This window comes from Ambystoma mexicanum, chromosome 13, assembly GCF_040938575.1.
Source record: "Ambystoma mexicanum isolate Mex_15411 chromosome 13, UKY_AmexF1_1, whole genome shotgun sequence".
NCBI classification, from domain to species: domain Eukaryota; kingdom Metazoa; phylum Chordata; class Amphibia; order Caudata; family Ambystomatidae; genus Ambystoma; species Ambystoma mexicanum.
This window is the reverse complement of record NC_090938.1, coordinates 36,206,504-37,359,936: the sequence shown is the minus strand read 5'-3', so window position 1 is coordinate 37,359,936 and position 1,153,433 is coordinate 36,206,504. Positions and strand designations below refer to the sequence as shown.

The 1,153,433-nt window shown below is 48.8% G+C and overlaps 2 protein-coding genes and 1 pseudogene across 4 annotated transcripts; 2 read left to right on the top strand and 1 right to left on the bottom strand.

The window, feature by feature from the left end:
* Positions 1–167,321: 167,321 nt before the first annotated feature.
* On the bottom strand, positions 167,322–337,123 carry MDM4 (MDM4 regulator of p53). 2 transcript variants are annotated; one of them, XM_069633115.1, is made up of 11 exons: positions 337,027–337,123; positions 270,353–270,448; positions 257,113–257,187; positions 244,457–244,590; positions 243,646–243,695; positions 240,416–240,483; positions 235,697–235,778; positions 208,716–208,879; positions 192,250–192,414; positions 169,645–169,728; positions 167,322–168,777 (listed from the first exon to the last, which is right to left on the bottom strand). In XM_069633115.1, exons 2-11 carry the CDS (start codon positions 270,419–270,421, stop codon positions 168,205–168,207), a joined length of 1,464 nt encoding a protein of 487 aa, XP_069489216.1. In that variant the 5' UTR covers positions 270,422–270,448; positions 337,027–337,123; the 3' UTR covers positions 167,322–168,204. The 2 variants fall into 2 exon arrangements, with proteins under 2 accessions (XP_069489216.1, XP_069489217.1); XM_069633116.1 differs by lacking the exon at positions 337,027–337,123 and adding an exon at positions 245,237–245,252 and having other exon boundaries at positions 168,066–168,777; positions 270,353–270,386.
* A 130,643-nt stretch (positions 337,124–467,766) lies between these two features.
* Positions 467,767–965,334, top strand: PIK3C2B (phosphatidylinositol-4-phosphate 3-kinase catalytic subunit type 2 beta). 2 transcript variants are annotated; one of them, XM_069633113.1, is made up of 33 exons: positions 467,767–467,942; positions 571,381–572,424; positions 626,124–626,224; positions 628,965–629,119; positions 670,699–670,819; positions 739,312–739,423; positions 739,621–739,700; positions 747,071–747,134; positions 755,748–755,894; positions 758,046–758,079; positions 761,514–761,709; positions 769,900–770,022; positions 777,797–777,964; positions 783,968–784,079; positions 832,858–833,000; positions 851,961–852,149; positions 852,256–852,349; positions 852,765–852,859; positions 854,408–854,588; positions 855,170–855,277; positions 861,110–861,202; positions 862,299–862,428; positions 867,230–867,366; positions 883,507–883,676; positions 888,549–888,705; positions 891,102–891,211; positions 911,950–912,151; positions 912,453–912,577; positions 923,566–923,683; positions 935,772–935,853; positions 947,198–947,304; positions 947,571–947,699; positions 957,743–965,334. In XM_069633113.1, the coding sequence occupies exons 2-33, from the start codon at positions 571,480–571,482 to the stop codon at positions 957,929–957,931; spliced, it is 4,917 nt and encodes a 1,638-aa protein (XP_069489214.1). In that variant the 5' UTR covers positions 467,767–467,942; positions 571,381–571,479; the 3' UTR covers positions 957,932–965,334. The 2 variants fall into 2 exon arrangements, with proteins under 2 accessions (XP_069489214.1, XP_069489215.1); XM_069633114.1 differs by lacking the exon at positions 467,767–467,942 and adding an exon at positions 500,586–500,604.
* On the top strand, positions 747,700–747,851 carry LOC138522214 (U1 spliceosomal RNA; annotated as a pseudogene).
* Positions 965,335–1,153,433: the final 188,099 nt, after the last annotated feature.

Sequence of the window (1,153,433 nt, the reverse complement as noted above, 5' to 3'; positions counted from 1 at the left end):
CGTTGTCTGCTTATTGGATGATGAAAACAACTTCCTCTGTATCTCTGGAATCAGTCTTTCATCAGTTGAAGTGTAGATGCCTATTTAGTGTGAAGATAGAACAACCTCAGTAAGTCTAAATGAGCTCTATGACATAGATTATCTCCCAATCTATGCCTCGAATCTGCCTCAGCCCAGACGACATATCAAATTTCTTTCAGCAGAAACCAAAAGTTCTTCCTTTATCAGCAACCTTTAGACCTGTATCTCGAAGGAAAGTTTCTACACCGACCTGTGAGATCGCTCGGAACATATGCTCACTTGGATTATAATGCCTTCCAAGATCACATTCAGATATGCAGCGTTTCTCGGATCCCTTAGAAAGGTGAGCACGTCAGTGTGCCTCCTAAAAAGGTGCAGATACTCTTCAGTCAGATGAAAGAACACTACACTGACTAGTGTATGAGCTGCTTCGTTTGATAGGGGCCTTTGTACTCTCCCCACTTTAGTCAGGTAGTTGCAAGAATTGTTCAGTGATGACTATGAGCAATCTTCTTATAACTTCTTCATTTTTAGGATTTTGTAAGAAAGCTGGAATGCAAGTGGTTCTCCCCACCAGCGAAGGGTAAGAGTGCAACGCCAACTCGAAATAAGTAAGAATGTGCCTAGAAAGGTAATCACTGGGTAACACCATAGGAAAATCCAAACAGGAACTCAGTATGGAACGAATCTGGGTACTGTACCCTTTTCCAATTGCTATATCCATGATCAGAATCTGGCATATGCCTCTTCTTATCAAGAATTAAACATGCCTCAGTCCAAAGTTTATAACCTCTTATCACTTTCTTCTGATCAAGGCTTAAGCATGCCTCAGGCCAAAGTCAATAAGCTACTGTGGCTTTAAGAACCAAAGATCTTCTTTCACCCTGAAATGACAGCACAGAGTGTTTGAACCAGTTTTCCTTGACCCTTTTATAAATGGCTTAAAAGGAGTGTCCGAACCAAGCCACAGTCCAATGAACTCTGTCTTTCTACTTGTCAGCTTCTGCGTCCTTCTTCCTCGTCATAGATCTCATCTGCACTTGCTGTGGTCCTTCCCTGATGCTTGTACTTTTCTCGTCGTGTAGGGGTGCAGGCAGAGGAGTTTCTCCAGCAAAGATTATAATGTCCCCCAAGAAGATCCAGGAACGCCTGCCCTGCACTTTGACAGCAGACGGTGTGATGTCTTCCACAATGAATGGACCGTTAAAACAGGGTTCGTCCCACTTTTTCCTTATGTGGTTGTGGACTAGAACCGCATCTCCTGGGAATAGTTATGGAACAGAACGTTTTTTAGATTGGTCTGTCGAACCATCTCCTTCTGTGTTCTGTACTGCCCTACACCTGTGTCGCTGCAGCTGTCCTGAACTGACAGAAATACTGGAAGTCATACAGTTCAAATAATCATGCAATTCCAATCCTAATAGTTCTGCAGTTGGCTGAGCATCCCTTCTAACTCTGGATGAAGGCATTAGAGGTGTTCTCATTTGCCTCCCCATCACTATTCCGTGGGGCGTGAGATGGTGGTCAGAACCCGGTTGGTTCCTTAAAGCATATAATGCCAGTGGTAGGCAATGCAACAACCCTTTCTTCAAGGAAAGCTTCAACTTGGCTATTCTTTCTTTTAGCGGGCTGTTGAGCCTCTCACAGATACTATTTCCTTGCGGATGATAAGCCGAAAAAAACTTGTGCTTTATACCAAGCAACAAGCTGATCTGTTCAAATACCTGATTTACAAAATGTGGGCCATTATCTGACCTCAAAATATCACATACTCCCCATCTAGGAAATACTTCCTGCACTAGAAATTTAGCTGCACAAGCGGAATCTGGGTGTGTACATGGATCTGCCTCTATCCATCTGGAGAAAGGACACACCACTATGATCAGGTATCTATATCCATTAGGGGTGTAACAGTATACTGTTATAGATACCGTGAACAGCTTAATTGAACTAAATAATAACCGTCACATTGTTTATACCGGCATACCGTTTTAGGGCCTGCAGCTATTAAGTGAGCTTTTCAATCTGATTTGGAAAGGCTGCAGTAAGCAAGTGCTGCACATTCTGGATCTTGCACAGTGGCATGTGGCGTTTGGCAGACATGAGCATAGGGAAAGTGAGGCCATATTAGTAAATGTAGCTTTGATGCTGTGACTGCTCTTTGTCTGTGATCAGTAGAGTCAGGTTAAAGATCAGCCGATTTGTAGTTTTCCCACCAATTTGAAAGATGGGGAACTACACATCCCAGAATTCAACGGGGGAATGAACTGGATGCCCTTCTGATGCATGTCCACAAAAAACGTTAGCTATGTATACTGTATGAACACTGGGCCCATCAGTGCTTTGTGCTAGTATATACACTCCCCCCCCCACTGTCCTCTAGTGCCAATGTGTAAATCTACACAGAGTTGTTGCTTCGCTTGATTCTTCACCTGCCTTCTGCACATGGCACTGGACTCAAGCAGGCAGGACAGATTCTACATTCAATTTGAAGTATCCAGAGCAACGTGGGTGACATATTTCTCAGGTCTATCCTCGATTTGTGACACTACCCATGAATGCATTCCTCCGTCTCAACTCATATGACAAGGGTCCTCATGCGCTCAGACCTGGGGAAAATGGTAATGATGGGGCTGTGGTGATGTGATGGTTTAGGCCATATTTGTGCCAATATGTATTTTAACTTTATCATTTTCAAAAAGTTTTTGTGCCACTATCTTTAAGAAGGTAAATGAACATGTATTGCAAGAATCAAAAAAGAAATCAACAGCGCCCATTGAACGCTGTCCTGTTAGGATTACATGGTCAGTGTTGACTCCAACATCAGACCTTTATAATACACCAGGCAGACGGTAAACAAGCTATAGTGATTTGATCAATATGCAACCTTTCAGTGAGTGTGTGTTGGCTATGACATTTTGACAAAAGAAACACAATGACATGGGCTTTCAGACCTCACAGGAGTGACTTTTCTCCCTTTAATGGGATAAAGCGTTATCAAAACAAACTTGTATGACTGATCGCAGTGAGGGGTCATGATGTCCAAGCCATGTAGTTGCAAAATAATGCAGGTCGAGGCCAATTTTCAAAGCGATGACCTGTGACTGAGCAGCAAGCTCATTGCTCAAAATGGGCATTTGAACACTTCCACTAGTCACTCTTTCCTTCAAGGCACTCAACGAGTGAGCGCCATGAAAGACTAAATCTACCGCCGCCTTAAATTCCTGGAGGATCAGCAAAACATATGCAGAGACAACTTTCAAAATGCTGACAATTTATGACCTTTAAGAAAATATTTGTTTAGATTACTTAACTCCACCTGCTATACCGCGATAACCATGATATACCGTCATTTGGCAACAAGGTTATCATACCACCATAAAACCAATACCGTGACACCCCTAATATCCATTACATACTTTTATGTTGCCGACATAGTCGATATGCAAGTGCTGAAAAGGGCCATTAGGTCTCAGAATGACTCCCCTAACTGTGCGCAGTGTCTGCCCAGCCGTGAATTGTTGACACACAATACAATTCACTACAAAGAATGTAACATGTTCTGCTATGTTTGGCACAGCAATAGTTGCATCGAGATTCTCCCTAGTTGTATGCGCGGGGTAGTGTAGCTGTTCCAGCACTACCCTTAATAAGGCTATAGGCATCACCGGTTTACCAGTGCTGTCCTGTTGCCACAATGCATCAGATGGGTTTAAAGAACACCCTCTTCGCGTCCACAAATTATTTTCCTCTTGAGGTGCTTCCCCCGGATCACTATTAACTGTGTTTTTGACAAGTGGTTGTATCCTTCAGATACAGTCTTCATAATAATTATTTTTTCATTCACATCAAGAGTCTCAAAATTCATCATCTCTTTATCTGTAATCGATACGCGCTTGGCCTCAGCGTTTACTGCTTGATTTCCATGTGAGATAAAATCTGCCCCTTTAGTATGGGCTGCGCATTTAACGACTTCAATGCCTACTGGGAGTTGTAGTGCCTTAATGAGCCTATCCAATAAGGCGGCATGCTGCACTGGCGTGACATCCACTCGGAGATAGCCCCTCCTTTTCTAACGTGCTATACCTGCGTGCACCGTTGATGTCACATAGGCAGAGCCGCTGTACACTGTTACTTCCTGGTCTGCGTGATTCTCGATCGCAAGTATCAAAGCCAATAATTCTGCAGACTGTGCTGAATAATGAGATGTTAATCCAGTACTAATAAGCACCCGACATTCCCCATTAGTCGTGTGCTTTATCACAGCGGCACCTGTATATCTCTGTCCATCATTTTGATCGATCCTTGAAGAGCCGTCAATAAAAACAATCTCTCCTCCTGCTAATGCATTCTCCTTTATTCTGGGGAGCTCATCACAGAACTCGTCATAGTTTGCGCAATCGTGTACAGGTTCTCCTTCTGTCATTGGCTCAGCTATAAACATGGCAGGATTCACTATTTTACATCGAACTATTTTGTTCGCTGGATTTGATATGGCTACCTCATAGGCAGAAGCCCTTTGAGAAGTCAACATGCCTTTTGGTTTCTCTAAAATGGCAAATAGTGTGTGTTCAACAAATAACATCATGGAACATCCCATTACAATGCTTGCAGCCTTCTCTATGGTGAGCGCAGCGGCTGCTAAACTTTGTTTGCACAGAAAATGACCTCTCATTACTGGGTCTAAGATTCCACTGTAATATGCAAGGGGCTTGTACCCCAACGTGGTTCTCTGTGTAAGGACGGCTGTCAATACAGTGCCATCTGTATGTGAAAACAAAAAGAATTCCTCAGCATAATTGAGAACCCCTAAAACTGGGGCTGTGCAAATTGCTTTATCAATTCATCAAACCCTTCTTCCATTTCATCAGTCCACACGATTTGTTCTTGCGTTGCCTGTACTTTCTTAAGAGCCTGTAATAGGGGCCTTATATATGAGCTGTAGTCAAAGACCCATGCTCTGACGTAGTTACATAATCCCAAAAATCTCTGCGTGTGTTTTATCGCAGCCTTGTATCTCTAAGGGAAAAACTTGTCTCTTTTCTTCGAGCATAGGTATTCTTGGTCTAAACAAAAATTCATCTGGAGTTCTCATTGTGCTGCCTGCTAGGCCTGGTAACCATAACAACAGAATTAGAACCCCATACTGAAAAACCTCTGGTTCTAATGTAATTGCTCTCATAGCTAGTTGTCCTGCATATGCCATAATCATTTTGCACACATTTACGTAATGCATTCCAAGTGTTGAACACACTATACTTTCATCAGTGAACGATATTGTCATATTGAACTTAGTCATTAGATCTCGTCCCAATATATTGACAACTGTTTGCCTCGAATATAGCAGTGGCACCTTCATGTCACATTCTCCTATAGAAACTGGCAATTCTTCAGTGAAAGGAACTCTGCTTGTAGCTCCTCTGAACCACTGAGTATTCATGGCATTTCCAGACATTGAAAACTTACCATCTCGTATACATGAGCACATTGCACCCATGTCTACTAAAAACGAAAAACATTTCTCCTATACGGACGTCCACCCTGGGTTCCTCATGAGGGTTTGGCAACACGGATAGTATGGAACACATCAGGTCTCCCATTGAGCTGTCCTATTCTGGGTACAGCCTCATCCCATTACTTGTAAAAGGAACCCTCCATTGGCAGTGACATCCCCTATTCCAGGAGTTATTAACTGACCTGTGTTTGTGGTTTGCTGAAGCTGCATAGGCGATGGCTGCGATTGTCCTTGTGGTGGATTAACTGCCACATGCTGTGGATGTAAGCTTTTCTGCACTCACCACCCTCTTGAGAACTGGCCATTTTGCACCATTTTGCACCATCCCTTGACTTCTACACGTGCAAGAAAAATGCCCTGTCATTCCACACGTCCAACATATAAGCAGTGGCCAACCAAACTGCCCATTTTGCATACTCTGATTATCATTCTGGATATTTTGAAACCGACCTTGGTATTCTGAAAACTTACCTGATTCTTCTGCCCATTCCCTTGATAACCTTGCCAACCTCGTCCTCGAAATCCCCTTCCTCATGGAGTATATCCACTATTATTTTGATCAAACTCTTTGATTGTTTCCCTGCGACATGTTCACTGTCGATCCGTCTACGCTGGTCAACATTCCCCCTTCAATGGTGTATTTGGATTGTTTTTTCTGCACTAACTTTGCCTCCTCGCCTTTGCGAGGATCGTCTTTTTTGCGATTCTTTTCTTGCAAGAGTCTGCAGTAATGCGCAATGGTCAGCTGAATTTCCAACCACGGTTTAGGTTATATCCCCACTAACTCTTGAGCTGCTTCTGCACTGGCTCTGGCAGCCCTTGGAATAATATATGATAGAATGCTGGTATAGATTTTCCCCAAGATTCACGCGTTTCCAAGGCCCAAGCCTCCTGGAAATTTGGAATGTAAACCAACGGATCATCTCCTTCCTTCATCTTTTTCGTCATTATAGATCCCATATTGGACGTGTCCGGATACAGTACTCAAAGCTCTTTCCAGACTGCTGCCCTACAGTTCTTGAATGGTGCTCCATCGTGAGCAGTGTTGACTGTAGTAACACCAGGGTACCCTGCCCTTGTCCACACTTCATCAGCTCTCTCACCAAGTATGTCGATTAAAAGACCCTTAATGTCCCCTATAGCGAACATGTTTCCTCCCGTCATTTTCTCTAATTCATGTATCCATTTCCCAGCGCCAGAAGTTAAACTCAGGAGTTTACATTGTAGATTATCTCTATCCATCTAAGGCCATGTTTTATATTGTTGTCTTGTTCCTCCTTTCACTAGCAAGGGAAATTGCAAAGCCCCAAACTCATTCTGATCTCTCATCATTTGTCTATCCACCGCCGGGACAATATTCCCACATCGCCTTCTACCTGGCAATGATCTTAACCTGCTTACATAAGGGGTTGCCCCCTAGGTCGGTCTGACTGTCAATGGCTCGAACGCCTTAGATACAGGTGTGTTTAAATACGACCATCTTACTTCCTTATCCATAGAAAAGCATCCCTCAGAACCACATGCATCATCTCTCTCTTCCCCATGGAAGGTTTCCCTTTCTTCGTCTGACATTTCTTGTCCCCAACTCATGCAACTTCTCTCGTCTTCATTTCTATTCAAAGTCAGTCTTTCTAAAGACAGCTCCTTATGTCACGTACCACATGGGGCTTCCTCCGTGTCATACAACCAAGTGCTCTCGAGATGGTCATAATTTCCCTTCCTCCTTGGATCTTTCTGAGCTCTCATTTCATGGTATACTTTATCGATCGCTTCCCCAATGCTCCTAGAGTCAAACTCATCTTCTAGATTTGCTCTAGAAGGGCCTGGTAATGACTCGTATTCTGGGAAGAAGTCCTCTATGTCCTCCCATGGTACTTTTGGATCAGGATTTCTTACTTCCTTCCTTTTAAAAGTAATCGTGATTGCATGCTCTCTGCCCTCTTTTACGTTCCATATCATCGTCAAATTCTCTTTGCTTTCTCGCTTCTTCGCTCACTCTGTCTTCCTTTTTCTTTTTCAGAACCCTTCTTTTATTTGCCCTATGTATCTCCTCATCCTTTCGTCTTTGCATTCTCTTATGCCTTAACTTCTATTCTTTTTCTTTCTAGCCTCTCTTGCTCGGTATACAGTTCTTTTGCTGCGGGATTTTTTTCGTCGCTGGACTTTTTATCGCCGTTTTTTATGGAAAAAAATCCTTTTTTTTGGGGGGGTGGGTTTAAAAATTAAATAAATATTTGTGGGTGAAAGGGAATAATTAAAAGAAAATAAAGTGCGGTTTGGGGGTGTAACCCCCTCAAAAAAAAAAACGTTTTTTTCGATAGAAAAACGGCGATGAATGTCCCGCGATGAAAAATCCTGCGGCAAAATAACGTAGAAGCTCTTGCTCATCAGCTGTTCTTGATCTATTGTCACGTTTCCTTTGCTCTTCTGCTCTCTCTTGTTTTTTCGCTTGCTCGTCTTGATAGAACTGCTCTAGTCTCGGTCTATCTTTCCTTTTCGCTCCTTTGTCTTTCAATTGTTCTTCCCTTTCTGCCTTTTTTTTATCTTGCTCGTCTTAATCTCCCCTTTGTCTTACATTCTCAATGCCTTTACCATTAAGTTTAAGCAAAATCTGACCTCGCATACATTCATTCTGTAAGAGCGCTATCTCATCAGTTTTATCTCTTTCTCCCGTCCATCTCTTTATTTCTCGCCCTATATCTAGAGATGTACTTGGTCGATCGCTTCTTTACCTTATCGCATCTCTCCTTGTCTCTCAGGACTTTAGAGATTACATCCTTCTCAGTATTTTTCTCTGGGCCCTCGTCACTACTTTGCGTAGGTGACTCATAAGCCAGGTTGCTATACCCTGCCGCTGCTTTAAGTTCCCTTAATGGGTATAACCCATCGTCTTTTTTACTCTTGTCTTCTATTTCAAATGGGGCAGGTTGTCAAGACTTGATTGTCATGAAGATTAGAGGGGCCTCCATCCTCAAGTACCACACAGGGAGAGATAATATGACTTTCTATGCGATCCTTGAGGCCACAGGTGGGAGATGCTGGAACGCTGGAACCACGTAGCACTGGAAACCCCAAGGCTGCTGTAAGGCAAACAATTATTAGTACAAACAATCACAGTTGAAGTATACAAAACGGACTAGTACTGTCCAGGAAGAAGCTTACCGATGTGTGGTAGTAAGGTTGCTGCTAACCATACAGGGGCCTGAGATACAACTACGTGGGGGCGCATGAGCAGCACCTTCAGATGATGGTAATGGTGATGGTGACTTGGGATGGTGGTCAGAGTAGTCACCTAGTTGCTGAGCCCACCTGCAGTTGTTGACATGGAAGACGTGGGATGTACGTAAATTCGTGAAAAGTGAAAATCAATCCAGGGAAGAAACAAAAGAAGTCCGGTATGAAAGTGCTGAGGTCAAAAACAGCCAGATATCCACAGGGAAAAGCGCCAAATCCGAAGGGAAAAGTCAAAAGAAGTCTGTAGTTCGAGGTCAGAGTTTGAGTAATCCAGGAATCAAGACTGAAGAGCAAATGCCAAACAGAGTCGTGAAGAACAGCTGTGAAGCGATGTGTGGTCGCGGGAACTCTGCTTTTATACCGTTTGATTCCTAGTCACATGACCCAAAACAGAATCACGTGATCGGGATCTCCTTGTCACGTGATCCGGAAGTGAACGTGACCGCCTAACTCTGCCTGACCCAATGCGCCACGGCAGTTGCCAATGCAGAAATGGCTACAACCGGGACCGAATGCGACTTCTGCTGTGATGTAAGGTATTGACCCCAAACTGCTCACACGGCCCCCGTCCTACATGTGTACCGGATGTTGGGATTGGACGTGCTGCGGGGAGTCTAGCGGGCGTGTGGACATGATGCATGACACAGGTGGAGCAGAGGGCTCTTCACCCCCCTCTTTGCAAACATGAAGTATCCAGTCTATAGGAGGCTCGTCATCTTTCTCTTGTTGGTAAATTTTCCAAAGTTTTATGCTCGCTAGTCGCTTGTCTAGCTTCTTCCCAGTATATGCTGCATGCAAATATGTCGTCATATGCTGCAGGACTTCCTTCGATAGTGATCCACCTTGTGGCCACGGCATAAACATTTTATCTGCTGTTCCTGTTTATGTTTATTTATTTATATTGCGCGCCAGACCCAAACGTATAAGGGCGCAGGAGCAACAGGATTATTCTCAGCTTGGTTACAGTGCTGTACAGTAGTTACAGGGTGTAACACTCACCTGATTCCCACGGAGGCGCTGGTCTTGGCAGGAAGGTGTCTGTGACCCGAAAAGTGATGTGCAGGACTCGATTTGCTTCTGGGGCCGAACCTCTTTGCACTGTGTGTCGAACTCGAAGAGTGAGATTTCTGCAGGTGAAAGAATATGGGGGTTAACGATCTGGGTTGTTGAATGTCCCTCTCTCTCTCTCTCTCTCTCCCTAGCTTCTCCATAGAGCCCCCAGGTCAACGTGCTCACCTTAGATAGGTGAATGCTGGACTCTCCATCTGCGTCTGGTGCAGGGTGCCGTTGCCAGTTCCTTCACTGGTGAAACATAGGCCTCTTGACATCAGAGGATCGCTACCGTCGTTAACTGCACGAGCGGTGAGTTTCCGGACACCTTTTTAGTCCTTATAGTCTTTAGGTGCGTGGGCACGTTAATATAGAACAGGACTCTGTATAATGCTTTTTCCTATTTGTCTTGCAGGGCTCTTGAGATAGGAGATGGAGTGAGAGAGCCGAAGTTGGAGCCAGAGCCTTGGAATGAAGCGCTTGGAAATGCGTAAGTAAATGCAAGCGCTCTAACTGTCTCTTTTCCCTTGCAGCTGTGAGTTCGTGCTGAAGAGATGCTGGAAAACGCCGGAGTATTTGCAGGCGTTCTATTGTGGCGAGCGCGATGGACGTGAGTAAATACCTGTCTAATGTCTCTTCGTTTGTCTTTCAGATGCTGGGTTGCAGCGTTGAAGAAATCCGGAATTTTGCCGAGTGCCAGTAAGTAATAACAATGCTTTTGTCTTCACAGGCGGAGGTGCAGCGTGAAGAAATGTTCGCTGCCGATGGATCAGGTGAGGAAAGCGCTGCGTGTAAAGGTTGCCGTGCTAACCTGTTGTTTCTTGTCTTTGCAGGTGCTGCTGAATACTGGATACAGGAGTGGTAAGTATTGTTCTTGCAGGTTCAGGATCGGAAGGAAGAAAGGCTGGAACAGACTCGGTGAGCGGTCTGCTGCAGATGCAGAATAACGCGAAGCACGTTTGTTCAATCGGGTGTGGTTTAAATAGCCTTGGAGTGATGAGGCGTCTTCCTCCACGGCCCCGCCTAGGTAAGAAAAGAGTTCCAGTTCCAGAAGAGTTCCCGTGTTGTATCCAGGGAGTGGAGTTTGCCCCACCCAGGTAAGAAAGTAGTTCCTGTTCACAGAGGATTCCTATGTGGCTGGTAAGTAAGCAGCATGGTCTGCTGCAGGCAAGTCCACCCAAGCATCTTCATACATATTATGAGCCCGGTGCTTCCAGTGCCGGGACCGATGGCTTTGATGAGCCTGGTGCCACCGGCGCCAGGACAAGGTCCAAAAGGTCCCAATGGGGACCGGCTGGTGCCTAAGATGACGGTTAGGGGCCTGCTTCCAAGGACGTTGGGCTGTTCCTGACTCCTTGGAAGCAGTGATCATGAAGCACCCCCCCTCAAGGCCCCTCCCAAGCGTGTCTTCTCCGGGGGTTTTGGCTTGTCGGGGTGATTCAAATGGAATTTCTTGACCAGACGAGGTGCGTGGACATGCTCTGAGGGTTCCCAAGACCTTTCCTGGGGGCCGTATCCTTTCCAATCAACCAGGTAATATAATTTAGATTTGGAGATTTTGGAGTTTAGGATGTTCTTTACTTCGAACTCAAGTTCTCCATCTACTAAAACAGGTTCCGGGAGTTCGGTCAATCGGGTTCCTGGTTGCACTGGTTTTAGTAAGGAGACATGGAATACTGGATGTATTTTCATATGCAAAGGCAATTCCAATCTAACAGCCACCGGATTAATTATGGCAGAGATAAGATAGGGTCCAAGGTATCTCGGGATGAAAGTGCGGGGTCCTTTTAGAGGTAGGTGCTTAGTGGATAACCAGACCTGATCTCCCACTGGGTAGTGAGGGGCCTCTTTACGGTGCTGATCTGCTCCTTTCTTAAATTGAGCTTTAGCTCTTTGCAGATGGGTAGTGGCTTCCTTAAACGAACGAGTGATCTCCGAGTGCAAGTGATCCACAGCAGGTGTTTCGAATTCTTGGGGAGGATCCAGGTTAGAGGTTCTAGGATGGTGTCCGTATAATAGGAAGAAGGCAGTCTTCCCGGTTCCAGAATGAGTCGAATTGTTATAGGCGTATTCAGCGATCCAAAGAATGTCCTTCCAAGGGTTTTCAGTTTGTTGGAGCATGCAACGTAGATATTGCTCTAGAGTTTGATTTGTCCTCTCGGTTTGTCCGTCAGTTTGGGGATGGTGACTGGTAGAAAGTCTCACATCAATTTGGGCTAAACGACAGCAACTTCGCCAAAAGTGGGAGATGAATTGACTTCCCCTATCGGAGACCAAAACCGAGGGGAAACCGTGTAACCGAACGATGTTTTCTAAGAATTCTCGGGCCAATACTGAAGCTGAAGGTAGGCCCTTGTCATGCCGCGGCAGGGTTGGCGGAAGTGGAATCGCTGGCGGTTCTGTCCGCCGTAGCATTCCGCTCCTCGTCTTCCGTTTACCGCTCTAGTCGTTGTACGCGTCCGTGACCCGGAAGTATAAATATCCTCACTTCCGGGTCGCATACGCGTTGCAACGTTTCCGGGTTTCCTCCTGTGTTGCTGCCGCTCCATCTCCCGGTGATATTCTTGACTTTCTGATTTCAGTTTCGCTGTTTCCCTTTCAGCTGTTTCTCCACCCTGCCCAGTGCTTGATCTCGTCCTTGTCTAGCCTTTGTTTTCTCCTTATTTTCGTTTCCTTCCTTTTCTCCTTGCTAATTTGAACTCACCTGTTGCCAGACCTTTTGCCTGCCTACCGGACTGCCTGTGATTATCCTTAACATCCCTTTGAACTCACCTGTTGCCAGACCTTTTGCCTGCCTACTGGACTGCCTGTGATTATCCTTAGTATCCCATTGAACTCACCGGTTGCCAGACCTTTTGCCTGCCTACTGGACTGCCTGTTATCATCCTTAGTATCCCATTGAACTCACCTGTTGCCAGACCTTTTGCCTGCCTACTGGACTGCCTGTGATATTTCCCCTGAGTCCGTTGGATCGACCTCTTTCCGGATTCGGTGCCAGCTCTTCGGATTGCACTCTCTTCAGCTAACTCATCTTCTGGGATCCTCCACTTGCAATACTACGTTCAGGGGTTTTTTGTGCCTTCCGGCTTTTTTCCCCCTGTGAGGCGTTCTCGGTAGGATAACCCCCGTTGCCCCTATCTTAGTGGCACGGTGGCATCCTATCGAGGGCGTCCTTATCTTCACAAGAAAAAAGAGAAGCCTCCACGACATAAGGACGGAAGGATTAAGCAGAAAGAGGAAGGTGAGGAGTTGGGGGAAGGGGGAGAACTTGTCATCTCATCAGAAGAAGAAGACATAACCGACAATCGTGACAGTTTGCAACGCCAACAAGAAACTGAGATGGCTACCCCCCAACAAGTTCAGGAACTAGTAGCCGCAGTCCAAAACCTTAATATGGAGGTCCAGAATCTTAAGACAACCAACGCAGCATTACAACTAAGAATGAACGAACGGGAGCGACCCTCTGCAGACCTACCTTCATACCCTTTGGTTTCAGGCAAGTTTGATGGATCACCGAAACGAGTCAAGGAGTTCTTAGATGCCTGCAATCTTCACTTTTCCTTCCGTCCGCAGACTTTCACATCAGATCATACCAAAGTAGGATTCATGATTACCCATATGACAGGTAATGCCCTGGCGTGGGCCACCCCTTTGGTTAATCAGTCAGATCCTGTGCTACAGAACTACAATGATTTCAAGACCCTGCTGCAGCAAACATTTCTACGCACAGAAAGTGCTTTTATGGCCTCGGAGGACCTCTTGGATATCCGCCAAGGAAACACCGATCTTCTCTCCTATATCACTACGTTCAAACAGATAGCCGCCGAAGCTGGCTGGCAGGAACAAGCCCAATATACCATCTTCCGTCGAGGGTTGAGAGAGGAACTCAAGGACGAACTAGCTCGTATCGACCGTCCATCCTCCTTTTCAGATCTCATCACGGCCGCTCTTCGGATCGATTTCCGACTCTCGGAACGACGGTCAGAAAGAAAGAAGAACAAACTCTACAGTCTCCCTCCCTTAGAAGCCCAGATACCGTCTTCTCAACCACCTTCACGCCAAGGCAAAGAAGAACCGATGCAGATCGGTACTGCTCGTGCACCACTCACCCCGGAAGAACGGAAGAGACGACGGGATGGCAACATGTGCATGTATTGTGGAGCCTCTGACCATCTGTTACGGAACTGTCCTAACGCTCCTCCGAGGCGTTCGGGAAACGAGCACCCTCGGTGAGTATGGGGACGCACTCCCGAGGGGCCATTCCTAGTCCTTATGCAACTTTGTCAATAGCCTCTTCTGGTTTACTAGAGGATTCAAGGTTGATGGTTCTGTCAGTCACCCTTACTGTAGGCAGGACCGAAGTCCCTACTCAGGCTTTACTAGACTGTGGTGCTGCCGGCAACTTCATAGATACCTTGTGGGCTAAGCAAAAAGGTATAACTCGTCTGGCCAAACAGGAGGATCAGAAAGTCGAAGGAGTGGATGGGGAACCTTTGATATCCGGCATGATCACGCATACCACTGAGGAATTACAACTATGTATCCAGCAACATACCGAAAGGATCTCGTTTGACATAATCCGAGCAGCTCACTTCCCTATCATACTAGGGATAAGCTGGCTACGAAAGCACAACCCTCACATTGATTGGGCAAAGAACGTACTCTGTTTTCAGTCCACCTTTTGTAGATCCGAATGTCTGCCTGAACCAAAGTTTGAGACAGTACAAACTACCAATATTTACGACTCCAGACTCATCCATTGTCTTCCACGTCATCTACAAGAATATACAGAGGTAGTAACAGAAAAGACGCCTAGTGATCTTCCTCCACACAGACCAGAAGACTGTTGTCTTGATCTTATTCCTGATGCACTGGTACCGTTTGGTAGGATGTATCCTTTATCCCTCAGAGAAAAACAATTCCTCCGGGAATATTTGGATAACAACCTGGCCAACGGACTTATAAGACCTTCAAAGTCACCAGCCGGAGCATCACTGTTTTTCATCCCGAAGAAGGACACACAAGAACTGAGACCCTGTATTGACTATAGGGGTCTAAACAAGGTGACAATAAAGGACAGATATCCCATGCCTCTCATCACCGAAATTATTCAAGCTGTTCATGGAGCCACAATCTTCACAAAATTGGACCTTCGGAATGCATACCATCTCCTCCGGATCCACCAAGGGGATGAATGGAAAACCGCGTTTAGGACCCCTTATGGGTTGTACGAATACCAAGTGATGCCCTTTGGCCTTGTGAATGCTCCATCTGTGTTCCAGCGCTTTATGGACCGGCTTTTTTCGGACCTGCTGTGTCAGACCACGATTGTCTATCTCGATGACATACTGGTTTATTCAAGAACGCCGGAGGAACATGTTGTCCATGTCAAAGAGGTCTTCCAGAGACTAAGAGTAAATCACCTCTCAGTCAAGATAGACAAGTGTGTTTTTTCTGCAACATCTATCCCATATTTGGGTTTCATATTATCAAGTCAGGGTGTCGCCATGGATCCCCGCAAAGTTTCTGCCATTTTGGAATGGCCTTCACCTAGATCCATCAAGGAGGTACAAAGGTTTTTAGGTCTGGCAAACTTTTACCGGAAATTTATATCCAACTTTTCCCACCGAATGGTACCCATCACCACGCTACTTAAGAAGAGCTCCAAACCATTCTTTTGGTCCAGCGAAGCTGAGGATTGCTTCCACAGTCTCAAGGAAGCCTTCTGTACCGCCCCCATCCTTCAGCAGCCAGATCAAGACCGGCCGTTCATCGTCAAAACGGATGCTTCTTCATCAGCTATGGGGGCAGTCCTTTTGCAGGAACACCTAGGTGAGGAACATCCAGTCTCCTATTTTTCCAAGACACTAAATGACAGCCAAAGGAACTACTCAGTCATAGAGCGTGAATTATTGGCCATGAAGTCAGCCTGTTTAGAGTGGCGTCATCTTCTACAAGGAGGTAAACACCCATTCTCCATCAGAACAGATCACAGAAATCTACAAGTCCTGCGACAGTTCGAGTGCTACAACACAAGACAGGCCCGCTGGGCTCACTTCTTTGCCCAGTTCGATTTCAACATTACCTACATCCCAGGGCCACAGAATATAGTCGCGGATGCTTTGTCTCGCAGAGGAGACTATGTGACCGAATCCGACAGGACGCCGGATCTTATGTTCCCCTTGACGAGGAGAATAGGTGTTCTGTCCGCTTTCTTGAGACAAGTGAAAGAAGCTTCAAAGGGGGGTTTTGAGTCGGAGTGTCACCCACAAGACCCCGTCTATGAAATCAAGGAAGGACTCTACTTTGTGAAAGGAAAACTGTATTTACCCACTTCGGAATTTCGGAGATTGGCGTTAAAATGGTGTCACGACTCCAAGTTGGCGGGGCATCGAGGTGTTAAGGGCACATTGGAATTTCTACAGAGGCACTTTTATTGGCCAGTGATGCACCATGACGTGGCCAGTTACGTACAATCCTGTGTGACCTGTCTTCGCAGCAAGAGTTCTCGTTTAAGACCTTTGGGCCTTTTGAGGCCTAATCCTGTTCCCGACGGTCCTTGGGAAGTGATATCTACTGATTTCATCGTGGACTTACCCCCTTCTGAAGGGAGCACATGCATCATGGTGGTGATCGATTACTTCACAAAGATGGCTCACTTCTCCCCATTACCAGGGGTACCAACAGCAGCAGCCATGGCCGAGACACTCATCAAAGATGTCTTTCGTCTCCATGGAATACCAAAGAAGATTATCTCAGATCGAGGTAGCCAGTACACTTCTCGTTTCTGGAAACATCTCTGCAACCGTTTGTGTATAGAGAGAGCTCTAACATCAGGTTACCACCCTCAGTCAAACGGACAGACGGAACGTTTAAATGCCACACTAGAACAGTACTTACGATGTTATGTGAACCTTCAACAGGACAACTGGGTTTCTCTAATACCCCTGGCAGAGTTCTCCTACAATAACTCTTATCACTCTACTCTCGGTTTCACCCCTTTTTTCTGTAACTATGGCTACCATCCCCGGGCTATACTACCGGTCTCTAATGTCTCTACCTCTTTACCCACAGTTGACTCCACTCTCGCCTTGTTGAGAGACGTACACCTACAGGCTAAACACAATCTTAGCAAGGCTCAAACGAGATACAAGGACCAGGCCGATAAACATCGTAAAGCGGTGCCTAACTGGGGGGTAGGATCTCAGGTCATGTTGTCCACAAGGTATCTACCACGATGGGCACACCCTTCCAAACTCTCCCCTAAATTTCTGGGCCCATACGAAGTCACACAAGTCATCAACCCGGTAGCCTTTCGGCTAAACTTACCCAAAAGCCTTCAAAGAGTCCACCCGGTGTTTCATGCCTCACAACTCAAACCTTTTCTTGCAGACATCTGGTCTCGCAAAAAGAAAGAAACCCCCTTGCCGGCTACTTCAACCCAGGAGGAATTTGAGGTAGCCCAAATCTGTGACTCCCGGTATCGCCGGGGAAGGTTGGAATTCCTTATACGGTGGAAGGGGTATCACTGGTCGGAAAACTCTTGGGAACCAGCCTCTCAGGTACATGCCCCACTGTTGGTCCGCAAGTTCTTTCGTTCTCATCCGGGGAAACCGGGGGGAGGTCTCCATAGGAGGGGGCATACTGTCATGCCGCGGCAGGGTTGGCGGAAGTGGAATCGCTGGCGGTTCTGTCCGCCGTAGCATTCCGCTCCTCGTCTTCCGTTTACCGCTCTAGTCGTTGTACGCGTCCGTGACCCGGAAGTATAAATATCCTCACTTCCGGGTCGCATACGCGTTGCAACGTTTCCGGGTTTCCTCCTGTGTTGCTGCCGCTCCATCTCCCGGTGATATTCTTGACTTTCTGATTTCAGTTTCGCTGTTTCCCTTTCAGCTGTTTCTCCACCCTGCCCAGTGCTTGATCTCGTCCTTGTCTAGCCTTTGTTTTCTCCTTATTTTCGTTTCCTTCCTTTTCTCCTTGCTAATTTGAACTCACCTGTTGCCAGACCTTTTGCCTGCCTACCGGACTGCCTGTGATTATCCTTAACATCCCTTTGAACTCACCTGTTGCCAGACCTTTTGCCTGCCTACTGGACTGCCTGTGATTATCCTTAGTATCCCATTGAACTCACCGGTTGCCAGACCTTTTGCCTGCCTACTGGACTGCCTGTTATCATCCTTAGTATCCCATTGAACTCACCTGTTGCCAGACCTTTTGCCTGCCTACTGGTCTGCCTGTGATATTTCCCCTGAGTCCGTTGGATCGACCTCTTTCCGGATTCGGTGCCAGCTCTTCGGATTGCACTCTCTTCAGCTAACTCATCTTCTGGGATCCTCCACTTGCAATACTACGTTCAGGGGTTTTTTGTGCCTTCCGGCTTTTTTCCCCCTGTGAGGCGTTCTCGGTAGGATAACCCCCGTTGCCCCTATCTTAGTGGCACGGTGGCATCCTATCGAGGGCATCCTTATCTTCACAAGAAAAAAGAGAAGCCTCCATGACATAAGGACGGAAGGATTAAGCAGAAAGAGGAAGGTGAGGAGTTGGGGGAAGGGGGAGAACTTGTCATCTCATCAGAAGAAGAAGACATAACCGACAATCGTGACAGTTTGCAACGCCAACAAGAAACTGAGATGGCTACCCCCCAACAAGTTCAGGAACTAGTAGCCGCAGTCCAAAACCTTAATATGGAGGTCCAGAATCTTAAGACAACCAACGCAGCATTACAACTAAGAATGAACGAACGGGAGCGACCCTCTGCAGACCTACCTTCATACCCTTTGGTTTCAGGCAAGTTTGATGGATCACCGAAACGAGTCAAGGAGTTCTTAGATGCCTGCAATCTTCACTTTTCCTTCCGTCCGCAGACTTTCACATCAGATCATACCAAAGTAGGATTCATGATTACCCATATGACAGGTAATGCCCTGGCGTGGGCCACCCCTTTGGTTAATCAGTCAGATCCTGTGCTACAGAACTACAATGATTTCAAGACCCTGCTGCAGCAAACATTTCTACGCACAGAAAGTGCTTTTATGGCCTCGGAGGACCTCTTGGATATCCGCCAAGGAAACACCGATCTTCTCTCCTATATCACTACGTTCAAACAAAGGGGGAGAACTTGTCATCTCATCAGAAGAAGAAGACATAACCGACAATCGTGACAGCCCTTCAGGGGAATGAAGTGAGCCATCTTGGAGAATAGATCCACGACTACTAAAATGGTATTATACCCTGAGCATGGAGGTAAGTCCGTGATGAAATCCATGGACAGGGTATGCCATGGACAGGGAGGGATGTCTAGTGGGTGTAAGAGACCGGCTGGTTTCTCCTTCTGACTCTTATTCTGGGCACACACACCGCAGGAGATTACAAAGTCTCTAATGTCCTTCTTCCATGATGGCCACCAGAAATGTCTTTTGACCTTTTCCATGGTTTTGGTTATGCCAGGGTGACCCTCCATTAGTGAATCGTGATAACAGGAGATTACCTGTTTTTGTATTTTCTCACTGGGCAAGTACAATCGTCCTCGGAAATATGGTAGGTCTCGATCCACTGAGAATTCTTTTCCCTTTAATTGCCAGTCCTGTAAGTCGGCCGGAGTTAAAAGTGATTTGACTGTAGTCTTAATGTCTTCAAAGGATTGAGCGCTGACCAAGCCCAAAATCCTTTGTTCTGGGATTATGGGTATTGGTTCTGGATTGGTCAAATGTTCATCTATTCCCATCCGGGAGAGGGCATCTGCTTTTCCATTTTTACTGCCTGGTCGATAAGTAATTATAAAGTCAAACTCAGCCAAAAACAGAGCCCAGCGAAGCTGCCTGGAAGACTGAGCTTTGGCTGTCTTCAGATACTGTAAGTTGCGGTGATCAGTCATTACGGTGACTGTGTGTCTGGCTCCCAAAAGATAATGCCGCCAGGCTTTAAAGGCCGAACTGATAGCTAAAAGTTCCTTGTCTGTAATTGAATAGTTGATCTCGGGAGCCGAGAATTTGCGGGACCAAAAGGCTACAGGATGTAATTGGTGTGTGACCGGATTCCTTTGTGATAAAACTGCCCCCATAGCAAGACTAGAAGCATCTGTTTCTACGATGTAGGGGAGTTCTGGGCGAGGATGTTTTAGAACAGGTGCAGAAATGAATTTAGTCTTTAAGTCCTGAAAAGCTTGTTCTGCCTCGGTAGACCACTCAAAACGTTTGTTTTTCTTTAACAGAGCGGTGATGAGCTGGACTATTCGAGAGAATTCAGGGATGAATCTTCGGTAAAGGTTAGCGAAGCCTAACATGCTTTGGACTCCTTTTACAGAGGTTGGTGAAGGCCACTTGATGATTGCATCGACTTTCTTTGAATCCATATGGACTCCGTTAGGTGACAATATGAATCCCAGGAACTCAACTTCAGTTACGTTGAAAACGCATTTTTCGAGCTTAGCAAAAAGATTATGTTGACGTAATCTCTCGAGGACCTCTCTAACGTGTTTCCGATGTTCTTCTTCAGATGATGAATAGACGAGGATGTCATCAATGTAGACAACAACACACACATCAATGAGTTCTCTAAGGACATCATTCATAAAATACTGGAAGGCGGCAGGAGCGTTGCAAAGTCCAAAGGGCATAACTTGATATTCAAACAGCTCATACTTGGTGCGGAAGGCTGTCTTCCATTCATCGCCCTCTTTTATTCGTACCAAATGATAGGCTCCTCTGAGATCCAACTTTGTATATATACATGCGTCTTTGACTTGGTCCAGGAGTTCAGGGATCAAAGGTAACGGGTATCTGTTTTTAACGGTGATTTGATTCAGGGCGCGGTAATCTATACAAGTCCTAAGGTCTCCTTCCTTTTTCGGAACGAAGAACAAAGCCGAGGAAGCTGGAGATTTTGAAGGACGGATAAACCCGTTAGCTAGGTATTGGTCCAGATATTGTCTGAGGTGAAGATTCTCTGGCTCGGTGAGGGCATAAATCCTACTGCAAGGAGGAGTTGTTCCGGGTATCAGATCTATTTGACAGTCGTAAGACCTATGAGGAGGCAGGGTGTTAGCTTGGTCCTTCCGAAAGACGTCTTGGAATTCCTGGTATTCGGGAGGTAATTTGGGAACCTCAGAAGAGATTTCCGCCAGTGAAACATCAGGCCGAGGATAACAAGTGGTAAAACATTCTGGAAACTGAACCGTCTTTGCTCGCCAATCGATCTGAGGATTGTGCTTCTCTAACCAAGGGATTCCCAGAATGATCTGGAACTGAGGGGCCTTGATCACATCGAACACTATTTTCTCCCGGTGTCCATCTTGGCTCACTAACGTCACTTCTTGGGTGGCGTGCGTTACTGGTCCGGAGGCTATCTCCGTGCCATCCAATGTAGTAATGACGTCTTTTACTGCCTTAGGGACAAGAGGTAGATTCATCCTTGATACCATTTCACGGTCCAAATAATTACCGATTGCTCCGCTGTCGATGTAAACTTCAATTGCATGCAAACGATCCGGACGTTCAGGACTAATGAGGACCATAGGCACCACGAAATGTGAGGTCACGGGACAGATTTTAACGCTCGGCAAGAGGACCTCTACACTTGTCGGGCTAGGTCGTTTCCCTGCTCAGAATTTGTGGTAGAGGTATCTGCGGCTCCTACAGCCTTCTTAGCTGGTTTCACTGGACAGTCTCGAAGAAAGTGCCCCGAGTTTCCGCAATAGAGGCATAATTGCAGCTGTCTTCTTCTTTCCTGCTCCTTTTGGGTTAAAGGTCCTTTCATGCCCCCTATTTGCATGGGTTCCACAGTGTCAGCTCCCCTAGTAGAGGTCTGTGGTTTAGAAAACATTCGGGTATCAAATTTGGAACGATCAGCCTTCCTGTTCTGTAATCTGTGGTCCAATTGGACAACTAAGTCAATATAGTCTGAGCATTCTTGTGGAGGATTCACGACTTGAGCTAACACATCCTTGAGCTCTCCACGCAGGCCTCTGTAGAAGAGCGTTATTCTCTTATACTCAGGCCATTGAGTTTCCACTATAAGTCTGTTGAAAGAGGCTATATAAGTCAAGAGGTCTTGATTACCCTGTCGTAACGAAAGAAGTTCATTGTCCAAGGCCTGCCCTTGTGCATGTCTTGCGAACAGTTTCTCCATGCTGGACTGGAAGGCCTGGAAATCATGCAGAACCGGATCATCCTGAGTGACTAAAGGGATCGACCAATCTGCGGCGCTGCCACTGAGATAAGAAAGCACGAAAGCCACCTTTCTCTGATCTGTTGGGAAGGCAGCTGGTCGACATAAGAAGTGTAGGCGGCACTGGTTAATGAACACTGCAAATTTCTTTGGGTCACCAGAAAAGCGTTCGGGCGGAGCCAAGGGCACATTGCCGGGTAGATTGATTTGCACTGGATTTAAGGATGATGCAGAAGGATAACTTCCTCCTGGAGCGGGCAAAGGTGTCTGTCCTGCCTGCGTTTGTAGCAATTGCCTAGCGAGGTCCTCTGTTCGCTCCTTGGAAATTATCAGCTCTCTTCTTAGAGAGTTTGTTTCCTGACGAGCTGCATGTACTTCTGCTCTTAGTTCCCCAAGCAACTGGGCTAATTGATCAGTGTCTGAGGTTTCCATTGCGCCTGGGTAGGAGTTTTGCGGTGGGCTTCGCGTTCTGTAACGCTCACCTGATTCCCACAGAGGCGCTGGTCTTGGCAGGAAGGTGTCTGACCCGAAAAGTGATGTGCAGGACTCGATTTGCTTCTGGGGCCGAACCTCTTCGCACTGTGTGTCGAACTCGAAGAGTGAGATTTCTGCAGGTGAAAGAATATGGGGGTTAACGATCTGGGTTGTTGAATGGCCCTCTCTCTCTCTCTCTCCCTAGCTTCTCCGTAGACCCCCCAGGTCAACGTGCTCACCTTAGATAGGTGAATGCTGGGCTCTCCATCTGCGTCTGGTGCAGGGTGCCGTTGCCAGTTCCTTCACTGGTGAAACATAGGCCTCTTGACATCAGAGGATCGCTACCGTCGTTAACTACATGAGCGGTGAGTTTCCGGACACCTTTTTAGTCCTTATAGCCTTTAGGTGCGTGGGCACGTTAATATAGAACAGGACTCTGTATAATGCTTTTTCCTATTTGTCTTGCAGGGCTCTTGAGATAGGAGATGGAGTGAGAGCCGAAGTTGGAACCAGAGCCTTGGAATGAAGCGCTTGGAAATGCGTAAGTAAATGCAAGCGCTCTAACTGTCTCTTTTCCCTTGCAGCTGTGAGTTCGTGCTGAAGAGATGCTGGAAAACGCCGGAGTATTTTCAGGCGTTCTATTGTGGCGAGCGCGATGGACGTGAGTAAATACCTGTCTAATGTCTCTTCGTTTATCTTTCAGATGCTGGGTTGCAGCGTTGAAGAAATCCGGAATTTCGCGGAGTGCCGGTAAGTAATAACAATGCTTTTGTCTTCACAGGCGGAGGTGCAGCGTGAAGAAATGTTCGCTGCCGATGGATCAGGTGAGGAAAGCGCTGCGTGTAAAGGTTGCCGTGCTAACCTGTTGTTTCTTGTCTTTGCAGGTGCTGCTGAATACTGGATACAGGAGTGGTAAGTATTGTTCTTGCAGGTTCAGGATCGGAAGGAAGAAAGGCTGGAACAGACTCGGTGAGCGTTCTGCTGCAGATGCAGAATAACGCGAAGCACGTTTGTTCAATCGGGTGTGGTTTAAATAGCCTTGGAGTGATGAGGCGTCTTCCTCCACGGCCCCGCCTAGGTAAGAAAAGAGTTCCAGTTCCAGAAGAGTTCCCGTGTTGTATCCAGGGAGTGGAGCTTGCCCCACCCAGGTAAGAAAGTAGTTCCTGTTCACAGAGGATTCCTATGTGGCTGGTAAGTAAGCAGCATGGTCTGCTGCAGGTAAGTCCACCCAAGCATCTTCATACATATTATGAGCCCGGCGCTTCCAGTGCCGGGACCGATGGCTTTGATGAGCCTGGTGCCACCGGCGCCAGGACAAGGTCTAAAAGGTCCCAGTGGGGACCGGCTGGTGCCTAAGATGACGGTTAGGGGCCTGCTTCCAAGGACGTTGGGCTGTTCCTGACTCCTTGGAAGCAGTGATCATGACACAGGGTGAGCATAGATACAACAGTTACGGGAATGGTAAACAGTTACAAATGTACATATTCACATATAGTGATAAACAATTTACAGATGTACATGGTGCCGGTGTAGGGGGATAGGCAGGCGAGTTAATGGTCATTGTCCTTTCTCCACTGAATGTAGTTGCATCTGAAGTGGGTGTAAGTTTGCGGTGCCCTTCGGAAGAGTGCCAGGGAGTTCCAATGTTAGGCTGCTTTCACCTGGAAGCTGTTGCGGCCTGTTTTGGTTCGTTTGAACCTGGGAACTAGGAGCAGGTTGGCACTGGTGGTTCTGGTAGGTCTGTTCGGGGTGTATCGTTTTATTCTGTTGATTAGGTAGTGAGGGGCTGCATTGTTGAGGCATTTATGAGTTAAGGAGGCTAGTTTGAGCAGGATTTTGTCAGAGTTGGTAAGCCAATTAAGGGCTAGGTGTGTCGATATGTGTGCTCTCTTGGGAAGGCTAAGAGCTGCTCTAAGAGCATTGTTTTGCAGAGTCTGGATTTTGTTTGTAACATATTTGTTGGCTCCTACGTAGAGGACGTTGCAATAGTCCAATTTTGAGAGTATAACTGCTCTGGCTAAGGTGATGCAGCTCTGGGTGGAGAGGAATGGTTTGGCTGCTCTTATTAGTTTGCAGCTGTGGGCTGTGGAGGAGGCCATGGAGCTAACCTGTTTACGGAAGGAAAGGGAGGAGTCTAGGTAAATTCCTAAGGTTTTTACTTCCTTGGATACCTTAATAGAGTTGCCATATATGATGAAGTTAGTGTATTTATGATCCAATTTAATTAGGTTGGGGGTGGAGCCGAGGATAATGAGTTTGGTCTTGTCATCATTCAGGCATAGACTGTGGGAGGACATCCATGTCTGGATGATGAGGTACACCCTGTTCACCAAGGCCAAATCCTTATTGTAATCTCCCGTCAACGGGATGAGGATCTGGGTATCATCGGCATAATTAGTGTAGGTGATACCCAGATCGTCAAGATCATCAAACAGGGGCTTTGCGAACACGTTGTACAATATGGGGGAGACGCATGAACCCTGGGGGACCCCGCAAGTGATGGGGATAGGGTCAGCGGATGCTGTGGTAGAGAAGACACGCATAGACCTGTTATTCAGGAAGGATTCAATCCAACCTATGGCTTCTTGGGAGAAATGGGCTGCTGTGTCAAGGTGATTGCAGAGAATTTAACCCATTCTGCACTGTACTGTCTAAGCTTAGGTGCATGTTTTGGCAATTGCTTGCAGAGATGCACTAACGGAGTAACATCCTCCATTTTCAATTTGTCTACCCTTAGCTTGCTAACGCTTGCTTGCTTTAATCACAGGTTTAAAAACACGTTTTCAAAAAACAATACAGTATGAACAGGCACCAACCGTCGCAAGCTCCAATCCCGTCAATCACAGTTTTACTTTAATCTTGCTAAAAACAACCAGCAAATACAATTAAAAAAACTATTCAATTTTTTTTTCAACTTCACACTTCTCTATTTACCATCAATTTTTTAACTATGACGTCATCATTTTTTCCAAAACCACATAAAACAGACAAACTTGATCCGTCACATAAATCTCCTACGATCTTTTCTCCAAGACTCGTCTTGTCCTCTAAAAAAATACTTCATATGAAGTGTAAATTAACCCCTTAAAATCTGCCATTAACCAGATCTGTTTTCTCCGTTGTTCCACTATGGGATTCTGGTTATAAATTTCTTCTAACGTTCTTTAAAACTTAGGTTTAGGGCGTATCCTCTTTATCGTGGCCTCTCACATGATATTCCTTATTATATTGCTCGGCCACACTCAAGTCACTATCTCATTCCCTATATATGGGATACATTACTCACCGTAATCGTATTTCTGATGCTTTTATCTGCTTAGATTCACATGCTGTGCATAGGCCGACATCTATTGGAAGCTGCAGAGTATTACAGTTTGTTTTTCGAAACTCGAAAAAAGGCGTCGACACAGGGCGTGCCAGTAATACTATCCCTAGTGTGACATCCACTGTACCCATGATCCCTCACGCGTCTAGGACCCTCAGATTGTATTTTTTCTGACATGAGGTCGCATGAGGAGTAGCGTGAGTACAGATAATCCAAGCAGATAGATAGAAAGGTAAGACTACAAGCATCCATGCTGTGCATAGATTATCGAGCAGTACGTGAAGAAGGAGATGGGATGTGAGAAGGGTCATGAGCAAATAAATGTCTTAGAACCGCTTGTCCCACTTGTGTATCTGTCTTGGAATGAGTGTCAATGCAGTAGTGCTGAGTAAAACTGTGAATAGAGCTCCAAGTAGCTGATTTGCAAATGGTGTCAAGGGGTACACATTTGCAATGAAAGCCAGAGTGGCCCCAATGCCTCTTGTAGAGTGGGCCCTAGGCGTGAAAGGCAGAGTTTTTTCAGAAAGTGAGTAACGCAGCTGGATACAGTTAACAATCCACTTAGAGATGGCACCTTTAGAGACGCGATCCCCCTCTCTGCCTGTAGCTACGGAGACAAACAGCTGATCTGTTTTCCTTAGCGGCCTGGTCTTGTTTACATAGTAGAGGACCGCCCTACGCACATCTAGTGTGTGTAGTTTCACCTCAGCCGAGCTTTGGGGGTCTTGGAAGAAAGCCGGAAGCTCGATGGACTGGTTCACGTGGAATTTTGAAATAAACTTAGGTGAGAACCTAGGGTGTGTGCGTAAAACCAGTTTATCTTTATATACAGTAAAGAAGGGATCTTGCACTGACAGAGCCTGAATTTCACTGACTCTTCTTATAGATGTAATTGCTACTAAGAAGGCCGTTTTGTCAGTCAGGTGTTTGAGACTGCTTTTGTGCATGGGCTCTAACGGGGGGCCAATGAGCTTAGATAGCACCACGTTAAGGTCCCATCCTGGTGGTGGGTTTGAAATAGGAGGGTGAAGTCTCTTTACTCCTTCCACGAAGGCTTTAACTACTGGTACTTTCCACCACGACACCTTGTTATGGGAAGTGGTGTATGCTGACATGGCTGCCAGGTGTACCTTCAGTGAGTTAAAAACCAGTCCTGCGAGAGGGCGCTAGAGGGCCATCCAAGATGGCCGCTTAGGTCAGAGCTCCCTCGCAGCCCCGCATCAATCCTGGCTAATCCTACGGATCCGAGCGCCACAGCCCCCCTGTTTCCCGGTACATGAACTCCTGAAGTCCCCGGCGGCGCCACCTCGAAGTTTCGAGCGAAATCGGAGCTCTCAACCCGAGACGCGGCCCGAGAGGCCCGGCTGCCGTGACTAGCGGGGTCGACCACTTGGCCCCGTGCTCCACAGGCTGAGCCTCCCCACTGCAGACTCTGACGCACCCCCCCCGGGCAGCCCACGAGACGGGGGGCCAATATCCTGGCAAGGAGTCGACAGCGGCCAGAGAGAACCGGCGAGAGTCCCTGTTCGCCTTCATCCCCCCGCCAGAAGCCATCGCCGGAGCGGAAGAGTCGGACGTGAGACAGGCTCCTGCAGATCCGGCACCCAGCCGCACAACAAGAACCGCCCACACCCACCGGGCGGAGACCAGGCGGTGTCGGCCAGAGGGGTCGGCCCGGGGCCCTGGCAGGTAAGGAGCGGTGGGGTAACAGCGTTGTCCCCCCCCCCACTTCTTCCGCCACTGGGACCGGGTGACCGCCGTACCAGCAGCGGCAGAGCCGACCAAGCGGCACCTCCCAACTCACGGACGACCTGATCCCCTCTATCGCAAACCATCACACTGCCCTATACTCCGAGCCCCCGGAACCAAGAGGAGCCGGCAGAAAACCACTGTAAACATCTCTCGTCAAGGGCCAGCGCAGCATCTAAACAGCCAACCCCCCGGCTCACAGCGAACATCCTATATCAGCCTCCCACGGAATTCCTCCAGGAGGGCCGCGCTATCAGTGCAACCCGGCGGCTGCCTCGACCTCACCACCGGCAGCCAAGATGGGGAAAAGCGACAAATCGCAGAGGAAGCTAAACTTTGAGAGCGGTCTGACCCCCAGAGCCCCCCACCAACCCGAGGAGCAGGCGGCACCGTCGGAATGCCCCCACCAGGAGGGAACGACAGAAAACCCCTTTGAAATTAAAGAAATCCTCCTCGACCTAAAAGCAGGGATCGGCAGCCTGAGTAACAAAATGGACGGCCTCGCGTCCAAAGTCGATCTGATGCAACACCGCATGGACTCCCAGGCCGAACGCCTAACCGAGGTGGAGCAGAGGGTGTCAAATCTCGACGACAGCTCGGAAACCCTTACAAACAGAGTACTACAGCTGGAATCACAAATGAAACTAACAGCCGCCAAGTGCGAGGACCTCGAAGGTCGGTCGAGGAGGAATAACCTCCGGATAGTCGGGGTGAGAGAACATCAAATGCAGGGGAAAATGGAAGACTTCGTGGAAACCTTATGCATTACGTTGTTCGGCCGCGAGGCCCTTTCTCGCTTATTCATAATCGAGAGAGCCCACAGGATTCCTGCAACAAGACCAGCACCAGGGGCCCCTCCGAGACCCATAATAGCGAAGCTGCTGAACTACAGAGACCGTGACTCCCTTCTCCGGCTCGCCAGGGAGAAAGGCGATCTGAGTCATGATGGAGACAAAATCCATTTTTACCCCGATTTCTCCCCGGCGGTCCAAACACAAAGGAGAACATTTACAAGCGTTAAACAGAGGCTCCGCAACAGCCAACTGCCATATTCTATGCTCTACCCAGCACGCTTAAGAGTCCAGCACGAGGGAAAGGTCCACTTTTTCCAAACCCCAGAGGAGGCAAATCTGTTCCTCGACCGCCTGGGACTCCCGGATCAGAATCAAGCTCGCCCCAGACCGCAAAGGGATAGAATCCCCAGGAACCCTCCTTAAACGGGTGGATGCAGTGGAGCACAAGACCCGACACAGCTGAACTGAGTGGGCCGGATCAAATACAGCGGCATAAGTCGGGGCTGGGACACTTGGGAGGCCCCAGGCACCCCCAGCGCAGCTACCGTTAAGTTATCGTTAGCCTGAGTGGGGTCTGCCTGCCGAGGAGTGATTCCCGCGTACCGGCATGGCGACCCCTAAGGCCGAGTTTGTTCTGGGTGGGGTAAGTTGGAACCTCCCGGTGAGCATGTTCGTGGTTGCCCACCCTTGGGAGAACTACGTTATGGGCCAGTTGGGGATTGCCCGAAGTTCGAGTATTACAAAGTTGATAGAGAAATCCAGCGCCGTCAATTCCTGTTCGTCCCGCACGCTGCCTGCCCCCTACCAGACGCCGTCCTCTCCGTTGCACTGTGACCCCCAGCCGCTACACACGGACCCGGTCAGCGGCTCCCGCTCAACCAGAACGCAGCTGCCCGTTGACCTGGACATGGGACCTGAAATAAATGCAAAGCCGCCCCGTTCAACGTCCTAACATGGAACATCAGAGGGGGTAACATCCCAGCTAAATCTAGGAAAATCCTACACTATCTCAGACGACATGAGGTAGACGTGGCAATGATTCAAGAGACACATTTCACACCGACGAGTGGCCGCCAGTGGGCCAAAAGCTGGGGCTGTCACAGATACTTCTCGTCTTACTCCACATACTCGAGGGGCGTTGCAATCCTCATACACAGGCGGCTCAGCTTCCGGCTACTACACACTGTAAAAGACGAGGAAGGCAGAGCACTTCTGGTGAATGGCATCATCGCCGGTCAGAAAGTGACCTTTGTCAACTCATATGCCCCGAATGTGGATGGCCATAACAACTTCAGCTGGGTGATGACACAGCTCTCCGCGCTTGGCCCCACCACGGTCGTGTGGGGCGGAGACATGAACACAGTTATGGACCCTGCGAGGGACAGATCATCAGCTACACATCAACCAACTTCGAAAGCTGCTAATCAAATAATGGAAATCTGCAAGGCATTTGACCTACACGACACATGGCGAATCTCCAATGGCGAAAGGCGTGAATACACCTTTCACTCTACAGTCCATAACACAAGCTCCCGAATCGACTATTTTTTCACCTCAACCAACAGCACTCTGATATGTGGCCAGTGCCTCATCCACCCGAGAACACTCTCAGACCACTCACCAATTTTCCTCAAGCTTCAGCCAGCCAGCCCCACCCCGCCGCTACAACGCTGGCGCTTCAAGCAGGGATCACTACAGGACGAGGTTTTTGCCTCAGAATTAAGAGAAGAGATAGACGTGTTTCTACAAGCTAACCTGGGCTCAGTCCCTTCAGCAAGCATGATTTGGGAATCCTTTAAATGTTTTATCAGAGGTGTCTGCCTCGCCAAAGAAAACGGCATTCTCAAACTCATCAGGGGCGAGCTCGCAAGCTGTGAAAAAAAACTAAAACAGCTCGAAACCCAGAACGTGAACAACGATGACCCTGTAGCTGCAGCGACATTGAGGACAGAATTGCAGAAATTCAACGACACGGCGGAGCGCGATGCGAAATTTCTCCAACGCCCCAACCAAATCCGCCAATATGGCGAGGGCCAGAAACCAGGTGCCTTACTGGCAAATCTAATCAAAGCTGACAACAAACAGTCCCAAATCGAAGAGATCAGAACCAGCCAACGGGTAGTGGTCCACACTGACGAAGAGATAGCGGAGGAATTCGGCACATTCTACCAAGACCTTTACAGTGCCAAGCTGCCGAAAGACTCGCACCTCCCCCTGGAATACCTGGAAGGCACTGAGCTCTACTGGGTCGAACATCACCTACGGGAACCTCTGAACGAGCTAATCTCACAAGAAGAGATCAAAGAAACCATAAAGGCACTACCGCCCTCCAAAGCTCCAGGCCCGGGTGGTCTAACGGGAGAATTCTATAAGGCCTTTGCAGAACCCCTGGCTCCACTGCTGGCAGCAGTGTATGAGGAAGCGCTTGAGCTTGGAACCCTACCTCCATCTTCCCGTCTGGCCAACGTCGTCCTTTTGCACAAATCAGGAAAGCCCCCAGACAATTGTGCATCTTATCGCCCGATTTCCCTGCTCAATTTGGACAATAAAATCCTTGCTAAGATTCTGGCGAATAGACTGATGCCCCTGATGCCCGCCCTAGTGCTAGCTGACCAAGCTGGTTTCATACCCGGCCGCAATACGACCTTCGGCATCCGGAGAATGTTTGGAATCATAGAGGCACTAGACCCCACGGACCAGGCAATAGCGGTCCTACTTGATGCAGAAAAAGCATTTGACTCCGTGGAGTGGCCGTTCATGTTCATGGTCCTCACCAGAATGGGGCTGGGAGCCCGCTTTATCAAACTGGTTTCTCTCCTGTACACCAACCCACAGGCCACCATCATAGTGGGCAAAGCAAAATCAGCAGCAATAAACCTACAGCGCGGCACGAGGCAAGGATGCCCCCTGTCGGCGCTAATCTTCGCTCTGGTAATGGAGCCACTAGCTTCCAACCTGCGGGAACTGCGCCAACAAATGGGGCTCACTATCGGCCCACACAAACTTATTGTATCCCTATATGCCGACGACGTTGCACTATTTATAAGAGATCCTGAGGCCAACCTGAACCCGGTCATGAGGGAAGTCATCAAATTCGGGGCCTCCTCCGGACTGAAAATCAATCACTCAAAATCAGTCGTCTTCCCACTGACCAGGGACACGAGGCAATTCGCCGACGACTTCGGACTTGAGTGGAAATCCTCGAGGGTACGATATCTTGGCATCCAACTGTCACTGGACCCACTGGAGGTATTCCGAGACAACTATGAAGAGGTGTTAAAGTCTCTCCAAGACAAGATCGCACGCTGGAAGACACTCCCACTGACACTTTGGGGCAGGACCTCTCTAGTCAAAATGGTAATGCTGCCAAAACTGCTGTATCTCTTCAACAATATCCCGCTGTTACTGCCACAATCCTTCCTGAAAAAGCTGAAAACCCTGGTTCTGGATCTACTGTGGGCTGGGAAGCCGGCCAGAGTGGCATACACAACGCTGACACTCCCCGTGTCTAGCGGTGGTCTGGCTCTACCAGACATGGAAAAATACTTCTGGGCAGCCCAAGCTCAGTACCTTAGCCACTGGTACGCAAAGCAAATGATTCGCACCCATGTACAGGTCGAGAGGGCCTTGGCAACGCCCAACTTCTTGACCGCTGTGGTGTTTGGTCGGCTTCCCGTCCCCAATCGCACAATGAACGTAATGCTTACAACATACAAGGTTTGGAAGTCGCTGGCTAACAAACTGGGGATACAGACAAGATACTCCCCCCTCTTGCCAGTCAAGTATATTCCTGGAATCCCCTTAACATCGGAGAGTGTGTTTCACCAGTGGGTCGACAAACTGCAGATACGATCCCTCGGAGACCTATTCACAGAGGAGGGCTTTCTGACCCCTGAACAGGCCAAACAGAAAGGGGGTAATTCGGCCCTAGACGTGTTCCTCTACTTCCGGACCCGATACACTCTGCAGACCCACCTGCCTGGTTTCCCGAGGCAACCACCGACTTGGCAACTACTACATGATGTCATTCAAGCTCACGGAGAGGGCAGGCTGGTGTCGCTAATCTACAAAGCGCTGACCACCGGATCACCCAACGTGAATGCAAGAGCGAAAACGAGATGGGAACGGGCACTATCCACAAGTATATCGGAGGCCGACTGGAGTCACATTCTGAAGCAAACTCAAAAAATTTCACTTAACACCCGGCTCAAGCTTATTCATTTTCATTTCCTCCACCAAACCTACTATACGCCGGAAAAAGCTAACAAGCACCATCCCGAAGCCCAGGCAGAGTGCAGAAGATGCAGGACTCTATCAGCGAACTTTGTGCACCTCGCATGGGAATGCCCGGAGGTAGCCCCATTCTGGAACCGTGTGTTGGACACGACAGCCGCAATTGTCGGTGAAACGATACAACCCCGATGCACAGCAGCGTTGTTGGGGATGACGAGGTTGCTGTCCATGCCGTCAAGGAAGCTGACCGGACTCCTACTAACACTAGCTCGCAGAAGAGTCGCCATGGCGTGGGGCCGCGGCCCGCCACCATCGTACACTGCATGGCGGAAAGATGTGCTTTATTGCCAGGACACAGAAACTGATTTCATAAAATGCTTACCACTTCACGCTCGCCCGCCCGACATATGGGGCCCGCTAATATCCTTTCTAATAAGGGAGGCCGACACCACCTCCTCAGTGGATCCGTTGGTCACTGGGAACACACCCTGATACAGTTTTAACTCAGACTCTTGAGATCTTCCACTGGTTCACCAGAGGGGCGAATTGACGCAAGAGCGGGACGATATGGGGATGCAGCGGGGGCGGAGGGGGGAGTCGCAGAGGGAGGCGGGGAGGTCGGGGCACTGGTTGAAGGCGTAAAGTTAAAGCCACCCTAATGTGGGTGAGTAGTTGTTTGTTGTGTCGAAAGACCAAAAATAAAGGTTTTAAAAAAAAAAAAACAGTCCTGCGTCCAGCAGGTGGAGCATGTATGTAACAATAGTGGAACGAGTGCAATCAACTGGGTTGATTTGTTTATTCTGGCACCAGATAACGAATCTCTTCCATTTGTCAAAGTAGCAGTGCCTCGTGTTAGGTTTCCTAGATTTGTTTAGGATGTCCATACCCCTCTGTGGTAAATTGAGATGTCCGAACTCTATGACCTCAGAAGCCATGCTGCCAGGTTCATTGAGTTGGGTTGAGGATGCACTGTTTGACCTTGGTGCTGGGAAGTAGATTGTACCAGCCCGGATGTTTGATGGGTTCGCACACCGCCAATCTGCGTAAGTGTGGGAACCACGGTTGTCTTGCCCACATGGGAGCAACTAGGACGAGCGTCATTGATTCTCTGTTCATCTTGTTGACCACCTTCCTGATTAGAGGAGTTGGTGGAAAAGCGTATGCAAACATCCCTGACCAGTTCATCCACAGGGCGTTCCCCTGGGAGTCTGGTTGGGGGAACCTGGATGCAAATCCTGGGCATTGTCTGTTTTCGCTTGTGGCGAATAGGTCTATAGTGGGGAAACCCACTGAGAGAAGATATCTTCTACGACTTCTCTGTGTAAACACCATTCGTGTTCCTCTGGGACGGGGTCTCTGATCAGAGCATCCGCTAGGGAATTGAGATCCTCTGGAACATGTTGCGATGTCAGGAAGATGTTCCGTCTGAGTGCCCATATCCAGATTTTCTGGGCAAGCTTGGACCGATTTGGCGACCGAGTCCCTCCTTGCTTGTTCAGGTAGAACATGGCTGTAGTGCTGTCTGTCCGGATTTGCACTGACAGATTTAACAGGTAGGGCTCGAACGCTTGAAGTGCTCTGAATACTGCCAGAAGCTCTAACAGGTTGATGTGATTCTTGGCCACTGAGTGCGACCAGAGACCCTGAGCTGTGTGGTGGAGATGGTGAGCTCCCCACCCCGTCAGGCATGCATCGTTTGTGACTACCGCCTGTATCTCGGGATCGTAAAAGGGTTTCCCCCCCTGGACAGATTCTCTCTTTTCCACCAGTGAAGGCTTTGTACAAGTGCTGGCGAAACGACCACTAGGTCGTCCCACTGACCACTTGCCTGAGACCACTGTTTCGCCAACCATTCTTGCATGGGACGCATGCGCAGGTGCGCGTGGTGGACCAGGTAAATACATGACGCCATCATGCCCAGCAAACGCATTGCTTTGCGTACCGTTATCTGGCGACCGGACTGATATTGCGGAATTTGCAGCTGTATGTTCCGAATTCTTTCCTCGGAAGGAAAGGTCAACCCCTTTTGAGTGTCTAGGATAGCTCCTAGGAACTGTTTGGATGATGTGCTTGGCACGAGACTTGACTTTTTCTCGTTTATTGAGAAGCCCAATTCGAAGAGGAGGTCGATTGTCCTTTGAATGTTTGCTCTGCAAATTACTGGGGTCTCCCCTGTGATGAGCCAGTCGTCCAGGTAAGGGTACACTGGGATTGCCTCCCTGCGTAGGTATGCTGCCGCCACTGCCAGTACCTTGGTGAATACCCTTGGAGCCGAAGCTATCCCGAAGGGCAGTACCTTGAACTGGTAGTGCCGACTGTCCAGCTTGAAGCACAAGTACTTTCTGTGCGCTGGGAACATGGAAATATGAAAATAGGCATCTTTCATGTCCAATGTTGCCATGTAATCCCCCTTTTTTAGGAGGGGGATTACCTCCTGGAGAGTAGTCATGCAAAACTTTTGGGGCTTGATATACTTGTTTGCAGGCCGTAAGTCCAATACTGGGCGCATTGTCAAATCTTTTTTTGGCACAAGGAAGTAAGTTGAATAAATGCCCTTGTTTACCTGGTGTCCCGGGATGAGTCCTATCGCGTCCTTTGCTAGCAGATTGATGATCTCTTCGAGGAGGATCTTCTGGTGGTCCAAAGAATGTATTCTTTGTCGTGGAGGATGGTTTCGGGAAAGCTATAACAGTTCTATGCAGTACCCTGCGGATACTGTGGAAAGCACCCATTTGTCTGATGTGATCCCTTCCCAAGCTTGGGTGAAGTTGGAAATGCGTCCCCCTACTGGGGTTGCGTGAGAAGGGACCCTGAACTGAGTGTCACTGTTTTGGTGGAGGCGTGCCACCTCCTCTACTGGGGCTGCCTCTACCTTTCCCACGTCCTCTTTTATTACCCCTGCCATAACCCTGGGTAGACTGTTGGTTATTATTGCTCCACGGTGTACCCTGCCCCTGGGAATAGTTAGATCCTCTCTGGGAATTATGGCCGCGTGGACGACAAAAATTGCCATTCCCTCTCTGATTAGGGGGTTTATTGGTTAGTTGGCCTAGGGATTTGAGTGTTTCATACTCGTCCTTGGCATTTTTCAGCGCGTCCGCGACCGCCTTACCAAACAACAGATCCGGCTCCACCGGTTTATCTAACAATGATGCTTGGGTTTCAGCTTTGAATCCAGACTGCCTTAACCAAGCGTGTCTCTTGATAACAGTTCCTTCTGCTATCAATCTGCCGGCGTTATTCGCGGCATCAAAGGTTGCCTTTAGAATGCAACCGGACACGGCTCTTCCCTCCGCCGAAACTCATGCCAACTGGCTCTTTAAGGGTTCTGGGGCAGAGTCTATGAGTGCCGCGACTTCTTCCCATTGATGGCAGTTGTAGCTGGCCAACAGGGTGGTGGAGTTGGCAATCCTTGCCTGGTAGGCGGAAGTGGAGGCTACTTTCCTGCCCAACCCATACAGTTTCTTGCTCTCCTTGTCGGGATGAGCTTCGGACGATGATAAGGGTGTTCCAGCCCTCTTACGGGTGTTTGTAACAACTAGGGAGTCCGGCTTCAGATGCCCCCTTATATACAGTGGGTCTGATTGGGCTGCCCTGAAAAGTTTCTCAATCCTGGGGTTCACTGCTCTGGGGAGGCTAGGATTTACAAGTGAAGGGTCTATTCTCCTCTGAATAGACTTCAGGATAGGGATGGCCTGAGCAACAGGCCTCCTTTCTCCCACTAACTCTTCGGCGAAGTCCCTCTCCTCTTGAGCACCCTGGGTGTCAATGTGGAAATGTTCAGCTGCTCGAGACAGAACTTCATTCAGGAGAGGTTGGTTGTCGACAGGGGAGTCGGTACCGGGGGTTCCTTCTCTACCGGGGAATCTACTCTGTAGGTTTCCGGGTCGTCCTCATCCTCTTCTTGGTCCTCATCATCCCCATAGTAGCCCGTACCAGTTTGTTCTTTCAACATGCCCAAAACTGGATCCTCACAAAAGGATGTCTCTCCTTGATACTGAGAGTAGGGCTGTACATAGAAGGGGTCCGGAGACCATGTTGGTGTTTCAAACCGGGTCTTTTTACTTGGAGGTATAGGATCCTTAGAGCCTGAGGGTGCTGACCCGTCGGGAGTATAAGAGAGAAAGTGTTCAGGGTTTTTTGCGTAGAAATCTGCCAATGATGACATCCTTGACATGACCCTGTCTATGTCATCACTAGACCATTCTCTAGAACTGGGGATGACTCTTTCTGGAAGTTTCTCTGACTTATCCTGACTGGACTTGGTGGTCTGAGTAGGGGTCTTTGTGATAGCAGAAGACTTTGACTTGTCTGTCTGTTTCTGAGGAGTGGAGTGTCTTAAAGTTGTGGAGGTAGGCAGAGGCTGCTTCCTTTGTTGTTTTTCCCCCTCCCCGTGAGTGGAAGAGTGTTTTCCCTGTTTTTTTGCCCCTACGGAGCCTTTTGACGCCTGGCGTCGAGGTTCAGGGGTAGTGCCCCTATCCTTCGAGTGTGTAGGTAGGGGTTTGGGAGCTGCTGTAACGCGGTCTGCGGGCGCCGACTCCTGGAGTGCGGTCTGGGGATGGAAGTCGGCTTCGTCCTCCGACGATCGAACTTCCGTTACCTTGGGGAGCGAGGCACTCTTGGCAACAGTGGATGATTGCCTGGAGTCATGCGGCGATCTTGATCGAGAACGCCCAGAGGATGCCGATTCGGACCATTCTCTATGTGCCTCTTTCCGAGAACTCAATGTGCGCGTCGAGTCCCGGTTGGACTTCATGTGTTTTGTGGAAGTACTGTGGGAAGCGCTTGTGTCGCCGGGGGTCTTCCCCATAGCCGCCCTGCCGGACGACCTTCCGAGGTCGGGGACTTGCGCTCGGCTGTCTTTCAACGCCATAATGCCCTCACCGTCCGAAAGCACTGCGTCGGTGCCATCGCTGAAGGCGCCCTCCGCTGCCATGGCCTCTTGACGCCTGGCGTGGTGGGTCCAACGCTTCATCGAACGGTCCTTAAGTGTTTTGGGTTTAAGCCTACTACACGCTCTGCAGTTCCCCTCGGGGTGGTCCCTTGGCAAGCAAAGATTGCACTTGGCGTGCCTGTCGACCCAAGGGTATTTGCGGTTGCACTTGGGACAGAATTGGAAAGGGGTACCCTCCATAAGCACCTTGTGGCAGCGGGCTTGTAAGTGTAGGAATATATAAGAATGTACCTATATACCAAAAGAGTGTAGAGTATGTCCACCACCCACTCTCCCTACTTGCAGGGCCGAGGACAGCGACATTCCAAGGCCCGGACCGAGGCCAGAGGCCTTCCTAGGCCCAAATTCATCGTGCAGCTGTCGACGGTCGAATTCTTCTCCGGGCCGGCGTCGAGTGTGGAAGTTCGGTGACTCGACGTTGGGGTGGAGAAATGGGTAAATTTAACAATATTTAGCAAAAGTATGGCTAAGGCCAGGGAACTCTGCGAAATGCTTCCGACCAGAATGGCAGAAAAAAACAATCTGAGGGTCCTAGACGCGTGAGGGGTCATGGGTACAGTGGACGTCACACTAGGGATAGTATTACTGGCACGCCCTGTGTCGACGCCTTTTTTCGAGTTTCGAAAAACAAACTGTAATACTCCGCAGCTTCCACTAGATGTCGGCCTATGCACAGCATGTGATCTAAGCAGATTCCACAAGCCTCAGAAATATATATATTTACACTCTTCCATTACGTTTTATCCCGCCTCCCTCCGTACCTCTCCTTTATTCTACTACGCATGCATCAATTTGTCATACTCCTCAGTTTTTACTCACCATTCGCATATTTTCTTCTTAGGACCCTCGGGATCGTACGCCTCCGTTACCGCCTCTTCACACTGTTGTCTGATCAGCTTCATGTAGACGTGGGAGGGGATTCTTATGGAAACTAAGGGGACCCATCACACCATCCTTGCAAGGATTTTTTTCAATTACATTAACCACCATCTACGTGGAGCTTCACGTCGTGTCAGCCGAATGGCAAAGGTCGTGCGATATTACCAAGACTCTAAAATGTACTTATGTCGACGATTGATGGGTTTTGTAACGAACCACCCTCTCTCTGCTACCAAGTGAATTGGGTTACCCAGCCCTTTAAGATGAGTAGCAATACCCTGGAGATGGATGGGGATGCAGATTTTATTCATACATCAATAATCAAGACTACTCAGGTAGTTTGGCAAAAGGGAGTCCGTTTTAATATTGCATATCTAAAACAGGGAGTACAACGAACATCAGCATTCGCTTGATGCCCTTACTCGACGAACCTTACAAAAAACAGAGGTTTTATTTGGCAAATTGCTCATCAGTGACGTTTCGACCTGCGTCACTACCTTCGTGGCAAACTACAAAACCTATTGGAGGGAGTGCTTGGCTCTATGGAAAGGAAAGTGATATAGTACTTAACATCAGGTGGGGCAACTAAGCCCTCCCCTTAAAATGGCCACTCTGAACGTCACTAAATACACGACGTTCCTTCGGCTACACAAACTATAGGACCCTTGATTGCACGGTCCTCTACAATTGTTGGCTTCTAACCCCGGTCAGTACTTTTCCACCTACGTCTAGCAGAATGCAGACTGAACGTCCAGGTGCTAGTGGACTCATCTTAACACTAGCTTCCCACCAATTAATATATCAATCCATCATCACCTCAATGGTCCAGTGTCAATTAGTGCTTTGAAGTTTGGCCTTGAGTTTGTACTGTGCTCTGAGAATTTTTAAGGAGTGTAGGCACAGCCCGCCATCGTGCATGTTTGTGACCACCTCGATCAGCCAACTTCCTCCTTTCACGTGACTGGACACCATGAAATCGAGCCTTTTCGTGTATTTAATATTATTTTCTAATATTCCTCTGAAGTCTTTTGTTTTGCTCAACCCATCTGAACAGGAGTCTCTGTTCTTTCACACAATTTGTATCCAATGTCAGCCAACTCCTTTTTGATAAGACATTCGCTTCTTGGCTCATTCAACTGCTTCTGCTGAGATTTCATTTGTAATTTAATTTGCTTTTAACTTCGACACCTTGAAATGAGGCCTTCTTGTTTAACGTTCAGCACTGCTTATAATGCGTAGTGGAATCATCCAACTTTTATTTGTCCATATGCATCTCTATATATATCTATATCTATATATCTATATATATCTATATATATCTATATATATATATATATATATATATATATATATATATATATATAGGCGCTAACCACAATCTATTTACTATAAAGCTTGAGGCTAGCTTTTAAGATCACTTTGCTGTTTGCGTTTCTGTTGCATCTGTACACGTTTAAACTAGCTTGTTATCTTCATCTGTTTCTGTGGCATAAGCTTCTTCACTTTGATCCCAAGATGTCACTTATCCTTCATACTTTCTTGATGCCTTATAGAATATCTGCAATCTCTGGTCTCTGCATCTGTTCTACGTGCATCAGTTCAGCTCAGTTGTGACATCACCATTCACCTTTGCCACTCATTTTCTCTGCTTCTTCAGGAATCTCATTTAAATGGCCATCATATTGTCTTGTATGTAGGTACGGTTTTCTCAATGGGTACCTTGCCTCCCAGATGATCTTAGGTATAGCTACTCTCACTGGTACTGCACAGAGTCCACGCTCTGCTCTTTGCTGGTTCAGTTGTTCCATGTACATCACATACTCTGCTTTCCATTCTATAGGTAATAGAGGCAGGTCAGTTGGAGTAGGGGTACTTGGCTCCTCCTCTACATTGATGTCCTGCTTAGTGGGACTGGCTCAGCTCTTATCCCAGACCATGGAAAACCCTAAGTGGGTCCTTATGATATGATAAGCCATTTATAACGCGCCTGCACACAAGTGTTTCTAGGCGTGACAAGGAAGGGAAGAGAGAAGGAGGACAAAACAATGATTTTAATAGGCCTTGTGTCATTCCGACTGCGCAGGTTTGGGGGGGGGGATTCCCAGGGGGTGAAGGGAGAGTGGAAGGGAACTCGAAGTGCTGCCGGGAGGTGACTCATAAGTGTCAGGAGACAGTATGGTTGCAGAAACAGTCCATAAGTGGTTGAGAGGCCCAGAGGCAGTGCAAGGGCAACTGGTTGTGCAGGAGCCTAGGCCCGAGTTCAGAGGGTGATGGGGTGACCAGTGCTCAGAACAGTCAGGGACATCAGCAAGGGAGAAGAAGAGAGAAAGCAGAACCAAAAAGCAAGGTCTTGAGTTGCGTCCGGAATCTTAGGTGGTCCTGCTCAAGTTTGAGAGAGGCAAGGCGGCTTTTCCAGAGTGAGGCCCCAGCCGAGGACAGAGATCTACCCCCCCCCCCCCCCACTCTCTGCCTGGAGAAGCATCTGACCCTCAGAGAGTTGTAGGTGGGTGAGGGGAGGGCTTGAGAAGGAAGATGCTTAGGAAGAGAAAGTTGAATGTAGTGTGGTGCCATGTCCCAGAAAGCCTTGTGGGCGATGCAGAGGGTCTTGAACTTGATCCTTGCAGCCACGGGGAGTCAGTGGAGAGACTTTAGGGCTGGAGAGTTACAATCCCTGGGCTTGGGGCCAAGGACAATTATCAAAGTCCTGTTCTGGATTAGTTGTAACGGGCGAAGAGTAGAGGCAGGCAGATTTCAAAAGAGGCTGTTGCAGCCGTCCAGCCTAGAGAGGACCAGGGCTCTGGAGACAATGAGCTTCTGGGGGAAAGTGAGAAAAGGAAGAATACCTCTGAGCAGTTGCAGCTGATAGTGTGATCTTTTAGAGACATCAGAGATGTGAGGAGAGAAGAAGAGGGTGGAGTCGAAGATGACACCAAGGTTCTTAGCCTCACAGGAAGGTGCAGCTAGAGGGCCCAGGGTGGGTGGCCAGAGAGAGAGTGGGAAGGCGGGAGCAGGTGTCCCAATGAGGAGGATCTCAGTCTTACTGGCATTAAGGCAGAGACCATTAGAGGCACACCATTCCTGAATTGTGAACAGACATTCAGGTATGTGAGAAGGAGCAGAAGAGGCTGAGTGGAGCCTGGGGGAGGACTGGGTGTCATCCGCATAACACTGAAAGTTAGAACAGAAGGTAGAGATGCGGTGGGCCAGAGGTGCCAGGTAGTGTTTAAAGAGCAAGAGGGTGGACCCCTTGGGAACACCACAAGTAGAGCGAGAGATAGAATAGATGAAAGATCCTAGTTGGGCCTGGGAAGGTTGATCTGTGTGAAAGGAGGTCAACCAGGATAGGGCCTGACCAGAGATACCCAGGTTGTCACAGAGATGATTGAGCAGGATAGTGTGGTTGACCGTGTCGAAAGTAGGGGATAGATCAAGCAGAATGAGGACAGAAGGCAAGTTAGAGTCAATATTGGGGAGAAAGTCTTCACAGTGGTTCAGGAGATCAGTTTCCGTGCTTCTGGCTGCTCTGAAGCCAGACAGTGGTCATGGAGGCAACCAACAGGTTCATTGTGTAGATTAAACTGGGTGATGGACAGCTTTTCCAGGAGTTTGCCAAGGAAAGAAGTGATGGAGATCGGGCGATAGTTTACAGGAGAGGAAGGATCGGCAGAGGGCTTAAGGGGGGGTGCACAAGGGAGAGCATAAGGGGGAGGCGAAGGCTCCACTGGCAAAAGAGTGATTGCAGAAATGGTCTGAGGCTGGAGCAAGGGTGTCGATGTGGTCCTTAATGGTTCTGGAGGAGCAGGGAGCACCTGCTTTGACAAGACTTTCACAGATCGGAGTTGTCTAGAAACATTGTTAGGAGTGAACAGGGAGAAGGAGGAGAAAGGAAGAGGAGATACGGTCGCAGAGGGGCCTGGAATGGTAGAGGAAGAGGAGAGAGTGGACAGGTTGTCCTGAGTTTTTGTGGTGAAATGAGAGGCCAGAGGCGTGCAAAGGGGCCGGGAGGGAAGAGGATAGGTGGAGACTGCCGCAGGATTGGCCAGATCCTTGCAGATTTTGAAGAGTTCAGCCGAGTTGTTAAAGGCCGCTGAGACACAGGCTTGGATGTAGGCTCTCTTCTTAATAAGGACAGAGAGCTGTATTATCTTTATAGCAGGCGAGTTTGTCAGAGGTTAAGCTTGATGCCCTCCACTTCCTCTCAGCCACCCTACACATGCTCTTAAGGGTGGCGAGGTCTGAATCGTACCAAGAGTTGCACTTGGATGCAGGCTTCAAACTGATCCAGTGGCAAGGACATCAAGAGTGTGAGAGAAAGAGGGATGACGTTTGGAAAGGGCTGTGTTAGAGAGTGTCATGAATCACCCTGTACTCCGTAACAGGTTCACCACTATGGATCCAGAGACAGTAGAAGAAGAGGAATTCTTCCTACAACTGTAACCCTCTGTTGTTCTAAGCTTACAAACAAAGGGGTCCAGTAGTCGGAAGATAGGACATCACTCCGGAACACCTGTTGTAAAGAAAATATAACAGGTTACTAATCAGTAGTATGAGAAGATCTCCCTGCCCTGTTATCAGATGTGTGCCCACCTGTATGCGTGTTAGTGGAGGCGTTGAGAACAGGGAATGAACAAGGAAATGATGTCCCAATACGCACCCGCGAACCTATGAAAGTATAGGAGAACCCAGCATTAATTCAAGGATCAGACAGTAACCCAAAAAGAGTATTAAACAAACTGGTTAGATCTTACCGTGAACCAAGGTCGTGGACAATGGGCGTTCAAAGGATGTACCAGTCCTGCAGTTCCATGTGCAAATCCAGAGAAAAGTCACAGTTCCAAAAGACACACCTATCCCGTCGGCACAAGGACGCCTAAGCAGCAAACAGGAGAGCGTCTCTAGTTCCAGGCTGCTGAAAACATAACCTATCCCGCCGGCATGAGGACGCCTAAGGACAAGCAGGAAAGCATCTTTAGTCCGGGTTGTTGATGAGTTGCGGGGAAGATGCTTGCCGAATTCCAAGGTAAGTATATCCCAGAGTGCCACAAAACAAAATTCCACAGAGGAACCAGGATCCAAGACAAAAAGCTAGGCAGGTCAGAATAATGCTGAGTCGGCAACGAAGGAGGCAAGGAAAAAACAGGGCAAACCACAAACAATCCAGTAAGAAGTCTGAGATTTTTACACACGAGAACAGAGCGTAAGGAAGGATTGTCCAAGAGAAATCCAAAGGCAGGCCAAGGTCAGGTAAACAAGAATAATCCAACAAGAAACGAAGCGCCAACAGATTGCAAACAAAATGCTCAATCAGAAGCACCTGCGCGTCTGTGTTTTCCGGTTTGACTTCCGGGCTCGACGTGACGCCGCGTCATGTGACATGAACCGTTTCTAATGCATCCATGGCAACCAATCCAGTTTGGTTGCCTACGGCGCCATGGCAACTGCCAACACCGGCAAAACGGTATTGTAACAATGCCTGCCCGTACCCCTGACTGGGAACACGGGGCGCCGAGCAGGTACTTTCAATAGCTTTCGGCAGCCAACCGGGAGGGGACTCCTGACAGAGTGTGAGTCAGCCAAAGGAGTAGGAGGAGAGAAAGTAGAGGTGAAAGCCTCCACTGACACACGCTTCATGGGCCGGGTGACCAAGAAGGTCAATGGCAGTGCTGGGGACGACTTAGCCGGAGGGGCAAAGAGTTGCAGGTGATAGGAGAGAACAAAGTGGTCAGTCCAAGAGAGAGTAGTGGTGAGGGGTTGGAGAGGGAGAGGTCTAAGGAGATCAGAACATCAAGGGTGTGCCCTGCTGAGTGAGTCGGGCCGAAGGGTAGAATAGAGAGAGGGAGAGAGCCGCAGAGGTCACGAAAGAGCCCTGAGGAGGGGCTACTAGCATCCAAGTGGATGTTAAGGTCTCAGAGGAGGAGAAGTTGAGAGGTAGAGGCAAGGAGGGAGGAGGAGAGGTCAGCCCACTCTGAGAGAAAGAGGGTGACCTAGCCAGGCGGCCTGTAGAAGGTGGCCACAGTGAGACAGCAGACGGGGGAGAAAGAGAGCCTGCAGACCAGGCTTTCAAAGGAAGAGTAGGCCTGAACAGGAATGACAGAAGCAGGGATCCACTGCAGGAAGATCAGGGCTACTCCCCTCCAGGACGGTTGGTTCTGGGTTCGGAGAGGATCTTGTAACCATCAGGGAGGAGGGTGTCAAAACTCATGACAGAGCTGGCCATGAACCAAGTCTCGGTGAGACAAAGTACATCCAAATTAAGCTCTTCGTGGAGACGGCAGATGTCCAAGGAATGTTTGACATTAGAGCGAGAGTTAAGAGGAAGGAGGTAGCACAGCCAGAGAAGCAGGAGAGGGTGCAAGAGAGGTGGCGGAGGAAGGAGGTGGCAGAGGATCCAGAGAGGGGTAGGTAGGAGTAGCAGGGGAAGGAAGGAAGTTGATAAGAAAAGGGTAGCGTCTATCGAAAAGGAGATTGGCTTGAGGGCCCTGAACCAAGATGGTGCCATTTGAGTAGACATTAATGATAGTCTTGGAGGAGTGGAAGGGGGATAAGAGAGCCTCCCACCGTGTGCCACCATTAATGGGAGAGGAGGAAAAAGAAGAGAGAACAGAGACCATATGGGGGGGTCCATAGGCCTGGACAGGGAATGACAAAGGATGTTGGTGAGGGTCTGTCTGGATGAAGCACTGGTTTAGGTATTAGAGATAGGGAGGCCTGGGTTGGAGACCAGGATGTCCCTCTTGAGCTTCTTGCTTGCAGACTTAGTAAGGGGGATAGGATAGTCGATAGAATAGCAGTTAGCGAAGATAGAGGTGACAGAGAGCACTATAGAGATTGCAGAGCAGAGAGTAAGGGGGACAGCCCAAGCAGGAGGTGGGTCACACACCAGGGGCAAAGAGGAGGGAGGCACACAGGGGAGGTGACACAAAATAGACAGGGCAACAGTAAGTACACCACAGAACAAGAACACTGAAACCTTGCAAGGCCTACGCGTGAGTGGAGAAACAGTGCAGGCAACAAATGTACAATACAATGGTAGTAAGGATCTGAGAATGCAAGTAGAATACAATGCAAAGTAAACAATGCAATAGTAACCCTACAAAAACAAAATTTGGAAACACTGGTGATCCAAAGAAACCTGGAAGTAGGAGGAAATGCATGGGAAGCAATGCAGAGAGGGCTGCCTAAGGCTGGGGGAGCAGGGACAAGTTGTGTGGGGAGCAAAGCTGAGAGGGATGCGCAAGGCCGGGGAAGCGGGGACAAGTTACGTGGGGAGCAACGCAGGGAGGGATGTGCTAGGCCAGGGGAGCGGGGGCAGTTGCGTGAGAAGCAACGCTGCGATGGATGCGCTGGGTCGAGTGAGTGGGGGGAGGATACATTGTGACGCACATGGCGCAAAGACGGAGGAGCTGAGCCTAAGTTGCGAGGGAACGCATGTGGCGCAAAGACGGGGGGCGCTGGGCCTAAGTTACGAGGGAACCCACGTGGCGAAAAAAGACGGGGGAGCCGGGCCTAAGTTGCGAGGGAACACACATGGCCAAAGACGGGGGGAGCAGGGCCTAAGTTGCGAGGGAGCTGTGAGAAACCTGACGGTGTCTCCCTGGCTGGTCCCTGGGGATCTGACATCCAGTTGGCCAGGACTCGGCCATTGCTATTGGATCCAGTTCCTGGGGGTGGACCAGTGAGGGAGGATCACCTGGATGAGCGGTCCTTGTGGAGCCGGAGTTGGACACCGACAGGTGAAACGCGGTATCCCCTCATTTGACACCTTTCCCCATCCTACCACGTAGGATATTCCAAAACACTGCCTCCTCCTTTTTCCCCATGAAAACTTTTGCACAACATGAAAGACAACGGACTAACACCAAAGCTGTGTACCTGATGTGTCCCAATTACAGGGTCAGGCATGGTCATGCAATTGAAAGGATTCACACACACCTGACGGCCCTTTCCCTTCCCACAGGGATAAAAGGTGGAGCACAAGAGCACAGGCTGAGCAAGGCAACACCGCACGACGTAAGAACTCAACACAGCAGTTCAAGAGAAGGAGAAAGACGGTGCAGACCGAGAGGGAGACAAGGAGAGAGTCGACCTAGCCCTTTCCAACCAAGGCCCCTGGAACCTCTGCAGAGGGAATGATAAGTCTGCGAACAATAGCCAACATGTATTGCAACAGATGTGCCTGGTACACAAGACCCTCCTCTGCTGATTACCAAGCCGGGGAGAGACACTGGTCTCTGTGGTACAAACCTTGAATCCAAGACATCAGAAAGCCAAGCAGTTCATCACAGCCGGTGAGTCGAGGGGAGTGTCAATAAGAAACCGAACTGTGTTGAATGAAAAGTAGCTGAAGGCTAAATTGAACTTTGAAAAGCAAAAAGGATACCATTAAAGAAAGAGGGGGAAAACCAGATACAGAGAAGTCTGGCACCACGTGGGTGCTCATGCAGGAAACTCTGGGCGATTACCCAACGGTAAAGACTACAATAACCAGAAGGCCTTGTGAAGAGGCGAAGAACCTAAAAAGTGGTCATACAGGGGTCTCATAAAATCCTCTGTACCGTCAAAAGTCTTTCACAGAGAACTGTGAAAGCTAAGGAAAGAGAGACCTGCAGGTTGAAAATTAGCACATGAACCGCGTTTTGTGGAAATTAGCAAGAGTGAATTCAGACTAGGGATGCTAATGAAAAGGGGCAGAGTCTGGCAAGAGTGAGCCCGGCAGATGGAAGCCGACAATCTAAAATAATGTGTGAAATGAAGCGAATCCGGCAAAAGGGTGTACATGAACAGTGGGTTACAAAAAGTGGGCAAGAGTGAACCCGGCAGAGGGAAGCCAACAACCAGAGGCAAAGGCCAAAAACCTGTTTAAAAAGTCATTAAGATTTGTGAAAGCATGAGCATTGCAAGACAAGGGGAAGGAAGTGTTCCCCTTGTCTTCTGGGGTCCGAGCCCGGCCGAGGGAGTTCCAGGGGTGCAAAGTTACCACCCAAAGTTCATTGAGAAAGGAACTGATTTGTTAATTTGTTGAATACATCTGAGAGGTCAGCGCCCAGAAGAGGGGGACCCAAGGGTGAAACTATCACCCAAAGTGTTCGTAGAACAGAAAATTGTGTTCATTTGTTGAGAGTATCAGGCTTCGAAGGCAAAAGACTTTTCATTATAAGGAGACTTAACCATCGAAGAACCAGATAGCTGATACAGAACTGTTAGCTCGTGCTGGGAAGGCCCGAGCGTGTGCTGTGCTCCAAAGTCCCACAGTGTACTATGCTAAAAATGCGGGGGAGGAGACCTTTAGGCAATCCCATCCTGACTTATTTATTTGTGCACAGTCTTCTTTATTTTGAATATCTTATCCCACACATTTTCTGTAATTAGTTGCAAGGAATTGGCAATAGATTTTTCTTAGTGTAGGTTTTTTACTTTGACAAGACGCCACAAGGACTGCCTTATTTTTCATTTGATAGTCGACGCTTGCTCCAATCTTAGATTTAGGGTTAGGTTAGGAGTTTTTCCACCCTGCATTTACAGTTTAATAAACACCCCTGAACTGTGATCACTTGTGTCTGTCTTTACTGTTGTCACCATGAGTTCCTTACAGAGCGCACGTGGCGTGAATACAGGGAAGCTAGGCCTAGGCTGTGTGGGAACGCACGTGGTGTGATGACCGAGAGAGTGGGGCCTGAGTTGTGAAGGGAGTGAGCATGGGGAAGTGGGAAGGGCAGATGCGCAGGTGGGGGAAGCAAGGAACAGTTGCAGGAGGACAACGCATTTGCAAGAGGGAGAATGGTACGGGCGCGTAAGGTCAGGGAGTTGCGTGGAGAGCAGTAATGCTACTCAGCCTCCCCACACCTTCTTGTCTTGCTGACAAAAATCGTCCGCGCTCACAGTCTGCCCCACTACCCCATCACTGCCAAACACCTGCATAGCACAACACTGCAGCCTTAACCTGCGAGGACTTTGCCACAGAGGGTCTGATCCTCAGTTTTTAAAGGCTCTGGAGCATGGAAAGCTGCATTGCGTGCATTGTGTCTCCGGGCAACGTCTCCTGCATACCTGTGTTGCACAACACCGTGGCCTTGACCTGCGAGGGCTTTGCTGCAGAGTGTCCGATCCTTGGTTCTTAAAGGCTCATGAGCGTGGTAACTTGTGTTGTATATTACGTGTCATCGGGAAGCATCTCCTGCGTATCTACGTCCCACAATACTGCGGCCTTTTCTGCGAGGACTTTGCAGCAGAGGGTCCGATCGTTGATTCTTAAAGGCTCAAGCGCATGGACATTTGTGCTACATGCAATACAGCAAGAGGGGGGCAGACACTGGAAGCCCCTTGCAGAACTAATAGACCATCAGTGGGTCCTTGCCAGCAGGAGGTGGGCAGACACTGGAAGACTCCTACAGTACTAATGAACCATCAGCGTGTCCGTGTCAGCAAGAGGTGGCCAGACACTGGAAGACCCCTACAGACCTAATAAACCCTTAGCAGGTCCTTGCCAGCAAGAGGTGGGCAGACACTGGAAGACCCTTGTAGATCTAATAAACCATCAGCTGGTCCTTGCCAGCAAGAGGTGGGCAGACATTGGAAGACCCCTACATACCTAATAAACCCTTAGCGGGTCCTTGCCAGCAAAGGTGGGCAGACACTGGAAGACCCTTGTAGATCTAATAAACCATCAGCTGGTCCTTGTCAGCAAGCGGTTGGCAGACACTGGATGACCCTTGCGGATCTAATAGACCATTGGCATGTCCTTGCCAGCAGGAGGTGGGTAGACACTAGAAGACTCCTACAGACCTAATAAACCATCAGCGGGTCCTCGCCAGCAAGAGGTGGGCAGACACTGGAAGACCCCTACAGACCTAATAAACCCTTAGCAGGTCCTTGCCAGCAAGAGGCGGGCAGACACTGGAATACCCTTGCAGGACTCTATGCCCATGCTATGGGCAGAGCCTTGGGGTTACGGAGATCCCAGGTGCATTTCGGCAGGATGCGCAGGTCTTTGAATAAGTCAATTGAGCATTCGCCTAATGAGGAATGCCAGGCACAGAAGGTCTGCTATTGCCACATGTTTCCAGTGGCAACCTGAGCAGCAGCTGCAAGTGCAACACAGAGGGCATGGCCGGCCACTGAACCCACAATCACCCAGGATTCGGCACCTCTTCCCTCTGCAGCACCAACAAGCATCCAGGATTCTGCACCTCTTCCCTCCGCAGTGCCAACAATCGCCCAGGATTCTACACCTCTTCCCTCTGCAGTGCCAACAAGCACCCAGGAGTCTGCACCTCTTCCCTCTGCAGTACTCTTTCTTTGGTTTTCCTGGAACTGGCCATTGCTGATACTCACTTCTGACATCGTCACTATGATTCAACAGAGTGAAGCTCAGGTGCCTGCAGGTATCTGCGGTGCTCGGTGTGGTTTCCTAGCGAGCGAGCAGGCCTTTGCACGAGGGGTCCTGCTTCCCAGATGCAGTTCACCCTCACCACTGATATCTGAAAGCATTGCTTCATCGGGTTGTCACTGCTTCCCTTCCGGGCATTTAACATTGCACGTTGTTGAATGCCAGAGGTGCGGTGCTGATGTTTTAATCGCCAGATGTTATTCGTTGTCTTTTGAAGACATGCATCGTCTGCTTTAGCCTATTCTCCTCTATGGGCGAGCAATATCTGTGTTACCTAACATGCTTCACATGTTGGCGGGCTCACGTACGAGCCACAGTTCTTTTACAGGAAAGTCAAAATAAAATTGTAGACTACAACATCAGGTGAGTGGGGGGGGCGGGGTAGGGGGTCCTTGTCCGAAAGACAACAGATGCAGGACGTGTTGCACCCTGCTGACACACCACAATCTGGCTTCCGTCCCCTCCATGGCACGGAAACAGCGCTGTTAGACCTTAAGACACAAATTGAAGAACTAAAGGATAATGGAAAAACAGCTCTGCTCCTCCTACTGGACTTGGCGGCAGCCTTCGACTTGGTGGATCAGGCAGTCTTATGCAACTACCTTAGATCTGCCGTCACCTTCACTGGAGAGGCTATAGCTTGGGTCCAAGCCTTTTTAGCGAGTCTTCTCCACCTCAGCCGACCCTATCAAAATAACCTGCGGCGTCCCACAGGAATCCTGTGTCTCCCCGACCATGTACAACATCTTCACCAAGCCTCTTTTTGACAAGTTGGACAGACTGGGTGTCACCTACACTAACTACGCAGATGACACCCAGATCCTCATACCCCTTTCGGGCAACTCCGAGGCTGACTCAGCCTTGGTGAACAAGATCTACACCCTCATTCAGGCATGGATGGCATCCCGAGCCTCTAGACCGTACCTCTCCAGTACTAGCTGTATCACCCTAGCCAATGCTCTTATCATGTCGAGATTAGATTATTGCAATACCCTGTATTCAGGAGCTGACAAATATATCATAGATAAAATTCAAAGATTGCAGAATAACGCCCTGAGAGCAGCATTGAATATCCCAGCAACTGGAACCAGTAGAAACCATTTGAAAATGTCTACTGGAATGTAAACAAGGGCGCATTGTCATCAGGTGAAAGGCATGATCCAGAAGATTAATTACAGCAGTGGTGGGCTGTCTCAGTTGGCTTTTACTGAATCCAGTTGTAGCAGGTGGGTTTTCATTATGGAATTCCCCTGATCAAACACAATCACCCCTGAACCTTTCTTGCTGGAAATCAAAGAGTTATTCAGGGGTGGACAGGCCTATAGCGAACTCTGAAGATTTCCGGGTGATCCTCTCTGCACCCTGGACAGGGGAGGACTGGCCTATAGGGTACTCTGGAGATTTCTTAGTGGGCATCTGCACCCTGGGCAGGGGTGGACTGGTCTTTAGGAAACTCTGGAGATTTCCTGGTGGGCCTCTGCACCTTGGCCAGAGGTGGACGAGCCTATAGGGAACTCTGGAGATTTCTTTGTGGGCATCTGCACCCTGGGCAGGGGTGGGCTGGCCTTTAGGGAACTTTGGTGATTTCCTAGTGTGTCTCTGCACCCTGGGCAGGGGTGGACTGGCCTTTAGGGAACTCTGGTGATTTCCTGGTGTGCCTCTGCACCCTGGGCAGGGGTGGACTGGCCTTTAGGGAACTCTGGAGATTTCTTAGTGGGCATCTGCATCCTGGCCAGGGGAGGACTGGCCTTTAGGGAATTCTGGTGGTTTCCTGGTGTGCCTCTGCACCCTGGGCAGGGGTGGACTGGCCTTTAGGGAACTCTGGTGATGTCTTGGTAGGCCTCTGCAAACCTGGACTCTTGTGTGTGGTAACCAATTTTATTACAGAAATGAAGAAAAACGAACGTATGTCCCACTTAAGACTGGTGCTCTCAGTTGACCCTAAACAGGGTTGCACAGTTCGATCCAATCTTTTCATAAAGTGATCATATTATAAAACAAATGATGAAAAAGGTGGTACTTAATTTTGAAAAAGAAATGTTTAATTCACATTTCTAGGACCCATGTCCCTTGATTGATTAGTTCTAGAAATGTGAATTAAACATCACTTTATGAAAAGATTGGATCGAACTGTGCAACCCTGTTTAGGGTCAACTGAGAGCACCAGTCTTAAGTGGGGCATCCACACCTTACTTTTTCTTCATTTCTGTATAGTGAGATCCGGATACCATAGGATCTCTTTCAGACTGGGAGCACCAGGTTAAAATATTTTTGTATGAACATATTATAATGAACACTTTCAGCATTTAAGTATCAACCACTGTGGTGCCCACCTACACTTTGTACTTAACCAATTTTACTACCACATTTTCTCATAGGAAAAGAACTGGGCTTGCTGAAAATATGTAATATAGGGCCCCTTTTACCATTACTTCCCAGTCCACTCCTGGAAGCATTACAAATAAATATAAGATGACTGGAGATGAGGGGATGGGGGGAAGGAAGGCTGGGAGAAAGCCAAGTACAGGAAAGGCAGGTCTGTCTCCCTAAACGGGCAATGAATATTCAACGCTGGTGCCAGATCTCAGGGTCTCGGCTCACAAGGGGCTGAACACTGTTCGTAGGACGTGGGTCGAGGGCCCTCGGAGGCGAGGGCGCAGATGAGCCGACCCCCGTGTCCTGCTGTGCCCTCCAAGACTCTCCATTCAGCGCTGGGGCACAGGTGCATCAGATATGCAAAAGAGCTGCTTTATTGCAGGCTCAGGCAGTGCTGGGAAGGACGAGGCGTGAGTGATGAGCTGTGAGAAGCCAACTACTACCAGGAAACGCAGACTATCCCCAAAGCACCAGTGAGGTACACACAGAGATACAATATAGAAACACACACTCTCCCTAGCGGGGCAGGGGCGGGCAATTACCTAGGGTACTCCAGATGTGCCCCCCTTGCTCACTGTAGTTAGAGAGGCACAGCGTCGCCTCACTGAGGAGGCCGGCCAGGCCGAATCACAGGTGTTTGGGGTTGCTGATGGTACGCCTGTTCAGAGGAGAATTGCCCAGTAGGGCGCTGGACTGTCTTAGTGGGTCGAACCAGACGGATATGCAAATGGTATTTCTCCGCTGTGAAAGGTTCCGTCAGATAAAATGTGGTGTAGTACCTCCTGAGGGGGCACTTTGCCGTAGAACAGGTTATTTGGCTGTGTTTGTTCTCAGTAAAGGGGCTCCCAGTCCTTTGTGTGTATTTTTAGGAACTTGGGGTCTCACCCTAAGTTACCCAGGGTAATCAACGTGGTCCCCTTGCTAACTGTGCTTGAGAGGAACAGCTCCACCTCACTGATTAAGCCCAGCCAGGCCGAAACACGTGTCTGGGGTTGCTGATGGTACGCTTGTTCAGAGAATTGCCTGGCATTTCAGTGCTGGACTTCCCAGGTGGGTGGGGCCCGACTGATATGCAAATGTCTTGCAGCCTAGTGGAGGTTCGTTTTTTGAAAGGAACGTTCGCTTTCATCCCGTTCCTTTGCACAGCACTGCGAGCTGTCGTGTGCTCTTGCTGTGCTGCCCGAGCTTCCTGGAGGAGGCGGAGCCTGAGCAGGCCACGTGACTGATCACATGCACCTTTTGGAACATTTATTCAAGGTCCAGCCACCCTTGTGGCGTTAAGCCCGCAGCGGGGACAAGGGCGCAGCATTGACTGCACTGTTTGTCTGCTGTTTGGCTCTGGGAGGCGAGTGGAATATTAGCCTTTCAAGCTGTACACTGGGAGACTGTGGAGGAACCCTCTTTGATCCCAGGTACTGTCACTCAACTTTTGCTTTCATCAGGTTCTAACCCTGTATGGTTACTAATTGAGTCCTTATATGTGCTTTTACACTACGAAAAGTGGATCCACTTTTGGCTCATTGCTTTGTTCAGTTTGACATTGGGGAGTAGAGACGGACTAAGGCTGCTCCTCAAGCCATCGGGCGTTCCCAAGGCAGTGCGAGTATAATATACATATTCTTAAACTTATGCTATATTGATTCTGCTTTTTATAGAATGTTGTACACATTTTAATATTCGGTAAAGTGCTGTAGGGAAGTGTGCTGGGGTACTGTCCCGCTGCCTAGCTTTTTAGCTCACAGCAAAGCTGTTTAGTGGAGATAAGTTTCACCTATTTAAAAAGTGTTTTGGTATTGTGCCTTGGAAAAATTACTCTTTTGCTTACATTTGTTCATATTGTATAGTTTGACTTAACATGCAGTCAAGAATACCCTCCCTGAAAACGGGGATGCCTGTCTCCATTCAACCAGTTTGCCCCAAATTTTCTGTTAATTCTGTCCTTACTGTTCACAAGAAACCAGCACTCACTTTGTGTTCAACCCCAGTCTCAAGCCGTCACCGCAATGGCAATAAACTTGCCTTCAAAGGGCCACATTTGCCTGATATTCAGCAATTCTGCAAAGAAACACACAAGGCACCTCAGTCCGACATTTTGAGTGTTATTCCTCCCTCGCAACCAGAATGTCTGAGTAAGGTAGTACAGTGTAATTATACACCATGTTTTCACCCTAAAGTCAGACCCCCCCCCTACTTCATCTCCTGTGTCATGTGTTTCTCTTTCAGACAGTGTGCTTTTACACAATTTACCGCCTTCAGCCCCTATTCCTTCAGAGGCTATTCCAGCCATATGTGTGCCCTCAGATGTTGCGGTAATCAATTTGGACTTGAATGAGTCAGAGTTTTCCCAACAACTACTACCGGAGCGTTCTCCCCTGAACTTGTCACTTTCTCCAGTTATGTTTTCAGAGATTGATCTTGACTGCTCTGCCATAGAAGCTTCGTACCTTGCTCCCACGCCACAGCGTGGTGCAGAGCCTAAGGTGTTACCTGTGAAGGTAGATGCGGAAGTAGCAACGCAGAATATGATTAACCTCACCTTGACTGCTATGCATGTGTCACTACAAACGTTAACTAAGCTTTTTGACTCTGTAGTTAATAATATGTATGATCACTCTCAAAAACTGGACAATATTCTAACATGGCAAGAGCATGCCTCTTCTTTACTTCAAGCAAAAAACATTTCCGTTGTTAGCCCCAAAGTACCAAATGATCACCCTTTGGCCATAACTGCCTCGCTGGGCACTCAAACTTCTTTTGAGAACCAGGCATTAGATCGTCCTAAATGTGCCCTACCCGTCTTGGCTAAGACTCCTTTAACTCTGGCGGCGCCTCTTATTGAAGGCATCATTTTGAACACCATGGTTCCCGCTACCTTACCTTCGGTAACCTCTGTTGCCTCTCTGCCAAGTGTGGGATCCAGTTCGTCAGGGAGTGTGTCTTCTACAATATTTACCCCTAAGGCCCTCTCTGACATCTCAAAACCTCCTTCTAAATCTTTCTGTAAAAAATCTAAAAATCAAGCAGCAGCTAAGAGGAACACCTCGTCTAAAACAAAGAGTTTTCTTCGTAACATTCATGCTCCTCAAAAAAGTGCTCTTATTGCCTCTTCGGCGGTATCAAAAAAATATCACCAATTGGCTGTGGCACGTCTATCTGTCCCTGTTTCTGTGACCTCATCTAGTATCCCACCCTATGCACCGCTTGATGCCTTGGTAGAATTAACAGTTACAGCGAATAAACTCTCTACCACTAACCTAGTGCCGCCCAAAGTTACTCTCACAGGCCCCTCCTTCGCGAATGAACCAGGCACTTCCTTGCCCCTCGATTTCCATCGGCAAGAAATTTGCCGGGCAGTTGATTCATACATGTCTGGTTTCGCTCTGTCTGCTCAAAACCTGCAATCTTGCACCCATTTATCTCTACCCAATTGTCCACCAAAGCCTGTTGTGTTGTCAAGTCCTTTAGTGACATCGGACACAGTTGTCTTCGCCCGACCTTCTGTGCCACTTGACAACCCAACGGCAGCTTCTTTATCTCCAAGTGTCTCTCAGGAGCCTTCCAGTGCTTCCAAACGATCCCTTTTGGCGGAACTTGCCCCTGATCTCCTTGAATTTCTGCAGGTAGCTTTGCAAAAAGAAATTAAATCAACCTCTTCTAACGTCCCTGTACCCCCGGTGATGGGAAAGGGGCCCCCGTCCGTTCGACCTCTTCAAAAGCGCCCAGCCAATTTTTGCCTGGTCCTAAATTGTAAACCACTCCCTTGCCCACAATTTGTTTTAAACCGCAATTCCATCTTGAATATTTTCGCTGATGTACCAGCATTTGAAGACATTAGCACACATGATCTATCTTTGGTGGAATTTTTTGATAAATGCAATCCGCATGCAGTACGCATTTGGATGCAATCCCGAGTAATTCAGAACGCTATATGGTCTGCCAGAAGTTATTTGCACGAACTGGGCTTTGCTCTCTCCCTGGAACCCAATGTCAGTGCTCAATCTCTCAAGCAGCAACAACCTTCCATTACTACCCACTCCTCCAATTATGAAAGTCATTCTCAGGAGTTGAGAGGACCACGTTTCATGTCTGAGACTCACTCTCAACATTAACTAGGCCAAGTAGTGGAACTAAGTACATTTTCTGTCATTAGTTGGAACTCTAGAGACTTGTCAAAGCTTGTGAACAATGATAGCAGTTCTTTGGGCAAATATAAGTTAATACTGCTCCAAGAAACATGGCTCACCTCTGACCCCATATGGGATGCTCATGATGTGCTCACAATTGCGGCTGGCAAAGGTCTATGTGGCAGACCCTTTGCCGGCTTACTCACTGCAATCCAAGCTGACATTAACGCCAGCTTTACCCCTTGGGCTTCACCTAACGCTTTTATCCAAATGTCACGCCTGAAAGTGGTTCAATCATCATATGCCATCATTAATCGATATTGGAACCCGGCAGGAATCTCAGATGAATGCTTCCTGAAAGCCCTAAATGCTATGTTGACCCTAGTTATTTTGGATAGTTCTGTCCATTAGCTATTCATTGCAGGCGATTTCAACTTTGATTGTATTTGTTCTAACAACAAGAACAAATCGACTCGCATTAAAAAATGGGCTCTGTTTGTAAATCATCCTAATCTTATTAGACTTAATGGAGCTTTTAGCTCTGATATTCCTCCGGGTTCTACATGGTCTAGAGGTGCTCCCTCATCCACCATTGACTATATGTACACGAATTTAAGTCTATTTTCGGATATTCGGGATTTTGAAATTGTGAAGACAACCATGAGCGACCACAATCAATTAACTGCCTATTGGCAATATTACACTGATCCCAATTTACACAGAGACAAAATTACCCAAGGTTGCTGTAGTGTTAATAATGCAGGTAACAGTCTCTGATGGACAGAAAAGGCTTTGGATTCTCTCCATGATTGTTTGTCTGAGAAGACTAAGTCTTCAGACAAACGGTTGCTCTCAGAATCTTTGCTATTCCGATATGATCCAAGCCTTTCGGTCCCCGGTGTCTAGTTCCCTGTCAAGTTCTCTCTATCGTTACTCTACATTACACATTTTCGATAATGAAATACGAGAGCGCAAACGTGTGTTTAGGATGCAGAAAAGAGAAGCACAAAATCTTCCAGCTCACATCCGCTATAAACATCTCATAAACCTGAGAACTAAGTACAAGAATTGGGTTACAGCTAGGCGTGCCTATTTATATAATAGTGATAGTCAACAACTTCTGGCTGCATTATAAAGTAAAAACATTGCTAAAACCTGGGCCTTTCTTAACCAAGCTACGGTTGGTCCTCAGTCCATTATGCAAGCCAATGAAGTTTCAGAATCCGCCTGGCTTGCGCATTTCTCCGATTTATATAAAGTTCCTGATGGCGGAATATCTTTAGAGTCCTTATGCCCCTCGTCCACTTTTCACTTAAATTTTGATCTCGATGACATTCTTTTTTTCATCAAAAAGGCCAGTCGGTCCGGCGCTCATGGTCCGGATGGTGTCTCCAACAACATGCTAAAAGCCCATTCAGAGATCTGGGGTCGTATCTTGTTTCACATTTTTAGTCTTATCATCATGACCCAAAAACTTCCACCCACTTGGACTCATTCAATTATTGTCCCCATTTTTAAAAAAGGGGACAGGTCCGCCCCCTCAAGTTACAGACCCATAGCGTTACTGGACGCGCCAGGAAAGATTTTCTCTCATTTAATTATGAGAGAACTATATCAGTGGATTGCACAGGCCAAGCTCAACACTCCTTTCCAGTCAGGGTTTGTGGCTGGTTTAGGCACTATACCCAACATCATCACTCTACGCATGCTCTTGTCAAACCATGCTGCCTGTAAACAGATGTTGTATCTAGCCTTTGTCGACTTTAAAGTCGCATTCGATTCTATTGATCGCACCCTTCTTTATTACAAACTAGTCAAATTGAATTGCCCACCCTCCCTGCTAGCTTTGATTACATTGCTTCACACCAACACTTCTATGCAGGTCAGATTAGATCTGGCGGGCAATATGACCTCAAAATTTCATACATATAGAGGGTTGAAGCAAGGGTGTATTATGGCTTCATCAATCTTTAATCTGTTCATATATGATCTGGGTATAAACCTTAGTAATATCTTGAGCGATTCTCCCAGTTTAGGCCCTCATAAGATCCCATACCTTTTTTATGCAGATGATTTAATTCTCATTTCCAAAACCCATTCTGGACTACAGAAACTCTTAGATGCTCTTGAGTCTTATGTAGATTTGAATCATCTAAAGATTAACATCAATAAAACTCAAACAATGGTATGCAAATGGCGCTTGGGTTGCAAAATTAAACCCTTCAGGTGGAGTTTGCATAAAGTCCCACTTGAACAGGTATCCAGCTATAAATATTTGGGAACGTTAGTGGTAGACACTCACTCAAGCACTGAGGTTGATTTAGAAATCACTGGTAAAATGCGGTCCTTAGTTGCCCAAGCAAGAGTACTCATGAGCAAATTTGGAAAATTTACAATTAAACATGTGTTAACGTTTTACCTCCAGAAGGTTCTTCCAATGGGTCTGAAGCTTGTGCTACTAAACCTGCAGCATGGTGGGACAAATTGGAATCTTCCTTTTGGAAGCAAGTTCTACACCTACCCATGTGTACGCCTTTACCCATTATCCGTTTTGAATTAGGTTCTTTATCAATGGTTTCCTATGTCGCATGGAAATATTGCGCTTTCTTTCGAAAATGTTTGTTATCCTTAGCCCAATTAGACATATTGGTCAAAGGTGGCAACACATTTACTCTTGCAAAATCAAACATTCTCTTGGAAGTGGTCTGACTTTACCATGCATGCTCTATCCGATGCTTCTGTTGATCTAGATCTGCTATTATCTAATGAAGCCCGAGCAAAACTTAAAATTCACCAACATGATTGGTGTATGACACAAAACCAATGCTTAAAATATAAGGACTTTGATCGAAGCTTATTTGGTCATAAACGTTTTAGAATTATGGCTGACTACTTGGCCAAAGCTCCTTGTCCAAAACTTCGACAAACGTTTCTTCGCTTCCGATTGAATCTCTTGCCAACCCTAGATGTTTTGGCGCGTAAGAAGCAAATTCCAAATGCTGAAAATCAATGTCGGTTTTGTAAAAATCCTGCACAAAGGGAAACATTGGAACATTTCTTAATAGATTGTCCATTATTATCTATTATCCGAAAGAAGTGCTTCAAAAATGTCTTTGCGAATCAAAATGTGTATATCAAGAAAAACATGTGGCATTGTATCTTTACAACTACCTCTCTTTCAGTAAAGATAGCCACTGTACAATTTCTGGAGGCCATTTTTCCTGATTTGCACTAATGCTGCACTCTGCTTTTTAATAGCATTATTCGTTACTCCTTTGAACAAATTCTTTTTGGAGGTAAAATGATTTGCATTGAATTTTTCATGTTATTTTTATCTGCTCTGATGTGTGGTCATGACATTCATGTAAAGATTATGTAAGATGCGTTTATCTTTTTTTCTAAAGAGATTGTATTGTATTTCATTGTTTCGTACTTGTTGTAAAATTTGAAAGGTTGATTTTATCAACCAAACAAATTTAAAAAAAATGAAAAAAAGATATGCAAATTTGTATTTTTTCCTGGGTGAACAGTACATTGAGTTAAAACATGGATGTAGACCCTCCCGAGGCGTGTTCATTCACGGCAGAGGGGCTTCCAGACCTCTGAGTACGATTATTTTACATCACAATTAAATGGGTGCTGTAATAACACTTATTACAGTCCTTAGAAGAGGGAGAGATCTATAATAAAGTGTTAAATGAAAGCGACATATTATTGTCAAACCTGTAATAACGGAGAAGGGGTTGACGGGACACATTGGTCGGAAATCTGCTGAATTGTCATGTTGGAGTTATAATATGTAATTTTTTTGGCTCAGGTGTAATTCTGTGGATTGGACTTCGAAGATGCCTGATGCAGGGGAAGGGTGGGAGTGAATAATGGCTATTATTTTTTTTATTATTAGCTACAGCAGTAATGGACGACAAAACAGGTGTCCAATGAAAAACACAACCACATGCCATTGGATTATATTTTAGGGCCTCTTTTTTGGCAAAGGTTTACCATAAATTACCTTTCTCGAGTGTATATGTGACAAATCAACTTCCGGGGCACCAGTGGTCCAGGGGTGAATATCGGTTTCTAGACCATCAATCATCCCCACACCTCTAATACACCAGGATGGACCAGAAATTATTAGATTAAAAAAATCATACAATCTAATAACACTACTGAAAATAACCCACCCTGTTAAGGGATCCAGAGAACAGGCAGTTTCTAAGAGGGAGGGTGGGGGGGCGGGGGGTTGCACTCTGGATATTGACAGGAGGGTAGTTGGTATGGTTAATAACCACAATCGTTTTTAAAGGCTTTTTGGCTTCAGCAAAAAGGGAGAAAGGATCTTAAAATGTCTCTAGGGGTCTTCAGGGAAGAACAGGGGGACAGACCCATGTACCTCTTGCTGTAGCTATTCGTGTTGCTCGATAGGGTCGAGTCGGCTTCTGAGTGCTTTTTAGGCTTCTGCGACAGTGCTCGAGGTGGGAGTCAGCAGCGGGCATCCATTGTCAAAATCGTTCTGTGAGCGAAGCTGGGTGAACAGCTGCAGGCTGCCCTCACGGCGACTGAGGGTCAGGAATCGTCTCAGTGCTCATCAGCAGTTCAGAAGCACTGCTCGAGACATCTCGGGTTCCATCAGCATCTGCGGCTTGGCAGTGGTAGCTCACGACTTGAAGGCAGTCAGGGTTGCAGGTAGTTGCAGATTGAGGAACTCGACTAGCTAGAAAATGTAATTTAAGGCAGACAACAGCACGTGTTTGTTGTTACACTTACCCTTCCATCTCTTCAATGGGCTTGAGTTGTCCCTTAAGGCAGAGGGCCTGGGCTAGGGAGTGTGCTGCAGGCAGCTGCCTTATCCTTGGTTTTGGGTTTAGAGATCTTCTGGCACTCTCTGTCCAGGGAACCTTCTGCAGAGCAAAGCATGGTGTGCTGGCTGGGTACCGGAGCTGGAGGGTCTTCTGAGTTTGCTTCTCCCTTGTACCCTGGGAGAAGTTAAGGGGAGGGATCTTGCTTCCCTCTTTGGATGTTCCTGGCCTTCCTTCACTGGCAGAAGCGGTAAGACAGACTGTACCTTCAGCCAGGGTCCAAGATAAGTTCTTCTTCGTGCTTCAAGTGAAGTCTTCAAAAGATCTGCCTGAAAGAGGGGCTCCAGCCCTCTCTTAAAGCCAAATGGGCCACAGTGATTGGCGTAGGCTGAGCCTACCTTATCGAACCAATCCTGGGGTCCCCACCAAAAGTTTTCTGTATCTGTGAGGTCATAACCAGAGTGCTTTGCAACAGGAAAAGATAAGGGTGTCCTACAGGAACAAGGGGTGACCTAGAACCAATATGGCTGACCCCTTCTCTCAACAGAAAGAGTTCTGGGCTCACTCCCCTTTGATACTGGGTCCCGCCCACCTTCTTGTCTGCCCTGATCAAAGAGTCTTTCTGTTTAATGGTTGGTTCCTTTTTAAAGCGGCAGATCTCCGTTGAAGATGCTGAGAGACCAGACTCTCTGACTTCTGCAAATCACATTCTTGTATCTTATGAATGGGGTCCCCCTAGCAGGGGATGTCTCCTTCAACAATAGACTCAGGCATGTCAGTTCACTATCATTGAAACTGAGAGGCGGGAGCTGGTTTCAGGTTGACACATGAAAGGGTTGCTGGGTTTCCTGTCTCATTTGTGATTCCCTGCAGCCAGACTCCATGGGGGCCCATTTGACGTACCCTCTTTTCGTATAATATTCGTTGCTACCAGTTGCAGGGCTAATAAAGGAGCAGGGTGGTCCATTGAGTCCTTGTCAATGGCAGTGGGAAGCTTTTCACCACCCTGAATGTGATGACATTGTACTCTGCTCTCTTGTCATATTCCAACTATATATGACAGGGGCAGACTGTACCTGTAGGCTGTGTCCATGCCGGATTATACAGGTCTATGCGTTTGTTGTGGTGTGAGCATAGGAAAATGCATGCGGATTAGCCGCACTCATTCTCCTGAAGCAGCTACCATCATCCATTTACTTAAACACTTTTAAAAAGCCCAGGAGAGCCCATGCACACCATGCAGATGGTCGAATTCCTCACATGCCCTCCAGCCTCAAGACGTGAACCACCACATTACGGAGGGTCTGGTTCGTCATCTAGGCGCAAGTACCGGCTTAAGCCATCTTCATTCCCACGCTGGGTGCCTGGCTTGTGCTGAACATCCATATATATATATATATATATATATATATATATATATATATATATATAATCTCTGTTGGGATACGGCCCTGCCCAAAAGCCTAAGGTTCTCCACTTGCATGGCCATTAAACATCTAAGAGGAGGGTGGCCTGTTTGGACTGTGAAGTGAGACCCAAGGATGTAGGGGTTCAGCTTCTTTACTGCCACAAGACCACGTAAGCCTATTTTTCAATGACGGCTCAGTTCTTTTCCCTGCAGGCGACGGGTTGCAACCTGCTCCAATCCACAAAATCACAGGCGCCTGTCTGGATAATTAATTCCTGACCATAGTCTGTCACTTTCAGAACTGGAGCTCTGCACAATCCATCTTTCAAATCCTGAAAGGAGGTTTGACAGGCGGGGGTCCAAGTTACCTTATTTGGCCTCTTTTTGGAAGATACATCATTCAGGGGCATGGCAATGGTCCCATACCCCTGATGAACGACCAGTAGTACCTGGTGAGACCTAGTAAGGCTCTCACCTGCGTCTGTGTGGTGGGGATGTCACAATCCTTCACAGCCTGTACTTTGGATCCAAGAGGTGGTTTCTTTGCTCCACCGACCAGGTGGGCTGTACCCTACGCTATCTGACACTTTGTGCCTTGATAGTCAGGCCTGCATTCTGCAGACCCTGAAGCACTCATTTCAGGGGGGGATATATGATCCTCTCAGGTGTGGCTGAACACAGCAATGTCATCTAGAAAGGTGACACTGAGGTTTTTACAGACCAGACAACACCTAGTTACCAACCTCTGAAAAGTGGCATATTCATTCTTCAATCTGAAGGGCATAACTGTGAATTGATAATCTCCTTCTGGGGTGTAAAAAGATTACCTCCCTCTCGCTCAGTTTGTCAAGCCGACCTGCTAGTACCCTGCCGTGAGGTCAAATACACTCATGTACTTGGCAGCGCCAAGCTTGTCAATGAGCTCATCTGCCCGAGGAATGAGGTGAGCATCTGTCTTTGTGACAGAATTGAGCCCTGTGTAGTGCACACAAAAGTGAACTTCAGTCTTCCCTCTACTGGTCTTTTTCGGGACCAGCACCACTGGGCTACCCCAGTGGCTGTGGGATTGCTCTATCACTCCTAGGGACAACATCTTGGAAACCTCCTCCTTCATGGTGTCCCCGACCTTATCGGAGATCCGGTGAATCCTACTCTTCACCAGCTTACTGTCTCCAGTGTCCACATCATGGGTGCCCCAATCTGTGTGACCGGGAGTCAGAGAAAACAGACCGGCAAACTGTCCCAGTGAACAGTGACAGTCAGTCAGTCAGTCACTGTTCTGGCAGGTCAGTTGCAAGGTTGACACCTTCAACTGACCCATCTGTGCCTACAGTGTGCATGAGGTCTGGGAGGGGATCAGTCTCCTTCTCAGTCTCTACATCTGTGACTAACGCCATGACCAAGTCATCCGGGCTATAATGGGGTTTTAGCCGGTTGACGTGAAAAGCCCTGCACATCTGTTTACGTCATTTCACGTCAACAAGATAATTTAACTCACTCACTTTTTCCAGGCCACAGTTAGGCCTTGTCCACATGTTCTAAAGGGCACTGGGTTTGACAAGCTCCATAATCCACACCCACTGGCCTGGAGAATAGACTGTCACTGTGGACTTCTAGTCATGCCAGTGCTTAATCAGCTGCTCATTGGCCTTTAGGAATTTCATTGACTGTTCTCGTGACGTGGATGAGGGTTTGCGTTCCCATCCCTCCTTCACTAGACCGAGGGGACCTCCTACATGGTGTCCAAAGAGAAGTTCAAAGGGGCTAAACCCTACTTCGTTCTGTGGCCCTTCCCTGTAGGCGAACAGTAGGCATGGCAGGAGAGTATCCCATTTTCTCCTGAGGTGCTCTTCTAATCCACCTTTCATGCCTTTCAGGGTCTTGTTGAACTGCTCAACAAGCCAGTTCATTTGTGGATGGAAGGAGGTAGAGTACGGGTAGTTGACTCCACACTCTTCCCACATATTCTTCATATACACGGATATGAAGTTTGATCCCCTGTCAGAAAGACTTCCTTGGGGAAACCAACACGAGAGAATATCTCAGTCTGAGCCTTCGCAACCACAGGGGCTTTGATGCTCATCAGATGGACAGCCTCAGAGTATCTTGTGGCGTGGTCTACCACCACCAAGATGCATCTATTCCCTGAGAATGTTTGACGATCCAAAGGACCCACAATGTTCATGCCTATTCTCTCAAAAGGCCGCCCAACCATGGCTAGTGGAATTAAGGGGACCTTTGTGGCACCACCTGACTTGCCAGAAGCCTGACACATCGGGCAGGACCGGACAAATTCCTTAACCTTTCCGCCAAATTGCAGCTAGTAAATGTGCGCAAACAACCAGTCCGATGTCTTAATCAATCTTTAACATTGGGGAATCAACACCCTTCTGTGCCCTAACCCTTTTGGCTCACTGTACAGGAGTGCATTCCTCCATGTACACTTTGAACAGTCCAGGGGCCTCGCACTTATCCTGCTCCTCCGCCTGCTTCCACAGGCTATTCAGAGAGGAACACTCTTTCTGGGCTTTAAAGAAGTCAGCCTGAACTCGGCTCCCAGTTGATGCAAACTCATCCAGTTAGGTGGGCCCTTCTGATCGGAGCCCACCTGGTCCTCCACCTCAGATTCCTGCACTGGGCCAGGCAACTCTGAAGTCACTGAGTCCCCTGCTACCAAAGTAGGGTCCTCAGTGGCTACTGACACCTCTCCCGCAGGAGTAGGCGACTCAGCAGTCTGTGGAAGTGGACTAGGGGCTTCCGGCCACACCAGTCCCTCACACAAGCCCTATGGAAGCACTTCAGGCCCAAAGGCTCCAAGACTCTTCAATATGGCAGTCTCTTTGGCCCTCGATCGTGTAGCCGCTGCAACTATATCGGGATCAGGAAGATCATTACCCAACAGACACGGGACAGGGATGGAGTCTTAAATCGCTAAACAGCGCTGGGTCGTTTCAACTCATCAGCCGAAATCTACTATCGCCAAGGGGCACATACTCTTTCCATCAAACCCAATGATGCCACAATCAGGCCCATCAATATACTGGCCTGGCTGTACCCACTGCTGGGAGACAGCAGTGAGGCTAGCCGCTTTGTCTCTAACCGCAGGAGGCTTGTGTCCATTGATATACACATGTTCTAAATGGAGTGGAGTATTATTGGGAACTAGGATCTCTTCTGGAGACCCGGTACCATTCCCACTCAGTGTAACCAATCCACATTCGGCCACTCCCTGGCCTAGTTGGAAGTCCTCCTCTAGGAGGCCCACACTAATGATGGACTCTTCCAGGAGTTCAACATTCACTATGGCTTTCTTGGGTAAGCCTTGCAAGCAGGATCCCCTTTCCTATGTCCCAGTTCTTTACACACAAATCAACGTTTGGGTGGTGAGAACGCAGGTGTTCCAGTGTTAGGGGTGCCTGCCCTCTGTTTTTTCGGTGTGTACTGTGAGGGGTCAGTAATGCGAGGCAGTCAACTGTTTGATGATCAAAACATGCCATTTTATCATCAACATAAATGAAGTAAAAGGCCTCACTATCCTAATCCTGCTGAGGATTCCCCTGTCTAACCAAGGATAAAGGGAAACACTCTAACACAGGATATCTGGCCCTCACACTAAGCAACAAATACACAAAGAAAATATATGGCAATGCAAAATAACCAACAACATTCACAGCTTCTTAATATCCTTAAATATCCCGGGGTGAGTTCTCTTCCCCAGTATTCTGGGTGAATTCTGCTTATGTTCAACCAAAGAAAGAAATGAGGAAATCCTTGTAGGTGAGATAGTCTTAAATCAGTTCTTGTTGTTTCAATGTCAAAGTAAAGGTTTGTTAACCAAAGTTCCAACACTAGCAAATCTTTCCTCCTCTGTGAAATATGGACTTTCCACTTCCTCAAAACAGAAGACTTGCCACAGTTCATGAGACATGCAATTTCTACAACTGTCAGTGAGACATAGTTCTTGGTTAAGAGTCAGTGGCCCTCATTAGGACTCTGGCGCTAAACCATGGTACTATTAGCACCATGGTCCATGCCGGAGTCCGCCATGGAGAAAGGGGGAATTACCACCCCATTCCAAGGTTGGCGGTGCGGTAATTCCCCCTTTCTCCATGGCCTTTCCCCATTCCCATTTTTGCCCCATAGGGCTCAATGGGAATGGGGAAGGCGGCAAAATTGCCATCAAGGTCGCTTTGCGAGTCCCTACTTTAACGGCTGGTCCTGACCAGCCGTTCAGGTCGGGAGCCGCCAAGGGACCTTGTGGTAAGGCGTTAAGGGGTTAACGGCGCCGCAGCCTTTTACGGCGCCGTTAACCCGTTAACGCCAGGGTCCTAATGAGGGCCAGTGGGCCTCATTAGGACCCTGGCAGTGACGGTTTGAACTGTGCCGGTAAGGCACCAGCACCGTTCATACAGTCCTGCTGCATTACGAGTTCTGCTCGTGGGTTTCTGACAGCCAGCCAGGTCTTACAGGATTAGAATTCACAATGGTATATTTTCCAGGATGACTTCACAGTGCTGCTGCTTTCACTGCAACATCTTCACTTCTACTTGATTTACCATGAGAACAGTCACTGTGGAGCAGCAGATGGACACATCATCCCTAGCTCCCGCCCCTCCCCTCCATCATATTGGAACAGCAGGAGAAGAGCCCTATGTGGGACACCAGGTATTGTCAAAATACCGCATTGAGTGTATGAGACGACATGCACCTTATTGAATGTGCCCTCGTACTGAAAGGGTGGAAGGATGTCTGCACACCCCATTGGACATCAAAGTGAAATCAGACAAGGGCAAAGTGACGTCATGAAAGAAAGATACGAAGATGCACTGAAACGATATGCAAATTATAAAAGAATAAACATGTAACTGGAGTGATAAGAGAAACATGTCATCGAAGACGAAGAAACCATATGCACCAAAGAAATAAGCAAGGAGAGAGGAAGAGAATGTACAGACACAGAAACACAAGGTAGCTCTGACATATAGAAGTTTGCTGCAGAAGAAAATATAACGTGCCAAAGGTGGCCATGATGGAAAGATGGACGTCGGACTCGTATTGAAACCAAACAGGCTACCTCAGAGACAGACCAGGGCTGGAAAACAGCTTTGTGTGGGGAATAAAGGGGAGTCTATTGACCTGGGATCAAGGATTTCACCTCACGGAATAATTGCAAGACACAAAGGGAGTTAAGAGGATAGGCCATGTACATAAGACATATTTCACTTAGATTAAGCAAAGAAGAAAACATCTGCAAGAGCCTAGTATTGGACAATCAAAGAGGCGAAAAGCCTATTCAAGGTGGAGTGAGCAAGTCTCCAAAGGCCAGGAGGAGTAATGACACCCAGCTTTATTAACTCAAGTAACTGTAAATAAAAGGACAAAATCATTGTCTCCTCACACGTGACTCAGAAGTTGAAAACAAGGGCTATTCGTTAAGCTCCGGATGAAGATAATGGTGTTACCTACACTCCCTTCAAAGTCCCAGAATAGAGAACAGGTTGCAAGGTCAACTATAAAGAAGAAGCATTGGCTTCGGGCCTGACCAATGAGAGATGATGGACTAATTGGTAAGTGGGTAGTAGTCTGACGTTGCTCTCTGCACCCAAGTTTTGTTTTGCTTACATACTGCTAACGAGCGGAAAGTCCAAGGTTGGGAGAGAATGCCAACCAATCAGAGGGTCTACGTAGCAACATGCTATACAATGTTGCACAGGGCAACTCGCTGCTGTTATTCTGCTATAATCTGTATTACACGTATTTAGAGGTGGTTCAAGGTGTGCCTAATAGATATGGGGCATTCAGCCATATTACTGTTTTCTTTTTAATTTCATTTATTTATTGGTTTGTTACAAACCTTTAAATGTTTTACATCCATGTGAATACATTATAAAAACATCAAGTCCAGAGAAAAAGAAAAGAAAAAAAAGAAAGCAATCACCATCTATTACATTCCTTAAATATCCATAATACTTTATTCAGTATCCTTAGTCATTCGAAACCTTTCCAGATGCTGGTACTTATGTCAAATTCTCCCCCAAGCTACTTTCAGCCCTCTTAGTCGGGGGGTCGTTGCCGGAGACCATGTTCAAGGCTTCCTCTATGTACTTCACAGCTGCCAAAATGTAGCTGATCTTTCCTCCAATCAGCAGAAAATCCCACCACTCCTGAGCCGACATACAGTTCACCTATTTCACAAGGTTCTCTAAAAATCGAATTCTTACATCCACAAGTTCAATGCACAACACCATTATATGATATAATGATTCAGTCGAATCCTTCCCCCACAGAACCTACATCTGGCTAGTGTTTTAAGTCCTTGGTTCCGAGCTTATAGCACTTCTCCGGTTGGGAGTACATTTAACTGGAACCTCATGAACAGGTCCCGGTATTAGGGGGAACGGGTTAATGGGTCCCTTTTCATATGTGTGCACCAATGTTAACCTGTATGCAGTCTTAGTTCCTGAGTCTCTATCCAATCTTGTAATTTACATTTTGTTTACACCCTTTCTGGGTTCATTGTCAACATTTCTACTGTGGCGTCCACAGAGTTCAGCCACACCATACATCCCATTCTCCATTTTTCAAGCTGCCAGTCTGGTTTACCTCCCCTTGTGTTCCTCAAAATCTCAAACAGAGGAAGATCAGACATAGCGCATTTCCAAAAAAGGTGATGATCTTCCATTGGACGCTGAACTCCGTAGATTGCAGCCCCATCTCATATCTAATTGAGGCTACTGGCAACCCCTTAGTACTCGCCTGCAAAACATGCCCTCCAAAATCCCCCACGTGGGCCAGGTCATGTTTAACAAAGTTCCCCCTCCCTACGTCCGTATTGGTACAGCCCTCTGTTTATAGAAAGGTATAACCGGACTAGCTGTACATTTCCCACAGCGGTTCAGCAGCACGGCCCCCTGGGTTGCCAACCTCTTGGCTTTGGATCCAAGTGTAGAATACCATTCTGCTTCATTCATATTTCAATTGAGCAAAACCCCCAGATATACCATAGAGTAAACTTGACGCAATTTCTCAGCCCCCAAAACCCCTGAGAATCCCCCCCTTTTTTAAAAGTCCTTTTTAGGGGTGCTGTCAAATCTAAGATGTTAATCTTTTTAACATGCTCATTCTGAATACTCACAAGGCATAGTAGGTTCGTCCCTTCTACATCCCCCCCCTCTGCTCTTAAATATTGGGTTTTTAATGTATTCCCCTCCCTGCCCTCTGGTTGCTTTGAAACAGAATGTTCTTATTGTATAAGCCCCTAGCAAGCAAACAAATAAATCAAAATAAATGTTCACCCTCAGATCATTGGGTAAAAGCCATACATTGGGTCAGTCTGCGCTGCAGCCCAATCAGAGTTTGGTGAATGATGACTAAATCGTCAGCATAGAAGATCCATGGTATCACCTGGCCTTGAATTTTGAGGAAAGGCAACCACACAGCTCTGTGAGTCTGGGGGATCAGACAGATACAGATTCAATAGTATGGGGGCTACTGGACATCCCGGTTTTAGGCCCCTACATTTTGTGGGTAAGAGCCCCCTGTATTGTCATTCTTACCTCCATAGATGGTCCAGAGTATAGAGCTACTATTACTTCAACCAGATGTACCGGACAGCCACACTTATGGAGTTGCCTTCAAAGCTTCTCCCTGTTAACACTATCCAAAGCTTGTTCTAGGTCAATGAAGGCCATAAAGTAAATCGATTTATTTTTGATAGTGTTAAGTTTCAGCAGATTTATGAGGAAGGGGTTTAAAGAGGTACCCACCCCTTCACGAAGCCGTATTGTCTCAGATCTAAATGGCCGGAGCCAACTGCCCATTTATTCAGGTCACACAAGAGGATTTTCATGAAGATCTTGCCCATTATATCCAGAAGGACGATAGAGAAGATCCGAGGAATCATAGGCCTATCGCCCTTCGTGAATATGGCCACTATTGTGGCCCTTTTCCATGGGCTGGGGATTTCTCTGGTTCTCACAATCCGTTTCACGAGTATGACCATAAACTTGCTTCCTTCAGCATACTGTTGGTGAGCCCCTCTGGCCCTGGGGCTCTAGAGGAGCTTAACTTACGAATCAGACTCTCAAGGTCCTCCTGAGTATACTCAAAGGGCCACATTGCAACAGGGGTTATAGCTTCTTTAGTCTCCCTGCTGACAGTGGATGCTTAAAGGGTTGAAAAAATGAGTCACTCATGAGTCCACAGAGACCTTGAATTATTGCAATGCAGATTGAAATCTAGTCATATATTAGTTCCCATAGATTTCTAGTATTGTTGTTGCATATGGTTTTAAGCATATGCTCTGCATCATATTGGTGTCTAGCTGCTCTAGTTGCAAGCAACCAGTTTCTATATTCTTGCTTTCTTCTCTGCAACAATACATCCATTCCATCCTAGGGACCTTGAGTGATTTCACTAAGGCCAGACTGCAATGTTTTCCTTGCTTCTACCACCGTCCTGTTGCAAATGTGAGCACGTTGAAACTCCGGCTTTCTGTGTCTTCTACTCTTCTCCACAAAGCCTTTCAATAACCACGCATATTCAGATCCCTCCTCCTGCAGTCTGTTCTTTTTCAGTATAAGCTCCTGATTGTCTAGGACTTTCATGTTTAGGTCCCCACACATTAGAATATAGGGATTTCTGCAAGAAGTAGTTTCCATTCCAGAATTAATAAATGAAGCTTCCGCACACATATCCACACTCCAGTACAGGAGTCATTTGATTTTAAGACTCTCTCCAGGGCAATCAAGTTATCCTTCCTGTGAGTAAACTCGAGGGCACCAGGAGTATTTGGGGGTCATTACGAGGTTGGAGGTAATGGAAAAACGATGCCGGTGAAGCCGGCATCGCATACCGCTCCGGGCTATTCCGACCTAAGACTCCGCTATTAGAGGCACCGTTAATAATGGTGCCTCTAATAGCGGCATGGGTGCAGGCACGCGGGCCATCATACTGGCAATACCGGCATGTCGCTAATGGGAGGAAATCACAAGTCAGGCGGACAAACAAATACCGGCATCATGAAGGCACTAACAGGGGATACCGGCATCATGAACCAACCGTAAAATGCTATGTGCAGTGTTCCCAACTGCCACAGGTGCACTCAATCAGCACAGGTGGAGGCAATGGAGTCTGGGCCAGCACAAAAGGAGCACACCCACACACCACACCCCTTCCACCACCAAGATGATTCCACTAGTAGTAGCAATACTGGGGATGGAGGACATGCTTGCATTGCTACACCAGCAACAACAGCAACAGCAGGCACCACAAAGGAGACGCAGGAGGAGAAGGAGGATGAAACAGGCCCAGCATGCCCCACCAGTGCAGCCAGCGGTACCACGCAGGCAACCCCCAATCCCTCGCATCAGAGCCAGTCCATTCAACCTAACCCCTGAGCAGATCCACACCCTGTACCGTCTGGACCGGGACACCATCTCCACCATCGTGGACATGATACACGACGACATTGTCAGCCTCATCGAAATACGCACCACCATCCCCCTCTACTGAAGGTAGTGTTGGTGCTCCACTTCCTTGCCACAGGCACCTACCAGCACACAGTGGGGCACATGCATGGCATATCACAACCTTATTTTCTCACATTCTGAACCAAGTGCTGGATGCCCCCCTCAAGCACACAAGGGACTACATATCCCTACCACAGACCCCCCCAGGAGATTTGTGAAACAAAAGTTGGCTTCCATGCACTGGCAGGCATGCCCAATTGCATAGGTGCCCTCGACTGCACCCACGTGGATTTGGTGGTCCCGCATGCCATGGAGGTGGTGTACCGCAACCGCAAGCAATACCACTCCATCAATGTGCAGATGGTATGTGACGCCAGCAAGATCATCACACATTGTTGTGCCCAATATCCCGGATCAACCCATGACTCCATGGTCCTGCGGAACTCCACGCTACCACGCTACCACGCTACATGGAGCGACATGCTGGACGACGTGCCTGGCTGCTTGGTACGTTGCATGACAGGCACATGGCACTGAAATGGGGGGAGAGATGCACACACCACCATGGTGTCAATGTTGATGTGACAGCACGATGTGCACATCACCTAACACTGTGCCCCAAAGCATCACAAACGGAACATGACACCCAAATCCCATAGGAATTAAGTGAGGTCGACACCTATCACAACATGACTAACAGTAAACCACCCCACATCCCACAACATGTGCACCACTCATCAGCGGACCTCACCCTCTGTAACACCATCCAGCAACATGCAGTGAATATGCACTATGTTGCTGTCTCCAGAAAATCACCACACAGGACAAGCATCCATGGGAGTGCATTGAACAAAAGCACCAAGGGAATCCACTGTCTGTCACAGGGCCGCCACAAACACAGGAATGCTGCATGTCACCATGTGAAAAATCAACGCTGAATGCTGAACAGTGCAGAGCCTACTGCCAACACTCCCAGGCAGAAAATCCTACAGAACACAACTCATCACAAATTAGACACAAACACAGCTGTAGGCATACACCATGCATGAGCAACAAGACAGCAGTGCACACCGTGTATCATCTTGAAGATGCAACCCACACCATTTTTCCATGACACAGGACACATTGAGGGCCTAAAAATGGTGTGCATACAACCAGGGACATGTGCATGTGACCAACGATAATCTGCAGGCATGTGTGAATAGTACAGCTGTCCATCATGAATCGACTGACATATACCTTTTGCCTCCCATGCAGGTGACAGTGGCTATCCCTTGAAGCCGTGGCTCCTCACCCCTGTCTGAAACCCACAGAACAGGCACAAGGAGGACTACAATCATTGCCACATCCGTACCCGTGTGGTCATTGAGCAGACCTCTGGCCTGTTGAAGGCACGGTTTCGCTGCCTTAGATGGTCAGGTGGGGTACTCCTCTACAGGCATGAGAAGGTGGCCAAGATCATCATGGCATGTGTGATGCTGCACAACACTTGTATCCGACGGAACGTGGCCCTGCCCCCTGACATTGAACTGCTACCACCTGGTGATGACGAAGGGTGATGACGGTGCCGATGCATAGGAGGGACGTGCTGTGCGTCAGTCAGTGATTGCACAATATTTCTGACACACATGGCTGCAGAGGGTGACATGATAGTTGGACAGAGGGCACTGGGTGTGGGAGTACATGCACACTATGCACTGTATATGAATAAATGACACATGCGCAATGATGAATGTCCACTCAAGTTATTTTTTTAACTCAACGGGTGTATTGAAATGTCCAATGAAGATGAAAGTGAACTAACCCTCCACCACCATCACACCCTCCCCCAACTCCCCCACACACCCTCGCCCCTCTCCCACTCCCCCCACAACTCCCTCAAACCCCCCCCACTCCAACTCCCCCCACAACTCCCCTACACATGTGACTATGGGGTGTCCACCTGCTCCATTTGGGGGGGCCGGACGATCAGCCTCCATTGCATCAGTGATTCGGCTGAGGACCTGCCACAGGGCTGATTCCTCTTCGCACAGTCTACTTGGGCTAGCGGCAATAATCTTGCCCAGAGAGTCAGTGTTTTCACGCCACTCCTGCCTTGCTTGGGAATTGTCAGATACGAATTGTCGCACCAGGGCAGTTAGCTCCTCCTGCCGCTGCACCCCCGCCAGTACACCTGTGGAGGTGGAGGGTGCTTGGGTGTCAAGCACATTAACTATTGGGTCCCCTATGGGACTGATGGCCCCTTGGTTGTACTCCCCCTACCCCCAAGACTTCTTCGGGGTGGTGGCGTGGTCGGAGTCTACCAATGTCAGCTGGGGGGATGGTGCTGGACTTGGTGTGCGAGGCAGGTCGGAGGTGTCATCCTCCACGGGCACCCACACCTCTTCCTGCGCCTTGTCCTCAGCTACGGGTGCTGTAGCTGCCGCCTCCCCGACTGAACTGGACTCCGCTGAGGGTGCAGCTTCAGCTATGTCCTCTGCCTGTGTGACTGGAGTGGTGGGTTCTGTGTTGACGGCACCAGTGCTTGCTCTATGGGTGGGTAATGCAGGCATCCGTCGGGGTCACTCATGTTGGGGCAGACGTATGCTATGTGACATGCATATTTGTTGTGGCCTGCATGCAGTGTGACTTATGCCATTAACATCTTAGTGTGGTTTGTGTAAGATATGGCATTGCCTTGCTGCAGGCATCTGCATGTGTCTGTGCTGCGTACGAAAACTATGCTGGGAATGTGTGTGTGTGCATATGGGTTGCCTCTTTGGACAGACATATTGGTGGACTATCATCAGACTCTGCATTAGTGTTTTCTTGGGACACTCACATCCTTCTGCCGATGAGGTGGCGCCACACTCGGGACAGCTTTATGGGAGAGCTTGTTCCTCCGCCAGTTGCCCCGGCCTGGCTCCTGTTCGCCGAGAGGATGTTGCGGACTCGCAGGCGCAAGTCATCCCACCTCTTCCTGCAGTCTTTGGTTGTGCAGGGGGTGTTGCTAACCGCGCTTACTTTTTCCGCTACTAGTGCTCAGATCTCCTTTTTTCTGATGACAGCCTCCCTCTTGAGGCTCTGGGCAAACACGACAGCGGCATTCTCTGCCAGGGTCTCCGCAAGTATGGTGAGCTCATCTTCGTTGAAGCGCTCCTTATGCTGGCGTGAGGCGCCCTTTTTCACAGCCTTGGGCATTGTAGTGTTGTAGTGAATAGAATTTGGCACACAGCAATGCACCACAGGTCCTGGCTGCTGAGGATGGCAATGGATTGTGTTTTTAAAGATGGCCACCGTGCTCTTTCCCGTTCCTGTGCGATGACGCTACTTCCGGTTCCGCTTATTTACGGTGACCGTTATTAGCGGTCACCGCTGATAGCAGTGGCCGCTAATGCCGTCTTGATTCATGCCGGTAGTGCAATCTGCGCTTTACATGATGCCGCTAAGGGCCTTTTTCAGGACTTTACCGGCATGGCGCAAAGCTTGTGCCCGCGAAGTCCTAATAGCCCTCTATTAGCGGGCTCTTACCTACACGGACACGGTATTTGCTCCATGCCGGTAAGGACAGTTACTTACCTCCAAACTCGGAATGACCCCCTTTGTCCTGCCTTTTGCTCCTAAAATGGTGCAACTTGGTTTCTCCCTAGAGGTCAAATTGCTTTTCCGCACTAGGGTAAGTCTTTTCTGCTCCAAAGTCAGAAACAAAGGGCCTATCCCTCTTGCTTCTCCGTCTATTCTTGTGTCCACCCACTGCCTAAGCGAAGTCGGCTCCAGTCTAGGCCCCACCAACACCCTAGACTACAGCTACTCTTCATCCTCTTTGTATGTTGAAAGGTTACACAGCTGAACAGAGTTTCCAAAATCTTCTGACAGCGAAACATCTCGACAGTCGTGAACCTGCTCTTTAAGGGGAGGGTGGTCACAGTGAAGGAGAACTTAAGCCACTTTGGAACCCCTGCCTTCTTTCTTCCTTTTGGCTTTGCGCAACCGCCGGCTCCTTGGGTAGCGTTCTTAAGTTTCTTATGAATACTCTGGAGCCGTGTTGGATTTCTGTACTGCCTATTGATTTTTGGTTTTCCTCTCTTGTTGGTGATCTTGCTTCGGTGGCAGTCTCTCTTGGGCATGTCCAGTCTTTTTTTTTTTTTTTTTACCAAAAATGGCATAAGGCTTAATCGGTTCACAATTGGGCCCCACCATTCTGGTCTTTGCAGGGATGGGCATGATCCTGGATTGGGTGGCTAGCATTGGACCCCATCTGCAGTTTCCACTTCCTTACGCGTCTCATGGTCAACTTCCACCAGCGTCACGTTCACTGGGTCGTTGTTACCACTCCTTCAGTCATATCCAAGGCAGCACCTATAATCGGCCCATTCTGACTTGTGGATGTGGCCTTCGCCAGCTCTAGATTTGTAGTAACGATCAGGTTGGTTTCTGGGACTTTGCTCATTGCTCCTTTAGCTTCTTTTTGTTAACCCTTTGATAATGTTTTAAAGGCATTTGCTCAAGGGGCTCCTTGAGGGTCATCTTGTTCTGGCCTTGTGTGTTATAATGCGACCTCATCCACTTGCAATCATCTAAGAGTGGCGTCATTTGCGTACTTTTATCAGTCTCTCCACGCCGTGCTAGGTCACACAGTCTGTTTTGCCACATAATTGATAAGTCCACCTACTTATCCAGCCTGCTTTGAATGGTGGCAGAACAGCCTTCCAAGAATATTAGCTTTGTGTGCATTATCACTAAGAGTGGTGCCTGGTCTTTCAGCGGATCATTTAGGGCTTCATATAGTTTGGAAAGTGGAGCCTTCGTGATTGTTACAGCTGCCAGGACGTCATTTTGTAGTTGGGCAGCTGCGGCTAAAGGTGGGCCTCAGGTTCTGGAACCGAAGGGCGAAAGACAGTAATTTCCAAGCGCATTCTACACAGTAGGGGTCTGTGCGTTATTTGAGAATGTGGTCTGATCACCCTCCATGTTTGACTTTCAGCCTGGGGATCCCTGGGGCTTGCGCTATACTCCTCCCATCTCTCACAAACATCAAGGGCATTTGCCTGTTGAATTAGACCCCCCCCTTCAGCAGATTCGCACCAGGGCTCAGTCATGCGCAAAGCCCCCAGTGGCAGATTAACATCGTGCCTCTCTGCGATAGTCCTCCCCAGGTGTTCTTTCGGAGAGTTAGTTGGTTTGGGGTGAGCATCCGCCCCATGTCTTCCCCTGTTGTTGGGGATGTCCATCCTAGAGCTCTTAAATTTGTTGTGCGAGACTTAATGCATTTTAACTACTGCAATGTCTCGCGATAGGCACTCTGTTAAAGCAGATCGTTGTCCCTCTAGCAATGTTGGCAACTCTCCTAGCGGGCTACTACATATTGAGGGGCTGCCACGCTGGTAAAACCCACCTGGGAACTATTGAGTGTGAATAGCCGCACCAGGGAGGTACATTCAATGCCCTAATCACCATTAGCATCTAGGCTAGAGTCTGGGAGATTATTCATTTCCTCCCTCAGACTCTACTCCCTCTGGGTTTCCACCCATGTCCATATCATTGACTAGGGTAAGGGCAGTGTTCCCATAATTTGGCAATTGCCATTTAGGTTGTGCACCGGAGCAGCCACCGGCCTTACATTCTTAATGCCTTTAACAAGCCCCCCCAGCCCCCCTTCCTCAGACTCAAACTCAGAGGGGACCGGACTCAGGGCTCCCATCACCACATACTGCAGGAAAACATCACCCGGCAATACGACCCCCAGGTCAATCACACAAACTGTTTTGGCCCCCTTCTGTGACATATTCAGGCTCAGTTGTCTATGGGGGGACACTCACCTCCTCCAGATGGGATGTGCTTGTAGCAGCGCTGTCCCTACGCCGCTGTTATTGTCTCGTCAGGGGTCCGCCAGAGGACATGAGGGGTCCGGGCACCAAAAACAATCACAGTGCCTTTGAGCTTGTCAGCATATGGGAGGGGCGCTTCCCCCACTGCACCCGAGAGTCTGTTTCCAGTAAACAGAGCAGGAAAGGACCTCCTCCGCCCAGACAGCAGGGAAGAAAGACTGTTGTTGCAGCACAACACCAGCACCAGAAGACACACAGTTAGCCACGTACGAGGACAACATAATTGGCATATATTGAGGTATAAAACCTTTGTGTAATCAAAATTGAAGTGCGAGTGTGTGGACTACAGTTTGTTGTTCGCCAGATTGCCCTACTTTATTTTAAATTGATAAAGTAGTACTTTGACATATTCTTTGAGTCTGTCCGGTTATTTGTGTCCGAGATCATTATTGGTAATTCCATCTAGAACACAAGACGCTTCAAGGTGCTAGAGCACATCACCTTTGCCTAACAGTACTCTATTTTGTTTAGACTACTACAGTGTTGCATCTACTGACAGCCAGATATACCACCACATCTTCAGTGGTTTGTGTATCAAGACAGGTTTTGACAAGATTGACTGTAAAATATTTCAACTCCTTCAAGTAGGCAAGGCACCCTTCCTCTGACTATCTCTCCAAAAGGGGCAGCCTCTTTTTGTTTCTCGTCTGTCTGCCACAATAGCAACCTAGGTTTGTCTTCACAACCTACTTCTCTCTGTCTTCTACAGTCTTTGGCAATAAAGGTTGTGTCAACTTAAAAATAGTCTTTACAAACAAACGATTTTCCCTTCCCAACTTCATCTTCACCTTTCTGCCAGCTATTCGCGCAGGCAATTATCCAGCAGCTTTGGTGCCACTCTCTTGGCTTCAGGTAATGCTTGCACACTTGTATCTTAGGCCAGGTTGAACTGTTATTAGATTCACAGTAACAGATTGTCTATTAGCTCTGAGAAAGGTTGTTTTCACTCTTAGAAGGGGGTGACGCTTGGCTTGGGCAATGCTTGATCTTCTCAATTGTAGATACACTGTTTAACTGCTTAACTTTTTGTATAGGAAGTGTATGTCCGCATGTAAGTAACAAATATAGTTCAGTCTTCCTTTGGAAATCACAATTGGGCACACGCAATCACATCTTAATGCAGTTTTCAAAGGTTAACGGTTTTAACAATGGTCTTTTCAACATTAGATATTCAACAATGGGTATGCCCACGTGAAAATAAAGGATAGAGTTCAGTCTTCCTTTGGTAATCACAATTAGGCACACACGACCACTTCTTTAAGTAGTTTACGGTCTTTAAGGGTTTAACAATGGTCTTACTTCAGACAACTTCTACTGCTTCTGGCTTCACAGGGACCCACACCCTTCCTCGCTGAAGGTGTCTCTGGTCTGGCTACATGTTTAAAGAGCCCCTCTCGCACCTGAGAACCAAGGCTTGATAACAGCTTCTCCCCTCAGTCTCCAACACGTTCTCTGCATAGCAACCACAGCAATCAGCTCACATGGGGAAAGACTGTAATTAAGGGTAAGCCCTGAATTTCAGAAGCACATAAACTGCTCTCCTGAACATCCATGAAGACCTGCTCTCCAACCTTGACTCTAACACTCTGTGTGTTCTCATCTTGCTTGATCTCTCCTCTGCCTTTGATACTGTCAACCATGCCATTGTGCTCAACAGTCTCCCTGATAACCTGGATATCACTGGTCAGGCTCTGGCGTGGCTGACTTCTTTCCTCTCCAATCGACCCTCCCAGGTCCAACTTGGGTCTTTCCTCTCTGACATCTTTTTCTCTACCTGTGGTGTCCCCCAGGGATCTAACCTCTCTCCCTGGCTGTTCAACCAATATCTGGCACTCCTTGCCAACCGCATCGCCGCTCTCTGCCCCAACTTTCAGTGCTATGCGGATGATACCAAGCTCATTTTCAGGCTACCCTCGGCCTCCTCCTCTCCTTCCCTCATCTCTGACTGTCTCTCTGCTATCCAGAAGTGGTGTGCCGCCAATGACCTCTGCCTTAATACCAGTACTACTGAGATTCTACTCATCGGCACACCCACTCCCTCCTTCCCTGCAGCTCTCTGGCCGGACTCTCTTGGACATCTTCCTGCTCCTACCTGCAAGGCAAAAACCCTTGGGGTCATCTTCGACTCCACACTCTCCTTCTCTCCTCACATTTCTGACATCTCAAAGAAGTCACACTACCAGCTGCACCTCAGGTATTCTTCCTTTTTCCTCTCCTTCCCCCAGAAGCTCACTGTCTCCAGAGCCCTGGTTCTCCCTAAGATGGACTGCTGTAACAGCCTCTATCTAAATCTGCCTGCCTCTACTCTCCGCCCTCTGCAACTCATCCAGAACAGGACTGCGAGACTTGTCCTTGGCCTCAAGCCCAGGGACCGTATCTCTCCAGGACTGAAATCTCTTCACTGGCTCCCAGTGGCTGCGAGGATTAAGTTCAAAACCCTCTGCATTGTCCACAAGGCCTTCTGGGGCCGAAATACCTTCAAACTCTCTCTTCCTAAATATCTTCCTTCTCGAGCTCTTCGCTCATCCGCCTCCAACTCCCTCAGGGTCAGCCGCTTCTCCAAGCAACGAGTTGAGGATAGATCTCTCTCTGCAGCAGGGGCCTCCCTCTGGAACTGCCTTCCTGCCTCCCTGAAACTTGAGGAGAAACATCTCCGGTTCCGGAAGCACCTCAAAACCTTCCTCTTTGCTTCTGCTTTCTCCCCACCTCTCCCCTGCTAAATTCCTGATTGAAACCGCACTGAATCTGCACTGGGCCACTCTCACGGATCTCAGTCCCTGGCCCATCCACTTGCCCCTGGCACTGCCTCCCTGGCAAACCCTGCACCGCGGGACTGTCTCTGTATCCCTACAGCCCCCCTCCCAGCCCTTGTCTGCACTTACCTTGCACTTGCCACCAGCTGGCCCTTTATTTATTTATCTTGCAATTCACTATCCCATGTACTGCACTTTCCCCTCTCCCTTGCCCCTTGCACTTTCCTTTTCCCCTCTTCCCATGCACTTGCGCGATCTGAATGACACCTGGCCTAGTAAGATCGTTGTCTGTCTTCCCTTTGTCCCCCCTCCCTGCCTCGTCGCGCCTTGAAACACTTGTGTATAGGTGCGTTTTAAATGTCATATCATATCATAAGTGCAATTTTCGAGAAAAAAACTGCACTCAGCCGCTGGTTTAAGGCACTGTGTCTGCTGTCTGCCATTGGTTTCACTGCTTTCAGGCCCCTCCAAGATGGCCTCCGTGTTTCCTGGGATCAAATTGTTTGCCTTCCTTGCCTGACTCCCACCCCATTAGTTGCCTGGGCCTTCATTTCCCAATCGGAGCAACCGGAAGGCGGGAGCCGGCTCCATCTACCAGGGCCCACCTCTAAGGGCCCCTGTCTGCTTACAGGTCGCTAAATGAGACTCCTGTTTCTGCCACAGCCCAACCCTCCCTGAGGCTGCTACCCCTGGACTATTGGACTACCATGACTCTCTTAACCACATTCTGCATGGGTTAGTTCCCTACGTCTTATTTACTCATCTGAGGCTGTTTCCATACTCACCTTTACCATCTCACTCCCATTTTAATTGCCTTAACCACCGGGCCCTCTTTCAACTGGAAAGTCAAACTTGGGTGTGTTTTGCATTTAACTGGAAAGTCAAACTTGGGTGTGTTTTTGCATAAAGAGCGCCAGGGGACCACTCCGGTGGTGATAGTGCGCGGTACAAATATCCTTCAACATTAACATTTAACTGGAAAGTTGGGTGTGTTTTGCATTTAACTGGAAAGTCAAACTTGGGTGTGTTTTTGCATTTAACTGGAAAGTCATACTTGGGTGTGTTTTTGCATTTAACTGGAAAGTCAGACCTGGGTGTGTTTGGCATTTAACTTTGGGAATTGATTATAACCTGCTAGCCCAGTGACTGCTCTATATCCTGTACTTGCTTACTCCTCCCTCTGCCTCCTCTCTTCCCACTCCTGGCGCTTTCTCCCATCTATTCTAACTGCTTCTCGATCAACTATCCTTCCCTTCTCACTAAATCCGGAAAGAAGAAGTTTAAAAGAGGATATCTTGGCCTCAAAACCTGGTCTCCGTATCGCTGATACCTATACCAGCGCCTCTTCCAGACAGATCCTCACTGACATCCTCTTTGTTGTTCCTTTGCCGGATCTATGGACCCCCCATATGATCTCTGTGCTCTGTCCAGCCTCCTCCTCTCCCATTAACGGTGGCACTTGCTGGGAAGTACTCATGGCTTCATTCGACTCCTCCAGAGTCATTCATGGTCCAAGGTCCTCAGGCCAATCTCCTCCTCTTCGATAGGCAGTTCCCTCGCCTCAACAACTTCCTTTCATCTCCGGCCGTCCCCTCCTCCCGTTCCTTGGCTACCTTGCCCACTCTTCCCTCCTCCTCCTCCTCCTCCTCTGCCCCTCTTCGGGCTACCTACATAACTCCGCAGGGTGTACCTCTGATTTGTACCCCTCTCCAGAAGGTCTTTAAGGCTGGCAACCTTCTTCATCTTGACACTCTCAACTCTCGCTCTGCTGTCAAACACTCCTCTGACATCTGCCACCTCCTTGAAGAACTGGACCTCGATGTCCTCAATCTTACGGAGACATGGGTCATGGCCAGCTCTGTCACAAGCTTTAACACTCTCCTCCCTGATGATTACAAGATCCTCTCCGCACCCAGATCCACCCGGCCCGGAGGGGGTGTAGCCTGATCTGATTTTTGCAACCGTTCCTTTGCCTCAGGATGATTCCCCTCCCTTCTGAAACACTCCCTTGTGCATCCTCTTCTCAAGAAACCCACAGCTGATCCTTCCTGTCCGGCTAACTATCGCCCAATCTCTATTACTCCCTTTCTTGGCAAACTCCTGGAAAAGCTGGCCATCTCTCCGCTTAACCTTCATTCTGATTCTGTTGGCTGTCTCCATGACCACCAGTCTGGTTTCAGAGCAGCCAGAAGCACGGAAACTGCTCTCCTAAACATCAGTGAAGATCTGCTGTCCAACCTTCACTCTAACATTCCCTCTGTCCTCATCCTACTCAATCTCTCTTCTGCCTTCGACATGGTCAACCACACCATCCTGCTCAACCGTCTCCGTGAGAACCTGGGTATCACTGATCTGGCTCTTGCCTGGCTGACCTCTTTCCTCTCTGGTCGACCAACCCAGGTCCAACTGGGGTCCTTCCTATCATCTATCATCCATCTTCCTCTCTACCTGTGGTGTTCCCCAGGGGTTTAACTGCTCACCCTGGCTTTTCAACCAATACCTGGCAACTCTAGCCCACTGCATTGCCATTCTTTGCTCAAATTTCAAGTGCTACGCTGACGACACTCAACTCATTTTCAGGCTGCCCTCAGCCACCTCCTCTACCTCTCTCATCTCCGATTGCCTAACTGCTATTCAAGATTGATGTGCCGCCAATGATCTTTGTCTGAATGCCAGCAAGACGGATATCCTCCTCATCGGCACACCTTCTCCATCCCTTTCCCCTCTCTCTCTGGCTGGCCTCGCTTGGCCCTCTTCCTTTCCCCACCTAAGGCCAAGAACCTTGGGGTCATCTTTGACTCCACACTTTCCTTCCCCACCCACATCTCTGAGGTCTATAAAAAGTCAAACTTCCTACTCCACCTCCTCAGAGGTACACCGCCTTTCCTCTCCTTCCCTCAGAAGCTCATGGTCTCCCAAGCTCTGGTTCTCTCTAGGTTGGAATATTGTAACAACCTCTTTCTAAATCTACCTGCCTCTACTCTTTGCCCTTTGCAACTAATCCAGAACAGGACTGCAAGACTTGTCCTTGGCCTCAAGCCCTGTGATCGTATCTCTCCAGCTCTGAAATCTCTCCATTGGCTCCCAGTGGAAGCACGGATTAAATTTAAAACCCTCTGCATTGTCCACAAGCCTTTCTGGGGCCTGGGTCCAAAATACCTTCAGCTATCCCTATGCAAATACCTCCCATCTCGAGCTTGTCACTCCTCTACCTCCAACTCCCTACGGGTCAGTCATTTTTCAAAGAAACAAGCTGGGGGTAGATCTCAGTCTTCAGCCGGGGCCTCCCTCTGGAACAGCCTCCCTGCCACACTAAAACTTGAGGAGAACCATCTCCAGTTCTGGAAGCACCTCAAGACCTTCCTCTTTGCATCTGCCTTTGCTTCCCCTCTCCCCTGCTGATCTACTCTCTTGGCACCGAGCACCTGGCCACCCTCTGTCCCCTTGGCCCAGGTACCTGCTCACCCTGCCACCATCCTGCACTGCCTCCCGGCCACTACTTGCACTGGGGAATGCATCTGCACCCATACAGTCCCCCTCTTTCTCTTTATGCACTTATCAGACTTACCCAGTTCTGCTGCCGTAAACACAGCACCTGCCACTTGCTGGCTGCACTACCCCTGTTTATTGCTCTATTATCTATTTATTTGTATTTATTATTAATTATCTGTTTTCCTCTGCACCACATTTTCCACTCTCCCCCTTCCATGCACTTTTCCCCTTTACATGCACTTGCATGTTCTCAATGTCACTGGGCCTAGTAAGATTGTTGTTTTGTTCTCCCCTGTTCCCCTCCCTTGCCTTGTCACGCTCTGAAACACTTGTGTACGAGCGTGATACAAAAAAAAGTCATATCATACCGTGCAGCCTCTGCACTTCTGGACACTCTCAGAGGAAGCGGGTGTAATCTGCTGTCTACATGTTCCGGCTTCCCTCTGGTTCTCCCACTTCTACTTGGTTTGCCAGCCTTGCACTTTCTTCTTTCTGCTTCTACTGCTACAGTTCACACTTCAGTCACAGTTCCACCTCCTTCCAATTGCCTGCAACCGAGGGGGCCTTTTATACCTCCCAGGTTCCTTCAGGTGTAGGCTCTTGGGGTTAATTTGCAGACTACTGCTACAGCATGCCTCTTCAGCCCTCTTGGTGTTAAACAGGAAATCATATTGTGCCTCCTTCTGATATATATTGGCCTAAGCCTAGTCGCTCTGCGAAGAAAACCACGTTGCAAGGTTCCGATTTTGGATCGACTTTGCCGCCATTTTAGAATCATCCACCATTTTGATTTCTGTTTGTATGTGAATTCTCTGTTCTAAAATGGTGGACTGTGTTTAACTTGCAACCGAGCCTTCCCGAACGTTGAGCCTTGTTAATGGTTAGACTGTCCAAGGGCCGACTTTTTAGGATAGGTAATGCGACCTTGCACCAAGTTTGACTTGTTGTCCTAGGATCGTCTGTGTTAACAAACCTAATCCACGAATACACATCGAGGACAATACTATGTAAATGTCGAGCATGGACACTGGCAGAACTACATTGTGAAGGGATTTGTACTAAGGCTCACTACTAAATCCAGGAATACACTTTGCCATTGTAACTAGTTGGAAACACAAACCTATGTAATCCATGTGCATATTATTGTATGAGCTATGTGTGAACTCGGCACAAACTCTAGACCGCAGATTATTAACCTGTAGAGGGGCTGGACAATATTGTAGGAAATGTATAAAAATTTAAATGTTTAGATGTCCAGCACTCTCCCGCCTCACTCTGACGGGCTGGTACTCATTGCGGGGTGTTGAGAGCCAGATAGCTATCTGTATCAGATTTGTGTTTCTTTGTAACTGCGCAGTATTAAAGATCTGTTAATCTTTATAGCCCGTGTTTGGTGTATTTCCTTTTATGGTACTCAGCCTCGATATTTCCTTGCTTTTAAAATGGGACTTTTAGTTCCCTTCAACAAAGTTAGTTCTTTTAAGTATTGATTTGATGTTCAGGGTTGATGTATTCCCTTTATAATCCTTTAAAGATGGATTCCTAGAATTTGCAGTTACAGAGGAAGACATTTGCCTTAAGGTCTTTTCGCTAGATCCATTTACATTATACCTTTGGGAGTAAGGGTGTTTATCCTAAAATGCCTTAAAAGATCTTTCGGTTGACCAGACTCGCTCATATTTTATAGAACGTGTACCCAGAGTCCTGGATCTTATAGGTGGGTCAGGGACATTGGAGTGACAATATGCCATCACCTTTTTTGGTAACACAGAAAGGTACATCCTTTCAGAGGACAAATACAGCGTCTCATCCCACAGGATCTCCTCAACACCCTGGGCCTCGTCTCCTCCCAAGTGATCCTCCTGCAGTACACCCACCAAGGTCAGGATCAGCAGCATCTGCCTTTCCCTGGCCACCAGGGAGGAGGCTTTAGGGAGGGTTTCAGTGAGGGATCCAAGGGATTCTTCACAGTACAGATGAACTAAAGGTTTGGGATTTCTCTTCATTCTTTTGGAGACCTGACTTCGAGGAGGAGTGGGTTGCACCATTGTCCTTCCCATCCTTAATTTTTTTTTTTAAATCGCCCGAGTATTTTTCTGGACTCAAGTACTTACAAACCTGTCAGCAGGTCCCTAAGGTCTGTAATAGTCTGGTCCGCAAGATGCTAGTGTAGGTCAACCTCACAATTCTTCAATACATGCTCACACGCAATCAAATTGTGCATCCTACTCAGATAATTCAATGACAAGTGTGTGAATGCTTCAAATGTCTGCCCACTTTTCTATCTGTGCTCTCTGAAGCTCTTGAGATACTGTTCTGGGGTTTTACAGAACTTCATGAGGAGGGCCACCTTCATGCTCTCATAAGCAGGACTTTCCTTAGGACTTAACTGAAAAATTGCATCAGTCCCTGGTGTCGTTAAGCAACTCACCAGGGCTGCACCCCACAGTACCTCGTCGACCTTCTGTAGCTGAAAAGCAAGCTTGAGCGCTTCGAACCAGTCAAAAATATCCTTCCCCACTTCGTAAGCCTGCACCAAGTCTTGGGGGATGTGGCACCAGGGCTTACCCACGGCACCATGTTTTGATCCACTACCACTGCATTCATTAAAGGTTGACCTGTTGGGCCTCCTTCTCGTCAAGTGCCAGTCTGCGCAGCTCTATGGCGGCCCTGTCCCGCTCCATGGTGACCATGTCCCACTGTTTTTGTTCCGCCAGCGCTAGTCTTCTCTCCTCAAACAGGAGCTTTCTAGTCGCTACATCATTAACAGTTGGAACAATTAATGGTCTACTTAGAGACTGTGCCAAAGTCTAGGACCTGCGGGATACTACATTAGCCCCTGACCTCCCAAACACTCTAGAATGTTGGGAAACCACGCTTACACCCCCCCCACACCCGAGGGATGGTTGGCAGGAAACACTGCTCATGCAGTCTTCCTAATCATATTCCAATACCACTCCAGGAAGGTCTTCTTCATTCGAGTACACAGGTCTAGCCCATCCCCTGGGGTCTTCCCCCTAGCCTTCCTCGCTTATACCCCAGCTTGGGGACTGGTCAGCAATTCAGGTCTATTAACTCTGGTGCCGCAGGGGGGGGGGGGGCCCTCTTTTGACATAGGACGTGCAGGACATCCTTGCTCATGCCTTTCACAGTCTCTGTGTGAAGATCGATGATTAGTATAAATACTGATAAGTGTTCTAAACTTTTCCTGCAACAGTACTTTTATTGTCGGGTGACTAAGCTGTGCACAATACTCCAACTAGGTCCGAAAGTCTGCCACTGTGACGAATCAACTTCGGGGACACCAATGGTCCAGGGATGAATATCTGGTTCTAATCCATCAATCAGCCCCACACCTCTAGTACACCAGAAGGGATCCAAACATATTGGAAACACAAGTAAATTATAAACCTTGCTATCCAATTTTGGTAACGTGGATGGAATAGCAGGCTTATCGCCAAAAGGTTGTGGATCGTTGGTTAGTTCCAACACAGCCCAATAATGAAAGGTCTGTCCAGTCAAGGTTGTATAACATATCTACTTTATTATCACAACAGACAGTTCTAGCATGCTACAAAATTCAGCCCACCATGTAAAAGAATACAGAGGACAGGTTCAAAGAAGGAAAAGAGATGCACTCTGGATACTGACAGGAGGGTAGTCGGAACGATTACAAACTACAATAATCCAAGGTTACTCGGCTTCAGCACTAAGGGAGCAATTGGTCTTAGAATCTCTCTAGAGGCCTTCCAGGAAGGACCAGGGGGACAGAACCACAATGTACCTTGTGCTTTAGGTGTTCTTGGTGTTCGACAGGGTCATTTCAACTTCATTGCACTTTGCAGGCTTCTGTGACAGAGTTAAAGACGGTAGGCAGCTGCGGGTATCAGGCAGCAAGACAGTTTGGCAAGCAAAGCTGAACAACCGGCTGCAGGCTGGCCTACACAGCGGATCAGGGTCAGGAATGGTTGTCTCAATGCTGGTTGGTGGTTCTGAAGCACTGGTAGAGACATCTTAGATGTCCTTAAGCAACGGCGGCTTAACAGCGGTCAGCGTTGAAGTCGGTTGCAGCTCGAGGAACTCTACTAGCTCGAAAATGTCCTTTGAGGCAAACGTCGGGAGAAGTGCACTCGTCGAGGCACTTCCCCCAGCTTCTTCAATGGGCTTGTGTCATCCTTTAAGGCAGATGGCCCAAAGCTGAGGGGTATGTTGCAGGCAGCTGCCTTGTCCTTGGTTTCAGGTTCAGAGACCTTCTAGCACTTGCCACCTAGGAAGCTTGCTGCAGAGCATAGCAGGGCGCACTGTGTGCTAGCTGGTTACTGGAGCGGCTGGAGTGTCCTCTGGATTCGGCATCTCCCTCTGTTCCCTGCAAGATGTTTACGGGAGGGATCTTGCTTCCCTCTTTGGAGATCCTGGCCTTGCTTCACTGGCAGAAGATGTAAGGCAGACTGTACCTTCAGCCAGGGTGCAATGAGGAGGAGTTCTTGCTACTCCTTGCAAAGTCATCAGATGATCTGTCAAAAGGGGGTCTTGGCCCCCTTTTAAAGCCAAAGGAGCCACTTTGATTGGTGTAGGATAAGCCTACCTTAATGAACCAATCCTGGTGCCCCCACCAACAATCTCCCGGATACATGAGGTCATAACCAGAGTGCTTTGCAATGGAAAAGGTAAGGGGGTGAAAACATGTAATACTAGGTCCCACCCATCTTCCTCTCTGTTGTGGATCAAACAGTCTCTCTGGTTAATGGATCTCTCTGTGGTTCCTGGTTACAGTGGCAGGTAGCCCTTGAAGCTGCGCCAAGGCCAGACTCTCTGGCTCCCGCAAACCAGATACTCCTACCTTATGAATGGGGTCCCCCTGCGGAGTGAACTATTGTAAACACGCAGTCACAGACATGACAGTTCACTGGTGGGAGCTGGCTTAGGTCGACAAAAGTTGCATATGAAAGGTTGTGGGGGTTTCCTGTCTCCTTTGTTAACCTCTGCAGCCAGGCCCCATGTGGGCTTGTGTGAAGTAGACTTTAATTGGTATGCTAATTGCTGTCCCCAGCTGCATGGTCCATGAAGCCTTTGTTAGTTAATCAGGCTGGCCGTGACACGGCGGAAGTTTGGTCCTCCCCCTCCTGGAGATGCATTGCGTACCCCTGGCTGTCAGAAGAAGTTTGACACAATTATGTGGGGTTGAATCAATTACAATAAAACTGTCATTTTAGAGGTACATGTCAATTGGTTATGCTTTTGCATATACTCACCCAACTAATTGGAATGTGCTGGTTTGGGTGTATTTATTAATATACATTGTCCATTTATGACATCAGATGGATATATACAATAACAAGATGTTCCGTGACAGTCTGGCGGTTTGTTCCGCTGGTTTTGGTACTATTTGATGAATTGGGCACGATGGGACATAGTATTTTTGTTCCACGTAACAAAAGGAAATTAGTCCTGTTTCTTTGTCCATGAATGGCTGTGAAGAGAGGGTAAATAGAAGTCCTTTTTTCGATGTTGATTCTGCATAGTGTGTGTAGACACGAGACAAACCCATTTGCTGTTCCAAACATCAAAAAATTGACGAATGGTTCTTAAAATACCAGTAAGTAGAATTCTATGCACTTCGTATAGAAAACCTGACTTCCGGTTAAAATCTGTTATGCTCGGGCAGACGAAAAATCTGTGCAAGTTTCATGCGGGCGGATGCGGGCTGTATTTGGGCTGCAAGCTTGTTCATGGGTTTACTTTTTCGAGTTGGAAGGAGGATTAGTTTTGTGCCCGGTACAAAATTGAAAATGTGCACGGGGCAATATTGAAAAATGAGAAAGTTGTCACAGAGGTTTTGAATTGATTAGTGATGTTGGGGATATTCAACATGCAATAAAGGAGTAGCCTCTGACCTATGCATGTCTCCATGATGGTTTGGGATGCATTAATCATAATACAGTTGGGGTGGTGAACACTTGGCTCCGGTGACTGAAAATACAGAGATATAATTAAATTGGACCTTTTTTTATAGAAATTTCAGAATAAATATTCAACCGGAGAAGGAATTTTCTGGGATCTATGACATGAAGCTGGAAGGGAGTTATCCATCATAAGGACTGCCAACCCAGATGTGATATACTAGGGTGGTAAGACAGTTTAAGTTTCTTTTGTAGCTATTTAATGAGTATAAGATGCAGTCGAAATACATGGATTTGTCATAGGATCCAGAGCCAGATGGTGCATGTCTATTATTGGCGGCGATAGAAACATATTCGTCCAGAGGCTACTGGGAGTTGTGTTTTTGCATTTTGGAACCATATACACCCAAGTAATTTTGACTAGGGGAAGATGGGCTAGATTTTTTCCTCTGTTATTTCACAGGCCCTATCCAAACGAGATTATATGCACCAGTGAAGGATTTAGTCCAATACATCGGTCTACATCTCCAGATTGGTGATATGGGGGTGAGTAGGGTGTTATGTGTTTACTCTTTAGAATTGCACATGTGACAGTAAGAGTCACTTTTTTGAAGAAATAGGGATGACACAAAAACCCTGATAGGTGTTATTTATTTTTCTGTATGTCTTTTAGATTTGAAAATGTCTTATTCCAATCCATGAAGGGCAGGACATCTTTATTTTGCCTTATGTCCTGAGAAAGGTCTCAAGAAGAATAAGGACAGCAATTTCTGTTCAATATGACCGAAACATGTGTCAACGGCCACATGAACTGTCTGGGACTTATAACCAGATGATACCTGTACTGCTTCAGCCTGGACCCACGCATCTATGTGAACATTTTGCAGCCCAAAAGACCTTTATTTTTTTTAACCCATTTCAACACATATGTATGCGGGTGGAGATCCTTCACAGGTATGAGTGGAGTTGAGTGGGGTCAGGCGGCTGAGGCTGGTGGTTTGTGGCGACAAGGGTGTTATATACTGTGGTGCACGAGTCTTCTCTGAGCACCGTTGTTATGACGTGTACACAGAATGACAGTCCAACTGTCAAAATCTTGCTGGCTCTCTGCAAGTAGAGGGTCTTTCTTATCACAGACTTACAATAAAAGATTATAAGGTTAACGATCATACCACCTACCTTTGTTATTTCAATGGCGACAAAGTGAGGAGGGAGGAGGAGGAAGACCCTGCAGGCACCACGTTCACCCAAGAACAGCAGGAACTTGTCAGCCATCCTCAATCTGCTTCCTTGAGGCCCAGAGTTTACTGGGTTGCAATTCCCAAGGCATCCACACCCATAAGCTTGGCTGGCACAATCAGCACTGCAGCATAGGTGAGCCTGTTAACTGGGAGGCAGGTCGCGTTGAAGCAGGGCGTGGCTCTCCGTAGCACGGTGTAGCAGCGTGAGGACAGCAAGGAGGAATACAAGGCAGCAGTTGCCGGAGGATAGAGGCTGCAGTCCTAATATTAATGGCCTGTTCATCACTCTACATTGGGGTAGCAGGAAGGCAGAGTTGAGGTGGCAGGAGCCTCACTGTATGAGTGAGGAGTGCAATATTTCTTCCAGTGTAACATTCAACACACGTTGTGGGTGGTGCCATTTATTTTCTACACTCAGCTCCCCTGGTGGTGGATAAAAGAAGACATTCAACATTTAAGTGTTGACATATACTATACCCACACCTCCCCTGGTTGAGGTTAATATAGTACACCTTTTCTCTTGGCTTCATGATGAAATCCTGGCCATTTTTATTGAGCAATCAGGAAGGATGGTGCGGTCTGGGTGAACTTCAACAGTGAATACTAGGCAGTGACCATCTTTCATGTCTCTTCTGTGGAGAGCAATATAATCAGAATACATGGTCCAGATCTGGCAGAATCAATCTGCGCTGTCACTTTTGCATCCCTGCTTGAATGTTCACAGTGTGAGGAACCATCTCAGCACCACCTGGAAGCGACAGTGGGAGGAACTCATGTCTGAAGATAGCAGGGAATAGTAAAGGCACAGGAAAATGTTGGTACCTCATGGACTGTCCCAGCACCACCTGGAAGTGACATTGGGTGGAACTACTGTCTGCAGATTACTGGGATTGGGAGTTTGCACCTAGTGAGAACTTATTTCCATTTTGAGAAATCCTCATCCATAGACAGTGGCAGACATTCTTTTCAGAAGATAGTTGGGAACTGTTCTGTTATTGGTCACCGACAAAACGCTGCAAAATTTAGAGCCACCACCCACATTGTTGGCAACACCCAGGGAAACTTGAATTCCCTGGGAAAATTGGAGAGATTTGTTTACATTTTATTTTGTGGCATTGGGTGGAGAAAGATACTCTGATTAGAAGCAGCATTCTACATTGTGTTGTCTGGGGGCAGAAGCAGCACACATTATCAAATAATTGCCAGATGTTGTGGATGATGGTGGAGCTGATGGTGGGAGGGGAGATGGGGAAGGTTTGTATTCGATGGCAATGAACAAATTAAAAGGTACTGTTTGGCAAACAGATCAATATAGTCCTAGAGAGGTATATGTTCTTCTCAAGAAGGTGGGGAGGCTGTGGATTTATTTGTAGCTGATCTGAGAGTGTTATTGGTATCATGCAAATTTACGGGAAAGGAAGAGGAGTAGATCACAGACCAACTCATGATGCATGCATCCAACCCTAAAATTCAAAAAAGGTTGTGGTAGGCAATAATACTCCATTACTGGATGCATTGGCAATATCCAAGGGCATGGCATTAACTAGCATTCGTTTAAAGGAAGTGAATTCCAAGAACAACAAGGAGAATGTACAGACCATAGTAGGTAAAGTGGAAGAAATTGCGAGTGGTAGCGATGAACCTGTATGTGTAGTGAAAAAGCACACCAAAATGGGTAAGGGTTATTATGGAAGGAGTGGACATATTGTGTCTAGCAGCAGTAATTCATATGTACACAATAACCGTAAGGGGCAATGCACCAGGAGTGGGTTTGAGAAACATGCCATGAAGGCCAAGGAATGCCCAGCAAGGAGAGTGAAATCTAGACGTTGTGGCAAGATGGGGCATTTTGCTATGTTGCGCAAATTTAACAACAAATCTACAAAGACGAAAAAAGATGTCCAATTTGTGGGTGAAGTAAGTGGGCATACAAATTTGTACATATTGTGTGTGGTATAGAGAACAATGATGATGAAGAGCAGGTGTCTTCGAAAGTGGAAATTGTAGTGGTGGGGTGTCTAATGAAAGCATTAGCGGACTCTGGATCTCTGTATACCATAATTTCGGAAGTCAAATACAAGGAAATCGGGGCAACAAAAAACACATATTACACAACACTGACATAATGCCAAGAGCATATGGAGGGGGGAGGATTGATAAAGGTTTTGTGTGGGCTGACATTGCTTATGGTGACTAGAACATAAGAGAAAAAGGTACGGGGCTGCCAAAGGTGATTGTTTATTAGGTTGGTGGCACCAAAGGAAATTGGGCCTGGAGTTACATCCAGGTAAACAGATTCAGGTCAGAGCAGTAGAGGCAAATAGGGTGTAAAAAATGTGCTAAAGAGGTGGGAGTCAGATTCGAGGAGGTGTTTGGGCATGGCATAGGAAAACGTAAGGGATATTGCCACAAGATTGAATTGTCTGCTCATGCTACATCATCTGTGCACAAAGTTTGCAACCTTCCATTGGGTGTGATACAGAAAGTGAGTGAGGAACTTCAGGGTTTATGCGAGGAAGACATAATAGAACTAAACGAAAGCAGTGAATGGTTATCCCCAATTGTGATCACTCAACGCCTGGATAGTCACATTATACTATGTGTGGATTTAAGGGACCTCAATAAATCTATTTGGGTCAATAGACACCCGTTACCTAGATCAAGGAGATGCTAATAACTATGGAGGAGGCGGAATGGTACATGACTCTGGATCTTTCATCTGCATATTACCAGATTGACTTACACACTTCATCTCAGGGCTTGATGGCTTTCATCACCCCAGTGGGTGCCTACCAATTTAGAAGGATGCCGTTCAGGTTAGCAGATGCAGTATTTCAGAAGATAATGGAGGATATGTTGGGGACATTCCGTAGGGGAGGTGTTTTCAGGATGACATATTGATCAGGCGAAGAATGAAAGTGAACATGATGCCAGAGTGTATGAAGTATTAAGGAGATTCGAGAAGGCTGGCTTGATGGTGAAGTTAAGCAAGTGCCAATTTAAAGTAAATCAAGTATCATATTTGGGCATGGCATAGGTAAACATAAGGGATACTGCCACAAGATTCAATTGTCTGCTCATGCTACATCATCTGTGCACAACGTCTGCAACATTCCATTGGGTGCGAGAGAGAAAGTGAGCGAGGAACTTCAGGGTTTATGTGAGCAAGGCATAATAGAACCAATCGAAACCAGTGAATGGTTGTCCCCAATTGTGGTCACTCAACACCCAGATGGTCACATTAGAATATGTGTGGATTTAAGGGACCTCAATAAATCTATTTGGGTCAATAGACACCCGTTACCTAGATCAAGGAGATGCTAATAACTATGGAGGAGGCGGAATGGTACATGACTCTGGATCTTTCATCTGCATATTACCAGATTGACTTACACACTTCATCTCGGGGCTTAACGGCTTTCATCCCCCTAATGGGTGCCTACCAGTTTAGAAGGATGCCTTTCAGGTTAGCATCAGCATTATTTCAAAAGATAATGGAGGATATGTTGGAGGACATTCCGGGGGTGAAGTATTTTCAGGATGACATATTAATCAGGGCAAAGAATGAAAGTGAACATGATGCCAGAGTGTATGAAGTATTAAGGAGACTGGAGAAGGCTGGCTTGAAGGTCGAGTTAAGCAAATGCCAATTCAAAGTATATCAAGTATCATATTTGGGGCATAGGCTCACCAGAGGGCATGATTCCACGTCCGGAAATGATGGATTCCATTGTGGCAGTGAAATCGCCTACCAACAAAGATGAGCTGAGATCCTTTTTAGGGTTAATAGTTTTATTCCAAATTTGTGGGGAAACTGGCGGTAAAAAGCAAACCGCTTAGGCGTTGCTTAAAGAGAGGAAAGTGTTCTGTTGTGGTAAAGAGGAAGAAATTGCTTTCGGGGGTCTTCAGGACAATATTGCAAATGCACCCACTTAGTATAGATTTGACCCTTTGGCAGAAACTATTGTGTCAGTAGATGCGTGTGCGTCAGGGATGGGAGCGGTCTTGAGCCAGGAAAGGTAGAGAAGTCTTAGTTACTTACCTGTAACTGTATTTCTCCAGCATTGGTATCTTTCATAGATTCACATGCTTGAATATTCCCCGTCGTCAGACTGGGAATCCTCGGTGATAAATTAAATAATATTTTTTTATATATATATATATATATATATATATATATATATATATATATATATACACTGCCACCTAGCAGTGCATGTACATAGCCCATTATAGCCTATGAGCCACTTCATTGTGTAGTCCCTCCACCTCACTTTGGTCCTTTATGGCCCCAGCCAATGAGGTGGCAGGGCTTAAGCTCCGCCCCCGGCAGCCATCTTCAGATTTTGAACCGTAGAGATTACAGTATGATGGATGCCGAGCATAGGAGCAGCCTCTCAGGGGAGGCGGGCGGGCGCATGTGAATCTATGAAAGATACCAATGCTGGAGAAATACAGTTACAGGTAAGTGACTAAGACTTCTCCAGCATTGGATCTTTCATAGATTCAGATGCTTGAATAGAATACCAAGCAGTTAAAACATGCCACCATTATAAACAGATATGCATAATTACAGAAAAACATATTTCTGATCAAACCTTTACCATGCAGCAACACAACGGTTACATACTTCGGGAAAGGTGGGAAAGGAGGCTGGTCCTACCTTATACAAAGAGATGGCGGAGCACTGCCTGCCCAACTGCAGTTTCTTTGTTGGTATCTTCAGTCAGGTGTTTCGCGAAAGTATGCAGAGTGCTCCACGTGGTGGCTCTGCATATGTCTTTCAAGGCCACCCCTGCGTGGAATGCTGTTGACGCCGCCCTTCCTCTGGTGGAGTGCACAGACAGCGGTCTAGTTAAAGGGTCGCCTTTCAACTGATGACAGTGGGTGATGCAGGACGATACCCAGCGTGCCAGGCTTTGTTTGGATATATGTTGGCCCTTGGTACGGCCAGGAAAGGAAATGAATAGCCGGTTTGAGGAGCGGAACTCCTTGGTTCTTTGCAAGTAAAACTTCAACACCCTAGAAACGTCTAGAGAGTGTAATGTCCTTTCCGCTTCCGAAGCGTGATTCTGGAAGAAGGTTGGTAAAACAATGCGCTCAGTGAAGGACATCTCCGAAAGTACCTTGGGGAGGAACTTCGGGTGAGGCCTTAAAATGACGCGGTCCTTCTGGAACAAGGTAAACGGAGGTTCCGAAGACAAAGCTTGCAACTCACTGATCCTTCTGGCCGATGTGATGGCTACCAGGAAGGATGTCTTCCAGGACAAGAATTTCATATCGCATCTATGTGTGGGCTCGAAGGGAGGTTGCATGAGGGCTGTTAAAACGGTGTTGAGGCTCCAGTCCGGAACTGGTGTAGGTGTAGGCGGATAAGTACGCATCAGTCCTTTCAGGAAGATCTTGATCGCTGGTAAGGAGAGTAAGGCTTGCGTCTCCACGGTTACTGTGTAGGCCGCTATGGCTGACAGATGGACCTCGATAGAGGACAGTGAGAGCCCTGATTTAGCCAGGTGCAACAAGTAAGGCAGAATTTGATCAACCGAGGCCGTGAGGGGATCGATCGCAGAGGTCTCGCACTATTTGGAAAACCTGGTCCATTTTCTGGTGTAGGTGAGTTGCGTGGACGGGGCTCTAGCGGCCCTGATGATATCCCAGCATTCTGATGGTAACTTTAGGTGCATCAGTTTACGCTGCTCAGGAACCATGCTTTGAGGGACAGGCTCCTCGGGTTGTGGTGGAGGACCTTGCGGTTCTGTTGTGTCAGTAGATATTGATGCGATTTGAGACGAATCGGGGTTTTGCAGGATAGATGTCTCAGCGTCGGGTACCAGACTTGCCGTGCCCAATCGGGTGCAATAAGAATCAAGGAACAATCCTGTTCTTTCACCCTGCGAAGTACCCTCGACATGAGGGGAATGGGTGGGAAGGCGTAGAGGAGCTTCCCCGACCAATCCACTGAGAACGCGTCTCCCAGTGATTGGTGCTCGGGGTATCTTGACGCAAATCTCTTGCATTTTTTGTTGTTCCTGGTGGCAAAAAGGTCGATCTGCGGATGGCCCCATAAGGCAAATATCCGTCGGGTTTCTCTGTCGTCCAACTCCCACTCGTGTGACGCTGTGTATTCTCTGCTTAATCTGTCCGCTAGGACATTGTCTACTCCTGGAAGGTGCTCTGCCCTGATCTGTATCCCGTAGCGCAAGGCCCATGCCCATAGCTGTTGGGCTTCTTGCGACAGAATCCGAGACCTCGTGCCTCCCTGCTTGTTTGTATAGTGCATGGAGGTCGTGTTGTCTGTCTGGACCGTAAGAACTTGACCAGCTATAACCGGTAGGAAGGCTTTCAGCGCCAACCTTACGGCCCTGAGCTCCAACACGTTGATGTGGAGCTGGGACTCTTGTGCCGACCAAGATCCCTTGGTTTGGAGGTCCGCAAGATGAGCGCCCCAGCCTGATAAGGAAGCGTCCGTCCGCAGCAGGAGGGTCGATGTCGGTGCTTGAAACGGCATTCCCTGTAGAAGATTCCTCGGAGCGTTCCACCATCGAAGGGCCTTGTGCGACGTCGATGGAATCTGGACAATGTCTTCCCAGCATCCGAAAGCTTGTTTCCATTGGTGGTCCAGAGCTTCCTGAACCGGCCTCATGCGAAGCCTGCAGTTCGGTATGAGGAATATGCATGATGACATCATGCCCAATAGGGATTTGTAAGAGCGTACAGATGTTGTCTCTTTCTGTAGGAAGTTCGAAGTTAAGCGTAGAATCGCTGCTATTCTCTCTGTGGATGGTCTCACTCTGGGAATGCTGGAGTCGAGCTCGGCTCCCAGGAAGAGAGCTACCTTGCTGGGAACGAGGCAGGACTTCGTCTGGTTGATGGAGAAACCTAACTCTTTTAGGAGGTTGACCGTCCTCGACACTGCCGAACGAGCCTTTGCAGCTGAACTTGCCTTTATCAGCCAATCGTCCAGGTATGGAAAAACGTCCGTTCCTGCTCTCCTGATACTTGCCGCTACCGGTGCCAGGCATTTCGTGAAAACTCTTGGCGCCGATTTTAGACCGAACGGAAGCACTTGAAACTGAAAGTGGAGCCCTCCCACTGTGAACCTGAGGAACTGCCTGTGTGCTGGATGGATCGGAATGTGGAAGTATGCATCCTCCAAGTCTAAAGTGGCCAAGAAGTCGTGCTTGTTTAACCAAGGTAGCACCCCTTGTAGAGCTACCATCTTGAAAGTTATGCGCTTGATGAACTTGTTGAGAGCCCTCAGGTCCAAGATGGGCCTCCATTGACCGTTTTTCTTTCTGACGAGGAAGAATCGGGAGTAGAAACCTTTTCCCCTCTGAGAATAGGGTACTGGTTCTACTGCTGCCTTCTGGAGCAGTTTTTGCACTTCGGACATGACCTGTCTTAGCATATGCACTCTGCGGGGAGTTGGAGGCAGGGAAGGAGGTTGGTCCAGAAATTCCAAGGTGTGACCCTTTCGGATCACCTGTAACACCCATTTGTCCGATGTAATTGACCGCCAGCGCTGGAAAAACTGGCTCACCCTTCCCCCCAGCAGGGCGTGGCGAAGGGGGGGAAGATTGGTCGTCAGTTCTGCTTGCCTTGCGACTTCCCTTGGGCGGAGCCACGTCTACCTCTATGGGCGTATCTGTTGGATGACTGATATTTATTGGCTTGGTACGTGCCGCCTTGTGCTTTTTGACCATAGGAGGAACGACTGTATCCCCTGAACTTGGAAGATGAACCTCTAAAGGGACGAAAAGACTGATGGTCCTTACTTTTGTCCTTTAAAGAACTGATGGCTCTGGCTGTGTCAGTGTCTGTCTTGATTGCCTTCAAATGGTCGTCTATCTTTTTCCCAAAGAGATCTTGGCCATCAAATGGCATGTCTAGTATCTGCGCCTGAACTTCAGGTCTAAAGTTAGTAGCCTTCATCCAGGCCTGCCTTCTGAGCACTGTGCCGTGCGCCATCTGCCTGAAGCCTGATTCGGCCACATCAACTGCTGCGTCGATCATGTGATCCGATGTTGCTTCACCATCCGCGATTATGGATTTTGCCTCCTCCTGGAACTCCGGTGGTAATTGTTTCGCCAAGTTAGACATGCGGAGCCAAAGCTCGCGATCGAATCTTGCGGTCATGGCCAGTGCGTTACCGGCTCTGATTGTAAGTGATGCAGAAGATGACACTTTCCTGCCCATGGCTTCCAATTTACGTCCGTCCTTATCCGGTGGGGCCGACAACGGTGAGGAGGGGTTGGCGAGTTTCTTTCTGGCCGCCACTGTAATAACTGAGTCCGGTTTCGTATGACCCCTTAAACAAAGCGGTGCCGAATCCGGAGCTTTATATTTCTTTTCTGGCCTGGACACCAACGCCGGAGTCGATAAGGGCGTAGATAGGATCTTGGATCCAGAATCCCAGATGGTATCGAGGAGGGGAATTGTGGTCACTGTCCTCCTTCGTTTGTCCCTGTGCTCATAGAGCACGGATTGCCTTTCCTCCGAAGAAACCTGAATTTTAAACAGTTCTGCGGCTTTACCTATTATGGTGTGGAAAGAGACGAGATCATCCGGTGGTGAGGCCTTGCCCGGCGAGTCTCTCCTCCTGGGCTTCTCGACGACGTAGTCATCCCAATCACTGGGTGCATCTGGCTCCTGAGTCATTTCTCCTCCTTCTGGTTCCGAAAATTCACCAAAAGGATCCTCCTGCCAGTCTGATACCGAGATGGTGGATGGTACCATGGTGGGATCTACGTCCGGCGATCGCGGTCTGTGCGATGACTGTGGTGACGGGACTCTTGTAGGTGAAGCACTGTAGGTGCTGCTCCTCAGTCTTCGAGCAGGTGATCTCATCCGTTTTTGCGGTCTACTCCTGTAAGGAGAGCAACCCGATGTGCCTGGAATCGGGGATGACTCTCTAGGAATGGGATTAATCGGAATTTGCTTCTCCCTTTGCCGTTTGTAAAATTCTTCTACAATCCTCTGCACGGATAACATGAGCACCGGGTCATGAGGATATTCGGATTCTCCCGTGGACGGGTGCCAAGGAGGGCTGTATTGTTTCGGTAAGGGACCGATGGACTCTTCCACCACTTCCGCATCAGGGAATTCTTCCTGAAGAATTATATCCGGGTACTGCCATGTGCCCCAAAGGTGAAAATTGCTGCACCGGAGGTTCAGTTACAGTATTCTTCTCAATGATATTGCTTGTAATGACAGGAGCTTCAAGAGTGAGGCAGTAATTCCTCTGTAACTGCCGAAATTTGCGGTGCCTCTGAAGGCGTTATGGATGATGTTATCCTCGTCGACGACTGAGATTTTCCCGTCGACGAGGGCTTCGCCGCCGACTGAGATTTTCCCGTCGACGACAGATTGTCCCGTCGACGACAGAGATTGTCCCGTCGACGGAGGCTTCGCTGTCGACTGAGCTTTTCCCGTCGACGAGGGATTCGTCGTCGACGACTGACCTTTTCCCGTCGACGAGGGCTTCGTTGACGAATGTGGAGTGTGTTCCGTGGACAACTGCGTCATGGAGGAATGCTTCGTGGACGAGTGGTGTTTCTTGCTCGTCGACGATTGCTTCGCGGTCGACATGTCCGATGACGATGATCTAACTGTCGACGATGTCTTAAGCGTCGTCGTCGATGCTGGTTTCGTCGACGGTATGGCCGATGACGGGCCTTTACCTTTCCCTTCATTCGTGGGCGGTTTACCCGCCGACGACTGCCCCCCCCCCCCGTTTTTTGCAAACTCCTCCTTACCTCTGGAGGCAGATTTTGCTGACTTTTTCTGGCTTGATAGGTCAACTGGAGGCAGAAAGGGTATCAATTCCAGCTTCCTCTTTTTGGATTTGGGAGAGGAACTCCTTTCCACTGAAGAGGCCCTTCTCTTTGAAGTTTGCCTCTCAGATGGAATGCTGGATTGGACAGGAGCTGTTCTGACAGACTCTTCGTCCGAAGATTGATCCCTGGATTCCAGGTATGAAAGGAGTCTTCTATGCCTGTAATGAAGGGTCTTGGTGGAAAAGGTTTTACAAACCTCGCATTTTTTAATGTCATGTGGGTACAGACAATAAATGCAATGCTTGTGAGGGTCCTTGTAGTAAACCAATTTCTTCTTGCACCTCGTGCAGTCCCTGAACAGGGAAGGCTTCATGACAGCCTGAGGTGCCTCCATTTATGAAGAGAAGTTCAGTCGACGATTTTGAGAGGAAAACAACAAGTTTTGCCACCAAGGTTAATTGGAAAGAAAGCCCCTAAGAAGGGGAACAAGATGGAATATATTTTACAAATATATTCCACACAAAAGTAGAAAGAATTTGAGAAAGCTCAGAGAGCTTGAGGATTCCCTGTGTCTGATAGACTGCGGTGAAAAATCAGAAGATGGCTGCCGGGGGCGGAGTTTAAGCCCTGCCACCTCATTGGCTGGGGCCATAAAGGACCAAAGTGAGGTGGAGGGACTACACAATGAAGTGGCTCATAGGCTATAATGGGCTATGTACATGCACTGCTAGGTGGCAGTGTATATATTTTTTAAAAAAATAATTATTATTATTATTTAATTTATCACCGAGGATTCCCAGTCTGACGACGGGGAATATTCAAGCATCTGAATCTATGAAAGATCCAATGCTGGAGAAGTGCCAGTGGCTTTAATTCTATCAGATACAGAATCAAGATACTCGACCATTGAAAGAGAAAGCCTGGCATGTTATTGGGCTTCTGTATATTTTTAGACCGACATATGTGGCATATCTAACAAAATCAGGAGTGACCACAAGCCTTTGGCTCATCAGATTGTTTATCTACAGCACCCATGGAAGGGAGTGGAGCCACAAGCCAAGGCACGGGATGAGTGGATTGCGGCTAGAGGATGTGAAAGAAGATCAAGAGAAGAGAAGCTGTAGTAGGCATGGAGCAAGGTTGTGCACTAGTGAAGCTAGAAATAGTCCATATTACAAATTCAGAGAGGTGTTTAGCTCGGGTGGGGGAGGCCGATTCACCTTTATCCTTACAGGGTGAATTTACTAGAAGATCACACAATGGTCATTTGGGAATAAGTCTTACTAAAATAAGATTGAGGTCAAGGTTTTGGTGGACAGGAATGGGTGCTATGGTAGAAACAGAGGTGGGACACTATTCCATGTTCTGCAAGTGACAAATCCTTAAAAACACAAAGTGGAGACTGGCAAGGTGGACATTCGGCGAGGCCTTGGGTGAAGATTGCAATAGACTGTGTGCCAGGTGCAGACTTGGGCAAGAGAATAGGTTTGTGATGGTGGTAGTGGACTACGCTTCCAGGTGGTTTGAAGTCGGGTTTGTATATACCATATCAACAGGAGTTGCAATTCACTTTTTGTAACAATTGTTTACCAGGGAAGGTTATCCCAAAGTGATCGTATCTGACAATGGTGTTCAGTTGATATAGAATGAACTGAGGCAATACTTAGAACTTCATGGAATTGAAAACCACTGCACAGCTTTGTACAATCCAAAAGCAAATGGCTTAGTGCAACACACGAATTGCATAATCTTTACTATTGTATTTGGCCAGTGGACTGGTGTGGAAAAAAGGTTTACACAACATGTTGGCACACCATGAAACAGCACACGTGTTAACAGGCATATCACCATTTTGTATGATGATTGGTAGCGATATGGGTTCAGCAAGTGTTTATCAGGAAAAGGGAAGTGGGTAGGGAGCAAGGATTAAAAGTGGGTGATTCAGCAAGGATAGAAAAGCTGTTTATAGAACCCAAAGGATGTTCAATAGTTTAACCCAATTATAATTACTAAGGTAGGTCAGAAGCACGTGGTGACCAGTGATGGTAAGCACTGGCGCATGAGCTGCCTGGCGGTCATGAAATACACTGAAGCATGGGATGGCAACATGGGTAACATCACGCACAACGAAGTGGGGGATGAAAGGTATAAGGCGGTCCCTTCACAAGTGGAAAATGAGAGTGGAAGTGAATTGCAGGATGTGTTAATGCCCAGTGATCCGAGAAGATTATCCAGTCATGTGATTGCCAACAGGTCTCAACCTACATGTAGTGAAAGTTGTGACAACAGTGGGGAAGGTCAGAATAGCAGAAATGTCACCACATGCCGCATGAGGAAAAGACCTTTGAAATTTAAGGATTACGAAATGAATCCATGATTATTGTTATCCAGGCATCATATGTTAGACCTGTGCTTTGCATCTCTCAAATGTATGTGTTCAGTTCATAATAGTTCATGTTACCGTTCTCGTGCTAGATGCAGAGAAGATGTGGTACATTATTTACCACCAAATGGTAAAGGTACAGTTTTCATTCTAACATATGCCATCTATAAGGGGGATTATATGTTCTATAATGTGGTGCGGGGCTCATCCCTGCACACCGTTGTTATGACGTGTACAGGGAATGACAGTTCAACTGTCAAAATCTTGCTGGCTCTCCCCGAGTAGAGGGTCTTTCTTATCACAGACTTACAATAAAAGATTATACGGTTAACGATCATACCACCTACCTTCCTTATTTCAGCGGGGTCGCGAACTTGATACGGTCATGCCGCCGCATGGCCTGGCGTGTGCCGGCGGCGTCATGCGATGCAGCGTGGGGTGAGGGCTTTTTGAATAAGGAGGTTTGCCATTGGGAGATAGTACTGCCAGCGCTGTAAGCCATGCTGCAGGGGTCGCTCATCAGTGGGTGCGCTTCAGCGCGACTAGGGGGCTTGCCAGGGTGTCGAGTTGGGCGGGCGAGATTGCATGCAATGTAGGACTATTATTCAATGTTTCACCTTTTGTCTGCACGCGTGCCTTCCCGCGCATCGACCCGCTGCTACAGTTGCTCACGGGAAAGCCCAGTGTTGGGTGCCCTTTCCACTATTTTTTAGGGGAGGAAGGTTAAATTGACATGGGTCCCACCGTGGCTTACATGGCAAACACGCAACTCGTTTTGGATTTTCACACTTCTGGGGGCTTCCGAAATGCATAGCAACGTGAACTTGTCCCGCATTTCTCCATATTTCCGGACAAAGATATGATATGTGCTAAACAGCAGAGGAGGGTAGTACCCCAAAAAATAGAACGGGCGTCGTGGTGCTTCTTGGAAATTGCATGTGAGCCAAGAAGCAGGTGTTCAGGTTGTTAAATAAGTTAGTCCCATTACAGAATAATTACTCCAAGCTAAATGTGAGTGTTCACAGTCAAAAAAAAAATCTCCGCTTCGAGGCACTAAATGGGACGCTTCTGCGGTCAGTAAGGTCTAGACAGCCCCGTCTCTAGAGAGAAAAACCCACCCCCGTCAGTTGCATATGCGAACACCTTTGCAGTATAAGCAACGCAGGATTGCAAAATCAGGACAGGAATGCCCCCGGGCATTGGTCGTGACGCGCATGGCCCAGAGTACAGCAAATATCAAGACTCGTCTCTGTGCTTCATCAAGTCAAGGCGCTATCTGCAGGAGAAAGGGCTGCTGGCAACAGGTTCGCCTCGGGAGTAAAGTGAGGAGTACGCTGAAGCGGGCGCGCAAGTGGTAAGATGGCCATACTAATGGACGCGAGGAAGCCTACATATCGATGGCCACACCGGCCTGGAGACCAAAGCATATTTGGGAGCCGCTTACAGAAAGGCCTCTACTGACGGAGTCCTCCACGCTCAAACACTTGACTGAACCATGCACTTGATGTGGAAACTCGGTCACTATTTTATTGCCCAACAGCCAGGGCCGGCCTTAAGGCCAGCAGCGGCCTGGGCGAACTGGCGCCCACCCTCACCCCCCTGGCTAACAGCAGGGGGCGGGGCCAGGATGGGCAACTTTTTGGTTAACCTCCTCGCTGCGGTAACCGACACTACAATCACCAAGGAGGAACAGATACAGAACAGAGGAAACGATCTGTGTAACAAGGCACGTTCTTCTTCCGCGGCAGTAATAATGGAACAGGGTGCGGCAGGGTGCGGCAGGCATGCAGTATAGGGACACCATTGTGGAGGACCACAGGAGGTACGGTTCAATAGGTTGGGTTCATTATGACCGGGAATTCAGACCCAAGATGGCCCAGGTTCCCGGAATGACAAGGGATCAAAGGGATATGGAGGGCCGGGTGGCATGTACAGGAGGAAAAGAAAGGCCTAGCCTGCCTAGTGGGGAGGAAGGTAAGACCCCCCCGCCTCCGGGCGGGCTCGGTACAGTAAGTCTGACTAGGTGGGGGGGGCGGGGGGGGGGAAGAAGAGAGTTGGCGGTTCTTTCGGCAGGGCAAGCAGGCCACAAGGAGCAAGGAGTGCCACTCAAGAGCAGCACGCACAGTGCCGGAAGAGTAATACAGGCGGGGGCGGGAGGGCTCGGCAGGCTCTTTAATGGGGGTTACTGCAGCTGAAATGTGCAACATGTTGGGGTGAGCACCCAGCAACAGCCTACCAGAAGTCCCAAGGGTCTCACAGGGGCAGAGTACAGCACAGCAGCACAGATGGGCACAACAGGGAGTGGCTGGTGAAATGTACAATTGATTTAGGGACGGGTTCCATATTCCTTATGAGGCGCCCTCGACGGTGAGGATGGCACGGAACATGCCATCAGCAGACAGACTCCCAAGCATTGTGACTGAGAAAATAAAGGAGAGAGCGAGTGATGGGGGTGCTGCAAACGGACCCATAATCCAATAGCAAATTGCATAGTGTCCTCGCAAGTAGCCCCCCCAAGAAGGAACAGGGAAAGTACAGGCTAAGACCTGCGCATGTGGTGCAATTTCCTTCACAGGTTTAATGGCAGAGGGTTGTGGAGAGCTCTGTGGGTAACCACAGAGGAATGGCGAGGGGCCACCTGGGGGGGTGTTTTGATGCCAGACACACTTGTGGACTGAGTAAGGATAGGACTGCCCGTTAGGATGACTCTAAAGTGACCATGTTTATTGCAATCTGAAAAATTGTCCGTGTAAATTTGGTGGTATTACACGTGATACTTGTCAAGGGTTGGGGGGAGCGTCAGTAGGGGTTAGCCCTGCTACGTCCCAGGTCTGCACCCCTCTACAACTAGTTTTTGTTGAGTGATCAGTCACGACTGCGGTCTGTGAGGAATCAACTTCCGGAGCACCAGTGGTCCAGAGATGAATATAGGTTTCTAAACCATCAATCAGCCCCACACCTCTAGTACACCAGAAGGGATCCGAACAGATGGCATAACAAGCAAATTATAAACCTTGTCCAATTTTGGTAACATGGTCAGAACAGCAGGCTCATTACTAGCACAACAGACAGTTCTAGCAACACTACGAAATGCAACCCCCCCTGTAAAGGAATGCAGAGGACAGACAGTTTCAAGAAGGGAAAGTGATGCACTCTGGATACTGACCGGAGGGTGGTCTGTATAGCAAATAATCACAACAGTTCATGGATACTTGGCTTCAGCACAAAGGGAGCAATGGATCTTAAAATGTCTCTAGGGGCCTTCAGAGAAGGACCAGAGAGGCAGAACCACAACGTACCTTGTGCTTGTGGGCGTTCTTGGTGCTCGACAGGGTCGAGTCCATTTCAGGGCGCTTGCAGCTTCTGCAACAGTTCAAGATGGGAGACAGCTGCGGGTGTCCGCGGCAAACAGTTCAGCAAGCAAAGCTGGATGGATGGCTGACCGCTGGTCTACACGGCGACTCAGGGTCAGGAATCATTGTCTCAGTGCTGATCGGTGGTTCTGAAGCACCAGTCAAAGACATCTGAGATGTCTCAAGCGACTGTGGCATAACACCGGTCAGAGTAGAAGTCAGTTGCAGCTCGAGGAACTCGACTAGCTCGAAAATATTCTTTAAAGTGGACGTCTGTAGATGCTCCTCAATGCGCTTTTCCTAGCTTATTCACTGGGCTGCTGTCGTCCTTTAAGGTGGACGGCCCAAAGCTTGGCCGTGTGTTGCAGGCAGCTGTCTTGGCTTCACTTTCAGGTTCAAACACTGTCACTTCCGATTTAGGAATTTTGCTGCAGAGCCTAGCAGGGCACACTGTGTGCTGGCTGGGTACCGGTTCTGCTGGAGGGTCCTCTGGATTCAGTATCCCCCTGTGTTTCCTGGGAGATGTTTAGGGGAGGGATTTAGCTTCCCTCTTGGAGGTCCTGGCATTCCTTCACTGGTGGAAGATATAAGGCAGACTGAACATTAAGCCAGGGTCCAATGCTGATTTCTTGTTACTCCTTGCAAAGTCTTCAGATCTGCCAAAAGAGAGACTTGGCCCTCTTTTAAAGCCAAATGGACCACAGGGATTGGTGTAGGCTAGGCCCATCTTGATAAACCAATCCTGGGTTCCCACAAACAATCTCCTGTATGCATGAGGTAATAACCAGAGTGCTTTGCAACAAAAAAGATAAAGGGGTGAAAAGATGTAATACTAAGTCTCACCCATCTTCCCATCTGTTGTTGATCAAAGGGTCTCTCTGGCTAATGGAGCTCTCTGTGGTTTCTGATTAAAGCAGCAGGCCTTCCTTGAACCTGCGTGAAGACCAGACTATCTGGCTCTGCAAACCACATTCTCGTATCTTATGAATGGGGTCCCCCTGTGGGGAGGACTACTGTAAAAACGCAGTCCCAGACATGTTGGTACACAATCAATCAATCAGGACGGGAGCTGGCTTCAGGTGGACGCAGTTGCATATGAAAGGTTGTTGGGGTCTCCTGTTCCCTTTGTTAGCCTCTGAAACCAGGCCCCATGTGGGCCTGTTTGAATTACCATCTGAATGGTATGCGAATCACTGCCCCTATCTGCAGGTCCTAATACAAGGACAGGGCAGATCCATGGAGCCTTTGTTAGTTAATCCTTTGTTAGTTAATTAGGCTGGCCATGGCAGGGGGAAGGTTTGGTCATTACGCTTCCGGAGATGATGGGGGGGGGGGGGGGGGGGGGACTGCACCTGTAGGCTGTGTGCACATAGAATACATGGGTCTATTTACATGCCGTGCGGTCAGCATGGGAAAATGTGTGCAGATAAGCCCCTAACATTCCAGGAGGTTCATCTACCATTATACAATTTCATTTTAAAAAATCCAAAAAGCCCAGGCAAGCGCACACCTACTGTGCCGAAATTCATTACACTGCCCATAGTTCCATACTATCATCACTAAGGAGCCTCGGCTACAGAGAAATCTCCCCCACTGGACAGATGTCGTCCAGCAAGCACCTGCCATTTTGGACCCTTCCATCTTAATCTTATCAGTGAGGCTGCAAACAAAGTCGAGGTCTACCTGAAATAGGACAGTTTAAGGTCTGTCACCACAGCCACCACGGCCCTCAACCTATTTGATGGGTCATTACTGCACTGATGCTCTGGACATGGTCAAGCCCAACAGTCCTCTGAAGAAGACCATAGTGCAGCTCCCCAAGACCCCCAGGCACTCTAGCTCAATCATTGCTGCACCACGACACCCGTGCCCAAGCTTTCACCACAGTACTCTGGGGCAGTCTTTCTGACTAGTGTGTGCAATGCTCCTCTTTTGCTGTTGGAAGACCTGAGGGGCCACACAGGGAATATGGCAGAGCAGTGTTAGAGGCAGTAATGCTTTTTAATACTTCCAACAGCTCCAGCCATCGATATATTCTATATAAATCCAGGGTTTTGGAGATTCTTACAGTAGGGGTTACATGGGCGGGGCTGGTCACAGGTTTAGGGGGTTCAGTGGGGAGGGGGGGTAGGTGGTGTAACATGTTTTCCAAATATTGTTTTTGGAATCAATCGACTGTTTTCTTTCCTTCTTTAAATGTGAATTCATGGAAAGGAAACTGGTTTTTAACACAACCTCTGCCACTTTGTCGATCTCTTGCTTTGGCATGGTCCTGGCTGGCAGGGGAGCACAAGGGGTAGAGGCAGCCAATAACCAGTGGACCCATATGGTTTGGTTCATTTATAGAGTGCACCGAACCCAGGCAACTGGACGCTAATCTTGCATGTTACAAATAAGAGATTATAAACGATGTACAACAATGAAAAACAAAATTTACATATATACATAATGTGAACAGCATATGGTGCGAAATATAAGTCTATACATCAAATTTACATCAGGTTTGCAATGTACAAGATATTTGTAGGGAAGTGACTGTCAGGACATGGTTAAGCGATCGGTGTGGATTCTTGCTCGCGGAGCCATGCTTTGGTCTTTTTCTGGAATAAGTGGTAGGACGGTTCCTCTCTTAAGGAGAGGGAGGGCATTCCATTTTCTGGCCGCGAGGACAGGGAAACTTTCCCTACCTGCTGCTACCTGAAGCGAGGAATATTGCCACCGTGCCTCATAGCCGTTCTGAGATGGTATTGGACAAGTAAATAGGCGCTTGGTTGGCTAGGCACTTATGAGTAAGGGACACGTTTTTGTACGCTATTCTTTGGTTGATGTTGAGCCATTTCAGCGAGTGTCTATTATCAGAGATGTGGCGATTCCTTGGGATATTTAGAGCTGCTCAGATGGCGTTTTGCAGAACTTGCATTTTCTTAAGGTTTTGTTGGGAAGTGCCAAGGTAAAGTGCATTGCAATAATCAAGCTTGGAAAGGACAAAGGCTCTAGCTATTGGAATACAGTTGGCTGAGGATAGGTAGGGTCGGCAGGCTGCAACAAGCTTACAGGTATAGGCGGATGAAGTTTACCACATTGGCGACTTTTATTATGTTGCCGTCAATGTTAAACGAGGAGAATAGTACATCAAATTTGTTCAAGTTGGCAGCTGAGCCCAGGAGGAGCAGCTCTGTCATATCATTGTTAAGACCGAGCACATGCTTCGCCATCCAAGTTTGTATGAGATAAATGTTGTTGAGTGTCCATCTGTCCACAGTGTAATCACCAGTAATGGGGATGACCATCTGGGTGTCGTCTGCATATTTGGTATAGGCGACACCCATATAGTCAAGCTCATCAAAGAGTGGCTTGGTAAATACATTAGAGAGTAGGAGACACAAGAACCTTGGGGCACCCCACAGGTGACAGGGGTGGGTGTGGCACAGGGTGCAAAGACCCTCATGGATCTGTTGTTGAGGAAGGACGCAATCCAGGCGTTGGCTTGGTCTAAGAAGTGTGCCGCTGTTGAGAGGCATTTGCATAAGATTTTATGATTCACCAAGTCGAAGGCCGCTGATAGATCGAGTAAGAGGAGCAGGGCCAGTGTGCCTTTGTCTTTCAGTCTGGATTTGAGTCTTGAGGTTGATCAGGACGGTTTCAGTTCCATGTCTAGGTCTAAATCCTGATTGCCTGCATCCTAGTAAATTGTTGGATTCCAGGTATTGTATCTGCAGATATGCAGCACGGTCAAGTATTTTTGACAGAAATTGAACCATCGTAATGGGCCTGTAATTGGTAGGGATGTTTGGGTCTAGGGAGTTTTTTTTTTTTTTTATTTAGAAGCGGGAGTACCCAGGCATCTTTCAAGTTATTGGGTACTATGCTGGATTTGAACGAAGCATTGATAACTGATGTAATGAAGGGGGCTAGTTCCTTAGCAGCTTCCTTGACAAGCGGGGCAGGGCAAGCATCCCTGGCAATTAGACGGTTTAAGTTTCAAGATAATGGTTTCAACCTCTTTAATGGAGAACAGTGAGAAATTGAATTGGGGCTGTGTGTTACTGGTCGAAGAGTATGAGTTCAAGATGGGGTCAGCATTGGAGAGAAGCGATTTCTTCATTACTATTTTGTTTTGGGGCACAGTAATTTTGTCTTGGAGTGCATTCTGTATATTGGTACACCATTGGGTGTCTTTGATGCACGTTTCGGGGGGTGGGGCAGGAGATTCTATCTCTTTCAAGATGTTGAAGAGTTCCTTGGTGTTGGACTCAGCTTTGGAAATACAGTCATTGTAGTAGTATTTTTTAGCTTTGATTATAACTATTTTGTAGTAAAGGTGGCTGTGGCAAAGCTGCCCTTATTTAATGAAGAGGGGGTATTTTTCCATAATGACTCGGCTGATCTTTTGATTTTCCTAAGGGACTTGAGATGTGGAGTGTACCATGTATTGAGGTGGGTGCGTGGTTTGGATTTATGTAGTTTCATGGGCGCTAGTGTGTTAATCGCCTTGAGAATGGTGCAATTGTATATATCGACTAGAACTGTGGGGTCTGAAGTGGTCGTGTTAGGGTTAGTGATTGGCTGCAGCAAAGGTATGAGTTTATCCAATGTTCGATTTTCTTTGTTCCTGGTCATCATGGCTGGTGCTTGAATATGAGGGGTAGGTGAGGCGCTTTCTTTGATATTGAACAAGATGAGGTGATGGTCAGTCCAAGCGCAAGTAGTGTAGGAAAGGGTGTTGATATTACAGTTCTAATCAGCTATCCAGTCAAGGATTCTGCCTTAGCTGTGGGCAGTTTCAGAAATGCGATGAGAACTCTAGTTCAGTCATAGTGTCCTTGAGGGCACATGCTTTCTGGTCATTGGAGTCATGTAGGCCTAGGTTGAAATCACGGAGGATGATGACTTGTTCTTAGTATTGACGGACAGCAGATGTGAGATATCATTTTCAAAGGTGGTGGTGGGACCTGGTGGGCGATACACAAGATGGATGGTGATAGTCAAGGGGGGTGATGTGGATAGTTTGACAGATGAAAGTTCTGCTGATGGCAAGGGAGCATTAGTGATGTTTCTCAGACATAGTGTCTTGTATATAAATGCAATGCCTCCTCCTGTGGAGATATTGGCATCGCTATCTTTGCAGATAATCGCATAGTTGTCCGGAAGGGCAAGTGAGGAGCTGGATGCTGCATGCAGCCAGGTCTCAGTAACAGCAATGAAGTCGAGGTCATGAGATGTTATAAGATCTACGATATCTAAGGCATGCATGTGCCTGTAAGTATCTAGCATTGATGAGGGCCGCTTTTATAGGCGCCGAGCTAGTGTTTTGTTTACCACTGAGTATTCTCTGACTGGGTTCCGAAGCATGTGAGGCCGAAGGCTTGGCTGTAATGGTTACTGTAGTAGTGTTCTGTGCGTTAGGGGTGGGGTGTGTTTGTGTAGATCTCGAGCTGAGTCAATGGTTCCTGTGGAGTGTGGAGCAGGGCTGGGTAGATAATACAATAGGTGTAGATTGTTGGTGTTGTGGGGGCAGGCAGAATAGAAAAACACCCCCTGGGTGAAAACCTTATGCTTCCCCCCCCCCCCCAGAACATTGGGTGAGTGTTGGCAATAAAAGGCAGGGGAATTTTATTGCACAAATTATGGTCATAACAAAACATAATTACAGTAACCATAATATGCTGTACTTTTGGGCATCGGGTCCTAAGGTTACCCCTTCTGTCCTGTGCCGCTTTCTTTGTCCCACGACAGTGTGGCCACCGTATGGTGACCTGTCTTCTTTCTCTTTCTTCTCGGGCGGGAGGGTTCTAGGAAAAAGAAAAGACTGCGTACGCAAAGTACTCTTGATTGGGTCCCAAACTGATTTCTGGTTTTCTACTGCCAAGGCAGCTCCTTATATTGGAGCCAGTGCTGGCCCCTTGGGTCTTTGTTGTGCCTGTGTGGGGGGCTGTGTTGCCAGCCCCCCACCCCGGTCGGCAGCGCCGACAGCAATTGCACCCTGCATGCAGGTCTGTAGTTGGTCCCCGCCCACTTTCTGGCTCTCCTATCTATGGTTCTTAGCACCTCTTTGGGAAGAAGGGCAAGGTGTTGTTTAGACTTGCTGTTCATTCTTCTGGTTTGTGTTGGTGGCAGCCCTCGGGGTAGACATGAAAGCTGAGTGGGGAGAGGGAAGGGGCCGTGTGTGACTAGCTGCCCCTGCCCTCTCCATGCTCGGCCGGCCATGGGGTACGGGTTACCCGGCCCCATTTGGTACCCTTGCAGTGCTGGCCAGACTTGGAGGTGAGCATGGGTCAGCTAGGGGCATCAGTGTCCCGGTGAAGCTTGGCTCTCTCCCCATCCAGCGGGGAGAGCTCAGGATGGATTAGCAGCCAGGGCTAGAAAGCGAGAGCACGGCTGGTCCGAGGCAAGAGGGTGGCTTATACTGTAGAGGTGTTGCAGGCAATAACACAGCTCAGCTTTTCAGAGGACCCTTTTGCGCTGCTAGCATGGACTCTCCTCGCAAATTCCTGGGTAGTGAATGAGTGCGAGGCTCCCATGCTTCGTATGTGTGTGTGTGTGTGTTATCTATTGGGCAGGGGGATGCTGCTTTATGGTTGGCTGTTAGAGTAGGTCCTTTTCTGTCCAGGGGTCTTGAATCTGCAAACCAACGAAGGATTCCAATCGCACAGGCGCAAGCACTGTACCTAACTGGATGCCTTGGGGTAATATGCACAATACAGCCGTGGATGCCCTGCTCGCACACGCATAGTCCCCCCCAGTGGATGCCCTGCTCAGACAGGCACAGTCCACTCCCCCCACCGCCCCCCAGTGGATGGCTCTGCTCGCACAGGCATATGGCCAGTACACCAATGGATGCCCTTCTTTCTCACACATGCACATTTCCCCAGCGGATGCTGCATGTGCGCAGCACGCCAGTGCACACCTTCCTTGCGCCAGCGCAGTTTCCCTGGGATGCGGCACCAGCGAGACCCCACACCTAGCGGGTGTTACGCAGGCAGGGAACCCAGCTCATCTCGCTCAGCAGGCCGGGCCTCCAACAGTTCTGCTAACGCCCCCATGGCAGGTTCGTGAATCTTTAATTACAGGAATGCTGCAGGCACCCGCCTTCCCCTGGCAAACAAGTTCTGCAAAATCACCGCCGCTAAATATTGAAAGCAGCAGGACCGGTTGATCTGAAGGGATTACCCAAAGATCTATCGGGGCGACAGTTCCTAAAGATTCAATCTGATAAGTGTTGGAGGCCTGGTGAATAATTCAGGGCCCTGGCAGCCTCTGTCTCGGCCATGATCTGACAGAGTTACCTGCCTTTAAAAAGGAGGGAGCGCTGCTTGTGCTCACGTACCATCAACCTTTCAAGCACATTCCCCCAAGCGTGACACCGCAGAAAGCGTCAGCATTAACAATCGTGTGCAAGGGCACCGAGCCACCCAGCCCAAGGGCGCCAAACAAAGGGCGCCAAACAGAGCCACCCTGCCTGAGGGCGTCAAACAAGGGCCACCCCGTCCCAGGGCCCCGAGCCACCCTACCCAAGGGGGCCGAACAGAGCCACCCTGCCCAAGGGCACCGAACAGAGCCACCCCAACCAAGAGCGCCAAGCCACCCCACCCAAGGGCGCCAAACGGAGCCGCCCTGCCCAAGGGCGCCAAACAGAGCCACCCAGCCCAAGGGCGCCAAACAGAGCCGCCCTGCCCAAGGGCGCCAAACAGAGCCACCCAGCCCAAGGGCGCCAAACAGAGCCACCCAGCCCAAGGGCGCCAAACAAAGGGCGCCGAACAGAGCCACCCTGCCCGAGGGCGTCAAACAAAGGGCCACCCCGTCCCAGGGCCCCGAGACACCCTACCCAAGGGCGCCGAACAGAGCCACCCCGACCAAGAGCGCCAAGCCACCCCACCCAAGGGCACCGAACAGAGCCGCCCTGCCCAAGGGCGCCGAACAGAGCCACCCAGCCCAAGGGCGCCGAACAGAGCCACCCTGCCCAAGGGCGCCAAACAAAGGGCGCCGAACAGAGCCACCCTGCCCGAGGGCGTCAAACAAAGGGCCACCCCGTCCCAGGGCCCCGAGACACCCTACCCAAGGGCGCCGAACAGAGCCACCCCGACCAAGAGCGCCAAGCCACCCCACCCAAGGGCGCCAAACAGAGCCGCCCTGCCCAAGGGCGCCGAACAGAGCCACCCTGCCCAAGGGCACCGAACAGAGCCACCCCAACCAAGAGCGCCAAGCCACCCCACCCAAGGGCGCCAAACGGAGCCGCCCTGCCCAAGGGCGCCAAACAGAGCCACCCAGCCCAAGGGCGCCAAACAAAGGGCGCCGAACAGAGCCACCCAGCCCAAGGGCGCCAAACAAAGGGCGCCGAACAGAGCCACCCCGACCAAGAGCGCCAAGCCACCCCACCCAAGGGCGCCGAACAGAGCCGCCCTGCCCAAGGGCGCCGAACAGAGCCACCCTGCCCAAGGGCGCCAAACAAAGGGCGCCGAACAGAGCCACCCTGCCCGAGGGCGTCAAACAAAGGGCCACCCCGTCCCAGGGCCCCAAGCCACCCTACCCAAGGGCGCCGAACAGAGCCACCCCGACCAAGAGCGCCGAGCCACCCCCCCAAGGGCAGCAGAACCAAGTCTTCCCCCCTCTGTGCCAGGGCAGCAGAACCAAGTCTCCTCCCCCGTGCAAGGGCAGCAGAACCAATCTCCCCCCCCCCCCTTTGCAGGGGCAGCAGAACCTAGTCCCCCGCCCCCGTGTGCAAGGGCAGCAGAACCAAGCCACCACCACCCACCCCCTGTGCAAGGGCAGCTGAACCAAGCCGCCCCCGCAAAGGTATGGAACCCTCTTGCAGAAGCATTAACAAAATTAAAATGTTATCACAGATGCTGCAGTTGTCATGAATAGCAACAAGTGGAAAAAACCTGTGCACAAATCCAGTCACCCCGCCTGTAGCAGCCACCGTTCTCTTCATCACCTTGTGCCCTTATGGAATACGCAAAGCCCTAGGGCTGCCCAGGTCGCAATAACTTAAACGACTGTCCTTAGGAGCCATCACACGCCCATCTGCCACTGCCACAGTGTAGGAATGTGTGCCCTGGACGTAGGAAGCTTAAAAGAAGGGGAAAAAAGCAGGGCATGAGCTAGCAGTGTGGCTCAGCCATATCACTGCAGGCTGCAAGACATGGTCTATAGCACTTAGGACAGCCATGCAGACGACTCTTGGCGCTGGAGTGCACGTGCAAAATACTACGGGGGCTCCTGGCTCTATGCTCAAGCCAAAAGGTTCCCACCTTGAAGTAAGCAAAAAAGCAGCAACTTCCAAGCATCCTCGACCAGTTAAGGGATACTTCTCCAGTGGGGTCAGTGCTTGAAATACGAACATGCAAACTCTACAGTTGCAGGTAAGTAGAACCAGTTAACCATACTTTGCCAGAGTGACAAACGTACAAGACTGTTGGGATTCACTAAGGAGTCTCTGGTCTTCGCAGGGTCGTCCAACATTGACTCTAGAAGTTTAATGCAACCACTGTAAAATGCTCCCCTGAGCTCCACTGTGGTAATTTGTAAAACTTGCATTGGATAGGAAGAGGCGGATACTGGTCCCAACGTTAACTAAACTGTTGAGCTGTAGGTTTACACATTATTTTCCGATGTGTATTATCAGTTTTTGAAGGAAACTGCTCGACGCTCCTGAGGTACCTCCAGTGAGGGTTGAGTACCCAGATGTTGCAGGAAGCTGAAGGGCCACAAAAGAGGTTTTCAGGAAGGGATGCTGCAGAGGTGGAGCGCTGGGTCCCAGCCAATCCAGGAGACGTACCTTCCCAGATACCAATGTTCAGTTTTGCAATGCAGTGGTGTAGTGAGCTCAGACCTGTAGCTACCAGCACTCTCCTCCTCCTCATGAATCTGAAAGAGCACAGCACGATAGTCACTGTGCAGGGCGAACGCTCACGCTATCCAGAGGTTGACCTGGTACTACCCCCCAGACCCCAAAAGGAGGTTAACCCCACACACAATCTGTAAGAAAGGACAAGTGACAACCACTCCAAGGTGAAGTGTTCAGTGTCTTTGTGGTCATTAGGAATCCTCACAACATGGCCAATACCGAATGGAAAAAGTTACTTACCTGTAACTGTTGTTCTCCAGCATGGGGTCTGGCTTGGATTCACATGCTCATGAATATTCCCCGTCGTCAGGCTGGGAATCCTCAGTAAAGAAAACAGTTTCACTTCTGAACTGTCTTTCTCCTAACAACCAATCACTCGTCTCTGGGTCATACTGCCCCCAGCCAATGACTGCCCTCTAACCAAACCCCTCCTCTGGCAGCCATCTTCAGATTTGGTAGCACGTAAAGTGGCAGTAGGACCAAGAGAAGAGCCACGGAGGGATAGGCAGGAGGGTTTGCATGTTATGTTATGTTACTTTGCATTTATATAGCGCCTTATGTACCATTGGTATGGTCTGAAGGCGCTGGTAGATTGAACGCCCTTGGGAACCGAAGTGAATCCATGCCAGGCCCATGCTGGAGAAGACATGCATTACTTGGAGTAAAAGCATTTCTGATGGTTTTATCTGCTTAGATTCACATGCTGTGCATATGGTCCGACATCCAGTGTTAACATCTTGAGTATTGCATCTGGTCTTTCGGGAATCGAAGGGCGACGTCGACATGGGCGTGCCTGTAACACTATCCCTACGCAACGTGTAGTGTACCCAAAATCCCTCACGCGTCGAGGTCCCTCCGATTGTATTTTTTCTGCCAAGAGGGAGCCTTTGACTATCATGAGGGAGAACAGAAAAGAGAGTGGTAAGACGTCTATGTTCCTTCCAGCCAAGCAGGGAGGAAGGGTGGGAGCATGTGAATCTAAGTAGATACACCCAACAGAAATGCTTTTACGGTAAGTAATGCATGTCTTCTGATGTTTGTTAATCTGCTTAGAATCGCATGCCAAGCATAGACTAGCGAGCAGTACTCTGAGTTGGAGGTGGGTTGTGAGAGGAACCCTAGTGAAAAGATGTCTTAGTACTGCCTGTCCCACCCGAGAATCAGACCTAGAATGAGTGTCTAGGCAATAGTGTTTTGTAAAGGTGTGTACAGAACTCCAGGTTGCCACTTTGCAAATAGACTCCAGGGGAACATTTGCAATAAATTCTATGACGCCCCAGTGCCTCTAGTGGAATGTGCTCTAGGCTTGAAGGGCAGTTCTCTTTTAGCAAGATTGTGGCAGAGTGTAATGCATTTGACAATCCATCTAGAGATAGTGGATTTAGAGACTGCGTCGTCTCCTCTTCCTGCGACCACCGAAACGACAAACTGATTTCTAAGTGGTCAAGTTCTTTCCTTGTAGAACATGACAGCTCTGCTTACATCCAGTGTACGCAGGGTTCTTCCTTCCAGGCTTGAAGGATTTTGAAAGAACGTTGGTAGTTCTATTGACTGGCTCACATGGAACTTTAAAATGAATTTAGGCGCAAATCTAGGGTGAGTGCGCAGAACCACCTTGTCTTTGTGAAATGTTACGAAGGGACCTAGCATCGAGAGCACTTGTAGTTCACTTACCCTCCTGATGGAGGTAATAGATATTAAAAAAAAGGAGTCTTAAGGGTGAGGTCTTTAAGACTTGCCTTGTGCTTGGGCTCGAATGGAGCCCCCCATAAACCTAGTCAACACCACGTTTAGGTCCCATCCGAGCTGGGGTTAGAAATGGGAGGGTAAATGTTCTTCAAGCCCTCCATGAAAGCTTTAATAACTGGTATCTTCCACCATGACACTTTGTTGTGATGTAGTGTAGGCTGAAAGTGAAGAAAGGTTTACCTTTATGGAGTTGAAGTCTATGCCTGAGTCAAGTAAATGAGTTAGGTATAACACAAGGTGTGTGGGAGAGCAGTTAATCGGGTTAATGCTCTTTGAGTTGCACCAGATGACAAACCGCTTCCACTTTCTGGAATAGTAATAACAAGTGTTAGGTTTTCTTGCCTCCCTGAGTATGTCCATACATCTCTGAGGGAGTTGTAGGTGTCCAAACTCTATGACCTCAGGAGCCAGGCCGCTAAGTTCAATGTCTGCGGGCATGGGTGAAGCGTCTCCCTTCTGACTTGCAACATGCTATACGGGCAAGGCAGTTTGACTGGAAGCAATAGGGACATCTACCTCAGATGAGAGAACCAGGGTTGGCGGGCCCACATGGGGGCCACCAGTATCATTGTGACTGGTTCCTGGTGCATCTTCTGCACAATCTTGATAAGGAGGGAAAAGCGTAGACAAATCTCCCTGACCATGTTATCCAGAGTCCGTTCCCTTTGGAGCGGTTATGGGGGTACCTGGAGGCATTATCTTGGCATTGAATGTTCCCCAGAGTTGCGAACAGATCTATATCTGGGAAGACCCATTCTGCAAAAACATTGGAGACTATGTCTTTGTGTAATCGCCATTCGTACTCCCTGGGCAACGGAAAGTCTCTGCTAAGAAGATTGAATTCCCCTGGAACATGTCATAGTAGGAACATGTTGCGTTTGAGAGCCCACTTCCAAATGTTCTGGGACAGTTTGGACAGCCCTGGAGAATGAGACCACCCCCCTCCCCCCTTGTTTGTTCAGATAGTACATGGCTGTGGTGCTGTTTGTGAGGATCAGGATCGTCTTCCCCTGCAGTTGTGTCTGGAAAGCTTTTAGTGCTTTGAACACTGCCAACAGTTCCAACAGGGTTATGTGGTTGGATACTATGTCTGGCGACCAAACTCTGTGCGCTGTCTGTTGAAGCAGGTGAGCTCCCCACCCTGTAAGAGACAGGTCTATGGTTAGAGTGGCTTCCACTGCAGGGGTGGTAAACGATTTCCCTTTCAAGAGGTTCTCCCTCGACCACCACTGCAGCGAGAGAACGGGGGCCGGCAAGACAACCACTAGATCGTCCCACTGTCCGATGGCCTGACACCACTGGCTGTTGAGTCACTCTAGCATTGGGCGCAGGCGCACGTGAGGAACCAAGTAGATACATGACACCATAATTCCTAGCAGTTGCATAGCCTTGCGTACAGTCACCTCTCGACTGGCTACATACTGAGGAATCTGAAACATGTTCTGGACCCTATCGTTGGAGGGGAAGACAAGGTCGTCCTTTGTTTGAATTAGAGCCACTAGGAACTGTTTGACCTGACTGGGGTCTAGGCTTGATTTCTTCTTGTTGATAGAGAATCCCAGACTGAATAAAAGATCTATCGTCTTTTGCGTATTTGACAGACATTTTGTAAGAGTCCCCTCTTATAAGCCAGTCGTCGAGGTAAGGACAGACTAGGATGGATTGCCTGCGCAGATGTGCTGCTGCCACAGCTAGTACTTTTGTAAATACCCTTGGTGCAGATGCTTTGCCGAAGGGTAGTACTTTGAACTGATAATGCTTGTCCGGTAACATAAATCTGAGGTATTTTCTGTGCACTGGCAACATTGAAATATGAAAGTATGCATCCTTCCTGTTCAGTGTTGCCATGTAATCCCCCTGTGTTAGCATTGGGATTACTTCCTGCAGTGTGGCCATGCATTACTTTTGTGGCTTTACAAACGTGTTTGCTGGGCGCAGATCTAGAACAGGACGCATGGTTAGATCCTTTTTGGGTACAAGTACGTACACTGAATAAATACCTTCTTTTACCTGTGCCAGAGGTAGGATTTCTATGGCTTCTTTCTCCTGTAGTATTTCCACTTCCTGCAGAAGAATGCGAAGATGGTCTGGTGTCAGTCGTCTTGCTCGTGGAGGTCTGAATGTTGGGGACCGGTTGAACTCTATACAGTACCCGCGGGCCACGGTCTTTAGCACCCACTGGTCTGTAGTTCTCTCCTTGCATGCCTGAAGAAACGATGTTAGCCGGCCCCTGACCGGAGAGACATGGGAGGGGACCCGAATATTCTAAACAGATTAACAAACATCAGAACAACTGTTACAGGCAAGTAAATTGTTCCTTCTCCAGCATGGGGTCTGGCATGGATTCTGGAATGGATTCACATGCTCATGAATAAATACATAGCAGTACACACCTGCACAACCACGGGAGGTGACAAGGCTCAACATAAGCATCTCTTACCTCCTCACCAGGTTCACCTTCAAGTGAACAGGTTGCGCAGCCCTGCTTGGCCGACTATGGACTCCTCCCTGGAATCCCCGTCGACGCAGTAGAATGTCGTGAAGGTGTGTGTCGACCTCCTCATAGCAGCCCTGCAGATGTCCAGCAAACAGGAACGGCGTATTTGCAACGATCGCATTGCTCGAATGGGTTCTCGGAAGGCCCGGCAACGGTCAGTTTGCCAAACCAGCGACAATGGGTGATGCAGCCAGAGAGCCACCTGGAAATAGCATTGGAGATGGCCTTCCTATGGTTCAGAGGGCCAAAGTTCACAAAAAGTTGCGACGTCTTCCGGAAACTTCGTGCAGTCCACCTAGAACTTCAGCGCTCTAGCCACATCCAGCGAGTGCAAAGTCCTTTCATCCGGCGACAAAAGCATGGGAAAAAAATACAGGCACCTTGGGCATGGAGGAGGGGTGTGTCCTCAGCAACACCCTTGTGTCGTGAAAAGTCAAATAAGGTGGTTTACAGGACAGGGCCTAAATCTCATCCACTCGTCGTGCAGAAGTGATGGCCACGATGAACGCCGTCTTCCACAACAAGAACTTCAATGGAACTGTCCGCATAGGTTCATATGGAGGCCCCATGAGCCTAGTCAGTACCACAGTGTTCTCATGCCAGGGATAGAGCCTTCACCGGCGGGAACGAAACAATCCTTTGACAAACTCCTTAACCAGCCGGTGTGACCATAACGACGACCGTCCCTGAGATCGGGTGTAGCAGGAGATAGCCGCCAGATCTTTGATGGAGACATGGGCCAGTCCTGCTTTGGCCAACAGCAGCAAATACAGTAGTACCTGCGGAGCCGTGACTCGTAGAGGATCGATCTTCTGGGCACGGCACCAAACGGCGAACCTCTTCCATTTATGTCCGTAGCATTTAAGAGTAGACTATGCTCTGGCCTTGGCTAGTACCTCCTTGCAGTCCGCAGGGAGATCGTAGCCCCCCGAACTCTAATGCTGCAGGAGCCAGGTATTCAGGTTCAGCAATCCTGGGTCATGGTGCAGAATTGCGCCTCCTTCCCTGGCAAGATCTGTGACCACCGGAAGCTTGACTGGAGGGGTCCGACATGTCGAGAAGGTCCAGGTACCAGATATGCCTCGGCCACACCAGTGCGACAAGGATCATCCTACACCAGGACCGTCTGAGTTGATTACTAATCGAAGAAGCAATGGCAAAGGAGTAAACCCACACAGGAACAGGCCATCCCAGGGGAATGAGAATGCGCTCCCCATACTCCCCCGCTGGGGAGACCTACTGGCAAACGTCCGGCACTTGGTGTTCGTCGCTGTCACAAATAGATCGATCTGGGGATTGCCCCATCTGAAGAACAGGTGCTCCACTTGGTCCTGCCGAAGCCCCCACTCGTGACAAGAGCGCAGCTCCCTGCTGAGAGTCGGCGACAGTGTTCTTCACTCCTGCCAGATGAAACGGTATGAGGAACATCCCCCTAAGCAACGGCCCAGTGCCATAGGTCCTGAGCTTCTTTGGAGAGTCCCGGGGATCTGGTGCCCCCCTGTTTCCAGATGTAAAACATTGTGGTGGTATGGTCTGTGAAGACCCACAACACCTTGCCCAAGAGGGACGGAAGGAAAGACTTGAGAACCCAAAACACAGCCCATAGCTCCAACACATTGATGTGCAACGATTTCTACTCCGGTAGCCACATGCCTCTTGCGTGAAGACATCTGGTGTGAGCCCCCCCCATCCTTCCAGGAAGACGTCCGTCGTGACCGTCTCCTGCTGTGGTGGGGTCTGGATATCCGCACCTCCGGACAGGTGTGCACGAACTCCCCACCACTGTATCGCTCGACGGATGCTCTCGTCGAGTGTGATCTTGTCCTGGAAGCTTCCCCATACTTGTATCCAATGGGCATCGAGGAACTCCTGTAATGGGCACATCCGTAGCCTGCATAGTCGGATGAGGTAAATGCAGGACGATATCATGGGGAGCAACGACTTGATGGACCTCACCGTGGCGACCTTCAGGGCCAACAGCCGTTGTACCTTGCCCAAGATGGCTGCTATCCTCTCCTCCGATGGAGACACCAGGCACAACACTGTTGAGTCAGGATCCCAGAAACAGCGCGTCCTGCAATGAGTCAAGCAGGACTTTGCATAGTTCACAGAGAACTCTAGATCCGTCAGTAGGCGAGCAGTCCTCGCCGTGTGGTCGAACTGGCCCGGATGAGCCAGTCGTCCAGATAAGGGTAGATGTGGATCGCCACAGTCGCAGCTGCACCGCTACTGGTGCCAGGCACTTGGTGAAAACCCTTGGTGCCGACTTCAATCCCATTGTGCATGGGGATGTGGAAGTACGCCTTCTCCAAGTCCAGCGACGACAGGAAATCCCCCTCTTCCAGTTGTCCGAGCACGTGTTGAAGCGTGACCATTCGGAATTTTTGGGACTTGATGCATTTGTTTAGTCGACTGAGATCGAAGATGGGCCTCCAGCCCCTGGTCCTTTTTCACGAGGAAGTATCTTGAGTACACTCCGGAGCCTCTTTGGGACAAGCTCTATCGTGCTTTATTTATTTTTTTTACATGGCCCGCACCTCCAGCAGCAGCTGAGGGACGTGGTTTTCCTGCCGGGCCACTGGTGGTATCTGGGCAAACTTCTGTTGGAATTCCACAGTGTGTTTGTGGGCGAGAGCATCCAGCACCCAATGGTCAGTGGAGATGGTCTCCCACAGGCTGACGAAGTTCGCCAGCGGGGTGCACGGGTTGGGGCCCAACGTCACGTCGGTTCAATCCTGCTTGGATGTCGAAGGGCCGCTTTGGGGACCCTGGTGACAACGTTCTCCTCCGAAGGCCTTAGAGTGGCCCCTTTTGGTTTCCTGGGCCGAAGAGCAGGAGGGTTGGCGGTAACTCGAGGAACCCCAACCGAAACCCTTAGAGGAGTCTTGGGACTTGCCGACAGTGCCGAAAGGAAGATGGGGCACACCAAACCGGAACGGGGTATTTGCAACGATCGCACTGCTCGAATGGGCTCTCGGAAGGCCAGGCAACGGTCAGTTTGCCAACCGGTGACAATGGGTGATGCAGCCGGAGAGCCACCTGGAAATCGCATTGGAGATGGCCTTCCTATGGTTCAGAGGGCCAAAGTTCACAAAAAGTTGTGACATCTTCCGGAAACTTTGTGCGGTCCACCTAGAACTTCAGCGCTCTAGCCACATCCAGCGAGTGCAAAGTCCTTTCATCCGGCGACGAAGGCATAGGAAAAAAAATACAGCCACCTGGGGTGTGTCCTCAGCAACACCCTTGTGTCGTGAAAAGTCAATAAGGTGGTTTACAGGACAGGGCCTGAATCTCATCCACTCGTCGTGCAGAAGCGATGGCCACGATGAACGCCGTCTTCCACAACAAGAACTTCAATGGAACTGTCTACATAGGTTCATATGGAGGCCCCATGAGCCTAGTCAGTACCACAGTGTTCTCATGCCAGGGATAGAGCCTTCACCGGCCGGAACGAAACAGTCCTTTGACAAACTCCTTAACCAACCGGTGTGACCATAACGACGACCGTCCCGGAGATCGGGTGTTTTTAACCCCAACCGAAACCCTTTGAGGAGTCTTGGGACTTGCTGACAGTGCCGAAAGGAAGATTCCATTGCTGAAGAGTGCATGGACGCCTCCATGTCCATCTTTATGGCTTGTATAGACTCATCTACAGCCTTCCGAACAAATTGTCCCTGTCAAAGGGCATGTCCAACACCTCAGACTGAACGTCCTGATGAAAGTTGGTGGCCTTGAGCCAGCCATGACGAAGGCAAACGTTGCCCATTTGGCGGAATCTGGCGTCTGCAATGTCTGCGCCCACCATAATGCTTGGTCCGATGCCACTTCACCTTCCTGCAGAATTTGCAGCCGTTCCGACCTCTTGTCGGGGAGGAAGTCCAGAATGGGAGCGGTCTTGAACAACAGCTCCCGGTCGTTGCGCACCACGATGGCGAGGGTGTTGGAGGCCTTGATGGTCGTCGTCGCAGAATAGATGACCCGTCGTCCCATGGCATCAAACTTCTTTCCCCTCGCTGTCCGGAGGGGTGGGGGCTGCCGAGGAAGCGCCCACTGACTTCTTCTTGGCCACCGCTGACACCAGAGTCCAGAGACGTAGAGACCATAGAAGGGTTTTTCATGAGGAACAAGCCTTCGTCCCAGATGTCATCCAGGAGCGGGAACAAGAGGATTGTCTTTCTCCTCGCCGATATAAGAAGCCCTCCTTCCTTCTCTTCTGGGGTGAGTTGGAAAAGGTCTGACATTCTGGAGATCGAGTGGAACAAGCCTATCTCGTCCGGCAGGGAAGATCTGGCAGGCGGAGATGGGAGGTCCCCTAACACGCCAGCGTCATCATCCGTGCCGTTGTCACTGTGTCTGGTTCCGTTATCCTGACGTTTTCCTCCTCCTGGATGGCTTGCAGACCGGTGAGCTCCTCCTTAGAAGAGACATCTGTGCCCTGGAGGGCCACTGTCTCCACCCTCCACCCCCTTTTGCCTACAGAGAAGGAAGGTTTCAGGGAGATGACAGGCATATTCTTCTCCGGGGTTTTCTCTATGGGCTCGAACGCAGCCTCCCTCCTGGGAGGAAGGGCCACCCTCATTTTCAAAGTTGCGCTCTGCGAAGCCAACTGGACGGCCATCGCAAGCAATGCTGCCACCCCCTCAATGGAAGGCTGGGCCTTGGCCGGGTGTACCTGGGCATTCACGGTCAGGTCCAGAGCCTTTTCCTGCTTGGTCTTCTCCTTAGGGAGAGGGTCCGCGCCCCGATTCCCCTTGGTATTCTCCGGCAGGATGGACTAGGATTTCTCCTTCAGTTTGCCAGGATGATCAGACTTCCTCTTGGCCGATGATCCTGAGCGTTGACTGGTGACGGAGGCTGGAGACGTTGATCGTGCCCTGGACTCGTGGTGCTTAGCCTTCTGTTGGACCCCCGTGGGAGGGGCACCCTCAAAGGTCTTAGAAGTCCACTCAGACTTCTTGGCGCTAGGAGAGGTATGCTGCTGGGACCCACCCAGAGCAGGGGCCTTGACCTGTAGCCACTCGTTCAGCCATTTGTTGCTGATTCTTCATCATGCAAGGGGCAATCTCCTGGCAAAACGCACAATCCTCCTCCTTGTGCTTGGGGTACAGGCAGCAAAGACACTCAGAATGCTTGGCGTCCAAGAAGACATTCCGTGGGCCCCAGCAGGAGCAAATTCTGAACAGGGGAGTCATCCTTCTCCGACATGGTCCACGCGGCGTAGGCATGAAGAATCTTCTGGAAGCCTCCATGAAGAAACGCAAAGAAATTCGCCCTTGAGGGGCACTGAAGAAGCCGAAAAATGGATACCCCATTATTCAGAAGGTTGATCAATGGAGCACAATGCTCAATCGACTGAAAAATAGAGTCAAAACTCTTCCAAAGAGCGCAAAACGCTGTAAAAGCTCGAGAGCTAAACACGAGGCCTCCCAAAACACTTGAACATGTGGTAAAAATCTGAAGATGGTTGCCAGAGGAGGGGCTTGGGAAGAGGGCAGTCATTGGATGGAGGGCAGTATGACCCAGAGCTCAGTGACTGAGTGTTAGGAGAAAGACAGTTCAGAAATGAAACTGAAACTGATTTTTTCTTTACCAAGGATTTCCAGCCTGACGACGAGGATATTCATGAGCATGTGAATCCATGCCAGACCCCATGCTGGAGAAGTAGAGTACTCACACTCTTACCTTTCAAATAGCATCGAGCCAGAACAAAGGGGTGGCCAGTGCCCTATACAGACTCCTCATGGAGTAGCACCGACACCATACACGTCCACAGCGGTGGCCCCATCTGAAGTACTGAAGGGGAGAGTAATTAGAGGACAATACAGTGCCACCCTTCAAGGGTTACTCCCGGCCTTAATGATCTGGAATGAGGCAAGCATATGATAGAAAAGAGCAAGACGTCGCCCTAAGAATGAAATGTCCAGGAGAATGACAGTGACCATCAGGATCAGAAATGCATCTAACAAGTCCTGCTCAACATTAATGCTCAACCATGGCTAATGGTCTATGCGAAGCATTAGCGGAGACAGCGAGAAGATGCGCTCAGACCATGTGAAGAAACACCAGCTTTTGCAAACCTCTGCTAGTAAGTGTGACATGGAAGGCAGGGAGGCTAGAAATCACAGCACAGCAGGAAGGGTGACTCCATATGAACTCTTGAGGCCCAAGACCAAAACCAACAGGGCGGAGATCTACCAGGAATCCTTGATCAACAAGAAGCAGAAGAGGAGGCGAGTGTCAGGGGTGCAACCACCAGAGCGAGAAAAGGTGGCCAGGTACTCTAAGAGAAGAGAGAAGGCTCAGAGCCAGACCCCCTACACCGTTAGTCTGGCTAGTCCTCTGCTCCATTGTGCGCAATAGGGAAGATATTGCCACGATAGTGGGCCACTTAGAAGTCCCTTTTAAAACACACATCACCCATCAAATCACCAGTAGGCCCAGTGCGCTAGAATGGGTGTGGGGAAACTTTGCCCATCGGCACAGAGAATTTGCTATTGGAAAAGCAGGATTTCACAATCCCACAATTACAACGGATTAAAAAATGAAGAGACACATGTAAACAAGTCATCTGTTGAGAAGCATTCTGTCGGAATGCTAAGCAAGAGTTGACAAAGCAGGCATGGTTACTTGCTAAATTGCTTGCTCGAATTCTTGATTAGATGACCGTCAGACCATCGTGTTATAATTATCCACTATACGAATGCAATCGTCCGTGCCTGCTAATGAGCGTAAATCATCCGGATCCAGACTAGCCAATAGCAGAGCAGCGCATAACGCGTGCCACCAGGTCCCCATCCAGAGCAGCTAGGCCCAGAAAGCTCTCCTGAAAAGGAAGGCGGCAGCAGAAAGTAATGGGAAAAGGCAGCGTGCAGAACCAGAGAGTAAATATTTAATCCTGATGCGGCGATTATCCTAACGAGATCAGGAGGGGAGAAGGATGAAGGTGACACCGTCAGAGCATTAAATCCTAATCAAGTCACCAAGCCGGGAATAAAATACCCTCCTGTCAGTCGGCACAAGGAGGGGGACTGCAGGCAATCCTGAGATGGATGGCCGTGCAGCACTTGCAAAGGATGGGGGAGGGCGCTGCTGCTGGCGGCTTGGCAGTACTGCAGTCCCGCATAGACGGCTTATCCCTTTCCCTGAACGAAAGTACTAAACCAATAGAAGGCGCAGCAGCCGCGCAGTACAGCACTGAAACGGTGCACAGAGGGTGGGGTGGGGGCGCCATTGCAGGGACCTAGTCTGGGTGGAGCCGAGTTTCAGGGTAGGCAGGTTGAAGCACATGTCGAGGGCAAAGACGAGCACTTAAGATGTAGAAAAATAGCAGAGGTGGTCCTAAACGAAGGCTGGAGTAGTAGTGGAGCATGCCATGTACCAGTGCAGAGACGAGAGTTCCTGTAGGGTAAAAGGCCAGCAGGGGGTGCATGCATTCTAGTTGCTGTGGTCATGGGGGGGTGATAAAAAGATGAAGTTCGAGGTCATTATGAAAAGGAACCCCCAGTTGCAGGCCTTAGAGGAGGGGGTTTAGGAGGCCAAGAGGAAACGACATGAGTGACAAAGAGGCATAAAAAGCAGAATCATCCCGTGGCGACGAGTGGACAGCTAAGCGGGAGGGCAAAATAAGAGACATGTATGGGTACCGAAGACTTGCTGGTAAGAGGCAGAGGGGCGCCACTCACTACTCCCAGCATAGTAACCTTGCAGTCCAGTGGTTTCCTTGGTAAACCCCATGGAATTTCTCCAAAAGATGCTACCCAAGGATTAGGTTTTTCAAATACTTTAGGAAATCTTAGTTGCACCAGAGGAAAGCCACTGATAAATGAGAAGGGGGTTGCCTATTACATGGTGGACACTGCCAGTTTAAAAGTGGTTATTGATGGACAAACACAGGGTTCCACTGACTACTACACGGCAGAGCCATTTCTGATGCACTACCAAAAACAACAAAAAAATAGAACAAATACTTAAACTAAAGCCTTTACACTTGTAGTCCTTTAATTTCCCTTTAATGGTTTTGTTCAATGTTAACCTCTCTTACCTACGCCTTTGCTTACATCACCGGCCTCAGTAAAGCCCTCACCAGTGATGAAGGTTTCACACAAGTCCTTCCTGTACAGTGTTGCCCTTAAAGTGACATTTCAATTGAACTTCAGTTTCACTTCCGAGAACCAGGTGGCAGCGCAGCAGGGCTGGTGAAGTGGGCTCTGTAGGCATGCCTCGTCGCTGGGGTTCCTAAAACACGGACTAGGTTCCTTTGCCGGACCCAGTCAGGCATGGAATCCCCTGCTCCCCCTATTCGCATTGTACCAGCTTGGGCCTCCTCTCCTACAGTACTCCAGCTTCCATGGAACTTGTGGGTCAGGGAGAACCTGCTGGACCCCACAACGCGTTGAGGCTCAGTGCAGGTTCCAGTGTGAGCACGACGGGAGCTGGGAGAAGTCACTGCAGGACACAGGCGCATTGACAAAGTATAGGCCGGGAACCACCACATTATGGCAATGTGAACTTTAAAATAAAGGACCGCTTTCTTGAGGAGATATTCAGAACACTGGTGTCTTGTGGCCTCTTACTTGGCACTTTGTGGGCAGGGGTCCTATTCCCCTTGTTGTGACTGGTTGGGGTGGGTCGCCCCTTCTACTACGGCAAGATGCTTCTGCCCCCCACACCTGCCAGAATCTCCAGCCAGTTCATTCTTGGACCTCTTCGCCACAAGTACCAACCCGTACATGAAGGAACTACCCAAAGGAATCAACATATATTGACCCCCCCTTCCCCCAGCGGGGTGCAGGACACAGAACAGGGGGTGGGGGGGTGGAGGGGCGTAAAGCTTTGGTTCTGATGGCTGTGTTGCCCATATAAAAGAGGCGGTGCCTCTCTCACTGAAAATAACCTTAGTGGGGGCGGGAAAAGATTCCAGGATCTGGGGTTGGGAGAGTTCACTGATAAGAATGAAGGCCAATCCTCAGTCACCCAATAGAAGCTGTTCCAGGAGTTCTGGGCGCTGGACAGCTGGCCTAAAGGGAAGACGCCTGCTCGTCTGATGACACCAAATCTATGTGCTGGGCCCGAGAGGAAACCCATTGAAATTCATAATGCATTCAGCTGTCCAATGAAGAGTTTTGAACAATATTTTTCAGGCAAGTGACTGCTATGTCGCCTGCGCTGCAATTCCAGTTTCTCAATAAACCTCTCATGTCTTCTGCCAATTTCCAACCCATTGCTCTGATAAACACAGACGTAAAGTTACTTAAAGTTGGTGGTGGGTTAGATGTAGCATTACAAAAAAGTAGGGGTCCTTGTCACTTATCTATGGCCTCGGTTAATAATAAAAAAATAAAAAAGGTTGGCCAAACCTCTAGACACGAATCAAATCTGAATACAACTACTCTGATACCAGAAACAAAGAACAGCAAATCCGTGCTTGGAGAGCATCACATGCAAACGGGGTACCAGCCGAAAAAACGTGCTGCCCCAGGAAACAGACTGGGTATTTGCCTGTGGCCACCAGCATTACAATCCCGTACATTGCATCGATGTATATTCATTGTATTAATAACCTGGGCATTTGTCCAATAGCTATGCCGTTGTATCCCACATTACTCATTTTGTCAGCCCCTTTCGTTTCCCCTCCAGTAAGGTGCTGCATGAGACATTTTCTTTGCTTTGGCATAACAAGGCCGCAGATTTATTTTTACATATACATAACCACTGCAAACAGGTATTAAACAATTAGTTCCAAAAGGTGTGGCGACTGCTCCTCGTCCTGCTTCCCCCTTTACCTCCATATTGTTTGCAGGCACAACTCCCCCAAGGCCTTCGAGTCTGAGAAATCGCCTGCCCCTGCAGGTCTTTGCGGACTGGGGGAGCGCCGTTTGTTGGGGGGAAGTTGAGCCCCAATTGCTACCGCCAGACACCCCCGCCGTTTAGGCTCCCAGGAGGCGCTGTCCAGCATGGGCAAAGCCCCTTCCGGTTTAGCAATGGCTCATTCGGAGTCTTTGTCTTATCATAGATTGCCACAACCCGCCACGCCAAAGGTGGGTTACCGCCCACCGTGGCTCCCCCTTTTCCTATTTTGTAGTTCTAGCAGTTCTGAGTACACCTTGCTGCCCAGAGCAACTCCGTCTATCCTCCTTTGACCAGGGATTTCACCTTTGCCCGTTGTGCCTGCTCTAGGGATACTTCAGTCCCCTCCCTCTTTCCGTCATACCTTGACCTGCTCTTGCACAACCGGCTCCCGGTTTGACCCCGCTTTGAGGCCAACTGCCTCCCCTTTCCTCAAACCATCCTTTGGTAGCCCCAACTCTCTCAACCTTCCGTGCCTTCTATCCCCCTGCCCTTGCAGGTGATTCTGGGCTGAGAGAGAGCCCTTTGTTCGAAGAAGCGGAGCCCTCGTTGCCACCACCAGACGCCCCTGCCGTTTTAGGCTCCCAAGAGGCTCTGGCCCGACTCCGTTTCTTGCATAGTCCAACCACCTCCTTTGTAGACACTGCTCCCTCAACCCTCCATGCCTGATACCCACCTGCACCTGCAGATGTTTTTGGGCTGAGAGAACACCATTTGTTCGAGGAAGCGGAGCCCTCGTTGCCACACCAGACACCCCTGCCTGTATGTCAACAGAAAACAATTTGTTATCCACCCAATGCAGACATGCGGCATACTGTGAACACTTGTAGGCTGTGTCCCAAATGCATTGCCTCGTGGATAGGTACCTTCCCTCATGCATAAATGCCTTTGTCAGCTGAGTGAATAATTGACCACCCTGTCATCTCCGGGAAATTTTGGGTGGTGCAATCGCTACCTGTCCGTATGGATCATCTCCCCCAGGGAATGCCTCCCGGAAAAAACCCTTTCGAATGGCTCCTGAAAACCAACCCGCCTATTATCCCTCTACGACCTTCCTCATAACTACTAAGTACTCCCATATCTAAACAACTTCAGGCCATGCTACAGCCTTCTGCCGAATTGCATTCTGGTATTTGTAGTCTCGTTATCCAGAAGTGGGGCTTATTTGTATCCATACAACCTATACTATTAGCCATAATTTTATTATCCACCCGCCATGTTTCCGCTAATCTTTCAGTAATTGTGCCTCTTAAAAGAATGTTAAGTCCCGTGGCACGCCATCCTGTCCTAAAGACGTAGAAACCAACTTTAAGAAACCTTTCCTCGGTCCAGATGCACCCTAACCTTTTTCTTGGATGTTGCATAAAAGTCCAGCCACGCGAGTTCCGCACGTTGCTGTGCTATGGCAAATGTACTTAACTATTCACCTCCCGCGGGAGGGACCAGTGACTCGCTACGCGCAGCAGTGCCCCCCCCCACGCAACAGTACCCGGGTTGCCTGGCCATATGCCCCCCTGCCGTAAAGCCAAGGCGCTCAACCCATGAGATATACCCGCACCCATCTCTCAAACCCAACAGTTGTGGGCTGTGTATAAGCCTAAGGGATACGCCAGGCACAATCCCCTGGCCATGCACCCTTCTTGCACCTTCTACCATCGATGGCTAGTAGCTACCCCAATATTCCATGGCCATGCGCGTACACCTGTTACCATCAATGTACAGTAATACCACAGGAAACCATATCCCATGGCCATGCACTTACACCATGTTTGCACCTACTAACATCAATGGTCAGAAAAAACCCTATTCGTAGAAAGTCTTCCCTATTATTCGTGTGGACGTTACTGGAAACCAACTCTGATTACTTTTGTTTTTTGGAAAAACCAATCCCATGCCTGTGTAATGAAAGAAAATGTCTTCACTGTAAAGCCGCCAATTTTCCATTTCCACAACAATAGAGAGCACCTTGACCAATGCGTAGCAGGTGCATGAAAGCCGCCTTACTTAGAAATGAACATGGCAAATGCCTAAACGCATTCAGGGACTTACTCTTGCAATTATACAGCGCACTAAACCCCGGCCAGGGGCATGACTGCGTCTGGCATAGATTAATTTACCGAATAAAAGCCAATCTGATACCAATCCTGTGCCCAACTACCATTCCCTTAATGCACCAAAATGGGTTCAAAACATTAGACGCAACCTCCTAAACACGGCCACTGACCCCATTTCATTTCAGCCCGCAAGTATTGCAGCAGTTCTTTCAAGCTGTACCCGTACCTGTACCTCACTTGTAAAGGCACAACCTTGCCACCCCAACCTTAGGGGTTATCCGCTCCTTATGCAATCACGGCCTCCAACCATACCAGCGAACACTGCGCCTATACCATACTGTGCATTACCCATTGACCCTAAGCGAACCCTCGTAAGTGAAAAGCTCGCCATGTTTCGTCCCAAATGCACATCACACCTGCTTATACTGCTGTAAGTAGCGAACTGAACAGTTATATTACAACCACAATATCTTTGTTGATCCCCTGAGCTACATGGGGGGGGTGGGGGGAGGAGGCCGCTCCTACACGTAAAATCGCGCCTTAAAAACACTAGCGTACCGATGCGTTACCACTGCCCTATCATAAAATTCCCCCGCACTTTGCTATTACGTCCCTGCTATACTTCTTAGCCCACCTTTGTGCCCATGTCGCACCATCATGCAACTCAGTCCTACCATCTTGCCTCGTAGTGCTCCGACACCCGACACCAGAGTCCAGCCATAATGCTTAATAACAACCTTTTATCCCCGCTGCCTCGTGGTGCACCCCCTAACGTTGGAAAGAGGCATGCCATAATCCTTGTAGCGCAACTGGGTGCTACCTGCCTCGTGGCGCTCCCACACATAATGTAAGGTGTCATTCGATATTGTTTATAGTGCCCTTTTGCCGTCCCTGCCCAGAGGCCTCCCCCATCCCTTGGGAAGAGTCGTATCTGCTTGTCCCGCCGTTGCACGTCAGATCTTTCCTTTCCGTACCGATATTTTAAATAGTTCCCAAGGAGGCGTTTGACAGTAACATGTGTCGTAAATTGTTCAATTTAAAGACTACCGTACAGTAACTGGTCAAAACTGCTAGGCGCACAGTGAAGTAACACACCTTAGTAGCTTCTACGCATTGACACTTTCGTGACGCCCCTCCCGTGCCCGCAATACTAAACCAGTTGACCACAACTACTACTGCCCGCACAACCGCAATGGAAGAATTCATGCCCGCCTTTCTAGAACATCTTAATAATTGTGTATGACTGTTATGTTACTCATACCGTGTTTAATACCCAGAGGTTTCTATGCGCGGAACGGACCTGGAATGCTTTGTACCGTCATGCTTCCAAGGTGAGCACGTTACCCCTTGAGCTATCCTCCTCCTTATAAAGTAAGAATGCCGCCTTAAAAACCGTGCACCCGAGAAGTTCCCCGGGAGTGCTGCTTAGCTGCAAGGAGACTCTGCAGTGCCAATTTGATTTTGAGCCCTGTGAAATGTCCATTCATTTGGAGAGCGTTAAACTGCACGCCCGCCCCCCATATCCAGAGCCACTATTTAATTCAGCACGTGTGTGCATCCGCGTGCGCGCTTCCAAGAAGTGCCCCGGAAGTGCTGCTTAGCTGCGGGCAGACTCTGCACTGCAAATGGAGCCCTGTGAAATTTGTATTCATTTGGAGAGCGTTAAACTGAATTCCGGCCACCACATAAAGAACCACTATATAATACCGCACGTGTGTGCATCTGCGTGCACGCATCTGAGAAGTGCCTCGGAATGGCTTCTTAGCTGTGCAGCAGGCAGCGGTTTACGGACACTGTGTTCCTCACCTTATTCTAACGAGAGGGAAGCCCTGCATATATGTACCTGAATTCTTTTTACAGTTACCCCAAATCGCTGTTGACAGAGTCATAACGTTATGTCTAAAAGCATATAAACGTTAAAAACATCAATGCCCCCATTGAAAGAAATCACTTAATGACAATGCAATTAAGGCAATCCCCATAGAATGCCTCCAGCTGCCATGGTTGCGAAAAAATCCGCATCGCCGTGGGGTCACCTGCCTGATGGCTAGCTCCACGTGGCAGGCAACCCAATTGCCCTTTAAGACGTGCCCCACGATCGCACATATGGATAACATTCAGTGGCCACCTTCTTTGCTAGTATTCCGCCACTCGGAACACTAGCTGCTTGCTCGCTTTATAACCTTTTAAGGTTTTAAATAGCCCTGGCTGCAAGTTAAGCCCTAGCCTGCTGCATGCTGTGCACTCTGCGAGTAACGCCCCGCCATACACCAAGTCCAAGTGCGCGCCACTACTCGCTGCGCTATCTGACCGACTCTATGGACAAACTTCCGCTAGTCTCGCAGAAGGCGTACCCACCACACTTTTAATCCCAGTAAGTTTTCCCCCGGGCCAATACCGCGGTTAAACTCCGCCCGGCTATACTAATATAATAATTACTGCAGGCGAAAGCGCTTTCTTAGCGCTTGTCCCATTGAAATACCTTGCGTCTGGCCCCCAGCACCGAGCCCCGCAAACCTCTCTCGCCTAACCCAGCTCCTTACCCGCCGCCCATTTCTGGCCGCCGCAAAGCTCCTTATTGCTGCAAAGGCACGCCATCACCGGAACCCTCTTCCTCTGGGTCGGGAACTCTGCATGGCCTCTTGCTCGGCCCAAACTGGAAACTTCCTTCCTTCCTTCCTCCGGATCAGGAACTGCACGGCGAACGAAAGGCTGCATCCACAACGACATCCTTCTGTGCACGAAACGAAGTCCTCCACTTTTGGCGGGCGCCCGGCTGCTGGAAGAGCTGCAAGTGCCCCTGCGCCGGGCGCCCGCCGCTTTTATGTCCCAAGCCCCGCCTCCTTCCTTTGTTGCCCTTCGCGGGCTTTCCCGGGCTCTTGGCGCCCTCTCCTCTGGCTCCTTTGCCGCCCTCTCCCCTGCCCTTGGGGGGTAGGGGCAAGAGAGCGTCAAGGAGGATGGCCCCTGCCCCGGTTATCGGGGTGCCTCCTCCACTTGCTGCGCTCTCCGTTCGTCACCTTCATATTCCGTCTGTTGCAACGGCTAGTTTAAGGTTTAGCGCAGCTGCAAGCAGGCAAGCCTTGGTTTTCTGCCTCGGAAAGGATCTAGTTTTAGCCCCGTTTGCATTCACATTCAGGTATTTGCAACAGCTTTATTGCTTCAATATCATTTTAGGTCCAAGGCAGGAAGTACGCATTTCCCCCCGGTGCTCCTTGCGCCCTTTTTTGTGCATTTGGTCCCATTAGCGATCAGCGCGTCCCTCGAGCCTTCCCTGACCCAGTTTCCTGGTCAGTGTCTCCTTCCGGCTCGCACACCGCCCCAAGCTCCGATTGGTCAGTTGCCCTGTCAATGTAAAACCAATCAGGGCAGCTTTTCTGCCCGGCAGCCCTTGCAAAACCCAGGCACAGAGGCAAAGGCCAGCTCTGTAAGAAACCGCTCCAGATCGTGTTGGCCTGTGGAGCCATAAATAAGTAAGGGAGGACTGGACATGGGGTGGAACAGCGATTACTGCTCCCCCCCCCCCCTAGACTGACCAACCCATCCTCTCATATTATCTGAGCGCCTGTAGTTTGCTCCACATCTCTTGCATTTAGCCTGATTGTATCTAGTTAGCCACATCTCACCCTTGGACTGCCTCAATTAGCCATAGCTCACATTTGGCCAGATTGTGTTTAGTTAGCCTAACCAAACATTTAGCTCAAATGTATGTAGTTATCATATCTCGCATTTAGGCCCAATTGCTTTGTAAACCATCAGCTTTAAGAATTACTGCATTTACTGTTGTGCGACCAATTTGGGCCACTTACCCTCCATCCTCTCTTCTAGTCCGTCCTTTTTTAAGCCACTCTCCCTCTATCTACATTTTGCCATCTCTCACATTTAGCCTATGTTTAGTTCGCCATATCTCACATTTAGCCTATGTTTAGTTCGCCATCTCTCACATTTAGCCTAACTATGTTTAGCCATATCTCACATTTAGCCTAACTATGTTTAGTTCGCCACCTCTCACATTTAGCCTAACTATGTTTAGCTCGCCATCTCTCACATTTAGCCTAACTATGTTTAGCTCGCCATCTCTCACATTTAGCCTATGTTTAGTTCGCCACATCTCACATTTAGCCTATGTTTAGTTCGCCATCTCTCACATTTAGCCTATGTTTAGTTCGCCACCTCTCACATTTAGCCTATGTTTAGTTCGCCACCTCTCACATTTAGCCTATGTTTAGTTCGCCATCTCTCACATTTAGCCTATGTTTAGTTCGCCATCTCTCACATTTAGCCTATGTTTAGTTCGCCATCTCTCACATTTAGCCTATGTTTAGTTCGCCATCTCTCACATTTAGCCTATGTTTAGTTCGCCATCTCTCACATTTAGCCTATGTTTAGTTCGCCATCTCTCACATTTAGCCTATGTTTAGTTCGCCATCTCTCACATTTAGCCATATCTCACATTTAGCCTATGTTTAGTTCACCATATGTCACATTTAGCCTAACTATGTTTCGTTCGCCATATGTCACATTTAGCCTAACTATGTTTAGTTCGCCATATCTCACATTTAGCCATCTCTCACATTTAGCCTGACTATGTTTAGTTAGCCATCTCTCACATTTAGCCTAACTATGTTTAGTTCGCCATATCTCACATTTAGCCATATCTCACATTTAGCCTATGTTCAGTTAGCCATATCTCACATTTAGCCTATGTTTAGTTCGCCATCTCTCACATTTAGCCTATGTTTAGTTAGCCATCTCTCACATTTAGCCTGACTATGTTCAGTTAGCCATCTCTCACATTTAGCCTAACTATGGTTAGTTAGCCATCTCTCACATTTAGCCTGACTATGTTCAGTTAGCCATCTCTCACATTCAGACTGACTATGTGCTCAGCCATAATCGGACATGTTTTTGCAGAAGGGCGTTTGGTTAGCTGCATCTCACATTTAGCTGGATGATGTTCGGACGGACTTCTCACATTTAGCTGGATTATTTTGGGTTAGCCTCATCTCACTTTCAGTCCAATTGCTTCATAAACCATTAGTTTGAAGTGTTACTGCATTTGCCGTTTTGCCCCGTACTGAACCATTCTCACTCTACAGTGGTCCGGGTCTGGGTTTTTCTACATTTAGTGGAATTGTGCGAATTAGCCTTCTCACACTTAGATTTTTGTTCTGGCCCCTTTTGATTTTAGACCAGCTGTGCTAGCTAGCCTTATCTGACACTTGGTCCAATTTCAAGAAGGGCTGGTGGAAAATTTGCCTGTCAGCCATATCTCACGTCTGGGCAAATTGTGTCATTTAGCCATATCTCACACTTGAGGGTATTATGGGAGCTAGTTTTATACTGCACTTGGTAAATTGTGCTGGTTAGTCATATCTCACACTAAAGACTAATTGCGTTTAGCCCTAGTTAAATTAGGACAAACTGTAAGTAAGCCGTATTTTGAACTCAGGCGAAAGGCAAGAAACAAACTTTCAACAATTATAGAAAAGTAGGTAATCCCACCAGGAACATCAAACTAAGACATAATCCAGAATCAGATGATAAAACGACTTCTAGGGGAGAAACTAGGCCCCCACCAACTCCTGCATATCAACCACCTCAGCAAACAACTACCCGAGTCAATTCATCGAGCCCACATAGAACATGAGAGCAACACCAACCACCAACCCAGCTCACCTACTCTCAACACCCACTACTTTACCCATGGAAAGAAAACTCATGAGGAAACAACCAGTGAAACGAACCCAACCCAAAACAAGGCAGACAGAAACGCAGAATAATGAACACAGGTGGGCTTTCGCCCCTGTAGCCCTAAATGGCCCCAGATCACAGGAAGCCACTCACAACCGTGAGTGAACCTAAAAAACACCACAACACCAGACCATGCCATGTCAGAGAATAAGCCGACGTGAGAGAAAGCAACAAAGAAAGGGCAAGGCATAAAATAAGCAGTGTCGCAGAGCAATTTGCTATACAATTCTGTAGGTTTGCTTATTAAACTGGCACTTGTGTAGCAAAGGTAGCTATTTAAGTTACCGTGTTCAATGAAAGCACAGCTCACCCTGCATTCCTCTCGTGTCTTCAAAGCTCACTCCACCCTCTCTTCTCTGGTCAATGCAAGTTCAAAGGGGCTAATGGAGAGAGTGCAGAGAGAGTGCAGCAGTAATCATCCTTCTCTCATGTGCCAAAAGGCCTGTGTGAGAGTGCTATGCACATTTTATTTTCATTTTTCAAATAACTGCAAACCAGAAATAATGAGGATAATACTGCTGCTAACGGTATCCTGTCTGCCACAGACCAGTATGCGTTAGTAATTTTTTTTAAAAAAAAGGCTTTCAATTCCTTTTCTAAATCTAATAGGTTACATAATGCATAATTACAGTATTGCTACTGTAAAACATTGCATGGTCTCCATGCTTTACAGTGAAGTGCATCTAAATCTCAGTGTCAACTATATTTCATTTTGTTAGGGAAGATGCATCATATTGACGAGTGGACACCTTTGAACACATACATGACCACGCAGCCAAATGCTGCAAACCTAGTCCTGTGGCCTGCTGGTTACATACAGCTTGCAACTGGTGCTCAACCCATGAGCTGATCCCATACTCCTTGACATTCTATCTTACCATGTTGGTTTATACCTTCTACCTTGAAAGTGAGATGGCCGCAAACTACAATTTTCTGCCTAGTTTGCCCGGTTATCTGCCTGCTATGCCATCCACTCTGCTTACTCTTGTACATAATGAATACACAAAGCTAACTTGATATTTACTTAAAGTAGCGATCAATAGTTTCATCCAGTCTGTACATCTACAGACCTACTACACAAATGCACTGTAGTTGGCCTCCAGACCTCACTTTGCTCTGATTATGATTGCATTATATATTTACACCTGCAGTAGAGAGAGCTGGCCAAACTGTTTTAAGAGCCTTTTTATCATATCTATTTGTGTTTGTTCATGCAGCTAACCTTTTTACAGACACTCATCCAGCGTTCGCTAAGTATTTTCACCCACTCACATAGTCGAGTAGATTTTAAGAAGGGCCAGTACCATTTCTAGGGGATGTTGGAAACTTATTTACTTTTTACTTTAAGTAAATGTCAAATAAAGGTTTCACTGAACAGGACTTGCCTTTGGGTGGCAGCAGTGTGTCAAACTAAAAAGTTGGTTTGTGGCGACATGCACCATTTTACTGAAAGAATTTACAAGGCCTGACTTATTTCACTAATATCTCCCTTCAGTGGTATACACAACTGCTGTATTGTTGCTTGTTTTATATCTTGGGTACAAGCGTCTTCTGCGAGCATTAAAAACATGAGTACACAATTGCTAATCAAATGGGTTTGTTTGCTAATCAAGAAAAATTTAATTAGCAAACTCTGCTAATCAATTTTTGAAAACTAATTTATGCCTTGAAGGATATCCAAATGGGGACGACAACAGATTTCCCCCCTCCCCACACCCGACAGGCTCCAAAACATCAGAAAGCACAGCCACTACCGCCACAGGAACAAGAGCCAACCCGAAAACAAGACAAAATTACACCATCCCTCGCAACAACCAGATCAACTGAACAGATGCCCATAAACAACAGCACCTTCATAGAAGCAGTCACTAATCTAGCCATCAAACATGATCATTCTCAGGGACTTCAACATATGGTGCGAAGAAGAAAACCCCAACTCGCAGAAAACCTTAAATAACACAACTGAAGACCATCATTGTCACTTTCGATAAAACAAAGCACATAAGAGGAAAAAATTACAATATTACAAAAAAATTACAATTGTAATTATGACCAACAACCATAAAAAAGACTTAAGAAACAAAACCACAACTCAAATTGTACCAGATTTTTATAAAAATGATTAGAAACAGAGCATATATTCTATATAATCAATACAGCCCAAACCACTTGTACAGAATCCGTCCACAGCAAATACAGTGCTGGCTCATAACGTCAAAAAACCATGTCCAGCAATACAGGTTTCAAAATATATATTCTCCAATTGCTGAAAAGGCAGGTAAAAACCAAAAAAGGTGTGCCAAGTCCTCCTAGGACGCCCCGCAAAGCAAACAGGGTTGAACCACATCCCCCCCTTGAGCCAGGCCGCCAGCACGCTCGAAACAAGGATGTGTGGAGATGGATGCTCTGCCCAGGTCAGACATGTCTGCAAACTGGGTAACGTAATGATAAAATGTTTCCTATTAGCTGGCCTCAATCTCCAAGGACTTAGTCCAAATAGACTACAATACACCATCTCTTGTGGAATCTACAACCCTATTAGATGAGAGCTACTGTAGAAAAACATGAACCCACATCCAACAACACGGTTTTCACATACCTGAACCCTGGAAACATCAAATGGGGATCTCTAAGCACAAGATACCTAACTAATTCATGGGTCAAGATAGCTTTGGTGTGTCTCCAAATTCTTAGCAAATGACTAGAAGGCATAGATGAAACTAGGTTGGTAAGAAAATAACCCAATTCTTGATGGACTGCAAAATTGGTGTCAGACCAAGGTAAACCCATAATTCTCTCAAAAAAGGTGTTCTCAGCAACCTGGATATTCAATTTTACCAAATCCCTACAGCTCCATGCCATAGCTTGTCAGGTAATCAAAGTGATCCATTCCAGGAACTAATTCCCCCTTGCAGAAGATCGCTTGAAACCACTGGGGAAGCTGCCCCCTTGTAACAAAACATCACAGCCGATTTCTGAGCATTTACCTTCAGACCCAGGTTATCCATAAATCGGGCCTAATCATCAACACAGCACTGAAGGGAACTTGGGGTACAAACTAAGTACTGTGTCATCTGCATAGGCAAGTAAAGGCAAACACCCATTGCCCCGCCTAAGGTCAGAATTGGATTTGAGTAAACTGTCATTTATATAAAGACAAAAAAAGCAAGGGGGCCAAAACACAGCCTTGACGTACCCCGCATTCAGCTTGGAAAAAATTGGTACACTGTCCAGCAGGTCCACTCCCCCACAAGCCATCGTTGAAAGGTGTAATCTCTTAAGAGATCAATAAAGGCACTAGGACAATTCATGGATCTGAGCAGGCTCGACAACAGATCCATGAAAGCCAGAAGATGGGTTCCTCCTTGATGAACCAAAAGAATGTGCCAGCACCAAACAAAAAGATTCAGGGTCTGTTCTGCGATCCACCGACCAGGTCTGAAGCCCAGCTCGACAGGAGAAAAGATGTTTGTACTCTCCACCCAAGACTCCAGTCTCCCAAGAATGGCCCTCCCCAAGATCTTAAACACGGAGTCTAGAAGAGAGATGGCTCTATAAAGACACTGCTAGCGCCCTTGGGCCTTGTTTATAGATTGGGTAGATCATAGCACAAGACCAAGAAACAGGATGAATATCTCCAGCACAAACCGCATTAAGCCGCAAAGTTAAAATGGGAGCCCACAGACTTGGTTCCACCAAAAACAAATCTGCAAGAAGAGTATCCAGACCTAGGGCCTTATTCCTGCCTCGGTTCTTAATAGCAGTAAAGATTTTGCCAGTAATACCAGGTGACGGAATGGAGTCCAAACCAAAAAGCTGAACAGCCACATCCTCAGGTCTGTTTCATACAATGTTTTATTTTATTGATCACTTGTTAGGCGCTTATACAATTAGCGAAACCGTTTCAAAGCGCCCATAGGGCAAACAGGGTGGGGACATGGGAAGCTAGACCATGAATTACAGCAAGGATAAATAATTGAATGAATAGTACAAACAAATAATGAGAGTAAAGGGAAGGGGAGACAAACCTATTTCTTGTGAGTGTTCAGAGGGTGCAGAGGGGTGAGCTATAGGTGCTTTGATGATCAGGGTAAGCGCTAAGAAGAGAACAACGTAAGTGGCACCACCGGTGGGTAGGGTCAGCATTAGTAAGTGCAGCAGAAAGACAGCGACTGGGATGAGAGATGTGGGGGGCGGGGGAGAGTCAAGGCCCTCTGGACACATAAGGGCTCTGCACATCAGTCACGCTGCTGTAAGATTAGCAGGGAAGAGAGGAGAATGAAGAGGTAAAGAGAAAGGTCTTGAGGCTTTCCTGGAACTTAAGGAGGTCATGCTCAAGACGCAGAGGGAGCGGGAGTCAGCCGAGGAAAGTGATCGCCCACCAGCTCTCCGTTTAGCAAAGCGCTTCTCACACAGGGAGTTGGTGCCAGAGGAACCGAGGAGTCTAGAAGGGGGGTATTTGGTCAGGAAGCATTGAAGATGGTGATCCCCGACCCCAGAAAGCCTTGTGGATGATAGAGGGATTTTAATTTAATCTGTGCAATGCCGGGAGCCAGTGAAGGCTTTGTAGGGCAGGAAAAATGAGTAAGAATAATGAGCTACCCAATCCGCAACAGGGTCAAGCCACCGGACTTGTATTTATAAAAGGACCCATTGTTAATAAAGTCCCAAGAAAGCTTATCATTAACAGAGGAACACCAAGACTCTGCTTCAATTTTACATTTTCTACAACCTATTGCATTTTTACAAGAGGTTTGAGCAAAGATATTATCAAGTTCTGTGGATAAAGGGTTCCTCAAGGTTCTTAACAGACAAGACCTTTCTTTAAAACTCTGCATTAAACCATCTGGGGTGAGGGCCACTCTTCCTTTTATCCACCCTCATTGTGAAACATGCTGAACGATCAAAAGTAATGAAAACTCAGACCAATTATCACTCTGGTCTAAATTCAAGAACCTGCCAATTATTTAACAATATTCTTCTGCAGGTTCTCACAATCTGCTGAATGGCATTTTATCCCAAAGGGAAAGACCTACCATGGGGCCTGCACTTTAGTTGAACAGGAAAAGGCTCGCTGCACAGATCATCCCGCACCCTGAACCCAGTGACACAATCCCAGAATTGTACTGGGACAAAAATAAAAATCGATAGAGCTACCCAAAGCAGAGGTAAAAGTGAAACTTGCCAGAACATCATCTGGGAAACTACCATTGACGGCACGCAGCACCTAAGCAAAAAAAGAGCTCCCAAAACCCATGCATTGCCCTGCAGGTTCGATCATTTCTCACGATGAGTGGCAAAATGCCAGCCAAATCATCTTCAGTCAGATCAAAAAAGTACTACCATGCCAATTGCCCAACTTGAGATTGAAATACGTCCCCTCCTCCCCCCAAATAAGTAGTAAATCATTTGCAACCACCCAGCTCACCAAACCCTCCATTATGCCGGGAACGATGTTCAACAATTCTTTTGTGAACTGGCCTCGATGTTTGTCCCACATAGCGTAATTTACAGGGGCATTCTATAATGTAAATTACGTTGCAGGTCTTGCAGTTAGTAAAATGTTTTAGTTTCCATTCCTTATCATCAATCATGAACGAATTCATTTTTTTGGTTTGATTACATGCCGAGCAGTTACCGCACGGGTGGTGGCCATTGATCTCTCTTAGATTCCACAGTGCAGAACGAGTGTTGGTTTTAGTCATTCTGGCATGTGTAAGCATGTCTCTGAGATTCTGTCACCCACAGCTACATGATGTGAGGATTGAACCACTTACATCTTTGTAAGTGTCCAGCTGAACTTCGACTAAAATAGTCACCTGGAAAACACTCAGGTTTTAGTCCAGAGCAAGGTCAGTTCTTGACCACTGTTATGAGTTTACCAGAGTCTCCTTTTTAATCTGTTTGTCTTTTAGTATCTTATCATTTTAACACTTCATTGCATTATACACTGCACCCAAACATTATATATGGTATATTAACCATCATCCCCTTTTATCCTCCATAGGGGTCCCCATACCTTGGCTCCATGAAGAAGGCTGTGACCCACTGTTTAGCCGAAACGTCCAGGGACCCTGCAACCTTCGGTTACTAGGTCCCCCCGCCCCTTTTGCAATTTTGGGTTCGATTTATGTCATGGACGTCGATCCATTTTGGTCACCCTCTAGCCTGGCTTTTGTCAGACCTATCCAAGGTTCTGTGCTTAGAGCAACAATTGTTCATGTTGTTTATATGTTTGAGATAAATGTGTAAATATTTTGAGCCTGTATATGTGCCTTTCTCTTTGAAACGTCATTACATGGTATCTTTATGTATTCACTCACCTAAGTTTGTTACACATGTGCTGCAAAAGTTTCCAATGCAGCATTCTCTTTTTGTAATGCGGAATAATTGTATAATTGTTTATATGCAATGTCTGCCTTACTTACTGGAATTTACAATCCAGTTTTTGTTGAATGACTGAGAAGAGAGAAAATAAAAAAAACTACTCTCAGTTTCTATTCTATTTAATTTATGAGTGCGTGTACCACCTTCCCCTTTGCCCGTACACTTATCCTTTGGATATGCATAAATTATGCTACAATATAGGAGCAGATACACTTTAAATTCTTTTTGCATATAATTAAATTGCAATCAAATTTGTTTCTTTAGACAGGACTCCCCTTTGTGTTTTTAAGCTACCTCGACCAGCATTCCAGATCCACCAACCAGCACAGACCCTTGGCCCTTTGCCCCAAGCTGCTGCACCGGACAGCCAGCAGACGTCCATCCAGCCTCGCTTGCCAAACTGCCTGCCGCCTGGTACCCGCAGCTGTCTCCCACCACTGTCTCAAAGGCTGCGAAGCACCCTGGAACCGCGTCAACGCTGTAGAGCAGAACTTCTTCAGCACCAGGTACATTGTGGTTCTGCCCCCCTGGTCCTTCTCCGAAGGCCCCTAGAGACAGTAACAACCCTTTGCCCCCTTGGTGCTGAAACCAAATAACCTTGAACAGTAATGCTGATTACTTTACCGACTACCCTCCTGGCAGTACCCAGAGTGCATCCCTTTCCCTCGTGAAACTGTCCGTGTTCCCTTACACGGTGGGTTGTATTTGTAGTGTGCTAGAACAGTCTGTTGTAGTAATAAAGTAGATATTTGTATACAATCTTGACTGGACAGTCCCTTTTATCATTGGGTAATAATTGTATTTTCGGTGCGTTGCAACTAACCAACGACCTTGCAGAGATAAGCCTGCCGTTCCGTTCACGTTACCAAAAATTGGACAAGGTCTTATAATTCACTTGTATGCCAATCTGTTCGGATCCCTTCTGGTGTATAAGAGGTGTGACTTTGATTGATGGTTTAGAAACCGATATTAATCCCTGGACCACTTGTGCCCCAGAAGTTGATTTGTCACACGGATTGCACAGACAACACATTGGAGGGAGGCCATTGCCTACCAGGCAGTTAATGGGTCTGTGCAGGACCTCCCTTTCCGCTAATACCCAAGGCCCTAAAGTGGCTTCATAAAAGGTGCCCGATTACAAAAGACATACACCTTGTCCAGAGTCTGTTGTGAAAGCTGAAAGGGAAGTCGGTCTCAGCCTCTGTTCCAGTTCTGGTCTAGTCTAGTTGAGTCAAGAATACGACTAGGATCAATAAAAGGCTTGGATTAACTCAGTCCAGGTATCCGAGAACACTCCCCATCAAGCTTAGAGGGAGAAGAGGATAAACCTTCTCCCACTCCCCACCACCTCTTGCCAATGGTACCAAGAATCATGACTAGGACATAGCACAGCGTTTGTGTCTTCAAAAACCTCAATCCCCTTAGATATCAAGACCTCACGACAATTCCAGATGCATGTATGAAAAGTATAATTAACGAAAGAGAAACATTGCAAACTTTGCAAAACATGCAATCGGACAAATTCTGAACAGGAAACCGTTTAAAAGAAATATTCACCCACAGGACCTACGACAGACCCGTTGATACGCTCACCTGGCTCCCACAGAGGCATCGATCTGGACTGGGCTGCTGCGATCTCCACCAATGTGACGCGTAGGGCCGAGATGACGGACTGGACTGGCCCATCTAGCTTCGTTTGCTTGGCCCGTAGGAATATTCTTCTGCAAGTGGAGAAAGGGAATTAACCACCCGTGGAGCGTAAATCCCCCCCACCCCGTTGTTCTCCCCACTGATGACCTTGGATGTCCCCTCTTATAATCTCACCCACCTGATGATTTGAAAAGATGAGCTCTCCATCCTGCATTGAGTGCAGGGGCACGTAGAAAACTTGTTGCTTCACTGGCTCGAAGGAATTGGTGAGTTCCAGGACAATATTGACTCCGATATTCCCGGCAAGATGCCGTAAGCATGTAGTTCATAAGAGTTCAAATGCCTGACTTTCACTCTTGTCCGATTCCTTGCAGGTTGCTGCTTGACCTTACTGAAGAGTTCCTCGTGGCAACCGGTATTGTTCTGGTAAGGATTGTATTGTCCAACACAGTTCGATAAAATAATGTCCATATGTAACCTGTTGCTTTCTCCCTTATTCAGGTGCTGAGAGATGGTATGAAGTCTCGGGGAATAATGCCTCCGGCGGTAAAATCAGGTAAGTCTTTTGTGGTGAGGAGGGTTCCCCTGGTTAGTCCCTTGTTTCACCTTGCTGTCCTTTTGTTTCCCCTTAGGAGCCGGGGTTCGACTAGGATGTAGTGGAAGCTGCGCCGACCTGTGAAGAAGAATAGTACCCCAGGTGGTAAAATTAGGTAAGTCTATGGGGGGTATTCCTCTGTATTCCCTTGGCTCACCTTGCTGTTCTCGTCTTCTCCTTAGGTGCCGGAGTGCGGCGGGAACATGCAGGAGGATGCAGTGAAATGTGAAGATGCTGCGAAGGCCGGTGAGTTCAGCGCGGCGCTGCAGCAGACGAGGCGACGCGCATAAAATAACTTCTTTCTTCCAGCTCGAAGGCGCGATGGATCGGGAATTCAGGTAAGGATCAAAGGTATTGCTCTTGTTCTAACCTTTTCGCCTTCTTTCTCCCTTTTTCTAGGAGCTCCAAACTCGAGGCAGGCATGGCAGAAGACTAGATGCAGACTTGCAGGCACGGTGAGCGTTACGCTGCTGGATGCAGAATAACGCGAGCGTGTGCTGCTCTTTGGGCGTGGTTTAAATAGCCTCCAAAGTAGTCCCAGGTAAGTATTCCTCCCCAGCCCCACCCAAGTAAAAAAAATAGTCCCTAGGTAAAATAGTCCATTCCAAGCCTCTTTTGGCTTGGAGCTCTTGCAGCATGGTCTGTATCAGGTAAGTTTTAATCTATGAGCCTGGCGCCTATGGTGCCAGGACTGCACCCAAATAGCCCCTAGCAGTGGTTGTTGGGCTTGCTTGGGGTAACTTGATGCCTGCTTCCGGGGTTGCTGGACTTGGTCTGGGTCCCCGGGGGTAGGCATCATGACACCCGTGCTAAGCAACCATGATCCTACAACAGATGGTGAAAGGAGCGACACACACCTCCCCCACCACCCAACTAAAATGCACACCAATTTGGAAAGTTAAATGGAAAGCCATCAAGAACAGTAACCTAGAACTCCTAGAAACCACAAGCCAACGACCGTATCCTTTGATGCGACAGACGGAAAAGCAGACCGCATACAGAATTGGATTGCAGAAACAATGGATGCCATCTGCCCTGAAAAGCCCCTCATTCCATCAAGAAAGCAGTGGCCAGATGGTTCACCCCGTACCTAAAAGCAATGAAAAGAAGTAACCGTAAACTAGAACATGGAGGAAAAGTTACGATCAAGAGAAAAATAGCGACAAAGGAACAAGTTACTTACCTGCAAGTGTTCTCCAGCATAGGTCTGGCATGGATTCACATGCTAATGAATATTCCCCGTCGTCAGACTGGGAGTCCTCAGTAAAGAAAAAAATCAGTTTTGTTTCTGAACTGTCTTTCTCCTAATAACCAATCACTGGTCTCTGGGTCATACTACCCCCAGCCAATGACTGCCCTCTACCTAAGCCCCTCCTCAAGCAGCCATCTTCAGATTTGGTAGCACGTAAAGTGGCAGTAGGACCAAGAGAAGAGCCGCAGAGGGGTAGGCGGGAGGGTTCGCATGTGAATCCATGCCAGACCCATGCTGGAGAACAACAGTTACAGGTAAGTAACTTGTTCCTTCTCCAGCAAGGGGTCTGGCATGGATTCAAATGCTCATGAATGCAAGTATACATAGCAATACACAACCACAGGAGGTGGCAGGCTCAACATTAAGCATTTCGACAACTCAACATTAAGCATCTCTTACCTCCTCACCAGGCTCACTTTCAAGCGAACAGGTTGCGCAGCACTGCTTGGCCGACTCTGGACTCTTCCCTGGAATCCCGGTCTACGCATTAGAATCTCGTGAAGGTGTGCGTCGACTTCCACGTAGCAGCCCTGCAGATGTCCAGCAGGGGCACACCAGACAAGAACGCAGTAGTAGCAGCGATCGCTCTGGTTGAATGGGCTCTCGGACAGCCGGGCAACGGTATGTTTGCCAACCGGCGACAGTGCATGATGCAGACCGAGAGCCATCTGGAAATGGAAGCCTTGAAGAGGGCCTTCCCTTGGTTCACAGCGCCAAAGTTCACAAACAGCTGTGATGTCTTCCGAAAACCCTTTGTGCGGTCCACGTAGAACTTCAGCGCTCTAGGTACATCCAGCGAGTGCAAGGCCCTCTCTGCCGGCGAGGAAGGGAAAGGGAAGAAAACAGGTAACACCAAGGGCTCGTTGAGATGGAAGTCCAACGGCACCTTGGGCAAGAAGGAGTGGTGCGCTCTCAGCATTACCCTGTCTCATTGAATGTCAGATATGGAGGTGTACAGGAGAGGGCCTGGATCTATCCCACTCATCGTGCGGAGGTGATGGCCACAAGTAACGCTGTCTTCCACGATAGGAACTTCAGCGGCGCTGAATGCAAAGGCTTGAATGGAGGGCCCATGAGCCTGGTCAGCACCACTTTGAGCTCCCACGCCGGGGTCGGAGCCTACACCGGCGGGAACGAGCGGAACAGTCCTTTCATGAACTCCTTCACCAGGCGGTGCGACCACAGCGACGACCGCCCTGGAGTTCTGTTGTAGAGGGAGATAGCCGCCAGATGAATTTTGATGGAGGCATGTGCTAGCCCCGCCTTGGCCAGCGACAGCAAGCATAGCAGCACTTGAGGGGCCGTAATCCTTAGAGGGTTGACCTTCTGTGCATGGCACCAGACAGAGAATCTCTTCCATTTAAGAGTCGAGGACGCCCTGGCCTTGACAAGTACCTCCTTGCAGTCCGCCGGGATATCGTAGCTTCTGAACTCTAGTGCTGCAGGAGCCAGGCCTGCAGGTTCAGCGATCCTGGGTCGTGATGCAGGATCGCACCTCCTTCCCTGGCGAGAAGATCTGTGTCCGTCTGCAGCTTGACTGGGGGGGGGTGGAGGAGCGGGGAGGCGCTGACATCTCCAGAAGGTCCGGGAAACATATCTGCCTCTGCCACACTGGTGCGACGAGGATCATCCTGCACCGGGACTGTCTGAGTTGATTGATGAGTCGCAGAAGCAACAGCAACGATGGGAACACACAGGAACCGGCCGTCCCAGGGGAAGGAGAATGCATCGCCCATGCTCCCCGACTGGGGAAACCAGCTGGCGAACCTCCAGCACTTTGTGTTCATCACAAACAGATCTATCTGGGGATTGCCCCATCGTCAGAATAGGAGATCCACTTGATCCCGCTGGAGCTCCCACACGTGACACGAGCGCAGCTCTCTGCTGAGGCAGTCGACAATGGTGTGCTTTACTCCTGCCAGGTGGAAGGGAACCAGGAACATCCCCTGGGCGACGGCCCAGTACTACAGGTCCTGTGCTTCCTTGGATAGAGCTTGGGATCTGTTGCCCCCTTGCTTACAGATGTAGAACATCGTTGTGGTGTTGTCGGTGAAGACCCGTACCACTTTGCCCTTGAGGGATGGGAGGAAGGACCCGAGGGCGTACCACTTTGCCCTTGAGGGATGGGAGGAAGGACCTGAGGGCCCAGAACACGGCCCGGAGCTCCAGGACGTTAATGTGTAGAGACCTATCCACTGGGAGCCAAAGGCCTCTTGCATGGAGATCTCCGGTGTGCACACCTCATCCCTCCAGGGAGGCATCCATCGTCACTGTTTCCTGATGTGCTGGGTTCTGGAAGTCCATGTCCGCCACGAGAGGCACGCGGGTGCCCCATCACTGGATCGCCTGCCCGAAAGTCTCGTTGAGGAAGATCTTGTCTTCGAAATTTCCCATCACTTGTACCCAACGGGCGTCAAGGAATTCCTGCACCGGCCGCATCCGCAACCTGCACAAAGTAGATGCAGGACGACATCATGCCGAGCAGGGACTTGATGGCCCTCACCATGGCAACCTCTGTGGTCAACAGCCATTGCACCTTGCCCAGGATCCTTACTTCTGACAGTGACGCCAGATGTGCCCCCATGTTGAGTCTGGCTCCCAGGAACAGGGCATCCAATGATGGCACCAAGCAGGACTTCGCAAAGTTTATCGAGAACCCCAATTCCATGAGCAGGCGGACGGTCCTCGCTGTGTGGTCTAAGGGGAGTTCTCTTGACTTCGCTCGGATGAGCCAATCGTCCAGATAGGGGTAGACGTGGATCTCTTGCAGGCACAGCCGCAGCGCCAAGTACTTTGTGAAGACCCTTAGTGTCGACTTCAGACCAAAGGGCAGAGCCTTGAATTGAGAGTGCCGCCCTTGGACCATGAAGCGCAGAAACTTTTGATGTCCTTTGTGTATGGGGATGTGGAAGTAGGCATCCTCCAGGTCCAGGGACGACAGGAAGTCGCCTTCCTCCAGTTGTCCCAGCACGTGCTGAAGGGTGACCATCCAGAACTTTGGGATTTTCTGAATTTGTTGAGGCGGTGGAGGTCTAGAATGGACCGCCATCCACCAGTCTTCTTTCGGACGGGGAAGTACCGCGAGTATACCCCGGAGCCTCTTTGGGACGAGTTCGATGGCACCCTTCTTCAGTATTGCTCTTACCTCCAGAAGCAGCTGTGGAACACGGTTTTCCTTCCTGGCCACTGGTGGAAAATGGGGACACCTCTTTTGGAACTCCAGAGTGTGCCCGTGGGCCAGGGCATCCAGCACCCAACGGTCGGTGGAGATTGACTTCCACACGCCAACGAAGTTCGCCAGCCGGCCTCCCACCGGGGTGCATGGGTGGGGGCCCCACGTCACGGGCGGTTCAGTCTTGCTTCCCCGAGGCCTTGCCACCCTGGGCCCCTTGGCGACGACGGTGTCCACCAGCCTTGTTGCGGCCTCTGTAGGCTTCCTGTGACGAAGAGCGGGCCGTCTGGCGATACGACGTGGAGCTACCGCCAAATCCTTTGGAGGCACCTTGAGACTTGCCTCCAGAGGTCCGAAAGGACAGCCGTCAGTGATGGAGAGAACCCAAGGCCCGGGACGTCTTGGTGTCCGCCTTGATGGCCTGCAGTGACTGTCCGTGGCCACCGTGATGGCGTGGTTCGACGCCACCTCGCCCTCCTGCAGGCTTTCAAGGGCTTCCACCATCTTGTCTACGAGGAATTCAAGGAGGGGAGCGATCTTAAACCACAGCTCCCTGTCGTAGCGGGCCACGATCGCGAGGATTTTGGCCGCCTTGATGGTTGTCGCTTCTGACGAGAGGACCCGTCGTCCCATGGCATCCAGCTTCTTTCCCTCTCTGTCCGATGGAGAAGCGGAAGTTGATGCCATCGCCCCTGCCAATTTCTTCTTGGCTGCCGCAGAGACGACCGAATCCGGGGACAGCTGTGCCCTGAGGCACATAGGAGCGGAGTCTGGGACCCGGTACTACTTCTCGTACTGGTCCCTCTTCGCAGGGGCCGTGGATGGGTTCTTCAGAAGGGACAGTCCATCGTCTTCCTCTTGGCCTCCCGTCGTTGGTAGAGGAACCCCTCCTTCTGCTCTTCGGGGCATAGCTGGAAAAGCTCCCATGCGCTGGCAATCATGGCGGGAAAGGAGCCAATTTCGTCGGGAGGGGAAGCCCAGGGAGGTGGTGATGGGAGATCCATTCTGTCGCCGTCTGTCTAGTCCCTCGGTGGGGGGGACTGGAGGAGAAGGCTGGAAAGGTGGGGGAGGATGGACTCCCCCGACGGTTCAGGCGCCACTGGATCGTCCACCGGAGGCAGCCGTAGCCTCGTCCTTATCTCGGTGCACAGGGTTTGCAATGCCAGTAAAATGTCATCCTGCCTGTCCATCGGTGGTGGCATTGGTTGCAACGGTAACTGTGTGGTGTCCGGTTCCTCGTCGATCTGCCGTTGTTCATCGGCTCCACCTTCCCTCTCTACGTCCGCCTCGTTGGGATCCTTCCTGCGGGCCTTCTCCTTGAACCTCTTTGTCCAGGGTTGCCTTGATAGACAGCTCATCCTTGGAGGACGTATCTGAGTCTGTTAGAGCTACCTCGCCCCCCTTTCTCAATCCGGGGTTTCACGGGGGTCCTCTATAGGTTGGAAAGACATTCCCTTGGGGCGGCAGGGAAACTCTAGGCCTGGAAGTCGTCTCCACCTGGGTCGCCTCCAAAGGCTTCGCCAGGGCCGCCACAACTCCCTCAATCGAGGCCTTAGCCGGGTGAATCAGGGCCTTCACGACCGTGGGCGCCTCTGAGGCCTTCACCGTGGGGGGAGGGTCACTGCCGCACTTCTCCCGAAGCTTACCCAGGTTGTACGACTTCCTTTTCACCGAGCTGGAGCATTGGCTCGTGGTTGACAGCGTTGGTGACATCGCGCGCCTGCCTGGCAGCCGAGGAGCCCAAACCAACGGCTCTCCCAGTGCCTGCGGACTCACGGTGCTTTGCGTTCTGTTGGGTCCCCGTAACCGGAGCGTCCTCAAAGGTCTTAGATGACCGCTCGGACTTCTCACCTGCTTCTGGGCTCTTCCCCCTCCAGCCAGTTAGCGAGTCATGTAGGACGGTCCTTCATGGTTATTAGGAGAAAGACAGTTCAGAAACGAAACTGAAACTGATTTTTTCTTTTACTGGAGGATTCTTTGTCTGGCGATGGGAAATATTCATGAGCATGTGAATCCAGCCAGACCCCATGCTGGAGAATTTGATCATACAAAGCCAAAACCCTCAAAGCAAAATAGAAGCACGACAACGACCGGATCAGAAAAGCAACCAACACCCAAAGAGTTATTTAACATCGTAAATGAGATGAGAAACCCACCCGGATGCAACAACTCACCAGTACCCTCCTAAAAACTACCCAACGTTTTTGCAGATCACTTCAAGAACAAAATCACCAACATGGACTGAGTCACTCATAGCAGACCAATCAACCAAACAATGCACAAGCTACCACCAGCCCCTGGACCATAAAACAAAATGTGCCGTTTCCAACAGATGTCAAGAGAAAAACTACTAAGCCTAGTTAAAAAGAGTAACAAAGCAGTTTCCCAATGGACCACTGCCCACCAGACATCTATAAATGCATCCTCGCACAGAACACCACTGGAATACTATATAAACCTCTACAATCAATCACTTACTACAGGGAGAGTACCAAGAGCATTCAAAATGGCCTACATCGAACTTCTGCTCAAGGACACAACGGGCGATGTGGAAGACCTATCAAACAGACCAATCTCAAACATCCCATACCCCGCCAAAGCTTAGAAACCTACATCTATGCACAACTACTGGAGCACATTGAAAATAACCATCTATTGGACCAGGCACAAGTAGGCTTCAGACCCTTGAGAGGAACAGAGACAGCACTAGTCTCAATATGGGACGATCTAAAGATGAATGCAGACTCCAACACCAAACCATCACTGATATTACTGGATCTCTCAGCTGCCTTTGACAGTCAACTACAACATGCTAATAAAAAGACTAAGCAATAGGGCTCACTGACATTGCTGTTCTGGATCAAATCTTTCCTCAGAAAGAACAGGAAGTTTGGTTAAAACCTTTCAAATCTGCACCACGGGACACCACCTATGGAGTAAAAAAGGCACATCCCTATCACCACTACTCTTCAACATGTACATGACATCGCTAATCAACTGCATCAAAAGACATGTACCAACATTCTACAACTACTGCAACAAGCTGCCAGACTTCTCCCCCCCCGCACCTCCTCCCGGAGGCACGAAAGGAAGGGCAGTGCTGTTGAAGAGTGCCTAGGGCACAGGCGGTCTCCGTGTCAGTCTTAACGGCCTGCAAGGATTAGTCGACAGCCTTCCCAAAGAGGATGTCCCCATCGAAGGGCATGTCCTGCACCCTCGTCTGGACCTCTTGACAGATGTTGGTGGCCTTCAGCCAGCCCCGACAGAGGTAGACACGGTTCCCCATATGCCAGAACCCTGTGTCCGCAACAGCCAGTGCCACAGTGATGGCATAGTCTGATGCCACCACCCCTCCACCCCGCGCCTGGAAGATGGGAAGCCCCTCGGCCTGCATGTCGTCAGGTAGAAACTCCAGCAGTTGGGCCATCTTATACCACAGCCCCCTGTCGTACCTGGCCAGGATTGCAAGTGTGTTAGCTGCCTTGATTGTAGATGCCACTGAGAAGATCACCTTTCTTTCCACTGCATTTAACTTCTTCCCTTAGAATGAAGACAAGGTGATAGATTACTTCTTTCTCGCTGCCTCCAAGATCCCAGAGTCCAGGGAAGGCTGCAAACGTAGGAAAGGGTGCGGACTCCAGCACCCGGTACTTCTTCCCCAGCATTTCCCTCTTGGCTGGGTTTCACATCAATGCTGGGTTCTCGTCCCAAACGTCGTCCAGGAGAGGCACCACCAGAATTGTCTTCCTTTTGGCCTCACACGTTGGTATAGAAAACCTTCCTTCTTGGTCTCTTCTGGAATCAGTTGGAAGAGCTTGGACGCTCTGACAACCATGGCGTGGAATGACCCCACTTTGTCTGGGGGAGAAGCCCTTGGCTGCAGCGAACCACCCGCCATGCTCATGACGTTAGTGTCCATGGTAGCGTCTGTCCATCCCCATGTCCATGAGGCGAGTGGGCACGTTGAGGTTGATGCAGCCGCATAGGGTGCTGCCTCCTTTTTTGCCAGAGGCTGACCCAGTGTCGCCGGGGGCAGAACCGGAGTCATCGCCGGCATCATCTTCTGGATTTCTGACACGAGGGTGTGTAGGGGCGAAATAATGTCCAAAGATACATCCCTCAAAAGTGTCTGGGGAGAGGGGGCTTAATGGGCCCAGCACCCTTGGCATTTTCACCATTGCCATTCACCACATCCTCCTTGTCCAAGGAAGAAATATCCTTGCCCTGGAGTACAGTTGGGACATCTTCTCGCTCCCCCCCTGATCCCCCACTCCTTTTTTTGCATCCGGAAGGGTCAGTTTTGGGCTTCGGTATGGCATCCCCTTCTCCAGGGTCTTCTCCACTGGCTTGGCCGAGGCCTTCTGCCTCAGGGGCAGGAATACTCTGGGCACCACTGGATTACCTTGACTGGGTCAGCCCCTTTGGCCTTCGAGAGGGCGGCCGCCACCAACTATCATCGAAAAAGACTTCGCATGGGCCACCCGGGGCAGGTTGATCACCTTTTCCTGCACCTTAGTCTTCGCTGGCTTTTCTCGTAGCTTCGCCGGGTTAGCAGATTTCCTCTTTGAGGAGCTGAATGCAGATGGTGAATATGAGGGTGACCTGCCCGCCGCGGGACCTGCTCCTCGTACCGGCCGGTTCTGGGTCAGGAATGCCCCCGCTTGCTGCACGGGATAGAGGCCTTGGCATTTAACCATGCCGCCAGCCTACTGTGATGATCCTGACGGCTCGCCTGGAGAACCCAACGCAGATCTCACAATCTGCTTCCCTGTGGTCCCGATGGAGACAGAGGCACTGTAGGGGGGTTGTCCTCTACAAAGACGTTCCACAGTCCGCAGCTGGAACAGAGCTTGAAGAGGGAGCTTCCCTCTATCTTTCCTTCCGACCTGGTCCAGGGGGCAGAGTAGAGGGCGGAGTAGACCCGATAATTTACTGACAGATTCCTGCTTGCAGGTCAAAGGAGTGAAAGAGCGCACTGGCTCTATTTGATAAAAATAGATCTTTTGTATTGAAAAATAAAAAGTGCAAAAACACAGAAAAGCTCATGGAGAAAAACACAGACTTCTAACACGAACGAAAATGCGGTAAAAATCTGAAGATGGCTGCCAGAGGAGGGGTTTAGGGAGAGTCATTTGAAGTGGGCAGCAGGGGCGTTGCTAGGGGGGGGGCCCCGAGGGGGCTATAGCCCCAGATAAAAGCTATGGGACTACAACCAAAAGGGTAACTAGCCCCGAGTCCAGACAGTCCCGACATTAGCTTAGCCCCATATCTTTTCCAGACCTAGCAACACCCCTGGTGGGCAGTATGACCCAGAGTACAGTGATTGGTTTAGAGGAGAAAGATAGTTTTGTAAGTGAAAGTTAAACTTTCTTTTACAGAGGATTCCCGGCCTGACGACGGAATATTCATGAGCATGTGAATCCATGCCAGACCCCATGCTGGAGAATGTCATTTGTATAGGGGGACCGAAGTCCAAGGTATGGGAGATTAGTCAGAGGAATTTAGAATGCATGTGTGAATTTTACCCCAATACGAAGGTAGGTAGGGGTGGCCAAGTCCCTACTAGCAACTCATGTCAAGCTGGCTTGTGGATGAGTGCTGCGAGGTTGTCGGGAGAGTATGCAAGTGAAGGAGACTTATGGATAAGAAATGTCACTAGGACCAAGTGAAATGTCACTAGGACTGCAGTCTGAACTGCGAGAAAAAAGGTGCGACAGGGGCAACATAAGAAAGTTAAATGGGTCCTGCCTACAAGAGGCCAACGGTAGGAGTGCAGGGGACACCAAGTTGTGCCTTGTGTGGCCTTTACACATGATGCCATTACTTCTAAAGCAGAAATGCCTTTGTGGTCTCTGGCTGCTCCCTGCACGAAGACACTCAAATTCAATGTTCCAACAGACAATACACATACCAATAAGCCCCCCCCCCCAGACTTCAAACCAACACTACTCGCATGCATTTAACTTAAGACACTGCAGCCATGATAATGTTAAAGGACATTTATACCGCGCACTATCACCGCCCGAGTGGTCCCCTGGCGGCTCTGAAAGAGGAGGGGCGATTGATTTAGTGGGAGGAAGCAGGAAAAGTGCAAGAGAGCAGTGATGTGCTGTTGGCGGCCTCAGCCCGGTGGGTCCATTGGCTGTGCCTGGGGTGTTTGCAGCCGGTAGTCGTCGTGTACTGTTGTGCAAGACTGTGTGTTTTTGTTTTGTTGTTGCAATGTAGTGAAGTTTGTGCAGTTTGTTGTGCTGTAGGTTTTGGTTGTGTTTGGTTTGGAGTTTGAGAGGTGTATGCAGAAAGGGAAATTGTTAGTAGGGTTGGTTAGTTTGCGTCTATCCTGAATTGAGGCGCTCGGCTTGCATAGTCTCCCCTGATGCGGCTCTGTCCTGATCTGGGTCCGACTGGCATACAGGTTCCTTACTCCTCTGGCCCCCACCTCTAGCATGTTCTCTTACAGCTCCCCTTATCCTCCCTTCATACTCCTGTGGCCAGTGCACCTGCCAATGTCAACCTCTCAGGTAGTGTGGTGATTGCCAATATCTCGACAATTCCACCCCACTGTTATACCTGGCAGTAACTAAGTGGTGGGGGAAAGTGTTGGTGGGATTGTCTGGGGTAGTTGACTCAGTCTCCGTGCGTGCCGCCTGTGTTCCAGTCTATCCGGTGTCACCCGTCCAGGTGCCGTGGGAGTTACCCTCTCGGGCCCGTGTCCTTTCCGGTTTAGTCCTCCTTTTTCTGGTTTGGTCTCCAGATTTAGTCTCTGGTGTTGAAGAGCCAGGTTTTTAGCGATTTCCTGAATTTTAGGTGATCTTCAGTGTTTCTCATTTCTTTTGGGATGTTGTTCCAGGTTTTTGCGGCTAAGTGGTAGAAGGAGGTGCCTCCAAGTTTTTTCTTAAGGTATGGTTTGAGTTCCAGGCGGATTTTGTTGCTTGATCGGAGGGGTCTCCTTGGTTTGTAGACTGTAATTTTCTTTAGTAGTAATTCTGCTCCTTGTCCGCTGATTGCCCTGTACGTTATGCACATTGTTTTGAAGGTGATGCGATGTTTTGCTGGGAGCCAGTGTAGTGTTTTTAGGGCTGGAGTGATGTGGTCTCTTCCGGATAGTTTGAAGAGTAGTCTTGCTGCTGCATTTTGGATACGTTGCAGTTTCTTCAGGAGGTATTCCGAGGTAGAGGCTGTTTGCATAGTCAATTTTTTGACATGAGGGCGACGATAGTGAGTTTTTTGTGGGTGAAGGAGAGGAAAGGTAGAATTCTTCTTGCCGTGTGGAGGAGGAAAAAGCATTTTTTCACTGTTGCATTTATTTGTGGTTCCAGGGTTAGGGAGCTGTCCATTAGGACTCCCAGATTTTTTACTACCTTCGATGGTGTTGGTGCGTTTCCCATTTCCGTAGGCCATGGGATGGTGGTTTTGTTCTCTTGGTCTTTGGATACGATCATGATTTCTGTCTTTCCTGGGCTGATTTTCAGGTTGTTGGCATCCATCCAGTTGAAGACTTCTTTTTGACAGTCGGTTAGGGTTGAGTGGTCGGCAACGGTGTCTTTGATTTTGTAGATGATCTGAGCGTCATCTGCGTAGTTGTAACATGTAATGTTGTATTTTTTGAAGATTCTGATGACCGGAGTCTGGTAGATGTTGAAATATAGTGGAGATAGTGAGGATCCTTGTGGGACTCTGCAGTCGTTAACTCGTGGAGTGGATTTGAAAGGTTTGATCCAAACGGTTTCTGTTCTGTCTGCTAGGAATGAGTTGGTCCAGAGTAGTGCTGTGTCTGTTATGTCTATGTCTTCTAGTCTTTTGGTCAGGGTGTCGTGGCTAACTGTGTCAAAGGCTGCAGAGAGGTCGAGCAGAGTAAGGGCTGAGGTAGTGTTTGAGTCTGCGTTAGTTTTGAGGTAGTCCCAGATGGATAGTAGTACTGTTTCCATTCCTATCGCTGGTCTGAAACCGATTTGAGCTTGGTCTAGCAGGTGGCGTTTTCTACGTGTTCTTGGGTTAGTTTATATACGTAGGTTTCTAGAATTTTTGCTGGGTAGGGGATGTTAGAGATCGGCCTGTAGTTGGAAAGGTCATCTACGTCACCACTTGTGTTTTTCAAGAGTGGCTTGATGTATGCTGATTTGAAGATCTTCGGTACAGTCCCTGTTGATAGTGATAGATTTAGAAGGTTTCTGTAGTGTTCTTCTGGCGATCCTTGCACGAGGATTGATTTGTAGATGTCTGGGGGACAGGGGTCCATGGGTGATCCCGCTTTCTTGCTTCTTTTACCAGCATTGTGAATGCCTCTGCTGATATTTCAGGAAAGCATTGGAGTTTGTGCTGTGGTTCCATGTTAGGTTCGTTGGGTTGTATGTTGTGGTTGGTTGGTCGCTTTTGTATGGTTTGTCGGATGTCATTGATTTTTTTTTTTAAGTGGTCTGTCTGCCAGGTCATTGCATAGTTTTTCTGAGGGGTTTGGGGTGTTATCGCAGCCTGGTGGGTTTCTCATTTCTTCAATGATGCTAAACATTTCTTTTTGTGTGTTGGTGGCATTATCGATTCTGTCATCGTAATGTCTTCTCTTTGCCTTTTGAATTTCCTTCTTGTATGCCCGGATTTGTTTCTGGTACAGTATTTTTTTCCCTGGGCTGTATTCTTTCCTCCATTCTAATTCCATCTTTTTGTTTTCCTTTTTCATGTCGTTAAATAGTGGGGTGAATCATTTTGCTATTCTTTTTTTGATGAGGTGAACGGTTTTTCTGGGGCGATCTTGTCTATTGTATCTGCGATCCATTTGTGTAGTATATCTGCTTTCCCGTCAAGGTCAGCTAGTTCCAGTTCGGTAGTTGAGGGTTTTGTTAATTCCAGTTGTTCGAATCGGTTGCTTTCTTTGACGCGTTTCCAGTTTCTTTTGGTGGTGGTTAGGCTTGGGTAGGCAGAGTGATCACGAATGGGATGATGAGATGGTCCCTCCACAGTATTTGTATCGGAGGTGCTGTGGTGATGAGTTTTTCTTTGGCAAAAATTGCGTCTAGAGCATGTCCTGCAGAGTGCGTTGCTCCTTTGACTAGTTGTCGTAGTTTCATGGTGCCGAGTTGTTCAATTAGTGAGTTTTGGGAGTTGGCGTGGCTGTCTTCAAACCAGATGTTGAAGTCCCCCAGGATGATTAGGTGTTCGTGGTTGATGGCTAGGTTGGTGATGGCTTCTATGAAATTATCGACGAATGTTGCCATGGATAATGCCTCCCAGAATCAGTGTCACACAAGGCTCCCTTTGTGGCACAAGTGCCTCTTTGCTTCGGGCAAGACCTAGGAGAAGCCCTGCATGCAGAACTCCAGGTACTTCTGATCTGCAAGCAAAGCTACATGAATACTGTGACGGTGTGAGCGCTAGATGGAGCACTGTGCACGATATAGAAAATGTATGCATCGCAACACTTATCTTGGGAGCCATCATATTCCACAATGTATTACACCAGAAAATACTCCACATGAGAATTCAAAATGTGGGAAAAGGATGTGCGGATGCCATGGAGTAATTCCTACAAACATGCCATTTCTTACACATCATGTGTAAATAATGCTGCCTTCTCCTCTACTTTCCCATAGATGAACAGAACACCCAACCCTAAAGCAGTGTCAATGTTCCAGTGGCCAGCACGTGTTTCACAACCCTCGAAGGCTTAACCAATAGGAGAGCCGATTCAGGTACCATCAACAAACCATTGACATATGGACTATTTCCATACAAGGACTTCCCTCAGATCAGATTATGTTCCCGAAACCACACATTAATGCGCTGTCAGTCCTCTGCATATTTGTCGTGTGATTAAGTCTACAATTTGCTTTGATTGCCAATCATGTGACCTCCATGCAAGCAGCTTCTCCCCCTTCATATTTATAGCAGATAAGATTGCTGCAAGCATAACCTGCAAACCGTTGTGTACTATTACCGCCACTCTTACCACTAACCCCACCCTTCTCTTTCAGAAAGTATATACAATACTCTTCTTAGCGTGCTTCATAATTCTAAATTAATTTTGCTACTTTAATATCAAAATGCAATATTTTAACTGTGTACACATACGTGTATTTGAATTCCATTTCAAAGTATTTACAAAAAAGGTCTTCAATTTAGCGGTGTTTCGCGTGTTCGGCGTGTTTTCCATTGTTTCATCTTGAAAATTACAACGGGCTGCTGGGGGGCTGAGGATTGCTAGATGAGCAATCTTTTTCCTAAATTGCCTCGCATTTCTTGACATGCTACGACTTCAATTGGGTTCACACATTGGGCTACTTTGCCCACCGGCCTTCCAAGATGGCCACATCTTTTCCGAATTGATTTAGACGCCTTGCCTTGCCTACTCTCTCGCCCCCCCATTGGTTGCCTGGGCCTTGATAGCCCAATCCCTGCAACCGGGAGGCGGGAGCCGGCGCACCAACTAAGGCCCATGAGGAGGCCCCTGTCTGCTACAGGTGCACTACCCACCCCCCTGGTCGCCTGTGAGGCCATGTGTTCCCTCCACCCTCCCTCTGGTCACCTGTGGTGCTGTGTGTGCCCCCCACCCACCCCCTGTTGCCCTCTGTCCTTCCTTCCTCCCCCCAGCCTCCTCCCTGAGCCCCTCTGCCACCCTGCAACATGAGTTTGGGCACCTTACATCTGCCACTTAATTTGACTTTCTGTATTTGTATGCCACTGCCGCCCTGCAACAGGGGGGGTTAGGCACCATGTATCTGCCGCCTAATTGACTTTGCACTTTTATGCTTCTGCGGCCCTGCAACATGGGGTTGGGCACCATGTAGGTTTCTGTAAGCACTTATGTAACTAAGTAAGCCTTCTGCAACAGTGCCACGATGCCCAAGGGCTATTTGTGCGCTTGACAAATGCCCCCCGCACGCATATCACCAGACATCGAGGAGGTGGCCGGCCAGGCTGTGGATACCAGCTGCAGCCCGGCAAAGATCAAAAGCCCCAGGGCCACGTGAGGGATGCGACCCGGGTGAAGAAACACCAAGGGCCACATAAGCAGGGCAAAGAGGCAAGCAGCGTGGCCTGCAAGGCAATGGCCCGCCCACCCGGGAGCCAGTCTGGACAGGCTGGTAGTAAATCAGCCCCAGGCCGTGTGAGGGGTGCAGCACAGGTGAAAAGAGGCTCCTATCCAGGCTGCAGGAAGGGCAGTGCAGGGCAAGGCCTGAGCTAGAGTAGTCAGAGTGAAGGAAGGTACAAGTCCTATGCCACATGGTGCGTGGCGGCACGGGCGAAGAGTCGGTTACCCAGATGGCACTAGCTGCAAGCACCGGGCCCACCAGTACCTTGTGGCGGGCATAAGCTGACCAGAGCCCAAGATTGGCAGCACCCACCTGCCACATATAAAGCAGCACCAAAGAGGAAACGAATGCATCAACAGTCTTGGGGCATTAATCAAACACCACCAAGAAGGACAGGGGGGTTATGACGACCCTGGAAAATGAAGCAAGCGCCACCACAGGGGAAGGTGGGCGTCTATGGGCCTAATCAACAAAACCAAGCACCGACACGTTGGGCTCATCAAGCGCTGAAGCGTAAAGGAGCAGCCCGTGGCAGAACGTCGCGGACCCAGTGGACATACCTCAAACACTATGGGAAGGTACTGCAGTTTGGGGTTTATTAGACGTATAACAAGAGGGCAGTTGGACTGTCGGGGGCCGACTGAAACGGTCAATGACATTGGATTGAGTGGACGGGAATCCAGTGGGTCTTGGGATTAGGAACCTCCTCATGGCTCATTTGAGGGGGGGGGGGCGGTTTAGAAGGGTATCCATTTCCAGTAAGAAGGAAAACCAGGAGGGGATATTGAAAGGGGCGCGTTTAGGTTGTGTTTTAACATAAAAAAACCCTCTCCGGTGCATTTGGTAACATGACACGAGGTTTGTGGCCCATCTCCTGTAGCAACATCTTTGTTTGCAGGTTGCTCAGCACCCACCTTACCAGCTGGTCAGGTGGGGTGGTTCCAGTGTGGCGCAACACTTGTACGTTAAAAGTGTGCGCGCCAGAACTACTGCGGGCTCCACTAACATCATACTGGTTTGGCATCCAATGACAAGCAAGAAAGAATTAAAGTTGAAAAGAGAAGGTCAACCTTTAAAAACACAAAGAAATGCATTGTGTATTCTAGGCCGAGTCTCCTACACTGAGGCTTTAACACAAGATCAGGAAACACTGCCATTTGGGCACCTTACATCTGCCACTTAATTTGACTTTCTGTATTTGTATGCCACTGCCGCCCTGCAACAGGGGGGGTCATTGCAAACCCAAATAAATGTGCAGCTAACACTATGGGCCAGATTCGTGGAATTAGTAGCGTGGAAAAAAAGGGTACTTGTGTGCCGAACTGCGTGTAAATCTGCATACAGCGATTCATGGAATTGAATGCACTGTGCTTTTCCTGGACTTGCGTGCAATTCGCGCAGGCTCGGCACCTCTCTGCGAGCCGTCGAGAGTCTTGCGCAAGACCAGACGCAGAGCCTGTGCGTGGCTTGCACAGAGGGCTGGGAAGGTGGTGGAAAACCACCAGAAAGTGGTGGTCGGGGGAGAACTTCTGAAGAAGTGGGTATACCGAGAGACGGCCGGTAGGCAGTCCCTCGCAATCCCACAATTGCACTGCACCAGATGCATTCAATGATTCGATTGCGCAACCTCTCGGCCGGGAAATGTCCACACAAGACCTTCATACTATCCGCCACCTGAAGGCCGGCGTAAGTACACTTTCGCATAGCCATGGTAGCACAGAGGTGGGTTTGCATGTCAGATTTCAAGGTGCTTGTACGCAACCAGGGTTCCAAGTGCGCAGTGTAGAAGGGTGCAGGGACGGTTTACACGCAGATTGAGATTTCAACAGTTACGATTTTTCATACACGTGTTGTCAGGGTGCCGGATATGGTAATGGGGACACTGTGCCGGGTCCCCAAAATGCAGGCCTGCTTGATGGAAACCCTGCACACCGTTTGAAGGGTGTGTGAATTTGCGCTTGAGGGAGCAAGCAAAGTTAGCTGTCCTGGCTGTTATTGCTTTGCGAGGGGGGGCGTCGGGGGCAATCAGTGCGTGACTTGTGAATAAGGTTACTTTGCGCAGAAAATTCCATGTATACGCTGGGCGCGTGCATTTTTAATCTGTGCAGTGTCCTTCTCACAGCTCGGCCCTTGCAGGATTTCTATGCACTTTAACAAGAATCAGGACCTCTGTGTGGTCCTTAAAATTGATATACAAAAGTGGCACGCACATTACTTCACCAGCTTCCCGACTCAAATGCGGGTGATGCTCCTAGCACCGAGGGGGGTGCTGAGAGTGTAGTGCGCCGTCGACAGGCCCCACTGAGTGAGCGTTCACCCCATTGCTTCTTTGCTTTAAGCAGCAATGCACAGAAGGGTCTGAACCGGCCCCCATGAGCTAAACGGCGCGTCACTCATTTTGTACGATTGGGCTTCTGGATGTACACCAGTAGAGGCCCACTGTGAATCCAGTAGGAACCAGCTTTGCAAATTGGCGCTTCTTTCCAAAGGAACCTACCAATGTCTACCCTTCGGCCTTTGAGGACTAGACACTCCGCATCAAACGCACCCAGTGGACGAGAGTCTGCGAGTTTGCTTTCCTGGAAGTGGCTGTGCGTGCCGCAGGAAGCTACAAATACTTGCCCTTGGTGCAAGGTCCGGTATAAGAGGCACGGGATGAGCTGGGATGGTAGAACAGCGCCTGCAACCCTGCGTGTCTGGGCGAGAGCTCAGCCATGGGATAGGAAACACGGTTGCAAGACACTGAAGGCTTGCGTGCAGGCCACCATGCTACTCATTCGAGGCTGGGCTGCCGTGCTTGCCTCCTCGCTGCAGCGCGAAGGGCCATCTCGGGGCCGTCCCTTTTTGCGACTAGTAAGGCGGCGCTTTTACTGTAGATAACCAGGTTGCTGGTGGCAGAAGGTGCACCCACCCACCAAAGAGGGTGGGCTGCAAGAGGGGTGGGCCGGCCCTTCTAGAATGTGCTACCAGTCGGTAGTGGCAGAGAACCCGACCAGAGAGCGCCTCCTTTATACACAGAACGCGTCCACATCTTGGCCAGAGCAGAGGCGCTGCAGAGTTTAAGCGCCCAGAGTCCTGAGCCATGCGTCAAAGGCGACACCTGCTGGGAGCGGTGGGAACTGCTGCTAAGGAGAGCTTGGATTGGACAGTGCTCTTGCCCAGGTCTGAAGCAGGTGCGGCCCAGGGCCTGCTCGAGCACTCGCCAGCTTTACATGGTGCGTCGGCACTGGGCGGCTCCTGCAGACTCCCTCCCACAGGCCGACTACTCATTAAAGACACCCATTCTAAAGTGCTTTATTACTACTCCAAGCATCACAGCGCTTACTATCGCATCACGAACACAGCGGCTTTATCCATCCCAGTTATCAGACCACTTATTTTATAAACATGCAATTTAACGTCTGCTATCTAGGATTGGGGTGCAGTAACCACGTTTATTTACCGGACTTTTAAATCGCAAGTGCTTAGTGTAAGCGTCCAGACATTTGTTAAGCACATTTTCAGCTTTTGGGAAATGCACGTGTTGCTGGCACTGCCCCGGTGCAGAAAGAAGAGACACTGCACTGTAGAGGTGTGTAGCAGACAAGCTTTACTTGGACAAGTCAAGACGAACGACACACGTGGCACACAAACCTGGGCGCCCTTCACGCAGAACACATCACCCTCTGATAATAAAAAAAAAAAAAACCTGCTTCGGCTTTAAGCCACAAAGTTCAACTTTCAGCAGACTTCCCCAATTAGTGCAAATCTCTGCTTGGCCCAAGGAGACTTCGGAAGAGATGACCTGGGAGGTTAAAGGCGAAGAATCCGCTTTATTCGGGTAGAAAGGAAGGCCCGGGAGGCCGTGCCACGCACGCCAGGATCTCTGCCAATACTAACAGTAGAAGCTGGAGGAACGATGGCAGGGGCAGCCCAGAGGAACGAGCTAATCCCCCCCGCCTCCCAGTGAGGTTACATTGTGTCTACAGGAAGATCCGAGCACGTGCTTTCAATCCCAGAAAACTTGGCAGCCACCAATGGGTTATTATAAGAAGTCTGAGCAAATAATGTGGAAACGTGCGCTACTCTGCTGCCGCTGCAAAGCTTATCCCACACAGGGAAAGCTGCCAGCACAGTACAGCGTCGGCCTACAATGCAGTCAGGGCCAGCTCGCTCTTTATTTACCAAACATTTTAAAAAGGCAAAAAGAAAAAACACCTCAACACGTAGCATAACATTTAAAAACACTTACTCTTCTGCGGGACCTGCTGTCGCTCATGAATAGAACTGCGAGAACAAAAATGTTACACAATTCACAGTAATTACAAAAAAGTGCTTTCAAAACGATGCAAAGATTTGCCAAGACCACAAAAAAAACAAAAAACTAAAATGAAGCTACCTTTTCGGTTCGTACAAGTACTGTGGGACCAATGTGTTCGTCCCCCCCTCCCTGCCCCCCCCCCCCCATCATCCCACATTTCAAAAGGTGACCCCGGTCAAAGGGGACAAACGGGACCAATGGCAGTGCTCGCCACAGGGCGAGGGAGGGGCCTCACAGCTCAATACTACAGCCTTCGAACAGGGTTAGACATGCCATGCAGCCAGGTTCTCAGAGTGAGCTGTGGGCGGTCACCCCAATGCCGTCCCAATAATGCCCAACCAGCAGGGATTAGGGTATCCAAACAAATACATAACCAATGGAAGCCGTTTCAGACTGTTGGTGGGGGCGCGTGGTTCCCTAAAGCACCCCCAACCCAATATATTAACAAGCAATTTGTATTTAAAGAAAGACACATGTTAACACTTCGAGGTTCTAATCAAGCACAAAAGATCTCGCCTCCCTCAAAGTACAATGTTTCAGCACCTACAACTGGTGGGGGCTTCCACTCCAATGGCAGGTCTTCTGGAGGGGGCGTGGAGCGTCAGGAATGGCAGTGGTGTGCTGGGGAGACATGTAAGGTGCTGAAAGGGCGAGACAGTCTGGAAACAGCCACAGGGACGACTTCATGGGCAGGATAACATGCCAGGGGCACCACACTCCCAAAGTGCTCTCTAGAGATAAAGTGGCTGGTTAGTCCCCACACACGACATGGCCCCCTGAAGGACTAACCCCCGCCTTCACTGGGAAAGCACATGCTGATTGAAAGTCCGGACAAAAACACCTGCTGAAAAAAATAGAATATTCTTGAATTCCAGACTGCAAGTCTCGCAAGGCGCCCTGCCTTTACTTCCTGGCGGTGGCAGTGGAGATCCCGCTTCATGCAGGGAGTTCTGGGGTGAGGGCTGTTTGGCAGCGAGATGGGTCTTCAATGCTGCCCCTGCAGAGAAATGGTCAACGGATGGCGAAGAGTGGAGCGGGTGTCCAAGAGCAGACAGAAGGCGCACACACCCATACATGCGTCCAGGCAAGTGGGCAATGCCCTGCAGTCGGGATTCATGTGGGTGCGAAAGGTCCAACGGTTGCCCAACTGGTCATATCCAGAAATCTGGTCTGTGCGCACACCTGATGGAAAAATACTCTGGCATCAACAGGCCTTCTGTAGGCTCTCAAGGAAGGTGGCCCAGTTTTAAGCAACCCCAAAAGTAACTAGCGGGCCTGTTGCAGTGTCACGTGCTGGACCCATCGACACTCCGCTCCTGGCAGTGAGCCAGCTGTGGCCATTTCTCTGCTGCAGCCGGGCTAGGCAATAAAGGTCTTGACCACCATCTGGATAGGCTTCTTGCAGACTGGGCACGGCAGTCCACCCCGCTTCAAGGCTTTGGCACAGAGGAAGCAGGCGACCAGGTGGCCCGTCCTGCCATGGATAATGTTCCCATTCCGCGGCTTACGCTGGCACAGCTGGCAGGGCTCGAGCAGGGACTTGCTGGACTCGATCAGTGCCAGGTCCTCCTCCTTCTGCTGCTCCCCAAACTTCAGACTGCGGTTCAGCAGGTTCTTTTGGCTCTCGCCTACGCCGAGGGACGAGTAGGCTGGCAGATCCGAGTCATCGCGGGACAACCTGGACCTCTCGTGGAGGGGCGACGGGTCTCTGGGCCGCACCACTGGCGCGGATATCGTTCTGCGGCAGTCGGGGATGTCTATACCCTCGTCGCGCTCCTTCTCTCCAAACTTGGCACAGATGTCGGAGGTGGACAGGGAGTGTGCCAGCTTGGGGCAATCCAGGTACCAATTCTTGCGCAGAGCCCAGCAGCACAAGCAATAGCGCTTGATGGGAGAGTTAAAATTCCTACATTTGGTGCACTGCCAGCGGCCCTGAGCAAAGAAGGGGAAGAAAGACAGAAGGAAGGGTTAATGGCAACACTGCAAATCACTGGCTGAGAGACACATTGAGCAAGCAAGGGGGACAGACGCACCATGTGCAATACATTGGGAGCCACGTGATTGGTCAATGGATGAAGGTGTTCCAAGGACCGCGCAACAGTGCATAAGCGAAGGTTTCCAAACACGTACAGTCTTGCACCAGAGACTCCCAACTTTGCAAAGCCCCAGATGGCGTTGCCTGGGCATCTAAACCACATTTATCAGATAAGCGCGTTTGTGCCATTTCAGAAGCACACTCAAGGATTGCTGTAAAACTCACTTTTTATAATGAGCACGAGAGTTCTGTCAGCTTGGACCAGTACACGTGGGCAAGCCGTCCACAAATGGGACTAAACCACAATAGTGGTCTTTTGCCTCGTCTCTGCTCTTCCCCGGTGACAGTGGAGAATTGCGAAGGCAATGTGTTGAGGACCCCTGAAATCAACAGAGCTGTGCTGCCCAATCTGCTCCAAGAGGGGGGGGGGGGGTTCCCTGCAAAGATTTAACAACAGGGGGCAACATCTCAAGCTGCAAGCTACTAGCTATGTCACTCTCCACACACAAAACAATGCCATTATTCAGCAAGAGACAATTATCCCCAGCCAATGACTAGAGGCGAGTGAATATTGGGCCCTGGGTTACAGACTTCCCCTCTCTGCTATGGACGAGCAAAATGCACCTCTTAGGAAATCGGGGAAGAGAAGAAAAACAACTAAACAACCGAAAATTACATATTCCTTCGGCCTTACATCTCTTGCGACAGCAATGGATTGGAAAAAGCAGCCGCGACCTTGCGAGGCAGGCAGAAGGAACACTCACCTGGGGCGTAACGTCAATGTCTGTGTCATCACTCAGGCACTGCGACTCCTCCAGGTCATCCTCCTGAAAGGTCGCGTCCAGTCCCTGCCAGGACACAAGTGGGGGGGGGTCATTAGAATGGGTCAGATCCTGGTAAGTGCCACCAGAGAGAAGCCAGATTAATTACAAAGCGAGTGTTGCCTTCATCTATCCTTCACTCGAGCACAGAAACCACGTGATGCGGGAGTGTAAACAAGGCGGAAATGCCACACAGCGCACTGCAAGGAGAGCAAGAGTGTTATGGTGTGCACTGTTCTATTGCCCATGTGCGGGTTTGCGTTCTGTATGATGCTCCAATCAGCATTCGAGAATCATACAGGAAGCGAGTTCGCCAGTTGAGGTCCCATCTACCTGGGGACTCCTAATCGTGAATAAACTCACGAGTAAAAGACCACTAAATCGTGTGAGCAAGCAATTTATGTTCTTAACATAAATGGTGACGAGGATCGCTTGCTGTGCGAGGAGACTCCAGGTGAAGCGCATGAAGAGGGAGGACGTGGGTGCCTGATGGAGATTAACGAAGACGACCAAGACACAGTATAGCGAGTGCAGGAGAACTATCGCGGGGAGAGCCAACGCAGACCAAAAACAAAACATTTAAGGAAAAAGTGGAATTACCTCAGAGCGCAGACGCTGGGACATAGCTGCATCATAGGAACTGGGGCGCAAGAGGCTTGGAAAACAAAACTAGACTAAAGGACCCTACATTAATTGATTGAGTGCTTTACACCAAGGCGCTGTACAGTGGAACAACATAATACATAATGTAACAGAGGAAGCAAAATTACATCATGAATCTTTCGATAAAACAGTGAAAAGAGCAATTAACTGAAGGGGAGGGGGAATAGAGGAGGGGGATTAGGTGGGTGAGGAGGGGTGGTGAAGGGAATTGAAGGGAGAGAGGAGGAGAGGGGAGAGAGAAAATCAAGGGGAAGAATAAGGGGGGGAGCAGAGAGGGAGTTTTCAAGGAGGAGAATGGAGGAGGAGGGATTTAAGGGAAGTGCGGAATGAGGGGAAGGTCGTGGTGGAGCGGATTGCGAGAGGGAGCGAGTTCCAGTGTAGGGGTGCAAGGAGTTAGAAGGAGCGGAAACGGGAGGAAGCACAGGAGGATGGAGGTACAGTGAGAAGGAAGTGGTCAGCGGAACGAAGGGAACGGGAGGGGGAGCAGAAGGAGAGAAGGGAGGAGAAATAAGGAGGAGCAAGACCATGGCAGAGAAAGTAAAGTTTTAGCTGCGAGTGAAATGGTAGCCAGCCAAGGTGAGAACGAGGAAGAGATGGAGTCACGGGAGGTGAGGAGACAAAGGGTACGAAAAGCAGAGTGGTAGATGGATTTAAGGGGGGCAAGATGAGATGCTGGAAGTCCAAAGAGTAAAGAGGAGCAATAGATGAGGCAAAAAAAGATGAGATTAGGAGTTTGGTAGCATGGAAAGGCCGGATTTTTTGAATATTGTAGAGGTGGTATCGGCAGGTGCGAGGTGTGAGTGAAATGTGCTGGGAGAAGGAAAGAGAGGAGTTCAAGAGAACGCCTAAGTTACGAGCTTGGGGAGAGATCGGAAGAATAGAGGGAGGAAAGTGAATGAAAGTGGGAGGAGAGGGAGGGGTAAGAGAGTTGGAGGGAAAGAAAAGGACTTCGGTTTTATCGGTGTTAAGAGAGAAAGCGGGAGGACATTGAGTTCTTAATGGCAGTAAGGCAGGAAGAGTTTTAGGTGAAGGTCAGTTGAGAAGGAGAAGGAGGAGAAATAGAAAGTTGAGTGTTGTTGGCATAGAAATGGTGGGAGATGCCAAAACGAGGAGATAACAGGGGCAATGAGGGAGGTGTAAAGAGAGAAGAGGAAAGGACCAAGTACAGAATCTTGGGGAACACTGTATTCAAGAGAAAAGGAAGGAGAGGTCCGGCCACCCCATGATACAGCAAAGAAACGGGAAGAGAGATAAGAGGATAGCCATTTGAGAACAGGGCCTTTAAACCCAAAGAAGGAAAGAGTGTGGAGAAGACAATGCATTACTTACCGTAAAAGCATTTCTGATGGTTGTATCTGCTTAGATTCACATGCTGTGCATAGGTCCGACATCCAGTGGTCACTGCGGAGTATTGCATTTTGTTTTTCGTAGTCGAAAAGGGACGTCAACAAGGCGTGTCTGAAATACTATCCCTATAGTGACGTGCGTTGTACCCACAATCCCTCATGCGTCGAGGTCCCTCTGTTTGTAAAAATAGATACACATTTGTTTTAAGGGCCTTAAAATAAATGTGTATCTATTTTTGATATAACAACCGTTTGGAGTAGTTTGTAAGCGCTCTTGCTTTGTGTGCTCATTGCAGGCTTTCAGTCACCCTCACCCCTCTTGAGACCTAGTCTTGACCGCCGCGATCGCTACCTTGATTGGTCTGGCTTGTCCAGAGGTTACCCTGTTCCAAGTAATTAGGTTGGCCTTCTGAACTTCTGCGCCACCAGGACAGAGTTCAGAAATCCGTCTTAACAAATTGGTGTACAGCGGTGGGATACGACTGAAGGTATCCAGTGTTGCGCTCGAACTAAGGCATTGCAGGTTATTCCAACCAGTACACGTAGTGAATTGTTGTTAGTATAACTTTAAAAAGGCCATAGTCCTATCAAACAGTATGGAAGCAAATACCTTGTTAACTTTAAATGCTTCCAAATCAGAAACGCTGAAAAAGATGTGTGCGGAGAGAGGTGTTTCCTCTCAAGGCACAAAATTGGAAATGATCCAGAGAATCGTGGCGTGGCAAGAAGCGCAGCTTGACGCTATAACTTACGAGGACAGTGCAGAAGGTGGTGGGGCTGCTCTCACTGGTAGAACCGACGGTTCTGCCGCTGCACTGATCCATCGCAACCACGAGGACAGGGAGGATGTGATGTCTAATGTTTCCTCTGCCAGTGTTGATGGGGAGGCTATGCTTGAATTCAAGAAGCAAGAGCTGCGGTTTAGGCAGCAGGAGCTTGAATTCAGCATAGCCAAACTAAAAATCGAACAGGCAGAAAAACAGAAAGACAGGGATCACCAGTTGGAACTGGCCAAGCTTCAGGTTGCAAATGGATCCAAGGGTCCTAGACATGGGTCTGGGGCTTCCTCTCATCCACGGTTTCCGAAAGATCTGCTCAGTGTGTATGAAGAAAGGAATGACATTATGGACTGGCTGAATGCGTTTGAGTATGCATGCGAGGTTCAAGAAGTTGACAATGCTGATAAGATTGCGTGGTTGCTCAGTAGACTGCCCCATTCTGGCTGCAGTGCCATTATGGAAATGTCGAAGGCTGAGCGGGCTGATTTCGCAATGTTAAAGCAAACTCTCATTTTAAAGTTTGGGAAGACTCCGGCCCAATATTTAAAGCGTTTGAGAGTATAAGAAAAAGGAAGGTGGTACTTGGGTATCTTATGTCGCTGAATCTTTGAAAAACTTAACTGGCTGGGTCGAAGGTTATAAGGTTTCTACCTTCGAAGGCATGATAAATCTTGTCATGCTGGAACATATTTTTGCTTCTTTTTCCCCGGAGCTTAAGCAGCATTTGGCCGATTCGAGGGAGATAGATCCTAAGAAGCTGGCCATTGCAGCAGACTTATGGGTGTCACATCGAGTGTCCCATAAGGACAAAACTCATCCTGGTAAGCAGGAGGAAGGGAAAAAGTCCAAAGATATGGAGGGTGGGGAATCTGCTAAATCTTCTTCCCATAAGGGCCACAAAAAGAAAAACAAGGGTAAGACACAAGAGAACTCACAGGGTAGTGGAGGTCAGCCTCCGAAACAGAACTCTGGTTATAATAAGCCTCCCTACGTAAACAGACCCACTGGGGCTTGTTTTTCTTGTGGAGCAACTGACCATGTGAAGGGGGATCCCCGTTGTAAGGTTAGACCTTTGGGGGTCCACTCCGCTAATCTGGCCTTCTCCTCCTACGAGGAAGAAGAGATTACAGGAGCATCCTTCTCCTCAGACTCATTTCCCAGCGGAATAGAGGCTGAGGTAGTTTTAGTGTCCCTGGGTTCCTGGGAGCCTAAAGTCGCAGAGGCTTATGCTAAGATTCCGGATAATACCAAGCACTACTTTAAAGACAGTGTGCTGATCAATGGAGTGGATACTCCAGCTCTTAGGGATAGTGGGTGCAGTCGAACTGTAGTGGATTCTACCTTGGTAGACTCAGAGGAAGTTGCCAGAGCTACTCTGATACCCACTAAGTTGGCTGACGGCCCCCTCCGTATGTTTCCCGTGATCCCTGTAAATCTTACTTTAAATGGTACAGCAGTCAGGATTCCAGTGAGCATTCAGAGAAACGTCCCGGGAAAGGTCTTGTTAGGTAATGATCTCAGAGCTTTAGGGCTCGTAGGAGACACTGCCGAAAGACCCTACACTCGGTCTCAAGCACGGGCAGCATTGGCCAAGCCCAATACGCCGCCCCAGCCAAAGGGGAAACCCAAGGCGAAAGGAGTCTACAAGTCAAGACGAGGGAAAGAGAATATTCCCCCGAGCTCGCCTACCACTGCGGTGGAGGAAGTTGGTCAATCGCCCGGGCCTGACGAGGAGGTGGCGATGCCTGAAGTATTCGACCCCAACGATCATCCTGAACTAAAATACTTGTTAGTTGAAGGAGGTCCTGATAGGGACGAATTCAGTAGAGGCCAACGTGAGTGCCCATCTCTGGAAGGCCTAAGGAGACAGGCCTGCTCCCAGCTTGAGGGTGAACCTCCTGGGAAGCATAGGATTTATTGGGAAGGTGGACTCCTATATAGTGAGCCCACAGAGTCTACAGAAGGAGACCATAGGAGGTTGGTGGTTCCCCTTGCTGTTAGGCCCTTCCTCCTGCAGTTGGCGCATGAAGTTCCCCTTGCTGGTCACCTTGGTATGAAGAGGACCAAGCAAAGGTTATCCATGCACTTCTACTGGCCCAAGATGGGGGTGCAAGTAGAAAGTCACTGCAGGAGTTGCGACCACGAGGACAGGGAGGATGTGATGTCTAATGTTTCCTCTGCCAGTGTTGATGGGGAGGCTATGCTTGAATTCAAGAAGCAAGAGCTGCGGTTTAGGCAGCAGGAGCTTGAATTCAGCATAGCCAAACTAAAAATCGAACAGGCAGAAAAACAGAAAGACAGGGATCACCAGTTGGAACTGGCCAAGCTTCAGGTTGCAAATGGGTCCAAGGGTCCTAGACATGGGTCTGGGGCTTCCTCTCATCCACGGTTTCCAAAAGATCTGCTCAGTGTGTATGAAGAAAGGAATGACATTATGGACTGGCTGAATGCGTTTGAGTATGCATGCGAGGTTCAAGAAGTTGACAATGCTGATAAGATTGCGTGGTTGCTCAGTAGACTGCCCCATTCTGGCTGCAGTGCCATTATGGAAATGTCGAAGGCTGAGCGGGCTGATTTCGCAATGTTAAAGCAAACTCTCATTTTAAAGTTTGGGAAGACTCTGGCCCAATATTTAAAGCGTTTGAGAGTATAAGAAAAAGGAAGGTGGTACTTGGGTATCTTATGTCGCTGAATCCTTGAAAAACTTAACTGGCTGGGTCGAAGGTTATAAGACGTGTTTCTAACAGGTGAATTGTCAGGAGGATTTAGGTTCAGGACATCAGTGTCCGAATATAATGATGGGGATTGCCAGGGATGAGAAGGTCCTTCTGGATTTTCTCCGAAGCCTTCTCCTACCATGTCTGGGCTGTCTTCCAGACCTTCCTCCTGGTTCTGTCTCTCTTCATCGTCCACAAATTCATCCTCCTCCTCCAAGTATTGTTCCTCACCAGTGAGGTCATACACATTATGGAAATCTGAGGCTGTGTCCTGCTGGGGATTGAATAGTCTCGGATATTTGGCCCTGGGGTCCTCCTGAGGCCCTTCTCTTGTTCTCTTGGGAGTGGGAGGGTTCTGGGTCTTCATAAACCTCTCCATTCTCTCCATGCAGAGATGGAGCCTTTCCATGGTTTCATGGGGTACCCCTGAGCGGTCTAGCGGGGGAAAATTAGTGTCATCTAGCTGAAAACGGCTTGACCTCTCCCATAACGTCGAGGAAAGTGTCCCGTCGCCTTCCGAAAAGCCTTCCGGTGTGCTGGGGTTCCCCCCCCGACTGAAGGGGGTAGTCCAATGTCTTTCTTCGGGCTTTTTCGGCGTGTCTTTTGACCTTTGCGTTGCGTACGACGTGTCTTTCGGTGTACGCTTCTGGGCGTCTGCTACAACGATCCTCGCCAAGCTCTCTGCGACTCGTTTGTCAGCGGAGTGCTGTGGTTTCGACATTACGGGTGTCGATCGTTCTACGGCGGCGTGCGCTCTCTGCTGGTGCGCGCCGGCCGATGGTTTGGGGGTGCCACCCTTATTCGCCGAAAGCCCAGTCGCTGGTCGCGGCTGCGGTTGCGAGAGGGGCTTCGAACCTGAACGGTCCGAGGAGGCCGCCGGTAGAACCTGCGTCTCCTTGGGCGCTGATGCTTTCTTCGTCTTCGACGAAGAAGAGCCATGGGTTGTGTGCTTATGTGTGGTATCGTGTGCGTCAGTGTCGCCGGGGTGTTCATCCCCATAAGCAGGGCGTGAGCCGAGCCCGTCGGGGCCAGGGACAGACGACGAAGAGCGCGAGCGCTCTTTAGAGGGGTCGACGACTTCCGTAGCGGAGGTCGCGTTATCACGTTCCTCGTCACTGTCGATAGTAGCAGCGGCGGGTGAAGAATCGGCCTTCGACATAGCGTAGGCCGCCCACCTCTTGACCCTACGGTCTTTTAGAGTCTTTGGCTTAAGAAGCCGACAAGCCGTGCAACCCTCCTCTTTGTGATTGAGGGGCAAGCAGCGGTTACACCGTGAATGCTTGTCCTTCCAAGTAAACTTGCCCTTGCAACGCGGGCAAAACCTAAAGGGTGTCCTCTCCATAGCCGAGGCAATAAATCGTGTTAACGACCCCTAGGGAAAGGAAGGGGAAAAGGAAAGGCATTCTCAGAAAAGAACCAGAGATGTCCCACGACCCTACTGTATTTGGCCTGCGAGGCCAGGCCACGTGTTCGGCAACGCCGAAGGATCTCCTCCGCTCGTCCCCTCCGTCGAAGATCTTGCTCGGCGGAGACAGCTTCACAACTGCGTCGAGGGAGGGATCGATATGTTATATATTAAATAGAAAAACGACCAAAGGTCGAGGAGATGAAATCTGCAATGTCTCTCGAGGAGCTCCGCGTAAAGGCGACCAGTAGCTGGGCAGAAGAAAACAATCTGAGGGACCTCGACGCGTGAGGGATTGTGGGTACAACGCACGTCACTATAGGGATAGTGTTACAGACACGCCTTGTCGACGTCCCCTTTTCGACTACGAAAAACAAAATGCAATACTCCGCAGTGACAACTGGATGTCGGACCTATGCACAGCATGTGATTCTAAGCAGATTAACAAACATCAGAAGGAGAGGATGATCGACAGTGTCAAAGGCTGCCCAGAGATCAAGGAGAATAAGGATAAAGGATTGCTTGGCATGGCGAGCAGAGAGCAGGGAGTTAAGGATAGAGGTGAGCTGTTTCTGTGGAATGTTTGGGATGGAAGCCAGATTGGAAGGGAGGAAGGAGAGAGGAAGTATTGACAAAGGATGAGAGCTGAGCATAGGCAAGGCGATCCAGAAGCTTAGAGAGGAATGGAAGAAGAGAGATAGGTCTAAAGTTAGCAGTGAAAAGTGTATCAGCAGAGGGTTTCTTCAGAATAGGAATAATCGTAGCATGCTTGAACGCAGAGGGAAATGTTGATGAGGAGAGGCAGATGTCGAAGAAAGAGGTAAGGTAGGGGTTAAGAAGAGGGTAGATCTTAGGGATAAGAAGGGAAAGGAAGAGTGTCAGATGGGACGGACGTGGGGTGAGCTTTGGATAGAAAGGAGGAAACTTCGGAAGGGGAAACAGGTGAGAAGATGGACATGAAGGAAAAGGGAGGGGAGGAGGAGGAGGAGAAGGGGAATCCGAGAGGGAGTTGATTTTTTGCCAAAGGGTGAGGATTTTGGAGGAGAAGTTAGCAAAGTCAGAAGGAAAGAGTGTGGAATTGGAAGAGGGATCAGGAGTGGGAGGAGAGAGAAGACGAGAGAGTTTGGAAGATACGAGGGTGGGAGGCTTGGGAATGGAGAAGATTAGAGTAGTAGGAAGATTTGGCCAAGGCAGGAGTTGTATAGTGCGTGGTAAGAGAAGTAAGATGTTTGATTAGAAAGTGAGGGAGTTTTGAGCCAGAGTGTCTCCAGACGTCGGAGAAGGCGCCGCATAGAGCGGAGATGGGGAGTAAGCCAAGGTTGAGAGGGCTTCCGGGTTGGACGGAAGAGAGAAGGAGGGGTAAAGTTGATCAAGGGCAGAGGAGATAGAGAAAGAAAGGGAGGATAGAGCATCGTCCGCAGAGAATAAAGCAAAGTCATGGAGAGATGGAAGAGAAGAAGAGCAAGTATGGAAAAAGAGGGTAGCGTCGAAGTTACGAAAGTCACGTCGTGAGTAGATTGGAGGGGAGAGATTAGCAGTAGAGGAGTGGGAGAGAGAAGAAAGGGGGAATGAGAGTAAGGCATGGTCAGAGAGATAAACGGGAAGAGAAGAGACAGGGGAAGAGGGATAGGAAGAATTGAAGATGAGGGCAAGGGTGGAGCCAGAGGAGTGAGTGGGGGAGGAATGAAGGGGGGAGAGGAGGTAGGAGTAAAGGATGGAGAAGAGGGGAGAAGATTAAGGGGGAGAAGGAAGATGATTATTAAAGTCGCCAAGTACTGATAGAGGTGAGGGGGAGAGAGAGATAAGTGAGAGGAGGTGATCAAGGTCTTCATAGAAGGGAGAGAGGGGGCAGGGGGACGATAGATGATCAGGAGGGAAATAGGGTAGGGAGAGGAGAAAGACTTGTAAAGGAATTCAAAGGAAGGGAAAGAAGGGAGAGTTGGAGAGGAGATGTATTTGGGATGGTAGGAGTCCAACGTCTCCACCGCGGCCAGAGGGGCGGAGGGTGTGAAAGAAGAAGGAAGAGGAGGTCGTTAAAGAAGTAGGGACAGAGGTGTTATGAGGGGGGAACCCAGGTTTCAGTTAGGCAGAGGAAATGAAGGTTAAGGCGAAAGAATAAGTAATTGTTATGTATCTGTCTCTTCCCCGCAGGTATGGACGACTTGCCCCTTCGTTCCTGCAGCGTTGGCAGTTGCCGTGGAGACATAGCGTTTCCCAGGCCAGGATTCAAACGGGTCACGTGCCCAGTCAGCTGATCAGGACGCAGCGAGGCAGACTCCACCCCTTAACACACATAAGCGTTCTTTTCCTGGAAGACACCGCTTCTAATTAGCGTTCTTCCATCCTGCTTCATTTTGGACTGATTCATTGTATTTTGCATGCCCGCTCGACTTGCTACGTCCTGCCCCTTCTGTGTTTTGGCGAAACACTCTCGTCTTTGACGCATTCGAGCTTTCACTCACTTTTCGTTACCTGCGTCTCTCGGGACGCTCTGATCTTGGTTCCTCCTGATCCCTCTGGCGGTTGGCTCCCTACTCGGCTCTTGGGGACAAGATCCTGCTAACTGGGAAACCTTTCCACTTCGCTACATCTCGATCTCACAGTAAATCAGTATACAACTTTCCTTCCATTTTAACTTACTGTCATCCGCTCCAACCAATTCTTCTCTCCTGCCTCGACATCCTCTTCTGTGGTATTTATACGACCCAACCCTTCTGCAGCTCAGTTTGGATACCTACATCTTTGGAACTGAACTATACTTTCTTTGGATTGTGCGGTTTGATAAAGACACTCTTGGAACCAACGTGCACTCCTGGACGCTACCCTGATTTGTGCACCATCCCGACACTAGTTGGCGTCCCTCGTGCCGTCCGGGAAGTAGTACCTTTACTAACCCTCGCCTCTTTATTATTTTGTACCTCCGTTGTTTCTTTAAGTCCTTTTACTCTTCTACATTGGGTAAGCTGATTCAGTGTTGATCACTATCTTTATGACTTATTAGATAGACAGCCTTACCCACTTTCCTTTCTCTTTTAGTTGCAGCTCTTCTAAAAAGGCACTAACCCTACTGTTGTTCAGGTCCAACCGTACCAGGTAGAGTCACTCTTTTAGGGCATCCTATTGAAGAGGTTGTATCATCCCGATATCTAATATCTCGCATTTTTCTTACAGCATTGGTTCTGCGGTTTGGACATTTCCGCTCTTTTGAGGAATCAACTCCTCTGTCTGGGTTTCTTAAGACAGAGGGGCGTATTGCCTAAAAGAGCTTACGTTGAGGAGGCCTGGTTCTGGGAAACCCCTAGTGGGATCACCCTAGCTTGGGCTGAACTATTCAACTTCGCTCCCTCTTGTCTGTTGATTCGAGGTGGGAGCAACGCCCCGGCCTGGCCAACACAACCGTGAGTAACAGTAATAACGCAAATCACGTGCCGCCATCTTGTAAACAGTGCGTTACCATGCCAATCCAAGGAAAAAGATACGGAGCGCATTAAAATGAAAAAGGAATGCATCAATTTAAATACAATAAAGCTAACGCAGGTCATTGTGGCCACTAATGGCAAGCGTTTACCACACCAATCAGGCATAATCATCAACAGCTATAATACAAATAAGGAAAAATATTTCCATATTAAGAAGGAAGACAGAATAATGAGAAGTGAAAGGAAGATTATGAATTATTCAACACTAATGATTCAAATGCAGGACATTGTGATAGAAAAGCATTTTACAGTAACAGCACGTTTCAGCACTGGAAAACTTTCATAGAAACACTATGCAGAACACTGCAGCCCCTGTACAGTTTTCGGCACATCCTGGCAACCCGGTGTGCTCATGGGAGCAATGGCAAGACAGCTTCCAGGTATATTTGAGGGCGATAGGTGGAGCAAAATACAATGATGATCTCAAGGAAGCCACTCTACTGAATTGTGTGGGTGCGGAAACTCGGGATATTTAGATCATTGCATAAATTGGCGAATGACGAAGGTTCGGGTGATTCAACTTCCACGGCCAGCAGTAGAAGGAGGCATGAGACTGCTTTAGCGAAATCGTCCAGACATTTTGGTAATAAAACCAACATTGTTCTAGAACGATACAGATTTTTTTCAAGACTGCAAAATAAAAGAGAGTGTTGACAACTACATTGCTACACTAAGAGGCCTCATATCTACGTGCACATTAACTGGCTTAACTGATGAATATTTGAGGGATCAGTTGGTCCTACATGTTGCAAATACACGTATCCGATAACGGTTGTGGCACGCGAAAGATCCCACACTGGAACAGGCCATTGATCTAGACAGATCAATGGAGTTGGGGGGAAAAATGCATGAGAGAAATACAGAATAAGTCGGAGGACAATGAAGTGAAATGTGTCCAGGAAGCACATGATGAAAACCATGAGAAAAATGAAGAGGCATTAATTGCCATAGTAAAGAAAATGGCCAGAACAGAATTTGGCATGAATGCTAGGAAAGGAAGAGAAACCATGAACAAGATGCAGAACACATGCAACAAGTGTGGTTGGTATAGACATATGAACAATGAGAAAGATTGCCCAGCATTTTCGTAAGAGTGCTACAGATGTGGACAGATTGGTCATTTTGGTAAAGTCTGCCAAAATGACAGAGGTAGAGGCAGAGCAAACCCACTTTTCAATGGTGGATTACAAAGAGATCATTATCGCTTTGGGAGAGGCAACATGACCAGTATAAAGGCTCTAGAGGAAAAAGGCGGTCCCAGCAGTTTGCCGCAGTTACAGATGGAGTTGATGATGAAGTACAAATCTTAGCTTTCACACCAACTGAAGGAGCAGTGGTAGGTCCATGGGTGTCCATGTTGATAAATGGAGTGCCACTTCAAGTGACAGTTGATACTGGTTCTCCATACACCATGGTAGATGTACAAACGTTTCTCAAAAGCCTGAAGGATAGATGGAGGATTTGCGTATAACAGGGTGAGAGCAACTGGTTACGGCAAGACGTCAATTAACATCATAGGGTATACATGGGTACATTTAAATTTCAAAAGGGAGAAAGACCTACTGCAAATTATACGTGGCTGAAAATGATTTCTCCATTGTGGGATGGTGGGAACAAGCCGCCTTGCAAATTAGAATACATCCAGGTGAAGATATACCCATCTTGAGTATCACAGAAGACAGTTGTAACACCTCCGAGAATTTAGCAAAAAGTTTTCCAAGAGTATTCAACAATGCCATTGGCACTTTAAAAGGTTTTAAGCACAGATTGTACTGAAGAGGGGTGCTAAGGCCATAGTTCACAAAGTGAGAAACATACCAATAGGAACAAGAGAGGCTTTGCAGAAGGAGTTGACAAGAAAATTTGAACAAGATATAATAGAGCCAATTGAAAGCTCAGAATGGTTGTCCCCAATAGTCATCGTTCAAAAACCAGATGGGTCAATCAGGATGTTTGTGAAGTTGAGAGACCTAAACAGTAATATATGGGTAGATCGGCATCCATTGCCGAACATAGGAGAAATGCTCACTACGATGAAACCAGCAAAATTTCTCATGACACTAGACCAGTATTCAGCTTACCATCAAGTTGTACTGGATGAAGGTTTGAGACATTTAACCTCCTTCATTACCCGGTTAGGGTTGGTATCAGCAGCTGCCATTTTTCAAAGGTTGATGCGTCAGTTTAGTGGCCTTCAAGGAGTGCATTCTTTCCAAGACGACATACTGGTATCGGCAATGTCGGAGAATGACCATAATGCAAAGTTGTTGGGTGTTTCGCAAGTTATTCAAGAAAAGAGCCTTACCCTCAAGATTGACATGTGTAAGATAAGAAAAGTGAAGTGACATACTTGGGTCATTGTATAAATGCTGATGGGATAAAGCCCAAGGAAGCTTTAGTAAATACCAGTGTGAACATGAACATTCCAGAGCCCAACAGTAAGGATCAACTTCAGAGTTCTCTGGGTTTAACTGAATGCTACTCAAAGTTCATTGATCATTACTCTGACAGGACAAGGCATTCGAGAAAGTTGATGTGCAAGGGAATGAGGTTTACTTGGTCGGATGGATGTAGAATGGAATTTGACCAAATAAAAGAACTAATAAACAAGGCCCCTACTCTGAAGATGTTTGATCATAATGCCAAGACCATGATCTCAGTAGACGCCAGCAACATTGGTTTAGGGGGTGTTCTTGAGCAGGTGCAGGATGGGACAGTGGTCCCAATTGCTTTCACATCCAGAATCTTGAGGAGCTGAAAGACATTTTTCAACCATCAAGAGAAGCACTGGGAGTTAAATGGATATTGGAAAATTTCAGGACTCATTTGGGGCATTCCAGTTGATTTGAAAACTGACCACAAACCACTCATCCATGTTTTGAATTCAAAGAATCCACATTTGACTTCACCACGAATAAGGAGATGAACGTTAGATATTATGTAATATAATATTATAGTGAAGCACACACCAGGAAAGACCAATGTAGTTGCTGATTGTTTTTCTAGACTGCTGTGGGATTGCGAGAAGGATAGTCATTTGAACGATGATGAACTGATAGAACAAGATGCGGAATGCATCATTGCACACATAAATCCTGGCTTTTCTAAAGAAGAGTGGATCACAGCTGTGAAAGATGCAGAGCAAGGATACTTGAGAAAGGCCATTGTGAGCAATTGGAAAGATATTGATGGGTGCATCAAGTCGTGGGAGAAGAAAGGATGAGATTTCCAGTGATGAAAGGAACAAGTTACTTACCTGTAACTGTTGTTCTCCAGCATGGGTCTGGCATGGATTCACATGCTCATGAATATTCCCCGTCGTCTGGCTGGGAATCCTCGGTAAAGAAAAAACCAGTATCAGTTTCGTTTCTGATCTGTCTTTCGTAGTAGTAACCAATCACTGATCTCTGCGTCATACTGACCACAGCCAATGACTGCCCTCTACCTAAGCCCCGCCTCTGGCAGCCATCTTCAGATTTGGTAGCACGTGAAGTGGCAGTATGACCAAGTGAAGAGCCGCAGAGGGGTAGGCGGGAGGGTTCGCATGTGAATCCATGCCAGACCCATGCTGGAGAACAGTTACAGGTAAGTAACTTGTTCCTTCTCCAGCATGGGGTCTGGCATGGATTCACATGCTCATGAATAAAGAATACATAGCAGTACACACATGCACAACCAAGGGAGGTGGCAAAGGCTCAACATTAAGCAAATCTTACCTCCTCACCAGGCTCACCTTAGGCGAACAGGTTGAGCAGCACTGCTTGGCCAACCCTGGACTCCCCCCTGGAATCCCGATCGACGCAGTAGAATTTCGTTAAGGTGTGCGTCGACCTCCACGTAGCAGCCCTGCAGATGTCCAGCAAGGGCACACCAGATAGGAACGCCGTGGTAGCTGCGATCGCTCTGGTGGAATGGGCTCTCGGACGGCCAGGCAGGGGTCGGTTTGCCAACCGATGACAGTACATGATACAGCCGGAGAGCCATCTGGAAATGGAAGCCTTCGAGAGAGCCTTCCCCTGATTGACAGGTCCAAAGTTCACAAAGAGTTGTGACGTCTTCCGAAAACCCTTCGTGCGGTCCACGTAGAACTTCAGCGCTCTAGCCACATCCAGCGAGTGCAGAGTCCTCACAGCCGGCGACGAAGGCGACGGGAAGAAAACAGGCAACACCAAGGGTTCGTTGAGGTGGAAGTCCGACGGCACCTTGGGCATGAAGGAGGGGTGCGTCCTGAGCACTACCCTCGTGTCGTGAAAAGTCAAGTACGGGGCATTGCAGGAAAGGGCTTGGATCTCTCCCACCCGTCGTGCGGAGTTGATGGCCACAGGAAACGCTGTTTTCCATGACAAGAACTTCAACGGGGCCGAGTGCAGAGGCTCAAACGGAGGTCCCATGAGCTTGGTCAGCACCACGTTGAGCTCCCACGCCGGGGCCGGAGCCTTCACCGGCGGGAACGATCTGAACAGTCCCTTCATGAACTCTTTCACCAGACGATGAGACCACAAGGACGTCCGCCCCGTGGTTCTGGTGTATCGGGAGATCGCAGCAAGATGAATCTTGATGGACGCGTGCGCCAGTCCAGCTTTGGCTAGCGTCAGTAGGTACGGCAGTACTTGGGGAGCCGTAATCCGCAGAGGGTTAATCTTCTGTGCGTGGCACCAGCCAGAGAACCTCTTCCATTTGTGTCCGTAGCATTTAAGAGTTGAGGACGCCCTGGCCTTTGCAAGAACCTCTCTGCAGTCGGCCGGTATGTCGTATCCTCCAAACTCTAACGCTGCAGGAGCCAGGCCTGCAAGTTCAGCGACTTCGGGTCGTGATGGAGGATGGCGCCTCCTTCCCTGGAGAGCAGATCCGTGTCCACTGGCAGCTTGATTGACGGGGACGCTGACAAATCCAGGAGGTCCGGGAACCATATCTGCCTCGGCCACGCAGGTGCGACGAGGATCATCCTGCACCAGGACCTCTTGAGCTGGTTGATGAGCCGGATCAGCAATGGCAATGGAGGGAACGCGTATAGGAACAGGCCCCCCCAGGGGAACGAGAAAGCATCGCCCATGCTCCTCGGCTGGGGAAACCTGCTGGCGAACCTCCAGCACTTGGAGTTCGTCGCCGTCGCGAACAGATCGATCTGGGGTGTGCCCCACCGTCGGAAGAGGCGGTCCACTAGATCCTTTCGAAGTTCCCACTTGTGGCACGAGCGCAGCTCCCTGCTGAGTGAGTCGGCGATGGTGTTTTTTATCCCTGCCAGATGAAACGGCACCAGAAACATCCTTTGGGCGACGGCCCAATGCCACAGATCCTGTGACTCCCTGGACAGGGCTGGGGACATGGTTCCGCCCTGTTTCCTGATGTAGAACATGGTGGTGGTGTTGTCGGTGAAGATCCTCACCACCTTGCCCCTTGAGGGACGGAAGGAAGGACCTGAGGGCCCAAAACACTGCACGGAGCACCAGGACGTTGATATGGAGGGCCTTCTCCGTCGGGAGCCAAAGGCCTCTCGCGTGCAGATTCTCGGTGTGCGCTCCCCACCCTTCCAGGGAGGCATCCGTGGTCACTGTCTCCTGGTGGACGGGGGTCTGGAAGTCCATGCCCGCCGTCAGATGTGCGCGGGTGCCCCACCACCGGATCGCTCGTCGGAAACTCTCGTCGAGTGAGATCCTCTCCTCGAAGCTGCCCGTCGTCTGGATCCAGCACGCGTCCAGGAACTCCTGCAACGGGCGCATCCAGAGCCTGCACAGGGGGATGAGGTAAATGCAAGAAGACATCATTCCGAGGAGGGACTTGATGGACCTCACTCTGGCCGCGTCCGCAACCAGCATCCGTTGTACCTTGCCCAGAATGGCCCTCGTCCTTTCCTCCGACGGGGAGGCCAGAAGCAACACTGTGTCGAGCTTCGCTTCCAGAAACAGTGCGTCTTGTGCGGGCACCAGGTGGGACTTGGCGTAGTTTACGGAGAATCCCAGGACCGTGAGAAGTTGGACGGTCCTTGCCGTGTGCTCCACGGCAAGCTCCCTCGTCTTGGCTCGGATGAGCCAGTCGTCCAGGTAGGGGTAGACGTGGATCCCCTCTCGGCGCAGCTGCGCCGCCACCGGTGCGAGGCACTTGGTGAACACCCTGGGTGCCGACCTTAGTCCGAAGGGAAGGGCTCTGAACTGATAGTGACGCCCTTGGACCACGAACCTGAGAAACTTTCGGTGTCCCTTTAGGATGGGAATACGGAAGTAGGCATCCTCCAAATCCAACAACGACAGGAAATCGCCCTCCTCCAGCTGACCCAGGACGTGTTGGAGGGTGACCATCCGGAACTTCTGTGCCTTGATGAATTTGTTCAGTCGTCGTAGGTCCAGGAAGGGACGCCATCCTCCCGTCGTCTTCTTCTTCACGAGGAAGTATCTTGAGTAAACTCCGGAGCCCCGAAGCCTCTTTGGGACGAGCTCGATGGCGCCCTTCCTGAGCATCGCCTTTACCTCCAAGAGAAGTTGAGGGACGTGATGTTCTTTCCTGGCCACAGGGGGGGGGGGACACGCACGGGCACCTTCTTTGAAACTCGAGCGCGTGACCCTGGGCTAGGGCGTCCAGCACCCAACGGTCGGTGGAGATGGACTCCCACACGCAGACGAAGCTCGCCAGCCGGCCTCCCACCGGGGTGCTTCGGTGGGGGCCCGACCCCACGGCCGGTTCAGTCCTGCTTCGACGAGGCTTTGCTGCCTTGACCTCCTTGGCGACGACGGCGGGGTCCGCCTGACTTGCCTCGTCCCCTGTAAGCTTCCTGCGACGAACGGGCCGCTTGACGGTAGGTGGAAAATCCGCCGCCGGAACCTTTGGAGGCACCCTTGCCTCCGCCGCTCCGAAAGGGCGGCCGCCGTTGCTGGAGAACCCCAAGAGCCCGGGCCGTCTCCGTGTCTGCTTTGATGGCTTGAAGGGAATCGTCCACTGTTTTCCCAAACAGGTTGTTTCCATCGAACGGCATGTCCAAGACTCTGGTCTGCACGTCTTGACGGAAGTCAGTAGCCTTGAGCCATCCACGCCGCCTAAGGTACACGCTGTTGCCCAACTGGCGAAATCCAGTGTCGGCGATGTCCGTCGCAATCGTAATGGCGTGGTCCGACGCCACCTCACCTTCCTGCAAGATCTCTAGGGCATCCGCCCTCTTGTCGTCCGGTAGGAAGTCCAGCAGGGGGGCCAGTTTGTACCACAGCTCCCTGCCGTAGCGGGCTACGATAGCCAAGGCGTTGGCCGCCTTAATCGTCATCGCTGCAGACGAGATGACCCTGCGTCCCATCGTATCCAATTTCTTTCCCTCGCCGTCCGGTGGGGAAGTCGACGTAGAGGCCGCACCACCCCCGCTTTCTTCCTGGCCGCCGCGGAGATGACGGAGTCCGGGGTCGGCTGTGCCCGGAGGCACAAGGGGGCCGCGTCCGGGACCCGGTACTTCTTCTCGTACCGATCCCTTCTAGCCGGCGTTGTGAATGGGTTCTTGAGGAGGGCGAGGCCCTCATCCCAAATATCGTCTAGTAGAGGCACGGAGAGGACCGTCTTCCTCTTGGCCTCGCGCCGTTGATAAAGGAAACCTTCCTTCTTCTCCTTCGGGCAGAGCTGGAAGAGCTCGGATGCCCTGGCGATCATGGAGTGAAACGATCCAATCTCGTCGGGCGGGGAAGCCTGGGTGGGAGGTGACGACAGCAGATCCTCGTCGTCCGTACCCGTCGCGGCCGTGTCAGTCCCGTATCAGCCCCACGAGTCGTGGACGGGGAGGAGGGCTGAACAGGGCGCGATGGCTGAAAAGGAGGTGGAGGGTGAATCCTTCTCTTAGGGGGAGGGCTCCCAGAAGGGCCTGGCTCCGGGTCCCCCGTCGGGAGCGGTTCCTCCGCTGGTGGTAACGGCAGTCTCGTCCTTATCTCCGAGCATAAGGACTGTATAGCCAACAAAATGGCCGCCGAGTTGTCTTGCGGCGCTGGTTGAGGGGAGTCCGACGGGCGGTCAGGGGCCCCGTCGGCACCCTCGACAATATTGTCGTCTCCTACGTCGGGATCCCTCCCGACGGGCTGGTCTTCTTCCATGCCAACGCCGTGGCTTAAGACCTCGATCAGCTCTTCCTCAGAGGTTGAGGCCGAATCCACGACGACCTCCTGCCCCCCCTTTTTCTTCTCCGTCGGAGGTTTCACGGGGGTCCTGTCGATGGGCATAAAAGAGGACTCCCTCCGCGGTGGCAGGGAGACTGAGCCCCGAGGTCGCCACCACTGGTGTAGCCGCCACAGGCGGGGCCGCCGCGACTGTCTCGATAGAGGCCTTGGCCGGATGGATTAAGGCTTTCACCACCTTAGGTGCGCTCACCGCCTTTTCCTTGGGGGGGGTGGGGCACACTGCCTCGCTCTCCCTCCGATGGGGCCTTCGAGCTCGACCGGGGCCTCTCCAGGAGCTTCGGCGGGTGCTCGGCCTTCCTCTTACCCGAACCAGAGCGTTGGCTCGTGGTTGATGGTGCCGGGGAGGATGCGCCCTACCTGGCGCCCGTAGAGCCCGACCGTTCGGCGCTCCCGGTGCCAGCGGACTCGCGGTGCTTGGCCTTGTGTTGGACCCCCGTCGCCGGGGCGTCCTCAAAGGTCTTAGAAGACCGCTCGGATTTCTTCTTCTTCTCGCCTGACGGGCTCTTCCCTTCCAGCCAGTTGGCGAGACGTTGATGGCGGTCCTTCATGGTCCGCTCCGACATATTGCCGCACAACGCAGTCCTTCTCCACGTGCGTCTTGTCCTCATATATGCAGTAAAGACAAAAGGAGTGTTCGTCCTCCTTAAAGACATTCTGAAGCTGGCATCCAGGGCAGACCCTGAACAGCTTTCCGGGCGTCGAGCTTCCCTTCTCCTGGGCCATGTCCGAGATGGGCCCGAGAAACTTCTGGAGTCCTCCAAATGCGTAGCTCGACGAAATCTTCACCCTTGAGGGGCGTAGACGAATCCGACACGGGTCCCCGTTGATCGGATGAAGAATCGGTGGAGCTTGAGGCTCTTTTTGAACCGAAACGCTCGAGAGCAATAGCACATGGATCCCAACACTTGAACGTGCGGTAAAAATCTGAAGATGGCTGCCAGAGGCGGGGCTTAGGTAGAGGGCAGTCATTGGCTGTGGTCAGTATGACGCAGAGATCAGTGATTGGTTACTACTACGAAAGACAGATCAGAAACGAAACTGATACTGGTTTTTTCTTTACCAAGGATTCCCAGCCTGACGACGGGGAATATTCATGAGCATGTGAATCCATGCCAGACGCCATGCTGGAGAACGTGCGATTACAGAGGGAAATCGCATAATCCCACCATCAATGTTGAGGAGGAGAATAATGGAAATTGCTCACGAGGGCCATGTGGGCCAAGGCCTCACTAAGAGAAGAGTGAGAGAAGCATACTGGTGGCCCAACATGTGGAGTGAGTCAGAGACATTATTTGAGGCTTGTACTGCCTGTGCAGTTAGTGATAAAGGAAAAAGAACACAAACACACCTTTGCAACCAGTGGAAGTACCAGTTTCTGTATGGTCCAAATTGGTCATTGACTTATCAGGCCTGTTTGAGGGTCTAGAGCCTCAAAAAATCTACTTCATAGTGTTAGTGGATTACACGTCAAAGTGGGTAGAGTGAGGAGTGCCAGAAGGAACAGTTATGGCATGGAAGGTGGTGAAATTCTTGGAGGTTTTCAACAGGGAAGGTGATCCACAAGAATTAATATCAGACAATGGAAGTCAATTAATGTCCTCTGAAGTGCAAGATTTCTTGAGGGAAAGAACCATCATTCACAAAACAGCAGCACTTTATCATCCTATGGCCAATGGTTTGGTCGAAAGGATGAATGGTTTTATAAAAAAGGTATCATTCAATTAGCGGTAGTCAACACATTGACTTGGAAAGAAACACTCAAGGAGGCATTGAATACGTATAGAGCCATTCTTCACTGAGGAAGAACCATTTACACTAATGAGAGGTAGAGCAGTCACCAACAGACTTAGACCTGCCTGCCTTGTGTGGAAATAGAATGCAATACATCGATTTGGAGGAAACTGTGAGGAAAGTAAGAAAAATAAATCGAATATAAGAGATACTATGATACCAAGAACATGTATCAGAGAACAAAGTTGTCAGAGGAGATTGGATCAGAGTAAAGGAACCAAGGAGAGTAATGAAGGGTGAATTCAAATATCGACTTCCACAAAGAGTGTTGAAATGTTCGGACAAATCTGTTTTTGGAGGATGGCAAGAAGTGGTCTTGTGAGGACATCATACAGGCAGGACAAATCAATAACATGCAAGAAGTAGTAATGCAAGAGAGTTCCGGGGAGATGCAGGGTAGTAATCTTGTGTCAAAGAACAGGAAAACTGTGCGGAAATATAATGATTTCATTTACTACTAGAAAACATTATGGAGCCAAGAAAAACTGCTAAGAACTGACTGGCTTGAAAATGGATTAACATCAATCATAGCCTTTAAAAAAAAAAAAAAAAAGATAGTCATATTTCTGTGTAACTCAAGTTATTGACCTGGTTACCAAGTGTGACACTGTCCTCACAATTGTTCAAATGTATTAATTGATAAGATGGTTATAGATGTGTGGTTGTTCAATTGTTCTCACATACTATCTTCCGTTTTGTTTTTTCAATTCTATTTTTTATTTCTATTTCACTTTTCTTTCTGAATAGTGTAGAAAGGGAGATGTTATGATGTGCACTGTTCTATTGTCTAAATGCGGGTTTGCACTCTGTATGATGATCGAATCAGCATTCGAGAATCATACAGGAAGCTAGTTCGCCAGTTGAGGTCCCATCTACCTGGGGACTCCTAATCGTGAATAAACTTACGAATAAAACACCACTAAATTGTGTGAGCAAGCAATTTATGTTCTTAACAAAAAGCAAGCGCCAAAAGTGGTTGCAGCATGACTTAGTGGAGGAATGCCCGATCGTGCAGGAGGTCTTGGCGAGGTCAGTGCCGACGCCCCAGATAGAAAAATAGCAGGACCGCGCCCAACAGCGCAGGACAATGCACACTGCCCAAAAAAAAGAAGTGAAGGACAGTGCCCATTGCCCAACAGGGCAAGACAACATCCCCTGCCCAACCTCAAGGCGGCAGTGCCAGGATCACTGAGATGGGGCGGATGGCATGATGGACCATAACAGGGAAAGCAAACGGTGCCCAACAGAGCATGATGGCACAATTTATTCAATGTTGCTCAGCTCTGCGCACCTTGATATGGTGGTAGATCCCTTGCTGGCGGAATGATGGCAGGGACATTGGCATATCCATCCAAAGTAGCTCCTGTGGGGATACTGTGGACTATGATATAATGGACAGACCCTGCGACACCAAGATAAATCAGCTATTACTCGCAACGGCACCGGATGCCTCTGCAATAGATACTACAGCCTGGCATTCCTTCATCTGCACCCAAGCCCCATCTTAAAGGTCCTTGCCCGCCACACTGGCAGGATTGCCATAAGCCAGCGTCTACTGAACCTTCCCTGCTCTCAAGCAGGAAAGTCATTTAAACGCCAAAGCACATTCATGTACAGCTTCACAATGCACTGGTTTCTAGAAGTGCCACTTCTACATGGCTATGAGGCGTGATCTACCAGTCTAGTTTTGCTCTCCAGCCCTTCCCACTATGAAATGTTTCCAAAATAAGCACATCAAAAACAAAGAACTTTTGCTGAAAACCGATTGGTTTGTCCATCTCCAAACAACCACTTCCTAGTTTCAAATATGTAAAATAAGCAGCATTTTGGCCAGTGGGGCAGCTGCACTTCATCACAATAGCAAACCAAGTTGTGAGGCACCTGCACATCACCCCGATGTTTGAGTGAAGCAGGACTACTCCCTCACAAGCAGCCTAGGTAGGGGGTTGGAAAATGTTCCTTCATGTGTTAGATCTGCTGCCAACGCACACAATCTTGCACAACTCAATCAGAAATGAAGCACCGTTTTACAAGCTACTGCATCTGCCTCCTACCTTACAGGGCTTCTTTGCTGGGTCAAGCCGAGATCTAGTGTGGGCAGGGCAAGAAGGCACGAGCATACATGCAACTGAAGCTTTCCCGAGGCACTGCCAACCCTAAAAGATGTTGGGAGTGCCAGCAAGGCCACAAGAAAAGAGCAAAGAGTAATTTGAACATGTGAACTTGCCTCTTTGCCACTGTCCTTGCCTTCTTCAGCTGCCAACTCTTCATCGCTGCCACGATCGGAGTCTTGGGTCTCCAGTTTCATCTCCTCGTTACAATGGTCAGACCCAGCTTCATTCAGGAACCACAAGTCGTCAGTGGTGTCCGAGACCACAGCTGTATCAATGTCCTAAGGAGAGCGGAATAGTGTCAGCCATCAGATTACAGTTCAGAAATCTCCTCAGGGCCACGTGCCTCATGGCACCTCAGTCTTCCACCTAGCACGACAAACTAGTGCAGGTCTGGCACAATGTACTCACCCACTCACACTGGCGAGGAGATTTTATGAAGAACAAGTGCCATTTGCATGGTACTCATTAAACAATCTTAAAACAATATTTACTTCCAGATGCCAAAAATGACTCACCACATTCCAGGATGGGGTGCATTAATCGAACTCCAGCCATATTTGGGGAAGTGCTAAGTGGTTGTAACTGAGTAGATAGGAAAAGGATATGTCACTAACAGTATTTATTCCATCGAGAGGATATTGGACACCCTGAAGAGACATGCAAATGTGAACCACTTGAAAGGATATGGAAGCTGCCTGCTCCCACAATGCACCTTGCTGTCAGAATGCTTTCTTTTTCAAGAGATGTATAGAGTAGTGTCTTGAATTCATTCTGGATACCAGGGTGACTTTGGGGGTTCAGAAATCAAACAACTAGGATGGTGGCCAGGATAACAAGAAACGTCACTGTTCTTGGGACAGTTCTTGATGAACATTGAATAATACAGCAAGCCAAGGGTTTGCTCTTGCATCATAGGAGTGTGCATAGACTTCCAGGTAGCTGCTTTACACATCTCGAAAGCGATGGTCCCGGGGAGGGCAGAAGTCACTGTTGAGCTCACTGTTGAGCTCCAGGTCTTCCTGGAAGGGTCTTCCTCTGGAAACCAGCACGAATTGCTTCATAAGTCACCAACTGCGTGTACACTTCCTAATGTCTCCGGTTTTATCTAGAGTATACCAGAACAATATTGACATTGAAATTATACAAACTCCTCCGAGAGGATCAGGGAAGACAAAGGTACCAAGAATGAAGCTGGTTAATATGAAAATCTGACGCCACCTTCTGAAAGATGGATCAGCTCTTCGGGCCACATTGTGAAGAAAGAAAAGGCTTGCAAAATACAGAACCAACATTTCATTTACCTTTCTTGCAGAAGAGATGGACATGCAAAAACAAAAAAATACTAAATGCCAGATTTAGGCTTGGGCTTGAAGAAGTAGGTAAAGGCGTTGTTGGGTGGTCGGGGGGGGGGGGGGGTTTAGGAGGCGCAATGGATGAAAACTAGTGCAGGAACTCTTCCCTGCACTTTAGATCCCTGCACTTTAGATCATCGACTTAGGCAGATGGCTACTCCTCAAATATTAAGATGGTCTTCGGTGAGCTGGTCAGTGTCTGCACTACCGGCAATGGAGATGTGTAGCATTTCATTATGGGTCCCAGAAGCCTATGGCAAGTGGTAGAGGATGCAGTGGGTTTTTAGGCCGCATGGCCAGCACGTTACTTCGCTTTTGCAACAAGTACTCAAACTCAGGAAGGAATTCACTAGGAAGAGAAACCGATGCCTTCTAGGTTACATAGATCTCAGTCACAGCTTCTCAACCCACTGAGCGATGTGAAATTCACCAACTGGCTCCCTCATCTGTCCCCCGACCAGTGGCAAGGAACCACAAGCACCCTCGCTGCTACTCAGCCTTGATTCCTGCCCGTTTCAAGCTCGGTTTTACTTTTAAACTATACTGTTTTACCTAGAAAAATGGGTGATATTTTATTTGTATCGCGCCCATACACAAGTGTTTCAGAGTGTGACAAGGCAAGGGGGGATGGGAACAGGGGAGAACAAAACAACGATCTTACTAGGCCCACTGACATTGAGAACGCGCAGATGCATGGGAAAGGGGAAAAAGTAAAGTGCATGGAAGAGAGGAAGAGTGCAAAGTGTGGAGCACCAACAGATAAATCATAAATACAAATAGAGGCAATAAACAGTGGTAGTGTAGCCAGCAAGTGCTGTGTTTAAGGCAGCAGACTGGGTAGGTCGTGGGAGACTGTATGGGTACAGATACAGTCCCCGGTGCAAGGGGTGGCCAGGAGGGAGTGCAGAAGGGTGGCCGGGTGAGCAGGTACCTGGGCCCAGGGGACAGAGTGGCCAGGCGCACAGTGCCACGAGAGAGCAGATCAGCAGGGGGGAGGGGGAGAGAAGGCAAAATGGGAAGGTCTTGAGGTGCTTCCAGAACGGAGATGGTTCTCAAGTTTTAGATTGGCAGAGAGGCTGTTCCAGAGGGAGGACCCAGATCTACCCCCAGCTCGTTTCTTTAAAAAACAACTGGCCCTGAGGGAGTTCGAGGTAGAGGAGCGAAGGTAGAGGGAGGTATTTGCGGAGGGATAGCTGAAGGTATTTTGGACCCAGTCCCCAGAAAGCCTTGTGGACAATGCAGAGGGTTTTGAATGTAATCCTTGCATCCACTGCGAGCCAATGGAGAGATTTCAGAGATGGAGAGATACGATCCCATGGCTTGAGGCCAAGGACAAGTCTCGCAGTCCTGTTCTGGATACGTTGCAGACGGCGGCGAGTAAAGGCAGGTAGATTTACAAAGAGGCTGTTACAAGAGTCCAACCTAGAGAGAACCAGAGCTTCGGAGACAGTGAGCTTCTGGGGGAAGGAGAGGAAAGGCAGGCAGTGTACCTCCGAGGAGGAAGTAGGAAGTTTCACTTTTTAGAGACCTCTGGAGTCAAAGATGAGCCTGAGGCTTTTAGCCTCGCGGTGGGAGTAGGAGGGGGGGCAAGGGAGGGCCGCCAGAGATTGAGGGTGGTGAAGGTGTGCCTATGAGGAGGATCTCCGTCTTGCTGGCATTCAGACAAAGATCATTGGCGGCACACCAATCTTGAATGGCAGTTAGGCAATCCGAGATGAGAGGCAAAGGAGGTGCCTTAAAATGAGTTGAGTGTTGTCAGCATAGCACTGGAAATTTGAGCAGAAAATGGCAATGCAGTGGGCGAGAGTTGCCAGGCATTGGTTGAAAAGCCAGGGTGAGAGGTTAGACTTCTGGGGAATACCACAGGTAGAGAGGAAGATAGATGATAGGAAAGACCCCAGTTGGACCTGGGAGGGTCAGAGACGAAAGAGGTCAGCCAGGCCAGAGCTTGATCGGTGATATCCAGGTTATTACGGAGACGGTTGAGCAGGATGGTATGGATGACCGTGTCGAAGGCAGAAGAGAGAGAGTAGGATGACAACAGAGGGAATGTTAAAGTCAAGGTTGGAGAGATGTTCAGGATAGCAGTTTCCATCCTTCTAGCAGCTCTGAGGCCAATCCAAGCTCTCCAGTAATCAGTCATGTGAGTAACTAATTTAGTACTGGCTTATTTATTTTCTCTGCCTTTTGGAAGCTAGAAATACAAATTCAAGTCTCAGAATAGAAAAGGAACGAAAAAAACAGGAGCAGAAAAGAGTAACATTTAAAAAGCGACTAATGGCATAAAAGGACCCAGGTTCCATTGAGGAGCAGCTGCAATAAAGAAAGACAAACCAAGAAAAGAGCACTTTCAATGCAATGTGGAAAAAAATGCTCATTTTCCTTCTGAGAATATGGGAAAATCTTCAAATAAAATGTCCAAGTAGTTTTCCACATTTCTACTTAAGAAAAATGACCAACATCTGCTTTTTAGCATCTATGTAGGAGGTTTTTGAAGTGAAGGTAGGTGTTTCTGCCTTTGTTACAGTCTCCCTTTTGACCCCTTGGCTGGGGGCATGAGACCAGGTAAGGATGCCCATGCTCTGCACTGGTCATGTTGCAGGCATTCATATCATACCAGCGAGTGAGCTTGTAAGGAGCCCATGCTCTGCACTGGTCATGTTGCAGGCATTCATATCATACCAGCGAGTGAGCTTGTAAGGAGCCCATGCTCTGCACTGGTCATGTTGCAGGCATTCATATCATACCAGCGAGTGAGCTTGTAAGGAGCCCATGGTCATGTTGCAGGCATTCATACCAGCGAGTGAGCTTGTAAGGAGCCCATGCTCGGCACTGGTTATGTTGCAGGCATTCATACCAGCGAGTGAGCTTGTAAGGAGCCCATGCTCTGCACTGGTCATGTTGCAGGCATTCATACCAGCGAGTGAGCTTGTAAGGAGCCCATGCTCTGCACTGGTCATGTTGCAGGCATTCATACCAGCGAGTGAGCTTGTAAGGAGCCCATGCTCGGCACTGGTCATGTTGCAGGCATTCATACCAGCGAGTGAGCTTGTAAGGAGCCCATGCTCTGCACTGGTCATGTTGCAGGCATTCATACCAGCGAGTGAGCTTGTAAGGAGGCCATGCTCTGCACTGGTCATGTTGCAGGCATTCATACCAGCGGGTGAGCTTGTAAGGAGCCCATGCTCTGCACTGGTCATGTTGCAGGCCTTCATACCAGCGAGTGAGCTTGTAAGAAGCCCATGCTCGGCACTGGTCGTGTTGCAGGCATTCATACCAGCGAGTGAGCTTGTAAGAAGCCCATGCTCGGCACTGGTTGCGTCACAGGAATACCAGGGAGGAAAGCTCTAAAGATAGTTCACAGAAGGTTAAAAGGACAGATGGGATTAAACCCGGGGTCTCAATTTGAAGAGGCAAACTGCTGCTCTGGCTGATGTTCAAGGCTCTGCTGCCAAATAACCAAGATTGAGGCGGCTCTGACTCTTCCAGATGCAAAAGACCAAAGGTCCACAGGGGGAGCAGTCTGCCCAAAGGGACTCAATAGCAATGTGTCAGAGTCTAAAGAAACGCCAAAGACGTGCTTGCCATCACAGCAAGCATGAACAGTGAACACCATGCCATCAACGGTCACAACTCCAGCATCAACTCCACCTCATATGGGCTGATGTACCTCTGACGAACCAGGACTGCAAATTGCTTCATCGAGAACTCAAAACCACCCTCACAAACACCAACCAGCATGCCCCAGTAAAACAGCGCACCCTCAAGCCTAAACCTTTGGCACCCTGGTACGCTCAAGTACTCGACCAAACAAACCACTAGAAAAGAATTGTCAAAATTCCTGCAATGCATCCGACCTTGCTCTGATCCAAAGAACTCTGCTACACAGAGGCGACTGATCATTACTACCATGGCCAACTACTACCAAAAACACCATTGCCAAGGTTAATAATGAAAGCAGAGCCCCCTTCAAAGCCATCAAGCACTGAATCAACTCTCAGCACGACCCACTCGTAGCACACTTCATCTAATCCACCACCATCAACTCTACCTTCATCAACAAGATCAACTTGAACGGCTGACGGACACGAACATCACAACCGACAGCACACTACACATCCCATCGCGCAAAACCACAACTACCTGGACAACTTTCAACACACTATGGAAGACCTCACTGCCACCTTAGCACACGCTAAAGGCCACATGTAACGCAGATGGAATCCTCCATCCCTCCTTACTATAAACCCTGCTTACTGAATATCTCCTCCCTTACCTGACAATCAATAGCTCTCCAACTCAAGGTACCTTCCCCTCGACCCTCAAGACCAAACAAATTCTTCCACCTCACGAAACCAACATTGAACCCAGACGACTACCACCCAATTACCCATCTTCCCTTTTTAGGCAAGTTAAGATGAGCAGACGTGTAAGTTACTGATATACTCCGCCCCCTCATCTGTCATACTGGACGAATAACTAAGACTAGCATACCTCAGATGTGGCAACAAACAACTCTTAGAGGAAACTATAAATGTGGCAAGTGTAATGAACGCCCACATTCAGAAAACGGGAAAGACAATAGAGATGCTAAATGGAACCACACGTCATATTGAAGAATAAATAAACTAATACAAAGTTCGTAGTGTACGGGATGAAATGCATCCGTTCTAAACTATACATTGGCAGTATGATCCGTCCCTTAAAAAATAGAATTTGAGCACTTAAGAACAATTAGTCACAAAGACTTAAGATACTCTCTGGTATACCATTTTGAACAAGAACATAGCCATGTCAAAATGGACAACAAAGTACTTTGGCATAGAAAACATCTGTCCCATAGTAAAATGGAGGATAGCGTGATGACGTGAGCGCGTAATCGGGAAAGCGACCGCATCATCACGTTTACTATAAAACGGCCATTTTGTTTCTAAAGCGGTTATCTTGTCGAGAGGAAAGACTAACATCTAGGGACCCCGCTTCAGAAATACAGCTAAAAGCACCAGGAATCCAAACTAAGCGAAATAGAATGACCTAGATACTACATTTGAGAAATCTCATTAGACAATACCCTAATTCGGAAATTATACCCTATCCCATTAGGTACGGATATGAAAAGTATGCAAGATAAACAGCCTTTATTACAAACAGACCAACCAAATTTGGCGTGATATATCGAGATACTAAATTAACATTGCCAAGGTGCAAAAGTGAGCAACGCAATTGGCTGCTTGTAATGTTATGTTCATATTAAGCAACCAAATGAATTGAATAGATACGATGCACAGACCCGTTAAGAAAACCAACCTATCATGCGGGACTATGCAACAAAGAGCAAACAATGTTCAATGAGCCAATTTTCTACTGTTCATCTATACTATGCGTAGTTAGAACGTTTTGAGGCTTGCCTACCACAGAGGAGCAGCCAATTAAGTACATAATACATGGACTCTATAGTAGATATATTCCCCTAACCAATCCCAAACCGGATTGGTTTTATTATTTGCCACGTAGGATTACATCACAGCCGACGCAGATCTAGGTATAAAGCCTTTGTGTAATCAATCTGCATTGCGAGTGTGTGGACTACAAATTGTTGTTCGCCAGATTTCCCTACTTTATTCAACTGATAATAAAGTAGTACTTTGCCATAATCGAGTCTGTCCAGTCATTTGGGTCCAATACTGTTTATTATGGTAATCCCATTCTGCACCTAGATACTCCCAAAAAGTGCTACTGCACACAAGATCCTTGAAAAAGCAGTAGCCACAGAACTCCAAAACAAAGGCAATACCTCCTTCAGCACAACCAACATGGCTACAGACCCAGATGCAGCACAGACATGCCTACCATCAAAGTGTTCAACTGTTCAACCATACCCTTAAAATCCTTGATAACCATGCTTCCCTCAAGTTTTCCTTGTCCCCTCAGCAGCATTTGACACAGTAGACCAGACACTCGCCATCAATCTACATTGCTGAGGGGGAGGAATACACAAGCTCGTCGACACCAGTTTGTACAAATAGATTCTTCCAGATCACAAACTCAACCCATCACCTGTGAAGTCCCGCAGGGATCCAGCCTGTCCTTTGTGGTCCTCAGTCTTTACATGAACTGCTCTGAACCCTCCTCTTTCCACACAACATCCACTAATACGCAAATAACACGCAGCTCTACTTAAGATATCCTCCATCGAAGACATCCAAAGGCTCAAGGCCAGCCTCACGTTGATCCAGTCCTAGATGTCCAGTGCTTACCTGAAGCTCAACCCTGTAACGCTCACCTGATTCTCGCAGAGGCGCCGGTCTTGACTGGGCGACTACCGTATCTTCAAAGGTGATGTGTAGCACCCGGTTGGCTCTTTGGGCTGGACCTCTGTGCACTGTATGCCTGACGTATAGAGTAAGATGTCTGCAGATAGAAAATATGGGGTTAATGAACTGGGGTTATTGGGGTGTCCCTATCTCTTTCCTCTTCTCCCTCCTGTAGACCCCCAAAGGTTAACGCTCTCACCTTAGGTAAGTGAATGCCGAGCTCTCCATCTGCCTCGGGGCAGGGTGCTGTAACCAGTTTCTTCACTGGATAGGTAGCGCAGGCCTCTTGACTTCAGAGGACTGCTGTCCGTCGTTTACTGCACGAACGGTAAGTTTCGAGTCATTCAAATGTCTTTAATGTCTTTATTAATGATGTCTCTAGTTTTGCAGGGTTCCGGCGATGGCGGATGACGGGCTGAAGTGAGTTGAAGATGGAGCCGGTGTGATGAATAGAAGCGCCTGGAAGCACCTAAGTAAGCGCTTGTTGCCTGCTTCACGATGCGCTCTAACTGTCTTTTTATTTTGCAGGTACGAGTTCGGAGCGGCTGCAGGGTGCCGGAATACCCACTGGATTAGAGGTGGAAAGGAGTAATGGCACGTGAGTATTAAAGTTCCCCAATGTCTTTAAACGCACCTTGTTTTGTCTTTCAGATGCGGGATGCAGCGCCGAAGGCCTCCGGAGCGTGCGAAGAGATGGTAAGCTTTTGTCTTTCAGATGCCGGAATGCAGTGTGAAGACCTCCGGAGCGCACGAAGAGTAGGTAAGCCTTTGCCTTTCAGATGCCGGAATGCTAACCTGTTCTTTCTTGTCTTTATAGGTGTTGCTGAAGACTGGATTCAGGATGGTAAGCCTTTTTCCTTAGGCCCAGGACCGGATGCAGAAGACACGATGAGCGTTCTGCTGCAGAGGTTGCAGAATAACGCAAAGCAAGATTCATCCACCGGGTGTGGTTTAAATAGCCTCCTGTAGTGCTTAGGTGTCTCCTTCCACAGCCACGCCTAAGTAAGAAAAGAGTTCCTGGTAAGAAAAGAGTTCCTGCCTTCCAGAAGAGTTCCAGTGTTCTGAATCTAGGGAGTGGCTCCAGCCCCACCCAACAGGAAAAGTAGTTCCAAACAGAAGAGGATCCGAGGCTCAACTGGCAGGCAAGTAAGCAGCATGGTCTGCTGCAGGTAAGTCCACCCAAGCATTATGAGCCCGGTGCTTCCAGCGCTGGGACTGGGCATAATTATGAGCCTGGTGCCACTGGCGCCAGGACTGGGTCCAAAAGGTCCCAATTGGGACTGGTTGGCACTCGGAACTTGGGTTATGGATCTGCTTCCAAGGGAGTTGGGAAAACCCTGACCTTTTGGAAGCAGAGATCATGACAGTACCCCCCCCCCCCCAAGGCCCATCCCAAACCGGGCTTCTCCGGGGGTTTTGGCTTGTCAGGAAATGTTCGGTGAAATCTTTTGATTAGGCGAGGAGCGTGGACATATTCAGCAGGTTCCCAGGATCTCTCTTGGGGCCGTAGCCTTTCCAGTCAATTAGGTAGAATAGTTTAGATTTGGAGATCTTGGAGTCCAGAATGCTTTTGACTTCAAACTCGAGTTCTCCATCAACTAGGATAGGTTTTGGAGATTTGGTTAGTCGGGTTTGAGGTTGCACGGGTTTTAATAGAGAGACGTGGAAGACCGGATGTATCTTCATGTGCGGGGGCAAGTCCAACTTGACCGCTACTGGGTTTACCATGGTAGTGATGGAATAGGGACCAAGGTATCTTGGGTTGAATGTGCGTGGCCCTTTTAGAGATAGATATTTGGTGGATAACCAGACTTGATCCCCTACTTGATAGTGAGGGGCTTCCTTCCGATGTTGATCTGCTCCTTTCTTGTATTGTTCTTTAGCCCTTTGAAGGTGAGAAACAGCTTCCTTAAAGGCTTGGGTGATTGTAGAATGCAGGTAGTCTACTGCTGGTGTTTCAAGATCTTGGAGGGGATCCAACTCCGAGGTTCAAGGGTGACTGCCGTACAAAAGAAAAAACGGGGTTTTCCCAGTTCCCGAATGGACAGAGTTATTGTAGGCATACTCGGCTATCCAAAGAATATCTTTCCAAGTTTTTTCAGTTTGTTGCAGCATGCAGCGTAAATACTGTTCCAGAGTTTGATTGGTCCTCTCGGTTTGTCCGTCGGTCTGAGGGTGGTGACTGGTCGATAGTCTCACATCAATTTGAGCCGACCGACAGCAACTTCGCCAAAAATGAGAAATAAATTGACTACCTCGATCCGAAATTAGAACCGAAGGAAAACCGTGCAGTCGGACGATGTTTTCGAGAAATTCTCGGGCCAGAGTTGCTGCTGTTGGCAAGCCTTTGAGCGGAATGAAATGCGCCATCTTGGAGAATAAGTCCACGATAACTAGAATCGTATTGTATCCGGAGCATGGAGGTAGATCGGTGATGAAGTCCATAGAAAGCGTATGCCAAGGGCGAGGTGGGATGTCAATAGGGCGTAAGAGGCCTGCTGGTCTTTCCTTTTGACTCTTGTTTTGGGCGCATACTCCACAGGACATTATAAAGTCTCTGATATCTTTTTTCCAAGACGGCCACCAGAAGTAGCGCTTGATCTTTTCTGAGGTCTTGGCTATACCGGGATGACCTTCCATTAAAGAGTCGTGATAACAAGAAATTACTTTTTTCTGTAAATCTGTGCTGGGTAGGTATAATCGTTCTTGGAAATACAATAAGTTGTCCTTTACTGCAAGGTCCTTTCCCTGCAGATGCCAATTCTGTATGTCTGCTGGAGTTACAAGTTGCCTGGCTTTATCCTTAACTTCCTCTATGGATTCTGTGGCGATTACACCCAGAATTCTTTGTTCGGGAATGATTGGTACAGGTTTAGGGTTGATCAAGTGTTCTTCCACTCCCATCCGAGAAAGGGCATCGGCTTTACCGTTCTTTGTACCAGGTCGATAGGTAATTATGAAGTCAAACTCGGCAAAGAATAATGCCCAACGGAGTTGTCTAGAGGATCGGGCTTTTGCGGTTTTCAAATATTGCAGGTTTCGGTGATCCGTAATCACAGTAACGGTGTGTCGGGCCCCCCAGCAGATAATGCCGCCAAGCCTTAAAGGCAGACTTGATAGCCAGAAGTTCCTTGTCAGTAATCGTGTAATTGACTTCAGGAGGCGAGAATTTGCGGGACCAAAATGCCACGGGATGCAACCGATTGGTTACCGGGTCCTTTTGTGATAGAACTGCCCCCATGGCAAGGCTTGAAGCATCAGTTTCCACGATGTAGGGGAGTTCGGGGCGAGGGCGTTTTAAGATTGGTGCAGAGATAAATTTAGTCTTCAAATACTGGAAAGCTTGTTCCGCCTCGGTAGACCATTCAAAACGTTTGTTTTTCTTTAACAAGGCAGTGATGGGCTGGACTATTCGAGAGAACTCGGGGGATAAACCAGTGGTAAAAGTTAGCGAAGCCTAACATGCTTTGCACACCTTTTACGGAGGATGGTGATGGCCATTTGAGAACTGCATCGACCTTCTTTGAAGCCATACGCACTCCGCCAGGTGATAATATGAATCCCAAGAATTCAACTTCAGTCACGTTGAAAACACATTTTTCCAACTTAGCGAAAAGTTTGTGTTGACGCAATCTTTCGAGGACCATTTTCACGTGTTTCCGATGTTCAGATTCCGATGAAGAATAAACGAGAATGTCGTCGATGTAAACAACAACACACACATCTATGAGCTCTCTGAGGACATCGTTCATAAAATATTGAAAGGCGGCCGGGGCATTGCAAAGTCTGAAGGGCATGACCTGATATTCAAATAGCCCATACTTGGTGCGGAAGGCCGTCTTCCATTCATCACCCTCTTTTACTCGTACCAAGTGGTAAGCTCCTCCAAGATCCAGCTTTGTATATATGCATGCTTTTCTGACTTGGTCCAGGAGTTCAGGGATCAAAGGCAACAGATATCTATTCTTAACGGTGATCTGGTTCAGGGAGCGATAATCGATACAAGTTCTAAGGTCTCCTTCCTTTTTTGGAACGAAGAACAAAGCTGAAGAGGCAGGGGACTTGGAAGGACGAATAAACCCATTTGCCAGGTATTGATCCAGGTATTGTCGAAGGTGAAGGTTCTCAGGCTCGGTGAGGGCATAAATTCTACTACAAGGAGGAGTAGATCCAGGTATCAGGTCTATCTGGCAGTCATAAGACCTATGAGGAGGTAGAGAGTTAGCCTGCTCCTTCCGGAAAACATCTTGGTATTCTAGGTATTCGGGAGGTAACTGGGGAGTCTCTGAAGAAATTGCTGCCAGTGCCACACCAGGTGGAGGGTGACAAGTAGAGACACATTCTGGAAACTGGACCGTTCTTGCTCGCCAATCGATCAGAGGATTGTGTTTCTCTAACCAAGGTATTCCTAGAATAATCTGGAACTGAGGGGCCTTGATCACATCGAACACGATCTTCTCATGGTGTCCATCTTGACTTACTAGCGTCACCTCGAGTGGTATGCGTTACTGGCCCGGAGGCTATCTCCGTACCATCCACCGTAGTAATGACGTCCTTTACAGCCTTGGGACAAAGAGTTAGATTCATCCTCAAAACCATTTCATGATCCACATAATTGCCGATGGCACCGCTGTCGACGTAAGCTTCAATTGCATGTAATCGATCCGGACTATCAGGGCTAATGAGGACCATAGGTATCACGAAATGCGAGGTCACGGAAGTGGTTTTCACGCTCGGCAAGAGGACCTCTATTCTTGTCGGGCGAGGTTGTTTCCCTGCTCAGAGTTTGTAACTTTGGTAACTGCAGCTCCTACTGCCTTCTTGGCAGGTTTCACCGGACAGTCTCGAAGAAAGTGCCCTGAGTTTCCGCAATATAGGCATAATTGCAACTGTTTCCTCCTTTCCCGCTCCCTTTGTGTTAGAGGACCTTTCAGACCCCCTATTTGCATGGGTTCCCCGGAGTCTACTCCTTTGGAAGGAGTTGGCGGTTTGGAAAGTACTCGAGCATCAAACTTGGAACGATCGGCCTTCCTGTTCTGCAGCCTGTGATCTATTTGAACGACCAAGTCTATATAATCCGAACAGTCTTGTGGGGGATTCACTACTTGGGCTAAAACGTCTTTGAGCTCTCCACGTAGACCTCTATAAAACAGCGTAATCCTTTTGTCCTCAGGCCATTGAGTTTCCACTATTAGTCTATTGAAAGATGCAATATAAGCCAAAAGGTCTTGATTACCCTGTCGCAACGAAAGAAGCTCATTGTCCAAGGCCTGCCCCTGTGAATGTCTTGCGAACAGTTTTTCCATACTAAGCTGAAAGGCTTGAAAATCATGGAGAACCGGATCATCTTGATTAACTAGAGGGATCGACCAGTCTGCCGCATTGCCACTAAGGTACGAAAGTACAAAAGCTACTTTAGCTTGATCAGTTGGAAAGGCTGCTGGCCGGCATAAGAAGTGCAACCGGCACTGATTGATAAATACTGCAAACCTCTTTGGGTCACCAGAAAATCGTTCGGGCGGAGCCAGAGGTACATTCCCAGGTAGGTTGATCTGCACTGGATTCATAGAGGCTGTTGAAGGAAGATTTGCCCCTGATGCGGGTAACGGGGTCTGTCCGGCTTGTGACTGTAGCACTTGTCTAGCAAGATTGTCTGTTCTCTCCTTGGAAATAATTAGTTCCCTTCTTAGAGCATTCGTTTCCCGACGAGCTGCATGCACTTCTGCCCTCAGTTCCCCAAGTAACCGGGCTAGGGGGTCAGTATCCGAGGTTTCCATAGCGCCTGGGTGAGAGTTTTGCGGTAGGCTTTGCGTTCTGTAACGCTCACCTGATTCTCGCAGAGGCGCCGGTCTTGACTGGGCGACTACCGTATCTTCAAAGGTGATGTGTAGCACCCGGTTGGCTCTTTGGGCTGGACCTCTGTGCACTGTATGCCTGACGTGTAGAGTAAGATGTCTGCAGATAGAAAATATGGGGTTAATGAACTGGGGTTATTGGGGTGTCCCTATCTCTTTCCTCTTCTCCTCTCCTGTAGACCCCCAAAGGTTAACGCTCTCACCTTAGGTAAGTGAATGCCGAGCTCTCCATCTGCCTCGGGGCAGGGTGCTGTAACCAGTTTCTTCACTGGATAGGTAGCGCAGGCCTCTTGACTTCAGAGGACTGCTGTCCGTCGTTTACTGCACGAACGGTAAGTTTCGAGTCATTCAAATGTCTTTAAAGTCTTTAGTAATGATGTCTCTTGTTTTGCAGGGTTCCGGCGATGGCGGATGACGGGCTGAAGTGAGTTGAAGATGGAGCCTGTGTGATGAATAGAAGCGCCTGGAAGCACCTAAGTAAGCGCTTGTTGCCTGCTTCACGATGCGCTCTGTCTTTTTATTTTGCAGGTACGAGTTCGGAGCGGCTGCAGGGTGCCGGAATACCCACTGGATTAGAGGTGGAAAGGAGTAATGGCACGTGAGTATTAAAGTTCCCCAATGTCTTTAAACGCACCTTGTTTTGTCTTTCAGATGCGGGATGCAGCGCCGAAGGCCTCCGGAGCGTGCGAAGAGATGGTAAGCTTTTGTCTTTCAGATGCCGGAATGCAGTGTGAAGACTTCCGGAGCGCATGAAGAGTAGGTAAGCCTTTGCCTTTCAGATGCCGGAATGCTAACCTGTTCTTTCTTGTCTTTATAGGTGTTGCTGAAGACTGGATTCAGGATGGTAAGCCTTTTTCCTTAGGCCCAGGACCGGATGCAGAAGACACGATGAGCGTTCTGCTGCAGAGGTTGCAGAATAACGCAAAGCAAGATTCATCCACCGGGTGTGGTTTAAATAGCCTCCTGTAGTGCTTAGGTGTCTCCTTCCACAGCCACGCCTAAGTAAGAAAAGAGTTCCTGGTAAGAAAAGAGTTCCTGCCTTCCAGAAGAGTTCCAGTGTTCTGAATCTAGGGAGTGGCTCCAGCCCCACCCAACAGGAAAAGTAGTTCCAAACAGAAGAGGATCCGAGGCTCAACTGGCAGGCAAGTAAGCAGCATGGTCTGCTGCAGGTAAGTCCACCCAAGCATTATGAGCCCGGCGCTTCCAGCGCTGGGACTGGGCATAATTATGAGCATGGTGCCACTGGCGCCAGGACTGGGTCCAAAAGGTCCCAATTGGGACTGGTTGGCACTCGGGACCTGGGTTATGGATCTGCTTCCAAGGGAGTTGGGAAAACCCTGACCTTTTGGAAGCAGAGATCATGACAACCCCTGCAAGACTGAATTCCTATTGCTGACCAACACCACCAAACACCCAGACATCCAGACCTGGTTCCAGTATGAACATCGAGTGATTCACACCCCAGCTGGCCTCTTGTGCCAAGTCCCTTGAGTTCAACACCGACCGACAAACGCTACATAGCACGCAAGACACAAACTGCCTGGTACCAGCTTTCTCTTTTTGGTGGAAAATCAAAGCCTTCCCAGAAACGTCAGATCAGCTGGCCAAGCCTCAATCCTCTCCCACCTGGATGGTGGCAATTCCCTTTTGGAAGGCTTTCCGGGGACTACCCTGGCACTGCTGAAATGTGTCCTGCATGCTGCAGCAAAACTCATTAAAGGACTGCAAATTTGACCACTTCACCCCGACGCTCATCAAACAACACTGGCTCAAACTGCAAGCCTGCATCATCTTCAAATCCTGTTGCATCATCTATAATGGAAGTCCCCAAGCTACCACACTGAAAAACTGAGTATCTCCGGAGGGCCTGCAATCCACGAGAAGTTAGCAAATGTGCAGCCTTGACTTACAACAGAGCAGGAGAACTAACCTGAAGACCAGCCTTCTCGGTCTATGCTCCAAGACTCTGGAACCTCACCCCCCTCCCCCATCAGCCCTGCCCTATCACTTCAGGACTGAAGACATTCCTTTTCAAGGAATGGCTCCTCCTTAACACCTAGGTCCACACACCCCTGCACTCCCCACCCTACCCGAGACTCTGATCTGCTCCCCCCCCCCCCCCCCAATAGCTTACTGCTCCTTTTTCTCTGCGTTCTTCCCTCTAGGTCTGCCCGAAGCTCATGGCGAAAGAGTGAGGTTTTACAGTTTTAACACAATCCAAGGCTTTCTATCACTTTGGTTCCAGGATCCTTGCAACTCATACAGGAGGCATTCCCAGCGTCCTCTCAGATTATACAGAAACGGGGAGGTTAGGGCACAGGGCCTGGGAAGTTGGTCAACTATTCCTATGGAGTAATGGATACACCCAACTGCTGACATAGGTACACACTAAAATAATTGATGCTTGCCAAAGTTAAAGCCCCTTTTCACCTAAACCTACCTGTAGAGGAAAGAGACGCAGCAGCGAATGAGGGGGCATCAGTAGTGATGCACTCAGATGGAGGCAACCTTCAAAACCAGGAAGGTTAGCAAGGAGGCCACATGTATATGAAAAGGTGGCTCTGGTTGTAGAGCAGGAAGAAAACAAAAATGCATCCCGTTTCCCAACATTTTAAAAGGAAGCGCACGAGCGGTGCTCGCCATACCTTTGGGGAAAACGGAGTGGTAGCTGGATTATTGCTATGCTGTGAGCCAAGGAGCAAGAATTGCATTCATTCATTCTTAACGTTGGGAGTAAGGACTTCGGGAGGGTAAACTTCCTTGTTCCAGAAAAACAATTTAAGAGATTCAAATTACTTTTGTTTTAATACCCATGTTCTTTTTAGTTACTTAAATCAAACTAATCCCTGACTGGACTTCAGATAAGAAGCCACAGCACAACCCCCCTCTGGAGAGGGTGCAGCTGATGTAGTTTTTCAGTACAAGTACACATAGCAACAAGTGGCAGACGGCTGAGGGGAGCAAAAACAGTGGGTACACATTTGTTTGTAGGCTTTGGTTGTACATGGCATTCGGGATAAAGTATGGACTTGTTGTCTCAGACCTTTTGGAAACATACCTGGTTTGTTGGTATATCCGTTGACCCGTTACTCAGGGGATCATAGCTATTCTTCAGGTTCCCCAGGAACCACCAGGGCAGGCCGGCAACATCCCACTCTTCAAACACAAGCTCCAGCCTTGGTTGCTTGCTCAGTGGCTGCAATGGATCTTCAGCTTGGTCATCTGCAAGAACCAAAAAACAAAAATCACGGTCAGCAACCATTGGAGAAGATGCGTGCCCAGTACCATGAGGAAGCCCAAGATTAATTTCTGCGGTAGTGCAGAGTGTAGAGTGTAGAGCAACCTACGCCAGATGTTTACAGTAATCAAAGTATATACTCCATAGTGCTGGGGAGGCATGGCCACTGCAGACAAGCCAACCCTCCCCTCCTTCCTCATGGTCATACCACAGCCATTACACATTAGAACCAACAAGATAACTAATTGCCACTAGACCTCCTTTCCGCCCCACGCAACAGACCCCAAAACCCTTTCATATTTCTCACACCTAAAGCTGAGGTTATGCCACCAGGATCCATAGCCACGCCTTAGCATCTGCCACCAGGATCCATAGCCACGCCAAGCATCTGCCACCAGGATCCATAGCCACGCCAAGCATCTGCCACCAGGATCCATAGCCAGGCGGAGCTTTCCTCAACTTCTTCTGAAGCCAAACCCTTCTCTACAGCTCAGCCTATGCAGCTTAGTGCCCGCCCCGGGAAATACAGTGCATAAAGTATATGAAAGATGGGGCAACCCAAAAGCAGGGCATTTTACATAACAAGCCAACTGTTTTATCACTGGCGTGCAATGGGGGGGTGGGGGGAGGGGGGGAGGGGAGGGGGGGAGGGGGGGGTGGATTTTGAGGGTCAGGATATCAAAGCAATGGGGGAAGTGGATTTTGAGGGTCAGGATATTAAAGCAAGATGAAGAGGGGCAGAACTTCAAAGATATGAATTGCAATGCAGCAAAAGTGGGAGGCTGCACTGGGTGGACAGGCAGCAGTTAGGCAGATGAGGGACTGGGAGCGGAGGTGGCCCAGCGAAAGAAGCAGGAGAGAAAAAGTAGGCCCAGGCAACAAACTACTTTGCAGGTAAAAAGTATGAAGATGGCAGTACTTTGCATCACCCTACATGAAGGCAGGTAACAGTTTAGCACTTTCCTCAAAGAACTGTTTGAGTAGTCCAATGTCCCCCAGGCCATGTTGCCCCTCAGCAACCCTTTATCCTGCCTGCCTGGATTATTTCATACCAACCAATCAGTCAATCGTTGTAAATTACACCTATAGGAATTGCTACAAAACACAAAGGACAGCAGTGCAACAGCTCAATTAAAAACACATTTTGTTTTAAACGTGCATTGGGAATGTTTTTACAGGCAGTCTCGCAGATAGTGCCAGGCAGCAGACGTGATAAATTGAACGTCATTGTCAGAGGACCCCAAGATCATGAGCCACAGCAGATTTGGTTAGGTCCGGAGCAAAGAAGAGTGGGTGTGGCCTTACAGGGCAGGAATCGATCAGCTCATGGCAAGTTGAGCAAACATTGAGGTAGTGGCATCCAGGGACCAATGGATTAGAGAGAAGTTGGTGATGCTGAGGGCTAGCTCAGGGTGAATGATCGAAGCAAGATGGAAGGAGCATTTTGGGCAGACATAAGGAGGAGAGCAGTTGAGCAATACAGTAGTAGGGAACAGAGGACAGGGCCCTTGCAGGGTCCCTACTGGTAGTGGAGAGGACCACCGCAGGATCCCTACCGAAAGAGGACCCTTGCAGGATCCCTACTGAGAGAGGAGAGGCCAGGACCCTTGCAGGATCCCTACCGAGAGAGGAGAGGCCAGGACCCTTGCAGGATCCCTAGCGAGAGAGGAGAGGCAAGGACCCTTGCAGGATCCCTAGCGAGAGAGGAGAGGCAAGGACCCTTGCAGGATCCCTAGCGAGAGAGGAGAGGCAAGGACCCTTGCAGGATCCCTAGCGAGAGAGGAGAGGCAAGGACCCTTGCAGGATCCCTAGCGAGAGAGGAGAGGCAAGAACCCTTGCAGGATCCCTACCGGGAGAGGACCCTTGCAGGATCCCTACCGGGAGAGGAGAGGAAAGGAACCTTGCAGGCTCCCTACAGGGAGTAGAGAGGAAAGGAACCTTGCAGGCTCCCTACAGGGAGTAGAGAGGAAAGGACCCTTACAGGATCCCTCCCGGGAGTGGAGAGGAAAGGACCCTTACAGGATCCCTCCCGGGAGTGGAGAGGAAAGGACAGGACCCTTGCAGGATCCTTACCGGGAGTGGAGAGGACCGGACCCTTGCAGGGTCCCTACCGGGAGGGGAGAGGACCGGACCCTTGCAGGATCCCTACCGGGAGGGGAGAGGACCAGACCCTTGCAGGATCCCTACCGGGAGGGGAGAGGACCAGACCCTTGCAGGATCCCTACCGGGAGGGGAGAGGACCAGACCCTTGCAGGATCCCTACCGGGAGGGGAGAGGACCAGACCCTTGCAGGATCCCTACCGGGAGGGGAGAGGACCAGACCCTTGCAGGATCCCTACTGGGAGGGGAGAGGACCGGACCCTTGCAGGATCCCTACCGGGAGGGGAGAGGAAAGGGCCCTTGCAGGATCCCTACCGGGAGTGGAAAGGACCCTTGCAGGATCCCTACCGGGAGTGGAGAGGAAAGGACCCTTGCAGGATCCCTACCGGGAGTGGAGAGGAAAGGAACCTTGCAGGATCCCTACCGGGAGGGGAGAGGATAGGAACCTTGCAGGATCCCTACCGGGAGGGGAGAGGAAAGGAAACTTGCAGGATCCCTACCGGTAGTGGAGATGAGGAATAGGAACCAGGGTTCCAGAAGAATGCGCAATGGTCTAGATCAGGAGCAATTTCAGTAATGGAAGTGTCCTGAAAGATGAGAAGGAAGAGTCTCGAAGAGAGGCGTCACAGCCAGAAGAGATCAAGCATGACTAGGACAAATGAGAGGTTATGTGCCGAGAACATGGTAGACATGGGCAAGTGCTCTTTCTGTGGAGTCTCTGCTAAATAAAGTGCGTTGTGGGGTTCCCTTGTCATGTTTTATAGGTTGCTAAGCTTTAACCCCTCTTGCCAGTTTCTCCGATTCTTTGATTGTACTTTTTTTAACAGATTTGTAGCAGTCAAAGTTACTCAGTCGTTGCAGCCCTTTTTCAAATGTTGTGTGAGGGCCCAAAGGGCATCCTCCCATCTTCTCCCCTTGGATCCTCCTCAAAGGTGGCCAGGGAAAGGCCATTGCTTTTGGATCCCGATCCTGGGGTGGACATGCGAGGGAGGATCACCTGGGTGGAGGGACCTTGGGGAGTGGGGAAGAGGAAGGTGAGGCATGGCACCCCTCACCCATATCAGACTACACACTCCCCTGCCTTTGAAGGCGTCAGTCTTTCCCTCTTTCTCACACACACAGTCCCACATTTATATTCCTCTGGGATGAGGAAGAGGCAAATGGGAGTTATGCACACTTCCTCTCACGGACACCACTCTGGTATTGAGGCGAGGAATAGGACTATGGAGCACCACTACAAGGGCCAGGCATGTCCCACTAATAAAGTTAACTATGCCAAAGCAAACAACTTGCCCGTGCAACCAATTGAGAGGCTGCAGGTGCATAAAAAGAGACAGGCAAGAACACAAGGAGGAGAAACCTGCCTGGGTAAAGAGACCCACCTCGGGAGAAGGACGCTGCAATCAGACTTGGAGCAGGCTGGAGAGGAACTAGTGTAAAGGACGCAGAGTGCTGCAGGGGGGTGAGCAAGACGCCTAGGCCTGAGCAGGCCGCAAGAGGGTCGAGAGCCCTGCGGTGTGTGTCCCCAGCCAGAGTTTCGGGACACAGAAGACTCCATTGTGCCACCGGCCGCAGCAGAAAGGCTATACACCATACACCGGTGAGTGACAGAGAGGGAACACTCATGCTGAGGCGCTCCAAGGGCTGGATTAGGGCAGATGAACATGCTGATCGAATGTAAACCTATAATTAATGGGTCTGGAAACCGAATAAAAGAATTCTGAATACCCAACAAGCTGCAAAGTACTTTTTGAATTATTGAATACCCAACTAAGGAAAATATATGTAAAGTATATGAAAATACCACATGAGTGAGGAAAGATGTGCCATTTATGAACAGAGTGAAAATGGTAATACGCATTGGACAATGTGAAAGTATGAGCAAAGTGAAAGCCAGTAATGTGAATCAAGTGGAAAGCGAATGATCAGAACTATTGGATAGTGTGAAAGCAAGGTGGTGAAAAGGAATAAACACCACAAAGTGTGTGAAAGACAAGTTGCGGCAGAGTCAAGCAGAAAAGAATTTGAACTAATTACACAAGTTCAGAGAGAAAGCCTGTGGTGGCAAGGAAGTCCAATGAGAACATGCAAAGAGAACAAAGTGCCAGCCAAGGGTTATCGCTTGCGTGACCGGTAATGGCTGGACCGTATGGTCCGACAACTGCGCCTAGACCGAGGAAGCCTACTTGGAGAGAACCCAGGAAAGTAAGATACAGACGCTGTTTTGCCTGTGTTGAAGTGATTGTAGAAAGGAGAAATCTATGTGAACTGTTGAACGGCCTGAAAGGTTGCAAAGTTCATTCGGACTCATCGACAGCGGAAATGTTTGAATTGACTGTTTTTGAAGATGAAAGCGCTGCCTTCTTGGGGAAGGGAACCCGAGGCCTTTTGCAACCGTGTTGAATTTAAGGGGAAGTTGAAAAGCAAGCCAGTAGCTGGAAGAAGCTCAGAACATAGTAAGAACACTTTTTTGGTGCCACATTGTATATTTTTAGTTGTGAAGGCAACGATAGGTTTTGGACACAGACTGACCTTAACATAATGTCAAAGACTATGACATGCGCTACTCACCCTAATGGCATTTCTGATTGCATCTGCTTAGATTCACATGCTGTGCATAGTCCGACATCTAGTGGTAATCGCAGAGTATTGCATCTTTCGTCGAAGAATGAAAGGGGACATGGCCGTCACCAACACTATCCCCTAACGTGATGTGCAGTGTACCCAAGATCCCTCACACGTCGAGGTCCCTCTGGTTGTTTTTTCTTCCACGAGGGAGCCTTATAGTCAGCGTGAGTGAGTATAGAAGAGAGAAGGTGTAAGATGTCTACGTTCCTTCTACTCCACGAGGGGAGGAAGGTTGGACACATGTGAATCTAGGCAAATACCATCATCAGAAATGCTATAACGGTGAGTAATACAGGTCTTCTGATGCTTGTGAATCCGCTTATAATCATATGCTGTGCATAGACTAGCGAGCAGTACCCAGAGATGGTGGTGGGGTATGTGAATGAACAGTACCAAAGATGTCTTAGCACCGCTTGTTCCACCTGAGAATCAGACCTAGAGTGTGCATCTAGGCAGTAGTGTTGTGTAAAGGCGTGTACAGAACTCCAGGTTGCCGATTTGCAAATGGACTCAAGAGGAACATTTGCAATAGTATCCTATGCGATACTATTGTTGGAGATTCATGCACTACAAACACCGTTCCCCATGCAAGGAAGAACAGCAATCTACAGGCCATTGATGGTAACAATCACTTCATTGATAGAGTTGCTGGAGTCAATGCAAAGGCTGGCAGAAGAGAAATTAGAGCTCTCCAATTACAGACTGTTGTACCTTCCGATTATCATCCACCCCTAAATCGATCAGCTGCATTGCGTATTCTGTATACGATGATAGCCCTTCAGGTGATCACAAATGATATCAAGATTGCCGACCAACTAGTAGATGACAACTCATCAGTATCCAATATCTGGTTTACAGCTACATTGGATTGCATCCTGCACTAGAAAACTGAGCTTTTTAGATGAGGATATTCATGTAGAGTTGTAAATTATATGCTAGCATGTAAAATCAAACATCCCACCTGTGCATATATCTCACAAGGTCATTCAATCAACTAAGGGGCGTCCAGAACTAACACACGTTGGTTGAGGTATAAGAGTGTGGATCACCACAAACATCAAAGCACAGTGAGTGCATTAAATATTAAAGAGGAGGTTGATACTTACTGGCAACGGTTACCTAAGGTTTTTAAGAATAATTTTTCAGCGATATCACGCCGACTAGATATTATGTGCTCCTGGAACACTAGGACGTTCGGGCATTTTTCTACTGTGGGTGGTCTGATAGAGTATATTGACACATTCTGCATAATTGCATTACAGGAAACTTGAGGACCGATGTGTGCAAGTTTGATAATAGGAGACCTGTACAGATAGCTACCACTATGACCAATTGGCAGTCCAAAAGGAGGGTTATTGGTCACTGTGCGCCATCCTTGGCCTGTTTGTCACATTGATGGGTCAACCGCAATGGTTCAGGCGGTAGAAATCGATTATAAGCAGTGCGTTATGTACCTCAAAATATATGATCCTCCAAATGCTGTAGCTACCAAAGAAAATGTAGCGGCTGCGACTAAAATTCTTTAAGTAATTCGATCAAAAAGTTCCACTGTCGGTGACTTCACCTCACAGATTGAAATGAGTGATGGCGACCTGCTTAATGTATGAGTGTTTGCCCCGTTGGCAAGGCTCAACAGAATTCCCTCACCAGGCTCACCTTCAAGCGAACAGGTTTCGTAGCACTGCTTGGCCGACCATGGACTCCTCCCTGGAACCCCTGTCGGTGCAGTAGAACTTTGTGAATGTGTGAGTCGACCTCCACGTAGCCGCCTTGCAGATGTCCAGCAGGGGCACACCAGACAGGAAAGCAGTGATAGCAGCGACAGCTCTTGTAGAATGGGCTCTAGGAAGGCCAAGCACCGGTCGGGTTGCCAACCGGTGACAATGGGTCATGCAGCCGGAGAGCCACCTGGAGATGGAAGCCTTGAACAAGGCCTTCCCATGTTTCACAAGACCGGAGTTCACAAAAAGTTGAGAAGTCTTCCGGAAACTCTTTGTGCGGGTGTCACACTTACCTGGTTACTCTGCGGGAGCGAGTAATCCCTCCTGTGCCCTTTCCCATTCCTGGTAATGGATTCTTCTCGCTCTGGGTTGGAAAGCAGAAGGTTGACCTGTCAATATAGGAGGGGTTCAGTACACTGCTCTTTGTGTCTAGGGACCACCCCCCCCCCTTCTCAGAACCCTGTATGCACCTGGATTCTAATCTGAATACTAAGCTCACCTTTGTTGCTGGTTTGGTTCGCACTCGATCCTGCAAGACGCAGGGGTGCTACTTCATAGGTGTTTGCCGTCCCAGTTGCTTCACTGGAAGCTCAATCCCTGAATTTGCAGGTAAATTCAGTTGTACCACTCCCTAAATGTTTGACTTGCTGCTGGTAGATCAGTCTCTGCTTGCAAGTCCTCAGTGGGAGGTTGAACCAATGTCTAATGAGCTTAACATATGAAGATTCCTTGATGAGCACATGTTTCCGCATTCACATGTGTCCCAAAATGCAGGAATATGGCGCAGCGAACAGAAATAGCTTGCTGGACTGTGCAGTAAATTCAGTAATTGAGCACTGGATGTGCATACGATTGCCTTCAACCTGAAGAGACTTGCTGCTCTGACTGTTCTTTGCTGCTGCGCTGCCCTCTGATATGCAAAGCGTGACCAACTTACTTTGTTTTTCCTTTACAGGCACAATGGGCGTGGACGATGCTGCAAATGCACTAGAGCGAGTTTAGAGAGTCTGGAGCGCAGTGGACCGCAGGATGCAGAAGCAAGGGGTTTCGGTCCGTGGGATGCAGATGCAGAGGGATTTCTGCACAATTGCAGTCAGAGTTCTAACCAGCGGAGATCAGGTAAGTGAACCATGATGTAATACGATTACTTTTCTTCTCGTAGGAGCTCCGGAGAAGCAGGAGGAGCCTCAGAGATCCAGAGCTGCAGGTAAGCCGCGGTGAGCGTGTGGAACAGAATCCACACGAAGCACGGACCGGTCTCTGGGCGTGGCTTATATAAGCAATCACGCCCAGACCCTAGAGCGTGCAGTATAGTTCTCACCCTGACATTAGGGATCCAGGTTAGACAGGCCGGAAGCACTAACCCCCTCTACTTGGATAGGTGTCTGTTCTTCAGTTCAAAACCATAGCTGCTAAGGAGTTTGTGGAAACCATGTCGGAGGCTAAAATAAAACCGCTGACAGTATTTTGGTACACCAGGCCCTAACCCATTCAGCCCCGGTCCGCCAATACAATGTTCCTCTATGGGCTAGGGAAGAGAAAGGGATAGCTGAGAGTCCAGTATCCATGAGAGTGGGCCACATAAAACGTCAGCACTTGGGTCACATCCAGCAAGTGCAAAGTCCTTTCAGCCGGCAACAAAGGCGTCAGAAAAAACAAAAAAGGTAACACTAAGAATTTGTTGAGATGAAATTCCGACGGAACCTTGGGCATGAAGGAGGGGTGTGACCACAGCACCACCCTCTTCTCGTGGAAAGTCAAGTAGGGCCACTTACAGGACAGGGCCTGGATCTCACCCACTCTCCTAGCAGAGGTGATGGCCACGAGGAAAGCAGTCTTCCAAGACAGTAACTTGAGAGGCGCTTGATGCCTAGGCTCGACGAGCCCCCTCCTCCCCACCCCCATAAGCCTAGTCAGCACCCCGTTGAGTTCCCACACCGGGGCTGGAGTCTTCACCGGCGGGAACAGTCCTTTAACTCCTTCGCTAGACGGTGTGACAAAAGAAGGCCGTCCCGGCGACCTGGTGCAGCGTGAGATATCCGCCAGATTAACTTTGATTCAAGCGTGTGCCAGCCCCAACCTAGCCAGCGACAAGTACGTTACAACTTGGGGGACCGTGAGGGTTAATCTTCTGCGACCGGCACAGAGTCACGAAACGCCTCCATTTGTGCCTGTAGTACAAGAGTTGACGATGCCCTGGCCCTGCCAAGGACCTCCCTGCAGTTCGCCGGCAGCTCGTACCCACCAAACTCTAATGCTGCCGGAGCCAGGCCTTCAGGTTCAGCGTTCCTGGGTTATGGTGCAGGATTGCACCATCTTCCCAGCCGAGCATGTCCGCGACCACTGGTAGCTTGACTGGAGGTGCTGCTGACATGCTGAGAAGGTCCGGGTACCAGATCTGGCACGGCCACGACAGCGCAACAAGGATCATCCTACACTGCCACCATCTGAGTTGACTGATGACTCGTAGTAGTGGCAACGGAGGAAACTCCTACAGGAACAGGCCCTCCCACGCGAAAGAGAATGCATCCCCATGTTCCGAGGCTGGGGAAGCTTGCTGGCAAACCTCTGGTACTTGGTGTTCACCGACGTCGCAAAGAGATCGATCTGGGGACTGCCCCACCTGCGGAAGAGACTGTCCACTTGATCCTGATGAAGCTCCCGCTTGCTGAGAGTCTGCAATGGTGTTCTTTACTGCTGCGAGGTGAAAAGGAACGAGAAACATCTGGGCGACGGCCCAGTGCCACAGCTCCTCGCTTCTCCGGAGAGCTCTGGGGACCTGGCCCCCCCTACTTCCTGGCGTAAAACATGGTGGTGGTATTGTCCATCAAGCTTGAGGGCCCAGACACTGCCCACAGCTCGAGGACATTTATGTGGAGCACCTTCTCCTCCGGGAGCCAGACATCTGGCATGGAGACCTCCGGTGTGGGCTCCCCAGCCCTCCAGTGAGGTGTCCGTCGTGACTGTCTCCTCGTAAAGGGTGGTGGGGGTTCTGGAAGTCCAAGCCTCTGGCGATGTTGGAGCGCACACCCCACCACCTTATTGCTCGACAGAACTCCTTGTCAAGCAGAATTCTGTCTTTGCACCCACAACCTGCAGAGCCTGATCATGTAGATGCACGACGACATCATGCCGAGGAGTGACTTGATGGTCCTCCCCATGGCAATCTTCAGTGCTAACAGCCATTGAACCTTCCCAAGATGGGAGCTATCCTCTCTCCAGAGGGGAACGCCAGGCAGGAGACCGTGTGGAGTCTGACCCCCCCCAGGACAGCATGACCTGCGATGGAGTCAAGCAGGACTGTGCATAGTTCACCGAGAACCCCAGATCCATTAGCAGCCGGACGGTCCTCTTCATGTGGTCGACGGCGATGTCCATTGACTTGGCCTGGACAAGTCAGTCGTCGAGGTACGGGTACACATGTATTCCTTGTAGTCGCAGATGGGCCACCACTGGAGCCAGACACTTTGTAAAGACTCTGGGTGCAGACTTCAGTCCAAAGGGAAGATCCTTGAACTGGTAGTGCTTCCCTTGAACGATGAAGCGTAGGAACTTGCAACATTTTCTGTGAATGGGGGCATGGAAGTAAGCGTCCTCTAGATCCAAGGACGACAAGTCTCCCTCCTCCAGTTGGCCGAGCACGTTTTGCAATGTGACCATCCTGAATTTTTTGGGACTGTAGCTTGCGTATGGGCCTCCAGCCCCCGGTCTTCTTTCTTACTTAGAAGTAGCTGGAGTAAACTCTGGAGCCCCGGAGTTGCCTCAGAACCTTTTTTTTTTTACATGGGCCGAACCTCCAGCAGTAGCTGAGGGATGTGCTCTTCCTCCCGGGCCACCAGTGGTATTCGCGGACACCGTTGCTGAAACTCCAGAGTGTGTCCGTGGTTGAGAGCGCGCAGCACCATGGAGGTTTCCCCACACGCTGACGAAGTTCGCCAGCCAGCCTCCCACCGGGGTGCATGGGTGGGGGCCCGATGCCGTCGGCCGGTTCAGTCCTGCTTGGAGGCCGGCATGCCACCTTGGGAGCCTTTACAACAGCAGCCACCGCCGAAGGCCTTGGAGCATCCCCTATAGGCTTCCTGAGATGAGGAACAGGATGGCTGACGGTAAGAGGACTATCCTCCGCAGTACCCCTTGGATGCTCTGCCCAACTGTCTTCCTGAGGAACGAAAGGACAGAGCGGTTGCAGCGTGCCCAGGGCACAGGCAGTCTGTTGGTCTTGATCACCTGGAGAGATTCATTGACTGCCTTTCCGAAGTGATTGCGTCCGTCGAACGGCATGTCAAGTACACAAGTCTGAACCGGTTGGCTGAAGTTGGTGGCCTTCTGCCAGCCACAACCGAAGCACATTCCGTTATCCATCTGGCGGAACCCATTATCTGCAATGTCCAGGACCATGGTGATGGCATGGTTCGACACCACCTTGCCCTCCTGGAGAATCTCAATCGCTTTGACATGTTTGTCCTCGGGAGGAAATCCAGTAACGGAGCTATCTTGTACCATAACTCCCGGTCGTACCTGGCCAGGGTGGCTAAAGCATTCGCCGCCTTCACTGTCGTCGCCACCGAGTAGATAACCTTTCTACCCAGAGCGTTCAACTTCTTCCCTTCATTGTCCAGGGGAACGGAGGCCGAAGACGACGGGTTGGAGGAATTCTTCCGCACAGTGGCCGAGACCGAGTCCGGGGACAGCTGTGACCGCAAACACTTGAGAAGTACCGGGTTCCGAGTCTGCACCCAAGCCGGTCGCTTTTTGCCAAAACTGAAGCAGGGTTCTTCAGCAGCGCCAGACTCCTCCCAGACGTCGTCCAGAAGGGGCACTGCCAGAATGGTCTTCCTTTCCACCTCCCGGAGTTGGTGAAGGAAGCTCCTCCCCCCCTCCTCCGTTTCCTCTTGTGTGAGTTGGAAGAGCTGAGACCTGCGTGAAATCAGAGTGAAAGGAACCCACTTTGCCCAGGGGAGAAGCTCTTGGTAGCTGAGAGATGCTGCCGTCGGTGTCCGTTGTCACCGCGTCCATCCCCATGTCCCTAGGAGGGAGGATGTAGGGGGGCACTGGCGGCTGCAGAGGGGATCAGGTTCCCTCTTCCTTTTCATCTGCGTTGGCAGCCCCGGTGTCATTGCCGGTGGTGCCAACATCCTCTTCTGCATCTCTGACAACAGAATGTGGAGAGTCAAAAGAATGTCATGCGACAGATCTCTGGAAGGTGCCTGGGTAGAAGGTTTGCTGGGACCAGCACCTATGTCGTCATCCCCGCCAACATCATCACCTCGGCAGCAACCACCTCAACGACATCAACCCCAGCCTCCTCCGGGATGGTGTGGATGGAACCCGCCTCAACGTCGGAAGAAGAAATATCTGTATATCTGTGCACTGGAGTATTTCTAACCGTTCCCCCCCCAACCACCCCTTTGTTGAGTCCCGAGGGGTCTGTCTTGGGCTAAGGGACTGCATCCTGTTTTCAGGTGTCTTCTCCGCTGGTCTGGCCGAAGCATTCTTCCTCGGAGTAAGAGCCACTATGGCCGCTGTAGGGGTACCCTGGATCAGGTCAGTCCCTTTCGCCTTTGAAAGGGTGGGCGCCACCATCTCAATGGAAGCGGACGATTTAGTCTGCATCACCTGGGCCTTCACGGGCAGGTCGGATGGATTGGGGTTGAAACACAGGTAGGAATGTTCGAGGGAGAAAAGACCGAAGATTATTTTTTTGAAATAACCTTCAGTCTTTTCTCCTCTGAACATTTCTGACTTGGCCCACACCCCTAGCCACACCCACACCCCTACTTACCTTTCTTCCAACTCGCTGGTTCCTGCTGCGCCTGTTCCCGATCATTTCTTTTTCGTGACAGCTGCAGAGGTGTCCCCGCGCTCACAATATAGTGAGCTAGGGAGCGGGGGACACCCCTGCAGTCCCCAGAACCGAATGCGAGATTTGGTCGAACTTTTCAGCCATTTGGATTTTCCGAACGGCTGAAATTCGGACAAATCACATTCTGTATTTTTATTTCCCCTACCCCAACGAACATTTTGGCCAAAGTCGATCAGGACACCTAGTCCTGTTTGGCCTTGGTCTAGTTTCTTCTGCAGCTTCCCCAGGGTAGCCGACTTTCTCTTTGACGAACTGGAGCAATGGCTGGAGATTGAGGCAGTGGAGGATAAGGCGCGCATGCCCTGGCCGCCGCCGGGCCCAGTTGCGCGATGACCGCAACCTCGCAGTGCTTGGCCTCATCGTGGGCCCCACGGATGTGCCATCAAAGTACTTAGACGCTAGCTCTGTCTGGCTGGCTGGCTGCATCCAGAAGAGACATGCCCCTGTGAATCACACAGAGCAGGGGCCTTGGCTTTGAGTCACGCGCCAGTCTGGTGTGCCAATCCGTCAGTGCACTTGGTAAAGCCATGACAGATCTCGCTATCTTCCTTGTGCAATGGGTGAAGGCAATAAAGACACTGGGAATGCTTGTCCTCCATGAAAACATTCTGCAAACCGCAGCTGGTGCAGAGCTTGAAAAGGGAGGCTCTGTCCTTCTCCGACGACATGGTGCAGTGTGGGCCTGATGGCTTTCTGGAAACTTTGAAGAGAAACACTCAACAATTCCACCCTTGAAGGGCAAGGAAAGATGCCAAAAAATGGATCCCTGTTAGTCAAATGTGGAAAAAATGGAGCACACGAGCTCAATCAAGCAAAAATAGGATTGTATTAGTCCAAGAGCGTAACACGAGAACTCCCTACACTTGGGCGTGCAGTAAAAATCTGAAGATGGCTGCCAGAGGAGGGCCTTAGGGAGAGCATTCATTGGCTGGGGCAGTATGACCCTGAGCTCAGCAATTGGGTTGTGAAAGAAAGCTTGTAAACACAAGTGAAACTTTCTTTTACCAAGGATTCCCAGCTTGACGACAGGGGAATATTCATGAGCATGTGAATCCATGCCAGACCCCAATGCTGGAGCAATGGCTGTTCTAACGTGCAATGAGCGCAACCATCTGCCCCCTCTGTGTCAGAGTATGTAGTGGGTTTGATGATCTAAATGGGGTTATATATGATATGGCATGTGTAATGTGCCTATAAACAAGTGTTTCAAGGCGCGTCGAGGCAAGGCAGGGGGAGGACCGTCAGGGTTGCTAGCTGGGCAATGCCAATTTATATGATGGTGGGTCTGGAATGAAGTTAAATTTGAGTTGGGAATGGGTTTAGGCGAACTTATGTAAGAGTTTCATCATTTTGTGAGTGTTATGCCTTAACTGAATACTAGTGCCCAAGCAAAGATGGAGGGTTAAGTCAGATCCGATGGGTTGGGAATTCCTTTTGTTCTGTGGAAAGGAATCTTAACTGCCTTTCATCGTTAGCCATCAGCTGTGCTGGCCAGGTGTAGTGAAGATCAAGCTTTTGGGCCTTATCCTTAAGGCTAATCAGGAGGAGGGGTGTCAGCATAGGAGGAACTGTTAATCACAAGGAACTGGGAGCTGCGAAAAAGCAATCTGCTAACATAAGTGCCTTTGTCAACTGTTCCTTCATCAGAAACTTAAATCTGGAAACCGTAAACTAAAAGTTATTCTGTGAAAATTGTGTTTAAAACGGTTAAATCGTCCATACTACGTCGATTCTTGTTGTGAAGGACTTGATAGAAGGAAGTCGTGAGTTAAAGCAAAGGAGAAGTGTCTTTCCCTTCCAGCTCACGAGCTATCTGGCTTTGTTAGTTTAATTTATGACTCGGTCATGTTCGCGAATGAGACACTTTCATATTTATTTTAGCTTCCGCAAATGCAACGCGTGAAGCGAGTCGGGTCCAATTACAGTGATCAGCTGTTTCCCCTCCTTTTGTTAATTTCTTGGGTTCCGTTGCCACCCGCGTCAATTGCTTGGCTTCCTTCTCCTAAGTTACAATTGAACAGCTGTTCATCAAGCGGTCAGAACGCAAGCCGCAACTAAATATGAACGCAATAGTTACTCGTTAATGTCATTCTGTTCGAAAGCTTAAGTGTATTAGCAGTAAATGACTGAAAAAAAGGGTTGAAGAGGTTGTTCAGCATTTAGCAAACTACACTCAGGGACGCATTGGACTACATTGGAACGCGGTGACCAATCCATTCAGCGGTGGAAACAGGAGCGCAGGAGCTGAACTGATTAAAAGCAAGATACTGTTTGGGAACTTTTAAAACTTCTTGCAAGCAAGCATTTTAGCTTCCCTAAGGAACAATGCTGAACTAAAAAGGGCGAGCAGCAGTCAAAGAACTGCATAGGTTTTAGAGTCTTCTGGAACTGCAGTTTTGCTAAGGTGCCTTAAACAGTTTGTTGAAGTTTCATTCTCCAATTACCTAAACCCTTACAGATGAAGCTACTAAACTGGAGAGCTTGCTCAGTGCTTCTGAATTAAGGGTAAACATCCTCTGGGGAAGGAGCAGAGGATCTACAGGTAAAATGTAATTGTGGTCATTCTGTAGTAACTAGGAATGCATTGGTTTAGTTCTGCGTTTGCCATAACCTTTGTTTTCCTCCTCTGCTGCAGATCATCCTGAGGGTCCAGGTCGTCTGTTCTTTGTTATTTTCTCCATTCCCCTTTTCCCCCCAGGGTGAGGACTGCTTAGCTGTGATAAAAGTAGTTGAGTTGTCCACACCTTGGAGGGTCTGATGGGGTTCAGTAGCTTCCGCAGATCAACAGCCAAGCTTCAGCATGACAGGACAGAGAAAACGATCTTACTAGGCCAAGTGACTTTGAGATCGTGCAAGTGCAGGGGAGGGGGCAGTGCTGTACATGGGATAAAAAACAAGAAGTGCGGCCAGCAGAAGACCGGTGCAAGCAAAATTGAAGGTAGGGCGACGGTAGGGTTACAGATACAGACCCATGCAGGGGTTGCCAGGAGGCAGTGCGGGTGTGCAACTGGGCCGGAAATCAGAGGGTAGCCAGGTGACTAGTGCTGTATCAGACAGGAAATCAGCAGGGGAGAGGAAGAGAGCAGGCAGAAGCAAAGAGGAAGGTCTTGAGGTATATACTTGAATGCCAGGCAGACCTGCACATTATGGATAGCAGGGGATTTAGATAAAGCTAAAAACACAGTATTAACATTTCCAATCTTTATTGGGGACTTTGCTGATGGTAAAGGTAGTGAAAAGATCAACCAGGATACCAGATTTCCTGAAATTAACAAATGGTATCAAAGAAGCCATACACAAACGGAGGAGATACAAAAATGTGCAGAAGTGCTGAAATAGGGCGAGCAGGAATAAAGGTCAGGGCTATGAAATTAGTGACGCTAAAAAGCAATTGCAGGTGAATATTGTAGAGGTTCTCCATTGGCTAGCTTGCAGGCACAGAGACCTGTGAAGCTATTAAATGAGCAAAAAAGAAATAACATTAGTGGCTACAAATAGCTAGTCACGTAAGTACGGTTAATAACAAGAGTACACGGTCTGACTAAAGGGGCTACTAAAAAGGGACAACCTATTAATAGCATCTTGGAGGTTTGGCGTGCACATATTGCAGCAACCCTGGGGTCCACAACTTCGGTGGACTCCGAGGTGGTTTTTCCTGAAGTAAAAAGGGTATGCAAAGCGACAGTCGCAGGCTTCACCACTATCATTGAGAAGCTTTGCGACTCTCGTGCTGCAGGCCCCAAATGGTACTTGTAATAGCCTGATAAAATCCTCCCCCAAGATATGGGCAGAAGCCCTGCATCTTTTGTGCATCCATATAGTTGAGTGTGGACTACTCCCTGCGACTAATCCAGCAAACTACAGGATGCTGGCTACGCGGGATATACCTGCAAAACTATTTGCTAAATTCCTCTTGGTCGGGCTAATCAGTGGATATCTAACAATGGAATATTGCCTCCTAATCAAATAGGATTTAGGAAAAACGCAGAGACAATACAAACCTGCTGACATTGGCATCAGCGGTCGAGTATGCGTGGATTACAAGAAAGGTGTCAGTCTGTGGTGCGTTCATCTACTTCAGCTCTACGTTTGATACAGTAATGAGGAATAGGCTGTGGGGGAAACTAAATTGTATGAACACACCACGTGGTCTCCCCACTATGCTCATGCTACTCCACAAAGGAACAAGTATAAGAGCGCACTTTGATGGTCAGTGTAAACTGAGTCTTTTCCTACTTGTACGGGCGCTGCACCATTATTCACTATGTATTTAGGCGACCTGGCTCAAGTGCTCAATAACATAAATGCCCACCCAGTGAAAGTAGGAACACAAACTAAATTGGCTTGGATATGCTAACAACCTACTCCTGTTAGATCACACCCCTAAGGGGCTACAAATAATGTTAGTTGCTCTTGGTACATATGCCAAAATTAATGGATTACGAGCTAATGTAACCAAAACTAAGATCATACCATTTAATAAATACTTGGGAGTCATTATGGAAGGCAAATTAACCTGTAGGGGGCATTGGGAAGACACCAAGAGGAAATGTATGATGATTAAACAAACCGCAAGTTCCTTTATTGAGATAAATGGAGGATGTTCTTTGAAGATCATTTTGCTGCTTTATACTGCAAAAGTTGAACCTGTCCTAATGTATGGGGCCATAACCTTACCAATGAGCAGAGTAAATTAGAGGCTAAAATCTTATGAATTCTATTTCGAATGCCCAAGACGTTAGCAGAGTTCTTAAGACTGGAATTCAATCTTTTAGGCAACCCAGTAGTTTTTATTCGAAAAGTGGTAATATGTTATGGAAAAGATGCACCTTGAGAACAGAACTATTGTTGTTAATTATATTCAAGCCTATACGAGACCGGATAATTTTGAGCAAATGGGTATTTTGGGGCAGATTTGTACTTCACATAACGTATGGTTTGGAGGGTTTGCTGAACCGACAAATGGTGCATCAATAAGCCAACGTAAACACTCGTTAATACATAAACCAAGTGAATAAAGTTACGGGATGAATCTTGTTCACCTGTCCACAAATGTAAATAGTGGCCCCTTTATGCAATACAGAATGACGCACAGATTTCTATTCCTGAATATGTATTAGCATGCTCTGATGAGCGTATCAGACAGTGCTCGAAATTAAGGGTGCAAGGATTGGATTTCTTAAATCTTAATGTCTGTGTCGGCTATGTGGTGATAATGTGATGGAGTCTCTGAAATACAGGTTTATACATTGTGAGAGTCTAAACTTCAGATATAAATATGTCAAACAACAACACTATTGATGGTGCCAATATAGGTTTTATGTACACATTGTGGAAGGTAACTATATTAACTTTTAGTATATTTTATTCAAAATGTATAGACATTTTAGAGTGTCTTAAGTGGATGATAGTAAGGTGGTTATTTGTTTCTAATTATTTTATTTATGTACATCGACTTGATATACTTTTTTGAATTATGCACCCTATGAAGTTTGTCATGCAATAAGTCCCAGTGTGGAAAATGTTCAATTGATGTGTTGTAAATAGAGTAGATTCAATAAAAGGCTAAAGTTACTCCTGTGCCGAGAGTGGAGAGTGCTCTAGGCATAAAGGATAAATCTCTCAGCAAGAGAGTAACATAACTGGATATATTTAATAATCCATCTAGAGATTACAGATTAAGAGGCAGGGTCCCCCTGCTCTACCAGTGGCAAAAAGAATTGGTCTGTCTTGCTTAGTGGTTTTGTTTTATCAAGGTAATACACCATTGCTCTCCTCCCATCTAGTTTATGGAGACTTCTTTCAGCTGAGTTAGTGGGATTTTGAAAGAAAGTCAGAAGTTCAGTGGATTCACGTGGAAATACTAAATTAATTTAGGCGCAAAGCAAGTGTCTGCGTGCAGTACCACCTTGTCTTTGAATGGTAACAAACGGGTCTTGAACTGAAAGAGGCTGCAGTTCACCAACTCTCCTGATAAAAGTGATAGCCACGTGAAAGACAGTCGGTGAGAACCTTACGACTAGCCTCATGCATTGGCTCAAAGGGAGGTCCCATTAGTCTTGTTAGAGCAACATTCAAGTCCCAGCCAGCAGTTGGGTTAGAAACAGGAGGGTGAATTCTCTTTACACCCCTTCCATAAATGCTTTAATCACTGGGATTTTCCACCAGGAAACCTTGCTCTGAGATGTGGTTTACGCAGAGAGGGCAGCAATGTGGACCTTTGGCTAGTTGAATAACAAGTCCTAAATCTAAGAGGTGCATTAGATAAAGGACTATGGGTCTCATACCAAGGTTGCCGTTGCAGTAACATTTTTGCAGTATCAGCGGGTACCGCCACGTTTACCAGACCAGCAAACTAGGTGTGAGGTGGCCCCACAAGAACCACAATCACCGGCAAATAAAGGCACCAGTGAATCCAGCGCTTATAAAGACCAGGCGGCCCCCTAACCATTGGCGGCATTAATACCATAATGTCAACAATGCCACATCCCAAGGCTGTCCCTTACAACCAATCATTCAGGAATTTCCTTCGCACATAAAGAATACTACAGATTTCCTGAACAGACTACATAGCATAGAAATTGAACACACTGATATTTTGGCCACAATCGATGTATGCAGTCAGTATACTTCTATACCTCATGACCTAGGACTAAAAGCTGTGGATTGGATTCTGTTGAAAGAAGAGAATGTTGGCACTTCCAAGGAATTCATAATGATCTTGCTGGAGAGGATTGCTCGGAACTCATTTCAAGTTTAACAAAACCTAACAACAAATAATCGGCACCGCAATGGGCGCTACAATGGTACCATCGTACACGAATGCCTTTATGATTAAGTTCGATGAGGATTACATTCTAAATCATCCGGTCTGGAAAAAGTACATAAAGTACTGGGGTCGTTGTATAGACATCTTCCTGATTTGGAATGATACAGCAGAAACCATCTTTTCCTGAAATACCTCAACACAATCGACACAAGGATACAATTCACCTCAGAGATTGGAAACCCCGGCTTACATTTTCTAGATGTCCAAGTCACACCATCAGTAATATCCACAAACCAACAGACAGGAATAACCTTTTACATAGGTTAAGCTTTCATCCCCCTTCAACCATCTTGAGTTTACCATATAGCCAATTACTGAGGGTCAAAAGAACTGTTAACACCAACGAAAACTGGGACACCGAATCATCCAAAATGCTTGACAAATTCTAATCAAGAGGATAAAAGGAATCTAAACTCCAAGAAGCAAAACAGAAAGTCAATCAAAATGAACGCAATCAACTGCTAATACTTAAGAGTCAAGACACCAGCACCAACGCACAACTTGTGTTTGTAAGCAAGTACAGCATTCAGTCGAACAGAATCAAGAAAGCAATATTGAAGCATTGTCCATTATTAACATGCAATACTAATTTCAGTAACAAGCCAATTTTTGCATTTCAACTGAGCCACAATTTAAAGGATCTTCTTGTCGAGACTAATCCAAATCGACCAAAGAAACAAAACACTAAACACCCAGGCACTTATCCATGCCTTTCTTGCAACAACTGTAATAATGTGAACAAGGGCAATATCATAACAGTCACGCAAAGGAGAAAAAAAATTCAATTGAAAGACCATGCCACATGCAAATCTCAAAACGTGGTGTACGCAATCAAGTGCCCATGTGGTCTCACATATGTTGGACAAACCAGCCGTAAAGCACATATTCACTGGAATGAACACAAGTCCAATGTAAGAACCAACAATCGTCATTCACCAATAGCCAGACATTTTCAAGACCACAAGCACCAGCTCACACCGATACGGTTCAAAATTTTAGAAGTCATGAAAACCAAGTATCTACAAATGAATGCAACTAAAAAAAAGCACGAGGTATTTTGGATAGACCGGCTTGAAACTGTTGCACCATTATGTTTGAATGAAGAGCTTGATTTACACCGTTTTCTATGAACTATTGATGAAGGGAATGTATAAAAGTCAACAATTGATAAAATGCAACATTAGCCCATGAAGGAGTTTGAAGTACTTTAGAACACACAATTTTTGTACTCCTTGAAGGGATATGACCGAACATAATGTGCCATAGATATTATATGTGCCTTTAGAACACGCAACTTTAGCATTCTAGAAGAAACAGACTTGTGCAATATGTGATTAATGTTGGGAAATGAACGAGCATAATCTGCCATGGATATTGTATGTGCTTCAAATACAACCAAATAGGATGATTGGAAATATAATTAAAGAGTGCAAGACTACATTGATTTGCACCAACAAACAACTTTGCACTGAACTGGAGTTGTAAAAATTGTTAAAACAAGTAGAGTGCACTATTCGTTGGCAGATATGTGTCTCTTCATTCTGTACAAGATTATGCAATGTGATATACCTTTTTTTTGAATTTCAAGATATTAGGGGTGAAGTTAATCACATTCTGTTAATGTTTTTTTAGAGCCCGTCCAGAAGGACATAGTCCGAAATGCATTGGCAAGAGCCGCTGCTGTTTAAATGATTGAACACTACAATCTGGAAAATAAATTACAAAGTGATCGAACTTTAAGTACAGCGTTTATGTCAATCCGTTTTCCTTGTTGATTGACTGCATAACTACTACCACAAATTTTATCTATTTATAACACCAACTCTGAAGTAGTATTCACTACAAAATGGGCGTCTCCAAGATCAGTGGATTTCCCACTGAGCAATTTCTGCCTGTCCCTTCAGGTAATACTACAAAAAAAAAAAATAATAATAATAATTATACGACGGCAGCACAGGGAAACGCTAGGCAGCGAAAACCTCCGCCTGAAAGCAGATGGTAAATAGCAGAAAATACATGCAGGTGTGGGAAACGAGGCTACAGGTTCACCCAATGCATCCATGTGCACCCAAAGCAGCATGGAAGAGCTGCAAAAGGCCATACCTTCAACAGACACTTCCTAACACGAGCATGCTGCCACGGACTGCAATCAGCATTGACCTGCAGCTGTTCCAGCCAAACAGAGCCCAATAGGCAGTGGACAGGCGGATGACGAATGAGAGAAGGCGGCACCTTGCAAGGCATGCACCCATACCCAGTGCATGGACCACAACATGGACCCTCAGTGACATGCAAATTCTAACCCTGTACCGCCTTGACAGGGAGAGCATATAATATGTCCTCAGCATGACCCAGGGAGACATTGAGAGCAGGATTGGTATCCGCACGCCATACAGCCGCTGGTAAAGCTGGTGTTGGCCCTTGCAACGGGCACATTCCAAAACACTAAGCCAGCTCCACGAACTAGCGCAGCCAACACTCAAAAAATGTTGGTGGAGGTGCTGGATGCAATCCTGCTCCATGTGGAACAGCATATTGCACTGCCAAACAGGATGGCACAGCTGAATGCCACCAAGGCAAGATTCTATGCCATAGCAGGTATGTCCAATGTGGTAGCTGCCTTGGATTGCACGCATGTCGAGCTGGTAATACCCCCCCATGCCCTGGAGGAAGTCTACAGGAACCGGAAGCAGCACCATTCACTGAACATCTATGTCACCTGTGATGCAGACCTCATGATCACCCTCTGCTCTGCCCGGTTCTCAGGCCCAACCCATGATGCCATGGTCCTGCACAACAGCATGCTGCCAGCGTACATGGAGGGGGAGAGGTCAATTTACCTGGGCACTGGGTGAGTACAAGTCACAGCACACAGACTGCTGCATGAGGTGGGGGGGAATTGTCACAATGCTGCTAATGAATGCACTGGGAAGGCCCGACAGACAGTGGACACCGCCCCACTTCCCGCCCCACACCAGAGACAAGACAGGCTGCTGGTCACCATAATGGGACACAACGAGCTGCAGTGAATGGGCAAAATGTGCAACCCAAACAGGCCACACACAATGGCCCACAGGTATCACAATGCAACAGTGCTAAACCCACAATGCGTGGCCTGGGTGCTTAGGTGACCAAAAAAGTGTGCACAATGGGGCGCAAATGGCCCTCGAGGAGGTGCATATGTGACATGCAACAAGCATCAATGTCACTAGCCACAGTTAGCAGAAGCACCCATCAAATCATTACACAAATCAATTGATCAACTGCATGGCAAACTGTCTCAGCATGGAATGCCAAGCCCCAGACACCCAGCTCTCCTTCAAGCTTCTTTCTACTGCCTCCTCGGAGTTGTGACTCATTGCATTTCTTTAAAGACCCTAGGTGAAGAAACCTCAAACGAACTCTAAGCCACGTTTGTATTAATTTAATATCTTCCACCATAGCTCATTATAAAGCTTGTTCCTGGAAATGGCAAAAACTCTCAATTTCCTGGCCTGTGTCCCACTCCGCCCCCCCAATCACCTTTTAACAATAAACCTCATAACATCCGCAGATCACTGCTCGTCACAAAAGGCATCAAGACAACAGCCCTTCAACCAGACCACACTTTCACAGAGACAATCCCTCATGTATCCCCATTATATAGATCAAACAAATTAAGGGCTCACAGTCATTATGGGCATGTACACGCCCTGAAGTCAGATGTCCAGTGCAACAATGCACCCCATTTCTCAGTAAATGCGTTACTAGTCTCCAATATATTCGCCAACATTTTCTCCATGGCCACAGTCTATCCCACCAAGCTTGACATCAGGATCCCTCCTCTTCCGATGTGCCGCTATCCCCAGCTTGGCCACCAAGAACAGTCGTGATGACTCTTACCCCCCACCTCCCCACCTTCGAGAAGAGCGGGTACAGTCTGTCTACCAGCATCCCAAGTTGCACCACCCCATGGTCAATCAGGAAGTCCCTTTTCACCAGCTGCGATGCAAATGCCACAATTTCCTCCCAGGAAATATCCAATTGTGGAGCTTTCCCACCAAATGTGTATAAAAGAACCCCTTCCCCCACATCGCTCCAACAATTCTCTGGTACGCCCCTGCAGACTTTATTTAGGAAAAGTAGGCATCAAATACTCTCCGTTTGTTACCTTATATGTCGTTTCTTTAAGTTGTACCGAGGATGAGGAGATCTTATTACGCGCCCATATAGTTGACCAGTCCTCTAATCTCTCGCCCAATTCTTGGGACCAAGTGCCCTCATGTATGCCCAATCTGCCCTTGTTTGAGCCATCAGGAGTGTGTGTATATACATTTTATTCCTGACTATAGTTAAGCTTTCTGGTGCCAGCTTCTCTGTTATCCTTGCTTATTACCCAATGTCTGGCTTGATAATATTGCACACAGTCCTTTTCCCCAGCAGATGCTCTACTTTGCATTCCCGGAATGATTTCACCTTTGCATTCCTAAACAAGTCTGCTATGCACCATTCCCTATTCTTTTTCCATCTTGTGACTGCCCCCAGTCAGTTAAACAACCTAAACTACCTATTGCTAGGCAGTAAGCCCAAATGCACTCCTACCGAATCTTCGTTCGGGAGTTAAATGTTGGCTCTTAGTTGATCAATTAATACTCTCATGTGGAGAGAGTGTTAATTGAGTCTTGACTTTAACATATTACAAAATAGAAAATAAATAACATCAATAAAGGATAAATCAGGCATGTAAGATCACTTATGTAACCAATTATACAGATCTGGTACTGACCAATACTTTTTGATACTTTTTAATAGACCTCTCAAGGTCTGTTTTTTCAAACAAATAAACAATGTACAAAAGAATTATTCAGACAATGGTGAAGCATCCAGGAATTCTCATTCCAATTAACAAACAGAGTATAACCTGGTTTGTAAAGGTACATAAATGTAACAAAAGCAGAAAGCAAGTAGCTCAAAGCTTAGCCTTATTATTCACATCCTGTAAATGTTCAAAGGGACATGTATACATTTCATTAACAAATTGTAAACCAGCGATATAAATTTAACAGACAGCAATAAGTTCACTCTTAGGGTTTTTGTATTGTGAAGTAACACCATTCAGGGAAGCCCCTTTTAATAGGTGACATAGGTAACCAACGCGTTTCGGATCGAATGATCCATCTTCAGGGTGGGGACTTCACTGTTCCTGTATGTAGTAGAATAGTGATTGTTAAATGCGTTCTAAAAGCCTTTCCTCAATCTGAGGCTGATAAAGTTCCAATTCAGACCCAGTCAACAGCTGAAATGCGCCGGAGGCCGGGAAGTGACAGAATGCGGCCAGGACACCCTTCTGCTTCGAGTGCTCTTGGGGGTTTCCAGAGGGAGGTCCGCAGTATTCAGCAGTACGCAGCATTGCGCGAAAAGTCAGAGTTGCGGTCACCATCTAACGCTTACCGTCGCCTGAATCTTTGATCGCCGCTCCTGTTCCTGCAACCTGCATCTTTATACAGCTGCTCCAGTAACCTGTTAGCAAATATGAATCTGTTGCTTTCGCTTATCTTCTCACCATAACACCTGAGGAAGAGGCATGCACTGCGAGAGAAAGCGAAATCCATCGACAGGCAGGATTACAGTTTTATGGTGAGAAGATAAGCGAAATCCATTGACATTATTTCTTTATTTAATAGTGTGAACTAACACCTTTGGTGTGCTTCTACTCCACATCAATTATCCTGATTTACATGAGCTGTGCATTCCCACCCCATAGTTCTTTTGTGCCCCCAGTCAGTTCCCAGAGGTGAACTCAGGGTTACTGTGTATAGGCATAAAATAGCGATGGGAACAACGTCGGACGATGTGTTGTCCCTGCCCCCAGGATTCTAGAGTTGACCTAGTTACAAGGTTGATGTATAGGGCTCTCGCACACTAACAAAAATGTATCTAGAACAAGGTTTTTTTTCATTATTGGTGTATTTGTCTATATAACAAATGTATTTTTATTCCGCTACAGGACAAATTTATTTTTGTTTAATAATACGCCCAATACCGTACCAGAGTTCAGTTTCTAAGTGCAGATCTGGGATTTGAACCTCTGTTGCTCTGTGTGGTCTTGCTTATAAAACCAGCACGTTGCCCCTGTGCTATCCTACCTGTAATCATGTTTGATGCTTGTATCAGTTTAAATTCACATGCTTTGCATAGGCCGACATTTATCAGAAATTTGAATAAACAATCAGCTAGAAATAATTCGAAAAATGCTGTAAACTTTGTTGAAATTTGAAAACCATCCATGTCTGGTGGAATAATGTTTGGATGGCACAGTTCTATTGCAATAGCGCTACCAAGGCTCCATGAGGCATCTCTGATCTGCAATACTATGTAGACGCAAACTCGGCTTCCAAACACTATCCAAAAAGAGGAGCTTCAGCACACCTGAAGACCTTACTGTTACAGACAACTAACTCATTCCAGGAACGCTCTTCCTGTTCACCACTATTCACATGCTTACAGACGGAAACCCAAGGCACTGGCACCAGAGGACACTTGGCATTAATGAATCCATTCAAATCGAAAAAAAGCAACAAGGTAAGCACTGACACCTTTCGTGTGGCTAGGTGGTTTTGGAAAGAGGCGCACCTACGCAGTGACTGGAGTTTCTTCACATTTATGATACTCAAAACCTTTGCAAGGAATAACTGAACTGTTGCTCGATTCAGAATAACTGAACTGTTGCTCAATGTGTACCCAGTTGGATGTGGAGATGGGACATGGTATGCACCTAGATGGATTTTGGGGGTGGGAATGGCTAGCAACCCCCTTTGCACTTATACCTGCTTAAGTTAGCCGCTGCAACGCACAGAGGTTACATTCAACTATCCCCTTGACATGGCGCTTGTTAGATTACTCGGTCAGTTTTAGAACGTTGAAGACACGTAGTAGCTAGGTCTATTTAAATTACTAGCCTATTCCACTCAAATAATCCCATTAGCTAGGTCCTTTTCTGTGGTAGAATGTCTACCGCCACTTGAAGATGCTCTTGGACAATCAGTCCATCGTCTTGGCAGATTTAGGGGTAGCCGACCCATAGTGCCAGAAAAGAAATCAGACACACAGACATCGAAGAAAAAATCCTTTGGAGTTACCTTAATGTATTAAATGCACCACTTCTATGGACATCTACCGCAGGCACAGCTTTCCATCCACGCAATCAAAAATGCAGCTACGATAAACTCAGGCTCGCTGGTCACAACTTCTTGCACTGAAACACTGCCCTTAGAATACAGCGACAACCTACGACAAACTGTCTAGCTGGGTACACATTGAATCTCCTGCACTAGCGCCCAGTCATGACCAACCACAGCAGCCGCCCACGTACCCAACCTCTTGGGATCGTTATTGGAGCTTAGACAGCCCTCCTAAATCCCAATCTTGTCCAAATGCGCACGCGCACACAAATTCTACTCTTAGAACGTTTCCCAAACCTGGACTTCGGTCCCAGACGACGTTCACAACACAAATCGCATTGAGGCCACACAAATGGGAAAATGGTGCTATATAAATGATTGCAATACAATACTACCAAACTATTTTGGCGTCTTTTAGTCAGCGGGCGGTTAGAGAGAGAGCATGGCAAACCGTTTCATAAGAGGACATGCTTCCATGCCCGCCATCCAGTGCAACTTGCCTTCCAAAGGACTCCTGCGCTTCAGCTGCGAGCCACTCCCACCACCATCTGTTCTGGGATCAAAGTCAGTCCCTGCACTGCTCTGTTTGAGAAGAAGTGAAAGATTAGAACATCTGTGCTGCACCAGAGACAGGAAGAGGGAGGCAAATGGCAGGCAAAGACGGGATTTAGCATGTCCACTCCAGAAACCATCTCCTGTCAGCACTGATAAGTCAACACAACTTATACACACCTCTGGGGAAAGGGCTATATAGGAACTCTGATAATTTTTGGTGGAGCACAACTCTCCTGTTTCGACATCCCCAATGCCTTACGTGGAGGCCCTTGGGCGAGATGGAAAGAAAAAGGTTACTTACCTGTAACAGCGTTTGCCGAGACTTGATAGCAATATGCTGTTAACATTCCTTTCTTGCTACAGAAAGGAAAGCGCATAGGATATCAGATTTGCTCAAAGCAGGAAAAGCAAAGCATCTTTATAAAAGCAATCAATGAGTGGGGACCCTCCACTGTTCAGAAGCCAGCAACTTCAAGTTCCAGTGTGGGACTTCGGACGAGGAGTGCAAAAATAAAAAAATGCTTTTGGTCACTACAAGCAAAATGCCTGTAACTTCAGTTCCATGATCAAAGCTTTCACACAATATTAAAACTTTTCCCAAGGACAACCACACAATAAAGGCACTGGAGAGGCCGAAAGAAAAGGAGCAATGCCAGCAACAATAAAGTCCAGATTAGGTCTGCTTACTTTCTCCATTTCTAAGAGTATAGTGAAGAAGTGGGAGCTTAGAGTAATACTCCAGAGCAATGCAGTGCCACTGGGCTCCCAGAGGAAGCGTGTTGTGCAATGAGGAAGTATCCCAGTTATTTTACCAACCAATCTATATGCAAAGTTAGTGTGGTACAGTTCGGGAAACTTTTTTTAAAATCACCCTTGGACCTCCGCAACTTCATATAACATCACAGTAGTAGAGTGTTGCATTGGTGCGTGCAGAGAACGAAGAAAATGAGTTCCCCTACTTCGTTTGTAGTAAGTGAAAAATGGTATCTGCACCCATCTATTACTGCGCCACAGACTGTCAACGACACACAATTTCGTATCTTTTCTTAATATATTTATTGATTGCCCATATGGATTACACGTGTTTCGGCACACTACGTGTGCCTTTTTCAAATCCGGGCTTTAACAAACTTTCAATATGCTGAAAACAAAGATTAATAATATGTCAAAAAAACCATTTAACATATGTTTTTACATTGTGATTAGAACAAATCATTGTGCATTCATAGTGGAGACAAAAAACATACCATCATAATGCCCAGTTTTGGTGGCCAAACATAAGGAAGTGTCGTGGGGGGTGGAGGAGAGGAAAGGAAACCTCATGATGGAACATGGAAAGGGAAAAACAAAATAAATGGGCTTGTGGTTAGATTTAAATTCATCTAAGAGTTAAATACAAATTTTTAAATTGAATTCGCCTCCAGACAGGGCTCATCTGTCGTCTGGGTGCAAAACATTCACCGATATCGTGTTTGCCGAAAGAGCGCTCCTAGCACTTGAAAAAAAATGAAAACAAAACATAGCATCAGGTTTACAGGTTTCTCCTACTCGCTTAATTCAGTGTGCAACAAAAATTATTTCCTAGTGCAACCTATAAACTACTCCTGGTTGCCTGTCTGCTTTTTTTGAAGAAATGTATATATCCTTAAAGTGTTAGGCATTGGCAAAGCACATCATGGACTAACGTACAGTGAATTTGAACCCGTGTCTATTAATAACACATTTGTAGTGTTGCGCATTAGGCATTGGTAAAAAACATCATTAACTAACATCTACACAGAATTTAAGGCCTTGTCTATTAGTAACATGCGTTTGTAATGTTGCGCGTTGGTATACGATACTCGTATTTGTTATAAGTCGGTGAAATGAGTTAGCAAAATGAAATGAAAACGGGGCGGCATGTCAAAGCCTGCCAGTTTCGAGCGGGCCATTTCCTGATTGGCACGTCATTTGGGTGGGCTTACCTTAAAATTCAGGTTTTCCGCTTCAAGCGTCGGATTCGAAATGCGAGCCCCCTAGTGCAGGCTTGTATATAATGTTGCCTGGGCAACTTGAGAAGTCCTTTCTCAGTTTCCTATACGGCTGTCAGCCATATTTTGGGAAAGATACCTTGTCTCGAATCTAAAATGCATTGTATTAACAATTCCACTCGTAGTTATAAATGTAAGGAGTGTCTCAAAACGTGTATTGGATTTCATTTTTCCTACGGTAAATTGCCGAGTGCATAGAGCTAAATCGTTTGGTTTTCTGTTTTGAAATCAATGATCGTGCACTATGTACTTGTGGGAAAATTTACATAGGTAGTACTATTCGAGAACTCCGCACTAGGATTCGTGAACATTTAGCCGCTATCGGGAGCCAAAACAGGAATCTACCATTATCTGAGCATTGGCAGAAACACCACCAAATGGAAAATAATAGCAATATTCGATTTATTGGACTAAAAAAGGTGACCCTGGGACAACGAGGGGGAAACCGAGAGTTGCGATTCCGTCAGGAGGAAGCAAAGCTCATAAATCATTTTAGATGCATAGAAACTGGTTTAAACACGGACAATGAAATGTCTAGTTTTTTGTAAAAATTGGTGAATTGACAGCAAGGTATAGATGTCAGTGTGTGTGACTGCCTAGCAGGCCCATAATGCTATATAACTGATGCACACCATGCAAATTAATGAGATTACAACGTGCCCCAATAGTTCTCAGGAGTGAGATTTTATAGATATCCTATGCTATTGTATTAGCAAGGTATACAATGATGTGATTAATAGTGCTTCAACTAATAGATATAGATAAGGATGGTAACGGTATAGCGCTGTGATTCTCAACATGAGACCCTGGAACACCATTGTTCTTGCGCACAAAAACAGACAAATGACAGACCTAGCACTAGGGTCAGAAAGACCACATTAAACAAGGCTAAATTAGGCTTTGCACGTCAACATGGTGGGAAACTCCATTTCCCATAGATCCCTGGGAGCAGCATGATTTCCCAAACAGAGTGCACGATCATTGATTTCAAAACAGAAAACCAAACGATTTAGCTCTATGCACTCTGCAATTTACCATAGGAAAAATGAAATCCAATACACGTTTTGAGACACTCCATACGTTTATAACTACGAGTGGAATTGTTAATACAATGCATTTTAGATTCGAGACAAGGCATCTTTCCCAAAATATGGATGACAGCCGTATAGGAAACTGAGAAAGGACTTCTCAAGTTGCCCAGGCAACATTATATACACGCCTGCACTAGGGGGCTCGCATTTCGAATCCGACGCTTGAAGCGGAAAATCTGAATTTTAAGGTAAGCCCTGAGACTACGTTTAAGCCCACCCAAATGACGGGCCAATCAGGAAATGGCCCGCTCGAAAATGGCAGGCTTTGACATGCCGCCCCGTTTTCATTTCATTTTGCTAACTCATTTCACCGACTTATAACAAACACGAGTATCGTATACCAACGCGCAACATTACAAACGTATGTTACTAATAGACAAGGCCTTAAATTCAGTGTAGATGTTACAGTTAATGATGTTTTTTACCAATGCCTAACGCCTAACACACAACACTACAAACGTGTGTTATAATAGACACAGCTTCAAATTCACTGTACATGTTACAGTCAATGATGTGCTTTGCCAATGCCTAACACTTTAAGGATATATACATTTCTTCAAAAAAAGCAGACAACCAGGAGTAGTTTATAGGTTGCACTAGGAAGGAATTTTTGTTGCACACTGAATTAAGAGAGTAGGAAAAACCTGTAAACCTGATGCTATGTTTTGTTTTCATTTTTTTTCAAGTGCTAGAAGCGCTTGTGAGTCTGATGGGACTCTTTCGGCAAACACGATATCAGTGAATGTTTTGCACCGAGACGACAGGTAAGCCCTGTCTGGAGGCGAATTCAATTTAAAATTTTTGATTTAACTCTTAGATGAATTTAAATCTAACCACAAGCCCATTTATTTTGTTTTTCCCTTTCCATGTTCCAACATGACGTTTCCTTTCCTCTCCTCCACGACACTTCCTTATGTTTGGCCACCAAAACTGGGCATTATGATGGTATGTTTTTTGTCTCCATTATGAATGCACAATGATTTGTTCTAATCACAATGTAAAAACATATGTTAAATGGTTTTTTTGACGTATTATTAATCTTTATGTTTTCAGCATATTGAAAGTTTGTTAAAGCCCGGATTTGAAAAAGGCACACGTAGGGTGCCGAAACATGTGTCATCCATATGGGCAATCAATAAATATATTAAGAATAGATACAAAATTGTGTGTCGTCGACAGTCTGTGGCACAGTAATAGATGGGTGCAGATACAATTTTTCACTATATGCAAACTTACCTGCTAGGTGCCAAAGCCAAAAAGGATATAACAGACAAAACATGTTTATTTCCTGAGACAGTGATAGCCGGATCAATGGGGTGGCAGGGAGCAGAAATGCAATCCAAGGGTGAATAGAAAAAGCACCAGAGAAGAGGACTCTGGAAAGAAAGGAACAGAGAAGGGGCCACTCTGTCCCTGCTCTGTGGACCCCAGAGAACTTTTCAGAAACGCTGACACCAAAAAGTGAAAGAGCTCTGGGAGTTCCAGCCAGGCAGGTACAGAGAAGGGCCACTCTGCACAGCAAAACAACAACACAGGGTGTTACCTGCGGCTGGTCCTGGCGAAGAATACTGGTGTTCTGATCCCGTGCGACTGTGAGAGTCTTAACAGCATCTGTATTGCAGGTAAAGAAAAGAAACCCTCCCCAGTAATATCCATTCTCACAAGACAGGACGGAAGGAAACACAGATCGTGAGACAAGCCTGGCAGCAACACTGGCCCCAATGGGGAAATTAACGACAGGCGAAGCATATTTCCACCCAGTGCAAACTCCCTCTTGACCCATAGAGACTCAGTCCCACACAGAACAAATACACCATAAGGATGCATTCACAAGAGCATCATTCTAATCCAATCCTTGCCAAAAGAGCACTCTTCTCAGTGCCATCCCAGAACATTCAACTGGCCTTCAATGCAGAGGGGTGGGGGGCAGGGGGGGGGGGTGCTATGGCAGACCTGTTGCACTGCGTCAATCTCCTACACTTTAGGTATACTTTGCCTAACCATCAGTCCGGGACCCCTCTGCATCTTGCACACAAGCAACTATAAGCTGGGAGAGTGCAAGTAACACCACAGCCAATGGCTACTGCCAGCATGTTTGAGCTCGGCTGCACCCTTCAATGTAAACCTTCACTACTAAACCCCAAACTATTCAATAAAAAGATCTCCAGGAACTAAGTGTAAGAATCCAATTGTGGACAGTGCTCTCCAAGGCAATACTTTCCAAAGTCATGCATATTTATTTCAGACAAAAATTGCACTTTCTTCTGTCTCTGACAAATGAAATCGGGGACTGTAAAGGCAAGTCATGACTCGAGACCAAAACTAATATGCCGGGGCAAAAACAGATAAGGCAGCCCAGTATCAGTATTAAACGGAAAAACAGCCATTTAATTAAAAAGGGCACAGAGCAGACAGCCACAGTTTGCTACTCCTGCATCAGATATTTAAGAATATAAAATGTATGACATTTTGACCAAGCTGTGGAGACTGCAGCAAGACGTTCCCCATTGCAACCCAACCCCATCTCTCCCAGTGACAACCTGTGCAATGCTTGCTATAAGCATCCCCAACCAGACAGCATGTAACACCAAATGCCGAGCGGCACAAGCAGCTTCCATTCTGATGCATGCCTCTGTAACTATATACAGTGGCTCCTTGATCTCGCCCATCAGCCGCTTTACTCGCAGGCATGTAGGCAAAACATTGCTTCTTTGGATTTCTGCTACTGCAGGGTCCAGCACAAATCCAGCTCAAGTGACCAAATGTCCGAACAAGACATTCTTATATACATTGTAAGCTGTATTTTTCCACTAGGCTGTTAACTACCTTACCTACCTACCTTACTGACAGATTTGTAGAAATAAGATCCTTCAGACCCGCAAGAATCTCCAATGCCAACACACTTATCATTCCTAGATTTAAACTCACCAAGGCTGGAGGCGCCAGCTTCCCCGTCCGGGCAGCCCAAGTATGGAACTCACTACCCCCACACTATACGCGAGGAGAAATCCAGATCCAATTACATTAAGCATCTGAAACAACTGGTCAGCTAGCTAGCGATACTTACCCCCCCCCCCCACACACTATCCTGATATACTTCCTGCAAACGGTTTAATATTCTGTATATAATTCACTGTACTGGGGATACATGTTGTATGTGTAACTATGTAACTACGTAACCTATGCCTTGCATATCCTGTACTGCTGCGCCCTATTACCCTTGGGTCTGGTGCACATTATAAATTAATAAAACAAACAAAAAAACAGGAATTTAAAACTTTTAGCACAAACCGGAATGCCACAGGTCCTGCATCTTTCAGCCTTATCAAGTTCATGAAATTTTTATCCAGAAAAAGTATTCCAATAATCTTTTAGTGTGCATCTGAAGGACAGTTTGCCAGAACACTAATAACTTCTGTCAGAGCCTGACCCATTAACGTATTAAATTCCATTAAGTACAATTCCACATTCTTTCCTCATCCTGTATCAATATAAGCCCAAAGTTAAGGCCACAGGACATTTGTGGACCAATAACGCTGCCGTGAGATCATTTCCAAGGGCAGAGAGTCACTAAAAGGAAGCACACAACGAAGAAGCTTCAGAGAATTAGGATGGGACAAATTGCTCAGGGAACAACGTAGAAAGTCTAAAAACAAATGGACTCTCACCCTGTTCCCAACAATCGAGGCATACTAACTGCAAACCCCCTCACCCCTCACCACCAACTGGGTTTGAGCCAATGGCAGTGGGAGAGCCATGGGTGACCTACAGCAATTCTGCCAGGCATGTCTCACTGCTGCAATGCACACACAAGCAGCACACAACAGATATCACACCACATGAAATCCTCACTGCACTAAACTCCAAGGGTTCTTGTTCCAATGATTTAGGTGACAAAAGATGCCTGGTTGCCTGCTGTAAGCTTTCAGCTCTCCCAGTCAGAGGAGATATGCTACATGGGACATACATCCCACAAAATATCCTTCCACTCACTGTCCCCCACTTCAATGCGCCCAACCCTGGCTATTGAGACAGGGTTTTGGGCATTAGAGCCCTGCTAGCGTTTCGAAGCTGCAAACTGTCCTTCCCGGAGTACCCAGAATTACTGACTACCCTCCCACAATAACAGGCCTTGGTCTAAAGGCATATGGTGCACAATCTAGATGCCAATTGCTGTAACCATCAGCCATCAGAGCTCCTAAATCCTCCCAGCCCCACCCACCAAAGAACACTGTGCTTGACAGTGGGCTGACCAGAGCTCTTGTGCAGACAAATACACGTGCTGAACGTCAGCTCGCTTAAGTCCACTGCTTCAAATCTGTCCCCAGAAAGTAAGCAGGTTACCCTAATAAAAAAATAAACTAAAAAACCAACCACGAGGACATGCCTGGATTCTTCTCAGTTCTTCATGATTTGCTCAGGGTCAGTGGCTAACAGTAGCCAAGTAGGTGGCTGAAGCACCCAGAACAAGCAAAACTTAGCCAAACATTCATGCACCAATAGTTCTGCAGGATGAAGGGATAAAAAGGGGAGAAAAATGAAAAGGCCCTGTTCTACTGAGCAGCACACAGATTGGATGGTGCAAACTAACCGTTTGCTTATCTGCACTCAAAGCGGCTGCGTACAGGTGCAGCAATGTAGAAACTCTAGAAACTGCAAAGCAGAAACAATATCTCCCAACACATGTTCCCTTGCAGGATTATGTGCAAAACACCCCACCGGTGCACGGTGGGAGAAATTTACTCTTGCATGTAATAGCAGGGGCGTACTTACCTGGAAGCGAGGCAGGTAACAGGTTCCGTTTCAGCATGTCGTAAAGTGGGCTGCAGGAGAAAGATAGGGGTAAACACTTGACCGTCTTACGACATCCTCTTCTGAAGACACATTAGCACAACACACCTCAGAAAGGCCAATTTTGCAAATCCTAATCTGCAATGTGCTTGAAAATGATGAGCACGTTGATCTGCAGTGTACATGAAGTGACTGCCTTCCAGAGAGCCGCCTCCTGAGCAGAAAAGGGTGGGAATAGCCTAGTGTTGTCCTAAGCTAAAGGTTCCAAGCTTCTGCTAGCCACGGAACACCTGGAGGGCTCACGTATGCTCCAGCCAGATACGGACCCCAATGAAGCATGGATCTGCACTGTGGAGGCAGTGCGCCAATGGTGAAGCTCTTCAGAAACAGTCAATCTAAACAGCATGGTCATGCGTCATCTCTAGACTCCTGTACAAGTACTACATTTAAACATAGTCCTGAAAAGTTGGCTAATTCTAATCTCGATCCACCGACCTGCCTCCTCCCCTTGCCCCCACTCACCCTGAAAATACTCAAACACTAAGCTCAAAAATGCAGCTAACATGCTTAGCTGCTGACCTCCCAGCGTGCTTAGTAGCGCAATACTTTCCAGAGCATTGCATCTGCAGGGACACTGATAACAATCGTGCAGCAATAATCTCTTGCTGTACCTCCATTTGCTGCTTTCCAAATCCTCCACACTCACACTGACACATTCTAGCTAATTCTGCTCTAAGGTTACAGCCGTTTTGCATCCCCTTTCTAGAAAGGAAAAAAGAAATCCAGACCTTACCTGGGATCTTTGACAGAAAAGCTTTGGATTCCGAGGAGGACCCCCAAGTCATCGTCTCCACAGCGCACGATGTGCTGCTGCTCCTTATCGTACAATTGCTTGATCATGATATACTGCCCCAGGTAATGCATGACCTGTGAATAAAGAAGGGCAGACTATAAACCACCATCTCCTCAGCAGGCAGGATCCACAAGATCCCCTCTACCCCTCTAGCGACGCATTCCATTGGGTGAAAAAGTGAACACAAGTGCCTTTACTAATGCAACCATACTGAGATAATCAAGTTTGTTGTGTTCTACCACAAAAAGAAAAACAATCATGTATAACCAGAGTGAGTGATAATCATCGACGGGCTCTCAATACAGGACTTCAGTGGGTAGGATTATGGCAATCATGACATGTGGGACACTAATATTACGCAAGGTCTAATATTAATATTAAGCAAGGTCTTCTGACGCAAGGCCCGAGAAGACGAAGCCGAATGGGACATCCCAGGCATTTTCAACTGTCTCATGTGTTATCTAACCTTGCAGATGGGGAGAAAAAGGAGGAGGCGGGGGGTTGGCGGGGGTAGGCAGCATTACAATATTACCAGTGGCACTTCATGCTGGGGGCTCAAAAAAATTAAGCAGGTCAGGGGACAGATGCAGAACTACCAAGTGGCTGGACAGTCCATGCTTAATACAATTCTCAAGTCATTAAACCAACACACAACTGATTGTAGGGCCAGACAATCTATTGCACTATAGTGTTAAAGTGGCCTGTGACAAGATTACTTACCGGTTAATGTAGTCAACTGTGCAAAAGAAACACAAATTAACAACAAATTAAAAAGGGAGCTCCAAGAGTTCAAAAAAGAGCCCTTCCTAGAAGGGAAGATGCAATAATGCTTTTCTTGTTTGTTTATTATTTGTAATGCGCAATCCATACCCTAGGGTAACGGTGCGCAGCATTTACAAGAGATTGCAAGACTTAGTTACGACAAAAGGACTGTCAAGATACAACAAAATATGCAATATACAATAACAGCAGGAATATATACAACTGTGCAAACGGGCATCATTAGGTGCAATAGAGATGAGTCTGAGCATTAGGCGGCTAGCTGTAGTGCGGGAGCCTACGTTTTCAGCCATGAGATGACCTTCGCTCAGAAGTTCTGATAGTGCAGGTCCATTCTTAAGGGTGGTGGAAGGGAGTTCCAGAGTTGTGCTGCTTTGACTGGGAAGCTGTTACCGCCTATGGTGGAGCGTTTAAAATTTGGGACAGAAAGGCAGTATTTATATGGTATTCTTGTTGGTCTCAGTGAGGTCTGTCTATGGAATCTGTCAATGAGATAGGGGTGTCATTGTTGAGTGATTTGTGTGCAAGTGAGGCAGTCTTGAGGAGGATTTTGGTAACAGTAAGCCAGTTGCTCTGTTGACTATATGCAGAGATATGCTCTTTTCTAGAGATGCCTAGAGCCGCCCTGAGAGCGTTGTTCTGGAGGGCTTGGAGTTTACTGGTAATGGCTCTGGTAGACCCAAGATAGAGCGTTGCAGTAGTCCAGGCGGGATAGTATGAGGGCTCTGGCAAGGGTCAAGCAGCTAGAGTCGGACAGAAAGGGTTTGGCTGCACAGATCAATTTACAGGTGTAGGCCGATGAGGCTAGGGATTTCACCTGTCTGTGGAAGGAGAGGGTGGAGTCCAGGTAAAAACCTAGGGTTTTAACCTCTTGTCCCACCTTAATGCAGTTGCCATCAATCATAAAGGAGCAATAGTCGGAGTCCAGTTTCTTCAGGCTAGTAGTAGTGCCTAGAATTATGAGTTCAGTTTTATCATCATTCAGGCATTAGCCCATGTGTGGCCATCCATGCCTGGATGACGATGTACACTCTATTCACCAAGGCCGAATCCTTTCCATAATCTCCAGAAAGTGGAAGGAGGATCTGGGTATCATCCACGTAACCAGAAGCTGGGCGGAAAAAAACAATCTGAGGGACCTCGACGCGTGAGGGATTATGGGTACAACGCACGTCACTATAGGGATAGTGTTACAGACACGCCTTGTCGACGTCCCCTTTTCGACTACGAAAAACAAAATGCAATACTCCGCAGTGACCACTGGATGTCAGACCTATGCACAGCATGTGTTTCTAAGCAGATTAACAAACATCAGAAAGTTTCTTACCTGTAACTCCATTTCTCCAGCATTGGTATCTTTCATGGATTCACATGCTTAGAATATTCCCCGTCGACAGACTGGGAACCCTTGGTAAGCTTATAAAGCCTTTTCCTGTAGGAAAACGTTTGACACTTGTGTCCCATCTACGTCGTTTTGGGCCGCACACGCACGCCCCACTAGGACGTAGTGGTATAAATGCCCCGCCCCCGCGGCTCCCTTCAGATTTCGACCCCTCCAAAGTGGAACGGGGTGAAACAAAAAAACTACAAGATGATTGGATTTTGGGGAGGCCGGAGGGCGCATGTGAATCCATGAAAGATACCAATGCTGGAGAAATGGAGTTACAAGTAAGAAACTATTCCCTTCTCCAGCATTGGATCTTTCATGGATTCACATGCTTAGAATAGAATGCACAGCAGTGAACTTGAAAACAATGCAGGAGGTGTAAATGCAATCCAGCACCCATCCCATCCTGCAAAAGGCGAATCATGATCACATAAGATTAGAAATTAACAACATACCACAGTACTACACCGAGTAATATTTATATAAGCCAAAAAAGCATACATAAAACACACGCATTTACCTCCATGCGTATATTCGTACATATATGCATATACAAATACATATCCAAACCAGCATACACCCTTCTCAAAAGAGAAAGGGCTTACCTTATTGAAAAAGATGTCGCAAGACTGCTCGTCCCATTTGTATCTCGTTCGCATGCTGTCGTTCGAGGCAGTAGTGGCAGGTGAATGTATGGGGCACTGACCATGCTGCCGCCCTGCAAATGTCCCCCGCCCACAACGCCGTCGACGAAGTCGCCCTGGTCGAGTGAGCTCTCGGACGTCCTTGTGGCGGTTTTCCCGCTTTTGAGTGACAGAAGGCAATCGTCGACGAGACCCATCGGGCCAGTCCTTGTTTTGAAATTGCCTTCCCCTTTGCCAAAGGCCCATATGCAATGAAGAGTTGCTGCATAGATCGAAGTTGTTGAGTTCGATGAAGGTAAAATTTTAGAGCTCTCTTGACATCCAGGGTATGCAAGACCTTTTCCGCAGCTGATGAGGGAGTTGCGAAGAAGGTGGGCAGGACAATGGATGAATGTTTATGATAAGTCCTAGGAACTTTGCGGATGAAACGAGGACTCGTTGACAAGATCACTTTGTCTTTGAAAAATCTGAGATATGGAGGGTCTATGACCAATGGCTGCAACTCAGATCCGTCTAGCCGATGTTATGGCTATTAGAAAAGCCACTTACCATGATAAAAACATCGACGACGTGGCCATTGGCTCAAAGGTTGGTTTCATTAACCCTGCAAGTACCATGTTAAGGCTCCACGTCGGCGGAATACTCTTAGCCGGGGGAAACATCGGGAATAAACCTCTCATGAAGTGTTTCACTAACCTGTCACTAAACAAGGGCGTCGATTTCCTCCCTCTTGTGAACCTAGAGATGGCCGCCAGACGAACATTTAGTGATGAAAAAGACAAACCACTCTTCGCCAAGTGTAGTAGATACGGGAGAAGCTGTTCTAGAGTAACCCTCAGAGGTTCCACTCCTGCCTGTCCTTGGCACCACTTACAGAATCTCCTCCACTTACACCTGTAGGACTTGTTGGTGGACGGGGACCGCGCAGCCTGTAATATCTTCAGACAGTCCGAGGGAATGTTCAAGGCACCAAATCTGAAAAGTCAGGAGCCAAGCTGTGAGGTTGAGGCTGCTCGGGTTGCGATGCCACACCGTTCCTTCGTCCCGGGACAAGAGGTTGGGCACCTTCGGGAACATTATCGGGTGATCCGCTGACAGATGAAGCAGGTCGGAAAACCATGGTTGCCTCGGCCAACACGGCGCTATCAGGATGATTCGGCACCTGTATCTGTGTATCCACTGGAGAGTTCTCCGTATCAGAGGGAACGCGTAGAGGAACTTGCCCGTCCACGGGAAGGAAAACGCTTCTCCCACCGAATCTTCCTGTGGCCACCTGCTGGCGTACATCTCGCACTTCTTGTTCGCCTTCGTGGCGAAGAGATCCAGCGGAGGTCGCCCCCATTTCTCGAAGACCTTCGACAATTGATCGGTGTCCATTTCCCACTCTTGAATCCGGTCCATGTTTCTGCTGAGAGAATCCACCTGCTTGTTCCTTACTCCTGGAAGGTGATGAGCTACGATGGATATATCGTGTTTTGGAGCCCAGTGCCACACCTGAGCCTCGATGGAGGGTTGTGGATCGCGTGCCGCCTTGCTTCCTTAAGTAAAACATTGCTGTGGTGTTGTCCGTCAAAACTCTCACTGTGGATCCCCTGATATGAGGCAGGAACGCCCTCAGGGCCCAGCGGACCGCTCTCAATTCCAGAACGTTAATGTGCAGGAGAGATTCCTTCTGAGACCAAGGGCCTTGTGTCTGCAGAGTGCCCATGTGCGCTCACCACGGTGAACCGGAACTCCGGCTCCTGTAGGGGTACTCCTTTGGAAATATTCTGAACTCTCTTCCACCACCGAAGAGTTGATAGGAGCTCGTTGTCGTCGACGGTCACCCTGTCTGACCAGAGGCCCTGAGCCTGCGTCCAACGATCCGCCAAAAACTGTTGTACTGGCCTCATGAAAAGGCGGCAGTTGGGCACCAGAGGAATGCAGGTCGCCATAGCTCCCAGGATTGATGCATATTTTCTCACCGACAGTCTGGAATTGATTTTCAACTGACTTGCCAATCGACTGAGCCTGGTGATCCTGTCGAGGGATGGTCTGACTAACCCCAACTGGTTCTCAAACTGTGCACCCAGAAACACCAAGCTTTTGGACGGCGTGAACGAGGATTTTTTGAAGTTTATCGCAAACCCCAATCGTTGCAAGAGGCTCATGGTGTCCTGTAGACTCCTGTGCGTTGACGCCGGGGGGGGATCCCCTCACCAACCAGTCGTCGAGATACGGGTATACATGGTGGCCTTGCCTTCTCAGCCAGGCTGCCACCGAAGCCAGGCATTTCGTGAAAGTTCTGGGAGAAGATTTCAGTCCAAAAGGGAAGAACTGTGAACTGGTAGTGAGTCCGCCCTACCACAAATCTTAGGTACTTCTTGTGTCGCCGACAAATCGGTATGTGGAAGTACGCGTCCTGCAGGTCCAGAGACGCCAGAAAATCCCCTTCTTGAAATGACCCGATCACCTCCTGGAGCGTGAGCATCTTGAACTATGTTTTTCAAGAACTTGTTTAGTTTGCGCATTTGTAGGATGGGACGCCATTTTCCATTTGGCTTTTTCACCACAAAGTATCGGGAATAAACCCCTTGACCCCTCTGTGAGGACGGGACCAGTTCTATAGCCCCTTTTTGTAGCATAAGTGCTACTTCCTGCAGCAACACGCTCAGATGGGATTGAGCTAGACATGCCGGTGGAATATGCGGAGGGTTGCTCTTGAATTTCAGGGAATGTCCGTATTTTACAGTGTCCAACACCCATTGATCTGTTATTAGCTCCCATTCGTTGATGTAACATGATACTCTGCCCCCCAGAACGTTCCGATGCCCGTCATTGCTGGTCCTTGCTCTGTTTATCCCTCGCCGACAACGAGTAACCTGCTCTCTTGTTGGGGGCTTGGTAGTCCCAGCGACGTTTAGCCGGTTGCGAAGCTCGCCTGTATCCCTGAGAGGAATATGCTGGCCTACCCGAAGGGTCGGTCCCTCGATGCTGAAAATCTGGAATTCCCCGATGCTCCTCTGAAGGGACAAAAAGACCGGAAACTCCGACCACTCTGGAGGGCCCCCAAGGAACGCGCCGTGTCCGAGTCCTCCTTCATGCCCTTCAGGGCTTCGTCGACCTTCTCGCCGAAGAGGAGGTCTCGTTCAAAAGGCATATCCAGTACCTTGTACTGCACCTCCAGTCGGAAGTTGGTGCATTTTAGCCATGCCTGTCGTCGGAGAACTACGTTGTTCACCTGCTTAAACCCCGACTCTGCAAGGTCTACTGCAATGTTAATGGCATGATTTGAAGCCTCCTCACCTTCCCTGACCAGCAACATAGCTGCTTTTCGATGTTCATCCGGAAGGTGTTCGAGTATAGGCGCCAACCGATGCCACATCTCCCTGTCGTATCTAGCAAGTATGGCGACAGAATTGGCCGCCTTCACTGTGGTAGCACCTACCGACAGTACTTTTTTGCCAAACGCATCCTGCAGTCTAGCATCACTTTCCGGGGGGGTCGTACACTTGTGTTGAGCCCTTGCCTTTCTCGCCGCCGCCTATACCACAGAGTCAGGTGTTGGTTGTGAGGAAAGGCACTTGGGAGTAGAGTCCGGGGCTTTGAATTTTTTCTCTAGGCGACCCTTCACCGCTGGCTCTGAGAAAGGGTGACGCATGGTTTGAAGACCTTCCTTCCACACATGATCCAGGATGGGCACTGAAAACACAGACCTTCTCCTTTTACCCATGTGGTCGAAAAGAAAACGGTCTTTCTTTTCTTCTTCTTGGGCCAGCTCGAATTCCGTGCAAGCCCTGGCCATCATGTTATGAAATGACCAGACATCGTCTGGGGGAAGACGGCTGAGCTGGGCTCCTCGGGGTTTCCAATTATGCAGCGGACTCCCAGGTCGGATCCCTGGAGGGGGAAAGTGAGACCACCGACGGCGCTCTGCTGCCTAATTCCGAATCCAACAGTTCCCCTTCCTCGCGGCGTGGGGCCGAGAGATTTGCTACCGGAGGCCCTGCCACGGGAGTTGAAGGCGGTGGGCGGCGAGACGGGCCTGGGTCGTTGACGACAGACCTGGCCGGAGTTGTTCAGGCAGTCTGTCATCCAGTGTCCTCAGCAGCGTTTGCAGCGTGGACAAGACCTCCAATGATAAAAATGATTGCGGATTGAGCGGTGGGGGGATGGGGTGGTGGGGGGGGGGATGGGTGGGGAGAACCCGGAATGCTCCCAGAGAAAGGTGTGGTAACTTGTAACCCCAGGTCTGTAGGGGCAGCTATCCTTTCACCCTCGTCTCCTGAGGACACCGACAAGGCCTCCTGCTGTAGAAGTGTGTCCGGCAAAATTGGGTCGTAGACCTCTGGGAGCCAGGCTTCTTGCGGGGTATCCGTCGATGAAGCAATAGTGGGCCCCGTCGTCGACGTCGTCGTCGCCTGCAATCCAGGAACGGTTCATGTCAACTGCGTCAGCGGCAGAGGAGTAGTTGACGACTGCCCAACCATCTACGACGGTGGTGGTCGCGCAGGCTTATGCGTTGCTCCCGCCTTTTCTGAACTCTACCTGCGTTTCTCTGTCTCTCAACTCAAGGTCGATCTAGGACGATCGCCCGGGAGGATTTAGATTTTTCTTTGTCTTTCCTCGCTGAAGAGGACGACGAAGAGGCCTTCTTCGAAGAAGAGTCCCTGGAATGGCCTACCGGCGATTCCTTGTCCACTGGTCGCGATTTCTTTCCCGGGGGTTCTGATGAGGATGTGCGGCACGGGGCCCCTGAAGATTTTGACACCGAGGCCGTGCTGCGTGTGGAGCCCACTTCCGAAGGCGGGTATGCCCCTGTTCCGTCGTTCAACCATGCGACAAGTCTGCAACTCCGATCCTTAAGAGTCTTCTGGGAGAAGCCCTTACATATGTCGCACTTGTCAGCCGAGTGATGAGGGTGCAGACAGTAAATGCAGTCCATATGTCCGTCCCCCTCGTAGACCTTTAGTCCGCACGTAGCGCACGGACGTAACAGTGCTTTTGCCGACATTAGGAGAAAAAAAAACGCAACAGCACAACCTAACCAAGTAGAAAATACACAAGGTGTTCCCATTTTGGAGACAGTTGAAATCTGAAGGGAGCCGCGGGGGCGGGGCATTTATACCACTACGTCCTAGTGGGGCGTGCGTGGCCCAAAACGACGTAGATAGGACACAAAAGTGTTGAACGTTTTCCTACAGGAAAAGGCTTTATAAGCTTACCGAGGGTTCCCAGTCTGTCGACGGGGAATATTCTAAGCATGTGAATCCATGAAAGATCCAATGCTGGAGAAACTGAGATGATCCAAATCATCGAAAAGGGGCTTGGTAAATATGTTGTACAAGGTAGGGGAGACGCAGAAGCCCTGTGGCACGCCACAATTGATGGGAAAGGGGTCTGCTGCAGCTGTAGGTGAAAAGACCCGCATTGTTCTGCCGTTGAGGAATGATCTGATCCATGTAATGGCCTCCGCAGAGAAATGGGCTGATGTATGTAAGTGGGAGCATAAGACGGAGTGGTCGACTAGGTCGAATGCTGTGGAGAGGTCCAATAGGAGAAGTAAGGAAGCTTGGCCATTATCCCTTAGCTTGTCGATCTGGGCTTTAAAGGTCGATGAGGGCAGTCTCGGTTCCATGTTGGGGACGGAAACCTGATTGCCTGGCTCAGAGTAGGTGGTGTTCTTCCAAATACTTCTGAATTATCTAGGCCAGAGAGTTTGGGAAGAAACCAAAGGGGCCAGTTATTGGGTAGTCTTTTGCGGAAAGTTGCCTTCTCCAAAGTGTCCAAAGGAGCAGTTTCTGGACTTCCAGAGGATTTGATGCCATGGACACAAGATTTATGTGGAGCATGGACTCCAGCAGTGCCATAGTCAGGAGAGTAATGCACCACATTCACAATTGTCACAACAGTTCTGCAGCAGTCAGTTTTGGGCTTTCCAGAGGCGATTACTGTGCTCGTTTGCCGACCGCCAGAGATTACAGCCGCGACACAACGAAGCAGGAGACCAAGACTGTTGGAACATTTACTGAGCATTAGGTAGCGGCAGGGTTGAGGGTCTGAGCCAGAAGAAAAGGAGAAAAAACACTGATTGGAGGCAGTCTGATGCAGAATTCCACCATCGTAATCTATCTTTTGAGGATGTGATCAGATTGCGAACACCCAGGGAACAGCGATTATTGAAGATAATCTTGCAAAGTCACATCAGATATGGGCCGGCCATGGAAGAAGAATCAGAAGGAGAGTTCAGAGGTGCGGTTGCAGGGCAAAGGGTAGCACAGGCCTTTGAAGCTTCACAGATTGGGAGGAGCAAAATGGAAGCAGGGCACCTGCTTGATGTCTAAGGAGGATTATAAACTAGCTGGTCTGAAATTGGGACTCAGGACTGGCAGAAAAGTGGCTCCCACTTCCTAATCCGGCGATGCAGACAGTGCGAGGAGGTTCATGGATAGTACGGTGGGGCAGCAGGGGGGGTTGCATGTGCCGCAGGTCTGTTCTTTCTGGTCTTGGAGGTAGGCTATTGTGGATGGTTGTGCGGTGTTCAGTCAATCCTCAAGCAGAAGGCCTTCCTGGAGTGCAGAGTAACAGTTCCTGTAGCAGACAAAGTGAAGGAGGGAGCGGGGGGGGCTGCTTCCATCACAGGGTGCAGTCATAAGTCACAGGCAATCATCTACTTGTCCTTCCAAGTAAGGTGTTGGTTACAGACAGGAGGAAAGCCATGTAAGGGGGGGCTAGTGCTTCTAAAGGGAACCTGAGTTCTGTAGGTGAGGGACTCGCCTGTACACGCAGAGTCAAGGGAAGGGAGCAACAATTAGTTCCTTTGGCCATTCGAGGTATTGGGCGCGCAGAGCCCAACAGTATTGCTCCGGATTCTACTATCATTAGCCGATGCAGTTTTGGTAGTTTCTCTTACAGCTGCAAGGGTGGGCGTCCTAAGGATTTGCAAATATACAGCATAGATTCCTTACTCAGATATTGAGGCGTGGAAGCACTGAGCAATAAATCCGCGCTAAAGTGAGAATGAGAGCACAGCGCGTTAAAAGAGCAAAGTCTCCAGGTTCACCCTGTGGTGTGATGAGAGCTGCAAGTCCAAGCAATGGGAGCTGGGTCCCCAGGATCACCTGTGGACCAGTGAGAGCTGCGAGTGCAAGCAATGGAAGCCGAGTCCCCAGGATCACCTGTGCCTCAGTGAGAGCTACGAGTACAAGCAATGGGAGCCGGGTCCCCAGGATCACCTGTGCCTCAGTGAGAGCTGCGAGTACAAGCAATGGGAGCTGGGTCTCCAGGGCCACCTGCGGCTCAGTGAGAGCTGCGAGTCCAAGCAATGGGAGCTGGGTCCCCAGGGTTACCTGTGGCTCAGTGAGAGCTGCGAGTACAAGCAATGGAAGGTGGGTCCCCAGGGTCACCCGTAGCTCAGTGAGAGCTGCAAGTCCAAGCAATGGGAGCTGGATCCCCAGGGTCACCTGTGGCTCAGTGAGAGCAGGGAGTACAAGCAATGGGAGCTGGATCCCCAGGGTCACCTGTGGCTCAGTGAGAGCAGGGAGTACAAGCAATGGGAGCTGGGTCCCCAGGGTCTCCCGTGCCTCAGTGAGAGCTGCCAGTCCAAGCAATGGGAGCTGGGTCCCCAGGGCCACCTGTGCCTCAGTGAGAGCTGCGAGTACAAGCAATGGGAGCTGGGTCTCCAGGGTCACCGTGCCTCAGTGAGAGCTGCGAGTACAAGCAATGTGAGCTGGGTCCCCATGGTCACCTGTGGCTCAGTGAGAGCTGCAAGTACAAGCAATGGGAGCTGGGTCCCCAGAGTCACCTGTGGCTCTGTGAGAGCTGCAAGTACAAGCAATGGGAGCTGGGTCCCCAGGGTCACCTGTGGCTCAGTGAGAGCTGTGAGTAAAAGCAATGGGAGCTGGGTCCCCATGGCGATCTGTGCCTCAGTGAGAGCTGTGAGTAAAAGCAATGGGAGCTGGGTCCCCAGGGCCACCTGTGCCTCAGTGAGAGCTGCCAGTTCAAGCAATGGGAGCTGGGTCCCCAGGGCCACCTGTGCCGTGATGAGAGCTGCCAGTTCAAGCAATGGGAGCCGGGTCCCCATGGTCACCTGTGGCTCAGTGAGAGCTGGGAGCACAAGTAATGGGAGCTGGGTCCCCAGGATCACCTGTGGCTAAGTGAGAGCTGGGAGCACAAGTAATGGGAGTTGGGTCCCCAGGGTCTCCTGTGGCTCAGTGAGAGCTGCGAGTACAAGCAATGGGAGCTGGGTCTCCAGGGTCACCTGTGGCTCAGTGAGAGCTGCGAGTACAAGCAATGGGAGCTGGGTCTCCAGGGCCACCTGTGCCTCAGTGAGTGCTGCGAGTCCAAGCAATGGGAGCTGGGTTCCCAGGGTCACCTGTGGCTCAGTGAGAGCTGCGAGTCCAGGCAGGGTCACCCGTGGCTCAGTGAGAGCTGCGAGTACGAGCCATGGGAGCTGGGTCCCCAGGGTCACCTGTGCCTCAGTGAGAGCTGCGAGTACAAGCAATGGGAGCTGGGTCCCCAGGATCACCTGTGCCTCGGTGAGAGCTGCGAGTCCAAGCAATGGGAGCTGGGTCTCCATAGCTACCCGTGGCTCAGTGAGAGCTGCGAGTCCAAGCAATGGGAGCTGGGTCCCCAGGATCACCTGTGGCTCAGTGAGAGCTGCGAGTACAAGCAATGTGAGCTGGGTCCCCAGGGTCACCCGTGGCTCAGTGAGAGCTGCGAGTCCAAGCAATGGGGGCTGGGTCCCCAGGGTCATCTGTGGCTCAGTGAGAGCTGCGAGTACAAGCAATGGGAGCTGGGTCTCCATGGCCACCTGTGCCTCAGTGAGAGCTGCGAGTACAAGCAATGGGAGCTGGGTCCCCAGGGTCACCCGTAGCTCAGTGAGAGCTGCGAGTACAAGTAATGGGAGTTGGGTCCCACGGGTCATCCGTAGCTCAGTGAGAGCTACGAGTACAAGCAATGGGAGCCGGGTCCCCAGGATCACCTGTGCCTCAGTGAGAGCTGCGAGTACAAGCAATGGGAGTTGGGTCCCCAGGGTCAAGCAATGGAAGCTGGGTCCCCAGGGTCACCTGTGGCTCGGAGACAGCAGAATACAAGCAATGGGAGCGGGTCCCCAGGTCACCCTGTGTCCCAAAGAGCCGCTTGATTACAAAAGGAAGGAGATGGATGCCTGAAATGGAAAGAGCCTACAACGTTTGAAGGGAGGAGGATGTATGACCATCTGGGCGCATACATAGCTGCCTGCCCCACCAAGGGAGGCAAACTGAGAAGCCTGTGTAGGCAGTTGCCACTAGCATTTCTTAGCAAGCCATCCAGTTATGCAAAGTATTCCAGTCATATTTTGAACATCCAAATCCAAAACTTCTACATTAACCGTCACTCATGCAATTGTACAATAGCACTCTCCTTGTCTACACAGAAAGGTAATCAAGTTCCCTACTTTATCACCCCCCCCCGTCCATCTTACCACTTCACCACATCCCTACATTAACCCAACCCAGCCTCACATTGGTTGCTTAAATTGAGACATCTATCACTCTATACCCACGTTATACTTGCAGGACCAAAGACATACAAATGGCTGAAGCCGCATTATAGCAAGACCCAAGATTTTAAGGTCAACAAACAAAGATTTAAATTTATAAATGTTATATCTGTCACCCCTGGTAAAATGAGCACATCCTTGTTCAGAGATATGGTCCATAAATCCGCTCTCTCAGAAGCATGCAGGTCTACTTTGTGTGGTGCGCCGGGCTGAACTCCTAGGGGCCCTCTACATTGTGGAGTGTTGACTCAACGCTACTCACCTCCTTCAATGTAAAGCTCTGCTCTCGAGCTCCAGCGACCTGCAGGATCCTCAGCAGTGCCAGCTGGGGTCGTACCTACACCACACAATACAGCAGAGGAAGAAATGAAAAGGAAAAGAAGGATTAGGAGTATGCATTGGGTTATTCTTCACTCCCACCTCTAGAGGTACGTGAAAGGGATACACAGTTAAAACAAGAACAGCACACAGCAGGAAAGAAGACTGCCAGCTTCCACATACATACTGCATAATGATTCTTTTTTTTAATGGATATTTACAGATTTTAGGGAGAGCTACAAATGGACTACGGCCGCTCCAGAGAGCTTATCCACCAGACCCAACATTGCAGTATCAGTAGTTGGCTCTAGTTAAGTCTATGGAAGGCATTTGGCTAGGGATCTAAGCCGGCAGAGAACGATACCAGGCCTTGAAGACACCCAGGGTAGCATTGACAGTTTGCATCACCTCCCACTCACTGTCTCCCAAATGAAGCTCTTCCAGACACAAGTCCCTCTTTCTCACCCTCCATATCTATTCCAGGGAATGTGGAGCCAATCCAAGGTTATAGGAAACTGCAGTTAATAGCCTTTTATATAAAATTAACAATACAATAGTGAGAGTTCAGGAAAAGACTAACACAAGGTTTTCTTACAGAGAGAATGGAAAGAGATCCAGGTGATGGCTGAGCGAGCAGAGAAAGAGTTCTTGTGGTATAAAGAATGAGAAAACATACATAAGATCAAGTACAGTAAGAACGACAAGCAAGACCACGTTAGGGGAAGAAGACAACGAACAGGAACAAATAGCAACAAGAGAAGCGTCGGGGAAATAAAGACTGCACAATAAATTGCAGACAATCAAGAAACAGCCAACCAGGAGAGAAAAGCAAGTTAGGATGTATGATAGCAAAGAAAGAAAGCTTGAGGCGGGTAACAATTGAAAAGAGATCAATGAGGGGGCGAGTGTAGACAAGAGGGTTGGGAGCATTGAGAGACAGAAAATACTAGATCATGTTGATACAAATTCAAGGGGGACTTTTTTGAATGGTTATATGCGTGACCTAAACGTACAGGTTACTAAGAGAATAGGTTTATGCCTGTACCATGGAAGAGCGTCCATTGCCTCCAACTCGTTTACCTCTAGGCTGGATCACACACCAAGTCCTTAGACCAGGTAACCGATATGTATTTCCAATATCAGGCGTTCCTTCAGGTATTCTGGTGCTCATCTTGAAGCATATTCTGGCCTCTACTGGAAGCCAGTGCAGCTCCCTCCTATGTGCAGACACCTGATCCCGTCCTGCTGTACCTTTGATGATCCGGACTGCATCATTCTGAAGTATCTGAAGCTTTTTGATGCAGCCCTTACCTGCTCCGGCAAGTGATGCACTACAGCAGTGGAGCCTAGGCATTATAAGGAACAAGTTACTTGTAAATGTTCTCCAGCATGGGGTCTGGCATGGATTCACATGCTCATGAATATTCCCCGTCACAAGGCTTGGAATCCTCAGTAAAAGAAAAAAGGTTTTACTTTCATTAATAAACTGTTATTCTCCTTTAAACCAATCCTTTAAAAGCAGGGAAGTCTTCCAGAAACTCTGTGTGGGCTACATAAAACTTCAGCGCTCAAGCCACATCCAGTGAGTGCAAAGTCCTTTAAGCCGGCAACAAAGGCATCGGAAAAAAACACAGGTACCACCAAGGGCTCATTGAGATGAAATTCTGACAGAACCTTGGGCATGAAGGAGGGGTGCGTCCGCAGCACCACGCTCGTCTGGTGGAAAGTCAAGTAAGGCGGCTTGCAGGACAGCACCTGGATCTCACCCACTCCTGGCAGAGGTGATGGCCATGAGGAAATCCGTCTTCCAGGACAGAAACTTAGTGGAGCCTGATGCATTGGCTCAAATGGGACCCCCATGAGCCTAATCAACACCATGTTGAGTTCCCACGCGGGGGCAGGAGCCTTCACCGGCGGGAACGAACGGAACAGTCCTTTGATGAATTCCTTCTCTAGTGTGTGAGACTAGAACAGAAGCCCATCCCGGAGATCTGGTGTAGCGGGAGATCGCAGCCAGATGCACCTTGATCGAGGCGTGTGCCAGCCCCGACTTCGCCAACAAGTACGGAAGGACTTCTGGGGCCTTGACCCTCAGAGTTAATCTTCTGCAACTGTCACCAGGGCGTGATGCCCTGGCCTTGACAAGGACATCTTTGCAGTCCGCTTGTACCCACCAAACTGATGCTGCAGGAGCCAGGTTCAGCGATCCAAATTTGTGGTGCAGGATTGCGCCTCCTCTAGCGAGCAGATCTGCGACCACCGGTAGCTTGACTGGAGGGGACGCTGACATGCTGACAAGGTCCGAGTACCAGATTTGCCTCAGCCAAACTGGCTCGACTAGGGATCGTCCGGCTCAGTCTGAGTTCATGGATGACTCGTAGCAGCAGCAACGGCAGGGAGGGAGGGGGAGGCAGTGGGGGGCATGCGTCCTCCGGCACTTGGTGCTCGTCGCAAACAGGTTGATCTGGGGATTGCCTCACTTGAGGAAGAGATGGTCCACTTAGATCCTGTCAAAGCTCCCACTCGTGGCAAGCATGCAGCTCCCTGTTGAGGGAGTCAGCAACAGTGTTTTTTACTCCTGCGAAGTTAAAAGGAATGAGGAACAACCCCTGGGCGACGGCCCAGTGCCACAACTCCTGTGCCTCGCTGCAGAGCACCGGGGACCTGGTGCCCCCACCCTCTCCCCCTGCTTCTGGATGTAAAACATAGTGGTGGTATTGTCCGTGAAGACCCCCACCCCGTTGCCCTTGAGGGACGGAAGGAATGACTCAAGGGCCCAAAACACTGCACGTAGTTCCCGGTCGTGGATGTGTAGCGCCTTCTTCAGCAGCCACTGTCCTCTGGCGTGGAGAAGAGGTGTGTGCGCACCCCTTCCTCCAGGAAGGTGTCCCTCATGACATTCTTCTGGTATGGCGGGCTCTGGAAGTCTGCGCCCCCGGCGATGTTGGAGAGCACGCCCCACCATTGTACCGCTCGACAGAACTCCTTGCCAAGCAGGATCCAGTCTTTGAAATCTCTGGATACTTGGATTCAACCAGCGTCCAGGAACTCCAGGAGTGGTCGCATCTGCATCCTGCAGAGCAGGACCAGGTAGATGCAGGATGACGACATGCTGAGCAGCGACCTTTGATGTTCCTGACCGTGGTGATCTTCAGTGCCAACAGCCGTTGCACCTTGCCCTTTGACTTGGCCCAGATGAGCCAGTCGTCAAGGTAAGGGTACACAATTCCTTGTAGCCGCTGTAGATGGGCCGGCGCCAGGCATTTCGTGAAGACTACTCTGGGCGCAGACTTCAGTCCGAAGGGAAGAGCCTTGAACTGGTAGTGCTTCCCCTGTACAACGAAGTGCAGGAACTTGCAATGCTTTATGTGAATGGGGACGTGGAAGTACGCGTCCTCTAGACCAACGACGACAATGTCTCCCTCCTCCAGTTGGCAGAGCACATGTTGCAACGTGACCATCCAAAATTTTCGGGACCTGATGTAGTGGAGTCGTAGGTTGTGAATGGGCCTCCTGCCCCCGGTCTCCTTTCTTACCAGAAAGTATCCCGAGTAAACTCCAGAGCCCTGCGGTCGCTTTGGAACCAGCTCCATCGCCCCTTTTCTAAACATGGCCCGGACCTCCAGCAGCAGCTGAGGGATGTATTGTTCTGGCCGGGGCACCAGTGGTATTCATGGACACTTTAGTTGAAACTCAAGTGTGCCCGTGGGAGAGAGCGTCCAGCATCCATCGATCGTTGGAGATGGTTTCCCGCACGTTGATTAAGTTCGCCAGCCGACCTCCGTGCAGGGGTGGGGGCACCGCCATCCCGGCCGGTTCAATCCTGCTTGGAGGCCGGTGCACCGCCTTGGGAGCCTCGGCGGTTGCCACCTCAGAAAGCCTCGGAACAACCCCTGTAGGCTTCCTGGGTTGTGGAACTGGAGGGTTGGCGGTAAGAGGACGATCCACCATCAAAACTCTTTTCCTCCTGAGGGACGAAAGGACTGACTGCTACTGCAGCAGAGGGCATGGGCCGTCTCCGTGTCAGTTTTGATGGCCTGAAGAGATTCGTCGACTGCCTTGCCGAAAAGGTTATCTCCAAACGGCATGTCCAGGACCCTCGTCGGGACCTCTTGTTTGAAGTTGGCGGCCTTCAGCCAACCGCGACGACAGAGGCAAACACTGTTCCCCATCTGGCGGAACCCTGTGTCTGCAATGTCCAGGGCCACGTTGATGGCGTGGTCCGACGTCACCTCGTTTTCCTGAAGGATCTCCATTGCCTCTACCCCCTTGTCCTCTGGGAGGAAGTACAGGATCGGGGTCCATCTTCTACCAAAGCTCACTGTCATACCTGGCCAGGATCGTTAAGGGGTTGGCTGCCTTGACCGGCGTCACCGCCGAATAAATGACTTTCCGTCACACAGCATCCAGTTTCTAGCCCTTGCCGTCCGGGAGGACAGACGTTGACAACGACTGATCGACAATTTCTTTCTTGGCGCAGCCGAGACCACAGAGTCCAGCAATGGCTGCGACCTCAGACACTTGGTTGCAGACTCCGGCACCCAATACTTCTTCTCTAGCCGGTCCCTTAGCCAGCGCCAACCGGCGTTCGTACAGGTAACCTTCCTTTTTCTTCTCTTCCGGGGTGAGCTGAAAATGTTCAGATCCACGGGCTACCATGGAATGAAAGGATCCCACCTTGTCCGTTGGAGAAGCCCATGGGGTCGGTGAGAGGCCACGGTCGTCAGTGTCTGTCGTAACCGTCCCTGTTTCCGGGGGTGGGGGGGATGGGGCAGAAACAGCTGGAAAGGAGGCATAGGGCGTCTCTTTTCTTCGGCAGAGGTGGCCCCGGTGTCAACGGGGACCCCGCCGGTGTAGTCGCAGGCAGTGCAGTCTGCAGCCTCTTCTGAATCTCAGACACCAGAGTGTGGAGGGTCGAGAGAATATCCTGCGACAGATCCAGGGAAGGTGTCTGGGAACAGTGTTGCTGGACCCAGCGCCTGTGTCGTCGCCTCCGGTGGCAAGCCGACTCTCTCGTCATCACCCCCATCTCCTCAGGGATGGTGAAGACGGAACCAACTTCTTCCTCTTCGGACAACATGTCTGTGCCCCTCTACCCCCCCCCCCCCCATCTCCCTTTCTTCGGGTCCTGAGGGGGTCGGCTTAGGGCAGAGTTCCAGCACCCTCTTCTGCGGTCTCCCCTCCACTGGTTTGGCCGAAGCCTCCTGCCTGGGAGGAAGCACCACTCTGGCTGCCACTGGGGTGCCCTGGGCTGAGAGGGCGGCAGCAAGCATCTCGATGGAAGACTACGACTTGGCCTGGACGACCTTTTCCGGAAGGACGGATCCCTGGTCTTGTCTGGCCTTCTCTGGCTTCTTCTGCAGCTTCCCCGGGATAGCAGACTTTCTCCTCAACGAAGAGGTGGAGATCGAAGCAGATGGAGACGAATGTGCCCCGACCATCGCAGGACCCCCTTGCACTGCGACCACGGCGGAAGTAGACTTGCGGTGTCTGGCCTCGTCTTGCCCCCCCCCCATGGATGGAGCACCCTCAAAGCACTTGGAAGCCTCGGGTTGGGTGGATCCAGATGAGGCATACCCCCAGAGAACCACTCGGGGTAGAGGCCTTGGCCTTGAGCCACGTCACAGTCCATTGTGCGCTTGGGGAAGCCACAGCAAACTTCACAATCTTCCTCCTTGTGCGTCGGGTGCAAACAATACATGCACTGGGAATGCTCGTCGTCCGTGAAAACATTCTGCAGACCGCAGCTGGTGCACAGAGTGAAGCCCTGTCCTCCTCCGACATGATCTGGTGCAGTGTAGTCTGATGGACTTCCGGAAGCTTCCAAGAAGACAGACAACAATTTAAGCCCTTGAGGGGCAAAGAATGAAGCCGAAAAACAGGTCCCCGTTGATCGGATGGATAAGCGATGGAGCACACAGGCTATACCGAAAAGTGTGGAAAAACGCAACAAGCTCGAAGAGCAAAACATGAGGACTCCCAACACTTGAAGGTGCAGTAAAAATCTGAAGATGGTTGCCAGAGGAGGGGCTTAGGGAGAGGGCAGCCATTGGCTGGGGGCAGTATGACCCAGAGCTCAGCGATTGGTTTAGAGGAGAAAGACAGTTTATAAACTAAAGTGAAACTTTTCTTTTACTGAGGATTCCCAGCCTGACAACGGGGAATATTCATGAGCATGTGTATCCATGCCAGACCCCATGCTGGAGAACAGCTCAAACTAATGTTGTGCAGTTAGCCAAAAAACATATGGCTTCACCTATGCTAATTACATGGGCTTCAGCACCAAGGGATAGTTCAATGGTCATCCCCCGAGTTATCACCTTAGACGCTGTTTTGATATGGTGCCCATCTATGAAAAAATCTTCGTACTGTATCACTAATTTAGTAAGTGACTGTAAAGAACCAAAGATGAGAAATTCAGTTTTAGCTGCATTAAGACAAAGTCCATTTGTTGTCATCCAAATTCGGATAAACTTACAAATGTGTTCAATGCTACAGACCCCTCTCATAATCCCCACTCATCTCTATAATGAGTTGATCATCATCAGCCTAATTCGAGAATCAGACACCCAAAGAATCCCAAAAAAAGTCACAGGGTGCGACAGAATATATTAAATTGTACCAGGAGAGGCAAGCTCTTTGTGGGACACCACAATTTATTAGCTCAGGCTTAGAGCATGCCTTACCCCAAGACTATTCTTGATTTCCGGTCATGGAGAAAGGAGCTAATCCAATCCATCGAACCACTGGAGCAGCCTCCATGGTCCGCGAGCACGCAAAACTGCTGTTAGATCTAATAGTATCAGCAGCCCCGCTTGGCTCCTATCCATATTGAGAATTTCTGCCTGTAGATCAAAAAGCACAATGTGCCATGTGAGGGCCCAAAACCTGACTGCCTAGTCTTAACCTGGAGCTGTAGAGTTGCCCGTTAATCTAGAATTTTCAATAGAAAATGCACGTTCGTTATGGGTCTCAAATTACTGTAGATTGAACGATTTTTTTTTTAATATTAATCAGGGGGGGCGACAATCACCTTTTTCAGCAAGTCTGGAACATGATTGGTTGCAAATGTAGCATTAGCAAAGCAAATAAAAATTAAATACATTTTATTTTTTAAAGTTACTAATTTCCCAGTGTTCCAAAACAATTCTTGAAGGGATGACATCCCCCAAACATATGGTAGGATGCATTTTTCTTGAGAACTTTCACAAGCCAGTCTCTGGAGGAAGCTTCAAAGGCAAACAAAGGGATTAATATACAGTGGTGTCCCAGCGGCTATAGACGCAGGTAAAAGCTAGTCCAGATTATTTGCGATACTGGCCTGTGCTGTCCTAATTTTATCCACAAATGCTTTCTAGGCTGCCTTCCATATTTATTTTTACTTGGGCCTGTGGTTTCTCCAGGTTCTTAAGAATGTCAAAGAGCTTCTGCGAGTCATTTTTTGAATTCAATGACAATCTTGCTTCGTTTTGAAGATTCATTGGAATTGAAAATTGTCATTGTGAGCAGAAAGGACAGAGGTAAAGACGGAGGAAAACGAGGTACCTGAAAACATCCATTTCATTTTCACTGGAGTGAAGAGTTAGGAAGTGATCATAATCGGTGGATTGTAAAATGAGTAATTGGGAGATAAAAGTAAATACATAAAAAAACAGAGTGGGTGACAGCAAGTGCAAGCAAAGGGAAAAGGTTAAACGGGAGGAATAGTGTAGATTAAGAACAAGGGGGGAGAACAGAGCCCTTGGAGCACTAGGGGGGTGGGGGATGGGAATGACACCGCAAAGGAGGGCAAGGAAATAAGGCAGTTCCTTCTCCCAGTCTACAAAAGATATCAGTCTTGCTACTCAGTACCTGCCTGATTTGATCAGTCAACTCACCATCTCATTCTGTTCGCTTCTCCTCTGCACTTAACCTCACTGTCCCATACCACCCTGTGGCACCTCTCGCTACAGGTCATTCTCCCTACCCCTCACACTCCACTAGAACATGCTGCCCATGACAATGAAAGCCAGCCCAACTGTGGCGCTCTTCAAAAGCTTGGCTTAAACTTCACTTACTTCCCAAAAGAGGGAGCTCCCTACACCCTCTCTTCCTTGCCTCACTCCACCATGCTCTCCAGTGCCACATAATGTAATTGTTGATATCTGTACATTACTCTTTGAAGCCCTTGCCTCCCCCCCACAAACCCCATGTTACCTTTGTTAATCACCCACTACATTTTTTCGAGTGGTTTCAGACTTACGCCCCACTTGGTGTATACCCTCACACTGGCTCACCAGCTTTGTGCTATTGTACAGGCACCCTTCCAGGGACGGACTCCATCACATGTCAGTCATTTCCGAACGAAAATGACATCCCTGTTCTTCAAGTATATACAAATATTAAGATGCACCAACCCAACCACATCACATCACCAAATTAACTGAGGTAAGAGGGGAGCTGAAGAGTGCAGCATGTGAAGAGGAAACCAGTGCTGACGAGTAGGGAGCCAGTATAGACCAAGCAAGTATAGACCAACAAGCAGCGGGAAGAGAGGTGTTGGCAAATACAGGTGTAGTCAGTGGAACAAAATCCTAACTGGGGAGAAGAGAATTAGAGTAGGGACTATAGGGAGGAAGTTCAAGACATTTTCTACAGGAAGGGTAGATTTTTGTTTTAAATTAGTTGGGAAATGGCAACTGCTTGAAGTCAACCAGTCTGGTGGATATTGGAGAAGCGAGATAGCTGTGGCAGCGGCGGAATTAGGCTGCCAAACGGAGTGAATGTGCAAAGATGCTGGAAACGAAAGAGCAGGTATGCAATACAGACAAAAGGTGTGCATATGATAAAAGTAGGAGTTTTCTTTTCCATGAGGAAGTGGGACGACGCGAGTAGAGTGGTCAGAGGCACAAGGAGTGAAAAGCTTAGTAAATTGTCAGCACGAATGAGACTGAATAAAAGTGATAAGGTTTTGATAACATTAACAGCTGAACGGGTTTCAAATGGCAATGAACCGAAGATACTTTTCTGAAGCCATCAGCAGCCCCGCATGGTTCAGGGAAGTCTTTCCAAACCGCTGCTGTACATTATATGGCCAGGCCAAACACCATCACAGGGTTTTTACCCAAGTGTTTACACAATCACAAGTCAAGTTCAATAGAACTGTAAAGTTGACAAAAAGACTACATGCCAAGGGCAAGGCCATGCCTCGCATCAGGGCCTGCACCTTGCATCCTCCATTTTCCATGTGCCCTAGTCAGGAGCTACTTCCAAAGAAATGGGTAAATCTGATATGGCATTTGTAACACGCCTATAAACAAGTGTTTCAAGGTGCAACGAGGCAACACAGGGGAACGAAGGGAGGATAGACAACGATCCTACTAGGCCAAGTGTCATTCCGATCGCGCAAGTGCGTGGAATGGGGCAGGGGAAAGTGCGGGGCGGGGGGTGGGGGGGTGGGGGGGGGGGGGAGTGCAGTACAAGGGAATAGGATAAGTAAAGGCCATCAATTGGCAGTGCAAAAGTAAGTGCAGAAATCAGGTGTAAGTGGCTGGTAGTGGGACTGTTGGGATACAGAAACGGCCCCCAAGTGCGGGGGTTGCCAGATAGGCAGTGCAGGTGTGTGAGACTGGCCGGGGAGGGACCTCGGCCCGAGACCAGAGGGTGACCAGGTAACCTGTGCAGTAGTTTCAGTTTCAGTCAGGAGGTCAGCAGGGGAGAGAAGGAGAAAAAGCAGAAGCAAAGAGAAGGGTTTTGAGGTGCTTCCGGAACCGGAGATGGTGCTCCTCAAGTTTCAGGGAGGCACCAGCCGAAGAAAAATCTACCACCAACTCGTTGCTTGGAGAAGTGACTGACCCTAAGGGAGTTGGAGGCGGATGAGCGAAAAGCTTGAAAAGGAAGATATTTAGGAAGGGAGAGTTGAAGGTATTGAGGCCCCAGAAGGGCCGGGGAGGTCATTCCAGAGGGAGGCACCTGCAGAGGAGAGAGAGATCTATCCCCTCATTCTCTGCCTGGAGAAGCATCACCCTCAGAGTTGGAGGTAGCTAACCGAAGGGCTCGAGAAGGAAGGTATTTTGGAAGAGTTGATGTAGTGCGGGCCCCGGCGCCAGAAAGACTTATGGACGATGCAGAGGGTGCTTGGAGACAGTGGATAGATTTCAAGGCTGGAGAGATACGGTCCCTGAGCTTGAGGCCAAGGATAAGTCTTGCAGTCGTGTTCTGGATTAGTTGCAGAGGGCGGAGAGTAGAGGAAGGCAGATTAAGACAAAGGCTGTTGCAGTAGTCTAGCCTAGAGAGAACCAGGGCTCTGGAGACAGTGAACTTCTGGGGGGAAATGTAAGAAAACCTCTGACGAGGTGGAGCTGGTAGTAGGTCTTCTGGCAAGGTCCGAGATGTGAGGAGCGCAGGAGAGGAGATGACAAGGTTTGCCAGAGGGCCAAGGAGGGCAGCCGGAAGCAGGGAAAGCGGGAGCAGGTGTCCCAATGAGAAGGATCTCTGTCTTACTGGCATTTATGCAGAGATCATTGGCAGCGCACCAATCCTAAATCATGGATAGACAGTCAGTAATGAGTGAGAGAAGACAGAGGGGAGCCTGAAGATAGAGTGTCATCCACATAACACTGAAAATTAGAGAAGTTAGAGCTCAGGTGGGCCAAGGATGAAAGGTAGCCATTGAAGAGACAGGGTGAGAGGACAGAGCCCTGGGGAACACCACATATGGAGAGAGGTGGCGGAGAGAAAGGACTCAGTTTTGACCCTGGAGGGTCAGTCCAGGAGGAAGGTCAACTAATCCAGTACCTGATCTGTGATGTACAGGTTCTCGTGGAATCAGGATGGCGTGACTGACTGTCAAAGAGCAGAGGACAGGCCAAGGAGGATGAGGACGGTAGGAAGGCTGGAATCAAGATTAGAGAGCAGACCTTCACAGGTGTTCAGGAGAGCAGTTTCCATGCCTCTGGCTACTCTGAAGCCAGACTGATGGTCATGGAGACTACCAACAGATTCAGTGTGGAGTGTAAGCTGGGAGATTGCCAGCTTTTCCAGGAGTTTGCCCAGGAAAGGAGTGATGAAGATCAGGCGATAGTTTGCTGGACAGGAAGGGTTGGCAGAAGGCTTATTAGGGAGGGGATGCACAAGGGAGTGCTTGAGGAAACACAGGAAAGATCCAGTGGTGAAAGAGTGATTGCAGAAATCGGCCAAGGCTGGAGCGAAGGTGTCAATGTGGTCTTTGATGGTTCTGGAGGAGCAGGAGAGTACCTGTTTGGATGACACTGTCATAGATCGGACTGGTCTAGAAACATCGGGTGTTGTCAAAGAGAAGGAGGTGAGAGGGGGAAGCGGCCAGAGGGAGGCCACAAAAGGAGAGCGAGGACATGTCCTGGGTTTTAGAGGTGAAGTGAGAAGCCAGAGCCATCCAGAGGGACTGCGAAGGACCAGGAGAGGTAGAGACTGCAGATAGATTGGCCAGCTCCCTGAAGATTTTAAAAGAGTTTTGCCATGTTGTTACAAGCCGCAGAGACACAGGTTTGGATGTGGACTCTTCTTGGAGAGGACAGTCTGTATTGCCTTTGGAGAAGTTCAGTTAGTCAGAGGATGCGCCCAAAGCCCTCCACTTCCTCTCAGCCACACTGCATTTGCGTTTCAGGGTCGGAGGTAATACCAAATGTTGCACTTGGAGGTAGGCTTCAGATGGATTCTCATGGCAGGGGCAAGGATGTCCAGAGTGTTAGAATTAGAAAAATGCAGGTTAGAGAGGGCTGTGTCCGCCGCAGGAGTAGGAGGAGCAGAAAAAGTAGAGGCCAAGGCATCCACTGACACACGCTCCATGGTCTGGATGACCGAGAAGATAGGTGGCAGTGCTGGGGCGGGCTTTGCCTGAGGGGCAGAGAGTTTCAGGTGAGATGAAAGCAGGAAGTGGTCAGTCCAAGAGAGGAGTGGTGAGAAGACGTCAAGTTCTTTGAAGAGGTGGCACATGTCAGGGGAGTGTGACCGCAGAGCGAGAGTAGTGAGATTGCCACATTTGAAAGTCTTCCGGGCTGGGGTACAGGCTTGAGGTACGCCCAGTGGAAGTGGTAGAGGGGCCTGAGAGTAGGCAGAGATGGTATAATAGCCAGAGAGGAGGCGCAGGAGCCATAGAGGTGCTAGTAGGATTAGCAAGAGGGAAGGAAGTTGATAAGACGCAGGAGAAAACCATCAAAAAGGAGGAGATTGGGCTGAGGGCCCTGGAACAGGACCATGCCATTTGGATGGGTGGAAGGAGGCCAAGAGGATCTCCCACTGAGTGCCACCATTAATGGGGGAGGGAGAAAGAACCGAGACAATATATGGGGTCGATAGGTCTGGTGAGGGAATGACAAATTACTGTCGATTACTGTCTGGAGGAAGCATTGATGCAAGTATCAGCAACAGGGAGGCCTGGGCTGGAGACAAGGATGTCCCTCTTGAATTTCCTTTCAGAATTAGGGGATAGGAGATGGAGTAGCAGTTAGAGAAGATGAGCAAGGGAAAGCACCATAGAGGGCACGGGGAGGAAAGTGAAGGAATGAGGAGACACAGCCCAGCGCCGCACAACGCAGGAGGGAGTTGGGAGGGAGTCGGGAGGGGGGGGGGGAGGGCGTCACACAGTAGGGAACACAAAGAAGAAGCAGGCGGGGGATACACAACTGTACAACGGGGACCTAGAGAGTGGGAGAGAGCCTAATGTGACAGTTCACAGTACAACAGTAACCACAATGCAAAGGATTCAACTTTTCTAAAAAGAAGAGAAAAGGCCTAGTTATAAAACAGCAGCAATGCGTGTAGCACAGGGGTAGTGCCCAAGACATTTTTCAGTCATGGATTGATGAAGCGCAGAGCGGATAAATAAGCCCTGCCCCCCCCCCTTTAGTCATCAAAGGGTACCACCCACCACTGAACAAGCTCATTGCCGAAAAAGCTATCACTTCACGTTCACAATAACCTCCGCCTTATGTGCACCAGGTTACTGTTTTCGCATAAAGCAACACACCGCCAGCCCCCTGAACAGCTGCACCCCCAACCCCCACAAGACATCCAGCAAAGGCACATATTGACCCTCCCTGGAAGTACGTGGCAGAGGAACTAGCCAACTGTTCACCCACAATGCGCCCCCCTCACTCCCCACCCAACACACAGCAGCTGGATAAACCCGATTACTGCATAAGCAGTCACTACGTTTGGTTCCTCACCCGGTTTCCTTGTACCGTTGGCAGACTCCTGCAGGGTCCCCGGTCAGCAACAGAGGTAGGAGATGCCATTTTAGTAGACACTCAGTTACAGCTCATCTAAAAGCGGAAACAAAAGTCAACATTTAATTGATAAGGCAGGATTATTTGTAACTTCAGACTGTCAGTGGCTTAAACTGACGAACACTAGAAATTCCATATTAAAAAATATAACTTGGAACCCATTCCAGATTGCATACGACTTCCTAACAGCCAAGCATTGCCTATTTAAAATCTGGTCGAATGATAAATCCAAACGATGGAGGGAGCAGTGCCCAGACGGGTCACTAGATTGCTTTGTGGCCCCTTTAAAAAGGCATTTTATCCTCAATAAAAATCAGCAGCCTTCTGTGCCTTCTCCTGTGTGGGCATGTGTGTTTGAATAAACGCTGGCATGAGTCGCAAGGCACATCCATCATGAACATTTGCTGTACAGGTAATGATGCATTTATGAGCCACTGGCTGCTTTTTACAGAGCAATGTAAAAAATATATTAAGTACAGGGCTGGCAGCAGGAATGAATGGTAGCACTGGCATTTGTTGATAAGGCTCAGAATACCTCACAGCGCATGCTTGAATACATTGGGCAAAGCTAGCATGGAAGTGGCAAGTGCTGACTGCACAAAAAGATGTTTTACAGGGCAATGCTAGCAAACAATGCTGAACACTGGGCTTGAAGCAAGAAAGTCATCGGCACGGTCACAGTGTTGACATGCCTCAATCTGCTTTGGGCCCAGAAGCACAAAATATTCTGAAAGGCAATCCTGGCATATACCATTGAGACAGTCATGTTTTTCTTTGGCGACACAAAGTCTTAAAAGTCTGTGCCGTTGCCAAGTCAGTGTTCCCCCAACTGAACCCAATATAAAAACTGTATGGCCATTTCCACCCAAATCTACCGTTACACCCTGCCGCTTTAAAACTACACCTGCCACAACTGGTTTAGCACCAAATGTATATTTTAAAAAGTGTCAGCAATGCCAAAGCACAAATCAAATAAATTAAATAGTTGTGACAAATTAAAATTTTATGAAAACTGTGAATGGTTCGAGGCAGTGCCATCACCTACTCCACTGTTATGGAGGGGCCCAAGGCTGGACTATGGACCACGTAGGAAAAGTAAAACACAACTAGGATTTAAAAACAGCCTATGGAAGAATGTAGAGAAACAAGTGGCTGTCCTAACAGCCAATCAGTCCAAGGGTAAAAAGACTTCACAGTAGTGAGACATCCCTGCAGGCAGCGGTTTCTATAGCCATGAAAAGGGACTGCTCTTCTGCTGCACTAGAATCATGGCCATTCTGCATGGCTTAAACTTCGTCCCAGGTCAGTAGTATTTAAAGGGATTGTGCGCTAAAAAATGTTATCGTCCCGATCGATCGGGCAAGTCGTAAGCATTCGTTGATCAATTGTATATAAAAAAATCCTATGCATCTAACCTTAGATTGCCTCACTTTTACACATGCAAAATCAAGTGGCAGGGGGCGGCCATTATGTACTAATCTTATCCATTGCCCCATCACCCTAAGGTGTACTGCCCTTGTGGCACCAACTCATATCGTCCTGTCCCTGAAGCTGACATCAGTAGACGCGTACGGCCCATTTCACAAAGCGAATGCACGTCTCGTGTCAACACTCTCTGTGCGCCAGCTAAGGACATGTCTCCATGAAAATGGCAGGACAGCTCTTTCCTCAATAAGTATAAACAGACCGCTTCTCATCAGAAAACAGTTGCTTTTTCAATCGTTTCACTGTCTTTTTTTTGTATATCCTGTGACTCGTTTCTGCTCTGATCAGCCATCTTCGTTGCTCGTAGCCCCGTGCGAACAGATACTAGTACTATTACTATCCATTTTAATTTTGTCGTATAATAGCAACAATACAGCCCTACCAGTACGAGCCGGAGTATTCTAAGGCGGAATTAGTTGAAAGAGAAAGATGCGGAAACGATGGGGCGTCGGACAACAGTTGGGAGGACGAATCACCGGATCAGGAGCTGGCCGCATGGAAGACGTTTCCATCTGGTGTACCTACAATCGGTGCAAGGTCATGCCAACCGAGGAAAAGAAATGCTGCTGCAGAGAAAACTGGATGGTTGGGCTACATATCAGAAGACACCGTCGCTGTGTGTTACCGAGCTGTATGTCTTCAGGGCAGCCTGCCTCGCAAGGTGCGTGTTGAGGAGTATGATACTTCGCGCAGCAGTTCGCCCTCGCAATACGAGTAAGTGTACTCTATATATGTCACTTTGACCCAGAGGCCACTAACATTTCTTGTTCGTCTCCCATATTGTTGTAATTTAGATCTGTCACTGCCAATGAATGCAGTCTGGCAATTCAAAACATCTCTGGCGCTTTGGGGAAATCATAGTGGTCATCTTATGTGTCTCAATTTAAAACAAACAATATTTCTCTGTGCCCCAACGTTATGGATTGCATGGGTGTACTTTTGTTATGTGTCTACACTTAAAGCCCAAGCTGATTGATCCAGGAAGTAACATTTGTATGGGCAACTATGCCATAGGATAGAGGATGCATTTTCAACTAAGGTTTGTACACTTATCAGGTTCATTTAAATACAGTATGTATGTTTCTCTTACACAGGTGGTACCGGCTGGTGGCCTATCGTTCGTTTACATGGTGGCTTCATGGGAGGCTTGGACACCGTGTTCAACGAGTTAATACCCGCCTGTGTCGCTGCAGCCATTCACGCCAAATTCCCCAGTGATTTGGGACAGTACAGGGGATTTTCCCACACTGTGCTGCAACTCGAAGTACGCAATGTAGTAAATTTGCGCCATCAGCAACAAAATACGCCTCTTGCCCATCCATCCCCCCTCCACTATCAACAGCAATTCAGACCTGTGGATGTGCGCTGCCAAAGGGGCTGGCAGGAATGGAAACGGCGAAGGTGTCAAACACCATGTACACTTCAAAGGTATCTTCCACGCATGGGCCATTGTACACATGGCCTCCCCAGACCCAGTGTCTCCAGAATCCCCCGAATCAGACCGTCCATGTCACTCATTCACAGACACACCCAATTTTATAATTCTTTATATACCCCTTCATATTTATCCTGAGAACATCTGTGAGCACTGGAAGTCCAACTGTTGACCGTGCTACCTGTTCTCCTGCTACTAACTACCCTGCTTGCTGAATCTAATTGAATTGTTAGTTAAGGTAAGGGCAGGTCCCTATAATCATCACTTTCGTTCGAAATAGATAGAAATGTTGAGATCAGAATGTACCTAGTAGTGTAATGTTCATTCATCTCAATGACTTTACCATTGTCTATTTTAAGCGTTCCGATTGTTTAGCCTTTTAGTAAGTTGTCCAGTTTGTAAATTTGTGGGACTTCAGTCCTTGCTAAAATGCAGTAGTATAAATATCAAAGAATTCTTATTCCCAGCTACTAGCCAAGCATGGAAAATTGAACAAATGTCAATTGAAAGGAAATTCTCTGGCAAACGGTTCAGGCTAGCTGGCGACGGACAGTGGGACAGCCCCGGATTTTCAGCAAAGTACTAGAACTGTACATGCCACTTTCAGGACATGGAAACTAACAAAATTGTGAGTTTGGAGATTGTGCAGGTGTCCAAACGTAAATCCTCAGTGGCCATGGAGAAACATGGTTTCATAAAATCCCTCTAACATCTTCAATCGAGGGGAACGCAAATGGACATAGCCACTGACACATATGTTGGCCATGCGAGAGCAGTTCCCAAACATTCGTCATCAATTTAATGTATGGCACATTGCCAAATCAGTGAATACAAAATTACTGCTGCTGTTTAAAGAAATAAGTTCTGATTTTCTTTTTATTTTTTTGATTTTTTACAGCGCCCTCAGTCTTTCAGCAGCCATCTTTAGTGGAGCTCCAAAACTTGTGATGGGTCTGTGGAAATTCTACTTGAAAAATGTCGCTCATTGATACATCACTGTTCCAACGTTCACTCATGGACAGAAAACCATCATTTTCACGAATGTGCACATGGACCTTTATCTGACGAGCAGGAACACAAGAAGAAGTGATTGGTTCCATCTTCACCTCCACACAAAGCTCTTAAGATCGTTTTTGATAAAACTCTTTCAAGAGACTTAAGGGACTCCCATAATTCTGTCACACCAGAGATTTGCAGTGTTCCACAATATGTGCCTAAAGTACAGGACCAAGAGGTTGCATTTTGGCATAGACGGTATGCAAGCTAGGACATTATTAGCGCATAACGAGAACCTTCATAGAGAACAATCGAGAACTGCAGGAAACTTTGGGATGCTTCATTACACAATGGCGTTTGCAAAACAAAGCAAAAGTATGGGTCAATATAACAGGAAATCGAATTTGATTGTGTGAAAGATCTCACTTTGACCATGTTGGCCATGCATACTCATGGAATCGATGCAGATTTGTTCCTAGGAGACATACATTGCCACAAAACATTGCAAGCTAGCCCTGTCCACTGACTTCCCGGTATAAAATGATTAGCAGCGGGTGTATGTTCCAGAATATTTGTATATTGTACATGAACAATGCTGGGTCTGTAAGCAAACCACTGTATGAAAGGGGGCTCTTTTTGTGAAAGGTGCATTCTGACCTATATTTTTATAGGGGGCATGTGTTAGGGTTCGTTCTTTCGGATGCCTTATCAGAAGGGAAGATCTTTGATGTGCGGCCTTTGGAGTCTTACGATTTCAAACACTGTGGGGATAGGCGTTACGGTTACCAAAATATATGACCCCCTCAAGATTAGGTATATTTGTATTTAGTTACAGTAGAAGCAATTTACAATCATGAATCGAACCAATAAAATAGTAAGTAGAGCAATTAATCTGTAGGGGAGGGGGAAGGGGAAAGAAAGGAGGAGGAAGGAAATGCAAGGGGAATAGGGTGGAAGTGAGGGAGGATAAGGGGAAGGGGAGGGAAGAGAGGCTCATAGGTGAGAGTCATGGGAAGGGGAGAGAATGAGAGGTGGGGAAGGATTCAAGGTGGGGAATGGAGAAGGAGAGATTTCAGGGAAGAGCGTAAGAAGGTAAAAGTATGAATGGAGCGGATTGAGAGAGGCAAAGTGTTCCAGTGCAGGGGTGCTAGGAGCTGAAAGGAGCGGAAACGGGAGATGGGGAGGGGGGGGCGGTGAGAAGGAAGTGCTTGGCTGAACGGAGGGAGCGGGGGGGATTATAGAAAGAGGAGAGAGGAGAGATTAGGGGAGGCAGGTGACAGAGGAAATGAAATTTAAATTGGGAGTGAAAGGGAAGCCAGCCAAGGGAGGACAGTGAAGAAGAGATGGGAGTCAAGCGGGGCAAGGAGACAGAGGGTACGGACGGCTGAGTGGTAGATAGAATTGAGGGGGGCAAGATGAGAACCAGGTAGTCCAAAGGATAGGGAGGAGCAATAGAAGAGACAAGAGAAGATAAGGGAGGAGTTTAAGAGTTTTGTTGCATGGAAGGTAAGGGAGGAGCGGACTTTGTGAATATTGAAGGGGTGGCAGGTGAATTGGGGGGTGTTGCAGGGGGTAGGGTCTGTAGGTCTTGTAGGTATATGGTAGGTGAATTGGCGGATGGTGCGGTGGTAGGGTCTGTGACCAGATGCGTTCAAAGTTAATAGGGGGCATGGGTTCAGGGAGGAGGTGGAGAGGGCATGAGTCGGTCAGCAGAGATGGGTGGGGCACTAAGGTTGGAGTAGGCCTTGGTCTCACATTCTTGGATGAGCACATTTTGTCAGGGCTCAATATGCGCTAATTGCAAAAATGAATAGCTGCATTTCCATGAGAACAGAAGACGCGCTAAGCTGACAGGTGGTGGGGGCTTGCAGTGCGCATCGCTCGGAGAGAACATTTCACCAGAGGGGCAGAGGGCATAGAAAAAGATGGCGTTTGGAAGGACACAAAATGGAGTTCAAAGTATACACATGGTATAAACATGGGTGATGCAAATAGGTACAGGAGAGGCGGAGATGTCTCGCCTTAGCTTATACGTCATTTACCAGGTACGAGAATGGTGCAGGGGCAGGATATACCACCTCTCCTCCTACATCGGTTAGTGCACAGGAAGTTCAGTGGCGATGGAAAGGCACTTGGATTTATGACTTCGTGTCTCGCGTTAACCGCAGAGCACATTCGGGAAACAGGGCACACGCAGACGTGACAATGGGACGGACCCTAGCAGGAACTGTTGTCAAATAACTAAATCACTATCAATATAGAAGAGTAAAAAGGTATTTACGATTGCGCGGCATTGGTGGATGCCAGCAAACTATTAGTTTGTTTTTCAAACATATTTGAAATGCCACGTTTGTCGGATGGGCTAATCGCTCTCATGGAGTGAAGGTCACTGTGTTTGATGTTGCTTGTGGGAGTTCACACGATGCATCCTGAACAATATGTTTTTGATTTGTGGCTTTCCAAAACTTAGCATAGGCGCTCCTAAAATGGTTCAATTGTTGTTCGTCCTTGGAAGAAAGAGAGTATTTGCTATGGATTGAAGGACGGGTGGTGTGAAATACCCGCAAAAATGATAAGGTTCACCATATTAAAATTGGACAAAGGAACATGTAATTTAATTTTATGAAAAACGTTGATCTGAGTGGACATTCTGCGTTACGGCAAGAAAATGGAAATACCAAATATAATGTAAGTTTTACTGAAGATGAGTTTACAGGCGAACAAGTGAAGGTTTCATTTTCTGACCGGTATTGCTTGCTTACATTGTAATGGGTTGTTGGTTGGGACATATTGTGACGACACGCAAACACAATCTGTATGTATTTGTCCCGGGCACATGGGCAGTCCAGCACCAAAATGCTATTGCAATTCCCTTCTGAACAAGAGTACCTACAGCAACCCCATACACGCGTTTCAACCTTGTTGTGCCTCATAATTGAGGTGGAGCTGTGCCACTCTGAGCATGGCGTCCACATCAGGGGTCCACCTACCCCAAGTTCGTTGCTAATATTCCGTTATAATGCAGTCTATGTGTTGTTCAAATTCTTCCGTCAGCTTCCGCATCCCATTGCGAACTAAACATACTCCACAGCACCAACCTCTCGAGCACATTGTAGACTCCAACTTTCCACAATGTTTTCTCTGTGTTTCCATAGTTTCTGGTTTGTGTCCATTATTAGGGTTCACCCGGTGCAGAAGTAAAGGGTAAGTGGATACATTTGAATAAAGAACGGCCACTGAAATATATTTTTGTTATGTTTTCTACACAGCTATATTCTTCCTTTCTGCGTATGTCATAGTTTCCAGATACCAAGTGATGGTTTCTTCAACAGGCAGTGGCAGATACATCTAAATGGATGGATCACGATTACGCTGATGTGAGACGATCGCACATGACCGAAATGCCCTTTGGCGGTACCAGCAACAAGGAGCAAACAGTCATCTTTTACGGTGGTCTAGCAAGAAGCTGAGCTGAAGCCTTGCGATTCAAGGTGCGTCGAATGGGCTTCTTCTACCGAAAGGAACACCGTGTTCCTCATGATAAAGATGCGATGCTCGAACAGAAAGAAATTAAACATTTGGTTGATAATCAAAATTGGCGGATGTTCTCGGAGTGTTTAATTGTGAAATAAAAGCACATTATACATTGCAGAGTATTGGCGTTTCTTTTAATAGGTGTTTTTTATTCCAATTTGGGATGCGCTGTGATGCGAGAGGATGTGTGTGTTATTCCGGGTTCTGAGTCAACTGACATTTATACATAGGTGATGAATGGGCAAGTTGCTACAGTGCCCAGTAACGTCATGAAAATAGGTAGAGAATATCGCTAGGAATACAGAGGTCGGCTTCAGGGGCGGGGGATATGATTTAGTGCTGCGAGGGCTGTTCAACGTAGGGCGATGCAACAACTGATAATATTAGCACAAGATGGCCGCACCCCAGTGCTTAATTTCCTATGTGTAAAAGTGAGGAAAACTAAGGTTAGATGCATAGGAATTTTGTTTACAATCGATCAACTTATGCTTATAACGACTTGCCCGATCGATACGCCTTATATTTTCAATGTTTGACAATGAAAATGTAAAGATACAAATATGTTTTCTGTATATATATTTTGTGAACCGAATCCAGCAGTGTAGCCAAATGCAGATCTACCAATAAGTTGCATCGTCACTTGCTAGTTCACTTGTTTTCAGGTTTTAAAAGTTCAACCTTAACAAAACCATTAAGTACTAATAATTTTTTTAATTCTGAAAAACCAAAACAGACAAAAATAAAATAAGCAAAAACATTTTCCATTAAATACACATTCAAAATTGTAATTTGTATATTGACCAAGAAACTATAAAGAATACATCTGTGAGCAAAATACATCCGTTACTCGGTTAGTCTCAAGCTGTCAAAAAAATCTCACCACTGAGAACACTATAGAAGCGCGAGTACCCTCTATGCATTGATTCCAAAAGGAACCTTGATCTACACAAACACAACCAAGTCAAAATATTTTTGAAAGTGACAGTACCTTCTTGTTCTTAAACTGTAGCATTCAGTCAAATGCTTCAGTTTCCATGTTGCCCTTCACCTTCCAAAAGCTACATTCAAAGTCTTTTTGCCACAATCCTCTTCTGCCTTATCAAAACCTCCTTGGAATGGAATAAGTTCCACCGAAACCACCTGTACTCATTCTGAAACTTGGGACCAGGAAATTTAACCAGATATGTGATCTGTAGATGCGAAAAACTTGTGCATCCATGCATAGTATCCATGTTTGCGAACCAGTCTTGATCCAATTTCTTTTTTTGTAACCCATTCTAGATTGCAAATTAGGCCTTCTATCCCCCTGTTCTAGTTCATGCAGGAAGGTTTCACAGCAAGCAGCATATTCTGTCGACATCGGAACTTTACCGGTAATTATGATCTCAGCTATAGTTTGATATAATGTATAGTTTGATATAATGTATTAGGTGGACAAAGAAATTGGACTACAATGATAGAAGTCGCCAATGGGCTTTTCAAAAACAAAAAGGTGATGGCTGGAAGGTTTAGACTGAATCTTAACCACTGGCATTGCTCGGGGCAACCCTCCAGACCATTGTTCTTCGCCTGCCAAGCCATTACAGAAGGGGAAAGACCATATGCAAATCAGGCTTGGCCCCACCCCAAAAGGGGCAGTCCAGCCCGAACTGCTAGGTCACATCCCTTCTGCACGAGACCACAAGCATCCCCAAACATGTTTTGCCCTTGTTGGGGCTCATCAGTGAGGCGTAGCTTGGGTCTCTAGAATGATGGTCGGGAGGGTTGCCCGGAGCAATGCCAGAGGTTAAGATTTATTCTAAACCTTCCAGCCATCACCTCTTTTGTTTTGCTATTGCCAATGGGCTTTTGGCTTTAAATAATTGATTCCCAGTTCAAATCCAATAGTCACAGGCAAGTTTTATTTGGGCCTGGAACTCTCGAGTTGCTGGCCCTCTTTATCACGTCCATGATGTCTCGTGTCATATGTGATTGCATCCAAGTCCTTACTCGACCCCAGTGTATGAGTGACGAGTATCCTTCTCTAATTCAAGCGGACCATCGGAGCCACAAATGGTTCTAAAACGCTTGACCCAATCTGCTTCTGAGACAGCATTGATGGTATTTTCACCAGCACATCTATTCTCCTTATTCATTAAAGCCCAGAAAGATTGTGAGTCTTTCTTTTGGAGGCAAATCAACATCTTCTCTGCATCGGCCCGAGTTATAACGACATGATGATTTTTGACTTAATCTTTATAATTCGCTCCAGACATTCGTTTGTGTGCCCATATTGTTTAGGAGATTGTCGGATCAAGCACTGCATGTCCTTTTTCCTGCCAGCTCCTTGTCATACCTGCAAATATATTTTAGTTGTAGGCTGAAGCACCAAGCTGGTACTGCATTCGATAGAGGGTTTGAACAATAACCGAATATCGCAGCCATTGAGGAAAAATAAAATAGAACTAGAAGTGACACAGCAGTACCCCTGTAGTTGTGAAAGAGCATCTTACCAGGTATTTTAGCACTCGGCTGCCTTCAACTGAGCACCCCACCATCCAATATCCGAGGTTCACTAGTATTACACAATATAAACAGCAGGAAGTGAAGGAACTACACAACTGGTGCTAAGCCACTCCCCTACCTGCTTGAGCCAATATTGTAAATACAAAATGCACTACTGCCTACGGCTTTGGCAGATTCTGGACTAGCACAATGGGATGGACGTTCTAACCCTGTATCGGAGCTGACTGGAGCCCAGGCCATGAAGCGGCACGCCTGTTGCATACCAGAGCCCTCAGTTTAAGGGCAGTATACCTTTCTTCCGATGGCACACCATTAACATCCCTTTAAATAGGACAGGGGTCTCCTCGAGTGGTATGGCATCAGAAAACCCCCTTGCTTAAGGTCTTGACCTACAATTAGAAATGCATGCTAGTATCACAGTCTCAAACTGAAGAGATAATTTAGCGCTAGCCAAAAGGTCGAAGGTATTCTTCAAACCGGTCGAGGCCAGCTGTAGAGAGAGCCAGCACCCTCCCTCATCCAAGAACAGACAGGCATCTAAGCTTTGCAGCACATGAAAAACCAACAATCTTTGCCTAATTGAGCTGAAATGTGGACACATCCAGAGGACTTTTATAGAATGTTTAAAGTGTTAACGATTGAACAATATTTTGAACCACACTGCAGAAGTTCAACAGGAAGTTTGTCTCTTAGCTGTAAATCCCGAAGACCTTAAGGCCCCAGAAGTTTAAACCGAACCCCCAATCAGAGTGGCCCTAAAGGTCCCAAACTGAACACAAATGTATAAGGCTGCACTACCTTGAACCCAACAGCAGAGTCGACCACTCCATGTTTTATGCAGTTAAGACTTTGAAGAAAGGCTCCACTAAGGATGTTGACCATGTGAACTCCATAATAGCAAAGCAGCGGGGTTGGGAGTCTGCAGTCGAGCACGTCCAACCAGTGTGGGCCTTAATGGGAACTGTCCAAGAGATCTCCTTACATGGTATCCCAGACCAGCCAGACTCATGGGGTAGCAGTTGAAAACTCCACAGCCAGACAGGGAGTCTCCTTACACTGAACAGCCCAGGTGCAGTGGATCCCAGAAAAATCGGGATGTGGGGCAACAGCCTCAAAGAGAGCAACGGAGACTCCCTGCCCTGAACCACAAAACGGGCGCACAAGGAGAGAAAGACATGTCCTAGAGTCTAATTTCGAAATGTCCGATAGCTGTGAGCCATTTAGCTCCCGCTTCTAGCCTAGGAGAGCCTGGTTAGCTTGAACACAACAGTTACCAGGAGCTACTTTAGGCTCCCCAACGGGTGCCTAACAAACATGCATATGTAAGATTAATAAAGAAGAATTAGGGCACAGATGCCCAAGGGTGCTATACGCTGCAACACATGCAAAAAATAAAAATAAAATCTACTACACATTTAAAAATAACAAATCATATAATGTGAAAATAATCTTTGCCTCTCCTGGTGGTGCTCTTCTTATACAGTGGTAGCGACCCCCCCCCCCTACTGGGCGATAATGAGAACCAGGAGGATTTAGCTACTACTCAATTTCGAACCCTGGGGTGGGGAAATCACAATCGTGGCTACATTCCTCAGTACACAGCACGCCGTCTCACCCAAGACCCTTCCAACTACCGAAGCCCCTCAAAGCTTCAAGTAAAATACTCACTCCCCAACACACGCCGAAAAAGCGAGCACATCCCCCTTCCGTTTAACAGCCTTCCTTCACCCTCGGGTTCTCCTCCAGTTACTCTGCGGGCGCTTCTTAAACTAGAGCCGTCCAGACAGACCGGTTTTTAGGTTCTTTGACGAGGTGTGGGAACTGCTGCATACTTGGGGATTTCTCTGATGCTGGCACTTTCAATATGACAATCTCGGCGGCAGTAACATGTTGAGGCAAGTACCGTTACCAAGTGAGCAGAGGGTACAGGTGCAGCGATTCATACAACGGGAACAGGAACCCATGAGTGGAGCGAAGGCTAGCTGCACGGGCAGCTGCCCTGCAAGAACCAATGGCTGGAAGGGATGAGAGCACGGGCAGCTGCCCTGCAAGAACCAGGGGTTGGGAAGGGATGAGAGAGCATGGGCAGCTGCCCTGCAAGAACCAATGGCTGGAAGGGATGAGAGAGCACGGGCAGCTTCCCTGCAAGAAACAATGGCTGGAAGGGATGAGAGAGCACGGGCAGCTGCCCTGCAAGAACCAATGGCTGGAAGGGATGAGAGAGCAGGGGCAGCTGCCCTGCAAGAACCAATGGCTGGAAGGGATGAGAGAGCAGGGGCAGCTGCCCTGCAAGAACCAATGGCTGGAAGGGATGAGAGAGCAGGGGCAGCTGCCCTGCAAAAACCATTGGCTGGAAGGCATGAGAGCACACTGGCAGCTGCCCTGCAAGAACCAAGGGTTGGGAGGGATGAGAGAGCACGGGCAGCTGCCCTGCAAGAACCAATGGCTGGAAGGGATGAGAGAGCACCGGCAGCTGCCCTGCAAGAACCAATGGCTGGAAGGGATGAGAGAGCACGGGCAGCTGCCCTGCAAGAACCAGGGGTTGGGAAGGGATGAGAGAGCACGGGCAGCTGCCCTGCAAGAACCAATGGCTGGAAGGGATGAGAGAGCACGGGCAGCTGCCCTGCAAGAACCAATGGCTGGAAGGGATGAGAGAGCACGGGCAGCTGCCCTGCAAGAACCAATGGCTGGAAGGGATGAGAGAGCACGGGCAGCTGCCCTGCAAGAACCAGGGGTTGGGAAGGGATTTGAGAGCACGGGCAGCTGCCCTGCAAGAACCAATGGCTGGAAGGGATGAGAGCACGGGCAGCTGCCCTGCAAGAACCAATGGCTGGAAGGGATGAGAGTGCACGGGCAGCTGCCCTGCAAGAACCAAGGGTTGGGAAGGGATGAGAGAGCACGGGCAGCTGCCCTGCAAGAACCAAGGGTTGGGAAGGGATGAGAGAGCACGGGCAGCTGCCCTGCAAGAACCAATGGCTGGAAGGGATGAGAGAGCACGGGCAGCTTCCCTTCAAGAAACAATGGCTGGAAGGGATGAGAGAGCACAGGCAGCTGCCCTGCAAGAACCAATGGCTGGAAGGGATGAGAGAGCACAGGCAGCTGCCCTGCAAGAACCAATGGCTGGAAGGGATGAGAGAGCAGGGGAAGCTGCCCTGCAAGAACCAATGGCTGGAAGGGATGAGAGAGCACGGGCAGCTGCCCTGCAAGAACCAATGGCTGGAAGGGATGAGAGAGCAGGGGCAGCTGCCCTGCAAGAACCATTGGCTGGAAGGCATGAGAGCACACTGGCAGCTGCCCTGCAAGAACCAAGGGTTGGGAGGGATGAGAGAGCACGGGCAGCTGCCCTGCAAGAACCAAGGGTTGGAAGGGATGAGAGAGCACGGGCAGCTGCCCTGCAAGAACCAAGGGTTGGAAGGGATGAGAGAGCACGGGCAGCTGCCCTGCAAGAACCATTGGCTGGAAGGGATGAGAGAGCACGGGCAGCTGCCCTGCAAGAACCAAGGGTTGGAAGGGATGAGAGAGCACGGGCAGCTGCCCTGCAAGAACCAATGGCTGGAAGGGATGAGAGAGCACGGGCAGCTGCCCTGCAAGAACCAATGGCTGGAAGGGATGAGAGAGCACGGGCAGCTGCCCTGCAAGAACCAATGGCTGGAAGGGATGAGAGAGCACGGGCAGCTGCCCTGCAAGAACCAATGGCTGGAAGGGATGAGAGAGCACGGGCAGCTGCCCTGCAAGAACCAATGGCTGGAAGGGATGAGAGCACGGGCAGCTGCCCTGCAAGAACCAAGGGTTGGAAGGGATGAGAGAGCAGGGGAAGCTGCCCTGCAAGAACCATTGGCTGGAAGGCATGAGAGCGCACTGGCAGCTGCCCTGCAAGAACCAATGGTTGGAAGGGATGAGAGAGCACGGGCAGCTGCCCTGCAAGAACCAAGGGTTGGAAGGCATGAGAGAGCAGGGGAAGCTGCCCTGCAAGAACCATTGGCTGGAAGGCATGAGAGCGCACTGGCAGCTGCCCTGCAAGAACCAAGGGTTGGAAGGCATGAGAGAGCAGGGGCAGCTGCCCTGCAAGAACCATTGGCTGGAAGGCATGAGAGCGCACTGGCAGCTGCCCTGCAAGAACCAAGGGTTGGAAGGGATGAGAGAGCACGGGCAGCTGCCCTGCAAGAACCAAGGGTTGGAAGGGATGAGAGAGCACGGGCAGCTGCCCTGCAAGAACCAAGGGTTGGAAGGGATGAGAGAGCACGGGCAGCTGCCCTGCAAGAACCAAGGGTTGGAAGGGATGAGAGAGCACGGGCAGCTGCCCTGCAAGAACCAAGGGTTGGAAGGGATGAGAGAGCACGGGCAGCTGCCCTGCAAGAACCAAGGGTTGGAAGGCATGAGAGCGCACTGGCAGCTGCCCTGCAAGAACCAAGGGTTGGAAGGGATGAGAGAGCAGGGGCAGCTGCCCTGCAAGAACCAAGGGTTGGAAGGGATGAGAGAGCACGGGCAGCTGCCCTGCAAGAACCAATGGCTGGAAGGGATGAGAGAGCACGGGCAGCTGCCCTGCAAGAACCAATGGCTGGAAGGGATGAGAGAGCACGGGCAGCTGCCCTGCAAGAACCAATGGCTGGAAGGGATGAGAGAGCACGGGCAGCTGCCCTGCAAGAACCAATGGCTGGAAGGGATGAGAGAGCACGGGCAGCTGCCCTGCAAGAACCAATGGCTGGAAGGGATGAGAGCACGGGCAGCTGCCCTGCAAGAACCAAGGGTTGGAAGGGATGAGAGAGCAGGGGAAGCTGCCCTGCAAGAACCATTGGCTGGAAGGCATGAGAGCGCACTGGCAGCTGCCCTGCAAGAACCAATGGTTGGAAGGGATGAGAGAGCACGGGCAGCTGCCCTGCAAGAACCAAGGGTTGGAAGGCATGAGAGAGCAGGGATAGCTGCCCTGCAAGAACCATTGGCTGGAAGGCATGAGAGCGCACTGGCAGCTGCCCTGCAAGAACCAAGGGTTGGAAGGCATGAGAGAGCAGGGGCAGCTGCCCTGCAAGAACCATTGGCTGGAAGGCATGAGAGCGCACTGGCAGCTGCCCTGCAAGAACCAAGGGTTGGAAGGGATGAGAGAGCACGGGCAGCTGCCCTGCAAGAACCAAGGGTTGGAAGGGATGAGAGAGCACGGGCAGCTGCCCTGCAAGAACCAAGGGTTGGAAGGGATGAGAGAGCACGGGCAGCTGCCCTGCAAGAACCAAGGGTTGGAAGGGATGAGAGAGCACGGGCAGCTGCCCTGCAAGAACCAAGGGTTGGAAGGGATGAGAGAGCACGGGCAGCTGCCCTGCAAGAACCAAGGGTTGGAAGGCATGAGAGCGCACTGGCAGCTGCCCTGCAAGAACCAAGGGTTGGAAGGGATGAGAGAGCAGGGGCAGCTGCCCTGCAAGAACCAAGGGTTGGAAGGGATGAGAGCAGGGGCAGCTGCCCTGCAAGAACCATTGGCTGGAAGGCATGAGAGCGCACTGGCAGCTGCCCTGCAAGAACCAATGGTTGGAAGGGATGAGAGAGCACGGGCAGCTGCCCTGCAAGAACCAAGGGTTGGAAGGCATGAGAGAGCAGGGGAAGCTGCCCTGCAAGAACCAAGGGTTGGAAGGCATGAGAGAGCAGGGGCAGCTGCCCTGCAAGAACCATTGGCTGGAAGGCATGAGAGCGCACTGGCAGCTGCCCTGCAAGAACCAAGGGTTGGAAGGGATGAGAGAGCACGGGCAGCTGCCCTGCAAGAACCAAGGGTTGGAAGGGATGAGAGAGCACGGGCAGCTGCCCTGCAAGAACCAAGGGTTGGAAGGGATGAGAGAGCACGGGCAGCTGCCCTGCAAGAACCAAGGGTTGGAAGGGATGAGAGAGCACGGGCAGCTGCCCTGCAAGAACCAAGGGTTGGAAGGGATGAGAGAGCACGGGCAGCTGCCCTGCAAGAACCAAGGGTTGGAAGGCATGAGAGCGCACTGGCAGCTGCCCTGCAAGAACCAAGGGTTGGAAGGGATGAGAGAGCAGGGGCAGCTGCCCTGCAAGAACCAAGGGTTGGAAGGGATGAGAGAGCACGGGCAGCTGCCCTGCAAGAACCAAGGGTTGGAAGGGATGAGAGAGCACGGGCAGCTGCCCTGCAAGAACCAAGGGTTGGAAGGGATGAGAGCAGGGGCAGCTGCCCTGCAAGAACCATTGGCTGGAAGGCATGAGAGCGCACTGGCAGCTGCCCTGCAAGAACCAATGGTTGGAAGGGATGAGAGAGCACGGGCAGCTGCCCTGCAAGAACCATTGGCTGGAAGGCATGAGAGCACGGGCAGCTGCCCTGCAAGAACCATTGGCTGGAAGGCATGAGAGCGCACTGGCAGCTGCCCTGCAAGAACCAAGGGCTGGAAGGGAAGAGAGAGCACGGGCAGCTGCCCTGCAAGAACCATTGGCTGGAAGGCATGAGAGCGCACTGGCAGCTGAATGCACGAGTCGCTGAAAGCCTCACAGGCATACAAGGAAGGCTTCGCACTGAAGGTTCTGCGGCTCAGCAGCTTCCAGGGCTGTAGGCCCGGCTGGAGAAAGAGCAGAGCAAAGGCATTCGTCGCACACTGGCAAGGGGGACAGTCTCCCACTAGTCTATAGGGCAATGCCCAAACACACAAAATGAGAGAGTGAGACAGTTTCTTTTGGTCAAAGTGGGCTACTTGTCTGGCCCATGTTGGACAGTTTGATAATTTACTTCACTATACGGCTAGTAGTTTTGACCAGTGTTTCGGAATATTTTTAAATGTACAATTTGCATCACATTTCATCAAAAACCTCACCCTTGGGTTCTACTCATGTAACAAAAGGAATGAATTAGCGCCTTTGCAACGCTGGGCCGCTTTTTCATTGGTGCCGAGACAATTTTATGCCCCTGTCTGACCCTGCAAGGGGACGAAAGACTCGTGCACGATGCTTAATCGGTGCTGGAAGCAGCATCTTGTGCACCCTCCCTCCCACCACGAACATGGTGCATGCAGGAGGCGAGCACAGAGGTCTTCTGGGGCACCCCCATTCTCTGACCTACAGTAGCCTTCAGAAGCCACTAGCACGGTGCACGCGGGGGGAGGGGTAGGGGCGAGCATGCAGGGCTGCTGGGCCCCCTATTCCCCGCATTACTGCAGCCACTAGCATGGTGCAAGCAGGAGAGCATGGAGGGTTCCTCTCCCCCGCCACCCTCCTACTGCAACTGCTATGAGGACACTATCCACGATGGCTTCATCAGCACATACGCTAGCTTTGTGTAGCGGGGTGAAATGAAAGTCTGATAGATACTGCAGGTAAGGGAAGTGAACTTCTTTACTAAAGCCCAGTGACAAAGTATATATCAGGCAAGTCCAAGGGTAAGTAGGAGGGTCCACCACAGGGAGACCTCCACTCTCACAGGCTGCTTCACTCCAACTCACATTCATGGAACTTGCAGAGGCACTCACACCACAACATTCCACCGGCATACATTCCACCAGGCATTCTCTCAAGCAAGCATTCATGCAGGACCAAGGCAGGGAACACCAGAAAACACTTTGCCTGGTTACATCAGGCGCTGTACACGGTTCTGTCTAGAGAGGCCTTCCAAGCCACTGTCTGAAAGCCATGGAATACCCAGATGATCACATGTAGGCCATGCATTTGACAGATATTCCCACACTTATAGGTGCAGCCTTTCATACTAGATTCTACCAGCATCAATGCGCTGCACGGATAGACCATTACCAATGTACTGCCACGAAATGTATCTGCCTTAGAACGCTGCAGTGGACAGAGCCTGCAGGAACCCCAACCCCAGGTCTCCAAAGGAGTGTGCTTAACCATTCTAGAATTTACCTCAGTGTATAAAAAAAAAAAAAAAAAAAACGCGTTAAGCCGAGATTTTTCACAACTACATTACCAAAGTAAGCTGTTCAATTCCTCCACGATCAAAGCATCTTATAGAATTACATCAGTAAAAACGAATACATTTGAGAAGACAATTTCTAGTGGGTTGCGAGCAGCTAATCGCTAATCAAAAAGTACCAATAGCTGCTCGTGGTCAAACACCAAACTCGACATTAAAAAGATCTTATAGGCTGCAATGTTTGATGGCATGGTAGAGGTCCAAGATTTGGATCACTTGCGACTACTGCAGAGATATTCCCATCCGTGGGCTCCTTCAAGGCTTCGGCATTACCTCGCCTGGATCTGATCACAGTTATTTTGTCTGGGAAAGGTGACATTTCACTTCGGAAAGCCTCCACAACATCAGCTCACATTTTTGGCACGTAAACACGAGCAATCCTCAACATATAAGCACCCCGAACCAGTATTAACTAAACTAGTCCAGCGCCACTGGACTTGGTTTTCTGAGAAACCAATATGATATTTTATTTATATTGCGCTCATACACAAGTGATGAACTGGGAAAAGTTACTGCATAGTACAGTTGTACAAACAAGATGGCCAATCGCAGCCAACCATACAGATAAGGTGTATCGGCCACTTTTACCAACACATAGGAGCTTGCCCCCTTGCTTTCAACCACACACCTCCATGGATATCTTCGGTCCAGTAGTGCACGTACTGCCACAGGAAGAAATATCTGAAGAGGTAAACATCTACCCTTTAATGTGCATGAATAACTAGGTGCAAAGAAATATTTATTAAAAAAACATTAATGTTTAGTTATAGATGTTTCTCTTATGTTCATTTGGAATGGGAGATTTTTTTTTTTAGGGAGTAAAAAAGTAAACATTTTACGGCCAACCTTAAAAAATAGGGAGTAAAATACTTGCACTTCACAATCTTATGTGGAGCACTGGGATTTCATCTTCCATTGGATACATGAAAAGCTTCCGTTCTCTCTGAAACGAGTCTCCATTCTACAGCTAAGATGTTCATGTGTGAACAGGTGCAGCGCGCCATGAACATGACTCGGGCACAGCTAGGGATGCCCCCAAGCTCACCAGGCTGCTCAAGCAGTAGTCGTGGCAGCCAGCCCAGGTCCAAATTATATAAGAAAAAAAGAGAAAAACAATACACTATAAGTAAACTTCTTAAAACAAATATGCAACGATAACAGGTTGCAAAAGAGCTCTTTATTAAGAACCTTTCCGAGAAGAAAAATACAATGACGGGCAAGTAGAACACTATGTTAAAGGCTAGAAAGTTTGGGAAGAGAAAGCAGTTGGCAGCAGTCTTCGGCGTTAAAGGGTTTCCTTCTGCAAAAGGTTCCGATCGAGCAATTTTCTAGTTATGTGGCTGTGAGTGATGCCAACAGGAGAATCTTTGCGATTATGGAGGTGCCCAGAGATGTAGACAGCAGCAGCGCAGGAGAGTCAGGTGTGCAATGCCATGGTTAGAAAAGGCAGTTCTAAAGCAGGCAAGTTGGCACTTTCCTAAGTGGGTCATTGTGCACTTTGGTGACCACCTCAGATTCTAGTGACGCCAGTGCAGGAAGGACTGCAAGACCTTGAAAACAGCAATTGACGATTCAGCGGTGCCCAGGTCAAGGGCCCGAGCCAGAAGAGCCAAAAGCCTAACAAGCCGCAGTCCAGGTTGGGCAGTGATGCCAAGTTCCTCTGGCACAGGATTTGCCTTTGGAGGATCTGGTCGTCTTGGAGGAGAACGGAGGGAACAAAGATCACTGAAGAAAAGCTTGCAAAGTCAAAAATGGCTTGAAGGGTAGACCACAGAAGAAACGGGAGGCGTATTGGGCAGTGCAGTTCCAGGGCAAAGTACCACTTGCCCCTGGAGCTTCCCAGACAGGAGAGAAGAAACCAGGTGCCGGCCCGATGTCCCAGAGTGAAGAAACTCGGTTGGTTTGGCATGGAGTGTGTTCAGGTTCCTGGCAGCAAAGAAGCTCCCACATCTTGATCCGGCAATAGAGCCACAGTCAGGAGGGACAAGACTTTCAAGCAGGCTATACTCCAGTTGTCACCATGAGCTCAGGGGTAAGGTGCACAACAATATGTTGATATTGATCATCTGGAGAATACTAGCTTTGCTGTCGGATTTGTGGCTTTCCATAGGATACTGGTGCCCTTCCCGAATTAGCAGGCCTTCAAAGAATGCAGGTACAGGGTTCCAGAAGCAGACATGGTGTGCAGATAAGAGGGTATTTTATCTGCTTTGGAAGGCAGCGAGTGACCAGCATTTAATCACACACCAAGAGTTATTCAAACAAAGGGATGGTCAGCCAATGCCAGGTCATGCCTCGAAACATACCCATGCACTTAGGAAGGGCACTCAAGAATGTGAATGTGCACCATCCCGGACAGGCACATGCATATAGCCGTCATAACTTGGTTCAGGGTGATTAAAGCCCCATTACTGGGAGAGAGGCATCCAGTCACGATACATGGGACACGGCTCCTCACATACACTTTAATAGGGGGACCTAAACATCGCCGGCGTTGCACCTATCCCGCTCTCAGCCAGTCAGCGAAACGAGAGATGTACATCGTTTGTAACCCCCTCATCGATTATGTTATTGCAGGTGTGAGACGATATTCACTCAGACAGCCATTCAGACCATATCCTGATATGATGTGGCATTTATAACATGCCTGTACACAAGCATTTCTAGGCGCGACAAGAGAAGGAGGGTGAACAAGGGAGGTCAAAATAATGATCTTAGGCCTTGTGTCATTCAGACGGCGCAAGTGCAGGGAAGAGGGAAGAGGAGAAGTGCTAAGTGATGGGGAGCCCAGAGGCAGTGTGAGGGCAACTAGACATGCAGGAGCCTGGGCCCCGAGTTCAGAGGGTGACCAGTGCGCAGAGCAGTCAGGTGCATCAACAGGGGAGAGAAGAGAGAAAGTGGAAGCTAAAAGGAAGGTCTCTAGCTGCTTCCGGAACCGGAGGTGGTTCTGCTCAAGTTTGGGAGAGGCAGGGAGGCTGTTCCAGAGGGAGGCCCCAGCCAAGGAGATAGATCTGCCCCCCCCAACACTCTGCTTGGAGAAGCGCCCGACACAGTGGATGAGCGGACAGCTCGAGAAGGAAGATGTTTTGGAAGAGAAAGTTGGAGGTAGAGTGGTCCCAGGTTCCAGAAAGCCTTGTGGACAATGCAGAGGGTCTTGAAGTTGATCCTTGCAGCCATGGGTAGCCAGTGAATAGATTTCAGAGCTGTAAAGATACGATCCTTTGGCTTGAGGCCAAGGACAAGTCTTGCAGTCCTGTTCTGGAGAAGTTGTAAAGGTCAAACAGTAGAGGCAGGAAGATTTAGAAAGAGGCTGTTGCAATAGACCAGCCTAGAGAGGACCAGAGTTCTGAGTGAGCTTCTGGGGGAAAGATAGAATACCTCTGAGGAGATGCAGCTGATAGTTCTTAAGAGACGTCAGATGTGAGGAGAGGGTGGAGTTGAAGATGACACCAAGGTTCTGAGCCTCACAGGAAGGAGGAGGAAGAGGGGGCGGACAGAGAGAAAGAGGAAAGGAGGCAGCGGGTGTCCCAATGAGGAGGATCTCAGTCGTACTGGCATTAAGGCAGAGGTCATTGGCAGCACACCATTCCTGAATTACGACCAGACAGTCTGGTATAAGAGAGCGTGTCATCCGCACAACATTGAAAATTGGAGCAGAAAGTAGCGATATAGTGCGAAAGAGGTGCCAGGTAGTGGTTGAAGAGCCAGGGAGAGAGATTAGACCCCTGGGGAACACCACAAGTAGAGCGAGATAGAAGAGAGGAAAGAACACAGTTGGACCCGAGAGGGTCTGTGAGAAAGGTCAACCAGGCCAGGGCCTGATCAATAATACCAAGGTTGTCCTGGAGACGATTGAGCAGCATGGCATTGAGCAGGATGGCATGGTTGACCCGTGTCAAAAGCAGAGGCTCAAGGAGAATGAGGACTGAAGGGATATTAGAGTCAAGATTGGAGAGCAAGTCTTCACAGATGTTCAGGAGAGCAGCTTCCGCACTTCTGGCAGCGCTGAAGCCAGACTAGTGGTCATGGCGGCAGATTATGTTTGTAGATTAAGCTGGGAGATGGGCAGCTTTTCAAAGAGTTTGCCCAGGAAAGGAGTGATGGAGATCAGGCGATAGTTAGCCGGAGAGGAAGGATCAGCCAAGGGTTTCTTTAGAATGGGGTTCACAAGAGAGTGCTTAAAGGGGTTGGGGGGAGTTCCAGTGTTAAAGGAGTGATTGCAGAAATCATCGGCCAAGGCTGGAGCAAGGGTGTCATGTGGTGAGTAGGGGAGAACCTACTTTCATAGATTGGACTTGTCTAGAAACAGGGTTGAACAGGAAAGGAGGAGAGACGGCCTCAGACAGGTCAGGAGTGGTAGAGGAGAACGAGGAGGTAGAGGAAGAGAGGGTGGACAGGATTGTTGAGATAGATTTCTGAAATCTGACCTGGTGGGCAGAGGTTCAGAAGGCCAGCCTAGCTTCTTGGAACAGGGTAACCTTCTGGACAGGCCACACCACTCAAGGTAGTATTGCAGGCGGTCAAGACTAGGTCTCAGGAGGGGTAAGAGTGACAAAGACCTAAATGAGCACACTACAAATCACTCTGTCAGGTAGGGGGGGGTGGGTAGGAGGGGGGGGTGGTGTGTGTGTGTGTGTGTGTGTGTGTGTGTGTGTGTGTGTGTGTTTTTTTTAAATACAAATATATTTATCCAAGCCCTTTGAAGTTCAACACAGTAGTTATCAACAGTAATACTTTTAGACCAACACAATCATACTTAAATACATATATACAAGACCAAGTGGCCTAAAGGGTTAATGCACAAAATGGGTCCACAACCTAAAAGGGTAGGAAGCAGGTTGTGCAAAGAGTCTTTAGGCAATTCTGCAGCATTCACACTCCTAACTGAAAGGCAGTCCAATCCCTACGAGGGGCCTATTGCTCAAATGTACTTGCAATGCTGGCGGACGCGGTAGCGCAGATGGGCGAAACTAGAACTTCTGTTGTGTCTGAAGCAGCTCAGGAAGGCAGGCGATGCATAATAAGTTCCCACTATTTGAGGAGGGTTTCCCCAACAGGGCAAAGCAAGTTCCAAGAGTTGGGAATAGTTTGATAGCTCTGGCTATCTGTGGAAAGGAGAGGGACCCTCAGGGGCCACTTGTGCGCAAAAAAGGTTGGAAGCGCTAGGGACCACCGGCAAGGGACACTTGAGAGAAGTCTTGCTTGCAGGGTTTGATGAAGATCCCACTATTCCAATGGGTCGAAGCGTCTTCACAGACCTTCTAGTTCGATACGATGCAGAGGAGTCCAGCGGGACGACGGTGGGCTCAGGGTGCCAAACCTTCCAGCGGATCACCAGCAGTACCTCGACTTGGCTCCTTAGTTTCAGGATACTTGGATCCTATCCTTCGTTCAGTGAGAACTCAAGTGATCGACCTGGTATGGGTGTTTGCAGCCCTCTCTTATCCTGAATCTGCACAAAACATACGTGGACCAATCATGGACCACGGTGGTCCCAAGCATTCACAGCACACCAGACTGTCACCCAGGATGTGTATTGGAACCAGACAGTCCAGCACAAATCCTGGAAGCGCGCACACACACACAAGGGATGCAGAACCCTGCGAAAGCTTGTCGTTTCGCGGGATAATGCATGCCCAAATAAGGACTGACGCAGGTCAGCTCGACCTGGGGAAGGTGAAGGTGCAAGATGGCCAAAGGACAAGGCTAAGAACCTCGGGGCATGGCCATTTTGAAGCCGGGCCACCTATTTGTGTCAAACACGGTTTACCTGGCAGGAAAGGGTTAAAAATAAGCGAAAAGATAAGCTGCCACCAGCCCTCTCCAAGGAACATCGGCACTTCTAAAAAAAAAAAAAAAATCTTTAGAGAGTATCTAGGGCCTTTGGCAAGGACAGGAAGACCCAAGTGCACTATACTGTAAGGTACATTGTGCACTTGCAACATGTTGGAGAAAGGTTGCAACATTAACAAGGGCAAAGGGAAACAGAGTCTCCCAGTACTGACTGACTGACTGTAAGGGTATGTCAGTTTCCCCAGAATAAAGTGAGCAAAAAGCCCAGGGGAGTGCAGCTGAAGGCTGTGTTCCACTGGCAAAGTCAGACTATGGTGTTCAACAGCAGCAAAAAGTTGCGGGGTTACACAACTGGAGGGATAACTTCCTATTTATGTGAATCTTTCTCATCAAACCCTGCACTGCCTCTGGGCCACCCCTGCATTGGGGCCTGTATCTGTACCCATACAGTCCCCCACCCACTCATCTTCTGCACTTATCAGATATAACCCATCTGACTAATCTAGCACTTGCTGGCTGCACTTCCACTGCTCATTGCCTTTATTTATTTTATCTATCATTTATTCTGTTTCTCTCCTCTGTTCCACACTTTCCACTTCTCCCCCTTTCCATGCACTTTCCCCTCCCTGCCCCGTCTTCCCTTTTCCATGCACTTGCACGTTCAATTTCACTGGGGCTAGTAAGATCGTTGTTTCTTTCTACCTTGTTCTCCTCCCTTTGCCTGGTCTCGCTCTGAAACACTCGTGTACGAGCGCAAATCAAATAAAATAGAGGGGTTGGCAGAGGAGGGAGGCGGCAGGGTGGCCAGAGAAGCATCAGGGGGTGATGAAGAGGTGGCAGAGGAAGGATGCGGCAGAGGAGCCAGAGAGGGGTAACAAGGGATAGCAGGAGAGGAAAGGAAGATGAGGCACGGAAAGCGTTTAAGAAAGGAGGAGGATATTGGCCCGGGTGCCCTAGACCAAGACGGTGCCATTTAAGTAGACATGAATGATTGTCTTAGAGGAGTGGAAGGGGGCCAGGAGGGCCACCCACCAGGGGACATCACAGAGGAGAAGAGTCTGCATTCTATAGAGCAAGTCTGCAGCCACATCGAACCAATGACATCACGATTGCCATGAAGCACAAATACATCATTTTTATTATTGCTGATAGATACAAAGCAAATGCTTGACTCACATAGTTAGAAGAGACACACATACTTTGCTACGAATCTAAAACGATAAATATACACATGGACAGCTTGCTGAAGCTCAATGCAACCAATAGAAACAGCCATGCAAATAAAGATGGACGACACCGGTACATTGAAGTGAAGGAGGCTTCGAGAATTCGAGACACAGAGAAAGCCGATAGACCAAGTTGAAGTCGACAGAACAGGCTTTCCAGCGTAGTTACCACACACAGATTGCCAAGGACACAGGAGGGGTGGGAGGGATGGGGATGTTCCCTAATAAGCAGAAATAGGGCACCCGCAAGAAGCCAGAGCAGAAAATCCTCCTAATTATAGACAGGAGAGAGCCATTTTGTGGTTCTTGCACACACGACCTGAACATGGTGGATAATGGCTATTCATTTGGGCTAGGTAGATTGCTGTTCCCACTGGACAAAGTACCTACAAATGAAGCACAGAATCAAAGACCAAATGTTCTGTCTCACAGCACAGGAGGTCAGGAAAGGTAACACATTGGGGAGCATGCAGCGCTTTGGAGTCCTTCCCGGTTTATAGTGAAAATGTCGACTGCAAAAATGTTGAAAAAAACGATGTCGAAAAAAAATAATTTTGAATGTTTATTTTTTACATATTTTTAATGGGGGAGGTTATCCCCCCCAAACCCCTGTTTATTTTGACTAGCTAAACCCAAAAACATACAAATAATTAAAAAAAAAAAAAAAAAACATTCAGATTTTGACATTTTTGCATTCAACTTTTTTTTTTCTTTGATATTATAACTGGATGCCGTCCTTCCCACTACCATGAGTGTTGTGCTTGGTTTGGTACCTGTCCAAGGCAGAGAAGACCCGGTCTCTCCAATCCCTATTCACCTACTCCAATGAGTTTATACAATGTTGCACTGGCCAACCACCTTCCACTAACCGGTAACTTTGTATTTGATACTTTTGGAGGTGATCTCAAGAGGAGCCACAAGATATGGTTACCCAATGGGTGCACTAACTCCTACAGAAGAGTTTATGAAGCTCACCTCACTAAGCTACCCTGGTTCACGTTAGGTTTTTTGGGATGTAACTGCATTACGTCATTAGTGAACAAAACAGCTGACTACTGCCTAGACACTGAGTGAGTGTGGCGAATGGTGCCTTGTTCATGCTGATTTTCCCAGTCATTTGAATGCATAATAAAGACAGTTGAACTTTCCTCTATGGCTGGGTCTTCCGGCTGCTATAGTCACCTGACCGCCTTTACAAAGATAGTCATGCAACCCTGCTAAGGTCTTCTAGGTAAACAAAGAACCCTGCTGTTCTAAAACAGAGGCGGGTAAAAAAGGAGCCAGCCAAGTAAAACGAATTTCACACCATGGAGCTATTCACACAGGCAAAAAAGCAGCCATTAGCTCAGCAACACAGCATAGATGGGGTACTTCTCTGATACTTTGAGAAACCCGACCTTATGAGGCATATGAAATCAAAGTAGATAGAGTACATAAAAACAGAGGCACCCTAAGTCAGGCTTTGGAGTAAACCTGGCAGGTAGGGCAAACCAAGTCCAAAATCAATCAAATATGTCAGGGGCTGCAATTGATGAGTGGGCGAGAAAATCAAATGTGGCGCGGTTGTTTTACCAATGGAAAAAATTAAGAAAAAAGGTAATAAAAAAACATGGAGAGGTAGTAAGACAATGAAGGGCAGAACAATAGCTACAGAGATGGAGTTAAGGAAAGAAGAAACTAGTGAAGACTGAAGGAAAGAGGAAAATATGAAACGATGATTGGAAAGAAAAGAAAAGGTTAGAAGATAGCAATTTCAAAAACGGCATTACTCTTCAGAGTTGGAAAAGGTTTTCTGGTGAAGTACTTTCTGCAGCGCGAGGTAATGGCTGCTGTCACGACGTGTTCTGCAAAGATCAGTCAAGTCCAACTAATCCAAGGTATTGGCACATGACATATAGACATACACACGTTAACGTTCTGCAAGAAGCTATTTGGCAATTATTTCAATGTGAAACGGTAAAATGACTAACGACATGTCCCTTTAAAGTCACCGCCACTGTAATCTGGCATGAGCCAACACCCTAGCAAGCCTCCACCGGATGTCCACTCGTACCAGGAATACCATCTGTCCCACGTGCACAGTAAATTCAGAGCCCCATAAGGATGGCACTGTAAAATGCCGAACCCGCCGACTTGGAAACGGCTGCTAGCGTGTGCCAAATCAACGGACAGATGGCCTAGTCGAAGAGAAGGCGGGGGAGCTCCCTACAGACCGGAGCACCCCTAGCAGCCCCCTACCTCACCCCACGAGCTTCATAAAACCACAACACAGCTGCATGTTTACCCATGTGTACTTCGCGGAGGCCGTGGGGGCAGAAGGCAGAAAAACCAATTCAGCTCAGGCTGCAAAGCCAAAGAGATGCCAATTCAATTCCACCAGCCTCTTATCCATCTCCAACGTAAGTGCCAAATAAGCACTGAGAAAATTATGCAGATGTCATGGAAAAGTGCTCCCTTTTTACATTTAATAAGCCTGCTTGGATTTAAATGAAGCAGCAGTTCTGTGTTTACCGTCTGCTGCCAGAACTGCACGCTTGGAAGAGTTTCTTTTAACATTTCCACGTGCGCTTTGAATGGAGTCATCGGCAATCAGATCGAGTGCGTGCGGTAATGACTGTTCTGCCGCCGCTGCAGAGCCAAGGCGGGTTAAAAGCAGCGGGGAAGGGGCGCATTTCATCTCGAATAGAAACCCTTTCATCTTCCACACACTTCAAGGGCTTGGTAGAAATGCAGCGATGGTCTGGCCACTATCTTGGCGACCAAGAAATGGTGTACTGTGCAAGAGACTTGATGCTTGCCTAGTAGCTTGGGACATGAAAGGCGTACCGTTGCACGGGCGTGGTGCTGAGCGCAAACACACTCATGTCCCTAATACATGTTCTGAAGCACGGCTTTGAAAATATTTGTACATGCAGAACAGAACCTAGATGGTGTGCTGACAAACGCATGCAAATAATGGAACAAGATGATGTGAAACTGTAGAAGAGTGGGCACCACTTTGATATGTGGCGAATTTGCAATGGGAGCCGACATAACTGAATAGGCCACCACGACTTAGTCAGGAACTTGGAAGGACCACTCATGAAAAAGTGTGCAGTGTAACAATATCTGACAAATACAATGGAGAACAATTTCCAGTCCATCTCACTTTATTCCACAAAGCAACTGAAAGAAGAGTCAAACTGGCAAGATCCAACTGTCAAAAATACAGGCAGAAAGCATGTAACCGAGCCCAATGCTTTTCCGACTGAAAGTCCATCTCCAGGGACAATATTCTGCCAGGTTTCAGTCATTTATATACTTCGAACAATCAATTGTGTATGAAAAGACACTAGGAACCAACAAGTCACTAGAGTATAGTGACTTATTGCATACATTTGCTACAACAAATAAGGTGAAGACAAAGTACTTCCCTTTGCACTCTTTTAACAAGGAAGTACAGCAACAAAAGTCCTGGTTTAGAAGAGAAAAAAAAGTAGTTTTAGCTTTGCCCTCCCAAATTAAATGGCAAGCCCTTAAATCATTGAAAACAAAACATAAAAACTGGATGAAGGCCCATCGAGCTACTCTTTATCAAATTGATGGAGAATGCATGCTCCAAAAGATGGGCTCAAAAAACTCTGCGCAAATATGGGCTCTAATTAATAAGACTAACCCTAATACGCAGATTTCACTACAAATCAATGATGTGGCAGAGGCTCAATGGGTTGAACATTATGCAAATTTGTATGCCTGTCCTGAGACTACAAACTCATTACTTAGTCAGTGTGATCCAGGAGCTTTTACCTTGCAATTCTCAGTAGCAGACATCTTATTTTACATTACCAAATCTAGTAGCTCACGTGCTCCCGGTCCAGATGGGATATCTAATTATATGATGAAACAAGATCCGAACCTATGGGCAAGGATTTTGTATCAACTTTATACTACAATCATACGCACTCAACAATTGCCTAGATCATGGTCTCTCTCAATTATTGTCCCGGTGTTCAAGAAGGGTAATAGACAAGATCCGTCAAATTATAGACCGATTGCCCTTCTTGATACACCGGGCAAGATCTTCGCCCGGTTGATTCTTAGAGACTTGCGAGCATGGATTGAAACTGCTGATAAAGCTGATGTATTTCAAACCGGATTTGTTGCGGGAAAAGGCACGGCAATAAACATTACAGCAATTAATGCGATTAAAGCTAAATGTGAATATCTCAACCAGCCCTTGTTTTTAGCTTTCGTAGATTTTAAAGAGGCTTTTGATTCAATTGATAGACACCTGCTAATTAACAAATTGACCAAAATGGGCTGCCCTAGTTCAGTGGTTAAATTGATTGCGCTTCTTTATACAAACACCGCAATTCAGATAAGAACCACTTTAGCTGGGCATCTAACTACTAAAATTGCGACAGCAAGAGGTCTGAAACAGGGCTGTATTCTGGCAGCTACTATTTTTAACCTATTTATATTGGACATGGGTAAGAATTTTATTGATATCAACTCAGATGCCCCAAAACTTGGGCCGCATCAAATTGCATGGCTATTATATGCGGATGATCTTATTTTAATCTCTAAAACGCCGGCCGGTCTACAGTGGCTACTACAAGGGCTTTCATTGTATGTTCAAAGAAACCATATGGCTGTTAACTTAAGCAAAACACAGATCATGCAATGTTATAATAATTAAAAAAAATGTCGCCCCCTAAAATCGTCCGTCTGGACTTTTCAGGAAGAGATTATCTCTATCACCCCGCAATACAAATACTTAGGAGTGATTATTAATAATCTGAAGTGTGACACCCCCTATGTGCAGGATATAAAACAAAAATTGCAAACATTAACAAGTCAAGCTAAAGTCCTTTTGCAAAAATTTGGTAAATTCACATGTTCGCAGATATTGTTATATTATACGCAAAAAGTTTTACCAATAATAACATACGGCTCAGAATGTAAATTACCAAGAGACCGTATGTTTTGGGATCGACTGGAGGCAAAATTCTGGCGGTCAGTGCTTAAGTTACCTGTAAGAGGATTCAATTCAGCACTACAGCTAAGTTAACGCCTAGTCTAGAATACTGAATGAAAACCCTTATTGATATATCTTTAGGTCCAGTTCATGCGTTCTGGATGACTACCCCTGTATAACACCCCTCTCTTGGAATCCCCCTGACCCCACTGAGCCAAGAAGTAGTTCTGTTTTGCAAGTTTAAAAGGTTTATTTGATAATTTAAAATAGATATATATATCACGCTTTATAATAAATTAATAATTGAATAGCACACTTAATCTGATATGATAAAGATCAACAACGGAGAATCTGGCACTAGCACACTTCTTATAATCACTAATGAGTTGACATGAAATGGATAAGGTAGCACACTGGTGAATAGGAACAAAAGTATAATGTGGTAGAGGATGCTTTATGTAAGCTCAGGTGGATGCAATATTCAATGAATGCAGTACAGAAAATACGCAATATGATTTCAACCAAACAATGTAATCACTTTTCTCTGGCTATTCACTCCCCCCCTCTTTATGCAATGCAAGGAAATGGGAGGAAAGCACACAGTTCTCAGAAATGCAATCAATGTAATCAGTTCAATCCAGCAAGCTTAGACAACAGAAAACAGATAGGAGTTTTGAAAACACAGGCCCAAATGCTTTTATATGTGTTAGCAATGGATGAGAAATATGCTGGAAATGCTGTTAATTCCCTTTCAGAGGTTCAGGGTGAGTGGTATCTAGTTAATATTAGTCCAGGCTCACACTAGCAATGATGCAGGGATAGTTAGCAGGTTAAACGAATTTCTAGCAAATGGAAGGCAAACAGCAGCAGTTTTTACATGTGAAGAAATTGCAAATCGCGGTAAAATTCGCGGATGCGTGTTCCGCGATTGCGGTAAAACTATAAGGGGTAGGAATGCGGTTCTTGGTGCGATTCAAAGCTACGATTCTAAGCTATCAGAGGAAAGTTACTGCAAGTCTCTAGCCCAAACGGTCGCGGAGATATGAGCGATTTAATAAAGGTCGTTTTGGGGTTTGCAAATTTCAAAAGCTCAAAATGACAAGTGCAGCTTGCAACTAGCAAATCACAGGTGACAGCTTTACAAGTGACAGTTAGGAGGCAGTTCTACTTAGATCAAATAGATTGAATATTATTTTAAATAGGAGATTGGTTCTGCACAGTTTCTAGGTACTCACACTATATTCTTGAGTGAAATGGGCCTCGCCATGGATCTGGTCAGGGTTTTGGACTGGGCTCGGGTCTCTCTCTGGGCACAGCACTGCTTTCTCTCTGGGTACAGCACTGCTTTCTCTCTGGTCTGGTCTCTTAGTTCTGGATAGATTGAAGTCTCTAGTTTGGCTTTCTGGAGGTTGATGGAGGTAAGTATGGATTTTTCCGGCAGAGCGTCCCGCTGCAGATGGATTTGGAAGGTCCCTATCTGTCCTGTCTGTCTGCTTTTATGTGTTTAGAATGTGGGTGTGTTCTAGCATCACTGACCCTACCTCTCTCTCAGCTTCTAATTGGTCAAACTTCCATTTATCATTTGATTGGGGAATGAACTGTGAGTCAGAGTGATGTCATTTTACAGCCTGCAGAAAGTCCACTCCTCCTGTCAACTTACACACAAATCTAGATTTGAAACAAATACATATTTGCAGAGGTACATATTGTTTTAAAATCATATGCACCCATCATGCATTACAGGATGTATCCCCTGTTCAAACTCTAGCTCTTCCTGGGAGCTTGCATTCAGAACTGGCACATATTTCACTTTTTAACTGATTTTGCAATTTCTGACATGGACCCAACTTTACATACATGTGTGCAGAGAGTAGGGACATTAACTGATGAAGTTTCAGATTTTTAACATGCATACATTTAGAGTTATATCCACTTTTCCGCTGACACCCCCCTGAACACGCCACCGGGTCGAAAAACCTCTTAAAATGTGGGCAGAAAAATCACAAGAATTATGGTGTCATTTATAAAATTTTCACATGTCCGCTCTATGAGTTATTCATCTTTTTAAAGTTATGTTCTGGCTCCAAAGGGGTGTGGTTTACCCTCAGCACAAGGTTGAATTTCTGGTTCTTTCCAGTTCTGCCAAGCCAGCTTGCTCTCACAGGCAGTGCCCCTCCCAGCTCTTGCCAAGAGGAAGCTACATTTTACGACTGCGGTAATAAAAACCTTTGCCTGAGTGAAGAGGGCTTTGTTCACTCTCCTGCAGAGCACAGATAATTCAATTATCAGATAGATGGCATATCCTTAGCTTGGGCAGCAAAAGGAAGGTTGGCCTGGGAACACAGTTGTGACTCAAATTTCACTCCTGATGGGGGTAGTGGCCAGGCTGAATTAAGTTCATTAAGCCAGACTTTCAGCTACTGTCATGTTATTTGTTGCTTTTTAAATTAACTTGCAATTTTACACATGCAGCTAGAATGCTGATTCTAAGTGCAAAACTATGACATTTAAACAATTGCAACCTATGTGACACTCAAAATTAGGTCACTCAGTCAATTTAAACATTTAGATTTTAGTGTCTTTAAATCCAGTGCAACTTAAACTGCTGACTCCATAGCTCAGCTAGTTTTGTTATAAGCATTGTTCTGGGCTCTTCATTTCCCAGATTTTGTAGGCACACAAAACTCCATTCTACCAAATGTCTGCTGGTGTTCAGTGAATATTTTGCGCATATTGCAATGTTTGAAAATAGGCATTTTGACTTGCCTTCAGGGAAACAGAGTGGTTTTAAAACGCCGGCTTTTGGATAGTGGTGAGTACTGGTACTGCACCCATTTTTGGGATTTAAGAAATGAATTCCCCACAATTCTAGGTTGCATTTGGCAATCAGCATTGCCATTCCCAATGGTTTCAGACTACTGTGCGGGTAGTCCAATGGTGGTTTTAGGCAGCGTCCTTCTGTGCCCATAACATCGGCAAAAATGGGTGGCAGCCTATTCTTCCTGCATTTCCCTGTGCATTTTCTGGGAAGCTCTGGCCATCATGATGTTTTCATGTCAGTACTGCACAGTTTTGAGGTACGGCTCGGATGCATGGGTAAATACATCCCACATACCGAATTCAACACCAGGGCCTTTGATACGATATGAGTTGGGTGCTCTTTCAATGTTTGTATTTTATGCATGGAAACTGTGTTCGCTAATGAAGAAATTTCTGCTGTGCACTAATTGTTCGGATTTATCTTATATATTGGCCACATATATGTTGAAATCCACACACTTTTTTCCCAATAAGTGGAGAAATTCTGTTACCAATCTGTTAGTAGAGGCCGATATAACCATTGAACTGCTTCTAACTAATCCCAATCGTGCCCAGAGAAAATTATATCAGCATGACTGGATCTGCACTTTAGAGCTTTGCTCACAGTACAAAGATTATTGCAGCCTGCCTTTTGGTACGAAAAGAATGAGAGTTGCAGCCTCCTATTTACTTAAATTTCCCTCGCACCATTTTAGAAACAACTATCTTCGATTTAGATTTAATTTGTGGCCCACTAGAGAAATTTTAGCTCGAAGAGGTCAAATAACAAAACAAGAAAATAAATGTCGGTTTTGTCAATTACCAGAGTGCGAGGAAACTTTAAAACATTTGATAGTAGGTTGCCCCTCACTAAAGGATTTACGTTGTAAATATTTAAAAAAAACTGTACGAAAACTATACCTGTTTAACTAAAGATGTACTGTGGTCTAGAATATTCTCCTCACCTCTCCAAGCTGTTCGTATAGCCACAGTCCAATTTCTGCTAGCCCTAAATCTTGAGACGAGCCCCTAAATAGATGACATGTGTTTTCCAACTAATACCTCCTTGCTGGTGGATCACTAGTGGTTCCAATGATGTGGAATTTGAATCTATTTGGATTGATTTTAGATGAAAACTCAGATGATGTATACATATGAATTGTGATTTTATTATTTTTTTTGCTGTTAATGAGAAACAATTGAAGGTTGAAGTGGTGAGTTTGTAGGGTTTTGTTGAATGCAGATTTTGAGCTTGATTCTATCCTGTTTTAATTTGTGATCAATTATGTTATATTAAATTGAAAGGTTGATTTTCAACCAACCAATAAAATATAAAAAAAAAAAAATACTTTCTGCCCAGGATTCTGACAGCTGGATCCTGGGCAGGTGAGCCTGTCCTTTCAATTCCCTTATGGAATACACAGAGATGACTGGAAATTGTTCTTGATTGTGTTTATCGAGAGATGTTTTTACATGAGAAGATCCACTTGGGCCGGGAGGGCAGACTTACACCTGCAGACTTATGAAACATGATGCAGACTTGTTGGGTGGCACGGGCTTTCGCCAATGTACATACTGAACCTACACCCTGTTTAGTACTGTTCCAGAGGAATGCCCATTGTCCAATTCCAGAGAAGCTGCTTGCTTCTGGAATAAGCCATTCAATTAAATCCAAGAATCCAATCAGTCAAACCTGCAATTATCCAACACCAATAATGTGATCCACCAGTAGGCAGGCCACTTGCCTTCAAAACCAGGCAAGGCAGCAAGTATAGTAGCATCTCGCTGCTCTTAGCAGCAAGAGCAAATCACACATTCAATCCATCTCTGGGAAAATGAATCCCTTTACTAACCATTCATCATACGATAATCAAGTATCACAACACGTCCAGAAGAATTCGGTATGAAAATTGCACTGGTGGAATGCAAAAACCAGGGCATGTAGGTCTCTGTGGAAGTCGCATGCCCCATATCATTTTATGAGATCAATGTCATAATACGCATTTGAGAAATGGGACAACCCTTTAGACAACAGCTTCTTCTAACACAGGCAAAATAAATCCTACGAAAGACTAAAACCACAAAGAAAAGAAATGTATTATAAAAAAAAAAAAAAAAAAAAAGACTGTTGGTTAAAAAGGACTCCGAGATGAAATAATTCAGAGCACAGCTGCAATTTCTTATTTGGGAAAGCTCTAAAATGTGCCTGTAGAGTGAGCGACTAGGAATAGGCCTCTTTCCAAGGCCCACTTCTTCTGGCTAAGGACTGGAGGCGAAAAAACGTGTCAACATTTTAATCGCTTTGCCTTGCCTTGCCACACAAGAATTGGCAAAGCCAATAGGCTCAGCTGAAGATTCACCTGAAAAAGGGCAAGATGATATTTGGAAAGAGAAGCACGAGGGATTGATTGTTAATCAACTCAAGCAGCAGAGGTACGGCAATTCAAAAGAGAAGGAGCACACGATCAGTCATATGCTTGCAGAGCCAGGCAGCCTGAGCAAATGCACATGTGGAACACGAGACAACGTCGCAATCCCAAGGAATGAATCATGTAAAAAACAGTTCATTCAACAACTGTCTAGCGGGCTACGGCAGGAAGTCTAAAACACGGTCATATTCTAACCACCCGAGCTCCGGTGAGTTGTGGTGGAGAACCAATAAGAACCGGGCTCTGATGAGTGAGAATCACAAAGTAGCACGTTGAAAAACCAAAGATGATGAACTTTGAGTGAAACTGTTGGGGAGACCAGCTGCAGAAGGAAAGTTGAACCACAGGGGTGCCAACGCTGGTCCAGCTCCCTATGAGATCGACTACAAGTACTAGAAGGCCTTAGAAAGCGCTGCAAAATGGGTCAAAGTTGTCATACAGAGGGCCAAGCAAAATCCCTGTACAATCGAAAGACTGATCTACAAGCAGTGCGAAAGGGACATGAATCCCACAAGTGAACATTGAGAAAACCAAGGGAAATGACTCCAGTTAAAGTCAAGAGGAGCCGGAGCCCAACCGAGGCTGATCCAGGGATGAAACCATCACGTAAAATTGAATAGAAACGGATATTTGTGGAATACGATACAAGAAGGGTCAGCGCCCAGAAAAAGGGGAACATGGGGTGAAATCGTCACCCTATGTGTAACTGAGAAACAAGAGTCAGCACCCAGAAGTGGGGGATCCAGGGTGTGAACCTATCATCCAATGAACATTGGAACAAACTTTAATTTGTTAAAGAAACTTTTGTTTTGTTGGTTGAACACGTCAAGTCCTCGAAGGCAAGAGACTTCCAAGTGAAACGAGACTTGGCCACCAATGGCTCGATAACTGAAAGCTCAAGGGTTAAAGCGATAGTTCACTCAAAAATTTTATTGGCTAAAAAGAACATTTTTAAACAAATGTCCTATGTAAAGTCTTGAGCAAATGGTTCAAACTCCATTTCAAGCACTAGGAGGCATCCATTATGTGAAATGGGATGAGCCTCCCGTGCTTCTGTTAAACTCTGCCCTTGGGGCATTAATGAAGCAAAAGCCAGCCAGCGGTAATAAACAAAAGCTACCACTGGGTGGATTTTGCTTCATTATTGCCGGAGAGCAGAGAATGCAGGCAGGAAGACTGCATGCAGATGAGCGCCGATTTTATTCTCATTAACAAATCACTGCATTTATAAAAATACTACCGGGTTCTATTTATGATTGCCGTGGTTTTCTTTCCAAGTTTCCGAGCCGGAGGAGCCTGGGAAACTTGAAAACCACAGCAAATATAAATACAACCGCGTTGTATTTATGACTGCGCCGGCTTTCACTTTAAGTCTCCGGGACTCCCACGGCCCGGGGGAGCCCAGGAGACTCAGAAGCCACCGCAATCATAAATAAGATGCATTTATAATTGCCGCGCCTTTGCTTTGCAAGCAATTATGAATACTTCGCCGGCATCTGGCAGCAGAGTTTTCATAATTGCTATGACTTTCTTTTCTAGTTTCCCGCACAGAATACTAGAAATGAAAGTGGCAGCAATTATGAAAACTCCGCCAGCAGCCGGCGAAGTATTTACAATTGCTCTGCCTTTCATTTTATGTTTTCTGTGCTTCCCTGGGCTTGGAGAGCACCAAAAACGTAAAATGAAAGTGAAGGCAGCCTCCTCTCCATGTTCAGCTCTGGCTGCAGTAAGCAAAAGCTCCCAGTAGGGGGCTTTTGCTCTTCGACTTGGTGCCGCCAGAGCAGAGGTTAACATGAACAGAGGAGGCTGCTTGAAATGACAAAAATGATGCTCCCATGTAAACACTTTGAGCCTCGTTTTGCTAAAAAGTAAACATAGGAACTTTCTTTAAAAAGATGTAATAGGTTTTTAAGTATTGCCCATCTTTTAACCCAACAATCTTTGACCGCACTATTCCTTTAAAAGTTGAAATATCATCTCATGCCGTGTCCCGAGAGCTGCCTTTGGAATGGTCGTCTCGTGCCAGAGAATCCAGGGACTGATCTGTGCTCCAAGCTCCCATCTAACCCAGTGTCCAAAACGTGGGGAAGGGAGACGGAAGCAACAGCATCCCAACATATTGTTCGAGAACTTTCTTTTTGTGAGAACTATCCCACCCCCTTTTTCTATTAGTTGTAAGGTTTAACAATAGGTTTCTTAGTATTTGCCCTTTTTGTTCTGACACTACTAGGATGGCCCCATTTTCATTTGATAGTCGATGCTTGCTCCCATCTTAGATTTAGGTTAGGAGTTTTTCCTACCTGCATACATCATTTAATTGTTCAATAAACACCCTTGAACGGTGATCATTTTTGTCTGTCTTACTTGTTGTCACCAGGAGTATATCACATGGTGAGTATATCACAACCTGCAGTCCCAGATTAGGCAGGTGTAACAAGAACGATAACACCAGAGGTGTGCAGCATGTAAAAGGGTCCACCTCTCAGAAAACATGTGTGAAGGTGGAGTGTCTTGACCTCTGGATGGAGAACCAGACCCTGTCGCGAGAGAAGGTCCTCCCTTTGTGGCAGACGTACTGGAGGGCAGATGGACATGTCCAGAAGGTCCAAGTACCACGTCTTCCTGGCCCAATCTGGAGCAAATGGGATCATGGCTTTCCCAAACGTTCTCAACCTCCTGATCACTTGATGAATGACAGGGACTGGAGGAAACCCGTACAGGAGTGGAAACTCCCAGTCCACTACGAACACGTCCCATGGAGCTCCTCTTAGGGGAAATTCCCTGGAGCAGTACAGTTCGCACATCCAATTGACACCGGTGGCGAACAGTTCCTGCTTGAATTGGCCAGAACCAGCAGTGCATTGGTTCTTTGCACAGTGGTAGTGACCCTACACCTATTCTCTTGGGGTAGTACATGGCTACTGTGCCGTCATTATCAGGACGTTCCTTCCCCCATACAGAGGGCAGAAAGGCCTTCAGCGCTAGTCTGGTTGCCCTCACCTCCAAAAGGTTGATGTGTAGTTTGGACTCTGATGGATACCAACGACCACTGATTGTCAGATCGTTGGCATGTGCCCTCACCCCGCGAGGGAGGCACCCGTAACTACCGTCATCTTCGGCCATGGTTGCCAAAAAGGTTCTTCCTTCAGATTGTTTTACTTGCAGGCCCACCACAGAAGGTCCGGTGTGATCTGCTTGGAACTTAAGGTCCGACATCCTGCCTGAGAATTAGGACCATTCAGTCCTCAGGGAAGCCTATGGCACCAGGAAAATGCAGGATGTCATGGGGCAGAGCAACCTCAAAAAAAGAAATACATAAAAGCAAAGACTGCAAGACGCTGGGCACTTTGGTGACCCATCTGCAGAATGTCTTGTGACCTCGGGTGGTGAGGCTTTCCCCAAGGATGCATCTAGGACTGCTGTGATTAATTGGAGCCTTTGAGATGGTATCATGTGGGACTTCTTGAAGTTGATAGAAGCCCAGAGGGAGTGACGTGGAGCCGAGATGTTCCAGGACCTGTTCGGGAGAACCTGCGCTGATCAGTCAATCCTCCAGGTAGGGGTAGACGTGACCCCCCCCCCCGCCACCTCATGAGACTCACTGCCACCACTGGCATCAACCTGGTGAAAACCCTCAGGGCAGAGGTCAGCCCAAATGGCAGAACTCGAAACTGATAATGAAACCACCAAAGGCAAACCACAGGTACCTTATTGGCACATGAAAGTAAGCATCCTGAAGGTCCAATGATATCATCGAGTCATGAAGTTGGAGGGCGTGAAGGAACGGAGAAAGTCTAACCATCTTGAACTTGTCCTTTCTGAGGAACTAGTCCAAGATGGGTCTCAATCCTCCGTCCTTCTTGGGGATTAGAAAGTAATGAGAGTACCAACCTGTGTTGCTCTGAGGTACTGATTCTATAGCACCATTCTCCAGCCGGGTCAAAATTTCTGGCAAAAGGAGCGGATCTGGAATTTTGTAAGACGCCCCTGAGGCCGTTTTAGAAAGGGAAAGCAGCAACCCTGGGCTACTGTTTCCAATGCCCATGCATCTGAAGTAATACCCTGCCATGCTTGCAGATGCTGTGAGAGTCTGCCTCCCACTGGGGTTTTGTGGATTAAGACCTTAGAGGTTTTGAGGCAGCTGAAGGTAAAGCTGCTGTTGCCTGGGCAGTCTTAGCACCTCTTCCCAGTCCACCACAGGGGAATCCTCTCCCGCTTCCAACTTAGGATAGCGAAAGGGCCTGCCCCGCCAAGCTGTTCCAGTGGGGCGAGTTTGTGGCTGTCTGATGCAGCACCAAAGCAATTTGGCTGCTGCATTGGTGGTCTGCAGCTTCTCCAGGCTCTACCAGCCTTGCTTCCAAATGTGTGCCATCAAAAGGACATGTTAAGAAGTCTAGATTGCACAATTGGCGCAAAACCAGGCAAATCTGTGCTTTACAGTGCTAGCGACCATAGCTCTGCTGATAGTCAGCAGGATCGAGACCAGTCTGAAGGGATCCGCACATTGCATCCTTAATATTTAGAAACTGTCTTTCTTACCCTTCAGGCATATGTTCAGCCACCATTGATATACATTCCCATAGGGTAAATGCGAATTTTTCCAGTGTACAGGTAGCATCTGCCGATTTAAAGGGCATAACTGGCACAGAAAAAGACTTTTTTGCCATAGCATTTGTCATCCCCATTGGAAGCAGGGGGCGGTTTTACTGCTGAAATTAATTCCAGCATCCCTCAGTTGGCTTTGTCCCACCTTTGTAAGGCTACATGGAAAGGGAAGAATAGGGTTCTCCTGGGGTCCCTATAAGATCACCCTGCTCAAAAAGTGGTCAACATCTACTCCATCTCAGATATTCTATAACTCTAGACATTAGTTGTCTGTATGACCCATCAGCATGGTCTGAGGGATCTAGTCTTCCAAAATTCAATTTCGAGAGAAGTGTCTATGCCACTTGCAGTTTGCAGAGTCTCATGTAGATCTTTTATCCTCGAGTCCTTTGAACACCTGGTGTCCCATATTGGGACCCAAAAGGACGTGATACATGACAAAATGGCTAATTTTCCTCTAATTGAAGTGAGAAAATCTTATCCTCGGTAGTGGGGTTAAAGTCTCTTGTTTTTTGAAACTCAGGATTTTGCCACATGCATCGACAATGTCGGCAAAGTCTTAGACGACGTTGAGGGCTTCAACAACTGAGGTGAAGATTTTTTGGACAATGATCGAGTCTTTCGTCGTTGAGGATTTTCACCTCGACGGAACCTCCAAGAATCCGAGGAGTTTCTCCTGGACGCCAGGACCCGAGGTCACAGGTTTTTTTTTTTTTTTGCCTGCTCTGTTGGGTTTCTCGACATGGACATGACTCTTGCTTCGATGCAGGGTGTTGGGGGGGGGAGGAGGAGGAGGAGGAGGGAGAAATCTAGGGCGCATTCTTGAATTCTGGAAGCCTTTTTGGTCGCTACCATTCAGCATGTGAGGCCGATTTGGTCAGGCAAGCGACCCATTCAGGGGATGAATGCGATGACGATCTGTGACACCTTTACTGCGAACACCTTGAAAACAATGACGAGTGGCGGGACCCACTCCTGGATCGAGATCTTTTAGCTTTCTTTCGACAATGAGAGTCACCTCTCGACCCAGAGGATCACTTTTTCGACTGAGTCATCGAAGGGGATTTATATGAGCCAACTGCATCCAACTTCCTCCGATGGTATAGGATTGGATCTCATGCACCACAGACACATCGATGGGGGTCCGTAAGGGACATTTTCGCCCAGCAGTTGTGGCTTTTTTTTTAAACCCCAGAGTTAGGGAGAATTCTCAGAAATGTGCTAAATCGGCTCTACCTTAGAGAGAGCACTTTTGCTAGACTCTAGGACTTTTAACCTGGAAAGAGCGAGACCTTTTTCCCCACTTGCTCATGTATTTTTCTGTGATTTGGACTCTGTTTCTTGTGGCTTGGAGTCTGACAAACTCCCTAGGCATCAGCTACACATTGTGTCACACAGCACCTTCAATGCAGTGGCACAGGGAAGTTTCTTAGCTTTCCCAAAGGTTTAAATACCTTCTCTTCGATAAACTTGTTGCCAAGAACAGTGAAGTGAAATTCACTTTAGTCTAATTTCTCATGTAACAATGTATGTTATCCGTTCTACAATTAATGGCTGGTGGTAGTGGTTTACTTTTTTACGGGCTGAAATTTCAGCCTTGGTAAATCACCCATGGGTGCCCATTCTGTCAAAATAGCCCAGTCTTCTTTGCACGTACCTCTTGAAGTACAGCTAGCTCTGAGAGGATGTCAGTGGACCTACATTGATTCTACATTTTCTACAAAGACTTAACAGTGTGCAATACCTTTACTTACCTACCAGAAGTGCTTCAGCTCACCAAGACTTTTGCCCAATTGACATTGGGTGGCCTGGCTCCCTGAAGGACTCTTCTTTCCTCCGACATTGTGCTTTACCTTTCCTTCCAGGAAGGGGTTAACTTACTTTGCATGGGGGGGGGTTCAAAATTACTTACCTGCTTCAGAATACTTGTGTGATCTCTTGCTTTATCCTATAAACCTTTTCTTTGCCATGCTTCCCAGTATTTCTCTGGACGAACCAGTGATATATTAATGTCCACAGTTTCCTAACTATTTAAGTCACCTGAGGGTGTAGGAATTGTCTGTGTGCCATCCCCCAATGGGTATTTGCTGATTTAGAGAAACTAAGAGTGTGTATTTTGGAGTGCATTTGTGTGTTACTGATATATTGCCCCTTCTGAGGGCGGCGTATTCAAACTGACTGTTTGAATAAATGAATAATTGTTTCTTGAGTATAAGTGTTTATTTGGATACTTGTCACTGTGAATCTCTGTGTAACCACCCTACTGCTCACATTGACCCCTCTTGAGATGCTCAACCACACTACCAACCTGTGTAGTAGACTTATACCAAATGATGGGTTCGACATGGTTTTTGTAGTGCACCCAAAGGGTACTGCTCCAAATCTTGCAGATGAATATGCCAATTTCTTTTTCCCTGACAAAATTCGATAGGTTTCTCCAAGGAACCGAAGCGTGCCGATATTCCGAAGCGATAGCTCTCGTGGACCACCGGAACCGAAGCCAATGGTCGTTGCGCACGCTATATACCAGTGATGACATCGACACCGAGACAGAGGCCCTCGAGGGACATCGGGTCAACAGGCATTCACGTGCAGCACCCTCTGCTGAAAAAAAAATTTCTGAAGCAGCTAAAGCTGGATAGGGAGAGATCGTAAGATGAGGAAAATGTTTTTGCCAATGTTTTTGGCCAGGTTCCCAAGTTTTAGGAGATCTTTTGTTGTTATTTCCTTCAAGAGTCAGGAGCGAGTTTCAAAGTTTTGTTGAAATCAGGAGAATACTGACCCACCAGATTTCCACTTGGAGCATTGTTTTGGTTCAAGGCGAATGTCGCTGCGGAACCTCATGGTTCAGGTTGTAGATTGAGATTTTTCCCTGTATGAATTCCGCTCCTTTGCCGTGGATTGCTCTGTGGGTTATGCAGAATGTTCTGAAGAAATTATTTTTTTTGACTAGTAGTCAATGTAGGGGTCTTAGTGCTTGTGTGATGTGTTCTCTCTTAGTGACTATGAGGACTAGTCTTGCTGCTGCTTTCTGAATTTGCAACAGTTTTTGGGAAATTGTTCCAGCATTCCGAGATAGACGTTGTTGGTGTAGTCTATTCTTGACACAACATGGGAGATGACAGCGTGTGTTATTTGTGGGGAGGTGAAGGGTAGTATCTGTTGGATTGCGTGTAGGTGGAATAAGCACTGTTTACTTGTGGTTCGATGTCGTTGTCCATTAATAATCCATGGTTTTTGGAGTGCCGCACACAAAGTATTGGCATAAGGGTCTGAGCATCATGAAAACTATACTGGAAAAAAGCGCCTCATCTAACAGAGGGCATCAACCAGTACCAGGAGTCAGTTACATGCATGTTAGGTATGAACCATAAAGGGGTGTGTAGTGCACTGGTAGAGGGTTCCCTTCCGACTTGAGAAGTGGGCACTCCCCGTGGGCATCTGTGGGGGTGGCAGGAAATCTAACATTTCTATAACCATTTTTGTGGGTCTATATTTACCCCTTTAACACTCAAGATAAACAAAAGGAGCGTGCCATTAAAACAGGGGTAAAATTCAAGTTGGAAGCCACCAGCCAGCCATAAAAAAAAGAAAACTTGCTACCTCTTTCTATATATAAACAGTGCACCATTACTCACAAGAGGCAAATATTAAGGGCCAGTGGAGAATGCTAATTTTGCACCGATTAGAAAATGTCTCACAAAGCAGTGCAAGGCTGTCACTCGGAGGCATTTCTGGGGTGCGGCGAGGGGGCTATAGCCCCGGTTCTTTTGGTTGTAGCCGTGGGTAGAAGCTATGGGGCTACAACCAAAAGGCTTGCTAGTCCCAAATCCTGACAGTCCAGACATTAGCGTACCCCTGGACCTTTTACAGACCTAGCAACACCCCCGTCACTGCATAGACAGGGACAAACATCCAGCACATCCTTCCGTGGCTGCCCTGTCTGTCACACCTTTCAGTGAAAACACAGCCTGAATGGGTTGGCAGGATGTAATCCCTCAGTAAAGACAGGTTTGTATTAGTATAATTCAGTAGCCTGCACTCCCCAAGTACCACCACACACTCGCACATAACCTAACAGTTTATCAACCTCACCCCTCATTAAGTTGCCATGCAGGCAGGTCCCAGGATTGATCTTACCTCTTACCCGTTCACCCCTTTAAGGTTCCCCCATTTCATAGTTAGACGGCAAACTCTTCGAACTGGACCTTTTCAGACAGCCTGGCAACTGCTAGATTATTCACCTGGTTCACTGGTATGGACATTATGGTCAAGAAGCCTCCACACTTCAAGGGCTCAGTTAAGTCCCCTGCACAACCACAATAAAATGAATTCTAGTACCACAAAATCTAAGTGCAACCGCGTAACCAATCATGTGCACCTTATGGGCCACATGTTTAGACTTTGCCACTTGTTGACTTCCAACTGCATTGGATTTTGTCTAGGTATGTTCACATTAGGGTTAGATGTGTATTCATCTAAAAATAGAAAAATGGCTAGGATGAGTACCTTCTAAAATTGTTTAACGTGATAAGTTTATTAAATATTGTACCTTTGGGAACTTCTGTTAATAGTCTGTTCCCATGAGGAATAGTTATTTTGGGTTTACCCTTGTTTTTATCAAGTTTTAATATGGTCAAACCATTGGGGTGTACCCCCACTTTTCTACTGCAATAGTGTGTGTGGTACAAATCTTTCCGCATTTAAAGTGTGGCAGGTGTTCTCTTTGGACGTCTTACTGTGTTTACGCATAAAGATTTACTTTGTAACGGAGCTGAGACTTGATACCCAGTATGCTTGTTAAATACTAATGCATAGCTTTAAGCAGCCCCACAGATAAGCAGTGCATCGGCCCTTTTTTACTCCCTAGAAATAGGAAAATACTGCCAAAAAAAAAAAAAAATGGGGGTGGGGGAATACTCCACAAAGAATAAGACATTTGTGCCACTGCTTTCACCCACGCATATGTTGACCAGTGATGCATGTAGTACCACAGGTGGAAAATTATTATATATTAAGAGTAAAATATTAACACTCATTATCTGGAGCACTTGCTTTAAATATAGAATGCGTGGGGAATCTTTTTAGGTGGTCTCTCTGGTGAGTCTATTGTAGTGTATTCCCTCCTAAGTGGTAGTCTAACTGTTGGTTAAAAAAAGGAGAAAAAAAAAAGCCCTGCCGGTCAACAGGTTGGTCTTTTCAAATCCCTCACCAGCGGCGACGTGGAACAAGTCTCCCAACACCTCTCTATCCAGGATCCATAGTGCCAATATTCAGAAGCCCAAGTCCAGCAGGCACAACACCTCAACATCCAGGGCCAGGGATGTATTTCACTAAGGCCGACTAGGCCGCAAGCCTAGGGCGGAAAATTCTGAAAGGGTGGCACATTTTTATGGGTATTTAGTCAATTTTAAGAGGAGGACCGGCTGGGAGCAGTGCTGCTCGTATACTTTATAGTTTCATCTGTCAGGGACTGTCATTCCTATACTTTTATTTGAAAAACAAACTGCTCTAGAATGGTTCTTTTTAAATAAAAAAGTAAAGGATTCCGGCGAGTGCTTGAACGACAAGAAATCAATAATTCACACACTCTCTGATTGAGGAGCTGCAGCCTGCAAAATCTGGACCACACAGCACCTTGGTGGCCTGACCATTGAGCAGCGGGCAGGCTGACTTTTTATAAGTCTGCACGTGCCCTCACAGTGCGCAAGCGTGGGGCGACCAATCCGAACACCAGCAGGACGCACACAGCCGCCAGCAAATCTACCCTACACAATTGCACGTCAAGGCCGAGCCACAGAAAAGGAGGCAAGTAAAAATCAATGGATGGTGACATTGTTCAGAGAGTTCTATTCTCGGCCTCCAAGGCATTTTAGTAGCCACATTGAGTCACTGTTGGGAGTCGGGCCCAGGCACAGACGAACAGCCAAACAATACATACAGATGTAGGATCCCACAGGGGTCAAATTGGTCTGGATGGGAGCGTCGATTGCGTGAAATGCATTATTTTCACCTGAAGTATGCATTTTACTTACCTCTTCTAGGTTAGTATTTGCGATTTTTGTTTTAAAAAAAATACCCTCTTCTAAAGCTGCTTTATTGCTGTTGATAATATATCCTCCTAAACTGCTGCAAATAGGCGCTTCTCCGTTTACTGCTACACAGCTGGGTAAAAGGAGGGTCTGTACACATGCTGCCAGCTCTGGGGAGTGTGGGTGCTAGGCTGTCTTAAGCAGTTTTGAAATACAGACACCCCTAGCTGTGTTGTATGATATTGTGTGTGCGTGTCCGTGAAAAGCCCTCAGTGTGGCCCTCGCCCTCCACTGGTTTGTGCGCAAGTGCAGCATGCACTTTTGTTCTGTGCACAGGGGAAATGTAGACTGCTGCTGTCTTTCACTTTGGGTCTCCGGTGCTGTGTTGGAAAATGCTGCGGTTTTTCTTTCCGAGTTTCTCAGGCTCCTCCGAGCCGGAGGAGCCTGAGAAACTTGGAAAGAAAAACTGCAACGTTTTCCAACACAACGTTGTATTTGTGTTTGCGGTCGCTTCAAGCGACCGCAAACATAAATACGTTTTTCAAGCTGCGTTTTTATTTCTAAGTTTTCCGGGCTCCTCCAGCCCGGAAAACTTAGAAAAAAAAACGCAGCTAGTGCTTATTTAAAAAAAAAAAATAAATAGCACTTACCGAGATTCAGCTGCAGCTTTCCTGCTCTGGTCTCGGGTCCCCGTCCTCCGCGTACAGCACTAATGAAGGGAAAGCCACCCAGCGGTAGCTTTTGTTTACTACAGCTGGCTGGCTTTTCCTTCATTAGTGCCGCAAAAGCCAGCACATGAGGGCATCCATTTCACAAAATGGATGCGCCCATGTGCTTGCTTTTGCGAATTTTGAGCTTGAATAGCTCAAAATTTTACATAAGAAATTTTAAAAAAAGAGAACGCTAGTTTTTTTTATGTTGCCTATCTATTTTTTAAATAAAAAAATTTACTAGACCATGCCTTTAAGGCGGTTTGGAGAGGGGGGTGGGGGGCGGTCGCCCTTCCATTGATAACAATGGGTAATGCATAACGAGACCCATCTTGCCAGACTTTGTTTGGAGATAAAGGGAATGTAAAGCTCTTTCCACAAGAAAGATGGTAGAACAATGCGCTCTGAGAGTGTCATTTCTGATAAGACCGTGGGCAGAAATTTTGGGTGTGTCCTCAAAATGGCGCGGTCTTGCGGAAACAAAGTAAAAGGAGGTTCTGAAGGCTTGTAATTCACTGATCCTCCAGGCCGAAGTCATGGCTATCAGGAAAGCTGTTTTCCAAGATAATTATATTTCACATCTGTAAATGGGTTCGAAAGGGGGTTCCATGAGAGCCGTTAGCACAGTATTCAGACTCCAGGAAGGAACTGATGAGGGCGTAGGAGGATAAGTACGCATCAACCCTCGGGAAGGTCTTGATGGCCGGAAGAGAATGACTGCGCTTCTGAAGTCGTCGTGTATGCTGATATGAGGTGTACTTTGATGGAGGATAGGGAGAGACCCACCATAGCCAAATGTAATAATTAAGGTAGTATCTGTTCTACCGAAGCTGTAAGTGGGGTAATTGCTGATGTTTCACACCAGAAAAGCGGGTCCATTTTCGCACGTAGGTGATGCTTGTTGAGGGGGCTCCAGAGGCTCCGATTATGTACCAGCAGTCCGCCAGAAGTTTCAAGTTCATGAGTTTGCGCTGCTCAGGAACCAGGCTTTGAGGGAGAGGCTCGCTGGGTCGTGGTGGAGGACTTTGTGGTTCTGCTGAATCAAGAGGTATGGATGCGCCTGGAGGCGAATTGGAGGCCACAGGGATAGATGTTGCAGAGTCGGGTACCAGATCGGTCGTGCCCAGTCCGGAGCTATTACGATCATGGAGCAATCCATGCTGCTCCTTCATTCTGCCCAGAAGTCTGGCTATGAGTGGAATGGGGGAGCTTGACACTGCCAATTGAGCTTGACTGAGGGAACTTGCACTTATCAACCAGTCGTGCAAATATGGAAAAGCCTCCCTTCCCAACCTTCTGAGGTTCGCTGCTACGGGCGCCAGACACTTGGTGAATACCCTTGGTGCTGATTTTAGCTTGAACGGGAGTACCCGAAATTGGAAAGGTCGGTCTCCTATAGCGAACCTGAGGAACTGTCTGTGGGCAAAATGAATTGGAATGTGGAAGTATGCGTCTTCTAAGTCCAGAGTGGCTAGGAAGTCGTTTCTGTTCAGCCACGGTAAGACGTCTTGCAGGGATATCATTATGAATTTGATGCATTTGATGTACTTGTTGAGTGTCCTCAAGTCCAATATGGGCCTCCGTTGACTGTTTTTCTTTTTGATTAGAAAGAAGCAGGAGTAGAAACCTTTTCCTTTCTGGGAATAAGGAACTGGCTCTATGGCTGTTTTGTGCAGTAACTTTTGAACTTCTGCCATGACTTTCCGCAGCATGTGAACTTTGTGAGGGGTGGGAGCAAGGGATGGAGGATGGTCTAGGAATTCTATGGTGTGTCCCCTGCGAACCACCTGTAATACCCACTTGTCCGATGTTATCGAATTCCAGCATTGAAAATATTGGCTTACCCTTCCCCCCACAGGTGTTTTGCATAGAGGGGGAAGAATCCAATGGTCATTTCTGTTTGTTCTGGGACTTTCCTTGGGAAGAGCTGCGCCTTCCTCTCTGGGAATACCAGTTGGCGGATTGATAGATGTTGCCTTGAAAGTGTTACCTTGTGACTTTTGACCATAGGAGGAAAGTGTGTATCCTCTGCTTTTTGACGCTGCACCTCGAAAGGACCTGCAGTCTTTATATTTATCCTTCAAGGAACTGATGGCTTGAGCTGCATCTGTCCGTTTGAATTCCTTTAAAATGGTCATCCATCTTCTTCCAAAAAGTCTTGCCCATCAAAGGGCATGTCGAAAATTTGTGCCTGCACCTCAGGCCTGAAATTTGTGGCTTTCATCCATGCCTGTCTCCTTAACACCGTGCCGTGGGCCATTTGCCTGAAACCTGATTCAGACACATCGACTGCAGCGTCGATCATGTGGTCTGAAGTGGCTTCTCCATCCGCAATGACGGACCTGGCGTCCTCCAGTAAATCTGCTGGTAGAGGTTTGGTCAGCTTGGACATGCAACGCCAAAGCTTGCGGTCAAATCTGGCTGTCATTGCTAATGCGTTGCCTGCTCTGATAGTGAGAGATGCTGAGGTAGACACCTTTATACCCATGGCTTCCAGCTTATGACCTTCCTTGTCTGGTGGTGCTGACAGTGGTGATGGTGGGTTGGCCATTTCTTTAAGAAGAAATAACTTCCTCTTAAAGGCTTTGTATGACCCCTTAAACAAAGCAGAGCAGTCAGGTTCCTTGTACTTCTTTTCAGGCCTTGAGACTAAAGCAGGTGTGGATAAGGGTGTGTCCAGATTCTTCGACCTAGACTCCCATATGGTGTCGAGAAGCGGAATGGTGGTAACCGTTCTTCTGCGTTTGTCCCTGTGCTCATAGAGCACCGACTTTTCTTCCGAAGAAACTTGTATTTTGAACAAATCCGCAGCTTTACCAATTATAGTATGAAACAATACCAAATCGTCTGGAGGTGACGCATCACCTGGCGAGTCCTCCTTCCTGGGTTTCTCGACAATATAATCATCCCATTCACTCGGAGCATCGGTTCCTGCGTAATCTCTCCTTCCTCCGGATCTGAAAAATCCCTGAAAGGGTCCTCTTGCCAATCAGATACCGACACAGATGAAGGTACCGTAGTTGGGTCTCAAACTGGTGATCGAGATCTATGAAGTGATGCTGTAGTGAGGACTCTTGTCGGTGAAGCACTGAGTGTTCTGCTCCTGGATTTACGTGGAGGCTCAGTTGATCTTGCCCTTTTCTGTGGTCTACTCCTGGAAGGGGAGTGTCTGGGTGTGCTATGCCAAAGTGAAGCATCCCTCAAGGGGGTTTCCTTAGGTACAGAAGACGTATTCTGCCGCTCTTGGTGCCTGTTAAACTCCTCGATGATTCATTGCATCGATGCCATGAGCACCGGGTCATAAGGATCAGCCATGTCCTCGGAATCCGGTTGCCAAGGAGGGCCGTTTTCCATAGGAATGAGGAAAGAAAGGTTGCTCACCAGGCATTTCCGTGTCCGAGAACAACTCCTGAAGAATGAAGTCAGGAAGGTCCATCATCTCTTTTAAAGGAGACAGTTGTGCTCCAACTGGCTCAGGTGTAACTGGAACTGGAGACACTGGTCCCAAAGACTTGTGAAGAGTGCGCACATTGGATGATTTATCAACTATGTCCGCGAATGGGGTTGTAGGTTGTATTTCTTCAGAAGACAACACATTTTTTGGAATCGTCAACGGTACTTTCGTCGACAGTGGGTTCGCCGACGATGGCTTCGTTGACGGTTTCGCCGATGGTGGTTCCGTGGACGAAGACTTTGAAGATGGTTGACCCGTAGACGAGAGCTTCGAGTGATGTGCTTCCTTCGACAACGACTGCTTCGTGGACGATGAGGTTTGGAGTGTTGTCATTGACAGTGGCTTCGTCGACTGTGCGTCCCCGATTTTGCTGCCGCTCGTGGACAGCTTCTCAGTGGGCGCCTCTCCCCCCCCCCCCCCCAAGGTTTTTTGAAAACGCCTCCTTACCTTTGGAGGTGGTTTTTTCTTCAGGATGACGTGTTTTGTGGTGTCCTGGGTCTGAGGGAGGCATTAAAGAAGTAGCTTCCAACTTTTTTAGCCTTATGTGAGGGAGAGGAACTCCTTTCCACTGAAGAGGCCCTTCTTTTAGAAGTTTGTCTCTCAGATGGGTTGGTAGACAATACAGGAGCTGTTTTGGCAGACACCTCGTCAGGGGACAGACCTTTGGCTTCTAGGTGTAACAGAGGTCTCCTGTGTTTGTCTTGCAGGGTTTTGGTGGAGAAAATATCACATTTGTTGATATCATGTGGATATAAGCAGTAAATACAGTGGTCATGTGGATCCTTCATGTAGATAAGTTTCACCTCGTGCAGTCCCTGAACAGCGAAGGCTTCTTGGCAGGCTGAAGCTCAGCCAAGCTGAAGAGAACTTTCACTCGACGAAAAAGTACCAAGAAAAACGTTTCTCAGAGTCCAAAGACTCGGAATAGCAAGCCCCTAAGGAGGGCAAAACAGTAGAATATGTTAGAAACTATATCCTACACACCAAAGGTGAAAAGAATTTTGAAAGCTCAGAGCTGGAAGATTCCTTCTGTCTGATAGACTGCGCTGGAAAATCTGAAGATGGCTGACTGGGGCAGAGCTTAAGCCTTGCCACCTCATTGGTTGGCGCCATAAAGGAAAGTTTGGTGGAGGGACTACACAATGGAGTGGCTCATAAGCGACAATAGAGTATCTACATGCATTCTCTAGGGGAGAAGGTATGTATAAAATGTTTAATAAATTGCATCACCGAGGATTCCCAGTCTGATGACGGGGAATATTCAAGCATCTGAATCTATGAAAGATCCAATGCTGGAGAAGCATGCATTCTGAATACATGCAGCTGCCGCCATTTCTGTATGCGGGGGAAGCTGCATGTGATGGACGTTTGCAAAGCAGCTGCTCATGCTGTACATGTTCTGTGTAAGTTAAGGGGAACCTGGCGCCGCTGCTATGTGGGATCAATCTCCTCTGTTCACAAGGGAAGCTTACACTGCTGCTACCTGGGCTACAGTCTTGTATATGGCAGGTAAGTTTGCAGTTTTGCACGTCAGCTGTACTTGTCCTGTGTGTGAGAGAGCCCTATCAGTCTGTTTCATTTGGCTGAAACGCTCCTCCTTTTCTCTGCCTGATTTGTATGTGCCCTAGTCTCTGCGCCAGACTTGTGCAACTGAGTCAGTCTCGCAGAGATGCGGGTGTGTTCAGATGTTGTTCTGTACATGAAAGTGGTGCCCAGACCGATGTGGCCACTGATGGATGCTGCGTTTCACTGTCCAGCACCAGAGTGCATGCGATCGCAGGGGTGCGGGGACTCAGGCACCAGATTCTATGGTCCTGGGGGCCTGCGGCTTGTCAGTCCCAGCGCCTTTGGTCATGACCTCGGTGGTACAAGACAGGAAGTCAAAAGACACTACTCTGTTGATACCTGGCACCATTTTGAAGGAATGGGGTCTCATTATTGGTACTTGACATCACATTAAAATTGTGATTATTGTTGTTGGTACTTTAGGCCACGTTAAAATTGTGGGTCTGACTTGCGTGCTTGAAATCACCCAAAACGATTCTTGGGTTGTCATTACATGATCTCACATTGAATGTGCCATGGCCCATGTTAGCCTGCCTGTTGAAAAAGTCTTGTGATTAGTTCACAGGTTCCCGAGGGCATTCAACCGACCAGCGCTTTGAGATCATACCAATGATACATAAGGCGCTATATAAATGCCAAGTAACATACCATCACATCTCAGGATTTTCTCTGTAAAATAACAGCGCTAATGCTCCTTTTTACTTCATGAGGCTGCAGTGAACATGTTCACTAATTATCAAGTAGGCATCGGGATTTGCATTTCAAGCCCATTTATTTTTCAGGACAGTCATGATTTCTGCCAATGCTGACTGCCTGCGCACTGCCTATGGGCTCCCCCATGATTTAAGGGTCTGTATCTGCAACCCTACAGTCCCCTGTCTCTATGCACCTATGAGCCACCCTCCGGCAGTACTTATTGAGTTACCTGCACTTTTCCCTCACTGTGCCTTAAAGCACCCGCTTTCCAAAGAGGCACACAAATCACTATGAAGTTCTTCCATGTGCTATATAAGCAGACAGCGACTTCTCACCTGCAGGCTTACTTGTGTTAGACTAAAAGGACTTCACCCCTCTATTTAGTAGCCCTGCTTATCCTTTCATTGGGAGCCAGAAATTACTCTTCCAGATGTTGGTTGACTGTTGAGTTAGGCAAGTCCAAAAACGCAGTCTGAGGAATCTAGCATGCAATTAATTCAACACGCATCTATCAGTCTTCTGTGGCCCTTAAGACAACCCACAAGTGTATCGAGACAATCCTGCAGGAGGTTCATGTTAAACACTTTGTGGCTGTCTGTCCCTCAAAGAGGTTACTGTAGCGTGTGCTGATGTCCTCATGGTCCCCTTGTTACTAAGCACCCCAGTACTGATGGCCAGGCCACGGCAGGTAGAGCATAAAAGCATGCTGATGCTTTTGGGCCCGTCTGCTGCCTTCGACCTGGTGGACCACATAGCTTTGGTCACCAGGTTGGAGGAGGTAGCGGGTTTCATAACCTCGGCAGCGCGGTGGGTTAAACCACTCCTTGGAGGACAGCAATGCAGTGTAAGCAGTGACATAGTCGATTATAATCCCAAGGAGTACCCCAGGGAGCTTGTCTTTCCCCTATATTTTATAATATTTTTACTGTGCCATTCCTGGACTTGCTGGATATTAATGGCGAGTTTACCAATTACGCTGATGATACTCAATGTGTCACCCCCCCTCAATGGTGTCTTTTCAGAAGATGAAGCCAACATTAACAGGGTCTACAGTATTATCCAAAATTGGATGTTTGCTAACGACCTAACACTTAATACGAGTAAGACAGAGTTGATGCTTCTAGGAACAGACACTAAAACCTGTAAGTTGGAGGAACAGTATACCAAACTACAGATTGGGGGCTGCACTATTGAGATCAAAAAGAAGGTTAAAACATTGGGCGTTTATCTGACTGCAACCTGAACATGAAAGCACAGGTTAGCAGGCTGGTTGCCTCTGCAGCATACTATATTAAACTTCTGTCTAGTGCCTGACTTTCCTCTCTAGAACAAGTAGGGAAACCCTAGCTCGGGCCTTAGGCTTGAGAATAGACTACTGTAGCAGCCTTTTGATTGGTCTACCTAACTGTGAGATTAATAGACTTCAAGTGATGCAGAATAATGCATTCAAAGTCATTGTGGACCGTAATAGAAGGGATCATATTTCGGATGCAAGAAGGGACCTTCCCTGGTTACCAATCAAGGAGAAAATGTTTTTTCGGCTGATGGTGATCACATTCAACTGCATGAAAAAATCTGGGCCAACCCATCTTAATGACAAACTGTTACCAAAAGCCAGTCAATATCACTTGAGATCTAACAACTGTTCTCTACTAAAGACCCCCGCATGCAGGTTGACACAGGTGAAAAAAAAAATGGAGCCTTCTATTCGGTAGGACCAGCCTCTTGGAATTGACTCCCCTTTAACCTAAGAGAAGAAATCTCCATTAGGGTCTGCATAAATGGAATGCAGATCCTTCTGCTCAACTAACGCCATTGTTTAGATTTTAGACCCCTATCTATGTCAGCTGTTATTGTCCCCGTCTTGTGTGTCTAGCGCCCTTAAGGCTCCGGGTCATTGGCTGCGCTATACAAGTCATAAATAAAAAGGCAGCCCTGTGTGGTTCGCTAATGCTACTTTAAATTATTTGTGCGCGAGTTACCAACAACTTCCATGAAAGTATGTGTTGCATTGCATGACAGCTGTAAGCGTGCAGCAAATGGTTTACGATTTTATTTAAAGTATATAAAAGATGTGTGAATTGAGTTGAAGCCTTGGCGTTACTGGGTTTCCCCATGTGCTAGGTTGACCCATTTTAGTGACTACACAGTGTTCAGAAACTTCCAAAAAGCGAAGGGGATAAAATGTTCTTTCCCCATTTCAGAGTGAAAGTTGTGCTTTTATTTACAGAGGACTTGCAGCCATAAGCGTCCCGGTAGGGGTGCCAATTCCCCCCTTAATTGGTGGCCTGCCCTTCCAAGAGTTTTTAAAAGGTGCTTTGTCTCCCAACCGCCATTCACACGTTTGCAGGCTCCATTTGCTTAGCCTGTCTTCTTTCTTCTGGCCTGCAAGGGTCACCACTGGAATTCATGGGCCATGAATATCACTGGGGTGGGGGCCATCACTGATAAATGCAGGATTTCTAAATGATGGGCACACTATTGTTTTCCAAATGTGCAACTTACAGTTGTCTAGAAAAAGACATTTCCAAACTGAAACATGCAAACTTACATTCACGAGTTTCCTTTAAAATGTGTTTATTTTTTTTCAGACTGCCACACAAATACACTTTTGTGCCCCTTCCTTTGTGTTTTATCATAGGATATATTTTTTAAGAGGTTGAATGCTTCTCAAACTGTTTAATCACAAAAATGCTTCTATTGTGCGGTAGCTTTTGATTTTTGCTCCGGGGGGGGGGGGGGGGGGGGGGGGGGAAATCTGACCTGAATATAAGCAAGCTACCAGCCAAACCAATCCGCCTGCCGTTTAAAGCACTTGTTTGTTTTATTAGGAATTGCAAAAAGTCATAATATTCACAGCCAATTTTAAATGTATAACATCTTCGCAACTGTCCCTTAACCTGCTGAGCTATCCTGGTAGCCTTTACTGTAGGACAGGTCTATGGGTCCCTTAATGTGTTCAAAAATCAATGTGTTTAAAATCACTATATTCCCAACAGTGCAGTCTCTGTACAAAGTCAACAGTATTTCACCCTCCATCCACACTGACCATGGGCATACATTAATTGACGGTTTACCAGTAGCAACTTCTTCATAATGGACTCGGGGTGCCAGCCAAAGGGAACCCTCTCCCACAATGGAGGAGCAGCCCAGTGTATGTACAGAGCACTCCCTCAGCTGCTTTCTGCAGCCGAGGGAGCGCTTCTCAGCTGGCTTGACCCATTTCAGTTTGACAGTTCTATTCCTCAGCCTTGCAAATCCAGTGAGCCATGCAAATCAGGGGGCATTTTGTTTACCCAACCTTGCATGGCTCTTTGGGGATGCTGGCTGAGGAACTTCATGTTTGTATGTTAATTTGTAAAGCGTGCCAAGCACAGGCCCAGGGGTATCTGGGCGCTATGAGGATAGGTTACACACAAATACAGGTCATGTGATACACCAGTATAGTAACAGTTACATATATACATCAGGTACAATTTGCAAGAATAATTACATGGCAGGTTGTGGTTATGGAGTTAAAGCAAGGTCTTGCTCATGGATCCACACTTTAACCTTTATCCGGAATACAAAGAAAGAGGGTTCCCTTAGTGAGAGCGGGAGGGCATTCCATTTCTTTGCAGCGAGGAATGGGAAACTAACCGTGCCTGCTCTTTGTAGCTTAAAGCGTGAGATGTTGGCGTAGTCCATCTGGGCTGTTCTGGTGGGTCGCATTGTGGTGTGGCAGGTGATATTATTGGAAAAGTAGATGGGCGCCTGGTTAGATATGCACTTGTGCGTGAGGGACAATGTTTTAAGGGAGATCCTTTGCTTAATGTTAAGCCAGTTTATTGAGTGTCTGATTTCTGAGATGTGTGGTCTCCTAGGGATGTTCAAGCCTGCCCCGATGGCGTTATTTTGCAGGACTTGCATTTTGTAAAGGTTTTGTTGTGATGTGCCAAGATAGAGCGCATTAAGCTTAGAGAGGACTAATGCTTGTGTGATGCCGTTAGCTGTTGTCGGGTAGGGGCGCAAGCAGTTACAAGCTTGCATGTGTAGGCGGAGGAAGAAGCCATGGCGTTGGTTTGTCTCGTTAAGGTTACTGCAGAATCGATATAAATTCCCAGAGTTTTAACGACTTTGGATACTTTGATTACATTGCCAGCAATATTGAAGGAGGTGAATAACCCATTCAGTTTGTTGAGGTTGGCTGGTGAGCCCAGGATGAGCAGCTCCATCTTATCGCCGTTAAGACAGAGCCCATGTTTCGCCACCCATGCTTGTACAGCGATGGTAAACGTCATTTAGAGTCCAACAGATGAATCACCAGTAATGGGGATGATGATCTGGGTGTCATCCGCATAATTAGTGTAAGTGATACACAAATAGTCGAGCTCATCAAAAAGTGGCTTGGTAAACACATGTAGAAAGTGGGAGACAGCAAGATCCCTGGGGGACAGCACAAGTAACCGACGTAGGTATAGCAGAGGCTGAAGGCACGAAGACCCTCATGGATCTGTTGTTAAGGACTCAATCCAGGCGTTTGCGTGGTCTGAGAAGTTTGCAGCAGATGAAGTGTTTACATAAAATCGTATGGTTAACCAGATCAAATGCCGCTGATAAGTCAGTATAAGAAGGAAGGCAAGTTTACCATCGTCTTTCAGTGTCTGCATTTGTCTCTTAAGGTCGATTAGAGCAGTTTCAGTCCCATGCCTGGGTCTGAATCCTGATTGTCTAAGGCCTAGCAAGTTATTGGATTCAAGGTGGTGCTATATCTGCAGAATGGCTGCCGAGTCCAATATTTTAAGCAGAAAAGGTACTGTCATGATGGGTCTATAGTTAGATGGATTAGGATCTATGGATGTTTTTTTAGAAGCGAGAGTACTCACGTGTCTTTAAGATTATTAGGTACTATGCTGGATTTAAATGAAGCATTAATGACAGAAGTAATGAAGGGTGCCAGTTCCTTCACAGCCTCCTTAATGAGAGGCTCAGGACATGCATCTCCCTGGGAATAAGAAGGTTTTTGTTTCAGGACGATAGTCTCAACCTCTTTGATGGATAAGGGCTTGAAGTTAAATTGGGGCTGCACCTTCCTGGTGGGGGAGGGTGGGTGCTGAGTGGACTCTTTTTTTCTCTCTCTATTTTGTCTTGGAGAGCATCCAGGATATTCGTGCACCACAACGTATCTTTGGTGCAGGTGTCAGGAAGTGGGGCCAGTGATTCCAACTCTTTCAGTTCCTTAGTGCTAGACTTAGCTTTGGTTATACAGTCATTATAATTATCTTTTTTTGCTTGGATAATGGCGACCTTGTAGTTAAAGGAAGCTGCAGTGAGATTGTCTTTGTTTGCTGGGGATGGGGTGCTCTTCCACAACGCCTCGAATATTATTTTCAGTTTCCTAAGCGCTTTGAGGTGTGGGGTGTACCAGGTGTTGATGTGAGCACGAGGTTTAGATTTGCGTAATTTAAGTGGCGTTAGTGTGTTGATAGCTTTGGGAGGCCGTGGGATCAGAGATTTGTGGTAAGGTTAATAATCAGTTGGAGTAATGGTATTCATTTCTCAGTGGTCAGATTTTGTGGCTCGGGCGACGAGGAAGCTATGATAATAAACAAAAGAAGGATGATGGTTGGTGCAGGCGCATGGAGAGTTAGATAGGATACTGATGTTGCAATTTAAGTCAGCTAATCAATCCAAGGTTGTACCTTTATTGTGTGCCAGTTCCGTTATGCGATGTGTGAAACCAAATTCAGTGATGGTGTCCTTAAGGGCGCAGGCTTTGGTGTCTTGGAAGCCTAAATTGAAATCTCCCAAGATGATGGCTTGTGAGCTATTTTTGGTGTTAGTAGATAACAGAAGTGATATATCTTCTTCAAAAGGTGGCGAGTGGTCCTGGTGGACGGTATATGAGATGAATAGTAATAGTGGATGTGGGTCATTTGATAGATAATAGTTCTGCTGACGGCATAGGTAAGCTGTTGATGCTTCTTAAACCAAGTGATGTTTTATAAGGGGTTGTCAGCTTTGTCATCTCTGTCGTTTCGGATGATGGAGTAATTGTCCGGGATTGCGAGGGCAGTGGATGGTCCTGAGGCTTTGTGAAGCCAGGTCTCAGTGATGGTGACAAAGTCATGGTCGTGTAGTGTTATAAAGTCGGCGATATCTAGTGAATGTGCAGGTAAGCATCTCGCATTGATGACACCAGCTTTGGAGGGGCCATGTTGTCCCGTTTGCTCTTCGGTAACCTTGGGCTGTGCTCAGGTACAGGGGGAGTAGTGGCTGAGTTAGCTTGGGTGTGGGTTACTGCAGTGTTGATATTGGCGACGTGCCACCGTGGGAGTCTGGAACTTAGTCTGAGATTTCTATGATGCATGGAGCACAGTAAGGTGGGCAATGGTGTAGGTGAGGCTAGTTGAGGTGGTAGTGGTGAGGGTGTGGCTTGTTGATGTGGCCGATTATTGGAATAACGGAAGGCAGCGATTGTGTGGGGTGGTACTGCAGTGTCGCTGGTAGAGTTTTGGTCATATGCAGGGCTTTCTGTTCAGAACGTGTATCTGGAGATATTCACCTACGTGGGAGGATAGGTTCAATATGTAGACATAATGGAAGGAATCTTGTCGGCTGTATTAGGACAGATGGTGGAAGGCTAGATGCCATGGATAGGCAAATGTGGGACCCTTTGAAGTAAGTTTGGAGTCCATCATAAGTGGAAAACGACACTGTAATAAATGCTGGTATGGACAGGTTCAAGCAGAGCAGGCCAGTTGGGATGGTAAGTAAGGCTAAGAGAGATAAATACATGGCTAGGTTCAATAGGTCAAACAGGTAACTAAATATGCACAATGGTCGTGTAACGTTAGGCTAGTCTGCTAATGGAGCGTTGGAGGCGAGTATCGGGATATTCAGCATCGATGATGAGTTTGAGTGGTGATGGGTAATACGAGGGCACAAAACATCTTATGCAAACATATGTTCAACTAGCAATAGAATGCACACGTGATCAAGCTAATAGTTTGACATTAAAGTGTGCTGGTTAAAACATTGCGTTTCAGGTACAATCACTAGATAGGGAGTCGGATATCCAGGTAAGTTTTAAAGGATGACTAACTTGAGATCAGGAGGAAGCTAGCTTACATATGCAATGCATGCAGGCGTATGTGCACGAGATAATAATGATGACAGCTGCTTAGCTTATGTAGTCGAGGTTTGGAAAGTGACTCAACAATGATAGCGGACTAATGAGTGACATTAACATCTGTAAATGACCACACAGCACTACTGAGTGGGCTTGTACAGATTGTGGGTGGGCCTGGCCCGCAAATGCTATATCCGGTCTCAGCCTCTGCGCATGTCCACGAACAAGGAAGCGCTCATTGTTTCTCGTTTGTGCTATATGGAAGCTGGAGCGCTGGTAGGAAACATCAGGTCCAGGTCAGAAGATACATTAATTTAATTTAAATGTGTATGTAATGAGTGGGCATATGACGATTGCTGTGAATGAATGCTATGTGTGAAGGTTCTGTCATTGGGTGCGTTTTCTGTAATGGGCTGTGGAGCCGATTTTGGTGGGGGGAGTGAGTTGGGGTGCCGGCGCCTTGCAAGCACACAAATCAATGTTTTTTTACTGGGCCCATTTGATATAAGTGCCATGACGTAGGTAGACTCATTTTAATGCAGCCACTCTAGACATTTCGTACTGCGGCATGACAATTTGTATTAGGCATCTCTGATAAAGCAAGCATAAGAGTTTACATGACTAGACTGGCATTTAGAAAAACTGGTGTATAGGCACATTATAAATAACCCATCAATCAAGCCAGCTTGGTCGGGGTTCATACTGTGACCTAGCATTTTTAATAGTAAAGCCAACAGGAGTATGTTCTTAGATGGCGTGCATATGTTTCTTATATCATTACTGGCATGTACAAAGCAAACAAACATTTGCTTATATTGGAATACTGGCATATGTCAGTGCATCCAGCATGCAAATGTACAGACGAAGCCAGGGTGAACTTAAAAAAAATATATATATATTATAGGCATATACTGTGGGCAAAGGCCTCATGAACATGTTTTGGCGAAAGGCTCCTCTGCACCGTTGGTGACTTGCAGCTATTGGATTTTTTCCTCGAGTTACCCTAGACAACCAATTTTGCATTTTACCAAATTTTTCAATATAACACGGCTGTAAAATGCACCATTTTAGGCCATTACATTAAAAATGTTATTGGGGCAAGGAGAGGCGAAGACCCCACCCAGCTCCCCACCATCAACTGAATGATTCAGGCTCCTTCGCTGCGCTCCATTGCACAGCTATATTTGGGGGAAATGCTTACACCCCTCCAATTAAAAAATAATAATTCACCAGCCACCACTGGATGTACAGCCGGAAACTGAACAATTGTACAGGGCTAAAGCGAGAGTCCTGCAACCATAGCTAAAGAACCGATGGAGCAGTTGCCCCCTTCCGCTGTACTGTTAAATTGACTCTTTTTGACTGGCTATTATTTAGCACTGAGTTGGAAGCGATATCTCTTCTGCTAAAAACGACCTACGAGGTCTGCTTGGTAATGTAATCTCTTGCTTCGTGCAATAACATTTTGAAACCGTTGAACAGGAGTTTTTTTTTTTAGGATGTATATTCACTTGACAGCCCTTCTTGGCAAGGAAGCAGAGGCTGTGACCCTCTTCACGGGGGGCAGTCAGGCCTGGCCTCAGGGTGGCACAGCCTGCAGTCCTTCTTGGCAAGGAAGCAGAGGCTGTGACCCTCTTTAGGTGGGGGCAGTTAGGCCTGGCCTCGCAGTGGCACACCCTGCAGTCCTTCTTGGCAAGGAAGCAGAGGTTGTGACTCTCTGGGGTGGGGGCATTCGGGCCTGGCCTCGGGGTGGCACAGCCTGTAGCCCTTCTTGGTAAGGAGGAGGAGGCTGTGACTCTCTGGGGGGGGGGGCGCATTCAGGCCTGGCAAAGCCTGCAGCCCTTCTTGGCAAGGAAGCAGAGGCTGTGACTCTCTGTGGGGGGGATGGGCAGGCATGGCCTCGGGGTGGCACAGCCTGCAGCCCTTCTTGGCAAGGAAGCAGAGGCTGTGGCCCTCTTCCGGGGGGGGGGGGCATGCAGGCCTGGCTCCAGGGTGGCACAGCCTACAGCCCTTCTTGGCAAGGAAGCAGAGGCTGTGACTCTCGGGGGGGGGGGGGCATTCAGGCCAGGCCTCAGGGTGGCACAGCCTACAGCCCTTCTTGGCAAGGAAGCAGAGGCTGTGACTCTTTTGGGGGGGGGCATTCAGGCCTGGCCTCAGGGTGGCACGTCCTGCAGCCCTTCTTGGCAAGGAAGCAGAGGCTGTGACTCTCTTGGGAGGGGGGCAGTCAGGCCTGGCCTCAGGGTGGCACAGCCTGCAGCCCTTCTTGGCAAGGGAGCAGAGGCTGTGACTCTCTTGGGAGGGGGTGGGGGCAGTCAGGCCTGGCCTCAGGGTGGCACAGCCTGCAGCCCTTCTTGGCAAGGGAGCAGAGGCTGTGACTCTCTTGGGAGGGGGGGGCAAGTCAGGCCTGGCCTCAGGGTGGCACAGCCTGCAGCCCTTCTTGGCAAGGAAGCACAGGTTGTGACTCTCTTGGGAGGGGGGAGGGGGACTGCAGTCAGGCCTGGCCTCAGGGTGGCACAGCCTGCAGCCCTTCTTGGCAAGGGAGCAGAGGCTGTGACTCTCGGGGGGGGGGGGGGGGGGGGGCTGTCAGGCCTGGCCTCAGGGTGGCACAGCCTGAAGCCCTTCTTGGCAAGGGAGCAGAGGCTTGACTCTCGGGGGGGGCTGTCAGGCCTGGCCTCAGGGTGGCACAGCCTGCAGCCCTTCTTGGCAAGGAAGCACAGGTTGTGACTCTCTTGGGAGGGGGGCTGCAGTCAGGCCTGGCCTCAGGGTGGCACAGCCTGCAGCCCTTCTTGGCAAGGGAGCAGAGGCTGTGACTCTCTTGGGGGGGGGGGGCAGTCAGGCCTGGCCTCAGGGTGGCACAGCCTGCAGCCCTTCTTGGCAAGGGAGCAGAGGCTGTGACCCCCTTCGGGGGGGCAGTCAGGCCTGGCCTCGGGGTGGCACAGCCTGCAGCCCTTCTTGGCAAGGAAGCAGAGGCTGTGACTCTTTTGGGGGAGGCATTCAGGCCTGGCCTCAGGGTGGCACGTCCTGCAGCCCTTCTTGGCAAGGAAGCAGAGGCTGTGACTCTCTTGGGAGGGGGGCAGTCAGGCCTGGCCTCAGGGTGGCACAGCCTGCAGCCCTTCTTGGCAAGGGAGCAGAGGCTGTGACTCTCTTGGGAGGGGGTGGGGGCAGTCAGGCCTGGCCTCAGGGTGGCACAGCCTGCAGCCCTTCTTGGCAAGGGAGCAGAGGCTGTGACTCTCTTGGGAGGGGGGGGCAAGTCAGGCCTGGCCTCAGGGTGGCACAGCCTGCAGCCCTTCTTGGCAAGGAAGCACAGGTTGTGACTCTCTTGGGAGGGGGGAGGGGGACTGCAGTCAGGCCTGGCCTCAGGGTGGCACAGCCTGCAGCCCTTCTTGGCAAGGGAGCAGAGGCTGTGACTCTCTTGGGGGGGGGGGGCAGTCAGGCCTGGCCTCAGGGTGGCACAGCCTGCAGCCCTTCTTGGCAAGGGAGCAGAGGCTGTGACCCCCTTCGGGGGGGGCAGTCAGGCCTGGCCTCGGGGTGGCACAGCCTGCAGCCCTTCTTGGCAAGGGAGCAGAGGCTGTGACTCTGGGGGGGGGGGGTGGAGGGCTGTCAGGCCTGGCCTCAGGGTGGCACAGCCTGCAGCCCTTCTTGGCAAGGGAGCAGAGGCTGTGACTCTCGGGGGGGAGGGGGGGGGCTGTCAGGCCTGGCCTCAGGGTGGCACAGCCTGAAGCCCTTCTTGGCAAGGGAGCAGAGGCTGTGACTCTCGGGGGGGGCTGTCAGGCCTGGCCTCAGGGTGGCACAGCCTGAAGCCCTTCTTGGCAAGGGCGCAGAGGCTGTGACTCTCGGGGGGGGGCTGTCAGGCCTGGCCTCAAGGTGGCACAGCCTGCAGCCCTTCTTGGCAAGGAAGCACAGGTTGTGACTCTCTTGGGAGGGGGGAGGGGGGCTGCAGTCAGGCCTGGCCTCAGGGTGGCACAGCCTGCAGCCCTTCTTGGCAAGGGAGCAGAGGCTGTGACTCTCGGGGGGGGGCTGTCAGGCCTGGCCTCAGGGTGGCACAGCCTGAAGCCCTTCTTGGCAAGGGAGCAGAGGCTGTGACTCTCGGGGGGGGGCTGTCAGGCCTGGCCTCAGGGTGGCACAGCCTGCAGCCCTTCTTGGCAAGGAAGCACAGGTTGTGACTCTCTTGGGAGGGGGGAGGGGGGGCTGCAGTCAGGCCTGGCCTCAGGGTGGCACAGCCTGCAGCCCTTCTTGGCAAGGGAGCAGAGGCTGTGACTCTCTTGGGGGGGGGGCAGTCAGGCCTGGCCTCAGGGTGGCACAGCCTGCAGCCCTTCTTGGCAAGGGAGCAGAGGCTGTGACTCTGGGGGGGGGGGGTGGAGGGCTGTCAGGCCTGGCCTCAGGGTGGCACAGCCTGCAGCCCTTCTTGCAAGGGAGCAGAGGCTGTGACTCTTTGGGGGGGGGGCATTCAGGCCTGGCCTCGGGGTGGCACAGCCTGCAGCCCTTCTTGGCAAGGGAGCAGAGGCTGTGACTCTTGGGGGGGGGGGCATTCAGGCCTGGCCTCAGGGTGGCACAGCCTGCAGCCCTTCTTGGCAAGGGAGCAGAGGCTGTGACTCTTGGGGGGGGGGGGGCATTCAGGCCTGGCCTCAGGGTGGCACAGCCTGCAGCCCTTCTTGGCAAGGGAGCAGAGGCTGTGACTCTTGGGGGGGGGGGGGCATTCAGGCCTGGCCTCAGGGTGGCACAGCCTGCAGCCCTTCTTGGCAAGGGAGCAGAGGCTGTGACTCTTGGGGGGGGGCATTCAGGCCTGGCCTCAGGGTGGCACAGCCTGCAGCCCTTCTTGGCAAGGGAGCAGAGGCTGTGACTCTCTTGGGAGGGGGGGGGCAAGTCAGGCCTGGCCTCAGGGTGGCACAGCCTGCAGCCCTTCTTGGCAAGGAAGCACAGGTTGTGACTCTCTTGGGAGGGGGGAGGGGGACTGCAGTCAGGCCTGGCCTCAGGGTGGCACAGCCTGCAGCCCTTCTTGGCAAGGGAGCAGAGGCTGTGACTCTCTTGGGGGGGGGGGGGGCAGTCAGGCCTGGCCTCAGGGTGGCACAGCCTGCAGCCCTTCTTGGCAAGGGAGCAGAGGCTGTGACCCCCTTCGGGGGGGCAGTCAGGCCTGGCCTCGGGGTGGCACAGCCTGCAGCCCTTCTTGGCAAGGGAGCAGAGGCTGTGACTCTGGGGGGGGGTGGAGGGCTGTCAGGCCTGGCCTCAGGGTGGCACAGCCTGCAGCCCTTCTTGGCAAGGGAGCAGAGGCTGTGACTCTCGGGGGGGGGGGCTGTCAGGCCTGGCCTCAGGGTGGCACAGCCTGAAGCCCTTCTTGGCAAGGGAGCAGAGGCTGTGACTCTGGGGGGGGGCTGTCAGGCCTGGCCTCAGGGTGGCACAGCCTGCAGCCCTTCTTGGCAAGGGAGCAGAGGCTGTGACTCTCTTGGGAGGGGGGCAGTCAGGCCTGGCCTCAGGGTGGCACATCCTGAAGCCCTTCTTGGCAAGGGAGCAGAGGCTGTGACTCTTTGGGGGGGGGGGCATTCAGGCCTGGCCTCAGGGTGGCACAGCCTGAAGCCCTTCTTGGCAAGGGAGCAGAGGCTGTGACTCTTTGGGGGGGGGGGCATTCAGGCCTGGCCTCAGGGTGGCACAGCCTGAAGCCCTTCTTGGCAAGGACGCAGAGGCTGTGACTCTTTTGGGGGGCATTCAGGCCTGGCCTCAGGGTGGCACGTCCTGCAACCCTTCTTGGCAAGGAAGTAGAGGCTGTGACTCTCTCGGGAGGGGGTGGGGGCAGTCAGGCCTGGCCTCAGGGTGGCACTGCCTGCAGCCCTTCTTGGCAAGGGAGCAGAGGCTGTGACTCTCTTGGGAGGGGGTGGGGGCAGTCAGGCCTGGCCTCAGGGTGGCACTGCCTGCAGCCCTTCTTGGCAAGGGAGCAGAGGCTGTGACTCTCTTGGGAGGGGGGGGCAAGTCAGGCCTGGCCTCAGGGTGGCACAGCCTGCAGCCCTTCTTGGCAAGGAAGCACAGGTTGTGACTCTCTTGGGAGGGGGGCTGCAGTCAGGCCTGGCCTCAGGGTGGCACAGCCTGCAGCCCTTCTTGGCAAGGGAGCAGAGGCTGTGACTCTCTTGGGGGGGGGGCAGTCAGGCCTGGCCTCAGGGTGGCACAGCCTGCAGCCCTTCTTGGCAAGGGAGCAGAGGCTGTGACTCTCTTGGGAGGGGGTGGGGGCAGTCAGGCCTGGCCTCAGGGTGGCACTGCCTGCAGCCCTTCTTGGCAAGGGAGCAGAGGCTGTGACTCTCTGTGGGGGGGGCAGTCAGGCCTGGCCTCAGGGTGGCACAGCCTGCAGCCCTTCTTGGCAAGGAAGCAGAGGCTGTGACTCTCTTGGGAGGGGGTGGGGGCAGTCAGGCCTGGCCTCAGGGTGGCACTGCCTGCAGCCCTTCTTGGCAAGGGAGCAGAGGCTGTGACTCTCTTGGGAGGGGGTGGGGGCAGTCAGGCCTGGCCTCAGGGTGGCACTGCCTGCAGCCCTTCTTGGCAAGGGAGCAGAGGCTGTGACTCTCTGTGGGGGGGGGCAGTCAGGCCTGGCCTCAGGGTGGCACAGCCTGCAGCCCTTCTTGGCAAGGAAGCAGAGGCTGTGACTCTCTTGGGAGGGGGTGGGGGCAGTCAGGCCTGGCCTCAGGGTGGCACTGCCTGCAGCCCTTCTTGGCAAGGGAGCAGAGGCTGTGACTCTCTGTGGGGGGGGCAGTCAGGCCTGGCCTCAGGGTGGCACTGCCTGCAGCCCTTCTTGGCAAGGGAGCAGAGGCTGTGACTCTCTCGGGGGGGGGGGGGGGGGCAGTCAGGCCTGGCCTCAGGGTGGCACTGCCTGCAGCCCTTCTTGGCAAGGGAGCAGAGGCTGTGACTCTCTGTGGGGGGGGCAGTCAGGCCTGGCCTCAGGGTGGCACTGCCTGCAGCCCTTCTTGGCAAGGGAGCAGAGGCTGTGACTCTCTTGGGAGGGGGTGGGGGCAGTCAGGCCTGGCCTCAGGGTGGCACTGCCTGCAGCCCTTCTTGGCAAGGGAGCAGAGGCTGTGACTCTCTCGGGGGGGGGGGGGGGCAGTCAGGCCTGGCCTCAGGGTGGCACTGCCTGCAGCCCTTCTTGGCAAGGGAGCAGAGGCTGTGACTCTCTCGGGGGGGGGGGGGGGCAGTCAGGCCTGGCCTCAGGGTGGCACTGCCTGCAGCCCTTCTTGGCAAGGAAGCAGAGGCTGTGACTCTGGGGGCGGAGGGGGGGGGGGGGCATTCAGGCCTGACCTGCACTCCTATTTCTGCGGGAAACCATTGGGTTGCGTCCCTTTTTTTACTCAGTGCCCGGCTCCTCGCCTCGGGGTCCCCATTCCCGCCCGCAAACCCTCACCGGCTTGTCCCGGCCGCCGGGGCCCCGCCAGCTGGTTCCCGCCTCCTCCATTGGTAGCGTCGCTCGTTCCCTTCCGAGAAAAGGACCTTAGAAACGCTCCGTTCCGTCGTCGTCACGTGGATTGCACGTTCGGCAACGCCTTTGTAGTCACGTGCCCGGGTTGCGCACTGCGTAGCACGAGCGGGAAGTCTTGCGCAGCGTGTATATGCCTACATTTAAAAAAGAAAAACCCTGTGTTCGACGTCACGCAACGCCCCGCCCACATCCACTTGTACTTTTTTCAGTTCACTGATTTGTTGTACATGTAACAGTACTTATATAGCGCACTATCACCAAGGAATTGGTTCCCCAGGCGCTCTGGAGAATCTGTAAATGAGAAGGTGGGGTGGGTTAGTAGGTGTTGGGGGGCTGCCTCCGATCTCCGGGGCAGCCCTCTGATGCCGTTGGGATCACCCAAGGGCAGGGTACACGTTGGCGGACTGCCGGCGTGTCTCGTGCAGGGAAGCACCCTGTTGCGCTTGGTGTCACCGGGCGCGGGATCCAACGTGCGGGGGTGTCACCCCCTGATTCCTGCGGTCGCGGCTCCGGGGGCCCTCGGGCCGCGCAGCACACACAAGGCCACGACCACGTGGCAGGCCCACCCCGCACAATAAACACAGACACGAGTTGCCACTTCCTGGGGCTCTGCTGCTCTGCCCTCGCAGAGCCCCTTTTATTAAAGGAGCATGTGAGCGTCATGACACAGTCGCGGCGCTCACGTTGCCCAAACAACTAGACCCACACACAACATCCCTTCTTTATTATAACCAAACAAAATTAAACAAAAACACACCACAAACGTTTGGTGCATTCTGTAATAACGGAAGAATCTGGTAGGTTGTGCAACTCTTTTTATTCTTCAACCCGTACACCGTGACCATCAATCCCCTCCCAGCTCCCTGCTCCTTCAAAGATCAACTGCCGCCACGAGCGTGAACTCGGAGAGGTTCCACGCACATGGGACACAAGACAAAGGCACGCGAAAGCGCGAGCCACTTACAACACTTCTCCCCCCGTAAACCACACAAACATGTGAGCACAAATTTCCACACAGGAAAACACAATGAGGGGAAGAACGGAAAAGTAAAACAAAAGAAAATTTGAATCGATGAGGAAAGAACCATCAGAAAAAACAACAACATAAAGTTGAATATCTGTAAAACATAAAGTTGAATATCTGTAAACTCTGTAGTTAAATATCTGTAAATTCTAAGACAAAGTCCTTGTATTTTGCTGGAAGCTTCTTCATTCTGTTAGGGCGGTTATTCATGTCATTGAAAGCCTCCGCAGGAGAAGAAGCCTCACTTCGTTCAACCCCGGCTGGAATTAAAACAGAATTGTCCGAAACAGACACTGCACATTCATCAGCATCCTCTGGCCCCACTTCAGCCGGGATAAGAGCAAAATTATCAGAATCACATTCGGAAGACTCATCCGCCTCCCCATCAAATGGCGCAACACCTTCACTCCCCGGGGAAGACACCTCCACACTTTCATGACCCACCACATTGGCCTGTCCAGAGACTACCACATGACTACTGGCATCCAGAGGGCTCGCTATACGAACCGCACACTCTGCCGCACACCCGAGAGCATCTCCATTTGTGGCACCACTCCCTTCACAACCCTGGTCCTCAGTACCCGCCAAGTTTCCCTTAACAGGAACCACCCGCCTCAAACTCCATCTGGTACCATCCTGTAGTTTAACATAACCACGACCGACTTTGGTCACGATACACGGCTGCATAAACTTGGAACAGTCTTTAGCCACGAACCTAGGATTTTTCACGACAACACAATCACCCACATGCACACGCAGGGGTTTCCTTTTGCAAAGCTGAGATTCCCAAAATCGGGATTGTTTAATCCGTACCCTATCAAGAACCTCCTGCATGTTGACGCAAGTTTGTACACCACCCCCAAGAGCGGCTATCCTGAGTTTCGACCCCGGTTTCCTACCCCTCATTAACTCAAACGGAGACAAACCAGTAAAAGACGAAGGGGTAATCCTATAAGCCTTAAGTGCCTCAGACACCACACTGCACCACGGCAAACCATTGGCGATGGCCAACTGAACAGCCCCTTTCACGAACCGGTTCATCCGCTCCACTAACCCGTTGGCCTCCGGGTTGTACAAAGCCACCCTATGGTGATGAATCCCTAGTTTAGAAAAGAACTCTTGCATGACACCCGATACAAACTGGGGACCGTTGTCGGTGACGACTCCCGCAGGAACACCCTCCCTGTCAAACACCGATGACAAGAAATCAATCACCTTTTCAGTGGTGACTGAGGACAAAGCCGTGGCCTCCACCCACCTGGAGGTGTAGTCGACCAACACTACAAAATACTTCAAACCTCCACCCAAAGCGTCTATGGGACCCATAATGTCCACGGCCACTTTTGACCACACATCTTGGGGCACTTCCACAGGTTGAATGGGTTGGGGCAAGGTTTTTTTGCTCTTATCGCTGATGGAATAGGCCACACAATCTTTGACTACCCTCTCAACTTCCTCATCCATCTTGGGCCACCAATACCCATCTCTGAGCCTCCTTTTTGTCATGGATCTACCGATGTGCCCCTCATGAGCCAACTCCACCAACTTAGCCCTTAGACATCCAGGCGGTATTAACCTAGCACCCCTAGCAATGCCCCACGGACCATCCGACAATTCAGACCACACCTGACCGAACGATTTATTCAAATCGTCCTTGCCCACACCAGTTGCGAGAGCTGTTTTAATGCTATTTAATACCGGATCTCGTCCACACTCTATACACCACTCCTGCTCACTGACGGCCGGAAACACCTTGGCCACCAACATACACTCGTCACCCGTCACGCACTGTGTTGGGTCTCCCACGCATATATCGTGGCGGGGGAAATGAGAGAGACAGTCCGCAACAATATTTTTAGTGCCAGGTATATATTCGACTCTAAAATTATACTCCCTCATGTCGGCCATCCAACGCATCACCCTAGAGGATGCCTGGGACAATCCCTTAGTTGTCAACACATGCACCAGGGGCTTGTGATCGGTGCGAATAGTGTATTCCACCCCCCACAAGAATGTTCTGAAATGTTTGGATGCCCAGACGGCGGCCAAGGCCTCCCTCTCTATGACGGCGTATCTGCGCTCAGTCTCATTAAGAACCCTGGAGGCGAAAGCAATGGGGCGGTACGACCCGTCAAAACACTGCTCAAGAACAGCCCCTACACCATACTCACTAGCATCCACTGTTAAAACCGTCTTCCTTGAGGGAGAAAAGGAAGCTAAAGATGGAGCCTGGTCTACCAGAGCCTTCAATCCTTCAAACTCAAGCTGGCATAACTCTGACCACTCAAAACGTACACCCTTCTTGAGCAAAGCTCTCATGGCAACTGTCTTGTCGGAGTATGTGGGAATGAACCTGCTGTAATATTCAGCCAACCCCAAAAACGACCTTAACTGGTCCTTACAGGTGGGTGGAGACACCTCACACAATGCCTTCACTAATTCAGCCTTGGGATGTGTCCCTTTGGCATCAAGAGTGTGTCCCAGATAAGTTACACTCTCCACCCCTATTTTACACTTACTCATTTTGACCGTTAGACCACTCCTCTCCAAAATGCCTAAGACTTGTAGAACCCTCTCATCATGTTCCTTACGTGACCTGCCCCACACCAAGATATCGTCCTGAAAATACTCCACCCCCTCCACTCCACAAAACAACTTCTGCATAACTCGCTGAAAGACAGCAGAAGCAGAGGCCAAGCCAAAAGGCATCCGCCGGAAACGAAAAGCTCCGAACGGGGTAATGAATGAGGTGAGAGGGCATGATTCGACGTGCAGATCCACTTGGTGATAGGTAGAGGACAAATCTAGAGTGGAGAAACAAGACGCCCCTCCCACAAGCGAAAGCATTTCGTTTATATTCGGCAAGGGATGTCTGTCGATCCAGATATTGCAATTTAAATCTCTAAGATCGACACACATCCTCATGCCTCCATCGGATTTGCGTGCCAAGACAATAGGGGCTAACCACTCTGAGGACTCCACCTCCTCAATTACACCGGCTTCCATGAGTTTGTTAAGTTCCGTCCTGAATGCCTCACGTGCCATGATAGGTACTCGCCTGACCTTGTGCACAACAGGGATGGCACCCCTCTTAAGCACAATCTTGTGTGAAAAACCCTGCAACTTGCCCAGGACAGGTGAGAAAACTGACGGAAACTTCTCTTGAAGAACTTCCGCTGTCAACGAGCTACCATGACCCAAACTACCTTCCCTTCCTTTGCTCACACACAAAACAGGAACATCTTTACCCGGGCGAACCTCTATCTCGAGGGCAGCCTGCTCATCCCACCCAATAACCGGATCACCCTTATGAGCTACATAAAGCTTTCCTCTGGTTTTCCGGCCATGAAATTCTATATCAACCCAGTCGTATCCAAATACTTTAATTGGAACACGCCCATACGCACATGGATTGATGTCAGGCGGATTCAAATCAGATACCTCTTTATGGAACTTGGCCTTGTACAGCTCGGGAGAAACCGTGGTATAAGGAGAACCCGTGTCGACCAACACACTAAGGGGAACTCCATTCACATTAAGGGTAGCCCACGCACTCTTTTTGGTTGGGCCCACACTCAACAGCGCACCTTCCTTGGGAAGAACACCCGCCGCAGGGGAGGGGCTGACATATCCTACAACCGTTACATTTCTATCATCCTCATCAGGATCCACCATGCGTACAACTTCTCTCTGTGGAGCAGTCTTGCACATGCGGGCAAAATGTCCCCTTCCCTTGCATTTTCTGCACACAACTGCGGAAGCAGGACACTCCTTTGCTCCTGCCACATGACCCCTCCAACCACATTTCTTGCAAAGATCTCTGCTATTTGATGTCGCCCTTTGATCCTTGTCCCTGGCACGACTATCCTCAGCCTTACGTGGCTGAACCATGTGTACGATGTCTGCCTTCTCTGTTACTTCCTTGACGCTCTTCCTTGATTCCTCCAAGGCACGAGCTATTTCAATCACTTTCTCCAATGGAGGGTCCTTTTCTGTCCATAACCTCTCCCTGACCTTTGAGTCACTAGTCCTCATCATGATCTGGTCACGAATGTACTCATCCGTAAGTCCCGTGAATTTACATGTAGAAATGAGGGCGCGCAGAGCCGTCACATATGAGTCGATGTTCTCGCCAGGACCCTGTGCCCTCGAGAAAAAATGATACCTTTCCAGCACAATGTTGGCTCTCTTGCCGAAGCGTGTCTCCAACTTCTTAAGAGTAGTTTCAAATGTCAAAACTACTGCCTCCCCCCCCTCTCCATCGCCAGAAGGTAAGGCCCATACGTCCTGGCCTGGAAGATGTCTGAAGATCCTCAAACCCTCCGTGCCAAGGCAATTAAGTAGGGTTGCTTCCTTGTCGTCATCAGACATCCTGGAACCCCCTGACGCTCTCAGATATACTTTGAAAGTGTCCACCCAAAGCTCCCATGCAATGGGGGGCTCTCCTGGATTGGGAAGAAAAGCTGGGGGAGGGCGAGCATTACTGTACTGCATGGCTAATATAAACTGAAATCGTCACAGAGGAAGAGCACAACCGCAGATGGGAGTGATGGAGAAGTCTGCACTTGACCAGGTCAGGTTGATTGAGAGAACTTCCTTCAAACACAAGGTTTTTGACACACAACCTGTACAACCAGTTCAAAATAAAAACAGCAGACTCCAATGGAGGAGTTGTTTCATCCCAATCACCTCTTCAGGGAGCAGGACTCGCTGAACGTGAATGCCACCAATAGTTGGCGGTTGGAGAATGCCAGCCAATATAATTTCACTTCTAGCAAGTCCCCAGTCACAAGTCACTTTCCTCCCAGCTGAAGAGGATGTGGCCAACCGTGGAATCGCAGTCTCTGAGACTTGCACACTCAAGGGGTTAACATTCCTCTCCTCGCCGCCGAGGAAAGGGTAACCACGCCCACCGATGCGCAGGTAACCCCTGGTCTTGCTTCCTCACAGGGAAGGGGGGCGGAGCCGAACAAACACGGAAAACCGTGGTCTTTGCAGGAGCCCTCCCGGGCTATTAAGATCCACTGGACCATGCCCCCCACCCAGGGTCCACCTCTCACCTGCAGAGGTCCGTCGTGTGCAACACGCGAGGAGCCATAGCGCAGCAGCTGCAAACACCGCCTTGAGCCGCGCTCGACCCCGTCCGGGAGCGCGGCTCGGATTAAGATCCCTGAGAGCGAAGAGTAGCTGTTAATCACCCAGGAGCCAGCGGCCGTATACTCCGCCGTGAGCCGCGCTCGACCTCGTCCGGGAGCGCGGCTCGGAAGACCAGCTGAGGACACCAGAAGATGATGGTACACGGCTTCGTAAGGCACGTGGGTTGGAGGTTGAAGAAAGCCTCGTCGCCAGTGTAATAACGGAAGAATCTGGTAGGTTGTGCAACTCTTTTTATTCTTCAACCTGTACACCGTGACCATCAATCCCCTCCCAGCTCCCTGCTCCTTCAAAGATCAACTGCCGCCACGAGCGTGGAACTCAGAGAGGTTCCACGCACATGGGACACAAGACAAAGGCACGCGAAAGCGCGAGCCACTTACAACACATTCCAGTCCGCGCACCACCTAACCGCTACTCCAACCCAAACATGTTTCTCTTTTGACACCGCAAAACAAAACAGGTGTGCTCCAGTCCCCACACCATGGGGCCCTATGACGGGGTCCTCCCACTCAGAAAATTCCGGGATCAAACTGGCCCTCGGCGCCGCTGCAGGACAAGAAGAATGCATTCTCTTCGTACCCCTCCCCCACATCATATGGTGCTTCTCGGGGACTCTCCGCCACCTGGACCGCCGCCACTTTGGGGGTCCTTCTCCCCTTCACCTCACTCCCCCCTGATGCCCCTATCATGCCGGCTGGGGCTGGAGCGAGACACACTCGTGCGAAATGGTCTCCTTTCCCGCACCTTCCACAGATTTGTCCCATCGCCGGGCAGTCCTGCGGGTGGGGCAGATCCCACCCACACTGTTGACATATTGTGGCGTTGGGGTCTCTCTTCGGCCAGTCTCCCCTCCTCATCACTCTTCCTCCTGGCCACCTGCTGACAGCCGCCACCTCCTCAACCTTCACTCGCTGCGTGGGGACCTCCATCTTTAGGTGGTGTCTAGAGGAGTCCATGACCGAGGCCCACGCCTCTGCCAGTTCCTGGGCCCGGCCAAGCTCCAGTATTCGATCGAGGGTCAGCGCTGGGTCCTTCAGAACCTGCTTGCGCAGTTTGGTGGAGCTGCAGCCATAGATGATTTGCGCCCGGATCTCGTCCTCCTCGAAGTTCCCCAGGTCACAGGCCAGTGCAATGCCGCGCAGCTTCCCATGGAATGCATCAAGGCTTTCCCCTTCCTCCTGCTTCGCACACCTCATCCTGAACCTCTCATAGTCCCTGTTGACCATGGGTCTGAAGTATTCGTTCAGGGCTGCGACGGCTGCACCCTAAGATTGATTTCGGGGCTTTAGTGTCTTGAACAGTCTCTGGACGGCCAACCCGGCAGAGTATAGGAGTGTCGGGCGTTTGGCTGCGTCTTTGATCTCCATTGCCTCGAAGTACAACTCCAGCTTCTCCACCCAGGCCACCCACCGGGCCCCCAGGCTTGCCTGCGCACCGAGGACATCAAAATGGGGTATTGGTGCCAGCTGACCCCTACATACCCCTTCATCGTCCGACATGCTGTTGGCAGGTGAGGACGTCATCTGCCACTCACTAGTCTTGATGTGCGCTTGCCGTTGCCGGGCTCAAGTAGCTGTCGATGGGTGCCTGGTGTTCTCCCTGCCCAGGGGCGCACGAGCACTCCAGGTGGAGCCACAACCCCAGGGCTTAGCACACGTGTGACTTGTGGAGTTGCACTTTCCGTTTCCCCGGGCCCTTCCAAAGTCTCTCCCTCCCTGGTTAGTTTCACCGGGGTCACTTGGTCTCTCCTGCCCAGGGCGCACGAGCACTCCAGGTCGGAGCCGCTACCCTCAGGCTCAGTGTAAATATGACCTGCAGGAGGGGTCGGCGTTTTGTATCTTCGCCCCTCCTCTGTGTTGCCTGGCCAGATTCCGGGTCCACACGTGACAGAAGTACAGAAGGATTACCTTCTTCCACTGACCCTGGTATTTGTGGCACCTCCTTCCTAGCGGCCTCTGGCCTGCCCAGGCTGATCACTGTATGTGACTGGGGAAGGCAGCCGTGGGCCACTGGAAACTGTGCCTCCTTCTTTGACTTTGGGCCCGGACACGGATAGGCCTCCCTTTCCTTTCCTCTCGTGCGGGAGGGCTGGAGTGTTGGCCTCACCTCTCCTCCTTTGTTCGGGCCACACTGTGATGAGGCCCCGCCCCTTTCCCGCACCGCAAGGAAAAAGGAAACCTCCCCTTTTTTTTGTCCTTTTTTTTTTTTTTTTTTTGCAAAATGCAAATGTTTTCACCCGTGGCAGCCCGGGTGCTCAGCGGGTGGTCTCCCCGCACTGATATCCCGCGGCGCCGCGGGCCTGAGCTCCAGGCCCCGCCCCCTTCCTTTGTTCTTGAGGGCCGCTCCGTATACGGCAGCCGACTGCGGCCGTGTGCGCAGATTCTTTTCTTCGCACGCCGCCGCGAACACCAGCCAGCGGGCGCGACTTCCTCATCGCCAGTGTTGGGGGGCTGCCTCCGATCTCCGGGGCAACCCTCTGATGCCGTCGGGATCACCCGAGGGCAGGGTTCACGTCGGCGGACAGCCGGCGTGTCTCGTGCAGGGAAGCACCCTGCGGCGCCCGGTGTCACAGGGCGCAGGATCCAACGTGCGGGGGTGTCACCCCTGATTCCAGCGGTCGCGGCTCCGAGGGCACTCGGGCCACCCCGCACAATAAACACAGACACGAGTTGCCACTTCCTGGGGCTCTGCTGCTCTGCCCTCGCAGAGCCAGCAGAGCCCCTTTTATTAAAGGAGCACGTGAGCTTCATGACACAGTCACGGCGCTCACGTTGCCCAAACAACTAGACCCCCACACAACAGTAGGTGAAGAAGGGAGTTGGATAGTGAGAGGAGTTGAGTTCTGTTGGCAGCTTCAACTCGGTAGACACCGGGTGCTGAGCTTTGGTGCGAGTATTGGATCGGTGTCGGTCCGCGGGTGCTGTTGGTGCGGCTTATGTGTTGTTGCAGTGTGGTAAAGTGCGTGCAGCTGGTTGTGCGAGAGATGGTTGTGTACGTTTTTTAAGTATACAGAGAGTTAGAGTTTATATTGGTTAGTGGGTTATGTGACATTTAACATTCAAAGTTCTATCTAAGTGTAGCAATTGCTGCCCTACACAATTCAGACTGAGTGTGGCACTCACCAACCCTCACAATACCATCCAGATACCGCACAGGCCAATGTTCATAATTCTATCCAAGTGCGGGACATGCCAACATTCTCAGTTCCATTTAAGTTTAGTGCATGGCAATCTTCTTATTTCCGTCTAGGTGTGGCACTCGCTAACATTCAAAATCCTTTCCAGATATGGCGCAGACCAATATTCTCAACTTTAAGTGTGGCACATACTAACATTCACAATCCTCTCTAGATCTGGCTCAGGCTAGTGTTCTCAATTCTAAGTGTGGCAAATGCTAACATTCACAATCCTGTCTAGATACGGGGCAGGCTAGTGTTCTCAACTTTAAGTGTGGCACATGCTAACATTCACAATCCTGTCCAGATCCGGTGCAAGCTAGTGTTCCCAGTTCTAAGTGTAGTATATGCTAACATTAGCAATACTGTCTAGATACGGCGCAGGCTAGTGTTCTCAACTCAGTGTGGCATATGTTGACATTCACAATCCTGTCTAGATATGGCGCAGGCTAATGTTCTCAGTTCTAACTGTGGTATATGCGAACATTCACAATCCTGTCTAGATATGGCGCAGACCAATATTCTCAACTTTAAGTGTGGCACATGCTAACATTCACAATCCTGTCTAGATATGGCGCAGCCTAATGTTCTCAGTTCAAGGTGTGGTATATGCTAGCATTCACAAGCCTGCCTAGATACGGCGCAGGCTAGTGTTCTCATCATTATGTTCTTATTTAAAATGAATACAAATTATTAAACACAAAACAATTAGGTAGCAATTCATTTCCTAAGACTTGTGTAATGATCTGTGATTCTCATGCTGGCTGCGTTCCAGCTTCACGAGCCACGCGACCCGTTCTGTGCGACTCGTGAAAAGCAGATGGTTAGCAGAGCCGTGAGGAGGTGGGCCCACTGTAATAAAGACCTACACTTATCTTACCAGGTCTGGTGCTTCTTTTCATTGGCGAGATTCATTGAAGCAGCAGCGGGTCCGCCGCATATATATTATGGTACCCTGCCACCAAGGGCCCTGCGCGTATGGAGAAGTCTGCCCAGCGGTGCTGTCCATGAACAGCTGTTACGGATGTTTCCATACAAGCCACTCCGCCTCTTCCAAGGGCGTTGCAGCGACCAACGAGGGACTAGAGGCATACCCAGGGCAGGAACAGTCAGTTTCTGTTCCAATCAAGCCGCTCTGCTCTTCTCCTGAGCGTGATGCGGCCAACGTAGAGCAACGACGTCCCCTATCTTGCCCCGCCCAATTGTTTATATCGAGAACTGCAGGCCTGCTACTGTATTTACCATAATAGATTGGCTGGCAGTGACAGGATAGACAAAATAGAGCGGTTAGCACACGCATTTAAACAGCTCAAAGGCCACAATCTTTGTAGCAAGGAGCAGGAAGTTTGGAGCAAAGCTTGTGCTGTAGAGCCTGGTGGCAAGATGCAGATAATTTGAATTCACAAGTGCCACACCTTCTGTATGATAGTGGCAAGCACAGTGATTGGATCAACTTTACAGCTGATTAAAGGGGCAGAGAGCCTTCCCAGGTCACTAGTGGCACATATTAAGGCTAGAATCCCCAGGCCACTAGTGGTATATATTAAGGCTGCAATCCCTTTCACAGTTGAGTCTTTTGCTTGTGGTACATACACAGTCAAAACAAACAGCGTATATGTGCGCAGTTTAACCAGAGTAGCATAAACAATTAAGAAGTTGAAAGCCACACCTGCAATCTAAAAGCAAACATGGCAGCTGCAAGTATGTCCCCTCCACCACCTTTTCTGTCAGAACCAGGCACTCGGCTCATCAGATGGGACAGATGGAAGAAAGTATTTGACACTTACTTTGTGGCCATTGGGGGTGTCAAGTACAAGGGAAGAGAATTCGACACTCTCTCCCGAACCACAGAAGCCGAATGAAGTCGACCCTCCACCCGTGGTTGGCACAGGCACCTGATAGAATAAACAGGACACCACGTGGCAGCCAATGGGGGGAAGAGGAGTCAGGAAGAGGTTGTGGATAGGGTAGGGGAAATTAGGAACACCGGTAAGAGGGTTAGGAAAACCTATGTTGGATAGGACAAGGGGAGCAACGGGAAAAAACCCTACCTATTTTCCTCTGAACACTTAACACCTATATCCAGCGTACCATACACAAACTTTAGACCTGAGATTTGAAACACCTTAATACGTGCCTCTACCCAGTCTTAGACCTGCCCCTACGACCTCATAAACACAGAAACTTAGATGATACTCTACACATGTCATACTTGGGAGAAAATCCCACAATGAATCAACAAACACATGGCCCGTGGGCTTACAGAAAACAATGAATATGAACACGTAACATGAAACATGGAACGTATTTGCAGCAACATAAATAACAAATAACATATGCCCCTTTTGATTTTAGAACGTGATGTGCTGTCATGCAATGCAATAATGGTTCTTCCACTCGCATTGATAAATGAAACTTGCGAGCGAGCAAACTTATAGCACTGGATTTCAAGGCGGCAGGGTACTAGGACAAGGACAAAGCTACATATATCCGAGCGATAAGCGCGCCGTTTCCACACACATCAAATAACACCCATAAGAGCGTGATTCGGTGCGCCGCCACTCGCCCTGTACTTAACTCAAGTCCGGGAGGCCCGCAAGCCTTCCCGGACGTAGCAGTTTTCAGCTTCTAAAGTGGATTCTGCAGCCGCCTGAAGTCCGTGTTCCCGTAGAGAGTTTTCACATGCTGCCGCCAGCGTCGTAGCTTCGCCTGCTCCTTCTTCAATACACAAAATAAGCCACACCTGCCGTGGCTCCGTTACTCCTTATAAACATTTGTTAATCCTTACCAGCTGTGTCAACGGCCGCACGGCCCTCAACTACAATTTTCCTTAGAGAATGCTGGGAACTGTAGTTAGAGTTGCATTCTTGAATTCCACAGACGTCTACCGCCTTTTGCACACTCCTTTCTTGCACCAGCCCTTTTTCCTGACATTACCTCCCCTCTCATGGCCCACCCTCAAACCAGCCTTGGACATGTGGCGCAAGTGAAATTGTTTCACCAACATAGGAGCATGCACTGCTTCTGCTGGCTCCCAAGAACAATCCTCCGGTCCATAGCCTTTCCATTGGATTAAATACCACATCTTCTGGCCCCGTTTCTTGACATCCAAAATTCGTTCCACTTCATATTCCACCTGTCCTTCTTTCAGGATTGCTGGTGGTCGTTTAGTTGTCATCCCAGGAGCTGCGGGTTTAAGAAGAGATACATGGAATACTGGGTGTATCACTAGATTCTTAGGCAAACGTAATTTCATAGCAGATTCAGAAATACATTGAATAATGGTATAAGGCCCAATGAATCTAGGCATACATTTTCGTGATCCTATCATGGAGAGGTTTCGAGTTGAGAGCCACACTCTATTTCCCACTTGATATTTAGGACTTTCCTGTCTATGCTTATCAGCTTGTGTTTTATACTGTCTTTTGGCATGTTCCAAATTGGTTTGTGCTTTTTGTCTGACTTCCAAAAGCAACTGTTTGCGCTCCTGCAATGCTGGTATACTTTCTATTTCGGGCAAATGTTCAGGTATCATATTCTGCTCCTGACCATACAGGCACTCATTAGGAGCCATTCCCAAAGAACTGTGAAAGGAGTTATTGTATGTGAATTCCGCTAACCAAAGAGCTTGCACCCAGGATCCTCTTCCATCCCCCAAATACCCTCGCAAATATTGCTCTAGTGTTTGATTCATTCTTTCCATTTGACCATCTGTTTCAGGGTTATAGGTGGTGGATAGAGCACAGTTGATTCCTAATAGTCGACAAAAATCACGCCAAAACCTGGAAGTAAACTGAGAACCTCGATCTGAAACAATGCTTTTAGGTAGACCATGTAATCTCACTATGTGTTGTAGAAATAACTCAGCCAATTGGCCTGCCCCTGGTATTCCAACACACGGCACAAAATGTGCCTGTTTTGACAAGAAATCCACTACAACCAATATTGTATCAAAATGATTGCCAGGAGGCAAATCTGTGATGAAATCCATCGAAATGTGAGTCCAGGGTCTCTCAGGAGTCGGTAATGGCTGTAACAAACCTCTTTTCTTAACATGATCTGCCTTATTTCTAAAAAAATTTTCACATCGTACCAAATAAGTCATAATGTCTTGTCTTAATGTGGGCCACCAAAAGTACTTTTCCAACATCACTTTCATTTTTTTCTGACCTGCATGTCCCACCAAGGGAGACTTATGACACCAAAACAAAGCCTTTTCTTGCAACATCTTGGTTGGTAAATACAATCGACCCTGATGATATGGTAAGCCATTCCGTACTGTCCTAGTCGAATGACTCCTTTGCCACTCTTGCAGTTGTCTAGATGATACTGCTTTCTTTACATGTTCAATCAACTTCGTGGTAATAGTCCCAATAATCCTATCGGGTGCAATGATCGTTTTTGTTTCACTTATTGGATTGTCTAAATTCTGTTGCCGGGATAAAGCATCAGCTTTACCGTTTTTCTTTCCCGGCCTAAATGTCACCACAAAATCAAATTCATTGAAATATTGAGACCACCTTAATTGTCTTTGACTCAAAGATTGAGCTGTCTTAAAGTATTGTACATTTTTATGATCTGTTACTACCACAACCTGATGTTTTGCTCCCAGTAAGTAATGCCTCCACTCAAGGAATGCTGATCGGATAGCCAATAGTTCTTTATCAGTGATGGAATAGTTTTGTTCGCATCCAGACAATTTCCTAGAGAAAAATGCCACCGGATGCAAAACTCCATTCTCATCCTTTTGGGAAAGAATAGCTCCTATGACCACATTGCTGGCATCTGTCTCCACCTGAAAGGCCCTCTCAGTGTTTGGATGACTAAGTACTGGAGCAGTGGTAAAGGCTATCTTCAATTCGTGAAACGCTTTTTCTGCTTCAGCACTCCAATGAAATCTCACTGCCTTTTTGAGTAATTGTGTAATTGGGGTAACAATGTTTGAGAAATTACTAATAAACCGCCTATAAAAATTAGCAAAACCCAGAAAAGACTGAACATCCTTTATGTATTGTGGAGATGGCCAATCCCTGACGGCCTGCACTTTTTAGGATCCATCACAATTCCTGTTGCCGTCAGAATGAAGCCCAAAAACTCCACCTGGGTCACATGAAAGGCACATTTCTCTAGCTTAACACACAGTTGATAAGCTTGCAACCTGTGCAACACAGCTTTCACATGCTGCACATGCTGCTCTAGAGACTCTGAATAAATCAAAATGTCATCTATGTACACAATAACAAAAACATCAAGAAAGTCATGCAATACCTCTTGCATAAAAAACTGAAAAGCCGCTGGAGCATTACATAAACCAAAAGGCATAACCAAGTATTCAAATAACCCAAACTTTGTCCGAAAAGCTGTTTTCCACTCATCACCTTCTTTTACTCTTATCAGATGATATGCTCCTCTCACGTCCAACTTAGTATAAATCTTGGCTGTCCTTACTTGATCTAAAAGGACTACAATCAAAGGCAATGGGAACCTGTGCTTAGTTGTCACCTTATTTAATGCACGGTAATCTATGCAAGTTCGTAAGTGCCTTCTTTTTTGGAACAAAAAACTATGGTGAGGAGACTGGGGACGTAGAGTGTCTTATAAACCCCTTAGCCAACATCTCATCCAAATAGTCACGTAAATACTTATTTTCTTTTTCAGTAAGAGCGTAAATCCTGCTGCAAGGTAATTTTGCCCCTTCCTCAAGATCAATCACGCAATCATATGGTCTGTGAGGTGGTAACTGCTCTGCTACCTTTTTGTCAAATACCTGGACAAACTCTTGATACTGTGACGGAATCTCTCCACTCATGGCCCCCACCACCTGATTGTCCAATCCTTTCTCTACCATAAATTGGACAGGTCCTACTTCTGGTACCATATGTGCCTGACAACTTTCCTCCTCAAACCACAAGACTTGTCTTACCCAATCAATCCGAGGGTTATGTAGCACCAACCATGGCATACCCAAAATCAATCCGAACTGTGGGGCTGCAATTAAATCAAACGTGATTTCCTCCTTATGCCCAGATGTACAAATCATCTCCATGACTTGTGTCTGTTTCCGGATGGGCCCTGATATTAGTGGTGAACCATCCACAGATTGCACTCCCTCCATCTTCTGTTTATCAACCAAGGGTAATCCCAACCTTTCAGCAAATGAAATATCCACAAAATTGCCTGTAGCCCCAGAATCTACCATGGCCATCACTTCTTGTTTAGTACACGCAAAATATAATGTTACCAGAATGTATAAATGAGAAGTTTTACTTCCCATCGTATTTGCCACCAATCTTGGGAACCTGAATTCGTTCGGGCCTGACACCTGTGTTCCCCCTAAGGTCGGCCCAACTCTTTTCCCGACTCCTTAGTACTCTTTTCTCCACCCACCTTCTTTTGCGGGGTGTTGGGACAGGTACGTATAAAGTGTCCTGCCTGCACACAATAAAGACACAATTTATTCATTTTACGTTGTTCCTTTTCTAAGGCTGATAATGGTCCTCTAATACTGCCAATTTGCATTGGTTCCGCTTCACTCAGTCTTCCTCCTCTACCTCTATCCAGCCTCGCAAATGGTACTACTTCCGGTCTTTTCTTATCCCCTTTTCGCTCATTCATCCTATGATCCAATCGTAATGCCAAGTCAATCATTGCCGTACAAGTACTTGGTTGCGGCTCTACTTGAGCAATAGCATCCTTCAACTCTTCGCGTAACCCCTGGTAAAATAACACTGTTTGTTTAGCCACTGGCCACTCTGTTTCGATTAGCAGCCGATTAAATTGTGTGACATAGGTGACCAAATCCCTCGTTCCTTGCTTCAATCCCAACAACTCTTTGTCCTGTGCTAAAGACACCTCTCTTCTATCAAATAGTCTGCCAAATTCTGCCAAGAAACCATCCCAATTATATAGCAATGGATCATCCTTTTGTACCAAAGGCATGGCCCAAGCCGCTGCATCTCCAGTTAAATAAGAGATTAAAAAAGCTGTTCTCGCCTGTATACTCTCAAAAGCTGTGGGTTTACACAAAAAATGTAATCTGCATTGCGTGAGAAACGTCATATATTTGCGAGGATCTCCCGCAAACCGCTCCGGCGCTGCTAGAGGAACACTGCTCGGAGGTTTCACAATGATTGTTGGATTTTGACTTGTGGACGCTCCCTGAGTTCGGTTGCCTTCCAAAGGAATTCCCTGAGCTACCAAACCCTGAACTTGTGTTTTTAGATTATCTGACTCTTGTCTGGCAAGTGCCAACTCCAACTGAATATCCTGAAGAGCCTTTAGCACATCGGCTAAAGGCGGAGGTGTCGCGTCCATTTGGCTTGGGTGGTTGTAAGTATCCCAATATGGGGGTGGCTTATTATGTCAAGTACAAAGGAAGAGAATTCGACACTCTCTCCCGAACCACAGAAGCCGAATGAAGTCGACCCTCCACCCGTGGTTGGCACAGGCACCTGATAGAATAAACAGGACACCACGTGGCAGCCAATGGGGGGAAGAGGAGTTAGGAAGAGGTTGTGGATAGGGTAGGGGAAATTAGGAACACCGGTAAGAGGGTTAGGAAAACCTATGTTGGATAGGACAAGGGGAGCAACGGGAAAAAACCCTACCTATTTTCCTCTGAACACTTAACACCTATATCCAGCGTACCATACACAGAATTTAGACCTGAGATTTGAAACACCTTAATACGTGCCTCTACCCAGTCTTAGACCTGCCCCTACGACCTCATAAACACAGAAACATAGATGATACTCTACACATGTCATACTTGGGAGAAAATCCCACAATGAATCAACAAACACATGGCCCGTGGGCTTACAGAAAACAATGAATATGAACACGTAACATGAAACATGGAACGTATTTGCAGCAACATAAATAACAAATAACATATGCCCCTTTTGATTTTAGAACGTGATGTGCTGTCATGCAATGCAGTAATGGCTCTTCCACTCGCATTGATAAATGAAACTTGCGAGCGAGCAAACTTATAGCACTGGATTTCAAGGCGGCAGGGTACTAGGACAAGGACAAAGCTACATATATCCGAGCGATAAGCGCGCCGTTTCCACACACATCAAAAAACACCCATAAGAGCGTGATTCGGTGCGCCGCCACTCGCCCTGTACTTAGCTCAAGTCCGGGAGGCCCGCAAGCCTTCCCGGACGTAGCAGTTTTCAGCTTCTAAAGTGGATTCTGCAGCCGCCTGAAGTCCGTGTTCCCGTAGAGAGTTTTCACATGCTGCTGCCAGCGTCGTAGCTTCGCCTGCTCCTTCTTCAATACACAAAATAAGCTACACCTGCCGTGGCTCCATTACTCCTTATAAACGTTTGTTAATCCTTACCAGCTGTGTCAACGGCCGCACGGCCCTCAACTACAATTTTCCTTAGAGAATGCTGGGAACTGTAGTTAGAGTTGCATTCTTGAATTCCACAGACCTCTACCGCCTTTTGCACACTCCTTTCTTGCACCAGCCCTTTTTCCTGACAGGGGGGGATAAGTTTGCGCCAGTCAGGAAAGAGGTTGTACTGCTGCATAATTTGGGGACTGAAGGACAAAGCGTCTTTGACGGCCTGGTAGAACCCATGTAGATGGGTCAAGGAGAGGAGTATCAGTTCTCTGTTGCAGTCAGGAAACTACAATTACACTTTGAACCAAGGAAGAATGTCCCCTTCAAGAGACACAAGTTATTTTCAAGGAGCCAAGAACTTCACGAACCTGTAGAAACTTTTATTGCTGCACTTCGTTCTCTCAGCCATTCGTGTGAGCTTGGACAGTGGCAGAATCACTTATTTGTGACCAGTTGGTGCGCTGCACTAACAACAGTAGGGTGCAAGAAAAGTTACTGTTAAAAGACCTGCCCCTTGAGCAAGCGGTGGAAGTGGCTAGGGGCATGGAGGAGACATCCAAATATATGGCCAGCATTAGGTGTCAGCCCTCTGAGACTGTTCAAGCTCCACCCTTAACCTTTCTCCCCTTTCCTCCTCCTCACCTGAAGATTGGTCTTGAATGGATGATATCTGTGGTCTTCTAGCGCAATAATCCTTCTCCTTCTTTCTCCTTTCTTTTTTCTTTTTTCTCTGGGAAAGTGTCTTTCTCACGAAAGGAAGCCACAGTGTACTGCTGTGAATAGCACTACCTGCGGCCCCTCTTCCGAGAGGGACCATCTGGGGAAAAAGCCTGTCGGCACAAAAAACCCCAGAGGCAGAACAGCAGCAGCGGAGGTCCGTCGTAAGGATTCTGGGTGGAATGTGGGCTCCGAAGGTTCCGTAAGGTAGCCGATAATGACGGCCAAAGGAAGTCAACAGCACGGAGAAAGAACAGAAAGGGAGCCGGAGAAAGGGGGGCAACAACTGAGAGAACCCACGGAGCAGGAGGAAGAGGGAAAAGAAAACAAGAGGACCGGTAAAACGGGGAGACTGGAAGCGGCCCGAGGGGCGGCAGAGGAGAGAGAGAGGAAAAAGTAAAGAAACTAGCGTAACAGCAACCGAAAGAAAGCAGTCAGGGAGCTGACCAAGTGGGTTGCAACGCACTGTGAGCCGGTGGGGGGCGTGGCTGATAAGCTTCCCGGCTCGCAGTAAAGGAAAAGCTAGACCGCTAGAGCGACGTCCGAAAACGTAGTGGGACGCTGTAATGGCGGCCCCCAAGCCGCACCCTGGACAATAACGTCCACGGGAGGCGGCGCATGACATTAGGATAGACAAAAAGATCAATAAGGTGGCGGCAGTCAGAAACAGCAAGAAGCCCAGCAATGCTAGAAGTTTAAAGCGTTTTAAGTGTGGCAGCAACAGACATGTCTCGTCAAACCCATTCTGTCCAGCACAGATTGCAAATTGTCTCAAGTGGAAAAATAAGGGACATTTTACCAGGGTCTGCAGGGAGAACTCTTCAGTGGAAAACATAGAATCCAACGCCAATACTAGGTGCCCAGAACAAGAGGAAAATGTTGGAGAGTATCAACAAGTCAAGCATGTTTTAGAAAAAGTAGATATGTCCAATGCTGATAAGGGGCCAATTGATGTCTTCATGGTCAATGGCAGAGTGGTCACCATGAAAGTGGACAGTTGCTCTCCATGGACAATTATATCAAGGAAAACATTTGAGAATTGTGTATATGGGAACATTGAACAATTAAAGCATCCAGACATAGAACCTTACGCATATGGAAATGTCAAAATAGAGTTACTAGGAAAGTTTTCAACCACCATCAAGTTCAAAGGGAGGAGTTGTGAAGCTGACATATTCGTCACTAAAGAGGGATCCTTGTTGTTGGGCTGGCGAGCAGAAGAAGCTTGGGATTAGGATTCAAGCGAATGCTGAGAGCCCAGTCACTATCGCAGAAGTGAGAGATCAGTGGGAAAAGGAGTTCCCGAATGTGTTCACAGAGGATCTAGGGAAACTAGAGGGTTATGAATACAGAATTAAGCTAAAGAAGGGAGCTGTTCCAAGTATACACAGAGTCAGACCAGTTCCACAGAATCTCAAACACAAAGTAAAGGAGGAGATTGAAGCATTACTTCAAAGGGGCATTATAGAGAGAGTGGAAGGGTCGGAATGGTTGCATAGCTCTCAACCATTTGTGTCGCAAAGGCGGGTGAAAACACCCGATTTTAATTTTGGCGGGTGAGAGGCCCATTGAAACGAATGGGCGTGCAGGAGACGAGGCGGGTGAGTTAGCTGTTAACAAGGCGGGTGACACCCGCCAAAAGCATGTGAGTTGAGAGCTATGTGGTTGTTGCCAATTGTTGTAGCTACCAAGGCCAGTGGGGATATAAGACTTTGTGTTGACCTGAGGGACCTTAATAAGAACATCTTAGTGGATCATCACTCTTTACCTATTATCAGCGAGGAGTTGGCCATGTTGAGTAAAGTGAAAAAAAATTCTGTAATTGACTTATCACAAGCATATCATCAAATTCCGCTCTCAGAGGATTGTCAACATCTACCCACTTTTATCACTACAGAGGGAACATTTAGATATTGCAGAATGCTGTTCGGTTTGGCTTCAGCAGCTGCTGTTTTTCAGAGGGTGATGGAGATGGTGATGGAGGGTGTTCAGAATGTGATAATTTTCCAGGATGACATACTAGTGTATGCAGAGCATGATAAGCTGTCAAGGGTTGTGTTTACAAAGTTGTGGGAAGCCGGTCTAACTGTAAAAAGGAGTAAATGTAAACTATCTGTAGATTGTGTGGAATACTTAGGTCACATGGTGTCAAGACAGGGCATGAAACCCAAAGCAAGACTTGTAGAAGCCATTGAGAACGCTCCATGTCCCAGTGATAAAGACCAAGTCAGGTCCTTCTTAGGGTTGGCAGAGTATTACCACAAGTTTGCAAGAGACTTTACATGTATCTCCACACCATTAAGGGCTTTATTTAAAAAAGAGGCCAAATTTCAGTGGTCCACACAATGTGAGGAAGCTTTTAGATTGATCAAACAAGGGACCGCTCAGGCTCCTTCGATGGGAAAATTTGATGCAAATGACAGAACAGTGTTAGTAGTTGATGCCAGTACTTTAGGTTTGGGAGCTACATTGCTGCAGTATGACAATAATAAGGTTGAAAGCGTTATAGCATTTGCCTCTAGACCGCTCAGAGGGGCTGAATAAAATTACTCGGTAATAGAGCGTGACGCGTTGGCCATGTTCTGGACAGTAAACCATTTAAAATATTTTCTGTGGGGAAGGAGGTTCAAAGTACGGTCAGATCATAAACCCTTAGTACATTTATTTAACAGTGGCAGATGGGCTGTAGGGTCGCCAAGAACAAAACAGTTCATTTTCAGGATGGTGAAGAGTATGTTGTTGCTGAATTAGTGAGTGTGGACCAGGAAGAGTGGGAGCAAGCCGAACTTGCAGATCAGGATTTCAGACTTATAAAACAATGGACGGTTGAAGGGTGGCCTGATAAAGAGTTACTTGAAAAATAAATTAAGTTTTGGTGGGAAATATGAGACGAGTTGAGTCTACTGGGTGACAAGGTGAGGAGGGGGTGTTGTGAAGTGCCTCCTGGAAGGAGTGAGAAGGAGTTTGTTAGATTTAGCCCACCAAGGTCATATGGGTGAGGTAGCCACCAAGAGGAGGGTGAGGCATAGCTACTGGTGGCCCAGGAAAGACAGAGGGCCTCATTACACGTTGTGCGGTAATGGAATACCGGTACCGGTAAAGATTTACCGGTACCGTTAATTCCCTAAGCCAATCACGACCCGGACCAACCGCTATCTGCGCACCCGTTAATTACGGTGCCACTAATAGCGGCAAGGCTGCGGGCGCGCGACCCCCAAGCCGGAATTAGCGCCATGGCGCTAATACCAGGCCATCACAAGCCATGCGGACATGGCATTAGCGGCATGTAAAACACCCAAAAACCCCTTACCGGCATGGCGCTAATAACGCCATCAAAAAGCACCCGTTAAGAGACCTGAGCAGTGTACCCATCTACTACAGGTGGACACAATCAGCACAGGTGCATGCAATGGAGACAGGCAGCACAAAAGAGCACACCACACCCCTACCCACACCCGTTCCCGCACCAAGATGGTCCCAATAGCAGCATCATGACATGACAGCCTTGACTACATGATAGCAGTGCAGCACCAACAACAACAGCCCACACCAGAGGTGACCCGTAACAGGTACCCATTCCTCACACCATACAGGCGATGCCAGCGATCCACTGAGGAGGTGGCTCCCAACCCCTGTACGGAACCCACAGAACCAGCAGGAACCTGCGTCGTGATAGAGCTGGCAGTCAGCCTTCCAATGACAGTGCTCCGCTGCCTAAGCAGCCTGTGTGAGGCACTCCTGTACAGCCGTGTCAAAGTGGCAAAGATAACCAAGCCATGTGTAGAGCACCAAAAAATGTGCATATGATGGAATGTGCCAATGCCACCTGAAATTGACATGCAACCACCAGAAGAGCATGATGGGGATGTGGATGAGTACGGGTGGAATGCCCCGGCAGGACATGCAAGAGGCAATGCCAAGAGGGCACACAATGTGCGTCAGCATCTGATTCTGAAATCCCATCAGGCACAAAGGTGAAAAAGCATGGACGGAGATGGATATTGTTGCCCTGGTGCATGTTTGGAGTACCACAAAGGACCCTGTCCAAGATAAATGACACATACGCAATGATGGAGACCACGCTTGGGTTTCAACTTCAGAACAACTGTGTATTGAACAGAATGTGATAAGAAATGCAACACCCCAAAACACCCAAATGCTCCCTTACCCCCCCCCAAAACACCCAAATGCACCCTTACCCCCCTCACCCCCAAAACACCCAAATGCACCCTTACCCCCCTCCCCCCCAAACACCCAAATGCACCCTTACCCCCCTCCCCCCCAAAACACCCAGGTGAGTCTTATGGTGTCTATAATGTTTCCTGCACCACATGTGCCACCTGGTCCTTGGTGGAGCTAAGCATCAGGGCCTCCACCGACATTGGGTTGCTGTGATGCGGGGCGCCTCAGGTTGCGCAGGGAGCGGCGCAGGGGGCTGGTCTGCTGGGAACTCGCTGAGGAGGAGGTTCCCGGTCGATCCTGTGTTGGGGGTTGGTGATGCTGCTCCATGATGTCCCCAATACGTAAAATGGCCTGGCGTAGTTGGCCCATCTCCTGGCATATCCTGTCAGTGCAGGCCTCCATGGCCTCCTTTGTTTGCCCTGCATATTTTTGGAGGTCATCCCTTAGACGGCCTGTCTCGGCCACATGCTGGGCGACCAGCACAGCCATGTCTTCCTGCCTCCGGCTGATGGTTGCAAGGTCTGCCAGGGTGGTAGGTGCTGCTGGGCTGGACGGTGCGCCCTGGTCCATGCACCCGGCATCCGGTGAGGACAGCTGAGGGCTCCATGCACCTTCTACAGTGAGGGTGTCATGTGCTCCCTGGGTAGCAGATCCGGACGTTGCCCTCGGACTCCCCTCAATGGACATGTTGGGCTGGGGTCATGGATGAGTTGTAGGACGTCGATTGCGTCCTCCTCCTCAGTGGCCAGTGCGGTGGCTGCTGCCTCCCCAGTGGAGCTGGTGGCTGCGGAGTGCGTGCCCTCCGTGCTCATCTCAGCAGTGATGGGGCACACTTGCGTGGGTTCGGCTACAACAGGAGCCGTGCCCACAGGCTGTGATGCAATGGTGTTCCTGCTGCCCATGGCCCTCTGCAGATGGACTGTCCTCCCACTTCCCCTGGAGGTGGTGGCGGTGTCACCCCTCTCATGCATTCTGGCTTTTTTGGCTGCTGGAGGAGTACGTGCTGCGGTGCTTGTGTCTCCAGTGTCTGTCGTTGATCCTGTGGAGGACATAAATAGGGTACATCATTGTTAATGGGTCTAGGTGCCTCATGCAGAATGTTCACGTCATGCTGCTCTATGCATTGGGGCCTATTCATCAGTGATTCTTGTCATGGGGATGTCGGGTTGGTCATGCATTGATGGGTCAGTATTGCACGTGTATATGGTGATGCATGCATGTATGTGTGTGGCAGGACCAATGGCCTGGTCATCGACACATGTTTAGGGTACCCCCTCACCCTTCACTGTGCACCTCCATCAGATGAGATGGCCACACCATGCTCCATGTCTCCGACCCCCTCTATGGCTTCGACTCCGATGGTGGAGGCACATGTCTCCTCCCACTCCTTCATCTTCAGGGGTGATTCTGCGCCTCCTCCTGTGGCCATTGCAAGGTTGCGGTTGACTGATAGGATATTCCGCACACGTAGCCGGAGGTCGTCCCACCTCTTGCGGCAGTCCTTCACGCTGCGGGTGGTAGTGCCCACCGCACTAACTTTGCGGGCAACTTCGTCCCAGATGGCCTTTTTCTTGATGATCGCCTCCCGGCGCATATCATTGGCGAATACGACCTCCGCATTGGCTGCAAGTGTGCTAGTCAGCATTATGAGCTCCTCTGGTGTGAATTCCTCTTTCTGCTGTCGATCAGAGGATTTTTTCAGGGCCTTTGACATCTTCAGACAGTCCTGGATGGTTTTTGGTCAGAGTTCTCCGGAAAGATGTCCTGGATGCAGAGGATGGCAATGGATTGTGTTTTTAAAGATGGCCGCCGTTCTCTTTCCCGTTCCTGTGCGATGACGCTATTTCCGGTTCCGCTTTTTAACGGTGTCCGCTAATAGCGGTGACCGCTATTAGCATATTGCGTGAGGGAGGAGGTGCTATCAGCACTGTGGTCAAGGCCGGTAATGGCCATTTTGTGGACTTTTGCGGCATGGCGGTAATGACATTTACGGCATGGCGCTATGCTCGTGTCCGCGAACTCGTAATGGGACGCTATTAGCGGTCTTTTGCGAGGGCGGACACGCTAATAGCGCCATGCCGTAAAATTCCGATTTTTACCGCACAACGTGTAATGAGGCCCACAATGGCTGAAGATCTAGTGAAACAGTGTAATGCTTGTCAACTGGGTGATCAAAGCAAGGTAGTGAGGGAAGTGCCTATGATTCCTAATTCGATAACAAGTCAACCATGGCAGAAGCTAGCGGTGGACATTAATTTTCTACATTGTTTGGCTTGTCTCATAAATTTGATTATGTTGTTAATTCTTGATCTTAATAGGATTTACTTGATATAACTATCTAATAGTTAGCTCTGGTCTTACTCCTTTCATTTTTAATTTAGGGTTAAATTTGTGTTATATGTTTGATTGTATTATTATAAATGACAGAAGTAGTATTAATTTAGTAGAATTTTATATAATGAACCGATTCAATTTGTAATGTAAAAGAATAGATAGGTGTGTATTTATTTTTACTATGTATATACTAGAGATGTAATAGAAATTGAAATTGATTTTGTATTTGTTTCTTTTATTGGAATTTCTGTTATTGTTGTAAAATCAAGAAATTTCTTGATTAAATCAACTTTAATTAAAAAAAAAGTATATCTTGGGACCGATAGCAGGGTTAGGAGATGATTTTAAATACATTTTTGTGCTGGTGGACTTCCATTCTAAATGGGTGGAGAGGGAGGCAGTCAGAGAAGTGACGGCTGTTAAATCAGTTTCTTTTTTGGAAAAGGTATTTCTCAGAGAAGGTTGTCCTGCCAAGATGGTTTCAGACAACGGTGTACAATTTGTCTCTCATTTTATGAAGACGTTCTTGGGGGACTATGGTATCAAGCATGTCAGAACAGCACTTTATCACCCAAGAGCGAATGGTCTGGTCAAGAGAGTAAATAGATATATCAAAGGGGGAATCCAGCTTGCAATGTGTAATGGTCAGCCTTGGAGGGAGGCAATGAATCACATGATGTGGAGTTATCTAACGACTCCTCACTCTACTACCAACATATCTCCTTTTGTTTCACTCACAGGAAGCGAGCCTGGAACCAAGTTGTGTCCTGGGTGGTTAGGTTTGGCAGGAACCGTTGCAGTAGATAGGGGTGCCATAATGAGAATGATTGAAAAAAGCCAAATGAGGAATAAAGAGTCGTTTGACAGGAGGGAGTGTGTCAAGAATAGAGAGTGGAAGGTTGGAGATTGGGTATGGGTAAAAAAATCCCAGGTCTACACGAAAGTGTGTGGAAAGTAAGGTCATAGGGCCTAAAAGAATTTCCGCAGTATGGGGTAGTGTTGTCATAATGGATGGAGGAGAGGTGTGGTCGTAGGGCAAGCTGGCAAAAGCAGGAAATAATGCTGGTGGAGAGTTGGAGAAAATGTTGGGTGAGAGTGAAGAACAATTAACAAGAGAGCAAAGGGAGAGTAATGATTCTGAAAGTAGGTGTGTCAAAGGAAGCAACAAGGTGATAACAATAAGAGACTTTCACGCAAACCCAGTTGGACGAAGGACTTTGTTCAGTGAATAATCTTGCTTTTGTACATTACAGTTTTAATGATTTTGTCTTTATCTAGGTTATGCCTACCAAATTATAAGTGTTCAGTTAGTTTCTTTTCTTCTATTTTACTTCAGTTATTAGGTTCTTTTTGCATTGTTGTGTTTTACGTGGTGTGTTATACTTTATATTTTTAAGAAGGAAGATATGTAATGATCTGTGATTCTCGTGTTGGCCGCGTTCCAGCTTCACGAGCCACGCAAACCGTTCTGTGCGAGTCGTGAAGCTGGAATGCGGGCAGACGGTTAGCGGAGCCGTGAGGAGGTGGGTCCACTGTAATAAAGACCTACACTTATCTTACCAGATCTTGTGCTTCTTTTCAACTCGTACAGGAAAAGTCAACACTATCTAAAAAGAAAATGCTGTAATGTAAAAAGGAAAATATGCAGAAATATTTTAAACGCCCAAAAGACTGGATGGGTTTCATGCTGTTTTTAGTCATCAAGCAACTCTGCAACCTCTGAACCCAGAGCATGGTCTGGTTATGAGGAAACACAGCTGTGGGGCTTATTGCCAGTTTGTTGGTAGTGGCAAATATCTCATGTTTTTCCAGTGTGCAAAATTCAGAGTTTGCCAGCTGATTTTGCCTTGAGGAAAGTTTGTCCACCCGCATACATGCCAACATTCAGACGCACCTGGAAGGGAGATTTACACTTGGAAATCGGGAGACATACATTTCCTCATAGGAATGCATTGGGGCTATAGCTATTTTAGGTGTGAGACTGTTAGCAGGCCATCAGTATGGCCAACTGGGTCTAACTGATGTAGAACCTGCGGTTTGAGGGGAACCCACTCCTCGTCATAGATGTCATAGTGGTTTGGGTCCCGATCGACAGGCGGAGGTCTCTCCTCTTCTCCTCTCGCAACATGCTTGAATAGCGAACTGTTCCTGGTCACTTCCTTTGAATCATTTGCTGCCATTATCATTGTCCCTTTCACTTCATCTCCTACTTGGAACTCCTTTGTTTGGGCTCTCCTCCTTCCATCTGTCTGTACTCAGAGCTTTTCCTTTCGTTCAGCGTCCCTTCGTATGACTTCTCAATCTGGATCAGGCTGGGTTGTTGGATTGTTGACAATTCTAGTTCTGACTTGGTATTTCATCATGAGTTCGGCTGGGGTTTTGTTGGTGGCCTCGTGTGGTGTGTTCCGATAATCTCTTAGCATTCGACATAGCGCTTGATGGGGGTCTGACCCATTCAATGCATGCTCTTTGCATCGTCTTTTTGATTGAAGACATGCATCTTTCAGCCATCCCATTGGCTTGAGGCCACCGTGGCATGACTCTTTGATGACTGAATCCCATGTGCTTTGTGAACACTCCAAACTCATGTCCGCTGAAGGGCAGCCCATTGTCCGACATTATTGTGTTCGGGATCCCCCATTTACTGATGACTTCGTCGAACGTGGCGGCTACATGGGAAAACGCTGTGGATTTCACTCTCTTTACAATGGGAAATCTGGAGTGTTCATCGATGAAGAGTAGCAGGTATTCTCCCGACTCAAGTGGGCCATAGAAGTCTACTGTGACATGTTCCCAGGGGTAAACCTGGATTCTGGTCACTCTGAGTGGTACTGGGGGTTCTGCTTTCGTGGTACATTGACAGGCTATACAGTTCTTCACCCACCGGTCGACCATATTGTCCATGAAAGGGAACAAGAGGTGGCATCTAAGTTTTCTTTTAGTTTTCTCGGCACCCCTGTTTCCTTCGTGGGCCTTCTTTCTCCGTCAGACTGATGGCCAAGGCCATTCAAGGGTCTGCTGCTGAGGCAGCGGCAATGGTTTCGATGGAAACGGCAGGGGGTAAAGTGTTGGCTGTTATGTAGCTTACATATCCGTAGTCACCCGGCCTCAAGACCGGTTTGCCAGCCGAGTGCCATGACAGATAATCGGCGGGGTTGTTCTCGCCACCGGGTCTGTGGATGATCTCAAAATCATATTCTTGCAGTCGAATCCCCCAACGTTCAATTCTGGGGGGCGTTTTTGTTCTTGGATTCCCAAAGAGGGATAGCAGGGCCTGATGGTCCATGATGAGTGTGAATTTCTATCCAATAATGAAGTTATGAAAGTGTTCACAGGCCCAGACGGCTGCCAGGCTTTCTTTCTCCGCCTGGGAGTATGCTGATTCAGGGGGAGCCAATGCCATACTGGTGTAGGCTACTACATGTCTCGGGTGTGTGTCCTGGCTGCTGGTTAGGGCAAGGATGGCCCCTATACCCACTGGGCTGGCATCCACAACAATTTCAGTGTGCCATTCAGGGTCAAAATAGGTGAGTTTCCGGGCTTTGGCAAGGGCTTGCTTAATGGTGTCAAAAGCATTTTGACACTCATCTGTCCATGCAAACAGGGCATCTTTTTGTAACAGGCGTCGTAGGGGTTCAGTGATGGTTACAAAGTGGGGTACATACCGGGCGCAGTATCCGGCCATTCCCAGGAATGATCTGACATCAGCTGCTTGTTCAGGCTTTCCTAGATGAAAGATGGTAGAGACTTTGTCTGGGTCAGGGGTCATCCCATCAGCTGAGAAGATGTGTCCAAAGAATTTGAGCTTGGACTTACTGAACCGACATTTCTCTAGGTTAAGGGTTTAGTCCAGCTTCTTGAACTGATGTACAAGCGGCGCAGAGAGCTTCATCACGTTCTTTGCGAGTCTTCCCAAACACAAGGATGTCATCGATATAGTTCAAGGTCCCTTTTACTGGTCATATGATCTGTCTCATGGTTTCATGAAAGATTTTGGATGCTGACGAAATCCCGAAATGTAATAGTTTACAACGAAACAGTCCATCATGGGATACGAACGTGGTGATCGTTCGTGAATCAGGATGGAGTACTAGCTGGTGGTACCCTTGATTCAGATCCAACTTTGTTCAGTTGGACGATCATGTCTTCGATCTTGGGACCTGGATGACATTCCCTTTGGATGGCTGTGTTGGCTACTCTCATGTCCACGCACAGGCGTAGGCGGCCTCCTTCTTTCGGGACAATCACAAGCGGAGAGACCCATGGTGTCGGTCCCATGGCCGGCTCGATGATGTCGTCTCGTAGGAGTTGATTTAGTTCCTTTGAGACTGCCTCCTGTAGATGAAACCCAACTCTGCGTGGGTGTTGTGGGACTGGGCAAATTGCCAGGTCGATGTGCATTTTGACCGGTGGACCCTTCATTTTGCCTAGGCCCTGACATAGACGTGGAAATTCCTTCAGGATGTCATCTTTCATGATGGTTGGGGTCATGAGTGAAACCTGATCCATGTTGTATATGTGTCCTTGGATCTCACGTCGGTGTGCTGTCGAGCTAATGATGTCACCTGCATGTGTATGTTGATTAGGCCGAGGCAAGAGGCCTTTTTGTAGCTGAGCAAACATCTCCCTTTGGTTGGGCTCCTAATTACGTGTATTATAGTGGTGGCTGACTTGTCACCGTGGATGAGCCGTTTTTTGAATGATCTACCACTGTGTAAGGGGGTGTCTGCACCCGACTGGAATATCCTGGAGGTTGTCTGTGTTAGGAGGGGTTTGATTTGAAGTTGTTGGAATTCTTTTTCCCCCATAATGTTTACTGTAGCCCCAGAGTCAATGAGAAAACAGAACCGTATGTCACAGATGTCTACTTGTATTCTTGGTGCTTCTCGTGCTTCGTCCTCATCCATGATGAGGTTCACAAATTCGTCTTGTGCATACAGGTCATATTGATTACTCGCGTAGTCTAGACTTCCTTGTAACAAGGTGGGGAAACCTGGACGTGATGGGGGTGGGCTGTCCTACTCATCAAGAATCCGTGGACTTGGTTCTTGTGTCTCATATTCTTGAGTCTCATCCTCCGGATACAGTTCTTCTACTACTCTCACATACCTCCTTGGTCCTTGTTGGTACGGGCGTGTCTGGTAGGATTGACTTGTATGTGCCCTTTGGAACGATCTGTATTGTGGAGGTGGGGTTGTGCGCGTTGTGGGAAAAGGTCTTCCTTCTCTGCATACAGATTGAAAATGTCCTTCCCTGCCACAGTTTCCACACTTTTGGGTGAGAGCAGGGAATGACCCAGCATGGGGAAAAGTAATTCCGCACCTGTAGCATTGTCTTTGCATGCGTAGAGTTGATGTGTAGCTTGACCCGCTGGTCCTTTCGTTCACTCTGGTGTTGCCTGTGTGAACCGCTGATATGACATTGTTACTGTCTTGCTTGAGTGTCGTTGTGCTGGTCATTTGGGTGGCTTGCTTGTCGACCCTTTCTAGGATTCTGGCCCTTTCGCTAACTTCTTCAATGTTGAGGGGTTTCTTGAGAAGTTGTTTTGTTAATGCGGGTGAGATGCACCCTTCAATTTCTCTTAGGCGAATGGCCCCTTCTAGAGAAAATGAATCAAATTGGCAGTGTGCCCCTTTGATTTGGAGTATGGTGATGAATTTGTCTACTGTTTCATTGCTGCGTTGTGTGCATTGATTAAACATATACCTTTTATAGTCCCTGTTGGGTGCTATGACCAACCGTTTATTCAGGGCTGTTATTAAGGCTGCAAAGTCAATGTGTTCTGCTGGCGGGATGGCTTTGATTAATGTCTTTATTTCTGTGCTTTGATTAATGTCTTTATTTCTGTCGCTGTAGACCTCGTTACTGGTGCAGTAGGCTGCAGGGCTTGTCCCGCACGATTAGGGGACGTGCTCATGGTGGTATTGAGGTGTTGTTTAGGTGGGTGTCCTCAATTCGGTGTAAGGTTGTTGCACGGCTTGCTATGGTGCACATACAGTGTTGGTGCACCTTCAGGCTGATGGGCGTGCTGACTTGGTCCAGTGGGGAGGGGCAGCACCCACCTGCTATAGTCACTTGTCCGTGCTTCTGCTGCAGGCTGATGGTTGTATGTTTCGGGCATCCCAGCATGCATTGTTAGGTATCTGAGTGCACCCTCAGGCAGCATGTGTGGTTAGTTACTGCCCCTGACTGCGTGGAGGGTCTCTACTGTCGTAGCACTGGTTTCCTGCCAGTGTGAGGGAGTCACGCTGCCCAGGCGGGATTGGCTTGCAGGGCCCAGGGCATGTCATCAGCTTGATACGTAATGTTGAGGGGCCCGGGATCGGGCGGCGCTGTCATGTGGTCCTGACGGGTCCGGACGGAGAAATGCGCAGTTGGATCCCTGTCTTGTGAGCTACTGGAGGGCGGGCGCAGCGGGATCGCTGGTGCTCCGATGTGCAGGGTCGGAGAGCGAGCATTGCAGGATCGCTGGTGCTCTGATGTGTAGGGTCGGAGAGCGAGCACAGCGGGATCGCTGTCTCGCACAGGCAGGTGTGCCAACACCATTCGTTGAGCAAAAGGAGGACCGTGGTGGAGGGAGAGAGCAGCAGGATCGCTGTCTCACACGGGCTGGCACACAATGAGATCACCGGCACGCGGCAAGGAGGACCGCTAGTGAGGGAGTGGACCTCGTCGCCAGTTGTTAGCAGGCTAGGCCTCGTAAAAGAAAAGGCGAAACCAGAGTAAGGAGGAACAACTTCTTTACTTGCTTTCCAATATCATACTAACCTTATCTTCCCTTTCTCCTCCCACTACTCTGCTCTCACTGAGCATCACTTCCTGCCATGACGCTCTCTCGGGAGGACTGTCTTAAAGGGACAGTCAACCGCAACGTTCGTCACCTTCCTTTATACGAATTAGATGGTAGACACCCCTGAGATTCAATTTTGTGAATACTACTGCACCTCTTACTGCTTCCAGGATATCCGAGATGAGAGGCAATGGGTAGTGGTCCTTGAGAGTACACTGGTTAAGGCCACGGTAATCTAGACATGGTCTTAGTTCCTTAGTATCTTTCTTGGGAACGAAAAATAACGAAGCGCCTGCCGGGCACTCGGATGGTCGTATGGTGCCATTTTCCAAGTTAGTATCCAGGTATTCCCGGATGGCCCTCTTTTCAGGTTCTGATAAAATAAACATTCTCCCAAAAGGAATCACTGAACAATCCTCAGGTCTGTGAGGACGAGGACCTTAAACTATGGCAGTTGAAAATACATCTGTGTAAGCCTGATAGGCCATGGGATTTCGGATGATGTTAGAGACAGTGACTGGACTTTGCTGGATTTCTTGCGAGTTTTCAGAGGACTTTGGTAAGGATTCTAGGATTAAGCAGTGGGACATACAGTGTTCAGAACCAAGAAACAAGGAGCCTGCTGCCCAATTGATGCAGGGGTTATGCTTCTTTAACCAGGGCATGCGTTATGTCTTGATGGTCGTGCAGATATATGGAACCTCCGTCCCCAAGTACCGCACGAGCAGAAGTGAAAACCACTACTCATGCAATCTTTGAGGCCACAGGTGTAGAGTGTTGTCAGCCTGGATCCGGGAACACCGGAAAAACCCCTGGACCACTGTAAGGCAAGGAATGGTTAGGTTACACACAGTGACTAAATGGAATGCACAAGACAATTTAGGTTATAACCAAGGGCTTACCTAATGTAGATGGAGGGTGAATTGAGTGGAAAGCGAAGCAAAACTTCTAAGGGGGCGGCGGCAGCAGCAGGCTGTTAAAGTTCTAATAACACTCTGCGAGGCACCTGAATCGCTGTACAGAGTAGCGTGGCTGATCCTTAGGCAGTCCAGTATACAAAGCAAGGTCGACAACCCGAAGAATGACAAAGCCAAGGGAGTCCAGTCTCAGTCCAAATAACGATGCAAGAGGTCGAATTCCAGAAGACAGAATGGTTGCGGATGAATCCAAGGGAAATGACAAAGGTAGTCTGTGAAACGTTCCGAGGTCGTGAATATCAGGAAATCCAAAAACACAAAACGCCAAACAGAGCTCTGAAGAAATCAGCTGTGAAGCGTTTCTCCTGTGTTCTCCTGCTCAATTTCAATGCAAGAGCATGGTCACATGACGCGGAACGCGGGACTGTGCATGGAGCGTCACGTGACCTGCGATGTAATCAGAGACTGCTTCCTGACCACGTGACGTGGGGAACTCCGTGCTCTCGTGTGATGCCAGTGGCTATGGGAAAGACGCCACGGCAAGTGCCAATGCAGGAAAGGCCGCAACGAACCTGGCTTGCCAGCTGTGAAATCCCATTTTCTGACGACCTTTTGGAATGATGATTTCGACTTTTTTTCTCCGCCTTTCGTTCCTGGATTCGAAAATCAATTTGCAAGGAAAGGTCCAAGAGGGCCTGGAAGGAATTAGGGTGAGCTAGCCTTGCTAGCTCGTCCTTTATTTCTTCATTCAAGCCTCTGCGAAAGAGAGTGAAGCTAGCCTCTTGGGACCAATCAGCTTACTTCATAAGTTGTTTGAAACGGGTGACATAGGTAAGCATATCCTGGGATCCTTGTCGAAAATCAAGTAGACGTTCTTGAGCGCTGTAAACCTGCTCAGGACGATCAAACATGGCCTTTAGGGCTTCCACAAATCCATTGTAATCATCCAGGAGGGCGTCGCCCGAATTGACTGGGGGAGTTGCCCAGGTTAATGCGTTGCCAGTGAGGTGTGATATCATAAACCCCACCTTTGCTCTTGGGGTGGAAAAGTAGTAGGGCTTGAAGGTGAAATGCACCAAGCATGAATCAAGGAAGGCACGAACGGTCTCTGGAGAGCCATCATATTTGTCCACCACTCCGCCCAATAACACACTTTCCTTGGTAGCAGAATCACGAGACAATACCAGCTGCTTTAAGACAGTGTTCTCAGCTTTAAGGTTTTGAACTTCTGTGGTGAGTTCCTGCATGCCTCGCATGAGGTCTTGAACCGTGGCTTCCATTCCTGTATCCGTATCGATTTTTAGGCATCTCAATCTGTCACAAGTCTCTCCCCTTCTCACCTGTTTTTCCTGTTTGCTTGCGACCTTCTTTTGTGACTTCTTTCACACAGACCGGGATTTGTATAAGCCCGTGCGCAGGTCTTGCTTCGTTCAGATTGTCCAGGACGGAACCTGGGAGGAACGATGTATGCTCGCGGAAGCACGGAAGCCGTGACTCGAGCGCAGCGAAAATCCAGGAAAGTTCGGTAAAGTTTGAAAGATGAAAGGAAAGGAGGAGGAAGCAAGGACCCGGGAAATAGAATTCAGGAGATTAGCCCCGAGCGAACTCCGGCAGCACATGTCCAGCTACGGCGAGCAGTAGCGTTGAGACGCGCAGAGCCGCAGGGGCGTGTCTGTTTTGTAGAACGTAGAGCGTGTAGGGCAGAGACTGGCAAGCGGCGTTCCGCATCAAGCGGCCATGTTGGAAGGATTACTAGTTCAATCCCCTATGTGTCAGGGACCATGAAGTCCAGAATGGATGCAGACGGCGGTTCATGACACCTTCAATGCGATTGGTTTTATTCAAGAGGTCCGCAATTGCAGCCCTCATAATTCCAATCTTACAATGTGACCGTTCGTGCCCTTTATCTAGGAGATCCAGGATTCTCGCTAACACAGGGAAGTCAGTACCCAAGGATGGCCCATCCAGCGTATATATCTTGGATCGCGCCTCGATTGAAGTAACCTCCTTGTCTTTTTCATTTAAACTTAAATGAAACTCTTGAATATCAATGTTCATTTGTTCATTGATGGCTGTTTGAGGACCTTTCAATTTGGGTGTGCTAACCTTAGGTTTTATCTGTGTGTGATGCTTAGCTAGATCAGATCCCCATGCCACATTTACCTTATCAACACCTTGAGAGTCCAAATATGGTGGGAATGGTTTTAATTTTCTTAGAGATGGATGACTAAGCATGAATACATCCTCTCGACCCACTGATCTATGATTCACTGGGGTCGAAGGGCCGAGAGACAGCCGCACTTGTTTCCCCAGTTCGGCTTCAATTGTGGGACCCATCATTGAACAGTCTATCTTGTCTTCCTTATATGACAGGTTATCAACACTATACATACCGTTAGATAACGGGAACTGGGATTCCTCATCCTGGACCTCAAGTGACACATCTGAGTGTTTAATGTCATTCATTTCCTTTAAATTAAATTTAGTTTTGGGTATGATCGTGTCTCGGCCCATATCATTGTCGACCATTGCTGTTAAATATTTTCTAGGGATGATGCCCATTTCATCCATAACCTTCTCATTGATTCTTTGCTGCCGAATTCACCTCCCACACCAACCAACACGGCAGTCGGCAGCACTGCCTGGTCATCAGGTAGGGGCAGTGTGCTCTCATTACCAAGGATAGGGGCTATAGAGCACTGTGGGTCATTAAGTTTCCTCCAGCTTCTTAATCCATTTACCATTTTGATGAACAAGAATTGAGAACAGAAAACCTGAACAGAGCACAAAGTAAAGAGAAAACTCAGGGTACTGACCGTATTACACTCTCATAAGATATAAACTCAGTATTAACAGCCAGACACCAGTAACGCAGTGGACCAAGCCAAGCACAATTGCTCTATGCAAATTATATTTAAAGTTGCATGCACAGTAACAAAATTCAACCACAACAAGCGGTCAGCAATAGAAAAAAACAAAGAACAAGATAGTCCACGCACCCGCCGCGCAGCCAAACAGCCAAACAGTCACTTGCACGCACTTCCAGGTGCGCACACGGGTGCGCGTACACCAGGGTTCTTATCCTTTTGAAATCGCGGCACCAACATTCCAAGGGGGCGGGGACAATAATTCAAATCTAAAACAAGAGAAAAAAAGGCTCAGTAAAGTTGGGAGGACTCCTGTAACACAACAAGTGTAAGCGCACAAGTACTAGCACCCTAGTGCAAGTACTAAACACAAATCCTTCTTTATAGGAAAGTAATGTAAATACTCAAATGCTTTGTTGACACTTGCAGCACACGCGAGTTGCAGAGTCTGGATAGAAACAGGGGCTTCCTCTTACAGACGCCGTCACCAGCAGCAGTAGTATACCCAAACAAGTTTCAATCAGCAAAACAGACAGCAGGCAGCACAACCAGCCAAAGGGTCACTTGCAGGCACTTCCGGGTGTGTACTCGGGTGCGCGTACACCAGGGTTCTTAACCTTTCAAAATCGCGGCACCAACGTTCCAAGGGGGCGAGGCCAATAAATCAAATTCAAATGCTTTGTTGACACTCGCAGCACATGCGAGATGCAGAGTCCGGATAGAAACAGGGGCTTCCTCATAAAGACGCCATCACCAGCAGCAGTAGTATACCCAAACAAGTTCCAACCAGCAAAACGGACTGCAGGCAGCACAACCAGCCAAACAGTTACTTGCAGGCACTTCCGGGTGGCCGCACAAGTGAGTTTTACAACTAATTTCCAGAGTATTGTCTAACTTGTCTAGCAAGATTTTAATTGTGTGCCTTTCTCGCAGCCAGCTGTGTACCAGGGCGTTAATCCATCTTTCGGTCAATAGTCCTCTCAATCTGTCCTTACGTACTCTTGAGAGTTATATTGTCAGAAAAAATTATTCTCCTACACGACATGCGCAATTGCCAACAGGCGCTTTTCCCAGAATTCACAGGGATAGCCTGACACTGACAATGAAGGCACGAAGGGAGAGGATCCCACCATTTATCCCGATCTAGCCTTTGCCCAGCAAAATGATCCCGCTGTCACTGAGGCCTTTCTGCAGGCTATTCCGGAGCAGAAGGTAGAGAAAAAGGAAGCCCCTTTTTCTTCTTAAAGCAGAGGTTGCTGTACAGGAGGGAAACATCAACTGAAGGATTGATAAAGACACAGTTGGTGATCTGCAGGACCCACAGAAAGGTTATACTGGAGATCGCCCACTGTTACTCACCACTCCGAAATAGACCGAAGATACAGAGAAGTGATCTTGAAGATGATGGTGGTACAAGAATCGATATTCAGCCTTCCATCCCAGCTCCCCTGAGTACAAGACTCAGGCTTCCTCAAAGAGGGGCTCTTTTCCACAATGTACCTCTCTGCTGTTTCAGTTGGGACAGACAGAGGTGTCAATTGAATAAAAGAGCGTGGGGAACACACACCGCCAATACCAATGCTGCAAAGGAATACAAAGATATTAGACAGTGTTGAGGTTAATGCAAGTGTTTAGAACAGTTGAATTAAATGGGCAACTACCTAGATAGGCATTGGAGTGGAGCTTCCCCGGGTGGATCTACAAGGAATAACACAAAATGAGTGGGAATGGTCTAATTCAATATCGGTCCCAACTAAATATAGAATTGATAACAACTAACCTGAATAAGGATATATTGAGGAAAAGAATCCAGGAAACAAAAGACAATGACAGGAGAAAATTACAAACAGGGATGTTAGTATAGGGAACTAGCCCTGGACGGCACGAGGGTCGCACTAGTGCCGGGTTGGTGCAGTTTCAGGAAAGCGTTTATATGCACTTAATGACAATCTCACAGGAAAGTCACTCAATGTCCCAGAATCCAACAGAAGACAAATATCCAAACAAGCCGTGGAGATAAATAGTAGCAGAGATGGGGATAGCCAATTAAGTATGTACCTGAGCACACATGTATCCCGAGTAGCTGTAGAAAAGTTCCAGATAGTCGACAGCAATGTGGTTCCGAGTGCAGAAGCGGGAACCTGGAATGAAGTACCGCAAGAGACAGAAGGGAGCCGGATCCAGTAACGTTCCAAGTCAAACAACCAGACGAGCACGACAGGAATAAAGTAAGAGACGAGGCAATCCAGTAGTCAGGCAAAGGTCAAAACCAGGAGTTCAGATGAGGAATCGTGTAGGAAGACACGAAGAAGTAACGAACGAAACCGCGTGTAACTTGTAACGCTAATTAGCAGCAACAAGCCCTTTGGAAGACGATGGTTTTATAGTCGTAAGAGGGGCGTGTCTTGCCATACGTCTTCCACGTACAAGACGTGTCAGCTGACCCGGAGTCCGTCGAAGTTTGTACAGACGCCATGGTGGTCTGTATCTGGTCCACAGAGGAGCTTGTAAAGAAGTCCTACTCTGCAAGGAGACCCGCGGGGAAGCCTGAAGTGTAACACCCACTCGCATCTTACCGGGGCTCACTTAGGACAAATGAAAATCCAAGCGCCCATCAGTGGGAAGTTCTACTGGCCAGGTATCCATGTCGATATAAAGTCCTTTATCCAGATGTGTGAAATATGTAAAAAGAAATCTAGCACACATGTCCCCTTGACTGCCCCTTTGAATCCTTTACCCATCACAGAAGTCCCTTTTTCGAGAATTGGAATGGACATTATTGGACCTCTAAAAACATCCAGATTAGGCAACAAGTATGTCCTAGTAATTGTTGATTATGCCACTAGATATCCCGAAGCATTCCCAATGCAAAATAATACCACACAGCAAATCCTTAAACACCTCCTACTGTATTTTTCCAGGGTTGGCTTTGCCAAGGAAATATTGACCGATCAAGGTTCAAATTTTATGAGCAAGCTCATGTCAGAGGTCAAAGAGCTACTCCATATTACCACCTTTAACGAACATCTGTGTACCACCCCAAACCGATGGTTTTGTAAAAAGATTCAATAAAACCTTAAAACTAATCCTGTGGAAACTAGTAGATAAAGATGGGAAGGACTGGGACTGAATGATCCCGTAGGCACTATTTGCAGTGAGAAAAACCCCACAAGCCTCTACAGGATTTTCCCCTTTTGAATTACTTTATGGAAGAGAGCCCAGAGATGTCCTGGACATGCTCTGGTAAACCTGGGAGAAACAAGAAGAGGCACCCATCCCCATCTCGCAAACCACTACTCGAATGCGAGAACATATGAGACTTGTCCAGGATCTAGTCAGCACTCATATGGAAAAGGCCAAAAGTCAACAAAAATCCAACTACCATATGAAAGTAAGCTTAAAATCGTTTTCTATGGAACAAAAATAATTGGTCTTATTACCCACCTCAGAAAACAAGCTTGATTCTATGTGGCATGGGCCCTATGAAATAGTAGAACAAACAGAAACCTGCACTTGTAAAGTAGTCCAACCATACGGAAAACAGAAAGTCCATTTATATAACGTGAATCTCCTAAAGGAGTGGAAAGAGAACCCATCAGCCACCCATGCCAAAGGACTATCTTGTTTGGTTCCAGAAGATGTAGACAACTTTGCACTAATCCCTCCTGAGTTGCCTACCCAAAAACAGGAAGATCTAAAAGATGTAATCAGCTCTTTCCCTGATGTATCCTCAGACAAACCAGGAAGAATCGAGGGAACTTACCACTATATTAGAACACCTACGGGAAACGTGGCCCATTTAAAACCTTATAGACTCCCAGAGGCCCGTAAACAGATAGTGGTCGAGGAAGTAAACAAAATTCTGCAAGCTAATATCATCGAGCCCTTGTCAATCCCATGGTCCTCCCCTATCATGTTGTTCAATAAGCCTGATTATTCCTGGAGGTTCTGTATAGATTTCCATCAAGTCAAAGCAATATCCGATTTCAATGCCTAACCCATGCCATGCATTGATGACTTAATTGATAAACTCCGAGCAGCCACCTGTCTATCCACCCTAGACTTAACAAAAGTGTACTAGCAGGTACCAGTGTATGGGCCAGAAAAAGAAAAGACAGCGTTTTCAACACCCTTAGGACTATTTCAATGTAAAGTCCTCCCTTTTGGCTTACACGGCGTCCTAGCCACTTTCCATTGCCTAATGGATACAATCTTACACCCCGATTACGACTTCTATGGCGCTTACATTGACGATACGCCATCTATAGTAAAACCTGGGAAGACCACCTTTTCCACCTTCATACTATTATGAAACTCCTCAGACAAGCCAGCCTAACTGCTACTCCATCTAAATTCAGATTGGCAAAATCAGCTGTAAAATATCTGTTTTTTTGTTGTTGTAGGGTACGGGAATGTACAGCCACAACATGAGAAAGTGAGAGCTGTCCTAGATAAACCTATACCCAAATCTAAAAGGAATTTGAGATCCTTTCTAGGGTTAATAGGCTAACCGATAAATTTAAGAACGCTGAAACACAGAAACTCCATTGGCCTGAAGAGGAGGATATATGGTATAACACCTTGAAGCAAACTTTGTGCCAGAACCCAATCCTGAAGGTAGTAGACTTCTCCCAAGACTTTATATTGCAGATGGACACCTCCCTTACTGTTTTAGCAGCAGTCCTAGCTCAAGTCTGCGACGGATTAGAACATCCCATTCTCTTTACGAGCCACAAACTCTTCTCACGTGAAATAAATGGCTATGTGCTGGAATTAGAGACCCTGGCCATCAAGACGGCCATTATCCACCTGAGATACTACCTCTTAGGAAGAAAGTTTACCATAGTCACTGATCATTCTTCCCTAGTTTGGATTAGCCAACGCAAAGACTCCAACCCACATGTCATATGATAGTTTCTAGACCTGCAGTCCTACTGCTTCACGCTGGAACATCGGAAAGGAAAATACCAGGGGAAAGTAGATTTCCTGTCCCGGTTCCCCTCTGAAGCAGATGAGGATACATTGCATGGAGGAAGGGTATGTGAGAAACCCAAAGGTGTCTCACACACTAGCCCCCAAAGATCCGTCGTCCAGGTGGCCAGGACACGGCCATCAATATTGGATCCAGTTCCTGGGGGTTGTGAGAAACCTGACGTTATTCTCCCTGAAAAACCTTGAGAATCCCTTATTCCGGTGGCCAGGGAGGGGCTGGCATTCTCAGATCCCAACCCTGGAGGTGGACGAGCGAGGGAGGATCACCTGGGTAGGGGAGCCCGGGTTGTGCTCGGAGGAATGCCCTAGGTGAGACACAGTATTTTACATGAGAAGGAGAAGAGGAGGGTGAGGTCCCTGAAACCTTTATGACCTGTCCCACATCTGCCCCCCTTCCTCCTATTGAATCACTCTTACGCAAATCGACCGACCCCTCTTTATATAACCAATCCCCCAGGATTCTAAACAATGTCACATTCAGAAACCATCTCTCTCAGAATCGCTGCTTTCCTGTTCCCTATCTGAATACTCCCCATCATTCTTCTCCATGTTCCTCTGGTTATTCTGTCCCGAACACCCCCTCTACTTGGTGTCAGGTGCTGCCCGCTACATGGCTCTTCCCACAACCTGCTCCGGAGCCCTCCATGCAGAATTCCCTCACTTATCTCTCAAGGGTCCTGGCGACTCTATGCATGTTGGCGTTTCCTTATCTCACATGGTGTGGGGTCGCAGCGGTGCCGGGTCCTTCCTGGTGCAGGCCCATCATGCATGCGCGGCTTCTCCTGCTCTCCATACCACACATGCATGATTTCCAGGACAATGGCGGCTTGCGTTGTAAGCCTCATTATGGTGCCAACACCATAAAAGCATCCGGGGAAGCACAGTGCATCGTGTCTTGATGTGTGCACTTGTACTAATGCTTCACTTCTGACTCTGTCCTTGCTGCCTTGTGCTTTTCAGCTCCTTGTTGCCTTATACCCTTCAGCTCCTTTCTGCCTTGTGCTCTCCTGCTCCTTGATCCTGTCCCTTTTGTCCTGGTCCTGCTTGCCCCTGCTCTCTTCACCTTACTGGGGCCTGCCTTCTTACCCTTTCTTGTGCTGCCTGCTCCTTACCTTGTTTTGTGACCTTTCCTTGTGCTACTGGTGTGGATCCTGTGCCTCCTGGCTAGTGTCGTCTACACTCCTACCTGAACATTGGATCTCAGAACCATCGGATCTGCAACACCCCAGTCTAACCAGACCCTTGTACTCATCCTTTGGACCACACTCTTGGACATTGCCATCAGCCTTCCCTGTCAGTGCTTGCACTGTTCCTGCATCACGATAATCTGGGAATTGCTGTCCCGTGGCATGGGGAACTGATCCAGGATCCCTTAGTCGCATCCTGGTGGGTCTTGGGTTGGTTTCTCGCGTCAACCTATTTACAGATCCCGAGGCAGTCTGGCGTCAATTCCACCGTCACCAGGAACATCAGGTACCTTGCTCAACACTTGGGCTAAACACTACTGTTCCCACAACCCCCCCTGTTCCTTTCACAATGACAATCCCGGTCATTCCTATCAATCTCCCCCTCTAAGGTCATCAACCATCCTGATACGAGGGTTGTAATTCCCTAAAACACCTCTTCCCCATCCTACCTGATAGGATACGCTGACACTCCAACCCCCCACTTTTCCGACCTGAACACTTTCTCCTGACACGAAAGACAACAGACTAAAATGCAACCTGTTTACCTGACATGCCCCAACCCAAGGGTCAGGCAAAGACAGGCAATTGACCAAAATCACACACACCTGACGGCCCATTCCTTTCCCCACAGGGACAAAAGGTGGAGCAAAAGAGCATAAGATCAGCAAGGCAGCCCGCATGACGAGACAGCTATCCAGACCCGACAGTTCAAGAGGAAAGAAAGGTGGCAAACATTGAGATGCTGACGAGGAGAGACACGACCTTGCCCTTTTCGATAAAACCCTGCAACACCTCCACAGAAAGAATCGTTAGACAGAGGACAATAGCTCAAGTGTGTTGCAGCAGATGTCAGCGTTAGACGCAGCGAATCAAAGCTGATAAGCCGGAGCAAGGGAGACGCCTGCTACCATGGTAACAGCCTTGACTCCAGCTACAAAGAAAGCCAAGCGGTTCATCACAGCCGGTGAGTGGAAGGTAGAACCGATAAGAACTGGGCTGTGGTGAATGAAAGTCACAAAGTGGCAAAGTGAGAAAAGTTCAAAGAACTGTAAAATTATAAAGGGAAGACCAGCTGCAGAAGGGGAACGGCACCACGTGGGTGGTGCTCCAGGAAACCCTGGTCCATCCCCATCTAAGTAAAACTACTGATACCAGAAGGCTGTTGGAGAGCCGCCAAAATAGGTCAAAGTGGTCATAAAGGAGGTCAAGCAAAATCCCTGTATAGTCGAAAGCCTTTGACCTACAAACTCTATAAAGAAAGCAAGGGAAGTGAATCCCGTAAACATTGAAAGTAAATGTGAAGGTGAAGTTGGCAAGTGTGAACCCGAAAGAGGGATGCCACCGAGAAGGGGGCAAAGTCTAAAGTCCCAAGAAACGGTGTGTTGACAAGAGTGAACCCGGCTGAGGGATGTCCACTAGAACTGTTTAAAAAGACATTAAGAGTTGTGAAGGAAGGAAAAGCCATAGTGAACCTGGTGGAGGGACGCTGAAAGTAAAGATGGGTCTGCGACCGGAAGAGAGGGACCCAGGGGTGAATCCATCACTGAGAAAAGCCATAGTGAACTCCCCCCGGCAAAAGGAGGTTGCAAGTAGACAGGGGTCTGCCCCCTGAAGAATAGGACCCAGGGGTGAACCCATCACCCGTGAAATATTTTATTTGTTGGTCCTTTTCTTGGTAAACCTATCAGGCCCTCAGAACCAGGACACTACAACCACCGAAGGCCTTGATATTGATAGGAACTGTTTTTGGGATCCAAGCACGGAAGAGGGAGATCCAGGAGTGAACTGTTATCACCCAACAGCACGAGGAACAAGGGTCAGCACCCGGAAGAGGGGGACCGAGGGGTGAAGAGTCCACACCCTAAGTAAGACCAGGAAACAAACTTTAATTTTGTTGAAGGAACTTTTGTTTCGTTATCGAATATGTCAGGCACTCCGAGGCAAGAGACTTTCAAGAGAAACGAGAATTGGCCATCGAAGATCCCGATAGCTGCAAGTGGAACTGTCGAATCGTGCTGGGAAAGCTCGAATGTGTGCCATGCTCCAATTTCCCATCTTACCCCGTGCTCAAAACATGGGGAAGGGAGATCCAAGCTACCGCATCCTGTCATATTATTTGTGAACACTTCTTTCTTTTCTTCAAAACTATCCCACACCCTTTGTATTTACCGTAAGGAATTGGCAATTGTTTTTTTTCAGCATAGGCCCTTTTATTTGTTTGTTTGTTTGTTTATTTAATATAGCGCAAAACCAAACCCGAAGGTAGCCGGGCGCAAACATTACAAGGATACTTGAGAACTTGGTTACAGTGATACATACAAGATAAGCAGTAGGAACAGTTCAACAACATTATAGTTTGCGTGTGCTTATACAGTTAATGCCCGGTATTGGACGCGAGAAGAGGTAGGCCGTAGGACAGTTCAACAACATTACAGTCTGAATATGCTTGTACAGTTGATTGCCAGGTGACGGAGGCATGCAAAAGCTGCGTGACAGTCAACCATAGTTTGTAGTCCCAAGTGGGGTCCAGTGAGGTAGCTGGATACTAGCAGTGGAGGTCGGGGTGCCTAGGGGACAGGTTAGCATGAGCGTCGTCAGGAAGGTGTCACTCAGGACGAGTGGTTCTATTGGGTGGGGGATCATATTAGATGTCGTTGGATCGTATCCATAAGAGAACCTTATGCCTGAAACTTGGGTAATGTTGGTCCTTTCTGAGTTCTAAAGGGAGTTTGTGCCAGGTTTGGGCAGCTGTGACTGGGAAGCTGGCGCCGCCAGCTGTGCTCTTTTTGTATCTAGGCACCAGCAGGGTGAAGGCGTTAGTCATTCTTGTGGGGTGGTTTGAGATTCTCTTGTTGATTCTGTTTACTAGGTGTGGAGGAGCGATATTGTTGAGGGATTTGGACGTGAGCGAGAGAGTTTTGAGGGTGATTCTGTCTTTGATTTTTAGCCAGTGGATGTTCCTTCTGGCGGTGGAGACATGGGCTCTGTTAGGTATGTTTAAGGCTACTCTAAGAGCGTTATTTTGGAGAGTTTGGAGTTTGTTAAGGACATACTTGTTAGATCACACGTATAGGGCATTGCAGTAGTCCAATCTGGATACGGTTAGTGCATTAGCTAAGGTAATACAGCTAGCCTCCGTTAGGAATGGCCTACATGCTCGGATCAGTTTACATGTATAGGCTGTGCAGGAAGCTAGGGAGTTAATTGGTTTCTTGAAAGTGAGAGCTGAGTCCAGATAGACCCCAAGGGCTTTGACTGCAGGCATCACTTTGATGACATTGTTGTCGATGTTAAACGAGGCATAGTTCGGGTCGAGTTTGTTAATCGCTGTCTCTGTGCCGAGGATCAGAATCTCTGTTTTGTCGTCATTCAGGCAGAGGCTGTGGGATGCCATCCATGCCTGAATAAGGAGGTATATCTTATTTACCAAAGCTGAGTCTTCCAAGAAGTTACCCGAAAGGGGGATGAGGATCTGAGTGTCATCTGCATAGTTAGTGTAGATGACACCCAGTCTATCCAACTTGTCAAACAAGGGTTTGGTAAAGATGTTGTACATAGTAGGAGACACTCATGATCCCTGGGGGACACCGCAGGAGACTTGCATGGGATCAGCAGCTGCAAAGGGGTGAGAAGACTCTCATAGTCCGGTTAGCAAGGAAGGATTGAACCCAGGTTATGGCATCGCTTGAGAAATGGGCAGCGGAGCTGAGGTGATTGCATAAAACTGCATGATCTACTAGGTCGAAGGCTGCCGATAGGACAAGGAGGAGTAGCATAGCTGATTTTCCATTATCCTTCAACTCGTCAATTTGAGTCTTAAGATCAATCAGGGCTGTTTCTGGTAATCCTGGATTTGCAGGTAGGCTACCCTGTCAATAATTTTGAGTAGGAATGGGACGGTAGTGATGGGTCTGTAGTTTGTCGGAATGGAAGGGTCGAGAGTTTGTTTTTTTGGCAGAGGTAGGACCCAAGACTGTTTAAGGTTATTGGGCACTAGGTTTGTCTTAAAGGAGGCATTAATCAGTTTTGAGATGAAGGGAGCTAGGTCTCTCGATGCGTCTTTTATCATTTGAGGAGGGCAGTTATCTCCTTTACAATTAGACGGCTTTACGGAGAGTATAATTTTTTCTGTCTCTAGTATGGTTATTTGTTTGAAGCTAAATGGGTGTGGAGTGTTATTAGCCTGATTTCGGGAGGGCTGTGCCTTGGGAGTGCGCTCTGGTGGCGATAGCAATGCAGCTTTTTTAATTGCAATTTTGGTTTGAAGAGAGCTAATTTTTCCTGCAAGGGTGTTTTGTATGTTAGTGCACCAGAGTTTATTTTTGGGAGTATTATCCGTTTGCGGTATGGGCGATTCCATTTCACGCAGGATGGAGAATAATTCCTTAGTGTCAGATTTGGCTTTAGTTATTCTGTCGTTGTAAGTGTTCTTTTTTGTATTAATGATTTCCTTTTTGTATTGTTTGGCATGGGTGGCTAACTTGATTTTGTTCTCTTCAGTGGGCGAGTGTCGCCATATAGATTGTAGTTTCCTTTTTTGAGTTCTAAGGACTTTCAGTTGAGGTGTGAACCAGTTATTCAGGTGGGAGAGTTGTTTGCCTTTACGGATTTTGGTGTGGGCGATCAGACCTAATGCCTTGGTCATGGTGCTATTATAGGTTTCCACAAGTAAGGTTGGGTCTGTAATATTGTCTATGTTGTTAAGGGAGGGGAGGAGGTGTGGAAGGAGTTGTTCTGCTGTGATGTCTTTTTTACTTCTAGTGGGGAGTGGCGGGGCCATTATTATCGTTTTAGGATGGGTAAGGTCAAGTGAGGCGGCGAAAGAGATTAAATGGTTGTCTTTCCACATTTGAGGAGTTATACTCGTGATGCAGATGTTGCAGTTGAGGTCAGCAACCCAGTCAAGAGTCCTGCCTTTGGAATTAGTGGAGGTGGTGACTTTTTGCGTTAAGCCATAGTCGTGCAGTAGTGCTGCTACAGATGTGGCATGTTTGTCGTTGCGGTCATTGAAACCAAGGTTGAAGTCACCTAATCGTAGGATTTGCGCATGGTCTCTTGTATTGTTAGTCAGGATACTAGTTAGGTCGTCCTCGGAGGTACCTAGTGGTCCAGGTGGTCTGTAGATCACATGGATGGTGGGAGTGTGGTTCCATGAGAGTTGGAATTTGGCAGTGAGGAGTTCACAAGGCTGAAGTGGCATGGTAGTGTCTAGTCTGATAGGGAGGTTGGCTTTATGGATAATAGCTAAGCCACCTCCTTTGGCGTTGGGTCTGTCTGCTCTCAGCAGTTGGTAGCCGCCTGGTATTGCTAGCATTATAGAAGGGCCGGCAGCATCATGGAGCCAGGTTTCTGTTATGCATAGAAGGTCTAGGTTCTCGTTAGTTAGGGTGTCAGAGATCTCAGTAGCGTGGGCAACCATGGATCTAGCATTAATGAGGGAGCCAGTTAGCGGAAGGGTGCTAGTTGGTAAGGTAGTGGGGGTTTGCTTCTTTTTAGTTAAGGTTGCCGCTTGAGACAGTAGCTGCTTGGTAGGTGGGGCGCCTAGTGGCAGAGGAGCGGGCTTGGGGTGTTGTGATTGTTTGTTCGTTGGGTTAGATAGGTTGGAATAGCCCCTAAATGTGTGGTAGGAAGATGGTTCATGTAGATGGGACAGTCTGGCCCTTAGTCTCATGTTTATGTCTTTGGGTGGGCAAGAGACAGCGGGTGCAGGTGCCATGATAGTAAGGAGGCTCAGTACAAAGAGAGCTATATGCTTTAGGCACGTAATCATTATGTTCGTGGGCAATGAGTGACTAAGTGTGTTGGTGCAAGTTATGCTATGGCCTGGCCTTGCATGGATATGTGTGGGACAGGCAGTGTGCTGGAGGTTTGAAAGACTAAGCACATGCAATAATGCTATAGGCTAATAGTAATCTAGTACATAATATGCAGCTCAGGATAGGCAAAATGGGCTGGCGCACAATATGCAGCTCAGGATAGGCAAAATGGGCTGGCGTACAATAGCAGGTAATCTAGTACACAATACGCAGCTCAGGATAGGCAAAATGGGTTGGCACACAATAGCAGGTTATCTAGTACACAATATGCAGCTCAGGATAGGCAAAATGGGCTGGCGCACAATATGCAGCTCAGGATAGGCAAAATGGGCTGGCGCACAATAGCAGGTTATCTAGTACACAGTATGCAGCTCAGGATAGGCAAAATGGGCTGGCGCACAATAGCAAGTTATCTAGTACATCGTATGCAGCTGAGGATAGGCAAAATGGGCTGGCGCACAATAGCAGGTAATCTCGTACACAGTATGCAGCTCAGGATAGGCAAAATGGGCTGGCGCACAATAGCAGGTAATCTAGTACACAGTATGCAGCTCAGGATAGGCAAAATGGGCTGGCGCACAATATGCAGCTCAGGATAGGCAAAATGGGCTGGCGCACAATATGCAGCTCAGGATAGGCAAAATGGGCTGGCGCACAATATGCAGCTCAGGATAGGCAAAATGGGCAGGCGCACAATAGCAGGCAATGTGGTACACAGTATGCAGCTCAGGATAGGCAAAGTGGGCTGGCGTACAATAGCAGGTAATCTAGTACACAGTATGCAGCTCAGGATAGGCAAAATGGGCTGGCGCACAATATGCAGCTCAGGATAGGCAAAATGGGCTGGCGCACAATATGCAGCTCAGGATAGGCAAAATGGGCTGGCGTGCAATAGCAGGTAATCTAGTACACAATATGCAGCTCAGGATAGGCAAAATGGGCTGGCGTGCAATAGCAGGTAATCTAGTACACAATATGCAGCTCAGGATAGGCAAAATGGGCTGGCGCACAATAGCAGGTTATCTAGTACACAATATGCAGCTCAGGATAGGCAAAATGGGCTGGCGCACAATATGCAGCTCAGGATAGGCAAAATGGGCTGGCGCACAATATGCAGCTCAGGATAGGCAAAATGGGCTGGCGCACAATAGCAGGCAATGTGGTACACAGTATGCAGCTCAGGATAGGCAAAATGGGCTGGCGTACAATAGCAGGTTATCTAGTACACAATATGCAGCTCAGGATAGGCAAAATGGGCTGGCGCACAATATGCAGCTCAGGATAGGCAAAATGGGCTGGCGCACAATAGCAGGTTATCTAGTACACAGTATGCAGCTCAGGATAGGCAAAATGGGCTGGTGCACAATAGCAGGTTATCTAGTACATCGTATGCAGCTGAGGATAGGCAAAATGGGCTGGCGCACAATAGCAGGTAATCTCGTACACAGTATGCAGCTCAGGGTAGGCAAAATGGGCTGGTGCACAATAGCAGGTAATCTAGTACACAGTATGCAGCTCAGGATAGGCAAAATGGGCTGGCGCACAATATGCAGCTCAGGATAGGCAAAATGGGCTGGCGCACAATATGCAGCTCAGGATAGGCAAAATGGGCTGGCGCACAATAGCAGGTTATCTAGTACACAATATGCAGCTCAGGATAGGCAAAATGGGCTGGCGCACAATAGCAGGTTATCTAGTACACAGTATGCAGCTCAGGATAGGCAAAATGGGCTGGCGCACAATAGCAGGTTATCTAGTACATCGTATGCAGCTGAGGATAGGCAAAATGGGCTGGCGCACAATAGCAGGTAATCTCGTACACAGTATGCAGCTCAGGATAGGCAAAATGGGCTGGCGCACAATAGCAGGTAATCTAGTACACAGTATGCAGCTCAGGATAGACAAAATGGGCTGGCGCACAATATGCAGCTCAGGATAGGCAAAATGGGCTGGCGCACAATATGCAGCTCAGGATAGGCAAAATGGGCTGGCGCACAATATGCAGCTCAGGATAGGCAAAATGGGCTGGCGCACAATAGCAGGCAATGTGGTACAAAGTATGCAGCTCAGGATAGACAAAATGGGCTGGCGCACAATATGCAGCTCAGGATAGGCAAAATGGGCTGGCGCACAATATGCAGCTCAGGATAGGCAAAATGGGCTGGCGCACAATATGCAGCTCAGGATAGGCAAAATGGGCTGGCGCACAATAGCAGGCAATGTGGTACAAAGTATGCAGCTCAGGATAGGCAAAATGGGCTGGCGTACAATAGCAGGTAATCTAGTACACAGTATGCAGCTCAGGATAGGCAAAATGGGCTGGCGCACAATATGCAGCTCAGGATAGGCAAAATGGGCTGGCGCACAATATGCAGCTCAGGATAGGCAAAATGGGCTGGCGTACAATAGCAGGTAATCTAGTACACAATATGCAGCTCAGGATAGGCAAAATGGGCTGGCGCACAATAGCAGGTAATCTAGTACACAATATGCAGCTCAGGATAGGCAAAATGGGCTGGCGCACAATAGCAGGTAATCTAGTACACAGTATGCAGCTCAGGATAGGCAAAATGGGCTGGCGCACAATATGCAGCTCAGGATAGGCAAAATGGGCTGGCGCACAATATGCAGCTCAGGATAGGCAAAATGGGCTGGCGCACAATAGCAGGTAATCTAGTACACAATATGCAGCTCAGGATAGGCAAAATGGGCTGGCGCACAATAGCAGGTAATCTAGTACACAATATGCAGCTCAGGATAGGCAAAATGGGCTGGCGCACAATAGCAGGTTATCTAGTACACAGTATGCAGCTCAGGATAGGCAAAATGGGCTGGCGCACAATATGCAGCTCAGGATAGGCAAAATGGGCTGGCGCACAATATGCAGCTCAGGATAGGCAAAATGGGCTGGCGCACAATAGCAGGCAATGTGGTACACAGTATGCAGCTCAGGATAGGCAAAATGGGCTGGCGTACAATAGCAGGTAATCTAGTACACAATATGCAGCTCGGGATAGGCAAAATGGGCTGGTGGATTTGGGTTGTATTGAGCAGTGCGAGAGTGGCGGCTATCTAGAGTGAACAATAAGCGCATTAACAGGGTGCGCTAGTTTCGACAATCATAGGGTGTTGTTGCTAAACCTTTGGGCATCAGTGAGCAGCACTGTGCTTGTAGTAAGTCCGTATGCTAGTTTGGGCTGGCGCAATAATCAGGTGGAGCCCGGGCGTTGGGTGTATGCCCCATGCGCAATTAGCATAGGGCGATGTAAAGGCTCAGAAGTGCGATTCCAAAGGGGTGTGGCACTTGGTTTGGTGGGCAAGTGGGTGGCTGGTCAAGTAAGAGATGGAGCAAATAGGTCGTAGGGAGTGCCTTTCATGAGTCTAGGAGAGAGTATTCCTGTAGTATCTCTGCGCAGATGTTTGGAGGTCGTTCTTAGGTCATGCGGCGGCTGGCCTCATCAGGTCAGAATGGGCGGATGATTTGGGCAGGAGGTAGTTGTCTTGGCGAAGTATGAGGCTGGATAGGGAAGTGTTGGACCGTATAGTGGGCCCTACAGCCATGCCAGGCCAAAACAGGCACAGATAGGCGCTGCCCCTTGTGTAGGCCCTTGGTGTGGGAGGCCCGGCTGACGCCTTCCGGCAACACGGGCGCCTGGAAGAGGCGTACGGCGGCCAATCGGCGGTTACTGCTGTTGCTTAGCAACAACAAACAAAGAGCAATGGGGAAGCCGCCTTTGCGCTCCACGTGTGAAGTGGTTAGCTTGCATGGCAGGGATCACGGCTGGATCGGGATGATGGGAGTGGGCTGCGGCTGCATTCGTTGCTTACCCGCGGCTCCTGTGCTCCTCTTCCTTGGCATGCAGGATGTCTCTGGTGTGGTAGAGATCCTCCGGGGCCGGATGGCTGGCTGGGGGAGGCTCCTGCCTCATAAGCGAGGTGCTGGTGAGTGGGCGCCGACGGGCGCTGCCCCTTGTGTAGGCCCTTGGTGTGGGAGGCTCGGCTGACGCCTTACGGCAACACGGGCGCCTGGAAGAGGCGTACGGTGGCCAATCGGCGGTTACTGCTGTTGCTTAGCAACAACAAACAAAGAGCAATGGGGAAGCCGCCTTTGCGCTCCACATGTGAAGTGGTTAGCTTGCATGGCAGGGATCACGGCTGGATCGGGATGATGGGAGTAGGCTGCGGCTGCATTTGTTGCTTACCCGCGGCTCCTGTGCTCCTCTTCCTTGGCATGCAGGATGTCTCCGGTGCGGTAGAGATCCTCCGGGGCCGGATGGCTGGCTGAGGGAGGCTCCTGCCTCATAAGTGAGGTGCTGGTGAGTGACTTGACGCCACTAGGGCTGCCTTATATTCATTTGATGGTCAACATCTGTCCCCATCCTAGAGTTAGGTTTAGATTAGGTGTTTTTCAACCTGCATACCACTTTCATTGTTCAATAAACATCATTGAACTGTGATTACTTGTCTGTCTTACTTGTGTCACCATGAGTTTCTCACTCATGGTGTCAGGTGTGGGATTTCATCCAATTGATAATAGTTGAAGAGCCCACTTACATGAAAAGAATCTGCATTAAGATTTCCATGTCCTATCCTCAGAAATCTTTGAGTCAAGGAACCTATGCTGTCCGTCCCCTTTTTCCACCGAAGGGAAGAGCATACCACCGCCCCTCCCACCCTCGGTACAGAAAATGGGAGCACACTTTATCCCTTTGGCCTTTAAAGTTATTTTACTAGACCGGAAAATAATAGGGGTATTGATAATCTCCTCTGATGTCCCCAAGACATTTTAATACCAGGCAGAGATAAAATTGTGGTCTCTTTAGGCCTACCAATAGGTAGCCTCACCACCTCAGCCCTGTGTATAATGCCCCACACGGAAAGGGTTATGGAGACCTTTACCCTTTTATCCTGTGGAGCTGAAGTGAAGTTTATTTTACTTAATTTCTCCTTGAGGTGAAATACTCTGAACCCTCCGATATGAGACCACATGGGTTCCGCCTCTTAAGGAAACCCCTCAAAATTCAAGAGAATTGGACAACTCTCAAATAGATAATACTTTCCTTGCACCACAAGGCCCAAATTTCCTGACACTGGAGGGCGAAGCCTTAATAGATCGCCACCCTCTTGGCAAGAAAAAAATAAAACCGTGTCAGTAGAAACTGTTCTGGTGACCTCATTCCAGGCGAGGGGGACAGTAAAGCAGGGCTGGATACATCCGACTCCCACAGTGGTAGAACAGGGAAAGAGGGACATTTGAGGAAGGAAACATCAGAAAGAGGTACCAAAAACCCTCCTATAGAAAATGCATCCAAAAAACCCACCTTTACTATTCAAGGGGGATAGTAGAGGATAAGCAAGGGAGAGAGAAGGAGGGAAATCCGAGCAAGGAGATGTGAGAAGAAACTTCTATTAATCAGGAGGGACAAAAACTAGAGATGCCTAACACATCCAAATTTCTTTTAGCCCCCTGAATAGGAACACAGGAGAATTAATATCTCTAAACTCTCTGGCTCAGTCAGAAATCTCGCAATTAGAAGTATGCCTATTTTGTGGTGATAGGGTCCATGGGAAATACATTTTCCCGGAAGCTATAGAGGAAGAATTAATGGATACCCAAGCAAGGGAGAGAATGATGGGAGAGAATGATACAGAGGCAAAAAGAAGTGAGAGACCTTTTTAAATCATCTCGCACTTATGGCCTAAACGACCAGGGCTGCAATCCCAGTTATATAGTGGAATGTCTGGACCAACAACCTGGATGTTCCACTTTGGGATACCCAGATGAAACATCTCTGTCCATCCAGCATAGGAGAAGGGTATGTGAAATACCTGAGGGTATCTCACGTAGAGAATCACGAAAGGGTCTCATTCAAGCACCCAGCGAAGAACAGATCTGCTCTGATTCCAACCCTAAAGGTAAAAGAGCGAGAAAGGCTTACAGGGATGGGGGAGCCTGGGATTATACTCGAGGGAATAACCCAAGGGAGATGCAGTATCACACAAGCCAGGGAGGAGGAGAGAAGGATGAACTCCCTAATATCTTTATAGGCTATCATACATCGGCCCGCTTCCTTCCATTCAATCTCTTCGGCCCTGATCCAATGATCCATCCGTACTGAACCAACACTCCATTACATCCAAAAGGCACAACTCCCAGAATTCTTGTTTTACTGGTCTCCATTGGAATACTTCCGATCCTTCTTTTTCTGTTAGCCATGATTATTATTTTCCGCACTCCCAACCTGACCAGACTAAACACTACGATTCACACAATTCCCTTTATCCATATTTTGATCCCAGCTACTCCTGGTTACCCCGGAAACCCTACTATGTTCTGAACTCTCACAAGCCCCCCTTCTTATTTCACAAACCTTACTTATCCCCTTTTTACCATATAGGACACGTACAACCTCTATCTCTTCTCTTTTCTGACATGTCTATTGTTTTATGGACTGGTAATAAAACTGTTTACCTGACATGTCCCTGACATGAAGGTCAGGCAAAGTCAGGCAATTAATTCTAATCACACACACACCTGACAGCCCTTCCTTTTCCCCATAGGAATAAAAGGTGGACCAAGAAAGCACAAGAGGAGCAAGGCGAGAAAGGCGAGCATAGCAGAGATCGCGACAAGACGGCTACCAAGCAGCAGTTTAAGAGAAGGGGAAAAGGGGCAGGAAACGAGAGGGTGGCAAGGTCGAAACTAACCTTGCCCTTTTCATCCGAGACCCGCAGAACGTTTCCTGACGAGAGCCTATGCTGATACTGCCCTTGACTCCAGAGAAGCCAAATGCCAAGCGGTTCATCACAACCGTTGAGTTGAGGGGAGCCTGAATTATGAGAAGTGAGGTGATAGCGCTTCCAACCCTTCAGTTGCCACTAAAGGGTCTGTTGGGTTTGATCTTTGTAGTAGCCAGACAGAAACCATTCCACCAAAAGAAAGACGTCTCATCCCTACTGATCTTGTTCTTATTCCACCTCCCGGAACATACATCAGGTTGGCACCAAAGTCAAGAGTGGCGTGGAAGGTTGGCACCGATGTCCTGGCCAGGGTGATCAACCCTGATTTTAGCGGGGATATAAAAGTCGTGGGGAGAAGGCCTTTCACATCCAGGCGCGAGGCCAGATAGCCCAGGGGATACTTGAAAGGGTGATGTTGCCTATGTGAAGAACTCATGGTGACAACAAGTAAGCCAGACACAAGTGATCACAGTTCAAGAGTGTTTATTGAACAATGAAAGTGGTATGCAGGTTGGAAAAACGCATAATCTTAACCTAAATCTAAGATGTGGACAGGTGTCGACCATCAAATGAAAATATGGCAGTCCTTGTGGCGTCAAGTCAAATAAAAGGGCCTATACTAAGAAAACCTATTGCAAATTCCTTACACTAAATACAAAAGGGTGTGGGGTTAAGTTTCATGGAAATGAAATAAGTTAGGAGGCAGTAGCCTGGGTCTCCCTTCCCCACGTTTTGTGCACGGGTTAAGGTGGAGTTGGTGGAGCACAGTACAGTCTCTGGATGCTCTAGCACAAGACGACAGTTCCAATGACAGTTCTCAGGACCGTTGATGGCCAAGTGTCGTTTCTAGAAAGTCTCTTGCCTTCGGGCCTGATGTGTTCAGATAATCAAAAGCAAATGTTTCTTTAACAAATGAAAGTTTGTTACTGAAGTTCCATGTGGGTGATGGCTTCATCCCCGGGTGCCCCTCTTCTGGGCTGACCCTTCTCAATTGTATTACAAAATTAAAAATAGGGGTTTGGCTTCACCTCTTGGATCTCCGTTGGCCGGGGTCGGCTCTCTCTTGACTTTAACGGGAGTCAATTCCCTTGGTTTTTCAATGTTCACTTTCACTATGGGGTCAATTCCCTTTCTTTCACAGTGCTTGTAGATCAAAGTCTTTTGATTATACAGGGATTTTGCTTGACCCTCTGTATGACCACTTTGACCTATTTTGCGGGCCTTCCTACAGCCTTCTGGCACTTGTAGTTTTTCTCATATGGGGCTCGACCAGAGTCTCTTGAATTAGCACCCACGTGGTGCCGCTTTCCCTCTGCAGCTGGTCTCCCCTTCACACTTTTAACAGTTTAATTATAGTTCATCTAGACCCTCTGTTTCAAAAGTTGCCACTTGGTGATTCCTACTCAACATAGCCCAGTGCTTATCGATTCTCCCCTCGACTCACCCGCTGTGATGAATCGCTTGGCTTTAGCTTCTTCTGGAGTCAAGGCCGGTACCACGGGCGCAGGAGTCTCCTCTGCCCCATCTTATCAGCATAGGCTTACCCGGTGTACTGTTGACATATGCAGCAGGACACTTGTGCTATTGTTCGTCATCTTTGATTCTCCTCCACAAAGGCTCCACGGGCCTGGGACATAAAGGGCAAGGTCACTTCTCTCCTCGTCACCCTCTCGCTTCCAGCCGTCTTTCTCCTTCTTTTGAACTGCTGCATATTAGCCATCTCAACGTGCTGTCTGCCATGTTCGCCTTTCCCGTACTGTGCTCTCTGGCTCAACCTTGTATCCCTGTTGGGAAGGGAAAGGATCGTCGGGTGTGTGTGATTCTTATCAATTGCCTGACCCTGGTATTGGGACATGTCAGGCAAACGACTCTAGTGTTAGTCTGTTGTCTCTTGTGTTGTCCGAAAGTGTTTGCGGTGAAAAGGGGGGGAGGGGCAGTGGTTTGGAATGTCCTACATGAGAGGATGTGGAAAAGGTGGTACAGGAAGGGGGATACCGCATCTCACCCGTCGGTGTCCCACTCCCCGGGGACCCCTCATCCAGGTGATCCTCCCTCACTGGTCCACCCCCAGGAACTGGATCCAATAGCGATGGCCATGTCCTGGCCACCTGGATGACAGATCCCCAGGGAATAGCGGGTGAGACACCTTCAGGTTTCTCACATACCCTTCCTCCATGCGATGTAGCAACATTTATTTCATAGGGGAACCGGGAAAGAAAATCCACATTTCCCTGGTCTTTTCCTTTCCGATGCTCCATCCTGAAACAATAGGGTTGTAGGTCTAGAAACCATTGCATGACGCGAGGGTTGGACTTTTTGCGTTGGCTAATCCAGACTACGGGTGAGCGGTCAGTAACTAGAGTAAACTTTCTTCCTAATAGATAGTACCTAAGATGGATAATGGCCCACTTGATTGCTAGGTCCTCTTGTTCTACCACGTAGTAATTTATTTCACGTGGGAATAACTTGCGACTGGTATACATTACAATACATTTATTTGGAATGCGCACTATGTACCCTAACGCATGAAGGCATGGACAAATTGACCGAAACAAAACACAAAACATCAAAACAGGTTTGAAGCCAGGAGTCATAAGCAGAGGTTAGGGGGAACCAGAACTGAGAATAAGAGAATATTTAAGAGACTAAAAACGTTTTCAGTTCTTTCTTAAATACGGGCAGAGAGCTTTGAAATCTGAGCGCATTTGGAACTGGTTCCAAAGCTTGGGGACCACCAGAAAAAAGGCGCCGTTCTCAGCTTTCATGGTTCTACCCCAAGGGAGGAACAAGTAGTTATGTCCAGAGGATCTCAAGGCCCTACCAGTGACTTTGTCAACAATGGATGCCCACAGGTATGCAGGCATGTGACCAAGCATACACTTGAAGGCTGCAGGGAATGGGATGTTCTAGTCTGTCACAGACTTGGGGCAGAACGGCTCCTAAGCCTGTAAGGGAAGCACCAGTCTGTAACACAAACTCCTTAGAGAAGTCGACTACCTTTAGGTTTAGGTTTTGACATAGTGTTTGTTTCAAGATGTTATAGCATACCCCATCGTCCTCGCTCCACGGAAGTTTCTGGGGTTCAGCATTTTTAAGTTTATCAGTCAACCATGCTGTTTTATCCGAATATTTGGGGATAAACCTATGGTAATAAGCTATTAACCCAAGAAAAGATCTAAGGTCTCTTTTGGTCTTGGGAGTTGGAGTGCTCAAGACTGCCTTCACTTTTTTCATGTTGGGGTTGTACAGTTCCATTCCCCATGAAGAAGCCAAGATATTTTATGGCGGATTGGGCGAGTCTGCATTTAGCTGGATTTGCAGTTAGACCAGCATTCCTAAGGACTTTCATGATGGTATAAAGATGGAAAAGATGGTCTTCCCAGGTCTTCCTATAAATGATGATATCGTCAATGTAAGCCCTGCAAAAGTCTGAATAGGGCTATAGGATGATATCCATAAGCTGTTAGACGTAGCAGGCGCACTGTGTAGGCCAAAAGGGAGGACTTTAAACTGGAATAACCCTAGGGGGGTTGAAAACACTGTTTTCTCCTTATCTAGCCCATATACAGGGGCTTGCCTGTACCCTTTTGTTAAATCTAGAGTTGATAGATATGTGGCTGTTCCTAGTTTATCAATAAAGTCATTGATGTGTGGCATTGGATAGGCATCAAAATCTGATATGGCATTGACTTGACGAAGGCAGATGCAAAATCTCCAGAACCGGTCGGTTTTAGTGACTAAAACGATAGGAGAGGACCATGGACTTGAGGAAGGTTCAATGATATTAGACTTCAACATTTTGCTGACTTCCTCGATCACTACCTGTTTTCATGCCTCTTGTAGACAATAGGGTTTCAGGTGAACTACTTTGCCTTTAGGTGTTCGAATATAATGACAGGTACCTTTTACTCTTCCCGTTTTTTTCTAAAATACGTCAGGGAATGAAACTATTGGGTCCTTAGGATCTTCTCGTTGTTGGCTAGATAACTTGTGTGGAATTAAGTCAAAGTGCCCATATCCTCGGGAACCAGGAAAGCTAGAACTTTGGCATGGGTGGCTGATGTATTTTCTTTCCACTCTTTTAGAAGGTTAACATGACATAAGTGGACTTTCTGTTTTCGGCCTGGTTGGGCTACTTTATACATGCATGTTCCCATTCTTTATATTATCTCATAGGGAACGTGCCACTTGGAGACCGGTTTGTTTTCTGAGGTGGGTAAAAGGACTAGCACTGTCTGTCCGATAGACAAATATCTTAAATTTACCTTTTTACCGTAACTGGCCTTTTGCTGGTTTTGGGCCTTGCCCAAGTGAGTACAAACTAAATCCCGGCCTAATTTCATGTGTTCTCGCATTCTAGTTTCCGTTTAGGATATTGGTATGGGGGCCTCCACGCATTCTTCCCAGGTTTCCCCGAGCAGGTCTAGGACATCTTGCGGTTCTCGTCCATAGAGTAGCTCAAAGGAAGAGAAACCTGTGGACGCTTGGGGGGATTTTCCTTACTGCAAATGATGCCCGTGGGATCATTCGGTCCCAGTCCTTCCCATCTTTGTCTACCAGTGTCTGCAGAATTAGTTTTAGGGTCTTATTGAATCTTTCTACTAGACCATTGGTTTGGATATGGTACACAGAAGTTCGCAAGGTGGTAATGTGGAGTAGCTCTTTGACTTTAACCATAAGCTTACTCATAAAATGTGGACCCTAATCTGTTAGTATTTCTTTGGGAAAACCAACCCTGGAGAAATACAGTATAAGATGCTTCAAGGTTTGAGTGGTATTATTTCCCATTGGGAATGCCTTGGGATATCGGGTTGCATAATTCACGATCACCAGGACATACTTGTTACCCAACGTAAATGTTTCCAGAGGTCACATTATGTCCATGCCAATTCGTGAGAAGGGGACTTCTATAATTGGTAAAGGGTTCAAAGGGGCGGGTAATGGAATGTGCGGGTTGGTCTTTTGACATACCTCACATGTTTGTATGAAAGTCTCAGGTTCTGTCTGTTTTACACTAGGAACTGTACCCAAATTACTAGCCCACTCCTCACTTGATGTTTCTGTGTTGAATTCGGAGTCGTCGGAGGTGGTTTCCTCTCTCTTTTCTCTCCAAGTGCTTGTAGTTTTCTTCTTAACTGTCTTGGCTTTCTTCTTGAAGAGATAGGGACGAGCTCCCCCGGAGGCCACTTTGCCTATAAGACATTCTGCCCGGCAACAGGCACTCCGGGGAGCCCACCCCAAACCATGGAAAAAGCTTTGGCTAAAAAAACCTGGGATAATCTTAGAGATGTGGCAGTAATTTGATGATGTTGTAGTTTGAAGTTTTGCTAAGTTGTAGTAAGTTTCTTTATCTAAACCACAGGTTCCAGCATGCACTGCAATTAGTTGAAGTTCCAGTAAAGTCCACGTGATTGCCAGAGGATGTTAAGTATACAGGATGAAAACGTAGACTCTGCAGGAGGATTATTATAGAAGAAATATTTGGCATGGAGTAGATGTAACGCTTACCTTAAGTCCCCGCGGGAGCGTAATGCCATTTCAGATGAGGACCTGTGGTCTGGGCACTAGTTCTGTGGAAACAACAATTATAACAAACTACTATTGTAATTCCCATTCACAAAATGATAACTGTGATGCAGTGTACTATGAAAATGACCCGCCCTTCTCACCTGTGCTTTTGTGTTGTGGAGCTCTCCATCCTGTATTCTAAAGGGGCGCGTTGGGTAGGTAACTTATTCTGAGGGGGTAATGGTATCAAAAGCCTTTTATCTGTATAGCGTCCAAAACTTCTTTTAAGTATCAAGGGAAAATCTCTTGGTAAGAATAATAATTGTTTATAGCTCATCAAATTATAAATGGTCCCTACATTGGAGAGATCTCTCTTGCTAGAATTCTCTTTTCTCCTTTGCAGGTTTGTGCTTCCCTAACAAGGGCTTAGGCTGTGGTAAGGCTGCAGCTACACTCGTTTTTAAGGGAATATTCAATTATGTCAGTTCGTCAAAAAGAAACGGAGTAATAGCTGCCTTCAGAAACAAGCGTGCTAAAAATAAGCGAAGAAAAGCTTTGCTGAGACTTCAGGTAAGCACATATGAAACTTCTTCTTTCTTTTCTTTTAACAAGTTCATTCATTCATTAAATACCTTTGTTTTGCAAGTCTTCGGAGAAACTGTGGAAGAAAATACCTTCGGATGATGTAGGGAACTGCTGTGGAAACTTTCTGAAGAATACGCTGCGACCGCAGACAAGGGCTGCTGAGAGAAGAAATGCTGCGGCTGCGATGGAGCTTCTGACAGGAGATGCAGGGACTTCGAATATTATTGCGGACTGCAGAAAATTCCTGGAAACCTTCGGTTCGGTAAGTCTTTACAGTATTTCTACAATTCTGTTGATTTTGCTATGGAACTAATATCTTTGACTTGTTTCTTTCTGTTGACAGGTTCTGTCAGGAGATCGCCGGAAGCATTACCCGCTGTCAGTGGCGAAAACGCGAAGCGAGAGCTTCGGCGGAGGTGGGGCTTAAGTAGCTCTCTCTGCTACAGGTGTAAAATGCACTGTGAGTTACATTATGGGATTAGCGGCGGCCATGTTGAAGACAGGGAAGATGATGTAAGTGTAATGAGCCTATGGGTACAATGTTAAGAGTGAGGGAAATGCCTCTTGCACCAGGCTTGAAGCCACTGTTGACCCGCTGATAGAAATGATTTTTCCTGCCTCTCACTTATTTCTGAATGGGATCTGTATTTCTGTGTTGGGATCATGACAGTCCCTCCCAAGGATGAACCCTCTGGTCCTGGCTTAGTTGGGTGATTTTGATGAAACATTTGGAGTAGTCTGGGGGCATGAATGGTTGAACTAGGCTCACAAGTCCTATCCTGTGGGCCAAAACCTTTCTAATCTATCAGGTAGAACAATTTCTTTTTAACTATCTTAGAGTATATGTATTGCTCTCCTCTGAAAAGTGCACGGAACTACCATAAATCACCCATGCAATTATAGAGCAAATACTTCAACCCAAAAACAGACACAATAATTCACAGCCACGCACACTTTAGAAGATAATCAACTCTTTACGGCTATTTATTCAAAGCTTACAGGTACATAGAAATAACTCATACAACTCACATGGACATAGATCACAGAAAACATAAAGAAGTCAAAGAAAGAAATACATCACCGTGGGCGTAACTTAATGAAACTTCATCTCGCCAGAAGCGGCTGAAAGACCCCGATAACAGCCAGGCCGAGAGCACAACAACCCACAGGAGTGTCGGACCGAAGCGTCCCCCCTCCGACTGAGGTCTTTGTGCTTATCCCGTCTGACCGTTGAGGGTTTCCGCATATATGCCCTCCTCAACAAGGGGTGGCAACTTCTCGAACCTTCTGGCAATGCGCTTGCGCATTGATGGGTGACCGTTGGTTGCCAGCTGGGTCAACCGACAGTAACCTCAAGGAGCAAAGCGCTTCTCTCTCCTAAACGCCCCGGAAAACAATTCCATAACTCATCTCAAAACCTTGGCGCAGGCATAGCAAACCAAAACAAACTTCGCTATCAGGTACCAGCCGGCACCTGCGGATCTTAGCTTTCCCAGCGCCGTGTCCTTGGCTGAGAAGGCCTGCATTCCAAGCCCATCAGCGAATAACGTTGAAAACATGTTGTTTCACAAAGCAAGTGTAGCTTTCCACTGAGGCATGGACAAATATCCATTATGGCTCTGAGTGCTCCCAGAATGCACTGCGCACCAGCGCCATGTTTTAGCTCAACCATCACAATCCACCCTTGGATATTTACTTTCCATAGCCCAGTGGCAAAGGAGGCGGTCTTTGAAACCGACGAAATATTAGAACCAAGTTGGGACAACAACAACAAGCTATTATGATAGCTAATATAATACAAATACAAGCAAAAGCATAACGCAGTGTACTTCCAATATCAGGAACCCATGAAAATAACCAATCCCACCAATTTCCAGTATGATCTTGGGATACTTGAGAAAATGAGAACCCTCAAACCTCGAATATGACTTTCAATGGATTGTGAATGGTCACTTAAATTGAAACAACACATCTCTTCAACTGCGTTACACCCTAAATTATGTCTCAGCAATAGATAATCAACAGCAGCTCTGTTCTGCATTAAAACTCTTAACCACTAAACACGCTAATTTCATCAAAGATTTGTAACCCCACAGCAGCTAAACCCGAAACACCTACTAATGAAAGGGTTAATGCTAAAACCTCAGCTTCTGATAGCAAATGTACATGTGAATCACAGTCAGGATATCGCCCTACAGATTCAAAGGTTAATCTTTTACCTCGAGTTATCACTGAGTGTAAAGGAAACATCATTAGTTCTAATAGAGTCAAAGCACATGTTACCACATGGAAAGAGCCATCCTGTTTCAAATGTTACCATCTCTAATTAGAGCTCACACACTTGGCAGCATTACTACAAATCAAAGACCTCAACATACGCACAGCTAACTGTGGTGTGCGCATTCCTCTTATCTCAAAATACATTATGCTCCTGCTCGCCCAACCCTGCTGCCCCAACAATTCATAAATCATTTTCCTGGCTACATGCAATGTAGTAATTTTGGAAAAGGCAAAACATCTCTGGTTAAGGCAATTCAGTTGGAAGGGCAAAACATTTCGGTTTTTTTTCTCACACATTAATCTCAAAATGCATTTAAGAATCAGGTTGCAACATGTTGGCATTCAAGTGCTGTTTCACACAGCTGTTTGCGGTGCATGATGTCACAGCCCACAACTCATTGTCCACAGTTCTTTGAACAAAAAAGGCAGAACATATCAATAAGGTCATTACAACCGTCGACTGAATCATTTGAATATGCAGCATCAAATGTTTGACAATATGCCAAGTCCGCACCGTGACAGTTCAGCAAAAGTTATTACTCTGTTGGACACTTCTCGCAGGTTGCAGAACAAATGTCCTCACGCTTCACGCACGTTAGGTAGCATTGAGTGCGGTGCAGGACAGGTTCAAAGTTGACATAGCATCTCGCAGTGACTCGCTTTCTCTGAGAATGCGTCTGCTTGATTGATCAGTGTCAACCGCAAATTGCACACATCTACCCCAATCATGGCACGCTACTTTCTTGGTTATTTACCTAGACAAAATACAAACAGAAAGGTTAAGATTTCATCAAAAGGTACACTATCAGTGTTATCCACATTAGGATGTCATCAGAACTTCAATATCAGCGTTGTCCACCCCTTCACTTAACACCACCCTTCTGTATGTTACTGGGGGCTTATTTGCACTCAACCATACGGGGTGTAACTGCCTAATCACAAACTAATTTGTGCAATGCGATCATAGTTGGTCAATGGTACCTCAGACTGATCTGTGATTTTACAAAAGCCATATAATAAGTACCCAGGTCGCACTACTCAATGGATCAATGTTTTTCTTCGTCACCAAAGCGATCACGAATGCCAGGCGCCAACTTGCTTCCAGTGTTTCATGATCTTGGTTTAGGTTGCCCTGCTGGCATCACTTCATTTTTTCATAGGTAAAGTCCTTTAGTCCAATACCGCCTGGAGTTGCACAAGCAGCTTTGTTTATTTTTCTCCATACAGCCAGTGTCTTTAAAGCCTCTGGTTTTTCACTTGTCATTTTCCCAAAGGGTGTTGCTGATTTCTTGGGCCACCCTTTTGAGAGCGATAGTCTGAGTCAGTTCCTTTATTTGCTTCAACAAATCATTCATTCTTGCACTAAGCCCTGAGGCTTCTGCATCATGGCTAATGTGCAGTGTTCATGTTATACTCCAAAGCCCCGCTCTGCATGTTGTCTCTTGCAAAACGGCTACCTTTGTCAGTTTTTTTTTTCATCTGGAACACCATAATGTCTTTGTCAGTTACTCCAGCCCTGGCAATGTAGCTTGCATTTTTGCCAGCTGTGTATTTTCACTTCTCAAAGTGCCTAGAGATTTCTTCTCCAGTGCACAGCGCTTTACTTCAGTTCACATCACATGGGGTACTGGGATGCAGCTTGCACGGCAATGTCTCTTGAAATGGGCAGCTGTCTTTTCTTAGCCCATTCACAGATGCACAGTTTCTCCCAAATGTTCAGATGCGTGATGCGCCCAGTCTGCCATTTGATACTGGGCAAATTCCTTGCTTCTGATCAGCTCTGTTATTGCAGTCAGAAAGCATGCATACATCAGCATGTGTAAGGTAGATTGCGCTCTTTTTCATCTTCTCACTCACTGCAATTATTGCCTTTAGTTCAGTTTCAGCATTCTGTCTTTGAAGCCCCCTCCTCAGTTTTTTCTCACACTGACGGTGTCTCTCACAGGGGATGGAATGCAGGAATGTCATTGTTTATCTTTCCTCCTGTGCACATGGCAGCGCCATACCACGCAGCAAGCTTGTCTCTTTGCTCTTAGGCCTATAACTCTTAAACTGGGGCGGCTTCAATGGAAGGCACTCGTTTCAGACAGTTCATCCAGCTTAACTGTTTCCTGCACTGCTTCAGAAACTCAAAAAAGCTCCCATATCTGCCAGCTTCTGTAACCACCATTTTACTGAACAGGAGCGCAGCATTCTACTTTTCTGCCTTCCATCGCGCACCTCGCCCAAGACAGTGCAAGTTATCTTCAAGCCACAAGCTCTGCACAGCAAGACTCATATATTCAAAAGAGACACTTTTTCTTGTCGTCAGATTCAACTCCATGTAATTTTGCAAATCGCCTTTTAGCCTGTTTAAACTGATGTCCCATTTAAAGGCATACATTTTTTTTTTCTCGTAACCTTGTAGTTTGGCTTCACAAACTCACTCCAATGCAATGTGCGATCTTTCAAAAGAACCCGCAACCCACTAAATCTTTGTGCTGTCTTATCACACACAGATTTTTCATTCTGTTGTACCATTGCCAGAATATAACCACTTATGTCAGTGCATTTAAAACATGTCATGTGTAGTGCAGCTCCCTGCACGTTATCTGCAAAAGCAACCCACACTCTATATTGCTTGTGGGCCGTTAATTTGTCAACAACATTATCAGTATATATCACAATCAACTTGTCCTTGTCGCGTATAAAACATACATCCCTTAATAACAGCAGTACTTTTGCTTTTAGCAGCAATTCCACGGTATAGCGTGCGAACAGTCAAACTACTCTAGGGGCAATTTAGGAAAATATAAATTGTCTTTTCCCCCCAAACCAGTGCAAACTGGTTCTGCAATTTCAAATCAATTCACAAAAATTGAAAATTCAAATGCCATTCACTCACTTTTTTTTTTATCAAGTGAGCCTCTCACCCATTGTAAGCATGGCACAGCTAAAATGCAATGTAGCCATTTCAGTGTGTTCCTTAAACAGAATGCACCACCAGCACATGGAATTTGCAGTTGCCAAAAACAAACCCTTTAAGCTTTCAACACTGATGTTACTCTTTCTCCTAAACACGGCTCATTCCCATGTTATCTTCAGGAATGTGAACACTTCAAAAGCATACATTATAAGAAAGGCGCACCTTGCCTCCTTATATTACAGCCTCCCACTCGCTAGCACGCTGGGGCTGAATAACAAGGTTTAATGTTTAAACACTAGTCACAATTTGCCTATCAAATACTAGCAATTTTTTCTTTCTCTGCTCTTATGCCAAAATAGAGCAAGCTTTCACTTTGCAACTTTGTCAAGGGAAACCGCATGAAAAAATTCTTTCCTAATTGAACATAAATCTTTAATTCATCATTCATCGGAGCACTGTGAACATAGACATTTTTCCTTTCTGCTCACGGCTTTTTGGCTCCTTGGTTTTATTTCCAAGCAGTAAGTCAGCCACGACTGCTTTACTGACGGGGCAAGATCTCAACCACACATGCTATCCGCCGCGGCAGGCCAACACAAAAGGTGCTGTCTATTGGCTGTCTCAGAGCTGCAGTGAGACGACCAAGGAAAGGCGACAGCCTGCTCTGCACTCTCTCACACAATTGCCATTTCACAGCAAGGGAAAAGGAAAAAAACAAAACAGCTTAACACAGTTCAACATTCACTGCCCAATGAAAACAACCTTTCGCTCGTTCAAACAGATTATTTGGAACACTTCATCACAAATAACTCTGCTTACACGTATTCGTTGATATTTGGAGCAATTCATCACAAATATCCCATCCTCGTCGCCAAAAATGTATTGCTCTCCTCTGAAAAGTGCACGGAACTACCATAAATCACCAATGCAATTATAGAGCAAATACTTCAACCCAAAAACAGACACAATAATTCACAGCCACACACACTTTAGAAGATAATCAGCTCTTTACGGCTATTTATTCAAAGCTTACAGGTACATAGAAATAACTCATACAACTCACATGGACATAGATCACAGAAAACATAAAGAAGTCAAAGAAAGAAATACATCACCGTGGGCGTAACTTAATGAAACTTCATCTCGCCAGAAGCGGCTGAAAGACCCCGATAACAGCCAGGCCGAGAGCACAACAACCCACAGGAGTGTCGGACCGAAGCGTCCCCCCACCGACTGAGGTCTTTGTGCTTATCCCGTCTGACCCTTGAGGGTTTCCGCATATATGCCCTCCTCAACAAGGGGTGGCAACTTCTCGAACCTTCTGGCAATGCGCTTGCGCATTGATGGGTGACCGTTGGTTGCCAGCTGGGTCAACCGACAGTAACCTCAAGGAGCAAAGCGCTTCTCTCTCCTAAACGCCCCGGAAAACAATTCCATAACTCATCTCAAAACCTTGGCGCAGGCATAGCAAACCAAAACAAACTTCGCTATCAGGTACCAGCCGGCACCTGCGGATCTTAGCTTTCCCAGCGCCGTGTCCTTGGCTGAGAAGGCCTGCATTCCAAGCCCATCAGCGAATAACGTTGAAAACTTGTTGTTTCACAAAGCAAGTGTAGCTTTCCACTGAGGCATGGATAAATATCCATTATGGCTCTGAGTGCTCCCAGAATGCACTGCGCACCAGCGCCATGTTTTAGCTCAACCATCACAGTATAACATTTCTTTGACTATGAATTCTAGTTCACCTTTGGCAATTTGGGGTTTTGGTGATGGCTGTGATCTGGTCCCTGGATTCAGTGGTTTGATCAGAGAGACATGAAACACTGGGTGAATTTGCATGTGAGGGGGTAACTTTAGTCTTACTGCTGCAGGATTAACAATAGTCTCTATTGGAAATGGGCCTATGTATCTTGGTAGGAATTTACATGGGCCTTTGAGTACCATGTTCTTGGAAGACAACCAAACCTTGTCTCCCACCTTATACTCAGGTGACTCTCGTCGAAGTCTATCTGCAAATTTCTTTTGATCCTCCTTTGCTGTAGCCAAATGTCATAGAACTTCTACCTGTACTCTGGTAATGTTGTCATGGAGACTCTGTACTGCTGGCATCTCTAAAGACTCAGTGGGATCGAAAGTGGAGGTCCAAGGATGTAAACCATTCAGAATGTAGAAAGGAGTATAGCCTGTGGAAGTGTGTTCTGAGTTATTATAAGCATACTCTGCGATCCAAAGGACATCTACCCAAGAACAATCTATCTGGTGAAGGAGACATAGAAGATATTTTCAAGGGTCTGATTGGTTCTTTCTGTTTGAACGTCAGTCTGTGGTTGGTGGCTGGTAGATAGGTGCACTTCAATTTTGGCCAATTCACACATTTTCACCAGAATTGGGATACAAATTGGCTTCCCCTATCTGAGATCACAGTAGATGGAAATCCATGAAGACACACAATTTGTTCCAGGAAGACCTTTGCTAAGACAGCGGAAGTTAGGAGTCCCTTTATGGCTATGAAATGCACCATCTTGGAAAATAAGTCCATCACAGTTAAAATAGTGTTATATCCTTGACAAGGAGGTAGTTCCGTAATAAAATCCATAGAAATTATATGCCATGGCGCTGGTGGGACGGGCAACGGTTGCAGTAGTCATGCTGGTTTCTGTTTTGAACTTTTGTTCTGAGCGCAAATTCCACAAGTTTGAATGTAATCTTTGATGTCTTTGTGCCATGTTGGCCACCAGAAATGTCTCTTGATCTTGGCCGTGGTTTTAGCGATCCCAGGGTGACCCTCCAGGGTGCTCCATGGTAATCTGCCATAACTTACTTTTGTAACTCCAGATAGGGTAGGTAAAGTCGACCCTGGAAATAAGGTAGACCTTCTTGAAGACTAAACTTAGGTCCTTTTGATTCCCAAGCCTCTAATCCAGATGTGGTTAAGTGAAGTAGAATTTGTGCTTTTAAGCCTTCTTCGGGGGATCCAGTGACTCCCAGCATCTTTTCTTCGAGGATTATGTTTACATGTTCTGTGGTGCTTTGAATCTCTTCTTTTTCTCCAATCTTTGACAAAGCATCTGCTTTGCCATTACGAACGCCTGGGAGGTATGTGATAGCAAAATCGTATTCTACAAAAAACAACGCCCAACGGAGTGGCCGTGATGATTGAGCCTTGGCATTGAGCAAAAATTGCAGGTTTCAATGGTCTGTTAATACAGTAACTGTATGTTGGGACCCTAACAAATGGTTTCCCCATTCTTTGAATGCGTGCTTTATTGCCAATAATTCCTTGTCTGAGATGCTATAGCTCAATTCAGCCTTTGAGAACTTCTTGGACCAGTAGGCCACTGCATGCAGCTGTCCGTTTTCAGGGTCTTTCTGGGATAGTACTGCTCCCATTGCAGCACTGGATGCGTCGGTTTCCACTACAAATGGTAACTCTGGTTGAGGGTGTTTCAATACCGGAGCTGTGGTAAATTGTTTCTTCAATATCTTGAAGGCCTCGTCTGCTTCTGTGGTCCAGGAGAAGGTCTTATGTTTTCGTAGCAATTAAGTTATCAGGTGGACCAATTGTGAAAATTCTGCAATAAAGCATCTGCAAAAATTAGCAAATCCTAAAAAACTTTGGACTACTTTCAATGAGGTAGGAGAACGCCAATTGAGAACTGCTTCGACTTTTCTGTTATCCATTTGGATTCCTTTGGTTGACAATATGGATCCCAGGAAATCCACTTAGGTCGTATGAAAGGAACATTTTTCCAATTTTACAAAGAGCTTGTGCTTTTTTAGTTTCTGGAGGACTTCTCTTACATGGGTTATCTGCTCTTGGACCGACCTTGAGTATATAACAATATTTTCCAAGTATACTACGGTGCAGACGTCAAGTAATTCACATAAAATGTCGTTCATAAAATTTTGGACGGCTGCTGCGGCGTTACATAAGCCAAAGGCCATGACTTGATATTCGTATAATCCGTATTTTGTGCGGCAGGCAGTCTTACATTCATCTCCTTCTTTGATTCTCACTAAGTGGTAGGCTCCTCTAAGGTCTAATGTAGTAAAAATATTGGCATTTTTAACTTGATCCATCAGTACTGGGATAAGTGGAAGGGGATATCGATTCTTGACTGTAATCTGGTATAGGGCACAGTAGTCTATGCAGGTATGAAGGTCCCCTTCCTTCTTGGGCACGAAAAATAGAGGAGATGCCATGGGGGACTTAGAGGGCAGAATGAACCCATTAGCCAGATAATTGTCTAGATAGGTCTTCAAATGAATATTTTCTTGTTCAGTTAGGGCATAGATTCTGCTAGTTTTTGAACCGGGAATCAAATCATATGGTCGATGAGGTGGCAGAACGTTAGCCTGTTCCTCTTCGAATACCTCTCGAAAGTCTTGATATTCCGGAGCAAAGGTCCCTATCATCCCGAAAGTGGATGTGTTGTAAGGAATCTCTGGTAAGCCTTTTTTCAGGGTTGCGCCTTGAACATAGCAGAAAGTCCTGCATTCATCTGTCAAAACAATGGTCTTGGCTCGCCAATCAATCCGTGGGTTGTGTTTTTCTAACCAAAGAATTCCTAGAATCACCTTAAATTGAGAAGCACAAATCAGGTCGAAAGATATCTTTTCCCGATCTCTTTCCTGGCAAAATAAGTTACAAACTTCAGTACACTTCGTCACTGGTCCGAATATTAATTGTGTTCCATCTACCGCAGTGACTTTTTCTACCACAGCTTTTGGATGTATACTAATACCCATCTTGCCTGCTAGTTGTTAATCCATGTAGTTTCCAATCGCACCACTGTCAACATATGCATCCAGAGCATACACCTTGGACTGTTGAAGGTCACTACTTAGGAGGACCGGAACAACGAAATGAGAGATCTAAATTTCCTTCTTTTGGCTCAACAAGTTGACCTCTGTACTTGTTGGGCGTTGGAGTTTTCCTGCTATGCATCTTCTGTGACTTTTCCATCCCCCTTGTCAATGGCTCCAACTGGCTTCCATGGTGGCTTCACTGGACAGTTTCACAGTTAATGACCCGCTGAGCCACAATAGAGACATAAATTCTGCTATAGTCTTCTGTGTCATTCTTCTTTAGAGATGGGACCTCAAACTCCCCCTAACTGCATGGGTTCAGGGTGACTTTCAGTTGTTAAACAATTTCCAGAGTCTCTAGAACAAACATAAAATGATTTTACTGCTGATCTGGCCCGATCAGAACATCGATTCTGTAATCAGTGAATCAACTGTATAGTTAGATCTACGAATTCGGCACACCCTGTAGGAGGATTCACGACTTGCGCCAAAATATCCTTAAGTTCTCCTCTCAGGACTCAATGAAAAAGTGTGGTTCTCTTCTCCTCAGGCCAATTCATTTCAGCTACTAATCTATTGAAAGAGGCTATATAAGCCAACAATTCCTGGTTACCTTGGCGTAAAGAAAGCAACTCATTGTCTAAGGCCTGACCTTGAGCTGTATGAGCAAAAGGTTTTTCTAATTCCTGCTGAAAACCAAGATAGTTCCTCAGTAACGATCATCTCTATTCACTAGGGGTATGGACCAATCTGCAGCATGTCCTCTCAAATAAGATAACACAAATACCATTTTGGCCTGATCGGAAGGAAAATCCCCAGGTCTACATGGAAAATGTAAATTACATTGGTTAATAAATACTGCAAAACGCCGTGGATCTCCTGTAAATCTCCCTGGGGCTGCTAGGGGAATGTTTCCAGGCAAAACCTCTTATAGGGGAGGACTGGAAGCAGGGATTTGACCCTCTGAACCCCCACCAGGGAGTGGTGCCTGCCTCGCTTGGGACTGTAGCAACTGGCGACCCAATTCCTCAGTGTGCTCCCTATTAACTACCAACTCTCCCCTAAGAGAGTTGCTTTCAGACCTAACTGCATGAACCTCTGCTCTGAGCTCTCCCAGAAGTTGGGATAAATGATCTTTTCCTGAGTCCTCCATTACACTCAGGTGGAGTTGTTTAAGTACGGCTTTGCGTCCTGTAACGCTTACCTTAAGTCCCCGCGGGAGCGTAATGCCTTTTCAGAAGAGGACCTGTGGTCTGGGCACTAGTTCTGTGGAAACAACAGTTATAACAAACTACTATTGTAATTCCCATTCACAAACTGATAACTGTGATGCAGTGTACTATGAAAATCATCCTCCCTTCTCACCTGTGCTTTTGTGTTGTGGAGCTCTCTATATTGTATTCTACAGGGGCGCATTAGGTAGGTGATTTATTCTGAGGGGGTAATGGTGTCGAAAGCCTTTTATCTGTATAGCGTCCAAACATTATTTTAAGTATCAAGGGAAAGTCTTTTGGTAAGAATAATAATTGTTTATAGTTCATCAAATTATAAATGGTCCCTACGTTGGAGAGATCTCTCTTGCTAGAATAACATTTTCTCCTTTGCAGGTTTGTGGTTCCCTAACAAGGGCTTAGGCTGTGGTAAGGCTGCAGCTATACTCGTTTTTAAGGGAATATTAAATTACGTCAGTTCGTCAAAAAGAAACAAAGTGATAGCTGCCTTCAGAAACAAGCGAGGTAAAAATAAACAAAGAAAAGCATTGCTGATACTTCAAGTAAGCACGTCTGAAACTTCTTTCTTTTCTTTTAACAAGTTAATTTATTCATTAAATACCTTTGTTGTGCAGGTCTTCGGAGAAACTGTGGAAGAAAATACCTTCGGATGATGCAGGGAACTGCTGTGGAATCTTTCAGAAGAATATGCTGCGACCGCAGACAAAGGCTGCTGAGAGAAGAAATGCTGCGGCTGCGATGGAGCTTCTGACAGGAGATGCAGAGACTTTGAATATTACTGCGGACTGCGGAAAATTCCTGGAAATCTTTGGTTCGGTAAGTCTTTACAGTATTTCTACAATTCTGTTGATTTTGCTATGGAACTAATATCTTCTTGTTTTCTTCTGTTGACAGGTTCTGTCAGGAGATCGATGGAAGCGTTACCCGCTGTCAGTGGAGAAGACATGAAGCAAGAGCTTCGGCGGAGGCAGGGCTTAAGTAGCTCCCTCTGCTACAGGTGTAGAATGCACTGTGAGTTACTGTTACTCACCAGCTGGTTGAACAGGCCGGGGCGTTGCTCAGGACCCCTGATCACCAGAATGGGGGGAGCTGCTCCGGGAATGTTCAGCCCAAGCTGGCAAAAACCTTCCAATGAAGGAAGGTAACCAGAACCGGGCCTCCTCAACTAGAGGACCTCTTTAATACAATAAACCCCTGTGCTATGTAGGTAATGACAGATAGAGGGGTTGATTACCCAAAAGAGCGGGATACCACACCACTTCACCAAGGCTGTAAAGAAACAAGAAAATGATTCGAGCAGCCAGGAGACAAGTCTAAACTCAGTATTCCTAATAGCAGTATGGATACCTTAAAGCCTTGGGCTGCGGAGCAATGGTACAGAAAATGGTAGTACTGAAGGAGCCAACCCCTAGGGAAATTGAGATCTAATTACCAACACACCAATATATAGGATACCCTTTATAAGTGGTTAATAAGGAAAGCTTACCCTGATGGGGAAAGGAAGGATACCTTAGGGATATGGAACAACGTCAGTGTAAGATAAAAAAATGGGAAGGTAAGTAAGGAGATCTCCCCGGGCGGCACGCGGAGCACAGCTAGAGCCATGCTGGTGCAAGGTAACAGGATAGCCTCCAGAATTGCACAAAGATGGCCCAACACACACACCGCTGATACACAAGTCACTTTGAGGTCCAAAAACAAAATCCACTAGGTTGGTTCCAGGGGATGATTCATGAGTTGCAGCTTAGTCAGCCAAGAGTACTACAGAAAAGGTAAGACTGTAACAAGGAGGACGCTTACCTAAGTTTGTTCGGTATGCTCATGGGAGAGCATGGAAGCCAGGCGAAATGGCAGGACATGTCGTGTATGCGATCCCAACCTGGGAATGACCGAAAGGGTGCCGCACACCACGACCTACGCCAGATGGAACAGTTTGAAAACAGGCAGGCGACGTACTGAAGGGATTAGAAGAAGGAGTCTGTAGGCAATCCGGGTTGATCCAGGGAGAGACGCGTTAAAAGGGAACAGGCAGAGGAAGTCCTATAAGAAGTCTGAGTCATAAATGAAGGATCTGGTAACAAGGAATAAACCAATAAGGTAACGCTTAATTAGAAGCGCCTTTCAGGAGTGAGAGGAGCGATAAAATGGGCTCAGCGGGAGGCGGAGATTGCGTGGACGTGCAACACGCTGTAAGCGTGTCATGTGACCGGGATGCAGACTCTGATTCCCATTCACAGTGATGCTTCATTTACAGGTAAACCACCAACGCTGTAGGCATGGAGCAGCGAATCGCCTTGCCCTATAGAGAGCTCGATGTCTAATGTCTGGGAACCATGCAAGTCGCGGGCCGCAGATGTAACAGCATCCACCCGCAAAGGCCATGGCAACCCCCGAGCAGCATGGAAGGCCCGCAACAGGGTCGGTGAGTGGAGATGAGCTAAGTGTTCCCAAGTACGGTCCTCCGGATCATAGCCCTTCCAATCCACCAGATAGAAAAGCTTGCCCTGAGACAACTTGACATCAAAAATCGCCAAAACTTCATACTCATCCTCCCCATCTACCACACCCAGAGCCAGCCGGTTAGGCAATCTGGTCCCGGCAGGACAGGGTTTCACTAGTGAAACGTGAAATACCGGATGCACACGCCAAGTGGTAGGTAATGCCAAACGAACAACCAGGGGATTGATCACAGTAACAATCCTATATGGACCAACGTATCTGGGTAGGAGAGGTTTCCTGCCAGGTATCTTTAGGTTCCCGGTAGACAACCATACCATCATACCCGGTCGGTACAGGGGAGCCGGAGAATGGTGCATGTCTGCATATTCTTTTGCCCTCTCCTGCGCTCGCAAAAGATGAGACCGGACATCGCGATGGAGTTGATCCATATCGCGTACACAAGTAAAAGCCGCAGGATTGTCAGTAGGCAAGGCAGGATCCAGTGTTAAGGAGTGTGGGTGGAAACCGTACAGAGAATAGAAAGGTGAGACCCCTGTAGCTGAATGCAAGGAGTTGTTGTAAGCGAATTTGGCCTGCGATAAGGCTTCCAACCAGAAGCACTGGAATTGTAGGCAAAGGCAACAAATATACTGTTCCATAGTAGCGTTAGCCCGTTCAGTCTGTTCATCCGTTTGAGGGTGGAAAGCAGATGAAAAGCGGTCCTGAGCACAGAGGGATAAGGTAAGGGCTCTCCAGAATCTAGAGGTAAATTGCGTACCCCTGTCGGTAACAATAATGGAGGGCAAGCCAAAGCGCCTAAACATATGTTTCAAAAAAAGAGTGGCCAAGTAGCTGACCAGAATATGGTATAAAGACTGCATACTTAGTGAAGTAATCTACTATCACCAAGATGGTGTCATTTCCTTTGACCGCTGGCAATTCCACTACAAAATACATCGACACAATCTGCCACGGTTTGTAGGGGACGGGGAGTGGTTGCAACAGTCCCATGGGTTTCGACTGTGACGATTTGCACTGAGCACATATAGCGCAAAAGGACAGATAGTGCATCACATCCCGGGACATTGAAGGCCACCACGACCAACGTCGGAGGGACTCAAGCGTCTTTTGGAGTCCGGGATGCACCGCCACTACCGAATCATGGGCCCACTGCAGTGCATGTGAACGTGCCTGGCCAGGAGGCACAAACACCCGGCCCTGAATGAACGGTAGACTCCCCAGGACATCAAGGTTGAGTGAAGTGACTTTAGCCGGATTGGAAACAACTTCTTTTTCTATGAGAGAACGCAGCGAGGGCTGGACCAAGCAACCACAAATGACTTTGTCATGTAATAGTGAGACAGGCGGCACATGCTCGTGCTGATCACTCAAGGCTTGCCTAGACAAGGCATCAGCTGGAACATGGAGTCATGCCGGATGGTAAGTGATGATGAACTGAAAATGGGAAAAAAAGATGCCATTGGGCTTGTTGTGCAGTGAGGCACTTCATAGACTTGAATGCCAGCAGACTTCTGTGGTCGGAATAAACAGTGACAGCATGTTTGGACCCCAAAATGTAGTGCCTCCATTCCGTGAAAGAGTCCTTCACAGCCAATAGTTCTCGCTCAGTTATGGGATAATTCTGCTGTTAAGCAGAGAGCTTTCGTGAATAATATCCAATGGGATGTACAACACCAGTCAGCGGACAAGGTCAGAAGAGATCCGCACCTAAGGCATACCCTGAAGCGTCAGCTTCAACTGAAAATGGCTGATCTTGATTTGGGTGCTGTAAAACCATACAAACATAGTTTTAGAACTGGTCAATGCCGTGAGAGGCGCTGCAATGGCCGATAAGGAGTGAATGAAGCGGCGATAAAAATTTGCAAAACCGAGGAAGGATTGTAAGGCTTTCATGTTCTTAGGGACGAGCCATTCTTTTACAGCTTTTATCTTAGAGGAACCCATTCTAATATCCCAGTTGGTAAGATCGAACCCCAGGAATTCGACCTCAGTGGCATGAATAATGCATTTCTCTGCTTTGACGTATAAGTGGTTGTCTCTAAGGCGTTGCAGGATGTTGGAGACATGTTGGACGTGCTTGTCAATGTACCCTGAATAGATGAGGATATCGTACAGATAAACAACGACATATTGCTCTTGTATGTCGTGAAACACATCATTTATAAACGCCTGGAATGCGGCTGGGGCGTTGCAAAGGCCGAATGGCATGACCAAATACTCATAGAGACCAAAACGAGTCTTGAAGGACATTTTCCATTCGTCGCCACTTCGGATTCGTACCAAATTATAAGCACCGCGCAGGTCTAATTTAGTGAAGACTTGTGAACTACCCAATTGGTCCATATGCACCGATATCAACGGTAGGGGGTACTGATTCTTCACTGTTACCTCATTCAGAGCGTGGTAATCGATACACGGGTGCAAATCACCCTCTTTCTTGGGTCTAAAAAAGAGTGGTGAAGCTGCTGGAGATTTGGATGGCCGAATGAATCCCATTGCAAGGGCTTTGACGAGGTACTCCTTGAGTACTTGATCCTCCTTCAGTGATAAAGAGTAAACTCGACCGGATGGTACCTTAGCACCAGGGACCAAATCAATGGGGCAATCATAAATCCGATGACGTGGTAGGGTTTCAGCCATGCCCTTATCGAATACGTCAGCAAAACTGGATTATTCAGGAGGAATAGACGCAACCGGCCTGGCTGACACTGCCCCAATGCAAGATGAGACAGTGGTCAAGACCTGACTTGGTATTCCACAGGTGACTCCCAGAGTATTGAAGCAAGCGTTGTTACAGAAGGTGGAAGGAAACTGCAGCATTCCTGACAGTCAGTCTATTATTGGATTGTGGAGGCGAAGCCAAGGGATAGCCAAGATCACCTTATACTCAGGTGCCTTAATGACATCAAAGACAATGTTTGTTGAGTACCCAGTCCGGACACCAGAGCGGAAGAGTACACTGCACTAACCAACTCAGGTTGTTCTTTGGGTACTAGAGTGATTTTAAAGGAGGTAGCGAAACTGAAGTCAATATAGTTTCCGGTGGCACCTGAGTCAATAACAGCAGAAACAGGAAAAGGTGTACCTGACTTAATCAAGAAAGCGACAGGTAAACGAAGCAAGGCTGGGTGGTAAAGGAAGCAGGAGTCCAATGCTAATTTTCCCGACGTATGTACTCTGTTTACTGTTGGGACCTGGCGTTTCCCGCCTTCTTTTTGGGTTTCTTGGGGCACTCAGGGCGGAGGTGTTCAGATGAACCGCAATACATACATAAGTTGTGACTACGGCGGTATTCCCTCTGGGCCGGAGTTAGGGACCCCCGAGCAGCTCCTATCTGCATTGGTTCCGGAGCTGGGATAGTTGCAGTAGGAACGTCTGGGAAAGGAGAAAGCAGAACAGTGGGTCTTTTCTCACCCTTCCGTTCCGCTCTACGGGCATCTATTTGGAGCACCATGTCCAAGAGCTCCCCGAAAGCAGTCGGTACCACAGGTACCGTCGAGAGGGTATCTTTCAATTCCTCCAATAAACCCTAATAGAAAACCGCCGATTTTTTCTCTTCGGCCCAATCGGATTCTGCTGCCAGCTGGTTGAAGAAGGCCAGGTAGGTCAAGAGGGGCGTAGAGCCCTGTCGGACCTTAAGCAGCTCCAGGTCTGAAGCCTGAGTTATGTACCTCGTATCAAACACCCTGCTCATGGCTGCCAGCAAAGCGTCGCAATTGTATAACACATGACTGTTGGACTCCAGTAAAGGATTGGTCCAAGAGGCGGCCGTACCCCCCAAATGCGACAGTATAAATGCTGCTTTGGTGGTCGATGTAGGAAAGGAAGTAGGCCTACACAAAAAGTGTATCTTACATTGGTTGACAAACATCCTATACTGTTTTGGATCGCCTGAAAAGCGTTCAGGTGGTGCCAGAGGGGCCTGTGCGGAAAGCACAATACGAGTGGTTTCCTGGCTCGCCGGAGGGAAGCCAGAACCAGATGCAGTGGCCTCCATGGCCTCACCTTCCTGTGGAACCGGAGTAGTAACCAGGCAGTGAATAGCGTCAATGCGCTGCTGCATCTCGTCCTTCAAAGAGGACATGTGAACTCTTAGCTCTGCAATTAGTTGCAGGATCAGCGCTATTGTCTCTGAGGGTTCCATTGGAACCTGTGGTTGTGTCTTTTAAGGATTCTAATTCTGTTACCCACCAGCTGGGTGAACAGGCCAGGGCGTTGCTCAGGACCCCTGATCACTAGATCGGGGGGAGCTGCTCCAGGAATGTTCAGCCCAAGCTGGCAAAAACATTCCAATGAAGGGAGGTAACCAGAACCGGGCCTCCTCAATTAGAGGACCTCTTTAATGCAATAAACCCCTCTGCTATGAAGGTAATGACAGATAGAGGGGTTGATTACCCAAAAGTGCGGGATACCACACCACTTCGCCAAGGCTGTAAAGAAACAGGAAACCGATTAGAGCAGCCAGGAGACAAGTCTAAACTCAGTATTCCTAATAGCAATATGGATACCTTAAAGCCTTGGGCTGAGGCGCAATGGTACAGGAAACGGTAGTACTGAAGGGAGCCAACCCCTAGGGAAATTGAGACCTAATTACCAACACACCAATATATAGGATACCCTTTATAAGTGGTTAATAAGTAAAGCTTACCCTGAAGGGAAATGAAGGAGATCTTAGGGATATGGAACAAGGACAGTGTAAAATAAAAAAAATGGGAAGGTTAGTTAGGAGATCTCCCCGGGCGGCACGCGGAGCGCAGCTAGAGCCGGTTTGGTGCAAGGTAACAGGATAGCATCCAGAATTGCACAAAGATGACCCAACACACACACATCGCTGATACACAAGTCACTTCGAGGTCCAAAAACAAAGTCCTCTAGGTTGGTTCCAGGAGATGATTCCTGAGTTGCAGCTTAGTCAGCCAAGAGTACTACAGAAAAGGTAAGACTGTAACAAGGAGGACGCTTACCTAGGTTTATTCGGTATGCTCATGGGAGAGCACGGAAGCCAGGCGAAATGGCAGGACGTGTTGTGTATGCGATCCCAACCCGTGAATGGCCGAAAGGGTGCTGCACACCACGACCAGCGCCAGATGGAACAGTTCGGAAACAGGCAGGCGACGTACTGAAGGGATTAGTAGAAGGAGTCCGTAGGCACTCTGGGTCGATCCAGCGAGAGACGCGTAACAAGGGAACAGGCAGAAGAAGTCTGATAAGAAGTCTGAGTCTTAAATTAAGGATCTGGTAACAAGGAATAAACCGATAAAGTAACGCTTAATTAGAAGCGCCTTTCAGGAGTGAGAGGAGCGATTAAATAGGCTCAGCGGGAGGCGGAGCTTGCGTGGACGTGCAACAAGCTGGAAGCATGTCATGTGACCGGGACGCAGATTCTGATTCCCATACACAGTGACTCTTCGCTTCCAGGGCAACCACCAATGCTGTAGGCATGGAGCAGAGAATCGCCTTGCCCTATAGAGAGCTGGATGTCTAATGCCCAGGAACCGTGCAAGTCGCGGGGCCGCAGATCTAACAGTTACATTATGGGATTAGCAGCGGCCATGTTGAAGATAGGGAAGATAATATAAGTGTAATGAGCCTATGGGTACAATGCTAAGAGTGAGGCAAATGCCTCTTGCGCCAGGCTTGAAGCCACTGTTGACCCACTGATAGAAATGATGTTCCCTACCTCTCACATATTTCTGAAGGGGATCTGTATTTCTGTGCTGGGATCATGACAGTAGACAAGCAAGCCGCATAAGATGTGGGAAATACAATTCTGCACACAGGCGTAGTTCAGAACGCGGCGGAAGCAAAGAAGAAAGGAATGGAGCCGCCAAGGAAAGCAGAGGAGTGCAGAGCTAACCTGAAAGGGAAATTAAGGTAAGCGTCGCACAGAGCGCGGGGAAAGGGCAAGCTGCGAATGGGGTGGGGAGGAAGCAGCGGGAAAAATGAAGGCAAGGAGTGAAAGGGAAATAACAAGGACAACACGAAACAGGAGCGCTGTTTCTACACAACCGAGCGTAACTGCAAATGAAGTTGCAACGTACCGGATTGCTCACCTGGTGTACAATTATAGTGTGATCGGAATTTCTTGAGGACTAGAGAGTTACCACACGTTCACTACTGAACGTGAGGGAACACCCAGTACCCAATCTGTCCCATCTTGGAAGACTAGAGCACTATGACACGTTCACTACTGAACGTGAGGGAACACCTAGTACTTCCTCATTCTGTCCCATACTCTTCATGGGCGAATCATGACAGCAAGTTTTGATGTCAGCATGAATGCCCGGCCAATAAAACATTCCACTAATATGCGCCTGGGTTTTAGTTCATCCAAAATGTCCTTCTATGAGATGGGAATGTGTGATCTCTAGCATGACCTTTCAGTGACTTTTAGGTATTACCAGATGAGTTTTTATTAACCCTTCAGGGGAGGTTTCAATCCTGTAAATTAACCCTAGTTTTACGAATAAAAAGGGACTTCCTTTCTCGAGGCATTCTTCTTCTGGGATTGCTTGTAAAAAAGCTTTAGCGAGAGCACAGTAATTTCGCTGTGCAAAGGCTAGGTTGGGATAGATGGTGGGTTCCTCTACTTTCCTTTCTTTCAGGTAGGGGATTTATAAGCTTCTCCAAAGCCTAAGTTACCTCTGTCTGTTTCATCTGGTTCACTTTCTTGGAATCGAGGAAACAGAATTTTCTCCAAAATTCCCTGGACTATTTGGTCTCCCCAACGTACCTCAAAAAGGACTTGGCCATGATTCTGTAATAGAACCTTCACGTCCCGTCGGAAGTCAGGATCAATAACGACCACTAAGACGTTTATCCCGAACTTCCATGCTAAGCCAGATTTCAGGGATAATTGTATGTAACATCCTGGATGGGGAATCAAAACTAGATCCGTAGGAACCATTCCTCTTTTCCTAGGGGGAATAGTAGCTTTCCTCCTGCTACAGATATCAAACCCTATTGATTACTTGGTGGCAATGGAAGGGTGGGAGGCTCTGTGGCTAAGCTTTTGAAATTGTAGGGTTCCCCAATTTGTTTCAATTGAGGTGGATCCCACCTCTAACACCATATGTGAAGAACTCATGGTGACAACAAGTAAAACAGACACAAGTGATCACAGTTCAAGGGTGTTTATTGAACAATGAAAGTGGTATGCGGGTTGGAAACATGCCTAATCTAAACCTAAATCTAAGATGGGGACAGTTGTTGATCATCAAATGAAAATAAGGCAGTCCTAGTGGCGTCAAATCAAACAAAAGGGCCAATACTAAGAAAACCTTTTGCCAATTCCTTAAACTAAATATAAAAGGGTGTGGGGTTAAGTTTCAAGGAAAAGAAAGGGTGTTCTTAAATGATAAGTGAGGAGGTGGTTGTCATGATGCCTACCCCCGGGAACCCAGACCAGGTCCATCAACCTCGGAAGCAGGCATCAAGTTATTTTGAGCAAGCCCAAAAGCCCCTCTTAGGGGCTGTTTGGGAGCAATCCTGGCGCCTATGGCGCCAGGCTCATATGGAGAGTCAGTCCTGGCGCCTATGGCGCCAGGCTCATAGAGTAGAATTTACCTGATGCAGACCATGCTGCAAACTTACCTGATGCAGACCATGCTGCAAGAGCTCCAAGCCAAATGAGGCTTGGAAGGGACTATTTTACCTTGGGACTATTTTTTACTCGGGTGGGGCTGGGGAGGAATACTTACCTGGGACTACTTTGGAGGCTATTTAAGCCACGCCCGAAGAGCAGCACATGCTTCGCGTTATTCTGCATCCAGCAGCGTAACGCTCACCGTGTCTGCAAGCCTGCATCCAGTCTTCTGCCACGCCCACCTCAAGTCTGCAGCTCCTAGAAAAAGGGGAAACAGAAGGAGAAAAGGTTAGAACAAGAGCAATACCTTCGATCCTTACCTGAATTCCGGATCCACCGCGCCTTCGAGCTGGAAGAAAGAAGTATTTCACGCGCGCCACCTCGCCTGCTGCAGCGCCACGCTGAACTCACCAGCCTTTGCAGCATTCTCACGATCCACTGCTTCCTTCTGCATGTTCCCGCCGCACTCCGGCACCTAAGGGGAACACAAGAACAGCAAAGGTGAGCCAAGGGAATAAACAGAGGCAATAGTAACTACCCCCATAGACTTACCTGATTTACCACCAGGGGTACTATTCCTCTTCACGGGTCGGCGCAGCCTCCATAGCATCCTCGCCGTACCCTGGCCCCTAAGGGGAACAAAAGGACAACAAGGTGAGACAAACGGACAAACAAGGGGAATCCTTCTCACCACAATAGACTTACCTAATTTTACCGCCGGAGGCATTATTCCCCGAACTTCATATTTTCTCTCCGCACCTGAATAAGGGAGAAAGCAACAGGTTACATTCTGGCCTTATTTTATTGAACTGTGTTGGATAAGACAAACCCTTACCTGAACTTCGTCAGCTACCACGAGGAACTCTTCGCTGGGGTCAAGCTGCAAACTGCAAGGAATCGGACAAGAGTGAAAGTCAGACATTTGAACTCTTACGAACTACAATGTTCTGAAACTCACCAATTCCTTCTAACCAGGGAAGCAACTGGTTATCTACGCGCCCCTGCGCTCGATGCATGATGGAGAGCTCATCCTTCCAAACCATCAGGTGAGACTTTAAGAAGGGACATTAGAGGCGATCAGTGGGGAGAACAGCAGGGGGAGGTGGGGGTTAACTCTTAACTCCACCGGTGGTTAATTCCCTTTCTCCATTTACAGAAGAATACTCCTACGGGCCAAGCAAACCAAGCTGGGTGGGCCAGTCCAGTCTGTCATCTCGGCACTACACGTCACATTGGTGGAGACCGCAGCTGTCCAGTTCGGATCGACGCCCCTATGGGAGCCAGGTGAGCGTAACAGCGGTAGCCTGGGTCTCCCTTTCCCATGTTTTGAGCATGGGTGTTAAGGCTGTCAGATACCTGAGTTTGCCACCTGACAATAGATAATTCTTGCCTCTCGTAGTGTAGATGAAGGATTCTCCCCACCAATATAACTCTCTGAATGAAATACACATACAGAGAGATCAATTAGTTGAGAGAGAAGGAGACCAATCGAACCCAGGAACTGTTGTTTGGCAGCAGAGGAAACCACTTGCACCCAGGAACTGTAATGAAGACAAGGGTAATCAGTACAAGATGGTCACGCCTGTGCCACTGGCACACACATTGGCAACCATCATGGACGATATGGTACTCGTTTATCTTCATAATACTCTTTAAACAACCCCTATTCACATTTTGGTCCTTAATTTCCATTTGTACGACATTGGTAGTTTTCTATTTAATTCAGCTAACCACATGTACCATAATGCACCTTGCTACAGCAATCAATTCCTGGCCATTCCCATTCGTCAGTATTGGAACCACAATCCCCAGAAGCCCTAGCGATCAGTGCTGCTTCCACCATCTCAGGACCAGAGAGAGAGGAGGCAGATTATCTTCAGGTGTGCTGTTCCAGGTGCTGCCAATTAGCCTGCCTCAGTACAGGGCAGGGCTGTATTTAAGCAGCTGCCTGCAGGAGCTCAGTCTCTTGCATCAAGAGTCCTCCCAGCCCCTTTTTGCCTTGTGACTCTAATTTGTATGCTGTTCCTGTTGCTGCATTTTCCTGCTTTGATCCAGTGCTCTTTCGGGGCTGCCTGCCTTGCAGCCTGCTGCACTCTGCTGCCTACAGCCCTAGCCTTCTGGGCTCCCTGCCTCGCTGCCCTGCTCCTCTGGGCTCCCTGCCTTGCAGCCTGCAATCCTCCGCTGCCTACAGCCCGGGTCCTCTGGGCTTCCTGTCTTGCAGCCTACTACTCTCTTCTGCTTTCAGCCCTGCTCCTCTGGGCTCCCTGCCTTGCAGCCTGTTACACTCCGCTGTCTTCAAAACTAGCCTTCCGGGCTCCCTGTCTCGCTGCCCTGCTCCTCTGGGCTCCCTGCCTTGCAGCCTGCAATCCTCCGCTGCCTACAGCCCGGGTCCTCTGGGCTTCCTGCCTTGCAGCCTGCTACTCTCTTCTGCTTTCAGCCCTAACCCTCAAGGCTCCCTGCCTCGACACCCTGTGCCTTTGGGCTCACTCCTTGCTGCCCTACTGCTCTGGGCTCTCTGTCTGCCACCTACTACAGCTCTCAGTCCTGCTCCTCTGGACTCTCTGCCTAGCAGCCTACTACAGTCCTCTGCAATCGACTACAGTTTTTCTGCACCTTGGGCCATCTGTTACTGCAGCCCTGCTTCCTTGTTTGCAGCCCCCCCCCTATGTCCTGGCTGATGCTCCCTTGCTCTCTTCCTTGTTTGCAATCCCTTGTTCTTGGTCCCTGTCCTTCTCTTCCTTGAGTCCTCTGTCCTCCACTTTAGTTTACCCATTTCTATTGTACTGTTTTTTCCTTCATTCCCTTCTGCTAGATTTCTCTTACACTTCCTTTTCCCTGGTTATTTCTGTTCTTGTCTCTCTTGTGTCTTATGTTGATCCTTTGTACAGAGCTTGACTGTTGGTTTCCGGCAGGCAACCTCTGCCCCTTCCCTTGTCGCGTTTTTAGTGTTACAGACACCCACAGATGATGTTCCCAGCCATGAGCATACAGCGTGGGCCCCTGTAATAGCAATCTGTGCAGAAGGCTGGAGTTTCCAAAGGTCCGTGGAACACTCTTTTCCATTTCTGCATAAACCCCAAGAGGGAATCCCGTTTATTTGTAGCTTTGTATTTCCTGCCCTTTTCTGTTCACAACTACAGTTGCCTATTTGTCTTTCTTGTTGAGTTTCCTGCTGTGTGTGTACTTATCTGTCACCTTACATCAGCACAGCCACCCATACCCTACCTGGGGGCCCTGTGCCACTCTTGACAGAGTGCCATCCTTGACAAAGATATAATGTGGATAACAAGACTGTTCTAGGACTTTGGCAAATAAGCTAACCTGAATAGAGCTCCAACTATTCCCAGTGGGCACGAGGCAGAAGACCCCTCTCAGTTCCAGTCCCTAGTTTCAAGCAGACAGGATTTCCTGAAATATGGAGACAAGACCATGAGACTGTTAACTAGGGCTGAGGATCTATTAACATACACGGAACAGAGACACACTTACCATTCGATGAGACAAGGAGGAGCCATCCAGGATGTGCACCCAATGTGTTTGCCCAGCTCACCTGACCACGACGGCACAAGGACACCTGTTACGGTAGTGGTCAATGTCTCTAGTCCTAGGGGACCTCCTGCCATGACGGAACGAGGACGCCTAACGGTTCCTCAACGCTTGGGATGGAAGTCTCTGAGTTCCTGTGCTTGATGGGCAAACACACGTGGAGGGGCTTATCCAGGTCAGATGGAGTTGCCTATCTGTGTGCTTGGTAGAGTGAAAGAAGCGGTCCGGCTCTATTTGAGGAGCAAGTCACAACGAAGACAAAAGCTGCAGGCAGTAGCATGGTTGTGGAAGCGGTCCGGGTCTGTTTGAGGAGCAGGTCAGGTCACAACAAAGGCAAAATCGGCAGGCAGTGGGATAGTCGTGTGAACAGTCCAAATCCATTTGCAGAGCGAGAGACGCCCAAGCAGAATCAGCAGGAAGGTAGACAGGTCGTTGTTGGACAGCGGTAAATGAGTCTGATTCTAGATGTACATGGGCAAGGGATTGGGAAAAAAGATAGGGACAGGAATGGGAACAAGGAAAGAAGCAAGACAAGGAAAAACTTGGCAGAAACTTGATTAACAAAATCAGAAGCGGCGTTCCCTGAAACCCAGAAGCTTATGTTACTCACCACTCCGAAATAGGCCCAAGATGTGGAGGAGTGACCTTGGAGATGATGGTGGTACAAGAATCGATATTCAGCCTTCCATCCCAGCTCCCCTGAGTACTAGACTCAGGCTTCCTCAAAGAGGGGCTCTTTTCTACAATGTACCTCTCTGCTGTTTCAGTTGGGACAGACAGAGGTGTCAATTGAATAAAAGAGCGTGGGGAACACACACCGCCAATACCAATGCTGCAAAGGAATACAAAGATATTAGACAGTGTTGAAATTAAGCCAAGTAATCAGAACAGTTGAATTAAATGGGAAACTACCTAGATAAGTATTGGAGTGGAGCTTCCCCGGGTGGATCTACAAAAAATATGAATAAACACAATGAGTGGGATCATTCTAAAGAGCCTTCCTAAAGTACTAATCCACCTAAATATCGAACCAATAATAACTAACCTGAATAAGGAGATCTTGAGGAAAGTAGTCCATGAAACAGAAGACAACGAAAGGAGAAAATAACAAACAGGAATGTTAGTATAGGGAAGTAGCCCCGAACGGCACGAGGGTCACACTAGTGCCGGGTTGGTGCAGTTTCAGCAGAGCGTTTATATGCACTTGAAGACAAGTTCACAATATAATCAATCAATGTCCCAGAATCCAACAAAAGACAATTTTCCAGACAAGGTCGTGGAGAGAAATAATAGCAGAGACGGGTTTTGTCAATGGTAAGTATGTACCTGAGCACACACGCATCCAGAGTAAGCGAAGAAAGTTCCAAATTGTTGACAACAAGTCCTCTGCGAGGAAGGCTTTGTGGTTCCGCACCCAGAAGCGGCTAACTGGAATGTAGTACCGCAAGAGACGGCAGGAAGCCGAATCCAATAACGTTCCGAGTCAAAAGCCAGACGAGCACGACAGGAATAAAGGAAGAGGCAAGCCAATCCAGAAGTCAGGCAAGGGTCAAAACCAGGAAAGCAGATAAGGAATTTGTGTGGAGGAGCGGACGTAACCGCTGTAGCTTGTAACGCCAATTAGCAGCAGCGAGCACCTTGAAAGACGGTGGTTTTAAAGCCGTATGGGGGCGTGTCTTGCTGTACGTCTTCCACGTACAGGACGTGTCAGCTGACACAGAGTCTGCCGTAGTTTGTACAGGCGTCATGGCAACCTGTATCTGGTCCACAGAGGAGCTTGTAAAGAAGTCGTATTCCGCAGGGAAGATCGCAGGGAAGCCCGAAGTGTAACAGCTTAAGTAGCTGTTCTGTGGGAGTCAGTAAGCCCGCCCCCAAAACGTTGCATTTTGTGTTGGGAACGCAAGGGATGCCACAGTCTCCACGGCAACCTCCAGGCAGAACGCTCATGGTAACGGGAGCGTGGGAACACAGTGACATTTGGTTTTCTTTGGAGATGCATGGAATCAGAACCTCCTGAATTAAGTCCAGAACGTGAATGAGGATGTCCATGTGGTTTAGGCATACTTGCAGCCGAGAGTGCTGGAGGTTCTAGCTTGTCCCATACTGGGTCGAATCCTGACAACGGGTTAAGGTGGAGTTGGTGGAGCACAGTACAGACTCTGGCTTCTCTAGGATAAGACGACAGTTCCAATGACAGTTCTCAGGACCATTGATGGGCAAGTCTCGTTTCTGTTAAGTCTCTTGCCTTTGGGCCTGATGTGTTTAGATAATCAAAAACGAAAGTTCCTTTAACAAACGATAGTTTGTTACCGAAGTTCCATGTGGGTGATGGTTTCACCCCTGGTTCCACCTCTTCCGGGCTGACCCTTTTTGTATGGTACTTCACAATTTTGTTAGGGTGACGGCTTCACCCCCGGCTCCTTCTCTTCTGGGCTGGTCCTTCTCAACTGTATTCCAAAGTTCAAAATAGGGTGCTGGCTTCACCTCTTGGATCTCCCTTGGTCGGGTTCGGCTCTCTCTTGACTTTAACAGGAGTCAATTCCCTTGTTTTCTCAATGTTCACTTTCGCTATGGGATTCACTTCCCTTTCTTTCACACTGCTTGTAGATCAAAGTCTTTCGATTGTCCAGGGATTTTGCTTGACCCTCTGTATGACCACTTTCACCTATTTCGTGGGCCTTCCTACGGTCTGCTGGTAGTTTTTCTCATATGGGGCTCGACCAGAGTCTCTCGATTTAGCACCCATGTGATGCCGCTTTCCCTCTGCATCTGGTCTCCCCTTCACACTTTTAACAGTTCAATTATAGTTCATCTAGACTCTCTGTTTCAAATGTTGCCACTTGGTGATTCCTACACAACACAGCCCGGTGCTAATCGATTCTCCCCTCGACTCACCGGCTGTGATGAACCGCTTGGCTTTGTCTTCTTCTGGAGTCATGGCCGGTAGCACGGGCACGGGAGTCTCCTCTGCTCCGCCTTATCAGCATCAGGCTTGCCCCGTGTACTGTTAACATCTGCAGCAGGACACTTGTATTATTGTTCGCGGTCTTTGATTCTCCTCCAAGAAGGTTCCATGGGACTCTCTCCTCGTCACCCTCTAGCTTCCTGCCGTCTTTCTCCTTCTTTTGAACTGCCGGATATTAGCCATCTCAACGTGCTGTCTGCCGTGTTTGCCTTTCTCATACTGTGCTCTCTGGCTCTACCTTTTATCCCTGTGGTGAAGGGAAAGGGTCGTCAGGTGTGTGTGATTCTGATCAATTGCCTGACTTTGCCTGACCCTGGTATTGGGACATTTCAGGTAAACAGATCTAGTGTCAGTTCGTTGTCCGTTGTGTCGTGCAAACGTGTTCGTGGTGGAAAAGGTGGGGGCAGTGGTTTGGAATGTCCTACATGAGAGGATGGGGAAAAAGTGTTACAGGAAAGGGGATATCGTGTCTCACCCATCAGTGTCCCACTCCCACTCCCCCGGGACCACCCATCCAGGTGATCCTCCCTCAGTGGTCCACCCCCAGGAACTGGATCCAATAGCGATGGTCGTGTCCTGGCCACCTGGATGACAGATCCTCTGGGACTAGCTAGGGAGACACCTTCAGGTTTCTCACACCTATCCCTAGTGAGGAGACCAAGGAAGATGTTACTGGAAGAGGGACTTTAGGCCTTGTGAAGCTGATGCATGATCTAGTTCTCCCCAAACCTCAGCCATCCAGGATGAGAACTCTGACATGCTCCATGACTTAGCCTTTGCTCAGAGGAACAATTAGAGGATCTGAAGACTTTCTACAGGTTGTACCTGAGTCTGAGGGTCAGATGGGAGGAGGACCATTTTACTTCTTAAAGAAAGAACTCCAGTATAGAGGGGATGTTACTTCTGAAGGGATGCCAAGAATACAGCTAGTGGTTCCCCGAAGTCACAAACAAATAGTGCTCGAGTGTCATGCCTGCGCCATGGGCGCATACATTTATGATCAATATGGACCTTATTTCCCATTTGCGAGACTTTGGTGCTTTTCTATTTTTCCCAACAAACTACACTTACCACAATGCACTTGGCTATAACCATCTATTCCTGGCCATTCCTATTCGCCATCTTCGGAACTACAATCCCCAGAAGCCCTAGGGATCTGCTCTGCTTCCACCAGCTCAGGAACAGAGAGGGAGGTGGCCGATTGTCTGCAGGTGTGCTTATCCAGGTGCGACCAATTAGCCTGCCTCTGTGCTGGGCAGGGCGGTATAAAAGCTGCTGCCTGCAGGGGCTTAGGCTCTTGCATTAAGAGTCCTTCCAGCACCTTTTTGCTTCGAGCTACGGATCTTGTATGCGGTTCCTCCTTACTCCGGCTTTGGATCCAGTGCCCTGCCGGGCTCTCTGCTTTGCAGCCGATCACGCTCTGCTGCTTTCCAGCCTCCTTCAGTGCCCTGCTGGGCTCTCTACATTGCAGCCGATCACGCTCTGCTGCTTCCCAGCCTCCTCCAGTGCCCTGCTGGGCTCTCTACATTGCAACCGATCTTGCTCTGCTGCTTTCCAGCCTCCTCCAGTGCCCTGCCGGGCTCTCTGCGGCTGGTCCCAGAGGACCAGGGCTGTAGGCAGCAGAGTGTAACAGGCTGCAAGACAGAGTGCCCAGAGGACCAGGGCTGTAGGCAGCGGAGGGTTGTAGGCTGCAAGGCAGGGAGCCCAGAAGGCTAGGTTTGAAGACAGCAGAGTGTAACAGGCTGCAAGGCAGGGAGCCCAGAGGACCAGGCAGCTTCGATTGGCCAGGGATGCATGTCAATACGAAACATTATATCCAAACCTGTGAGTTATGTCAATGCACCAGTACTCATTTACAGCCACCAGCCCCTTTATATCCATTACCAATCCTTGAAGACCATTCTCGAGGATTGGAATGGACATCATTGGGGCCCTCGAAAAATCTAAGCTAGAGAACAAATATATATTGGTGATATGGTACTATGCCACACAACACCCAGAGGCATTTCCCTTAATCAATAACACCACCCAACAGAACTCAAACATTTACTTCCCTCTTTTCTCGATTAAGCTTCCCTAAGGAAATTCTAACGGACCAGGGCACCACCTTCATGAGTAATGTGAGAAACCTGAAAGTGTCTCACCCGCTAGTCCCCGGTGATCTGTCATCCAGGTGGCCAGAACACGGCCATCGCTATTGCATCCAGTTCCTGGGGGTGGACCAGTGGGGGAGGATCAACTGGTGAGGGGTGTTCAGGGACTGGAAGTGGGACACAGAGCGTTGAGATGCAGTATCCCCTTCCCTGTAACACCTTTTCCCCATCCTACCTTGTAGGATATTTAAAAGCTCTGACTCCCTTTTCCTGCATTAACACTTTCTTACACTGTATAAAACAATGAACTGGCACCAGAGCCGTTTACCTGACATGTCCCAATACACAGGTCAGGCAGAGTCAGGCAATTAACAATAATCACGCACACCTGATGGCCCTTTACCTTCGCCACAGGGATAAAAGGCAGAGTACGAAAGCACACTTCAAGCGAGGGCAAACGCACAAGGAGCCAGCAACACCAAACCGGAGGTACAAAAGGAGAAGAAAAGCAGTGAGACCTGGAAGGAGAACGAAGGGGGAATTGCCCTTGCCCTTTTCAACTTAGGCCTGCAAATCCTCCAGAAGGGAAATCATAAAACTGGAGGTTACCGCTGGCGTGCGGAGCAACAGAGATCAATGCTACACAGGTGCCTCCAGGTTTGATAACGTAGGCGGAGAGGCAAGCTGGCTACCATGGTATTATCCTTGACTCCAGAGAACAAAGAAGCCAATGGGTTCAGCACAGCTGTTGAGTCAGAGGAAGCTGATATAAAACCAAACTGTGTTAAACACAAGGTTGCGAGTAGCAACATTTTGAATGCAAGAAGAAAGAACTTGTGTGTATGTTTCAACTCTAAAGAAAGCCCAATTGAGGTCCAGGTGCAGAAGGGTCCGGCGCCATGTGGGCGTTCATTCGAAAGGCTCTGACCAGGACCTGTTTTGTTCGAAAACTAACAGCAACCATAAGGCCCTAGGAAAGGGTGGCGTGGGGCACCAGAGTGGTCCTATGAGGGTTACACCAAAGCCCTTATACAATCAAAAGTCTCTGACCCATTGCCAGAGGAAAGCTATGGGAAGGGAACCCTGCTTTCCATAATGATTGTGAACTGTGATAATTGCCAAGTGTGAACCCGACAGAGGGATGACGAAAGAAAGCTAAAGAGAAGGAAACTCCGCTTTTGGATAAAACTGAGCCATACATGAACTGTATTAGGAATACATTAACTGTATACAAAAATGGGGCCCTAGTAAACCCGACGGAGGGGGGCCCATTTGTACAGGAAGGATCCGAGCCCGACAGAGGGAGATCCCAGGAATGAGTTTGTACAAGAAGGATCCGAGCCCAGCAGAGGAAGATCCCAGGGGTGAAGAACAATCGCCCAAGGTACAAGAGTACCGAATAAACCTTTTGTTTGTTTGTTTGTTTCCCATTGTGAAGCATCACAGGACTTCTTAGACAAGAAACTTTTGCAGGAAAGAGACTTGGCCTAAGAAGGTTTTTGATATTGTTGAAATGAACTGTGAACCTCGTGCTGATGAGGCCAAGGAGTGTGCTGTGCTCGAGAGTCCCACCTTGTCCCGTGCTTCAAACGTGGGGAAGGGCGATCCAGCCTCACCATCCTGACTTATCATTTTGTGAACACTTCTTTCTTTTCTGGTAAACATTATCCCACACACTTTTTGTAATTTGGTAGTAAGGATTGGCAATATGTTTTTTAGTATAGGTCCTTTTTATTTGCCTTATTATTATTTGATGGTCGTAGCTTGCTCCCATCCTAGATTTAGGTTTAGATTAGGTGTTTATCTCACCCAATATAAAGTTCAATAAACACCTTTGAACTGTGATCACTTGTGTCAATCTTTATTGTTGCCACCATGAGTTTCTTACAGTAAGCTCATGGGGGAAGTAAAAGAGCTTTTTCTTATAACCACATTAAGAACGTCGGTTTATCACCCCCAGATGAATGGATTAGTTGAATGGTTTACTAAGACTCTTAAGACCATTCTTAAAAAGCTTATTGACAAGGACGGTACCAATTGTGACTAAATGATTCCATGTGCTCTCTTTGCCATAAGAAAAACACCTCAAGCCTCCACTGGTTTCTCACCCTTCAAATTATTGTATGGGTGAGAAGCCAGAGATGTTCTAAATATGCTTCAAGAAACATGGGAGGAGAGGGATGAGGCTACAATACCATTGTCTTAGACCACCTCTCGGTAAAAAGGGAATATGGCAACTGTCCGGTCTTTGATTCAAGATCACCTTGGTATAGCTCAAAGTCAATAGAAAGCGTCTTATGATAAGAAGGTATCGTTTAGGTATTTTTCCATCGGACAAAAAGTCCTTGTGCTTCTCCCAACCTCAGATAACAAGCTCATTTCTAAATGGCATAAGCCGTATGAGATATTGAACAAGACAGGACTTTGTCATTAAAAGATCGCACAGCTAGACCGTCGCCACAAGATGTAAATCTACCATATTAACCTATTAAAAGAGCAGAAGGAGAACACCTCTGAGTCAAAAACCAACTTCAACATTATCTTGTCTAATACGAGAAGAGGTGAACAACAATACACTTATTCCCTGTGAGATCACTGAAACACAACAGAATAATCTTCTTGAATTCCAGAGCAATTCCCTGATGTGTTTCATGAAGAGCCGGGCAGGGTGAAAGGGATATACCATCGCATCCACACCCCTGCAGGCAAGGCAGTACATCTTAAACCGTATCGACTCCCTGAGGCCCGCAGAGATATTGTCATCAAAGAAGTGAAGCAAATGCTCCAGGCCAACATAATTGAGCCATCTACCAGTCCCTAATCCTCCCCTATTGTGTTAGTAGAAAATCCAGAAAAGAGTTGGAGGCTCTGTATAGACTTCTGAAAGGTTAATAACATCTCAGACTTCGATGCGTACCCAATGCCGCATATTGAAGATCTTAGCAGCAAATTGGATAGTGCAGTCCATTTCTTCACCCTAGATTTAACCAAAGGGTACTGGCAAGTTCCCCTACACGGACCAAATAAAGAAAAGACCACCTTGCCACCCCACTACGTCTGTATTAAGTCTTACCCTTTGGGTTGCATGGTGCCCCAGCAACTTTCAAAAGGTTGATGGACAAAATCCTTCAACCTTACTCAGAATTGTGCAGGGCATACATCGACATTAGCCCAACCTGCAGTCAAATACATATGGTTCTTTGTCAGAAATGGCAGTGTTCGACCACAAGAGGAAAAGGTTAGAGCAGTTTTAGAATCCCTTACACCCAAAACCAAAAAGGACTTAAGATCTTTTCTAGGGTTAATTAAATACTATTGAAGGTTCATACCTAACTTTTCCACTAAGATAGCCCGATTGACTGACAAACTACAAAATGCAGAACCCCAGAAACTCAAATGGGACCAAGAGGACGAATTATGTTATTGGGTCCTCAAACAAACATGTCAAAGCCCTGTCCTCTAGGTGGCAGGCTTTTTCATTGGACTTCATATTACAAATGGACGCGTATTTAACTGGGTTAGGTGCAGTGTTATCCAAAATCCATGACAGGCTAGAACACCTCACCTTGTACACTAGCTGAAAATTCTTCCCCAGGCAAAAGATTCAGTGATCGAACTGGAAGCCTTAGCCATCAAGTGGGCCATCATCCATCTTAAGTATTGCTTGTTGGGCTGAAGTTTTAGGTTGATCACTGATCACTCCCCCCTGACATGGATCAGTTAAAGGAAAGAGTCCAACCCAAGGGTTATGAGGTGGTTCTTGGGCTTACAACCTTATTGCTTCTCAGTGGAACATCGAAATGTTAAAGAACAAGGAAATGTAGGCCTCCTTTCGAGGTTCCCCCGCCAAGCAATACAGTCCATACCACATAGGGGAAGGATTTGTAAGAACCTGACAGTATTCTCCCAACAACTCCCTCTGGATCTTCCATTCAGGTGGCCAGGGAAGGGCCATCGCTTTTGGATACCAACCCTGGGGGCGGGAAAGTGAGAGAGGATCACCTGAGTGGAGGGTCACAGGGGATTGGAAAGAGAATACCTGAGGGCGAGACATGGTATTCCCCCAGTCCTGAAAACACCTTAGCCTACCTCTGCTTCACAGGGATAAGGATATGATGACCCCCGGGTGGGTCAATGGTAATCAGGATAGTTTCCATCCCAGGGTACATCGAAAAAAGGCCTATTTCCATAGTCTCCGCTTTGCTCTTCTTGGGACACAGTCGGGCTATATGACCCCATTCTCCACATTCATAACACTGCAGGCGTCTTGGTAACCCTTGTAAGGAACTCATGGTGGCAACACTAAAGACAGACACAAGTGATCACAGTTCAAGAGTGTTTATTAAACTGAAAATGCGGTTTGGAAAATAACATTGGAGCAAGCTACAACCATCAAATAATAAAAAGGCAGACCTGGTGGTGTCTTGTCAAATAAAAGGGCCTATACTACGAAAAACATATTGCCAATCCTTGCGCTAAATATAGACAAAGAGTGTGGGATAAAGTTCACAGGAATGAAAGATGTGTCTACTAATAATAAGTCAGGAGGCAGTAGTCAGGTTCTCCCTTACCCACGGTTTGAGCACGGGACAAGGTGGGACTCCTGAGCACAGTACACGCTCGAGCTTCTCTCGCACGAGCTAACAGTTCCGCTATCAGCTTATCACGGCCTTCGGTGGTTAAGTCTCTTTTCTACAAAAAGTCTCTTGCCTCAGAGGACCTGATGTTTTCCCAAAATAACAAACAAAGGTTTTGTTCGTCTTGCATGTTGGGTGATGCCTTTTTCACCCCTGGATCACCCTCTTCCGGGCTCAGATCAACGAGACATTTTATCAATATCAGGTCCTTCGGTATATAAACTTCTTGCTTCTGAGGGTCTGATGGACTCAAAATTATAAACAAAATGTTAACAAAAGTTCCAAAGTTCTTCTCTGATTGTTTCTGCTTGTATTTGGGTGATACTTTTTCACCCGTGGGCCCCACTCATCGGGCTCAAACCCCTTTCGAATATCAGCCTCCCTCTGTTGGGTTCAGTCTGGTAAGTATTCAAAACACTTTCTTGATCACACTCTTCTCTATTTCATTCATAGATTGGAGGATTATGGCTTTTCACCCTTGGATTCCCCTCTTCCAGTTAGCCTCCCTCTGTCGGGTTCACTACGGCTTTCAACACAATCTCATTTAGGATAGTCACAAAACAGTTCACTGTGGACATCCCTCTGCCGGGTTCACTCTTGTCAACACACTTGGTATCTGGACTTTTGGCTTTGCCCCCTCTTTATCGGCATCCCTCCATTGGGTCCGCTCTTGCCAACTTTGTCAATCAAACAATTCTTACGATGCGGGTCTCACTTCCCTTAGCTTCCCACTCTTCTGTTGGTCAAAGGCTTTCGACTGTACAAAGGATTTTACTAGACCCCTGTACAACCACTTTGATCCCCTTCTCGCCTTTCTCCCAACGCCTTCTGGTAACTGTAATTTCAACAATAGGGTAATCGCCCAGAGCTTCTCGAGTGAGCACCCATGTGGTGCCTGACTCCTATATGGCTGGCTTTCCCCTTGCGTAGCAATAGTTCATTGTACTTTAATTAGCAGCTTGTTACTTTTGTTCAACACAGTTCAATTTCTTATCGGCTCTCCCCTCGACTCACTGGCTGTGATTAACCGATTGGCTTTTCTTGTCTCTGGAGTCAATTCCCATATAATGGAGGCAAGCATCTCTCCCCAGCTTGATTGTCAGCAGAGGAGGGCCCTGTGTACCACTGACATCTGCTGCAACACACGCTGGCTATTGTTTGCGGTTTTACAATTCCTTGTGCAGAGGCTTCACGGGCCTTGGTCGGAAAGGGCAAAGGTTGCAACTCTCCTTGGCACCCTCTGGATTCACACCGTCTTTCTCCTCCTCTTAAACTGCCGTGCTCAGTTAGCTCTCTCGTCGTGCCGTCTGCCTTGCTCGTATTGTGCTCTCGTGCTCCGCCTTTTATCCCTGTGTGAAAGGGAAAGGGCCGTCAGGTGTGTGTGATTCTGGTCAATTGCCTGACTTTGCCTGACCTTTGTGCTGGGACATGTCCGGTAAACAGTTTTAGTGTTTGTCCGTCGTCTTTCGTGGTGTGCCAAAGTGTTGTTTATGTCGGAAAGGGGTGAGGGTAGAATTCCTGAGTATCCTGTGTGGTAGGGTTTGTGAAATAAATAGGGGGACTTATGGGAACAGTGATGTTTTGTGCATGCTGACTGGGAATTTGGAAAACAATAACCAGAGGAACATGGTAACGAATGACCAGAAGTAATCGGGTAGAACACAGGAAAACAGGAATTCTGGGACAGATAATTTCTAGGTGCAACAGGGTTTGGGATCTTAGGGGATTGGTTATATACGTAGGGGTCGTTTGATCTGGGCATGAGAGATTCAATGGGAGGAAGGGAGGTAGATGTCATACAACCTACAAAGGCCTCAGGGATCTCGTCTTCCTCTCCTTCGTCCTCGGTATAATATTACGTCTCACCTGGGGCATCTGCCCGCGCACAACCATGGGTTCCCCCATCCAAGTGATCCACTCTTGTTTGTCCGTCCCTAGGGTTGGGGTCTGAGAGCCTCGGCCCTTCGCAGGTCACCTGAATAAGGGATTCTCGAGGCTTGCTTGGGAGAATATGCTCAGGTTTCTCACACACTACACTGGGTTTGCCAGATATCCCTTTGTCACTTTCAGGTTTTCGGACAACAGCGATAGCCGCCCTTCAAGGGCTGGGCCGAGTCGGGTTGGCATGGCAGCGGGCAATCCCAGACCTCGGTAAGGTTGACCGTAGGACATCATCCTTCCCTGTCCCGCCTTCTGGTATGCCGATGCGATTGTGACTGCCTCCGCCAGCCTTGGCGGATGGTGTTTCACCCACCGTTGTAATGGAGCCGACAAATACTCTACGAACTGTTCCAAGACAATTTGCTCTGCCATTGCATTGGTGGTGGTGATGGTGGTGGCGGGCTGAAGCCATTTGTCAGCCAACCCCTTTACCCTATAGAATAACTGCTGGGGTATTTCGTTAGGCATCAGTTTCGGCTCCCGGAAAGTCGCTCTTTAAATTTCTTCATCGTGACCAAGTCTTTCCAAAACCACTTTCTTCATCTCCATGTACATGGTGTAACCCCCGGGATTAGCTGCTTGATATGCACTCTGCATCTCTCCTGTCATCAAGGGTGCGATATAGTGGCTCCATCTGTCTTTAGGCCACTGAGCATTCCTCGGCACTCTATATATATACTTTTGTAGAACCGTGGCAGGCATCTGCGCCTGTCTCCGAATGTTAGTGGCATCCAGTAGCTGTGCGTGCTGCATTTGAAGAGCCTGTTGAAATGTCTATCTGCTTGAGCTTGCTGATTCTGTACCTGCAGCACCCGCTGTAGTTATTGCTGGCCTTCACTGGGTGAAAAAAGAATAAGAGGTACGGGTGCCCCTCTGTGAGAATGAACACGGCCATAATGACCTGTTCTATGGGAAGGTGCCCACTCGAGAGTCCGCAGCCACATTAAAGCTCAATGTGCCTTTTACAAAGGAGGAATAGCCATTTGCATATCAGTCTTTGTTCCGCCCACTTGGGCAGTCCAGCACCGAAATGCTAGGCAATCCTCCTTTGAACAAGAGTACCAACAGCAACCCTTCACTCAGTGCCTTTAGGCTAGCTTCCATTGCATTCTCTTTCCAATCCCACCAGTGCCACCACTTATCACCTGGTCAGGATATTGGAAAAAAGAACACTGAGGCTGTAATACGGTTTAAGGTGGTTTATTGTACTTTTAGCACACTGTCGAGGTAAACCAGAAATTCCATTTCGTTAAGCCTTGGAGGGGTGGAGGTTACTTCACCGTGCCCACCCTCTCAAGACGTTCTCCCCTCTTTCCCCACGCTGGGCCATGCTCCAAACCTGGTAGCGTTGCCTCTGGCGTTATCCTGCTTCCTCAAACCCAAAAGAACAGGCGAGTCCTGTTGGTGCTCCCTCGTTGGTGGCGTTCTGCGAGAAGTAAAATGATCCCTTGTTGGCGGCGTTCCGCAGGAAGTAAGAAAATCCCTGGTTGGTAGCGTTCTGCTGGAAGTAAGAAAATCCCTTGTTGCCGGCGTTCCGTGGGAAGTAAGAAAAATCCCTCGCTGGTGGCGTTCCACAGGAATAAGGTTAATGCTCTGCAGCATTTGTTTACCGCTTGGCAGGCTGATTCTCTGTACCCTCGTGGCCTTTTCACTATCTGGGTGACTGTAGAGCTGGCTCTCTGCTCCCCAGCCGGTGCACCTCACCTTCCTAATATGCCCAAAGGCATGCCTCTCCTGCAGCGTTCGGCTCCTCTTTTCTCGGCTCATGTCCTTTCTCTGGCTCATCTTGTGCCGGACACACACCACGTTCTCCTGTGATCTGACAGAGGGGCAAAACACAGATGTGTTAGTCCTGGCCCTTCTCCTCTGGCTCCCCACCTGTTTCCCATTTATCCAGTCCCTCACTGCCAGAGCACACCTCCTCCTCCTCCTTAGCCTGCCCCTGCCGGCTTAACGCTGTGTTCCCTGACTCACCCGCCTCACACTCCTTCTTAAAAATCCCTCTAGGCAAGATAATATTTGTACCCCATACACACATAACACTCCTTTAATATCTCCTGTCTCTAATGGTTCTTTGATCAGAAATCCTGAACAATATCACATTGACAGCCACAGAAATTGTACAAACTCCAACTCCCAGAAAGCCTCAAGTACTGAGACGAGGAGGAGGAATAAAGAGTTAGTACGGATCAAGAAAAACACCAACATGCAGACCAGTGTTTTGAGAAGGTCTGGATGACCGAGCATTTAAAAATGGTAGCGCTTTCACAAAAAGAGAGCTGCGGAAGAAGGAAGTAGACCCAGACATGAGAGAAGCAGAGCTTGAAGCAAGACGCAATGCAGAGAAGGACCACGCTGGAGGAAGCAGGCACATTTACACTTCTTCTCGCAAACGTTACATACCGGTGTGGCATGAGGCTGGCGGGGACACTGCAAGCACCAGGAATGAACCGCCGGCGGATTGGCAGACACAACAAAGCTACCGGGAAAACAGTTGTGCAGAGGGACAGCGGTAGAGCAGGTCAGTGAGCACAGAGCTGCCCGTAGAGCTGAAAGGAGGCCTGCTGTGCAGGGGAGACAGTCCCAGAGCGGGAGCTTAACCGAAGCAGTGCGCCACGGGTCGGGAATGCTTCAGTGCACCAGTGGGTCTACCCAGACCTATTGGGGATCCCGGGGCATACCGACAGGCATGGGAGCATTTAAGAAACTATTTTGAATACTGACCAGGTGAAGTAAAAAGGCAGAATTTGAACAATTCCCTACACATGAAATATCAAGGTGGGGAAAGTTGGAGCAAGCATTACCCCAAGCTAAGAAATAATAATGAAGATATAAAAAGGTAGAACTTGAGCAAATCCCCATACATAAGATGTCACTGTGGGGAAAGTTGGAGCAAGTAGTACCTCAAGCCAATGGGGTAGAAACACAGTGAAATAGTATAATTGTGTTGAACTAAAGGACAGTGAACTCAAGAAGAAGTCCTGGTGAAAGGAGTACACCAGACAGTGAACATTGGGAGGCAAGATACCTGGCAGGAGAGTATACCAGGGGATCTGTAAGACCCAATGAGGGATTCCTGCACAGGAGTATACCAGGAGTTCCAGTCACGTTGCATAAAGAGAGGGAAGATACCAGGCAGGAGAGTATACCAGTGGATCTGAAAGACCCAGAAAGGGTTTTCTGGCTGGGGAGTATACCAGGAGGTCCAGTAAAATTGCATAAAGAGTGGGAAGCCCTGGCAGGGGAGTATATCAGGAGGCCCATTAACTTTGAATAAAGAAACATATTTGTTTTACAAAGTATATGGTAAAGACGTACACCAGAGATACCTTTGCCACCCTTAAGAAGCTTTTGTTTGAAAGAGACACTTTGTCATCCGTAAGAAGCTATCATTTGAAACAGGCACTTTTGCTATCCTTAAGAAGCTATCATTTGAAAGAGACACATTGCCATCCTTGCAGGTGTGGACGATGGGATGGAGGCGGATGGGTTTTGCACCACCGGTGCAGGTTGTTGGTGTTGCATGTGTTCCAGAATCCTGTTTAGGACCTGTGTGACGGCCCCCAAACTGTCACATATCATTATGGCACTGGAATTAATGGCTGCAATGGTTCCGGCATTCGCCTCCTGGATCTTACAGCGTGTTTCCTCGCCCTCGGCCACATACTGGCGCACCAGCTCGATCATCGAGTCCTGGCGAGCCTCTACCCTTGACAGGCGTGCCTCCATGTCAGTGGGGGCTGTGGAGGTGGAGGGTGCTGCGGCTGGGTGGGCCATTGCAGGGCTGTCCTATGAGGTGCTAGTCAGATGGGGACTGTGCAGTTGAACCGCTGGTTCGTGCATGGGGCTGGATGGTGTGCCCTGAGTGGAGTGGTGGAGGGTGGATGGGTGCTTGGTGTGTGGGGACATTCGACATGGATTGTGCCGTCAATGTCCTCGTACTCCTCCGCTTGCACATCCACATCGCTGAGGGGGGCTGTGGCTGCTGCCTCACCCACTGAACTGGTGGCAGCGGACTGGGTGCCATCAGCCTCGCCTTCAGCTGTTGTTGCCAGCTCAGTATTTGCAGTCTTGTCTGCTGCTGTTGTCTCCTCCTCAGCTTGCCTGCCCTGTACAGGTGCCCTGGGTTGCACTCTGGGACGCAGTGCTGCCCCGGAGGTAGAATGCCCAGTGCCCGTGCTCTGGCCCTGGATGTTGATGCCCTTGGAGCAGGGTCCCGCCCTTCACCTTCTGCATCAGTGCCTGTGGGGGACCAAGAGATGCAGGGCATCAGCGATGGTGTTACATCCAAGATGCATGAGTTGGTGCTGTACAGTATTTCATTTCTCATGCATTACATTCTTATAGGTGTGTCACACAGGGTACTTTCAAGGGGGGCATATTGGCATAAGCCTTGGCCTCTCCATTCAGCACTTAGGCGTACCAGGTGGCATACCATTGTATTGGGGTTTGTGTGATGTGTGACATGCGAATGGTCCCTGTGTGTTGGGTGTCTGTTGGTAATGGGATCGGCACGCAGCATGCATTTCATTGTGCCACGGTTTGGGTCTCCATCTGGGCATGGATCTGTATATGTGTGTATGATGGGCCATGCATTGGCTTGGCTTGGCTCACTTTCACATCAGTTGTACTACGTCATGGTTTGCCCTACTGGGGTTTGCAGGGTCACTCACCTCCATCTCCCGATGTCACCGCACCCATCTCAATTTCGCCAAAGCCCTCTATGGGCTCCATTTGTATGTTAGTGCTGCAGGTCTCTTCACAGCGCATCAGTTTTACTGGTGAGTGTGCGCCCCCGCCTGTGGCGATGGCCTCCCTGCGATTAGAGGCCAGAATGTTACGGACATGGAGACGTAGGTCATCCCATCGTTTTTTACAGTCTGTGACCGTGCGGGGGGGTGGTGCCAACCGCTGACACCTTTCGTGCAACCTCCTCCCATATTTCTTTTTTTCTTAGTTGCACCTCCCTTTTGAGGTTGTTTGCAAAAACCTCATCTGCATGGGCTGCAAGAGTATCAGCCAGCATGTTTAGCCCCTCATCGGAGAAGCGCTTCTTGTGCAGGCAGGGGGCCGTTTTGCAGGTAGCCTTGGACATGCTGGATGGTATGGCCCTGCTCTCTCCTCTGTAGCACTGCTGGATTGAGAGGATTGTAATGGATTGTGTTTTTAAAGATGGCTGCCGGCACATTTCCCGTTCCGACTCGATGATGTTACTTACGGGTCCGGTATTACGAGCCTGGTATTAGCATGATGTTATTACCGGGCGTTATAAAGGGGTTGCTCCTTGGCAGAGGCGGTATCGGCGGGTCCCGTGACGGCGCTATCGGGGGGTTGAAGGGCCTTTAGCGGCATGGCGGTGTAGCCATTACCGGCATGGGGATTCGAGCGTGCTCGCGCACTTGTAATCAGCCACTATTAGCGGCGTCAGGGGTGCACGGATGCGCTATTACCTCCATGCCGGTAATGACTCAGTTTTTAGCGGGAATCTCGTAATGAGGCCCACTGTTTCTATCCTTAAGAAGCTATTATTTAAAAGAGAGACTTTTGCTATCCTTAAGAAACTATCATTTGAAAGAGACACTTTGCCACCTGAGCTATCATTTGAAAGAGACACTTTTGCTATCCTTAAGAATCTATAATTTGAAAGAGACATTTTGCTATCCTTAAGAAGCTATCATTTGAAAGAGACATTTTGCTATCCTTAAGAAGCTATCATTTGAAAGAGGCACTTTTAGTATCCTTAAGAAGCTATCATTTGAAAAAGACTGTTGCTATCTTTAAGAAGCTATTATTTGAAAGAGACACTCTGCCTTCCTTAAGAAGCTATAATTTGAAAGAGACACGTTGCTATCCTTAAGAAGCTATCATTTGAAAGAGACACTTTTGCTATCCTTAAGTGTCAGGATTCCACCCTGATCCCTCCCACATGCAGTTAAACCAGTTCTCATGTCAAAACGTAATCTCGTTCCTTCTGGTGCTGTTCCCCTTTCTTGCAAAACCTTAAAACATCTGCAGCGTTCGAGGATGCTTCAGAGGGTAACACCTTTGACACGCCTCTGTTCATTCAGGGAACGCTGGAGGTTGCTGTGGAAACAATGGCATTCAATCCGCAGGCTTCCGTTCCGTCGCACAAGCCGAGACATTGTGCGTCAAATCAGCTTCCGATATAAGCACCGCCCAGCTCACAAGGCGCTGCTTCTGAATTTTGTTTCAAGTGGCGTTTCGCATTCCTCGTATAGATACCTGGCTTTTTCATTTCCTTGGCATTGTTTCCTGGGTTGCTTTGATCTATTCCCTATGTTTTGGTCTTCTGTCACAACAATGGTTATCTGACCCGGAACGGCTAATCGGACTCCCTCGTTTTCTTGCATTTGTACTTTTGCTCTCGCTGGTTCCAGAAATCGGATTTGGCACCAGACTCCTTTGGATTGCCCCTGACTGCTTTTGTGTTCTTGGAACTCCGGACATTTGCACATCGACGCTGGATAAAAATTTCTTTTCCTTCGTTCTTGGAACTCTGGACATTCGCGCATCAGTGCTTGGATCAATGACTTGGCTTTAGGTGTCCTTGTTTCTACAGTGTTAGGTGGATTTCATTGGGACACCTTTCTAGGCGTCCCGGTGCCGGCGGGGATAGGTGTGTTACTTGCCTTCTGGAACCCAAGAACTCATCTTCCACAACCTGCACACGGACTCCTCATCACTCTTAAGAATCTTGCAGCCTTGGTTGAGACAATACTGGTAAGGTGGTTGAACCAGTCTTTCTTGCATCATCATTGCTTTCTTGTTTCCCCTGGGTAACGGTTTGTTCTGTTTCTCAGGGTTATGCCTCCTATATATCCTTGCCAGACAAGCAACAGACTTATCCACACGTTAGTGAGTAACGTTCTTGTATTCTGTACTGCTGAGAGTCTGGTACCAAGGTAGCAGAAGCCAAGGAATCTGGCAGAACAACCAAGGGATGGGGGCAGGCATGGTGAATCAACCTATTATGCCACAACAGGGCAATGCGCAAAACTATACTGTGCAGCAGCAGGCACCTAGTTCACAGCAAGGTGCACAGCAAGTAGTCCAGCCACAGAACATGGGGAATGTGCCGCAGGGACAACCCCAGCAGGCACTGCCACAAGTGGCTCCGGGCACTAATTCAGATGGAGGAAACCCACAGGTATACAATGGACTGAACCTATACATGAAATAGGACGGCTCACAGGGGACTCTGATGTGTTCTATCCTATCAGTGACACCAGACCCTCACAGGGAACCTAGGGTAAATGTCACCATAGGGGGGAAAGAATATTCCGTCTTAGTTGACACGGGTGCAATGCACTCGTGCATACGGGAAGGCATGTTTTCCTTGTCCGGCGAGGCAATAGACACCCAGAGTTTTATTGGAGCTCATAGCAGAGATCCCTTTACTGATGCACTCCCAGTCTCTGAGGGGTTCGCGAAATGAATGTACCGTTATTGTATTCACGTCAGTCCCCTGTAAATATCATGCGTCGGGACTTGATGACAAAGTTGAATATGACCATCTCATTCACTGAAGTTGGCATAGTGTGCTCATCACCAGGAATGCATTATTCAAACGTGTGCGAAATGATCAGAGCATATTCTTGACATGCAGCTATGAGAGCTGTACCGCTGGAGCCAGAGGTATTCGCATATGGGATACGAGTACTCATGGTGGGGTTACCAGGCCTCGCAGAAAAATTTTTAGAACTCCGGATGAGTTTCTATTCAGACCAAGAATACCCATGCACAAAGAGGAGGGACAAGTATTTCCCTTAAAGATACACTCTGCCGTAGTGCGAGGAAAAGTGGTATTGGTTGAGGGATGCGGCGATGAGGGCAGGCCATGGTGTGCGATAGTCGCCATCGAAGAAGGGTATCGAGTGACTGACGTCACCGATGATGATCTGTTTGAAGAACACCCCGACCTGGAAGAGACGCGGGTGGAAGTGAGTCTAATATATTGGGCCAAAATGATCAGGCGGGAGGTACCGCAGGGAATGATGCTAGCTTTAGTACGTCCAGAATACTTTGATGGTGACATGGCCCAAGTGCCAACCAAAGTGTGGACTACAGGACCCTGTGACGTAGGTCTCCTGAAAGGAGCCGGCGAAGTAAAAATTAAGTTGAAACCAGGAGCAATTCTGCCATGGGCTCGACAATATCCTATGTCCAGAGAAGTGGATGAAGGGATTGCCAAAACAATCTCTGCCATGATGGAGCAGGGCATCCTGGTGACGTCAGAATCACCTTGCAACACAGTGATTTATCCTGTCAAGAAATCAAAGGGTGGGTCTTGGTGTTTAATCCAGGATTTACGAGCCCTAAACGACATAGTCGAAGCCGAATTCCCTCTAGTCTCGAATCCATCAACAATCCTGTGCAACATACCCACCGAGGCGAAATACTTCACAGTGATCGATTTGAAAAATTCATTCTTCTCGGTTCCATTGCACCGTGATTCACAAAACCTGACATTGTTTACTTTCAGGCAAATGCGCCTGAAAAGCACGAGGTTGCCACAGGGGTATTGCGAGTCTTCATCTATTTTCAACAGAGTCCTGAAAATGGACCTAAGCAATATTGCGGTGGACAGTGTTGTGTTGCAGTAAGTAGATGACATTCTGATCTGCAGCACCACTGAAGAGCAATGCAGGCGCGACTCTTTCCAGCTATTGACCATATTAGCTGGGAAGGGATACAAAGTGGACAAAGACAAGCTGCAGTACTGCCAACAGGAGGTGTTGTACATAGGGCAGCTAATCTCACATGAGGGGAAAAGGGTAACCCCAGAAAGGGCCGAGGCTATCATGAACACGGCCAAGCCGCGCGCGATAAAACAACTGCAAAGCTTCCTAGGCCTGTGCAACTACGTCAGAGCATGGATCTTTGACTACAGCTCATATATCAAGCCTTTGTTGCAGGCCCTTAAAAAGGCCCAGGCGACGCGAGAAGAGATTGAATGGAATGAAGGAATGGAGAAAGGGTTCACAGAACTTAAGGGGGCAATTTGTAAGGCCACAGTTCTCGGGATTCCTAATTATGCTAAGGAATTCTATCTGTTTTCTCATACCGATGGCAATTTTATGACGGCAGTGCTCGCGCAGCGAACCTCACTGGGATATAAACCCCTAGCATATTACAGTGGGAGTCTGACCCGGTCATGAAGGGCCACTTCCCATGCGAACAAAATCTAGCTGCCGCCGCGTTTGCCATTGAGAAGGCGTCATCCATTGTGATGGGGTGCTCCATGACAATATATGTTGAGCACTCGTTATTCGCATACTGGAAAAGCCAAAGGGCACGCTGACTTCTCAGAGAGCATCAGCCTACGAGGTGATCATCTCTAACCCATCGATCAAAATAGTGCAATGTAAAACTGTGAACCCTGCTATCTTTATAGCTGAGCCAGTCACAGAGGGAGAACCTGTGCATGACTGTGCGAACTATGAGGAATTCTATGATGAGATCCCCAGGGAAAAGGAAAATGCCCTGGCAGGTGGAGAGATCGTCTTTATTGACGGGTCTTCGAGAATCGACCAAGAAGATGGACAAGGATATACAAGCGTGGCCGTAATGAAACACAAGGCAAATGGAGAGTTCCGAGTACTTGTCAGTGCACGAATACCATCTCATTATTCAGCGCAGGCTGCAGAGCTAGTGGCACTGATACTCGCCATTGAGAACCATGAAGACCAGGAAGTAACAGTGTACAGCGATTCCGCCTATGTGACGTTCACAGTACACACAGGATTAGCACACTGGAAAAGGAGGGGCTACCTCCGAGCAGACGGCACGCCAGTGCAACACGCAACCTTATTGGACTGGCTGATCAAAGCACTACAGCTCCCAGTGGGCATAGCGGTCGTTAAATGCGCCACTTATACCAAGGGGACAGATTTCGTGTCACGTGGAAATCACGAAGCAGAGAGGGAAGCCAAACGTATGGCATCCAAAACTGAAACAATCATGGACGTGGAGGTGGCACGTACCCATGAAAGAATTATGGTAGCACAAGCCACACCAGAAGCTTATAGCAATATGGGGCAGTCACAGTTAATGGAACTCCAGGGGGAGGTACCTCAGGAGGAGAAAAATGTATGGAAGCGTCGAGGGTGTTCTTTAAACCCCTCAGACGGATTGTGGAGGCAAGACAGCACTGGTAAACCAGTAATGCCTGTCACCCTTCTAAAGGTAGCTCTAGAACAGCTCCACTAATCTTTAAACCTGTCGAGAGAAAATCTTGCTGTAACTCTCGCCGAAGACTGGTTTATACCGAATTTAGCAGAGCATGTGGCATTCTTTTTGGTAAATTGCATTATCTGCCAACAATTCCCCTCTGGACACACATTAAAGGTAGGGAGAGGAGTCATCCCTAGACCAAATGGACCTTTCCAGCACCTGCACATCGATTATGTCGATATGATTGAGGTGTGTAATGGGTACAGGTATTTACTTGTGGTGGTGTGTCCCTTCTCCAGGTGGGTAGAAGCAGGTCCCTGTACAAACCCCGATGCTGCATGTGCTGCTAAATTCCTGGTGAGGGAGGTCTTCCTTAAATGGGGGGGGTGTGAGGTTATGAGATCAGACAATGGGCCTCATTTCGTGAACATAGTGTTCGAACAGATTAGCTTGTTGCTTGATATAAAGCACAAGTTCTCGTCGGCTTATCATCCAGAGGGAAATGGGATATGTGAACGAATCAATGGCTTGCTTAAGGAAAGGATAGCCAAGTTGAAACTCACATTAAGAAAGGGATGGATGCACTGCCTACCACTGGCATTGTATGCTCTTCGGAACCAACCAGGCTCCCACCATCATCTTACGCCACACGAAGTGGTCACTGGGAGGAGAATGAGAACCCCTCTTACCTCCCGAGATAGAGCCAGATGTGATGCCCAATCTACTAGGGAGGTTCTGGGAGCAGAAATGAAGGCGTACCTTGACTGTCTCATAGCCAGCACCTCTATCATTTCAGGCCAGCTGCAGCGAAGGCGGAAAGGGGATAACACAGCACGAATCACAACATATAGTGCTGATGAAGACACAACTCTCAGCCTTAACGCACCCCCTGTCTTCCCGGGGGACAGAGTTCTAGTGAAGAAATTTACGAGAAAGAAATGGGATGAACCAAGGTTTAACGGCCCCTTCATCGTAGAGGACTGCACCCCGTCCGCTGTCAAGCTTGTGGGAAGAAGAGCCTGGATCTTTCTGAACGATGTCAAACCCTTTGTAGGGGAAAGCCTTCCTGATGCACTCAACAATGAAGAATCTACAGACAAAGAAGACGAACCGCAGCGCGTACAGACAAGATCTATGGCGAGGAAGAAGGACGCATGAGCAGACAAGTAATGAGAAAGCAAGAAAAGTGAAACTTGTAAAACAAGACATTTCCTCAAGCCAAGTGAACAGTGTCAAAAGAACAAGCACAAACAATCAGTGTAGCCGACAAAGAACGTTGTGAAAATTGTGTCCACGATTGAACTTTGTTATGCACGAAGGAAACAATAATAAGCAAGCAAACACTCTCTGCAGCCAAAAGTGCAGGGTAAATGAAGAAAATCACGCATTCATATCGGCAAAAGCGTTAATCTCATGAACAATTAAAACCGCACAAAGCATTCATAAGCCTAAGACTCTGGTAAGCAAAAGAACTGGACATTCCTGAGAACTGAAACTCTTATCCTGAAGGACCCAGCATAAAGACTTTGTTCACGATCACATGGTTCATCCCAGCAGAAGCCTCAAGTGGAATGTGCTCATCTATTTTCAACTAGTTGTATTGTCCTATCCATCACTTATAGGCAGAGAAGCCAGCGTTACTGAATTCATTCAAGAACCTGCGAACAAGAAAATAATCGGACAACTACTGACAGTCATAACAAAAACTTTAATCACACTGCCCGAACACAGTGGAAGAGACACAGATGCCTCCACCACAGGTTATCATTGACGAGATCACCTATACGTTGTTCTTCCAGATCATAGAAGAGTATCCAGGACTCGTTGGAAGAACCACTGACACCCTATCCTTCATCAGAGATCCAGAAAACAATTACTTCCTCAACCAAGTTTGGTACAAGTTGAACCACGTGGTTGCAACTCACGCAGCAGGAAAGTGCAAAACTTGTTTGCATCAAAAGAAGGGACTGTGATCAGGACCCAGCGAATGAGGCAAATGGCCCTATCTCCTGAAGATACATGGCTGGCACACAACGTTTTGCTTCGATTAGTCACAGACTATCCGGAAATGGTGGGGAGACCTGCAGATGTGGACGTCATCACCTTTCTTAGGAATCCGCCCAACATCCCACACATGGGTGCACTCCTCCAAGGCATCATGCTCCAAGTGGAGCTGTCCAATTTCCAGCGAGAATTCCTGAGATTTCAGTGAGACTATTGGACGAGAGACAGATCAAAGGGGAAGAACTGATAGCACTGAAAGAAAGGCCTGTGACTTCCGAGCCAAAGACCCTGAACAAATGTCATTAACACCCGCAGACAGTCGCTACGCTTTTCCAGTTTTTTCTCATCTCATCGAAAACTTCCTGGAACTAGTGGGCAGACACAGCAATGTCGACATACCCACCTTTCTTAATGATCCATCAAAGACTGCCCAATTAAACAGACTCCCAAGGGCTATTGCATCACAAATAAGGAGCAACTATGGACATCCACTGCTAAGAAGAGCCTTAGAAGGGGGCGTTCCAAAATAAACCCTTTCATCATCCCCAGCCGGGGACAAAGCAAGAAAACAAAGACACAGTTCTTCATGCTTTCAATATAGGACAGGTCGGGAAGAGCAGAAACAAGGATAACAACATCTTGTTCTATTTTTTATTTTTCGTGTTCATCCTCTCTCGCAGTGGAGTAAATGGGGGGGAGAGAGACTGTTCAGCGACTTGACCTCGAAGGACCAAGTGAAAGGAACAAAGACCCGAACTTCACTGCCGTGTTTACCGTTTTCAACCTTTTTCTTATTTTTTCCTACCTCCTCATATGTTCACTTTATTTTTATTTTTGTTTTTTATTTTTTCAATGGTTTAACTATGCGTGATTTGTAACAAATTCATTTTTATGGTGTCACTGCGAAAAAATTCCTGCATGTCCTCAGAGCCAAGACGAATTGGGAAGGTGCCCTGGGAATGCGTTGTATACACAAATGCAGGAAGAATGCGATGTGCTAAAAACGGTAGTCTAATCTTTTTCCATAGTCTAGCAAAGGATCTGTACTCCATAACTAGAGACTTCCGTCATCACTCGCAAGAGGGGGTACATTAAACTGCACCCGTCACTTTAGTGTTTGCTGAACTTTTTTTTTTTTAAACTCTTTTTATTGTTACCCAAGGTCAACACAGATTAAACTCATTGCACCCGCATACGCTGGTACATACAATACAATAATTGTTAAAGGCATAGATCAGAAATCATAAAAACAATTTACACAGGCTGTTCCTCATCAGAGGCCATTTCACATAGGTACATTCTGAACGGGGCCCATATGTCCTTGGGGCGACATCTCGTTGTCACAGTCATTGTGTATTGCTCCTCACATTCGTTTATGTAGGCCAGATCACAAATAAAATGTTCAGTTTTTGGCAGAGAGGTACTTGTCCAACATCTCAGTATACACCGTTTGGCCACAGCACAAGCTACATTGAATAGTCGTCTGATCTTTTCACCTTGTTTGCCTATATCTCCGAACAAGTATTTTGGTGGGTGCATGTCCGCAGGGACTTGTGTAATGTCTTCAAGTATTCCCGCCACCTCCCTCCAGAACGTAGCAACTGGGGGGCATTCCCAATACATGTGATATGCTCCCGCTTGGCTGGCCTTGCATTTGGGACAGTCCCCCAGGTGGGTCGCTGAGAATTTGGCCATCTTTGCAGGAGTGTAGTGCAGTCTATTTAAGATCTTGAACTGAATAAGTCTGAGCCCTGCGTTCATGGATACAGCTTTGGTAAGCATACAGTATTTCGCCCATTTTTCTTCTGGGATATTCAGGTTCAGGTCTTCCTCCCATTTGGCTTTTACCTGGTTTGTGGTGGGTGTGTGTAATTGTACCAGTGCATAAAGTTTAGAAACTCCCAGCCCCGTACCAGATGTGGCGGCCTGTATGCAAGGATGGGATGGTGGCTCGTCCGGGAAGAGTGGCCAGCGTGTATTGAATGCAGATTTCATCCTATGGTATTCAAGTGTTTTGGTTGGTCCCCCTCCTAACGCCTCCCTGAGTTCTTCTAGCGTTACAAATCTGCCATTTGGGAACATGTCCCGCATTTGGATTTCCCTGTCTGGGTCACAGTGTCTTTGTATCGTCTTATCCAATGTGGGTGGTATGCCGGGGTATTTCCAAAGGGGTAAATCTGGGTCATATGGGGTATCTATCCTCAGCTTTTTATATAATGCCTTCCATGCACGTACAGTGGTCCCGACTGGATCGAAGGGGCAGGGATCCTTGTATTGAGAATAAAATATTAGAGAACGGAGGTCTATGGGATGTGCTGCAAACTTCTCAAGCCATATATGGGGCGATCTATCCTCGGGGTCATACCAATGCTTCGCGAACTGCGCCTGCGCTGCAAGATAGTATAGCTCGAAATCCGGTGCGGCCAGCCCCCCTGTACAATAAGGTTCAGTGAGTTTTTCCCATTTCATTCTAGGGGTTTTCCCGTCCCACACAAAGGAGACCACCATTGATCTTATTTTCTCAAAGAAGGTTTTGCCTGGCCAGTGTTTGCTGAACTTTTTAAGTAACGAAATCAAGATAAGAAAAGAAATAAACTATTGACTATGGACTTGTTCGAGATAGAGGCCCAAAACAGTAATTTAGTTGTGCCACCAGTGGATGGGCGCCCCCGCTTTCCTGGAAGGAGGTGCTGAAAACTGTCCTTCAAGGCAATCATATGTATATGTATAGTGATTATTGTAGTATTTTTGTTGTTGACGATCAGAACTGTATTTTTTATTGGTGCACGAAGCATCCCAATGTCCGTGCATCCACCAGGTAATGAGCGTCTGGGCCCCACAAAGGCACCCAGACCTTATATTGTCATCTCTGTTCCAAGAAAGATTGATGATAAAGCAAATGATTTACAGTTGAATTTAATTGGCAGTGATATGGATACACCTGAAATTATGAATGACGAGAAAAGCTGGAGACAGGGTCAGCACGGAATGAATGATAACATAGCACTGTCCACAGCACGCACCCACACACTGAGTGCACACGAGCAAGGGCAAGTGTCAATGGCTGTGAAACCCCAGGCCGAACCGACAGAAAACAAAAAGATACCTGTGAAACGAACAGCTCCAGAGAACATAGAACCAAGCGAGCAACAAGACAGAGATGGCATGACAAAATCCCTCATGAGAACAGAGGAGGCCACAAAATAACTTATGTGGAAGACACATGCAGTAGTCAAGTATGTGTTTCCGCTCATACTAAGAGCAAAGAAACTACATGAGGAGCTGAGCAAGAAAACTGCAGCAACTGTGATAATGAGCACACCTGCTCCAACACCAGAAATAAAGACCAAGCTTACGACACCGCCACATGTTGGAAGGATGATGAGCCACATGTGGAAGGAGGTCTACGAAAGAATGCACGAGGGAAGAAGAAGAAGAAGAAGAAACACAAGACCACTCCATAGTACTGCAGGGCAGGAAATGAAACCTGCCCCTCCAAAGATAATACCTGAGAGCCTGCCGGAACGGAAGAACAGTACAGATGCATTCAGAGACATAGTGATAGCTAACTACAGAAAAACACTAAGGATCAAGAGAAGTCCATATGAAACCGATAATGAGCTAAATGATTACTTGGACAGCACAGCCCATCTCGGAAACAACATATGGTACCAGCACATGAAGGAAGTAGGACGTAGGCAGTCAGAAGGAGAATGCTTTGTCTGTACGTTACTGCCACACAGCATGGGAAAATCCAAGATCTTCGTGGCTGTAGAGATCGATGTCCCCACAGCCCACTGCATGTCACACGTGGCAATGTGCAACACCAGAGGACAATTTATGGGAAAAGACACCTTGTTTATGTGAGCCAATGAAAAGGACTACCCTTATGAAGAGGGGTTTGTCCAGGACATCAAAACAAGAAACAGGGCGCACACCAAGAATCACGTTATTAGATATGAAAACCCTGACGTCAAAGGATCAGGAATAAGGTGGGAAATAAACTCAAGACTGGACATCCAAGGAAAAACGGCAGAAGAAGCTCAAATATGGAGGAACCAGGGACAAATGCAGATCTGGGGATCAGTAGTTTCCCCTAACGGATGGGAGGAAGGAGTCGTAATCTGCTGAGCTTGGATGGTCCTTGGAGCCTGCAAAGAAACAATAGAAAACTCACAGAGGTTATGTAAACCTCCATGGACGAAGTTAGTGAAGCTGTTAACATGGGTCGAAGACAGGGGAGAGCCCCTGCACATAGTACCGTTGGAGAACACGAAACTGTGCTTCAGAAGTAATGGCACAAGGAAAATGGGGGAGAATCAAAACTGTGGACGAATATATGAGGCACCAGGAATGGCACAAGGAACCGCAGTCCTGATGGACCACTATTGGGCGTGTGGATCCAAAGCATACATAAGACTGCCAAACAATTGGGGGGGCATATGTACATTGGTCAATGTCCATGTTCCCGCACTGGTGATTCCAAAAAACAATCTGAATCTGGACAGCTTCCCGAAAGCAGATGCTCATCTGAGAAGGAGGAGATCCGCAGAGATGATATCCAGAATGAAGAGAGAAAACTACTTTTCTGCCAAATCAGAAGAAGCATTATATACGATTCCATACGAACATAGGCTGTTAAGCCTCACTTCAACATTAGACACCACAATGCTCTTGCCATACATCCAAATTGGAGTGAATACTAAATGGTTGCAGATAACCAGATGGGAGTTACTGCAGACCATCAACACCATGTATTGCTCTCCCCAAAGGGCACGGAAAAACATAAATCACCAATGCAATTACAGAGCAAATACTTTGAACGTAGACAGATGCAATAACTCACAGCCACACACTCTTAGAAGATAATCAGCTCTTATACGGCTATTTATTCAAAGCTTCGAAGCAACCAATAATAACATAGGAATAACTCACAGAAGTAATATAGACATAAATCACAGAAGAAGCAAAGAATTCAAAAGGAAATACATCACCGTGAGCGTAACAGAATTCCTCATCTCGCCCAGAAGCGGCTGGAAGACCCCGAGAACAGCCAGGCTGAGAACACCACAGCTCACAGGAGTGCCGGAAGTAAGCGTCCTTCTCCGGCTGAAGTCTCACCTGACCACCTCCGGGTTTCCGCATATATTCAGTTTTCGAACCTTCTGGAAATGGCACTTGCGCAGTTGATGAGCAGCCGTCGGTTGCCAGCTGGGTCAATCGAGAGCTACCCTCAAGGAGCAGAGTGCCTCCCTTCTCTAAAAACACGCTCCACGGAGAACAGTAACAAACCATAACAAATTTAGCTTTCCCAGCAGAAATGTCCTTGACCGCATACCAGGTTTGGAAAGCATGCCTTCCTCAGCACCGTGAATCTAACACTCGGCAAAATGTGTGCAGCTTTTCCCTGCAGCATGAAGTAAATATCCATCATGGCTCAGAGCGCTCCCAGAATACACTGCGTACCAGCGCCATTTTAGTTCAAGCATAACAATTCCACCATTGGATATTTACCTTCCATAGCCAGGTGGCAAAGGAACCGGTCTCTGAAACCTACAAAACATTAAAGCTAAATTGGGAATACATTGAATGCAAAAACACCAAGCTATTATTATAGACAATATAATGAAAATGCAAGCAAAAGCGTAACGTAGTGTACCCCCAATATCAGGTATCCATGAAAATAACCAATTCCACCAATTCCCAGTACGATCTTCAGACACTTGAGAAATGAGATCCCTCAAACCTCGAATATGACTTTCAATAGATCGTGAATGGTCACTTAAATTGAAACAACACATACCTTCAAATGCGTTACACCCTAAATTATGCTTTAGCAATAGATAATCAACAGCAGCTCTGTTCTGCAAAGTTGCTTTTCTAACAACTTGACTATCAAGGAGTAATTCTTCTAATGCTTGAGAAGTATGATTAAGGCTTTTGACTACTAAACACGCTAATTTCATCAAAGATTTGTAACCTCCAGCAGCTAAACCCCAAACTCCCACTAATGAAAGGGTTAATGCTAGAACCTCAGCTTCTGATAACAAGTGTACATGTGAATCACAATCAGGAGATAGACCCATAGATTCGAAAGTTGACCGTTTACCTCGAGTTATCGCTGGGTGTAAAGGAAATATCATTAATCCTAATCGAGTTAAAGCACATGGACCTCCAGCAATATTGGCTGGAATATAAGTGTATGTGATGTTGCCACATGAAAAGAGCCATCCTGTTGGTAGTTTCACATGATTCAAATGACTGGCAGCTATCACTGTATGATTACAAGACATAGTATTATTTACACTGGTGCATGTGCGTGGCACTCGCGAACATAGTCGTCTCTCAAACATTGTATGATTGTGCTGGTTGGTTAAATCGATCTGTCAGCATTTGCCAATGTCTTGTGCATTGCAGGTCATAAAATAACATACATCACCTTGGGTTATATTATAAGTAATAACACGTGTCAAATTTCTCCATTTACGATCAGTCTCGTGGCAGAACCTACAATATTCATAAACGGAAAAAGATTGCCTAATATCCGAGTCTTGAACCAAAGAATCATTGTGTGTGACGCCGAAGATATGCTTTAAAACCGGAACAGGCGTCGGCACTGCTACTAAACACGTAGTCAATAAAGCTTCAGCATTGGGCACATCAGTAAGACAAAAGTGTGATATGTTCAGTACTTGCTGTGCCAGATATATCCACATATTCTCCGTTTGGGTGATCATAGGAGAATGTTTTCGCCTTCCTGAAAGTGCATCTTGCATGACTGGCATCAAGGTTGTTTTCACTTGCTCCTGATGTGTTTGCCGCATTTCACGAATCCATGTCTTCGGTCTGGCTGACTTTTGCGGCATCGGCATAAGGCTCCTTTGGGACAACATTATTCATCACTATCAGTATCCCCTTGATCACTGGCACAGATGTGACATTTTTCGTTGGTAGCAGCAGGCTGTTTAACTCTCCCAAATGGAGTCCATTTAGTACACCAGCCAGACACAGGATCTACAAGGCAAACTCAGAAAAGAGATATCAGTGTTGCACATCACTCTCTCAGGTAACATTTGTCTGCGGGCACATATTGCCATTTCTTTCTACCAGGCTCCATAACTAAAACTACTTGATCTTTGCCTGATGCAATGACATCTGTGGGCACTGGTGGGCCACTTGGCTTTTCCACCCACACCTTTGCACCCGGTACCATACTGTCTGAAGAGCCAAAACCGCGGTCCCCACGGGTAGTTAACACTGTAGGAGGCTCCTCCTTCTTAATCATGGACAACTTAACGGGAATAATTATCAATTGGGCCACTCGATCACCCTTGTGGATTGATAACAATTTGTCCCCACTATTCATTAGGATGACTTTAATCTCGCCTTGGTAATCAGCATCAATTACCCCTCCCAACAGTTGAACTCCCTTCAATGCTAGGCCAGATCTAGGGGCAATCAATCCCATATGCTCTGGGGGAATTTGTACTCCAATCCCTGTTTCAATTACAACTATCCCTCTTGGGTCTAATCTGATTTCTTCATGGGAATGCAAGTCTACCCCTCCTGAATCTGGAGTTGCTCGATAGGGAGCTAAAGAACCTGGAGTAATTTCCCAGTACAACAGTGTTTCTCTGACTGAATTGGGTTGAACCTGTAAAGTAGGAGTCATTAATCGCATCAAAGGAGTTTCATGTTCATACACAGGCCTATTGTTTAATACTTGCACCGCATCAAACACACGATCACGCCAGCCTGCCAAACTGCCGTCTCCAGATTTGCGCAACTGTTCTTTCAATAACCCATTAATTCGTTCAATTAACCCTGAAGCAGCTGGGTAGTAGGGCATGTGGTACAGCCACTCAATGCTCTTTTCCTGACAAAACTCCTGGATTAATTTGCCTTTGAAATGTGACCCATTGTCACTTTGAATCTGCAAAGGCACTCCATAATGCAGTATGATCCGATCTAACAACCTGATGGTATTCAGTTGTGTTGCACGTTTGCACGGCAAAACCATCATATATCCTGAGTATGTATCCACAATAGTGCATGCATACTGACAACCTCTACTGATTGGCATGGGTCTGATATAATCAATCTGCCAAATTTGTCCTGGTAATTTTCCTCTTCTCAATGTGCCTCGAACAAACTGAGGGATAGGTCTATGCAGTTGGTGTTGGCACACTGGACATTGCAAAATGATCGTTTTCACTACTTCTAAAGGAAGACTGATTCCTCGAGCTTGTGCCCGGGTGGTAGTAGCCTTTTCTCCAAGGTGCCCACATTTCTGATGGGCCCATTTGGCCAAACCCTCCAAATCGTCTTCCTGAGCCTCTGCATCCACAGATGAAATCTTGGTGTGTTCGTCTGCAACAGAATTAAACCAACGTTCTAATGAGTTTGTGGCACAATGCGCGTCCACATGATATACAGTGACTTCACTTTGTAATAACATTCCTGCAATATCTTGCCACAGTTCTTTTCCCCAGAACTCTTTTAAATGAATCTTCCACCCATTCTTTTGCCAAGTTGGCAACCACACTGCCAATCCATTCGCCACTGACCATGAGTCTTTGTACACATAACATTTACCAGGGGTCTCTTGTTTCAATGCTTGGTAAACTGCGTAAAGCTCTGCAAACTAACTGCTCTTCCCTTTCCCTGTCGTCAACATCTTTTTTGTTTTGGGATTGTACGACACTGCTTTTCAGTACCGCTCAGTTACCACATATCGAGTTGAACCATCCGTGAACCAAGCATGCTCTGTTTGCTCCACGGTCAAATCGCTGTAAGGTACTCCCCATTTCACGGGAGACTCATGTTTTTCAGGCACTTCCGGTGGTATGTAATCTGAGGGCGGTATGTTGGCTACTTGCTCATGTAATTTTGCCACTCCACCCTTTCCTGATTTGGCTCTGTCTTGAATGTACCATTTCCACTTAATTATGCTGGCTTCTTGAGCATGTCCTATTCTATGCGTTTTAGGAGAGCTCAGTACCCGCTGCATGATTGGTATTTCTGGTCTCATCAATACATCATGGCCCACCGTCATTTGCTCGGTATCAACAAGAGCCCAATAACACGCCAGCAATAGCTTCTGAAACGGAGTGTATGAGTTACCAGCGTCGGGCAACTTACGACTCCAAAACCCTAATGGCACACGTTTCCTGTCTTGTTTCTGCCACACACTCCAGTTAGCATAATTGTCTTGTACAGACACATTTAATTCCACTTCGCCTTCCTTCAAGGGCCATAAATCAAGCACCTGCTGCACTGTGTCTTTCGTTATCTCAAAGGCTTTCTGCTGCTCCTCCCCCCACTGAAACTCATATTTCTTTCGTGTCACCTTGTAGAGGGGGCCAATATCTGCCCTAAATGGGGAATGTGCTGTCTCCAAAACCCAAACAGCCCTATAAACTGCTGAGCTTGCTTTTTGTTCGTTGGAGTGGTGAATTCAAGTATTTTCAGTCTGGCTTTTGGCACCATTTCTCGATGCCCATTATGCAACTGAATCCCTAGAAATATCACTGTTTCAGCTGGACCTTGAATTTTACTCGTGTTAGTATCCCACCCTTCCTTCTTCAATCCTTCCATAATGACATCTAACTGACTTTGCACACTGTGCTCATCCTTGCCCTGAATCAAAATATCATCAATGTAATGAGAGATTTGTATGTCAGGTTTACACGGTATCGTGTCTAAGTGCTCCGTCACCAGCCGGTGACAGATAGTCGGGCTGTGTATGTACCCCATAGGTAGCCTCGTGAAAGTGTACTGACGTCCACTCCACGAAAATGCAAACTGCTCTTGACACTCTTCAGCAATTGGCACAGAGAAAAATGCATTGGCTAAATCGATCACTGCATACCAAGTCCCCTCAAACTTTTGGACATTCTCAATCAGGGTAATGGCATCTGGGACTGCGGGCACTAAGGGAGGAGTGTGTCTATTCAACTCCCTGTAATCCACCGTCATCCTCCACAACCCATCTCCCTTTTTAATAGACCAGAGAGGATTGTTCCACGCGGTGGTACTAGGGCGTGATACACCCGCCTCCACATACTCTTTGATGGTGTCTGAAATTTCCTTGTGCCCCCCACGAATGTGGTATTGTTTCATTGCTACCCGCTTGGTTGCCACTGGCACTTGCACTGGGGGCATCTTCAATTTGCCTACGCTAATGGGTGTACAGATCAATGCACTCACCCCAAACTGGTACGTTTTACTGCCAAGTCCCAAGGTGAACCCTTCTAAAATGTCAAAGCCAATTATATATTCAGGTATCGGGACAATCAACACTTGGTATTTCTGCCAATTCAAAGTGCCTATTTTCATTTCCACTTTCGTTTGTACTGCGGGGGTCTCCTTTCCCCCTAGACCTGTAATAGTAAACTGTTTGCCTTTAAATCATGTTGGATTACCATGAATCAAAGAGGCCTCCGCCCGGTGTCTATCAATGCTCGCAACCCTTGTGTATTTCCTGGCCCCCAAAAAATCTTAACATCAACATGAGGCCGCCTATCCACTTTTATGCGGGCAGACGCTGCCGGAGCTTGGCCGAAGCCCTAGTCAAACTTCGAATGAGTATGACTCGACTCCGCCTCTAACATCGCACTCACCACTTTTCTCAAATCAGCGTATGTTGGCTGGTTCGGGGAAGGTGTCCCCATAGACCCTTCGTCTTGTTCTTCCGCAGGGGGAGCAGAAGGTGAGGTGTCCCCCTGTGGCGTGGTGAATACTTGTTTCTTAACCTGTTTATAGCGCTCTTTGGCTGCAAGTCCTTGTTTTTTGTATAATTCATACATTACTCTGGTTTCAATGCCATCAATTTTTTCTCGTGGCACACCATCTTTTAACAAAGCCAAAAACATGTCCTTCCTGGACACTCGGGAGTCTTTGCTATCTTGCCGCCTGCCTTTGGTTCTTCTCTCACTACGCCCCTCTCGCTCCCGTGGCTTGTTATCGCTCTTATCCCACTCCCCTAAATCTGCAAGTTGCCGAATGGCATCTGCTACCTCATCAGTAGCTTCGCCCGTCATACCTACGAGCAAAGTCATAATGACACTTTTGTATGCGGTTGGCGCGGTTCTAATCACCATGTTTCGAGTTGAAACTGAGAGCGGCACGGCTCCCATGTGATCAGGAGCATCTATATGAATAGCCTCTTTCATAGCATGCTCTCTGACTTTTTGAATTGCTTCTCTCAACGTATACCACTTTGTTTCTTCACTAGGTTAATTGGTGGTAATGAGGTATTTACGGTTACATGCTTGGGCTACCAGGTGCAACAAAGATACCTGCGTATCTTGACCATTAGCGTCAGGGGGCGGTCCTGCCCTTAAGACCTCCTGTACATTGGTGTCAATTGACAGGGGTAAAAAACGTGGTGAATCCGTAGAATCTACCAACAACCCTGCAGCACCCCCATCTAGTAATCTCACCATCCATGTCAATAAAGCTTCCCCTGATTTTGCCTCAAACGGGTACTCATTTCCCCAACCTCCTGTTGTGTGTAATCCTCCAGCGTGGTTAAATCCACCATTCCGCCAGCAGGATTCTGCGGGTGGGGTCCGGCTCGCCGTCTTCTAACGGCCTTAGCCGCCACTGTTTTCTGTTTCGCTTCCATTTTGGGGTCAGACTCATTTGCGGAACTACTTTCTAGACTGGTTGAATCAAAAATATCACCATCCCACTTATCCGCATCCCAGTGCACACCAGCGGTAGCGTTTACAGTTGCCACCTTTCTTTTGTTGACCCCTCCCCATCTTTTCCTATACTTATACCGGGCCACTCTGACTGCTGCCCTCTCGGCCACAGCCTGGTATGTGTCAGCCTTATCTTTAAACAGTTTCATTTGAATCTGTTGCATTAACGCAGTCTGCCGTTCTGCAGCTAGCTCTCTTTCTAATCGCAAAACCTCATTTTTCATTTCCACCTTCATTTGATGTATTTTCCTATAAGCATGCAAAAGAACCCAACCTCGCCTACCTAATGTCGCACATTCTCTGCAACGTTCTACCGGAACCTGTTGCAAGCATGCCATTACATCAGCCGGATCGGCATCTCCCAATCCTTGATCCCATGTTTCACTTAGACCTGCACCACATGCCCACGCCTGGGCCAACTTATCATATGGACTCTTAGTCCAGCCTGGAATAACAACATCAGAACAGTCACCGCCAGCGGTAACGCTCTTCTTCCTGAACAAACTACTCATTATCGCAAACAAAACAAAACCTCGTTGTATCTATATATTTTTTCCTCTCCACGCTGCAATCACTCCCACAAACGCTCACACACTGGCAAAGGAAAAAAAACTTCACTACTCAAAAACTTCACTTGCAAGACAACCGAATCCTATCTACGTTTCAACAGATTCTTGAATACTCTGAACCACTCATCACAAGTATCCTGTTTGTGACACCAAAAATGTATTGCTCTCCCCAAAGTGCATGGAAAAACATAAATCACCAATGCAATTACAGAGCAAATACTTTGAACGTAGACAGATGCAATAACTCACAACCACACACTCTTAGAAGATAATCAGCTCTTATACGGCTATTTATTCAAAGCTTAGAAGCAACCAATAATAACATAGGAATAACTCACAGAAGTAATATAGACATAAATCACAGAAGAAGCAAAGAATTCAAAAGGAAATACATCACCGTGAGCGTAACAGAATGCCTCATCTCGCCCAGAAGCGGCTGGAAGACCCCAGGAACAGCCAGGCCGAGATCACCACAGCTCACAGGAGTGCCGGACGTAAGCGTCCTTCTCCGGCTGAAGTCTCACCTGACCACCTCCGGGTTTCCGCATATATTCAGTTTTTGAACCTTCTGGAAATGGCACTTGCGCAGTTGATGAGCAGCCGTCGGCTGCTAGCTGGGTCAATCGAGAGCTACCCTCAAGGAGCAGAGTGCCTCCCTTCTCTAAAAACACGCTCCACGGAGAACAGTAACAAACCATAACAAAGTTAGCTTTCCCAGCAGAAATGTCCTTGACCGCATACCAGGTTTGGAAAGCATGTTTTCCTCAGCACCGTGAATCTAACACTCAGCAAAATGTGTGCAGCTTTTCCCTGCGGCATGAAGTAAATATCCATAATGGCTCCGAGCGCACCCAGAATACACTGCGCACCAGCGCCATATTAGTTCAAGCATAACACACCACAACAAAAGGATTCAATGCCATCAAAAAAGAGCTGAGAGCGGTTAGACTGATGACCCTCCAGAACAGATATGTGCTTGACATGATCACAGCAATGGATGGAAGTGTTTGTGCAAAAATCGGAGAATCATGTTGCACATTTATACCATCGCATGGTGAGGAAAATGGAACCCTCACAGAGGCCATAAGCATGTTGACAACTTTAAAAAACCAGATGACTGATGAAACGGACGAAGTGGATGATGACAGTTGGGTTGGGAACCTTTTCTCATGGGTCCCGAAATGGATGGCTGATATATTCAGGTTCCTGGGAGCCTTGCTAGCCATGGTACTGCTAGGATTCTGTGTTATCAAGATAATCATCACTCAATGCCAGAAAACTGTAAAGAGAGCCATTGGGATGAAAATTATGGTCGATGTCGAGCCAGGCTGGAAACCCAGAGACCTGACAGATGAAGAAATAAAAGACTTTGTGAAGGCCAGTGAATTTGCACCAGAGTGAACTAAATTCACTTATCCCAAGAAACGACAAAGGTATGAAGAAAATGGATTTACTGCAGTCCGAATGGACAATGCCAGTTGATGACCTGGAACAGAGATGAGCATGTGAGAACAGAAGGAAGCTTGAAAGGGGTGATAAAGATATGGACTCCAAAGATGCACATGTTCACACCGTCATGTACCAGTCCTGAAGACAATGAACAAGATTCAGAGGAGTCTAAGAAGCTGAATACAAAGGAGGAAGCATAAGTGGTTGATGAACCGACCAGAGGGGGGAGTGTAGAGGAGGTCCCAGACATGGCCTGCACCCCTGCTCCACATTTCGAGATGCCAACAAAGTACTCACAAAGAGATGTGACGTACGAGGAGCAGCTGAACCAACAGAGAGCTGCAGTGGGCCTCTGCCCTGTGTACGTTAGGAGATCAGTACCTGTTGAAGTGCCCATAACCAGACAGCCCTGGGCTGCACGGTACCCAATCAGACAACCGTACCTGCCATTCGTACGAAACGATGAGTATTTACAGACTGTCCACGAGGAAACCCCGAAGGCCTTAATGGAAGGCCAATGGAAATTGACTACGGGCCTAGGCAGCCCCGAGAACAACCAGAAGTGGCTATTGAAAGCTAGCATGCCCGTACCAGTGACTGCTAGAATAAATGTAATGGACAGAGAGGAGAGATAAAGTTAAAACGTAAGGAAAAGTTGCCATGAGACAAGATGGAAGCAACTGCCCTATGGAATGTGTGTAAATAAGCTTGAAACGCAAGATGCTCAGAAATCGATACTGCCTGCAATGCTTAGTAGAAGAATAGAGCGGCAAGCGCCAACCATATATCTACCTCAATGCAGCACAATGTACACGTGCGACTCCATTTTGTGAAAGCAGAAGTGTACCCAGGCGGCCAGAGGCCTAACAGGCCGAGTTTCGAAACGTAACAGAGGCCAGGGAAGAAGCAGGATCGAAACATAGCAAAGAGAGGCTCATGCCGGGGAAATCGAGGTCAACCAGAGAAGGGAGGTGAGCATGAGCTCATGAGACTCCAGCTTCAGAGCATGCCAGCCCACCCGTGAAGGTCACGATAAGAGAGGCCCATGCAGGTGGCCAAGCGAACACAGAATTAAATACACGAAAAGATGGAAAACTAAAGCAGATTCACAGTGAACTAGCACGTGACCAGCCAGGCGCGAATATGTACCACTGCCTGATGTCATCCAGAACCCGAGGATGCCATAACTTTTCCTGATAAGAGACTACAGATCCGAGGCCATACCCAGCCAACTAATTGACACATAGCCCTAAAACACTGATTGATGGAAAGGAGGAAGGGTGAATCTTGGGACACTAGGCACCTGGTTGTCTATTCTGCATGCTGCTAATTAAAGTGAAGATTTATGTTTAGGGGTGTAATTTGCCCAATCATGATAGACCATGTAATCTAGGGTCCTATAGACACTGTAACCAATGAGACGTCGTACTTGTAGTGACGTCAATCACGTGTGTTGTAGAGGGATGGGCATAGACGCCCACCCGATAAGAGTTAGCCAATCCACATGCTTTATTTCCATATACAGATATAACACCTATACTTAAGTTACCTTTCCTAACCAATTATGCTGCATGATGATTTTTTATGGAAGTAGACGTCAATGATGACAAAGTTTGCCCATAAAAGAGGCTGTTGTACTGAAGTTCGGGGAAGTCGGGGTGAGCCAGGTGTTTGTGATGCTGCTGATCTCCATATGCTGATGTATGTATCATTAAACAGACTTACCTTTGCCAATTTACTGAGTCCTGATTATTGAACCTTGCTGGAGTATGTGAATCCTGCACTCTGTCCTCGCATGGTGCAGCTATCTTGTATTACTAGTTTTCGAGGGTGAGTACTGACCAATGGGCCCGTCAGTAATTTCCTCTCCTTGTCAACAGACACATTGACTGCAGCATCGATCATGTGGACTGAAATAGCTTCTCTGTCCGCAATGATAGACCTGGCTTCCTCCTGTAGATCTGCGGGTAGATGTTTGGTCAGCTTGGACATGCGAAGACAAAGTTTGTGGTCAAACCTGTCTGTCCAAAAGTGCAAGGAAATGCATGTATGTGGCTTATGTTTGGCAAAAAGTGTTTGCAACTATGGCAAGTAGACAAATCCAACAGAAGCAGTCTTTTCCAAGGAGGAGTCCTTGGATCCAGGGGGCTAATGCGTTGCCCGCTCTAATTGTGAGAGATGCTGAGGAAGACACCTTTCTACCCATGGCTTCCAGTTTACGACCTTCCTTGTCTGGCGGTGCTGACAGTGGTGAGGATGGGTTGGCTAACTTCTTTCTGGCCGCTACTGTAATGACTGAGTCTGGCTTAGTATGACCCCTTAAACAAAGCGGTGCGAGTCAGGTGCCTTGTACTTCTTTTCAGGTCTTGAAACCAAAACAGGTGTGGATAAAGGTGTGGCCAGTCTCTTCGACCCAGACTCCCATATGGTGTTGAGAAGAGGAATGGTGGTAACCGTCCTGCGTTTGTCTCCGTGCTCATAAAGCACTGACTTCTTCTCTTGCGATGAAACTTGTATTTTGAATAAGTCCGCAGCTTTACCAATTATAGTATGAAACAATACCAAATCATCCGGAGGTGACGAATCACCTGGGTAGTCTTTCTTCCTGTGTTTTGCGACAATATAATCATCCCTGGGTGCATCAGGCTCCTGTGTAATCTCACCTTCCTCAGGATACGAGAAGTCCCTGAACGGGTCTGCTTGCCAATCAGATACTGACACAGATGAAGGTACCGTAGTTGGATTTCGAACTGGCGATCGAGGTCTATGCAGTGATGCTGGAGAGGGGACTCTTGTCGGTGAAGCACTGGGTGTTCTGCTCCTGGATCTACGTGGAGGCTCAGGTGATCTTGCTCTTTTCTGTGGTCTACTCCTGGAAGGAGAGTGTCTGGGCGTGCTATGTCGACCTGCAGTATCCCTCAGAGGGGTTCTTGGCTCCTTTGGTACAGATGAACTTTTCTTTTGCTCTTGGTGCCTGTTAAATTCCTCGATGATTCTTTGCATCAATCCCATGAGCACTGGGTCATAAGGGTCAGCAATGTCCTCTGAATCCGGTTGCCAAGCAGGGCTGTTTTCCTTGGAAATTAGGAAAAGTTTCTCATCAAGAATTTCCGTGTCTGAGAACTCCTCCTGAAGAATGACGTCCGGGAGCTCTGTCTTCTCTTTTAAAGGGGACAGTTGTGCTCCAACTGGCTCAGGCATATCTGAAATTGGAGACGTTGCTCCCAAAGACATGTGGAGACTGCTCACATTGGATGGTTTGTCCGTGACGTCCGCGAATGGTGTTGTGGGTTCGACTTCTTCAAAAGACACAGAATTTTTCGGAGTCGTTGACGGTACTTTAGTTGATGGTGGTTTTGCGGACGATGGCTTTGTCGATGGCGGGTTCGCCAACAGCGGTTTCGTGGACGAAGACTTTGAAGATGGTTGATCTGTTGACAAGAGCTCCACGGACGAGAGCTTTGTGAACGAGAGTTTCGTTGACGAGTGATGAGCTTCCTTCGTCGACGACTGCTTTGTGGACGATGACTTCGAAGATGAGGGTTTGGTCGTGGACGATGAGCCTTGGAGTGTTGTCGTAGTTGGTGGTTTCATCGACGGCTTGGTCGTCGGTGAGTCCCTGACCCTGCTGCCGCTCGTGAATGGTTTCTCTGTGGATGACTGCCACACACCCCCGTTTTTTTTAATGTGCCTCCTTACCTTTGGAAGTGGTTTTTTCTTCAGGATGACGTGCCTTGTGGTGTCCTAAGTCCAAGGAAGACATAGAAGAAGTGGCTTCCAACTTTCTTTTAGTCTTATGAGAGGGAGAGGAACTCTGTCCCACTGAAGAGGCCCGTCTCTTAGAAGTTTGTCTCTCAGATGGCTTAGTAGACGATACAGGAGCTGTCTTGGCAGACTCCTTGTCAGAGGACAGACCTTTGGCTTCTAAGTGTAACAGAAGTCTCCTGTGTCTGTCTTGCAGGGTTTTGGTGGAGAAAGTCCTGCAAATGTCACATTTGTTGATGTCATGTGCCTTTAAGCAGTAAATACAGTGGTCATGTGGGTCCTTCATGTAGACCAGTTTCTTCCTGCACCTCGTGCAGTCCTTAAACAGGGAAGGCTTATTGGCAGACTGAAGTTCAGCCATGCTGAGGAGAACTTACACTTGACGAAATTGTGCCAAGAAAAACGATTCTCAGAGCCCAAAGGCTCAGAATAGAAAGCCCCTAAGGAGGGGAAAACTTTAGAATATATTACAAACATATAAACTACACACAATTCAAAAGCTCAGAGAGCTGGAGGATTCCTTCTGTCTGATAGACTGCAGTGAAAAATCTAAAGATGGCTGACTGGGGCAGAGCTTAAACCCTGTCACCTCATTGGTTGGGGCCATAAAGGACCAAAGTGAGGTGGAGGGACTACACAATTGAATGGCTCATAGGCCACAATGGAAAATTTACCTGCATTCTCAAGGGGAGAATGGATGTATATTAAACATTTAAATAATTATTTTTTATCACCGAGGATTCCCAGTCTGTTGACTTGTCGCTAGCCTTAAGAAGCTATCACTTGAAAGAGACACTTTGCCATGCTTAAGAAGCTATTGAAAGAGACACAATTGCTATCCTCAAGGAACTGTTATTTGAAAGAGACAGTTTTCCTATCATACTTACATAATCCATGGGAAGGGAAATGACAACCTGGATCCAAGGACTCCTCCTTGGAAAAGACTGCTTCTGTTGGATTTGTCTACTTGCCTTAGTTGCAAACACTGTTTGCCAAACATAAGCCGCATGCATTTCCTTGCACTTTTGGTATTCATTTTATTGTGAGGGGGAGAGTATTATGCTTTGGACATAGGGACAGTTTATATGTTTGACGACGAGACACAGACTAATGTTTAGTTTTAGTTTTCTAGGTAGGGAAACTCATTTAGGATAGGGACAGATAGGCCTTTTCCAACCGTTTTTGTTTAATAAAGATGTCGGAGGTTGAAAACATTGCAACTGTGTGACCGCCTCTCATTTATGACCCCTTCACACTAAGCACCATGCTTGGAATTCCATTTCTCTAAGCACTGTGCTAGGAATTCTGTCCCTCTAAGCACTGTACCAGGAATGCAATCATTTGAAGCAGTGTCCTAGGTATTCCGTCTCTGTAAGCACGGTGCTATGGATTCATTCTCTCTAAGCACTGTCCTAGGTATGCAATCCCTCTGTAAGCACCATTTTAGGAATTCCAACCCTCTGAGCACAGTGCTGAGAATTCAGTCTTTCTAAGCGCTGTGCTGGGAATGCACTGTGTCTAAGCACTGTGCTAGCAGTGTAGGCTCTCTATGAATGCAATCCCTCATTCAGCACCTTTCCAGGAATTCAGTCTCTCTATGCATGTGCTAGGATTCACTGTGTCTAAGCACTGTGGTGGGAATACAGTCTCTCTAAGCCCCATGCTGGGAATTCAGTTTCTCTAAGCATGTGCTAGGAATTCACTGTGTCTAAGCACTGTGGTGGGAATACAGTCTCTCTAAGCCCCATGCTGGGAATTCAGTTTCTCTAAGCATGTGCTAGGAATTCACTGTGTCTAAGCCCCATGCTGGGAATTCAGTTTCTCTAAGCATGTGCTAGGAATTCACTGTGTCTAAGCACTGTGCTGGGAATTCAGTCTCTCTAAACCCCATGCTGGGAATTCACCATGTCTAATAAGCACAATGTGTTACTCACCAACCAGGATGAGGATAAGGAGGTGACCAGGACCGGTATTCGTAGGGTTTGATTGAAGAGCTCGGATGGGGCCTCCAACCGAGCCTCCTCTCTGAGAGGGAATAGATCTTTAAAATGATATGACCCCCTACTGATTAAAACAGTACAAGAGCCCGATCACCCAAAAGAGCGGGGAGAACACACCGCCACGGTTTACCAGCTGTAAAAATAAAGAAGAAGAGATGAGTTCTATAATTGCAGACCGGGGGATGGATTATTTCTACCTCAAGACAATATCCCTGTCAAGACTATTCACTGAACTATGACAATAGGTTGGAATAGGAAAGAAACACTCCTTACCACTAGTAGTGTTGGGATCAATCCAAGGTGAAACAAACGGCAGTATAAAATAATAAATGGGAATGTTAGTGACGGTTCTAACCCAAACGGCACGAGGAGCGCACTAGTTCCGGGTTGGTGCACACTCTGCGCAGCGTCCCCCTGTGCACTTGTTGAAGAAAGGTAAACACAATTCCCAATGTCCAATAGATCAGACTTGATAGAAATGTCAATGAATCCCAGACGGTATTTCTATTAGATGTGCTGTTCGGGGCTAGGAGCAAGACTTGAAAGGGTCCTGTTAACGTGCGGGCAGCAGAAGTACAAAATCGATTTGGCAAGGCAGTCCATGAAGACAAGAAATAGGTCCTGGTACACTAACCTGGCAGTAAAGTACAAGGCAGCAGACAAGATGGTCCGTTAGGCAGGCAAAGGTCAAGAATTCCAGATTTTCAAGAAAGGACGAAGACGAAACTTCAAAGGCGTCAGCAACTTCAATCAGAAGCAGCGAGCTGAATGAAAAGACTGCATTTATCCGAAAGTGAAAGCAAAACGTCAGAGCATGGTGATTGGAGGCGCAGGACACATGATAGTGCAGTGGAGCATCATGGTACTCGTAGTTTGTTCGATCCCTGCCGCAATCTCCATTGTGAAAGGAACGGGGGAATGAAGCGCCGCACACCATAAGGAAGGAAAACATGTTTGTGCGTACCTCTCAAAGAACAAGCACGTCTTCTGGAGTGATGTGCATGGCGAGGTGTAACACTGTGCTAGGATTGTAGGATCTCTGAGCACCGTGCTATGAATGCAATCCCTCTTTCAGCACCTTTCCAGGAATTCAGTCTCTCTATGCATGTGCTAGGATTCACTGTGTCTAAGCACTGTGGTGGGAATACAGTCTCTCTAAGCCCCATGCTGGGAATTCACTGTGTCTAAGCACTGTGCTAGGAGTGTAGGCTCTCTGAGCACCGTGCTATGAATGCAATCCCTCTTTCAGCACCTTGCCTGGAATCTACTCTCTCTAAGCCCCATGCTGGGAATTCACTGTGTCTAAGCACTGTGCTGGGAATTCAATCTCTCTAAGCCCCATGCTGGGAATTCACTGTGTCTAAGCACTGTGCTAGGAGTGTAGGCTCTCTGAGCACCGTGCTATGAATGCAATCCCTCTTTCAGCACCTTGCCAGGAATTCAGTCTCTCTATGCACGTGCTAGGAATTCACTGTGTCTAAGCACTGTGCTGGGAATTCAATCTCTCTAAGCCCCATGCTGGGAATTCACTGTGTATAAGCACTGTGCTAGGAGTGTAGGCTCTCTGAGCACCGTGCTATGAATGCAATCCCTCTTTCAGCACCTTGCCAGGAATTCAGTCTCTCTATGCACGTGCTAGGAATTCACTCCGTCTAAGCACTGTGCTGGGAATTCAATCTCTCTAAGCCCCATGCTGGGAATTCACTGTGTCTAAGCACTGTGCTAGGAGTGTAGGCTCTCTGAGCACCGTGCTATGAATGCAATCCCTCTTTCAGCACCTTGCCAGGAATTCAGTCTCTCTATGCACGTGCTAGGAATTCACTGTGTCTAAGCACTGTGCTGGGAATTCAATCTCTCTAAGCCCCATGCTGGGAATTCACTGTGTCTAAGCACTGTGCTAGGAGTGTAGGCTCTCTGAGCACCGTGCTATGAATGCAATCCCTCTTTCAGCACCTTGCCAGGAATCCACTCTCTCTAAGCCCCATGCTGGGAATTGACCATGCCTAAGCCCCATGCTGCTAAGGGCACAGGCTAGCTAGCCCACGCTCACCGCGTCTGTGAGGCCCATCCGTGCTTGGACCCAGCCTCCCAGCTCCCCCCTGCACTGCGACCTTTCTCCAGCAGGTGGCAGGCGGTCTCTCTCGGGCCCATTGTGTGCTGCTCTCCCCCCTTCCTCCCTCCCCCAGGCCTTTCTCTGAGCTCAGGGAGGGAGTGCAGCAGTCACAGTGCAGTCCGCCTGTGCTTGTGCTGGAGGAGGGAGCACCCCGCAGACCTGCCCCCCTGGATGTGTCCTGGGCAGCGGGCTCTGCACCGGGTAGAAGGCCCGACAGCCCCCGGACAGCAATGCAGCCTCGCCGGTGAGAGACCCGCGCCTTTCTCCTTATTTCCTGCCTGGGGGGGCTGCTGGGGGCGTGCAGTGCAAATCACGGCGGAGACAGGCGAGGCGAGGGATGTATGGGGGGCGGGGGTTCATGGGGAGCTAGGCTGGAGGACACACAGAGGAGAGGGGGGAGGGGGGGGTGGACAAGGCTGGGTGGTGATGGAGAAGGGACCGACCGAGGCAGGCTTGGGGGGGGGGGGGGGCTCGATAAGGGAGTAGGGGGTGTAGAACGGGCTGGGGGAGATGAAGAGGGGAGGTGCTTCCGGGGGAGGGTGATATGATGGGGGACGGGGGGGGGGTAATCGAAGACATGGGGGCGGCGAGAGGAGTGTGCACAGAGATATATGCTGGGTAATGGGGGGGCAGTGGCATCAGGTGGCCAATGACAGGTGGGGGAGGAGGCAGCAAGTGGGCAGAGAGGAAATGGGGTATGGGTAAGTAAACTGGGGTTCAGGCGGGGGAGAGACAGCGTGGAAGGCATGGAGAGCTGCAGGCTGCGGCAGGTGGAGGAGACAGAGCCGTAAGGGCTGATCCTGGACCCGAGAGGCCGTCCCAGCAGCGAGTGAGAGTGCGGGCTCAGCTGAACGCTGCGGAGAACCAGTGCAGCGCCAGCTCCATGGAATGCTGCACAGAGTGGGGAGTGGGCAGTGGAGGGCATTGGAATGGTTGTTGTGACCTGGGGGGAGGGGGGTGTGGTTATGGGTACAGAGGTGAGTGGAATAGCTCCCCAGACCCGGGGAGTGTGTGGTTATGGGTACAGAGGAGGTCAGTGGAATAGCTCTCCAGACCTGTGGTGTGTGGTTATGGGTACATAGGAGGTCAGTGGAATAGCTCTCCAGACCTGTGGTGTGTGGTTATGGGTACATAGGAGGTCAGTGGAATAGCTGTACAGACCTTGGGTGTGTGGTTATGGGTACAGAGGAGGTCAGTGGAATTGCTTTACAGACCTGGGGTGTGTGGTTATGGGTACAGAGGAGGTCGGAGGAATACCTATTGAAACCTAGGGTGTGTGGTTATGTGTACAGAGGTCGTCAGTGGAATTGCTGTACAGACCTGGGGTGTGTTGTTATGGTTACAGAGGAGGTCAGTGGAATAGCTGTAGAGACCTCAGGTGTGTGGTTATGGGTAGAGAGGAGGTCAGTGGAATAGCTGTAGAGACCTCAGGTGTGTGGTTATGGGTAGAGAGGAGGTCAGTGGAATAGCTGTAGAGACCTAGGGTGTTTGGTTATGGGTAGAGAGGAGGTCAGTGGAATACTTCTTGAAATCTAGGGTGTGTGGTTATGGGTACAGAGGAGGTCAGTGGAATAACTCATGAAACAGTGGAATCGCTGTGGAGACCCTGGGTGTGTGGTTATGGGTAGAAAGGAGGTCAGAGGAATACCTCTTGAAACTTGGGGTGTGTGGTTATGGGTACAGAGGCGGTCAGTGGAATAGCTGTAGAGACCTAGGGTGTTTGGTTATGGGTAGAGAGGAGGTCAGTGGAATACTTCTTGAAATCTAGGGTGTGTAGTTAAGGGCACAGAGGTCGTCAGTGGAATAGCTGCAGATACCTAGGGTGTTTGGTTATGGGTACAGAGGAGGTCAGTGGAATAGCTGTACAGACCTTGGGTGTGTGGTTATGGGTACAGAGGAGGTCAGTGGAATTGCTTTACAGACCTTGGGTGTGTGGTTATGGGTACAGAGGAGGTAGGTGGAATAGCTGTACAGACCTGGGGTGTGTGGTTATGGGTACAGAGGTCGTCAGTGGAATAGCTCTCCAGACCTGTGGTGTGTGGTTATGGGTACAGAGGAGGTCAGTGGAATAGCTGTACAGACCTGGAGTGTGTGGTTATGGGTACAGAGGAGGTAGGTGGAATAGCTGTACAGACCTGGGGTGTGTGGTTATGGGTACAGAGGTCGTCAGTGGAATAGCTCTCCAGACCTGTGGTGTGTGGTTATGGGTACAGAGGCGGTCAGTAGAATAGCTGTAGAAAGCTAGGGTGTGTGGTTATGGGTGCAGAGGAGATCAGTGGAATAGCTGTACAGACCTGGAGTGTGTGGTTATGGGTACAGAGGAGGTCAGTGGAATTGCTGTACAGACCTGGGGGCGGGGGTGTGGTTATGGGTACAGAGGCCGTCAGTGGATTTGCTGTACAGACCTGGGGTATGTGGTTATGGTTACAGAGGAGGTCAGTGGAATGGCTTTTGAAACCTAGGGTGTGTGGTTATGGGCACAGAGGAGATCAGAGGAATGCGTATTGAAACCTAGGCGGTGTGGTTATGGGTACAGAGGAGGTCAGAGGAATTGCTTTACAGACCTTGGGTGTGTGGTTATGGGTACAGAGGAGGTAGGTGGAATAGCTGTACAGACCTGGGGCGGTGTGTGGTTATGGGTACAGAGGTCAGTGGAATAGCTCTCCAGACCTGTGGTGTGTGGTTATGGGTACAGAGGAGGTCAGTGGAATAGCTGTACAGACCTGTGGTGTGTGGTTATGGGTACAGAGGAGGTCAGTGGAATAGCTGTACAGACCTTGGGTGTGTGGTTATGGGTACAGAGGAGGTCAGTGGAATTGCTTTACAGACCTGGGGTGTGTGGTTATGGGTACAGAGGCGGTCAGTAGAATAGCTGTACAGACCTTGGGTGTGTGGTTATGGGCGCAGATGAGATCAGTGGAATAGCTGTACAGACCTGGAGTGTGTGGTTATGGGTACAGAGGAGGTCAGTGGAATTGCTGTACAGACCTGGGGGCGGGGGTGTGGTTATGGGTACAGAGGTCGTCAGTGGAATAGCTCTCCAGACCTGTGGTGTGCGGTTATGGGTACAGAGGCCGTCAGTGGATTTGCTGTACAGACCTGGGGTGTGTGGTTATGGTTACAGAGGAGGTCAGTGGAATGGCATTTGAAACCCAGGGTGTGTGGTTATGGGTAGAGAGGAGGTCAGTGGAATAGCTGCAGAGACCTCAGGAGTGTGGTTATGGGCACAGAGGAGATCAGAGGAATGCGTATTGAAACCTAGGCGGTGTGGTTATGGGTACAGAGGAGGTCAGAGGAATGCGTATTGAAACCTAGGCGGTGTGGTTATGGGTACAGAGGATGTCAGAGGAATGCGTATTGAAACCTAGGCGGTGTGGTTATGGGTACAGAGGAAGTCAGTGGAATAGCTGTAGAGACCTCGGGTGTGTTGTTATGGGTAGAAAGGAGGTCAGAGGAATACCTCTTGAAACTTGGGGTGTGTCGTTATGGGTACAGAGGCGGTCAGTAGAACAGCTGTAGAAAGCTAGGGTGTGTGGTTATGGGCACAGAGGTCGTCAGTGGAATAGCTGTACAGACCTGGGGTGTGTGGTTATGGGTACAAAGAATGCCCATGGAATACTTGTTGCGACATAGGGGGTGTGGTTGTAGTTGCAGAGGTCGTCGATGGAATAGGTGTTGAGGCATTGGGGGGGTTGGTTATGGGTAAAGAGGAGGTCGGTGAAATACCTCTTGAAACCTAGGGGGTGTGGTTGTGGGTACAGGGGTGGTCAGTGGAATAGCTGTAGAGACCTGGGGTGTGTGGTTATGGGTACAGAGGATGTATGCGGAATCGCTGTGGAGACCCGGGGTGTGTGGTTATGGGTACAGAGGAGGTATGTAGAATCGCTGTGGAGACCCGGGGTGTGTGGTTATGGGTATAGAGGAGGTATGTGGAATCGCTGTTGAAAGAGGTATGTGGTTTTGGATTCAGGGGATGTCCTTGGAATGGTTAAGACCTGGGGTTTATGATTTTGGGTAGAGAAGAGGATATTGGCATGGTGGTTGGGACCTGGGGTGTATGCTTTTTGGGTACATGGGAGGTCCTTGGAATGGTTGCTGAGACATGGTGCTGTGTGTTTCAGGGTAAAGAGGAGGTCCTTGGAATGGCTATACAGTGGAAGGCTTTGCAAGTATTCTTTAGTAACCAAACTTCTCTCCTGAGTGATGTGTGGCCTGGGCCAGTATCTGGGCTATAGCCCCTAGTAGGCTATCAACCAAACTTCTCTACTGAGTGATGTTGCCTGGACTAGGATCTGGGACACAGCTCCCAGAAGGCTCTCTCTATCATGCTTTATTTTGTTGTTGGTTGATGTGTTCCAGTGATTGAGTTCCCCAAAAAGCTCAGGCTCTACCCTTTTGCTGCATTCCTTACATTCCTTGAAGTGCCCATTGGACTGCTGCCAAACTGTAGTCCTGGCTGCCTACTTTTATACTGCTTAGTCTGAACTAAGTGTTTCAGTAACGCTCCGGATTGGATGAGTTGTTTCCTCATTAACTGCAGGCCACATGATTGACCAGGGTCTGCCTGCTCGTTGGGGCTTACCCTGTAATGTGGCTTAGCTTGAACTTTGTGACTAGACATGACTTGACTGGCTCTGGTGCTTGGGCAGGGTGCTTAAGTACTCCCTCTACCGTTTTGGAGTCAGGTGGAACTTCTCTACACAAGTAAATGGTTAACTATACTTTGTGTACAGTGCTGGGTTGTGTGTCCTCCTGTCTCCAGGAGGCTGCGGGGCACACTAGGTGTCTCTCTGGTTAACCGAGCCCTCTGTGACTCTTGATTAAAGCGCAGGGCTCCCTTGAAGTCTGTGCTGGGAGCAGACTTCCTGTCTCCCGAAACCACATACTTCTCTCCTCTGAAAGGGGTTAGCTCTGCAGGGGTTTGCCTAGGGTAAATAGACATGCATTTTACTGCCTTTCATACAGAGGGGTGGGATCTAGCTTCAAGTTGACATGTTGCGTACCACAGGGGTGTTAGTCCCGCCTTCTTGTTGTCTATTCCGGCAGCCAAGCCCGATGGGGCCTTTGATATTTAAATTAGGCTGCCCTTGCTGAAGGAAGTTGTGCCTTCCCTGTCCTTGAGATGTTTTGATGTAGCCCAGGGCTATCACATTCCAGCTGGATATGACCGGGCAAGACAGCCCCTCTAGACTGTGTCTTCCCAGAGTACATGTGACTATGCGTTTTGTGCGGGAAGCAGATGGACTGTGTGTGGAATGGCTTCACACAGTCCTCGGAGGTTGGTCTCCCATCATTCCTTTTCATAATTAAAAAATCAAATAAAGCACTCTCACTGTGCGGACGGTCGAATACCTCACACTCTGTGCGTTCCAAGTCCAGTGTTTCCCCGAGCGCCGTGCAGAATGAGTTCTGCTTCAAGGCTATACCAGTGGTAGTCAAGTGCTTTACAAATGTCATGTCACATATGTATGTACCAGAGATGTATATATGTGTGTGTGTGTGTGTATGTGTATATATATATATGAAACCTATCAGCAAAGCAACAGTGTTGTACAAAGGATCTGCACCTTAGAGGCTATGGTAGCAGACTAGAGGAGCTGGGATGGTTAGAGGGACCAGGAGCGTGGACTGCGCAACTGGGGAGATTCTTCAGACCCTTCCTGAAGTGTGCATTACATCCCGCGGCATAACATGGCATCCCGCGGCATAACATGGCATCTCAGCGCATAACATGCCGCAGAGGGCCCTTATTTGAGAGTCTTTCTTGAAACAGATTACTTTTGTGCTTTGACAGTTCTTTAATGCAATTTGCGTTTCGAGTTTCCAAGGGTATCTACTACAGCAAATACCCTTTTCTGCTGCTGGAAAAAGGCCTATTCGGGGAGGCCATTTTGAAACAAGTGAATGTTTCCACAGATTTGAGTGCAGCCCAACCTGTTTGTATAGGCTTTCAAGGTGTATCAGCTGCTCGGGTCACAATTCTCTGGCCTTGGCGCCCGTTTTGGCGGAAATAAATGTGTGTTTCACTGTCATTGTCTCCACTTTGGACGTTTGGACATTTTCCAGCTCCTCGCCCTTTCCGAGACCACTTGGAAATGTTGACGCACACAGAGCATTCACTTCCTAGTGGTTCAGGGAATAAACTCGACCCGCTCCCACGGATCTACCTAATGTTTCAATGAGGGCGGCCAAGTAAACTTATTTTGGACTCCCTCCACTTGGTCTCAGTGCTGTACATGGAGCAGGTCCTTCAGTAAACTAAGAGTTTCCCCCAAAGTTCTCTAGGTTGATCATACTGCCACATGTTAACCTAACTCGTGCGAGGTTGGAGTAGTAAGTGTCTGACACAACAGAGGCATGAAAAAGGGTTGGACAAATGCCTCTGTACCTAAAACTAGGAGTGGTTTCCCTGCCTCTGAGAAAACTAGGGAAAATTATCAGGATATCCAAATTATATAGTCTGTCACTGTCGTGTCTCGAAAAGCCCACTTCTGTCCCTAACGCTAATGACCTAAACCAACTGTGCAGGGATGAACTCTTCCCAAAGTAAAGTGTTCTGTGTAGATCCAAGCAACAGAAGCATTCCCAGCTTCTTGGGTAATCACAAGTGGCAAAAATAAAGGAATGTTCAAAGCTGCAGGACTCCAAGGTTAGGGTCGTAGTCTTTTCCCCTAGATTCCTTCTTTATAAGGCTCCTCTCTCCCTTTGGGGCTTCTCTGGCCTTTTGTTGCTTATATAAATGTCAAGAATATACAAGAATAGGATCCCTCTGCTTCTCCAGTTTAACCCACCAACTTGGCGCTCTCCTTTTGGCCAAGCATAGGATTTCTTTGCACAATGTATTCTTCGTTTATTTTGGGTGCGGGTCCCGGACTCGCAGTATTCCGAAATGGCTTGGTTATGTTCTTGCCAAGTTTATGTCCCCTCATGGATGTCCCTCTTTTGGGTGTGAGTCCCAGACTCACAATATAACTGCTTGGTTCACTCTCCGGCCAAACAGTTGCCTTTTCATAAGCAACTTATTTGGGTGCAGGGACGACCTCCTCAGATTCGTCGCACTCGTTAACTGCAGATCAGAGAAGTGATTAGAAAGGGGTGATATATATGCAGGTTATTTCCTGCGGAGCCCACATACCATCTAAGCGGGGCCCCAGTCTCCTTCTATCCCAGGACTCCCCATGGGTTTGCTAGTAGTCCGTACTGTATGGTTGGGCAGCAGCACCAGGGCTGTATTCTCAACAGAGAACCTATACACTGAAGACCACCCTCGCATAGACATGGTCACCCACTCATCCCTACTATAGAACTGGAAGTTTATAGCTGTTCAGGATTGAGGGGCTATCCCGTTCGGTTCTTTGGCCTGCCTCAAAGACTCCCTTTACGTTCTTGACCCTCAGTGCTGTGAAGTGGCACTATAGAAGCAACCAGTGTGTCGTAACCCTTTGTTGCGGTAATAGTATCACACGCAGCTCCTTATACAGGTAACATGAGATGTGCAGCAACTGCACTGTCGGGCAACACATTACAAAATATTAACAGACTATTACATTATTCCGGAATAGGACGAAATGTCCAAATAAAAATTACTGACCTCACCAAAAGACCTAAAACACGCACCACAAAGTTCTAACTACCAAAAGTTCAAACTTTTTCGTGGTATGTGTTTGTTTCGGTGGGGTCGGTATGGGGCTGGGGGGGTGTCCCCGTAACACCTCGTTCACTACAGTGAGCGGGGATTGCAGGCGACAGCCCCCGCCAGAACAAAAAAAACCCAGGGGCTGCGGGGGTGTCCCCCGCAACACCCCGCTCACTATAGTATATAGTATAGTGAGCGGGTGTTGCGGGGGACACCCCTGCAGCTCACCTGAGCAACAAAAACAAAAAAAAGGGAAGGAAAGGAAATGGATCCTGCGGTGCCGTTTCCCGATCACTGGAGTGAAAGGAAACCGGCGCTGCAGGGACACAGCGCATCTGAAGGAAAGGTAAGTATGGGGGTGGGGGTGTGAGTGAGGGTGTGTGTTTGAATCTGTGTGATTTGTAATGGAATTTCCCATGCGAACATTTCCGTCGCGGGTAATTTACCTGCGGACAAATCCCGTAGATCCCCCTTATTCCTACCTGCCGCACCCGTCCCTTGGTATTTGGCCACTCCCGCATGGGATTCTGGGGGACGGCCCACATCCCCGATTTTCAATTCTCCTGCGTCCACCTCATTCGCCTTGCACACAGTCCACTATGGGATGGGTCACTTCTGACAGTATACCGGGCAATCCCTTATTTATCTTGCTGAGGTCTTCTAGGTTATAAATAAAACCGAACGGACAATCGAGCCTCTGTGCTTCAAAGGTACGCTTGAGCATATCTCCAAAACATCATGCAACCACTTACTAATTTCTATACTTCCCTGAAAGTGCTAGCGACTGTCCATGGTGGTATGTGCTCTGTCAGTGAAGCATTGTGTCCTCCTCGATTGTTGACCACTGACTGGCCAAGCAGGCAAACCATCACATCCCTGCCCCTCGTTCCCTTCTTTAGATGTAGGAATATTTCCTGTGTGTGTAACCTTTCTCCTCTTGGTTTTCCTCTCCTGTGCTACCCTTCACTAGTCCCTCACAGACCAAAGTCTGCGGGGAGCATAATATGCCGCTCTCGAGACGTGCAGTGAAGCTGTTGGACCACTATTGGTGTGACTGGAACAGTGTAAAAGCTCTTAACATATGAAAAATACTGGCATGACTCCTCCATGTTTGTGCGTTGCCCGAGATTGGTTCTGCATTGCCCGAGATTGGTTCTGCATTGCCCGAGATTGGTTCTGCATTGCCTGAGATTGGTTCTGCAGATCGCAGGTGACTCCCTTGCAGAGGGGGTTTGGGAAGGGAATGCAGACTCCGCAAGCAAGCCGGTTACCCCTACCTCATGGTCCCGTGCACCGCCACCAATCAGGGACTTTGTCACACACCCCAAATTAAGGCCAGCAGTCAGGCCATAGGTCTGGAGAGTCATAGTGAAGGACTCCTCCCCCACCCCCCCAAACCCCAGGATCCTCTAAAACGTGAATTGATGACCGCCCCCCCACTACAGTGGGAGATGGTTCTCCTCCACTGGACCCTGGATGAGTTTGTGTACATTGGTGGAGGGGCTGGAATGGTTAAGATGGCAGAGGCCAAGGGTTTATGGAGAAAAGCAGGTGTTGGGATGGTTGCGGACTAGTAGGGCCACAGAGTTGTAGGGTGTAAATGAAGCCTTTTGCAAATCGTGTGGAAGATTCCGGGTCCAATCTTTTAATGTGTTGCTGTGAGGGGTGGGCTATAGGGTTGTTGGTTTGAGCGTCACATCATTGTAGCATCACCTGTATGGAGCAGGACCCTTGAATCTATGTGGAGCACTGCCCCCCCCCCCTGGATCTCTGTGTGGAGCACTGCCCCCCCCCTGGATCTCTGTGTGGAGCGTGCCCCCTGAATCGCTCTGTGGAGCAGGCTTCCTGAATCTCTGTGGAGTGATGGATTATGGCTACAGGCAAGGACCTTGGAAGTGCTCCGGGCTTGCGGTAGTTGGTTCCAGAAGACTTTTTGTGACCTCTTTCAAGGACCACCGTATAATAGCGCACACAGTATCAAAGATACCCTACTCCATACGAATCGATGCATTTTCAACCCATGCTATCCAACATTTCAATGTCTCCTATGAGATTCTGAGCTTGGGCCCTTTGTCGGGTTATGACCGTTGCAATACAACTGCTGTGATCTTCTATACTTCAAGGATTGGACAAGCCTGTAGTGGACTGCAAAGAACAGTGTGAAGGTTGGCCCGCCGCCAAACTATTATACAGTAGAAAGATTTTGTTGAGCAAACTCAACGCAACAATAATCTACAGGTATTTGCGGAAGTGCATCCATTCTTCATGAGCGCCAGATGGCCGTAAGACCCAAGCCACACACCTAGACTGTACTGGCCATCTTGCGAAGGCATCTCCCGTTTTTGTCTAGATGAGTTCAGACTTGCAGCCATGACCAACCTACAAGGACCATGTCATGGCACTGAACCAACTGTGTGACTGGACAGTGGCGTGAGCCTGCACTGCTCCCAACTTGATCCAGTCTCTTCCACTCCAACTGCACCCAAGGCATATAGACTCTACTCCGCTCCTCCATGAAGAGAATCGCCTGCAGGCAACCACGGTATCACCCTCAACATCCTGGATCCATTGGCTAAAGTGATTAACGCCACGACCTGCACTTCCAGAAGTATGCATGTAATGCCCAGACCCACCGGAGGCCGGAGTGTGAACCAGGGTTCCGAAACAACTAGGGAAATCGCTGGATTATAGGTAGTGTCCTGCGTTTAAGGTACTGGTGTTAGGAGAGGCAAGCAGAGGAACACTTTTGTGAGAAGCTCTTTGTTCTAACTCAGAACCTCCCGGCACATCACGCTATACCTGACCTTCCTGCACAGAAGTACAGCACTCGTAGCATTAGCTAGTGCTATCCATTATGCTTGATTATGCCTGTAACCTAGACTCCTGGAATACTTATTACCTGACTGTAGGGAGAACAACATTCTGCAGAACGACTCCTGGGACTCAGGAGGGGGGAACATATAACATGGGCACTCCAAATGCAGTACTGGCTCCCACTAAAATGTAGGCTACAACTAAGGACCTTATATATGGCCCACGGCACTTTCCACGGCAGTGATCCATAATCTACCAAGAAGAAATGTATTAACTAACAATTGACAAAAAAAACTCCTCTATCCAGTAACACAGCCGTGCAAAGTTGCACCAGTAAATGGAGCAAATGATCGTCCTTCTCATATCTGTCGGCCAGGATTGGGAACACAATTCGAAGGACCCTCTGTAGAGAGAGAGAGATCACCCTGCCTTCATAAAACCCCTCAAAACCTGACCAGTGCGAGGAGTCAAGAGTAGGAGTCGGACACCGGTATTATTTTGGTTGCTATAAACTTTTTTTTTTTAATAAACAAAATAAGAAAGGGGGGTTGGATGAAGTCCTACCTGTCTCTCTAACTCTGAGGGACTTCCCTGCCTCAACAAAACGAAATACGGTTACTGTTGGAATGTCCAAAGTAAAAGAATTCCTGTGTCCAAAACCCTAACCTGACCCTTGCACGCTAAACCTAATATAATGTGAAAAGGGCAAAGTCTCTTTAGCTGCCACCTGCAGCTATTCTCCAGAAGTTACAAGTAGTTCCAAAAGATGCAAATAAATGGATCAAAGTTCCATCCACTTCAGGAGAGGCTTTCTCCTCCTGATTCCCATCACGTTCTGTGAAGGCATCATGAAGTAAGACGCAGGCAACAGATTCAACTTTTTAAACAAATGGTTTATTTTTTCTTAAATGTTAGGATGGAGTAAGGCCTAACTTGCCCTATGTTGAGGTGGGATTTCCCTACCTAAAAGAAAATTAAGGATCGTCTATATCAGTAAGTTCAACTCAAGTCTATCTATGTCCAAAACCTATATGTGCCCTCAAAACTAAATCTATACAATGTGTTGAGAAGCCAGCAGCAAAAGAAATGGTGTTCAAAATTAAGTTCAGAGCTTCTTCCAGCTCATGGCTTAATGTCAGCTTCCCCTTCCCCAAGTTCAGAACAGTTCCAAAAGGCCTTGGGGTGCTCTTCCCCAAGAAGTCAGCTCTTCCAACGTCAAAACTACAATCGGCTCAAATCTCTTGGCTTTCCAACCATCCCTGTTCAACTTTTAATCGTCCAAGCTTTTCAGTATTTCACATAGCTTGCTCTCTTTCTCATTCACTTCAGCAACTGTTATAAAATACAGCTTCTTTATATTTGCTTTCCTTGGCTCTTTTCAAGCCGCGGTCACTCGGTCTAGGTGCAGTGGTTGGACCACACGGTTCACCCATTACAGGTCACACAACCAATAACGCTTGGCACTTTGTTATACATCTGTATTCTTTCTTATTCTCCTTGGCAGTCAATTAGCTTTGCCACCATGTCTATCTCACACCTCTTCGTGGTGTTCACCCTTTTCCCAACAACTTGCTTTCACACTATTCATAAGTGCCCGTCTTGCGCTGTAGTTTTTATATGCTCATCACTTCTTTCCTTTAGTTCGGTATTCAATAAAGCTTGGTGCACCCTCAAAAGTACTTATACCACTTTGCAGCTTGTTCGTCATTCAAAAAAAAAAAACTAATTTGGCCTTACAGAGTCATTGTAATAGTTTTTCAGTTTGTTCGGTATTAAAATATGCCTGGTTTCAGCCCCTGAAGCCCCCTGGTATGAGTTCCCTTTTTTCCCACTCGGCGGTATGCTGCCGCTCCTCCGGGCATCTGGTTTCTCCTTCTGGCATCCTCTTGCTCCGTGTGATCCTCACGGGAGCCGCCACGAGCAGCATTTGCCGTCCTTGAGTCTTGCTGCACGTAGCTCTGCTTTTCCACAGTGGAATCTACTAGCGGTCTGCAACGACCGGGAAACTTTGATGTCCCACAGCTCCTGCTGGGGACACACCGGACAATGAGGACTACAGGCTTCTTGACCCTCTCACGGCCAGCCTTGGGCTTGGCGTCTCCTGCACACTTCTGCTCAGCACGGCTTTCTTCCAGCAGGTTTCTCTCCAGCCCACTCCTGCTTCTGCAAGCTGTGTCCTTCTCTCTAGGCAATTCTCCCCCTCTCTGCTGGGCGATCCTTCCTTTTACACACCTGGAACTCCTTAAATGGTTGCAGTTGCAAGTCCTCCACTTGAGTTAAACCTATTAGCTGGACATTCCTGGCTATTACAATGGGACTCCTTCATAGCCCTCTTCCTTGTCCCAATAATAAAGTGGTGCGAATGAATGGAAGTGTGCCTCCTCCTCATCCCAGTCTTAAAGTGAAATGTCTATGGGATATTTTGTGTGTAAGAAAGAGGCAAAGACTGACAATACCCTATGAAGGCAGGGGAAATATCGGGTGCCTCTTGATAAGGGAAAGGGGGATACCATGTCTCACCCAAAGACATCCTCTCCCCAAGTTCCTTCCACCCAGGTGACCCACCCTCACATATCCACCCCCAGGGTCAGGATCCAAAAGCGATGGCCTTTGCCTGGCCATCTCAGAGGAGGACCACAGGGAAGAAGCGAGGATGCCCTTAGGTTCCTCACAGTTCTCAGTTCTTTTCAATTTATACAGTTCACCATTAGTTTCCACTCTTCACCTGCTTTACTCTCCTGTTAGGATTTGGTACCAATTCCATACAAAAGAACTTCAAGACCTTCAGGGGTTTTACCCTACAATTACAATGTTCTCTACTTTTAAAGGGGCATGGGTCTTCCCTTATTTTCCTTCATACACAGTTTATCATTTCCTTCCACTTGGGTTCCTGGTATACTCTCCTGCCAGGGTTCTGTAACACTTTAATTCACAGTTTAGTGTTTTCAGGGACTTTCCTTTCCCCAGAATTGTAGTTTCAATAGCTTCTCTTTGCACAGTTCACAATTGTGTGCGAGTCCCAGACCCATTGCTTTCCGTGCCCGGTACACTTTCTTGCCAGGCCTTTCCAAATTATAATGGGTACTTCTATCCACGTTCCCAAGTATATCGGCTTTAGCTTCAACTTGCTTTCCAATCATACAATGGTTCAGTCTTTTTTCCATACAGGTCTTGGACCTTCACACACGGTTGCAGGGTTCCTATCTCAATATTCTAGCTTCCCCAGCTTCCATTTGAAACTCTTTCCAGTAAGCTGTAGACCAGACAAAAGTGCCTGGCATCCAAACCCTTCTGTGTGGGATCACTGGCTTTCTTTGACGGCTTTGTTATCCTTCATGTCCACTGTTTCTGTCTGCCTTCTGCTGTTGGCTTGGACTGACATGTTGACTGCCCAGTCTGCCCCCCCACCCCTCCTTTGGGCCTCTGCTGGGCATCCGCCTCATTCAGCATCCTTCTTTGGTCATGCTGCTGCAGCAGGAAGGCTCCTCCCTTGAACTTGTTCCAGACAGCGTCTCCAGGTTGTAACGGTTTATTGAGAGACCACCCTCAACACTGGGAGTTCCTTCCCACCCCACTCAAGGTGTCATGCAGCAAACTATTTAACTGATTCTTTTCTTCAGTCCTACTTCAGACGCATATCATGCCCCTTGGATCCCTTCAGCTAACAATGAGCCAAGAACCAGTCCGGTGTACGGGAAATAAATTGGTATTCATTTAAATTAAAAGTATTAGAAATTAGCATGAACATGTCAAACACCACTTTATCCGTGGCACAACACAATCAACTTCTCTCAGCTTAAAAAAAACCCAAAAGTGAGTTAAAAAAAAAACAAAATCACTATTCTGCACTTTCTGCAAATTTCACTTCAAGAAATAATTACACTGAACAGCAATTATCATGTAGTGTTGTGCGATTTTTGATTTTCCTCCGGGCTTAAAAGGCTAGCAGTAGGATTTCAAGATTGGTACAAAGACATATGGCAATTATGATTTTGCCCACACTTTTGGTTTAAAATAAACGCAGGGTGATTTAGCGGTTTGTTTTCCAGACCCCCCACTTTGGTCTGTTTTAGGGAAGTCAGACAGAAAAATGTGAATGATTTGGGGAATTTTGGATTTCAGACCCCCCTCCGCTGAAATGCCTGCTTTGGGGAATCTGGATTAAAAGGTTGGACTGATTTAAGAACAAAGACACCCCTCTTCCTTAAAGAAGTCTGGGTCAGCAGGAAAAAAAGAAAAATTAAATTATAGGCTATAGTTTTTAGCGCACACTGGGAAGTGAGTTTTAATTTAGAATTTTAACAAAATTCACCCTGGAGTGTTCTGCCAAATGGGAAATTAATAAAAACATTTTTTTAGTTAAATAGGCTAAGGATCAACACAGTTTTGCGCCCTTCCCCCGCCCACTATAAAGGGAAAGGATTTAAGGCAAGCAGACTCCCCCACACTCCCACTTTCCCAGGACTCAGTTCTACTTACATAGAAAGCCTGTGTTTAAAGTTCAGGAATGCCAGCTGTATCTCAGGACACTCTGGAAGGATAGGGCTGCAGTCTGGTCACTCCACTCTCAAAGATGGCCTCCCGCTCTCCACCATAGAACCCAGTCCGCTTTCAGGCCTTCCTAGAAATCGACAGCTCCATCCAGATGCACCCCCAGCTATCTCCTCTGGTTTTTTACTTACAGCTGTCGGATGGTAAGTTTCAGCAGCCCTCTCTGTCTCTTTGTCTGTGTTTCTCTGTATGTCCCTCCTCCCAGTGCAGTTCCCCTTGTATAGCAGCGATGACGCCACCAATTTTACAATCTTGGGGAAGAACCATGCAATAATTCCTGTAACTAGGAGTGTAGAGTTACTCTTCTCTCTCCTCCCAAACCCAGCCTCCAAGTCAGGATTGGTTTAGGGGTCTGTAGCAACATATGGCAATTCCCATTTGTAATCACCATTGTTTCTTTGAAATGTTTGGCAAAAACTAGTTATGTCTCACAACTTCATAATTTTACCAGCAACTACCATAATGTACCTATTTTCTGATTCAGCTAATCATGAAGTCTGTACCATTTAGCACGCCCATGTGGCACCATTCTGCCGTTTCCATAAAAAGCATAACAGTAATGAATATGTACGTAATTACCCATATCCCTAATTTTATTCTCCATCCGCTCACCAATTCTCAAATTTGCTACATGTCCAAATCAACCAGAAACCTAGTTTAACTGGCCATTACGGTTCCCTGAGTCGCAGGTGGAGGAATTTTATATTGCTACAATCGCCTGGAAATAACATATAAAATGACATGATGATGGTCCTTTTACATTAATTGTGAATCTTCGTGTGGGACAAATGGCTGTTCTCATGCCTTCCGGCCATTTGTTTTTACTGAGGTTGGCCTGTACCAAGAGTTTTTTTTTTTTTTTTTTAAAATCAGTCTCTTTGTGTTGGAAGCTTGCTCTTTGAAGTTGCTGCCCCCATTTTTTACACATATTGGTCACGCTCCAGCCAAGGGGAACTTCTCCTGCAGTCAATGTCTTCAGAGCCAGCCGGTCTGGAGAACACTGAATTTCGACACCTTCAGCAGAATACTTTATTGCAGTTGATAATTAGATGGGGGGGGGGCGGGATGACATCCAGAATGGTAGAGGGCGATTTCTTTGAAGGGTCCCACTGCCAGCAAAAGGGTTTGTCTTGGGCTGACATTTTTCCATGAAAACAAAGTGGCTTTTCAAATGTCACTGGTATTTTGTATGTGAAGCATGTGTTGCTTTTTGTCAACACGCACATCATGTCTTTTCTCTGATAATTTTTCTGTGAGCAGTGATACATTTTCACATTTAAACTGCTTTTATTTGCACACACCTGCACAGACCGGTTTTTCGGTCACTGTTTAAAACTCCTGTTTTACGTTTGAAAGGGTTCTTTGAATCCTCCTTTTGTGAATTGAAATGCTGCTTTTCCTTTGCTAATGACAGGTAGGCCCCTTTTCCAATTTGCTCTTCAAGTTTACTTCAAAAAGAAACATAGGGAAGCCGTTTTTGGTTCTGTGTTTAAAGTCCAGCTCTTCATGTGAAGGGGACATCTGTTTGAGGCCTTTAAATGCACCACACACGGTTTACCGCGACTCAGCAAGACCACGTCCCAACCGGCGCCTGGAGTGAATTATCCTTGTCTGCATCTTGGTTTTCACTGCCGGTTTTGAATATCTCGACAGTGGTTCCCAACAACCAGTATGCACACTGTTCTTTGTGGCCATAGTAATCTTCATTACTCGATCCCTCCGCCTCGCCACAGTCTTCTCATAAGGATTTGTATGGGTGATTTTGTTACCTTCACTAGGATGTTCATCTCACAGTATGCCTGTCATACATGGGTAAGATGGAAATACATTGATGCCATTATCCCTTAGAGAGGGGAAGATATATCATGTCTCTTCTGTTGCATCAGCCCTATTTCCCTGGGGGTGCTTCCCCCCCCCCCATGTGGTCCTCCCACAGACAGCCACCCCAGGGTCGGAGTTAGGTAGCTTCTGTCCTTCCCTCGCCACAGGAGGGGTGGTTCTCCCTGTGGGACCGGTGACCATCAGATTTGTCACACTAGGAACAAGCCTCTAACTGACAGGCTGGGGCGATACCCTAAAACTCCAGACCAATATCAACTGACAAGATATGCCACACTCCGAATCAAAGGCCCTCCGGAAACAATCGGACAGTCAAACATGGACATGCAGCCTCCAAATGGACCTAAAACGCTTCCCGGTGCAAAGATGAACCCAGAACATCAACCCCTCCCTCCCACCCCCCAACCAGTAGGCGCGTGGAGGGGTTCCCATGTGGGTCCGTTTTACGAACCCAACGCGTTATACATCAATGCACAAAACCTCAATCGAGAAACTTGGGAGGTCAGTCTCCCCGTCCTCGCCCACGAGCCATAAAACGTCAAGCCCACCCCACAATCCAAAACAGTAAAAACTTAGCATCCTGATGGACAAAAACACAACAAAACCTCCACTCTCGGCCAATACCTCACAGGAACTCGAGCAGTTGTTCAAACTCCAACAACAGAAGCCCTCCTTAATCCCAAACCTCTACCCTTCCCGCAAACTAACTGACTCTCCCCTCCACCTCAAGCATCTTTACGTTGCTTACATTTACCTTGGCACAGCCATGCTCACAGAGGGCTCACCTCTTCTATTCCACCCCTGCCCGCTATATATGCCAGCGGGCAAGCCAGTATCTTGGCAATGTTATCTAATGGACGCATACCCAGTGTCACCACCACAAAGAACCAAAGAAAGATGTTTCCGTTCTGCACTCAATTCTTTTACCATTCGACCAAAAGACTTTTGCATACAAAGGAAATGTAATAAATGGCCGCACATTGAAGCCAAGCCACTGTGCTACACACACAAGGGGCACGCGCCAACACTCCATGTTGCTGAGCGCAGCCACCACTTTGCCCCAAACACCCCTCAAGCCCTTGTTTTCTTGCAGAGCCACGTGCAACGAGGCTGCCAAAATGCCAGATGTGAGCTATACCAGATTGCATCTGGTTCTTTTCAGTATAGCAGCAACTTCTACTGGTTTAAGCCACAGCGGCTTCTGGGGTCATATGATTTGGGGGAGGCATGGGCGGGCGGGCTCCTCATCTCAAGGGTTAATGCTTCTGCTAAGCAAATAACCATTGGAGTGCACACGGCTCGCCTACCTGAATAGCCACGAGGACGCCAGAGCTGGTGACCGTGGCAGCTCCCCATCTTTGAAGGCTTGAGCCAAGGTGACTCTTCCACCATCTTTGCAACTGCCAGGAATGGAACATCCCATTTCATATAACGCAGCCTCTCCTCCTTACCGCATATGTTACCCGCCATGACGCATACAGCGCTCCGTTGCTTTCTACCTTGGTAAGCGCTATATAAAACACGGAATACAAATGCAATTTTCTTGCATATCCGGCTCTATGTAGCAGTGGAGGTGTCTTTGAATACCCAGGACCACTGCTCCAGATAGGATACTTCCTATTTTTAAACTTTGAGAGTAAATGTGATTTTAAGAGAGTAAAAATGACTTTTCTCGTTTGCAAGAGAGTAAAATTGTATGTGACATCCAGCCGACATGTGTAAAAACTGTATGGAAATCATTACTAGGCGGCAGCTTTCTGCATTGTGACAGAATACACCTTTCATTATCTCTGTAAGGTCTGGCCATTGGATCTCTCCTGTACATATTTAAATGTTGAAAACACAAAAACCTAGCCACTTGCATAGTAAAGCAAACATGAATTGTTTTGTGTGTTTTGAGGTTTGAGAGCAGAATTGTCTTTTGATGTTTGAAAGTCCTCATTTCCTGGAGCTATTACTACCGAATGCTATGCCAATGTTATGATACAACAGTGCAGAGAGGCAAGGACACTATACCTAAAATCATGGTCAAATGGTTATTTATGTAGCGCTCTTGGCAAAGCGCTGTATGTAAGAACATATGTATAACAATTATCACCAAACCGAAGTCGGTACTCCTTTTATCGACCTCGAAAGGTTGAGTTGGCCTTGCTGGGTTTCGACCCTGCAATCTACAGATCACGCACAGATTGCAGCAAGGAGTGCTCAACCGGCTGAGTTATCTTATTGGCAAACATCATTCAGAGGTCGGTTAACTGAGTAACGAATGAGTTATAATAATCACAGTACCTAGATGTTGGACAAACCATATATGAAGTGCTACATAAGTACCTATCTGAATGATCACAGGGGCAGGATTTGCTGAGTTTCTATTTGAATTACCAATGTAAGTTTCATTTGTTGGTTTTTGAACGCAGCTTGCACTTCTGGAGAGTCCGGTTTTGGATGTTTTAATTGTAGTCTTGAAGATTTGAGAGGGTAGAACACCTGTGATTGCTGTAATGAGGCTCACCCTTGAGCAAAGACTCAGCTGGCACTGGCCATTTAGAATAATGTACCCCATTGCCTGCAAGGTTGAATGGATGTAAACTAGATTGTGCATAGTCATCATTTTACACACTGTTTTATAATTGGAGTGTAAATTAAATTAGAAGTGTAAACATGATCTGCCTCCACGTGATTATGCACACAGCAAAGGAGCTCTGAAAAATACTATTGTGTAATACCAGTTTGCTTTCACTACAAAATATAAATTCTCAATTGCAACTTAGTTTTCCATCTTATTAATTATAGAATCCTAAAATGCTAGTAGAATAAATATGCACAGTGCGTCTGTTTGCTCCAAAAACATCACAGCAGAAGCTGAATGGAAAGAAACCATTCCTTTTTATCGTGGTGTTCAGCTTCTTTTTTTGAAAGGCTTCAGAGAAATACTTTCTGTTTCAGAGACCTTTGTCCATGGCTTGCAATTACATACATGTAGATAAAAATCAAAAGAAGCGTTCTGGTTTCTGTCTAGTAACTTTACCTTTGCACTGCCCTCTGCTCTAAACGTGTGCGTAAATGTACACGGGAAAATAATAAAGCTGGCGTATTTACATGTGTACCAGGCCTTTTTATCTGGAGGCCTGCCCAGGGCCTACTGCAGTGGTCTGAGAGATGTGGCCCTCCAGAGGTTTTGAACTAAGACTCCCATGACCCCTCACCATTGACTATGCTTCTCAGGACTGGCGTAAGTTGTAGTCCAAGTCATCTGGCTAGCCAAAGGTTGTAGACCTCTTGAGAGGGACTGGGGCTCTGCCTCCCTCTTTAAATGACGGGGCCTAAGGTGGCCTGACTTGAATGATAAAAGCTGGATAGGGGATGGATTACTCTGAATGCTAGCTCTAGGCTTGTTGAGCCCCTCTTGTGAATGTATGGGCTTAGGGATGTCCTCTATGAATAACTGGGACTAGGAGGGCGGCAGCTCCCTTTTTGAATTACAAGGCCTAGAAATGGCTAGAGTGGAGCTTGTCATCTTAATGGCAAGATCTCCATTGGTGCCCGCTCTGGAGGGTGATTCTGGGTGTCCCCCCTCCCTGGAGGGTGGCCCCTCTGTGGAGGGTGGCACTGGGAGGCCCCCTCTATGGGTGGTTGCGCTGGGAGCCCCCCCCTCTGTGGAGGGTGACTTTGGGTGGCCCCCTCTGTGGAGGGTGACTTTGGGTGGCCCCCCTCCCTGGAGGGTGGCCCCTCTGTGGAGGGTTGCGCTGGGTGGCCCCCTCTGTGGAGGGTGGCACTGGGAGGCCCCCTCTATGGGTGGTTGCGCTGTGAGCCCCCCCTCTGTGGAGGGTGACTTTGGGTGGCCCCCTCTGTGGAGGGTGTCACTGGGTGGCCCCCTCTGTGAAGGGTGGCGCTGGGTGGCCCCCTCTGTGGAGGGTGGCACTGGGAGGCCGCCCTCTGTGAAGGATTGGTCACTTTTTGCCTGCAGCTACACCTATGTTGGGTCACTTAGGAGGACACGTATATGGGCATTTTGTCGACGTTCCATTAGTAGATTATTCTTTCTTTCTGTTCATAATCGTGTCAAATACGTTTTGCATTGTTGCGTTTCTACAACACTTGTGTCTCCAGAACAATGTACACAAGTACTGCTTTTGAGGCAATCTGCGGTAATTACAAAATGCACTGTGAAAAATTGTTTACATTTTTACTGTTCTTTTTCAAATATGTTTAGTTAAGCATATGCTAAACTGTTGTGAATGGTAGTCTGATTACCACGACGTTTTGTCTTTTGCAATCAAAAATAGGAATAAAGTCTATGGAACAGCCAATTTAAAAAGGCTGCCCGACAAGTATACGTTGTAGTTTACTTCATTTTTCCTATAACTACATACATCCAGTATTTGACTGCAGATGGGTCTTAAAGACAGATTTATTCCAGCCAATACCCCTGACTGGTATTACATATACAACTCGGGGTACGAGAAAAATGTATAAGTGGCAGGACCCCCCTGAATGTTACATCTCACTATGGAGTGTGGCTCTGGATGCCCCCCTCTGCGGAGGGTGGTTCTGCGTGCCCCCTCTGCAGAGGGTTGCTCTGGATGGCCCGTGCGGGGAGGGTGGCTCTGGGTGTGTTCCCACTCCCCTGTGGAGGGTGGTTCTGGGTGATCCCTCTCCCGCCCCACCCTATGCAGGGTGGCTATGTATGCCCTTCCTGTGGAAGGTGGCCCTGACTTGCCCCCCTGTCTGGAGGGTGACTCTGTCTAGCTGCCTCTTTGAAGTGTGGTTTTGGCTCTCCTTCTTCCTGAATTGTGTTTCTGGGTTGTGCCCTCTGTGGGGCCGTGGCTCTAGGTGGCCCCCTCTGTGGAGGGTGGCTTTGCATGGTCCCCTCTGTGCAGGGTGGCTCTGGGTGGCTCCTCTGTGGAGGGTGCCCTGCCCCTGTTGAGGGTGACTCTGGGTGTCACATCCCCCCTCCCTATGGAGGGTGGCTCTTGATGCCCCCCACCCGTGGAGGATGGCCCTCACTTGCCCCCCTGTCTGGAGGGTGGCTCTGTCTAGCCCTCTCTTTGAAGTGTGGCTTTGGCTCTCCTTCCTGAATGGTTGCTCTGGGTTGTCCCCCCTGTGGAGGGTGGTTCTGGATGGCCCCCCTTGGTGGAGGTTGGTATGGAGGGTGCCTCTGGGTGGCCTCCTCTGTGCATGGTGGCTCTGGATGGCCCCTTCTCTGGAGGGTGTTTGAGGGGTTAGAAATGCAAGACGGATACAGAGGTAAAGTTTTCTCAAGGTTTGCCATTTATTCAAAATAAAAAGGGGTTTTGATAAACACCTAACTTTGCCTAGCCTAATGGAGAGTTCCCTGCCTAGCAAACTAAAACTAAAGAAAAGTAAACTAGTGTCCAAAATATCTCTGACCCTCGCACTAATACACACAACAAAATAATACAAAGAAAATGTGGCCATCTTTTGTTCAACAAAAACGTTTTGTAATTCAAACTTAAAAGTCCTTGAAAGTACTTCTGGTGACCAGGATTGTATTCCCTTCCCCTGAATAAATTCAGGGATACTTTGATTACAGTTCTGGCTCCACAAAGTTCTGTGAAGGTAATGACAAAGTCTTTCAACCAATGTGTCTTCTCGGGAATACAACAAATGTCTTTTTCCACCACAGTTGGTTGGTAATCCAAACAACTCAATGTTCTCCATAATATCCCTCTTGAAAGGATGTTTGACATTCTTTCAAATACACAAGTTCAAACCAATGCAATTGTTCCATCAGCATGTAACACTTTCTTCAAATGAACTACTTCTTGTCATGATAGCACTTCAAGCTTTCACAATAATCCTAAAATGAAACACTTTTGTCAGGATAGCAAAAATCAACTTGTCTCGGTGATGTCACTGTTTGTCCAACAAATGATAAGTACATGGAAATGATAAGTACATGGAAATGATAAGTACATGGATTCTCTTAATTCAACAACGGTTCTTTTCAGCACATCTTTTACCACAAAGATATCTTATCAACCAGCATCTTTTATCCTGGTATACTTGCCTGCCAGGAAAACAACTCCTACAACTAACTTCACACTTGATGGTTATATTGATTCCAGTATTCTCCACACCAATCTCTCAGTATGGTTTCACAGTCGCTTGGCTGTTGGCAATGTGAGATATAGGTTTTCCCAAAAATATGTCTTATAAGGGAAGTAATGCTTTATTGAGGTTTCATCACAACTCTTTGGCTGATGGTAACACTCGTTATGAGCTTTTCCCAGGGTTGTCTTAGTACGGTTTTCTCATAGCCTCTTGGCTGTGGGTAGTATTGGTTAGAGGCTTTCCCCACTGGTAATTCTCCCAAAGTCTTTTGACAGCCTCTTGGATGTTTATAATATTGGTCATAAGCTTTTCCCTCTCTTAGTCCCTTTTATAAGGGAACTTTCGTCTTTGCCACTTTGCTTTGTTTACTTTAATTATTCGGTATCCATAAAATAAGCTTTGCTTAGATTAGTCAATTGTTCAGTATTCAAAATTGTGACTTTGTAAAAGTATTTGTGTAGGGAGCGCCGCGGGGCCAGTATTCACCTCACTGGTCCTCTGCGGCGGCTCCCTCTTGCTGTCAGGCTTTGCGACGGTCAAGCTGCTTTCTCTCCCGCGAGCCTCTGGTAAGTTGTGTGACAGTCTTCAGGTCCGATGATCACTCTTTTGATCTTCTGCGACTTCACCGGTTTGCCAGACGTTGCTCTGGTAGTTCGTCTCCTCCTCAGCTGGGCTTTTTCTTAGTACACCACTTCCCGCTGCACGTACTCTGCAGTTTTCAACAATTTCTCTCTTTGAGGTGATTACTGATGGCGGACTTCTTTCGGTGGCTGCTCCTCCACCTCGGATGGCTTCAGCGTCCTTAGTCATGACTCCCGCACGGCTGTCCCCTTCTTCCTCTGCTTCACCTTCATTCTCTTAATTTCCTTCAATTCACAGCTGTGCCTCATCTTTGATTTTTAATATCCCGCTCAGGTGCTTTGAGTGGCAAGAACTAGACCACATCTTTTGAATATTCACCATTCTGAGTCCCCATCGCCTCTGAGCTCCTCTTCCTCATCCTAGTACTTTTAGCATTATGGGAACTGAAGTTCATAGAAGATTGTGCAATAGAATTTTACAGTAAGCCATCAGCAGTTCGGGGATTCTAGGGCGATTGTGAGATAAGGAGTCTCCACTATTCCCCGGCATGCTTCACCTCCCATGTGATCCTCCCACATGAAACCACCCAAAGGGTCAGGATCAGGTTGCGGCTGCCTTTTCCAGGCCACATGAGATGAGGCACAATGCCGGGTTTCTAGTGATGTCACTAGATTCATCACCTACCTTAATGCCACAGATTTTCACAGCCTCTATTGCAAATATAGAAAGGAAATCTACATTGCCTAGTTCTTTTCGTTTCCTATGTTCCACAGAAAAACAATAGGGCTGTAAATCTAAAAACCAGCACTTGACTCTAGAATTGATATCTTTCCGAAGGCATAACCCCTTTAGGGGGGGCATGATCTGTAAAAAGTCCGAACTTTTTTGCCTGTTAGTATTTTAAATAGGTTACAGCCCACTTAATATGCAAAGCTTCAAGTTCAAGAGTTACATCTCTCGAGGAAATACTTTCCAACTAATATATAGTATGGCATTTTATTTATTGGTCACTTGTAATGCGCCTATACACAAGTGTTTCGAGGCGCAGTGTGGCAGGAGGGACGTGGGGAACAGGTAGAGGAAAGTAGCGATACGCCATGCAACATTCAGATAGTGCCAGTGCTGTAGCAAGAAGTGCATGGGGGAGGGGAGGTTGGGAAGTGTGGGAAATTAGGGTGGGAGGGCCCAGGGTGGGAGGGCCCATGAGAAGGAAAGTGCCAGGGGAGGCCAGGTGAACGGGGCCAGGGGGAAGCAGAGCGTGAAGTGGGTGCAGGGGGGTCCACAGCTAAGTTCAAGTTTTGGACTGGAGTGGATCCAAGGGGTGAAAGCCCTAGTGTAGCCAAGTGCAGGATGAGGGTTGCGAGGGGCAGGCTAAGGAGAAGTGCAGAAGGTAGACTGGGCGTGGGTGGGGGGCTGGTGCCATGTACAACTCTGAGGAACCAGGACACCAGTCTCAAGCAGTGGGAAGATTAGCAGGGGAGGGAGAAGGAAGTAGAGAAAAGGAAGGGATTGAGGAGATCTGGGTCAACTCTGAGAGGGGCAGGGAGGCCATTCCAGAGGCAGGCACCTGCAGAAGAGAGAGATCTACCCCTCCCACACTCTGCTTGGAAAAGCGTCTGATTTGCAGAGAGTTACAGCTAGAGGAGCGGAGGGCTCTAGCAGGAAGGTATTTAGGGAGAGAGAGAAGGAAAGCTAAAGGGAGGAAACACTCAAATTCCTGGTTCACTAAAGATTTACTAGAAATACATTCTCGCAAACGTATAGCTCTATATATATGGCAAGCCAACCCTCAGGTTAACCCCATATAACCCTTGGTTGGGCGACCGAGGGCCTGTCGGAGTACATAGATCAAGCCATTAAGCAGCTGGTTCCCTCTTTAACATCGTACTTGAGGGACTCTACCCAGACTTTACACACTTTGTAGGATCCTCAATGGGAACCAGAACTCTTATTAGCAACTTTAGATGTAAAAGCATTATATACTTCGATTGACCATAAATTAGCCATCCAGACTCTTGATTTTGTTTTACAAAGACTTTACAGCCTCTAACAGAGAACATGCTCAAATGATTAAATCTTTTTTGCAATTCACGCTAGATCACAATCACTTACTATTCAATGAAGATTATTATGTGCAGAACAAGGGAGTGGCAATGGGTGCAAAATATGCACCCATTGCTAGCCGATCTGTTTATGGGATATTTTGAAACCAACTACATTCACAACACCAACAAATTCACAGATGAGATTAAACTTTGGAAAAGGTACATTGACGTCCTGTTGGTATGGAATGGATCCGGGCAAAGATTTGAAAAATGTATTCGTTATCTTAACACGTTTAGCATAGAATTTACAGGAGCTAGTGACAACAGATCTATTGACTTTTGAATCTTAAAATCTACATTAACAATGGGCAATTAGAAACCAAAACGTTTAGAAAACTCACAGAAGTCAACTCTAGATTATTTGCCAGAAGAAGTCAATAATGGACAACATTCCAGTGAAAGAAATGTATCGAGCTAAAAGGATTGCGACCTGCTAAGTCAAAGGATTCAGGAAAGAGGATATGCTCTGAAAAGTGTGCTGAAAGCTCGAGATAAGACCAGACGATTACAAAGAAATAAAATGTTACAACTCAAAAACAAAGATCCTAATTGTGATACAACGGGAATCAATATTGTCATCAAATATTCAATAGACAGTAACCTAATGTATAGTTTGTTGGTGAGAAATTGGCATCTCTTATTATAAGATTCCGATCTTACCAAGTATATTGACACCAAACCCAAAGTTATCTTTACTCGAGCATCCACTATCAAGAACCAACTTTGCACTTCATTCCTCAAGCCGGACAAAGGGACTGGGAGCGACTGGCTCAAGTTATCGCACAAAGGTTTCCACAAGTGTGGGTGTGTAGTGTCTGTAAATATGCACATGCAGACACCACAGAATTCACATGTCATGGAGGAATGACAACTTAAATCACAGACTTCATTAATTGTAGATCCAAGTTTGTCTATGGGATCATTTGCATTTGTCGGAAAGTATATATTGGGAGCACTATTTGTGAGCTGTGTGTGCATATTAGAGAGCATCCATCCAGTCTGGGAAGCCAAGACCCAAAACTACCATGAGCATTGCATTGTGAAAAGGAACATCAGATGGCCAACAAGGCGGACATTAAATTCATTGGCATCCAACAAGCGCACCTGAATAGAAGAGGTGGTGACCCAACGCCTTAGACAACTCGAGTCACGGAGGATCTGCAGATCTAGATGCACCTCCAAAAGTTTGAACAAAGAGCATGACATGCATGTGTTTCTGTGATCTTGACTACTGAGCACTGAGCACTGACGATGAATGTTATGCTTTAATATCCAGTCTCCTCCATAAATTGCTATGCTAATCCATTAGTCTGACAATGTTCCGGAATCAACGCCATAAAACATTTCCTGAGGTAATCCGTCAGTGAGTGGGCAGAATGCAGTTTCTCTTCGTCCTATGAATTATCTGCTCTTATGTACATATGACGCCATTAAAAGCAAAAAACATAGTCCCTCAACAAGGAGATTTTGTGGTAGCACCCGGCTGGGGATGAGAATTGAATCAGACCAGCTCTTTGATCGGACTACGGGACACAATGACTACCAGTGTCGATATCCTTCCCTTGGGATCTAGATTCGTATTTACTCTCAAGGTCAGATTCCCAATCAAACTACTACGACAGTGATCTCACAGTTGGAACTAGTACGCATGACCCTGCGATATATGCCAGCTATATAATAAATATGAGATTGGCTCATTGTGTGGATGCCACTATGCACAACTGGTTCACCAACCAACTGGCATTGTGGTTCATGACACAATGTTTAGTTTGCAACGAGCTGGTTAGCAATCACATCTCAGCGGTCCGATCAAAAGTAATACCAGTTGGTGTACAGTGCTTTCTCCCTAAACGAGGATCACCATCCAAAGTAGTTTTAATAATCTATGGGTTCGAGCAGTGCAACTGTAGGATGCCAAGCCAACACGGCAAGTTCAACAGCACGAGAGTCACCTTCTCAGATTACAGGAAATTCGACCTTTATTACATAATGAATGCCGCATCGATCCGCATTACTAAACAAGGGCCAGATTTGACTTTTCTCATTGTGGTAATTAACTTCTCTCACTACTTATAATCACAATGTAATCAGGGGGCGTCCCCCATCTTAATTTTAGGACGGGCTCACCTCATCAATGCTATGACTTGCACGTCAAGACGCACGTACTATGCGCATGACGTTACATTCCCAACATAAACCCAAGCCTGGATGGCGTCTGCGGGCATTTGCACGCGGAAGCCAGAAGTAGGCCGGGCACTGCACTGCCAGGAACCCAACAGGATGGAGGGATACATTTCTATCAGCAAGTCGCCTGCATCACTGGGGACATATTACACAATCACCGACATGGTGGTTCTCCACCACTAGTAGGGATAACGCATAGGGCAATGCTGCTACCAGCACATGGATTATTCATCTATCGCAGGAATTCGCTCTGTGGGGATTTAACCCAGTAGGATACTGCACCTTTGAGGACCATTTAGTATACGATTTTGTCAGGTACAAGGGTAGCCAATCCAAGTTGCCCTAGTGGTGTAGACGACGAATTCTACCCTGCAATGTAACCCTGTGTCTGGATAAAACAAACCAGCACCAGGGATCAATTACTTGGAAGAATGGACCCAGACGCGATGCTGAAGACTCTCTTCTTGGAAGGAGACGATTTCCCAGGCAAGCCCCTTGTTTTGCAATGGCATAAACACCAAGAAAACACTGCAATGATTCTGTCACAATAAACAAAACAAGTGGTCTTAGTACTTACAGAAATATCAGAATGAATGAAAAAACATGAAATCAGGAGTAAGGACAGACACTCTTACCATGGGATAAGTGATCTTCCAAATGATGCAAATGCTCCCTGGAAGACCACCAGGTGCAGGGGTGACTGGGACTATTCCCGCTGGCACGCGGACGCCTGAGGGTAGGAAGTCCAACAGGGAAAACCCGACGGTTCAGAGGACGCTCCCACTCTCCCTGTATGAATGCTCCTGCAGTCTCTAGTTCGGATTAGGGCGAGGAGAGGAGAAAGGCACCGGCGGTCTTTTCGGGACACTTGCAACAGTGTGGGTCCAAAGGAAAGCAATCCAAAGGGAGTCCGGGTTGGCAACACGGGATCTTTACCAATGACAAAACGTGAGGCAGAAGCAGTCCAAAGGGAGTCCGGGTCAGCAACAGGGAATCTTTACCAATGACAAAACGTGAGGCAGAAGCAGTCCAAACGGAGTCCGGGTCGGCAACAGGGAATCTTTACCAATGACAAAACGTGAGGCAGAAGCAGTCCAAACGGAGTCCGGGTCGGCAACAGGGAATCTTTACCAAGGACACAACGTGAGGCAGAAGCAGTTCCTCTAGAATTCCGAGTGGTCAGCAAGGCAAAAGTCTATAGCAGAGCAAGAGAGGTACAGGTAGTTAAGGGACAGGAGGGAAGCGCTCCGAGGGTGAACGGGGAATCAGGAAACCAAAACATAGACAAGGACTTGGGAAGAAGGGCGAGGATCGCAAGGAAACAAAGGCAGCAACAGGTTACGATATCCAGGATACGTAGCATACTTCAGCAAAATCAGAAGCAACAAACAACTTACACGGTAAACTTTATCAAGCCCAAGTCACATGACCCAAGCGTGCGTCTGACGTATGGGTTCGGCGTGCTTGCCCCAATCTCCATGGCAACCGCCAACGCGACCAACCAGAAGGGTAAGCATTCAGATACTCGGTGCGGCAAGATGTTAACCTTTGTTTTGGAGTGTGAGGAGGAGAACGAAGCAGTAACAATGGAGTATGGTGTAAAGGGCGTATTCCGTAATGTCTCTGTTGTTTACCTGATGGGAACGGCATTTGTCTTTCATGATTCCGGCCAGACCCACCTCGATTCCTGACAGTTTTCCATGAACGCGCCCTACATATCACAAGAAGTGGTGACTTGTGTTGATGCCTGGCCAACTCGTTGGTACCTAATGGTGGGAATACCACCCTCAGAGACGTAGCTATACGTATTGGGTCCCTTTCTATATTTGCAGCACACCATTCTCAAGCAGAGTTTGCATGGATCTGTGACTGCGCACTGGCACTTTGCCACTCTTTTGAGACATTGGCATCCTGTTACCCCGAGTGGGGAAGTAGTGAAACCTAAGGTGAAATGCATGCAGCATGCATTTGGAATAGCCTAAATAAAATAGCCCGTGTCTATAAATTAGATGGGATTCATATTATTTTCAATACAGGCTATCCATATGGTTTTAGACGTCGGTGCACGCACCCCATACTGGGAGTTAGCTCCACTCCTGTGTCCCCTATTCAGATCTCCCAGGTGATTGGAGGATGTCAGGATTACATGTAGGGTCGGCCGCCTGTGCACACTGAGCCCAGTATTTGGAGGGGGCTCGGCACTTTAGTTACATGCACTAGTATAAAGGTTTTTATTCTAACGATGCATTGACCAATTATGTATGCAACTTACTGATGCATTTAGATAGGATATCTGATCAGTTCAGGCTGACTCTTACATGATGTACATTGATTGAAAATCGTATTTATTACCTCAAGAACTCGCCCAAAGTGATATTTGTTTCTTTTCTCTTCATTTTTCTTCCTTTATTCCCCATCCCCCCCATTTGCCTTTTTGGTTCTTATTTTACAACACTATTCATATGCGATCATAACCTCCTCTCTCGTTCCTGACCGTCTTACTGGTATTCAGGCATGGTGTGCTGCCAATGATCGCTGCCTTAATGCCAGTAAGACTGAGATCCTTCTCATTGGGACCCCAGCTCCCACCTTCCTTCCCTCCCTCCCTCTGGCCACCCTCTATGGGTCCCCTCCCTCTTTTGTGAGGCAAAAAACCTTGGTATCCTCTTTGACTCATCTCTCTCCTTCTCTCGCCATGTTGTGGGCCTTGCCAAGAAGGCCCACTATCAGCTGCACCTCCACAGAGGCCTTCTCCCTTTCCTCTCCTTCCCCCAGAAGCTCAATGTCTCCAGAGCTCTGGTCCTCTCTAGGCTTGATTTCTGCAACAGCCTCTTCCTCAATCTTCCTTCATCTCCCTTCGCCCCATTTCAACTAATCCAGAATAGGACTGCAAGACTGATCCTTGGCCTCAAGCCCAGGGATCGGATCTCTCCAGTCCTAATTTCTCTCCACTGGCTCCCGGTTCATGGTAGGATTTATTTTTAGACCCTCTGCATTATCCACAAGGCTTTCTGGGGCCTGGGACCCCGCTACACCCAACTCTCTCTCCCTAAATACCTCCCTGCTAGAGTTCTTCGGTCTTCTAGCTCCAACTCTCTACAAATCAGACACTTCTCTCCCTGCCCCTCTCAGGCTTGAGCCGGATCTCCGTAAGTTCTGGAAGCTCCTCAAGACCCTCCTTTTCTTCTCCTCCTCCTTCACTGTGCGCCACCCCCACCCCCCCGTCCTCCCATGCTAACACCTTCTTTCTGCCTCAATGACTGGCTGCCTGGCTCCCTCTGAGTACTACAGGGCTCCAGGCCCCCCCCTCCCAGCGCACCCCCCTTTCCCTGCACTTATGTTGACCCTCATCTCTGCTATCCCTGGCACTTGGCCTCCCCATAGCACTTGTCCCCCCCCCTTTCCCTTCCCACCTTAGCACTTTGCTTTTTTTGTGCATTCCAGCACTTTGGCCCACCCTCCCCTCCTCGCACTTCTTGTTCTGCAGTTCTGCACTTGCACGACGTGAATGTCACAAGGCCTAGTAGGACCATTATTGTATCTTTCTCCACCCCCCCCCCCCCCCCCCCCACACCCTTTTTCTCTTGTGGCGCCTTGAAACACCATTTGTTGTATAGGCGCCTTGCAAATAAACAATAAGATATCAAAATAAAATAATCCATTGGCTCCTTCTGTGGAGGGTGCCCCCCCTCTGCGGAGGGTGGCTCTGGATGGCCCCCTCTGTGGAGGTTGACTTCACAGTTCTATGTCATATTTTCTTTTTGTAACTCGCCTAAGTGACCAATTTTTTGCAGCCCCTTGCTTTGCCCCCACCCCACGTGGCCGGATGACTTCTAAATCGGGGGGAGGGGGGAGGGCGGATGTCCACCCCCGACCCACCCTCTCAGCTCCCGCCTACCCTCCCCGAACCCCCCATAAATCCATGTTCCCAAAAACACATACAGAAACACGTACCTGTTCTCCAGCCCCTGGCAGGCCCTGCATGCACTCGTGTGCGGCAGGGACACGACGGCTCGATTTAGAAAGACCGCACTGTGCGGGCAGAGCAGTATTTCTAAATCGATCTTTTTTTATCTGGGAAAAACAAAACTACATTTTAACCTGATATCTATTCTGCATGGCCCCCTTTGCGGAAGGTGGCTCTGGGTGGCCCCCCTCTGCGGAGGGTGCCCCTTTCTGGAGGTTGGCTCCTTCTCTGAAGTGTGGCTCTGGATGGCGGCCTCTGTGGAGGGTGGCCCCCTTTGGAGGGTGGGTCTGAATGGCCCCCTCTGTGGCGGGTGGCCCCCTTTGGAGGGTGGGTATGAATGGCCCCCTCTGTGGAGGGTGGCTCAGGGTGGCCACCTCTTTGGAGCGTGGCCCCCTCTGTTGGGGGAGGATCTGGGGGCCTCCTCTGTGGAGGGTGGGTCTGAATGGCTCCTTCTGTGGAGGGTGGCCCCCTTTGGAGGGTGGATCTGGGTGGCCCCCTCTGTGGGGGAGGATCTGGGGGGCCCCCTCTGTGGAGAGTGGATCTGGATGGGCCCCTCTGTGGAGAATGCCTCTGAATCGACTCCTCTAATGGCTGGCAGGCACTCCCCTGGGTGCCTCTGGCTGGCACCCTCCCCGGCGTTTGCCTGTGGCTCTCTACCCTCGCTCAGAAGGGTGGTTCTGGATAGTGTTTTGGGGTGGACCCTTCTGTCGGGAAGCATTGGCTGGAGCCCCTGCAGAGCTCGGAAGCTGCCCCCAGCTCCCACAGTATTACAGAGGAAGCCTGTCTTCCTCTCTGCCAGCTGATTGGAAGAGGGCAGTGGGGGGAGGGGGCATCCTGGGGCGCATTACAATGATGGAGGGTCCTCCACACGGGTTGGAATTGCTAATTTCCCCTCCCCCTCCCTTCACATTGCACTGGCTCCAAGGCTGGGCGAGGTGCCCTGAGCAGGCTTCCTGCCTGGCAGTGGGTGTCTCTGGCCGGCCGCTCTCCTGCCGGCTGCTGCGGCCCTGCTTTGTCCCGGGGGGGGGGGGGGGTGCGGGGGGGGGGCAGGAGAGGCGCCGTGTGCACAGAGCTGCCCTTCCACTTTACGATAAAGCCAGGCGGCCATCACGGGGACCGTCTCTGGGCCATAGGGGCTTCCGGCAACGATGCGGTAAGGGCACATAGGTGCACTGGCCCCAAAATGCGGGGTCGCCACTCTCTCACCCCTAAAGGCCTCCAAAACTGTCCAGGCCCCAGTGGGTGCGCTCGTTGGGTCTAGTGGTGCGTGTGGCTGACCCTGCCCTCTATATCCCCTGGACACCGAGAGCCCCTCGCATGTTTGCTAATGCCCATTGCTTTCAGTGGGATAGGGCATTAAGGGGGGCGGGGGGACCAGCTGCACCTGAAACCACTACTTTAGAGATTAACAGCACGCATGGAGACTACTTCTTCCTAAACGATTCTTAGGCATGCTAAGATGCCCACAAGTATTAGACACACACCCAAACGGTATAGACCATATTCACCAGACATATGACGAGAAACATAACATGTATGTAGGACCCAGCGTCGGCAGTGCTTTCACTCCGTCATGCAATGATGCATGATTGCAGTATGAAGGACACTTGCCAGTAGAAATGACTCGAGCACATGTTCATAACTGCCATGAAAACGAGTCAAATATACATATCGAATAACCCTGCCCTTCTGCCTAACTTGACTATTTGTATATTGTACTATCTTTTGTGTAATGTAACTACTTGTATATTGCTTGTACATTATGTAACCTTGTAAGCCTTGCATAACCTTGCTGCGCCCTGCTACTCCCGGGTCTGGTGCGCTTTATAAATTCAATAAACAAACAAAGAAATATATATATTTAAAGTTCTATAATACAAATACTCCAATATAAAAACTGATTGAAATCAAAAGGGGCAAAACGGGTTCCGATCCCTTCGTTGTTTTTAAAGAAATCCACGATTCTTCTGTTTTTCATTTTATTCAATCACTGTAATGAAAATGCGTCGCTCCAAAGTCAAACCGTGTCTTCTCTATATATCGCATTTTTTCTTTAGAGTATCACAAGCAATCAAGCTTCAAGTATATGACCATAAGGTGCTGATTAAAAACGTGGGTTGCAGCTCCATCTACTGGGAAAGAGCAGTGTGGCCACTCGTCTTTTCATTTACTTTTAGCGGACAGAAAAATCCGGATACAGAGCCCTGTTGCAATAGCATGTTTTCACCCTCCTGGGACTGGGTCTGGCTAGCTCCAGCCTACTTAAAGCCCTATACATGTTGCAGTTCATTAGGCGGTCACACTCCACTCGGAGTCCCCCCGCCCCCCAAGCAAGTTAGCGCACCCCCAAAGCTCTTTTACAGATTCATTTTAGTGAGGCCTCCAGCCGTCTCGCACCACCCCAACAAATACCCTATGCACCACTAATGAGCTAGAAACCGGGCTGGTGCACCCAAAAAAAAAATATATATATGGTTTGACAAAATGGAATAGAAACCAACATCAACCACCAATATTGTGGCACCACACAATATCACACATTCAAATTTCTTGTACTAATTGACTACTTACATTTCTAATGAACTGACAGATACTACAACACACAGGTAAAATGTTGAAGTTGGCAGTCCCAACGTACATCTGATTTAATTGCCCATTAACCAATAGAAGACCTTCACAATACAATGGAAACATCGTTTTGGCTTTGTTTTTAGAAAGGTAATGTTTGGAAAAGGAACTCTATGTAGAAACCGTTTTTAGGCTTTTATTTGAAAGGCAGGGTTGGGGGAAAAAAGGAACTCGATGGGAAAATAGTTTTTAAACAAACCTACAAATGAGATGTAAGGCTTTGTAATTCTGACTTTAGAATCACTGGGAATAAATGGGAAAATGTATTTTGCACAATTTGTTCTCCAAGGAAAAGCATGGTTTGGAGATTCTGGTTTTGGATGCAAGGGAATCGATGGGAAATGTTACCCCCCTCCCCATCCGCTTGAAAGGGGGTGTTTTAGGATTACTTCTTTTGGGATTCAGGACCCCCTTTTGGACAGAAGTCGGGGGTTTCAAAAGGACAGTTGCCCAAGTCTTTGTCTGTCTATACCGGCTCCAACGCACTGGGCACACCCTTTGTTAGTTTCAAAGTCTGACAACACATCCCGCGAGTTTCTATATGGGAATTAATTGATTTAACTTCAATTCAATGCTCTAAGGATCTACACAGCTCTGGCCCCACCCCCTCCACAATGTAATGGAAAGGATTAAGACGGGCTGCTCCCAACACAATTCAATTTAAATGGATAGGGTGATTTTTCTATAGGGGAATTAATTTGAATTGGATTTAATACAAGGTGCCAAGGGCATACCCAATTGTACTCCCCTACCCACTAATGGAAAGGGATAAAGTCGGGAAGCTCCTCACACAAGTGATGGCTTTTGGATTAATCTACTTGCATGGGAGGCCTTGATTATGGGGCATTTAGGGAAACAGCAGGGCTCCTCTGAGGACAGCACAGATCTGGTCAAGGGCTTCAGTCAAGGATTTGCTCCTGCACCCAGACTTCCTCTGGCTCCTCTGAGGGGGGTCCCAGCTGGCTTCTAGATTTCTCCAATGCAAGGATTGAGGCCTCTCTGCTAGTTGTTCCTCGCAAGAGTCCGGCAGCGGCTCTCTCCCGTAATAAAGTATAGGGCTGATGACACTCCTACATTATCATAATTCCCCTGGTAAGGATTGGCTAGCAGTCTCCCTTCACCTCCCACCAAGACGCCCAGTGGCTGCTGATTTGATTTTGATTTATTTGTAATCTCCGCAATTGAAATACTGGTATTCCTGATAGCGCATTGCCATAATCCAGTCGCGAGGAGCGCATTGGCATAATCCAGTCGCGAGGAGCGCATTGCCATAATCCAGTCGCGAGGAGCGCATTGCCATAATCCAGTCGCGAGGAGCGCATTGCCATAATCCAGTCGCGAGGAGCGCATTGCCATAATCCAGTCGCGAGTTAATGAGTCCCCATGACGGCCGCCCTATCCTTATGTGCTATGAACGGCACGATCTGTCTCAACATTCGTAGGTTGTAGAATACAGACTGCACCTTCGCACGGACCTGTGCCCCACATCCCATATTATCTTCCCACACACAGCCCACATTTTTTCATTTTTGAAGAAAAATCCAGCTGTGAGCCCAAAACGCATGGTGACGGTGCCTCCTTGTTGTGTTGCAGATGATGTTTTGAGCCAAATAATGCGGCCTCTGTCTTCCTGGCATTCAACAGTTGATTAGCACACATCCAAGCCTGTACCTCCTTTAAGCACTGTTCCACTAACTCAAAGGTCTCCTCCGATCTTTCTACTTTCAGGAATACTTGAGTATCATCAGCGTAAGAATGGAATTCCACACAATGTTTCCTCAAGATATCCACGAGAGGTATAACATATAAGTTAATGAGTAACGGAGAAAGTGAGGAGCCCTGTGCGACCCCACACATTTGTAAAAAGGAGTCCAACAAGAATCCTCCAAATTTGACCCTCTGTTCCCTTCAGTCAGAAATGACTCAAACCACTGATGCTACGATGAATGACCACACCAGTTAAAATAAGCACCTTGAGAGCAGCCAGATGGCGCCGAGTTTTTCTAAAACATCCCAAAGAAATTCAAGTACAATACAGGTCAGTCAATAGATGGGGGCAGTAGAACAAATTGCCTTTTCTTAAATAGAAACCACCCATGAACCTCTTTTTTTTTTTTAAAGACATGTTTCTTAACTTCTTTTACAGTACCTTGTAAACAACTGTGAAGTTGGGAAGTATCCACTACACACACAATAATTCCTCTGTCCTGAAGGTGGCCTTAACCAACTAGACCAACATCACTGTGAGGGTGAACTGTAGGAGTTATGCTGGCCGAAACACATGTCGACTAGATTCGAGGTAACTGCTATTAGTCTGTGTTTCCTCTTTCTGAACCTACTTGAAACATCATAAAGGTGCCCCTTTGATAAAATAGTAACATCAGGCACACCCTAAAAGAATTTGGTATAGTGACATAGAGAGGCTGTACTAAAACATCAAGGAAGAAACAGCTGTCTCTGCAAACATTAACGGTTGAATTAATTTGTGAAGGTGGAAATCGTCAATCTGAGGGTGAACCTTACTAGTGTACAAACATCATAGATGAACAGCATCTTTGACTGTATTCCCTTTTTTCTAACTTTTAACTGTGGTTGGATTTTTCCTTTTCTTTTTCTTTTCCTGTGGCACTTATTTGCCAATATGATGGTGCACTGACACCATGTAGAGTGTAAGTACTTGTGCACAGGGGTAGCCATTTTGTTACTAGGTCAATATGTATAGATCCTTTTGTTAGGTTTTTTAATGTTGTATAAGATGGATTAAATAAATGAAATTGTTAGCTCTCAATAATAGAGTGGTGGTCTAAACAATTTGTGAATCGTTCAGATTGTGGTTGATCTGACCTGTTGTAACTTAGGGACAAAAAGAAGGGGTAGTTGACCTATCTGTCTTTTCTCACTATACAAGTCTCCCATTTGATGGTGTCACCCCCGATATCAAAAAATCCGGGCGTACCCAATTGTAAGCATAATCACAACTCTGACACTACATACTTCCAACATTAATTCCACCGTCTACCACTTCTCCAATTTTCCAGTTCCTCGGATGTATGAAAATGCCAGAATCATAATTTGTATCATAACTTCCGTTTTGTACATCACAAAAATGTTGTTTTTACATGGTCCCAGCTGGCTTTCTATCCCCTTTAAAATGAACCCGGGTTGCGCTTGACGGGACACACAATGCACTTTTTATTTGAGAAAATGTATTCAATGGCAATGCATCACATGGGTCCCTCGGTTTCAGATGGTCCCCACCAACTCTTGGGTTTCATGTATCTTTAAACATATGACCAGCTATCTGCAGGCCCATGTTTATTCTACCACCTTCTCCTGAGCTTCAAAGGGTCTTTGCCCGGAGCTAATGCACACTGATCATTTCTGTTTGTCATGTTATCTGTATCACAGTAGTTCCAATCTCTCTTGCAACATTTCTTATATTTTTAACTGAAGCGCCAAGCCTGTTTCATTGATGAACCCAACCCCAAAGGTCTTGGGGTCGAAGTTTCAGCTTGGAGAGAAGTTGCAGTTCACAATTCTGAACGGCTAGCATATTGCATTTACCCACCGTGCTCATGTAACTTTCAATACTGCACCAGGGCTTAGTGTTACCCAATGTAATCTTTCTTTATATACTGTATAAACAGTTTGCTCTTGGTATTCTTCACACAAATAGGCCATAGTTGCATAAGAAACCAGTGTTCATTTATGCAAAAAACGAAATGGGCCTTTCACTATTAATGTTGTCATTTCATACGCTGACATTAAGTCTCTTTATTCCTGAAAACGCAGTCTGTCATTCGACTTTATTTCATAAATGTAAGGCATCATTCCTCATTTTTAGTTTCCAAATGCTCAGTATTTCAAATGTATTTATTTCCTTCCATGTTTACTTACTTAAGCAGCCTCAAATCTGGCACATGTGCCTTTAGACTAAGTCAGCATCTGCAGCACACGCGTCTTTTTTGGAATCCATTGGACAATGTTAATGATATTACAATTCTGAGTGGCACTTTTATTCACCTGAGTGCCTGTACATTCTAACAAAATGGAGGGAGGCCCATTCTCGCTCATTCACTGGGCCATATGTCGAAACACTGTTTTGTACTAGCTTTTATATTTCAATGGAATTCCACACTTTGCCAGCTTGACTCTGGGGTCTAGCATGCCCTCTCCATCTCTGTCGCTCTGGGGCTGTCTTTTTATCCCAAATACACCAGTCTACTGCTGAAATGGGATAGCATCTATGATAGAGGGTGCCCACTATTGAAGTTTGCTCCTTTTGGCTTTTGGTGGGCGGTTAGCGGGTGTCTTCCCTTCCAGCTGTCTGTGCGCTGGTAACCAAGTTGAAAGTTTGATTCAGGGAACCTCCCTAACACCACCCTAACCCAAAGTCTAAACTCGTGGTGTGGATGCTCCATTCTCAGCCATTAATACTGGTACATTTTGCCTCTGTGCCTCCACCTTGCTTTTTTTGTTGCAAAAGGGCCTGCTAAGCCCCTGTTCTCAGACGCTCCTAATGCCAGTACTGCCACTGTAAGAGCTCACACATTTGCTTTGCCCGAACACGCTTCACCCAGTAATGCCAGCACTGCCACTGTAGGAATACGCATCTCTTGACCTTCTCCCCACATAAGAACACATTCCTATTGTGTCAAAATGTAGTAATAATCCTGATGTAACAAAATACGTCCAGGAAGGTTATGTTAGTAGTCCTACATATGCCCATAATGCAGTAATGCCACATTAAGATAGCCTGTCCATACTGGCTGTGTTTGATTAAATAACTACTGCTCTGAAGGAGAACAGGGCCGAGTAGTGTGTAAAACACCTACTCGGCCCCATGCTACTAAACCATCATTGATCCCAATCATAAAGGTGAAATGGGCACAGCCCGACTGGTATTGCTCCTTCAATGGTTGGAGTCGCATATACCCAGAGCAGGCTATTCGCTTCAGTGGGTGTGCGAGCTGGTACAGAAGCAACACTAACAACCATAGCAAAGGGGTACCGGCGCTTGCCATCCCTCATCAACTTCCTTCCCACACCTGCTACTCCCTCTTACTCTTTAGCCCCCCCCCTCCTCCGACTGGTGTTCTACACCCATGTACCTCTCATCGGAAAAACCTTCAGAGGCAGTGACCTCTTGCATCTAGCCACGCTTAATGCTCGCTCTGCCGACATCTGCCTCCTCCTTGAAGACCTTGACCTCGATATCCTGGTTCTTACTGAGACGTGGTTCAATGGCAGCTCAGTCACTGCTTTTGACTCCCTTCTCCCTGATGGCTAAAGGATAATCTCCAAGCCTCGCCCGAACCATGTTTGCAGTGGGGTTGCCCAGATCTTCCGTAAGTCGTCCCTTCTTAACCTCATACCCACCTAACCTTACTCTTCCTTCGAGAGCCTGGTTTTCAAGCTGGTCATCTCCCCCACTTCATGCCTGACCATTGCCACCATCTACAGGTCACATGGCTCTACGACCCTGTTCCTGTCTGAATGGTCTGATTTCTCTTCCTCTCTCCTCACATCCACCCCCAAAACTACTTCTCCTTGGTGACTTCAACATCCATCTTGACTCCTCAATCACGGCATCTACTCTCTTCTGTGACCTCTGCACCTCGCTCTCCCTCTCCATTCTCCGCTCTGGTCCTACCCACTCGTCTGGACACACTCTCGCTGCCATCATCTGTACTGATCTTTTGCTCTCCTCCACCATTCTCTCGTCTCACCTGGGTCCTCTTTGCCGTTTGACCACACCTTCCTCAGCCCTGCCAGCCTCGTTCACGAACATCCTTCTGATGAAACGAGTGTTAGCTGCTACCTTTGCATCTACTTTCAGCCCCCCTTCTCCCCTCACTCCGGACTCTACCTCTGATTCCGCTCTCAGCAACCTCCATCTTGCCATCACGAATACTCTTGACATCCTTGCCCCAGTCATGAGGATTCACCTGAAACCTGACTCCAAGCGTAACACCTTGTACAACTCTGAACCTGCAGCCCTGAAACGCAAGTGCAGGGCTGCGGAACGGAAGTGGTAGACCTCGGGCTCACCCTCTGACAAAATGGCTTGTCGCTTTCTCCAAAGGCAATACCGACTCTCCATTCGCTCCAACAAAAGGGCCCAGGCTCGGGTCTCTGGTGCATCCAACAACATGGCTGGAATTTTTAGAATCTGCAAGGAACTAGCCAATCCTTCCACACTCTCCACCTCACCTCTTCCCTCCCAGATCCTCTGCAATGCACACACTTCACTGCAATAAACCTGGACATCCTGAGCACCCTTGCTTCCCTTTCCCCCTTCCCCCAACCCCTTCCACCTATGGCGTCCCATCCCTGCGCTGCCTTTCTCACCTCCTTCTCTCCTATCACATCTGATGAGGTCACTAGAGTTGTCCGCTCTATGAAGGTCTCCTCCAAACAGGCCTCCCCCTGCTCTTCCAGAACTATTAAGGACAATATTGGCTCTCTTGCCCCTGCTCTTGCTTATTTCTACAATCGCCCTTTTTCTACTGGTCCTTTCCCCCTCTTCCCTCAAGCACTCTCTTGTGAGCCCCCTCCTGAAAAAAACCTTGTGCAGACCCGTCTTGTCCGGCTAAATACCACCCATCTCTATCACCCCTTCCTTGAAAAACTCTTGGAGAAGTTGGTCTTCCCCCCCCAACTAACCCAGCATACTGAGCTTGTTGGGTCACTTCACGACCATCAATCTGGATTCCGAGCATCCACAGTCACGGAAACTGTTCTTCTGAACACCCGTGAAGAACTGCTCCCATCTCTTGACTCTTAACTCTCCAGCTGTTCTCATTCTACTTGATCTCGCTGCATCTGACAGTCAACCACTCCATCCTCATAAAACGGATGCACAATCTCGGAGCGGGCACTTGACTGGCAGACCTCGGTCCTCAAGGATCGTCATTCCCAGGTTATCCTGGGCTCTTTCTCCTCTCCCATCTCTATCTCTGTTGGGAACATTTTCTCTTTACTGCACCTTTCCTTCCATCTTTATGGAACCCCCAAACTTTTTGCTTTTATTTTTAAATCTGACCTGTACTTTTTGCTGTGCTGCGAAGCCTTAAGCTTCACTACACTGGCCTTTGCTCATATGTTATGGGGAAACTGTATGTCCTTCAGGCTATCAGTACTGGGAAACATTGTTTCTCTAAGTGTTAATGTGTTACTACTTTTGGTATTTTTTTATCATTGTACAAGGCAGCTTACACTGCAGTATAATGGGGTGCATTTTTGTTTTGCCCTAGACTAACACTCAGAGGATTTTTGGTTACTCTAGATATACTAAAAGGATAGGCTGGTGGCAGCAGTGACTTTTCCCCCACTTTTTGGGGAATTTCAATTTTTGTTTTACCGCGTTTACCACGTTTGGCTACTAACTGTGGCTACTGGTCAAACATGGCCGTGCCACGCGATTTGTCGCCTGTTCTTTTGTCATCTTGTTCTTTAGTCTTCTTCTTGGCCTGAGAGACCAGGAAAATCCTTTATAAGGACTTCCAGAGCCCGGGACAGCAGGAGCTTTTGGCGGGCTACTGGAGGACTGTGTGTTTGCTGGCAGGATGTGGGCTGGGTCTGTCTGACCCCGATCCACAAACTAGTTTTGGTGTGTCTGAGCGGTATGCGTGAATGTTCCCGCCAGTGATCCTGATAGGAACACTGTTGGGTTGTGTGTGTGTGGACTCGTCCTGCTATTGGCTAGTGGGATTTTGAGCTCTTACCTGGCTTTTAGGATCAGAGTAGGGCCCCTACATCCATTCTTCAGAGATCCTGGAGAAACCTGAAGGAGCCAACTATCCTATCCAGCTGTGAGACCCGCGAAAAAACCTGAGACATCACTGAAGGAGGCCAGGCAACCAACTTCTGCTGCTGTCCTGCTCATGGTCTTTAGTAGTCCTGCGAAGGAGCTATGACCCTTGGAGCGGAGAGACCATCCATTCCCAACATCTGCTGGGTGCCCTGCCAAAGGAAGCCTTCGAAGTGCCCTGGAACCGTCCCATGGCTGACCTGCTTGGTTTTTGGGCTACTGTGCTGCTGGCGTCACCATACCAAGTCTTGGCCTGAAACTTGGGGGATCCTCAGCTGGCCCTTCAAGCCTACCTCCTGCAGAATGTCAGTGTCCTAGCATCGAGAAGAGACAGGAGGGAAAGTTCAACCACGGCTACTGAGTCCTTTTGCGTGGCCCTGCTGCAATGACCACCGAACGAAATAGCTTATCTGACACGAGTACAGTCCTGAGAGGGGTGCTAAATCGAGTTTTTCTGCATTCTTCGATCGAGAGTCCTTGCAAAAGTAAAAGACACCAGCCGGATATCAGCTCGAACCTGCAAACCTTTTGACTCGAGGACTGCGACTTTCGGCAGGAAAAGCAACGTCGGACCTTCTTCCTTTTTGTCCTGCCAAGTCTGGGGAAGAATCCGAGTATGAGGGGGTAAGTTACAGAGCTTCTAACCTACCCCTATACTCCCACTATAAGTCAATGCGCATGAAATAAACCTTATTTATAACAATATTGGCTTTACCATTGCTTGCTTGTTCAAGACATCTGACTGTTAGGGCTACTTTTGGGCATCAGTCTAACTTGAACCCTTCACTGGACCCCAGAGACCCTATCTGCGTTTTTTCCTGCATCCTAACTTCAGTGAAACTGTAACCTGAACTATTGGGCAAAAGGCCCCAGCCCACTTAGTGCTGGACAATTTTAGTTAAGGGTCATCTCTGTGGACCATACGTGCATAATATTTGTCTAACACAGTTTCTGATGTGTATTATGCCCTAAACCAAAGTGAATGTTTATATGTATTTGGTTTGATAGTGTTGTGTGATAGGTCTACCTGTTAGTGGTCATTTTTCTATATTGTGTTTTGGCCATAAATAACTGTATTTGTATACATCCTGTCTAAGTGTAATCTGTGATTCCCATTGTGTGACCTCATTGTGGACCCCTTACAAGCTCGCCCCCTCTGAAGAACTTAGCGTAGACCGCCTGTCACTGCTACCTAAACTGGTTTGGCTGCAGCTTCCCAGAGTTGTTCCTGTCACAATATAGGTTGGCCTTCTATACATCTGACACCAGGCCAGAGTATCGAAAATCGGTCGTAACAGAGTTTTAACCAGGTTACAGGTGAACCAGTCTTCAAAAGTGTCCCGAAAATGAATTATGTCAGGGCAGTGTTCCCCTCTCATAGTGGCAAAATGCTACAGTGAATTGCTCTACAGCAAGCCAAGCATGGCTGTTGTTACCAGTGTCCTTTGCAGGGGCGTTGCTGGGGGGGCTAAGGGGGCTATAGCCCCTGATCTTTTGGTTGTAGCCCCGGATAGAATCTCAGGAGCTACAGCCAAAAGACTAGCTAGCCCCCAGTCCCGACAGTTCCGACATCAGCATAGCCCCGGGTCTTTTCCAGACCTAGCAACTCCCCTGGTCCTTTGCATGCTGATGTCATACACAGAGTGCCTTGTCTGCAGGAAGTGGGGTGGGGGTCCAGTACATCTATGATGCTTAACCTCTCCCCTGGACTACTCTTAACACCACCCCCTCTGTCTTCATCAAAGGGTCTCCAGTAATCTGCATCCTGTTGTGAGGTGGCCATTGTAATGACAGGACTGTCTTTGAAGCACTGGCTCTCAGGTGACCACCCACCAAATGTTTATTTTCCCTGGAGGAAGGGTACAACCCTTCTCCAGGGATCAAAGAGTGTTTGCTGGGCTGGACCTAGCATGACTGGTTTGGGTACACAAATCGCAGACGGCTTGATGCACACTAGGCCCTGCCATGAAAGAACCACGGCTCACCAGGTTGAGAGTCAAAAGCTTGTGAATGTGTAATTGTGTAATGTATGTGGCCACCATGTCAAAACCAGACATGGCTTATATGTATTAACTGCCACAAGGCTGCTGTGGTACATAATTAGGGGATTTTGGGCTACATGTGTGTATAGTTAAAAAGCTGCGCCTGCCTGTTGGATTGAGTTCCAGTGGCTATGTTCAGGAACGCAGATGTGACCTTTGAACCTGCTCTGCAGCCATTGCAGGGCAGCTACTGGGGATGCCAGGAGACTGTCACAGCAGGGAACACGTGCGCATTATGCTTTGGCATGGTGTATTATGGAAGAGTCTGATTAGCAGATCTCCCTCTCAGTAACCAAATTACCCACATCCTATTACTATTACAAATCACAGAAGCTCCAGCCAAAACCCACCCACCCACCCACCCACCCACCCACCCACCCACACAGATGGCATTCTTTTGAAATTGAATGTAGACCTTTTCACCTAAACGGGGGTGGAGTCTTTGCGCATCCACAGACCAGCCCCCCTGCTGACGTCTTCGTTATGCAGTGTTAGGCTACTGGGGTCTCCACTTGTGCAGGTGCACCTGAACCTCTACCCCGAAAGACCCTGATAGACCCTCTGATGCCGCGTGCAGCCCTTTACAGACCCACCCGGCGCAGGGGGCCTGTATAGAAGACTCCTGGACGTCTGGGAGCGGAGGGCTTGGTGCTTGGCCGTGAAGTGTGTTGCAGGCTTTGGCTGCATGTCCCAACACGTTTATCAGCTTCGAAGGACTTGGTGTGTGTCGAAATCACTTAATGCACGACTGCATGCGTATCGTTGACAACGAATATTTTATGTCTGATGAAGATGAGGAAGGTGGTGGTGTTGCTTGTAGGATTTTCCAGAATGAGGAGAGCACGGAGTCATCAAAATGGCCACTGTGTTGGCGACTCTGTAGCGCTGTACATGACGGGCGTTACTACTAACGGGCTTAATGGTGACCCCTGGGCTGGGCGTTACTTGGTAGTTTGTGAAGAGGAGTTTTGGGGTGCAGCGAAGATGGGGGTCCAGGAGTTGTTAGCCAGGGTGATGGCGGCACCAGCCCCGGGCACTTTACCGGACCACTCGAATGACTCGGATACCGCTGGAGCAGTGGGGAATTCCGAACCGTGACTCTGTTTTTTAAAGTGGGTCTTTCGATGCCAGCTGTACCCCTAGTGTGCAACTCGCTCTGTGTTGATGAGACCCTCTGAGAAAGCGGCCCGCGGATCCTTGTGTAAAATAATAAATACTTGCTGTTCCTTCACGGTTTCAGAACCCCCCTGAACACCCCAATACGCTCTAGTGCTGTGTGTCCTGTTCTGGGCAGTGTTTGTAGGTTCCACGCATAAAGCTCACACATGTATGAAGAGCCGCCCTGCAGTACCATATGTTGGGCAAATCTGCCGGTGTGTGGACTAACTCGCCATATCTAACACCACAAGCCTATTCTGACACACACAACTCGTCATGTTACATATGCAAATACTTTGAGCATAACATTCTGCTTTTGTGTTGAGTCTTTTTTCATTCATTGTGTGCTGTATTTTATATCTCAGTTTTGAAACTGCTTTGTGACATGTTTCGGCCCCTTGACAATTACTGGGCCTTCCTCAGGGATCTTTATCTGGGAGGGCCTCTGCTGCTTTCTGATGTATTTAATGGTTCTAGAGCAACTTCTTTTTCCTTGTTCTTGCCTAACCCTTTGATTCACGGTGCACCTGTGTCTGGATGTGATAGGGTCATGTGACTTCCGGGATCAAGTCCCTTCAAATGGCGCACAAGCTTTGTTTTAAGGCTTCCATTTTTCTGTGTGTACGTTTTAAAAAATATTGCACCTGTGGTCCACAGACGCGGGTGGTTGCCAGTGTGCAGGCGGAAGTGTGGCCTACAGGTACTGGTACTGGCAAGCTGGAAGTACTCTTCCACTTTCTGCTGGTGAGCATGGCTCTGTATCCCATAATCCTCTGGACGTGTGGAACTCTGAACTGACTACTAGATTGCATGGCAAGAGCCGCTGCCCCTTCGCTGTGGCTAGGCTTGATGCTTGAGTAAAGTGCGCCCTGTTGCAGCCGGTGTGTAACATCCTGGAACTATAAGGAGGCGCTCAAGTGTATACATTTACCAATTGGTCGACTCCAACAATGAGAGACCTAGTGGAAGACACTCCAGTGCCGGGGTCTCCAACCCATGTTTCACCCCTTATGTTGTATGTACTACGACTCCCATCAGCCCGAGACTGCATAGTCCATGAAGCATCATGTGAGCAGTATTCGACATATGTGTAGAGCCACAGGTTGAAGACCCCTGCACTTGAGATGAATTCTGTGCTAACGTCGCTCGCCACATTGATGGAATGACAGCATGGGGTCTCCTAGTAAAACGCACGGGGTTTCTGTTGCCATATGTGCTTTTGGGATATTGTTTGTATTTTCGGATGTGCTGGCGCCTCTGCTTGGCTGGTCCCAAGACTGGAACTTGTGACTTCCGGCGTTGGGGTCCAGCGTGTACCCTACAACCCACGTCACAATGGTGTTGTGTAAACGGGGGTGCGTGGCCTTCGTGCAGCACAAGGGGGATGGTGGGGTGGGGGGGGGGTGCTGGAGCACGGGACTGGAAATTAATTGGTTCCATGTCAGGGGGGCACGGAAACGAATGTCCCTTCCAATCCGAACTATATTCCGCCGAGTCAGCAGGAAGCAACGTGCAGCCACTTAGTGGCCCTCGTTCGGCTGCTTTTCGTTACCAGTTAATGTGCTAAAAATTGTACACATCACTGGGAAAATATGTCACATTGTGTCTATATTTGTAGAGAGCTGAGCATGGGTAACGGTTTCAAGGGGTTTAATGTGGTCAGTCCCCCTGAAGGGGCAAGGGGACCAAATGGAGCCGTGCAGGGGTGCTGGGTCTGGTGGTTAGTCCCCCTGAAGGGGCAATGAGACCAAATGGAGCCGAGCAGGGGTGTTGGGTCTGGTGGTCAGTCCCCCTGAAGGGGCAATGGAGCCATGCAGCGGTGTTGGGTCTGGTGGTCAGTCCCCCTGAAGGTGCAAGGGGACCAAATGGAGCCATGCAGCGGTGTTGGGTCTGGTGGTCAGTCCCCCTGAAGGGGCAAGGGGACCAAATGGAGCAGTGCAGGGGTGTTGGGTCTGGTGGTCAGTCCCCCTGAAGGGGCAATGGAGTCATGCAGCGGTGCTGGGTCTGGTGGTCAGTCCCCCTGAAGGGGCAAGGGGACTAAATGGAGCCGTGCAGGGGTGCTGGGTCTGGTGGTTAGTCCCCCTGAAGGGGCAATGAGACCAAATGGAGCCGAGCAGGGGTGTTGGGTCTGGTGGTCAGTCCCCCTGAAGGGGCAATGGAGCCATGCAGCGGTGTTGGGTCTGGTGGTCAGTCCCCCTGAAGGTGCAAGGGGACCAAATGGAGCCATGCAGCGGTGTTGGGTCTGGTGGTCAGTCCCCCTGAAGGGGCAAGGGGACCAAATGGAGCAGTGCAGGGGTGTTGGGTCTGGTGGTCAGTCCCCCTGAAGGGGCAATGGAGTCATGCAGCGGTGCTGGGTCTGGTGGTCAGTCCCCCTGAAGGGGCAAGGGGACTAAATGGAGCCGTGCAGGGGTGCTGGGTCTGGTGGTTAGTCCCCCTGAAGGGGCAATGAGACCAAATGGAGCCGAGCAGGGGTGTTGGGTCTGGTGGTCAGTCCCCCTGAAGGGGCAATGGAGCCATGCAGCGGTGTTGGGTCTGGTGGTCAGTCCCCCTGAAGGTGCAAGGGGACCAAATGGAGCCGTGCAGGGGTGTTGCGTCTGGTGGTCGGCCCCCCTGAAGGGGCAAGGGGACCAAATGGAGCTGTGCAGGGGTGTTGGGTCTGGTGGTCAGTACCCCTGAAGGTGCAAGGGGACCAAATGGAGCCATGCAGCGGTGTTGGGTCTGGTGGTCAGTCCCCCTGAAGGGGCAAGGGGACCAAATGGAGCAGTGCAGGGGTGTTGGGTCTGGTGGTCAGTCCCCCTGAAGGGGCAATGGAGTCATGCAGCGGTGTTGGGTCTGGTGGTCAGTCCCCCTGAAGGGGCAAGGGGACCAAATGGAGCCGTGCAGGGGTGTTGCGTCTGGTGGTCGGTCCCCCTGAAGGGGCAAGGGGACCAAATGGAGCCGTGCAGGGGTGCTGGGTCTGGTGGTTAGTCCCCCTGAAGGGGCAATGAGACCAAATGGAGCCGATCAGGGGTGTTGGGTCTGGTGGTCAGTCCCCCTGAAGGGGCAAGGGGACCAAATGGAGCCGTGCAGGGGTGTTGCGTCTGGTGGTCGGTCCCCTGAAGGGGCAAGGGGACCAAATGGAGCCGTGCAGGGGCGTTGGGTCTGGTGGTCAGTTCCCTGAAGGGGCAATGGGAACAAATGGAGCAGTGCAGGGGTGTTGGGTCTGGTGGTCGGTCCGCCTGAAGAGGCAATGGGACAAAATAGAGCCATGCAGGGGTGTTGGGTCTGTGGTCAGTCCCCCTGACGGGGCAATGGGACCAAATGGAGCCGTGCAGGGGTGTTGGGGCTGGTGGTCGGTCTCCCTGAAGGGGCAAGGGGACCAAATGGTGCTGTGCAGGGGTGTTGGGTCTGGTGGTCAGTCCCCCTGACGGGGCAATGGGGCCAAATGGAGCCGTGCAGGGGTGTTGGGTCTGGAAAAGATCTGGGGCTACACTAATGTCGGGACTCGGGGCTAGTTATTTATTTATTGGGTTTGGTAATACGCCCAAACCCGAAGGTATTGAGGCGTAAGTTACAGGTATTTTTACATTCTTACATTGTTACTAGGATACTTACAGACCTGTTGTAGGTTGCAAGGACATTTACAGACTTGCATGTTACTAGAAAACATACAATTGGCATGTTACAGTACAAATAAATATTGCTTGGTTGCTTAGTTTCATGGGTGGCTCTCGTTAAGTTAATATTTGTTAAAGAGCCAGGTCTTGAGTAGTTTTTTGAACGGTGGCAAGGAGGGGAGTTTCGGATTCTAGGCGCTGCTTCAGGGAAGCTGGAGTTACCTGATTTGGTGTTATTAAACCGGGGGATGAGCAAGAGATTGTTAGCAGTGGACTGGAGTGTTCTGGTGGTCGGCTTGCGTGTGATGCAGTGGTTGAGGTAAGTAGGTGCCTGTTGGGTGATGCATTTGTGAGTGATTGTGAGCGTTTTGTGTAATATTCTCGCTTGAATGGGAAGCCAGTGGGCTTCTCTTCTGTACTGAGATATGTGATCCCTCTTGTTGATACCTAACGCTGCTCTCAGCGCCTTGTTCTGTAGTAGTTGCATTTTGCTCAGGTTTTTCTTAGAGGTGCCTAATAGGAGGATGTTACACTAATCGATCTTAGCCAGTTTTGAGGTGTGAGGAGGGGTCGGCTTAGTGCGATGAGTTTGGCAGTATATGAGGTGGAGGAAGCAAGCGCATTGACGTGCTGGCTCATGATGAGACTGGAGTCAAGGTAGACTCCTAGGGTTTTGACTTGGTGTGAGATTGTGATGGGGGTGACGTCTATAATTATAGCAGTGTAGTCGGTGGGTAATTTGCCAAGGCGGGCAGGGGCGCCTACTATGAGAATCTGTTTTTTCGCAGTTTAGGCATAGACTATTTGTTAGCCTTTTGGCTGTAAACCCCAGGGCTTTAAGTGGAGTAAGCAATCGAGGAAGAAGCCCTCATTTTGGGGCGTGGCTTGAGGGATGGGCATGGCCTTAAAAATGTACACAAACCATGGTAAGGTACGCAAACATTTTATGTATTTGTATGCGTACCTTACTATGGTTTGTGTAGTATGCAAGCCATCTTTTATAAACATAGAACTATGTAACATAGTTCTATGTTTATAAAAGATGGCTTGCATACTACACAGGAAGAAAAAAAGGGAGAGGGAGATAATGGCTGGTAGGGTGGACTACTGAAAGTGGGGTTGCTTTCAGCAATTAAAAGCCATTTTAATCATCATCAATTATAACATCCAAACATCGTACATTATATTTCCTAAAATTATTTAAAACACCTGAAATGTGACGGTGGGTCAAAAAGACATTTACAAACTGCCACCTCCGTGGCAAGGGTATCTCAAACAACCTTCAATTGTAACATTTGTTGACCTCTGGTTTTTATATAACTTCAATAAAACCTTGAGTTTATGCATAACATTTGGTGGTTAATTGCATCCCTTTGTAACTGCATTTCAATTATACAGTGCCGATTCTCAACATGTTTCTGTTCATAATGGGTGATCAATCCAGAACATTCATCAGGTGTTGGACCCTGTTTGTTAAACTAGCGTACAACTGTGCTAGTCTGTTGATTGCTTAAGTCTGTGTGTTATGTCGTCCAAACAAGACAAAAACAAAAGCTGGAATTGAATGTCTTTTACTCTAAATGCCAGTAATACTCTAACAATGAGTGTACCACCTACTCAGGATTTAAAGTTTACCTGTACAGGTGATATTTAGAGGGCGATTCCGTTCATCTGAACGTAGGGAGGAGATCAAGTTTGTTCTTCCTTCTTCCTGATTAATGGAAAAGCATAGAAAAATTATGCTTAGAGTAATCGCTACAAACCATCACCCAAATTACGTACTTTCCTGGTGACATACAAAGTTTCACAGTCCCTCTTGTAAAGACAGGACCCAAATTAAGGGCATAATTTCCCGAAACGCTCACCTGTCTGGTGGAGGATCTAAATTCAAGTGGTCGGCTTCAGGCGTCTGAATCAAAAATGCATAGCCTTTTTCCAGACTGCCAAATGGGTTTCGTTAGTACCCGTGGCAAAAACAGCGTGGATATCCTAAGGGGAGAGTATTAGTTGGTCAGGCTTCCTGTCCTTTTTTTTTTTTTAATGCTTGCAAGTGCAATTGGTGAGGCATAAAGGGGTACTCGTTCAATAACTTGATGTTGCACGCGATCTGTGTCGGCCAACGTGGGCATTCTCAGAAGGATCATCCGAGATGTACTCGATCAGTAATAATTCTAAAGCGGAAGAGACAAATATGCAGATTTTAATTCTATTGGATGGTCCCTAATGGATATTGTCAAACGCTATCCGTGTGTTATTTAGTGCACTGAGTCTTACCCGGCGTGTCTGTTACATAGTGCGCAGAGCTCACCGTTGTTAGATGTGGCTGCTGTCGCGCTGCCGGCGTCTCGGCATATTAGCAACCATTGCCATGGTAGCGAGTATGCTTATGGACATCTTAGTCCTTCTACTGTTGTGCTACAGCCGGTGGAGTACCAGCACGCCATCTCGGAGTGGCGCGCCCTGGTTGTTAGTCTAGTGTTAGAGTGAGTGCAACTGACTCGTGTTCATACGGTAACCTAGTATGAATGTACTAGATTCGGTGTGACAAGATAACATTGCCTACATTGATATATACGTATATGTTAATTAAACCTCTGCAATGTGCCGGATGGCGTGGGTCCTATGTTAAAACTCCTAGTTAATAGTATCCCGCGCCCTGCTACATATAGCGGCTATCAAGCTCCCTTGTGGAGCGGAGACTGGCAAGTTACCGGACTGATAATGTGAAACTCCCAAAATGAGTCCGTGCATATATGTTTGGACCAGGGAGCATGTACCCCCTATCCTAGCTCCTAGTACATATATGTTCTGCGTGGGCAGTTATGATGATAACTTTCATATATTGGCACAATGCAAGCAGTTTATGTAGAATCAATGGATGGAATCAATTCTGCCATACCGTTGGTACCATTTTCAATATACGGCTACTTAGCACTTTGTCTCCATCTCTGGTCTGCAATTTACATTAGTGTTTTCATCTAGACAATTGGACCTAAACACATATTAGCTTATTGGATCAGCTGAGCAAAGTGTACCTTAATGGCATTTCAAAATTCATTTTGGGTATTGGTCTGCGGTCTTGCCATGGGTGTTGGGTTTTCATTATAGTTCCCGTTTCAAATAATGGACCTTATCTATTACCTCCAGCTCGAAAGCACCTTCAGGGGATCAGGGACTCTATTCACAGGTTTCATGCTAGTGTTTAATTTTATGCCATTCAATGGCCTCATTCAGACCATGTGTATCACTTTGCATGATGAAAATCATTTCCTGTTCTTTTTTCAAGAGTACGTTTTTAAGATGTGTGGAGTTGTGTCCTTTCAGGACTAGTAGTACTGTCCACATGAAGTCCTTAAAGTTGTGATTTTTCTCCTGGAAATGTTTGACCATGGGGGTCTTTTCTGTTTTGTTTTTCAGGCAACTCCGATGTTCTATGACCCCGGTTTTGATCTTGCGATTGGTTTTCCCTATATACGGTAATCCGTAGGGGGATCTGATTAGATAAACCACATGACTGGTGTTTTGTTTGTCCCTATGTCTACTTCTCGGCTTTTCTTTGTCAGTTTACACACCCCACATGTACCACATGGGGATGTCCACTTGGTTTGCCGGTCTTCTACAGGGTACCGTTCTCGTCCTGCTTGGGGTGGCTAGATTTCAGTTTACTAGTGCTGATTTTGTTGCCGGTATAAGTACTTTTCTTATATGCAAAAATCATGTCTTGGGGGTTTCGAATACTTTCAGTGTTTTTGAATTATGTTCCTTCTCTTCAAACTCAGGTCGGTAAAAGTAGTTACGCATACTACTCTCTCATCCGGAGCAATGACTTCTTTCCTTTCCAGCAGCGCCACCCTGTTGTTGTTATCCGCTCTTGGCAGCCCTTCTGATCATTTTCTTGGGTTATCCTTGTTTCCGTAATTTCAAACTTCTGTTTGTAGGTTCTTCTTCAGAGGTGTTGCACTGGGAGCTATTCCTTTTCAGCCGTAGGATTTGCCCAAAGGGCAAATCGTCCCCAAGGTGTTTCACATGAGGCTTGTGTAGTCAAGCAATGAGTTCCTGTCTGTTGGTTTGGGGAAAGGTTTCACTAGGAGATGTCCCTCATGGGGGAAGATTGTTAAATCCAGAAAGTTAGTTCTGATATGATCTACGGTCATTGTGAATTGTAGATCAAGGTTAAGTGCGTTGATCCAACTTAGAAAGCCCACCGTTTCTTCACGTGATCCCTCCCATACAATCAGGATGTCATCGATGTAGCGAGTCCACTTCAGAATTTTACTCTTAAAAGGATTGTTGTCCGAGTAGATGTACTTTTTCTCAAAAAATTCTACATATAGGTTTGCCAGGCTCGGCGCCATGGTTGCCCCCATTGCAGTTCCTTCAACTTGCTGATAGAAAACCCGGTCGAATTCGAAGTAGTTGTTCTTTAATGCAGTTTCTATGCACCATAAAATGAAGGCCGATGGGACCGGGTCAGGGTCCAGTCTATTGTCTCGAGGGTGGCTTGCTGGGGAATGTTGGTATACAGTGCTATGATGCCCATGTATACTAGTAGGTATTTATCACTGTTAAATTCCAGATGTTCAAATTGTCTGATTGCCGCCGTTGTATCTTTCAAACGCGATTGCATTTCTTTGAGGTGACCTTTTAGATAGTAATCACTATATTTTGAGAGGGGTTCCAGAACCGAGTTTATGCCAGATACAGTTGGTCTCCCTGGTGGATTTTCTAGGGTTTTGTGTATTTTGGGGAAGCAATAAAATGTTGGTATGTTCGGTTTTTTGTTTGAGAGGAACTGGGCCTCTTGTTTTGAGATCAGCCCCTTTCGTAGGCTTTGGTAGTTTTTTGTTTTATCATCTCCTGTAGTTTCTTAGTCGGGTCTTCCTGTAGTTTTTTTGTAATAAGTTGTGTTGTTCAGTTAGTTCATACAATCTTTAATCTAGTCCTCCCGGTTCACGGGCACTCTGCCACGCCAGGTGCCACTGTAGTATCCGGAGGGCACGCTAGTTCCCTTTGGGCATCTCGCAAATGTAACCACTGGCCAATCGGCAGCGGGCCAACAAGTGAACCAAACTCCACAGCACAGCGTATGCCTGGCACACAAGCCCCCCGGCACCCACTGCACTCTACCAAGTGCCCAAACATATGCGCGTTCTTCTCTGTACACCAGCCTGCCAGTCTGTATGCTGCTAGCAAGGTAGCGAGCCCAGGGTGCCTCCAAGTGGCGGCCGACAAGGGGCCGTCTTTCCTGCTCTGAATAGTGTTGGTAGACCATTACGTTTGTATATTGTATAGCGCTTCGCCGTAGAATCTTCACAATTCTAAGCGCTCTATGAATAACTGGTACGACAGCACTTGATGGGGTTTAAGCACGTGACTGCAACGTGGTGCAGATATCCTAAGTGTTCATTACCGCGCCAAGAAGCCTCGGGTGTACAGCAGCAAGTGCTGCAGGTTGGCGCCAGGGCCTCGCCATTGGTCACACAGACAGGCAGCACACCTGGTTGATGCATTGCGTGATGTGTTTGCATTACTGTAAAGTGGCCCTGTGCCGGTGGCGGAGCTCGCTCTGTGTACATGGACGCACAGGGGCAAGCGGCAGCAGCTTCGAGCCGCCACACTGGCGGCTTCTAGGCACCGCTGCCCTGTGTAGGCGGAGAAACAACCGTTACCCTGGAGTAACTTCGGTGTGCACCGTTTCCCGGTCTCTCTGCGCTATTCTACCCTCGCGGGTTCTTCCTTCCCTTGACTACATCGGGGTAGAGGGCTCCACTCCACGACTCCACGTCAGGAAGACTACCTGTGTGCATGCCAGGGCACCCACTTAACTCCATGCCAGTTCGGCCAGCTCACTCCATGCCAGGGCTAGCCGTTCACTCCATGCCAGGGCTAGCCGCTCACTCCATGCCAAAGCTAGCCGCTCACTCCATGCCAGGGCGACCAGCTAATTCCATGCCAGGGCATCCACTTAACTGCATGCCAAGCGACCAGCTCACTCCATGCCAGGGCTAGCAGCTCACTCCATGCCAGGGCTAGCAGCTCACTCCATGCCAGGGCTAGCCGCTCACTCCATGCCAGGGCGACCAGCTAATTCCATGCCAGGGCATCCACTTAACTGCATGCCAAGCGACCCGCTCACTCATGCCAGTTTGACCAGCTCACTCCATGCCAGGGCTAGCAGCTCACTTCATGCCAGGGCATCCACTTAACTGCATGCCAGGGCTAGCAGCTCACTCCATGCCATGGCTAGCAGCTCACTCCATGCCATGGCTAGCAGCTCACTCCATGCCATGGCTAGCAGCTCACTCCATGCCAGGGCTAGCCGCTCACTCCATGCCAGGGCTAGCCGCTCACTCCATGCCAAAGTTAGCCGCTCACTCCATGCCAGGGCGACCAGCTAATTCCATGCCAGGGCTAGCAGCTCACTCCATGCCAAAGCTAGCCGCTCACTCCATGCCAGGGCGACCAGCTAATTCCATGCCAGGGCATCCACTTAACTGCATGCCAAGCGACCCGCTCACTCATGCCAGTTCGACCAGCTCACTCCATGCCAGGGCTAGCAGCTCACTTCATGCCAGGGCTAGCAGCTCACTCCATGCCATGGCTAGCAGCTCACTCCATGCCAGGGCTAGCCGCTCACTCCATGCCAGGGCTAGCCGCTCACTCCATGCCAAAGCTAGCCGCTCACTCCATGCCAGGGCGACCAGCTAATTCCATGCCAGGGCTAGCAGCTCACTCCATGCCAAAGCTAGCCGCTCACTCCATGCCAGGGCGACCAGCTAATTCCATGCCAGGGCATCCACTTAACTGCATGCCAAGCGACCCGCTCACTCATGCCAAGCGACCAGCTCACTCCATGCCAGGGCTAGCAGCTCACTTCATGCCAGGGCTAGCAGCTCACTCCATGCCATGGCTAGCAGCTCAGGGCATCCACTTAACTGCATGCCAGGAAGACCAGTTCACTCCATGCCAGGGCTAGCCGCTCACTCCATGCCAAAGCTAGCAGCTCACTCCATGCCAGGGCGACCAGCTAATTCCATGCCAGGGCATCCACTTAACTGCATGCCAAGCGACCCGCTCACTCATGCCAAGCGACCAGCTCACTCCATGCCAGGGCTAGCAGCTCACTTCATGCCAGGGCTAGCAGCTCACTCCATGCCAGGGCTAGCAGCTCACTTCATGCCAGGGCATCCACTTAACTGCATGCCAAGCGACCCGCTCACTCATGCCAAGCGACCAGCTCACTCCATGCCAGGGCTAGCAGCTCACTTCATGCCAGGGCTAGCAGCTCACTCCATGCCAGGGCTAGCAGCTCACTCCATGCCATGGCTAGCAGCTCACTCCATGCCAGGGCTAGCAGCTCACTCCATGCCATGGCTAGCAGCTCACTCCATGCCAGGGCTAGCCGCTCACTCCATGCCAAAGCTAGCAGCTCACTCCATGCCAGGGCGACCAGCTAATTCCATGCCAGGGCATCCACTTAACTGCATGCCAAGCGACCCGCTCACTCATGCCAAGCGACCAGCTCACTTCATGCCAGGGCTAGCAGCTCACTTCATGCCAGGGCTAGCAGCTCACTCCATGCCAGGGCTAGCAGCTCACTCCATGCCAGGGCATCCACTTAACTGCATGCCAGGAAGACCAGCTCACTCGATGTCCGCCAGACAACCCTCCCACACAGTTTGTTCACCTCGTAGTTTAGAAATGATGTGGTCTTAAATACAATGTGTTCAATTGAAATGTACTAGGACTACAACTCCCAGAATGTCTTCGATTGTTAAATGAAGACGCTGAACGATAAAAGTAGTGAAGTGGACGAGAAATGTGCTGACCAGGCGTCTTCTGGTTCCCCTAATTCGACCTATATTCTGAATGCCCCGGCCAGACACTCCTGGCTTTGAGACAGCCTCGCAGTGCATTCTGGGACTTGTACCGCGTCACCGGTATAAATCAGGGCGTGCACGCAGAGTTGTGTTTGGTATTAAGCAAGGCCTGTCCCGAGGGTGTGGCACGTGGCACAGGGACACATGGCAGTTCTAACACCCTTTCCCGGTCAGACATCGGTGCTTCCGGGGAGGTTCGAGTCAGACCCAGGAAGCTGTTCTAATATTTCTGACTCATGGCTGCCAGTGAGCTGAATCGGGGTCACCGGGTACTGCGAATCCAGTCCTGGCTTTTTAGGCAACAGTGTAGTATCCGATATGTTATAATGAGGTCTGTGTGAGGATTCTGCAAGGCCCCTGCACTCACACAGACCTCATTATAACATGTCGGATACTACAAGCAGCAGCTGCATGCTAGGACTTGTGGGCCCAACCTTTTTATAATGAAAACATAAAAGACACAGGCCAGAGGTTGGAGTTCTTTACCCCTTTGGCCTCTACACTTTTGTGTTTGTAGAACGCGGGAGTCTGACGGGTCAGCCATCATGGGTGACCCGTTATGAAATATTTAATGTATGGGCTGGGGTAGGAAACGGGTCTCTTCCTGCCATTACAGCCCATTTACCGCAACCCTTCATGGCCTCCCAGGGGGGCCGGGGGAGGGAGTGTTGGTTGAGGCTCGAGTCTTTTCCCTCCCAAAATGATCTGTGACACAATGTTGAGTACTTGCTACGGGGTCTCTACAGAAGGCCGTGCAAATACTTACACCCTTTAGCAGCCAGTAGTCGAGCACCGTACTAACACCCCCCCCACCTCCCCTCCTACACACAGGACCTTTTTGAGAGCTTTAAAAAGCTTTCCAAATTGATGGCAAACCATATGTTGGCTGGCCCACTGCAGCAGTAGCACCCGGGAGTTAATGGTGGGATTCTGGGCGCCCCTCGGATTCAGGGGTTCGAGGCAATAGTGGCTGGTGTAGTCGTGGATTCTGCTGGCACCCCGGGCTCCTTATGCCAGGCTGGCCTTCGCTCTGGTTCCTACTCCCTGCATGTGCCCATCCTGCCTCCCCATGGAAGCGCCCTGACCTTAATGCCAGTCCTGCGGTTTTATCGATCTATCCTATAGTTCTGGGAGGCCCTCTGGCTGCCCACCCAGCGCCCCTTCCTCGGCAGCCATGTTTATTTGGCTTGTTTTTTTAAACCCCTCTTTTAGTGCCGGGCACAGGGGGCGTAAATTTAACAAGGGGGGTCCTGGGAGTCTCTCTGCCAGACATTAGTCCTGGTTACGAGAGACTTACCCAGAGTCTTTAGCTCACTATCTTTTCACAGAGAAGAAATATCCCAAACATATCAGTCTTTGTCCTGCCCTGGGGCAGTCCAGCACCGAAATGCGAGGCAATTCTCCTCTGAACAAGAGTACCAACAGAAACCCCAGACACGTGTTTCGGTCTGGTTGGACCTCATCAGTAGGGTGGATCTGTGCCTCTCTAAGAATAGTGAGCAAGGGGTCCACGTCTGGATTCCCCTAGTAACTTAGGGTGAGACCCAAAGTTACTTAAATATGCAGATTTAACAAGGGGGGTCCTGGGAGTCTCTCTGCCAGACATTAGTCCTGGTTACGAGAGACTTACCCAGAGTCTTTAGCTCACTATCTTTTCACAGAGAAGAAATATCCCAAACATATCAGTCTTTGTCCTGCCCTGGGGCAGTCCAGCACCGAAATGCGAGGCAATTCTCCTCTGAACAAGAGTACCAACAGAAACCCCAGACACGTGTTTCGGTCTGGTTGGACCTCATCAGTAGGGTGGATCTGTGCCTCTCTAAGAATAGTGAGCAAGGGGTCCACGTCTGGATTCCCCTAGTAACTTAGGGTGAGACCCAAAGTTACTTAAATATGCAGATTTAACAAGGGGGGTCCTGGGAGTCTCTCTGCCAGACATTAGTCCTGGTTACGAGAGACTTACCCAGAGTCTTTAGCTCACTATCTTTTCACAGAGAAGAAATATCCCAAACATATCAGTCTTTGTCCTGCCCTGGGGCAGTCCAGCACCGAAATGCGAGGCAATTCTCCTCTGAACAAGAGTACCAACAGAAACCCCAGACACGTGTTTCGGTCTGGTTGGACCTCATCAGTAGGGTGGATCTGTGCCTCTCTAAGAATAGTGAGCAAGGGGTCCACGTCTGGATTCCCCTAGTAACTTAGGGTGAGACCCAAAGTTACTTAAATATGCAGATTTAACAAGGGGGGTCCTGGGAGTCTCTCTGCCAGACATTAGTCCTGGTTACGAGAGACTTACCCAGAGTCTTTAGCTCACTATCTTTTCACAGAGAAGAAATATCCCAAACATATCAGTCTTTGTCCTGCCCTGGGGCAGTCCAGCACCGAAATGCGAGGCAATTCTCCTCTGAACAAGAGTACCAACAGAAACCCCAGACACGTGTTTCGGTCTGGTTGGACCTCATCAGTAGGGTGGATCTGTGCCTCTCTAAGAATAGTGAGCAAGGGGTCCACGTCTGGATTCCCCTAGTAACTTAGGGTGAGACCCAAAGTTACTTAAATATGCAGATTTAACAAGGGGGGTCCTGGGAGTCTCTCTGCCAGACATTAGTCCTGGTTACGAGAGACTTACCCAGAGTCTTTAGCTCACTATCTTTTCACAGAGAAGAAATATCCCAAACATATCAGTCTTTGTCCTGCCCTGGGGCAGTCCAGCACCGAAATGCGAGGCAATTCTCCTCTGAACAAGAGTACCAACAGAAACCCCAGACACGTGTTTCGGTCTGGTTGGACCTCATCAGTAGGGTGGATCTGTGCCTCTCTAAGAATAGTGAGCAAGGGGTCCACGTCTGGATTCCCCTAGTAACTTAGGGTGAGACCCAAAGTTACTTAAATATGCAGATTTAACAAGGGGGGTCCTGGGAGTCTCTCTGCCAGACATTAGTCCTGGTTACGAGAGACTTACCCAGAGTCTTTAGCTCACTATCTTTTCACAGAGAAGAAATATCCCAAACATATCAGTCTTTGTCCTGCCCTGGGGCAGTCCAGCACCGAAATGCGAGGCAATTCTCCTCTGAACAAGAGTACCAACAGAAACCCCAGACACGTGTTTCGGTCTGGTTGGACCTCATCAGTAGGGTGGATCTGTGCCTCTCTAAGAATAGTGAGCAAGGGGTCCACGTCTGGATTCCCCTAGTAACTTAGGGTGAGACCCAAAGTTACTTAAATATGCAGATTTAACAAGGGGGGTCCTGGGAGTCCAGACGTGGACCCCTTGCTCACTATTCTTAGAGAGGCACAGATCCACCCTACTGATGAGGTCCAACCAGACCGAAACACGTGTCTGGGGTTTCTGTTGGTACTCTTGTTCAGAGGAGAATTGCCTCGCATTTCGGTGCTGGACTGCCCCAGGGCAGGACAAAGACTGATATGTTTGGGATATTTCTTCTCTGTGAAAAGATAGTGAGCTAAAGACTCTGGGTAAGTCTCTCGTAACCAGGACTAATGTCTGGCAGAGAGACTCCCAGGACCCCCCTTGTTAAATCTGCATATTTAAGTAACTTTGGGTCTCACCCTAAGTTACTAGGGGAATCCAGACGTGGACCCCTTGCTCACTATTCTTAGAGAGGCACAGATCCACCCTACTGATGAGGTCCAACCAGACCGAAACACGTGTCTGGGGTTTCTGTTGGTACTCTTGTTCAGAGGAGAATTGCCTCGCATTTCGGTGCTGGACTGCCCCAGGGCAGGACAAAGACTGATATGTTTGGGATATTTCTTCTCTGTGAAAAGATAGTGAGCTAAAGACTCTGGGTAAGTCTCTCGTAACCAGGACTAATGTCTGGCAGAGAGACTCCCAGGACCCCCCTTGTTAAATCTGCATATTTAAGTAACTTTGGGTCTCACCCTAAGTTACTAGGGGAATCCAGACGTGGACCCCTTGCTCACTATTCTTAGAGAGGCACAGATCCACCCTACTGATGAGGTCCAACCAGACCGAAACACGTGTCTGGGGTTTCTGTTGGTACTCTTGTTCAGAGGAGAATTGCCTCGCATTTCGGTGCTGGACTGCCCCAGGGCAGGACAAAGACTGATATGTTTGGGATATTTCTTCTCTGTGAAAAGATAGTGAGCTAAAGACTCTGGGTAAGTCTCTCGTAACCAGGACTAATGTCTGGCAGAGAGACTCCCAGGACCCCCCTTGTTAAATCTGCATATTTAAGTAACTTTGGGTCTCACCCTAAGTTACTAGGGGAATCCAGACGTGGACCCCTTGCTCACTATTCTTAGAGAGGCACAGATCCACCCTACTGATGAGGTCCAACCAGACCGAAACACGTGTCTGGGGTTTCTGTTGGTACTCTTGTTCAGAGGAGAATTGCCTCGCATTTCGGTGCTGGACTGCCCCAGGGCAGGACAAAGACTGATATGTTTGGGATATTTCTTCTCTGTGAAAAGATAGTGAGCTAAAGACTCTGGGTAAGTCTCTCGTAACCAGGACTAATGTCTGGCAGAGAGACTCCCAGGACCCCCCTTGTTAAATGGGCACAGGGGGCGTAGCATCTAGAACTGCAGCACCGATATCCTACAGAGATAGGCCATCATCTTCCTGATGCCAAAACCTCCTTAAGTTGCTAATACTGGCTAAGGCCATCACTCTTGCCACACAGCGTGCCAGGCAGCGTCGCAGCCTAGCAGGGCACTCCGCTCCATGGAATGACCAGGACAGTAGGTACAATACGTATTTCATGAGTTTAATCTCCACAGGTGAAAGGGGGGGGGTGACCAGACTTTATATTGTGGCTCTCAGGTGTCACTTTCTGCCCCCCTCCCCAGAGTAGGTAAAACTATCGCGATGGATAATGGTAGAGGGCACATGTTTATGAAGAGATGTCACTCACGAACTCTTTACACCCGCCCCCCCCTGCCCCAACACCCCATCTGTATGTTTTTGGCACAGTGGTTTCCTGAACCACCATTTTAATGTAGAGTCTCAGATGTCTGGGGCTTGACGGAAGAGTTTGTTTTGCTCCACTTTTTTGTTTTTAAGGGTGTGTGAGGTATCCTGCCTCCTGCAGGATCTGCCCTGGGCCAGTAACAAGAAGGAGCAGGAACCAGGCTGACCCAGGTATGTATAAAAGGAAACCCGCTTTATTGTCTTGGTTATAGCTTCAGTATAGAATATAGGAGAGAGAGATCCCCTAACATTCCACTCAGCTCTTTCACTGACTCGTACCTCATTCATACATGTGCAGGATATTTAAATACATATGAATATGGTCTACATCAGTGTGAGCTTTATTGCGTCCTTTCCTCATAACTTGAATCCTATTGGTGCGTTTAACTTTGGACAGCCAAAGCCTATTGACTTTTCCAATGCTTGTTCGGTTCCACACTATGACCTTTGGCGCCTCTTCCCAGCTCTGTAGCCCTCCCCCCCTCCCCCCGTATCCAAGAGGTCCAATATTTGGGTAGGCTTTCTACATTTGGTAACCTTGGCAGAGGGTGCGGTAAACCTGGCTCCATGTCACCGGGCAGCGCTTTGCCAGTGCTGGGCTTTTGTCTGAGGGATTCTGGGAGTTGTAGTCCTGCTTAGCTTGAGCCCAGGGCCGGGGATTCGTGCTGGCCCTGCTTGCGCACCCCAGGCTTTGGGACCCGTGGGCCCGTGGCACCTCTCCAGTACCGGCTGCAGAGGGCACTTCCTGGAGCCGGTTCAGCCGGTATCCATCCAGCGCTACCCGGGCAGAGGAATCCGGCTGTAGCCGCATCTGATGGGCCCGTCCTGTCCAATAGCCATCCTCGTGTCTCCAAGGAGCTCGCCAATAGCAGCGCAGCAAACCGAGTCCCAGAAACGGAACTCGCCCAGAATCACACCCTGTGTCACAGGGGAGCTGGAACTTTAACGGAGGGATCGGAAGTAATGAGCGCCATGGCAGCAGGGGGTAGAGGTGGGTGGGCGGCCTGAGAAGCGGGGCGTCCAGTCGGTGCCATGGGTGCGTGCAAATCCCATGGTATTAACCAGGGGGTGGACTGGGAACCAGGAGTACACATTTTCAGCATTTGCCCAACCCCTTTCCTATGGGAACATTTGAAACTGCCACCCAAAAGAGGAAAGCCTGCAGAGGCCTGCGGGGGAAATCTGGGTTGCAGGGGGGCTTGTCTGCCAGTTCCCAGTAGGCCAGTCCACCCCGGACTATTAACCATGTGACTGCGGGAGAGGTCCCAACAGTGCACGCCTCTGTCAACTACAGGCTGCCCGCACCCCCTCCACCCTTGGCCTCTCGGCTGAGACTGGCGCTTCGTGGTAGTGGCATGGGCTCCTCTCCAGGGAAGGGGGACCCTTTGAGCTGCAGGCCCCCGAGCTGGGAGATTATGGAGGTACGGGGCTGGGAGGTAACCGGCCCCGCCGCTGGGACGGATCGTACACCCGCTGGTTTGCAAGCAGCCCCTTTAAAGCTGCGCTGGGCCTCTTCGCCTACCCGCCGATGCCAGCGGTGACCTGCTTCCCCAAGTAGGTGTATGTCAACAGGAGAGTAAGCCTGCCGCCACGTGCCCTGCCTTGGACAAACAGCGAGGGGGCGGCGCAGGTGCCAGCAGGCAGGCCTGGCCCAGAGCGAGCAGCAGGGCTGGCACGGGCACAGGGGCTTGTTCTGACAGACACCCTTTCCTGCTGACACTAATGACTTGTGGTGGGGTCCCACACGAGGAGGTAGGCTGTCCCCACACAATGAAGTCCTCTGTCCTGGCATGGCGGGCTGAGGGGGGGGGGCACTGCTCTGCCCTCACACAGGAAGAGCCCTGTCCTCCTGAGGCAGTCCTGGGCACAATCCTGCTCTTCCTCTCCCAGTATCGTGCCAGCTGTGGCTGAGCCCTCTGCAGCTAAGCTTGTGAGGGGAGCCCTCCTGCGGCTGAGCTTTTGAGGGGGAGCCCTCCTGCGGCTGAGCTTGTGAGGGGAAGCCCTCCTGTGGCTGAGCTTGTGAGGGGGCTGAGCTTGTGAGGGGGAGCCCTCTGCGGCTGAGTTTGTGAGGAGGAGTCCTCCTGCAGCTAAGGTTTTGAGGGGGAGCCCTCCTGCAGCTAAGGTTTTGAGGGGGAGCCAAGGTTTTGAGGGGGAGCCCTCCTGCAGCTAAGGTTTTGAGAGGGAGCCCTCCTGCAGCTAAGGTTTTGAGAGGGAGCCCTCCAGCGGCTGAGCTTGTGAGGGGAGCCCTCTGCGGCTGAGCTTGTGAGGGGAAGCCCTCCTGCAGCTAAGGTTTTGAGGGGGAGCCAAGGTTTTGAGGGGGAGCCCTCCTGCAGCTAAGGTTTTGAGGGGGAGCCCTCCTGCGGCTGAGGTTTTGAGGGGGAGCCCTCCTGCGGCTGAGCTTGTGAGGGGAGCCCTCCAGCGGCTGAGCTTGTGAGGGGAGCCCTCCAGCGGCTGAGCTTGTGAGGGGAGCCCTCCAGCGGCTGAGCTTGTGAGGGGAGCCCTCCTGCGGCTGAGCTTGTGAGGGGGCTGAGCTTGTGAGGGGAGCCCTCCTGCGGCTGAGCTTGTGAGGGGAGCCCTCCAGCGGCTGAGCTTGTGAGGGGAGCCCTCCAGCGGCTGAGCTTGTGAGGGGAGCCCTCCTGCGGCTGAGCTTGTGAGGGGAGCCCTCCTGCGGCTGAGCTTGTGAGGGGAGCCCTCCAGCGGCATAGCTTGTGAGGGGAGCCCTCCAGCGGCTGAGCTTGTGAGGGGAGCCCTCCAGCGGCTGAGCTTGTGAGGGGAGCCCTCCTGCGGCTGAGCTTGTGAGGGGAGCCCTCCTGCGGCTGAGCTTGTGAGGGGGCTGAGCTTGTGAGGGGAGCCCTCCTGCGGCTGAGCTTGTGAGGGGAGCCCTCCTGCGGCTGAGCTTGTGAGGGAAGCCCTCTGCGGCTGAGCTTGTGATTGTCAGTGGCTGTGGTTGGGCATGCTTGGCAGGTGTATGGTTGAGGGGCAGCATGCTCTAGTGAGGACTCGCCTACTGAATTTGTAGGTCAGTAATCTGCTGTGGCCGAACACTCAGCAGCGGTGGTTGTGTACTCGGTAGCTGGTTCTAGATGAGTATGTTGAGGCTGTGGCCCCAGTTGATGGTGGGTGAGCATTCCGAGGCTGTGGCCGAGCATTTGGCATCTGAGATTGTGTATTCTGCGGCTAGTTGTGGGTAGGCATGCTGATGTTGAGGTCCTAGTTGGTGTTGGGTAAACATGCCGAGGTTGTGGCCGAGCAATCGGCAGCTGAGGTTGCGCACTCATCTGGAGGATGTGGGGTAATTATTCTATAGTTTATTTATTTTGGCATTTGTAAAGCGCACCGAACCCTGGGGCATCTGAGCGCTGATTGGTTGTGGTTGAGCATTCAGCAGTTCAAATGGCTTTGGCTGATGTTGGCTCCCCCTGTTCTCCACCCAGTCACGGTGCCACTTGTTCTCCTCCCAGTCGTGGTGCCCCCTGTTTGCCACCCACCGTTCTATCTTATTTAGTTATACATTGCTTGTAAAGTGCTAGCACCACCCAGGCAGGTTTCTTGGCACCAAAGTGCTAATTGTGGATAGACTGAGAACGTCCGCCAGTAAATCTTCATGATTCAGTGGAAGGTGTGATCATGGACTGGGGGAGGGAATTCTAGAGGATGGGGGTGATCTTCATGACTCAGTGGAAGGTGTGATCATGGACTAGGGGAGGGAATTCTAGAGGATGGGGGTGATCTTCATGACTCAGTGGAAGGTGCGATCATGGACTAGGGGAGGGAATTCTAGAGGATGGAGGTGATCTTCATGATTCAGTGGAAGGTGCGATCATGGACTAGGGGAGGGAATTCTAGAGGATGGAGGTGATCTTCATGACTCAGTGGAAGGTGCGATCATGGACTGGGGAGGGAATTCTAGAGGATGGGGGTGATCTTCATGACTCAGTGGAAGGTGTGATCATGGACTGGGGGAGGGAATTCTAGAGGATGGGGGTGATCTTCATGACTCAGTGGAAGGTGTGATCATGGACTAGGGGAGGGAATTCTAGAGGATGGAGGTGAGCTTCATGACTCAGTGGAAGGTGCGATCATGGACTAGGGGAGGGAATTCTAGAGGATGGAGGTGATCTTCATGACTCAGTGGAAGGTGCGATCATGGACTAGGGGAGGGAATTCTAGAGGATGGGGGTGATTTTCATGACTCAGTGGAAGGTGCGATCATGGACTAGGGGAGGGAATTCTAGAGGATGGAGGTGATCTTCATGACTCAGTGGAAGGTGCGATCATGGACTAGGGGAGGGAATTCTAGAGGATGGGGGTGATCTTCATGACTCAGTGGAAGGTGCGATCATGGACTAGGGGAGGGAATTCTAGAGGATGGAGGTGATCTTCATGACTCAGTGGAAGGTGTGATCATGGACTAGGGGAGGGAATTCTAGAGGATGGGGGTGATCTTCATGACTCAGCGGAAGGTGCGATCATGGACTAGGGGAGGGAATTCTAGAGGATGGGGGTGATCTTCATGACTCAGCGGAAGGTGTGATCATGGACTAGGGGAGGGAATTCTAGAGGATGGAGGTGATCTTCATGACTCAGTGGAAGGTGTGATCATGGACTAGGGGAGGGAATTCTAGAGGATGGGGGTGATCTTCATGACTCAGTGGAAGGTGTGATCATGGACTAGGGGAGGGAATTCCAGAGGATGGAGGTGATCTTCATGACTCAGTGGAAGGTGTGATCATGGACTAGGGGAGGGAATTCCAGAGGATGGAGGTGATCTTCATGACTCAGCGGAAGGTGTGATCATGGACTAGGGGAGGGAATTCTAGAGGATGGGGGTGATCTTCATGACTCAGTGGAAGGTGTGATCATGGACTAGGGGAGGGAATTCTAGAGGATGGGGCTGCACAGATTGAAAATCTTCTACTGTCCCAGTGGGCAACACAGGCTTTGTGGGTCAGAAGAAGGTAATTGTCAGGTGTGAGGACACAACTGGGCACATAGTGTCGAAGCTAGTGGACAAAAAATGTGGTAGGCCTTAAATGGGGTACTGCTCTCCAAAAAGAGCCAATGCAGAGTGTGCGGGACACACAGGTCTGGATGGAGAAAGAGGCCTGCAAAGTTCTGGACCTGTGGCATCTTAATTTCCAGTGACTAGCATCAAAGAAAATCCTGGGTTCTCTGGAGGTAGCGAAGGCGGTACAGCTGGGACTTTTCCACTGCAGAGATCTAAGTATGCGGGGAGAGGTAACTGCCGAAATATCCCGCAATTTCCTACACTGGCTAACAGAAGTGACATGACGGATCTGAAAGTTCCAGACGGTCTAGTATTTCCCCTAAAAATGACCTCTATTTTGGTGGGATTAATTTGTAACCCTTTAAAGGTCATCGAGCAGCAACTCTCGAAAGACGTCGGCAGTGTACTATGGTATAGGCACTGTGATGATCCGATATATAGTGTAACTTTTACCCGGGGGGTGGGAGGGAAGACCTATGCTGCCATGAGGATAGTGGGCTGCAGTCACTAACCTTTAGTCCACCTAGGAGTGGAAATATGCGGGGGGACCTCAGGGAGAGGAATTACCTTGGAGGGGGGGCGAAACGCTACAGTTAGATGGGGAGCTGTAGTCCATGAAGCTGATGTTGCGCTACGGCGGATCCCGCTGCATCAAGACGTCGGAAACAAACGACGGAGAGCGAGAACAAGGGCGAGAGGAAACCGCAGAGGAAAACGTCAAGGCAGAGAAAGGCCACAAAGGCCGGGATCAAAAGAACCCATGAGCTCGGCAGCAGGGAGAAGCCAGCGACTCGGGTGCGACGTTGAGGGTGTGGTTCAAGGGGACTGTGCGTAATTTGGACGTCCGCACGGTGGGTGTGCGCTCACCTGGGCTTTTTTGAAATTTTATATGAAATTGAATTATGGTAGATCAGCATCTGGAAAATTCGTGGGGCTAATCCGCATACATTTTCCTATGTTCACCGCACAACATACACATAGACCTGTGTACTATGGGATCTGACGGGTGGAGTACACGGTGCATATCAGAAGGGGGAGGGCCAAAACCTTCCTCCTGCCATGGCCAGCTTAATTAACTATCAAAGACTCCAAGGAGCTACCCTGTCTGTTTACCCTCTGCAGATGGTGGTGGAAATTTACATAAGTAATATACTAATAGAGTATACTTCAAACAGGCCCACATGGGGCCTGGCTGCAGAGACTAAAACAAAGGAGACTGGAAATCCCAACACCGCTTTCATAGGCGCTGTGAACCGGAAGCCATCTCCCGAGCTAAAGTATCATTGGCAGTGAGCTGTCATGCCTGGTACATGTGTTTACAGTTGGCAACCCCTGCAGGCGGACCCCATTAAGAGGCTACAAGTATGTGGCTTGGCAGAGACCAAAAGTCTGGACCCGCTGCAGCTTCAAGGGAGACCTGCCACTTTAAACAGGAACCGCAAAGAGCTCCTTTGACCAGAGAGACCCTTTGATCCACAACAGACAGGAAGATGGATGGGACTTCGTATTACATGTTTTCACCCCTTTACCTTTTCTGTTGCAAAGCACTCTGGTTATGATCTCATGCATACAGGAGATTGTTGGTGGGGACCCAGGATTGGTTCATTAAGGTAGGCTTAGCCTACACCAATCACTGTGGCCCATGTGGCTTTAATAGAGGGCTGAGACCCTCTTTTGGGTAGTTCTGAAGACTTTGCAAGGAGTAATAAGAAGAAAGCGGCATTGGACCCTGGCTGAAGGTACAGTCTGCCTTACAGCTTTCGCCAGTGAAGGAAGGCCATGACCTCCAAGAGGGAAGCAAGATTCCCCCCCTAAACATCTCCCAGAGAGGAGAGGGAGATACTGAATCCAGGGGACTCTCCAGCAGCTCCTGAAAAAGTACCCAGCCAGCGCACAGCGTGCCCTGCTAGGCTCTGCAGCAAGCTTCCTAGGTGGGACCCTAGTGCGCTTGTAAAGGCTGCTGACTGGTTTGTGAGTACTCCAGTCCAGAAAAAGGCTCAGGCGAGCACACCCAAACAGGACGAGAAATCTGCCGCCGAAGAAATAAACTGGGATGGGAAAGACAAAAGTCCAACCCGATCCTCTTCGAAGTCGGGCCTCCAAAAGAATGAATGGAAATCCCATAACGTTAGTTCAGCTGTGTACACTGAAAAGCAGAGCGAGGCACCCCGAACACTGGAACACCTGCGTTCTTACCACCCAAAGGTTGTTTCGTGTGTAAGGAACCGGCCATAGTAAAAGGGGATCCTGCTGGCAAGGGCTTACCCAAGCAAGTCATAGTGAATGTTGGACTCGTGGAAGAGGCCATCATTAGTGTGGACCTCCTAGAGGAGGACGTCCCACTAGGCCAGGGAGTGGCCGAATGTGGATTGGAATGGAACTGGATCTTCAGAAGAGATCCCAGCTCCCAATAATACTCAACTCTATTAAGAATATGTGTATCAATGGACACAGAACTCCTGCGGTCCGAGACACCGCTGCTAGCGTCACTGCTGTCACCCGGCAGTGGGCACAGCCAGGCTAACTATTGATGAGCCTGATTGTAGTGTCAGTGCGTTTGACGGAAAGAGTAAGTGCCCCTTGGTGATGGTAGAGTTCAGCTGGCGAGGTGAAATGACCCGGCGCTGTGTAGCAGTGAACGACTCCATCCCTGTCCCGTGTCTGTTGGTTAATGATCTTCCTGATCCAGAGATATTCGCAGCGGCTACACGATCGAGGGCCAAAGATTGTCAGATTGAACAGTCTCCGAGCCTCAGGGCATGGAGTGCTTCCAGAGGGCTTGCTGGAAGGACCGGCATGGCCGGTAGCCACTAGTCCAGTTCCACTGACTGCTGAGTCACCTACTCCTGTGGGGGAGGTGCCAGTAGCCACGAAAGGCCCTACTTTGGTAGCAGGGGACCCTGTGACTTCAGAGTGGCCTGGCGCAGCGCAGGAACCGGAGGCGGAGGACCAGGTGGGCGCTGATCTGAAGGGCCTGCACAAGCTTGATGAGTTTGCATCAGCTGGGGTCCCAGATCAGACTAACCTCTTCACAGGCCAGAAAGAGTGCCCCATTCTGGCAGGTCTGAGGAAGCAGGCGGAGGAGCAGGCTAAGGGCGAAGGTTGGTGATTCCCCAGTGCCACAGAGTTCCTTTTGGATTTGGCTCCCCAAATTCCTTTAGTGGGTCACTTGGGAGTGACTAAGACATAGGAGCGGTTGTTCATGCACTTTTACGGGCCACATTTCAGTGTAAATTTTAAGGAATTTGTCTGGTCCTGCCTGACTTTTCAGACTTCTGGCAAGTCAGGTGGTGCCACAAAGGCCCCCTTAATCCCACTACCTGTTGTTGGGCGGCCTTTCGATAGAATAGGCATGGATATTGTGGGTCCTTTGGCTCCTCAAACCAGCTCAGGGAACAGATGCATCTTGATGGTGGTGGTAGACCACGCCACAAGGTACCCTGAGTCTGTTCCTCTAAGGAGTATTAAAGCCCTTGTGGTTGCGAAGGCTCTTATTGGGATACTCTCCCGTGTTGGATTATCCAAGGAAGTAGGTTCTGACGGGGGGGGGTCAAACTTCATATTGGCGTATATGAAGGCTATGTGGGGAGAGTGCGGAGTCCCCTACTGCTTCTCTACATCCTTCCATCCACAAACCAAGGGGCTTGTTGAGTGGTTGAGCCACTTTGAGCTTCTGTTTGGATACACTGTATGAGGACCCCTTAGCCTAGTAAAAGAGGGATGGGAGGTCATCCCCTGTGTGAGATTTGGTGAACTACGTACTTAGCCTTCGGTCTAGAATGGCAAAGTACATGGAACCGTCAACAAGAACCCTAAAGGCCAGTCGGGAGCTGATGAAGCACTGGAACGACCAGAAGGCCACAGTGACAGTCTATTCTCCAGGCCAGTGGGTGTGGATTAGGGAGTCTGTCAAACCCAGTGCCCTTCAGGACAAGTGGACTGGGCCTTACTGTGTGCTGGAAAAGGGCAGTCAGGTGAATTATCTCATTGACGTGAAAGGATTTAAACAGACGTGCAGGGTCTTTCACGTCAACAGTTGAAGATGTCAACCTTGCAACTGACCGGTCAGAACAGCAAGTGGCAGACTGTCGCCGGTTACTGGGAGAGTTTTCCGGTCGGTTTTCGCTGGCTCCAGGTCACGCTGATTGGTGCACCCATGATGTGGACACCGGAGACAATAAGCCGGTGAAGAATGGGATTCACTGGATGTCCGGTAAGGTCAGGACACCATCAAGGAGGACGTTTCCAAGATGCTGTCCCTGGGCGTGATATAGCCATCCCACAGCTCCTGGGCTAGCCCAGTGGTACTGGTCCCGAAAAAGACCAGTAGAGGGAAAACTGAAGTTTGCTTTTGTGTGGACTACAGGGGGCTCAAGTCTGTCACAAAGACAGATGCTCACCTCTTTACTCTTGCAAATGAGCTCATTGACAAGCTCGGCACTGCCAATTACATGAGCATCTTTGACCTCATGGCAGGGTACTGGCAGGTCGGCTTGACCGATGCGAGGGAAAGTTCAACATTCTCAACCCCGGAAGTACATTATCAGTTCACTGTGATGCCCTTCTGCTTGAAGAATGCCCCTGCCACTTTTCAGCAGGTGGGCTGGCCATGGCAGGAGAAAGGTTTTGTCCCTCCCCTTTCTGACATGCATCGTGTACTCCACCTGTCGGATCCCAACTAAATATGACCGGGAGGACTCGGTTTATTCTGTCTGCCCAGAGTACACAAGTCTGAGTTTGTTGTGTGGTAAGCATAGGAAAATGTGTGCAGATAAGACCCACACGTTTTTCGGAGGTTGATCTAGCATCATTCAATTTCATAAAACATTTCAAAAAGGCCCAGATGAGCACGCACACACACCGTGCGGACAGTCTAATTCCACAAAGGAACGCACAAGGACATCTAATGGGCCGCCAAAGTGTTGGTAGCACTAGAAGCAGAAGTAGAGATACAGGAGAAGGCATCCCTCCCAAACGTAGAATTCTAAACATTATAGTATCAGAATCTGGGGGTGTGGTGGACAAAAGTAACACCGAGACACAGAAGAGTAGATGCAACGCTCCTGCGAAAGAAACAGATTTAAAAGATGTTTTTATTGAGTAGATGGTTCACAATACACGTTTACACATTATAAAAGAAGCAAAAGGACACATCCATAAAAACAGGTTCATAATCTTACATTAACTTCCTCTTAAACGTGTATTCCAAATGTAAACATACATGACTCGAAATTATATTTGAGTGAGTAGAAGTCAATAATAAAATACAACATAAAAATGATCAAATCACAACCTAGCAATGCTTAATCAACACACTTCATTTATACAAATCAATGGGCATAAGAATTGCTCCCATGGCTCAATATTGGAGATTTTCAACTCATTTCACATCGGCTTCGAAACTCAGTAGATTTTCTGCACATTTCCACACTTGTGTGGCAGTGATAGTAAGGCCTTGATTGTAGCCCTATACACTTCTCAACCAAACTAAATCACAAGCAAGTCATCCAGATCATTGACCTCCTTTTCACATGAAGGTCTCAAAATGTCTCATTTCTTATTTTACATTTCTGCATAGCGTCGCTTTTATTTACCACCGTGGCAGTTTTCATAACCGACCATAAGGATGGCAGATTAGCAAACATGATCTGTATAAACAATTTCCCTCTATTTCAATCAGAGTAGCCAGAGATATCTGCCCCAATTACAGACGTATAGGGGTATAATTACTGAAACCCCGAATTCTTCTCCAAATCACCCCCTCCAAGCGCTCAGCCCAGTCTTCCCCCATTCCTCAAAAGACGTTTTCAAGCCTTTTTGTTACAGGCAGGATTTAACCCCTTGAAATTCAGCCGCTACAGACGCAATGTTAACTCTCAGCAAACACCCGATTAGCCCTGATTTGAAAAGGACGCGGCAGTGTCGAAACACGTGTTATCACAAAGGGCCATTTTGTTTTGTTTTAAAAAATATTGAAAAATAATAACTTTATCTTAAACCGTTTTTACGGTCAAGCACCTTTTTACAAATGGCGACATCATGAAATCGCAGCGCTACTTAACCCACTATGTGCGACATATTCCCCATCATCCAAACCGTTTAGTATTACTCATGCAATACATTTCTTTTCAATTTGGTTCTCACCACAATCTCTACTTTTGACTATTTTACAGCTGTTTATTTTATGGGCGGGGGCAGCGCTTGTTTTTTGATGTTTGGGTGGAGGGATCGGACAGTCACTAGAGTCCTCGCCTTTCTGAGGTTTATTCTAGTTTTGGGCGACAGGGTGTGTAATTTGGCCCATGAGATGGAGAGTTGACATCTGAAGGCTGTCCAGAGTTCTGCCTGATTGTAGGTCAGTCGCAGGCGGGTTTTTACCTTTGCTCAGGAACTTATGCGCAGAACGGCAGGTCCATTTGGTCTGTGTGCTGTTAATTCTGTTAATCCATAGAATGTATTGTAAATGCTGGTATTTGCAGAATACTTCATGGGGTTACTGTTGGACTACTCCGCGTCATTGTGCTTTGGGCGGCCGGGCTGCCCTACGATGGACTTCCATTTATGCGATTAATGCGTGAGGTGCCCTCTTTGCGTTGGCTTCCGGAGAAGGCCCATATCCATGCCTAGTCGGCAGTGTGGGCTTCTGGGAGTTCGTTTTAGTGGCAAACACACTTTCCCCATTATCTCCAGCTTGGAGCGTCCTCAGGGCAGCAATCCGTCGCCTCGGCATCCAAGCGTTGGCGGAGGGATCCGGTGGCCAGCAGTGCCACGTCCTGCACTCTGGAAAGCTCTCTCGTAGTCCACGTGAGAAGCCCTGGAAATGCCTCATTACTACATAAGCTCTACTCTAGTAGTGCGGTCGCCTTCCAAATTCACAAACCGTTCTTGCCGGGGCTCCCACAGTCCAAATGCGTCCCAGGAGTTGCAAGCAACCTTACATCTTTTATTAAGTTTATTTTAAATGAATGCGGACGCTCGTCGAGATGGGCCTAGCCCACGCTTCAAGTGTTGTCTAGATTTTCAAATGGCCAACGAACATGGTTTAAGGGCACAACTGAATAGGGGACAACAGTGCAACCTTGTGGCCAGTTGAGTTCTATTGCGCACAGGTGGTGTGCTTTGGGGGTGCAAAGGCCGTTGCTTTGTGATGTTACTTGGCTTTTACTCTGTGCGAACCGCCACCATCGTGGTCTTGAAGCACCGAGTCCGTGTCTGCGGTTGAGGAAATTGTGACCCCACCACAAGGTGTTGAACCAAACCGTAGTCTGAAGGATGAGGGGAAAAGGCACATTGAGAAGAGGGAAGGGGGATCTGCGGAGGATGGGTGACGAAATATGACAAAGCAGGCTAGACCAACATTTGGGTAAAATGATGCAGGGGTGAGCAACAATGGACCATTCGAAACTTTTTCTGGAGTTGGGGCAGATCTCGTTGAGGCCGCATTTGGTGGCGATTGGGTGGAAGGGGTGGGTGAGCGGGGGGGGGACTCTGCTGGCTTGGATGCCATTCTCTTCAGTACACTCTGGAAGTCCGAGTAGTGGCTTTTAGTCAAAATAGGTTGTTTTGGAGAAAAAAAGGTTTTACTATATAAATATTTTTTTAATATGTCTCGAGCAGGCAATTAAACGCCATTTTCCTTGACACACAATACACACACTGATGCTCTCCTTGTGCTGATTCTGAGCCAAGCGCAAAAACAACCCCACAGCGGTGGGAGAACGGGATCTGCACTGATCACCGATGAAAAAGCGCCGGCCATCATGGAAAGATATTGGCAAAAAAGTGCCTTCACCGCTTCATATCATAGACAAAGAAGCACGTATCATAATTATTATTTTTAGGGTATTTATTGAGCACAGACGTAGCTTTGGGAAGCTTCGGAGCACTTTACAAGTCATGGGGGGGGGGGATACAGAGCGATGAATGAAGATCACAGCTTGTTTTACTCTTCCCAATCTCTTGCCCCAGTTCCTGCTTTCCCACCATGCCCCTCTCCTGCTTTCCCACCATGCCCATCTCCAGCTTTCCCACCATGCCCATTTCCAGCTTTTCCCCATGCCCATTTCCAGCTTTTCCCCATGCCCATTTCCAGCTTTTCCCCATGCCCATTTCCAGTTTTTCCCCATGCCCACTTCCAGCTTTTCCCCATGCCCACTTCCAGCTTTTCCGCATGCCCATTTCCAGCTTTTCCCCATGCCCATCTCCAGCTTTCCCACCATGCCCATCTCCAGCTTTTCCCCATGCCCATTTCCAGCTTTTCCCCATGCCCATTTCCAGCTTTTCCCCATGCCCATTTCCAGCTTTTCCCCATGCCCATTTCCAGTTTTTCCCCATGCCCATTTCCAGTTTTTCCCCATGCCCATTTCCAGTTTTTCCCATGCCCATTTCCAGCTTTTACGCATGCCAATTTCCAGATTTTCCGCATGCCCATTTCCAGATTTTCAGCATGCCCATTTCCAGATTTTCCGCATGCCCATTTCCAGATTTTCCGCATGCCCATTTCCAGCTTTTCCCCATGCCCATTTCCAGCTTTTCCCCATGCCCATCTCCTGCTTTCCCACCATGCCCATCTCCTGCTTTCCTGCCATCTCTTGCTGTCCTTCGCCTCATTGGAAGAAATAGTAAAGGCACTCGTGGACAATCCATTACGTCTAAAACGTGTGAGCCACTTGATCACCACGGATCCGTGACCTAATCAAGATATTGCTCAAAGCTGCCGCCCAAAGAAAGGGCAGTAGATTACTTTTCTCAGGAGTGGAGTGGCAGCTCTAGTTTCTGCAGATGTTCGCAGGTGTAACTCCTAGTGAGGTCTATCTTGCTCGTAGAGTGTCTCGGGATAAAGGAAGCAATGGGAACAAGCAACAGAAAAGAGCGCGCTTGTCAAGCACTGCGCCCTCCTGCGCAAGCCCTAGTCCTGCATCCCTTCGGACCGTCCGTGAAGAAGAGTAGGCCATGGGGTTGCTCCAGACAGACCCTCATCAGCACTGGTCTTGCCCCAACTTCCTCCGTAATGTAGCCACCGGTTAATTGGCAATCTACTGAGAAGTTGGGGGGCGCTCATTGTCACCTCGGTGTCTTCCAGCACCTGGAGGAGTTTGGAGTTACATACTCCCACAGCTCTGAGCGTTAGCAGCAGTGTAGTGTGGAGACTCCTGGCTAGTTCATCTCTGGATGGCTTTTGGTAATACGTTGATCCAGGTGGATGGAGCAAAGACCTTTTAGCACTTGGCTTGCAGGTAAACGGGCTGCACTAGTCTGGGCTACCAACTTTCTGTGGGCCCGGTCGCACTAGCTACAACCATATGGCGCTTCATTTTTTGTAGCTGTTTTTAGGTTTGCGTGTGGTCGGCCAATATTGGAGAGGCAGCAGACGATGCGCGATTGGATGGCGGTCCGGAGAGGTCAGAGTTCCTGGAAGTGAGCAGGATTGGCTACAATTGCTTTTTCCTACTCACACCTTGCACCCTGAGGTTCCAAGTCCCCCGCCCTCATATGATATGATAGAAATTATTCATAACGTGCTTAATACCCTGAAGTTTCTAAGCGCGGACCCGGGGATCAAACCGGTGGTGCTCCGTGTCATCTTCCTTCCAAGGTGAGCATGTTCCCCTGAGCTAGGAGAATAAAAGTGTCCCACCGAGCGTTGTCCTCCATCTCCCTCCCCCACCCCTCCGCCCAATCACCATCTCCTTTCCCGCTGCTCATCTGTGAAACCCGATCTAGTGTGTCATGCCCACACCTGTTCAGAGCTGTAGATGCAGTGCCTGTGAGCAAGGATACTGCTGCTTCCGGTTCCTGTTTCCAGCCTCGCCCATCAGCAGCCGGCCCGTGGTCTTCTCTGACAGGTCTGCTTTAATGGTTTGCGGCTATGAGGCAACTCTATCAGGCTGTTGGAAATGGTGTTCCTGCCTTCTTTTGGGCGCCTGCTAAGTACACTGGTGGGGCTTCCTAGAAGTTTGGCATTGACTGCTGTGCTCCTTTACAGGATTGGCTGTTATCAACCTCTACTCCTTCTCAGGATTGGCTGTTCTCCTTTGTACTCCTTCTCAGGATTGGCTGTTTTCAACCTCTACTCCTTCTCAGGATTGGCTGTTCTCCTTTGTACTCCTTCTCAGGATTGGCTGTTATCAACCTCTACTCCTTCTCAGGATTGGCTGTTCTCCTTTGTACTCCTTCTCAGGATTGGCTGTTCTCCTTTGTACTACTTCTCAGGATTGGCTGTTATCAACCTCTACTCCTTCTCAGGATTGGCTGTTATCAACCTCTACTCCTTCTCAGGATTGGCTGTTATCAACCTCTACTCCTTCTGAGGATTGGCTGTTATCAACCTCTACTCCTTCTGAGGATTGGCTGTTCTCCTTTGTGCTACTTCTCAGGATTGGCTGTTCTCCTTTGTACTCCTTCTCAGGATTGGCTATCAACCTTTGTGCTACTTCTCAGGATTGGCTGTTCTCCTTTGTACTCCTTCTCAGGATTGGCTGTTCTCCTTTGTACTCCTTCTCAGGATTGGCTATCAACCTTTGTGCTACTTCTCAGCATTCAAAGATGCTTCTCCTATTTGAAATGGGTTCCACAACCCTGTCACCACAGCTCCATGGGGGGTTTCAATTATGCATCTTCCTCCTTTTGTGACGAGAAGGGGGGGGGGTGGGTGCATGATGACATTGAGACCCCCACCCTTTTTGAATAGCTGATCATATAAAACACGCAGGCATATTGACTTAGAGACCAAAAATACGTTATTGACCCGTGAAGACACTATAAGAGTTATTTAAATAAAATGGCTGCCACTGCCATTACTGTGGCAGGGTCCGACCAAAGTCGAGTTCAGCTGAGGTCTGCTACCAATTTAGCAGTTCATTCAGGGTAAACTGGGAGAGGAGCTGAAGACCCTGTCCAGCCTCCTCCACTCTCCCCCTCCAAATCGATTCAGTGTAGGCCGACTCCGACCACCCAAGCTGCCGCCTCCCTGAGCGTTGCTCGTCTTGCTACAGACACTCTTGAATATGTTGATGCTACCAGGGGAACTCTCGGACCCATCCAAGGTGGTGGACCACCTGCTTCCTGTTCAAAAGGAGCTTGACTCACTCCCTAACCCATTGCAGTAGCCTACTGCCTGCAAAACCCTTTGTTTGCTGGCATTTTCAAAAATCCATCTGCTGAGAAAGATTGGGCCTTGCATTCTGTGTACTGCACCCCTGTTTACATAAACTATGACTGCACCTAAACAATCTAATGAGCACACATTCTTGGGGTGAAAACACTCTTGCCTAAAATATTTTAATGGGGCTGGCGGGTGACTGAGAGTGAGTTCTCCTAGGGCCCCTCATGGGCCAGCACTTACTCCAAGGTACACCTCTTTATCAATGGTTGCCAACGGGTGAAGTCCCCTGTGGTAGCCTGAACATACCACTGAAAGGACTCTGAACGCCATCGCGCCCTAGCGTGCCGGACCCATTTCTGAAGACGCTGCCGTTAGTGCTCTGATCCAGAATGAATAGGTACGGAAACTTCTGCTGCATTTCACCATGGGCTTCCAGAAACCATCTTGATACAAGAACTAACTCTCCCCCTTGTTTGGCTTCACCCGCAGAAAGGCTCGTATGGCCCTCGCCGCCCAGACCTGATCCTCGGCCCATGCTCCCAGTGACCCCCATGCTGCCGGCCCTTCTGGTCAGTGTGGGACCTCGGGAACCTGAAACCCATTCGGTCTTCACTCACCCAGCAGGATTTCCCTTAGGCCAAGCAGTCATCACTTCCATTCATCCTAGCTTACTCTGATGGCCCCCCAAAAAATGCAGAGGCACATCTGAACGATTTCAGTTCATGGGGGTCTAGACGCAACTTACTCGGCACCCCCAGCAGTGCCATCGATACCTGGCTAACGGTGCCCTGCTAGGTTGGCAGCAATGGGGAGAGCGGGAGTGATCCACCGCCCCACCCCCCCCCCCATACTCCCAGGAAATGGCACTGGCAGAGAGCCACCTTGCAGGGACTATGCTTCTGGGGCTCGTGCATATGTAGGCGTCTGGCTGAAGAACGACGCACTGGCCAGCGACTTGGACCTACATAGACATTTGTCTTGGCACATATGCTGTTCATTTGTTTATTTATTTTAAGTGTTCCCGCTTTGGGCCTGGACTACCTTCAGAGGTTGGCTTGGTGGGAAGGCCTGCGTTTTGCTTCAGATATCTAGACTACATGTCCCAGCATGCATCAGCCGGGGGCCAGACGACCGAAACTGGCCCCTGTAGTTGATCAGGGCCCAAGGCGCGCTCACAGCTGGGCGGCCCTGTGCCTCTTTTGTCGCACGTGCCCTCCTCCGAGCCATGCATTTTCTGCCTTCTTCACGTCCCCCCCGTCCCCCCCGCCCCATCTGTGAATCTGGGAATGATGGATCGCCTGTCAGGCTGGTGGGTGTTGGAGCACCTCCCATTGGCCGCCCGCCCCGTTAAAGCACCCCCCCCGCTTGCTGGACCCGGCTCATCTGCCGGCTTGGGGGTGGGCAAGTCTCGCCCTGTGTGGAAATGTCCAAGGACTTTGCCAGATAAGGGCACGGTGCGGGCATCCCCAACTCCCTTAGCATCCAGTTCAACACACGTTTCTAATTTTTTTCGTTTTAAGAAAATTCTATTTAAAGTATATAAAAAGCTGCAGCAGCTGGAGCCGTTTTACTCAGCGATGTGAACCAAACGGAAAAGGGGCCGGACACCGAATCTTGTCTGCCAGGGTTGAATTGGTGCATTTAATATAGATGTCTTTTGAGAGTGGCAGTGAGCATGGGCAGGCATCTTCGGGGGGGGGGGGGGGGTACCTGCCTGTGTAAGCAGGCCCCACTCCCCATGCCTGGCAGCTCGAGCTGCAGTGGGCCCCTCCTGGCACATCTCTGAATGCTCGGGCTAAGATGGGGGAGGGGGTGGAAGACTCTGGGGCAGAGGGCAGGCGCGTGGTGGGGGTCGGGAGGGGGGGCAGCAGCTCTCGGTGAATGTTGTGAATTCCCACGGACTTGTCTGGTATTTGGCTCGGGCCTGTGCACTGAGGCAAAGGGAGCAGGTGTCCGTCAGCTGGAGGGAGAGTGACACACTGGTGGGGTGGGGTGGGGGGGCGTGCTCTCTGCCCCCTCCTCCCGGGGTGCCGCTCCCATCTTCTTACACCGCATGGAGGAGGGTTTACAGGAGGATACAGTTGGGTCACGAGGCCTCGCGCCCGCCACTGGCTCTGGCATAGTGACCCCCCCAAATCTATCAAGGATTTCATATGAAATTAAACACCTTAATAATCAGCCTTTTGACCTCCCTGCCTGCTTTCCCTTCCCAATTGTTCCTGCTCACAGGGACCCTCCAGAATGTACTGCGCCCTCAGAGATTCAAATGCCTGACCCGCTTCCCGTCCACCCGGAAAAACAAACTGGCCGCCGTTTTCTCCGAGTCACTGCTGCGTGTTTTATTGCATGAAGGGCTGATGGGGCTTCTCGCAGACACGTGACGCCGCCTTGTGGGTTGTGTATACTTTGCTTTGTCCATCCTCTAATTGATGGACAAATATCTGTCTCTGTCTCTCCTCTCTCTCTCTCTTTCGCTCTCTCTTGTCTCTCTCTCCTTATTTCTCTGTTTCTGTCTCCCTCTCCTTATCTCTGTCTCTGTCTCTGTCTCTGTCTCTGTCTCTGTCTCTCTCTCACTTGGATTACTGTAACAGCCTCTTTCTAAATCTTCCTGCCTCTACTCTCCGTCCTCTACAACGTATCCAGAACAGGACTGCGAGACTTGTCCTTGGCCTCAAGCCCTGGGATCGTATCTCTCCAGCTCTGAAATCTCTCCATTGGCTCCCAGTGGATGCAAGGATTAAATTCAAAAGCCTCTGCATTGTCCACAAGGCTTTCTGGGGCCTGGGTCCAAAATACCTTCAGCTATCCCTCCGCAAATACCTCCCCTCTCGAGCTCTTCGCTCCTCTACCTCCAACTCCCTCAGGGTCAGTCGTTTCTCAAAGAGGCAAGCTGGGGGAAGATCTGTCTTCGGCTGGGGGCCTCCCTCTGGAACAGCCTCCCTGCCACTTTAAAACTTGAGGAGAACCATCTCCGGTTCCGGAAGCACCTCAAGACCTTCCTCTTTGCTTCTGCCTTTGCTCCCCCTCTCCCCTGCTGATCTGCTCTCTCTTGGCTCAGTGCACCTGGCCACCTTCTGTCGCCTGGGCCCAGGTACCTACTCACCCTGCCACCCTCCTATACGGCCTCCTGGCCACCCATTGCACTGTGGATTGTATCTGTACCCATACAGCACCCCCTTTTTTGTTCCTCCTTTTTTCTGCACTTATCAGCCTTACCCAATCTGTTGCCTTAAACACAGCACTTGCCACTTGCTGGCTGCACTACCACTGTTTATTGCCTCCATTTTCTATTTATTTTATTTATCTGCGCTCCTCGGCTTCTGCACTTTCCACTCTCCCCCTTCCATGCACTTTTCCCCTTTTCCTTCCCCATGCAATTGCGCGTTCTCAATGTCACTGGGCCTAGTAAGATCGTTGTTTTGTTGTGTTGTTTCTCCCCTGTTGCCCTCCCTTGCCCAGTCACGCTCTGAAACACCTGTGTATGAGTGCGTTACAAATAAAATATATCATAGCTCCCTCTCTCCCTCCGTCTGTCGCCTTAACCCAGGCGCCCTTAGCCCCGGCTAGTAGATGCCTGATGTTTCACGCTCTGTACACAATCAAGGTAAGTGCACTGTGATGTCATGGCCTTCTCTAACTAGTCTCCCTCAAAATACACCCAACAAACAGTAGGAAACGGACACGTAGAACCCTGTGCCCACACAGCTGCAGGGATATGTTTGGAGCAGTAGTGCACATAGATAGACAGGAAGACACTACTATTGCTCATGTCTGATAGGAAGACGCACACCTGTATCTTTTAATGTGCATGCATAACTAGGTGCAAAGAAATAATAATTACAAAAACATTTTAGTTATTCCAGTTAAAAGCTTTTTTACTTGCTTATAAAATACTCCCATTTGGGATTGGACTTACATTTTTACTCCCATAAAAGATCATTTTACTCCCAACTTTAAAAAGTAGGGAGTAAAATGCTCCCGCTTCCAAATCCTATTTGGAGCACCGGTTCTTGAGGTGTGGAGAGTGTGCCTTGCAGACCAGACCCCCTGCTTGATTTGGCCTCTTTTCTGTCACTCTCACTGTATCCTCTCACTCTCTTGACCTTTCTACACGCTCTCTCCAAGTCCTCCTGCCTCCACTCTGTCCCCTCTTCTCTGATGTCTCTCGTGAGGGAGAGATTTTTATCCAGAAAATCTTTCGACGCTTGGGTTCTTGCTCAGGGAGGCATCGTAATACATGGTGTCTTGGCTTCTGGTTCTAACTGTACAAACATCAGATCCCTAATAGAGTGTAATATCTCTGTCCTTTGCTGGACACATCTAGCCCACAACACTGCTCGGGAAAAAATGCACTAATGGTGCAAACACAATGACCCATGGTGACTAAAAGGCGCTCACCTGGAGTGTCTTTTATTTCCATACTATTATGTCCTCATCAAGCACTTGGATCGCCTGTGAAATGTAGCACTGCTCCTTGTACATAAATGCAACCGAGGACGTGGACATTGTTGTTTGTTCAGCTAACCCCTTTTCTCCTCTCGTACACACTTCCCAATTTAGCGGAAAGCATGGTCTCACGCCACGCACCCCGCACTCGCATAGAACACAAACACGATTGCACATCATCTCTGCTATAAGAATGAAGTTACTTTTAATGACAAATTCTAACTGTAGCTTCCCACATACCTATCTCCTTAAATACAACCACCCCTCAGGTACAAATTTACCTCTGCTGCGCCCATACACACTCCATTTAGACATGGGCGACTACTTGGGTTTTGGCCAACCTTGCATAACTTTAATGGCTGAAATGCACACATGCATAATGGCACCTCCCACATTTTTGGGGTCCGGGTCCTCGGAGGGCATTTAAACAAAAGCGTGTTGGCACCAGAATTATGGCGAAAGCTGCAATAACAAATGATAATGACAGAGAGAGCCGCCATGTTGGTACGCATAGTGGAGGGGACTTTTGATTTTCCTAGGCTGGGGGAGGGGGCGGGTGACATCCCATTGAAAGTATAGGGGCTTTCAGTGCAGATGACCTTTCGCCGGTGCCCCGGAACACCCGCGTGCTTGGCGCCCTGGTACGGAGGCAGCCATTTTACTTCGGGTCATCTGTGAATCTCACAGCCCTGTGCCTTATTGTGGTTTGTGTATAATTATTTTTTGTCCATCGTCTAGTCGATCTAGCCAAATAACCTGCCCATGCCAGAGAGCCACCATGTTGGTACGGGGGCAGCCATTTTATGCTTGCCCACTGCAGAAGGCCCTGCCTATGAATTGCCAATGTGTGTAGCTCATTGTGTTTTCCCGACTGGGCCTCTAGGAGAGAGTGCTGTTAAGGCTGCGGAGGCTGAGATTGTCTGTGTGCGCAGAGGTGGCCTTCTGCAGAGGGCCCTGCATCGTATCTTTCCTTCTGGTTTTGCTTGCTTGCATGCATACATCCGTTTGTGAGAGCCTGGTTGGCCGAACACAGACTGCTACCGGGGATAACTTTGACTGCTCCAGCCAGCTGATGCCATGGAAGCATGCATTGCCTCTGTGTGCTGGGGAAAGTGTACTAAGGCGCGCAAGGACGCTCCTAGAAGCCATCTAAAGCATAACTGCTGGACCCATATGCATGCAAGTTCCATATCCGACCCACCCACCCTGTAATAAGTGAGTTGGACCACACAGTTGCAAGTGTTGGCAATAAAAAGCCATAGGATTTTATGGTTGTGGTTACAGATATGGTTATGGAAACAATAACAATAATCACATAGCCCTATGATATGATCTACTTTTGGGCACCAGGTCCAGAGGTAGCCCCCTCTGGCCCGTGCCGCCTTTCTTGTCCCACGACTTGTTGTGGTCACCATACAGTGCCCTGTTCCTCTCTTCCTTTGTTCTTCTCCCTTCTTTTCTAGGGTGGGAGGGTTTTGCAGAAAAGGAGGAAAAGTGGAGGACACTGAGTTATCAGTGAACCTCCTGCCTGCTTGTCCCCCCCTTCCGGGTCTACAAACATATTGTGTTTTCTGTGGAGCTGGTAGCTCTTTTATAAGAAGTGTGTCTGTTGGGGGCTGTGACCCAGCCCACAGGCCAGCAGACCAACTGTCTGCCCCCCAGGAAGGTGGGGGTGTTATTGCTCTCCCTGCCTGCCTGTTGGTTTCCCTTGGGTGCTTAGCACCCTGCTGCTTTGTGGAAGGCCTCACCCTTCCTTTGCGATGAGGGAATGAGGGAGACTGCTGTCTCCTGTCTAAACGGTGGAGAGGGGCGAGTTCTGGATGGGGGGGAGCTGGCCCTCTCTTGGGCCTGCTGGATGGTACCAGCAGTTACCCTGCCTCGCTTTGGGAGGCCCTACAGCTTTGTCCACAATGCTCATACAGGATGGACATAGGGGTTGCCTCCTGTGTGAAAGCTAGATTTGAGGCACGCTGTGTAGTAACCCCTACTTTGCCAGAGGTGCTTCCTGACTACTGGGCGATGATGCCTGGTACCCAGAATCTCTTGGCCACAGGAACCAAGTCTTTATTGCAAACCCCGTGCTACGCCATGTGTCCTTTGTTCAGCTCTTCACTGCGCTTGTTCCGGTCTCCGGCTGCACCATGGCATAGTAAGACCTCGTCCTGGCGCCGCATACTACAGTCTGACGTTGCACAATAAAGCCACTTCTGATGGCATAGGACGCGGGGCTCTTATGCACCCCGGTGTAAATGGGTGGTGAGGGGGTGGCACATACTGGCTCTCATCACTTGAGGAGCTCGGTAGCAGCACGAATCCTTGAAGCCATGGTCTACGCTGCGCCCTGGCAGTGTTTGGGATCTCTCCGGCTGGCAGTAGGAATATTTGTGCCCGTGTTTGTTTTGTGTGTTTGCAATTGGTAGTGTGTGTTTCAGTGCTAGAGCTTCACGCTTTGGGGGTCTGTTCTTGGGTAGCTCTGTGGGTTTATGCACGTGTATTGTTTACACCCATGTTCGAGGGAATGCTTTTGTGTGAGTTTTGTAAGGCGCCAGCTGTGGGCACAGCCAGTTGTGCTGTTGTTTTAGCAGTCGAGAAGGCGGCACCTCCTGAAGTGAAAGTCATTTGCTCTTATGTACATTGTATGGGTGTGCTTGAAGTCGATGTGACACCTCAGTGTGTTAAAGCATGTGCTCCAGCGACCTGTGCTTATGTAACCTGCAGGCGTACTTCGCTTTATATAGTGCCAAGCTAGCTAGAAAGCGACTGAGCGCTGTGCAAGTCATTTGCGGTGAACGCAGGTCCTGCGGGTGGCATATTGCAGGTGGCAGGCCTGAGAAGGGCCTGGGAGGCTGGCACACTGCACCGCATGGCGCTGCAAGGTCCACCTCGGACGGTATAAAGGCAGAGCTTCCTTCCAAAGTCCTCTTTGACGGAGCGCCCACGCCTCGCCGTGGCGTTTTAGCTGCCTAGGCACGAATACCTCCACACGTTCTCTTGCACAAAAGCAACACAGGTGTCCTAGCTCAATCTGGGCAGAGCAGAGGGGTGCCCGGGGCAGAGGAAGACTTGTATAAAGCTGGAAGTCTATCCGTTCCCGCCCTCCTCTGCCAGGTAGGCCAGCTGCTCTGATGTGAGGCCAGCCTCCTGGGCCATGTGCTGGCTTTGCAGCCCTGGGCCCTGGCCGGGGTTCTGTTCTACCCCCACCCTCGCCGAACAGCTGGCTGCAGCGTGGGAACAATGCAACCCCCAGGCCCCTACCGCATGCAGGCAGCCACTGCTGAATGCCCACGTCAAGGGGTGGGGCAATGCTGGCTCTGCTCATTGCAACGGTGCCCCCATTCGTCTTAAATTAAAGTTTTTTTTTATACCATGCACTATCACCACCTGTGTGGTCCCTTGGTGCTCTGGCGGATCTGTAAAGCAAGAGGGTAAGGTGTGTGGGGGGGGGGGGGTGTCAAGTTAGGACTGAGCGGGACAAAAAAGCAAAAGAGCTGTGATGTGCTGTTGGCAGCTTCTTTTCGGTTTAGACTGTTGAATTTCAGGTCGGTAGCCGTCATGTGCTGTTGTGCGAGTCTGTGGTTTGTTTTGTTTTTGCGGTGTTGTGCTGGGCGTGGGTTTTGTTGTACTGTAGTGGTATGGTTGTGTTTAGTTCAGAGTTTGAGAGGTGTGTGCAGAGGGAGGAGGTTGGTTAGTGGCAATATTTTATAGTACCGCCGCAGTCTTGGCTGCCTGCAGGACATATCCCTTCCAATGTCGTACATTGTGCGGCGCTTCAATTCCCACTTCTGTTTTCTGTGCAGGGGTGTGGTGGGTCGTTAACAGGGCTGTTTAGTGGTGGTACCTTCTCCCCCCCCCCCCATCCCCTGTGCCCCGTGTTCAGACTAATGGATGTCCACATCATTTCACCCCCTGGCACATCCCGGTGTGCAGCATGCAAAGTCTCCACGGATCCCTCGAGGAGGGGGGTGTCTCTTCCCTGTGCCCTTGAGCGCCCTGTGCCCTGTGGTCAATCTGTTCGGTTGCCAGTCACTCCCCTTTGGTACTGATGCACTCTATCTGTGGTTCGATTAGGTCGGTGCCCCCCTCGCCTTTGTTTCCTGTAGGGCCCCTATCACTGGAACGGTTGCGCTTGGGGTCTCCCTCCCACTCAGAGGCCTCTACTTCCCTGCACTTTGCTGTGGCCTGTCTGAGTCCCCCGTCTTTTCCAGCTGGGGGTTCATTCCATGATGCTTGGGTGTTGCCCATTCTCTTGCGCCCCGTTCTGCGTTCAAGAGCCAGGTTTTTAGGAGTTTTCTGAATTTTAGATGGCCCTTCGTGGTTCGTGTTTCTCTGGGGAGGGAATTCCAGAGTTTAGCGGCTAGCCAGTAGAAAGCTGAACCACTGAGTTTTTTCCGTCGTGTATGCTTTAGGTTCCAGGTGGATGTCGTCACGGGATGGGAGTGTTCTAGTCGGCTGGTAAATGGTGTTTTTCTTTTGTATGAATTCCGTTGCTAGGCCGTGGATAGCTGGGTGTTATGCACATTGTTTTGAAGGTAATTCATCCATGGAGCTGTGAGGGCGAAAGCAGAGGCGCATGATTCTGCATGTCTTTTTCCTATTTATAGTTGGGAGTATTCCTAATCCCTATTTTTATTTTTTGGGAGTATTTGCCAATTTCTTGGGAGAAAAAGTAGCCGATACACCCCTTATCTGCAGAGTTGAGTGCCTTATGAGTACCATTTGACAGCCTGGGTGACTGCTGCTCAGGGTGGAGTTGGCATGCGAGATGTGCTTCCAGTCTGTGTCTACCCTGGCCCCAGTACCAGCCCGAGCAACCACATGCTGTTGGCATGACGCCTTGGACAACCCTTGTCAAAACAAACCTGTCCATCTGCAAAACCAATTCCATAATTGCAGCCCTCACAGGTTGTGGCTTTCAAAGTGGCCTCTAGCATGGAAAGTTATCCTCATAATAGCAAAGTGAAATCTGGACTCGCACACACTGTACGGAAGGCAGGGCACAGCTCTCGCCCCACAGCACCACCACTGCCATCTACTTGTAGTCCTATGGACGCGGGAGTAGTCCACTCTAGAATACTTTGGCAGTCCACCCTATCGCCACTTCTCCTCTTTATCTTCTATCCAGACCATATTAAAAACTTTCCAGCCTTAAAGTCACGTACCTTTTTTTCTTTTTTAAAGACTTGTTGAGTTAAGTTGTGAGGGCCTGTGTATAGTTGCACCTACAAGTAATTGCTGCTGTCTCAAGTCGAGTGTATCTAGTCCAAAACAACATTTATAGACAAGCATCGCAATTGCGGTTCGTAGTGTCCAGCTTTAATGGGAAAAGAAAACTACAAGTCCCAGAAGGCAATGTATGTGCTAGCGTGTCATCCTGTATTGCTAACGGAAAGTGATTTGGACCAACTGCCGACAACAAAGAGGGGAAAGAACACAACCAATGAGGAGGGTCTGAGAGACTGTAGAAAAGGGATGGAATCGAGTAGTTTGTTTGTATTTGAAACATTGTAAGAAATTAAATTTAAAAAAGTGATTTGTGAACAAAATGAATATAGGGTTTGCTCCTTTTGCCTATTAACTAAGTACTTCCGCGCGCCTAGAATTACTAAGCCTCGAGATGGAAAGTGAATTACCTGTAACAGTAGATCTGCATGTCCTGTTCCTTACACTTGCATCTTTGGAAGATTCTCAGCTGTTAGGAGGACACTGGCACTTCTATGTGTGCATGATATGATATATGATAGTCATTTATAACATGCCTGTACACACGTGTTTCTAGGCAAGACAAGGGAGGGAAGACAGAGGGGGGACACAACAAACGATCTTAGTGGCTTTGCAGCTCAGATAGTACAAGTGTGAATGCAAAGTGCAGGGGGGGAGATAACGGGGAAGTGCCAGGGAAGGGGGTTGGGGGTGCAATCAGGGCAGCATTGCTCTGAGTAAGTGCAGCCACGGCAGCGCGGCTCTGGGTAAGTGCAAGGTGGCAGGGGACTGTAGGGTTACAGTTACTGCCCTGAAGTGCTCCGTAGGCCCCGAGGCAGTGCAGGGCCGACTGGTCATGAAGGAGCCTGGACCCAGTGAGACTCTGAGGCTAACCAAGCAACCTGTCAGCGCAGCAGTCAGGCAGGTCAGCAGGGGAGAGATCGGGAGAAAGCAGAAGTGAAGAGGAAGGTCTTGGGCCACTTTCAGATCTTCAGGTGGTCCGGCCGAAGTTTAAGAGGGCCAGGAAGGCCATTCCAGAGGGAGGCACCTGCAGAGGAGAGAGACCTACTCCCCACTCTCTGCCTGCAGAAGTGTCTGACCCTCCGAGTTTGAGGTGGCTGAGCGAAGGGCTCAAGACGGAAGGTGTTTTGGAAGTGAGAGTTGGGTGCAGTGTGGTCCACATGATTCCCTATGGGTGTCTGTGCAGTGGGGCAGAGTTTTGTGAAAGATGAAATGAGCAGCAAGCCCAGTGTGTTATGTACTTATTGATTACCGGTGGTGGAAATGGAAAACATGTGGTGGGGGATCCCACAAGTGCCGGGGTGGGGAGGAGTGGGGGGGGGGCAGATGGGGTGTGGTCTAGAGGGGGCGGGGTTGGTATTGGCCATCCGGTCAGATAAATACTTCAAAAAAGAAAGGAAAAAAAGCGCCCACAAAGGCAACATTGCCTTTTACCGCCGGCCAGGGCTTTAAGTGGGACGGGGCCTGCCGGGGCTCAGCCCCAGCAGGCTCCGAAATTTCGATTTAATCTCCCCTGCGAGCCCCGGCCACTACACGAAAAGGATTTTTTTCTGAAGCCTGAAGCTCTCGCTCGTGTGCGAAAGCTTCAGGCTCCAGAAGAAAATGCTTTTCAGCCATAATGGTGGCGTCGCACTTGCAAGGCATCCCTTTAATCAAGTGATGCATGTGGGCCGGCGCCACCATTATGGAGAAAACGTGAGGCCGCTGGAAGCAGAGGCCTTGCTTTCTAAATACTGAAGCTCCCGCGGATTCGCGGGAGTTTCAGTCTTTAGGAAAAAGGCCTCTGCTTCCAGTGGCCTCACCCTTTCAGCCTTAATGGTGACGCTGCCCCTCCCCAGCTGGCGAGGGGCAGCACCACCATTAAGGCTGAATAGGCGAGGCGCTGTCCCCTGCCAGGCAAGCCTATACAAAATAAATGCAAAGATCAACACCCTCTCCCCAAGGGGAGAAGCTCGCTACATGTACAACCGACTCCTTTCATGGCACTGGTGTGTAAAGCACAATGCTCGCTACATGTACAACTGACTCCTTTCAGTTGTACATGTAGTGAGCATTGTGCATTACACATCAGTGCCAAAGCCGCGGTAAACGACAATGCTGCCGTCGCAGATGTTTTTTTTTTCTTTTTTCCTGCGCGGTTCATGGGCTTGGGCGGCTGACTCTGGCCGGATCCCGAGATCCGGTTACACATCTGGTGCCGGATCTCGGATCCACCGAGAGCCGGCCCAATGACCAGCACTGCTGATTATAACATAGACCGGAAGGGATCATTAGAAATGCATTTTGTGTGCTCGCCACTGATTGGTTGACGGTTCTGCAGATTCGTTACATTTATTCGTGTGCACAAAGACTGATAATTAACAAAAAGTAAAAAAGTAAGCAATTGGAGGCCCTATGCCCCTGTCCCTGGTCCTTGGGTCCTTGCACCTGGTCCTGTGCTACCTACCTTGCAGGTTTCCCAGAAGACCTGATAGCCTGTCGAGCCTAATCGCATCATATTCCCTGCCCCCTGTATCTACAATGTGCCCCCAGTGTGGTGGCAACATTCCTGCAGAACACACCCGTCGACACTTCATGACTCCAAATCCACAGTGGTTCCCAGCTGGACGATGACCTCCCCCCTCCCCGCGACTCTAATTATGCTTTAAACCATACAAATCATAGCACTCCCACTTACTCCCTCCCCTCTCTCAGCCGCGCTATGCCGCCCTCTTTTCTCTGACTCCTCTTTTTTACTTTCCCTCTTTTATTTCTGCTCTTTCGCTTCTCTTCCTTCCTCTCTCTGCATAAGAGGGCCTCTAGCTAGTTCAGCACAGTGCTCTCTCTAGCCGGGTGGAGAGACTCAGACTGGCCCACAGGACAGTACTCTGTGCGATGGTTTTCTGGGCCATTGAGGGATACTTTAATAACTTGGTGTACTGTAAAGCTGTGATTTTTACCCAATTTTACCTGCGCAATGTGCTTTCAAATGCCCCAATTTCCAATGCATTTCCCCAAACAAATGTGGTATTTGGTCAGTTTATCGTATACACTCACGAAATGTGATTAGCACCCAGGCGGAGGGAGCCAGCCAATCTGGTGGCTAGGAACGCAGGCACTGTTTATGCCTCAAGCTACTGGTGGAAACACTGCTGTCATCTGATGCTAGGCCTCTGACGTTGGAGTGTAAGGTTGTCATGGAATGCGCGCGTGTGTGTGTGTGTGTGTGATCTGAGGGAGTTGCGGCTCCCGATGAATGCTCAGAGCCTGGCTGAGTTGATAAGGTCTTATACTCATGATGGCAATGAGGTAACAGTCACACACTGTGTGTTACCAGCCATAAACTATATACAAGGTGTGAGGGAAGCAACTTAATAAAAGTACTGAAGTCTCAGGAGGACCGCCGGGGCTGTGGTCTCATCCGTGCAGACCCCATGCTCAGAATGGTGCTTGCCGGGCGAGCCTCGCACATCCCGCTGGAAGTCTCGCGAGACTTCGGGCGTCCGAGGTCTCGGAGACTTCATCTCTACAATACCTCCTTTTGTTGAGCAGCTTGGTGCTACTCCAGGACAAAATCTGCAAAGCGTGCTGGTCTTCTCCACTCTCGTTGGGGGTGTGTTTCCCTGCCCCCCTCACTTTGCTGCACCCTCTCGGCCATCTCGCTCGATTCCTCTTCCAGCTCACATTCAGCCTGACGTGACACTTCTTGCTCCGTTGAGCTCTCCGACATCTCCCCGCAGGCGGGTTCCGGCATGCCATTGATCGATTTGTCACCCACAGTTTCCTAGTCTTCCATCTTGTGGCCAGACCTGGTTAGACCCTCCTTTGCCACACTCTGTAGTATATTACCATTCTGATAGAAGCTGCCTGATCTCTGTGGGACATGCCTGATCACATCATGGTATGCAGAATCAGAACACTAAGAACTCAGGTCTCAATAGAGTTCTAGAAGAGAGGACTGCAATTGAACCATAACTGTCCAGCTCTCGTTGCTACAAGCAGTCTCCCTCCTCTTTCCTTCCTTGTAACCTATTTGTATTATTATATATACTATCCATTAAATATACTTATATTTACAACTGCCTCCTGCTGTTCCATAACTTACTCCTGTCCCGGTCCACTTCATTTGGCGACGAGGATGGCTCCAATTGAACTATTGCCTCATCATTGTGTACGGAGCCGCTCCGCTCATGCCCGGGCGTAGTAGTGGCCCCGTCTTCTAGTTCCTGAAGGTAACGTTTCCCATTTCGTCTCAAATATTTCACGCCAGTGCCGCGTTTCATTCGCTCCATATGCGGCATGTGTGAAATTCGATTGCTGTTGCTGGGCCGTGCTACACATCACTAAGCCGTCTTAGCCCTTCCTTTCGGCTTCTTCCGTTTACACTTCTAATTGGACTTCGCGCATGCGTTGAATGCGCTGAAGAAGGAAGGCACCTTTAAAGGCACAGTACGCCGTTTTTCTTCCAACGCAAGCCTGCGTTTCATACACACGTTGAAAGCGCTGAAGAGACAGCACATCATCGAAGGCAGAGTTACCTGTTTTGCTTTCATCGCAATTTCATGGAATACTTTGTTAACCACTATACAAGTTGAACGCTCACCTCCTGATTTATATTAAGAATCCATTTCTCTACTGATAAAAGATGTATTTAACATATTTGCTTAATCAAAATTAAAGACACACATAATTGTAACGTTTCTGTAGGAAAGCGCTGTGCACATCACGCTTCCCGGACATTACTGTGACCTATACACAGTATTCAGGCAGAACTTGGACTTGCGCAGTTTTACACTTTACGGGGCCTTAACTGAATCATACATACACAGTCTGTGTTCTAATAAACACAAATTGTCATGGCATTTAGCAGTGTGCCTCCACCTGCTTTCTTTATGCCTAGCACTGATGAACCTGCTTTGCCTTGGAAGAGGTGGATAAAGTCCTTTGAACATTATGCAGGGGTGATTTGTGGTCCCAATTGTAGTGCAGAGAAGAGGAAGTCATTACTCTTGCACTGTTTAGGTCCTGTTGGACAAGAAAAATATGAAACACTTCCAGAATTACCAGAAGAGGAGAGTGTGGATCTAAATGAATACCAGCGAGCTGTAAAAAAAATTGACAAACACTTTGAGAAGAAGATGAGCATAATTTTGGAACGTTACAAGTTCGGCAAACGCACACAGGAGGAGGGAGAAAGCGTGGAAAAGTTTGTCACTGCATTAAGGAAATTAGCAAAGTCATGCAATTTCAATGAGCAACTGGATGAGAGACTCAGAGACCAGTTTATGTTAGTGTCGCAGTAGCAAAGTGAGGGAAAGATTGTGGTCGGAAAGTGATCCTTCCCTTGACACTGTTCTCCGAGTGGCAAAAGAAGTAGAACACACGGAAGAGTGTGTTAAAGAATTGGAGAGTAAGATGAAACAAGTAAAAATAGGAAGCAGCAATAGTAAAATGCATGATGCACCTGACGAGGAGTCAATTTCCATGATCAATGATAATACCATTAAGAGGAGATCTGTCACTAAACAATAGAATTTGTTGAGAACGGACAAAAGGTCAAGCAAATATGGTCAAAAAGGTTCATCATACGAAGTTTCTAAGAAAAACAGTCCAGAGAATCAATTAAGGAAATTGGGAAAAAAGCGCCAAGGAAGGTGTTACAGATGTGGCAACGTGAATCATTGGGCTGATGACCCAGATTGTCCAGCATTGAAGATCATTTGCAACAAGTGCAAAGGGAAAGGTCACTTCTCTAAATGTTGCAGATCACGTGATAATGCCATGAACTGGATAGGAGACAATTCTGATAGTGATCGCAGTGCGAAGGAAGTTCAAGAGGATTGCGTATGTACCATAACTGATGATGATGATGAGGAGGTGTTGGAAAGTCCCAGAGCTATGGTGTCCATTGATGGCAATGAAGTATGTATGATGATTGATACTGGTGCAAAATATACGCTCCTACCAAGACAATTTTGGAACAAGAATAAACATGAGTATCTACATGAGACGGATATTAATCCAAGAGCCTATGGAGGTGTGAAGATCAATGTCATCGGGTGGCATTGGGGAAAGTTGAAATTTAAGAACAGAACTGCCAAAGGCAAGATATACATCACTGGTGAAGGGAAAACTGCTCTACTCAGCTGGACTCACCAGAGCAAATTACGAGTGAAAGTGGATTCCACTATAATGTCTATAAGTAATGGCAATTCTGAATTGATTAATGGCAGTGATGTTATACGTAAAGCTGGTGTGCAATAGGTTTTCCGAGATAAGATAGGATGTCTTCAAGGTTATACCCATCAGATATTACTCAAACCAGACCAAAAACCTATAGCCCAAAGATTAAGAAGCATTCCTTTAGCTGTACGAGAAGAAGTCAGTAAGGAAATAAGGAAAATGGAAGAAGATGGAATCATAGAAAGTATTGATGCCAGCGAATGGGTCTCTCCACTTGTTGTTATAAGAAAAAAATCAGGAAAACTTAGAATTTGTGTTGACTTGCGTGAATTGAACAAATGTGTCATACCTGATCGCCATCCTCTACCAAATATACAAGAAATTGTTTCTACTATTGGACCCTCTTAAATATTTTCAACGTTAGACCTATCATCTGCTTACCATCAGATTAAACTTCACAGAAGTTCAAGGAAACTTACTGCTTTCATAACTCCTGATGGTTTGTATCAATTTAAAAGAATGCCTTTCGGATTAGTGTCGGCAGCATCAGTCTTCCAGAAGGTTATGTATAGTATGTTCAAGAATACTGAAGGAGTGATTTGTTTTCAAGACGATATATTAATTCATGCCGTCACTCAAGAACTACATGACAAGAGGTTATTACATGTATGTCAAAAATTATGTGATGCAGGCATGACTTTAAGCAAGGACAAATGTAAGATAAATTGCACTGAAATCGAATATTTGGGACATAAAATTACAGCGGAAGGAATTTTTCCAAAACCACAATTGGTCAACACCATTGTGAGAATGCCGAGCCCGAGTAACAAAGATGAGATTCGTACATTTATTGGTATGGCTGAATATTACTCAAAATTTGTCAAGGATTTTGCCATCCACACCGTTCCATTACGAGAGGCGCTCAAGAGAAAGTTGTTTGAATGGAATGTGGAATGTGAAAATGAATTCAATTTTATAAAAAATGCGATAAATTCTGCTCCTGCATTAAAGAATTTTTGTACGGATGACAAGATTATCATCACTACGGATGCCAGCAACATAGGCTTGGGAGCTGTGTTGTCTCAAGAGAAGGATGGTCAGGAAGCAATAATTGCTTTTGCATCGAGATTGCTTAAGGGAGCAGAGATTTCATATGCCACTATAGAGAAGGAAGCTTTAGCTATTAAGTGGGCAGCTGACAAGTTTAGAAGCTTTATATGGGGAAACCAAGTTGAGTTTCGAACTGATCATAAGCCCTTAACTCAAGTGTTCATGTCGAAAGGACTTAATAAAGTATCCAACAGGATGAGAAGATGGTTCATGATGTTGCAAGAGTTCAACTACACTGTGATATATGTTCCAGGAATTAGGAATGTGTCTGCTGATTGCTTATCTCGCTTAACTAACATTTCCGAGATTGTCGATGAAGATGAAGACATGGAAGTTGTCTTTTGTGTGGAAACTTCTTCCATCTCTAAGGATGTTTGGGATCACGCTGAACCAAATGATAATAACATCAAGAAATTGAAAGAATTAATTCAAAGCCATGATTTTATGAAGAAATCTAAATTTGAAGAGGCCGACTTGAGTGCTTTTTGGTCTGTTGCAGATGAACTGCATGTTCACGGTAATTTTGTAATGAGAGGAGATAAAGTCATTCCTCCGACGGATCTGCGTTTGAAGATCATAGAATTGGGACATGAGGGTCATCAAGGAGTGATGAAGACCAAACAAAGAATTAGGAATGACTATTGGTGGCCTGGTTGCGACCTGCAGATTGAGCGATATATTACGGAATGTATCCTTTGTTGCGATGATGAAAAAAAGTGAGTGGGTTCCAGACAACCAATGGTTATGACTGACATTCCCAATAGTGTGTGGAGGGATATAAGCATGGATATTTTAGGTCCCATATGTTGCAAAGGTGTACAAAAATATTGTTTGGTAGTCATAGATCTCCTCACCAGGTGGGTAGAGATTTTAATTGCCTCTAGTATCACGGGTAAAACCGTAGTTGAATTTTTATCAAATATATGTGAGAGGGAAGGATATCCGGGAAGTATTCTTTCCGATAACGGTACTCAATTTAAATCTAAAGAAGTAGCAGACTTCTGTAAAAAATTTGCTATTGAGCACAAGACTAGCTCAATTTACCATCCCCAAACCAATGGATTAGTAGAACGTTTTAATAAAATCTTGAAAGAAACCATCAGAATGGCTTGGGCTAATGGGATGGATTAGGAGGATGCTGTCAGGGAGAAAGTAATTGCCCATCGTTTTACTCCACACACCAGTACAGGTCTTTCTCCCTTTGAGCATAGTAGGGGAAGAAAAGCAAACACCAAATTAGCTCCCATTTGGCTTATCAAGGGGAGTAAGGAAATAGAGAAGAAATCTGGTCAATGCAAAGGACAAAATTAGGGAAACGCAAAAGAGAAACAAGATAAACTATGATAAGAAAGTACGTAGCAACAAGTATGATATGTCTACAGCTGTTGGTAAGTTTGTCAAGGTTTTACTTCCTCCTGCTCTAAGAATTGGACCATGCAAATGGTCCAACCCTATTAGAGTTATAGAGGCTTTTCGTCATGCTGTCAGGACAGAGGACAAAAGGATATGGAATGTAGAAAGAATTTGGATGTGTGAAAGTAATGATCTTAACAAGAAAGAAAAGAGAAATGTAGACCAGAGTACAGTTAGCAATGTTAAAGTTTCTAGAAATTTAAGCAGTGGTGTGAAGAGTAAATGTGGTAGTGCTGTTGAGAAGAAATGTGAAAGCAATTTCAATTTTCCTTGCCAATCACCTCCAGACACGGAGGATGCATGTCCAGATCTGGCAGATCTTATCGTCTGCCGAAAAGGATGGAGGACTATGTGGAGTTTACGTGAACCAGCTGGAACTTCTGTTTCATCAGTTTTTGTATATAGTTTGTGGACTATATAAAGGGAAGGAGATGTGTAGTATATTACCATTCTGATAGAAGCTGCCTGATCTCTGTGGGACATGCCTGATCACATCATGGTATGCAGAATCAGAACACTAAGAACTCAGGTCTCAATAGAGTTCTAGAAGAGAGGACTGCAATTGAACCATAACTGTCCAGCTCTCGTTGCTACAAGCAGTCTCCCTCCTCTTTCCTTCCTTGTAACCTATTTGTATTATTATATATACTATCCATTAAATATACTTATATTTACAACTGCCTCCTGCTGTTCCATAACTTGCTCCTGTCCCGGTCCACTTCACACTCTGAGGGGCTTGCTGAACCTGGATCCTGTCACTGGGTCTTTGTGGCAACTTTATTTTGACTAGGTTCCCTTCCTGGGCAGCTCTCCTTGTGTCATTCCAGAGTTTCATGCAAGTTTTGCCTTCCCTCATCCTCCAGACCAATTTGTCCATGTCGTTTGACAGCTAAGACTGAACCAGAGAGGAAGCTGCTCTGCGCCCTCTCAAAAATCGAAATGGGCAAACATTGGTGGTCGCATTCATAGTCCAGCGATGGGCTGCAACTGCCTCCTTGACCGTACTGCAAGGGTCCATGCCGGCTGCTGCAGCCAGTTGCATTGCCCCATTGATACATCGATTTGTTCGTTCCACCAGCCCGCTGGCCTGGGAATGATATAGTGCGGCCTTCACCTGATGTATATTGTTGTCCCTCAAGATTTCTTCCATCTCTCTAGAGACAAGTTGGACTCCTTTGTCTGCGACCAGTTTTTTGGGCACTCCTGAAAGATTTCTACTAACTACTGTAGCTGTCGTGATGTCGGGCACAAACTCTACCTCCACCCATTAGGTAATCCACTAAAACAATTCTGTGTCTGTCCTCTGGCAGCATGAGCTCCAAGGCACCAATGAAGTCCAGTAACAGCTTATGCCACACACTCTCTGGTATCTCTGTGGGGTATAATGGAGCTTGTCTCACTTTTAGCCTCTTATTGCTGTTGAAGCCCTTGTGACCCCTTTCCATTACTGTCCTTATGTCTGATCCATGCCAGGCCCCCAATAGGACTCTTACTCGTCTCCTCGTCATGTTACTACCTAAATGCCCTGCGTGTTCCCTGCACATGATGGCCTTTCTCATACTAACTGGTGTGATAAATTGATTGCCTCTCATTAGCATGCCCTCGCTCTCAAAGATTTCTTACGCCACCTTCCAATATGGGCGCAAGCCTTCGGGAATCGCTCTTTCATCCGGCCACCCTTTTCTGACCCATTCCGTGACGGGCCTCATGGTCGTGTCATTTGCCGTCTCTTCTTTCCAGTGCCTATTGCTCATTTTGAGATTTTCCTTGCTTCTGAGATCTCCTAACAACGCCACCACACACTCGCCCCTTGAGGAAGTTGGTTGCTGTGTTCGGGCAACCTGGACATGCAATCTGCCTGGGCATTCTTCCAACCTGCGACGTACACTATCTCATATGTATATTCCTGCAACTTGGCAGCGATGCAGGCTAAGCAGGGCGTGGATGATTTAGTCCCTCCTGGACTGAGCATGTGGACCAATCAATTGTGGTCCGTTATCAACTGAAATGTTGTGCCCCACATGTATGTCAGAAAGTAGTTTGCCGCCCATGCACACGTCAACATCTTATCCACTGTGCAGTTGTTTCTCTCAGCTGGGGGGAGTGCCTTGGCTGCAAAGGCCATGATGTGCTCAATGTCGCCCTTCTCTTGGGTCGGCGTAGCCCCTAATCTGTACGAGCTGGCATCTGTGGTTCTGACTGTTTTCCACAGGGGATTAAATGGCTGCAAACACGGGGTGTGAATGATACTCTTTGACTCTCTCAAATGCTCTTCACTCCACCGGTACTTGTTGCCTTTCCTCAGTAAATCCCTCATGGGCGCGGTCGCCTCTGAAAAGTTAACAAAACATTTTGCGTTATGGTCCGCCAAGCCGAAGAATGGCCTCAGTTCCTCTTTGCTGGCTGGTGCCGGCGCCTTCAATATAATCTGCAACAGGTTCCTTTTAGGGCTGATACCTTCTCTGGAGATCTTGTAGCCCAAGTATTCCACTTCCTTAGCTTTTATTACATACCTGTTGAAATGTAATCTCACTCCTACTTCTTGTAATTTGGCTAACTCCTTCGTCATGCGTTGCCGAATCTTCAGGGTACATCAAGATATCGCCTTTGAAAGTATGAAACATTGCCAATGTTGCATAACAGAGAAACCTTCATGCGCTGGAACGCTGATGGAGCCAAAGACGGGCAACGTGCAAGTAAACTGGTTTCCAAACGGGGTTGTAAACGCTGTCGGAGGCTTTGATTCTTTATGCAGACTGAATTGATAAGCGTCTCTCATATCGAGCTTTGAGAACACTTTGGCTTCCTTCGTAAATAGAATCAGTTTATTTTTGCTGGGGAGTGCGTAGCTGCCCATCACTACTTCTAGATTTAAGCTGCACAAATCGATGCAGACCCGTAAATCATCAGAGTGCTGTTTTTTAATTAGGACTACCGGGCTCAGCCATTCGGATGATCAGACGGTTTCTAATGTCCCCTCTTTCAACATTCTCTCCAATTTTGCTTGTAGCGCTCCCCTTGCTGTCGCGGGCACTTATCTCACCTTGTGCTTCACCGGGACAGAACCTCGCTTCGGTTTATGTTTTTCCCATCTAATGCCATTCCATCAAATTGTTTCCATCTAAAAACTTTGTGTCTAATGCATTTTTTTCTTTCTTTTATTTTGGGGGGGGGGGGTCCTCCCCAACTCCCGTTTTTAACCTTTAAAATGCACCTAAACAAAAATTAACCTTTTACCCCCAAAAATATGCATTAGATGCAAAGTTTTTAGATGGAAAAAATGTGATGGAATGGCATTAGATGGAAAGACCAGATACCCCTCGCTTCAGCACTATTTTGCGCACATAGTTCTTGATCCTCCCTAGTTTGTCAGAGAATAAGTTTGGAAATTCTTCTCTAGACCTTGACGCTCGTCCTACAGTCATCTGTAACACTTGGTCCTCCATGCTGAGATCTAATCTGATCTTCATCTTGGCCTGGTCGTCCCAACCTAGCACGGCCGGGCCCTTCTTTGAGAAGTATACTCTGGTTTTCATCACTCTTCCTTTGAACTCTACAGTACCAAGGATGTATCCTAGCAGATTCACGGTGGTGCCTCCGAAAACTTTGGGCTTGTGCTCATTCATGCGCATTTCAGCCCTATTTTTGCTGACCATGTCTTTGTAGGTATCGAGAGGTAGAATGGTAAGTTCTGAACCAGAGTCCGTCATCGCTCGTGTCCCGTTTCCGTCGAGCTTGATGACACAACGCAGGGTTTTTTTCTGAGTCGTGCCGCAGTCACCCCTGATGACGGTGGGGGAACCCCTCCCCTAATGACGCCTCTCCCCTGGTCTCGTCACTCTGCACTGATACTGCACTTTTCGTTCCTCGCCACTTGCACGCTTCCGGCCCTCGGAGGCTTCCCCACAACTCTTTACGCCTGCACGAAGTTTCCTCTACTGCCCTGGCTATTTGGATGGCCTTATCCAGTTGTAGCTCCTTCTCCAGTAGGAACTTGTCTGTCTTTCCGGCTATTGATGTGTACCATCAGAATGTCACACATTCTCTCTGCCGTGGCCTCTTCAAAGGCATATAGCGCTGCCATTTCCCTCATTAGGATCACATAGTCATCCACTGGTTCTGCGGGCTCCTGCTTTCTGCCGTAAAACCTGATCCTGTGCAAAACAATGTTTTCCTTGGAAGAGAACCTCTTTAGTATCCTCCTCATTGCCTCTTTACACAAATCCTCATCCGATTCCACCACTTCGAGCTTCAAACCTGCAAAAACCTTTGGCCTTTCACACCCAGCGCATTCAACAGCATTGCTCTCTTCCTTGTTGCAGCGTAGCCTGCACCACCCACAGCCTCCAAGTACATCTCAAATAACAGTTCCTAGAAAAAAGAGGGGGTGAGGCGCGCACTCTAGTTCCCAGCTTTGTGTACCTTCTGCAGTTCAGTTGCTCTTCTCCAAGCGCTTTCATGCCTCTTTGAATCTTCAGGGAGGCAGTCTGTTCAGGTGTTGCTGATGGGGCCAATTTTGGCTTCTGGGAATTTTGGCAGCTGTCGTCAATGCTGGTAGCCAGGAACCAACTACCCTCCAATTGCACAACATGAATCCCACAGTGGGGGTTTGGGGGACAACCAGCATTATGGCTCTCCTAAGTGGGGCATGGGTCACCCCGGTGCTGCGCCTCTGGAGCCCGGGACTCCCGAATCAATATTCCCACTGAGGCCATGGTATGATGGGCCTGTCTGGGGACTGTAGGAAAGCCGGTAGAGAGGCCCCTTGTGGGTTGTTGTGGCACCCAGTGAATGCTCAGATCCTTGGCGAGTTAAGGCTGTATTCTCTTGATGATGGCAATCAGGTGAGGCAGTTACAGCACTGTGTGCTACCAGCCATAAACTATATACAAGGTGTGAGGGAAGCAACTTAATAAAAGTTCTGAAGTCTCAGGAGGACCGCCGGGGCTCCATGCCGGGCGAGCCTCGCACATCCTGCTGGAAGGCTCGCGAGACTTTATTTCTACAGAAGTGGGCGGTTGGTGACCGCTAGAGCCGGATGCTGGCTCGGTGTGGATTGGCCCGTGGTTGTCCCTATATGTCTATTTTCTCCCTGTGAACTATCCAGGTGTACTTACCTCATATGGACTTGGGTCTCGGTGACAGTAAAGCTTCCCATTACATTGACTCCTGCGGCCTCTGGAACCACACCCTAATTCCTGCAAGGCTCCTAGTGGGGTATGGCCCTATGGTTGCATCTCTGGGCGCCACCCAGGCCAGCCTGCCTCTCATCCTCTCCAGGCCGGTGACTGGCCCTCTAATGTCGCTGCGCTGTGCCACCCCATTCCCCAGTCCATGACCATGTGTAGCGCTGACGCAGGGTAGAGCTGGTACTCCACGCTGGTAGGCGTGGGAGACTGGCAGACAAGATAACAGCACAGGCGCCCTCTCCCCCGGGGAGGGAGTCTACAGTGCCCTGCCCACCTGCTGCCAGGGGTGTGTCTCTATTAGCTGAACCCTGCACACCTGCTGCCAGGGAGAGGTGGGGTCGCCTTCACTCGCGCACGCCTGCTGTCAGGGGAGAGCCTGCCCTGGGCCATCACTTCCATAGAATCTGGAGAGCCAGCAGGTGCCCCCTCCAGGGAGGGGTGGTAGGAAGCAGAGAAGGGACAGGAGCTCGGGCACAGCTAAACAATGCCCATTGGCTCCTCGGTGTCTTCTTGAAGGGACCAACCGGCCAATCGGCGGAGCTTGCAGAAATCTATTTTTTTCCCTGTCTCGAGGCCTCTTACTGCACCCCTTCTTCTCGGCCTCTTCCTGCACCCCTTCTTCTCGGCCTCTTCCTGCACCCCTTCTTCTCGGCCTCTTCCTGCACCCCTTCTTCTCTGCCTCTTCCTGCTCCCCTTCTTCTCGGCCTCTTTTCTGCTTGCATGGTTTGTGTCCTGCGCTCTGTGAAGTCATTATGTTGGTTATCTCTTCCCATGACTCAAGGCTTTCCTTCTCTTTCCGCTGGCTTTCCTTCTCTTTCCGCTGGCTTTCCTTCTCTTTCCGCTGGCTTTCCTTCTCTTTCCGCTGGCTTTCCTTCTCTTTCCGCTGGCTTTCCTTCTCTTTCCCTTGGCTTTCCTTCTCTTTCCCTTGGCTTGCCTTCTCTTTCCCTTGGCTTGCCTTCTCTTTCCGCTGGCTTGCCTTCTCTTTCCGCTGGCTTGCCTTCTCTTTCCGCTGGCTTTCCTTTTCTTTCCGCTGGCTTCCGCTGGCTTTCCTTCTCTTTCCCTTGGCTTTCCTTCTCTTTCCCTTGGCTTTCCTTCTCTTTCCCTTGGCTTTCCTTCTCTTTCCCTTGGCTTTCCTTCTCTTTCCCTTGGCTTTCCTTCTCTTTCCCTTGGCTTTCCTTCTCTTTCCGCTGGCTTTCCTTCTCTTTCCCTTGGCTTTCCTTCTCTTTCCCTTGGCTTTCCTTCTCTTTCCCTTGGCTTTCCTTCTCTTTCCCTTGGCTTTCCTTCTCTTTCCCCTGGCTTTCCTTCTCTTTCCCCTGGCTTTCCTTCTCTTTCCCTTGGCTTTCCTTCTCTTTCCCTTGGCTTTCCTTCTCTTTCCGCTGGCTTTCCTTCTCTTTCCGCTGGCTTTCCTTCTCTTTCCGCTGGCTTTCCTTCTCTTTCCGCTGGCTTTCCTTCTCTTTCGCTGGCTTTCCTTCTTTTGCTCTCTTTCCCTTGCTTTCCTTCTCTTTCCGCTGGCTTTCCTTCTCTTTCTGCTGGCTTTCCTTCTCTTTCTGCTGGCTTTCCTTCTCTTTCCGCTGGCTTTCCTTCTCTTCCCGCTGGCTTTCCTTCTCTTCCCGCTGGCTTTCCTTCTCTTCCCGCTGGCTTTCCTTCTCTTTCGCTGGCTTTCCTTCTCTTTCCGCTGGCTTTCCTTCTCTTTCGTTCTCTTTCGCTTTCTTTCCCGCTGGCTTTCCTTCTCTTTCACTTCGCCCTTTCCTCCTCCTTTATGTCGGTGTTTGCTTCATGCATGCCGAAGAATAGGTCGTTTTCTTGTGTGCTGTATGAACGTTTTTCTAGCTGACCGTACACACTGGACATACAGTGGTGTCCACACTAGAGGTGTTCTAAAACCAAAGCAGGCCTTTTGTTCCCCATCCTTGATGTAGCGCCTAGTGTCTAGGACATGCCTGTATGCTTGCTCCCAGCATCACGAACGTGCCTGCAGTGCTCGGAATGGTGAAGGGCTGAGTCAGCCTGACTGGGCTATTGGTTCCTTTGGCAAGCACGTTGCCCTAGCTGTCCATTTATGAGTCTGCTAATGCATTAAAGGCCTGGCTTGTGGAAAGTGTCTATTTCATTGGCTGCCTATTGACTATTGTATTGCGTCCTCAGTTTGGAGAACATGCCTGTTGCTGTACTTGCCTGTTAACGACTGTCTCTTTTCCTCTCACAGGAGAACCTGCCTATCACGATGCTACTGTTACTCCTAAACCCTGACCTTGGCAGGCAGTAGCCAGCACCTTGCCGGGCATTGCCCCCACCCTGGCGCGAGATGTCCGCCACCCAGGGCAGTGGGGAACAATGGCAATCGTTGGAGTCCCTGGGCATCAGTCGCAAGGAGCTGGTCTTGGCAGAAGCTCTGCAGATGGAGTACGATGCCCTGTCGCGGCTCCGCCAGGACAAGGGCCACCACGAGGAGGGCAGGGGTAAGCAGAATACAGAACAACCACTCATCTCTTGGGATGACCCCGTGCTGGAGTATAACCCTGTGAAGACCAATTGCAAGGGCATGAAAATCACCCGGGGTCTCTCTGGCTCCGATCCAACCCTCAACTATAACTCCATGTTGGAGGACTCTGGTCTCCTTGGCAAGGTGGGCAGTACGTCATCGCGGCTGTCGGATCCTCCCCCACAGTCCTGGGTCAAGGAGCCACCAAATGACTACATGTACATTTTTGATGGACCAGGGGAGAAGTTCATCAGTGGCGAGAAAAGTGCTCCAGTGGACGGGTCCTTCTTTCTGGAGAAGGACTCGCCCAAAAAACTGACTCCTCCTCCGCTGCCCCCTCGTACCTCCATGTTGAGTTCTTCGGAAATTAAGTTATCCCCGCCTCCCCGTAGAAGCTCCCCAACACCCTACAAGGGCTCGCAGTCCAAGGACATCAACGTGTACAGTTCGGAATTCAATGGATCCACTGGAAAGCTTCTGGACCGCCGGATCTCTGAAGAGGAAGACCTCCTGCCCGTAAACTACGATGGCATTAACGATGCCATCATGCGGCTGAACCTGAAGTCCACGTATGATGCCGAGCTGCTCAAGCAGGCCACTCGTAGCTGGAAGGATGGCAAGATCATCTTTGAGAAGGAGACCTCTGGGAAGCCAGTGGCCCGGAGTAAGACGCTTCCCCCGCAGGTGCCCCCTCGCACATACACCCCCAGGTCCGCCAACCAGAAAAATGTCGTTCCAAGCAAGAACCGCAGGGTATCGGTGGATCCGGTAAGTGGTTCTTACTTCCTTTGAATCCTGCAGGCCACTTGGGTCCCCTTGTGATGGCTGCAACAGAAATTACTGTCACTCAGAAGGATAAACACTCCTTCCATGCTACTCCAAACATAACACTACCCATGATTTAGGGATAGTTGAAGTGAGTGTCAAGGTTGGATCAGTAGTGGTATGGAGTGAGTGTTTCTACTGCTGAGGTTTATGGTTGCATTTTTAGTGGTATACAGTTAGTGTCTGTACCTTAACTATGTCAGTCCCACTTTTTTGTAGACCAACTTTTTGTGAGATGAACGTTTAACACACACATATGCTAAGATTGTGGTTACCAGAGATGAGAGAATACATCAACACTCTTCAAGTTATATTTGCTTATATGATGGATACCTTTCTTTGGGTGAACCATGAGAATTGAGGTGGGATCTTGAGGACGTTGATTGCGTTTTCAGGGTAACCGTTGTCTTGAGGATGAGGGCGGCATATTGAGGACATGGATGTCATATTGTGGACTGTGTCCTGGGGACGCAGGTTGTCTTGAGGACGGGTGGGGGCTCTTGAGGGCGTAGGTTTTATCTTGTGGTTGTGAGTTGTATCTTGAGGAAAGACATGGGACCTTGAGGACGGCAGTGTTTGGGGATTTGGGGAGGGGTTGTAGGGGGGAGGTGGGATTAGGGGAGTTGGGGAGGGGAGTTGAGACCCAAGAGAATCCCCAGGGCTGAGGGAATTCTGAAGACTGGAAAAACCTAAAAATAGGTTGAAAATCGAGGAGTGCCGAAACCTGAAGATTCGGGCGAGTTCGGAGTCTTGTGTCGGGAGGGGGGGGGGGGTCAGACGCAGGTTTAGTTGGACATCCAAGTGAAACGGTGAGAGTCTAATCTGGTCATAACGCAACACCGACAGCTGATTTTAGGAAAACCCTATGCTCTTGGGAGGTTTGATGAATGCAATTTGTCCAGATATGATATGATGTAAGAAGTCATTTAGAACGCGCCTGTTCACAAATGTTTCTATGCTGCTTGCACGGTTGCCCTGTCTCCTAAGAGAAGGGGATCGTGAAATTGGCGTGACTATGAGTTTAAGTTTGCTGCTAGCCTCCTATAGATCTAATACTGCAGCCCTGGCTCATCTGTTAAGAACGCCCCTTCTCTTTTAGGAGAAACTGAAAGTGCAGTGTGTTCTCTTGGGGTAACTGATGCAGTGCCACCTCTTCCAAGAGCGGCGAGGGGCTGCTCATGTTTGGGGAGACGGCAAATGGACCTTCTTACTGGTAGACCAGTGGTCCGAGAGAGAACCACGCTGTGGGTAGCTAGGAGCCTCTGCCTTTGTCGCACCTCTTCCATGGGTAGTGAATAATTGGGTGGTCTCAGTCTGGTGCCCGTTGGGGGGAGACTGTCCACAGATTGACAATCATTGGGACCCTCAACGGCGACACCAAAAACAATGGGTTCTGGAGTCTGACTAGCTACAAGTTGGCCACAACACCACCTTGCATTCTGGGACTTGCAGTCTTGGAGTTTTCTTTCTTAATATAGGCCTTCATGTCCCGATGTGCAAAGACTGGTAGCTACCAAGTGCAGAGTGGCAGTAGGAGTCTGGCATGCCATGGGGCTGGCCACCTGTTGGCTCTTGATCTGAACCGTGCCCCTCCAGATCGCTGGTGTGAAGCAAATTGATTGAGGGAGGCGCGCTGAACTCAGTGTGTGGTAACTCCAGTCTGGAATACTCTGAGCTATTAGCAGCTCTTTTGTGCAGTCCTGAGTTTCATCCAATAACATGGTGCATGCTGGTATTAGTAGGTCTGCTTTTTCCTTTCAAAGCCTGGATTTAAAAGTCTCAACACAGTTGGTTTGACAGCCAGGGCTGGGTTGTTACCCAGGATTGAAACTGCTCTGATCTCTGGGACCGGACACTTGGGTTAATGTCCTTGCCCCAGTTCTGCAGAACCTTTGACGGACCTTAGAAGCGAGGATCGCTGAGGGAGACCCTCTTCAGATTCCTACACATTCAGTAGACTCGCCTGGGTTTACATTTCTTCTGGTTCCGACGCAAAGAGACCGCCCCATAAACCCAGAGCCAATGTCCTAGATGTTCGTTGCCATGGCAACGGTTGGTCTGGGGATTCGGAGGTAGCTGGAGCAGATGGTGTGAAGCTAGCCAGGTCCCTCTAGGATTCCAGCACGAGCCAAGCACCCCTCGGCTCCTGCTAGATTCGAACCCTGGGTCAACGTTGTTAAGGCCAGAACTTGGAGAAGGTGGGAAGGTCGAACCTTGTGGCCGGAACGTCTAGCGCATTGTTCTACTGGGAGGAGCTTCTACGTGTTGGGCGAGTGTTTGGAGCACCCCGTGGGCTTCTATGGCCGTGTTCCAGAGGGTCATGGGGTGTCAGGCATGTGCTTTCCTGGTTACACACAGGACTCTTCTTAGCGCGTGTGCGGGAGTCTTCTGCCACAGGCGGCAGTTTCGGGGTTTCGGGTGGCGTGCTGTGCCTGGAAGCTTTTCAGTGAAAGCCTCGCAATTCTGAGGGCAATCGGCGCAATCTCGTGTTTCGATGCTTCCAGCTCATATTTTGAGGATCTTTCCTGCTAGCTAGAAGGGATGTTCCAGGCAGATGCCAACCCCGGAGCCTGCGAGTGCCAACCTCTGTCCTCAAAGCCCCCAGCCCCTCCCTTGCTAGAGCTGAGTGGGCCTTTCTGTGGCCTAACAATGCTCCCAGTGTGAGTGCAGCCTGCAGCACTGGGGGCTTCGCGATGCGGCCGCATTGGAGCTCTTTTGTATCACTTTTTGGCGAGGGAAGGAAATAGAAATAAAGCCCCCGGCAATGATTCATGGAGCCGTGTGCACGTGCTGGCGCATCTCGCGCCCCCCCCCCCCCCGCAAGCGCGAATCCGGTTGGGGGAAACCCAGGAAGCAGTGCCATGTGAGACTGTGGCCATGCAGTTTGTCTGTGTGTGTGTGCCTATTGGATGGGTGTGTGTGTGTGTACACTGCCAAACTCAGCCTGGCCCTATGGAATGGGACATAGGAAGCACTGTACCCCATTGCGAGCAATGCTGGAAATGGAAACAATCTACTGGGGAACCCTCTCCTCCTGGCAGGGGTGGGGACCAAGGTCATGCAATACAGGGTCCCTCCCTTTCCCTGGATATCGGATGCACCAATGTTCAATAGACCAAGAGGCTGTTTTGTCACTCTTAGCGTTTCAATGCTCACAGCCAATACCGGGGTACTGCTTCTCATGGATACCAGATGCACAAATATTCACACAAGACCAAGAGGTAGCTCCTATTCTCCTGACTTTCCACGTTCTTCACAGGACCAGCGGGTATGCCGCTCTTCCTCCAGCTATCATGCATATAAAAGTTCACACAAAATTGGGTGTGATTGCTATAATTATAATCTTCTTGCCTGGCATACTCTCCTGCCAATGATTTTAGTTGCTCTCTTCCATACACTTTGGTGAGGGCCACCAGACTCACAATCTTCTTACCTGGTATACTCTCCTGCCAGGACTTAATAGCATTCACAGTCTCATATAATTTCAATATCGTGCTTTTCTGGCTTTCAGTACTTTGCTTTTTGCAACAGTTTGGAGCAGAACCCTCTTCTGTGGATCAGACTGGCTCTGGTGCTCTCCGGTTTCATCAGCGAACTTCTTTTTCGGTCCCAGCCCAAAAGAGACTGTTTCCTAGCCTTTGTTATAAAGCCCTCACTGCTCTTCCATTAGCTGAGGCAAATGTTTAAATTAAGTCTTCAAATGGCTTTCCGCCATCTTGAATCTCTTTCATTAGGTGTCCATGTGCAGGAGGTGGGGTTTGTTGTTCTGCTCCTGCCTTTGCCTCCTGACTGCCCCTGGCACCAATATTTGTTTTGCGGGTTCGTGATCTTGAAAAGGCCATCACAAGGCACAAGAAACCCTCTAGTAAGTTCCTGTTTTCACAAAATCCTTTTTTTTACCTCTCGGAAAGGGGAATTAACCATTTCTGTCCTAGTGCAGCTGAAGGAAGATAGAAAACAGTTTTCCTCCACAAGCGTTTGTTCCTGAGGTAAGGAGTTGGCATACAGTTTCTCCTTTTGAGGAATCGCACCTGTCACCCATGGGGTCTCACTGGATGTGCTTGTGTTTACCCAGAGCTATATATTTCTCAGAAAGACACGCTGTAATCCGCTCCAGTTTCTGAACTCTAAACCTGATGCATGTTGGGCGATGTAGTCCTCAAGAGCCGGTTGCTTTGGGATTTGGTAGTTTCTTATTAGTGGTTGTCTGAAGGAGTTTGGGAATTGTTCATGGCTGATCCTGTCAGTCCTACTGTGAGGTCGAGTGGGGCCTGTGTGCAGTGTGTGACTAACACAGAACGGGATCACTCTGAGGTCCTCCTGTGAGGAGCGGACCTCACAATGTACCCCTTTGTCAGCAGGTGATATGGGTGCGTTGTCGCAGTTAGCTAGCAGCACACCTTACTCTCCGTCATTGACCGTATGTGCACCAAGTTGAAACAGTTGTCTTCTGTTGAACTTTGTTTCCATGGTCTGATGGGCGAGTCGGCAGGAAATGCAAGTCAACCTCAGCCTGGGGGTGAGAGTTGCAGCCTCAGCAATTTGTTGCAGCTCATTAAGATGCAGCATCTGGTGGGCTGTGTATTCTTAACATCTGCCCATCTCCTTTACCAAGTATGCTGTAAACATAGAACCAGTGGCCTTCGTGTTTTCTATGCCAACAGATCAACAGTGGCAAACCCAGGGTCAATAAATAGGTTAGTTTCCTCGAAGTCCAAGCCAGATCAATGCTTCGAGTACGTAGCGGGTGCCTACGGGTAAAGAGACGCACTGGTTTAATGGCCAAGATGACCTTGTTTTTGTTATGAAGCTTTTATGCTGCCTTTCGCCACCATAGTAGTCTTAATGCACCAGCACCTTGTCCAAGAGCATGGCGCAATGTGCCCTGGCTGGGGGTAACCTGGCCACCGACTGTGGGTGAGAAAAGAGGAAACTGGGCAACAAGTGGGGTGTGCATACGATGGGGACAGAGACGGCTGACAAATTAAGAAGATACTATGGACCATGTTCGAGGGAATAGGGTAGGGGGTTTGGCTGTAATGGGGGCCAGTGGGTCAGGAGGAAAGCCTGCCGTAACGAGCTTTTCCAGTAATGGCGGTTTCTGGTACCGTGGAAGCAGTACTAGAATTAGTGGGAAGCAGGGCGTGCAATGGCCCCGAGTGTGGAGGCCAGAATATTCGCACTACAAATCTCCGGTCTCATCGGGGTCTGCCAAGCCGACGCGGCAAGGAGAGGCTGTGAGCGAAGGAGAATGCGGGGAACCACAATGGGAGAAGGGGGAACAGGGAAATGGGAAGTAGAAACCCCCCAACTCGAGCTATGGTGCAAGGCCTCCCTTGAGGGCGAATTCCCTAGTGCGAGCTGTGTGAGGTGGCCATCAATAACTGCCATACGACCTCGACTCCGTACCAAATGCTGATTGCCCAATGTAGGAGCCTGACGCACATACATGGAGCTACACAGCAGGCATCCCGGGTCAAAAGCCTGCCCTGGAGTCCAAAGTACAAATAGGACATGGAACATAAAAAGTATAAATGATGTTACGCTCCGAAACTTGGCACATACCAAATACACACATCGGCATTTGGACCTATAAAACGGCACCAGTAAATGGGGAAAGTTCCAAATGAGGGGGTGCATTTAAGAACATGCTAAGTAAATCTCTGCGATGTTATGTGTTTGTGATTTCCATCTCTCCCTAACTGGTGAGGATACTAAGTACCACATACACATTTCACCCGCATTAGCAATAGGCAGCACGGAATAGTCTAACATCCTTGTGAAAATTCGAAAATATTTCAGAATCGTATGTGCCTCTGGAATTCTAGATTTAATTAAAAAGATCCTGTGGTGTGTATATTGGGAGATCCCGTGACTCCTTTTCTATGTAACGCGCAAGCACAGATGATGTATATTGGAGCCAAAATGATATCTCGCTGTGTAAATACCTAGAGCACCTGGAGACTGCCCCTGGGCGGTAGCGTTGTGTGGTAAAAGTCAACATAACCAAACATCTAGAAAATAATCTAAGTGTAGTTCCCTGGTTCTGTTAGTGAAGCTGAACCACTCTGGACAAAGGGAAAAGGGGGATGAAACACTACCCGTTTCTCCACCTTGAAGTTACCCACTGAAAATGACACATTTCCACTTTTACACTGTAATGCAAAAGAAGCACGATTAAAAGCAATCTAGCAAACATACATGTTAAACAGACCTGTTTACTCTTTACAAGCAATTTGCATGCAAGGAATGGCAAGTGGAGTGTCTTTCAATTGAGTTTTCTAGAATGCTGTTTGGAATTCTGACCTGTCCATTGAGGAAGGGGGTGGGTATCTATTTTCAATAAAGGAGAAGTAGAGGGACTTTGGCAGGCAGGGATTGTGAGGAACCTGGAGGCATCCTCCCATCCACTCCCCCGGATCCTCTTCTCGCGTGGGCAGGGAAAGGCCCTTGCTTTTGGAGCCTGACCCGGCCGGTGGGCAATACGAGGGAGAATCTCCCGGGCCGAAGGCTCTCTGGAGAGGATGTATTCAGACGAGACACAGTATTTCACATGCCGTTTTTCCAATTAATCTTCCGTCTGAGAAATCTTTGTAGGATACTTTCAAAACCCATTTTTTGTCTTCTGTTACAAATGTCCGTCAAATATGCCATCGGTATAAAGGGACAATAAAGAGATCAATTGGGAGGACACCTCCTTAGATGAGCAGGTTTGACCTACATCCACCTTCTCTTGCTAATGCAGGAAATGAGTGCACCCTGCCCTCCCCCTATCTTTTGTAGGTTGTCACTCTGCCCCTCTTTCTCACACACTGTCTCACATTCATATGCCTTTAAGACTGGGATGAAGAAGAGGCAACAGAGTAATGCACACTTCCATCTGTGCACACCACTCTGGTACTGAGACGAAGAAGAGGACTGTGATGCAACACTACCATGGTCGGGCATGTCCCACTAATTGGGGTCAGGCAAAGGACTTGCACCTGCAGCCAATTGAATGGCTACAGCTGTATATAAAGAGAAGCAAGGAGGGACCCTCTTGGAGGGAGGGACCCGCTTGGAGGGAGGAGGATGCAGCAACCCTGTACGGAGCAGGCTAGAGAGGTGCCAGTGAAAAGGACGCTGAGCAGTGCAGGAGAGTGAGAAAGATGCCGCAGCTTGAACAGGCTGTGAGGAGGTTGGGAGCCATGCAGAATCAAGTGCTGTGTGCCTCCCACTGTAGCCGGGGGACACTGAATACTCCAGGGAGCCGGCAAAAGCAGCAGGAAAGTTCGAAGGAGACGAGCACTGCTCCCCCCCCAAGCTCCAGGCGAGAGACTACAGAGGAGAAAACCGAAAGCACCTGAAGAAGCTGCTGTGTACCACTGAGTGACGGAGACAGAACAGTCGCACCGGGGCGCTCCAGGGGCTGGGATTGGGCAGAAGGATATGCCTATCGGATGAAACCTTATCATTGGAAACGCTCCGAAACGTTGAATGGAATAAGTGGAGGGGTGTGATGTGAAGGTGGGCTGTAGAGATTTAAATGTAGGATCAATAAATGCTTGCTTTCTGAGGAGGGAGGTTCTCCTTGCCACACATGGTTTTGGACTTCCTATTTTACTGCCATTTTTTTGTGTAATGAGACTGGTGCTATTGTGTAGTTTTCTATTGAAATAAATGCTTTTTCACCAGAAAAAAATAATAAATAAATAAAAGGGTTCGGAGATCGAAGGAAAGATTTGTGAATACCAACCGAGCTACAAAGTTTTTCAAGCATTATTGAATACCGAACCAAGGAAAAGTTAGGCAAAGTACATGAAAGTACTGCACGAGTGAAATCAAAGTGATGTGCCTTTTCGAATACAGTGAAAGCAAGTAAAAAGCATCGATGGACAATATGAAGGTATAAACCAAAGGAAAGCCAGTACCGAGGGCTTGGAAGCAAATGAAAAGCAAATGTTAAGCACTGTTAAGTGTGAAAGCCAGGTGACGACAAGGAAAATCCCCCACAAAGTGAATGGTGTAAAAGTCATGTTGTGGCCGAGGCAAGAAACGGCCAAGGAGAAATAGAACTGCAAGTGGACAATTGACAGAGGTTCAACGAGGAAGCCTGTGTTAGCAAGGAAGTCCAATGAGAACTATTGACTATAACAAAGTGCCATGGGTTATCGGTAGCATGACCTGAAGTGGGTGGACCGAGTAACCCCTACTTGGAGCGAATCAAGGAAAGTTAAGATAGCAAAGCTGTTGTGCCTATCAAGTATTAAAGAAAAGAGCAAGCCGAGTGAACTGTTAAGTCTAAAAGGTTGCAAAGCTGGTTTGGAATACTTATTGAAAGCCAAGAGAACTGACTGAAACGGTTTCTTTGGTTGCTGACATCCCTACACATTGTATATCTTTAGTTGTGAGGGCAAGTATAGTTTTTGGACGCAGACATTTAAGTTGAACTTAGTTTCTTTAGGTAGGGAAATCCCACCTTAGCATAGGGCAAGTTAGGCCCTACTCCATCCTGACAAATAAATAATAAAATCCTTGATTTTAGAAAAAGTTAATCTGCGTTACTTCGTGATGCCTTCACAAGGTATTCTGATTTAATTTGGTTTTCTATAAAACGGCAACTTTATGCTGAGCCCTGAAACTTTTCAGCACATGGTTGAAGCGCACTCCCGGAAAATCAAATGAACGTATGATGATGCGTGTTCTTTAAAAAAGCATACTTTACAGTGCAATGTCATCTTGACGATTCAAGTGACCAGCTTATTGATCATTCTTCATTGTAGTGAACCTTGACCTTGCCATTGTATAGATGTATAATGTGTTTATATTTAAATTGATTATATTAAAATCGATTTAATTGGTATGGGTGGAAATTCCCCCAAACTGGTTGTCACTCGATTAAAAGATCTTACAACTCCTAAAGGGCTTGGGTTGCATCTAAAAATTAAAAGGGACACCTGTTCCCAAAAGGTATTGAGGTGGTTTACTAAAAAAAAAATGGAAGGCCCCGTCTAAGAAGAGATCCTGTAGTCACTCGGATGATGAGGGTGTGACATTCCCAAGTCCCCGAAGCAGGGAGGGCCTTTGCTAACAGGTACTGAAGACAAGTTTCCTAGAGCAGTGGGAAGGAACAAACAATGACTGCAATTTCCAGAATGATTCCCCCCCACATAGGGAGAGAGAACCAGGAGTGGGTGCAGGGAGCTTAGTCGCACATTCCAGGATCGAACATTGGTGGACAACTTACAAAGAGAACCCGAAAGTACTTTGCAGGACCCAAAGAGCAGCTTGAGGGGAGTTCACTGTCCTGGACATCGATATGGGGCGGTGCCAGGACCAGGTGCTGGGGGTGGGCAGGAGGGGTTCCTGCCCCTGTGGCCTTGGACCACTGGATGTCCACAGTGAGGTGTAATGCAGGTATAGGTGGAAATACGAGGGGCCTGTGGGGAGGAATGGGGAACACTGTTGGAAGGAGGGGGCAACAATGGGGGTAGGCTGGACCCGATTGGGGGAAAAGGGCGTGTCTGCATTGGCCAATGAGAGCTCACATAAAAGTGGCTCTCTCAGAGGGAAGTGGCTCACAAGCATTTAAGAGTTTGCCACAGAGAAAGCAGCAAGTGCCAAGAGCAGAGGCTAGCAGGCTCCACCCGAAGGCTGCAAGCTGAGCAGAAGTGAACCCAGAGAGGGGCCGTGCTATGACAGCTGAAAAGGGGGGTTCAAGGTGGATCCGCAAGAGGACAATGGGGTGGGAGAAGGAGCAAGGAGATGAAGGGAAGGTCAGGGGGCTAAATGACGTGGGAACAGTGGTGCAGCCGATAGAAGGGTGTCCTGCCAGCCAGCTGCCCAAGACCCGGAAGCCGCCAGCAGGAAGAAACCAGAGTGGCGGTAAAATGGAGGAAAAGGACTGCGGACAAGGCGAAGCAAACGAGTAGAGTAGTATTAACCCCTGGAGAGTGAGAGTGTAAGTCAAGAGTGTAAGCTAGGCAACAGGAAGTGAAGGGTTTCTGAAAGTACTGAGCGAGAACAAGGGAATGGGCTGAGCTGGGAAGCATTCCAGAACCGGGAAACCAGGAGAGTCCCAAAGATCAGTCCCAAGAGAGAAGGACTGGAAGGGAGAAGAAAGAAGACTTTGAGAGCAGTGCTTCTTATTTTTGAGGTTTTGTACCTGCACTTCTCAAAGCCTGAAGGGCAGTACTGGTACTGAACCGGGTGTCGAGGTGAAATGAACTCCTTTATCTCACTTCATCAGAATGAAGGACTAAGCTCCTGAGGCTTTTGTTGGGGAAAGCAGTGACCTCTTGCTCCTCTTCTACCCATCACCCGCAGAGCCCATAATGTCTCCTTCAGGGCCTTCCCTGAAGAACAAAAGGAGGGGCAAACCTGCAGCTCCTGACACCACTTGGCTAAGTGGGCTTCCCCTGATACCCACGGGGGGGGGGGGGGTCCTCTGGAGAGTTTTCATATGGAAAGCCTGGGCGCTTACTTTTTGAACATGGTTCTTTGTTTTTAGTAGCTCTTTTTGTAATATGTAAATGGATAAAGTAATTGGAGTTGTGATTCAAAATTTTGGGCTGAAAACATGCAAACAGCTCTACTTGCTTACCAAATTCTTTATTTCACAAAATGTGAGCAGTAAAACTCCTTTTAAAGCATACTTTACACCTACGATATACTATTTTGATGTGCAAAAAGTCTATATGGATATTCAAATGTTCTTAACACATTGCATAACAAGAAACAGTAAGTTTGTGAAAGAATCCCAAATTCGCTGCTTAACCAAAGTGTGTGATCCTTGGCAAATAATTTAATCCCACTGTATTGCGTTAAAAAATAAATGCTGCCTTCTCAAAGCCTGCCGTCTTTTATACATAACAATACAAGTGTCAGAACAAGTCAAAATTAGTCTAATTGATGAGCAACTTTAAGAGATGGTTGCTTTAGGCTGACCAGTTAACTATTACACTGAGTTTTAGGGGGAAAGACTGAGACGTTTTAGCAACGCATGCTCCCCAGACCAGACTCCACATAGATTTAATGACGGTGTGAGAACTGAAGGGGGGTGTGGGGAGTGAGATATAGACCTGGACACCAATTGAGAATGAGACACAAAGAGCAAGGAGACGCATGGAGAACGTGGAAATGGAGCTGCAGAAGGACACGCAGTGTGAGATTAATTGAAAGGGGCCATTAGGCCTCGGATGCGCTCCAGCTAAGAGCGATTTCCAGACCCCTGCTCCCCAAGCCCCAGCCCACTTAAAGCCTGGATGGGCGAGTACCTGCACTTCATTTTTCCATTTAAAGCACTGCCCGGGAGAGAAAAAAAATGGTGTACTGAGAGTACAGTATTCAGGAAGGCAGAGCATAGCAATGCTACGAGCGGGCAAAGGGTGAACCGGAAATAGGCAAAGTAAAGCAAGGTCCTAAGGCATAAGGTGTGACAGAGTAGGGGGGGGGGCGAAAGAACCCTACAAAGTGAAGAGCTGGAGACAATGGGGAGACGAGGAGACACCCTAGAGAGGGCAGTGTGGCCAGCAGAGGAGGGCACGGGAGAATCCCAGCAGAAAGAGGAAGGGAGCTAGCACAGACCCAGAGGGAAAGGGGGAGAGAAACGATTGGCACCAATCCAGTAAACGGGCAGAAAAAGCACAGACCGAAAACCTTGAAGAAAGCGGCTCAGGTGAAAGGGACCACCCGTGGGACACCCCGAAAAGCACCGAGAAGCCTCTGATCACCCCTGACCTTTTATCTCAAAGAAATGACAACGTCCACGAGCCCCGGATTGCCGGCCATTGCGCCAAAGTAAGTAAGATGCTAGAAATGAGGTACGTGGAGGCGTGTGTATGGGGGCGCGATACGGCCCATGTCCTGCTCCCCAATGGAAGCTACGTTCGGCGGGGGTGGGGGGGGGGGGCTATAGCCCCCTGCTTGCTTCCTTTCTCGGGATACAGCACCCGCAGGCGGCGCTCTCCATGATGAAGGCAGCCGGGACTGTGCCAGTAGCTGTGTTTTCCTGGGCATTTTGAATCCTCTCCGAAAGCTTCTAAGTGGTGCCTACTTGCCCCCCCCCCCCCCTCACTGCAGCGTGACCCTGGCTCTGCTCTGCCCTGCTCTGGCTCTCCGTGGTTTCCATCAGCTGTTTCTTGTTCCCCTTTTAGGTCTCCCAGCTGCAGGTACTGCTTGTTTCGCCCTTTGCTTGGCTGCAATGATCTCTCCTCTGACGAGGGCCGAGGGTTCCTCCATCTTGGAGTGGGAGCACTGCAGGTGCAGCTCCTCGACTCCTGCTGAGCCAGGCCAGACTGTGTCTGTGTGTCGGAAAGACTATGCGGGGGGTTCTTGGAAGAGCTGCGTCCCTATGTGACCGCTGCTGGTTGACCCCCGCCCCACCCACCCCCCACTCTCTCTCTCTCTCTCTCTCTCTCTCTCTCTCCCTCCCTCCCTCCCTCCTGATGCGTGCAGCGTTGTCTGTGTGCACTCTTGCACTGCTCCTGTGAGGTGTGTCCGCCTCAGGGTGGTTTTGAATGAGGGAACAAGGTACTGGGCCACTTTATTTGCAGGGCATCCCTTGGCTTTTTCCTGGGACTGCCTGCGAGCTCTGTAGGCTCTTCTTTGCTTGCTCCATCTCATCTATGCCTGAGTGACCAGATGTCCGCAACTAATGTTGCTTTCCTCGTGCATGAGGGTGTGGAAGGCGTGCGGGGACACCGTGGGGGTCCTCATATGCCACCTCTGGGAAGCTCTTTTTCAAGGTTTGCAGACATACCTGACCCCCCCGGAACCCACCTTGTCCTTGTACCGAATAGCTCATTTACTATTCGGGCGTCTAGCAAATAGTACATATCTCACTGGAGACTTGTGCTCGCTGCTTCTTGAAGAGTTCATCTCCACACAGTGATTTTTCGACTAACTCTAACTTTGTGCAAGACTTGTGCTCTCTAAGAAGTGCCTCAGCTCCAGAGACATTGTTCAAATTGACTTTGGCTGTCCTGGCTCCCTGCAGACTCTTCTGACCCATTGACTTTGGTTCTAACTGGTGGTACATTGGTCTTGTATTGCTGGGAAAGGTTTAATCTACACTTCACTTGGGGATATAAAAAGTACTCGCGTGCTCTGAGAACCTGTTACCGGTTTCTTCCTATAACATTTCCTGTTTTACCAACCTCAGAATTTACCAAGTACAGAAAGGAATATGTAAATGCCAATACCGTCCTAGCTAGTGAAGTCACCCGTAGGTGTAGGACGTGTGCATGAAGCATCTCTAAAGAGTATCTACACGCTTGACTTGATTCTGAATCCGTATCTTGAAGTGCACTTTTATTGTTGCATATTGCCCTTTTTAAAGAAGGCTTATTTAAAACTGACCGTTAAATAATTATTTTACTAGGAAACCTTGAGTGTAAGTGTTATTTGTATACTTGTGATTTGTGGATTTCAATGCTACAGCTCACATTTGCCCCTCTTCAGATATGTCTGGCTGCTCAGTCACTCTACCAACTTGTGTAGTACAGACCTACACCAATAGGTTGGTTACTTAATACCAAGAGAAGAAGACTGGTGTAGTCTTCCACAGGTTTACTGCATACCATCTTGCCTAACACCCAGGGACAAGCTGCACACCCTTGCATCTCACCCCCTTTATTCTCCCCTCCACCAATCTTTAGGAAACCTTATTCTCTTTTCCAATTTCCTGCATACCTCCCCCAGTGAACTTCAACACATTCTGTGCTCTATTTTCCCCTTTTTTTTGTACCACAAATTAAGGATCTTCTGCCCGACACCTGTGCTTCCCTCTCTGCCTCATTAAACCTCTTTCTCAGCTGTTATCTTCCGCGCCTTTTGGAAAACAGCCACAGTCATTACTCGCCTAAAGAAACCAAGTGCTGACTTCAACAAACCCTCATTCTACAGACCTGTCGCTCTCCTTCTTGAACTCTCAACTGAATACTCCACTAGCTTGGGGTGCACCCACTGATTCCCCCCCCCCCCTCTCTATCTGCTTTCCGGTCTTCGCACTTCACTGAGGCTGCGCTCGTTCATCTCACAAATTCTCCCACCACTACCCACTGTTCATCTCTTCTCCATTTGCATCTTTAGAGCTCGTTAATGCTCTTGTAGAGCATTCCTGTGCATGCAACGCTGAGGTCATCCATCCCTGTTCTGATCTTGCAGGACTGCTTAAGGAGCTTCTTGGCCCAGCTTTGGCAAGGGGGAGACTTTTCCTGCAGGGTGTCGTTCGAGGGCGTTCAACCCTTCCTCGCATCTTTTGTGCTGCATGGACTGGGTGAAGTTGGAGCCGGATCAGCCAGCGGCATTGAGACAGAAGCCGAACCCACCTAGGCTTTCTCAAATATCTAAGGCATTTCGGTTTTCATCCCACACCTTCCTAGATGCACCCTAATCGTAGTCTTAATCTAATCTCATTAGTCTTCAAATGGATGGATGGAGCGGATGGATGGATGGAGCGGATGGATGGAGCGGACGGACGGACGGATGGATGGAACGGACGGACGGACGGACGGACGGACGGACGGACGGACGGATGGATGGATGGATGGATGGATGGAACGGACGGATGGAACGGACGGACAGACGGATGGTGTGTATAGATGGATGGATGGTGTGTATAGATGGATGGATGGATGGATGGATGGATGGATGGATGGTGTGGATGGTGTGGATGGAACCTCAAATTTATCGCCATGAGTACCTGATCGTCAGTAACTGATTGACGGGCTGGAATGGTTAACTTTTTTAAATGTAGTCGGCGTAACCACCTGATCGAACAGTTACTGATGAGCAGGGACCCAATCCTGATAGGTGAGGTGCGAGCATTGATTTGTGGGGACGGTGGGACACCGGGAAGGTGAGGGGGGCCGAGTCCCGTATGAACAGGTGGAGGTAGGAAAGGAAGGTTGTGGGGACCCTCTTGTTAAGAAGAGAACTGTGAGTTTGGGGGGGGTATGTGATATTTGAAAACAGCAGGTTGGGGGGCACGGGATGGTGCAAAACTGCGTTGGAGTCTGGGTTGTTGGAGGGTGCTGGGGGGGTATGAAAAATGGGGTTGAGGGGAGGAAACCCTTGAATAGTGTGGGTGGGGCAGAGCTGTGGTCGGGCAGAGGGAACAGGTTAAATAGGGTCCAGCAGTTGCACTTGTCGACCTCTAGGGGGCGACCGATGTGCAGCTGCTCATTGGATTCATACAGTGATGATCACCTTGAGGGCGCAACAGGGGGCAGGAGATCATTAGACATACAAACTCCTTGCCATAGTGTATTTTCCAGTTCATTTCACAAACTGTCCGACCTCCGGATATACCGGTAAGTAGTACATCCTCTATGGCCGTTGGGATGGCCAACACGACCATGTTCCCTGAAGCTGCGTTTACCGCTGCTGGTGGAACGTCATAGTCCGCAGCCGTTCCAGGTGTTGCGACAGTACCGGACCATTGTCTTTCTTTTTTCATCTTTATATTATCAAGTCTTGCATTCTTAATACTGCTGGCATCTCAAACAAATATAAGGAAAACTAAAACAATATGTAGTCCTGATAGCGTCCCATTTCTAATATTTAAAGATGTCCCAGCTCATTAGCATGTGTAATCCCCATGTTCTTAACTCCCTCCGCTGGCGGGCTGCCTCTGCGAAGCCATACATATTGTTACTCTGCCTCACACCTTCATCACATACTCCTAGCATATGTTGAGATTAAATACTTTGGTACCAAAGAATGGAAAGGTGGGACCCCGTAGCTGCCCCGAGCCAAACCCCCCTTCCCCCCCCCACCATCCCTCCCCCCTGGGAGGGTCTGTCGCAGCTACCGTTCACTAGGGTATAATGTATGAAACGAGCAGGCAAATGGAAGCCGATACACTGGATTTCTTATGTTATTCTCCAGACATTGAGGAGGCAGATGACTCTATTTAAATACTTAAAATGGAAAAGGTTGGACAGTTTAAGAAGTACATTCTGACATGGGTTTCTGAGGCGAAGGCAGCAGTTGACAGTTGGCGAGGAAGTGCTGACTGACGGGGAGGGTGTGGCCCTAGGAAGTCCTCACAGACCTATACTCTTCAACTTGGACTCTCAAACGGAAGTCGCAGCAGTCCAACAGCCAGCCTCCTTGGTTGTCCAGTTCCATCACTGTGATCTCATAATCTTCTCCCTGTGTGGCACTAGTAGTCTGGCTGGTGAGTCACCAGTAAAGATTTTAGAAAAAAACTCTACCGGACAATTATATACTTCACTCTGATAGCTGAGTTGCATGGCTGCCTACTCTGGAGCACATTGAAGTCTAGCGGCACCAACTGTTTAATTGTCCACCTCCCGGGTGCCTACCTGAGGTGACCTGAGGGGATTTGTCAGTTAGAGGAAACCTTGGTGAGTGCCTAGGTTAATCTTTATAACCAGCGACTGCAAATAAGGTGAAACAAATATAACGTGATCTATTTTGAGGCGTGCACAATTGTTATTTCGTGTTGTTGCTAGTGTGAGAAACCTGAAGGTGTCTCACCCGCTAGCCCATGGGGATCTGTCATCCTGGTGGCTAGGACACAGCCATCGCTATTGGATCCAGCTCCTGTGGGTGGACCAGTGCAAGAGGATCACCTGGAGGGGGGGGAGGGGCTTAGTCTTCGGGTAGTGGTAGTGGCACACGAAGGGTGCGATGCGGCATCCCCTTTTCCCCATCCTTCCAGGTAAGATATCTATAAACTCAATCCCCTGCCCCCTTTCCGACACAAACACTTTCTCACAAGCAGTTAATTGTGACCGACACTGGATTAACACCAGAGCCAGATACCTGACATGTCCCAACACAAAGGTCAGGCAGAGTCGGGCAATTACTGATAATTACACACACTTGACTTCATCACACTTCTCCACACAGATCAAAGCACACTCTAAGCAAGGCCATAGACCAGAGGAAACTATTCCGGGATGGCAGTTTAAACCGAGGAGAAAGGCTGTGAGACCAGAGAGGACGACAATGAGGGAGTTGACCTTGCCCTTTTCAAGAAAGGATTGCGCCTTTCAAGAAGCCTCAAGGAAAAGAAAGGTAAGACCAGGAATTGCAGCCGATGAACAGTGCAGCATGTGTCAAAGGTACACATGGCCCTCCTGCTTTGATAGCCAAGGCGGTGAGAAGCGATTGCCACTGTGGTACTGTCCTGGACTCCGACAGCAAAGCAATGCTAATGAGTTCAGCATACCCGGTGAGTCGGGAGAAACTGATAGCAGACAAGACTGTGTTATGCTCAAGGTTGCAAGCGCCAACATTGTATCAACCAAGAACTTGTGTGCAATTGAACTTCATGAAACCAAAATAGGCACCAGATACAGAGTGGGTGTGGGGAATTCGATCATCCGCACAGGGAGAGTGCGCTCACCTGGCCTTTTTGATTTATTTAAAAGAAAGAATGATGAGAGACCATCCTCGGATAATATGACGGGCTATTCCCGCACAAATTTTCCATGATCACCGCACAGCAGAAAAATAGTGATGTACTCTGGGAGGACACAGCTTACCAGTACTGCCCTTCCCTGTCATGTGTAGCTGACACCTGACAGCTGTGAGTACATCAAAAGCCTCTGGCCGTGGGCAGCCTGATTAGCATTTCAAGGTCCCATGGATTAGCATCTCCATTGTTACACCTTTGCTGGTGGCAGCAAATACTGAAGAATGTTAATTAGCAGGCCTCGGAAGGCCTGGGTGCAGAAAGTAACAATGGAGACCAGAGACCAACACCTCTTTGTAATGCAATGTGTCAACTTGGTACTAACACCTCTCCTTGGTATGAAAGAGCAGTGAATGGCCTGTCTGGAACCACTCCTTTAGAGCAGGGAAGTATGTGAGTTGTAGGAGACAAAGGTCTGCCTGCAACCCCCTACTTCAAGGAGGCCCATGTTGTGACCAAGCGCCGCTTAGGGCTCAGTTAATTAGGGAGACACGTTGATGTACAGCAGACAGGAAGATGGGTGGGACTTAGAAGTATATGTTGTCATCCTTCCTCTATCTGTTGCCAAGCGCTCTGCTTCTGACCTGAAGCATAAGTGAAGATTGTTGGTGGGGACCCAGGATTGGTTCATTAAGGTGGGCTTAGCCTACACCAATCACTGGGGCCCATTTTGCTTTAAAAGAGGGCTGAGCCCCTCACTGATCGGTTGATCTGAAGACTTTTCAAGGAATAAGGAGAACTCCTCATTTGGACCCAAGCTGAAGGTACAGTCTACCTTACATCTTCCGCCAGTGAAAGGAAGGCCAGGAGTTCCAAGAGGCAAGCAAGATCCCTCCCCATAACATCTCCCAGGGAACAGAGGGAGATACCGGACTCGGAGGACCCGGCCAGCAGCTCCAGAACCGGTACCCAGCCAGCACATAGCATGCCCTGCTAGGTTCAGACAGCAAGCTTCCTAGGTGGGAAGTGTCGGAGAGTCTTTGGACAAAGGACAAGGCTGTTGTCTGCTAACACCCTCCTGAGCTTTGGCCCGTCTGCCTTGAAAGGACAGCCCTGCAACAAAGCTCAGAGTGCCACACAAGCATCATCCGGAATCCATCTTTTTAGGGACAATTTCGAGACAATCGAGTCCTCGAACCGCATCCGACTGCACCGCTGACTGTTGTCACGCCGCTGTCACCAGAGCCATCCGAGACGCCTCGACCAGCATTCCAGATCAACCAACCAGCACACAGACCATGATTCTGGGCCCGAGCCGCCACGCGGGACAGCCTGCAGACGTCCGTTCAGCCTTGCTTGCTGAACTGCCTGCCGTCTGGTACCCGCAGCTGTCTCCCACCACTAACTCTGTCTCAAGGGCTGTGAACCAATAACTTCTTCAGCACCAGGCACATTGTGGTTTTACCCCTCTGGTCCTTCTCCGAAGGCTCACAGAGACCGTTATGCCCCTTTGCCCCTTTGGTGTTGAAAACAAAAATTCTTGAACTATAAGACCGATTACTTTATCAACTACCCTCCTGTCAGTATGCAGAGTGCATCCCTTTCCTTTGTGAAACTGTCTGTCCTCTGTGTTCCTTTACAGTGTGGGTTGTAATTGTAGTGTGCTAGAACTGTCTGTTGTAGTAAGTATTTTCGCTGTGTTGCAACTAACCAACGATCCACGACCTTGTGGAGATGAGTTTGCCGTTCTGTCCATGTTACCAAATTGGACAAGGAGGTTTAATCATTTACTTGTATTCCAATCTGTTTGGATCCCTTCTGGTGTACTAGAGGTGTGGGATTGATTGATGGTTTAGAAACCGGTATTCATCCCTGGACCACTGGTACCCCGGAAGGTGATACGTCACAGAGGGTCATCACTCGAAGGTCTCTGTTTTGTACCTCTCAGATCGTATAAATATTGAATAGTGAATTCGAAGTGGTCCTGCAGCGGGTTAAGTAGAAAATCCCATGCTCATTCGAAAGCCTTCGATTGCCTACGAACTGAAATTGGTCTTAGCCCAGAAGAGGGGGATCCAGGGTGAACAGTGAAACTCGCCAGTGAAGATATTGTTGTGGCAAATGTGTACCCAACTGAGGGATGCCTGCGAATTAAAGTTGGTCCGAACTCGACTGAGGGAGGCTAATTGGGAAAGAAGGATCTGAGCCCGGCTGAGGGGGGATCCCCTGCGAAGAGTAAATTGCCTGACTTGAATATTTGGAAAGGAACTTTTCTTTGTTGTTCTGGTGCATCAGGCCCTCTGAAGCAAGAACGAAAAAGACTTGGGCATAGAAGGCCCTGATGTTGGTAAAAGGAACTGTGACCTTGTGCCGAAGAAGCCCAAGAGTGTTCTGTGCTCAAGTGACCCACCTTGTCCCGTGCTAAAAAAATGTGGGCAAGGGAGGACAACTGGCTAAACATTCTGATTTTATCATTTTGTGAACACTTTTCTTTCTGTGAACATTATCCCACACTATTTTGTAGCATAGCGATAAGGATTGGCAATCGTTTTTTTTTTAGAACTCGCCTCCACTAGGAATGTATTATTATTATTTGATGGTCGTAGCTTACTCCCATCTTAGATTTAGGTTTAGATAGGTGTTATTCACATGCCTGATAACGTTTTATAAACACTGTGATCACTTGTCTGTCTTTGATACCATGCCTTCCTTAGACTAGGCAACCATTATCCTTGCACGATAGAGCTGTGGACCCATCTTGTTTCTGGATGTACACCTCATTCTTATTCCCTTGTTACATAACCAGTTTTTTGCGTTACTGGGTGGAGCAAGACTGTCGTCCCTAATTTGAGGTCCCAGCCTTCAAACCTGAAACTGGATCCAATATTCTGTATGGAATGATGGGCGCTGTAGTCCTGTGAAAGGACTTCAGAGGCTGGCGCCGGGATTTGCCTCGGAGGGGGAGAGTTATCGCTATCCGCTCTCATACTCAAGGGAACGTGTATATATCTGTATTTTTATGCTCTACCTTGAATTCTTGTTGATGGTGGTGGTATAAAACATAAGTGTTTTAACACCCATTCTGTGTTGGAGTATATGGGATGTAGTGGGTATATCTAAGGTGGAAGCTGTTTCCTTTCCAAGGCGGACGCCCTTTGAACAATATGCAGTTGGTAGGTGCCCAGAGTTATGTAGAAACATAGCACTCTTCGCAACCATTTAAACCACAGAAGTCAGAGGAGCGCATGTAAAAAGCACACCTTCAGTGTTTAGAAGAAAGAGATGAAGAAAACAAGCACAGAAATGTGTGTTGGCGGTGGCATCTTCACAGAAATCAAGGCCACTGTTACGAAGTTCGTTGGTCGTGTAGAGTATGAACAACCCCTCTGTCCCCAAGAAACACCCTGACGATAATAGATATATTGTCAGTGTGAATATTAAGGCCACAGGTGGAAGTCCGGAAAACCAGGACGCGGGAACAGCCGGAAGAACCCCTTGAGCGCTGTAAGGCAAGGTACAGTGGTTAAGTAAAGAAACAGGGCCCGAATACCTCCATGTGTATAAACCCAAAATACCAGAATACCTGTGAGATCTTGGGTCAAGGCGTGGGTCTCCTAGCTGTAGCTGGAACGAGCTGTAGGGTAGAACAGGTAACCACCTATTTGCAGGATCGAGGTCCTAGCCAGTGAAGGGTTAAGCAAGAACAATCCGTGGAGCAGGCGAGGGTCGTAGTAGGCAAAATCCAAAAGTACTTGAAGGGTTAAGCAAGAGCAATCCGTGAAGCAAGCGAGGGTCGGTAACAGGCAAATCCAAGAGTACTTGAAGGGTTAAGCAAGAGCAATCCGTGAAGCAAGCGAGGGTCGGTAACCGGCAAATCCAAGAGTACTTGAAGGGTTAAGCAAGAGCAATCCGTGAAGCAAGCGAGTGTCGGTAACAGAGCAGGTCCTTGAACGAAGAGAGAACGTCACGTGATCCAAAACGAAACAGCTGTGAAGCAACGCCTTCGGTTCACAGACTCCTTTTATCCCTGGAAGGGACGCACGTAGAGTCACGTGTGAAGCGAACCGAAAGCGTTGCAATGCTGCTAGGCAACCAAAGTCACGTGATCCGTGTAGCGCCGGGAGGCGCCGGTCTCCGCAAGGGATGTGAGTTCCTGAAATGACGGAGCCTCCAGTTGATCTGCCACCGCCGTGAAGGGCGATAAACACCCGCTCCCCCAAACATGCCATGCCGTGCCCTGATGTGTGCGACGTGAGTGGGGGACATAATGCACGAGTGTCGGGGAGTGCGGGAATGGATAGACTAAGAGGGGCGAGCGGAAAGGTGTGTCCGTGGTCTGGGAGGCGGTGTGACAGCCACCCACATGCTTGATTAAATAACAAGTCTAGCACTTTCGTGAATCAACAAGTAAAATGTTTTTTCGGATTGAAGTCTCCAATCCATGAAGTTCATGTAATTGAATTCTCTTCAAAATAAGTTTATGTCCTGATGAAGGCTCTTTATATCCACTAAAGACACACCACGGATGAGTGGACTCCATTGTATCGGGCCGAAACACCATGTGTCGACAGTCATATAAATCAAGCTGTAGGGTTAATGTCTTTTAATATGTCATCCGGTGAGGAACATTAGTATGCTAGACGGGTTAACTTGGTTGTCAACACTAGGGAAGAAAATGTGTTGATGCATCAAATGGTAAAGTCTGTACCCATGTGATCGATCATTCACGACCATGTGATTATGTTCTTGGTATTGAAAACTGTAGCGATACACTATCCATGTTCCCTCCATAAACCAGTTTGGCAAGGTTGCTCCTCTCATGGCGCTTGATGCACTGTTTTGTGGTTTTATACGTGGTTTTGCACATTGTTGTACTTTGTATGGAGACAAGTAAATGAAATATATTTTTTGATATACACATGAATACTGATGTATAAAAGTATGAATACAATGCTGTGATTTTTGATAATTCACTACTGTCTTAGACCTCTTTATGTGAATGATGAAGAAATGAATGTACATGACTGAGTATGTCACTTGAGTGATTTTCATTATGAAAGGAATGAATGTCCATGACTGAGTATGTCACTTGAGTGATTTTCATTATGAAAGGAATGAATGTACATGACTGAGTATGTCACTTGAGTGATTTTCATTATGAAAGGAATGAATGTACATCCACGCGATTTTAAAGGGCAGGGTTACTACTCTAGGCTCCTTGTGTATGGAGTATATATGTGAGTTCCAGATTGTCTCTTCTTTAAGGGTTACTTGAGTGCCCTTGATTGCTACAAGTGGAGACATACCTCAAACTGGGGTGTCTGATAGACCAAAGAGGATTCAGGTGTATACCACGATCTGTCCCGACAGCCCCTCTCCTTTACAGGTGGAGCACCATAGCACATCCCACTCACCACATGCAGGCACTAAAAAGGGGACCAATGTTTGTAAGTGCATATAGTTTGTGTTCCGTTTGCTTAATTTAGCTTAATCTCAACATTTTCTGTGTTCTATGCTGAGATGTATCGCAGGCATCTCTATTACAGTGTTAATCCTTACTCTTCATGGGTCTTAGGTGCTACAATATTCAACTTGCCAATCATACTGCCTACATGCACCAACATTGCGTGGATGTTTCTTGTGTGAAGTAGATATTCTGTATGAAAGATGATTAAGTTAGTAACCTAATACCAGCTGGTTGTTCCTGTGACAAAATCTGTGTGTATTGGAGTACAAATGTACACATGCTGCAAATATGAAAACCACACGATTTGTTTAAACACATTTGTTGACCAGTTGGTTTTTCTACGTGAGTCTTTTTACATTGCCTGCTATATTGTGACCAGGAGCACAGCAGCTCTCTATTTTTCATGGTGGGGTCTATTAGAAACAATTCAAATTAAGCTTACCCCAAACATTTTGTATAGCCTTATAGCGTTTAGATTTCCTGATTCTTTCTTTAACAAAAAATGGATTCAATTTTGATAAAGATATCTGGCAAAGGTGGTGTTGCCTTTCCTGACTTCCGCTCATATCATCATTCTTTTGTCCTCAGACATTTCTTCAGAGGTATTTTATGTCTGTGAAGGCATCATGAAGCGAGACACAGACAACACATTCAATGCCTAAATCAAATTATTTTTCCTTAATGTCAGGATGTAGTAAGGCCTTGCCCTATGCTACGGTGGGATTTTCCTACCTGAAGGAACTAAGGATAGTTTGTGTCAGTAAGTTCAAGTTAAAAATGTATCTGTGTCCAAAACCTAGTCTTGCCCTCACAACTTAAGATAAACAATGTTTGGGGATTTACAGCAATAAAAGTGTGTGGAATAATCTCCCAACATAATTATCTGCAGAAAGAAATCATTTATCATTCATGAAACGACTGAAAACGGTCCTTTTTGATTAGCTTTCTCTGTCTCTCGGTTTATTTCTCTGTTCTCTCTTTTGCACCCTGATGCCTGCGGGCTACCAGTGCATTATAAATATAAAAATAAAGTACTGAGTTTCTTCCAGCTCCTGGCTTACTTTCCAGCTTCCCTTGTCCAAGTACAAAACCATTCCAAAAGATCTCGGGGTTCCCTTCCCCAAGAGTTCAGCTCCTCTAGCTTCAAAAGATTTCTGGGTTCCCTTCCCCAAGGGTTCACCACAGTTCACAACATCTCGGGGTTCCCTTTCCCAAGACGTCAATTCTTCCAACATCAAAACCAGTTCCAAAACATCTTGTGATCGCCTTTCCCAAAGGTTCAGTTCTTCTAGCTTCGAAAGGACTCGGGGTTCCATTTCCCCAAGAATTCACCACAGATGGTTCACAAAAGTTCTTGCGGTCCTTTTCCCCATGGATTCAACGTAGTTCATGATGTTTCAGGGTTCTCGTACCAGAGAAGTTGACTCTCTTAGGTTCCAGAATATATCAAGTTCAAATCTCTTGGCTTTCAAGTACAGTTCCAGTTCAGCTTTCTTTCAACAACAGTTCCAATTTAACTTTATAATCATCCAGGCTTTATAAATACTTCATATTCTTTCTTGTTCGCTTCATTAACCTGTGCAAAATATGGTTTCTCTATATTGGCTTTTCTTGGCTCTTTCCCAGCAGGAGTCACTCGGTCTAGGCGGAGTTGTCGGACCACACAGTCCCACCCATCAGAGGTCAGGCAACCGATAACCCTTGGCACTTTGTTATACTTCTATATTCTTTGGGCTGTCTTGCCAACATAGATTTGCTTTCTCTGGACCTGTCATTTGTCAACGCTCCTTTAGGATTCTCCTTGGCAGTCTCTTGGCTTTGCCACAACATGTTTTCCACAGAGCTCACTCTGTGGTGTTTACCGTTTTCCACCACCTTGCTTTCACCTTCTTCATAAGTGCTCATCACTTGATTTCCCTTTCCTCATAAATGCGCATTATTTGCTTTTCCCTTCTTTCATAGGTGCTGATCACTTATTCACTATGTTAATAAATGCTCATTGATTGCTTTTCGTTACTTGTGCTGTATTCTCATTTGTTCATCATATCGCTTTCAGTTCGGCATTCAATATTACTTGCTGTACTCTTTAAATTACTAAACTCCTTTGCAGCTTGTTTGGTATTCAAAAATACACCCACTTTGGCTTCCAAAACCAACTGTCATAGTTTTCAGTTCGTTCGGCATTAATGTATGCCCTCTTGCTGCCCCTGGAGTGCCTCAGTATAAGGGTTCCCTTCGTTACACTCACCGGTATGCGGCCGCTCCGCCAGGCGCCGTCTTTCTCCTCTTTGGCTTCGTTTTGCTCCGCTTGTGCTTGGCGGGTGCCCGGAGAGCAGTGCTGGTCATCTTTGAACTAACCTTGCTACTAGCGGCTTGTGGTGCTCTGGAATCTTCTGTGTCCCGCAGCTCTGGCTGTGGACACAAGGCAAGGGGAGCTGCATGTGTCTCGACCCTAACGGCCTGCTCAGGGCCTGGCCTCTGTCACCCTTCTGCTGCACAAAAGTCCTTTCTGCCATCCCCTCTCCAGCCTGCTCTACGTCTTCTAGCCACATCCTGCTCTCCAGGCAGGTCTCTTCCTCACGTGGCATCTTCCTTTTTATGCACCTGCGGCCTGTTAAACGGTTGCAAGTGCAAGTCCTTGTCCTCAATTCCTTGACCATAATCAAGCCTATTAACTGGACATTTCCTGATCATAGCAATGGCATTCCTTCCCAGTCCTCTTCCTCGTCTCAGTACCAAAGTGGTGTGAATGAATGGGATTAGGCGTAACTCTGTTGTTTCTTACTTGTCTTAGTATTGAACTGATATTTCTCTAAAATAACAAGAGGAGGTTGATGTGTGTTTTACCGGCCCACATAAGGAGGTGTTCTCCTAGCTGATCTCTTCCTCGTCCCAGTATAATAGTATTTCCGGGAATCATTTTAAAGGATGGACAGTTGACTGAAACACATATAAAGGCTGCTGAGACTGGAGGTTCATTGTGAAAAGGGAATCTGGGATACCATGTCTCACCCAGGGGTGTCCACTCCCCAAGTCCCCTGCGCCTAGCTGTTCCTCCCTTGCATATCCACCCCCAGGGTCAGGAGCCAAAAGCAATGGCCTTTCCCTGACCACCTGAGCAGAGGGTGTGGGGGGAGGGGTAACAAGTGAGGACACCCTCAGGTTCCTCACATATCCCAGATTTGATGATCTCCCTCCTTAATGGTGCCGCTTGGAAGCTTCCTTGTGTCAATCCATTCAATTTCAACGACTTCCTAAAATTTACTGATGGACCTTTTAATTAAAAAAATATTCTGTTCTCCATTGATTAAAACTTGCATGGAATTTCCTTTTAGATGCCATTAGTGACACTCCTGTTTGGTACAACAACAAAATTAAGATTGCGAATACATCCTTATATTTGCTTTCCTGGATTAGCAAAGGCATTGTTTATGCTCCATTATTTTAGGGAAATGTTCCCATTCCATTTAACTCTTTACCATCACGTTCTAATCTTTGAAGACACTGAACATAGTTTAACTTAATCTCATCAATGCAATTCCTAATTCCCACTCGGATTCTTATTCCAAAATTATTCCAGATCACATAAATATATTTTAAAAATCTACTTCAATCAGGGTGTCAATTATTTATAATTCTTTGTTCATGCAAAAGACAATAGAAGCCAGGTCTAAAACTGAACTATCTTGGGGAAATGGACGGTTCCTTTGACATCCCGATTGAATGTTGGAAGAAAATATGGATTAGAATCTTTAATATCGGTGTTGCAGCTAATCTAACACAGTCCATCTTTTTATATTGCATAGAGCTCTTTTCACTCCCCAACGTATTCTCTGACGTCTGGAGGAGGCGATTGACCCGCTGGACGATAGCGATATACCTGGACATAGAGACTCACGTGAGAGCAGATTGTCAATGTGGCAGGGCACCTAGTAGAAGGGCTTTAGTTGAAAACTTCCCGAAACTGGCGACGTCTACTATGAAGAGGCATGGTTTTCCGTTTGAGTAAAAGAGAACAGACAGCAGTTATTGTTCACCGCCACACGCCTAGGTAGCCTGTGTTCTGCTGGTTAACCTGGGTGGTGAATAGGTTTTGGGTAAGACCAACTCCATTGCTCGCCCCACACTTTCGCGTTAAAGGACTTCCGATACATTTCAAAGGACATAGACAGCCCCAGTAGGAGGAGCCGAATGAAACCGCTGGGTCAAAGATATCAAATTCATGTTTAGCTGTTTTCCAGATTTCAAGACAAAGAGGAGAATCTTCAATTTTAGCGACCCACGATTGGATGGAATTATTCCAACTTGCCACTTACGATCGGAAACCATTGCAAGAATGGGGAAGACATCCACATTTGCACAAGTATCAGATATGCTCAAGGACTGAAGACTTGGGACAGGAATCTAATTAGAGCATGAACTAAAATTGATGTTTAGATCGCTCAACAAAGTTAAAGAGTTGTGTTGTACAAAATCAAAAGCCCCTGATGAATTTCCTGTAATTCTATACATCAAAACCCTCCAAAGAATGTGGCACTGCCCAATCCCAAGGAAAAACTTGAATCAAGATGAAGAAACAAGTTTATTTAAGGTACAAATCACGGCAAAACAGGATGCCAAGGGGGAATCCTGAACAACGGGCTTCCCTGAGCGCTTGGTCATGTGTGTGTATATATGTTTTTTTTAATGAATGATTATGAATTTGGTATGTTTAGAATGGTATGAAAGTTGAGTAGTGCTTTTTGAATGAGGTATGTCCAGTGTGAAACTGCACAGCACAAGTCACTTGAATAGTGAGAAATTAATTCTCCTATTATCTGTGTTTTGTATAGACTTTGATGGCTAGTCAATCATTGCCATGATTTTAATTGTGTAGTATAACTATTAAAATATGTATTTTTGCCAATTTGGTTTGCCTACGTGTTTTCAATGCCTATAGTAAGGCAGGAGAAGTGAATGTCTTCCCTTAATAATGAACGTTATAAACCACAAGCGTATTGTGTTTGTTGATTAAAGGTTATTCACCTATTTGAAGGGACCGCCTGGTGGTTCGCATTCCCTTTGGCCTCTCAAAGTTGTTGGTTAGATGCGCTTCTCTACCACCTGATACATGTTGGTCGTACAATTGCAGTGGAGCCTCCTTTAAACACTTGATCTACAAATGTCAACCCAGGTGTCCTTCAATCAGTAACATGTCATGCATGGATGGGATGAAGAATAACTATTAAGACTGACTCAGAAAGTTGGCAATAAGTCTCATCCAACTGTTTTTTTATCAATTATCTAAAACAGGGAGTTACAACGAACATCAACAGACTTTCGCTCAAGTTCTCAAACATTTTGCATAAAAAACACATTTTATATACTACAAATTCGTCATACTACGTGGCAAATAAGAGACACCTACGTCGTGTTTTGTTACGCTCAAGGGGAACATCTAAGTATACTTTCTATATAGGGACAGGTTGTGATTGGGTCTCTACAGTCAGGTGGACATCTTGTGCCCACATCTAGTGCAAGTCAGCTTCATCAGTTATTAGATACACAGTATATCATTGGCTCTCAAAATATAAGGCCTTTCATTACATGGCCCTCTATAATTGGTTGGCACATTTATACCCTTCTGGAACATTCGACTTACTAGCAGCACGTAAGCTAGTACCCCGGGTGCCAGTGGGTGGACTTCGACATGTCCCCACAGCTTCTCTCATCGCTCATGCCTTCTGCCATTCAGATTGTCTTTGAACTTGTCCTTGCAAAGTATCCTTGCTCCTGGGAATAAAAGGGAGTGCAAGCACACATTATCTCACGTCTGGAGCAGCATGCCACCTTCTGTTTCTGTCCTAGCCCACGTGACGGGAGACCGTGTTTTGGCCTGTTTTGCAGCATTTGATTGTCTATAATTAATAAACCTGCCATCCATGGTGTTCTTGCTTTGTACCTTAACAAGAGATGATTCAGCGGCTCGCAGTTTCTGTTATTCAAGGATAGATAACCGGTTCTGGCCGTTCCATCCTTTGCCACCAGGCCAGACAGCTCTTCCAGTCCTTTGCATGCTCTTGGCTTCATGTTGCTGCGACACAACGTTCCAATCCTCCTTTCTCCGTGGTTTGAACCTTACTAAATATGGGACACTGATTTCCAGCTTCTATATAATGGCGGCTCCGCCTGCAGTCTATTCACTATGTATAGCTAGCCTTCAAGATTACTTAGTCTACTTGCGTTGCTGCATCTGTACAGTTATAAACGGCTTGCATTTTCTGCAGTGCTCATCACACGTGCAATCTTCATTCCACATATGAAGGTTTACTCAATTTTTTATTTCGTCATCAGATTCCATAAAGCATCCTCTTCCTTAGCCACTCTTCTCAGTGCGTCACGCTTGCTTCTTGTGACGTCACCAACTTCTCTTTCTCTCATGCTTCATATTCCTTCGGGGATCTCCTCCGAGAGATTGTCATGTCTACGGGGATACATCAGATAGGGTTTTCTCAATGGATACCTTTTCTCGAAGGCTCTTCGTGGAATTGACGCAATCACTGGTGTCGTGCATGGCGGAATTTCTGGTTTCGCGCATATAGGAAGTATGGGGGTGGGACTTCCTGAAGAGGCAGTCAGCTGCTCCTCTACAAATGGAACTTTGTTTGCTCTTTTTGGTCTCTGAAATGGCCTATACTGCAAAATATACTTAAATTCCGTGCCCCTCTGACTTTGGAAAATATTTTAATTAATTCTGTTGATTCATCAGATCTTAAGTTTATTAATTTGCCAAATTAATGTAATCATTGTTCTGGCATTCCAGGTTATTTCCAAACATTGGAAAGACGCACAAAGCATCTATGAATTGTGGAATTGATTGTGTTGTACGCTTAGCATTGAATCCTGTATTGATAGTTCAGCTCAACGGCAGCACAAATTCGAATTAAAGTGGGATCCAGTAATTGAATTTCTCAATTTCAACCCTCTGATTTTTGGAATTCAACACTTTGGTCGCAATTCAAATGTTCGTAAACCTCCATGAACGTGCACAGAATAATATTTTAGATCTCAGATTGTTTTACACCCCTCTCTCCGCGTGTTTCTGTAACTTTTTGTCAGGTCTTTTATGTTTTATCAGATTATTGAAGTATGGGGATAAATTGCTGATATTTGACAGGTTTTTATACTTGGTCTAGCATTCGGCATTACATTTAACAATGCATTTCAGTATTGTTATAGATTTCTGCATTATCATATTGTGTTTGCACAGTTTCAATAACAATTATTTAAATGGAAGGATTAAGAGCAGATGAACTGTGCCTAGCAGCAAACTCCAGTGTTAAATATAACGTTTGACTCCCCTTGGCTTTGAGCGCAGTATTGTATTCTTTCATTTATGGGGACACGTAGGGTTAGTTGTCCAACCCCTGGCTATAGGGGAGTGTCTATCCACCTCCATTAGGCTACTCGAGTGTGCACTCCACCTAAATCTGTTCTTGCTCTTTTCCATCCCTATAAACTTCTCTTTTTTGAGCAAATGGCATTTTACTGTGTTAATTAATGTACAGTGAGTTATTTTTAAGACCATAAACAAGTCTCCTAAATACTATATTTTACATTTAGCTTTGCTTTAAAATAATCTTTGTTCACGTGGTTTATAAAATACAATTATTTTCCGCAGTGCCTGCTTTCTTAACCATCCACTTTCAAAACAACTGTTTGCAATCTCCTCAAATTTCACCCTCTTTTCCATCTCTTTTTTTTGGTTGCAATTTTATTAGGATTTTCAAACATATACAGGGTACCTGACCACTGACTCGGGCCACCTACTAATTAAAGCAAAGCAATGCACCCGGGGTAGGGCATGGCTTCTCCCACTCATTCAAAAGTCTAGCTTCCGCGGGCAGCTGCAAAGTGCTCTACAGTTCAGCATATTTACCAACATATAATAGGGAGCGAACACAAGGGGGGGATGAACAGGAGTGGGGTTCACACTCCAGGCGTGGCTGAAAGAAGCCCCACAACATACAAGCAATGCATTGTTGGTTAGCTTCACCAGACCGCCTCCTGACATTCTTTTGCATTGTATCTCATCAGATTTGGAAAGAGTGACCAAGTCCTGGATCCAAGGGTCCACATTTCTTCTTCCGCGCCTACCAGCACCTTAGCATCTGCCACTTTGCCACCATCAAACCCCTGTTCATCCACAATGTCTCTTTAATTCAGGTGGGGATCCTCCTGAAATCATGAAACACTGCCCTAGGAATAGATTTACTAGGCATCGGATCCATTCTACAGAATATGGCTTTCACGCCCCGGCAGACGGGGTGGGAGGGTAAGGGTGCGGACATGGCTGGTAAAGCCCAGCCAGCCCGAGCCATGGTAGGCGAGGGCTGTGGACCATTAACGGCCATGTCCGTCCCCCTGCCATGCCGTGCAAGCTATTCACACCCCGGGGTTCATCCGCGATGCAAATTGCTTTATTGTTTTTGCTCTAGAGATTGGCTGCCGTAAGCAACACCAATCTCCAAAGGAAAACAAAAAAGAAACCAAGATGGCCACTGCCATCGGGGAAAAGTGACATTCTATTGGCGGCGAGCGGTGCGCAGGTAAATGGGGAGGGAAGAGGTTTGGGTTTGGGAGAGTGGGAGGCAACAGGGAGAGGCACCTTGTTGTCTCCCCACATAAACAAAAAATAATTGCGTCACCCGGGGAAGGGCCTGGGGTGGCTGGAACAGCGGACAGAGAATGTATATCCTTGCCCGCCCCTGTTCCAGCTTCCTGATTGGCTGGGTGCGAATGCTTCATCTTAGAACTGGATCCTTTTTCTGAAATCTCTTAACACACGTGTTCGCGTTCCCAAGGGCCGGGATCACCCCCAGCAAGCATCGCTATCTAACGGTTAAGTTTGCACATTTGCAGGAGGGTCTAACAAACTAAATAAGAGTCTCTGCTGGATAAACTTCTTCTTAAGATCCAGCTGCTGTCCTGTTACAGCACACAGTGCATCACATCTCTCTGCTGCCACGTTCCCTCCCAGCTCCATTAGGCAGACTTATCACAGTTGGCACCAGTCTTCCTCGCCATTCCTCCGTGCAGCCGGAACCTTTCGCAAGGTGTCCACTGGGGGAGAGAATTGCTCAGCGAATCAGAGTGTCTCTAGACTGTATGGTTTTCAGTTTCTTGTTATGTTATTCGTTTCTTATATTGCACACATCGCCACAATAGTGGTCGAATAGAGGCAAATAGTGACTGCGCAGAGGATGGCAGCCAGACTGCAGTTAATGGGGTGAAATTAAAACCTCCTCAGTGGGCACCTCTATGATCAGGGAACCAGATGCAACTCTCTTCAATGCCATCATCGTGACACTCAGTTGATCTTCAAGTTTGACATCTGTGACATCACAATGGTGCGAAGCCGCCGTAATCCTCTTGCCTTTTGATGCCCTCCTCGGCTCTGCATGCATGCTGATTCAGCCCCCTGACCAGGCCCACTACTGGGCAGAAACATGGCATGACTGTGCTGGCGGTGGACCCCATGCTTCTCACAGTCTCCGCTCTGGATCCCCCTCTTGCCAACGAGCCGCCGCCCTCTCCTGCTTTCCTCCCACCTCCACCAGCCAGCTCTGCTTCCTTCAAATGACCATGCCCTACGTCCACTAAAACCATAATCTCCAAAAACCCCTTGATCACGGGCGGCAGAACTCTCGTTCATCCTGCAAGCATGCTTCAAACGTCCTCAATTTCCTCACCGATTACATCGAGACATGGCTCTCTGACCACTACAACACCATGCCAACCTCCCCCCTCTTGTGTACAAAATCCTTGCCAACAGACTAAAAACTGGTGGAGGCATCTCCGGGGCATCGTCCCTGTCATCATCCACACCGCGTCAGTACCCACCAACCTGACCGCATGAGTCCAACACCAACAGTGGCATCTAGACCCCAAGACCACCCTTTACATCATCGCCCGCCATGTACTACCGTCGGCTGCTGCAGGAGAAGGCTGAACGTAGTTTCAACTTTGATCAATGAAACCCAAAGTTATCCTCACAGGCAACTTGGATCTCCCCAACACCTCCACCGTACGATTCCTTGCGCATGTGAAAAGTGTGCACCTTACTCGGTGGACTTGATCTTCTCCCCCAAGTGGCCACACCCTGGACACTGTCCTTACATTGAATCTTCCCTTGTCTATTAGCCACACCACTCCCTCTCTTGGACTGATCACTGCCTCACCCACCCTCGGAACTGTCCCCTCCTTCCTTGCCATCGAAGGACCACCTCATCACCACAGGACCCACAAAGAGAGTCTTTCTCTAAAAGTGGGGTCCACCGCTGTGTGCTGCAGTTTGGGGAAATGTCTGCCTAGCAGCACCACAAAAGGGGGAAGAGTAACTTTATAAAGGTGATAGGAGTATTCCCCTGTCTACCACCATGGAACCTATACGTTCCTACGAGTGGGTTAGGCGGAGGAGAGAATACAAATGGTTGTCTGTCTGCTCGAACTGGGAAGCTCACTTAACACAATGTAAGGAATAATATTTTTGACACCCTCATCTGGTCATGCAACTGGTGGCTAGTAGCCACTAACCGTGGCTTCAATGTGATAGGATGTGCCTAGTGGTTCGAAGATGGAGCCCCCTATCCCCAGCTGCAAACAACTGGGAGATTAAAAATTCAGACTTATTTTAAAAGAACATTTTAAGTTTACACCTTTTTTAAAGTACCCCACTTGTAAGAAGTATACTTGCCATTTGGATACATTTTGATACTCCAGCCGTATTTGGCCCAGACATGTTGATACAGTGCTTCGACGCTATAACAAATGGAAGGAGGCGCTAAACAAATACAAGATAACATAAAATGACAGTGATGGATGACAAGTGGCAGATTTAACCAACCACCTGGTAAAGCAGTGACGGTGTCGAGGGGAGTGTGGTGAAAAAGCATTGAGTTCATGTGCACAGTCTTCTGTCACATTTTTAAGAATATTCGGGGAAAATATCGAGTTCCCTTTTATGAGGCCATGTGGTTTTACGAAATGCAGACTAGCTTTGCAGCACTTATTGTTGGCACAAGAGTATAGTGCTGTGTTTGAGTCAATAGTTCAGACTACATGACCCTTTACACAGGCAAGTGGGAAATAATTTTCTTGTGTACCTTTTAATCTTGGCTTTCTATTGAGAAACCTGAAGGTATTCTCCCACCTAATCCTCCGGCATCTTCTCTTCAGGTGGCCACTGGAAGGGCCATCGCTTATGGATCCCGACTCTGGGGGTGGACAAGCTAGGGAGGATCACCTGAGTGGAGGGTCGCAGGGGACTAGGAGGCGAATACCTAAAGGTGAGAGATGGTATTCCCCTTTCTCAATTATACATCTGTACACTCTCCCTCAGATTTGTGGGGTATTTTCAATCTCATCCCATCTCCCCCTTTGCATTTCCAACATGTGCTGGGACGAGAAAGAGGCAACCGAGAGTTATAATGATTACCCATAGGAACAACACTGTGATGCAGGGAGAGGCCTACTACACTACACTCCACTGCTAGGCTGTCCCGTTAAGTCAGGCACCTGACATTAACCATACCCACCTGACTCCGCTTGACTCCCAGTTTGGGTATAAAAGGTGCTGCTCTGCCAGGTGGAGAGGGCGAGCTGGATGGATCGTGGTAGCCAGGGAACAGGAGGAGCCCAGAGGAGCAAGGGACGCCAGGACGCTGACAGTGTCAGAGTGGTTGCAGCGTGATTGGGGAGCAGTGTCTCCATGGAGCCAGAGTGGGGAAAGCTGTGACCTGTTGGCTGTATACAGGCCAGTGCTCGTTCCCCTGGGATGTGTGCTGAGGGGGCAGGTGGTAAGACCCTGACCATGACCCACAAATCTCAATGAGCTTGCCCACCAGTGGGAGGACGAGCGAGGGGGAAAGAGGGGGAGAAACTCTGACGTGTGCGGGTGGCTGGAGCGGGAACAGTGACAGAAGCAGCAAACGGCGAAATAAAGCATCGGAAAGAAAGGTGGTCACGTGGCGTGAAAGCAGAATAAAGCAAAAGGTCATCGCTTTGAAGAACGGGAAGCACAGAGAGGGTGTGAGCGACCAGAAGAAAAACAACAAGGTGCAAGAGGCACAGGAAGGAAAACGTGCCAGAAAGAAAGTACCGAGTGCAAGGAGAGAGGCCAGAAATGGGAGTGTTCGCGAGGAGCAAAATTCCTGAGTAATGGAAAGCCTGATACTGCCCTGTGAAAGAACTGTGCTTTAAGAGGTACAAGGGAAACTTTTGTTTGAAACAAAGAGGGCCTGTGCTTGAGGAAGGTAACTTTGAGAGGCCTAGAAGGAACTGTGTCTTTTCTTTTGGGATTAGAGCTTGGGGAAGGGAACCCCAAGAGACCCAGAGACCTTGTCAACTTTGACTTGCTACAAGAGCCCTACCTGGTAGGTTCCGAGGGTACCCCTTTTTGTGTGGAACTATTCTCAATATGACAGTACTAAACCTGGCAGTCAGGCTTCCTGAAACCAGCCTTGGTTTGCATTTCTTTTTGAGCCCCCATTGTTCTTTAAGAAGACACAACATCACATTTGTTTTAAGAGTGAGGGCAAGCGTGGGTTTAGACACAGACAGACTTTGGTTTTGGACTTGCGTACATTGACGGCCCTTAGAAGCATCAGTTGAGGGAACAACCCCATTAGAGTTGGGGCCAGTTAGACATTACACCAACCCCACAAAGTTTTATAATAAAGGTTTTCAAACTGTTTCTTTTGAGTGTGTGTCTCTCTTGATACCATGCATGCCTCACACTATGCAAGGGCACCAAATTTGGTAGCATCTGTTCTGGCCACATCTAAAATACGCCCACATCTAAAATATGCATGCCAAATGAAATCTGTTTAAGAAATGTCTAGCGTCCAGCCTGTGTTTGTAGAGTGCATTCCCCGTTATAGACTGGACGTTTTTAACTTTCACTGTTTTTTATGTACCAACGAGCGCATTTTTAAGGTCTGGATTGCAAACCCAGGAGTTGGAACCCGGAGCTCTGCCCTTTCAGTATGAGCTAATTTTCCATTTTCAAGAGCCCATTGAGGGTTGCCAGCTCTGTTCCAAGACGGTATTTGTACTGTAATTCGGAACAATTCTAGTGATTAGGACTGATCTAGTGATTATTGTACATGACCCTGCTGGAATATGGCCAACTATCAGTGGCGTTTTCGATGAGTGTGCACAGATCCCGGCTGTTCTCCGTTATGTTGGCAATGTGTGCTGTCACTCGGCCCTCAACATGTGCACTTGCCGCTAGACATCAGCAAGTAATACATGATGTGCTCTTTGCATCTGGACAATGGAGGGGGCTAGTGACTTTTTGTGCCTACCTAGTAGCTTGACCCGCCCAACACCCACCTACGCTGTGATCTTCGGGTGTCAAATATATCTTGAGCTACTTTTATATAAGAGTGCAGGGCATCTGTAGAAGTGGCAGGTGAAGGGAGGATTTCCTTGTGAGTTCATGTGATTACATATGCAGGCACTGTGTGTTGCTTGATTGCAGAAAGAAGCGGCTCCAACTGCATGCACCCGAGGAGTCCTACAAAGCCTGCCACTGCTGTCTTGCCACATGGGCTTGTGAACGCAGAGCACAGCCTCTGTCAGAACCAGGGTAGGATTAGAGCCTAACATTGTCTAAGGCGCCAATGAAAAAATGGCCCACACTTGCAAATGGCAATTCAGACTGTTTGAGTAGTACCCAAGGGGAAAGGTTTTGTTAAAATGTGATGAAAATTATGTATTGTAAAGACTATTTATTCAGCAACACTGGTCAGAACTACTAACCACAGAGTGAAGCAACTTATCAAACTGGACCACATGGGCCACAACAAGTGGCCCACACCAGCAGGGTGTTTCTGTTTTTTTTTTAATTATTTTTTTGTGTGCAGGCATTGGCCTGTTGTTCTATAGGCCAGTCCGAGCCTGGTGACAAAGCTCCCTGCATGGATCTGGGACATGTAGTGGGGTGACCCCTGGATGATGAGCTCGAGGGTCTATGGAGATGATAACCTGGGCATCCTCACTGAGCCCCCATCACATGGCAGTGGGGTTCCCACATGAAGGAGAATGAAAGCACTGCTTCTTTAAGAGACGCAGGCTTCGCTGGCGAAGAGCTGAAGCTAACGAAGGCCATGGTAGAATGTTTGCCGAATCCTCAAATGTCAGTCTTTCCTATATTCAGGAAGCTGCTCCGGTCACTGACACTGCCCCTTTAATGGAATCTGGGTGCTGTTATTCTGCAGAGCCGACCCCACTGACATGCTTGGATCCCCTCCTTGGGGTACAGAAATCCTATATAAACGCACAGGGGCAAGGAGCAGGGCCTAAACCAGGACGTAGCATGTGGGTAATCCACCAGTCACCTCCAGAAAGCGGCATATACCTACACCTAGGACTGCATGGGGTGAAGGGTGTCCAACCCCAGGATCTGGCAGAGGGAGGACGGCCCAAGGGGAGGGACAAGCAACGGTCCATATCTGGACTGTAAGCAGCCACCGACAACCTAAGGATGAGGAGGCAGTAGGGACCTCCGCGATGCAGCTGAAGCCCACCAAAACCCTATGGAACTTCCCAGGACCATAGACCTTAGAATTCCACGTTCCCCATAGCCGGCCTACACACACACCTACCTCACACATACCTCACGCCAGAGAGAGACTGGAAGGTGGGGCTAAGTCATCTATAAAAGGCAGGCCTGGGCCAGAAGGCTGTGAGAGTTGTAGATGGATGGATGGCTGAAGGAGTGGGAGCACAGTCTGGAGCGAAGCCTGTACAAGGAGACTGGAGGAGAGGCCCAGGAGACCGGAAGATCCTAGAGGTCCAGGGATCTGCAAGGTTCTAAGGACTCCAGTCCAGGGAACAGGCCATGAGGGCTGAAGACTGCTGGAGAGGTCCATACTTACTATCCTGTGTGAGGCCATTAGCACAGCCTCTGACTGTGTTCCCAGAACTTAGACTCCGACACGAAGTAGGATTTAGTTTTTTTTTAGTAACCTCTCTATAGAAACGAAGTAAAATTTGCCAGGATGGTGGCAAAACTCAATAAACAATGCGTCAGGGTAAAGGTGTTTGATGACTCCAAGTATCGGGTGCAAGGGGAGGGAATGGTCAGGTTCTCCCAACAACAGAACAGGTTTTCCGCCTCTTGCTCCCAACGGGGGCCCATCAGATAAATGTTCAGCCTGGCCAAGTTCTAGAAACCAAACCTAAACAATCCAGGCCAAGTGACCAGTGCAAAGCTAAGTATTACACCTGTTCCGCCAAGAACAAAAAAGATCAATGGGAAAATCAAATTGCACCCTCCTCAAGACGGATGTCATTGCTCCCCCCGGTGTAGGACTGGTGGGAGTTGTTCGGTCCTCACATCCTTTGCGCAGGGCATATGTTTTTCCTAGATGCAGACCCATGGCTCCGGTCACTGACACTGCCCCTTTAATGGAATCTGGGTGCTGTTATTCTGCAGAGCCGACCCCACTGACATGCTTGGATCCCCTCCTTGGGGTACAGAAATCCTATATAAACGCACAGGGGCAAGGAGCAGGGCCTAAACCAGGACGTAGCATGTGGGTAATCCACCAGTCACCTCCAGAAAGCGGCATATACCTACACCTAGGACTGCATGGGGTGAAGGGTGTCCAACCCCAGGATCTGGCAGAGGGAGGACGGCCCAAGGGGAGGGACAAGCAACGGTCCATATCTGGACTGTAAGCAGCCACCGACAACCTAAGGATGAGGAGGCAGTAGGGACCTCCGCGATGCAGCTGAAGCCCACCAAAACCCTATGGAACTTCCCAGGACCATAGACCTTAGAATTCCACGTTCCCCATAGCCGGCCTACACACACACCTACCTCACACATACCTCACGCCAGAGAGAGACTGGAAGGTGGGGCTAAGTCATCTATAAAAGGCAGGCCTGGGCCAGAAGGCTGTGAGAGTTGTAGATGGATGGATGGCTGAAGGAGTGGGAGCACAGTCTGGAGCGAAGCCTGTACAAGGAGACTGGAGGAGAGGCCCAGGAGACCGGAAGATCCTAGAGGTCCAGGGATCTGCAAGGTTCTAAGGACTCCAGTCCAGGGAACAGGCCATGAGGGCTGAAGACTGCTGGAGAGGTCCATACTTACTATCCTGTGTGAGGCCATTAGCACAGCCTCTGACTGTGTTCCCAGAACTTAGACTCCGACACGAAGTAGGATTTAGTTTTTTTTTAGTAACCTCTCTATAGAAACGAAGTAAAATTTGCCAGGATGGTGGCAAAACTCAATAAACAATGCGTCAGGGTAAAGGTGTTTGATGACTCCAAGTATCGGGTGCAAGGGGAGGGAATGGTCAGGTTCTCCCAACAACAGAACAGGTTTTCCGCCTCTTGCTCCCAACGGGGGCCCATCAGATAAATGTTCAGCCTGGCCAAGTTCTAGAAACCAAACCTAAACAATCCAGGCCAAGTGACCAGTGCAAAGCTAAGTATTACACCTGTTCCGCCAAGAACAAAAAAGATCAATGGGAAAATCAAATTGCACCCTCCTCAAGACGGATGTCATTGCTCCCCCCGGTGTAGGACTGGTGGGAGTTGTTCGGTCCTCACATCCTTTGCGCAGGGCATATGTTTTTCCTAGATGCAGACCCATGGCTCCGAAGTAACCAAATGTTTTGGGTACTCCGGCTCACTGCCTTGCACAGGGTTTCTTTGAGGGACCCTCCCATAGGACGACAAAGACTCCCAGTCAGACTGGGCCCAAGGTTGGGGATATGGTTGGATTTGCTGCACCCTGGTGGGATTTCGGAAACGTGGATGGCCCTACATCACCTTCTACTGCTCCTCCTCCTGCCTTTCTCTCTGGCTACTTCCTCCTACAACACACAATTATTACTCCCCTCCTCTAAAACTACAAGTTCCTTCTCCAACCTAATATATCCTCCTCCTCTGCACGCCATGCGTCGGCCTCCATACGATGCACCATCATTTCTTCTTTCTTGGTCTCGGCTGTTGCACTCTCCTGACACTCTGTTTCCAGGACAGTGAAGCCCTGTGTTCTGCTGCTTTCCTGTCAGGTCTCCCAAGACTTGACCCCAGCTGACTGGGCTGGCTACCATTTAAAGGCCGAGCTCTTCTCCCCTTGAATTTTGTGGGCGCTAGCACCTTGGAGCATCTCCTGTGCTTGATGGAATTACCAATAACGATCTCAGACCCAAATAACCGGACAGACTCAAAGAATATGGCAAAGTACTACTTTATTTATCAGCTCAAATGAAGTAGGGCAATCTGACGAGCAACAAGCCGTAGTGCACGCACTCAAACTTCAATTCTGATTACATAAAGTTTTTATACTTCAATGTACATCAGCTATGACCCCATCCTACGAAGCAAACAATAAAACCTATGGAAGGGAGGGATTGTTTAAGGGAACATATGTACCTATATATTCTATAAGTATTAGTAATCTCACTGAATGCCCCTTATCTAGTAGGCCTGCCTTAAACCACCTCTTAATACGTAAAATAAAGATTATAGCAGAATAACAGCAGCGGATTGGCCTGTGCAACACTGTATAGCATGTTGCTACATAGACCCTCCACTCCACCCACCATTCACGCCTCCCCTTAAATCAATAAGAGCTGAAAAAAGGAAGCTAGAATCCACTTGGCGACTCCTCCCTGCTGCAGATAACAAAACAAACCTGGTCCACTGTATTGCACGTTAGAAAACATGAAATATTACTATCTAAACAAACGTACAACAGGATTCAGCAGGCCTGCTCTAGCTCCAAGGAACCTTCCACGATCCTAAGAGATTTAGAAGTGCCCATTCCACAATCTGAAGACTGCACAAAAGACTAACTTTGGGGTACCAACATCCAAAATGCCCTCTCTAACAAAATCTCCCTCTTACAGAAAAAGATTGAGGAAAAGAAAAATCCCTATCCACCGTTGACAACAATGTTGTCCCTCCAGAGCGTACTAACGAATCTGCTCAAAGCTTCAGATTCTCTAAAGGTTCCATTCTAGAGGTTGAAAAAACTATCATCTCACTCAAACCTTCCAATTGCAAGGGAGATAGCTGCCCTGCCCAACTTATCAAGGATGCCGCCTGAGACCTATCCCCATTCATAGCTAAACTAATCGATGCCTCTTTTTCTTCAGGGACTGTCCCTAGGAACCTAAAAGAATCATGGGTACTTCCCTTACTAAAAAAGCAACCCTGGACCCTACCAACCCTACCAATTACCGCCCCATCACTACTGTACTGTTTCTCCTCAAAATACTGGATAAAGTGGCTTACATCCAGATTCAGAAATGCCTCGAGTCTAACCACCTGCTAGGCTTCGGCCAATCAGGTTTCAGGCCACAACATGGCACATAAACAGCCCTATTAGACCTTAAGACCCAAATTGACACCCTTAAAAGACACTGATAAAACAGCCCTCTTACTTCTCCTTGACCTCTCGGCCGCCTTCGACCTGGTTGGCCACAAAGTATTGTCAACATTTGGCCAGAGCTGCCCACTTCTCTAGGATGCTATCACATGGATTACATTCTTCTTGAATAACAGGACAATGAGTCTTCTCCACCAGTGACGCTGCTGGCGTGGTGTGCCACAAGATCATGTGTTTCGCCCACACTGTACAACGTCTTCAGGAAACCTCTGTTCAATAAGTTGGACCATCTCCATGTCACCTACACTAACTATGCAGGTGACCCCCAGATCCTCATTCCACTCACGGGCGACTACAGTGTGGACTTGGCTCTGGTGAACGAAATGTATCTAATCATTCCGGCATGGATGGCCGCCCATGCCCTATGCCTGAATGATGATAAAACAGAACTCCTACTATTCCTCATTCAATATTGATGGAAATACTATCAAAGTGGCAAAGGAGGTCAAGACACTAGGTTTTCACCTTGACTCCACATTCTCTCTAAACCAACAAGTCCTAGAGCTTACACTTGTAAACTGATCAGAGCGTGTAAACCCTTTCTCTCTAAAAATAGCTGTTTGATCCTGGCAAGGGCCCTTGTTTTGTCGAAGCTGGATTACTGAAATGCACTCTATTTAGGAGCCAATAAGGGCATCATCAAAAAAATCCACAATTTCACAAAACAACGCGCTGAGATCAGCTTGTGGGATCGCTCGGAGAGAGCACATCTCGCATGTAAGAAGACACAACAAATGGCTCTCTACCAATGATAAAATTACCCTTAAAACGCTCTTCCTTACCCACAAATGTCTGGACGGTGCGGCCCCACGTTACCTATCTGAAAAAATTATCAAGAAAGTTCCCACTAGACCGACCAGAACTGCTAACTCCGCCAAACTGATTGTGCCGAGATTCAAACTAAAAAAGGCAGGAGGGAGTAGCTTTCCTGTCCTGGAGACACAACTGTGGAACGACCTCCCTCTGTCGCTGAGAGTGGATTGATCAACCCTTCCCACACTTCACACGCAACAGCATTAACTGGCTTGTCTCCAAAGACTCTTGACTTGTCCCCCTCATATGATCCCTACTGCCATCCATGATTGAATGGCACCCCCCTGAGGTGCATCACTCTTGTGCCCACTGGGCACTTGCACCCTGCCTCTATACTTACCTTTATTGCAGCCTTATCTTTTATGCCCATATTGTATTGCCCTATGACTCATTATCTTTGTAGTGTACTATGACTTGTATATGCACTATCTATTCTGGATATGTCAAATATTGTAACCTGTCACCTTTATTGCTGTCTGTAACATAAGCCTAACGTATACTTGCTATCTTGTGAATTTCTGCGCCCCGATACCTTCGGGTTCGGCACACATTACAAATCAATAAACAAACCCTCTAATTGGATGGCATTCTCTCCCAACCTTGGACTTTCCGCTCGTTAGCCGCACGTGAGCAAAACAAAACCCAGGTGTAGAGAGCAACACCAGACTACTACCCACTTGCTCAATTAGTCCATCATCTCTCATCGGTCAGGCCCGAAGCCAAGGCTTCTCCTTTGTAGTTGACCTTGCAGCCGGTTCTCTCTTCTGAGACTTTCAAGGGAGTGTAAATACACCATTATCTTCGTCTAGAGCTTAATGAATAGTCCTTGTTTTCTACTCCTGAATTATGTGTGAGGAGACAACGATTTTGTACATTTCAACCTTTTATTTAATGCTATTTAATTCAATTAAGCTGGCTGTCATTACTCTGCTTGGCCCTCTGGAGACTTGGCTGCTCTTCCTCACAGAAGATTTTTGCATCCTTGACGGTCCAATACTTGGCAGTTGCCTATGTTTTCTTCTTCGCGTAATCTTGGAGAAATCGGTGTTACTGTCACATTCACCAGGTGAGTAACCTCCTTTTCCAACCTCCTCCTCACCTGACCCTTCTGAGATGTTGTCCTTGGTTTCTGTGGTGGGTCTTCTCCTAGCTTTCTTGTCTTCGGCAGGCAACTGTCTTTGGGATGTCTTCTTCTTCTTATCGCGTAAATAAGGCCTGGCTCCCTCAGAGGCCACCTTGACAGGGAAGGAACACCTGCCCAAGGGGAACCCCGAGGAGCCAAACCTCCAATGGCAGGGAAAAAGCCAAAAAGGCACAAAAAACCCTGGTAGGATGTATTTCTTCCTTGAGATGGATTGCCAAAGACTGTAGAGATCTCGAAGTCCTTTCGGAGCTACTTCCGGTTGTAGATGCGGAATAACAGTATAAGGAAGCTTGGACTTCGATGGGAGAAATAAGAAGGGAATAATATATATAGAACAGTTCCCACTTACCGAGAGCTCTGGCAGCACCCAGAGAGTGAAGGTACCCAAGTTGAGATCGCGGACGCCAAATTAAACAGCTCCGCGACCGCAAACAAAACGGGAGTGCCGCGGCGCTGCGAAATGAAAAGGGAAAAACAGTACCGCGGTCAAGGAAGGAAAACAGAAACAATACCGCTGCAAACACCGGGTAAGTGCGAAACTAGCGGACAGGACAGGAAGAATATAACAGGGGAAGGCAGAAACTGGAACACAGGAGAGAAGGGAAAGAATACAAGATATGAAGGACCGAGTGAACGGCAGTCAAGGGTTTAGCGGGGAACTCTAAGAAGAACTGTGGAAGGACGATCCGTAGCTCGCAGCGTTGAAGAGTCTGAAGGAAACACAGATACAACGCGCCGGAAAGGGGGCGTGGTTGCGTCTTATAGCCCAGCGACGCCATGTTGGGTGAGGACTAGACCGAAGTATACTATTATTGGAGACGCCATGAGCTCCACAGCTTCCATGGACGAATCCTGACAGTATACCCCTTTCCCTTCGGGGGCCCTCCGGGTTTCCCCGGGTGGAGGCGGTGGAAACGTTGAATGAGCCTAGGAGCATGGAGATGACCTCTAGGTCTGACCATTGCTCTGCGGATGGTAGCCTGATGACAACGCTCTGTCGATGCCTAGCTGTTGGCATAAGGTGGTCCAGAATCTTGAGGTGTATTGGGATCCTCTGTCCGAGACTATAGTCCTAGGCAGGCCATGTAGTCTGACAATGTCCCTTAGGAATACTGCTGCCATCTCTGGAGCCGATGGTAGATGGGACAAGGCTGAAAAATGTGCCAGTTTGCTGAAGGAATCGATAGTTACCATGATGGTATTCATTCCCTTTGAGAAGGGTAGCTCCACGATAAAGTCTGTGGAGATATGTTCCCAAGCCCTTCCTGGTACTTTTGACTGTTGTAGCAAGCCCATCGGCCTCCCTGTAGGACTCTTGCTACTGGCACACACCGGGCACGAAGAGACATATTTGTCTACGTCCTTGCGGAGAGTGGGCCACCAAAATTGTCGACATATGAGATCCCGTGTCTTGCGTATGCCAGGATGACCCGACAACTGAGAGTCATGGCACCACTTGAGTATCTGGCTCTGCAGGGTCTTAGAAGGGATATAGAGAGCCTTCCCTAGGTAGTACAAACCGTTTGGGTCTTGAATGACTGACCGAGGCAGTGCTTCTTCCTCCTTATATTGCTCCATGAGTTCCTGCAAGAAAGGGATCACGGTGGACACTCTCAATGCCTTAGAAAGCAGTAATTCATGACCCTGGATCTTGGTGGGTTCTTCTCCTCGCTTCGGGATAGGGCATCGGCAACATGATTTTCAGTACCAGGTATGTAGGTAAGAATAAAATCGAACTGTAAGAAATAATATGCCCAGCGGGCATGGCGGGAATTGGTGCATTCCATTTGTTGGAGTACCTTTAAATTCCTGTGGTCAGTGCGAATAAGGAACTTATGGTTTGCCCCTTTCAGCAGATGGCGCCATTCTTGACATGCTAGCTTCATGGCCAACAGTTCCTTTTCGAGGACTGAGTAGTTCTGCTCACTGCTAGACAACGTCTTTGAATAATAGGCAACTGGATGTTCCAGTCCGTCCTCTGCCTCTTGTAACAGCACTGCTCCTACTGCTCCAGCTGAGGCATCGGTCTCAAGGACAAAGGGTCGGTTCTGATCTGGCTGGACTAGAATAGGGGCTGTAGAGAAATGTTCCTTTAAACACCTGAAGGCCTCCCTCTGATCTTGATCAAATGAAAACTTGACGCCCTTCTTAAGCAAATGAGTGATGGGTTGTACTAGCTGGGAAAAATTTGGAATGAATTGTCTATAAAAGTTCGCCAACCCTAGGAATCTCTGTATCTCCTTGACATTTTGGGGTTCTTTCCAGACTTGGATAGCATGTATCTTACTCGAGTCCATCTGTACTCCTGCTGCAGAGAGAATAAAGCCCAGATAAGATACTGACCTGGCTTCAAAAGTACACTTCTCGGGCTTGACTAATAGGTGGTTGGCCTGTAAACGGAATAATACCTCCTTGACCTGATCCCTGTGTTCTGGAAGGCTGCGTGAGTACACCAAAATATCATCCAAGTAAACCACTACTGACACAAACAATAAGTCTGAAAACATTCTGTCCATAAACCGCTGGAATATGGCGGGAGCGTTTACAAGCCCGAAAGGCATCACCCTATATTCGAAGAGACCTAGAGGTGTCCGAAAGGCAGTCTTCCACTCATCACCTTTACGGATCCTCAAGAGATGATAGGCTCCTCTGAGATCCAATTTGGTATAGAATTGGGCTCCTTGAACTGCTTCCAGCACGTCCCTTATCAAGGGCATGGGGTAGCGGTCTCTAACCGTTACCTGATTAAGCCCCCGGTAATCTATGCAGGGTCTGAGTTCTGCTGAGTCCTTTTTTGGTATAAAGAACAGTGAAGCTCCGAAAGATGACCTGGATTCTTGGATAAGGCCGTTCTGGAGGTGAGCGTCTAAGTAATCTCTTAAAGCCTTCTTTTCAGGCAAAGACAAAGGGTACATCCGACCAAACGGTACTTGAGAGGAAGGCTCGATGTTGATGGCGCAATCTTCCGACCTGTGGGGAGGAAGTACTCTTGGCAGTATATCCTTGAAGACTTCAGAGTATTCCTGGTACTGGAGTGGGATAGAAGATACTGTCTTCTTTATTGGATTGCTTAACTCTTCTACTCCAATCTGGAGGTTAGGGACCTCCATGCAATGTACCTGACAATAATCTGAATCAAAACATACCTTGTTAGTGTACCAGTCAATTGAAGGGTTGTGCCTTCGAAGCCAGGGAATTCCGATGACCAACGGAAAGTGTGCCGCCTTAATCATATCAAATACCATGTCTTCGGTATGCTGTTCCATCTTCATCCGTAAGGGAACGGACTCCTTGACTATGGGCCCTGAGGACAGAGGAGTACCGTCCACTCCTTCCACTGGAATAGGTTTGTTCTTGAGGCGCTCGGGCACCTTGTTCTTCCTGGCCCAGTCTATGTCAATGAAATTCCCTGCGGCCCCGCAGTCCAGCATGGCCAACACCTCGATGGGCTCAGGACTTGTTATCCAAAGTTGGACCTTGAATACCATGAGTCTATTGTCTTCGTCCCTTGTTATTGGTCTTGTAATGAAGCAAGGGCTGTAGCTGGTATCCCCGACACCTCCCTTGCATAGGTTCGGGGGCTGGAGTTTTCCTTTCGACGAGGTGGTACTTCTGGACAGTTGCGAAGTAGATGTTTAGAAGAGCCACAGTACATACACAGTCCTGCTTCGCGACGTCTTCTTCGTTCTTCTGGAGTTAAAGGCCCCCTGGTTGTTCCGATCTGCATGGGTTCATCCCTTTCGGTGTTTTCTCGGGAAGGTTGGAAAAGAGGTGGGGTAGTCAGTTGACGAGGTCTTCTCCTTTCCTTTCGTCGTTCGTTAAGACGGAATTCAATCTGTAAAGCTATAGTAGTGAGTTCCTGGAAAGACGATGGGCGAGCAATCCGAGCCAGCTCGTCCTTAATATCCTCATGAAGACCTCTTCGGAATATTGTCTGTTTGGCAGAGTCCGGCCAGTCTGCCTTTGTGGCAAGCCGGATAAAACGGGATAAGTAGGTTTGGACATCTGTAGTGCCCTGTATCACATCCAAAATGGCCTCAAAAGAAGTGTACAGGACCTCCGGGCGATCAAATCTCTCCTTGAACAGTTGTATGAAGCGGTCGTAATCCTGTAGCGCAAGGTCATTATTTGTGACCAACGGAGTGGCCCAAACCAGGGCATTACCAGTTAGGTTAGCTATGATGAATCCCACTCTGGTCCGGGCTGTCTGGTAGGCATAGGGACGGAATGCGAAATACACCTGGCAGGCATCCAAGAACTCCTTAAGACCTCCAGGATGCCCATCATACTTCCCAAACGACAAGGCCATAGGGGGTAGATCTCCCCGGTAATCTCTATGCAGGACTACCTGCTGTCTTAAAGCTACATTCTCTGCTTTCAATGCCTGTACTTCAACCGTAAGGTTCTGCATCGCCACCACCAACTCCTGATACTGCTCCAAGGACGCCATGGGGGACTTTTGGCGTTGTATTCTGTCACATTCACCAGGTGAGTAACCTCCTTTTCCAACCTCCTCCTCACCTGACCCTTCTGAGATGTTGTCCTTGGTTTCTGTGGTGGGTCTTCTCCTAGCTTTCTTGTCTTCGGCAGGCAACTGTCTTTGGGATGTCTTCTTCTTCTTATCGCGTAAATAAGGCCTGGCTCCCTCAGAGGCCACCTTGACAGGGAAGGAACACCTGCCCAAGGGGAACCCCGAGGAGCCAAACCTCCAATGGCAGGGAAAAAGCCAAAAAGGCACAGAAAACCCTGGTAGGATGTATTTCTTCCTTGAGATGGATTGCCAAAGACTGTAGAGATCTCGAAGTCCTTTCGGAGCTACTTCCGGTTGTAGATGCGGAATAACAGTATAAGGAAGCTTGGACTTCGATGGGAGAAATAAGAAGGGAATAATATATATAGAACAGTTCCCACTTACCGAGAGCTCTGGCAGCACCCAGAGAGTGAAGGTACCCAAGTTGAGATCGCGGACGCCAAATTAAACAGCTCCGCGACCGCAAACAAAACGGGAGTGCCGCGGCGCTGCGAAATGAAAAGGGAAAAACAGTACCGCGGTCAAGGAAGGAAAACCGAAACAATACCGCTGCAAACACCGGGTAAGTGCGAAACTAGCGGACAGGACAGGAAGAATATAACAGGGGAAGGCAGAAACTGGAACACAGGAGAGAAGGGAAAGAATACAAGATATGAAGGTCCGAGTGAACGGCAGTCAAGGGTTTAGCGGGGAACTCTAAGAAGAACTGTGGAAGGACGATCCGTAGCTCGCAGCGTTGAAGAGTCTGAAGGAAACACAGATACAACGCGCCGGAAAGGGGGCGTGGTTGCGTCTTATAGCCCAGCGACGCCATGTTGGGTGAGGACTAGACCGATGTATACTATTATTGGAGACGCCATGAGCTCCACAGCTTCCATGGACGAATCCTGACAGTTACGTACATGGCTTATCCTCTTGACTCCCTTGTGCCTTGAAATTATTCCTTGATGGGGCGTCCTTGATCCCAGGCCAATAGACTCTTCTTTATTCCTCACGCGAAACTGGTTTTGCAGCGTCCCCTGACTCTGCAGCCCTGTTTTGTCACCTAGGTAGCTTGATTGGTTTCAACACGAGTTCTTCTCATGGCTGCTTCAATCACGTTAAGTTTACTTCTATATGTCTCGGCTACCACGCGTACATTCACTTCATCTCTTCTCACTTATTCCTTTGGTGCATAGGATTTCTTCATATTCGATTAGATGTTTCTATTATAACTCCAGTTACATCTTTATTCTTTAAGTATTTGCATATCGCTTCAGTGCGTCTTAGTGTCTTTCCTTGATGACGTCACTCTGCTCTCGTCAGATTTCACTTATATCTCTTTGATGTCCAATGGTGTGTGCAGACATCCACCCTGCCAGTGCGAGGGCACATTCGATACTGTTATCCGAGTGCATATCGTCTCTCATACACTCGATGCAGTATTGGGATGATACCCGGAGGCCCACATAGGGCTCTTCTCCTGCTGTTCCAGTGTGGAGGGGAGTGGGCGGGAGCTATGCATGACGCGCCCATCTGACCCTCTACAGGTGCTTAATATGGGTTGTGCCTAGAATGTGTGGGCTGGGTTGACCTGTGTTTTCACCATGGGTAGAACATGTGGTTGGCAAGGGGGCTGGCCTAAGGTTCTATCAAGACCAGTTGCCATTTTGGATTCCTCCATAGAACTGGGTGTGTAGAAATTCTTCTCTACTCATGAGGTTGCCTGCTTTGAATTGAGTCTCTTTACTGCCAGCATGTGTTTCTGTGGTCAGAAAACGCTCCGTTAAGCTTTGTGTGTGTTTGTCCTAGCAAGGGTTCATCCTTGTGACTCTTGTGGTGCTTACTGTACCAGGAGTACAGTTTGTAAGCTTGGTTTGTCCACCCTGCTGCTAATAGGCGTGTATTTCTTATCTTGAAGGAGCCCTTACTGTGTCACTCTTTTTGGTTCTCCCACGAATCAAACATGTTCTGTGAACTTTCCCTTCTGATCTCTCCAGCAAGAAAGTTGAAAGAAACCATGCAATTCAGAATGCTGCAGATGTGTTCCCTTTTGTCATGAGCAACCAAAGTGCAAAGAATACGGAAAGGGGAATGTGTGCAAGATCACACAGTAAATAAGTATGTATCAAACAACATGAACATGCAACCCACACGAAGGGTGTGCAAGTAGCTCTTTGAAGCTCCTTGTGATTACAAGGAAAGTCAGAAAGGTCCTTCTCCAGAAATGCTTTGCAGGCCCTGTCCGAGCTAAGCCCACATATAGAACAAGCAATGACCGGGTCTGTGAGCGGACACCCCTGATGGTATTATATGAAGTAACTTAAAAACAATTCTTGCAAGGACAGGACACTCTACTCTGAATGTTGGCGAAAGCCCAGGATCTTTGCTGAACAAACAGCGACCAAGAAAGGCTAGAAGTGCAGAGTTTGCAGGTTTGAGTCCCAGCTCCGCCGTTTATCCTTCCGAGGTCACTAAATCAGTACCAACTTTGCTTTGGCTGATAACTGTATGTAAATGTATTCTATGTACAGTGCTTTGGCAAACGCGCTATGCAAATAATAAACCATTATCATTAATTAATACTGAAGACTCTTGACAAAGGACAAGTAGGAGCAGTGCTCATAGGATAGTGCGGAATTCTAGGTAGTCGCACAAAAGCTGTACACAACAGCACACACCACACCTAACAATCAATAGGCAACCAGATGAGATGTAAAAGGGAAAACCAGGAATGGACTACACGAGGAAGGGAATGCACAGGAGCAGGGAAAACAAAATTACAAGCCCAAAACAACGCCCCCCCTCATCCCCTCCCAGGGAAGGAAAAGAAAAGGCAACAAAAATAAGAATTGTCCCAAAGGGCAGTGTCTAAAGGAGCACGCTTACACTGCACAGCAAGGTTTTAAGAACGAGAGAGACGGACAGAAACGAAAGCACTGTCTGCAAAACCGAGGAAGCCAAAAAGGGAATCCAGGAAGCAGAAAATGCTAATCGGCGCACTAAATGCCAAATCCAGCGATCTGGGAACAGGAACTAGGAAATGGAAAACTAAGAATAAAGAAGCACGAACAAGGACACTGCAACCATGACTACCGCTGGGCTGAAGCACGGACAAGGACACTGCAACCATGACTACCGCTGGGCTGAAGCACGGACAAGAACACTGCAACAATGACTACCGCTGGGCTGAAGCACGGACAAGAACACTGCAACAATGACTACCGCTGGACTGAAGCAAACTGAGGCACGAACAAGAACACCAACAATGACTACCGCTGGACTGAAGACAACTGAGGCTCGAACAAGAACACTGCAACAATGACTACCGCTGGGCTGAAGCAAACTGAGGCACGAACAAGAACACTGCAACAATGACTACCGCTGGGCTGAAGACAACTGAGGCACGAACAAGAACACTGCAACAATGACTACAGCTGGGCTGAAGCACGGACAAGAACACTGCAACAATGACTACCTCTGGGCTGAAGACAACTGAGGCACGAACAAGAACACTGCAACAATGACTACCGCTGGGCTGAAGCACAGACAAGAACACTGCAACAATGACTTCCGCTGGACTGAAGCAAACTGAGGCACGAACAAGAACACTGCAACAATGACTACCGCTGGACTGAAGCAAACTGAGGCACAAACAAGAACACTGCAACAATGACTACTGCTGGGCTGAAGCAAACTGAGGCACGAACAAGAACGAACAAGGACACTGCAACAATGACTACCGCTGGACTGAAGCAAACTGAGGCACGAACAAGAACACTGCAACAATGACTACCGCTGGGCTGAAGCAAACTGAGGCACGAACAAGAACACTGCAACAATGACTACCGCTGGGCTGAAGCAAACTAAAGCACGAACAAGAACACTGCAACAATGACTACCGCTGGACTGAAGACAACTGAGGCACGAACAAGAACACTGCAACAATGACTACCGCTGGACTGAAGCAAACTGAGGCACGAACAAGAACACTGCAACAATGACTACCGCTGGACTGAAGCAAACTGAAGCACAAATAAGAACACTGCAACAATGACTACCGCTGGGCTGAAGCACGAACAAGAACACTGCAACAATGACTACCGGTGGGCTGAAGCAAACTGAGGCACGAACAAGAACACTGCAACAATGACTACCGCTGAGCTGAAGACAACTGAGGCACGAACAAGAACACTGCAACAATGACTACCGCTGGACTGAAGCAAACTGAGGCACGAACAAGAACACTGCAACAATGACTACCGCTGGACTGAAGCAAACTGAAGCACGAATAAGAACACTGCAACAATGACTACCGCTGGGCTGAAGCACGAACAAGAACACTGCAACAATGACTACTGGTGGGCTGAAGCAAACTGAGGCTTTTAAAGATGACTAACGATCACATGTCTAGGGTGTGCAGGAAGCTCGCACCTGCCAGCCTCAGGTGTTCCTCTCTTCACCAAACCTTATCCTGCTACGGTGGACATGAAGCATTGGGAAAGGCCTTCTGGGAAGCGTAGTCTTTTCCAGTAAAACATACAGGGGCCCTATAAAGGTATGTGGGGCCAACCAGTGACTGTCCCCTGCCCAAGTACAAGGGGATGTCATTAAACCTGTCTCTGCTTTTTAAAGTTGCTTTTGTTATCTGTGTAAGTGTTTCTCAAAGGGAAAAAAAACTCCACAAAGTACCTGCATTCACGAAACTAAGCTGCTGAAAGCTGTGTAATGCATGTCCCCGCGATTGCTTGTTTGGCACATGTAAAAACATGAGTTCTGTTGAACTGCAGATCAGATGTGATCTCAGAACAGCGAGCTGCAATGCCAGCGCCCAGGATTTCATAAAAGCGGGGGCTGCCAGTGCCACACAGGCCCTTATGGGTGGGGTCTACGGTAGCAGGAGAGTTTGTAGAAATCTCAAGTTGTCCCTGGACAGGTGCAAGTGTTTCAGCTATCCGGGGGCTACTAAGCTCTCATCACTGTGTGTAGTGGTTATGGCAAGCCTACATTTATCAAGGGACCATAAAGCCAGGCCTTGAGCCGTCCACCGCAGCGCACTCTACCTATGGGTGAATGGCCAAGGAGTGGTGCTAGGAGGGAAAGGTGGCCCTTAGCTGCCAACATGACGAGGGGTATTCTAATTTGGGATTTTAAGCCAAGGGGGCAGATAAACCACAGTTACTAAAAGAGTCTGCCATCCCCGTGCTGTCTGTCACTTGATGTCGTGTTCGGTATCTGTAGGCTTATTCGTTTCTTGTTTTAGGACTTGTGCCCTGGCGCCAAGACTGCCTGATTTGCGAAAGGCAAGTAATGTATTCTTTCACTGTTGGTGACGGGCCGCCTGGATCCTGCAAGGAAGACTCCCTCATGAGAAAGGTCGGGCAAGATTGCGCTCCAAGACCTCTATCCTGAGGAGACCTCTTCACGCTGTGTGTGGTGTGTCTAGCCAAGGCTCCGAGTCTTCCATCTCTCTGGGTCGTCTGCGGGCTAGGTCACCACTGGGGCTTCTTTTATGGGGCCACCAACTCTATGAATCGGCCCAATGTGCATCGTTGGCCCCTGGGGCCATCGCAGTGTCCTGGCCATTACCCAACACAAGTATCTGAGAATGTTTTACTTTGTATTTCTAGTGCTTAGATTTTACTTGCTGTAACTTGTATATGAGATTGCTTTTTAATCTGTTGACCTGCTCTGCCTGTTTAATTCTTAACCCCCCTGCCCTCCATTTGTTGGTGATTGTGGTAATGCATATTTAGCCTAGAACCCGAGTTCTTCAACCCTTCAGATGTTTTGGACTACAGCTCCCATTAGCCCTAGCCGAGAGATCATGGGAGATGTATTGCAAACCCCCCCACACTTCAGGCTCTAACCCTCTCTCTTCCACCCTAGGGCATTCTGCGGGCACCCTGCGTCTCCAACGGCTATGAACTCTTCGAGGTCTCGGAGGAGCGGGATGAGGAGGTGGCCGCCTTTTGCCACATGTTGGATGGGTAAGTAGTCGAGGGCCCAGCACGCACTGCCCTCTGCTCCTGCCTCTCGCGCCTGCCCACCGATGGGGCGGGGTGCAGGCTGTGCCGAGCAAGCAGGAGATGGCATTGGCTAGCTTTGCTGTTGGCCCATCGGAGGGCAGCGGGGTATTCTTCTTTTTCTACCCTCCCCCTCCTCCTTTTTCTCTTCTGAATTCATCTCTTTTTCGTTTCATCACTCCCTTGCTCATCTTCCCTTTTTCTCTCTGCCTCTTCCTTCTCTTGTATCACTCACCTGGTCTGGCCTTTATAACTACTTATCTGTCACGTGCCTGTTTTTATTTCATTCGAGTTGCCCTCCTTTCTTTCCACCATGTCCAGTGAGTCTCTTCCAATCTTCCTTTCCCAGTCAATTGTTCAGGCTTCTGCTTGAAGACGCGCCCTCCCTCCCCCCCCCCCCACACACACCCCATGCTGAGCTTTCCTCCTCCTGACCCAGGCTTTTCTCTTTCACTCGTTTAGCCATTGTGTTCCTTTCAGACCCTCCTTTTCCTCCATGTCATCTTCTATTAATGTTTCATTTATTTAACAATTACATAATTTCAAAGAGAAAATCTGTATAGAGAATACATCACACGTGCCCGGCATTTCCTGGGAGGGTGTCTATACAGTGTGCAATGGTTGTTGAGGCGAGTGTGTATAGGGACAGTGACCTGGGAGCGGACATAGATGAGCTGTGTATTGCGGGACTACTTCCAGGGTTTACAAAGATGCATTTGTGACTGGAATTCGGGAAGATGTAGGTTTCGGGGGGTACTGGCAGACGCCACTTCCCCGGCTAGTAGGTGGGGATTAAGCCTTGCTCCGAAGGTTTCCACTAATAGTTTGCTTTGATGGCTGGGGTCCGGGCGCCGGCCGGGTGACTGCCCGGGGCGCTATATCCCCCAGGGCGCCATTAGCCCCCCACCAGCTTTCAAGAGCTTTCCCCGAGCTGACATAGTGGGAGAAGGCGCGGCAGGCGACATTTTGTTGTTAAATGCATCAGCACCCTATTTGGATGATAACTTCCCGCTCTGACGCGGGAGCGAGGCGGTGTTCATTGGAATTGGGCGCTCACGCATTAGCATGAGCGCCCTATTCCAGTGATTAGCTCCCTGCCAGGCGCCGGAGCGAGGAGTTGGGGGTGGGGGAGCCCCCCCCTTGCCCCATTGACTGCGGGGGGCAGGAGGATAGGCTGCCACATTTTGTGCTTGAACGGCTAGGGGCGGTGCTGCCGCTAAGGCCTGCCCTGGCTGGAGGGAGGCATATTCCAGTGAAGGGGTAAGTAGACGGCGAGGGACCCCCTGGTTTTGGAGAGTGAAGTGGTTAACTGAGTTTAGAGGGTGAGTAAAGGAAGATGAAGTAGGGAAGATAATTTGGTGGGAGACACAGATATGAAGCCGAGAAATAGGAACTTGGAGAGAGTGATTTTGAACGGGGGAGCCATGCAGCGTGGTGAGGGCATCTAGAAGGACTGGAAGATCGGGGTAGGGTGCCACAGTGTTCTGTGTAGCAAAGGGGAGAACTTTGCTTAGGGGCGTGAAAGCGTAGAGGCCAGGACCAAAGAGTAGGCGAGCAAGTTCGCTGAGCACTGGGGTGAAGATTGGAGTTCTAGTGAGTGAGTGAGTGAGTGGTAGGTGAGGTGGGGCAGGCCTTCCTTACATTGTGAAGGTTAATCCTGGCAGCTGTCGTGATGGACTACTTGGTTCTCAAGTCCCCATGGTTGTGAGCCATGAGTGAGAGTGGGGAGGGCAGGGGTGCAGGAGTTGGGGGGAAAGCGGAGGTTGGCCTTGGAGGCGGGGAGCACGAGAACATCAGGCAGCACAGAGCAGTCCATTGACGGATAGTGATGAGGGGGCAGGTGATGCACTTCCGAAGGGGCGGGAGGTGGGTAAAGGAGAAAAGGATCTGGCTCCCATCTGCATGAAGCTACCTGTGGAAGCCAAAGGATTTTCTGAGCTTTCCCAGCGCAGGAGTGGGCCGAGGACTTCTCCTTCAGGGGAGGAGATATTAAAGTTCCATGAGATGGCGATGGAACGCTCCGAGATGGAAACCAAGTAGAGTACAGTGTCCTTGAAGACAAGGAAGGAAAAGCCTTGGAGATGGGGAGGGGTGATCCACCGTGCCAAGTCGAATGAGCATGGGCAAGAGGTGCGAGTGGGGAGCCGTGCTTGGACACTTGCAGATGTGATTGAGAGAAATATCAGTGGATGATCTGCTCTGGAATCCCTGAATCGGTTGATCAGTTGATGATGCATGTTCTGAAGTGGTGGGGCAGGAGAGACTGGCATGCAAAAGGAGGGGACCACAGCGGATTTCCTAATGATGGAGGATGACTGGCTAATGCCTGTGGACAGGGAGAGATTGGAGAGCAGCCAGTCCGACCTCTCCTCGATCTCTAAACCCGCTGTCCACCTCCTTTTGCCACCATTGTCACCTTGTGGCCTCATCTTTGTTCTGTTGCTTCCTCTTGCCTTTCATCTTTACGCCCATTTCTTTTTTGCCCATTTCCTTTACCATTTATTGACACCCTCTCTTTTCTTTGCCACACATCATACTTTTCTGCTCCATCTTCAACCCATGTCGCCTTCTACAAACCGCCTTCAGCCCCTTTTCTTTGTCCTCTATCTTCTCTTTTTCTCTTTGCCTGCTCCCTTCCTCTTGCCACCCAGGTCTTTCTCCTCTGCTCCATATTCTAACACCCCCTCTTCTCTCCTCCCCGCAGGCTGCGCGCTGATCACAGCAGCAGGGACTTCATCAGTACCGGCTTTGTCTGGAGTCCAGTGAACCTGAGCGCAGAACACCTGGGACTCGGTGTCAGCTTGAAGGTGACAGTCGTGTGCGACAGCCTCCCCGAGCCGCTGACCTTCACCTGTGATTGTAAGTCTCACAACCTACCACTGTAATGTCACAACAGGATGCATATCTTTGGTTGACCAGTACACATGTTTTGATCCTCCAAGTGTGTGCATGTTTGTGTATGCATACAATCTGTACACGAATGTCTACACTTTTGTGTAATTCAGTATGGATAGAATAATTCTCTCCAGGAAATCTACACATTTCCTAGCTGCCTGGTACCTGTGACGCACCAGTGGCATTGCAGCAGTCAGTCACATGCTAGCTGACAGGTGTTTTGACCCCTTTGCAGCCAGTCCCTTCAACACAGTCTGTTGGCATAATGTCTTGCATCACCTGCAGGCCTAGGGTCAAAGCTAACTCTTGTCTCTCTGTGTCTGGATGGTGTGAGCAGGATCCTGGCATAGTGCGTCATGGTTCCTTTGAGCCGGTCGGTGTCGGGAGGCTCATGGCATAGTATGTTATGGTTCCTTCAGGCCGGGTCAGTTGAGCAGAGCAAGCTCATGGCATGTGTGCAATAGTGCCTTTTAGGCCTGGTCCACCAGAGAAGCCCTCCTTGCATAGTGTGTCCAGCTCCTTTTGGCCTGGTCCATCAGAGCATCCTCTTGGCATAGTGTGCTAGGGTTCCTTTCGGTCAGCTTCGTTTGAGCAGCCTCCTTGCATAGTGTTCTATGGCTCCTTTTGGCCTGGTCCATCTGAGCAGCCTCCTTGCATAGTGTTCTGTGGTTCCTTTGGGTAAGCTTCGTTTGAGCAGCCTACTTGTATAGTGTGTTCTGGCTCCTTTTGGCCTGGTCCATCAGAGCATCCTCTTGGCATAGTGTGCTATGGTTCCTTGAGGTCCGCTTTGTTTGAGCAGCCTCCTTGCATAGTGTGCTATGGCTCCTTTTGGCCTGGTCCATCTGAGCAGGCTCATGGCATAGTGCATGTGTTTTTTGTATAATTTTGTTGATTGGTCTGGCACTTGGCCCAGAAGTGCCATGCAGCGACCACAATACAGAGGCAGTGCTTTTTCAAAGTCAAACTTTTTAATTTCATTGTGTAAGCGGGTAGAGGTGAAACCTGTATAGCCGGGTTATGGGGGGGAAACGCATAAGAGGGTCATCTGCTAACATATAGAGTACCTTTCGTCTCCAGGTACATAACACAGTTATAGAAATGTTTGACACTAAGACAATCAATGATTTACAAGCAATAAATTACCATCCACACACAATCAGATCTGAGGCAACATCAAGCATGATTGGTCAGAGAATTATCTGAAGACCACTCTATTACGTTGCAAGCGGTCGCTAAAGGGGGAGCCATAGTTGTTATGGACACAGATTTCTGCAATTCCTTTTGGCTGGGACTTTTCGATGATTCTTTAACTAACATTGAGCTAGATAATGATCCTAATGTCACCATCTCTGCCCTCATACAGGACACGTTGGACAAGCCTCTGGTTCTGGATGGGTATCTCCTAAAACCAAAGAATTTCTTACCCAAAGGTTTCCCATAGCTGCCATGACCCACAGAACGTGCCGCTTCTGGACTTCCTGGTCCTTATCGCGGCGGGGCTTGCATTCATTGTTTCTCCCAACATGGCCGTATCACGTGACACGCCTTGCACCAGCCTTCACGGCAGACGTAGTACATCCCATAAATATGCCACGCCCCCGCGGCCCCAAGCGTCTCAACGCTATCAACAGGTAGTGACTAGACGTGTACTTCACAGCTTGGCGAACCCTTCTGTTATCCAAGTTCCTGGACCCTTATTCCCACTCCTACCACCCTCACCTTTCCACCCTGTTCCTGGAATCCACGTATCCTTGTAACCGCTTCTTCCTTCCTGGACGTCCTGAACCCGCGAGTATCCTGGAATGCTGAACGCACGCTGGAGTCGGAAGAGACTTGTGCTGGCCTGTACAAAACCTGATCCGCCCGCAAGAAGAATCTTCCCGCGGATCCCTGCAAGAAGCGATCTCAGGTGAGACGGGGGGAGATTCACGACAGTTTGAGACGCGGAACGACCGATATTGAAACCGATATGGAAAAGGCCGTCCAGGATCTCATGCGTGGCATTCAAGCACTAACAACCGAGGTGCAGAACTTAAAAGCGGAAAATGCTGCATTAAAGCAACTTGTTTTGTCTCGTGATTCCGCTACAAAGGAGAGTGTTACTGGGTGGTGTCGTAGACAAGTATGATGGGTCTGCAAAATCCCTTCGTGGATTCCTGGACTCCTGTTTGGTGCATTTTACCTTTAAGCCCTATTATTATTCAACTTCTAGGGCAAAGGTGGGCTTTATAATCTCGCACCTCGCAGGAAATGCATTGACTTGGGCTACTCCCTTAGTCAATTCTGGAGATGCCCTCCTAGATGATTATGACGGATTCATACAGGCTCTCAAAACCATGTTCGACCGACCAGAACAGGTTTATAGTGCCCAGGAACTCCTACTTGACTTTCGGCAAGGATCCCAGGACATGCTAACGTATGTCACAAGATTCAAACAATTGGCCAAGGAAGCAGATTGGTCCTCAGAAGCAAGTTTCACTCTCTTCCGTAGGGGCCTAAACGAGGATATAAAAGATGAATTAGCCAGAGTGGCTCGTCCTAGCTCATTCCAGGCTCTTATGGATTTAGCCATGCAGATAGACTTTCGTATCCAGGAAAGAAAGGCAGAGAGAAAAAAAGACCAAGATGCCCTTCCAGAAAAGTTCTCTTGAGACTTCAGTAAAAACTGATCCTGTTTCAACCCCTGACACTGACCCGGAACCCATGCAAATAGGAGCCTTCTGTGGACCCATTTCCGCACAAGAAAGGATGAGAAGGATCCACACAGGCTTGTGCATGTATTGTGCATTGAATAAACACCTGGTTAGAGAATGCCTTCTAGCCCCTCCACGGCATTCGAGAAACGCCAGCTCCCGATCCAAGATGGAGCAAGGTGTCGGTAGAGAGATGTTTGCTCCACATCTATTCCATCCTTGAACTCTCCTGGACCAGGACAACCTAGTGGTTCTACAAGCCTTCTTATCGTTATCAAAGAAGGAGACCTACCCCATCCTGGCCTTGGTGGATTGTGGGGCTATGGGAGTATTCATTGATCAAGATTGGGTCTTTAAGCACCACATTCCATATGAAGCCCGGGGTGTAATGCAACCTGTGGAGGCAATTGATGGAAGACCCCTCAGTTCAGGACCCATATCCTTGCAGACCAAGGAAATACAACTTTCAATAAACCATCACCAGGAATTGATCGTTTGATATTATCAAATCAGCCCACTACCCCATGGTACTAGGCATGCCCTGGTTGCAGAAACACAATCCATAGATCAATTGGACAGCAGGATCCTTGTTTCTTGGTTCAGAGTATTGTCTGTCTCATTGTTTATCCCCGGATCCCTCCTCGATATTGTCTGAAAGTAATCCAGAAGATCAACAAGAGGCACTCATGGTTTCCAATATCATTCAGGTCCCAAAGGCCTATCAAAGTTATGCTGATGTGTTTTCAACTGCCAAAGTTCAGGCTCTACCCCCTCACAGACCTGAAGACTGCGCCATAGACACAGAGCCTTCAACAGTGATTCCCTTTGGGAGGGTGTTTATCCTATCCGAACCTGAAAAAAAAGCCCTCCGAGAATACTTGGATACCAACCTTGAAAATGGCACCATAAAACCATCGAAATCCCCAGCTGGAGCCTCGCTGGTCTTTGTTCCCAAGAAGGACACCAAAGAACTTAGACCTTGCCTCGATTATCGTGGATTAAATCGATGCATCCTCAAGGACCGCTACCCCTTACCCTTGATCTCGGATATCCTGGAAGCGGTGAGAGGTGCTATAATCTTCATGAAACTGGATCTCAGGGGTGCCTATCATCTGATTCGTATCAAGGAAGGAGACGAATGGAAAACAGCCTTTAGAACACCTTTTAAACACTTCGAATATCTGGTCATGCCCTTTGGACTTGCTAATGCCCCTGCAGTCTTTCAACGATTCATGGATAGGGTGTTCTCTCATATGCTGTTTCTCTTAGTCATTGTCTACCTGGATGATATCTTGATTTACTCCAAGTATCTTTTAAAGCATGAAGAGCATGTAAAGTCAGTCTTACAACGACTACGTGAACACAGACTCCTAGCCAAACCTGAGAAATGCCTGTTTCACGTTACTTCTGTTCATTATCTAGGATTTGTCCTTAGTCCAGAAAGAATTGGTATGGATCATTCGAAGGTAAAGGCCATACTATCTTGGCCGGCTCCCACTTCCGTGAAACAAGTTCAATCCTTTCTGGGGCTTGCCAATTTCTATCGAAAGTTCATACCCACCTTTTCTGAGATTGTTCAACTGATCATCGCTCTCTTGAAGAAAGACACTCCCTTTCTCTGGTCTGCACCTCAAGACAAGGCATTCCAACGCCTAAAGACAAGAGTTTACTCAAGCCCCCCATCCTAGCCCAAACCGACATTAATCGGCCATTCCTAGTGGAGACGGATGCCTCTAACTACGCCATAGGAGCAGTCTTGAAGCAAGAATTTGAGGACAAGTTGGAGCACTCCATTGCTTACCTTTCACGAACCCTGACTTCCAGTGAGACACATTATTCAGTCTTGGAAAAGCAACTGTTAGCCATCCGCCAAGCCTTCACAGAATGGCGACATCTACTCCTGGGAGCTAGACATCCAGTCCAGGTTCGCACGGACTATCGAAACCTTCAAGTTCTACAATCCTTGGAGTGTAGGAACAGTCGTCGGGCCCGTTGGGCCTTCTTCTTTGCCCAGTACCAGTTCCACATCAGTCGTGTTCCTGGATCACAAAACATAATTGCTGACGCCTTATCTCGACGTCCTGATTACGAAACTATTGAAGATCGGGCCTATCCCAAGATGTTTCCCCACACGATTTGTGTAGCTCAAGCAGTCTGTCTTTTGGAAGAAGTCCGGATGCAAACCCAATCCTCTGAGCTCTGGAAGGATATTTCAAGGAAGAATCCATGGAATCTGAGAACCAAGGATGGATATTTGTTCAAAGATAACGCTTTAGTCATTCCCACACAGAAACTACAACAAAGGATAATAAACCTCTGTCACGATACCCTCCACTCCGGACATCGTGGCATCACCAACACTCTGTCTTATACAAAGACAATTTTGGTGGCCTAGAATGAAGACTGATGTACAACTGTACATCCGAGCCTGCTCTATCTGCAGTCAAAACAAACACGGTAACAAGAGACCGGCGGGTCTCCTACTGCAACCTACACTACCAACAGGCCATGGGAATTCATCGCTACAGACTTCATTGTGGAATTACCACCTTCCAGGGGATACACGACTATCATGGTCACCATTGACTTGTTCACTCATATGGCTCATTTTACACCCCTGTACAAACTACCATCCTCATCAGAACTCACTGGAATCTTCCTGGAACACATTTTCCGTCTTCATGCACTTCTTTCCAAGATCATATCAGACCGAGGACCTCAATACGTCTCACAATTCTGGAAACATCTGTCGCATTCTAGGAACCCAACGTGCTCTTTCATCTGGTTATCACCCACAAACTAACGGAGCTACGGAACGTGTAAATCAGACCCTAGAACAATACCTTTGTTGTTTCGCCACCAAGGTACAGGATGATTGGTCGCTACTTATACCTGTGGCTGAATTCGCCTACAACAATTCCGATCACTCAACAGTCAAGACCAGCCCCTTCTATTGCAGTCAAGGATTCCACCCGTCAGTTTTACCTTCTGTTTTTCCACATCCTACACCAGTACATACCGTCGACTCCTGGATCGAAACTCTCATCAACATACACAAGGAAGCCAAAGAACATTTAGAAAAGGCCCAAACACACACTAAGCGTTATGCGGATTCCAAGAGAAGACCAGGGCCTTCTTATTCAGTCGGTGATCAAGTCTGGTTGTCCTCGAAACTACTACCACGACATTTACGACCAAACAAATTGGCCCCCCGGTACTATGGGCCATTTTCCATAAATTAAGTCATCAACCCAGTCTCATTCCGGCTCAAGCTACCAGACTCCTGGAAGAAAATTCACCCAGTTTTTCAAACTTCTTTATTGGAAACCTGCATCCGATCCTCCCGGAAATCCTGCAGACCCAGTCCCATGGTTGTGGACGACCAACTGGAATATGAAGTATCCAGAATATGCGATTCCAGGTATAAACGGGGTCAACCTCAATACCTGGTTGAATGGAAAGGATATCCTCCTAGTGAAAGAACCTGGGAACCACTTTCTAATCTGAACACCCCTCGATTGCTCCGAAGATATCATTTCATACACCCGGACAAACCTGGTGGAACAGGTTTTTGGAGGAGGCATGCTGTCATGACCCACAGAACGCGCCCCTTCTGGACTTCCTGGTCCTTATCGTGGCAGGGCTTGCATTCATTGTTTCTCCCACCATGGCCATATCATGTGGCACTTCTCGCACCAACCTTCACGGCGGACGTAGTACGTCCCATAAATATGCCACGCTCCGCAGCCCCGCGCGTCTCAACGCTATCAACAGGTAGTGACTAGACGTGTACTTCGCAGCTTGGCAAACCCTTCTGTTATCCAAGTTCCTGGACCCTTATACCCACTCCTTCCACCCTCTCCTTTCCACCCTGTTCCTGGAATCCATGTATCCTTGCGACCGCTTCTTCCTTCCTGGACGTCCTGAACCCGTGAGTATCCTGGAACGCTGAACGCACGCTGGAGTCGGAAGAGACTCGTGCCGGCCTGTACAAAACCCGATCCGCCCGCAAGAAGAATCTTCCCGCGGATCCCTGCAAGAAGCGATCTCAGGTGAGACGGGGAGAGATTCACGACAATAACAGTTTTTATGCATTGTCCAACATTCACACTAATCTCAATTAACCACCCTTCACGCCCATAGTTCTGGGCACTGATAGCATTTTTGATCCTTTGGCTAAATATCTGGATCGAGATCTACAATCCTTAATTCAACAAACCTGTACATATGAGGCACCTCACACTTTGACAGCATTGAAGGAATTCCAACGATCACAATCTGATTACATCGTGTTCTCACTCGATTTACAGAGCCTTTACACGCCCATCCCGCATGGAGAAGGCATTGATGCCTTATAGAGAATGCTGTTACATCATGACCTAGTACCAGCAAACCGTTTTCACCTTTGAACTTACCAAGATAATTCTGTATAATTATTTCTTCCGTTTCAACAAAAGATATTCTTTACAGTTATCTGGTACATACATGGGCTCAGTTACGGCACCAGTCTATGCCAACATCTTTATGGACCTACATTCTTAATCCTATTTGGTCTTCCAAAATACGATACTGGAAGCAGTACATGGATATTCTCGGACTCTGGAGTGGAACTTTTTTAATTTCCTCAATGAGATCCATTCACAAATCAAATTTGCACTGAAAGTTGGTGAACCAGTCTACGTTTTCTAGATGTTAGACATATTGAACAGTAATGTCTTGATTACCAGAATATACCGTAAACCGACTGATTTTAACATATCATATTACTCGAGTTTTCATCTTGCCCAGTTTAAGAATAGCTGATCATACCAGTCCGTTCCTTAGGCTAAAGCAAATAGTCCCAGATGATAACGCTTTAAAGAAAGAATATGAGACTAGAACCACAAGCTTCTCATTGACAGGTTATCCAGAGGTTATACTTAAAGAACTAATTGACTGTTCTGAGAGCAAGAGCAGACAACTCTTGGCCCCTAAACCTAAAGGTGATTATCTTTCCTGCTTTCCAGACCATGAAGTTCTCCAGCCAGAGCTACCAGATCACAAGAATTGTCAAGAAAAATCGGTTTGTTCATCTGGATTCACTCTTAAACAGATTATTCTCCAAATCACCTATGATGGCATATAAGCATGGAAGACATTGCCAGGATCCTTTCTGTTAAAGCTGAAAAAATAAAGCATGAGACCCACCCAGAGACCCATTCAGAAGCCCAAAAATGGGACCTTTCCCTGCTTAAATTACCAGCATTACAACAGCATCATACAGGGTGATTCAGTCACACATCCACCTACTGGAAGAACATTGACTACGTTATTTTGCTACATGTGACACACAGATGAACAAGTTACTTACCCTGGGTAACATTCTTTCGATTGGATGTTCCTCCCATGTACTCCTCATCTTTTGATATGTTCGTCTCTAGCTGCTTTTGGAATGTTTTTTATGGCAGAGGGCCCTGTGCATCGATGCAGTCGACTCGATGTCCCTCAAGGGCCACTGTATCGATGTAATCCTGGGTACATATAGTACACGCAGCACCGTTAGCTTCAGTTCTGTTTTTACACTGCTTTTCTTGCAGAATTATCGGCATTAGTGTGCCCGTGGCAGTGTAAGACCTTGAAAGAGTGTAAAGTGTAATGCCTGGCAATTCTACTGCGGGGTAGGTTGGGAGTGGTGATGAGGAATACGTGGGAGGAACATCCAATCGTAAGAACGTTACCAGGGGTAAGTAGCTTGCTCTTCGAATGGATTGTGCACTCCCACATATTCCTCATCCTTCGATGGAATCCCAAAGCAGTGTCAGATTTGGAGGAGGGAGTACGAATTTTAGAAGTGCTCTTAGATTTGTCATGGACGGAGTGTAAAAGCGCCTTCCCAATTCTTCCTTCCTGGCCTGAGGATAAATCCAGACAGTATTGTCTAGTAAATATCATGTGGAATGTACTCTAAGGCCTTCTCAGGGATCTATCTCAGCCAAACAATAGCATTCCGTAATGCTGAATATTATCCATCTAGACAAAGCTTGTTTAGTGACTGCAATTCCCAACTTGTGACCTGTATACTGTGAGGAACTCATAGTGGCAACAAGTAAGAAGTAAGACAGAGACACAAGTGATCACAGTTCAAGGGTGTTTATTCAACAAGTAATTTTGTATGAAGGTTGGAAAAATGCCTAATCTAAACCTAAATCTATGATGGGAGCAAGCGTCCACCATCAAATGAAAAATAAGGTAGTCCTAGCGGCGTTGTGTCAAATAAAAGGGCCAATACTAAGAAACCTAATGCCAAACCTGTGTATCCCTTCCCCACATTTTGAGCACGGAGTAAGGTAAGATCTTGGAGCACAGTTCAGTCTCGGGCTTCCCTAGCACGAGACAACAGTTCTGATGGAAGCTCTCAGGACCGTCGATGGCCAAGTCTCGTTTCCTTGTAAGTCTCTTGACATCGAGGACCTGAGGTCTTTGACTAACAAAAACATAAGTTCCTTCAACAAATGAAAGTTTGTTTTCAATGTTCGCTGGGTGATAGGTTCACCCTGGATCCCCCTCTTCTGGGCGCTGACCCTCTTAGTTTACCACAGTTTCATGTAGGGTGATGGCTTCACCCCTGGGGCCCCCCTCTTCTGGGCACTGGCCCTTCTCATTACTTTGACACACAGTAGTGCTGCAGTAATAATTCACCCCCTGGCTCTCCCTCTTGTGGGCGTAGACCCCTTGCGATTCTTAGCCACATTTCCATGAAACAATTAACAAACACAAAGTTCTGTTCTATATGTCTCTTGGGTGATGGCTTCACCCCTGGGTGCCCCTCTTCTGGGCGGAGACCCCTCTTTGCTTTCAGCCTCCGTCCGGCGGGTTCACTCTGACTTTGTCAATGCTTTTTACTTTCACTTCTGGCTTTTACTTTCACCAATCTTTGGGGTCACAACCTTTCACCCTCGGATCCCCCTCTGCTGTGCTCCGACCCCTCTCGACTGTGAGACTCCCCCCTCTGGGTTCACTGTGGCCCTCTATTAGGGTGATAGTGGCTCACCCCTGGCTCCCCCTCTTCCGGGCGCTGACGTCTTTTTACTTTCACCTTAATGGCGGGATTCACTTCTCTTGTTTCCTCTCACTGCGGGTGTCCCTTCCCTTTCTTTCACAGTGCTTGTAGATCAAAGTCTTTCGATTATACAGGGATTTGGCTTGACCCTCTGTATGACCACTTTGATCTTTTCCGCTTGCTCGCCTATGGTAGTTTCTCTCATTTGGGGCTCGACCAGTGTCTGTTGAGTTAGCACCAGTTAGTGCCAGTTTCCCTCTGCAACTGGTTTCCCCTTTTACACTGGTTACAGTTCTTTCACATTTCATAGACCTTGGTTCAAACTTGCCACTTTGCGAGTCTGACTCCACACAGCCCGGTTCTTATCATTTTCCCTTTCGACTCACCGGCTGTGATGAATCGCTTGGCTTTTCTTCTTCATTGAAGTCCAGACTGGTAACACGGTCGCGGGAGCTTCCCTGCTCCTACTTATCGGCGTAGGCTTGCCCTGTGTACTGTTGACATCTGCTGCAAGACACTTTCTATTGTTTAGTCTTAGGCTCTCTTTCACGAATATTCCGCGAGTCTAGGATGAAAAGGGCAAGGTCACTTCTTTCCTCGCAACCCTCTCGATTCCTGCCGCCTTTCTCATTCTCTTGAACTGCCGTGCCTGATAACCGTCTCGTAGTGCTGTCTGCCATGCTCGCCTTGCTCGTACTGCGCTCTTGCTCCACCTTTTATCCCTGTGGGTGAAAGGAAGGGCTGCCAGGTGTGTGATTCAGGTTAATTGCCTGACCTTGCCTGACCTTCGTGTTGGGACATGTCAAACAGCTTTATTACAAGTTTGTTTAACGTTGGGTAAGAAAGTGCTTGTATCAAAAAGAAAAGGTTTGTCTTGAGAAATGATATTCTTCGTCCTGTGGTTGTTGGTGGATTCAGAAAGGTGAGATTGGTGGGGTTTGTAAAGCAAGGAATGACCAGGATTGATTCATAAAATAAACAGGGGGGATTGTGGGAACGGTAATGTTTCCTCGGAGTAGACTGGGTATTATCGAAAGAATAACCAGAGTGAAGTGGAAAAGAATGGCCGGGAGTGTTTGGGTAGGAAGCGCGAGGATAGTGATTCTGGGATAGATACGCTTTTTTAAAAAACATTTTTATTTTATTGGTTTTTATGCAAACTTAGATTAAGAGCAAAAAGAAACCTTTAACAATTTTTGTTTCTCCAATAACATCATAACAGCATCTCAATTTTTATCCTCACTAAAAACATAAAGATTTCCAAAAATAGATTTAAAAAACGAGGGGGGGGCAGAGAAGAGGAGTTCAGCGTGTAGTGAAGGAACAAAACACAAAAACAACAAATTCCTGTCAACCTTCGAGACCGCTCCAATCCACCTATAGATGTCATCCCAGGGTACGAATACTGCAGGCTTCTGCATCTCCCCAAGATCCTCAAACAATTTTACTTCTTCCCTAAAATTAAAACACATTTCAATGCTGCCAATGTCAAACCAACCTTTTCCTCCAATAGAGCTAAGTCCCACCATTCATCCGCGTATAACGACCTTATATTGTCCAGGTAATCCCCCAAATACAAGGTTCTAAGCTCCCTAAACATCCAACAGTGTCCCCAAATGAAAGAGTGCTTCCACCTGATCTTTTTTCCCGACAGTACCTACAGAATGCATCAATGCCCCCTATTTGGTGTCTCTTTAGGTATTATTCTTTACTGTCCAAAATATTTAAGCGACATCTCAGGAGAAGAGCTCTATAAAAGGCTGATAGAAATTTCTGGAGGTACTTTGGTAGGTCATTTAATCCCTCCTTCTCTTTCCACCAGTTGTAATTTGGTGTATCTCTACTTCTGGCCTCACTTGTTTGCATCCAGTCGGCCTTCTCCGAAAATTTCCTTCACTTTGAGGGGGTTTACCATCGATGTCTGTCACGATTTTATGATGTTGCAGGATCTTCAGTATTTTTACACCCCATTCTTTCATGATTTTTTCGTCATGCTGTTCCTGGGCTCTTAATATAACAAATGGGAGGGCTCCATCAGTTGCCATCCACTTTTGGTATAATGATATGGACTTCATAATACTATGGGTGTCATAGATGGTAACCGCAATTCACGTCGAATGAGATCCATCGACAAGGAGTTCAGTAGTCTCAAAACTATGCGCCAAAAAAGCCCTTCCAATAGTGGCCAAACCTTCCATGTGAGATTTAATAAGGATGCCGCCCGTATGTCAACACTTGAACCACCTTCTGGTTAAGCCTCCTTATCTCTTATGGATGGCTATTACTTGATTTGTAAATTTTTTCAATGTATCCCTCAAGCAGGTAAGGTGGCCACTTTCATTTATATTTTTATTAATCACTACAGCCAGGTAGACAATTGATTCTATTACTTCATGGGGGAGGGCTTCCACTTTCCACACAAAGGCTCCTTTCTTTTCTTACCAGCCGATGACATTATCAAAACCTGCAATTTCTTTACAATCATTTTTAGGCCATTTGCTCCCAGATATTCATTAAATGCAGCAATCTTTCTCTGGAGACCTATGGCAGTTAAATCAAATTAGACTGTCGTCGGCATATAGTAGCCAAGGGAGCTCACAGTTGTTCAACTTGGGCGGAAAGCCCCAAACGCTCCTTTGTGACTTCTCCAGATCCAGGATATATAGGCTGAAAAATAATGGGGCCCACGGGCAGCCCTGTTTAAGCCCACAGAGTACATATCTTTCTAGACATTGTCCCATCTGATCCTAGCCTGATCTGAATAGATGTCCTTGTTTAGAGAGCCTGGATAGCCTCTAACACATCTGTTGGGCAATTCCATCTCTTCAGTTTGCCCCATAGATAGTTCCTATCTACACCATCAAAGGCCTGGTGGAGATCTATGAAGGCCATAAAGAGGGAAGATTTTTCCCCAATCGCCTTATGCTTTAATGCATTAAGAATAAACCAATGTAGCAATGTTCTAACACCTTTTATGAAGCCCATCTGCCTTGGATCAAGTATGCCACTCCTTAATGCCTAAGCATTCAGGTCACGTAGGACCACAGTGTTTCCCCAACGAACCAAGAAGGGCTATGGGGCGATAGTTCCTTGGGTTGCCCCCCTCGCCCTTCTTGAATATCGGGAGAACCATAGCATCACACCACGATTCTGGGACCTTTTTGTTTAACATTGATCAAACAGGACTACCATTCGCTCTGCCCAGATTCACTTTCAGGGTGAAATTGGAGAGGCCATTGGGGCCAGCCACTCTAGATGAACTGAGTTTAGGTAACCTTGCCCTTGCATCGATTACATCGAATTCGAAGGCCCAGCCCTTATCCCCTTCATCTTCATAGCTGGACTCCTCCCTTCTCCTCTAGCCAAGAGTGCTGTATAGTGACTCGCCCATCGCTCCTCAGTAACCTGCCCCATCATACGGGATTTCCTAAAATTGCCATCATTGTTGATCAATTCCCACATGCGTCGGGTGTTTTCCCACAGACCGCTTTACTCATCGTTTCTGTATCATTCTGTAGTCTTAATGCTTTAGATGCCTTAACTCAATTTTTAAATGCTTGCCTGCGTTTCCTTATACAGTCTTGCATCCCCAGACCTTTTGCTCGCCTTATCCTCCTTACCTCCGCTCTACAAGCCTTTCGCTTCCTCACTAATTCTATCATATGCATGTATAGGGGTTATGGTTTTCCTTCCTCTTTCGCGGACTTGCTTGAAATCCATCAACATCCATCCGTATTCCACCATATTACTATCCTCGACTATGCCATGGCAATATTGAATTGGGATGTTAACGATTTAGCTCTGTGGTATCCTCAGTCTGATTTGCCCCCAACTTAATTCTACTGGGGGAATTATTTTACACTCTTGAGGGGGGAAAGCTACTTAGAGGGTAATTGCTAACAAATTATGGTCACTGTGTGGTGACACTATTACCTTAAACCTCTTTACCTTTTCCCCAACATTAGCAGAAACAAAACAATAGTCCAAACAGCCCTTTTGAACTCCATTTCCCCAAGTGTCTGCTCCCGGCCGTTCTCCATCAGTCTGACCATTCAACATCCACAATTCACTCCGCCCTATTTCATGCACCCACTTTCTGGTGTCCTCAACCAGTTGTGCCACCAATAGTGGAACCCCAGCTTTAGACAGCAGCCGAAAGTTTAGATCCCGACAGATCACTATCTCGGGGTTAACCCATTCTGTCAGCGCTTCATCCACTGTGGCCATTATTGATCCAATACACTCTCAGAATTGGAGTTTATTGAACCCCCGGTAGACGTTTATCAATAACAGATTGACTTCCCCCAATAGGGGTTCGAGTAAACTTGATTGCAGATCTTAAAACCCTAATCAACTTTGAACAATGTTAATGGACCAGAAAATGGGCGACCCAACAATCCCTTCCTGGCAGGTTTGGCCCTTAACAATGTCTCCTGGAAGCAGAGGATATCGTGGCCTCTCAGAACCTTCACTTCTTCCGTGAACATGAATTTTTCAAATCGAAGGTATTCCAAGACCTTATATGTATGGTTCCTCCTGGCCTGTCTTCCTCAGTCTTTCGAACATGGTTTGGCCAGTGCACCAGCTAGCCAACTCCAATCTGGTATGTTCTCCTGGATCTGATGGGAATGGTCTTGGTTTGGGTCGGTGCCCTGTTTTGGGCAATTTGCTATTGTAAATTTCACAGCCGACAGATTTTTCACAGCTGGATTTAAGTCTAGTAGTGCTGATGGTGTTAACCTTCTCCTTTGTGATATTGCAGCCTTTGGGCTTCTAGCCAAGTTGTCCTTTTCCCTTTTAGCTGATTTAGTGAGCTTATCGTTACTATGGTCACTCGGATCATACCCTAAAGGTAGCAGAAGGGCATCCCTGATTAGCTGCGATTCTAGGTGGAGGATAACCCAATCAAAGCATTTTTCCGTCACAAATTCTACCAATTGAATGTCATATGTCAGATGTTATGTATCTCAGCACTGGAATACACTGCAAAAGCTTTATCACATTGGCTCTATTGAATAATAGAGTATCCTGACCCGGTAGAATTCTTTCCAAATAAACTTTCAGGCCCTCATCCTCCCTCTGCAAGACAGATGTCTCTCCAACTCCCCAAGGTCCCAATGTTCTCTGATCTTTTTTGGACTTTGCCAGTCTGGGTACATGGGGGGGACCTGTATTTGTTATCAGATTTCAATCGTTTCTTTTCCAAAGTTCATGTATTTCAAATATTAAGTACATATTTAAATAGCAAGACATGTTCAGTGGTGACAGGTAGTCACTCAATTCAGCCTGTTTAGTCCATACAGTGCAGCATTCAAAGGTGACTTTTTAGAAATGTACCAACAGTTCATTAAAGCAGTACATTTGCAAAATGAATATAGTGTGTTACCTACACACGACTATACTAGTGCTGTGTTGTATTGTCGAGTTGCCAAGTATTGCATCATATTGGTCAACCTATTGAAAAAGTGTCCTAGTCACACACAACTTCTACACAGCACTATGCTTTAAAGGAACCTAAAAATAGGGTCTGCTATATAGGTTGACCAATATGATGCAATACTTGGCAACTCGACAATACAACACATGTACTGCTTTTATGAACTGTTGGTACATTTCTAAAAAGTCACCTTTGAATGCTGCACTGTATTAATATTTGAAATACATGTACACTTGTTCTAGATAACCCAGCAAGTGGGTGACAAGGTTTATTCTATTTTCTTTTATGTTTAATTTTTGGTATTTACGTTGAGTCACCAATGTCTGAAACTTGCGACCTAATTAATAAAGGTCACTGAAACTGTTTTCTCCCCAGGACTTGGATTTGTACTTTCTTCCAATGATAAACACTTAAATAGATGTATTAAACTTCAATATGGAGATGTGTTTAAACTGTTACTACAATAATCCATTGTAGTACAAATGTTCGAGGTCAGGACCACGCCCCTGTACAAAATATCTATCTAGCCTTCATGTCCTGCCCGACAATAGGTTATCCCTCATGTTACAAAACTAAAGTTTGCTCAGCCTGTGGGATGATGTTAATGCAACTAAAAGGATGGTCTTAAAGGTCAGCAATCTTAATGGGCGCGAATGGAGTGGCTAAAAAGGAGTGCCCATAAGGAATTTGAGAACAAGATTCAGGTCCCAAATCGGAATTTTACCTCCTCCGATGTGTGCTTGAAGATTCAAATTGCCCCCGAGTATCCTTTTATTTGTCCCAATCTGGAGCCCCAGGTTTGCCAAATGTAACAAAGGACAACGCCATAGGTGTACCTCACATAAAAGGGTCTACATCATTTTCCCTAAACCAGCTGCAGAATTTGTTGCAGCGGTACATACAAGCATTTTGTTGCTGGCCTTCTGGCCAGAAGTAAAATCTCCATTACGTCATCCGGGAGGTCCCAATCCTTATATCTCAACCTCTCAGAAACCATGCGTGAAGGTAGAGTATTTTGACCTCTGGATGGAGAACCCAGCCCTCCCCTCGCGAGAGAAGGTCCTCTTTGCAGAAGACTCATTAATGGACTTGTACAGAAGGTCTCGGTATCGTGTCGTTCCGGCCCACTCCAAGGCATTTAGCATCATGGTTTGCCCAAACTTTCCCAACCTCCCGATCATGTGAGAAAAGACGGGGTCTGGAGGAAATGCATACAGGAGTGGAAACTCCCAGTCCACCACGAACACGTCTCCTAGAGCTCCTCTTGGGGGAAATTCCTTGGAGCAGAACAGTTTAAACCTCTGGTTTACACTAGTCGTGAACAGATCCACTTGAGGGGTTCCCCAAAGCGCGAAGATCTCTTGGAAAAACATCCTGAGCTAGTTCCCACTCATGGGAGACTATGCTCTGTCTGCTGAGAGCATCTGCTGCTGTGTTCTCCTTTCTGGCTAGGTGAATCGCCGATATTGGGATTCCTTCTTGAATTGCTCCGAACCAGAGCTTCATCAACTCGCTGCACAGTGGTAGTGAACCTACTCCTCCTCTCTTGTTGAGGTAGTACATGGCCACTGTGTTGTCCGTCATTATCAGGACATTCTTTCCCCGTACAGTGGGCAGAAAGACTTTCAGCGCTAGTCTGATTGCAACTAGCTCCAAAAGGTTGATGTGTAGTTTGGACTCTGATGGAGATCAATGACCACCGATTGTCAGATCGTGTGCGGGGGCTCCCCACCCCATGAGTGAGGCGTCAATCACTACTGTAATCTCCGGCCATGGTTGCCAAAAAAGGTTCTCCCTTCAGAATGTTGTTCTCGCAGGCCCACGACAGACAATCCTGCACGACTCTGCTTGGAACCTGAAGGTCTAACATGTTGTCTGAGAATTGAGACCTCCGAGTCCTGAGAGCCAATTGGGGGGAAATCACCTTCTCAGGTGAGCCTGTGGCACCATGAAAATGCAGGATGCCATGAGGCTGAGCAGTCTTCAAAAGTCGAAGGCCGGAAGACGCTGGGCCCTGTGGAATTTGGTGACCATCAGCAGAACGTGCTGAGCCCTCACCTCGGGTGGCAAGGCTTTTCCCAAGTATGCATCCAAGACCGCTCCGATGAACTGAAGGCTTTGAGATGGTATCATGTGGGACTTAGTATAATTGAGGGAGAAGCGCAGTCAATGGAGAGAGTGGCCGTTGATGCTGAGATGTTCCAGGGCTTGTTCAGGAGAATATGCACTGATTAGCGTATCGTCCAGGGGTTAGACGTGAATCCCCCCTCTCCTGAGACTCGCTGCCACCACCGCCATCTGCTTGGTGAAAACTCTCGGGCGCAGGTCAGCCCGAATGGCAGAACTCGAAACTGATGATGAGAACCACCAATGGCGAGCCTCGGGTACTTTCTGTGCTTGTGATGAATTGGCACATGAAATGAAGCATCCTGAAGGTGCAGTGACTCCATCCAATACTGGACCTGGAGGGCCTGAAGGATCTAAGAAGGTGTGACCATCTTGAACTTGTTCATGCATCTCCAGTCCAAGATGTGTCTCAATCCTCTGTCCTTCTTGGGGGTTAGGAAATGAGGAAAGCACCTCTGTTTGTGCCTCTTTACAGGCACTGGTTCTATAGCACCTTCCTCTAGCAGGCTCAACATTTCCTGCACAAGGAACGGATCTGGAACTTTGAATGAGGGGCGACCCAGTGGATGGTATTGAGGCCTTTTTAGAAAGGGGCAGCAGTAACGCTGGGCTACTGTTTCCAATACCCACACATCTGAAGTAATACCCCACCATTCTTGCAGATGCTGTGACAGTCTGCCTCCCACCCGGGACTTGTGGTTTAATACCTCAGATTGGTTTTGAGGTGGCTGAAGCAGCAGCTGAGGGCTGTTGCCTGCAAAGGCTTTGCACCTCTCCCTCGTCCACCATGAGGGAATCTTCTTTGGCCCCTTTGACTTGCCAGTCTTCTCGCTCTTCCAACCAAGGAATAGAAACGAGAAGTACCTATCCCTCCAAGATGATCTGCTGGGGTGACATGGTTGTGGCTGTCTGATAGCGGCACCAAGGATTTGGCTGCCGCCTTTGAGGTCTGCAGCCTCTATAGGCTTTCATCAGCCTTGCTGCCAAACAGCTGGGTGACATCAAAGGGCATGTTGAGCGTGGACTGCACGTCCAGTGCAAATCCTGACTTCCTCAACCACGCAAACCAGTGTATAACTGTGCTTGCCGCCATGGCTCTGCTACTACCTTCAGAGTACAGTCCTGACTGAAGAGACTCACACATAGCACTCCTTTCAGCCTATTACAATATTTAGTAAGCCGTCTTTCTTCCCCTTCGGGAATATGTTCAGTAGCCATGGCTACAAAGTCCCACAGGGTTGAAAGTAAATTTAGCTAAGGCACAAGTGACATTTGGAGCCGTGCACCCATCAGAAAACACTTTACTTGACTAGCGTCAAAACGCTTATCATTCATGTCTGGGGGAATTGTTGGATACGCTGCTTGTTTAGAGGTAGAAGTCTCAGTCTGCACTACAAGGCTTTCTGGCATTGGATGTTTAGACAAATAGTAAGGATTGCTATTGGATGGCCTGTACTATCTGGGGAGGGTATTATTCACCAATGGACTGGCCTTGGGCGTCTCCCAGTTTCCCTTTACTCCTTTTTTTCTGTAGGGCAATATGAAAAGGGAGTACCGGATCCTTTTTAGGACCCTTTTCAAGGATATCGGTGAGGTCATCTTGCTCGAATGGAGGAAGCAGACTTAGCCCATCCTAGAAACTCTATTAACCTAGATATAAAATGAGCTGAGCCAGATCCCACGCCAAAGACCGTATTGCTCTTGCTGTGCCCCCCAGCCCCCTGTTCACCCTCTCCCTCCCCGATTGGTCGACATCTATTTCCCCATTGCGCTCCTCTCCCTCGCGCCTCCCAGCCCATCCACCCTCCCCGATTGGTGCTCCCTCCAGTGTTGCTGGGTATAGCGACCCCCAGTGCTCCATACTCGCCATTTGCCAACTGAACGGAGCAGGTGAGCCAGATACTGCGCCGTAGACCCCTTTGAGCCTTTACTGTATTGCTCTTGCTGCGACCCCCGATTCCCCTGACATCCATTTCCCCATTGTGTTGCCCTCACCCCTGCCTCCTAGCCTGCCCACCATCCCGGATTAGTGCTCTCTCCGGTCTTACCTGACCCTCACAGGGCAGCCCTCTGCCCGGCCGACCCTGCGGCTAAGGGCCCCCAAGGCAAAGGGCGGCTCCCATAGAGGAAGCTACAGCTCGTGTCTGCAGGTGTCAGCATGGGAAGCCAGTGGCCAGCCGTCAACCAGCAGCGACAAGTTGGGTAGGAGTGGCCTCGGTGAGGAATAGAGCCATCACTCTATCCTGAAAACCCTGCCACACAGCAACCTTACACACACTAGAATAATACTGTGATTATTAGTTGTGCCACCCTGAGAAAACACTATGGTCATTGGCCGTATTTTAACTGCATTGTGAAACCTAGGCCTTTCTCCCACTATACAGGACTCTCGGACCTAGTTGTGTTGTCTCCAGTTTTAAACTACATTGTGAAAGTAGTGCTGTCTTTGGTTTGCCTTCTTAGGATAGCGTTCATCTAGCAAACTGTTATACTAATGTCTGAGCTCTTGTCGTTTTCTACACTCGACTACTATTGTCTCGTATCTCCTTGTCGCATCTGCTTGCCTCCATCCCTGTGTCCTTCCCTAGTGTTCTCCCTGCCCCTACCACCCCCTACTTGCCCACTTCCTCTTCTCTCCTCTCCCTACCTACTCTATGGTGCTCTGTCCCTCCTATCTTCCCTAACTGCTTTGTATCGACTATCCTGCTCTCCTCACTTAATCTGGTAGGAAGAAGTTTAAAAAGGACATCGTGGTCTCCATTCCAGGACCCCTTATCGCTGACACCTATAAAAGTGCTTCCTCCAGGCATACCCTCACCAACATCCTCTGTCGTTCCCTCGCCAGCCCTATGGACTCTTCATATGGTCTCTGTGCTTTCTTCTTTCTCTTCTCCCATTAATGGAGGCACCTGTGGGATGCCCTCCTGGCCTCCCTCCACTCCTCTAAGGTCATCATGAATGTTACCTGAATAGTACTGTCTTGGTCCAAGGCCCTCAGGCCAATCTTCACCTCTTTGATAGACGCTTCCCGCACCTCATCAATTTCCTTTGTTCTCCTGCTGTCCCCTCTCTTCCCTCCATGACTTCCTTGCCTCCCCCTGCTGTCTCCTCCTTGGCTACCTTGTCCTCGCTTCCTTCCCTTTCTGCTCCCTCCTCGTGCTTCTTTTACACCCCTGCAGGGCGTACCTCTGATTTGTATCCCTCCTGGGAAGTCTTTCAAGGACGGCAACCTTCTCCATATTGCGACTCTTATTTCTTGCTCAGTTGTCAAACGCTCCCCTGACATCTGCCGCCTCCTGGAAGAACGTGACCTCTGTCCTTGGTCTCACCAAGACATGGTTCACGGCCAGCTATGTCACAAGCTTTGACACTCTCATCCCTGATGGCTACAAGATCCTTCCGCGCCCGGTCCAATCTCGCCAGTGGGGGTCCTGATCTTCCTAGAGTGGATTCCTGCCTCTGTCATTCCTATGCAGGCCTACTCCTCTTTCGAATGCCTCGTCTGCAGGCTCTCGCTCTCTCCTAGCCATTCCCTTACTGTGGCTACGATCTATTGGCCACCTGATCAGATCTCCTCCTTCCTCTCGGAGTGGGCGGACCTCTCCTCTTCCCTCCTGGTCTCCACCACTCAACTCCTCCTTCTTGGAGATTTTAACATCCAACTGGACGCTTCCTGTCCCTCCTCTGGGCTCTTTCGCGACTCCTGCAACTCTCTCTCCTCCCCTCTACCCTCACTCACTCTGCAGGGCACACTCTGGATGTTCTGAGCTCTACAGGCCTTCCCCTTTCCATCCCTCTCTCCACTCCTCTCTCCTGGAGTGATCACTTTCTCCTTTCCTCCCAGCTCACTCTCTCCGCCCCTCAGGCTAAGCCACCTACCTTCTCGGTTATCCGACCCATGAAGCGTGTGTCAGTTGAGGCTTTCCCCGCCACTTTCTCAATCCCCCGTCCCCCCTTTGGCTGACTCACACCCTGACACAGCCCTTTCTATGCTCCATTCTGCTATATCTGATACTCTTGATGTTAAGGCCAAAGCCAAATGCAACTTTTGGTACGACTGTGACCTTGTCGCCCTTAAACGCAAGTTCAGGGTGGCTGAGAGGAAATGACGTGCTTCCTGTACATCCTCTGACAAACTGGCCTACCACATACCCCAAAGGCAGTACTGGCTCTCTATCGGCACCAAGAAGAGAGCCCACATCCAAGCCTACGTCTCTGCGGCATCCAACAACTCGGCCGAACTCTTTAAAATCTACAAGGGGCTGGCCAATCCTGCTGAAGTCTCTACCTCTCCTGTCCCCTCCCAGGCCCTCTGTACGGGCCTGGCTTCTCATTTCATCTCTAAACCTCAGGACATCCTGTCCTCTCGCTCATCCTCTACTCCCTTCTCTTCCTCTGGCCCTTCTGTGGCCACCCCTCCTCCCGCCTTCTCTGCCTTTCCCCTGTTCTCCCCAGACAAGGTTTCTAGACAATCTATGAAAGTCTTGTCAAAACAGGTTCTCCCCTGTTCCTCTAAAACCATCAGGGACCACATTGACACCCTGGATCTTGCTTTCGCTGACTTATACAACCACTCCTTCGTCACTGGAGTCTTCCCTTCACCACTGAAGTGCTCCCTTGTGCACCCTCTTCTTAAAAAACCCTCAGCCGACCCCTCCTGCCCTGCAAACTACCGCCCAATCTCCATCACTTGTTTCCTGGGCAAACTCCTGGAAAAGCTGGCCATCTCCCAGCTTAATCTTCACACTGAATTGGTTGGCTGTCTCATTGACCATCTGTCTGGCTTCAGAGCTGCCAGAAGCGCGGAAACTGCTCTCCTGAACATCCATCCGTGAAGACTTGCTCTCTAACCTTGACTCCATTAGCCCCTGTGTCCTCATCTTACTTGATTTCTCCTCTGCCTTTGACACAGTCAACCATGCCATCCTCCTCAACCGTCTCTGTGATAACCTGGGTATCACCGATCAGGCCCTGGCCTGGCTGACCTCCTTCCTCTCCGATCGGCCCTCCCAGGTCCAACTTAGGTCCTTACTCTCCTCTATTTCTATCTCTAACTGTGGTGTCCCCCAGTGGTTTAACCTCTCTTTGGCTGTTCAACCAATATCTGGCACTACTTGCCCACCGCATTGCCGCTCTCTGCCCCAACTTTCAGCACTATGCGGATGACACTACTTTTTAGGCTCCCGTCAGCCCTCCTTCTCTCATCTCTGACCTGTCCGCTATCTCCCAGCTTAATCTTCACACTGAATTGGTTGGCTGTCTCCATGACCATCTGTCTGGCTTCAGAGCTGCCAGAAGCGCGGAAACTGCTCTACTGAACATCCGTGAACACTTGCTCTCTAACCTTGACTCGAATAGCCCCTGTGTCCTCATCTTACTTGATTTCTCCTCTGCCTTTGACACGGTCAACCACGCCATCCTGCTCAACCGTCTCTGTGAAGCTAAAAACCTCACGGTCATCTTCGACTCCACACTCTCCTCCTCTGCTCACATCTCTGATGTCTCTAAAAAGTTGCACCACCAGCTGCACCTCCTCTGAGGTATTCTTCCTTTCCTTCCCCCAGAAGCTCACTGTCTCCAGAGCTCTGGTTCTCTCTAAGTTGGACTACTGCAACAGCCTCATTCGAAATCTGCCTGATTCAACTCTCTGCCCTTTGCAACTCATCCAGAACAGGGCTGCAAGACTTTTTGGCTTCAAGCCCAGGGATTGTATCTCTCCAGGACTGTAATCTCTGCACTGGCTCCCAGTGGCTGCAAGGATTAAGTTCAAACCCCCCTGCATTGCCCACAAGGCCTTCTGGGGCCTGGGGCCTCAATACCTTCAACTCTCTCTTCCTAAATATCATCCTTCTTGAGCTCTTCGCTCATCCGCCTCCAAAACCCTCAGGGTCAGTGACTTCTCCAAGCAACGAGTTGGTGGTAGATCTTTCCTCGGCTCGGGCCTCCCTGCCTCCCAGAAACTTGAGGAGAACCATCTCGGTTTCCGGAAGCACCTTAAGACCTTCCTCTTTGTTTCTGCTTTCTCTCCTCCTCTCCCCTGCTGAACTCCTGACTGATACTGCACTGGTCACCTGGCTACCCTCTGATCTCAGGCCCATGTTCCCTCCCCCGCCAGCTGCACACCTTCACTGCCTCCTGGGCAACCCCTGCACTTGGGGCTGTTTCTGTATCCCTACAGTTCTCACCAGCTCTTGACACTCAATGTCTGCACTTAACCCTGCACTTGCCACTTGCGGACTGCACTTATACCTATTGTTTTATTTTTTTTTATTATTGGTCCTATGTACTGCACTGCCCCCTCCCTCTACCACCACACTTTCCCTTTCCCCTGCACTTGCGCCATCTCAATGTCACCTGGCCTAGTAAGATTGTTGTCTATGTCTTCCCTCTGTTCCCCCTCCCTTGCCTCATCGCGCCTTGAAACCCTTGTGTATAGGTGCGTTATAAGTGCCATATTATATATGGGTCATCAGCCTGTTCTGCCGAGTCTGTTTGACCAATTTCAAGTTCTGGTGAAGTGTCAATCCCACTGGCTGACTGAAGGGTATCATATAAGTCTTTTAGCCTCGACTCTTCCAAGATCAGGGCTTCTCTGACGTTTGGCGTACCATACTGTAAACCAAAACGAGGGGTATCTGTGCCTGAAGGTTCATTCATGTTCTTCATAAATTGAAGACAAAGATTTGAAGAAATTCTTTCTAGGTTAATACTTTAAAACAATGTTCAACCTCCTTAATGACAATGGCAGGTTTAGAAGGCAAAGGCGTTGATGGTCTTGATGGCTTCGACACACATGGCATTGATGGTTTCGAACCTGATGGCGTTGATGGTCTCGACACTAATGGTGTTGATGCTTTGGACGCTAATGCCGTCAATGTTTTTGAAGACTTTATCCCTTGAGGGGCTCGATGCCCGATTCCATAGAGTCTTTGATTTCTCATTGAGTTGAGACCTCAAAGGTTCTCATGGGATTTTTTTTATCTGTGTCCAGGATTCAAAGGCATGCAGGATTTTGGCTTGATCCTTTCCTTGTCAATCTTCAACGGGGCGACAGGAGCATAACTGGTTTTCTGTTTCAAGGTGGTCGGGGGCTCCTTCTCGATTTCCTGTCTGAAAGCCTTCCATTCAGCAGGTTTCGATGATTTGGTTGGGCAAGATATTGTTCTCTCAGGAGAAGTATCGGAAGAGGTTGAAGGTGACCTATGGCGTCTGTTCATCTTCTTGGAAGAAGGTGAAGAATGGTGCAACCCACTCCTGGATCGAGAGTGCTTTTTGGACTTTTTCCTTCGAGGAGAGTCACCTCTCGACTCGTTAGACGAGCGCTTTCTTGACTGAGTCGTTGAGGGGGATTTTTACTGACCGCTCCAGTAATCGATCACTGCCTGTAGATAGGCGACCTTGGAGACGGTAGTTTCCACAGATATTCACAAGACAGCCTCTGGTAACCCTACACCCCCTGAATTCTAAGATTCAGGCTTCCTCAAGGAGGGGCTCTTTTCTGCGATGTGCCCTTCTGCTGTTTCAACCTGAACAGGCAGAATTGCCAATCACCTAAAAGAGCGGGGAGAACACACTCCGCCATCCAATGCTGCAAAGGAATACAAAGATGGTTAGAGGAGCCAAGGTATGAAGGAATGCAAGAAAACAATAGTACTAAGGAGTACCTAGATGGGGTTTGAGGAGTGGACTCTGCTATAGGATTAACCTACAAAATAAATAAACTATTACCCTCTACACCAATGTAATACACCAGAGCATCCCAGAAATAAATGGATAAATAATTGAAACAAAGACCTGAAGGGAAAACTGGCAGGATTGAATGAAGTCCAAATGGAGGGAAAAAACGAAAGAACAAAATAATAAAAAGGTAGGTTAGTACAGGAGAGTAACCCGGGCGGCATGAGGGACGCACTAGTGACGGGTTGGTGCATGTACCGGAAAGCATCAATATGCACTTGGTGAGTAGTTTACTGTAGAATATTGAAGTCCCAAAGGATGTAGAAACCAAGTTCAAAAGTAAAGACTAACGATGGCATCCAGCAGAGTGGGTTTTAACTAGTATGAACAGTTCAGGATAATAGCAAGTGAAATGGCCTTAGGAACAAGAAAGAGGCCGAGGACGAGAACAGAGGACAACCAATTACCTTAGTGGGCCGTAGAACCAGGAAGTCACTGAGGAAAAAGGCAGGCAGTCCGTGAAGGAGTCCGGGTCAGTAAAGGAGCGGGCGTAACCAAAGGAGTATCCAAATGCAGTCCAAATTGAATAGCCAAGCGTCGGGAACCAGAAGATCAAAAATAGAGCACTGACTGAATGTCAGAAGGGAATACGGAACGTAACCGCAAGGAGAGTAACGCTACAATTAGCAGCAGAGAGCTGTACGAGTAGCGGTGCTTTAAAGTACATGGGGGCGTGGTTTAGGTGCGCATTCCTTACGCCTGCAAGGTGTCAGCTGACACGAGACGTGCCGGCGTGCAAACAAGCGGCATGGCAACCTGTATCGATTCCAGAGGGGAGCTCGTGAGTGTGCTCTTCTTCGCGTGAATGCTGCGGATGAGCCGGCGCCGTCATTCCGCGTAGAAAACGTAACCGGGATTTTGTTTGACCTACCCGCCGCTAATTTCACTTTTAGTTCTTTCAATGCCTTACCGGTCATTGCTAGACAGGATTAACCGTTGGCCGTCTCATGCTCCACACCAAGCAACCACAGACCCACTTTATGAGGGTCCGTGAGCCTCATCTAGGTGCCGTAATCATTACAAAATGTTTTAACCTTGTCTGCGCGGTTGATGGTATCGATGATGAGGCCACCGTTTTCCACGATGTCGCAGTTTATAACTGGAACCGAAGCGCGCAGTAATTCTCAAAGCGTTAGATATCGAGGAAAAATGGAACTGAAGGTAACTGGTGTTGCGCCTGCTATTTGTACCAGTGATGACATAGACACAGAGACAGAGGCCCTTGAGGGACATCGAGTTGACTGCATAGATGCACAGCGCCCTCAGCCGGAAAAACAATTCTAAAGCAGCCGAAGCTGGAGATGAATATGTCAAAAGATGAGTAATATGTGGGCGGACACAATCCATTTGAATGTCATTTATGGCATCCGCTGTTCATGTTTGAGAGATTACATGGGTCTGACCATATGTAAAGCAAAAGGGCATTGGATGGAACACAAATCTAGCATGTGCACCGGTAATGACACATTACCATTATATAGCCATTTCTATGAGCACCATTATAATGTATCACAAATGAGGTGTGTAATACTTGAGGTGATGCACTCATTACCGAGAGGAGATGATCTCACCAAGAAGTTCTCTCAAAAAGAGATGTTCTGGATATATCAATTGGATCATCTTAGCCCACTGGGAATGAATAAGGAATTCCATTTTGGTGCATTTCTATGTGTAGCTTGTATTTTCACGCACGTATCTAAGCCATACAGAGTACCTTCCCTTTATTAATAAGTGAGGAACACCAGGTAAGCTCAGACAGGCTTATGCAACTGTTGTCTTTAACGTGACCAACACGCAGTGGCATTCTAAGTCCTGATTTACCATTAGCGACTGTTATGACTGCTAGATACTTTTTCTCTAGCATCCTTTGTTTTTTCCGTGCGAGAGCCCCAGTCTCTCCCAAATGGGCGTGTTACTCTGACAGTGAGCGAATTCTGCTTTGCATTGCGGGAAAGGAGACAGAGATTCTGCTACTGCTAATGTGCCTTGAATCGTTAGGCGCCTGCCTTTAAAAACTGCTCCTGGGCACGTTTCACCACAAGTGTCTCAGTCTCTCCACAGTCACTCACAAGGACTCAGAACAGGAAGGCACCTTCTGAAGAGTTGATCCGTGCAACTACAGACCAGATTGGTGCACAAACACACATGAAACAATGTATGCACATCTCGCCTCTTGCAGTTGAACGAACTGAAAGCGGCAATGTGATGTGCGTGAACGAAAGGTGAGTGATCTAGCCCCGACCACCAGCATGGCCTTCAGGGAACACTCCTTGTGTATACCCGCATTAGTTAAGAGTGCGGGAGCAAAATCACTCAATGACACTGTGCATATTGAAAATACCCTGCCATCCGTGCCCGCGAGCTCATTCAGAAAAAAAACATACCCATGTTAGACATAAAGGACACCGAATAACTGCAAGTGGAGCAACCCCTGCGAGTAATGGGGAGTGAAATAACACTGCCTCCTCTTGCTCAGGGGCATATAATGTGCCGTACAGCGACAGTCAAAGAAACTATACCACAACTGAAGGCGAATGACCTGAAACGGAGGTTCAGCAGAGAGGGTGGGTCCTGTGGACCGGGCCACTTGTCTGGGCTGGAACAAAGTGAGCCAGGATCAGACATCTGTGTTGACACCTTAGCTCCCACGGAAGAGCACAACATATCGCACAACGGCACTCAAGCCATTGAATTGAGCACAGATGAAGCTGGATAACAAAAAACAAATTATTACAGCTAAGAGTGCGATCACGTAAATCAGCCCGAACTTGTATTAACATGGAGCACACAGAGTTACCACTGGTGCGTTAAACGATAAGTTTACATTTGGAGCTCTGGAGCTAAACGAGAAAGATCCTGTGAACAAAACAATGACAGTCAAAATACATCAAGAACCGAAAGTGCAAGAACAAAGGATATTAGCCAGGATGCAGGAAGATGAGGCGCTCCTTAAGGTGCTCATTTGAAGAAAGACATTTCTTGCGGAATGCCAATAAATGCTTATCCACACCTGCGATCTCCGCTTGGAACGATAAACAACAATTTTATGCCCTGCACAAACAAACATGCAACAGTACCAAAAGACACGCTGGGTAACGACATCCGGGAAATTTGTAACCCAACGAAAAGGGTGTCGATGACCAGCACTAACTGAGATCATAGCCCCGATCACAGGCAAATGAACAGCCGGGATATACCATCAGCCCAGCGGTCGCCGACATATTCGCCTCTGAGTGACCATACGGAGATTAGTGTGCCTAGTCCGCACAGTGTACGGTTGTCGAGCCAGGCTGCAACGCAAATCCATAACAATGTGATTGCAGCACTCACTTTATCATTGGCACCATTTCTAAAGCTCTATGAGGACATTCACACCTGCTTAAAAGATCATGACACAATGCTTGCCATGGTTCATGCCAAATTGTTACATCTAGATACATTTGCTGCTATGATTCAGGATGGATTGAATCTTGAAGCTGAGACATCAGTGAAATGGCAGGCACGATTATACGACATTGCATAGGGTGAGCATCTGGAAGAATTTAGTATGATGGTAGCCCTGCTTGAAGGAATAAAATGGGTGAGGAAAAATGTAGGTAGTGCAGTGGAGCCCAGAAAACAAGCAACAGCAAACGGCGGGTCGGCGGAAGTTGCTCATGCTTAACCGCCGCATCCAAAGACCCAAATTAAGAACTCGAATATGTGCAACCGTCTGAACCAAATGAAGACCCTGACAGTCAACCATCAACACAGATTTGAGTCTGACTCGTGAGAACATGAGTACACAAACACTTGAGGTAGATGTGCCTGTCAAGAATAACTCACAAAACAAAGTGACATCTGGCTTTGTACCAGTGGCACCAAATACATTGGTAACATCAATACAAGTGGAGGACAATGCTACCCATGACAGAAGTTTGCACACAAGTGAACAAAGCGGCAGGGAAGACGTGTTTGAGATCTTTAGACGACCTGCGAAAGGAAAGAAATTAGGTAAAACAAAGGATCCTCAAAAGAAAGTGACCCAGAGAACTGAAAATAAATGTTAAAAAATCATGAAAGTTAAAGCCAAACAAAAATCAAACGGATCACATGCTTCTCTGAGAAATGTGCATCTACCAGCCTACGACGTAACTGTAGAGACCAAGGTCAACAGAGAATCGACATAGAACCCAAATAATAAGTGCAAATCAAATAAAGAATGTGTAAAGATAAATATAATGACAGAACGGAAAAAGTATGAGAGGAGACTCCTCCAACAATCTTGATGTAAAGAGAGTTGATGAGTATGATCCTCTCGGAGATCTATCAGAGCTTCTAGAAGGTAACGAAGCCGGATACTCAAGTGACGACAGTCACATTAACAACATCTTCAAGGCTAGAAAGAAATTGGCAACCTGCCTCAAAATCTTCACACAGCAGTGAGAATATAAAGACCAACTCAGATCAGACGGCATCTGAAGATGATTTAGATGAAAGTAACCACTCGAGGTTTCTGACCTTCGAACAGAAAAGAAGCAAGGTTTGTGATCCTTCAAAATATCAGAGCAAGTGGAGAAAACGTATTGGACATTCGAGACTTAACCGAAACCTCAACCCGTCTAAACCTTCTGATGTAAGGGATAAAGACTGAACAAGGACGTCACAAAACACTAGCCAGGCACCATGAGTCCAAGATGCAAACAATTAAGTATTACTCAAAAATATACTAACAACTAAAATGAGGTCAACATAAATAGAAATAACGTGTTGAAACTATTGCACTGTGTACCGACTTTAAGAACTGTCAATTCAGATGACATTGTATTACTTGAATATGTCAATGAGTCCAGAGTCCACTTGGTGATCCTACATTTGAGATCAAGGTTGATAAAAAAACATACTCATGACAGCAAAGGATGTAATTCTCTCCTACGGATTTCAAGTGCGTGACTTAAAACGTCTAAACTCTGATCTAGGCAGAGACTTCCCAAAATCAAATAAAAAAATAAAGAAGGAAACCATCAATTTAAAAACGAGACAAAATATCTAAAGCAACAGTCTGCATCAATGACTGGACATCAGATGAAACGCCTCACGGTAACTTTTGATGATAGGCCAAGTCGCAACAAGATCTATGCAAAGTCACCTAGTCACTTGGACAGCAGCATAAAAAATTGTAATCGGCTTCCAAGAACCCTTGCTAACAAAACACAATTAGCCACAGGACCAACAGAATGTAGACAAGAGAACCCTCGTATCATGGAACACCAGAGGGTTCAAACACCTGTTAGCAGCCACAACATACAACTAGAATGTCATGAGATTTGTTTACTGAAAACTTGGATGCAGGACTTGACATCGTGTGACAGATATACCATGTTACTAAACCCAGCAGAGAAAGGAGCTTATGATAGACCTTATGGCAGCCTTTTAATCATGAGCCAAAATACTGCAGGTTTTGCCATGAAGCTGAGGAAGAATATTAATCCATTTATAGAGATGACAATTTTGCAACATATGTATATCGACGAACACTCACCTTTTGTATACAATGCTCCTAAATGTATACTGTAACCCTAAACTCATATCCACCGATAAATAAATTCATTGACAGTATAATCACTGTAATAGATCACTCATCTAAAATGGCCAAACTGTCATACAATCATTTTGGCGATTTAAATATAAAGAACGTGGATACAGAAGGAAGACCAATTGACTATACTTACACAATTGAAGCTCAAGATCAAACAAACGATTATGAATGTTATTGTGAACTTCCCAAGCTGGATTACTCCATGTTGAATGGCCAAATAATGGGGGAAATGCCCGTAAAAACGACTTGGAAGGGTAGGTGTAGTGCATACACAATTATTTACATATGGAGTTCTGGAAACTTTCGCCATACGATTGAAAGACTAGACATACTACGGACATCCCTAAGTGATCATGATATTCTTCAAATGACATGGAGCCGGTTGAAATCTAGACCTGCCAACTCCACCATGACCAATCTTTCTGTTAATCAAGGAAGAAATTGTCTGAAATTTACAAATAAGGACGTAAGGGAATTAACTGAGGAATTGGAAGATATAGATCTAAAAACATATGTAAATCGGACATATGTGCCTTTGTTGGCAGCCTATAGAATGAAACAAACTGGATTCAAACATACGGTACACAAGACAAAGTATGTCTATAGTTGGCAAGTAGCGTATAAAAAATAAACTGATGAGGAATGACATCAAACAACTAGAGAAGATGAACGAGCCCTCAAGATCTGACATAGTAAGGAAAAGAAAAGAGAAATACAGGAATTGGGTTCGGTCATACAAACTCCTCAGAGATCAGGAGCAAGGGGAAGTAATGTTGAGAGCAATCTGCCAAACAAAGGGCAGAGAAATATGGACCCTATTAAATCAAATCACAAGTAACCAACAAGCAATCCTCAGTTATAGGGTAAATGAAAACCAATTGATAACTCATTATACAGGGATATTTTTAGATATAAACGAGAAGAAAGAGCGAACGATGCTGAGTAACCTTCTGCCATGGAACATAACCTGCAATCGATTCGAAACAATCGATTACATAAAGAAATTACGAGCTTCCAACGCACCAGGACCTGGTGGGTAGATGAACAATATACCAAAAAAAGCACCAGAGGAATGGGCAACATTTATTCATGACTTTTTCAGTTGAATATCAGTAATGGGAAAATTGCCTGTTTCATGGACAACAGGTATCATTGTCCCGATCTACAAACATGGCAACAGACAAGACCCAAAAAACAAAAGGCCGATAGCCGTATTAGATGATATAGGAAAAAGTTTTGTGATGCATACAAAAACAATTGATATGTTGGACAACCACCTACCATATAATGGACATATGTCAAACGGGGTTTACAAAGGGAACTGGCACCGATCTGAACCTATTCATTCTAAATGTACTGAAAATCCAAACTATCAAAAATAAAACCAACCTATTCCTTGCATTTATTGTCCTATAGCAAGCGTTTGACACTGTAAACCGGTTCAAACTGTGAAAGGAAATGTTTGCATGGAAATGTCAGTAACCTTGCTGAAAATCACCAAAGCCTTCTACACAAATACATCTGTGAAAATACGTTTGAACAAAGAAGGTGAATTATCATTGGAGATTCAAACTGACAAGGGTGTAAGACAAGGATGCCAGTTTGTGGCCATCTTGATAAATTTCTACCTAGCCGATCTCCCCTTGGCTTTAAGAAAGGTTGCTGAATTTCCGGCCAAAATTAACGGCCACCATATTGCATGAGTACTATACGCAGATGATCTTGTGCTATTAGATTGCACACAAAAAGGTTTGAAACGTAAATTGACGCAATTGGAACTCTACATGTCTAAAAACGCTGTAGTAATTCACCAAAAGAAATCCAAAATCCTAAGTATAAGTCATGTTAATACGAAGAAGTCAACATTCTCATGGAAACTTGGGAAAGAATCAGATGAAACTTGTAATTCTATCAGATATCTTGTCGTTCAATTCAACAAATCAATGGCAGAAACAGTTTGGCTAAATATCTTAACTAAAATCAAAATGCTTGCCTCACAGGATTCTACAATTCATGCCAAATATGGCAAATTATTAATGCTGCCAATCCTAACGTTTTATAGCACCAAAGTGGTCCCAACAATAATTTATGGCTCTGAAGCTGCATTAGCAATAAAATGAACAAAATTAGAGGGAATATTTTGGAAAAGTGTTTTCCATCTGCCAAAAAGTGTCCCTATGAGTCTGATAAGGAATGAGTTTGGCTTGCATTCACTTTTTGGAACGGCATTATGGAAAGGGCTCCCGCTATATAGGAAGCTGAAAATGAGCGATGCAGTTGTACCTTATCGAATATTACACACAAATGAGGAGTCCTGGCACATGGCCATTGAATGAATGGAACGGAAAATGACTTAAACATTTGGAAGATCTGAACGCCAACAAAGGGACTTTAAAAGCGAATCCAAATTTGGTCAAAAAGAAGATTCAGCAAAGAGACTGGATTGAGACAGTTGAAAATAGATCTAACAACAAAACATTATGTGACTAGCCGAGTGAATCCCATAGAGCAAAAACGATGCCGAGTTATCTTGTGAAATTTCCAAGCAGATATCATCAGAACCAATTTCTACGGATAAGATTGAATCTCTATCACACAAAGGAGGTATTGTGTAGACGGAAACAAATGGAAGTGGAAGCAAACAACTGTTGATTCTGCAAATGTGATGATCAAGTTGAGACGATTAAACATCTGTTACTAACTTGTCCAGCGGTGAGAATGCAGAGACAACTACATCTAGAGAAACATCTGATAAACACGAGTACACGAACTGTAGACGAATGGTGGCACTTGCTTATATATGGAGAGAAAAAACTCCTCGCCTGTGCTGTGTTAAACTTTCTGGACGACCTATTACAATGTCAAATAACAGTAAATGAATAGAGACTTCTGAGGACCGTGACCAGAAAGGGAAACGACAACACAGTGGTGAAAATTTTAAAGTTGACCAAAGACTTTCTGTAATCCTGTATGGACAGCAAGGCGGAGAATGTAGAGTGAGCTAACATTTTATGTCTAAAACATTTTCTTCCGTAAACTATAACGCAATAAATAAAATTAAAAAAACATTTGTTTTTTCCAATGTTCTCTTTGTTTTAACATTTATGTTTGTTGAGATCAGTCTTTTGTTTTAACAGCCTTGCACGGTGGGTGTTCTCCATCATAGGAGTCGGTGCCTTATTTACCTGTTCTATCATCTCTAAGTGTAATGCCAAGGTTTGTCAACATATATAGGACATGTATGTGTACTACGGTTTTGCAACTTCCTTGCCGTGACTTTCGGTAACCATCTAGCCTGGCATGTATGTCTAAACCTTTCATTCGTTATTGGATGTATCTTGTATGTTGTCTTGCTAGTCAATAGCCCATTGCCTCTGGCTGTTCATGAAAATAGGCCTTCCTGATTGTGTCTGATTTACCTAACGGAAGTTGAATTCCCTTGGTCATTGGCTCATTTATTGGTAACTGGATCTCCTTGAATCTGGGCGATCATTGGATTTATCATTTATTTAGCTGCATTTTGTTGCAGGTGATTACTGGATCTCATCATTTTTGTACACATGACACGTGTAATGCGATTGCAGTTGTTGAGTTTCATCAATCCGCAACGTAGTCCGCTCATAACATTGTGATCTCATCGGGCTGTTACGCCTTTCACTAATTATTAAGGAGGACATTTTTCTTGCCACGTTTCCAGTGGCTTCTTAATTCGGCTACGACCGTTCTGGCCGTTCAGAGCATGTGCATTGCATTAGCAGGTATACGTTCTGAGACTATAGGGTTTTTCCTATTGTCTGAATTAGGCCTTTTGTGGAACTTGGGCTGGTCCTTAGAACTGTCCTATTTATAGTCTTGGGTTGATCACATTTAGCTTGTTTTCCAGGCTACTGTTTGAAGACTGCTCTGCTTTTGATAGTAATACGAAGACATTTCTGCAATTATCTTTATGTACATTATTGGGATCCTGTTGAAGTTCCTGTTGAAGTTTAGTTTATTTTGTTTATTAAGCATTTGTTAGGTGCTTTATACAACTGAAAAATGTTTCAAAGTGCCACATGGCTAAATGGGAAAGGGACAGGGGAAAAATAAGAATGCAAGTAGTAGAATACAGTCATGGTCCTACTAGGCCTTGTGGCATTCGGCCATGCAAGTGCAGTGAGGAGAAGTGCCGGAGATGGGGCAGAGGGGTGCAGGGAGGGGACCAGAGGAATGGGCAAGTGCTGGTGGAGGGCCCAGGAGAGAAGTGCTAAGGGGAGCAAGAGGAGGAGAACCTCAGGCTTAAGTGCAAGTGCAGGCGGCTCCCACGGATGGGATGCAGAGCCGCATAGCGGGGCCAGCAGGCATGGGCAGTGGGGGGTTGGAGGTGGGGGGAGTGCTGGTATCGACTGGGAAGAAGGGCTTGTAGTCCTACAAGATTCATGAGGATCAGGTCATCAGTCACATCAGTGTGGGTTGATTATCAGGGAAGGGAAAGGGGTAGAGAAGAGAAGAGTTTTGAGCACTTTCCACAACTTGAGGACGACCGGCTCAAGTTTGAGCGGGGCAGAGAGTCCGTTCCAGATGAAGGCGCCAGCTGAAGAGAGCCCTGCCCCCACTCTCTGCCTAGATAAGCATTTGACAATCAAAATGTTAGACTGAGAGGAGCATAGGGCTCTAGCAGGGGAGTATTTAGGGAGGGAAAGTTGGAGACTGTGTGGTCCCCCCACAAGGACGTGTGGGTGATGCAGAGGGTCTTGAATTTGAACCTTGCAGCCTCGGAGCCAGTGGAGAAATTTTAGGGCTGGAGAGATACGGTACATGGGCTTGAGGCCAAGGACAAGTCTTGCTGCTCTATTATGTATTAGCTGGAGGGGGCGTAGGGAGGAAAGAGGGAGATTCGGAAAGATGCTGTTGCAGTAGTCCAGCCTGGTGAGGACCAGAGCTTTGAAGACATTGACCTTCTGGGGGAAGGTGAGGAAAGGAAGAGTACCTCTGAGGTGGTGGAGCTGGAAGTGAGACTTCTTAGTAAGTTCCATGATGTGAGCGGTGAAGGAGAGAGAGGAATCGAAAATGGCCCTGAGGTTTTTGGCCTCATAGGATGGTGAGGGTAGAGGGCCCAAACAGGGTGGCCAGAGGGTAGGAGGAAGAGGGTGCATGTGTCCCAATCAGAAGGATCTGTCTTACTGGCATTAAGATAGAGATTGTTCGCTGCACACCATGCCTGAATGGGGGGGACAGGCAGCCAGGTATCAGAGAGGAGTAGGTAGAAGAGGGAAGTTTGAAGGAAAGATGCGCGTCATTGGCATAACACTGGAAATGGGGAAAGAAGGATGAAATCAGATGAGCGAGAGGAGCAAGATCCATGTTGAAGAGCCAAGGGGCTAGGATAGACCCCTCGAGGATGCCACAGTTAGACACTGAGGTGGTGGAGGAGAAAGGGCCCAATTGCAATTTGGAAGGGTGATAAGTGCGAAAAGCCAATCCAGTGCCCAGTCAGTGATGCCAAGGGTCTCGCTGAGTCGTTTTCTGAGAACGAAATGGTTGACCGTATCAAAGCACAGGAGAGATCAAGGAGAACGAGAACAGTGGGAGTGTTGGAATCGAGATTTGCGAGCGAGCATGGTTTCACGGTGTTCAGGTGAGCAGCTTCCATGCCTCTGAATGCCCGGAATCCAGATTGATGGTCATGAAGGCAGCCAACAAGATCAGTGTGGAGGGTTGGTTGGGGGTGGACCAGCTTCTCCAAGAGTTTACCCAGAAAGGGGGTAGTGGAAATAGGGCGATAGTTAGCCGGGCAGGAGGGGTCAGCAGGCGCAATGTAAGTTTCCTTACTTTGTAAGGACGATCTGTTATATTTTTGTTTGAAGTATAAGGTAAATCAACTCAGTTATTGAACTTGCATGTAGTGACAATTCTGGTGCATTTATCCAGTATTATTGGTGTCTAATTGATGTTTACAGATTTAAGATGTTTTGCTGGAAATGCAATGCTTTGATTCATGTTTCTGAATAAATTACTTGGAAGTAATGAAAGGACTTGAACGTTTTTGGGAATGTCACCAGAGTCTATTTCCGTAATTAACATTTTAAGTGCTGTATTACTCTGACTACTTCATGTGTTTGCATCATAAGCAGTGACTACTTTTCTCAAAACGGTGGGGCTTGTTTTAGCCTTTGAGGGTGTGCAGGGGGCGGATAGATTTATTTTCTTATATATTTTGACTTTGTGACAGTGGCTGCCAGACCTCTTCACAGTCGGAAGCGTCAGGCATGCCGCTACCCTTGGGCCCAGCATGGCCGCAGTCCCGTCTTGCCAGCGGGTGCTAGGCCCCATGTGTTGTGGTCTCCATGGCCCAATCATGAGGCGGGACCGCAGCAGAAAGCCCCTTCCCCTTCTTGGTGCTCATTGCAGGCTGCTCACCACACAGCATCCAGTCTCCAGCCACAGGCATGGGACCCCGGGCAGGCCTCAAACCTCTTGTGTCTTGGAATGCCTGATAATAGCAGGTCTGGGGTCACGGATCCTTTCCGTGCGGTGGATGTTACATGCCAACAGCCACACATGATTCCTCATTTTAGTCCTGAACCGTTTCTGGGAAGTCTGCCAAGCTAAGGGTGTCAACACGCATATAATCTATGGCACAGATCTGTTTGGGGGAAGGTGTGAGCGAGGGGGGTTCTCCCCTTATTTACTCTGCCTAGTTGTGGTTTAAAGAATTTACTGGTAACATTTAAAAATGCTTTTTTCCCCCCAGATTTTGAATGTGCTCGCCATCTAGTGAGCATAAACACATTTCTGTGGCGAGTTTCCTTTATAAGTTCGGACTAAGGGAGGCATCAAGAGGTATCGGAGGACCAGCCATGGGGCAATCCAGGCCTATCACTGTTCTCATGGTGCCAGGCAGTTCCCCACCACCCCACCCCAGCACCGCTCCCCCATGCCAGCTCAATACAAGCTCTTTCCCTTCCCTCCGCCTCAGAGGAAACCTTGTTGCCTCAATATGGGTAAAGCTCCCTCACTGGGGCATCCTTTACACATAGCCAATCTCCCATCTAGGGAAACCTCTTGGCATCCCAAAGAGCCAATCTCTGGGGCGCCTCCTTCTCTTCCGGCCCCCACCTGTGTAGCCCTTTTCTCTTGACCCTTGAGGGGAGCTGCCTCCTTGTATCCCACACTCTGCCACCCCAGGATAACAACCTTTTCTCGACCCTTCTAGGGAACCTCATCGTCTTCCTGCCCACTCTGGGAAAGCTGGGGATCCTACTTCTCTTTCTTCTGTCTCTCTCTTGGAAGTGCTACTTTCCTTCTTTTGTTGAAAATCTTCTCATCCTTGTGGCGGCCACGGTCTGTCTTATCAAGGGTGCGTTATTCTGTTTTAGGAAGTTTCCTTCTATTCTGCCACTGTAGTTTTTTCCGTCTCTAGTTCTTGGCAGGACACCGTCATAGTCTTACTACTTCCAGGGAAGCCATGAACCTTCCTTCTGGGAATGACACCCATTTTCACATCCCCTCTCTTTGGAAGTCTTACTACTTTACCTTCCTCTGGAGGGTTAGGGGGGGCAGCCTACTCACCCTCTTGCAGAGCCCCCTTCTCTACCCCAGATTGATTCCCACCCTCTCACATTCTCCCGCCTTTCAGTGGAGCCACATTCTCTCCCTCCCTCCACGGTGGCCCTGTTTCTCCATCCTCTGGAAACTGCCTTCTTTTCTTCAGAGGAGCGCCCATGATTGGGCGTGGCTGTCAGGAACGCAGTGCCACTTCCCAGAGACTGGATCACGGCTGGAAGGTTCCTGTTCCTTTTCAAGATGGTGGCTGCGTTCAGCCATGTCCCGCGTCATCTGCGTACAGCGCTCCTGCACATTCCAGGTCTGGAGTCGGTGGCAGTGCCAAAGCTTCGCGTCTCCACGCTACCGAGTGGACGCTGTTTTTCTTCCTGGTTCCTATCATGAATACCTTTGCCCTCCTTTCCCTATCTATTCCTTTTTTTGTGTTTTCTTCTTGGTATCTCCTTTGTCTGCCTCGGGCCACTGGTTTTCTTCAGCCTCAGGAGCCTTTGTTCCTGGGATTTGTTTGGTCTTCAGACCTTCTTGCAGACTCTGGCCACTACCTTAGGCAGCAGCTGTGTGTGATGCTGGAAATGCATCGGAGGGACAGGGCCTCCGTATCCTTGTCCTTTACTGCCTTTTTATTGTGTGTTCTGTCGTGTTTTCCACGCAGGAGTTCATGTGGGACTCCTGGTGGTGCAGCTCTCTTTTGGTTTGGTGAACAGACCCATGGGATACCCTTATGGCACCCATGGGTGGGGGGGTACAACCCCGTGCCCCTAGTGTGTTTTTGGGCACCTGTGGGTGGCCCGCAGAGCAGGGTATGGGCTGGTGGCAGCTCCATGCTGAATTTGGCAGGTGCTCCGAGTATCTTCCATTTTGGGATACCCAGGCCCTGCCATTGGAATCAGTTGATTCCTGATGGAAAACAAGATGGCCCCTGTGACCTCTTGCTTTCTATTGCCTGTTACCTTGTTTTCCCAAAGTCCGGAAGCCCTGACTGGCTGTTGGGTGGAAGTTCCATATATGGTGTTGTCGTGAAGTCCAGTCCAGACTGGCTGGAGCCTTCCCAGTGTTTGTATTTTGTGGGTACACCCTGTGGGTGGGACCTGGGTGAATGGAGTGTGTGACCAATATGCACTTCTTGTTGTGGCTGTCTGGTTTCTGGTATGAGAGACGAAGACTGAGACAGCCCTGCCCGAAACTGGCCTGAATGCAGTGTACAGTGGTGAATGGCTGGGTACTTGTCCCAATCCACATTCCTTGTTGTGAGTGTCTGAGAGGGAGGAGGATGGCCTGAATGCACTGTGTGCCTGATTGGCTGACTGACTGCATGAATGCCCTTCTGTATGATTGGCTGCTGCGTGTGACCCAGCAGTGTGGATGAGACAGGATAGTATATCTGGGGACCTCTCACCAGTGGAAATTGTTCAGAAGCTGTGTCTACACTCGAAGAGTAACTGGAACTGCTGATCCTCGAAGCCCAGCTGGAAGATGAAGACTTGCTGTTGCATTTGCTTTGACCTGATCTGAAAGCTGCCGAATTGGTCGAAGACTGATCCGAGCGAGGACCTGGTAAGGTGCCCTCTTCCCGTGCTCTGAGGGACCATCAAGCACCGCTAACCTTCGCCGAAGCTCCCTGGAAGTCAGACCCTTGAAAGGCTGCTGACCCGAGACGGGACTGCCCAGGAGAACGAAGCAAAGCACCCGGACTTCGCCGCTGTCGAAGTCTATTGCCGTTGACCAGGGTTCGCAGGTTTGTGTAACCACTGGAGGCCCGTCAAAGTTATGTTGCTCAGCCATGGGGACCGCTTGACGCCGTGCCGCCGACGACCGGAGCCGCCCGCTCCTTTGCCTAAGAACATTTGAATCAAAGGACTCACTTGTCCGCATCGTCGACTGCTTTGTCCCGCCAGAGAAAGTCGAGGATGACCAACGCGCCGAGGAGAATCCGCCGGTGGGTTTCCCGCCACCTGAAGGCCACAAAGACTTTGACTCAACGCCCATGCTGAGCCACAGTTCTTCTGAAGCTCTTTGCGGTCCTGAACAATCACTCGCCGAGGTGCCCCGCACACCTCATCCTCGCAGGACGTCGCTGATGAGCACCGCCTGGATCGATGCCGTGGTCTCGGCACCCTCGAACTTCTCATCGCCGCCGTCGACAAGTTCACCATCTTCGACGCCTCTCGACGATCCGTGGCTCCTGCTTTAAAGGGAGTCACTCAAGAAGGATCCTTCGACGCGTCTTCGAAAAACTCTACTCCACCAGGTACATTGGGGGGGTAAAACATTATAGGAGAGAACAAGACTATTGAGCAATATATGGACTGGGCTTGTGCTATATATCTTTATTTTACAGGTTGCCCAGGTGTGGGGGGGGGAATCTCCACACAGAACTGTGTCTAGTGGTAGGGGCCAGAAATCTGCCTATTGTTTCATCCATCTTGCGTTCTTTCCTGTCCCTATTGCTGTTGTCCTTGTTATTGATCTGTGTGACATTCTAACAGTATAGTTGATGCACTTTAATGAGATCTGATAATATTGATGGTGCCACTTTAGAATTGTATATATTTATCATTGTTGATTTCCGAGTACAAAGTGCGTTATTGTGATCGGTAACATACCTTTGAATATTATATAAAGACTGTGTTTTCAGTAATACAGTGTGTGGACATTACTTTGTGGGGGTTCGGGGACTACACTGTACTTAAGAACCAGCCCGCATCACCTCCCGAGAAGCTATGCCTTGATTGCTCGTCCATTGCTACCTTATAGAGAATCTTGGCTGGGGTCCTCTGTGCCTCTCCTCTACCATATAGAGAGCGGAAGTACAGGCACCCCCCACCAGTATCTTTACACTCTGGACCCGCACATTCTGCAGTAGCCTTCCAGCTTCGCTCTTTTGCTGATACCTTCTGGAGGTTTTTTCCTCCGGACGTCTTTTTTTCCTGGCGTAGCTTCTGGGAGGCACAGGGCTTACCTTGTGCATGCAAGTCTGCAGTCGTCCTGACAAGATTAAGGCCTGTAGCTGACGATGGAGTGGACATGCCTAGCTCATGAAGTATCCCATGCACTTGTGTCCCCCTCTTCGAACTATCCCTTCTTTCCCCAATTGGAATCCACATGGAAGCAGAAATCCACTCATGCAGTGCTACTCACTGGCATGCTGTTGTCCTCTCTATGGTACATCTGTATTCCAGGATTCATAGCGCTGGTACAATCCTGCCTTTGCCCCCATCATGGACCCTGCCTTTGCCCCCATCATGGACCCTGCCTTTGCCCCCATCATGGACCCTGCCTTTGCCCCCATCATGGACCCTGCCTTTGCCCCCATCATGGACCCTGCCTTTGCCCCCATCATGGACCCTGCCTTTGCCCCCATCATTAACCCTGCCTTTCTTTTCCCAGGTTCCTCCACTGTGGACTTGCTCATCTACCAGACGCTGTGTTACACCAATGACGAGCTGCACGCCATGGACGTCAATGACTATGTGTTGAAGCTATGCGGCCTAGAGGAGTTCCTGCAGAAGTGAGTGACATAGAGCCAGGTCCAATCATTCTTGCAGTTTGTTAGCTGATGCATTTATGGGGTTTCTATATGGCCAAAATAAAACAATGACTGCTACCAAAGTCTAGGTCCAAAACGTAGCACATGAACAGGTTGACAAGTTACTCTCCATATTTAGGGATCGAAATTAAGATTGGATAAGCGGGAGCTGAAAGCGGCCTCTGGGTAATCTGCATTAACCAGTGAGCAGGAGCTACCACTGGGTAATGAGGAACTATTGCACAGTGTTCTTAAAATCTAACTTTCACATAAGATGCATAGCTATAACTGTGTACATTATCTTGTATCTCTTATGCTTTGAATGTCAAATGGGTGTCCTAATATTTATTTATAGATTGTCCCAAATGTACAGAGTTACATTCACATAGGTGTGATTGTTCGGCATTAGTTGGCCTGGGGAGCCAAAAGTAGCTGTTGGTGTCAACATTTAAACACTTCTGTGCAATGTTTAAAGCATAAGGGGTCATAAATAAGGGACACAATTAGATCTTTGCAACTTATGTGGAAGTTAGATTTGTGGAATTCTTAAGTACTAGCTCCTCATTCCCCAGTGGTGGCTCCTGGTCACTAGTTAATGCTGGATACCCAGGAGTTACCTTTAGCTCCTGCTTATTGCATAATAATTTTGATACATATATATATCACATGTTTTCAAGGTTCGAAAAGGGATGTCAACTGGGCGCGTTTGTAATATTACCCTTGGTGTGAAGTCTACGGTACCCATGCCCCTCAGATTATTTTGGTCCGCCATCGTGGTGAGACGTGTTAGGCAGTTACTGTAGTGCTGCTATGTTTTAGAGTTATTAATTATAACTTTAGTCCTCTTTCAATGGCCTCTGTTCAACGCACCCTTCGACGAACATCGTGAAGACCTTCTGACTGCTGAATTTGACAAGTCCTCTGATTCAGCGACCGGCTTCAGCCTAGACCAGGCTTTGGCCTTGCAGTAGGGAAAGTGTGGGGCCTGATTACTAGAGAATGTATACTTCCACTTCCTCTGTACAATGCCCTTGTCTAGCTGCCGTTTTGATTAAAATGAACCAATGAGAGAACTCTTTTTTTTATTATTTTTTATTTTTTATTTTGTCCAAATTGTAACAGAGTACCTGTTATAGGACACCCATCGAGTGTGCAACCACTGCCTTCCCCGAGACCACCCAGAGGGACATTGTGCATAGTGCAAATTATTCAGGCCCAAAACTCTCAAGGAACGATGCATCAAACAGTGGGCATGCCATGATGGCAGAGTCTGGAACCCCTACCGGCACCTTTGAGTTGGACGCGAAAGGCCAAGGCAGCGACAGCTCCGTCTCAGAAGCTGAAGACGTTTCGAGGGAACCTTCCGGTTCCTGCGCGTAAGTCCTCAGCCCGAAAGGCAGTCGCAGCGCGCTTCTATGGGGAAAACGCCTTGCGACAAAGACACACGCATGCATACATAAAAAGCACACAACCTGAGCCGTTCTTTGACAAATGCATTGAAGGAAGGCTGCCTGCCGGCAGAAGACACCTCACGGCCTACAGACCACAAGCCTGCTGTGTCTGCACCTGCGTCTAGTGCAAGGTGGTAAAACAAAACGGGTCCCAGTGGGCCCGCATCACTGCATCAGCGTCCCTCGACTGGTGTTTCGCAAACACCGAAACAGGCTAAAAACATGCTCTAGCAAAAAAAAAAACTCTTTAAAAAAAAAAAAAAAAAATATATATATATATATATATATATATATATATATATATATATATATATATATACACATACGTTTGATTATTACGGGCGCATGTGGTTACGGTTGCATATTCTCTTGTGCAGGAGGGAACCTGTGCCCAAGAGTTTGAAAAAGGAGACTTTTTAGTTTTTGGTGGACTGTAGTGGCGTAGGTAAGCACATGATTTTCAATTGTAGGCTACTCTATTTGTGTGCCTGTACAGGAGAAAGGACCCAGGAGCACTCTCCAGTTATGAACATGAGGGTTATTAAGAAATCCTACCCTTTATTGCCACATCAAATAGTTCTTATTAACACGTAGGCGCTTCATTTGGAAAATAAGCGAAACAGACACGTAGCGAACTTGTCTAAAGTTGTGGCAGAGAAATAAAGGGGAGATGACTACATTTCAGGTACTTATGAAATGTCTTTCAAGCAAATGCTGTGGATGCCAGAATAGTGCGGTCACATACCCGGTATCGGGAAGGAAAAAGATTAAGTTTCACCAGCCACTCCTTTCAGGGTTGTCCGGGATAAGCCATGCTAGAAGACCAAGACACAGCATCTCTCCTTCAAATCTACACTACCATCCAAACCTGGATGGCAGCCAATAGTCTCTGCCTAAACAGGGACAAAACCAAGATCATCCTCCTAGGTCCCAAGGAAATAATGCCAAAACTCAACCAGAAATACATAAATGTCACCATCGACAGCACCATCATACCTGTCCCCTTCCCTATAAAGACCCTTGCAGTCTACTTTGACTCGACCCTCTCAATGACTTGAGAGGTTAGCGCCATTGCTTCTGCCTCTGCCCACACCACCAAACTTATAAATGCCATTAAACCTTTCGAAACCACCCAAAACCGCCTCTCCATCACCCGAGCCAGGAGCTAAACTGGACTAGTGTAATGCCCTCCTTGCAGGCACCTCAGCAAGAAAAACATTCACAGGCTCCAAACAGTACAAAACAGGCTGTGCGCAGCCCTCGGCATCCCAAAAAGAGACCACATCACTCGGACCAGGCACAATGCCCACTGGCTCCCAGAGGAGGAAAGGGTCAACTTCAAGATCCTCCCTTTAATGCACACGTGCCTCAGTCTCTCTGCCCCTTCCTACTTATCAGAAACCATCACCACAGACTCCTCCACACGCCCTGAAAGAATTCACCACGCCAACCAACTCTGCGTACCCCACATTAAAAGAACAAACGCTGGTGGTATTGGCTTTCCCTACATAGCACCCAAGCTATGGAACGCCCTACCTAACGCACTCAGAGCTGAACCCTCCCTTTTCACCTTCCGCAAATCCCCCAAAACTACACTGTTCAACTAACCCTTTTGCATTCCTCGCGTGTTCTCTGTATCCTATGTATATTCCTGTCCACTTCACACGTCTGACCGAAGTATGTATGTATTCCTGTAACTAAGTTTTCTGCATCCCCTGTAACCACTAAGCTCCTTGCATTCTCTGTAACCAGCAATTGTCTGTAATGGCACCACGATGCCTCAGGGCTGCTGCGCGCTTTATAAATGCTAATAAATAAATAAAATAAGAGACCGAACTGGATGCAAGATAAGGGACCAAACACAGGAGGCTCATGTGACATCTGAGACAAATCGAGAGGCAACATAATATGGAACTCTGAGTAGGGTGATTGAAATGTAAAGGAAGGAATGAGGAAAGAAGAGCGCTTTAACAGTGGACAAGATGCCAAAGCATTAAAGAATGCCTCACACCAGGGCAGCCCAGATTGCCCACACTACATCCATGGCGAAAACGGACAAGGCACCCATTATAGGACCTTTATAAAGTAGCAACATGGAGAATGATGCACACGTTTACGCCAGTCCAAATTCTTGACAAAGTTCACTCTTGTGATGGAGCGTTCATGAGACTCTCTTCAATCCTGCATCACGCTGTAGAGGAACAATTGAGTGCTAAAGTCCTGTTATTCTTAGTGACACTACGGTGGATGCACTCTACAAAAGTAGAACGTTACTTACCATTAACAGTACTTGTTTGGCTTGCTGCGTGTTTGAGGCACATCGCCCCGATTTATTGCACATCATGCAAAAGTATTAGGGGAAAAGTAAAGAACTTGAAGACGCTGCCTATTGTTGCGCTCGCTGCACACTTAGGGTCGTCTTAGGGAGCCATGCCCCACACTCTGGGCACAGGGGCTACTCTGATGCTCGCATTTTCAGTGTTTCACATAACCTGGATGTCATTTCTAATACCGCCTCTAGATGGCAGGATTATAGTCTTTTTAGGTCGGTAGAGTTTCCAATAGTGATTCTTGGGTTTACAAGGCTCTTTCCGGACCGTGCTGCCAAACCACACTTACATGCCTGGGCCTTCGTAGAGATTTGGCTGGAACTAGAGTTGCAGATGACCACAGCCTGGGGTTGCATGGCAGTGAATGACATGCCGGAGGGAACCGTTCAGGGACTGGATCCATTCTAGAGAGGAACAGATAGCACGCTTGCTTTACCTGGCTGCTCTCTGTATCAGAGAAACGTGCACTGCGGTGTCTCTACCATCTATGTGAGGGAAGCTTGTGCCGTGTTCTAATGTATCATGTGTTCCTGCGTGGAACTCCATGGAGGGTGGCTGATGTATGACTTGTGGAGGGCTTGTGAGTGTTCCATGAGATGGCATCTGTGGGTTTAGGATACCTGCTGTCTCTGCTCTCCCTGTGTATCTCTACCTTCCTTCCCTGATGTCCTGCGGGTAAACTTGGGTGCATCGTAATAGTCACATGCCCCTAAAGAAGGTGCCTCCTGTCCTACTTGACCTAAGCATACATTATTACATGTAGGCTCTGTGTTTGAGAAGCTTGCCCTGCTAGTGTCTGTGATGTACCTCCTCCAGGTACAGGAGAAGCCCTTACTCTGGCTGCCAATTCTTTACCTGTTCTGTGTGGGAGGGAAGTTTGCCCTGCTAGTGTCTGTGATGTACCTCCTCCAGGTACAGGAGAAGCCCTTACTCTGGCTGCCAATTATTTACCTGTTCTGTGTGGGAGGGAAGCTTGCCCTGCTAGTGTCTGTGATGTACCTCCTCCAGGTACAGGAGAAGCCCTTACTCTGGCTGCCAATTCTTTACCTGTTCTGTGTGGGAGGGAAGTTTGCCCTGCTAGTGTCTGTGATGTACCTCCTCCAGGTACAGGAGAAGCCCTTACTCTGGCTGCCAATTATTTACCTGTTCTGTGTGGGAGGGAAGCTTGCCCTGCTAGTGTCTGTGATGTACCTCCTCCAGGTACAGGAGAAGCCCTTACTCTGGCTGCCAATTCTTTACCTGTTCTGTGTGGGAGGGAAGCTTGCCCTGCTAGTGTCTGTGATGTACCTCCTCCAGGTACACGAGAAACTTTTACTCTGGCTGCCAATTCTTTACCTGTTCTGTGTGGGAGGAAAGCTTGCCTTGCTAGTGTCTGTGATGTACCTCCTCCAGGTACACGAGAAACTTTTACTCTGGCTGCCAATTCTTTACCTGTTCTGTGTGGGAGGAAAGCTTGCCTTGCTAGTGTCTGTGATGTACCTCCTCCAGGTACACGAGAAACTTTTACTCTGGCTGCCAATTCTTTACCTGTTCTGTGTGGGAGGGAAGCTTGCCTTGCTAGTGTCTGTGATGTACCTCCTCTGGCTGCCAATTCTTTACCTGTTATATGCAGAGGTCGAAGTGGATGGGAGCGATCGGGAGCGGTGCGCCCATACTTTTTATTTTTAAGCTTTACCATTCCTATACTTTTATTTTAAAGGGAAACCGTTCTAGAATGGTTTAGTTTTAAAATAAAAGTTTAGGAAGAAGTTGAAGCTTGCACTTCAGTGCAATGCACTGCAAATTCCCATAAATAGCAGGTGTTTGTTTGGGGGTTTGGAATTGTGTGTGGGAGGGGAGCAGGGATGGGATTAGTGGGAAGCAGGGCCGACCAGCAAGGAACATAGTTCCACTACTTCTTTTCGTACACTTCGACCACTGGTTATATGTGGGATGGAAGCTTGCACTGCTAGTGACCTGGGCGGTAGCTTCTGTGTTAGGGGAGCTTGTACTATAGTGCATGTGGTTAGCCCCCCTCCCGCCCCCGCCTGCACGGGAAAGGCCATCTGCGTGACAGGCAAGTGTCTATACTTACAATGGGACTTTTCTGTGCCAATCCTGTGCGCAGGTCTCTTTTGTCCTCGCCGTGCAGCATCTTTGCAAGGGTGGGTGTTCTGTGCACGAGACTTGCCCACAGCACTGCCCGGGAAATGCAGGTTTTTACCAGAAGTTCTGTCTTGGTGCTGATAAGCAGCTGCTCTGAGTTCTGCTCCAGTGACCGCCCAACGTCTGGAGTCCCAGGAGGCTTGGCAGGATACGAGTGTTACTCTATGATAGAGTGACTGAGGACTGGCTGAGGGGCGGCTTCCTGCCACCCACACCCAGCATGGTGCCAAGCAGCTGCTAGCTCAGAGGGACCAGCTGCCAGGTGGGGCTGCATGGTGGGGCCTGGGGCGTGCTATCACACCTTTACTTTCCCTATGCTAATGACTGTCCTGGCTTCCTCACTTCAGGTCGAGCCTCACACCACACTCAGCCATCCACGTCCTCATTCCCGGAATGGTACCTCGCTTATTACCAAACACCGACGACCTGCACCCGATGGGAGTCTCGCACATTCCTATCCCTGGCAGTGTGCACACACGCACGCCCCCTCTCTCTGCTCCTCTCACACCACTCGGTGCTCAGTTCCCCATCGCTGATCTCAAACCCTTCACTAGCGCTCACTCATTCTCACTCACTGTCGTTCTACACCTCACTCGCTCTGTAGAATTGCCTCGTCTGTTAGTCATCTCTTCGAATGTGTGTAGCTAACGGTGCACCCCTCATGTCACCACTCACTGTGCCCCCCTCACTCCAGCTCTGCGACCCTCACTCCAGCGCTCTGCGACCCTCACTCCAGCGCTCTGCGACCCTCACTTGAACAGCGCAGAAGTATCCAGGCCTGGGGAGGAGGGATGAGCGCAAATGGTCCTGTCCTTGGAAGAGGCCCAGTGACCGACACAGAAGATTTGGGGCAGGGAAGGGTCGCATAAGAGGTGACTGAAGGGGCATGAGGTGGTCAGAGAAGCGAGTGACTTGGGTGGTGATTTTCCCCAGGCGAATGGAGAGACATGCCATCATTTGAGAGGTGGGCAGAATGGTAAAGTATGGATTTGTGGTAGTCCCATTGGGCACGCCTCCTTTTGGGCTGTGTGGGGGTGCTCTGGGGATCAGGAATGCCAGCTGACTTTGCAAGCAGGTAAGTGGGTGATTCTCCGGAGCTTCTGCTCCTGTCTGAATTCTTGTGGCGTTTGGGGCGGGGGAAGGGGGATCGTGCCTGCTGTCTTGGAGGCTGGGGGGGGGTGGGCTCCTGCAGTCCTGGAGGCTAGGGGGATCCTGTGGTCCTGGAGGTTGGTGGGATCCTGCTGCCTGGGAGGTCTGGGAATCCTGCCATCTGGGACGTTGGGGATCCTGCTGTCGTGCAGGCTGTCGGGGGGGGGGGGGGAGCTATTGTCTGGGAGCTTGGGGGGAGCCTGCTGTCTGGGAGCTTGGGGGAGGGGCGCCTGCTGTCTGGGAGCTTGGGGGTTGGGCGCCTGCTGCCTTGGAAGTTGGGAGAACCTGCTGCCGGGAAGGTTGGAGTAGCTTGCTGTAGGGAGGTTGGGGGGGTGGGGGCGCCTGCTGTCTGGGAGTTTTGGGGAGCCTGTTGATGATTGTTTAGGTAGCCTGCTTTCGGGGAGTTTGGGGGTAGCCTGCTGACGGGGATGCTGAGGGCTCCTGCTGTCTGGGAGGTTGGGGTAGCCTGCTGTCTGGGAGGTTGGGGTAGCCTGCTGTCGGGGAGGTTGGGGGTAGCCTGCTGACGGGGATGCTGAGGGCTCCTGCGTCGGGGAGGTTGGGGTAGCCTGCTGTCGGGGAGGTTGGGGGTAGCCTGCTGACGGGGATGCTGAGGGCTCCTGCTGTCTGGAAGGTTGGGGTAGCCTGCTGTCGGGGAGGTTGGGGGTAGCCTGCTGACGGGGATGCTGAGGGCTCCTGCTGTCTGGGAGGTTGGGGTAGTCTGCTGTCGGGGAGGTTGGGGGTAGCCTGCTGACGGGGATGCTGAGGGCTCCTGCTTTCTGGGAGGTTGGGGTAGCCGGCTGTCTGGGAGCTTGGGGGGTACCTGTGGTCTGGGAGCTTCGGGGGGCCTGTTGATGATTATGTTTAGGTAGCCTGCTGTCGGGGAGGTTGGGGGTAGCCTGCTGACGGGGATGCTGAGGGCTCCTGCTGTCGGGGAGGTTGGGGGTAGCCTGCTGATGGGGATGCTGAGGGCTCCTGCTGTCTGGGAGGTTGGGGTAGCCTGCTGTCGGGGAGGTTGGGGGTAGCCTGCTGACGACGATGCTGAGGGCTCCTGCTGTCTGGGAGGTTGGGGTAGCCAGCTGTCTGGGAGGTTGTCAGCTCTTGCTGTCTGGAATTTGGTTGGAGCCTGCTGATGGGATTGTTGGTCTAGCCTACTGACAGGGATGTTTGGGTAGCCTGCTGCCTGGGAGGTTGGGAGAACCTGCTGCCTTGGAGGTTGGAGTAGCCTGCTGTCGGGGAGGTTGGAGTAGCCTGCTGTCGGGAGGTTGGAGTAGGTTGGGAGAACTTGGGTCTGAGATGTTGGAGTAGCCTGATCTCTTAGAGATCCTGCTGTATGAGATGTTGGGGAGTCTGCTCTGTGGTAGGGTGTGGGCTTCTGTTGTCTGGAATGTTGGGCTAGCCTGCTGATGGGAAATTGGAGGAGCCTGCTTACTGGGATGTTGGGGGTATACTGCTCTCTGTGAGTTTGGGAGATTCTGCTCTCCGGGCGATCCTGATGACTGAGAGGTTCGGGGAGTATGCTGACGGGCTACAGGGCGTAGCCTGCTGTCTGGGCGGTTGGGGTAGCCGCCTGTCTGGGAGTTTGGGAGATTTTGCTGTCTGGAATGTTGGTGGCTCCTGCTGTTTGGGAGATTAGGGGCTCCTGCTGTCTGGGAGATTGGGGGCTCCTGCTGTCTGGGAGTGTGCTCTATCACCTTGAAGCGTCTCTTATTCTGGATGGAATTACCCATAAAGATCTCAGACCAAATAACAGGACGGAATCAAAGAATGTCAAAGTACTACTTTATTCTCAATTTATTAAAGCTTGTCAAACTGGCAGACATCGGACTGATGCTTACACACACACACACACACACACACACACACACTCACACTCTCACACACACACTTGATTACACAGAGGTCTTATACCCCAATAAGTGTCATTTATGACGTCATCCTACGTGTCAAACTGTAAAACCTATTGACGGGAGGGAGGGATTGGTTAGGGGAAAATATTTACACAGAGTACATATGGGTTGGGACTTCATTGTCTGTCTCTTATCTGTAAGGCACGCCTCAAACTACCTCTAAATATGTATAATACTAATTATAGTGGACAAAATCAAAGCAGATTGGTCTATGCAACATTGGATAGCAGGTTGCCCCATAGACCCGCTGATTGGTTGGCATTCCCACCCAACGTTGGTCTTTCGGCTTGGCTAGCAGCATGTAAGCAAAACGAAACCCAGGTGCTTGAGTCGCGTCGGATCACCCCCACTAACATTCCATGCTCCCCTGACCTTCAGATTTTCCGTCAGAGCCCACAGGAGGCTAGGGTGCAGGGTTTGGCGTTAGCAAGGTGACTCTACCAGGAGCTGCCTTGATTTGAACTTGTCTTCCCTCGAGGGATTTCTCCAACAAGGAAGCTAATTACTTCATTAGAGAGCCGAATAAAGCATGTCTAATACAGGGGCAACATCGCACTTCTTAAGAGGTGAGCTGATTGGCAGTGGGCAGCCAAACGGCTGCATTTCTCCTGTGTTTTTCACATTTTGCTGGGGGCTGGACTCTGGCCGTGACATTTTACCTTTTTTTTTTAGTTTAAGACTCAAAATGTCTTTGAGAGACTGGAAATGTGAAGGTGATTTTTTTTTTCTTTCTAAATTTATTTTAATTTTGTGAAATCTTATTTTACTGTTTTCTCCCACCTTTTGCCTACTAAGCCCACCATGCCCAAGCTTACTTCCAAACAGAAAATCCTTACTGTGTGGAGGAAAAGGCCCATATCCCCCTCTTGCCCACCAGTGGATGCTGTAAAGATTGGGCCTAACACCTGTAACTTGTGTGGGGGAGGCTAATAACCTCATCGGTGAAATCCACCAGTTCCTGGCCAATACAAGCATCTCTGTAAGCTTGCACTCATGGGGGTAAAGGGGCAATTTCATAAAGGAGGAAATAGGCGCTGTCAAGGTTAAGGCAACCAGTAACAAACCGGGCAGAAACAGCAGGATTATGGATGATCGAGGCAGATCCCTGCATTGGAACATTGAGGATTTATTAAAGCCAGTGTCTGCCCATAAAATGTCCATTGCTTCAGAAGAACATTGCCCACACGTGGCCACGGGCAGTCCAAAATTCCAGATTAATGGCATTCAAATTGACCCCAGGCCTATTTTGAGCACCATATTATCTGCTGAACTGATGCCAAACCAGCTTTCTCCAGTCAAAATTACTATCCGTTCCATGCCAGCCTGGGGTCTGCCCCAAATGTTCAGGGGATGTGTGACATCGTGCAGATGGCAAATAGCAAGTGTAAATCTAGCCTGACTGTAACACTACTTGAAGAATCCCGTAGAAGGGTGGGTATGGAGCAGGGTTTCTGTAAGTTGACCTCAATGGGCGCTGCGAACTCCGCAATAATTGTAGATGAAACGGGGGCCAATGGTGGTTCACACCCTGTCATTGACCTACTTTTCTGCCCCGCAACCCTAGACCTAAACAGTGACTCTGTATCAAGGGTTCGTGCGGTCCAATACAGGGTGGAGGCCGCTGGGGTTCATGTATGCAAGTGCAACCTGGTCTTGCTTGAATTGGTGACCATTAAACTCCTCCGGCTGTTGTTGGAGGAACGGGTAAAGGAAGTGCCACTGGGGGTGACTGCTACAACTGGGGTGGAAAAAAAGGGGGATTTAAACCCCCAGTCAACTGTTTTCCTTGACCACGCTGTGGTCCCCCACCCCCCAAACCCCCAAGGATAGATGTCCTAACCCTGTTAGCCCAGGATCTAGTAGAGGCTACAGCATAAGCTTCACTGAAAGCCCTAAAATCAAAAATGCACTGCATGACAAGGTGCCCCCGGTCTGCATAGTGCGAAGGAAGTGCGACTATTCTCCAAGCACTCAGAAAACAACCCCGCCCCTTCCATTTATATACCCAGTCTTTGAATTCCACTAGTCCCTAGTGCAAGGGGATAGTGGCCAGTAGCAGGGGGAGGGTCAATATTCTTACACAGGGTCCCAAAACTGACAAGATATTGCAAAGAATCCAGGGAAGCACTTGTGGACAAGTGCACTCACTGGATCCGGGTTGTCCAGGGTTGTTTCTTTGTAACCAGAGAAAAGCTTGTAAAGGGTACCAGGTTGCCCTCCCAGGGAGACAGATCTTTCTGTCCAAATGAATTTCTGGGATCCAAGCAAGGGGATAAGCATATTGGGTTTACTGAAGAGATGCTGCCCCTTAGCTAACTCTACGATTGAAGTCTCTGTGCATGGTGGAAGTCACTCACTTGATCACTTTAAAAAGTAGCCCGGTTGGCCTGTGCTTTCTGGCGCTAATGCATTTCCGTTGGAGAAAATGATCACAAGAAATGTACCTTTGGACTCATCGGTTTGTTAAGCTGGGAGTTGCTTGGACTGTTCCATATAGATGCAGTCTAATGGGGTCACTTGTAGGATTATAGGGAATTGTATACGATTTATTTTTATTATGGATGAAATGCCTATTATGTTATTGTTTGTTTATTTGTGTAATGTTGTACTGTTATGGCCAAAATAAAGTTCTAGTGTACAAAGAATCGTAGCAATACCAACACGAGTATTACTCCAAGTATTATGAAAGCATTGGCCAGCCAGGTTGGAATCCATGACAATAGAAATGAGAACCAGTCATCTCCTGCCATCAGCTTCATCTTCCATCTTTGTATTCTGAGTCGTCTGCATAGTTATTGCTTCTGTCAGGGTTCACTTTTCTCCATCATGGGATGATGGGAATGTCCAGCAAAAAGGCCCAACCTTGGCGCACATACCTCCTTCCATTGCTTTAATTAAGTCCAGGACATACCTGTTCGGGAGAGTTATCAGCCTGATGGCCCTCCATTCTTTTCCGATTACATTGAATCCTTTTATTGTTGCATTGATCGTCAAACGGCTCCCATCTGGTGATCTGCAGCCACTTGGCGTTCACTGCATTCTGAAGTTCTAGCATGAATATCGATGTCATTATCATTGCTGTCTTGCTGAACAATTTAAGTTCATCTGGAATGTCTTCATAGGCCTTTATTGATTTTGACAAAAAATAGTTCTCCCTCTTCAGCTGGCAAAGAATGAGCGACCTCTTCCTTCTCTGGTGGTCATTCATTTTTGGAAATTCATTGATGTTGAGATCACTTTGAGGAATCACTAATGCTGGAACATGTATTCGTACAATGTAACATACGCCTCCCAAAATGTTTAGGCAGCTGCATGTAAGCTCTGGATCCACAAGCCCAATAACGGTCCATCAACACTGCAGTCCCTTCATTCATCCTTGATACCTCAAGTGTATGTCTGCATCCTTTGTTTTCTCCAACCAGAACCGAGCCTTCATTCTTGAAGCATGTTGTTTCATTCTTTAATGATAATATGGATACTGGTCCTGCTTCGTTGTTGAACCAAGTTAGTAATTAAGCAATATGCCCCGAGCGGCGGGTGCATTACCGACACAGGTAATGCCCCGAGGCCCATTGTTATAGGCCAGAGTGAAGCGAGGGCCTTAACGAAGGCCCCGGGGCATTACCAGAGTCTGTAATTACCCCGCCGTGAGGGGCATATTGCTATTAGTACCCCGGCCCACAAAAACTGTGTGACCGGGGCACTGAAAGAAAAAAAAGACATCTAAGAAAATGGCCACCATGGAAAGGGAAAACTGAGTCCGTTTTCCCGTTCCATGGCGGCCATTGGGAGCAGACGTGCTGGAAACAGAAGCGTTTCCAGCGCGTTCGCTCCTGGAAGAAAAAGGTAAGTGCAGTTGGGAGGGAGGAAGGGGAAGGAAGAAGAAAAAAAAAACATACCTGGCTCCCCGGCGGGAGATGATAGAAACCTACAGCCATGTGGAGGCTCGGGACGGGGATGGCCTTGCTCCGAGTCTCCACACAGCAGGAGGCTGCCATCGTCCCCCACTGGGGACAAAGGATGGAAGGTAAGTGGGGTGGGGTGGGGAGGGCAGGGAGGAGCGAGCGAGCGAGGGAGGGAGAGAGGGAGGGAGGGAGGGGAAAAAAAAGCCAAAGCTTTACTTGAGTCCCCAGCAGGGGGCGAAGGTAGCCTCTCAGCCGTGGGGAGGCTCGGAGCGGGGATGGCCTTGCTTAGAGTATCCTCATTGGCTGAGGGGCTGCCACGCCCCCCGCCGGGGACAAAGGCCGTGGAATCCAGACAGAGGGATTCCCGGCCTGGTAATGACTCAGCGATGGCCAATCAGAATGGGTCTTTCATTCAGATTGTGCCCTCGCTGGGTACTAATTTAGAATACTTGGCCCATGATTCTAGGCATCTGTCATTCACGGTTTGCACTATGCCTACTGGTTCTTTCTTCAATAAGAGTGCAGGGCAAGATAATATTCCTTCTTCCCCTCCAGTACTGGTGGCAACACGGTCATATACCAATAGCTGAGGTTTCTCCCAGCATCCTGGCTCTCCTGATCTCTGTCATATCGGAGCAATCCATCCTCTTCATCGCAACAATTTTATTTGTTCTCCAATCTGGGATGGATACTTACATTTTTGATTGTCCACCCCATTCCACTTTCCATCCTTTTTGTCTTCACTTCACATTAGTATCTTCATATGAAAATTTTTCTCCCGATTTCCATCATAAAGCTGTCCATTTTCCTTCGAATTACCCTCTGGTTGTATATGCTACTGGATGACTGAGACATATTACAGCATGTGCAGGCATCGCTGTGGCAATAAATGTCCTTGCTGCGTTCTTGGCATACGGTATTAAGGAACAGACATAGCAGCTTTCATCTGACATTCTCTCTCTTTCCCACTTCCTTCATGTGCTGATACCATAGGTTATTTCTTAAATGAGCCGAATCATCAAGATATGTGTTAATATCTTAATGGTCTTCCCCAGCATTCCTTTTAAATCTAACTAGATGCCTAGTAAGATTATAAAGGATATTGTTTGTGCTTTCATCAGGGACAATTGTAACTGTTTCATTGTTCCCCACCATATGTCTATTGTTTCTTATAACATGTCTAAATACCATAATAATCAGGAGAACACAAATCATAACAAAGAATGATATCACAATTATTATTCCATGAAAGCTCATCCATTTTTTTGATGGCAATGAGCCTCTTATATTCCGGAGTCTCATCTTTTTATTCTTTTATATAAATTTCTTAGGCTTGTGGCATCTGCTTAGATCACATGCTGTGCATAGGCCGACATCTAGTGGAAGCTGCAGAGTATTACAGTTGTTTTCGAAACTCGAAAAGGGACGTCGACAGGGCATGGGCGTGCCAGTAATATTATCCCTAGTGTGACGTCCACTGTACCCATGATCCCTCACGCGTCGAGATCCCACAGATTGTTTGTTTCTGCCATGCTTGACGGATGCGTATAGCAGAGTTCCTTTCGGCGATAAGCCATTGACTTTATATAATTACGATAGTTTTTCTTTCTATCCTTTCATCGACTGCCATAACACCACGCCGAGGAAAGAGAACGAAACCCTGCCCGGAGACCATTGCGACGGACCGAACGGCCTTGGAAGGTTGCCCCAGGACCCGGCCCAGACAGTAGGGAGAGAGGGGGGAGGCCATTTTAGAATGCATATTCTCCCCTTCCCACACTTTGTTTGCCCAGCTGCCATTTCCATAACCCATAATTATGGAAAATACACCATTTAAATGTTGGCCTAAGTGTAATTGCAAATTCTCCTGGGTCGACAAACACTTAGTTTGCAATTTGTGTCTCCCGAGAGACCACGCCGAAACGTCTTGTCGAGCATGCAGGCTCTTCAAGCCTAAGACGTTGAAGGACCGCTCCACCAAACGCTGGGCCCACTACAACAGGCAACTCGAGGCCATGGAAGCCCTAGTCGATATTCGGCAGATGAGTCTAATACTCGACAACGTTCGACACCCCATGAAAGTTCCACTGACTCCCGGTCCTCTGGGCAATCTCGTTCAAGATCGCCACACAACAGGGTTCAACTGTCGAAAGACGGCAAGGGGGTCGCACGAAAATCTCCTTCCGAAGACCGATCGTCCGCAGACGAAGCCTCGGCTCCCACACCCGAAGTTCGACGTTCTTTGATTGATAAAATGGCAGGCCCCAAGAAGTCTGTTAAACAATCCTCTGGGCCCCAGGGTGGGGAAACACATCATAAGAGGTCCTCTAAGATCCCTCATAGGGACAAGAGTCCTTCTAGGGACAAGTCATCTCAAATGGGAATATTGGCCAAGCCCATAGAGAAACCCAAAGACTCTAGGCCAAAGATTATACCTCCCACTGATCAGGATATGGGTATTTCCACTCAACCTATTGTAATCCCAAGTTCGAAGGAATGGTCTTTGCAAGATATCGATAGGGTTATGCGAAGAATGACCTTTATGGTGAATTGTTATGAAAAGAACCCATATTACTTTAAAAGTTTTCACTCCACTCATCCCACCTCAGCTCCTTCCGGCTCTCAAGCCTCTGCCTTACCCTTTCAACCCCCTGCTAAGAGGTCTCCCTCTAATGTCCCCGTACAAAGCAAGGTTATAGATCTATATGACCCTGAAATAGATCCAGGAGACCAAGATGACCTTTAATTTGTGGAAACATCTGAACCCCAACTTATTGAAGAGGAAACAGATGAACTTTATTATGGGGATGATGAAGACCCAGACAAAGACCAGGAGGCAAACAATTACTCCATAGGTTCTCCTATTAATCAAGACCCCCCCAGTGGTAGTTTCCCCTGTCGACAATCAACCCATCCTCAATGAAGTCTTAGCCAAAGCGGCAGAACACTTCCGTATTGACACTCAGGAGGTACAGGAAGATAGACTTCGCTGAACAAATATTGGGGGACAAAAAGACAGTAGGTCAGTTTATTCCACTGCTAAAATCCGTACAATGCAGAATACAACCTTCCTTTAGAGGCTCCAAATCTCACACGGGCAGTTAACCCGCATGTGGAAAAACTGTTTAGGCCTGCACCTTCAGACCCCTTATACATAAGAGGCCAATTGAAACCGGATTCACCACAAGAAAAAGAGCAGGCACGCCCCTTGCTTCCTCCGAGGCACGACCAGATAAGGAAAGCAAGAAGATGTATGTAATGGGTAGAAAGGTCGCCTCTTCTGCGACCTACCAGACGGAAATAGCCAACAATGCTACCCTTTTAGTAAGTTATAACTGCCATGAGTGGGAGGTGGTTTCTGTGTTACTTTCGTCCGCCCCAGAGCCACTTAAATCACAATGAGCTCAAGTGGCAGCAGACAGAAGGGCTGTATCGACTTGTCTCCTCAAGTCAAATTTCGATGCAGCTGACCATGCCGGGAGAGTCATTGCGGAGGGGACTATTATAATGAGGCATGCATGGCTTCACCAGTCGGGCTTTAGGCCAGAAACACAAGCCACTCTGATAAATATGCCAGTGGAACCTAATGTGCTCTTCGGCAAGGCTCTAGAAGACGCACTCAAGACAGCAAAGGATGAGTGTGACGCTCTAAATTCTTTAGGTCAGCTCACAAACAAGCCTACTGGTCAAAGGGGTAACAGTAATCTTCGCCGTTTTTGGGGCCAAAATTCACAGAGAGGATCCGGCTACAGTCAAGGCCAAGGTTCCTATGGCAACAATCAAGGACAAGCCTTCCAAGGCTATCCACGAGGTCAACGCAGAGATCGTAGTGGTCGGGGCAGAGGCCCAGCTCGAGGTGGCACCCCACCTCAGAGCAAGTGACATTCCGCTCCAGGTACTCTCCCATGCATCTCCAGTAGGACGCATTTCCAACTTCACCCATGCATGGGAGGGTATCACCTCGGACAGATGGGTGCTGTCCACGGTAGCAGGGGGCTACTGCATAGAACTACTCCAACGTCCTTGTGACCACCCCCCACGACAGAAAGTCCACTCAGAGGAACATCAGCGGATCCTTCTAGAAGAAATAACAGCGCTTCTATTAAAGGACGCCATAGAAGTGGTCCCAATCAACCAGGTAAACAGGGGTATTTATTCAACTTACTTCCTTGTGTCAAAACATGATCTAACAATGCGCCTGTATAAGATTTGCACCCTGAATACAAGTATGTCAAGCCACAAAAGTTCCACAGGACTACGCTACAAGAGGTAATACCTTTATTAAAAAAGGGGGATTACATGGCAACAATAAAATATGAAAATAGGCATCTTTCATATTCAATGTTTCCATTGCACAGAAAATTCTTGCGTTTCAAGATAGCGAACAAGCACTACCAATTCAAAGTGCTGCCCTTTGGAATAGCATCGGCTCCAAGGGTATTCACAAAGGTACTAGCGGTAGTGGCAGCGCACCTGCACAGTGGAGCAATCCCAGTGTACCCTTACTTGGACGACTGGCTCATAACAGGGGAGTCACCTTTGATTTGCAAAATATCCAAACAACAATCGCCCTCCTCTTTCAATTGGGCTTCCCAATCAACGAGAAAAAATCAACCCTAGTGCCAAGCACTTCTAAACAGTTCCTAGTGGCTATCCTAAACGCAGAGGAAGGATTGGTCTTTCCCTCAGAGGAAAGAGTAAAAAATGTGTTACTGCAAATACCACATTATCAGGCCGGCCACCATAATGGTGTGCAAAGCGATGCGTTTAATTGGCATGATGGCATCTTGCATATACCTGGTTCCTCACGCGCCTGCACATGCGTCCCATACTGGAGTGGTTGGCGAAACAATGGTCTCAAGCAAGCAGTCAGCCTATTGGTCATTTCGCCAACACTTGTACAAAATCTTTGCTGGTGGACGAGAGAAAATCTGACGAGAGGGAAACCCTTCTACGACCCATATATACAGGCAGTGGTCACAACGGACGCCTCACTGGCAGGGTGGGAGGCTCAATACCTTCACCACATAGCTCGGGGTCTGTGGTCTCACACTGCAGCTCAGAACCACGTCAATGTTCTGGAACTACTGGCAGTATTAAAAGCCTTTCAGACATTCAAACCCCCCAAACTGCATTTAAAAAACCTGTCGGTGCAGATCCTAACAGACAGCACCACAGCGATGTTTTATGTCATCAAACAGTGGGGTACACGCTCTCCAAATCTATCCAGACTTGCTCAGAAAATCCGGAAATGGGCACTCAAATGGAAGATGTTCCTTTCATCGCAATATGTTTCAGGGGCACTCAACGCTCTAGCAGACTCATTGAGCAGAGATCCCCTACCAGAGGACCACGAGTGGCGTCTACACGAAGAAGTCATAAAATACCTCTTGTCTCTATGGGGTTTCCCAACTAGAGACTTATTCGCCACAAGCGCAAATCGTCAATGCCCAGACTTCGGGGCCATGTTCCCCCAGCCAGGCTCCAAGGGGAACGCCCTATGGATGAACTGGTCAGGGAAGTTTGCTTACGCTTTTCCCCCCCGATTCCTCTCATGAGGAAGGTGGTGAACAAATTACACAAGGAACCGATGACGCTTATCCTAGTTGCTCCTGTGAGGGCAAGACAACCGTGGTATCCACATCTGCGCAAACTGGCGATGTGCGATCCCATCAAACTCCTGTGCCAGTACAACCTACTCACACAGCGCGGGGGACTAACCGTGCACCCACAGCCACAATCTATGAACTTGGCAGCATGGCTCCTGAAGTCATAGAGTTCGGACATCTCAATCTACCACAGAGATGCATGAATATCTTGAAAGAATCAAGAAAACCAAACACTAGGCACTGTTACTATGATAAATGGACACGATTCGTAATTTGGTGCCAGAGTAAGCAAATCAACCCCATTGATTTTACTCCATCTAACATTCATCTTACTAGATGCAGGGTTAGTGTTCAGCTCCCTAAAAGTCCACCTGGCGGCTTTATCAGCCTACACCACTTCCCATAATAAGGTCTCATGGTGGAAGGTACCTGTCATCAAGGCATTTATGGAACGGGTAAAGAGACTCCACCCTCCAATCTCTAACCCACTGCCAGGTTGGGACCTTAATGTGGTACTTACTAAGCTCATGGGACCCCCATTCGAGCCTATACACAAGTCTAGTCTCAAACACCTGACTTATAAAACTGCCTTCTTAGTAGCCATCACTTCCATAAGAAGGGTCAGTGAAAGTCAAGCTCTGTCGGTGCAGGATCCTTTCTTTACTATACATAAGGACAAACTGGTTTTACGCACCCACCATAGGTTCTCAACCAAATTCATCTCCAAATTCCATGTAAACCAGTCTATTGAGCTGTCTGCTGAGGTAAAACTCCACACACTAGATGTAAGGAGAGCGGTCCTCTACTACGTAGACAAGACCAGACCGCTAAGAAAGACAGATCAACTGTTTGTCTTCATAGCGCCGGGCAGAGAAGGATAATGCATCTCTAAGAACACCATCTCTAGGTGGATAGTCGGATGTATCCAGCTGTGTTGTTCCCTATCAGATAAGACACTGCTTTTTACGTCAAGGGCCACCTCCACAAGGGGTACTGGAGCCACTCTGGCTTTCATTGCAAATGTCCCCTTAGACAGTATTTGCAAAGCAGCTACATGGAGCTCAATACATACGTTCACTCAGCACTACTGCATTGACACTCATTCCAAGACAGATACACAAGTGGGACAAGCAGTTCTAAGACATTTATTCACTCAGGAACCTTCTCACATCCCACCTCCTTCTTCTTGCACTGCTTGCTAATCTATGCACGGCATGTGATCTAAGCAGATTCCACAAGCCTCAGTAGGGATACATTACTCACTGTAATCGTATTTCTGATGCTTGTATCTGCGTAGATTCACCTGCGACCCGCCCTTCCTCTTCTCGGAGAGAAGACCCATGGATGCTTATGAGTTTGTCTGATACGTATCTGCTTGGATACAACTGTACTCACGCTGCACTCCATGCTACCTCATGTCAGTAAAAATAACAATCTGAGGGACCTCGACGCGTGAGGGATCATGGGTGGGTGTCGCACTAGGGATAGTATTACTGGCATGTCCTGTCGACTTCCTTTTTCGAGTTTCGAAAACAACAACTGTAATACTCTGCAGCTTCCACTAGATGTCGGCCTATGCACAGCATGTGAATCTAAGCAGATACAAGCATCAGAAATACGATTACGGTGAGTAATGCATCCCATTCATATCATTCTTTTTGGGTCACACTTTTAGATCAAAAACTGCAAGATGATTGCTGTAATTCTGAAAATAATGATTATTCTTAGGATTTCCCAAAAACAGTCCCTATATTCACGTGTCTTCTTACTAAAGCAGGAGAAGACTGTAATATATGGATTCTGGCCTGGCCGGGGAACAGAGTGGGTTCTCGAGGTGGTGGCCGATGATCTGGCCCAATTGTGGATCAGGGTGGCATGGCATCTCTGATCCTGTTGGATCTTTCAGCCACATTTGACATCCTGGATCATGCCATCCTGCTGGGGACACTGTCTTCGGCTAGTTTCTTGGAATGGTTCGCCTCCTTTTTTTCAGGGTGGACCCAGTCTCTCTCTCCCAGCCTCCTTTCATTTCTGCTGCTAAGCCTCTCACATGTGGTGTTACGCAATGCTCAGCTCTCTCCTCTTATTTTTAATTTGTACATTCAGCCTCTTGCTCTTTTGATAAATTCTTATGGCTTCTCCTTTTTCTCCTATGCCGACGACACGCAGATCTTGGTGCGGCTCGATTTTTCTCTTTCGGCCTCTCCTGAACGCTGTCAGTCCTGATTTCTGGCAAATCATCTTTGGATGGGTAGGAACTGGCTTTGCCTTAACGGCGTTAAAAAAGACGTGCTAGTGGTTGGCTCTTTCTTGGTCACTCCGGGGTGGTCTTTGGCCTTCTGTCCACCTGGGCTGGGTCCTGTACCTGTGCCCTTGACGGTTGTTAAAAATCTAGGGGTAACATTCTCGATCTCCCTCTCTGTGCAATCGCAGATGAGTGCACTGTAGCAGTACATTTCAAGATGTGGATACTGCGGAAGGTACTTCCTTACCTCTCTGCTCATCTTCGTGCTTTAGTTGTGTCCTCCTTAATATCAAGCTCCCTGGACTACTGTAATGCTGTGTATCTGGCTCAGCCAGTCCATCTGCCGCCAGAAGTTACAGGTGCTGCAAAATTCTGCAGCTCGTTCGGTAGTAGGGGCACCAAGATTCTGCTGCCCATCCCCTATTCTGGTAAAACGACATTGGCTCCCAGGTGCCAAGCGCATAACACTGAAGGTACTCTGCATGGTTCACCAGGCTTTCTACGGCAGAGGGCCTGAATATCTGCAGACAGTTCCTCGCTTTAATATGGCTCGTGTGGGGGGACGCCCTTTTTCAGTCGCAGCATCTCTGCTGTGGAATGCCTCCCCCTTGTTTCTGCAGGCTACGGAAGATCATCTCTTCTTTCGGTGGGCTTTGACAACCTGCCTTTTCACTTCGAAATAGGTCTACGTTTTTAGCCTACTTCTGCTGTACAGTCCCTTGCCCGGTAGCGCCATGATGCCCGTGCTGGTGAAGGTGCGCTTTACAAATTCTTATTACATTTGTAAATAAAAAGAGCATACACGAATGTGATTTGTCATATATTAAAAGGTTTATCCTTGAGCGTATCTAAAAAGTTCCAAGATAACTGAAAGTCTATTTATTCCTCATCCAATGTTGAAAGATATTGGTTTCTAATTTAAAGTGCTGCTGTGCTATTCATTTTCCTTGTCTCTGCTCTTGGCCATGGAACGAGTCTTCATGTGCGGAACTTCTCTTGCTTCGCCGTCGGTAGTTGCAGGAGGGAGTCAAGGTTTCTCTTTTATATGGTTTGTTGTCGTGCAAATACAGCCAAGCTCTTCCTTTTAACTTAGCAGCTCTAGGGGTAACTTCTTCCAGCTCATATGGTCCTTCAAAGCAGGGCGTACTCAAAGTGCGTACAAACTTCCATACCAGCACCTGGTCCCCCGGGTATAGGCTTGGTTGTTTTCACAAACCTTCTGCTTGAATGGATTGATAATCTTTGTCGCTTCTCTTTGACCTCTCCCTTTGGTTCTTGACCTGTAGAGACATGAAAGAAACAATTGGAGTCATTGTTGTTAGGTAATCGTGCATCTCATCACGTCACGTAGTGTCTTCCCTACACTATGTGCATCCGATTTTAACCTAGTTTGGGGAGCACGGGGGGGTGGCAGGGTGGGGTTCTCATGCGGCGTCCAGTCACCAACTCATGCAGAGTTAGATGGTGATCTGAGCCAGGCTGGTTTCTTAGGTCATATAATGCAAGGGGTAGGCAATATAGCCATCCCTTCTTTAGATTGTTAAATTCTACATGAATTGTTGTCGCCATCCATTTTAAATTGACTTTTTAAAATGTGCTTTTATTGTTGCGTGTGCCTGTTATTTGCTCTTTAGTGTTGCTATTTTGCAAAGTCTGCTCACTAGCTGCTTAAATTGCTACATTTGCACAGGTCGCTTTATCCTTATTTCTACGGTAGTCATTCTGTAACTCGGGCGGTTTGAATCGGAGCTCCCGGAGCCTCTGCACGCTCCGGGAGCTGGGAACATTTTCCAGCATACCCTGTAGTTTTTGGCTCAGGATTTATATTTGATCACAGGCTCGACCGTGCCTGACGCTAACGGGCCAGTTTGTGCCAGTTAGGGCACGGAGTGGCCGGGTCGGATACAGCTGCTGCTCCCTACCATTTGGAGGTGTTCCTGTCAGTGAGTACTGCTGTGTGTAGTTTTCACCTCACATAGCAGGTGCTTTTCATCTATTTAAAACTCTTTACAACCGGTTTGGTGTCCACTGGGCATGCCCTTCTAGGGTTATAGGAGTTGTTTACTATGTAGTTCATTCTGTTCTTTGACTTAAGGTCATTTTTTCTGTCCTATATCTTTGTGTCCTTTGCCCAACTGTTGAACTGCTTGTAATCTTGTGCCAATATGGGCATTATGGACGTTCTGGAAGCCATACATGCTGCATGTTTAAAACATGAGGTAAATAGTGTGTTTGCGTTCCGTTAGAGGAGTTACAACCTATCAGAAATATCTCCTCTGACCAGCTGTACTCCGATGCAGAGTACGCCGACCGCTGTATAGATACATGTATAGGTAGCATGCGTAGCGCCTGCTCTCTGGATTTATCTCTGGCGTCTCCCAGTACTAATATCTGCTCTGACATTGATGGTAGACATAGTGAGGTATTTAGTTCTGTTTTCCCACCCGTGAGGCTTCTATTTCACCTTCTATTATTGCCTCTGATATCCTGTCACATGAGGTCCCTTTAAAGGCCCATGTGAAGGGAAGGTTGGCGTGCTGTGTTGTGGAGGCTGTTGCAACCTCATACAGTGAGGGGTATAATATTAATGCTTTAGATAACATTCCCTTTGAACCTCCAAGTACGTGTGGGAAGAAAGATAATGAGCTTGGTCATATTGCCCAAATTATGCATGAAATATCAGGCTTGGGCCAAGGGCTGTTGACTATGCCCCCTGGAGGTGAAGAACAAGTTACTTACCAACTGTAACATTCTTTTGACTGGATGTTCCTCCCACGTATTCCTCACCTTAGGATATTCGTATCCTGCCAGCTTCGCTGCTTTGGAAAAAAATGTTCTCGGCAGAGGGCGCTGTACACAAGGTCGTGGCGTCGATGTCCCTCGACAGGCTCCGTACCGCATCAACGTCACCATCAGTATAAATAACTTGTGCCGCGCCCGTTGACTTCAGTCTGTTTTTTCGAGCAAATATTCGAGGAACACCCAGGCGTGCCTCATGACTGATAGACTCTTCGTACGAGGAAAGTGTAAGCAACGTAAACTGTACTGCGGGGTAGGATGGTAGGGGCGATGAGGAATACGTGGGAGGAGCATCCAGTCGAAAGAACATTACAGTTGGTAAGTAACTTGTTCTTCGAATGGATTGTGTTCTCCCACGTATATAGCAATGGTAATTTTGGAGGTGGGAGTACTAGTTATTGTTCTCATGGACGGAATTAAGTACCGCCTTGGCAAATAAACCCCCATTGGAGGAAAAGGCATCTAAGCAATAATGCTTGATGAAGGTATGCATTGATGCCCATTTTGCAGCTGAACAAATATCTGCTGCAGGGACTCCCCTCTTCAGAGCCGCAGAAGTAGCCATCCCCCTAGTGGTATGGGCTTGCAGCCCATCTGATCGGTCTTTTCCTGCCAATCTGTAGCACTCAATTAGCCAGAATGATCCAGCAGGATATAGTTTTTTTGTCACCGCTAATCCTAATTTATGACCTGTATAACCCACAAAAAGTCATCTTGACGTAATTTTGACATTCGAGGGGATTGGGTCCTCTGACGTATTCCATATCTATGACAGTAATCACCACAGCTGAGCTGCTTCGGAAAATCTTTCGGCGTCTGCGTCGATGACGTCAATACGCCGCCCTCGAGGACCTCCTCCAACGGCCGACGTCACTGGATGTTATAAGTAGGACGCGCGTAGCCTCAGTTGTAGTTTTTTCCCCAGAACCTGTGGCACCAGTTTTCTGCCAGTCAGACCACACAAAGCCTTGTGGAAACGTAAGCTGCATTCGCATAAGAAATTCTGTAGCGGGGAAGGCAGGGAGGGAGCGATATGGAATACGTCGTCGGACCATCCCATCGAAAGAACGTTACGAGGTAAGAGAGTAACTTGTTCTTCTTGAAATGTAAAAACTGAGAGCCATTTTGGGGTCCAGTCTATGCAGTCTCTCCTCTTCTTTGTCCAAATGAGGAGGAGGATAGAATGTTGGTAAAATGATTTTTTTGACAAGTGGAAGTCAGAAACTACTTTTGGTAAGAAAAATGTTTTAACCTTGAGAACCACTTTGTCCTTGTAAAAAGTAGTATATGGAGGTTTACATGAGAGAGCCTGTAGTTCACTAACCCTGCAGGCTGATGTTAAGGCCACAAGGAGGACAGTCTTCAATGTTAGAAACCTCAAGGGACAGGAGTGCAGAGGCTCAAAAGGTATACAAGTTAGAAACAGTACTAGATTTAAATCCCAAGTTGGGACATGAAAGGGGACTGGAGGGTATACATTAGTAGGCCCTTTCAGGAATTGAATTACCAATGGACTTTTGAAGTAAGAAACCTCTTCCGAGGAGCGCTTGAAAATGGACAGCGCAGCTAGATATCCTTTAATTGTTGCGATCTGGAGCCCCAGATTGGCTAGATGCAATAGGAAAGAGAGCACCATTGGGGTGCCACATTGAAAATGGTCCACATCCTTATCTTTGCACCAGTTACTGAATTTGTTCCAACAACACCGTTACAAGGATTTTGTTGCTGGCCTTCTAGCCGAAATCAAAATCTCCATTACGACATCCGGAAGATCCCAAACCTTGTGTCTCAACCTCTCAGAAACCATGCGTGAAGGTTGAGTGTCTTGACTTCTGGATGGAGAACCCGACCTTCCTCTTATGAGAGAAGATCCTCTTTGCAGAAGACGTATTGGAGGGCAGATGGACATGTCCAGAAGGTCCAGTACCACGTCCTCCTGGCCCAATCCGGGGCAATTAGGATCATGGTTTTCCTGAATTTTCTCAACCTCCTGATTACTTGAGGAATCACGGGGACTGGAGGAAACACGTACAGAAGTGGAAAGTTCCAGTCCACCACAAACGCGTCTCCTAGAGCTCCTCTCAGGAAATTCCCTTGTTTACCGTGGTCGCAAACAGATTCACTTGAGGCATTCCTCAAAGGGCGAAGGTCTCCAGAAGGACTTCCTGAGCTAGCTCCCACTCGTGGGAGACTGTGCTCTGCCTGCTCAGAGCATCTGCCACGGTTTTCTTCTCTCTGGCTAGGTGAACTGCCGATGAGAGATTCCCTCTTGTATTGCCCAGAACCAGAGCTGCATTGCCTCTGCACAGTGGTAGTGACCCCCACTCCTCCTCTTGTTGAGGTAGTACATGGCCACTGTGTTGTCCGCCATTATCAGGACATTCTTTCCCTGTACAGAGGGCAGGAAGGCCTTCAGCGCTAGTCTGATTGCCCTCAGCTCCAATAGGTTGATGTGTAGTTTGGACTCCGATGGAGACCAACGACCGCTGATTGTCAGATCGTTGGTATGGGCTCCCCACCCCGTGAGTGAGGCGTCCGTTACTACTGTTATCTCTGGCCATGGTTGCCAAAAAGATTCTCCCTTGAGGATGTTGTTGTTGCAAGCCCACCATAGTAGATCCTGAGCAACTGCGCTTGGGACTTGCAGAAGATCCAACATACTCCCCAAGAACTGGGACCACTGAGTTCTGAGTGCCCATTGAAGGGATCTCATTCTCAATCTGGCCTCTGGCACCAGAAAAATGCAGGATGCCATGAGGCCGAGCAACCTCCGAAAATCAAAGGCCGGCAGATGCTGGGCATTCTGGAACTTTGTTACCATCTGCAGAATGTGGAGAGCTCTCACCTCGGGAGGCGAGGCTTTGCTCGAGGAAGTATCCAAAACTGCTCTGATAAACTGGAGCTTTTGGAAGGGTATCATGTGAGACTTCTTGAAATTGAGGGAGCAGCCCAGTTTGTGAAGGAAGTGACGGGTGATCGACCGATGTTCCTGAGCTTGTTCGGGAGAACACTCTAATCAACCAATCACCCAGGTAGCGGTAGACGTGAAACCCCCCTCTCCTGAGACTCGCTGCCACAACCGCCATCAGTTTGGTGAAAACCCTCGGGCGGAGGTCAGCCCGAATGGCAGAACTCGAAACTGAAAGTGAGAACCGCCAACCGCGAAACTCAGGTACTTTCTATGCTTGGGATGGATTGGCACATGAAAGTAAGCATCCTGAAGGTCCAATGATACCAACCAGTCTTGGAGTTGGAGAGACTGAAGGATCTGAGAAATGGTTACTATCTTGAACTTGACCTTCCTGAGGAACTTGTTCAAGTTTCTTAAGTCCAAAATGGGTGTCAATGCTCTGTCCTTCTTTGGAATGAGAAAGTAGGGGGGAGTACCAACCCTTGTTCCTCTCCGTTACAGATACCTGTTCTATTGCACCTTTCTCTAGCAGGGTTAAAATCTCCTGCAACAGGAGCGGATCTGGACTTTTGGGGGAGTTGGTTCCCGGTGGATGGTCCTGAGGCCTTTTTAGGAAGGGAAGGCAGTAACCTTGAGCTACTGTCTCCAGTGCCCAAGCATCTGAGGTAATGCCCCGCCATTCTTTCAGATGCTGAGAGATTCTGCCTTTTTTGTGTGATGAGGCCTCCGTGATCTGGAGGCGGCTGCAGGAGCGGCAGAGGGAAAAGATGCCGTTCCTGAGTCTGGGTTTGCACTTTTTCCTCGTCCACCACAAGCAACATTTCTCTTGCCTCTTTGAATAGCCTGTCCTCTTCCTCTACCAAAAGAGGAGTAGTCCCGAAAAGAACGACCTCTGCAGGAAGATGAGCCCGAATATGGTTTCTGAGGCTGTCGCATGGAGGCGCTAAGAGATTTAGTTGCCGCTTTTGAGGTCTGTAGTTCATCAGCTTTGCTACCAAACAGCCTCAAGCCATCAAAAGGGATGTTGAGAAGCCTGGCCTGCACATCAGGGGGCAAACCCTGACTTTCTCAACCACGCAAATCTGCGTAGCACTGTGCTTGCAGCCATGGAACTGCTGATACTATCAGCAGTATCCAGTCCAGACTGGAGACATTCCCCCGTTGCCTCCTTTCCGTCTATGACAATATTCAGGAAGCCTTCCCTTTCCTCGCCTTCCGGAATATGTTCAGCCGCTGCCGAAATGCAGTCCCACAGGGTATGGGTGAACATGGCCAGGGTACACGTGACATTAGTTGACTTGAGAGCCATGCTACCCGAAGTAAAGACCTTACGGGCCCAAGCATCCTCCTTCTTATCCTCTCTATCCGAGAGGATAGAGGGATATGCTGTCTGTCTTGAGGAAGTTGCAGCCTGAATAACCAGATTTTCTGGAGTAGGATGCCTGCTTAAATAATCAGGATCAGTACTAGAAGTTCTATACTTCTTAGGAAAATTACGGTTTACTGCAGCAACAGTATCAGGAACTTCCCAGTTTTTTTCTACCGTTCTTTGAAGTGCCCTGTGGAAGGGGAGAACTGGATCCTTCTGGGGGCCCTGATCAAGTATATCAGTCATATCAGTCTGATCAAATTTGGGTGAGGCTCTACCCCAGCCCATGTATTCAACCACTCTATTCATTAGACTCCTGTACCCTGAATCTGCATGTTCTGCAGCGTCAGGTTTTGCAAGCTCCAGCTCAGGTGATGGATCAATGGCACTAGCAGAGTGAAGGGTATCACACAGGTCTCTCATTTTCCATTTTGGATCGATTAATTCTTCAGGGACCTCTCTAGTACTATATTGTACTCCAAATGGAGAAACCGCTGCTTCTTCAGAGCCACTTTCTTCAAAAATAGAAGACATAGACTTAAAGAAGTCTGACTTAGGTAAAGGAGTAAATCTCTGTTCCTGTTCGAGATTTGGTCGAAGGAATCGAAGGAACCTTCAATGGTATCGAAGGAATCTTTGAGGACACTGATGATGTCTTCGACAAAGGCGTTAAATGCTTTTGGCTTCGATGCTGAATGTGACGGCGCTGATGGCGTCGAGGGTTTCAACGACTTTTGTTTTTTATAAATTAACACTCGATTCTCGAGGAATCTTTGACGATTTGACGTCGACTCGAGTCTTACGAGTTTCACCCATACTACTGGGTTTTACCACAGTAGTTCCTGACTTCCCTGTGTCGTCTGACAGAGCGACCGGGGTCTGGCTCTTTTGAGGTTTCTTTGAGGGGGCCGAGGCCACATTCCCAAAAACCTCCATGGTCTTCCCTTTAAATTCTTCCCATTTTCTTGGTGAATCCGACTTAGTCGGGCATCGTTCCAATTCGGTAGATGTATTGGAGGATGAAGAGGCAGATCCATGTCTCCTCTTAACCTTTTTTGAAGAGGAAGATGAAGAGCATCTCGATCTACTGCGAGATCGAGATCTCTTAGAGTGTTTACGATCCGATTCTTTCGAATTGCTCGACTTCCTATGTCTTTTTGACGAGGCCTTTGAGGAGGCCTTGGAAGCTTCCCGCCCCACCGCCAGTTTACCTTTCCTCTCACAAAGGGCCATCTCCGTCATCGACTGATGGGAGCTACCGTTGCCGGTACGATGGTCTGAACCTAGGCACCAAAGACAAATGCAGTGAGGATCTTTAATCGACATCTTTGATCCGCAGTCGATATATTTTTTTAACCCCGTATTTGGAGTAGAAGGGGTGGAAGAGGATGACATTTTCAGAAGAACATTTTGAAGCGTGCAGTTCTCGAGAGCGAAGTAATCGGAAAAACAGAACTGAAGCCAACAGGCGCGGCACAAGCTATTTATACTGATGGTGACCTTGATGTGGTACGGAGCCCATCGAGGGACATCGACTCCACAACCTCGTGCACAGTGCCCTCTGCCGAGAATTTTTTTCCAAAGCAGCAAAGCTGGCAGGATACGAATATCATAAGATGAGGAATACGTGGGAGGACACAATCCATTTGAATTGTCGTATCACATCGACACTCCCAGGTCTTTTAGTTCTGATAAATCCTACATGACTTGTAGTGTAAACATGAAGTGTACCGGGAGGGGAAACCATCAAAAGCATGCTATTAAACACTAGATCTTTGGTTAGGCATGCAACAGAGGTTGCAGACTATATTCTGGATCAACAAGTAGATCTATGTGCAATCACAGAGTCCTGGCTTAATGATGCAGCTGGACCCTCACTCTCTCTGGCAGTCCCCATTGGTTATAATATTCTGAGTCAAGATCGTCTGAATGCCATAGAAGTAGGTGTTGCTCTAATATATAATCAATCTCGTAACATCCGTAAAATTGATACGCCACAGATCCCGGATTGCGAAATACTCTGGGCTAAGTACCAAGTTGACTATCAATATTGTGATTGTTTATAGACCACCCCATAGTTCTGAGGACTTTGCTCAGTGACCTTTTAGCACCTATGCTAAAATCCAATACTAAAACTATGATTCTGGGGGACTTTAATTTTTGTTACTTTAACCTACTGGACGCCCCAGCTATGCTCCTCAAATCCCTGTTATCCGACCTAGGGTTTGAACAACATATCACCTCCTCTACGCAAGAAAAAGATAGAGCCCTGGACTGGGCTCCATCTTAAAACATTTCCATTGAGGATGTGCATAATAGTCAATGCCCATGGCCGGATAAAAGTTTATTGGATTGGAATCTGACCATCTCTTCAGTCCCCAAAATTCTTGGAGAAGGGCGCAGGGCTACTTTTAGAAATATTCGCAAGCTTACCCCTGCAGCTATGGCCCCTTTCTTTGCATCTCTGGCTAATGATCTAACAGTACTTAATTCAGTAGACGAACTTTCCAACATTTATTGCAAAACACTGAAATTAGCCGTGGAAAGCCTAGCACCAGAGAAATCGCGCGTAACTACGAAACCACCAGACAAAAAAAAATGTACACCAGAAATACAACTCCTTAGGAAAAAAGCGCGCATGGCTTCGAGACATTGGGATGAATCCAAGACGGACGGGGATAAACTAATTTATGTACAGGGTGCCAAATCTTATAAATTGGCCATTGTTTGTGCCAAAAGACACTACTACGATCGTTGTATTTCTGGAGCAGCATCCAGCTCTAAGGAACTTTTTCGGATCCTTAAGGAGCTGGAAACTCATGTACTACCACCTACTCAGGTGGTAAAGGATGCCGGCTGGTGCAACAATCATTATCCAGGAAGCTTTCCTGGATAAGCTTGAAAATATTAGGCAGAAAAATATTGATTAGCCTTTGGATGGAATAACTATTCCAGAACAAGCAGCCTCTAAATGTTTCGCAGAATGAATTTTTGAGCCCATCTCTGAGCAGTATTTGTCTGAGAACTTGGGCAAACTCAAGTCCACAAACTGCAGGGGTGATATTTTCCCAGCAATTGCCATCAAGGCCAGTGCTCCACATTTGGTACCTTTTGATTACCAAGTTTATGAATGCTTCGTTCAGAGAAAATGCTGTCCCAAAAAAATATTAAACGAGCATGGATTTCACCACTCATCAAGAAGCCTTCTTTTGATCCTGGTATAGCGGCCCATTATCGCCCTATCACGACTGCTATATCTGCTGGAGATTTTGGATAAGGTGACTCATCTACAGACTGAAGCCTTTCTGGCTGCCCCTGATATTCCGGGGCCTTAATAATCAGGCTTTAGAAAGGCACATAGTACCGAATCCACCTTACTCGAGCATAAGACCAATATAATGCAAAATATGGCAGAGGATAATATCATAACGCTTATGCTGAAATGTCTCTGCTGTGTTTGATCTTGTGGATCATTCTGTGCTAGCAGAGAGGTTACGGACATCTGCACACTTTTCTGAGTCGGCGATGGAATGGGTAAAATCTTTTCTCGCTGGTCGTAGGGCTTGGGTATTTTTTGACAACATCAGGGCTGAGGAGTTCTCCGTTGTATGTGGGGTCCCTCATGGCTCATGTATGGCACCCACCCTCTTTAATATTGTCATGATCCTGCTATTTGAACAATTGAACAGACACGGTGTGGTGTACGCGAATTACGCTGATGACAGTGTCTTGTGCCTTTGACCAGAAAATTTGCGCCTTTCTTAATTCCATCTACGACATTTTTCAGGTATGGATGCAAGTAAATAAACTAGCTTTAAACAACTCAAAGACCGAACCTTTGATTCTGGGTACGGCAACGCACCTAAAAAAACGTACTGCGGATTATGCTTCTTTTAAAATTGCTGACTGTCATTCACACCCAGGCAAGGTCAAGACACTTGGTGTGATCTTGGACCAGGAACTGGACATGAATAATCAGGTCAATTTCTTTGTTGCCAGTACATGCTACCATCTTAAACTTCTAGCACAGTTACAGCCCTTCCTGTCTTTAGAAAACTGCAACAGTGGCTCGTGCCATTGTAGGTGCCAAGATAGATTACTGCTTAAGTCTGCTGCTGGGTATTTCTAAGCGGGATCTGACCCGGCTGAAGGTGATCCAAAATAAGGCCCTGCGCATTGTGGTAGGGCTACAAAGGAGAGACCATGTGATATCAGCTAGGAGAGCTTTACACTGGCTCCCCATTCATAGCCGGATCATCTACCATGTGATGTGCATTACCCATAACTCCCTCTCGGGGCAAGCTCCCAAATATTTGGCCAGTCGTATCTCGCTCCTACCTGCACGTAGAGTACCAATAGTCCAACACCAGCAGTCTTTTGGAAAAGCAGAGAGCCCATTTGGCTTACGTGGAGTGTAGATCCTTCCCACATGCAGCTCCAAGGTTGTGGAACATGCTCCCGTTAGATCTGAGGTCATGTACAATCTGCAACTGTTTAAGAGCAGATTGAAAACACATTTATTTGAATAATGCCCGCCAATAATTTGACTGTGTATTTGAACTTTCTTCTCCGCCATCTGCCTCTTGTAGGTTAGTTCATGTTATACATTTGTCTGTTTTGTGGTGCGCTATTATGCCTCTTAGCCCGTTTGCCAGCGCAATACTAATAAAATAGTCATCTTTATTTTGTTTCATCTTTATCTTGAATTGTTTTAAACTACTTTTAAATTATGCATGTTTTCGTTGCGCTATATTCATTTTCTGATGCCCTTCATCTCTCCGGGGCCTTGCGTGCTGTGAGGCTGCATTCCTTTGTGCTTTGTATTGCCGCCCTCGTGACAATTTCCAAGATGGTCGATTCATTTGCCTTGCTGTGAAGGCTGGCCGAGTGTTTTCCCTTCCTGCCTCCTCGTGTGCCTATTGGGCACTGGGAATCTGAAACTGGCCTATTGGGGACCAGCAGGCTATACCCTCTCACCTAAGGCCATGTCTGTTCCCCTGCCTGGTAGCCCTCTTCTACACCTCCTCCCACTTTTCACATGAGCACTGAGGAAAATTCCATTTCACAAGAAACGGTCCACCTAACGCTGCTCTGCAAGTCATTTGCTTTAAATATCCTCACCGATCCTTTCCTACATACCGGCACTGTTCAACCTTTCACTCCTTCTTATTCTGGACTTCCAACTAAGCTAGCTTTGCTCAGTCACTAATTGTATTCACCTGCCTTGCTGAAGTCTATTTTAGCCTGCATGTTTTCATGTGTTACCTGCCCTGTTTCATGTATTAATCTGCCCCTGTCCCCTGTGACCATTGCTTATATCTGCCTTACCACATTTTTCGAATTGTGCTGTGCCCAGTGACCACTGTGCTTTACCTGCTGTGCTTTCCCACCCTAGCTCTTTTGTCTCCTCGGTTTGTACTCTTCCCCCCCTCCCTTGTTTTTGTCTCCATTACCCACCTCCTTTCTTCCTTCATTTACCACCTCCCTCCCCCCCTCACCTCCCTGCACTTTAGTTATGTTGCTCTGTCTCTCATATCTTTTCCAACTGCTTCTCTATCAACTATCCTTCCCTTCTCACTAAGTCTGGCAGAAAGAAGTTGAAAGTATATGCTGGTCTCCAACCCAGGCCTCCCTATCGCCGATACCCACGCCAGTGCTTCCTCCAGACAGACTCTCACCAACGTACTTTGTTGTTGCTTTGCCAGACCATGGACTCTTCATATGGTCTCTGCTCTCGCCTTACTCCTCCTCTCCCTTTTATGGTGGCACCCAGTGGGAGGCACTGCTTGCCTCCTTCCACTCCTCTAAGGCATCATTAATGTTTACCTGAATGGCACGGTCTTGGTCCAAGGCCCTCAGGCCAAGCTTCTCCTATTTGACAGACGTTTCCCACGCCTTATCAATTTCCTTTAAGCTCCTGCTATCCCTTCTCTCCCTTCTTTGGGTTCCTTGCCCCACCCTCTTCCTCTTCTCTGGCACCCTCCTCCTTGGCCACCCTGCCCTCTCCGACCTCCTCTGCCCTCCCTCTGGCTCCTATACCTCCGCAGGGAGTACCTCTAATTTGTACCCCTCCCCGGAAGTCTTTCAAGGATGGCAACCTTCTCCACCTCTCCACTCTTAACTCTCGCTCAGCTGTCAAACACTCCACTGACATCTGCCGTCTCCATGAAGAACACAACCTTGATGTCCTTGGTCTCACTGAGACATGGTTCACAACCAGATCTGTCATGAGCTTTAACACTCTCCTCCCACATGGCTACAAGATCCTCTCTGCGCCCAGAGCTAACCGCACCAGTGTGAGTGTAGCCTTGATTTTCCCCTAGTGGATTCCTGCCTCTATCATCCCTATGCAGGCCTACACCTCCCTTGAATGCCTGGTTTGTAGGCTTTCTCTCTCACCTGGCTGCTCTCTCACAGTGGCCACTACCTACCGGCCACCTGGTCTGATCCCCTCCTTCCTCTGAGTGGGCGGACCTCTCCTCCTCCCTCCTGGCTTCGACCACTCAACTCCTCCTCATCAGAGACCTCAACATCCACCTGGATGCTTCCTGTCCCTCCTCTGGACTCTTTCGTGACCTCTGCGACTCTCTCTCTTTCTATTCTTACCTCTGGCCGACTCATTCGCCAAGGCACATTCTGGAGGTTCTCATCTCCTCTGACCTCCCCTTCTCTAACTCTCTCACCACTCCTCTCTCCTGGATTGATCACTTTCTCCTTTCCTCCCGTCTCTCCCTCTCTACTCCGCAGGCCAAGCCAGCTCGAGCACTGCCACCTACCTGCTCGGTCATCCAGCCTGTGAAGCGTGTGTCAGTTGAGGCTTTCGCTGCCCCTTACTCTCCCCCTCCACCTCTGGCTGACTCTCATCCGGATACTGCCCTTTATAAGCTCCACTCTGCCTTCTCTGATACACTCGGATGTTCTTGCCCCTGTCATGAGGATCCACTTGAAGTCCAAAGCCAAGTGCAACTCTGACCTCGTCACCCTTGAACGCAAGTGTAGGGTTCCAGAGAGGAAATGGTGGGCATCTTGTGCATCCTCTGACAAACTGGCCTGCCGCCTGCTCCAAAGGCAATATCTGCTCTCTGTCAGCACTAGGAAGGGAGCCCACATTCAAACCTGTCTCTCTGCGGCATCCAATAACTCTGCCAAACTCTTTAATATCTGTAAGGAGCTGGCCAATCCTGCTGCAGTCTCTACTTCTCCTATCCACTCCCAGGCCCTCTGTGCGGCCTGGCTTCTCATTTCATCTATAAAAAAAAAACTGGCATCCTGTCCACCGCTCGTCCTCTCCTCCTCTTCCTGCTTCTCTCTCCGCTTCCTCTGGCCCCCCAGCTGCCCCTCCTCCCTCTCTTTATTTCCTCTGTTCTCCCTGATGAGATTTCTAGGCAAGTCCGATCTATGAAAGTCTCGTCAAAACAGGTTCTTCCCTGTTTTTCCAAAACGATCAAGGACCATATTGACAACCCTTGCTCCTGCCCTGGCCGACTTCTGCAATAGCTTTTTTGCCGCTGGAGCCTTCCCCTCCCCTCTGAAGCACTCTTGTGCATCCTCTTCTGAAGAAACCCACAGCCGACCCCTCCTGCCTGGCTAACTATTGCCCAATCTCGATCACCTCTTTCCTGGGCAAACACCTGGAAAAGTTGGCCATCTCCCAGCTTAACCTCCACACTGATTCTGTTGGTTGTCTCCATGACATCAGTCTGGCTTGAGCGCAGCCAGAAGCACGGAAACTGCTCTCTTGAACATCCGTGAAGACCTGCTCTACAACCTTGATTCTAATTTTTCCTCTGTCCTCATCCGACTCGATCTCTCCTCTTTCTTTGACATGATCAACCATGCCATCCTGCTCAACCGCTTCTGTGATAACCTGGATACCACTGATCAGGCTCTGGCTTGGTTGACCGTTTTCCTCTCCAACCGATCCTCCCAGGTCCAACTTGGGTCCTTCCTTTCCTCGATCTCACGCTCCACTTGTGGTGTTTCCCAGGGGCCTAACCTCTCTCCCTGGCTTTTCAACCAATACCTGGCACCCCTACCCCCACTGCATTGCTGCTCTCTGCTCCAACTTTCAGTGCTATGCTCATGACACTCGGCTCGTTTTCAGGCTCCCCTCTGCCACCTCTTCTCCCAATCTCATTTGACTGTCTTTCTGCAATCCAGGAGTGCTGTCCTCCAACGACCTCCGTCTCAATGCCAGTAAGATGAAGATCCTGCTCATCGGCACTTCTGCACCCTCCTTTCCTATCACTCTCTGGCCAGCCTCCCTTGGCCCTCTTCCTACTGCCTCCTGTGAGGCTAAGAACCTCTAGGTCATCTTCGACTCCATGCTTTCATTTTCCCCACACATCTCTGACATCTCTAAAAAAAAAAATCAAACTGCCAACTACACCTCCTCAGGGGTATTCTTCCTTTCCTCTCCTTCCCCCAGAAGCTCACTGTCTACAGAGCTCTGGTTCTCTCTAGACTGGACTACTGCAACAGACTCTTTCTAAATCTTGCTGTTACTACTCTCTGCAGCTCCTCCAGAACAGGACTGCAAGACTTGTCCTTGGCCTCAAGCCCAGGGATCGTATCTCTCCAGCCCTGAAATCTCTTAATTGGCTCCCAGTGGCTGCAAGGATTAAGTTCAAGACCCTCTGCATTGTCCACAAGGCCTTCTGGAGCCTGGTTCCGCAATACCTTCTACTCTCCCTTCGGAAATACCTCCTCTACTTCCAACTCCCTCATGACCAGTTGCTTCTCCAAGCAACAAGTTGGTGGTAGATCTTTCTCCGGCCTGGCAACCCTTGCACATGGGCCTGTATTGGCAACCCTACAGTCCCCTTAACTGCACTTATCAGACACACGCTGATTGGCTTAATTCTTGCACTTGCCGCCACCGCATCTGTTTTTGATCACTTGTTCAGCACTTTCCACTCCTGCCCCCTTGCACTTTCCACCTTCCCTCTCCCCTGAACCTGCGCCTTCTCAATGTCACTGGTCCTTGTAAGATCATTTTGTCCTCCTCTGTACCCCTCCTGTGCCTTGTCGCGCTCCAAAACACTTGTGTATGGGCTCAATATAAATAAAATATTATGTATATCGTTTTTGCCATCCTTTCCTTCAATAATCAATTTAATCCTTTACACAACATTTGTCTGTGGGTGATACACGGAGGAAAACCTATGCTTAATGCCTAATAGAAGAACAATTTGACGAACAGTTCATTTACAAAATGCGGTGCATCATTGGACCGCAAGACCTCGCACACACCCCATCTTGGAAACGCCTCACTCACAAGGAACTTGGCAGCGCACGTGGCGTCAGGGTGTGTGCATGGACCTGCCTCGATCCAGCTGGAAAAAAAGGACATGCCACGTCCAGCATATATCTATAGGCATTGCATGTGTGCTGCATGTCCACATAATCTATATGCAGATGCTGAAATGGGCCATTGGGTCTAGGAATTGCTCCTCTCACTCCTCGCAAAGTGTGCCTTGCAGTACATTTCTGGCACGCAAACCGATTTGACGAGAACTGCTCTTCTGCAATCGTAGCAGCTAGACTCGACACATGCGCAGGACAGTGGAGCTGCTCCAGCGCTAACCTCAATGCTAGAGGCATAACTGGCTTTACTAGTGATTTCCTGTCTCCAAATTGCCTCAGTGGGGGATAAAGGAGACCCTCGCTTTTTCCATAAATCCTTTTATTCTTGTGGTGCTCGACCTTGTATCTCAATTAAGTGGTCAATAGACAGCATGTTCATGCCAACGTGCATCGTCTTGTCATCTGTTTAACACTTTCTACTTCAATATTGGAAATGGTTGGGAAATAGGCTGTCTTTTGGCTTCTAAGCCTGCGGCTTTGTATCCGCGAGTAATTCTTTTAGTGTGCGCTGAGCATTTTACGAATGCTGGAGTCCGTGGGAGTGCTAGTGCTTCAATAAGTTTATCCAGGGTTGCATGTTGCACCCGAGTGCCATCTGCGTGAAGGAAGCCCCTCCTTTTCCAGCGTGACAATCCTGCGTGCACGGTTGATGTCACATAAGCGGAGTCCTAGTACACGTCACTTCCTCAGAGCGGCGATACGCGCCAATAATTCAGCAGCCTGTACTGAATAATGCAAAGGCAATCTTGCACTTGCCACTACCCCAAATTTGCCCTTTCAGTTCAGCTTTACTACCGCTCATCCAGTATGCCTTTCTCCAGTGGTTTGGTCAATTTCTGAAGACCCATCAATAAAAACATCCCTGGCCCCCTCCCCCCCCCCCCCCCCCACCCCCCCCCACCCCCGAGGCCATTTTCTCTAGCTCGGGGAATATCATAATGTCCAGTATACATTTTGCAATCGTGCAAATAATCATCTTCCCCTAGTGGTTCAGCTATGAACGTTGCTGGATTCACTGTCTTACATCTGACAATTTTAATTGCAGGATTCAATATAATTACCTTGTATCCTGAAGCTCTTTGTGTACTCAATGTACTTTTTAGGGCTCTCTAAATTCGCAAATAATGCATGCTCTACAAGTAGTGTTACTGAACAACCCATTGTTATACTTGAAGCTTTTTCAATTACGAATGCAGCAGCTAAAGACTGCTCATAAAGATAATTCACTTTCAGAACTGGATCTAAAATTCCACTATAATGGGCCAATAGCTTTTGTCCATGTTATCAGTGTAAGGACTGCTGTCATGACTTCTGCATTTGAATTAAAAAATAAGTAAAATTCTTCATAATCTGGAATTCCCAACACAAGGGCTGTACTGGTTGCCTTTTTTAATTCTTCAAATCCTTCAGTCATTTTATCTGTTCATATTACTTTGCTCTTGCCCACCTGTGCTTCTGTAAGTCCTTTTAAAAGTGGTTGAATACATGTACTGTAATTGGAAAACCCAGCGCTCCAATAGGTTGCATTTCCCTCACTGTTTTAGATTCTGAGGTCTTCAAAATGGCTTCTGCTCTCTCTGGTGTCACTTTCCTCCCCTCATGAGAAATCAGCTGTCCTATGTACAAGACCTCGTCCTGGCAGTATTGTAGCTTCCCTTTGTCCACTTTATATCCTTTCTCAGAGTATAGTCATCAGCTTACCTGAATCTTCTGTGCATCTTTCTTCTGTCTCACTACACACCAAAATATCATCTACATGTTGGATTATCGCACTTTCGAGCTGAACATTGCCTAGGTCCATCTGATGGACTCTTTGAAAGATTGAAGGGCACTCGTAATACCCCTGGGGAAAAAGAGTATGTTTCATGTGGATATTTCTATACGAGAAGGAAGTCAAATCTTGTGGGTCTTCGTGAAGGGGAATTGTTCTTTAAGTCTATGACTGTAAAATATCTGGCCTTAGATGGCATGTTAGGCAATATTGTCGCAGGGTTTGGAGCTAAGGGAAACTTGGCTTTGACTATATTGTTTAGCGGGCGAAAGTCCTGTATAACCTCTCCGGTTGATTTTCTCACTGGGTACACAGCCGTGTTAGATGAAGAATCAGATGGTACTAATGTTCCTTGCTTCAACAAAGCTGAGATAGTCTAAAATATAGCTTCATCCGCCTCTCTAGACATGGGATATTGCTTTGCACATGGCAAAAATGGCTCCTGGTTCAAGTTTGATTTTAACTGTTCCTACTTCTTTTAATAGACCCACATCATAAGGACTTGTGGTCCATGAAATATTTTACACTTTCTCTAAATCTTCCTGGAAAAATGTTGGTTTCTTTTTTTACCAGCGCCATTCTCTGCAGTATTTTGCTATTCCCTACTTTAATCCAATAAGTGAGAGTTATGATGGGTTATGATACAATAGGTTAATTATAATGTGCTTAATACCCAGAGGTTTCTAAGCGCGGACCCGGGGATCGAACCTGTGTTGCTCTGTGTCATCTTGCTTCTAAGGCGAGCACATTGTTCCTGAGCTATCCTCCGGAGACATGAAAAATAATTAATCGGAGTACTCCTCCTTAAACAGCTCCTCGTCTGTCAAATCGGTCAGCCTTTATCCTTCACTGAGGGCTATTGCTGTTCTACATCCTCTTCCCTCGTCTGTCTCACGAAGAACCACACTTTCTTCTCTGACCGCTGCTGCTTCTATCTCCAGGGGGCTAATCTGCCCATCTTCATCCATAGGGATTTCTGGTCTGAACAAAAACTCATCAGGTATTCTTAATAGTGTACCTATCAATCCGGGTAACCACGATAATAAAACAGTCCATCCATACAAAAATACTTCTGGGTCCAAAGGGACCCCTCGTGATGATTTCGGGCCTGGAAAGGCTAATATAAACTCTCTCTTCATATAATGTATCCCTGGAGTGGACCACGCTGTTCCTTCATCGGTAAAAGATATAGTCATGTTAAGTTTAGTCATTAACTCACGCCTAGTATGTTAACAGGCGTCTGCCTAGAATATAAAAATGGCATTGACATGTCATGCTCTCCTATAGAGATTGGTAATTGGTCTGTGAAAGAACTAAATCCATCGCCACAGAGAATCCCTGTGCATGCAAGGCATTTTCCAGCATGGGGTCTGGCATGGATTCACATGCTCATGAATATTTCCCGTCAGGCCAGGAATCCTCGGTAAGAAAAGCAGTATTGCTTTAAAAGCTTGAATACTGCCTTCACCTATATACAATCACTTTAGACCTGGTCATACTGCACCCATCCAATGATGGTCATCTCTCTGAGTCCTGCCCCAGGCGGCCATCTTCGAGTTTTGCTTTCCCAGTTTTTTTCGATGGAAAATTCTGTTCTTTTTGTAAATTTCAAAGACTGCTGACTAATCATCCGCTCCGGTAACTCGGCTCCGTTGTCGGTTGAGTGTCAAAGTCTACACAACGTGTCAAGTGGAAAGGGCTACCAAGGCCTACTTCCCGCCTCACCATGTCGGAGGAAAGAAGGAGATGTGTCTTCAGGCTCTGCTCCCGGTGTGGCTTGCGAAACATCTATGTGGAGGGCAAGCACACTAGATGTCTCTATTGTCTGCCTCCCAACCATGAAGAGGACTGATGCGACATCTGCTGAGGTTTTTCAGCCAAAGCGAAGAGGCACCACCACTGGTTGCATGGTTGAAAGAGGACTGGGGCCCTGGCCTCCAGCTGAAGCCCAGACCAGGCCGCACTCCAGAGCGCTCTCCACCTGGTAAGAGATCCAGATTGGCTTAGGAGGTACCCGCGGAGGGCTCCAGTAAAGCCAAGCGCCAGGCAGTGGGTCTGGCTAGCGATGCTGCTGATGCGGGTCCCAGTACAGGGCACACACGCTGTCCGTCGTCCTTGCCAATCTATGATGAACTTGCCAGGGGCCGGCACAAAGTCCTTGAAGCATAGTGGTTCGTCATTGAAGAATCTAAACAAACACTCTTGAAAGGAACACAGGAAATGGAGTGGTTTCACGCCGACCTTCACATTCTGCGACCTGGTGAAAACTTCAGATACATATATACATCAGTGTGAATGTCGCATTTGGCAGGAGAGATAGAGGTACACACTCCAACCTCTATGATGAGAGAATGTGATATTGGAGCACTCCTTCATACAAATGTGCCAAACTACGTCCAATAGTATCTCCAAACTTGAGATTTATTTATGAGTGCCCTTCATGGTAATATGTGTTTCGGCAACACAATAAAAAGTGCCTTTTTCAAACCAGGGATATTTGTATCAATTGACAAATTTAAACAAAATACGTTATCATGTACACAAACAATCAAAAAATAAATGGTTAGAATTCAACCATCCGCACAGGGAGAGTGCGCTCACCAGGATATTATGATTTTTTATTTGTTTAAAAGAATGAATGATGGGAGATCAACCTCTGGTAAATACGTGGGGCCATTCACCCACATCTTTTACACGCTCAACGCACAGCAGAAAAATAGTCATGTACTCTGGGAGGACACCGCTTACCAGCAGCGGCCTTCCCTGTAATTTGTAGCTGACACCTGACAGCTGTGGGTACTTCAAAAGCCACCAGCCGTCTGCAGCCTGATTAGCATTTCAAGGCCCCATGGATTAGCAGCTCCATTGTTAAATCTTGCTGGTGGCAGTGAATACTGAAGAATGTTAATTAGCAGGCCTCATGGAAGGCCTGGGTGCATGAAGTAACAATGGAGACCAGACATGCACACCTCTTTGTAATGCAATGTGTCAACTTAGTACTAACACCCCTCCTTGGTAGGAAAGGGCAGTGAATGTCTTGTCTGAAACCACTCCTTTCAGAGCAGGGAAGTATCTGACTTATAGGAGATGAGTCTACCTGCAACCCCCTACTTCAAGGAGACCCATGTTGTGACCAAGTTATGCATAGGGCTCAGTTAATTAGGGATTCACTTTGATGTACAGCAGACAGGAAGATGGGTGGGACTTAGAAGTATATGTTCTCACCCTCGCCTGTCTGTTGCAAGTGCTCTGATTCTGACCTGACGTATCAATGAAGATTGTTGGTGGGGACCCAGGATTGGTTCATTAAGATGGGCTTAACCTGCACCAATCACTGGGACCCGTTTGGCTTAAAAAGAGGGCTGAGCCCCTCGCCGATGAGATAATCGGAAGACTTTGCAAGGAGTAAGAAGGTCTCATTTGGACCCGGGCTGGAGGTACAGTCTACCTTACAGCTTCCACCAGTGAAGGAAGGCCAGGAGTTCCAAGAGCGAGATTAAAAATCTCCCAGGGAACTGAAGGAGATACCGGACTCGGAGGACCCGTCCAGCAGCTCCAGAACCGGTATCCACCCAGCACACATCGTGCCCTGTCAGGTTCTGACAGTACGCTTCCTAGGTGGGAAGTGCCGGAGAGTCTCTGGACACAGGACAAGGCAGTTGCCTGCCAAAACCCTCCTGAGCTTTGGGCAGTCCGGCTTGAAAGGACATGAGCCCTGTGAAGAAGCTAAGAGGAGTGCCACACAAGCATCATCCATCTTTTTAAGGACAATTTTGAGAAAGTCGAGTCCTCGCTGCACTGCTGACTGTTGTCACGCTGCAGTCACCAGAGCTGTCTGAGACCCCTCGACCAGCATTCCAGATCCGCCAACTAGCACCAAAGAACGATTCTTGGCCCTGAGCCGCTGCGCCAGACAGCCTGCAGACGTCGGCCCAGCCTTGCTTGCCGAACTGCCTGCTGCCTGGTACCCGCAGCTGTCTTCCGCCACTTACTCTGTCTAGCGGACTGTGAAGCGCTCTGGAACCGCCTTGATGCTGTCCAGCACCAAGAACTTCTTCAGCACCAGGTACTTTGTGGTTCCGCCCCCCATGGTCCTTCTCCGAAAGCCCCTAGAGACATTTACGACCCTTTGCCTCTTTGGTTTTGAAACCAAATTACCTTGAACAGTAAGACTGATTACTTTAGCTTTACCAAGTTCCCTCCTGTCAGTATCCAGATGCTTCCCTTTCCAAGGGCGTAGGAGACGCGTACAATCTGGGGGGGACAGGGGACACCTTGGGGACTTTGCTTTTTTTTTTTTTTTAGCAGCCCCAAGGCACTAGGGAGTTGAAAACACATCCCAAGCATCCATGCAGTATTTTTAAAAGACGGCATTCAGTGAAAATAGTACTGCATGCAGTGTTTCTTATCAACCTATGTCTGCTTTTCCAAAAAGTGTAAAAATGGCTTTCATCCATCTAAAGGGGATGGAAATGCATTTTTACAGCAGCTTTTGCATCCTGAAAAGAAACCGACAGAAGAGTCTTTGCATCTTTGCTTGTGCAAAAAGGCACAGGTGATATAATGTGCCTTCCATTTGTGAATATTGTGTGCATCTTAGTACACTGTCTTGAGAACCCCCTGGCTTGCCTGGAGGTTTGCAATTGCACACGAAGGTGCAGCAGGTTTTCACGAAAGGAATGTGGTAGCCACTTCACTTGCCGAAGAAAAGCATTTTTGGGAGAACAGCTCTAGTTGTGGCAAAAAAAAGTGTACCCCCAATTTTAAAATTTTGCCGTAATACCAGGGATTTCCTTGCAGTATCCCAACTCTTAATGACAGTGTTTAATGCTTGGGATAAAAGCACTTCTAACAAACTCAGACTGAGAGCCTCAATAGTTTCTCGGGTTCATTTTGTATCGGTACAGTCCACATACACTATGCGTTCGCTTTCACTCTGTCATACACCCTTTGCCCAGCCCAACACAGACATATTCTGGGGGGATAAACGCCATCATATCCCCCCCACTTAAAACTGTGGGGGGGGGGATTTGTCCCCCATGTCCTACGCCCATGCCCCTTTCGTTTGTGAAACTGTCTGTCCTCTGTGTTCCTTTACAGGGTGGGTTGTAATTGTAGTGTGCTAGAACTGTCTGTTGTAGTCATAATAAAGTAGATATTTGTATGCAACCTTGACTGGACAGTCCCTTTTATCATTGGGTAATAATTGTATTGTTGATGTGTTGCAACTAACCAACGATCCAAGACCTTGCAGAGATAAGCCTGCCGTTCTGTCCACGTTACCAAAATTGGACAAGGAGGTTTATATTTGATGTGTGTTTCCAATCTGTTTGGATCCCTTCTGGTGTACTAGAGGTGTGGGGCTGATTGATGGTTTAGAAACCGATATTCATCCCTGGACCTCTGGTGCCCCGGAAGTTGATTCGTCACAACACACATGCATGACTTCTTGTTGTAACAGTTGGCTGGTTTTGGGCCATTGAGTGTGTGCAGGGGACGGGAGTTCCCACAGATTGGGAACTTTGTTTTGCACTGCTTACTTTTACGGTCCATGTTCCAGGACTGTTTATTCTCTCCTGCAACGTAAGTCTTTTGTATTATTGACTAAGATAATGAATTTCGACTTGCATTAATTGAATATTCTCAGTTAGGTGCGTTGTGGATCACGTTTGTAGGAGGTTGGCGTCTGGGAGGTTGGGAGAGCCTGCCGTCTGGGAGGTTGGGAGAGCCTGCCGTCTGGGAGGTTGGGAGAGCCTACCGTCTGGGAGGTTGGGAGAGCCTACCGTCTGGGAGGTTGGGAGAGCCTGCCGTCTGGGAGGTTGTTGGAGCTTGTTGATGTGGAGGTTGGAGTAGCCTGCCGTCTGGAAGGTTGTTGGAGCCTGTTGATGTGGAGGTTGGGGGAGCCTATTGATGTGGAGGTTGGAGTAGCCTGTTGATGTGGAGGTTGGAGTAGCCTGTTGATGTGGAGGTTGGAGTAGCCTGTTGATGTGGAGGTTGGAGTAGCCTGTTGATGTGGAGGTTGGAGTAGCCTGCAGTCTGGAAGGTTGTTGGAGCCTGCCGTCTGGGAGGTTGTTGGAGCCTGCCGTCTGGGAGGTTGAGAGAGCCTGCCGTCTGGGAGGTTGAGAGAGCCTGCCGTCTGGGAGGTTGGGAGAGCCTGCCGTCTGGGAGGTTGGGAGAGCCTGCCGTCTGGGAGGTTGGGAGAGCCTGCCGTCTGGGAGGTTGGGAGAGCCTGCCGTCTGGGAGGTTGGGAGAGCCTGCCGTCTGGGAGGTTGGGAGAGCCTGCCGTCTGGGAGGTTGGGAGAGCCTGCCGTCTGGGAGGTTGGGAGAGCCTGCCGTCTGGGAGGTTGGGAGAGCCTGCCGTCTGGGAGGTTGGGAGAGCCTGCCGTCTGGGAGGTTGGGAGAGCCTGCCGTCTGGGAGGTTGGGAGAGCCTGCCTTCTGGGAGGTTGGGAGAGCCTGCCGTCTGGAACGTTGTTGGAGCCTATTGATGTGGAGGTTGGAGTAGCCTGCCGATGTGGAGGTTGGAGTAGCCTGCCGATGTGGAGGTTGGAGTAGCCTGCCGATGTGGAGGTTGGAGTAGCCTGCCGATGTGGAGGTTGGAGTAGCCTGCCGATGTGGAGGTTGGAGTAGCCTGCCGATGTGGAGGTTGGAGTAGCCTGCCGATGTGGAGGTTGGAGTAGCCTGCCGATGTGGAGGTTGGAGTAGCCTGCTGTCTGGAAGGTTGTTGGAGCCTGTTGATGTGGAGGTTGGAGTAGCCTGCTGATGTGGAGGTTGGGGGAGCCTGCTGATGTGGAGGTTGGGGGAGCCTGCTGATGTGGAGGTTGGGGGAGCCTGCTGATGTGGAGGTTGGGGGAGCCTATTGATGGGGAGGTTGGGGGAGCCTGCCGTCTGGAAGGTTGGGAGAGCCTGCCATCTGGAAGGTTGTTGGAGCCTGTTGATGTGGAGGTTGGAGTTGCCTGCTGTCTGGAAGGTTGTTGGAGCCTATTAATGTGGAGGTTGGGGGAGCCTATTGATGTGGAGGTTGGGGGAGCCTATTGATGTGGAGGTTGGGGGAGCCTGCTGATGGGGAGGTTGGGGGAGCCTGCTTTCTTGGAGATCCTGCTATATGAGGTGTTGGTGGAGTCTGCACTCAGAGCTTCGGAGCGCCCGCTAACTGGGATGTTGGTGGTGGGGGTCTGGGAAGTTGGGAGACCCCTCTGTCTGGGGGGCGGGAGGGGTTGGAGGATTCTGCGGTTTGATGGAGGTTTGGGTAGCCTGGTAGGTTTGGGGACTCTGCTTCAACGTGCCTAAGAGTTGCAGAGGAGAGTGGGTAGGACTCTGCACCCATCTTCTGTAGGGAGTCCCGCTTCTGAGGCTCTGGTTTTCTCCACTTGCCTGCACTCCTGCTCTGCTGTGTACTGTTTTGATGCCCAGGCCTCATGTGTTCTGTTACATACTTGGCGGACCCCTCCGCCCCCCCTTCCCCTCCCTGCCCCTTCAGCCATGCACTGGCTCCGACAAAACTAACACGTGGCCGCTCTCCTGTCCAGGGTCTTTGGCGTGACAGATGTGTATCTAAACAATTCGCGAACTGAAACGTGTCTGATGTGTTTGCATCGCACAGACTCTTAGCAGCGCTGCACCGCCGGAGTGTACCCACAGAAGAGAGAACAGACACTTCTGAGACGTGTCTGATGTGTTTGCATCGCACAGACTCTTAGCAGCGCTGCAACGCCGGAGTGTACCCACAGAAGAGAGAACAGACACTTCTGAGACGTGTCCGATGTGTTTGCACCCCGCAGACTCTTAGCAGCGCTGCACCGCCAGAGTGTACCCACAGAAGAGAGAACAGACACTTCTGAGACGTGTCTGATGTGTTTGCATCGCACAGACTCTTAGCAGCGCTGCACCGCCAGAGTGTACCCACAGAAGAGAGAACAGACACTTCTGAGACGTGTCTGATGTGTTTGCATCGCACAGACTCTTAGCAGCGCTGCACCGCCAGAGTGTACCCACAGAAGAGAGAACAGACACTTCTGAGACGTGTCTGATGTGTTTGCATCGCACAGACTCTTAGCAGCGCTGCACCGCCAGAGTGTACCCACAGAAGAGAGAACAGACACTTCTGAGACGTGTCTGATGTGTTTGCATCGCACAGACTCTTAGCAGCGCTGCACCGCCAGAGTGTACCCACAGAAGAGAGAACAGACACTTCTGAGACGTGTCTGATGTGTTTGCATCGCACAGACTCTTAGCAGCGCTGCACCGCCAGAGTGTACCCACAGAAGAGAGAACAGACACTTCTGAGACGTGTCTGATGTGTTTGCACCCCGCAGACTCTTAGCAGCGCTGCACCGCCAGAGTGTACCCACAGAAGAGAGAACAGACACTTCTGAGACGTGTCTGATGTGTTTGCATCGCACAGACTATTGGCAGCGCTGCACCGCCAGAGTGTACCCACAGAAGAGAGAACAGACACTTCTGAGACGTGTCTGATGTGTTTGCATCGCACAGACTCTTAGCAGCGCTGCACCGCCAGAGTGTACCCACAGAAGAGAGAACAGACACTTCTGAGACGTGTCTGATGTGTTTGCATCGCACAGACTCTTAGCAGCGCTGCACCGCCAGAGTGTACCCACAGAAGAGAGAACAGACACTTCTGAGACGTGTCTGATGTATTTGCATCGCACAGACTCTTAGCAGCGCTGCACCGCCAGAGTGTACCCACAGAAGAGAGAACAGACACTTCTGAGACGTGTCTGATGTGTTTGCATCGCACGGGGGGGGGCCGGGGGGAACAAAGCCTTTTTTTGGCGCTGCACACGGCCAGCGAGTGGCCGTGGGGGGCAGAGCACCTCCCTAGGGTATTTAAGGGCCAGGGAAGGTTCGGGAGGCAGGCAACGGTTGGACTTGGTGATTGCCATGGTTGCCTGCTCCCGAGCCTTCCCTGATTTAGGGCCTGACGGGGGTTGTGAGGAGAGGTGAGGAGTACTTCGGTTAGCGGGCTGGGAAGGTAGTCATATATAAAAAATAAGAAAAATGTTTAAAAAATCAAATTTTTTTTTTTTTTTACAAAACACGTGGATTTTGGAAAGCTTAGTTGGAGGCACTGTAAATAAGGTACCTCCACTTACCTGTGGGCAGTTCTGGGCCGTTGGGGCTGCCTTGGTGCTGTTAGCCTCTGCGTGTCATTTTTGTTTCGGTGCAGGGGTTTTTTCTACATTGATTGCGGCACGTTTAGTTGCGTGTCCTTTATATATTGGTATCGGTCTTGGGCTGTGCGCCCGTCGGGTCGGGCTTCCGCGGTTGGGGTGTTTTGTTAGGGCCTCCTCATTTATGGTACCTTTCCTCATACTGCTGAAGAGCGCTGGGTTCAGCGGGCGCAAGCTTGTTTCTTTTGCTACGTAGCGCTTGGCGCGGAAGCTGTCATTCAACGTTGTGAGGCAGTGCAGATCCCTTAAAGGGACTGTTTACATCGGGCATAGCTAAGCAGTTATAGCATTCCACTGCCAGGTGTCAGTGTTGCTGGTCTTCTGCCTCCCACTTTATGTATAAGGGCAGCCGGTTCTGGGGTGAAGTTCTTATTTTACAATTTAGGTGCCTAGGTAGTTTTTCAGGTACATTTAGTAGGATATATTAAAAAAATATTTTTAAAAAAATAAAAAGTTTTATTATTTGCTGCTCCAGTGATTGTGGGCTCCTGGGTTTTGAGTGCTATTGTCTCTTGGGGCAGAGTAGGAGCTAGGGGAGGTTTTTTTTTTCAAAAAAGGGGTATTGTTGAGGTGGGGGGTAAATAAAAAAAAATATAAAAAAATAAATAAAAAAAAGGTGAGGTGATTAAGTAATTATCCCGCCGCTGTTGCCCGTTGCTGGTTTTAGTCGTCGGGTGCTCGGTAGCTGTCTATTGACATAGGGGGCAGTGCAGTGTTCTTGAAGGGCCCGCTATTATATATTGCAGTCACAGTGCGCTTCTCCCTGCAGGCCGCTAGGGGGCAGTGTTACGGCGGTTTTCTTAATTCAAGCTTGAGCCTGTGAGCACAGTTTGGTTTCTGTTTTGGCAGGGGGGCTATTTCTGAGTTAAGGAAAGGGTAATTTTAGGGGGTAAATTAAATTTTTAAAAAAATAAATGAATAAGAATTTTTGTTATGTTAGGACATTCATTTACTATATTCCATCTGGGAATTATACAGTTAATTAACTCTTTACTGGGATAGTCAATTTTATATCCCCATTTTCTTTCTGGGTTTCCCTTTGCTAGGGGTATTTATCCACTGGTAGGTGCTGGTTCGGGGGCTTAGTTTAGCTAGTTGAGCGGCAAGGGGCATATTTCAGTGCACAATCAGATTATTGGTGCACAATGGTGGGCCAGGGACCCAGTAAGAGGAGTATGGTGGATGCTAGGGCTCTGAGGGAGGCCCTGGAAATCGTTAGCAGGGCATCTAAGGCCCAATTGGAAGGGGCGGTGGGGGAAGTAACGGGGGTAGGGGAGTTAGAGGGTGGTAGGCCGCAGCCTAGAGCGGCGGCAGATTGGGCTCTCGCGGCAGTGGTGGCTTGCACCCCCACGGCGGGAAGAGGGGAGGTTTGGGAATCCAGGGGCAGGAAGAGGAGGAGGGAGGTAGATAGGAGAGCGTCCAGGGGAGAAATGATTGTGGGTGGGGAGCCAGAGAGGGATGGAGTTAATGATAGCCGTGGGGAGGGTAGGAGTGCTCAAAAAGGGGTGGGTCAAGGGAACCACGGTGGGGGCGGTGATGGAGCGCAGAAGGGGATGACAGGGCAGAGGGGAAAAGAAGGTAAATACCTGCAGAAGAGTGCCCATCAATTGAGGAGGTTCGGGGGGCGTGGAACGGCCCCCACGTTAGGAGGAGTGAGGTCGGAGGGCGCTGCGCAGCCCCCGCTGTGCAATTGGAGGGAGAGGGTTTAGGAACGGCCCCTCCTCGGTCAGTTCAAGGAGAGCCTAGAGGGTGCAGCATGGCCGCTAGCTAGGAGGTTTACAGGGTGGAGGACGGCAGGCCTCGCCTGAGAGAAGAGGACCAGGCAGGGGTTTCTGTGGCCCGCCGAGAAGATGTCAAAGGAGTGGCGGGGCGGACGCCCCGGGCTCGCTGGAAGAAGATCGACTCAACTTGAGCATGAGCTTGCATCCACAATGGTATTTAAGGGGTGTTGAAGTTGGTTTGGAGGATTATGTGGGGGCAGTAGGAGGAAGAAGGTTATAGGGATGTAAGGGAAAGGGGGGGAGGAGAGAAGAAGTTTGAGGGGGGAGTGGGAAAGACAGGTGCAGGGCGGTCAGATGGCAAGAGGTTGGGGGAACAATGGGCTGGGTAAGTCTGCTGACATATTTTGTCCCTGCAGTAGGAGCCCTAGGGAATGGTCATCTGCATGGCAGAGAGGGGACACGAGAACGGGGACGGGTAATGAAGGGTCTGGCCTGCAAGGGGTAAGGAAAGAAGTTGGTGTACAGGCCATTGGAGCCTTGGGGGATGAGAAGAGCATTTGCTCAGTGGAGGTTCAAACAGACATGGTGGTGGAACCATTGGTGCTAGAGGTGCAAGCTGAAAAAGAAAAGGAGGTTGAAGTGAAAGGCAAGGAGAAGAAACTGCCATACATGGGAATAACAAAACCGTTGGGGGCGCACTTTATGGCAGCGACCAGGGAGAAGATTCAGGCGGGGGAATTTGTAGATGTTTTTAAATTGCTCCATAGGGAAGTGAGAGCAAAGGAGGGGGTCTTAAGAAGAAGAGAGGCAACTGGCGTCGCGCCCAAGGGTCCCGGTGACTCTTGAGAATTGGACGTCGGCATTTATCATTTATTCCAGTGTTTATTGTGAAAAATTCCCGGAGCGTTGCGTGGCCCTGCTTAAATATATGGACGTAATTAGGAAGGCTTTCACGAGTTTTGGGGGCTTTGCCTGGGTAAGATATGATGAGGAATTCAGAGCGAGAATGGCGGAGGACAGTCAGGCGGTCTGGGGGGAGATAGACATGGATCTTTGGCTGCAATGGATGGCTCCGAGGAGGCCTACCCCGACATTGCACACAGCAAGTGGGCTGCCTGTGCCTTACCGGCCCTTTCTTGGAGGTAAAAGGGGGGCTAAGTGGGTTTAGGTGTATTGTTTAAAGGCTAGGTGAAAGGGGCGAAATATAGGGGGACAGGTAGGAGAGTACCTTGGGGGTTTCCGGAGAGGGTTAAGGAGATGGCCAGAAAGGATAGGGTACTGAGGAGGTGTTACTAGTGGTGTGGGAAAGGTTAGGAGGTTGGAACTCATTAATTTAGGAGGGCTGCAGCATCTGAAGGTAGCAGGCTGGGCTATTCAGAGGAGTAGGTGAAAAGGTTGGGACGCTGGGAGTAAGGGAGATACAAAGGGTATGTCAGGGACCGGGGCAAACGGAATGTCTTTATAGAATTTTTTCAGTAGGTAGCAGGAGTGTTGCATTTATTAGGATGTTGTTGATTTGTAAGTGATTTTGTAATTTCTTTTTCAGATGCTGCTAGGAGGTCTGGTCAGATGTCAAAAATCTGGTTTTTGGGACATTGTAGGGTTAAGTGGACGGGGAAAGAAGCTGAGAAGAGGGTTGTTGGCAGGCAACTGGGGTGCAACTATAAAGATGTGGTAAGATGGTCCGGGTTTGGGGGGGGCTGGGATGGGACTAGTTGCTTCCTATGTTGGCTGGGTTGAGGGAAAGCTATGGGCCTACAGATGGGGGGGATTCGTTGTGGTGGGAAAAATGATCTGGTAACGGTGTGGCTCTTCTTAAAAAAAATAAATAAAAAAAAAGGGTTTTTTGTTATGGGTCTGACAAGTGTGGCCTCAAGCAGCTGTAGTGGGGACTAAGTGTTTGCCACAGAGAGTTGGGAGGGGAGCGAGAAATGAGGGTCCGTTAGAGCGGGCAAGGAAGGGGATAAACAGAGAGATGGTAGAATTTTGTACATTGGTTGCAGTACAGGTTTTGGACCGTAAGGAGATGGTTTAGGAAGGATTGATGAGATGTAGAGAGGATGGGTAAACTTTCTGGTTTTTGGGGAACAATCATTATCTGGCAGACTTGAGCTCTTGGCTGGGAGATTGGTTGAGTTGGAGGTAGGAAAATTGGTGGGGGGGTGGGGCAGAAAGAACACCTCAGGGGAGGGTTTTTCTGGTGCTGGGGGCATGGCCCCTTTAGATGTGGGGGGAGGGAAGCACAATGGGGGAATGGCGCGGGAAAGGGTGGGGTGGCGCTGTTTGCACAAGCGGGCCACCCTGGGGGAACAGGTATTGAGCCTGGAGGGGCATGGCCCCGGGGAGAAAGCGGGACGCCTGGAAAAGGGGTAAGGAGTTGGTATGGTCCAAGGGATAGTTAGGGAGGAAAGGGCTTTAATTATTTAATTGTTGGGTAAAATATGAGAATGTTTAATTATTTAATTGGTTGTTTGAAATATGTCTTTAGTTTGTAAGGCCAGTGAGCCAGGTAAGCGTTTAATTGTAAGCTTTGGCCTGTCACATTAAAGCGACCTTTTTCACTTTTAAATGAGTCTGGGTTTTTGTGCAGTAAGCCAAAAAAGACTCTTAGCAGCGCTGCACCGCTAGAGTGTACCCACAGAAGAGAGAACAGACACTTCTGAAACGTGTTGCATTTGCCCAAGTCGCCCAGCCAGGGCGAGGTGCCCGCGCGATCTGCTACCCCCAAACCGTGCCCGCCTTGCTGGCAATATGCCTCACGTGCACCCAGTTTGGCGCATCGGTAGAACATTGTATGATGCAAGGAATGAGCTATAGATTTGTTGGCGTGAGCCACATTAGAAATGTAGTCTTTTCTTAGTCTCCGGTGTGCTAGGTGGACTGGCAGTGGTGAGCAGAGGCGAAATCCACACCTGTTGTGCTATTCCCTTGGGTGTGGTAATGGCACTCTCAAGGGTAGAGCAGAGGGCCTGCTTCTGAGTGGGGAAGGAGTAATGGTTGCCTGCCCGGGGGTGGGACCTGGCATGGGGGTGGGACCTGGCATGGGGGTGGGACCTGGCACTGGGGTGCCCAGGCATTCGGTCCTCCAGGGAAGGCTCTTCGGATTGGAGGAGAGGTTTGCCCCAGGATCACGGTCCCCTTAATGGGACTGATGGCCGAGGCTACAGGTGCCCACTCAATCGAGCGTTGCTCGTCCACTCTACTAAGGGTGAGGGGACACCAGGGGTAGAAGTGTTCACTCCTGGTCCGTTAGCACGTCTTGTAGCTACACCAATCACACCCCAGAGTCTCCGAATTGGGTTCCTCCACTTAAAAGCTGTCTCTGAGAGCCACTGGGAACGCCCGTCTTCCTGCCGAGAAGGGACACCTTCTTTACAGAGCCCTTCACCAGAGTTTGGGGGGGGGGAGGGGTAGGGGGGCAGCCTTCGTAACCCATCTCCAGGGCTTGTGAGACAGGCTGCCCTTCCTGTATGGAGACCTGCGTTCGTTGTCTGAGCCCAAGCTCTTGAAAGCCCCATGAGAAAAACGTTGCTACTGGGTGCCAGGGTGCCAGCTCCCCCCATGATGAAGCCACACACTTTGCCCCAAAGAGCAAAAGCGTTATTTCTGGAAAAGAATTCCGCAACAACTCCAGTCCGTTTTATTCTCATCATCTAAGGAACTGGAAGAGCATTTTGTCCCATCTTTGCAAGAACTGAGGAAGAGAACTTCACCACTCGGAGGAAGAAGTTCCTTGCCCAGCACACCCTGCTGCCAACTAACTTCCTCTCAGCCCCTCTGGCCTTCATTGTTATTTGGCATTTGTATAGCGCCCTGTATATCATTGGTATGATCTCAAAGCGCTTGTAGGTTAATCGTCCCTTGGGGACCGTAGTCCAGGTCAGCCGAGAGAGTAGGGTAGAATACAATGCTTGGGTGCACTCTGTATGTGTGCTGCCAGTGTGATTAGCGTGGTGGTGGCAGCACCCTAGCATTAGGTGTGGTGATAGTGGGAGATCAGTCGGGTGGTTGGTCTCTGAGACTGCATTCTGGCGGCATTAGGCCTGTGTAGGATGTTTGTGTGCAGCTAGGCAGGTTTTTTTGTGGGGTATAGGTGCGCTCTAGCAGGTGGTTGAGACGTTCATGGAGAATTGTTCGTATGTGTGCAGCTAGGCTGAAATTGATCGAGGGGTATTGATGCACTCTGTTGTGTGTTGGTGGAAAGTGAGCATGATGGTAGGAGAGGCGAGTGTCGGGAGTGGATGGTGTACTTTTGAAGCTCACTGGCCCTGGTTGCTTTCTGGATCAGGATGGGCTGGCCGTGAATGTTCTCATGATTCGTGGTAGAGGTACTCAGGGGGGTGGATTCACAGGTTGGACTGGAGTAGGTTATGATTTGTACGATCAGAGGGTCCGCATTATGGGTCGGGGAGCCTATTTTAATTGAACTCATGATTCTATCATTGCGGTGAGTTTCGGCGGGCATTAGTCATGAAGAGCTGGGCTTGCCGAGGCCCTGTGGTGCATTTTTTCTCCCTTACTTTTAGGCTCTTAATAGATCTGTTCTTCTTTTGCACACTTGTATGCTAATTTGTTATACAATTTTAGGTTTGGTTTTATTCTGTGTCCCTTGATTATTCCTGGCACTTGTAGTAGTACCTAGTTCTTAGATGTTCATGCCTCCCTTTTTGTAAATCTGCTTGCTTTAACTTTGAGTTACTTCGCTCATAACTGCATTACGCTGGGGATGTTTAATGCCTGCAATATGCAAGACCTCAGGTGGAATTAAGCCTTGAGCTCAGCCTCGGCTACTCTCAGGCGAGCAGTCGTGTCTTTTGGCCACTCTCCGTTTGTGAATAGTTTTAATAACGTGCTAAGGAAGCACACCTGGAGCATGCTAGGCCCCAAGCCACTCGCTACTTCTCTTCATTTCCCCTTGAAGCCTTCCCAGTCACCTTCTCCCGTACTAATCCTCGTCTAGGCTGGGCCCACGTAGATTGGAGAGAGTGCTTTGAAAGGCGAACCAAAAAAACGATGCAAAGACTGGCACATTTCTCCAACTTCTCATGACCTCAGGAAGAGGTGGCTCCGACTGGTACAGGTTGGTCCTGGCCCTGCTAGGGTGGGTTCACAATGCCTTTCCTGTTGGAGGGGAAATAAACTGTTATTTCTTCCAGGGATGCCAACTTTATTCAAGAGAACCACAAATTAAAGTTTGCAGTGCAGGCTTAAAATTTTGCGATGGCGTCTAATGACTTCATGGGAACCTCCCTGACTGCAATTCCCATGATACCCCGCTACTCCCCTCTCGTGGCTACAGTGCGCTTTTTTGACACCACGTTTTCATGCTATATCCTAAGGAAAACCATGGCAAATAACCTGGACAAATCGAGACCATCCACAATGGCCAAAGACAAGCCACGGATAACCATGGCACATATCTTTGGCACCGCGAGTTAATCCAGTGACCATTCCACACCTAGGAAATGCGGGTTTAGGACTTGGATCTAAGGAGACTTTTACTCCTTTGAGAGAATTGTGTGCATTCGAGGCCTCTACAATTTCTTTACCTTAGGAGTGGGATGTATGCACATTGAACATTCCAGAATCGTGCCACGGATAGGTGTAGAAGTACAATTTCCTTGCCACATGCTAGTTGACATATCAAAAAGCGTGGAAAATATTCCTTCTAACTCCTCCAGAAAAGGAGGAAGGTTTGGGGTGATATTCCCAACGAAAAGGAGATCTCCTTCACAACCATTTGTGGTGTATTGTGGACTGTGGCTACTCACTTTTCCACCAGTCAATAAGGGTCAGCATCATTGTATATATGTGAAAGATGAGAAGTGGAAATAGAGAAGATTTATCACCAGTATAAAGACAAGAAACTCTATACCCCTGATGAATGTCCTACATGTGTCTGTGTTCCAAGGACAGAAACCTGTGCAAGTTGGGTTTCAGAGAACAGTAACAATCTCTTGAAATAAAAAAAATTCCAGTGTGAAGAATCACAGAGTTTTGGTTTTTCATAGTAGAAAAGTCAACCCGCATTTCTGTATTCCTTGTATTCTGTTGTTCATATTTGTACATGTTTTTTTTTCTATTTTTATGTAACATGATCACTTTATGAATGCAAAAATGTCATTAATAAAAATGGATTGTAATTTTTTATGTATGAGAATTGGATACTAGATATATCACTTTTTGTGTGCCATTTTACCCTTGGGTTCAGACATTGTTTAGTCCATCTTCTTTTTGTAGAAACTATATATCTTTGGCAAACAGTTGGCATCTAAGAACAATCGTTAGCCATCCCAGACAACGCGGGGAAATGTCATGGACAAACCACAGTAACCCATAGCCAGTCATTGAAACGATCTATGACAAACTGTGGTCATTCAAGCACGATCTTTGCGAAATCTCAATAACTATGGTAAATATCAAGGACAAGCCATGGCCAGCCACAAAGGAACCACAGATGACCCTGGTCCATATCAAGGACAAGCCATGGCCAGCCTCAAAGGAACCGCAGATGGCCCTGTCCATATCAAGCACAAGCCATGGCCAGCCACAAAGGAACCGCAGATGACCCTGGTCCATATCAAGGAACAGCCATGGCCAGCCACAACAAAGGAACCCCAGATGACCCTGGTCCATATCAAGCACAAGCCATGGCCAGCCACAAAGGAACCGCAGCTGACCCTGATCCATATCCAGGAGAAGCCATGTCTGTCGCGTGGGCGCTGAGTACCTGATTTTCCTGGTGATTGACATGAAGAGGCAACCAGTCTGTCAACTAATGCCGAAGCAATGAAGTAGCAGGGTGGGGTACCAACCCATACCCTCCTGCTAGATTCAGCAGGTTGGGGCTTGCACTGCTCCCAACCCCACAGCTGGCACTTCTCAGATTAGCTCGGAACCAGGACAGTGCAAGCACTGGCAGAGGCAGCCTCAGGATGCTCCGCAGGATCTTTGAAGTGAAGAACTGGTTCCAGGAGCTAGGATGTCCGGTTCCGCAAGGAAAGGAGCACTGGTTCCGGCGGGCAGGTTCCCATCAGAGGCACCAAGCAGGACACTGACAAGAGGCTAGAGCCCTCCTAAGAGACAAGGAACGGATACACAGAGCCGGGGAGACCGGGAACCAAGGGAAGGTAATCTAGGAGGTCAATGGACCCCACAGAGGACAGCCCAACACCGAGACCCAGGCGGAGAAAATAAGGTGGCCCAGCAAGAGGCAAGGACCAACCCAGAGTACTTGAGGAAGAGCAGGGGAGCAGGCGGGAACAACCAAGGCGAGAGCAAGAAACAAGGGTTTAGACACAAGTCTGGAGTGGGAACACGATCAGGGGTCTCAACACATTGAGACGTGGTGATTCACTACTGGCGGGACCTAGTTAAGTCTGGGTCCAAAACAAGGCTTGGAATGCAAGCTCTCATAACCAAGCATATTGTGCATGAGCGGAGCATTGGGCAAAGGCGTCTGCGCAGAGCCGTAATCACGGCTGCGCCCAAGTTGTCGGTATTCCGGACCTTGCGAGCACGGAAGAGGCGCCACTGAGGGTAGAGCCTCCATGTCAGGGCCTGCAGGACCCGGCGGCCGGCCTCCTGAACCCAGTAAGTGGCTGCATGACAATGCCCAAACACAGAGATCCACAGATGACCGTGGTCCATATCAAGGACAAACCATGGCCAGCCTCAAAGAAACTACAGGTGACCATGGTCCATATCAAAGACAAACCATGAAGAAACACAGAGATCCACAGAACCATGGTCAATAACGAGTACAATTACAAAAATGCCTGAACAAAGCTGTCCAGATCCCAGCCGCACACTCAAGAGTATCCAAAAGTTCAATGGTATTTGGGTAAGTAGACAGCACCTTCTTATAGCTTCTTTAAAAGAACGTACCAATGCTAATTTAATAAGCAACTTCTTGTGAAGCACATATACACATTTCCACCATCTCAGTATAGCCGACTGAGAATAACATCATGGCTACCAACTAACAAAATGAAACTAAACACACTTCCTATACAGTGATAATGGCAAATGTAACATCAATGAGGGTTACAGTGTAACACTACTAGCAATGCTACGTGTTTTGGGACAAGGTCCCATCTTCAGGGGTGTACCTTTTTTGTTCCTAAAAAAATTATACTATTGACAAAAGTTACTATCAAAACTCGGCATATTTTTTTGAAAGTCATTATTCAAAAGGGAGCAATACCCAAAAACCAAACCTTATTTACAAATGTTGTGACATGCACGAGGGTGTTTAATGAGGACTCGGGCATGTCGCCCCCTGTTGCACTTGGAACGGGGGATTAAGGCTATTAGCACCCCAGTTTGCCAAAGCAGTAACCCTGGGTTCTAAACGAAGGATAATACTCTTCCAAGATGGCCACCATGGAAAGGGAAGTTGGGCCTCTGTACGGATTCTCTCTTTCCTTTACATGGCAGCTAGCAGGAGCCGAGAAGGAGGAGCTGTGGCTCTCGCTGCCACATAAATAAGGTAAATGGGGTGGGAAAAATGAGAAAGGGGACAGAGGGTGGGGGGAGATGACGGCAGGGGAACCAGCTGACAGGCGGCTTGGAACACGGGCTGAGATTGTAGGTTTCAGCCCGTGTTCCTAGGCGCCTGATTGGCTGGCTCCCCCCCCCCCCCTGTCAGGGTACTACTGGTGAAATAACAAAAGCATCACTCGTGGCCCAGCGTGTAACACAGCGTACCTGGCAATCCTCATCCAATAAAGAGAAACCCCTGAAAGATTCTAAATGACAAAGTGCTAAAATAAAAATGCACAAATTCAAAATGAGGTCACCTTGTTCAGCAAGAAAAACCACAACACCACACGTGAACCAATGTGCAATCAAATTTCCAGGACTAACCACGCACAGGTGACTGTGTTCAATAGCATGGCCAAACACAGAGAGAGCACAGATAACCGAGGCAAAGATTATGGAGCAACCACATTCATCCATGATTGGCCAAAGAGAAACCACAGACAAGGGGCCACTATCATAGATACAGAGTGCCCCATGAACATGCTTGAGAAGGTCCTCTAGTCTTGCTTGTTTCCCTTTGGACTCTAAGATTTGCTCTTTTTTTGTATCCCATTTGAAATATGGGGAAACCACATGTCCCAGAATTCCAAGCAAATACAGGGCTGGTTGGTATTATCACAGACGTTCACTGGGAAATGCGAGACCCACGTAGATAAGTTAGGACTGGCCACAGATAGCTGTAGTAAATCTTTTGACAAACTGTGGTCATTCATGTCCCACTACTGAGAAATCTAAGACAACTATAGTTTATCTGTGATTGCAAAAGCAGTTGCAATGAGAAGCCCTGTAAGGGCGTGAATTATGAACGTCCTGACCCTGAAGGCTCAGAGTTCTTTGAGCCAGATTAGGCGCCCTCTGGTACTATAGACTAGGTGTGTCTTAACCCCTTAACTGCCAGGCTATTCTGCAAGTCTATGCAAAAAGGACCAGCATACACGTCCTTGGCACATTTAAAACGTCCTTCTGGAAGAGTTTTTATATCTGTCCTTTTAGAAGCATCCTAGCTCGGATTCAAATTGCCGACTCTTATTTTCATTTCTGTTCCATTGGAAATCTTGGATGCTTCGCCCATCACCACCATAGCAGTCTAGCGCGGCCGGGGCTCGTCACGAAGGTGGCGTATTGTGTCTGCGGGCTGGAGTGACCCTTTACTTGAAGGCTTTTCGATTAAGGATCTTTTTATGATTGCATATGAACGTTTGTTTGACATGGTATGGTGTCTGCAATGATGTCTTGTGGGACTGGTGGGCGTGGTGGGCAGCAGGTGAGATCACGGAGTGCGCTGGACTGAGAAGAAGTGGTACGTGTACAAGCGTGCAGGATGGAGATGTGGTAGGAATGATGGCATTTGGATGCTGGAGCTGCATTTGAGATGGTGCAGGTGGGGGGCATCTTAAGCACTTTGGGGGCCCATGGCATGGACACCTCTGCCCACCCCCCTCCAACAGACCAAAGGAATGTAGGGATATAGAAGATCTAGTGTGCCGAACCCCACGTCACGATAACAGCCCATAGCTTGATACGCTGCCGCGCAGAGATCAAAATAAGCACGATAATCCCCCTTTCAGATACCTTACACTCTTCATTCTTGTAATCAGAGTGATACACAAGTAGCATTTCAAGGGCAACATTAGCAGTCTACGACGAGGGTACTTGCGTTCAAGCATAGGTATAGCAAACCTGTCATCGATAGCGGCCACGTGGACGGTATACTGGGCATAGTATAACTGCAGGACACAGATTTTATGACAAAGGTACACATAATCCAGAATAGTCAAACGACTCAGATTAGCTGCCCCAGAGATAGCAAAAGTGCTCAAGCATGCATACAGGCGACCAATGGGAAGCGAGGATAAAACTACACATACCATACCATGCATAGAGAGTGGATGACGATTTGAAGTTACCAGGAAGGTGTCCGTATCCAGACAGATTGAGATTATAAGTGGGACATGGTTTTCAAGCAGTGTTGCCATTCGAGAGCAAAGAAACAGGTGGCTGTGGAGTGTAATATATCAATGCTCACTATCATTATAGAGGAACAAACACTATATATAGCGAGTGAAACCATGAGTGGGTCTTTTTTAAAGATCATACCCTGAGAACGAAATCACTCTGCAGGGCTGACAATTTTGAAAGGTTTAGGGACTTGCAATTTTGACAGGTGAGGAAATACAAGATTAAATGAAATTCCCAGGATCACACATTGATTAAGAGGTGAAGCTGGGATTCGTACCCATTCTGCAATTTCTCCTCTTTAACAATGTATTTTCTAGTTTTTACCCTAAAATAAAAGAATCCCATTTTACAGAACTGACTTGGAAAATATGAAAATCGCATAACCCTATATAAATATATTTTTTAAAAAGTTATAGAAACATATTATGCAAAATGGGAATGATTCTAGCTTCATTGTCTCCATGATCAAGGAAAGTATATGATTACCAGCATACTAATAGTGTGATCTTAAAGGATTTCAGATAGGTTTCTGTTTTGTATGTTAAACCTTTAAATACACCCAAACACAGGCTTGGGAAATGGTATTTAAAAATGTGCAGAAAAACCTTTGAATTGTACAAAAAAGCAAACCGTTTTGTCACATAAGCAGACCTTAAAATATGCTTGTAAGAAGCCTGCAATATCTGGTCTCCTCTCTGTCTATAACTCCTTCCACTCAAATGGCCTACATGATGGGAAGGAGCAGGTAATTGGCCAAACAATGCCACCAGTACGTGAGAAGCAAACCTTTTCATAGAAGGCAGTGCAGCTCTGTCAGTGATAGATTTGTCCAGGATCACTGTATCATCTGCTGGCAAAGCCAGGATGCAAGCATGAACGCTTTGGTTCCACAGTCTGAAATTTGGATACATAAACTCCTCCAACACTTTGTCATCTATGGACGTGCCTGCCTAGGTTTTACAACTCCCCATCTAAATAAAACAATTTCTGGACCTTCACCATACTGAAGCGATCTTAGTTTCTATAGCAACTGCTATCTGGTGCAGGTGCATTGGTGATGATAACACCTGGAGTGCAATAGAACAAAGTACATATACATGCAGGCTTAACAACTTCATACATTCGAATCGCTGAGTCACACTTGCTGGAATTTGGTATTGTAATCTTGCATATGAACGCATAGCTCTGCAATGCGTGCTTAAAACATTGAGCTATCCTCTGAACCATCAGGGCACTCACATTTATCAATATGTATTACAACTTTGGCTATTGCACATGATCAATATATAACCCCCACAGAAAGGTGAGAATGCTACAGGTGTTGTGCCACTCAAACTATGTATACCACAGTGAACATAGCATTACAGGGTGGAAAGATCAAGACAAAATGTACTTAACAGCAGACAGGAAATAGGTTTAACCTTAGCAGCACACCATAGAAAATCCTGATGTGTAATACTTCATTTTGTTGACTTAGTGAAACTGACTTTTTTCTTTAATAAAGCTCCTTGGGGCCCCCTCCAGGGCGGGGGCCTGGGGCAAGTGCATAAAGACGTCTCTGGGTGCAGGATAAGAACGTGGTAGGGTTGATGAAGGAATTGTGGTATATGCAGGGTAGGGCAGCATCGTTCTGTATTAGGGGGCGCTGTGCTCTACACATCTTTTAACTCTTCCTCCTTCCGATCACAAAGAACATTCTCAAACCTACCAGATGCACTCTGTTCATCACGAGGGAATTCTTAACTATTCTTTAGTGTAGAAGACTGCACAACTCGTAGGCACTCTTGCGCACTTGTCAGAGCTGTTGTACACCCATAGCATGACTTCAAATTGCACCCGATGCCTGAAGATGTCTTTCCCTCTGGAAGCGCCTGGATTTATCCTGCAGTGAGATTATGTGCCCGGGCTGCTGTGCCATCTGCAGTATGCCTCTTTCCTTTACCACATACTCGGGCCAATCCTGGTGGATGAGAGTCCTCTATGAGCAAGCAACTATCTGACATTACAGAAACATATGGTTTCACAGGAAATGAATGCAAGATTGGAGCGCTGCTGTTGGGTTCATAATCACTGGGGGGGGAAATGTTCTACTTAGCTGATGTTTTTAAAAACAAATGCTGATATGCGTGGGTCGCTTAATCAGGAAACCAACCCATTTACACTATATTTGAGTCCAGTCAAGATTAACATTGAATCAATTTTGTAAATGTACTTGTGCACCTATAATCGTTTGTTGTGACATAACTGCTGCCTGGTGGCCGGAGGTTCTTCAGGGGGGTCAGTGTTGTTACCAGCCAGTCTCTTGAAGGGAATCCTCTCAATCCTCTTCAATGACACCTTTGAGAAATCAGTAGGTGTCTCACCCACTGGTCCCCAGGCATCTCTCTCTCAGGTGGCCAGGGCACAGCCATCGCCTTTGGATCCAGACCCTGGGGGTGGACCAGTGCGGGAGGATCACCTGGGTGAGGGGTCTTCGGGGAGTTGGACAACGAATGGTGAAATGCGGTATCCCTGGAACACCTTTTCCCCATCCAACTTGATGGGATATTTAGAAACTCAACCCCCTCAGCCCCTTTCCCTGCACAAACCCTTTTACACGGACAGCCCGCTCTGAGAGCAGACTTGCACCCGAGCTGTGCACCCGACTTATCCCAATACTATGGTCAGGCAAGTCAGGCAATTATCGACAATCACTCGCACCTGACTTCAGACAGTGGCACGCAACTGTAATCCCTGCTCTAGGCAGGAGGCTGAGAATGCGCACTGTTGCAAGGTGATCTGCATGGCCCTTGAGTGACATTTTTTGTGTTGGGGTTTCTTGACTGTGATGCTGGAAATGCATCAGAGGGACAGGGCCTCTGAATCCTTGTCCTTTACTGCCTTTTATCGTGTGTTCGGTCATGTTTTCTGCCCAGGAGTCCATTTGGGACTCCTGGCAGTGCAGCTCTCTCTTTTGGTTTGGTGAACAGACCCATGGGATACCCTTATGGCACCCATGGGTAGGGGTACAACCCTGTGCCCCTAGTGTATGTTTTTGGGCACCTGTGGGTGGCCCACAGAGCAGGGTATGGGCTGGTGGCAGCTCCATGCTGAATTTGACAGGAGCTCTGGGTGTCCTCCATTTTGGGATACCCAGGCCCTGCCATTGGGATCAGATGATTCCTGATAGAAAACAAGATGGCCCCTGTGGCCTCTTGCTTTCTATTGCCTCTTACCTTGTTTTCCCAAAGTCCTGGGAAGCCCTGACTCTGTCCCTTCCCCCTGACTGGCTGTTGGGTGGAAGTTCCATATATGGTATTGTTGTGAAGGCCCAGCTAGACTGACTGGAGCCTTCCCAGTGACTGTATGTTGTGGGTACCTCCTGTGGGTGGGACCTGGGTGAATGGAGTGGGTGACCAATATACACTCCTTGTTGTGGTTGTCTGGTTTCTGGCATGTGAGACAAAGACTGAGACAGCCCTGCCTGAAACTGGCCTGAATGCACTGTGTAGTGTTGAATGGCTGGGTGCTTGTCCCAATCCACATTCCTTGTTGTGAGTGTCTGAAAGGGAGGAGTGTGGCCTGAATGCACTGTGTGCCTGATTGGCTGACTGACTGCATGAATGCCCTTCTGTGTGATTGGCTGCTGTGTGTGTGCCAGCAGTGTGGATGAGAGACAGAATAGTATATCTGGGGACCTCTCACCACTGGAAATTGTTCAGAAGCTGAGTCTCCACTCAAGAGTAACTGGAACTGCTGACCCTCGACGCCCAGCTGGAAGAAGAAGACTTGCTGTTGCATTTGCTTCGACCGATCCGAAGGCTGCCGTGCTCGTCGAGGACTGACCCGAGAGAGGACCTGGCTAGGCGCCCTCTTCCCGTGCTCCGAGGGACCATCGAGCACCGCTGAATCTTCGCCGAAGCTCCCTGGACGCCAGACCATCGAAAGGCTGCCGACCCGAGACGGGACTGCCGAGGAGATCGAAGTGAAGCACCCGGACATCGATGCCGTCGAAGTCCATTGCCGTCGACCAGGGTTCGCAGGTCTGTGTAACCGCTGGAGGCCCGTCGAAGTTGTGTTGCCCAGCCGTGGGAACCACTTGACGCCGTGCCGCCGACGACCGGAGCCGTCCGCTCCTTGCCTAAGAACATTTGAATTGAAGGACTCCCTCGACCGCATCGTCGACCGCTTTTGTCCTGCCGGAGAAAGTCGAGGACGACCAACGCGCCGAGGAGAATCCGCCGGTGGGTTTCCCGCCACCTCACGACCCCGAAGATTCGAGCGACTTGACGCCCTTGTTGGGCCACCGTCATTCACAATCTTTGCGGTCCAGAACTAGTGTCACCGAGGTGCCCCGCACGCCTCTTCCTCGCAGGACGCCGACGTCTCGACGCCGACGAGCACCGCTCGGATCGAAGCCTGCCGCCTCATCGACGCCGTTCTACCCTGTTTGTTGTCGGACGTTCGACGCCCCGTGTCTCCCGCTTGAAAGGGAAGACATTCAAGAAGGGCCGTCGATTCCCTGACACCGAACACCGAGTTCCTCGACGTTTCCCGACGCCTCTCGACGATCCGTGACTCCTGCTTTAAAGGGGGTCATTCAAGAAGGATCTGTCCATGCCTCTTCGAAGAACTCGACTCCACCAGGTACATTGGGGGGGTAAAAACATTGGAGGAGAGAATAAGACTATTGAACAATATATGGACTGGGCTTGTGTTATATCTCTTTATTTTACAGGTTGCCCAGGTGGGGGGGATCTCCACACAGAACTGTGTCCAGTAGCTAGGGCAGTCTTCTGCCTATTGTTTCAACCCTCTGTTATCTCTCCTCTCTCTATTGCTGGTTTCCTTCTTATTGATCTATGTGCCATTTTAACAGTATTGTGAATGCACTTTAATAAGGTCTAATATTAGTGGTACCACTTTAGAATTGTAGATATTTGCCATTATTGATTTTCCTGAGCACAAAGTGCGTTATTGTGATAAAGTGTAGATAACCCTTGAATATTAATTATATAAAGACTGTGTTTTCAGTAATACAGTGTGTGGACATTCCTTTGTGGGGGCTTGGGGATACACTGTACTTAAGAACCAGCCTGCATCACCTCCTGAGAAGCTAGGCCTTGATTGCTCGTCCATTGCTACCACAATAGAGAATCTTGGCTGGGGTCCTCTGTGCCTCTCCTCTACCATATAGAGAGCGGAAGTACAGACCCCCCCACCGGTCTTGACATTGACACCAGTGGTTTGTGGTGGGGCCCGGGTGATCGGTTTCTGGCCAGTGATGTGGGATTGACCCAAGTGGCAATCTTTATGATACCAGGCACTTTGTATGCTAGTAATACAGGGAACAGTATATGCCGGATAAATCAGCACTTATATTCCAAACTGGAGTGACAAGACGTCTCATATCTTCGCTGGATATACAAAACCAAAACGGGTCACATTATCTGAGGTCCAGCACCTGAGTGCATTTGGTTCTTAGCACCCTCTTCTGACTTCCTTTACACTTCTCCACACATAAAAGGCGGAGTATGGGAGCACACACTGAGCGAGGCAAAGCACACGAAGGTACAGCAGTTTTGAGTCGGCAGCTGAACAAGAGGAGAAAATGGGCACACCCTTGACCTTTTCGACAGGAAGCCGTTACTTTCAAGAGACCTTCAAGGCAGAAAGTATAAGACCATGAAACCAGGCTGAAATATCCTGCATTGTGTGTCAGAGATATCGAGGGCCCTTCCGCATAACTGACCAAGGCAGGGAGGAGCGGCAGACACCTTAGTATCGCCCTTGGCTCCAAGAACAAAGAAACCGCAGAGAACAACACAGATGGTGAGGTGGGGAGACCGATGCCAGACCAGTATGTGTTGAAGTCAAGGTTGCAAGTGGCAACATTGTAAAATGAATGAACATTGTTAAACACGTGTGATGAGGGACGCAAGTAAAGTTAAATTGCTGGTGAATGTTTGAACTTAAGAAGGAAGGATACAATACCTTTGACAGAGTGGTCCGGCACCGTGAATGTGCTCAATCAAAGGTCTCTGTACAGTATCCAGACAAGAGAAATGAAAGTAGAAGATTGATGTGAAGTGTAATTGGGTAAAGTGAATCGAAGTGGTCCTGCAACGGTTTAAGCAAAACCCATTGCACATTAGAAAGTCTTTAAGATTTGAATATCGAGCGGAACTGAGCCTGGATGAAGGGGATCTGTGGTCCAAGCGCAGATGAGGGAGACCAAATTGTGAACATTGTAGAAAAGGGGTCTGAGCCCAGACGAGGGGGACACGTGGTCCGAACGCAAAGTAGGGAGACCACTCTTGAAGTTATGAATGTGTGCACCCTGACAAAGGAAAGGAACGTTTGTGTTTTGTTTGTTACATCAGGCCCGCTGCAATAAGAGACGGTCATTGCGAGAGAGACTTTGGCGTAAAGCCCCGATGCCTATGTTTTGAACTGTTACCTCGTGGGCAAAAAGCCAGAGTGTGTGCAAAGCCTGTACGTGCCCCCTTGGTCAATGCTGAAAACGTGGGAAAGGGAAGCCAACTGTTAAACTATCCTGACATATTTCTGGAATACTTTTCTTTTGCATACATTGTTATCCCACTCCATTCTGTATTAAGAGGTAAGGATTAGCAATAGGTTTGTTAGTATAGGCCCTTTTATTTTGACAGACTCCACTAGGACTGTGTTATAATTTTTTTGATGGTCGTAGCTTGTTCCCATCCTTGGATGAGGTTTAGACAGGCGTTCAACCAACCCATTTAAAGTTCAATAAACACCCTTGAACTGTGATCCCTTGTGTCTGTCTTCACTGTTTGATAGCAGGCCTTCCTTACACAACCCCCAGTCAGTGAGCAACAAAGACCCATGACTGTGGATCAAGTAAACCCTAGGAATCGCTGAGCACTTGACGCTCCGGAATTGAAGAACTCTAACAGCAAATATAGATGAGGGGCTTGGGGAAGGTCTCAAGGTTACCCACCATAGATGGAGCTACTTTCCTAGTGCTAGGCCGCAAGGATTGCTCTGGGAGCATATGGAACATGTGACATCAAATCGGTGAATGAAATGTGTACAGCGTATATTGTCCACCGACTGCTCTTCGGTCAAGCGATGCTCATATCCTCCAGGCAGAGTGGACGAGGGTCCATGGTGGGGACCAAAACGGACTTCACCCAGCATAGGGGCAGGAACAAGGCACCAGTGGGGGCCGGAGGAGGCGTTCCATACTATGACCAAAGGAAGGAGCTCCATCCGGCCGAGAGTGAAAAACATAGGCATGGCAAAAATTAGGGCTGTGCCGGCAGGGGCCTGTGTGTATTCACAGCCAATCACATTGAGGGAATTTTTAGCTGTGCCTAAATTGTTCCAGTCCTTTCTCCGCAAGCGGAAACTCCCACAACTTTGGAGGACAGGAGGGAGGAGTATGTTAGTTATTGCATCCAATGCAATCCCCTCCTAAATTCATTGACCAGTACCTCCAAATACAAGCTGGCTGTCCAAGTGGTGGGGCTGCCACTAAGCAGGTTTTGCTGGATGGGTCGGGGCTAGGACTGAGAAAATCACCAGTAGCAGGTGGGAGGGGGCCGGGTGGGGCAGTTGGGCTTCAGTACGGAAGAGTAGTAGTTGGAGGAGAATGGAGCACTACAGGCAGAGAGATGTGAGCATCTAGTGTGGAGGAAGGATTGGAGGAATATGTGAGTATGGTGTTGGAGGGAGTGAAGGGTTGGGCTTCGGTACTTCTGTGGGATGTATGTGGGAGAGTGCACATTAGAGGCAGTGGGATCCACAGCAGTGGGACTATGAAGGATTTGGAGAAACTGCCGTATGAGAGGCAGTGGTAGGTCTGTTAAGGGAATGGGAAGTACCTGGATTGGACTGTTCAAAGTTTAAAGTTTTGTGGCAGACTGGGGGCGTTGGTTTGGGGGAGTTGATACAGAGTGATATGTGCCGCTCCTATTGTATTTGTGTAGGGTTTGTCCTTTTTTGGCTCTTGGTATCATCCTCCCTCGTCACAGCAGTCGTCTTAGTCCTGCAAAGTCCACCATCTGATACTGTTGACCTCTTCTTTTCCCTTCACCTTTCTCCTGTCTCATGCGGCTACCAATCTTTCCTCCCCATTCAGTGAACGTGTCTTGGGAAGCCATGAGTACATCCAGCAATGCCGCAAGTTCGACATAGACATCCGACTGCAGCTGATGAAACGCAGGGACGTGCGTGGCGACCTGGCTCGAACGGTGAGTCGTAGCATGCGGCCTTAGGATGTTTGTCCCTTCTTTTGGGACAGTGCACCTGGGCTGCACCAGCCTCTGGAGTCGTTTCAGCTCTGGCCACCTTGCAGTGGCAGAAGTTAACATGGGGGTGTTGGGATCCCACCAGGTTTATATGGGAGTACGATCCATCTAATACTCCGCTCTTCTTTCTTTTGTCCAAGGCCAGCGACCACCAGAGTCCTTGGACACTGAACCACCATGTCCACCTACAGGAGAGGCCGGTCAAGCAGACCATCAGCAGGTTGGTTCAGTGGGGTTGCGTGGCTTGAACGGGGTGCATGGGGATGAGATGGTGTGTGAAGACTCCAGAGAGATGTAGGGGGGTGGGGTGTTTGGTGAGGACTCCAGGGGGATGAAGGAGGGTGAGGTGGCGGGTCAGGACCCCAGAGGGATGAAGGGGGTGATGTGCTGGGGTGAGGACCCAAGGGAGCCCAAGAGGCCGGGAACCTTCAGATGCAAGTATAGATTGAGGATGGGACGAAGAGTTCCGCAAGGTATTGAAATGACTCTACATTGGGCCAAAGGGCTGCTGGTTAAGGAAGAATTTGGGATCTAAGGAGGATTTCATGGGGCCTGGGAGGGCATGAGTGAAAAGGGGAGTGCGAGATGGTAATGGTATCAAGAGAGACACAGACTCAAAAGAAACAAACCTTTATTATCAAACATTGTGGGGTTGGTGTAATGCCCATCTGGCCCTATCTCTAATGCTTCTAAGGGCCATCGATGGCCGTTAGTCCAAAACCAAAGTTTATCTGTGTCCAAACCTATGATTGCCCTCACTCTTAAAACAAATATGATAGGGACCGTCTTAAAGGAAATACAGTGACTCAAAAGGGAAATGTAAACCACAGCTGGTTTTCGGTAGTCTTGCCCATTGGGTGTAGTTCTGGCAGTTCAAAATAGTTCAACGCAAAAGGGTTGCGCTTGGAACCTTCAACATAGGGCTTGTGCCGTATGTCAATAGAGTTCACAATGTCTCTGGGTCTCTTGAGGTTCACGTCCCCCAGCTTCGATCTTTCCAGTTCCGCACAAAAGACACAGTTCCTGTTAGGCCTCTCAGGGCTCCCTTCTCCATGTCTAGGCCTCTCCTCACAAAGTTCAACAATGTCTTTAGTGGGCCTCTGTGGTTCCCTTCGCCAAGCCTAGGCCCCTCTTTACTCAGTTCAACTAACAATTCCTCTTGTCAGGATGTACCTTTCACTGTACAGTTCTTTCAGGGGGGCAGTATCGGAAACCTTCGACAACACTAGGTTCTTTGCTCCTCCCAGGTGCGACGACTCTGACCTCTAAACCCCTCTCCTTATTCCCTGGCACCTTTTCCTCTTTTGTGCCTCTTTCACTCTGCCATTTTCACCCTTTCCTGTGCTTCCTGTCCACACTTGCACCTTCTTTCCACTTTTCCGTGGCTCTTGCTCACTTCATTCCTTTTCAATGTGCTCTCTTGCACCTTCAGTTTCTCACTGTGCTCTCTTGCACCTTCAGTTTCTCACTGTGCTCTCTTGCAACTTCAGTTTCTCACTGTGCTCTCTTGCACCTTCAGTTTCTCACTGTGCTCTCTTGCACCTTCAGTTTCTCACTGTGCTCTCTTGCATCTTCAGTTTCTCACCGTGCTCTCTTGCACCTTCAGTTTCTCTATAATGTGCCTCTTGCACAATTTCTCTTGGGTCCCTTGCGTCTTGTTCTCACTTTTGGGATACTTTCAACCTCTCTTGAACGTCTGTTTACCCTCCGTCTATCTCTTTTCTGTCTCTCTTGGGTTTCGGGTCGCTGGCGCCCCTTTCCTTACTGTTGGGTTTTTCGCTGCCCCTCTTGGCTGTTTCTGCGCCACCAGCACGCTTGCTCTGTCTTTCTTTACTTCTGTGCCTCTAGCGCATCTTTTCTGTCATTCCACTTTGCTTTCTTTCACCACTTTCCAGATTTTGCTTGCTTCGCTTTTACCCTTTTACTTGTTTTGGTTTCTTTCTCCGCTTTCACTCACCAGGCTGTTGACTTTTTTCAACGCTCCTGCTCCCGCTCCAGCCACCCGCATGTTACTGAGCTTCTTTATGGCTTAAGAAACTCACCAATCGTAGTGCAGCACTGGCGAGCAGGTCAAATGGGTTTGGGTCGAGGTCAGGGTCTCACCACCTGCCCCTCAGACTTCCCTGGGACACACACACACGTCATAGGGGAACGAGCACTGGCCTAAACAAGGCCGATAGACTGCCGTCCGTTTTGCTCTGGCTTCTAGGAGACGCAGCACACTCACCACGGGGCAGCCCCTCACACGCACACTGGGCCAGAGTTTCAGCGTCCCCCATTCCACTGGTCCTTCTGGGCTCCTCTCTTTGCAGCCTTCTGCTCCTTGGCCTCCTGGTTCCATCGAGCAACCCCAGCTCGCTCAATGATTATGGCAGAACCAAACTTTTTGTACTGCAGGTGAGTCAATTGGAGTCGGGTGTGCATAGTTGGGGTGGTGAGGAGATTTAAGAGGGGGGGCGGGGGGGGAGTGCTTGGCTCTGCCTGACTCTTAGTGGGACAATTCAAAGCTGTTAGATGGTAAGCCTCACTGTGTATCCATATGTTTCTATGGGTAATCTTTACTGCTCCCAATCACATCTTCCTCATCCCAGTACTTAAAGAAAATGGGGAGGGGGAAACGGGACAAGACAAATGAGGCTTCTTGCAGGGCGAAGGTTAATAAGATGGTTGAAATTGGGGAGAAGGGGGACACCCTACTTGATTTTTATATAACCAGGACAGTTCCCTTTTCCCCATATTATCTTTCTTTAGTGGTGATTTGGAATGGTTGGACGGATATGGATAAGAAGCCCTTTGAGTTGGGGAAGGACCTGTTGATGGTATAGCCAAACCAATGCTGTTCCCTCTAGTTTCCGTACTTCCCCACCCCTGTCAGCCTAATATGTTTGGACTTTTCTCCCTTATTCAAGAGAGAGATGGACCCGAATATCCTATGAAGGCCTGGGGAGGTCTCCCTTGCCCCGTGTTCTCCTAATAGTACCCCGTCTCACCCGAGGGTCTCCCAGATTTATTACCCTGGACTCCTCTACCCAGGTGATCCTCCCTCGCTTCTCCACCCCCAGGGTTGGGATCCAAAAGCGACTGCCCTCTCCTGGCCACCTGAATGGAGGAATCTTGGGGCTTACCTGGCAGAATACCCTCAGGTTTCTCACACAAGCCACAGGAAAACTAAACACAAGGTGAGGCATGTTAGGAAAGCGGAACATGTGAGGACAATGTCAAGAGTGGGTTCCTTGCTCATGTGCGGGCGGTGGGTTTGGGCGCTGGAAGACTGAAGGAGATTGATAGTAGGAAATGGAGTGATATCCTGGGACCTAAAAGTTCATCTTGAGAGCTGAGGGAAGTCTTGCAAGCCTGCAATAGGCAATTCATCCCTGGAAGGCTAAGAGGGCAGGGGGCTTGAAGTGCCACTCCATCCTGCTGAATCTCGTGGAAAGTTTAGATCCCCTTTCATTCTGCAGCCTGAGTGAAATGACTTGACCCCAAAGCAGCCAATCTCCAACTCGGTTAAAGTCTCTTCCATTGAAGAACACAATTGGTGTCTGTGGGGGGTGGGGTGCTGTCTAGGAAACAGTAGCACTTGCCTCTTGAGCAGACTCAACTGTTGGAACCCCAGCCTGGAGACCACCTGCTACAGAAACTGTACCTGGTTTGGAACGATACCTTTTAAAAGTTGCGTGTTGACTTGAAACATAAAATATTTTGGATAAGTCCGTAGCTCTTGGTTGGCTCTGCCTTTGGCACGGAGTGTTTACAGTCCTGTAATCGCTGCAGGTGCATTTCTAATCACATTCTCTGGGCATATCCTGATGTTCCACCTGCTCACACGATCTTATTGGCCAATAAACCTTACCCACAGGCATTTCACCAATCAGATTCCTCGCCTGGCAAGAACACCCTGTACCTTTGTGCTCTGGCATTGGCAGGTGGCAGCTGCTGCAAGTCTGGCCTTTGGGTGGGGTCCCTGTGCCGGGGAGAAGTACTGTGGGGGGTTGCTCTGGGGTCACTAGGGAAGCCGTTCCTGGCCAAGTATAAGATGTTGAGGGCACTGCTAGCCCGGGATTTGCACACGGCTCTGTGGCCGTCACCACACCCACCTTCCATGCCGACCCACCTTCCATGCCGACGCACACTGCATTTTGCACTCACTGTACATCTGCCAAACCCCTTGATGAGCATACAGGGGTCAGGCACTGAGACTGAGTGGTACCCATACCCGCCATCTACTGTCCTGGCAGCCACAGTTCACCACCGGTCACAGGTAGGCCGTGGTCATCTACGTCCCATGGTGTGCTGTTTGGGTTGTGCTGTCATTGTGAAGTGTCAAGTGGCATTCCTGCGCCATAGAGATCACTGCCACGTTTCTCTGGTGGGCCCGTCTCCTACTTCCACCTGCAGGCAGGCCATGGCCCCTCTCCCCACTGATCTCTCCATTCCTCTCCTCAGCCCTCCATGCAGGCCGTGGTCCATTCCTCTCCTCAGCACTCCATGCAGGCCGTGGCACTGCCCTCCTACCACTACCACGCATCATGCCACTCCTTCCTGCTGATCTCGTTTCTCTTTCACTCTACCACAGCGGGTCATGGTACTGCTCCCATGGTAACCTGCCCCTTTCTCTCTCCCCCACAGGCAGGCCATGTTACCCCCACAATGCTAACCTGCCCCTTTCTCTCTCCCACACAGGCAGGCCATGTTACCCCCACAATGCTAACCTGCCCCTTTCTCTCTCCCCCACAGGCAGGCCATGTTACCCCCACAATGCTAACCTGCCCCTTTCTCTCTCCCCCACAGGCAGGCCATGTTACCCCCACAATGCTAACCTGCCCCTTTCTCCCACACAGGCAGGCCATGTTACCCCCACAATGCTAACCTGCCCCTTTCTCTCTCCCGCACAGGCAGGCCATGGTACCCCCACAATGCTAACCTGCCCCTTTCTCTCTCCCACACAGGCAGGCCATGTTACTCCTACAGTGCTAACCTGCCCCTTCCTCTCTCCCACACAGGCAGGCCATATTACTCCTCCCATGCTAACCTGCCCCTTCCTCTCTCCCACACAGGCAGGCCATATTACTCCTCCCATGCTAACCTGCCCCTTTCTCTCTCCCACACAGGCAGGCTATGTTACTCCCACAATGCTAACCTGCCCCTTCCTCTCTCCCACACAGGCAGGCCATGTTACTCCTCCCATGCTAACCTGCCCCTTTCTCTCTCCCACACAGGAAGGCCATGGTACTCCTCCCATGCTAACCTGCCCCTTTCTCTCTCCCCCACAGGCAGGCCATGTTACTCCTACAGTGCTAACCTGCCCCTTTCTCTCTCCCACAAAGGCAGGCCATGTTACTCCTCCCATGCTAACCTGCCCCTTTCTCTCTCCCCCACAGGCAGGCCATGTTACTCCTACAGTGCTAACCTGCTCCTTTCTCTCTCCCACAAAGGCAGGCCATGGTACTCCTACAGTGCTAACCTGCCCCTTCCTCTCTCCCACACAGGCAGGCCATGTTACTCCTCCCATGCTAACCTGCCCCTTTCTCTCTCCCACACAGGCAGGCTATGTTACTCCTACAATGCTAACCTGCCCCTTCCTCTCTCCCACACAGGCAGGCCATGGTACTCCTCCCATGCTAACCTGCCCCTTTCTCTCTCCCCCACAGGCAGGCCATGTTACTCCTACAGTGCTAACCTGCTCCTTTCTCTCTCCCACAAAGGCAGGCCATGGTACTCCTACAATGCTAACCTGCCCCTTCCTCTCTCCCACACAGGCAGGCCATGTTACTCCTCCCATGCTAACCTGCCCCTTTCTCTCTCCCACACAGGCAGGCTATGTTACTCCTACATTGCTAACCTGCCCCTTCCTCTCTCCCACACAGGCAGGCCATGTTACTCCTCCCATGCTAACCTGCCCCTTTCTCTCTCCCACACAGGCAGGCCATGGTACTCCTCCCGTGCTAACCTGCCCCTTTCTCTCTCCCCCACAGGCAGGCCATGGTACTCCTCCCATGCTAACCTGCCCCTTCCTCTCTCCCACACAGGCAGGCTATGTTACTCCTACAATGCTAACCTGCTCCTTTCGCTCTCCCACAAAGGCAGGCCATGGTACTCCTACAATGCTAACCTGCCCCTTTCTCTCCCCCCCAGAGGCAGGCCATGTTACTCCCACAAGGTGTGGGCAAATGCTAACCTGCCCCTTTCTCTCTCCCACACAGGCAGGCCATGGTACTCCTCCCATGCTAACCTGCCCCTTTCTCTCTCCCCCACAGGCAGGCCATGGTACTCCTCCCATGCTAACCTGCCCCTTCCTCTCTCCCACACAGGCAGGCTATGTTACTCCTACAATGCTAACCTGCTCCTTTCTCTCTCCCACAAAGGCAGGCCATGGTACTCCTACAATGCTAACCTGCCCCTTTCTCTCTCCCCCAGAGGCAGGCCATGTTACTCCCACAAGGTGTGGGCAAATGCTAACCTGCCCCTTTCTCTCTCCCACACAGGCAGGCTATGTTACTCCTACAATGCTAACCTGCCCCTTTCTCTCTCCCAAAAGGCAGGCCATGGTACTCCTACAATGCTAACCTGCCCCTTTCTCTCTCCTCCACAGGCAGGCCATGTTACTCCTACAGTGCTAACCTGCCCCTTTCTCTCTCCCACACAGGCAGGCCATGTCACTCCTACAGTGCTAACTTGCCCCTTTCTCTCTCCTCCACAGGCAGGTCATGTCACTCCTACAGGCAGGCCATGTCCCTCCCGCAATGCTAACTTGCCCCTTTCTCTCTCCCACACAGGCAGGCCATGTTACTCCCGCAATGCTAACCTGCCCCTTTCTCTCTCCCACACAGGCAGGCCATGTTACTCCCGCAATGCTAACCTGCCCCTTTCTCTCTCCCCCACAGGCAGGCCATGTTACTCCCGCAATGCTAACCTGCCCCTTTCTCTCTCCTCCACAGGCAGGCCATGTCACGCCTACAGTGCTAACCTGCCCCTTTCTCTCTCCCCCACAGGCAGGACATGTTACTCCCGCAATGCTAACCTGCCCCTTTCTCTCTCCCACACAGGCAGGCCATGTTACTCCCGCAATGCTAACCTGCCCCTTTCTCACTCCCCCACACAGGCAGGCCGTGTCACTCCCACAATGCTAACCTGCCCCTTTCTCTCTCCCCCACAGGCAGGCTATGTTACTCCTACAATGCTAACCTGCCCCTTTCTCTCTCCCCCACAGGCAGGCTATGTTACTCCTACAATGCTAACCTGCCCCTTTCTCTCTCCCCCACAGGCAGGCTATGTTACTCCTACAATGCTAACCTGCCCCTTTCTCTCTCCCCCACAGGCAGGCTATGTTACTCCTACAATGCTAACCTGCCCCTTTCTCTCTCCCCCACAGGCAGGCTATGTTACTCCTACAATGCTAACCTGCCCCTTTCTCACTCCCCCACACAGGCAGGCCGTGTCACTCCCACAAGGCTAGCCTGCCCCTTTCTCTCTCCCCCACAGGCAGGACATGTTACTCCCACAAGGCTAACCTGCCCCTTTCTCACTCCCCCACACGCAGGCCATGTCACTCCTACAATGCTAACCTTGCCCTTTCTCTCTCCTCCACAGACAGGCCATGTCACTCCTCTTTGACAATTTCCACAATGAAGTTGATGATTTTCTGGCAGCTGAGGTGAGTGGGGGGTGGGAGTGGAGCTGGGACAGGTGCCGAGAAAGGCAGAGTCTGCCTAGGAGTCTGCTGTTGGGTCTGTTTTTGGCATCTGTGTTGTTGTGCTCCTGTGTGCTGTGTGTGCTGAGAGTTTGTGTTGCTGTATTCTACAGTTGGGTTATGGGTGTCTCTCAATGTGGTATCTTACAAATCGGCGCTGCTCATTGGGCTGGCTCTCGCCGGGTCCGAGATCCGGCACCAGATGTGTAGCCGGATCTGGCCAGAGTCAGCCGCACCAAACACCTGCTCGGCGCTGGGGAGAAAAAAAAGAAACAAATGGGCCCATGAGCGAACTGTAACTTCCTCTGGTGACCCCATGCAAGAGGAAGTTACAGTCCTCAGGCACGACCCGATTTATTTATGCAATGTTTGTTGGCTACATGGACCCGGATTATTTATTTATGCAATGTTTGTCCAATACCTGTATCCGACAAACATTGCATGAATAAATACCCCTATTAACATCACACACGATGCAGCCACCCAACTGCTTTCGGAGGGGAGCTGCAGGAGCTGTGCCGGGTGGGGTTCAAGTGAGACGCCATGATCACTAAGGTGGCTCTCCCAGGGTGAGGCTCATCCATTGCACACCGGATGTGCTGACCCCTGCGATGTTCCCAAATGCGGGATACTCGACTGCATTATTTCTGGTAGTGGGGGACTGCGTTCGCGCTTTCCCCTGATCTTTGGTTTCAAAAAATAGAACAAAAAAAAAAAAAAAGAAAACGTTGCTTATGGCGAACAGAAATCACCGTTTGAATAGTACCCAAGGGGGGAGTTTAAAAAAAATGGGGTGCAAATTGTGCAGTTTAAAGAATATTTACTCAGTAACACTGGCCAAAACTATTATGCTCACAGTGAAGTAGCTCATCACCAGTGCCATGGAAGTGGTTTAAAGTGGAATTGATATATAGTTTGAAAAAGAAGCAGCACGAAAGAAATAGCGCCGTTTTGAACTATTATTTTGGACATTTCCTTTGATCGGAGGTCAACTGCTAGCTGCGCTCCCCTTAACCCCGCCTACTCAGGCACCGCCACCCCTCCCCCCCGCCCTGGCCCTTGTGGGACCCCCCCACATTTTTCCCATTTCCACCCCTGCTTATAATGGAGCCGTTGTAATGGCCTGGCTAGAGAGTGAGAGGCGAAATGGCGCACAGTGAGGCTGTAGCAGCAAAGATGGGGTGAAAATAGTGGGTGCCCCGCACACCCCGAACCACTTTGATGAAGGGCACACGCAAAACGCCTGTGCATAAAGCACCCACTCAAAATGCCCTTTGTATGAAGGGCACACTCAAAATGCCAGTGATGAGACCCACACTCACACGTGTGTGTATGACAAGCATCGCCAAACAGAGCTCAGGTGGCTTAATCCAGAGAAAATACGACTGCACCACAAACAACTGATCAGGGTGCTGTGCATGTCGGGAAGAGAAAAACCGCACAGTGCAAACCCAGTGCTCACAGTTGCCCTAAACAACATGCTACTTTTATTGCATGGAGCCTGAAAATGTACACCAGAATGTCTACCCTTCCAATCGGTGCACATTGGAAACAGCTCTTCCTCCGAGGAATTGTCTGGAGGCATTGACAGTACACATGTTTGTTTGCAGAAGGTGTGGCACCTCTGCACACCACCTCATCACCCTTTCAGGTAAAAGCAGAAGGACTGAATCTGCGCACAGCCTGGCAGTCCCAAAGCTATTACTCGAAGGGGCGTTTAGTTGGTTCCAGGAAGAGGCTCAAGGCCAACGCTTTGCCTCTATCCAGGTAAACGCTGATCGGTTCCTAGGGGGGGTCTTGGAGCCCAGGTGTCGGACGCTTGGTTATCGCACATGCATAAGGAATTTCACCATTTGCACGTCTCTCTGGAATTGGCGCAGGGCATCGCCCATCCACCTTGGCACCGCCTTCTGATAATCCGATTCTTGGCACCCCGATATTCACCCAATTTGTCCAGGAACACCCTGCTTCAGTTTCACCAAATAGACATGGATGCTGTAGACTCCTAAACATTTTGGGATGCGTATGAAGCAAACCCTTGGGGTAATATTTTCAAGGAGCATTTTCTAGGAATTACACACAATGGGCTAAGCCAGCTAATTAGTGCTATGTAATAAGAAATATGTAGTGCCCTTCACTGGGTAAATCCTGACCAGGCTCGTGCTGCCACGGTGACCATTCACTGGTAAATCCTGACCAGGCTCGTGCTGCCACGGTGACCATTCACTGGTAAATCCTGACCAGGCTCGTGCTGCCACGGTGACCATTCACTGGGTAAATCCTGACTAGGCTCGTGCTGCCACGGTGACCATTCACTGGTAAATCCTGACACAGTGACCATTCACTGGTAAATCCTGACCAGGCTCGTGCTGCCACGGTGACCATTCACTGGTAAATCCTGACACAGTGACCATTCACTGGTAAATCCTGACCAGGCTCGTGCTGCCACGGTGACCATTCACTGGTAAATCCTGACCAGGCTCGTGCTGCCACGGTGACCATTCACTGGGTAAATCATGACTAGGCTTGTGCTGCCACGGTGACCATTCACTGGTAAATCCTGACACAGTGACCATTCACTGGTAAATCCTGACCAGGCTCGTGCTGCCACGGTGACCATTCACTGGTAAATCCTGACACAGTGACCATTCACTGGTAAATCCTGACCAGGCTCGTGCTGCCACGGTGACCATTCACTGGTAAATCCTGACAGTGACCATTCACTGGGTAAATCCTGACCAGGCTCGTGCTGCCACGGTGACCATTCACTGGGTAAATCCTGACCAGGCTCGTGCTGCCACGGTGACCATTCACTGGGTAAATCCTGACCAGGCTCGTGCTGCCACGGTGACCATTCACTGGTAAATTCTGACTAGGCTTGTGCTGCCACATTGACCATTCACTGGTAAATCCTGACAGTGACCATTCACTGGTAAATCCTGACTAGGCTCGTGCTGCCACGTTGACCATTCACTGGTAAATCCTGACCAGGCTCGTGCTGCCACGGTGACCATTCACTGGTAAATCCTGACTAGGCTCGTGCTGCCACGTTGACCATTCACTGGTAAATCCTGACCAGGCTCGTGCTGCCACGGTGACCATTCACTGGTAAATTCTGACTAGGCTCGTGCTGCCACGGTGACCATTCACTGGTAAATCCTGACACAGTGACCATTCACTGGTAAATTCTGACCAGGCTCGTGCTGCCACGGTGACCATTCACTGGTAAATCCTGACTAGGCTCGTGCTGCCACGTTGACCATTCACTGGTAAATCCTGACCAGGCTCGTGCTGCCACGTTGACCATTCACTGGTAAATCCTGGGCAGGCTCGTACTGCCAGGGTGACCATTCACTGGTAAATCCTGACTAGGCTCGTGCTGCCACATTGACCATTCACTGGTAAATCCTGACACTGTGACCATTCACTGGTAAATTCTGACCAGGCTCGTGCTGCCACGGTGACCAATCACTGGTAAATTCTGACCAGGCTCGTGCTGCCACGGTGACCATTCACTGGTAAATCCTGACTAGGCTCGTGCTGCCACGTTGACCATTCACTGGTAAATCCTGACCAGGCTCGTGCTGCCACGTTGACCATTCACTGGTAAATTCTGACTAGGCTCGTGCTGCCACATTGACCATTCACTGGTAAATCCTGACACAGTGACCATTCACTGGTAAATTCTGACCAGGCTCGTGCTGCCACAGTGACCATTCACTGGTAAATTCTGACCAGGCTCGTGCTGCCACGGTGACCATTCACTGGTAAATCCTGACACAGTGACCATTCACTGGTAAATTCTGACCAGGCTCGTGCTGCCACGGTGACCATTCACTGGGTAAATCCTGACCAGGCTCGTGCTGCCACGGTGACCATTCACTGGGTAAATCCTGACCAGGCTCGTGCTGCCACGGTGACCATTCACTGGGTAAATCCTGACCAGGCTCGTGCTGCCACGGTGACCATTCACTGGTAAATTCTGACTAGGCTCGTGCTGCCACATTGACCATTCACTGGTAAATCCTGACACAGTGACCATTCACTGGTAAATCCTGACTAGGTTCGTGCTGCCACGTTGACCATTCACTGGTAAATCCTGACCAGGCTCGTGCTGCCACGGTGACCATTCACTGGTAAATCCTGACTAGGCTCGTGCTGCCACGTTGACCATTCACTGGTAAATCCTGACCAGGCTCGTGCTGCCACGGTGACCATTCACTGGTAAATTCTGACTAGGCTCGTGCTGCCACATTGACCATTCACTGGTAAATCCTGACACAGTGACCATTCACTGGTAAATTCTGACCAGGCTCGTGCTGCCACGGTGACCATTCACTGGTAAATTCTGACCAGGCTCGTGCTGCCACGGTGACCATTCACTGGTAAATCCTGACTAGGCTCGTGCTGCCACGTTGACCATTCACTGGTAAATCCTGACCAGGCTCGTGCTGCCACGTTGACCATTCACTGGTAAATCCTGGGCAGGCTCGTACTGCCACGGTGACCATTCACTGGTAAATCCTGACCAGGCTCGTGCTGCCACGGTGACCATTCACTGGGTAAGTCCTGACTAGGCTCGTGCTGCCACGTTGACCATTCATTGGTAAATCCTGACCAGGCTCGTGCTGCCACGGTGACCATTCACTGGGTAAGTCCTGACCAGGCTCGTGCTGCCACGGTGACCATTCACTGGTAAATCCTGACTAGGCTCGTGCTGCCACGGTGACCATTCACTGGGTAAATCCTGACCAGGCTCGTGCTGCCACAGTGACCATTCACTGGTAAATTCTGACCAGGCTCGTACTGCCACAGTGACCATTCACTGGTAAATTCTGACCAGGCTCGTACTGCCACGGTGACCATTCACTGGTAAATCCTGACCAGGCTCGTGCTGCCACGTTGACCATTCACTGGTAAATCCTGGGCAGGCTCGTGCTGCCACGGTGAATGGGAGTCCTCAGTGGAGTTCCTGTTACACAGCATTCAAGAGTTCTATTTTTACAGAAGATACCTCGAATCATCTGTTTGCAGCAACGCACCTAGTCTCTGGGAACGGAGGGATCCTCCCCCATCTAAACTCACAGAAAAGAAAATCTAGACGGCAAGGGCAGCAGGACTAGGGAGCAGCCTTTCTCTTCTGGAGCCCTCTCCTAGTCTTGGGTACTGTGACTTTACCTTCTGAAACGCAAGGAATGGAGCATGGTCTCTGTGCCCCCCCCTGCAGAGCAACCTTCTGGTATGACCGCGTTCTGTCACTGCCGACATGTCTGCCGGTGTCCTCTCGGTTTCTCTCATGACTAGCACAGGTCTTTATTGGTACCTTTTTGTTGATTGACAGCAAACCCTTTTGTAACACTTTAACTAATTCTGGACAGTGCTTTAGCTAAAGTGCTCTATGAACCACCCTGGTATGGTATCAGTGTAGGGGTTCCAGAAAGGTGAAAGAGGACGAGCGCAGCGGGCACACCTGGCCAAAAGCAGGAGCAAGCACAACGTAGAAGTCTGGTTTGCCACTCCTTGAGTAGCTCACCATATGTGTGAAGCGCTGCAGCAGAAGAGCGCATGAAAGCAGGCTGCGCCATCTTCTGCGACTCTATTCTGGGATCTCACCCAATGTTTGGGGTAGACCAAATGGGATAGGAACCCTGGGAAAACCAGAGGTGCAGTCCTGCTGACACTGTGTGATCGGCATCAGCAACGAGCTCCAGCAACCTGCGGGCCCCAGGAACATCGCTCCGAGGACCAGAGGTGCAGTCCTGCTGACACTGTGTGGTCGGCATCAGCAAGGAGCTCCAGCAACCTGCGGGCCCCAGGAACATCGCTCCGAGGACCAGAGGTGCAGTCCTGCTGACACTGTGTGGTCGGCAACAGCAAGGAGCTCCAGCAACCTGTGGGCCCCAGGAACATCGCTCCGAGGAAGCTGGTAGGATTGCGCCATAGAATCTTGCAGGTTCGACATCTCGCCCCCTACCCATTGGTCCTTCCAGTAGCAATCTCCTCCGGTCCTCCTTGATAGAGGACACATCTCCTTAAATTATAGGGTGGCAGAACTTCCAAAAACGGTTAAGTGCCGATATCTTGTGCTTGCAAAATTGAGGTTTACACCTTGAACCAGTAAATAAGAGGCGAGGGACAAGTCCTTGTACATGCGCAGGTTCCTTCTCCTTGAGTTGCTTGTTAAAGAACTAAATGGTTCTTATGGTGCTGTAGGAAAATGAATATCCAATTTTGAAAGAATCCATAAATCCAAGTAAGGAGTATTATTGAGTATAACAAGTTCTTGATCTGAACGGCGGGTGTAACATCAGCCAGAAGCAGTAGCTGAGTGCTGGCTTGGAGATCTGTATACATTTATGGCTGACGTAGACCCAGGAAAGGCTGGCAGTCCCTGTTGCGTTCATAGAATTCCCAGCAAGACCCTGCCCCCCCTCCCATAGCCAGATCTCCAGTAACCACGAAGCAGTGGAGTAGACACTGCAGACACAGCACGTCATCTGGAAAGCCTGGAGTGGAAGGAGAGAGGGAACGGCGCATCACAGGGGTTTCAGGGTCATCTGAAGAGCCTGGAGTGGAAGGAAAGAGGGAACGGTGCATCACCAGGGTTTCAGGGTCATCTGAAGAGCCTGGAGTGGAAGGAAAGAGGGAACAGCGCATCACAGGGGTTTCAGGGTCATCTGAAGAGCCTGGAGTGGAAGGAAAGAGGGAACGGCGCATCACAGGGGTTTCAGGGTCATCTGAAGAGCCTGCAGTGGAAGGCAAGAGGGAACAGCGCATCACAGGGGTTTCAGGGTCATCTGAAGATCCTGGAGTGAAAGGAGAGAGGGAACGGCGCATCACGGGGGCTTCGGGGTCATCTGAAGAGCCTGGAGTGGAAGGAAAGAGGGAACAGCGCATCACAGGGGTTTTGGGGTCACCTGAAGAGCCTGGAGTGGAAGGAAAGAGGGAACGGCGCATCACAGGGGGTTTCAGGGTCATCTGAAGAGCCTGGAGTGGAGGGAAAGAGGGAACTTCGCGTCGCAGGGGTTTTCAGGGAACCCCAAAGATTATGGACCATTAATCCTCCGTTGAGAAAAATGAACTTTGGGGGAAATTTTATTTTGTACTATGTGTGTTTTATAAACTCCCAGGATTGTAATAAGCACTAAATGTGCAAAACATGTTAAAGAATGATAGCTTTTATCTGTTAAGAAGTGCTGAAGGGCAAGGTTACTTGTTGGTATCACGTGGCAGGAAAGGGATCAAAGCACAGAAATGTAGAACGGCGAGGAGCAATTAGAACACTTACAGAGCGCGTTAGAACAGCACAGGGAGCGCCTCACACAAACTAAAACCCTGCCAGGCGTAACCCCTTCGCCCACCCTGATGAGATTGGGAGGACTGGCGAGCGCCACACTCGGACAGAGTTCTGAATGTTAGCATGTTAAAATTCATACAACCCACTAACAAAAAAACTCAGCATTTCTGCGGACTTATCTCACTCAAAAATCTCACACAACCATCTCTCGCACAACAACCCGCACGCACTTCACAACACCGCAACAACACATAAACCGCACCAACAGCACACAAGAACTGACATTGATCCGAGACTCGCACCAAAGCTCAGCACCGGCTGTATACCAAGTTGAAGCTGCCAACAGAACTCCACTCCTCTCACTATCGTACTCCTGCTTCACGTACTTACCCATCCCACCTTCTCGTTTCCAGATCCACCAGAGCGCCCGGGGACCAACTCCGTTGGCGACGGTGCGCGGTAAAAATACCTTTAACATTTAACATCACTTCTGAAGGTGCCCCCAGGTCTAGGGGTACTCGGGTCAGTTGACATCATTTGCCAGGCGGGCTGTTGGGTCCCAGTCCAGCCGTGATGTCTGTCGCACAGGGTGGCGTGTTGTGTCCCTGCTGATGCGCATGTTGGTGTTTGAACCATGCGTCGCACTAGGGCGTGCATTCAAGCTTCATGCGGTCACCACTCAGCCCGCAGAGCATGTACACTGTGTGTCACCTAAGCATCCTGCTCTGGTGCCATATATGTTGGCAGAGGTAGGCCTGCCATCTGGCGATGTGTCTTCTGTTGCGCAGTGGCCAGGATGAAGCCCTTTTCCAACCCAATAGCTTCAATCTTGAACGTGGTCATTAAAGCTGGCGCAGGTGGCATGGAAGCGCTGCAGACCCATCGGATACACACACAACCTTCTTTAGGAAACCCTTGGCACCAATATTGCAGCAATGGACCTGCTATTCAGTATTCTTTTCAGCAGCAGTCCTGCGAGCTTGGCATGTTTGTCTGTGGACTTGGACTGCCCATCCCACTGGGCAGTGGTTTGCCATTTATGGGGGTGCATGTTGCTCTATTGCTGTGCATTCTTGCTGTTGAGTGGTTGGAGTTGCTTGCTTCAAGGATAGCGGCTGCTCACTGTGGGAGGGACAGGGGGGATAGGAGTTGGTTGCTTCGAGGGGTGGTTCTTATTCCGGAATCGCTGCGCCTTTGTGGTGGTGGTGGTGGTGAAAGAGGCTTGGTGCTTGAATGCATTTGTTCAGTCTTAAGTGTGGTGCCACCCTTTCTCTGCCCAGGTGGATTACCAGCACAAGGCGGAGCGCGTTGTGCAGTCAGTGATGGTGGTGTGTAACGCCCTGGCGGCAGTGGAGACTCAGGAGGTGACCAGCGCCCTGAACCAGCTGCCCACCTGCTCTTCCCGCATTCAGCATAAGGGACCCAAGGTATGTATGTGGCGAGGTGGGAGATGCCTTTCCTGGCCTCAGAGCAAGCTCGCTAGTGCCATGTCTACTAGGGCGCATCTCAAGCATTCAAGGTGGTGTGGAGTTTATCTACAGCATAGCGCTTCATGTGCCAACGGCCGGGTTTCTCGATTTGAAATGCTATTTATTTTGGAAGATTTGAGAAAAGGGGATCATACTATTTCTGTACATTTCATTGTAACTGTAACATGCTCACTGTAACCAAGATCCAAGTATCCCTATGTAACTAAGACAATCTCATGCAGCAGCGCCTCGAGGCCCGCGGGCTGCTAATGCACTTTACAAATCCAAATAAATAAATAAATATTCATTGAGTAATGTGGCCAAGATCACACACAGTCAGCAAGAGAGGAAGTCGGGGTCAGAAAACTGGGCTCCTGTGCTCCCCTTTTTAGGCATCGGACATCGCCTTCTTGATTCGGGATGGGGGTGGGTTGAGTGGGTCCTCATGGAGCCAAGACAATGACTGGAAAGCTTAATCCCCCTCAGGATTTGGACATTCCACCCCTTGGCCACCACTCATAATCACCAGAGGGGCGAGTACTTTTTCAGCCCTTGCCTGTAAAAGATACCTCCTCTCTCCAAGCATCCGATCACTCGCATCTCTAGAAGCGCACGCAACTGCTTGCCGGAGCCTTTGAGTGGAGGAGGGCAGCATCTAAGCGCTAGAAATCCACTCCCGCCGTCCACTGACTGTTGGGATTTGGCCTAGGAACTGTCTTCTTGCTTCCCTTGAACCCTAGATCAAGAATGGATATGTGTATGAAATACCTGCACCCTAGATTTGACTTAATGCTGCCATAAAACATACCCTAGATGTGACTTACTGCTGCCATGCTAACAATACCCTAGATGTGGCTTCCTGCTGCCGTGCTAACCATACCCTAGATGTGACTTACTGCTGCCATGAAACCATACCCTAGATGTGACTTACTGCTGCCATGCTAACCATACCCTAGATGTGGCTTCCTGCTGCCATGCTAACCATACCCTAGATGTAACTTGATGCTGCCATGAAACCATACCGTAGATGTGGCTTCCTGCTGCCATGCTAACCATACCCTAGATGTGACTTACTGCTGCCATGAAACCATACCCTAGATGTGGCTTCCTGCTGCCATGAAACCATACCCTAGATGTGACTTACTGCTGCCATGCTAACCATACCCTAGATGTGGCTTCCTGCTGCCATGCTAACCATACCCTAGATGTGACGTAATGCTTCCATGAAACCATACCCTAGATGTGGCTCTTCCTGCTGCCATGCTAACCATACCCTAGATGTAACTTGATGCTGCCATGAAACCATACCGTAGATGTGGCTTCCTGCTGCCATGCTAACCATACCCTAGATGTGACTTACTGCTGCCATGAAACCATACCCTAGATGTGGCTTCCTGCTGCCATGAAACCATACCCTAGATGTGGCTTCCTGCTGCCATGAAACCATACCCTAGATGTGACTTACTGCTGCCATGCTAACCATACCCTAGATGTGGCTTCCTGCTGCCATGCTAACCATACCCTAGATGTGACGTAATGCTTCCATGAAACCATACCCTAGATGTGGCTCTTCCTGCTGCCATGCTAACCATACCCTAGATTTGACTTACTGCTGCCATGAAACCATACCCTAGATGTGGCTCTTCCTGCTGCCATGCTAACCATACCCTAGATGTGACTTACTGCTGCCATGAAACCATACCCTAGATGTGGCTCTTCCTGCTGCCGTGCTAACCGTACCCTAGATGTGACTTACTGCTGCCATGAAATCATACCCTAGATGTGACTTACTGCTGCCATGAAACCATACCCTAGATGTGACTTACTGCTGCCATGAAACCATACCCTAGATGTGACTTACTGCTGCCATGAAACCATACCCTAGATGTGACTTACTGCTGCCATGCTAACCTCCCCTTCTTCCCATTCAAACGCCTTCTTGGTCCACCGCATGACTGCGGAGCTTGTCTGTACATGAACGTGTGACCCTGGATCATCTTAAACTCATGGCTTCCCCTAAACGCTACTGCAACGGCATAAGATAATCCTACTTTGTCAGATGTTTATTTGACTTCTCTTCTGTCTACCTTGTTTTTCCCCCTGCACCAGGACCCGAATGCTCTGGCCAGCCGAGAGACTCGAGGTAAGCTTCCTACATCAATCGCCACCTAGTTGGTGGTGTTGCAAACTACCTAAACACAGTTGTTGCTTAGCTCAGTCTTAGCCACTTTCTACTCTAGCAAAGAGACAGAGGATCTTGCAAAAGTTCAGACTGAGAGTCTGCAGCAAAGCCAGGAGCGGGTTCTCTAGCATCAGGCTTACTCGCTTGCAAGGCCTGGGACGAGTGGGATTTGATTTGAAAGTCTGCACCAAAAACAGTTATCCAAACAGAGAAAAGAAAAGGACGACCCCTCCATTCCATTATCTACCATCCTATCTCTATCACCCCTTTCCTGGGTAAACTCCCAGAGAAGCTGGTCATCTCTCAGCTCACCCTTCACACTGAAACTGTTGGTTGCTTCCACGACCATCAGTCCGGCTTTAGAGCATCTGGAGGCACAGAAACTGCTCTTCTGAAAGACCTGCTTTCAAATCTCGACACTAAAACTCCCTCTGTCCTCATTCTTCTTGACCGCTCCTCTGCCTTTGACACTGTAAACTACAACATCCTGGTCGCACGTCTGCATGACACCCTGGGAATCACAGGTCAGTCTCTGGCATGTATAACCTCCTTCCTTTCTGACCACCCATCCCAGGTGGAACCTGGGTCCTTTCTCTCTATCACTCATTCAATCCGTGGCATGCCCCAGAGTTCTAACCTATCCCCCTGTTTCTTCAATGTCCACATGGCTCCCCTTGCATGTGTGATTGCCACTTTCATCTCTAACTTCCAGTGTTATGCGGATGACAAGAAACTCTCCTTCAGGCTACCCTCACCCACCTCCTCTACCTTGTTCATATCTGACAGTCCGCAGCATGGTGTGCTGCAAACAACCTCTGCCTCGAGGCCAGTAAGACTGCGATTGTTTGCATTGGGACCCCTGCTCCTGCTTTCCCACTCTAACTCTGGCTGGCCTCCCTTGGCCCTGCGCCTGCACCCACCTGCGCGACAAAAAACCTTGGGGTCATCTTCGACTCCACTCTCTCCTCCTCCACTCACATTTCGGACATCTCTAAAAAAAATCCAATTACCAGCTACACCTCCTCAGAGGTACTCTTCCTTTTCTCACCTTCCCCCAACGGATCACTGTCTCCAAAGCCCTGGTTCTCTCAAGGCTGGACTAGTGCAACAGCCTCTTTCTCATCCTCCCTGCCTCTTCTCTGTGCCCTCTGCAACTCATCCAGAACAGAACTGAAAGACTTATTCTAGGCCTCAAGCCCAGGGGTGCATCACTCCGGCACTGAAGTCCCTCCACAGGCTCCCCGTGGCTGCAAGGATTAAGTTCAAGACCCTCTGCATTGTCCACAAGTCCTTCTGGGGCCTGGGACCCACCTACCTTCAACGCTGCCTACCCAAATACTGTCCCTCCCGAGCCCTCCGCTCATTTACCTCCAACCTTCTGCGAGGGAGCCGGTTCTCGAAGCAGAGATTTGGAGGGAGATCTTTATCCTCTGCAGGGACCTCCCTCTGGAGTAGCCTCCCTGCCTCTCTCCACCTTGAGCCTGATCTCTTAAATTCTGGAAACTCCTTAAGACCTTCCTCTTCTCCTCTTCCTTCTCTCTCCCTCTACCCTGCTAACCTTTCTCTCTGCTCTATCCCTCTTGCCCTCTTTTTCCACACAGCCTACTGACTGGACGCCTGGTGTACCTCGGTCTCACAGGTCCCTGGCACCCTCGCCTGTCCTCTCGCACTTGCCTCCAGGCCTTGCACTTTGTCAATGACCCATGAGAGTGGCATCTCTCAGCGCTTAGCCCAGCTTCTGACTGACTGGGTGCACTTAGTCCCCCCCCCCACCCCTTGCACTTGTCCCCACTTCCCATCTCCTGCACCTGTCGGCGCACTTGCATGATCTGAATGCACCATGTCTTAAAGATCGTCAATCTGTTTTACCCTAGTCTCCCCTCCTTGCATGGTGACGCCTCAAAACACTTTGAAAAACTGCAGAATCATCGTCTGACCTATTTGCCTACTGTTCATTGCTATATGCACTTGTTCCTTTCACCCACTCTGCCCGTGCAGACTTGTATCGGTCAGAAATTCAAGGGCTCTGAATGGCTGTTGTTTTTTTTTCCCCTTGTTCCCTCATTCTTCGAGTGCTTTGAAACACTTGCTTTGTGTGTAGGCGCTTTACAAATAAACAATACAATACCATACCATACTATACGTGTCCATGGGAGTTATTAGGAGAGAACGTTATTGCCAGTGACCACCTAAAAAGGTATCGAGCTTGATTGAGTATGTGTAGGTACTGTTCCCGATCTTGGGGAGCTTGTGACTGAAGGGTGCGCCTGCCTCATGGCGTCAGCTACACATCTTGTTTGGATCCTGTGGCAGGAGCGACGCAGCCCTTCATCCTTCTGAGGTCGATCAAATTGCTTCCATTTAATGGGGTAATAACACCTGCTACTAAAGGGCTTAGAAGGAACATATGCATTAAGTATTCTGGATTCCGAAAGTTCGGTACTCATGTTATTGGGAAGAAACGTTTCCCATAAACTGCTGAAGCAGACATTTTGGCAAGGCCTCATACAGGCACGACTCCTCCTTTTAGCGAGGTCATTGTCCAGTGCTGTTTTTCCTTGCATTCTGGAACTCCAACTCCTAGATGACCTATGATAAATAAAGGGCTGCATGTCCCGGAGTGCAAAGGGAAACCAGGACTGGCCACTAGCCCCCTCGAATGGATTGCGTCATGTTGGGAGGTATTCATGCGAGATTGCAAGCCCTGCACACACACACACACACACACACACACCCCATGTCTTTGCCTCTGCGTCAGGCCAGAAGACCCTGTGTGAACCTGGGAAATCTCTTGGCAGCTCACGTGATTGGCTAGTTAGTTCACCATGAATCTGTGGCCCTGACGGATACCCCCTTGGGAGAAAGGAGTGGCATGGCTGATGCAGCCCTCTTGCCCACCTTGTGTTGCAGTAAGGTGGGAAGGATGAGGAAACACTGGGCCTGGAATGGGAGGCCTACGCCGCTCCTTCGCATTAAGGAAGCCCACTGATGCAAGTCCAGACCCAAGTGCCCACTGCTAGGGGACGCAGTGAGGTAGGGGAAGTGCCCCCGGTTTGATAATGTACACCTTCCCTTAAGGGGGGGACATGCAGAAGGACAGTCTTTAGCACCCACACATTTTGTTCAGGAGAATGAATCCGAGGAGACTCCTACTCATGGGCACTACAAGAGCTGGGACCATCCCCTAACCCCTATGGTCGGGTCCATGGTCAACCTACTCCAGCAAAAGGAACAACTTGTTGCCGCTGCCATTTTTTGCAGTTCTATACGACTGCGAAAACGGGTGTTAACATAAGCAAAGGTACGGGTGGTCCTACAGGGTCCAGGTTCTGGTTGTGGTGCCTTTTGTGAGGGTTTTCGTCCTGTCATTGATGCCACATGTACATTTCTTACAGAAAAGGTGGTGGAAGCTGTGACGGCGGCAGTCTTGGACCTGGTGCAGCTGTACTGCAGTGCCTTCAACGCTGACTTCCAGGCACTGGTACATGGGGGGCGGAAGCAGTACGTGACCCAGGAAGCATCGCTCCTCACCAGCCCCCTGGCCTTCACTATCTATGCCGCACACCGGATCCCCATCTCCTGGGTGGCAAGGTGAGACGTGCACCTGCAGCAGTGGGCAGAAGAGAAGAAGGGCGCTCACTTGGGTTCCTTGGCGGGCAGCTTCATGGTTCGGAGTGGCAGTCTGGTCGGACGCTGAGTGAGAGAGAGAGTATTGATTCACACTATGCTTGGGGGGCAGGGGGGTAGGAGGCATTAATGTCTGCTTGGGTGAGCCCTAGGACCCCCGAGCTGTCTGCCTTCTTCTTGCTGATGTATTGTATCCGCCAGCTGCGAGTCTTGCTCCTCATTACCCCATCTTCTCGGGTTAGGATTCTTCTTGGTCTGTGTGGACTTCTCACAGTAGAGCTGGTTTCACAGGGTCTCCAGCAAGGGGTCTGGCATAGATGCACATGCTCATTCCCATTCCCTGTCAGGCCGGGAATTCTCTGTAAAAGAAAAAACTGTTTAACTTTCACTTATAAACTGTCTTTCTTCTATAAACCAATCACTGAGCTGTGGATCATACTGCCCCCAGCCAATGACTGACCTCTCCCTAAGCCCCTCTTCTGGCTTCCATCTTCAGATTTTTACCGCACGTTCAAGTGCTGGGAGTCTTCATGTTTTGCTCCATGAGCTGATCTACGATTTCTTTTGCGCTTTTTCGGTAAAAAGTTTGATTTTTGTCTAATCGAGCCTGTGTGCTCTTTCGTTCCATTGACCAGCAAGCGGGGATCAGTTTGTTGGCGTCTTTCTTCACCCCTTAACGGCACAAATCGTTTTCATCGAGGATTCCAGAAGGACATCGGCCTACACCGCACGCTGGACCATGTCAGAGCAGAGGAGGACAGAGGTTCTCTCTTCAAGCTCTGCTCCAGCTGGGGATTGAGGAATGTGTTTGTGGAGGTAAAACCCTCCCAGTTCCTCTACTGTCTCCAGCCGGATCACAAGGAGGCAGATTGCGAAATTTGCCTGGGATTCACCAAACGCACCATGAAGGATCGGTACAGCAGATTGGCGGCGTGGTTCATTGCAGGCTATCAAGTCCGACACAGAGACGGCCCGGGCCCTGGGCAAGCTGCAGCAGCATCGGCCTTCCTTTCGTGCCTCAGGAGGCAAATCCGGAAGACCGTCAAAGGGTTTTGGCGGGGGATGATCCTCGTACCGCCAACCCTCCTGATCCACGACTCAGGAGGCCTACAGGGGGACGTTCCAAGGCGTTCGGAGATGGCTGCCGTCACTCCCAAGGTGGCACGCAGGCCCCGAAGCAGGATTGAACTGGCCAGGGTGTCAGTAGGGGGGGGCCCACACATTGTCCCCGGTTTGGAAGCCGGCTGGCAGGCTTAATCAGTGAGTTGGCAAAGATCTCCACCGACCGATCGGTGGCCCGGCAGGAGCACATCCCTCAGCTCCTGCAGGAATTATGGGCCATGCTAAGCAAAGGGGCACTGGAGCTGGTTCCAAGGTGTCTCCGGGGCTCAGGAGGATAGCTCAGGGGCAACGTGCTCACCTTGGAATCAAGACCACATGAAGCAACACAAGTTCGATCCCCGGGTTTGCGCTAAGAAACATCTGGGTATTAAGCATGTTATAAATAAACAATTATAAATAAACAATTACAATACTCCAGATGCTTCTTGTCAAAAAAAAAAAGACCGATGGCTGGAGGCCCATTCTCGACCTGTGGCGGCTAAACAAGTACCTCAAGTCCCAAAAATTCAGGGCGGTCAAGTTTCAACAAATGCTCGGCCAACTGGAGGAAGGGGATTTCCTGACATTGCTGGATCTAGATGATGCTTACTTCCACATTTCCATTCACGAGAAGCATTGGAAGTTCCTGCGTTTCATCGTGCAAGGTCAACACTACCAATTCTAGGCCCTCCCCTTCCAACTGAAGTCGGCACCCAGGTTGTTTACGAAGTGCCTGGAACCAGTGGCGGTCCATCTAGGTCTGCAAGGGATACACGTGTACCCGTACCTCAACGACTGCCTCATCCGGGCCAAGTCAATGGAGATCACTGGCCAACACATGGACAGAACCGTCCAGATGCTGACGGATCTGGGGTTCTCAGTGAACTATCCAAAGTCCTGCTTGATTCCATTGCAGGATGCGCTGTTCCTGGGGGTTAGCCTCAACACAGTCTCCTGCCTGGCGGCCCCCTCGGAGGATAGAATAGTGGCCATTCTGGGCAAGCTGCAACAGCTGTTGGCATTGAAGATCGCCACGGTACGGACATCACTGCTCGGCATGATGTCGTTGGGTGTCTACCTGATAAGACTCTGCAGGTTGTGGATGCAGCCCCTTCAGGAATTCCTGGATGCGCGATGGGTCCAGGTAACCGGAAGCTTCACAGAAAGGATTGTGCTCGACGAGGCGTTCTGCCGAGCGATAAGGTGGTGGGGCGTGCGCTCCAACATTGCAAGGGGCACAGATTTCCAGAGTCCCCCATACTAAGAGACTGTCACCACAGACTCATCCCTGGAGGGCTGGTGAGCTCACATTGGATGTCTCCACGCCAGACGCCTGTGGCTGCTGTAGGAGAGGGACCTCCACATCAATGTCCAGGAGCTGCAGGCAGTATTTTGAACCCTAAAGTCATTCCTTCCGTCCCTCTTGGGGAAGGGGGTGAGGGTCTTCATGGACAATACCACCACGATGTTCTACATTAGGAAGCAGGGGAGCACAAGATCCCCAGCGCTCTCCCAAGAGGCGCAGGACTTGTGGCACTGGGTTGTCGCCCAGAGGATGTTTCTCATTCCTTTTCACCTGGCGGGAATTAAGAACACCATTGCTGACTCGCTCAGCAGGGAACTACGCTCTTGCCACGAGTTGGAGCTTCGACAGGATCAAGTGGACAACTTCTTCCTTTGATGGCGGCAGACCCCAGATCGTCCTGTTTGCCATGGCGACAAATGTTAGAGATTTGCCAGCAGGGGAGCATGGGGGGCGCGTTGTCCTTCCCGTGAGTCATTGGTCAACTCATATGGTGCAGGATGATCCTCGTCGCCTCGGCGTGGGTTAGGCAGATTTGGTACCCGGACCTTCTCGGCCTGTCAACGTCACCCCCAGTCAAGCTACCAGTGGTCGCAGATCCACTCGCCAGGGAAGGTGGCGCAATCCTGCACCACGACCTAGGATCGCTGAACCTGAAGGCTTGGCTCCTGCAGCCTTAGAGTTCGGAGGGTACGAGCTGCCGGCGGACTGCAGGGAGGTCCTTGCCAGGGCTAGAGCATCGCAGAAGCTCAACCCCCTTCATGGTGATGCCCCCCTGTTTCTTCCATACTTGTTGTCTTTGGCCAAAGCGGGGCTTGCGCACGCCTCCAAGGTGCATCTGGCGGCTTTCTTCCGCTACACCAAGTCTCTGGAACGGACTTCTCTTTGGTCCCACTCTCTAGTCAAGGAGTACCTCAAAGGACTGTTCAGATTGTTCCCGCTGGTGAAGGCGCCCGCCCCGGCGTGGGACTCAATGTGGTACTGACCAGGTTCATGGAGGGGCCCCCTTCAAGCCTCTGCATCAAGCCCCTCTCATTCCTTTCGTGGAAAGCGTCTTTTCCCGTGGCCATCACCTCTGCCAGGAGGGTAGGTGAGATTCAGACCCTGTCCTGCAAGCGGCTTCATCTGACTTTCCACTAGACGTGGGTGGTGCTGCAGACGCACCCTTCCTTCATGCCAAAGGTTCAGTTGGAATTCCACCTCAACGAGCCTTTGGTGTTACCTGTGTTTTTTCCAATGCCTTTGTTGCCGGCTGAAAGGACTTTGCACTCGCTGGATGTGGGGCATGCTCTGAAGTTCTATGTGGCACGCACGAAAAGTTTCCGGAAGACATCTCTACTTTTCATGAACTTGGTCCTGTGAACCATGTGAAAGCTTTGTCCAAGCCTTCCATTTCCAGGTGGCTCTCCGGCTGTATCACGCACTGTCACCGGTTGGCAAAGCGACCGCTGCCCGGCCATCCGAGAGCCCATTCCACAAGATCGATTGCTGCAACAATGGCATTCCTGTCTGGTGTGCCCCTTCTGGACATCTACAGGGCGGCTACGTGGAGGTCTATGCACACCTCCACAAGATTCTACTGCGTCGACGGGTATTCCAAAGAAAAGTCCAGGGTCGGCGAAGCAGTGCTAGCCAACCTGTTTGCTTGAAGGTGAGCCTGGTCCGTAGGTAAAAGTAATTGCTTCTGTTGAGCCTTACCACCTCCCGTAGTTGGGTATGTGTGTACTGCTATGTATTCTTTATCCATGAGCATGTGAATCCATGCCAGACCCCATGCTGGAGAAGGAACAAGTTACTTACTTGTAACTGTTGTTCTCCAGCATGGGTCTGGCATGGATTCACATGCGGACCCTCCCTCTTACCCCTCTGCGGCTCTTCTTGGTCATACTGCCACTTTACATGCTACTAGAAGGCTGCCAGAGGAGGTACTTGGGGAGAGGGCAGTCATTGGCTGGGGGCAGTATTACCCAGAGTTCACCGATTGGTTTAAAGGAGAAAGATTTGGAACTTGCTAATTCCACGAGAAGGGGGTGAAAGAAATATCAAGGTGACACACAAGAACTCTCTAATACCAGGAGAAGGATTTGTTCTCCTGGTGAAGACTAAAAGCCCTTTTGATACACTCAAGAGGTGCCAGGGGAAGGGAGTTATTCCAACTGGTTTTGTTGTGAAATATATTGGAGTGTGCGGCCCAAAACCAGGAAAAGGGAGTCCTTTTCTTGGCCCAGAAAGTTGAAGAAACTGAAAGCCCATTGAACAAGAGACGCCAAGTGAAGGGCGTCATTCACCCTGGCATTGGTGTGAACTATATTGGAGTGCGTGAACCTCTACCAGGAGAAGTGGGGTATTCTCCTGCTTCTGAAAGTTGACTGGTGCAAAGGTTTGTTGCAACCACAAGCCTGGGGAAAGGAGTCCTTCCCCCTGGCATCCTTTTTTTCCAAAGAACACCTCTGGGAATACCAGCCAAATACCAGGAGAATGAGTCATTCTCCTGCAGAAGGAACTTTCTGTTGCCTTCTTCTCTAGTTGTAGTATAAGGGATAGAAGTAGGTTGTGCCACGGGACAGTGGAGTTTGATTTTCACTGGCATTCGGACATATCCTTTAGTATTAGTTTGAGGCAGGGGAACCCCTCAGAAGATGGGGATAGTGAGGGTTTCTTCCGTTTTGATTAACGTTTTTAGCTACCAAAATGCCACCCTTGTGTCCGCATCCTTCTTGAACACCTTTATACTACCCTCTTTTTTTGGTCACTGTTCCCACCCTTTGTCCTTTTATTACCCATGCTCGTGTTGACTATTGCTCGTGGCCATGCTCTCAGTTTTTGGTACTGTTCTCTCCCATACCCTCGCATCTATAGCCCACCGTTATTGTCCATTCTTTCTCTGGGCACCAATCGCAAACTTTGCCCCTTCCTTACCCATTGTTCTTGCCCATTCTCCCTGTGTTTGGTCGTGGCTCTCGCCCTCTGTCCTTGTAGCCCTATCGCCTCTGCGTCCCATTTTTTGTGCTTTTATTACTGTGCTCCCTCCCTTTGCTTGTTGCTTCTATTTGATGCATTCCAATCCTTTTATCTTCCTTTTCCACATTTTTCTTTCCTCCAGCAGACTGACTTCTGTATACTCCTAGCGCAGGTATGGTTCACCACCCCAAAGGCAAGCTTTGGCGCTCGTACGCTGGTGATTTGGTGCTTAACAGAAGATTGTTCTAGGCCATTCTCCTGGTTTTACCAATGTCCCGCCCTTTGTCCCTGTATCATTATTTTAAACCATTCTCTTTGGACATTGTTCTTGCCCTTTGTGCATTGATCTGCCTTTCACTGTGCATGCGGTCATTGTTCTAATTCATTACCATTGATTGTACCACTCATTGGCCATTCTCTCTCTGGCCATTGTACCCGTCCTTTGTCCGTTCACTCATTGCTCTTGGTGATTGTGTGGGTGTGTGTGTGTGTGTGTGTGGGGGGTTGGGTGTGTGTGTGTGTGTGTGTGTATTGTCATTATTCCCACCCTTGGTGCTTGTATCCCTCATTGTTCGCTCACATTTCCCTTGTGTGGTAATTTTTCGTGCCCTTTGTCCTTGTATCACTCATTGTTCTCGGCCATTCTCTTTCTGGCCTTTGTATCAGTCCTTGCTTTCAGCTATCTTTACTCCCACCCTATGTCCTTGCATCACCCATTGTTCTCAGACATTACGCACTTTGGGACCATTATGGTGGTGAACTGACACAGTAGAAAAAGCCCAATAATAGCAGTATTAATAGTTGTTCTGCGTTGCCATTGTTCCTGCCATTTGACTTTGGGTCACCGATTCTGTCTGCATTTAGTCATCATTCGCACTATTGTTCTCGCCCGGCCATTCTGTGTGTGTTGTCATTGTTCCCGCCATTTGTTCTAGCATCAACCGCTCTCTCCGGCATGAAGTCATTGTTTGCATTTGTTGTCCTTGTATCCCCATTGTTCTCCCTCTGACATTCTGTGTGTGGTCATTGTTCCCACCCTTTGTCCTTGGATTACACTTTTGCAGAGAACATTCTCTCTGTTGGGCCGTTGCTCTTTCCTTTATCCTTGTATCACCCATTCTATGTATGGTTATTCTAACTGCCCTTTGTCCTTGGATTAGTCATTGTTCTCAGCCATTCTCTCACTTCTTGGCTGTTGTTCCAACCCTTTGTCCTTGTATTGCTCATTCTCAGCCATTCTCTCGCTTCTTCGCTGTTGGTCTAACCCTTTGTCCTTGTATCACCCATTCTGTGTATGGTTATTCTAACTGCCCTTTGTCCTTGTATTGCTCATTCTTCTCAGCCATTCTCTCACTTCTTCGCTGTTGGTCTAACCCTTTGTCCTTGTATCACCCATTCTGTGTGTGGTTATTCTAACCATACCTTTGTCCTGGTGTTACTCATGGCTGCCTCTCTGCCATTCTCTATTTGCCAGTTGTTTCCACCCGTTGTCCTTGTATCACTCATTGCTCTGCCATTTTGACTCCTCTTTTGCTGTTGTTCAGGCCCTTTGTTCCTGTCTCGCTCATTCCCTGTGTGATCATGTTTCCCTCCCTTTGTCCTTGTATTCGGACACTCTCCCTCTACTTGGCTGTTGTTCCCGCCCTTTGTCCTTGTATTGCCCATTGGCTGTGTGGTCATGGTTTTCTGGCACCCTCTCTGCTATCCCATTGTGTTCGCGCCCTCTGCCCTTGTATCCCGCCTTTTTCTCGGCCATTCTCTGTTTAGCCGACCCCCACCACCCCCTCCCCCCCGTCCTTGTATCAGCCCAGCCAGGGCTGGCCCTCTGCCCTGCCTCCGCCTCCGAGTGCTGCCACACACCCCTTCCCGCCCCACCCTGCCCAGGCCTTTTGTTGCGCGCTCTGATGCATTCTCGTTGGCGAGTGGCCCAGGACAAAGGAAGCCAGGCCTGGGAGATGGCGGCGCCCTTTGACCTGTGTCGCCACGCAACCCGCCCGGCTCGGCACCTGTCGCCTTGTGATGCGATGGACCGCGGCATATGTCGCTCTGCCTCCCCGGGGAGGGCTCCGCTTGCACTGGGTGGGGCTGGACTGCCCCGCATTATATCCGAGCAGTGAACTTACCCCCCTTTCCACTCATGTACACGAGTCTTGAGCGCGCCCTGCTTTATTTTACATCTTTTCTTTCAATGGGGGAAATACCAGCTTTTCGCGTGTTTTCTCGTTTGTTCTCGATGACTGCCACTTTAGTTTAACAAACTAGTGTATTCTGGGAGTTGTAGTCAAGCTAAATGTCACTGGAAACAATTGGACTTTTGGTTTGTAAAATGGAAGGCCGAAAAACTGGAAGTAGTCTTAAGCCCCTCCCCCTTACACAGCAGATACTCTGCACTACCTGTGTGCTGCCCGGGTGGCAAGGTGGCCGCTCTGCTGCCCGGGTGGCACACCTAAGCTTGTGTAGTTGTCTCTTCAGCCCACCTGACTAATATTACGGCTCCACGTTTCCTGTGGTTTGCGTTCACTCAATTGTGCTTACAGCTGGGCCCGCAGTGCTCGCTTTTTAGCTGAATGTTCTTATGCACTTGGGTTTAGTTTTGCTTTAAAATCACGTTCTAGTAGTACTTTATCTAAACTGGTGTATTCTGAACCATCCAGAGCTGAGTGTGTGTCCCAGCCCAGGAGGCGATGGCAGCGGGAAAGGTCTCTATGAAAGGAAACTGTAGAAATAACTGGTGCCTTGTATCTTCTCTCAAGTAATGGAGCCCCTTTGATTTTTCCTCCTCGCTGCAGTTATGAAGAGTTCTACGTCTGCTGCTCGCTGAGTCATGGAAGCAAAGAGCTGTGCAGCCAACTCCAGACCAAGAAGGTGCAGGTCTCCAAGTCCCTGTTCCACCTCATCCTCTGGGACCACATGTAAGAGCGCCTGGAACTCATTGGTAGAGGAGATGTGGGGCCAGCGACAATCATTGGGGGCATTGGGACAGCTGGGCGTGGCGTGGGGTGGGAAGGGGGCTGTAACCATGCTGCACATTGAAGGGGTCCACCATGTTCTGGTATAGGCCACCTTCGGCAGCATTTCCAACGATAAGGTGAGCGCAGCAGACACGTGGACTCATGGTAAGTGGAGCTGGGGTGATGCCACCAGACCACTCAGGCTCTCTTTAGATTATGGAGGTGCTTGGAGGTGCTTATGGAGGTTATAGGCTGTATTGAAATAAACACCACACACACGTGCACTAATTATCAGACCTGTCCAGCAAGGTCAATGTTTGAATGAGCAGGGGGTTTGACCCCCGTCTCCAGCGACAAATGGGGTGGCCCTTAAGGAGCCAGGGTGCGCCTCCCCTCTTAACTGTGAGCGAAGCTTGCCCCTCTCTAGGTATGTGGAACAAGCTTGCCCAGCTGTTGCCATCAGGGGCGCAAGGAAACCTACATTTGGGGGGCGGGGAGGGGCGCGCTAACTGGTGATGGGAGGGGCCCCATCAAAAACTGGGCAGGGCTGACTTGGAGGCTCCACCCCTCCGTTCTACCCCCAAGGGTCGTCTGGTGTGAGGACCAAGTATCAAATGGTACATTTTAAAGTGCAATTTGCCGGTGAGAATGAAGATGTTCTTGGATGTAAAGACAACATCCACGTCAAGTTGCTCTGGTAATGTTTATATGCCATGGACAGCAGCCTCTGAAAAATATTCTTGAGAAAAAAACGAGATTATATAACATAACACTTGTACCATTAAGGTCGTGCCACAGTAGGCTGCACCACAATGCCAGTGTAGCCACATAGCACATATGCTGAAGAAAAAAACAAGTGTGCACCTACGCCCCTTGGATGTGAAAGTACACATAATGTGGGTATATGTTGGCTCGCATCCGTGGGGAGGGGGCTGATGTTATGTTAAAGGTGCTTACATAGCGCACCGTCACCAACGGAATTGGTCCCCAGGCGCTCTGGTGGATCTTTAAACAGGAAGGAGGGCGGGTAGGGTTAGTCGGTTGGAGGGGAGTAGGAGAGTGGGAGAGGTGATGTACTGTTGGCAGCTTCAGCTCGGTATACACGAGTGCTGGGTTTTGGTGCTAGTATCGGATCGGGCGAGACCTCGAGTGCTGTGGGTGTAGTTTGTGTTGTTCTTGCGGTGTGGTAAAGTATGTGTGGATTGCTGGGAGAGAGATGGTTGTGTGGCTTTGTGTGGTTTAGAAGATTGAGGGTTGAGTTAGTGGGTCTGTGTCCTGATTCAAGTACTTCTGATTCCGTTAGAGTTGTATCCCTGTGGGTTGGGTTGATGCTGGTTCCTCGTGGGCCGACTCGCTTTGTTGGTGCTGTGCGGACTCTGCTGTATCATAGTGCATATTGTTTGGATTGATAGGTGCGTCTGAACCTTTTCTTTGGGTGTGGGAGTGGGTTGGTAATATCTATTCTCTTGGTGTCTAGTGTGACACTGGGCAGTTGAGGTTTTGAATGGTTCAGGGTCGGAGTGGCGTTCTAGTGCTCCCGTTTTAGTGAGCCTGTGTATTCGGTCGTTTGTTTCTTCCTGTCATGACTGTCTTTCCGTTGGTTCTTTGATTTCTGTGGGGTGAAAATACTTGGGACTGTCGTTTAGTAGTAGTTTTTGTGTAGTGGGGCATTGTGCTTCCCGTGTAGTAGGACAACATTTGTAGTGATGGAACATTATGTTTCTCACCCACTGGATTGGGGCTCATGGTGTAGTGCTTCCTTTCCCTCTCTGTTGTCTTCAGGTCTGTAGGGAATGGCTATAGTTTAAGGTCATGTCCTCTTGACGATTCGTCCTAGTGTTTCTGTCTTTGTCTTGCTATGTATACTGTCATGAACCGTCGCCTGCGTCCATTCTGGACTTCGTGATCCCTGACCCATAGAGGACTGAATGCAGTTATCCTCCCAACATGGCCGCCTGATACGGAACGCAGCCTGCCAGTCTTTGCGCTCCACGCTTTGCACACTACTAAACAGACACGCCCCTGTGGCGCTCCGTGTCTCAACGCTGCCGCTCGCTGTAGTTGGACGTGTGCTGCCAGAGTTCGCTCTGGGCTTTTTCCTCACTCCTGTTTCCCAGTTCCTTGAATCCTCCTTCTTCCTTTCTTCCCTCTAACTTACCTCCGAACTTCCTGGATTTTCGCCCGCGCTCGAGTCACGGCGTTCCGTGCCTGCGAGCCCTGACACCATTCCTTCCTGGTTCCGTCCTGGACTTCTGAATGTATCCTGGAGTTGAAAGATCTTTCTCACGCTGGAATCCGAAGACCAGTACACGGGCTTATATGAATCCCGGACCGTGCAAAAGAAGTCCCCAAAGAAGGTCACAAGCAAACAAGAAAAACTGGTGAGAAGGGGAGAGAGTTGTGACATATACGGTCTTTGGTCGTATTGCGGCTGTCTCCCGGTTACTTGTTTAGTATGTCGTGGGATTTTCCTGAGGGTTTTTCCCCATTGATTGCTTGGTGTGTATCGGGGTCTCTCTCTACGTTCATCAATGTTTTAGTTGTGTGTGTGCCCCTGTGGCCGGTCTTTCTAGTTATGACGTGAAGAGCCAGGTTTTGAGTTGTTTCCTGAAAGGTAGGCGGTTTCTTGTGTTACGTATGTACTTTGGATGGTTGTTCCAGGTTTTCGGGGCTTGGTGAGAGAAGGAGGATCCTCCAAGTTTTCTTTTGTTGTAGGATTTCGGTTCCAGGCGGATGTCAATGCTTGATCTGAGCGTTCTTGTTGGTTGATGTAGAAGCAGTTTGTGTCTCAAGAACTCTGCGCCTTCGTTGTGTACCGCTCTGTGCATGATGCACATTGTTTTGAATTGTATTTGTTTTATTGGTAGCCAATGTAGTGTTTTCAGCGCTGGTGTGGTGTGTTCTCTTTGGGGTGGTTTCAGAAGCAGTCTGGCTGCCGCGCTTTGAATGCGTTGTAGTTTTTTTTAAAGTCGTTCCGGCATGCCTAAGTATAGGCTGTTGGCGTAGTCTACTCGGGACATGGCGAGGGTATGATGATGGTGGTTGTTTTGTTGGCGAACGATAGCAATGGTAGGATCCTCTTTGCTGCTCCCAGGAGGAAGCATTTTTTGAGCAGGGCGTTTAATTGTGGCTCTAGCGTGAGATTATGGTCCATCAGGACCCCCAGGTTTTTTATAACCGGCGAGGGTGCTGGGGTTGTCCCGAGTGCGCATTTGATTTTGCTGAGGCAGAGGGGCGATGAATGTCTTGAAAGTGGCAGCTTTCAAGTGTTACTGTGTTTGTGGAAGTACGTTTTTCTGCATCTGCACGAGCCGAGTAACACTTGACTGCTGCCCGTTTCAGGAAAGGCTCCCCTCCTCACCTTCCAGGGGGTGCGCCTAGGTCCTAGGCTAACATTTCAGGGAGGTGAGGGGCTAACCCTTCAACTAATGGTGGAGGCGTAACTTCCGAGAATGTGGGGGAGGGGCAAACTTACTTGTGTGGGGGGCATCTAACTTCTTTACACACTCCAGTGAGACTCATCTGGGGAAGCTTCAATGTTAAAAGCAGTTAACTCTGCCCTTTCCCTCTGAAAGCACCCACTTAAGGTCTGCTGTGATAATGAGCAGTTCCTGTGCCCCCTCTACCCTTTCCAATCTCTCCACTGGCGTGTAAGTGCTAACCCCACATCACGATTCCAGTTGCCTGAAATGTGTGCACGCGTGCCCAGGAATGCAGGCGCTAATGGTGAGATGCTTTATGTTGGTAATTGCAGGGCCTTTGTTAACAGAGAAGCCCTGGCCCCCCTTAACGTCTGCGTCCTGTTCTGGCTCTGCAGTTCAGCCGGGTCGAGTCAAGGTAGCCCAGCATTTTGGTGGCTGGAGCCCGATCAGTTCAGTGGTGTTGCGCCACAGCTTGCCATGCCATGCCACACCTGTTGTGTGTATGCAGAGCATATTAAGGGTGCAATTGTTTGGTCCGCGTGCGGGCCTGCGCGTTTCCAGAGGGCCTTGTGGCGTTCACTGTAAGCGCTCTGCGCAACCCTCCCTGAAAGGAGACCCCGCCTGGGGCCAGCCATGCTGTTTGGGCACAGGATCTTGGCGGCCTTGGAGTTCAAGGTGGGAGACGCCCTGAAGGCACAAGGTCGCCACAAACTATCCCAAAGCTTTCCTGGGCTGTGAAGTGGTAGCTTCCTCCGAGGCCCCTCTCCACACTCGCTTCCCCAGGCAGGCCTCAGCAGGTGCAGCTGCTGCTTCGCCCCCCCCCCCCCCCCCCCCGAGCTGAACTCTATGGCGAGGAGGCAGAGTGACAAGTCTGTAAATAGAACTTGACCGAGCCGGCCGTGGGCACCCGACCCAGACTCGCCGGGACCATGCAATGCCGGGCGGTTGCGCATTTTTACTCACCCGGGCTGTGGAAAAGGGTTAATTTTAGAATGAGTCCCTCTCAGGGAAAGAATTGACGGAGGAAGTTGGGGAGACAGCAGGAGCCCGAAGACGCAGCTGCAGGGAAAGGGAGCCAGAGAGGTGGCACGAGCTGGATTGACCGAAGGGGCGCAGGTCAAAGAAAATGCTGTCCAGAAGGAGAGGAACTAGGCTGGTGTAAAAGGAGGCCCAGAGACCCCGGGAGAGGTGGAGAGAGAGACTGCGGAAGAGACACCGTGAGACTAGGCGCATAGCGCAGTCGCGAAACTAACTCCTTGGAGGACTCCCCAACTCCTTCTGATAGGAGGCCTCTAGGACAAGGCTCTCTCCTTCCTGTGACGCGGATCCTGACCCAGACCCTGGAAGTGCCAAGGCCATCCCTTAAGGTGGGGCGCAGCCTTCTCAGGAGACATGGGGCTGCCTGCATGAGCTGGTGAGGACCAGTAGCAAGTCATGGACGCCGCAGGCCATCAGCAACCTTACCTCTGCCAGGTATCGCGCCGCTGTGAGAGGCTTTGAGGGTTAGTCTCCCGAGCAGCCCTTGTTGAGGTAACCCTCAGAGGAGGGAGGAGAAAGAGCGGGAGGGGGGGGGGGCTGTGAGTTGGCAGCTCCGGCCTCCTCTGCGAAGGCTTTCTCCATGTTCCACTGACCTAGAGGTGAAATCTCCAGGGCTGGCTTTGAATTATTCCTCCATATGCTTCAGGAAAAGGTGGGGCTGGCTCTTGGCTTATTCTCCATGTATCCCTTCCCGGGGGAGGCAACGTTACATTAGCGGGTGCGCCCTAGAAACGGGTGCTTGCAAAGTAAGAGAGGGTGTCCTATGGGGTCCCTTGCAGTCGTTAAGCGTTGCATTGTGCAGAGATCACTGGAGAGTACAAGGATTGCGGGTAAAACATGCAACCTTGGTGGCGTCTATTCATGCAGGGGGTCCTGCCAACTTTTCATTCATGTCACCCTGGAATCTTTGGCTAGCCAGAGTTCCACAGTGCTTGGCCCCATTTCCTAATTCTGGCTTCTGATTGGTCGAGCCCAGTCATGTGCATTATAGTCTTTTGCCGATGTCGCCGGGTATCCCTCGGTTTGAGAAGCACAGACACTTGCTCCACTAGTTTGGTTCCACGCAATGTTCGGGTTCTCTTAGCGATATTTAGGTGTGCTAAAGAGTTGCTAGGCCTACATTGTCCCTGGCCCGACTTGCGAGGAGGGTGTGTGTTGGGTGTGTAGTGGGTGCAGACTATTCCCTGGTTAGAGGGACCATTCGGTGTGTAAGGGTTCCATCGTGTGCGTGTTGAGGAACCACCGAGTTTTCAGCAGTTCCATTGCCTCCTCAAAGTATGCATTGGGTGTGTAGTAATTTCATTTTGGCAAGTAAGAATTCTATTGCGCTTGTTGTGGTCGTTTGGCATTTGGTTGTGTATGGTGATGTGTGTGGATTTATGGGACAATCTATACAGCGTTGGGCATATGCTGTGGGTTATCAAAAAGCATGTGGGTACCCAAGTGATTGGGGATCTCATTTATAAAATTAAGGAGGTCAACATTGTTTTTTTGGGGAGCTGTAGAGAACACACATTAACTGAAATCCCTGCTAAATGTGTTGAAACTTGAACATCCCTGGTCAGGCTTTTGGGAGAGCAAAGTTTCCAAGTCTTCGTGAAAGGTGAGGTTGTTCTCTGGATAGCCTACACAGGTTCCGAGAGAGTCTTTACTTAGCTAGGTGCCTGGGTGGAAACAATAATGAGAGTTGCCAGTCAGTGAAGTATTAGTCAGAGAGAAGAGTGGCAGCACTTAGTCTGGGGTCCATGGCGATTGTGGAGGTATACCGGTCGCTCTAGGAGAGCGTGCTCAGTGAGCCGGTCAGGCAACAGAAGCGCTGCCTAGAGAGGGTGAGTGGTGGAAGCCAACAGAAGAGGCCAACCCTGAGGTTGTAAAGGGATGTAAACACTGAAGAGTCCATCCAGAGACCAGGAGGTTGGACAGATGCACAGGGCATTTGGTGGTGCACATGGGTTGGTAGTGCAGTTGCTCCTGGGGAAGGCCCTGCGAGGGGCGGGTAGAGTGTGAGTTAGCGAGCGTGTCAGGGAGGCCGTGCTGCTTTAATGGTGATTCAGAGTTTGCTTTTGGAGAGTAGATGCTTGTTTGAGATTCTGTGGGCATGGAAGAGTTGTTTAGAGAGTGGGATCCTTGTTCAGCTGGTTTCTGATTGTCAACAGACCATCTTGTGGAGAAGTGTCCTGTTGGCCAAAGCACGTGTCCTTTTCTTAAGCCCGGGCCCTGCAACCTGCGACTTACCCAATGTTTTGGACTATGGTTCCCATTATCCCTAACCATTGACTAGCCTGGCTAAGGTTTATGGGAATTGTAGTGCAAAACATCTGGAGAGCAGATGGCTGCAGACCCCTTTAGGTTCGTGGACATCGCTTGTGAAATTTTGACACGTAATGTATTTGTTTCAATTCACCTGACTCAATTTGGTTATTTTCTGGTTGGAAGCAGGAGAGGAGCTTCCGGTGGTTGTGGCTACAGCAGAGGTGATCTGAAAAGAATTGCTCTCATGCCAACACATCAAAGTACACAAGGTCTGCGCCCATACCTCGCCCACTCAATACAGAGGGGGCAGCCAGAAAGAATATGAAAAATGTCCGCCAGGCTTTTTCCCACCGTCCTTTGCGACTTGGTGTCTTGCTGACGTTAAGTCATTAGTGGGCCGGGAGAAACGACACTTGGCGGCCTATTTTTGCAAGACCTTGAACAGTCCGTTCTTTGATCCACAGATTTCAGCTAAATGTTTTGTAGAGGCTGGAGCTGTAGTCGCCCTGACCAGGCTTTGGTGGTCCGGAATGATTGGCAGCTGTGCTCTGTGTCTCTTTGTGATGGAATCTGGAACCCGCTTTGGAATGTGTTGGTGGCCACTCTACAGAGGACGTCACCACCCGTCCCCTGGTGCTCTGTGGCCATTAAAGATTGGAGCGGTCTTTACTAGGAACAAGGGGGTCTTTCAGTAACCACCCCGTGAACTCTAGGGGCTGGGCTTCTAGAGTACCCTAAATCTTGGGACCCCATGTGCTTCATTAGGGTACTTCTGCAGAGGACGCCCCACAGGTGGTGACAGCAGAAACCTGGTACCAGACACTTCTTAGCATGGATCGCTCCGTTCTCTACATGAAGCCATCCTCGCCAAACATTCCTGTAGGATGAAGCTTGTGTGTGGGTGGAGGCAGCTGCCACCCAGCTTAGATGGCTTGCTTGCAAGTATTCCTACCTCCCCACAGAGTAGGACCACCAGGCCACTGTTTGGTGGTCCGCTGACCTCTCCTTCTCTCTCCTTTCAGGATCTGTTTCCCTGTCCAGGTGAACCGGCTGCCCAGAGAGACCCTGCTGACGGTGACCTTGTTTGCGATCCCCAACCCACCGCCCGGAAACTCTTCAGAGGCCAGCAAGCAGCGGCGTGTTCCAGAGGCCCTGGGCTGGGTGACTACCCCTCTCTTCAACTTCAGACAGTAGGTGTCTCTCCCTCTGCCATTGAACTCTCTCCACTGTCTCGCTCCTTCCCTGTTTCCCACCTCTCATCCTTCTGTTCCCTGCCCTCCACCCACTCTTTTCTCTGCCTTCTACTCTCAGCCCGCCATAGCCCTCTGTCCTTTCCCTTCCCACGCTCCCCCCTGTCCGCTATACCCCTCAGTACTTTCCCTTCCCGCGCACTCCTCTGTCCGCTATACCCCTCAGTCCTTTCCCTTCCTGTGCTCTGTCTGCTATACTCCTCATTCCTTTCCCTTCCCACACTCCCCTCTTTCCGCTATACCCCTCAGTACTTTCCCTTCCAGCGCTCTCCTCTGTCCGCTATACCCCTCAGTACTTTCCATTCCTGCGCTCTCCTCTGTCCGCTATAGCCCTCAGTCCTTTCCCTTCCCTTGCCTCTTCTCTGTCCGCTATACCCCTCAGTCCTTTCCCTTCCCTTGCTGTTCTCTGTCCGCTATAGCCCTCAGTCCTTTCCCTTCCCTTGCTGTCCTCTGTCCGCTATACCCCTCAGTCCTTTCCTTTCCCTTGCTCTTCTCTGTCCGCTATAGCCCTCAGCACTTTCCCTTCCTGCGCTCTCCTCTGTCCGCTATACCCCTAGTCCTTTCCCTTCCTGCGCCCTCTTCTGTCTGCTATACCCCTCAGTCCTTTCCCCTCCTGCGCTCTCCTCTGTCCGCTATACCCCTCAGTCCTTTCCCTTCCTGCGCTCTCTTCTGTCCGCTATACTCCTCAGTCCTTTCCCTTCCTGCGCTCTCCTCTGTCCGCTATAGCCCTCAGTCCTTTCCCTTCCTGCGCTCTCCTCTGTCCGCTATAGCCCTCAGTCCTTTCCCTTCCCGCGCTTTCCTCTGTCCGCTATAACCCTCAGTCTTTTCCCTTCCTGCGCTTTCCTCTGTCCGCTATAGCCCTCAGTCCTTTCCCTTCCTGAGCTCTCCTCTGTCCGCTATAGCCCTCAGTCCTTTCCCTTCCTGCGCTCTCTTCTTTCCGCTATACCCCTCAGTCCTTTCCCTTCCTGCGCTCTCCTCTGTCCGCTATAGCCCTCAGTCCTTTCCCTTCCTGCGCTCTCCTCTGTCCGCTATAACCCTCAGTCCTTTCCCTTCCCTTGCTCTTCTCTGTCCTCTATGCCCCTCAGTCCTTTCCCTTCCTGCGCTCTCCTCTGTCCGCTATACCCCTCAGTCCTTTCCCTTCCTGCGCTCTATTCTGTCCGCTGTACTCCTCAGTCCTTTCCCTTCCTGCGCTCTCCTCTGTCCGCTATAGCCCTCAGTCCTTTCCCTTCCTGCGCTCTCCTCTGTCCGCTATAGCCCTCAGTCCTTTCCCTTCCCGCGCTTTCCTCTGTCTGCTATACCCCTCAGTCTTTTCCCTTCCTGCGCTTTCCTCTGTCCGCTATAGCCCTCAGTCCTTTCCCTTCCTGAGCTCTCCTCTGTCCGCTATAACCCTCAGTCCTTTCCCTTCCTGCGCTTTCCTCTGTCCGCTATACCCCTCAGTCCTTTCCCTTCCTGCGCTCTCCTCTGTCCGCTATAGCCCTCAGTCCTTTCCCTTCCCGCGCTCTCCTCTGTCCGCTGTACCCTCGGTCCTTTCCCTTCCTGCGCTCTCTTCTGTCCGCTATACCCCTCAGTCCTTTCCCTTCCTGCACTCTCCTCTGTCCGCTATAGCCCTCAGTCCTTTCCCTTCCTGCGCTCTCCTCTGTCCGCTATACCCCTCAGTCTTTTCCCTTCCTGCGCTCTCCTCTGTCCGCTATAACCCTCAGTAATTTCCCTTCCTGCGCTTTCCTCTGTCCGCTATACCCCTCAGTCCTTTCCCTTCCTGCGCTTTCCTCTGTCCGCTATAGCCCTCAGTCCTTTCCCTTCCTGCGCTCTCCTCTGTCCGCTATAGCCCTCAGTCCTTTCCCTTCCCGCGCTCTCCTCTGTCCGCTGTACCCTCGGTCCTTTCCCTTCCTGCGCTCTCTTCTGTCCGCTATACCCCTCAGTCCTTTCCCTTCCTGCACTCTCCTCTGTCCGCTATAGCCCTCAGTCCTTTCCCTTCCTGCGCTCTCCTCTGTCCGCTATAGCCCTCAGTCCTTTCCCTTCCTGCGCTCTTCTCTGTCCACTATAGCCCTCAGTCCTTTCCCTTCCTGCGCTTTCCTCTGTCCGCTATACCCCTCAGTCCTTTCCCTTCCTGCGCTCTCCTCTGTCCGCTATAGCCCTCAGTCCTTTCCCTTTCCGCGCTTTCCTCTGTCCGCTATACCCCTCAGTCCTTTCCCTTCCTGCGCTTTCCTCTGTCCGCTATAGCCCTCAGTCCTTTCCTTTCCTGCGCTCTCCTCTGTCCGCTATAGCCCTCAGTCCTTTCCCTTCCCGCGCTCTCCTCTGTCCGCTGTACCCTCGGTCCTTTCCCTTCCTGCGCTCTCTTCTGTCCGCTATACCCCTGAGTCCTTTCCCTTCCTGCGCTCTCCTCTGTCCGCTATAGCCCTCAGTCCTTTCCCTTCCTGCGCTCTCCTCTGTCCGCTGTAGCCCTCAGTCCTTACCCTTCCTGCGCTCTCCTCTGTCCGCTATAGCCCTCAGTCCTTTCCCTTCCTGCGCTTTCCTCTGTCCGCTATACCCCTCAGTCCTTTCCCTTCCTGCGCTCTCCTCTGTCCGCTATAGCCCTCAGTCCTTTCCCTTCCCGCGCTATCCTCTGTCCGCTATACCCCTCAGTCCTTTCCCTTCCTGCGCTTTCCTCTGTCCGCTATAGCCCTCAGTCCTTTCCCTTCCTGCGCTCTCCTCTGTCCGCTATAGCCCTCAGTCCTTTCCCTTCCCGCGCTCTCCTCTGTCTGCTGTACCCTCAGTCCTTTCCCTTCCTGCGCTCTCTTCTGCCCGCTATAGCCCTCAGTCCTTTCCCTTCCTGCGCTCTCCTCTGTCCGCTATAGCCCTCAGTCCTTTCCCTTCCTGCGCTTTCCTCTGTCCGCTATAGCCCTCAGTCCTTTCCCTTCCCGCGCTCTCCTCTGTCCGCTATACCCCTCAGTCCTTTCCCTTCCCGTGCTCTCTTCTTTCCGCTATACCCCTCAGTCCTTTCCCTTCCCGCGCTTTCCTCTGTCCGCTATACCCCTCAGTCCTTTCCCTTCCTGCGTTTTCCTCTGTCCGCTATAGCCCTCAGTCCTTTCCCCTTCCCACCCTCTCCTCCTGGCAATTCACAATTTCTAATGTTGGATGCCGCACTCTTACATAACCTACTTCTCCCCAAAGCAGAGCTGCATCTTTGCTAAAATAACTTTGGTAAAATGGAACCTGCTACTCGAGGCCACCACAGGATACTGTTTGCATTTATTTATTTAGTCAGTCAGGATGTCATTTCAAACAGAAATACCTTCTATAGGATAAAGTATCAGAGGCTGTCCTGGGGCGAGGGTGCCTTTACAACATGCAGTGGTTACTGGCTGTGGCTTTGAAGGTGGAACAACATTTTGCACTTTCTGGAGCCCTAAACTTGTCTTGTAGAACTGGGACTTAATGTCTGGGCTCACCTTAAACGACCACGGGAGAGTTTACCACACTTACCACACTCATTCACCGGGTACAGACTGTTGCAGGATACCACGCTCATTCACTGTGTACAGACTGTTGCAGGATACCACACTCATTCACCGGGTACAGGCCGTTGCAGGACACCACACTCATTCACCGGGTACAGGCCGTTGCAGGATATCACACTCATTCACCGGCTACAGGCCGTTGCAGGATCCCACACTCATTCACCGGGTACAGGCCGTTGCAGGATACCACACTCATTCACCGGGTACAGGCCGTTGCAGGATACCACACTCATTCACCGGGTACAGGCCGTTGCAGGATACCACACTCATTCACGGGGTACAGACCGTTACAGGATACCACACTCCTTCACGGGGTACAGACCGCTGCAGCATACCACACTCATTCACCGGGTACAGACCGTTACAGGATACCACACTCCTTCACGGGGTACAGACCGCTGCAGCATACCACACTCATTCACCGGGTACAGACCGTTGCAGTACACCACTCATTCACCGGGTACAGACCATTGCAGGACGACGCACTCATTCACCGGGTACAGACCATTGCAGGACACCACTCTCATTCACCGGGTACAGATCATTGCAGGACACCACACTCACCGGGTACAGACCATTGCAGGATACCACACTCATTCACCGGGTACAGGACATTGCAGGATACCACACTCATTCACGGGGTACAGACCGTTGCAGGATACCACACTCATTCACGGGGTACAGACCGTTGCAGGATACCACACTCATTCACGGGGTACAGACCGCTGCAGCATACCACACTCATTCACCGGGTACAGAGCATTGCAGGATACCACACTATTCACCGTGTACAGACTGTTGCAGGATTCCACACTCATTCACTGGGTACAGACCGTTGCAGTACACCACTCATTCACCGGGTACAGACCATTGCAGGACGACGCACTCATTCACCGGGTACAGACCATTGCAGGACACCACTCTCATTCACCGGGTACAGATCATTGCAGGACACCACACTCACCGGGTACAGACCATTGCAGGATACCACACTCATTCACCGGGTACAGACCGTTGCAGTACACCACACTCATTCACCGGGTACAGGCCATTGCAGGATACCACATTCATTCACCGGGTACAGACTTTTGCAGGATACCACACTCATTCACCGGGTACAGGCCGTTGCAGGATACCACACTCATTCACGGGGTACAGACCGCTGCAGCATACCACACTCATTCACCGGGTACAGAGCGTTGCAGGATACCACACTCATTCACCGTGTACAGACTGTTGCAGGATACCACACTCATTCACGGGGTACAGACCGTTGCAGGATACCACACTCATTCATGGGGTACAGACCGCTGCAGCATACCACACTCATTCACCTGGTACAGACCGTTGCAGTACACCACTCATTCACCGGCTACAGACCATTGCAGGACACCACTCTCATTCACCGGGTACAGACCGTTGCAGGACACCACACTCATTCACCGGGTACAGACCGTTGCAGGACACCACACTCATTCACCGGGTACAGACCACTGCAGGACACCACACTCATTCACCGGGTACAGACCGTTGCAGGACACCACACTCATTCACCGGGTACAGACCATTGCGGGACACCACACTCATTCACCGGGTACAGACCATTGCAGGACACCACACTCATTCACCGGGTACAGACCATTGCAGGACACCACACTCATTCACCGGGTACAGACTATTGCAGGACACCACACTCATTCAACGGGTACAGACTATTGCAGGACACCACACTCATTCACCGGGTACAGACTGTTGCAGGACACCACACTCATTCAGCGGGTACAGACCATTGCAGGACACCACACTCATTCAGCGGGTACAGACCGTTGCAGGACACCACACTCATTCAGCGGGTACAGACCATTGCAGGACACCACACTCATTCACCGGGTACAGACCGTTGCAGGACACCACACTCATTCACCGGGTACAGACCATTGCAGGACACCACACTCATTCACCGGGTACAGACTGTTGCAGGACACCACGCTCATTCACCGGGCACAGACCATTGCAGGACACCACACTCATTCACCGGGCACAGACCATTGCAGGACACCACACTCATTCACCGGGTACAGACCATTGCAGGACACCACACTCATTCACCGGGTACAGGCCATTGCAGGACACCACACTCATTCACCGGGTACAGACCATTGCAGGACACCACACTCATTCACCGGGTACAGACCACTGCAGGACACCACACTCATTCACCGGGTACAGACCACTGCAGGACACCACACTCATTCACCGGGTACAGACCACTGCAGGACACCACACTCATTCACCGGGTGCAGACCATTGCAGGACACCACACTCATTCACCGGGTACAGACCATTGCAGGACACCACACCATTGCAGGACACCACACTCATTCACCGGGCATAGTTCTTCTGCTCCCAACCGTTTCTCATAATTGTTCTTCTCTTCCTCCTGCAGGGTCCTCACTTGTGGCCGGAAGCTTCTCGGACTGTGGCCAGCAACGAAGGACAACGCCAGCGCCCGTTCTAGTGCGCCCAACATCAACCAACCCGACAGCGTCATCCTGCAGGTAAGTCGCACATTGTGCTCTCCTGATGTAGAGGAGAAATGTCTTAAGTGCCTGAGGGTAATGATGTGTGTCTTTTGGTAGAGCACATCTTTTCATGGAGTTTGGTGTGATCTTTGTTCACGAACAACCACAGTTGGGTTTCAGCCTTGCCGGAGATCCTCTTGAGTGCTCCTCTGCGCCAAACTGCTGAGCCCGGCAAACGCAGAGAGCAGGAGATGAACTCGTTCTTGCTTTTGGGTGGGATTTATTTTCACCGTTTTGCCTGGAAGGCGAGAGCGTGGGATGATAATTCCTGGGAGCCAGCCTGCCAACTGTGGACCACCCTGACAACAAAACCTTTTCCAGCTGTTCGTTGTGAGTGAACTGAAAAGCCCTCATCTCTGTCGGGGTAGAGCGTCCATCCCTTACGAGGAGGGAACACTGCCACTTAAAGGTCTAGTAACTGGCTAAAAAAAGCAGGAGTGGTGCTTTCAATGCCCGCTAAAAGCTCAGTGGGTCTCAGGTCCCAGGCAGCTCAGTGGGTCTCAGGTCCCAGGCAGCTCAGTGGGTCTCAGGTCCCAGGCAGCTCAGTGGGTCTCAGGTCCCAGGCAGCTCAGTGGGTCTCAGATCCCAGGCAGCTCAGTGGGTCTCAGATCCCAGGCAGCTCAGTGGGTCTCAGATCCCAGGCAGCTCAGTGGGTCTCAGATGCCAGGCAGCTCAGTGGGTCTCAGATGCCAGGCAGCTCAGTGGGTCCCAGATCCCAGGCAGCTGAGTGGGTCTCAGATGCCAGGCAGCTCAGTGGGTCTCAGATGCCAGGCAGCTCAGTGGGTCTCAGATGCCAGGCAGCTCAGTGGGTCTCAGATGCCAGGCAGCTCAGTGGGTCTCAGATGCCAGGCAGCTCAGTGGGTCTCAGATGCCAGGCAGCTCAGTGGGTCTCAGATCCCAGGCAGCTCAGTGGGTCTCAGATCCCAGGCAGCTCAGTGGGTCTCAGATGCCAGGCAGCTCAGTGGGTCTCAGATGCCAGGCAGCTCAGTGGGTCTCAGATGCCAGGCAGCTGAGTGGGTCCCAGATCCCAGGCAGCTGAGTGGGTCCCAGATCCCAGGCAGCTGAGTGGGTCCCAGATCCCAGGCAGCTGAGTGGGTCCCAGATCCCAGGCAGCTGAGTGGGTCCCAGATCCCAGGCAGCTGAGTGGGTCCCAGATCCCAGGCAGCTGAGTGGGTCCCAGATCCCAGGCAGCTCAGTGGGTCTCAGATGCCAGGCAGCTGAGTGGGTCCCAGATCCCAGGCAGCTCAGTGGGTCTTAGATCCCAGGCAGCTCAGTGGGTTGTCTGCACGTTATCTGTTGCTTCCCCATTTTTCACCTGACTGGTATCTATCCTTCCCTGCCTCCATCTTCTCCCTCTCGGGTGCTATTCTTTTCCCTGCCTTGGTCCTCTTGCTCCTCCTTTTCTCCTGCATTTCATCCCTCCACTCCTTTACCCTCAGCCCTCCAACTGCTGCGCCGTCTCCATCTCCTTCCTGCCTAATACTCTTCCCTCTTTTGTTTCACACCGTCCTTCTTTCCAAATATCTTTCTCCCAAAATGCCTGACCCAACAACACTCTCACCCTTCTCTTCTGCCAGTTTTATGTCAACACTCCCTGTCTGGCTGCTCCCCCATTTTCACAAACCCATGCTAGTCTCTATTCTCTTTATTTCCTTTCACACGCCGTGTTCTCTTCTATTTTCTGTTTGTTTTTCTGGCCCTTGTCATAGTTTGGGGGATTCAAGTGAATACTAGCACATCACAACTGTGGGTCAACACTTAAGTTAAACAGCAGGGAAGGCTGGGTGACCGTCCAGGGCGGTAGTGGGCAAGCCGAGAGAACACCAGAGGAGAACCTGTTTGCATAACTTTAGAAAATAGCGACAGGCAGCGTGAACTAAACTGCTACTGTGGGGAACGTGTCGGCACTGGACCCCATCCTCCCAAACGTCTACATCCCTTGCCTTCCGATTCCGTTGACACCTGGGGAGGGGGATTGGAGAGGGGGAGGGGGTCTAGGTCCCAGGGATGAGGTTGCGGAAACTCCCACGGCTGCACTTCTCCTCTGGACTCAAGCAAGTCAGCCTATCTCCTCTCTGGGCTCTAATCCTCGGGAGCGATCCATGACGCTCCAGGCCATGTTCAGCTCCTCGCTCTCTTCCGCCCTCTCAGCCAGCTACTTCCCCATAAGCTCTATGATACGAGATACACAGGCTGCCCTTTATTCCTTCTTCCCATTCCTTCTCTTCGCCACTACCAGGCGAATAAGCTCCTCAGAATTGGACTTCTTATCAACCACCATGGCTTAGCTGGCACCCATCTTCTGGGCTGCCAGTCCCTCATTTGATCCTGCTGACCCTTTCACACCACCAGCCGGCAAGGAATTGGAACCCCTGACCTGCTCTTGCCTCCCTTTACACTGTCACTTATGTGATCTCTTCAAAGCCTGTTTCAGCAACCCCACATGCCTTCTTCTGCATCCAATAACCATATCCCCATTGCCCGAGCCTGAAAATCTGGGGGTTCTAGTTGGAGAAACCTGAAACGTCAACATATCACCACCTTCACTGACGCAGCTGCCGGGTTTACCCTCCCCTCCCCACCCACTGCCACGGCTGCCGGGTTTACACTTCCCATCCACTGCCACGCATGCCCTCCACATTCACTGCCACGGCTGCCGGGCTTACCCTCCACATTCACTGCCACGGCTGCCGGGCTTACCCTCCCCACCCACTGACACGCTGCCGCGCATACCCTCCACATTCACTGCCACGGCTGCCGGGCTTACCCTCCCCACCCACTGCCACGGCTGCCGGGCTTACCCTTCCCATCCACTGCCACGCATGCCCTCCACATTCACTGCCACGGCTGCCGCGCATACCCTCCACATTCACTGCCACGGCTGCTGGGCTTACCCTCCACATTCACTGACACGGCTGCCGCGCATACCCTCCCCACCCACTGCCACGGCTGCCGCGCATACCCTCCACATTCACTGCCATGGCTGCCGGGCTTACCCTCCACATTCACTGCCACGGCTGCCGGGCTTACCCTCCACATTCACTGCCACGGCTGCCGGGCTTACCCTCCACATTCACTGCCACGGCTGCCGCGCATACCCTCCCCACCCACTGCCACGCATACCCTCCACATTCACTGCCACGGCTGCCGCGCATACCCTCCACATTCACTGCCACGGCTGCCGCGCATACCCTCCTCATCCCCTGCTGCCAGGCATTCCCTCCACATCCACTGGCACGGCCAGCGGGCTTACCCTCCACATCCACTGCCACGGCTGCCGGCCCTACCCTCCACAATAGCTACCAAGGCTGCCAAGTTTAACCTCTGCATCCACTGCTACGGTTGCCTGGCTTAACCGCCACAATCCACTGCCAGCGCTGCCTGGCTTAACCTCACATTCACTGTCACGCGGCCAGGATTAACCTACTGGACATCCAGTCAAATCCTTTCTCGTCCCACCTTTTGCTCTAGCAGCATACTCGCCGTGCCCGGGGCTGCAGTGGGCTGGATTAATTTTTTTTTTTTTTTATTTATTTTTCATTCAGTTTTTACAAACTTTTTGAAAACTTTTTTTTAAACACTTACTTTTTACACAAAAATAAAACACTTTTTTTAAAATGTACCAATTGCATCTAAAAGCAACAGAGAACATTACGACTGGAAGACCATTTTTCCCTTGGGTTGTCGCGCCTAAACTTTAGTGTAACTCTGCTCAGGCGATTTGTCTAGTTCTCTTTTAGTTCTATGCTCTTCGTGCCTTCTATTTTCGCAACTGTGTGAATGAAATTGATGACATTCTTGATCCTTGTCTCCACTGTTCGCCTGATCATTCGTTTGTGATTATCTTATCCTCATCGTATGGAGAAGTCTCCTCTAACCGAATTTGCATTTGGTCGAGGAATCGCGTCATTGCGATCAGTAGGGATTTGCTTTCGCCGATGTGGAGGTGCGTCCACCATTCTTCCAGACCATACGACAAGACTCGACATCTCTCTTTCTTTAAGCATTTTTCTCGTTGAACTTTGAGTTCAGGACAGTGCAGGACCAGGTGTTTTAGATTTTCATCTTCCTCTGCGCATAACCTGCATTTCGAGTTTCTTGCCGCAATCTTCCTTCGATGGATTAAAATCTCTTTCGTTTCATAGATGTTTAAGCGAAATTTCAGGTATATTCTTCGTAGTCGTTTACATGGTGATAACGTTAGGTATTTCGCTAGTGTGTTACGTCTTTTTACTTCAGGTGGGGTGTTCCGCATGCATTTATGCAAAGATCTTTTTTCGTTGGTTTCTATCCAGTCCCAGTCTAGTAGTTTTCGTTTTACTAGCTCTGGATTCTGCCATAAGGTGTCTTCATCTGAACCCAACTGTGCTAAGATTTCTTTGCATTGTTGTTTCCACTCCCATAATGCTGATTTTCTTTGTCTTTTGTCATCAGTCAAGAATTTGACGGGGGGTAAGTTTGCTGCTTCATGGGTTTTCCTAAATAGCGCCAGTTTGTTCCAGGTGATCCTCGCGTTCAGAGTGGGAAGACCCATCTCGAATAGTACACATGCTGTGGGTGTACTTAGTGGGATCTGCAGAATCCTTTTCCAGAAGATGCTTTCGCAACGAGCCCATATTTTGTAGTCGCACCCAAACATATTCTCGGCACCGTAAGTGAGAATTGGGCATACTTTACTCTGGTAGAATCTTCTTACCGCTTCATAAGAAAATTTGCCATATTTTTGCTGTAAAATGGCGCCTTGTGCTGTTAGTAATTTACAGCTATTTAAAAGTTTTTTTGTCATTGGGGTATCATTTATACTCGAGTTGATTATTGTCCCCAAGTATTTTGTGTGCGGTACTTTGTTTAATTTATTTGTTCCTATGTACCATGTTGATTTTTTTTTATTTGGACATCTTCCCCTTTGGTTTTCTAGTACTAGGATCTCCGATTTAGCCACATTGATCTCGAGACCTAATGCTTCAACAAAGGTTCTTAGAGCTGTAAGTTTTCGTTGGAGCCCTATGGGAGTCTGGTCTATAATTACCATGTCATCCGCATACATGATGTGGTTTATTGGGACTCCATTTATGAGTGGCGGGAATGCGACCACAGAGGAGAATACTGTTCCAACTTCCGATATGTAGAAGTAGAACAGGGTCGCTCCTAACGGGCACCCTTGTTTCACGCCCCTCTCAGTTGGTATGGGGTTGGTGAGGTTTCCTTCACGATCTAATCTCACCTGTATATAGGTGTCGGAGTATAGCTCTTTGATGGCATGGATGAGGCTCGCATTACATCCTCTTTCTTTAAGTTTCTCCCATAATATTTCTCTATCCACACCGTCAAATGCATTTGCCATGTCGATAAAGGCGAGGTATATTTTTCTTCCTGATCTGATGGAATCGATTTTTAACAGGTTCAGTATCAGCAGATTTATACTACAGCCTATACCTTTGACAAAGCCCGATTGGCGTTCGTCATATACTTTGTTTTGCTGGATCCACTTGGTCAGCTGGACTTGTAACATCGATGCAAACACTTTTCCCACTACATCAAGTAGGGCTATTGGGCGATAGTTCGCGGGGTCAGTACGAACGCCCTTCTTGTAGATTGGAACTATAATCCCGGCTTTCCATGTCCCAGGGATTTTCCCTTCCTTTTTTATTGCTTTGAATAGTGTGTAGCAAAAATTTGACCATTCTTCAATGTTTTCTTTTAGGTCTGCATTTGACAGGCCATCAGGTCCCGCCGCACGGGAAGCGTTACATCTTTTGATGGTCGCTCTGATTTCATCTCTTTCCATCTCAATTTCCCACGGCTGTCTCGTGTCTTCCTTTAGTGTCTCGAATGATTTTCTCCTTTGAAATAACCTTGTGTAATGCCTTACCAACTCTTTTTCTTGCACCATGCTTGATAGCAGCGCCTTATCGGAGTTCTGTGTATCATTGATGATGTCCCAAAATCCTCTGGTATTCTTACGATTTAGCGCCTTCAACATTGACTCTGCATCTCTTTGTTCTACTATTGCTCTGCGCTGTTTATACCAGTTGTTGTACCGGTTTTTTATCTTTTTTATCTGTGTTACTGTGTCTGTTGCCTGAAAGGCCCTGATTTTCCGTATTAGTTTCCTTGATTCTCTTTTTCTTCATGCAACTTCCGGGTCAAACTGATGGTTTCTGTGTTCCGGTCTCAACGACGACGTTCCCTTTTTGACTTTATAAATTTCAAGGAATTGTTGGTATTCTATAGCCGTCGGACAATTCTGTTCTTGAGATTTTCCTAGTAATTCGGTGATTGCCACAATGTCGCGTTGTTTCAGGCGCAATCTGTTTCGGCCAGGCACTACAGATGGATCTTGTCTCCATTGCTTACGTTCCTCTAAGATGTTCTTGTTCCATTCGGCTGCTACTATGTTGTGGTCGCTGTGGTTAGTCATGACCACTTGGAAGGAGTCGATTTCCTGGAATATATTGTCAGAGACAAAAATGTAGTCTATTATTGACTTTTGTGTTCCTCGTGTCCAGGTTGGTTTGGCTGGAATGTCACCATTTATTGCTCCGTTCAGCATTACTAGATTTCTTAAGGACATTTCGTTAAGCCAGCGTTCACAGTTTGTTTTTTCTCTGTGATTCACTAGTACCTTAGCTTGCATGGTCTCAATCAGCTTCATATTAAGATCACCACATAATATTAGTAGTGCGTTTGGGTCGCCTTCTAGTGTGCTGTCGATTGCATCTAGGATGTCATCCTCAAATTGTAGATGCAAATTCACTGTTGTATTCCAATACACGTTTAAAACGTAGATAGTCTGATTGTTAGTTTTTGTCGGACACACTGCTTCAATGCTGGTTTTTTGTAAATGGGACGATAGATTCCACATTTCCTTAATTCTCAGACCCCTTTTCCTTTTAATTAGAGTTAGTTTTCCTGACATTGGGCGACCTTTTCCATTACAGATTGCCGGATTAAAAGCTATTTCATGTCCTTCTATGTACGGTATACATGATAGCCATGTTTCTTGCATACAGACAATGTCGGCTTTCCTCAAGTCCTCTGGTGTTGAGTTCAGTAGGTGGTTAAACCCCCTCGTGTTCCAGGAGGTTATTACCAATTTTCCCTTTTGGCATTAGCTCATGGGTGACCCATTTAAGGATTTTGCTATCCATCTCCATGATTGGGACACTTCCTCAGTATTCAGTATCTTTTTGCACTGTGTCCTTTTTGGATCCTGGGTGTTCTCCACTGTTATACTGATTTTTCTCTGCTTTATCTCCTCCAGCGAGAGTTTTGTACCGCCACCTTCCTCGTCTTCTTCGTTTCTTTTCCTGTGCTTAATTTATTAATCTTTTCTCCTGTTGGCTTTTCATTTGTGTTTCATTTTCGGTTATCAGCTGTGCACCTTTTTCGTTGTAATTTTCACGGTCATTTCCTCCCAGTGCATTGTCTACCTCGTACACTTGATAACCTGCGTTCAACAATTGTCTCTCACCCGTCATTATCCGTTCGACAACTTTTCTCTCTGCAATATGAAGCAATACAAATTTCTGGTTTGAGTCTGCTATAATTTCCACCCTGTCAATTTGTGGACTCTTTAAAGTTCTTAACACCGGGATCTTTTGGAATATCTGCAGTATCGAGTATCTGTTTAAAGCGGAGTCACTCTGTTTGGGGTCAATTTTTTCCACTAGTATTCTATATCGTGTGGAGTTCTCATCTTTCTTCGATTTCCAGCTATGCTCGATTGCTTTGTCTGCTTTTTTTTGATTTTTCGGAGAAGGTACTATATTTGATTGTATCCCATTCTTCGTTTGGCGCTTCGTGTCTTTGAATGTTGAATTAGGTGCTACCCCACATGGTCTACATGTCACGTTAATTTTTTTTTGTTGTTGTGTGCTCCTTAAACGTTTCTCCTCCAACGTACAGAAGTTTTTGCCGTTTCCGTCTGTGGGCTCTTTGTTTTTTAACGTTGCGTCTGCTTTCTTTGGGGTCGCCGGCCATTGGATGACTCTTTTTCCTACTTGCCTTGTCGCTCCCTCATTTTCAGGTTCTGTAGGAATCTTGCATGTCAAGATTGGTACTCCTCTCCTTTTGTCTTGCTGGATTTTCGATTCGCACTCGTCAGTTGTCTCAATGGCGTGATCTTCATCATCTTCTCCTTCAGTCTGTAAACTGTAGGTTGACATATCTAGTAAATTTTCGTCGTTTTCGACTTCCTCCTCGATCGTCACTGGTGTTTTTGTTTTTCTTTCCTCTTTGGTTTTCTCTGTCTGTCTGGACTTATCTTTAGGTAGTTCTTCTGTGGCCGTTGTTATTCTGGCCTCACTGGAGTCTGGGATGCTTTTTTTGTTAATCGTGCCCGTAGGCTCTGTGTTGTTTACTGTAATAGTTAGCGCTTTGATGTTTCGGAAGAAGTTTGCAGCGCCTCGTGGATTTTTGACCTTCTGCACTTGCTGATTTTTAGATTTCATTTTCTGTTTGCTCTGCTTTGAGACGACAGACTTACTGTTTAGGCTTGAACTGGAGCTCTTTTTTGCATTTCTAGGCTCAAAAATGTCAAACCATTCCACATCGTTCTTCTTTTCAGCTGTGTCATTGACTTTTTTATTTAACGGCGTCTGTCTTGCTTCTTTTCCTTTCGAATTCGTCCTTGTGTCATCTGAGACTTCACTCTGGCACCCTTCTTCCTCATTTTCAGTTTGTATAATCTCAATTAGGTCCGTTTCTTGGGGCCTCTTTTTTTTTGTTGGAGTTTTGAGTGAGTTTTCATTCATGTCTTTGCCCCCATCTTTACCCTCTTTGGAGGGATCCTCTTTCTTATTGTTTTTCTCTATGTTGCTTCTTTCACTTATTCCATCCAAGGAGTCCTTTGTATTTTTTGATTTCTCTGCGCTATCTCTCATCACAATTGACATTTCCACGTCTGTCACGGAGCAACTACTTTTGTTCTTCCTTGTTCTTATGGGCGCAGATTTTAGTTTTAATGTTTCCTCATTTGTCAGAGATACAACATCGCTGTCAATTGTGATCGTGGCATGTGTTGTCTCTGGATTCATTTGGATTTTTGCTGGGGATCGGTTCTCATTCGCATCTGCTCTATGTTCACGATCTTTTTGTAGTAGAGTCAGGGCTTGTTTCGTCACTTCTGTCAAGAGTCTTTTGTCTTCTATTGTTGCTTTTAAGGACTCTTTTAGCGCTGTTAAAGATATGTCATTGCCTCTTCTAGTTTCCACGACTTGTGTCGTCATGTCCAACAAGTCTATTTCGAGCTTTATAATTTTCGAATTCAGCAGGGCGACCAGTGTTGTTTGGTCGCGAAGGCTCTCATTTAGATTTTCATAAAGTTTCAGCAGCGGAGCCACCGCTATCGTCGTGGCGGACATTAAGACAGGGCTCAGCCTTCCAATTGTCGTCTCCACAAGTGTTGTGACTTCGTCAGAGTTTTGTGGAGCCCTCGGAGTTGCCTCAAATTGTTGTCTCTTCTTTTTTGAATGGAGAGACTCTACTTCATCTTCAGGCTCAGATGAGGCCTGACTCTGAGTTTGCTCCCTTACTCTCTTTGGTGTAGGTGTCAAACTCCGTCTCGTATTACTTTTAAATCTTTTATGTCCGCCTTCAAGTTCTAGATCAGAGCTTCGTTTTCTTCTGCATCTTTTTTGAGATACTGCAATCTCTTCGTTTCTAGATTCGAAGGAAGGAGTATTCGCTTCTAATGCCATCAAATTGTGTAGGCTCTTTTCCTTCGTTCTTTGCCACTCTGCTTGTGGAGTTGTCCTTCCACATGAGAGTGTTTCTGAATTCCTTCGTCGTTTCGCTAAATTGGAATTAATTTCTACTAGGCCTCTCAGAACCTGGTCAGCGAGCTCTATTGAATCCCTTCTACTTGGTGTCTCGGCAGCTCTATCCTTTGTAAATCTTTCTTTCCATCTCACGTTGCGGGCCCGCGTCTCTAAGGGGTTTTCTTCTGTCATAGCGATACTCGTTTCCACGCTTGACTCCGATGTTCTTTTTTTGTTGTTTCTTAGCGCATGATCTTTTTCCTCTTGAGTTTGTAAATTTAAGACTTTGTGATCCTTGCAATCCTTGTTGTGCATTGTGGCCACTCTTGTCCATGCCAGTAGTTTTAGAGAAGCGCCAGTGTGTGTTGGTTTAAACGGGGACTCGTGGGGACCATCCGAGCAATCTAATGGGGACACACTTTGTCCTCTCACACTCCCTGGAGTTGTCACGTTTGTTAGATCAAGCATCTCTGCTGCTGTCTCTTCTGCTGGCACACAAGTTGTTTCATTCATTTCTTTCTTCTGCTTATTGGCTTGTGAATCGTGTTTCGTTCGGTCCACACTCCCCTTAGCTTTATCGGACTGGGCGCTACTACTCGTTTGAGCGACCATGTATGTAGGGTTCGAGGTAGCCTTCATGGAATTTTCTCTCTCTGTCCTTGTTGTACATTTTTCCCTCATGGACCTGGTGCGTGGAATTCCATCATTAGATGTTGTCGTGGCAGAGTCGGAGTGTATCATAGCAGTACAGATCTTCAGTCTCGCCTCGACCCCCGTCATTCTCTCCTCCTCCAATTGTGTTTGCGACACGACTATTTCAGCTCTCATCGTGTCAGTAGTTTCTTCAATTTGCGTTAGCGCGTTGGGGGGGGAGGGGGAAATCTGTTCTTTTGTATCTCTCTCTCGCCCCTCATTCCGATGTGTCCACTCCTCTGGGCAACCAGTGTCCCCCTCCATGGAATCGTCGTCACCATCTTGGTACTCTGTCTCACTTATCCCCTCACCGTCACCATCACAATCACTTGAAGTGCTCAACTCCTCAATGGCTAAGTTGGAGACATTGCCCTCTCGGGTAAGTGATAAGTCATCTTTCCTCTCGTTTCTTGGTCTCAACGCATCAGCACAATGGTGTGTTGAGGATGAGCTCATTACATGAGAAACGTCTGCACCCACTCCTCTTTCTTCTCTCCCTTCGGTTGCTGGCTTCCCATGCATCGCTGTTAGGGTGGTGTGAACGCCCTTCATCGGGGCACTTAACGTTACTCTCTCTCTTTTTGCGTGTGCTCGCGTGTTCGGGGGGGGCGTGTCCCCCGTTCTCATCCTTGCGACTTCCAAATCGCTCCTGCAGCACGAGGGGCACACTTCGTGCACTTCGTGTCTTTTTTTTTTTTCGGGGCTCACTCGTAGAGAGCGCAGGGCAGAGCGGTTGGAAAGAAAAAGAGGGGGACTATGAGGAGGGCACGCACGCGCAGCTACTCTTACCCGTTCCTTCTTCCTTCTACTGGCGAGTTTCCAAGCCTCTCCGGACCTCCACGGAACACCAGGGAACACAGAAAACTCTGCTTCGATTTGCTGGGGGATTATAACAGCTGGCTCCTCCTCTCCAGTATAGCAATGAATAACAGACTGCTCCACACAGGAAACACTCTGTCCACTCCGCTCCGCTTCGTTTTGCTGGGGGATTATAACAGCTGGCTCCTCCTCTCCAGTATAGCAATGAATAACAGACTGCTCCACACAGGAAACACTCTGTCCACTCCGGATTAATGCTCCAGCACGTTTCGTCTTTTCTCTAGAAGGTATTGAGGTTTGTTCCCCATGGACCCTGCTACTTCCCGTGATCTTCGCCCCCTCTGCATCCCCTACACATGGGTTGGATATACCTGCCAGCATCCATTCCAAATCGACTTCCTCCATCTTGTGTTTAGCCTGGCCATGGGCTGGCCCCTGCCTCCTCTGCTGAGTATCTGGCTACTCTCCGAAGTTCTACTCCACCTAGACATCCACCCTGTGTTGCCTGCCACCTTCCCTCCTGCACCCAGCTTGCTCCCCACCACTGCCACTCCTGGAGTGCGCATCCGTACGCACGGTCATTAATGAAGATGTGTTCCCACCACCGTCGGACTCAATCCATTAACTGCTACCTCGTGACTGTGTAAAGCACCCAGCGATGGCACGGCGCCAGCCATGGGTGGGCCCTAGGCTAAGCACTGGCCCCTTTCAATAAATTCACATACTCCCTCTGGACCCGCCCTGCTCCCTCGGCCTCTTATCGCGTATGATGCCTTTTGCTAAAGCACCCATAGCCGAGCACCTGCTGCCCATGCAGAAGTAGAGTGTTTGTGTGCGTGTCCCTCTGCCACGCGTACTGCTGCCCACTGGAAAGTGCAGGAGGAGCTGGGCGGGCAGCAGATAGAAAGCAGCTGTGCCCAGCTTCTCTGCCAGATCCAGGAGGCGGTGGAAATCTGCTTTTGGGGGATTCTTTTTCCCATTGGGAGGACGAAGCTAGTGCCGGCACAGAGAAGTTGCATGGCATCCAATTTAGATGGGCACACCCACATGGTGTGCTGGGCCGGGGCACCTGGCGGAGGGAAGCTATTACTTCTACACTGCACATAAGCAGATGCAGACATGAAATAGATGCTCCTTCGTGTATAGACGTCCTGTCTCCTTTCATGATCACCAGGGAGTGGGCATCAGTGAGAGGGTGGAGCAGATCCAGGAAGAGTGGGCATCGGTGGGAGGGTGGAGCAGATCCAGGAGGAGTGAGTGGGCATCAGTGAGAGAGTGGAGCAGATCCAGGAGGAGTGAGTTGGCATCAGTGAGAGAGTGGAGCAGATCCAGGAGGAGTGAGTGGGCATCAGTGAGAGAGTGGAGCAGATCCAGGAGGAGTGAGTTGGCATCAGTGAGAGAGTGGAGCAGATCCAGGAGGAGTGAGTGGGCATCAGTGAGAGGGTGGAGCAGATCCAGGAAGAGTGGGCATCGGTGGGAGGGTGGAGCAGATCCAGGAGGAGTGAGTGGGCATCAGTGAGAGAGTGGAGCAGATCCAGGAGGAGTGAGTGGGCATCAGTGAGAGGTGAAGCAGATCCAGGAGGAGTAAGTGGGCATCAGTGAGAGAGTGGAGCAGATCCGGGAGTGAGTGAGCATCAGTGAGAGAGTGGAACAGATCCAGGAGGAGTGGGCATTAGTGAGAGAGTGGAGCAGATTCAGGAAGAGTGGGAATCAGTGAGAGAGTGGAGCAGATCCAGGAGGAGTGAGTGGGCATCGGTGAGAGAGTGGAGCAGATCCAGGAGTGAGTGGGCATCAGTGAGAGGTGAAGCAGATCCAGGAGGAGTAAGTGGGCATCAGTGAGAGGCTGGAGCAGATCCAGGAGGAGTAAGTGGGCATCAGTGAGAGAGTGGAGCAGATCCAGGAGGAGTGAGTGGGCATCAGTGTGAGAGTGGAGCAGATCCAGGAGAAGTGAGTGGGCATCAGTGAGAGAATGGAGCAGATCCAGGAGGAGTGAGTGGGCATTAGTAAGAGGGTGGAGCAGATCCAGGAGGTGTGAGTGGGAATCAGTGAGAGAGTGGAGCAGATCCAGGAGTGGTGAGTGGGCATCAGTGAGAGTCTGGAGCAGATCCAGGAGGAGTGAGTTGGCATCAGTGAGATAGTGGAGCAGATCCAGGAGGAGTGAGTGGGCATCAGTGAGAGAGTGGAGCAGATCCAGGAGGAGTGAGTTGGCATCAGTGAGAGAGTGGAGCAGATCCAAGAAGAGTGGACATCAGTGAGAGTGGAGCAGATCCAGGAGGAGTGAGTGGGCATCAGTGAGAGAGTGGAGCAGATCCAGGGGGAGTGAGTGGGCATCAGTGAGAGAGTGGAGCAGGTCCAGGAGGAGTGAGTGGGCATCAGCGAGAGAGTGGAGCAGATCCAGGAGGAGTGAGTGGGCATCAGTGAGAGAGTGGAGCAGATCCAGGAGGAGTGAGTGGGCATCAGTGAGAGAGTGTAGCAGATCCAGGAAGAGTGGGCATCAGTGAGAGGCTGGAGCAGATCCAGGAGTGAGTGGGCATCAGTGAGGGAGTGGAGCAGATCCAGGAGGAGTGGGCATCAGTGAGAGTGGAGTAGATCCAGGAGGAGTGAGTGGGCATCAGTGAGAGAGTGGAGCAGATCCAGGAGGAATGAGTGGGCATCAGTGAGAGAGTGGAACAGATCCAGGAGGAGTGAGTGAGCATCAGTGAGAGGGTGGAGCAGATCCAGAGGAGTGAGTGGGAATCCGTGAGAGACTGGAGCAGATCCAGGAGTGGTGAGTGGGCATCATTGAGAGGCTGGAGCAGATCCAGGAAGAGTGAGTTGGCATCAGTGAGAGAGTGGAGCAGATCCAGGAGGAAGTGAGTGGGCATCAGTGAGAGGCTGGAGCAGATCCAGGAGGAGTGGGCATCAGTGAGAGGCTGGAGCAGATCCAGGAGGAGTGAGTTGGCATCAGTGAAAGAGTGGAGCAGATCCAGGAGGAGTGGGCATCAGTGAGAGAGTGGAGCAGATCCAGGAGAAGTGAGTCGACATCAGTGAGAGGGTGGAGCAGATCCAGGAGGAGTGAGTGGGCATCAGTGAGATAGTGGAGTAGATCCAGGAGGAGTGAGTGGGCATCAGTGAGAGAGTGGAGAAGATCCAGGAAAAGTGGGCATCAGTGAGAGAGTGGAGCAGATCCAGGAAGAGTGGGCATCAGTGAGAGAGTGGAGCAGATCCAGGAGGAGTGAGTGGGCATCAGTGAGAGGGTGGAGCAGATCCAGGAAGAGTGGGCATCAGTGAGAGAGTGGAGCAGATCCAGGAGGAGTGAGTTGGCATCAGTGAGAGGGTGGAGCAGATCCAGGAGGAGTGAGTGGGCATCAGTGAGAGAGTGGAGCAGGTCCAGGAGGAGTGAGTGGGCATCAGCGAGAGAGTGGAGCAGATCCAGGAGGAGTGAGTGGGCATCAGTGAGAGAGTGGAGCAGATCCAGGAGGAGTGAGTGGGCATCAGTGAGAGAGTGTAGCAGATCCAGGAAGAGTGGGCATCAGTGAGAGGCTGGAGCAGATCCAGGAGTGAGTGGGCATCAGTGAGGGAGTGGAGCAGATCCAGGAGGAGTGGGCATCAGTGAGAGTGGAGTAGATCCAGGAGGAGTGAGTGGGCATCAGTGAGAGAGTGGAGCAGATCCAGGAGGAATGAGTGGGCATCAGTGAGAGAGTGGAACAGATCCAGGAGGAGTGAGTGAGCATCAGTGAGAGGGTGGAGCAGATCCAGAGGAGTGAGTGGGAATCCGTGAGAGACTGGAGCAGATCCAGGAGTGGTGAGTGGGCATCATTGAGAGGCTGGAGCAGATCCAGGAAGAGTGAGTTGGCATCAGTGAGAGAGTGGAGCAGATCCAGGAGGAAGTGAGTGGGCATCAGTGAGAGGCTGGAGCAGATCCAGGAGGAGTGGGCATCAGTGAGAGGCTGGAGCAGATCCAGGAGGAGTGAGTTGGCATCAGTGAAAGAGTGGAGCAGATCCAGGAGGAGTGGGCATCAGTGAGAGAGTGGAGCAGATCCAGGAGAAGTGAGTCGACATCAGTGAGAGGGTGGAGCAGATCCAGGAGGAGTGAGTGGGCATCAGTGAGATAGTGGAGTAGATCCAGGAGGAGTGAGTGGGCATCAGTGAGAGAGTGGAGCAGATCCAGGAAAAGTGGGCATCAGTGAGAGAGTGGAGCAGATCCAGGAAGAGTGGGCATCGGTGAGAGAGTGGAGCAGATCCAGGAGGAGTGAGTGGGCATCAGTGAGAGGGTGGAGCAGATCCAGGAAGAGTGGGCATCAGTGAGAGAGTGGAGCAGATCCAGGAGGAGTGAGTTGGCATCAGTGAGAGGGTGGAGCAGATCCAGGAGGAGTGAGTGGGCATCAGTGAGAGTGGAGCAGATCCAGGAGGAGTGAGTGGGCATCAGTGAGAGAGTGGAGCAGATCCAGGAAGAGTGGGCATCAGTGAGAGAGTGGAGCAGATCCAGGAAGAGTGGGCATCAGTGAGAGAGTGGAGCAGATCCAGGAGGAGTGAGTGGGCATCAGTGAGAGGGTGGAGCAGATCCAGGAGGAGTGAGTGGGCATCAGTGAGAGAGTGGAGCAGATCCAGGAGGAGTGAGCATCAGTGAGAGAGTGGAACAGATCCAGGAAGAGTGAGTGGGCATCAGTGAGAGAGTGGAGCAGATCCAGGAAGAGTGAGTGAGCATCAGTGAGAGAGTGGAGCAGATCCAGGAGGAGTGAGTGGGCATCAGTGAGAGAGTGGAGCAGATCCAGGAGTGAGTGGGCATCAGTGAGAGAGTGGAGCAGATCCGGGAGTGAGTGAGCATCAGTGAGAGAGTGGAACAGATCCAGGAGGAGTAAGTGGGCATCAGTGAGAGAGTGGAGCAGATCCAGGAAGAGTGGGCATCAGTGAGAGAGTGGAGCAGATCCAGGAGGAGTGAGTTGGCATCAGTGAGAGGGTGGAGCAGATCCAGGAGGAGTGAGTGGGCATCAGTGAGAGTGGAGCAGATCCAGGAGGAGTGAGTGGGCATCAGTGAGAGAGTGGAGCAGATCCAGGAAGAGTGGGCATCAGTGAGAGAGTGGAGCAGATCCAGGAAGAGTGGGCATCAGTGAGAGAGTGGAGCAGATCCAGGAGGAGTGAGTGGGCATCAGTGAGAGGGTGGAGCAGATCCAGGAGGAGTGAGTGGGCATCAGTGAGAGAGTGGAGCAGATCCAGGAGGAGTGAGCATCAGTGAGAGAGTGGAACAGATCCAGGAAGAGTGAGTGGGCATCAGTGAGAGAGTGGAGCAGATCCAGGAAGAGTGAGTGAGCATCAGTGAGAGAGTGGAGCAGATCCAGGAGGAGTGAGTGGGCATCAGTGAGAGAGTGGAGCAGATCCAGGAGTGAGTGGGCATCAGTGAGAGAGTGGAGCAGATCCGGGAGTGAGTGAGCATCAGTGAGAGAGTGGAACAGATCCAGGAGGAGTAAGTGGGCATCAGTGAGAGAGTGGAGCAGATCCAGGAAGAGTGGGCATCAGTGAGAGAGTGGAGCAGATCCAGGAGGAGTGAGTGGGCATCAGTGAGAGAGTGGAGCAGATACAGGAGTGAGTGGGCATCAGTGAGAGAGTGGAGCAGATCCAGGAGTGAGTGAGCATCAGTGAGAGAGTGGAACAGATCCAGGAGGAGTAAGTGGGCATCAGTGAGAGAGTGGAGCAGATCCAGGAAGAGTGGGCATCAGTGAGAGGCCGGAGCAGATCGAGGAGGAGGAGTGAGTGGGCATCAGTGAGAGGTGGAGCAGATCCAGGAAGAGTGGGCATCAGTGAGAGGGTGGAGCAGATCCAGGAGGAGTGAGTGGGCATCAGTGAGAGGTGGAGCAGATCCAGGAAGAGTGGGCATCAGTGAGAGAGTGGAGCAGATCCAGGAGGAGTGAGTGGGCATCAGTGAGAGAGTGGAGCAGATCCAGGAAGAGTGAGTGGACATCAGTGAAAGAGTGGAGCAGATCCAGGAGGAGTGAGTGAGCATCAGTGAGAGGGTGGATGGAGCAGATCCAGGAGGAGTGAGTGGGCATCAGTAAGAGGGTGGAGCAGATCCAGGAGGTGTGAGTGGGAATCAGTGAGAGAGTGGAGCAGATCCAGGAGTGGTGAGTGGGTATCAGTGAGAGTCTGGAGCAGATCCAGGAGGAGTGAGTTGTATCAGTGAGAGAGTGGAGCAGATCGAGGAGGAGTGAGTGGGCATCAGTGAGAGAGTGGAGCAGGTCCAGGAGGAGTGAGTGGGCATCAGTGAGAGAGTGGAGCAGATCCAGGAGGAGTGAGTGGGCATCAGTGAGAGAGTGGAGCAGATCCAGGGGGAGTGAGTGAGCATCAGTGAGAGAGTGGAGCAGATCCAGGAAGAGTAGGTATCAGTGAGAGAGTGGAGCAGATCCAGGAGGAGTGAGTGGGCATCAGTGAGAGAATGGAGCAGATCCAGGAGGAGTGAGTGGGCATCAGTGAGAGAGTGGCGCAGATCTAGGAGGAGTGAGTTGGCATCAGTGAGAGTGTGGAGCAGATCCAGGAGTGAGGGGGCATCAGTGAGAGTGTGGAACAGATCCAGGAGGAGTGAAGGGACATCAGTGAGAGAGTGGAGCAGATCCAGGAAGAGTGGGCATCAGTGAAAGGCTGGAGCAGATCCAGGAGGAGTGATTGGGCATCAGTGAGAGTGTGGAACAGATCCAGCAGGAGTGAATGGGCATCAGTGAGAGAGTGGAGCAGATCCAGGAGGAGTGAATGGGCATCAGTGAGAGAGTGGAACAGATCCAGGAAGAGTGAGTGGACATCAGTGAGAGAGTGGAGCAGATCCAGGAGTGAGTGAGCATCAGTGAGAGGGTGGAGCAGATCCAGAATGAGTGAGTGGGCATCAGTGAGAGGGTGGAGCAGATCCAGGAGGTGTGAGTGGGAATCAGTGAGAGAGTGGAGCAGATCCAGGAGTGGTGAGTGGGCATCAGTGAGAGGCTGGAGCAGATCCAGGAAGAGTGAGTTGGCATCAGTGAGAGAGTGGAGCAGATCCAGGAGGGGTGAGTGGGCATCAGTGAGAGAGTGGAGCAGATCCAGGAGGTGTGAGTGGGAATCAGTGAGAGAGTGGAGCAGATCCAGGAGTGGTGAGTGGGCATCAGTGAGAGGCTGGATCAGATCCAGGAAGAGTGAGTTGGCATCAGTGAGAGAGTGGAGCAGATCCAGGAAGAGTGTGTGGGCATCATTGAGAGAGTGGAGCAGATCCAGAGAGTGAGTGGGCATCAGTGAGAGAGTGGAGCAGATCCAGGAAGAGTGGGCATCAGTGAGAGAGTGGAGCAGATCCAGGAGGAGTGAGTGGGCATCAGTGAGAGTGGAGCAGATCCAGGAAGAGTAAGTGGGCATCCGTGAGAGGGTGGAGCAGATCCAGGAAGAGTGGGCATCAGTGAGAGAGTGGAACAGATCCAGGAGGAGTGAGTGGGCATCAGTGAGAGAGTGGAACAGATCCAGGAGGAATGAATGGGCATCAGTGAGAGAGTGGAGCAGATCTAAGAGGAGTGGGCATCTGTGAGAGGGTGGAGCAGATCCAGGAAGAGTGTGCATCAGTGAGAGAGTGGAGCAGATCCAGGAAGAGTGAATGGGCATCAGTGAGAGAGTGGAGCAGATCCAAGAGGAGTGGGCATCTGTGAGAGGGTGGAGCAGAGCCAGGAAAAGTGGCCATCAGTGAGAGAGTGGAACAGATCCAGGAGGAGTGAGTGGGCATTAGTGAGAGAGTGGAGCAGATCCGGGAGGAGTGAGTGGACATCAGTGAGAGGCTGTAGCAGATCCAGGAGGAGTGAGTGGGCATCAGTGAGAGGGTGGAGCAGATCCAGGAAGAGTGGGCATCAGTGAGAGAGTGGAGCAGATCCAGGAAAAGTAAGTGGGCATCAGTGAAAGGCTGGAACAGATCCAGGAGGAGTGAGTGGGCATCAGTGAGAGGCTGGAGCAGATCTAGGAGTGGTGAGTGGGCATCAGTGAGAGAGTGGAGCAGATCCAGGAAGAGTGGGCATCAGTGAGAGGGTGGAGCAGATCCAGGAGTGAGTGGGCATCAGTGAGAGGCTGGAACAGATCCGGGAGGAGAGAGTGGAGCAGATTCAAGAGGAGTGAGTGGACATCAATGAGAGGATGGAGCAGATCCAGGAGGAGTGAGTGGGCAACAGTGAGAGGCTAGAGCAGATCCAGGAAGAGTGGGCATCAGTGAGAGGCTGGAACAGATCTAGGAGGAGTGAGTGGGCATCAGTGAGAGAGTGGAGCAGATCCAGGAGGAGTGAGTGGGCATCAGGGAAAGAGTGGAGCAGATCCAGGAGGAGTGAGTGGGCATCAGTGAGAGGCTGGAGCAGATCCAGGAGGAGTGAGTGGGCATCAGTGAAAGGCTGGAGCAGATCCAGGAGGAGTAGTTATCAGTGAGAGAGTGGAACAGATCCAGGAAGAGTGGGCATCAGTGAGAGAGTGGAGCAGATCCAGCAGGAGTGAGTGGGCATCAGGGAAAGAGTGGAGCAGATCCAGGAGGAGTGAGTGGGCATCAGTGAGAGGCTGGAGCAGATCCAGGAGGAGTGAGTGGGCATCAGTGAAAGGCTGGAGCAGATCCAGGAGGAGTGGGCATCAGTGAGAGAGTGGAGCAGATCCAGGAGGAGTGGGCATCAGTGAGAGAGTGTATCAGATCCAGGAGGAGTGAGTGGGCATCAGTGAACGAGTGGAGCAGATCCAGGAGGAGTGAGTGGGCATCAGTGAGAGGCTGGAGCAGATCCAGGAGGAGTGAGTGGACATCAGTAAGAGGCTGGAGCACATCCAGGAGGAGTGAGTGGACATCAGTAAGAGAGTGGAGCAGATCCAGGAGAAATGAGTGGGCATCAGTGAGAGGGTGGAGCAGATCCAGGAAGAATGGTCATCAATGAGAGGGTGGAGCAGATCCAGGAGGAGGAGTGGGCATCAGTGAGAGGCTGGAGCAGATCCAGGAGGAGTGAGTGGGCATCAGTGAGAGGCTGGAGCAGATCCAGGAGGAGTGAGTGGGCATCAGTGAGAGTGGAGCAGATCCAGGAGGAGTGAGTGGACATCAGTGATAGTGGAGCAGATCCAGGAGGAGTGAGTGGGTATCAGTGAGAGGCTGGAGCAGATCCAGGAAGAGTGAGTGGGCATCAGTGAGAGGCTGGAACAGATCCAGGAGGAGTGAGTGGACATCAGTGAGAGAGTGGAGCAGATCCAGGAGAAGTGAGTGGGCATCAGTGAGCGAGTGGAGCAGATCCAGGAGGAGTGAGTGGACATCAGTGAGAGAGTAGAGCAGATCCAGAAGAAGTGAGTGGACATCAGTGAAAGGGTGGAGCAGATCCAGGAGGAGTGAGTGGGCATCAGTGAGAGGCTGGAGCAGATCCAGGAGGAGTGAGTGGGCATCAGTGAGAGGCTGGAGCAGATCCAGGAGGAGTGAGTGGGCATCAGTGAGAGGCTGGAACAGATCCAGGAGGAGTGAGTGGGCATCAGTGAGAGAGTGGAGCAGATCCAGGAGGAGTGAGTGGGCATCAGTGAGAAAGTGGAGCAGATCCAGGAGGAGTGAGTGGGCATCAGTGAGAGTGTGGAGCAGATCCAGGAGGAGTAAGTGGGTATCAATGAGAGGGTGGAGCAGATCCAGGAAGAGTGGGCATCAGTGAGAGTGTGGAGCAGATCCAGGAGGAGTGAGTGGGCATCAGTGAGAGGCTGTAACAGATCCAGGAGGAGTGAGTGGGCATCAGTGAGAGGCTGGAGCAGATCCAGGAAGAGTGTACATCAGTGAGAGAATGGAGCAGATCCACGTGGAGTGAGTGGGCATCAGTAAGCGGCTGGAGCAGATCCAGGAGGAGTGAGTGGGCATCAGTAAGAGGCTGGAGCAGATCCAGGAGGAGTGAGTGGGCATCAGTGAGAGAGTGGAGCAGATCCAGGAAGAGTGGGTATCAGTGAGAGGGTGGAACAGATCCAGGAGGAATAAGTAGGCATCAGTGAGAGGGTGGAACAGATCCAGGAAGAGTGGGCATCAGTGAGAGGGTGGAGCAGATCCAGGAGGAGTGAGTGGGCATCAGTGAGAGAGTGGAGCAGATCCAGGAGGAATGAATGGGCATCAGTGTAAGAGTGGAGCAGATCCAGGAGGAGTAAGTGGGAATCAGTGAGAGGGTGGAGCAGATCCAGGAAGAGTGGGCATTAGTGAGAGTGTGGAGCAGATCCAGGAGGAGTGAGTGGGCATCAGTAAGAGAGTGGAGCAGATCCAGGAGGAGTGAGTGGGCATCAGTGAGAGAGTGGAACAGATCCAGGAGGAGTGAGTGGGCATAAGTGAGAGAGTGGAGCAGATCCAGGGGGAGTGAGTGGGCATCAGTGTGAGAGTGGAGCAGATCCAGGGGGAGTGAGTGGGCATCAGTGAAAGAGTGGAACAGATCCAGGAAGAGTGGGCATCAGTGAGAGAGTGGAGCAGATCCAAGAGGAGTGAGTGGGCATCAGTGAGAGTGGAGCAGATCCAGGAGGAGTAAGTGGGCATCAGTGAGAGAGTGGAGCAGATCCAGGAGGAGTAAGTGGGCATCAGTGAGAGGGTGAAGCAGATCCGGGAAGAGTGGGCATCAGTGAGAGAGTAGAGCAGATCCAGGAGGAGTGAGTGGGCATCAGTGAGAGTGTGGAGCAGATCCAGGAGGAGTGAGTGGGCATCAGTGAGAGAGTGGAGCAGATCCAGGAGGAGTGGGTTGGCATCAGTGAGAGAATGGAGCAGATCCAGGAAGAGTGGGCATCAGTGAGAGAGTGGAGCAGATCCAGGAAGAATGGGCATCAGTGAGAGAATGGAGCAGATCCAGGAGGAGTGAGTGGGCATCAGTGAAAGAGTGGAGCAGATCCAGGAAGAGTGGGCATTAGTGAGAGAGTGGGGCAGATCCAGGAAGAGTGGACATCAGTGAGAGAGTGGAGCAGATCCAGGAAAAGTGAGTGGGCATCAGTGAGCGAGTGGAGCAGATCCAGGAGGAGTGAGTGGGCATCAGTGAGAGGCTGGAGCAGATCCAGGAGGAGTGAGTGGACATCAGTGAGAGAGTGGAGCAGATCCAGGAGAAGTGAGTGGGCATCAGTGAGAGGGTGGAGCAAATCCAGGAAGAATGGGCATCAATGAGAAGGTGGAGCAGATCCAGCAGGAGTGAGTGGGCCTCAGTGATAGGCTGGAGCAGATCCAGGAGGAGTGAGTGGGCATCAGTGAGAGGCTGGAGCAGATCCAGGAGGAGTGAGTGGGCATCAGTGAGAGGCTGGAACAGATCCAGGAAGAGTGGGCATCAGTGAGAGGCTGGAACAGATCCAGGAGGAGTGAGTGGGCATCAGTGAGAGAGTGGAACAGATCCAGGAGGAGTGAGTGGGCATCAGTGAGAGAGTGGAGCAGATCCAGGAGGAGTGAGAGGGTGGAGCAGATCCAGGAGTGGTGAGTGGACATCAGTGAGAGAGTGGAGCAGATCCAGGAGTGGTGAATGGGCATCAGTGAGAGAGTGGAGCAGATCCAGGAGGAGTGAGTGGGCATCAGTGAGAGGGTAGAGCAGATTCCAGGAGGAGTAAGTGGGCATCAGTGAGAGGGTGGAACAGATCCAGGAAGAGTGAGCATCGGTGAGAGAGTGGAGCAGATCCAGGAGGAGTGAGTGAGTGGGTATCAGTGAGAGAGTGGAGCAGATCCAGGAGGAGTGAGTGGGCATCAGTGAGAGAGTGGAGCAGATCCAGGAAGAGTGGGCATCAGTGAGAGTGTGGAGCAGATCCAGGAGGAGTGAGTGGGCATCAGTGAGAGGCTGTAGCAGATCCAGGAGGAGTGAGTGGGCATCAGTGAGAGGCTGCAGCAGATCCAGGAAGAGTGGGCATCAGTAAGAGAGTGGAGCAGATCCAGGAGGAGTGAGTGGGCATCAGTGAGAGGTTGGAGCAGATCCAGGAGGAGTGAGTGGGCATCAGTGAGAGGCTGGAGCAGATCCAGGAGGAGTGAGTGGGCATCAGTGAGAGGCTGGAGCAGATCCAGGAGGAGTGAGTGGGCATCAGTGAGAGAGTAGAACAGATCCAGGAGGAGTGAGTGGGCATCAGTGAGAGGCTGGAACAGATCCAGGAAGAGTGGGCATCAGTGAGAGAGTGGAGCAGATCCAGGAGGAGTGAGTGGGCATCAGTGAGAGGTTGGAGCAGATCCAGTAGGAGTGAGTGTGCATCAGTGAGAGAGTGGAGCAGATCCAAGAGGAGTGAGTGGGTATCAGTGAGAGAGTGGAGCAGATCCAGGAGGAGTGAATGGGTATCAGTGAGAGAGTGGAGCAGATCCAGGAGGAGTGAGTGGGCATCAGTGAGAGGATGGAGCAGATCCAGGAAGAGTGGGCATCAGTGAGAGAGTGGAGCAGATCCAGGAGGAGTGAGTGGGCATCAATGAGAGAGTGGAGCAGATCCAGGAGGAGTGAGTGGGCATCAGTGAGAGAGTGGAGCAGATCCAGGAGGAGTGAGTGGGCATCAGTGAGAGAGTGGAGCAGATCCAGGAGGAGTGAGTAGGCATCAGTGAGAAAATGGAGCAGATCCAGGAAGAGTGAATGGGTATCAGTGAGAGGGTGGAGCAGATCCAGGAAGAGTGGGCATCGGTGAGAGAGTGGAGCAGATCCAGGAGGAGTGAGTGGGCATCAGCGAGACGCTGGAGCAGATCCAGGGAGAGTGGGCATCAGTGAGAGAGTGGAGCAGATCCAGGAGGAGTGAGTGGGCATCAGTGAGAGAGTGGAGCAGATCCAGGAGGAGTGAGTGGACATCAGTGAGAGAGTAGAGCAGATCCAGTAGGAGTGAGTGTGCATCAGTGAGAAAGTGGAGCAGATCCAGGAGGAGTGAGTGGGCATCAGTGAGAGGGTGGAGCAGATCCAGGAGGAGTAAGTGGACATCAGTGAGAGGGTGGAACAGATCCAGGAAGAGTGGGCATCAGTGAGAGAGTGGAGCAGATCCAGGAGGAGTGAGTGGGCATCAGTGAGAGAGTGGAGCAGATCCAGGAGGAGTGAATGGGTATCAATGAGAGAGTGGAGCAGATCCAGGAGGAGTAAGTGGGCATCAGTGAGAGGGTGGAGCAGATCCAGGAAGAGTGGACATCAGTGAGAGAGTGGAGCAGATCCAGGAGGAGTGAGTGGGCATCAATGAGAGAGTAGAGCAGATCCAGGAGGAGTGGACATCAGTGAGAGAGTGGAGCAGATCCAGGAGGAGTGAGTAGGTATCAGTGAGAGAGTGGAGCAGATCCAGGAGGAGTGAGTGGGCATCAGTGAGAGAGTGGAGCAGATCCAGGAGGAGTGAGTGGGCATCAGTGAGAGAGTGGAGCAGATCCAGGAGGAGTTACTGGACATCGGTGAGAGAGTGGAGAATATCCAGGAGGAGTGAATGGGCATCGGTGAGAGAGTGGAGCAGATCCAGGAGGAGTGAGTGGGCATCAGTGAGAGAGTGGAGCAGATCCAGGAGGAGCGAGTGGGCATCAGTGAGAGAATGGAGCAGATCCAGGAGGAGTAAGTGGCCATCAGTGAGAGGGTCGAGCAGATCCAGGAAGAGTAGGCATCAGTGAGAGAGTGGAGCAGATCCAGGAAGAGTGAGTGGGCATCAGTGAGAGAGTGGAGCAGATCCAGGAGGAGTGAGTGGGCATCAGTGAGAGAGTGGAGCAGATCCAGGAGGTGTAAGTGGGCATCAGTGAGAGGGTGGAGCAGATCCAGGAAGAGTGGGCATCAGTGAGAATGTGGAGCAGATCCAGGAAGAGTGATTTGGCATCAGTGAAAGAGTGGAGCAGATCCAAGAAGAGTGGGCATCAGTGAGAAAGTGGAGCAGATCCAGGAGGAGTGAGTGTGCATCAGTGAGAGAGTGGAGCAGATCCAGGAGGAGTGAGTGGGCATCAGTGAGAGTGTGGAGCAGATCCAGGAGGAGTGAGTGGGCATCAGTGAGAGAGTGGAGCAGATCCAGGAGGAGTGAGTGGGCATCAGTGAGAGAGTGGAGCAGATCCAGGAGGAGTGAGTGGGCATCAGTGAGAGAGTGGAGCAGATCCAGGAGGAGTGAGTGGGCATCAGTGAGAGAGTGGAGCAGATCCAGGAGGAGTGAGTAGGCATCAGTGAGAGAGTGGAGCAGATCCAGGAGGAATGAGTGGGCATCAGCGAGAGAGTGGAGCAGATCTAGGAGAAGTGAGTGGGCATCAGTGAGAGAGTGGAGCAGATCCAGGAGGATTGAGTGGGCATCAGTGAGAGGGTGGAGCAGATCCAGGAGGAGTGAGTGGGCATCAGTGAGAGAGTGGAGCAGATCCAGGAGGAGTGAGTGGGCATCAGTGAGAGAGTGGAACAGATCCAGGAGGAGTACGTGGGCATCAGTGAGAGGGTGGAGCAGATCCAGGAAGAGTGGGCATCAGTGAGAGTGTGGAGCAGATCCAGGAGGAGTGAGTGGGCATCAGTGAGAGAGTGGAGCAGATCCAGGAGGAGTAAGTGGGCATCAGTGAGAGGGTGGAGCAGATCCAGGAAGAGTGGGCATCAGTGAGAGAGTGGAGCAGATCCAGGAGGAGTGAGTGGGCATCAGTGAGAGGCTGGAGCAGATCCAGGAAGAGTGGGCATCAGTGAGAGAGTGGAGCAGATCCAGGGGGAGTGAGTGGGCATCAGTGAGAGAGTGGAGCAGATCCAGGGGGAGTGAGAGGCTGGAGCAGATCGTCAAACTCCAAGGGTTTCTTTTTTTAACATGCAAAAGAATTCCAAAGCATGTTGTCTTCTCTTGTATTTTTAATTTTTCTTTTAAAAATATATGAAATGCAATCCGACTCCCAGGGTATTGATGCAGTGTGAAACCAAAAATAAAAATTAATTATCCAATAAATCGGAAACAGTAAATAGGATAATTTTAAAATGAAACAAAAATTCTAAAATAGAGAGAAACGTATGCGCAGTCAGTTACAGAGAATACATGAGTCTGAAGCGCCTCTCGAAAGCCTAGAAGCAAAGTGGTAACGGGTCTCGAAGGAGGGAGACCTGCTATGGAGGAGCTGCAACTGTTGTTGAGCTCGCAGGGAGTAGAACCAGGCAATCTTCCAATATGGCTGACGCTCTGGAAATCAATAACTGGCGGCTAAATAATCCGGCAGGCCCAGAACCCAGCCCGAAGCGTTGCAGCAGACCATGAATCGGGCTCCTCACAGAGGGATTAGAAAGGGAGCTATGCGCTCCCATAAGAACTGGCTTCAAAGGCGATCAAGAAATCGCAGGCAAGCCTGTCTGAAAAGGGTGCATAAACAGAGGGTCTGGATGGTGGTAAAAAGAAACGTGAAAGACAGTTCCTGGGCTTTCAGAGGTCTGGGCCCCTGGCAGCAGTCCTTAGTGGGGGCTTTCAGTCGCTCCCTGCACTTTTCCAAGTACCCGGTATTGGTTGTCGTCTTGCCCACTTTCCCAGTGGGGGTCTTCTTCTAGGCGGCATAGATCTGGGGATCTTCTTCCAGGGGGCATAGATCTGCCTTACCATGGGAATAAGGCTACCGGCCACCACGTGGCATCTCCAAGTCCTTTTGCTAGCGGGCTGGGTTGGCAAGAGGTTCTTCCAGTGTTTAAGTCAATCTGAGCTACCATTTTTGTTCCTAGCTGCACATTTGCACTCTGATACGATTGAGGCCATGACCAATCCAAAGGCTCTCCTTGTTTTGAATGCTTCCTTCAGTTCGACTTTATATATATGTATCTAATCTTTTGTAACGTGCTTAACACCGCAGAGCAGTCTCTAAGCGCAGCACAGGCATTAGAGCACCTAGGTTTGTCCATTGAGCGTAATCAAAAATACATTTTTTTTAAAACTTAAGCTAATCGTAAGGCACTTGACTGCCATTTCGAGGCCCCATTCGGACCTTTAGGTAATCCTTCTAATTGAAGACTAAATGTTGGAAAGGGTTCTCTTTGTAAGAATCTGATCCCTCGATCTCTACTACAAGGATTTGTTTTGATAATACTTCCCAATGTAGCTAAGAGACAGAATCTTTGTTCCATATATTGTTTGGTCACGCCAGGCTTAATGTCACTTTGCCGTATGTCTGATTTTACTTTCACTAAGTCGATCTTTAAATAAGAGATCAAAGCATATATATATATCGTATTTGTTGAGGCCGATCTCGTAATCTCTTGACTGAAGTAGATTCCCATCTATTGGGTGGGATAAAGACACCCCTTTCTGAATAATCCTGGAGCAAGAATGAGATGCGAGGACATAGCCCAGGTGTAGCTGCAGCCATGTTGGTTTGGACTTCCCTTGGTTTTATCACATCTGCCCTTCTCGCAGAATTTGCAAGGCCAGATCGAGAAATCTTTGAGGGGGTGAAATTATATTTCGTATTGTCTTCGTGGCTAGTCCATATGCAAGTCCACAATTAGTATGAGGAATGGAAGCTAGTTTTTCTTTGCGACTTAAAGCTGGTTTCCTCTGTACACTGTCTTGGCATCTGCTTTTCATAGGTTTTGCAAGGAATAGCCGTGCTGTCGAAAGGCTGGGCATCTGGTCCAATTCTACTTGTGCTGTAGTCATCCGCTTACCTCTCAAATTCCGCGAGAATGCAAATGCTGCTATAGTGTAGCGTGGACGCATTGATGTGGCGTGCCGTCATGAAATGTAATCTATGCTCCTCTGATGTGGAGAAAAATCCAAATCTGTTCATCGCCACTGGCCTATCCCAAAAAGTAAGTGGTTTGGTTCCTATTTGAAAAGGAATTAGACGGGACTCAAAAAAGAAAGCAGAGTACATTTTTCTGCTGAATTTCTTCTAATCATTATAATCTTGATGTACCGCTTGCATCTTTCATCGCCCTTAAGCCATTGCGTGGAGTATAAGATCTGATGTTGTTCCAGCCACTTTGGGAAATGTTCTCAAGTTCAGAGGAGAACTGATCGCCCATCGAAGTGCCAGTAAATATACTTGGTGTAAAATCAAAAGTACTTTAGTGAAATCCCAGTTCGATGTTCTCACTAAATGCTCACTTTAGACTCCCTCTATTGGCTGCTGGACCAGTGCTTCTCTTCCTCCTTTTTCCAGGTTCTTCTAGACCGGATCTGAGGACTGTCTGACACCCAATGTCCTGTCCAGGCTAATCTCCTTGTCCCTGCGTATCAATCTCGTTCCTCTGGATCTGTGACGATTCACTAGGTGTCGTCACTTCTCCCCAAGGGTGAGCCCCTTCTCATGAGGCTTGGGAGGTTAAGGCTGCTACCCAATAATCCCCCAGGGGTGGCTTAATGCAGGAGGACATCCCCATCCCTCGTGGGGATGGACTTCCTCCTTGGGGACAAGGAAGACCATCTTGGGGTTAGCCCAGGGTATGATAAGACATCTCCACATTCTGTAGCCCATCCTTCCAATCCTCATCTTTTTGTTGAAAGCAGAACCATATGTGATGCAAAAGAAAGAAATGGCCTCAAACACCAAGACGAGGAAGAACACAGAAAACACAAAGGGTCTGATCCGGAGCTGGGCGGAGCAGTAAAAATGTGGCAGTAATGCTTTTACTGCTGCATTACCGCTCCGCCCAATCCCGAGTTGGGGGAGAAACTCTGAGCATTCACCTTCCGCTCTCAGCTGGAGGTGAATGCGCCAACATTTTGGCGCAATTAGTACCGCAGTAATTGCGCTGAAAATGCCCCATTGTGTTGGGTGGTTTCCTGTTGGATTTACCACCGGGATACCGCCCACTTGTGATGAGGCCCAAAGACTGCTCCCAATACAGGTACTAAAATAAGGTGGCCTTGAGGAGGCGTAGGGATCAACATGTCAAAAGTAACAAGGGACCTTTGACAGCTCGCCGCTCAAGAACGGGCTACTTTGCATACAAACTGACAATGGACTAGTAAAGTCGTCCACCCCAGCGCGGAGCTCAGCTGCAGCACCTGCTGAGAGAAGCAACAGATGCAGAGCACGTTTAGCACAGGAAATCCAACATCTGGTTGCAGACTCGAGGAGAAGGATTGAGGAGACAGGCAGTGGGCCGTGTGAATACCCGCAGGAGCGGACCCGTGCACAAGGCTAAGGGCAAGAAGAGTATGGCAGCCCATTAGCTTGAGCGGCCACAGAAGCAGACTGGGAAAGCCGAGAAGACGGACTGCCATCCCAGGAAGCCCCATTGGCGTACCAATGCCTGAAAGCGGATAAAGGGTGATACAGGAGCTCTGGAGGGGGTGCCAGGCTGCAGGCAGGAAGCGCGCAAGCAATCTCTACCTTGCTGCATACTGCTGACAGACTCCTAAAGGGTCAATAGTGCATCCAACCTCTTCCTCCTCGTACCAGTGGATAAGAGATGCTCACTGGCCACCAGGGAAGAGTCTGGGAGCCTGCCCACCACAACAGTGGGGGAAGAGAAGCCCAAAGGCCACCAGGGACGGGCCTGGGACCCTGTACACCACAACAGTGGGGACGAGAAGCCAAATGGCCACCAGGGATGGGTCTGGGATCCTGTCCATCATAACAGTGGGGGAAGAGAAGCCCACTGGCCACCAGGGAAGAGTCTGGAACCCTGCCCACCACAATAGTGGGGGAAGAGAAGCCCACTGGCCACCAGGGAAGGGCCTGGGACCCTGTCCACCACAACAGTGGGGGAAGAGAAGCCCACTGGCCACCAGGGAAGAGTCTGGGACCCTGCCCACCACAACAGTGGGGTAAGAGAAGCTCACTGGCGACCAGGGAAGGGTCTGGGACCCTGCCCACCACAACAGTGGGGAAGAGAAGCCCAAAGGCCACCAGGGAAGGGTCTGGGACCCTGCCCACCACAACAGTGGGGAAGAGAAGCCCAAAGGCCACCAGGGAAGGGTCTGGGACCCTGTACACCACAACAGTGGGGACGAGAAGCCAAATGGCCACCAGGGATGGGTCTGGGATCCTGTCCATCATAACAGTGGGGGAAGAGAAGCCCACTGGCCACCAGGGAAGAGTCTGGAACCCTGCCCACCACAACAGTGGGGGAAGAGAAGCCCACTGGCCACCAGGGAAGGGCCTGGGACCCTGTCGGCAACAGTGGGGGAAGAGAAGCCCACTGGCCACCAGGGAAGAGTCTGGGACCCTGCCCACCACAACAGTGGGGGAAGAGAAGCTCACTGGCGACCAGGGAAGGGTCTGGGACCCTGCCCACCACAACAGTGGGGAAGAGAAGCCCAAATGCCACCAGGGAAGGGTCTGGGACCCTGCCCACCACAACAGTGGGGGAAGAGAAGCCCAAAGGCCACCAGGGAAGGGTCTGGGACCCTGTACACCACAACAGTGGGGGAAGAGAAGCCCACTGGCCACCAGGGAAGAGTCTGGGACCCTGCCCACCACAACAGTGGGGGAAGAGAAGCCCAAAGGCCACCAGGGAAGGGCCTGGGACCCTGTCCACCACAACAGTGGGGGAAGAGAAGCCCACTGGCCGCTAGGCAATGGTTTGGGACCCTGTCCACCATGACAGTGGGGAAGAGAAGCCCACTGGCCACTAGGCAATGGTCTGGGACCCTGCCCACCATGACAGTGGGGGAAGAGAAGCCCAAAGGCCACCAGGGAAGGGCCTGGGCCCCTGTTCACCACAACAGTGGGGAAGAGAAGCCCACTGGCACTAGGCAATGGTCTGGGACCCTGTCCACCACAACAGTGGGGACGAGAAGCCAAATGGCCACCAGGGATGGGTCTGGGATCCTGTCCATCATAACAGTGGGGGAAGAGAAGCCCACTGGCCACCAGGGAAGAGTCTGGGACCCTGCCCACCACAACAATGGGGGAAGAGAAGCCAACGGGCCACCAGGGAAGGGCTTGGGACCCTGCCCACCACAACAGTGGGGGAAGAGAAGCCCAAAGGCGACCAGGGAAGGGCCTGGGACCCTGCCCACCACAACAGTCGGGGAAGAGAAGCCCACTGGCCACTAGGCAATGGTCTGGGACCCTGTCCACCATGACAGTGCGGAAGAGAAGCCCACTGGCCACTAGGCAATGGTCTGGGACCCTGTCCACCATGACAGTGGGGGAAGAGAAGCCCACTGGCCACCAGGGAAGAGTCTGGGACCCTGCCCACCACAACAGTGGGGGAAGAGAAGCCCACTGGCCACCAGGGAAGGGCCTGGGACCCTGTCCACCACAACAGTGGGGGAAGGGAAGCCCACTGGACACCAGGGAATAGTCTGGAACCCAGCCCACCACAACAGTGGGGGAAGAGAAGCTCACTGGCGACCAGGGAAGGGTCTGGGACCCTGCCCACCACAACAGTGGGGATGAGAAGCCCAAAGGCTACCAGGGAAGGGTCTGGGACCCTGCCCACCACAACAGTGGGGAAGAGAAGCCCAAGGGCCACCAGGGAAGAGTCTGAGACTCTGCCCACCACAACAGTGGGCAAGAGAAGCCCACTGGCCACCAGGGAAGGGTCTGGGACCCTGTACACCACAACAGTGGGGGAAGTGAAGCCCACTGGCGACCAGGGAAGGCTCTGGGACCCTGCCGACCACAACAGTGGGGAAGAGAAGCCCAAAGGCCACCAGGGAAGGGTCTGGGACCCTGCCCACCACAACAGTGGGGAAGAGAAGCCCAAGGGCCACAGGGAAGAGTCTGAGACCCTGCCCACCACAACAGTGGGCAAGAGAAGCCCACTGGCCACCAGGGAAGGGTCTGGGACCCTGCCCACCACAACAGTGGGGAAGAGAAGCCACTTGCGACCAGGGAAGGATCTGGGACTCTGCCCACCACAACAGTGGGGAAGAGAAGCCCAAAGGCCACCAGGGAAGGGTCTCGGACCCTGTACACCACAACAGTGGGGGAAGAGAAGCCCACTGGCCACCAGGGAAGAGTCTGGGACCCTGCTCGCCACAACAGTGGGGGAAGAGAAGCCCACTGGCCACTAGGCAATGGTCTGGGACCCTGTCCAACATGACAGTGGGGAAGAGAAGCCCACTGGCCACTAGGCAATGTTCTGGGACGCTGTCCACCACAACAGTGGGGGAAGAGAAGCCCACTAGCCACCGGGGAAGAGTCTGGGACCCTGCCCACCACAACAGTGGGGTAAGAGAAGCTCACTGATGATCAGGGAAGGGTCTGGGACCCTGTACACCACAACAGTGGGGAAGAGAAGCCCAAAGGCCATCAGGGAAGAGTCTGGGACCCTGCCCACTACAACAGTGGGGAAGAGAAGCCCAAAGACCACCAGGAAAGAGTCTGGGACCCTGCCCACCACAACAGTGGGGAAGAGAAGCCCACTGGCCACTAGGCAATGGTCTGGGACCCTGTCCACCATGACAGTGGGGAAGAGAAGCCAAATGGCCACCATGGGTGGGTCTGGGATCCTGTCCATCATAACTGGGGAAGAGAAGCCCACTGGCGACCAGGGAAGGGCCTGGGACCCTGTACACCACAACAGTGGGGACGAGAAGCCAAATGGCCACCAGGGATGGGTCTGGGATCCTGTCCATCATAACAATGGGGAAGAGAAGCCCACTGGCCACCAGGGAAGGGTCTGGGACCCTGCCCACCACAACAGTGGGGGAAGAGAAGCCCACAGGCCACCAGGGAAGGGCCTGGGACCCTGTACACCACAATAGTGGGGGGAGAGAAGCCCACTGGCCACCAGGGAAGAGTCTGGGACCCTGCCCACCACAACAGTGGGGGAAGGGAAGCTCACTGGCCACTAGGCAATGGTCTGGGACCCTGTCCACCATGACAGTGGGGAAGAGAAGCCCACTGGCCACTAGGCAAAGGTCTGTGACCCTGTCCACCATGACAGTGGGGGAAGAGAAGCCCACTGTCCACCAGGGAAGAGTATGAGACCCTGCCCACCACAACAGTGGGGGAAGAGAAGCCCACTGGCCACCAGGGAAGGGCCTGGAACCCTGCCCACCACAACAGTGGGGGAAGAAGTCCAAAGGCCACCAGGGAAGGGTCTGGGACCCTGCCCACCACAACAGTGGGGAAGAGAAGCCCAAGGGCCACCCGGGAAGAGTCTGGAACCCTGCCCACCACAACAGTGGGGAAGAGAAGCCCAAGGGCCACCCGGGAAGAGTCTGAGACCCTGCCCACCACAACAGTGGGGAAGAGAAGCCCACTGGCCACCAGGGAAGGACCTGGAACCCTGCCCACCACAACAGTGGGGGAAGAGAAGCCCACTGGCCACTAGGCAATGGTCTGAGACCCTGCCCACCACAACAGTGGGGAAGAGAAGCCCACTGGCCACCAGGGAAGAGTCTGGAACCCTGCCCACCACAACAGTGGGGGAAGAGAAGTCCAAAGGCCACTAGGCAATGTTCTGGAACCCTGCCCACCACAACAGTGGGGGAAGAGAAGTCCAAAGGCCACCAGGGAAGGGCCTGGAACCCTGCCCACCACAACAGTGGGGGAAGAGAAGCCCACTGGCCACTAGGCAATGGTCTGGGACCCTGTCCATCATGACAGTGGGGAAGAGAAGCCCACTGGCCACTAGGCAATGGTCTGGGACCCTGTCCACCATGACAGTGTGGAAGAGAAGCCAAATGGCCACCAGGGATGGGTCTGGGATCCTGTCCATCTTAAGTGGGGAAGAGAAGCTCACTGGCGACCAGCGAAGGGTCTGGGACCCTGTACACCACAACAGTGGGGACGAGAAGCCCACTGGCCACTAGGCAATGGTCTGGGACCCTGTCCACCATGACAGTGGGGAAGAGAAGCCAAATGGCCACCAGGGATGGGTCTGGGATCCTGTCCATCATAACTGGGGAAAAGAAGCCCACTGGCGACCAGGGAAGGGCCTGGGACCCTGTACACCACAACAGTGGGGACGAGAAGCCAAATGGCCACCAGGGATGGGTCTGGGATCCTGTCCATCATAACAATGGGGAAGAGAAGCCCACTGGCCACCAGGGAAGGGTCTGGGACCCTGTACACCACAACAGTGGGGGATGAGAAGCCCACTGGCCACCAGGGAAGGGCCTGGGACCCTGCCCACCACAACAGTGGGGGAAGAGAAGCCCACTGGCCACCAGGGAAGAGTCTGGGACCCTGCCCACCATGACAGTGGGGGAAGAGAAGCCCAAAGGCCACCAGGGAAGGGCATGGGACCCTGCCCACCACAAAAGTGGGGGAAGAGAAGCCCGCTGGCCACTAGGCAATGGTCTGGGACCCTGTCCACCATGACAGTGGGGGAGGAGAAGCCCAAAGGCCACCAGGGAAGGGCCTGGGACCCTGTACACCACAACAGTGGGGAAGAGAAGCCCACTGGCACTAGGCAATGGTCTGGCACCCTGTCTACCACAACAGTGGGGACGAGAAGCCAAATGGCCACCAGGGATGTGTCTGGTATCCTGTCCATCATACCAGTGGGGGAAGAGAAGCCCACTGGCCACCAGGGAAGAGTTTGGGACCCTGCCCACCACAACAGTGGGGGAAGAGAAGCCCACTGGCCACCAGGGAAGGGCCTGGGACCCTGTCCACCACAACAGTGGGGGAAGAGAAGCCCACTGGCCACCAGGGAAGAGTCTGGGACCCTGCCCACCACACCAGTGGGGGAAGAGAAGCCCACTGGCCACCAGGGAAGAGTCTGGGACCCTGCCCACCACAACAGTGGGGGGAAGAGAAGCTAACTGGCGACCAGGGAAGGGTCTGGGACCCTGCCCACCACAACAGTGGGGAAGAGAAGCCCAAAGGCCACCAGGGAAGAGTCTGGGACCCTGGCCACCACAACAGTGGGGGAGGAGAAGCCCAAAGGCCACCAGGGAAGAGTCTGGGACCCTGCCCACCACAACAGTGGGGGAAGAGAAGCCCACTGGTGACCAGGGAAGAGTCTGGGACCACAACAGTGGGGGAAGAGAAGCCCACTGGCCACCAGGGAAGAGTCTGGGACCCTGCCCACCACAACAGTGGGGTAAGAGAAGCTCACTGGCGACCAGGGAAGGGTCTGGGACCCTGTACACCACAACCGTTGGGAAGAGAAGCCCAAAGGCCACCAGGGAAGGGTCCGGGACCCTGCCCACCACAACAGTGGGGAAGAGAAGCCCAAAGGCCACCAGGGAAGAGTCTGGGACCCTGCCCACCAGAACAGTGGGGAAGAGAAGCCCACTGGCCACTAGGCAATGGTCTGGGACCCTGTCCACCATGACAGTGGGGAAGAGAAGCCAAATGGCCACCAGGGATGGGTCTGGGATCCTGTCCATCATAAGTGGGGAAGAGAAGCCCACTGGCGACCAGGGAAGGGCCTGGGACCCTGTACAACACAACAGTGGGGGAAGAGAAGCCCACTGGCCACCAGGGAAGGGCCTGGGACCCTGTACACTACAATAGTGGGGGAAGAGAAGCCCACTGGCCACCGGGGAAGAGTCTGGGACCCTGCCCACCACATCAGTGGGGGAGGAGAAGCCCACTGGCCACCTGGGAAGAGTCTGGGACCCTGCCCACCACAACAGTGGGGGAAGAGAAGCCCACTGGCACTAGGCAATGGTCTGGGACCCTGCCCACCACAACAGTGGGGACGAGAAGCCACATGGCCACCAGGGATGGGTCTGGGACCCTGCCCACCAAAACAGTGGGGTAAGAGAAGCCCACTGGCCACCAGGGAAGGGCCTGGGACCCTGTCCACCACAACAGTGGGGGAAGAGAAGCCCACTGGCCACCAGGGAAGAGTCTGGGACCCTGCCCACCACATCAGTGGGGGAAGAGAAGCCCACTGGCCACAAGGGAAGAGTCTGGGACCCTGCCCACCACAACAGTGGGGGAAGAGAAGCTCACTGGCGACCAGGGAAGGGTCTGGGACCCTGCCCACCACAATAGTGGGGAAGAGAAGCCCAAAGGCCACCAGGGAAGGGTCTGGGACCCTGCCCACCACAACAGTGGGGAAGAGAAGCCCAAAGGTCTGGGACTCTGCCCACCACAACAGTGGGGTAAGAGAAGCCCACTGGCCACTAGGCAATGGTCTGGGACCCTGTCCACCATGACAGTGCGGAAGAGAAGCCAAATGGCCACCAGGGATGGGTCCGGGATCCTGTCCATCTTAAGTGGGGAAGAGAAGCCCACTGGCCACCAGGGAAGAGTCTGGGACCCTGTACACCACAACAGTGGGGGAAGAGAAGCCCACTGGCCACTAGGGAAGGGCCTGGGACCCTGTACACCACAATAGTGGGGGAAGAGAAGCCCACTGGCCACCGGGGAAGAGTCTGGGACCCTGCCCACCACAACAGTGGGGGAAGAGAAGCCCAAAGGCCACCAGGGAAGGGCCTGGGACCCTGTACACCACAACAGTGGGGAAGAGAAGCCCACTGGCACTAGGCAATGGTCTGGGACCCTGCCCACCACAACAGTGGGGCCGAGAAGCCACATGGCCACCAGGGATGGGTCTGGGACCCTGCCCACCAAAACAGTGCGGTAAGAGAAGCCCACTGGCCACCAGGGAAGGGCCTGGGACCCTGTCCACCACAACAGTGGGGGAAGAGAAGCCCACTGGCCACCAGGGAAGAGTCTGGGACCCTGCCCACCACATCAGTGGGGGAAGAGAAGCCCACTGGCCACCAGGGAAGAGTCTGGGACCCTGCCCACCACAACAGTGGGGGAAGAGAAGCTCACTGGCGACCAGGGAAGGGTCTGGGACCCTGCCCACCACAATAGTGGGGAAGAGAAGCCCAAAGGCCACCAGGGAAGGGTCTGGGACTCTGCCCACCACAACAGTGGGGAAGAGAAGCCCAAAGGTCTGGGACTTTGCCCACCACAACAGTGGGGTAAGAGAAGCCCACTGGCCACTAGGCAATGGTCTGGGACTCTGCCCACCACAACAGTGGGGGAAGAGAAGCCCACTGGCCACCAGGGAAGAGTCTGGGACCCTGCCCACCACATCAGTGGGGGAAGAGAAGCCCACTGGCCACCAGGGTAGAGTCTGGGACCCTGCCCACCACAACAGTGGGGTAAGAGAAGCTCACTGGCGACCAGGGAAGGGTCTGGGACCCTGTACACCACAACAGTGGGGAAGAGAAGCCCAAAGGCCACCAGGGAAGGGTCTGGGACCCTGCCCACCACAACAGTGTGGAAGAGAAGGCCAAAGGCCACCAGGGAAGAGTCTGGGACCCTGCCCACCAGAACAGTGGGGAAGAGAAGCCCACTGGTCACTAGGCAATGGTCTGGGACCCTGCCCACCACAACAGTGGGGGAAGAGAAGCCCACTGGCCACCAGGGAAGGGCTTGGGACCCTGTACACCACAACAGTGGGGGAAGAGAAGCCCACTGGCCACCAGGGAAGAGTCTGGGACCCTGCCCACCACAACAGTGGGGGAAGAGAAGCCCAAAGGCCACCAGGGAAGGGCCTGGGACCCTGCCCACCACCACAACAGTGGGGAAGAGAAGCCCACTGGCCACTAGGCAATGGTCTGGGACCCTGTCCACCACGACAGTGTGGAAGAGAAGCCCACTGGCCACCAGGGAAGGGCCTGGGACCCTGTACACCACAACAGTGGGGACGAGAAGCCACATGGCCACCAGGGATGGGTCTGGGACCCTGCCCACCAAAACAGTGGGGTAAGAGAAGCCCACTGGCCACCAGGGAAGGGCCTGGGACCCTGTCCACCACAACAGTGGGGGAAGAGAAGCCCACTGGCCACCAGGGAAGGGTCTGGGACTCTGCCCACCACAACAGTGGGGTAAGAGAAGCCCACTGGCCACTAGGCAATGGTCTGGGACCCTGTCCACCATGACAGTGTGGAAGAGAAGCCCACTGGCCACCAGGGAAGAGTCTGGGACCCTGTACACCACAACAGTGGGGGAAGAGAAGCCCATTGGCCACCAGGGAAGGGCCTGGGACCCTGTACACCACAATAGTGGGGGAAGAGAAGCCCACTGGCCACCGGGGAAGAGTCTGGGACCCTGCCCACCACAACAGTGGGGGAAGAGAAGCCCAAAGGCCACCAGGGAAGGGTCTGGGACTCTGCCCACCACAACACTGGGGAAGAGAAGCCCAAAGGTCTGGGACTCTGCCCACCACAACAGTGGGGTAAGAGAAGCCCACTGGCCACTAGGCAATGGTCTGGGACTCTGCCCACCACAACAGTGGGGGAAGAGAAGCCCACTGGCCACCAGGGAAGAGTCTGGGACCCTGCCCACCACATCAGTGGGGGAAGAGAAGCCCACTGGCCACCAGGGTAGAGTCTGGGACCCTGCCCACCACAACAGTGGGGTAAGAGAAGCTCACTGGCGACCAGGGAAGGGTCTGGGACCCTGTACACCACAACAGTGGGGAAGAGAAGCCCAAAGGCCACCAGGGAAGGGTCTGGGACCCTGCCCACCACAACAGTGTGGAAGAGAAGGCCAAAGGCCACCAGGGAAGAGTCTGGGACCCTGCCCACCAGAACAGTGGGGAAGAGAAGCCCACTGGTCACTAGGCAATGGTCTGGGACCCTGCCCACCACAACAGTGGGGGAAGAGAAGCCCACTGGCCACCAGGGAAGGGCCTGGGACCCTGTACACCACAACAGTGGGGGAAGAGAAGCCCACTGGCCACCAGGGAAGAGTCTGGGACCCTGCCCACCACAACAGTGGGGGAAGAGAAGCCCAAAGGCCACCAGGGAAGGGCCTGGGACCCTGCCCACCACAACAGTGGGTAAGAGAAGCCCACTGGCCACTAGGCAATGGTCTGGGACCCTGTCCACCACGACAGTGTGGAAGAGAAGCCCACTGGCCACCAGGGAAGGGCCTGGGACCCTGTACACCACAACAGTGGGGAAGAGAAGCCCACTGGCACTAGGCAATGGTCTGGGACCCTGCCCACCACAACAGTGGGGACGAGAAGCCACATGGCCACCAGGGATGGGTCTGGGACCCTGCCCACCAAAACAGTGGGGTAAGAGAAGCCCACTGGCCACCAGGGAAGGGCCTGGGACCCTGTCCACCACAACAGTGGGGGAAGAGAAGCCCACTGGCCACCAGGGAAGGGTCTGGGACTCTGCTCACCACAACAGTGGGGTAAGAGAAGCCCACTGGCCACTAGGCAATGGTCTGGGACCCTGTCCAGCATGACAGTGTGGAAGAGAAGCCAAATGGCCACCAGGGATGGGTCTGGGATCCTGTCCATCTTAAGTGGGGAAGAGAAGCCCACTGGCCACCAGGGAAGAGTCTGGGACCCTGTACACCACAACAGTGGGGGAAGAGAAGCCCACTGGCCACCAGGGAAGGGCCTGGGACCCTGTACACCACAATAGTGGGGGAAGAGAAGCCCACTGGCCACCGGGGAAGAGTCTGGGACCCTGCCCACCACAACAGTGGGGGAAGAGAAGCCCAAAGGCCACCAGGGAAGGGCCTGGGACCCTGTACACCACAACAGTGGGGAAGAGAAGCCCACTGGCACTAGGCAATGGTCTGGGACCCTGCCCACCACAACAGTGGGGACGAGAAGCCACATGGCCACCAGGGATGGGTCTGGGACCCTGCCCACCAAAACAGTGCGGTAAGAGAAGCCCACTGGCCACCAGGGAAGGGCCTGGGACCCTGTCCACCACAACAGTGGGGGAAGAGAAGCCCACTGGCCACCAGGGAAGAGTCTGGGACCCTGCCCACCACATCAGTGGGGGAAGAGAAGCCCACTGGCCACCAGGGAAGAGTCTGGGACCCTGCCCACCACAACAGTGGGGGAAGAGGAAGAGAAGCTCACTGGCGACCAGGGAAGGGTCTGGGACCCTGCCCACCACAATAGTGGGGAAGAGAAGCCCAAAGGCCACCAGGGAAGGGTCTGGGACCCTGCCCACCACAACAGTGGGGAAGAGAAGCCCAAAGGTCTGGGACTCTGCCCACCACAACAGTGGGGTAAGAGAAGCCCACTGGCCACTAGGCAATGGTCTGGGACTCTGCCCACCACAACAGTGGGGTAAGAGAAGCCCACTGGCCACCAGGGAAGAGTCTGGGACCCTGCCCACCACATCAGTGGGGGAAGAGAAGCCCACTGGCCACCAGGGAAGAGTCTGGGACCCTGCCCACCACAACAGTGGGGTAAGAGAAGCTCACTGGCGACCAGGGAAGGGTCTTGGACCCTACACACCACAACAGTGGGGAAGAGAAGCCCAAAGGCCACCAGGGAAGGGTCCGGGACCCTGCCCACCAGAACAGTGGGGAAGAGAAGCCCACTGGTCACTAGGCAATGGTGTGGGACCCTGCCCACCACAACAGTGGGGGAAGAGAAGCCCACTGGCCACCAGGGAAGGGCCTGGGACCCTGTACACCACAACAGTGGGGGAAGAGAAGCCCACTGGCCACCAGGGAAGAGTCTGGGACCCTGCCCACCACAACAGTGGGGGAAGAGAAGCCCAAAGGCCACCAGGGAAGGGCCTGGGACCCTGTACACCACAACAGTGGGGAAGAGAAGCCCACTGGCACTAGGCAATGGTCTGGGACCCTGCCCACCACAACAGTGGGGACGAGAAGCCACATGGCCACCAGGGGTGGGTCATGGACCCTGCCCACCAAAACAGTGCGGTATGAGAAGCCCACTGGCCACCAGGGAAGAGTCTGGGACCCTGTACACCACAACAGTGGGGGAAGAGAAGCCCACTGGCCACCAGGGAAGGGCCTGGGACCCTGCCCACCACAACAGTGGGGAAGAGAAGCCCACTGGCCACTAGGCAATGGTCTGGGACCCTGTCCACCACAACAGTGGGGGAAGAGAAACCCACTGGCCACCAGGGAAGGGCCTGGGACCCTGTACACCACAACAGTGGGGAAGAGAAGCCCACTGGCACTAGGCAATGGTCTGGGACCCTGCCCACCACAACAGTGGGGACGAGAAGCCACATGGCCACCAGGGATGGGTCTGGGACCCTGCCCACCAAAACAGTGCGGTAAGAGAAGCCCACTGGCCACCAGGGAATGGCCTGTGACCCTGTCCACCACAACAGTGGGGGAAGAGAAGCCCACTGGCCACCAGGGAAGAGTCTGGGACCCTGCCCACCACATCAGTGGGGGAAGAGAAGCCCACTGGCCACCAGGGAAGAGTCTGGGACCCTGCCCACCACAACAGTGGGGGAAGAGAAGCTCACTGGCGACCAGGGAAGGGTCTGGGACCCTGCCCACCACAATAGTGGGGAAGAGAAGCCCAAAGGCCACCAGGGAAGGGTCTGGGACCCTGCCCACCACAACAGTGGGGAAGAGAAGCCCAAAGGTCTGGGACTCTGCCCACCACAACAGTGGGGTAAGAGAAGCCCACTGGCCACTAGGCAATGGTCTGGGACCCTGTCCACCACAACAGTGGGGGAAGAGAACCCCCCTGGCCACCAGGGAAGGGCCTGGGACCCTGTCCACCACGACAGTGGGGAAGAGAAGCCCACTGGCCACCAGGGAAGGGCCTGGGACCCTGTACACCACAACAGTGGGGTAAGAGAAGCCCACTGGCACTAGGCAATGGTCTGGGACCCTGCCCACCACAACAGTGGGGACGAGAAGCCACATGGCCACCAGGGATGGGCCTGGGACCCTGCCCACCAAAACAGTGCGGTAAGAGAAGCCCACTGGCCACCAGGGAAGAGTCTGGGACCCTGTACACCACAACAGTGGGGGAAGAGAAGCCCACTGGCCACCAGGGAAGGGCCTGGGACCCTGCCCACCACAACAGTGGGGAAGAGAAGCCCACTGGCCACTAGGCAATGGTCTGGGACCCTGTCCACCACAACAGTGGGGGAAGAGAAGCCCACTGGCCACCAGGGAAGGGCCTGGGACCCTGTACACCACAACAGTGGGGAAGAGAAGCCCACTGGCACTAGGCAATGGTCTGGGACCCTGCCCACCACAACAGTGGGGGAAGAGAAGCCCACTGGCCACCAGGGAAGAGTCTGGGACCCTGCCCACCACATCAGTGGGGGAAGAGAAGCCCACTGGCCACCAGGGAAGAGTCTGGGACCCTGCCCACCACAACAGTGGGGTAAGAGAAGCTCACTGGCGACCATGGAAGGGTCTGGGACCCTGTACACCACAACAGTGGGGAAGAGAAGCCCAAAGGCCACCAGGGAAGGGTCCGGGACCCTGCCCACCACAACAGTGGGGAAGAGAAGCCCAAAGGCCACCAGGGAAGGGTCTGGAACCCTGCCCACCAGAACAGTGGGGAAGAGAAGCCCACTGGTCACTAGGCAATGGTCTGGGACCCTGCCCACCACAACAGTGGGGGAAGAGAAGCCCACTGGCCACCAGGGAAGGGCCTGGGACCCTGTACACCACAACAGTGGGGGAAGAGAAGCCCACTGGCCACCAGGGAAGAGTCTGGGACCCTGCCCACCACAACAGTGGGGGAAGAGAAGCCCAAAGGCCACCAGGGAAGGGCCTGGGACCCTGCCCACCACAACAGTGGGGAAGAGAAGCCCACTGGCCACTAGGCAATGGTCTGGGACCCTGTCCACCACGACAGTGGGGAAGAGAAGCCCACTGGCCACTAGGCAATGGTCTGGGACCCTGTCCACCATGACAGTGGGGAAGAGAAGCCAAATGGCCACCAGGGATGGGTCTGGGATCCTGTCCATCTTAAGTGGGGAAGGGAAGCCCACTGGCCACCAGGGAAGGGTCTGGGACCTTGCCCACCACAACAGTGGGGGAAGAGAAGCCCACTGGCCACCAGGGAAGAGTCTGGGACCCTGCCCACCACAACAGTGGGGGAAGAGAAGCCCACTGGCAACTAGGCAATGGTCTGGGACCCTGTCCACCATGACAGTGGGGAAGAGAAGCCCATTTGCCACTAGGCAATGGTCTGGGTCCCTGTCCACCATGACAGTGGGGAAGAGAAACCCACTGGCCACTAGGCAATGGTCTGGGACCCTGTCCAACGCCACAGTGGTGGGGGAGGAGGAGAAGCCACTGGCCACCAGTGATGGGTCTGGGATCCTGTCAATCTTAACAGTGTAAAAGAGACGACCACTGCCCATAAAAGAAGGGCTTGGGACCCAAACAGAACAAACCAAACATAGAGGAAATCTTCCTCATTATAGTGGTGGCGATAAGTCCACTAGTTACAAGAGAAGGGCCTGGGATCCTAACAAGATTTGGAAAATAGTTGAAAACAAGTCACAAAGGCAAAGTGAATATCCAGCAGGAAGCAGTAAGAAGGAACTGAATCAAGCTATACTAGGAGAAGGGAGGCATTCTCCTGGTACCAAAGCAGAAGTTGGGATAGAGACGCCAGAGGAAGGAAGTAATTCCCTCTGGCTTTGTTGTGAGTGTACCAAACCATACCAGGAGAAGGGAGTTGTTCCCCCCTGGCTTTGTTGTGAGTGTACCAAACCATACCAGGAGAAGGGAGTCATTCCCCCTAGCTTTGTTGTGAGTGTATCAAACCATACCAGGAGAAGGGAGTCATTCCTCTGTGCTTTGTTGTGAGTTTACCAAACCATACCAGGAGAAGGGAGTCATTCCCCCTAGCTTTTTTGTGAGTGTACCAAACCATACCAGGAGAAGGGAGTCATTCCCCTGTGCTTTGTTGTGAGTTTACCAAACCATACCAGGAGAAGGGAGTCGTTCTCCCTGGCCCTGTTGTGAGTGTACCAAACCATACCAGGAGAAGGGAGTCATTCTCCTGGTACCAAAGCAGAAGGTGGGATGGAGACGCCAGAGGAAGGGAGTCGGTCCCTCTGGCTTTGTGTTGAACTGTGCCAAAGCAGACAAAGAGAAGGGAGGCGTTGCCTTGGTCCTGAACTGAGAGTGGAGGTGACTAAGCCACGGGAAGGGAGTCATTCCTCCTGGTACCAAAGCAGAAGTTGGGATAGAGACGCAAGGGGAAGCGAGTCATTCCGCCTGGCCCTGTGGTGAGTGTACCAAACCATATCAGGGGAAGGGAGTCGTTCTCCCTGGTTCTATCTGAAATTGTAAAGAGCCACACCTGAAGAAGGGAGCCATTCTCCTGGAGAGAACATTGTGCAAAGACGGTATGAAACCTGCAAGCCAGAGGAAGTTAGTAATTCCCCTGGCATATCTGTTTTGAAGGAACATTTCGTAGAACCCCATCCAGGAAGCAGAAAAAGGGAGCAATTCTCATTGAAGTAGGTATTTTACTTTGATGGATGTTCTGGCAGACCCTTTTAGTGTTGGTTTTGAGGCAGGGAAACCCCTCTTAGAAGTTAGAGATAGTAAGGATCTTTTTTCAGTTCACAATAAGTCTATAACCAAAATCATGCCACCTTTGTGTCAGAATCGTTCTTCAACACCCTTACACAATACACCTCGGTTTCTCTGTGTACTCTACACAGTACTCTTCCTTGTTGTCATCCTCCTCACCACTTTTCCACATGCTCGTACCTCCTCTCCTCCATCCCACTGGTCCATAAAGTGTGTTGCACCCCTGGCCTACCTGCAATCTGTCGTAGCCTTCCCAGGTTCCTTGTTTTGTGGCTCCACTCTTTTATGAGCTTAATCTCCTGCTGACCTGTCACCTCATCCTGTTACTCTATTACCAACCCTGTACATCTCTCCTCTTCCCCGTTGTTCCCCCTGTCCACCTCTACTTCCTCGGTTTCTAATCTTCTCCTTTTCTTAGCCACTTTCTCATCCTCGCTCTGGACCAACTCTGCTCTGCATCTCCTTTCCAGCCTCTTCCGACCAAGCCTCCTGGTTTCTGCTTCTCCCACCCCCAACAGGCTCCTTCTCCACACCTATGCTTTTTCAGACTTTCAAACCCTGTGTTCAGGTCGGTGCCCTCAATTGGTGTCTAGCCCTGCCCCCGGGGACCGCCCTGCTTTATTCACATTTGGCATATCCGATTTTAGAGGGGCTCTGGAGAAATCGGCCTCTTTGAATGGAGGAGCGATTTCTGGTGCTGCTACAACAGCCCTGCTGCAGCTGGTCCTGGTTGCACAGCCTGAGCTTTTATGAAGGCCAGCCACCATTTTGGATCTGTGGCCCCAAGCCTTCTGCTATTCTTCAATGCCCCTGGCTGCACTGGATGTCCATGTTTTTTTCAAAAATATTTTATCTAATGGAGAAGTGAGTGCATTTATTTAACCTGAAAACAAAAATCACTTTTTACTCTTTGTACTTTTTTTGTTTTATAATGCAGCGGGAGATCCCCCTGCCTCCCGCAGTCCCCCTTACCCATCCCTACCCTAACTTATACCCTTACCCCACACCCCACCTATTATGCACTATACACATACCACATTACCTACCATTTTCGGTCAAATACATTCGGTCACTTCTCCTTGGGTGAAATAGTATTTGGTGAAATCTATGGCAACAGACTGCACCCTGGAGCTGCAGACAGGATTCCGCCGGCCTTCCACTTTGCGAGCAACTAGATCTTGCTTGGCGTACTAGGTTTTTTTTTTACCTGACTTTAGAACCCTGCTGTGGGCTGAGGGGGCATATAGCAACTGCTGACTCATGGAACAAGGCTCTCTTAAAGGGTCAAGGACTTTGGTTGGAACCTTATGACAAGTCCCTGCCAAGCAAAAACGAAAGTGGTGTCGACTAGGAGATCTTCCAGACTCAGCCGTGTGGTCCTATATCCCTTAGCGGGCGGCAGTACCCAGCTCTCGTGGTCACCCGCCCCTGACTCTGAACCGAGCTGGGCACGTTCACACCCTCTAAGCACTCCAATCGGGGATTGCGCCAATGCTTTATCTGATGTAGAATGCAGCACTTGCATGAGGCAAAGGCTCAACCACCAGACAAGCCACTGCATTTGGTATGACCAGCAGCAAGTGGGCGCATGCTGCATAATTGGCTGCTTGAGTTAAGAGGTGTTTGAATTGGCTGACCATATCATCCTGCCATTGGATAATTGTTGAGTCCTTTTAATGTAATACGTGTACAATTGCCCCTTTTCTGTGAGTGGCGGGTTTGCATAAGCCAATCGGAAGCTTGCATCACAGTTTGGGCACTCCCACTCTCCAATTGCCAATGGCTATACCCAGTCCTATGTCAACCAATATGTTAATGTCCTCCATCATATCACGCCTTCATTGGTTTACATACATAAACGCTGCGCATTTGGCGGCATGGAAAACCTCATATCTTAAGAGCGTCCTGGGGATTACCTAGACCTGGTCCGAGACGAGACTTGCAGGAAGCCCAGAGTACAGTCCACCCGGGCCAGAAGCGTGCAAAGGCCACATTTTTACTAGTGTGGTCCAACTGGGCTTCTACTTGGCTGTAAGAAGTGACTTCCGAGGAGAGGACAGTTTTATCCAAAGACCTTGTGAGATTGTAATAGGTGCTACGTCCAATCCATCCACTCTCCCTGTGAGGACGACATCCCCAGAGAGCCCGCGAGTGGATTGCCTGAAGTACTCCATTGGCAGATCACTGGCACTAAGAAACTTGAATAAGACACTCTCCCTGTCCACTGCACACCTTCCTAACAGGCGTCAGCCTTGGGGAATCTTGGATGGGGTATTCAATGCAGCATTGCAGGTCGCCGCATGGTCGCTTCTGCGTCCTTTGTCCAACAAGCCTGATAAACTAGGACCGTGTTAGCAGTCGACTCTTTATTTTTTGGCCATGTAGTCGCAGCTAGTAGAGCGGCTCCTCCACTGACGTTGGCCGACTGGTTTGTTGAGTGGGAAGTGCTTCAATGTGTGAGCAATCGGCTCAATGGCCAGAAGGCAGGGTCCCTCCCTAGGTGACTGGTGGAGCTCTGGCATCATTGGTGGAGCTCTGGCATCGTGCCCTTAGCCGCCAAACGCATAACCCAAGTTTGACACCTTCCTTAGACCATTGGTAGCTGACGTGTGTTCCCAGCAAGCTACCAATGGGTGCAGAGCTTGCCCCGCGTCGCCGTTTATGCTCTTCCATGATCGTTCTTTCTCTTGGATTGCTTTGTACGGAGCTTGGCCCGGCCGGATCGCAGGTTCTGGGTGGGGGTGTGCTGAACTACTTTTTGCAATAATAAGGAGAAACAGAACTGTCTTGCATCACAGGTTTCATCTGAACTCTGAAGTATAGGGGTTACTTACCCTCCGTTTTTAAGATTGAGGAATTAGATACCGAGGGATACGAAATTTAAAAGGCTGCCCAGGGACCTGAAATTAAGATTGGTAATTAAAAGCTCTGATTGGTTATACATGCTTACACTCGGGGGAGGCATCATGAAACGACGTTTCTATTCAAAGGGGAAAAGAGAAAGGAAAACATATCAGCCCATCTGACAGTAGCCACTGATTAAATGAAGAGTGAGCAGCGGCTGGGGGTTAAGAACATTTTGCAAAAATCAGGCTAAGAATGTGTTACTGAATGTGTCCTTTTGGATACCTGAGTTTTGTCTTTTGCAATGATGTAATTAAGGGTCATTATATGAAATTCTGCATACAGGATAAAAAAGATTGCCATGAAGACATTGCTGTGTAAGTCGTCCTCTGTGTGGAGTAGCCATGAGAGAGGTGACCGCAAATGCGATAACCGGAGCCTCATGAGAATTACTCTTCCGAGCTGGTCGCTGGCAAAGCCCTAGACTCCAGCGCAGCGCGAGGCATCTTCTGTTCCGATTCAAGGTGGTTCCAAATCTTTCCAGACAGAAGATGGGAAGATATTTTCAACTGGAAGAATGTTTGGGTTTAATTACTGGACCCATAATCTCCTAAAAGCATAAATGAACAATTGGATTGTGCATGTTTCTTATAAAAGGCAACTCTATAATTAAGCCAGTTAAGAGTAAAATCTTTATACTGAAGGGAGAAGATTCATATCCAGCCCATTAGACCCACCAGAGCGGCCTATACCAACAGAATCCTTGTACCTTCTACCCATAAAGTGAAAACGGGCGCTACAAGTTTGCCTAACATGGCGGCCACGCTGTGGAACTCCCTTCCCCCTTCCATCAGGGGGATTGACTCCCATGCAACCTTCAGGAAGGCCATCAAAACTATACTCTTTGTCTAACAACCTATGTTATATATGCTGGAACATGATTTTGACAATGTACTGCTTTTTTGCCCAACTGTTTTGAAACTGTCATGAAAATGTCCATTGTTAACCGTAACTAGTTTGTCTTCAAGTTTTCTGCTGGGGCCGCATTCATGTAACCCTGAATCAAGCCTCCCTAAGCCTTCTCATAGCGCCTCAATGCCTAAGGGCTGCAGTGCGCTTTACAAATGCAAAAATAAATAATAAATACAATGATCAGTCTTCAAAGTGCCTGGTAATACAGTTGAGTAAAGGCAGAACCAGGAAGTGATATGTGTGAAAGGTAGTGTGTGAGCGGACATTATCCAGATTTGGACTTTAAATGCTATTAAGTGAGATTCTGTGGGACGGGTGAATGCGTCGGAAGCAAAAGCAACTTTTTTTTTGTAATGAAGATTTCGTTTTTTCAAATAGTCGCCTTTGTGGGGAAGATCCAAATATACTTGCATAATGATTTTGACTATATACGATATACAGAGTAAATGCTGTTTAGAAAGACTGTATATCTGATTAGTACGCAAATCAAACTAAGAATGATACAGGATTTTTTGGTGGCAAAACGAGGCTCCTCATGTGAAGGAGCGAGACTCAGGAGTGCGGGCAGTTGTTACGTCTGTTCTCCCCTTTGCAATTACTACATTGTTGTGTCTTGACCCTGGACCGAGTCTGACCCTTATCGGCTTTTAGGACGAGTGGCCTTTTTCTGATTTGCTGCTTCTTGGTTTCTTTGCAGATTGACTTCCCAACCTCCGCCTTCGACGTCAAGTTCACCCGACCACCAAACGCAGAGTTTAGCCCCAAGTGTGAGTTCAAGAGCCTTGCCGAGGATGACCAACGGAAACTCAGGGATGTGATGAGGAAGAAGTCACTTTACTGGTGAGTGACCAAGTGGGGCATTCCCGCAGACTCTTAAAAGGCAATGCCTGCCGACATTTACACAACAAAGGTTATTACAGAGGTCCACCAAACAAGACTCGGAAAGGAAAGGTAGTACAGAGATCGCCAACACTGGTACACGAACACATAAATACACAGAGTGCCGAGATGTGATTAATGTGATGTAACCTCATGCTTCAGAGATGCAGCTTGGAACTCTAGCACTGCTGTATTTTGGGGGCAGGAAATGTGTTACACTGTGGTGGATTTCCGGGGGTAGGAAATGTACTACACTTAGGTTTTGGAGGGGCAGGAAATGTGCCTCACCCAGAAGGAACGTTGGGGGGATGGGAATGTATTTAATACTTGGATGTATCTTGCAGTGGGAAACATCGCACTGGGATGGTTTTCTTTTGTGGGCTAGGGAAGGACATTGCACTTTGATGACTACAGATGTAGGTCAACATCTACTGCACTTGGATATCCAAGACTAGCACAAGCCTGGCACTTGGAAGAGATTGTTGAGACAGCAGGCAATGTTAGCCGGTCTTTACGCTCAAGATCTCTGCTGGTAACTTGCATTGCACCTAAAGATGCTAGAACAGCACTGGTATCCCGATACTGCAGTTGGTAGATGGCCGCTAGCAGCGTGTATAGAACTAGGAAGATATTCAGTAAGACTTTCAAGGTAGCCTGTCTATGACGCCTTCTGAATCCTACATCATGTATTCCATGGTAGCCTACCTGTCCCGCCTAGAAGAGGGACTAGGACATCCTGTCTACTGCACTTAGAAGACTGGGGGGAGGGTGAGGCGGATGGCCTCCTCTTAGCGCCTAGAGGACTCTTTCCAGGTAGCCAGCCTTTTGTCCCAACAGAAGATCTGAGGACACAGCAACATCAAAGATAAGTTCTGTCGGAGCCCCAGGTACGTATAAACGTCCCACCTCGGTGGACATCTGCTGCAAGCACGGCTATCCAACCACGCACATTAATATGCGGCCACAACCGATAACAAAATGTGGTCTAGCTGGACACTTAACGTTTTGAAGCCTACTCACTCCAGACTTGCCTCCACACCTCTGCCATTGCATTACAGCGACAACCTACAATAAAATTCCGCTTTAGCTGGACACATAACGAGTCTCTTGCACTCGTCCACAATCGTGACACCCCCACCCCCCAGCACCCACCCACATGCCTGATCTCTTGGGTTGCTTAACAGAGCCTAGCCAGCCCAGCCAATTCCTAATCTTGGCTATATGCACACGCGCATTCTAAACGTCTGAGAATTTTCCATACTCTGGACCGCAGTTCCCGAGGGCGTTCCCACCATAAGCGCTTTGAGACTATAATAATGGTAAAAGGCACTGTACAAATTACTATTAGAATTTGTACAGCCCCGCACAGTAGGCGCAGAATTGTTTTCAGGGCAATATCCCGCATAGCTGCACTCCTTATAAACCCAACACTGTAGGGGCTGACTTCATTGCAGAGAAAGAACAGGGACTCCAACAATATCTGGAATATTGACATATCAGAACATAATGTCAAAGCACACAGTGAGAACGCAGGAGCTGGGGAGACACTCCCAAACACATACATAAGCAAACAGAGCCAAGTACAGTACACAATCCGCCCAGGTAGGGGGAGCCTCCCTCCACTGGGCATACATTGCTAATGAATGCAGAGCAGATTCCCCCCTCCCCCCCCCCACTTCCTGCACAAGCGCTTAACTGGGAAGGACACAGCACCAGTACAAAGCCCTCTTCCATGGGGAGCACGCAGCCCTTGAGAGAAGTCCCTCCCATTGAGTTTAGACCACTGGCTCCATTGTTGATATACTCACTGGTTAGTACTGGGAAAAGTTGCTAAACCCAATGCCCCTATGGGGCTTCCTTCGAAGGGAACCCCACAACCAGCAGAAGAGACACTCGGCTAATCCACTAGGGCAGCCATCGCGTCCAGTAGGCTTGCAAAGGTCAGAGGTTACGCTTAATGCCTGCCACGGGACATGAGCTGAATATTGCGCAGTTTGTGCAAGTTTTCATTCTGTTCGTCGCCTCCTGCCTTTCCCGCCTCATGGCCTTATGCCCTGTTCTTTACCCTTTAAAGTGCGTCGGTCACATGACTATGGACCCCCTGATGGGTTAAGCGAGCGCGGGTTCCGGGCACTGGGGATACCGAGCTGCCTGGATGTGGCTCTTATCACCTCTGAGCTCTGCGGGTCTTCTGCGTCGTGGCAGGACTCTGCCCCCACCTCCCCCTTCCCCTTGATATATAGACATCAGTGTTATTGTTGGGGTGTCCATTGAGCACAGACCATGCTTGGGGGAGGAACGGGGCCCGGCCTGGGTGAGGCGCCCAGACCTGCCGCCCCCCTGTCTGGTGGCAGGACTCTTGCCTCTGTCTCCTCGAGCTGCAAACCTCCCCAGGTGGTCGGCCATGTGAGGCGTCGCGGACTTGCAATGACAGGGGCTTGCAGGGCGGCAAAGGCTGTAATCCTGCAATCCTTACATGGCAACTGCTGCCCCCTGCTGGCGGTATCGAGTACACACATTATGTTATGAAACGGACAGGATTTTGTTTAGAACAAACTGCTAAGGTTGCAAAAAAAGGTACGTCTAGAAACAATTGAAATGTTAAATCTAAGGCGCCACCGCAAACTAAAAATACAGATTCGGTAAACGACCTCTAAAGGGCCCTCTACATGAAAGCAAAAATACAATGGAGGCCCATGCTACTACCCGTACACGCGGATACATGCCAGTCGCATATGCATACTATATAGTGGCCCCGCCTAGACCACTACACAAAGAATTCTGCCACAGTCTTGGACTTCTCAGAAACGTGTACATATAAGCGCATCACGTGTACACACAATCATGTTACACGGATGTTGTTTTATTTATTTGAATTTTTAAAGCGCTCACACAGAAGGAGCGCATCGAGGTGCTGTTCCAGGAATATGTCTTAGTTGCTCTTTTATAACGCGCTTAATAGCCAGAGGTTTCTAAGCGCGGACCCGGGGATCGAACCTGTGTTGCTCTGTGTCGTCTTGTTTCCAAGGCGAGCACGTTGCCGCTAAGCTATCCTGCCGGGACACTGACTCAACATCTCATTTCCCAGTGGACATATGAGCTATAAAACTGGACCCTTACAACTTAAGAATTCACATTATTCATGTAAAAAACAGAACAAACAAAACACACACACCGATAAAATTAGGTGCAATATTTTGTATAGTATGTGTAACTCTATTTCACCAGGCCTGCCGGAACGCACATCTGCCTCCACCAAACACAACCGATTCTGTCACTAGTCCATAGTCCTTCTGCAGAGTTAATTTACGGTTATTATGTCATCTGACGACTTCGGGTATTGCGATATCCCGCTGAGGGGCATAGACCCTCCACCCTCATGATGACTTCGGGTGTGGCGATATCCCAGTGAGGGGCGTAGACCCTCCACCCTCATGATGACTTCGGGTGTGGCGATATCCTACTGAGGGGCATAGACCCTCCACCCTCATGATGACTTCGGGTGTGGCGATATCCCAGTGAGGGGCGTAGGCCCTCCACCCTCATGACTTCAGGTGTGGCGATATCCCACTGAGGGGCGTAGACCCTCCACCCTCATGACGACTTCAGGTGTGGCGATATCCCACTGAGGGGCGTAGACCCTCCACCCTCATGACGACTTCAGGTGTGGCGATATCCCAGTGAGGGGCGTAGACCCTCCACCCTCATGACGACTTCAGGTGTGGCGATATCCCGCTGAGGGGCGTAGACCCTCCACCCTCATGACGACTTCAGGTGTGGCGATATCCCGCTGAGGGGCGTAGACCCTCCACCCTCATGACGACTTCAGGTGTGGCGATATCCCGCTGAGGGGCGTACACCCTCCACCCTCATGACGACTTCAGGTGTGGCGATATCCCACTGAGGGGCGTAGACCCTCCACCCTCATGACGACTTCAGGTGTGGCGATATCCCGCTGAGGGGCGTAGACCCTCCACCCTCATGATGACTTCAGGTGTGGCGATATCCCGCTGAGGGGAGTTGGCCCTCCATCCTCATGATGACTTCAGGTGTGGCGATATCCCACTGAGGGGCGTAGACCCTCCACCCTCATGATGACTTCAGGTGTGGCGATATCCCGGTGAGGGGCGTAGACCCTCCACCCTCATGATGACTTCAGGTGTGGCGATATCCCAGTGAGGGGCATAGACCCTCCACCCTCATGACGACTTCAGGTGTGGCGATATCCCACTGAGGGGCGTAGACCCTCCACCCTCATGACGACTTCAGGTGTGGTCGATATCCCGGTGAGGGGCGTAGACCCTCCACCCTCATGACGACTTCAGGGGTGGCGATATCCCACTCAGGGGCGTAGACCCTCCACCCTCATGATGACTTCAGGTGTGGCGATATCCCACTGAGGAGCGTAGACCCTCCACCCTCATGATGACTTCAGGTGTGGCGATATCCCACTGAGGGGCGTAGACCCTCCACCCTCATGATGACTTCAGGTGTGGCGATATCCCACTGAGGGGCGTAGGCCCTCCACCCTCATTCAGGTGTGGCGATATCTCGCAGAGGGGCATAGACCCTCCACCGTCATGGTGACTTCAGGTGTTTAGATATTCTCCAGCATGGGGTCTGGCATGGATTCACATGCTCATGAATATTCCCCGTCGTCAGGCTGGGAATCCTCGGTAAAGAAAAAACCAGTATCAGTTTCGTTTCTGATCTGTCTTTCGTAGTAATAACCAATCACTGGTCTCTGCGTCATACTGACCACAGCCAATGACTGCCCTCTACCTAAGCACCTCCTCCGGCAGCCATCTTCAGATTTTTACCGCACATTCATGTGTTGGGATCCTCGTGCTATTGCTCTCGAGCGTTAGTGCTATTTTTTCGCGCTTTTTCACAAAAAACTTCGATTCTTTCGGTCAAAAGAGCCTCAAGCTCCACCGATCCTACATCCGATCAACGGGGACCCGTGTCGGATTCGTCTGTGCCCCTCAAGGGTGAAGATTTCGTCGAGCTACACTTCGGAGGACTCCAGAAGCTTCTCAGGCCCGGTCTCGGAGATGGCCCAGGAGAAGGGAAGCTCGACGCCCGGAAAGCTGTTCAGGGTCTGCCCTGGATGCCAGCTGCAGAACGTCTTTAAGGAGGACGAACACTCTTTCTGCCTTTACTGCCTTCATGAGGACAAAACGCACGTGGAGAAGGACCGTGCGTTTTGCGGCAACATGTCGGAACGGACCATGAAGGACCGTCATCAACGTCTCGCCAACTGGCTGGAGGGTAAGAGCCCGTCTGGCGAGAAGAAGAAGAAATCCGAGCGGTCTTCTAAGACCTTTGAGGGCGCCCCGGCGACGGGGGCCCAACATAAGGCCAAGCACCGCGAGTCCGCTGGCACCGGGAGCGCCGAACGGTCGGGCTCTACGGGCGCCAGGCAGGGCGCACCCTCCCCGGCACCATCAACCACGAGCCAACGCTCTGGGTCGGGTAAGAGGAAGGCCGAGCACCCGGCGAAGCTCCTGGAGAGGCCCCGGTCGAGCTCTAAGGCAGAGGAGGAGCGTGGCAGTGCCCCCTCCCTCAAGGATAAGGCGGTGAGCGCACCTAAGGTGGTAAGGCCTTGATCCATCCGACCAAGCCCTCTATCGAAACGGTCGCGGCTGCCCTGGCTCAGCCTGTGGAGGCTGCACCAGTGGTGGCGACCTCAGGGCCCAGAATCTCCCTGCCTCCTCGGAGGGAGTCTTCTTTTGTGCCCATCGATAGGACCCCCGTGAAACCCTCCGTGGGGAAGAAGAAGGGGGGGCAGGGCGTCGTCGTAGATTCGGCCTCAACCTCAGAAGAGGAGCTGATCGAGGTCTTAAGCCACGGCTTAGGCGTGGAACAAGGCCAGCCCGTCGGAATGGACCCCGACGCAGGTGACGACGACGACATCGTCGAGGATACCGACGGGGCCCCTGCTCGCCCGTCGGATTCCCCTCTGCCAGCGCCGCAAGACAACTCGGCGGCCATTTTGTTGGCCATACAGTCCTTATGCTCCGAGATAAGGACGAGGCTACCGTTACCGACGGAGGAACCTCTCCCGTCGGGGGATCCAGAACCGGGACCTTCTGGTGTTCCCCCTACCAAGAAAAGAAGGATCCATCCACCACCTCCTTTTCAACCGTCGCGCCCCGTCCAGCCCTCCTCCCCGTCCACCCGAGGGGATGATACGGGGACTGACACGGCAGCGACGGGTACGGACGACGAGGCATACGACGAGGATATTCCGTCGTCGCCTCCCACCAGGGCTTCTCTGCCCGACGAGATCGGATCGTTCCACTCCATGATCTCCAGGGCTTCCGAGCTTTTCCAACTCTGCCCTGAGGAGAAGAAAAAGGAAGGCTTCCTTTATCAGCGGCGCGAGGCCAAGAGGAAGACGGTCCTCGCAGTGCCTCTGTTGGACGACATTTGGGATGAGGGCCTTTCCCTCCTCAAGAACCCTTCCACGACGCCAGCTAGAAGAGACCGGTACGAGAAGAAGTACCGGGTCCCTGACACGGCCCCCCTATGCCTCCGGGCGCAGCCTACCCCGGATTCCGTCGTCTCCGCGGCAGCCAGGAAGAAAGCGGGGGGGGTGCGGCCTCCACATCGACTTCCCCGCCGGACGGCGAGGGAAAGAAATTGGATGCTATGGGGCGTAGAGTCATCTCGTCGGCAGCGACGACGATTAAAGCGGCCAACGCCTTGGCTATCGTGGCCCGCTACGACAGGGAGCTCTGGTACAAGATAGCTCCCCTGCTGGATTTTCTGCCGGACGACAAGAGGGCGGAGGCCCTGGAGATCCTGCAGGAAGGTGAGGTGGCCTCGGACCACGCCATCACCGTGGCGACGGACATCGCCGACACTGGGTTCCGCCAGCTGGGCAACGGCGTTTGCCTTCGACGTCGTGGATGGCTCAAAGCTACGGACTTCCGGCAGGACGTCCAGACCAGAGTCCTGGACATGCCCTTCGACGGGAACAACCTGTTTGGCAAGACAGTGGACGATTCCCTTCAGGCCATCAAGGCGGATACTGAGACGGCCCGGGCCCTTGGAGTCCTGCAGCAACGACGGACGCCCTTTCGGAGCGGCGGAGGCAAGGGCGCCTCCAAAGGTTCCGGCGGCGGTTTCGCTTCCTACCGTCAAGCGGCCCGCTCGTCGGCGCAAGAGGCCTACAGAGGACGAGGCAAGTCTAGCGGACCCCGCCGTCGTCGCCAAGGAGGTCAAGGCGGCAAGGCCGCATCCAAGCAGGATTGAACCGGCCGTGGGGTCGGGCCCCCACCGAAGCACCCCGGTGGGAGGCCGGCTGGCGGGCTTCGTCAGCGCGTGGGAGTCCATCTCCACCGACCGTTGGGTGCTGGACGCCCTGGCCCGGGGCCACACGCTCGAGTTTCAAAGAAGGTGCCCGCGCGTCCCCCCCGTGGCCAGGAAAGAACTTCACGTCCCTCAACTTCTCCTGGAGGTAAAGGCGATGCTCAGAAAGGGCGCCATCGAACTCGTCCCAAAGAGGCTTCGGGGCTCCGGAGTCTACTCGAGATACTTCCTCGTGAAGAAGACGACGGGAGGATGGCGCCCCATTCTAGACCTGCGACGTCTGAACAAGTTCATCAAGGCGCAGAAGTTCCGGATGGTCACCCTCCAGCACGTCCTGGGTCAGCTGGAGGAAGGAGACTTCCTATCGTCGTTGGATTTGGAGGATGCCTACTTCCACATTCCCATCCTAAAGGGGCACCGAAAATTCCTCAGATTCGTGGTCCAAGGGCGTCATTACCAGTTCAAAGCCCTTCCCTTCGGACTACGGTCGGCACCCAGGGTATTCACCAAGTGCCTCGCACCGGTGGCGGCGCAGCTGCGCCGCGAGGGGATTCACGTCTACCCCTACCTGGACGACTGGCTCATCCGCGCCAAGACGAGGGAGCTCGCCGTGGTCCACACGGCAAGGACCATCCAACTCCTCACGGACCTGGGATTCTCCGTGAACTACGCCAAATCCCACCTGGTGCCCGCGCAAGTCGCACTGTTTCTGGGAGCGAGGCTCGACACAGTGTCTCTTCTGGCCTCCCCGTCGGAGGAGAGGACCAGGACCATCTTGGGCAAGGTGCAACGGATGTTGGTGGCCGACGCGGCCAAAGTGAGGTCCATCAAGTCCCTCCTCGGGATGATGTCTTCCTGCATCTACCTCATTCCCATGTGCAGGCTCCGGATGCGCCCGTTGCAAGAATTCCTGGATGCGCGCTGGATCCAGACGACGGGCAGCTTCGAGGAAAGGATCAAGCTCGACGAGAGTTTCCGACGAGCGATACGGTGGTGGGGCACCCGCGCGCATCTGACGGCGGGCATGGACTTCCAGACCCCAGACCACCAGGAGACTGTGACCACGGATGCCTCCCTGGAAGGGTGGGGAGCGCACACCGAAAATCTGCACGCAAGGGGACTCTGGCTCCCGACGGAGAGGTCCCTGCATATCAACGTCCTGGAGCTCCGTGCAGTGTTTTGGGCCCTCAGGTCCTTCCTTCCGTCCCTCAAGGGCAAGGTGGTGAGGATCTTCACCGACAACACCACCACCATGTTTTACATCAGGAAACAGGGCGGAACCAGGTCCCCAGCGCTGTCCAAGGAGGCGCAGGACCTGTGGCACTGGGCCGTCGCCCAAGGGATTTTTCTGGTGCCGTTTCATCTGGCAGGGATAAAAAACACCATCGCCGACTCACTCAGCAGGGAGCTGCGCTCGTGCCACGAGTGGGAACTACGGCAGGATCTGGTGGATCGCCTCTTCCGACGGTGGGGCACACCCCAGATCGACCTGTTCGCGACGGCGACGAACACCAAGTGCCGGAGGTTCGCCAGCAGGTTTCCCCAGGCGAGGAGCATGGGCGATGCTTTCTCGTTCCCCTGGGAGGGCCTGTTCCTCTACGCGTTCCCTCCTTTGCCTCTGCTAATCCGGCTCGTCAACCAGCTCAAGAGGTCACGGTGCAGGATGATCCTCGTCGCACCTGCGTGGCCGAGGCAGATATGGTTCCCGGACCTTCTGGACTTGTCAGCGTCCCCGCCGATCAAGCTGCCGGCGGACGCGGATCTACTCTCCAGGGTAGGAGGCGCCATCCTCCACCACGACCCGAAGTCGCTGAACTTGCAGGCCTGGCTCCTGCAGCGCTAGAGTTTGGAGGATACGACATACCGGCCGATTGCAGAGAGGTTCTTGCAAAGGCCAGGGCGTCCTCGACTCTTAAATGCTACGGACACAAATGGAAGAGGTTCTCTGTCTGGTGCCACGCACAGAAGATTAACCCTCTACGGATTACGGCTCCCCAAGTACTGCCGTACCTGCTGACGCTGGCCAAGGCTGGTCTGGCACACGCGTCCATCAAGATTCATCTTGCTGCGATCTCCCGATACACCAGAACCACGGGGCGGACGTCCTTGTGGTCTCATCGTCTGGTGAAAGAGTTCATGAAGGGAATGTTCAGATCGTTCCCGCCGGTGAAGGCTCCGGCCCCGGCGTGGGAGCTCAACGTGGTGCTGACCAAGCTCATGGGACCTCCGTTCGAGCCTCTGCACTCAGCCCCGTTGAAGTTTCTATCGTGGAAAACAGCTTTTCTTGTGGCCATCACCTCCGCACGACGAGTGGGAGAGATCCAGGCCCTTTCCTGCAAGGCCCCGTACTTGACTTTCCACGACACGAGGGTAGTGCTCAGGACGCACCCCTCCTTCATGCCCAAGGTACCGTCGGACTTCCATCTCAACGAACCCTTGGTGTTACCTGTGTTCTTCCCGTCGCCTTCGTCGCCGGCTGAGAGGACTTTGCACTCGCTGGATGTAGCTAGAGCGCTGAAGTTCTACGTGGACCGCACGAAGGGTTTTCGGAAGACGTCACAACTCTTTGTGAACTTTGGACCTGTCAATCAGGGGAAGGCTCTCTCGAAGGCTTCCATCTCCAGATGGCTCTCCGGCTGTATCATGTACTGTCACCGGTTGGCAAACCGACCGCTGCCTGGCCGTCCGAGAGCCCATTCCACCAGAGCGATCGCAGCTACCACGGCGTTCCTATCTGGTGTGCCCCTGCTGGACATATGCAGGGCTGCTACGTGGAGGTCGACGCACACCTTCACGAAATTCTACTGCGTCGACCGGGATTCCAGGGAGGAGTCCAGGGTCGGCCAAGCAGTGCTGCGCAACCTGTTCGCCTGAGGTGAGCCTGGTGAGGAGGTAAGATGCTTAATGTTGAGTTAATGTGATGCTTAATGTTGAGCCTTTGCCACCTCCCGTGGTTGTGCATGTGTGTACTGCTATGTATTCTTTATTCATGAGCATGTGAATCCATGCCAGACCCCATGCTGGAGAAGGAACAAGTTACTTACCTGTAACTGTTGTTCTCCAGCATGGGTCTGGCATGGATTCACATGCGAACCCTCCCGCCTACCCCTCTGCGGCTCTTCACTTGGTCATACTGCCACTTCACGTGCTTCCAAATCTGAAGATGGCTGCCGGAGGAGGTGCTTAGGTAGAGGGCAGTCATTGGCTGTGGTCAGTATGACGCAGAGACCAGTGATTGGTTATTACTACGAAAGACAGATCAGAAACGAAACTGATACTGGTTTTTTCTTTACCGAGGATTCCCAGCCTGACGACGGGGAATATTCATGAGCATGTGAATCCATGCCAGACCCATGCTGGAGAACAACAGTTACAGGTAAGTAACTTGTTCCTTCTGCTGAGGGGCGTAGTCCCTCCACCCTCATGATGTATAGTATTTATTCATGATGACTTCAGGCGTGGCGATATCCTGCTCAGGGACGTAAGCCCTCCACCCTCATGATGACTTCAGGTGTGGCTATATCCCGCTCAGGAGCGTTGACCGCCCACCCTCCTGACGACTTCGGCTTGGTGATAACCTCTTGATGGGTATGCCTCCACCCTCGTGACGACTTAGGGAATGGGGATATCCTCTTGACTGGTACTCCTACATCCTCATGACGACTTTGATATGGCGATATCCTCTTGATGGGTACTCCTCCATCCTCATGACGACTTCGGTATGGCGATATCCTCTTGATGGGTACTCCTCCACCGATGATGACTTTGATATGGCGATATCCTCTTGATGGGTACTCCTCCACCGATGATGACTTTGATATGGCGACATCCTCTTGATGGGTACGCCTTCACCGATGATGACTTTGATATGGCGATATCCTCTTGATGGGTACTCCTCCACCGATGATGACTTTGATATGGCGATATCCTCTTGATAGGTACACCTTCACCTTGGAGCTGCTGGCTCTGGAATCAGTATCTCCCTCTGTTCCCTGGGAGATGTTTAGGGAAGGGATCTGGCTTCCCTCTTTAGAGGTCCTGCCCTTCCTTAAATGGCAGAAGCTTTAAGGCAAACTGTACTTTCAGCCAGGGTTCAAATTAGTTCTTCTTGCTACTCCTTGCAAAGTCTTCATATTATCTGTCAAAAGAGGGGCTCAACCCTCTTTTAAAGACAAAGGGGCCCCAGTGATTGGTGTAGGTTAATCCTACCTTAATGAACCAATACTGGGTCCCCACCAGCAATCTTATGTTATGCGTGAGGTCATAAACAGAATGCTTTGCAACAGGAAAGGTAAAGTGGTAAAAACATGTGCTACTAAGTGCCAGCCATCTTCTTGTCTTTTGTGGTTCAAAGGGCATCTCTGGTTGATTGAGCTCTGTGGTTCCTGATTAAAGTGGCAGGTTTCCCTTGAAGATCTGGTGAGACCAGACTTTCTGTCTCCATCAAATCACATTCTCCTATACTCTGAATGGTGTCTCCCTGCAGGGGTTGCCTACATGACGCTTCACTGCCCTTGACACTGAGGGGTGGGGGCTGGCTTCAGGTTGACGCAGATGCATATCAAAGGTGTTGGGGTTTTCCTGTCTCTTTTGTCAGTACTGCGACCAGACAGCCTGTAAGCTGTGTCCACCCAGAGTACACAGGTCTATGAGTTTGTCGTGCGGTGAGAATAGGAAAATGTGTGCGGATTAGCCCCACACATTTTTCAGAGGTTGATCTACCATCATTCAATTTAATAGTGAACCACCGTTCGAATGGTGTAATTCCTCACACCGACTGTCCTCACGCTCTGAAGTCATGATCCCACTCTTTACCTTAACTCGTGCAGACAGAACATTCTTCCCTGCGCCGATTTCCCATGACTCTCCACTCCCCATCTTATTTTTTCTCTTCCAACCTTTGTTCACCTTCTTCTGCGGCTCATAACCATGATTTTCTTTCCCATTCCAGCACCACTTTGCTTCCGGCCTGGTAAACTCGCTACGAACACTACAATAGCTGTAAAATTCCCTCTTTTCTGGAACTTAGTCCCTTGTTCCCACAGTGACTTTTTTGACCAGTGTCATTGCTACTTTTCGTCCTCCCACCTGCTCCCCTTTTCATATCAGGGCTGCCTTTAACTCTATTTGTCTTCCTCCGGCCCTCCATGCCAGGCTGTCTACACTTTCCATTGTGTCTGTTGTCTTTAAATGTGTCCACTCCTTTGTCCTTGCATAGCTCTACTCTCTTGTTTCTGTGTAGTCTCCTTCTCGTTCTTCATCTCTTTTTTGTTCCTCGCCATCTGTATTCTCACCCCCTTAAGTGCGTCTTCCCGCCTCTCCCTCATCACTAAGAATGCAACCCCACGGGGTTTACAGCCCTTGGTTGCTCACTTTAGTTACCTTTTCTTTTGTAGCAATGCATAACACTTGTACACCAAACCCTATTCACTATTAAAAAGGAAAACTCCGACATAAGCCCAACACCTAATCCTCGCAGGCCCGGAAAAGAAAGGAGCAGAGAGAAGGAGCCAGGGAATAAACCAGGCCCTTCCTACTGCCAACCTAGGTAAAGAAGGGAGCAGGGCACACGAGCAAGCCCAACACTACTCCTGCCCCCCGCAACGGAACATAGAAGCAAAACAGTGCAAATCTAAGCACAAGCACACACTGCAGGTCTGCTAGCACTGGAGCGGGCGAGGGGCAAAGGGAGAACCTGGGGAACAGGTGCAGCAAGGTAGGGAATCGGGAAGTAGAACACGAACTAGTAAATACTGCAGAAGATGAAACCGGAACGGGTGTGGCAACAGGCGCTGGACTGGAGCATGGCGCTGGAATGAAGTAAGCCGAGACATTAAAGCTGACTCATCACACGCCTTGGGTGTGATCAAGTGACAGCACCTGCCTGCCACAGGTGTGATCTGTCCCCCACCCGCCTTTGGTATGCATGGGTAGAGCTAAAGCTGGGTGCAAGGCATTCTGTGAAGTGTAGTCTTTAGAATAAAATGCATACTGGTCGCTATCATCATAGGGCTGAGTCTGACATGCTAGCCTAGAGATTCCACAGCCATCATAGAGCGGAGTCTGACATGCTAGCCTAGAGATTCCAGAGCCATTATGGAGCGGAGTCTGACATGCTAGCCTAGAGATTCCTCAGCCATCATAGAGCGGAGTCTGACATGCTAGCCTAGAGATTCCACAGCCATCATAGAGCTGAGTCTGACATGCTAGCCTAGAGATACCACAGCCATCATAGAGCGGCATCTGACATGCTAGCCTAGAGATACCACAGCCATCATAGAGCTGAGTCTGACATGCTAGCCTAGAGATTCCAGAGCCATTATGGAGCGGAGTCTGACATGCTAGCCTAGAGATTCCACAGCCATCATAGAGCGGAGTCTGACATGCCAGCCTAGAGATTCCACAGCCATCATAGAGCGGAGTCTGACATGCTAGCCTAGAGATTCCACAGCACCACAGCCATCATAGAGCCGAGTCTGACATGCCAGCCTAGAGATTCCAGAGCCATTATGGAGCGGAGTCTGACATGCTAGCCTAGAGATTCCTCAGCCATCATAGAGCGGAGTCTGACATGCTAGCCTAGAGATTCCACAGCCATCATAGAGCTGAGTCTGACATGCTAGCCTAGAGATACCACAGCCATCATAGAGCGGCATCTGACATGCTAGCCTAGAGATACCACAGCCATCATAGAGCTGAGTCTGACATGCTAGCCTAGAGATTCCACAGCCATTATGGAGCGGAGTCTGACATGCTAGCCTAGAGATACCACAGCCATCATAGAGCGGCATCTGACATGCTAGCCTAGAGATACCACAGCCATCATAGAGCTGAGTCTGACATGCTAGCCTAGAGATTCCACAGCCATCATAGAGCAGAGTCTGACATGCTAGCCTAGAGATTCCACAGCCATCATAGGGCTGAGTCTGACATGCTAGCCTAGAGATTCCACAGCCATCATAGAGCTGAGTCTGACATGCTAGCCTAGAGATTCCACAGCCATCATGGAGCGGAGTCTGACATGCTAGCCTAGAGATTCCACAGCCATCATGGAGCGGAGTCTGACATGCTAGCCTAGAGATACCACAGCCATCATGGAGCGGAGTCTGACATGCTAGCCTAGAGATTCCACAGCCATTATGGAGCGGAGTCTGACATGCTAGCCTAGAGATTCCACAGCACCACAGCCATCATAGAGCCGAGTCTGACATGCCAGCCTAGAGATTCCAGAGCCATTATGGAGCGGAGTCTGACATGCTAGCCTAGAGATTCCTCAGCCATCATAGAGCGGAGTCTGACATGCTAGCCTAGAGATTCCACAGCCATCATAGAGCTGAGTCTGACATGCTAGCCTAGAGATACCACAGCCATCATAGAGCGGCATCTGACATGCTAGCCTAGAGATACCACAGCCATCATAGAGCAGAGTCTGACATGCTAGCCTAGAGATTCCACAGCCATCATAGAGAAGAGTCTGACATGCTAGCCTAGAGATTCCACAGCCATCATAGAGCGGCATCTGACATGCTAGCCTAGAGATACCACAGCCATTATAGAGCAGAGTCTGACATGCTAGCCTAGAGATTCCACAGCCATCATAGAGCAGAGTCTGACATGCTAGCCTAGAGATTCCACAGCCATCATAGAGCCGAGTCTGACATGCTAGCCTAGAGATTCCACAGCCATCATAGAGCGGAGTCTGACATGCTAGCCTAGAGATTCCACAGCCATCATAGAGCTGAGTCTGACATGCTAGCCTAGAGATTCCAGAGCCATTATGGAGCGGAGTCTGACATGCTAGCCTAGAGATTCCACAGCACCACAGCCATCATAGAGCCGAGTCTGACATGCCAGCCTAGAGATTCCAGAGCCATTATGGAGCGGAGTCTGACATGCTAGCCTAGAGATTCCTCAGCCATCATAGAGCGGAGTCTGACATGCTAGCCTAGAGATACCACAGGTATCATAGAGCAGAGTCTGACATGCTAGCCTAGAGATTCCACAGCCATCATAGAGCGGAGTCTGACATCCTAGCCTAGAGATTCCACAGCCATCATAGAGCGTAGTCTGACATCCTAGCCTAGAGATTCCACAGCCATCATAGAGCGGAGTCTGACATTCTAGCCTAGAGATTCCACAGCCATCATAGAGCCGAGTCTGACATGCTAGCCTAGAGATACCACAGCACCACAGCCATCATAGAGCCGAGTCTGACATGCCAGCCTAGAGATTCCAGAGCCATTATGGAGCGGAGTCTGACATGCTAGCCTAGAGATTCCTCAGCCATCATAGAGCGGAGTCTGACATGCTAGCCTAGAGATTCCACAGCCATCATAGAGCTGAGTCTGACATTCTAGCCTAGAGATTTCACAGCCATCATAGAGCGGAGTCTGACATTCTAGCCTAGAGATTCCACAGCCATCATAGAGCAGAGTCTGACATGCTAGCCTAGAGATTCCACAGCCATCATAGAGCGGAGTCTGACATCCTAGCCTAGAGATTTCACAGCCATCATAGAGCGGAGTCTGACATTCTAGCCTAGAGATTCCACAGCCATCATAGAGCAGAGTCTGACATGCTAGCCTAGAGATTCCACAGCCATCATAGAGCGGAGTCTGACATTCTAGCCTAGAGATACCACAGGTATCATAGAGCAGAGTCTGACATGCTAGCCTAGAGATTCCACAGCACCACAGCCATCATAGAGCGGAGTCTGACATGCTAGCCTAGAGATTCCACAGCCATCATAGAGCGTAGTCGGACATCCTAGCCTAGAGATTTCACAGCCATCATAGAGCGGAGTCTGACATTCTAGCCTAGAGATTCCACAGCCATCATAGAGCAGAGTCTGACATGCTAGCCTAGAGATTCCACAGCCATCATAGAGCGGAGTCTGACATCCTAGCCTAGAGATTCCACAGCCATCATGGAGCGGCATCTGACATGCTAGCCTAGAGATTCCACAGCCATCATGGAGCGGAGTCTGACATGCTAGCCTAGAGATTCCACACCCATCATAAAGCCGAGTCTGACATGCTAGCCTAGAGATACCACAGCCATCATAGAGCCGAGTGTGACATGCTAGCCTAGAGATTCCACAGCCATCATAGAGCAGAGTCTGACATTCTAGCCTAGAGATACCACAGTCATCATAGAGCAGAGTCTGACATGCTAGCCTAGAGATACCACAGCCATCCTAGAGCCGAGTCTGACATGCTAGCCTAGAGATTTCACAGCCATTATGGAGCGGAGTCTGACATGCTAGCCTAGAGATTCCACAGCCATCATAGAGCAGAGTCTGACATGCTAGCCTAGAGATTCCACAGCCATCATAGAGCGGCATCTGACATGCTAGCCTAGAGATACCACAGCCATCATAGAGCAGAGTCTGACATGCTAGCCTAGAGATTCCACAGCCATCATAGAGCGGAGTCTGACATGCTAGCCTAGAGATTCCACAGCCATCATAGAGCGGAGTCTGACATCCTAGCCTAGAGATAGCACAGCCATCATAGAGCAGAGTCTGACATGCTAGTCTAGAGATACCGCAGCCATCATAGAGCGGAGTCTGACATCCTAGCCTAGAGATACCACAGCCATCATAGAGCAGAGTCTGACATGCTAGTCTAGAGATACCACAGCCATCATAGAGCGGAGTCTGACATGCTAGCCTAGAGATACCACAGCCATCATAGAGCAGAGTCTGACATGCTAGTCTAGAGATACCACAGCCATCATAGAGCCGAGTCGTATATGCTAGCCTAGAGATTCTATCGCATCACAGCCATCATAGAGCGGAGTCTGACATCCTAGCCTAGAGACAGCACAGCCATCATAGAGCAGAGTCTGACATGCTAGTCTAGAGATACCGCAGCCATCATAGAGCGGAGTCTGACATCCTAGCCTAGAGATACCACAGCCTTCATAGAGCAGAGTCTGACATGCTAGTCTAGAGATACCACAGCCATCATAGAGCGGAGTCTGACATGCTAGCCTAGAGATTCCACAGCACCACAGCCATCATAGAGCGGAGTCTGACATGCTAGCCTAGAGATTCCTCAGCCATCATAGAGCGGAGTCTGACATGCTAGCCTAGAGATTCCACAGCCATCATAGAGCCGAGTCTGACATGCTAGCCTAGAGATTCCTCAGCCATCATAGAGCAGAGTGTGACATGCTAGCCTAGAGATACCACAGCCATCATAGAGCGGAGTCTTATATGCTAGCCTAGAGATTCTATCGCATCACAGCCATCATAGAGCAGAGTTTAGAGATACCACAGCCATCATAGAGCGGAGTCTGACATGCTAGCCTAGAGATTCCACAGCACCACAGCCATCATAGAGCCGAGTCTTACATGCTAGCCTAGAGATTCCTCAGCCATCATAGAGCAGAGTGTGACATGCTAGCCTAGAGATACCACAGCCATCATAGAGCGGAGTCTTATATGCTAGCCTAGAGATTCTATCGCATCACAGCCATCATAGAGCAGAGTCTGACATGCTAGTCTAGAGATACCACAGCCATCATAGAGCCGAGTCTGACATGCTAGCCTAGAGATTCCACAGCACCACAGCCATCATAGAGCGGAGTCTTATATGCTAGCCTAGAGATTCTATCGCATCACAGCCATCATAGAGCAGAGTCTGACATGCTAGTCTAGAGATACCACAGCCATTATGGAGCGGAGTCTGACATGCTAGCCTAGAGATACCACAGCCATCATAGAGCCGAGTCTGACATGCTAGCCTAGAGATTCCTCAGCCATCATAGAGCAGAGTGTGACATGCTAGCCTAGAGATACCACAGCCATCATAGAGCAGAGTCTGACATGCTAGCCTAGAGATTCCTCAGCCATCATAGAGCAGAGTGTGACATGCTAGCCTAGAGATACCACAGCCATCATAGAGCCGAGTCTGACATGCTAGCCTAGAGATTCCTCAGCCATCATAGAGCAGAGTGTGACATGCTAGCCTAGAGATACCACAGCCATCATAGAGCCGAGTCTGACATGCTAGCCTAGAGATTCCTCAGCCATCATAGAGCCGAGTGTGACATGCTAGCCTAGAGATTCCACAGCCATCATAGAGCAGAGTCTGACATGCTAGCCTAGAGATTCCACAGCCATCATAGAGCCGAGTCTGACATGCTAGCCTAGAGATTCCACAGCCATCATAGAGCCGAGTCTGACATTCTAGCCTAGAGATTCCTCAGCCATCATAGAGCAGAGTGTGACATGCTAGCCTAGAGATTCCACAGCCATCATAGAGCAGAGTCTGACATGCTAGCCTAGAGATTCCACAGCCATCATAGAGCCGAGTCTGACATGCTAGCCTAGAGATTCCACAGCCATCATAGAGCAGAGTCTGACATGCTAGCCTAGAGATACCACAGCACCACAGCCCTTTGCCAGCGGCGGAGACCACCGTGAAGAGGGCAAAAGCTGAAAATAGGAATGCTGGTCTGGGGTAGAGGGTCCCTTGAAATGGCTCGCAGACTTCATGTGTTCGTTGCCACTGCAAACGGTTTGTTTCTATGCCATGTGACGCTGCTGCTGGGGACATGGCCACTGACAGCCTCTTTCTCTGACTCTTGGTGACCCAGGGTCACCGATTTAGATCGCAAGCGTCTGTGGGAAAAGCGCCATTACTGCCACTCTGACACCAGCTCCCTGCCTCTGGTGCTGGCGAGCGCCCCCAGCTGGGAATGGGCCTGTCTGCCCGACATCTATGCCCTGCTGAACCAATGGACGCACATGAACCACCAGGATGCCCTGGGCCTGCTGCACGCCACGTAAGTGACGGTCGCGCCTGGGTGCAGTTTTGCGCTGCGCGTGCGCTTGCGTGTGTGTGTAGATGCGCGCTGAACGCTTGCTTTGTGATTCCCTCCTTCTGCGCAGATTCCCAGACCAGGAGGTGCGGCGCACAGCTGTGCAGTGGATAGATACTATATCCGACGCCGAGCTCCTGGACTACCTGCCGCAGCTCGTACAGGTGCGTCTCTGCGCTCTACCCCCTGCCCCTCACTCCCATTCGCAGTCTCTCTCCCTCCCTCTCCCCCTCTCTCATTCCCTATCTGTCTCTCGCTCCTGCTTTCAAACCACTCCATCACATATCTCTTCTTCAATGTACCAATCTTAACAACTAATCTGTCACTCCTCGACAGCTCCTATTCAATCAAATTGTTCGTTTTTTTGTTGTCTCGCCTGCCCTCTGGTTTTGCCCTTCCCTGTAGCATACTCGTGCTCGTTTCCCTCTGCTGCTTTTTACTCCCTTCATGTCTCGCCTAACCCTCACTGACGTGTTCTCCTATACCCTCCTCTTATTTCCCTCATTGTGCTTCTGATGATGCTCTAACTCGCTCACTCACCCTATTGGACTGTTTGCAATATGTTCTCTCATCCCTCAGGCTTTGAAGTACGAATGTTACCTGGACAGCCCCCTGGTCCGCTTCCTGATGAAACGCGCCATCTGTGACCTGCGGATCACGCACTACTTCTTCTGGTAAGGACCGCGCCCTGAACGTCCGTTCCTGGACGGGCATGCTTTTCACTCATCGGACAAGCTTGGGTCCACCTTCGTCTCCAGCATTTTGCATTCTTTCCCTTTGGTTATGGCACACTTGTTGTTGTTTAGTTTCCCTATTCCTTGAACCCAGGGTTGAAGTATCTCTGATGGCCAGGTTGGGTCTCTCTGTCGATCTGCTCGATGACCTCTAAGGAGTTCTTACCCGGAGGAGTAGCTTAGGGGACGATCACATTCGCGACTTTCCGGTGATTCATAGTAATGGACATCTTGGCCGTTTCATTGGTGCCAAGTTATGTCTCCTGCTCTTACTCTCCCAAGACCACCTTGGTTGACGTGTAACTGATCATCCGATTAACTCTCTTCTTCTCTGTCCTCGGTGCTAGTCTTGACCTGGCTCAGTCCCGTAATCGTTGGCCTTGATGCTGTTTGGAATAAGTTCACCTCTCTACACAGGTTGAAGCTTTGCCCTTCCATAATGACTTTTTCATATGGTGGCATCAGTCCTTGGCCTTGTTTTTGGACTCAGTGACATGTAGTTAAAGTTGTTCACTGTGTGGCTACTCTACACATAATCTGTTGCCCCAGTGCCGAGGCGTCCAGACAGTCGATAGTATGGGGGAGTGAGACAAGGCCAAGGACCACTAGATTTCCATCCTCATTGTCATCTGGGATTATAGTGCCCTGCTCAGTCACCTTTAGTTCATGTTAGATGGATGATCGGCTACGCAATGCATCAGGTGGAGATCTCACGGAGGCCCTGTCCAGTCCCTGCTCTTTCACCTTTACTTCATGTTAGATGGATGATCGGCTATGTAATGCATCAGAGTGGCGATCTCACGGAGGCCCTGTCCAGTCCCCGCTCTTTCACCTTTAGTTCATGTTAGATGGATGATCGGCTACGCAATGCATCAGGTGAAGACCTCACTGTGGCCCTGTCCAGTCCCTGCTCTTTCACCTTTAGTTCATGTTAAATGGATGATCGGCTATGCAATGCATCAGGGTGGCAATCTCACTGAGGCCCTGTCCAGTCCCTGCTCTTTCGCCCTTAGTTTATCTTGGATAATGAAGTCTTCAATGGAGGCCCTGTCCAGTTGCTGCTCTGCCACCTTTGGTTCATGTTGGATGATGGGGTCTTCAATGCATCAGGGTGGAGATCTCAGGGACGTCCTGTCCAGTCGCTGCTCTGCCACCTTTAGTTCATGTTGGATGATGGGGTCTTCAGTGCATCAGGGTGGAGATCTCATGGAGGTCCTGTCCAGTCGCTGCTCTGTCGCCTTTAGTTCGTGTTAGATGATTGGGTCTTCGATGCATCAGGTTGGAGATCTCATGGAGGTCCTGTCCAGTCGCTGCTCTGTCACCTCTAGTTCGTGTTAGAAGATTGGGTCTTCAATGCATCAGGGTGGAGATCTCATGGAGATCCTGTCCAGTCGCTGCTCTGTCACCTTTAGTTTGTGTTAGATGATGGGGCCTTGGGTGCGATCTCTGAGGCCTTGATTTAACTTCTTCCATTCACTCTTTCTCTAGGTTACTCAAGGACGGCTTGAAGGACTCCCAGTTCAGCATTCGGTACCAATACCTCCTGGCTGCCTTGCTCTGCTGTTGCGGGAAAGGTCTTCGTGAAGAGTTTGACCGGCAGTGTTGGCTTGTCAACTGCTTGTCCAAGTTGGCTCAGAAGGTTCGGGAAGCCTCTCCTTCTTCACGTCAGGTTGGTTGTATACATCATTTTTCCTATAGTTGCTGACTGGGAGATGGGAGAGCGACCTACTACTGCCCATGAAGCCAAGGACAGAGGGGTAGTGCTATTGATACATGGGTAGGCTTGGAGGAGTAATGCTCTTTAAAAGGAGAGTGGAGTACTGCTCATCCAGAGAGAAGTCGTCTGGGAATGCCACTCCTTGGAGTAGACTCAGGAGCAAGATCGTGCGCTCCAGGAGAAATGTGAGGTAAGGTTGAAAAGGCAGAGTTCCGGGTGCAGGGGAGGTGGGGGTGTTCTGCTGAGTATAACATAGGATTTAGGCTCTACTCCTAGAATACGAGTTGGAACTGAGGTTAGCAAACAATGCACTTGCCAAAATGCCATACAAATGGTGGCAAACTCTATGCACGTATCTGTGATCAGCTTTTTATAGAGATGCCAACTAAGTTCTGCTCCTAATACAGAGCGACATGTGCATTATGTTTATTGGAGGAGGGAGAATTGGAGGGGAAGTGCAAGGGCTTGATGGGGAGAGGGGTCGATTTCCATGGAACTGATTGGTGACGCGCACCTGTGCATTTTCTTTGCAGACAATCCTCCGGGATGGCCTAGATGATGTGGAGCACTTCTTCAACGTCAACGGTTCCTGCCGCCTGCCCCTCAGCCCCAGCCTGCTGGTGAAAGGCATCATTCCACGGGTGCGTACAGGGGCTGCCAACAAGCCTACATGAAGACTGGCCACCAGGTTCTCCCAAAGAGGCACCACTGGGTATACAGTGACTGGGGGAAACTGGAATGAAAACCAGTGACCTCAGTGGGGAACCCCCAGAGATGCCTGTACTGGGGCAAATGGTGTGAGAAATGCATAGTAATTGCAACATATCATTCTTCTTGCATAGAAAGTATCTCGTAAGCCTCTCCCACACTCTGTGACCCTTTTGCTCCTGCCCTCTGAGTCAAGGTGGCTCCCACACTGTGCAATGGTTGCTCGCATGACCTGTGGCCCTGTTGATCCCACCTTCTGTGCTCCAGGTTCTCCCAAGCTTTGTGCGCTGGTTGCTCCCCCATTCTGCAGCCTTATTCCTACTCCATTCTGCACCCATGCCCCCGCCAATTCTGCGGCCCTGTTGCTCCATGCATCCTGCTCTGTGGTTATGCAGCTACGTGCTCCCGCTCTGCAGCTGTGTTGCTCCTGCGCTCTGCGGCTGTTGTGCTCCCCCGCTATGTTAGTGATTACCCAATGATAAAAGGGAGTGTCCAGTCAAGGTTGTATACAAATATTTACTTTATTACTACAACAGACAGTTCTAGCAACACTACAAAGTACAACCCACCCTGTAAAGGAATGCAGAGGACAGACAGTTTCAAAGAAGGAAAAGGGATGCACTCTGGATACTAGACAGGAGGGTAACCAGTAAAGTAATTAATCGCAATAGTTCAAGGGTACTTGGTTACAGCACAAAGGGAGAAATTGGTCGTACAATTTCACTAGGGTGCTTCGGAGAAGGACCTGGGGGACAGAACCACAATGTACCGTGTGCTTGTAGAGGTTCTTGGTCTTCGACAACTTCAAGATGGGGAAACAGTTGCAGGTATCGGGCGGCAGTCAGTTCGGTGAGCGAGACTGGACGGATGGCTGCAGGCTCGCCTACAAAGTGGCTCAGGGTCGGGAATCGTCTCAGTGCTGAGTGGCGGGTCTGAAGAACTGGTTGAGGGGTCTTGGACGATGTTTGCGACTGCGGCGTGACAACAGTCTGGGGTGCAGTCGTTTGCAGCTCGAGGGGCTTGACTGGCTCGAAAATGTCCTTACGGCAGATGCTGGTTGATGCCTGTTGATATACTCCCAGCTTCTTCACTGGGCTCGTGTCTTCCTTTTAAGGTGGATGGTCCAAAGTTGAGGAGGGAGTTGCAGGCACCGACCTTGTCCTGGGTTTGGTTCAGAGACTCTCTGGCACTTCCCAACTAGGAAGCTTGCTGGCAGAGCCAAGCAGGACAAGCTGGCTGTGTGGTGGCTGGGTACCGGTGGTTCTGGAGCTGCTAGAGGGTCCTCTGGATTCAGGATCTCCCTCTGTTCCCTGGGAGATGTTTAGGGGAGGGATCTTGCTTCCCTCTTGGAAATCCTGGCCTTCCTTCACTGGCAGATGCAGCAAGGCAGACTGTACCTTCAGCCAGGGTCCAAAGCAGTTCTAATTGTTACTCCTTTCAAAGTCTTCAGATAATCTGTCAAAAGAGGGGCTCTGCCCTCTTTTAAAGCCAAATGGGCACCCAGTGATTGGTGTAGGCTAAGCCTACCTTAATGAACCAATCATGAGTCCCCACCAACAATCATCTGTTATGTCCGAAGTCATAACCGGAGTGCTTTGCAACAGGACAGGTAAAGGGGTGAAAACATGTACTACTCAATCTTCCTGTCTGTTGTGGATCAAAGGGTCTCTTTGGTTAATTGAGCTCTCAGGGGTCCCCGGTTAAAGTGCCAAGTCTCCCTTGAAGGTTTCGTGACAGACTGTCTCCATCAAATCACACACACACACACCTCTGAATGGTGTCCTTCTGTGGAGGGGTTGCCTACTGGAAACACATGTACCAGACATAACAGCTCATTGTCATTGATACTAAGAGGCAAGAGCTGGTTTCAAGTTAAAACAGATGCATATCAAAGGTGTTTGGGGTTCCTGTCTTTTGTTAGCCTCTGCTGATAGGCCTATGTGGGCCTGTTTGAAGTATACTCTTTTGGTATGCTAATTATGCTTAATTGCTGCCACCATTTCTGCAGGGCCAACAAAGGATAGGGCGGATCCATGTAGTCTGTGTTATTTAATTAGGCTGGCCATGGCAAGGGGGAGGTTTTACCCTCCCCCTTTTGAGATATCTTGATCTACTCCTGTGTGTCACATTGCGACGAATAGACTTCTGGGGCAGCAGTGGTCCAGGGATGAATGTCGGTTTCTAAACCATCAATCAGCCCCACACCTCTAGTACACCAGAAGGGATCCAAACAGATTGGAATACAAGGAAATTATAAGACGACCTTGTCCAATTTTTGGTAACGTGGACGGACCGGCAGGCTGATCTCTGCAAGGTCGTGGATTGTTGGTTAGTTGCAACACAGTGAAAATAGAATTATTACCCAATGATACAAGGAACTGTCCAGTCAAGGTTGTATACAAATATCTACTTTTATTATTACTAGAACAGACGGTTCTAGCACACTACAATTACAACCCACACTGTAAAGGAACACAGAGGATAGACAGTTTCATGAAGGAAAGGGATGCACTCTGGATACTGACAGGAGGGTAGTTGGTAAAGCAATCAGTATTACTGTTAAAGGTTATTTTGGTCCCAGCACCAAAGGGGCAAAGGGTCGTAACTGTCTGTAGGGGCAGGACCAGAGGGGCAGAACCACAATGTAGTTGGTGCTCAAGAAGTTCTTGGTGCTTGACAGCGCCTAGGTGGTTCCAGGGCGCTTTGCAGCTCGTCAGACAGAGTTTAGTGGCAGGAGACCGGGTACCAGGTGCCAGGCAGTTCGGCAAGCAAGGCTCTTACGGACGTCTGCAGGCTGTCCGGCACGGGGCCTCGAATCGTTGCCTCTGTGCTGGTTGGCGGATTTGGTATGCTGGTCGAGGCGCCTCGAGCGGATCTGGTAACTGCGGCGTGACAACAGTTAGCGGTGCAGCCGGATGTGGTTCAAAGACTCGACTCTCGAAATTGTCCTTAAAAAGATGGACACTGGATGATGCTTGTGTGGCACTCCTCTTAGCTTCTTCACAGTGCTCGTGTCCTTTCAAGGCAGACGGGCCAAAGCTCAGGAGGGGGTTGGCATGCAACGGCCTTGTCCTTTGTCCTGAGACTCTCCGGCACTTCGCACCTAGGAAGCTTGCTGTCAGAACCTAGCAGGGCACGCTGTGTACTGGCTGGGTACTGGTTATGGAGCTGCTGGACGGGCCCTCTGAGTCCGGTATCTCCCTCTGTTCCATGGGAGATGTTTAGAGGAGGGATATTGCTTCCCTTTTGGAACTTCTGGCCGTCCTTCACTGGTGGAAGATGTAAGGTAGAGTGTACCTTCAGCTCGGGTCCAAATGAGTCGTCCTTACTCCTTGTGAAGTCTTCAGATGATCTGATCAGTGAGGGGCTCAGCCCTCTTTTAAAGGCAAATGGGGCGCAGGGATTGGTGTAGGCCAAGCCTATCTTAAGTGAACCAATCCTGGGTGCCCACCAACAATCTTCAGTGATGCTTCAGGTCCGAACCAGGGCGCTTGGCAACAGACGGGGGAAGGATGACAACATATACTTCCAAGTCCCGCCCAACTTCCTGTCTGCTGTACGTCAAAGTGTCTCTCTAATTAACTGAGCCCTATGCGGCGCTTGAACACAACATTGTCTCCTACAATTTGCATACTTGCCTGCTCTGAAAGGAGTCATTTTAGACTGGACATTCACTGCCCTTTCATATCAACGAGGGGTGTTAGTACCAAGTTGACACATTGCATTACAAAGAGGTGTTGGCGTCTGGTCTCCATTGTCACTTCCTGCACCCAGGCCTTTCCTGAGGCCTGCTAATTAACATTCTTCAGTATTTGCTGCCACCAGCAAGGTTTGACAATGGAGATGCAAATCCATGGGGCCTTGAAATTCTAATAAGGCTGCCCTTCGGCCAAAGGCTTTTGATGAACCCGCGGCTATCGTGTGTCAACTACACATGACCGGGAAGGGCGGCGCTGCTAAACTGTCCTCCCAGAGTACAAGACCATTTTTTGCTGTGCAGTGAGCGTGGAAAATATGTGCAGGAATGGCCCCACATATTTTCAGAGGTTGTTCTCCCATCATTTATTCTTTTTAAATAAACAAAAAAAAGCCCAGGTGAGCACACTCCTGCCGTTCGTATGGTTGAATCCCTCACATACATTACAACTAAATGTGACTGGGGGGACTGCGCCTTTAGGCTATGCCCACCCACAGTACACATGTCTATGTGTATGTCGTGCGATGAGCATAGGGAAATGTGTGCAGATCAGCCCCACACGTATTCCAGAGGTGGACATACCCTCATTCAGTTTCATATAAAAAATTTTAAAAAGCCCAGGTGAGCGTACACCCACAGCGCGGATGGTCGAATTCCTCACTATGTTGATCCCCTCCCCCTACAATGTGGCTATGTTGCTCACCCCCCCTGCTCTGTGGCTATGTTGCCCCCCCCCCTGCTCTACGGCTATGTTGCCCCTCCCGCTGCTCTACGGCTATGTTGCTCCCCCCCCTGCTCTGCTGCTATGTTGCTCCCCCCCCTGCTCTGCTGCTATGTTGCTCCCCCCCCTGCTCTGCTGCTATGTTGCTCCCCCCCCTGCTCTGTGGCTATGTTGCCCCCCCCCCTGCTCTACGGCTATGTTGCCCCTCCCGCTGCTCTACGGCTATGTTGCTCCCCCCCCTGCTCTGCTGCTATGTTGCTCCCCCCCCTGCTCTGCTGCTATGTTGCTCCCCCCCCTGCTCTGCTGCTATGTTGCTCCCCCCCCTGCTCTGCTGCTATGTTGCTCCCCCCCCTGCTCTGCGGCTATGTTGCTCCCCCCCTGCTCTGCGGCTATGTTGCTCCCCCCCCTGCTCTGTGGCTATGTTGCTCCCCCCGTGCTCTGTGGCTATGTTGCTCACCCCCCCCCCTGCTCTGTGGCTATGTTGCTCACCCCCCTGCTCTGTGGCTATGTTGCTCCCCTCCTGCTCTGTGGCTATGTTGCTCCCCTCCTGCTCTGTGGCTATGTTGCTCCCCTCCTGCTCTGTGGCTATGTTGCCCCCCCTGCTCTGTGGCTATGTTGACCCCCCTGCTCTGTGGCTATGTTGCCCCTCCCCGCTCTGTGGCTATGTTGCCCCTCCCCGCTCTGTGGCTATGTTGCTCCTCCCCTGCTCTGTGGCTATGTTGCTCCTCCCCTGCTCTGTGGCTATGTTGCTCCTCCCCTGCTCTGTGGCTATGTTGCTCCTCCCCTGCTCTGTGGCTATGTTGCTCCTCCCCCCTCCTGCTCTGTGGCTATGTTGCTCCCCTCCTGCTCTGTGGCTATGTTGCCCCCCTGCTCTGTGGCTATGTTGCCCCCCCTGCTCTGTGGCTATGTTGCCCCCCCCCTGCTCTGTGGCTATGTTGCCCCCCCCCTGCTCTGTGACTATGTCGCTCCCCCCCTGCTCTGTGGCTATGTTGCTCCCCCCTGCTCTGCGGCTATGTTGCTCCCTCCCTACTCTGCAGCTATGTTGCCCCCCCCCCCCCCCCGCTCCGGGGTCTCTTACTCCCCCCCTGCTCTGTGGCTATGTTGCCCCCCCTGCTCTGCGGCTATGTTGCTCCTGCGCTCTGTGCCAATGTTGCTCCCTGTTTTTGTTGCTAGTATCCTCTTCTGGCAATCCTGCTCCTCTCCTCTGAGCCCTTGGTTCTCTGCACAGCTGCTCTTTCTTAATCCCCGTTTTTAGCTCCCGTTACTTCCTCTGCCTAGTGTCCCTCTGCCTTAATCATTGTCCTTACGTCACTGCTCAATTTCTTTCTCTGGATCTTCCCTTGACAGGATTGTTCGTACTTTAACTCCAACGCAGTCCCCCTCAAGCTGTCCTTCCAGAATGTGGACCCTCTAGGAGAGAACATCAAGGTCATATTTAAGGTAAATCAACTCTGCTTGCTGCGAAATAATCATCACTGCACTCAAGTAGCACTTCAATCCTCTTCCAAGGTCCCTAGACACCTTTATAGAGTAACGCAACCAACCCTCATTCACTTGGCGCTCCTTGTGGGTGGCAGAAGGGCGCTGTACAAGACAAATTACATTACTCTTCTGAAGGATGAAAAGATCTTGAGACCAATTCATTCCCTGTGTCCCACCCGAACTGTTACCTTCAGACTGGCTCTCCGCCTCTGAGGGTACTTTTGTGCTTAGAAAAGATGTGTTGAAACTAACTTTGATCTTTTCTAAAGCATTGTTAATACAATGAGTCGCCAAGGAAAAGGCTGATCTGGAGCACACAGTAGATATAATGGTTTCATAAGGGATGAACGAATAATGGACTTGAGCTATGGATGCCAATTCGCCTCAAGGAGCTATGTGGTTAGGAAGAGTGGTCCATATAGGTGCAGGATTCAGAAAAGAGAGGTTTGTAGTTATTTTCTGATTAAGAGATCTTTGTCTATGGTGTGAAGAATATTTACCCATAATGTTTTCCTCCAGATGTTTTGGACTTCACCTCCATGATCCTTAGCCAGCATAGTCAAATGGTGAAGGAAACATCTGGAGGGGAACAGAATAAGTAACTATGGTGTGGAACGACCTGGGCGAGTGTGTTCCTTGGACATAAAAGGGTTAAACTTCCACACTCCCAGCCTAACTGGAGGATCCAGATGAAGAGTTTTCGGTTCAGTGCACTCAGGGATTGTCCGTGCTGAGGTTTTCCTGAGAATGCCTTGGTGCGTGAGGAATAGGTGACACAACGACATGGCTTTTGAGGTTCTAGTCTCTCGGGATCTTGATGCTGGGGGAGATCTGGCTCTGGGCTAGGGTACAACACATGATTTGGTGGGTGGCGATGTTGGTGCAAAGCTTGTTGTACAGAGGCACTGTTTTTTAGGAAGCCCTGTGGCATCCATTATTGGACAAACGTACTCAGAAAGGATAGCTGTGGTGAGAATGATCCATTGTGCTTTCATGAGTATCTCGAATGATGACGCCAGACTCTGTGTTCACATCCCTCTTCTGTTTCTTCCAGTGTGGCGATGACCTCCGCCAGGACATGCTGACCCTGCAGATGATTCGCATCATGAACAAAATCTGGATCCAAGAGGGCTTGGACATGAGGATGGTCATCTTCCGCTGCTTCTCTACTGGGCGAGGGCGAGGTGAGTGTCACTAGGGAGCAAGGGGGTGAGGAGGTTGCACACAAGGACGGTCATCTTCCGCTGCTTCTCTACTGGGTGAGGTGAGTGTCACTAGGGAGCAAGGGGGTGAGGAGGTTGGACACAAGGACGGTCATCTTGCGCTGCTTCTCTACTGCTCTACTGGGCGAGGGCGAGGTGAGTGTCACTAGGGAGCAAGGGGGTGAGGAGGTTGCACACAAGGACGGTCATCTTCCGCTGCTTCTCTACTGGGTGAGGTGAGTGTCACTAGGGAGCAAGGGGGTGAGGAGGTTGGACACAAGGACGGTCATCTTCCACTGCTTCTCTACTGGGCGAGGGCGAGGTGAGTGTCACTAGGGAGCAAGGGGGTGAGGAGGTTGGACACAAGGACGGTCATCTTCCGCTGCTTCTCTACTGGGTGAGGGCGAGGTGAGTGTCAATAGGGAGCAAAGAGGGTGAGGAGGTTGGACGCAAGGACAGTCATCTTCCGCTGCTTCTCTACTGGGCGAGGTGAGTGTCACTAGGGAGCAAGGGGGTGAGGAGGTTGGACAAAAGGACGGTCATCTTCCGCTGCTTCTCTACTGGGCGAGGTGAGTATCACTAGGGAGCAAAGAGGGTGAGGAGGTTGGACAAAAGGACGGCCATCTTCCGCTGCTTCTCTACTGGGCGAGGTGAGTGTCACTAGGGAGCAAAGAGGGTGAGGAGGTTGGACACAAGGATGGTCTTCTTCTGCTGCTTCTCTACTGGGCGAGGTGAGTGTCACTAGGGAGCAAAGGGGGTGAGGACGTTGGACACAAGGATGGTCTTCTTCCGCTGCTTCTCTACTGGGCGAGGGTGAGGTGAGTGTCACTAGGGAGCAAGAGGGTGAGGACGTTGGACACAAGGATGGTCTTCTTCCGCTGCTTCTCTACTGGGCGAGGGTGAGGTGAGTGTCACTAGGGAGCAAGGGGGTGAGGAAGTTGGACACAAGGATGGTCATCTTCCGCTGCTTCTCTACTGGGCGAGGTGAGTGTCACTAGGGAGCAAAGGGGGTGAGGTGGTTGGACACAAGGACTGTCATCCTCCGCTGCTTCTCTACTGGGCGAGGTGAGTGTCACTAGAGAGCAAAGGGGGTGAGGCGGTTGGACACAAGGACTGTCATCTTCTGCTGCTTCTCTACTGGGTGAGGTGAGTGTCACTAGGGAGCAAGGGGGTGAGGAGGTTGGACACAAGGATGGTCATCGTCCACTGCTTCTCTACTGGGCGAGGTGAGTGTCATTAGGGAGCAAATGGGGTGAGGAGGTCGGACCCAAGCACTGTCATCTTCAGCTGCTTCTCTACTGGGCGAGAGCGAGGTGAGTGTCACTAGAGAGCAAAGGGGTGAGGACGTTGGACACAAGGATGGTCATCTTCCGCTGCTTCTCTACTGGGCGAGGTGAGTGCCACTAGGGAGCAAGGGGGTGAGGAGGTTGGACACAAGGATGGTCATCGTCCACTGCTTCTCTACTGGGCGAGGTGAGTGTCATTAGGGAGCAAAGGGGGTGAGGAGGTCGGACCCAAGCACTGTCATCTTCCGCTGCTTCTCTACTGGGCGAGAGCGAGGTGAGTGTCACTAGAGAGCAAGGGGGTGAGGACGTTGGACACAAGGATGGTCATCGTCCACTGCTTCTCGACCGGGCGTGGACAAAATGAGTGTCATTATCCACAGGAGGGAGAGGGGGTTGGACACGAAGCTGGTCCTCTTCCACTGCCTCCCTACTAGGCATGGTTGAGGTATCCGAAGGAGGCAAGGAGGTCGGCTTGGACATTTTTTCTGATGCTTCTTAACCACCTGCAGGTGACGTGAGTCTCAAAAGGAGTCTGGGGGTCGGGTTGGACAGGTGGATTGCATCTTCTGCTGTTTACGCTTCCAGGGGCAGGTGAGGTGAACAACATGAGGAAATGAGCTTGAGGGTGGTCCCCAGCCATCTCGTTCTAGGAGTGCAGCGAGTATCAGGGACTTGGGGTACTGAGCAGGCATCTACCCCTGTTTTATGAGTGTCTGCGTTGTATAGGGATTGAGGACTGTCTATCCCTGGGTCTCTCTGTGAGTGACCGTAATGATCTTTGCGGGGATGGTGGGCTGTCCATTCCTGAGTGTCCCTGTGAGTGACCATAATGATCTTTGCGGGGATGATGGGCTGTCCATTCCTTAGTGTCCCAGTGAGTGACCGTAATGATCTTTGCGGAGATGATGGGCTGTCCCTTAGTGTCCCTGTGAGTGACCCAGGGATGTTGGGGTGTCCATTCCTGAGTGTACCTGTGAGTGACTGTAATGATCTTTGCAGGGATGTTGGGCTGTCCATTCCTGAGTGTCCCTATAAGTGACCATAATGATCTTTGCATGGATGATGTGCTGTCCATTCTTGAGTGTCCCTGTGAGTGACCCAGGGATGTTGGGGTGTCCATTCCGGAGTGTCCCTTTGAGTTACCGTAATGATCTTTGCAGGGATGGTGGGCTGTCCCTTAGTGTCCCTGTGAGTGACCCAGGGATGTTGGGGTGTCCATTCCTGAGTTTCCCTGTGAGTGACTGTAATGATCTTTGCAGGGATGGTGGCCTGTCCATCCCCGAGTGTCCCTGTGAGTGACCGTAATGATCTTTGCGGGGATAATGGGCTGTCCATTTCGGAGTGTCCCTGTGAGTGACAGTAATGATCTTTGCGGGGATGGTGGGCTGTCCCTTAGTGTCCCTGTGAGTGACCCAGGGATGATGGGCTGTCCATTCCTGAGTGTCACTGTGAGTGACAGTAATGATCTTTGCGGGGATGGTGGGCTGTCCCTTAGTGTCCCTGTGAGTGACCCAGGGATGTTGGGGTGTCCATTCCTAAGTGTCCCTGTGAGTGACTGTAATGATCTTTGCAGGGATGGTGGCCTGTCCATCCCGGAGTGTCCCTGTGAGTGACAGCAATGATCTTTGCGGGGATGGTGGGCTGTCCCTTAGTGTCCCTGTGAGTGACCCAGGGATGTTGGGGTGTCCATTCCTGAGTGTCCCTGTGAGTGACTGTAATGATCTTTGCAGGGGTGATGGGCTGTTATTCCTGAGTAACCCTGTGAGTGACCGTAATGATCTTTGCGGGGATGATGGGCTGTCCATTCCTGAGTGTCCCTGTGAGTGACCGTAATGATCTTTGCAGGGATGGTGGGCTGTCCCTTGGTGTCCCTGTGAGTGACCCAGGGATGTTGGGGTGTCCATTCCTGAGTGTCCCTGTGAGTGACCATAATGATCTTTGCGGGGATGTTGGGGTGTCCATTCTGAGTGTCCCTGTGAGTGACCGTAATGATCTTTGCAGGGATGATGGGCTGTCCATTCCTGAGTGTCCCTGTGAGTGACCCAGGGATGTTGGGGTGTCCGTTCCTGAGCGTCCCTGTGAGTGACTGTAATGATCTTTGCAGGGATGATGGGCTGTCCATTCCTGAGTGTCCCTGTGAGTGACCCAGGGATGTTGGAGTGTCCATTCCTGAGTGTCCCTGTGAGTGACCGTAATGATCTTTGCGGGGATGGTGGGCTGTCCCTTTAGTGTCCCTGTGAGTGACCCAAGGATGTTGGGGTGTCCATTCCTGAGTGTCCCTGTGAGTGACCGTAATCTTTGCGGGGATGGTGTGCTGTCCCTTAGTGTCCCTGTGAGTGACCCAGGGATGTTGGGGTGTCCATTCCTGAGTGTCCCTGTGAGTGACCGTAATGATCTTTGCGGGGATGGTGGGCTGTCCATTCCTGAGTGTCCCTGTGAGTGACCGTAATGATCTTTACGGGGATGGCGGGCTGTCCCTTAGTGTCCCTGTGAGTGACCCAGGGATGTTGGGGTGTCCATTCCTGAGTGTCCCTATGAGTGACCGTAATGATCTTTGTGGGGATGTTGGGGTGTCCATTCCTGAGTGTCCCTGTGAGTGACCGTAATGATTTTTGCAGGGATGATGGGCTGTCCATTCCTGAGTGTCCCTGTGAGTGACCGTAATGATCTTTGCGGGGATGGTGGGCTGTCCCTTAGTGTCCCTGTGAGTGACCCAAGGATGTTGGGGTGTCCATTCCTGAGTGTCCCTGTGAGTGACCGTAATGATCTTTGCGGGGATGGTGGACTGTCCCTTAGTGTCCCTGTGAATGACCCAGGGATGTTGGGGTGTCCATTCCTGAGTGTCCCTGTGAGTGACCGTAATGATCTTTGCGGGGATGGTGGGCTGTCCCTTAGTGTCCCTGTGAGTGACCCAGGGATGTTGGGGTGTCCATTCCTGAGTGTCCCTGTGAGTGACAGTAATGATCTTTGCAGGGATGTTGGGGTGTCCATTCCTGAGTGTCCCAGTGAGTGACCGTAATGATCTTTGCGGGGATGGTGGGCTGTCCCTTAGTGTCCCTGTGAGTGACCCAGGGATGTTGGGGTGTCCATTCCTGAGTGTCCCTGTGAGTGACCCAGGGATGTTGGGGTGTCCATTCCTGAGTGTCCCTGTGAGTGACAGTAATGATCTTTGCAGGGATGTTGGGGTGTCCATTCCTGAGTGTTCCTGTGAGTGACTGTAATGATCTTTGCAGGGATGTTGGGGTGTCCATTCCTGAGTGTTCCTGTGAGTGACTGTAATGATCTTTGCAGGGATGTTGGGGTGTCCATTCCTGAGTGTCCCTGTGAGTGACAGTAATGATCTTTGCAGGGATGTTGGGGTGTCCATTCCTGAGTGTCCCTGTGAGTGACCCAGGGATGTTGGGGTGTCCATTCCTGAGTGTCCCTGTGAGTGACCCAGGGATGTTGGGGTGTCCATTCCTGAGTGTTCCTGTGAGTGACTGTAAGGATCTTTTCAGGGATGGTGGAGATGATCCCAAGCGCTGAGACTCTGCGGAAGATCCAGGTGGAGCACGGAGTGACCGGCTCCTTTAAGGATCGCCCGCTGGCTGATTGGCTGCAGAAGCACAACCCTTCAGAGGATGAATATGAAAAGGTAAGGCAGTCGCAGGCTCCTAGTGGTGCAGGAGGGCCTATTGGCAGGGGAGTGCAGCCGACTGACACTGCATGTTTCTGTGGAGAGAGCATAGTTATGCCTTTTCGACAGAAATCCAACAATGTGGCGGGTAGCCTTCCCATACCAGCGCTGAACTCGCCTCCACCTGGTATTGTATCTCGGAACCTGCAGGTGATGATTGTAGGCCAGCGCTGTCTTGTGAGGACTTGTCTTTTGATCTTTTGGATGAGATGTTGGCGTGTGGCTGGCTAGGCATTGATAAATGTTATTCTATCCCTATCTGGGAGTCAGTAGAGGGCTCTCCTCGTTTCAGATACATGGTCATGTTTGCACAAATCGGTGGCTGCTCAGAGGTAAGGGCATTGTTTTGGACCACTTGCTGGTTATTCAGGGTTTTTCAGAAGTGCTGCAGAGTAGGAAGTTAAAATAGTCCAATTTGGGTTCCGATGTGCTCGGGCCATGCAAGTGCGGTTGGCTGGCATTGATCAGCTTGGTGGCATAAGTGTAAGTGGAAGCAGTGTGATTCATCTATCGTGACAGGTTGAGGGAGGCACCAAGGTAGACTGCCAGAATTTTTACAGCGGGATGTTGTGGCCATCGATGGTGAAGGAGTTGAAGGACTTGTCAAGCTTGGGGAGCCAAGACAAGTTCTGTCTTTTCATCGTTCAAGTAGAGGCTATGGATGGCATTTACCATGGCTGTGTCTTTGGGGAGGTTGCCAGACAGGGGATAATGATTTGGGTGTCATCGGCATAGTTTCTGTAAGAGGTGCCGGGGTAGTCGAGGAGGTCACAGGGGCTTTGTATAAATCTTGTAGAAAGTGGGAGAGACCCAATATTATTGGGATACACTGCAAGTGATGGGGGAAGGCATAGCTAGTGCATCACTTGCGAAGACTCGTGATGTCCTGTTAGATAGGAAAGATGCAACCCATTTAGTGGCTTTATTTATTTTTTGCATTTGTAAAGCGCCTTAGCCTGGGGGCGTCAGGGCGCTGCTATTGAAACCACTTACACATGAAAAGTACCTGGGGCAAGAGGACTGTCCCCACGGATAAAGACATTTCAGGGGAAGTGTTAGATCATCTTGCAGTGTTTAGGCAACGAGCAAGGTTTTTAGGGCCTTGCGGAAGGGCCTGTAGGATTCCTCTGTCCTTAAGGTGGGGATGGGAGGCATCGCATTCCAGTGGTGTGCTGCCACTGCAGGGAAGCTGGAGCATCCTCCTCTGGCTTCTTTGACCGAGGGAGGGACAAGGCGATGGGCGTGGAAGGACATCACTGGACTCGAGGATTTGGCTCTCAGAATTCTTTGAGACCAATATTTCGGGGCGGTGTTGGCAAGACATTTATACATGATGGAGAGAGTTTTGAAGAGGATTCTTTCCCGGATGGAGAGTCAGTGTGCTTCCTTTCTTGCTGTTGATATGTCATCATTTCTTGAGATTTTGAGGGCTGCTCTTACAGCATTGTTTTGGATCACCTGAAGTCTGTTGATCTGTTTAGAGGTCCTTGCGAAGTGGACGTTGCAAGTCTCGCTCCTATGGTTGCTCTGGTGATAGCGAGGCAGCTGGTGGGTGTGAGGAACTGTCTAGCTGCATTTTAGCTTGGCTGTGTATGACGCAGAGGAAGCAATGGCGTTTACTTGTCTAGTGAGGGAGAGTGAGGCATCAAAATAGACACCCAGGTTTTGTACTGATGCTGAGACAGTGATGCGAATGCCATCTATGGTGAAAGCTGAATATTGGAAGTCAAGTTTGTTCAAAATGATTGGAGATCCCGCCAGAATTATCTGTTTAGTCATTGTTAAGGCAGCGGTGGTTCATAGCCATCCAGGCTTGGATTGATGCATATATTTTGTTGATAGCGAATGTTTGTCATTAATGCCAGTAAAGGGGATGAGGATTTGGGTGTCATCGGCGTAGTTGATGTAGGCTGTGCCGATGGAGTACAGGCTGAGAGGGGTTTGGTAAAAATGTTGTAGAGTGAGGGGGAGACGCAGGACCCTTGTGGGATCCCTCACGGGATGGGAGTGGTGGAAGGGAACTGCAATGTCACAGAAGACTCTCATGGTTCTTCCTTCCAGGACAGAGGCTACCCAGGTCGTGGCCTCATGGGAGAAGTTGGCGGCTGCCATGAGGTGGTGGCAGAGGGTGTTGTGTCCACCGGGTGAAAGATGGCAGACAGACCCAGGAGGAGTAGGAGGGCTGGCTTGCCTTCATCCCTGAAGGTGTCGAGCTGTTTTTTTTTAGGTCTAGCAATGCTGATTCAGTTCCATGTCCTGGCCAAAAGCCTGATTGGCGCATTCCGAGGATGTGGTTGAATTCTAGGAAGGCTTGGATTTGTTCATAGGCTGCTGTGTCCAAGATTTTTAGTAGGAACTGGACCGTTGTAATGGGGCGGTAGTTATTAGGTGCTGATGGGTCAAGTGAGGGCTTTTTTAGTAGGGGGGGGGGATCCATGATTCTTTTAGGCTGGCTGGGACTTTGCACGTTGAGAAGGAGGCATTTATGAATCTAGTGATGAACGGGACTAGGGCTTCAGATCAATCTTTGATGATGATCGAAGGGCAGATGCCCTCTTTGCATTAAGAGGGTTTCAGCTTTCTGAGTATATTGGCCGTTTCTAATTCTGACACTTCCCTAAAGTGGAAGGGAGGAGAGGGGTTGGAGGGGAGTGGGAGAGGTGGTAGGAGTGATGAGGGCACGTTTCATTTTTATTTTCTGTTAGAGATGTGATTTTGATCGCATAGCCTTTTGGATGTTTATGCACCAGGTCTCCTCTTTGGTGGTGATAGAGGCGAGTGTGGACAGTGTTTCTAATTCCGAGGATTCTGAAAATGTCTTATGAGGTAGCGCTAGCATTTGTGATTCTAGTATTGTAGGCGCTTACTTTGGCTGTGATGAGGGCCTGTTTATTTTCTTTGGCGATCGTGTTGAATGAAGCTTTCAATTTATTGGATGGGTTATTTCTGCAGATGGTTTCTGCCTGTCTTTTTCTGAAGCTTAAGGCTAGTAGGTCTAGGGTAAACCGTGAGTTCATGAGTTGAGGGGACCCACTTTTATTTATTTATTCTATTTATTTATTTTAATTCTTATAAAGCGCCAACATGCCCGTAGGCCTCAGGGCGCACATAGAAACTTAACAGGACAGACAAACATATAGAGAAGCCTAAATAGAGCAGAGAAGGAGAAAGGTCAAGGCTTGTTTGGCTTTCCTGGGCAATAGGGGGGCCACCAGGTTAACCGCATTGGTTAGTGTTGCAGTAATGTGTGCTAGGGTCTCTGGGTCTGTTGGGTCAAGGATTCTTTTTTTGGGTAGGAGTGGTGTGTGCAGGGGTGAGATGGAGTCTTTGGTTATTTTGTGGGAGCAGCGTGAGTGGGTGGGCAGGAGGGGCAGGCGGTAGCTGTTTCAGTGGCTGGAAGGAGAACGACACAATGAGGTGGCCTGACCAGAGGAAGGGTAGTATGGAGGTGGTAGTGATCTGGTTATTCAGATCCGCTACCCAGTCCAAGGTTCTGCCTTTACTGTGGGTTTGGGTAGAGAAGCCGAGGTTGGAGAGGGCATTTGCTACAGCTGCGGCGGAGTTGTCAGTGGGACCTAGATTTAGGTCCCCGAGTATTATAGTCCTGATAGTGGGTTTGATGTCGTTTCCTAACATTTGAATGTCTTCCTCAATGAAGGTTCATTGGCCGGGAGGCCGGTATATTATGTGGAGGGTCACAGGAAAGTGAGCTGAAGTGGTGAATCGATATCCAAGAATAGTGTCTTCTACCAGGTCAAAAGCTGCCAAGTCGTCACTTGACTTACCAGAAACTTTTGACCTAATCTTACTCCTACACCTACACCTACACCAGCTTTCAGCCTACTCCTACTTAGGACCAGTGAGAGTTTGCCTGTGTCAATAGTGTCGTCGCATTGAATTTCTTAAGTCAAGGGGGGCTGTGTCTGTGCCGTGCTTGGGGTGAGCGCCTGATTGGCCGGTGCCTGGGAAGTTGTGAGACCCGAGGAAGTCCTGGAGCTGGAGGTATGCAACTCTATCAATGATTTTCAGCAGAAAGGGGACAGTGTTGATAGGTGGGGAATTGGTGGGGTCTAGGGTCGTTTTTTTTTTTAGCAGGGGGACATCCAAGATGCTTAGAGGGTTTTGGGCACAGAGGAAGTGGCGAAGGATGAGTTTGTGAGGGCTGCAATGAGCGAGAATAGTGGTTCAGCCTAGTCTTTGACAATGGAGGCTGGGCAGGTGTCACCTTTAAAGCGGGAGGTTTTAAGGCCCTTGATGATAGTTTCTAGGTTGGTGGTAGAAATAGGTTGGAATTGGAAGCGTGGGATGTCTGGGCTTGATGCCATGTAAGTTGGGGCTGCCACGAGAGAGCACTTTGTATTGATCTTATTTTGGTGGCTAATTCTCCTGTTGAGGGTGTTGCTGGTGGGAAAGTAGGGGTTTTAAGGTCCCTCAGGATGGTGAATAGTTCCCGGGTGCTGGAGGTGACATTGGCTATCCTATTGCTATAACTAGCCGCGTTGGCAGTGTGGATGCGTCGTTTGTAAATCACTGCAGCCTCCGTAAGCGAGGCTTTGCCATTTGTGGAAGGCATTTCCAGCCAGTCAGGTCCGGCTGCTCTTTTCAATGTGCCTGGGGCACGGAGTACTGGGGTGTACCAGGAGTTCTGGTGTTTGGCTGGTATAGCCTTGCAGCCTTTGAGGGGAGCCAAGGTGTTGATGGCGTTGGTTAGGATAGTGTTGTAGTGATCAACCAGAGTATGTACATCAAGGAGAACAGGCAGGGGTTGGTTGAGCTGGGGACGGGAAAGGCCTCTTGGGAGGTTTCGGGTGCTGCGAGCCAACTGGGTGGGTGGGTCCTTAAATACTCTCCCTCTAGAGCCCTCTGCTCTTCCTCCAACTCTCTGCGGCTGAGCTGCTTTCACAAACAGAGATTTGGGGGTAGATCTTTATCCTCTAGAACTGCCTCCCACTAGAACTGCCTCCCTGCCTCTCTCCATCTTGAGCTGGAGCACCTGAAGTTCAGGAAACTCCTCAAGACCTTCCTCTTGTCTTCCTCTTTCTCGCTCCCTCTCCCCTGCTAACCTTCTTTCATTTCTCTCCACCCCCCCTTCTCCTCCCTAGCTCTGTCCAGTTTTTGCTGACTGGCTGCCTGGTTCACCTCCAGAGCCTACAGGTCTCGGGCTTCCTGCCAGTCTTTTGCACTTGCCTTTGGGCCGCTGCACTTTGTTCAGCATTACTGCACTTTCAGCGAATGCTCCATGAGCGAGGCAACCTCCCTTCACTTAACCTAGGTCCCTGCTGGACCGGACTCGTTTTGTTCCCCCAAGCCCTCTGTTCCCTGCACCTCAGTCTGTATGTATGCATTACCTAAATGTACTGGTACAAGTTAGATGTCTGTCCTGTTCCCCACCGTCTATCGCCCCCCCCCCCCCCCACCCTCACCCTCCTCCCGAGCTTGGTCGCTACTTAACACTTCATGACCTTGCACTGGGAGAAATGTCATCAGGCCTAGTATTCTAGTTTATCTGTGTTGATCATTCCGAATCTTCAAGGCCTAAGAATGATTACTGTATTCCCTTGTTCCCTTCCCGCCTTGAAACGCTTTGAAGCACTTCACCTTTGTATAAGCGCTATATAAATAAACAATAAATAAAATAAATGAATAGGGGCTTGTAGGTGGTGGTCTTGTTATGGTTATGATTGCTCCTCTCAATGGGACTAGTATGGTGGTCAGACCAGCGGCACAGGGTGTTGGAGAGCATGGATCTATTGCAACTGGGATCCAAAATCCAGTCGAGAGTCCTAGCTTGAGTATGTGAAGGTTGGAGGATGCGTTGGGTGCAGTCTAAGGCTGAAGTGGATTTGGCTAATGTGGGAGCCTCCGTCTCGGTCGGGTCTCCGAAGCCAAGGTTCAAGTCTCTAGTTTGGTTGAAGGCTTAAGGTTGGCAGATATGAGTTGGTTAAGGTTGCCTTTAAAATTGAGTGCGACGCATGGAGGCTGATAAATAAGGCTGACATTGGTGGTGTTGGGTGTACAGGTGAGCTTGTCTGATGGAGATCTGCAGTGGGGAGTCTGCATAGAGCTGACTGGGCGAAGCAGGAGGTTATCTTTGTACATAAACGCTACACCTCTGCCTTTTCTGTCAGTTCTGTCATTGTAGATGATGGAGTAACTGGAGGGGATGGCGATGGACAAAGCTGGGCCTGATGTGGGGGTGAGCCATGTTTCTGTGATGGCCAGGATGCCTGATTTGTTGCGTGTGATGAGGTCTAGAACGTCTGAGGCGTGTGCAACTACCGGTCTGGTGTTTAGCGAGATGCAGAGGATCTGATCTGCACGGGGGTTGTTGGATTTAGTAGAGGGCGGGCGGAAGAGTGGTGCGCTGCCTAAGGTGTGCATTCCTGAGTGAGATGCAAGGTGGCAGAAAGTTAGGTGGTAAAGGGTTTTATGTGCACACAGTTAGATGGGTGATGCGTTTGGAGTGTGGCCGTCGGGTGGCGATGTAAGGGGAGGTCAGAAGGCCTTGAGCATTTAGAATTGAGTTGGGAGCTCTTAGATGTTGGTGGCGAGGTGCTGTGCGTGGCACGGCTGATGTGTGTATCGGCGTGGGTGCAAATTTATGTGGTCTGCAGTGTGCATGTGTCCATTGGTGGTGTCGCTTGTGGGAGGGTGGGGTGGGGGGGCAGAATAGTTAGGGTTCTGGTGTTTGGTCGTTTGAGTCTGTGTGTGTGTGTTGAGCCAAACTGTTTTTGTTGGTAGGTCTAACTGATGAAGTGGCTGCTTCCTATGCATTGGCGTGAGGTCCTATGCTGCTTTTAGGCACTGAGGTGGGGCTGGAGGTGTGAGATGGAGGAAGGCGGGGTGGAAGGAAGGGGGTAGATGTTAACAGGGGCAAAGGTGCGGAGAAGGCTGGGTCGGCGGCAGAGTTCCTGCATCCTGTGTGCCGAGCCTGGTGCTTAGGGAGGCGAGATCTACCAATGCATGGGGAATGCTTGTTGTAAGAGGATAGTGATTCCTGCCTGGAGGATGGGTTTAAGCTTTTGGAGAATGTCGCAGGTAGCAAGAGCGGCGTGACCTTTACTGCATGTGGCGGTGCGCGACAGAGAATCCATCTGGCATGTAGGTGCTGGCAAGGAATGGGTCTCTGGGAGGTGCGGTGTAGGAGAGAGCACTGGCAGGAAGGGTATTGGGGCTGGCAAGGTGCATGCCATGGGTTGGAAGTAGGGTGGCCAACTGTCCCATATTTTTTGGGATCGTCCCATATTTGGCGACTCTGTCCTGCAGTTTGCAGAGTGGCTGTGCAGGACGCAAGTTGTCCCGACTTACTTTGTTCCCTGGAGTGTGACTTTCGGGAGACAGCAAGTCAGGACAACCTGCCTCCAGCACAGCCACTCTGCAAACTGAAGTGGCTGTCTACACACCACTGTGCTGCCGTCTGCTGCTTTCTTTCTCTGGGCGGCACTGCAGGCCGGCTCCTTTTTTTAGCCTGCAAGTCGAGCTGCTGCTGCTGCTGTTCCAGGCTTGCTGTTTACGTTCTGACACCTTTCTTCATTCCAATACTAAAGCTTTGTTCCTGGGGTCGTGATGGTCATGCTTGCAGTTAAAAACCGTGGCCATCCCCTCCGAAGAACAAACCATTTGCATTGCAATTAAGCCAGGTGTTAAGAGCCATTAACAAATTATTTAAATTACCAATGGGGCGGGCCAAATGTGAATGATGCTGGGCCGTCATCACCGCCTTGTGGGCAATTGTCCCGCAAAAGGATCTCAAAAAGGTGGCCACCCTAGTTGGAAGGGATGGCTCTTACTCGTAGGGGCAGAGGAGCAAATTCAAGGCATGGGCAGTGTTCAGATACTTCTGCTTCCCTTGCAGAGGTGGGTGGGCTGGCATAGCTGCTGCTCGGCATGGCTCAGCTAGAGGAGGGGTGCTTGGCGGACTGAAGCAGGCTTGTTTCCTCCTTCAATGGTTGTGTGGTTGGGAAGGTTGTCAATGCAGGCAACACCTGGGTCGCTGTGCGATGTGCAGTACACACTCTGTGGTATGTTGGCGCAAAGGGAGCGGTTTCGGGCCGTACAGGGTTATTCATTCCTAAAGGAGGCTCTTGGTGGAGGACCGGCTCACCCCAGAATCGCCATATGGAGACGAGCTTGGTCGTAAGGAACCCCCAGCGGCCATTTTCAAGTGCAGCATCTGCTCTGTTGTCATCTGCTTTTTGTTAAGGGGTATCAAGAGGAAGGGGCAAGGCACGAATGTGCAGAATGTGTGAGAACATGAAGTTACTGCAATGCAACTCCTCCGTCTAAGTCTAGAATTCTCCTGGCAGGCAGAGCAGTTCAAAACAGCAAAGAGAATACGTTACCCGAAGTACAGTTTTTGTGGCTGGTGTTGGATACTCGGGAGGGAGAGACTGACGGGCAATAACCAAGGGGGGGCAGCCAGCCAGCCTGGTGAACCAGGACAGTAGACTGCCCCACTTAAGCCTTCCCCTATTTGTGAGGCTGCTGCCAAACGTACACTGCTTTGGTTTTCTTCTCCATTGGGAATCTGCGCCAGTATTAGCAATCTGTCTGCCACTTCTCCTTCATGCCGATTTAACCCTCTCACTAACCACTCAGTGGATCGTGCTATGCAGGTAGTGAGGGAGGGGCGGCCATCGAGCCGGCCCGAGGCACGGGCAGACTATGATATGATATGATAGGTTATTTATAACGCGCTTATTACCCAGAGGTTTCTAAGCGCGGACCCGGGCTCGAACCTGTGTTGCTCCGCGTCGTCTTGCTTCCCAGGTGAGCACGTTGCCCCTGAGCTATCCTCCCGAGACTCCTAGGGCCCCGCCCCTCTCTAAGGAGGGAGAGCAATGCTGGCTAGAGTGGCGTGAACCACCTCTTGGATTCGTCACATCCTATTGTTGATGCATAGCTCAGTGGCACTGCTTTGAATTCACAAAGAAATGCATCCAAACCCGGGCAGAGGGATGCCACTTGAAAACCTGTGCGTGGCAGTAGGTCTGCCCGAGTACATAGACGTGATTCTATCAATGTGTATATTAAGTGTACAAAACTTTAGGTAAGCAGAGGTTTGATATTTTTGGATATGGTAGAAAAATCTATAAACCCTGCCCAGTCTTGTTTACTTCTAGTGTTATTCACGTTGGGTCTACAAATCAAATTTGGTGTTAATATTAGTGACTGCCTCCCTATGTTTCCAATGTTGGGAAACATTGCCCTCGTGTGGTCAGTTACAGAACTGTCTCTAATTTGTGTCTTGTACTGGTTTGTATGAGAGGAAATTCATAGCAAGATTAATCAACGCAGTGCACGCGTGTCTACTCCCTAGTAATGGCACACATATGTATGCTATGTTAATGGGCTTTATACCGCACAGCGCTGCCGTTTGTTTGGTCTTCAGGTGCTCAGATATGCTGACCAAGACAGGTTGCCCCAGAGCCAGCTCAAGGTCCAATCAAGTGGTGCGGTGGCACAGGGGCGCTGCGCATGAAGGCCGCTGCCAGCTCACACAATGTAAAGTGTCAGTCAATTACTTTTTCTATCTGCCGACTCCAAACTGCAGTCCGGTGTGGTAGTGGCGCCAGCGCCTATTCAGGCAACCTGCTGTGCCCCAGCCACACCATCAAGAACAGCAGGCGGCTCACACAGATTCTGTTCTTGATGGATTGAACAGCTGGCGGCTGCAGCCCTTGACCGGGATCTGAACCGGTGCTCTGCGCTGTCTTGCATCCAAGACCAGCGTGTTGCACCCAAGCTATCCTCCCGGCTGCCAATCAAGTTCATTTCTTAAGTCTATTAGCTGTCGCCTGTCAGAAAAATGCACCAGTGCTGTTAGAACGTTGGGTGGTGCAGCAGGGCACCCAGAAATGGCACCGAGCATGCTGCTAGACCTGGGGCCAGCACTGGGTTGATTTAAGTTTGGCAGTCATTGAAACACCAGTAGCCCTGGACATTGGGCTGGATTTTACCGGGTCCGAGATCCAGCAAAATGTGTTCTCGGAATCCGGCCTGCGTCAGCCCTGGCCTTGAAGGAACGACCAGGCTTTCACTGATGCTCTCATCTGCTCTGCGTACTAGAGTGTGCACAGAGAGAAGATTAGAACACTGAGGCCCCAACTTAGCTCCAAGGGATGAGACGTGCTGTCAGTGTTTTAAGTGGGCCTGGGCCTGCTGGGCCCGGGCCCTGACAGTCCCCAAAAAGTGGGGCTGAGCCGGGGCCCTGCCGGGGCCCCGAGTCCTAGCGCAACATTGACGGGACACATCATCCCACTGCAGCCGCGCCCGGAGATGCGCCCGCAATGAAGTCAGGCTAGCTGACAGAAGTAGCAGCTTGGCTGCCACTCCCGTCAGTCATAATAACTGCCTCTGGTGACCCCTCACGCGAGGGATCACCAGAGGCAGTTACTGTCCCTTTGTTTCCCCAGGTGGCCGAGGCGTCTTTAACCCTCGGCGAACCTGGGGATTCCTCGACATATTTCGAGGTTTATAAAAGATGGCTTGAAAAGTACACAATTCAAGCCATCTTTTATAGAGCTTTGACTGACTAAGCCTGAGGCGTCTTTGTCCGTCGGCAAAGCTTTGTAAAAGATGGATTGAATTGTGTACTTTCAAAGCCGTCTTTTATAAACATGAAATGTTTAAAAAGATGGTCTGAAAATTACGCAAACGGTAAGGTTTGCACACAAATATATATATAAATGTTATATATGTGTGTACGTACCGTACTATGGTGTGTGTACTTTGCAAGCCATCTTTTATAAACAGAAATATGTTACATATTTCTATGTTTAGAAAAGATGTCTTGCATAGTTCACAGACCATAGTGAGGTACGCACATAAATATATAACATTTATATATATATATGTGTGTGCGTACCTTACCGTTTGCGTACTTTTTTAGGCCACACCCCTCCCACAAGCCACGCTGCCAAATGAGGGCCCTCCTCGATTTCTTACCCCACTTAAAGCCCTGCGTGCTGTAATGAGGGAGTGTCTCTCCCTCAGTGATGTTGAAGGCAATCAGATGACCATGCCCTCAGATCCGCTCCCAGGGACAGAGATCCATTGTTGTGCCTGTGTGTTGTTGCAGGCCTGGAGGCTCGTGCAGAGTTGGAGTACTCTGCCGGCCCATGCAGAGAAACAACACACGGCTGTGCTTTAAGTCTACGGGCTCAGTGACCCTAACCTGCTCTGTGAGTTCTGAGCCCTTGGCTGCGCTCCGAGGGACAGAGACTCCAGGAGAGCCCTCTCCTTCACCCCAGAGAGAGCTGGGGCATGATTTACGTTACAGACTGGGTGGAAACCAGATGTGTGGTGCAGTGCTGAATGCAGCTGATGGCAGTGGGAGGGGGGGGGGGGTGTGGTGTGTCTGTGTGTATGTGTACGAGAGATATGGTCTGGTCTGGCACACCATCATGCCAGGCCCTCACCATCAGCTTCACTGAAAGCATAAAGATGGATGCTCCTGTGTGTGGAGCACACCTTTTGCCCTTGGCAAGGGGCCCAGGCAGTCTCCAACTCCAGCCTCGTGAACACACGAGTGTTCCAAAGCGGGTCTCGCAGTGCAATTCATAGCAGAGAAATGCGGACTGTTTTCCCAACAGTTTCCCAGTTGCTTTGGTTTTGTGGGTGTACCTATTTGGCCGTGCTGTCCAATCTAGCAATAGGCCTTTCCTTCGGATGCTACAGACAATGATTGTTGGTGGATTGGCCGCTGTGGCTGCCCGTCTAAGGGTGTCGGGGCAGGGGATTGGCGGGCAGCAGAGGGGGGCAAACTGCCTCGACTTCATGCTTGCCTGTGCTGTGATCTCACTAAAAGCCAAGGCAAGTGCAGAGGCAGTGAGGGGGAGCACCTTGGCAGGATTTAAAGCATATTTTGGGGGCGCCACTGCCACGGAAGTGATTTAAAGTGGAATTGAGGTATATGTTGGAGTTTGAACAGAAGCAGCATGAAAGAAACTGCTACATTTTTAAGCTCTTACTTGGAACATTTTCTTTGAGTGGAATTCAATTGCCAGCTTTGCCCACCTCCGAACTCTCCCTCTAAACTCTGCCCCCACCCTGGCACTTGTGGGATCGGCCAATAAATTGCTTCCATTTACACCACCGAACAGCAGCGTGTCGAAGCGATGCATCGGCGCCGGTAGCCTTGCTGCGGTGCTAGCCCGCCCATTGGCCAGTTTACCTACGTTAGGAGCGGTTCCCTCGGCCTTTAGACTAGGTAGGGAATTCCCTGATGGAGTAGGGCAAGCAGCTTATTTTGCAAACGTTTACTTTAATAACATGTTTGATCTTAAATACTACGAGCAGTTGCCGCCTCGCATTACTGGCCCCTCACACTTTGCCCCTAGGAACATTGCTTTAGTTTGTCCATGTAAATAACCCTAATCGAGAGCTTTCAGGAAGGGTTGGAATGAATCCTAACCATTGGCATTGCTCTGGGCATCCCTCCAGAGCGTCCTGTTTCAGCCTTCTGCATGTAGGACCCACTTCCTACAGTCCTATTGCAAAGTAGGACTGTCACTAATAGGGCAAGAGGGTTCATATGGCCTCGGGTAGACATGCATAAGCCAAAACATTTCAAATGCAAGGAAATACGGTGCAGGATTTCCATAGAACCTGGGCTGGACTTGGGAATGAACGGCAAACGCTTCCGTGGCACTTGGGAATGAACGGCAAACGCTTCCGTGGCACTTGGGAATGAACGGCAAACGCTTCCGTGGCACTATTATTATGTGCCATAAAATAGGGTGGGCTTGTGGACCGAGGTCCGTCACCGGCACGTACGGGAAAAGTGTCCATGTTACAAAGTGCAAAGGGCACCCTGCATAGCCATATTACGGGCAGTGCGTTTGCTGGCATAGATGACTCCCCCCACACCCAGCCATTCCTGCCTACCTTTCAGTGACTCACCCCATGCCGCTGCAATCTAAGGCCTGTGAGGGCGTAGCATGGACTTCCTGCCGGTATCTACAGGTGGTATCCTATAGGCACAGAAGGGTAGTCTCCTCTCCTTTTGGGCCGCTTTCTTAGCGTATAACCTGGGCCTATTTGAACTAATCCTCTGTCCCCACCCAACCACGCCCGCCCCCCATGATTGTTTCACTCTGAATCTGTGTAGAAAGTTTCCAAATCGCTCTGCATGAAATATGTTACAATATTTCCTCAAAACTGCTGACTCAAGTTCACCAAATTTCATATAAAAATTTGGTGAACTTGGTCTAGCAGTTTGGAGTCGATGTCGAAACAGGTATTTCATACGGCTCACACAGTGGTAACGCGTATTTCTGGAACACGAGTTTAGCGGCTGTATTTTGTTTTGCTAACATTCTAGTAAAAGATTTTTCGGAGTGCATTTGTAATTTATCTCACTAGGTTGTGATTGGCTATTGGAAGAAGAAACGTTTGTTTACGTAACGTTGCACTCGATCAAATAATCAAAACATGTTTATTTAATAGATTGTATAATTGAAAAAAATGTTTCAACAGTGTAGCAAATCAACTTCCAGGGGACCAGTGGTCCAGGGTTGAATATCCGTTTCTAAAGCATCAATCAGCCTCGCACCCCTAGTACACCAGAAGGGTTCCAAACAGATTGGAAACACAAGCAAATTATAAACCTCCTTGTCTAATTTTGGTAACGTGGACAGAACGGCAGGCTTATCTCTGCAAAGTCGTGGATTGGTGGTTAGTTGCAACACCGCGAAAATAAAATTATTACCCATTGATAAAAGGGGCTGTCCAGTCAAGGTTGTATCAAAATATCTAATTTATTATTATTACAACAGACAGTTCTAGCACACTACAAAATACAACTCACCCTGTAAAGGAACACAGAGGACAGACAGTTTCACGAAGGAAAGGGATGCAGTCTCTATACTGATAGGAGGGTAGTTGGTAAAGCAATCAGTCTTAACTGTTCAAGGTTATTTGGTTTGAGCACCAAGGGAGCAAGGCGTCGTAAATGTCATTAGGGGCCTTCAGAGAAGGACCAGGAGGACAGAACCACAATGTACCTGGTGCTCGAGATTATCCTTTTGCTCGACAGGATGGAGTTGGTTCCAGGAAACTTTACAGCTCCTGCGACAGAGTTGAAGACAGAAGACCGCTGCAGGTATCGGGCGGCAGACAGTTCGGGAGCGAGGGTGGATGGACAGCTGCAGGCATGCCTACACAGCGGCTCAGGGTCAAGAATCGCTATCTCTGTGCTGGTTGCCGGATCTGGAATGCTGGTCGAGGTGCCTCCACCAGCCGGTCATGGGTCGAGGGCTCGACTGTCTCGTAAATGTCCTTAAAAGATGGACACTGATTGATGCTTGTCAATGCCCGCCTCCTAGCTTCTTCGCTGGGCTTGGGTCGTCCTTTAAGGTGGACGGCCGAAACCTGAGGAGAGTGTTTGCAGGCAACGGCCTTGTCCTTTGTTCAGAGACTCTCTGGCACTTCCCACCTAGGAAGTTTGCTGGCAGAATGTGGCAGGGCACGCTGTGTGCTGGCTGGGTACCGGTTCTGGAGCTGCTGGACGGGTCCTCTGAGTTCGTTATCTCCCTGTGCTCCCTGGGAGATGTTTGGGAGGGATCTTGCTTCCCTCTTGGAAATCCCGGCCCTGCTTCACTGGCGGAAGTTGTAAGGCAGTCTGTACCATTAGCCAGAGTCCAGATGATTCCTCCTCCTTACTTTTTTCGAAGTCGTTGGATGATCTGCTAAGAGGGGGGCTCAGCCCTATTTTAAAGCAAAATGGGCTTCAGTGATTGGTGCAGGCTAAGCCTATTTTAATTAACCAGTCCTGGGCCCCAATAACAATCTTCTGTTATGCATGAGGTCATAACCAAAGTGCTTTGTAACAGGAAAGGTAAAGGGGTGAAAACATGTACGAAGTCCCACCAATCTTCCTGTCTGCTGTGGATCAAAGGGTCTCTGGTTAATTGAGCTCTCTGTTGGTCCCTGATCAAAGTTCAGGCCTACCTTGAAGTTATGGCAAGAACAGCCTGTCTCCATCAAATCGCATATTTCTTCCCTCTGAAAGGGGCTCCCCCTGCAGGGGTTGCCTACTGTAAACAGTTGCCCCTGACGTGACATTCGCTGCCCTTCATACAAAGGGGTGGGAGCTGACTTCAAGTTGACAAAGATGCATATCAAAAGGGTGTTGGGTTTCCTGTCCCGTTTGACAGTCCTGCGACCAGGCCTCCCGCAGGCCTGCTTCAATGAACTAATCAGTATGCACGGTCACCAGCAGGCAGACCAAGGGTAGGGCAGATCCATGGAGCCTTTGATATTTAATTAGGCTGGCCATGGCAGGAGGAAGGTTTTGCCCTCATCTTCTTGCTGCTTTCATGTACTCCTGGCTGTCACATTCCAAATGAACATGACAGGAGGACTGCACCTCTGTAGTCTGTATGTGTTTGTTGTGCAGTGAGCATAGGAAAATGTGTGCGGCTTAGTCCCACACATTTTCCGAGGTTGATCTCCCATCATTCAATTGCTTGTGTAAATATAAAAAAATGCCTGTGCACATGGTCGAATTCCTCACTGGGAATTAATGCAAAGTAGGGTGATCTAAAATGCCTGTGATACTGACAGCCTCTAGAACAGCTATAAATCCAGAACACAATCGCAATGAACCTCTTTACTATGAAAGTTTGCATGTGAACTCTGCTCTGCCAGCTGGAGTAAGTGTGTGCAGGTTGAAAAAGAGGGGTGTTTTATTTGAACAAATAATATTTGCTCTTGTTTTTCCTGATTCGATCCCATTATGTTCCTCCACTAACCCCTACCTCCTTCTTCATCTGAACTTTATACTCTCCTCACCTCGCCCAACCTCCCTGGCTTTTCACACTCTGGCCTGGTCCCACCCTGGTCATTGCTAATCTCTGCTTCTCTCCCTACCTGTTCTCTTTCTTGCTTCTCGTTTCCTTCTGTCGGTCCCTCGCCTATTTCTCCCCACTCTTGCCTTTCTCCTTCCTCAACGGCTCTTCACATCACTGCATCTCGCTGGCTTTTCTCCTCACCTGTGCACTTCTCTGCTCTTCCACCCCTTTGACTTTCTATCTCCCTTCGCTGCTCTTCTCCCCCCCTCTGTGTTAACCTTGTGGTACACTCCTAATCTCACAGGCGGTGGAGAACTTCATCTACTCCTGCGCGGGCTGCTGCGTGGCCACGTACGTGCTGGGGATCTGCGACCGCCACAATGATAACATCATGTTGAAGACCAGCGGTCACATGTTCCACATTGACTTCGGCAGGTTCTTGGGCCACGCCCAGATGTTTGGCAACATCAAGCGGTGAGTGAGTGAGTGAGTGAGTGAGTGAGGCTGGCGTGGTAAGAAGCGGTGTGTTGATGTGGGTGGAGGCAAGGGTGGGGACGTTTCCTTATCTGGGCATTTGGGACCTAGCTGTCCAAGGTAGCAAGGAGTTCTCTAGAAGGTACGGTTGGCTACAGGCCCCCCTGAGCGTCAGAGGTCTGTGTAGCCTGGACAGTAAGTTCTCGCCGTGAGGTACAGGGGATGGATTTCTATTTATAGGGTGCAAGGTCAGCAATGAGCAGTCAAGTTCTCCCAACGAAGGCAAACGATGCCAAAACATGCGACCCAAATCTATATGGCTGACACTGGGTTATTAGTATGTTTTAGAGGAGGAGCCTGTAACCCGTGGCTCTCCAGATGTTGTGGCCTACATCTCCCAGAATCCCTCACTATTGACTATTCTGTCTAGAACAAATAGGCGTTGTAGGCCATAATATAAGGGCAGTGAAAAGTTGCAGTTGCTTTGCTTATGAAGTTGAGGGGAGAGCGGGGGGGTGAGGGGCAGGGGGGAATTTATGAACCCGATTGCGGAGGGACGGCGTTTGGACCAGCCATGCCCATTCCAGGAACTCCTGGAAAAGGCACATTTCCATAGAATGAGACTGTGGTTTTGAAGAGTGTAGTCCTCTCTCCAGAAGAAGGTGCGCGCGCTCCTCTGTGACCATCTGCAGTGATGGCCCCTGTAGTCTGGAAGATCACCCGTCAAAGCACTGATATAATATGCCCACCTCCTTTGATGGTGAAACTTGTCCTGTGCCCTCCTCCGATACTGCACTGAATCACCAGCCCCCCCCGGCCCCCCCAACCCCTTAAATTGTTCCACGCCCCCATCATCATTAGGCCTCTCTGTGTCCATCATGTTTGATGGACATCATCAGAACGGTAGTTTAGCCACTGAGGGGGGGCGAGGGGGGGCATTGGCCTCTGCTCTTCCACGGGGCATCGTGCCATGCTGTTAAGGGCCTGCCTTTGAATTGGCTAACCCTGAAGGTTCACCTCCAGCTCGGCGCTACACAGCAAGGCATTATGGGTATGCAAATTAGCGCTGGTATCCATTCGTTTTTTCAGCTCGAATGACCTATTGTAGTCTCAGTTTACCGGGAGAAGTTATTTTCTTACATTTTTTTTAAACCAACCAAAATATTGATGTTTGGTAAACCTACTTTCTGCGTTAGTGTTTGGAAGTCTCGGGCAGTGGTGTTGTCAGGAATCACATTTAGGGGTGGGGGGCACAGAAGGGGTCAAAGACACAAGTAGGGTGGCCGCCTATGAAGGGGAATGGGTGACGTCACAAGCACTCCTGCAGAGAAGCTCTTGTGCACACCAACTACCAAACCCCACTGCACCCCCCACCGGAATGTAGGCATGAAACCATTCACGGTTTTGTGCGCTAGATTCTGATTGGAGGGGCTGCTCTTGACAGCTGAGGGAACTTAACATGTGTGTGTGTGTGTGTGTGTGTGTGTGTGTGTGTGTGTGTGTGTGTGTGTGTGTGTGTGTGTGTGTGTGTGTGTGTGTGTGTGTGTGTGTGTGTGTGTGTGTGTGTGTGTGTGTGTGTGTGTGTGTGTGTGTGTGTGTGTGTGTGTGTGTGTGTGTGTGTGTGTGTGTGTGTGTGTGTGTGTGTGTGTGTGTGTGTGTGTGTGTGTGTGTGTGTGTGTGTGTGTGTGTGTGTGTGTGTGTGTGTGTGTGTGTGTGTGTGTGTGTGTGTGTGTGTGTGTGTGTGTGTGTGTGTGTGTGTGTGTGTGTGCGCGCGCGCGCGCGCACACAGCATTGCAGAGTGAGTAGCCAGGATTTCAGAGGAGGGGCCCACGCCTCCGCCCCACCCTAGCGGCGCCACTGGTCTCGGGGCACCCCGATGTGGATTGCTACTTCTACCCAACCAGAGCCAGCCCATCGGTGGTCTCCTGAGTGTCTGTCGTGCACGGGTCAGAACTTCATCACAATCACTATAACCGCCTGGACCACACCCACGCTACAGAACCATCAAACCGTGTCAGACACAGATCACCAAAAAGCATCGCCCAAGCCTATCCCTCGAGAAGCACAGGGGGTGGTGCGGGGGGGGGGGGGGGGCTGGCTAGGCAATCACCCGCATCGCCTCCCAGGACACCTCCTTTCCAGCATCACTGACGCTCTTGGTGTGAAGTGGGAACTGGAAGCTGAAATGGCCGCCAGGCAATACTGGCTCATTCTGGACCTGACGGGCAGAGTACTGCCTGGAAATTCCAGCCATGCATTGGGGAGTCCTCCCCCTTATCAGGATACTAAACGTTTGGAACATTCCATGTAATGACTTCACTGGAGGCGTCCACGAATGTACAATGCGCTGCGACACAATCTCTGCCAAGCTTGCTGCCTCGCGCCCGGGAACCCATCGGCCTGCAACCTTTGGCTGCCTAGTGGTTATAGACTACAACTCCCACCAGCCCTAGCCAATGGTGATCGATCATGGAAGTTGTAGTCCGAAACATCTAGTGAACGGCAGGTTACTGATCCCTCCTGTAGCTGTATTGAAACCTCACTAGCCACATATGTCTAACTAAGTATTGTACCCCCTGAACCCCCGGGACATGAATCCTCAAACTTGCCAAATTGTGAAAAACTGCATCAGTACCATGGACCTAGAAATTGCTGAGGTACCAACCTGTCCCTTCTTTCAGGGTGCACTTTGCGACCACCTTTATCCCAGAGGAATTCTTCGTTGTGTCCGGTGGGAGGCTAAGTCTTGGAGTGCGAGTCCCTTCCAAAACCTATGGAAACCTACAAGTTATTGTATAACCGCCAGCGCTTCAGGCCTCCAGGAACCCTGATCATGCGCACGCCCGAGAAGAACTTCTCGCCACACTTCATGAGGGTTTCTAGAAGGTGCAAGGATTTATGGGCCCTGGATAGGGTCCATGCGATGCACCATCCGTACCTTTGCCACATATTTGGGGGCGCTTGCCTTGCTGCGGCAAAACCCTGTAGCCCCGACTAGCCGTTCTTAACCGATGTGTGCTGTCTGTGGCCTATGTCACAGGAGATCCCGCCAAACATGCCGCAGCGCCTCCTACTGGCCATTCCCGGAACGTCTCCTCTAGTTCAGTCAGGCAGCAAAGCACTGTGGGGTGCCAACTTCCATGGCCTATTCCACTCACCAACAGATTAAGGTTCTCTTTATAAACCCACCATAATAGTGATAGGGAGTTGGGTCCACACACTTTCTGCATTGATGTCCACGTGTTTCGGGGTACCCCGCTGTGGATCCGGTTATTTCTAGCCAACCAGAGCCTACGCCCCACAGTCCGCTCCAATGTTACATTCTAAGATGAATCCCACGCGGGTCTTCCAGGCCTGGTATTTGCCACCCTCCCTCTCTATACGACGTGTACACGCACTCTAGGTCCGAATGGATGTGGCTAGTCCAATGGAGCACGCTTCTGAGAACACATCACCAAATCCTCTAGTTTAGCCATTTCTGGAGCAAGGAAACCCAATGGCGTCGCCGCCCTAGGCCGTCCATGGCCTTAGTTCCCCTCTGCTGGTTAGCTAGGGCTGGCAGGCCGCTACTGGCCAGTACGGCCCCTCCACTGAAGGTACAAAGCTGGCACGGGAAACCTGGCAAAGCCTCAGTGAGGCGAAATACCGCCCGCAAGCTCTTGCAGACGAGACGTGGGTGTGGCACTCTTTGTAATGGATGAATTGTTAAATAGAATTGCTTTTGTCTGATGTGCTTTACTATCTATGGGATTTTAAGTGGCAGAGGGACACCAAAAGGAACAGAACAGCTCCTGGCAGTTGGGGTCCGCAAGGAAGTGGCAAACGGGCAGAGGCTTGTGTACAAAGGTGCAGCGATAGCCAGCAGAGACCAGTGGGACCCCTTGACACCAACACATCCTCTTTCATTTAAAGTAGCTTACTGCAAACGCCTTGAATTTTTATTGTTTGTCCCGTGACTTTTCTTGTAGATGTAACAGTTTCTTCTCCCCCCGCCCCCACCATGAAGGTTTGTGGGAGCCATTTCTAAATATTTTGCCCCCCCACCTTGCCAGTCTGTGATAAGTTAACCCTTTTATTGAGGCCTGTCTTTGGCCGGTAGGTTCACAGTTCGTGACACAGCCTTTAGTTTGTGAAGACTGGTATTTACTTATTTATTTATTTATTTTATTGAGCATTTGTATGGCACTTTATACTTTCTTATGGGGTATCCATCCGCACACCATCTGCCCCACCTTGTGACCCATTCATGGGAACATCCTGGATAAAGCAACTTAGGGAGGGCTGAGTAGCTGCAGATCATCACAAGACAGGTTCATTGGCCTCTGCTGGCAGTACAAAGAAAGGCACCCAGGTGAGAGCTGAAGCCCAACTTAAAGAAGCAAATACTCTTTCTTTGGCTACGAGGTGTGGGGGGGTGTAAGAGCTAGCGCTCCGAGGGGAGTAGACGGGCTAATGTCGCCAGCAATGGCAGCCTTGAACGTGTGCTGCAAAGCAGACTTTCAATGTACTAAATTAATGAAGTATTTGCATTAAGCTAAGACTGTCAACCCAGAGGCGACTGATGAAGGCCTATTTCAACTAGCAAAGTTGAAAAGCCCTGGCGCCGTCCCTGCCCCGTAGCAGCTACCTCTTAAGCAGTGCCTTCCGCTCTCTGATTTCACCTCGTGCCTCTCTCTCTCTGTTTCTCTCTCTGTCCCTCCCTCTCTCTCTCTCTCTCTCTCTGTCTCTCTCTGTGTCTCTCTGCCTCTCTGTCCCTCTCTGTCTCTCTCTCTGCCTCTCTCTGCCTCTCTGTATGAATGCTGGCCTTCTCCTTGGTCTTTCAGGCCTCGCTTCCTGCCCCTGCTAACTGTGCTCTCCCACCTTCCGTTGCAGGGACCGGGCCCCCTTTGTCTTCACATCAGACATGGCGTATGTCATCAACGGCGGGGACAAACCTTCGAGCCGCTTCCATGACTTCGTGGACCTTTGCTGCCAGGCCTACAACCTGATCCGGAAGCACACGCACCTCTTCCTGAACCTGCTGGGGCTGGTGAGGCACTTTGCACGAGGGAGGATCTGCTGGCCCAGAGGATGCTGGGAGGGGTCCTGTCTGCCTATAGAGGCAGCTGGTAGGACAACTCCTATCATCAAGCGAGTCCTCCAGTGGTAGACCCAAGAGGAGACGTTCACTGAAGTCACAAATGGGGGTGGGGGGCGAACCCCCAAGAACTAGCACTAGTGCAAACGTTAGGACATCATGGTGTTCTTTGGAAATTAAGCAATTTAGGGCAAATTGTTTTTTTTTTATTTTGTTTTATTTTTTTACAATGCATTGCTTGAGAATTTGAGGAAAGGACTTTTTATTAATTGAGGTGAGACAATGCCAAAGGTCACTGCGTTGCCTTGCTGGCCTGTTTGGGGCCCTATATAGCGTACCCCGTGAAAGGCTGAGGTGGAATCCCAGGTGTACAGACGTACTAGGGATGTATGTGCCTCCTGGTATTCGTACATTCTAATTCTAGAATGGCAGGTACACAGATTGGCAAGCAAGAACACATTGTACCATGCGACTGTGAGCACAGGCCGCTCAAACCCCCTCTGCGTTTACTGCTGCCTACAGACCAGCCCCACGGACCGCTTATACACCCTCTGTGTCCGCTTTGCGTACAGACCAGCCTCACGGACCGTTTAAACACCCTCTGCGTCTACTGCTGTGTATAGACCAGCCCAACGGACCGCTTATACGCCCTATGCGTCCAGTACTGTGTAACTGTTTACAGACCGGCCCCGCAAACCGCTTAAACACCCTCTGCGTCCACTGTTGTGTTCATACCAGCCCCACGGACCGCTTATACACCTGCTGCGTCTGCTGATGCGTACAAACCAGCCCCACGGACTGCTTATATGCCCTCAGCGTCCACTACTGTGTACAGACCGCCCCGCAGACCGCTTATACGCCCTCTGCGTCCACTACTGTGTTAACTGTGTATAGACCGGCCCCGCAGACCGCTTAAACACCCTCTGCGTCCACTGCTGTGTTCATACCAGCCCCACGGACCACTTATACACCCGCTGCGTCTGCTGATGCGTACAGACCAGCCCCACGGACTGCTTATACACCCTCTGTGTCCACTACTGTGTACAGACCAGCCCCGCGGACCGCTAATACGCCCTCTGCGTCCACTACTGTGTACAGACCAGCGTCCACTACTGTGTATATAGACCAGCGTCCACTACTGTGTACAGACCAGCCCCACGGACCACTTATACACCCGCTGCGTCTGCTGATGCGTACAGACCAGCCCCACGGACTGCTTATACACCCTCTGTGTCCACTACTGTGTACAGACCAGCCCCGCGGACCGCTTAAACATCTTCTGCGTCCACTGCTGCGTACAGACCAGCACCACGGACCGCTAATACGCCCTCTGCGTCCACTACTGTGTACAGACCAGCGTCCACTACTGTGTATATAGACCAGCGTCCACTACTGCGTACAGACCAGCCCCGCGGACCGCTTATACACCCTCTGCTTCCGCTGTTGCGTACAGACCAGCCCCGCGGACCGCTTAGACAACCTCTGCTTCTGCTGCTGTGTACAGACCAGCCCGGCGGACCGCTTATACACCCTCTGCTTCCGCTGTCGCGTACAGACCAGCCCGTCTTGCTTAAAGTGTGTAACCATGTAGGCATTTATGGAAAGCAGATACATAGTCATTTTCTCCAGAGTGCCAATTTCGCTGGGGGGTTGGGGAAGGGTTACGCTAAGCATGCGTGTTAGTGTGCATGGTGACAGGCGTTCACATGCAATGCGAGTCCCCTGCTTTTCCGCTAGCATGAAAATCAGATACAGATGCAAACGCCTTAGAGTGGGAGCAACGTAAATTCCCTGCTCCATCTCCCAAAAACGCGCTAAAGCCATCGTGTGGTCGCCCAAAGCCATACGTACAACGTTTACACACGGATTCCTGGGGCTTTTAAACATGATGGCCATCACGTCTAAATATGAAAGAGTTTATATGGTGCACTACAAAACAATAAGTCAACCAATATATGTGTCATCCGTGTGAACTGCGGAAATACGATTACGGTGAGGAATGCATCCTATATATAGCTTCCGGGACACTTCACCGTGTACGCCAGAAACGGGCCTTGTCCCCTCGTTATGGAAACCTTGCACCAATGCAAGTGTCACTAAGGCAAACATGCCTTGATGCAAGAAAACTGTTCTTTTAATGTCGTTTTGCACCAGGGCAATGTTAAAGCTGGTGCCAATGTGGCACAGGTTGCGCACTAGTGTAGCCCTTGCCCTGGTGCACGTGTGCATGGAATGCATTGAAAGAATCAGAATTTGAACGAGGGCTATTTTGAGTGCAATGGAGGGGAGGGCCGTTGACCTTTTACCCATGTGCCCCCCACTGACTCTTCCATGCCCCTTTCTCCCAGATGCTGTCCTGTGGCATCCCCGAGCTCTCCAACTTGGAAGACTTGAAGTATGTGTACGATGCGCTGCGGCCGCAGGATTCGGAAGCCGACGCCACCACCTACTTCACCAGGTGAGACATGATTATGCGCAGTGACCTCTGCTATCTCCATGTAGGGTCCAGTACAAACCCAGAGGTAGAACGTGAAAGATAAGTGTGGAACTGTGCTTCCTGGAGCGAGGCCGCAAACCGGTTACTTGAACTGCCTAACCATGGCAAGAATTCCTGACGCGGTGCAGCGCGGTCTATCGGGAATGCTAAGAACCTGGACAGCCACGTGCTGCACATTTAAGTGGTTAAGGAAGGCACCTGGAGGGAGACCAGATGGCCCCATATCCTTGGGGCTTGTTAAACCCCAGTCTTTGCACTTGCGCGTTCTCAATGTCACTGGGCCTAGGAAGATAGTTGTTTTGCCCTCCCTTGTTTCCCTCCCTTGACCTGTCACCTCTGAAACACTTGTGTATGGGCGTGAATCAAATAAAATCTATCATATCTTTCCTTTACTTTCCCCCACACTAATCCGGTACTTTTGCCCAGCTCCTAGAATGCATTATTTTCTTAAATGAAAGCCTGTGCCAGGGATATGGCCAAGACAAGCTCCAGCTTCCTGCCCTGGGAGAAGTGTGTCTCCAACCAGCCTCCTTACCTGACATGTACACCACAACAGCCACACGTTCCTAGTGCTATAGACAAGCAGGGCTTAATTTGAGGGATGTTTGCCAGGGCTCATCCCCAGCACTTCTTTCTGAGCCCTGTCACTTATTTCTGAGCCCAGTTTAAATTGTGGTAATTTGGTAATTGTATTATTTTAATTGTCTGTCATAGTAACACAATAAGCAACAACAGTCTGGCCCAGGTTGGCAGGTCACGGCTAATTAACCATTTTCATGAATAACAAGCCATTTGGGCCCTCCATCTCTGGTTGGGCCTGCACCTTCCAGCATGGCCGACCTCAACAGCACTGTTGCTGCTTCCATTTTAAAATCTTAATTTAGGTGCGTTTAGCATTAGATCTGTGCACCATCTGCTTTGCCCATTTAGTTTTACATTCGAGTAACAATGCATTGTTTTTGTTGCCTCCGTTTTCAAAATCGAACTTAAGTGTGTATAGTCCTACATTTCTGTACCACTTATCTGATGTAATTCTATTTCTGTGGTTTGCAGTTATTCTTTTTCCGACTTCTACTACTAGGCCTGCTGGTGAGTTTAGCTAGAACTGTGCTGTGCAGCCACTCCTCCTTCATTTCTTGTCTAAACCTCTGCCGACCTATTGCTCTCTCCATCTCACCTATATTCTCTAACTGCTACACTATCGCCTATCCCCCCTCTCTCTCATAGTCCGCTAGGAAAAAACACAAAAAATACATCTTGAGTGCAAACCTTGGACTTCCGATTGCAGACACCTATGTCCGCGCTCCCTCTAGAGAGGTTTTCACTGATATAATCTTCTCTGTCCCCTCTCCAGATCTATAGACCCCCCATGTCATCTCTACTCTCTCCTTCCTCATGCTCATCCAATAATAGTGGCACCAAGTGGGAAGTTCCCTTGCTGGTTTCTCATCCTCACGTTGCTTCGTTAATGTCCATCACACTCGCACAATCCTGATTCCGAGTCCACAACCCAAACTCCTTCTCTTTGACCGCATCCTTCCTTCTCTCATTAACTTCCTTCCTTCTCCTGGATCTCCCCCATCTAATCTCTCTCTCTCTCTCTCCCTCTCCCTCCTCTGACTGGTGTATCACGCCCCTGTACTCCACCTGAGAAAACCTTTAAAGGCACAGACCTCCTCCACCTGCCCCTACTCTTGCTAATTTCTGCAATCACTCTTTTGCCACCAGCTCGTTCCCCTCTCCTTTTAAGCACCCCCCATCCCCGTTGTGCGCCCCACTACTGAAAAAAAACATCCTAATACCCTACTTGCCCTGCCAGCTACCGCCCTATTTCATCACCCCTGTCCTGGAAAATCTGCTCGAGAAGCTGGCCTTGCCCAAACTCAACTCACACACTGAACTTGTTGGTAGTGTCCATGACCATCAATCTGGATTCCGAGCATCCAGAGGCACAGAAACTGCTCTCCTGAACACCCGTGAAGAACTGCTTGTATCTCTGGACTCCAGCTGTCCTTATTCTTCTCAATCTGTCCTCTGCCTTTGACACAGTCAACCATTCCATCCTCATACAAAGGCTCTACAATACCCTTAGTATCTCGGAACGGGCACTGGACTGGCTTATCTCTTTCCTCAATAACCGCTCTTCCGAAGTCATCCTGGGCACCTTCTCCTTTCCTCCTCCCCTCTCCACCTGTGGTGTCCCTAATGGATCTATACTCTCCCCTGGCTCTTTAACATCTATCTTGCTCTCCTTGTACGCCTCATTGCCGCCTCCTCCAACTTCCAGTGTTACGCAGATGACGCACAGCTCTTCCTCAAACTCCCTGCTGACCCCCTTGCACCCTCCATGATCCCGGACTGCCTATCTGCCATCCAGTCCTGATGGGTCTCCAACGATCCCTGCCTCAACGCTTGTAAAACTGAGATCCTTCCGAAAGGGACCCCTGCTCCCTCCTTCTCTCCCCCCTCACTCTGGCTTTCCTCCTTGGGCTCTCCCCCTGCGCCTTCAACTGAAGCCAGAAACCTTGGAGTCCTTCGACTCCTACCCGCCTCCCACTCGGGACATTGCCAAGAAGTCCCACTTTCAGCTATTCCTTCTCAAAGGAATTTTACATTTCATTTTCTCACTTTCCCTCAGAGACTCAATGTGACCCAAGCCCTAGTTCTATCTAGGCTTGACTACTGCAATAGCCACCTCCTGAATCTACCACCTCTCACTCTGCGACCCCTCCAGCTAAACCAGAATAGGACAGCAAGACTTATCCTTGGCCTTAAGCCCAGGGACCACATCTCTCCTGCACTAAAAAGTCTTCACTGGCTCCCGTTTGCTGTACGGATTAAATTCAAATCCCTCTGCATCATCCACAAGGCTGTCTGGTCCCGAGGACCACACTATCTCTAACTCTATCTCACTAAATACTTTCCCTCTAGACCACTATGTTCCTCTGGCACCAACTCTGTGTGTAAAGCGCTTAGCTAATCAGAGAGTAGGTGGTCGTTCACTTTCCTCAGCGGGCTCCCTCCTATGCAATAGCCTCCTCCTCCTCCCTCTGCGCCTTGAGCAGGATCTTCTCAAATTCCTGAAGCTCCTTAAAACTTTCCACTTTTCCTCTTTCTTCCTTCCCTTCTCTCCTCTGCTAATCCCACAGTTGCTGCGATCAGTGTCCTGGTCCCTTATGCATCCTTGGGACCCTGAGCTCCCACATCAATCCTGCACAGCTCCTGTCTATCCACAGCACTTGCATCTGCAGACCCTCCACCCTGGAGGTTCGCACTTACACCTCCCGCGGCCCCAGTGCGTGTAGCACTCACATTCCTAGCACTTCATCTGCGGCTCACTCATGAGCTCGGACTCCCTGCCACTTGCTACCTCTTCCCTCTTTCTTGCTGCACTTGCACGTTCTGAATACTCACAAGGCAATAGTAGGTTCACCCCTTCTACCTTTCCCCCCTCTCTGCTCTTAAATCTTGTGATTTTAATGGGTTTTTTTCCCCCGCCCTTGCTCCATACCTGCCCTGTGGGCGCTTTGCTACAGTATTTACTTATTGTATAAGCGCCTAACAAGCAACCAATAAATAGATAAATAAACGAGTGGGACCATGCTGGTCACTCATGCTAGCCATCCCTGCACACTGCTCCACTCAGCCTGCCTGGCAATGGTACACATTCTCCACCTTAATACCCAGCAGCACTGCCACAGCAGGGTGGGTTGGCAACAGGACAGTCGCCAGTGAGCAGCCCCAAAACAGAGGCAAGGCCAGCATAAAGGCCAATGTCTGAGAGGAGTGCCTGCCGTGAGTGACAACCTATACAAGAGGACCTTACTGCAGTGTTTGACAGGAAATGTCATTAGTTCGGTAATAATTTTGCCTGTATGTGTCCATCAATTCGACATAGGAGGAAAGCGTGCTTGCTCTTTTGTCTGTGGTTAGATGTTCATATGTTCCACTTGCCAGTGATCGAAGTAGAGTAACATGTTAACGATGATGTGTTTTAAAGAAACACATGACATATTATTTGTGGCTCGAAAGAACATCGACGTGTATGTAGGACACTGCTAGAATCCAATCATTCATCACCTTCATTGAACCAGTGGGAGTTGCAGCTTTAACCATAAATATGTTGACACAGTATGGAGCAGCCGTGGTTACTATCAACAGTGGGCAGGGAGTTGCCTGTCCCAATAAATGGGCCCTGGCACTTATTTTCTTACTAATTAAGCACTGTACACAAGGTACTTCAGTTCGAGGAGACCCATCCGTTTCTGGGGTGGTGTTTCTAGAACAAGGACATTCTCGTTTCCGTGAGGGTCCATTGCTGTAGAGAAAACCACTGTGATTTTCCCATCGCACAGAATTTGACTGTTATTTTATTTTTAAAAAAAAAAGGAATTTTAGACAATTTGTAGAATTGGATTTCAAGTTCTATTTTCCAGGATGTTTCAGGTGAAATGGAAGGTGTTGCCAGGCCCCCTGGGTTACTTTGTCTTTTTAGAATTAGACATGCTCCCATGCAGAGAAACTTGGTGGGTCATTTCTAGTTTTGGCTATTAGTTGGCACTGTAAGCGCTCCCCATAAGCCAACACTATTGCCCTGGGGAGTATGATTATAATAGTTTTTTATAATGCACACTTAATACCAAAGAGGTTTCTAAGCACGAACCCCGGATTCAAATCTATGTTGCTCTGCGTCATCTTGCTTCCAAGACGAGTGTGTTGCCACTGAGCTATCCTACTAGAGAGATGGGATGCAAGGAGGAATACAGTCTGGAGGGGATGCTTTTGGTTATTTAATGCCCCATTGACTGCCCATGGCCATGCTAATCCCTATTTCTAGTCCCACCCACTGCCTGCTCCTCCTCGGATCCCTGAGTCTAGTTCTGTGCCTTTTGAGCAGCCTGCACGATAGCTCAGCGGGTTGAGCGCTCGCTGCTGCGATCTGAGCGTGATCTGAGGGTCACAGGTTCGAATCCCAGCAAGGCCAACTCAGCCTTTCACCTTTCCGAGGTCGACAAATGAGTACCAATTTCAGTTGGGTGATACTGTATGTAAATATGTGGTCTGTAAAGCGCTTTGGATTAAGACGCTATATAAACAACACATAATTATCATTCTGAAATGTAACGGCTTGCTTGAAGCTATAAGCCAGCTCCTGGTGTAAACAAGTGTCCCTTGCATCGAACTCCTGTCCGAAACGAGCACTGGCAAAACATCACAGTTCTGACTCTTGTGCAGGCCCTGTCATAGTATACATTTGCCAGCTTTTGCAAAGTAGTAGCATTATGGCTGTGCTTGGAAAATGCCTAACCCTTTCCAACACCAAAGCAAACGCTGTTCCCTTTGGTTCTACTGGTTTGAAAGGGGTGGCAACGCGCTGCGCCAGAGAGCTGGACCCAGCCTCATGCAGCACGCTGGAGATGTTATTTCTATTAATATTAAAGTAGTCTTGGCATTTTTATTGGTGAGGTTTAGAATTGAAGCAATGAAAATAAAAGTTGCTGGGCGTGCACATGTATTTTCCGGCCACTAGGGGCCCTGTCTGCTCTGCTCTTTACACCAACATTTGTATTGCATTTATGTCGCTGGTAAAACAGCTGGCTGATGCAAGCCCTTACTGTAGCGATTGTATGCAATCCTCTGAGGTCGATACAGTGAGTTCCATTAAATCGGGTAAAGGGCTTAGATGTGAGACGATTCCACCATGAAGCACTAGATATTCAAACTATTTATTTCAGAGTTGCTCGGTGATCCCAGAGTCTCGTTGCCAAAAAAGTATCTGCTCCTTCAACAAAGAGAGCGTTATTTCCGAACGTGTGCAACTGGTCTCTGAAGCCTAGCAACGGTGCACTGAATGCAATCGGCAGCGCTATATTTAAGTATGTGCCCGCCTGTGCTTTCAGATACGAGCCTTGTGTATCTAGGAATCGTCTGGGAGAGCACCTGGCATCAGAGCTAGCCAGCCTCGTCAATGGTGAGGGATCATGGGAGTCGTAGTCTAAGACATCTGGAGAGCCACAGCTTGCAGACTCCTGGTGGAGCTTTCACACTGAGGCCTGCTGTGGGCATGGCATTATTAAAGGCTCTTGCGTGGACTTTGCTCTGTGATGCAGTTTCCGGACTCCTAGGCTGGGCTCAAGGGTCACGCCTTGGCTGCTCACTTCTGATGCAAGGAGCCTGCAACGCTGGCGCCCTGGCTGGCTCCCATGCCAACCTAGCGCGGGCACACAAGTTTCCATCCAGAGGGAGATGAGGGCAGGTTGGACATACTTGGAATAATGCATCACTAGGCGCTTGTTGTCACACAGTGGCTCTCCTGAGCATTGCCACCTTATTGCAAACTGGCACCAACCGTAAACACCGGAGAGGGGTGCAATGGGCGGATACCAGCAGACAGTGGTCGGTGCGAAAACCAGAGTTCATAGAGGTCCAGTTTGAAATATGGCACAGGGAATCTCTTACAACATTACCATATATCGGTGCTTCTCGGAACAATAATGCCACGCACTGATGCTAAACGGTGTGACTTCAGCGACACAGTAGGATTTTAACAGTAAAACAGGCCCTGACCCAGTGCACAATGGTGTCCTGTCCAGTACACGTCCTCAACTGCAGAACATATCGTGACAAGGTTCTCACTTGCCCCGTTCTCGTGCCCGCCCTCTCAGCAGCACGTCACAGCCCTCTGATCTCAGCAGTGACATCACACTCACTGCTCTCTCCTTCAGAGCTATCAGAACCCTCTAATCTCAGCACTGACAACACAATAACCACCTGCTCTCGGCAGTGACCTCACAATCCCCTCTGTCCTTAAAACTGAGAGCAGGTGATTGTGATGTCACTACTCGGGACAAGAGGGGATTGTGATGTCACTGCTGAGAAGAGGGGATTGTGATGTCACTGCTAGGGATAGGAGGGGGTTATGTCACTGCTGAGAAGAGGGGATTGTGATTTCACTGCTGGGGACAGAGGATTAGGTTACTACTCAGAAGAGGGGATTGTGATGTCACTGCTATGGATAGGAGGGGATTATGTCACTGCTGAGAAGAGGGGAGTGTGATGTCACTGCTGGGGACAGAGGATTAGGTCACTACTGAGAAGAGGGGATTGTGATGTCACTGCTAGGGACATGAGGGGATTATGTCACTGCTGAGAAGAGGGGATTGTGATGTCCCTGCTAGGGACAGGAGGGGATTGCGATGTCACTGCTGGGGACAGGAGGGGATTAGGTCACTACTGAGAAGAAGGGATTGTGATGTCACTGCTGGGGACAGAGGATTAGGTTACTACTGAGAAGAGGGGATTGAGATGTCACTGCTGGGGACAGAGGATTAGGTCACTACTGAGAAGAGGGGATTGTGATGTCACTGCTGGGGACAGAGGATTAGGTCACTACTGAGAAGAGGGGATTGTGATGTCCCTGCTAGGGACAGGAGGGGATTGCAATGTCACTGCTGGGGACAGGAGGGTATTTGGTCCCTGCTGAGAAGAGGGGATTGTGATGTCACTGCTAGGGACAGGAGGGGATTAGGTCACTACTGAGAAGAGGGGAGTGTGATGTCACTGCTGGGGACAGAGGATTAGGTCACTACTGAGAAGAGGGGAGTGTGATGTCACTGCTGGGGACAGAGGATTAGGTCACTACTGAGAAGAGGGGAGTGTGATGTCACTGCTGGGGACAGAGGATTAGGTCACTACTGAGAAGAGGGGAGTGTGATGTCACTGCTGGGACAGAGGATTAGGTCACTACTGAGAAGAGGCGATTGTGATGTCACTGCTAGGGACAGGAGGGGGTTGCGATGTCACTGCTGGCGACAGGAGGGTATTTGGTCCCTGCTGAGAAGAGGGGATTGTGATGTCACTGCTAGGGACAGGAGGGGATTGTGATGTCAGTACTCGGGACAGGAGGGGATTAGGTCACTATTGAGAAGAGGGGAGTGTGATGTCACTGCTAGGGACAGGAGGGGATTAGGTCACTACTGAGAAGAGGGGAGTGTGATGTCACTGCTAGGGACAGGAGGGGATTGCGATGTCACTGCTGGGGACAGGAGGGTATTTGGTCTCTGCTGAGAAGAGGGGATTGTGATGTCACTGCTAGGGACAGGAGGGGATTGCGATGTCACTGCTGGGGACATGAGGGTATTTGGTCCCTGCTGAGAAGAGGGGATTGTGATGTCACTGCTAGGGACAGGAGGGGATTGTAATGTCACTACTCGGGACAGGAGGGGATTGTGATGTCACTGCTGGGGAAAGGAGGGGATTAGGTCACTACTGAGAAGAGGGGAGTGTGATGTCACTGCTAGGGACAGGAGGGGATTAGGTCACTACTGAGAAGAGGGGAGTGTGATGTAGAGGGGAATCTAGATGCACACACCTAACGTATTCAAAATCTTTAAGAAGTGAGTGTAGATAATTTTAAGTAATCTTTTAAGGTGCGGGGGAGGAGACGTGACCCTGGCACAGGATCACAAATACCTATCCGTACTGAGAAAAAAAGAGGATCCAAAGGTAGGAGCCCTCCCGTCCCCTGCACACTATTGGTATCCCGTATAATAACGATTAAGGGTAAATCTAAAATAAAGCATAGATATATGGTGATGTAAAATATTTAATCATATAATGTCAAGACAAACAAATGCTTCAAATTTTAGAGTTCAGTGGTTAAAGACCATTTTAATTGAAGAAATGTACATCAATTAATCTTGTGATGCTGAGACCAAAACCAAATATCAAATGATATACAATATACAAATTGTTTGGGACCTTGTGGACCCAGTGCGTATATAATCACAACTCAAGTAAAAAATGGCTGACGCGTTTCGGGATCCTGTCCCTTCTTCTAGAGCCAAGTGAATTGTAAACTGTATGAAAAATGAAATGAAGAAAGCGCATGTCAGGTTTTTTGACTAGTAAATACTCCTAAACAAAAGCGCTCACCAAGCATGTAAAAAGGCAAAGGCAAAACCCATTAATTGTGAAATGATCCATTAAAATTCCTATATTTTTAAAGAACCAAAATATCGATCATATGTATTAAACCAGTTACATATTCTTCCAAAGGCACCAATCCTTCCAGGGGGAGTTGGAAATGTGACCAATAAATAATCCTCACAGTTGATTTGTCTGAATTATAGCCGAGATGAGGTGAACCTACATGTTAATCATCTACATGAAAACATCACAGAAGATGCCCAGATGTTGTAACAGGACACGGATTAGAAAGCACAGGTAGAGACTAACATACCTTTGAATAGTGTTCTTGAAAAGAAAAAGTGACAGCCTCTATGGCATGTTGTGCGGGTGTCGGTCCTCAAAATTCAGGACTAGTGAACAACTTCTCTGTCAGGGCGGCAATCTAAATGTTTAAAGAACAATCATGTGATATAATAATAACGTCTGAACTGACTAAAACAGAATGTCACTTACAAACTCCAATAAATGGGTGTATGTTCTGAGACCTATTCAAAAATGCTAATAGATAGCCTGAGAAAGCGAGCTAATGGAGCTCAGAGAGTAAATGTGAAGGCATACCTCTCACTACATATGCAGTCCAGTCCAAGATAGTGAAATGCTCTTAAAAATGCTGCGGGCTAAAGATGGTGCCCAGTGGTAGTTAAGTCCTCACGATGCAATGAGTTTCTCAAGTGTTCTAAAGAACGAATCCTACAACAAAATAAATTGTCTAGTTATCTATTGTCCAAATGCCCTAATGAATATAGTAGTATTATAAATGCAAGTGACCTATGGATAAGTGCTACAATGAAGGTTCTAATGCTTACCCACGGCTTGGATACAAGTAAACCAAAATGTTAGTAATCCGGGATTCACGGTGTAAGCCGCTCGAAGGCTGCGTCTGAAAATAACACTCGCATTTTGAAACTTCTTGAAATACACAGGCTAAAGGCTCCGGCCGCGAGTAGAAAACCGGGAGTGTGATGTCACTACTAGGGACAGGAGGGGGATTAGGTCACTACTGAGAAGAGGGGAGTGTGATGTCACTGCTAGGGACAGGAGGGGATTAGGTCACTACTGAGAAGAGGGGAGTGATGTCACTGCTAGGGACAGGAGGGGATTAGGTCACTACTGAGAAGAGGGGAGTGTGATGTCACTGCTAGGGACAGGAGGGGATTAGGTCACTACTGAGAAGAGGGGAGTGTGATGTCACTGCTGGGGACAGGAGGGGATTGCGATGTCACTGCTGGGGACAGGAGGGGATTGCGATGTCACTGCTGGGTACAGGAGGGTATTTGGTCCCTGCTGAGAAGAGGGGATTGTGATGTCACTGCTAGGGACAGGAGGGGATTAGGTCACTACTGAGAAGAGGGGAGTGTGATGTCACTGCTGGGGACAGGAGGGGATTGCGATGTCACTGCTGGGGACAGGAGGGTATTGCGATGTCACTGCTGGGGACAGGAGGGTATTTGGTCCCTGCTGAGAAGAGGGGATTGTGATGTCACTGCTAGGGACAGGAGGGCATTAGGTCACTACTGAGAAGAGGGGAGTGTGATGTCACTGCTAGGGACAGGAGGGGATTAGGTCACTACTCGAGACAGGAGGGGATTGTGATGTCACTGCTGGGGACAGGAAGGATTAGGTCACTGCTGAGAAGAGGAGATTGTGATGTCACTGCTAGGGACAGGAGGGGATTGTGATGTCACTACTCGGGACAGGAGGGGATTGTGATGTCACTGCTGGGGACAGGAGGGGATTGTGATGTCACTACTAGAGACAGGGGATTGCGATGTCACTGCTGGGGACAGAAGGGGTTAGGTCATTGCTGGGAAGAGGGGATTGTGATGTCACTGCTAGGGACAGGAGGGGATTGTGATGTCACTACTTGGGACTGGAGGGGATTGTGATGTCACTGCTGGGGACAGGAGGGGATTAGGTCACTACTCGAGACAGGAGGGGATTGTGATGTCACTGCTGGGGACAGGAAGGATTAGGTCACTGCTGAGAAGAGGAGATTGTGATGTCACTGCTAGGGACAGGAGGGGATTAGGTCACTACTCGAGACAGGAGGGGATTGTGATGTCACTGCTGGGGACAGGAAGGATTAGGTCACTGCTGAGAAGAGGAGATTGTGATGTCAATGCTAGGGACAGGAGGGGATTGTGATGTCACTACTCGGGACAGGAGGGGATTGTGATGTCACTGCTGGGGACAGGAGGGGATTGTGATGTCACTACTAGAGACAGGGGATTGCGATGTCACTGCTGGGGACAGAAGGGGTTAGGTCACTGCTGGGAAGAGGGGATTGTGATGTCACTGCTAGGGACAGGAGGGGATTGTGATGTCACTACTTGGGACTGGAGGGGATTGTGATGTCACTGCTGGGGACAGGAGAGGATTATGTCACTGCTAAGAAGAGGGGATTGTGATGTCACTGCTGGGGACAGGAGGAGGATTAGGTCACTGCAGAGTATGTTTGTTTATTGAATTTATATAGCGCTGAGTAGAGGGAAGGTCTGTTAGTTACCTGTAACTATTCTTCTCCAACATAGGTCTGGCATGGATTCACATGCTCATGAATATTCCCTGTCAGGCTGGCATCCTCTGTAAAAGAGAAATCATTTCACTTTCACGTTAAAACTGTATTTCGCCTCTAAACCAATCACTGTCTTCTCCCTAAACCCCTCCTCTGGCAGCCATCTTCAGATTTGGTAAGCACGTAAAGTGTCAGTATGACCAAGAAGAGCTGCAGAGGGGACAGAGGGAGGGTTTGCATGTGACTCCATGCCAGACCCATGCCGGAGAAGAGTAGTTACAGGTAAGTAACTTGTTCCTTCTCCAGCATGGGATCTGGCATGTATTGACATGCTCATGAATAACGAATACATAGCAGTACAACATTACACAACCACGGGAGGTGTCAAGGCTCAACAAAAACAATTGATTCTTACCTCCGGAACAAGGTCACCTCAAGCAAACAGGTTACGTACCATTGCTTGGCCAACTCTGGACTCCTCCCCGGAATTCCTGTCGACGCAGTAGAACTTCGTGAAGGTGTGCGTGGACCTGCACAGAGCAGCCGTGCAGATGTCCAGCAGGGGCACACCAGACAGGAAAACTGTTGTCGCAGCGATCACTCTGGTGGAGTGGGCTCTCGGACGGCCGGGCAGTGGACAGTTTGCCAACTGATGATAGTGCGTGATGCAGCGGAGAGCCACCTTGAAATGGAAGCCTTGGTCAAGGCCTTCCCATTGTTCACAGGACCAAAGTTCACAAACAGATGTGAGGTCTTCCCACAACCCTTTGTGCGTGTCACGTAGAGCTACAGGGCACGAGCAACGTCCAGCGAGTGCAAGGCCCTTTCCGCCGGTGACGGAGGTTAAGGAAAAAACATAGGTAACACCAAAGGCTTGTTGAGGTGGAATTTCGACTGAACCTTCTGTATGAAAGAGGGGTGCGTACGCAGGACCACCCTTGATTTGTGGAAAGTCGGGTATGGTCGCTTACAGGATAGCGCCTGGAACCCACCTACCCTTCTGGCAGAGGTGATGGCTACAAGGAAAGCCGTTTTCCACAAGTGGAACCGAGTGGGGCCTGATGCATAGGCTGGAAGGGGGCCCCCCCCATCAGCCTCATCAGAACCATGTGGAGTTCCCACGCCGGGGCAGGAACCTTCACCGGCGGGAAAGATCGAAAAAGCTCTTTGAGAAATTCCTTGACCAGTCTGGGAGCAAAGCGACGATCTTCATGAAGACTTGGTGTAGCGGGAGATAGCCGCCAGATGTACCTTGATGTAGGCGTGTGCCAGTCTGGCCTTGGCCAAGGATAGCAAGTATGGAAGGATCTGCACGGCCGTGACCCTGAGAGGGTTAATCTTTTGAAACCGGCACCACGTAGCAAAATGCTTCCACTTGTGATCGTAGCACTTCTAAGTCAATGACCCCCTGGCCTTGGCGAGGACCTCCCTGCAGTCTGCAGATAACTCATAATCCTACAAACTCTAAGGCTGCAGGAGCCAAGCCCTCGGATTCAGCGATCCTGGGTCGTGATGAAGGATTGCACCTCCTTCTCTAGTGAGAAGATCCGGAACTATTAGCAGCTTGCCCGGAGCCGCCGACGACAGGCCGACAAGGTCTGGATACCAAATCTGACTCGGCCACGCCGGGCCGATGAGCATCATCTTGCATGGACACTGTCTGAATGTATTGCTGACTTGTAGCAGGAGCAGGAACCGAGGAAACACGGACAGGAACAGGCCTTCCCAAGGGAAGGAGACCGCGTCCCCCAGGCTCCTCAGCTGGTGGAATCTGCTGGCAAACTTCCAGAACTTGGAGTTTGCCGCTGTTGCAAACAGATCTATCTGCGGCCTGTCCCATTTGACAAACAGGCAGTGCAATTGATCCTGATGAAGTTCCCACTTGTGGCAGGAGCGCAGTTCCCTGCTTAGGGAGTCTGGAACAGTGTTCTTCACTCCCGCCAGGTGGAGAGGTACGAGGAACATCCCTTGTCTGACGGCTCAGCACCACAGGTCCTGCGCCTCCTTGGAAAGCGCCGGGAATCGAGTGCCCCCTCCACCCTGCGCTTCCTGATGTATAACATGGTGGTGGTGTTGTCGGTGAAGATCCTCATCACCTTGCCTTTCAGAGACTGAAGGAATTACTTGAGGGCCCAGAACACTGCCCGTAGCTCCAGGATGTTGATATGAAGATCCTTCTCCTCCGGCAGCCACAGGCCTCTGGAGTGCAGAAGTCAGGTGTGCGCTCCCCACTCTTCCAGGGAAGTGTCCGTGGTGATCGTCTCCTGGTATGGGGGGGTTCGGAAATCCTGTGCTTTGGGCGATGTTGGAGCAGACGCCTCCCATCCTATCGGCCAACGGAACTTGTCGTTTAGAGACATCTTGTCTGCGAAGCTTCCGGACACCTGTATCCAACGAGCGTCCAGGAATTCCTGAAGAGGTCACATTTGCAGCCTGCATAGCCGGATGAGGTAGATGCAGGATGACATCATGCCCAGTAACGACTTGATGGCCGGCACTGTGGATGTCTTTGTTGCACCTTTCCTTGAATGGCTGCTACCATCTCCTCCGAGGGTGATGCCAGGCAAGACACTGTATTGAGTCTGGCGCCTACGGCCAGCACGTTCTGTGATTGCGTTAAGCTGGACTTTGGATAGTTGACAGAGAATCCCAGATCCGTCAGTAGCTGGACAGTCGTCTCTGTGTGTCTGTCGGCCAGCTCCCACGAGCGGGCGTGAATCAGACAGTCGTCCAGGAACGGGTATGTATTCCCTGTAGACGCAGATGGGCTGCCATTGGTGCCAGTCATTTCGTGAACACTCTGGGGGCCGACTTCAAACCGAAAAGGTAGAGCCTTGAACTGGTAGTGCTGTCCCTCACCACGAAGTGTAGAAACCTTTGATGCTGCTTGTGAATGGAGACGTGGAAGTAGGCGTCCTAAAGGTCCAACAACGTTAAGTCTCCTTTTTCCAGTTGGCTGAGCACGTGTTGCAACGTGACCATCCTGAACATTTGGGACTTCCGGTATTTCTTCAGAAGTCGTAGGTCTAGGATGGGCCTCCAGCCCCCTGTCTTCTTTCTGACCAGAAAGTATCTTTAATAGACTCTGGAGCACCAGAGCCGTTGGGGAACTAGCTCCATCACTCCTTTTCGCAGCATGGCCCCTACCTCTTCCAGGAGCTGAGTGATGTGCTGCTCCTGACGGCTAACGGGAGGGATCCGCGGACACCTGCGTTAAAACTCCAGGATGTGAGGAATTCGACCATCCGCACAGGGAGAGTGCGCTCGCCTGGGCTTTTTGATCTTTGTTTCATTAAAAAGAATGAATGATGGGAGATCAACCTTGGGAAAATATGCGGGGCCATTCCCACACATATTTCCCATTCTCACTGCACAGCAGAAAAATAGTCATGTACTCTGGGAGGACACAGCTTACCAGCGCTGCCCTCCCCTGTCATGTGTAGCTGACACCTAGCAGCTTTAGGTACATCTAAAGCCTCTGGCCGGGGGCAGCCTCATTAGCATTTCGATGCCCCATGGATTTGCATCTCCATTGATGCACCTTGCTGGTGGAGGCAAATCCTGAAGAATGTTAATTAATAGGCCTCAGGGAAGTCCTGGGTGCAGGAAGTGACAATGGAGACCAGACACCAACACCTCTTTGTACTGCAGTGTGAACGTGGTACTAACACCCCTCCTTGGAAGTATGTGTATTGTAGGAGACGAAAGTCTGCCTGCAACCCCCTACTTCAAAGGAGGCCCATGTTGTGACCAAGCGCCGCATAGGGCTCAGTTAATTAGGGAGACACTTTGATGTACAGCAGACAGGAAGATGGGTGGGACTTGCAAGTATATGTTGCCAAGCGCTCTGATTCTGACCTGAAGCATCAGTGAAGATTGTTGGTGGGCACCTAGGATTGGTTCACTTAAGGTGGGCGTAGCCTGCACCAATCACTGGGGCCCCGTTTGGCTTTAAAGGGGGGCTGAACCCCTCACTAATGAGGAAATCTGAAGACTTTGCAAGGAGTAATAAGGACTCATTTGGACCCGAGCTGAAGGTACAGTCTACCTTGCTGCATCTTCCGCCAGTGAAGGAAGGCCAGGAGTTCAAAGAGGGAAGCAAGATCCCTCCCCTAAACATCTCGCAGGGAACAGAGGGAGATACCGGACTTGGAGGGCCCATCCAGCAGCTCCAGAACCAGTACCCAGCCAGCACACAGCGTGCCCTGCTAGGTTCTGACAGCAGGCAGAAGTCCCTGAGAGTCTCTGGACAAAGGACAAGGCTGTTGCCTGCTAACACCCTCCTGAGCTTTGGACCGTCTGCCTTGAAAGGACACAAGCCCTGCGAAGAAGCTAGGAGGAGTGCCACACAAGCATCATCCAGCATCCAACTTTTAAAGGACAATTTCGAGACAGTCGAGTCCCCAAACCGCTCCCGGCTGCACCACTGACTCTTGTCATGCCGCAGTCACCAGAGCGGTCAGAGGCCTTGACCAGCATTCCAAATCCGCCAACCAGCACAGAGACAGCGGTTCTTGGCCCGAGCCGTTGTGCCGGACAGCCTGCAGACATCCATCCAGTCTCGCTTGCCGAACTGCCTGCCGCCTGGTACCCGCAGCTATCTACCGCCACTCACTGTCTCACGGGATGCCAAGCGCCCTGGAAACACCTTGACGCTGTCGAGCACCAAAAACGTCTTCAGCACCAGGTACATTGTGGTTGTGCCACCCTGGTCCTTCTCTGAAGGCTCCTAGAGACAGTTACAACCGTTTGCCCCTTTGCTGTTGAAACCAAATAATCTTGAACTATAAGACTGGTTACTTTACCAACTACCCTCCTGTCAGTATCCAGAGTGCATCCCTTTCCTTCGTGAAACTGTCTGTCTTCTGTGTTCCTTTAGACTGGGGATGGTAATTGTAGTGTGTTAGAACGGCCTGTTGTAGTAACAATAAAGTCAATATTTTTATACAACCTTGACTGGACAGTCCTTTTTATCATTGGGTAATAATTGTATTTTCGCAGTGTTGCAACTAACCAACGATCCACGACCTTGCGGCGATGAGCTTGCTGTTCCGTCCACGTTACCAAAATTGGACATGGAGGTTTATAATTTACTTGTATTCCAATCCGTTTGGATCCCTTCTGGTGTACTAGAGGTGTGGGGTTGATTGTTGGTTTAGAAACCGATGTTCACCCCTGGACCACTGGTGCCCCGGAAGTAGCACTGCCCTCTTAGACAAAGACAATTTCCTGGAGAAAAAGGTTTGCATTTGGGCTAATTTGCATACCCACAATGCCTTGCTGTTGTGGCTCACAACTGGAGGTGAACCTCCAGCGATGGCTACTAGTTGGCGTTGTGGAATGTGTGACTTGGCTCATATATATATATTAGTATCACAGATTGTCAAGTTTCAATAATGTAATTGGTGCTACGGGATTGGTGGGTGAATGCCTACCTGGTTTGCCCACATTGCCAACAGCATGTCATCCTTAAGGGTTAGACTTGGGACAAGCCTGCACTGTTTGTTGGAGCTGATGAGCAGCCCAACGTGTGCTGGGGCTAGTTTATATTCTCTGATATTCTCTTATAACTCTTCTTCACATCTGAAACCACACACTTAAGGACTGCTGTGAGAATAAGTGGCCCCCTACACCCCCTACCCTTCCAATCACTCCCCTGACCTGCAAGTACTAGCGCCACATCACGATTTCAATTGCCCAAAAATGTATGCATATGAATACAGGTGCTAACAATGAAAACTACATTATATGCCCTATTTTGTAGACATGTGGTGTTCTTAAAGCATTCTGTGCTTTTGGGAGTCTGCACTCTGATTTAGAAAAACTCAGAAAGGAACGTGTGCTGGAGGAAGGTACATATTTTAGACAGTTAACTGGTGCTTTGCATGTGCTTACAAAATAAAACGTTAGGAACACGTTGTCCAAAACAATGGTCTCTTAAATAGGCCATCACTTGTAAATCGCACCCGCTTTAAATGCTCTTTAAGAAAGTGATCAGCAGTGCTTAAAAGGCCAGTAGAGCCTATTGGGCTGCTGGGAGGTGGGGTAGTTGCAGCAGCAGGAGGTTGAGATCTAACACATTGCCTCAAATGACAAACAAAAAGGGAGCCCAGCCTCGAGGTAGAACAGCTGCATTTGATAAGATAGTCCACAACACCAGCAAGCTTCCCCATCATGCATGCTGAAGCATGGGCCCCCTGTGTGCTCAGAGTGCACTGCAGCAAGTTTAGCTACTCTGAGCGCATGGTCCACACTGTAGCCTGCAAAAACCGGGAGTCAGTGGCACCCGCCCCTGCGCGGGGTCAAGTTCAGCTGCACATGCTGCACACACCAGCGCCGGCCCTGACACCCTGCACACACATAGACACACCCCCACCCTTCCCTACACACCTACTTACCTCACACTCCGCCACTTCGAAGATTCCGTAAACACATGCGCAGTTCCTGACAGGCCACTGTTCGATGTAAGTGACCTGTCGGGGAATTCCTTTTGATGAAATTCAGCCTCTTTGTTTTCCCTCTCTCCCCATAACCTAACCCATGCCCCTGTCTTACAGATCTGCAAGAGCGCCATAAAAGTAAACGTGAAACTCACCTTAACTCTTGGTTCACTACCCAACTCAAAGAAATGCGCATCCATAAACGCAAACTCCAAGCTATTTGGAGGCGCACTCCTTCTGCTGACAATAAACCCACACTTGCCAACTTTGCCAAAAGATACAAGAAGGAAATAAATCAAACTAAAAAAGATTAATTCAACGAAAGAATCAGCAAAGCTAACTCGAACTCCAAAGAACTCTTCACTATTCTCTGAGAACTGGAAAACCCAATTGCCCCTACAGACAATGTCCCCAAGGACAAATCTTGGTGCACCAGCATCCAAAATGCACTAGCAAATAAAATCACAACCCTTCAATCTAAACTTGCTAAGAAAAAAGCTTCCCTGAGCCCTAGTGAAACTCACACCACCCCACTGAAAGAGATGCCCAGCACATCCACCCAAAGCATTGGTAAACCCTTCAGGTTTACGAACATCTCTATACTGGAAACTGAAAAGGTTATTCTATCCCTTAAACCCTCGAACTGCCAAGGTGACGGTTGCCCGGCGCAAGTCATTAAGGATGCAGCCAGAGATTTAGCACCCTTCATCTCGAAACTAATCAACGCCTCCTTCAATACGAGTACTGTACCCACAAACCTTAAAGAATCTTGGGTATTGCCCCTACTCAAAAAACAGTCACTTGACCCAGCCATCCCCACTAACTATAGGCCCATTACCATGGTCCCATTTCTCCTTAAAATCATCGATAGTTTTGGATCTGGAGGTAGGCTACTCTATCTGGAGTTGCACCAACTATTAGGCTCACGGCAATCTGGCTTCAGACCACTTCACGGTACTGAAATGGCTCTAATCGACCTCAAGACACAAATCGACGAGTTGAAGGATAAAGGTAGTACAGCTCTTCTCCTCCTCCTTGACCTATAAGTGGCCTTTGACCTGGTGGATCATGCAGTATTATGCAACCACTTAGCATCTGCCGCCCATTTCTCAAGTGAAGCTATAGCATGGGTACAATCCTTCCTAGCTAACCGTACAATGAGAGTGTTCTCCCCTGTAGCGGCAGCGGACCCAATCCATATCACTTGTGGTGTCCCACAAAGCTCATGTGTCTCCCCAACAATGTAACAATGTATAATATCTTTACTAAGCCACTCTTCGACAAACTTGACAGATTAGGGGTAACATATACTAATTATGCGGGCGATACGCAGATTATCATACCACTATCAGGCAACTTTGTCGAAGACACAGCTTTAGTAAACAAAATGTACCTCCTCATTCAGGCATGGATGGCCTCCCACGGCCTCTGCCTAAATGACGACAAAACAGAGATACTGATCTTGGGCTCCGACTCCAACCTTAAAAAACGGAGTCCCAGCTATCGCAATTTTAACAAAGATGGTAACACAATCAAGGTGGCAACTGAGGTAAAAACACTAGGCTTTTATCTTGACTCCACTCTATCCCTCAAAAAACAAGTTAATACCTTGGCATCCTCTACAGCGTACACCTGCAAATTAATCGGGACCTGTAGACCTTACCTCTCCAAAACTAACTGCATCACGCTTGCCAATGCATTAGTCATGTCCAAACTGGACTATTGTAATGCCCTCTATGCAGGAGCTAATAAAACTATCATAAATAAATTGCAAATCCTTCAAAATAACGCTCTTAGAGCAGCCCTTGACATACCCCGTAGAGCACATATTTCCAACATCAGGAAAGACCACCATTGGCTAAAAATCAGCGACAGAGTCCTCCTCAAGACACTATCTCTCACCCACAAAGGACTCAACAACACAGCACCCCCCTACATCTCGGCCAGACTGACTAGAAAATCGTCCAGCCACCACACTAGGGCTACCAACCACCTCCGCTAGAAACCCCTAGATTTAGACGATCCAGAGCGGGCGGAGCAAGCTTCCCTGTCAGAGCTGCCCAGGCTTGGATTGCACTGCCCACTGCATTGAGAGCTAACCTACCCTACTCCAGCTTCAGATGTAAGGTAAATAACTGGCTCTGGTCCTATGACAACTAATTTTAGCTGTACCTAACGGCCGTGATACTCCTGAAACCCAGTCTAAGACCATTTTGCGTTTACCCTTTTTACCTTTTTGTATATACGTATTCTCAATACTGTAACATGTCAGTTCTCATTTCAACTGCTTGTATTGACATGTATGCACTGTACTGACATGCTTCTTATACTCTGTAGGCAACCTAAGCTCAAGTATCCTTGTACCTGCTGCGCCCGGCGACACCTGGGTTTTGTGCGCATTATCAAATAATAAACTAAACTAAACAATTGTCAGCACTGCGCTGTATAAATCCCAGTAACATGACATAATGTGCAGTTACTTAAGGACACTGGGGCACGAGCAGGGTCAAGCGCAGATTAGTGTAGTTAACAATGCTGTGCTTCACACACAAAATGCATTACCAATGCCTCTTGAACGGGACAGTGTAAGCTCCCAGGCTGCCTCTTGGGGACAAGCGGTCTACGATGACGCCCATAAAAGGCGCTGCCTCCTTACTAATTGTACTGTCGAAGGGAGGAACCTTTCCACATGCAGGGAAAGGGGAGTGGTGTTCAGTCAGATCTCTGGAGACTGACCTTTACTGACCAGGGTATCCTGTGAATTTACTTTGTAGGTTGATTGAGTCCAGCTTGGGCAGTGTGGCCACCAAGCTCAACTTCTTCATCCACAACCTGGCGCAGATGAAGTTCACTGGCACGGACGACAGGTTGGCACTGTCCTTTGCTCCTCGGATGCACACGTTGAAGACTGATGGGCGCTTACAGGATGTCTTCCTTTGCCGCTACGAGAAGATCTTCAACCCCAACAAGGGTTACGTGAGTGCACACGTCATCCTCCCTAGTGACCTATCTCTGGATTGTTTCCTCGCCTGTTCCTTCTCCGCAGGCCCTATCTTTGTGTCTTGCGTTCCTGTTTTTCTCCTTTTCAGTTGCTTTTCTTCTTTGGCGCCCTTTGTTTCCCTCTCTACTTTCCTGGACTATGCAACCGTTTCAACTTTTCCAGATTCTCTGAACCAGACCCCTCTGCTTTTGGGGATACTCTGCACCATTTGTATAAGTATACTTCTGGAGCCCACTTCCCAAGGTGTAAAATGTTATCTTTTCCTTATTCATGCAGGTGTACATTGTGAAGGTGCAGCGAGAGGGCCCGTTCGAGATGTCTTTCATCCAGAGGTCGTTCGAAGAGTTCCAGGAGCTTCATAACAAGCTGCGACTGCTCTTCCCATCCTCCCAGCTGCCCAGGTACCATCCAAGCTCTCCACCAGTCCACTATGACCCCTGACCTTTGTTTCTGCCCTCGTGTCATATCTGCATTCAGTGACCTGAACTAGATTAGACAACCGAGATGGAAAAATAAGCGATTTGGGTTGTTTAGCAGACCTACTAGTTTCAATCAATCTCTCATGGCTAGGAGAAGCTTACGGACCAGAAGCAGCCGGTCTACAGGACTATTGTCCAGAGGGGCGCCTGCTTGGTTGGAAAGTTCAGCATTGAATAAGCCCCCTGAACTCTTTATTTTGGAATAAGTCATTTTATGGCGTCTCTCCGTTCTTCGGTAGATTACTTTCTTGCACGGCTGTGGTTTCACAGAGGTGATAACTGCCCATCATTGGGGACCCCCTTTAGGTTACTTTTTTGGATCACCTAGAAAGGCGGTAGTGAAAGCTCATGAGTGGGAGCGGGTCGCAGGGGGGTCTGCAGATTATCACCATGCCTTAGAACCATTTTAACAGGTGAGCAATTGTTCCTCTCTGGCTCCAGTTTTTAGAAAATGCTGCCATGCGTCACCTGGATAGAATTGGGAAGTTTAGCCATGCGTCACCTGGATAGAATTGGGAAGTTTAGCCATGCGTCACCTGGATAGAATTGGGAAGTTTAGCCATGAGTCACCTGGATAGAATTGGGAAGTTTAGCCATGCGTCACCTGGATAGAATTGAGACGTTTAGCCATGCGTCACCTGGATAGAATTGGGAAGTTTAGCCATGCGTCACCTGGATAGAATTGGGAAGTTTAGCCATGCGTCACCTGGATAGAATTGGGAAGTTTAGCCATGCGTCACCTGGATAGAATTGGGAAGTTTAGCCATGCGTCACCTGGATAGAATTGGGAAGTTTAGCCATGCGTCACCTGGATAGAATTGGGAAGTTTAGCCATGCGTCACCTGGATAGAATTGAGACGTTTAGCCATGCGTCACCTGGATAGAATTGGTAAGTTTAGCCATGCGTCACCTGGCTAGAATTGGGAAGTTTAGCCATGCGTCACCTGGATAGAATTGAGACGTTTAGCCATGCGTCACCTGGATAGAATTGAGACGTTTAGCCATGCGTCACCTGGATAGAATTGGGAAGTTTAGCCATGCGTCACCTGGATAGAATTGGGAAGTTTAGCCATGCGTCACCTGGATAGAATTGGGAAGTTTAGCCATGCGTCACCTGGATAGAATTGGGAAGTTTAGCCATGCGTCACCTGGATAGAAGTGAGACAATTAGCCATGCGTCACCTGGATAGAATTGGGAAATTTAGCCATGCGTCACCTGGATAGAATTGGGAAGTTTAGCCATGCGTCACCTGGATAGAATTGAGACGTTTAGCCATGCGTCATCTGGATAGAATTGGGAAGTTTAGCCATGCTTCACATTTGGATAGAACTGAGAAGATTAACTCTGCGTCCGACTAAGATAGAAGACTATAGAGATTAGTAATTTGTCACAACAGGTAGGACTGTGTAGATTAGCCACATAGAAGATCCTAGCGAGTAGCCAAAGCACTACCCACCCGCTTCTACCTCCTCAAACACACCACCCAAACACTATACACAGCCACTGGGCAAACACAACACAAGCAACACACACTTACCACAGACAAACCCGGACACTGGACCTTATCCGTACAGACATAACAACCCAGTGCGCACAAACGTCCTACACATAAAACAGACATACACACCCTTACATAAACCATCACATAGAAACATCCCAGGCATTGGACCCATCCCAAATGGATACAACAAGCCAGTGCGAAAAACCCTAAATACCAGCAATCTACACATAAAACACAGACGCACCCCAACACAACAAACAGCCACCCAGAAACGCCCCAGGCATTGGACTGTATGGATACAAGCCAGTGCACACAACCTACCATATGCAAGCCAACACACAGACGCCAGTTTCTCTTGGTTTATTTATTTAAAACGTATAAAGCGCACACTAAGGCCCAAAGGGGTCTAGGTTCTAGTATTGACAGTACAGAGATCGGAAAAAAGCTCTTTGCAGATTTGCACACGGACTAGTTAAAACAGATGGGTTTTAAGTGGCCTAAGGAAGGGAAGGTGCTCCTCAATTACTCTCAATGATAATGCAAGCAGATTCCGTAATGTAGGAGCCATTACTGAGAAGGAGTGGCCTCCCAACCGTGCATGCTGATACCTCCATTTTAAGAAGTAATTGAGAGGAAGAGCATAGCTGCCTAGCTGGATAGTAACTCCATATCTTATTTTGCAAGTAATCTGGACCTACACGGTGTAGAGCCCAGTGAGTGACACAAGTATCTAAAACTCAATCCATGCCGCAACCGGTGGCCAGTGGAGCCGATGTAGCAGAGCTGCAGAGGAGGCCCGACGAGGCGCATTAAGCGTCAATCTAGCTGCCGAATCCTGGCGCACCTGCATGCGTTGTACCTGGTATTTCATTGCCCCAGATAGATCCTGTTCAGTAGTCTAGCGACCCCATTATGGTTGACGTGACCATCGTAGGTCGGCTGTCCAAGGGTAACAGAGGCAGGATCTTCCTCAGAATTTTAAGTTTCTCGAAACCTGCCTTACAGACAGCTGTCACGTCTTTTTTTCTATGTAACCAGGTAAACCCTACTGTAACAGTGCCACAATGCCCCAAGGCCGCTTTGTGCGCTTTATAAATGTAAAAAATAATATCAAAGAACACATTCTCCTAAAAACTGCCTCACTCACTCACAAATCCCTTAATAACGCTGCCCCGATCTATTTGATCGACAGATTCCATAGACGGACCTCCCTGAGACCCACAAGAACAGCCTATAAAGACTGCCTTTCTGTCCCCAACTTTAAACGCTCCACTATAGAGGGTAACAGCTTCCCAGTGAAAGCAGCTAAACTGTGGAACTCTCTACCGCCAACTCTCAGAATGGACCTGCCCTATCAGAACTTCCGATCTAAGGTTGTTTTATGGTTGAAAACGTAGGCCTCTAAACACATCCATGCGCCGAGTCTTTCATACTCTTGCCATCTGGACATATTGTACTGCCTATTGCCTGTACTTATTGCTGCCTACTTGTATATATGTATATAATCCTGATAATACTGTGTGTTATATATTCTTGCTGTGTAACTAAGCCTCGCAATTTCATGTAAATGTTGCGCACTGTTACCTGAGGGTATGCTCGGCATTACAAATAATAAAACAAACAAAACAAATAAACAATGCTCATGAACATTGAAGGAACAAGTTACTTACCTGTAACTGTTGTTCCCCAGCATGGGTCTGGCATGGATTCACATGCTCATTAATATTCCCCGTCGTCAGGCTGGGAATCCTCGGTAAAGAAAAAATCAGTATCAGTTTCGTTTCTGATCTGTCTTTCGTAGTAGTAACCAATCACTGGTCTCTGCGTCATACTGACCACAGCCAATGACTGCCCTCTACCTAAGCCCCGCCTCTGGCAGCCATCTTCAGATTTTTACCGCACGTTCAAGTGTTGGGATCCTCGTGCTATTGCTCTCGAGCGTAGTGCTATTTTTTCACGTTTTTTTCTCAAAAACTTCGATTTTTCGGTCAAAAGAGCCTCTAGCTCCACTGTTACTTCATCCGATCAACGGGGACCCGTGTCGGATTCGTCTACGCCCCTCAAGGGTGAAGATTTCGTCGGGGCACGCTTTTGGAGGACTCCAGAAGTTTCTCAGGCCCATCTCGGACATGGCCCAGGAGAAGGGAAGCTCGACGCCCGGAAAGCTGTTCAGGGTCTGCCCTGGATGCCAGCTTCAGAATGTCTTTAAGGAGGACAAACACTCCTTTTGTCTTTACTGCCTACATGAGGACAAGACGCAAGTGGAGAAGGACTGTGCGTTTTGCGGCAATATGTCGGAGCGGACCATGAAGGACCGCCATCAACATCTTGCCAACTGGCTGGAAGGGAAGAGCCCGTCAGGCGAGAAGAAGAAGAAGAAGTCCGAGCGGTCTTCTAAGACCTTTGAGGACGCCCCGGCGACGGGGGTCCAACACAAGGCCAAGTACCGCGAGTCCGCTGGCACCGGAAGCGCCGAACGGTCGGGTTCTACGGGCGCCAGGCAGGGCGCATCCTCCCCGGCACCATCAACCACGAGCCAACGCTCTGGTTCGGGTAAGAGGAAGGCCGAGCACCCGGCGAAGCTCCTGGAGAGGCCCCGGTCGAGCTCGAAGGCCCCATCGGAGGGAGAGCGAGGCAGTGACCCTCCCCCCAAGGAGAAGGCGGTGAGCGCACCTAAGGTGGTGAAAGCCTTAATCCATCCGGCCAAGGCTTCTATCGAGAAAGTCGCGGCGGCCCTGGCTCAGCCTGTGGAGGCTACACCAGTGGTGGCGACCTCGGGGCTCAGTCTCCCTGCCACCGCGGAGGGAGTCCTCTTTTATGCCCATCGACAGGACCCCCGTGAAACCTCTGACGGAGAAGAAAAAGGGGGGGCAAGGAGGTCGTCGTGGATTCGGCCTCAACCTCTGAGGAAGAGCTGATCGAAGTCTTAAGCCACGGTGTTGGTGTGGAAGAAGACCAGCCTGTCGGGAGGGACCCCGACGTAGGAGACGACGATAACGTCGAGGGTGCCGACGGGGCCCCTGACCGCCCGTCGGACTCCCCTCAACCAGTGCCGCAAGACAACTCGGCGGCCATTTTGTTGGCTATACAGTCCTTATGCTCGGAGATAAGGACGAGACTGCCGTTACCACCAGCGGAGGAACCGCTCCCGACGGGGCACCCGGAGCCAGGCCCTTCTGGGAGCCCTCCCCCTAAGAGAAGGATTCATCCTTTTCAGCCATCGCGCCCTGTTCAGCCCTCCTCTCCGTCCACGACTCGTGGGGATGATACGGGGACAGACACGGCCGCGACGGGTACGGACGACGAGGTTTACGACGAGGATCTGCCGTCATCACCTCCCACCCGGGCTTCCCCGCCCAACGAGATTGGATCGTTTCACTCCATGATCGCCAGGGCATCCGAGCTTTTCCAGCTCTGCCCGGAAGAGAAGAAGGAAGGTTTCCTTTATCAACGGCGCGAGGCCAAGAGGAAGACTGTCCTCTCCGTACCTCTACTCGACGATATTTGGGATGAGGGCCTCGCCCTCCTCAAGAACCCATCCACGACGCCGGCTAGAAGGGATCGGTCCGAGAAGAAGTACCGGGTCCCGGACGCGGCCCCCTTGTGCCTTCGGGCACAGCCGACCCCGGACTCGTCGTCTCCGCGGCGGCCAGGAAGAAAGCGGGGGGGGGGGTGCGGCCTCTACATCGACCTCCCCGCCGGACGGCGAGGGAAAGAAATTGGATACGATGGGACGCAGAGTCATCTCGTCTGCAGCGACGACGATTAAGGCAGCCAACCCCTTGGCTATCGTAGCCCGCTACGACAGGGAGTTGTGGTACAAACTGGCCCCCCTGCTGGACTTCCTACCGGACGACAAGAGGGCGGATGCCCTAGAGATCTTGCAGAAAGGAGAGGTGGCATCGGACTACGCCATTACGATTGCGACGGACATCGCTGACACTGGATTTCGCCAGTTGGGCAACGGCGTGTGCCTTAGGCGGCGTGGATGGCTCAAGGCTACTGACTTCCGTCAGGACGTGCAGACCAGAGTCTTGGACATGCCGTTCGACGGAAACAACCTGTTTGGGAAAACAGTGGACGATTCCCTTCAAGCCATCAAGGCAGACACGGAGACGGCCCGGGCTCTTGGGGTTCTCCAGCAACGGCGGCCACCCTTTTCGGAGCGGCGGAGGCAAACAGGGTGCCTCCAAAGGTTCCGGCGGCAGATTTTCCACCTACCGTGAAGCGGCCCGTTCGTCGTCGCAGGAAGCATACAGGGGACGAGGCAAGTCAGGCGGACCCCGCTGTCATCGCCAAGGAGGACAAGGCGGCAAAGCCTCGTCGAAGCAGGACTGAACCGGCCGTGGGGTCGGGCCCCCACCGAAGCACCCCGGTGGGAGGCCGGCTGGCGAGCTTCGTCAGCGTGTGGGAGTCCATCTCCACCGACCGTTGGGTGCTGGACGCCCTAGCCCAGGGTCACGCGCTCGAGTTTCTAAAGAGGTGCCCGCGCGTCCCCCCCTGTGGCCAGGAAAGAACATCACGTCCCTCAACTTCTCTTGGAGGTAAAGGCGATGCTCAAGAAGGGCGCCATCGAGCTCGTCCCAAAGAGGCTTCGGGGCTCCGGAGTTTACTCAAGATACTTCCTCGTGAAGAAGAAGACGGGAGGATGGCGTCCCATCCTGGACCTACGACGACTGAACAAATTCATCAAGGCACAGAAGTTCCGGATGGTCACCCTCCAACACGTCCTGGGTCAGCTGGAGGAGGGCGATTTCCTGTCGTCTTTGGATTTGGAGGATGCCTACTTCCATATTCCCATTCTAAAGGGACACCAAAATTTTCTAAGGTTCGTGGTCCAAGGGCGTCACTATCAGTTCAGAGCCCTTCCCTTCGGACTGAGGTCGGCACCCAGGGTGTTCACCAAGTGCCTCGCACCGGTGGCAGCGCAGCTGCGCCGAGAGGGGATCCACGTCTACCCCTACCTGGATGACTGGCTCATCCGAGCGAAGACGAAGGAGCTCGCCGTGGAGCACACGGCAAGGACCGTCCAACTTCTCACGGACCTGGGATTCTCCATAAACTACACCAAGTCCCACCTGGTGCCCGCGCAAGTCGCAGTGTTTCTGGGAGCGAAGCTCGACACAGTGTCGCTTCTGGCCTCTCCGTCGGAGGAAAGGACGAGGGCCATCTTGGGCAAGGTGCAGCGGATGCTGGTTGCGGACGCGGCCAGAGTGAGGTCCATCAAGTCCCTCCTCGGAATGATGTCTTCTTGCATTTACCTCTTCCGCCTGTGCAGGCTCCGGATGCGCCCGTTGCAGGAGTTCCTGGACGTGCGCTGGATCCAGACGACGGGCAGCTTCGAGGAGAGGATCACACTCGACGAGAGTTTCCGACGAGCGATCCGGTGGTGGGGCACCCGCGCGCATCTGACGGCGGGCATGGACTTCCAGACCCCCGGCCACCAGGAGACAGTGACCACGGATGCCTCCCTGGAAGGGTGGGGAGCGCACACCGAAAATCTGCACGCGAGAGGCCTTTGGCTCCCGACGGAGAAGTCCCTCCATATCAACGTCCTGGAGCTCCGTGCAGTGTTTTGGGCTCTCAGGTCCTTTCTTCCGTCCCTCAAGGGCAAGGTGGTGAGGATCTTCACCGACAACACCACCACCATGTTCTACATCAGGAAACAGGGCGGAACCAGGTCCCCAGCCCTGTCCAGGGAGGCGCAGGATCTGTGGCATTGGGCCGTCGCCCAAGGGATGTTTCTGGTGCCGTTTCATCTGGCAGGGATAAAAAACACCATCGCCGACTCACTCAGCAGGGAGCTGCGCTCGTGCCACGAATGGGAACTACGACAGGATCTAGTGGACCGCCTCTTCCGACGGTAGGGCACACCCCAGATCGATCTGTTCGCGACGGCGACGAACTCCAAGTGCCAGAGGTTCGCCGGCAGGTTTCCCCAGCCGAGGAGCATGGGCGATGCTTTCTCGTTCCCCTGGGAGGGCCTGTTTCTATACGCGTTCCCTCCATTGCCATTGCTGATCCGGCTCATCAACCAGCTCAAGAGGTCACAGTGCAGGATGATCCTCGTTGCACCTGCGTGGCCGAGGCAGATATGGTTCCCGGACCTTCTGGACTTGTCAGCGTCCCCGTCAATCAAGCTGCCAGTGGACGCGGATCTTCTCTCCAGGGAAGGAGGCGCCATCCTCCATCACGACCCGAAGTTGCTGAACTTGCAGGCCTGGCTCCTGCAGCGTTAGAGTTTGGAGGATACGACATACCGGCCGACTGCAGAGAGGTTCTTGCAAAGGCCAGGGCGTCCTCAACTCTTAAATGCTATGGACACAAATGGAAGAGGTTCTCTGTCTGTCTGGTGCCACGCACAGAAGATTAACCCTCTACGGATTACGGCTCCCCAAGTACTGCCGTACCTACTGACGCTGGCTAAAGCTGGACTGGCGCACGCGTCCATCAAGATTCATCTTGCTGCGATCTCCCGATACACCAGAACCACGGGGCGGACGTCTTTGTGGTCTCATCGTCTGGTGAAAGAGTTCATGAAGGGTCTGTTCAGATCGTTCCCGCCGGTGAAGGCTCCAGCCCCAGCGTGGGAGCTCAACGTGGTGCTGATCAAGCTCATGGGACCTCCGTTCGAGCCTCTGCACTCGGCTCCGTTGAAGTTCTTGTCGTGGAAAACAGCGTTTCTTGTGGCCATCACCTCCGCACGACGGGTGGGAGAGATCCAGGCCCTTTCCTGCAAGGCCCCGTACTTGACTTTTCACGACACAAGGGTAGTGCTCAGGACGCACCCCTCCTTCATGCCCAAGGTGCCGTCGGACTTCCACCTCAACGAACCCTTGGTGTTGCCTGTTTTCTTCCCGTCGCCTTTGTCGCCGGCTGAAAGGACTTTGCACTCGCTGGTTGTGGCTAGAGCGCTGAAGTTCTACGTGGACCGCACAAAGTGTTTTCGGAAGATGTCACAACTCTTTGTGAACTTTGGACCTGTCAATCGGGGTAAGGCTCTCTCGAAGGCTTCCATTTCCAGATGGCTCTCCGGCTGTATCATATACTGTCATCGGTTGGCAAACCGACCGCTGCCTGGCCGTCCGAGAGCCCATTCCACCAGAGCGATCACAGCTACCACGGCGTTCCTATCTGGTGTGCCCTTGCTGGACATCTGCAGGGCTACTACGTGGAGGTCGACGCACACCTTCACGAAATTCTACTGCGTCGATCGGGATTCCAGGGAGGAGGCCAGGGTCGGCCAAGCAGTGCTGCGCAACCTGTTCGCCTAAGGTGAGCCTGGTGAGGAGGTAAGAATTGCTTAATGTTGAGCTTGATGTAATGCTTAATGTTGAGCCTTTGCCACCTCCCGTGGTTGTGCATGTGTGTACTGCTATGTATTCTTTATTCATGAGCATGTGAATCCATGCCAGACCCCATGCTGGAGAAGGAACAAGTTACTTACCTGTAACTGTTGTTCTCCAGCATGGGTCTGGCATGGATTCACAAGCGAACCCTCCCGCCTACCCCTCTGCGGCTCTTCACTTGGTCATACTGCCACTTCACGTGCTACCAAATCTGAAGATGGCTGCCAGAGGCGGGGCTTAGGTAGAGGGCAGTCATTGGCTGTGGTCAGTATGACTCAGAGATCAGTGATTGGTTACTACTACGAAAGACAGATCAGAAACGAAACTGATACTGATTTTTTCTTTACCGAGGATTCCCAGCCTGACGACAGGGAATATTCATGAGCATGTGAATCCATGCCAGACCCATGCTGGAGAACAACAGTTACAGGTAAGTAACTTGTTCCTTCAATGTTCATGAGCATTGTTTGTTTGTTTTGTTTGTTTTATTATTTGTAATGCCGAGCATACCCTCAGGTAACAGTGCGCAACATTTACATGAAATTGCAAGGCTTAGTTACACAGCAAGAAAATATAACACACAGTATTATCAGGATTATATACATATATACAAGTAGGCAGCAATAAGTACAGGCAATAGGCAGTACAATATGTACAGATGGCAAGAGTATGAAAGACTAGGCGCATGGATGTGTTTGGAGGCCTACGTTTTCAACCATAAAACAACCTTAGATCGGAAGTTCTGATAGGGCAGTTCCATTCTGAGAGTTGGCGGTAGAGAGTTCCACAGTTTAGCTGCTTTCACTGGGAAGCTGTTACCTTCTATAGTGGAGCGTTTAAAGTTGGGGACAGAAAGGCAGTCTTTATAGGCTGTTCTTGTGGGTCTCAGGGAGGTCTGTCTATGGAATCTGTCGATCAAATAGATAGGGGCAGCGTTATTAAGGGATTTGTGAGTGAGTGAGGCAGTTTTTAGGAGAATGTTGTCTTTGATATTATTTTTTACATTTATAAAGAGCACAAAGCGGCCTTGTTCATCGTGGCACTGTTACAATAGGGCTTACCTGGTTACATAGAAAAAAAGACATGACAGCTGTCTGTAAGGCAGGTTTCGAGAAACTTAAAATTCTGAGGAAGATCCTGCCTCTGTTACCCTTGGACAGCCGACCTACAATGGTCACGTCAACCATAATGGGGTCGCTGGACTACTGAACAGGATCTATCTGGGGCAATGAAATACCAGGTACAACGCATGATAGAGAGCCAATTATTCCGTTGGCAGTATACTGTAATATGCTCTCTTCTGGAGATGCCCAGTGCCACTGTAAGAGCGTTATTCTGGAGAGTTTGAAGTGTGCTGGTGGCGGCTTTAGAGGACCCAAGATGGAAAGCGTTACAGTAATCCAGGCGGGACAGTATGAGGGCTCTAGCGAGGGTCAAACAGCTTGTGTTGGACAGAAAGGGTTTGGCTGCACAGATCAGTTTACACGTGTAGGCCGTGGATGGGACTAAGGAATTCACCTGTTTGTTGAAGGAGAAGATAGAGTCCAAGTAAAAGCCTAGTGTGTTAACCTCTTGTCCTACTTTAATGGAGGGCCCTAGATTCTGAAAGGCTGAACAAGACCACACATTCCAGGATGCTTTGAAATTGGGATTAGGAAGCATAGGAACAAGCACCTGATGTATTTGGACTTTCTGGATTTCTGGCGTGTTAGTTTCATCCATGTATGCGGGCTAGACTGGGACAGGCTCAGGGAGACTATCAGGCAAGGAGATGAGGCATCTACCACTCACTCAACCCTTTACCGCACAATGGGGAGAAGAGGACTAGTGATGGAAGGAATGTGGGTACAGAGAGGAGTAGATGGAGTACAGCAGGGTAAGTGTGTTTTCGGCATTGAGGAAGAGTGTGGGCGGGGGGGAAGTAGAGTATGGGGGAAGAAGGGAAGAGTGTGGACCACACTATGTTACCTGACCAGGGGAGAGGGGCAAGTCGTGCAGTGTTGTAGCAGGCCTTGACACTTTTCTTTCCCTGACTCCCCTCTCGCTATTTCTGATCCAGCTTCCCCAGCAGGTTTGTGATTGGCCGATCTCGAGGAGAGGCAGCGGCGGAGCGAAGGAAAGAGGAGCTGAATGGTTATGTCTGGCACCTGATCCATGCGGCCCCTGAGGTGGCAGAGGTAAGCCTGCGTGGGGGATACGCTTGGAGTGACTTTGGCTAGAGACTAGGGTGGAAATAGGGCATTGGTCAGCAGCTATGTTTAGTTCATTCTACTTAGTTGGAGGTCTCCTTGCACTTGGTGCGCACTGTTTTATCTGTTCGAGTCGCACAAGCGAACGTATAGAAGCACAGGCTTCCATCTACACGGCCTGCGGAGCGACGAGACGGGCAACCGGAGCACGCATCAGGGAAGGGAAGAGGGTGGGGGAGGGGACACAGTAGACAGCGCAGGGGGTAACCCCTCCACTCCCCACACCGAAAAAGACCGACTTTGCTGGTGTGGCCTACTTGGCATAGGATCTGTAAAGTTGGTCTGTTCCCGCTATAGACGTAGATCCGTTTTTCTTTTGGGCGGGATCATCTGAGATTTTCATCCCTGGATTTGATTGGATGTTGGCGGGGCTTGAAGGAAGGATATTGGGGTTTACATTGCCCCTCCTGGATTAATGGGGACTGTTATGTGACTGTGTCTCAATTCCCTTTGCTCAATGTAGAATTCTGGTTCCTCATTCAAAGATAATAGTGAAGACCCACCAACAGTTAGAAATGTCAAAAAGTAAACTGTATTACAGGGTGAACCTTTGTTTCTCCATAGATTTTAGACTACATCTCCCATCATCCACTGCTGTTGAATATGCCAGCTAGGGCTGATGTGAGTAGTTGCCCAACACATCTGAAGAGCCAAAGGTTGAAGGCAACAGCAATATTAAAAGCAGTCCTTGAAGTCTACATTCTGATGTTTGTTAATCTGCGTAGAATCACATGCTGTGCATAGGTCCGACATCCAGTGGTCACTGCGGAGTATTGCATTCGTAGTCGAAAAGGGGACGTCGACAAGGCGTGTCTGTAACACTATCCCTATAGTGACGTGCGTTGTACCCATAATCCCTCACGCGTCAAGGTCCCTCAGATTGTTTTTTTCCGCCCAGCTTCTGGTCGCCTTACGCGGAGCTCCTAGAGAGACATTGCAAATACTTACTATCGGACCTCGGTCCTTAATTATACTTATTATATTGTTAAAGATCCCTCCCCTCGACGTTAGCTGTGAAGCTGTTTCTCCGCCGAGCAAGTTTTCGACGGAGGGGAAGAGACGGAGGAGATCCTTCGGCGCTGCCGAACACGTGGCCTGGCCTTGCCGGCCAACATACAGTAGGGAGAGTGGGGGTTCGAACTTTTATCTTCTCTTTGAGAATGTCTTTCTTTCTCCCCTATCTTTCCCTTGGGGTTGTTATCACCAGTTATTATTGCCTCAGCTATGGAGAGGACACCTTTTAAGTTTTGCCCACGCTGTAGGGGCAAATACACTTGGAATGACAAACACAAGCTCTGTAATCGTTGCTTGCCCCTCGATCATAAGGAGGACAGCTGTGTGGCCTGTAAGCTCTTGAAACCAAGAACTCTTAAAGAAAGCAAAGTTAAGAGGTGGGCGGACTACGCTATGTCGAAGTCAGTTTCCTCACCCGCCGCCGCTGTTACAGAAAGTGACGAGGAGGGTGATAACTCGACGTCCGTTACGGAAGTCATTAACCCCCAGAAGGAGCGCTCGCGCTCCTCGACGTCCGTCCCCGGCCCCGACGGGCTCGGCTCACGCCCTGCTCATGGGGATGAACACCCCGGCGACAGGGACACACACAGACCCCATAGGCCTAAGCACACAACCCACGACTCTTCTTCGTCGAAGACGAAGGATCCATTAGCGCCGAAGGGGACGCAGGGCACTCCGGCGTCTACCTCAGACCGTAAGGGTCTCAAGCCCCACCCGCAAACGCAGTCGCGACCAGCGATTGGGCTTTCATCAAACACGGGCGCTACCCCAAAATCATCCGACGTAACGCTCCATAGAGCGGCCATCGAGGAACAACGCGTAACGCAGGCAACGTCGACACCAGAGTCCTCTACTGACAAACTCGTTGTCGAGAGCCTGGTGAGAATTGTTTCCAAAGACACACGTAAGCGGACGACGAAACAAACGTCGAATACCGCACAAAAAGCTATAGAAATGCTGAAAAAGCATAAGAGTAGCCAGGAACTGCCCCTTTCATCTAAGGGCACTTCGGAACTACCGGAGGGCTTTTCAGATGGCGACGGAAACCTTTCTTCGATGTTGTGGGAGCGTTCTAAGCGTTTTGAAGGTGAAAACACTGATTTCCCCCCTCTAGACTATTCAGGGGTCCCCCATGAGACCCTTGAAAGACTCCATTCTTGTATGGAGAAAATGGAAAGGTTTTTGGGAAACCAAAACCCACCCACACCCAAAAGACTAAGAGAATGGCCCCAGGATGACCCTAGGGTCAAAATTCCTAGGCTGTTTCCCCCTTCTACAGACGTATATGGCCTCACGGAAGAGGAGCAATACCTCCAGGAAGATGAGTGTTTGGGTGGAGAGGAAGAACATGAGGAAGAGGGGTTTGAAGAAGATCCTTACACTAGTGCAGGAGCTTTCGAAGAAGATACAGCTACCTCGCAGCCTTGGCAATCCCCATCAGTGCACTCAGACCCTGATGTCTTTCACCCTTCTCCTCCCAAGGATTCACCTATTGGAAACACCTCTCCCATAGATGACCAACCTTCACTTAATGCACTATTTTACGCAAGGCAGCAGCGCATTTTGAAATAGACACAGGGGAGACTCTTCCTGACATAGACTTTGTAGAGAAAGTTATTAAAGAAAAAGCCCCTGTTAGTCAGTCTATTCTGCTCCTGGCTTCTATAAAGAGAAGAATAACTCCTTCCCTTTCCAATCCTGCCTTAGTCAGAGGGGTCAACCCTCGGATAGAAAAGCTCTTCAGCCCTTCGCCCTCTGACCCGTTGTACATCAGAGGCCATTCTATTCCGGACTCCCTCGTAGTTACTAATACAAGGAAAAGAGCAGGGGTACCACTATCCACTAGTGAGGCACCACCTGACAAAGAGGGCAAAAAGCTCTACGCACTTGGGAAGAGAATCACGACGTCCGCCGCCTTTTCAACTAGGATTGCAAATAACAATTCCCTACTAGCTAGCTACGCAGATGCACAGTGGAGCAAGCTGCGCAGCGAAGCAGAGGACGCACCAGAACCCCTGCGTTCTCGCCTGTTAGCTACAATCTCAGAGGGAACTCTTGTAAACCAGGGCATCGTAAAGAACTCCTTAGATGCCGCAGAGACGGCTGGCCGTTCCCTGGTTCAGGGAACACTTCTCAAACGCCATGTCTGGCTGTGCAATTCGGGATTTAAGCCGGAAACCCAGGCTTCCCTGATAAATAAGCCCATAGAAGAAACACATCTGTTTGGGAAAGCAGTTGATGAGGCCCTAGAACATGCGAAGAAAGAGTTTGATACCATCAAAACTCTTGGCCAAATTTCTAGGCCCCCTAACAGACGCGGCTATGGCAATAGATGCTCCTTTCGTGGCCAACGCCAGCAGCAAAACCAACAGCAATTTTACTCTGCTACCAACTGGCCCTCTAACCAGGGTAACAACACCCAGTTCAGTCAAAGAGGCCAACGCCGTGGCAGGGGAAGAGGTTGCGGCTCCAGCCCCAAAGGTTCCACGCCCAATACCAACAAATGACCCGAAGATTCGGGTCCCCTCCCATGCATCACCGGTCGGGGGCCGGCTAACATCGTTCCTTTCAGCATGGGAGGGAATATCGTCAGACCGCTGGGTATTATCCACCATAGCCCACGGATACTGCATCGAATTCAACGGTTCCCCGAAGTACAGACCCCCACGGAACCGACGCATGACAACGGAACACCTCACCATTCTTCTACAAGAAGTAGAAGAGCTACTGAAAAAAGAAGCTATAGAGGCTGTCCGCCTATCTCAGGTAACAGAAGGTATTTATTCAGTGTACTTCCTTGTACCCAAAAAGGACTTAACCATGCGCCCTGTATTAGATCTGCGCCCAGCGAACAAGTTTGTCAAACCCCAAAAGTTTCGTATGGGGACCTTGCAGGAAGTAATCCCACTGTTATCACAGGGGGATTACATGACAACACTGGACATGAAAGATGCATACTTTCATATTTTAATGTTGCCAGCGCACAGAAAATACCTCAGGTTCAAGATAGAGAACAAACACTACCAGTTCAGAGTACTACCCTTCGGGATAGCATCTGCACCAAGGGTATTCACGAAAGTACTGGCAATGGCAGCGGCCCACCTGCGCAGGTTATCCATCCCGGTATACACTTACCTCGACGACTGGCTCATAACAGGGCCAGGTCGAGAGGTGACGGTACGCAAAGCAATGCGCTTGCTAGGAATGATGGCGTCATGTATTTATTTGGTACCTCACGCGCGCCTGCGCCCAATGCAAGAGTGGCTCAACAGCCAGTGGTGTCAGGCCAGCGGACAATGGGACGATCTAGTGGTGGTCTCGCAGGCCTTGGTTCTCTCGCTACGGTGGTGGACAAAAGAAAACCTGTTATTAGGGAAACCTTTTGCCACATCCGCAGTGGAAGCCACTCTAACCACAGACGCATCCCTTACAGGATGGGGGGCTCACCTATCCCATCAGACTGCTCACGGAGCGTGGACTCCGAGCTTAGCATCCAAGCATATAAACCTGCTGGAACTACTAGCGGTGTTCAAAGCACTGAAAGCCTTTCAGGAACACCTACAAGGAAAGACAGTGATGGTCCTCACAGACAGCACCACAGCCATGTACTACCTCAACAAGCAAGGGGGCACTCACTCTCCAGGACTGTCCAAGCTGTCCCAGAACATCTGGAAGTGGGCTCTCAAACACATGTTCCTACTATCACATGTACCAGGGGAACTCAATCTGCTAGCAGACGAACTCAGCAGAGACTTCCCCCTGCCCGTAGAGTACGAATGGCGGTTACAAGAAGACATTGTCTTCGACGTCTTCACACAGTGGGGTTTCCCAGAAATAGACCTGTTCGCAACTCTGGAAAACTCTCAATGCCAAGATTACGCCTCCAGGTACCCCCAGAACCAGTCCAAGGGGAACGGTCTATCGATTCCATGGTCAGGGAAATTTGTTTACGCTTTTCCCCCCGACTCCCCTTCTCAACAAGGAACAAGTTACCATGATACTGGTGGCCCTTATGTGGGCCCGACAGCCATGGTTCGCTCACTTGTTGGAGATGTCTCTATCTCCTCCAGTGAAACTGCCCTGCCCGTACAACATGCTGTCACAAGACAGGGGCAGGACACTGCACCCATGCCCTCAGACCATGAACTTAGCAGCCTTGCTCCTGAGGTCATAGAATTCCGACATCTACAGCTCCCGCAGAGATGCATGGACATCCTCAAAGAAGCCAGAAAACCTAACACTCGCCACTGCTATTCTAGCAAATGGAAAAGATTTGTCATCTGGTGTAGAGGGAAGAGTATCAACCCCGTTGACTGCTCTCCCACACAAATTATTCTGTACCTGACCCATTTACTGGACTCGGGTCTAGTATTCAATTCTATTAAAGTCCACCTGGCAGCGCTTTCTGCATACACCACTTCACAACTCAAAGTATCGTGGTGGAAGATCCCAGTAATCAAAGCCTTCATGGAAGGGGTAAAGAGAATACACCCTCGAATAGCAAACCCAGCTCCTGGCTGGGATCTAAATGTGGTACTCACCAGGCTCATGGGGTCACCCTTTGAACCCATGCACAAGGCAACTCTTAAAGATCTCACTCTTAAGACTGCTTTCCTAATCGATATTACCTCCATTAGGAGAGTAAGTGAACTACAGGCCCTTTCGGTTTTAGACCCCTTTGTAACAGTTCACAAGGATAGAGTGGTTCTACGCACACACCCAAGGTTCGCACCGAAATTCATCTCCAAATTCCATGTCAACCAGTCTATAGAACTACCAACGTTCTTTCAAAATCCTTCAAATCTAGGAGAAAAAAGCCTGCATACACTTGATGTGCGCAGAGCTGTCATGTTTTACATGGAAAGAACTAGTCCACTGACAAAGACTAATCAGTTCTTTGTCTCGGTGGCAGCAGGAAGAGAAGGAGATGCAGTTTCAAAATCCACTATATCTAGATGGATTGTACAATGCATCACTCTCTGTTACACTCTTGCTAAAAGAGAACTGTACCAAGCCAAGAGCACACTCTACTCGAGGCACTGGGGCATCCATAGCATTCATTGCAAATGTTCCCCTTGAGTCCATCTGCAAAGCGGCAACCTGGAGTTCTGTACACACCTTTACAAAACACTACTGTCTAGATGCCCACTCTAGATCTGACTCCCAGGTGGGACAGCCAGTATTAAGACATCTTTTCTCTACTGTTCCTTCTCACAACCCACCTCCAACTCCGGGTACTGCTCGCTAGTCTATGCACAGCATGTGATTCTAAGCAGATTAACAAACATCAGAAGACAATGCATTACTTACCGTAAAAGCATTTCTGATGGTTGTATCTGCTTAGATTCACATGCGCCCACCCTTTCTCCCTGCTCGGATGAAAGGAACATAGACGTCCTTTTCTATATCTCTCTTTTCTGTACTCAATCACGTCTAGAAGGCTCCCTCAGGGCAGAAAAATACAAACAGAGGGACCTCGACGCGTGAGGGATTATGGGTACAATGCACGTCACTATAGGGATAGTGTTACAGACACGCCTTGTCGACGTCCCCTTTTCGACGACGAAAAACAAAATGCAATACTCCGCAGTGACCACTGGATGTCGGACCTATGCACAGCATGTGAATCTAAGCAGATACAACCATCAGAAATGCTTTTACGGTAAGTAATGCATTGTCATATGGTGCAAACACAGATGGTGACTGATCGCAATAGCGGTTGCCTTCTTGCATGATGAGGTTGCGGCCTAGGAGAAGAGGCGATGCTGGCTCAGAGGACGAGTTGTGGGCTTGTGTTGGCAGTGGACACGTTGTGCCCCAGGCACCCACTTAATCCACATTTCCCTTGTGTATGGGACCCTCCTGGCATGCTAGTCCGAGTTCAATGGCACGTGGAATAATTCAGCAGTTGCAGAGGCTCATGCAATGGGCTGGGCCCTGCAAACCCCGGGGTATTTCCCTCCAGGCTCTGGGTCCTCCGCGACCCGGCCTATTGGCATATAATGCATGCGTAGTTCACTCCTAACACCCACAGTCTGGCTTTCAAGCTGTCGTTTTCTGTCTTTCGTGTCCCAGTTTCTTTCATACCAAGTGTTTGTCATTTTTGGGGACTCGCTCCCCAGAGGAAGTCCAGAGCCACTACTTGAGCCCAGCTGTTTTTTATGCAGCTGGGTGCTTCCTTCATATGAGGAACTGGTGCAGGGCCACCATTGGAAGCAGTAGTACAGGGCGGGCAGGTTCTAGATCGCTATTTGGATACTTTACCTAGGCCGCTCTTTTTTTTTTTTGCTGTCTGGACGCGCTCTTTTTTCCCCGCAGGTTCCTCTAACGCCTTCACTGATTAATGTGAATGTGTGTGGGTACAGATTTGCCTTCCTGCAGGTAGCTCAAGTACTATAGTGGTAGTTGCAGCCTACTTGTGAATACGCTTTGAATGCTTTAGGGTCGCAATGTTGGGCATTCAGTTCTGGTACCTTGTTGTTTATCTTGGGGTCAACACCCAATGGACCAGCCCTTACCTCACTTGGCTTTAAGGTCCTTTAAGCCGGTCAAGTAGCACAGCGAGTACAGCGCTCGCTTTGACATCCGTGCAGAGCCTGTTAACGCAGGTTCGAATCCCGGAAGGGCCAAGCTCAGCCTTTCATCCTTCCGAGGTCGATAAATGAGCACCACACACCGTGGGTAATAATAACAACCCCAGCCAATTCTTACCATCCCCATCTGCCGTATAGCTACAACTAGGTACCACTGGGTTGTGGAACTAGCGAGATACCACCAATCACCGCACTAAGATATGGACATTGGCAGGTGCACTGGCCATGTGGGTGGGAGTGGGGAGCATGCAACGCTGTTGACAGAATGGGCAGAAGAGGCAGTGAGATGCTCAAGGGTCCTCGTATACAAAACGAGTACGAACCTCCAGAGGTACATGATGCCCAAGCACCCCATCGAGCGAGATTACGCAAGCACAACTGGTCCACCAGGATATAGATGCCAACTAACCGAGACCACTAACAATTTCCTCCTCCGCATACACCTCTCAAACTCCAAACCAAACACAACCACAAACCTCCAGCACAACAAACCGCACAAACTTTACCACACTGCAACAACAAAACAATAAATGCACATAGACCCGCACATCAGTACACGATGACTACCGGCCGCATACACTCCAGGCCCAGCCGACGGACCCACCGGGCTGAGGCTGCCAACAGTACATCACTGCTCTCTTGCACTTTTCCAACCTCCACCCACTAACTCACCCGCCCTCCCTCCCTCTTTCAGAGCCGCCAGAGCGCCAGGGGACCACTCCGGTGGTGATAGTGTGCGGTACAAATGTCCTTTAACATTAACATTAACATAAGCAGCGCTCAGATACCCGAGGGTTCGTAGCTCTATATAAATGCCTAATTATTATTAACAGGCATACTACACGAATACCCTCATCCAGGTCTGTGCATGGGCTGGATTCGTTCCCACGGTAAGCAGAAACCTTATACTGTCTTTAGGCAAGTGGCAGAAGAGCTGGCAATGAAACTCCAGACCTCAGTGTGATCAGGTGTTTCTGTGAAGGCCTTTCGTTGCTTCTCACACGTGGCTGCATTCCTCCCTTATCCTTGAGCACACACTCGGGCTGCACGTCCACTGCCTTCCTGCTTGTCACTCAACGCCCTTCCCCAGTAGCCTTACCAGTCCATAACTATCGGAAACCAAGGAGTACATGATGCCAGTACTGGTGGAGCAGGGGAAGGAAGGAAGGAGGGGGAAGGGAGGGAGGACGAGGGAGGGAGGGAGGGGGGGCAGGAGGGGGGTCAGTCAAACAGAAAGTGCTGCACTCGCAGGTGCACAGACCCATTCTCACGGCAAGCTACCTGCTGAAACAGGAACACATTGCCTCACGTCAATGAAATAGTAAACACCTACCAACACAGCTACACGCCCATATACAGCAAGTGCCCACAGGGACCCGCCCAAGATCAACAGCTAGGATAGTTGGCATCTGCAAAACCCAACCTTTAGATTGCAGGATTGCGCATGTTAACCGACATCGAGCTGCAAAGCTGCAGTTACAGGTAAGTAACTTTAACTGTACACCTGCCCGCAAAGGCACGGACGTCTTTACACCAACCCCCACTAGCCAGTAATGAATGCACGTGCCCGAGTGTATCTGTGGTTATGTGGCCCAGTCTTCTCCTGTGGCACAGTTGGTGCTCCCAGATGCCGCCTCTTAATCGGTGACTGCTCGTTGTCCTGCAGGGCAGGAGCACCCCTGGTAGTTGGACCAGGAGTGTCGTCCGTTGCCCAGATTTGGAAGCAGAAAGCTGTACTGCAGGTTAGATCACTTCTCCCCTACGACGATGCTTCTCAACGCCATACCTACAGGGGAAGAACCACAGCTATGTTTGGCCAACAGCAGGCAACATGGTTTGCCTGAGGTGTAGAGGAGCAGACAAATATGTCATTGTTAAACTACACCCCCTCGCCTCCGTCATGTTGACATGACAGTGAAAGAGTCGTATGAATGACACCAAGCATTGTTCCGATGCAGCATCGAGAGTACGAGAGACGTTATGCACTCAACCATATCGAATGTAGCCCCTAGTACTGAGACAGTAGACTGATGTCGACATACCGCAATCAACATTGCAGAACTGTAAACAAAATCTAACAGTTGCAGAGTGACGTCCTGAAGTAAAGACACATGACGCACTGAAACGATCTATGAATATTCAAAAGAATAACAATGTAACTGAAGCAACAAGCGAAACATGTAATCAAGTCTGAAGAACTCATCAGTGTCAACGAAACAAGTGAGAAGAGGCAACGTCCAAGGTTGGGAGAGACTGCTAACCAATCATATGGGGCCATGTAGCAACCTGCTATACAACGTTGCACAGGCCAATCCACTACTGTATTCTGTCATAATCAGTATTAAAAGTATTTACAGTTAGTTCAATATGTGCCTACTAGATAACGGGCAGCCAATGAAGTTATTAACACTTACACATACTAATGGTACATATGTTCCCTTAACCAACCCCTCTCTTCAATAGGTCTTAAGTTTGCAACGTAGGATGGCGTCATAGCTGACGCATAAAGCCTTTGTGTAATTAAAATCATTTGAGTGTGCGGATTACTGCTTGTGGTTCGCCAGATTGCCCAACTTTATTTTGAACTGACAATAAAGTAATTCTTTGCCATATTCTTTGGGTCTGTCCGATTATTTGAGCCTGGGGTCATTTAGTATGGTAATTCCATACTGCGCATAATAAACGCTTCAAGGTGCTATTGCACAGAAGTGTCGCACTACTCGACCTACATAGGACTAAGACGCATATGGGTTGTAGTTTTTTATAGGTTTCCTGCTGTGCATTCATACCCTTTTGTCTCAGGCAAGTTCTTATTTCCACCCCATTTCTTTACTCTGTTCTTGGAGTGTTTCCTTTGTTTGACTCCTGCGCCGATCATCGCTCTTGAGGCTTCTAGACATCAGCAGCCATTATCCAGTTGCTTCAAGGCCCTCTTGGTCTGGAAGGCGTCCACCGCAGATATTTTTTTGTGTGCTTTTGGTTTGTTTTCCTGTTAACTTGATTGCGTTAGACTAAGCATGGCCTGAAGGAGTTGGGATTGGTGGGGTGGAAAGAGGTAGACCTTAAGGTCTTATGAATGTTGGAGCAATTCACTTACATCTGCACGTGAGTGCCAGTAATCGGGGTGGCCATCTTGAATTGGGATGGCATGGCTGGTGAAAACTATAATGCACATTATGATACAAACGCCAGGAATGGAAGTGTACAGCGTTACAGTCCCGGTGAGCAGGCAAAGGAAAACTGCCTGGTCCATGCACAATGAGTGGGGCTTTTAGAGGTTTGCTCCTGGCTGCATGGTCAGCATTGGGTTTGGGGGTGATTGTGTGAGATTGTGTGAGAATTGATCAGAGCAAACTGTTCAAAAAAATAAACAGCATGAATGCAATCCATTCTCAGATGATCAAACACCACCACCCACCCCTTCCCTACTTACCTGTTCGCTCACTGCCTGGTCCACTTCAGCCCTGCAACATCAGATCCGTCCCTCTAATGTGGGTCGGATCAGATGCCGCAGGGTCCCTGTTTCTTTTATTTTTTATTTTTTTCCCGGTCCCCTGCCTCAAATATTGGGGAAGCGAGGGACACCCCCGCAACCGCCGCTCCACATGTTAGGTATGTATTAGCCAAATTGTTTTTATTTGGTCGAATGGTACAGGCCAAATTCAGTCAAATGTACCATTCGGACAAATAAAAATGATCAAATCTACTAATACCTCGGCACTGTGGTCAAGTGAAAGCTCCCGTCCTACAGCAATCCTGAGTTAACAAGATGGAGACCCTTTCAAGCTTTAAAAGTAGAGGCTTTCTAGCTGAGGGGCTTCAGGCCGTTGTCTTAAATGCCTTCCAATGCAAGCAATTAGTGTGGGCATTGTCCATTGAGCGCCTGGGGACCACTCCGGTGGTGACAGTGTGCGGTACAAATACCTTTAACATTGTGAACCAAACACAAATGGGATTATGACGATATAGGAGGGAAATGTCAAAAGCTGAAAAACCTGGGGAGAAGAGTTGGTAGACAAAAGGAGTGTGATGGTCTTCTGTCTAGGCCTGAATTCGTATTGGAAGGAATGATCGGGTCCTGTGTGATTGGAAGTGGTCAAAAAATGTTATGGGTGGGGAAGGGGCGGGCTGGGTCCTGACTTAGTTCTTTCCTTGTTGCAAGTGAAATTTTAAATATTTATTGAGACTTTGCTTTAAGCTATTTACTAAATAAGAAGTTTTGTGTGTGGCTTTAAAGGGTTTGACGAGTTCTGACTGGGCCGCTGTGCTGCCAGAGGAGGGAACTTGCACTGCATTCAGAAGCGTGCCCAGGCTGGCGGGGCGGAGGGGGCAGAGTTGCATTGGGGCGTGTACTGCATGATCTGCTAGCATTCCATCTCAGTAATTGTGTATTTTCCTCTTTTGCTTAGTGTGACCTGGTTTACACCTTTTTCCATCCGTTACCAAGGGATGAGAAGAATGCTGGCGGTACTCCAGCCCTGAAACCTGCAGGTAAGTCTTTCTCACAAAGCCATTTATAGGCCAATAAACGGTCTAGTTTGATCTGAGCAGTTTCTTCCGCCTTGGTGATTGTTTAATAATGGTGTAAAGGCTGTAGAGGTATTAGGAAAAAAGTCCCTCTGAAGAGCTTGGCCCTGAATGGGCACTGTAAAATTGCTGGGCAGGCCAACCAGTGTTGCTGCAAGGTCTGGGAGAGGTGAAGGCTTGCAGCATCTGAAACTTGAGCTTCAGTATCTTGTTCCTGTATCTTGTTAGCAGATTGAATGCAAGTGGTATAGAAGCACGTTTTTGAACTACAAGCTTGTGAATATTTCTTTTTAAAAAAACAGTTGGATATTAAGGAAGGTACTACTGCTGCTGGTTGTGTTCAATGTTTAAATTCTCTGCAAAAAGCCCTTTGTGAAAGACAGAAGCAAGCATCCTATTTAGGAGGATACGAGTTGAGGGTGCGTCTCCATGGAACTAGTGTCCAACGCTCCACCTCTTGAAGGGTGGTTGCGAGGAGAAGAGTGGGCACAGCAAACAGACGCCGGAAACGATAAGAGCTGGGACGTAAAGTCTGCAATGTTGATGTTGCGTTCGGGCAGAGTTTACATGGGAAGCAAAGAGGAGAATGGACTATGAGAAAGGAGACTGGTTCTAAGGTCTAAAGGGGCTGATGGAAGAAAGCCAGGCAGATTCTCTTCTGTCCAACATGAGAATTCAGTCAAAGCGATGATTCTAATGGCACCAGCTTGGCCACGGGAATGGTGGTACCGGATCCTTGAGTATCTATTGAGACAACCACACCAGGATCTTTCCTGCAGCGGCAATCTGTAACTAACGGATAATTCAAATGAGAAGAACGCCAGATCGGCAATTATATATTCTTTTTTTTTTATTGATTTTAACAATTTTCAAATTGTGTGTGTATATATAATGACAATTGTTTTCTGAGATTTCTCCCATAGGCAGAGCTACTTGGGGGTTATGGACATACATTGGAAGCTGTCAAATATTTGCACACCCGCAAATTATGATACACATGCTAAGGAGCCACAACACAGGATTATCTGTACAAATCTGTGTCTGACATTCCTTTCCTTCAACTTTCACCTTTGCATGACGCACACATTGCTGAATATGCTGTAACGATTCCCAGGATGTCGTCGCTGCTTCCAAAGGGGTGGGGGGGCCCTTCCCATGAGGCCAGGGAGGTGCGGCCGCTGCCCGATAGTCTCCCTGGGGGTGGTACTCGGCGGGAGGATTTCATGGGAGGGAAGACCCCCTTTGGGACCAGTGACGACCACATTAGGAGAACACAGTATTTTCACCAAGCCCAGGACCCTAGACGCTCTTCCCAAAGTTGCCCCACTTCTTCACCTATTTCCTCTACACTCCTACCCTCATATCCTATGTATTTTTGTAAAGCAGTCCATATAGAAACGACTGCGACAAGGATGATTCCTAGTGAGTTACCACACAGGCACTCAGTACTGAGACGAGGAGGAGGAGGAGGTGCAGAGCAATACTGAATAAACATTGGAACCACTTTGACCAGTTTTATGGTTCACAACCATTGGTCGGAAGAAGCAAGATAAAAACCAACAAAGGTTTTCCAGTCCTTCCTGGAGGAGCGGCGAGAGCCAGGAGGAACCAGACATGCAGACTGGTGCTGACCGGGATGCCAAGAGGAAGGAGAGGGAGTCCGGGCTGGTCCAGGACGCGAGAACTGCATAGCCCATTCCCGGACAAAGACTCTGGGTGCCACAGAGACCCAGGCAGCATGGAAGTCTAGGACAACCCTGTGCCGGAAGGAAGCAAGACTGCGGAGCCGCTGCAGAGCAAGGGAACACCCAGGAAAGGTACTGGAGCTCTGCGAACGAGGCCAGCTGCCTCAGCAGAGCTGACAACTGCGCAGACCACAACACAAGGTACGCTGGCAGTTGGGAAGGAGGTGAATGCTCAAGGAGGTTGTGGCTCAAGTCAGAAATCTGGGAAAGGAGAGTCGGCGACCCTAATACATGTGGAGAAAAGCATAGCAGTAAATAGTTGTACTACGGCTTGGCAGGAGTGTGAACTAACTCCACAGAAGGGAAAACTGAGATCGGAATTGCAAGTCTGGGACTCGCACCCAATTAAAGAGAACTGTAACTTGATGGACAGTTCATAGAGTACTTGGCAGATTAGTGAACCAAGGCTGTCACCCAGTACAACCAGAGGAGTGCTTCCAGGCTATTCTTCTTCGCTGCAGTACCTGGTGAGAGGGAACCAGGTCTGCACACCAGGGTCACGGACCCCCTTCAGCCTGGAAAGTGTGTCCAAGCAATTCTTCTTCGTCACAGTACCTCGTGAGAGGGAACCAAGTCTGCCCACCAGGGTCAAGAACCCGCTACAGCTTGCAAGCACCCAGGCTGTTCTTTTTCAGCACGGTACAAGGCAAGAGGAAGTTAACGCTGCCAACCAAGGTCTGGGACCCCAGGGAACTGTGTTTCGGGCCTGAGAAAGGCTGGAGAGTGCGAGACATTTCCTCAACAGCCAAGTATTGGGTAAATCCTATTGGGACAAGAACTGCCTTTGTCCAGGGGGACGAGGAGTCGCCCCCATGGAAAAAGAAGACATTTCCTTTGATTTAGTTAGCTTAGATTGTGTAAGGGACATATTTAGGATTTTGACACTGGACATTGTGACTTTTGCTTTGCATATTCTGACACTAGTTATTTCCGTTGAGGCAGGGAAACCCCTCTTAGAGGTTTATATCCTTGAATAAAAGTTCATAATAAACACTGCCCCCCCCCCACATGGCATTCTTACTCCTGCTTCCTTCCAGTACACAACCCATGCCAAAGCCCTCCCATATGGACCTGCACACCATCCTGTTCACCACACCGTTCTCTTTGTGCACACCACGCTTTCCTTGCACAAGCCATATTTCTTCATTTGCGGACATCTGGCACCCCAGTCAATTTACTGAAAATATTTCAGTGTGGGTACATTTCACTGGGGACCATAATACCAAAAAACACAGAAAATATTAAATATATTCCTGATGCTTGTGAATCACATGCTGTGCTGCTGTGCGTATAGTCCGACATCTAGTGGTAATCGCGGAGTATTGCGTCTTTCGTTCAAAGTTCGAAAGGGGGCATCGACATGGACGTGACTGTAACACTATCCCTAACGTGACGTGTAGTGTACCCAAAATCCCTCACGGGTCAAGGTCCCTCAGATTTATTTTTGCCGCCCAACTAGTTGGTCGCCTTATTCGGAACTCGCAAGAGTAAATATTGCTTACTATTGTCCCATCGTCTAGTCTCCCGACTACTTCTTTTCAACGGCTGCCTCGTGGTCTTCCTGCTGCCAAAGACATCCACAACTGCTCAGCAACTGGTGATCTGCTAGACGTCTGTCGACCACGTGGCCTCAGCCCTCCGGCCAGTCACTTACAGTAGGGAGAGTGGGGCCCTGGGTTTATTCTTTTTCAAGAATGCATTTCCTTTTCCCTTCTCTTTCCCTATTTGGTCTGGCTGTCGCCACCCTCTGCTATGGAGAGGACGCCTTTTAAATTGTGTCTGTCGTGTAACGGCAAATTCCTGTGGAAGGACACCCATTGCCGTTGCAATCGTTGTCTAACTCGAGACCACGATGGGTGTTCATGCAAGTCCTGCAAGCTCTTCCGTCCCAAGACGTTAAAGGACAGGCGGACTAAACGGTGGATGGCCTACGCGATGCAGACCGAAACCCATTCCCCCATTTGCGCTGTTGCTTTGGATGACGAGGAATCAATCGGTATCCATGGCTCTGAATTGGAAGCCATCGACCTTTCGGCAGAACCTTCAGGCTCCCAAATTCCTGTCCCCGGCCCAGACAGCAACCCATTGGCTCTGTTATGAGTAGTTCACACACACCACAAAGTACTAAACACACAACCCCCAAGGCCTCCTTGAAGGAAGCGTCAAACTTTGACGGTGCCTCCCGAACCTCGTGGTTCGGGGCCCTCCACGCAACGGTCTTCGCGGCATGCGACTGGGCATTCCTCTGTAAAGGGCATTCCCCCAAAAAGACGTATGGATACGGTTGCTGACACGCTGTCCAAGGGTGCACATGTACCTAAGGCTTCGGTGGAATCGATGACCGCGACGGCGCCATCAGGCGCACCGAAACCTGCCATTCAGCTCCCGAAAATCTGTGAGAGTCTCACGGCTATTATTTAGGTCACTGCAGCACACAAGGGAGAGGAGAGGAGTATTCCGAAGCCCCCCCAGCCTCTCTCAAAGGCCTTATTAGGAAAGTCTCAGCCTTCTGGTCAAACTTTTCCACCTCCAGGCACTTCTGCATCTTCCCTATGGACTAGGGAGTGATTTGAAAATTATATGGACAAAATGGCCCAATTTATCAATTTCTCAGATAAATACATCCCTCCCAAGAGATGTAGGGAAGAGGACTCCTGCCCCATACCACAAAAATTGCAGAAACTTCCAGTCTCTGTACAAGGCTACCAGGAGGATATCCTAGATGTTTCAGAACAAGAGACATATGAGGACATAGATCCATTTGCTCACAACACAGCTGACCAAGACCCCGATTGGGATCAGGATCAGTCAGGGGAATCTGGGCCCTTGGCTATCACCTATACAGACCCCTGCCCCGGACATAATTTGTCTAGACCCACCTTCTTAACCTGCACAAAGGGAGCCATCACCTATGGATGACCAAATGTTGAACAGCGCCATTTTAAAGAGGGCAGCCGATGATTTTGAGATTGCTACGCAGGACGCCGTCCCTGGCTCTTTGTGCCACTAGTCAGGCAATCCCCTTGCTTAACTCTGTAATGAAGCGCCTTGCTCCTTCTTTGCTATCACCGTCCCTCACACGGGCAGTCAACCCTAGGCTTGAGAAATTGTCCCGCCCATCTCTGTTCGACCCCTTGTACATACAGGGTCATGCCACACCGGACTCCCTGGTGGTTACAACCACCAGAAAGAGGGCGCGGTTCAAATGTCACGGCAGTCCCTCCGGATAAAGATTACAAGAAACTTTATGTCCTTGGGAAACGTATCACTACCTCTGCTGCCTATAAAACCAGGATTCCAACAGTACGGCTCTCCTGGCTAGCTACACCGACGTCCAATGGGGCCTACTCCAGGAAGGCCTTCAAGAGGTCCCAGAGCCCACGAAATCACGCCTGCTGGCGGCGGTGACTGAGGGCAGACAGGTGACCAACGATATATTAAAAAAATACTCTGGACGCTGCTGAGACTGCTGGACAAACTGTAACCCAGAGGACCCTACTTAAGAGAGACACCTGGCTGAAGTACTCGGGTTTTAAACCAGAAACTCAGGCATCTCTTATTAATAAACCTGTCAAGGACTCCAACCTCTTTGGTAAAGCTGTTGTTGACGCCCTGGAGACTAAGAAGGAGCACAAAATGCTGAAATCACTCAGCCAGATCACGGCCAAGCCCTTCCACCAGTGGGGAGACTCTAACTCCTGCAGTTCCTTTTGTGGACAGTCTTTCTCCCGGTCTCCCCATGGACAATATGGCTCTGGAAGTACCCCCTGGTCCTCTGGGCAAGGCTCTTCCGGTAAAAGCCAGTATCAGCAGAGAGGTCCTCGTAGATGCAAGGGTAGAGGCAGGAACTCTACTCCAAGAGGTTCCCCGACCTCCACCTCAAAGTGAACCATCGATTTGGGTCCCCTCTGACGCCTCCCCGGTCGGGGGTCGCTTGTCATCATTAATTCACGCTTGGGAGGGGATCACATCATACCCTCAAACTCTCAATTTAGCAGCCTGGCGCCTGAGGTCATTGAGGGAGTTGGATGTGCCTGAACGAAACCTAACGCCAGGCATTGCTACTCAAGCAAATGGAAGCGATTCGCCATCTAGTGTAATGGCAAAGACATCAATCCTATTGAATGCACACCTAAACATATTGTCCTGTATTCAACCCATCTGTTAGATTCAGTTCTGGTTTTCAATGCTCTAAAGGTTCACTTGGTTGTTCTTTCAGCGTACACCACGTGGCAGAACAAGGTTTCGCGGTGGAAGATTCCAGTAATTAAAGTATTTATGGAAGGGGAAAAAAGGCTTCATCCCCCCTATTTGCAACACAGTTCCTGGGTTGGACCTGAATGTAGTTGAGTTTGATTGATTTTGATTTTTTTAATTTCTCACGCGCACCAAACAGACTGAACTGCATTCGGGCGCAGATGTTCACTACATACCAGACATACTGTGTGCATATTACAAAAGGGGTGAGCACCAGCGAGTTTATTTAAATAGGAAGGTTTTTAATCTCTTCCTGAAGAGTTCCCTGGACGGCTGGCTCGGATATCCCAAGGTAGCTGGTTCCAGGTTTTAGGGCCAAACACAGCAAACCTCCTGTCTCCCTTATATACCTGTTTAGTCCGAGGTATACACATCAAGAATTTGTCTCCCGGTCGTTTGTCTCTTGTTGAGTGATAGGCACACACTTTGGCTGCAAGATACCCAGGTGCAAGACCATTAATGCACCTGAACAACAAACATGCCACCTTACATTTTTTGCAATCGTCGACCATCAATCTACGATCTACGTAGGGCGGAGACATGGTCCTGCTTCCCTAAATGCCCAATGGGCCCAAATGCTGCATTTTGGACCCTCTGTAATCTGTTAATCTGATTACCTGGCAGCCCTGCTAACAGACGATTATAGTTGTCTAAATGTGAGTTTGTTAAGGCACCTACAACTATTGCCTGATCTTCCTTTGGGACGAATGGAAGTACATTTCTCAACACACGTAGTGAGTAGTAAACTGCCTTCACTTTGGCGTCCACTTGTGCTTCCCCACCCAAATTTTCTTCCCAGAGACACCCAACATGTTTAACTTTCTTAGAGTAATACAGTTCTTCCCCTAATATCTGAGGGGTTGGGGGGGGGGTCAGGGGGGGAAGCAGTTCTCTCCTGAGTCATTTTACCTTCAGGTCCAAACAATAGAAGTTCAGTTTTTGATGCATTCAACTGCATCTGATTACTTGCCATCCACCTCTTAATTTCTCTCATGTATTGATCAATCTTTTCAAATGCAACTTCAAAGTTATCAATCTCATTATATATTTGGGTATCATCTGCATAGGAGTGGAATCGCAGCCTGTGTCTCCTCAAAATGTTGAATACTGGATGAAAATATAGATTACAAAATCAGGGGGGAAAGTGATGATCCCAGTGGGACACCACATTTCAATCAAATTATCTCAGAGAGAAAACATCCCAAAGCAACCTGGTGCGTTCTATCCTTTAGAAAAGAGCTGCACCACTGGAACACCTGTTTGCATGCTCTCCCAACTTTACTTATACGTTGGATTGCAATCCGGTGGTCCACCGCGTCGAAGGCTGCGGACAGATCCAGCATTAGCAATGCAGTGGACTTCCCTCTGGCTGCAGCCTTCAACCGATAGTCCTGGACGGTCAACAGTGCAGTCTCTGTCCCAAACTTGGGTCGGAACCAGGACTGGAGCCCGTCCAGGAGATCCCTACTGTCGACAAATGCCTGGAACTGACTACAGGCTACCTTCTCCAGTATTTTAGTGCGCCATCATAAGTTGGCCACTGGGCTTTAGTTTTTATGTAATGTAGGGTCCAGGCTAGGTTTTTTTAGGAGAGGCTTCACTATTGCCCTTTTTAGAGGCAAAGGCCCTCTTGTAGGGATATGTTGTCAAAGATGGTTACAAAGGGGGTGATGTAAGTCACCAAATCTTTGGCCAAACCAGCCGGCATTGGAAATGTCTGGTCATTGGTTGGCTTAAGTTGTGGTATCAGGGCATGGACCGATTCTTCCCTTACCAACTGGAAGTTGAGCCCTCATTTTCTATCTCTATTCCCACCGTGTCACTTTCTACTGTGGGCTCCACTTGTACTTCAAGTGCCCTTTCACTGGCAATGATTTCTTGAATATCGCCAATTTCTTTTTTTTTTTTAAGGTTGAATTAATTGGCTTGTGTCTGCGTATGAACGATAGGCACTGTCATACATGTAGATGTTTCTGAATCTGGCCACACTGTCAAACAGCGCCCTAGCATGGGTCCCTGCCTGTTCAATTTCCTTATGAAGAAACCATTTTTTTGCCTCAAAGAGCACTATTTTATATGCTTTTAATACTATTTTTCGCCTTAATAGCTTCATTAGCTGATTTAGATGCCCTCCATAATTTATTCACCTGTCGAACTTGTTTCCGAATCAGGTTCAGTGCTGGTCCACACCAGGATTTGGATTTTTTTGTGGACTTTAATTTAAGGTGAGCATATTTGTCACAGATTTCCTCCAAAATAACGGACCCTTTTGTCTAACCTTAAAGCACTCGCCTACAAGACAGCCTTCCTGGTGGCGATCACCTCTATAAGGAGAGTTGGTGAACTGCAGGCCCTTTCAGTTCAGGACCCATTCGTCACGACTCACAAAGATAAGGTGGTTTTGCGCGCACGCACCCATGCTTTGCGCCTAAATTTATCTCCAAGTTCCATGTAAACCAATCCATAGAACTAACCACCTTTTTCCAGAACCCCACCAACGTGGTGGAAAGAAGCCTCCACACCAGGGGTCTCCAACCTTTACGTTAGCTAGAGCTACTTGTAGTGGAGGCCAACAGTGGAGAGCTACTAGCGGGCGATATCAGGGTGGGGATATTTATAAACCTCAGAATTTTTACCAATATTATTTTGGCTCCATTATTTCCCCTCTTTAAACAGATGGAATAACAAATCCCTTCACGAATATATTAAGAACTTCAAAAACCTCTTTGTTGAATTATTATTTATTAGTAGCTGTCTCAAAAAGACAGATATTTGTTGGACTTCCACACAAATATCCTGTAATTTTTGTGCCCCTTCCTTTGCGTTTTATGCAGGCTTTCTACATGCTAGGCACACTATTGTTTTCCAAATGTGCATTTCACACTTCCATTAAAAAAAAAAAAAAAGCAATTTCCAAATTGAAAAATGCTGCTTGCGTTCACGAGTTTTCTTTGAAATGTTTTTTTTGTCAGACACCACACATACTCCGTTATTTGCTGATATGATAGCTCAGCGGGTTGAGCGTTCGCTGCTGCGATCTGAGTGTGATCTGCAGGTCGCAGGTTAAAGTCCCGGCAAGGCCAACTCATCCTTTCATCCTTCTGAGGTCGATAAATGAGTACCAATTTCAGTTGGGTGATATTGCATGTAAATATGTGCTCTGTAAAGCGCTTTGGATTAAGGCGCTATATAAATAACACATCATTATCATTATTTGTGTGCCCCTCTGTGTTTTAGCACAAGTTATATTTATAAAGATTTTAAATGCTTGTCAAACTGGTTGATCACAAATAAATGCTTCTGTTATGCTGACAGCAGTTTTTAGAAAATTAAACTGTGGGTTCATGGGTGCCAACTTTTGATTTTCACTACAGGGGCAGAAATATCCCCACCTCAGCCCTGAATATAAGCAAGCAACCAGCCCAACCCATACCCTGGCCAAACACATTGTATAGCACTTTTTATAAGGCATTGCAAAAAGTCATACGATTAACAACCTGTAATTTTGAATATATGACATCTCAGCATCGGTCTGTCAACCTGCTGAGCTACCCTGGTAGGCTTCTACTGTACAGCGTGTCTATGGATCGCTTAATGTACTAAAAGTGGGTGTACCTGTGTCATGGAAGTGATTTAAAGTGGAAATGTACAATGTGGAATTTGGAAAGAAGCCACATAAAAGAAATTGCACCATTTTTTAAATATTATTTTGAACATTTCCAGGCGAGTGGCAGTGCTACTGTGATATTTACATTGTGTGGTCACAATGATCCTGATCCTGCCCCAGCCCCTCCAACATCTCTGGCAAACAAGAGCAGCTTGCTTAAGCAAGACTGTCGTGGGGGCGCACAAGGCCAACTGTGGTACTACAGGCGGACTGCAGAAGCATAACGTGATACTGACACTTGTCAGTGGATTTCCAAGCAGCTCCATGTGGCACAGCAGCCAAGCTCGGATCCGGAACACGGAAATACCTGCAAAACGCACCATTATGTTTATTTTTCGGTATCTTCAGGCGGGCGACTGAAAAGGCTCAGGCGAGCTGACTGTTTGGCGACCTCTGCTCCACACACTAGATGTGAGGAGAGTGGTTATCTATTATCTGGAAAATACAAAGCCACTAAAGAAAACAAACCAGTTCTTCGTTTCATTGGCAGCTGGTAGAAGGGCACCCTGTCTCTAAATCAGCCATTTCAAAGTGGATTGTAAACTGCATCACACTGTGTTACATTCTTGCCAAGAGAGACCTGCCCCTCCCGGCTAGAGCACACTCTACTCGGGGCACATGGGCAACCATAGCATTAATTGCAAATGTTCCTCTCAAGTCCATTCAAAGCAGCAACCTGGAGTTCTGTACACACCTTTCCACAACACTACTGTCTAGATACACACTCTGGTTCTGATTCTCGGGTGAGACAAGCGGTGCCAAGACATCTTTGCTACTGTTCCTTAACACATCCCACCACCATCTGTGGGTACTGCTGGCTAGTCTATGCACAGCATGTGATTCTAAGTAGATTCACAAGCATCGGAAGACAATGCATTACTCACCGTAATAGCATTTCTGATGGTTGTATCTACTTAGATTCACATGTGCCCACCCTTCCTCCCCTCGTGGAGTAGAAGGAACATAGACATCTTACACCTTCTCTCTTCTGTACTCTCACGCCGACTATAAGTCTCCCACACGGCAGAAAAAACACAACCAAAGAGACCTCGACGTGTGAGGGATTTTGGGTGCACTAGACATCACGTTAGGGGTAGTGTTACAGTGATGCCCATGTCGACGTCCCCTTTTGATTTTCGAAAGAAAGATGCAATACTCTGCAATTACCACTAGATGTTGGACTGTATGCACAGCATGTGGATCTAAGTAGATGCAATCATCAGAAATGCTATTATGGTGAGTAATGCATGTCATAGGGTAGTTGGGTAAGGGGTCAAAGTTAGTCGGGTTGGCGTTATTAGGGTAGGAAATTGTGGGGTTTGTGGAGGGAACCCCCAAAATAAAAATAAATTTGAAATTGTTTTTCCTTATTTTGGTCGCAATGAAATGTTCGATTGTCAGTTGGTAAGATCACATATAACCATCTGGCACACCTGAACGTTCTACACATGCGTGGCCTCTTGCACGTCCCATCCTTACGCATGCACACACTCTCCTGCACAATCACTACTTTGAACTCACAGCCCCTCCTCCAGGTGTAGGGAGCTTTGTTTACTTGGGCTTCCAACTCCTGAACTTCCCCTTGTGAGAGAGAATTGGTTTGTTCCGACTCACCGCCCGTTTTTTCCCCTCTCTGTAGATATTGCCTGGTCTCCCCCTGTTGGGAAGGTTGGAGGGGAGGTGAAGCTTTCCATCTCGTACAAGAACAGCACACTTTTCATCATGGTGATGCACATTCGGGGTCTGGTACGTGGTGTTGTGGTGCCGGTTTCTCTACTAGCCATGTTATCCCCTTTTCTCCTTCTAGACAGTAACTTTCTGCCTGCAGATTTTCTACTCCTCTCCATCTCTCTTGCTCCTCGGAGTGCATGCCTTCCACGCGATCTCGTCAGACGTCCGTCCGTCTCGACCACTTCTTGCACGGAATATAACTCGTCATTTCCTTTCTTCTCTCTCATCTTATCTTTTTCCCCTTTTCTTGCATGGATAAACATGGTATCTGTTTTCCTCAGCAACCTATGCAGGATGGAAACGACCCCGACCCCTACGTAAAGATTTACCTGCTACCAGACCCACAGAAGACCACCAAGAGGAAAACCAAGGTGGCTCGGAAGACCTGCAACCCCACGTACAATGAAATGGTACGATCTGCTTCCAGTTTGCCACCCATTTAACAAGAAGGGTGACGCTTGCTGTGCGCCTTCAAGTGATGTGTGATTGTGACGTAAGCAGAGGGCAAAATGTGCACTCGTCACTAGCCATTGATATTTGGCGAGTAAGAAATGGTGTGCTGTCTGTATGTATAGAATCGAGGTGGCAAGTAGTTTTATGATGGCTTGCTAGTATCGTGCAACTTGAATTTCTGCCCCTAATGTAACCACCCACTTTCAAGTAGGAGGCAGTGAAATTGGATGAGAAATGGAGTTGAAGGTAGGTTAATCTGAGGCGCACCCAGCTGGTCCAAACATGCACTTGGTATCTGAAAGATGAGTCTGTGTAGGTGCTGGCACAGCTCTCGGGTGCACTCTACACAGGAAGGGTTTGGGATTGCTGGGACGCTGGGCTCCCCAGGCCACCTGATGCCATACAAACCTATCTTGTATGTGACGTTAAATCTGTGTTTTTGGGAATGAGTATATAGAAGTGCTAGGACAATTCTTGAAGACCTGTAAAGCACAATGGGTCCTATGTAATGGACAAAGCGTTATAGTTTGCAGCTCATGTGGAAGTTTGTAACTAGCTCCAAGTTAACCGGAGGCAGCTCCTGCTTCCCGGTTAAAGCCTGACACCTAGGGGATGCTTTTAGCTCCTAGTTCCCCAGAGGTAGCGCCTGCTTCCCAGGGGTAATACCTAACACCCAGGAGCTGCTTTTAGCTCCTAGTTCCCCAGAAGTAGCACCCGCTTCCTGTGGGTAATGCCTGACCCCATGAGCTGCTTTTAGCTCCTAGTTCCCCAGAGGTAGAGCACGCTTCCTGCAGGTAATGCCTGACCCCAGGAGCTGCTTTTAGCTCCTAGTTCCCCAGAGGTAGTGCCTGCTTCCTGGGGGTAATGCCTGACACCCAGGAGCTGCTTTTAGCTCCTAGTTCCCCATAGGTAGCGCCTTCTTCTTGGTGGATGCCCGACACCCAGGAGCTGATTTTAGCTCCTGGTTCCCCAGAGGTAGAGCCTGCTTCCCAGGGGTAATACCCAACACCCAGGAGCTGCTTTTAGCTCCTAGTTCCCCAGAAGTAGCGCCTGCTTCCCTTGGGTAATGCCTGACACCCAGAAGCTGCTTTTAGCTCCTAGTTCCCCAGAGGTAGCGCCCGCTTCCTGTGGGTAATGCCTGACCCCACGAGCTGCTTTTAGCTCCTAGTTCCCCAGAGGTAGCGCCTGCTTCCCTTGGGTAATGCCTGACACCCAGGGGCTTCTCTAGTTCCCCAGAGGCAGCGCCTGCTTCCCTTGGGTAATGCCTGACACCCAGGAGCTGCTTTTAGCTCCTAGTTCCCCAGAAGTAGCGCCTGCTTCCCTTGGGTAATGCCGGACACCCAGGAGCTGCTTTTAGCTCCTAGTTCCCCAGAGGTAGCGCCCGCTTCCTGTGGGTAATGCCTGACCCCACGAGCTGCTTTTAGCTCCTAGTTCCCCAGAGGTAGCGCCCGCTTCCTGTGGGTAATGCCTGACCCCACGAGCTGCTTTTAGCTCCTAGTTCCCCAGAGGTAGCGCCTGCTTCCCTTGGGTAATGCCTGACACCCAGGGGCTTCTCTAGTTCCCCAGAGGCAGCGCCTGCTTCCCTTGGGTAATGCCCGACACCCAGGAGCTGCTTTTAGCTCCTAGTTCCCCAGAGGTAGCGCCCGCTTCCTGTGGGTAATGCCTGACCCAACGAGCTGCTTTTAGCTCCTAGTTCCCCAGAGGTAGCGCCCGCTTCCTGTGGGTAATGCCTGACCCCACGAGCTGCTTTTAGCTCCTAGTTCCCCAGAGGTAGCGCCCGCTTCCTGTGGGTAATGCCTGACCCCACGAGCTGCTTTTAGCTCCTGCTTTTAATCCCTGAAGAAATGTTTCCAGAGTGATGTCCTCCCGTTCCCACCACCGGGGGTCCTAAGCAAACCCGCCTGGGGAGACACCCCAAATGCTGGGGGGAAAGTATTCAGTATATAGTCATGGCCACGCTCGAGAGGGCAGTAATCTCTTAAGCCTTCATTTCTTCATTTTACCAAACTTCACTGGAAAGTTCTAACCTTGTTGCCCAGCGAAACATGGGCAACGCCCTGCGGAGATATTTCATTCCTATACGCGAGTTTTCTCAAGGTTGTTTTGGTTCAAACCAAGAGGAGGATTTATCCATTTAAAAAGGTTCCCAGGCAGGTCACATGTTGCAACCTTCCTTCTGGACATAGCAATGTCTACCTTAGTAGCAATACGTATGAGACTTGCTCCCAACCATACATGGCCTACCGCTGCCTCGCGGTGCTCAGTGCTATAAGTACTATCGCACCGTGTCACCATTTCAATCCGTACTCTGACATTATACATCACCATTTGTAATTCGTCACCACATGATTTCAGTGTGAATATAGCACACGAGCCTTTATTTTCAGTTCTACCAAAGTGCGGCAGGAAAGGTTCTTGTACTCACAAGGGCAGGGTTCATCCACGCTGGCCGGCGCTGGTAGGAAAAGGCGCACATGCAAGGCCGCTGCTCTTGAGCTAGAATCGTTTACAAGACACATTTTCAACAGCACCCAAAGATGGTTCGGGCTGGGGGGAAAAGTGGGGTTGTTTCAATCTCACTCTAACGCAAACACTGTCTGCTCAGGTTTCTGTGATAGGGCCGGCACATGGTTTGCATGCAGGGCTGGCCTTAGTGGTGGCAGTGCCCTGGGTGAATTGGTGCCCCCCTCGCCCCAGGTGGAAGGCTGGGTGGGGGTGGGGGGGAGGCAAGACACAGCACTTTATTTTTTATTTTTCTATCCCTCCCTGCTCCGGCACCTGGCAGTTAATCACTGGAATTCTACAATTCGTTCCACAGAGGTCTCACAGGCCTTGGTCGGAAAAGGGAAGGTCGCTTCTCTCCGTGTTACTCTTGGTTCGTGCCATCTTTCTCCTCCTCTTAAACTGCAGTGCCTGGATAGCTGTCTCTTTGTGCGGTCTGCCTTGCTCGTATGTATGGTGCTCTCGTGCTCCACCTTTTACTCCTGTGAGGAAGGGAAAGGGCCGTCAGGTGTGTGTAATTCAGGTCAATTGCCTGACCCTAGTTGCCTTGGGACACATCGGGTAAACTGCTCCCGTGTTTGTCCGTCGACTTTCATGATGTGCAAAAGTGTTAGAAAAGGGCAAGTGTGGGGGTTGAGTGTTTGGCAGGAAACGGAAGCGTGAGGAGAGAGGGGTCTGCACCCAGAAGAGGGGGACCCAGGGGTGAAAGCATCACCCAACATGTAAGCAGTAGGGAACCTTTATAGTTTTTTTTGTTTTTTTTAACGTATCCGGCCCTCGAAGGCAAGAGACTTTTTATAGACCAAGAGACGTGGCATCGAAGATCATGATGGCTAAAAACGGAACTGTTGCCTCGTGCTGGGAAAGCTTGAGCGTGTGCTGTTATTGTTATTGAGCATTTATGTAGCACCCTATATATCATTGGTATGATCGCAAAGCGATTGTGGGTTGAACGCTGTTGGGCACCGCAGTCCAGTTCAGTCGAGAGTAGGATAGTACAGGGTGCTTTGTGCACTCAAAATGTGTGCAGCAAGTGTGATTGCCGGATGGTAGCTGCATCCTAACAATTGGCGGGATGATGGTGAGGGATCAGTCGAATGTGTGTAGTCCGGTGTTTGTTCTTCAAGACTGCATTCTGGCGGCATTAGGCCTGTGTAGGATGTTTGTGTGCAGCTAGGCCGATTTGTTCGTGGGGTATAGCTGCATTCTAGCAGGATGTTGAGGTGCTCATGGAGTATTGTTCGTATGTGTGCAGCTTGGCTAAAATTGATCGAGGGGTATAGCTGCGCTCTGCGCTCTGTTGTGTGTTGGTGTAAAGTAGAGAGTAAGCATAGTGTAGGAGCAGTGAGTGTCTGGAATGGATGATTCACTGTTAGGGGCCCACTCTTCCTGCATTACATTCGGGATCTGGACGAGCTGGCAGTGGACACCCTCAGGTTTCGTCGTAGCTCCACGCTGAGGCAGATTCACAGGTAGGACCGTGGTAAGTTATGTTTCGCTCGGTCAGAGGGTCATTATTCATAGGCTCAGCACTGTGTCTTTGGAGTCCATTTTCTGGGTCTCTGGCTGTGGTGTATGGTGGGTTGCAGGGTTGGTCTAGGGAGGATCTTTTGTTGGAGGACAGGAGATATCTCGCACCGAGATGGTCCCACTGAGGCAGTGATGCCAAAGGACAGGCTGGACAGTTGTCAGTCGGTTGTGACATTAGTCGGCCGGCTGTAGAATTTTCCAGAGTAATGTCGTTGAAGTCATGAATCATAATATCGCTGGGTTTTACTGGCCCTACATGGGCCTAATCATGGTTTACGGAAAGCGCCAGGTTTTTAGAGCTTTGCGGAAGGCCGTGTAGTCTTGGGTGTGTCGAATGTGCGGAGGGAGTGAGTTCCACAGAGTCGGAGCCAAGGCTGAGAAGGTGGGCCCTCCAATCCTGGTTGAATTGGAGGCTGGAATCACTAGTAGGAGGACAGTAATTGACCTCCGGGTTCGAGATGGGAGGTAGGGTTTAATCTTCTCTTGTAGGTAAGCTGCCCCGGTCATGTGCACTGCTCGGTGGGTAATGCACAGGAACTTGAAAGTGGCCCTTCGTCCAACACAGAGCTAGTGAAGGGTGCGGTGAGTGGGGGAGATGTTGTCCCTGTGTCCCGGAGCAAGAAGGAGTTTTGCGGCAGCGTTTTGGGCTCTTTGGAGTTAAAGTTAGTATGCCCGTGCACCCAGGTATAAGGAGTTGGCATAGTCCCGTCTCAACATCACAATGGAAATAATAATGGCGAGTCTGTTGAGGTAGGTGAGATATGGGAAAATGCCTCGCTGGAGTTTGAGGTGGTACTGACAGGATTTATATACATTGTTGATTTAAGCCTGAGTCCATAGTGCAGCCAAGGTTTTTGACTATATTGGAGGTTGGAGGGGAGATGTCACGGGAGGGGGGCCATGGGAGAGGTTGTGGGAGAAGGGCAGTATGGCTTCACACCATGATTACAGTTTTATTTGGGTTCAGAAGGAGGTGGCTTCTTATGTTTGTTTATTGAATTTATATAGTGCTTTAAGCCAAAGCGCTTTACAATATAACAGGTACAAAAGTGAGAGAGGCATATTAACAAACATGAAACAAGTCATTAGAACAATAAGTAGAACTATTTACAGGTCAGAGGGGAAGGAGAGAGGATGGGGGGAAAGGAGGGGGGCTAGGGTAGGAGGGGAGGGGTAGACAAAGGACGTCAGGGGGGAGTGAAGAAGATGGGCTTTCAGGAAGTGGCGGAAGGATGAGTACGTAGGGGTGGAGCGGATGGAGAGCGGGAGGGAGTTCCAGTGTAGGGGGGCCAAGAGCTGGAAGGAGCGGAAGCGTGAGGAGGCACATGGGGCTGGGGGTACAGTGAGGAGGAAGAGGTTTGCTCAGCGAAGAGCGGGAGGGGAGAGTAAAATAAGAGGAGGGAGGAAAGGTAGGGGGGCGCCAGGACATGGAGAGATTTGAAAACAAGACAGAGGAATTGAAATTTCATTTGTGAGAGGAAGGGAAGCCAGTCAAGTTGAGAGAGAGCGAGAGAGAGAGAGAGGAAGAAATAGTCTCGAGGGCCGAGGAGACATAGAGTACGGATAGAGGAGTGGTAGATGGATTTTAGGGGAGTTAGGTGAGAGACAGGGAGTCCAAAGAGGAGAGAGGAGCAGTAGAAGAGGCGGGAGAAAATAAGGAAGGAGATTAGGAGTTTGGAGGCATGGAATGTGAGAGAGGAGCGGAACTTGCGGATGTTATAGAGGTGGTGGCGACAAGCTCGAGAGGTTAGTGAGATGTGGTTGGAGAAGGAGAGAGAGGAGTCGAGGTGGAGGCCAAGATTGCAGGCATGGGAAGAAATGGGGAGGTTGGAAAGTGGATGAAGGGATGGGGAGAAGGGGAGAGAGTGTTAGGAGGGAAGAAAAGCACCTCAGTCTTGTCAGTATTGAGGGAAAGAAAGTGGGATGACATCCAGTCTTTTATGGCCGTGAGGCAGGAAGAAATAGTGAGATGGAGGTCAGATGTGAAAGAAGAGTAGGAAAGAAATTGTTGGATGTCATCAGCATAGAAGTGGTGGGAGATGCCGAAAGAAGAAATGACTGGGGAGAGAAGGGAGGTATAGAGAGAGAAAAGAAAAGGTCCCAGCACGGAACCTGAGGGACACCATAGTTCAGGGGGAGGCTGGAGGAGGTGCGGCCGCCCCAGGAGACAGAGACAGTGAAGGATTGATTGGAGAGGTAAGAGGTGAACCAGGAGAGAACAGAGTTTTTGAAGCCGAAGGAGGACAGTGTGCTAAAGAAGTAAGGGGTGATCTATGGTATCAAAAGCTGCAGAAAGATCAAGGAGGATGAGAATTGAAGATTGCTTAGAGTAGCGAGCAGTGAGGAGAGAGTTGAGGACATAGGTGAGGACTGTCTCAGTGGGGTGTTTAGGGCGGAAACCAGATTGAGAGGTGTCTCTTGTCATCCATTGGTTAATATCTCTGAGGCTGTGCTCCAGAGTCGCGCCTTGTCCCATGCTCAAAACATGGGGAAGGGAGACCACGACTTTTGCATCCTGACATATTGTTTGTGGACACTTCTATATTTCTTATGAGCACTATCCCACACTCTTTTGTATTTAGCGTAAGGATTGGCAATAGTTTTTTCTTAGTATAGGCCCTTTTTATTTGACAAGACGCCACTAGTGCTGCCTTATTTTGATTTGATGGTCGCAGCTTGCTCCCATCTTAGATTTAGGTTTAGATTAGACGTTTTTTCCACCCTACTTATACAGTTTAAAAAACACCCTTGAACGGTGATCACGTGTCTGTCTGTTCTTGATACCATACCATGCCTTCCTTGCACCTGGACAAGCTTGATTTGGATGTACTCTGTCCCACAGAGACTTGGTAAACGGCCAACTCTGTCACGTGTTTTGACACTCTCCTTCCTGATTGCTATAAGATCCTCTCCGAACCCAGAACTAACCGTCCCAGTGGGGGTGTAGCCTTGATTTTCCCGGAGTGGATCCCTGCTTCTATCATTCCTACGCAGGACAACTCCTCCTTTGAATGCCTAGTCTGCAGGCTCTGTCTCACCTGTCCTCTTTCACTATGGCCACTATCTACAGGCCGCCCCTCTGAGTGGGCTGACCTTTCCTCCTCCCTGGATGCGACCAATTCCTCATCTGGGCTCTTTTGCAATCCCCTCTGCCGCTCCACCTCCCCCTCTCTTCCCTCTGGCCGGACTCACTCTGCAGGGCACACCCTTGATGTTCTGATCTACTCTGACCTCCTCAGACCTCCACCTCTCTAACCCTCTCCCTACTCCTCTCCCTCTTGGAATTACCACTTCCTCCTCTCCTCTGACCTGTCTCTCTACCCCTCAGGTCAAGCCGTCCCCAGCACTGCCACCTACCTTCTCAATCATCCGACACATGAAGCATGTGTCAGTGGAAACATTTGCTGCTACTTTCTTTCCTCCTCATATACCTTTGGCTGACTCGCATTCTAACACCGCCCTCTCTAATCTTCATCTCTCTATCTCGAATACTTTTGACGTCCTTGCCCCTGCCGGGAGAATCCGCTTGAAGCCCACTTCCAAGTGAAACTCTTGGTACTATTCCGACCTCGCCACCCGGAGAGGCAAGTGTAGGGCGGCTGAGAGGAAGTGGGAGTTATCAGGTGCACCCTCTGACAAACTGGCCTGCCGACTGCTCCAATGGCAGTACAGAGAGACTGTGTCGTCTCTAAGAAGAGAGCCTACATCCAAGCACGCATCTCTGCGGCATCTAACAACTCTGCCAAACATTTAAAAATCAGCGAGGAGCTGGCCAATCCTGCTGCAGTCTCTACCTCTCCTGTTCCCTCCCAGCCCCCCTGCACTGCCCTGGCTTCTCATTTCACCACTAACACTCAGGACATCCTGTCCACTCTACCTCCTCCTCTGCCACCCATGGCCCGTCTTCGGCTGCTTCCCTTCCTCCTTTCCCCTGTCACCCGCGACAATGTTTCTAGTCAAGTCCGATCTATGAAAGTCTTATCAAACCAGGTTCTCCCCTGCTTATCCAGAACCATAAAGGACCACATTGACACCCTGGCTCCAGCCTTGGCCGATTTCTACAATTATGCCTTTGCCACTGGAACCTTCCCCTCCCACCTTAATCACTCCCTTGTTAACCCCCTTCTTAAGAAGCCATCTGCCGATCCTTCCTCTCTGACCCTTCCTCTCGCCTTATCTCCATTTCTCCCTTCTTGGGTAAACTCCTGGAAAAGCTGGCCATCTCCCAGCTTAATCTGCATACTGAATCTGTTGGCCGTCTCCACGACCACCAGTCTGACTTCAGAGCTACCAGAAGCACGGAAACGGCTGTCCTGAACACTCGTGAGAATCTGCTTTCTAATCTTGACTCTATTCTTCCTTCTGTCCTCATTCTTCTCGATCTGGATACGGTCAACCATGCCATCCTACTCAATTCGCTTCCGCAACAACCTGGGTATCGCTAATCAGGCCATGGCCTGGTTGACCTCCTTTCTCACCAACCGACCCTCCCAGGTCCAACTGGGGTCTTGCCTCTCTTCCATCTCTCTCTCTACTTGTGGTGTTCCCCAGGGGTCTAACCTTTCTCCCTGGCTTTTCAACCACTACCTGGCACCTCTTGTCCACTGCATCACTACTTTCTGCTCCAATTTTCAGTGTTATGTGGATGACATCCTGGTTCTCTTTCATGCTCCCCTCAGCCACCTCTGCTCCTTCTTTCATACCAGACTGTCTGGCCGCAATTCAGTAATGATGTGCCGTCAATGATCTCTGCCTTAATGCCAGTAAGACCGAGCTCTTCCTTCTCTCACTTTCCCTAGAAGTTCACAGTCTCTAGAGCCCTGGTCCTCTCCAGGCTGGACTATTGCAACAGCCTCTTTCTAAATCTGCATGTCTCTACACTTCGACCTTTACAACTAATACATACCAGGACTGCAAGACATATCCTTGGCCTAAAGCCAAGGGATCGTATCTCGCCAGCTCTGAAATCTCTGCACTGGCTCCTTGTGGCTGCAAGGATCAAATTCAAGACTTTCTGGGGCCTGGGACTGCACTACAGCCAGCTTTCTCTACATAAACATGTTTGTTCTTGAGCTCTCTGCTCATCCAGCTTTAATTCTCTGAGAGTCAGATGCTTTTCCAAGCAGAGAATGGGAAGCAGATCCGTCTCCTCCGCTGGGGTCTCCCTCTGGAACAGCCTACCTGCCGCTCTCAAACTTGAGCAGAACCACCTGTGGTTCCGGAAGCAACTCAAGACCTTCCTTTCGCTTCCGCTTTCTCTCTTCCTCTCCACTGCTAATGTCCCTTATAGCTCCACACACTGGTCATCTGGCCACCCCTGAACTCAGGCCCAGGCTCCTGCATGTCCAGTTCCCCTGGCACTGCCTCCGGGCTCCCAAGCACTTAAGGGTCTGCATCTGTAACGCTATAGTCTCTTCTCTTTGCATTTAAGAGCCACCCTGTGGTGGCACTTATTGAGTCACCTACACGTCTCCTCACCCCCGACCCAACCTTTGAACTTCTCCCCTCTTTCCCGCACTTGTGGGATCTGTATGACACAAGGTCTAGTAAGATTGTTGTTTGTCCTTCTTCCGTTTCCCCCTCCTTGTCTTGTCACGCCTAGAAACACTTGTATACAGGTGCGCTATAAATTACTTATCATATCATGCAACTGAGGTTTAAAGGGAGTCCTGACAAAACTAGGGGACAGTTAACAGACAGGCTCATGATAGTTACCCAGCGTGCACTGCTGTAGGCCTGTATAAAGTTAATTCTCATGAATGCCATCTATAATTGTGTCCAGGGACAGTTGGGCTCAGACCCATTAGCCAAGAGTGTGATGTGGATAAGATCACTTGGTAATTGAGCATAATTTGCCTTCTCATCTCTCTGACCCCTCCCTTTCTCCCTGTTACACTGTGTTCGCCATCGTTTTTCATGTTTCCTAACCTTTATTCTTTCCCTTTTCCCGCCCCATTTCCCTGTGCAGCTGGTGTACGATGGCATTCCGAAAGGAGACCTCCAGCAGCGAGAGATCCGCTTGAGCGTCCTGAGCGAGGAAGGCTTCTGGGAGAACGTCCTGCTCGGGGAGGTGGTCATCCGACTTCGGGATCTGGATCTGGCCGGGGAGAAGCTGTGCTGGTACAAGCTGGGCTCTGGGAGCCAAGGGACCCTGTGAGCATGGCTGATCCACGGCATTCATGCCTTGAATTCTGCTTAAGGCCGTCAGAACCTGAAACAAACTCCGGGAGTTTTCATGTGACGCACCATGGATGGATCCGGGTGTATTTTGTTCACTTTTTTTCCCTAGAAAGAAAGAACTAGCGCCCCTTCCTCTCTGGAGAAAGGGATTTTTCCTATGGAGACTGGGAGTCCAGTCAGGACGGATCTCCGGTCAGGACTGGAAGTACTGCAGTAGATTTTTAAGTTTACCTTGTGTCAAGGGAACCAGGAATTGGGGGGCGGGCAGTGGGAGGATAGGACCTGCGAACTGATATTAATATTTTTATTTTTAAAAATGCTAAAGTGAATTCTATCCTGAAGGGACACGTTAAAATTGGGGGTTTAGGATTTTCAAAGAAGGAACGTTGACTTGTCAAGTATTTCTATCTGCGTTTCCTAAGTGTTGTTAATGGGCCTTCATGTTCTTATTGGACCATCGCTTGGTTTTGTCATTGTTGTTTTTGTGAAACGCGTAACGCGTAGCCACTGTATTCTTCCAGTGGTACAAAAAGGGCACAAACGGACAGTTGACGTGTGCCATACTGGCACACGTCATGGTCAGTTACCAGTAGAAGTTCATGTCCTCGATCAGTACGGTTGGCGGGCACAAATGCAACCTCACCAATAGGGTGTGGAACGCAGTTGTGAAGCGCTGCAAGTGGAGGAGCTGGCCTACTTGAGTTGGGATCACTGGCGGGGCAAGCCCCATGCCTCGTTTCAGGTAAGGGAGAAGGCAAGTTGGGCTTGTTCTTGTCGGGTGTGGACCAAGTGGCTCTTGGCCAGTGCGCCCCAGGTAGAACGTGTTTTATCAGAGGAAGCTGGGAGCAATGGACCTTTTGCCGAAGCACTGACTGTGGACGAAGCTTTGAGAACCGGACTTCCATGGGCTGAAGCGGCACAGCCTTTTGCCCTGTGGATATTTTGGGCCAGGCAATGGCAAAGACTGTTTCGAAAAAGAGACTCTTCTGTAAGTGTTTGCCATCGTGCTTCCTTCCGCCCAGAATTGCAGACGTGTTGAACTTTTGCCCCAACATGGTGCACAGGAAAAGTAAGAGGAATGATGGTGTTAATTTAAAAGCGAGATCAAGATTCGTGGGATTTGAGCTTCTGTTTTTGTGTGTTGTAGGTCTGGAGTAATTAGCGTTTACGGTCTAGATGCCTAAGTAGCTGGTCGGTGTTGTCGTCATCCTGCTGTCCAGCATATGACTGGATACACATCCATGTACCGACAGTGATGCAAGCTTGTAGGAGTGTGAGGTTTGCCAGATGTTCACTCCTCGCCCCTCCGGCACACCCCATGCACATCCTACACACAGCGCCACTGGCGACTGCCTCTTTCACTGCACAGGGTGGGAGATAAACATCTTGCATGGCCAATCAGTGGCACTGGGCGACCAGAGATTAGGGCATGGATTATTCTGGACTGAAGCTCTCCAGATGTTTTGGATTCTAACTCCCAGCATCCCTCACCATTGACTAGGCTGTCTAGGGCTTATAGGAGTTGTTGTCCAAAACATTTGGAGAACCGAAGGTTGCAGGCCCTGCTCGGCCGGCGGCAAACCAACAGTGATTCAGTAGCGGCACTCTGAGCCCGGTCTTTATGGCATCTACTGTGTTCACGAGGCTTGGGAGATGGCAAACTCAAGTGAAGCAGTGGCGTTGTGTTACATGGGCTGAGGCCTTGCTGTGAGGTGGGCATCCGGCCGGGTTATGGTATGGGCTTATGTTCTGTATAAAAGCAAAAAGGTGGTGCCTCTGTGCAGCAGGCACACTTAGTGACTAGGCTACGGCATTGCGCGGGTTCTAGTGGGTAGGATCAGGCACACTCTGGCACAGCAGTGACACCTAGTGGAAAGCTGTGCAATGGCTTTAGCAGCTGATTCAGGCAGGTGTGTGTGTGTGAGAGAGAGAGATGGAAAACGATCTTGGCTTTCGACCACTGTGCACCTCCTCTTCTGCTTCTCCTTATTAGTGCCCATTTTCCATACGTTTTTGAGGATTCCTCGGTGGCGTAAGGAATGAGCGTATAGATGCCGAGAAGGCTTCCTCTGGGGAAGGGCGGCGCCCCTTTGAGTCTGACCCCATGTCTGCCTTTGCAGAGTTGAAGATGCATTTGAAAATGAGGGATCAGTGTGTCCCCATTATGGGTCTGAATAGGAGTCCTTTGGGCTTCAAAGGAGACTACTGCTAGACAAAAACATCTGCGCCCATTGGCTAAGCATGAGCTGTTCTTCAATGGATGGACCGGCTCATTTTCCACCCCTCATTACCGTCTCGGTGAACAACTGCGCAAGTGTGTTGGTTGGAGCTGAGTTTAAGTGCTGCTTTCACCGTGCCCACTATTAAGAGTTTAGAAGAACACTCAGGGTCTCATTATGAGGTTGGTGGTAACCCACCGGTGCGACCGACGGGTTGCTGCCAACCCCGTAACACCAAATCCGGCGCTAGACTTACCAGTGCCACCAGGACATTACAAATCCGGATTGCGCAGGAAGTCAGGTGCCGGATTTTGTAACTTCCCATTCCCGTTGAGTTCCATAAGACTGTATGGGAGTGGGGAGACGGAAGCACCGTTGCTTCAGTGACAAGTCTGCCTACCGGGGCAGCTGTTCCCGGCAGCTCAGACCTGCCAGGCACAACGGCCCCGGCAGGCAGACTCGTAGTGTGATGGTCCGTAAACAAGGGTGTCGGTAAGCTTACCGGCCCCCTTGCTTCCCGACCGCCACACTCGTAATGAGGCCCTTTGTTATTGTGACTCTGTTGCATTCGATCTTTGAGGCTTGCAAAAACTATTCCTTCCAGGGCTGGCCCTTTCCTTCCTTCTGTAGGGCCTGTACGTACAAAAGTTCCATCGTTTTTGGGACAAAAATAATTGTGAAAAATATATATGCATGTTTTATGCCCCACTCCTGGCAAAGATGCAGAGCGAGGGCAGCTCATCTTTATTTCTAGCCAGTGGAGGATGAAAGCATTAAGATGCTGGGGTCCCCTGCACCTAAAGTTAAGTTGTTTTTTCAAGGTTAGTCTCGTTCCAGTATTGCTTTATACCGTCATTGTTTTATCAGTTCTAATGCTTTGGAAATGGCGGTTTCTTCATCTCTGGTATTTGCCTCCATTGTAGAACAGAAAATCAAAGGTGTCCTGCTGATGACACGTGAGCTGAACCCAGCTTCTTTGCTACGCCTGGTCTCCCAATGAAAGTGTGTAGTGCTAGGGGATGGAGAAATTCCCGGGATAGCAGAAGACCCACATGCGCTTCCGCAATCAAGTCATTTAAAGACTTAATTGACGGTCTGCCCACTGCATTTTGGGGAGGGAATATTCTAGCAGTTGCTGGGCTCCGGAGGACCAACTCTTGCAGAGTGGTCAACTGTCCCTGGCTCAGGGCTTCGGAGGACCAACTCTTGCAAAGTGGTCAACTGTCCCTGGCTCAGGGCTTCCGAAGGCCAACTGAGCAACTCTTGCAAAGTGGTCAACTGTCCCTGGCTCAGGGCTTCCGAAGGCCAACTGAGCAACTCTTGCAAAGTGGTCAACTTTCCCTGGCTCAGGGCTTTGGAGAGCCACCAGAGCAACTCTTGCAAAGTGGTCAACTGTCCATGGCTCAGGGCTTTCGGAGAACCAACTGAGCAACTCTTGCAAAGTGGTCAACTGTCCCTGGCTCAGGGCTTCGGAGGTCCACCAGGGCAACTCTTGCAAAGTGGTCAACTTTCCCTGGCTCAGGGCTTCGGAGGGCCACCAGAGCAACTCTTGCAAAGTGGCGAACTGTCCCTGGCTCAGGGCTTCGGATCAGGGCTTCGGAGGGCCAAGTGAGCAACTCTTGTCCCTGGCTCATGAGGCAACGTTTGTCCCATTGCTGGGTTTCTGTCTTGTAGACCTAATGCCTAACATTTTCCAGGGGAATCCCTGCTGGCAGGAGGAAGGCAAGAGGCAGAGAAGTTTGGAATTGTATCCTCTTGCATGCAACTAACTAGGAGCCCCACCTGGGAGAGGCAAAGGAAGAGGCGGAGGGGATTGGCTTTTCGTGGTCTTGCCTGATGGGAACTAGGCAATATGTACCCTTTTCATGGTCCCTTGTTTTCGTTCGCTTTAGGGCGGCCCCCACTCTTTACCTTTCACTAAAGCAAAGCATGCATCTGGAAATTGCAGCTGCTGACTTCCTTGAACTCCATAAGAAAAGGATGGGCTCTGGTGCTAAACTGATCCGCGCTGTTCAGTAGGAATGACTGGACATTGCCGTCCACGCCAAGTGTTTTCATCCGCACCCGTTTCAGCGTCGAGACCATTATACATGTGCCTTGTAATGGAAAGCGGAGTTTCCTCCACCAGCTTGAAAGGTTGTAGATGTGGCTTCTAAACAAGAGACAGGAGGGCAAGTAAGTGATTGCGTGAATGATGCAGTGCGGTCTGCCTTGGCGTTTAGCTTCCACAATGGCGGAAGACGCTGCTCCCTACCGGGGTCTTTATAACGGTTAGCGCCCTGGCGTGCGATACAGGGCCATACTTTTACACCGTGCAATCTGTCAGAAACCATTGTAATATTCCTTCCCTGCAGTCTGCGTGCAAAATGAAGTGAGACCTTCCTTCTACCAAAGTCCAGTGCATTGAGCTGTCGCGCCATGGACGCCCCTATGAGCCCTTGCCTCCCAGTTGGAGATGCTCTGGCCAGTGCTCCAATCAGTACGGTCTCTTGGAGCCACTTCAGGAATAAAGGGCACCCCCTGGTAGACGTTTTGGCTTCTTTTGGAACTGGTATCCAAGTCATGGCACCTTCAAGTGATAGAAGACTTCGATGTAGTGAAATTAAGTGGGAGCGTGCGACTTACTCCGCAAGCTTCCTGTTTGCGAGCTGATGGAATGGTGTGCAAAATGTGAACTCGGGCCATGTGCGCTTGAGGGCTCCTTTAAACTGTGCATCAGCTGTAGAGCGGTTAGATGGCTGGGAAAGGCATATGGGTTAATGTCCTCCCAGGATCAAGGCATTTCTCTGTGGTCCTCCCAGTTGCGTGACATACAACGAAGCAGGCTCCATTCACAATGTGTGGAGGGCTCAGGTTCTCATCTCCCAGAGTCATAGACATGCCATGGGCCAGTCTGGGGACCCCCGAATATTGGGACTGGGGGCGTGCTCTGCAGCTGGTCCGTTATCCCCCTAGGCCTGCCATATATCCAAAGAAGCTGAATCTGTAAAGGAACCCCTGCATTTTAACCCGAGGACTGGGGGGGGGGCTCTTAATATATCTCACACATGTCGTAAACCCTTTAAATAATGGACAATCTTATTTTCCAATAAACCTTTAATATTCATGAGGTTGCCCCAAAGAGCTTGCACCTGTCCGGCGCCCCAGCCTCAAGCAAGGCAATTTCTGTTCCTTGGCTTCAGATTTGAAGGACGCCCTGGTCTGCGGCCAATCACCGAGCTGGTTTAATTGGATAGCGGGTGTTTATAGTGTATAATATAATGAGCATTATTCTTTATATGGTAATATAACATATTTTTGCCTGTATTGTATTCTTTGGTTATTGCTTCTGCATTTTATATTTTTCACAATACAATTCCAGCCTTTGGATGCCACATTCGGGGAAGGGCTCAAAGGTGCTTGTTGTTTCTGGGACTCTTCCCCTGGTCGTTGTGTGCCCAGAATTGGGCATCTTTTTTTTCCAATTGTACTTGAAGACCCTCGTTTCTGATCCTTGGGCATGGGCTGGCGTTGCCAGATAGTTATGAGGGAGGTAAGGCAGGTTGGCCCATTGGTTTATCCAGATGGCACTTGATGGACCTGCAAAAAGCAGTGGCTTAGATATAGATAGAGAGATATATAGACTGTACACTACATTTGGGGGACCTCTATGCGGTTACCCAAACCGATGTGTGTTAATGCTGTATGCGTCATATACAAGTGGAGTTTGCCAATATTAATTAGAGTCTTAGATTGCTGGTTTCTTTCTGATGAATTTCTTCTGGGTACCATTGGGTATCCTACACTCAGGGCAGAGATGCAGAAACTCCTGGGGGCGGGCAGGACCTTCACTGTGCCCACGGTGTCGCGCTTTTATTTATTGTCTCGCTGTAATCGTGTTGGATTTTCATTCATTATAAAGCCACTTTAAATGGGGGATGCATCTTCTAAAGCACATTTGCATGCTCCCCCTGTAAACACCCCTCAGTAATTACTTGCTCCTCCCCCCCCCTCCCAACCCCTTTAAAATAGAGGGAAGTAAAGCACTCAATTATTCAAAAAGAAAGGGTATCGGCTCTAACTTGGCAAAGTGTTGTGGAGCTAATGGCTTAATCCAGTACACGACACTCCAGGGCAGAAGCTCTGTACAGAATAAGGGAGACCACCATCACACAGCTGGTGCCTGCTCCATATCCTCTGGTCCCCTTTCCTTTTGTATATCGAGGTAGCATTAGATTTCCCTAAAAACCAGGCTGTCATTTTTATGCAATGTCTTATCGTGAAGACATTCAATACAAGTTCCATTCATCAATTTTCCTGTCCTGAGTACTGGCAATAGTTACCTGGCACGTTTGTTAGCATTGCTGATGGTCGGTGACGCTGATCCATCAATGACCCACACAGTAAAACATTTGCAACAAAGCTAGAAGAGGTGTGTGTTGGCACGGGTAACCTTTCAAAAGAGGTGCTCTGATAACGGAACCCATACTTCTTAGATTGGCACTATAAATAACTATACATGCTTCATAAATTAGTCTTACATCCGCTTAATTGTACTGGGGCAAGAAATGGAAAGAATTCAAAGGGGGACATCATAAGTATCGGCAGACATGCAAAGTTGCTTTTAGAGGTTTGTTTCTACTGTAGTTGGATGTGGGTAACCACGCAGAATTGATGGCGTATTGCCTGCCTCCGTTTTTCCTTCGTTGTCGTAGCTTTCATATAGACAAGTGTTTTCTGACCATTTCTCTTCTAATGATCCACATGAAAGCAAATTGTTGAATGTAGATTCCTCATAATATTGATTTATTGAGGAGAAGACAGGCATGGCATTGCCTGGCCTGGCCATCTCCTGGACAATACTGAACTTCAAAGGGTTTAACCACAAATGCTGTCCGAGAAATTCCCACTGTCGGTGAATGGGTTGAAGACAAAGGGAGTGTTGACAATAGTATTATGTATTACTTTTTTATAAAAAGATAAATGGTTTGGTAGCCTAAAGGGGATGTTTTTATAAGCCATGATGAATTAAATAGTTAGTTCGCTTGACGTTCCTGTCAGTTGGTTCGTTGGCTAGACTGGTCCTCGTGCTGAGAAACCATAGCCATGTGTTGCAGCCATCAGTGTCCCTTTGGTGGCTTTGAACTCCTATTTTGTTTTCAAATAAAAAGTTGTGAAACAAGGTTGTTGTTTTGTGTTCTACTTTCTACGTTTTCCTTCCACTGCCAGGGTGTCGCCATCTCAGATGTCTTATGTGTGAGATCCGCGTGGAGCACAGCTGACCTAACCTCCACTCTGGCTGTGGCACAGGCACTATATGGTCTTCAGAAATACTCTGCTTATAAGGGATCGTCTTCCAGGAGCATCCCTATCCCAACCTGGGCTCGTTATCGAGTGAATGCATCCACGCGTGATCTGCTGCTAAGAATTGACTGGATTTAAATTCATGGGCTGGGGGTCTTTCAATTTCCCATCTCCTCTTGCCCAAGGAATCTATCCGTCTGCCTCTATCCGGATACTCTGCTGATCAAACATCTGATTCTCATGGTCTGTCATTACATGGTTCTTTCCGTTGCATGTTCACTCTCTTCTCCTGTCTGCTCATGCGTTTTCCTGAATTTTGTTCTCACTTAATGAAGCATGTACCTTGTTTCAGTATGAGTGTCTTCAGGGCAGGTGCAACCACTCCGCTAATCCTCCCCAGCCCCTTGTCCAAAGTGTGTCTAGCGAGTCACAAATGCCATGCAATGTCTCGTGCTGGGTGTGAGTGTCCCTCCTGTGATGTACTTGGTTAGTGATTGCTTCTCCCTCATAATCATGGTAAGAGAATCTTACACGTGCAAGAATCTCTGGCTGCTGGTAGTAGTGTGTGCCTGCCGAGTAGCATGAGACACAGGAAAAAAGCACCCGTCCAAAGAACCGGGGATGGGCGGGTGGGGGGGGGCAGCTAGGTTCACCCAAATAAATTAACTTTAACAAATATGAGAGATAGAAAAGGAAAGCCTGGGATCGGGAAAAATATGCCCCTCGAGCATGGAATCTTTGGATCACCTACTCCAAAGGCTGTAGGCATGCGCAGTAATGGAAGCCGTAAACATCAGAATAAGAAAGCTTTTTGGGCCCGCTCTAATGACGTTACGGGGGAGGATGCAGCACTGCTCATCACGAAGAGTGCACTACATGACCGCACCAGCTTGTGCTTTCAGGTGAAGGAGCCCTGCAAGCTCCCAAGTGTAACCGATGTGAGGCGGCAAGTAGATATTTCCACAAGTAGCCATTTTATTAAATAATAAAGGTGGGATGAACGTCTCACTTTCCCTAACCTAACAAGGACTTCCTTGCCAGTCAAACTAAGACTAAAGGAAACAACTCCAAAAGGATATCTGTCCCTTACAATCACAGAAAAAGCATACAGGTATCATATAGCTGGTATTACTCAACAGTAATAATGAAACATGTATCCTTGTAAGCAGGGTTGGATCCCCTTCCCCAGGATAAATTCAGGATTGTCCAAAATAAAAAAGTTCAAATCAAGAGAGTTCCCTTCAATAGCCACGTTCTGTTCCAAATATAAGAAAGTTCTTTTCATTACACAAGACTTTCCCTTGGCACTTGAGCCGACTTATTTTTCAACAAAATAACTCTTCAGAATTCTTGTCAAAATTCCACAATTCTTGCTTGATAAACCAAAAGATTTTGTCTTTGCACTTCCAGTCAGTTTTCAGTAGAATTTCTCTTCTTTGCAAAAGGAACACATTACTTACCTGTAACTATTGTTCTCCAGCATTGGTTTGGCATGGATTCACATGCTCATGAATATTCCCTGTTATCAGGCTGGGAATCCTCTGTAAAAGAAAACCAGTTTCACTTTCACTTACAAACTATTTCTGCTTTAAACCAATCACTGTCCTCTGGGTTATACTGCTCCCAGCCAATGACAGTCCTCTCCCTAAGCCCCTCCTCTGGCAGCCTTCTTCAGATTTGGTAGCATGTAAAATGGCAGTATGACCAAGAAGAGCCACAGAGGGGACGGAGTGAGGGTTCTCATGTGAATCCATGCCAGAGAACAATAGTTACAGGTAAGTAACTTGTTCCTTCTCCAGCATGGGGTCTGGCATGGATTCAGTCTCATGAATAACGAATACATAGCAGTACAACATTACACAACCACGGGAGGTGGCAAGGCTCAACATAAGCAATCACTCTTACCTCTAGAACGGACTCACCTCAAGTGGGTTGCGCAGCACTGCTTGACTGATTCTGGACTCCTCCCTGGAATCCCTGTCGAAGCAGTAGAATGTCGTGAAGGTGTAAGTGGACCTCCATGTAGCTGCCCTGCAGATATCCAGCAGGGGCACACCAGACAGGAACGCCGTTGTTACAGCGTTCGCTCTGGTGGAGTGGGCTCTTGGACGGCCGGGCAGCGATCGGTTCACCAACCAATGACAGTGCGTGATGCAGCTGGAGAGACACCTTGAGATGGAAGCCTTGGACAAGGCTTCCCATGATTCACAAGACCAAAGTTCACAAAGCGTTGAGAAGTCTTCCGAAAACCCTTCATGTGAGTCACACACGAAGAACTTCAGGGCACGAGCAACGTCCAGCGAGTGCAAGGCCCTTTTAGCCAGTGATGACGGCTTTGGGACAAAAATGGGTTGAGGTGGAATTCCAACGGAACCTTCGACATGAAAGAGGGCTGCATCCCAAGCACCACCCTCCATTTGTGGAAAGTCAGGTATGGCTGTTTGCAGGATAGGGTCTGGATCTCACCTACCCTCTGAGAGTGAGGTCCTGTTTCCACCCTCCTGACCATGTGTTGTTCTCCTGCACATGTGGAGTTTGTGACTGGCTGCTGACCATTCCATTAGGTAGGTGCACTTTTGGTGCATTACAGCACCTCCAGGGAATTATTGAACCTGAAAAATTAAAATTGGAAAAAAAAGAGAAGAAAAAGAAAAAAAAACAAAATTTGCATATAATTGTTGGAAAGGACTGTTTTATTTGGCATTTTCATCATGCTGCCATTTTTGGAGCTTTTTAATACCTGGCGCTGCCTTGCTATTTTGAAAGCACAAGTTTTTTTCCCCACTATTGCCTGCTTATTTGACTGTTTTTTGGCCCTTCCAAGATGGCCAGCGTGGTTTTCTTTGTTGTGTAGGCAGGCTGTGCTGAACCACCCCTGTGCTGCACTCCCATTGGTTGCTGAATGTTTTCTTCCATCCAATCGGGGACCGGCAGGCTTCAGCCGGCCCTCTCAGCAAAGGCCCACTTCTAAGGTTCCTGTCTGCTCCCTGTCCGCTTCCGGACCGCTAATTGGGGTCCTCCCTGCACCTTAACCACAATGATGCTGCCACCTCACTCCTCTAAGAAATCCGGACTGCCTTGACTTTGCCTCCTCTAGAACTATGAGTTATTTCCCTCCTTATGGACTCACTCCTACCGCCTTTGACTATCACTGTTCTTTCTGCTTGTTACTCCCATGTTGTCATCCTGATGCACAGTGCTTTCTAAAACCACTTGCTAACATCTGATTCCAAGATTGAAAAGTCAAATCTTGCTATTTTTGCTTTGTTCTAAAAAGTTAAATCTTGCTGCCCATTGCAAAATTCTCTGTATTTTGCTTATATACTGTCTCGTTTCTGTAACTTGCCAGTCCAGTGACGTCACCACTCTTTTGTCCCACACCTACCTGCCTTAGCCCCCCCAGTATCTCCATCCTCTCCTCACTTCCACCCCAATGGCGCTTTCTGTTTCTCCTATCTTTTCCAACTGCTTCTCCATTGACTATCCTTCCCTTCTCACTAAGTCTGGTAGGAAGAAGTTCAAAAAGGATATCTTGGCCTCTAACCCTGGTCTTCCTATCGCCGACACCTACTCCAATGCTTCCGCCAGACAGACCCTTACAGACATCCTCTTTGTCGTTCCTTCGCCAGATCTATGGACTCCTCATGTGGTCTCTGTGCTCTGGACTATCTCCTCCTCTCCCATCAATGGTGGCACTCGCTGGGAAGTTCTCATGGCTTCCTTCGACTCCTCTAAAGTCATCATTAAAGTCTACCAAAATGGCACTGTCATGGTCCAAGGCCCTCAGGCCAATCTCCTCCTCTTTGATAGGCACTTCCCTCGCCTCATCAATTTCCTCATCTCCTGCTGTCCCCCCTTCTTCCCCCCTAGGCTACCTTGCCCTCTCTCCTCCTCCTAGGGCTCTTTCTCCTCCGCAGGGCCTACCGCTGATCTGTACCCCTCCCCGGAAGGTCTTTAAGGCAGGCAACCTTCTTCATATTGCCACTCTCAACTCTTGCTCTGATGTCAAACACTCCTGACATCTGCCACCTCCTTGAAGAACTAGACCTTGATGTCCTTGGTCTTATTGAGACATGGTTCACGGCCAGCTCTGTCACAAGCTTTGACACACTCCTCCCTGATGGCTACAAGATCCTCTCAGCACCCAGATCTTCCCAGTCCGGTGGGGGGGGGGGGGTAGCCCTGATCTTTCCTGAGTGGATTCCTGCCTCTATAATTCCCACTCGGACCTACTCCTCTTTTGAATGCCTTGTCTGTAGGCTTTCTCTCTCACCTACCCATTCTCTTACTGTGGTTACCATCTACCGGCCTCCTGGTCAAATCACCTAATTTTTCTCTGAGTGGGCAGTCCTCCCCTCCTCCCTCCTGGTCTCTACCACTCAACTCTTCCGCCTCAGTGACCTCAATATACATTAAGACTCTCCTTGCTCCTCCTCTGTACTCCTCCGTGACCTCTGCGACTTCCTCTCCCTGTCCATCCTCCCCTCTGGCCCGACTCACTCTGCAGGGCACACACTCGATGTCTTGATCTCCTCTGACCTCCCACTCTCCATCCCTCTGTCCACTCCTCTCTCCTGGAGCCATCACTCCCTCCCCTCCTCTCCTCATCTCTCCCTCTCTTCCACCCAGGCCAAGCCTACCCCAACACTGCCACCTACCTTCTCGGACATCCGGCCCATGAAGCGTGTGTCAGTTGCGGCTTTTGCCGCCACTTTCTCTCCCCCCGCCTCAACCTTTGGCTGTCTCACATCCTGACACAGCCCTGTCTCTGCTCTACTCTTCAATTTCTGATATGCTTGATGCTCTTGCCCCTATCATGAGGATCCGTTTGAAGTCCAAAGCCAAGTGCAATTCCTGGTATGACTCTGAGCTAGCTACACTTAAACGTAAGTGTAGGGTGGCTGAGAGGAAATGGAGGACTTCCTGTTCATCCTCTGACAAACTGGCCTGTCTCCTACTACAAAGGCAATACCTACTCTCTGTCCTCACCAAGAAGAGAGTCCACATTCAAGCTCGTGTCTCTGCAGCATCGAACAACTCAGCCAAACTCTTTAAAATCTGCAAGGAGCTGGCCAACCCTGCTGCAGTTTCTACCCCTCCTGTTGCCTCCCAGGCTCTTTGCAATGCCCTTGCCTCTCATTTCATTTAAAAAACCCAGGACATCCTGCCCACCCACACCCCTTCTCACCCCTCTCCATCTGTGCTTGCTCACCCTCCTTTAGCCACCCCCCACCATCCTTCTTATCCTTTCCTCTTTTCTCCCCTGATTAGGTCGCTAGACAAGTCTGATCTATGAAAGCCTTGTCAAAACAGGTTCATCCCTGTTCCTCTAAAACCATCAAGGACCACATTGACACCCTCGCTCCGGCCCTTGCTGATTTTGCATCGGCATCCTTCCCCTCCACTCTGAAGCACTCCTTTGTGCATCCTCTTCTCAAGAAACCCACAGCTGATCCTTCTTGTCCAGCTATCGCCCAATTTTCATTCCTCCCTTTCTGGGCAAACTCCTGGAAAAGTTGGCCATCTCTCAGCTTAACCTTCATTCCAATTCTGTTGGCTTTCTCCATGACCACCAGTCTGGATTCAGAGCTGCCAGAAGCACGGAAACTGCTCTCCTGAACATCCGTGAAGATCTTCTCTCCAACCTTGACTCTAACATTCCCTCTGTCCTCATCCTCCTCGATCTCTCTTCTGCCTTCGACATGGTCAACCATAGCATCCTGCTCAACCGTCTCCATGAAAACCTTGGTATCACGGATCAGGCTCTGGCATGGCTGACCTCTTTCCTCTCAGGTCGACCCTCCCAGGTCCAACTTGGGTCCTTCCTTTCATCTATCTTCCTCTCTACCTGTGGTGTTCCCCAGGGGTCTAACCTCTCACCCTGGCTTTTCAACCAATACCTGGCAACTCTTGCCCACTGCATTGCCACTTTCTTCTCAAATTTCCAGTGCTACGATGACCACACTTAACTCATTTTCAGGCTGCCCTCTGCCACAACCTCTCCCTCTCTCATCTCTGATTGCCTAACTGCCATTCAAGATTGGTGTATCGCCAATGATCTTTGTCTGAATGTCAGCAATACGGAGATCCTCCTCATCGGCACACCTTCACCATCCTTTCCCCTCACACTCTGGCCGGCCTCCCTTGGCCCTACTCCTACCCCCACCTGCGAGGCTAAGAACCTCGGGGTCATCTTTGACTCCACCCTTTCCTTCTCCGTCCACATCTCTGTGGTCTCTAAAAAGTCAAATTTCCTTCTGCACCTCCTCAGAGCTTCTCCGCCTTTCCTCTCCTTCCCCCAGAAGCTCATGGTATCCCAAGCTCTGGTTCTCTCTAGCTTGGACTATTGTAACAGCCTCTTTCTAAATCTACCTGCCTCTACTCTCCGCCCTCTGAAACTAATCCAGAACAGGACTGGGAGACTTGTCCTTGGCCTAATGCCCTGGGATCGTATCTCTCCAGCTCTGAAATCTCTCCATTGGCTCCCAGTGGATGCAAGGATTAAATTCAAAACCCTCTGCATTGTCCACAAGGCTTTCTGGGGCCTGGGTCCAAAATACCTTCAGCTATCCCTCCGCAAATACCTCCCCACTCGAGCTCTTCGCTCCTCTACCTCCAACTCCCTCAGGGTCAGTCATTTTTCAAAGAAACGAGCTGAGGGTAGATCTCTGTCTTCGGCTGGGGCCTCCCTCTGGAACAGCCTCCCTGCCACTCTAAAACTTGAGGAGAACCATCTCTGGTTCCGGAAGCACCTCAAGACCTTCCTCTTTTCTTCTGCCTTCGCTCCCCCTCTCCCCTGCTAATCTGTTCTCTCTTGGCACTGTGCACCTGGCCACCCTTTGTCCTCCGGGACCAGGTACCTGCTCACCCTGCCACCCTCCCGCACTGCCTCCGCGCCACCCCTTGCACTGGGGTCTGTATCTGTACCCTTTTTCTTCCTGCACTTATCAGACCTACCCTGTCTGCTGCCTTAAACCTAGTACTTGCAAATTGCTGGCTGCACTACCACCGTTTGTTGCCTTTATTATTTATTTATTGTTATTTATCTGTTCCTCCTCTGCTTCGCACTTTCCACTTCTCCCCCTTTCCATGCACTTTTCCCCTCTCCCATGCACCTGCGCGTTCTCAATGTCACTGGACCTAGTAAGATCGCTGTTTTGTTCTCCCCTGTTCCCCTCCCTTGCCTTGTCACGCTCTGAAACACTTGTGTACGAGCGCGATAGAAATAAAATATCAATATCAATACCCTCCTGGCAGATGTGATGGCCACAAGCAAAGCCATTTTCCATGAGAGGATCTTGAGGGGCCTGATGCAGAGGCTCGAAGGGGTCCCCCATGAGCCTCGTCAGCACCACGTTGAGTTCCCACACCGGGGCAGGAGCCTTCACCGGCGGGAAAGATCGAAACAGTCCTTTGAGAAACTCCTTGATGAGTCGGTGAGACCAAAGTGAAGATCTTCCTGGAGACCTGGTCTAGCGAGAGATAGCTGCCAGATGTACCATGATCAAGGCATGCGCCAGTCTGGCCTTGGTCGAGGATAGCAAGTATGGAAGAATCTGCAGGGCCGTGACCCTCAGAAGGGTAATCTTCTGCTGAGACCGGCACCACGTAGCAAAACGCTTTCACTTGTGACCGTAGCACTTCAAATTCGATGACGCCCTGGCCTTGGCGAGGACCTACCTACAGTCCGCAGGCAACTCATATCCTCCAAACTCTAGGGCTGCAGGAGTCAAGCCCTTGGGTTCAGCAATCCTGGGTCGTGGTAAAGGATTGTGCCGCCTTCTCTGCTGAGAAGATCCGGAACTACTGGCAGCTTGACCAGAGGCGACACTGACCGGCTGAGAAGGTCCGGGTACCAAATCTGTCTCGGCCATGCCAGGGTGATGAGTATCATCCGGCATTGGCACTGTCTGAGAGTGTTGATGACTCGTAAGCAGGAGAGGCAACGGAGGAAACGCATACAGACACTGGCCTTCCCACGGTAAGGAAAACATGTCCCTCAGGCTCCTCGGTTGGTGGAATCTTCTGGCAAACTTTTGGCATTTGGAGTTTGTTGCCATCGCAAAAAGATCAACCTGGTACCTGCCCCACTTGAAGATGCGGTCCACCTAGTCCTGCCGAAATTACCACTCGTGGCAGGCGCGTAGTTCACTGCTGAGGGAGTCTGCGACGGTGTTCTTGACTCCCGCTAGGTGAAGAGGCATGAGGAACATCTCTTGTCCAGCGGCCAGCCTCCACAAGTACTGCGCTTCCTTGGAAAGTGCTGGGGATTGAGTGCCCCCCCTCCCTGTTTCCGGATGTAGATCATTCTGGTAGTGTTGTCCATGAAGATCCTCACCACCTTGCCCTTCAGAGACAGAATGAATTACTTGAGGGCCCAGAACACTGCCCGTAGCTCCAGGCTGTTGACATGGAGACCTTCTCTGGCAGCCACAGCCCTCTAGCATGCAGACACCCAGTGTGGGTTGCCCAGCCTTCCAGGGAAGTGTCGGTGGTGACCATCTCCTGGTATGGGGGGTTTTGAAACCCTGTACTCCGGGAGATTTTGAAGCAGACGCCCCACCACCTTATTGCCCGGCTCCTTGTCGAGCAGGATAATGTCTGCAAAGCTTCCGGACACCTCTGATCCGAGGGTGATGCCAGGCAGGATAACGCATTGAGTCTGGCTCCTATGAACAGTGCGTTCTGCGATGGTGTCAAGCAGGACTTTGGATAGTTGATGGAGAATCCCAGATCCATCAGCAGCTGGATGGTCGCCTCCATGTGTCCGACGGCCAACTCTTGCAAGCGGGCCCGGATGAGCCAGTCGTCGAGGTATGGGTATACGTGTATACCCCGTAGATGCAGATGGGTTGCCACCAGTGCCAGGCACTTAGTGAACACTCTGGGGGCTGATTTCAAGCCGAAAGGTAGGGCCTTGAGCTGGTAGTGCTGTTCCGGTACTATGAAGTGTAGAATCTTTCGGTGTTTCCTGTGAATAGGGACGTGGAAGTGGGCGTCCTCCAGATCCAGCGACATCAAGAAGTCTTCTTTTTCCAGTTGGCCAAGCACGTGTTGCAATGTGACTATCCTGAATCTTTGGGATTTGAGGTATTTGTCCAGACGTAGCAGGCCTAGAATGGGCCTCTAGCCCCCAATCTTCTTTCTGAACAAAAAGTAGCTGGAATAGACTCCAGAGTCACTGGGGAACTGCTCTATTGCCCCCTTTTTCGCAGCATGGCCCATAGCACCTCCAAGAGCCGAGGGATCAGCGGACACCTGCGCTGAAACTCCAGCATATGTCCTTGGGCGAGAGCGTCCAGCACCCATCTGTCGGTAGTGATCTTTTCCCACTTGCTGATGAACCTAGTCAGCTGGCCTCCCACTGGGGTGCACAGGTGAGGGCCTGACATCCTGGTCAGTTCAGGCTTATTTCGGCACTGGTGTCCTGCCCTGCGTGGGACAGCGACACTGGCCTGCACCACCGTAGGCCTGGGAACGGCCTCTGTATGCTTCCTGAGCAGTGGATCTAGAAGGCTGACGGTACGATGAGGAGAAACCTTTTGAAGACCTGCTCGACTTTCCTCTGGAGGAGCGAAAAGAGCAATGCTGCGGGAGGGTATCCCAGGGAACGTGTCATCTCCATATTCGCCTTGATGGCCTGTAGGGACTTGTCGACGACCTTCCTGAAAAGGTTTTCTCCATTGAAAGGCATATCCAGTACCTTCGCTTGGACCTCCTGGCGGAAATTCATGGCCTTCATCCAGCCTTGGTGACAAAGGCAGACACCGTTCCCCATCTGCCGGAGCTCTGTGTCGGCAATGTCCAGCGCCACTGCGGTGGCGTGATCCAACGCTAGCTCCCCTTCCTGGAAGATTGCCTCCATCTAGTCGTTGGGGAGGAACTCCAAAATTGGACCCAGCTTTGTACCACAGCTCCCTGTCGTACCTGGCTAGTATCACCAGTGCATTGGCTGCCTTGATGGTGGAAGCCGCTGTGTGAATCACCTTCCCCTGAAGACGACGAGGATGGGTTAGCCAACCGTTTCCTCGCGGCCGCTGAAACCACTGTGTAGAGGAGGTCCCAAATAAAGCCTGTACTCCAATCGTCCATTTTGAAGCTCCAGGAACGTTCACACCGGGATACGTGACGTATGATGAGCAAATAAACCAGCAGAGAGCCGCAGTAGGGCTCTGCCCAGTGCCTATCGGAAAAATAGCACCTATTGAAGTACGTACCAAGAAAACCATGGACAGTAAGGTATCCAGTGAGGAAACCCTATCAACAAATGAGACGAAAGGATGATTGCATAAGTACAGTCCCGGAAGAAACCAAAAAGGTCTTAATGGAAGACAAATGGTGACGTCACAAGAACCCGGACTGACTCACAGATAGAAGAAATGACCACCCGAGAATGACACAAAGAGACGAAACGCCATGAGTAGGGATATCGTGAACTTAAAACAAAAGAATGATGTCCAAATGTAAGAGAATTAAGCTGTAAGCAATATGAAGACAGTCGACCAGGTTACACCTGTAAATATGCTTGGAACCGCAAGAAAGCTAAAAAAACAGTGTGGCTTGCTCTGCTAAATAGAAGAATAGTGCGGCAATAGAATTGCATGTCAACTTCTGAGACGTCATTCACATTCAGACATATGCGTTTGAAAAGCACGAGGCTATCCCAGGGGTACTGTAAGTCTCCTTCTATTTTTAACAGAGTCCTGCAGATGGACCTCAGCAGTATTGCATTAGAAAGTGTTGTCTTCCAATATATAGATGATATCTTAATTTGCAGCACGACAGAAGAGCAATGCAGGCACGATTCTGTCCAGTTATTGACTATACTGGCTGAGAAAGGATATAAGGTTGACAAGGAAAAGTTACAATATTGTCAACAAGAAGTGCTATACATAGGCCAGCTGATCTCACATGAGGGAAGGAAAATTACCCCATAAAGGGCTGAATCCAAAATGAACACGGCTAAGCCACACACGATAAAACAAATGCAGAGCTTTTTAGGCCTGTGCAATTATGTTAGGGCATGGGTCTTCGATTATAGCTCTAACACCAAGCCTTTACTTCAAGCCCTCAAGAAGGCCCAGGTGACGACAGAAAAGATTGATTGGTCTGATACCATGGAGAAAGGATTTAGTGAACTTAAAATAGCAATTTGCACAGTACCAGTTTTAGGAATCCCCAATTATGCTGAGGAATTTTACTTCTTCTCACACACAAATGGCAGCATCATGACGGCAGTGCTCACACAGAGAACCACATTGGGGCACAAGCCACTGGCATACTGCAGTGGAAATGTGGACCCAGTGATGAAGGGCCATTTTTTGTGCGAACTAAGTTTAGCTGCCGCAGCGTTCGCTATAGAGAAGGCTACAACCATTATAATGGGATGCTCAATGACATTGTACGTCGAGCACTCGCTATTTGCTATTCTAGAGAAACCTAAAGGTACACTGACATCTCAGAGAGCTTCTGCCTATGAAGTGATCAGATCGAATCCATCGATTAAGGTAGTCCAATGCAAGATAGTGAACCCAGCTATGTTCATAGCAGAGCCAGTCACTGAAGGAGAACCAATACATGACTGTGCAAACTATGAAGTATTCTATGATGAAATCCCCAGAGTAAAAGAAAATGCTTTGGTGAAAGGAGAAATTGTCTTTATTGATGGTTCGTCAAGAATCGATCAAAGCGATGGGCAACGATATACAGGTGTCGCTGTAGTGAAACACACCGCAAATGGAGAATTTCAAGTACTCCTTAGTGCACGCATACTATCTCATTATTCAGCACAGGTTACAGAATTATTGGCGCTGATACTCGCCATTGAGAATCACGCAGACCAGGAAGTAACAGTGTACAGTGACTCTGCCTATGTGACGTCAAGAGTGCATGTAAGCTGGGGGGCGTGGCCTGCGAGCGCGCAATGGAGACGTGATCCCCGAGCGCTCTCGTGGCCGCCCGAAATATCCTGAGAAAATCCTTTGCTTCGGGAACTCGTTCAGAAGAAATAAAGACATTTTTGTGCAGCGGACCCTGGCGACAGCAAACGACCAAGGTTTGGACCAAAAACGAGGCGCGGTGAACGAAATATCTGCATCGAAGAAACGAAGGGAAACCCCTCCGGCAAAGCAAGATGGCCACCGCGTCGGAGAGGAGCTAGAGACACAGCGAAGGCCGCGGAGCCCCCGAGCCCGATCCACTGAATGAACCCGAGGGGGGGAGAATAACCCCCACCCACCCTGCGCCGCTCCCTCGGCAGGGGCCCGAGAAGACGCCGCCACCCCAAATAGCAGCGATCCGTGGGACTTGGTGAGGGGGACTGAGCGTCGGCTCGATCGCCCCGGCGGCATCAAGCTTACAGTAAGCCGCAGTGGCCCCTCCCCCCCCCTCCCGGCATATTAGCGCGGCTGTGAGGGCCCCGAGGGAGGAGCGGCGAAACGAGCGGGCGACGGACCGGCTGGAATTGCGCCACTGTGGACACAACCGCACACACAACCAGTCGCAAATCGGGTGGACAACCTGGGCTGCGTCCGGCGCAATTGCAGGCCTTAAGGACAAGGAGGGAATAACGGAGGGGTACTGCGTATTTCTCTGGTACGCCGACGCTGCCACAACCCAATATCCCGCACTGCCCACCGGACCGCAGCTGCAGGCAGACCCGCAACGAGAGACTCTAGTGGGAGCATATTGATATGCCGGAATGGCTGTGAGGCCGCGACGACGTGCCACCTAACGGCGACACTGGCCTGCGATATCATCCGGTGCTTTTGCCCAACTAACAGGCAGGGTGGCTGGGCAAACAACAAAGGGACGACCCACAGCAAGTAGGTGCTCCCCACGGGCGTTCGCCTGCGTCGGGCTCCGAGCACAATCCACAAGCTCTTGATGCCCTGGGGAAGACGAAGATACAATCGACCAAGTAACAACACAACGGGTGTGAGGCAGGGGCTGCCAGGTAGCGGGGGAAAGCCCTGACGACGCCGTGGGAGGATAGGACGCTTTAGCTCCCACGTCCACAACCCTGAGGAACTCCCACATCATGGGGAAGGAAAGATTCAAGAAAAACGCAACGCAGAGCACCATGGATTAGTACGCAACAAGCTCACAACTGACACAAACTGCGGAGAACACCGAAACAAACACCACCCCCCCGATGGAGGAAGCCCTCTCACTAAAAGACGTGATGGCGGCAATCGCCAACTCATGCTCCTCGGTGGAACAAAAAGTGGATGCTATCTCCACCGAGGTCTCATTTCTTCGCCACGACCTCCAAAAACTGTCATCTAGGACAGGAGAAGCAGAGCAGCGAATATCCAATGTGGAGGATGACATGGGGGGTGTGCACCAACAACTCACGCAAACACTAACCCGCCTGAGAACCTTAGAAGCCCGAGTGGAGGAGGGAGAGGGCAGGTCCCGACGCAATAACATCCGCATTTTGGGCCTGCCGGAGCGCACAGAAGGCCCCAGTATGGAACTCTTCTTGGAGCAATGGCTAGCGGACCTCTTCGCCCCGAAGACCTTCTCGAACTTCTTCTCGGTGGAACGTGTGCACCGGGTACCCACCGGTCGACCAACTCCAGGGGCTCCCCCAAGAACGGTTATTGCAAAAATTCTCAATTACCGCGATAGAGACGCCATTTTACAGATGGCCAGGACACAAGGGACAGTGACATATAATGGTTCCAGGATCGCCTTTTTTCCGGATTACACCCGCGAAGTCCAGAGGGCCAGACAGTCCTTTGAACATCTGAAAAGGAAGCTACACTCGATGAACGTGAAATACGGACTGTTGTTCCCGGCACAGTTGAAAATCCAACACGAAGGCAAGACAATCCACTTCACTGATCCACAGGAGGCATGGAGATGGGCCGAAACCCACATTGTGGGAGACTGGACCAGGACTGAGCGAAACCGTGGGGAAAGACCGAGACCAAGACCAAGGGAGGAAGGACCTGCTCAACACCCCGCGCCGGGAAACCACGACGGACCAAATGGGGATCCTGACCCCGAAAGAAGTTAGCAGGGTCAATCGCAAAACCAAACATCGGATGGAAACCGGGACAGAGCGTATTAACCAACGGCCTATTAGGCGGGCCATGGCGACATCCTCCTTGTTTGAACAGTTACCAGAGTGAGGTCATAGCCGCCGCTGCATGAAGGATCAAACGCAACGTATTTAATCAGAAGCAACACACCAGACCACCGGCGACCGCCACGCCCCCGACTCAAGGCTCCGGACACTCGAATCAGTAAGGAGTAGTAAGTCAGAGGGAAAGAAATAACAGTTTAAGTTTAAGTTAATCTGGCCGCATAGTTTTTCCAGCGCCAGTAAAGTTCGGGCGACAGATACTTCATGTTGGGGAGGAGTATGGGGAGGGGGGACGGGGAGTTGTTATATGTTAAAATTTCTCCGGGACACGACACCAAACCAATTCCCACCAAGAAGCTAAGATGCACCTCACGCCCAACACCCACGCCCCCGAAGGGCATGACCACCGCACTCTCACACTCGCATATATCACATACACATCCGATACAACAATTTAGACCTGTAGACAGGAATGGCCACACAACAATATAACAGCGGCTCAGATGAAGAAACACATGACCCGAGGGGACTTAATACACGGCACAGATCCCTAAAACTCCTTACATGGAATGTGAATGGCATGGGCTCAAGCATTAAACGCCGACTCATAATGCAATTCCTTAACAGGCGTTCTCCTGATATAGCTCTCCTTACAGAGACGCACCTAGCGGGCACGACCTGCCAATTTTTCCGCAGGACAAACTATCGCCTGGCACATCACGCAGGGTACACGATGGGTTCCCGAGGAGTCCTGATTCTTTTACACAAGAGGCTCCCCTTTACACTGTCGGCAGTGGAACTAGACCCCAGTGGCCGTTTTGTGCTGCTTGAGGGCACCCTATGGGAGGAGGAGGTGGCTATCCTGGCAATATACTCCCCGCCGGGACTGGGGGATACTCTCCTAAGGGATGTCACGGCACTGATGGTACAACAACAGCCAGATTTATGGATCCTGGGAGGGGATTTCAATGATGTGATGTGTAATACACGGGACCGAACTCATATACGAAATCGAAACCCAAATAAACCTACCCGACTAGCGACCTTTGCAACAGCTCTGGGGCTGAGTGACATATGGAGAGACCTCCACCCCATAGATCAGGGGTTCTCCTTTCACTCAGGGGCTCACGGATCCCTGTCCAGGTTGGATTATTTTTTCCTCCCGACCCCCGAAGCATATAGGGTTAAAACAGCGGAACTCCTTCCCCGCGGTATTTCCGACCATTCTCCCCTGGAATTAATGCTCCAAGTGGATAAACCCCTGCCCCCCAGGACCTGGCGGTTAAATAATTATTACCTGGGTCTGCCAGAGTTCGGGAAACACATTACGGAAAAATCTGACGAATTCTTCGAAATAAACACGAGTTCTGTAGAAAGCCCGGTGACGCTATGGGAAGCCCATAAGGCGGTACTTAGAGAGGAAATAACGGCATGGACGTGTAATTAAAGGAAAGAACAAAACAAAAAAATTACGGAGGCGGAGGTAGCCGCAAAGGAATGGGAAACTAGATATGTCACCAATCCCAGCCCCGAGGTCCACCGCTCCCTTATGAAAGCCAGAGCAACTCTTCATAACACAGTGTTAGATAATGCGAAACAGGCACACAGGGAGACCAGGACCAGAGTTTATGAGTATGGTGACAAAGCCGGCAAACTACTGGCTTGGCTGGAATGCCGAGAGGAAGGGCACTGTCATGTCAGACAGATAACAGAGGACCCCAACACCCCGGCCAAAACAGACCCAGAAATAGCGGAGGCATTCGCCAACTTCTATACCACACTTTACGCTGCCCCGACATCACCGATGGATCCGTCCCTTCTGGATGAGATTGCAATTCCATACCTCTCGGAACAGCAAAAAACACATCTAGACAGAGAACTGGATGAAGCTGAGATCGTAGAGGCCATGTCCCAGCTACAATCCGGGAAGACACCGGGTCCTAACGGCTTTCCGGCCGAGACTTGGAAAAAATTAGGCAGTAACAAAATGGCGACCCCCCTTCGGGAACTATTCCTAGCAGCCAAAGACCTGGGCATCCTCCCGAGGGACCTACGAACAGCAAATATTGTGGTTATTCCGAAACAGGGAAAACCCCCTGACCAATGCACGTCATATCGGCCCATATCGCTTATTAATAGCGAAGCGAAGATTCTTGCCAAGGCATTGGCCAATAGACTCCAACAGGCCATACCCACATTGGTCCACCCGGATCAATGCGGCTTTATGCCGCAGAGATCCACTAGAATGAATCTACGCAGGCTACATTTACTCTTGGAAAAAGCCCCGAGCATAGAAGCGCCACTCGCTCTTCTAGCAATTGATTTTGAGAAGGCGTTCGACTCGGTAGTGTGGGAAAGCTTATGGGCGGTGATGAGACGTATGAATATAGGCGAGCCTTTTCTCGGCTGGGTTCGGCTGCTATACGAAGCCCCAATGGCGGCGGTTAGGGTAAATGGCTGGACCTCGAAGGCCTTCCCATTGGGCAGAGGCACCCGACAGGGTTGCCCTCTTTCCCCCCTCCTATTTGCCTTGGCGATCGAACCACTGGCCCAATGGCTCAGACAAGTCGCTACATGGTCGGGATTCCGTTGGCCGGATGGACGAGAGGACAAAGTGTCCCTTTACGCTGACGATCTATTACTCTACCTCAGCGACCCAGAGCACGCATGCCCAATTATAACCCAGATGTTGACGACTTTTGGGGAATTCAGTGGACTGAGGGTCAAATGGGGTAAATCGATCCTGTTCCCGGTGAGGGGGGGGGACCTGGCGATTCCCCGAGGCACCCCATACCGGGTAGAGAGGGAGGGCTTCCGTTATCTGGGCATATGGATCTCCGGGACTCTCTCGGAATATGTGACCCACAACCTGCACCCACTAATAGATCGTTTCGTAGGGGATGTAAGACATTGGATGCTCCTCCCTCTTACGCTCATGGGCAGATCGGCCCTCTTTAAAATGATGGCGCTCCCGCGCTTTCTTTACGTGCTACAGAACGCCCCACTGACTATACCAAACTCAGAGTTCACTCAAATAGAGCGCCTGGTTGGAAAACTGATATGGAAGGGCGGGCACTATCCACACTGCAACGATCCGTCTGGGAGGGGGGTATAGGTCTCCCACATCTAAGATCCTACTACTGGGCCTCTCAACTAAACGTAGTCAACGACCTCCTCCACGGAGATCCCGGACAACCACATATTAGAGCGGAAGAACCCATTATCCGGGGCAGCCCACCACTGGAAACACTATACCAGACCCTAGCCAGGCCCCCCGCACAAACAATGTCCACCCATATCGCGATGGTCTGGAGGCAGGCACATACCCACATAGGCTGGGGGAACAAGATTACCATGGCACAACCACTCTGGCACAACCATGGGTTGAAGGAGGTGAGGAGGCTGAATGCATGGACCAGGTGGGTGGAGGCTGGGATAGCCACAATAGGAGACATCATTACGGATGGCTCAATCCTCCCATTCGAAACCCTGCAGCAAACATATGGATTGCCAGACGCAGAAAATTACCACTATTTACAATTAAAGCATGCCATTGGTGCACACAGGCTAGAGCTTGACGAGCTATCAGATTACACACCCCTGGAACGTAACCTCCTGGTACAACACATTCCTGCAAAAGTCACCACTATCCTGTATAAGGCGATTAATGCCTTTGCCACCCCGGAGCTGATTAGCCTTAAGAACAAATGGGAGCGTGACGTGGGGCCTATTGAACCAGAGGACTGGATCCAAATACTTATGCACCCACGCGAAATAGCAATTGATTCCAGGATCAGACTGGTACAACTAAAAATACTACATAGGGTGTACTACCCCCGAAGGGCCCTATTTAGCTGGGGAAGAGCAGAGGACCCCAACTGCCTGAAATGTGGAAGGGAGGAGGGCACTTTCATCCACCTTCTCTGGGGATGCTCTGAAATCAAGACTTTCTGGGAGCAATGCTGTCGACAACTCACGAGAGCCCTGGGGCGCACGATAACCCCAGAACCTGCTATAATGATATTGGGGGCCCCAGACGAGTGCGTCTCGAACAAATGGGAGGGTATCTTTCTTTCCAATGCAATGGGCCTGATAAAACGGGATATAGCACAAAAATGGGGAGCCCCGGAAAGCCCATCCGTGAATCAATGGTCGAATGAAATGGACATTTGTGCAGCACAGGAGCATAGAATATACACAGCACGGGGATGCCCGGCAAAGGCTCGCAAGATCTGGGGTAAATGGGAGGACTGTGTGTGGTAGAAATTGCCGGTGAAGTGGGGGGGGGAAAGATGGACACATTCTACATACGAGACATGGAAAGAAACACAAGCCTCGGAAACAATGGTGCGGAAGAGCAATGACTGGAGTCAAGGGATGTACCAACCGGAGTGTTGAAGGGAGGGAGAGGGGGGGGGGTAAGGTAGATGCATTGTATGTATGTTTAAAATCAATAAAATATGTTATTAAAAAAAAAAAAGAGTGCATGTAAGCATAGCGCGCTGGAAAAGGAGGGGCTGCCTCGGAGCGGACGGCACACCAGTACAGCACGCAGCCTTATTGGACAGACTGATCAAGGCACTACAGCTCCCAGTGGGAGTAGCGGTCGTGAAATGCACCACCCACGCGAAGGGGACAGATTTTATCTCGCGCGGAAACCAAGCGGCAGACACAGAAGCCAAGCGTGTGGCGTCCAAAAGTGAGACGATAATGGAAGTGGAAGTCACCTATACCAATGAAAGAATGATGGTTGCACGGACTACACCTGAAGGATATAACAATCTTGGGCAAACACAGTTAAAGGAGCTCCAAGGGGAGGCACAACAGGAGGAGAATAATCTTTGGAAATGACGAGGGTGTTCTTTAAACCCCTCTGAAAGCTTGTGGCGACAAGACAGCACTGGTAAACGAGTAATTCCTATAGCCCTGTTAAAAATAGCGCTGGAACAGTTACATTATCCGGCCCATATAAAATAGAATATAGCATCAACACTCGCAGAAGACTGGTTTATACCAAATTTGTCCAAGCACGTTGCATTCTGTATGGTAAACTGTGTAATCTGCCAACAATTCACAGCTGGGCATACATTAAAAGTAATAAGAGGAGTCATCCCTAGGCCAAATTGGCCTTTTCAGCACTTGCATGTTGATTACGTCGACATGATTCAAGTATGTAAAGGTTACAGATACTTAATTGTTGTGTTGTGTCCATTCTCTAGATGGATTGAGGCAGGTCCCTGTACACACCCAGACTCTACCTGTGAGGCCACATTTTTAGTAAGAAAATTGTTCCCCAGGTGGGGGGTGTGCGAGGTTATGAGATCAGATAATGGCCCTCACTTTGTTCATACAGTATTTGAACAGATCAGCTTGCTGCTTGGTATAGAGCACAAGTTCTCGTCGGCATATCATCCGCAAGGTAACAGGCTCTGTGAGCAGCTCAATGGCTTGTTAAAGGAAAAGATAGCCAAGTTGAAGCTTACTCTAAGAAAGGGATGATTGCACTGCATTCCTTTGGCACTGTATACACTTAGGAACCAACCCGTTCTGACAATCATCTTACGCCACACGAGATAGCCATAGGAAGAAGAATGCGTACTCCTCCGACACCCCGAGATAGAGCTAGATGTGAAGCCCAGTCGACAAGAGAAATGTTAGGGTCTGAAATGCAAAATTACCAGAATTGCATGACATCTTGCCTTCCTGTAATTTCAGACCTGCTGCAGCGACGATGAAAGGGGTGCAGGGCAGCACGGAACACAGGAGATACTGCTACAGACACTGTGCAAAGACTTTGTGTACCATCCCTTTTCCCTAGAGAAATAAGAAACCATACAAGGAAAAAGTGGGATGAGCCAAGATTTAACAGTCCCTTCACAGTGGAGGACTGCACTCTGTCCGCAGTGAAACTACAGGGCAGGAGAGCTTGGATTTTCCTGGGCAATATCAAACCCTACATCGGAGGAGGCCCCCTGCCTGCAACCCAGCACGAGGACGCTATGAGCGATGGGGAAGAACCACAGCACGTGCAGATGAGATCCATGGCAAAGAAGGACACATGACTAGCCAGACAAAGATGAGGAACTTTTTGCAAATTGTGGCTTAAAATTGAACACTTCCTCTGAGCAAAAAAGAGGATAAGGACATAAACAAAGGACACTCTGTGCATCCTAGTTTCAGGATGAAGAAGAGAATTGCACATATAAGCCACTACATAGTCCGGTGAACTTTAAATAGAGACACAATACAACTGTGATGAGGAAAGGACATGCCAAATTTTGATCGAGGACACATAAATTGGAAGAAAATACAGTATCCAGACTCATCCACACCGAGACCATATTCGGAATTAGTTATGGTGTCCGGCAGTAGCAGCATCACCAAGGATGTGGTGGCATACTTGAATCTAGTGCTAAGATCATAGCCGTCATTGGTGGGGAGAATCACCAGTGTCACAGACTTTCTTCAAGATCCCGAAAACGAAACGGTAATAAGATTACTTACTGTAATTGTTGCACAATTTCTCCTACTTCCTGAGTACAGCAAAAAGAAGCCAAATGTCCCAAGTAGAGAAGGAAGTAAATGAACTTGTCAATACATTATTCTTTTGAATAACCGAAGACTGCCCCAATCTTGTCAAAAGAACGACGGACACACTCACGTTTCTTCGAGATCAAGCAAATCCAGCAAATACCAAAAATCTAAGCCACATCCTAATAAAATTAGGATCCTAATTGCACTCCACGCAACCAGACAGTGCAGACATTGTCTACAGTAAAGTGAAAGCATACAGTCTGGGCGCCAGCAAAACGGGACAGATGTCCCTGTCCCCAGAAGACAGCAGGTTGGGCCACAACGTCCTCTTTCATCTAGTCACTGATTTTCCAGAACTAGTGGAGAGACCGACTGACACATTCATCAGAGATCCGGCTAACTTTTGAGTGTTACACGTCAATTATGATGAGTTTTTAGTATAAATGTTAAAACTTGTATGAAGTTCATTGGAGTTGAAGCGAGAAGGATGATCGCATCACTGCTGATATCCATGACTCCCTGTTTTCTGTACTTGTCATTAAACGGACTCCCTTTCCCAATCCATTGAGTTGTCCTTATTGATTGGTGCTTGAGTAACAAATCTGCACCCCATCCATCTTAAGGGTGCAGCTATCTCATCTTAAAGTATTACCGAGCAAACCTCGGCTCTATGGGCCGGACGGGGGTCTCGGAATACAACTGAAACCGGCGATGGATGCGACCTCAGGCACTTTGGTGTGGATTCCAGCACCCAGTACTTCTTCTCCCGCCTATACTCTTTGGCTGGAGCCGTGCAAGGGTTCTTCAAGAGGGACAGGCCCTCCTCCCACGCATCGTCCAGAAGGGGCACTGCCATGATTGTCTTCCTCTTGGCCTCGTGCCGCTCGTACAAGAAACCCTCCTTCCTGATTTCTTCGGGCACAAGCTGGAATCGTTCGAGGCTCTGGCAAGCATGGAATGGAAGGACCCCACCTCATCAGATGGGGATGCCCTAGGCTGCGGAGACCCGCTGCAACAATGACTTTGTCAACCGTCATGGTCTTGTCTGTCCCTGTGTCTGGGTCTGCTGGGTGAGAGTGGGCCCGATGTGGAGGCTGAAATGGGGCATTGGATGACGCTTCCCCTTCTTCGCTGGCGGCTGATTGGAGGGCCTGGAGGACCATTGGAACAAGGCCATGTGGCATCCTCCTCTGGATCTCCGACACAAAGGTGTGGAGGGTTGGCAGGATGTCCAGGGACACATCCCTTGGCTGAGCTGGCATGATTGGAACACTAGGAACATAACCCACCCCGCCCCATCTACCCTCCCACAGTCATTGTCGCTGCTGTCGTCCTCTTGCATGTCTTTGTGGACCATGTGTAAGGACTCCAGGTCCTCGTCCGTAGATGAAACTACCATGGTTTGGGCCACGGCCTGGGACTTATCCGGGGCCTCCTTGCCCCCAGCCTTTTTACCACCCTGAGGGGTTGGAACTGAGTTCGGAGATGGTGTCCCCTTCTCCAGCTTACCATCAGACTTTGCCAAAGTCACTGCAGCGGTTTCGTGCCTCAAGTGCAAGGATACCTTCTGAGCTGCGGGGAATACTTCACAGGGTCAGCCCCCTTAGCCTTAATTAGAGCAGCCGCCACCAACTCCATCATTGAGGAAGTCTCATCCTGTGCCGATTGGGCCTTCTTGGGTAGGTTGGCCGCCTTCTCCTCCGTCCGCGGCTTCTCTGGCTTCTCCCACAGTTTAGCCGGGGTGGACAATTTCTTTTTCGAGGAGGAGCTTGATTGCCGGCTGGCAATGGAGGTGGAGGGTGATGTTGATTGCGCACTGTCCATTGTGGGACCTGCTTGCGCGGCAACCCTGGTGGACCCTGACTTGCAGTTCTTAGCCTTGTCTTGGGCCCCCAAGGATGAGGTTCCTTCAAAGGACTTAGAAGACCGCTCCTCGGACTGGCCGGTCCTGGGTGAGGCATGACCCTGCTCGGAGCACAGAGCAGAGGCCTCGTGTTCAGCCACACCACCGGTCTTCTGTGGTATCCTTAGCCATCTTCTTGGAGAAACCGAGGCATATCTTGCGTTTTCCTTCCTTGTGGTTCTGGATGCAGGCAGTAGAGGCATTGCAGGTGGTTGTCTTCAACACACACATTCCGTAGCCTGCACTTGGTGCAGGACCTGAAGAAGGATCTTCCTTCCTTCTTCTCCTCCGTCATGGTCGGAGGGCGCAAAGTAGGCCCGATGGCCTAACTTTGACGATCTTCGCGCTTGAGGGTTGCAGAAATTCACAATGGATCCCTGCTGTTGGCAGATGGAGAAGAGAGCCCACAGGCTCTTTTGGAACAAAAATCGAACCCTTTTCCATTGAAACACAAAACCGTGCAGTAAAAATCTGAAGATGGCTGCTAGAGGAGGGGCTTAGGGAGAGGACTGTCATTGGATGGGGGCAGTATGACCCAGAGGACAGTCATTGGTTTAAAGGAGAAATACAGTATGTAAGTGAAAGTGAAGCTGTTTTTTCTTTTACTTAGGATTCCCAACCTGACGATAGGGAATATTCATGAGCATGTAAATCCATGCCAGACCCCATGCTGGAGAACACAACTATTTCCACATATCTTCTTAAATAATAAAGTTTTGTCAGTATGGTTTTTCAATAGTTAATTACAACACTTTAGTGGCTTTGCCACTTTCTTGCCACCATAACCTTCTACCACTTATCAGGCGCCTGACCGCTCTGGGAACGTTTCCCTCGCTGACGCCTTCTGTAGCTGGAGCTTTCTCTGCTCCTATCGGACTCCGGTAAAAGCCACACACCGGATTTGCATGCATCAGCACCAAAAGAGCTCCTCTTTCCCTTGGGACAATCAGCCTCTATACTGCTTCCTGCTGCACGTACTCTGCATCCCACAGAGCTTCTGACTTCTGCTGCTTTCATGACATGGCGTCCTGCTTCCAATCTCACGGTGGCTTCATCGCCTTTCAGCTGCTTTAACTGCTGCGTCCATGGCTTCCTCCTAATCGTTTGCACCTGAGTCGGTTTTAAATGGTTAAAAGTCCCGCTCAGATGTGGGTCATTAAAACAACTAGACTGCACATTATAGTTCTGCGCCTCTGAGGCCCTCTTCCTCGTCCCAGTACCTAGAGCAGTATGGGACTTGAAGTCCCTAATGCTCTTGTTCTGTATTACATAATTGAATTCCCTCTGATTCATAAAATGAATTTTCAGGGGGAAGGTTGTAAAGTAATGGATGGGTGATTATTGATTTTATAATTCAAACTCAAGATGGAATTAGAACTATTAGAAGTGATGGTATTAGTTCCCTGGTCTCTAGATGTATCATTCCCACATTTACCACAGGGTTTTTCGGAACTGACAACTTGAGCAAAAGAGGGAACGGAAGCCCTACTTTGACAACAAGCCATTAGGTATTCCGGCATTAAAGAAACCTCTCCCTCAGAAGAGGATGTATACTGCGTCCCTCCTAACGGAGTCGTCCTATTCCCTTGGTGGCCTTCTCCTCTCAGGTGATCCAACCTTATAATACCACCCCCAGGGATCAGGATCAGATAGCAGCTGCCTTCCACTGGCCACCGGGGAGGAGATTTTAGGCAAGGATTCTGTGAGGACTCTACAGGATTCATCACATAGGGCACCATCCCACATGAGGCCTGCAAGGCCTCTGTCCCAGCAGGAAGTAGGAAGCGTGTGGGAGGGGCCAGACCTTGAGACCACGAGGATGCTCTCATGGCCGCCTATGGCCAATGATGGTCTCTGGGAAGGAGACTGTCAATCAACCATCACTTCCAGCCTGATGATGCAACCCAAAGGCTAAGTGAGGTGCGGAGCCAAGCGACCCCGTAGAGAAAAGCAGTTAAGCATGAAAAGTGGTTGTGAGTATGTGTGTATGCGCATGTATGTGTTCAGAAGGGGGATGTCATGCCAGGGTGTGCAGAGAGTGCCTTGTAGGGTGCAGGAGTGACCATATGTGCCTGGGCCAGAACTGGAACACAAATTGACACTGGGATAGGGCTTGTGCATAGAACAACATTGTATCTGGAAATGTGGGCACAAAGGGTCACATTGTGGTTGAAACCAGGCACTGAGAGCTACATTGGGGCAGAACCATAGGCATTGAGACCCATGTTGGAAGAGAATGTGGGCACTGTGAGACACATTGGGTCAGAATCTAGGCACTGGGTGCTACATTTTGACAGAAAATGGGCACTAAGAGCAATATTATGGCAGGTCACTGGGCTCATCCTTTGGTGAACAGAGCCACAATGAAGCCCATCTTCAGCACAGAGTGTGAAATTGGGTTAGAGTTGGGGCAGGGAAAGTGCCATGGGACAGAAGTGGGGCAACAGGTAGCGTGAACATGTATTTTACAGTGGCATTGCTGGCATGAATGATCCGCAATTTTAGAAATGAATATGCAACATAGACGCTACCATCATATTGCCCACGATCCCTATCTTTGTTTTCACTCCACTACATTACATCTCTGCACCCATTCCAACTTTGAGGGTGAATCACTGTAGTTTTTGTTAATTTATAGCGAGCACCGATACCACCCAAGGGCAATCTCCAGGTGCTCACGTGATTCTGCAAGAAAGAGGATGGAGATGGTCATGAGGGGGTGAATGAGAGGATAGGATCGGTCCAGAACCAGGAGAAACTGGAGTCTGTGTCTGTTTCCTTGCAGATGGTGGGTTGAGTGCACTGGCTTGTTGTATCCGTATGCGTATGGTCCATTGCCTGGGGTGTTTTCTGAGTGGCTGTTTGTTGAGTTGGGGTGTGTCTTGCGTGTAGATCGCTGGTATTTAGGATTGTGCGCACTGGCTTTTTGTGTCCGTATGCATAAGGTCCAAATGCCTGGGATGTTTCTATGTGACCGTTATGATGTGGTGTGTATGTGTGTTTTATGTGAAGATTGGCAGATGTTTAAGGTTGTGTGCACTGGCTTGTTGTGTCCGTACAGGATTAGGTACAGTGTCTGGATTTGTTTGTTGTGTGTGTTGCTTGTGTTGGGTGTGTATTAGGGTATAGGTTGGCTAGCCCAATGGGTGCTTATAGTCTTTGGGTTGTGTTTTTGAGGAAGTAGAAGCGGGATGGTAAGTGCTTTGGCTACTTGCTAAGTTTTTCTCTGTGGCTAGTTTACATGGTCCTATCTGTTGTGCGAAATGAATTCTAAGTGTCATGCATGGTTAATCTTCACAAAGCTATCTAGAAGGGAAGCCTGGTTGAACTTCACAATTCTATCTGAATGGGATGTGTGGCTAATCTTCACAATTCGATTTAAGTTTTACGGTGGGATAAACTTTGCAATTCTCTCTGTGATACATGGTTAATCCTTAGTTCTACCTAAAAGTGACGCATGGCTAAACTTCACATTTTACTTTAGGTGAGATGTATGGTTAATCTTCATAATTCCATTTAAGTCTGATGCATGGCTAAATGGCAGACATGGCGAACTAGCAGATTTGGCCTGAATGCCAGACATGGCTGATATACAACCGTGGGCTATGGGAAGCAGACTAGAAGCTTTAAGGTATTAAGAATGGTGGGACAGTTCAATGGGGAGCAGTAATGGCTGTTCCCCCTGCCCAGACCTTTGCTTACAGTATTAGTTGTTGCTGGTTGACTGATGTGCTGCAGGCTCCATAGGCAAACACAGACTGGAGCTACTTAATCTGGTGCAACCCTTTGCCTCTGGGCCCTTAGCCGACGGCGGCTGCGCGGGCAGTGGGCGGCCCTGGGTGGTCGTACTAAAGATGATTCAGGGAGCCAATGGGGGGTGAGGGGAGGGCTATGGGCCAGGCAAGTGGAGTGCAAAGCAAGGAAGAAGGGGAAGAAGGCAGCTAAAGAGCGCGAGAAACACCAAAAACCACAAAAAGAAGGGTAGGCACACGGAACAAAATACCCAAAATGGGGGTCTGGAAGCTGAGGCAATCGGGCACAACAGTTACCTGTACTCTGGAGCTAAAGTGGACTACGGGGCGGCCTCCCTGGGGCCACATGGTAAACTGTATCCAAACTCAACTTACTTAGAATTACACAGGCAAATGTCAGTGGTTGATGGTGAATCCTCACATAGCAACATGCCTGGGTGTGCCCCTTACTTCTGCTTCAAATAGCTAGGCCCTCCTTGCAGAACCGAGTGCAAGGGGCCACCAAAACGGTGAAAGTTATGATATACAAGACCCATTTACATTATACATACAGAATGAAACTGTGTATTTAAAGTGGCAATGCTGGCATGTGTTGAGGCCGGCTGCATTATTTTTTCTTTCATGCTAAACAGCATGAAAAAGGGCAGCCCTGGCATATCTTCCTAAAACGGGCCTCCTGATTTTCTTTGGATTGGAGTAGTATGCAGAGTCAATGTCGCCCAATATTGTAGAGGCAAAGTCTCAAGAGTTGTTTGCACACAGCAAGAAAATATTATTGTGCAATGCTCCACATACTGTTGGTGACATCGATTGAAGCATTTCATGTGTTCTTCTATAGAAACATTGTGAATTCTAGGACTTTTTACCCAACTTTTATGAAATCTGTGCTTTAAAGCCCATTCTTAAAACATTTTCTCAGCTGAGAACTTCTTCCACGACCCGAAACCAACCTGAGTTAGTTTCGGCTCATTCGATGTGATCATTCACGTGAGCCAATTAAGGTAAAACATTTTCCCTCCACCACCTTAAAAACTCTCCTGTTGCCATTTCATAGAAACATTTTAAATAACCTGCACCTATCCTATGCCGTTCAGATCATAAGGAAGGTGGGACATGTATTGCAGCAGTATGGTTCTATGTACTTTGATTATGATGTACTGGATAATGTATGGGGTTCTGTGGTGATAGTCATATTTGCATGAAGACATGGGTAATATGGGGGGTGTGCTTCAGTGGTGGGGGATGGGGGGTTTCGGATCAAAGTTACGTATGCTTTAGGGATTTGAAATGTGAGTTTGTTATGTTTGGGGGTGGGCCGGGACATTGGGGCTTTGAAATGTATTTCTTGTATTGTTAAGTTGCGTTGTGGTTTGCTTTCTGCATCTGTTTCAGCGGGGGTGGGTTGGGTTTATATGGTATGGGTGTACATATTTTACCAGGTCTTTCTGATTTAATAGTTGGTCTGTTGAATTCGTGCTGGGATTGGTTTGGCGGAAAGAAGATGGGTGATGATCTACGACTTGTGACATGGCATGTAAATGGGTTGAATAATGTGAAGCAGAGAATGAAAGTGTTGCATTATTTGGATGAGTTAAAGGCGGATATGTGTTTCTTACAGGAGACACATTTAATGAAAGATGAGATTGAAAGGCTGAGGAAAGGCTGGGTGGGGAAGGTTTATGGTGCTTCATTCAATTCGAGATCAAGAGGAGTTGCGGTACTGATTAGGAGGAACACTCCTATGAAGGTTTTGAAAGAGATGTCGGATAGGGATGGGCGGATGGTGATTCTGTTAATAGATGTACAGGGCCAACTGGTATCCCTATGTAATATTTACGCGCCGTCAGTGGATGATGGAACTTTTTTTAGAAAAGTGGCGCAGGCCTTACAAGACATGGGTTCGCGGGACATTATCTTGGGTGGTGACTTTAATGTTGTATTTAACTCCAGTATGGACAGGAGTTGGAATTCGGCTAAGTGGGGTGCTGACAGGCAGCACTTGGCTTTGGATGATTTAGTTTTGGAACATGATCTAAAAGATGGTTGGAGGTTGGAGCATCCGACCTCTCGTGAGTATACTTTTTTTCAGGAGTGCATTCGGTGTATTCTAGGCTGGACATGTTTTTAACGGCCGGCAAGATGACAGAATCTTATAAGAAGACCGAAATTGGCAGTATATTGTTGTCTGATCATGCGCATGTGACTCTGCAGCTACGGTTGAGATATGCCCTAAAGAGGCGTAATTCCTGGAGGTTGAATGTTGCCTTATTGCATAGAGATGACGTGGTGGATACGTTGCAGAGGGAGATAGATTGTTTTGTGGCGAGTAATCATACGGGGGAAGTTCGTCCAAGTATGGTTTGGGAGGCTCTGAAGTGTACAATGAGAGGGCACTTGATTGCTGTTTCTAGTGGACTTAAGAGACAGGCTGATGACAGGGAGGCATTGCTGGGGGGAAAGTTGAATGATCTATCCAAGAGAGTTATGGCGGGCCAGGTTGGGGCTGAAGTGATGGCAGAATTGAAAAAGACGAGAAGAGAGCTGAAGTCAATGATAGATGAACGTGCAGACCGATGTCACTTTTATCTTAAATGTGCTTACTACGAGAAGGGTGAGAAGTGTGATAGGTGGTTGGCTTATAGACTGAGGAAGAGGGATGCTGAAAGGGCAATACTGGCGATTTGTGATCGGAATGGTAAGATTACATATCATCCTGGTGAAATAAATAAGGTTTTTCAAGACTTTTATGTGAATCTGTACAAGAATGAACCTGAAGGGACCGGGAGGGGTGAAGCTTTGATGGATAGATTGGATCTCTCGAGGATAGGTGACCGTGATTCAGCGCTACTGGAGGCAGATGTTACAGTTGAGGAAATTGAGAAGGCTATTAGTAAGTTAAATGTGGGGAAATCCCCCGGCCCTGATGGGTTTCCAGTTTAATTTTATCGATTGCTCCCCCAATCGGCACTTCGGCTCTTAAGAGACATGTATTTGGAGTCGTTTGATAATGGTGTCCTACCAGATTCTACTAGGCATGCTATGATTTCTGTTTTTCGGAAGAAAGGAAAGGATGATACTCTGCCCGCGAGTTACAGACCTATTAGTCTTTTAAATGTTAACAAAGTTCTGGCAAAATTATTGGCAATTCGGATTGAAAATCTGCTCCCGACACTGATTCATGTTGACCAATCTGGATTTGTAAAAGGTAGGAAGACCTCTAGTAACATTAGGAAGGTATTGAATACTATTTCAAAATCGGAGGGACGTCAGGGAGATTGTGCTATGTTGGCGTTGGATGCTGAGAAAGCTTTCGACAGAATAAATTGGGATTTTCTTTTTTCGGTTTTGTCAAGGATGGGTTTCGGCGCGAAATTTGTTTCTTGGATTAGGCTGCTGTATGCTGCTCCCACGGCTGAGGTTAACACTAATGGTTTGCGATCTGGGAGGTTTGTGCTGGAGAGAGGAACTAGACAAGGGTGCCCTTTGTCGCCGCTATTATTTGTGATTGCCATAGAACCATTAGCTGAGGCGATTAGGGAGGCGGATGAGGTGGTGGGAGTTTCGAGTTGGGGTTTGAAACAAAAAATGTGGCTGTTTGCAGATGATATGCTGTTGGCTCTGGATGATCTGGAGAGGTCTGTCCCGGCGCTTATAGGGATTATGGCTGATTTTCAGCTGTGCTCAGGATTTAAGATTAATTGGACTAAATCGGAGGTTATGCCTTTGACACCTTTTGTGGACAAGCGATTTATGGTGGGCCTGGGATTTCGTTGGTGTCCTGATAAGATGCGGTACTTGGGGGTGTGGTTATCTCCCGTGGTTAGAGACTTGATCTCGGAAAATACGAAATCAGTATGCAGTGGGTTGAGGGTTGAGCTTGACAGATGGGGTTTGTTGAATCTCTCGCTGTGGGGCAAGGTGAACGCCCTGAAAATGATCTCAGCCCCAAGGATTAATTATGTTCTGGGTATGCTTCCTTTGGTGTTACCATCTTCATTTTGGAAGGATTTGGACAGGATGCTTCAAGAATTTTTGTGGGATAAGAAGCCTCCAAAATTAAAGTTGTGGAAATTACAACTGCCATTAAATGAGGGTGGTTTAGGGGTTCCTAATTTCAGGGCCTACCACTTGGCCTTCATGTCTGATTTTTTGGTTCCGTTCGTGGGTGAATTGCAGGATGTGTGGGTGGAGGCTGAGACTAGCTTTGTTGGACCGTTGACTCCGGGGGCGGGCTTGACTTCGGTTTCAAAAAAGAAGTGTGGGAAAGATCCGCTGATTGAGAATTTGAGGAGCGCATGGAAAGGTATTTGTGAATGTTTGGGTGTGGACGCATTTAGAGAACCTGGTGCGTCGTTGTGGTTTAATCCTGCTATTCGGATCAATGGTAATGTGTTTTTTTGGGCGGATTGGTTTTTGGGTGGAGTGCGGTGGGTGGCTGATCTGTTTGAGAATGATATTTGGATGTCTGCAAGGGAATTGCAGCGGCACTTTGACATAGAGAATTTTAAGATCTCAGATTATATGAAGCTGAAACGGGCAATTGGGGTTGTGGACTTTGACAGTAAAATTGATCTGTGTTTGTTTACTAGGAAACCGATTGGGAGGGAAGGTGGCCTGGCCAGTCGAGTCTATAAAGAGATTGTGTCGCACTACAATGGTAATGACTTGCTGAGAGAGGAGTGGGGTAGGAGAATTGGTTCGGATATTTCTGAGGATTCGTGGCACAGGATGTGTGAAAATGTTAAGTTATGTTCTTTGGGGCTCATGGAGAGGTCGAGACAGATAAAGATTCTTAATCGGGTATTTTGGACACCAGAGAGAATGGTGAGTAGGGGGATGTCGGAGAGCTCGGATTGTTGGAGGTGTATTCATGTGGCAGGTACGTTGGAGCACATGCTGTGGGACTGCAGGTTGGTGAGATTGTTCTGGGGTGAGGTTGGTCGGGTGTGCGATGTGGTGATTGAGGGTTTACCTGCTTTGGATTTCAAAATGGTGATATTGGGGGGTGATGAGTCTCTGGAGGATCTTACTCAGAATCAGAAGAAGTGGTTGTTCCGAGGGGCAATGATTGGTAAGAAAATTGTTTTGCGGAACTGGAAGTCGGTATTGACTCTGAATATTGAGACGTGGTTGACTGAAATGCATGACTTGGCGGCTATGGAGAGGACACTTTACAGAAGGGAAGGGAAATTGGTTTTATTTGAGAAAATTTGGGGTAAATTTCTTCAGCTATACTAGACTTGGTGTTGTACTTATGTAAATAGGGGCTGGGGGAGGTGACTGGGGATGTGGTGAATTGGGCTGGGGGCTATGTGTGGTTATATGCTTCAATGTAATTAGTTGTTTTTAAAAAAAAATGTGTTTTGATGGTTTCAAGTACTTTAAATGTCTTATGGAGTGTATTGTAATGTATGTGATTTTATAGTTTTGTAAATAAAGTTTCCCAAAAAAAAATATATATATTATTGTGCAATGCTCCACATACTGTTGGTGACATCGATTGAAGCATTTCATGTGTTCTTCTATAGAAACATTGTGAATTCTAGGACTTTTTACCCAACTTTTATGAAATTTGTGCTTTAAAACCCATTCTTAAAACATTTTCTCAGCTGAGAACTTCTTCCACGACCCGAAACCAACTTGAGTTAGTTTCGGCTCATTCGATGTGATCATTCACGTGAGCCAATTAAGCGAAAACATTTTCCCTCCACCACCTTAAAAACTCTCCTGTTGCCATTTCATAGAAACATTTCAAATAACCTGCACCTATCCTATGCCGTTCAGATTATAAGAAAGGCAGCATCCTTGTAATAGTCCCCCGGACCCACCCTTCACCCCCCCCCCCCCCGACATCTTTGTCGCCTGCAGTCCACAGACTGACACGAATTGAACATACGTTAGGGGGGAGTGGCTAATTTGCAGATATGTGACTGCGGTGCTGGCCGCCGCTTTTACAGCTGGGAAGGGCAAGCGTGCTTTCCCATAACTGCATGCTGCAGGTTCAACGTCATTAAGAGTCTTTAAGGCTACGAGTTTGTCAAGTCCAGGTCCCAGTGGTTACAAACTGATCCCTCACTTTGCCTGTTCCAAAATCACTGCTTACGGGAGGAGCTTGGAGAAGTGCAGTTTCTCTGCTATCAGCCATGCACATAGTGATCAGGTGAGTGTTTCTGTCTTGGCTCTGTGATGAAGCCCCTCAGGCCTGGCCTTTGTGGAGACACTCGGGAAACCTGTGAGCCACAGGGGTCTCCCCCTGCACCCCAGTAGTCCAGAACTCCCAATGCCCCCCCCCCTTATCTGACGATAAGGGTTACAAATGATCCATGCCAAAAGGAGACCCTGAGCAACCCCTGGATGAAAGGTGCCTCCTGGTCCCAGGTAGCGGGTCTAGGAATGGGAACAGGGCACCCCATGGTGATCCACACACAGAAACTAATATGGCCAGGCACATGGAAGAATCCAAGTGGCAAAAGAGCAAACCCGAGATGCTGCGAACCCTTTGTGCTCTGCTGTGATTTCCCTGCGTGAGCTTAAGTCGCGACTCGGCACTTATTGACACGGTCCACCCTGGCAGGGATCACATACCTAACCAAGGACAGCACAGGGAAACTCAGTGAGTGGACTTGACGTTTGGCGGGCCAACACTGCCTGCTAGCTTCCCTGCAAATGCACACTCTGGCGGAAGGGAGAGCCAGTTGCCCCTGGGTGCTGATCTCTCGATCCTTATAAAAGGTGGTCATGGTCAAAGGTCTGGCTCTGAGCCAGGGACTGAAAGCCAGAATAAAGCGGAAGCAATATGAGCTACATTGACATTACACCAGGAAGGGTAACCTTGACAAGAAATACTGCTCTCTCATCATCGACAATATACCCATAGCGGTGTCCCACACAGTTAAAACCCTGGGAGTCTACTTAGACTCCAATCTCACCATGAACAGGCAGGTCAACGCCATCGCCTCATCATCCGCCTATTACGCTAAACTGCTCAACGCAGCAAGACCTTACCTAACTACTCAGAATTGCCTCACCATTACTAGGGCTATTATCGGCTCGAGGCTTGACTATTGCAATGCTCTCCTCGGAGGGACCTCAGGTAAAAACCTTGCTAAACTACAACGTGTCCAGAACAATGCCCTTATGGCCGCTACAGGATTCCCCAGAAAGGACCACATCTCAGACCTTAGGAGACAAGTCCACTGGCTTCCCGTAAAACAAAGAATCATCTTCAAAATCCTTTCCCTCACACACAAATGCCTCCATGATCTGCCCCCCCATATTTGGCTCAGCGTGTAGCAATGCTCACCTCCGCAAGGCCATCCAGACTTGCCTATACCAACATGATCACCAAACCCATAACGCGCAGAGTACGTGCAGGCGGCTCCAGCTTCACAGCCATCGCAGCTGCCCACTGGAATGCCCTACCATCGCACATTGGGGGAATTGACTCCCACTTAGCGTTCCGCAAAGCTATCAAAACAACGCTATTTGTCTAAAGTGCTTCGTTGAACTGCCAAGTTAGCGCTACCCTGTACAATACTGTTACCTAACGTGGACAACCCAACTGTACTGTGTAACCTGCTAATATGCTGTAACCAAGTAACCACTGCCGCCTATGTAATTCTGCTTACGTACACCTTCTTGCAACAAGTGCCTCAATGCCTTTGGGCTGTAGCGCGCTATACAAATGTAAAAAATAAAAATAAATAAAAAAGGTGAATGCCTCCACACTGTGAACAAGAGCAACTAACTGGAAGGAGGCGACCGGGCAGGCCAACATCTTACCCACAAGTTGAGAATGCTGAAAAACTAGCAAGCCCACCCGTACAACCAAAGTCCAGAATTGATAATTTCTATGCTGAGCATCTGTACGATGGTACACTGGGGTACAGTTCAACTTTATCTTTACAAACCAGAAAGCCACTGATCTAGGCAGCTCAATGCCCACTTTGTGCCATGCTTTCAATCTGGAATCCTCCCCCTGAACCTCCTGCCCCCTATGTACCCAAAATAAGGAGGTCTGAAACAAAATCTTCCTGGAGGCCGTGAAGTGTTCAACCCTAATTATGCTGCCCAAGCCTGGCAGGGACTAAGAGGGGGGCAGTTATCACCCAAAACTATCCCCGACTAAGATCTGGGCAGAGTGCCTGGTGTCAGTGACCTTGCCAATCCTGTCCAAGGACCAGATGGCAGAGTGCCCGGTGTCAGTGACCTTGCTAATCCTGTCCAAGGACCAGATGGCAGAGTGCTCGGTGTCAGTGACCTTGCTAATCCTGTCCAAGGACCAGATGGCAGAGTGCCCGGTGTCAGTGACCTTGCTAATCCTGTCCAAGGACCAGATGGGTTTTGTACTAAGATCTGGGCAGAGTGCCCGGTGTCAGTGACCTTCCTAATCCTGTCCAAGGACCAGATGGGTTTTGTACTAAGATCTGGGCAGAGTGCCTGGTGTCAGTGACCTTGCCAATCCTGTCCAAGGACCAGATGGCAGAGTGCCCGGTGTCAGTGACCTTGCTAATCCTGTCCAGGGACCAGATGGCAGAGTGCCCGGTGTCAGTGACCTTGCTAATCCTGTCCAAGGACCAGATGGCAGAGTGCCCGGTGTCAGTGACCTTGCTAATCCTGTCCAAGGACCAGATGGCAGAGTGCCCGGTGTCAGTGACCTTGCTAATCCTGTCCAAGGACCAGATGGCAGAGTGCCCGGTGTCAGTGACCTTGCTAATCCTGTCCAAGGACCAGATGGGTTTTGTACTAAGATCTGGGCAGAGTGCCCGGTGTCAGTGACCTTCCTAATCCTGTCCAAGGACCAGATGGGTTTTGTACTAAGATCTGGGCAGAGTGCCCGGTGTCAGTGACCTTGCTAATCCTGTCCAAGGACCAGATGGGTTTTGTACTAAGATCTGGGCAGAGTGCCCGGTGTCAGTGACCGTCCTAATCCTGTCCAAGGACCACATGGGTTTTATACTAAGATCTGGGCAGAGTGCCCGGTGTCAGTGACCTTGCTAATCCTGTCCAAGGACCAGATGGGTTTTGTACTAAGATCTGGGCAGAGTGCCCGGTGTCAGTGACCTTGCTAATCCTGTCCAAGGACCAGATGGGTTTTGTACTAAGATCTGGGCAGAGTGCCCGGTGTCAGTGACCTTGCTAATCCTGTCCAAGGACCAGATGGGTTTTGTACTAAGATCTGGGCAGAGTGCCCGGTGTCAGTGACCTTGCTAATCCTGTCCAAGGACCAGATGGGTTTTGTGAAAAACAAGCATTGGACAAACATGCAGTAGATCTTAGACACCATGAATGCCACTTTAGTGCCTAAGGAGCAACACCTTCTCATAGGTATCAATGCTGAAAAGGCTTTGGACAACATTTCCTGGCGCTAGCCTGGCTCACGCTGAAAGCCGTGACCTTTAGGAAATTTGTCTGTTCATCCCTTGAAGTCCCCTAAAACAGCACATCCCCCTGCGTCGCCACCAATTAACTCCAGTCTAGCAAGATCAAGCTGCAGAAAGATACCAAGCAAGGTTGCCTTTCCTCTAATACCACCCTGGAGCCGCGGAGCACTCTATGGGAACATAACACGATCTGCCTAAATGATCTGAAAACACAATGCCTTCTGTTTGCAGATGACATGCTGGTGCTCATCGCCTCACCCGAAACATCGGTTCCAGAGTTCCTTCTCAGCGTTCCAAGCTGAATGAGGGGAAATCTAGGTTCTCCAGCATGGGGTCTGGCATGGATTCACATGCTCATGAATATTCCCCGTCGTCAAGCTGGGAATCCTCGGTAAAGAAAAAATCTGTTTTCGTTTCTGAACTGTCTTTCTCCTAATAACCAATCACTGGTCTCTGGGTCATACTGCCCCCAGCCAATGACTGCCCTCTACCTAAGCCCTTCCTCTGGCAGCCATCTTCAGATTTTTACCGCACGTTCAAGTGTTGGGAGTCCTCATGCTTAGCTCTCGAGCTTTTACTGCGTATTACGTTTTCTCAGAGTTTACTCTTATTTTTTCTGTCAATTGAGCCTCAAGCTCCACCGATTCATCTTCCGATTAATGGGGACCCATTTTTGGAAACTTCTATGCCCCTCAAGGGCGATTTCCACTTCTTGGAGGACCCCAGAAGATCTTTGAGGCCTACCCAGAGTGGAAATGGGTGAAGACAAAGGAGACTCAACGCCTCTGTTCAGGATCTGGCCAGGATGTAGACTACAGAACGTCTTCAAGGAGGATGGGCAGGCTCTCTTACTGGCTGGAGACGAGGAGCTCGGCAGCAGGTGAGCCCTGGCAACGTACTTCTCCCAAGAGAAAGTCTGAGCGGTCTTCTACGACCTTTGAGGGCGCTCCGGCGACAGGGGCCCAACATAAGTCAAAGCACAGCGAGTCCGCGGGCACTTGGAGCCTGTTGGTACGGGCTCTGTGGCTGCCAGGCCGGGCGCAGCATCGCTGACACCGTCAACCACGAGCCAATGCTCTGGCTCAACGAAAAGGAAGTCAACAACCCGGGTAAGCTTTGGGAGAAGGCCCGGTCGACTCCGACAGAGAAAGCCAAGGGGAAGCGAGGCGTTGACCCTCCCCCCACAGTGATGGCCTCAGACGCGTCTAAAGGCGTGAAGGCCCAGATTCACCAGGCTAAGGCTTCGATTGAGGGTGTGGTAGCGTCCCTGGCAAAGACCGCAGATGTGGCCCCAGTGGAGACGACCCCCAAGCCAAGAGTTTCCCTGCCCACCCGGAGGGTTTCGTCTTTCCTGCCCATCGAAAAGACCCCGTGAAGCCCCTGGCCAAGAAGAAGGGGAGGCACGGTAGTCATACCGGACTCGGATATCTCCTCCGAGGACAAGCTTTCAGGCCTTAAGGCAGTTCTTGACAAGAAGTTCGTAGAGGTCAGGTCCTACGGGAAGGACCCCGATGAGGCGGACTTGGAAAGCGGTGGAACCAGAGGACACCACGCCGCTGCTGATGCTCCCGTTGCAACCGCTGCCACCACCGACGGACAGGTCGGAGGACATCTTACTAGCCCTGCACACTCTGTGCTCAGAAATAAGGACAAGGATGACCTTGCCTCCGGCGGGCGATCCAGTGGCGCCTGGACCATCAGGAAGCACTCCACCCAAGCAGAGGGAAGTCCATGCACCCCCACCCTGCCATCCTTCACTTCCATCCCCTCCGCCGAAGGACGAGACGGAGACAGCGACGACTGGGACGGACGACGGCAGCGACGGAACAGATCTCCCATTGCAGCAACCCCCGGGCTACTCCGCCCGACGAAATTGGCTCGTTCCACACCATGATCGCTAGGGCCTCAGAGCTTTTTCAGCTGCGCCCCGAAGAGCAGAAGAAGGAGGGATTCCTTTATCAGCGACAAGAGGCCAAGAGGAAGACCGTGCTCTCTGTCCCACTGTTGGACGACATCTGGGATGAAGGGCTGTCCCTCCTGAAGAACCCATCCTTGGCCCTGGCGAAGAGAGACCAGTACGAGAAGAAATACCAGGTTCCAGACACTGCACCAATGTGCCTCACAGCGCAGCTGGCCCCGGACACAGTGGTCTCTGCGGCGGCCAGGAAGAAATCTGCAGGGTTAACGGCATTCACTTCCACTTCACCACCAGACGGCGAGGGAAAGAAGCTGGACGCCATGGGATGTCGGGTCATCTCGTCGGCGGCGATGACCATTAAGGCAGCCAACACTCTCGCTATCATGGCTCACTACGATAGGGAGCTGTGGTTTTAAATCGCCCCCCTCCAGGACTTCCTCCCGGATGACAAGAGGGCGGAGGCCCTGGAAATCTTACAAGAAGGCGAGCTGGCTTCGGACCATGCCATCACGGTGGCCACGGGTTCTGCCAGATGGGCAACGTTTGCCTTCACCGGCGTGGATGGCTCAGGGCCACCGACTTCCATCAGGATGTACAGACGAGGGTACTGGACAGACAACTTGTTCGGCAAGCGGGTGGACAAGTCAATGCAGGCCATCAAGGCAGACACCGAGATGGCCCGTGCCTTAGGCACGCTCCAGCAACGATGGCCTCCTTTCGGTCCTCCAGAGGCAAGTCACAGGGGGCCTTCAAAGGATTTGTGGCAGCTGTTCCTCGTACCATCAAGCGGCCTCTTCTTCATCCCAAGAGGCCTACAGAGGCCGCAGCAAGGCCGGACGACCTAGTCATCGCCAAGGGGCCCAAGGTGGTAAGGCTCCGGCGAAGCAGGACTGACCTGGCCGTGACGTCGGGTCCCCACCTGAGCACCCTGGTGGGAGGCCAGCTGGCAAACATCATCGGCGTGTGGAAGTCCATCTCCACCGACCGTTGGGTCCTGAATGCCCTGGCCCATGGACACACCTTAGAGTTCCAAAGGAAGGGTCCCCGCTTTCCACCTATAGCCAGGAAAGAAAACCACATTCCACAACTACTTCTGGAGGTACGAGCAATGCTAAAAAAGGGTGTGATAGAACTCGTCCCGAAGAGCCTCCGGAGTATACTCGTGGTACTTCTAGTCTGAAAGAAGACCGGCAGTTGGCGGGCCATTCTAGATCTCCGCCGCCTCAACAAATACATAAAATCCCAGAAGTTCCAGATGGTCACCCTTCAGCACGTACTGGGACAGCTGGAGGAAGGAGACTTCCTGTCGTCGCTGGACCTGGAGGATGCTTACTTCCACATCCCCATACGCAAGGTGCATCGAAAGTTTCTGCGGTTCATGGTCCAAGGACAGCACTACAAATTCAAGGCCCCCTCCTTCGATTTGAAGTCGGCCCCAATGGTCTTCACCAAGTGCCTGGCACCGGTGGCAGTGCGGCTGCGCCTGCAGGGGATCCACACCTACCCCTATCTGGACGATCGGCTCATCTGAGCGAAATCAAGAGAACTCGCCGTCGAGCACACAACGAGGACCGTCCGCCTGCTCACGGACCTGGTGTTCTCGATAAACTATGCAAAGTCCTGCTTGGAGCCATCGCAGGACGCTCGGTTCCTGGGAGCCAGACTCAACACGGTGGTGTGCCTGGCTTCACCGTCAGAGGACAGGATAAAAGCCATCCTGGGCAAGGTACAATGGCTGTTGACCACAGAAGTTGCCAGGTTGAGGTCCATCAAGTCCCTGCTCGGCATGATGTCGTCATGCATCTACCTCGTTCGGCTGTGCAGTCTGCAGATGCGGCCACTGCAGGAGTTCCGTGACGCCCGTTGGATGCAAGAGACAGGCAGCTTCGAAGACAAGATCGCCCTCAACGAGACATTCCGTCGAGCGATTCGTTGGTGGGGCGTCCGCGTGAATCTCGTGGCAGGCACAGACTTTCAAACCCCAGCACATCAGGAGACAGTGACCCCTGGAGGGATGCGGCGCACATACCAGAGATCTCAACGCAAGAGGCCTGTGGCTGCCAGAGGAGAAGTTGTTGCACATCAACGTCCTGGAGCTCCGAGCTGTATTTTGGGCCCTCAAGTCATTCCTTCCGTCCCTCAAGGGCAAGGTGGTGCGGGTCTTCACCGACACCACCTCCACGATGTTCTACATTCGGAAACAGGGGGGCACCAGATCCCCAGCTCTCTCCAAGGAAGCGCAGGACCTATGGCACTGAGCCGTCGCCCAGAGGATGTTCCTGGTACCCTTGCATCTGGCAGGAGTGAAGAACACTGTCGCCGACTCACTCAGCAGGGAGCTGCGCTCTTTCCACGAGTGGGAACGTCGGCAGGATCAGGTGGACCTACTGTTTCGACGATGGGGCAATCCTCAGATTTATCTGTTTGCGACAGCGACGAACACCAAGTGCCGGAGGTTCACCAGCAGGTTTCCCCAGCCAGGGAGCATGGGGGATGTGTTCTCTTTCCTCTGGGACGGCCTGTTTCTCTATACGTTCCCACCGTTGCCGTTGCTCCTGCGACTCATTAGTCAACTCAGACGGTCCCGGTGCAGGATGATCTTCGTTGCACCGGCGTGGCCGAGGCAGATATGGTACCCGGACCTTCTGGACATGTCCGCATCCCCTCCAGTCAAGCCTCCAGCAGACACAGATCTTCTCGCCAGGGAAGGAGGCATGATTTTGCACCACGACCCAGGGTCGCTGAACCTGCATGTCTGGCTCCTGCAGCACTAGAGTTTGGAGGATATGAGATCCCGGCGGACTGCAAGGAGGTACTTGCCAAGGCCAGGGCTTGGTCGACTCTTTAGTGCTACATACATAAATGGAAGAGGTTCACTGTCTGGTGCCATGCACAGAAGATAAACCCTCTACGGATTACAGCCCCTGAAGTGCTGCCGTACTTGCTGTCGCTAGCCAAGGCGGGGCTGGCGCATGCTTCTATCAAGATCCATCTGGCGGCTATCTCCCGTTACACTAGAACTCTGGGGCGATCGTCGCTGTGGTCGCATCGCCAGGTTAAGGAGTTCATGAAAGGACTTTTCCGCTTGTTCCCACGGGTGAAGGCTGCGGCCCCGGCGTGGGAGCTCAATGTGGTGCTGACTAGGTTGATGGGTCCTCCGTTCGAGCCTCTGCATTCGGCCCCTCTGAAATTACTATCGTAGAAGACAGTGTTTCTGGTGGCCATCGCCTCTGCACGACGAGTGGGAGAGATCCAGGCCCTCTTCTGTAAACCCCCGTACTTGACATTCCACGGAACAGGGGTCGTGTTGAGGACGCACCCCTCCTTCATGCCCAAGGTGCTGTCGGACTTCCATCTCAACGAGCCCGTGGTGTTACCTGTTTTCTTCCCGTCGCCTTTGTCGCTGGCTGAGAGGACTTTGCACTCGCTGGATGTGGCTAGAGCACTGAAGTTCTATGTGGACCGCACAAAGAGTTTTCAGAAGACATCACAGCTGTTTATGAACTTTGGCCATGTTAACCAAGGGAAGGCTCTCTCCAGGGCTCCCATTTCCAGGTGGCTCTCCGGCTGCATCACACACTGTCACCGGTTGGCAAACCGACCGTTGCCTGGCCGTCCGAGAGCCCATTCGACCAGACTGATCGCTGCAACTACGGCGTTCATGTCTGGTGTGCCCGTGCTGGACATCTGTAGAGCTGCTACGTGGAGGTTGATGCACACCTTCACGAAATTCTACTGCGTCGGCCGGGATTCCAGGGAGCAGTCCAGAGTCGACCAAGCAGTGCTGAGCAACCTGTTCGCTTGAAGGTGAGCCTGGTGAGGAGGTAAGAGATGCTTAATGTTGAGTTGTTGAAATGCTTAATGTTGAGCCTTGCCACCTCCCGTGGTTGTGCATGTGTGTAAAATAAAGAATAATTCTTCCAAAAAAACATGAGTAATTTATTCATGAGCATGTGAATCCATGCCAGACCCCATGCTGGAGAAGGAACAAGTTACTTACCTGTAACTGTTGTTCTCCAGCATGGGTCCGGCATGGATTCACATGCGAACCCTCCCTCCAATCCCTCTGCGGCTCTTCTCTCATCCTACTGCCACTTTACGTGCTACCAAATCTGAGTATGGCTGCCGGAGGCGGGGCTTAGGCAGAGGGCAGTCATTGGCTGGGGGCAGTATGACCCAGAGACCAGTGATTGGTTATTAGGAGAAAGACAGTTCAGAAACGAAACTGATTTTTTCTTTACCGAGGATTCCAAGCCTGACGACAGGAAATATTCATGAGCATGTGAATCCATGCCAGACCCATGCTGGAGAACAAAAGTTACAGGTAAGTAACTTGTTCCGTACTGCCCCTTTCCAAGTTGGTCTACAGTGAATGGCCTTTCATGTAGGAAGTGACGTAGGTGGGGATCGGAAACTCTAGGGACATGTGATCCCTGGGAGGCTATGCGAGGAGATAGGCCTGACTGGATGGGACCTGCTGGACTTTGGTTCTCTAGCAAGGCTTTCCACAATAAAGAGGGTCATTCTACTGCAGAGCTATATGTATTGCGCAACCTCTGTTGGCCGTGCACTAGTGCCTCATATCGAAACCTGGTGGAGCCTTTGATGAAATTTGTGTGGCGCGTCGCAACCAGTACAGACATTTCCGTGAATGAATAAAAAATCCGGTCCCAGAAGTAAGGTTTTGGTTTCCCTGAGCTGAGGTGACCTAGTCATGCTTTTGTGCTTTAACAGGTAAGACACTTGCTGCAGCCTGGCGATCAAGAAACGCCAGGATGATCAAAAATAGAACATCGGCCACACGTTAAAAAGTCATTGACAATCTATGACAATGTGAAATTATCTGTGCCCTCACTTGGCGTACTCATGCCCACACGACATACCTTGGGACTGTTTGCAAAAAGGAAAACCCATCCTTCCTCTTGAACCCCTTAACACCTTCTCTGGGACAATGTAGAACTCTGAGATGATGGGAAGAAAATCTTTTGGAAAGATTTTCTGGAAGCATGGATAGACAATCCTGCAGATATTTAGGACATTGGGAAAATGATCCCATTCAGCTCTATATCAGCAAGCTATGGCCTTGTCAACACACACGAGTCGAAGATCTCCGGCTGCAACTATCATCATCATCAAAGATGGAACCACCTTCTTGAGGAACTCCCAGCATTTTCATGTTATATAGAGCACCTCTTGAACACCAAGGGCAGGAGCAATAGGTGTCCAGGTGGGGGAGCAGCATGCTCTGGAGGGGCTGAGCAAAGTATTGACAGACTGAATGCCCATCAGCATACTTCATGTGCTCACTAAATTCCACCAGTCAACCAGTCATATATGTGCAAAAATTGATTATACTATGTAGCTATGGACTCCTTCCAAGATGCATACATGATATTTGCTCCTACGTTAGCCCTCAAATTCCTAGATTTGCCCTCGAATTAGCAACCATGCAGAGGGAGAGAAAATCCTATTTAGATATGCCCTGCAACTGGGCGATACCTATCCAGGTTGTCCTAAGCGAAGCAGCACACCATCCGGGATTCCTAGGGCAGGAGGGGAAAATGATGCACCTAAACATTAAAGGACCACCAGACCCTTGAGGGCATGTGGGGCCCCAACCATCGCTGGAGGCCGTGGCACTGTCCCAGGTGGAAATTGGGCCAGGGCACAGACACAGAGCAGTCACTCTAGTCTCGGGGGACCAGAACTCACCCAGGACAACAAAGTGCTGGGGAACCCTGTAACTCTGTAGGACGGAGTGACTTCCCTGGACCTTCTACTAAGGGTCTTCAAGAAGCTTGTTTTCTAGAATAGGGCCAGGACTTCAGACTCTGGACAACAGGTCCTTCCAGGGCAGGGGATAAACTCTGATGTTACCCATCCTGACTCTTGTCTTGAGTCAAGGACCCACTAGATCCCTTAGGAAGTCTCCCAACCTGCCCATGCGACTCAAAAAAGGAGGGGGGAGGAATTTGGGAAGTGGGGGTGGGAGAGTTTCTGCTGGGAATCAGGGTCCCAGGACAGTCGGTCCCAAGGGCGGGCAAGCTTCCCGATTCCATGTGGGTTCCTTACTAACTGGGTATCTAGGGTAGCCTGCAGGCTGCCTACAGACCGAGCCCTTCAGGAAGGCGATTGGCAAAACGTTGCCTGCAAGGTACCTCTTTCTCTTAATTTTCCTTCACAGGCAGCTTTACACTGGTGACAAACCTGTGGTAAAAACTGAATCCTGGTCTCTGTGTTCTGTTCCTTCCTCTTTGTGACAGCTCACATGGCTACATGCCTAGCACAGATATTGGTTTGATGGTGGCAGATGGCAAATGTGAATGAATTGCCGCCATGTGTGTGTTCCTAGCATAAGGGTGAACATTCCATACGCTCCCCTGGGTTGCAATTTCCCTGCGGCCTCCTTTGTTTGTTTGAAGTGTGTGCCCTTTTCCGGTAAATACTTTTTTTTTTTAATTTAATTTTTTTGTGACATAGTCAAAATTTTACTTTTTCCACAAACAACAAACGCATAAAAAACAATAGACAAAATAATACAACAATAAACCACAATCCTCAGTTACATATATAGGAATCAAAGTTACTTTTCTTATTCTGTCAACATCTTCAAAATAAAAAATGTGTTCCATTGAACGTTTACAGTTTCTTTTACATACATGCTGATCATACCTCAAAATCCAAACCGCTTCCAAGTACAATAGACCAATGAGCATTCAGATCTTATTCGGAGATTCAATCTCTTTTAAGAATCTCAGCACTTTCAGTGACAGAAATGTCTCCTTCCCTTCCCACATTTGTGACCAGAATTAGTCAGATGACAACCAGAGGGAGTTATGGACAAAGCGCGAAAAGTGCTTAATTCTCTGGTTAAGAGTACCTGAACAGACCATCAGCAGGTGTCTAGTATTTTGTTTTAGCCCAAGACCACAGCGATCACAAAAGCTGTCGCTTTCTGGAGCCTTGTTTCGTAACGTACGCGTCTCTGGTTACCACCAAGTTCATTCTGAATCTCCAAAAGTTAGTCCGCCAGTGGTTATTTGGAAACCTTACCAAATACAATGATAGATGACCCAACGATCTATCGAAAGGTAGCATAGCGTCAAAGCTTTTCTTATCAACAAACCAAGATCTTGTAACAACCCAATCATACTCAGCCAGCTTTTTATTAACTTTTACAGGATTATCAATTAGTGCCATTTCTGAAGAATTACAGATTGTGAGTTGTGTCAAGACCTCATGTTGTAAGTCATTTAAGAAAGGATTAGTATTTAATTCCAATAGGCTCTTTATGTCATCATATAGATTTTTTTAGTACAGACTATGATAAGCCTATATAGAGCAATTCTTTTCCATTCAGCTTGAGAAGATAAAGATTGGATGCATAACGTGGCCATGACATCAGCAAGGAGGGTGGCAGGTTAAGAACTTTTTTTCCACTATCCACCCTCCAGTCGAGTACAGTTGATTTTACCCGTTAGTTTCCAATTCAATCCCGTACATTAGAACTGGGACTATTTCACCTTGATAGAATTTTAGTAGCGGGATTAGAGTGAATTTGCAGTACTTGTACAATATTGATTTCATCTGACTTGCCAATTGTGCCATTTTACCACTAAGATGGGTCTCAATCGCTAGAATAGATGAATTTGCTCTAATTTGAAAACCCAGATATTTAGTTTCTTTCACTATCGCCAGTTTGATGTCATCAAGGCTCCACCTGAATTTTCTCAAACCGCCTCCCTTCGCAGGTTTTAGAGCCATCACAACTGTTTTAGTGGGATTAATCAGAAGATAATTTCTTTAGCATAATTGGCAAAAGCGACAATCCATCTCTACAGGCCAATACCTGTACAGTCCAACAGTACATCATCGCATAGCCCAATCCACAGATCTTTTGGTCACCCATCAATGGAGATACAAAAGTTCCACAGGTCTGCCATAAACATGTTAAACAGACATGGGGCAACTATGCACCCCTATCTTACACACTTCTTTCTCAACATTTCTGAGGATAAATCTCCACCCAAATTCACCCTGCACTTGAATAGAGGTTGATTCATGTAGATTGTTAATTATGGCTAATAAACCCTGTAATATGCCCCAATTCCTCAATTTGCACCATAACATACCCCCTATTAATGGTGTCAAATGCACAAGAGCGATCCACCCACGCCACATACAGACATTTCTGTTTTAAGTTGTTAGTAGAAAGAATCTTCAAAATTGTGCTGTATAAGGGTGTGGAAAGACCCTTGCGGAAACCTGTTTGATATTTCGATATTATGTTGGCTTGATCCACCCACTCTTCTAAATCATTTAGGACAAGCCTAGTAAATATTTTGCTTTCCACATACATTAGCGCTATAGTTCTTTAGCTGGCAGGACTGGATCTCTCACCCTTTTTGAAAATTGGGATGATTAAAGCATTACTCGAAGATAGGGGAATTTTTTGAGTACTCTGGGTTACTGAAGAGAGCAAATAGAATTGAGGACCATATACCAGCTGATTTTTCATAGGATCTCATTTGTCAAGCCATTTGGACCTGATACTCTTCATTTATAAGAGCTACGAATGAGGTTCTCAATCTGCTTTTCATCCATAGTTAATTTCCACCTCTGACTTTTTTCCAAATGACAGATGATTGGATTAAGTTCTTCAAATTTAGTTACAAAATGTTCAATCCAAACCAATGCATTAATCTAGTTAGACTGAGAACTAGATTTTATTTGTGTGGGCCCATTAATTAAATTCCAAAGGTTTCGAGAATTGGACTCAATGACTGCCCCCAACATGCTTTTATCATTTAAATCTAGTCTCTCAGCCCTTTGAAGTTGAGACCAATTTCGGTGTTAATTTCGGAGAGATGTTACTTCCCTAACCATCATCTCATAGTCACCCCCTTCTCTTTGCAATTTACGTATCTCACAATTTAAGTTTATTTTACGACGTGCAGTTTCTTGGTCGTATCTTTGCAGATGTTTTGGGGGTTCCCATCCCTGTTTATTCATAGGTTTATCAATTTCCCAGAGGGATTCCACAAATGAGCCTGGAGAAGTTATAGATTGGGTCAGTTTGTTCGCAAAGCTCTTCATTTGAATACCTAGTTTGTTATTTAGAGGGGCACCTTAATGCCTAAACCTGAGAACCCGTTTTCCACTTTGATTTACTAATCGTGGACTATTATATGTATCCCTTACTCGTGATATTTTCTAAAGTTCAAAGTATAATGAGAGGAGGATATGGTCACTGGACCCTCTCTCCACTGCTTTGCGCTCTTTATAATTAGCAAATAGCTGATCTGACATGATAAAATAATCAATAGTGGATGACTTCCCACCTGTCATAAATCACCAATGTATCAATAGAAAAGGATACAGTAACCAAAAAAGCATACAATTGGTAGGGCTCTTCCGGATCCTTTTTCACACGACTTGATTGTAAATAAGTCAAATTAGACCTTCCAAATGATACAACTCTCTGACTGATAAAACAGGCAGAGAGATGGATCACTGGAAAGGGCGTGGGTTTTGTATCGGAAGTCAGCCTAGGATAGATAAAGTATCATAAGAAACTGTCCCAAACTCAACTCACTATGATAGCACAGTATTAGCATTCATTCAAAACACTGACCATCCAACAAATGTCTCTTGAAGAAAACCAGGAGTTGAACCAACGACAAAGGAGGGGAAGATTAGTAAGGGAGACTTATCCCGAACGTCACAAGGCTCACGCTAGATACCGGGTTGGTGCACCACAGGATAGCGTCCAAAGTACTGTGCACAATCACCTTCCAATAGTTCAATTAAATACTTCCTTTCCCACGAAGAACAAAAAATAGAAGTTCACCTGTTAACTATCACAGGTACCAAAGGTTCAAAGTAGTTCAGAAAACCACGTGCAGGATTGCACGCGACAGCGTACACGCAGCCAGGATAGCCGCGCTTGGAGACTGCGTTTGCGTGTGGAGAGTTGGCACGCGAACAGGATACACGCAGCCCAAGACAGCCGCGCTTGAAGACAGCGTCCGCGTGGAGATTTAGCACGCAAACAGAATATACGCAGCCCAGGACAGCCGCGCTTGAATACAGCGTCCGCGTGGAGATTTAGCACGCGAACAGGATACACGCAGCCCAGGACAGCCGCGCTTGAAGACCGCGTCCGCGTGGAGGTTTGGCACGCGAACAGGATACACGCAGCCCAGGACAGCCGCGCTTGAAGACAGCGTCCGCGTGGAGATTTGGCACGCAAACAGGATACACGGCTCCAGGAATTAGCATGTGGAGGAAAGCACGCTACAAAAGGCCAAAGAAGTTGCTGAAGGGAATGCGAGGATGCAGGTCCAGAGTTCAGCTACAAAAACGCCAAAAATGATTTAATCAGAAGCAGTGAGCGACGTTTCCACGCTGCTTATGTACGTACTGCCGTAACACACATGACGGAACTAAGTCACGTGAATTTAACGACGTGAAAAATGCAGACGTCGTTTTCCTGGCAATGCATCAAACAACCTCCATTTCGAATAGAACGGTCTAGCAGTTCTATGGGCGTAACTCATTCTGTATGGAGAGGTTGTTCCCGGTCCAGAGATATGTCCAGCAGGCATGACACCACCACTCCTCCAGGTTTTGGCAACGGGGATATCTCTCTCAATAGACCCGTTTGCTATTCAAAGGTTCCAATCATCAAAGAAAGTTGACCACCGACGACCATTTCCAACAGAGGGGACGCTCTGGCTTTTGCATGGCCAAATCTTCAAACAGTCCAAATTTAAATCGCCCGCCAACAGAATATTATCTTCAGGATAGTTTATGGAAACATATGATAAAAGATCTGATAGATCCTACAGCAAATCGGGCAAGTTGGAATGAGCGGTGCTCTAGTATAAAGTTATTATAACCCATGCGGTCCTAAAGAAGAGTTGAACTCAGAGGGAAAAGTCACCCTTATTGCAAGAATCCCCTGCCTACTTGCTCGCAATTGTTCTATCAGAGATGTGCATGAGTTCCTTATCATTGTCCACATTCCACTTCATGGTCTTCCCTTGGAAAGTTTTTGTGCCCCCTGATAAAATGACGTAAAGCCATCTAGGTGCAATTGTGTGACGAGCCATGTCTCCTGTAATTTGACGACATTGTGGTCCTCAAAGATGTAAGACATCATATTCTTCTCCTTGAATGGCCTTGAGCCCCGTGTTTTCCAACTGACCACCCCCAAACATTGCTTCGCTAAAGGAAGTCATCAGCCACAGATAGCTTCTGAAAGTCCTCTGTGATGATACTCGGAAGGAGATCCCAGATCTTCTTTTTCAGGTTTAACCCCTGCTCCTTCACCCCTTGCTTTCATTTGTAGCTGTCTCCCCTCTGCAAGGGGTTTTAAACTGTTTGGAGGAGGGGGTGGAGCACTTCCGCCGCACAGCGCCCCCAATGGATTTCAAGTGGAAGGATCCAAATTTCACTTCCTCCGCCATTTACCGACACAGTTTTTCAAAGATCCCGCACAATCAAAAGGAAACGATCAGCAAAATTAGAACATAGTAGTGTGCTGCCAAGTGTCACTTAGCACCACTTCATTGATGCTTATCACTTGTAATGGTGCACACTTGATTGCTTCCCTCTTATGCCTGCGTGATGTGTATTGGGCTATGGCGGTGCACTTGACATATGACAACTCAAACATATTGGTTTTGCCAATGCTTGTGCGTCTGGCAGGATGTGGAAGCGTGACGCCAGCCTGCCAGAAAGTGTGCAGACCGGTCTGAGTGGTGTTATGCCAGCAGGGAACTCCCAAGGCGTCACCTGAAAGGCACAGCAGAGCGCAGCCTGTTGCAATCCACAGACCTCGATCGCAAGGAGGCCCACTAGTGACTGCACAAGCCAATTTGCGAATCACCTGGCATGCTAGTGGTGCCAACCGTTCCCCAAAGAGCTGACTTCATGGCATAATACTCGGGTCTTCTATCCATAGAAAATGCTTGTTCTCACAAGACGATGTATGGTCGCGCTCCCTGATTCTGTCCTCTCTACAGCCCCTCTGCTTCTTTCCAAACCTTGGTCTGTCCGTTTTCCTATCCTTGCTTGCAGTGACTGGTTTAATCCTGTCCTTCTGGTCATCTATGAATGCTGATGCAGTGTTGGTGCAAGGGTGCGACTGGCCGCTCAGGAGAGTGCTGAGGGGTCCTCAAAGTGTGAGTGTTCTCAATGTGTCAGCTGGGGCCTGAGCCGGAGGTCTCTCTGGGCATATGGTAAAAAGGAACTCTATGCTGCTTCTCCCTTCCTCTGTGACCATTTCCTCCACAGCATTACTTGTGATGTTGATAGTTTTGCATTACTCGCCTTTGTGGCAGGCTACACACAGCATGCAAATAAGGGAATGAAAGGCTTGGTCCATATGTGCACCTTTGGCTTCATGTACATACACAACAGTTGGCAATTGGTGGTTTTTGCAGACCATTAGCGAAATCTTAATTATTGAATGTATTTATTTCTAACGCGCTTAGACGGGAGCCCAGGGGCATAGTAGCGCTGGACAAGGCACACAGAACATAAAACCTGTTCTGGTCCTAAGGGAACATCATGAAGCAGCAAGCGAGGAGGCGGCGGGGTGTAGTCAAGAGGGTTCTTTGCAAACCCTGTTTACAGTGCACCAGCGAGGAACATGACCCAAGATCTGGTGGCCAATGGAAAATAGCAGGAGACGAGTCGGAATGAATGAAAAAAAGAGACTTGAACACCACGCCTCTGTAGCCGCACCACGGGCAGGGGAGGCCTTTGGACTATAAGGTGGTTGGACAAAGATGTACATGTTGGCCATTTCTCATAAATTGAAGTAGGTGTGTTTTGCGGAAATTGAGAAGGGCTTTATAGTCCAAGGCCTAAAACTGTGACGTTTAGGACTTCGTCAAACGTTATGTTCACTGTAAAATGCACACAAGCTGTGGTTGGTGAGTACGGGCGTGGGGGCACAGGGAGAGGACTGTCGCTCTCGTGTACTGACTGCATTAGTTATACGGCTGAACTGTATGCAGCGCACCCAGGGCCCTGCCCGGAGGGTCCTGGTCCTGGTCCAGCCAGGAGTTTCCAGGCTCTTCCTCAAAGGTTCCTTAGGTGGAAAACGAACCCAGAAAGCGAAGACTGTACACATGACAGCCCTTCTTAATCCATCAGTTTCCAACACTTCAGCATGTCCTTTAGTGACTCAGCAATTTGCACGCAAGGAAGTGTGTGGTGACTCAGCAATTCGCACATAAGCAAGTGTGTGGTGACTCAGCACTGCTGGTCCTATCTCTGTGGCACACTCTGCTGCGTGACAACCGCCTCCGCGCCTCTGAAACTTGCCAGGGGAGGGGGTTGGGAAACCCTTTATTTTCTTGCAACTGTCTCTGCTTCATGGTGGAATTTCAATTAAAAAGGGAAATCTCTTCTGATGAGGAGTTTGTTTGCTGGACTAACTGAACAACAGTCGCATCTCTTTACCCAATAACTTTGTTTTAAACTCATTTGTTGTGCCTTTTGTGTAGGCATCTGGCAGTATATTCACATGTACTACCATCATTTGCCAGCCATTGCCTGAATAGTGACATCCTTGTCATGGCAGAAACCTGATTCAAGGACAATTATGCAGCATTTATGGACCGTCTGCTTCCAGATTGCTACAAAATCCCAGCGGGCAACAAAGACGAGCATCCAGGTGGAGACTCCTCGGGGTCCGAAATTTAGATTCAATGAGCGGGAGGTAAACCCAACACGCAGCGTGTTGGGCATCACCCTGTAGGCAGGAGCTAAAAACCAGTTCCTGGATGTCGGGCATCACCCTGAAGGCAGGAGCTAAAACCAGCTCTTGGGTGTCAGGAAGAGATGCAACTTTAACTTTTAGCTGACTATGTACTTTCCATTATGTTTAAATGTGTATTAGACGTGTTCGATTTCTTCTTTATCAACACTCTCAAATACTCCAAGTTGATGTCACATATACATGTTTGTAAAGGCCCGATTGGCCACCTGAGGAGCCAAATGAAGCTCCTGCCAGCGGTTGGTTTCAAGCTCTCCTAGGCTAGCAGCTGCCAGCAATTTCGAGCCCTACTCTTCCTCATTCACCCCGTTTATCTCAATACAATTTAGGGAACCAGCTATCTTCATTTGATGGGGGTTGCCTGTCAATGCATGGTAGACCCTGAAGCTACCATCATCATCATAGTGCTAATATACAGCTCACATCTGAAGACGCTGCCACTTTGATTAAAGAAGGGGTGGAATTTATCAGCAACTTTCAATCCTGGAGAACTCTAAAATCTGGCTTGACTGCCTTTCAAACAAAAAAATGAAAAGTTCCCAATGAGGGAGCTTACGTCCCCTGCACACTATCCGTTGTCTGGGTAATCAGCCTCGTAATTTAGTGTATCATTGTAATCATATTTATATGCTCTTGGCTAAACATTCACGGCTGGAAATGTGGTGTTTTTTTTTTAAAGTACAAAATTCAATCATGACACTATAACAGTTATTTATCATAAGAATCTTCTTTTTAATTCATGATGGTAATGCAGAATACCAAATAAACTTACTGCGGCAAATTCCATGCAGCGAGTAATAGATGTAAGTTCCAATTGCTGTCCCACCGGCATGCTCCAGCATAGATGAAGATGCCCTTATGGGCTCCACCATAAATGCAAGTCATAGCCGCAATGACGTAATCTCGCGCATGCGCGAGTGACATCATCTGTAAAAACATGTTTGGGGAGATCCGTAAGTGGTTCAAAGGAGTATACTTAATTCTTGTTGCTCCTGGATTTATGTAAAACAGGAAAGTAAAGAGATTGGGGGGTTAAGTGTGAGACAGGTCTCACATCATCTATTGTTGTTATGGTCGAGGTGACGTCATTGCGCGCATGCGCGAGTGGCGTCATCATCCGGAGTGGCCCCAGTGGATAAAGTCCTCTAAAACAAATCTAGTTTGAAGGATAGGTTTAGGTTAAAAATGAAGTAAAAGCATTATCAATAACTATTGCTGATCCTTGATTTAAGTAAATCGGGAAATGCAAAAGAAGGGGGGGTAAATATGCGACTAGTCTCATGACATCTATTGTTATTACGGCCAAGGTGACATCATTGTGCGCATGCGCGAATGACGTCATCATCAGGGGTTGTGAGAAATGACCACAGTGGGTAGAGGTTCTCTCATAATAATCCAGATTGAAGGCTCAATCTACGTAGTAGTTACTACTCAGGTGAATGTCCAAAGGGAAATGTTACTGGACAGGCGGCGCACATGTTGATAACATTTTATGCTTCCCTGCATGACATTGCCAGTAGTTACAAATGAACAAAAGCAAATTTAGCATCCAAGTATGGTTTAGAGAGGGGATCCACACATCCTCCAGTCAATTTAACCGAGGTATGCTTGTGGCAAGATGACATAGGTCAAATTTTGGGTAGGATCGGGTAGGGCATCCTATGTGTACAATCTATGTGTGGGTACCAGGACCTTGTTTGCCACATTGGCGTTTTAACCATGATTTCACCCAACAAAAAAATCATAGGTAGTTGCTGAATCTCCAAAAGTAATGTTATGCAGAAATAATGTTTAACTTTCAACATAATTGCATGCAACCAGCTGTCCCTCTGAGGGTGCACAGTCTAATCAGGTTACCAGTTAACTCATATATTGAGCTGGGTGTGTTTTTATGTCAAAAAGGACAAAAGGTTGTGCATATCTGTATTTAAAGGAATGGTTCTAAATAGAAATCTTCATTCAGACCTAAGGGTGCCATAGCATCCAATCTCTGTATCCATAGTAGTTCTCTTTGAGAAAGTAGTTTCGGTAGGTTACCACCTTTCGGAAGAGGATGTACTACTTCAAGTATGGCAAACCTCATTTGGGAAATGTTGTGGTTATTATCTCTAAAGTGACGAAACACTGGAGATTTGGCATTGCAGGTTCTAATTCGTGACTTATGTTCAGTCCATCGTTCTTTGGCACGTCTGGCAGTTTTTCCCACATAGTATTTGCACATGGGCACCTTATCGCATAAATAACATTCCTGGTTTCACAGGTGGCATAGTTCTTCAGTAGTATTTTCTTTCCTGTATTAGGATGGCAAATGTGATCTCCTTTGATAATATTTGAACAGTGCTGGCAGTTAAGACACAGTAAGGTGCCAAATTTTTGTTTAGTTAGGAAGCTTGGTGTGGATCTTTTGGGTCTCTCAGCTTTAATCAATGTGTCTCGTATGTTTTTACTTCTATTATATGCCATCATAGGCGGCTGTGGGAACAGACGATGCAGGTTAGGGTCCAATTTGATAAAATCCCAGTTTTTGTGGATGATTTTCTTGATCTGAAACCTTTGGCCTGAGTAGTTCAACGTATAGATTAGATTAATGTTGTCTTTCTTGATTTTCTCTCCCAACAGGGGTTCACGCATCTGTGTGTCAGTTCTTAATATGGCAGTGGTCACAACCTCCTCCGGAAATCCTCTGTCGACAAATCTTGATCTCATGGTCTCATATTCTGTTTGTAGATTTGCTGTATTCGAGGTGATACGTTTCAGTCGTAATAACTGGCCATATACTGGCATTTGTCTTTTAAGTGCTTAGTATGGAAGCTGTTAAAGTGCAGAGAGCTATTGGTTTGCCAATTTTGATTGTAAATTTTATCATTGCATGACATTGGTTGATAACATTTTCAAAAATCCAGTAGTTCTTGTTCAGTACCAATGTGATGCAAACATAAAATTTACACTCGAAATTGGCAAACCAATAGCTCTCTCCACTTTAACAGCTTCCATTGACTGGAGAATGTGTGGATACCCTCTCTAAACCATACTTGGATGCAAAATTTGCTTTTGTAGATTTATAACTACTGGCAATGTCATGCAGGGAAGTGTAAAATGTTATCAACACGTGCGCCACCTGTCCAGTAACATTTCCCTTTGGACATTCACCTGAGTAGTACCTACTACGTAGATTGAGCCTTCAATCTGGATTATTATGAGAGAACCTCTACCCACTGTGGTAATTTCTCACAACTCCCGATGATGATGTCATTCAGTCTCGCATGTGCAAAATGACTTGCATTTATGGTGGAGCCCATAATGGTGTCTTCATCTACGTTGGAGAATCCCGGCGGAACAGCAATTCTGTCAGCGGACAGCGAAGCATAAGCAAGTAAGTTCTTACCCTAGTAAGAGAGCCGAATCGTGTATCATACTACTAGCATGTAATCTGTATCTACAGCTAGCTAATAAGACAATCTTTTATCACTCCAGCTGACTAGCCGCCCATTTCCGATGACCAAACCAATGATGACGGTCCGGTAACAGCACAATTGGAACACACACAATTTGAACTTACATCTACTACTTGCTGAATGAAATTTGGCGCAGTAAGTTTATTTGGTATTCCTTTCTAACAAGTATGAGTCTATAGAATGCACCGCTTCAATCTGGATTACTATGAGAGAACCTCTACCCACTGTGGTCATTTCTCACAACTCCCGATGATGACGTCATTCACGCATGCGCACAATGATGTCATCTTGGCCGTAATAACAATAGCTGTCGTGAGAGTAGTCGCATATTTACCCCCCCTTCTTTTGCATTTCCTGATTTACTTAAATCAAGAACCAGCAATAGATATTGATAATTCTTTAACTTTATTTTTTAACCTAAACCTATCCTTCAAACTGGATTTTTTTTTAGAGAACTTTATCCACTGGGGCCACTCCTGATGATGACGCCACTCGTGCATGCGCACAATGACGTCACCTTGACCATAACAACAATAGCTGATGTGAGACTTGCCCCACCCCCCCAATCTCTTTACTTTCCTGGTTTACATAAATCCAGGAGCAGCAAGAAATAAGTATACTCCTTTGAACCACATACGGATCTCCCCACATTTTTTTTTGTCATGTCACTCGCGCATGCACGAGATGACATCATTGCGGCTGTGACTTGCATTTATGGTGGTGACCATAATGGCGTCTTCATCTATGCTGGAGCATCCCGGCGGGACAGCAATTCTGTCAGCGGACAGCGAAGCATAAGCAAGTAAGTTCTTACCCTAGTAAGAGAGCCGAATCGTGTATCATACTAATAGCATGTAATCTGTATCTACAGCTAGCTAATAAGACAATCTTTTATCACTCCCGCCAACTAGCCGCCCATTTCCGATGACCAAACCAATTATGACGGTCCGGTAACGCCACAATTGGAACGCAACAAATTGGAACTTACATCTGCAACTTGCTGCATGAAATTTGCCGCAGTACGTTTATTTGGTATTCCTTTCTAACAAGTATGAGTCTATAGAATCCACCGCTCGATCTGAGCATTTCCTTCTCCTTTGTACATTATTTCTCAAAATTCCAGAACGCATCGGCCAGGAGTCCGCCTTTGGGCGGAGATTATCTACTAGACAGTGCTCTAGCTTATGCCCTTACTCAAGCACCCACTTAGTTGTTAAGGGTTGAAATCTTTCTACATATAAGTCCCGTTCTTTATCACATTATTAACTACAGTGAGGCCTTCTGTATCACCCACAGCTTGCACAGACTAACAAGTCCAGGCAGGAGTTCGATAAGAGGAACCCTAGCCCCACACCACCTTTTTTGCGGATTTATGCCACCTCAAAAATAACACAAGGTTAGCAATTTATCATATTTTTTCATACCATTGGTCCCATAGATGGACCCAACATTTGTTAACTTGGGCTTTTCCCTGAGTAGATGATCTGTATCTGAGGTTATATGCAAATAGGAATTATGATGATTTGATTTCTATACATGAATTCACAAGAGAGACAGTTGAATCTGGAGCATAAATATGTAATGTATGTGTCATGCCGCGGCGGGGATGGCGGATGTGGAATCGCTGGCGGTTCTGTCTGCCGTAGCATTCCACTCCTCATCTTCCGCGTACCATTCTAGTCGTTGTACGCGATCGGGACCCGGAAGTATAAATCACTTCACTTCCGGGTCGCATACGCGTTGCAACGTTTCCGGGTTCCCTCCTGTGTTGCTGCCGCTCCCGCAACTGGTGATATTCCTGCCTTTCTGCCTTTCATTACGCTGTTCCACAGCTGTGTTCCACCCTTGTTTCTCTGCCTTGCGCATTGCCTCGTCTTTGTCTAAACCTCCCATTCTCCTTTTCCCCTTTCCTTTTTGCCTCTTCATACCTTTTCCTTTACCCCTTTCTCTTTTTCCCCTTCCTTCCCAGCATTTTCCTTCTTTACTATCTCTTTTCTCTTTATTGGATCTTCCTCCTGCCAGACCTGTGCCTGCCTACCGGACTGCCTCTGATTTATCCCTTGTGCCTATTTTGGATCTACTTCTTGTCAGACCTGTGCCTGCCTACTGGACTGCCTGTGATTATCCCTTGTACCTATTTGGAACTTCTGTGTACCTGACCTGTGCCTGCTTACCGGACTGCCTGAGTTCTGTCCCTTGTATCTTCATTGGTATCCCTGCTTGCTGATCAGTACCTGCCTTTCGGATTGCTCTCCCATCGGCGAACTCACCTTCTGTGAACATCCACCAGAAATACTACGTCTAGGGGTTTTTTGTGCCTTCCGGCTTTTTTCCCCCTGTGAGGCGCTCTCGGTAATATAACCCCCGTTGCCCCTATCTTAGTGGCACGGTGGCATCCTATCGAGGGCGTCCTTATCTTCACAAGAAAAAAGAGAAGCCTCCACGACATAAGGACGGAAAGATCAAGCAGAAATAGGAAGGTGAGGAGTTGGGGGAAGGGGGAGAATCCGCCATTTCATCAGAAGCAGAAGATATAACCGACATTCGTGACAGTATGTTGGCACCAAAAAGTTTAATTTCTAACTGAAGATTTTCTTGAGGGACTGTACATGGATATGTTGTTAATTGGAATTACATTACTATACATATGAGCTCTACTGAAAGATATTTCATGTGTACTTTTTCAGTAGAATCACGCATGCCCCTGATGAAGAGTGACTTCCACTCGAGCCGCGTTGGGCCTTCTCTGCATCACCATCATGAATTAAAAAGAAGATTCTTGTGATAAATAACTGTTATATTGTCATTATTGAATTTTGTACTTTAAAAAAAAACACCACATGTCCAGTGGTGAATGTTTATCCAAGAGCATATAAATATGGTTACAATTATACCCTTAATTACTAGTCTGATTACCCAGACAATGGATAGTGTGCAGGGGACGCGAGTTCCCTAATTGGGAACTTTTCCTTTTTTTAATATGTGGTACAACCTAGATGTCAAGGTTGTCTTTCTCTCCTTTGCAGCTCAAACTGCATTTAAATTACACTTGACTTTGAATATTTAATACTATTGACATTTATATATAATTCATACAATTGCCTAGGGAGTGCGTAGTGTTCATACTACTTTGGCTTTGACTGCCTTTCAAACTACACCACAGCTCCCTTCCTTAACTAGGTCAATGTTTTGAGGTTTGTACTCTTGAGCATACCCTCTACCCACAAAGGAGGACACACCTTACGTGGGGTTCTCACTTCCAACCTACCACTGTGTGACAACACACCAACATCTCTTCTTCAGACAGACCATCACCTGATCCTTGTCAAGGTCTCTCACCTCATAAAATGCTTCTCAAAAGCCATCACATCCCAGAAGCAAACAAGTGATTAAGACCCCATCTTCCAAAACAAGGTCAAAGAAGTCCAGGAAACCTCTCGAACCAATCCGGATCAAATTTGCCATGTAACCCTACAATGCCCTGTCAAACCGGATCTACGTGATCAGACCGCAGCTGATTTTGCCGTGGCAGAAATGTTTTCATGTGATATGTACAAACCACAAAAGGTTTGTACATTTCCCATTTGAACAAATGTTCAAAACCCTACATATCCACACCCCCACCCACGACACACCCCCCACAAACCCCCACCCCACAGACCCCACCCCCAACATACCGCCACCACCCTACTTACCTTTCCTTCCTTCGCGCTGTGTCCCTTTCACGTCCGTGATCGGGAACCGGCACCACAGGGTCCTTTTCTTTTTTCTTTTCGGGGGTGTCCCGTGTAACACCCTGCTCAATATACTGTAAAGTATAGTGAGCAGGGTGTTGCGAAGGCAGCCCCCGCAGTCTTTTTTAAAAACATGTTTATACTTACCTACAATGCTACCATCAAAGGTTCAAACTTTTGGTGTTCGAGTCTTTGGTGGTAGCATTTTTCGGACTTTTTGTACGTTTGGACCTTTTGTTTTCCGATCGTACAATTCCGACAAACCTCCTTTCTAGCGTTCTGGCTCATAACTCAAAAAGACATTATAAAGCCTCTAAAATTAAAGATTTATCTGAGCAGACCTACCATTGCCCAGCCATCACCATGAACGACAATATTAACAGCGTGGTCAGGCACTAACCGCTATGATCAACATCTACTTTAATAGTGAAGTGCTCAAAGGCTTAGAAGTCTACTATATCACCTCTGCTGAAAAAGCCTACGGAGGACCTGAACGTTCTGGCAAAATTCAGATCAATGTTGTTTTTCCACAGGCCACCTTTGCCGAAGCTCTGATTCCAAGGCCTGGCTTTAGCGCGGCGGGAAAACATTTGTGTGCCTGCTCCTCCCCAAACCTGGAGACACCCTTACAATACAAGTGTTGTGTGGGGGACATGCCCAAAAGCCTTGTCTCAACCCCCACCCTACCCATTTCATGAATGTTGGGAGGGTACACCAACTCAACCTCTGGCCTCATGGCTGGTCCACCCCTTGCCCATCAGTTACTCTTTCTCTTGACCCCGGCATCATAAACCTTTGCCCCACCACATCCATTTTCCCCTCCTTACCTGTTGAGTCCAGCTTCCTACTCATCCATGTGCCTGCACAATAAGCACATGGGCTAATTCCAGACAGGTCACTGTTGGAGGCCTGTCAGAAAATGGAGTTAACCTAAAATGGGTGGTTGCCTAATTTCCGTCCAATTAAATACATCACTTTCATGAACCAAATACTGGGGAAAATATCCTCCCAGGAATACAGTGAAACTGAGAATCTACTCCATGATCGGCTTCAGACTCTCCTGAAGCACTGCATCGTCTTTGCTTTACGTAACAAGGTTCCCTGCATGTTCCTGGGGACTTCTTGAAGGTTGGCAGGGGGCCAGGTACTCCAGAAAGAAAGCAGATGATGGACCCAGGAGTGGAATTGGGAGGATTGTCCCAGTCACCCTCACATATCCCCAATCATAGGGCATAGGATAGTCACAGAAATAGCCGCAACAATGCTGGCCTTTTACAAAACATTAAATGGCATCCCTGACAAAAGAAAGGTCCACCACTTATTGATTATCAACAGCCTTGGGACCCTAGTGTCAAGAATTCCATCATTTTCACTGAACACCATACTAGCAACACTGCGCCTTTAAGAGATTGGTCACAGAACACATAGGGCCTCATTACGAGGTTGGAGGTAGTCATGGCGCTATTAGCGCCATGACTACCTCCAATACCGGTAGCGTGTCCGGTCCCGTTCAATGGGGACTTGCCGGTCTATTCCGACCTTTGCAGGACCGGTAAGTCCCCATTGAAAAAGCAATTCCTCATTCCCATTTCAGCGCCCATAGGGCTCAATGGGAAAGGGGAAGGTGCTAATAACGGTACCGCAAATTGCGGTACCGTTATTAGCTCTGAATTCCCTTAACGGGTCCCTTCCATAACGCCTTGTAAAACCAGCGGTTAAGGAAGGGACCCGCTAAGGGACCTCGTAGTAGGGCGGTAAGGGATTACTGGCACCGCTGCCCTTACCGGTGCCGGTAATCCCTTACCGCCCACCTCGTAATGAGGCCCATAGGGTACAGTGCGTGAGAAATTGCAGTCCCACACCACAGTCCGCTCAGATATCAGGGCCCCTTTGTGAATTCCTGCGTGACATCACTTGCAGGTCCATGTGGGCATCAGGAGCTCTTGCATATCTCCTTCCCAGCTTGCAGAGGGCAAGTTTGTCTACAACCACAGAGAGCTAAGAACTTGCCGCCATCACTCTCAGTGAGCAGAAAGAAAACCAAGAGATAGTTGTTAAATCACTTAACATTCACTTTTCATTTTGGAAAATCACCCTCAGTAAAATATCATACCACTTATTTCTGCAGCTCCCTGTAGACCCAATCAAAGACATACATCAATGATGGTGGATCAGCTGTTTAAAGACTCAGTCTGTCCTCCCAGTCAATCAGTGAACCCTGGTTAACCTATTCACTCCAGGAAATGCCTGTCCCTCACCTGTAGCATTGGTACAGATCTTCCAGGGGAAATCCAGTCGAGGGGGAGAGGTTACATGGCTATATAAGCCCAGGCTCCCAGACCCTGTGGGTGCTCTGAGAAGGTAGTGGCATGCGGTTGGAGTGAGTTAGCAATTCTGGAAAGAGATGTTGGCACAAGTTTGGTCAAGCGGTTTGTGACAAGAGGGGAAGAATGAGGTGGCAGGAGGAGATGAGGTTGGTAAACATCAGGAGTTTATGGACAAAGATAAGAAGATTGGTGCACATTAGGAGAAAATTGTAAGTTGAGGTGAACCTGTTTGAGATGGTTTGAAGGCTCTTGTTGTAAATAAAAACCCATTGTAGTCTTATTTAGGTTTACTCTCCCTTTGAACCACCAGTTAGGCTATCTAACATATGGTGTCAGGCGTGGGATGCACAAAGGTTGTAATGGAAGGATCACCCTAAAATACAAATCGTATGAACTTCCCCGATGACTCGAATCCCACTGAAGCCACTGAAGCCATGTCTCACTTCAACTTGTATAATGTGGACAATGTCGGCATCCCTCTAGAAGAATGAGCCCCGATCTCAGCAGGACTTAGAATGGCCTTACCCAAGGAAACCTATGGAAGGATCGCTACAAAGTTCATCCTGGCTATACATTTTCTAAATGATGTTGGGACCAGCATCATTGACAGAGATTATCAGGGGGTTGTAAATGTTCTTCTATTTGACCATGTTATAGAACCGTTAAGCAGACAGGAGGGGGATCTTGTTACTCAAACGATATGTGAGGTCCATAAGTCCAGGGAATGGGAGGCAATTCAATCTTTAGAACTGACACAAAGTGGTGAAGATGGCTTTGGATCCTCCTATCTACGTCTGTGGCCCTACAGAAGCAGGGATTTGGGGTTGAAACATGAGCTTGACTGGAATCGCCCCAGAAACTTTGGGTAGCGAGCACCTGACAGAAGGTGCATGATCTAGGAGACGACCTGCTAGAAGAACAAGCTACTTACCAACTGGTAACGTTCTTTCGACTGGGTATGAGGTATTCCTCATCTTTGACATGTAAGGATCATCTTTGGAAAACTTTTTCGCCAGAGGGTGACACAGAGGACAGTCGGCTTATCAGGTTTCAATAATACTGTAATTGCTGCTTATCTCATGGTATTAGGGAGTAAACGGGTCTCAAGAGCATCCACCCACACATCATGGAGGTAAGGCACCAGGACAGCCTTGAAGTGTTTATAAAACAAGGCTGTGAGGCCACCAGGGCCCGGGGCCTTCCCAGCAGGCAGAGCGTCAATCGCATTAACAATCTCTTCCCGGGAGACAGGGAGATCTAGTTGGGCGCTAACTTCAACCAATATACTTGTAAGTGGGAGTGCCTCCAGAAATTGGTCAATATCCCCTGCAGAGCATGTGTCTTTGTTCGTATACAGAAGTGAATAGAAAGTTGCGAATACTTTATTGACCTCTGACAGCGTATGCACCAAGGCCCCAGAATCGTCTTTGATCAACGGAATGCAGCAGCCCCCCCTCGCTTGTTGAACCAGTCGAGCAAGTATCCTACCCGGTTATTCGCCCTCTCCATACTGCCTTGCTACAGCTGGACCACTCCAAAAAGTCAGCTCCCTGGATGCATTATCTCTAAAACCATTGAGTGCTACCTTAACCTGAGTTGTGTACCATAGAGTAGTATGAGCATACATTGTCTTCAGGGTTGAGCACTCTCCAAACATCCACCAAGCATAAATGATCTGTTCTTGCTCGTATCACCTGTGCAGCTCTAGACGGCACACAATGAGACCGACCAGACCTGTCCTGGTTACCATCCAAAATAGTATTAAAATCACCCCACCCACCCCCACAATATGGGTATCAAGGGATAAAGAGATGACATATCGGCCAGCTCTGTATAGAATGCCGGATCGTTAATATTGGGACCATAAATATTCAACAGTACCACTTGCCTGTTTGCCAGCGTCCCGTAAACAAGCACATACCACCCTAGTGGGTCAACATGAACCTTCTTGGGCGAAAAAGCCAGCAAATTATGGAGTAGGATCATCACCCCCCTGGATTGTGTAGAATAAGTAGTAGAGTATTGGTTCTTAGCCCAGCTCTTGGCAAACCCCTCGCAGCCCGCTGCCAAGGCGTGGGTCTCTTGCAAAAACTATTTCACTTTATAAAGTGTTACATAGAGCAACAACTCCCGCTGCTTAAGTGGGTTCCCAAACCCCCACACATTCAACTCATAAATGTAAAAACCCCCGCCAGTCCCCAACAACTTAAGTATCGTCACAATACCATAGCCTGCCCTTAGGAGAGCAGGTCATAAGTCGCTACACTTGCATCGCGCATAGTATAACAGAATTGAGCCACCATCACCAAGCGCCATTTGTGTCCCAGTATATTTCCCCCGCCCACCATGGTCACCCCCCCCCAATCGGGAAGATAGTGCCCCAAATACAAACACCCAACCAAACTTTGCAACATTGCATGGGGGAGTTGGTGCACCGTCAACAACCAGGGCCCTGCAACAGCTATTGAAGAACATTATAATAATCAAAAATGATTCTCCTGTAGTTTACAACAACAAAGACGGGCAGGGATATTTCCACCCCAACACTACCAGTGAGTGGCCATGCTTATCAACTCGAGGCTCCCGAGAGCCCTTGGCCTGCAACTTGTAGGATTCAGAGGTAGTAGCAGTATGCAGCGCATGTGGCCAGAGCAAGGGTCAATCAAAGTTGGTTTAAGTTTCGGCAGAGCACCCATCCAAGAATTTCATGGCCTTCTGAGGGATTGTGAAAAAGCCACTGCTTTCTATACGGAGCTTAGCTGGGTAGAACATGGCATACTTCATGCCGAGTTCCCTGGGCCTTTTCATTACTGCTAAAAACGTTTTCCTCTCATGGTCTACAGTCACAGAGAAATCTGGGTAGATATACAACTGTCATGACTCCCTACAAGCGCTGGTCTTGGTTGCGCCGTAGGGGGAATATTCGATGCAGTGTCATTACCTCTTTCTCCTCATGCAAGATGGCCGCCATACTGCCTCCCTCTCAGAGGGGTTTCTGCTTGCCAGTATTGGCGGAATCCGTTGCTCTGTGCTCCGCGAGCCTGCCTTATCAACAGCCGGAGTCAGACGTGCTTTGCGTCGCTACTCCTTACATTGGCGCTCCGAAGTTCGAAACTAGGTACTCTTGGAAGTTTTCTACTGAGAATCTTTTTGATCCTTCGCAAAACCTCGTCCTGCTCCTATCTCACCTCACTTACCTTTGTTTCTTCTCCAGCTCTAGGCGTGCACACTCGGACATCTCCGGTGTTTACCTTTCTTCCCTCTCCTGCGGTAGATCCCATAGCAGTTACCACTATCCGCCCAGCTCGGTAAGCATTGGTTCACACCCCATCTCTTTTTCCCACTACACCGAACAGACTTACCGTAATCATTCTCTTCAATGTAGGGTCTCCCTTCAAGTCCTCTCATCCGGTCTGGGGTTCCCCGCAGAGTGTAAGATGGCAACAGACAAACTCTCAGGTTACACTTCTACCTCCTTACCTTCTGCCTTACCTCCGACTCTTCACCCCAGTAACCTCTTCTTACTTCCTCTTCAGCCGACGCCAGGGAAGACCGCAGCAGAGAGCCACCGGTACTCCGACTCACCTTCGAGCTCTGCCCGCTCTCGTCCTGACAAACAGAAGACAACGCACCCGACTCCAGCTATCAGGGTTTTCTACCCCAGAGGGTTTCCCTGAGGTCTCTGCTCCTCGAGCACTTATTAAAGATAGCCGGAGGAGTAGGGATTTCAGGGGGGATTCCTCACAGGCAACTGCTGCACTTGATCCAGGTTAGTGGGTACTGATTATTGATTGGAAATCGTGTTTTCCGCATGACAACAGCCTGTTGGAGCAGGCGGCCGAAGGATCGCTTATCTGTTGCAGTAGTTTAGTAACCGTGCAATGATCAGGTGAGGTGGTGCTCCAGGCTTAGGCTAGAGATCAATGGGCACGCTCAATCACAAACTGAGGTGATAGGTTTGACCTGTCTAGTAGTGCAAGGATTGTATGCTCCACGAAATCCTCCATAGTGCCATCAAGATTGTTCTCGGGAACCCCAATGATTCTTATATTGTTGCGCCGTGACCTAGATTCCAGTTCTTCATTCTTCTTGGTAACTGTTTTGACCCATTTGGTCACAGTAGCTACGTCGGTCTTTAATTGGGAAACCTCATCTTCCACCAGCCTTACCCTGTTCTCTGTCTCTGTGAGCCGCAAGTCTGTATTTTTCAGTTCTGCTTTAATAGATCGAATCGGGCCAGTAATGTCATCCAGCTTACTATGGACCACTGAAAAACTGTATTGCGTGCAGGCCATCATACGCTGCAATTCAGTATGTTCACTGGGCTCTATAATATCCCCTGCAAGCGCAGCATTTATAGGACGATTAAAGCCTTAGGGGTAGTCTTGGCAAACATATTTATGGAGCTTTGCTTCCTTCTGGCCCCTTTTGGTCATGCTAGCCTCCAACGTGTACTGCCAGCCCCTGCAACAATAGGGTACAGCCCGCCCTCTACCCTCAGTAAGCTTAGGGGCAAACAAACCGTGAGGGCAACAATGAAAAGCCTATCGCCGGCACCCTGTAGAAGTGGGTAATATTTCAAGAGCAATGTAGGTGTTTGTCACAATCCTACATGGAATGCAGCACCCCCAAACAGTTAGTTCTGGCTGAGGGCAGAGTAGTCACTCAATTACAGCAATCCAGGGCAGCCAAAAGTGAAATAGCCTTGGATAGTGGATTAAATATGATCAGAAAAAAAAGAAATGTAGCAAGTCTGGAGGCTTTCATTCAGTGCGTCCTCAGGGGGAGGAAGACAGTAGTAGCACTGAACGGACCTCCAAGCTTATAGTGGGCTTACAGCAGATATGAATCATCTTGTAATCACTGCGGGTTGATTCGGAGCTTGTTTCCAATAATGACTGCCCCAACAAATATGCACCAATTTGCACACTGTGTTCTCACCAGTGCTGTGTCTCTGTGTCAGGGGGAGAACAGAGCTTCCCCGCAATCTGCCTGCTTGTGGCCCGGCTCCTCAACGTGTCGGTCTCCAACGGTGCAGAGCAGCCGGGCACTCCGCGCTCTGCATTAATCTATGGGAACGCCTCAGCAGCTCTTGGGCGTTCCCAGCAGGCACCAGCGAGTCGCAGGAGATGGGAGATACGCGGGGCTCCCTTTAAGTCTCTCCCAGCTACACATAGATGGGGTAGCCCCATCACAATGCCAGATGAGCCGCGTCCGCCATCTACATTGATAAAACCTGCGACCCGCAGCACAGGCTCGACACGGGCAAGGATTGGATTAATGTAGAGCACGAGGGCTGCGAGCCACACCACGGTCCTCCAGGCCACCAGTCACAAACCTGCCGACTCTGTAGATGATTAACAGCAGCATATTTATCGCTGTCATAGGTTCTGGGCTGCAAGAGCTTAAGTGCTCCGTGACCATCTGGTCCCAGTGCAACAGCGCCCCCACACCCCACCAACTATAGCCACAAATCATCTAACAGACGAACACAAAACCTCAGAAGTTGGTATAGAACAAAGAAGACCAGTGTCCAGAGTGCACATCAGCGCACCACTTGCAGGGGCACCGGGGGACACTGGAAAAGGCCAGGTACCGATTGTTAAAAGTGATCACTACAACTTAAAAGAAGACGCCCGACCTGGCATATGTTACATGTGCCCAGGCAACTCGACTATGGAGGCTTGGGTCAGCGGACACGAGTGACAGTGACAATTAGACGCGGAAAGTAATACGTGGGAGGCCGCAATCCATCCGAACAGTAATTGCATGGGTCATAAGTAAACGAAAATCGAAAGATAAAAACCCTAACAACCGGTGAGACTTAAGGAACTACTAACGACATTTAGCCGGTGCCACACACGTGTGAAGAGTGGCGACATGTCGGTGAAAACAGCAAGGCCCAAGACCAAACAACCTACAATGGAGGTCTTTGCGAAGACGCAGAGGACCCCTACAACGTTGGCGCAGAGCAGTGACGCGACTTCTACGGAGGAAGCCCCAGAAGGAGACAAACATCACATCCTGGAGGCTATAACGGAGCTGAGCACTAAATGGGGCCTGGCAATGGCGGACCTAAGGACAGCCCTGGAAAATAAAACTGATGCGGTAGGGACTGAACTTACTCTGTTACGGCAAGATGTAAGGGCGCTGGCAGAAAGAACCAGTGGTTTGGAAAGTGCAGTAAAGACCAACACAGAGGTTAGCACGAGTAATGCCAAGGAAGATCATGTGCTAAAACAGCAGGTTGCCAATCTGGAAAATCGAGTGGAAGAAGCGGAAGGAAGGGCGAGAAGGAATAACATACGGGTGGTCGGCCTGCCGGAGGGAGAGGAAGGCCAGGACCCCACGAACTACGTGGAGAATATGTTCGTCCAGGTGATAGGAGCGGCCAAGCTATTGCAGGGGTTCACGGTGGAACGAGCGCATCGCGCCTTGATGAGGAAACCACGACCTGGGGCTCCACCGAGACCGATCATCGCGAGGATTTTGAACTATAGAGACAGGGAGAAGATCCTGGATTTTTTTTTCGTAAAGGCGGAACAATAGAAAGAGCATCCAATAACATCACGGCATACCCGGATTATATGATGCTGGTGCAGAGGCAGAGATACAGCTATGTGGCCGTCAAAAGGAGGCTGTGCGAAGCAGGCATCAAGTACATGCTTCTGTACCCGGCGAGGCTTAAGGTGTTGTATAAGAGCAAAGCTCTCTTTTTTGATACTACGCAGGAGGTGGTGACATGGCTGGATTTGCAGGGTTGCCCGGAAAAAGAAGCGGACCGAGACTGGCGAGATGGTGACTCCTGAAGAACTTGCACCATTGACACAGGGGGGTAAGTGGGAGGGCGATCCTGGTTATACTGGGAAAATGAAACTGGTTGAACATTGAGTAATGGTCGGGCCTTGTGCTCGATATGGACTGGAGTATAGCGGGAAAATGTACTTAATAGTTGTCGATCATTAACACAAAGCGTGATATATTTAGAAACCGGAGTAACGGAATTGGAGAAATACACCCCAAAATACTAATAGTTAAGTGGCTATTAGGGCGGCTTTACCCTACTGGACCCTGAGCATAGGTTTATGATAGTCGGGGCTAGATGTGCGAGTGCCTGAGATCCAGGAATGGAGCTGGGCAACAGTTGGGGAGTGTGTTGTTGGGGGTGGAACGAGGGGAGGTAGGGAGTTGGGTATGTGTATATTTAAGGGGAGTTTGAGTTTAAATATGAGCCTACATAGATGAGCTAAAGGGTTGTATCTGTTTTGCGTAAGTGGGCGGGATCGACTGGGGGTATAGGAGGTGAGTACCAATGAGCCATGGGAGATCTTAAGATAGTGACGTGGAATGTCAGGGGACTACACAGCTATCTGAAGAGGAATAGTGTCATGCTGTACTTGAAAAGGCAAAAGATAGATATTGCGCTATTACAAGAGACGCATCTGACACGGGAAAAAATGGAGTTGGTGAGGAAAAGATGGAAAGGGATTGTGGTGGGCTCTTCATACTCTGCCTATGCTAGAGGAGTGCTGGTTTGGGTGCACTGCACGTCCCGTTCCAGCTAATACAAGATGTGGTGGAAACTGATGGGAGAATGGGTATAGTGAGAGGGCTGGTGGAGAATAAAGAGGTATGCATCGTAAATACGTATGCCCCCAATCAAAATACAGCGGCATACTTCAGAACTCTGTGCACCAACCTTAGTAAATGTGTACGGGGTGCAGTGATCTGGGGAGGGGACTTCAATTGTGTACTGAACCCCAAGGTAGACAGATCGGATGACAAGATTGATAAGCCCACCCCAGCGGCTAAAGCACTACAAAGGCTACTAGATGATTTTGGCTTGGTAGATGCGTGGAGAACGAAACATCCTAATAAGAAACAATATTTGCACTATTCTGCCCCACAGCAGCTGCATACAAGACTTGACTATGTTTTCACCACACCAGAGGTTGTTATAGAAATTACTCAAATGGAATATAAGGCGAGGGTCCTATCGGATCACTCGCCCCTGGTCCTGGGGTGGCAATACTGCCGCCCGAGGGCGAGGATTCCGACATGGCGCCTCCGGGCAGAGGCTCTTAAGGATCCAGTTTTTAGAGAGGATGTGAGAGAGGAGATCATCAAATATTTTGAGATAAACACTGGTAGTGTTGACTTGGCAGGTACACTATGGGAAGCCTTTAAGGTTGTGATGCGAGGGGTTGCCATAGCTAAATCAAAGGGTCTGCAGGGCTGAGTACTGGCTGACCTACAAAAAGCAGAAGAACTAGAAAGAGCATTGGGAGATGATAAGATAGATACAGAGTTAGTGCTCAAATTGCAGCAGCGGTGTGTAGAACACTGGGAAAGGCTCTGCAACCTCAACTATAAAAAGTATGTAGAAAGACAACATGCGGGAGGGGATAAAACAGGCCGCCTCTTAGCGTGGCTATATAAGAGTGAAACCCCTAGACCCCCGATCAGGACTATAACCAGAGAAGATGGTAAGGTAGCGGACACCCAGGAAGGAGTCAACAAGGGGTTTGCTGATTATTACAAGGTACTATACGAGGACAAGGAAGGGGGCAGCCAAGAGGAAATAATGGAAAAATTAGAAGATATAGGATTGCCCAAAATAAATGAAGAGGAAAGAGAAGAGCTTGAGGCTCCAATTACCTTGGAGGAACTGAAGGAGGTCGTACAGCAGTTGCCCACCAGTAAAACTCCAGGGGCGGATGGGTTCCCTAGTGAGTTTTATAAAGTATATAAAGATGAAGTGCTCCCCCCAATGGTAGAAATGCTTAACAAGGTGTTTTAGGTAGGACGGTTGCCGGAGTCGCTCAGAGAAGCGATCATAATACCGCTCCCCAAACCTAATAAACCAGGGCATAGCTGTGGCTCATATAGGCCGTTATCAATGTTGAACCAGGACAGTAAGATATTGACTGCTGTCCTGGCAAATAGATTGCGGAAAGTAATTGGCAAACTAATACATCCAGACCAAACAGGCTATGTCCCGAATAGGAACATATCTCACAATCACAGGCGGCTTCACCGGGTGGTCGAATGGGGAGGTAAAAATGAAGGCGAAATGGCTATTGTGTCGCTAGACGCGGTAAAAGCCTTCGCCTCGATTCAGTGGCCGTGGCTATTGGCGGCCCTGAGAGGGTATGGGATGGGGCTAGGTCACATTAGGTGGGCGAAGATGTTATACAGTGAACCGTTGGCCAGAGTTCGGACAGGAGCGGTGATATCTGAGAAATGGAAACTTAGCAGAGGCACCAGGCATGGGTGCCCCTGGTCCCCGATGTTGTATATACTGGCTCTGGAGCCCCTGGCAATATACCTCAGGCAACAATATGACACGATAGGTATTGAGGTAGGGGGGGGGAAGATACCTAATATCCCTATATGCGGATGACCTGTTATTATACTTGAAATACCCGTAAGAAAATCTCCAATATATTCTAGAAGTGATAGAGAGGTATGCGGGACTGTCCGGCATAGCGGTGAATCCCCAAAAATCTAGCACATTCCCACTAGGTAGCTATAAGGGAACCCCTGTAGAAAAGTTACCGGTGTTGCAAATACCATGGGTGGTTGGCCCTTTCCGTTACCTTGGAATAGATGTGTGTCACACGGTAGAAGAGGAACATAAACATAATACTGAAATAGCCATTGAGAAAATCCGTAAATGTATGAAGTTCTGGAAAAAGTTGCCACTAGCAATGATGGGACGAGGGGCAATGCTTAAGATGGTGGTTCTGCCTAGACTTCTACATTATTTTGGTAATATTCCATACATGAAACCCAAGAAATTTTTTATAACTCTGAACAGCTTGTGTAGGGACTTCCTGTGGCATGGAACCTGGAATAGATTGGCGCTATGGAAGTTACAGAACCCCTATGAAAAAGGGGGTATCAAGCTGCCTAATTTTGAGGTCTATTATGTAGCAGGTCAATTACAATATGTGGTTAAATGGCTTTCTGATGAGACGACCCCCGAACATAGGTTGTTTGGACAGGACTGCGCCGCGTTTTATTTAAGGGAAATCATTTGGTTGCCTGAGTCAGAAATGAAGGAGCGCCCTGGGATGATGATGCTTGGGTGGAAAATGTGGCGTCGAGCATGCCGGATGATGGAAGACCCATCCCCGTGCTCCCCGCAGGTGCCGCTGGTCGCTTTAGCAGGGGGAGATAGGCAGTTGAGAGGGATCATTAGAACCTATTGGGAATCAGTTGGGCTGGTAACATTAGGAGATATTTGGCAAGAGGGGACCATCAAGGAATTTGGCGGACTCGGGGAGGAGGTTGGATTGCATATGGGCCAATACGTTACGTATCATAGGTTGGTGCAGAAAATTTGGAAAATATGGCCTGAAACAGAGTCGACAAGAGAACCAGACACTGCTGTGGGGACAATATATGACATATCGGAAGGGGGGCATGAGATTTCTAGATTGTATGAGATGGTGATGACCAAGGTTGGGAAGGAATTAACACATCTGAGATTGGATTGGGAATCAGAGGTGGGAGCCCATATGGAGGATGAGGTATGGGAACGTGCCCTGTGCTACCATAAAAAAGTGTCAAGAAACGCCAGGCTAAAACAAATACAGCTGTATATAACACATAGAGCATATATGACTCCTCTGAAGATATCTTAGTTCGGAAATGTTGGGCGACAGGCGTGCCCCAAGTGCGACAAGGAAAACGCTGACATGACACACATGTTTTGGTCATGCCCAGTAATTGAAGGTTTCTGGGGAGAAGTAGCACAAAAGTTAGCAAAGAAGGGGGTCACACTCGTAACGGACACTGCTTGGGCCTGCTTGCTGGGCGGGTTCCCCAGACCACGGAAACTTAAACATGTTGGGAAATTGAAAGATCTGGCACATGTGCTTGCTAAGCAGAGGATAGCCATGGGATGGAAAAAGTGTCACAAGCCGCGAGTGGAGGTGTGGTGGAGGGAGATGCAGAAATGGGCGGAGGCTGAGACGGTTGTATGGCAAGAGGGGGGTAGCATGAGTGGGAAGGAAGAAATGGGTACCCTGATGGCATGGAAATTATTAATAGCAGAACTGTTCGGAACAATATTGGATCCAGTGGATTCCGACGAGAGCGATACCTTGCCACATGTTGCAGATACTGGATATGAAGGATAGTTAGGCTCGTAAAGGGGGGTGGGACTGAGGAAGCAGCGGGTAGATACTAAAAGATGTACGTTGTAATGATTATAACTCACACTCCGTGTTTGGTTTATATTGTTGGTTTGAATAAAATAATAAAAATATTTTTAAAAAATTTTAAAAATGACATCTGAGAGTTAGTATAGACTGTTATGTGGTTGCCAATGTCTATTGGCTGGAAGAAAACACTGAAGTAGATTGTGAATAGTGTACATGGCCAGAGGAAAGGCATTCAGGCGACGAGTCCAGACTGACGTCTGTGTAATAAGAAAAGTGAACTCATGGTTGGAAGTGTACTCGAAGACCCCCGGCTGGCCCATAGAGCCAAGGTTTGCTCAGAAGTACTTTAAGACGAGATAGCTGCACCCTTGAGATGGATGGGGGGGTGCAGATTCATTACTCCAACACCAATCAATAAGGACAACTCAATGGTTTGGCAAAGGGAGTCCGTTTAATGACAAGCACAGAAAACAGGGAGTCATGGATATCAGCAGTGATGCGATCGCCCTTCTCACTTCAAACTCCAATGAACTTCATACAAGATGTAATATTTATACTCAAAACTCGTCATCATTGATGTGTAACACTACAAAAGTTAATATGCATTTCTATTGGTTAGGAAAAGGTAACTTTACTATAAGTACTATAGCTGTATATGGTAACTGAGTGAGGGGCTTGGGTAAACACTGTCAGGTGTGCATCTAAGCCCTTCCTTCAAAATGACTACTCTAGACGTCACTAAAGGTACGATATCTCTGTTACGTTCACCTGATATCCCCGGGTGATCTGGAAGGCTCTGAGATCTGGAACCCTGGATGCGTAGTTGCCCAGTGCTGAATAATGAATCTGCAATTACAGAAGGGAGGAGTTGTGATAACTATCTCTAATGGGTGACTCTCCCACCTCCCTCTGACCGATTCCCTTCCACTGGGTTCTTTTCTCACCTTAGTTATTTGTAGGGTGAGCTATCCGTCCTGCGTTTCTTGTGCAGGGGCGCTTGATGTTTGTTGGCTAGCTGCCCGAGTTGCCTCACTGGTGCAGTTCGCCTTCCTTGGGCCCATGGCTGCTGTGACCCCGAATCTGCTGCTAGGCAGGTAGGTTTGTTAATTGTAAGTCTTTGTTCTGTTTATGGTGGGAATTCGTTAAAGTCTTTATCTCATTCTTTTCAGGTTCGAAGGTCTTGATGCTGGCGTGCCGGGTGGAAAGGCATGTTTTCTAGGTAAGAGAAAGCGCGAAGCACAGTGCCTTTATTGTCTTTTAAAGCTAACCTGTGTTTTCTTCTTCTTCTCCTCACAGGCTGCTGTGGTGCTGCGAGTGGATGAGTGCGATGAAAAACAGGCCCCTGTAATCCGTTAAGGTAAGTACAGCGCTGTGCGGTTGTTTAATATTGAAAGCGAACCTGAATATGTCTCTTTTCCTTTGCAGATGTTGCGGTGGTGCTCCAGATGGAAACGTGGCGTAGCACGATGGAATGCAGGCAAGACTGAAGGAATTTGATGTTTGGAAGTGCGCGTTCTAATATTGTTTTTCCCTTTCTCGTTATTGCAGGTCGCAATGTTCCAACAGCAGCTGTGGTAGCAGTTCGCCAGAAGTCCTTAAGCTAGTAATGAAGAAGGTAGTTGCACTTATTCCTTCATGCGCCAATTTTAGTTAAATGAAAAACAAGAGACTCCACTCAATTGGAATATAGTGATTGTGAATTTGTATTATTTAGAACGAGTGCCTGTTGTGATAACACGTGTTTCAACGGTCTGCGCCGTCTTTCTCTAATCAGGGCTAATTTTTAATACAAGAATGCAAACAAAATCAATGTTTAAATTCAACAGAAAAATAGTGACCAATGTAGCACGGACAAATTATGTCAAATGTAGCACCGACAGAAAAAAGGGGGGGGGTTGTTTGGGAGGATCATTCTGGGAAAACAGTGAGTCATTAAGTATCAAAATAAATTGAAAAACATCCGTTATTGCATCAAATGTACACATGAAAACATTTTGAAAATAGACAAAGGGCGATCAGGACAATGAAATAGACAAAGAAACAGAAACAGAAAACCAATCAAATACAGGATTAGGCTTCCTGAATCGAATTAGGAGATATAAAAAAGGCAATCACACTGTACACCAAAAACAAGTACGTTTTTTACTACGACCTCAAACGAACCAACAACAACCAGTCAGAGGAGCAGGCGGAAACGTGGGAGTCGTAGATTCAGGGAACCCCGACGCACTAGAAGATTCCAGAAGACTTACAAGAGCTGCAGCGAGAGAGGCAGCGAAAAAAACAAAGTAAATAATCTTGTTTTGAACCTATCTAACCGGACCCTGACAACAGAAGAAGTTTCCCTACTGAACAAAGGCCTTTCTTTTGCCCCGACAATGGATTGCAACACTACGGACGTCCATATAGATCTGTTTAAATTTGTTCGTAAGCTTAAACTTAAGAAATGGTTTGCCACTCAAGTGGCCAATATTTACCAAAAGAAAGAAGTACCTATAAACCAAAGTGAACTCACAATAGAAGATCTTGAGTGCATCCATTTACTCGGATCTTTGGAAAATGACAAAGAAAGACCTATACATGAAACTCTACAGGAATTACGTATACAACAGAGCAGTCTTGCGCCTAAAGTAATGAAGAACAGATCGAGATTTACACCTCAGCTAACGCCAGATAACTTAATAGATGTATTTTACAAAACTATGACCAAGGATCTCAATATTGCATTTGACACAACAAAACCCAACAGGACATCTAAAACCAAATACAAATTTGGCAACTTGTCACAAATAGAAAGGAAAGCCCTCCAAGGATTGCAACAAGATTTCAATTTAACGATCAAGTCAGCTGACAAAGGTGGTAAAATTGTGGTGATGAACCGTGAAGATTATATTACAATGGCTTACAACCACTTAACAACACCACTGTGTTATGTCAAATTAGCATCAAACTCCGAAATCTGATATTGTTCAAGAACTTACCGAAGCAATTAACGACTGGCACCGTCAAGGACTCCTAACAGATGAGGAAAAACAAGTACTAATAACCAAACATACAACACTACCGACCATCTATTTTTTACCTAAAGTTCATAAACCTTTTGAGCAAATTCCAGAAGGGTGACCTATCCTTAGTGGAATAGGCTGGGCTACTGTCAACATGGCTGAATACATTGACAATATTCTTAGGCCAATAGTAAACACAAAAAAGTCATTCCTGAAAGACAATGCAGCAATTGTCAACAAATTAATAGGAGTTGACTGGCAACCTGGATACATCCTAGCCACATGGGATGTCACAGCACTGTACACATCAATTAAGCATGACACAGCATTGGAAGCCATAGACCACGCTTTCTCTCAAGAAACAGCATCAAGCTACCAATCAATTCAAATGCTTAAGGAAATGATACTTTTGACTTTGCAGAACGTTTTTTTGTTCAATAGAGAATACTATAGACAGACTTGTGGTGTAGCTATGGGTGTAAAATATGCCCCGGCTCTTGCCAACCTGGTAATGGCCATGTACGAGGATCAATATATCTATTCAAACCCCAATTTCGGAGACAATGTTGTTTTATGGAACCGATATATAGATGACGTTTTTCTCATCTGGAAGGGGAATGACGACCAACTCCAAGTATTTAAACAACGAGCGAACCAAAACACCCTAGGAATCCAATTTACTGGAACATAAAGCACATCGAAGGTCAACTTCTTAGATTTAACAATCTACATAAAAGATAACGAACTAATGACCAAAATTTATAGAAAACCAACAGAGGCAAACTCTACCCTGTTTGCGACAAGTTGCCACTTCAATCCTGTGATCAAAAATATCCCGAAAGGGGAGTTCATTAGAGCTCAAAGGAACTGTATGGCAAAAGCAGCCTTTGATGAAGAATGTGACCTGATCTCAACTAGATTTTTAGCCGGAGGATATGCCATGAAGAATATCACCAAAGCAAGAGCTCAAGCAAGGAAACTTAAAAGAGAAAACACACTGACTTCCAGAAAGTTAACTCAAAGTCAGCCAGAAAGAATTAGATTTATTACAACCTTTTGTGCCAACAATGATGTAATAAGGAAGATCCTTAAAAAGAATTGGGAACTTTTGAAATTGGATCCACATATTCAGAATTACATTGAAGAAAGTCCTTCAGTAACATTTAAAAGAGCAAGAACGCTGAAAAACATTCTTAGCCCTTTATATTTACCAGAAGAAAAATGTACAGTGACAACCTCATGGTTACCCCAAAGACCTGCAGGCTTTCGCAAATGTCGCTCATGCACCATGTGCCAATGTGCAATGGGTAACACAGAGATATTTGAAGACTCTTTTGGCACCAAGTTCAAAATTACTGACTTTGTAAATTGCAAAACGAAATTTGTGATTTACGCAATAATCTGCCAATGTAGAAAGATGTATATTGTAAGTGATATTAGAGAAATGAGAACCAGAATCAGTGAACATATGTCCAGCATTGGAAGCCAGAATGTTAATTTACCATTGGCATCCCACTGGCAAAGAGAACAACTTAGCAATAAAAAAGACATCACATATTTGGGTCTAAAAAAAGTGACACTTGGACCAAGAGGTGGAGACATAGAGAGGAAACTGAGACAAGAAGAAGCGAAACTAATATGCCGCTTCCGAACAGTAGAAAGAGGCTTGAACTCTGACAATGAGATGTCCTCCTTTTTATGAAGTACTTAAATTAGGTTATGTCAAAGATGTGCTGCCTGTATTGAACTGTAAATTCAGTATACAATTTACTTACCCTGCATGTCACTGAACAGCTCCAGAACACCCAGATTAGATTTTAGAACATAACTAATAATGACATTAGAACAAGACCAATAAGAATGGGTAGTTTTCAGGATTATCCAGCTATTAATAGCAACTTCACATTTAGTGTAATGGTAATTAATCCCATTGGCTAGTATGGCAGTTAACCATTTGCATAGGGGAAAGCAGTCGCATCAATTCACATTTCTCCATTAGATTCGACTCTGTAATAAGTTTCAGTTTGTAATCCACACAGCTACCAAAATTCACTAGACCTTTGCCTCCGGTCCTTATGGCGATAGATCACGCATTTATAAGAGGGAAGACACAGTAGTTAACATGGCGAATCTCTTTATCCATTATTTGTTATGTGATACAGAACTTAATATTAACATAACCGATTATTAATTTTCTAATTATCTGACTTCAATCACGTACACCATTCATGTATTTATTTGTCTCTCGATCGAAGCCACAGAGTAGTCAGCGAATCATAACTGCTTTTCTTGCCCCCCCGGGGAGATTTATTTATATATCATCTAATTCCACTAGAACAAAACTGTAGACACTGGGCATTTACTTATGTATGGACTCATGCAACCATGAGTAACACTGTTTTCTTTTGGAGCCCAAAAGATGGCGATCATATTAGAAATAGAAAAAGGACCTCTTCGGTTGCCTAGACAACCTTAGTAACAACTACTCAAAGCCACCATTTTGGCTTTTTCTGTGAACGCGGACGGAATTGTACAGAGCTTGTATTTTTGACTGCAGAGGTAAGATACGGACTTGAGCAAGCTTTTATTTGTAGCGCGTGCGAAATGAACCCGCTCAAATTTGACTAAGATACATTTTGAGACAATAAGATAGGGATGAGTACTCATCGCGCAGCCTTTTTTCACGGCACATGTATTATAACTAGAGGGTGTCATTCCTTCATTGCTTCTGTCATCTCAAGAACGTGTAGCATAAATTCATTTACAAATGCCGCTCCACTGTTTGATGTATTGTGATTTTGAACAATATATATAATAGATTGTCACCAACTTGGTAATGATTACTGTGTAATGGCAATACACTGAATCAACTGTAACCACATTTTACTAACCCACCACTGTGCAGATTATACATGCACTTTTATATGTATCTGTGTTGTGCCACGGCACAAAAACATTTCTTCAGACAAAACCTTTTTTGCTAAAAAGAAATGTTTATCGCTTTTTCATGTATTCTATGGCGTATTTCGTTTTTTAGGACTATCAGTGATATAGTTCTTCTGCAAGGTCCTGCTGACCCCCTATCACGCAACTGGCTAGGGAAGCCTTTTGACTCTACCCTCTCTATAATTTTGCTTTTAGAATATTATACATAATTAATCATTTGTAGAAACTCAACATTAACTACACCCAACCTGAGTAACCTGTAAGATATACGTTTATTAATACAGTATATATTACCCTCATTTTATTTAACAGGCTGGGATTTAACCCGTGAATTTACATTTTTGCTATGCTGACAAGCCACGTTTAATATTTACAACCAATACCATTGGGTAAGACATAATCAGCTCATTTTTTATAAAAAACGGTTTTGACTGAATGCTAGGTAATTTGTCAACAAATATGCAAAGAGATAATTGAACTCATGATGTTTTTTTCTCTTTTCCTTTTCTCTATTTTCCCCTCCCCGTCCTCCACCCCTTTCTGTCTATTTTCAAAATATTTTCATGTGTACATTTGATGCAATAATGGATGTTTTTCAATTAATTTTGATACTTAATGACTCACTGTTTTCCCTGAATGATCCTCCCAAACAACCCCCCCCTTTTTTCTGTCGGTGCTACATTTGACATAATTTGTCCGTGCTACATTGGTCACTATTTTCTGTTGAATTTAAACATTGATTTTGTTTGCATTCTTGTATTAAAAATTAGCCCTGATTTGAGAAAGACGGCGCAGACCGTTGAAACACGTGTTATCACAGAGGGCACTCGTTCTAAATAATACAAATTCACAATCACTATATTCCAATTGAGTGGAGTCTCTTTTTTTCATTTAACTAAAATTGGCGCATGAAGGAATAAGTGCAACTACCTTCTTCGTTTTTAGTTTGCAAAACGGAGTGGAGGAACCATATTTTTCTCCGTTGTTGCGCAATCCATGCAACAATCACTATCTATACTAAGGGTGCTGAGGTCCACTGTTAAGAGTGTCCATTATAAAGGTTCCCCACAGCTTTTTGCCTACTGTTCTTTAAGCTAGTACTCACACGTGAGTGATGTTTCTTCTTCGGTTTCCACAGATTGCAGCCCAGTTGAGATGCTGAGTGCTGGATGGTGTTTTCTCAGGTAAGACCGAATAATCGTTTTCTTGTTCTTGCAGGATTACAGGAAGATGCTGAAGACCAGGAGCTGGACACGGTGACCGTCATGCTGCGGGTTGCAGAATAACTCGAAGCGTGTTCTGCAGTCAGGGTGTGGTTTATATAGCCCAGGTAAAGTAGTACCAGGGAAAGTAGTTGCAGGAGTTACCAGACAGTTGGTCGAAAAAAATTGGTCGACCAGACAAATGGTCAAACCAATTTGGTCGAAAACCAAATGGTCGATTTTTATTTTCACCTTTTTTTGGGGGGGGGGGGGGTCCCCCCCAACCCCCTTTTTTTCTAAAAACCCATTTTTGTAAAAAACGAAAACCCGAAAAATAAATATATAATTAAAAAAAAAATTCTACCATTTGGTTTTCGACCAAATTGCGTCGACCAAATGTCATTCGACCAGTTTTAGGTCGACCAAATGTCTGGACACCGTTGCAGGCCTGCCGCACCCAAAACACTAGACCGCATGGCTTGGTTTTTAGAACTAGACTGTGTGGGTGCTTCCATGTTGGATTTGAAGGCCCATGTACATAAATGGGACCTAGTTTGAACAGCCCTGCCTCCCTACATATGAGCCTGGTGCCAAAGGCGCCAGGACTGGCTCTAGGAGCCCTTTTGCAGTAGTTTTAAGGCCCTCAGGGTTCTGGTGGGATCCTGCTTGTGGCACAACTTGTGCCCCCTCACAGTGGTCATGACAGTCTCATTGGTTCTAATGACTATAGGACCTTAGATTATTTGGTCCATTGTGATTGGGTTGGCACCAACCCCATGCATACTATTCTACTTCGCTTAGCAGCACGCAGAATGGTCGGCCAGGTGCGGGGTGGCCCTTAGTTACCCGGCCTTCCTCGGATTATGGTTATAATCAATCATCACTTTAGTATCCATGTGTCAATTAGTTCACTGTGGTTGGCCTCGAGACTGCATCTTCTGTCTGGAAAAGTTCTGATATCTCTGACTGGTCAGGTGCCAAGCGTAGGTGTGAACCCTCGCTTCTCCTTGCTCGGCTGGTCACGTGATTCCTACACCGTGAATTTGTCTCTTTTCTCTCAATTTGTGTATTTGATTCTCATTTAGCCCGCCAACTGCCTACGTCTTCTTATCTCGACCTTACAGAGGCTGGATATTCTGTTCTCAGTTTCAGTTAGATGTAGCTACTGTTCGCCTCTTTTATTAGTATGACCTTGGCTTTCCTGGCACGAGTTGCCTCTGCCAAGTTTCGATTCAGCCGTCTCTTCTCGTTTTGCTAAATATGAATCTTTCTCATTTGGCCTTTAGTAACCTGGGTTGATTTTGCTTTGTGTGCAAAGTAGAAATATACTTATAATACTGTGCTTCGTTTGAGGTAGATTATGTATAATGGCGCTTGCCGCAATATTCTTCTACTAAGCATAGCAAGCCGTACTGTTTTCTTTGCTTTCTTGCGGTTCCAAGCATATTTAAAGGTGTAAACTTGCCGACTATCTTCATCTTGCTTACAGCTTTAAACTTCTTTGCATTTCGACATCGTCCTTTCACTTTAGGTTCACGATATCCTCATTCATGACGTTTCGTCTGTGTGTCATTTTCTGGTTGTCATTTCTTCTATCTGCAAGTCAGTTCGGGTCCTTGTGATGTCACCATTCATCTTCCATTAAGACCTTTTTGGTTTCTTCCGGAACTGTACTTAGGCAATCTTCATTTTGTTTCATTTGTTGGTAGGGTTTTCTTACTGGATACCTTACTGTCCGTGGTTTTCTTGGTATTGGTACTTCAATAGGTGCTGTTCTTCTGATAGGCACTGGGCAGAGCCCTACTGCGGCTCTCTGCTGGTTTATTTGCTCATCATACATCACATATCTCGGTGTGAACATTCCTGTAACTTCAAAATGGACGATTGGAGTGCAGGCTTTATTTGGGACCTCCTCTACAGTCCCCCCTTCTTGGCGATTCATCGACCACTTTCACTTCCGTCTTTGCATTCATCTTACTCGGTTTTTCTGCATTCATCTTCACTTCATCGCATGGGTTCATTCCTTCTTCATCTTCTGGATCTATACATGATGGTCTGAAGAAGTGTCTCTTTGGAGTCCATATTTTTATTACTCCTTTCAGGCTTCCTGCTGTCCTTACATGTTCGTCTTTATTCCATGTCATCAATTGACATTGTCTATTTGGGCTGCAGTAAACCCATCTTCCCACATAGTTTCAATGTTTCCTGGGGTAGAGAAACTTTGTTCCCTCTGGTGCGTGAATGCTGGCCTTCACAAAGTCTCTTATTTCTTCATCAGTCAGGTCTTTGGGCTTCCATCCTGAATAGACATCATTCATGATCGTCATCCCTATGGCTTTTTTCGCAGTCTTCTGGCACTGAGAGATTATTATCTTGATAACACAAAAGCCTAGTACTATCATCGCTAGCAGGGCTCCCAGGAACTTGAATGCATCTGCCATCCATTGTGGGACCCGTGAGAATAATGATCCAAACCAGCTGTCATCATCAACATGGTCAGTTTCATCAATCATCTGGTTCTGTAGTATTGTCAGCATCCCTATGGCTTCTGTTAGGGTTCCATTTTCCTCCTCGTGAGAAGGTATAATTGTGCAACATGATTCTTTGATTTTTGCACAAACTCCTCCATCCATAGCTGTGATCATGTCAAGCACATATTATTTCTGGAGAGTCATCAGTAGGATGGCTCTTAACTCTTTCTTGATTGCATTGAACCCTTTTATTGTCGTGTTGATGGTTTGCAGTGACTCGTATCTGGTTATCTGTAACCATTTAGTATTTGCTCCAACTTGGAATCCTGGCATGAAAATTGTTGTGAACATTGATGAGGTGAGGCTGAACAGCCTGTGTTCATATGGGATAGCATGAAAGGCTTCTTCTCATTTGGCAGAGAAGTAATTTTCCCTTTTCAATCGAGTCTTCAGTTCTACAGATCTTTTTCCTCAGATGAGCATCTGCTTTTGGAAAACTGTCAATATTCAGGTCACTTTTCAGGATCACCAGTGCTGGAACGTGGACATTCACTATGGTGTATATACCTCGCCAGTTTCTCGGTAGTATGATGTATGCTTTGGAGCCACATGCCCAATAATGATCAATAATCACTGCAGTTCTGTTCACCATTCCTGGAGCATCAAACACTCGTCCACAGTTCTGATTCCCTCCCATTTTTCTTGTGCCATTGTTCCTGAAGCAGAACTTTGGGCTCTCCAGTGGTACTATCTGTCAGGGTCCTCCTCTGTCTTCCACCCATGTCAGCAATTTTGCAAGCTTTGGCCACAATGGCTTGCATCCATTCTGTACGATGTCGATGGTGCCTTGGTAACGACCAGTGACCATCCAGGCTCTACAAATTATTACTCCTTTCTCCCATCCGTCTGGTGAAAGCACTGTTCCCCAAATCTGCATTTGGCCTCTGTTCTTCCAACTTTGAGCCTCTTCTGGAGTTTTTCCTTGGACATTTAGCTTCTGATTTACTTCCCATCTGATTTCTGCTCCTTTCACTCCATGTTTCTCGTACTGGATTACATGGTTCCTTGTATGATCTCTGTTTCTTGTCTTTATGTCTTGAACATAAACATCTTCATCTGGATAGGCTGTTTCAGTTGCCCATATCAGTGAGGCATCACTACCCATGAACTGGCCTCTAGTCTTGCACATGGCTACGTGCGAAAGACAGTGTGCTGTCTGGACATCAATTTCTACAGCTACGAAGATCTTGGACTTCCCCATGCTGTATGGTAGGAGTGCACAAACAAAGCATTCCCCTGTTGAATTTCGTCTCCCAACTTCTTTCATGTGCTGGTACCAAATGTTGTTTCCCAAATGTGCTGTGCTGTCCAGGTAATCGTTTAGTTCGTTGTCATCTTCGTGCATACTCCTCTTGATTCTTAAGGTTTTCATGTAGTTTGCTATTAGTACATCCCTGAATGCATCTGTATGGCACTTTCTTGCTGGAGGATTCTCAGATATCCCAGTCAATGGTGCAGGCCTCCTCATCTGTGCCATTTGAGTGGAGGAAAGTCTGGTAATTATTTCTATTTCCTCTTGCCTCTTCCTGGCTCTGGCTAATGATGGCCAGATAGATTCTGCTCTCAGCTGTGCTCGTGAGATCTTCTTTGAGTTTGTCTTTGTCTCCATCAGTGTCATCTCAGGGGTGCTCATTACTGTCATTTCTTTGGTTTCTTCTCCAATTCCTCTTGTCTCTTCAGGAGTTCAGCTTTTTCCGATTGTCTTTTCACCTCACTTGTAGTGAACATTTCATAGTAGGCAGTCTCTTCTTCACCCATGCTTCAGATTGTGGTTCTATAGTCATGGACACTAGGCCCGTGTGTGTGCATTCCGTGTTTGCGTGTATGTGGTTGTCAGTAACCTTTTTTCATTCACTCTTTGCCGACCCTGTCTCCGGGTTTTCAATTCATCTGTTACCACAAGTGTGTGTGTGTTATTGCTGATCACATCCATCTCAAGTCCATTCATTCTACCATCAGATCTTCTAGTGACTGGAATGACTATGTAAGGTCTGGGTATTTTCGTGGGTTTCATGTGTACATCATCAGGTGGGTGCACTGGAATTGGAACGCTTTGTGCACCAATGAAAAATGTAGTTCTGACAGTAAAACAATGATGTATACACAAATACATTATGCCCCTGTAAGTCAGTCAGGTGGCAGCATTTACTGCCAGGGAAACGTGGACTTCTTTCCTCCTGTGGGAGGACAAGGTTGCTGCTCTGGATCCCGATCTCAATCATTCGCCAAAATGTTCATTTTTACAATACTCCTTTAAACACTATTGTCTTTCAGATTCTTTGTTGTGAGTTTCAGGTGTTACACAATTGTCCCCTCTCTTGTGAATAATGAATTGTCTATTATCTCAGGATACAGTTCCTTTACTAAAATATGGGAAGTGTCAAAATTAAGTGATAATTCAGCAAATCTCTTTACTGTGCATGTTCAAAGTATGTCGGCTCCCAGCCCGTGCCCCTGAGCTGCTACAGTCCCGAAGACATGTTGCCTTTGTTAATGGGAAATAAGAAAGGAAATCTCTGGCAATGCTCTCTCGATCTGTCCCTCGGCGGAAAGCTTTTAGAATCTCCTCAGGTAGTTCTGCTGATGGTTAGAGAGTTCCACTTGCAGTACTATTCCATGCAAGAGCATGCCCATTTGTGCACTGTTGGCTGGGTCTCTGATGAATGTGAGGACGTCAACATCGATCGGTCTCCACACTAGCTCTGGAAAATCAGTGACTTAACGAAAGAGAACGTTGTGGGCCAATCTACCGTCTTCTGGTGACAGGGACATTTGTCCTGTTTTGCTGATGTTCAAGACTGTATGCTTTCACTTCAAAGTAAACAATGTCTGCACTGTCCGTTTGCGTGGAGTGCAACTAAGATCACAATTTTATTTAGGAGTTGGCTTAGATGTTCTGTATTTGCTGGGTCTCGAAGAAACGTGAGTACATCAGTTGTTCTTCTGATAAGATTTGGACAGTCTTCAATTATTCGAAAGAACAATGCATTGACAAGCTCATTTACTTCCATCTCTGCTTCGGACATTTGGCTTCTCCTCGCTGTATTCAGGAAGTAGGAGAAATTGTTCCGCAATTGCAGTAAGCAATCTTCTTATTGTCTTTTCGTTTTCAGGATCTTGAAGAAAGTCAGTGACACTGGTGAGCCTTCCCACCAATGAAGGGTATGATCTTAGCACTAGATTAAAATATGTTACCACATCTTTGGTGATGTCATTACTGTGGGACACCATAAGTGATTCCGAATAGGGTCTCGGTGTGGAATGAGTCGGGATACTGTATTTTCCTCCAATTTACGTGCCCTCGATCAAAAATTGGCATGTTATTTCCTCGTCACAGTTTTAATGTGTCTCGATCCAAAGTTCAAGTTCAACAGACTATGTTGTGGCTTATACATGCAATTTTCTTCTTCGCCCTGCAACTAGGGTGCACAGAGTGTCCTTCGTTTATGTCCTTATCCACTTTTCTGCTCAGAGGAAGTGTCCAATTTTAAGCTACAATTTGCAAAAAAGTTCTGTCTTTGTCTGGCTGGTCATGCGTCCTTTTTCTTCATCATGGATCTCGTCTGCACGTGGTGTGGTTCTTCCCCGTCGCTCGTAGTCTCCCCGCACTGGGGTGCAGGCAGGCGGCCTTCTCCGATGTAGGGTTTGATATCGCTCAGGAAAATGCAAGCTCTCCTGCCTTGTAGTTTCACTGCGAAAGGAGTGCATTCCTCCACTGTAAAGGGACCGTTGAATCTTGGCTCGTCCCACCTTTTCCTCGTATGGTTCCTTAAAAGGATGGTATCTCCAGGGAAAACGGATTGTACACAAAGTCCTTGAGCTGTGCCTGTAGTAGTATCTCCTTCTGTGTTCTGTGCTGCCCTGCACCCCTTTCGTCGTCGCTGCAGCTGGTATGAAATTACACTAAGGCAAGATGTCATGCAATTCAGGTAATTTTGCATTTCAGACCCTAAGATTTCTCCTGTTGACTGGGCATCACATCTAGCTCTATCTCGGGGCATCAGGGGAGTGCGTATTCATCTTCCTGTGGCTATCCTGTGTGGCTTAAGATGATGGTCGGAACCGGGTTGGTTCCTGAGCGCATACAGTGGCCAGGGACCACAGTGCAATCCCCCTTTCTTAGAGTAAGCTTCAACTTGGCTATCCTTTCCTTTAATAAGCCGTTGAGCTTCTCCCAGATCCCGTTACCTTGCAGATGATACGCCGACGAGAACCTGTGCTTTATACCAAGCAGCAAGCTAATCTGTTCGAAAATCTCGTTTACAAAGTGAGCTCCATTGTCTGATCTCATGACTTCACACAACCGCCACCTGGGAAATACCTCACTCACAAAAAATGTGGCTGCACAGGTAGAGTCTGGGTGTGTACATGGATCTGCCTATATCCATCTAGAGAATGGACACAGCACAACAATTAAGTATCTATACCAGTTACATACTTGAATCATGTCGACGTAATCGATGTGCAAGTGCTGAAAAGGCTCATTTGGCCTGGGGATGACTCCTCTCATTACTTTTAATGTGTGCCCAGCTGTGAATTGTTGGCAGATTATACAGTTCACTATAAAAAATGCAACATGCTCGGTTAAATTTGGTATGGACCGGTCTTCTGCGAGCATTGCCGCTAGATTCTCTTTTGTCGTGTGTGCCGGATAATGTAGCTGCTCCAGCGCTAATTTTAACAGGGCTATAGGCATCACCGGTTTACCAGTGCTGTCTTGTCACCACAAACCGCAAGAGGGGTTTAAAGAACACCCTCGCAGTTTCCATAGATTTTTCTCTTCCTGTGGTGCCGCCCCTTGGAGTACCGTCAACTGTGCTTGCCCTAGACTGTTATAGCTTTCAGGTGTAGTTTGTGCAACCATCATTCTCTCAACAGTATGGGTGACTCCCACTTCCATGATCATCTCATTCTTGGATGCCATATGTTTGGCTTCCGTGTCTGCTGCTTGGTTTCCGTTTGAGATCAAATGTGTCCCTTTCGAGTGGGCGGCGCATTTCCCGACTATGCCCACTGGGAGCTGTAGTGCCTTGATCAGACTGTCCAATAAGGCTGCATGCTGCACTGGCATGCCGTCTGCTCGGAGGTAGCCCCTCCTTTTCCAGCACGCTAAGCCTGTTTGCACTTTTGACGTCCAATAGGCAGAGTCACTGTACACCGTTACTTCCAGGTCTGCGTGATTCTCAATGGCGAGTATCAACGCCAATCATTCTGCCGCCTGTGCTGAATAGTGAGATGGTATTCGTGCACTAAGGAGTACTCGAAATTCTCCATTTGCGGTGTGTTTCATTACAGTGACGCCTGTATATCTTTGCCCCTCATTTTTTATCGATTCTTGAAGAACCGTCAATAAAGGCACTTTCTCCTTCTGCCAAAGCATTTTATTTCACCCTGGGAATTTCATCATAGAATTCTTCATAGTTCGCACAGTCATGTATTGGCTCTCCTTCAGTGACTGGCTCTGCTATAAACATAGCTGGGTTCACTATCTTACATCGGACTACTTTAATCGATGGATTCGATATGATCACCTCATAAGCAGAAGCTCTCTGGGATGTCAACGTGCTCTTTGGTTTCTCTAGAATAGCAAATAGTGAGTGCTCGACGTACAACGTCATTGAGAAACCCATCACAATGGTTGTAGCCTTCTCTATGGCGAACACTGCGGCAGGTAAACTTTGTTAACATGGAAAATGGCCTCTCATTACTGGGTCCAAATTTCTACTATAGTATGCCAGGGGCTTGTACCCCAATGTGGTTCTCTGTATGAGCAGTGCTGTCATAGTGCTGTCATTCGTGTGTGAAAACAGGTATAATTCCTCTGCATAATTGGGAATCCCTAGAACTGGTGCTATGCAAATAGCTTTTTTGAGTTCAGCAAATCCTTCCTTCATGGTCTCTGACCATTCCATTTTTTCTTTTGTCACTTGAGCCTTCTTTAGGGCCTGAAGGAAAGGCTTAGTGTAAGAGCTATAGTCGAAGACCCATGCCCTGACATAGTTGCACAGGCCTAAAAAGCTCTGCATCTGTTTTATCGTGTGTGGCTTAGCCGTGTTCATTATGGCTTCAGCCCTTTCGGGGGTCACTCTTATTCCCTCATGTGAGATCAGTTGGCCTATGTACAGCACTTCTTGTTGACAACATTGTAGCTTTCCCTTGTCAACCTTGTATCCTTTCTCAGCCAGTATAGTCAATAGCTGAACAGAATCGTGCCTGCATTGCTCCTCTGTCGTGCTGCAGATTAAGATGTCATCCACGTATTGCAGGACGCTTGCCATTGCAATATTGCTGAAGTCCATCTGCATGACTCTCTTAAAAATAAAAGGAGACTCACAGTACCCCTGGGGAAGCCTCATGCTTTTCAGACGCATCTGTCTGAACGTGAATGATGTCAGATCTTGTGAGTTACGGTGCAACAGGATTGAGAAAATGCATTTTTCAAATCATTGCGTTGAAATATTTTGCCTCAACAGGTATATTACATAGAATTGTAGCCGGGTTCGGGACTAGAGGCAACACGGCCTCAACAATATCATTTATTGGGTCTAAATTCTGAATTAGCCTCCAAGACCCTCCTTTTGATCGGATAAACTGCAGAATTGCATGACGATTCTGACATCACTAAGATGCCTTGCTCCATCATAGCCGAAATTGTCTTAAAAATCCCTTCATCTGCCTCTCTGGACAAGGGATATTGTCGGGCTCTTGGTAGAATTGCTCCTGGTTTCAGTTTGATTTTCACTTCTCCAACCCCTTTCAATAGGCCTACGTCATAGGATCCTGTGGTCCATGCTTAGACAGGCACCTGGGCAATGTCATCATCAAAATATTCAGGACGGTTTCGTGCCAACATCATTCTCTGAGGCACTAGTCTTTTGATCATTCTCACCCAAAAGGTGAGCCTCACTTCCACCATTGTCTCTCCCATATCTGCTTGCTCTTCAAACAGATCGTCATTAGTGACTTCAGTCAAACGGTATCCTTCTTCAATGGCGATTACTGCGCACCATTGTCAGCATTCATCATCATAATCATCTATCAAGGCCATTTTCCTTCATACTGCAGCTGTGTGTATCATCAAGGGAAATACTTGTCCTTTCTCCTCGTGCATCGGTATTCTTGGTCTAAATAGAAACTCATCTGGGGTTCTCATGATTCTGTCTGCAAGGCCTGGCAGCCCTGCCATTAGCACTTGTATTCCATACGTGAATATTTCTGGCTCTAATGGTATAGCCCTCATTGCTGTGTGTCCTGCGTATGCTCTAATCATTTCGCATATGTTTGAATAGTGCATTCCTGGAGTTGAACATAGTATGCCCTCCTCCGTGAACAAGATTGTCATATTTAACTTTGTCATTAGATCTCGACCCAAAATGTTTACTGGGGTCTGTCGTGAATATAATAGAGTTACTTTCATTTCACATTCTCCTATAGAGAATAGAAGTGCGTTTGTGAAGGGAACACGACTTGTAGCTCCTGTGAAACTCTGATTATTTATGGCCTCTCCGGATAAGGAAAACTTGCCTTCACGTATACACGAGCGTGTTGCACCCGTGTCAACTAAGAAGGAATATTCTTTATCCCCTATAACGACATCCACCCTAGGTTCCCGGTGAGGGTCTGGTGTCACTGGTAGGATAGAGCACATCAGGGTTCCCAGTGAGCTGTCCTAATCCATATATAGCTTGGGCCCACCGTGTGCTGATGCATTTCCCCCCATTGGCAGTGTTATTTCCCATTCCAGGGTTCATGGTCTGCCCTGTGCTCATCTTTTGTGAGAACTGTAGCGGTGACTGTTGGGACTGCCCTTGTGGAAAACTCACTATATTCTGAGGTTGCAAGCCTTGTTGCGCTCCTGGCGCTTGTTGTTGCACTGTGTGATTCTGTGCAACTCCCTGTTGTACGAGGTGGGTGGATTTGTCATGCCTGCTCCTATTCCTTGACACTGTTGCATCATGCCTTGATTTCTGCATGTGCGCGCTAAATGCCCTGTCATCCCACACAACCAACATACTGGCGGTGGTCGGATCATTTGCCCATTTGACATATCTTAATTACCATGTTGCATATTTTGAAAACCACCTTGATTATTTTGAAAACCTCCCTGATTACTCTGCCATCCTCTTCCTCTAAATCCTCTTCCCTTTGGGTAAAACCCTGTATTGCCCTGATTATTCTGTTGTGGATTATTGACCTGCTGCATGCCTGATTCAGCTGTGCTAGTTATCATGGCTCCCTCAAGAGCATATTTTGACAATTTCTTCTGCACCAATTTCGCTTCCTTACCCTTTCATGCAGCTTCCTTTTTGCAATTCTTTTCTTGTAGATCCTCAGCCTCATCAATTTTATGTGTCATTGTAGCTCCCATATCAGAAGTGTCTGGGTAAAGCACTCCTAGTGCTTTCCATACCGCGGCTCTGCAATTGTTAAATGGAGCTCCGTCATGCTCTGTATTAATTGTGGTCACATCGGGGTAACCTGCCCTTGTCCACACATCATCTGCTCTCTCACCAGGTATCGCGATTAGGAAACCCTTGATATCCCCTATAGCTAACGTGTTCCCTCCTGTCATTTTTCTAACTCGTGTATCTATTTTCCAGCTCCCGATGTTCGCATTGGAAGCTTGTTTTTCAAATGTTCTCGATCCATGTGTGGCCATGGAATATATTGTGGTCTCGCCCCCCTTTCTCAAGTAACGGAAATTGCGACGAATAGCTCTCTCTCTCTTCTCTCATTGTTCTCCTGTCAATTGCAGGGGTAATATTCCCGCATCGCCACCTTCCTGGCAATGACCTAAATCTGATCACATAGGGCATTGGTGACACCCCCCTCTGACCGTGAGATACATCTTCGTGTCGGTCTGACTGTGTGGCTGACTCTGATGCCCTAAGTGCAGACTCGCTAGTGTCTGACCACCTTATCCCCTTCTCCCTTGGGAGTAGTCTTTCGCTCCTTCTCACTTCCTCCTTTTCCTCGCGCTCCTCCCTTTCTGAGTCGGACATTGTCTGTGCCCAACTCGTGCCACTTCTTGTCTCTTCTTTGTTCGTACTTATTTCTAGTGTAACAAGGGATAGTTCTCTATTCCCACTACTTCGGGAAACATCCTCAGGGTCGTACAGCTGATTGCTCTCCAGGCACTCGTCTTCCCCCTTCCCTTAGGGTATTTGTTCTAACCCCATTTCGTCATATATTCTATCGATCTTTTCTCCGAAGTCATCCTCGATATTCGCCCTAGACGTGCCTGGTATTGAATCGCATGCATGGAAGAATTCTTCTATATCTTCCCAATCTACTACTGGCTCAGGTTTTCTAACCTCTCTCTCCAGATATTCAAGATCGCATGCTCTCTGTCTTCGCTTACATTCTACATCATCATCGAATTCCCTGCGCTTCCTCGCCTCTTCTCTGATCCAATCTTCTTCCTTTTTCCTTTCAATTCTACATTCATCTGCCCTTTGGATTTCCTCATCCCTTCATCTCTTTATTCTCTTCTCTCATATTCTTTGCTCTTCTTCTAACCTTTTCTGCTTCTGTCTGTGTTGATCATTGGCTGCTCTCTGTTTGCGATCAAGCTGTCTTTGTTGCTCTTCGCAATATAGCTGTTCTCGCCTTTGTCTATCTTTCTTTCTTATTCTTTCGTCTCTTACTTCTTTCTCTTTTCTCTGTATATTGTCTAGTCTCTCCCTTCATTTCGCATCATCAATGCCTTTGCCATCGAGTTTCAATAAAATGTGCCCTCCCATCCATTCGTCTTTTGCAAATGCTATCTCATCAGTTCTATCTTAGCTTGCTTTCCATCTTTTGCCTTCTTTCGCCTTGTTGAGAGAAGCACTTGTCTGTGTCTAATCTCCTTTTTCGTCATCACGCCTCTCCTTGTCCCCTGGGATTGTGGAGGTGATATCCTTATCTTTATTTTTTCCTTGATTTTTGTCACTACTTTGGGTAGGTGACTCATACGCTGGGTTACTATACCCCGTGGCTGCTCTAAGTTCTCTCAGCGGGTATAACCCCTCATCTTTATTTTCTTCAATCTTCATTTCAGATGGGGCGGGTGGCGCAGTAGGCGTCTCACCCCCCTCTGTGAATACATTAAGTATCCAATCTATTGGCGGCTCCTCTTCCTTTCCCTGTTCATACATTTTCCAAAGCTCTAGAACAGCTAGGCGTTTGTCTAACTTTTTGCCCGGTGTGTGTGGCGTGCAAGTATGTCGTCATGTGTTGCAAAACAGCTTTAGATAAGGACCTGCCCTGTGGCCACGGCATAAACATTTTGTGGGTGGTTCCTTTAACCCACTCTGTACTATATTCTTTCAGTTTAGGTGCATGTTTTGGCAACTGTTTGCACAGGTGTGCCAATGGAGTTATGTCCTCCATGTTTAAATCTGTTCTCTTTCTCCTTATATGACACTTGTTAAGGCTTCATGTGACTTTAAACAATTCCCACAATATGAGTGAGCACCAATCACCACAAGCTCCAATCCCAATTTTTTAACAAAATGTTAGATCTTCTATTTTACTCAAAAACACAAAAACATCAATTTGTATACTATAATATGTTATTCAATTGTGTAAAATTTAAGTCAGTTCTTCTAACGAAAATGTTCAATTTATGACATCACAACAAACAACATGTAAGACAGACGTTTAATAGACTAGACGAACACCAGCTGGTCACATGTATCTCTGCCTCTAAAAATTACCCCGACATGGAGTTTAAACGCATCCCTTTCGCGGCGCCTTTAATCGCTGTGGTAGTCTATTTGTTCTCCTTTTATTTGGGACTCTGGATACTCATTTCTTCTAGCCGCTATATTAGCTTGCGAATAAGGCGAATCCTCTCTCTTCTCGGGTGTCTTGCCCGGTAACCTCGCTCTTCTTGGGTGTCCTCCCCGGTATCTTTCCTCTAGTTGTTTCTCAGTTACTCTTGAGTCATTATTCCCTTCCCCATATATGCATTCTTCTCTGCTTCTAGCTATATTTTGTTTTCCCGCCTCCCTCTGTTACCTTTTCCCTTTTCTTGTTCTAAAGCATGCACTTTTGCAAAAACACTGTCTTTTTCACTCACTGTTCGCATGTTTCCTCTCTGGACCCTTGGGATCACCTCCTTCGTTACCGCCTTTTTTGGCTTTTGTCCCGCTCAGCTGCCCGTAGGAATGGGAAGGGGGTTACGTGGGGAAACACAGGTCCCTTCAAACCTTGTTCTGCAGGTTTATTTCTTACACTTCGACTGTCTACGGGGAGCTTCACGGTCTACTGAGCCGAATGGCAAAGGACTCGTGATCTTGCCGAAGACCTAGAGTTACTTTATGTCGACGGTCAATGGGTGTCTTATTCCAATCGATAACCATCCTCTGCTACCAAGTGTACTCCGAGATCCCCGGCCAGCCCATAGAGCCGAGGTTTGCTCAGAAGTACTTTAAGACGAGAAAGCTGCACCCTTGAGATGGATGGGGGGTGCAGATTCATTACTCCAACACCAATCAATAAGGACAACTCAATGGTTTGGCAAAGGGAGTCCGTCTAATGACAAGTACAGAAAAAGGGGAGTCATGGATATCGGCAGTGATGCAATCGTCCTTATCGCTTCAAACTCAAACAAACTTCATACAATTTGTAACATTTATACTCAAAACTGGTTATCATTGGCGTGTAACACTCAAAAGTTAATATGCATTTATATTGGTTAGGAAAAGGTAACTTTACTATAGGTACTATATCTGTATATGGTAACGGAGTGAGGGGATTGGGTAAACACTGTCAGGTGGGCAACTAAGCCCTTCCTTCAAAAAGACTATTGTAGACGTCACTAAAAGTATGACGTCTCATTGGTTCTAATAACGATAGGACCCTAGATTATTTGGTCCATTGTGATGGGTTGGCACCAACCCCATGCATACTTTTCCACTTCGCTTAGCAGAACGCAGAATGGTCGGCCAGGTGCGGGGTGCCCCTTAGTTACCCGGCCTTCCTACGATTATGGTTACAATCAATCATCACTTTAGTATCCATGGGCCTCATTACGAGTCTGCCGGTCCGGACTTAACGTTGCCGGTATAACTATACTGGCACTGTTTCCGCGATCTGCAAATTCTGACCTACAATCCCGGAAATACTACCACCATAAACCGCCACCGCGGAGCTAAAGCACCTGTAAACTGTGTCGGCAGGGAAACCCCCCAGTTACCAGCAATACGTAACACTGTGCTCATTACGAGTATCACAGACATGGAAACACTGCCACAAAAATGGCGGAAAAACAGTGGACACAGTGGCGGTATCACTGCCACCGTGAACATGACGTTAAACAGTGCCTGGTGAGCTGAATCAGGCCACAGGTGCACCAAATGAGCCCAGCTGGACCCAGCAGGCCGCTGGGAGCTTACAAAAGGCCCACACCCACAACCAGGCCAACTCCAAACACAACTATGCGGCAGCAGCTGTTGCAACATTGGGTCTGGGGCTATTGAACCTACAGGCAGCACTGCACATGGTGGCAGAAATGGTGCGGAGGAGAATTAGGCGGAGGAGGCGCAGGCGGCAGTTAGCAAACCCTGCACCCATGCCAAACCCATTTGTGCAACCAGCACGACCCCGCAGGCAGCCTGCATACCCCGCATCAGGGCCTCCCCCTGGAACCTGACCACAGGACAGATCCACACCTTATACCGTTGCCCAGGTCATTGCCACCAAGTTGGCCTTCCATGCCATTGCGGCCATGCCAAATTGTATAGATGCAGTAGACTGCACCCTCATAGAGCTGACAGTACCACGTGCAATGGAGATGGTGTACCGCAATAGGAAACTGTACCACTCACTGAATGTACTGATGGTATGTGACGTCGGACAAGTGATAACACATTGCTGCACACGTTTCCCGGGGTCAACACGTGACTCAATTGTCCTGCGGAATTCGACATTGCCACGGAGCATGCAACGCTACGCTAGACAAAGCACATGGCTATTGGGTGAGTACAACTGCCAATGCACAGGCCCTGTGGAAGGGGGGTGTGTGTCCAGGGCAATGACCTGTGTGAGTGGGCTGCTACAACTGCACATGCATCACCCCCCGGCCCATGTAATGGACAGTCAGCACAACCCACACATCACAAAGCTACACATGACAGGTTGCCACAGTGTGTCCGTACACACCCTGCCAAATGAGACACACAACAAGTACTACCACAAGCCCATACAACTTGAGCCACACAATACAGCCACCCACACTAGGCACCACTGCCCCCCCCCAATGCACATGATGTCTGCACATGAGACATCCTGCATCAACCACATCATCACATTCTATTGATTGACTCCTTCATGTGTGTACATCGCTGCACAATGCCACACTTACCAACCACTATTGTCCGCAAGGGCAACTACATATGCGCAGCAAGTTGTTGGGCAATGTACATATGCCAACGTCGACAACAATGACCCAGGAATGGTAATCACCCACCGGTCCGACCATTGCTTGGCCCATATGGATGAATGAATGATGACACAAGATTGCACTGCATCTGATCAAGACATGATACCACAAACACTGACATGTCCCCCACATTTACATCCCATGTAGGTGATGCTCGATATGCACTCACGCCATGGCTGATGACGCCTGTTCGGAGGCCAAGGAACAGGCATGAGGAGGCGTACAACAGGGCACACGTCTGCACATGTGGCATGTTTGAGAGGACATTTGGCCTACTGAAGGCCAGGTTCCCCTGCTTGAGCAGATCTGGCGGATCACTGCTCTACAATCCAGTGAAGACGGGTAAAATTGTGCTTGTGTGTGCCATGCTGCATAATCTGTGCATGCGCAGGAACATTCCGCTGCCCCCAGACACAGAAGATGATGATGGAGTTGAAGATGGGGATGGTGACGGGGATGGAATGGCTCCACTCCCTCCCCGGGGGTGCACAAGATGGCCAACAAGCACAGGATACACTCATTTGCATTTACTTTTTAGAGACTGCACATTGACAGCATTGCATGGATATGATGATGCCGGTTAATAAATGGATTGACTGCAAATGAAATGATGGATGTACACTCATAGAATTTTTCAAAGGTGATATATTGTAAACAAAACAGGAAAGAAGGTGCATTGGGTAGGGAAGCTGTACACCCGTGCCCACTCACCACCCAAACGTACCCCCCCAACCAAGCCCCAAACTACCTAATGGACCTGCTCCAAAACCCAAACATACCCACCCCCAACCAGGCCCCAAACTACTAACCCCCTAATGGGCCTCCCCCACCACGCAAACGTACCCACCCCCATACACCCATTGTGTCCCCGAATGTCATGTCTATCACCATCCCCACATGGCACTATTTGCGGGGGCGCTTATGCGCAGGTGTGTCCTTGCCGGCACGTCCAGTCAGCCGACTAGAGCGCCTCCGTGGGCTGGCAGTGGCAGAGCTTGATGGGGTGGTGTTGGCTGAGGTGACTGCTGGTGTGACTGTGGGCACACATCCTTGAATCGCCTGCTGGGCAACCACCATTGACTCTGCTATGCTGGATTGCACACTGTTGCCTTCCCGACATGGCGTGCCAGGGTGACTATGGTAGTGGCAAAACGTCCAATGGCCCTGGAGAGCTGACGCACTGACGTCGCATTGCTCTCACGCTGCAGCCTCGCCTCCTCCCGCTGCTGCATGGCCTGCAGCATGGCCTCCTCCAGCTGCCTTTCCACAAGCTGTGTAAGGGTGGCCTGTTGTTCCTCAATGCGCTGCATGCGGGTACTGAGCTCAGCCATGGAGGGCGTTGGGGAGCGCATGGGTCTGTGCATTGTTTGGGGGCTGAACTGTAGGCCATGGATGGATGACAGCTCCATCCGTGTTGTCGCCCTCACCCTGTTGTACAACTTCGGCCTGCATGGCCGAGGCACTGTCATCACTTGTTGCAGCCTCCTCAGCAGTGCAGATGGGCTGCAGGATGGCATCCGGGGCCATGGTGGGTGCCTGCATAGGGATGGTGGTGTCCGTTGGTGCTTGTGTGCCCGATGCAGCTGGTGCTTGTGTGCATGATGTAGCTGGTGCCTGTGTGCCCGATGTAGCTGGTGCTTGTGTGCCAGAGCAGCTAGCATCGTCCTCCTGAGCAGGAGTTCTGCGTTGGGCGCGTGCAGGTGGCCGCTGCGTCGCCTATTGGCTGTCGTCGCTGTCACTTGACATGGCTGTGGGGATACAGAGGGTATGCTGTTAGTTGTGTGATGTTACTTGATGTGTCCATCACATGCATCAAACTGAACGATCCGTGACCACTTGCATGTACAGACTTATGAACTCAGGTGTGTGTGTCTCTGCTTTCACTCAGGCACGCACTGTGTACATGTCCTGGGGACATGAATTGGGGGTGTGTTACTTGTCATCTGGGTTGTCAGTGGGTCCATTGGGTCACGTCTGCCCTGGCTGGGGGGGGGGGGCGGTCAGTGGGTCCATTGGGTCACTCCTGCCTGTGGCTGCGGGGGTGGTCAGTGGGTCCATTGGGTCACTCCTGCCCTGGCTGGGGGGTGGTCAGTGGGTCCATTGGGTCACCCCTGCCCTGGCTGGAGGGATGGTCATTGGGTCACTCCTGCCCTGGCTGCGGGGGGTGGACAGGGGGTCCATTGGGTCACTCGTGGGGTGCATTCACACTTATGGCTTTGTACTTTGTGCACTTACCGGCATCTGCAGGTGGGTTCACTCCTGCCTCTGTGTCTCCGATGCCGTGGATGCCCTTGAGGTGCAGGACACTGCTGCAGCGCTCCTCCCACGACTGCAACTTGAGGCGATGCAGGGCCTCCACCGTTGCCAGTGCTGTGCTGGCGGTGTGCAGCAATGAGGTTGCGCACCCTGAGCCTGAGGTCATCCCACCTCTTATGGCAGTCCTTCATAGTGTGTGTCATCACCCCGACTGCTGTGCACTTGTGTGCTGCTTCGGCCCACACCTCCTTGCGGCGTTGCTGGGTAGCGCGCCGCTGGTCTGCGCTGAAGAGCACTTCTGCATGCTCCACAATGTGTTCGACCAGTACTGTCAGCTCGGTCTCACTGAAGTGCTGCTTTCGCGCTGGGATCCTGGATGCCATGGTGGTAGATGTATTCTCAGTCTCAGGGAGGTGTTCTGACCTGTGGTGTCTGAGGATGGCAGTGGATTGTGCTTTATATAATGGCTGCCTCTCTGTTTCCGCGGTTGTGGTATTTCCGCTTCCGGTGATTCTGTGTCGTGACAGCAGGGGCGGACACAGGTTTTGCACCACTTTTTGTGGCAGTATGTCCGTGTGCGTTTACGTGACAATGGTGACACTGTTTCCGCCTCGGTGTGTTGTGCGCGACCGACAAGCCGTAATCTGCCATTCATTCCGCAACATTGCAGTCGCGGAAACAGTGTCACCGTCGTCACAGAATCACCAGATTCCGGACCGGTGGACTCGTAATGAGGCCACATGTGTCAATTAGTTCACTGTGGTTGGCCTCGAGACTGCATCTTCTGTCTGCAAAAGTTCTGATATCTCTGCCTGGTCAGGTGCCAAGCATAGGTGTGAACCCTTGCTTCTCCTTGCTCGGCTGGTCACGTGATGTCTCTTTTCTCTCAATTTGTGTATTTGATTCTCATTTAACCCGCCACCTGCCTATGTCTTCTTATCTCGACCTTTCAGAGGCAGGATATTCTGTTCTCAGTTTCAATTAGATGTAGCTACTGTTCGCCTCTTTTATTAGTATGACCTTGGCTTTCCTGGCACGAGTTGCCTCTGACGAGTTTCAATTCAGCCGTCTCTTCTCGTTTTGCTAAATATGAATCTTTCTCATTTGGCCTTTAGTAACCTGGGTTGATTCTGCTTTTTGTGCAAAGTAGAAGAACAAGTTTCTTACCAACTGTAACGTTCTTTTGACTGGTTGTTCCTCCCAAGTATTCCTCATCTTGTGATAATTCGTTATCTCCAGCTTCGCTGCTTCGGAAAAAAAAATTCTCGGCAGAGGGCGTTGTGCTCGAAGTCGTGCCGTCGATTGTCCCTCGACGGGCTCCGTACCGTGTCGACATCACCTATGGTATAAATAGCTCAAGCCGCGTCCGTTGCTTCAGTTCTGTTTTTTCAATGAAATCTATATATGGGAGGAACACCCAGGCGTGCCCTCTGACCGATACATTCTTCGTGAGTGGAAAGTGTAAGAAACGTAAAACTGTACTGTGGGGTAGGATGGGAGTGTCGATGAGGAATACGTGGGAGGAACATCCAGTTGAAAGAACGTTACAGTTGGTAAGTAACTTATTCTTCAAATGGATTGTGTCCTCCCACGTATTCCTCATCTTGTGATAGGTTCCCATAGCAATATCAATTTTGGAGGCGGGAGTACTAATTTCAGTTTTCGTGGACAGAATACAGAACAGCCTTGGCAAATAAACCCTCATTAGAGGAGGCAGTATCCAAACAATAATGTTTAACAAAAGTATGCATTGTTTTCCAGGTTGCAGCTGCACAAATGTCTGCTGCCGGGACTCCCCTCTTTAGAGCCGCAGAAGTAGCCATTCCCCTTGTAGAATGGGCACGAAGCCCATCTGGCGGTTCTTTTCCCGCTAATCTATAGCATTCAACTATGGCTAATATGATCCAGCGGGAAATGGTCTGTTTTGCTACAGATAAGCCTAATTTATGACCAGTATAACCCACAAATAGTTGGTCATCTTGTCTCAATTTAGCCATCCTTGAGATGTAAAAACTAAGAGCCCTCTTGGGATCTAGTCTGTGTAATCTCTCCTCTTCCTTGCCCAAATGAGGAGGAGGATAAAAAGTTGGTAGTACTATTTTTTGTGACAAATGGAAGTCCGAGACTACCTTTGGCAAGAACGAAGGTTTAACTTTAAGGACTACCTTATCCTTATAAAAAATAGTATATGGTGGTTTGCATGAGAGAGCCTGAAGTTCGCTAAGCCTGCGGGCTGATGATAGGGCCACAAGAAGAACAGTTTTTAAAGTTAAAAGCCTCAATGGACATGAATGCAGAGGCTCAAAAGGTATGCAAGTTAAGAATGTTAGTACTAAATTTAAATCCCAAGTTGGTACATGAAAAGGTACTGGAGGGTATACATTAGTAAGCCCTTTTAAGAATTGAATTATTAACGGTATTTAGAAATATGAAACCTCTTCCGAGGAGCGCTTGAAAATGGACAGCGCAGCAAGGTATCCTTTGATTGTTCTTGTCTGGAGCCCCATATTAGCTAGATGTAGCAGAAAAGAAAGCACCATTGGGGTGCCACACTGAAAAGGGTCCACATCCTTGTCTTTGCACCAGTTACTAAACCTGTTCCAGCGACATCGGTACAAAGATTTTGTTACTGGTCTTCTGGCCGAAAGCAAGATTTCCATTACGTCATCCGGAAGATCCCAATCCTTGTATCTCAACCTCTCAGAAACCATGCGTGAAGGTTGAGTGTCTTGACCTCTGGGTGGAGAACCAGACCTTCCTCTTGCGAGAGAAGATCCTCTCTTTGCGGAAGACGTATTGGAGGGCAGATGGACATGTCTAGAAGGTCCGGGTACCACGTTCTCCTGGCCTAATCCGGGGCAATTAGGATCATGGTTTTCCTGAACTTTCTCAACCTCCTGATTACTTGAGGAATCACGGGGACTGGGGGAAACGCGTACAGCAGTGGAAACTTCCACTCCACTACGAATGCGTCTCCCAGAGCTCCTCTTTGAGGAAATTCCCTTGAGCAGTACTGATCGCACTTCCGGTTGATCGCGGTGGCTAACAGATCCTTTTGAGGGGTTCCCCAAAGGGCGAAGATCTCCAGAAGGACTTCCTGAGCTATCTCCCACTCGTGAGAGACCGTGCTCTGCCTGCTCAGAGCGTCCGCCGCTGTGTTCTTCTCTCCGGCTAGGTGAATTGCCGATAGAGAGATTCCTTCTTGTATTGCCCAGAACCATAGCTCCATTGCCTCTCTGCACAGTGGTAGTGACCCTACTCCTCCTCTTTTGTTGAGGTAGTACATGGCCACCGCGTTGTCCGTCATTATCAGGACATTCTTTCCCTGTACAGAGGGCAGAAAGGCCTTCAGAGCTAGTCTGATTGCCCTCAGCTCCAACAGGTTGATGTGTAGTTTGGACTCTGATGGAGACCAACGACCGCTGATTGTCAGATCGTTGGTGTGTGCTCCCCACCCCGTGAGTGAGGCATCCGTCACTACTGTTATCTCCGGCCATGGTTGCCAAAACGACTCTCCCTTGAGAATGTTGTCGTTGCAAGCCCACCATAGAAGATCCTGAGCAACTGCACTCGGGACTTGCAGAAGATCCGACATATTCCCTGAGAACTGGGACCACTGAGTTCTGAATGCCCATTGAAGGGATCTCATTCTCAACCTGGCCTCTGGTACTAGGAAAATGCAGGATGCCATGAGGCCGAGCAAACTGAGAAAATCGAAGGCCGGTAGACATTGGGCATTCTGGAACTTCGTTACCATCTGTTGGATGTGGAGAGCTCTCACTTCGGGAGGCGAGGCTTTTCCCGAGGAAGTGTCCAAGACTGCTCCGATAAACTGGAGCTTCTGGGATGGTATCATGTGGGACTTCTTGAAATTGAGGGAGAAGCCCAATTTGTGGAGGAAGTGGCAGGTGATCGAAAGATGTTCCTGAGCTTGTTCTGGAGAACTTGCTCTGATCAACCAGTCGTCCAGGTAGGGATATATGTGAATACCCCCTCTCCTGAGACTTGCTGCCACAAACGCCAACAGTTTGGTGAAAACCCTCGTGCAGAGGTCAACACGAATGGCAGAATTCAAAACTGATCATGAGAATAGCCAATCGCGAACCTCAGGTACTTTCTGTGCTTTGGGTGGATTAGCACATGAAAGTAAGCATCCTGAAGGTCCAATGATACCAACCAATCTTGGAGTTGGAGAGGCTGAAGGATCTGAGAAAGAGTTACCATCTTGAACTTGTCCTTCCTGAGGAACTTGTTCAAGTTTCTCAAGTCCAAGATGGGTCTCAGTCCTCCGTCCTTTTTTGGGATGAGAAAATATGGGGAGTACCAACCCCTGTTCCTCTCTGCTACAGGTACCAGTTCTATGGCACCTTTCTCTAGCAGGGTTAAAATTTCCTGCAACAGGAGCGGATCCGGAATTTTGGGGGAGTTGGTTCCCGGTGGATGATTCTGAGGCCTTTTTAGAAAGGGGAGACAGTAACCTTGGGCTACTGTTTCCAGTGCCCAAGCATCTGAGGTAATGACCCGCCATTCCTTCAGATGTTGAGAGATCCTGCCTCCCACTGGTGTTTCGTGTAACAAGGCCTCAGAGGGATTTGGAGGCGGCTGCAGGAGTGGCTGAGGGTACAGATGCCGCTCCTGAGGCTGATTTTGCACCTCTTCCTCGTGCTCCACGAGGGAAGTTTCTTTTGCCCCTTTGAGAAGCCTGTCCTCTTCCTCTACCAAAAGAGGAGTAGTATCGAAAAGAACGACCCCTCCAGGGAGATGAGCCAGAATAGGGTTTTAGAGGCTGGCGCAAAGAGGCGATAAGTGATTTAGCTGCCACTTTCGAGGTCTGAAGTTTTTCTAGGCTTTCATCAGCCTTTCTGCCAAAGAGCCTCGAGCCATCAAAGGGAATGTTGAGTCTAGCTTGCACGTCTGGTGCAAACCCCGACTTCCTCAACCACGCAAATCTGCATAACACAACGCTATAGTTATTCTAATATTCAGGATCCGTGCCAGCTGGTCTATATTTTCTTGGAGAAGTGCTATCTGCAGCAGCAATAGTCCCTGGTTTCTCCCAGTTTTTTTCCGCAGTCCTTTGAAGGGCCCTGTGAAAAGGGAGAACAGGCTCTTTCTGAGGTCCCTTGACGATTATATCCGTCATGTCTTCTTGTTCAAAAATGGGTGAAGTATTACCCCAACCCATATATTCAACTACCCTGGTCATAAGACCCCTGTACCCAGCATCTGCATGCTCTGCAGGATCAGGTTTGGCGAACTCTAATTCTGGGGATGTGTCAACTCCACTGGCAGAATGTAGAGTATCACTCAGGTCTCTCATTCTAGATTCCTGGTCAATAAGTTCCTCAGGAACTTGTCTTGTACCATAAGTAACTCCCAAAGGAGTAACCCCTTCTTCTTCTGAAGCAGACTCTTCATAGATTGCTGACATAGATTTGAAAAAGTCTGACCTGGCCAAAGGAGTGAATCTCCTTTCTTCCTCTTGGCAAATTGGCAAATCCTTTGAAGTTGTCGAAGGGGTCTTCGAAGTCTTCGAAGATGACTTTGATAATGACGTCGAGTATGTCTTCGGCTTTGGAGTCGAAATTATCGATGTCGAAGGCGTCGACGAAGTCGTCGAAGTCTTCTACGATTTGTGTTTCTTGTATGTGTCAGGATTAATCAGGTGAGTGCAAAGGCAGCGAATATGGCAAGGGAAATGTGCACAAAATCGCACAGTGAATAACCTTGAATCAAACAACGTGCACACAAGAACCAAGACTCATGTATACTAAACCCAGGAGTGCAGATTGAGTGAAACAATAATACAAATATATGAAAAGGGATGTGGGGTAAGCACTTAGAACCTCCTTATGACTGAAAGGAAAGTCGGCAAACTCCTTACCCACTTTGCTATTACAGATACTGACAGCGCTAAACCCACGTAGAGGGCAAGCAAGGACAGGATCTGTGAGCTGACACACTTGATGATATTGAAATAAAGAACTTAAAAACAGTACTCACGAGGACTGGAAATACCACTAGAATGTCAGTGAGCCCACGAACCCTGTTGATGAAACAGGGACCCAGAGGGCTATAACAGCAATGGGTGGAGGATAACTAAATACATAAGACTCAAGACAAGGGGCAAGTAAGAATTGTGATTATAGAATAGTGAGGAAAACAAAGGCATTCACACAGGAGCTAGCTACAACAGTACACCACACCTAATAATCAATGGAAATAAATGCAGAAGTGCAAGGGAAAACATGGAATGGATTCCAATAGAAAATAAGGAGCAGGAGCAGGGAAAACGATATTACAAAAGGCAAACTTCTCCCACCCCTCCAAGGAATAAAGGCAGTAAGCTAAATCTATAAAGGGAAAGACTAAGGCATCAACCTTTTCAGTAGCAAAGGACAGCATCAAAGAAAAAGAGAACACAGGCAAATTGGGCTGTATCAAGGGGAAAGCACTGAGAAAGGCTGCCTGCAGACAGAGGAAGACAGAAAGGGAAATCTAGGAAGCAGAAATCAATTAAGCACATACATTAGAAATCCAGGGCAGAGGAACAAGAAACACGAACTAGGAACCAGGCACAAAAACTAGGAACAAGGGACCAGTCACAACAGGAACACTGCAACAATGACCAGCGCTGGACTGAAGTAAAGTGAGGCTTTTAAAGCTCCTTAACGAGCACACCCCTCAGGTGTGCCGCTGTTAGGAAAGATTTCGTAATTGTAGGTAATTTTCCTTCCATGTGGCAACCCCTAAACTTTTTGCTGTTGTTTTTCACCTTGTTCTTGACTTTGCGAGAGAAGTGCAGCCTTCTGCCGCACTCCTCTGGGCTTTCTCTCCTTTCTTACGGGGAAACTGACATGCTCTTAAGACAGTCAGTACCGGGGAACGCTGTTTCCCGTAGTTTCTTTTATCATGTTGCGGCTTTCGTGCAACATGACACAAGAGGGCACTGTAAGCTAAGTTACAGCTCTCTTGGGTCTCTAGCCTTCTACAGGCCCTAGATACTCGTTTAGGATTGTATTTGATCGGTGCAAGTAATTCAGGGACGAGAATGGTGGCAGCGATCGTTTCTTTATATTTTGAGCTCCTTTTGGCGTTCTAAGCACGTTTTCTGCGCTTAACCCAAAATGGTGGCCTGGCTCCCAAAATGGCCAGACCACGAGGCTCCTTTGTCCTGTCCGCTGACCGTCTTGCTCCCTTCACCTTCCCCAGGTCGAGCCGACTCAGGGCCTTCCTTATTTGGGCATGTACTTTCCCGCGAAACACGGATGCTTTCGCGGGCTTCTACATGTCTTTTGTGTGCCTCCAGGATGTAGGCTGGGATGTCTGGTCCCAATACACATCCTGGGTGCCAGAGAGTCTAGGGTGGTGTGAATGCCTGGGACCACCGTGGTCCGTGATTGGTCCACGAATGGTGTGAGTGTTGATGAGAGGATCTCCCATTGGGTCCCCTCCGTTTTGGCGCGAAGGGAACCGTGGATAAGAGGGGGCTGGAAACACCACTACCATGTCGATATCCTGAGTTCTCACGAACAAAGGAATACAGGAGCCAAGTATCCTGCAACCAAGAGGCTGGACCGAGGAATCGCTGGTGACCCGCTGAAGGACTCCTCCTCTGCACTGCTGTCGCCTTGTGAAACCCTTTTCACCTTTGATCGAACCAGAAGGCCTGTACTGGTACTTCGACCCTTTGGAATAGCGGGAACAGCTATTCTCGGCATCTTCACCATCTCCTGCCAGTAAGCCTTCAGAAGCGTCTCTGGGCCATCCAGCTGACTGACCAGCTTACACGCGAGTCTTGCTCTGTAACCGCCACCAGGTTGTGTTGTATTTCGAGTCCTTGTCACTCTCACACGCTTCGTACACTTGGCGTTCCCAGGTCGGAAGTGAGTAGTGTACATTTGGCTCAGATACACACGGCCGCTCCGTTGCCCTGCTGTGGTGACAAAACTGTGCAGGTTTCTTCGATTGGGACGTCTTTTTACTCAACACGACGACGAGGCGTTCCCTGCTCTTCTGAACCTGCCAGCTGCTGAAACTGACGCGGAGAAGCCTGGGTCTGCTTGCATCGGGGACCGGTGAGTAGCATAGCTAGGATCTGGTCGCCCTCCTGCAGGAGCCCATTGCTTTTCCCCGCTGTGTAAAACAGCACCCTTTGCTGTACTCGCGCTCTGCTTCTGCCCACAGTGGAGGCTGCGCTTGAGTCGCAGAACTTGTTCTCCTTCATTTGTGCACTGAACTGAACTGCCTGATTTCCTTAGAAGAGACTCCCCTTTTGCCCGTTGGCACCAGTGTGTGCAGGTACTTTTGAGCACAAGGCTCCACTCTTCGCAGGGCTCGGACTTCCATCTAGTTAGGTGCCTCTGAAGGTGAACTGGGTCTAAGCATTATCTCGCACTGCCTGTTTTCCTTCCCTTTTAGGTGGACTACACATTTCGTGCATATAACGCTTGCGACTGTCGTATTTGTACATATATTGTGTTGATATGGTATGTGTTGGTTTAATATTGTGATATTGTGATTTTCTCGCTACGGTCATTGTTTTAAAGGCCTTAAAATAAATGTGTATATATTTTTTATATAACAACTGTTTGGAGTAGTTTGTGAGTGATCTTGCTTTGTGTGCTCATTGCGGGCTTTCAGTCACCCTCACCCCTCTTGAGACCTAGTCTTGACCGCCGCGATCGCTACCTTGATTGGTCTGGCTCGTCCAGAGGTTACCCTGTTCCAAGTAATTAGGTTGGCCTTCTGAACTTCTGCGCCACCAGGACAGAGTTCAGAAATCCGTCTTAACAAGTTGGTGTACAGCGGTGGGATACGACTGAAGGTATCCAGTGTTGCGCACGAACTAAGGCATTTCAGGTATTCCAACCAGGACACGTAGTGAATTGTTGTAGTATAACTTTAAAAAGGCCATAGTCCTCTCTAACAGTATGGAAACAAATACCTTGTTAACTTTAAATGCTTCCAAATCAGAAACATTGAAAAAGATGTGTGCGGAGAGAGGTGTTTCCTCCCAAGGCACGAAATTGGAAATGATCCAAAGAATCGTGGCGTGGCAAGAAGCGCAGCTTGACGCTATAACTTCTGAGGACAGTGCGGAAGGTGGTGGGGCTGCTCTCACTGGTAGAACCGACGGTTCTGCCGCTGCACTGATCCATCGCGAACACGAGGACAGGGAGGACGAGATGTCTAATGTTTCCTCTGCCAGTGCTGATGGGGAGGCTATGCTTGAATTCAAGAAGCAAGAGCTGCGGTTTAGGCAGCAGGAGCTTGAATTCAGCATAGCCAAACTAAAAATCGAACAGGCAGAAAAACAGAAAGACAGGGATCACCAGTTGGAACTGGCCAAGCTTCAGTTTGCAAATGGGTCCAAGGGTCCTGGACATGGGTCTGGGGCCTCCTCTCATCCACGGTTTCCGAAAGATCTGCTCAGTGTGTATGAGGAAAGGAATGACATTATGGACTGGCTGAATGCGTTTGAGTATGCATGCGAAGTTCAACAAGTTGACAATGCTGATAAGATTGCCTGGTTACTCAGCAGACTGCCCCGTTCTGGCTGTAGTGCCATTATGGAAATGTCGAAGGCTGAGCGAGCTGATTTCGCAATGTTAAAGCAAACTCTCATTTTAAAGTTTGGGAAGACTCCGGCCCAATATTTGAAACGTTTCAGAGAGTATAAGAAAAAGGAAGGTGGTACTTGGGTATCTTATGTCACTGAATCCTTGAAAAACTTAACTGGCCGGGTCGAAGGTTATAAGGTTTCTACCTTCGAAGGCATGATAAATCTTGTCATGCTGGAACACATTTTTGCTTCTTCTTCCCCGGAGCTTAAGCAGCATTTGGCCGATTCGAAGGAGATAGACCCTAAGAAGCTGGCCATTGCAGCAGAATTATGGGTGTCACATCGAGTGTCCCATAAGGACAAAACTCATCCTGGTAAGCAGGAGGAAGGGAAAAAGTCCAAAGATATGGAGGGTGGAGAATCTGATAAATCTTCTTCTCATAAGGGCCACAAAAAGAAAAATAAGGGTAAGACACAAGAGAACTCACAGGGGAGTGGCGGTCCGCCTCCGAAACAGAACTTTGGTTACAATAAGCCTCCCTATGTAAACAGACCCAATGGATCTTGTTTTGCTTGTGGAGCAACTGACCACGTGAAGGGGGATCCCCGGTGTAAGGTTAGACCTTTGGGGGTCCATTCCGCTAATCTGGCCTTCTCCTCCTACGAGGAAGAAGAGATTACAGGAGCATCCTTCTCCTCAGACTCATTTCCCAGCGGGATAGAGGCTGAGGTAGTTTTAGTTTCCCTGGGTTCCTGGGAGCCTAAAGTCGCAGAGGCTTATGCTAGGATTCCGGATAATACCAAGCACTACTTTAAAGACAGTGTGCTGATCAATGGAGTAGATACCCCAGCTCTTAGGGATAGTGGGTGCAGTCGCACTGTAGTGGATTCTACGTTGGTAGACTCAGAGGAAGTTGCCAGAGCTACTCTGATGCCCACTAAGTTGGCTGACGGCCCACTCTGTATGTTCCCAGTAATACCTGTAAATCTTACTTTAAATGGTACAGCAGTCAGGATTCCAGTGAGCATTCAGAGAAACGTCCCGGGAAAGGTCTTGTTAGGTAATGATCTCAGAGCTTTAGGGCTCGTAGGAGACACTGCCGAAAGACCCTACACACGGTCTCAAGCACGGGCAGCATTGGCCAAGACCAATACGCTGCCCCAGCCGAAGGGGAAACCCAAGGCGAAAGGAGTCGACAAGTCAAGACGAGGGAAAGAGAATATTCCCCCGAGCTCGCCTACCACTGCGGTGGAGGAAGTTGGTCAATCGCCTGGGCCTGACGAGGAGGTGGCGATGCCTGAAGTATTTGACCCCAACGATCATCCTGAACTAAAAGACTTGTTAGTTGAAGGAGGTCCTGATAGGGATGAATTCAGTAAAGGCCAACGTGAGTGCCCATCTCTGGAAGGCCTAAGGAGAGAGGCCTGCTCCCAGCTTGAGGGTGAACCTCCTGGGACGCATAGGATTTATTGGGAAGGTGGACTCCTGTATAGTGAGCCCACAGAGTCTACAGAAGGAGACCATAGGAGGTTGGTGGTTCCCCTTGCTGTTAGGCCCTTCCTCCTGCAGTTGGCGCATGAAGTTCCCCTTGCTGGTCACCTTGGTATGAAGAGGACCAAGCAAAGATTATCCATGCACTTCTACTGGCCCAAGATGGGGGTGCAAGTAGAAAGTCACTGCAGGAGTTGTGCCTCCTGCCAGTTGTCTGGTAAGGTTGGCGCGACAATCCAAGCTCCGTTGGTACCGCTCCCAGTTGTGGGGGTACCATTTGAAAGGGTAGGGATCGACATCGTTGGTCCCCTTGACCCGCAAACATCCTCGGGCAATAGGTTTATCCTGGTGCTGGTCGACCATGCAACCAGGTATCCTGAGGCCATCCCATTGAAAACTGTAACTGCCAAGTCAGTTGCAAAAGCTTTACTCGGCATATTTACTAGGGTTGGCTTCCCTAAAGAAGTTGTGTCAGATCGTGGCAGCAACTTTGTCGAAGTATATGCAGGCTATGTGGAAAGAATGTGGGGTCACCTACAAGTTCTCTTCTGCATACCACCCCCAGACCAATGGTCTGGTGGAACGTTTCAACAGAACGTTAAAGAGCATGATTGGGGCTCTGGAGGAGCCTCAGAGAAGAAAATGGGATCTTCTGTTACCATGCTTACTGTTTGCCTACCGAGAGGTACCACAGGAGGGTGTTGGCTTCAGCCCCTTCGAACTTCTGTTCGGTCATCCCGTACGGGGACCCTTAGCCATCGTCAAAGAGGGATGGGAGATGCCCACTCCCCCTGTTACTACCAACGTAGTTGATTATGTGCTAGGGCTCAGAAAACGTGATAAATTGAAGGCAGGGCAAGCGCTGGTGAAACATTGGTACGACCAGAAAGCTTCCCTCATCAACTTTACACCTGGTCAGCAAGTCCTGATCATGAATCCCATAAGGCCTCGAGCTTTACAGGACAAATGGTCAGGCCCTTACACAGTGATGGAGCCCCTGGGTGAGGTTAACTATTTAGTGGACCTTGGAAGGCCTGGACAGGCTCCAAAAGTGTTTCACGTGAATAGGCTGAAGGCTTTCGTCCCAAGAGTCGAAATCGCAGCACTGCTACTGGTTTCAGATGATGAGGAAGAGGAGTCGGAACCTCTCCCCGACCTGTTCCAAAGCGGTCCTTCAGATAGCTCCTTTGAGGGTGTCCGAGTGGCCCCTCACCTGACTTCTGATCAGCAGGCTGAGGTGAAAAGTTTGCTTAGGCAGTTTTCCCCCCTGTTTTCACAGTCGCCTGGTTTGACACCTTGGTGCAAACATAACATTGACACAGGAGACAGTGTACCTACCAAAAGTAGGGGATACAGGATGTCAGACAAAGTACGGTCTTATATTAAGACCGAGGTCAACAAGATGTTAGACCTTGGGGTGATTGAACCCTCTAGTAGTCCTTGGTCCAGCCCTGTAGTTTTGGTTCCAAAGGCAAGCACTTCTGAATTGAGGTTCTGCGTGGATTACAGGGCTCTGAATGCTGTCACCAAGACAGATGCACACCCCTTGCCTCGAACAGATGAGCTGGTGGATACTTTGGGTGCCTCCAAGTACCTCAGCACGTTTGACCTCACTGCTGGCTATTGGCAAATAGCTTTAGCAGAACATGCCAAGGAGAAGACAGCATTTTCTACTCCAGACGGCCTTTACCAATTCCGGGTAATGCCGTTCGGGTTGAAGAATGCACCTGCCACTTTCCAGAGGCTTGTGAATCATGTGTTGAATGGGTTGGACGAATTCTGTCTTGCATATCTGGACGATATAGCAGTTTTCAGTGCCACCTGGGAAGACCATGTGAAACACCTCGGAATTGTGCTCCAGGCTCTTCAGAAAGCACACCTGACCATAAAGGCTAGTAAATGCCAGATTGGACAAGGCTCAGTGGTTTACCTTGGACATGAAGTAGGTGGAGGGAGGATACAGCCTCTTCCCAGTAAAGTACAAGCAGTACAAGACTGGCCTACCCCCACTACACAAACCCAAGTGAGAGCCTTCTTAGGACTCACGGGGTATTACCGCAATTTTGTGGCAGACTATGGCACCATAGCTGCCCCTCTGACTGCCCTCACAACTCCGAAGAAACCCAAGAAGGTAACTTGGACCGACGAGTGTGAGAAGGCCTTCAATGGCTTAAAAGACTCCTTGTGCCAGGCCCCTGTCCTCAGGGCCCCTGATTATCAAAGACCTTTTATCGTGCAGACGGACGCCTCTGACACTGGGATAGAAGCTGTACTATCACAAGTAGATGAGAAGGGTAAGGAACACCCTATTGGTTTTATTAGACGCCAGCTTAAGGACAGAGAGCTCAGATGGTCCACGGTAGAGAAAGAATGTTTCTCTGTTGTGTGGGCCCTAAGGAAGCTGAGGCCCTACCTCTATGGGACCCACTTCACTGTGCAAACTGACCATAAACCGTTAAAGTGGCTAATGAACATGAAGGGGGAGAATCCAAAGTTGCTTAGGTGGTCCATAAGTCTACAAGGCTTCGACTTCACTATTGAGCATAGGCCAGGTGTCCAACATAGCAATGCTGATGGGTTGTCCAGAATGTTTAACCGACCTGAACAAGAGACTCATCCAGGGGTGGATTAGTTCCCCCTGTCCATAGTCTGGGAGGGGCGAGTGTTAGGAAAGATTTCGTAATTGTAGGTAATTTTCCTTCCATGTGGCAACCCCTAAACTTTTTGCTGTTGTTTTTCACCTTGTTCTTGACTTTGCCAGAGAAGTGCAGCCTTCTGCCGCACTCCTCTGGGCTTTCGCTCCTTTCTTACGGGGAAACTGACATGCCCTTAAGACAGTCAGTACCGGGGAACGCTGTTTCCCGTAGTTTCTTTTATCATGTTGCGGCTTTCGTGCAACATGACACAAGAGGGCACTGTAAGCTAAGTTACAGCTCTCTTGGGTCTCTAGCCTTCTACAGGCCCTAGATACAGGTTTAGGATTGTATTTGATCGGTGCAAGTAATTCAGGGACGAGAATGGTGGCAGCGATCGTTTCTTTATATTTTGAGCTCCTTTTGGCGTTCTAAGCACGTTTTCTGCGCTTAACCCAAAATGGTGGCCTGGCTCCCAAAATGGCCAGACCATGAGGCTCCTTTGTCCTGTCCGCTGACCGTCTTGCTCCCTTCACCTTCCCCAGGTCGAGCCGACCCGGGGCCTTCCTTATTTGGGCATGTACTTTCCCGCGAAACACGGATGCTTTCGCGGGCTTCTACATGTCTTTTGTGTGCCTCCAGGATGTGGGCTGGGATGTCTGGTCCCAATACACATCCTGGGTGCCAGAGAGTCTAGGGTGGTGTGAATGCCTGGGACCACCGTGGTCCGTGATTGGTCCACGAATGGTGTGAGTGTTGATGAGCGGATCTCCCATTGGGTCCCCTCCGTTTTGGCGCGAAGGGAACCGTGGATAAGAGGGGGCTGGAAACACCACTACCATGTCGATCTCCTGAGTTCTCACAAATGAAGGAATACAGGAGCCAAGTATCCTGCAACCAAGAGGCTGGACCGAGGAATCGCTGGTGACCCGCTGAAGGACTCCTCCTCTGCACTGCTGTCGCCTTGTGAAACCCTTTTCACCTTTGATCGAACCAGAAGGCCTGTACTGGTACTTCGACCCTTTGGAATAGCGGGAACAGCTATTCTCGGCATCTTCACCATCTCCTGCCAGTAAGCCTTCGGAAGCGTCTCTGGGCCATCCAGCTGACTGACCAGCTTACACGGGAGTCTTGCTCTGTAACCGCCGCCAGGTTGTGTTGTATTTCGAGTCCTTGTCACTCTCACACGCTTCGTACACTTGGCGTTCCCAGGTCGGAAGTGAGTAGTGTACATTTGGCTCAGATACACACGGCCGCTCCGTTGCCCTGCTGTGGTGACAAAACTGTGCAGGTTTCTTCGATTGGGACGTCTTTTTACTCAACACGACGACGAGGCGTTCCCTGCTCTTCTGAACCTGCCAGCTGCTGCATCGGGGACCGGTGAGTAGAATAGCTAGGATCTGGTCGCCCTCCTGCAGGAGCCCATTGCTTTTCCCCGCTGTGTAAAACAGCACCCTTTGCCGTACTCGCGCTCTGCTTCTGCCCACAGTGAGGCTGCGCTTGAGTCGCGGAACTTGTTCTCCTTCATTTGTGCACTGAACTGAACTGCCTGATTTCCTTAGAAGAGACTCCCCTTTTGCCCGTTGGCACCAGCGTGTGCAGGTACTTTTGAGCACAAGGCTCCACTCTTCGCAGGGCTCGGACTTCCATCTAGTTAGGTGCCTCTGAAGGTGAACTGGGTCTAAGCATTATCTCGCACTGCCTGTTTTCCTTCCCTTTTAGGTGGACTACACATTTCGTGCATATAACGCTTGCGACTGTCGTATTTGTATATATATTGTGTTGATATGGTATGTGTTGGTTTAATATTGTGATATTGTGATTTTCTCGCTACGGTCATTGTTTTAAAGGCCTTAAAATAAATGTGTATATATTTTTTATATAACAACTGTTTGGAGTAGTTTGTGAGTGATCTTGCTTTGTGTGCTCATTGCGGGCTTTCAGTCACCCTCACCCCTCTTGAGACCTAGTCTTGACCGCCGCGATCGCTACCTTGATTGGTCTGGCTCGTCCAGAGGTTACCCTGTTCCAAGTAATTAGGTTGGCCTTCTGAACTTCTGCGCCACCAGGACAGAGTTCAGAAATCCGTCTTAACAGCCGCCTGCTGCACCTGCAGCCACAGGTGTTGCCTATCCTCCACCCAACCTTGTCCTGCAAGGGAGGAGGTGAGGCAGAGAGCCAGGCATTCTGGGAAGCATAGTCATTAGATTAACCTAGCATGCTGGCTGCCAAAAACCTGGAATGGATCCGGAAGGGAAGTAACTTGGAAAATAAGGTTTTAGCACTCCCAATTCATCACAGCACTGTAGCATAAGGTTCGGAGGGAAAGTCCAGTAGAGGATAAACCCCAAATCATGCCCCCAAGTGGTGGGAACGGGAGCGAAGGGAGCGAGCCATGACAGTATGGCACTGGAGAAGTGCTCGACTCTCGAAGAGTCTTCAATGGTTTTACGTCGACTCAAGTTTTTTTGGATTCCTCGAAGCTACCGGTCTTTACCATGGTAGCCTTGGACTACCCTTTGTCGTCAAATGGAGCGACTTTAGGGGTATGGCTTTTTCGAGGGTCTTTCGAGGGGGTCGAGCCGCATTCTCGAAAACCTCCATCATCTTTTTGCGGAATTCTTCCCACTTACTGGGAGAATCCGATTTAGTCGGACAACGAATTTCTTCGGTCAACTCTGAAGAAGAAGATGATGAAGAGGGAGATCTATGTCTCCTCTTCATTTTTTTCGATGATGACAAAGAGTCGTCATCATCTACTCCTAGATCGAGATCTCTTTGAGTGCCTATGGCGATCCAATTCCTTAGAATCAGTCACTTTCTTGTGTCTTTTTGACAGAGTCTTTTTTGAGGCCTCCCTCCCCACCGACGGTTTACCTCTCCTCTCACGAAGAGCTTTCTCGGTCATAGACTGGCAGGACCCGCAGTCGTCGGTTCGGTGACTGGAACCGAAACACCAGAGATAAATCCGGTGGGGATCGGTGATCGACATCTTAGACCCACAATCTGCACACTTCTTGAACCCAGTCCTGGGTGTCGATGGCGTTGAAGATGACGACATTTTCTTCACAGAAAATAGAAGCGCGCCGTTCTTGATAGCGAAGCGATCGGAAAAACGGAACTGAAGCAACGGGCGCGGCTCGAGCTATTTATACCATCGGTGATGTCGACACGGTACGGAGCCCGTCGAGGGACAATCGATGCCACGACCTCGAGCACAGCGCCCTCTGCCGAGAATTTTTTTTTACGAAGCAGCGAAGCTGGAGATAACGAATTATCACAAGATGAGGAATACGTGGGAGGACACAATCCATTCGAAATATAATTATAATATTGTGCTTTGTTTGAGGTAGATTATGTATAATTGTGTTTGCCACACTATTCACACTGGTAGTGGCTCCATTTGTATCAAAAGGTGCACCCCATTACAAGTGTTATGATCTTAAGCACCCGGAACATTCTCAGTCAAAAACAACAGAAAGAAGAAGATTATGATTCAAGGTGATGGATCAATGTGTGCTGCCTTCTGGAACTCTTTTCTACACAATATCAGAATGGGAGGGAAACACCTGAAATTCCGAAAACTATTCAAACCTTTTTCTTCATGAATTTTCTGAACATTGTTGCAGGCAGAAGTGGCTGTTTCAAATCACCTCAGTGTTGGAAAGATTTAGATACTCGGGCAATAGGCCACATGTGATGCCAGATCATATACTATTAGTGTATGTGCATCGTGTGACAAATGTCAGAAGAAAGCAGCAACACCATTTCAACTTTCTGTAATGGCTCTCAGCCCACCTCGGGCCCTCAACCCAGTGATTCCTCAATCTCCTTCGGCCAATGTGCCAATTGCCCTGGCAATGGTCGAACCCAGTGTTACATAGTGCTTCCAACCCTTAGGGCTTTGCTTCATCGAGCAGAGGGAAGTGGGGTTTCGATTGGTGCACTACTGAGGTTGCACAGTGATTCCCAGGCACCATTCTGTTCTCGCAGGAGCCTGGAAGTCCCAGTGGCCATCTTGGATGTTAGGTTTGTTTAGGGTCATGGCTTCCCCATAACTCGCTTTGCTATTCTGAAACCTAGACATCTTACCAGCTTCTCCAATAGTGCAGAATTTCATGCATCAAAGGCCAATGTCTTCCACGGAGAAAGTGCTGTCCTGTTCCTGAAAAAGAAAAAAGGCAAATGAGGTGAGCATCCAAGTGCATGTGTACTACACCAACAACAACCGTTCTCTCCACTTCACAGCATGCATGTGTTACCGCTTTGGATTTACCCTCCTAAATTCTGCAATCCTTATCTATGAACTACTTTGGCTGGATCGACATGCACACAAGCTATCACAAACACTAACTCCCATTAAGATGCGCCATAATCGTTTGGACCCCCCTTGTTATCTGTCTCCACCTTGCCCCGCCTCTTAACCCCTCTTTTACTTTCCTCCCCCGACTATTTTTTTTAATGTATTTTATTGGCATTTAAATATAGGTAACATTTAACAAGAAATAAGGTGTTAAACAAACAAACGAAATAGTCTTCATTAGATGTTGTGATATCTTCAGTGTCTATACAGGGGCAGAGGTAGGTGAATTTGTGAGTTCGGGTGCCGAGGTTGGGCCAAGTCGGGCGTCTTTGGAAGTTTAGGTAAACCTCTTCCTGGCATTATGATGTTTCTGGGGTTCCCTTCAGGGGGGTTTGTGGTCTGCAGTAAAGGGCACATCCCTTAGGAGGGCCTTCCATGATTCAAGGGTGTTTGCTTCGTCTGTTCCATAGTTGGCTCCTTCCTGACATGCTCTGGTCTCTGCCTCGGTCCACCTTTCTAGTTCCTTAATCCAGCGTTCATACTTTGGGCCCCCTGGGGACTTCCAGGCCATAGCTATGGTTCTTTTCGCAAGGATGCAAGTTAGGTCCATCAGTTTGACTACATGTTTGTATTTGCTTATTCTGGGGTGAGCTCCTAATAAGCAGACTTTTGGGTCCCACTCATATCTGGTTATGCCAGCAGTTGTGCAAGTCTGCCTAACTCTGGACCAGAGTTTCATTGCCTTATTGCAGGTCCAAAACATGTGGATCATGTCGGTGGTGTCATTGCCGCACCAGGGGCAATTCGGTGAGACTTTCTTGGTGAAGTTAGCCACCCGCTGTGGGGTCATGTACGTCCTGTAGAGGGTATTCAATTGTATCTGCCTGAATCTGGCGTTGCAGGACACCTCTTTTGGGTACAATAAAATTCTTTCCCATTCTTTGTCGGTTAGTGTGATGCCCAGGTCCACTTCCCATCTCTCCTTGAGTGCTATGCCTTTGGGGTTGGGTTTGTCCATCAGTCGGCTGTAGAGCCGGGTCACCGGTTTCCATCCATCAGCTAGCTCGTACATCTCCTGTAGTAACGGATCCGGGGTGGGTTCCTCGGGCCAGCTGTCCCATTTGCTTCTGGCGATCTGTTTGAGTCGATGATACCATAGAAATTGGCTGCTGGAGAGTCCCTCAACCTCCTGCGTCGATTCAAAGTCTCTGAATTTGTCCTCTTCAAACATGTCCCCCCATACTTAGATCCCGGCACTCTCCCAACTTCTTGCTACCTTCAGGTCCGTCGTGGTTTTGCATGCATCCGCTAGGATGGGAGAATTGGGTAATATGGATGACTCGATTGTAGGATGGAGCGAGTTCTTGTCCAGATTTGTCTGCCCAATTTCGCAATCATGGGGACATTCTGTGTCTGCTTGAGTGGGTTCCAGAGTACTTCCTTGGGGAAAAGATTGGAGGGTATTTGCCTTAGTAGCGCAGATTCGTTGTTCTGTTCGTCTTGAAGCCACCTGTCACGTGGCTGAGCTGGGCAGCTAAGTAATACATCTGAAAGTCGGGGAGTTGTATTCCGCCTTCTTTGTGTCGCAGTGTGAGAATTGAGAGGGGTAGTTTGTGTCTGGACGGGCCCCATACGAAGTCCCGGATTAATATTTCAAGTGTCTTGAAGAAGGTGGGGCGAATATAGTAACAAATGTTCGTGAAGAAGTATAAGAAGCGGGGGAGAATTATCATTTTTGTAATGGCCGCCCGACCCATCATTGCGAGTGGCAATTTCGACCAGAATTTCATAGAGTTGCGCAGTCCTTTCAGCGCCATTTCGGTGTTGTGGTAGTGTGTGAGCTCCGGGGTGTGATGGATGTTTATTCCAAGGTATCGGAATGTTTCGGGTTGCCATTTTATCCCCACTACTGGTAAATCAGTCTTTGCTAGGCCTCTGAGTCGTGCCAGCGGGAATGCACAGGATTTCGATCTGCTAAACTTGATTCCTGAGTAAAGTGCGTAGTTGTCGAGGACGTCTAGTATGACTTGTGTGTTTATTTGTGGGTCTTTCATATACAAGAGTACATCGTCGGCGTATAGGGATATTATGGAGTGTTGGTTGCCCAGTTTGATACCTGCGTCGAAGAACTGTTGTCTAAAATAGATGGCAATTGGTTCCAAGCCTAAGATGTATAGCATCGGTGATACCGGGCATCCCTGCCTAGTGCCTCTCTGAATCTCCCAGTGCTTTGAGATCATCCCTCCAGTTTTCACTCTTGCCATCGGTGAGTTGTAGAGCACCTTGATCCATCTCACAAAACCCTCTCCAAATCCAAACTCCCTCAGCACCTCGACCAGCCATTCCCAGAATATGGAGTCGAAGGCCTTGACGGCGTCGAGTGAGAGTACTGCAAGATCCTCGCCTCTCGTGGTGGTTTCCACCATGGTGTGTTGGAGTCTTCTTAGGTTGGCCGTGGTGTTGCGTCCCGGGACAAAGCCATTTTGGTCGTTGTGAATCAGGGTTCCCACCACCTTTGCAAGTCTGTTGGCTAGGATAGTGGTTAGGATCTTACTGTCGTAGTTTAGCATTGCTAATGGGCGGTATGAATCGCAGTCCGTGGATGGTTTGTTGGGCTTGAGCATGGGGATTATGATTGTTTCTTTCATAGTGTTAGGGAGTATCCCTACTTCGTATGCCTCCGTGTAGACCTCATGCAGTATCGGAGTGATGATATCTTCGTAAGCTTTGTAAAATTCGGACGGAAGGCCGTCACTGCCAGGAGTCTTACAGGTGGCCAGCGACCTGATAGCTTCCTTAACATCTTCTGTAGTGATCTCCCTTTCCAGAGCTTCTCTCTGTTCCTCGGATAGTCTCGGTAGCCCAATCTCTTCCAGGGTGTTCTTAATTTCTTCTCTGGGTATTTGCCTGTTGTGGGAGTATAGTTTACAGTAGAACTCCCCAAAGGCGTTGTTAATATCTTGTTGGGTCCTGCATGTTGTCCCGTTCTCGGTTATGATCTCTGTAGGAGTGTGTCTTGGTTGTTCGCATTTGCATAACCAGGCTAGTAACCTGCCTGGTTTATCGGCTTCTTTGTGGGTCTTGGCGGTGTTTGTTGTGAAGTCAAATTTGGCTAGCCTGTCCCAGGTTGTGCGACATTCTTCGCAAATTTCTTGTAAGGTCTCTTCCATTTCAGGGGTGGCGACAGTGCATGCCTCGAGGCGTGTTATTTCAGCTTCTCGTTCTTCTAGCGCTGCCGTCAGGTGTTTCCAGATGCCTCCAGCCCCCGATATCACCTCTCCTCTTATCACTACCTTCATCGCCTCCCAGAGCGTGCTCCAGGTTGATACAGATCCTTTATTGTTGTCTATGTAGTCCTCAAGTTTGTTACCAAGGGCTTCCCTGAATTCTTGATCCGTAAGGGCTGCGATGGGCATTTTCCATATCGGGATCGGTGGTCTGAGTCCACTTAATTTCCATTCCATGATTAGTGGTGAATGATCAGAGATCGATCTGCCTAGGTATGCTGTTGCGTCTACCATTGAGGTTTGCTCTCTGTTGATAAACAGATAATCGATCCTTGTGTGAATCTTGTGAGGGGCCGAGTAATATGAGTAGCTTCTTTCAGTGGGGTGTTGTTCCCTCCAAATGTCAACCAAGTCGAGGTGATCCAGCGCATCGTTGAGTGCTTGAGTGGCGGCGTTCTGCGGTTGTTGGGGAGGTGTGGATCTATCCATGTTTCCGTTTCTGTAGCAGTTGAAGTCACCAGCCCATATGAAGGTCCCCTCCCTGTGATGCGCCATTTTGGCACAGAGCGTTTTGAGGTGTGAAGGAATTCTGTGTTGTGGAAAGTAGGAGTTTACTATACAGAAAGCCGTATGTTCAATGGTTCCCCATATTATTAGGTACCTGCCTTCAGTGTCTGCCTCCGAGCCCAGTAGGCAGAATGGCACGTGAAAACTCCTCGAGCATAGCTAGAGTAGGGTGCTCCTTTAGCGGTGCCTCCCCATCGCTCCGCTAACTTGGACGAAGACTCCTTCGTCAGGTGGGTCTCTTGGAGTAGTGCAATGGTTACCTTCTTTCTGCGGAGATAGGATTGGATCCGATTCCTTCTCAAGTATGATCCCATACCACGTACATTCCACGTTAACTCTTTCAATTGTGTCGCCATTGGGATGGAGTGTTGCACTCTGTGCGTCTGCCCTTTTTTATGTTTCTCAGCGGTTGTTGATTATCCTCGGCGGTTCCCAGATCTCGGTTCTTAGCTCTCGTCTTGCTTATGATCTGTGGTGGTCTTACCCTCTGCCTTGTTGGTTGCGTTAGTGTGAAGACTGTGTAACTAGAGTAACATTTAACAAAACTGCAACTGGTGCGCCCAGCGACTGCGTTTTTCTCGCGGTGCTCAGGCGCTCTCGCGCCGTCAGGTGCCATCCGGGTATGGGGCTCGAGCGGGTCGGGCAGGCAACTGGCCTGTCCTGGTCTGTTTGTGGGGGCTAGGTCCTGTGCCTGGTGTGAGGCCAAGCGAGGGCCACATCTATTTGGTAAATAGTGGTGTAAGTTACCTCCGTGGTTGTAAGTTGCTCATGGTTGTTACAGGGTTGTGGTGCGTTATGCGCTTATGTGTCAAGTGCGTGGCTAAGTGGATTTCCTCATTTACCCTTGGGATGGGTGTCCCCGTCTTCTGCGAGGTTGTTGTCTTCCATCCACATATTGGCGGCTGCTGGGGGCTCTAAGAAAATCGCACGGCCCTTGTAGATAACCTTTAGTCTCGATGGATAGAGTAACATATATTTTAGGTTCAGTTGCCGGAGTCTGGCCTTGATAGGTACGAATGAGTTTCTCTCCCTTTGCACCTTTGGAGTATAGTCTGGGTAGACAGAAATGTTGGCGTTGCCACGTTCTATGGGGCCCTCTTTCCTGGAGTGCCTCGAGATGGTTTCTCGGTCCTGGAAATTAAGTATTTTGGCGATTATCGGGCGAGGGTGGGATCCTGGGGGGGGGTTTCTTCTGGAGGGACCTGTGTGCCCTTTCAACTGCAAAGCCTTGTGTAAGTTTTCCTGCGCCTATTTCTTGTTGTAGGAAGGTCTCTACATATGCTGTTGGGTTCGGGCCTTCGTCGCCTTCCGGCACTCCCAGTATCCTGACGTTGCCCCGTCTAGCACGTCCCTCAGCTTCCTCGGCTCTGGCCTCGAGGATGGCGACCTGCCTTTCGAGGTCTGCGACCTTGGTCTTCAATTCAACAGTTTCTTCTGTCGTCTCTTTTGTGGCTGTTTCGGAGTTCGTCATCCTCTCTGTTAAGTTTCTAGCATCTTGGCGCATCAGTTGGATGTCTGACCTGAATTTGTCTATTCTGGAATCGATAAATGTGCGCAGCGATGCTATGGCTTCTAGTACTTGGGATTGATTCTCGGCGGAGTCAGCACCCTTTGTTTGTGCGGGTTCTGGAGTGTGAGGGTGTGGAGTGGCTGGGTTTTTTGACTTGGGGGGTTTCGGTTTGCTCCTGGAGGACATGTTAAAGTCTAGGCGCTTGAGCGCTGGGCCTGTCTAGTGAGAGTCGTGCCTCTATTCTCGCTTATGGCCCTTATGCTGAGTCTCAGGGTCCGATAGGTGCCTGTGGCGCAGTAGCGTGAGTGTTCCAAATGATTTTGGCGTCTCTTTGTTGCTAATGGAAGTTTTGGGGAGTACCCAATGTTGGGGGCCTGGGGTCTCTCACAGCAGGTTGGGATTATTGTCCTCTTTCCTCAAGTGGTTCGCCATGGGCTTGTGGTTAGGGTGCCACGGGGCATGAAGCAGTGCGGTGGTTCAAATAGCCCCCTTAGTCTGGAAGCGTGCCCCCCAGGTCTCCTCACCTGAGTGACTTTGGCTTTGCTCTCCGCGCGACTCGGCAACGTAGTGGTCTCACAAATGGCAGGGAGCCGATGCTGTGTCTCCTCGCGGTTCCCCCCTCACGTCTCTCGTGGATTTGGACTTTCCAAAGTCCTATGTGCTTTCCAGCGTGTTTCGGGCTCCTGCGGTCGGATGCGGGAAAAAGCTGTGTCTGGCTGTCTGATGCCCGGTGCGTTGCGTGTGGAGTCTCACCCTCTCATGGGGACGGCACACGATTGCAGCGTGGTCCGGGTTGCAGAGGCCGGTGGAGCGCAGCGGTCTCCAGTGCCTCAGCGGGGTTCTTGTGTGCCGCAGTCGTGACGCCTCTCTCCTTCTGCGGGTGCTGCGGCGGGAATAGATTGCTGCCTGGTCTTGGGTTGATGCGGCGTCATGGAACGGCCGCCATCTTAAGTGTCGGCGGGGACGGGGGGGGTGGGGTAGGACGAGCGGGATTGTGGACGTTCTGCGTCCCGATTTCTTATCGGAGGCACTGTCTCTTGATGAGGTTCGGTTTCCGCACCACCGTGGTCTGATGTGGCCCCAGAGGTATGTCTGCTTATGGCGAAAAAGGATCGAGATGCGGCGTCTCTGCCGGAGCTTGGCGCCTCAGCCTCTGTCCACCATGAGCTCCAGGCCACGCCCCGACCTCCCCTGACTATAGTTTGGATACCATGCTGTGAGGACTGGAGAGCTTTGAGGACATTATGTGACAGTGCAGTATAACATATTTCGAACATACCAAACCTTGTTCTCGCCATAGAGTGCCACCTCTATGAGCAACATTTAAATGGGGCACATGGGGGAGAGGGGATCTGGCCGGACTTCTTAAATATATATATATATGAGTTGGGCATTGGGTCTCAAACTGTGTATATAGACTGCTGCCTTTGAGCCCATTGCCCATGAGCAGGACTGAAAGGTTATGATCTTCAAACAAACGGAAGCAGAGCAAATAGGCTCTTCTGGGATAACTGCTAGTCGGCAGAATGCCGAAGGTGGCTCTGTCAGATATGGCAGAGGATGCAGAAGTCAAGACGCTATTTACCACTCCCCTAAACATGTGTTAAGTGCTCAAGCTTCACATAGGAGAATTTATGAAAAATAACATGTGTCTTGCCTAAGCCAACAGAACATTGGACATCAAAAATAGTCTGTTTCTTGGACTCTCCAGCGAGTACGTATCCTCCAGGACCACCAGGAACGGCGGGGGTGTTTGGGGGGGAAGGTGCAGTGGCTACGAGAGCCACACGTTCCTCTTGGGGCAGTAGGAGGGTAAGTAGTATTTTATGTAGATTGGAGTACTAAAGTGTTAACGGTACCTATGACCCGGTGTCACTTTATTGTCTGTAAGACCTGGTAACACTGGAGCTTTGGTAGGAGTAGCGTGGGTGAGAGGGGAAGATGATGCAGAGCGTGAAAACGGTTTATTGGTATATTTGTTTGTTCCAGACGAGGCACAGAAAGTGTGCCAATGTTTCTATCTAGCTGCTTTGTGAAGTTTAGTAAGTATTGTGATGCTTCCTTTGTATAAATACTTGGATCTCCTTACATTTTTCCAATTTACCCCAACAGCTTTAGCAATATGAACTCCCACAGATGGTTATTAGCTTGGGAACCAATTTAGCCTCTTTCCTAGTTGATTTATGCTTCTGGTACCATGTTTATAGTTTAGTTCGAACCATCTTCTCCACTATCTTGTCTGTCAGATCTGGGGTCCCTTCAATGCCACCTATTCAGTTTTCAAAGATTCATAATCCTTGAGCCTGGCTAATGCAAACTGTCTAGAAACTTTGTGTTGTCAGCTACCAAGGATGAAGCTTCTCTTTGCCCAGTATTGAGACCATGCAGTCCTTCGCAGGCATCCTATCATGCTGGAATACGAGAGAACATCGTAAGAGAAGAGAGATACCGGATTAAAGAGTGAAACCAGGGTTACTATCTGCAAGGTAGGATAGAAAGTGACTTTTTTAATGTGTACCGAGAGACTTCTTCTTTGGAGCCAGAGTGAAATGAGTGTCGGCTCGTAGAGAGAAGCAAGGAGTACCATAAGGAAAATTAAAGAGAAAGTATAAAAGAAAGACGCTTTGGAGCATTTAGAGAGAGCACATTTATGTTGAAGGAAGAGAGCAAGGTGGATACTATCTTGGGGAGAGAAGTAAGGAGTACCATTTGGTAAGTGAAGGAAACAGCAAGTAGAACAGAAAATACAATTGTAGCAGACCGAGAGAGTATTGGGGAGGTGACAGAAGAGTAAGTAAAGACACGGAAAAGAGAAAGATCGCTGATAATAAGAAAGACCATCAGGAGAGGGAGAGTCATTGGTGCGAGGAAGGCAAGCAATGTTACAAGAGGAAGGAAGGAGGCTAAACTGCTAGAGAGAGGGCTAACTGGAGAGCTTTCTAGAGAGGCAAATTGGTCAGACAGAAGAACAGGTTACTTACCAACTGGTAAAGTTCTTTCGACTGGATGTTCCTCCAACGTATTCTTCATCTTTAATATATCGTCCAGCCTCGGCTGCTTTCGGAAATCATTTTCTTGGCAGAGGGCGTTGTGCGTCGATGGCGTCGAGTCGCTGTCCCCCGAAGGCCTCCGTCAAGGGTGACGTCATCAGGTGTATAAGTAGCACACGCTACGCCCGTTGGCCTCTGTTCTGTATTTCCCTCATGTTAATGTTGTAGTGTCAGCCCAGGCAAGCAGTAGTTAGCTCTGCGAGAACGGAAGCTGCAATAACATAGGAAATTCTACAGTGGGGTAGGCTGGGAGAGCAATGAGGAATACGTTGGAGGAACATAAAGTCGAAAGAACGTTACCAGTTGGTAAGTAACTTGTTCTTTGAATGGATTGTGTCCTCTAATGTATTCCTCATCTTTGATCGACTCCCAAAGCAGTATGCAGAATTTGGTGGAGGGAGTAGAATTTGAAATTGTCGGCATCTTATAAGGCCGAAAACAGTACTGCCTTACCAAAGGCAAAATCCTGAGACTGGAAAGCATATAAAGAGTAATGCTTTGTGAAGGTATGCAGCGATGACCATGTTGCTGCATCACAGATAGATTTAATAGGCACGCCCCTTTGAAGGGCTGCAGAAGAGGCTATACCTCTGGTAGAATGAGCTCTCAAGCCTTCTGGCGGGTCCTTGCCTGCCAATTTGTAACATTCTGAGATGCCAAGAATAATCCACCTTGATAAAGTCTGTTTTGAAACAGCTTGACCCAATTTCCTTCCGGTGTAACCAATAAAGAGTTGGTCATCCACTCTGAGTTTGGAGAATGAAGAAATATAAAAGCTTAAAGCTCTTCTAGGGTCCAACCTATGGAGCCTTTCTTCCTCTTTACGGGGATGCGGCAGAGGGGGAGAGTAGAACGCTGGCAGAATAATTTTCTGATTTAGATGGAAATCAGATACAACCTTGGGTAGAAAGGAGGGTTTTACCCTTAAAATAACCCTTTCTTTGTGGAATACAGTATAGGGTAGCCTAGAGGAAAGTGCCTGCAACTCGCTCACTCTACCTGCATATGTCAATGCAATCAACAATATGGTTTTGAAGGTTAACAACCTCAATGGAAATGTGTGCAAGGGTTCAAATGGGGCACATATTAAAAACTTTAGAACCAGATCAAGATCCCAAACTGGGACCCGAAAAGAAGAAAGTGGGAAGACGTTTGTGAGCCCTTTAAAAAATGGAATCACCAAATGAATTTTAAAGTAGGAGCATTCTTCCAAAGAGCGCTTAAAAATGGAGAGTGCTGCTAGGTAACCCTTAATGGTCCCACCATTGAGACCTTTGTGTGCCAATGATAAGATAACACCTCTGGAGTTGAACATAGAAAAGGATCAACATTCTTTTCCCTGCACCATTTCCAAAACTTGTTGCAACGGTACAGGGATTTTGTTGCTGGCCTTCTTGCCGAAAGCAACACCTCCATGATGTAATCCGGGAGGTCCCAATCCTTATATCTCAGCCTTTCAAAAATCAAGCATGAAGGTTGAGACTGTTGACCTCTGGATAGAGAACCTGTCCCTCCCTTTGTGAGAGAAGATCCTCTCTCTGTGGAAGACGAATCGGAGGACAGATGGACATATCTAGAAGTTCCGGGTACCACGTTCTCCTGGCCCAATCTGGGGCAATTAGGATCATGCGGTTTCCTAACCGTCTCAACCTCCTGATTACTTGAGGAATGACAGGGATCGGTGGAAACGCCTAAAGTAGTGGAAACTCCCACTCCACCAGGAACACGTCTCCTAGAGCTCCTCTCGGAGGAAATTCCCTTGAGCAATACCTTTCGCACTTCCCGTTGACCCCGGTTGCAAACAGCTCTGCTTGAGGGGTTCCCCAAAGGGCAAAGTTCTCTTGAAGTACTTCCTGAGCTAGTTCCCACTCATGGGACACTGCATTCTGCTTGCTCAGACCGTCCGCATTCGTGTTTTCCTCCCCGGCTAGGTGAACTGCTGGTAATGAGATTACTTCTTGAATTGCCCAGCAACAGAGCTGCATTGCCTCTCTGCACAGTGGTAGGGACCCTACACCTCCTCTTTTGTTGAGGTAATGTATGGCCACTGTGGTGTCCGTCATTATCAGGGCATTTTCCCCTGACCGAAGGCAGGAAGGCCTTCAGCACTAGTCTGATTGCCCTCACCTCCAAAAGTTTGATGTGTAGTTTGGACTCCGATGGAGACCAACGACTGCTGACTGACAGATCGTTGACATGAGCTCCCCACCCCATGAGTGAGGCGTCTGTCACTACTGTAATCTCGGGGCCATGGTTGCCAAAAATGTTCTCCCTTCAGAATATTGTCATCGCAGGTCCACCACAGAAGATCCTGTGCAACCCGGCATGGAACCTGAAGTCGTTCTGTCATCTTTCCTGAGAATTGTGACCATTGACTTTTTAGAGCCCATTGAAGGGACCTCATTCTCAGGCGGGCTTCTGGCACCAGAAAAATGCAGGATGCCATGAGGCCGAGCAACCTCAAGAAATCGAAGGCCGGAAGATACTGGGCAGTTTGGAATTTGGTAATCATCTGAAGAATATCTTGAGCCCTCACCTTGGGTGGCAAGCTCTTTCCCAAGGATGCATCTGATACAGCTCTGATGTACTGGAGCTGCTGAGAAGGTGTCATCTGTGACTTCTTGAAATTGAGGGAGAAGCGCAGTCTGTGAAGAGATTGGCAGGTGACTTTGAGATGATCCAGGGCTTGTTCGGGAGAGCTCGCCCTGATCTGCCAATCCTCCAGGTAGGGGAAGACATGAATCCGCCCCCTCCCGAGATGCGCTGCCACCACCACCATCAGTTTGGTGAAGACCCCTGGGGCGGAGGTCAACCAGAATGGCAGGACTCGAAACTGATAGTGCGTGCTGCCAACAGCGTACCTTAGGTATTTCCTGTGCTTGAGATGGATTGGCACATGAAAATAAGCATCCTGAAGGTCCAATGACACCAACCAATCCTGAGGTTGGAGGGCCTGAAGGATTTGAGAAAATATGACCATCTTGAATTTGTCCTTTCTGAGGAATTTGTTCAAGTATCTCAAGTCCAAGATGGGTCTCAGTTCCCCGTCTTTCTTGGGGATCAAACAATATGGGGAATACCAACCCTTGTTCCTCTCAGGTACAGGTACTGGTTCTATAGCACCTTTCCCTAGCAGGGTTAACATTTCCTGCACAATGAGCGGATTTGGAATCCTCAAAGAGTGTTTGCCCGGTGGATTGTTTCGAGGCTGCTTTACAAAAGGAAGGCAGTAATCTTGGGCTATTGTCTCCAGAGCCCAAGCATCTGAAGTAATGGCTCACCATTCTTCGAGATGCTGAGACAGTCTTCCCCTCACCGGTGATTTGTGATGGAAGCTCTCAAAGTGGTTTTGGAGCAGTTGCTGCAGCTGCAGATGGCCAGGAAGCTAGAGCTGGCTTTGCACTTTTTCCTCGTCCACCACAAGGGTTTCTTCTTTGGCCTCTTTGACTGCCCATTCCTCTCGCCTTTCCAAATGAGGAGTAGTAACGATAGGATCACCCCCTCCAAGGTTGTCCTGAAGAACGAAAAGGCTGAGCTTGCCTAACAGCGGCCCCTAAAGATTTGGCAGCCGCCTTTGAGGTATGCAACCTCTCAAGGCTCTCGTCAGCCTTGCTACCAAAAAGGTGAGACCCGTCAAATGGCATGTTTAGAAGACGGGCCTGCACATCTGGTGCGAAACCCGACTTCCGCAACCACCCAAATCTGCACATAACCGTGCTTGTAGCCATACACCTGCTGACGCTGTCTGCAGTGTCTAATCCAGTTTGAAGGGATTCCTACATGGCTTCTTCGCCATCCTTAACGATAGCTCAGAAACCTTCCCTTTCCTCCCCTTCTGGAATGTGCTATGCCGCCATATATATGCACTCCCACAGAGTGTATGAAAATTTGGCTAAGGCACATGTGGAGTTGGCCGACTTAAGGGCCATACTCCCAGCTGAAAATACCTTGCGCGCCCCTCCATCCACACGCTTGTCGTCCCTATCCGGAGGGATGGTAGGGTACGCCGCTTTATTAGATGTAGCTGTGGCTGCCTGGACCACCAGACTCTCAGGGGTGGGGTGTTTGGACAGATAGCCGGGGACGCTAATGGAAGGCCAGTATTTTCTCGTGAGGGATTTATCCACCGCAGGGATAGAATCCGGGGATTCCCAATTTTTGGTCACCCTATTTTGTAAGGCCACATGAAAGGGTAAGATTGGGTTTGTAGGTGGACCATGGTCCAGAATATCAGTAAGGACATCCTGGATGAATTGAGCTAGTGGTTTAGCCCAACCTAGGTATTCAACTACCTGTGACATCAGGTGCCGATACGAGGAAACAGCGTGTTCGCCCGGCTCTGGTCTACTGAACTCAGTTTCAGGTGATGTGTCAACACCACTAGCTTTGTGCACTGTGTAAACCAGATCTCTCATCTTACTCTCGTCTGAGATTAAAGAATCTGGGACATTAGGAGTTCCAAACTCAATGCCAAAGGGAACCTCCTCTTCCTCAGTGAGGGATTTGAAGTACTCCTTTCTAGGCAAAGGAGTATAAACTTTCTCAGGAACCACCAAAGGTGAAGGCTTTGGGGGAGGCTTAGATTTAGCCTCTTTGTCAGTTTTAACATGCTCAGAAGGCTGAGTTGAAGTCACAGTAATTTTTGGCGCCAATGATTTTGGTGTCGACGTCGACAAAGGCGTTGATGGCATTGATGAAAATGGCGCAGACGGATTCGAGGATTCGAAGGTCGTCTTAGAAGATTTCTTCTTCGGGATATGTGGAGTCTTCGATAGAGTCGATGACTTCAGGCGCCCATCACGACTCATGCGACTTTCCTTCATCGGAGACCTTGAAGGTTCTCGATGGGTCTTTCTTCGATCACCCAGGTTCGAGGGCGCGCGAGTGTCGGAACGGGACCGCTCTCGTCCGGCTTCCGAAGAAGGCGCAGATGGAGGCTTGCCCTTATCGAAAATTTCTAGCATTTTCCTATGAAATGGTTCCCACTCTGCAGAAGAAGAATGTTTTGTGGGGCACTAACATTTTTCTGGGGGATTCGTCTGATGATGATGAAGAGGACGGCAACCGATGGTGCTGTCTCTTCAATCGTTTCGTCAAACACGACGAGTGGCAGGAGCCCCTACGAGATCTTGATCTCTTTTTGTCCTTTTCGTGTCGCGGAGAACGCTCTCCAGACTCGACAGTCGAGGAACTATCAGATTTAGTTTTATGGCCTACCTGCAATTTTCCCTTCCTTTCTTGCAGGGCTTTACTCATCATTGCCTGACATTTTGAGCATGAATCCCCCAAACACCATAGGCACGAGCGATGTGGTTCTGTGATGGACATTTTCGAATCTCATTCTCTGCACTTTTTGAAACCCGAACGAGGTGTAGTTGGGGTCGATGACGAAGACATGTTGTCGATGATAATTTTGATGAACTGCGTAGTATGTTAATACTAACGAGGTGCGCAGAGTCTCTGAAGCAAACATGTTTGCGGAAAAACGGAACTGAGGCAAACAGGCGCCTCGCATGCTACTTATACACCCGATGATGTCACCCTCGATTGAGGCCTTCGAGGGACAGTGACTCGATGCCATCAACGCACCGTGCCCTCTGCCGCAAATATTTTTTCCAAAAGCAGCTGAAGCTGGACGATATATCAAAGATGAGGAATACGTTTGTCGGACACAATCCATTCGGAAGAGTTGTCAGTACATGAAAACGGAGGGAGACCATCTTAAGACAATGAAGCACTGTGTCCAAAGGGTTACAAGAGACTATCCAAGGAGTTACGAGGAAGAACCAGAGAAAGCTAGAATAGGGAGGTTCCTGAGGACAATGTTAGTCCAGGGTAGATCATAGAAGCAGGCGGATGTTCGAGATTGTGATGTTCAGCTGGGGCGCAGGAAGGGAACAAAAGGAAAAGCCAGGGAAAGAAAGGCCCTGGAGAAAACAGCAGAGGGCAAGTGGCCAGGTAGAAAAAGGGCCACACGCATCCAACAAATGCTACCAAAACCAGCTAGACATTCATGCATCCCCCCCCACCCGCCAAGTGGATCTGTAACCCGTCCGCAAACGCATCCAATCTGCTGAGGGAATCTGCATCACAGTTCTCCTGTACCGCACTGCTGATGGACTGCACACAGATATTCTGCTAAAGGCCCCATTCCCACAATTCCACTACCAGAAAGACAAGTTGCAGGTATGTGGTTATACACTGCTTCTTCAGATACAACATATGTGAAGAATCCGAGGGCATCATCACTTCTTTCCCTAACATATCCTCCCCCCAGGTGGCCAAGAAAAGGCCATTGCTTTTGGATTTGGACGCTGGGGGTGGATAAGCGAGGGAGGATCACCTGGGTGGAGGAGACTTGGGGAGTGGGGATGAGGCACCCTTGGGTGAGACACAGTATCCCCCATTTCTAATGAGTCTAACATTCCCCAGGCTTTTGTAGGTTATTACCAGTCCCTTCCCTATCTCCCAGTAAACACCAGTCCAGTACTGGGACGAAGAAGAGGCCCACCAGAGCCATACATCCTCTTTATTGATTCTAACACACACAAACCACTTTGGTACTGGGACGAGGAAAATGCAAAAAAGACTGACAACAGACTACAGAACTAACCCTGCGCAATCTAGTTGCTGTGGAACTAACAAGCTGGCGGGATATTTAAAGGCCGGAACTGGAAGAAGGACATGAACGAGAGGGCAGCCGTGTGGAAGCAAAACCTCAAGGTCCAGAGAAACTGGAGAGGGATGCAGAGCAAGTGCAGCGGGAAGCAAGGTGGAAAGCAGACCGGCGCGAGAAAGCTCTGCAGAAGACATCTGGCGCTTCCCTCTGAAACGGGAGGCAACTGGAGAAGCCGGATGAGAACCGAAGGAGCACCGCCGAAGGAACCGCAGCAGAGAAGGGGCATCGGCTATATCCTGGCGGGCATGAAAGAAGCTGTCCATGAAGCACGCGGGCGGGACAGAGAATGCTTCCCAGAGACATGACCGGTGCTGCAGCCCCACACCATACGTCGGACACGCTAAGCGACACCAGTGAGTCTGACCAGGAGTGATGGAAGCTCCGGGGCGTACCAACACGTGTTTCAGTGGGAAAGTTGCCATATATAAGAAGCTGATAAAAGAGACTGTATTTATGTGACCTCCCCTACTTAAGCCAATTTGGGGTACATTCAGAATAAATACAACAACGAATTAATGAACTGTGATAAAACCGGCGGAAACATTGATACCTGAATTGGTTATGAACTGACATGAGTAATGCTAACAAACAAAGCCAAACAAGCATGCATAAGTGAATGATTATGATGAACATTAAGAGGCAAACAAGCATTGCCAAGAGTCAAGCAAGCATTGTCAAAAGTCAATCAGATGATAGTGCATATTATTAAAAGACATGAATGGTTGAGAAAAAACAAAAACCTGTATGCAAGAGAAACCTGGGAAAAGGGTGTCGGAGACCTGAAACAGTGAATACGTTTCCTAGCAGGTGAGTGCACTGGGAAGCCTATAATGGCTTGTGCAACAGAACTATAACAATAACTGTTTCCTAGCAGGAGAGTGTACTGGGAATCCTAGGCTGGCCTTTGAAAGTGAAAGCTGCTAAACAATTGAATGGTGACAAAACAAGCATTAATAAAGCTTCACAAGCACTTGAAAGATAAGTCAAGCCTCACTGTGAAGCTGGAACTGTGGCAAGACAACTATGAAGCAGATACAAGTAAGGTGTGTAGGTTGCGTGACCTGTAATGGGTGGACCGCGTGGTCCGACAACTACACCTAGACCGAGAACAGCCACCTAAGGAAAAGCCACTTTGTGATTGAATAAAGGAAAATATGTGTGAATTGAAATTGAGGAACTGAACTTTATAAATTGGTGAGAGGTAACCAAACCAGAAGAGCTGGGAACTATTCCAAAGAAGCGTGTTATTTTGGAACATTTAAAGACGTGAAAGCTTGGGGAAGGGAACCCCTCTTTTGCAATGTAAACTATTTGAACCTTTGGGAATTTAAACCCCTTTTCCGCCCAAGAGCTGTAAGAAGCTCAGAACCTTTATTTTGAACACTTCTCATTTGATGCTGACATCCCTACACATTGTATACAATGAGATGTGAGGGCAAGTATAGGTTTTGGACACAGACAGACATTTGCTTTGTACTTCCTGACACAGACTATCATTATATTTTATTTAGGTTGCGAAATCCCACTTTAGCATAGGGCCAGATATGCCTTTTTTCCCAACCCCCCCTGTTTTGTTAATAAAGGTTTATAGCCCAGATTCTATTGAGTTGTCTGTGTCTCCTTTGTAATGCCTTCACACATAGCAGTGACGGTTCTATCAAGAACTGCTCACAAGAGTTTCTGATGACCGGAAGAAAGGCTTTCAATTTAGTGACTATAGAGTTGATTTCCAGATTGTTCATCTGAATTGTCGTTTGCTCTGAATCCCACAAACCATGTACCTGCAAGCCATGGCTGAAGAATTGGTTAAAAAAGAGATCAAGTCAAAAGGACCAACTTTATCTACTTTGTTATAAACTTTTTTTACTGTATCGACATCAAAGACTTTCTATTGTGTGCAGGATTTTGCTTGACCCGTAGCAGGACCACGTCGATACACAATGCTTTTCCACTCTTTCACTTTGGTCAACCCTCAGCTGGATACCTTAGAGAGACCTTCGATTGAGCACACACGCGATGCCGGACCACTCTGTCAAAGGTATTGTATCTTGATTTCAAAGTTCAATTACTCATCTGCAGTTCTACTTTACTCGCATTGGTTATCACACCCATTTCATACAATGCTTGTTCCAGCGCTCGCCATACAATGTTGCCGCTTGCAACCTTGGCTTCAATACAGACCGGTCTTGTATCTGTTTTCCCAACTCACCGGCTGTGTTGACTTCACTGACACTGCTTTGTTCTTGGAGCCAAGGACAGAATCACGGCAGCTGGCCAGATTCCCCGCCTTGATTATCGACGCAGGAGGGGCCGACTACCTCTGACACATGATGCAGGATTCCACAGGCTGGTTTCCTAGTCTTACGCTTTCTATTCTTGAGACTTCGTGAAAGTAATGGTTCCTTGACAAAAAGGTCAAGGGAACTTCCCTCCTTGCTATCCCCTTCTGTTTCGCTGTCTTTCTTCTCTTATTAAACTGCCATCTTGGAACTGCTGTTGTCTTGTGTGCTTTGCCTCGCTCAGAGTGTGTGCTCGTGCTCCGCCTTTTATCCATGTGGGGAAGTGTAATGGAAGTCAGGTGTGCGTGTAATGGTCTGTAATTGCCTGACCTTGCGTGACCATTGTATTGGACACGTCAGGTATACGGCTCGGGTGTCAATCCATTTTCTCTCATAGCGGGCTGTCTGTTAAAAAGTGTTTGTGTTGTAAAAGGGGAGTGTTGAGTTCCTAAATATCTTACCTGGTAGGATGGGGTAAAGGTGTTACAGGGTAGGAGATACCGTGTCTCACCATCTGGTGTCCAGCACCCCGAAAACCCCTTACTCAGGTGATCCTCCCACACTGGTCCACCCCCAAGAACTGGATCCGAAAGCGATGGCTGTGTCCTGGCCACCTGGGTGACAGATCCCCGGGGACTAGTGGGTGAGACACCTTCTGGTTTCTCAGACCACCCTCCTCCTGTTCCTCTGAAGCCACTGCGTACTGGATTCTGGTGACCGGTGCTCCCTGGAAAAGATGTGTAGTCTGTCCAGCACTCTTCTCGTCATGGAGCTGCTTACGTGACTTGTCAACTGGACTCTTCATCCACAGGTGAGGACTCGTCTTTCCAGCTTGCTAGACATGGGGCTCTCTACACTGCTTGGCCCAGAGGCGTTGCCTCAGCCTTCCGAGGTACCCTGTTCTCATGGCCACACCTGATGGACCCTGCTACTTGTCTGTGGAATCTGACTGCACTCACATAGTGCATGCCGCTGGCTGGGATGCCACGTCTAGCATTCTCGCTCTCCTACCGGCCACACCTCCTCTGTGCGCTGCAGCCCAATTAAAACCTGCAGGCTTCGAGAATCTCCCTTCTGATTGGCTCCTCCACTGACATTCCCCCTGTAGGCTGATTCCTTCGTGTTCCTGCTATCTTTGCTGAGTACTGGTTAAGGTTTGGGCCAGAAGCTATGGCCGCTACTGGAAAAGGGATGAGGATTCTCATACACCTTAGCTCCTTCATAGCCCATGAAAGTGTTAGTGTCTGGAGGTTTGGGATGTGTTTTCCTGTCTCCTAAGGGGGGGCCCTCAAGAGGGATCACGCTTCTGCTGTCCCCTCTGGTATGTTAAGAATAGCGGGCTCATCTCCTTTGTTCCAAAGAGAAGCTGTCACAAACTCCCTGGATTCGTTGCATTGGCCAGGGTGGCTCTCCAACCCAACAAGAGATGAGTCAGAGGTTATGTTCCATGTTGAAAGGCTATTCGAAATTTCAAACCCCCCAGCCTCGTCTCAAGGTTGAAGTGATCGTTCCACCACCTCAGATCTGGATGTAAGGGCAGCAGGATCGAATGGCTGCTGCAGCTCACTTGAGACCAGACTGAAGCCAAACAAAGCTGGGTCCAGATTAATTTTGAGCCTGGTGAAAGGCACAGACCGGATGCAGGAAGCCATCAATCCCAGCAGGCTCTGAAAGCAGCAGGCCATGTTTGAAGAATTGGTTAAAAAAGAGAGAGCAAGTCGAAACAAAATGTCCTGGATCATTTCCTTCATCGGAAATATGGCCAGTCGAGAATACCAAAAGAAGCCAATTAAGGACGGAATCTGTGTAGGTGTCACGGAGCACTTCACCCCCAAAGGTGAAACAGAAGATATGACATAAAGACCAACAAAACTAAGCGGAGTTAAGGTTGAAAAGTAGTTTCTGTCTGTTAAAATTGATGCAATTTTCACCCTGCTGACCTTGTACTTTTGGAGGGGTCTAATGCCTTCTCTTCAAGAATCCATGTTGCTCAGAAATGTTATAACACATTAGGTAGGAGTCTGCAGCACTTTGCTCATAAGAGTGCCACCAGCTAATTTTCTGATGTTTGAGTTCTTGTGTTTACTTCAAAAACGACAATGACGCTGGTGGAGAAAAAGAAAAATCTAGTAACTTTATCCTACTGAGCGCAAAGTTAAGGACTGTGATTTATACGGGTTATGGCATTTTAATAAAGGAGCGCCTGTATGGAAAACAATTGTTTCATAAATAGTCAAAACAGTTTTGTGAAGAAATCACATGTCCTTTATGGGACAAAGTACCATGGCGACGCTGTATTTGCGACAATTTCAATACAAAGGTAATATTAGCTAGCATTTTGTGAGGCATATGACTCCCATTCAGGTCTTTATCAACGTAACAGCTTATGTGATCCTTCATTCATCTCTAGAATACTGTTTGCTGATTTATTTTGAAGACAAATTGTATACATAGGGTCATATTTTATTTCTCTCATTTTGAGGTTTCTTGCTGACATCCTAAACAATGTGCAACATAGGTCTTTTATACTAACCTATACTCACGAATGGCATCAATACACAGGCCATGAGGCTCTTTGAACTTGATACTCAGAGAGGATGTACAGGTTTTCTGAAATGTATTTATTTGTTACGCGCCGGAGCAATCCGGCATCAGGGTGTGGTAGATTTAGAAGAGGGCCTACAAGAGGCCAAGGTAAGGAGGAAGGTTACAAGACGCCATCAAGCAATTGGTTAAACAGTAAGGTCTTTAAACGTTTCCGAAAGTAGGTATGTTCATGTAAGCATGCCGGTCCCTAGGGAGCTTATTCCAGGCCAGGGCTGCCTGTACTGGAAATGAACGGCCATTGCCTCTGGCCTGCTTGCTCCTAGGACAGACTAGGAGCATCGAGTCGCTGGACCGAGTAACTCTGGCAGGATGTTGTAGGGTGGTGCAATCTTTTAAGTACAATGGTGCTTGTCGATATTGGCATTTATGTGTAGTGATATTCACCGTAAAACAAATTCTGGCTAAATGTGTCTAGCTAGGCTTTTCACAATATGCCCTGCATCATTTTGTAAGGTCTGCAGCTTTTTAATGCAGCCTTTACTAGCTCCAGCTAGCAAAGTCCTGCAGTAATCGAGTCAAGGCATTATAATGGCTTGGACCAACGTACTGGGGAGACATATGGCTTCACTACTTCCAATAGTCTCAGATGATATTGAAATTTGTTAACTACATTATTGACATGAGCCCGGCATTCAGGGAAGTTTCAAAAGTAACACAGAGGGTCTTAACTTTGGAGGCTGTCTTAATGTAGTGATGATTTATGGTGAAGCCAGAGTACCGGGCATCTAGCTAAGTATGTGCTTTTGACCATCCAAAGATGAGGAACACTGTTTGAGCCCTGTTGAGACACATACCATTTGTCGCATTCAATTTTGTATCGATTCGTAAGTTAAAGAGATACTCTCAACATCTTTCACATAGTCTCCGCTCAGCTCCATAATGAGCCGAGTATCGTCGGCATAATTAGTAAATTGCACTCCCAACTTGTCCAAGAGATCACACAAGGGGAGACAATATACGTCATTTAAAACCGGAGATAGGTATGCGCCCTGCGGCACACCACATACAAGCGTTACCCCAAGCAATTTTAGCCATCCTATTTTTTAGAAATGATCTAATCCAATCTACTGCTTCTCCGAAGCACGTCCTATGTTTGCGAGCCTTATGAGAAGCTTCTCATGGTCATCGAGATCGAAGGTCGCTGATAAGTCTAATATCAGCAGCCCCGATTTACTTTTGTCCATGATTTTTAACATTTCCGTTTGCAAATCCAACAGGGCACTTTCCGTGCCATGCTATGATCTGAAACCAGACTTTCTGGGATGTAAAGTTTCAACATTTTTCAAATGTTCCTGTAACTGTACAGTAGCCAGTTTCTCAATTATCTTCAGCAAGAAAGGAACATTAGTTATGGTGTGAAAAATCTGAGGGTGTTTCACAGCCTAGTCCCTGGCAATCCCGTACTCACGTGGGCCAGGGAAAGGCCATCGCATTCGGATCACGACCGTAGGGGTGGACAAATGAGGGAGGATCACCTGGGTAGGAGGTCCCCAGGGTGTGGTGGAGAAGCACCCAATGGTGAGACCTGAAATCCCCTTTTTCCACAACCCATCTAACCCCTATCCCATCTTATATTATGGGAAATTACAGCTCCCATAATTTCTCCCCACTTTACATTGAGAACAGTACTGAGCCGAGCAAGGTGAGTAATGAGGCCAGAAAGATTACCTCCACTGACTTGCATTGGCTGTATCCCTTTAATGAGGCCAGGGAGAGTCAGGCACATAGTCCGAACAATGCACACCTGCCACTTGTTAACACTCCCTGTGACAATAAAAGGTGGCACACGCAGGCACACTCCGAGCAAGGCTAGTCACGAGAAGGATCCGCTCTTTCGCGGCTGATGCAAACCAGGCTGTTGATGTTGGAAGGCCAACAGGTTGATAGGCAGTTGCACGGATCAAGAGAGAGAGCCAGGTAGGAAATCCACACTTTCAGGAAGCCGTAAGCATTCCAAGACCGAGGCTGAGTAAGCGGAGGAAAGAAACCTTCAAGTTGCATGGAAGTGACCCGCAACCCTCCCAGGTGAACGGCAGAGTTGGGGAGGAGCAGAGGAGGCGTTGGTAACAGCCTTGACTGCAGCATGAATAAGATGAAAGAAGACCAATTAACATGCCTGGTGAGTTATCGAAAGCAACAAAAGTCTGGTTTGTGTTAAAAGCAAAAGCAACTGTAATCCGAAAGTTGAAGGTTGCGTGTGTGCAGTTAAGATGGATTTCTAAACTCTGACCTGGTGGGCAGAGGTTTAGGAAGCAACCCTAGTTTAGTGGAACTGGGGAACCTTCTGGACAAACCGGACCAACCCTGCAGCAGTGCCAGTTACGCCCCCAAGAACGCCCTCGCGCAAGGAAAAGCCATCAAGATCGCAAAACCATTGCAAAGGGCTGCGCCAACCCTGCACCAGTTTACCGGACTGGCAAACAGCAAATGCAAAGCGGGGAACGCGTATTACGGGTGTCGGGAACACGCGTGCGTGAGAAATTTCACACGCGATCTGGTCTGGGGGAGCGTGTGCGTGTATTTCAGGGGTGCGCGAGAAGTATTACACGCGAATGGCCTGGGTGCGTGTATTTCAGGAGTGCGCGAGAAGTTCCACACGCGAATGGCCTGGGCGCGTGTATTACAGGGGTGAGCAAGAAGTTCACACACGAATGGCCTGGGCGCGTGTATTACAGGGGTGCGCAAGAAGTTCCACAAGCGATGGGCATGGGCGCGTGTATTTCAGGGGTGCGCGAGAAGTTCCACACGCGATTGGCCTGGGCGCGTGTATTTCAGGGGTACGCGAGAAGTTTCACACGCGATTGGCCTGGGCGCGTGTATTTCAGCGGTGCGCGAGAAGTTTCACATGCGATTGGCCTGGGCGCGTGTATTTCAGGGGTGCGCGAGAAGTTTCACACGCAATTGGCCTGGGCGCGTGTATTTCAGGGGCTCGTGGGTGTTTTCACACGTGATCGGGCCTGGGGGAGCGGGGTACGTGTATTTCAGGGGCTCGCGGGTGTTTCTACACGCAATCGGGCCTGGGGGAGCAGGGTACGTGTATTTCAGGGGCCCACGGGTGTTTTTACACGCGATCAGGCCTGGGGGAGCGGGGTACGTGTATTTCAGGGGCTCGTGGGTGTTTTTACACGCGATCGGGCCTGGGGGAGCGGGGTACGTGTATTCCAGGGGCTTGCGGGTGGTTTTACACGCGATCGGGCCTGGGGGAGCGCGGTACGTGTATTTCAGGGGCTCGCGGGTGTTTTTACATGCGATCGGGCCTGGGGGAGCAGGGTACCACTCACCGTCTGCCTTGTGTGTAGAAGAACGCGTAGCCAACACCCACCCGCTGTGAAGTAATAGCGTGTGAACCCCAACGCCTGCAAAACACACGCACCGCACCCCACGAAAAGCAACGCCCGTGCGCGATACGTCACAGACACGCATATGTGCTAAGGGCCTTTGGTCCAATGGAATCGCGTATGCGTGCTGACGCGCTTACGCGCTAAGGGCCTTTACTCGATTCACACGCTGACGTGCAGAATTTTCACGTGCCAAATCACTCCGTATCAAGCTGGCCACGCGTAAGCACACGGAAGACCACGCTCCTGCCCAAAAGGCCGAATTACTGCCCCCCCCCGAGCCCCGAGCAGCCTCCCACGAGCCATCTGCTGCTGCCTGCCTGCTGCCACCGTACCCTGCCATTTGGTGCCTGCACATCAGCCATCTGCAGGGGTCCAGTTGCTGTGTCCACCCCTGCTGGAACAGAACACTCCCGACTGGGATACCATCGCTCCACAGCCCAGCCCCAGGACCCAGTTGCCCACCCACGCCTGCCTCGGGGGTCGCCATGTCGGGGCAAACACCATCCGAGACCACTGGCGACCCCCAGCCAGAGGGGCAGAGGGCCACCAGCTTCAATCAGAAGGAAGTTGGTGTCCTGGTGGAGCTTGTCCTGGGGCATTATGATGCCCTCTTCGGATCACCACGCGACGATAAGGAAGGACGGGACAGGACCTGGGACGACTTTGTGGGTGCCATCAACGCGGAGGGGGTGGCAACCCGCAACATCAAGCAAGTCAAGAAGCGCTGTGAGAACTTCAGGTCCAGGACCCTCATAAAGGCCCGGCGCCTCATGGAGGGGGGCCGGGGCAGCATGAGTACCATCCAGCTGAGGGTCCTGGAACGCGTACGCCCAGCGCTCCATGCCCAGATCCTTGAGAGGCAGACCCGTCTGGAGTCGAGCGGTAAGTGGCCAAGCATTGCTGTGTGAGACAGGGCATGTTGCAGCGTGCTGGTTGTCTGATACTTGCCTGTATGTGTGACATAGGCCATGTACGCGTGTGTGTATGCAGGGACATCATGGTCATGCATGTGAGACCAGTAATGTGTGAAGCACACGGTTGCACCTAAGGGAAATCTTTCCAATCATGTGCCGATAAAACACGAATGGAAAGGACAATTGCTCAATTGTAAAAGAAAAGGATACAAAGTAACAGAGTGGTCCTGCGAGGCGAAGTCGCACATTCGAAAGTATCTGTGAAATGTTATGAGAGTTGAAACATATTACAGCAGGAACCAATGGAAAGAAAGTAACCGCGATAAAGAAAGAAGTTGAATAAAAGGAAAGCGAAGTATGTGAACTTTGAATATTCAGAGAGGGCAAAGTTTATAAACTTTGAAAAAAGCCAAGAGGGCAAACTAAAGAGAATAAGAACTACAAGTACCAAGAGGCATTGGTGAAAAAGAAATACCAAGAAGGAACAAGTTACTTACCTGTAAATATTGTTTTGCAGCATGGGTCTGGCATCAATTTACATGCTCATGACTATTCCCTGTCGAAAAAAACAGTTTCACTTTCACTTACAAACTGTATTTCTCCTTTAAACCAATCACTGACCTCTGGGTCAAACTGCCCCCATCCAACGACAACCCTCTCCCTAAGCCCCTCCTCTGGCAGCCATCTTCAGATTTGGTAAGCACGTAAAGTGGCAGTATGACCAAGAAGAGCCGCAGATGGGTCGAGGGAGGGTTCGCATGTGAATCCATGCCAGAACCATGCTGGAGAACAGTAGTTACAGGTAAGTAACTTGTTCCTTCTGCAGCATGGGATCTGGCATGGATTTGCATGCTCATGAATAAGGAATACATAGCAGTACAACATTACACAACCAAGGGAGGTAGCAAGGCTTAACAGAAGCAATTAACTCTTACCTCTAGAACAGACTAACCTCAAGTGAACAGGTTGCATAGCACTACTTAGCTAACTCTGAACTCCTCCCTGAAATCCCTGTCAACAGAGTAGAACCTCGTGAAGGTATTCATGGACCTCCACGTAGCAGCCCTGCAGGGGTACAGCAGACAGGAACATCGTTGACGCAGTGATTGCTCTGGTGGAGTGGGCTCTCGGACAGCCAGGCAGCAGTCGGTTTGCCAACCGATGACAATGCATGATGCAGCCGTAGAGCCACCTTAAAATGGGAGCCTTGGACACGGCCTTCCCATGGTTCACAGGACCAAAGTTCACAAACAGTTGTGAAGTCTTCAGAAAACAGGTAACACCAAATTCTTGTTGAGGTGGATTTCCGACAGAACTTTCGGCATGAAAGAGGGGTGCGTGTGGTTGCTTGCAGGATAGGGATTGGATCTCATCAACGCTCCTGGCAAAAGTGATGGCCACAAGAAAAGCCATTTTCTACAAGAGGAACTTGAGAGCGGCCTGATGCATTGGCTCGAGGGGGGGTCCCCATGGGCCTCGTCAGAACCATGTTGAGTTCCCACACCGGGGCAGGAGCCTTCACCGGCGGGAAAGATCGGAAAAGTCCTTTGAGGAACTCCTTGATGAGTTGTGAGACTACAGTGAAGATCTTCCTGGAGACCTGGTGTAGCAGGAGATAGCTGCCAGATGCACCTTGCTAGAACCGTGTGCCAGGCCGACCTTGGCCAAGGAGAGCAAGTATGCAAGAATTTGCAGGGCTGTGACCCTCAGCAAGTCAATCTACTGCGACCGGCACCACGTCGCGAAATGCTTCCACTTGTGACAATAGCACTTCAAAGTCGACGACACCCTGACCTTGGCGAGGATCTCTCTGCCGTCCACAGGCAACCCATATCCACCAAACTCTAGGGCTGCAGGAGCCAAGCCTTCAGGTATAATGATCCAGGCTCATGATGCAGGATTGCGCCTCCCTTTCTGGTGAGAATATCTGGAACTACCGGCAGCTTGGAGTGGAGGTGACGCTGATAGGCTGAGAAGGTCTGGGGACCAAATGCCAAATCTGCTTCGGCAACTTTGGGGCAATGAGTATCATCCTGCATTGGCACTGTCTGAGTGTGTTGATGATTTGTAGTAGGAGAGGCAACGGAGGAAATGCGTACAGGAACAGGCCTTCCCACAGGAAAACGAACGCGTCCCCCAAGCTCCTTGGTTGGTGGAATCTGCAGGCAAACTTTCTGCATTTGGAGTTCGCCGCCGTCACAAACAGATCGATCTGTGGCCTGCCCCACTTGACGAAGATGTGATCCACCTCGTCCTGCCGAAGCTCCCACTCGTGACAGGAGTGCAACTCCCTGCTGAGAGAGTATGCAATGGTGTTCTTGACTCCCGCTAGGTGAAGAGGAACGAGAAACATCTCTTGTCTGACGGCCCAGCGCCACAAGTCCTGCGCTTCCTTGGAGAGCACTAGGGATCGAGTGCCCCCCTGTTTCCTGATGTAGAACATTGTGGTGGTGTTGTCCATGAAGATCCTCCCCACCTTGCCCTTCAGAGACGGAAGGAACGACTTGAGGGCCCAGAACACTGAATGTAGCTCCAGGATGTTGATATGGAGATCCTTCTCCTCTGGCAGCCACAGGCCTCTGGCGTGCAGTTGTCTGGTGTGGGCTCCTCAGCCTTCCAGGGAAGCGTCCGTGGTGACCGTCTCCTGGTATGGAGGGTTTTGAAACCCTGTGCCCCGGTCAATGTTGGAGCGGATGCCCCACCATACTGTCGTCCAACGGAACTCCTTGTCGAGCAGGACCTTGTCCGCCAAGCTTCCAGACACCTGTACCCAGCGAGCATCCAGGATCTCCGGAAGTGGTTGCATCTGTAACCTGCAAAACCGAATGAGGTAGATGCAGGATGACATCATGCCGAGCAACGACTTGATGGTTCGCACCGTGGTGGTCTTCATCGACAACAGCCGCTGCACCTTTCCTTGAATGGCCACTACCCTCTCCTCCGAGGGTGACACCAGGCAGGTCACCGTATTTAGTCTGGCTCCTAGGAACAGCACGTTCTGCCATGGTGTCAAGCAGGACTTTGGATAGTTGATGGAGAATCCCAGATCCATCGGCTGTTGGACGGTCCCCTCCGTGTGTCCGATGGCCAATTCTCACAAGTGGGTCAGGATGAGCCAGTCGTCGAGGTAAGGGTATACGTGCATACCCCATAGACGTAGATAGGCTCCACTGGTGCCAGGCACTTCGTGAGTACTCTGGGGGATGATTTCAATTTGAAAGGTAGGGCCTTGAACTGGTCGTGTTGGCCCTGCACTCCAAAATGCAGAAACTTTTGATATGCCTTCTGAATGGAGATGTGGAACTAGGCGTCGTTGAGGTCCAGCGATGTCAAGAAGTCTCCTTCCTCAAGTTGGCCGAGCACGTGCTGCTACGTGGCCACCCTGAACATTTGGGACTTAGGTTGCAGGTCTAGGATGGGTCTCCATCCACCGGTCTTCTTTCTGACCATAAAGTATCTGGAATTTCCCCTTTCTGCAGCATTATCCATACCTCTTCCAGGAGCTGAGGAATGTGCTGTTCCTGACTGGTAACTGGAGAGATACTGCGTTGATACTCCAGGGTGTGTCCTTGGGCGAGAGCGTCTAGCACCCATCTGTCGGTGGTGATCTTCTTCCACTCGCTGATGAACTCAGTCAGCCGGCCACCCACCGGGATGCACACGTGGGGCCCGACATTCCCGCCGGTTCAAGCCTGTTTCGGGGCGGCGTACTGCCCTGTGGGTGACAGCAGCGCTGTCCTCTGCTACCGTAGACCTTTGAACAGCCGCTGTACGCTTCCTGGGTCATGGATTTGGAAGGCTGACGGTATGAAGAGGAGAAACCATTGCAAGACCTACTTGACTTTCCCCTGAGGGAGTGAAAAGAAGAGTACTGCTGCTGGAGAGTACCCAAGAAACTGCCCGTCTCTGTATCTGACTTGATGATCTGGAGGGAATCGTCGATGACCTTCCCAAACAAGTTCTCTCTGTTGAAGGGCATGTCCAAAACCTTTGTCTGGACTTCTTGTCGGAAGACGTCCAGGCGTCCAATGCTACTGTAATGGCATGATCAGACGCAACTTCCCCCTCCTGGAAAAGAGCAATTGCCTCCATCCTCTATTCGTCAGGGAGGAACTCCAGGATAGGGACCAGCTTGTACCACCGCTCCCGGTCATACTTGGCTAGGGTCGCCAGTGCGTTGTCTGCCTTGATCGTGTACGCTGCGCTGTAAATCACCTTTCTTCCCAAGGCATCCAGCTTCTTCCCCTCATCGTCCGGATGGACCAAAGACAACGAGGATGGGTTTAGCCGACCGTTGCCTTGTGGGCGCCGACACCACCAAATCCGGCGATGGTTGCGATCTCAGGCACTTGAGTGCAGAGTCCGGCACCCAGCACTTCTTCTCCAGCCTATCCCGTTTGGCTGGAGCCGTGTAAGGTTTCTTCATGAGGGCCAAGCCCTCATCCCACACGTTGTCCAGAAGGGACACTGCCATGGTATGATATGGTAATGTTTATTTGTAAAGCGCCTATACACAAGGCAAGTGTTTCAAAACGCTCAAGGAGGGAGGGAACACAGGGGAAAAAACAACAGTCATTCACAGCCCTTGAATTTCTGAATGATACAAGCCTGTACAGTCAGAGTAAGTGCATATAATACAATTAACAGTGTAGATAACAGCAAATAGGTCTGATGACGATTCTGCAGTTTTTCCAAGTGCATTGAGGTGCCACCATACAAGGAGGGAAGACAGGGCAGATATACGATCTTCAAGGCATGGTACGTTCAGATCGTGCAAGTGCACAGACGGTGGGGGGGAACAAGTGCGGGGGAACTAAGTGCGCTCAGTTAGTCGGAAGCTGGGTAAGTGCTGAGAGATGCCATTCTCATGGGTCATCGACCAGGACCAGTAGTAATGCTGCAAGTGCAGGCCCGGAGGCAAGTGCGAGAGGACTGGCGAGGGTGCCAGGGACCTATAAGACTCAGAGGTACACCCGGCGGCCAATCGGCAAGCTGTGTTGAAAAGGAGGGAGGGAGAGGGATAGAGCGGAGAGAGGTGTTAGCACGGTAGAGGGAGAGAGAAGGAGGAGGAGAAGAGGAATGTCTTAATGAGTTTCCAGGACCTAAGAAGATCAGGCTCAAGACAGAGGGCAGCTGGCAGGCTATTCCAGAGGGATGCCCATGCTGAGGATAAAGGTCTCCCTCCAAATCTTTGCTTGGAAAACCGGCTCACTCGCAAAAGTTTGGAGGTAGAAGAGTGGAGGGCTTGGAAGGGACAGTATTTAGGTAGGCATTGTTGCAGATAGGTAAGTCCCAGGCCCCAGAAAGCCTTGTGGACAATGCAGAGGATCTTGAATTTGATCATTGCAGCCACGGGCAGCACATTGGAGGGATATCGGCACCAAAGAGATGCAGTCCCTGGGCTTGAGGCCAAGGATAAATCTTGCGGTTCTGTTCTGGATGAGTTGTAGAGGGCGCAAAGCAGAGGCAGGGAGGTTGAGAAAGAGGCTGTTGCAGTAGTCCAGTTTGGAGAGAACACATGCTCTGGAGACAGTGAGCCGCTGGGGGAAGGTGAGGCATGGAAGAGTACCTTTGAGAAGGTTCAGCTGGTAGTTGGACTTTTTAGAGATGTCCGAAAATGTGAGTGGAGAAGGAGAGTGAAGTCGAAGATGACCCCAAGGTTTTTGCTTCACGGGTGGGTGCGGGCGCAGGCCCAAGGGAGGCCGGCCAGAGTGCGAGTGGGAAAGCGGGAGCAGGGGTCCCGATGCGAACGATCTGTCTTACTGGCGTTGAGGAAGCGGTGCACCACACCATGACTGAATTGCGGACAGTCTGATATGAGCAAGCTAGAAGAGGTGGCTGAGGGGAACCTGAAGGAGAGTTGCGTGTCATCTGTATAAAATTGGAAGTTAGAGATGGAAGTGGCAATCACACATTGTCAAATTCCCTTTCGTCTTCCCCTGATTCGCTGAGCTCTCCCTCCTAACCTCAGTCTGATGAGTCGGTGTCAGGTTCGTTCTTCAAAGATCTCCTACAACTGTTGAAGTCTCTCTTTCTTTTAATGAGGAGTGCTCTACCCCGATAAGAATCCACCATTACCCTTACACAGCAGCAATGAGGCCCCTTTTCCGGGATAGCCGGAATGGGAAAAAGCCTCCAAAGGTACAAAAAAAAAATGGAGAGATGGAATGTAGAGAGGTTGCAGTAGTCGTAACAATAGATCCCAATCGAGTCTGTGGCCACATACAGGGACCGGTAGACAGATGAACCGAGAGCGATGAGACATCACAGCCTTTCTTGGAATAGGCAGGGAAACAGTAATGCAGTAGAGGGAAAGAAAGGAAACCCTTAGTAGGGAGTGATGGAAGCACTCGGTAGAAAAGACGGAATTGGGTAAGCTTAGACCCGTAAAAAGGGTAGGGCAGCACAGAGGGAATATGAGCGCTGCACAGAATCCAGGAAAGGAATAGGTAGAGAGAAATAAAGGAAATCGAGAGCGAGAGAGCAAGGCTGCCGGGCGGCTAAGAAAGGAGCCGCGGAGCGAGCAAGAGAAAATAGATGCGCAAGACTGAGAGAGGGCGCAGAGAAAAAGAATAGTTTTCCGGTGTGGAACAAAGCGTGGAAAAAACAAACAGCACTAGCATTGGAGTGGCAGTGAAAGAGAACAATACTGCAGTTGCAACGCGCCGGACCGCCGGGAGGAAAATGATTAAGAACCTCCCGGTGGCGGCCATGTTTGCATAACAATTAGACCGCAGAATGGGACGCGCAAATTAACGCGGCAGCACCATTCAATTGCAGACCAGCTTCCACCGATGCCAAAGGTGCCATGCACCAGGGCGCATGACAGACGTTATGTTAGAACCATGGGGAACGCTGCAGGTTGAAAGGGTGATAGTAGAGAGAAAGAGCCCGAGTTCCACATGGGATGGGCGGTCGTAAAGCAAGGAGGTTAACCACGCTAGAGCCTGACCTTTGATTCCTAGGGTGTCACAGAGACGTGCGATCAGGATGTTGTGGTTTACCATGTCAAAGGCAGAGGAGAGGTGAAGAATGAGGCCAGAGAGAGTGTTGGTGTCAGGATTTGAGAGCAGGTCTTCACAGGGTTTCAGAAGAGCAGTTTCTGTGCCTCTGGATGCTCTAAATCCAGACTGGCCACCGTGGAGGCAACCAGCAGATTCAGTGTGGCGGGTGAGCTGATAGCCAGTTTCTCCAGGAATTTGCACAAGAAAGGAGTGATGGAGATGGAGTGGTAGTTTGCCAGGATGGAGGGGTCGGCAGAAGGTTTTCTGAGCAGAGAATGCACAAGGGAGTGCTTAAGAGAAGTTGGGAAAACTCCAGTGGCAAAAGAGAGATTGCAGAGATCAGGCAAGTCAATGTTGTCCTTGATGGTTTTGGAGGGGCAGGGGTCCTCCTGTTTGGATGAGGCCTTCATAGACCAGACTTGTCTGGTGAGCTCATCAGGAGTGATGGGGTGAGAGAAGAGACAAGTGGTGGAGGAGCCAAGGGAGGCTCCAGAGGTGTTGGTGTATGATGTGGTATGGAAGTGAGAGAGAAAAGGATGTCTTGGGTTTTTAAGGTGAAGTGTGCAGCCAGGGCGAAGCGGAGGTCCTGGGTGGTTTTGACCAAAGAGGAGGCTGCTGCAGCATTGGCCAGTTCCCTGCAGACTTTGAAACGTTTGGCTGTGTTGTTTGATGCCGCAGAGATGCAGGCTTGAATAAAGACTCTTTTCTTGGTGTGGATGCAAAGTCGATATTGCCATTGAAGGAGGCGGCAGGGCAGGACAGTATGTAAGAGGCTCCGCCTGACGCATTCCATTTCCGGCCAGCTGCCCTACACTTGCGTTTAAGGGCAGCCAGATCAGAGTGATACCAAGAGTTGCACTTTTTGAAAGGCTTCAGTCGGACCCTCATGACAGGGGCAAGAGTATCAAGGGTGAGAGAGAGATTGAAGTTAGTGAGGGCTGTGTCATGGTGGTCGTCAGCCGCCGGAGTAGGAAGCAGAGAGTAGGTGGAGGCAAAGGCAGCCTCTGTCACTCTTTTCATGGGTCTGGTAACTTTGAAACCGAGTAGCCGTGGCTACAAGGGGAGAGGAGAGCTTCAAGTGTGAAGAAAGAAGGGAGTGGTCAGTCCAAGAGAGAGAGGTAGTGAGAGGGAAAGAGAGAGGGATGTCGGCAGAGATGAGAGCATCCAAATTGTGGCCCGCTGTGTGCGTGGAGCCAGAAGGTAAGATAAAGAGGGAAAGAGAATCCATAAGTTGCGGAAAGGTCTTGAGGAATCGGGAGAGTCCAGATGGATGTTGTGGTCAGCCAGCAGGAGGAGTTGAGGAGAGTAGAGAGGAGACCAGGTCAGCCCATTTCGAGAGAAAGAGAGTGGACTGTCCTGGTGGCCGATAGTGGGTGGCCATAAGGAGAGAAGATTTAGGAGGGAGTGAGAGCCTGCATACTAGGCATTCGAAAGAGGAGTAGGTCTGAGTGGGGATGATAGACACAGGTATTCATTCTCCGTGATGGTAAGCTCATCAAGATCCATGCGTTCCAGGAGGTTGCAGATGTCAGACGAGTGTTTGACAGCAGAGCGAGAGTTAAGCGTGGCAATATGGAGCGGCTACCATCTTTGATGGTCTTCCGCAGGACGGGGGCAGGGAACGGTGGTCCCCATGATTGTCCTCCTCCTGGAAGTGCGCCTCTGGTACAAGAAACCCTCCTTCCTGGTTTCTTTGGGCACAAGCTGAAAAAGCTTGGAGGCTCTGGCTATCGTGCAATTTATTTATTTATTTAAATTTGTAGAGCACACTACAGCCCGCAGGCATCGAGGCTCTATTTCAAAGTTTAAGAAGGCATGATTAAGGGTTACAAGGAAGCCGCCTAAGAGTGCTTGTTACAGTTCAGAGAAAGTGTTTACAGAGTATCACAGAATACAAGCAGGTGCATATTGTCATAGAATCTATGTTAAAGCAGTCAGACAAAGAGGTTAGTTTTGATGGCTTTGCGAAAGGCTGAGTGGGATTCAATGATCCTGATGTGAGGCGGTAGGGAGTTCCAGAGGAGGGGGGCGACAGCAGGGAAGCTGGAGTCGCCTGCCCGGACCTTACGGGTTCTGGGAACCGATAGGAGGTTAGAGTAAGGGGATGTGGAAGGTCTGAGGGTGGCGGGTTTGGTGATTCTGCATGACAAGTAAGGGGGGGGCAATGTCGTGAAGGCACTTGTGAGTCAAGGCAAGGGCTTTGAATGTGATCCTCTCCTTGACTGGGAGCCAGTGGACCTGTCTTCTAAGTACCGAGATGCGCTCTCTACGCGTGAGGCCGGTGGCTGCTCTGAGCACGTTATTTTGAACAATTTGGTGTTTGACATTCTTGGCAGAAGTGCAGATGAATAGTGCATTACAGTAGTCAAGCCTGGAGCCAATTATGACCCTGGCGATGGTGAGGCAGTTCTGTTGAGACAGGAAGGGTCTGACTGCGTTGATGAGTTTAGAATGATAGGCAGATGAGGAGGCTATGGCGTTGACCTGCCTCTCCATCGGTAGGTCAGGTTCGAGGTAAACACCTAAGGGCTGATTCATGGAATTATTTGCGCCGGAAAACAGGGATTTGTGCGCCATTCTGCCCGCAAATCCCTGTTTAACAAATGGGGATTTGCGGGCAGAATGGCGCACAAATGCCAATTTTTCGGCGCAAATAATTCCATGAATCAGCCCCCTAGTGTTTTGATGGAAGGTGACACGGTGATGGGGATGTTGTCAATGAAGAATGTGGAATATTTGTTATCCAGTTTGCTCAAGGTGGAGGGGGAACCAACTAGCAGTAGTTCGGTTTTCTCACTGTTGAGACATGGCCAGTTTTCTGCCATCCAAGATTGGATTGTTGTGTAGATGGAATTGAGGGTGTTCTGGTCGGCCTGGTAATCACCCGAGAGAGGGATGAGTACCTGTGTGTCATCAGCATAGTTTGTGTATGAGATGCCCAGGGAGTCCAGGATTATGAACAGTGGCCTTGTGAAGAGGTTGTAGAGGGTGGGGGCCGTGCAGGAGCCTTGCGGGACCCCACATTTGATGGTGCTTGTGTTAGCACTTGAAGAGTCATAGAAGACTTAAATTGCTCTGTCCTTCAGAAATGAGTCAATCCATTTGCAAGCCCTGTCAGAGAAGTTGGCTACTGAAGAGAGGTGCTGGCAGAGGGTTTTGTGGTCGACCAGATCGAAAGCTGCTGAGAGGTCCAGCAGTGGGAGGACTGCAGGTTTGCCTGCGTCTCTGAGATAATCAATTTGGTTTTTGAGGTCAAGGAGAGCTGTTTCGGTCCCATGACGAGGTCTGAATCCTGATTGCCTGAGTCCTAGGAGGTGGCTGTCTTCTAGTAATTTCTGAATTTGTAGGTAGGCTGCTTTATCCAGAATTTTCAACAGGAAGGGGACGGTGGTGATGGGCCTGTAGTTCCCTGGGTTGGAGGGGTCAAGAGAGGGATTTTTTAGGAGCGGACAAACCCACACTTCCTTAAGTCCCACTGGGACATAGCCAGAACGGAAGGAGGCATTGATGAATGCTGTGATTATGGGGGCTAGGGATGGGTCACAGTTCTTGATGACTTGTGCGGGGCAGGCGTCACCCTTACAATTGGAGGGTTTGATGGTTTGGAGAAGTGAGGTGACCTCCTTCTCACTCATATGTTTGAAGTCGAAAACAGGGGATACGGTGGGCTTGTCTCCTGGCGTGAGGTCACCTTGAGTGCTGGAGATCAGTTTAGTGAGCTCTTGTTGGTGTGTGAGGATTTTGGCTTGCAGGGTTTCCAGTTTGCTTAGCATGGCAGACTGAGTGGCGTTACACCAGGCTTCATCCTTCACTATTGGAGATGGGGGAGAGGTGGGAGTCTCAAGTTCTCATAAAATGGCAAATATTTCTCTACTTCCGAATTTAGCATTAGCTATCCTGGTATTGTAGTATGCGGCTTTAGCATTGGTGATGGCAATTTTATATTGTTTCGAGATGGATTTGAAGGCGATTCTAGTGGCCTTGGTGGGGTTGTTGATCCATGTATTGAAAGCAGTCTTTTTTTCGCCACGTGATTTTAGGAGATCCTGAGTGAACCAGGTGTTGCAATGTTTGGATTTCTTAGCTTTTTTGAGGGTGAGAGGTGCCACCAGGTCAACAGCCTGGGTGATGAATTTCTTGAAGTCATTGGCAAGGCGATCAGGGTCATCAGTGAAGGGAGGTAGTAGAGCAGGTACCCTGAGGTGCTTAGATAGGTTGTCGTGGGTGAGCAGTTAGGAGCTACGGGAGATGGATGCAGGAAGAGTGATGGTGGGCGGTGGAGGACCTCTGGAGGTGAGGAGGTGAGGAATGGAACAGCCCCACCTCGTCTGGTGGGGACACCATAGTGTCACAACTTTTACGCAATTTGGAAAAGGATACAGATTTATAAAGGATACAAGGTCAACATCCGCATTTGGAACCCCTTCACTCTGGGATGTCCTGGATTATCACCAAGATGGTTCTGGGATATCTTGAACACTATGTTTCCACAAGACTTTCCCCCCAAGAGCGCAGCCTTTAGAAAGTATACCAACTAACAGGCCAGGGGCTTAAGTTGAAAGGCAGGAGCAGCGACAACAGAGCTAGGGGAACAAAGAAAAGGATAGTTCAAGATAGCAGCCAAAGAGGTATGAAATTACAGCACTTGTTCCCTCCCCCCGTACTTGCCCCCTCTTACCTGCTTAGCAAGACAGGAAGTCCCGTAACCTTAGAGAGTGCAGTAGGATGGTGACTTGATGATAGAAAATAGAAGTTCCAGTTGAAGGAACTCTGTGCAATGGTCCACCTAACCCGAACGGCACGAGGGCGCAACTAGTAGTGTTCAAAATAATCCCCAAGTGTATTCAGCAGAGCATCCCCAAGTGTAAGTAACTAATCCAGGGAGTGACCACCAGAAACAGGAGAGCGTCCGTTTGGTCACTTCAGTATGTAGAGCGTTGTCTTCTTGTGAGGCGGGCAGCGCCGTGGATATGTCCGTGGTAAAGAGTTTGTATATGTTCTGTGTAATAGGTGAAGGGGAAGGGAAGCAGGAAACTCGTGCAAGAGTGATAGCACACTAGAGAGAAAGAAACGTGCGTGGAAGTTTTCAACAGAGAGTAGCACTGGAGGTCTTTTATTCTTGCATAAATCCAAATACCACAACATACGGGAGCAGGCGGAGACCAAATCCGAAATGGGAGCCAGGAGTTTGTTAACCAGGGGAAACAACCGAGGGAGTCAGGAGCCAGAAATCGAAGGAAAAGACGTCCAGAATAATCCTTGATACAAAGGCGGGTCAGGAATAAAACAGGAATCAGAGTAACAGAATGTCGAGTACTCGAACTGAATAGTCAGTTTTAGGAGCACCCGTTACAGGGACACGCCACACTAAATACTGGAGTCTGTTTCAGAACGCGAGGCACGTTGCGGGCGTTTCACGTGACCGCAAGCAGATGGAATTCTGGACCTTGTAGTGTGGCGGATTCCGTGAGCTGTAAACAGTCTCCAGGGTAGTTTCCACCTGGACGTAAACACCCGCGAGCGTCCAGAAACAGGAATGGGGGGCATGACACATAGGTGGAGCATCCAAATGCGGAGACCCGCCACCCACTGCGACAATATAATCGTTGTCGCCATCCGTGGTTGTGTGCGTCCCCGTACCTGCGTCAGGATCTTCTGGGGTAGAGGGGGCCCGACGCGGATGTGGAGGCTGAAATGGGGGCGTCGGATGATGCTTCCTCTTCTTAGAATGGAGGCTGAACGAAGGCCTGGGGGACCACAGGGACAGGGACCGGGCCCAGTGGCATCCTCTTCTGGATCTCTGACACCATGGTGTGAAATCGATAGAATGTCCAGAGACCCATCACTCGGCTGAGCTGGTGGGATCGGAAAACTAGGCCCGAGCCTTCGTCTGCATCGCTGCCTCCCCCATTGTCCTCCTCTTCCACATCCGTGTGGACCGTGTGCAAGGCTCCCGGTCCTCGTCGTCTGTGGACGAGACCTCCATTGCTTGACCCAGGGCTGCTTTGGGGCCTCTTGGCCTCCCCTTTTCTCTTCTCGTGGCACTTTAACTGGGGTCTGAGCCGGTTTCCCCCCTTCTGGCGGGCCAGCAGACTTTGCCAAAGTCACTGCGGCAGTGTCCCGCCTAGTGGGCAAGGATACTTTCTGTGCTGTTGGGGCTACCTTCACCGGATCAGCACACTACGCAGTTCGTAGAGCAGCTGCAACCAACTCTATCGTCAACATAGTCTTAGCCTGCGCCGATTGGACCTGCTTGGGCAGTTCGGCCTTGTTCTTCTCCGTCCGTGGCCTCTTGGATTTCTCCCGCAGTTTAGCCTGGGTAGATGATTCCCTTTTTGAGGAGGAGCTCGATTGCCGGCTGGCAATGGAGGCAGAGGGGGACGTCAATCGCACCCTATCCACCTTAGGACCCGCTTCCGCGGCGACTCTGCTGGACTTGGACTTGCGGTTCTTGGCCTTGTCTTGGGCCCCCGCGGATGAGGCACCCTCAAAGGACTTAGAAGACCACTCATCGGACCGGCCTGTCCTGGGTGAGGCATGTCCCTGCTCTGTGCATGGAGCAGAGGCCTTAGTGTTAAGCCACGCCACCAGTCTACTGTGTCTGTCCTTCGTCATCTTCTTGGAGAACCCCAGGCATATCTCGCACTCCACCTCCTTATGGTCCGGGTGCAGGCAGTAGAGGCATTATAGGTGCTTGTCTTCTACAAACACGTTCTGTAGCCCGACTTGGTGCAGGGCTTGAAGTGGAACCTCCCCTCCTTCTCCTCCATCATGGTCAGAAGGCGTGGTATCCCTACATATTATCCCCACCAAAAATATCGCCGTACATATGGTCGTTTGTCTCGCCATAGGCGATATTTTTTGGGGGGGATAATTTGTGGGAGCGGGAGTTGCGGGGGTGTCCCCCGCATGTTTAAAAATAATGCAGGGGTTGCGGGGGTGTCCCCTGCAGAGTCCATGGCTCAATATCGCCGCAATTGCGGGGATATTAACACATGGAACCTAGGACGTGAAGTAGCCCAGATGGCCTTCTGGAAACTTTGATGATCTTCGCCCTTGAGGGGTGCTGAAATTCACTGACAACGGATCCCCGCTGTCGGCAGATGGAGAAAAGAGCACAAAGGCTTTTTTGGAACAATAAGAGAACCTTTTTCCATCGAAAACACATAGAAGTAGCTCACAGAGCAAACCCGAGGACTCCCAACACTGAAACGTGCAGTACAAATCGGAAGATGGTTGCCAGAGGGGAGGGGATTAGGGAAAGGGCTGTCATTGGATGGGGGCAGAATGTCCCAGAGCACAGTGATTGGTTTAAAGGAGAAATACAGTTTGTAAGTGAAACTGTTTTTTTCTTTTACCGAGGATTCCCAGCCTGACAACAGAGAATATTCATGAGCATGTGAATCCATGCCAGACCCCATGCTGGAGAAGTATTGGTTTTGCAAGATGAAAGTACCAAGAGGGTATAGCACAGCGAATAAGTGATTACTAATACCAAGCAGTATTGGTGTTGACGAACTTTGAAAAAGGCCAAGAGGGCAAAATAAAGACAATAAGAACTACAAGTACCAAGAAGCATTGGTGTTGCAAAATGAGGAAGATTGTAATTTGCAGAATTGTTAAGAGAGGTTGAAGTGATCATGCAGAGGTCTAAGTAAAATCCTTGCAGTTTCGAAAGTCTTAGACAGTGAAAAGATACCTAAGATAGAACGTGGGGAAGGGAACTCCCACGAAGAAGAGACGGGTTTGAGCCCGGCAGAGGCAAACCTGTGCATAACTGTGTGATAAACTGAAAAGAAAGACAGGCTCAAGCCCGGCGGAGGGAAGCCTGTGCAGCACTGTGAGAAAGGGAATCTGAGTTTTGATGACAAGGTAGACAAAGCCTACGGAAGTGATTGAAGTACCAGAGGTATGACGCCGAAGACTGAACTGTTGAATTGTACCAGTAAGCCAAAGTGTGCAAGACTGATAGAACTGTGGCATCCAGCTTTCCTTTTTAAGAAACTCTAGACCCTGTGGTGCAGGGAGTTATTTCTTAAGCCATTCTGACAACTCTTTTGAGACACTTTTTTCCTTTTGTATTCCCTTAACACATTTGTCATTTTTAGAAGGAGGGCAAGGTTAGGTTTTCTTATTATAGGCCTTTTTAACTTGACTAGACTGACTTGGACTTGTTTGTTATTTGGTTAATGGTTGACACAACTCTCATTCTAGAGTAGGGGCCAGTTAGGAATTCTACCAACCCAACAGAAATACTAAATAAAGGTTTTCGAAACTTGTATCCATTGTGTCTGTGTCTACTATTGATACCATGAATTCCTTACATAGGCCTGAAATGACTATATACTTTGTGGTCTAGACCAGGTTTCTTTATCAGTGGGGTAGCTATCATGTTTTATTAACAGTTCTAGCACATTATTATCAGCAAACGTGGCGTTAGCAAAGCGAGCAAGAAATGGGATAAAAAATTCAGCATTTTCAAGAACAATTTTAGATGGGATGACACCATAGGTCGCATTTTCTTACGAACCTCTGCCATATGATCCTCAGAAGTAATTTTAAAGGAAAAAGCAGGTTTAATGGAGTGTGAAAGTTCATCGGTGACAGTTAGTGAGGCAGCTGATGAAATATTGGCTGTTCGTGATGTTAGCATGTGCTGTTCTAATTTTATCAGCAAAGACCTTCTGGACTGCTTCGGAGTCTTGATTTGATCGGGGAAATTATTTAATTGGGCCTTAAGCTTCTCCAGATTCCTAAGAATCTCAGAGATTCTTGCCATTGTTTTTGGAATTAAGAATCTGAATATTAAAATAGTTTTGGTCAGCCTTTTGGATCTCATTTCGATATAATTTTTCTAAGGATTTCCACGTATCCTTATTTTCTTGTTTCTGAGTTTTTCCCAGATTCTTCCGTCTCTTCTTTTTTCTTGCTTGCGTGCAGTAGGGGCAGAGATATAGCACTTCTGAATATTCACTCTTTCTCTAATTGTCTTCAACTTCAAGGGAGCCACCTAGTCCAACAACTTGGTTAGAGAGTTCTCTTATTCGAATGCCAAGGAGTGCGGGGAGTCACAGTCTGAAGTGGAATCCATAAGACCAGTAAGACAGTGTTCTAGGTCACCAGGATGAATATTAAAATTTCTGCTGCCTTATTTTAGAACATTCTTTTTTTATACCTGAAATATTGGGAAGAGTGAAATTAAAAATCACAAAAAAGTGTTCGGACCAGACACTTGGTCTGATGGCCAATGGGCTTTAAGACAGGTTCTTAGCTACAACCCAATCAACACATTGCCCATATTATGGGTAGGGTCCTTACTAAGGACAGCAAAATCGTTATTATTAAAAAGTTGTTCAAGGTTAACAGCTTTGGGGTCCTGAGGATTTCCAATCCATCTGTTCAAATCACCTAGTATAATTGTTGAACTATTAGGTTTGTTCAAAGATGCTAAAATACCTCATAATTCTTCATAGAAAGATGGCATATTGCTTGGTGGGCGATAAATAAGAATGATATTCATGCAGTTATTAGGAGCAGGTGTCATTTTTAACAACACTATTTCACAAACCTCGCAAGTAATAGGTACCTGAAAAATATTCAGCTCTTGCCTGGCCATAATTGTGACCCTGTAAGGAAAAAGGGGTTGTTGGCCTTGAAAGGCTGTGCTAAAGGAGTGTTTTGTGTAAAAAGGAGTCGAAAACTGCAATCCCCATGATACTTTGGGTGACAGTTGGTCAGGAATGAGGCAGGTGCATCCAACTGCTATTTAAGAACTTCCTCGGCCCGTGCTGCCTGTTGGTGATTGTTGGCATGGCAGCCATGGTGTAGAGATATCGCGAGAGCCCCCGCTCTCGCGAGATCTTGCCGCGACCAGCACAAAGATCAATACCTACAAAGCCCTACAAATCAAGTATACAACAAATACCATCCTCATCAGATACAGACTCAATAAGTGATACAGGCTGCACACAAAAACCAGTAGAGTCGACTAATACTCAAGAATCTAATGTACCTACCATGGTGTAGAGATATCGCGAGAGCCCCCGCTCTCGCGAGATCTCGCCGCGAACGATAGCTCCGCCTCCGCGCGCTCCGCGCGCATTTACGGGAAGAGCCAAGGACGCGATAAGGTGCGTCCTGCCGGCTCCTCCGAGAACGGGGCCCGCGGCCCACACTCATTGGACACGGACAGTAAGGCAGCATCTTAAAGCCACGTTAGGCCCGTTGGCCTTTGTTATTGAGGCACGCACTGGGCGTGCACTGTGCATGAAACCTGTAAGAGAATAAACACAGCGTGACAAGCCCCGCGACTCCTGTCTTCATTACAAGCAAGTTACAACATAAATTGGCGACGAGGATCACCACTAGAACTCACGGAGGATCATGCAAGGGGCAACGCCACCGCCACCCTTTCTACAAACTCCAGGTAGGCCTGTCATCCCATGGCCACAATGGCAACCCCTATTCACAACATATGTGGAGGCTCTAGGAGGAGCAGGGTTCTCAGCGGCAAGGCGAGGGCCATGCTACTCAATGCTTTGGGAGTGGAAGGACAAAGAATATTCGAGAGTCTCACCCCGATACCGGTGGCTGGCGACAATGACGATGTTTTCAAGGAGGCGGTCAGGAGAATCATAAAAAGATTTGCCAGTAAAGAGAACACAGTGCTCCACAGGATACGGTTTTACACTCGAAGGCAAGAAATGTCTGAACCAGTTGACGATTACGTCACCAAACTGAGGGAACTAGCGGCGCTGTGTAGTTTTGGCAACAATGCAGAGAGCCTCATATGTGATATGTTGGTCGTTCACACTAACAGTCGAAAAGTCCAAGATAAGTTCATTGTTGAAAAGGAACTGCAGTTGGAGAAAGCAATTGAGATCGCCAGAGCAGTCGAAGAAACGGCGGGAAGACGAAAGGAGCTTACAGGGGCCCAGAGTTCCGCTGAAATACAAACAGTGGGCTTCCATGCAAAAAAAGAAAGGCCGGCAACCGACACGAGAAAAGGGAGAGGGAGCAGGAAAGAACCCCTCAAGTGTCACAGGTGCACCAGCACGAAACACCTAGCGTTCGACAGGGAGTGCCCAGCCAGAGCCAAGGAGTGCTCCATATGTAAACGTATTGGCCATTTCTCAATCGTGTGTCGGTGGAGAAACAAGAAAGTCTCCAGTCTCAATACAGATCGCAATACGGAGAAAGAATCTTCCTCAGAAGATGAAGGAAGACCCACAGTCATTATGGTGAACAGCACAAGAGCAAGGAGGGAGAAGCCTCACTGCACAATCAAAATTGATGGCATGGAAACAAGGGTCATGGCAGACTCTGGTTCGGATCTAACGATCATTCCCCTTAGGACTTATAAAGACATGGTGGGAAAAGAAAAGGTGCAAGTGTTAACGACGAGGCATAAACCCACGGTGTTTGGAGGGGCGTCAGTCGAACTGTTAGGATACATCAAGGGCAAAGTGGAATTCAAAGGAAGGGAAACCACAACCAGAGTCTACTTCAGTCACAAAGGTCCAGCAGTGCTAGGTTGGGATGACCAAGACAAGCTGAAAATCAGACTGGATCCCAGCACCGAAGATCAGGTCCTGTCGGTTAGGGTGACGAGCGGACCCGTCGTTAAAAGCGACTACCCAACACTTTTCTCGGAGGAGCCGGGGCACATTAAGGGCTTTCTGCACAAAATAGTGCTCAAAAGAAATGCAGTCCCCGTAAAGCACCGCGTGAGGCCAGTACCAGCCACGGCAAGGGACATCCTTAGATGTCAGTTAGAAAAGATGAAAACGGAGGGGGTCATCGAAGAAATCGAAGCATCCGAATGGCTGAGCCCCGTCGTGCTTATAAAGAAACCCCAATCACAGGAACTCAGAGTGTGCATAGACCTGCGCAGTCTAAACTTGGAAGTCATCACAGATAATTACCCCCTTCCAAGCATAAACGAACTAATTCTGTTAATGAAAGAAGCCAAAATATTTTCGAAACTGGACATGAGGAATGCATACCACCAAATACAGCTACATGAAGAGTCGAAACCCCTCACGGCATTCATCACTCCGTTTGGCACATACCAATTCACCAAAATGCCATTCGGGTTGTCATCAGCAGCATCGGCCTTCCAACGCATGATGGATGTCTTGCTACGGAAAGTTAAAAATGTGGTGTACTTCCAGGATGACATCCTCGTGTATGCGGAGGATGAGCAAACGCACGATGCCACGTTGAGAATTGTCCTAAACAAGCTACAAGAAGCAGGTGTGCGATTACGTCATGAAAAATGTTTGTTCAGGGTGAAAGAAGTTGAATACTTAGGGTATAAGATTTCAGAAAAAGGAATCAGTCCCAAACAGAACCTCATGCAAGCAATCATTAAAGCACCGGAACCCACCAGCAAAGAGGAAGTGAGGTCATTTCTGGGACTGGCTGAGTACTATGCGAAGTTCATACCGAAGTTTTCCGAGACCACAGCACCCCTCCGCGACGTACTCAAAAAGGGCTCGGAATATATATAGCAAGAACGCCAAAAGACGGCGATGGAGAATATAAAGCAACATATCATAGATGCACCATGCCTTCAGCCATTTAATCCGGTGTGGGAAACAGTCGTCACTACAGACGCCAGTGCATATGGACTAGGAGCAGTGCTAACACAAAAGAAAGGTGACACGGAACATGTTGTGGCCTTTGCTTCGAAGGCATTATCGGAGGCGGAACAGAACTATTCCACCATAGAAAAAGAAATGTTGGCCTGCGCATGGGCAGTGGAACATTTCAGGACATACGTATGGGGCACAAAATTCAAACTAGTGACTGATCATAAGACCCTCATCCATATGCTCAGCCCGGGAGGCACTAAAGTATCCACACCCAGATTAGCACGGATTGCAGCCAAACTGCAAGAGTACACGTTTGAGGTCCAGCACATCTCAGGCTGGAAAAATTCGCAAGCTGACTGCATGTCGAGACTGCCGGAGGGTAAGGATAAAGCCACCACGTTCCTTCATGGAGAATGCATAGTTGCATCCGTCACGGACTTGAGAGCACCAGATTACCTAGAACTCAGTGAGAAACACTGGGAAGAGGAAGACGGGAAAGACCCCACCATGGCCATGATTCGCAAATGGATCAAGGAAGGGTGGCCAAGTGAAAAGACGCTGCCCGAGGGCATGAGACCCTATTGGAAGGTGTCAGACGAGCTATCTGAAACGGAAGGGATAATAATGAAAACCGATCAGATTATTCCCCCCACAGGAATGAGAAATACCATTCTATATAGAGCCCACGCGGGCCACTTGGGAAACACGATGACCCGTCGCAGAGTGAGAGAGGCCTACTGGTGGCCATCCATGGACCAAGAAATCCGATCCATGATAGAGCGTTGCCATGAATGCCTCAATAGCGACAAGAGACTTAAGGTCCACCAGGCATCCCTAATGCCCACGGAAATACCAGAAGCCGTGTGGTCAAAGGTCGGCATCGACTTCATAGGGCCTTTGGAGGCAATGGCACCTGAACATCGGTACGGCATAGTAGTGGTTGACTACCTATCAAAATGGGTGGAGGCGGAGTTTGTCCCAAACATAACTACAGCAACAGTTATAGAAGTACTGACAGAAATTTTTCAGAGGGAAGGCCTCCCCAAGGAAGTGGTTACAGACAACGGGGTGCAACTGATCTCTAAGGACATGGAAGAATTCTTAAAAAGAAATCACATTAAACAATAGAAAGCGGCCCTATATCACCCCCAGGCCAACGGGCTTGTAGAGAGGACCAACAGGTTCATAAAGGGCGCCATCCAATTGGCAACGGCTTCGGGTATTACCCGCTCAAAACCACCAAGGAGGCCATAGCGGCCCACAGACTCACTCCAAATGGGATCACGCAAATATCCCCGTTCAAACTTTTGAGAGGGAGGAGTGCGGCATCCACGCTGATTCCACCATGGTTGTCGAAAATACGAGAAGACGAAGCGGTGGACATGGCAGAAGTAGTCTGGAGAATCGAAAGCAGCAAGACACGCATGAAATCATGGAGTGATCGGAGAAGAAGAACCAAGCAAGTGTCCGACATAGGAAAAGGAGACTTGGTCAAGATCAGACTACCGAAGAAAGATCAGGTCACGGGGTCTCGGTTCAGCCGACCCATCAAAGTGATTCACAAAGGAGCAAATCATGTTCGCACGGAAGACGGGCGAGCGTGGAACCTCGAAAGAGTGGCACTATACCAGAAGACTCGAGGAAGAGCGAGGACTCCGGAGAGATCACGAACGGACACCGAAAGAGACTACGGAACAGGCGAAGAACGAGAACCAGAAGGAGACGACAGAGAGAGGGTGGAAACCGAGGTCGAACCGGAAGCACTGAGCGCAGATCCCGAACCGGAGCAACAGGAAGTTCGCGCCGGAACTGAAGATCGGCCCAGAAGAGAACACAGAAGACCGGTGAGATACAATGACTATGTTTTACAGTGATGTTGCTGTGCATTGAAAAAGGGAGATGTGTAGAGATATCGCGAGAGCCCCCACTCTCGCGAGATCTCGCCGCGAACGATAGCTCTGCCCCCGCGCGCTCCGCGCACATTTACGGGAAGAGCCAAGGACGCGATAAGGTGCGTCCTGCCGGCTCCTCCGAGAACGGGGCCCGCGGCCCACACTCATTGGACACGGACAGTAAGGCAGCATCTTAAAGCCACGTTAGGCCCGTTGGCCTTTGTTATTGAGGCACGCACTGGGCATGCACTGTGCATGAAACCTGTAAGAGAATAAACACAGCGTGACAAGCCCCGCGACTCCTGTCTTCATTACAAGCAAGTTACAACACACGGGCTGGAGGAAGCATTGTATGCGGCCATGCATGTGGAGGATCCCCTTCACGCAGGACCAGGGCGAAGCAGTGATTTTGCTGGCATTCGGGCCCGGCAGTGAAACGCTGCTTCTCCCAAGCAGCTCTCCGTCCCTCATGGGGAAGGAGCAGGACCACGGCAGGAGACCATACAATGCTGGATTATCACTGCCTGGGGAGGGAGGAGCCATTGTGCCCCCTGAGGCCTCAGTTAAGTGTCTATTAGAACGCATGTTGCACTCGCGTGTTTCTTTTATTTGTTGGGTGCTGTTTGCACCGCTCGAAAACACTCCACAACTGCGGTGATTCGTGTGCGTTTCAAACCGCAGAGTAAGTTCTGCCTCAAGCAATACGAACTTACGTTGGGCAGGCCGTTGTTGTTCTTAGTGCTCTAACTCTCTCAGAGAGTGTGAGCAGGGAGAAAATGCATGATGTGAAGTAACACTGTGTTGTTTGTGCTGCTCATTTGTTCATTTACGTTTCATATCATTATGTTTCGAGCCAATTGTTATGTCTAAAACATGTTCAGGTGCCGCAGTAAGAATGAGAGAGCCACACTTGGGAGGCAGTACTAAGAGGTACAGTGCCTGTATGTCTGTTCACATGTGTATGCTTTGTCACAGTATCATGGTTTCATTTAATGCTGCACGTGCTCCTGTTTGTTGCTCTCTTAAGGCATGTCTTTGAATGCACAACAAAGGGGTCTGTACTCTAATTAAGAAGGGTACTGATCACTTAGGGTGACAGGCAAGTTATGTTACATAGTTATTTCATGTTGTGTACTCCCAATACGTTTTCCCGGTGACCCTAAACACCCCCTATATATCCACAACCTCTCCCTAACTCTCTTTCCCCCATTGCCTGCCTCGTGGTACCTGTGTGATACCTGTATGTACTAAAACCAGTAACCAGTGCCAACCAAGGTGGAAGGGGTCAACTGCATTTGGCTTTCGTGGCTAGGAAGGAGTTGTGTGGTACTCCAGGGGTGTGACAGACCCCCTTCCCCTAGTATACTCTCTATTTTGTCTGAAGAATGTATAGCTATGTGGAGTGGCTAGATCTATGTTGGGGCCACTAGAGTCTCTTAACCAAGTCTCTATGATGTACATGATGTCAATTTGTTGGTCCAGGATGTGGATGGTTGAAATAGGAGGCTGTTGTTTGTCCACTTACCAGATCTATGGGAGGTGATGATTGGACATTACTATAGCCTTACAGACTGAGGGTGGGGTAATTATTGTGGGGATAATGGATTCCCCACATGGTATGGCCCCAGGCAAAGCTAAAGGACATATGTTGGAAGAAGGGTCATTATCCAAAACAATAATGACCCCTTCTGAGGTCTAGGAGGCTATTATCACTTATTGGTAATCACAATATATATTTGGTAGCTTTAGTTGCAGCGTAGAAAACAAAGAGTGAGTAAAATAAATTCTGAAACTGTTTTAGTAAATTGAATGTGCTTTTAGTTTGTAATATTTAAAATACAAGGTTTTCTTGATACTTTCTGCATTTGAATTTGAAACTTGATTGAACAATAAATGTTTTAACATGGTGTGATGAATTTGAGGATGTCATCCCTTCTCACCTAGGGGGAGACCTTTCCCATGTGGCCAGGGTGGTGTGTCCACAGTACAATATCCACCCTGCGGGTGGTGTACTGAAGGAGGATCGCATGGGGAAGGAAGCCCGCTATGGGATTGGGGATGAGTATTCTCAGATAACGCAGTATGCCGCTGCTTTAATACCAACCAACCATTACCAAATCCTCCTTCCCCCTCTCTAGATAGAACCAATGTCTTTTGTTGTCAAGTCAGTCAACATACCTAATATACTTGACAAGACTAAAATACCCAAGAATGTTGCGGATGGTTTTGAAATAAGTACTGTGAAGATGATGACCAAGAGTCCAAGGATCACTCTGATGAACCAGAGTGAGTGGTCTAGCTTGAGCTGATTGGCCGGAACGAATACAGGCCAGCGAGGGAGTTCAACAGGAGCTCAGCTGGGAAGCAAGGGAAGAATGATCCTCCAAGTAGAAACTGCAGGAGCCAGGCAGCAGTTGAGGCGACAAGAGCCAAAAGGGAAGCTGTGAACGAAGTAAAAGGAGAACCTGAACGTAGTCCAGGACGGAAGGAGTATTCAGGCTGCTGCCGGAGCGAACCTCTGGGCGTCCCAGGCTAGGCAAAGCACCTGAGTGAGAAGACACAGAGCCGTGCAGAGTTGGAGGTTGGCAGAGCCGCTGCAGACCCCGCTGGTCACCCGAACACTACTGGAGCCCCGAGAAGCAATGCAGCTGCTCGGAAAACATTGGTACCTGCAACTAAGAAGCCAACAGGTACGCGGGATACCGAGAGGAGTGGGAGGTCCAAGGAAGCAAGGGGGGGTGAAAATAAAAGCTGGAAAAAGAGGGTCTGGGACCCTGAAAGTAGGTTGCCAGTCTGGGACCCACACCTATATAGAAGTCAAAATACAAGAGGGTCTGGGACCCTGAGAATACCCAAGATTGAGAAATCATATGTTTGGCAGGAGAGTGGACCAAACCAATTCGATAACAGATTGCGAATCTGGGACCCGCACCCATATGAGAAACCGAGAATATGAACATTTGGGATCCTAATTGCAGAAGAGGCTAATAAGGAAGAATTGTATGCTTGGCAGGGGAGTAACCCAAGCAACACAACGCTACATTGTGAGTCTGGGACCTGCACCCATATGAAAGGCACGAGCCTAACGTAACGAAGAATAAGAGATTCTGGGATCCTGTGAAAGAGAGAAAGACAGTCCATGAGAGGACTGTTACTTGGTGGGAGAGTAAACCAAGCTGTGCAGAATGTTGTGGGTCTAGGACCCGCACCCACATGAGAAAGAGGGTCTGGGACCCTGTGAGAGAAAGAGAGTTATGATGGCATCATGAAGCAACATACAGACAACAGATTCAAAGTTCAAACAAAAGTAATGTATTAACTTAAATGTCAGGATGGTTGAAGGCCTAACTTGCCCTATGCTGAGGTGGGATTTCCCTACCTAAAGAAACTAAGGATAGTCCGAATCAGTAAGTTCAACTTAAGTCTGTCTGTATCCAAAACCTAGACTTGCCCTCACAACTGAAGCTAAACAATGTGTAGGGATGTCAGCAACAAAAGAAATAGTGTTCCAAATAAAGTTCTGAGCTTCTTCCAGCTCCTGATTTACTTTCCAGCTTCTCTTCCACAAGTTCAAGACAGTTCCACAACGTCTCGTGGTTGCCTTCCCCAAGAAGACTTTCTATTTTTGAGACTGCTCCACAAAGTCTCGGAGTTCCCTTTGCCAAGAAGTCAGAGGTCTTCAAACTGTGGGGCGCGGCCCCATCCCAGGGGGGGCACGAGAGCCCAGCATGAAAAGTAAAAAATGTTTTTAGATTGAGGATATGGACAGGGGCGGATTACATTGTCGGATTGGGCCATAAAACTGTCTCAGGCACCAATGAAAAAGTGGCCCACAGTTGCAAATTGATATTCATTCATTTAGGCAAAAACGGTTTCAATAGTATCCAAGGGGGTGCTTTTTGTTAAAATGTAAGCAAATTGTGATATTTAAAGACTGTTTATTCATCAACAATGGTCAAAACTACTAGTTGCATAGCGAAGTAACTCATCAAACTGGCCCACATTGGCTATAAAAAGTGCCCCATTTTGACTAGCCTACACTAGCATTTTGCATTTTTGGTACGGGCATTGCCCTATAGACCAGTCTGAACCTGGCAGCTCATCCATAATGGTCGAGGGGGCGTCCACCCAGTAGTCCACTCAACCATTATGGAGGAACTGAGGAGCCACTCTGTTTCCCTTTGACAGTTCAGTTCCCAAGCCGCACATGCTCACTGAGCCATGCAAGACGGGGGCGTTTTGCTTTGCCACCCTTGCATAGCTCATTGGAAATGCTGGCTGGGGCACTGCATGTCTGTTTGTGCGAGGGGGAGCTTTTGCGCCTCTTTGCACATACGGACAGAACAACCTGGAGTGGGGCATTTCAGGTCCCTGCAGAAGGTACGTTTGTGGTCATTTATTTTTTATTTAAATATGTGTATGGATGCGTGTATGCTTGTGTTATGAGTGAGTGTATGGGGATCGGTGCTTGTATGAATGATAGAGTGATTGCTGTGTGAAGATGTGTGTGTGTTTGTTTTGTCCATTGTGCTGATTTTGGCGAGTGGGGAGTAGAGGGGGGAAGGTGGGTTGTACAACAAAGGCATTTTAAAAATGCCTTTGTTGCCCAATCCCCCTACCCACCTGCCAAAATCAGCTCTACTTCTGAGACACTTGGAGTCCAGGGGACAGGGATGGTATTTTTTTTATCCATCATAGATGTCCAGTCAAAAATACCATGCTTTCCCCCTTGGCCCCACAGCGCCAATTGCAAACTGTTTGGCTTTTTACCCATTTTTTTGTTTAAGTGTGCTCTAAAATGCAACTTTTTAACCCATTATTTTAAAGAAATTCAAGGGGGGAAACCCCCCGAACACCCCTTGATTGGTTCGGGCTCCCTCACTGTGCTCGGTCGCTATGGCATTTTTGTGGGAAATATTTATGCCCCTCCACTTAAAAAAATCACCATCCCTCGGACTGTGTTGGGAACTTGATGGGGGGAGCCCAGGGCCTGTGATGGAAGCAGGATGGGCGGGAGCACTGGATAGTGGTGGGAGAAGGGCGGGGAGAGCCCAGGGTCTGTGATGGGGTTGGGAGAGCCCAGTGACTGGGTAGGAGTTCGATGAGGGAGCCCAGCGACTATACTGGTGGGGGAGCCCAGGGACTATACTGGGAGTAGGGTGCGGTGACGGCGCACAATCGTTCATAGCCATTTGTACATACTGTTCATTTGGTATTTTTTGGGGGGCCCGGCCTGCCCAAATTTTGCTCAGGGGGGGCCCCAGGCCAAAAAAGTTTGAAGACCACTGCTCTAAGTTCAAGACTGTTCCACAAAGGCACAGGATTACCTTTCCCACAATGACAACACTGTTCCAAAAAGGAATCTTGGGGTTACCTTCCCCAAGAAGACAACACAGTTCAAAATTGGCCTCTTCTCCTAAAACCTCACCAAACTTACAAGGTCTTGGGTTTCCCTTTCTAAAGACGTCAGCTTGTCCAACTTGCCAACTTATACTTAGGTTCAGTCCACTTCCAAAACAAAGGGGCCTCGCGGTTCCCTTCATCAAGACAACAATAAAGTTCATAAGGTCTCCGGTTTCCTTTTCCCCCAAGACTTCAGCTTGTTCAGCGTGCCAACTTGCACTGAGTCTCTAATATTCAAAACCAGTTCCAGGTTGATTTTTACACTACTTCTGGTTTCTTGACATTCATACAGATTGCTTTCTTCTGCTTTCAGTGATTATTGTAATTTGATGGTTGTAGCTTGCTTCCATTTTAGTTTTAGGTTTAGATAAGGCATTTTCCCAATCTGCATTTTAGGGGTGTCATGGTATTAGTTTTATGACGGTACGATAACCTTCCTGCCAAATGACGGTATATCATGGTTATCACGGTATAGCAGATGGAAGTAACCAATCTTAATATTTTCTAAAAGGTCACAAATTGTCAGATTTATCATCACAAACAAAACCAGGCACCCAGGGCCGGAATTTGGCTTTTCAAGATACTTTCTACTGAAATGCCACCCCTTGCTTCCACCAAACACACATGTGGAGAGGAGGAGGTGTGGGGGGAGCCCTGCTGCGACTGGCAAAGCAAACTGAATAGCTTTTCTTAAGTGGTCATTTTGGCTTTTAGCTCCCCTACTGGCTACTGGTGAAGATGAACATGTTGCCATCTTTATAACCTGCATGCCACAGATCAACGGAGACTGATGGTAGTATAAGCTTGTGCGCATACACACACACACACGCACGCTCTCTTTACGTTACAGCCTTTAGTTTACTTGCGGGCCAAAAGGTGTTCATGTAATCACGGACATGTTACCCTTTGGTATGGCAGCAGGGAATACCCACAGAGATGAGTGAATTTCGCAGTGTGACTTATTATATGTAAATTCAATTATAGAACCAGGGAAATCCCCCATTGTCATATGTTTAGCAAACATTATCCATTATAAATCTATAAACCCCAAAGCCACCAACCCAAAGTAAACCCTTTCCCTTCTTGGCACTGTATTTATTCTTCTTATTGCTAACATATTGATTTTGTGTCAGGCACGTGTGGTTAATGGAATGGCATTAAAAACTGCTCCAACTAAAACTACTTGGCAGATGGTACATCCAACAGTGCAAGACCAAGACTGTGCAGCACTTGCTTACTGCAGCCTTTCCAAATCAGATTGAAAAGCACACTTAACGGTATAAACGGTATACCGGTATAAACAATGTGACGGTTATTATTGTTCAATTGAGTGGTTCACGGTATCTTTAACGGTATACCGTTACATCCCTACTGCATATACAGTTTAATAAACACCGTTGAACTGTGATCACGTGTGTCTGTCTTTACTGTTGCCACCATGAGATCCTTACACTGCCCTTTCCCTTGGAGTGACAATCCATTGGACATATGTTTGCCATACCATTTTAAAGGCGACGTTACGATAATACAATTGAACGCTTTCTTTCTGCAAGTCATTTTTGTTCCTTGTTTTTGCTCTTTGAGGGTAGAAAGCCTCTGTTAGCTCTCCCCTGGTGGTGTTACCTATCCGTGACTCATCACCGAACAAATGACCAAGGCCAAGCTCTTGCAGAGAAGATTTTATATATTTTAACCAAGGCAAGGCAGCCCAGGAATTTGTGGCCACTAGGGCTCTAATTATTGATAATTGGAGCCTCTACCATAGACACAACCAATAAATCAAAGGCTGTATTGCTATGAGGTCTTTCACATAAGCCCTTTCAAGTCTTTGTGTAGCAGGTGCCCTGGAAAGCCCTGTGGTAAACCCATGATGTTCCTTAGGAATGTGTTTTCAGTTATTTGTTTTTTATGTTTGACAATGACCGCGAACGGTGTGATCCATGGGTAATCCACCCAATTTTGCCCCAAATCTCAGGATTGAACCGTTTATTTGTGATGCCTTTATAGTTTGTTGCTTTATATGTAATGACCCGCCAAAATCACTAGAGATTGTCACCCCTTGGTAGCACAATGATTTGACACACTCAAGACTTTTTCCTGCTACAAGTATGGAGTTCCCTTGTGGTTTACAATTGCCAACAAACCTAAGCTTTGACTTCCCTACATTAATTGCAAAGCCTCTTTCTCTCATATAAACAATAAATCCATCTATCAATTTCTGAAGGGTGTGTTTTGTCCTAGCCATTAGGACTGCATCAACTGCATACAAAAATGCACAAACCCTTTGTTTAGCTATCCTTGGGACATCACTCACCAAGTCATCTAAAACGTTTGGTAGTGAGTTTATATAGAGATTGAAAATCAATGAGTCCAGGACAACGCAACCCTTTCGCAATCCATGGGAGATCTTAAAAGCTTGCGTTTCTTGGCCCCGATTTCCCTGTCTTACCTTTGCGGTCGGGTTAATATGCATATGGACCAAGATATTTAACATCTCGCCTGGCATTCCCATGGAGTATAATACACTCCAGAGTTTGCCATGATCAACACAATCAAAAGTGGTCGAGAGGTCCATAAAGGCTAGGTAGATCGTGCCCTTTTTAGCATGCACATATTTGTCCAGAACCAAGCACAGGTTTACGATCTGGTCGAAATGTGTCAATACCCTCTCTGAAACCATATTGGCACTCTGAGAAGACCCGTTGCTCAGAGACCAAGGCCATGATCTTTTGGTGCAACAAACGCCCAAACCACTTAGCTGATGTAGCAGTAAGTGAGATTGGGCGGTAACAGGCTGGGTCAGTTCTATCTAATTTTTTAAAGATTGGAACAATGAGTGCCTCTTTCCATGAACCTGGAAAGATCTTCAAGTGGAGCATTTTATTAAATGCCAAGGTGGCGGTCGGTATCCAAATCGCCTGTTTGTGCTTAAAAAACTCTATTGGGAAAGAATCCGGGTCAGACGCCCTGCCATTTACGAATATAGAAAGGCTGTTGCTACCTCATACAATGATACCTCCAGATCTGGGCCTGCACTATATCTATTGTATGGAGTCACTCTAGCCTTTATGTCATCCAACTTGTTTTGTTGTAATTTGTGTATAATGCCAAATTTCTTGTAATCCACTTTGCTTCACCCGCCAAGTCAGCACGGCCCTTTGCTGGTATATTCTTGGGGCGTAGACCATCGGCAATCACTTTTCAATAATCCTTTATGTTGCTCGAAAAGGCAGCTCTTTCCAGTTTATGCCAGGTGAGTTCCATTTGTTCTAGTTTGCTGGACTTTAGCATATGTTTATACAGTGCCCTCACTTTGATAATATCTGTCAGGGAACTACCCTGGCACCTTAATACTTTTAGGAGGGCTCTTTTTGCTTGCCTACATTCTGCATTGAACCAGGCTGACTTTTCCGTGCCGGTCTTCCGGGCCACAAACAGCTTCTTAAATTCTTGGGATATGCAAATCATTATATCTGACCAGGCTTTCCATATGCTCTCTGTGAGTGCCTCTGGATTAAGGCATTGCGCTAATTTATCTATGGATGTATACATCACCTTGGACATTAGATAGTAGGGATCTACCATATTCCACTGCAGAGTCTTATAGATAGCGGCCTCTGGCAATTCTGTCTCAACGGTTGATCCCCCCGTTAGCACACCATAATGTTAGAACAAGGGGATCATGATCACTTTCAACCCTGGGGACTACTTGGAAATCTTTAATCCAATGCCAATCTTCTACTCTCAAAATGATGTAATCAATTATCGAGCTGTATTTCTTATTCACGAAAGTATGTTTGCCCGGATTGTCGAACTGAAATCTTCCGTTTACTGCTCGGAATCCCAACCTATTCATCCATGCATTTCCTTCCCAAAGTGTCTGTGGTAGCCACAGTCAGGAATGGTGGGTAGATGTTAAATGCAATATCCTCGTCAACAATAGTATCAATGGTCCCTGTATAATTTCCAATTTTTAAGTTAAAAGTTAGCAGAAATCTAACATTTGGGGAGTGACCATCATAGTTCCTGACATCTTCCAATATATCCAGTAAGTTGCTATCACCAACTGCGTTATAGAAGTTGGCTATGCACCATTTATTACCATCTGCTAGCAATGATATGATATGGCATTTACAATGTGCCTATACACAAGTGTTTCAAGGTGCGACGAGGCAAGGGAGGGGAAACAGAGGGAAGACGGAGACAGAGATCCTACTAGTCCAGGTGACATTTACATTGTGCAAGTTCCAGGGAGGGGGGGAAGAGAAAAAGTGCAGGGGGAAAGGGGAGAGGCAGTGCAGTACATAGGATAACAGTAAAATAAATAAAGACAATAAATAAAACTGCGGCAAGCTGGTGGCAAGTACAAGGGTAGGGGCAGACAGCCGGTGTCAAGTGCTAGTAGGGGCTGTAGGGATACAGAAACAGTCCGAGTGCAAGTGTTGCATAAGGTAGCCAGGTAACCAGTGCAGTTTCAGATTCAGCCAGGAGATCAGCAGGGGAGAGGAGGAGAGAAAGCAGAAGCAAAGAGGAAGGTCTTGAGGTGCATCCGGAACCGGAGATGGTTCTCTTCAAGTTTCAGAGAGGCAGGGAGGCTTTTCCAGATGGATGTCCCTGCAGAAGAGAGATCTACCACCAACACGCTGCTTGGAGAAGCGACTAACCCTGAGGGAGTTGGAGGCGGATGAGCGAAGAGCACGAGAAGGAAGATATTTAAGAAGAGAGAGAGTTGAAGGTATTGAGGTCCCATGCCCCAGAAGGCCTTGTGGACAATGCAGAGGGTTTTGAACTTAATCCTCGCCGCCACTGGGAGCCAGTGCAGAGATTTCAGTCCTGAAGAGATACGATCCCTGGGCATGAGGCCAAGGACAAGACTTGCAGTCCTGTTTTGGATGAGTTGCAGAGGGCGGAGAGTAGAGGCAGGCAGATTTAGAAAGAGGCTGTTGCAGTAGTCCAGCCTAGAGGGAACCACAGCTCTGGAGACAGTGAGCGTCTGGGGGAAGGAGAGGAAGAATATCTCTGAGGAGGTGCAGCTGGTAGTGTGACTTCTTAGAGACGTCAGAGATGTGAGGAGAGAAGGAAAGTGTGGAGTCGAACATGACCCCAAGTTTTTTAGCTTCACAGGTGGGAGCAGGAAGAGGGCTAAGCGAGGCCGGCCAGAGTGTGACAGGAAAGGAGGGAGCAGCTGTGTCGATGTGGAGAATCTCTGTCTTACTGGCATTAAGGCAGAGATCATTGGCGGCACACCACTCCTGGATGGTGGACAGACAGTCAGAGATGAGCGAAGAAGAGGTAGCTGAAGGGAGCCTGAAAGTGAGCTGAGTGTCATCCGCATAGCACTGAAAGTTGGGGCAGAGAGCGGCAATGCAGTGGGCAAGAAGTGCCAGGTATTGGTTGAACAGCCAGGGAGAGGTTAGACCCCTGGGGAACACCACAGGTAGAGATAGTGATAGAGGAGAGGAAGGACCCAAGTTGGACGTGGGAGGGTCGATCGGAGAGGAAGGAGGTCAGACTAGCCAGAGCCTAGTCAGTGATACCCAGGTTATCATGGAGACGGTTGAGCAGGATGGCATGGTTGACCGTGTCAAAGGCAGAAGAGAGATCAAGTAAGATGAGGACAAATTACATCTGTTATCAGCAGGGTCGGCGAGATATACAACAATCGATGTTCTTTCAACTGTAGTGAATGCACCAAGTATATTGCACAATCTCCACGGTTCCTGCTGAGAGAAGACCCTGTTACCTTGGCCGAGTACACCTCGAAACCTGCCAGATGTATCGTGTCCAGAGCCCATGTCTCTTGGAATAGCAAAATGTCCATGACTTTCAGGAATATCATGAAATCAGGATCCCTGAGCCTTGTCTTGAGGCCCGCCACGTTCCAGGAGTCAATGCTCAGGGTTCGCATTGGGCATTTCCCACCTTTAGGATGCATATGGAGGCCCATGTGCCATGCACTCATATACAGTGTCTTTTGCTCTGGATGTTAACGGGAATTGTAGTTATTTTGCCATTACACTTTTTAAGGCAGCCTGGGTCAAATCCATGACATTTTCTGTGGTCGAGTGCCCATCCCCTCTCGCCTGTGGAGACAAGTATATCTGCGTGAGTGACTGTGGGGTCACAGTGATGTCAGAGAGTGGCAAAAGCCAGGTACATGCATGTGGCATGTGACGTGTTGTATATCCCGGTAGACCTCAACACCTCTAAGTGCTAGTTCATCCACACAATTCAATATTGCACCTCATAGATGCTAGTTTACCATCCCAAATCTGACATTACAACCTCCACACAACATATAGTCTGATAAAATCTGTGTGGCTGAGAACATTTTAAACGTTAAGACCTTAATTGCCAGGGTCTCCAATATCACTTTACCAATGTTCTCTTGTAAGAGATCTTGTTTCCGTGGTTCCGGCCCTTGAAACAGCTGATGATATTTCCTTCTCTGCAGCCAGCCAAGGGGTCACCCCCATCACGTTCACTGGTCTTGACCACAGGGTCTTGGCCTCTGTTCTTAATTCTCTCCTTCAAGCCTGTATGAGACGATTTCCCATACTCTCTGTGATTTCCAACAGAATTTGTAGTCTCCATGCAGTTCTTGTTGCTTGAGGTGGCAATCAGAGATGCAACAGGCTGAGTGCCATTTAAACAATGTTTAATTTTTTTGTGGGTTAGTTGTTTCCCTGTGTGTTGTGGCTGTAGGCTTGTGTTTGGCCTCCTCAAGGGAGTGTAACGCTTACCTGGGACTCAGCGGGAGCGTAATGCCTTCTTAGCTAGAGGATCTGTTATCTGGGCTCTTATTCTGTGAAAACAACAATTATAACAATAGAACGTACTGTAATTTCTATTTGCGTGAAAAAACTTTAATGCAGTGTGCCTTTGATAAATCCCTCCCTTCTCACCTGTGCTTATGTTTTGTGGAGCTCTCCATCCTGTATTCTACAGGGGCGCGTTGGTTTGAAAACAGTTAACTTGAGAGGCTGCAGTGTTTAAAAGGTTCTTGTCAGAATAATGTCCTTGCCTCTTCTATACTCGGTATGAGGAAATGTTTAATAAACGCAAGTTCACCTTAACGGAGTAATAGCAGCCTCCAGAGATGAGCGCGGTAATAACTAAGCAAAGAAAAACTTGCTGAAACTTCATGTAAGCAACATATGTAAAAAGTTCTTCTTTCTTATTTCACTAGTTCATTCATTAACAAAAAATACCTTTCAGGTTTTCGGAAAGCCATAGATTAAATATCTTCGGGCGATGTGGAGACGGCTGAAGAAAACTTTTGAATGAAGGTACTGTGACCGCAAACGAAGACTGCTGTGAGGAAGATGCTGCGGCTGAACTTCTGACAGAAGATGCAGGGACTACAAAATAAACTGCTGACTGAGGAAACGCTTCGGAAATATTTAGGTTTGGTAAGTCTTTACCACAACAATGGAATTCTGTTGATTTTCTGTGGAAACTAAAATCTCTTAACTTGTTTTTCTTTTGACAGGTTCTGTCAGGAGTTCGCTGGTAGCGTTACCCGCTGTCAATGGAGAAGACGCAAAGTGAGCGCTCCAACGGAGGCGGGGCTTAAGTAGCTCCCTCTGCCACAGGTGTAGTATGTGCTGTGAGTTAACAATGGACTTGGCGGCAGCCATGTTGAGTGTAGGAAAACACAAATGTAAGCGCTATGTGAGCCTATGGGTGCAATGGTATGAATGAGACAAATGCCATTTGTGCCAGGCTTGAAGCCACTGTTGACCCACTGACTGATATGAAGTTTCTTGCTTCCCTGGTACTTCTGAATGGGAACTGTGCTCCTTTGCTGGGATCATGACAGTCCTCCCCCCCCAACCCCCAACACCCTTCACGGTCCTGGCTTAGTAGGGTGGTTTTGAGGAAACTTTTGAAGTAATCTGGGGGGTCAATGTTTGAGCTAGGTTCCCAAGTTCTATCCTGCAGACCAAACCCTTTCCAATCTACCAGGAAGAACAATTTCTTTTTGACTATCTTGGAATCTAACATTTCCTTCACTATGAATTCTGGTTCACCTTCTATGATTAGGGGTTTTGGTGGTGGCTGTAATCGGGTCCCTGGACTCAGTGTTTTGATCAAAGAAACGTGGAATACTGGATGGATTTGCATGTGGGATCGCAACTTTAGTCTTATTACTATGGAATTGACAATTGTCTCCACTGGAAATGGGCCCAGAAACCTAGGTTGGAATATACGTGGGCCTTTGAGTGCAATGTGTTTAGAAGATAACCAAACCTTGTCTCCCACCTTCTACTCTGGAGATTTTCTTCAAAGTCTATCTGCAAATTTCTTTTGGTCCTCCTTTGCTGTAACTAAATGTCGTAGAACCTCTTCCTGTACTTTGGTAATGTTATCATAAAGCCTCTGTACTGCTGGCATCTCTAAAGACTCTGTGGGATGAAAGGTGGTGGTCCGAGGATGTAAACCGTTCAGTATGTAGAAGGGAGTGTAGCCTGTGGAAGTATGTTCGGAGTTATTATAAGCATACTCTGCGATCCAAAGGACATCCACCCAAGAACAGTCTATTTGGTCAAGGAGACATCGAAGGTATTGTTCAAGAGTCTGATTGGTTCTTTCGGTTTGACCGTCGTTCTGAGGGTGGTGACTGGTAGATAGACGCACTTCAATCTTAGCCAACTCACAACATTTTCTCCAGAATTGGGATACAAATTAGCTCCCCCTATCCGAGATCACAGTAGATGGAAATCCATGAAGACGTACAATTTGTTACAGGAATACCTTTGCTAAGACTGAGGAAGTAGGAAGTCCCTTAAGGGCAATGAAATGCGCCATCTTGGAAAATAAGTCCACCACAACAAGAATTGTGTTCTACTACAGACAAGGAGGTAGCTCTGTAATAAAGTCCATATAAATGGTATGCCATGGCGCTGGTGGGACAGGTAACGGTTGACTCTGGAAATAAGGTAGACCTTGTTGAAGACAAAACTTAGGTCCTCTTGATTCCCAAGCCTCTAATTCTGAAGTGGTCATGTTGAGTAGAATTTGTGTCTTCAAGTCTTCTTCGGAGGATCCAGTGACTCCGAGCATCTTCTCTTCTGGGATTATGTTTACAGGTTCTGTTGTGCCTTGAATCTCTTCTCTTTCTCCAATCCTTGACAGGGCATCCGCCTTGCCATTACGTATCCCTGGGCGATAAGTGATGAAAAAATTGTATTCTATGAAAAATAATGCCTAACCAAGTAGTCGGGACGACTGAGCCTTGGCGTTGCGCAAATATTGCAGGTTTCAGTGATCTGTAAAAACAGTAACAGTATGCAGGGCCCCTCGTGGTGTCTCAATTCTTTGAACGCGTATTTGATTGCTAGTAATTCCTTGTTTGTGATGCTATCATTAAATTCGGCTGTTGAGAACTTCTTGGACCAAAAGGCCACTGGATGCAGTTGTCAGTTTTCGGGGTCTTTCTGGGATAGTACTGCTACCATTGCTGCACTGAAGGCATCAGTTTCCACTATAAATGGTAGCTAAGGTTGTGGGTACCTTTAAAACAGGAGCAGTGGTAAATGTTGTCTTTAATGTCTGGAATGCCTCTTCCGCTTCTTTGGTCCAGGAGAAGGTCTTGTGCTTTCGCAGCAACAAAGTTATTGGGTGGACCAATTGTGAAAATCCTGCAATAAAGCGTCTGTAGAAATTTGCAAATCCTAAAAAACTTTGGACTCCTTTCACTGATGTAAGGGAAGGCCAATTTAGAACTGCTTCAACTTTTCGGTTATCCATTGGATTCCCATAGATGACAATATGAATCCCAGAAACTTCACCGAGGTTGTATGAAAGGAGCATTTTTCTAGTTTAACAAAGAGCTTGTGTTGTCGCAGTTTCTGAAGTACCGCTCTTACATGGGTTATGTGTTCTTGGACCGAGTTTGAGTAAGGTACACTACGGTGCAGACATCAAGTAATTCACATAAGACATCATTCATAAAATTCTGGAAGGCTGCTGGGGTGTTACATAAACCAAAGGGCATGACTTGATATTCGTACAATTCGTACTTTGTGCAGAAAGCAGTCTTACATGCATCTCCTTCTTGGATTCTCACTAAGTGGTAAGCTCCTCTAAGGTCTAGTTTAGTAAAAATCTTGGTATCCTTAACTTGATCCATTAACACTGTAATGAGTGGAAGGGGGTAGTGGTTCTTGACTGTGATCTGGTTGAGGGCACGGTAGTCTATGCAGGTACGAAGGTCCCCTTCTTTCTTGGGCACGAAAAATACAGGAGATGCCATGGGGGACTTAGAGGGACGAATGAACCCATTGGCCATGTAATTATCTAAATAGGTCTTTAAATGAATCATTTCTTGTTCAGTTAGGGCATAATTTCTGCTTCATGGGGTTTTTGAGCCAGGGATCAAATCGATTTGGCAATCATATGGCCGATGAGGTGGCAGCACGTTACCCTGTTCTTCTTCGAATACTTCTTGAAAGTCTCGATACTCCAGTGGAAGGGTTCCTATCAACCCTAAGGTGTTTTTATTTTACATGAAATCTCTGGTAACTCTTTCTTCAGGGTTCCGCCTTGAACATAGCAGGACGTCCTGCATTCCTCAGTGAAAACTATGGTTTTGGCATGCCAATCAATCTTTGGGTTATATTTCTCTAGCCATGTCAATTCCTAAAATCACTTTAAACTGTGGAGCACTAATCAGGTCAAACAATATCTTTTCCCCGATGTCCTTCCTGGCAAAGCAAAGTGCAAACTTCAGTACACTTCGTCACTGGTCCGGATATTAGTTGAGTTCCATCTACCGCAGTGACATTTTCTACCACAGTCTTTGGATGTATACAAATACCCATCTTGCCTGCTAGTTCCTAATCCATGTAGTTTCCAATCGCACCACTGTCCACATATGCTTCCAGACATTTTAGAAGGTTGAAGGTTGCTACTTAGGATGACTGGAATGGTGAAATGAGAGATCTGAATTAACTTCTTTGGGCTCCACAAGTCGACCTCTAAACTTGTCGGGCGTTGGAGTTTTCCGGCTGTTCATTTTCTGTCCACCTTGTCTACTGATCCCACTGGTTTCCATGGTGATTTCAATAGACAGTTTCCTAATTGATGACTCACTGAGCCACAATAAAGACATAAGTTCTGCTGTCTTCTCTTTTGTTCTTCTTTAGAGCTGGGACCTCGAACACCACCTAACTCCATGGGCTCAGGGTGACTTTCAGCAATTGGACGAGTTCCAGAGTCTTTTGAACGAAGATAAAATGATTTAGCCTCTGATCTGGCTGCAATCGGTGATCCAGCTCTATACATTCGGCACAACCTGTAGGAGGATTCACGACTTGCGCTAAAATATCCTTGAATTCTCCCCTCAATTCTCGATGAAAGAGTGTGGTTCTCGTCTCCTCAGGCCAATTTGTTTCTGCTACTAATCGACTGAAAGGGGCTAAATAAGCCCACAATTCTTGGTTACCTTGGCATAAAGAGAGCAGCTCGTTGTCTAAGGCCTGACCCTGAGCAGGATGAGAAAAAAGTTTCTCAAACTCGTGTCGAAAACCAGGAAAATTCCTCAGTAATGGGTCTTCTCTATTCACAAAGGGTATGGACCAGTTCGCAGCATGTCCCCCCAAATATGACAACCCAAATGCCACCTTGGCCTGATCTGAAGGAAAGAGAAAGTGTAAATTACATTGTTTCATAAAAACTGCAAAACACTGTGGGTCCCCTGTAAATCTCTGGGCTGCTAGAGGAATATTCCCGGGTAAAACTACTTGCAGAGGAGGACTGGGAGCAGAAATTTGGCCCTGTGAAACTTCACTAGGAAGTGGTGCTTGTCCTGCTTGGGAGTGTAGCAATTGGCGACCCAATGCCTCAGTGTGCCCTTTGTTAGCCACCAACTCTCTCCTAAGAGAGTTGGTTTCAGACCTAGCTGCATGGACCTCTGCCCTTATCTCTCCCAAAAGCTGGGATAAATGATCTATCCCTGTGTCCTCCATTATGCTCAGGTGGAGTAGTTTAAGTATGGCTTCGCGTTCTGCAACGCTTTCCTGGGACTCCGCAGGAGCGTAATGCCTTCTCAGCTAGAGGATCTGTTATCTGGGCTCTTATTCTGTGAAATCAACAATTATAACAATAGAACTACTGTAATTTCTATTTGCCTGAAAAAACTGTAGTGTAGTGTGCCTTTGATAAATCCCTCCCTTCTCGCGTGTGCTTATGTTTTGTGGAGCTCTCCATCCTGTATTCTACAGGGGCGCGTTGGTTTGAGGACTGTTAACTTGAGAGGCTGCAGTGTTTAGTCAGAATAATGTCCTTGCCTCTTCTTAGAGTTATCTTGGGTGAGTTTTTGGTGAGAAATATATAGTTCGTCAGATTCTGAACTGTTTCTACGTTGGAGAGATCTCTCTAAAAATATCCTTTTATCTTGCAGGTTCTTGGTTCTCAGAAAAGGGTAGATGCTGCAGTATGGCTGCGCCTATACTCGGTATGAGGAAACATTTAATAAACGTAAGTTCTCCTTAACGGAGTAATAGCAGCCTTCAGAGATGGGTGCGGTAATAACTAAGCGAAGAAAAACTTGCTGGGACTTCAGGTAAGCAACATATGCAAAAAGTTCTTCTTTCTTATTTCACTAGTTCAATCATTAACAAAAAATATCTTTTGTTTTGCAGGTTTTCAGAAAGCTGTAGATGAAATACCTTTGGGCGATGTGGAGAAGGCTGAGGAAAACGTTTGATTGAAGGCACTGCGGCCGCGAACGAAGACTGCTGTGAGGAAGATGCTGCGACGGAACTTCTGACAGAAGATGCAGAGACTATGAAATAAACTGCTGACTGAGGAAACGCTTCGGAAATACTTTGGTTCGGTAAGTCTTTACCACAACAATGGAATTCTGTTGATTTTCTGTGGAAACTAATATCTCTTAACTTGTTTTTCCTTTGACAGGTTCTGTCGGGAGATCGCTGGTAGCGTTAACCGCTGTCAGCTGAGAAGACGCAAAGCGAGCGCTCCAGCGTAGGCGGGGCTTAAGTAGCTCCCTCTGCCACAGGTGTAGTATGTGCTGTGAGCTAACAATGGACTTGGCAGCAGCCATGTTGAGTGTAGAAAAACACAAATGTAAGCGCTATGTGAGCCTATGGGTGCAATGCTATGAATGAGACAAATGCCATTTGTGCCAGACTTGAAGCCACTGGTGACCCACTGACTGATATGAAGTTTCTTGCTTCCCTGGTATTTCTGAATGGGAACTGTGCGCCTTTACAGGGAGGCACATGAGGGGAAGCTGCTAAATGACCCCTGGAGATTGGATCAATCGGGTGAAAGAGACGATCTTCCCGGGGCATAATAATAGCTTCCGAGCTACACTCCTGGAGGGGAGTTGGTACACGTATTATTACTTCACACCTTGTCTGTGTCCCCAATTCTGCCATGGCAGGTTTCTTAATGTCCTTCAGTAGCTGTGGAGCACCACCCCTCAGGAGTTTATGGATGATCTTGATGCATTTATCCACATGCTGCTCATCCTTAATGCGTAGGGCTTGCACCTTGTAGAGCTCATCCTTGATGTCATCTACTGATAGAGCGATGTCATGATTCAGCCATACATCCAGTATTCCAGTTCCCCCATCGTCATGCTGTATCTCCCAAGAATCACGAGATTGGGCGGATTGAGCACAAAGGTTTCCAATTTGTGTTTGCTCATCCTTCGCAGTAGGGTCCTGGTAGGTTTGGTTCCCATCGAGAGTAGTGTTTGGTTGGAGAGTTTCCTTCGTGTGGTCACATAGGTTTCCAATCTCTCCTCCACCACTTTTATATTCTTCTTCTCGTTTGTTATCACCTTTATACCCATTTGCATGGTTTGTGCTGGCCATTGGATCAGTTATCAGCTGGTATATAATTAGATTTCGCACTCTTCATACACTCTTGTTGGTATTCTGGTCTGGGCCCGTGTTCGTGACCAAGACCGCGCCTAGTCGTTTACCAGTGATGGACAAAGGACTTCCCTGAGAACTTGTGAAGTCAATAACAGTCACTTCTCCTTGGTTTTCTACACGGTCTTCGTACAACTTGTGCATGTTAGCGATGGATTCTGCTAAGGTCATACAGTTTTCTGCTTAATACCGATCTCTCTAGTGCTTCCAGGACTGGCTTTATTCTGAAGGGCCATTTGCTCGCTGCAGTTCCGACAGGCCCAAGGACAGGTTCCCTAAAGATGGGTGAAGGAGTAAATGTTTCTGATTTGAATAGTGGAGATGAAATGTGGGCAGTCGAGACTCTTCCTGTGTTTGGAGGTAGGGTTGAGTTTGCAGATTTGGGAGAGAGTAAGGAAAAAATCCCTTGAGGAGTTGGAGTGCTGAGATCTTCTAGTACGTCTGTGGGCTGCCGTGAGTCATTGTGTGCAGCGTCTTTTAACATGTCTTTCACTGCATCTTTAATCTCATTCCTCTCTTCCTTTGCAGTTGGAATAATCACAGAGTCCGAGGGTGAGGGCAAAGTCGAATCAGTGGGGGCACCAGAAATCTCTGGGCGCTTTCTCAAAGCCCATTTTATAGTTTTGATAACGCTTCCCTGCTGGTTTTACTGACTGATGTACAATGCGCATGGATGCAAGTTGACTCCTCGGGTTAGACAATCTTGCTGCTGCCTCTCCCCTCTTGGATCTCGTCTTTACTCCCATTGCGGTGGATAGGCAGGTGATGGATAGTAGGTGTTCAGACAGTGGAGAGGTGGACAAAAATCACTTTAGTCAATCAAGTCTATTCAGGCTATGTAGAGGTTGCCAATATTTTTGCCAGTCTTCTACTGAGTGCAGGCAAAATCCAAACAATCCACAACCATCCGGCAAAAGCCACAACTACTCCACACACCAATGTCCCTCAATCAAACTCATTGATGCATTTAACAATGTTCGGCCCACTAACACAGCCTTGTAGCCAGTCAGTCAATCAAGCATCCAGGAGCACTACTTTATGCCTTGTTCCTGCGGCGGGGTGTAGGGTGCATTCACTGCCGCAACTCGGGACAAAGGGTCAGAGACCTGCTGGCCTGGGTGAGTGCTGGCAATTGTTGTTTAAGCAATTGTAATGTCAATGACCACACTATACCCCCCGTGGTTCTGTATGGAAAAAGGTAAGCAGAGCTACTGCTGAGCTCACCAACCCACAAAATACACAGGGGGGTGGGAGCAGCGCACAGGCCCATAAGTAAGACAGACACAGCCTCATACCTTTAATCTTGTCTTTGGTCTTGGCTCTTGGAGGGAACTCAGGTCTCAAGACTCTGATGTCCAAAGTTTTGCCAGGTTTCGCTTCCTAGCAGTGCACAGTGTGAGGAACTCATGGTGACAACAAGTAAGACAGACACAAGTGATCACAGTTCAAGGGTGTTTATTAAACAATGAATGCTGGGTGCAGGTTGGAAAAATGCCTAATCTAAACCTAAATCTAAGATGGGAGAAAGCGTTGACCATCAAATGAAAAATGAGGCAGCCCTAGTGGCGTTTTGTCAAAATAAAAGAGCCTATACTAAGAAACCTATTGCCAAACCTCACAACTAATAAAGAAACGGGTGTGGGATAGTTCTCAAGAAAGAAAGAAGTGTTTTCAAATAATGTGTCAGGATGCGGCAACCTGGGTCTCCCTTGTCCACATTTTGGACACAGGGTAATATGGGAGCTTGGAGCAAAGTACATTCTCGGACTTCACCAGCACGAGACTACAGTTCCAATGGCAGTTCTCAGGACCGTGATGGCCAAGTTGCACTTCTCCTTCGAAAGTCTCTTGCCTTCGGGGCCTGACATGTTCAAATAAAAAAAATAAAAGTTCCTTTAACCAAATGAAAGTTTGTTCATTGGGTGACGAGTTCACCCCTGCATCCCCCTCTTCTGGGCGTTGACCCCTTCTCAATTGTTTATCACAGTTTCACATAGGGTGATGGTTTTCACCCCTGGGTTCCCCTCTTCTGGCTGCTGACCCCTCTTGACTTTAGTTCTTGGATGTGGCTTCAACCCTGGATCTCCCTCGTTCGGGCTAGGATCCCTCGACTTTAGCGGTATTCAATTCCCTTGGTTTCTCAATGTTTACTCTCACTGTGGAATTCACTTCCCTTTCTCTCACACTGCTTGTAGATCAAAGTCTTTCGATTGTACAGAAATCTTGCTTGACCCTCTGTATGACCACTTTCACCTATTTCGCCGACCCTCCTATGGCCTTCTTGTATCTATAGTTTCTCTCATATGGGGCTCGACGAGAGTCTCTTCAGTTAGCACCCACGTGGTGCCGGTTTCCCTCTGCAGCAGGTCTCCCCTTCACACCTTTTACAGGTCATTCAAAATTAAACAGCTTTGATTCAAAACTTGCCACTTTGCGATTCTGACTCACCACAGCCCTGTTCTTATCGGTTCTCCCTTCGACTCACCGGCAGTGCTGAAACGCTTGTCTGTTGGCATCTCTGGAATCAAGGCCGGTACCACGGGCGCAGGAGCTTCCCTCACTCCTGCTTATCGGCATAGGCTTGCCCTGTGTACCGTCGACCTCTGCTGCAGGACAGTGCTGCTACTGTTCGCGGTTTTAGGAGCTCTTTCACCATGAAGGTTCAGCGGGCCTGGGAAGGAAAGGGCAAGGTCACTTCTCTCCTCGCCACCCTCTCTATTCCTGCCGCCTTCCTCCTTCTGTTGAACTGCCGCATGGTAGTTGTCTCGTCGTGCTGTCCGCTGTACTCGCCTTACTCTTACTGTGCTCTCTGGCTCCACCTTTTATCCGTGTGGGGAAGGGAAAGGGCCATCAGGTGTGTGTGATTCTGATCAATTGCCTGACCCTTGTATTGGGACATGTCAGGTAAACAGCTCTGGTGTTAGTCCATTGTCCTTTGTGTTGTGCGAAAGTGTTAGAGTTAGAAAGGTGTTTGAAATGTCCTCCGTGAGAGGATGGGAAAAAGGTGTAACAGGAAGGGGGGTACTGTGTCTCACCCGTCAGTGTCCCACTCCACGAGGATCCCCCATCCAGGTGATCCTCCCTCACTGGTACACCCCCAGGAACTGGATCCAATAGCGATGGCCATCTCCTAGCCGCCTTGGGAACAGATCCCGGGAGACTAGCTAGGGAGACACCTTCAGGTTTCTCACATACCCGTCCTCCATGTGATATAGCCACATTTGTTTCACAGGGGAACCCGGCAAGAAAATCCATGTTTCCCTGGTCTTTTCCTTTCCGATGCTCCACTGTGAAACAATTGGGCTGTAGGTCTAGAAACTATTGCATGACCTGAGGGTTGGACTCTTTGCGTTGGCTAATCCATACTAAGGGTGAGTGGTCGGTAACCATAGTTAACTTCCTCCCTAATAGATAGTACCTGTGATGGATAATGGCCCACTTGATGGCTAGGGCCTCCAGTTCCACCACACATTTGTTTTTCTCACGTGGGTATAACTTGCGACTGGTGAATAGTATGGGGTCTTCTAGTCCGTTGCAAATTTGGGACAGGACGGCCCCTAACCCCGTAAGGGAGGCGTCCGTCTGTAACACAAACTCCTTCGAGAAGTCGACTATCTTCAGCATTGGGTGTTTGCTTTATCTAAACCTATATTTAAGATGGGAGCAAGCGTCGAACATCAAATGAAAAATAAGGCAGTCCTGGTGGCATTGTGTCAACATAAAAAGGCCCTATGCTAAGAAACCTATTGCCAGACCTCACAACTAATACAGAATGGGGAGTGGGATAGTTCTCAAGAAAAGAAAGAAGTGTTCTCAAATAATATGTCAGGTTGCGGTAGGCTGGGTCTCCCTTGCCCACGTTTTGGACACGGGGTAAAATGGGAGCTTGGAGCACAGCACAGTCTCTGACTTCACCAGGGCAAGACGATAGTTCTGATGGCAGCTCTCAGGACCGTCGATGGTCCAGTCTTGTTTTCTATGAAAGTCTCTTGCCTTCGAGAACCTAACATACTCAATTAACAACAAAAATAAACAGTCTCTTATCCATGGGCGTTGGGTGACGACTTTCCCCCCGGGATTCCCCTCTTCTGGGTTCAAATCCCTAGAAAGTTCTTTAATGATATCAAGACCCTGGATAGCTATGTTTTCTCGCTTTCAAGGGCCTCTCAGGTTCCAAAATACAGTTCACACAAAAGAGTTCCTTTAACAAACAAAGTTCAGTTTTTTCCTATGTTAGCTGGGCTCCCCTCTGGGTCCCCCTCTTCGGGGCGCTGACCCTTCTCAATTGTTTACCACGGTTTCACGTATGGTGCCGGCTTCACCCCTGGGTCCCCCTCTTCCTAGCGCTGACCCTTCTCGTATATCTCTTTTTACAATTTAAATGGCAGTTCTTTTCTCAATTAACTTTTGGGTGATAGCTTCATCCCTAGATCTCCCTCGGTCGGGCTCGGACCCCTCTTGACTTCACATTCACTTTACTTTCAAGTGTTACAGGATTCACGTTCCTTGTTTTCTACCAATGAGGGGTTCATTTCCCTTTCTTTCTCTTTCTTGTGACTGTGTTCCAGCCCGTTCCACCAGCACTTGAATCTGCTGTCTTTTCCACGTCTTCCTTGTTTTCCCATTCGGCTTGGAAACTGACTGTTGATTTCTTCTCTGGATTATTTTCCCCTGTACACTGTGGTCTGGATTTTTAGATTCTTTTGATAATCTTCCTCTGATAACTGTGCCAGTTGCACAAATTCCTCCATGGTTGCCACCGGCAGGGGCGTATCTTTCAGGTAGTGAACCATTTCCTCTTCAGTAACTTTGTCCATTCCATGTCTACAGTGGGTCGAGTGTTGGCAGTGAGACTCCTGTTTCATCTCTTTCATCATCTCATTCAGAGATCTTAGTTCGCCATTCACACCCTCCCAGTTACCCTGCAAAGTTGTCAATATTTTCGATTGTTGTTTTGAGTCCAATTTGATCTGTACCAGGGCGTCCTCAAGAGTTTATTGCAGATTTTAAGCCCACTAAATTGCTTTCAGTTTCCTCCATGCCTTTTGTTAATTCCACAAGAATACCTGTAAGCTGTTGTACTTCACCTCTCGGTGATTCAAAAACCTTCCCCAGGGAAGTTAGTATAAAGTTCAAAGCAAACAGTGTAGGGATAGTATCCCCATTGACGTTAATCCTCCTGGGGACCTTTGGTTCGTTACTCAGACGTCTCTCCCTTTCCTGGATTTCTTTTGTGTTTTGGTTCCTCTCTATTGAGTTCATCCTTCGAAATTGGAATAGGATTTAGCTCAAACGATGTATCAGGAGAGATATGGAGATCCACTTGACCTGCCTCCCCTCTGTCCCATGCCTTGGGAGTAAATAGATGAGCTTTATCACCTTCCTCCGTTGGATGAGGAAACTCGCTGATTTCGATCTGATCGACATCATTCAGGCTGCGGATCTTCCTTACTGGGAAGAAGTCCGATATGGTCTTTTTTAGGGTGGTGGCCATGAGAGTGTATTCTATATTTGTGACTAAGAAATCTGCCAAGGCTAAATGGTTTGGTATGGAGACAGTCATTACTCCATTTTCATTATCCACCCTTCCATTTAACCCCGAAGACGAGGGGACTTGATTGCCTTTGATGAGATTTCCCTCAGAGATTAGTGCTCTACAGTGAGCACAGGCTTGAAGATGGACTCTTAATGGTTGACTGGACACTTGTCACACCACATGATCTCTTCCATTTCCGGGGCTCTCAAATCGTCCCCCAAATGCCCCACTTATGTTGTAAATGTTATGAGTAAGACACACTGAGGAAAGTTTGCAAACAAAAATATATCTGGCAGCTCAAAGGCCAGTCCAGTCCGCAGTCGCTGCTTGGGATACACAAAATGACAGCAGATATTTCTCAGCTAAGCAGCTCAAAGGCCAGTCCAGCCTACAGTCGCTGCTTGGGATACAAAAAGTGACACAGCAGATATTTCTTAGCTAAGCAGCTCAAAGCCCAGACCAGCCCACGGTCGCTGCTCAATGTATGTCAATAGGTCGGGCATTTAGGCTGGCACATTAAGCGGAGATCAAGTTCCAGAGGGGGAAGGAAGTAATAGGAAACCAGTCACCTTAGCCCTTGGCTCCCAGCGGCGAACCACACTCAATTGCTGCACTCGGCGCAGATGGACCATTTTTTAAGCAGTGTAGGTAAGAGTCTGCCTCCAAAAATGTATCCACTGAAGGGAGACTTGATTAGCACCATGGCAAACCACACTCAACTGCCGCACTCCGCGCCACGGGCCGTTTTTTAAGCAGTGTTGGTAAGAGCCTGCCTCTAAAAAAGTATCCACTGAAGAGAGACATGATTAACACAACGGAAAACTGCACTCGACTGCCGCACTTCGCATTTAATACCAGTAATATTAACATTCTATATCCGATAGGAATACCCAAGGGGAGAGCAATAATGACTTTCATGTGTGCTAATTACAATTAGTAAACCTTAATTCTGTCAAGTCAAGTATATATTCTTCTGTACCTCAATGGTTTAAAAAACGAAAGAACAGAACAAACATTGGGCCACTACCTCTGAAGGTCCTTCTATTAAAATGGGCAATCAAGAAAGTTAAATGTTAGTACATGTATTATTGCACTGAGGGTGTTGCCTTAAAAACAGCCAAGAGCGACAAGCCGCTAACTACTAAGTCTCTGCCAGACCCGTTCATAGATATCATTTTTAAGAAATCAAGGGATCGCAAAGCAGTTATGGCTGCAACCAATACGAAACTGGTGTTTGTTGATGAAAAATGTAAAAGTAAGACAACACATTTGCTCAATTGAAACGCATATTAAGTGATTTGGAAGACTCTTCCAGAAAAGTAAATGTATTGTAAATATAGCTTGTGAACGGGTCGGAGTGACAAGCACGCCCCCTTACTATTCATTCACAATTCACCATAAAAAATCGAGTACCACACCTAAATGTTTGACATACTTATTTCTGTAATTACTAGCACGTAATTGCTGATTGTTTTAGGTATAGTGCTGAACATCGTAAGTTACAAGGTAAAGCAATATCAATTTGCACAAAAACACACACAAAAAAGCAAGTTAATCTTTTTGCACATACATCTACACAAATAACATAATACAGTTACTAATGTCGATATATCAAAGGACGGACAGGGGTCATATCACATGAACAAGTGGAGCGAGTATACAAAATGTATATTGGTACAAAACAGTGAAAGAACATTTGTTCGACAAACTTTTTCTAAACCAGTGTCACAAATGTTCTTTCACTGTTTTGTACCGATTTACATTTTGTATACTCGCTCCACTTGTACTTGTTTATGTGATATGACCCCTGAATAGTAAGGGGGTGTGCTTGTCACTCCGACCAGTTCACTTGTATTTTTGTTAACCATGAAGCCCTCCTGGGCAGAATAGGGTTGTTTTCCAGGAGCCCTTGTTCAGAATTTGTAAATATAGATTGTCACATTAAAAATCTAATTGTGAGAATTTATAAAAACAGAAGTCTGAGAACTTGTGTCCACAAGTATATGGTCTACTGGTTGAGCAGAAGGCAGTGGCTGTATCAA

What these genes read in the sequence shown, in the direction of transcription:
- MDM4 (XM_069633115.1), bottom strand. Translation starts at nt 270,421, where the DNA reads ATGGCATCTCCTACCTCTGTTGCTGACCGGGGACCCTGCAGGAGTCTG. An exon ending in CAACGGTACAAGGAAACCGG is followed by an intron (nt 257,188 to 270,352) that starts GTGAGGAACCAA and finishes TGTGTGGTGTAG; the next exon opens with GTACGACCCCAGCTGGCACT. An exon ending in GTTACCTGCCTCGCTTCCAG is followed by an intron (nt 240,484 to 243,645) that starts GTAAGTACGCCC and finishes CCTGCAATACAG; the next exon opens with ATGCTGTTAAGACTCTCACA.
- PIK3C2B (XM_069633113.1), top strand. Translation starts at nt 571,480, where the DNA reads ATGTCCGCCACCCAGGGCAGTGGGGAACAATGGCAATCGTTGGAGTCC. An exon ending in GCCACCACCTACTTCACCAG is followed by an intron (nt 891,212 to 911,949) that starts GTGAGACATGAT and finishes TTTACTTTGTAG; the next exon opens with GTTGATTGAGTCCAGCTTGG. An exon ending in TCCAGCCCTGAAACCTGCAG is followed by an intron (nt 935,854 to 947,197) that starts GTAAGTCTTTCT and finishes CCCTCTCTGTAG; the next exon opens with ATATTGCCTGGTCTCCCCCT.